This window comes from Rhinatrema bivittatum, chromosome 11 (assembly GCF_901001135.1).
Source record: "Rhinatrema bivittatum chromosome 11, aRhiBiv1.1, whole genome shotgun sequence".
Lineage (NCBI taxonomy): Eukaryota > Metazoa > Chordata > Amphibia > Gymnophiona > Rhinatrematidae > Rhinatrema > Rhinatrema bivittatum.
The window spans coordinates 38,112,558-39,265,990 of NC_042625.1; the positions used below are offsets into that span (position 1 = coordinate 38,112,558).

The 1,153,433-nt window shown below is 42.8% G+C and overlaps 2 protein-coding genes and 1 long non-coding RNA gene across 3 annotated transcripts; 2 read left to right on the forward strand and 1 right to left on the reverse strand.

The window, feature by feature from the left end:
* The first annotated feature begins 4,498 nt into the window (after positions 1-4,498).
* AACS (acetoacetyl-CoA synthetase) lies at positions 4,499-85,824 on the forward strand. The gene is made up of 18 exons (XM_029570940.1): positions 4,499-5,047; positions 8,946-9,049; positions 10,394-10,514; positions 11,275-11,388; positions 30,242-30,339; positions 37,593-37,707; positions 38,783-38,864; positions 42,331-42,481; positions 45,475-45,555; positions 59,175-59,299; positions 61,843-61,907; positions 63,701-63,823; positions 65,014-65,127; positions 66,786-66,911; positions 77,387-77,456; positions 78,873-78,931; positions 79,549-79,751; positions 83,987-85,824. Exons 1-18 carry the CDS (start codon positions 4,927-4,929, stop codon positions 84,122-84,124), a joined length of 2,010 nt encoding a protein of 669 aa, XP_029426800.1. The 5' UTR covers positions 4,499-4,926; the 3' UTR covers positions 84,125-85,824.
* A 33,015-nt stretch (positions 85,825-118,839) lies between these two features.
* Positions 118,840-120,585, reverse strand: LOC115073186. Its single transcript, XR_003851943.1, has 2 exons — positions 120,483-120,585; positions 118,840-119,916 (listed from the first exon to the last, which is right to left on the reverse strand). It is a non-coding gene; the product is annotated as an uncharacterized LOC115073186 (long non-coding RNA).
* TMEM132B (transmembrane protein 132B) lies at positions 120,428-654,268 on the forward strand. Its single transcript, XM_029571422.1, has 9 exons — positions 120,428-120,876; positions 249,949-250,840; positions 335,961-336,107; positions 510,169-510,355; positions 588,998-589,141; positions 631,638-631,843; positions 646,130-646,403; positions 649,511-649,702; positions 650,754-654,268. The coding sequence occupies exons 1-9, from the start codon at positions 120,789-120,791 to the stop codon at positions 651,885-651,887; spliced, it is 3,264 nt and encodes a 1,087-aa protein (XP_029427282.1). The 5' UTR covers positions 120,428-120,788; the 3' UTR covers positions 651,888-654,268.
* The last annotated feature ends 499,165 nt before the right edge of the window (positions 654,269-1,153,433 follow it).

Below are 1,153,433 nucleotides of genomic sequence, written 5' to 3' on the forward strand. Positions count from 1 at the left end.
CATGCTCATCTCTATACAGCCTGCAGTATACGTTTCATGGGAACTCTCCCCTAAGGCCTCCTGCTGTGTCTTGGGACCTCAAAGTGGTGTTAGCTCAGCTAATGAAAGCTCCTTTTGAGCTGCTGAGCACATGTGACCTGAAGTACCGGAGCTGGATGGTCATATTTTTGGGGGCAGACACTTCAGCATGCAGGGGCAGCGAGCTCCAGCCCTCAGAGACTTATCTAATCTATACTGTTTAATCATGACAGTGTGGTCTTGCATAAGCACCCTAAATTACTGCCTAAGGTGGTGATGGATTTCTATCTTAATCGGGCAGTTGTCCTCTCAATTTTCTTTCCCAGGCCCTATTTGCACCAAGGTGAATGAGCCGAGTGGACAGAAGTCCATAGATGGTCTACCCAACTTTTTTTTTTTTGATAAAAATAGGCTGAGTGTTGCTGTTGCCAAACAGACACTCTCCAATTTGCTAGTAGAGTGCATCTCCCTCTGTATGCCCGGGTGGGACTGCATCGTGGGGATCATGTCAAGGCTCATTCTGTCAGATTCATGGCAGCATCGGTGCCCACTTGTGAGCCGTTCGTGTGGAGGAAATCTGCAAGGGTGCGCTGTAGAATTCTCTCCACAGTGATAACAGATTACGGTCTGGATAGGGATGGCTGATGTGACAGTAGGTTCAGCCAGTCTATCTCCCAGAACCTGTTTGAGGTGTAGAACCCACCTCTCCCAACCTCAGGCCTGATGTTTGGGTTCAGGCTGTCTCCCCTCTCTTACCAACAGCAGCGGTGGTGTTGTGCCCATTAGCACCTGGTTAAATGTCTGTTGGTCCCCTTTTTGTGTTGCCTGTAGCTACGGATTCACCTATGCGCGAGGACTACCAACCTGCTTATCTATAATAAGGGTTCTCTGAGGACAGTGGGATATTAGTCCTCACGAAACTCATCCATCACCCTGAAGAGTTGGGTTTCTCCTATTTTTTAAATTTTTTATTGTAATTCCATGTTTCAAGACTGAAGAGGGACCTTGTGTTGTTGCATGGCATAGGGCATGCTGGGTAGCCTCTGTGTACCAGTCAAAATACTAGAAACTTTGACATAAGTTTCTGTATTGGGCTCCATCTGCTGCTGTCACCCATGTGTAAAAACTAACATCCTGCTGTCCTCGGCGAATGCCTGTACAGGTAAGCAGCTCTGCTATTTTCAATAATATAAATATATCTGATTCAGGTATTCACTCCTATTTTTTGCATTGTTGTAAGCTGGACCTGTGAAACACGTGCAAAGTTACCAGAGGTGGCCTGACTGTGAGCTGTGTCCCTGGCACTAAGAATTATTGGCCCTTAACCCCTCATCTGAGGCTAGGAGAGAAGGCTGTGGGCTCTCAGCTACTGCCCTATTGGTCAACTGGGTAGGCTGCCTCTGGTTACTACATTTCTTGGGTTTCATCCTGTATTTACTCTCCCTGCAGGAAAACTAAATTCCAATTTTGCAATCAGAGTTTGATTAGCAGTAAAGCATACTCTAATTTTGCTGTTTGCTCAATATGATCTGATGTGTTAAGTTAGCCTTAGCTTTTTTCTAGCCTCCTTAGGCAAAGCACCCCAGAACCTCGATGATTTCTCTCAAAAGGGCAGTTATGCAAGGATTGAAGAAAAGGTGACTGCCACCTTTGCTAGAAATCAGTTCTGCTCCCTGTGTGTCCTGGTTTTTCCTCTAATTTTGGGCTCTGAGCCCAGTCTGCAGTGGGGTTGGGCTCTTGCTTCAAGAGTTAGTCACATACCAGCTAGGCATTTTCCTTTATCTTATATCCCCTCCCATCGCAATTGTCTTAGGTGCATTTTCACTGCAGCGCCTGAGGAGTTAGGCATGGTGCCACCTTCCAGAATTGAGCGAGTGTTAGCCTTGAGTCTGGCTATTAGATGTTATTGTGGAATGGCTGCAACTCCTAGCCCGACGGAGGCTGTGTACAGTACCATTCCTAGGTCCTGCTGCAAGGCCGTGCCCTCTGCATAGCTTTTCATAGTGTTGATTTGAGGACCAAGGAAGTAGAGCTTGGAGCTGGCGGTCTTGGTTCAATTGTCAGGCAGGGTTAGTGAAGACGGTGGACGCAGAGGTAGCATTTTGGGCGCGTGGGATGTCACTCAATAACGGACTGGGCTAAATCAAATTTGTGTGTGTATGTGAGATATACTGTCGAATCGGTGACCACACTTATGCAAAGCTCCCCTAAAAGGTTTACATTCGGCCTAATATACATTTTTCTCTTTTATTCTTCAGCTACAGTTCATGCTCTATTTGAAGGGCACTGAATCAAAATGTACAACCTCATAAATAAGTTGGCTACAGTTTCTTACATTGCACCTCTATTGTGAATAACTTTTCCTTTGTGTGGTCAGTTATACGGTGCACGTTGATCCGCACAATTCAGCCAGGGACTTTCAGCGTGCTTGCCATGAAAGTACTCGGCTTCGTTAGAGCCTGGCAGGAGCCATTCCTACTGCCGGAACGACATCCTTCTCACCGATTGGGCACGCCTCCATCGACGCCTGGCCGGCCTCTGCTTTCCAATTGGCCCGCTCACCTGACAGCTCGCTTTGCGCTAAACCTCGCCGCCGGGGGCTCTGGGCTGATGTGGAGCTAGCAGTCTGTCCGGCCAATCACAGGCAGTATGAGGGTGGTGCGTCACTAGCAGGATATCAATCCGCTCCTGCTGCCTGGCGGAGGGAAACTCTAACCAGCAGACGGAGAAATGTCAACAAGTGCGGGGTGTGAAGGCTTGTGCACAATTAGCGCGTTTTCCCCCTTCATCACGCCCTGTTCCACGTTGCATTTCTCCTTTAGGCAGCGAGTAGCTTTTTACAACTGTGCCGGATCAAATTATACCCAACAGGATCTGCTCCAACAAACACCCTCCCCGGCAACGAGGGCTAGAGCGCCGAATATCTCGTTTTTCTGTAAACTAGCAGATGGGTACGGTCCCCGCCTCTCAGGTTAAGGAGCCAGGGCCCGTCCTCCTTTATCTGAATCAGGCGATCCATCATCAGATGATTTTTGCAAGTAGCAAATTAGAAACGCGCATTATTAGGAAATAGATGAAGCAGAGTTCTAACATTTTCAGGGACGTCTAGGTTGCCCAACAACAGTTTAAAACGGGAACTTACCCGAGGAAATGTTATTTATATCCAAATGTTTTACAAGCTTTGGGTTTCAGGTACGGTTGGTGTGTATTATTTAATGTTCAAAATGGGAGAGGAGGAAGGAAAGTTGTTAATGCCCTGCCTCCTGAACCTCACTGGGCGATGGGCCCAACCGCGAGCTTTAAAGCATCTGTAAAAATAATAATCATTTGCAGATTCCATTGTAGAAAGAATAGGTGGCAACCCCTCAATGTCTCACTTAAAGGGATACTGGCAGACTAGAAACATATTTTGGCTTTAACTTGATTGTTGCCCGCTGCTATAGTCTTAGCTTCTCCTGCAGCCTTCCTACTAAAGTCCTCAACAAAATTATAGATGTTACTAAGGGAGAGTTATTGACAATAGTAGTAGATTTTTTTGTAGTCTTATTCAGGGCATGGAGGGGGGGGGGTATTAAATATAATTTATTTCTTACGCTTAAAATCTTGTGGAATCCATGGTGGAGGCCTCACTTTTAAACTCCCCTTTTCTCGACCCTCCTTAAGCTGTTTGTAATCCATATAGCCAGGCCTGCTTTAATTTTATGGGTCCAGGGCCCCCTTTTGTGTCTGGGCCCCCTTTTCACGGCCGTGAGATCTCTCAAGCCGGCCGACTACGCCGGGTTTGATCCTTTGAACCTGCCAGATTTTTTTTTTTTAAAGATACTGCATTAAGGGTCTTGAGTTATGGACCTCTGTCTCTTTTGCTCATAGGAAAAAGCAGCCCCTAAATAGGTCCTGAGATCCGGTAGCACGTCCTGACTCCCTTTTACTTAAGCATATGGTGATGGCTTTCAAATATCTGCATCCTGGCCACCGATGTTTACATTGGAGGAATATGGGAAAGCCCGGATAATGATTTTTTTTTTTATATCTGCCAACGCTTACTGGCTTCTTTGCTTAGAACACAAAGGGGAAGGTAAGATGATCTGGCAAGCTGTCTTACTTGGAATAAAGTTTGCAACTGACTTTCAGGACGGTTTTATCTGTCCCTGGGGAATGTGCAATGCACAAATCTTCCAGTCAAAATATAACTTTGCCTGAGGCGAGAGGGAGGGGTGGCAAGAGGGTGCAACTGGTAGGGGCTCCTTGCCAAGGGACTTTGCTGGTGGAGCATGAAGATGACCTGGGGGTCACTCTCCGAGGCAGGCAGACTGCCCAGACAGCAGGCGGAAGATGTTCAGTAAAGCCCTGCCTGCAATCTCTAAGAATGGAAGGGGTGGGGGCTCTGGCTAGCCCTGCAGATGAAAGTTCCGGGGTTTTGCTTGGGGGCGGGAGGAGCACATTGGTACCCCTGATCAGAGTGGAGGGGCTGCTTTAGCAGCGGGAATGAAGTGGGCGATCTGCAGTTGGCTGCGGTCCCCAGCCCAGCGCTGGGTCTTTTCGGGTGCCCTGCAGCTGAGATCTCCCCGTCCCGCAGGTGCAGACCCCCGCTGAACGCCCTCTTTCCGTAGTTCCATCCCTCTGCTTTTCCTCCACCGCCGCCCCACCCCCAGAAACAAAGGGACTGTCGATGTCTCAGCAAGTCTGCTTTTTGCTATCGGTTGCCCGTAGCCCCACCCGGGGACGGTGCCAGGGTCGGGATAAAGCGCACTCTTTTTCCTGGAGGAGGGATACGTCGGAGAGCCTTCGCGGGGAGGGGTTCGGCTTATAGCTGCTGCTGCTTGCTGGCTCCGGCGGCACTGGAGAGGCGAGGTCAGTTCCTGCTACCAGGCGAGGCAGAGTACCAGCGCCGTTCCTGATCCCCCAGCCATGTCTACGGACCCCGAGGCCATCATGGAGTCCAAGGTGCTCTGGTATCCGGACTCGAAGAGAAACACGCAGATGGACAAGTTTAAGGCTACCGTGAACTGCAACTTCGGGCTGAGCTTGGGTGAGTGGGGCACCATAAGATACAAGGAAGGGAGGGCTGAGTGTGGGGTGTATTAAGGCTTGTGATGAGCAGACTTGGAAGAGGTGGGACCCAGAGTGAATGATGGGGAGAGTGGCCATGAGAGGTGATCCCTGGGTGATGGTGAATGGGGGAAGAGGGTAGAAAGAATGGGGGTTAGAGTGAGTGGGAGTCTGAGCGTGGGGTGTATAAGGGCTGGTGGTGAGCAATCTTAGTCGAGTTGAGGCCCAGGATGATGGGAGAGTGGAGGTAAGACATGAGCCCTGGGTGATGGTGCCTGGGGGCTGGTTAATGGTGCTGTCATGGCCTGCAAATCATTTTCCCGAGGAGCCCGTACTACCCACCTACTGGTTGTACTGATATTATAGTCACTGGCTGAGCAATTTGAGTTTTATTTAATTAATAGACTGCTTTTCCAAAATAGATTGCTGAGCGCATGAATACCATAATACATAACAATAAACACATTCACAGCTGTCTTTTTCAACTGAGTAAACTTTTCTCATTATTGATATCTTTAATATTGTAAAAGGAGATCCCTAGCTATGAAGAAAATGAGCAGTCTTATTTTTAGGTAAATTCAGGGTTCAAGTCGGTGAGGATTTCAGAGGAAGGGGGTTAATATTTTACATTTACAATGTCCAAAATGCATCCCATGGATATCAAATACATACTTAGCCTGAGAACAAAGAAATTAGAGCTCACAATGAGTAGTCCTGGTGGTGGTTGTGGGATCTGAATGTGGGTTTTTGGGGCTTCCTAATTCTGTGTTCTCTATCCAACCCTTCACTTCCGGGCAATAGAAGTGACTTTGAGACAAGGAGGGGCTGAGAGCCAGGGCTTAAATCCTGCTTCCCCCCCTGGCATACACCTTGGGCAGGCCATTTTATCTCCCATTCCCTCAGATACCCACTTAGATTGCAAGCTCTTTAGGTAGGGACTTACTGAACCTGAGTACTATTAATGCTTTAAGCATTATTTGAAAAGAGGAGAGAAAATCCAAATATTAATATTATAGTTAGTCGGGAGCGGTTGCCTACTGGAAGCAGGATTAGAACATGAGCAGAGACTTCTGTTGGAGAAATACTGCGAGCTATGTGGTTCTGCTCATGTAAGACCTGTTCGGGCCTCTTAGGTATCTCCAAAACAGTAGCTGAACTAATTCTCTAACATTTTAGTAAAATCAACTTTTACAGGCTTATTGCAACTTCTCCATCTCACTGTAAAGACTGCCCGTCATTCTGGGTAAATGTACCTTATATCGATGGTCTGCTAAGGCCACATAGCCATCTTACAGGCCATTGCAGACCACTTTCGCCTCTCCTGAGCATCCGATGCAATAAGCAAATAAGCTGCGGAGCTAAAAAGGACATGCAAGGGATAAATTGTGTGTCCATGGCATAGGGTGCCCAGGAGATGTGGCCAGAGCCGGAATTAGGCCCGTGCCAGCTAAGAAAAGTAGGCCCCTATGTAAGGTTCTGATTTGATACTTAATAAGAGAAATAGTTTTCTAAATTTCTCAAATAATTTTTATTTAAGAAGGCTTTATGAGCTTTATTTGTTAGCAAATTTTATTATTTATTTATTTATCGAGTTTTATATACTGTTGTTCAGTTTTGCCATCACAACTGTTTACAAATTCTTCAATTACAATTTAAATTTTTATTTATACATGTTAGAAATAGATATATTTAGCTTTTTTTTTTTTTTTTTTAATTTTGCCCAACAAAAGTAGGCCCCTTGAACATTGTAGGCCCTAGCCAAATGGCCATGCTGACACCCCGTCTCTCCTGGCGTGAACGTGGCTGGGCGCGGGTTAGGAAAGCAGATGCTCAGTTTACAAGCGTCCATGTTGTCCTGCAGCGGCTCTTTTACTGGCACAATACACACGGCCCCGGAGTACGTATGTTGAGTGCCCCGAAACCTTTTTTTCTTTTACGTCAAGACTTTTTTTTTTTTTTTTTTTTAGTTTTGCATGGTGCTGTATTCTGTGGTTCTTCCTACTTAGTATTGCGATGATACTAACCATAGAAAAGCAGGTTTTTTGTTTTTTTTTTTAAGTTGAGCCCTTGATGTGCGGGAAGACTTTATGCCTGCTCCGGGGCAGGCGTCAAATTTTATGGGTTAAAAATTGCGCCTCGGGTGCACAGGGATTTTTTGCATTACGGGGTAATATCTGACAGCCTCATCTACATGGCATTTACATGTGATGAGCGCTATTAGCTATGCCTTTGTCTGGATGCGCTGATCCCCTTAGTGCATCGGGGGTTATGGATGTGCATCCGACTGCTCATTAGGCTGGGCGCACTTTATTGCATCGGCCTGTTTGTTTGTGACTTGGAGATTAAGGAGCTCACCTGGCTCACACCATATTTAATTTAAAAAAAACAAAAGTGGAAAGGTGAAGGATATCCTGCATTGGATGCTAAATGCTTGGTAGGCAGGGTTTGTTTGGAGCTGAATGTTTGTTTAAATGCTATACAGAACATGTGTTTTGTTTCTTGTTGATTGGACTAGAAAAATATTTTGACTGCCCAAAGCAGTCAGTTTGTGTATCTCGCTGTGGCCTGATCCTTCAGAAGAGTCGCTTGAGAATTTTGATTGACCCATGAAGATACATTCTGTAAACTTTGGGGCATGTTTATTTTTAACTATTCGCCTTTCTAACCCCATGTTCAAGGCACTTTACAGGTCAGGTACCATAGTTCCCTACCCAAAAGAAAGAGAGAGGGTGAAGTGACTTGCTCAAGGATACAAGGACCATCAGTGGGAGAAGCAGGATTTGAATGCTGACACTCAGCCCATTGCTCTAACCACTAGGCCACGTCTCCACTGAGTATCTAGAGCAGGGATGGGCAACTCCGGTCCTGGAGTGCCACAAGCAAGGCTGGTTTTCAGAATATCCATAATGAATATGCATAAGGTAGATTTGCATGCACTGCCTCTACTGTATGCAATTTACAAGACAGAATTGTGATTTTGTGGGCTGTAATGTACCTGTTTGTGCTAAATCTCATCCTTGATTCCCTTTGATTTTTGGCCAGGTTTCATTTCAAGGCTGCCCAGCTAACGATTTTATAGCTGGACAGTTCATTGCATGTATCTATAATCCCTGGCATGGCTTGCAGTGGGCAGGAGTTTGCACTCTGTAAGCCTGGCTTTAGAGGCTGTTGCCATATGAAACCAGTTTGGCAGTCTCTCATTCTGAACATTTTTTTTTTCTGTCGCAAAGAATTGCATTCAGTGGCCTCCGACTTGTAAAACCAGATTCTTGGAGATTTTAGCGGAAATGTCAACTCTCTTTATACACACAAGATCACTTTTATTACACTAATTTTAATAAATTTCTTGACTAGCTTTGAGAGTTAATTTGGATCTGAGGGAATGCAGTGTCACTCTCAAAAGCTGGTGAAGAAATTAGTCCAGTAAAAAGGTACTGACTTACATACATACCGTACATATTTTTTTGTTAACCTTCTATTTCCACGTATTCAAGTGTTCAGATATAACTATTGGTAATGTCAGAAAAAGTTTCCATCACCTGCCTCTGTATTTGTTTTACTTGTTACAAAAATGCTTGATTAGCTTTACTACCGAGGTAGTCAAAGCAAGTTACAGCAGCAGATAAACTTAGCAGAGAGGGAACACAGGTCAGCCAAGCAACAGCTCCTGGTGCTTTCTAACTCCATAGAGAGAATGTCTTGGTTTGAACTGAGTGCCCGTTTGCACTGCCTTATGCTCAAAGCTGTATAGCAAACTTTGAGCCATGTAATTCTGTGCAGTTGGTGAGTATGTGGGCTTGGCTTGTCAGAGTGGGGTCACATTTTTTAAATTACAAATCAGTCTGAAAACTGAATGGCTGTTCGCCTTCATGTTTTAGCTAACTACAATGACCTGTACCAGTGGTCGGTGGAATTCTACCCGGAATTTTGGGCAGAGTTTTGGAGTTTCAGCGGTGTGGTATACTCGTGCCTGTACGATGAGGTGAGTCCGTCTGCTTCTAGATTCCATTCCTTTGGAGAATTCCAGAATTGATATAAACATGCATTGTCGATGAGATCAATAAAGAACAGCACTCTAACCAAGGGCGGAGGATTATTCGTCCTTGGGATTGTCACTTTTCCTGCTTGCATGGTGATGTGTGTTTTTGTTTTTTTCCCTTCATTGTTGGGCAAATGTGGCGAGCTGTTAGCTCAAATGTCGTCGTCTTGCATTTTTCTAAGCTATCAGTTCAATATTCTTGCCACATGGATAAATTGATTAAACCAGCAGTAGATCATCCTCTCTAGTCTCGACTTGCCATTAGCTTCTTTTATTTGGTCATGTGATGTTTTGCCACGTATCTGCAGTGTTTATCAACATGGTCAGAGACACTGTTACATCAATGAGATCTACTTCCTGTTTTTGTTTTGTCATTTTACTTTAGACTTCTGCATTGACTAACTTATTTTTTTACACTGAGGCTTCTGTACTGGAATGTTCAGTTGGAGTGAAAATAAGTTGGCATGATGAACTAGTATTGATTATGAGCCTCAGCTGTCTTACTTTTTCTGTGCGGCATATAGTGTAAGCATATACACCGAATATTGGTATTTTAGTGGACTGTCAGAATATATAACATTTCTACACTTCTGGTTCCAATGACAGAGACATTCTTCCAGTGCATCGCTGGTTGCTGCTTCAGTCCAAAAGCCAAGGGTGACATGCCACACACGGGTCTAGTTTTCAGGATATCTCAATGAATACGTATGAGCTAGATTTGCATATACTGCCTCTCGTACTCATGGGTATCTCTCATGCATGTTCATTGTAGAGATCCTGGAAACCAGACTTATTTGTTGCTCTTGTGGACTGGAGTTGGCCACCCCTGCCGTAGGCATGTGTTCCTGATATTAGGCAGATACACACCCGTTTTCACACTGGAGCACATACTGTATTAGAAACATGAGAATTAGGTGTGTATAGACTACGCTGTGGTATGGACCGATGGCTGTAAAAATCCCGAGAGCCATGTACTCCAAATTTTGAAAAACCTAACAAAAAAGTGATCCCTGAGTCTTCTAAATATATCGGCCTGCTGGGGTGGAGATATCTCTGTGGGCCGTACTGTCTTGTCTGTCAAGACGATCCCAACTGCATGCCCAGAATTTTAATGCCAAGGTTGTCTCCATTCAGTGCAGTGCGTGATGGAAGTAATGACAGCCTCCGTATAGTGAACTGGACTATAACATTTGATTTTTCTTTAGTAGTAATGAAAAGTTAACTCTCTTTTTTTCTTTTCTCTCTCTCTCTCTCTCTCTCCATGGCTTTTTGATGTTGCTCCTGAAGGTGGTAGACAGGTCAAAGAGAATTGCTGATGTCCCCGAATGGTTTAAGGGGAGTCGGATGAACTACGCAGAAAACCTTTTGAAACACAAGGAAAATGACAAAGTTGCTCTTTATGCAGCAAGTAAGTATCTCGTAATGTTTGAATGTCTGAAAAGTACACTAACGTTTGTCTACTCCAGTATAGTATTTTATTTTAACATGTGGGAAGTTTTGGCTTTTGCATTGATGCCTCTGGATTCCAGGTCTCTTTTATGCAGATTTTTTTGTGGTATAGCTGTTTCTAAACTTTTAATTAAGGCGGATTGTGATCTAGTGCCGTGAGAATGATGGATGGGTGAATTCTTTTCATCTCCTAAGAGGAAACGGAGTGGTTCTCCTTGTACAGTGCAAATCGAGGGGGTGACTTAAAGACCCTGGCGGTGAGCCCTTCACGTGGGAAACCAGAATTCATACTGACCTTGCTTCTGGGGATGGGATGCTGTGGGGTATGGCTTGTTAGGGCCTGGCTACTGAAAGGCTGGGGCGGGGGGGGGGGAGGTATGTACTGAGTGCAGGGGAGGACACAGTCTTGGCAGAGTTGGGCAGAACCGTACTGTGATTGGGCATTTCATGGTATTTGAGGAATCCTAGAATAACATAGTTTGTGTTTGGTTGGCAGCTAGCTATATATGCATACTAGGGTTTTTGTTTCAGTGAACAATACTGTGTATTAATAGCAATTTTGTATAATAAGACTGTTTGTTTTTGTTGGGCTAACTTAGGTTCTAATTTATCATTTACCAATGCCTCCTGTCAGCTCTCTGTAAGAGTCTTTGCCGTGCTGTGTGGTATCTCATCTGGGTTTTCTGTTTTACCCACTCACTCTCACTTGTCTGTCCCAGTGGAAGGTAAAGAAGAGATCACCAAAGTGACGTTTGCAGAACTAAGGCAGGATGTTGCCTTGTATGCTGCAGCCATGAGGAAAATGGGAATACGAGCTGGAGATCGGGTTGTTGGTGAGTGGATTTTTTTTTTTTTAATATATATAGTTCAAACACAAAAGCACCTAATGAGAATTCAGTTGTAACAATTCAGGAGTGTACCAGAGCTTTCCTTGAGAATAAATAGAGACAGACTTATATGTTGGTTCTAAGAGATCCCCCTTGGGGCAGAAATTGGCTTATTCCTAGGGTAACTCTCACCTGTTTTGGGTTGCAGTGAAAAAAAGATCTAAGATATTGTGCTAAATTTAATTTTTGATTTATTATCTTTTATGGGATAATAAAAAATATTCCAAATGGTATGGAGCCAAGTTTGGTGGTTCAGTAAAATTTAAATTTGTTGTGATATTGATGCAAGGACCTGACAAAGCATGACATCCCTAAAAGATAATGGCATACTGAAAGGAAGCAGTAAAGCCAAAACACGGATAAATCTGATTTGGCTAATATCTGCTTTGTATTCTTCTTATCTGCTAGTGATGGTGACGACCTAGTGAACGTTCACCAAGTGTATTGGTGATTGGCCTAAAGATAAGAATAGAGAGTGTGTCCTTGGGATGGAAAATTCAGAAGCTAGGAATCTAGTTTTATTTTTGTTTAACTTTTAAGCTACTGGTGTAGGGAAGGAAGTTTCTTGCCGTTCAGCACCTACATCTGATGGCGACACTCGAGCCCCCTGTGAACTGGTGCCAACATCACTACTAGCCATGACTGCCACATGTGGCATGGTCTTGGAGCGTGAATGGCCTGGGTGTTGGACACGTGGTCCCTTCAGGCTGGACTTGGGACCCATTGATAGGGCATTGAAAGGAAGCTACTGCCCATGGTGTGGGGGAAAAAAAAAAAGACATGACTGTAAAAATAATTAATGGTAACGAACACGCAATGAGAGAGACAGAGCCGGTGTCTCCAGTGCTGAGGACTCAGGCTCTGTAAGGCTGCTCTGCTCGGGAGTTTGGAGGTGGCTCTCTGCATAGGGAGTCGAGCGCTGTATAAAATGTGACGGTGAAAAATCTGACAGACTTGTCAGTAAAAAAAAAAAAAATAAAAAAATAAAAAAAAATGTTCCTGCTGCCTGTGCTGTACATGTGCATCTCTTGGAGCATTAGACCTTCTTCATTTCAATTTATTTCAATGTCACATATTCCTCCGTGTTTTTAAGAGTCCTTAAATCATTCCAGAGAAGTGTTTGTCACATCTTACATTATTCCTTCCTCATTTTTGGATATAGCAGAGCCTTGGTCACTCAGAAGAGCCAATCTTGATTTACGAGCCACGTGCTTGATGGTTACAGTATGAATTGGAGAACTTGTAGGGCTTGACTTGATTTCTCTTGCTGCGTTACCGTGAGCCGAAACCTTGCACCATATGCAGTGCCACATCCAGTGCTCAGGGATTTGACTTTTCTTCAGCTCTGCTGCCCCGTTCGAGGCTGACTCTGAGAAGAGGTGCTGTGCAGCTGTCCTTTGCTCTTGGCAGAAAAATACAGAAAAGACGGCTCAGCTTAGCATGTGTTGCTTTCTGTGGTTTTATTTTTGTTGCTGTTGATTATTCTAGAATCTTGCCTTAGATTTGGGGAAACTTCCTGCATCTTGGTTTTGCCTTTTAAGGCCGACACAGGACTATGGCCTGGAGAATGGATTTCTTGCTCTGCTCGGCTGGTGGCAGTCTCTCAGTACTTTGCTGTGGGGTTGCCGCTGGTGTATTTAGAACCCAGGGCAGCCTGTGCTGCATTCAGAGCAGCTGCTCTGCTCGTGCACGGAGCATGCAGGGAAGCCTGTGCCGCCACCTCTCCCAGCTGCAATGTGTTTTTGGATTGGTTCCTTGGCCATGAATAGCCGGCCCACGGCAGCTCCGATCTGACAGTCGGGGGCATTGTAAACACTTCCAGTAATCTGCAATTAAATATAGCAGCAGTTTCTTGGCTCTCTCCTTAGACATGAATGCCACTTCTGTCGTATTGGAGGACGATATGGAGCTTGCCTGTAGTACAGAAGAAACTGATCAGCTTTAAGACTTAACCATAGTACAGAGGAGTTTACTAATCCGCGGAATAAAACATGGAACAGTGTAAATGGTAGGGGTGTGTCTTATTTTTTTTTTTCTCCTTCATTCCCCCAAGTTTAACAAAAAAAAAAACCCCAATAAATACATTTTCTGTTCAGAGCTGACTCAGTCTTAGGGGACCCAGCACAGTTTGATTGGCAGAAGCCCCACCCTGGTTCCTTTTAAAGGAAGAGAGATTATCAATCTTCATTCCCCCCCCCCTTACTGGTTTCTGTTCCATTAACTCTCGCAGCCAAGCTGACAGAAGGATCAAAAGCCTTTTTCATGGCAGGAGAGTGGGGTTAAGCGCGTCTGTGCCTCTCCTAAACTAGGGCGGCTGGCTCTTCTGGGCAGGATTATCCTCTAACCCCCCTCCCCTTCTGGACTAAGTGCATCCTCTCTCAGACCCCCCCCCATCAGCCCTTCGGAAGGGTACGTACGCCTCGCTGCCAGGCCAATGGGTCGACTGTGTTTGAGAACTTTCATTGTGGGAGGAACGAGTCCTACACAGTAATGTCCCCAAGCATCCTGAAATGAGAGCACTTTTTTTTTTTTTTTTTTTAATCTTAGCCTTTGACAGTAAACCCTTGAGGCTTGCAGCTAGTACAAACTCGAACATGTGTTAATATACAGTCATACGTGCTTGCAGCATAGGGAATTAAAACCGATTTTTGTTCCTGTAATTTTTTTTTGTGTTTTTTTTTATTGATTTAGTTATATGCTGCCAATGCCAGAGGCTCTAGGCAGCTTACAGGAGAACATTCATAAAAATGAAAAACATACAATACAAATGACATCAGTGAAAGCTTGTTTTTATTTATTTAAAATCTTTTCTATACCGTCAAGTTATATACCATCAGAACGGTTTACATTTAGGCACATAAATTAAGTAGGTGAATGTGTACAGTGGTACATTCTAACACGTGCCAAAGGGTTCAGTTACATCGTGTTATAATACAACTTATTTGTAGGGTGAGGTAGTCTTGGCCATTTATACATGTAAGTTACTTATTTACAGGTATAATTCCCATGCTCAGTGTAATTCTATAAAGTTAACTGGGAGATAAACAAACAAACTTTTGCAATGCACGTGTTGAGTATATTGCTGTGTGCTGGTGATCTTCTGCCTGTGCCTGCGTACTTTTCTATTCTCCGCTCTCTTTGTAGAAAGCTTGTTTAAAAAGCCAGGTTTTTAAACTATTTTTTTTTTTAAAGGTTTTGAGGTCTCTTTGTATTCTGATCTCTAGTGGCATAGTGTTCCAGAGTGTGGGACCTGCTAAGGATAGAGCCCTTTCTCTTACTTGGGTTAGTCTCGCTGTCCTGACTGAGGGGATGGTTAGGCGTGCTTTATTAGCTGATCTCTGGTTTCTGTGTGGTACGGTGTACCCGTAATGCTGTGTTCAGCCAGTCTGCTTTTTCATCATGTATTGTACATAGGGCTTTGTATTGTATTCTGTGTTCAATGGGTAACCAGTGTAATTCTGCTAGAGTTTCAGTGATATGGTCCCTTCTTTTACCAGTTAGTATTCTAGCTGTGGTGTTTTGTAGAATTTGAAGTGATCTTAATGTTGTATTCGGAAGTCCTAGTAATAGTGCATTACAGTAGTCTGTGCTTGAGAAAATTAGTGCCTGGAGCACTGTCCTAAAGTTTGCCGGTGTTAGTAGGGGTTTTAGTTTCCTGAGAATCATGAGTTTTGCATAGCCTTCTTTTACCTTTAGTGATATGTGCTGTTTTAGATTGATTTCTGTGTCCATTACTCCAAGGCTCCGTACCTTTACAGCTAGTTCTATTTTCTGATTGTTTTTGAGTGTTATTGGTGTTTGACTTTCGTTTTAAGTGTAGAAATTCCAGTTTTTTTCGATGTTAATGATTAAATCCATTTGGTTTAGCAGCTGTTTGATAATATCTAGGAATACTAATATCCAAACTTCTCAATAATTAGGAGCAAGGTATTTGCCACAAGAATAGTAGGTAATCATAGAAGACCAAAACACTTTCCCAAAAACTTGATTCAAAATAACTTTTTGTGATTTAAATGACCTCATATTAGGCTTTTAGTTGTGCATAATTCACACAGTCATTTAGCCTTTGTGTGCTGTTTTTGTGCAGGATAGCGTATAACATTCTCTACTACCGCACTTCATATAATCATTGGTCATTCAAATATTTTCTCTCTGCCATTCGTGTCAATACACCATTGTGAGGAAATAAGAATTTTTTTGAAGTTTCTCCGTATCTTTAACGTACTTCAAAGGTCATTTTTAAATATATCATTTCCGCAAATTGCATTGTAACATTTCAGCTACTTAGCTTTTGTGAAGAAACAGTGACTCGGTGTCTTGAGGTATCTCTGACAAGCTGCCTGACACGGTCCGTGTTTTGGAGGAACACCTTCCTCATGGGGCCATCTATGAGAAATAATACGTGAATAAGTTCATCTGTAATCTGAGAAAATATTTACCCTTCTGCACCAGGACCAGTACTAACGATAGTATCTGTTCAGCGTTGTTTATTCCCCGTCCTCCGGTAATGTTTCTTCGACCGACCGGAGAGGGAGCTCCTAAACGCCATTTTTAAAGGGCTGAATAGCCAATGTAAAGACGCCACGTAAGTTAGTTTCATGACGTGGGGGGACCGCATCCATGAATGATTAATGATTTACAAAACAGAGTACCATTCTATGGTGGCATTAAGCCCCTCAGGATGAACACAATTCAAATGAAAAATCCAACGTTGTTCACGTAGATTTAATAGGGTTTGTGGATCACCCCCCCCCCCCCCCCTACTCATCATTGAGATTTTTTTCAATGACCCGCCACTTCAAATCCACAAAAGTATGATTTTCTTCAACACAGTGTGCTACTAAAGGTGCCTGCATTTTCTTAGTATTAAGGCAACTGCGATGTTCGGTGAGTCTGGTCCGTATGGATCTTTTAGTCCGGCCCACATAGTATTTATTACACGGGCATACAATAAGGTAAATGACATGCGTGGATGTGCAATTAGTGTCACTTTTCGCTTTATGAATGTTGCCTTGCTTATCAATCCGTGTAGGACCAGCAGTAGTCTGTGTGCGCATGGAACAGTTCTGACATGACCAATGGCCAAATGTTTGTGAAATTAACTGGCAACCTTCCGATCATAAAAAGGAATGGGTTAAAATGTCCCTCAAGTTTCTACCCCAACTGTAAGTGGTTAGGTATTCTGTAAATATTGAATGAATTTTTAATATATGCCAGTATTTACGAATAACTGTAGCAATCTGAGTTAATTTGTACTCTGAGATTTTCTACAAAATCAATACAGGATCCTGTAATGTATCATCTTTTCCAAAAGAAGCCATATACGCTGGGCATTAGATGCTCGTTTTAGAGCTTTTTGAATTGTTTTAGATGGATAACCTCTGTTAATTAATCGCTGGGCCAAACTTTGTGCTTGTATTGAGAAATCTTCTCTTTCAGAACATAGACGACGTAAACGTAGAAATTGTCCAGTGGGTGTTAAGAGCCATTTAAGCCTGTTTGCCAGTCTCCACGTTGGCTGGGCCCTTGGACGTGAGCCATCCAGAGGCAAGCTGAGGGACCTTGCCTTTTTTTTTTTTCTTTTTTTTTTTTTTTCAGAGCTCCACATCTCACAAGCCTACAGGTCCCTCGGCCTGAGCTGTTGCCTGCTCCCTGGAAAGGCACCGGATGGATGGTAACGGGCTTCAGCCTACAGTGGAGCTTTTCTGTAGCGAAATTTGAAGCCATGTTTCTTGCTGATGGTCTGACACACGTTTTGCCACCTATAATCTAACGAAAACTTAACTTTTCTTCAGTAAACAGCCTGTGTATGCAGAATGATGAAACGTTATACAACCCTTGCCCCTCCTGAAAAAGAAAACAGACTGAATTTTCATTTAAAAATGAGTGCAGTTTCCCTGTACATGCCCGGATCAGTCCAGACAGTGGGTTGAGCCTCCTTTCCAGCAGGTGGAGACAGAGAAAAACTCGAAGGGTATCCTATATCTGGACAGTGCTCCCCCTGCGTCCCTTCAGTATTTCTCTGTCTCCAGCAGATGAAGGTGGTAGAACCTGCGGTTCCCAGTATTTAGCTGTTTTCGTTCCCTGAGGAAGTTCTTCCCTCTTTCTCTTTTTCTCAGGATCAAGCAAGTATTTATTACTTAAGTTTCAATCTTTTAAAAATAAAGTTTTTCCTGACAGGAAGCACAGAAGCCTGTTTCCTTGCTCTTATAGGGTCCTAGGGGGGTTTCCCCCTTGATTCTTCAGCCTAGGACCCCTTTCTTTCCCGGTGACCCATTGCCTGGCTTGGGGTGATACTGGTGGTCCAGTCATTCCCCCCTTTGACCCCCCCTGAGATGTTTCATGCCTCGGGTCTCTTAACAGAGATGTTATTCCTCTGTACTTATTGGAAAAAAAAAAACAACCAACAAACAGGAGCAGCTCTGCTTACCAGAGTTTAAATAATTAGCTGAAATCTAACAGCCTTGTGGGAAGGAGCGAAGAGCAGTACTGACTTCTCCCTGCTTGCAGCCAGGCACAGCTGATTCTGCTTGTTTTTTCTCTGCAGCAGCTTCTCTTCCACCCCCCCCCCCCCCTTCTCCGTTGTTATGCCACGATCTTCATTTTGTTTGGCATGCGGGGAGCCTGCTTTGCCGCTCTCTCGCGAAGGGCTTTTCTCCCTTTGTCTGCCCGGCAGGGAGGGACCCTCTTCAGCAGCAGCGAAATCAGCGACCTGTGGTCGGGCCGCCAAACATGCTGCCAGGCCGGCCCCGTCCCTGAAAACCGCGGGAATGGTGGCCATTTTGTCCACAGACCTCACTACAGATTCAGGACCGGAGGGGGGAAGGGATCCTGTTTTTAGTCAGTGTCCTCCCTGACCTTCACCACGCTGTGTGTTTTTTTTCCCCCCCCCCCATCATTTCTCCACGGATTTTGTGCTGCTAATGCATAAGGCCTGTCTTGCCAGCTTGAAAAAAAGATCCCTCCCGGACCCCCCTCCTGCTAAGATTCCTCGGGTGTCTATAGAGGAGGGCCCTAAGCCCCTGGATGTGCAAGGGACTATTAGGGTCAGGACCGTACCGGGGGTACCGGATCCTCCAGACCCCGTCCCGGATACAGATATTTTACTTCAAAATCCACCGGTCAAGGGAGACGACCCGCGGGTCTTTCATTTGTTTCAGCATGAAGAGCTTGAGCTGCTCATTCCTTTTGTCCTGGATGAACTGGGGATAGATGTCCCTCCTGAAGAATCCACCAGTACCCCAGCTTCAGGTAATGTGGACCTGGTCCTGACTGGACTGAGAGCTCCCCCATATACATTCCATTCCATCCCATGCTAATGCAGCTACTGCTCCGAGAGTGGGAAACCCCCGAATCCGGCCTTTGGGTAGGCAGGGTGATGGACAAGCTCTATCCCATACCAGACCAATGCCTAGAGATGCTCAAGGTCCTCAAAGTGGACGTATCAGTGTCCGCGGTCACCAAACGAACCACCATCCCAGTGGTGGGAGCAACTGCATTAAAGGATCTTCAGGATCGTAAGTTGGAACTGCATCTCAAAAGGATCTTTGAAGTTCTGGCACTAGATGTTTGGGCGACAGGGAACAGGGGTCAGGCCAATATTCCATCTACTTCGTGGTTCCCAAAAAGGACTGCTCTTTTTGGCCAATCCTGGACCTCAAGAGTTGTCAAGGTGCTCAAGGTCCCCCATTTTCGGATGGAAACCCTGCGGGCGATGATGGCAGCAGTTCGCACCGGAGAATTCCTTGCTTCCCTGGATTTAATGGAGGCCTATCTTCATATCCCCATCTGCCTGGAGCATCAGACGTATCTCCGCTTCAACATCCTGGGGCATCATTACTAGTTTTGAGTGCTTCCGTTCGGTCTCGTTACCGCTCCATGTACACTTACCAAGGTCATGGTGGTAGTGGTGGCCTTCCTCCGCCAGGAGGGCATACTCATCCATCCTTACCTGGATGACTGGCTCATTCGGGCAAAATCGGAGAAACTCTGCATGATTGCAGTCAGACTTGTTGTTTCTTAGCTCCCTCAGTTGGATAGTCAGTTTCTCCAAGAGCTGCCTCAAGCCTTCTCAAGTCCTGGAATTCTTAGGGGCACACTTCAACACACGTGGGCAAGGTCTTGCTTCCCGAGGCCAGGGCGCTCAAGCTCATGGATCAGGTACAACATTTGTTATCTCTCTCCATGCCCACGGCCTGGGACTACTTCCAGGTCCTGGGCTCTATGGCTTCAACTATAGATTTGGTTCCATGGGCCTTCGCACATATGCATCCTTTACAGAAAGCTTTGCTGTCCCACTGGAAACCGGTCTCGGAGGAGTTTCAGATGCCTTTACCGTTCTCAGACTCTACCATCTCCAGCATTCAGTGGTGGCTCTCACTAGCTTACCTCTTGAAGGGGATGAGCCTGGAAACACCCCAGTGGATCATTGTTATGATGGACGCTAGCTTATCCAGCTGGGGAGCGGTGTGCCAGAATCAGTCTACCCAAGGACAATGGTTCCTGGTTCAATCTCAATGGCACATCAATCGCCTGGAAGCCCGAGCGGTCCGCCTAGCGCTCAAGACGTTTCTGTCTTTGATCCGTCGCAAAGCGGTTCTGGTTCTCTCAGACAATGCCACACAGTAGCTTACATCAGTTGCCAGGGGGGCACCAGGAGTCGTCTGGTAGCCCTGGAAGCCAGCAAGCTGTTCTCCTTGGCAGAGCGCCATCTGGCTCGGCTGGCAGTCTCCCACATTGCGGGGAAGGAGAATATTCAGGCCGACGTTCTAAGTCGTCAACACCTAGACCCCGGAGAGTGGGAGTTGTCCGAAGTGATGGATATTGTCGTTCGCAAGTGGGGAACCCCCCACTTGGACCTAATGGTCACTGAGGAATGTGAAGGCTCCCAGATTCGTCAGCCGCAGAAGGGAGCACTGCTCGGAAGGGGTGGATGCTCTGGTGCTACCATGGCCTCGCGACTGGTGGGAAAAGTACTCAGAAGGATAGAACTTCACAAGGGGCTAGTCATTCTCGTAGCGCCAGAATGGCCCCGGAGACCATGGTTTGTGGATCTGGTGAACCTCATGACGGACTGTCCTCTTTGCCTCTGTTGCCTCCCAAACTGCTGCGGCAAGATCCGGTATTTTTCGATCAGGCGGATCGCTTTTGTCTAGTGGCCTGGCTCTGGAGCGGCGGAGACTGAGGAAGAAAGCTTATCGGGGGGAGGTTATTTCTACTCTGTTGCATGCACGTAAGACTTCTACCTCTCTTGCTTATATTCGCGTATGGAGAATGTTTGTTTGTTTGAGACTGTATGCTGACTCAGGAGTTTTGGCGCGCAGAACCCCATTGTCCCATGTCATTTCCTTTCTTCAGAATGGTCTCTCCAAAGGTTTGTCTTTCAATTCTTTGCGGGTGCAAGTCTAGGCTCTTGGCTCTCAGGGCAGAGAGAGTGGTTTACTCTGGACAGTACCATCACTATTTCTTTGCCTTCCTTATAATAAGCTAACTGGAGTCTCTCTAGGCTATGAGACCTCTTCAGTGAGCCAACAAAAGCAGATGATGTAGTACAAGGCCTCTTCAGGAAGGATTATTAATCTTACGCTGCACATTTCCAAGAGGATCTGGCCAGTTCCCTTCCAACTAGTTCCTTATTTTCATGGCAATCATTGAAACTTGATTCTATAAATCATTGTCTTTAGTGTTTAATGAGCCTGAATGTGTCTCTTTTTGGTTGTGTGGTGTGTTTTTTGGGGTTGTGGTTTTTTTTTGAGGACCCTCAGGGCCATCTGCTGCCTGAGGCAAGGGAGTTGCTGGTGCTTCACCTTGAATCCCTCATCTTAATCACTCACGCAGACACTCAGCACAGACAGAATAAGGGACCACAAACTAGAAATAGAAATGTACAGATCGAAATTGAAAATCCCAAGAAGCCAGACTCTGTATGCAGTGTAACACTGAAGAAACAGACATTTCCTCTTGTACCATGCAAAATACAAAGAGATGAGGCTTCCATCCCTGACATAGCACACATTCCAGTCACTACTTTCACTCCTCAGTACACACACACACAAACAATGGAATAGGAGGGAGAGAGAGGGTGTGTATCTACTTCAGGGCCCTGGGGGAGGGAAGGAAGGGTTTAGTAAATAGGCCCTTAATTTCAGTTTAATGCAGGTGCTGCCAGTCTCCCTCAACTTTCAACTCTCTCCTCCAGCTTAGTCAGGCATTGTTTTTCAACTGAGGGTGAAATCTTTGGGATCCAGGCAGAAGCTGTGCAAATGGCTCTATCACCACTGCTGCCACTGCTCGATCTCCCGCTCTTCTGCCTTTGCCAGAGCTGCCTCCGCGGTTACCTCTTCTATTGTGTAGTGAGTTTTGGCATGGGGTGATGGTGGACATGCCTTCAAACAGGAATCTGGGCACTGTGCACCCACGTGGGTCATGCTCTGACTTCCAGCTGCTGGTCAGAACCCCAGGAGCCAGTAATATTTGGAGAGCATGAGGGCTGGAACACAAGGAATATTGTATTTTTTATATTCTGCATCAAAGCGGATTACATTCAGGTACTGTAGGTATTTCCCTAGCCCCACAGGGCTTACAGTCTAATTTTGTACCTGAGGCAACATAGGGTAAAGTGACTTGCCCAAGGTCACAAGGAGCGACAGTGGGATTTGAACTCTGGTTTCCCTGGGTTGTAGCCTGCCTTTCTAACTCCTCTGCAATACTTCCACCTGCTCTGTGGACCAGGTCAAGAGTGTCCGGGGCCTGTAATTTGGACACCCCCGGACCCTGGATGCAAACTGACGTGGCCTACTGCAGGGATGTTTTAGGAGGGAGGGGCCTACTTGCTACCACCCCAAAATATTTGCCACCTGAGGTGACTGCCTCCCCTTGCCCATAAGAACCACTACCAACTCTGTTTACCATTCACTGAACAGAAATACAGAATCTGATGGCAGGTAGGGACCATAAGACCAACTGGGCTTCCCAGTTTACTTCCTGGTGCATACCATAGACCTCAGTTGATCCCTGGCTTTCCCGTTGTTGTTTCACAAAATAGGATCTTCATTGGTAACCCTGTGCCATTATTTTGCCTCCACCGCCTTCCCTGGGAGGTTGTTCCATCACAGTTTCCAGGAATGAGTGTTTTTTGATATTCCTCCCGATTCTGCCCCTTTTGGAGCCTCATGCTAAGACTTCTTGTTCTAGAACTTCCTTTCAATTGAAAATAAGTCACTTCTTGTGCGTTTCTGAAGTTTAGAGGCGGAGTGGCCTAGTGCTTAGAGCAAAGGACTGAGAACAAGGGAAACAGGATTTAAATCTCGCTTCTTCCATGGACATGGAAGCACGGTGGGAGTGAGGCATTCTGGTCCTACTGAAACCAAGAGATCTGGGACTCGTGGAGACCACAGAAAAGTGGACTGCAGTACAGAACACGCAGAAGGCTCAAAGACTTACAACTTAGGCCAACTTTTAATGCCAGGCACTAAATACCTCACACAAAGCTTCTGAAGTTCAGACTGTTGTCAGTTATGTTGATTTGCAAGAAGAATCAGTATTAAATTGGAAAGAATATCCCTCGCATGCCACATGTTGAGCCATTCCCCTTGTAGTATGATATGACTTGGCAATGTTTCCATCTTGGTAAATACTGGTGCTTACGTCTACCTCAGGGCTGATGGCCTCGTACGTTATGTTCTCACAGAAGTTTACAGAATAGTGTGTTGGAGAGGACATGTCTGCATAGCAAGACTGAGAATATGGGATTCTTGGAAGAAACTGTTATAGGCTCCTGAAGCAGGACACCAGTACAAATGTTTCCTATCCAGCTCTAGTCCCTACTGCTAGCTGCTGGGGCATTTAGAGAAGCTGCAGGAGGAGAGCCATTTGTGAATGGAAACCAAGAAATAGGTCATAAGAACATAAGAAATTGCCATGCTGGGTCAGACCAAGGGTCCATCAAGCCCAGCATCCTGTTTCCAACAGTGGCCAATCCAGGCCTTAAGAACCTGGCAAGTACCTAAAAACTAAGAAGATCCCATGCTACTGATGCAATTAATAGGTCCGTGGTTTCAGACAGACTGCTGGTGGAAGTAGACAAGAGGACCTGTTTTTAAATAATATGGCTAAAAATATCATAAGTGACGACATCTAGCATCCCCCCCCCCCCCCCGTCTGAAGAAGAGTTGACGGTGTTTGAATATCCGGGACCCATATAGACCCTTCAAATAGCAGCAGGGTCTGAATGGACTGCTTCAGTCATGAAGGAGCCGAGAAATGATATCCAATTGTTGCAAACGGAGCAAAGGCCAGCGCTGATTGAGGAGCGAGGCTCACAAAACCTAGGCCAGGGGCCCACAGGTTTAAAGAACGGCGTGCAAAGAGAGGGACGTGTTAGTGGGGTTTAAACAGGATTCAAAAAATTAGGAAAAGACTAGCAAAGCTCTTCATATCAACATCACTGGTTAGTGCATCTTGTTCATAGATAACTACCGGTGACGTTATCTGATACGCCATTATGGTTTTAAAGAAGGTGAAACTCCAATCCCTGCCCACCCCGTTGAGCCTCTTCTCCCAAAAAACGATGCCTTCTGCTTATGTAATCTGTTTCCACTTCTGTTCAGTGTGAAATGGCTTCTCTTTACTTTCCTCTCGTTTGGTCCTTTCCTCTTATCTCGGCCTCTGCCCCTGTTCATTTGTTAATGTTGTGAGACGTCCCGAGCTCATTCTGCATAGCTTGGGAAAGCTGGGGGAGGAGCAGGTCCTGGTGGTTAGAGCATCGGGCTGCAAGCCTGGGAAGTGAGAGCTCAAATCCCACTGCCGCTCCTTGTGACCTTGGGCAAGTCACTTCGCTCTCCGTTGCCTCAGATTATGAGCTCTCTGGGAAGTAAAGTACCCAAATGTAATCTGCTCTGAAGTGCCTGAAAAGCAGAGTCTGATTTTTTTTATAAAGGTAATGCATACCTTTAAAGAAATTTTTTTTTTATCTGCTCTCTCTCTACTCCCCTTTTTATTGCTTATAGTCAGTAGTCAAATCTTCAAACTCATCCTTGTATACTGTTCAGTTCAACTCTGATAGAAGAGATCCCTTTTGGGATAGCAGGTTTTGATCCAGCACCGAATTTTTAATTGAGTGACAGGACGGTGCAGCCGCACGGGGATTTTTCACAAAGAGCATGTTTCTGTGCTCCATGAAAGGGTACAGCTTTGCAAATCTTGTTGCTCATGAAAAGGATATTGAAAATGCATCTCCCCCACCCCCGCCCCCCCAAACAGGCATTTAATGAGCTCCTGAGATATTTTTGGTATGGGAGCTGTGGCGCCAGAGTGGGTTATGAGTTAATCAAATAGAAACATCGTAAATAATCAAATCAGTGTTATCAGGAGACGCCATAGTTGTTGTTTTGAGTGATAGTTTTATTATGTGTGCGTTATGCTGAACTTAGTGATGTTTTATGTATATGACTTGACATTGTGTTGACGTTATGATGGTTTGGCTCTGACCGGCTGAGATGCCATGATGATGCAGGATATTAAGTGCTTTTAAGTAAGCCTAGTGAGAGCCTTGCACAATTATCCCCCTATACTTTCCATGAATGCTACGTTCTCCTTTATCACTCCCCTGAGTCCCATTACCTTGCCATGCGTCTCTTCTCTGCTGCCCTGAGGATTTTATTTATCAATCTCTTAAACTTGAACTGGTGTTCAGTGGCCTAAAAATACCTCTGCCCATGCAGCTGAGTCGTCCAGGGCCATTGGACAGCTTGGCTGTCTTCCAGTTCTCCCTGTGTGTGTTAAGCAAACAATCGACTGAATTACAGCTACTTGGAGGAGAGCTGAGTGTCAGAGCAGCTGTTGTGGACTGGAGATTAGCTGAAGTGTAAACAGAGGTGCTGTACTGTGTTGAATTCCACCTACCCCAATGAGGAGCAGAATTGGCTTATTTCCAAAAGTAATCGAGGAAGGTGGGATGTGAGTGAATCAAATGAGTGATTCGATCAGCACTGCCTGGCCCTGTGAGTGCCATTGTGCAGTGGAACAGGGGACATGAGCACAGGCTTTTTTTTTTTTTTTTTTTTAAATTGAAATTTCAAATTTTTAAACAGAAATAAGATACTACATTCTTATCCAAAAAACATATTATAACAGATCACTTTACCTTATCATTTAGAAGAAATCTAATAAAGTACAGAGAACTTGAGAACAAGGGGTTACAAACACCAAATATAGGAGCACTATCTGAAAAGAAAAAATATATAAAGCAAATACTTGATGCTATCTCATCCCACTATAATTCTCCTTCCCCCTTATTGCACAACTTCTTTTTATTTTTTTATTTTTTTAATTCTTTATTTATTCATTTTCCATATTTATACAAGTATCCACTTGCAATATTGTAATTACAGAAACAAAAAGAAAAAAAATTGTTATACAATAACAGGTATAAATTTTTTCAAGTCAATATTTCACTTTCTGTATTTTGTTAAAGTAAAAAGAGAAAGTTTATCTACTATTGAGCAATCTTATTTGAAAAATTTCTATGATAAACAAGTAAAAGTAAGTTGAATAATTCTCCAACTTCTATCTATTTATGCCTGTTTATCTATCCCCAAAAGTACTCTGAGTTGTTCAGGATCGGTGAATTGGTATTTATGTTCTTTTAAATTTATCACACATTTACAGGGGTATCTTAATAAGAACTGACCACCCTTATCTATTACCAATTGTCTTAGAGTGAGAAATCTCTTTCTCCTAAGTTGGGTGGTTTTAACCAAGTCTGGATAAATCCAGATTTTGTAACCATAGAATGTCTTCATTCTGTTTCAAAAAAAGAATCTAAAGATATTATCCTTATCAGAGATAAAAGCCAAAGTAACTAACAGGTTACCTCTTTTTTCTACAATTAATTCACTTTGAGATTTTTCAAGCAAATCAGATAGTTCAAGCGAGATTTCATCCTTTTTTGAATCCTTTGATTCAGTTGTTTGTTCTCCATCTTGCTCTTGTGATTCTTTTTTTTTATTATTCAAGGTATTTATATAAAAAGCTCTCACTATTGTTGGCATACATTGATCTGGAATTTGTAGCACTTGTGTTATATAAGATCTAAATAAATCCATCGGATTCATTTTACTAATAACTGGAAAATTAATAATACGTAAGTTGAGGTTTCTTGAATAGTTTTCAATATTCTCTAATTTTCTTTGAATCTCATTTTCGCTCTTTATCTGATTTACTTGAACTTTCTCAACCAAAGATAATCTGTTATCAATTTCTTTAGTTAACTTCTCTTGATTAAGCGTTATCTCTGTATTACTCTTTACTGCTACTCTGATCTCATTAGTAACTTTAGTTAGATTTTTTATCGAATTATCCAACTTAGACATAAATGTCCACAAAGTGTCCAAAGTGATATTAGAAGGTCTTTTTTCTTCTCCATTATGGGGGTCAATCTTTACAATCGATATGTCCTGTTCTTCTTGAGTATTTCCACCGTTCTCTTCCACATTCCCAGAGACTCTTTGCGGGGTATCCGGTGAACTAAAGGACAATTTCCTTTCTTCACCGGGTGGTTTAGGTGTTTCAGGCGCCCCTGGACTTAATGAGATGTCGTCGGCCAGTGGGAATAGATTTTGCTCTGAATCCAACCCCACAGCGGCCCCTTCAACAGGGATAATTTGTGGAGAATTTAACCAGTCAACAACTGACTTTTGTCCTTGTTCCATAGTAGGAGTGCTAGAGATTGGCCGCAACTTAGCCTTTCTCTTTGTATGAGGCATGAAATAATTATGTATTAGGAACTTAGACAATAAGATTTTACAAGATAATAGTAAACTTACTTATTTAAGATAAACTGACTCTTGATTGGGAGGCAGGGGGGGAGATATCAGGTAAATTCCAACCTTCACCCAATGTATGAATTTTACCTTGCAATGGAATCAATTTCAAGCTTTTTCGTAATGTCAAATCAGAAAGAGCTATACTTATCTTTTGTATCTCCATGCGAATCCGTGCGTATCCGGTCGGAGCCGGTCAGAGCCGCGCGCGCCTTTGGCGCGCGGCTTCGGCAGCACGCCGTCGGCTGCGCGCCGATAGAACAGTGATGTTATAATTCCTTACCGGCCCCTCCTCCTGACGTTTCAGGATCTGATTGGCTGTTCACCGTCTGGGCAGAGCTGAGTCTACCCCCGGAAGCTCAGTTCTTGTATTCCAGCGATGTAATTTACCTTCAGGTAGGGTAGCCAGGTATGGAGACAGGAATAATTGTAGCACTGTGCAGCAGGAAATCAAGCTCCTCACCTCCAAAGAGGTAACAGGAGTCTCAGCGTTTTGTAATTCCTTACCGGCCCCTCCTCCTGACGTTTCAGGATCTGATTGGCTGTTCACCGTCGGGGCAGAGCTGAGTCTACCCCCGGAAGCTCAGTTCTTGTATTCCAGCGATGTAATTTACCTTCAGGTAGGGTAGCCAGGTATGGAGACAGGAATAATTGTAGCACTGTGCAGCAGGAAATCAAGCTCCTCACCTCCAAAGAGGTAACAGGAGTCTCAGCGTTTTGTAATTCCTTACCGGCCCCTCCTCCTGACGTTTCAGGATCTGATTGGCTGTTCACCGTCGGGGCAGAGCTGAGTCTACCCCCGGAAGCTCAGTTCTTGTATTCCAGCGATGTAATTTACCTTCAGGTAGGGTAGCCAGGTATGGAGACAGGAATAATTGTAGCACTGTGCAGCTGAGACTCCTGTTACCTCTTTGGAGGTGAGGAGCTTGATTTCCTGCTGCACAGTGCTACAATTATTCCTGTCTCCATACCTGGCTACCCTACCTGAAGGTAAATTACATCGCTGGAATACAAGAACTGCACAACTTCTTAAGAGTGTGTGTCCAAATATGTTCGCAGTTGTTCAGGATAAGTGAAAGCAAATCTATTATTTAAGTGTTTTATTAAACATCTACAGGGATATCTTAAATGAAATTGTGATGAGCGCAGGCTTTTAACGCAGTGAGGCCTGTGGGGTTTCTGATTCTTTGGCAAGCTGAGATGGCACAGTCCAGCTTGGGTGTCTCTTGCTGTCTTTTGAGGCAGCCAGGCTGGGACCAGCCTTGGAAGATGCCCGCGAGCCCCTTCAGCACGTGCGGTGCTGCGATTCAGGCAGGGACTAGAAGGGAAAAGAAAATATGCAGAAAAAAAAAATCTTCCCATTGGTTTGTAGTCGAAATGTCTCTTTGCAGATGTCCTTTGCACTTTTAAAGGGATGATTCTGTAACAGCCTGCCTAAGAAAGAGGGTGGAAACCCGCCTACGGCACCAGAAGGAGTGTATAAAGTGTCTGGCACTAAATATTAATTTATTCACTCCTTCACTTACTGCCGATTGGTCCCCTCACTGTCACATGTCAGTGAAAGGACCAATCACCTTTCAGAAGGGGATTAGTTAGCGCCTATACAACCCACGTCCACCTGCAGGTGTTATAGTGCGCTTGGCTCAGCGTACTGTATTGCATCGGCCCCTTAGTGATTAAGGGTAGTAAAAGCTGTGTCAGCAGGTTACCTCCATGTTTGTTTCCCAACCTGTCAGAAGTTGGGGCCTTCGTTGGTTGCTGTCTGAGTCCAATTCCCCTTTTCCCACTTCTGTTGAAGCACTGAAACATTTCCGTGCGCATAACTGCAAACGCCGTTTAGTGTTCTGAGAAGAACCGTGCACACGTGGGCGCTGAAGGCGATGGACTGTTTCCAGATTCTCATGCACGTCAGCCTCTCCTCTCCTTCCTTCCTCTTTCATTTAAGGGACTCTGGTTTTTGCCGTAGGCACTGAATTAGTGTAAGCGATGCTTATTTTTAATGTGATCCTCTATGAAGCGCTAGCCAAGGGAGTTATTACTTGGCTAGAAGGGGAAGTTTTTTTTTTTACTTTTTCCTTTCTGTCTCGCTCATCTTTCAGAGCTGCCGAGCAGGTGTTTAGAGTCTCTTTTTGGCTTATGTCCTAGCTGGAGTTAGGTGAGGCATGGAAGAAATCTGGTGTGGACTTCAAAGACCTCTGTTGCAAATACACAAGATTCATGAAAAGGCGCCTATTTATTGAACTGGGTACCTCCTCCCCCCTCTAAGGCAATAAACTCCTCATTATGGATCTTGGGGGGGGGGGGGGGGGGGGGAGAGGAATAAAGTCAATTAAAATGCACAAACCACAAAATCTTTATCCTCATTTCTAATAGCTGGTTTGGTTTACATGCGGGGCCGGATTTATCTCCGGTGCTGTCTTAGGCACAGGATTTATTTATTTTATTTGGGGGGCGGGGGAGTTTACAGGAACGGGATGGAGTCCCCTTGGAAGCTGTGGCGTCAGAGTGGAGGTCCATTCCAACGATGCAGGTCAATAAGTGGACACTTTTTTTTTTTTTTTTTTCCCCAGGTGACCTCTGCCCCACCCTCTCTAAAAGGCACAAGGCCACCCCCCCCCTTCACTTGGATGCCAGCTGTAGCTTTCCTGCAGGTCCATAGAATCGCTTGCACGGCAGGGAGGGCTGCGCAGATGCCCAACCTTAAAGCTGTTGGCAGTTTTGCCAACGGAAACGCTAAGAGCTACGGTCAGAAGCCAAACGCCCACTCATGCTCTGTCTTCGCTCTGCCCCCCCACTTCTTCGCTTGTAAACCAAAACTGCATTAAAGGGGTGAGAGGCGCCTCCTGCACAAGATGTCAGTAACACAGGAGGCGTGAGGGACTGGACCGCGGGAAGCAGAGCTCCTTCCTTAAGAGAAGGGTTTAGCGTGCTGTTCCCTTCATGTGTTGTGTTTGTGCTTTTTTTTTTTTTTTTTCCAGGTTACCTCCCAAACAGCATTCATGCGGTGGAGGCCATGTTAGCTGCTGCGAGCATTGGTGCTATTTGGAGCTCTACCTCCCCAGATTTTGGCGTTAACGTAAGTAGCAGCATTGGGTATTTTTGTGCGTGCAAATATTTTTATTGAATTTACACGTATTCCTTTTTTATTTTATTATTTATTTTTTTAAATCAGCGGTATTGGTGCATAGCAATTTTAGGAAGCTTTGCATTGCTTCCTCCTCTGCCCTTCCTATTTCTTATTGTGATCAGACATGAAGAGAATGTAAGAGAAGTGCGTTTCAGATTGTGCAGTTTTTGGGGGGGGGTTAGCATCACTGGGAACCTGCCTTCCGCTTTCTTCGCCCTTTCCGGGCCTCTCGAGGTCTGGAATACAATCCCTCTTACTGCCGGCTGGAGGGGAGGGGTCATGGCGGTTTAGTCCCGGAGAAGTTAGGAAGAAGCTTCTTTATTACTGAAAGTTGTTCTCGTCACCCGAGTCACAACGGTCTTATGTCTGAAGCTCAGAGCATGCCTTGCAGGATGGCTGGTCTCTTGACTCTGTGGTGTGGTGGTGGTTTAATATTGAAAAGCTTAAATGGGGATTTGGTTTTCTATGTTGGTAAAATAAATAAATGAAACCAAAACATCTCAATTCTTTACCAACTGACACGCAATCAGAATTTTTTGAAACAAGGAGCCGAGTGACTTTCCGTGCTGAAACGAATGTTACGTCTTTACGTGCTTCTCCAGTCACGGAAGGGATTTCTAGTAAAATGGGACCGCACCAGTGCTGTCAGCGGGTACCACTTCATGCATGTATTATCTCCCAGCGAGCAGCAGTATTGTAATGTAAGGAAGTGACTGCACAAGAGCCTGGTTTAATCATTGATCAATGGCTGCTTACCTTTGAGACTAGCTAGCTGGCTGCCTTTTTGTTACTTTGTCAAGGATCCCACCTCAGTCCGCGTGGTGGTAGAATCATTTTGTTTTGCATAAACAGAATCATCCTGACACTTTGGTTGAGGGAGCCAGGAGGAGGTGGTGGTTATCAGTGCAGAGGGCGAGTAACAGAGTTGGTTCTAGAGGTTCTGATGCCCCTTCATTCATTCAATGTAAGACTCATCCAAACACGGGGCTGCACACAAACTTTCCAGACAACCTCCATCCCTTCTTCAGATGTGACCTGGGTGGTCTCACTCCGACTTCTGCCCATCACTGTCTCTGGATAATTCTTTTAGGGGTTGCTTGGGGGGAGAAGGTAGAGAATGCTCTTGTCTGTGCCTGATATGAGGTGGGGGAGGGGTAATGTTGTATTTCAATGTGTTTTGCTGTCATTTTGAATACAATATTGTATCTTTGCTGCTATGTTGTAAGCCATCCTGACTTCTTCTTGGAGAGTAGCGCATAAATCTAAAATGTAATGTTCTTGGGCCATGTTACTGCATTGCAGTCCAGATGTTTTTGTACATTTTTATCATGTTTTTATTTATATTTTTCTTTTTATGAATGTTTGTTTTATTTTCCACTGTTTCTGCCATTATTGCGTTGAGCGATTTAATAAATCCTGTTGAAATGAAAATGAGTCATGCAGCAGGACAGAGACACCCCCCCCCCTCACAAAATATTGTAAAGGTTTTCAACCTCAGCCTAAAGGCCAAGAAGGGGCTGTCTTCAGCTCCTAGTGCAGACCGTACACTTGGATCCCAGCCAGAAACAAACTGCTAGTTCTGACGTGGCTCTCGTAAACGGGGTCGCAGCACTGTACAGAGGAGTCCTGGTGAAGGGAGGGCAAACATTCAGGCTCTCTGGGTATTGCAGTAGATAGACCGTACGAGCCTGGTGAGTGTGTTTATCTGCCATTGATTTTTCTATTTTTGTAACCACATGAGGCTTGCTGGATCTTTGTCAAGTGGAGCTTTTATTGTCTGGTGTCTGGTTCCATTTCTCTCAAAAACATCAGAAGCAAACTGCTGGGTGTCTTCCCCCCGCCCAAGGTAATTACCACAAGAAAAAAGAAGCACTTGGGACTGCTGGAGCTTTGCAGTTTCACACAAATTTGCCCAAACTGTTTCTGTGGAGAGTTCATGGAGAAGCGTCCCCGTTCCTGGCATCCTTAGAAAGTGAAGGCAGAGCCCTTTCAGAGCAAAGAGAGGATGCCAAGGCTGGAGGGGGTTCCCTGTGTGTAGTGAAAGCCATGGCCAATAAATGAGGCGGAGCAGAAAGTGACAAAGGTCCATTGCTGGGCACTTAGAAGGGGGAGGGGTCTTAACAATAGAGAAAGTAAATGTCAGCGGCTACTAAATCAGCAATTGCTCTTGTGTTTTTTTTTGGTTTTTTTTAGCAACTTCTTTTTCAGTAGTGTTCAGCCCCTGTTGTCTTTATACCGTCTCAGCCACCATTTTCAACTGGTTTCTCTTTCTCTCCAGAATCGTTTAATCACCAGATTTACGAGATGTGTATAAGCTTGTTTGGCCGAGGAGCTAGTTTTGAACTTCTCTCAATAGTCGCTAGAGAGCAGCAGACCTCTACTCTACTCTTCCATACCTGCACTTCATGGATCTGGCAGTGCCAGGCAGAATGCAAACACTTAAACTGGCTTCGGCGTGGACTGGGGCTACCAGCTGGCTCTTTCTCTCGGAACAGGCTGATGCAGTCCTACCTTTACCTCCTTTTGCATGGACTTTGTAGGTCTGATTCCCCTAAGAAAAGGGGGAACCGTGAGTTCATTTCTTTTGTCAAGCAGGCAATTTAATCCCTCTGCTTTGACAGGGGTCATAGTGTAATTGTGTCTCCAGTCTGTTCAGGTGGCAGGGTATTGGTGTACAGGTCCTCAATCTCAGCCAGAAGGCCAAGAAGGAACTATCCTTAGTTAATGGTTCAAAGCTTGCACTTGGATTTTGGCTAAAAGACCGAGAAGCACGTACACAGTCAGATAAACTGAAAAAAACAAACCATGGCAGGAACATCAGATGGAGAAGAATAAAGCAGCCAGGGCTGCAGCTCTGGGACGCCAGGTGGGTATTAAAACTGCAGGCAAACTTTTCCTCACTGTCAGGCCTATACAGTACTGTTAGCCCGCGTTTGGCCACGCGTTTTCACCACACTATTTTTACCCCTTATACAGTAAGGGGTAATAGCGCGTCAAAAACGCGTGGCCAACCTCCCCCCCCCCCCCCCCGAAACTAACATGCAAATGCATGTTGATGGCCCTATTAGTTATTCCTGCCCGATTCAGAAAGTAACACCTGCCGGCACTGGGAAAGTGGGCAGAAAAAACTGCTTTTCTGTACACTTTCCGACTTAATATCATAGCGATGTTAAGTCGGAGGCCCCAAAAATTAAAAAAAAATAAAAATCTTTCCGCGGCCTGTGGGTTGGAAGACACGCTCAATTATGTCAATGTCCGTTTTCCGAACCCATGGCTGTCAGCGGGTTCGAGAACAGACGCCGGTAAAATTGAGCGTCTGCTGTCAAACCTGCTGATAGCCGCTGCTCCTGTCAAAAAGGAGGCGCTAGGGACACGCTAGTGTCCCTAGCGCCTCTTTTTACCGCGGGTCCTCATTTGCATGCGGGCCGATTGCTAAATCGCACGCACAGGAGAGTGGGTCTGTGTGCGTGTCGAGAGTGGGCGTTCGCCGGCTCTCCCGCACTTTTTTCTGTATCGGCCCGTGTAATAGCTCCAGTGACGCTCTACGCTCAGCCTTGGTGGAATTTGAGTCCCAGTGCACTAGAGCCTCCTGATTTGTCTGTACCCCAGGTACAGAGCAGGAAGATCATCACAGGTGCCATGGAGCGCTGTCGCATCTCTCTCTGCTGTCCTCCACAATAATTTCCAGTTTCCTCTATGTGCACTTTTTCTGAGACTTCCTGGCTCTCTCCCTGAGTGATCCGTGTTTTTGGGAATTGGGCAGCCCAGGTGGGGCTCACGCCACTGTGGGAAAGCGATGATCTTGCTAGAAAACAATGGAACTGTTTAAATCCACAGAACAGATGCAGAAGCCAGCTGGACTGGTCCTGCTTTTAGAGCACCAGGGAGTGACGCATCTGTATTCCTATTAGGTTTTAAAATTTCACCCTGGTTTAATAGATGATACAGAGAGTTTGTTAGGCTCAAATTTTCATTCTAAACTATATGAAAGGGCTGGGGATTTTTCTGTTCTGGTGAAAGCTGTCCTGCAAATAGACAGACAGACATACACACAAACCTGTATTGTGTCTCCTTTTGTATAAGAATGAATTTTCTTTCTGTCTTTCCTTCAGTCTAAAATTGTGAAATACTGCTTTTGTAGCCATGTGATACCCATTTCTTCCTGATGGGGGGTTAGCATTTTGGTTAAAACCTTCAATTTAAATGTTATATATTGCCTCCTTGGTATTTATCAGAGCTCCTGAAGGAGGTGACAGAACATGCAATAGTGATGAGCATAAAACACAGTATCAAAAGCCAGCAACTCTTGAGCAAAATCTGACATGGCACTATGCCAAAATTTCTAGTTCAAGATCACCTAACTGCAGTCAAGGAGCCACTTGCGCTCACTGACCCTAAGTCGGGAATAAAAAGCTCTTCTTTTTTTTTTTTAACCTCATTCTTTCCAAAAAGTTAAGTTTCCTGGTGAACCTCCAGGAAGAGATGCAACAAAAATGGGAAGTGCATCTGTTTTCTGTCCAGAAGGAACTCACGATTAGGAATGTGCAATCATTTTTCCCGACTTGGGCATTTTCAACGAAATTTCCTAATTCAGAATGGTTCGGGAGAACCGAAAAACGATTGAATTTTTTTCCAAAATTTCAGAAAAAATTCATTTTTGGGTTAGCGGGTGCTGACCCGAAAGTCGGAGCCCCTGAACCCCCCACCCCCCGAACTGTAGGAAAAATGAAATTCCCATGGGGGGGCCCCGAAACAAAGCCCAGGACTTTATATACCAACCCAAGGCACATCTCTACCCTCGATAGGCACCTTTTTGACTGGAGTGTCGTTCTTTCTTTGGGCCCCTACCAATCCCAAATATTAACCGTAAGAGTGGGGGATCCCTCGTCTCGGCATCCAAAAGGCGAGGGCCAGAAGTTTTAACTTTTGTTCTTTCTACTGCTGGGAGCCAGTAAACTGCTCCCTCTGCACCTGAAGTTCAGGGATGGCATGCAGGGCGCACAAGGGACTTGTGTCTGGCCCCTTTTTTGGTTAAATTAATTTTCTGAAGACCATGTCTTATGGGGTGAGATCCCCTTGGTAGGACATCCTTCTTGTTTCTCAAATACTTTTGATGAGTAAGCAGATTACAGGAGGATGCTGCCATAGGAACACCCGGAGTCCCATTTTATCCACCCCCTTCAAAAACAATGCGTTAAAAATGGAAGGTAAGTATTGTATGACGGTTGCTGCACCAGGGAGGAGGAGTTTTATCTACTTTTTTTTTTACTCCTTTTATTGCAAATGCTTGACATAAGTTCAGAAGATTATGACGTCCAAACTGACAAAATTCCAATGCATCAATATAAAAGCAACAAAACATTTAAATAGATTAGTGAAGAAGTTGCACAATCCTATTAAAATAGGACCTGATTAAAAATGTACATGGTGGTAATTATGTATAAAAGGATTTGCTCAACAGGTCTCCCAACATTTTTTGGTCTTTAAGGAAACTAGGAATGTGAAAAGTGAATTGTTCTTGCTTATGTAAAAATAGTATAAGCCTAGTGTTTCCATAAAAATTCAATGCTGTTAATGTAATTGAATACAAATTGTTTTTCGTTTTTGTGAAAAATGGAAATTTATAAATAAAGAATTTAAAAAAAAAAAATGTACATGGTAAAAAGTCAGGTCAGGGATCACTGCCCTAGGTGCAGAGCCATACACTCCCCAAGAGAGGAGCTCCCCCTCTGTAAACTACGTAGTTTGGCACCGAAATCTGCATAACTGCAGGCAGAAAACACTTATCAAATTACCCATAAGCCAAAAGAAACTGCAGATATTTCTCCTTTTTCCTGGAGGGCAAATAATTAACAGGATCCCAGATTTTGCTTGCTAGCATGTTCCAAAGCTTTGGACCTGCACAGATGAAAACTCTCTGCTCTGGATTTGGTGTATGGGTTTTGTTTTTTTGGGTTTTTTGCAGTTTTTGTCTCTAGGTACTGGAAACTTGAATAAAATCCCTCCCTGGAATGGACTGGGTTACTCTTTCAGAAAGACAGAAGGTCCAGTACACCTATACTGCTTTAAAAGCAACGACTAAAAGTTGAAACTGGGATTGCAAAGCCACAGGAAGCCAATGCAGATTTTTCAGGGCATCAGTAATGGGTGTCCATGGACCCAAGCCAGCCGCCAAGTGAGCAGGATTGTTTTTGTGCCATCTGCAGTCTGAGTATCCTCTCTGGGTAATAATAAAGTGCATTACATAAATTGACCTTTGAAATAATCCGAGATTACTTTTACTGAACAGGCTGCGGAGAGCTCTCTGTAGTCTTGCTGATGGAATAAGGTGCTCATAACCGTGGCTATCTGTTGATCCATTCTAAGATTTGCATCTATGAAGACTTCCAAAAGCCGGGCACAATCGCTACATGGGATTTTACTCCCTTCCGTTTGGATGGAGGGGAGAACCAAGCTGGTAATGGCTTTTGGCACCCAGAGGACCTCAGATTTCAAACAATTTAATTTGCTTGTTTTTAACCAGGGCTGTCTTTACCCTCTGGTTACATTTTAGATTGGAAATAATCTCCTTTGTGTCTCCCCCAAAGGGATGAACAATCTGTGTACAATGAAAGTCCCTATTCAAGCTCCACGTTAATTTCACCAAAGAGTCTGAGGTAGCAGAGATCCTTGAGGTATTCAGCAATTAACAGGTCTAAGAGGGGATGGAGCGTTATCAACCACTACTTGCTGCTTTCTGTTCTCCAAAAAGGAAACAAACCATCGTTATGCGCGCTTGCCTTTGAAAGTCGATACCAGAATCTGATCATTTACTGTATTGAATGCTGAAGGAAGACCCATCAAGATTACCTTTTATCCAGACTCTGGCATAAGGTGTCAAAGCAGAGTTGATTCCTGTTTTAGTGATCTGAATTGATGTTTAGCAATCTTGGTCTGTATCCCAAATTATTGTTGAATATGCTCCGCCTTCATGATGTGCTCCTTCACTTTCGCTCTGATGAACAGCAGTTTAGTTTGCCTTTTTGTTCCTTGGGACCCTGTCACAGTATGCAGGTGCTCAAAAGGCAGTATGACTATCCCCTTGCCCACAGGCTTGTGTGCAGGTTTCTTAAAGTGGATTGGGATCTTCTTTGAACGAGAGGGGTATTCTCTTAATCCAGATTACTGAACTTCTGCCCTTGTGTTTTTTCCTGGTTCTGTAGGGGGTGCTGGACAGATTTTCCCAGATCCAACCGAAACTGATCTTCTCTGTGGAAGCCGTGGTGTACAATGGTAAAGAACATAACCACATGGAAAAGCTGCACAGTGTTGTCAAAGGTATTGAATTAATTGATATTGTAAGGAAGGTAGAAATGGACTACAGTCTTAGCTCACCAAAAATACAAGTTGTTAAAAGGGAAGCAGACCTGGTAGCTGGATAAACAGGAAACTCTGTGTTTAGCGATGCAGGTTTTTGGCACTTCAGAGGTCCCTTCCTCATAGTTTACGTAAATGAATCTTCTTATATTGGGGAGAAGGCCTGTATACAGAGAGGCAATAATTTGGCACACTCCTCCACCAGAAACCGCGAAACATCATGGTACCAGATACATTGGGATCATGACGGACAGAACTGCAGAGGATGAAAACATTGAGATCCTCTGGTAAATTCCCGTACCAGCTGATTAAAAGGCACAGTGATAGGGAAAACATAACAGCATTACTATTAGAAGGGTCACAGAGAGACAGGTCATCTATTACCAAGCGATGCCTTCAGACACCAGGAGAATGTAGCAGATGTTTACAGAAATAGTCCCAGTTGTATCAAGTGTCACCAGCTTGATCAAAAAACTTCCAAGCTCACTTCAGTAAGTTGTCTGTCTGTCAGTCACCTTACAAGCTCCAGAAAAACATTCTCGTAGGCATAGTGCTTGTATGAAGTAGAACCCTAGCAGAGATTGTACTCTGCGTTCCCTGGCTTAAGAATGAGGTTCCTTCCCTCATGGTATTTGGAAAACCAAACCCATTTGGCGACGCTGGCCCAGGAGAAGAGTACCTTTTGTGACCCTCCTGCTCTAATGCCCATGCTGTTAAAGGGATGAACAAATACGGGATGAAGTTTCTAAGCTTCCAAGGGAAAAGCCACTAGGTGGGTGTTTGTGAGCATGGTCACCATGCATCATTCATTGCTTAAAACCTGGGTGATAGTGTCGGGGCTGTGTTGTGTATGTTAGCACCCAGTGGCTGAAGCACATTCCTTGTTCCTTCGTTCTTTATCCTTTCTGGTGGGATTTGTCTTGCTAAATGTCAGCGCATGGGCCGCTGAGCTGAAGCCCCCCTCCCCACCCGCTTGACTTATTTCCTCTCATTAGAAACTGGTGAAATTTCTTCATTCCAGAATTTTTCTTCTAAGGGCTCCCAGATTTAAAGAAGGTGGTGGTGATCCCATACGTTAACCCAAGAGAAACGATAGACATTTCAAAAATTCCAAACAGGTAAGTGTTTTGTGTTGGTGCTTTCCCAGATTCATTTCACAGCAGGGAGAGTGGAATTGGTCTTGGAAAATCAGTTTTGTTTCGTTTTTTCTCCCATTTTCTGTGTTACCCAGCCAGCTCAGGTAGGTTTTAAGTTCGACCTTGGGCCTCTAGGATTTTGCACGTTGTTTTACCTCTGTTGGCCCATTATTGCTGCTTCTGGTGTTGGAATAGGGGATAATTGCTGTATTTGTCAACATTTTAGAACAAAATTTTCAAACCATTTTTTTGTGGCCAGATAGGTCCTTTATCTATTTGTAGTGTAAGTTGGCAAGTCCTATTTTTTGTTTTTTTCCCATGGTAATGGGCTGATATTCAAAGGAAGCTGGACCTCTGACCCAGCCACCTTAGTATCGGGAGCATCACGTTAGGTAAGTTTTGGGCTGAAAATCCATTTTCTGTGCCTAAAACTGCAGCGCCTTAATTTAGGACTGCGGCTAATGATTAAGATTAGTGCTAAGCTCCTAACTTACTTTCCCTGACCTCACCCTGCCCCTATTCCTGTCCCGAAATAGAAGGGCTCAGCTTGGGAACAGTCCTCATGTGTGCAGATCTTTTGAATGTTGACGGCACATAAAAAGCAAATTGGTCCACCAGAGGTTATCTCCCACTTTGGGTCCATCAGGATAACATTTTTCAAGGTTTTTTTTTTGCCTTGCCACCCAGAAAGACACTTTTTTTTTTTCTTTATCTCTACTGAAAATTTCTTTAAATGACCTGCCTTTCTGTCCTACACTTAAGTTCTCCTTCCCTTCCCGCCCCCACCAAAAAAAAACAATTATTGAGAGTCCTTTAAAAAAAAAATAAAAAAAAAAAATCCAACTTGTGGATGTTCACACAAAATAAGAAATCTATAGGAATAGGAAAAGTATTCACAGTAGGCAAAAAAAAAAGGAAGCATAATTAAATTGGGTTTGAAATGCTTTTGACTGATTTGATTACTGGTTAGCCCTCGGGATCCCATGTTCACTTATAACCTCCCTTTCTCCAAAAGCATAGCAATGTGTCTTGTGTTTTTGTGTTTTGTTTTTTGTTTTTATTTTAATTTGTTTTCCTTGTTCTGTCACAGTAATTGATATAAATTGGAAGCAGCCAGTAAAGTTGCTTTATCTCCCTCCTTTGGCTGCGTGGAACGCTGCAGCCCTCTGTGGTTTTGCTTTCCCTTGGCTGTTTGGTATTTTTTTGATAGCTGGATACTATAGATAATGCTTTAAAAAAAAAAAAAAAAAAAAAAAAAAGTTTGTAATGCAGCTTTTTATTTGTGTAAAAGGAGCGAAAGTGGCAGCCATTAAATCTGAGTTATAGATCCTTTGGAAGAAGTTTGTGCTGTGTGAAATCCAATAAACGAGATTGCCATGCAAATGAGATTTTTACAGGGGTGGGGAGTCAGAAGGGAGCTTCCTGTTGGGTGTAAAACTCAGCAGTGATGGTTTAGAGGGGGTTGCAAGGTCTTTTATAAGCTGTTTATAAAAAAAAAAAAAAAAAAAGCTGCTTTGCAAAATAGGCGTTTAGGGAATTTTTTCAAAGCTATTTCTGTTTTTTAAAAATGGCTTTAGAATGGTCTTTTGGATAATTGCCTGCTGGATACGTGCATAGGGTCTCCAGGCGTGTACACTCTTACTTGGTGAAGAGAAGGATGCCCGAGGACGGGGAGGGATTTTGAATTAAAGGATTTCCGAGGTCGGGGAGGGATTTTAATCTTCAAGCATTATGCATATTTTTTTTTTTCTCGGGGGAAACCTTGCCCCCACCCTCCCTGTCCTGCCCCACTCGCCATACAAATTTGTGTGCGTTAAGTGTGTGCTGGTAGTTTCTCTATGGTAAGTGCATCTTTTCCCTTTGAAACCTTTAGTGTAAAACCTGTGAGTATGTAAACGGAGACTTTGCACCAGCGTGGATGGTTACAAAATTACCCCCGCAGTGCTTAAAGCCCACAGCAGAGGGGGGGGACACACAGTACTTGTCATGCCTTTTTTTTTCGTTCAAAATTACAAGAGAATTGGACTTTTTTTTTTTTTTTTTTCCCCCAAATGTCTGAAACATATTAATTTGAAATATACGGGTTTAATCCAAACAGGCCTGTATGAATCGGCATAGCTTGGAAGCTTTTTTTCTCTGGTGCTGCTGGGGAATGCGCTTTATTCCGGGAGCGTGGTCGGTGATGTCTCACCGCTCTCTTCTTCACCTCTTCTGCACCCGCCACCCTCCCCCCGGGACTTACCACTTGGGCTTCATGTCCGTAAGGAACAGGATTCGGGCCTGGTTTTACCCTGTTGCATACGTGGATTAGGAAATCCCAGACAGCAAGTTCATACCCGGAGGAGATGATGATCCAGCCCCTTTTCCACATTATGGGGGCCTTCGTGACATCTCAGCACACGGATGCCTCCGGCCGCTGACCGGTGCTGCTCTTCTTCATGGCGAGAGAGTTGCTGATAGCTCGAGTTACACTGGGCTGGGTTTAGAGTCTAAGGGGGCTAAGGACAGGAGAAGCGCCAAGCTGGGTCTCCAACAGTGGCCACTCCGGCTCATTAAGAAGTAGCCGGAAGATTCCTTCCCCCCCCCCCCTGCTTGTTGCTTATTCCCAGATGGTGATCCCTGTGCCTGCCTGGCTAATTAAGTGTTAATGGACCTGTCCTCCAGACATGTGCTTTAGTCTGGCTGCTCCATGAGATTCCGTGAACCCAGGGTTCACTCTGAAATGTGCCAGATTTTTGTGCACGGATCGCATCTCCCTGTTTTCAGTGCCTCTTAGTGGAGTGCTCAAGCTTCACCTTCAGAAGGCTACAGATGTGAGGAAGGAGGGTGGGGGGAGAGAGAGAGCAGGTGAGTCATTTTGGACTAGGTATGGTGATAGATGATCTGCTGTCTCGAAGCTTTGAAGAAACGTTCCAGTTTAAAAGACAGTGACGTTATAAGAGGCCTGAATCTGGAAGTGGTACAGCCGTTTTTTGGTTGTTTTCTCTGATTGGACTGTGTTGTGAATTGTATGGCTGACACATGCTGTAACCTTTATGTTACAGATAGTGTTGGAGGGGCCACACTGTGTTTTGGCTTAAAGTCTCGAACCGGCTCCCGCTCTGAGCCACACAATGCACTCGTCTGCTCTTTTCATGCCATTGATGGCTTTTATTATCATTTTAATGGAGTTTTTAAGTTGTCAGTGCTCTTGCAATGTACAAGCATTCTCTGTGCCTTGCTCTTTACAACATGAAGAGATGAACAGAATTATAAGCCAAATTAAAAAAAAAAAAAAAAGTAATTTCAGTAGAAAAACTTGATCATGTGCCTAAGCAGCGTGTACCTTGGTGAAAAGATCCGCATTTTTTTCAAATGTGCATTGCCTTTTTTTTTTTTTTTTTTAAAGAATTCCTTTTTCAGGTTTTCTTGACTTATCACAGAATGTCTCTCTCTTTCCCTTACACAGTGTGTTTTTGGCTGATTTTCTTGCGACCGGGAAGGAAGGAGAGCAACTGCCCCAGCTGGAGTTTGAACAGCTGCCATTCAGCCACCCCCTCTTCATCATGTATTCCTCAGGAACCACGGGAGCCCCCAAATGCATGGTTCATTCGGCAGGGGTAGGTCTCTCCCCCCTCACCCGGGGCTTTTATACAGGTCTGACTGAAAGGACGGAGGAGAGCCAAAGATGGTGTGAGCAGGACTACATCTTGCTAAGCACCTAAATTACTCTTATTTTTATAACTGGAAAATATTTAGACAGAAACATGGCGGGAGACAGGATGGAGGCGGTGCAGAGAAGGGCGACCAAACTGGTGGTAGTGAGGTGGGGGGTCTCCATCAAATGACTTATGAGGAGAGGCTGAATATGTACGCCCTGGAAGATAGGATACAGACCTTCAGAAACCTGAAAGGTTTAATGATGCACAAACTTCAAACCTTTTTCCATTGGAAAGGAAACAGTAGAACTAGGGATCACGAAATGAAACTTCCAGGGGGGGGGGGTTGGATGCCTGGAATGCTCTTCCAGAGGAGGTGGTGAAGATGAAGAGAGTCAAAGAATTCAAAGGGGCATGGGATAAACACTGTGGATCCCTAAAGGCTAGAGGATGGGAATGAAGAGAAGAGTGCATGGGGGTAACCTGCTCGGTGCGACAGTTATAACTGCCCTCAGCAGAAGCATGGGGAGTACTACCCTCAAACAATAAACCTTGATGCTTTTGATGCAACTGCACCTTGACTTTCTGCTGTGATGGTGGGAAGGGGAATTGGATTCAGATGGCAACCAACATGGGCCCCGACTTTTACGGGCTGGGGATGCTGATATGCAGTCAAACGGGGAAAAGCACAGGACTGCTTCTACAGCCAAGACCAAAAGCAAAGCCAGTCAGCATTGCTGGGATTTTCGGGAAGGCTCCTCACCCAGTAAAAATGCTGCTAGCAGTAATATTTATGGGCTTGACAGTTGCTTGGTTTTTGATTGTAAATATTACTGCCCTTATATTAAGCATAGTCTGTGCAGTTACTGCCAGTCCTTAAGAGAAACCTGGGGGTGACCTACATGCCACGGTAGATATGACTACAAGAGGTTTGCTGGGCAGACTGGATGGACCTTTTGGTCCTTTTCTGCTGTCATTACTGTGTTACTATATACATGTAATGAGAAGAAATCAATTCACCAAAAAATAAATCCATAAGTTCCATCTTTAATAAGCAAAAATGTGTTCCTTGAATAAAAGATCTAGAGCAGCGTTGGGCCACATTAATAGTTTTTGTATGCACCGGGTGTTTTGGGGGTGGGGAATCCTGCACCTCCACCCCAGGCTCCTGGTGCAGATGAGACTCACTCTTGCGGTCTCATGTTCTTCCAGTTGCTCATGGTGTTTTCTCTTGAGTTGGCTGGCCCTGCGATCAGCCGATAGAATTTCTTTTTTTTAATTGCTGCAATGAAAGTTCGGCTCACAGCAATTTAAAATAAATAAATAAAAATCATGGGGCTAGCAGGGAGGACGTGTGCGGCCGGCCACTCAGGCGGCAGTAGCGGGGAGCATGTTCTGGTTGCTGTGGGCTGGGATGTGTGGGCCTGCCATGGGTGGAGGAAAGATGCTCATGAGCCTGCTGTGGGCTGCAGATTGTAGAGCGCTTCAAGGTCTGGGTAATTGGGGAAAACCCATTATATTAATTGCCTGCAACATACAGAGGACCATTTTTTTTTTCAAAGCTGTCTAGCTTAAAAGCTGCAATAAAAACCCCTCCACAAAGTGTATACTTGTAGCCCCTTTGGGAGGAGGTGTTCTGGAGTATATTTAGATCGGGGGAGGTAAAATCCACGTATGGATTGTATGTGCAAATTCTCCCTATACTTTTCCAGCACAAGCCCATCTGGTTCAAAAAGCCGCCGTGAGTCAGATGCACTTGGTACCCGTGGCCACTTTCATAGTGAGGAGTGCACGTGGTCTCTGGCCCAGTGCAGATACTATGAATATCGATCCCTCCAGGGTGTGGGGGAGGGGGAAGGCCTTGGACCTGTTTAATGCCACCAACGTTCTCCTCCTTTTCCCAGAGGGGGATTGGTGTGCGCTTTGGGGAAAGTTAATCCTTCTTTTTTACCACATGTAGACGAGAAAAGTAAAGAGACGAAATAGTGCAGATTCCCTGATTTGTGTAAGTTACTCCGATATGTAATCGGGGGAAAATCAGTTTAATACTGAAAACCAGGGCAGCTTCTTGGCCATCTGGACTGCACAGACCTTTAAACTTCAGACGAGTTCATCCTGAGCTCAGCTCTGCTCCGGTTCAGACTCTGCTTTCCGTGACTGCCCTGTAGAGCGGAGATCTGCCTCCATCACTCCTCTTTATTCTAGTTTACCTTCTAAATTCATATTCTGTGAGTTATAGGGGGTGGGGCAGCCTGGGGGATGCCAGATGTTTGTGCTGCTTCAGATTGTCAGCGATGCAGGGGTGGGGCAGCCTGGTCCAGTTTTTTTTTGGCCCTGCTATTTTATGCTTTAGACATGAGCGTTATTTAAAAGAAAAGGTGGAAAATGTCCGAACTTGCACCCGTAATGACTTGTTGGTCTATTTTCCTGAGTTCCACCTCAGGGATGTAACTATAGGTGGGTGAGAGGTGAGGCCACTGGGGCACAATGCCCCTTAGGGAGGGGGTGAAAGAATGATTGATTGAAATACAAGCATGGGTTGGCAGCAGATAAAAAGCTAGGGAGAGCATAGCTCTTCTACCCTTTGGATTGTGGAGTGAGAGGAGAAGAGAACTGGGAATCGGAGTGGAGGGTTCCTGGAGTGGGACGGGTGGAGTGGTGCACACGCTGGGTACTAGAACTCCTAATTACAACTCTGTCCCCGCTGAGAAAGTTAACGACGTGCAGGAAACAAGGCCTCATTTTCTAGCGCAGAGCTGGGCGTTCAGGAGGTTTGGCTGTGCATCGCACCCTCTGCCATGCAGCCTGTGCTCGGGATATCATTACTGAACCATGCACTCTTCTGATTGTTTAATTCTCTCTCTTGATTTTATGAATATTTTGTTTTGCTGCCTGCTGTAAACATGGGAGTGCGTGGATTATACACTCTTCTAAATAAAATAAATCTTTTGCAGGGCACGCTGTTGCAGCATCTGAAGGAACACGTTTTACATGGAAACATGACCAGCAGTGACATTATCATGTATTATACGACGGTAGGTTCTTCTCTTATGGGGTGTGAAGTTTTTTTAATTTTTTGTGCTTGTTGGGGGTTGAAAAATTATTTTAAAAAGGGGTTTCATACTGCAGGATGTTTTTGTCTTTTTCCCTGTAAACTTCACTTGGAATCCATGATACATCACACGGTAAAATGGGAGGAGAAGTTTTAAAGCAAGGGTGGGCAAGCTTTTTAGCTCGGTGCCCATGTTTGGGTGGGGGGGAGGGGCGGTGGATCCCTCTGTCCGAGTTGCCCTGCGGAGCTGGAAGGAGTGTCCCCTCGGAGCTGGGTGTGAGGGGAGGAGTGTGTGTGTGTATGTGTGTGGGAAGAGGCTCTCATCCTGATCCAGCCTGCAGGGGTCACATCACGTAGATGCTGCTTCCTCCCTCAGGCTGGCAGAAGCGTGGACACTGCTGGGGCCCACCTCTAAGTTAAAGGGACAGTAAAAAAAAAAAAAAAAAAAAAAAAAAAAAAAATCCCTGACAGAAGTTCAAAGGCTTACAAGTTGGATGGAAGACAGAGATTGCACCGAGAAGCAAACTGGGCAGCCTAGGTAGGCCTAACGATCCTTATCTGCTGTTCTAGTCGCATTCTGCGTTGATGGAACCTTTTGTAAAATCGCCGATGATTGATTCTTACAACGGCTGTGCTGCAGCAGCAGTGAGATGCAAATGGAGAAATCCTGCTTGGCCGGTTCCTGTTGCCGAGTCTGTAGCTTCAATTCATATTTAAACAATTTGCTGCTGCCGCAAGCCATTGTAAAATGGCACATTGTGGCCCTTGAATTTTCCAGTTTCCTTTTACCAAGCTTCAGAAAATTAGGCATTGCTAGCTTCGTTTTAGCAGACAGGTTTTATTGCATAGAGCTTTCCACGTGCCAGGTGGCCATGTTCTTTTAAAGCTACGTTTCTAATTCAGATGCACCCCATAATGGAGACCATGTAATTTTTATTTATTTATTTATTTATTTTTTAATTCTTTATTTATTGCATTTTAAACTTAAACAAAACAAAAACATTTGCTTATTAGAAACACCGTGAATACTTTCATTACAGAAAACAAATACAAATTCCTTTGCCACTTCATATAAGAAGAAAAAACAATAAATTTATATTCATATCTTTTTAAACACAATCTTAGTATGCAAAGGATTCATATAATTCTTTAACCATTATTCATATAATTCTAGTTTCACTCCCAGCAGAAAATAATTTTTGATCCAGAAACCATTTAAGGAACATATAAGGTAATTAACAAGCTAACTTTGCTGGTTGCACGTAAACTACAGTCAAAATCTATATTTAGGTTATGATAATTTTCCTGGCTTCAATAAACTCCTGTAGTTGTTTAGGAATGAAAAACACAAATCGCTCATTATCTTTCATGAGAAAGCATTTACAAGGAAACTGTATTTTTACAATATATCCCAGCCTCCTAGCCTCTTGTCTGAGGGATAAAAACCCCCGACGCCTGGCTTGGGTAGCTGGTGCAAGGTCAGGAAATATTTTTACAGCTGCCTCATGAAAATTCAGCGGATATTTTCTAAAATATGCTTTCATTACTAGGCGGATATCTTTAACAGTTATAAAGGACACCAAAAGCGTCCCTCTATTTATAACATCTAATGTCGAGTCCTCTAAAAATCCTGTTAGGTTCCCTGCAAAGGGAACATTTTCAGGATTCCCTGGGCGCGTCGACAAGGGGAGAAAGAAGCAGGAATTAATGGAAGGCCTATTTAACTCAGTCAATTCCAAACTTTCAATAAAGAATCTCTTCAAAGTGGTGTATGGGATTTCTCCCACCACTTTGGGAAAATTGATGATACGAAGATTCAAATATCGAGATTTGTTCTCAATAAACTCCATACGTCTAGAGAGCGATTGACTGTCTTTTATTGCTGCATTTTTATATAATTGAAATTGCTTATTTTCTTCTTCCAGTCCGCTGACTTTCTCCCTTAAACCGTCTAGTTTTGTTTGCACATCAATGGATTTTTGAGCGTGTTGTGAACTGGTGTGTTCCAGTTTTTCATTCATGGTGTTTATTGCTGAAGCCATGCCGGCCATAAACTCCCATAGGGAGTCTAGAGTCACTTGAGCAGGCCTCGAGGGGATAATGATTAGATCTTTTTTCATGAGGTCTCCCGAGGACGTACCTTCTCCCAGATTTTCACTGGTTTCAGTCTGCCCACCGGCACTTCGATGTTCCACCGGGCTTGATGTTTGAAATCCCGGTATTATCCCTTCGGAACTCGGTGAAGTAGGGTCTGGAATCGGGTCAGAAGCACAAGCCTCCAGAGCTCCGCCCCTCGCCTCCTCCACTCTGCGCTGCGTTGGTGGCTCCCTCTGCTCCGGGCTTAGAGACACCTCCTCTGCCGGCTCGAGCAGCTGTTCCACGCTGCCCTGCACACCAGTTTCCTCGGTTCTCTGAGAGACTGCAGGACTCACAAAGCGGGTGATTTCCATCTGAATAGTCATGGAAGGCTTAAGTTCGGCTGGGTAAGTCCGAACTTTACCTTTCCTCTTAGCAGGCATTTGTTTCAGCGGGAAAAAAAAACACAGCTAGACAAACCCTCCGCTCAGGTCTCAATACGTGCGGCCATCTTGGATCTCCTTATTTATTTATTTTAAAGTTATTTTCTCTGTGGCATTCGGGGGCCCAGTTCTAGGTGCAGTGCTCCTCCCTGGCCTCTGATCCTCTTATTAATTTATTTTATATTCTGCTTTTTGGTATTTCAGAGCAGATTACATTCATGTACTGTGGGTATTTCCCTGTCTACAGAAAGGGATCACAATCTGTTTGTACTTGAGACAATAGAGGGTGAAGTGACTTGCTTAAGGTCACGAGGAGCGGTGGTGGGATTTGAACTCTGGCTTCTAGGGAGGACATTTTAAGGCATGGATATCTTTTTGTTAATTAAAAAAAGAAAAAAGTCATTTGCTTGTTTTTGAAGGGGTATAAAATGCCATGCCATGCTGTAAGGGAGTCTGTTCCTTCTGTCAGCTGCCTTGAAAAAGAGGTAACGTAAGGTTCCTTGAGAGAGAGGCAGATGTCCATATAGACCTTGTTCTGTGGTCTTAGGATACCGGAGGCCAGTAACTCCAGGCTCGGTTATAGTGGAAAACATAGTGCTGCGGTCTTCCGTGCTCCCACTCTCCGCTAGCATTTCGTCGGGCTCTGGGAGGTTAAATGCGAAGCCTGGCATTCGTTAAAATAAAAAGCCCCAATCAGCTTTTTCTTTCCATGGATTTTTTTTTTTTTTAGATGGATATAAAACCAGCATTAAGCTGTCAACGTTCTTTTAAGGCATGGTATATAATGCTTCCGTGAAGTCTTAAATTGCTCTCGGGCGGGGATTCATGCCTCGGTACAGGTGGTAGTAATAAGCTATTTTGCTGCATTAGATTATACCATAAAGGGAGTTTGTTTTGTCAGATACGTTTATGTACTGATGGCCCCCTTATGACTTTGTGTTCACTGGAAGCGGTAGCACTCAAAGGCTCCCAGGCCAAGAAAACCATTCCTGCCTTTCCAACGGGCACCTTAGTGTCGTGCAGGTCAGCATGGCCCTAGGAGCAGAAATCGTACGCGGAACAGGTACGTGCATGCATTTCCAGAAATCTCTTTACGCTTTCATCGTCTGCTGCATGCAATCCAGTTCCCTTGGGTTTAAGGAGCAGTGGTTAGAACTTTAAAGAAATACTGGTTTAAGGTTTGTTGTGTTATGTACCTGTTACTAACTGGCCTTCCTATGGCAATGTAGCAGTACAAACCAGTAAAAAAGTTGGGACTGGTCCATAGCCAACATATATTGAAGGATACATCCAAGACTGAGCTTGTCTCTATCTCCCAAGCAGCTTGGGCCCTAGTGCTAAATCCTGGCGTATTGCACCCCTTTATACCACTCTGTTCTGATAGCACATGGATTTATGAAAAGCCTGCACCTCTCTTCTGCCTTATGCAAGAAACTCTAACTGGGACTGAAGCGAGTCAGAGTTTTGCTTTATATTGTATTATTGAGTTGGGGAAGGAAGTAAGAGGTCTTGATGGTGCCTGATGAGACCCAACTTGACATGTCTTGAAGGGTCATATGGTGGGTTGTATTGCGACAAGATACTGTGAAATATCGCATGTCTTTTCGAATAAGTTTCAGCCCTTTAGGTGTTCACCGGAGTGTGTGCTCTGAACGTTGATGGATTATCTCTTGGATTTCTTCTGAGGTCGGCACAGTGCTGTGCAGAGGGAAGCCTAGATTTGTCTGTGACACGGTTTGACCTATCTTCTAGCCCTGCTGGGAGTGAAACATTCTACTTGTCTGCGCTCTGGTCTTCTGGGCATTATTGTTCTGAACTCTGGAATAAGGGGCACACGTGATGCGGTACGGTCACTGTTTGCTGAGTAGCAGTCTGGATGATGCCTAGTAACATACTAGTTTGCCCAGTTATTTCTGTCTGCACCACAAAGGATATATCCCAGCTGTCAGCCATAGAATGTGAGCATCTGCATGAGATCTTTCCTTGTCGAAGACCATTTGTATCCACACTTTTTTTTTTTTTTTTCCTCCTGGATAGCTGTGTGCAAAATCTCCTTTTATTTTAGTTTACTCCAAGCACCCCTCCAGTATCACTTCCTTAGTGTTGCCAGCTTATGATTCCCTTCCAGATCTTCTCTTCTGTGCTGTTTGAGCCTTCTAGAGCAGTGCTTTCTGACCCTCTCCTGGAGGCACACCTAACTGGCCTGCTTCTCCGGATATTTATTTATTTAAATTCCACTTTTCAGCTCTTCAAAATGGATTCCATTCGGGTACTGTGGGTGTTTCCCTGTCCCCATATCTAACTTTTTGTATCTGAGGCAAAGAAGTGTGAAGTGACTTGCCCAAGCTACAAGGAGTGGCCGTGGGATTTTGATCCCTGGCTTCCCTGGTTCATTGCCTGCTTCTCTAAGCACTAGGCTGCTACTCCATATGCATAAGAGATTTGCAAACACCGGGTCTCCATTATATGCAAATATCTCTCAAGGACATTCATTGAGGCTATCTTGAAAACCAAACTGGTTAGGCGTGTGTCTCCAGGAGAAGCTTGGGAAACCACTGTTCTAGGAATAGGTCATCCTCGTTCAGAGTTGGTGGTGGTGGTTGCTGAAGAATTTACAGCCCTAGTGAGCAAAATTCCAAGAATTTCCCCCTCTCCTGGTTGGAATCATATAGGTCATGAATAATTTTATGAACATAAAACTATCCTGGTAAAATTCTTGATGTAGGATACAAATTGTTGAAATCTGTGCATGGGTAATATGCATGTATGTGTGTGCAAGTATTTCTCCTAACATTTACACATACAGACAATGTATATAGTGCGGGAAACTTATAAGTTGAAAGCATGCAGATGAACAAATGAAAAGCGTAGTTCTTCTAGAGTTCTTTTCTAGCGAATTTCAGAAGTTTTGAAAAGTGCTATTAATTTTGATGTGGGCATGTCTCACAGGAGCTGTCCAGACCATTTTAAGAAAATCTTTGTTTGATTATCCTTTTTCAAGATTACCCTCGTGCTTTTCTTTTTTTTTTTTTTTAAACTATCTTTATTGTGGTATGAAAAGAAAAAGTGAAACAGATAACCAGATAACAGTACAATTATACAAGTCATACCATTTTGTTAGAAAAAAAAAAAAAAAAAAAAAAAATCCCCCCCACCCCCCCCTGCAGAGAACCTCAGTTCCTATACAAAGAACAACAAATGTTCACAACAAAAAAAAAAAAAAAAAAAAATCCACATATAAAAAACAACAATAAAAGAAACTATCAGGTTTGGTTGTCCAGGACATCCCTCAACTCCCACCAGAAAAAAAAAAAAAAAACAAAACAAAACAGGAAGCCGAGTTAAAAAGTCAAGACTGGTGGAGCTCCTTCAGGGGAGCCAAAGATTGAGCATGCGAAGTCAGAGTTTTATAATAGGGTCCCCATATGTCCCGAAAGAGCACTTTTTTCCGAGGCCGAAAAAATTTGTACATAGAACCATACTCCATTTGGTATAAGTCCATCATCAGAGCTGACCATCCCGCTTTCGTTGGAGGGCTTTCCTCTATCCATTGCAATAGTATACATTTCTTGGCTATCAAACAGGCCTTAGAGACAAATCCAATATTATCCACATTGAGGCTGTCTTCCCCAATGTCATTGTTCAGAATACAAAATGAGCACGACCATTGAATAGACTCGTGTAGAATCCCACTAACGTGGTCACGAATACAGTCCCAAAAGGCAGCTATCTGCGGACACTCCCACAAACAGTGGATCAATGTAGCTGATGAATGAGCACATTTTAAGCAGTTGGGAGAAGCAACACGTCCCATCAGGTGGGCTCTCGCCGGGGAATACACAATACGGTGAAAAATACGTTGTTGCATTTCCCGGAGCCCAGTATTATTAGTAACTTTAACAATGGAGAGATAACATTCTCGTAACATTTGCACTTCCAGCGCTTCCCCACAATCTCTAGACCACTTAACTAATAAATCCTGAAACACAGAGTGGGGTGAAATGGAGTGATAAAACTGGTAAAGACACGATAAGGACCCCTTCCGGGATTTAAAACAGTCCACCAACGAGTCATATATGGAGTTTGTGAGAGACGCGCCTGATGTCCCCTGTAATGCTTTTGTTACTGCCGCTTTCAGATGCCCATAAAGAAGGAAATGAGCAGGTGTAAACCCAAGCTTCTCCTGACATTGAGGGAAAGTGTAAATCTGTCCCGTATTGGGATCCAGAACCTCATGCAGCAGCCAGTCAGAGGAAATAGTAAAGTCATGTCGGGGGAGTAGTATGGTTCGGGATTCTGACATACCCCACCGCACAGACGAGTGTAAGGAGACGTGAGTTGGGAGCCTCAACAATCTCCTAGTAATCCCCCATACTTTTCGCATGGTAAGTACTAGCTGATGTCCCAAATGAAGGTGAGAAAACTGCGGGGCCGATAAATGTAAAACAGAAAAATGATCTCCCGGTGCACACACGGCCCGAATCAGATCTGGGTCCGTGTATTCAGAAGTGCCAAGCAGCCAGTCCCCCAAAAATCTTAAATTCGCGGCCCAGGAATATTTAACAAAGTCGGGGAGGCCATAACCACCGTGCTGTCTCTGAGCCAGCCGTGCACGTCGGGAATGCCAGATAAATTTACGTATAATAGATTGGAGTTTTCGATTATCTTTGGAAAGAAGTAAAAAAGGTAGCATAATCAATTTGTATAGTATTTGCGGAGCAATTACCATCTTAATCACCGCAATTCGACCCTGGAGGGACAATGGAAGATTGTGCCACCCCTCCAATGTTTTTGCCGCCTTTGCAATAGCAGGGATCACGTTCAATCCATACCACTGCTTAGGGTTGGGGTGTATAATAATTCCTAAATACTTAACAGTAGAGGTAGCCCACTTGACAGGTATATCCATCCATGTGTCCCGCAGCTTCCCTCCCAAGTCCAAAGCCTCTGTTTTATCTAAATTTAGTTTAAAGCCAGAGACCCTTTGATACCTATGAAAAATAGCTATAGCCGCCGGCAAAGCTGAGCGGGCATGAGAGAGTAACAGCAAAATGTCATCAGCAAAAAGTAATGTGAGAAGCCTTTGCCCCTGGACCGAGAAACCAGCAATGTCAGAGTCCAGCTTTAACATCCACACCAGGGGCTCCACAGTCAAAATAAACAAAAGGGGAGATAGGGGACAACCCTGTCTAGTGCCCCTGTGTAAGTAAAACTCTCCCGATAGTAAGCCATTTACCAAAATCCGAGCAGACGGATTCGTGTACAATAAGGTAATATATTCATATAGTCGTCCATGGAATCCCATCTTAAGTAAAACCTGTCTGAGGAAGGGCCAAGCTACCCTGTCAAACGCCTTCTCAGCGTCACATGTGACCAAGAGAGGATCTGGTATCGTGGAGGTTTGACAGCGCTCTAAGACCGCCAATACTTTGTGTATATTTATGGTGGATCTTCTTCCCGCAACAAACCCCACTTGGTCGGGCGCTATCAATAGGGGCATGATAGGCCTCAATCTATTGGCCAGGAGCTTCGCAAAAATCTTTATATCCAGATTCAGCAAAGATATTGGCCTGTAAGATGATGCCAACAGAGGATCCCTGCCCCCCTTCGGGAGAACTACAATAGTGGCAGCCCGCATAGAACCAGACATGGCTTGTTGATCTGTCATGGTTTCAAATACATCCTGTAGGACAGGCGAGATCTCATCAATCAGGGATCTATAGAAAACAGAGGTCAGTCCGTCTGGGCCCGGAGCCTTATTGGCAGGGAGCGACCCAATCGCCTCTCTAATCTCCGCAAGTTCAATTGGGCGCTGTAATTTCGCCTGCTGATCCTCTGGGATTCTCGGCAGGGGCAGCTCTCGTAAAAAGTCCTCTATATGTGCGTCTACCACTGGCTCCGCCGAGTATAACTTACTATAGTAGGCTGAAAAAATATCCGCTATGTCTGAGGAGGTGGATTTAGTGGCTCCAACTGAGTCCTTTAAAGCAGCAATAAATTTGGAGGAAGTTTGAGCTTTCAAAAGAGAGGCGAGAAGCCGCCCTGTTTTATTGCCAAACCGAAAGAAACGAAGCTGCTGGGCCCTCATTGTTCTCTTAGCTCTCTCATGTATTAGATTATTTAGAGCTTGACGAGTCTCCTGATATTGGGCTAATTTTACAGGATCATCTTTACTAGTAATATGTCGTTTAAGTTCCTTCAGCTGTTTATCTAGGAGAATGATTTCGTGATCCATACGCTTCTTTTTAAAGCTGACATAGCTGATAATTTCCCCACGCAAAACACATTTCGCGGTTTCCCACAGCAGAATCGGCTGGGCCCTATGTTGCTGATTAGTCTGCATGAACTCCCGCCATTTCCTAAGAAGAAATGCCGGGAACTCGGAGTCCGTGGCTAAAAAAGCCGGCAGACGCCATTGAGACGGGGATCCCCCCACCCTCTGGCCAAAAGTGCCCACCACTGGACAGTGATCAGAAATCAGCAATGGGGCAATAGTAGACCCCGTAAATCTGGGGAAGAGGGACTCTGAAATAAGCAGGTAATCTATCCGGGATCGCGACGCATGCGCCCTGGCCAGGTGGGTAAAATCCCTCTCTCCCGGGTGTAAAGCTCTCCATAAGTCCAATAATTGGAGATGGCGACACAAAAAATTAGGGCCTTTAGTGATGCTGATGGAGTGACCACCCCGGGACGGTTGCCTATCTAAGTGGGGATCAATAACAAAATTAAAGTCCCCCCCAATCACTATGGGCGAACCCTCAATTGTAGTGAGATGTGATAGCAATGTGGTATAGAAGGCGTGGTCATAAGAATTTGGGGCATAAACCGAAACTAGAGTAATTAGGGACCCCATCAAAATACCTGTGAGAATGATAAATCTACCCTGTGGGTCTACCACTTGTGACTGCAGTTTGAAAGTGGTCGCTTTGTGTATGAGGATAGCGACCCCCCTACTCTTGGAGGAGCCGCTGGCACAAAATACTTGTCCCACCCATTTCTTGCGAAGCTTACGCGCTTCCGCTTCAAGCATGTGGGTTTCTTGCAAAAACGTAACATGAGCATGAAGTTTGGCCAGCCTCGCTAGCACCTTCTCGCGCTTTATGGGAGTACCCAAGCCCGCCACGTTCCAGGTTACCATCTCTAACGCCATGGCGCCAGGAAGAGGAGGAACTGTCGCTGTGGTAACACATCTCTAAACAGCTGCAGAATCAAAAAGTAATACACATACTGAAACAACCAAATCATACATACCAGTACCCTTGTTATGTACCCAAAACCCCTGAGGTTCTCTGCAAAACCCCCACCCTCCCTCCCCCCAAATATTCTTCCAAAACCCATCTCCCTTCCCATAGGGGAACAGAGAAGAAGCAGAAAAATCCAAAAACCCTCCGTCCCCGAGCCAAAATGCAGCCCAGGAACAAAAGCTGCCCTCCCCATTCACGAAACAAACCCCTGGAAGGGGGTAGAGATCACACAGATACACCCATGTGTACGGCTGCCACCCCTGTCGTCATTCTTAAAAAAAAAACAAACTAGAAAACTTCTGCAGAGCAAACTCTTGTGCTCAACATTGCAAAGGCAATTAAGACCACTAATAAGGGCGTGGAATAAGCAAAAGAAGGCGACAAAGGTAGAAAAATAGATAGCTAACACCTCCATTAGCTGAGCTCAACGGAGATAACCAGATCCACATCTTAAAATTGTACAGGTCCGGAGAAAAAAAAAACACAACCGAGAACTTCCCTGGTCGCAAAGCCATCCAACCAGCTACGCACTATGAGTTATCCCCGATAGCAATAGGCCAAAAGGAAAAAAAAAAAAAAAAAAGGAAGGGAAAAGAAAAACCATAAATCCGAGCTTCCCTTCAATGAAAAATTGCTCCACAGCACAAAAAAAAAGTCAGCAAAAGGTACATGTGAAAACCATATCCCCATAGATAGTACTCTCATGTCGCAGCTGGCGGTTCCAAGAGAGAGAGGCCTCCCACAAACGCCTGAGCCTCCGCTGGCGCAGTGAAATATTTTTGCTGCCCCTGATGTGTAATGCGGAGACGCGCAGGATACATTAAGGCAAAACGAATTTTCTTGTTGGCTAAATCACTGCAAACTCCGCTGAAAGCTTTTCTCATTAAGGTAACACGAGGTGAAAAGTCTTGAAATACTAAAATGCGATGGGAATCATAAGAAAATTCTCTCAGTTTTCGGTAGTGCTGTAAAACCAATTCTTTGTGAGCAAAGTGTAAAAACTTCGTAAGAATGACCCGCGGCCTTCGTTCACCTTCTCCGTCCATCTTTCTGCCCACCCTATGGGCCCGTTCCATAAGGCCCCCCGAGGGTGAGGCAAGGGAAGGAACCAAGCCCAACAGCCATGCTTCCAACAGCCGCGGCAATTCGTAGTCGGGTAAGGACTCAGGTATGCCCACGAATCTTAAGTTGTTCCTCCGCGAGCGATTCTCAAGATCGTCTATTTTTTCTTCATGGGCTTTCGCTTGCTTTTCTAATTCGATCACCCGAGTCTCCAGCGCACCGATGTCGTCTTCCGCCAGCCCCACGCGCCCTTCCACTCGTTCCACTCGGCCGTCAATTTCCACGAACGATGCCCGTACCTCGGCTATTTGTTCCGAAATTTGGTGGAGCCGCATATCCAGGGCATTGACAACTGCGTGGGATATTTTGTCCTCGAGAGATACATCAGCAGGCACGTCTGCCATCTTCGGGGAGGCGGCCATTTTAGGCCGCGAAATCTGAAGCTTGTCTTTGTCTTTTCGCGCGGATCTCGCAGCCATAAGAATGCCCCGCAATTAGTTTTTTTTTTTTTTTTTTTGGGATAGTCAGGCGGCAGGGAGGTTCTCACAAGGATGCCCAGGTCTACGCAGAGCGAAGTAGCCGAGTTAGCTCCAAAAAAGTTAAAATTAGGCAGGGGTGGCAGCCGGAGCTCCGACAGCAGCAGCTTGTCAGGCCCACCACATCACGTGATCTCTCGTGCTTTTCTTTAACATTCATAATTACAAATGCTGGTGGCAGGTCCAGTTTTTCTCTAGAGGTAAAAGTGACTGTGTACAATTGGCCTGTTTTACTTTCTCTAGGGCTCCTGTACCCGCATTGGTCCTGGGGAGAATGGGATTCTTTGCGGATTGTGATATGTTTTACTGGGTCAGCGAAATGAGGTTGAAAAGTAACAATGTAGATAAGCTAAGGAGACCACATGAGAACACATCTAATGTTCTGAAGAGAACATAAGATTTGCCATAGTGGGTCAGACCAAAGGTCCATCAATCGCAGTATCCTATTTCCAACAGTAGCCAATCCAGGTTACAAGTACCTGGTATGACCCCAAGGGGTAGACAGATTCCAAGCTACTTATCCCAAGAATAAGCAGTGTATTTCTGCAACTCTACCTTCATAATGGTTAATGGACTTTTCCTCCAGGAACTTGACCTAACCTTTTTTTAAACGCAGCAACACTAATAGCTTTCACCACATCCTCTGGCATTGAATTCCAGAGCTTGTATGTGTTGAGTAAAAAAATCTCTTCTCTTATTAGTGTTAAATGTATTACCTAGTAACTTCAATATGTGTCCCCCTGGTCTTTGTACTTTTCAAAAGAGTAAAAAAAACTGATTGTTTACTTCCATTCCATTCATTATTTTATAGTCCTCTATCACATCTCTTCTCAAAGGCTAAAGAGGTTGGAGCTCTTCAGCTTTCTTAATAGGGGAAATCATTCCCTCCCCTTTATCATTTTGGTTGACCTTTTTCTGTACCTTTTTCTAATTATATTATATATTTCTTGAGATGTGGTGACCAGAATTGAACACAATACTCCAGATGAGGTTGCACCATGCAGCGATACAGAAGGTGCTATGATATTCACGGTTTTATTCTATACACACTCTTTGTTGCACATCGTCATGTTTAATTTTGTTTTATGATTCAATGTAGTGCACGCTGTAACATTTTTACAGTGCACACATGTTGCTAATAGAGTGCACTAAAGCAACAGAGCAGCAAAAACAAAATGTAGTTGGCTGTTTGGTGCACAAAACAATACAACTGGCTATAGCTGATGATCTCTTGTCTATTTTAAAACTAACACACCCCAGGTCTCATAGTAACATGGTAAATGAAGGCAGGTGAAGACCAAATTGGCCCAACTGAGATTCCTCTACTGTGGGTAGATACCCTTATAAATGACCTTCTGCAGCCCAACACTAAGCCCTCCTCCTCCACCCATGCACAGCAGTATCTTTGGATAATATTTCATATTGTTTGTTTCTGAGATTTTCAGATAATCTCTGTTCAGCTCACTTGGCAAAAACCTGCTGTTTCATTTACCGCATGGTAAAAGTAGATTATACAAAGCAAAGTATGTGGGTTTTTCTCTGACGGTGAGGTCACTGGACAAAATGCCTTTTGATGTTAAATGGCGCTTGGCCTGGTGTGGTGCAAACCTTCAGATTTGATGTTCTGTGCGCAGCGAGTAAAGCCTCTACAGAATTGGTCTTAAATGGCAGACGTGGTTTGAAGATGGCGGTGATGCTAGCACCAGAGGAACGCATACACCAGACAGAGGGCTGTACATGAAACTTTGAATGGCCACATTTAGAATTCCTGAGTGGCCCGGTGCGTGCGGGTACGCATGCTCGGGACGTTACACTTGCTCCCGAGGACGTGCAGCTTTCTGCATGTACATTTACACATGTACTTTCAAAAGCATACACCCAAATCCTTTTCCTGCCCAGATCTCTGCCTCCTCAAGGCCTACTTGAGGGTAAGAATGTGTGTGACCTGTGGTGTTGCACCTGCATTTACATGCACACGCCACTAAATGATCTTTCAAAGCAACATGCAGCACCTAAAGCAGTTGCTTTGACAATAAAGACCATAAGTGTATTTTACCTTCTGAAGGAGTATTTGTGAATATGGATTCTGGTGACTAATTTGACAGTGAGTAAAGGATCATGTCCTTATTTTACAACATTGAAAAGTTTGCAGTCCTAGATGGATAAAAGGTTCAGGGAACTGCCTGGCTGCTTGCAAGCTAACCTGGAGCCAAAGCTAATGCTGCTGTGTGTCTCTTCCAGGTGGGCTGGATGATGTGGAATTGGTTAGTGTCCTCGTTGGCTACAGGTGCATCGGTGGTCCTGTACAATGGGTCGCCTCTTGTCCCATCGCCTAACGTGCTGTGGGACCTGGTAGATAGAGTGGGGTAAGTAAACACTGTTTTGGATAGGGCAGGCATGAACGTCTGTGGAATTTCATCTTCCGCTTTGATATGATTTGGTTGAAAGCTTCTTTAGCCTTGTCTGCAAAATTGCATGTTTTTTTTTCTTTTTCACTGATATGCCTGTCACCCTTTTGAGGCTCAGGTCTCCTGCCTTAGCAAGACAGGTTAGGTTCTTGTAGGTCACAGAAGAAATAGTATCAGGATGGTCAGGAAGTTGTACAATCCTGACACCTGCTGGCAGGAGAAGGAATTGAAAGATTCTACCGTCCCATTCTCTCTCCCCAGTCATGAAACATGCATCCCGGTGTTCAGCATCGACAGAGCTGATTTATTATGTCTGACATTCTAGAAATAAGTAGTGTTGTTAGCTCATATAGAGGCTCCAGACTTCCTTGTGTGGCAGGGTATGGCTCTGGTTCTGGGAGCCCTGGTGTTAGCAGATGGCACTTGCCGAGGCAGTTCATTACAGCCATTTGAGCACACCTGCGGCTCTTCTGCGTGTGTTTAAGTTTTCCTCTGACTGGATTGCACACAGACTGTAAAGGTTAAGGTACAGACCTGATGGATGATTCCTTTTAATGATCAAATAAGAGATTTTATTACTCTCTTCATGAGCTTTAATTTCCCGCCTCTCTTTGATGTCTGTAGTCAAGTTGGAAGCAATCAGTTAATATTCTGTTTCGCTGTAAGATTAATGGCTTTGCACATTACCTAGTAGGCAAATGAAGCCCCAGAGATTTTTTTTTTCCAGGCCCGGTAATGTAACCAGCTAATGTTGATAAATGAAGGGGTTGTACCATGTTGATTAATGCTGACAAAGTTTTACTCATTTCAAATTGAAAGGTAACCACGGTTCTACTCCCTTTCCCAACACGCGCACCTACAGACCTTTCGCATCCTTATCCCCTCCCACACAAAGAAAACCAGAAAGGGCTATTAATGCTGGCTGGTACAATGTTATGATGGATAAGATTGCACGGTGGATTCCAGAGTAGCGTACCTGACAAGGTGCTCGGCAGTGTCAGGGACACTGGTGCCAGGCGTGAAGGAAATCTGCCGTTTCTAGTGTAGGGTTGATGCATCCGGCTGGGTGCAGTGGTGTCATCCAGCACCAATGGGGCATTTTCTCCTAAGTGAGAGCCCCTCTTAGGAGGTATTTTGTTTTTAACAAGCTGAAATTGCAAGTGATCACCTTAAGTGCCTCACAGGAGCCATTAGTAAGTTAGAAATTGGATGCTATTATGTTTTCTCCTCCTTCCCATCTCTTTAAGAACATGCCATACTGGGTCAGACCAAGAGTCCATCAAGCCCAGCATCCTGTTTCCAACAATGTCCAATCCAGGCCATAAGAACCTGGCAAGTACCCAAAAAACTAAGTCTATCCCATGCTACTGCTGCTAGTAATAGCAGTGGCTATTTTCTAAGTCAGTTTGATTAATAGCAGGTAATGGACTTCTCCACCAAGAACTTATCCAAAACTTTTTTAAACCCAGCTATACTAACAGCACTAATCACATCCACTGCAACAAATTCCAGAGTTTAATTGTGCATTGAGTGAGAATTTTTTCTGATTAGTTTTAAATGTGCCCCATGCTAACTTCATGGAGTGCCCCCTAGTCCTTCTATTATCCGAAAGAGTAAATAACTGATTCATATTTACCCGTTCTAGACCTCTCATGACTTTAAAGACCTCTATCATATCCCCCCTCAGCCATCTCTTCTCAAAGTTGAACAGCCCTAACCTTGTTACTTTCCTCATAGGGAAGCAATTCCATCCCATTTATTTTGGTCACCCTTCTCTGTACCTTCTCCATCGCAACTATATCTCTTTTTTGAGATGCGAAGGCCAGAATTGTACACAGTACTCAAGGTGCGGTCTCACCATGGAGCGATACAGAGGCATTATGACATTTTCCGGTTATGCTCATCTGGTTATGTTTTTGTCTTGCATGCACATAGAAAGCATGGTCAACACATAATGAGCCATGGCCAAGCTGTCAACTGAATATGGTTTTTGACTCTAGGCTTCTCTTTGGGCCTTTCTGTGATGTATTGCATTTTATAGTTATTTTATTATTGGAAGAAATGAACAGTTTATTAATGACATGCTCCCTGTTTAGGGCCATCCTCTGGTTTTCTATCCTTTACTGGTATTCCTGAAATACTTGCATGGGAATTTGATGCAAAATAGTGCAGTGGTTCTTCAGTTTACTTGGATTCCTAATGGCAAGGGGTGACAAAGTAAGAGGAGGATGGTGAAAGCTTCAGGCACTAATTTCAGGAGAATAATATAACTGGCCACTGAGTTTTTTTTTCTAAACATTTTTTTTGCTAATGCAAGTACTTTTAAGGCAGTTATAACCCAGTTATGCCATTGAAGATAAGTTACTCAAGATTTGCAGAGATTTTGATCAAGACTTTGCCACATTTCAAAAATTGAAAGGTCTGTCCTTTGACTTCTAAAACTGGTATAAAATGGAATCTGTCTTGTCAGTAAGTGGGGAAACTGGTTGATTATTTTGCAGAATTACCATCCTTGGGACCAGTGCCAAGTGGATAGCTGTGTTGGAGGAGAAGAATCTGCAACCATGTGAGTAGTAACAACTTTTTTTTTTTTGTCTGTTTTATGCTATATCTAGTTGCAAAATACCTGGTCCATTTGACCCGGTGCTAACGGATTCCTAGATCTTGCCATGACCATGGTCTTAAGTCCTGTGTTTTATCTAGTAAAGGAGTTTCTCTCTCTTGTTGCAGTGCCCGGGCAGCAGTGATAGAAACGCTCTGTTATGTGTTGCCATGGGACTACACCCGGCAAGGAGTTAATTACAAATGCGAAAAAGAACAGAATTTGCCATTGCATTGCAATTTAGATAAGGAAATGTTTGTCTAACTCTCCTTATCTAATTTTATTGCAAGGCAATAGCAGATTCTGTTTTCACATCCCAGACAGTTTTGTGGTTTTTTTTTTTTTCTTCTCATCACGTTGCTCTGATACAGAAACACTGCGGAATCTGAATTCCCTGAAAAGGCAAATGGCAAACATGATTGCCCTTAAGGTACAAACCCCTAGACCTTGCACCTAATCTACAGGACGATACAGTACAGTGCGTTCCGGAGCGCGCTGTAAACGCGCGTCCAACCCGTGGCACCTAATAGCGCCCTCAACATGCAAATGCATGTTGAGGGCGCTATTAGGTATTCCCTGTGATACAGAAAGTAAAATGTGCAGCCAAGCCGTACATTTTACTTTAAGAAATTAGCGCCTATCCGAAGGTAGGTGCTAGTTTCTGCCGGCACCGGGAAAGTGCACAGAAAAGCAGTAAAAACTGCTTTTCTGTGCACCCTCCGACTTAATATCATAGCGATATTAAGTCTGAGGTCCCAAAGGGTAGTAAAAAAAAAAAAAAAAGAAAAAAAATTTAAAATGGGACGCTCAGTTTTGCCGGTTTCCGAGCCCGTGACTGTCAGCGGGCTCGAACAGACGCCGGCAAAATTGAGCGTCGGCTGTCAAACTCGCTGACAGCCGCCGCTCCGGGCTAAAAGGAGGCGCTATGGATGCGCTAGTGTCCCTAGCGCCTCCCTTTGCCTGTTTCTACCGCACCACCTCATTTGCATACTGTATCGCGCGCACCGGCGAGTGGCTGGCGAGCGGGCGTTCGTCCGCTCTCTCGCGTTTTTACTGAATCAGCCTGCTACAAAGGGAACTTGCCAGTACTTTCCCTTTCAATATCGTGCCCCAGGATACAGAGGATCTGTGTGGATGGCACCTTCCTCCCCTCCCCAATGGGCACTTTTTTTTTTTTCTGGAAGACTGTGCACTTGGATTTGAAAATTCAATCTGTGTGCCATAAAGGTGCCCCCGGGAAGGCCTTCCCTTGATCCAGCTAACGCATGCTGTTATCCAGACTGTGGGAGGCTCTCTTGTAAGCTGTTGCTGTTGACCTATGTGAATGACTTTGACAGCTGCACTCACTGACGGGACTGAACTGGATAAGGGGGGGTGGGGGGCTGTTTGATTTTTTTTTTTTTCCTGAGTTTGTTTAGAGTGGGAGGAGCTCACAGGCCCTGGGGGACTTTTCCCTTTGGGGGGGGGGGGGAATCACGTGGGCCGCAGGCTAACAACGCATGGAGATTTCAAAACGAAATCCTGGTGCATATCTGAGCTGGCCTGTCCCTGGCTCTGCCCCTTTTTATTTATTTTATTTTTGGTTTGTTTTTTTATATACCGACATTCAACTAAAGTCATCACATCGGTTTACAAATAACAAAAATTAGAGGGGGGAGGGTTTATTCCCATGGGTAAACATTTTGTTTTCTTGCAGAAATCTTTTGAAAATTGCTCCCTTTTTAACGGCAAACCAAAAAATGTTTGTGCTTTTTTAGGTGACACCAATAGTCTTCAGACACTACATACCATATTATCTACTGGCTCCCCTTTAAAACCCCAGAGCTATGAATATGTCTACAACTCTATAAAGAGCAGCATCCTCCTGGGCTCCATCTCAGGTAACCCCTTTAACTCTGGAGTGTGCTTGCTTCTGGGTGGCTCAGTGCAGCAGCTGGGAGTGTGGAGACGGCACCTCAGGAATGATCCCCGACCCGGGGAAAGGGCAGTGCCTGGAGATTAGAGCACTTGCTTGGAGGAGGGGGAGGGGCACTTTGAACCTCAGCCTCTACACTTGGTTACGCGTATGCACACACGACGGGCTGGGAGGCACAGGGCACTTTACTGCATTACTCTGTGGGTGATGGTGTACATCCCCCCCCCCGCTGCTGCCCCCAAAGGGAGCAAAAGTGTGTGCACACTTAAATGATTTGTCAGTCCAAGGTCCCCCCCTCATAGTGTGTGTTGAATATTTACTTACCATGCGGCTAAAAATACTGGCATAATTGTATCCATTTTTAAAAAGAGGGTGTATGTTAGCCATGTTAGTGGCATGCACCTAATGTGCATACTTTTCTTGATATCTAGATGTATGCACATAGAATACAAAAATACCTTCAGGAAAGAGTTTTTTTTTCTTTTTTTTTAAAGTGTCCAAAAGTATGCAAATTATGAAAATATGAGCAGACTATCAGGCGGCAAGTTTAGTCTTGCCCAGATAGAACACTTTTAGGAGGGCTAACTCTGCTTTTATCCATGATGAAGTCACCAGGTCTTGTAAGTTTACTATGTTGCTACTGCATACATAGGGTAAACTGTTTTGCTCCAGGGCAGTGAGCTGGAAAGATTTGGATACAGCTGTGATGGGCAAGTATCTCACTTTAGAGTGAAGGCAGTCCCGAGCAGAGACTGCCAGCACTCCAGCATAGGGCATGATCTCCTGCAGGCGGTCAAGCACGTGTGAGTGACAGCTGGGAGATATCTTGAGCACTATGAGTGATGGTTCAAGAAAGGAAGGGTGACCGCAGTGCAGGTGGTCAAGCTTGTATGACCGGCGTGTTGCCAAATTTCCTTAACTAGAGTAGTGGAAACAGAAGCGGTGGAGCAGACAGGATGCTGACATCTACTGTTACTAAGTTACAGCTGGGATGGCGGCGCACCCTCAGACGGTCCTGCGGCAGCTCTGCATGTCTGCTTGCCTGACAATAGAAAACCTCCAAGAATCTTATTTTTTTTTCTTCCCCCTCTTTTTTTCTTTTCTCAGATCAGTGCTCAACAGGTTAAAGATTAACAGTTTTCTCTCCTTCTATAGGTGGCACAGATATAATTTCCTGTTTTATGGGCCAGAATGTGACTATCCCGGTTTACAGAGGCGAGATTCAGGCCCGCAACCTTGGCATGGCAGTGGAAGCGTGGGATGACTCGGGTAATTACCACCTGTGCCGTTCATCCTCCAATGAAAATCCTCGTCAAATTTAGCACGCATTGAGTCATAGAGATACAAAGGAGATTTAATTTTGATTTTGGTATGTTGGCTAGCCTGGGCTCCCAGTGGAGTCTGAATCCGCCACAACCCCCGGAAGGCGCGGTCTGAGGAGCTTAAGGTGCTATGGGTTGATGGAATCTTGCCCTTGAGCTCTCCCAATCCTATGTCAGCCAGGCACGCTCGGGCAACTGGCCAGCAGATCTCATGCTTAAGTGCTGCCCATGCCGCCTCCTGGAAGCTGTGGTCACCCCCTCCATGTTTTTCCCTGGCATCCTGAGGAACAGCAAGAAGCATGGGGGTGGGGGGGTGCAACCTTTACTAAGCTTTCTAGATGACCTGAGGCAGCTTTCTTGAAGTGTGCAAGGTTGAAGAAGAACATCCTTGTGCCAGGCGCTAGTGATTTTGTGTATTTGAGACTCTGAAGCTGAAAGATTTTGACTGTTAATAGAATACTGCTACCTCTGGGGATTCTCGGATACCAAAAGCTCTCCCCTTTTGATCTATGCGCGTCGTGATGCTCACTGTCCCTGAAATAAGTGGGAGTGTGATAGGTGTACCCCGTCTCGTCAATAACTTTCAAAGCAGGACTAAAAACCAAATCTTACCACATCTGCTGGGTTGTGTATTTTTCGTTTGTGGCGAACGAATCTGTGCTCATGAGCTAACATTGATTTTCAATGTATATTTCCGGATTTTTCTACTTTACGAAAAAAACCTCCCTATAAAGTGTGAGATGAGCTGTGTTCAGGCGTAGTGTGACCACATGGAGCCAGATGGGGTCCGTTATCAATGGTTGACCTTCGGCTTAAACATGCATAAGACATCCTGCATGCTCCGCCACGCCTTGCTGTTCCAGGCACGCAACCACCCAAACTCCCTTCCCAGTTTTAATATGCACTAATCCATCCTTCCTCGCCTTGTATCATCAGTATGAATCATGGTCACAGTGCTGCGTAAAAATAATCTGAGCTGGATTCTAATTTGTGCGTTGGGAGTTGGAGGCAAGTGCTGTGCACGGCCATGCGGTGGGACCCGCCTTCGTTTCCTGGGCTGGGTCTTCCCTTCCCTGGGCCCCGGGACCCATGATCAGAGCTCCTTCTGGAACCCTCCAGCGCATGGCCCCTAAAATGATCACTGCAGTGAATGAACTAAGGTCGGGAGGGGGGAACCCCACAGGTAATCATGATTGCAGGCTTTGCAGCATCATGGCCGAATCGGGGCTGGTTTCCAAAGGGGGGGAAACTGCAGAGCCCAAAATGTACACATCAAGATGTAAATGTTGATATCTGGGATTCTGATGTGGCTTGAGCAGTTCTTGTTTTATATACTGTTCATGGACATGCGTTCAGACCTTTTTTAAAATTTATATTCCAACGTTCGGCACTTCAGAGCAGAGTACATTCAGGCTCTGTACGTGATGACCCTTGCCTCACAAGTAGAGTAAGTGATTGATCATATTTCAATCTTGCTTCCTATAAGGACTGTTCCCTGCTCTGCTTTTGATGTTATAAAAAGAAATGTGTGTGTGCTTTTTGGTTTTGGCACCTTGGTGAATAGTTGGTGGTGATGTTGCGGTTTTTTTTTTTTTTTTAATGCAGGCATGCCAGTGTGGGGGGAGAGCGGCGAGCTGGTTTGTACAAAACCCATCCCCTGTCAGCCCACGCACTTCTGGAACGACGAGAATGGAAACAAGTATCGGAAAGCCTATTTCTCGAAATTCCCAGGTAGAGGCGACTTGTGGGCTTTTGAAGTCAACTGGGGATATAGAATCAACCTTTCTTAGAAATGAAGACTTGGCTTTTGGTCAAGATCTCCCCAGCTGACCTACAGGCAAACACTGGGCCACATGGATAGATGTGCAGTTTTGTTGTGGGATCTGGAAACCAATTTTTGAAAGCTTTTAGCTTTGCACTATAGGCCCTGTGATAACATGCGAGCTGTCTTTGGCTTTATAAGGATGTTAGAGGACAAAAGTCAGTCTGAATATCAGCCTTTTCTCCACAGAATCAGCTTTATTTGCTGCATAACAGAAGACGGGTAGAAAGGTCTGCTTACCTCAGCAGTTCTAAATCCAAAAGCTACATCAAGACTGTCTATTGCTGTAAGAGCTGCCACCTTCTCCTCCCCAGGGCCGCTCTGTTCCCTCCTAGGCTTGGTCTCTTAATTCCCCTGCTTAGGGAAATGCCCTGGGACCAGAATTCTCTTCCGGGTCGTGCCTTAAGGTGGACCAGGCTAATGCCTGGTCCTGGTCATTTAAGGGGGTCCTTTGCAGTGCTAAGTTTGACTTGTTTGTTTAAATGCTTGTAGCCTAGCCTAGGACTGTTGGCTTTCCCAGTAGCTATCTTCTGCAGATAGATCATAATCGTCAACCATTATAATCAAATTATGAAATTACTTGTAGACTACAAGCAGCAAGATAAAAGATGCAGCTTCCACAGTAACATTCTTTATTCAAGCCCAACTCCACCTCTTGGTGTAACTTGCAAGAGAAGACACTTTTCCATTGAAATTCTTTTTCCCATGTCACACAGTTTGATATTTCTAAGCAGTGTAAGTATTGTTAGCCTGACTTCAGTGCCAGGAAAAATAGTGGAAAGTGTTCTAAACATCAAAATCACAGAACATATAGAAAGACATGGTTTAATGGAACAAAGTCAGCATGGCTTTACCCAGGGCAAGTCTTGCCTCACAAATCTGCTTCACTTTTTTGAAGGCGTTAATAAACATGTGGATAAAGGTGAACCGGTAGATATAGTATACTTGGATTTTCAGAAGGTGTTGGACAAAGTTCCTCATGAGAGGCTTCTAGGAAAAGTAAAAAGTCATGGGATAGGTGCCGGTGGCGATGTCCTTTCGTGGATTGCAAACTGGCTAAAAGACAGGAAACAGAGAGTAGGATTGAATGGGCAATTTTCTCAGTGGAAGGGAGTGGACAGTGGAGTGCCTCAGGGATCTGTATTGGGACCCTTACTGTTCAATCTAACTAGATAAACGACGCTTGACCAACATGCCGCAAATGCGCAGTAGAGAGCAGCTCTACTGCGCATGTGCGGGCGAGCACGTCGGTCTTAGGCAGCGTCAAAAGAAAAAAAACATGGCGGCGGTAGCGGCAGTGGGCGGTGGCGGCAGCGGCCAGTAGCGAGGGAGGGAGGCGAGGGGGGGACTGAGAGGGAGGGGGGGACTGAGAGGGAGGGGGGGACTGAGAGGGAGAGAGGTAGGGGGTGGGGAAGAGTGAGGGGAGAGGGAGAATGAGGGAGAGGTGAGAGACAGGGCCACAGCGGCGGCGGCGAAGACGGGCAGCAGCAGTGAGGGAGTGGGACGGAGTGAGGGGGACGGAGTGAGGGGGACGGAGTGAGGGGGACGGAGGGGAGGAGTGGGTGAGTGTGAGGGAGGGAGGTAGGGGGTGGTGAAGAGTGAGGGGAGAGAGAATGAGGGGGAGGTGAGAGACAGAGGGATGTAGCCCGTTTTAACGGGCTTAACGGCTTGTATATTTATAAATGATCTGGAAAGAAATACGAGTGAGATAATCAAATTTGCAGATGACACAAAATTGTTCAGAGTAGTTAAATCACAAGCAGATTGTGATAAATTGCAGGAAGACCTTGTGAGACTGGAAAATTGGGCATCCAAATGGCAGATGAAATTTAATGTGGATAAGTGCAAGGTGATGCATATAGGGAAAAATAACCCATGCTATAATTACACAATGTTGGGTTCCATATTAGGTGCTACAACCCAAGAAAGAGATCTAGGCGTCATAGTGGATAACACATTGAAATCGTCGGTGCAGTGTGCTGCGGCAGTCAAAAAAGCAAACAGAATGTTGGGAATTATTAGAAAAGGAATGATGAATAAAACGGAAAATGTCATAATGCCTCTGTATCGCTCCATGGTGAGACCGCACCTTGAATACTGTTTACAATTCTGGTCGCCGCATTTCAAAAAAGATATAATTGCGATGGAGAAGGTACAGAGAAGGGCTACCAAAATAAGGGGAATGGAACAACTCCCCTATGAGGAAAGACTAAAGAGGTTAGGACTTTTCAGCTTGGAGAAGAGACGACTGAGGGGGGATATGATAGAGATGTTCAAAATCATGAGAGGTCTAGAACGGGTAGATGTGAATCGGTTATTTACTCTTTCGGATAGTAGAAAGACTAGGGGGCACTCCATGAAGTTAGCATGGGGCACATTTAAAACTAATCAGAGAAAGTTCTTTTTTACTCAACGCACAATTAAACTCTGGAATTTGTTGCCAGAGGATGTGGTTAGTGCAGTTAGTATAGCTGTGTTTAAAAAAGGATTGGATAAGTTCTTGGAGGAGAAGTCCATTACCTGCTATTAAGTTCACTTAGAGAATAGCCACTGCCATTAGCAATGGTTACATGGAATAGACTTAGTTTTTGGGTACTTGCCAGGTTCTTATGACCTGGATTGGCCACTGTTGGAAACAGGATGCTGGGCTTGATGGACCCTTGGTCTGACCCAGTATGGCATTTTCTTATGTTCTTATTTAAGCCAGTGGGCCTGTGTGTGTAAGAGAGCGATTGAGCCAGTGAGCAAGAGCGTCAGTGTGGGACACAGTGAGCATGTCTGAGAGAGAGCATGTGAGCCAGTGGGCATGTGTGTGAGAGAGAATATAAGGGAGTTTGTATGAGACTGTACATTGTGTTAGACAGAGAAGACAGTTTGTGCATATCTCCCACCTCTTACTAATCCATGACAATGTCATGGTGACTGGAATCCAAAGTTCCCAAGTACAGAGAGCAGGGGATTTATTTTAAATTTTGGATGTTTGCTGTGTCTGCTAGTTTGAAAAATTTTATTGATGTTTGGGAAATTTAAACAAAACTTATGTTTGTAATCATTGGATATTCTTTTAATCAGCTGTTTTGAAATATTTATTCTTTTTTTGAGTTTGGTTTTACTATTAAGCTTGATGCTTTATATTTCTTGATGTTATTGTTTAGTGAGCAATGATTATATTTTGTTTTTCCATTCCATACAGAGTCTGGCTTGTTTCACGTTCAGTTCTTGTCTGCATGTTTCTATTATACTTTATCATCTCTTCTTTTTGTATTTGGTGAGGATCTGTCTGTGTTCTACATGTGTGACTGAAGTGAGGTATTCTGCTAACATGTAGCAATGCCTCCTCCAAGGAATGACTGTGTATACACTTTTTTTTTTTTTCATATGAGCAACAATTTTTGAGTGCCAGCATTAGTGTTCCATTTCTATATATAGCACAAAAAAAAATGTTTGAGAGTCGTCATGTAAAAGCTGTGAACAATGCTCTAAAATGTATAAGCAATTGCTCACACAGTCAGCTTAGATGGAACTGTGGCGTGCAGGGATCGACAACAGCTTGGCTCGTTCTGTTTTCCTAATTACAGATGTATTGGTGTGTTAGGGTCTGATGTAATTTGCAGTATTGCCTTTTCATAGGTAGGGTTATTACTGTTTGGAGTGCTGGCAGTTAGTGTGTTTTCATATTGGAGGTTTACTATATTGCAATTCAGTTTACTAAAGCTTTCTGAAGGCCAAACTCACACTCAGCATACTGTAATACCCTACTTTAATACTCTATGGCTGCAGGTGGCTTTTTTGTGGAGTTTTCTGGTTGGTGTCATAATAGTGCATGTAAGTATACATGTTCTATGTGATATTTTTACCTTAGACTGTAGTTTAAATGTTCTTTTCAAGTAAAATCTGTTATAAATTACCCTTGCACCAGCCCTGGCTGCACTGGCTCCTCAAGAGAAAGCAGGATTCCCATCTGGAGCTGGGTTAATGGCTCTCCCTCATCTCTGCTAGAGCTTAAGTTTTTTTTCTTTATAAAAGCCCAGGGAAAAGTATGGATCACTTCTGTTCTCCTATCCCCTTGGAGTAGGTAGGCAGAATCAAGCCTGGGGAACCACAAAAGCAGCAGACTGTGCAGCATACAGTCAGTGAGGATGCACTGGAGAGATGGGAGGGTGGTGGTGAAGTGGAGGCAAGCTACAGGCACAGGAAAGGGGGAGAGAGCGAGCCAGGAGGAAGAACCTGGGGAGGCTTCTGTCTGAGGTGACTGGACTGAGCTGTGAGAGGAGCAGTTAGCTGTGGAGCCAGCAAGTCTCAGAGTGGGATTGGAAAAGGAGGTGGCTGCTGCAGAATGAGGAAGGGCTGGCAGCAAGCAGGAAAGTTAAACTCTGATGCGGTAGTGCTGGTGTGGTGGAACGCACTGTATGAGTACATAAGCAGCAGCACAACAGCATGTTAGAGAGACTGTCGCACACAAAGTAACACATACCTATACATAGACTGTGTGAGTGGGTGTCTGTCTCTGGCACACACACTCACACTCAGTGTGTGGGTTTATCTCTGTGTCTGAGAGAGAGTGTCCATGTATATAAATTTTATGCAATCTATAAATCTGTGTGACTGTGTGTGTGTCTGACACTGGCTGGCAGTGTATTTGTCTCATGACTTTCACTAATTCAAGAGCTGCTTGGTTGGCCAGACCAGGATGTGTGTGTGTTAACCGATTTGAATGGGCTGGAACGGGGGTCTACAGCTTTATTTAGACATTTTATATACTGTTCCATGTAAAGATCACAACAGTTTACAAAAATAATATTCATAGCTATAAATCAGTAAATGAAGGGTTACAGAGGTAGTATTTATAAATACATATTAACATCTATTAAATGAAATGTTCCAATACATAATTAAAGATCTAGGATCTAAGACATGAAGTACAGAAAATAAAATTTCACATTAGTCAGTACATTGTATTTAGCTTCTTACAATCCTTGTTTATATTTGTTCTTCATGCATCAATTAGTATCTTTTGTCCTTGCTGTAGATCTCTACATTCTGATGTTTTAAGTTAGGTTGTATGCATTTTTGAATAGTCATGTGTTTAAGCTCACATTTAAATCTTTCTATCTGGAATCAAATGTAACACCTCTGGTGGGGAATTCCAAAGTTTTGAACCTGCTATGGAAAACACACGATCTTACATGCGTCAGGTGTGTTTCGTATTGTGAGGACAGTCAGTAGACCTTTGTTTTGAGATCTTAGTGTTCACTGTGGTGTGTGTGTGGTTCTGTCATGCCTACCATACCAGTATTAGAATTAATAATTCTGAATATTAATGTTAATACTTTAAAATAGACTTGGGACTGTACTGGCAGCCAGTGCAGTGAAATCAGCGAGGGTGTAATGTGATCAAATTTCCTAGCTCCTAACAAAAATCTTGCTGAGGCATTTTGTAGTACTAGTAGTGGTTTTAAGAGACATGCAGGAAGACCAAGAAAGAAGGAGTTACAGTAGTCTAGGTTTAAGAAAATGAGTTTGCAATACAGTTCAGAAGTCTTTGAAATATTGGAGGGTGCAGTTGTTAAATTCTTTTAAATAAAATAAAGGTTTCAACCAATGTAATATCCACAACTTGGTGTAGCCTGTATTAATTAATTAATGTACTTTTTCATAGTGAGGTTCTCATCCAGTGGATACCTAAAATCCATATTTGATTCAAGGAATTCATTTGAAAATTACCCAGGTCTAGAGCTGATAGTTTAGTTGTCAGTTTCTACTTAACCAGATGATTTCAGTCTTTTTAAAGTTTAGTGTTAAAGTTGTGATAGTTCCTGGTGTATTGCTTTCATATAGATTGAAAGTGGTGATCCTGTATTTTCAAGCGATTTGGAGAATGGGATGTAAAACTATATGTTGTCAGCATATAGGAAGATCTGCCAGTAACTTACACAGTGGAAGCGCATAAATATTGAATAGTGTTGCCGAGAGTGCTGAGCCTTGAGGGACACCTGTATCAATATGGAACGTATTTGATAAGTGATTGCCCAGTTTGACTTGGAATGTTCTATTAGATAGCGTTCATAATATGTTCTCTTCCTTTCTATCTTCAATCCCAATATTGCTCAGCTGATGGCACAACAGGGTATGGTCCGCAGTGTCAAAGGCAGCTGTTAAGTCAATTAGCATGAGAAAATAAGATCCATCCACATCAAACCCTGTAAAACAGTCTGTTAATGAGAGGAGGAGTAGTGTCTCAGTTCAATGATGTTTACTAAATCCGAATTGATTTGGGAAGAGAATATCTTGGTCATCCAAATGATTTACAAGTTGGGATAACACTGCTTTTTCAAGTAATTTTGATAGAAAAGACAAATTGGATATTGGACGATAGTTGTCCCAATTGTTGATTATACCAGTTTTTATTTTTAGGAATCTGCTTTATATCACAGCTTGTTTTAACCCATTTGGTATGGTTCCTTCTGAGAGAGAATGATTAAGGTTGTGATTGTCAGTTTTTAACACGGTGTACTTGTTTCAAGGAGCTTACTGGAATTGGCTCACATGGATGACTAGCAGGCTTAATTTTAGTTATGATCTGACGGATTTCAAGATTAGATACTCTGAAAACGGATCACTTACCAGGTCATGTGAATCTTCAGGTGCTTTTATGGGAGAACAGATAGGGAATTAAGTTTTTTAACCTATTGATTTTTATCTAAAAAGGATGTAGCATCTTCATTGCAAGTGGCCTTTGAGAAGTTATAGTTTCTTGAGATGGAAGATGACTGGTCCTTAATGAAATGTTTAACAACATTAAAGAGCAATTTAGAATTAAATATTACTCCGGGAATCTGTTTAGCATAGTAATCTTTTTTTTTTTTTTTGCTGTATTGGTTAACGCATGGTATTTTGTTAGAGATTTAGATTTTCCTTGGGATTCAGAGGATGGACCATTGTTTCTCTAATTTGGCCGAAGCCCACAGTTCAGGTCCAACTACAAAAAAAGTTCTTTTATGAAGAGCAAGCCTATGCATTTCCAACTCTGGGGAATCTGCAAAGCAGCATCCTGAGAGGTATAGAGAATTAAGGCCTAGGAAATAATCTTTAATTTGATACCATAAATACTCCAGGCCCCCATACTTTAAAACCCATAAAAATAGTATCGTGATTTTAAAAATTTCACTTGTTCTTTCATTGGTAATCAATGAAAGTGAACCAGTAGATGTAGTGTATTTGGATTTTCAGAAGGCGTTTGACAAAGTCCCTCATGAGAGGCTTTTAAGAAAACTAAAAAGTCATAGGATAGGAGGAAATGTCCTTTTGTGGATTAAAAACTGGTTAAAAAACAGGAAACAGAGTGTGATTAAATGGTCAGGTCAGTTTTCTCAGTGGAGTGCCTCAGGGAGCTGTACTTGGACCGGTGCTTTTCAATATATTTATAAATGATCTGGAAAAGGGTACGACAGGTAAGGTAATCAAATTTGCAGATGACACAATTATTCAGAGTAGTTAAATCACAAGTGGATTGTGATAAATTGCAGGAGGACCTTGTGAGAATGGAAGATTGGCATCCAATTGACAGATGAAATTTAATATGGATAAGTGCAAGGTGTTGCATATAGGGAAAAATAACCATTGCTGTAGTTACACGATGTCCATATTAGGAGCTACCATCCAGGAACGAGATCTAGGTATCATAGTGATAACACATTGAAATCATCGGCTCAGTGTGCTGCAGCAGTAAAAAAAAACAAGGAAGGGAATGGTTAATAAAACAGAAAATGTCATAATGCCTCTGAATCACTCCATGGTGAGACAACACGTTGAGTACTGTGCACAATTCTGGTCGCTGCATCTCAAAGATATAGTTGCACTGGAGAAAGTAAAGAGAAGGGCAACCAAAATGATAAAGGGGAATGGAACAGCTCCCCCTATGAGAAGAGGTTAGGATTTTTCAGCTTGGAGATGAGACGGCTGAGTGGGGATATGATAGAAGTCTATAAAATCATGAGAGGTCTAGAACAGGTTAATGTGAATCTGTTATTTACTCTTTCAGATAATAGAAGGACTAGGGGGCACTCCATGAAGTTAGCGTTTTGAATGAAAATTCTTTTTCACTTAATGCACATTTAAGCTCTGGAATTTACCTGAGGAGGATGTTAAGGCAGTTAATGTAGCTGAGTTTAAAAAAGGTTTGGATAAGTTCCTGGAGGAGAAGTCCATTACCTGTTATTCAAGTTGACTTGGAATAGCCACTGCTATTACTGGTATTAGTAGCATGGGATCTTCTTAATGTTTGGGTACTTGTTAGGTACTTGTGACTTGGATTGGCCACTGTTGGAAACAGGATGCTGGGCTTTGTGGATCGGTCTGACCCTGTATGGCAACGTCTTATGTTCTTATGAGATATTTAGGCTTAATTCTGCCAGGTTCCACAGTTGACTTGGTGTACTATAGGGAGCTGTTGACACATGTGCTGCAGAGAGAGTGCACAAGGGAATTAGATACCCCGTGAGCTGGTTTTGAAAAAATCCCCTGGGCTGATATTTTCCTGCAATCCACCCATGATTGGGAAAGAGAAGCCCTCTGGATCAAGTGTGGATTTTTTTTGGGGTGTGTTTTTTTTTTTTTTTTTTTTTTTATACACTCATCTACCCAATATGACAGACCTCCAATGAGGAAGACTATAATGACCTGGATAAGGAATGGTGTCCTACAAGCGGTGAGACCTTTTGTGACTACCAGCTGGAATGTTTCCTTAGGATAGAATGGATGGGCCCATTGGTCATTTATCTTCTGTCAACTACTGCCAAAAAAAAGGGAGCCCTTTCAGTCCTGGCGCCGTGGCTGTGGTATAATCTTCGGCTGAGACCAGAGTACAAAAGGATGATTTGCAGTATCCCAAAGATGTGAAGGCCTAGCTATTTTGCCAGACATCTAAGGCATGAGCTACATATAGGGAAGGGCTAGGTTTCCTGTTAAACCCTGATCCTTGTGTGTGGGGGTTTTGAGTAGGAGAAAGTACATCTTCTGATAGCAGACTTTGAGGTTGGCTATGATTTTAATACTTGTATATTACAGGGTGTTCTGCAGCTGTGTGTTTATAATGCTTGTAATATATATATATTTTTTTAAATGATGCCTTCTTTTCCTATGAGGAATTAGTTTTCTAAATTGCCTCGAGCATGCTGTACAGGCAATAGAAAACGCTTCTTAATTTAGTACTTTTATATTTTATTTTGATTTGATTTCTGCTTTTATCAGACAACTCAAAAGTAGTTTCTTCTGTTTCTTTCTAGATATAGTCCTACGTACCTCTCTAAGATTAATTTATATTTAATAAAAAAAAAAAAAAACCCCCACCGATCCTAGCATAAGCTGTCAGCTATTCCATTACAATTGTTCAGCTCCAAGAATTCTTTTTACACAAAAATCTCTGAGGTGTGTTAGATCAGGGATGCCCGTCTCTGCCCTTCTCCAGTGTAGCTCAGTATGGTTTAATAAAAAGTGAACCGCGGGCGTTCCAGATACCTCGCTTGTTTTCACATTGAATAACAGAAGAGGGAATGGTTTGTTTATTTATACCACTTGATTGATCGCCTATCTTACAATTGCAAAAATGCAATAAAATGCATGTTCCAAACGCAGATAACTTTTACGTCAATAAAATGAGTAAAAAAAACCAAAACTAATCATACATCATTTGATTGACCAAACAATTCATATATCATTAAAATAAAACAGAATAAAGTCAATTATAAAATTAAAAAGATGCAATAAGGAAAATCAAACAATTACAATCCTCTACAATAATTAATCCCAATAAATCATTAAATACTAAAATAAATAAGTAGCAAAGGATAAACCCCCTCCCAAAATAAAATTAGCTGGATGGAAAAGCTGGCAAGAAAAGAAGTCTTCAGGGTTTTTCTAAATTTCAAATTTTTCTCCAGAATTCTAAAGGCTAGGGGCAAGATGAGAAACGCTGTTACCTCTAGTACTTTCTAACCTAATTTCTCTTGGGAGAAGGTAAAATAAGCAATTCTTGCATGAATGTGCCACAAGATTAAGAAAATAATTTGTTGTTTTTAAATGCCAGGTAGCCCCTTCTTTTTAAATAAAAAGTGGCAGAAGTGCATTTGTGACTGTTTCTCCCATCCTGTGTCTGTAACAAGCCTTTTGAATGTCGACAATCAGGTGGGACTTTGCTGCTAGGTCTGATTCGGAGTGTTTAATTGGGATATGTGTTCCATGCGTTGGTTGACAAGTTTTCTTGATATGGTTTTGATCTCAGTAGATTAGAGTTGTATGCTCTGGAAAGCATAAGGAGTCTCTCTCCCTCTCTCTCTCTCCAATGAGTGGTGAGAACATGTATTTATCACCTTTTTATCTTGTGCAGGGGTATGGGCTCATGGAGACTTCTGCAAAATAAATCCTAAGACTGGAGGGATTGTCATGCTTGGCCGCAGGTACGTGCTTGACTGACATGATTGAATTTCCACGCAGTCCCCATAGTACTCATCTGCTTGGACTACCATACTCCCACTAGGGGTGTGCATTCGTTTGCAACGTATTGGCAATCCGCAACGTATATGCCATATTTGCGGGGGTCACAAAACGTATGGCGAACCCCCACAAATACAACGTAGCACTAACGAATAAAACCCCCACCCTCCTGACCCCCCCCCCCCCTATCCCAAAGACTTGCCAAAAGTCCCTGGTGGTCCAGCGGGGGTCCTGGAGCGATCTCCTGTACTCGGTCCGTCTGCCAGTATTCAAAATGGCACCGATAGCCTTTGCCCTTACTATGTCAGGGGCTACCGGTGTCATTGGTCGGTCTCTGTCGGCGCCATCTTGTGCTCCTACCGTGTGACGGGCCAACCAATGGCACCGGTAGCCCCTGTCTTGCGGGGGGTGGGTGGGGTTGTAGTTAATTAAATTTAAAGGGTTGGGATGGGGTTTTCTTTGGAACGAATACATGTGTAGCTAATGAACGGATTGGGGTCCCCCGAGAACGGATGAAACGGATTTGGGTCCCGACGAATACCGAATGGGACGAATCCGTCCCTGCTTAACATCCCTAACTCCCACTCCTCAAAATCTCAATTTTCTCCTACCTTCTGCAAATCACATTCCTAGGTTCCCTTTATTTTGGTCCATGATTATTTTGCATCTTTTAGTTTTGCTGGAATAAAAAGTTGCTCGGGCCCTTTCTTCTTTGCCGTAAATTCTTCAGTCCACGTGTTGCATTTCAGAAGCTGATATTAATGCTATGTTCATACGTTGTACGAGGTTGCTGCTAAGACAAGTTTATGATTATGGTGCTATTACACGAACCCTCATGTACATAGGTGTGTGCAACAGCTGGTGTGGTTGAGATGAAACCTCTTTCTGGCATGTTTTGTATCAAGAATACTTTTTTTTTTTTTTTTTTTTTAAAATTCTAACTTTAAAGTGAATTTCATGCATGCATAATCCTTTTAGGTAACCTTCCTGCTTTACGAACTGCTCCTGTTGGCCGAGCCTCCTATCTGCCATGTTAGTCCAGATGCCTGGGACAGTACATGTGAGAGGGTCCAGCTGATGGAAGCGCACTGCCCATTCCTATACAAGTCACCCACTGCCCTTGTGTGCATCTGTCTGAAATGTTTTGAAATTGTGTGTGTGTGGGGGGGGGGGGGGGGGGTAATTATTTAAAATGTGTTCCACCTATAGTAATAAAACCACACCACCACAGTCCTTGTGACTGATCTGTTTTAAATCTCTGCTCTTAAAATGGACTCTTGCAAGAACAATCTAGCTGTGTTTTTTGTTTTTTTTTGTTGTTCTTCTTTGGAATGAGGTGAAGGAAGTTGGTATTAATGGTCGTTACTCTGGTTTTTCAGCGATGGTACTCTGAATCCAAACGGTGTGCGCTTTGGAAGTTCGGAAATCTACCACATAGGTAGGAATTGCCGTTTTCTCTGCTCTTCTTTAACGTTATGTCTTTTTTATAAATATGCAACCCGGAGTAACGGGAGGCGAAGTTCCTCCTTTTATTCTGCAAAATGATCTGTTTAGAGGGCAGCGTCCCACATCCGCCGCCCGGTTTCCCCTCCGATGTCTGGGGATAAGGAAGAACGTATGCTCTTTGCAACTGCTGTTTGTAGGGTTGGATCTGGCGGGGGGGAGTCCACATGGAGGTTTTGAAAATGTAATCTCCCCGTGTAATTTCACGTTTCGCCATTTGTCTCCTTTTACCCACTCTAGGGCAGGACAGCTTTTTTTTTTTTTAAAGTTCATTTTATGAGGGCAAACACACCCATTTACCCACGTGAAACCTTCTTTAAAATGATCATCTTGCTGTCCTAGCTGTTTATTTAAAATATTCAGATAGTGTCCTCTTTGGTGCGATGCCTGCTTATCGTCGCAGGAGATATCGCGTCTGATTGGCTCCAACCAAAACAAAAAAAACTATCAAATGTGCTTGCAATGTGAAAAAAAAAAGAAACCAACCACCTCCCCCGTGTAGCAGTGTGACGTTGATAAAATTAGTTTATTTTTTTTATTTGTATTTTTCAGTTGAAGCCTTTGAGGAAGTTTCAGACAGCCTTTGTGTCCCTCAGTATAACAAAGACAGTGAGGAGAGGGTTATTCTGTTCCTGAAGATGGCCTCTGACTACAAGTTTAGTGAGGAGCTGGTGAAGAAGATGAAGCATGCCATACGTTCTGCCCTCTCTGCCAGGCACGTCCCAGCCCTCATCCTGGAAACCAAAGACATTCCGGTGAGTTGCCCAAAAAACCCTTTGTGATATGGCGGATTTCTTTCTATGCTCTCCTGGGACTTTGACCAAAATGACACAATGAGCATGTTTTAAATTGTATTGTGCAGCCGTGTGTGTATGTATATATACATATGTATATGTGTGTATGTATGTAAAGAGTACAACTGTTGGTAGGCAATCACAATGTCGTTTTCAGAGAGTATACAAACTGAAAATAGAACAAAACACTAATGCGAATATCTTCAATATTGACAAACATTACAATCCTTATTTAAATCAACCTAATATAAATATGTACAAAATATTGCACAAGCACTTTCATAAAATACAAAACATATTTTCTAGTCTTTCATAAAACCATCTGGTATACAATCAGTCTTAGCAGCTATTGTCAGCTTAATTGCCTAGACATGTAAGTCTTAAAAGGGACACTAGATTATTCAAGCAAAATGATGCCGAACGAGTTGTAGGAAAGTCCCATTACTTCAACATCTAGAAACCCATATTTAGACAATCCCACGCTCAAGCCAAGTAAGATGCAAAAAATGCGTGCCTCGTTCCCTGACAAAAGGCCCTTCGTTTGGCCAGTGATGACTTCCTCAGGGGGCAATCACAAGTAAATCGAGGATTCAAAACACTAGAAATGAAAAATATGTAGTTGGCTCTATTCATTAAAATCACATTTGCTAATGGATATGACAATGTAAAAAAAAAAAAATACGGAAAACTTACAAAACATTCACAAATGTATTTTACTCTGGCAAACAAACTGACGAGCCTTTCTGAGGTGTTGGCAAACTCAATTTTCTTAACACATGCATGGAATCTGGAAATAAAAATTGAAACTGAACAAACGGAGCAAACTGTTGTGTGCCTGTGCGCGAGGGCAAAATGTGAGACGAGCTGATGTCTGCGGGTGCGAATGCTTCTGATGATGCTGACGCAGGTCTTGCAGGTCAGTGTGCCTGTCATCGGTGGGTGGTTCTAGTCACGAGCTGATGTCTGCGGGTGCGAATGCTTCTGATGCTGACGCAGGTCTTGCAGGTCAGTGTGCCTGTCATCGGTGGGTGGTTCTAGTCACGAGCTGATGTCTGCGGGTGCGAATGCTTGCAGGTCAGTGTGCCTGTCATCGGTGGGTGGTTCTAGTCACGAGCTGATGTCTGCGGGTGCGAATGCTTCTGATGATGCTGACGCAGGTCTTGCAGGTCAGTGTGCCTGTCATCAGTGGGTGATTCTATTCAGACTTTCCGTCGTCCATTTTTAATCCATTCAATAGAGTTTGAAAGGGCACTTAGATTGTAGTAGCACACAAGTTGTCAAAAGCTATAACTCAGACAGTCCTAGATATATAATTATGCAATTTATCTCACGTTTACTTTGCAGTGTATCATAAGCAAGCCTAGAGGCCAGGTTGTGTGTCAAGAAATAAATTGTCTACACTAAAAGCCCCATGTATTTACCCTAGAGGGAGAGGTTGGAGAGAGGTAACACGCATGGATTGCATTTCCAACTCTATGTGCAATTTTTTTTTTTTCCCCTGAGGGAAAAGTGCAAAGATTGTGGGGGCTTTATACGTGCAGACTGCTGCTCGGTGCAGGTAAAAGGCACTCGTATATTTAGTTCCAATGCGGACAGCCTTAAAAATTGCCCCCTGTTGTGCCTACAGCCAGCATGTGTGTGTGCACAGCCCAAATGAAGTGGATTGGTGGTTAGGGTGAAAAGGCCAGCACAGAAAATCCATCCAAAATGCATAAAAGTGGGCCTGACCTTGTGCAGATTTAAAATGCTGCTGCAATTAGTTTGCTGCCTTACCCCTGGAGGCACCCAGCAAACTTGGGCATAGACAGAAGTCTGTCTGCCTGTCTCTCTTTGGAGCTGGTACCAGAGTCCATCCTGCAGAGGTTTCCTCCTGTGCCTGATCCGTCCTCATCTCTCAGTGGAACAGAACCAAGGCAAGGAGTGAGAGAGAGAGAACGGATTAAAACCGCTCTTCCCAATTAATCACACCGCATCTTGTATGCCCAGGGTTTGAATGTGCACGGCTCCTTCGGAGTTAAATGCTCTTGCAGGATTTTCAGAGCCTAAATGTGGTGTGTGGTTTGTTTTTTTTGGTTAAAATATTAATGAGCTGTTTAGTAAATATTTCATGCTTGCTGAAATAGCACATTTTGAAGTAGATATTTACAATACCTTGGAGGGCGGGGCAGGAAAGCACAGCATTAAATATATGGAGTCTGTTTAATGTACTTTTAACCACATTCCGTGGACTGTTCATTTTTAATCTTGCTGTGCTGTGTGTGTCTGTCTCTGTATGGGTATATAAATATATCAAAATGCAGAGTAGCAATGGACACCGTGCTCTCATCATGTGGACTGCAAAATTTTAAAATAGTCACCCGGAAGAAAATGTTCAAAGTTTGGTGGTTGTTTACTAAGCTCTAAACCTCCAAACAAATAACTGTCTTCCTGTCTAACTTCAGAGCTCCAGCATTGTATGAATATTTATTTATGCAATGTTTAAGTACCATAAACAGTTTTCGGGAGCCTGGAACCCACCAGCATAGGCTAAAAAGATGAAAGCAGACTGCTATTATTTTTTTTAATTGTATTTTATACTAACCCTATGCAGGTTCTAGCAAGATTTCAGACCTGCGGCACAATGTGTTATCGGCCGTAATTACCGAATCACATCGGCATTCTTAAACCCGGGGTGATTTATCGATCACGTCGTTTCTGCTTTGCTCACGGTGTAGCTCTCCCTTGTTTGCTTTGAGATTCCTAGATTGATTTCCCGGGTCCCTTTAACCATTTGCACGTTTTTCTACCTTTACGTGCGATTGGATCTTTCCTCTTGCATCTAACAGCGCTGCAGTGCCCCTTCCTGAACTGCTTTAGAGGCCGATGCAATGTGACGCGCTGAGCCGAGTGCGCTCCTAACGTGCAGTTGGACGTGGGTAGAATAATCGCTAATCAATCCCCTAATGCATTAAGGGGATTAGCGTCTATTCAACGCGCGTCTAACGCAGAGTGAATGCAATAACGCTCTTCACATGCAAATTCATGCAAATGAGGCTATTAGGCATTCACTCCCGATGCAAAAAAGAAAAATGTGCAACTCTGCATATTTAACTGTCATCTGTTCACGCCTGCCAGGAGCAGGCGTTAATAGCTGTGCGCATCGAAAAAAGAAGAAAAATAAAATGTAAATACATTGACGCTCGGGCCCATCACAAAAACCAACGCAGAGTTTAAAGGCGTCTGTTTCTGTTTCCGGCAGACAGCCACGAAAACAGATGCCGATAAACCCAACCCCCTAACTTTAATATTGCAGGGCGTCCCCCACTTTGGGACCGAGCGGGCGCTGACTGTTCAACGCGCGCTTTCTACGCGCCTTTATTGCATCGGCCCCTTAGTTTGGGACCCTGCTGGGGGAGGTCTGGTGTCTCGACCTGCCTGGCACCCCCCAGGTCCTTTCTCCTGCAGCTGTGACCAGGGCTGGGAGTAGTGAGAGGGAGTGAATTGCTAACGCCCATCTCCAGTCCCCAAGCTCCCTTCCTCGCATTAAACTTGGATATCTGAAGTACATAAAGCCTAGAACGTGATGGCAGGTGAAGATCCTAAAGGCCCATCTTGTTGGCCCAGGTTACTTCCCGGTGCAGGGCCATGGACCCCTCTTGATCGCTGGCTTTCTTTTCACTTCTCCTCGGCAGTTCGTGTGCTGAATTTAAAGCCTCTTCTCTTGCTTTTCACGGAAAATCACCTCCTAATAGTAATTCATCGACTTCTTCTTCTCACCGTGGGCTCTTCTCCACCCTAGTTACTCGGCGGCTGGTGGAAGCACAGCACACCTGAAAGAACACCATCCTTAAAATCAAATTGTTCCTGGTCTGTGGCCCTGAGCCCACATTTTCTTCTCTTTCTTTAAAGATAAAGGAAGAGCCTTTGAGCTGTCAGGGACAATCCTTTCTCTCCGAAGTCAGTGTAGATTAATTACATGACCTCCTGGTGCCTCAGGATTTAACCCCCCCCCATTTGCTCTTGAATAAAAGCTCCGTGCATGACTTGACAGTAAGACACCGGCACCGGTGTTAGATTAACCAAGGGATGGAAGGGCTCTCCCAGCCGGGTAGTAAGTGTGTGCTTAAGAGATTATACCATGCAGACAGACAAAGTCCCCCGTCTGTGATCTCCTGGGGGTCCGGGCTTCTTACAGTGACTTCCCTTCTGTTTTTCAGTACACGATCAGCGGGAAGAAAGTGGAGGTAGCCGTGAAAGAGATCATTGCCGGAAAGGACGTGCATCAGCGCAGCGCTTTCTCAAACGGAGAGTCGCTGGACCTGTACAAAAACCTTCCCCAGCTTCAGGGCTACTGAGCTCCGCGAGGTGCAGACCTGTCCGCGCTCTGTGCGCCTGGATGTTGTTTTTCTTTAAATTGTATATATGAATACGTATGTAAAGAAAGGTGTTTAAACAGTGGGGTGGGGGGGGGGGGGGGGGGCAGGGTCCTCTAATTGTGGCTGCGTGCTCCGTAACATGTTGGAACTTCCTTCCGATCTGGTCTTCCCACCAAACCCCCGTTTGATTTCACCCATTTCGACGAGTTGTGTGTGCGCGAGTGCAAATCTTCTGACTTTGCAAATCGTGGTTGCACGTGCTCTGCTGGAAAAAGGAACTTCTGTACGACTCAGGCCGTGCTACTTTGATCTGCGTTTAGTTTTCGGAAGAGGTGTTTTGGATTGTGAACCTGCCCTTATGTAATTGGTGTTTATGCAGTTGGGTGGTGTTAAGTCTGTTGCGGTTTTTTTTTTGTTTTTTTTTTTTAATGTTTAATGTATTTTACTTTTCCTGCATCCTGAAGTGTTCTGCAGAAAGCCCAGACTGGAGGCTCGGTGCCCCACCTTCAGGGTCCGTGGAGTTATTTCTAGGCTCTGTGTCCAGCACCTTGTTTTTTTTTTCCTGAGAAATGAATGCTGCTTGTCCTTTGGTTTTTGAGGAGCCATCTGTTCTTATGGAGTTATTTTTCTCTTAACTTCTATTGTGAACACCTAGCAAATGCCAAACAGTATACTAGTTGGAAAATGCCAAATATTGTGTATTTTATGTACCTCCGATTTATATTTTTTGTAAAGGTTTTTATTTTATGGAATGTAAATTTTAAAGGGGTCAGTGTATTAATGTGCATTAATATGTGTAAACCGCTATAGCAAGCAGTTAGCGCCCATTGTCACGGCTATTAAGGTTGTCACAAGCTAGTTTATGTGCATGCAAAATATATGCTAATGTGGTAATGAGCTGAAAAGCTATGCAGCCCAGCTCTTTACCTATTAGTACAGAAGTAACATACAAGCACCAAATGCTGTGAGAATGTGATAATGCAAAAAGCTTAACTATGCCTGCCTGAGGTGTGGTTACGCACAGATATCACAAAAACATGTGTACTTCTAGCTTTTGTGGTAACGTGCCTCATTTGCACCTCCTTAACATCAGCCATTAGTAGGCGTGAAACCACCAGGTCTACATGCATAAGAGCCAGTGCATCTCTTCTGTACCTGTGCTTTACGTATCCTAACGAACATCTGCAGTTTGAAAAAAAGTAAACTGGAAACTTGTAATACATTGGCCCCGTATGTAAAGTAGATTAAAAAATATGTCTAGGAAAGATCTGGTGCTGTATAATGACCCGGCGGGGTGGGGGTGGGGGAAATAGCGCATGCGGTGCTCGGAAGCAGCTCTTAAGTGCAATACATGCGTGGTGATGGTCCGGTCCCCCGAGGCCCACAAACCAGAGTTTCCACGGTGGATGGGCAGGAGATCTCTCTGCGTGCCCTGCCCGCCTGGGAAACCCAACTGGGTTGTGGCTCTCGGGGACCGTATTTTGGGAGAAACCCCACCCCCCGGTGCACAGCATCCTCTGCCGTGTTTCAGGACGCGAGTCGAACCTTCTGTGCTGTTTCATTGCTTGTATTGTCCTTCGTCTCCCCATTTATAAAAGATGTCCAAATTTTGTTAAAAGTATTTGCATAATAAGTGACAGATTTCTTTATCCATAATAAATTGTTTTATTTTTAATTTATTTTTGTTTTCTTCTTCTTCCCATTGTCTGTTGTTGCATCTTTAGGTGCAATTTATCCATTTTTCTGATTTTGTTTTTCCTGCATTGGTCTAAGCATTACCTACGGAATTGCCCAAATTGCAGTAGTTTCTCTTGCTCCTTTGGGCTCCCACTGTGGCACCATGAGCCTTCATTCGCAACTACTTGGGGGATTCTCCCCTCTCCTCCTATTTTGTATGTCCCCCCCCCCCCCCTCTCAAAAGTACCTGTCGGGGGCCATGCCCCAGGTCGTCTCCTGGAACCCCGCCAGCCTGGGCTTGGAATCTGACCACTAGGTGTCGCCCTTTAATCAGTGACCACCACTCCCTCTCTCCTGGAGGCTGTGGACTTGCCTCTGCAGCAGTGCCTGCCCCAACTGAGCTGGAGTGTGGAAGAGCTGCTTGGATCAAATAAGATTATTTTTTTAATCAAAAGGGAAGCGAGAATGATAAAGAAGATAAGTTGAGAATCTTTTTTAAAATGTTTTCCAAAATGTCACCAGTGATCGGTCAGTCCTGTATGATTAAACCACCGATGTAGACGTTTAAGCCTTCACCAGTGGGATCAAGGTCCCCTAAGTGACCTAGTGTACAGTCAAATCTAAACTGAGGCTTCTGTGCGTGGGTTTCTTTTATTTGGGAGATGGGAGGCTGCTCATCCTGTATAATTTAAACCAATTACCCTTGTACCTGTAAGGAAATCCTGCTCGGAGGAGAAGGGCCATGAAGGGTTCCTGTCCAAAGGGTGTTTTCTTGTGCCGGCCACGTGACACAGGTAGCACTCGGGCTTGCTGTGCAGGCAGTCCGCTCGATCCTAGGGAAGGTGGCTGTTACTGCTGCTGCCCCATCCATAAAGAGCAGCGCTGAGGGGAATGCCCCTCCAGTTCTAGGGGCTGGCTAAGGCTCCCATCACTACAGGGGCATGCTGCCAGGATGGAGGTTTTAGGTAGAAAGGGGAGGGGGAGGTTATTTTTTCTTAAGTACATATTTAAAAAAAAAAAAATTGTCTTAATAATGGGGAACCTGGTGGGAGGATATCCTGTGACACAGGCGCTTTCATTCTGAAGGGTCGGTGTGCAGCACTTGTATTCTGGTCCCTGCCTCATCTCTGCCTAAGCTTAGAGAACTTCTAGTCCAGCTTGGGCGCCAGAAGGCTACAGGAGCTACCAGTGGGTGTTTTAGTCGTATTTGCTTCCCAGGCAGATTTGCTGCTGTTCAGTTGACGGCATCTTCTGAGGCAGAGGGGCAGGATCCGGTATTGGGTTGCAGAGGAGTTCTCAGAAGTTGAAACACCATTAAAGACATTGGGCCTGCTTCCCTCAGAACAATTCCAGCAAGGCGACAAGGTTTCATTTTAAGCAAAAGGAACATTTCTTAAAAAAAACAAACAAAAAAACCCCAAAACACCGCTAGTTCTATAAGTGTGGAATGCATCCTAGATTGTGGCTTGGGGGTGAGAGAAAAGGCATGAAAACGAGAGGAATCAGGTTTCAAATCCCACTTCCCCTACTGTCATCCACTTAGACTGTAAGCTCTTTAGGGTAGGGACTGATTGGACCTGAATTCTAATAATCATGTAAAGCACCTTTTTGGGCGTCCTTTTGGAAAGGTTAAAATTCCAAAACACAAAAGTGAGATCTGTCGCAGGATGAGAGAGATTTGACGCACCTGGGAAGGTTCTGACTCTTGACGGCTGTCTGCCACTCTGCTCGCTGATTGAGCTGGAGAAGCTGTGTGTGTGTGGCTGCAGGAGGGAGAGCATGCGGCCCAATCCAGGGGAGTAAAGCGTGGCTTAAGCCAGTGCTGTGCTGGTGGATTTTTACTGAGGCTGGTACAGACTGGATAATGCTGCCAATATCAGCTGAAGAACCCTCTCCCAAGGTAAGCTAGCTAGCGCTCTCACCTTAAATCTAAAAGCAGTTGGGGCATATATATATATATATATATATATATATATATATTCTGTGGGGGTTTGTGTGTGTGTGTGTGTGTGTGGGGGGGGGGGGGGGGGGAGAATGCTTCATACATCCGTGCCATGGTCTGGTCATGTGGTTACTAATTCCTGGTTGAATTAGGCAGCTTGAAGTCTAATGATTAGCCCCCTTTGTAGTATCAGGCCCTGAAAGTCTAAATGCTATGTTGATGGAAAGGTGCGACTCGGGGCAGCTGAGTGTGGCTACAGTACTGTCATTGCATTTATCACATTGCAGTTCTCTCTTGTTTAGATGGTGCGTTCCCGGAGCCTCCTGGGTTGGTTGCTCCCTTGCTTAGGGTAAGAGACTCCCAGGTGGATCGCTTGATGATCTGATTTGGTAACCACGCCATTCGTTACCACCTCCCCTGGCTGCACTTTACATAAAATGAGACGGATAATTAACACCAGCACGGGAGAGTGGGAAAGTAAGTGACATGTTCAGAGTCAGGTGTTTGAATCTTTTTTCATATTTAGTAACATTAGGTAAACGGTGTTAGCTCTCTCTGCAGCAGAATCCTCTGCCGGCAATGTTTTACCTGGCAGAAAACCCCCCCCTCGCACCATCACCACTAACTCTGTGCAGAGCCAGACTGCGCTGTGGCTTTGTAAAGATTTTCTATTCGCCATTATTTGGTCTGTTAGTATGTGTACATGGAAAGGACAGGAGTCTTCCTGTAAAAAATGTAACTTCTTTTTCAGTGACCACTTAGTTTATAGCTGTTAGTGTTTTGGCACAGAGGAGTGAAACTTTTAACTTACTTGGTCAGTGGAATTTGGTTTTAAGCAAAATTGTGTTTTTTCTGTCTTGTGTCTTTGGGGGTGACCTGTAAATTAAAAAAAAAAAAAAAAAAATTGAACTGAATTTTTAAAGAGTGAGTCTCCCAAACTCCAAAGCATTAAATGAAAGTCTGTCCCTCCCTTTTAGGTGTAGGAGGCACTTAGATAATTTTCTGATGTGGTGATTGTGAAATTGTAAATCAGTTTTAAAGAACAGGATTGAAATGGGGGACAGAAGGGCAGTCATCTTATTTTTCAAGCATCTCATAGTCCCATGAGGCCTTGCAGGTGGTGATGTCATTTCAGAGACCAGGAAGAAGCATAGGCTGCGTCGGGCACAGGAACAAAATGCATTCATGACACCGAAGTGTAGATTTTTAAATCCATCGCTCCACTGTGGGTCATTAGGGAAAAAAGGAAATTTCTGCTGACATAGCTTTTATATGTTTTATATAGTGTTGGTGCAGAAAGCAAGTGTGTATCAGTGTCAATCTTGAAAAGGGAAGGAAGATTGTAGGGATGAGCTGTCATTTTAAAATGGCAGAAAAACATCAATGTATCATTTCCCTTCCAAAATGGCACACAAAACAAAATAGCTTTCCTTGTTTCTGTTTTAGCGTGCTCTATTTGTGCAATAAAATTTGCACATTTATGAGAAATAGCATGCATTTAAAAAAAAAAAAAGTGCACTAAAAATGAAACAAAATGAGCAAAATAGACAAAAGAAAATGAAACAAAATTTCCATGCACCCCCTAAGGGATTGTAAGTGCCTGCAGAGAGAAGCTGATTCTTGTGTTGTGCCGATAAACTGTATCACAGCCTGAAACTTAATGGCAACAAAGACAGAGCGAGATCAGATACGTCTTTATGGTCCATTTTATGGGTTTATTTGTATTTCTCAGAATAACTGTGTGCAAAAAAAAAAATGTCATTCTTGCAATAGCCTACATCTTTGGCAGATATATATATATATATATCTTTTTAATGAAGCATTCATTTTTTTTTTAAATTGGCCCAACTAGTTGGATCAACCATTGAACAGTTCAGGATTTGCAGTTGTGTTTTCTGAACAACCGTCTTCACTACGCGAAGAAAGGCTCCACAAGCGATTAGCAGGCAGTGGAATTGTCAGAAGGTAACGGTAGCTGAGATCAATGTGTCAGATTGCTGTCCTCCATCCCTAGTAAACGTGTTAGTAAAGGACATTATCCAGCTCCGTTGGTGTGAATTATGTTACGTGTTCTGTTCAGCCAGAAGAGGAAAGGAGCTTTGATCATCTGTATCTTTCCCCACTCCACCTGGCAGGTTGGCCTGGGCTGAGAGAGCTGCTTTAATTTTGCACAGTAAGGAGCCAAAGAGAGGGAAGGAGCATCATCTGCGTTCCCAGGGACTATGTGAGAGGCTTTTTTTCACTTTATACCCCGCCCAAGGAGGACTAGGTTATTTTGGCCCTCAAGTTATTTTTCTGCAAACGCTGTTAATTCAGTATCTTCTTTCCATTTTCAAACTGTCTACAGATAGTTGGAGAGAGAGGTAGGACCGTTGAGTAAAAATGTTAATGGTAAACCACACAGGTTTTCTTTTTCTTTGTGCTTTGTTTCCACCTCTTCTACATCATTAATATATCTGCAAGTCCATTGGATGATGAAGAGTCTGCATTGGTGTTTGAGGTTTGTATGTTTGTTTTTTTTTCCGGTTAAGTCATAGGCGTTCCATTCACAATTTGCTATATACTGTGTTCCATGGGGCACGGGCCTTCGTACTCTCTATGGTGGTGTTGTCTGTATCAGTGGCTCCCAACCCAGTTCCGGAGGCCCACCTAACCAATTTAGTTTTCAGGTTGTCTGCCATGGAATATGCATGAGATGCTACTGCATATACTGGCTCATCCATGTCTCATGCATATGCTTAGCTGATAACACAAAAACCAGACTGATTAGGCTTGCCTCCAGGACTGGGTTGGGAACCACTGTAAATATAAAATGAAACACAAAGCAATAAACCTAGAAAATTGAGTATAAATTTTAATTCCTGTTAGACTGATGTGAGTTTTTTCAGGCTTGCTAAGGTGCCTTCGTCAGGCACAGTACTGTAAGTGAATCTGAAGCTTCTTAAGTAACGAGTAGAGGTTTTTAATACAGGGCTTGCTCCATTGCGCGCCATTTGCATATTGTTAGAGACCCAGTTTGCACTGGAGCTGCCTGTTTTTCAGCTTTGGTATCTAGGAACTAGTGAGTGAAGTCCAGTGACAGATACAGACCTCAAATCCCATCTGCCAGTTTCCTTCCTGTTGCAATCCCGTAGACTCCAGCTGCTACCTAGAGCTTTCCCTTCACTACTTTGATAGTGCGGTTGCCATTTTTGTGCACTTGAATGCACAAAAATAAAGGGAAAGGGAAAAAAAATCACACTTTTTTAATTGGACAAACAATGCATGTATTGACCACCTTTCTGGAGTACCCTCCCTTCATCAGGTCAAAACAAAGTGAGCAGCTAATGGCAAAGGTTGATGACAACCACACTACTTTCTATTTTGCCTTTCGGTTATACAAATCAGTCTACGTACATAATCTGGTGGACACTACCTGCTTATATCCCAGATCCAACCCACAAATAGTCATTTCTTCTGCACAGGTTTGTATGGGAAAGAAAAGCCTGCGCAATGCTTTTTATCTGTTATGCCAAACATGTAGCAGTCCCCTAAACCGGTAAATAGAAGTGCCAGAGGTGCTTTGATAAATTGCTCATGTTTGATCATTGATTGATGTCATTGCTGGTTGACGCTGTAACAGAAGTGGCATAAGATCCGTTTTCTGTGGGTTATATTTCTTTGGTGATAGTGAAAAGAGAGAATTAAAAAAAAAAAAACCCAAAAAAAACTCTACCACAAACTAGCCTGCCTTTCATGAAGGCTTACGTAGAAAGTCCTTGATGCACCTAACCTAGATACCAGAAACGGCTGTGCCCAGAAAGGGATGCATCACCGTGGCTTTTTCTTTTTTAAACACACAATGGTCTTATCATTCCAAGAAAATTAATTGCCAATAGGGTCCCAGTTTGACTTCTAGAATTTTTTTTTGTGGTGTTTTCACGTTACCCCGCGTCCCTACTGCCTAGCCACACTGTAATGTTGTTTTTACGCACGTCTGAAGAGATCCCAAAAAATGTCTGTAGAAAACCCAAGAATCTTCAGAACTAGCATATTATTGATGTACTTTGGCCTAAAACGAACTTCAGCAAGATAGCAACGAGTTCATCCTAAAATATAGTCTCTTCCTTATGTAAGCCATCTGTTTTACATTATTTTCCCCTTGCTCCTTCTTCATTTCTTTTGATACTGATTGTTATGTTCATTGTAATACTGTTAGGACGTTATGTACTATGAAGCTTGAAAAGATGTGGGCGAGGGGCCTGATTGTGAACATTGTATTATCCCTTTCAACTAACACTTTTTAGGTGTAGAAGTTTTTTTTTTTTTTTTTTCCCCTGGCTCAGAAGGCTCTTCCTTTCCTCGCTTCGATGCTGAAGTTCTTGCCCTGCCTTGGGAGCACATAATTACATTCATGTACTGCGTAAAGGCGGCGCTCTTAAAACGCTCCTGCTTGTGATGTGACAATGCTATTAGAACGCGGTGGATACCAGGCTGACCCTGGAAATTGAAACTCAGAAAGGTCGCGCTCTTCTGCCTTTTCGTTGTGTTTAATTTTCGTGCTCGAGCTAGTGAAGAAAGTCTGAGACGGCCTGCTTTAAATCTGGGGACGCCATGCAAGGAACGTGTGCTGATTTCCAGCTTTTTTTTTTTTTTTTTTTTTACAAAAGCCTTCTGTGGGAAGTGTTGCTGGTGATTGATTAAATCCTATTAGCTGAATGGCTTCAGTAAAGGAAGCTTTTATTAAATATGCATCTTTCTGGAGCACAGCCATGTTAATTCCTGTTAGGTTATCTTTGTGTGCTAGTGAAGGGTTAGCATGCATTGCATGATAAATATCCCAGTGCTCATTCTTTGCTCCTGGGTTTCTAGATATCTCCGTGAATGCCCTGGGCACTGCTTTCAAAAGAGTTTTTATGCCAAATACTGCAGAGTAGCAGCAGTAGGTTACCTCTTCTCTCCCCCCCCCCCCCCCCCAGTCAAGTCTATTGCTCACCCATGATGACCACGATGGGGCTTAGTAGTGCTACAGATGTCGCAGTGTTTGCAGAGTTGAGCAATCGGAGTATTCAGAAGAAACTGCAAGTTTCCCTTGGGCTCGCCTGAGAGCTCCAGGGAAAATTGTACGGCAGTCGTGACAAACCCGCTTACTCATGGAATTTTTTTTTTGGAATGGTTCCAACTTGAGTGATCCTGCCCTCTGATATTGCTAATGGGAAATTAACTGTGGAATTTTTACATTTTTTTTGTACTTTTTTTTTTTTTTTTCAAACCAGATACAAAAGCTTTGTGTCGCTGTAATAATCCAGTTCAAAGGCAAGCTGAATTTCTTGTTAAATGCTTATTTTTTCCTGTCAAACTTTTCAGAACATTTTCTTTTTTATATCTTGCATATTCTCATGCTGAGTTTTCAAGGACCCAATTATAAACTCCATTAGCATTGTTCATTTAGTTTTATTTTGTTCAATTAGTTACCAACTGAATCACAGAGCCAATAATTAGTTTTTATATGATTTGGAATGAGTCACTTAAATTGGGTAGGAGATAGTTTTTAGTTTTTGATTTTCCTCTTGTATGTTTTCCAGTCATTAAAAGATAAGATAAATGCTAAAAGGATATTTTGGATTTCCATGAATGAAATTTAATCTCTTTGTTTGGAACAAAGTTTGAAAATATTCATGCTATAAAAAAAAAAATTGTCTGTGAGGTCTTCCTAGGTTATGGAATATGTTTTAACTTGTCACAAGCAAGAAGGAAAGGCAAAGCATCAAGCACTAAAGGTAGATTTTAAAACCATGGCGCGAACAAGCTGCATGCCGACCAAATTTTAAAAGCTGCCCAGATGCAGGCGTATCTTCCTCTGCACGCCCATCTCGCTCTGATTTCAAAAGGGTGCGTGATCTGGGCGAGTTGTGGGCATTTGGGGGCATGGCCAAGAGATGGTGCCCAAATACTTAACGCACCCCGGTCCTCTGGCACATAACTTTAATTCTGCTTTGGAGAAGGTGAAACAGCCATTTCAGAGAAGCTTTAAAGGGTCTGGGGAGATGGGGGGGGGGGAGTGCAGGCTATTAAACCGGGGAGGGGTTGGAGAACCTGGCTCTTAAGTGGCTGACCTGGAGAAACTGGTCATGGCATGGGCACGCGCCAGTTTTAAAATACCCTGACTTATGCGGCAAAAACCCACTTTATGTGCCTGGGCCCATGCATACTTAAAATTGTGTGTGAAAGTTATAAAATGGCCGTGTATCTGGGCGTTTGCCAGCACACACAAGCCAAAGTGTGCCCACGTGCCGGTGTGAAAGTTACCATCCCTGTGGTGTCAATGCATTCATGTCTCTTCCGAAGAAGGACAATTTAAAGTCCTACAACAATGACCTGGTGACACCGGGAGGTCTTTTGTTAGCCCCTCGCCAATCATCCTTATTCTGGTCGGAAAATGTTTTTTTTAATTAATTTTTGTTTTGGAAACACAAGACTTTCTGAACAGAACTCAAGAAGCACATGGGTTGATTGAGTGAGTGATTTTTTTTTCCAAACTCTCTTGTGGGGCAAAAGCCAACTAGCATTCAGTTAATCAGAAAAATGCTGTTGAGAGATGCTGTGTGTTCAATCTTGGGTTTAAGCGATTTGACCCCAAGAGAAGAAACAGTCATCTCCCACTCGTGTTGCATTAAAAAAAAAAAAAAAAACAAAAAACCCCAAAAACTATAAAGTAGTCGTGACCTCTTAGATTTTCACTCATATAAATAAAACTATTATGGATTTTCTAAAAGAACCTGGTACAATTACTGCTAACAGTAATATCAGTCTATATTTTGATTATCAGTTAAAAGGTTCTAATTACACGATCTGATTGGTGAACTGACCTACTTATAATCACAAATCCACCCCACAACTGGTAATGGCTTCCTTCTCCCAATCCCCTGTACCTTGTGCCAAACTCCTAGTAATCCAATGATCTACTCATGAATTGAAGTCTGCTATTCAGAGAGAGCCACTGTATACATAAGGCAGTAATTCCAGGATCATTTCTTTAATATTCACTGTTGCTGCTGTGGTGTGCAGAGGGGGAAAAATTGCTGTGTGCCATTGTCTATTTTGATTTGGTTATTTATACTGTTTTGTTCATTTATATTGTTTCAGTGTGGTCTATGTTGCGTTTTTACAATTTAATCTTGGATGAAGCAAATGCTAAAATGACAAAATATTTTCTTGGGTTTTTGTGTCATTTTGGATGGGAGATGACGCATGATGATATAACAAATGTCATTGACACTTGCATGTTTAACATGACAGGAATGTGTGGTTTTCAAACTGCCTAATCTGTTCAAGAGCCCAATCTAATTCTTTCACTTGACCAGATGTCAAATGCATTTTGGGACTTCATTCTCTGGGAAAACCTCAAACCAGTCCATCAACTTTATAAATTACAGACCTGATTTGTGGCAGATATCTCCCTGATGGCTTGTATGATAGGGGCCAGGGCAGTAGGGGGAATGTTTAGATAGCTGGAGAGGAAAGATTTGATGTTATGCTAAGGTTTCTGATTCAGTTGAACGTAGCATGTAAGACCAGGAGGGTTAAGATGCCTATGGCAGCGTGCGATGAATATGCTGGTTGCTGGCGGGGTTGGAGATTGTAGATAGGTTTATGTGTTTGTTTTTTATATCGTTTAAACATTTCCCAGATTTAAAAAATAATTTGGACAAGCTTGATATATGATATGCAGCACTATAAAAGTAGTGAATCTGGCCCCGCATTAATTGGTTACTCTTGAAGAGAGTTGCCATCTCCAATAAATAATCCTCCTGTTAATATCTGTGTGAGATGCTTCTTACAATACAAGAGGTGCCAGCTCATCTTGTTTGGACAAATGTTGTTCAGTATAAAATCATTTCAATTCACAAATGTGTAATGCAAAACGACTCCATCTCATGGTTCAGTTCCATTTTAAGGAACTTATAAATAAAACCCTACAATGAGATGTGAAATAAGAACCTCCTGGAGATACCATCTATTAAAGCAGCAAGGCTAGGAATAACCAGAGAGAGTTCTCTGTAGTGGCACCCAAAATGTGGAATTCTATTACTAAGCAGTTACGTTTAATATGTGGGCTACAAATAAATTTTAAATCATCCCCGTTGCATCTTAGCCCTCATGATCTTATGCCAGTCAGAAGGCCTAGAGATGGGCTAACATTTGATGGTAACATGGAGTTAGGCTGATAGTTCCGAGTACATTCTCTGAAAAGTCTACTTGTGTGTTGATTGGATTGTTATTGAGCCTTTCCTTTGCCATTCTCTTCCAAATGAGTTAAAATGAGAAACCTCGCTGACTCACTTTAGGAAGCTGCTGAAGGTGCATATGGTGATCAACCTTAGGTGGAACAATGGCTAGCTCACAAGACGCAAGGCCTTCCTTTCCAACCCTTACCTACGGGCACTAGTTCACCATCTAGACACCGAACAGCTAACCACCCTGATGTAGCTGAGTTCACTGGCTTTAACCCTTGTTTTGGTAGCTAGCCATTATGCTAAGCTGTCATTTGTCTGTGCATGGACTCTGATTTTGTGCTTTTATAACTTGTGCTGATGTTACTTGCCCAGACCTATGGACAGAACAGGATATGAATTTTTTAAAATTAATAACAAAGCTGTTGAAGAGCAAGTTCAGGGCTGGCCAATTTCTCTCTCCTTTGGCTGCTTGCATGCCTTGCAGAGCCCAAATTTGAGTTCTGAGTGGTAAAAGAGAGATTGAGATGTCCCGTTGATTATTCAATGTGTCTAGGTGAGATATGAGAACTGCTTAATCTCTGAAGCCTGTAGGCTAAGCATTTTCCTCCTACACAAATTGTGGAAAACCCTTTAGTACATCAGCCCCATGGTTTAAGCAGCAGATGCAAAATAAAATCCAGGATAAACATAGAATCAGAATTTTACACTTGTCATGCGCCTTGTAGGAAAGGTGCAGTGTTTTGCGCTTTTAAGCTGTCTCCACGTGCCTACCATGTTGTGAGAGAGAAGTCCTTACAGATGGCCTCAAAGATTGTAGTTGATATCTTGGTGAGTTACTGGCTCAGAACTAATTCTTAATGATGAGCTTTACATAAAAAAAAAAAAAAAATTAAAAACATCTGGAGCAGATCAAGATTTCTTGTTAAAATTTCATTACGTCTATGTAGCATTAAATTACATTTTTGACATAAAGGCAGCTGCTGTGATATTAAAACTACCTGTGGTCTTGGAATGAATTCATTTGAAGGTGGTATCATACAAGTGAGTGTTGTGCTTAAGGGGACCAATTCACGTCAGTATCAATAGCGTCTGGTTTGGATGGAGGTTCTCATTTAATCTAAATGCACAAACTGCCATTCGCTTGATCATCAGAAGATGTAGGCGGCTAGATCTTACTAAATAAACTTTTTTTTTTTTTTTTCCCCCCTCAGAGTTCCTAAATTTTAGGTGCTTATTTTACAAAGTACTTAAATTTCGATGCCTTTAAAAGTGGGAAGGGTGGAGCTGCTTTCCATTTAACTTAGCTGCCTTCAGTGGTCTTTGAATACTGGCTTCTAGTTTAAGAATTTCACCTCTGACAAATAGGTCTCTGCTTGTTGTCTAGGAAGGATGCAGTAAGGGACTTGACCAGGTGGCCTTAGCAGCAGTGCTGTGCGCTGTCTCGCGAAAGATTTGGGTTCAGTCTCTGCTTCTCAGGGTCCGCCATGGCTGGGAATGCTGTGGAGGCCCTCGCTTCAGGGGGAAAGGTGTTCCAGCTTATTGAATGACAACCCCCGCTGGCCGGACCTGTGTTTCAGAGGGAGCTGGGTCTGTGGCTCCTGCCAGAGGGACTGTCATTGCCATGGCTGGGGTGGGGGCTCATGCTCTGTTGCCTAGCCGAGGCTGGATCCCAGGGAGTTCAAAAGAGTACAACCACAATAAGACAGTAATTTTGTGGCACCGTATTAGCTTGGGATGGGCAGAACTTGATGAGGTTAGGGACACCGGTGCTGAATGAGGCTGTCTGCCACCTCCTCCTTATGAGCTCTGCTGGGTCTTGCCGCCCAGGATTCTGGCTGCAGTCATGGCAAACGTAAGGAAAATGAAAATTAATTCCAGGAACTAACAGAGAAAGAGTGGCAACTTGATCTGCATTTGCAATCGCAGCCAGATAAGCAAAGGACGTCCTTCCCATCACAGACTGGGTTTTCTGCCTCTGTGCATCCTCCATAACTGGGTGAGCCTGAACGCAAAAACCTCCAAGAGCCTTCCTGCTTTTTGCTTCCCAACACTAATTAATTTAGTCAGAAAGAAAGAGGATATTTACTCTGTGATGGACTTTTTGCGTAATAAATCATAGATTTGTTATGACGTGGAGGAGGCAGAATGCTCTGCTGTTGCTGAATTGTTCCCCTACCCCTGCAAATCTGACTTCTGTTCTGACCTGGAGTCCAGTTCCCAAAAGTTAGTCAGGAAATGTATTAGTGCAATAAAAAGTTATTGCCTTCTAGTTTGTTTTTATAATTTTTAGTTCTGTGCACTAATATGACTCCCACGCTACTTTTTCCATAACCAGGGCCGTCGCTGGACAAAACAGCTCACCAGGCAAGGGTTGCTCTTAGCAGCTCTTTCCCATTTGGGCTTATTTATGCGCACAGATTCAGACTCCAAAAATGTGATGTGGCACCCCGCTCTCCCCCAACTTGACACCCAGGGTGCTTACCCTGCTTACCCACCTTTTGCAATGGCCCTGTTCCTCCGCCTTGCCCTCCACCCCCCACTCAGAACCATGGGGCACAGCTAGTTTCGGTCTTAATTCTCTGAGACCACTTTTGCAGCAATTCTGGCTTTTCTCTGGAGGTTTTGGCTCTCAAGCACTGCTCTCTCCCCCCCTGTTTAGGGATATGCCACCCCTGAGCTGTGGCAACCTGGCAGCTCTGGTTTCAGGTTAGAATGAATATGCATAAGAGAGGGTGTCCAGATATATTTGCATACATCAGCCTGGTTTCTTAGATCCATAGCTCCTGCATTGTCATGACGGAAAGCCTGAATGTCTTAAATGCATCTACCGAGAGGGGTTGAGAACCACTTCAGCTGCCGGCTTCCCTTAAACAGAAGTTGGAAGTAGCAGGACCTGCTTGGGCTGTGAAACTGAGCTGATCTTTTCTCCTCCATGACTGCTGCAGGACCTGAGGTGCTCCAATCAACAAAGCTTTCTTTAACAAGTGGAGGGGAAATGTACTTTCCTACCCTTTTGTGTCTCTTAGTGACCCTTTCTTTATAAACTGCAAGAGCGCAAGGCTGTGTTGAACTAATTCTGTTTGCTGGCTGTTAAAGTTATTGCTTTTTTTTTTTTAATCAAATGTTCGTACCATTCTGGTTTAACCTGTTCAAACAGAGGATAGTGACCATCCAGATCCTTGTTTCTGCACCTGTACTGTCCAAAGAAATTAAGTACGTAATAAGGAAATGCAAAAATGGGACTAAGGGCTTACTAAGTGTTTCCCCATAGCGACAGAGTAAGAGAGAGGCCTTAATGAAAAAGGCCAGAGGAAGGGTAATTTTGTAACATCCCAGGTAACTTATGCAGCAGTTACGGACTCAAGTTGCATCAATTTTCAAAGCGAGCTTCTGCACAAGAGTTGGGTGTTTTGTTTTTTTTAAATATGACAAAATTAGTGCATACAAACTCGCCTGCACTTTGCATGCAAAGGTACACTCCATCTTAAAATCACGTGGGTGTCTCAATCTGAACTTGGCTCACTAGAGCACTTTTTTTTTTTTTAATACTTCCGAATCTCCATTGTGTGAGGTTGAATTAAGAGGTATCTGGTAGCTTTTATGTGAATTGGATTTGTTTAGGGAGGGGGTTTGGGGTGTTTTCCCAATACTTGGGATTTATAGCTTCTCCACTTTTTCTGGAATTTTTGGATGCAGTTTGGAGAATTCTTCCCCCCCCCCCTTTCCACCATTATGTGTTTTTTTTTTTTTGTTGTTGTTTTTTTTACTTGAGTAGAAAAAAAATCTGAAACAATTTTTGAGGTAATGCACTTACTTTTGATTAATTGAATCTTAATTTCCCTTGCCTCCATGGTTGGCTCAGTAAGCAGTGAGGGCCCAATCCTAATCCTACTAAAACGCTTCCTGATGTGTGAATTCGGATTCTCCCCCTTTATTTATTTTACAAAAATGCATATTGTGCCCCTTCCTCAGATAAACTGTTCAAGGCAAATTAAAAACATAATAAAAACAAGTCTGCATACATAATAAAACACAATATATTTAACAAGCCGTTAAGCCCGTTAAAACGGGCTACATCCCTCTGTCTCTCACCTCCCCCTCATTCTCTCTCCCCTCACTCTTCACCACCTCCTCCCCCCCTCCCTCACCCACTCCTCCCTCCCTCCCTCCCACTCAGTCTCACTCACTCCCTCCCTCTCTCTCCCTCTCTCTCGCTCAGTCCCACTCACTCCCTCTCACTCAGTCCCACTCCCTCCCTTTCACTCAGTCCCACTCTCCCTCCCCCCTCTCACTCACTCAGTCCCACTCTCCCTCCCCCCCCTCTCACTCACTCAGTCCCACTCACTCCCTCTCCCTCAGTCCCCCCTCACTCACTCCCTCCCACCCATTCTCTCTCTCCGTCCCTCCCACTCAGTCCCTCCCACCCACTCTCTCTCTCCGTCCCTCCCTCCCACTCAGTCCGTCCCTCCCTCCCTCGCTACTGGCCGCTGCCGCTGCCGCCACCGCCGCCCGCTACCGCCACCGCCATTTTTTTTTTATTTTTTTACGCACGGCTCTGACCAACGTGCTGGCCCGCACATGCGCGGTAGAGCTGCTCTCTACTGCGCATTTGCGGGCCGTCGGTCAGAGCCCATTTATAAGGTAGATAATCAAACAAACACAAACTTCTGAAAAGCCTCACTAAACAAAAGTGCCTTTCATGTGGTAAGGGTGCCCACGGTGGCTCACACAGAGCTTCTGTCACACTTTAGTAACTGGGGTCTATGGCATTAAACACAGAAATAAACTGGGCAGACGAGAAGGGCCTTACCAAACCTTTATTTAAAAACTCTTCTATACCGTCGTTAAGTTGGAGAACCATCACAACGGTTTACATATAGGCACGATAACAATTATGAGTGGTATAGATTACAACTTGAGTATGTGCCGACATAGTTCGGTAACAATATAGTGCAATAAGCTAAAAGTTTTAGTGAGCTAATCAATTTGGTATGACAGTTTCTAACGGTATAAGATTAACATTACTATGAGTTTGTTCGGTGCGTCCAACTTAATCAATTGTTTTTCTCCTTCATTTTGTCTTTATCGAAGGCTTGTTTATAGAGCCAGGTTTTCAGGTTAGATTTGAAGATTTTCAGATTTCTGTGGAGCCTTAATTCGAGAGGCATGGTGTTCCATATTACGGGGCCAGCCAGTGACAGTGCTCTTTCCCTAACTTGAGTGAGCCGTGCTGTTTTGACTGAGGGGACAGTAAGTAGGGCCTTATATGCAGATCTTAGGTTTCTGTGAGGGACGTGTACGCGCAGAGCTGTTAAGCCAGTCGGCTTTTTCCTCATGTATTAGCTTATGGCTTATACATAGAACTTTGTATTGTATTTTGTATTGTATTCTTTGCCACTTTTATATTCTACATTTTAGGAGAAAGTCATTTATGACTGAGACCCCTTCCCTATCATCTCATCCCTTCCACTTTTTCATACTAAAAACTTTTTATCAACCTTTTTTTCAGGTTCTCATCATGCCTTTATCTTTTTCTGTAGAAGCCTGCGGTTTGATCGTGTACTTCAGTTACTCCTCAGTCCTGGGTCATCTCTGTTTAAGCTTCCAGTCTTTCACAGGTGTGGTCATTCCCTAAGGTCTCCACCCAGAAAGATTCTCCCCCACCCCCCTGCTGATCAGACCATGAAACCCCTAGCTTACAGCCACCCTCCTCAGATCCCCCCTCTCCACCGTATTACGCAGAGGCATGACAGTCTAAGATTAGGAAAAACGTATGCCTCCTGTCCCTGGGCTTTCATTAGTCTCTGTCTCAGCGGGAGCGCTCCCCTAATGAACATGTCGCTCAATTACTGCTTTGTCTCCAGTGGTTTTGCAAGCTGTACAGAATTGGACCAAAACAGACAGAAAGCAAAGTGCCCAGATCTGCTATTTAAAAAAAAAAATCTGAAGTGTTGTAAATGGGCTTTAATACAGGGAGGGTCTGGGAAGCACAAATTGAACCTTCTGTAATTAGGGCTCATTTTGATCCCTTTCATACAAAGCGGTAGAGGGAATTCCTGCTGTTCATTTGTTACGCAACAATATGAAAAGCACCACGAAACACTCAGTTTTGAGGCATTTCAAAACATAAGAACATGCCATACTGGGTCAGACCAAGGGTCCATCAAGCCCTGTTTCCAACAGAGGCCAAAACCAGGCCAAAAGAACCTGGCAAGTACCCAAAAACTAAGTATTTCATGTTACTGTTGCTAGTAATAGCAGTGATTATTTTCTAAGTCAACTTAATTTAATAGCAGGTAATGGACTTCTCCTCCAAGAACTTGTCCAATCCTTTTTTAAACACAGCTATACTAACTGCACTAACCACATCCTCTGGCAACAAATTCCAGAGTTTAATTGTGCGTTGAGTAAAAAAATAACTTTCTCCGATTTAGTTTTAAATGTGCCCCATGCTAACTTCATGGAGTGCCCCCTAGTCTTTCTATTATCCGAAAGAGTAAATAACCGATTCACATCTACCCGTTCTAGACCTCTCATGATTTTAAACACCTCTATCATATCCCCCTCTCAGCCGTCTCTTCTCCAAGCTGAAAAGTCCTAACCTCTTTAGTCTTTCCTCATAGGGGAGCTGTTCCATTCCCCTTATCATTTTGGTAGCCCTTCTCTGTACCTTCTCCATCGCAATTATATTTTTTTTGAGATGCAGCGACCAGAATTGTACACAGGTGGGGGTCTCACCATGGATTGATACAGAGGCATTATGACATTTTCCGTTTTATTCACCATTCCCTTTCTAATAATTCCCAACAAATTCCCAACCCAAGAAAAGTTGTTGGGTTTTCCCTGCAGTTTCAGAATCGCCCCTTCCTGCTGCCGCCAACCCTCCTTGATGCCCAGTGCCGCTGCATTAAAAACATTTTAACTCGTCTTCACTGCTTTCGTGGGGTCAAATACAGGGCCAGGGCATGCACTCTGTTACAGGCTCCCTCCCTCTCTCTCCCTAATAACATTTCTCTCTTGTGAACACGCACCCATGTGCTGCTCGTGGCCCTCAGAGACTCTGCTTGTCTTGTCTGCAAGCAGGATGGGCGCTGCTTGCGACCCGGTGAGTGGGAGGGGCTCTACTCATGGCCCTGCCTGGCTGCTCTTTGCCGCCCCCTATTGGCTGGCACCCTAGGTGACCACCTAGTTTGCTTATTGGGATGCAATAAAATGAGGCAGGGGCAATCCTTAGTCCCTCCTACCCCATAAGATTTTGTTGTCTAAATGGCACCAGCCGGCCTGGCACTTGGTGTGACTTTGTTGTATGGCTGATAACAACAACACGGCACTGACCTCAGGGCCAGCCAGCAACACTTTTTTGAAAACCAGGATCCGGTAGGGCAGGAGTGACTGGGGATCACCCCTGCTCCATTTTAATGTTTGATCCCACGGATGGGGCAAAGTGGGGTTATTTTATATATTTTTTAATGACTATGGGGGGGGGGGGGGGGGGAGAGGGAACCTGGCCCCCTTCGTTTCTTTCTTGATGCCTAGCTCTTTCAATCCAGAGGCGGCTGCACACACTGCCCTGGTACAGTGTGCTGGGATCCTATAGAGAGGAGAAGTTATTGAATACGGCATCTCCCAGCCTGCGGGAGTCATGGGTGCAGAGGGCAGCTCCAACCACCTTTAGGTGAGGAGCACCAGAGGCCTGAACTATCATGAAATAAAACTTCATTAAAAATGATTAGTGAGAGAAACTATGGAGGAGGGTCCGGCAGCAACACGAGACCAGGCTGCTTACCATGCCACACTTCTGCATGCTGCCCCAACCGCCCATGCCAGTCTCGTTGTGTTGAACGCTATGCACATGCATGTGGGGTATAGCAGCAGGATCGCATCACAACATCCCAACCTGCAGGAAAGTGGCTTCAGCAGCTCAGAAAAAGCCTGGATACTGAGCACATCTTAATCTTTGATTCTCTTTCTGGTATCTCTTTTTTCTTTTTTTAGTGCTTGATTTGGAGGTAGTAGCCCCTAAAGCCATAACAGAATTTGGAAATGCTTGGGACAGACCCACAGCCCGGTGGTTAGAGAGGGGGGGCTGATGGGGGTAATGACAGACTGACGTGCTTGCGTAGCTATGGCAAGTGGTGATGGGAGCAGGATAAGTGCATTGGATTAGGCCCACCTGCATCCATTAAGTACACTAATAACCTCTGGTTGGCTGTCTTAATGCTACTTGTGTTGAGGATGATTTCTGCTGTTGAGGCCCACCGCATCCAAACATTAAGCATGAATTACCCGAATTTTAGAAATAACTTCTCTTTCCCTAGAGGAATCCAGTGCCAGACCTTCTCTGACTAAAGCCCCCTTGTGTTTTGGCTGCAGGCTGTGATCTCGTTACTTTTCAACATTTCACTTGGATGAAATCCTAGGGATCTGGTTCCAAAGTCTCCTCAGTATTAGACCAATACCAAGCCTAGCCCAAGATAAGTCTCTTTCCCAAGGAGGCGGCGGTTGAGGGCAAAACATTCAAAGAGTTTATGAACGTTTCAAAAATCTCTGCCCCTAAGAAGTCTTCTGTCAAGGACTTTTCAACAATATTCCAAATCATTTGCATTTCGCAAACTCACAAAGACTCTGTACAAACTACATTAGCTGTCACATTTATGGATGTTTGTTTTTTTGTTGTTTTTTTTTTTAAAGACTTTTTATTTCCTAGGACTCAATGGCCCACACAAAGAGGAGCAGGATTTGTATCACTGATTTGTAGCCACACATGTCTGCTTTTCTTTCCTACCTTAGTACAGTGTGTTTTTGGATTTCACTGCTGCAAGCAAACTAACAAGAACCATTCCTGCTAGTGACAATATTGAAAGGCACAGTCAGAGAGACAGTTATCTATCTCAAAGGTTTCCATGCACAGGAGGGGCAAGGAAACTCCCTGGAACGAGGGGGGTCATGGGATGAGGGTGAAAGGGGGTAGATTCAGGAGTAATCTTAGGAAATATTCCTTTACAGAAAGGGTGGTGGATGCATGGAACGTCTTCCCAGTGAAGGTGATGGAGACAAAGCTGTATCTGACTTCCAGAAAGCATGGAATCAAAACAGGGGGATCTCTAAGGAAGTGCGGGGAATTGTAAAGCTAAATTAGCAGACCAGATGGGCCAAACTGTCTTTCTGCCATCATGTTTCTATGTTTCACAGACTTGTTGCTGTTTACACTTTTGTTAATGCTGAGCAAGGACCAAAATGAGATCCCTGGAAGAGAGACGGAGGATCAAAGGTTCAATAGCTATTGCAGCTACTCTAACTTGCCTTTCACATTATGGGGTGACCTTGACCTACTCTACAGCTTCACCTTAATGAATGGGCTCAATTTGTCTCTGGTCAAAACAGACTGAGTTTCAACACTACTAATACTCAAATAGACATTCCTACTCAACCCACAGCGTGTGGCTCATAGGGTTGCCTCATGATGAAATAAGAAGGAGGTGGGTAGAGTGATGTGGAAGCAGGCAGGCTGGCAGTCAGGGCCGGTGCAAGGGTATTAGGCACCCTAGGCAAACCTTACAGTCTGGCGCCCCCTCCCCATACACAATTTTAAATTATGCATTTATAACATTTTACATGAAAATGACATTCTGAGGTAAAATTAATATATACAAGTTGTGATAATTTCATGCACTGTTGTGATGCCAACACGAAAACCTTGCATCTTGAAATTCATATAGCATCATACCTATTATGATATATTTTGGCATGGTCCTCCCGTATCAACTCAGTACTATCTGCCAACACTCAAAGAATAACAACCCTACCTATGAAAAAGAATACCAAAAATATTACACCAGAATCTAAAATATCAATACACCTCAGGAAAACAGAACAGGCCAAGCTACTACAGATCCCTACAGAGAAACCACATGCTAAAAGAATGCTTCATCTCAGTCTTTGCATGCAGAACACAAACCCTCACCAAATACAGAATAAAGCCACATAAATAGAAATGTGCAGACAAAAACTGAACTGTAAATGCATCACGTCATTCCTTGTGAAACAAATCAATAAAATAAAGATATATAAATCATTAATCATAATTATAAAATCATACAAATAAAATAATTTCAAAACAGCTGATGAATAGAATATCCAATAATTAAAGACTGATGCAAATTTTGAAAGCTTTACCAAACACCAATAAAATATTTCAAACAGCAGACACATCCCATACTACCCAATAATTAAAATGGTAGTCAATCAAGAAAAATGAACTTAAAAAGCCACCTTTACTTACCCTCTCCAGCAGTTCTCCTACTCCTTTCCCTTGCATGCCATACCAGAAGCAGCAGTAGCTGCTGAAGCTGTCCTCATAGTCCTCTTCCTTAGGGACCACAACCAGTCTCTTCTCTCTCTTACACCAGTCATACCCTCAGGACCAGTTTCTCTCACACACCAATCATCTCCCCAACCAGTCTCGCTCGCTCTCTCTCTCACCAGTCATCTCCCTGATCAGTCTCTCTCAATCGCACAATGCTCTCGCTCTCTCTTACTTACACACAAGCTCAATCACACACATGCCCTCTCTCACAGCCACAAGCCAGCCAAAAACATGCTCCATCTCTCTCGTGCACACACATTGACGCACAGAAGCACCCTCCCTGACTCACATATACACCACACACATACAGAAGCACACTTCCTGTCTCACATACTCTCACAGAAGCACCTTGCTTTCAGACTTGCAGCATTTTTCACTTTTACTAAAAGTGAAAGTGAAGCTCCCAACCGTTTAAATAAGAAAACCACATTCCTATCAAAAGGCGAAATGACACCCTTCCTTCAGGTTCTGTCCTCCCAAGGGACTGCCACCCACACAGTACAGCTTCTCTCGTTTTACGCTTCCAGGCAATAAAGCAAGTGTCTTTCTTCAAACTATCAGTCGTATGATTATTCATGTGGGAGATATGGAACAGAAAGACATCCTTAGTCTGCTTCCCTTTTAAATGGGAAGATTCCAGTCTTAGTCATTTAAAAATATACATTTTCTAAAGGCTTAAAAAAAAAAAGTTTCAGATTCTATTCTAGTCTTCATGCTTAAATTATGCTTAAAAAAAACCAAAACCCAAATCCTACCTGGCATGAGTATCTTAAATTTGTGATTTTGCTGAGATGAACATTTTAAATACTTTAATTTTTTTTGCTTTAGTATTTGTCTCTACCCACTTTAAGTTCAATTTTATTTTCCAGAAGAGGGATGCTTAAAATTCAGTAATTTCATCTTTTGGCGCCGAGACTTAGGGGGCGCCGCCGCAGCAGGAAGCCAGCTCCCGACTCACCCTGCCTCCCCCCGAGTGCCACCCTCCCGACACCCCCCCTAGTGGTCCAGCGGAGGTCCCCGGAGCGATCTGCCGCTCCCGGGGCCTCGGCTGCCACTAAGCAAAATGGCGCTGGTGGCCTTCAGCCCCTACCATGTGACAGGGGCTACTGGTACCATTGGTTGGCCCCTGTCACATGGTAGAGGCTGAAGGAAACCGGCGCCATTTTGCTTAGTGGCAGCCGATGCCCCGGGAGCGGCAGATCGCTCCCGGGATCTCCACTGGACCACTAGGGGGGTGTCAGGAGGGTGGCACTGACGGGGAGGCAGGGCGAGTCGGGAGTTGGCTGCCTGCCGTGGCGCTTGGTCTCCACCTAGGAGAGTCGGAGGCTGGTAGAATTTTGAAAGGGCACTTTTTGCCTTTCAAAATTCTGCTGCCTGCAGTGGCGCCCCCTAAGTCTGCACCCTAGGCACAGGCTTAGCTCGCCTAGTGGTTCCTCCGGCCCTGCCAGCAGTCATGGGAGAGGGAGGGGAGAGGTATAACAAAAGTGACTGAAGTCTCTCTGCAGCAGCTCCTGCAGCTTGCATCCTGTTGCTTCTTCTCCCTCCCACAGAAGGCTGATTCTTATGACCTCCATTTTATGCAAATATATTTCATGCATTTTCACGGCAGATATTCTGAAAACTGGGCTGGCTGGGGCTGTCTAAGGCTGAAGGACATGGAGGTAAGCCAGCAGTTTTACAGTTGATCAGTAAGAACCTAAAAAGTCTGCATACTGGGTTAGACCAAGGGTCTATTGAGCCCAGCATCCTGATTCTCAACAGTGGTCAATCCAAGATGCCAGTACCCAAACATTAAATAGATCCCATGCTACTAATTCAGGTAATAAGCAGTGGCTATTTCCTGCCAAATAGCAGTTTATGGACTTGTCCTCCAGGAACTTGTCCAAATCTTTTTTAAACTCAGAAAAGCTAACTGCCTTAACCACATCTTCTGGCAATGCATGCCAGAGCTTAATTTTGCATCAACAAAAGATTTGCTTTATTTTAAATGTGCTACTTGCTAACTTCATAGAGTACCCCTAGCCATGGTATTAAGTGAAAGAGTAAATAACCAATTCACATTTACCTTTTCAAGTCCTTTCATGATTTTATAGACCTCCATCATATCCCATCTCAGCTATCTCTTCTCCAGGCTGAACAGACCTAACCTCTTTAGTCTTTCTGCATAGGGAAGCTGTTCCATCCCCTTTATCATTTTGATTGCCCTTCTCTGTACCTCCTCCGGTGCAAATATATCTTTTTGGAGATACGGCTACCAGAATTGAACACAGAACTCAAGGTGTGGTCTCACCACAAACTGATATAGAGATTATGACACTCAGTTTTATTCATAATTCCCTTATTAATAATGCCTAACACTTTCTTTTTTGACCGCCGCAGCATACTGACCCAGCCATTTCAATGTATAGTCCACTGTGTGGCCTAGATCTTTTTCCTGGGTGACAACTTCTAACATGAAACTTATCGTGTAACTACAGTATGGGTTGTTTTTCCCTATATGAATCACCTTGCACTTGTCCACATTATTTCATCTGCCATTTTGATGCCCAATCTTCCAGTCTCTCAAGGTCATCCTGCAATTTATCACTATCTGCCTGTGCTTTAACAATTCTGAATCATTTACAAATTTGATCACCTTACTTGTTCCCCTTTCAAGGTTTTTTATAAATATTAAAAAGCACCAGTCCAAGTACAGATCCCTGAGGCACTCCATGATTTACCTCACCACTGAAAAAATGAGCTTTTAATCCTACTCTCTTTTAACAAATTTGCAGTACACAAAAGTACATTGCCTCCTATCCCATGACTTTTCTATTTTCTTAGAAGCCTGTGGGGACTTTGTCAAATGCCTTCTGAAAATCCAAATATACCACATCTACCGGCTCTTTATGAGGCAAGACCTCCTTGGGTAAATCCATGCTGGCTGTCCAGTTAAACCATGTCTATCTATATGTTGTGTGATTTTGTTTTTTAGAATAATTTTTATAATATTTCCTGATACTGAAGTCAAGCTCTCACTGGTCTATAGTTTCCCAGATCACCCCTGGAGCCTTTTTTTTAAAGATCTGGCTTACATTGGCCATCTTCCAGTCTTCAGGTACAATGGACAATTTTAATGATAGGTTACAAATTACTAGTGATAGATCTGAATTTCATTTTTTAGTCCTTTGAGAACCCTATGGTATATACCATCTGCTCCAGACAATTTGCTACTCTTCAGTTTGTCAATCTGGCCTACTACATCTTCTAGGTTCACCGTGATTTGGTTCAATTCATCTAAATCATCACTCTTAAAGTCATCTGTGGAATGGAAATCTCCCCAATATCTTCATTAGTAAACACCCAAGCAAAGCATTAATTTAGTCTTCCTGCAATGGCCTTATCTTCCCTAAGTACCCCTTTAATCCCTCGCTCATCTTAACAGTCTGACCCTCACAGGCTTCCTGCTTCAGATGTGTATTAAAAGTTTTTATTATATTTGTGCCTCTATGGCCAACTTCCTTTCATATTCTTTATCCTGTCTTATCAGTTTTACATTTAACTTGCCAATTCTTATGCTTAAAAACACCATCTTGGAAGCCCAGACAAGATGTATTCCATGCATTAGAAAAGGTGAAAGAGAGGCTAAATAATAGAGATGTGAATCGGAACCGGAATCGGTTCAGATTCCGGTTCCGATTCACATGTGGGTTTTTTTTTCATTGGGCCTGATCGCAGTTTTATTGGCTGCACCCGAGCCAATAAACAACAAACCCTCTCGACCCCCCCCCCCCCAAAAAAAAAACCCAAACATTTTACAGGTACCTGGTGGTCTAGTGGGGGTCCTGGGAGCAATCTCCTGCTCTTGGGCCGTTGGCTGCCACTAATAAAAATGGCGCCGATGGCCTTTGCCCTTACCATGTGACAGGGTATCCGTGCCATTGGCCGGCCTCTGTCACATGGAGGGAGCACTGGATGGCCGGCACCATCTTTAAAAATGGCGTGGGCCATCCAGTGCTTCGGGGGGGAGTCGGGAGGGGGGGGGAAGCAAAGGGATTAGTTTTAAAGGGTTGGGGTGGGTTTATGGGTTATTTTGTGTGCTGTTTTTCCTGCCCTCCCCCAAAACGATAAGAGAACCCCCACGATCAATATCGTGGGGTTTTCCTATCCTTTCAGGGGAGTCCCCGATTTCTGACTATTTTGAAAATATCGACGATATTTTCAATTGGCCGAAGCCCGATTCACATCCCTACTAAATAACTACAGATATGGTTAAAAGGTGAGGTAAAGGAGACTACAGTAGCTAAAAGCATCTTTCAAGGAATGGAAAAGGGATCCAAATGGAAAACAAACAAACCAGGAAAGAGCATATGGACTGGCAAGCCAGATGCAAAGCATTGATAAGGGATCCAAATGGAAAACAAACAAACCAGGAAAGAGCATATGGACTGGCAAGCCAGATGCAAAGCATTGATAAGGAAGGCAGAGAGAATTTGAAAATGCTTGCCTTGGAAGCAAAAACTCATAATAAAAAAAACTTAGGTATATGTGAGGTAAAATGCTTAGGAGGAAGTCAATTGTACCACTAATTGATCAAAGCATAAAAGGGGCACTTAGAAATGACAAAGCCATAGCAGAGAGACTAAATTAATTCTTTGCTTCAGTTTTCACTATGGAAGATGTAAGATACTCCTCGATCAACAGGAATATTCTACTTTGAAAAGTTCTTTAGTTATATTTAATTAAATAAAATCTGCGGTCTTATGTATTGAACAGTGGTTTATTAATTTTTGAACACAACAAATTCATGGTAACTGGTAAAGTTTTCTATCCAATACCAAATATGAGCCTTATACACAGTTTCAAAAATTCGTTTTGTAGGACCTCTAAACTCGATGAGTTTGTTAAGCATTCAAACTCATACTTGGGTGAAATAGTCCAATTACTTTATTTATTAATCAAATACCTATCTATATTTTTTCAGTTTTTAGATCCTACCAGGAACATTTTCAATAAAAATTGTGCAGCAATGCATCCCTAAATTGAAACAAGCCAAAATGTACTGATGCAAATGTATTATATTTCAAGAAACTCTGTCCATAGACCCCTCCCGCGTAATGTGAAACAATACTCATCTGAATCCTTCAGAGCAATTTCTTCAGTTGGAAAAATCCTTTCGTCTAAATTGATCAGCGGTACATTCACAACTGTCCAGACACGATCATGTTTCGGACCACACCGGGTCCTGCTTCAGGGGCAAACGGCTCGTCCAAAAGAATTATTCATGCCCATCAATGTACGGTTTCAAAATAGCTACAGTGTCAGCTCTATTCCGGTTCTCTCCAAATTCATTTGTAAGCGGACAGCATTCTTGACCGCCATTTAATTTTTGAGCCACACATTCTTTCTTTAGTTATAGAGATATACCCATGCCAGAAATGATATTCAAAGGTGATGATTCAGAGGAAATGAAACAAATCTCAGTGAACGTGAAAGATGTACTAGGGCAAATTGACAAACTAAAAAGTAGCAAATCAGCTGGACCTGGACCAGCTGGTGTATACATCCCACAGTGATGAAAATATTGACAAACAAAATTGTGGCCCTGCTATTGGAAACTTGTAAACTGCCAGTAACATCATCTATGGTACCTGAAGTCTGGAGGGTTGCCAATATAATACCAATTTTTAAAAAGTGATCAAGGGTTGATCTGGGAACCTAGACCAGTGAGTCTGATGTCTGTGCCAAGCAAAATGGTAGAAACTATCAAACAACAAAATTGCTGAACAAATAGATAGGCATAGCTTAATGTGACAAAGCCAACATGGATTTAGCCAAGGGAAGTCTTGCCTCACAAATTTGCTACATTTTTTTGAGGACATAAATAAACATATGGATACTAATGAGTTAGTTGATTTATGGTGTTTCTGGATTGCCAGAAAACATTTGATAAAGTCCCTCATCTGACACTTCATCGGAAATTTAAAATGTCATGGGATAGAGAGCAGTGTCCTATTATGGACTGCCAACTGGTGAAAACAGAGAGTAGAGCTAAATGATAAATTTTCCTAATGGAGAAAGGTGAATAGTAGAGTGTCCCAGGGCTCTGTTCTGGGGCTGCTGTTTTTTTTAAAAATATATTTATAAATGACCTGGAAATGGGAACAAGTGAGGTGATCAAATTTGGTGAAGACACAAAATTATTCAATGTTGTTAAATCACGAGAGGATTGTGAGAAATTGTAAGAAGACATTGCAAAACGTGGAGACTGGGCATGCAAATGAAATTTAATGTGGGCAAGGGCAAAGTGATGCACTTAGAGAAGGGTAACCCAAATTCTGCCTACACAATGCAAGGTTCCACATTAGGAATCACAACTCAGGAAAAGGATCAAGGTGTTATTGTTGAAAATACATTAATCTTTGGCTGAATGTGCAGCAGCAGCCATAAAAGCAAATAGAATGCTAAGAATTATTAGGAAAGGAATGGCGAATAAAACAGAGAATATCATAATGCTTCTGTATTGCTCCATGGTGCGACCTCATCTTGAATATTATGTCAGTTCTGGTCACCACATCTAAAAAATGATAAAGAAGGATGACCAAAATGATAAACGGGATGGAACAATTCCCCTATGAAGAAATGCTAAAGAGGTTAGGACTCTTCAGCTTGGAGAAGAGACAGCTGAGGGAAGATAGGATAGAGGTATATCAAATAATGAGAGGAATAGAATGAGTAAACATCAGTTGTTTACTTTTTTGAAAAGTACAAAGACCAGGCAGACACACAATGAAGTTACTAGGTAATAAATTTAAAACTAAGAGAAAATATTTTTTGAACTCTATGCATAATTAAGCTCTGGAATTCATTGCTAGAGGATGTGGTGAAAGCTATTAGTATAGCTGCATTTAAAAAAGGTTTGGATAAGTTCCTGGAGGAAAAGTCCATTAGCAATTAAGGGAGAATTGCAGAAATCCACTGCTTATTCTTGGCTAAGCACTTGGAATTTATCTACCCCTTGGGATCCTGCCATGCACCTGTGACTTGGCTTGGCCACTGTTGGAAACAGGATACTGGGATTGATGGACCTTTGGTCTGATTCAATATGGCAAGCCTTATGTTCTTATATTTTTTCTTCTTTTCTTCAGATGGTGGTTTTCTTTTGATTTTTTTGAAGGCTCATTTGTATAACTCCTCCACAAAGTTCATCTTAGAATCAGCTAGATCTAGCTCTGACATCTCACCTAGTCCTACCTCTGTCCTGTTATGGCTGGAGAGGTAAGGCTACTTTTCATGGGGAAACTGGAACTGCAGGCTCAGTGCATGCAGTGGAACAGGACCTGGACGGCCTCAGCCTGTTCAGTTGACAGGTAAAGCGGCAGGCCATGGCTGTCACTGTGCTTCCCTATCTTACACCAATAAAGAATGTACACCTTTCCAAGAAAAAGTTACCAGCTTTTCTGTCCTATTGCTTCCTTGCGGTTTGTATAGAGCAGGAACCCCACTAGTGCTTTAGCCCTGCTCGGCCCAGTTCAGGAGTTTGACCATGCAGATCAGACATACAGGAATAGTCCTAAACATTATAGAGAAAATAACTTAATTTCTCCGCTTAGTTTGTATAATGCTGTGGCGGCGTGGCATGCCCTAGTTGAGGGGACATTTCAGCCTTGCCAGTCCTTAGTTAACTAAATCACAATCTGCATTAAATTCTGAATTCACATTTGTATGAATTTTTGCTTCATGCAAGCAATAAAAAAAAAAAATTACTCCCGATCATGATGTTCGCAGGCAGGCACCTCAGATTCCACAGGGATATTTCAGGCCAGTAATGGCTTCCTGCCCCCCTCCCCCTACCTGCCCCCCTCCCCCTACCTTTCATTGCGAGTTGCAAATAGGACTTGCACTTCAGTTGAGTCTGCTAGTTTAACTTACCCCTCCCCCAGGTCTGGCCAATAATCTCCTCCCCAGAACCTGGTTCACATTACAGCTTAATTTCATTCATTTTTCTTCCAAGTCTTCAAACCATTAATGATTTACTTATGAAGTAGCACATTGCTGCCAGAATTGCCCGTCTACTCGCAACGCTACCTTTCTTAAAAGAAAGTTCTTGCACAAAAAAAAATACAATTTTCACCTTCATTGAAACTTTACCATCTTACATTATGACAATTTCAAATAAAAAAAAAAGACACTTGTATTCCAATCTCAGCTCAAAAGTAGAGGAAAAACATTTTTTTAAAGAATGCAGTTGCTGGTTAACACCAGGCACTCAGTGCTCTCCTGTTTTCAGGCTGCCCCTCTCTCTTTTTGCCTAACAATTTTTTCTTCTGCTTTTTTTTCCAGCCTCCAGCTCAATCAGAATGGCAGGGCTGGAGCTGAAAACCTTCCTTCAAAGCTACTTGGGGTGTCCCCTGCCTCTAGCCTGGCGCTTGCAGGGTTAGTGCTTGGTCAGGGGCCCCCAGCCGGGCTCTGGGTGCTGCTGTCCTGGTGGAGGAGGGGGTCTCCCTCTCCCCAGCATTTGTTTTGTTACTGTAAACTGCTTTTGAGTTCTAAAGAGGGTAAGTAAGCCATGAACTCTGCTGCCTCCGTGGTCTTCCTCATCCCATGCCTACCAGAGGAGCAGATTCCCCCCCCCCCAGATATCGCCTTCTTACACAGGGAAAGGCATCATGAATAAACTCTAGAAGGGTGACTTTTTTTTTTTTTTTAAATAATGGGCAGAAACCAGCAGCATACCTTTTTTTTATAAAAAAAAAAAAAAAAAAAATGTAATGCAAGAAAGGCTAGGAAATAAAAAAAATGAAAGCAGCTGAGACGAGGACTAGGAAAAGTGTTCACAAAATGAAGCAGCACTGCTAGGGAGACTTTTTTAAGTGGATACCAAAAAATTTTATTTTTAGGAGGAACTTTTTTTTTTTTTTTTTTTTAGCTTGAATGACTCCTGCAAAGGGGGGGGGGGGGAAGAAAGAGTTGGATTTTTTTTTTTTTTAGATGGATTAGGTGTGTGACTTTTTTTTTTTTTGAGGAGGTGGGGAGAGGGGTCTTATTAGTGAAATTTGTTTTTTTTGTGTTGCATTTGGGACCTACATGGGTGAAAACTTGTAGAGGCAGCAAGTGGTTACCTACTACTAATTTCTTATCAAATCACTTTTTCTTTTTTTTTTTTAAGAGGGCTCTCTCCAGCTACTTAGTCTTTATAAAACACATGACATCCCCAGGATCCCTCTCCAGCACATGCATGTTTTATTGTAGCTGGCACAAAGCAAGTATTTATGATTTATAGTAAGGGACAGAATAAATAAATCGTTGCTAATGAAGAACTTGCATTCACTATTCTGGTGTAGAATCTTAGCTGCTTTAGGAATGTTGTCCAGCAGTGCAAGGATTTGCCACTAGGGGCCACTGTTGCATTATTGTTAATTAGCAGCAGAAGGGTGTCAGAAAGGTGCATCGATCTTGGCCAGCCCTAGTTGCCAGAGAGCTAGTCTAGCTTAAGAGAAGTTTCAAGGAAAACGGCTTTTCCTCTCTTGGGGGAAGCTTAAGGAGGTCAAACTGAGATTATAAAAACAAAGATCAGTCAAGTTGCCCAAGGATCTAATTATAAGCCACTCGAGCAATGACACAGACAGCTTTGCTGGAATGGAAAGGGAGGCCATGTTTTTATTTCAGAGGCATGAATGAAATATCACCTCTAAGCTTTGGGCAAAAATGCTTTCCCTTCACAGCTAATATTTACTGGTGTGGGGTTCTCTGCATCGGAAACAAACTACATGAACGTGCCTTTGGGATCAGATGTTTGAGGGCTGTGGCTACAGACTGCATCTCCTTTTGAGCCTGAGAGACAATTACTCCTGTCTTCACAATGATTTTATATTTATATATATAAATATTTTAAATCCCCTCTCCATCCTTGCCTTTTATCAGGAAACTATTGTTTACTTACGTAAGCCTCAAGGGGTCTCTGCAACCCTGAACAAGAAGTTGAGGGGATAAACCTGCAAGAAGTGGCAGTTCCAGTCTTAAACAACTTACTGGATGAACTATTTTGGTCTGTCTACCTAATAAATATTAGCTGTTGGCCTAGTAGGGTTTACATTCTGTTTGCCTTCATTGTGTTTTAAAACGATTGTGGTTTGCCTTGGATTACAGTAGTGGTTCCCGGTCCTGTGTTGAAGGTACATCTAACTGGTTTGCAGGCTATTCATGACTACGTATAGGACAGATTTGCATAAATCTAGGTGACCAGTTATTCAAATCCTAACTCATGCATATTCATTTATGGATTCCCTGAAAACCAGCCCAACTAGCTGCACCTCTAGGACAGGGGTTCTCACCCTAGTCCTCAGGGCCCACCTAGCCACTCACTTTCAGGATATCTACAATGAATATGCATGAGCAGTGCATGCAGATCTATCTCATGTATATTCATTGTGGATACTCTGACAACCAGATCAGCTAAGTGCACTTCTAGCACAAGGATGAGCCAGGACATTAGGTGCCTGCAGTGAGTAAGTGGTGGGGATCTGGTACTGTTTAGAATACTGCAAGAACGGCTGTGGGCTGTTTGCTGGCAGACATCCTACAGTGCCTTTAATGTAGTGGCATTCAGCACCGGTCATCTAGCACCACAAATGGATGGGGCTTTTAAGGATATCCTTAATGAAGATGCATGATAGAGATGTGCATGCACTCTGCCTTAGTAGGAGCTAGATCTAGTTCATGAATATTCATTAAGGATATCCTGAAAACTGGACCCCTTTGTGGCCCGCCAGGAGTGGAAGTGAATGTAACTGTTTTACAGGTTTAACTGGCATCATTTTTTTTCTTCCCTTCCTACAGTTTTGAGCTTGGGCAAAAGTCATTTCAGAACTGTGCAAGCAACAGATTGGTGGGTGGCTGCAGAGCTTTTACCTGGATCTTAAATATACCTGATAGGTGGGGGGGGGGGGGGGGGGGGGAAAGGACTATGCCATAAAGGTAACGTCTGATAGGATGGTGCTGGAGCATAGCTGGTCAAAGTCACCCCCCCCCCCCCCTCTTTCATCTTAGAGGACTAGGATCTATACCATGGGTTAGCACCTCTGCAGTAAGCCAGTCAGGCTGTCCACACTGTCTCTGACTGGCCTGTGACACTCAAGGACAGTTTAAGTGAAAACAAGAGTGGCCAGCTTGCTCTAATTCTTTCAGGACAGTTTCAGCCCCTCCTGGTTTTACCTCCCATCACAGCATAGTTTGTAGTTCCTACAAACAGTCAAATTGCACATCCCTGATAAGAGTTGCCTTTACTTTACCTTAACAAGTGACTGCCGATCTGTGGTGTATGTTATAATGGTTCAGCAGAGGAAGGCACAACAACTTGGAGCAGAAGTTTAGCTTTTGGTGAGGATCAGACACACAACTACCCAGCAGAATGCAACAACCTTTATTCTACAAACAAAATAATTATGCTAATTAACAAAAAACCCAGTGCTTAATTTAGTTAAAAATGAAAAGTTTTAGGACAGGTGCCTTATTCTTGAATTTAGCAATTTAAGGAAGCAGAATTTGCTCTCTATTGCTCCATGTTTGCTATGTATAAAAAGTATTATACCTGATCACTGTAGTAATTTTAAATGTCTGCTCTTTTTTTTGGCTGTCTTCACGTTCTCAATCTGCAAGTGCAGGATGCTCTTTTTTTTCCATGGGAATTGGGTGGTGGCAGCAGGCGGAGATGCATCTTACATGGGAAAGAGAATAGACTCAGTCCATGCCTGTGAATTTTGGATGGCTTCAAATGAAATGGAGGATTGCCTGATAATCAATGCTTGGCCTTTGATGTTGACTGCATGTGTGCCAGCCTTTGTGTTAATAGAGCCTAGCTGTTTTATGAAGAGCGAGTACCCATGGAGCACACAGGAAAGCGGCTTCATCGGGTATTTGTAGTGATCCTATGGAACTTACCCTGACTATTTACTGAATTATGGTAAAAATGGATTACTCGATCTACTGCAGGAATAGGCAAAGAGAAGTATGAATTACTGAAGCAGTACCTGCCTGGTATGAGAGGAAAAAAAAAATGACCAAGAATAAAATTAAGATAAAGGGGCACAGCAATTAGGCTTGCAGCCCTGAAGCAGTAGTCCATACAGCAATCATTAAAAAGTTGAGGCAGGGGCCAGAGCAAAACCTCCAGAGTCTAAAGTTCATGTATTAATAGTGAAGAGCAGCAGTGGGCTAGAGGACAAAACCAAATCGTAAAAGAGTAGAGGCAACTGATTAGACAAGGGCTAGGCAACTCCTGGCCTGGGGTGCCACAACGAATAGGGCTGGGCTATGTTTACATCCAATTGAGGCAGTGTATTCATATATAACTGGTAGCTAGTCTGGGTGGTACTCCAGGCCTGGAGTTGCTTACCCCTGCCTTGGAGAACCATGCAACACACAAGACCCAAAGTTGGGATGAGAGAGGGGAGAGTGTCAGGCATACAAAACGTTTTTAAGTAGGCTGAATAAAGGTTATTATGTAAAACAAGCCTGCTGGTTGGCATTCTGCTGAGTTTATTTAATAGCTTTTTCCTTTTTTTTTTGCACAGTGAATTACAGTGAAAAGAATGAGAGCATACCTAGACTGACATGGGAGGATAATTAACATTATCTGCCAATTACTAACACATTGTCGGGCAAATTGTGCCAAGAAATCTCAGCTTTTATATTCAAATCACTGCTATTTTGAAAAGCAATCGGGACATTGGGAAAAAAAAAAGTTGACAATTTCTCCTTTAACCATGTTAAAATGTCATTTTTGCCTGAGAAGTGTACAGTGAGCCGGACACCGCATTGCACTCGACAAATGCAGTGTTTCACCCTGATCCTGGGCTAAAAAGCAAGCTGTTGGCTGAAATTAAAAGCTAGGGGTACTTGAACTTAAAGGTGTTCATTGTCCTGCTGCGCTGGTTATGGATAGCGGGAAGGAGGATTCCCTAAATCCTGTAGGAAAGGGATGGGAGTCCATGTCTTCTCCCCGCTAGGCAGGCAGGATATGGTGCAGCTGGAAGTGAAACGATATCTGAATGTGATGTGGGGCTAGAGCTCTTCATCAAGAGCCATAACAGGAACTGTGCATCTGATGTACAGAGAGTGTGACTCCATAGTGTGTGTGTGCAGTCGCCCAACGACTTCCATAAAGCAGGCTCTCTGGCCTGTAGCATGGCCTGCGCCCTTCTAGGAAGCCACGGGGGCCAGGGCAGAGGCGGGCTGCTGGCCTCTCTGTGCCCTGCTGCAGGCTCCTTTCCGCCCCTGCCCTCCCCCTGTAGCCCGGCTCCTGCCCTGCTCACAGCAGGAAAGCCCGGCAGCGCGGTTTCAGGCTCGGGTTTCCGCTCAGCAGGGAGCGTGGCAAGAGGCAGGAGCTCAACCCTCGGCAGCCTTTGCTTTGCAGGATACTTATCCGTGCGGGTCTAACCCGAGAGACTTACAGGACAGGTCGCTGGTTCAATTATTAGGGGAAAAAAAAATCAGAATTCCTTCCCAGCAAATTCTGAAGAGGAATGGAAACCTTTAGATGACGAAATTCCAGGTTGCCCTTATTAAAACGAGTCTTCTCCTTACCCATGGGCTGCATAAAAAAAAAAGAAGAAAATAAGTTGGTCCGTTTTTAGTAACCCAAATCCATCCTTAAAGAAAACGACATTTTGATTAGTTTTACCTCGACCCCCCCGATGCGCAGAGAGGAGGCGGCTGGCACCACCTCAGAGACTTAACCCAATCGATTGAGGCGGCTCCAGTCCTGGTTTTATCCCCCCCATGAAACTTGTTGTGCCGCAAAATCAGGACCGGATCGGCCGGCAAAACCCCCAAACCCGGAGCCGAGTGGCAACTTTCTGCCCGTGCCTTGGGCTTCCTTGGAGCTCGCTCCCTCCCTGGGCCGGGCTGCGAGGGCTCCTCCGCCGCAGCGCGCAACCTCCCCTCCTCCCCGGACATCGCCGCGCACCTGCTGCGTCTCTTCCAAGTTTCTCTACCGCGCCCCCCTCCCCCAAAAAACCAAAGAAGCAGGCTCCCTGCTCACCTTTTCCCCGCTTGCCCCTCCCTGCCGCCTGCTCCTCTCCGCAGCCCCGGTGAGCCTGCCCTCCCTCCCGATTGGTGAGCCCGGCTGCCCATCAGCGGCGCTCCCCACCCTCTCACCGAAGGACTTGGCCGACTTTCTTCCCGCGCACTCCAGAGAGGAAGGCGAGGAGGGAGCCGGCGGTGAGTGCTGATCGGTGCGGGACCGGTCCGATACCCCCCCCAACACCCGTACGGTCAACAGTTTTAAAGAAGACCCAACACGTGGAGGCAGTCTGCACCCCTCCCCCATCCCATGGATCCCGGCTACCAGCGACCCAAACCCGGATAGGAGGAGAATCCGCCGCCGCCTGCTTCCATGCCGTCCCCCCGTGCTCGCTGAGCCTTCGCTCTCTTGGCGTCTCGGAGGCTCCCGGTAGCCCCACCATGACTCCCGCGCTCGGCGGAGAGAGGACGGTGGCCCTGCGCTTTCTTCTTCGCTGCCTCCTCCTCCTGGCAGCGCTGCTCGGCAAAGGTAACCCCCGACCCCCCGCACGTAACTTTCCCTCTCTGCTCTGGGACTTTTGCCACTACGTGCGCGGGGGAGTCTCCTCCCCCCCCCAAGCCCGTTACTAAAGGGCCATTGAGAGGATCCTGGCAATGGCCGGTGATCGCCCAGCCTGAAGCCTCCACGTGTTTTCCAGCCTGGGCTACCTCAAGACTTGCACGAGCACAAATCAAACCCGCTGTTACCTTAACGCTGACCCGGTTTTGCCTGATTTTTATTTTCGTGCGTTAATTAGCGCGTAGGCGGTGGGGATGCGGGTCATCTGAATCTGTTTAGGGGAGGGATGTGGTGGCCCGCGCGATGTTTTCAACAGTCACCAGCCCGGGAGGGGTGGCCGAGCCCTGCCCTGATCCGGGGAGGGGGGTTACAAGGTGCGGTACAGGTAGCCCTCTAACTTCAGAGAGACTTGTTGACTCCCGATTCAGTGGGGGAGCGCCTACCTGTGCGCTGCAGGGATCCAGGAGAGAGATGAAGGGTGGTATTCACCCCCCCCCCCCAATAGGTGGGCATGGCATTAGAGTAAGGCTTGCGGTTCTTCCTTACCGGGGGTACGTGATGCTGGAGTATTTTATTGTAAGGAGGGAACGTACCTAGGTGGAAGGGGGTTCTAGTGGGGAAGCCTCTTTTGGGGGTGAGACCTGAGCACCAGCCCTAACTCCTGAATTTGTAGCTGTGCTTTCCCTAAGGTCCTGCTGGACTGCGGTTCCCCTCCCTGTGTGCGGACGAGAGGCCACCTTCCGTGCTCAAGGTTTGGGGGAAAATGGGCTTAAACCCCCGGCTTTTACAAGTGAAGTATTTGTATTTAAAAAGGTGGCCATGGATCCGAGGTCTGACCACCCTGTACAGGACCTGTCCCCTCCCCCCCCAGCATTGCTTGGCCATTTGTATAACTTCCGTGGCCCTTTTCGCAGTGGCTCTAACCCAGGGCTGCAGCCGCCTCCTCTCCTGCTCGCTGGCATCCACCATCCCAGCTATAGCTTTTGGCAGCAGTTGGTGGCTTCTGCTTGGGGAGGGGGCTTTTTCTGCAGGCAGTAGCCCTACGCTGGCTCTTGGTAGATTCATCCTAAGGACAGCTCTGATCCCAGCCTGATTTTTGCTTCATTCCTCCCTGGATCTTTGCCCAAGGGCATCGCTGTCTATCCTCTCCCTCCAGTGATGGTAGAAATACCTCCTTTTAATGAAATCTTTTCACCCCCTTCGTGCAATCCCAGAAAATAAGGTTAAATAAGGACAAAAGAATAGAAATCCAGCATCCACCTTGCAGGAGGCAGATTTCTCTCTCATGCCGATGGAAATCTAATCCTGGTGAATGTATCCCAAGTAGTTTCCTTGATTTGTCACTGATATTTTGGCTTGCATGTGAGACTTGAGTTGGGGGTTTTAAAGAATAAGATTCTGCAAATTCTGAGTAGTACTATGCTTGTGGTATCTTCGGATGTGCAAAGGGTGCGTTTCGTTAATCCGCACTAGGGGACCCAGCGAACAGGTGCTTGGTTTGTAGTCATTTTGCGGAATCTGGAAGCCATGGCAGTAAAAATAGAGAGAGAGAGAGAGTGACTAAAAATAGAAGCAAGAATTGTTCATAGTTGGACCACAGTATGAGCTACCCTCCCCCAGCTTCCCAGCCCCTTTCCATGTTCACAGCTTTTTGAGAGAAATGTCTGTCTGTCTTGAACGTTATTGCTGTATGTTTGGGTTTTTTTTCCCCTTCGGCTTTCTTTCTCAGCTGGGAAAAAGCCTCTTCAAAGAAGAAGCACAGTGAGGGTGAGATGTTAAATAGCACCGGCCACTGGCTTTTCTATTAGGGGGGGGACACTTTGTGTACTGCTGTTGAGGTGCAAGGTGACGCCCACTCAACCTTCTCTACCCTCCCCCCTGCCCCCACCAGGTTCCAGTCCAGTGAGGTCGCCCACCTTACTAAAGGTCACACACCTGCATGCTCTCACCCCTACACCTCACTGCTTTTAGTTTATGAAAATACAAGGAAATGGATCGTGGGAGGGAGACCGTGTTTTTGGAGGATGATTGCAGCCTATGGCACAGGCTTTCATAAATCAGGTTATACAGATCCCAGCAAACTCTCCTAGGGATCCAGCTACCGAAAAATTCTTTGGAAGCCAGGGACACACGGACTCAGGAAAGTGGGATAGTTTGTGACTTGTCAGACGCTCATCTGTCCAGCTCATATGCAGCATCTATGGTGTTTCTATAAAACAGGAGAAAGTTGGTTTATTATGCTGTCAAGGATTGCTAAGTACAGTTGCAGACACCGGTTCTGACAACCCTTACAGAGCCGGCATCTCGCTATCTGGAGCCAGCTTTGCATTGCTGAAGCTAAAATTGGAACATTTGTCAAATATCATTTTTTTTTTTTTTTTTTTTTTACCATGTATATATATATTTTTTTTCTCAGTAAGCACTCCCTATTTGGAACAATTTGGGAATCATCTCCTCTCCTGCCCTGCACTGCACTGTGCCTCGGTTAGTCTCTGTGAGGCAGTGGGTGTATTTGGCAAATTAATTTAAGGACCCAGATGCCAAGCTCTGGCATGGACCTGTCTGGCAGCACTGCTGGGTCTCTTGCCGGTTTCTCGGCTGGCATCTGTGCTTGCTTGTTGCTGCCAGCTGTGTAGCTGTCTCTGTTGTGATAAGGATCAGCTTGCTGGTGTCTCACAGAAGATGTCTCTGAGACATGTTGTTCCCGTGCTATGTTTCTAGAACTCACTTTTGATTCTGAGTTTGGTACAAGTCTGGTTGTTTTCTAAGTTGTTTGAATAAGGGTTAGCCAAATGTTTTTTTTTTTTAGTTAGGGCTCTCAAAATTTACAATACCCATTCCCTCCCCCCCCCCCAAAAGACATAGATTTCTACATTTTTAAGCAGATTATTGGGATGCTATTATGACTCACGGGTTTCTGGAGTCAAATTTTAGACGGATGATGAATCAGCTGCATTGGATGCTGAACAGAGTTATTCAGGAGATGTTGCTGGGGCCCTCTTGCTCTGCTTGGAATTACTTATTTATATTCCATCTTTTGGCACCTAAAAGTGGATTTAGTTCAGCTACTGTAGGCATTTTGCTATCCCCAGAGGACTTACAATCTAAATTTGTCCCTAAGGCAATGGAGGATAAGGTGACCAAGGTCACAAAGTGTGACATGGGATTTGAACCCTGGTTTCTCTGGGGGGGAGACAGCTCAAAAGGAAAGGGCATGAAAAATATAAGAGCTGTCAGAAAGAGAGCAAAGATAAACGATATCTAGAATGACTGAAGGAAGCGGGGAAGGTAGTCAGGACAGCAAAGGTGCAAACAGATAAAAACAGCAAGGCGGTAAGACAGGGTGATGACGAGACATTTTTAAAGCTATCTCAGTGAAAGGATGGCGTGGAAGGGTGAGACTGTGAGCTGAAATGGAGGAATGTGTGCAGAAGAATGAGGCAAGAGCAGATACTGAACAAAGCCTTTTGCTTCAATGTTCACTGAAGAAAGCTTTGCATTCACTCGTCCTTTCTCCATTTGCCGAACAGAAGGCAATGGGGCCGGGTGGGACATGTCCTGGGATACTGAGGGAGCTTACAGAGAGGGCGCCACTGCCACCAGAGGCCTGGAAACTGGCAGAATCTGTCCTTCTTCATGAAGGTGGGAGTAGGGAGGAGGCTGGTTCCACCCGGCCGGTTCATCTGCTCCCAGTGGTGGCTGAAGTAGTGGAGTTGCCACCGAAGGAAAGGATGATGGGGCTTATCTCAAATCCTAGCAGCTTACAAGATCCACAGGAAATCAAGCAAACAAGTCTGAGCAATTTCTTGGACTGGGTGACTAGAAAACTGGTTTGGGACGAACTCTGAGGTACTTAGATTTTGGTAAGTCTCCTGTGTGGAAGTGTCAAAAATAAAAGTCTCATTATTAGGCTGAGCAGCCTAGATATAGGTTAAAAGGTGGTAACTCAGGTTAGAAACTGGTTGAGCGATAGACAACAGAAGGTAGGTGCAGGGGAGAGGAGTGCCTCTGGGATCTGTCCTAGATCTAGTTTGTCTCAATATTTTCATATTTCAGAAGGTCTAATAAGATGTTATATTTGTGGATGATACCAAGATCTGCAAAAGGGTAGAACCTCAAGATGGAGTGTGTGTAAAAAAAAAAAAAAAAAAAAAAAAAGCAGCGGTCTTAGAAAATCTGAGGAGTAATCAACAATTTCAGCTTCTAAACTAATGGGGTCATGTATTGACGATGCGGGAGATTTTACTGAAATTTTCTCGTGTTTCAATTTGTTTTTAAAATAAAAAAACAAAATGTCATTCATTTTCCTTTGTGTCACTTAAACAAACAAACAAAAGAAGTTCACCATTGCTGCTGTGAAAACCAAGCCTTTCAGCTCCCGGGCCCTCTTACCACCTTAGGATTCCACTGCCCACTGCCTTCTCGCACCTATTTTGCAGGACGGCAGCGATTCCCTGTTGATGCTTACGGCGGGCACTGGCAGACCGAGGCGGGTACCGTGATTAGTTTATTTTTGTCGCTCTTTAAAAGGCTTAGAGTCTGCCTCCTCCCGTATGACCATTTGGTCTGGATAACGGTTTTGAACATATAGAATTAAAATAAGACATTGCAGGCACAAATAAACAAACTCTATTACATAAGAACATGCCATACTGGGTCAGACCAAGGGTCCATCAAGCCCAGCATCCTGTTTCCAACAGTGGCCAATCCAGGCCATAAGAACCTGGCAATTACCCAAAAACTTAGTCTGTCCCATGTTTCTGTCGCTAATGGCAGTGGCTATTCTCTAAGTGAACTTAATAGCAGGTAATGGACTTCTCCTCCAAGAACTTATCCAATCCTTTTTTAAACACCGCTATACTAACTGCACGAACCACATTCTCTGGCAACAAATTCCAGAGTTTAATTGTGCATTGAGTGAAGAAGAACTTTCTCTGATTAGTTTTAAATGTGCCCCATGCTAACTTCATGGAGTGCCCCCTAGTCCTTCTATTATCCAAAAGAGTAAATAACCGATTCACATCTACCCGTTCTAGACCTCTCATGATTTTAAACACCTCTATCATATCCCCCCTCAGCCGTCTCTTCTCCAAGCTGAAAAGTCCTAACCTCTTTAGTCTTTCCTCATAGGGGAGCTGTTCCATCCCCTTTATCATTTTGGTTGCCCTTCTCTGTACCTTCTCCATCGCAATTATATCTTTTTTGAGATGCAGCGACCAGAATTGTACACAGTATTCAAGGTGCGGTCTCACCAAGGAGCGATACAGAGGCATTATGAAATTTTCCGCCTGACACCAGGCGAAATGATGCTGGTCAGGCCCAGACTCAGGCTGGTGCTATTTTTTTTGTACAGGAGGAATTAACCATGATGCCAGCCTCGGTCTACCGGTGCCATTTTTAAATGTCCCACTGGATGGGGATCGCTCCTGCTCAGTGAGGGAACTAAAATATGGTAAAGGTTGGAGGGGCAGGAAAGAGACCTGGGGGAGGCTTTTGGGTTTTTCCCCCCCTCTCTTCTATGGGGCATGACTCGCTCTCTTCTTTTGCTTTAATTTTTTTCGTTCATTTTAAATAAAGAAAAAAAGCAAACAAAACCAAAACAGAAAAAATGTCTCTGCACACCCCTGGAGTCATGTTTTTGGGATGCAGAATTTCAAGAGAATAATACATGATGGGGCTGAGGCATACCAAACCGGGGAGAGAGAGAGAGATCGTGGGGTGATCATCTCTGATGACCCCAAGGTTGCAAAATAGTGTGAGAAGGCAGTGGGGCAGAGGAATCCTGAGGTGGAACCAGCAGACAATGACAAGAAGGCAGAGTTTCTCTGTACACAAACCCATTGGCGAGCCCTTATCTGCGATTATTATATTGCACGCTTCAGGCCCCTTCTCTGTAATATAGGTAGGGTAAAGGCAGTGCAGAAGGTGGCCTCAGAAGACCTGTGAGGTGGGACTTAAACACCTCGACATGTGGACCATAGAGGAGGATTAGGCGCCAAAAAATAATCCAAGAGTATGAGCTTTATTCGATTGGAGACACAAACGTTTGTGCTTGTGCCCGACTCGGGCCGCGTTTCGCCCCACTTGGGGCTGCCTCGGGGGCTGTGTGATGTCCTTGTTATGTGTGAGCAGGGACGATACGCTATTGCTTCACTGACGCAAGCCACCAGACTATCAGTGATTCTGTGAAACAATGATATGAGTGAGGACTCAAATGCATTTAAGTTCATCATCACACAGCCCCTGAGGCAGCCCGAGTCGGGCGAAACGCGGCCCGAGTCGGGCACACACACACAAGTTTATGTCTCCAATCGAATAAAGCTCATACTATTTTTTTGGCGTCTGATCCATACTGTTTCCCCAGACTGCTTTTTTTAGATAGCCTACCCTCCTGCTTTGCTGGTCCACCATAGAGGAGGGGCAGGGGATTATGATAAGCTTTCAAATACCTTTATAGTCTTGTACATATTCTTTAAAAAGCTTTATATGCTGCTTTTTGATGTTGACTGATTTATTGTTTGATTTTTGTATTTTGCATCTGCTTCTGTTATGTTGACTTTTTTTTTGTTTTACTGCAACTCTCCCTGAGTGACAGGGTTAAGAGCCAGAGAAAGGTATAAATAGTGCAAAGGGGGCAGACTTTTTTTTTTTTTTTTCCAGTGGAAAAAGGGAGCTTTAAAATGAGATCAGGGTAAGAGGCGGAAAGGGGTTGGATTCATGAAACAACTTTCCAAACACGCCGATACACGTTTCCCAGCGGCGTCTGTTACCCCTTATATTGTAAGGGGTAATAGCTCCTGGAAAACGCGTGGCCAACACCCCCCCCCCCCCCCCAAAAAACTTAGCGCTCATCACATGCAAATGCATGTTGATGAGCCTATTAGTTAGTCGCCCGGAATACTGAAAGTAAAATGTGGCCAAGCCGCACATTTTACTCTCAGAAATTAATGCCCAAGGGCAGGTGTTAAATTCTAAGCAACCCAAAAAAGTGTACAGAAAATACTATTTTTCTGTCAACCCTCTGACTTAATATCCTAGCGATATTAAGTCAGAGGAACCAAAAATAAGAAAAAAAAAAAAAATCTGGTCGGTGGGTTAGAAAACAGACACTCAATTTTTGCTGGCATCCGTTTTCTGAACCCATGGCTGTCAGCGGGTTCAAAAACAGACGCCGATAAAAATTGAGCATCAGTTGTCGGACCCGCTAACAGCCACCACTAACACTAATAAGGAGGCGCTAGGGATACGTTATTGTCCCTAGCAGCTCCTTCTTAGCGCACGGCCTCATTTAAGTAGAGAATCGCGCACCCAGGAGAGGTGCCTGGATGTGCGTCGGGAGAGCAGGTGCTCAACACGGAGCACCTTCTCTCCCGCATTTTTTAATGAATCGGCGTGAATGGAGGTTGGCGTGGTATTGAAATTTGAGAGCAGGGGGTGTAGGTCCAGAAGGACCCTTAGCTCCAGGGATGGAAGGGTAAAACTGGAGGTCAAGCAGTCCGCTGGGAAGAAAGAGAAAATGGACAGATGACCCATTAGGTCTGGTGGTTTTTATCTGCCATTATACTTGGTTTCTCTTTCATTGGAGTCTGAATGCATGATGACATTGAAAAAAATAAATATATTTGCCACTCTACAGCTTTTTGGAACCCACAAAGTCCCAGCTTCTCTTGTCATTTCTAGGCAGGTGCCAAAGAATGAAAGTTACCGAGCTGCTCTGGTAGGACAGCTTAAGTGCGCCTGAAATGTGAGCCTCTGTTTTAGTTATGCAGAAATCAAATCTCCACATGTGGAAACTTCAACCCCGTATTTCTCTGTGTTAAATAACAGTGACGTCCAGGAGGTCCAACCTTATTTTATTTTTGGCATTCCTGCTTCTGTTTTTCAATTTGCCCATCAAAGTATGTCCTCAAAGCTCCATTAACTGACATCTGACTGACTCTTCAGCTGATCAATACATTCTCTTTAGGTTTCAGCTGAAAAAATAGTTACATAAAAATCAATATAATCCAATTTAATTTGCTGTATTTTGTTACTGGGGATGATTCAGATTTTTAGATTGTTATTTGAAATACCAGTCTCTGTGAGCTAATTTTGTATCGACCCAGAGGTATCAAAATCGAGCTGCACGTATATTTCAGCATGGTAGTCCACATGCCGCACGCTCCTGTGGACGTGTGTGTGTGTTTGTGGCTTGACCTCAAGAGCTCTCCCGCTTATTTTCAAGTACCTCACCACAGATCCGGCATTATGACCTGAACTCCGTAATATCTCCTCATGGATCTTTGAGCATTCACTGAAAATAACAAAAAAAAAAAAAACCAAAAACCCCAAACCTAGATCTATCTGTTACTAAAAGTTTTTTTTTTTTTCTCTACATTTTTTCCCCCATCCCATTAATGGCAAAAAATAGTGTTTGTTTTCCTTTCAAGTTCTGTATTTACACTGTATTATGTACACAGGCTGGAATATTCATTAGTCAGTCAGATTGCTCATAAATATAATTGTGTTTGCAAGGGAGTTCTAGTAGCCATATTGCAGTCTTTGTTGAAGGACAAGGGTTTTTTTTTTTTTTGATAAAAACGCTGGAGGAAGGTAGGCTTAAAGTGAACAGGAAGAAATACTACTTTGCAGAGAGGGTTGTAGATGCCCGAAATAATGCCCATGTACGCTGATGGAATTTAAGCACGCTTGGGACAGATGTAGAGGGCAGTGGTAATCAAAGCTTGAGTAGAAAAAAATGAGGGAAACTTGTAGACTCATCTTTCCAGAATGGTAGGGGATCAAAGAAGGCGGAGACACAACTGGCTTGGATAATGAATGATATCCTGCGTGCGGTCAAGTTTGAACAAGTGACAGTATACATGGGGCCAGCTGAGCAGACTGGGGGGCCCCGCTGGTTTATGTCTTCTCACATCTGTTACCCTACCTCTTTTGTTGCCTCAAGTAAAGTCACCACAACCTGATGTTTCTAAGGCCAGCTTAGTACATCTCTGCACTAATATAATTTAAATGCATCATTTTTAATTAAAATCAACTGAACTGTGTAAAGTTTAAGCTCATTTCTCAACGTGGAAAGACTTGCAACGTTCTGTTGCTGCTAGTGGTAATTTATCAGTGGGGGAGGAAATAATGAACCTATAGACCTGAAGGGGTTTCATGTCCTGTGATTCATGAAGTTCGAAAGGTTTAGAACGAGATGGGTAGCTACAGTACATAATAATTTTCTGTCCAGATTCTAAAGGTAAATGATTTGCATTTCACTAAGGTTTTGATCAATAACATTCTTCGCTTGATATTGTCTTTTTTTTTTTTTTTCCCCTTTAACAATATTGCGTGCATTTCTGGTTGCCCCCATCCCAATAAAGGCAGCAGAATTTGAAAAGGTACAGAGGAAAGCAACAAACTTGATAAAGGGGATAGAATCTCTCTCCTGCGATGAGCGTCCACACAGGTTAGGGCTCTTCACCTTGGAAAAGAGACGGCTGAGAAGGGAACGGGAGAGAAGGTTAAGGCTGTCAACGTAGCTGGGTTTAAAAAAAAAAAAGGTTTGGACAGATCCTTTGAGGAAAAGTCAATAAACTGTTATAATATGGATCAGCCTACAACCCATCCTCTCATACTCCTAAATAAATCCATACAAGCACAGGTGTTTGGGAGGTCAAAGGCCATAGCTTTATTACTATAAAGTACACAAGCTCTATACCTAACACAGAATATCCGTCCCGCATACTGCTACACCCCCAACAAGCTAACACTACCCCCGGGTCACTTGGCCTGTGGGCCACTAGACCGCAGGCTCCCGGTACAGCCAGTAAGGAGCCAGACACCCGCAGGGCTGAACCCAGACCCCACAGCACATCACAACTAAGAGACTCCAAACCGTACACAAACTACACTTCCTGCTTGAATACCCCGCCCGCTTGTGACATGCCAGATTCAATAAACCAAAAGAAGCAACAAATGGGTTCCAACAACCCGCAGAAGAGAAAATCACAGGATGAGAGATGGGTGGGAGGCAGAGAGGTAGGGCTGAGTGAGGGAGGCGCCTCGATTTTATTTAAGGAAAACGTAGGGGAGGAGCTATGTTCAAATTAGGGTCCTGGGGCTTCGGGGCCGACCCAAACTTATAGTCTTGTGCCGACGAGGTAGGAGGAGGGGCTTTGATTTAAAGTGTTATAATGGGAGGAAGTACTCTACCCTTGAGGTGGGGGCCTGCCCAGTTCCCCATTCTAATCTCTCCACTGACCCAATTCCTTGGCCTCACCACCCTTTCCATAATACTCTTCAATGCTCAATCCCTAGCCAAAAAGACACCCATTCTTAATGACCTCCTCATTGACTGCAAACCCGACATCTGCGCTGTTACGGAGACTTGGTTTAAAGACTCCGATACTGTCCTCATCAACCAACTTCCCACCTCCTCATACAAATTCTTCTCAATTCACAGACCCCAAAAAAAGAAGGGGAGGCCTTCTGCTAGCGGCCAAGAAATCTCTAAACCTCAAACCCATCCCCATAGCCACCCCCCCCCCCCAGGTTAGAAATAGGCCTTTTCAGATCAACCGCCCTGCAAATCTGTTTGATATATGCCCCTCCCACCTACCTAGAAGCTGACCCCTCTCCTCTAATTGAATTCATCATAGATTGGATAAAATCTGACATCCCCTCCGTCATCCTCGGAGATTTTAACCTCCATGTGGACTCCCTCCCCCAAACTACCTCATGTGAATCCCTACTACAATCCATACAGGCTTTAGGATTCCGGCAAATCATTACATCCCCCACACACAAGGCTGGACACCTCTAGACTTAATGTTCATCAACTCCGCCATCCAACCACCAGCCTCCCACTTCCACCCCAATACCATGGTCGGTACCGACTAATTCTGATTGAGGGCCAGCTAACCATCAACCCCCCCCCCCCCCGGCCCCCCCCCCCCCACCCCCCCCCCCCCCCCCCCAGAGTAACAACAATAACAGTAAGACCGTAACATTCAGAAAATTCCCCTCTAGTGCCGACATAGCGAATGCATTATCTACCTCACTACTCAACTTAACTAACTGCTCAGATCCGGATACAGCACTTGCATCCTGGAATAACCTCACAGGAGACATCGCCAATAACTTTGCCCAGTCTCCAACAAAGTTATAAAGAACTCCTCAAACCTACCAACCCAGGTACACTCCAGAACTCAGAGCCTAAAAAAACGACTCTAAGGCAAATGGAGAGACAATGGCGCAAAGACCAGACCCCTCGAAACTCCACCATTTTCAAATCAGCTCTCCACAGCTACAGAACCTCCACCCAAAAACACAAACGTGACTATTACGCCAAAAAAATTCTTGACCTCAGATTCAACCCCAAAATACTCTTTTCCTATGTCTCAAGCCTCACCACCCCTATCTCTCCTACCACACCGGACTATGAGGCCTCCACCAAATGCGAGGAACTAGCTAAATACTTCTACGACAAAATTGCAACCCTCCTAAAAAGATTCCCCCCATCCTCGAACAGCCCCTTACCCAGCATGCCCTCTCTTGACTTTACCTCCACCATAGAAATCCAATCTATCCTCAAAAAGCTCAAACCCTCCTCCCACCCTGAAGACCTTATACCCTCCAAAGCACTACTAGCCGTCCCTGATGCTATAGTCAAAGCCATAGCAGACATCATCAACTGCTGTATGGCACATGGGTCCGTTCCAGACACACTCAAGCATGCAGTAGTCAGACCCCTCCTCAAGAAACCCTCACTTGACCCCAAAGATCCCTCCAACTTCCGCCCAATCTCCAACCTCCCCTTCATTGCCAAACTTTTGGAAAGAGTGGTCAACTCTCAACTCATGGCTTACCTCGAAGACCATCTGATCCTACACCCATCTCAATTTGGATTCCGGAAACACTTTAACACTGAATCACTACTTCTCTCCCTTTCTGACCATCTCCTACGAGGCATGGGTCAAGGCCACAGCTACTTCCTTGCCCTCCTCGACATCTCTTCAGCCTTCAATACCATTAGCCATCATCATCTTCTAACCCGTCTGGAAAACATTGGCATCTCAGGTCTTGCTCTTGCCTGGTTCAAATCCTTCCTCTCTAACAGAAAGTTCTCCGTTAAAATCGGGAACGCCACATCCACCCCACAACCCCTCCAGCAGGGAGTCCCCCAAGGCTCCTCACTTTCTCCAACCCTCTTCAACATCTATATCCCTCCCCTATGCCACCTCCTCTCCGACCTTAAACTCAAGTTCTACCTGTATGCTGATGACGTTCAAATCATCATCCCTATACAGAACTCTCTTGCTGACGCCCTCGAACACTGGGAGAAATGCCTCACTGCCATTAACTCCCTTCTCATCAATCTCCATCTTGCCATCAATACTAACAAAACGGAACTGCTACTCATCTCCCCCCATTCATCCACCTCCTCTTCTCTGCCTTACCCTACTAAACCCAATCTCCCTGCTACACAACCCTTTGTTAGGGACCTCTGAGTCATCCTTGACCATCAATTAAGCATGAAGAACTACGTAAACTCTATACTCAAAGCCTGCTTCTTCAAACTTAATGTGCTCAAAAAACTGAGACCTCTCCTACACACCCATGATTTCCGCACAGTTATCCAAGCCACCATCACTTCCAAATTGGATTACTGCAACGCCTTACTCATTGGACTCCCCTACTCCACCATTAAACCCCTACAAATGCTACAACATGCTGCAGCGAGACTCATTGCAAACTCCCGTAAATATGATCACATCACCCCCATCCTCAGAGACTTACACTGGCTCCCCATTACATCACGCATTATCTACAAAACACTCACCATAATCCACAAAGCAATCCACATGCACAACTCCAATTGGTTAGACCTCCCTTTTACAACTCCTAAGTCCAGTCGACCCACCAGAACAGTAAAAGCTGGCACCCTACTGGTGCCCTCCTTGAAAACAGCCCATCTCTCCTCCACACGAGACCGTGCTCTTTCAATTGCAGGTCCCACCCACTGGAACACACTACCGCCTGACATACGCCTTGAACCCTGCATGAACAACTTCAAAAAGAAATTGAAAACATGGTTATTCGCCCAAGCTTACCCAGAATAGAAAGCCATTAACCCGTGCCAATGTAGACCACAATATGTCTACTCTCTTTTTTCTCATATTGAGGAACTATGTTTTTGTTATATTCCATCGCCTCACCGCGAGGATCCTTGTTGGTTTTTACTCTGTCTTTCTTAGCTGCCTTTCGTTACCCCATCTCCCAGTTTGAACCTCCCTGTTAAAATGTAATTTTCCTAACTTAACTTGTTGACTGTAAACCGACATGATGTCCACAACGAATGCCGGTATATAAAATGTTTTAAATAAATAAATAAACAAATGGGAGAGAACTTGTATCCATCTGGCCATGCCAGGATGCACTTGATCTGCCTTTCCATGAACAAAGTAGACTTGAGAAATAGCCCCGGCTTATCCCTGCACGATAGCAGCATGGGATCTTGCTAGTTACTTGTGACATAGCGACTGTTGGAAACAGGAAACTGGGTTTGATGGACCCTTGGTATGACCCAGTATGGCAACTTCTTAAGTGGCATGGAAGAGGTAAATAAGGTTTATTTGCCCTTTCAGATAATAAAACAAGGGGTCACTCCATGAGTCTAACAAGCAGCAGATTCAAAACATGAAAAAATGTACAATTCTGCATACTTGTATATTGTGTTATTTTGACCAATATAAAGACATTCTTTAAGTAACTTAAAATGTAATAAAAGATTATTGCTTAAAGATGCAGAGTTCTAAATATTTGAGCAGAATTTCCCTAGAAGTTCACTGTAAGAGCATCTCTTCCACCCTCTCTCCCTACTCCCCTGGCCAGGCTCCTTTCACTTTGCCCTCTCAGGCCCCAACTCCTCCACCTGCCACTATCTCTCCCCTCCCCCATAGGCTCAATCCCTTCCGCTCTCTCCACTCCCAGGGTTTGACCCCTCACACTGTCTTGTGTGCGCTTCCGCTCTCGTGCACATACACCTCCCCTCACACTGGCTCCCTCTCTCTTTCATACACACAGACTCCCATTCTCTCTCTCACGTATACACCCTCACACAGGCTCCCCCTCTCACAAAAAACAAGCACCCTTCTACGTGCTCTTCCTCAGCCCCCAGGCTTGCAGTCCTGTTCACACATGCACATATTCACTCACTGGGGCCTGCTCCATCTTTGTCGCAAGCAGGACGGCCTCCGCTTGTGGCGAAGATGGAGCAGGCCCCGGCGTGCCGTGAGCAGAGGCTGTCCCGCTCACAGCTCACGGGCCTGCAAAATTCTTTGCTCTCTGCAGTAGTGCAGAGTTCCCACAGGACTAAGTCATTTTTCACCTAGATATAGCTAAACTGGAAAAGGTACAGAGAAGGACAACCAAAATGATAAAGGGGATGGAAAGGCTAAAGAGGTTAGGGCTGTTCAGATTGGAGAAGAGATGGCTGAGAGGGGATATGATATAGAGGCGTATGCAATCATGAATGGAGTAGAATGAATTTGAATCTGTTTATTCTTTCATAAAATACAAGCACTCAGGGACACTCCATGAAGCTAAAGTTTTTTTTTTTTTCCCCACTCAATGCACAATTAAGTTCTGGAATTCATTGCCAGAGGATGTGGTGAAGGAAGTTAGCTTAGTTGGCTTTAAAAAAGGTTCCACAAACCGTTAACCAGGTAAATTTAGGGAAAGCCACTACTTATTCCTGGATATTAGCAGCATGATCTATTTGGGATCTTACCAGGTACTTGTGACCTGAAAGGATACTGGGTTTGATGGACCCTCAGTCTGACCCAGTGTAGCAATTCTTATGTTCTTAAGCTGCGGAATATGTTGCCAGAGGAAGTGGTTAAGGCCACTAGCATAGCGGGGTTTAAAAGAGGCCTGGACAAGTTCCTGGAGGAGAAGTCCAGAACACATTATTAGAAGCAGATCTACTTTTTTGGGATCTACCATGTGCTCGTGATCCGGGCTGGCTGCTATCAGAGACAGGGTGCTGGGTTCCTTGCCCTAACTGAGCATGGCATTTCTTATATTTATAATGTCTGCTGTGTCCATGAGATACTCTAGAAAGGACAACCTCATGCACTTCTGACTATTGCATGCTTAACAGTCAGATTAAGAAAAAATTATTTCTTGCAAGTCATGCATTTGCAAGTCTTTATTGTTTGTGTCTTGGTGTCTGTTTTGTTTTTTTTGTTTTTTTAAATTCTTTATTTATCCTTTTTCAAAATAATAAACAAAATATCATTTGCTTATACAGAAATAACTGTGGGACATTAATTCTAATATTCCTTTTCCAACAACATCCTTTATCTATCTCATAAGGAAAAAATCCTTTTCCACCAACATCATTTAAATATCACATAGGAAAATATTTCACAATCATTCAACATTTCTTAGTTGGAGTTACATGATAACCATAAGCTATGAATTTAAACAATATTAATCCCCACTTCTAGCAGAATAAAATGAGGAGGAGATTGAAATTTCAAAGGGAGCAATTAAGGAAATAATTATTTGTTTAAACAGAAGCCCGTTACAGCACAATTCCATTCATTACTGTGTTAGAATGGTTAACTTTCTGGCATCTACAAACTCATTTTCAATTGGTCAGATGTAAGAAAAACAAAACGATCAGCTCCTTTAGTTACATAACATTTACAAGGAGGGTCTGTTTTTTTTTAATAGTTTCCCCCCCAGAAGAAATTTTGTCAGTTTATGAAGGGCTCCAGATTTTTGTTACACTTTCTAAGTATTTTTAAATGCTTCTTTGCCAAGTTTAGGCGATGAAATGCTTGAGAAGTATACATACGTCAGCGGCAGTACTGTTGAAAGGCAATGTAAACATCATTTTTCACGCAAAATCAGTTTGTTAGAGTTCAAAAGCAGCCCACCACTTGATCAATTTGCCTGTCACTTAAGATCACTTTAAAAGTGTTGATTAAACTCCATCTGTCTCTCAGCACTGCAGGCAAGGAGAGCCCAGTCAACTGAAGCATCAGGGTTTTTACTTGTAGCTTTTTTTTTTTTCTTCTCCCCCTTATAGTAGATGTGAAAATGTTACGATGCCTTGTTATGCTCTTGCTAGATCTGCTGAGAGAGGTACAGTGTAACCATGGTGAGAGTTCTCCTCCTTGACCCGCGGTAACAGTTTGGGAAAATGCAACCCTGCCATCTGTGTGGGTTCATCGCAGATCATGATAAAGGTAATCCTGAATCGCTAGTCAGAAGTCTCTGGCTAAGAAGGGACTGGGCTGCAGCTCTGTTCTGAAAGGGATGGCACAGTTTACAGGCCCAAGTGCAATGCTTAGCCCTGGTGCTGGGACTGTGGACTGGGGTGGCAACTGGTGCTCCTTCTGTAGAAAGGCCATCGTCGACTTCCACATAGGCCACTGAGTGGAAGGGAGCGCATTTTCTGCCTCCTTGAATTGCCTAGATAAATACCGTACATTGTTGCTCAATCCGTTTAGCCATCTGGCCCCCTTGCAATGTTTGATTTTATGTTTGTGATATTGTAAGCAGTCTTGAACTTTTAACTAGGCAGTGTATACACTTTTTTGAATGAATAAATATGTACAGAAATGTGAAGTCTTCATGAATGACAGTTCTCTGAAAATGATCTTTTCAGTAGGACCGTTGTACTTGTTCATTGGATTTCTTCTTGCAGTAGCATCGTTATTACTCTTTAGACTAGGATTCCAAACATCTTGACATGGCACTTGAGGAGCTAATTATAGAAAGCCGTTTTTCTGAACAGTTTTGCAAGTTTATCTGGTTAGAAGCGCTTTTTTTTTGTTTTTTTTTTTGTTTAAGCTTATGTAATGATGTTCAGGGAAAGGTTTAAGAAAAGATGCTTGGGCCAAGGATTTGCGTTAAGAATATTTTAGAAAAATTTATTTGACTTTGAATGTTTAGGTAAAGATGAAGTTACCACTTTTTGTTCTGTTTTACCAAGTCAGACAACCTTGCAGATTGTTTGTTTGAGGTCAAACTAGCAACACTTTAACAGGTGCCCTTTCAATTAAAGAAGACACATGACAGGAAGGAAAGAATTCTTTAAATGAAGTAACATTGAATTCTGCGTCATCTGCAAGGTGATGGAAAATGAAATCAAGATGAGAGATTTATGACCTAGGTGACCAGGTAAATGGCGGCTTCTTGAATTTATTAGCCTTAAAATGACTCTTTCCAACAGACACTGGTAGCCCATGGAAAATCTCTCTATTTTGCTGTTTCTCGGCTGACACAGTAAGACACGTTCAAAATGGGCGCTAGTATTGGGTGCCCATTGTCCTAACGTGCACATCCATATTCCTTGTGCGCCTGATGCAGTATGTATGTATTTTAAATCTTTTATATTCCATAGTGGAGTATAAATTGACATATACAAATCAGAAATCATATAGACGGGAGGAAGTAAAAATAACAAAAGCAATAAAATAAGATATATTAAAAACAATAGTAAAATTTATAAGAACAAAAAATAGTTAAAATTGTAATGTTCTTATTGCAATCTTGAAATGCAGTTTTAAATAAGTAAGTTTTAAGTACCTTTTTGAATGTCTATTTTCTGGGATCGCATTCCAAATAATGGGTCCTGTAACTGAGCGAGCCTTTTCGCGGGTAATGCCAAGCCTGGCTAGTTTAATAGAGGGAATTTCTAATAGGTTTTTGCCTTCAGATCGCGGAACATGAGTTGGTTTCTAAATGCGAAGGACAGCATGAGGTGAAGAAGCATTCTGCAGAGTCTTCTGTATTGTGGATATTATTTTGTAATAAATTCTTTGTTATATTGGAAGCCATTGTAGGGCTTCTAAAACTGGTGTTATATGTTTGCTCACTTTAGTTCCTGTAAGAAAGTGCGCCGCCGCATTCTGTACTATCTGTAAGGGTCTGAGAATAGTAGTAGTAAACCAATCAAAACGGCATTACAGTAGTCCAGTCCCATTAACACCAAAGCCTGGAGATCTGTTCTAAAATCTTGCAGGTCTAGTAACTGTTTTACATTATTTAGCATACATAATTTTGAAAAATGAATTTTTAACTAAATTACTAATGTGGTGTTTCATTGTTAATGAGCTATCAAATATGACACCCAAGTTACGAGCTTGCTGTTTAATACTTATTTCTTGACCTTTAAAATAAGTTCTTGGGAAAGCTGTTATTTTTCTGAGAAAAGAGAATTATTTCTATTTTATTTACATTTTAGTTGCAGTTTATGACAGCCAGATATAAATTGCATTCAAATAAATTTCTAATAATTTTAGAGTAAATGACCATGATTCTTGATACACAAAAATTGAATATCATCTGCATAGATCTTATAATTAACACCAAGTCCAGCAAGCAATTTGCATAAAGGGACCAAGTAGACATTAGAAAGCGTTGCAGATAGGGCGGAGCCCTGGGGTACTCCATCAGTAACACTGAAATGTTCTTTCTGAAAGATGTGACTTGAAGCATTTTAGAACAGTGCCTTAGATTCCTAGGGCAGATAAATGGTGTACTAATAATTAATGTTCTACGGTGTCAAATGCAGCAGAAATGTTGAGTAGTACTATGACATAGGTATTCCCTTGATCGAATCCACAGATGATGGTATCAGTGGTAGAGATTAATGTTTCAGTACTTAAATTTTTTCTAAAGCCAAATTGATGTTGGTCAATTAACAGATGATGATCTAAAAATCTGATTGCTTTAACACAATAGATTCAATTAGTTTGGTAATGAAAAGTGAGGGAGGATATTTTGGTCTGTAAGTTAGAAGATTGGAAAGGTCTGAATTCTTTTAGGTACTGCGCGAATGGAGGCTTGTTTTAAGCTTGGGGGAAGTGAGCCTTCAGTTAAGGATAAACTGAGTTATAACTATTGCAATATCCTTTTTCAAATTTAAATGAGGGAAATTGGGGCAGCATAAAAATGGGCGTGCAAAGGGAGAATTGTGCGTCTGTAGTGCTCAAAGTAGTTTATTGCATCAGGCGCCCATAATTGCAATAGGCACTCAATACCAGTATATGTTTTGATCCCACTTATTTTTGGATATTTTTCTGCATTTGCTGAAGTTTATTATATCAGGCGCCCATTGCTTCGGGCATCTAAATTGTGCAACCATAAGAAAAATGGGTTTCATTTTGATGAAATCAATATACATTTTATTTTTCTCTACCATAAGCAGTAAATTCAAGTCTCAGCAATATTAAGGAGGAGGACGCATTTATCGCAACACAGAAGACCATGTCTTTTTGCTTCTCGTGTGCCCTTGATTGCAAGTTAACTTTACTTTACTTCCAGAGCTGGAATTAAATTTCCTGCGTTAAAGTGTGCATTGAGCGCTTTCCTGCATCAGGGGGTAATAGCTGACGTCCTCATCTACAGGGAATTTACATGTCATGGGCGCTATTGGGTATGCATTTGCTAGGGTGCGCATTTTGGACGTGCTGATCTCTCTATTGCATTGGGTGCTAATCTCACGCGCCCAACCGCAAGCAAACCGACGCGCTAGGCTGGGTGCACCTTCTTGCATCGGCCTGTCTGTGTTGGTTATTCTGTGTGTTACTATCTTAAACCATATTTGTGCTGCCTTTTTGGGATATTTGATTGCTCACACTTATCCTAAGGAAACAAAATCCTTCCTTCCTTTTTTTTTTTTTTTTACAGTAGGTGATTTATGGCTCTTGTCTGCATATGGGGGTTAGAGTTTCCCCCTCTGTGATAATGGAAGATATAATAGATCAAATTGCTACCAAAACTTCTAGTTTCTCAATCGCGCATATATTTATGTATGCTAGAAATCCCAGGATCTATACACAACATCTGTCCAATTAGTTTAAAAGGTTTGCTCCCCATATTGAAGCAAAATGAATTTACATAGCACATTTCTTGGGGTTTGGGTGATAAGGAAGTGTACTAATTAGTATCTTCCAGTCCTTATAATTTCTTGCAAGGGTCAATAACCATCAGATTTTAATGTTAGAAGTCCTAGAGAATAATATATAAAGATGCCAAATAATGTAAAGAACAGTGAAGCCAAGTCAATAGGCCATACTGAAGCACCTCTTGATTAAAACTAGAACCACTGAAATTTGGTATTACCTAGAAACGTTGCTGGCACATTATGCTGTTATGTTTTAGGTTCCATAATTGAAAATTTTTTGGTGCACAGATTGATGCTCTGTATTAAGTACAAACAATAATTCTGCATTTTGCCTACTTATTACAAAGTTTTGGTGGTATAGTCTGTGACAGCCACCCAGGAGTGGCTAACACCCTAGAACAACCGCTGGCACAAAAATATGCAATTTTGTGTTAAGCCTTATATTTGAAAGAAAACAATTTTGTTTTGAAAGTAATTAACTTTCTTTCACATTGTAACAGTGTTTTTACAGGTATTTGACATTTATCACATCGAAATGGTTTCACTAGAACCACTGCAGCCCTAATTTCTTTAGCCTTTCCTAATAGGGCAGCCGTTCCATGCCCCTTATTATTTTGGTTGCCCTTCTCTGCACTTTCTCCAGTGCAGCTAGATCCTTTTTTTGAGATGCGGTGACCAGAATTGCACACAGTATTCAAGATGTGGTCTCTCTATGGAGCGATACAGAGGCATTATGACATCCTGCATTTTATTTGCCATTCCCTTCCTAATAATTCCCAACATTCTGTTTGCTTTTTTGATTGCTGCTTTTTTGACTGCTGTAGCCACTGAACCAATAATTTCAATGTGTTATCCACTATGACACCTAGATCTTTCTTGGGTGGTAGCTTCTAATATGGAACCTAACATTGTGTAACTATAGCTAGGGTTATTTTTCCCTATATGCATCACCTTGCACTTACCGATAAAGCAAGAGGGTAGGCTATCTAAGAAAGCCGTTTAGGCAACAATGTGGATTAGACGCCAAAAGATAGTCCAAGTTTGAGTTTTATTTGAATGGAGACATAAATTTGTATATGTGCCAGACTCAGGCCGAGTTTTGCCCCACCTGGGGCTGCCTCAGGGGCTGGATATAGATGATCACTATGTATATGAGTAAACTCTCTTAGACTGAGTGCACCAAAAATCTAGTAGTCTGGTGGTTTTAGTAATGCGGTGGTGTGATATTGTCTCCGCTCAGCTACTGTAAGGACAATCTGAGCGGAGACAATATCACACTACCGCATTACTAAAACCACCAGACTACTAGATTTTTGGTGCACTCAGTCTAAGAGAGTTTACTCGTATACATAGTGATCATCTATATACAGTCCCTGAGGCAGCCCCAGGCGGGGCAAAACTCAGCCTGAGTCGGGCACGTGTACAAATTTATGTCTCCATTCAAATAAAGCTCAAACTTGGACTATCTTTTGGCGTCTAATTCACCTTGCACTTATCCACATTAAATTTCATCTGCCATTTGGTAGCCCAGTCTTCCAGTCTCGCAAGCTTTTCCTGCAATTCATCACAATCTGCTTGAGATTTAACTACTCTGCAAAATTTTGTCATCTTCAAATTTGATCACCTCATTCATCATACCCCTTTCTAGATGATTTATAAATGTATTAAAAAGCACCAGTCCAAGTACAGATCCCTGAGGCACTCCACTGTTTTACTTTTTTTCCACTGTGAAAACTGACCATTTCTAATCCTACTCTCTGTTTCTTGTCTTTTAACCAGCTTGCAGTCCACAGAAGGACATCGCCTCCTATCCCAAAACTTTTTAGTTTTCTTAGCTTTTCATGCGGGACTTTGTTAAATGCCTTCTGAAAATCCAAATAGGTGAACCGGTAGATGTGGTCTATGTCTAAATATTTATTTACCCCTTCAAAAACATGTAGGAGATTTGTGAGGCCAAACTTCCCTTGGGTAAATCCATGTTGGTTGTGTCCCATCAAACCAGGTCTATCTAAATGTTTTGTGATTTTATTCTTTATAACAGTTTCCACTATTTTTCCTGGCACTAAAGTCAAGTTTCCTGGATCAACCCTGGATCCATTTTTAAATATAGGGATTACATTGGAAGATGACCAGTCTTCAGGTACATTGGATGATTTTAATGGTAGGTTACAAATTAATTGAAATAGGTCTAAAATTTCATTGTTTAGTTCTTTCAGAACCCTGGGGTATACCATTTGGTCCAGGTGATTTGCTACTTTTCAGTTTGTCAGTCAGGCCTACCACATCTTCCAGGTTTACTGTGATTTGGTTCAGTTGATCTGAATCATTGCCCATGAAAACCTTTTTCCGGAATGGGTATCTCCCAAACATCCTCTTCAGTAAATACCGAAGCAAAGAAATCATTTAATCTTTCTGTGATGGCCTTATCTTCTCTAAGTGCTCCTTTAACCCCTGGATCATCCAAAGGTTCAACTGACTGCTTCGGATATATTTTGAAAATTTTTATTGTTTGTTTTTGCCTCTAGAGCCAAATTTTCTTTTCAAATTTTCTCTTAGCCTGTCTTATCAATGTCTTACATTTAACTTGCCAATGCTTATGCTTTATCCTATTTTCTTCTGATAGATCCTTCTTCCAATTTTTGAATGAAGATTTTTTTGGCTAAAATATCCTTTCACCTCACCTTTTAACCATGCCGGTAATCCACCTTTTTAAATCTGTGGAATACATCTGAACTGTGCTTCTAAGATGGTGCTTTTTTAACAATGTCCACACCTGTTGCACACTTTTTACCTTTGTAGCTGCACCTTTCAGTTTTTTTCTAACTTTTTTTTCTCATTTTATCAGTTTCCCTTTTGAAAGCTTAGTGCTAGAGCCATGGATTTACTTACTGTCCCCCTTCCAGTCATTAATTCAAATTTGATCATATTATGATCACTATTGCCAAGCAGCCCCATCACAGTTACCTCTCTCACAAAATCCTGTATTCCACTGAGAATTAGATCTAAAGTTGCTCCCTCTTTAGTCTGTTTCTGAACCAATTGATCTATAAAATTGTCATTTATTCCATTTAGGAACTCTGTCTCTCTGGCATGCCCTGATGTGTCACTTACCCAGTCAATATTGGGGCAATTGAAATCTACTATACAGAAAACAGTTAATAGTTGACGTGCAACGAACCACACTTGTCTCACAGAAAGACGTCGCAAAAACCAAAAGTTTTTTTAAATTTTTGTGTGCATAGAATTTATCTAAGTTTGTGGACCATCATACCACCCTCGGTTGAGTCAGGCAGTAAGCCACGCTTTCAACCACAACGGGTCACATTTAATCATCGGTCCCATAAAGTCTTTTGAATACTTCAATTCACTATTTTATTAAATTACTCTTTTTTTAACTTTTTTTTGCCCATTTATGATAAAAGTTTTGATGATATTGGGATAAATGTATTTGAAGCGGAATTTCCTTACTTGTGCGGAGCGCCACAGCGCTTCCAAACCTTTATGTTCAGTACTGCCGTGCTTTGTAGGCGAAGATTTCCGATGGAGGGTGCTCACACAACTAAGAGCTCCATTAGTCCGACGTACGTTTCGCGGTTGAGCTGCTTCAGGGACTATGTCCTGATCGGAAAGTTGTGATATCTGAACTTAAAAAAGTGCAAGGTTAATTCCCGCCAAAATTGCTTCAATATTGAAATGCCTTTATATTTGCTTCCGTCTAATTCACACGGTATTTAATGCCTAAAAATGACAATAGATATGAAACCACATATTTTTTATATATTTTATGCACAAGCATTTCTCAACGTAAAATATGCACCATCCAAATGGATAAACATGATTGTAGTCTTCTCTTACCGCATTCAGTCGCCTGATCCTCTTACCGGCGTTCTGCTGAATTGCCGCGAGATCTGGCCTGATTTTATAGTATCACCTTACCACACCTGTGTGTTTGATTTAACAGGTGAGTGGATTCACATAAAGTGAATCCACTCTATTTCCTTGTTGAGACCACCAGGGGTCACTGTATGCAATTGGAATATCCACCGTTGTTCACATTGTTGCAGTTTTTTAATTCGATCTCCCTTTCTCCAATGGTCCATTTAATGTCAGAAAAATTATGATTATAGTCTCTGAAGTGTGTTACTAAAGGTTCTTCTGATCGACCCGTATTGATGCAACATTTGTGTTCAGTTAGTCTGGTTCTGAACTGGCGTTTAGTCATGCCCACATAGGTAAGTGGGCATGGGCAGAAGATGGCATACACAACAAAAGAAGATTTACATGTTGTTTGAGGCAGAGGAACTGTCCGACCCGATGGTAATGTAATGGCTGTCTGTGGTGATTTTAGGGCACAATGGGCACAGTTTATAATAGAGTCCTCAATGTTCAGGGACTCATGGAGGCTAGATTGAACCACTTGGTCTTTAATATTTTTGCCTCGAGAATACGCTATGCGGATTGGTTCCTTAAATAAAGGATGAATTTCTTGGAGAATTGCCCAGTGTTTCCGTATAGCTTTGCTGATCATTGGGGTGGCCAATGTGTGCCTCATCACCATGGTCTGTTGGTTCGAATCCTCACGCTGTCTCGGTAAAAACATAAATTCCCTGTTAGAGTAGAGAGCTCGTCGGTAGGCTTTTTTAACAAAGGGTATCCCCGCTGTAAAAATCTTTCTGCCAAGATTTGAGCCTGTTTCTTGAATTCAGAATTATCTGTGCACAGTCGTCGTACGCGCATAAACTGACCAACAGGTAAATTTAACTTGAATGTGGTAGGGTGAAAACTGTCAAATCTTAAGAGATTGTTGCAGTCACTAGGTTTTCGATACAGAGTGGTAATGACAGAATCTTCATTTTTGGTGATGAGAATGTACAAATAAGACACTTGACGATGATGGAAATTCATAGTAAATTTGAGACAAGAATTCAATGAGTTAAGCCAGATGTGAATCTTATGGATCCATAAGCATCCACTAAATCCGCCTGGAAGACCTATAGTTTCGGCTAAGGAATCAGTATTAGAACCGATCTCCATCTTTTTGGACAAATTACTACAGCCATTTGTGTCACAAGCACCTTCATACATTAAAGACACGTCCCAAATGCTCCAATTTTTATCTACCATCACACTGACAAGTCAAAGCTTGCTAGTCACCATGGACATAGAATCGCTGTATACAGTAATCCCTCAAGAGGAATTGCTTACTGTAATAGCAGCTGTTTTAAAGAATCGTCCAAATCCTCAGAGAATACCAACCTCTTACATCATCGAACTGCTGGACTTAGCTTTAAGCCACAATTACTTTTCCTTTCAAGACAAATTTTACCTACAAATTCGAGGAATGGCGATGGGAGCCGCAATGGCACCAGATGTTGCAAATTTATTTGTTACAGCATTCGAAAATCAATATATTCAACAGCATTCATGGTCTCTATCCTTGAAGCATTGGAAAAGATATATAGACGACGTGTTCATTGTATGGGAAGGATCGCAGACAGCACTTCAGGAATTTCACATCTGGCTTAACTCATTGAATTCTTGTCTCAAATTTACTATGAATTTCCATCATCGTCAAGTGTCTTATTTGTACATTCTCATCACCAAAAATGAAGATTCTGTCATTACCACTCTGTATCGAAAACCTAGTGACTGCAACAATCTCTTAAGATTTGACAGTTTTCACCCTACCACATTCAAGTTAAATTTACCTGTTGGTCAGTTTATGCGCGTACGACGACTGTGCACAGATAATTCTGAATTCAAGAAACAGGCTCAAATCTTGGCAGAAAGATTTTTACAGCGGGGATACCCTTTGTTAAAAAAGCCTACCGACGAGCTCTCTACTCTAACAGGGAATTTATGTTTTTACCGAGACAGCGTGAGGATTCGAACCAACAGACCATGGTGATGAGGCACACATTGGCCACCCCAATGATCAGCAAAGCTATACGGAAACACTGGGCAATTCTCCAAGAAATTCATCCTTTATTTAAGGAACCAATCCGCATAGCGTATTCTCGAGGCAAAAATATTAAAGACCAAGTGGTTCAATCTAGCCTCCATGAGTCCCTGAACATTGAGGACTCTATTATAAACTGTGCCCATTGTGCCCTAAAATCACCACAGACAGCCATTACATTACCATCGGGTCGGACAGTTCCTCTGCCTCAAACAACATGTAAATCTTCTTTTGTTGTGTATGCCATCTTCTGCCCATGCCCACTTACCTATGTGGGCATGACTAAACGCCAGTTCAGAACCAGACTAACTGAACACAAATGTTGCATCAATACGGGTCGATCAGAAGAACCTTTAGTAACACACTTCAGAGACTATAATCATAATTTTTCTGACATTAAATGGACCATTGGAGAAAGGGAGATCGAATTAAAAAACTGCAACAATGTGAACAACGGTGGATATTCCAATTGCATACAGTGACCCCTGGTGGTCTCAACAAGGAAATAGAGTGGATTCACTTTATGTGAATCCACTCACCTGTTAAATCAAACACACAGGTGTGGTAAGGTGATACTATAAAATCAGGCCAGATCTCGCGGCAATTCAGCAGAACGCCGGTAAGAGGATCAGGCGACTGAATGCGGTAAGAGAAGACTACAATCATGTTTATCCATTTGGATGGTGCATATTTTACGTTGAGAAATGCTTGTGCATAAAATATATAAAAAATATGTGGTTTCATATCTATTGTCATTTTTAGGCATTAAATACCGTGTGAATTAGACGGAAGCAAATATAAAGGCATTTCAATATTGAAGCAATTTTGGCGGGAATTAACCTTGCACTTTTTTAAGTTCAGATATCACAACTTTCCGATCAGGACATAGTCCCTGAAGCAGCTCAACCGCGAAACGTACGTCGGACTAATGGAGCTCTTAGTTGTGTGAGCACCCTCCATCGGAAATCTTCGCCTACAAAGCACGGCAGTACTGAACATAAAGGTTTGGAAGCGCGGCGGCGCTCCGCACAAGTAAGGAAATTCCGCTTCAAATACATTTATCCCAATATCGTCAAAACTTTTATCATAAATGGGCAAAAAAAAGTTATAAAAAGAGTAATTTAATAAAATAGTGAATTGAAGTATTCAAAAGACTTTATGGGACCGATGATTAAATGTGACCCGTTGTGGTTGAAAGCGTGGCTTACTGCCTGACTCAACCGAGGGTGGTATGATGGTCCACAAACTTAGATAAATTCTATGCACACAAAAATTTAAAAAAACTTTTGGTTTTTGCGACGTCTTTCTGTGAGGCAATTGAAATCTCCCATTGTTACTGTACTAGCAGTTTGGTTAGCTTCCCTAATTTCTCTTAGCATTTCACTGTCCATCTCACCATTTTGGCCAGGTGGGTGGTAGTATATTCTTATCACTATAGTCTTCCCCGACACACAAGGGATTTCTACCCATAAAGATTCAACATTTTTCACAGGATCTTTATTCTGTTGGACTCTATGCCTTTCTAATGTGTGCAGTGGTGGTGTGGGGGTATATTTACATTATTTCATAAAACACTCTACACACAATCTGGTAAAGCAAAACTTAAGTTTACTAAATGTTGTAAATATATGGATAATAAATATTCAGTGTTGATATTACTTTGCCTATGGTATCACAGTAAACTGTACATAAATGAACATAGATTATAATATTAACAAAGAACAATGAAGAACACCTCCCTTATACGCTCACCTCTATATAAGCCAGTGTTCATAGGAAATCTGGAGAACTCGTGTGCCCCGGGGACTCTGAAGCTGAACGACTTGCTCTATATTCCTCTCAGCTCATCCAACTTAAATAAGCAAATGCTATGCTTTATGTATCCCTCTGCAAGTGTTGTAAACTGTGAGGTTTGGGTGGACCCTTGGACACTGTGGCAGCTGACCACACCCACGGGGGGAAGTCCCGTGAGGGGCCACAGGTCAGGCTTAGCTCAGGACACACAAACACAGAGTTTGATCTTTTATTAGACTGTGTAAGGAAGCCACCAGAGGTGGCAGTAGTGAGCAGCTGGAATAGCCCAGCAGGGCTGGTATCCCTCAGGCGCTGGAACAGCGACTCATCCGGTAACAGTGCTGTAGTGGAAAGAACTGAGAGAATGAGTACAGTGGAGAATATACAAGACCCCAGTATGGAGATCCCCAGGGTAGGGACCCTCGAGGAGCAAGTATTTGAACCCTGAGAGCTGGGAGGCTTGCAGATGATGTACTCATACAGCGGTTCCATGGAGATGACACTGGGGCTGGAACGGAGGCAGGCCCTTGAGGAGTGAGTACCGGTTTCCTGATAGCGACCTGGAAAGCAAGTGAGGCCCCCAAGGAGTGGGTACCCCGTTAGCATTAGAGAGTCCAATAGAGATTGGAGAAGCAGAGTAGCTGGGTACGGAGAGTGAATCCCATCCGTAGGATTCCCATAGGATAACCCTTGCTAACTCAAAGGCTAGCAAACATTATAGGCTTTAAATATCCGGGCATCATGACGACATCACGGGGGGATGCCCCGAAGGTTCGCGCCAAGTAGGAAATAAGAAGGGCTGCGCAGCACGCGTGCCCTATGGTACAAGCGGAGCATGGTGGGAGGCAGCGCCCAAGCCGTTACGGGGTTACGGGGACGCCAGAGAGGACGGCAGGCAGACGCCGCAGTAGCCAGGCATCCATCTGCAACATGAGGAGGAGCAAACAGAGAGGTAGACGGAGTGAAGCCGTCGGAAAGGGACGGTTGCAACAGCAAGTTAGATATTTCAAAGGCATTTCAGTACCAGTCTTTTGATCTCCCATTTGGTAAAAGACACCAACTGATAAATTAATCAGTTCAGTAGTATGTGTACTAATCTTTAGCATTTGATCTTCCCAGGTGATAAGAAATACCAAATGTCCTAGTCTTTGATGTCCCCAGAGACACTAGATGTTCCTTGGGACCATCCCAGCTCTTTATCAGCTCATTCTTGCCAGACTGTCTCAGGAATGCCAACAACAAATGGTGATAGTGTTATGCCTTTATACAATCCCTGCACTCAAATCACATACATCATAATAATTCATACTCATCAGTCATTAGAACCTGTTCTGATCCATAGCTGTCTATTTGCAGTAAAAGTCTTCTGGAGATCTAGCTAACTGTCTTAAAATTCTTTCTACACCAGGACATAAAGTGCCACCCCGCCACCAAGATGCTCCTCTGTCATTGCGATATAATTTGTACCCCAATATAACACTTTCCCATTGGCTAACCTCTTTCCACCATGTCTCTGAGATGCTAATTAAGTCTGTCATCATTCACTGCTATAGACTCTAATTCTTCCATCTTACTTCTTAGACTTCTGGTATTAGCGTGCAAACATTTCAAAGTGTGTGTTTTGTTTGTATTTACATTCTGCTTTTTAGTTGACAAGGGTAAATTTGGACCTTGCATGTCATTGCTATTAATTAAGGTTATGTATGTCTTTTTGATATCTGAGAATTTTATTCACAAATTATGGCAAGAAGAGAGGATGCATTCACCAGCATGAAAACGTGCTGGTTGGCAGTTCTAAGGTTTTCCACTTGTTCATCAAATATTTTTGTGGGTAAAGGGTTAAAACTTTCAGAAATCAAAGTCACAGAACTTCAACCCACTGTGATCATGTACACTGATTTTGCAAGCTTTTAAAACTTGCACCGGTTCAAAAACATGCCGGCGGCAGTTCTTCTTCTGTTCTGGTCCACAAGGCTAACCTCTCGTTTCAAACACACTCCAGGAATATTTCGGCCAGTGTTTTCCAACCTGTGTGCCTTCAGAATTGATCAGGTGCACCATGGAAACATCCTGATGGCCTGGCTCTGAGCATCAGGCAAACACCTGGGCTCTGCTCTCAGCACCTCTCGGCAAGAAATGATACCAGTGATGACTTTTTAATATGTGGGAGCTTCTTTCTGAGAACATGTATAATCATAGTTACAGCATGAGCCCCACAGTGTGGTAATTAATAGGCAGCTGGGCCCTGCTTTTGTTGTACCCTCAATAACTACACACTGCACTTGATCTTAGGCTAAAAGGCCGATCTCCTCATCTTTCCCCTCCTGACCTTTCTCCTTTGAGTTCTTCCAGCCTCTGTTGGGAGCAACAGCAGCAGTGGAGAAGTTCTGGCAGCCAAAGTAGCTAACCAAGCTGACATGACTGCATCACACTGCCTTCTTCCTTCTCCACTTCTTTATAGCAGTGTTGTACAGAGGGAGCTGGCCCACCAAGATGAGTTTGTATGTCTGATGTCCTATCTCTCCCTTTTTGTTTTAAAGTTTCGGAAAAGAGATTGGATGGCACTTTCAGTGCTTCCTTAGGTCTTCTGTTGACCGTGTCTGCATTTCCTGCACCACAGTACTGCACAATATTTTCTGACATAGGTGTGCCTTGGGAAATACTGATTTAGGCAGTATTAATCGAAATGGAGATGAAACACTTATGTTGGAAGTTGCAGGATATAAAATAAAATAACCAAAGGAGTTTCTAATCTATCAGAGAGATCCCTGTGGTAGATTATTATAATGTGGTGCACTATTCTGTTGGTTGGGCCTTATAATTAAAGATATCACTGGAGAGAAGATTTGGGGGAAGTAGAATACTCATTCATTGCGTAAGTTTAAGGTATGAGGAACTGAGGACAGAGACATTTTCCCTTAGCCCATGAGATGAGACTGCTTGGCAACCAGGCCAGTTTCCAGATTAGACATGCTCCTGTTTCTTTCTGTGCTATACTGACAGGGCGCTAAATGTGTTAACTTTATTTTCCTTCTGCCCATCTCTGTGGCATTTCGTACGTTCATTAAAATTAGTTGTTGCTTGTGCTGCTTCTACTATGTGATTTCCAGTCCTCCTGCTGCAGTTCCTGGGGTAAAATTGCTTGGCAGAGTTTCTGAAACAAATTTAGTTTTCAATGTGCAATCAATTTTTTAAAATAAGTACATCTTGCTCTGCACACCACCTATTTCGAATTGACTAAATGCTCCATGACTATAAACGTTTGGCTGCTGAAGTTAAGATATTGTAGTTCCTGTCATAAAGCAAACTGCTGGATGTGTGGAATGGGTCAGATGGGGACCGGGGGGATGGTGTGGTAGAGGGCGTCAAAGTGTGTTTTTTGCTTGGGGTTTTTTTTGTTTTTTTTTTGGCACAACAGATTTCTCCTGCTACTTTGACCTTCTACCCTAACCAGGGCTGGGATCTAGTGTCACGAGCCTTCCTTCACAACTAGCCCAGGGATTTTTATCCTTCCAGTAATTCCCTACCTCAGTCCTCTGGCCAGGGCACCTTCCTGGAAACCCTGCAATTGGGCCTTAAATCTGGCCATGAGGTGTTGACCATCACAATGATGCCCCTCCTCCTCCCCATATCACTACCTCCAGAGCATCCCCAGCCCTGGCTGATGCAAGATGCAGAAGACCAGAGCCACGAATTGAACCCAGGTCCTTTGCACTGCCACTGAGTCAGGGAGGTTGCCCTGACATAACGTTTTTTTTTTTAATTACAGTAATTTGTACTGACATTCTTTTAAACTGATTTGTAGTACCCCTTTTTGGGAGGTGGCCCTAAAAGTATTTCCGAGAGTAAAAATAAAGAAGGGAGGTAGGGTGGAATCTAAAGTTAAGAGAAACACTTGTGTTCCCTTCTATCCCCTGTCTTTGTTTCCAACTCATTGACCACAGGACTCTGTTGCAGACCCTGGCAATATTCTGTCATCAAGTTCAGTTAATAGAAGAATCGTAACCCCCCCCTCAATTTCTCCGCTTGGCCTGAATGAAAGGGCAGTAAAGCTGCTGCCGCTGTATCTGGTGTGCAGAAGACTCGAGAGAGAATTAAATGGCCCTGTTATTTGGGGGAAACTCCTCCAGATTTTTCTTCTGTAGCTAACATTTTAATGGCTCAAAACGACCATATCTGATTCTGTTCCTCCAGTGATACTGGCTTCAATACATGTAAGTAATGGCCAGAAAAGTATATATTGTAATGATGCATCCCAGGCCTAGCAGTTTCTTTTTTTTTTTTGCATTGGATGCTTGACGGACTGAAGATGCATTGCATCATTGGGGGGGGGGAGAGAGAGAGAGAATGCACTGAATTTAAACTTTGGCCAACATTTGCATGCATAACTATGTATGCATTGCAGGTCCTGCAGCTGGTCAGGGCTTTTCTACAGCAGTCTGCCAGATGGCTTCAGTAGCTTTTCTGGAATAATTCCCTCTAGCTGGGGAAAGGAAGCTCTAATTTAAAAAGCTGGAAGAAAGAAAATAAGTGAGAAAAGCTTTCCATTGCAACTCAATCATGTAGGCTGTAAGGGAAGGCACAGGTACAGCCAGATTACTGGAAAGAAGGAAAGAGGTGATTTATTGTGAAGGGAGGTGAGGTGAAGTGGCCTCCTGGCCACTCTGTGTTTCCGAAAACCACAGGAGCCCTGTTGCAATTTAAATGGGGCTTTTCAGCATTTTGCATTAATTATAGGACAATTGAAGAGCCAGGCTTGCTCTTGATGCATCCCTGCTCACTATAAATGGCTCTCTCCTGGGATTTTCTTTCACACCTGCAGAATTATCTATCAAGCCAATAAATGGGAGAGAGAGACAGAGAGAGAAAGCCAGGGCTTTCTTGTAAGCGTGGAATATAATAATGCTTGGTTTTTGAACACCGTCAAGACTACTGAATTGCCTTTGGTGTTTGTTTTTTGTCTCGCTACTCCTGTGATTTTTTGCTGAATCACAAATTTAGATTTTTTTTTTTTTTAATATATTCCACTTTTTGCACTTTTTAAAGCAGATTATATTTGGTGGTGCAGGTCCTGGTGCCTCCCATCAGGTGTTCGGAAATTCCAAGTGAGACCTCGTCTAGATAGCTCCCAGGAGCCATCTCTCTTGACCAGCTCCATTCCCTGGCATTTTATCAGCAGGGAAGGCAGGCGAATGGGCTTCCTGTAAAGTTGGAGTTAAGACTTTTTTTTTTTTGCTTCTAGGCTGATTACTGAAGTTTGCTGAGCAGCTCTCTAGACTGCATTACCCCACCCCCCTTACCCTGGGGCAGGCAGAAAGTCACTTTGGCAGTATTTATTTATTTTTATTTTATTTAAGCAATTTTATGTACTGATGTTTGGAACATGCCGTCACAACAGTTTACAAACAAAAATAAAACAAGGAAATTGGTTAGCAGTAAAATAATAAACACAATTAAATCTATGTAAATGTTCGTTTGTTCAAAATCTTAAATCTCCAAACGTTCTTCACCAATTGCTTTGAAATTTTGAAACATTGCATTTGAATACGCGCGTTTATATGCCTATATTATATAGATGTCACACCTGTGACAGGTAAAAACATGCTTTTTGGGAAAAACAGCGCCATCTGTTGGACGAAAAAGCAACACACGCTATCTACAATATAAATGGGCTCTGACCGATGGACCGCAAATGCGCAGTAGAGAGCAGCTCTACCGCGCATGTGCGGACCATAGAGCTCTGCGCTACGTGCTGGGTGTCACAGAGGGGAGGAGAAAAGGGCAGACGAGTCGCCGCTCCAAGAAACGGCTCAGCCCGTTCCTCCGCCGCTGGGGAAGGGGGAAGGGAGTAGGAACTGCCGGACAATTACACACAGGAGGAGGAAAGGGTAAAAGAGTCACCGAGCCAGTCCGTCCACAGCCGGGGAAGGGGGGGAGGGAGTTGGGATGGCCGGAGCAGAGCTAATGCGCATTGTGAAATTAAACCAAACTGAGCCACGGCAACGCGTGGCCGGGTTCAGCTAGTCTAAAATAATTAGAAAGTAAACTCTGGTCTTCAGCTGCCACCATTAAATCAGATTTTTGCGATATCTAAAATATATATCTGAATTAGGTTTCTGAAGACAGTTAATCTGCATACATTTTGGTAATTGGGACTCTTTTGAGCAGTACCTGCCCCGGCTGTCTCTGGGGGACTGGAGTGGGCATCTGCCTCCCTTCTCAAAGAGGGTCTAAAAATGCTCTTTGGCATAGGTAGACAATTGCAACCATTATTGTTCTAGGCAGATTTACAGACTTCAAAATGCATCAGTCAATCACATAAGATTGCAAAATGCATGTTAAAATTCCTATAAAATCAGAAAAATACCTTTTGCAAACTTCTCTGCTGTCGTGAAATACCGGTTTAAAGAGAAACGTTTTTAGATATCTTAGCATCTCATTAGGGAGGTCATTCCCTCACTAATGATGCCGTGCATTATGGTTCCCAAAGAAATAATAGCAAGTTCCCCTTTCTCTAAGCATGCCCTGCTTATTTTGTTCTCTCCAAATCCAGGATCGGAAGAGAGCTAGTAGATTATTTTCAAATCCACCTGCGTTATTTTCCCATAAAATATCGATCCTCACAAAAAGCAGATGCCAAAGTCTGGTTCTACCCACGGGACGTCCAGAAAGGAAAGGAAAGCAGCTCCGTGCTTAAATTCCCTCTGAAATTCTGGAGCAAAGTGCACAGGGATAAAAAGTACTTGCTGAATTTGCAGCAAAGCAGAGAGTCCAAAAAATGAAGCCATACGCACCCAACACGTGGATTTCCAAACAGACATCACTAACTTTGCTTCTGTAAGAGTTAAGAAAACCTGAAAAAAAAAAAAAGTCCAGACCTCCAGTGCTTCTCTCCATCAGACTCAGTCCTCCTGGTGAATAACTCAAGCCATCCGTTTATTCATGGGCGAAAGGGAACATTTTGAGAGCCAACCCTGTGCATGCGCCCCCCCCCCCCCCCCTTCCATTCCCACACTTATTTCACAGCAAAAAATTCAGTTCTGGTACTTTAATTTCTGAAAAAACAAAAATTGCTAGCATGCACAAAAGCAGCCAGAGGTACTTTTGGACTGACATTTTTTTTTTTCAGGTTTTCTTAACTCTTACAGAAGCAAAGTTAGTGATGTCTTTTTTGGAAATCCACGTGTTAGGTGCTTATGGCTTCATTTTTTGGACTCTCTGCTTTGCTGCAAATTCAGCAAGTACTTTTTATCCCTGTGCACGTTGCTCCAGAATTTCAGAGGGAATTTAAGCACGGAGCTGCTTTCCTTTCCTGTCCGGACGTCCCATGGGTAGAACCAGACTTTGGCATCTGCTTTTTGTGAGGATCAATATTTCATGGGAAAATAGCGCAGGTGGATTTGAAAATAGTCTACTAGCTCTCTTCCGATCCTATCCAAAATACCCCCCCCCCCCACCTTCCGCCCCGGTTGTGGCATTGTGTAGGGTGCTGTGGAGCCTCGTGTGTACTTCTAAGTGAATTCATGAAAAGGCCATCTCTGGACGCTGGGTGTTGGCTTTGAAAATTCTGCACCATCGCTGGCTCTCTCTGCCTCAAGCAGCCGTTTAATTCCCTCCTAGCCAGTTGCATCCCTGCTGGAGCTGAGCTTCAACGGGTCCGTGTGCTTCTTGCCGAGCTGCAGCCTTAAGCTTTCTCAATGATTGCCGGCTTATACAGGACCCGGGCAAACTCCAGCAGGATCTGGGCCAGGAGGTAACGACCCCTGTGTCCCTGCGCTTCTCCACTCCGGCTGGAAAAGAGACCATTTCATTTCGTTGAAGTCAACTAAAGAGCACCCTAAAAAAAACAAAACCCCAAAAGAAAAATAGGCAGGCTGAGAGAATTTAATGGGAAAGGGGAGAAGAGTTCACTAAAAAGAAATAACATTTCTTAATCAATAGATTGCCAATATGGTGTTTGAGTTATTGTGTTCCAAATTTACTCTATTCCATGTCACAATTTGCTCATCTATAACATAGTTAAGTATCTTGTGATTTAGTCATTTCTTTAACAAATACAGATTTAATCAACATTGAGTATTAAATTAATTCCGGGCACTGAGCCAGTAATAGGAGAAATGTGATATAAATAGAGGAGCTGCCTCCAGCCCTTCTCCAAATGGTTTTAAGGAATCAAAATGCATTTCAGATGCTTAAGGCTGCTGCCTTTCCAGTCCTCTTTGGAGAGGTCTGCACCCATTCCTTTCTCCTGCACAGCAGTTTGAAAATGCATCTCTTCATCCTATATTTTAACTTTAGCCAGGGTTTTTTAAAACAGACTTATTTTATTTTTTCCGGGAAGGGAAGGGGTGGTGCGGGACTGTCTGACTCTTTCCTGTACTCCCCCCCCCCCCCCCCCCCCCCAAAATAGGAAAGTAACGAGAGCTGCCGCGGCTGTGAAGGGTCCCTGGCTTGATGCTGGAGGCTTTACACTTGCTCTGTTGTTTTTCGCCAGGTTGGGGATCTTAAGGCTTGAACCCCCTCCCCCCCCCCCCCCTTCATCTGAGCTGGGAGGACAATGGCTGCTTCAGCCTGTTTCCCTTATCTTTCTACCTTGCTCCTGGCCTTATGCCGGAGTAAATTTATTCAGCTCTGAGGGCTGTCGGAGATGAATGAAAGAGACACAGGTGCTTGGCTGAATGGATGATGGTGGGTGGAGTGCGGGGCATTGTGCTCCCAACATCTGATTTCAGATGGTGATGGGTGTCTTTTATTTGTGTTAGTCGCCTTTCAAATGCTCCATTTTTGACTGATATTTTGGAATTTTTTCCAATATTCATCCTCCAGAGACCCTAAAAGATTTTGGGATAAGCCACTTAATAGAGTTCCAGCCTTCTGTGGCATTCCGGTACTCATAATGTGATGTCGTTACAATGTTGTTGGGGTTTTGTTTTGTTTTTTTAAATTAGCAGCAATGTCTGATGTCTGTATTATACTTTAATTTAGTGAAGAACATTTGTGATCATTTTGTGGATTTTAAAATGGCACACAGGGGCCACCAATCTCCCCACCTCACTGTCAAACTGCACAACGGTGAATCTAAAACTCAGAAGATTCTAGAACAGCAAAGTCGACCTTCCTGCATTCAATTTTCCCCACTTTCTTTGCTGTTGAAGCCCTGTTCATGCAACAGCAGTTCAAAGTTCATTTGCTTTTTCATTTTCTGTTCATTAATCTAAACATGCCTCAAAGTCTGTTCTGCTCAAGAAACCTTGCTGTTGCTGACTGAAACTCAAAATTACTCCTATAATGATATCATCTGCTCAAAATATACGATTTTTATTGATCTGTTCTGAATCTATGCATTGAGGATACTCGTTTTTCTAGCAGTGCCATGCCTAGAGCAGGCCTCAAATGTATAAAGCAAATCTGATCAGAACTGAATTGGATTTTGTTGACATTGTATGAATCCCTGGGTTATATAATCAGTTTTATACTGAATCTAATCCAGGAGAAAGGGTGGAATGTTTAGGTTGATCATACAACTCAGTGTCCAAGGGGACAGGCTGAGCCAGCCTCTGTTTTACCCCATGTATGTAGTGTGCTTTCCTTGGGGAACTAAGAACTACATCTCCCAGCATACAGTGGGAGTAAAAACCAGGACTGGCTCAAATTGTCCTCCTGGGCATGGAGTTTTATGACCACCCCTGTATACTATTATACTTTTTTGATTCAAATATTGATGAAATAATTAGGAGATTAACAAAGTGGCTCTGCTTTATCCTTGCTCTTCAATATCTTACCGTCTACTATCACTGTCTCTAATACACCCTTTAGGGAAACAACCACTTAATCAATGTGTGTAGATTGCAGCTTTAATGTAAGCCCAAGGCAATAGAAGGCCCCAGCTTACTGGAACAGTAATACATTTAAATCGTGCTAGCATTCGTTTGGGAAGATGCAATGAATTATACATACGTCTTCTAACAGATTCAAAATTCTACTCAAAGTGGCATTTCATTCTTGAATGAAACATGACCTGTTTATGACATTTTCTTGTTTATGGTTTGATCAGTCTCGCTACAGTACCTTGAGTCTCGTCAACTGCAATACTGTGACAGTCACTTCCTTGACAATATATAAGGTATTTTGCTTGATGTTTGTTTCTTTTTGATGATAAGTTCTTCCAGGGTTGATCCCTTGGTCTTCAGACTGTAGGTCTATTCTTATTTTATTGGTGTTTTTCTGATGTTAAGAACAGAACCGAATAGACTGAGATGATTCTTCCAGTATGATGACTTCAGAAGTAATGACCCTTAGCCCGTTAATTTTCTGTTCTTTTTTGGTTTCTGTTTTTTATCAGGATATTGGGTCATAATTTAATAGAAAAATTTCTTCTTTGTAATCTTCATACATATTCCATGATCTGTTAGATATAGGATACCATTTGCTTGTCTTCTGAAGTGGGAGAAATGGAAAAGGCCTTTCAGTCTTTAGAGTGTGTGAGGTGCTAGCAACAAAAGGTGAGAAACTCACAAGGAGGAAGGGAGAGGCATGGAGAGGATGAGGGAGGGAGGCTAGGCCCCGGGAGAAAATGTTGGGATGCTGCATGAAAATTGGAGGAAGAACAAAGTATACCCGAGGGACAGAGGTGTAGAGGGAGGGGAGATGATGGGGAGTAGAAAAAAATTGAGGGCAGGGAGCATTCATGTTTTGTGGTACAAGACCGTGCCAGAAGTGAGCATGCAGGCACTACTGCTACTTTTCCTGCAATGTAGTAGATGTGTCGGCCTGTACACAGTGGTTACTGGCTCCATGATGTGTACCTGAAAAAGCTATATGAATTCCACCCCCTTTTTTTGCTACCCACATTAATCTCGGAGTGCAAAATTGGAAAGTTCCCACTTATGTGGACTGGATGCCTGACACATACTTGGTGTAAGATTTACCTGCCTAAAATATGCTACGTTAACTGTAGTAAAGAATGCCTTCCTTGAGCATAGTGACATGGCGATTTATTTATTATGCATACTTAGTTTCAAGAGAGCATCATGAGCAAGAACCAAAAATATAACCCTGCTGCTTTAATGGGCTTAGGCTGAAGTAAGATGACGTTTGCCGGTCTTGACCTTGATGTTAAATGGCTGTATTCATGTTAGCTGGGTTGTACGCTAACTTGTCACACAACATCTTGGAGATGGAAAATAATTGTAATCTGATTGCATGGTTCTGTTGCTATTTGTCTTTCACAGCATTCTTGATTGTGGTTTGAGCTGTCAGCAGAATTTGATGTGAGTGGAGAAAGATGTAGGGAAGTGCTCGGATCCTCAGCCAGACCTAACTGAGGGCCGATGCAAAAAGGTGCACTCAGCAGAGTGCATGGTTTAACCCTCAGCTGTGCACATATTATTATTATTATTATTATTTAATTATTACTAATTAAAATGCTGGAATGACTTGGGTTTTTTTCTCTGGAATCTTAAAGCAACCAAATAGCAAGAAAGCAAACAAATTAATATACAATATCTTTAACTAGAAGAGAAAGAAACATAGAAATGACGGCAGAAGAAGACCAAATGGCCCATCCAGTCTGCCCAGCAAGCTATGCACTTTATCCTTTTTTTTTTTTCCTTTTTCTCTCTCCCACCTGTTACTATTGGCTTCCAGTACCCTCCAGCCCTAATTCCCCTCCACCCCACCACCAAAGTAGAGAGCAGTGCCGGATCTGCATCCAAGTGAACATCCAGCTCAATTAGGGGTACAACCGCTAATGAAATTATAGCACAGAGCAATATATATTATAACCAGATGTAATAATAAATAATAAAACAGTTGTATCTTATCTGCGCTGGAAACAGACAATCTTGTATCCTGACTGATTCTGTATGACCCTGCTGGTTATCTGAATGAGTTACCCCATCCTCTGAGTTAGCCACACCCATACAGATTCAGCCCACCCACCCCTAGGTTTGTTCTTCTGATATAGTCTGCCTACATTCATAATTGGCAACAAGACACATTAGTACATTGGTATTTCCTTAGCTGTTAACCATCAAGAAATTACCAAAATGAGGACTATCCATTGTAGCTATTGTGGAGCCTTTATTCTAAGGGAAATCATCTGGAAACTTAGGGCTTGCTCCATTTGTGCAGAACTCTCTTCCTTGAAAAAGGAGCTGCCTGAAGTTAAAGCTGAATTAGCTGCAATAAAGAAAGTCTCAACCACTTTTCAATATTCAGGACTTAATTCCCCATTACCACAGAAAAACCAAGAGTCAAGAAAAAAGATATATACAGTGGGCTCAGGCAGGATAAGATCTGTGACCCACAGACACCCGTTCTTGACAGCTGTGCAGCCCACAAGTCTACACCCCACTCACACAAGGCATTAAGGAACTCAAAAAACAGGATTACAGAGGGCTCTGGTAGAATTAGACCTGTGATGCGGAGACACACACTGTATCAAGTACAACTAGTACAAAAAGCCTTCTCTGTATTAAATACTGAAGAAGTTCTTGAGAAAAAGATTGAAGTGTTATCTGAGAAGAGAGAAGAAACCCAATGCATACAGAAATTCCAGATCAGTAACCAAAGGAAAAAGCTCATTGCGATGGATGATTCTGTCATCAGAGGCACTAACACTAATCCTTTCCTTTGCACAATCGCAAAGGGAAAAGGTGAAGTGAATAACAAAACTCAACTAAAGTCACAAAAGGAGTCCAGGAAAAGCAGTAAACTGAAAGAGAAAAGCTGGAAAAGCTATGAGCACAAATGCTCGTAGTTTGGGCAATAAAATCCCAGATCTGCAAGCTCTAATGGTGGAGGCGGACTTGGACATTGTTGCTGTCATGGAGACGTGGTTCACGGAATCTCATGATTGGGATACAGTCATACCGGGCTACAACTTGTTAAGGAAGGACAGAGAGAATAGGAAAGGGGGAGGAGTAGCTCTTTATGTCAGAAACAATATCCAAGCATCTGAGCTGCAAGGAAGATGGGGCAATGAAGAAGTACTATGGACCAACCTAAAAAAAGATGATGGGGCATCCATTTATATTGGAGTGGTTTACAGGCCTCCAAATCAAAAGGAAGAGCATGACAGAGATCTGGTTGAAGACATCCAAAAGATGGGAAAGAAGGGAGAAGTGGTGATTGTAGACTTCAATCTGCCAGATGTAGATTGGAGAATCCCTTCTGCTGAATCTAACAGTAGTAGAGAAATAGTGGATGCCCTGCAAGGGGCTTTGTTTAAACAAATGGTAATGGAAGCCACGAGAGAGGGAGCTATACTCGATTTAGTGCTCACTGATGGAGATAATGTCTCTGATGTCCAAGTGGGCGCCCACCTCAGCACAAGTGATTATCAAATGGTATGATTTCATATCATACAAAGGATACTAGGAAGAAGCATGAAGACCCGAGTTTTTTGCAGTTCAGAAACACGGACTTTGAGGAAATGGGGAAGTACCTGGAGGAAGAATTAAAAGGCTGGGAGAATAAGAGAGATGTGGATCAACAGTGGACCAAACTAAAAGGAGCAATTATCAAGGCAACTAATCTATATGTTAGAAAAGTAAAGAAAAGCAAAAGAAAAATTAAACCTATGTGGTTCTCAAAGGAAGTGGCTGACAAAATAAAAGCTAAAAGAACAGCGTTCAAGAAATATAAAAGATCCCAAAGGGAAGAGCACAAAGAAAAATATCTGGTACAACTGAGGGAGATGAAGAAAGTAATCAAGATGGCAAAAAGTCAAGCGGAAGAAAGGCTTGCCAAAGAGGTGACAAAACATTTTTCAGATACATCAGGGAAAGGAGAAAAGTTCAAAGTGGTATAGTGAAATTGAAAGGTGAAAAGGATCAATGTGTAGAGAGAGACGAAGAAATGGCAGTAATACTAAACGAATACTTCAGTTCAGTGTTCACTAAAGAGGACCCAGGTGAAGGACCGTCGCTAGTAAACAAGAAACTGGAGGGGAGTGGAGTAGATGTTACTCCGTTTACAGTGGAGAATGTGTGGGATGAGCTGGGAAAACTGAAAGTGGACAAAGCCATGGGGCCTGATGAGGTTCATCCCAAGATACTGAGGGAGCTCAGAGATGTGCTGGTGGGTCCGCTGCGTGACCTGTTCAATAGATCACTTGAAACGGGAATGGTGCCGATTGATTGGAGAAGAGCGGTGGTGGTCCCACTTCACAAGAGTGGGAGCAGAGAGGAGGCTGGAAACTACAGGCCGGTTAGCCTCACCTCAGTGGTGGGTAAAGCGATGGAGTTGATGCTGAAAGAGAGAATAGTGAACTATCTACAGTCTGAAGAATTGCTGGAACAGAGGCAGCATGGATTCACCAGGGGAAGATCCTGTCAGACAAATCTGATTGACTTTTTCGACTGGGTAACTAGAGAATCGGATCAAGGAAAAGCGCTTGATGTCATCTACTTGGATTTCAGCAAGGCTTTTGATACGGTCCCGCACAAGAGGCTGGTGAATAAAATGAGAAGCTTAGGAGTGAGTGCCGAGGTGGTGGCCTGGAATGCAAACTGGTTGACAGACAGACGACAATGTGTGATGGTAAATGGAACTTACTCTGAAGAGAGAGCGGTGATAAGCGGAGTGCCGCAAGGATCGGTGTTGGGACCAGTCCTGTTCAATATATATGTGAGCGACATAGCAGACGAGATAGAAGGTAAAGTTTGTTTGCGGATGACACTAAGATCTGCAACAGAGTGGACACACCAGAAGGAGTGGAGAGAATGAAACGGGATTTAATGAAGCTGGAAGAATGGTCGCAGATATGGCAGCTGAGATTCAATGCCAAGAAGTGCAAAGTCATGCATATGGGGAGTGGAAATCCGAAAGAACTGTATTCGATGGGGGGGTGAAGTTTTTACTGTGAGTTTTTGCCTCTATGGCCGCCTTTTCAAATTCTCTCTTAGCCTGTCTTATCAATGTCTTACGTTTAACTTGCCAACGATTATGCTTTATCCTATTTTCTTCTCTTGGATCCTTCTTCCAATTTTTGAATGAGGATCTTTTGGCTAGAATAGCCTCTTTCACCTCACCTTTTAACCATGCCGGTAATTGTTTTGCCTTCCTTCCACCTTAATGTGTGGAATACATCTGGACTGTGCTTCTAGGATGGTATTTTTTTTTTTTATTTTTTTTTACAATGGCCACGCCTCTTGCACACTTTTTACCTTTGTAGCTGCTCCTTTCAGTTTTATTTTAACTATTTTTCTCATTTTATGAAAATGTCCCTTTTGAAAGTTTAGCACTAGAGCCGTGGATTTGCTTTCGGTGCCCCCCTTCCAGCTGGGGCCATCTCTCTTCACTTAGATAATGCTACACATAACTGGGGCGACGCAAAGGTTGGTTCATACACAGTGCATGCATTTCTCCTGCGTTTTTGTTACTTTGGAGAGAGCATCCTAACGTTTTTAATGGAGCCAATGCTCTTTCACAATGAACTTTAATTAAACCTTCCTTCTGTATAACATGAAAACAGCATGTGCTCTCGCAACACCTTGGGTTATCCTAGTCTGACTGTGACATCACTTGAATTGTCCAGCTGGTCAGTGGAATTGTTGACCTTATGCTATGTCTACTTCAGGAAAATGGGGGTCAAACTTTCAGACATCATAACCCATATTTAGGGACCTTTTTTGTTTTCAGTTTTTATTTTAATTTCCTTGAATTTCAGTGCTTATTACAAGAATAAAAATTACTGGGTAAAATGAGAAATCATTTGTTTTCCACTGACTTATGCCATTTTTGTTCTTGTAATAAACACTGAATTTTCCAGGGAATTTAACAAAACAAAAACCCCCAAAAAACTTATATTGAGTTGTATGTGTTGTGATTTTATTGTATTTAAATGTGATGCTCATTGCTCTGTGCATCATGATAGAAGAGTAGTGAAAATTAAACTAAACTAGTTTCTTACTGGAAATTCATTCAATAAAATTCACCAAGAACCATTTTTCAGATTCTGTTAGGACAAAAATGTGCCTTGGCCCGCCTTGTACTAGGATCTACTCTGGTCAGGGCTGTGTGCTGAGCATGGATAAAATGCAAGACCAGGCAGCTGGTAGCCTGGTGCATAGGCCCTGCCCCTGAGGTTCCAGGTTGGTCCTCGGGAGGGAAGGGGGACTCCACAAGTATGCTGGGATGCCAGGAAGGCACGCCTGGCATTTAGAAGATTCAGAAGCCAAGGCATGCCATAGGATGCCAGTGGAAGGTCCATGAGCTCTTAATCTGCACATGCATAATTTTTGTTGACATTCTGAAAACATAACTGCCTGCAGACTTGTTTCTAAGACAGGTTTGGATACCAGTAAGAGAACCCATTAGTAGGAATTCAATAGATGGCGACCTGCAGGATCTCTGGAATCCCACCACACAGGATTTCTAATAACCTAAATTGAATTTTGGTTCCATTTGTAGGTTTTCTTCAGTTAGCTACTGGCTTTTCAATTGATGGTCAAGCTGTAACTGACTGCCTTACTGTCGCAGTCCATCTGGCCAGCCAGTATCCATCTGTTTGGTCTGAGAGACACACTATAACCACCATTGGTGCAGTAATGAAAACAATAATACAATCTCCTCTTCTGAGGGCTTATTTCTAACTGAATTAACACTCTCTCAGCAAATTGCTGGACAGACTATTTGATGTTGATCCAAAACTAAAAATAACATTTTTGGATGAAGTGAGTATCCAAATCTTTTTCTCCACAGATATGAAATAATTCCTGAATATTCTGTCATATAAGATGCCAGTTAAAACAGGTTGCATGCTTGCTGTTCGATTCCGAGGTATTGATGAGGTGGTTTTGTATAGCAGCAAGCCATAACAGGAGCCACACAATACCCTTCACATTGCAGACAGATGGAGTTACAGATGCAACTCAACTGACCATAGTGAAACAGACCACCTTGTGCAATTTATAAATCATGTTGGTATCGTCATGTCAGCTGGACAAGTACAGTCACTGTCACAAAACAGTGCGTATTCCCATCTTCCAGCCTTATCCCATGTAGCTTTACTACTTCTTGCAATCGTTTTGAGACTTCTCGAAGAGGAGGTCATTGTGGTATCTCATGGACGCAAACGGTTCAGCGGGCCCCAGCTGCAAACACAACCTGGGTTAAAGGAAAGAAACCAATGAGTAATTTAAACACGCGCAGGCTGCAAATGGATGTTGGTTTTTTTCAGCCCAGCAATGCATCATACCCAAAAGAGAAGCAATGAAGTGAAAAATAATTTAATGCCCTTTGCCCAGGCGATCTTGGACTGCATTCACTGGTTTTACTACCACGTTATTCGCATGTTTAAGCATTTAAAATGTCAAAGCTCCTTTGCTGTTTCCTGTCAGAACTATGGGAACTCTGCTGTCCTTTCTCCTTGTTTTATAGCCTGCTCTTTAGGATAGGGTTTCTGTTCCTTTCCTGCCAGTCATATAGTACACCCCACTTCCCCTCCCCCTCAGTTTTTGGCATTCTGGTTTTAACTATTTCTCTTTGCATCTCTGGAATTCATGAGTGTTCCCCACCACAACATTCAAACAGAAAATTAAGTGTAGAGCTAATACGGCATTGCGATCTGACATGTCGTTCGATAAGCCAATAATCTGCATAGTAATAGTAAATTCTTTTGTATAGACGCAACAGGAACGTTCCTGATGTGGTAGATGCATGTTTCAGGTTTCCACTTAAATTATTCAATGCAGAGAAGATGCACTTTTCAATGAAAAATGTGAACCAAACAGCAAAAATTGGAAAAAAAAAAAGTTATGAGCGTGGACTACCACTCTCTAGGCTACCCCATTGTGAATGAAAGCAGAGCAGCAGCAGCCAAAGCTCTGAACATGGGGGGGGGGGGGAGGGGGAAATGCCATCTAAGCCCCTCCTGGAAGGCTCTTACAGCCTGCGTTTGGAGTGTGGGGGTTCACTTTGAGGCATCTGTTCTGAAACTGCATAGTCAAATGTTAGAAAAAATGCAGAGAGCTGCTAAGTTAATAAAGGTGGCACAGTGACGCAGGCGCTCTTTCAAAACGTCCAAACTGGCACAGTTTACCTTAGTTTATAATTTTTAATTACGCTTTAGAAATGGACTGCATTGCCATCTCTCTTCACTTAGATAATGCTACGCATAACTGTGTTTTTGAGGTCATCCAACCAGCGTAAACATTTAATGGGGTATATATGTGTGTGTGTGAGTGTGAAGTTTCCACACTTACAGGTGTTTTAAAAGGAGAGCATGTGCCAAAACCGGGAGATAAGTGAATATGTTGGGCCAGTGCGCGCCAAGTGGATTTTAAAAGGCACCTGCATATGTGCGTATCTGCCGCTAAGCGTACAAACGAAAAGTTCCGAAAAAGGGGCGGGGATTTCAGCTTCAAATTGCACTTAAATGCTAATGCGCACAGGCAGGCACCTGGATGCCCTGCCACGTAACTTTACTTCTGGTATGGAGGGACGTGTAAGTAATACAATAAAGATAACTAGACCAGCGGGGAAGAAGGGAGGCTATTAAACTAGGGGGATTTGGAAGCCCTAGCCCTTGCCTGAACTGGGGAAAACTGGTAACTGCATTAGTGCATGTGTATTAAAATCCCCCCCACTTTGCAGTGGAAGTGGCATTTGCGTGCTACGGCGCGTGCCCACTTAAAATTGTGGATATGGCCAGCCTATTTTATACCACGCGCCCGTATACGTGCATATGCTATAAAATGGCCGCATCCCTGGGTGCAAGCTGGCAAACGTGCGCCCATGTGCACCCATCACCAGTTTGAAAGCTACCGTCCCTATATGTACTCCACAGCCTATTTTTTTATTTCCTTCAACTGGGGATCTCTGAGACTTGAGCCTGCAGCCTTCTGGCTCCAAACAAGGCTTCTACTGCTGAGTTAAAGCAGCAACTTCTCTAGCTAAGCTACTGTAGTAGAAGAATCCTGTCTACTTTAGCCAAGTTACTATATCCATCTCATTTATTTATTTATTTAATATATTTTGTATGCAGTCATTCAGTTTTGCCATCACAACGGTTTACAGGAAAAAAAGATATGAAGTAACATTAGGATTTTAACAGAGGGTATCATAGTTGAAAAATTAGGTATTATTGCTGGAAGTAATTTATTTATTTAAAGTCTTTTCTATACCGTCGCTAAGATATATACCATCGCAACGGTTTACATGTCGGCACATAGATAATGCTGGAGTAAGCGTGCATTCTAACAGGTGCCATTAAGTTTCGGTTACATTAAATCATCAAAATATGCATAAATGTTAGTGATGTAGGTTCTGGCCAGGTGTACCTGGAAGGTACTTTACAGGTAAAAAATCTCATTTCCTGTGTTTTATTATTATGTTCATTGTGTGCTAAATTTGTTAAAATATTGTAATGCACATTTTTGAGAATAGTGCTGTGTGCCAGTGCTCTTCTGTTTATTCCAGTATATTTTCTATTCTCCGGTCTCTTTATAAAAGGCTTGTTTAAAAAGCCATGTCTTTAGACTTCTCTTGAATGTTTTCTCTGTAATCTGGGCTCTAAAGGCATTGTGTTCCAGAGTGTGGGTCCTGCTAAAGACAATGCCCTTTCTCTTGCCTGGATTAGTCGTGCTGTCTTGACTGAGGGGATGGTTAAGAGAGCTTTGTTTGCTGAACGAAGGATCCTGTGTGGTACGTGTACCCGTCGTGCAGTGTTTAGCCAGTCTGCTTTTTCATCATGTATTAGTTTATGTATGGTACATAGTACTTTGTATTTTATCCTTTGTTCTATGGGTAGCCAGTGAAGTTCGGCCAGAGTTTGTTATATGGTCTCTTCTTCTTTTTCCAGTTAGTATTCTAGCTGCTGTGTTTTGTAGAATTTGAAGTGGTCTTATTGTTGTATTTGGGAGTCCTAGTAAAAATGCATTACAGTAATCAGTACTGGCGAAAACTAGTGCCTGAAGCACTGTTCTGAAATCTGCAGGAATTAGTAGCGGTTTAAGTTTTCTGAGGATCATGAGTTTAGCGTAGCCTTTTTTTACTCTTAGTGCTATGCGTTGTTTTAGATTAATTTCGGGGTCCATTATTATTCCAAAGTTCCGTACGTTTTTCGCTAGTTCTATTTTCTGGTTGTTTTTGAGTATTATTGGGGTTTGAATGATTTCGATATTTTTTTCTTTCTAAGTGTAGAAATTCTGTTTTTTCACTGTTAATCACGAGTTCCATTCGGTTTAATAGTTGTTTTATGATGTCTAGGTACATGTTAGCTAGGTTTAATGTTTTTTTTCTATTGTGTCATTGATTGGTAGAATTAATTGAATATCATCTGCATAGATGTATGATTCCTAATCCTGCTAGTAGATGGCATAACGGTAGCATGTATATGTTAAAAAGGGTTGCGGATAAGGCTGATCCCGTGGTACTCCTGTTTCAAGATTGAATTTGTCTGACAGTGTGCTGCTGTTCTGAACTTGAAAGAACCTATTATTTAGATATGAGCTGAACCAGTTTGTTTCATTGTGTAGTCCAATTTCTTCTAGTCTTTCTAGTAGAATTTTATGGTTTACTGTGTCAAAGGTTGCTGATAGGTCTAACATTATTAGAATGTATTGTTTTCCACTGTCAAAACCTCTTAGGATGTTGTCTGTAAGGTGAAAGGAGTAGTGTCTCGGTACTGTAGTGTTTGCATAATCCATGTTGTGACGGATATAGTATGTTATTGCTATCAAGGTGTTCCGCTAGTTGTTTCTGTACAGTTTTTTCTATTAATTTGGCTAATAAGGGAAGATTTGTGACTGGGCAGTAGTTATTCAGGATCAGGGGGTCACTGTTTTTTTTTCTTTATGATTGGTTTTATAATTGCTCCTTTTAGTATATCTGGAATTGTTCCTTCCTTTAGGGATAGGTTTATAATCTTAGCTAAGGATGGGGAGACTGTGTTGGCTGCTTTTTTTATGTCAAATGTTGGTATTGTATCGATTTTTGTGTGGAGCCGGGTTTAGATTTTTTAGCTCTGATATTTCAATGATTGAAGACCATTGAGTAGCGTCTCTTTTTTGCAATTTAATTTCTTGTGTGGTGTTTGCATCTTAAGTTTGTAATTTTGTCACTGAAGAATTTAGCTATTTCGTTGCATTTTGATTCTGGTAGACTTTGGGGTGATTCTTGTTTGTCATTGGTGAGATTTGCTACTATGGAGAATAAGGTTCTTGGGTTGTTAGCGAACTTTTCAATTTTGTTGCCATAGTATTCTTTTTTAACCGTCAGGATTAAATGTTTGTAAAAGGCAAGATGTTGTCTGAATTTGGTTAGGGTTTCGGTTGTTTTGAGCTTTCTCCATTTTTTTCTCTATTTTCCTGAGAGTTCTTTTGCGACTTTTTCGTTGTGCCAGGGATTATCTTGTTTAAGAACATAAGAAAATGCCATACTGGGTCAGACCAAGGGTCCATCAAGCCCAGCATCCTGTTTCCAACAGTGGCCAATCCAGGCCATAAGAACCTGGCAAGTACCCAAAAACTAAGTCTATTCCATGTAACCATTGCTAATGGCAGTGGCTATTCTCTAAGTGAACTTAATAGCAGGTAATGGACTTCTCCTCCAAGAACTTATCCAATCCTTTTTTAAACACAGCTATACTAACTGCACGAACCACATTCTCTGGCAACAAATTCCAGAGTTTAATTGTGCGTTGAGTAAAAAAGAACTTTCTCCGATTAGTTTTAAATGTGCCCCATGCTAACTTCATGGAGTGCCCCCTAGTCTTTCTACTATCCGAAAGAGTAAATAACCGATTCACATCTACCCGTTCTAGACCTCTCATGATTTTAAACACCTCTATCATATCCCCCCTCAGTCGTCTCTTCTCCAAGCTGAAAAGTCCTAACCTCTTTAGTCTTTCCTCATAGGGGAGTTGTTCCATTCCCCTTATCATTTTGGTAGCCCTTCTCTGTACCTTCTCCATCGCAATTATATCTTTTTTGAGATGCAGCGACCAGAATTGTACACAGTATTCAAGGTGCGGTCTCACCATGGAGTGATACAGAGGCATTATGACATTTTCCGTTTTATTCATCATTCCTTTTCTAATAATTCCCAACATTCTGTTTGCTTTTTTGACTGCCGCAGCACACTGAACCGACGATTTCAATGTGTTATCCACTATGACACCTAGATCTCTTTCTTGGGTTGTAGCACCTAATATGGAACCCAACATCGTGTAATTATAGCATGGGTTATTTTTCCCTATATGCATCACCTTGCACTTATCCACATTAAATTTCATCTGCCATTTGGATGCCCAATTTTCCAGTCTCACAAGGTCTTCCTGCAATTTATCACAATCTGCTTGTGATTTAACTACTCTGATCAATTTTGTGTCATCTGCAAATTTGATTATCTCACTCGTCGTATTTCTTTCCAGATCATTTATAAATATATTGAACAGTAAGGGTCCCAATACAGATCCCTGAGGCACTCCACTGTCCACTCCCTTCCACTGAGAAAATTGCCCATTTAATCCTACTCTCTGTTTCCTGTCTTTTAGCCAGTTTGCAATCCACGAAAGGACATCGCCACCTATCCCATGACTTTTTACTTTTCCTAGAAGCCTCTCATGAGGAACTTTGTCAAACGCCTTCTGAAAATCCAAGTATACTATATCTACCGGTTCACCTTTATCCACATGTTTATTAGCTCCTTCAAAAAAGTGAAGCAGATTTGTGAGGCAAGACTTGCCCTGGGTAAAGCCATGCTGACTTTGTTCCATTAAACCATGTCTTTCTATATGTTCTGTGATTTTGATGTTTAGAACACTTTCCACTATTTTTCCTGGCACTGAAGTCAGGCTAACCGGTCTGTAGTTTCCCGGATCACCCCTGGAGCCCTTTTTAAATATTGGGGTTACATTTGCTATCCTCCAGTCTTCAGGTACAATGGATGATTTTAATGATAAGTTACAAATTTTTACTAAAAGGTCTGAAATTTCATTTTTTAGTTCCTTCAGAACTCTGGGGTGTATACCATCCGGTCCAGGTGATTTACTACTCTCCAGTTTGTCAATCAGGCCTACCACATCTTCTAGGTTCACCGTGATTTGATTCAGTCCATCTGAATCATTACCCATGAAAACCTTCTCCATTACGGGTCCCTCCCCAACATCCTCTTCAGTAAACACCGAAGCAAAGAAATCATTTAATCTTTCCGCGATGGCCTTATCTTCTCTAAGTGCCCCTTTAACCCCTCGATCATCTAACGGTCCAACTGACTCCCTCACAGGCTTTCTGCTTCGGATATATTTAAAAAAGTTTTTACTGTGAGTTTTTGCCTCTACAGCCAACTTCTTTTCAAATTCTCTCTTAGCCTGTCTTATCATTGTCTTACATTTAACTTGCCAATGTTTATGCTTTATCCTATTTTCTTCTGTTGGATCCTTCTTCCAATTTTTGAATGAAGATCTTTTGATTTCTTTCACCTCCCCTTTTAACCATGCCGGTAATCGTTTTGCCTTCTTTCCACCTTTCTTAATGTGTGGAATACATCTGGACTGTGCTTCTAGAATGGTATTTTTTAACAATGACCACGCCTCTTGGACATTTTTTACTTTTGTAGCTGCTCCTTTCAGTTTTTTTCAAACAATTTTTCTCATTTTATCAAAGTTTCCATTTTGAAAGTTTAGCACGAGAGCCTTGGATTTGCACACTGTTCCTTTTCCAGGCATTAAATCAAATTTGATCATATTATGATCACTATTGCCAAGCGGCCCCACCACCGTTACCTCTCTCACCAAGTCCTGTGCTCCACTGAGAATTAGATCTAAAATTGCTCCCTCTCTCGTCGGTTCCTGAACCAATTGCTCCATAAAGCTATCATTTATTCCATCCAGGAACGTTATCTCTCTAGCGTGACCCGATGATACATTTACCCAGTCTATATTGGGGTAATTGAAGTCTCCCATTATTACTGCACTACCAATTTGGTTAGCTTCCCTAATTTCTCTTAGCATTTCACTGTCCATCTCACCATCTTGACCAGGTGGACGGTAGCATACCCCTATCACTGTAGTCTTCCCTGAATCACAAGGGATTTCTACCCATAAAGATTCAATTTTGTATTTAGTCTCATGCAGGATGTTTATCCTGTTGGACTCTATGCCATCCCGGACATAAAGCGCCACACCTCCTCCCGACTGCTGCTCTCTGTCATTGCGATATAATTTGTACCCCGGTATAGCACTGTCCCATTGGTTATCCTCTTTCCACCATGTCTCTGAGATGCCAATTAAGTCTGTCATCATTTACTGCTATACATTCTAATTCTCCCATCTTACTTCTTAGACTTCTGGCATTAGCATACAAACATTTCAAAGTTTGTTTTTTGTTTGTATTTTATTCTGCTTTTTAATTGATAGGGATAAGTTAGAATTTTTTAGCTCAGGTGAGTTTTTAGTTACAGGCACTTGGACTACTTTTCTAATTATTGGAACCTCACTGTCGGGATGCCCTAATTCTAATGCATCATTAGTATCCTTTAAAGATACATCTCTCCGAACCATGCGCTGCTGAGCGACTGTCGGCTTTCCCCTTTGTTCTAGTTTTTTGCTTCTTTTTTACACATTAGTTTGGGGTTTTACACATTAGTTTGGGGTTTATTTCATCTGCTATCTTTTTGGTTGAGTTGAACCATGCTTCTGTTGCGGAGCTGCAGTTTTTGTAGTCAATATTTGTAAGTTTTTCCTCTAGTTTGTCTTTTAGTTTTTCAATATTATAGGGTGAATGGTACTTGAATTCTGTCAGTTTGATTTAGTTTCATTTGTGGTTTAAGGAATTTAATGTTGAAATGAATCAAAAAATGGTCTGACCAAGGTATTTGAGTGTAATCAGTTTAGTAGGTAATTGTAGGGTTAGTAGTTATATATAGGAAAAAAATTTCTTGAACGACTATTATAAGTTTCATGGTTGTGTTGAGATTTCATGGGTGGATCGGGTGGTATCTCTGTTTTCTTGGTGTTGTCTGGTTGGGAGTCGTCTGGTGTTGATAATTAAGTGCGACTGAGAAGGCTCTGGTAAATAGCCAGGTTTTTAACTCCTTTTTTTGAAGGTTTTGGGGTCAAATTGAATTCTTAGATTGTGGGGTAAAGAGTTCCATAGAGAGGGGCTGGCAATGGATATAGCTCTCTCTCGGGTTGATGATAGATGAGTGGTTTTTGCGTGAGGAATTTTGAGGAGGCTTTTATTCATTGAGCGAAGGTTCCTTTTTGGAGCATGTAATTCAGTGTGTTTGGTTAGCCAGTAGTTTTGTCCTGCGATTATTTTGTGAAGGATTGATAAAACTTTGTATTCTATTCTGTATTTTATTGGGAGCCAGTGTAAAGAAATGAGAGTTGGTGTAATATGTTCTTGTTTCTTAGTTCCTGTAAGGATTCTGGCAGCTGTGTTCTGCAGTATTTGGAGTGGACGGATGGTAGTAAAAGGGAGGCCAAGGAGTAGAGCATTGCATAGTCTAGGTTTGCAAATAATAGAAGTTGCAGTACTGTTCAAAAATCATTTTGTGTGAGGAAAGGTTTAAGACATCTGAGTGTTAGTAATTTGTGATAACCTTCTTTGATTTTATTTGTTATGTGGGTTTTGAAGGATAATTCTTTGTCAATTGTAATTCCAAGGTTTCTAGCATGGTCAACAGGAGAGATTATTGTTTCTGGGTTTTCTGTTTTGAGTGGTTGTATGGGTGAGTCATTGATTTTTTTTTTCAAGGATGATTCATTTATTAATTTATTACTTCACCCTGTCATAAGGAGTAAATGGTGGCAAAAGCCAACCGGTTTATGTAAGAGGGAACCCCCCAGAAACAAAATGCAAGTGTGAGAGAGAGGTATGGACAGTAATTTAAGTATAGTTTCAGTATTTTTGGAGAGTTGCATCTGTAGTGAATATTATACATTTGTGTTTAATTCACTGACTTTTTTGGTTTACCTTAATACTATTTGTTTAATTTTTTTTATATTCTGCTTTTTGGCACTTTTAAAGAGGATTACAATCTGGTACTATAAGTATTTTAGGTATTTGTGACTAGCATTAGATAAGTTGGATAAAAAGATTCAGTAACTATAATTTGTCTGACTTTTTTTTATTTCTATGTTTCCAAGTGGACTTGCTCAGCACCCACACTACTTTATGGAAACACTGAAGTCTGATTTTATACTGTCCTTCCATTAAAGAGTTACTGTTTAAGACCAGGAGCTTCTGTTTGATAGCGGTAGAACCAGTGCTGGAAGGATCCTGGCGTTGCTCCTCTTTCTCTGGCCTGTGCATGAATCTCCACTGCAGACTCCTCTTATGTTTGGCATGGGGTCCTCTGCTGCCAGATCTCTCTCCTTACTTTCAACGGTCACTTACGGACATGTCTGCCACCATTTGGATGGGCCTCCTTGCAGCTTTGGTTCAGTGCAAGAAGTCTCTCTCTCTCTCTCTCTCTCTCATTCTCCTCCCCCTTGCCCCCTTCCACCTGCCTGCTCCTGCTGAGATTCATATCTCTTCATGTATCACATTTTTAGATAATCAAAAAGAATTGACTGTCTCTCTCTTGGGAAGACTCAATGCTTAAATTGCATGACTTCTACCATCTGTTTCACAGACTCCATTTCTGGGTAAGGGACAGAGGTTAGACCAAAATAAATAAATAAATAAAAGACCAGTTCTTCCAGCCTGTGACACAGCTAATTAATATTTCTAGATGTATTCCACCTTATGAATAGATGGTTCATTAGTTGTTTTTTTCAATAATTATTTTTTTAAGCGTTCCGTTCGATTTGTAGTGTTCCCCCTGATAGTTGTAAAATGAAGTAGTTGAAGGAAACGTGAAAGTTGTCTCATCAACCTTTTGGACTCTGGTATTTCACGGCTGAGTTGATTTTGGAGCTACATAATCGCGCTTGCATGGGCCATTGGTCTTTTTGAATGAAGTTTCATGAGCCTTCTCTGCAGATTGCTCTGTGGTGCCTTTAGAATTGGAGGGAAACCAGTCCAGGGCTCTCCTTTTACCAAGTATTCATCTTCTGCCAATTAAGATTGTGTGGGGCTTTTTATTGTTAAAGGAATTTGAAAAAATAATTACTACTTAACACTTCAATTTCCTGGCTGTCCTGGGCGCAGCCATGTTTGCAAGAAAGTCACAAATGAATTCTCACTTTCTGGATCTGATGGATCCATGTTGGCAATGATGTCACAAATGGCATCGTATACACTGCCTGAACCAATCAAATCCTGCTCCACGCGAGGTGATTTGGCGCCCTCTTCTGGCCATAGCTGTTCACAGGATGCAAGGGAGCCACGGGAAGCAGCGGTAAACTTTCTTTCTTTCTTTCTTTATTTATTTATTTAATTTTATTTTTAATGGGGCAGTGTTTCCCAAGTTTGCAGGTAGCTGCAAAGTCTGTGGCTACTCTCTAGCCGAGGACTTTTATACTATTTCTTAAAGGGAAAATGCATGTCTACTTTTCTTTGAAAATTGCATAGAGAAAACGTGCCTGCAGAGATTTGCCTCTCCTTTTTTTTTCTATGGATACTTTTTTTTTTTCCCCCCTACTAAAAACACCTGTCATTTTTTTGAAAATCCCAAATTACATAAGTGGTTGCTTTTTCCTGGCCTAATACACAAATAGACTTGTGAAAGTATGCACACACTTTCAACTGCATGGATGCTGGCCAGTTTTCAAAAAGTCCATTAATCGGGGTACGTGGCTTTTGAAAATTGCTTTGCCCACTTATAAAAATGGGTGTGCTACAGCTTGCTGGGTTCACATGTGATGTAGGGTATAGAGTGCCACACCCAGACAGTATGGCTTTGGGTTTGTTTTCTGTTTTTAAGTGCAGCGTGTTCTCTTTGCTAGCTGGGTGTTTTATCAGTTTTTAAAGCCATTTTATGATCGGGGAGCATAGGCTTTTTTTTTTTTTTTAAAGATGCTAGCATGATTTTAATAAGACTTTTAAAAAGTTATTTTCAGAGACATACTGACATAGTATGTGCTACAGTTTAATTAAAGAAGTCTGCAGCAGCAGTGAGCTTTAAATGACAGTGTCAGAACGTTGCATGCCTTGTGATACTGGAACAAGTGCAAATTAATTCAAATATTTCTGGCTGATGCAGAGAATCTGATAGGCTGCTGGTTCCATTTTTGGAGTTGTGAATTATACTATGCACACAGTCAAAGGGGGTTAAATGTAAATTGTAGGTGCTTATTGTCAAGGAAAAGTGACAGAGGGACCCTGGGGGTTTTTAAAGTTAGCCTGAGTATTCCGAGCATGGAAAGATGAAACAAGGCAATTAATGTCTTGTCATGAAGGAGCAGAGTCTCCTCCGTGTGTGCTTGTGTGCAGCAGAGTTTATCAGAGACATCCCTTGCACGCCTGCTTCTATTGTGCATGGCCACTGTGATGGCAGATGCTCAATTAAGAGCTCACCCCATCAGGAAGGTGATGTGTGGGAAGGGCTGGGATTTCTTGCAGCGCTAAGTTCCATATTCGCTTCTGTAAAAGAAAAAGTGGGCTTGCTGAAATTTAATTTGTGTGCATAATGAACTGGGGGAAAAAAAACAAACCGGCTGCTCCAACAGCACTTGAAAAATGTTAGAAGCTCCTATCTATTGTGTGAGAGAGGCCAGTTAACACAGTATGCAGAGGTGGGGGCCTAACACAGGGCTTCTCAAACCTGTCCTGGGGGAGCCCACAGCTGCTCTGGTTTTTGGGGTATGCACCATGAATATGCATGGGATACATTTTTGCATATGCTGCTTATTCACTGCGGCTATCCTGAAAAGCCATCTGGCTTTCCGAATCCCAGGAAAGATTGAGGATCTAGTGGATTGAGGACACCGCTATGAGATATGGAGCTCCCAGGCTTGTGAGTTCTAATCTGAGCTCGGCCACGGGCTGCCAAGAGTACAGTACAGCGCACTCTATTTTTTGTTGTTTCTACTTTGGATATTACTTTCCTCTCCCAGTAACCTCATAGGACTGGAAGGTATCTGAAGAGGTCACCTAGATGGGCAGTTCTCAGCCTGGGCATTGAGAATGCGTAGTATAAATATACAAGATAAATTTGCATATGTTGGCATGCATATTCATTGTGGGTATCCTAAACTGGCTGCATGGGTCGTGAGGACCAGATTGAGAACCACTCTAGTACTTTATAAAGTAGAAAACTCATGCAACGTCATCCCTTTTTTTTTTTAAAATCTTGGGCAATCCATGGGCTTGCCACCGATGTTCATAAACACAAAATACCCAACTGATTTGGGGAGCAAAATGTGCGACACTCCACAGATAGCTGAATATCTTTGGACTTGCAGTTTTAAAGGGTCAGTGCCACATGTCCTGCAGGATACATTCAGCTTAAGGTCAAAGACGAGGTCTGTGCTGTTCAGGACAGACTCTCCTGCTCGGAAGGGTCCCCTTCAGTTGTGCTCTTGGTTGAAGCTCATACAGGAGTGATGTGTGATTATAATTTTAGGCACCTAGAACTTTCTGGAAAAGGTGATTTCATGTTGAAAAAGCTTTAAGGAAATATGGTTTACTGGAATATATTTAAAAAATATTTTGTTGAGGGGGGAAAAACCATTAAAAAATACCCCAAAAAACCCACCAAAAAAACAGATGAATTAATAGTGGAAGCTGGAAATTTTTCTCCTATGCTTTCTAATGGTGGAGTCACCTTGAAAGTTGTAATAAACACTGTGCAGCCTTTTATATTTTTTGTATTCATGTTTCCGTTGTTTTGCATAAATCCACTCCCGCACCTCACATATATCTTTTTGAGGAAACTAATCACATTTTTGTACAAAATCTTATAGAGACAAAAACCCTAAGGTAATATATCAAGCAGAGAAGATATTAGCTCTCCTTATTAAGTCCCATGAGACTAGATAAAGAAGGTTAGGCAAGGCTACAAATGCATTATCAAGAACAGGAAACGAGGGCAGAGCTTTCTCAAATCCCTCGCTCTGCGCCATCCTTTATTGCCTGCGTCTTGCTGGGAAGTTTGCAGGGCATGCAGTCCGATGGCTCTCAAGATGGTGCAAACAGGGACTTCAGAGCGCAAGGAAACCCAGATCCAAAAGCATTAGAGAAGTCTGATAAAAAGATGACTATAATTTGTTGTGGCTCTTATTTCTACGTTTCCAAGTGGACTTGCTCAGCACCCTTCTCGGACCAAATTTCTGGATCCACGCGTGACGCAGCATGGCTTGGTATTTGGGGAGCAGGACTCTTAAGGGTTATAAATCCATCACTGAGAGAGGGGGTTTTGTCATTCTGGTCCTGAGAGTTGCGTAGCCTGAGATGATAACCTGCGTGCTTTTAAGAAGTGCTGATAAATTTTGCAGTAAAAGTAGTTGAAAGTAGAAGGAGCGTCATGAAAAGCTCCTCGAAACCTCTCCTTGTGCCCTGGATTCCTCCTTTGCGCTACCTTTTTTATTCCCTGGTGAGAAGAGAAATCTCTGCGTCTCGTTCCCCATTCACGCAGATGCAAAATCTTAAGAACATAAGAACATGCCATACTGGGTCAGACCAAGGGTCCATCAAGCCCAACATCCTGTTTCTAACAGAGGCCAATCCAGGCCATAAGAACCTGTCAAGTACCCAAAAACTAAGTCTATTCCATTTTACCATTGCTAATGGCAGTGGCTATTCTCTAGGGGGTAGATTTTAAAAAAATGCGCGTTCGCGTACTTTTGTTGGCGCACCAGTCGCAAACAAAAGTACGCTGGATTTTAGTAGATACGTGTGTAGCTGCGCGTATCTGCTAAAATCCAGGATCGGCGCGCGCAAGGCTGCCGATTTTGGGCAGCCGGCGTGCGCCGAGCCGCGCAGCCTGCCTCTGTTCCCTCCGAGGACTCTCTGAAATCGGAGCGGCCTCGGAGGGAACTCTCTTTCTCCCTCCCCTCACCTTCCCCTCCCTTCCTCTACCTAACCCACCCCCCCCCCTACCTTTGTCCAGGGATTTACGCCTCCCGGAGGGAGACGTAAATCCACACGCGCCAGCGGGCTGCTGGCGCGCCGAGACGCAACCCGGGGGCGGTTCCGGAGGGCGCGGCCACGCCCCCGGACCGCCCCGGGCCGAAACCACGCCGCGTCCCGCCCCCAAAACGCTGCGTCAATCGGCCCCTCCCCCGACACGCCCCCGATATTTAAAAAAAAAACAAAAAAAAAAACCCCCGGGACTTACGCGAGTCCCGGGGCTCTGCGCGCACCGGCGTGCCTATGGAAAATAGGCACGCCGGCGCGCAAGGCCCTGCTCACGTAAATCCGGGTGGATTTACGCGAGCAGGGCTTTTAAAATCCGCCCGTAGGTGAACTTAATAGCAGGTAATGGACTTCTCCTCCAAGAACTTATCCAATCCTTTTTTAAACACAGCTATACTAACTGCACGAACCACATTCTCTGGCAACAAATTCCAGAGTTTAATTGTGCGTTGAGTGAAAAAGAACTTTCTCCGATTAGTTTGAAATGTGCCACATGCTAACTTCATGGAGTGCCCCCTAGTCTTTCTACTATCCGAAAGAGTAAATAACCGATTCACATCTACCCGTTCTAGACCTCTCGTGATTTTAAACACCTCTATCACATCATTGTCTGGGGTACTCGCCAGGTGCTCTCGCCACAAATCCAACTCCAGTAGCTCTATGAGATTGCTCTACTTTAAAAACCAGCCTGTTTGACACACACAATAAAAGCAGCAGCGGGTGAATTTTGTATATTTTATTTATATTTTTTGGCGCAGCAGTGTCCTGCTCCTCATCCTTTTGGGCTTTCAGCTCAGTCTGGTATCCCTGCTCCTTCCTTCCTTCCTTTTTAACTGCCTCAAGGACTTCCTTTGCTTTCACTCTTTTGTATCCCCTCCAGTTTACTTTAGTGCTGTCATTGCAGTGATGGCTCTCAGCTGGGGGCCATGACCTTGGGCTCCTCTTGGAACTCTGAGGCCCTTAATCTGGCCCCTCGGTGATGCCATTGCACAGTGATGATGACTCCCTTCCCAGAGGCAGTTCTCCAGCCCCTGCGACATCCCTGGCCCTTTCCAACCCAGGGAGAGGAAGACCTGACATGTGAAATGAGTCTAGCCCAGGCCCCTCCACATGGCCATGCACAGTACTTCCACCGGGCCAGTCCCATAATATTTAGCTTAGTCAAATCTGTTCTGCTAATGGTGTGTTCTCCTTACCGTACTGAGCCTAAGTAACATCTGCAGTACCGAAGATAAAAGATTCTGTGCGCCCTTTGCTCTTGCCAGGGCCTGATTGGCTCACTTAGAACCGTGTGGTTCAAAGCGCAACTCTGGGACCCCCACGGGGGAGGAGGGAGGACGCATCTGAACAACCGTAACGCCCATAGACTTCCTGCTTGCAGCGAGTGTTCAGCCGTGATCATGGGTGTTATCTCCACCTCCTCTCCCGCGACCCTGTAAAAAAAAAACAAAAACAGGCTGACCGGAACTTTTTCTGTAGCCATGGGACCCTCCTGGCTGCCTTGAACAGCTAATCACACTCCTGCTCCTCTGTGGTGACCGCCGCAGCTAGATCAACCCCTTCCTCACATTCCCACAGCTGCAGCCCAGGCTCGGGATGCCCCCAAACTCCCATCAGGAGGAGGAAGGAATGAATGAGCGGGGATAATCATTGGAATAATTATTGGGGGGGAGAAGGAAGAAACTAGCATTGACCTGAGGATAAGGCGACCCCGTTCTTTAAGATTAAATTTAAGACCTAAATTTCTCTACTTTTATACACGAGTATATATGGTAACTTTTATTTTTATATTTTTTTGGGAGAAGGTTTTTATGCAGTATCCCTTTGTCCATATATTACTACACGTACCTGTGAAATGTCTGCAATGCCTTACCCGCTCTCGGGGGTATGCACTGGGTTTATTTATTTGTTTTTTTGAGTAGCACAATCCTTATTTTAATCTCTCTGTAGCTTATCTTAACAGTTGATATCATTAATTCTGCTCTTTCATTGAGTTGCTATTTTTATCTTCCTGAGCTGGTACGCATCTGTATGCTGAGCTCTGGGGGTAGACCTCCTGTTCCTGAGTCCCTAGTGAGATATGTTTCACTAATTATATTTGCAGTTAATTCGCAGTTCAGGGAACAGAGTTGGAGGCCACTTTCACAATTGTTACTTTCTCTCTCTCCCTCCCCCATCCATAAACGATTAATAAATATTGCAGTTTAATTGGTATTGGGGTGTGAAGCATTTTGAGTGATCAACTTGTCTTCCCATAAAATGCATATATGGGGAAATAAATCTTTTTGGAAGAGGATTTAGTGCTTTTTTGGGACCCACTTAACAAAATGGACTGGTTAAACACAACCACAGCATTAATGTAGGTTTGCAAGGCATGTTCCTTGCATGAATTTAGTAGTAATGTTAAGTTACATAGAGCTGGTCATCTAAAGAGGATTCCAATTTTGCACTGCATACTTGGAATTAAGGTCAAAATAAAGTATTGCCTAATATTTTTGATTAGGCTAACTTACTACATTTCTTGACTAGCTTTCAAGAGCTGCGTGCTCGTCATCAAGTGAACACAAAATGAGCAAGTCAAAGCAAAAGGTGACTCGTGGATTACATTAGTGGTGGTTGAGGAGCTGTTGGGGGGGCAGTGGTTTGATGTGTTGGAGTGATGAGATGACAGAGAGGCAGTAGAATTATGGCCTAAACAAAATGCTATAAATTTTGCATGAGAGAGAGCCTCTTCATAAGGAGGTATCATCAAGCTAGGGCAAGAGAACATTGTAGAAATCTCATCATTGTGAGACTTCCCTCACTCCAGTTGAGGGTGCTCCAGAGGTGTACTGTGCTGTTTGTATGTCTCACTCTGCATGTCAAACTGGCCCCAAAACCTCTCTCTCTCTCTCCCCCACATTATTAGGGTGACGTTTGCAAACTGTGTGCAGAAATGTAAAGTCTGAGGGAACTTTTTTTTTTTTTTTTTACCTGTAGACTGTACATCCAATTTTCACAGAGAAAATTGAGTCACAGTTATTTGTGTACGTAAGCACGTAATGGTGTGTGTATATGCCCAAGTTCTAATTAACCCCATAACACCTCCTTTCTCTGCATGTAAGTGTACGTGTACTGGCACTACACACACAGTCTTACAGAGAGGGTGGTGAATTTTTAAAGAGCCTGTTTTTTTGCACATAAAAACAATGTTTTATGCTTAGAAATGCTTTTGAAAGTTGACCTCTAACATAAGACCTTACCGATTGGTATATGTCTGTGATGTAATGGATCCAATTCAAATCAGGTTGGACAGTGCCAACTTTCAGAAGATGTAGCTCACCTCCTGGGCCATGGATGCATTTTGAGCATGATCATAAGGATATATACATTGAATGATTGTTCATATTATATTTTATATGCAGTATTGGAATATCCTCATTTGGGTTCCAAAATAAAAACTTAATATCTAAATATTGTCCCTCTGTCAGAACTGTAGTATCTGTACTACTAATACTAGTTATTTATGTTGCACTGCAAGATGTGCGCTGTGCTGAAACAAGCTCCATGGAGCTTACAATACACAGGCAAATAATAAAGAAACTGGGGTTAAAATGAACAAGGTTTGGTGGGATTTAATTGAGGATAGAAACTACTTAACTAACAGTAAAATTTCCACCCTCTGAGAGTTCATAAAGAAAACAGGAAGTGGGATGGGTAGGTTTGGAGAAGTGTGGGTGGGATCTAAGATTCTATCTGTGGCAGCCTTCTTGCATCTAAAATACAGATCAGACTGTCGCTACATAGATTCTTGTCATGGAAAAAAAAATCCTAGAAAATATAAACTAAATCCCACTTCATCAACTGAGGCTGAATTGTTAACCAGTTAGCCACTTTTAAACCATAACATAGCTCAGATTGTCCAGGCTTTCAGACGGTTCTCTTTAAACTGATGCACCTGTCTTGGATTTGTGGGCTCACTTCAGGGATTTAAATAATAAAATGCTCAGACCCTTCATTTGACCGTTAGAGGCAGCCGTCCTGCATCTAAAATGCAGATCAAACCATCTCTACACAATCATTTGGCACCAAAAACCAAAATATAAACTTAAACCTCAGTAGCCTGCAAGCTGAGTATCCACTGCACGCTTCCGATGTTACTGGTGGATTTTATATGCTGGAAAGACACATGTAGCTGCTAGATAATTTTCATGCTTTGTGTGAGGTGAGATGGAGACATGCTAATGGGTCGTCTTGTGATGCATGGTAAATTACAAGTTCTGTATTTCTGTGGCTAACAGTATAAACCAGCATACATTTTGTATTGTACAACCTATATTACTTTAAATGGATTTCTTTGGCTGAAGGCCATTGATTGGAAGATTTGAGAGAGAATTAGCCTGCATTATTATTAAATGAACCAAAGATGAGAATTAATATTGCATAAATTAAATTCTAAAGACTCTGGTTTCTAAAGGAGTAGCGATTTTATATAGCTGCATCTTCTTTAGCAGCATTGTCTGTTCTGTTAGCAACAGATTCTGACCTTGCCTTCATTGAAGACTGTATTTGAGATAGCATTATGCAGACGAGAAGATTTTTCTCTATCTGCTCATCAGACTGCTTCCCTGTAAAGATGCATTGCCCAACTAGTGAGCTTGACATCAAGAGCCATGCAAAACAAGGATGTGTGGATTTGTAAGGAATGGTTGTATTATATCTGCTGCAGCTGTTTGCTGCTGTTGTCCATTTAAAAAAGGTTAACCCTCCTCTCTGTTTCTTAATTTCCATGGCTCGTTTTAGCGTATGACTTCTATTAATTAAGGATTTATATAGCCCTTTGTGTCCAGTAAGATCTAGAAACTCTACAGTCATAACAAATGCAGCGTTATTTGCTCTAGCAAGAATATTGATACTAATAATAAATTGCTAATGCATGTGTAGAGATGGCTTGATCTGCATCTAATGGTCAAGTGAGAGGTTCTGATCATTTTATTATTTAAACCCCCGAAGTGAGCTCTCAAATTCAGCTTGACTCCTTAGCTTGAGGCATAAAGGGGGAAAGTGATTTGCACAGGGTCGTGTGGAGATTCAGGGAATTATTTATTCTATAGTCCACAAATATTAGTGTGTACACACACAAACTCCTGGTCCTCCCGTTTGGCAATGACTGAATTGAAAAATCTTTCCTTTCTTTCATGACGTTTTTTTAAGTCTTGAAGAGAAATGTCCCAGACCTATCAAAGACTAAAACCTACAGGGAAGCCAGAATCCAACAAGCAAGCTTAAGGATCACCGAATCGACAGGTTTTTTTTTTGTTTTTATCACCATACCTTGTTCTATGATGGAGAGACACTCCACCTTCTCTCTTTATCACCCCTGTGGCACAATGTGGCAAATTATTTATTTATTTACATTTGTTTAGCGCCCTATTTTAATATCTCAAGGTCATTCACACGTGAAGGTATTGTCATGTTAAGATATGGTCGGCAATTATTGCTGCCTTAAACGCCCCGCCCCCCCCCCAAAAAAAAAGTGTGCCTCTATATATGTACTTTAGGGATAGGGAGCAATTCTTAGCTGTTAGAGCTGCACAAGAGGTAAATGTGATTCATTCCAAGAGAAAAGGTTTTGTGATTGATTGAGCACCTGTGAATTCCTGTAATTTAGAAATCACTTTGGCAATAGATCAAAAGAACATGCAGGTCTATAGAGTTACAGTATTTTTATTTATAATTTTGAATCACAATTGTCGCCATGGCAATGCAGGAATTGAACGAGGAGGGGGTGGTGGTGGTGGGGGGGGGGGAATGTGGGATGCCAGATGATTAACTTAACCAGACTGTGGAAAAATTACAAGGGTAGTGAAGAAGAATGTAAACATTTTGAGAGTGATTTCTGTGCTGGGTGGGTAGATAGCCCCTTGAGTAGCCCAGTGCACGGCCCCAGCCGGAGGCCCAAGGTTCACACGTGTGACCCTGGATCGCTGGTTTATGCAGGCTGAATATATGAGCGAGGTGAGGCACCTTCCTCTGGGGGACTCCAGTCTACACGACTCTTCGTGGGGCACTTGGTAACCTTTGGCAAGAAGATGGAGGGAGGGGTCCATCTGATGGATTCGCACGCGGTGCCAGAGGGTCAAGGAACAGCATGAGATTGGGATAAAGGACAAAGTAATCTGTTTACAGCAGTTCTAAATGTATTGAATGTTCACATGTTTTTAAGATATATATTCACAGAAATATTACGTGGATTATGTATGTACGCACGCTAAAGGCCGCTTGGGTTACTTCCACCCTTCTTGTTTTATGGCTATTTCTTGTCTGTAATTATAGCCATGAAGGTGCACTGTACTGCTCACTGATGCTTATACAATTTCACTTTTTTTAAATTTTATTTTTTTACCTATTTTGCAAACAGACACAGTTCCAATGAATTGAGCAGGGGGAGATCATCTGACATTCACCCAAGGTTATATCTGGCAAGTCCATGACAGAGGGGAGTCTTGAACTCACTGCTCTAAGCAACAGACTATATCTCTCTTGCAGTCATCATAACTATTTCCCTGCTATATCCTTCTGTTATAAAGTAATTATAGACAAAAAATCATGCTTGCTGAGAAGCTATGTGGCTCGACTTAACTGCTCTGTGCAGCGTCCTTTTCCTGAGTTAGCCAGCTAGATCCCACTGTTCATTGGCCCGTAGGTGTTGCTGTTGTGCAGTGTCTGAGACTCCTTCCTGACAGGCGCTACGGCTGATGGCTCCATAGCATCTCCAACCCCAGCCAGCCAGAGAAGCTGATGCTGGGTGTGGGAATCAAACCTAGGGCTCCCCTGGTAGCATTATAGCATGTCTGAGTCACTAGGCCAGCCTTCAGCTGCGGACATGAACATACCCAGGTACATAATAAGCTGAAGGTACTTTTATGTTCCAGACAGCCAGCAGTGGATTGGCCAGAACAAACTAGCAGGCCGATACAGTAAAGCGCGGCCGTGGTTACCCTGCTTCTAACCCGCTTCTAACTCACAATTTGGCCGCGTAAGTCCAACCCGCGATTCACTACCCCTTTAAACTCATCCTTACCGCTTCTTTAAATCAACCGGTAACCCTTTCCGCCCGCAGCATGTATATGAGATGTAAACGCTCCAATTAGCTATTCCCTCCCATACAGCAATGTGCGCCCCGATTATCTCCTTTTTAACCTGTAGTTTTGCCGCGCATGGCTGGTAACTTACCGCCTACCCTTACCCCCTGCGTTAGTGTGGAGCGTCAGGTCAGAGAGATGAAATTTCATGGGCAAACGACCCCTCACCCCCCCCGGGACCCTTACCCTGGCGTTAGTGTGGTGTGACAGCAATAGGCAGGCTCCGGTCAAAATCCCCCCCCCTCCCGAACCAAGGCGCAGGGCGAAAATCGGCTCGACATGTCATTAAAACAAAAGTAAATAAAGTATAATAAAAGTAAACTTACTGCATGTGAATTTTCTTTGAACAGTCCTCTCTCTCCCCTCCTCCCGAGGCGCGCACTGCGGCTCCCCTGCCTCCCGGGGGCAGCCGGCGGTGAAAGTGGCGGGCGAAAGCGTACGGGCGAAAGTGAATGAATGCATGCCCGTACGCGGCGGGAGCCGGCATGCGTGCATTCATTCACTCACCTTCGCGGGCGTGTGTGCATTCATCCAGGCGGAGGGAGCCGGCGGCGAAAGCGGCTTCCAGCAGCCCCCGCCGGCGAAGGTGAATGAATGCGCGCCTGTGCGTGCAATTTGGTCGCTCAAGGCGTGATATCACGACGTGTGACGTCGGCGTTCGCTAATGCACTGCCTTGAGCGCCCAAATTGCATTCATTCACCTTCACCGGCGGGGGCTGCTGGAAGCCGCTTTGGCTCCCCTGCCCCCACCGGCGAAGGTGAATGAATGCGCGCCTGTGCGTGCAATTTGGGCGCTCAAGGCAGTGCATTAGCAAACGCAGACGTCACACGCCGTGACGCCAAACGTCGTGATATCACGCCTTGAGCGACCAAATTGCACGCACAGGCGGGCATTCATTCACCGCCGGCGGGGGCTGCTGGAAGCCGCTTTCGCCGCCGGCTCCCTCCGCCTGGATGAATGCACACCCGCCGGCGAAGGTGAGTGAATGAATGCATGCCCGCCGTGTACGGGCGTGCATTCATTCACTTTCGCCTGTACGCTTTCGCCGCCGGCTGCCCCCGGGAGGCAGGGGAGCCGCAGTGCGCACCTCGGGAGGAGAGAGAGAGACGACTGTTCAAAGAAAATTCACATGCAGTAAGTTTACTTTTATTACTCTTATTACACTTTATTCACTTTTGTTTTAATTTTCGCCCTGCGCCTTCCTTCGGGAGGGGGGGGGGGGGAGAGGACTCGCAATCCCCCCTGGTACCTGTCATTTGAAATGTCATTTGAAATGACAGGTACCAACGCACCCAGGATACTGTATAGGCGCTGTATAGCGCTCTATACAGTAAAATGGATTGCGTGGGCCTAACGATTCTTGGACGCGGCTTGCATTTGCAAGCTATTTAAATACAGTATCGAGCGGTAGGTGATCCGAACTGTGTGTGTGGCAAACACGGGTGCGCCCGGCCGTAATGCACCTCTTCCTACCGCTCCTTACTGTATCGGCCCAAAGGTGTAGGAGACAAAGCAGTCCAGGTGTCTGAGGTGTAATCAGGGCCAGATTGAGGTCAAATTGGGAACTTGGGTCAACATGGAAGGAGCAGGAATGGATCATGAACAGAGAGACTGGCAACAGAATGCAAGTCCTAGCAGAAGCTGTATGTCCCTGCCCAGGAAGCAGATTCAGCTAAATCAATCGGGGTTGGTTTGTGAAGAGCTGATGAGAACAGGGCTTGGATGAGTGGGAGAATCCATGTATTTCTCCACCACCTAGCAGCTGGATAACTCTCTGTGGAGCTGTCTCCTAGGTTGGGGAGCTGCAGGGTGGGCCTGATTAAAACAAGATCACAGACAGAATAAATAATAGAAATGATATGAATTGTGTCTTGGGAGTTTTCCTGCCTTAAAGCTTCCTCCTGAAGCATCCCCTCCTCCTAAAGCATCCCCTCCTCCTAATACCAATACAGGGATCTGGTCATTGTAATTTTATAGACACTGAAATCTAGGCTTGCACTGGTAGGGTTTTTTTTTTTTTTTTTTATATCATTGTTCTTAATTGGAGGCCAGTCAAGCTTGTCTTTCAGCAATGATCATGAATAATGGGACATGCTTTTTTTGATTAATGGAATTATAACAGTTCTCAGGATTACTGTAATGATCTGTGCATTAGTCTCCCTGAGAGATTGATGCGCAGGCTTCAGGTGTCCAGAATGAGGTAGAAAGAATTGTTAAAACAACCCAAATGCAATCTCTGTACTCCCCTACTGTTTCCTGCACTAGTTTCATGTTGGTGCATGAATATAGTTTTAAGATTTTAGCTTTTGATATCTCAGGCACTACCAGGAAATGGCCTGGTTACGTTTTTAAATAAAAACACATTCCCCAGTGGGTCCTTTTAGTAATACTAACTCTTAAAGCTGTGAGAAAAACCAGGTTTAGAGTAAGATCCTTCTTAGCTGTGGGCCCTGCCTTATAGAACAGACTCCCCATGAATGTTAGGCTGGAGCTGAACTATTTACTCTTCTGTAAGAAGACTTTCCCTGAGGTATCTTTTGGTTTCAGATAGGGCAATTTTCTTGTCTCTTAGCTGTGTGTTAGCAGTTCAATATGTGTTTAGTTTAGTTTAAATATTTTATTTTTTTATTTATTCATCTGATTTCTGAAATATGAACTTTGTTTTTATGGTAGTTTTGTATCCTGCTTTGAATGGTCTGGGAAGGAGTCTAGAAACTTTTTTTTTCTTTTTTTTTTAAATAAACCATAGCATACTTTGCAGATGCATTTAATTTGTACATATAGACGTATACCACTAGTCCCTTGTTAATAGGCAGTACTAGATGGGGCTTTTCCCATTAGGTAGGTTTCCTTATGTGGCGATCTCCTATGCCGACCTTTGCATGCAAATGAACAGTAAGTACTAATTGGCATTCTAGCAGTTTATCTTTCCGACTAAGGGACTTATTTAGTAAAGCTTTTTCCCCAGTCTGTCTCTCTGGGGAAAATGCTTAGCAGATCAGGCCCTCAGCTTGTTACCACCATGGCACTTTGGCACTGCTCACAATATTCTAATTTCCCAGCTGGAAAGTGATGTAATCTCTGGGTAAAATAGACCTGAATTTTGAAAAGGGGTAGGGGGAGTGTTACTGCCCCCAAATTCCTATAGGGCATGGGCAAACCTAAGCAGAGGGTTTCTGTAGTTGGTGGGTGGAAGGTGCTGTTTCGGGGGGGGAGGGGGGGGCGATGGAAGGGAGCAGCCTGAAAGGATGAAAGAGGAGAAGGAAAGGGTCTAGTGCTGTTCTCAAACTCCAAGGGCTGAATTTGTAGACAAAAAGAGAGTGGAACTTTGGGGGGGGGAGGGGAGGTGAAACGCTCGCACCTGCAAACGCGTGCGGAAGCAGTGGGGCCGACGGGAATTCACCTCCTGCCTCTTCACCCCTTCCCATGGTGCCGGGAAATTGCCCAAAATCGAGGCCCATGTGGCTGCTCCTGTCCTGGGGGTGAACACCTTTTTGCTCTGCTTTCTCTGGGCCCCGGGCGGAGAGGGGGGGAGCAAGCAGAAATGATCTTGCCACCTACTAGCGCCGCTCCATTTCTGCAGGGAGCTGGAACTGATTTACATGCTCGGTTCTGCTCTGTTTGTGTGGGAGACACGGATCTGACTTACAGCGGGGAGAAAAGGTGGCAGAACACCAATCCTGGCTCTTCTGCCAGAAATTAAGCCCTGGGCAAGGGCCGCAAAGCGTTTGAATTAGCACAGGTTTGAAGCTTGTGAGCTGTAGTGCTCCTCGGGGGCCGGCGCCGGAGCCTTGACGACTGGAGTTATTGCTCATAAAGTTTTGAGCTTCTGTTAATTCAGCTTCCTTTTGAGTCTGCTTTTTTTTGCTCTGCAGCATCTGCTTCAGTATTACCCCTTCTTCTTCTTCTTCTTCTTCCGTTCCAGGGGGCTGGGCTGGGGTGCGGAGTGGCTGTCCTGTGCTCCAGGGTCACCCTCTCCTCTCCTTCTTAAGCCTGAAGGAAAGTGGCGGAACTGCGTTCCAGGTCATTCCCCCCCTCCCCAGTCATAGCAGTAGAGCCAAGGCCTTGTCAAACCCAGGAGATACAGAACCACAAAACTGGCTTCTAATGCAGATAATATTACTTTGCAATTCAGACTTCCCTGTCCAACACGGTGTCTAATGAGCAGCCGCTTCTGTGAAAGAGCGTTGAAGGCTAGGTGAGTTGCATGAACACTAATGAAATTAAACTTTCTCTTTGGCTACAGCTTCGAGGTACCTTTTTTTTTTTATTGGCAGAAGCCGACCTGGATAGCATCTCCTGCTGCCTTTTGGGTGAGAGAGGGAGGGGGACTATCTGATTTGTGAGCCCCCTGGGTCTTCCCAGCCATAGCTGCTGGATGACCACAGATATCTGTTGGTAACACAGATAACAATTCAGGATTTAAACGGCGCCTTTCATCCAAACCAGTCTCCGACACACTTTTTAAAAAAAAAAAATTTTACATCGTAATACTCCAGAAATAGGCCTAGAGCCTTTCTCCTTTTTCCCTGTGAATCTTGACCACGCTTGTAGGATCCAGAAGTGGGAGACTGAAGAGCTGGAAAAGGAGGGAGGGAGTCTGGTCACTGCACTTGGCGATAAAGACAGCCGGAGACTGGACAGAGAAAAGGGCAGGAGGAAAGAGGCCAGGGCTGGCGGTTAGCAGACTGGGGGGGGGGGGGGGCTGCCTTGTGGGTTTTGTGTTTTGTTTTTTTTTCCCCTGAACTGAAAAGAAACAACTCGGCCATTGAAATTGCTAGCTCCAAACCCAGGGAGGGGATCGACCTGCTTCTTATCTATGGCGAGCAAGGGACAAAGCATGGGAGCTGGTATTTGAGCATTTTCCAGCTGGAGAGAGATTTCCATGACAACAATTCAGTGAGAGGGAGAAGTGGAGTCTCTTAACGTGGCCTGGAGCATAAAGGGAAGGCAGCACCCTAATGATCCTTGGGAGAAAAACAACCAGGGGGAGGAGGAGGAGGGGGAGGAAAGCCCTACATGCTCTTTATATCCTTGATGAACACATCTGCAGTCGCATATTGTGACAGACTAACAATTTTATTAGCAGGCTCCTGAAATAAAGGGAAGGGGGAGGGCATCATTTTTTAATTTTTTTTTTTTTTCTTTTTTACTGTAAAGGCCTGAGCCGTGTCAAGTCTTCTGTTTCAAACTGCCCAGTCAGGGTTAATGCACCGATCTGTAAAGCACCACCGGCTCTTCTCTCCCAAGTGGCAGAAGGCAATTTGAGGAACCATAGTACGCTCTGCTTCCAAAATGTTTTGCCGTGGTTAGAGGCAGAACGGTCTCTCTTACCCCGTTTAAACAGGGCCCGACAGGCTGAGACCACCTGAAAGGTCCGGGATGTAAGCCCGGGGGGGTCCGTTCTCCCGAGGCCTCCGTGCACTTAGTGCCGCTGCAGCTTTACGCACTTTAAGGTGAATTCTAAGAGCCCGCCGTGTGCCAAAACCGGGAGGTGTGCGAATGTCTGCCCGTGTGCACCAAGAGAATCTTAAAAGGTGCCTCCCCCTCCCCCGTACGCTCATCCCTCCTGCCGGGCGCACACTCATCTTTTTCCAAAAAAGGGGCATGGGCATTCCTGGATTTCCCAGTGAAACCAGTGCGTAAATGCGCGCACTGGGGGGGGCCCCTGCCGCCTAACTTTACTTCTGCTATGCATGGCACGAAAATCCCAAAACAAAATTCAGCAGGATTTTAAGGGTCTGGGTGAACGGGGGGAGACTAATAAACTAGGGGGGGGGGGGTTTGGAAGTCCTGTCCCATAGCTGGGCAAACTGGGAACAAACTGGGGAAAATGGCCAATTGTGCCGGCGCGCGTGGCTTTTAAAATCCCCGCACTTATACCACGGAAGCAGCAATTGTGTGCGTAGGCGCACGTCCACGTAGGCTGAATGTGCGCACATGCACCTGATTTTATTTTGTAACACGGACGCATATACGTGCGTATGTTATAAAATGGCTGCGTCCCTGGGCACGAGCTGGCAAAAGCGTGCACATGTGCGCCCGTTTTTGCGCACACTTCACAACTTGACAAACTAGATGGGCCATGCAGCCTTTTTTTTTTTTTTTTTCCCCCCTGCTGTCCTGTTTCTATGTAACGCTCTTGCTTCCTGTGGCCAGGATGGATTTTCCAACGATGGGGGTGCAGACTGGTGCTGGGAAGCCTTGAAATGTTCTGTATGAATTAGTGGAAGGAATCCTGAAGTGAAAAATATTATGCGTGAGATAACTTTGCATACACAGGAGACCTAGTCTCTGCAAACTTTTTTGTTTTTTCTCTTGCATATTCGTTGCGGATATCCTGAAAACCTGGCTGACTTGAGAATCCCGAGCCTAGGATCTGAGCTCTGTAGGAGCTGAGAATGGTCCCTTCTTGCTCTTTTGGCTGAGACTCTGTACAGTATGGGGGGAGGGGAGATGATGGAAGAAGGTTAATGACCTGTCATCAGATCCCATTTGAGAACACGATATTATGACCAATGCCAAAGCAGAAGTTTAAATCTCTTGCTTAAAAAGTAATAATAATAATAATAATAAAAAAAAAGTTGGCTACGTTGTGATGAAAAAGATTTTATGATACAGCTTGTATTCTGCAGGCAAAAATGAACGAGGAGGTAAGCAGCCAGAATAATATTTTGAGAAAAACACTGCTGAGAGCTTACCTTTTTAAACATGGAGGAGCTGACAGTTGTGTGGAGGGAGGAGCTCACAGTTGTGCGGAGGGAGGAGCTCACAGTTGTGCGGAGGGAGGAGCTCACAGTTGTGCGGAGGGAGGAGCTGACAGTTGTGCGGAGGGAGGAGCTGACAGTTGTGCGGAGGGAGGAGCTGACAGTTGTGCGGAGGGAGGAGCTCACAGTTGTGCGGAGGGAGGAGCTGCTTGTGTCATCAGTTGTGATTGCAAGGCTTTCAGCCCAAAACGTATCTGCATGTGGTGCGTGATTAGCATTATGGTTACTTCGACTCCTTAAAGATCAAATAAAAAAAGGTGGGCGCCTTCTCTAAGGAAATAGTGCCCCCTCTTCCCCAATCCCGGTTTCATGTATCCTTAGTATGTTGGTTCTATAGGGTTTTTCATCTTTTTTTTCTTTTTGTTACCCCTCGATAGTTTCCAACCAGGGGCCCTATTAACATTTTGCAAAGAAATGGAGAGAAGTAAGGTAGGACTTGCATCAGTTTAAGATTGTTCCATGATTTCATGCAGGGTAGCCAATTTTGGATCTGAGGTGCCACAGACAGGTCTGGTTTTCAGGATCTCCACAATGAATAGGCAGGAGAGCGATTTGCAGAGTATGCAAATATACCTCATGCATATTCATTGTGGAGATCCTGAAAACCTGATCTGATGGTGGCACTTGAGGACTGGAGTTACCTTACCCCTGGCTCAGTGGATTTGTCACTCTGGATTCTTAAATACAGGATGTGCTGCCATTTCATTTAGGGCACGCTAATAATTTTAGAGTGTGGGGTTTTTTTTGTTTTTTAAGCTGCACTAAATTGAAATCATGCACATTAAGAGGCTGATGCACTGAAGTGCAAATTGTTTGCAAAATTTTTTAATGAAAAATGTTGCAAAACATGCAAAAAATGTTCAAAGTTTTTGGCATTTTTGGTAAATTTTCATAAAAACCCTTTTGCAAAAAATATTTGCAAGAGGCCATTTTGCTGTAGCAAACTTTCAAGTGTAGGCCAATGCGCACACAAGTTGATGTAAATCCCCCCCTTAATGAGCTTCTGCAATGCAAATCATGGAAAGCAGTTCCCTGGTGAGCCAGTTCTCCCACCACCCCCGAGCTCTTACAAAGGCCAAAAGGTCCCTTTAGTAGAGAGGCTACCCTTGTAGCCATTTACCAAATGTCCCTGGCAGACCTCACCCAAAGCTTACCTAATAGTGCGGGTGGGGGGGCCTTCCTGGAGTAGGAGTGATGCCCACTTGCTTCTGCCCCCTTTGGCTGCTGTTTTTAAAGTGGCATCAACTGACCAGCTCATCCCATCCTCCGTTGCACGTAGCAAGGAAGTGAATGAGGTGAGCTAGTCAGCTAGTGCCATTTTGAAAATGGTAGCCAGAGGAACAGGGGTGAGTAGGTAGATACCCAGGAAGATACCTCCCTGGTTTATTGGCTAAGCTTGGGGTGGGATTCTTGACCGAGGAAAGAGGAGCCAGTGAGGAGCCCATCTCACCTGTGGCCAGAGGAGAGAGGCCCGGGAGTTCCACAGGCAAGAGCCTGTCTTGCCCATAGCAGAAGATGACGGGGAGAGGCCTGGAGTGAGTGAGCAAGGGAGTCTGTGTGCTGTATGTGAGTGAGAAAAGGGAGGAGGGAGGCTGTTTATGTGGGAGTGAGAGAGACACACACCTACCCTCACAAGCTCCGTGTGTGTGTGTGGGAGGGGGGGGGGGAGTGAGGGAGCCTGTGTTTTTTCTATATAAGGGGAAGAGAGAGGGAGCCACTGTGTGTGTATGATAGTGGTAGCCTATCTGGTTGTGGGTGTATGTGAAGCGTAAGAGAGAGGGAGCTTGTAAGGTTGAACTTGTACACGTATGTATGTCAGAGAGAGCAATGGAGCCTATGTCTTTGTATATGAGTGAGAGAGAGAGAGAGAGCTTGTAGGTTGGGAGTGTGTGCAGCAACCCTTCTCCCCATCCCACTTACAAATCCATGACAATTGCAGGGAATCTGGAAATCAAACGTTCCTAGATGTGGAGCACGGGATTCTTTTTTTTATCCTTGCTAGTTTTAATCATAGAAACATAGAAATGACGGCAGAAAAAGACCAATCTGCCCATCCAGTCTGCCCAGCAAGCTTCCACACTTATATTTTCCCATACTTATCTGTTTCACCAACCACAAAATTCAGGACTCTTGTTGGTAACTGTTTGATTCAAATTTCCTGCCATCCCCTGTCATTGATGCAGAGAGTAATGTTGGAGTTGCATCAAAGGTGAGCATAAGGCTTATGGTTAAGGGTTGTAACCGCCGCATCAAGCAAGTTACCCCGATTGCACAGATTGATGCCTTGTTGGATGATGTCTGAATGTAAATCCTGTTTTCCTCACTCCCCCTACCGTTGAAGCAGATAGCAATGCTGTATATGCTTTCAAAGTGATGGATCAGGCTTAATTGGTTTAGGGTAGTAATCGCCGTAATAAGCAAGCTACCCCCACGCTTATTTGTTTACCCAGATTATGAAGTTCAGTCCTTGTTGGTGGTTGTCTGAATGCTAATCCTCTTTTCCACATTACCCCCTCCCGTAGAAACAGAGAGCAACGCTGTGTGTGCATTCAAAGTGATGTATCGGGCTTAATTGGTTTAGAGTAGTAACCGCCGTAATAAGCAAGCTACCCCCACATTTATTTGTTCACCCAGATTGTGACGTTCAGTCCTTTTTGGTTGTTAGCTGAATGCAAATCCTCTTTTCCACATTTCCCTTTGCCGTTGAAGCAGAGAGCAATGTTGGGGTTGCATTAACCATGCAAGGGATTTTTTTGAGTAAGGGTAGTAATCACCAGGTAGTAGTTAACATTCCAGCAAGCCACCCCCATGGCTCCACCCTTCATTCCCATCCTCTAGCCTTTATGGATCCACAGTGTTTATCCCACACCGCTTTGAAATCTTTCATAGTTTTGTCTTCACCATTTCCTCTGGAAGGGCATTGGGTGATGTTTGATGTATCTGTTTTTAAATATTTTTTTGGTGTTTGGAATACTTTTTATAATTTTTATGAGTTTGTAATTATTGGATGTTATTCTTTCTTAGCTATTTTAAAATATCCTTTTGGTTTTATTATTATTGATGGTTTTTTTATTTCTTGATTTTGTTGTATAGTTTGAGGAATGGTAATGTTTCTGTTCTTCCATTGTTGCATTGCATACAGGTTTTGGCTTGTTGCGATTTCCAGATCCGTTTCTTTTTGTCTGGATGTTTCTATTTATACTTTATGGTCTCTTTATTCTGTATTTGGTGAGGATCTGTCTGTATTCAGATTTGTAACCAAGGTGAGGTATTCTGCTAGCATGTAAGAATCTATTTTAGTTTAGCTTTTTCTGTTTTCTAACAAGTTTATTGTTTTTCTTTAAAAGGGTCTGGTGTAATATTTGCAGTGCTGCCTTCTCTTAGGTTTGTTACTATTTGAGTGCTGGCAGTTAGTGCTGTTTTGATTTGGAAGGTGTACTGTATTGTAATTGTAATTCAGGCTGCTCATGGCTTTTTGAGCATCAAGCCCACGTCCAACATGTTACAATAGGGCTAATTCCATGTGGATTCCAAGTGTCGTCTATTTTTTGGCAGGGTTTTTCTGGTTGGCACACAACCGTGCCTGTAAATATACATGTGCAAGTGATATTTTTACCTCAGAAAATTGTACTGTGCACTTTTTTTGTGTAAAATATGTTATGCATAATTTTTTTTTATTGTGTGTGGGCTGGGCAGGACTGGGGGAAGGAGGAGGTTAGGGTGAGGGCTGGGTTGGGAGGGCACAAGGAGGCAAATTTCACCTACAGTGCCTAACTACCCTTGCACCAGTCTTGGCTTTAACCGGGTTTAACATGCGCTAAAAAATTTAGTGTATGTTAAAGCAAAACATAAAATGAAAAAAAACAAAATTAAATGGCAAAAGCAACTTTGTCTGCAAACTCCTGTTTCAAATGTAGCCACCGATAGAATTTTATATTGCCTTGACTGATGGAGTCTGCAAACTTTAAGGGATTATTATTGCTCTAAATGTTGTGATAACCTTTTCTCTAGAGCAGTGGCTCTTTTAAAGATCGTTTTACACTGGGATCACTTTTATTCTAGTTTGGACTTCTGCTCAGGTCATTAGAATCATCTGATTTCAGGATTCAGTTCAGCACTAGGATAATGGCTTACTTGGAAGTGACTGCAGGCCAGATGTTTTTCAAAGAAGTTGCTTAAGGCATGCAAGAACTACAAATTCTACTGTATTTTAATGGCCACCATATAATTACCGAGCCGAAACAGGGAAATGCTATGGACAAATAATAAATTGAAATGGAGGTAAGAGGAAATAGTTCATTCATAGAGAGGAAAGGATTTGTTTATGGAACCTTTTTTCAAAATGTAGGCTTCTGGTTTTGTTGACCAGCTATATGATAAATCAAGAAACGTGTTCTGCTTTGTACTCAAAGGCTGCCCCAGTCTGATGGGCTTCCACATCTGTGTGAATAGTTACTGCCAAGAGGTTAAACACTACATCAACTCAATCTGCATGTGGGTTCATAGAGGACAATGGAACGGGATAGAAAAATCTTAGCTGTGCAATCTCCCCTTCTTACCCATATATTTGTACATAGGACAGTTATTAAGTTGAAACGAGATATATAGGAGAGGTCAAAACACAGGACTCGATTATGGGCCTAGGCCACCAAGAGACATGAGTTTAGTTTCTTGTTGGGGTCCATCTATATTCCTGTGCCAGTGAACTCAACTGACTCTTCTCATCTCCTTTTATATGTTAACAAGCGTACGAATTTTTGAACACATCGGTTTCGCCATCACAACGGTTTACAAAGTTTCGAACGACAGTACTGTATATAAAACTCGATAAATAAATGTACTGGGATTCACTCTAGAAGTGATGGAAACCCCATTAGGATCCTCTGTCTGCTTCCAAAGATGATCCGATCTGAGAATTCATTACCTTGCAGGAAGCAACTGGTTGCTACTGTTGGGTGTGAACAAACCCATTACGAACACTTATAGATAAAGCCTAACAAAAAGCTGCTGCTGCCTTAAATCACCCACAGAGCCTCCTCTCCCTCTTGGCTGAATGTTTGGCTGAGCAATTAAGTCCCCCACCCTCTAGAAACTTGCCTCTGCTTACTGCAAAGGCAAAACTGGAAACCTTTCTGAAAGCAACCCAAGCTGCAGGGTGGAGCAGTTCAACGTAGCTTGGAGGCACTTGCAGGTTTCATAGTGGAGGTGATTAAGCCCCGCAGTGCTGTGGGATTTCCAAATGTGGGAGACTGAAATAAAGAGTGCTTGAGTAATTTTCCCCCTAAGCTCTTATAGAGAGTTTAACATCTGTGCTACCTCTTTGGCACTATTTCCTGCAGCTAGAGAGGATGTCTGACCCCCAACTTTTTTTTTTTAATCATTCTTTTCTTCTTGATCGTCATGTCCTATAACTCTCTCTCATCTGGCAATATGGGGAATTTGTGACCTGCTCCTGCATAATCACAGACACAGGGATGGCGAGGGCAGGGCGAAATAGTGCAGAAGTTGCTCTGCAAAGGCATTTCTATGAGCGTTTCAGGGGGAGACATTTGAGGACACCAGCAAACGTTTGTAAATGTTGCAGGCTGTGAGCTACAGTTTGCACTTTCAAAATATTGCAGCGTGCATGGTGGGGAAGTTTTCTTTAAACAATTAAAAAAAAAAAAAGACGTCAGGTCCACTGTAATAATGACTTGCCAGGGACTTGGCCTGCCAAGTTGGGTGTAAATCGATGGCATCAACTTGTAGCAGAATACAGTGACATCGTGGTTTATTACCACTTGCCTTGATGATAAACTTCCTCCCTCTGCCTCTCATGTTTGCTGGTATAAATCAAAGGAAAGCAAAGTGTGGTGACTGACAACCAGTTTCTCTTAAGCATTTAATATGTGCCCAGGTAGAGCCTTGCAGGTCAGTTCGGTTTATGTAGCTCAGGAATGTACCTAGAAATTAGTAAGTCTGACTAATTAGTTTATTACAGCAATATATATATTATTAAAGGAACTTCTTTTTTGGGGGTAAAGTGGAAAAAGCCCAGCTCCATTTGACTGCCTCTTGAATTTTATTAATATTTCAGGGCTATGCTGGTTGGGGGTCGGTGCTGCCAGGTGCTTTTGCCAGGATTGGGGTTAGAGTTTCCTTTAATATATTTTGAATGAGTCTTTTCACATATGAAATTATCCTCCTCCCTCCCACCTCCCCATTCTTTGCAGCAAAGGCCACATTTTTTATTTTTTTAGTCTGACCTGTTTGAATTAGTTACATGGGAAAAAAAAAATCTAATTATGAAAAATAATCCAGGGGGAAGGAGGGGAAATAGTACCTATTAGTAACACAAAACATCCTGGTTATCTCTTGCCAGCTTCAAGCTGTGTGGATTGGTGATGGATAAATTAAGTTAACTAACTAACTCATTATTGCTTGCCTACTAAGCAGGCATCTGGGGAAAAGCTTATCCAGCCCGGTCTGCGGGGGCTGCAGGCTCCCTTCCTCTTCTTTCCCTCTTAGCCTGCAGAATGGCCTCCTGCCAGCAGGGGGTGTCAGAGAGCAGCACTTCTCGGCGATAGCCCCTGTTCCCCCTCCTGCACCCAGACCTCTGCTGTGCAAGGATTGAGGGTGGGGGAAAAGGAACAGCTGAATGTGTCACTGGGTGTGGGGGAGAAGGAAGGGAAGGTGAAAAAAAAGAGGGCATGTGATGATACTAGGAAGTGAGGGAGAGGGCAGATGATGCCCGGGGGGATGGAAGGAAGGAAGAAAAGGTGATTGGCATGGGGGGAGGGAGGTAGAGGGAAGAGAGAGAGATGATGCCAGGGGTGTGGAGAGCGAGGGAAGTTGATGATGCAAAGAGGGGGGAGGGGTGGAGGCAGAGGGAAGGAGATGAAGCCAGGGGTATAGGGAGAGGGAAAGAGATGATTTGGAGGGGGGGGTGAAGGAAGGTGATGAAGTAAGGGACGGGGGGGGATAGGTAGTGATGCTAGGGGTGGGGGAAGGAGAGGGAAGATGATCCCATGGGGCGGGGAGAGGAGTAGAGGAAAAGGAAGGGTGGTGATGGGGGCAAGGAGGTGGGCAGAGAAGGTGGTGATGGCAGGGAGTGCAGAAGAGAGATGGAGGGATGAGGGAACGTGATGGTGCATGGAGGTGAGGGATGGACTGATAGGGAAGGTGCTGATGCCAGGAGGTGGGGGTAGAGGTAAATGCATGAAAAGGTGGGGGAGGTGCAAAGATAGGGAAGGAGAGAGAAGGTGATGATGCCAGGGGGTGGGAGAGCTGGATAGAAGGAAAGGGAAGATGATTCAGGGGGTGAGGGGGGAGAGGGGTGATAATGATGCCAGGGTATGGGGGAAGGGGAGAGGTGGAGAAAGAGAAGGTGATGGGGGAGTAGGAGAGGCAACGTGATAATGCAAGGGGGGGGGGAGGGAAGATGATGATGCCAGGAGATATTGGGGGGGGGGGGGGAGAGGGAAGGTGGTGGTGATGCCAGTGGGATCGGGTGGGGGGAGGGGAGGGAAGAGAAGAGCCAAGTGATGGTGAGGAAGAGGGGTGGTATGCCACAATGAGGTGAACCCTGTGCCAGGTGTTCCGCCAAACACAAAAGGTTGGGAGTCTCTGCTGTGTAGGGCACTGGGGATTGCACTTCAGTTGCCTGTAGAGCAGTAATTCAGCTCCGATCTTAGTAGCCACTCTGAGCTTCAGGATATTCACAGTGAATACGCATGAAATAGATTGGTGTGCATTTGGACTTGGACCCAGGTTAATTTGTTTCACTGAAAACAGAGGGCTCTGAGGACCAGAGTCAAAATCCACCCCACTAGGAAGACAGCTGCATCTTGAAAGTTACCCAAACAAATGGAAATCATTTTAAGTCTGTCTTTTTTTTTTTTTTTTTTTTTCCAGCCTTGACCCAAAGATCCATAGACACAAGTGCAGGCTCCTCAGGCTTTCCCCCATCAAGACCCGGGAAGCCTGCCTCTTTGATGCCAGGGCTTTGCTGGTCTTCTGGATAAATAAGGAGGTCACTTTTCAGTTTGGTACAACCAGCCTCTTCCTCCAGGCAAACAATAATATAGAAAGCCAAAACATGTCTAAGCACTGTTGGCTACATAACGTTCCTTCAGCATCTTCCCTTTATTGTTGTCAGATTTACGTTTTTGAGTTTGTTTTTTTTCCAGGTGGTTGTATGTCTTGGAAAGCTCACTGTACTTGCTGACTGTTTTTGAAGCAAAAAGATTCCTTGTTCTGAGCTTTATATATTTGGCAGCTGAGCCCCTGGCGCTTTTATTTTAAGGTCGGCGATGCGATGCTCTGCCTGGCCGGCACTCCAGAGGTTACCTCAGAATTTTTCTTTTTTTTGCTGCTTTTGATATTCGTGCAGAAGTTGTGATTGACAAGTTCCTACTCTCCAGCTAACCTGCCCTTCTGTGTCTTTGTGCGTCCGTATTCCCAGGATGGGTGACCGATGGGTGAGGGAGTGATGATAAAGTTATATTCAATTATGCTCTGTTGGGCAGAGCTAATGCCTCCCTGAGAGATTTAGTGGAATTCCAGGGAGATAATGGGGCTAAAAGACCATAGTTTTTTTTTTTGTTTTTTGTTTTAGCTTTTCTATGTAAAAACTCTCAAAACCTGCTGCAGATGGTTATGTAAGGATTTTATGTGTCTTAGCAGTTCTTTCGGTATCATGTAGGGCAGCTGTTTAGGAAAGTAAATAGCTTCTACCTGCAGCTTGAATGTTCTTCACTTTGCATTGTCGGACTCCATGTGCTGCACGTCGCAGTTGAAACCACTGGTGGCGAGTTACTAAAGGTGAATGCGTGGGCTCTGTCCTCTCAGGATTCCTCTCCCCCCCCCCCCCCCCCCCTCTCTCTTCCTCCCCACAAGGGTGTTGGATCCCAGATCTCTTTCCCTCCATCTCACTTTCTTTCTCCACCTCTTCTCCTAGTCCTGGTTTTGCCAGAGCAGCAGAATCCCTCTATTCTACTGATTGGTTTCATACATTAGCTCAGACTGCAACTGCACTGCTTATGCTGTGGATCAGAGGAGATCGGAAATGAATGTACAAAGAATATATTGTGGGCGGATCAGCTGGAGTATATTTTGAGGCAAAAATGGAACAAGAAAAGGGGAGGGAGCTGGTTCTAGTAAGGAGATAACAAGGAGAGAAAAGAAGCAAACAGTGGGGGCTTGAAAGCAGAAGGGAAAGTTTATTTTTATTTTATTTATAGACATTTGATATTCTGCCTTTTATCAAGAATGGCCTCAAAGAGGATTACAACTAATTTAACGAGCCATCTCAAATCAGCTATCGAGTGAAAACGTTGACTGGATAGAGGTTTGCGCGTTGGCGATCAGCGATGCAGCAGCAGCAGCAAGACACCAGGATTCAGCTTGCAGGACAAACTCCTCCTCATCAAGGCCTTGAAAAAGAGTCTCACTTTCTTATATCGCCTGATCCAGGGGTTTCAGGATATCCCCAATGCATAGGCATGAGATAAATTTGCATGCACTGACTCCATAGCATGGAAATGTATCTCATGCACATTCGTTGTGGATATCCTGGAAACCCGACTGGCTGGGGGCCTCCCAGGACAGGGTTGGGGAAACTCTGCTCTGATCAAAGTATATTTTAATTCAATATTTCCGTTATGGTACTCAATTATTTTACTTTTTGTTCAGCAAACGGATCACGTTTCCATTAATGAATATGGTATGGTCCTTTTGAATTACGTTATTAGTCTCAGCCAGAAACATATATTTGAGGAGCCCTGCATTGTCGGGATTATAGCGCTGCTCTAAACTCGTCTCTGGCAGAAAATATAAGTCCAATTTTCATGACTTATTTGTACAGTGTATGACTGTGCCATCGTGTCCCAAAGCCAGGGGAAAACCTGTCTCTTAAAAATTAATGGAGTAAGAAGTCCTAAAATAAAGTAAAGCCTTGAGTATTCCATGGCTTCATGGACTGTTAATTCCTTATTAGGTTTTCCTAAGGCCGAGATAAAAGGCATTTTATCTTTTTTAAGGTTTGCATTAACATGTCATTGAGTTTTATAGAGCCATTGATCTTCATTTGGCTAATCTAGAAAGGCTAATAGAAGTGTGGGTTATATACCATGGCAAATACAGCTTTTTATTTTAATCAGTCTACGCATTACTTTGACAGCACGTGTAAAATTGTCATGCCAATAAAGTTATCTGTATCCGACAGCTTCATCACACTTCCGAATCTTTCTCCCCTTGATTTCTTTTGGAAATGGTAGCGTCAGGGCTGTTCCTGATTCAGGGACATGGACAAGATCACCACAGACCTATCTGAGTTTGACAGCAACTAATGTACTTTGGCTTGTGGCTTAATTATTTCTGGCTGCTTTTTTTTTTTCCCCCCTTATTTCCTTAGATTTACCTTTTAGATTTTTGAGTGCTTGGAAGATGTGCCTACGTCAAAGAATTGTCGCGTCTTCCTTTTGCACTAGGAGTTTACTAGCCTTGGTCTCTCTCTTTCAGTTTTGCATTCTTAATGTCCGTCATCTCATGATGGACAAATTTTAAGCTGGTGCAGTTGTTTGCAACTGGTATTGAGATAATTCTCCTGTCTGGTCTTATAGAGTATCTAGTTATGGAGGGGATGTACTGCTCAGTGGTTCATGGCAAGGGGCTGCAGACCGCTGTTCTTACTTCCCGCCCCAACCCATAATCAAGCTCTCTCAATGCTGCGGCAGGTCCCTTGATAGCCCATGCAACCATCTGCTGCATCGGACCAGACCTGTCGCACGCTGTAGGAAGACGCAGCAGGGGCTACCTCCAGGTGTACGCGTGCCCGAACAGCCCCAATTTAAAGGACCCACAGCAGGAAATTCCCCACGGAGCTCCCTGATGACATCGGGAGCTCCTGCCTATGTAAGGCCACCTTGGCAGGACTTCCTTGGCTCGGCAATAGGTTGACTTCCTTTGAAGTGTGCTTTGCCTCACTGTTCCTGTTTGCTCCATGATTCCTTCTCATGTTCCTGTTCCTGGTTTTCTGTCCTTCGTCTTGGAAGTCTGGTTCATGCTACTCAGTCCTTGTCATCTTCCTGGTCAGTCCTCACCCTTCTTCTAGTCTTCAGTGTCTCCTCACCTGCCTGTGCTGTTTCTTGCCTCTCTTCTGCCTCACTGCTCCTCCTTGTTCCTCAGACGGATCTCTGGCTTGACACTGCCTGGACACCAACTCTGATTCACCTCCGCCAGCCATGGACTACTGCCAGATCTCAACTCTGCTGTTATCCCTTCCACCTTTGACCCTGGTCTGCAATTCTGTCATCTCAATGGATCCCCTCCTCGTCAGTAGAGGCCCATTAAATCCACCCAGCCCCAGCCCACAAGGGCTCAAGGGGAATGGTATTGGTGAAGCTCCAGTTGGGCTTCTGCCTCAGCTAACTCCACCAGCCAACGGTGGGGACCTGCAGGACTCCTCCCTGCAGGTTGAGCCAACTCCACCTTGGTCCAAGGGTCCATGCCTGCAACAGGGGAGCATTTAAAAAAAAAAAAAAAAATCAGGTCCTGCATGAAAATAAGCAGCTGCGCTTGTAGGATCCCTAAATGTACTTCAGTAGATCTTGAGCCAGCTAAAATTATGCATGTGAGTTCATAGTGTGCATGAATATGGCTGCATAAAAAAAAAAGGTTTTGGGGGTACAGAAGGTATTTCAGGGCATGTTATGCACTTACACACGTGACTTAAATTTCAAAAAATAGGTATGTAACTGGCATGCCGATAGTGCACGTAACCTACACCATCGTTCTTGAAATGGGTCAAGTTAAGAATATACGTTTTTAACTGCACAAATAACCAATTATTCAAACGCAGTTTACTTGGGTGCCTTGTGTTTGAAAAGGTAGTGCTTTTGTGTGTGCTTAAACATCTGCTGCAGCTTTGTAGTTAGGTGCATCACTAAAAACCTAACCACGAGTTGTTCATTGTGCGCAGACCTCTGTTCATTTACTTTCTATTTTTCATTTTGCTTTCTTTTCATGTGTTTGCTTTTTTTTTCATTTATTAGAAAAAAAACCAAACGAACAAGAAACCCCTCCCCCTCTAATTCTGCCCAGCCTCTCGATCCCTCGTACCATAGCTTCTTTTCTTCGTGGAGCAGGAGTGATCCCTGGGGACTTCTGCCCTACCGTGGCGCGCTTAGGCGTGGCACGCCGTTGTTAATGCGGCTCTCGCTGGCGCTGTTCTGTGTGGACAAGGAGCCCTCCTGTACTGTGAAGGAATTGGAGCTATGGGGAAGGGGGCTTGGGGGGAATTGGAGGCAAAGCCCAGGAGGGTTTGTTTATGTTGGCGGCATTTTGATATGTAAGAAAGCTAACAAATTGTTCTTTTGCTTTTGCCTTTCAATATGTTTTAAAAGCTAATTGCAACGATATGAAATGAAAATTAACATAATTTTCTAACAAAAGCCCATCTTTAGTAAGTTATTAGGTACTTCACCTCCTCCTTTTGATACAGTGGATTCCTTTCCTATTCCAATAACTAAATGTTTAATCAACCACATTGTTCTTCATAAAATTAAATTTCTGCTAATATTCGGTGTAAGAACAAAACATTGACTGGGATTTGGTCTTTGTAAAAATGTTAACGGGAAGCATTGGGTGTATATTAAATCTATAGACCGTTTTTGTATCTCAAAACAGTCTCTAAAATGCACCACTTTTCTTGTGAGTCCTGCTGGCGTGCATTTTTGCTTACATTGCTTACGTATTTGTCAGCGGGATTAAGCCGTGCTGAAGTGACTGTGTCCTCTAAGTGGATCGGGAGCGTGCGTATGGGTGGGGGGGGTGGGAAGTGGCTGCACGTGATACCGCAGCAGTAGAAGAAGCACAAGTCCAGATCGCGCTCGGGATGCGCATCGCTAAAATTCCATCTGGATCAGAGGTGGGCAACCCTACAGCCTGCGGCTCGTGATCTTACCCCTAGGAGGCTTCCCATCCAGTCTGCGGCAGTGAGACACATCCTTAGTCCATGGTGGCAGGTGTATGCTGCTTCTGGCTGGAGATATCATTTAATGTCCTCGTCGGATCTCTGAGGGACGCTCGCGCATGCATGTCTGTCAGATTTTGTGGGAGACGTTCCTTAGATCTTTGGTGTGGGGGAACCACCTTTCCCTAGACCCTCGCTGGCGCCCTCACTCAGACTGGAAGCTCATTGTGGCTTTCAGGCCTAGAATCTTGCCCACGCTTAGTCTAGGTAAATGGATTGGCTATAGAGCTGTTAGCCTACGTTTTTATAGAGAAGACTATTGTCAATATGGCCATGCTGATGGCTTTCATCTCGCCTGCAAGAGCAGCTGCACTTATTTTCCTCTGCCTTTCTTTTTTTTTTTTTGTTCTGTAAGCTCTCTGGGGAAGGAACTCATTATATCCATATGCAGTGTGTTGGAGGATGTCTTTGTTTAGGGTGCATTTTATAAAGGCAGAAATACAAAATTAAAAAAAAATATATTTAGTCGAATCTGATCAGGCTGACTGAGGCCTTCATTCTTGCCTTTGGCTTTTTGCCCATCAGTATGGGGAAACTAAGCATTACAGAGCAAAGGTACAGCCACTGCAGCTCTGGAAACCAGTTATAAAATGGAACTCCATCTCCTTCAAGCCACCATTACTTGCCTATTCTGTAGCTAATCAGGGAACAAGATGTGGCTAAGAAGTGGGCACTTGCGTGCTCTTCTGGTTATCGCTAAGTCTTTATGGACCTTTCTGTCTGAATTCCCGCTTGGATAGAAACCAGCACTAATTCCAGATACTCGTATACCAAAGCTGGCTGTCTGGCTTGTGATATGTGCAGTGTCATAGTGACATGGCATGCTTGAACTTTTATATAACCTGACTGTGTGAGAATCATAAGCTACAGAGCATCCTCCCTCTACTAGAAAACAAATTTAATGTCTGGCACAGCTAGTAAAGCCTTGCAAATACCTCAAGAGAAATCCTGCTTAATCCTCTAGGGTACCGGGTCTGCAATACAAAACGTGAATGCACTGATCGCTGTTTCCTTGGTCTGAGGTGCTGAGCAGCAGAATTATTTCATGCGAGTCATTCCCACATCCCATTGTGCGGGGACAATTGTGGACAGAGCGTGATCTCGCTGTTTGAAACTTTGCTCTGCTACAGAATTCAGGAGGCACCAAATCTGATGTTGGGGCTGGATGAAGTTTGAGCTGTTGATTGCATAGATGGATCTCTCTCTTACTTTGTGTTTTGAAAGTACTATATTACTAATGTAATTATATTTACAACAGAAAGACCAACCGGGGCATCCACATTTTAAGGCTGTATCCCAGCTGCCATCTATAGAGCAGGACTACCTTTAAAATATCACTCTTAGAGAATCTTGTAAGCTCATTTACCCATTTCACGCCCACCACTCCTCCCTTCCCATATCAAACAACAAAACTGTTGGCCTCCTAGGTCTCCTACAGAGCTTTCCTAACAGACGGCTCGATCCAGTAAGGCCGCGGTAAAAACAGTGAGGTAGTGTCAGGCGCACCCTTCCTCCCTGCACGCACAGTTCTCTTCACTAACTCCCCGATACTCTCCTCTAATCGCATGCAAATGCATGCCGCGGCTGTGAAGCGTTAGGGAAGGGTTATGCCCGCGCAACCCATTTTACTGTATAGGCGCTGTAACAGCGCCTATACAGTAACCTGGGTGCGCTGGTACCTGTCATTTCAAATGACATTTGAAATGACAGGCACCAGGAAGTGTAAAAAAGTTTAAAAAGTGTAAAAAACAAAAAACCTGTGTGTTATATAAAAAAATAAAACAATTTTAAATACCTGTCGGAGGGCCGTGGGTCCAGGCGGCCGGTGGGCGGCGGGCAGCCATCAGCGGCATCCGGTAGTCCCTTCTCCCTGCCAAAATCGCCAAAATCGCCAAAATCGCACGGGCGGGTCGGCAGCGGGGGGGGGGGGGGGGGGCGGCAGCAGGATCCGGGAGCGGCGGGTAGGCAGCAGCGGGGTCCGGGGGGTCCGGGGCAAGCGGCAGCGGGGGGGGGGGGGGGGCGGCAGCGGGGGGGCGGCAGCAGGATCCGGGAGCGGCGGGGTCCGGGGGTGGCAGCGAGATCCGGGGAGCCAGCAGCGGCAGCATGTTCGATCGCGCAGGCAGGTAGGTGGCAAAGTAAAGATGGCCGCCTGCACGGGAAAATCGTGCAATTGGCCGCTGAAGACGTGACGTCACACCCCGTGACGCCAAACGTCGTGACGTCACGTCTTCAGCGGCCAATTGCACGATTTTCCCGTGCAGGCGGCCATCTTTACTTTGCCACCTACCTGCCTGCCCGATCGAACATGCTGCCGCTGCTGGCTCCCCGGATCTCGCTGCCGCCCCCCCCCCCGCTGCCGCTGCCCCGGACCTCCCGGACCCCGCTGCTGCCTACCCGCCGCTCCCGGATCCTGCTGCCGCCCCCCCCCCCCCCGCTGCCGACCCGCCCGTGCGATTTTGGCGATTTTGGAAGGGAGAAGGGACTACCGGATGCCGCTGATGGCTGCCCGCCGCCCACCGGCCGCCTGGACCCACGGCCCTCCGACAGGTATTTAAAATTGTTTTATTTTTTTATATAACACACAGGTTTTTTTGTTTTTTACACTTTTTACACTTACCATAGCAGGCCCGAGCCTTGCTACTTTTTCGTTTGTTTTTTTTTGCCCTGGTCCCGTCCGGTCTCCTGCAGCCCCGTCCGGTCCGGACGGGGCTGCAGGAGACCGGACGGGACCAGGGCGGGTAAGCAATGTTTTTACCCTACACTACACTACACTAACTCCTACTAGGGGGAGGCGGTAAACTAGCAGGTTAAGGCCGCGGCAGAACAGCGGGTTACGGAGGAGATAATATCAGCGCCCGTTACAGTATCGCAGGGGAATAGCTAATTCCTTCATTATACAGCTTTTTCGTTCATTTACATGCCGGGTGCGGAAAGGGTTATGCGTCTGTTTTCAGAAGCGATACGGACGCGTGAAACTGGACACTGTATCGCCGAACTGCCTTGCGCGCCCGAATTGTGCGCTACGAGCACGTTACAGACGGGCAATCCTCGAGCGGACGATACTGGATTGAGCTGAGACCTAGCTATGAGAGATTCTGTTTCCATTAAGACTTCTGTTTATTGCTGTACTGGCCCCCTGCCCTAGGGCCGGGTTGTGCTTCTATTTCTTCACTATTTTTTTTGGGGGGGGGGGGGGGGGGGGAGGCGGAAGAATTGTCATTTTTTTAAATAAAGCAAAATTCTTGTGTAGTAATTCAGTGTAAAAACACTGTGTAGTATTTTTATACTGAATTTATCTTTGCATGAGAACTTTTTTTTTTTTTTTTTTAAATCCATCCCATAAACAGGGAATAGTGTAAGTTTGGGGTGGGGTGGGGGAAAGGCTGATTATTTTCACAAGAAAGGCCCCTAACTGTGAAGATTTTGAGTATGTTCTTAATGTTTGCTTCCCATGCCAAAATAATTTTATCACGTGGAGAGTAACGTTTCTTAGAGTTTGGGGTAAAAAATGAAAGAATAAGGGTGAATATGTTTTTCCATATAATTTGCAGGGGGTCAACATTCCCTGTCTTCACACTTTATTTATTTTTATTTTTGCTTTCAGCGATTAGTTTTCTTACATCTTTTTTTTCTCCTGCAAAGCATTTGTCTATAAACGTATGCAGCAGACCTGGGTGCCCCCTTTATTGTGCAGTTGCAGGTTTTTTGGGGTTTTTTTTGTTAACTGACTGCATGGTAATTCAGTGAACAGTTTGGCGTTGCTTTGAAAGCCATGCTAGAACTTAGATGGAGAATGGCTTGAAGGGATTTGGTGGGTGCTACGGCTAATGAAATTTCAATTGCTAGTGAACTACCTTGAAATGGGTGCGCTAAAAGCCCTTTTCCACCCTGGAAAGCCATTCTTCCTGTCCCCAGGAAGAAGGCGTTCTTTAAAATAATTGGCATTGCCCTGGTCCTTGATCATTATAATACATGACAAGTGGCACTTGGGGACAGCTGCTTTGTCTGTCTTGACAGCATACACCAAGCATTTTATAAAACATGTTGGCTATGTGCCCTATGTCTAAAATTTAGTATTCAAGTGTATAATTAGGCCTTGTCATGAACCAACAGGAGACTACACTAACGAAGGTCTCTTGTTTCTGTGAACAGGTAAACTCTTGAGAGGTCATGAACTCTTTGAGAACATTTTCAAAGCTGCTGGAGAGTGGGTTTTTTTTGTAAGCTCCAGAAATTGGCCCTAATGACACACACACTTATTTATTTGCGTGTTTTATATACCTTCATTCCATGTGAGAATCACTAGATCATATGGTGTGCAGGTTTAACACTCACAGACAAAGGCAGGCATACGTACAGATAAACATCCAAATCTAAGGGTGTACTTCAAAGACAGACATATAAGATGCATTTGCAATCATTATAGGGGGGATGAGAGTATGGGTAATGTGCAGGACATGGTTATCAGAGTGAGGGGAAATTGGTTATACCATTCAGAGTAGGCATTATTGAATAGCCAGGTTTTCAGTTCTTTCTTAAACTTCTTAATGTCGGCTGCTATTCAAAGATTCTCTGGCATTGAGTTCCATAGCATTGGACCTGTAATTGATATCGCTCTGTCTTGTGTTTGTGTTAGATAAGAATTTTTTATGGTCAGGATTTCTAGCAGGCCTTTGTTCTGAGTCTAAGCGCTCGTGTGGGAATATGTGGTTTAAATATTATTCTCATCAAATCATTGTTTGGGTTCATGTTGTATATTATTGTTAGAACTTTGTATATTATTTTCGACTGTACGGGGAGCCAGTGCAGTGCTATTTGGGTTGGGGTGATTTGGTCGAATTTTCTTTTTCCGGTCAGTAGTTTGGCTGCACCATTTTGCAGTAGTTGGAGTGGTTTAAGGTGACTAGCTGGAAGTCCTAGAAATAGAGAATTGCAGTAATCTAAGTTTGAGAATATTAGAGATTATAAAATGGTTCTGAACTCTATATGCTTAGTAGAGGTTTGTCAGCTCAGAATTCATAGCTTGTAGAAACCAGATTTGATCAGTTTGCTAATGTGGGTCTTCATAGTTAAGTTTTCGTTGACTTGGACGCCAAGATCCCTTACCTGAGTTACTGGAATTAGTTGGCAATTTCCAAGATTAATACTGGGTGGAATAGATTTTGGTGGGGGTTCGGCTCAACTAAATTAATCTTTTTTCAGGTTCATTGATAGTTTCAGTTGTGCAAGTTTTTCTTTTATGGTGATCATATATTCAGAAATGAGTGATACTGTTTTCTCATATGATTTTCTTAGAAGGACATAGAATTGCAAAAAGTCTGCATGTAGAAAAGTTTTTATTCCAAGGTTAGTTAATTTGCATAAAGGCAGCATGTAGATATTAAATAGGGTTGCTGATAGCGCTGAACCCTGCGGAACACTAGTTGTGCACTGGAATGTGTTGGATAAGTGACTTTCTAGGTTTTCTTGGAAAGATCTGTCAGTGAGGAAAGAGGCAAACCATTTTAGTACATTTCCAACAATCCTTTCTCAGCTGGTGGCATAGAAGATTATGGTCAACAGAATCGAAGGCAGCTGTTAAATCGATCAGTACTAGACAGTATGATTTATTGGAGTCGAAGCCCTGCAGTATAGGGTCTATTATGGGTTGTAGAAGAGTTTCTATTCAGCGATTCTTCCTGAAGCCAAATTGGTTAGGGTATAGGGTTATTTTTTTGTCTTCTAGATGAGACTCTAATTGGGAAAGAACTGCCTTTTCAAGAATTTTCACAAGGAAAGTTAAGTTAGAGATTGGTTGGTAGTTATCCCAATCGTCGGATCTTCCCGATTCTATTTTTCAAAATTGGTTTTATAACTACCTGATTTAGATTTTGGGGTATATATCCTTCTGTGAGGGCAAGGTTGACAAGCTGTGGGATTGTGGGTGTTATTGTTTGGTTTACTTGTTTCAGCGAAGAGGCTGGAATCAGGTCAAGAGGGTAAGTAGCTGGTTTTAGTTTTGTTATGATTTTGCTTATTTCTAGTGTTGAGACTGGCTCGAAAGCTGACCATTTATCATTTGTATCCATAACTTACAAATTGTAAGGAGAGATGGTGTTGGGGATTTGTTTCAGCCTCTGGATCTTTTCGGTTAAAGTTGTTGTGTAGTCATTACATGATGTTTTAGTGAATGAATTGTTCATCGTTTGTAGTGATGAAGGGTCTTTGATTAGACTCCTAACTATCTTGAATAGAAGAATTGAGTTGAAAATTACTCCATTATCTGTTGTGTAGTAGTCTCTCTTTTATTTATTCATTAGGGTTCGGTATTGAGATAGGTAAGATTTGTATCTTTTTTTAGTGATTCTTCAGAAGGATTTCTTTCACCAATGTTTTTCAAGTTTTTTTATTAGTTGGTTTTTTTAAATTCTTTCAGTTCTTTGTTATACTAGGGATTCATGTTTTTTTGTGATTATTTTTGTTAGTTTTTTGTTTGGATTAGGCAATAATCATCCAATTTCAGTTGCTTTACTAAGAAGTGAGATATCTTGGTTAGGGACAGTTAGTGTGTTTTGCTTTACATAATTTCATTTATCCAAGAGTTTAACATGGATTGTGGGGGTGTGTCTGCCAGTGAGAGTCAGTCTGAAGCTTGGGAGTCTCAAGGACCTCAGCAGTGGAGAGTGCTAGTAACTGTCATCGGGTCAGGATGTTGGTTCCTGGATCCATCGGTATATAAAAAATAAATAAATATAAGTTATCCAAAAATAATATAAGATTTGAACTCTGGAGACTATGTAGATCAATTCTGTTCTTCAGCTGTCAACAACTGAAGCAAGGATTTATGTGGACAATATAGGCATCTTTGGATATAGCTTATATTGGTCCAGGGCTGCTCTTGCAGCTTCTATATACAACAAACAAAACAAAGCAGCACAATACAGAATTAGGCTATGTAGAATTAATGATCAACAAATAATCTGTAGGTGATAAATTTTTATTGGACTAATTAATACATTGGTTACTAGCTTCTGAAGAAAGTACCTCCTTTCTCTGGACCACACAGAATGAGCTAATTAACATTGGGACTGGCTGCTTGGAGGGTCTTGAATTGGGGGCAGGCTAGCTATGTGTTGCATTTGTGCCTACTTTCGCCCTCGCTCCACCCTCTCTTCCTGTGTGGTGACTCCCTCCGTGCCTGATGGACGGCTTGATGCCGTGGTGTCTCCATGCCGCTTCTCCCCGGCGTCCCCGGGCCAGCTGGATGCTGTGGATCCACCATGTTCCTGATGACGTAGGGAGTGTGCGCTCCAAAGTATGTACCAGCAAGGGCGCGAACCTCAGGGGCGTCCCCCTGTATTGACGTCATCCGCTTCCAACATAAAAGGTCTTTACTTTTGCTAACAGATCGAGTTAGCAAGGACTCCAATTGGACTAGCTTCGGCTGTCCAACACTACTTTGCACCCAAAGGATTGTTTGCGGGATTTCCTTCGAACCTGCTTCACTCTTGCAACATTGCCTCTCCGGACCTACCAGGGGTACCCGCTCCTCGGGGGCCTCATTCTCTTTCTCTATTTCAGATTACAGAAAGGAACCAGTACTCGCTTCTTGAGGGCCCATGTTCCTAAACCCTCTAAAGACTCTCCATTGCCTGGAAGCAATCGCAAGAGACGGACATTGTGAGTTATTATTTCAGACTACAGATAGGAACAGGTACTCGCTCCTCGAGGGCCTATGTTCCTGAACACTCTGAAGATTCTCTATTGACTAGAAGCTATTCCAGATACAGATTATTGTGAGTGACCACCGCTCTCTGAGCTGTCCCTGGAACAAGGTACTCGCTCCTTGAGGGCCTAACCCTTTCCAGCTACTGAGCTATCTGAAGACCTTATCGGGCCAAGCTGCACATTTTACTTTCAGAAATTAGCGCCTACCCAAAGGTAGGCGCTAATTTCTTTGGGCACCGGGAAAGTGCACAGAAAAGCAGTAAAAACTGCTTTTCTGTGCACCCTCCAACTTAATATCATGGCGATATTAAGTGAGAGGTCCTGAAGAGTAAAAAAAAAAGTAAAAAAAAGAAAAAAAATTTGAAGTCGGTTGGCTTCTGTTGGGTCGAAGACTGGATGCTCAATTTTGCCGGAGTCCGGTTTCCGAGCCCGTGGCTGTCAGCGGGCTCGAGAACCGACGCTGGCAAAATTGAGCGTCTGCTGTCAAACCCGCTGACAGCTGCAGTTCCGGGCCAAAAGGAGGCACTAGGGACGCGCTAGTGTCCCTAGAGCCTCCTTTTGCCCATTTCTACTGCCGGGCCTCATTTAAATACTGTATCGCGCACACAGGCGAGTGGCCTGTGCACGCGCCGGAAGAGCGGGCGTTCGCCTGCTCTCCCGTGAACTTTACTGAATCGGCCCGTATGTGAGTTATCTAGTACTGGCTATGTATAACTGCATACCCTGTCTATTCACTATCTACAGTCTCTTTGCAGCTCAGCAACCTTGGAATTGCAGTTCCAGTATCTGAGGGAATTCAGCCCTGCCGGGCATACCAGCTCACTACTGCCACCTCTGGTGGTTATACTACTTATCTAATAAAAGAACTATCTGTGTCTGTCTCCATACTCCAGCCTAGCTGGTGGTCCGTCTCGGGACTCCTTCCTGGGGGCGCTGTCATCTGCCATCGGCCCAAGGATTCACCTATTTACCAACTGAGCACCATCTCCAATACGCCGCTGGTACAGATTGCCAACTCTGAAGTCTACATCATAACATATTGCCATTCCTTAGCAGACCCATAGGAGGCAGTTCACTACAGATTGCTACTCCTCCCATTTGGGGAGGGGATTCTATCAGACTGCTATTCTCATCTGCTAGCTCCTTCCATCCGCATAGCATATCCCACAATAGATTGCTAACTCCTCCCCTCTGGAGGAGCAGATTCTAACAGATTGGTAACACTGTGAGGCCAGTACTTTTCTCTCTGGGCTCCTGGAGGGCATCGAAAGTAAGCTGATTTAAATGAAGAGACTTTGTAAAATTCTGCTGGCAGAGCCAGAAACTGTAAGCCTGAGTAACTAGACTTCATCCCAGGAGCTAGAAAAGGTGTTGCTGAGAACAAGGAAATTGTTGTCAGTGACTTGAGAGCTGCTGAGCTGTGCTACAGACTTCAGATCACTGTAATACCCATGATGCTTGCAATTAAAGTGAATTACTTGGCACTTGGCGTGGATTATGAGTGTACTTCGTTCTAAACTTGGTCTGGGCCTGTTTTTAGGTCCCGAGAACTGAATTTTCTAATGCCTCCTCGGGATTAAAATCCTTGACCTGTTGCGAGTCCTTTGAAGTACTTGGATTGTCACTAAGAGACAGTGATCCATCCCTGCGCTATGTCCTGTGGGAGTTTCAATTTGAATTTTGAATCACCATGATGAAGAGAACTTGTGTTCCTATGTTTTTTTTTTGTTTAACCCTGCTGCTGTTTTAAAATAAATCCTGCTTGGAATCGGAAAGAAACTGTGGTTTGATTATATTCAGACTCAGAACCCAACAGGCCGGAAGTTTTCTGAACGTGGGCAACCTCCAGCCCCTGTGGACACCAAGTTGCTCATTTTTTCAGGATATCCCTAATCAGTATGCAGGAGATTTGCACACACTTGGGTGAAGTTTAAAAGACTGGCGCGCACCAAAAGCGGGAGACACGCGAGTATGTCTGGCCGGTGCATGCCACACAGATTTTAAAAGGCGCCTGAGTGCGCACATATCTCTTGGTACATGCACAAATCAGATGCAAAAAAGGGGCATGGGCATTCCTGGACTTTAACATGAAATCGGGGTCCCCTGCCATGTAACTTTACTACTGTTATGGATGGCACGTAAGTACTAAAATAAAAATAAAATCTAGGCTATTCAACAGGGTTTTAAGGATAGGGGCTAACAGGGTAAAAGGGTGGTTAGGAAGTCCCATTCCTTCCCTGGGCAATTGCTTCGGTGAGCGTCTCCTAAAATCCCCCCCCCCCCACTTAAATGGTAGAGGCGGCATTTGCGCACACACGCGTCCATCTATATAAAATTGTGCGCACACGTACATGTGTACAGTCCATTTTATACCAAGCGCACGTATATGCATGAATTTTATGCATCACCATGTCCATTGGCGCAAATTGACTTACATGTGTAGGAGTGCGCTTGTGCGTCAATATCAAAATTACTATCACTGTTTTCACTTGTATGCAGCTCTATCTCATGCATATTCATTAGGGATATCCTGAACACTCAAGCAGCTTGGTGTCCACAGGGGACTGGAGGTTGCCTATTAATATCATTTATTCTATTTGATTAACTCTATTCTATGGGGAATCTTCAAAATGGTTAACAAAAAAAACAAGTTAAATCAATTTATTTTAAAATGTTTCCTATTCCTCATCCTCCAAAGTAATTGGTATGGATAACATTCATAATTCATGCATAAAATCACATACAAATCAGACTAAAACAAAACAGCAGTATAGACAGTCAAAAGAATGAAACAGCTACTTAACAGCATCTTTGGAAAATAAAGCTTTTATCCTTTTTCTAAAAGATTTTCAGGACGATACAACATCGGCGCACGTAAAACAGGCGCTCATGATTGGGCGTCTGCTCTCTTAATGCTGCTGATCTACCTCTCCCAGGCGCCTGATTTTTATATTAAAATTAGCTGTCACAGTAAAAAGGAGGCTGTGCGACCCTAGCACCTCCTCTGCATCGGGCGCCCAGGAAAGGTGGCTGTCAGCGGGTTAGGAAACAGACGCTCAATACGAGCGTCCATTTTTTTCTCCCGCTACCAGCTCAATATACACCCACAATATACACGGCCTGAATAAAGTATGTTGGGTGCCCAGAGTTTTTTGTTTTTTTTTTTTTTGAATGAGTCTGCTTTCGGTGGTCTTTCCTACAGTGTCGGGACAATAATTTTGGGATTTAATAATGCACCCTTGAGTGCGGAAGACCTTTACGCCAGCCCTGGGTTGGCATAAAATTGGCCACGCAGGACACTTTTTTGCATCATGGTGATTAGCTAATAGCCTCATCTACATAAACTTTACATGTGAGGAGCATTATTAGCTGTGCCTTTTGTATGCACTAACCCCAGCTTCGCACTGGAGGTTATGGACGCGTGTCCAATCGCCTGTTGAGCAATGCGCTGGCCACAGCACACAGTACTGCATCAGCCTATTTTGTCTCTCTCATCTCTAATCTCGCCTTGGCAATGAATTCCACAGAGTAGGGCCAATATAGGAGAATGCAGTCGCACATGTTAACTATGGCCTATAGTCTCAAGTTACTGGAAGAGTCAACAATCTTGCATCAGAAGGCGTCAAAGTATGTACAGGGTTAAACCATTGTAACTTATCTATCCATGAGTATGGATTATCAGAGGACAATAATTTGTGGATTATAACTTAAAATTTTATATTGGGCTTTCCATTTTAGAGCAAGGCAATGGAAAGCACGAAACACTGGGGTAATATGCTCCTATTTACAAATGCCATTTATCAATCAGGCGGAAGCATGATGAACTAGTTGTAATGCACGGCAAAAGTTACTGAATAATCCAAATGGTGAAAAACTAAAGCCTGGAAAACAGTTCTAAACAGAGCAGTGGAAAGCACAAATTTTAATTTATAAAAAGCTATTTTTGCCAGGTGCCAAATATGTGATTTAAAAATCTTAGAATCCAGCATAATACCCAACTTTCTAACTTCTGATAGAATAGATAAAGAGGCTCCCTCAAAAGTCAACACTCCTGAAACTATTCCTTGGGGGATTTCTCTCGTATCAATAGCAATCTAGTTTTTTGGACACTTAAGGATAGCCCATTGCTCAACAACCAACTCTTAACACTCCTCAGACATTCTTGCAAAAATAGCATTGGAAAAACACCATCCTTGCTAGATGGGATATAAAGCCGAATATTTATTTATTTATTTATTTATTTATTTATTTATTTTAGTTGATTTTATATACCTACATTCATATTGATTTCAAGTCTGTTTACAGTACAATAAAATTCTGTATACATGTAACATATAAATAATCACTCAAATTTAAAACATAATAAAATTCAATATAAAACAAAATGTCTTAAAATCTAATAGAACTAATTACAATAAGTTAATATTATTGGTATAAATAAAATAAATTACTCCCAGTGACTTCAAGGCAGTGCCTAATGAATATATATAAATATTATACAGAACTGAAGATAATGCGGAACCCTGAGGTACTCCAGATAACAAAACAAAAAAGTTAGCCAAGACAATACTACTCCACTAATTCCAGTATGTTGCAATCAACAGCTCATGTTGGTATCAAATGCTGCCAAAATATTTAACTGCACTAAAATTCCAGATTCACCATGGTCTTGTTTACAGTAAAGAGAGTCTTATAGCAACAATAACCATTCTTTGCTATGGGCTTTTCTGAATCCAAATTGATAATCAAGAACAGGGTTCTCATCTAGGAATTCATCAGCTATTGCATCGCACATTTTTCTAGTACCTTACCCAATGATGGAAGATTTGAAACTGGTTAGTAATTGAAATCCCTCAGTGGTGGGTTTCTTCTTTTTGAGCAGGTCTAATTGTTGCAATTTTCAATTGTTCAGGTAATGGCCCTCAGTTAAAGACTTGTTAACAAGCCAAAAGAAACATCTTCCACATTCTTAAAAAAAGCAAAAGGGCTTGCATCCAATTGCAATCAAGTGGATTTCAATTGTCCTACTACTGAACTGATTTCTATTAGAGACGCTTTCCTAGACAGAGACTATTTCTCTTACACAAATACTACCTGTAACTCATTAAGAACTATTATATTGCCTGAAACAAGATGTGATTGCATTTTATGAATCTTGTCAAAGAAAATCTACCAACCTGGCAAATCTTGGGAAAGGCAATGAATAGAATTCTGTAATTTAGAGAGATGGTCACATTTTGCTTTTTAACTAATTTTATACTCCCTCAATAACCTTCAATATTGATTTTTAGAAAAGTCGTCTTGACACTTTCTGCACTTCTTTTCCATTTTTGAGCGATCTTTGCTGAATTCAATACTTGAGAGAACCCAGAGAACGTATTTGCACTCACACTGTGGAGTCGCTGCCCGTAAGTGTTCTACCCTATCATAAGCATTAACAAAACTAGAGTTTGAAGTACAAGTTAACTTTTCAGTACTGACCCCATCTGAACCTTCAGTATCACTCCTTAAATTCCAGTTATGACCAAATTCTTCCAACTCTTTAGAGGGTGTAATAGATTTTTTTTTTCTTTAAACTCTTTAACAACTTTTCCGTACATCAGCAGACAAAATAGATAATGTAAATCATGTTAATACGTGCTGTATACAGTTCCTTAGATGAGGATCAACAAATCAATATAAGACCCACTTTATGAAGGTAGTCTAGTACAATGCTCCAAGAAAGAACCCTGCACCCCAACTCATTTTGCAACTCATATCTCAACAACTCAATATCTGCAATATCCCTTATTTGCTTTCTCCAGTAATCCAAATAAGGGTTAGTTTTCCAAAATGTAGCTATAGTATATCTAGCAGCCAGCAATAGATGACCCACTAATTTTCGATTTTTCAATAGTGTTCTGTTCCTGATCCCCAACCATTTTCCCAGCAAGTCTCATTTCAGGCCCAATATATACGTCAAACCTCAGAATATTAGCAATCGCTTACATAACCTCAGTTCAGAAGTACCATACACCTTGGCATTGCCACCACAAGTATATAAAGGTCCCGCCTCCCTTCCAACAGTTACTGCTCATACCTGTAAAACATTTTGCATAATATACAGGGGTTCTATATGTTCTGTGCAATAATCTGATCATAAGAGCGACCCGTTTAACACAAATTGAACTCTGATGCGCATCTCTCCAAATATACTTACAATCCCTAGCAGATAGATTAATATTTAAATCCATATTCCAGGTGTCAGTGAGGGCCTATGAAGTTTTATTTCCAAATCTACTAACAATCAGACCCTTATATGCTAGAGCTACCCCATGCCTACGGGCGTCCAGGTCACTAATGAATTTCTCAAGGCCGTTCAATGACCGTAAAAGGCCTGTCATCAAAATCTGTCAGACAAGGCCTACTTCGCTTGCAAGTATTGTGCATACCATCTGGACTAATATCAAATTCCTCTACTAACATCTGAAAGGTTTCCATTCCCTCCTCCCCCCACAGTGGTGCTCCAGTCGGACCATGCTCCTTCCAGGCCATTATCATCAGAGAAAATGTATGACTCGAGATATTTGAATTTCCCATAGGGATATAAATACCTATCTAGGGGGAGGGCATTATGTCTAGTCTCTCTCTCCCTCTCCCTCTCCCTCTCCCCCTCTCTCCTGGCTAAGCTGGTGCTCCAGGAGCTTCAAACCTACTTCACAAACTGGTAAACCCAGCCTGCCCCAACTCCTCCTCCTTTTCAGATTTGCATTGCACCATATGATATGGTGCTATCGCATGCGAAAATGCCTTAGCGCATTTTGCTAAATGACCCCTGAGTTTGATACGGTCAATTTTACCTTCATCCACTTATCGTGGATGAAGGTAAAATTGCACTCCAGTTTATTTTAGTACTAGCAGATGTGGCTGAAAGTTCAAGCTCTGAAATGCATATTTCGGCCTCTTCACTTCTGCCAGCAGTCTCCTGCGTGGTTTTAACTAGCTCAGCAATCATATCCACGATAATACCTGCACGCTTATCCAACTTCTGGGAGATCCGGTCGGCAAATTTCTCTAATAAAGAGTTCAAGCATCCCTCGCGTTAGGATGATACCTCCATTTTTCCATAGCGGGTCCCTCCTCTGAGACCGACTTATCTGATCAGGTCACATGTTCTTTCCGAATGTAGAAGTTTTATTGCTCTTAGCTGCCTTATCTGCCCACATCACTGGCAGCAATCAATTGCAAGGACCTTTAGATTGTGATATCTTTAGTATAATTTGGCAAAACACTGCAAAGGAAGACCTTGTGAGACTGGAAAATTGGGCATCCAAATGGCAGATGAAATTTAATGTGGATAAGTGCAAGGTGATGCATATAGGGAAAAATAACCCATGCTATAATTACACAATGTTGGGTTCCATATTAGGTGCTACAACCCAAGAAAGAGATCTAGGTGTCATAGTGGATAATACATTGAAATCGTCGGTACAGTGCGCTGCGGCAGACAAAAAAGCAAACAGAATGTTGGGAATTATTAGAAAGGGAATGGTGAATAAAACGGAAAATGTCATAATGCCTCTGTATCGCTCCATGGTGAGACCGCACCTTGAATACTGTGTACAATTCTGGTCGCCGCATCTCAAAAAAGATATAATTGCAATGGAGAAGGTACAGAGAAGGGCTGCCAAAATAAGGGGAATGGAACAGCTCCCCTATGAGGAAAGACTAAAGAGGTTAGGACATTTCAGCTTGGAGAAGAGACGACTGAGGGGGGATATGATAGAGGTGTTTAAGATCATGAGAGGTCTAGAACGGGTAGATGTGAATCGGTTATTTACTCTTTCGGATAGTAGAAAGACTAGGGGGCACTCCATGAAGTTAGCATGGGGCACATTTAAAACTAATCAGAGAAAGTTCTTTTTTACTCAACACACAATTAAACTATGGAATTTGTTGCCAGAGGATGTGGTTAGTGCAGTTAGTATAGCTGTGTTTAAAAAAGGATTGGATAAGTTCTTGGAGGAGAAGTCCATTACCTGCTATTAAGTTCACTTAGAGAATAGCCACTGCCATTAGCAATGGTTACATGGAATAGACTTAGTTTTTGGGTACTTGCCAGGTTCTTATGGCCTGGATTGGCCACTGTTGGAAACGGGATGCTGGGCTTGATGGACCCTTGGTCTGACCCAGTATGGCATTTTCTTAAGGTATAATGCAAATCAGAGTGAGAACACAATTGAGCAGCAAACTCCCTGTTTACCGCATAACCATAAGAGAGTGGTGTAACCAACACATTTCAAAGGCAGGGAGCTTAGTTATTTACCTTGCCCAGTCTTCATGGCAAAACGTCAAATCTAAGGTGTGGATGTGTGAGTTGAGTGGCTATATTTAACTGCAGCCATAACAGATAGCTCCCTAGTACAAATGGAATTACTATCATCTACATGTATATTAAAATCCTGAATGATAAACAGCTTAGTAGGCTTATGCTGCATAATCATCAACAACTCAGCAAGATGTCTCACATCCACAACAGGAGGCCGATAAGGAACACACACAGTTCAACCAGCGATCCTAACAAGAACTGATTCTTCTGGTTGGAGGAACCTCATATTCAACCCTTTGAACCTGGAGTTCATTTTTAACAGTTAAGCTTCCACCTCTATGTTTTACTAGGCAGGTCTGTTGCTGGTTATATCCTAAAAATTTGATTCAACAAGAGCACATCAAAATCATTACGCCAAGACTCCGTAATGAGAAGCAAGTCTAGATCATACTGATCAATAACGTTAAATAACTCTTTTCTTTTTACTGATCTAGAATACGAATATCCTACCTGCATAAAAATCCTAGGTTTGTGACTATATTCCCTAATGCAAGCATTGTGATGTTTACTTAGAGGCACTAGGGTTCTATTCTCAGCAACAATACCCCCATGGAGGACTAGCCCTGAATATCTGCCATAGTCTGACAGGGATTACCCCTTCCATTGACACAACCTGTAAACTAATAGAACATCCCTGAACACATTAAAATCAAAGTCAAATGCTAAGGTAAAACTCTCACAATGAGAAAAAAAATGAAAACACTTAGAATAAAAAATAAGTGAGAAAGCAAAATACCATACCCAATGTTCAGTGAACATAAACCACAATAATATAATACAAATAATATACAATATATATTGCCAACAAATAAGAAATTAAATATGCTGGGTACTGAATTGGGAATCACCACACAGGAAAAAGGGTCCTTGGACTCCTTGTGGACAAAACGTTGAAATCCTTGGCTGTATTTGTGGCGGTGGTCAAAAAAGCAAAGAGATTATTAGGAATGATCTGAAAAGGAATGGAGAATAAAATGGAAAATGTTGTCTCTCTATCAATCCATGATGTGACTGCACTTTTGAATATTGTGTGCTGTTCTAGTCATCCCGTCTCAAAGTCATAGTGGAACTAGAAAAAGTGCAGAAAAGGGTAACAAAACTGATAAAGGGGATGGACTGGCCCCCCTATTATAAGAGGCTACACAGATTAGGGCTCTCCAGCTTGGAAAAGAGACTGAGAAGGGGACATGAGAGGTTATCGTGAGTGGTGTGGAACAGGTAAATATAGGACAGTTATTTGCCATTTCAGATAATACTAAAACCAGGGGACACTCCGATACAGCCAGCAGATTTAAAATGAATCGTAGAAGGTCCTTTTTCACTCAATGCACAACCAAGCTGTGGAATCTGTTGCCAGAGGATATTGGGTTTAAAAGAGGTTTGGACAAGTTCCTGGAGGAAAAGTCCATAAAACATTATTAGCCAAGTAGACTAAAGAAAGCTATTGCTAGCCCTGGGAGTGAGTAAGAGGAAATAAATCTACCTTATGGAATCTGCCAGGTGCTTACAACCTGGATTGGCCTCTGTAATCTGTCAGAGACAGGATGCCGGGCTTGATGGACCTCTGTCTGACTCAGCATGGCGCGGCTTATGTAAGTAATCGTAGACAAAGTACATAATCCAAAATCATAATGAACTCACACTGCATAGGAGCAAGTTAAAGATTGAATTGCAGAAAAAAACTAGAATTGATACATATGGGAGCGGTACGTGAGAGTGCCTGCTGGCATTTTGCATTGAACTCATATTGAAAACTAAAACAAAGATTCAAGAACCCCAAGTGAAAGCAAAAACGTATAATGGTTTACAGCATTTTAATAAGCTACTAGTTTTTCAGTTAACCATTTTGTTGTGCTGTTAAAGCCATTCTTTCTTTCTTTATTTCTTATATATAATTTACGTTTGTTAAATGCCTCCACCCTTGAGCTGGAGGCAATTTACAAAAGAAGAAATCAACTCAAACGTTAAATGCAATCCTAAAAACAAAGGCCAAATATTACTCCATTCTCCTCTTCCTCCACATTTCATACACCACATAATACTTAAGCAACGAGTGAGAGTCCCATGTTTCTGGGGCCAGTGAGCGCTGTCTCCTCAGCGTCCTCCCCAGCCCCAGGAGAAAGTGTCAGGTCTGGTGACTGAGTCTGGGAGTGCCACTGGGCCATGAGTTTGACACCCATTTCACTATTTGTGATAATTCTGTTACTCTGTCCTGGCTCGGAGCAAGTGATGGTTTGGTTGTTGCAGAAGTATGATGTGAAAGCAGACCCAAGTTAAGTCATTCAATCTGAGGGAGAATGTGTCATCTGCAGACCAGCTTTTCTCATCTGGCTGTGCATTGGAACTGGTCCATGAAGCGCATTTGCTGGAAATACCCCTCTTGCTCCAGTCCATCTCTTAGGGCACACAGGGTGGATGTCTGAGATCCATCTGACACAGTGGAAGTTGTCCGATGGCTAAATTTGTGAAAGCGGGCGATGTACCTTGCTATTCAGACTTAGGGGTTTAGATCAATATGTGCAGTGGGGCAGTAATTTTGGGAAAAGGACTCTCTCTTGATTTTCCTATCTGTATGACAGACAGACTCAGGGAGACCAAAACGCTATCCTTTCTGCTGACTTGGTGTGACTGAGATGTTTTGACACCGATTTAAAAAAAAAAAATAAATAAAATTGCAGAGCTGTTGTGGCAAATACTCTTAAAAAGCATAAACTTAAAGATACCGTAAGACGGTAACTTTTAAACAGGCGCACATGCGTCAGCCCGCGTCCGGGGACATGGACTATTTTATAACATGTGCATATATGCCTGCATGTTGTAAAGTAGCCGGACTGCTTGCACATGTGTGTGTGCAATTTTTAGTGGACGTGCTCCTCTGCCCGCAAATGCTGTTGCTACCGCATAAGAGAGGGGGAATTTAGTAGCCACGTGCCCAGTTTGTTCCCCATTTTGCACAGGTAAGGAATAGGACTTCCAAACCCCACTTAGTTTAATAGCCTTCCTTCTCCTCTGTTAGCCCCTCCCTTTAATACCTCATTGATCTGCCTATATCTTTTTGTCTTACTACTTACATGCCGTGCATAGCAGAAGTAAAGTTTTATGCAGTACGGGACCCCGGAATGCGCCTGTGTGCATAAGTATTTACAAGCAAATTTAAAGGGGACATCCAGGAATGCCTATGCCCAAACCATGCCTATTCCCCTATCCCCTTTTTAGGAATTTTTCATCTGTGCACGTAGCAGCAAGTATGTGCATGCATGGGCGACTTTTAAAATTTGCTTGGCATGGGCTGGCCCGACATATTTGTATATCTTCTGGTCTTGACATGCACCGGGCTTTTAAAATTCATCTTTAAGATTTTAGTTACCACCTTTTCTGGCTTTAAAAAGCCTACACCATCGATGCCCTACTGTTGTGTAGCAGGATTTTAATTATGTGGGGTGGTGGGAAGGGATATATAATATAGTTTAACTTTGTCTTATTTATACAATATCCAAGGCAAAAGCAGATCTGTAATTTTTGCATAATGACTTGAAAGAAATAAACACAAGCACATTTCTATAGATGCCAAATGTAGTACTTGGTCACATGTCTTTATGTCTAGCAATAAGTGGAAAGAATGGTCCATGGTCATATGGATGTGTTGCGTGATTGCGATTTAGATAGCTCTCATCACTGATTGGTTGTGTAGCTCTTAAAGGATCATATTCCAATTTTGGGAGGTTGCTTCGGGTTCTAAAACTCCAAGGACATTTACTTCATGCTTTCTGGCTGTTAATTTGAATAGTGGTTGAAAACAAAATGGTATAATATGATGGTTGTGACACACAATATGCTTGTTTGTTATTCACGTGTTCATGAACTGCTGTGTATAGACACCAAGGGGATTTTGTTTCCCATAAAGGCATGCAACAGAAAAGTGGGTTTTTTTTTGTTTTTTTTTTTAAACAGGGCCCCAATTCTCTTGCATCCTAGTCTACTTGCTTCTGGTTTCGAGACTATTTATGGGGGCCCAATGCTTATTGCTAGAGTTAGCATTCATTTAAATGGCATTACTTCAATCGCTATCACTCCACATTTCATTATTGAATGGTTTGTATGCTTCTCTTCTCCAGTGATTTGATGCCAAGTTCAAAAGCATTTTAGGACCGTTTAATTACACAGCATAGTAGTGCATCAATTGCGCGCACAACAGTTGTTGCAGTTTTATGGTCTGCATTCTAATTATGATCTCTGTATAATGATTTACATGAAATACATCAAATGACAAGTACGCCTATGTATAGATTCCTTCTATCTTGCTTAAACTTTCTGGGATGTTGCTGTAATTGGATGTTCCGTTTGGCCTTGGTTTTTGGGCAATTCAGAGGTGCTTAGCTTTTGACTCCTGATAGGGTCAATATTCTTGGTGACTTATGACAACAAAAGTGTCTCTACAATACTACCCTACCCATACTGAAATGTTTTTGCCAGGTTTTCAAGAAAACAGCAAGTCAGTCTGCTTATAAACCACTTGTTGTCTTTACTAGTGTTTATTTCTAATAGTAATTAAATAGGATCCTTCTAGATGTACTTCCTTCTTAGAAATAGTACTGTTGGTTGTGTGCGTTTCTGTATTTTATTCTATCCATATTTAATCTTTTATCCATATTTATCTATAGAAAAGTAAGAAGTTGGAAATAGTTATTTTTTTCTAAGTTATCTTTTCTTTGAACTGTAATCCCAACATGTTTTCCAGTCTCTGCTCTTCAAACTCTGGGGTTGCTTCTGTGCAGGCCAGCTGACACATGGCAGCTTTGGAAGGCAGGAGAATGGACCATGAAATCTGTGAAGCCTAAAAGATGCACGAAGCACACTGAGCAGGTGCTGGTTTTGAATCGTCTTTCCCATCAAGAGAGAGGTTTTCATGAAACATGGGGGTTGAGACTTCAAGAGTCTGTGTGAACAGTGCGGCCCATTGTTGCTCAGTAAAGAGCCTCATTTTTCTTGGGCTCAGAAGGATCCCAACAGGTACTTTACATAAGCGCAAAGTTGCAACAGTGGAAAGTCACGGGAAAATTGCCCAATTTGAATGTGTTATGCTGCGGTAAGAGCGCACTGACTAATATTAGTCTTGCACCTTGGTTCTGTAAATGTCTCTCACTTCCTCAGCCAAGCTCTGGGCCTACAGCCACTCATCGTTTCTCAAACCACCAAGTTAATTGTTCCAACAATGGTAGAACTTGCATGCAATGCTAAATCCAGTCATGCCTATTCATTCAATCACAGAAAGAATATTAGAAAACAGATTGCTGCTGGAAAGTGAATGTAGGCTTAATCAGTCGAGTTAATTATAATCTTTCTTTAGTCTCAAGTGAGGCATTCTTATCATACTTACTATAGCTGGAAAAAATTAATTTTTATTCTACCATAAAGGTGAGTGTAATCATCTAGGTTACACGAAATGGATTGTCTTAATAAGATTTATAGTCAGATGGCTGAACAGCATGGCTTACTGCTGTCTTTAGGTGGCCTTCCTCTATGTACATGTCCTGCTGATATTGATACTGTATGACATGTAGAATATATTGATGGGGAGATGTCAAGTCAATAATTGTCTGCTCTGAGAGGCTCCGTTGACTGCTTACTGAGTGTTAGGTAGCTGAAAACCTATTGCATCTCATTCTACTTTCACCACGTCGGCTTTTGAGTGTGGTTTATTAAGGATTTTTCCACAAATATGAATTGGCCCTGCGAGTTGAATACAAGTTGTTGCAGCTTTATATACAAAAAGCATTGGTCTGAATTTTTCCCAGTTTGTACCTATGAGAATAAATGTTGATACATTGCAGGGGAAAGGGGAGGACTCAACATTGCAACCTGCATGAAAAAGAATTAAAAAAACCCCAAAAACATTTATATAGAAAAATATGTGGCACGGGGTTGGCTATAGGGATGTGCGACTTGGCGGTTTTGAATGGGGCCACCAACCACAGCTTTCTGCCCCCCCTTCCCCCTCCCAGCAGTGGATGGTGCTGTTCCTGGTGCTCTTACCTGGCACACCAATGTCTAAGCTGGCCATGATGTAGCATATACTGGGCACATGGGAGCACACAGGAAAATGGCTTCATAGTGTGTTAACTGCTCCAGTTACTTACCTCATAGAAGTCTTCAGACCCCCGATCTATCCCACAAACACAGATAGTGAGAGGATTGCTAAACAATATTTTTGGATATAAAATGTTCCATGTGGTTAGCATTTGCCCTCAGGGTCTCAGTCGTTAAAGCAAAGAATGCTAAACCAAGGAAGCACTGTCAAGAAAGAATAATGACTTGGCCCCTGAAATCCTGATCCATGTGGAAATATTTGGGGGGCTTGGAAGGTGCTTTATCTAGTTGGCAGGCCATCGGTTTACCTGTCCGTAACACATCCTGTTGCAGTCAGGCCTGACAAGACCCGGGTGTGCATACCATGCATTTGCACGGGACAGCACACCCGGGGGAGGTGGCGAGCCGGCAGCAGCAGGAGAGACCACGGGGCTGCCGTCAGCTGATGAAGAAGAGGCCCGTCGTGTGCACGGCTTCCACTCTTTTTCCTCCCCCCAAACAGGAAGGCCCAAAGACATCAGGAGGCCATGTGTGTATATGTGCAAGTGACTGAGAACATGTGTGTGTTTATGCATGTGTGTATGTCTTGTGTGAGAGCCTGAGAATTTGTCTGAGAGAGGGAGTGTGTGAAAATGAATGTGTTGTTGTGCGTGTGTGTGAGAGAGAAAATAACATTTGGGCGTCCCTACCGCCTCCAATCCATGACAGTCTCAGGGTGACTGGAAATCAGAAGATTAGATATGGAGAGCAGGTGATTTTTTAAATCCTTATTAGTTTTAATTATTGGGTATAATTTGATAATTCTGCTCTTTTGAAATATTTAATTTTTTTGGGGGGGGGAATAGAACATTTTTTAATTATTGGATTTTTTATTCATCAGACGTTTTGAAATATTTTCTTGCTGTTTTTTGGAAATTTTGTATATTCTATTCATTAACTGTTTGAAATATTTATTCTTTTTATGAATATGATTTTACTATTATGAATATTTTATATTTCTTGATTTTATTATTTAATGTTTCTGTTTTTCCATTGTTGCTCTGCTTGTTGTGGGTTCCAGTTCAGTTCTGATCTCTTTATTCTGTATTTGGTCAGGGTCTCTCTGTGTTCTATATATGTGACTCGGGTGAGGTATTTTGCTGGCATGTTATTTCTGTGAAGTGATCTATTGCCGCCTGTTTTCCTAATAAGATTTTTATTGGTGTTCTAGGGCCTGGGGTAATATGTGCAGTGTTGCCTTTTCATAGATAAGGTTGTTAGGGTTGGTATGGGAGATTTACTATATTGTAATGGTAATTCTGTTTGTCATGGCTTTCTGAGGGCCAAGCCCACCCCAGCACCAATTCAAAAAGTCTAATTCAATAGGAGCTCTAAGTGTCTTTTTTGCAGAGTTTTCTGGTTGGCACCAAAGCAGTGCATGTAAATATAATATGCATGGTGTAAGTGATATTTTTGCCTCAGCAAACTGTACTTTTGAATGTTCTTTTCTTCATGTAAAATTCATTATAAATGCCTAATTTGTATGTCTGTAAAAGTTGTGTGTGGGGGGGGGGGATGGGTGGAAGGCTGTAAGGTTTGACTAGGGTCCTAATACCTTTTCCTATCCATGGGTTCTGGGGTGGGAGGGGGCATGTCTGTTATAAATCAAAATATATATATATTATTCGATGGGCCTGGGACAGAAACTGAATGAATTGGGGGTGGAGCAGCAAAAAAGCTATTATCGGCCCTGGTTGCGGTCTTGGTCTTGTTTTCTGTAATGCAGCTGGCTACAAAGCAATGGAAAAATGGTTTAATAATATGGGCTCCTTACCAAAAATACTCTCCCCCTGTGCAAAGCAATTTTCAATCTAAACTTGAATCCATCAAAAACAAATTATCCTAGGAGACTTCAACCTCCACCCGCCAGCCTCACACATTTCAATTCCCACCAACACAAACATGTTTGATACCTCCTCTCATGTGGGCTGGAGGCAAATCATCTCCTCCCCAACGCACAAGAGGCAATTGCCTAGACCTACTATTTGTCAAACCCTCCGGCTTTCACACAAATGATTTGAACATCAACATATCTGAAATTCCCTGGAGTGACCACTTCCTTATCAAACTTTGCCCTTAAACCCAAATCTTGTGAGCAAATCTCCCATGAAAACACTACCACAACCATGAAATGTGGTCATATAGACCCAATGTCTCTTGCATCCAACCGCACCCTGACTCTAGATAACACCTCCTGTAGGTCACCTGAAGAACTATTAGAACACTCCACCCTTATATCTACACTCGACAAACTTGCTCCTCTGAAACCACACTCAATTAAAAGAACAATGTCCGCACAATGGTACAACACTACATTCCAAACCCAAAAACATGAGCTAAGAAAATATGGAGGAAAGACCCATCTCAGACAGACAAAACTCTCTACCCCAAGGATCCCCCAAGGATTCACTCTCTGCTGCGCTCTTTAACCTTTACCTAACTCCACTATGCCTCACCCTCGACGACCTCTGAGTGCACTATAAAATCTATGTGGACAATATTAAATTATTTTTCCCATTCAAGGAAACATAGGCCCAGATTGAATCTTTCCTCAACAACTGCCTTACAATGATCCAAAAAATGGCTACACTGTAATTAGCACTCCACATCCAAAACAGATCATCATTCTATCATGCCATCCAGTTGTCAGAACTCCCAACCATATCACTTTTGATACCCATCCTATCCCCATCGCCCAAAGTGTATGGAACTTGTCACTATTGACCCCTTCCTCTCCATAAGTAACAATATAAGAAATATCACCAGCTCCTCCTCCTTCTACAAACTAAGCTTACTACACCATCTTAAACCTCTCCTCGAATATTCGAATCTTAGGTCCATCCTCCAATCCCTACTATTTCTCAGTGATAGATTACTGCAACTCTCTCCTGACAGGCCTATCTCTATACACCCACCCGTCTACTACAGTTCATCCAAAACACAGCAGCAAGACTCCTTACTGGCACTCACATGTGAGAGCACATCTCTCCTATTCTACAATCTCTATACTGGCTCCCTATCTCCTTCCGAATACAGTATGTTGGCAATGATCATCCACTCCTCGATTTACAACCTAAACTCCCTATAGCTCTCCTCAACAATAAAAATCCACACCCCCACCAGAAAGCTAAGATCATCTAACCAGATGCTACTTGATGCTCCATGCAAAACTCACACACCTAGTGGAAACCAGAGAATGCACTTTCTTCTCTGCTGGACCACTCCTATGGAACAGCCTACCAAAGACAATAAGATGTCTCTGAGAAAGAACACTCTCTTCAAAAAAAGCCCTAAAAACTTCCCTATTCAAGAGAACATTCTTGAACCAAGATATGGCAATTGACTATCCTCAACCTGTCCCCCAGCAGGGGATGCTACCTAGCCACCTACTCTCCTCTCTGATGACCCTTGTCACATCTGATCTCAATCACTTGATACCTGTCCTCTCCTCACCACCTAAGATTTCGCATTACCTTTCCTCCTCTCTGTTGACTATATATGTTCCACCTTGTACCCCGCTCTGAACATAGGAAGGGCGGGTAATAAGTGCCTTTAAATAAAATCATCAGTGTTGGCCACTTAAAAAAAAAAAGTGTAAATGTCAACAAAGAGGCATGTGGTATCTTAAACCCCCCCCCCCAAAAAAAAACATATTTGGAAGGAAAGAAAGAAAGGAAGTGAACATTTCATAGCATGAAAGGGAAAGATTCTAGAGGTAGCATGGAAGACTTCCCCAGCAGAACCCTTTTTCCTTCAGTGTCTGAGAAATGTGCATTGCTTCTAATGCTGAAAGTCCACCTGTACCACAACCCGAACTCATGCACAAGGAAAAATGTCCAAAAATGTTTGTGGCAAAATTATCTGCCTAGCTGTAATTAATGGTTCAAAAGTATTTTTTTTTCCCATCTGAACCCTGTTTTATAATATTTTTAATATTTTTATTTATTTATTTTATTTAACTTCTTTTACTATACCGATACTCAAGACCAGGTCTTATCGTACCGGTTTACAATAGAACAGGGGGAAACCAATTAACATCTAGGTAGAAGGTAAAGTTACATTAAACAGGGAGTGTAAAACATGGGAGATGGAAGACAGGACAGATTTTAAACTATAACAACTGGAGAGTGATAAATATAATCACCAAAAAAACAATAAACAATATGATTAGTGATACATAAACAGAGATTTATCCTAGGCGATTATTAACATGGTATGTCCAGTGAGGAGAGGAGGGGGAGGTGAGTAGGGAGGGAGAGGGAAATGGGGAAGGGGGAGGGAAACAGATAATTGAACAGATATATATATATATATATATATATATATATATATATATATATATATATATATATATATATATATATATATTTTTTTTTTTTTATTTTTTTTTAAATTTTGTCAGGACACTTGGTGGGCACTTGAAAGGTACCAGGGTTTTCAGTGTAAAATGAAAAAAAGCAATGACTATTCTGATTAATTTGAAAGGAAAATAGATTTGAGTCACCATCCTAACCTCCCTTCTATTTAAGAGGGGATTGTGTACATAGGAGATTGGTGAGATTTCAGTAGGATACATCTAATCCTTTTAATAATGCTTTCTTGGCATCAGATGCCTTTATAGAAAATCTCTCAGTATTGGTTTAAAGATCTTAATGAAGATTAAAGTAATAAAAAGAACAGAAGTGTTAAGATCCTTAAACCAATACAGAGAGATTTCTATAAAGGCATCTGATGCCAAGAAAGCATTATTAAAAGATTTCAGCTTGAGACCAAGCTGAAATCTGCATGAAACAATGACTGCTGTTCTGCATTGAATATTACTTTTAACAGTACAGTCCAAGGCTTCCCAAGACCCCACAGCCAGTCGGGATTTCAAGATATCCACAATGCATATACTGAGTCTCCAATGTATGCAGAATTTATTTTGGGAGTACTCCTTGTGGATGTCCTGAAAACCTGACTGACTGTGGAATCCCACAGGACAGGTTTGGAAAGCCCTGACTAGTCCCTTCAGCATTTTATTTATTTATTTACTTTTATATACCGATATTCGTGTTGGCTTCATATCGGTTCTTAATGCAGTACTGAATAATCCTGGGAGAGTGTGGAAGAATCTGTCCTCTGTTGGGGTACACGTTAGAAGTGAAACTCGTTTGAGATCAAGCCCGCCCTCCAACTGCGCAGTGTATGCATCCGTACCTAAACGGATTACCAAGATGCCCAAATTGTCTGGGGAATTGGCACAGAGCCACTGCTGCAGGTGACGCTATTAGTTAAGACGCCTATTTCTACTGCTGAAGAGCAGCATAATTTAAATCAGATTGCAGATTGTTCTAACAGGGTTTAATGTAAAAATCTTATCGGATAGCTGTTTTCATGGGCACACATTTGTATTTTTCTGCAGCTTTACCCATTTGAGAGCTGTGCAAGTCCTGGGGTTCTTTTTTTTTTCTTCTTCAGAATGAAGTGGCCACCTCTTGTTTTACAAATTAGATTGGCTTGGATACTAGAGTAGTGGTGGTTAGCAGTAGACTTCCGCTGAGTGAAATAAAGAGCTGCTTAGACGAATTCTGTTTTGTTTGGAGGGGCAAGGGGGAGGAAAACGAGAGAAATTGTGGGCTTCAAGCTTTACAATGTAATGTATTTCTTTAAAATTCATGCCATTATTTTGTCTTCACTGAATATAGTTGTCTCTTCATGGAGATGACCTTTTGTCAAGTCCATTGAGAGAACCTTGCTTCTCACTGTGGGCCCCATCGCCTATCCTGACATTTAGCTTGTCCTTGTATCCATTCTTCAAATTCATAAAACGTTTGATGTCAGCTTTCTGGATATCTCCATTTTATGTAGGCCTTCCTTGAAATGGTTAATTCATCACTCTTGTTGTTTCTCTAAATATGTTCCTCAGGTTTGGTTAACTTCTTGATTAATTGTGTTTTACACTTATTTAAAAACATAGCATAACTAAACAAATAGTAACATAAAATAAATATAAAAACATAAAAATACAATCAAAACTGGCATGGCCTAACTAAACAGTGATAACATAAAAAGATATGTAAAGCATGAAAATACATTCAGATAATACAAACCCAAAAATGACAACATCAATAAGAACTAAAATCTGCTAAGATTAAAGAAAAGTGTTTTCCTCATCCAGCTAAAGTTGAAGGATTTCCTTCTTGATAATCTACTTTAAAAGAAGTCTAGCTAATTGGTGGGGTAAGCCTTGAGCAAACGAAAAGTCTTTAAGGCCTTCTTAAATTTAAGATAATCTTTCTCTAAACGTAAAATTAATGGAAAAGTGTTCCAAAGGCTTGGAGCTAAGAGGGAAAAACTAATTTCCCTAGTTCTTTCCAGCCTAATAACGTTTGACGAAACTAAGACCAATAGTTGCTGTTGTGATGAGCAAAGAAAGCAGCCAGGGTGATAAGGAATAATAAGACAGGAGGGGGGGAGTCATCCCCCTATTGCAACATCTTTAAAGTGAGGCATCTAATTTTGAATTGAATGCGAAGCGAAACTGGGAGCCAATATAAATCCTATAAAAGCACTGTAATGTCGTGCTTTTTTTTTTTTTTCCCAAAGATTTAATTTTGTTGCCGTATTTTGAACTGTCTGAAGCCTTTTAATCTGATTTAAGGAAAGGACATGAAATAAAGCTTTACAATTCAGAATGAGTGAATAAGTCAGTGTCTTTCAACCAGTGAAATCGAGAAGAGGTCTAAGCTGACAAATATATCGTATACAGAAATACAAACTTTGCATCAAGTGGGAAATATAAAAAGAATAAATTTGAAAAGTCTATTTTATCACCTAAGGTAGTATTAACTTCTTTAATCCGAATGGGTTTACCAGAAATAACAGGGAAGGGTTGGTTGGGAATATGATTTTTTTTTTTACAAACCACATATCCTCCAACTTGTTTGGGTTAACTTCCAGGTTTAAAAGATTGGAGCCAGTTGGTTGGTTACTTCTGCAAGTGGTAATTAAATTTCCTCAGAGAATTTGATGGCCCAATGTCATCAATGTAAAAATAGATAGTAAAGCCAAGGCTGTGTATGCAAGTCACCTGGGTTAGGGCCGAGGCATTCTTACACCCTAGTCTCTGTCGTCCTCTCATTGGGCCTTCCTGTGTGCTCTGAGAGGAGTCGCTCTGGTGGAACGGGGTCACCGTTCTGGGGATTTATCTATCAAATCAGTTGGGGAAAATGCAGAATGCTCCTGCTCTTCGTGATCTGGTTTGGTCATAAGAAAGGTACATGCCAGCAGAGCCTGCATTTGTGAACTGTACCACATTCCTGCCACCACAAAATACATTTAGCAAGCACTTGGTAGGTTCAGAACGCCATAGAAAATGTTCATTAGTTAGAACAGGAACTTATTCTTACCTATTTTCCCTTTATGAGAGAGGGTTTTACAGGCCTTTTAATGGCATAAAAATCAAAGAAGAAAAATGGCTGATCATCAGGAGGGGTCCCCCAGAACGACTTATTGAGACGTGAGCAATCTTTCTTAGAACCCAAAGTTTCAGAAAAAGAACCTTGCATCAATGACTTCTCTTCTATAATAATTTATTTTTATTTATTTATTTAAAATCTTTTCTATACCGTCGTTTAGTAAAGCACCATCACAACGGTTTACAATGAGGCACGTAAAACTATTTGGTGAAATACTTACTAACAATGTGCCAGAACATTTATCGGTGACAAGTTTTCATAATATAAGGTATATGTTGTGTGATCTGGAAAATAGAAAAAAAGCCATACAATTATTGCACTTTGTACTACAGTTCTCTTAACTTATTCTATTATAATGTTTAGTAAAAATGATAATGTATAGATAATAGGTGCGGTATTTGGTGACTTTAGCTTGTTCATTTAAACTTCAGCATCCCCATTCTCATTATAAAATGCTTTCTTGAAAAGCCATGTTTTCAAACTTTTTTAAACGAGTTTTAGATCTCTCTGTAATCTTGTTTCCAGTGGCAGTGAATTCCATAGTGCTGTTCCGGCTAATGATAGGGCTCGTTCTCGGACTTGGGTCAGTTTTGCTGTCTTGATTGAGGGGATGGTTAGTAGAGCTTTATTAGCTGATCTGAGATTCCTTTGTGGGATGTGTAGGCGTAGTGCTGTGTTTAATCAGTCTGCTTTTTCTTCGTTTATCAGTTTGTGAATTGTGCAGAGTGTTTTATAGTGCACTCTTTGTTCTATTGGCAACCAGTGCAATTCGGCAAGTGTTTGGGTGATATGGTCTCTTTTGCTTTTTCCAGTAAGTATTCTGGCAGCAGAGTTAAGATGCTAATGTCTGTGGGTTTTTTTTTTTTTAAATATTGCAACCTCACAAAACCTTGGGAAAATATTGATATTGAGCATGGTTTTCTAAGAGCCATTTGCTTTGATTTTGCACATGCTTTGAGTGTGGTGCAAAGAGCCTGGGTACTTGTCAGCCTAAGAGATACACTCAGATGATCCATTCAAATAAGAATCATTATAAACTCACTGTTATGGAGTCGGACTGACATTCTATGGTATGAATTGGGGTAAGGGTGTGGCGCTAAGTTAAAAAAAACAAACCATATAAATTATATTTAGTAGGGTGCCAAATATCCAGACTCCTCAGAGACCTCAAATCTCTTTGGATAATCAGAAGCTCACAAAATTGAGATGCAATTTAGTCACTATAGATATGGGGGAGAGTGGGGACATGTAGGCATTTAAATAGGAATTTTCAAGAAGTCTTGCTAATACTGAACTAGCGTCAGCTCACATTAATGCCGTCTTGTTTACGTGAAATGGCTGCATATACCACACTCCTGGCTCCTTTTTTTTTCATTGGTTTACTTCATTCATGCTTGATTCTCTTTAAAAAGCGCATTTATATGTTTCGATTAAACATGGAGAAGGCAATGGTCCATGCCCCATAAGAACATAAGAAGTTGTCATAGTGGGTTAGACCAAGGAGTCCATCAAGCCCTGCATCCTGTTTCCAATAGTGGCCAATGCGGGATACAAGTACCTGGTAAGTATCCAAACATTAAGTAGATCCCATGATACTAATGCTGGTAATAAGCAATGGCTATTCCCCAAGTCAGCTTGACTAATAGCAGTTGATGGACTTCTCCTCCAGGAATTTGTCCAAACCTTTTTAAACTCAGCTAAGCTAACTGTCCTAACCACATCCTCTAACAATGAATGCCAGAGCTTAATTGTGCATTGTTGAGAGAGAATTTTCTCAGATTTGTTTTAACTACTCAGAATAATTTTGTATCATCTGCAAATGTAATTACCTCACTCATCAAATTCCTTTCCAGATCATTTATAAATATATTGAAAACCACTGGTTTTTGCCTTCTATCCCAAGGCTTTATAATTTTCTTAGGAGCCTCTCATGGGGGACTGGATTTTCAGAAGGCATTTGACAAATATATTACATTTGGCAGCTTGCTTTTATCCCCATGTTTATTAACCCCTTCAAAAAAAAAAAAAAAAAAGTAGCAGATTTATGAGGCAAGACTTCCCTTGGGTAAATCCAACCTTGCTGTGCCCCAATAAACCATTTCTACTTTCTGTGATTTTTGTTCTTTAGAATAGTTTTCATGATTTTTCCCGGCACTGAAGTCAGACTAACTGGTCTATAGTTTCCTGGATCGCCTCTGGAGCCCTTTTTAAATATCAGGGTTACATTGGCCACCTTCTAGTCTTCAGGTATAATGGACAGTTTTAATGATAGGTTACAAATTACTAGTAATAGATCTGAAATTTCAATTTTTTTTAGTTCTTTCAGAACTCTGGGATGATACCATTTGGTCCAGATTATTTACTACTCTTCAGTTTGTCAATCTGGCCTACTGCATCTTCCAGGTTCACAGTGATTTAGTTCATCTGAATCATCACCCTTGAAAACTGTCTCGGAAACGGGTATCTCCCCACCATCCTCGTCAGTAAACACCGAAACAAAGAATTAATTTATTCTGCAATGGCCTAAGAGACCCTTTAACCCCTTGATCATCTAACTGTCATCCAACTCCCTCATAGACTTCCTGTTTCAAATATATTTTAAAACAATTTTTGAGATTTTTCTTCTATGGCTAGCTTCTTTTCAAATTCAGTGTTTGCCTGTCTTATCAATGTTTTACATTTAACTTGCCAAAGCTTATGCTTTTTTTTTTCGATTTTCTTTAGATACATCCGCCTTCCAATTTTTGAAGGAAGTATTTTTTGGCTAAAATAGCCTCTTTCACTTCACCTTTTAACCAAACTGGCAGTCGTTTGGCCTTCCTTCCACCTTTTTAATGTATGGAATACATCTGGACTACGCTTCTAAGATGGTATTTTTAAACAATATCCATGCCTGTTGTACACTTTTAACATTTGTAGCTGTACCTTTCATTTTTTTTTCTATCTTCCTCTTTTAATCAAAGTTTCTCTGTTGAACATTTAGTGCTAGGGAGGAGTGGGGAGAATTCTTTCCCTTGCTCTGGTCCCTGACCTTCGCTTGGCTTCAAGTCGTCCCGCCCCCCCCCCCCCCCCCCCACAGTTGCCACGTATGACATTGCCGGCTTCTTGGCCCCTCCTCTCCAAAATGAGGTGTCCTGTGGTGTGCCGACACTAGTATTTGGAAGCCGCATGCCTAAGGGGCCACCCCAGGCAAGGATTTTTTCTTGGCGCAGGAGACACTTGTGCATTTTCTGACTTTCCAGGTACTTTTTTCTTTTTATTACTGCAGTGATCAAAAGGAAGGGTTGACTACGTCCTTCCCTGCCCTCTTTTTCTTCTCAGCCAACTATTCCTGCTATATTTAGTGCCATGGAGCAGTTTGCATCAGGTGCTGTGTCGACTGTAGATTCTTCTAGAGAGACGACTGATGATCTGCTTGAACTGGAAACATCTTTGAGCCCTGAACATTGCCTTCCACCTTCTCAGGTTCTGGGGTCTGGGTTTTCTGGACTCTCTCTCCTTCTCGTAATCATGCTGAATCTACTTCTAGAAACTTTTTTCCTCCCAGTCCAGCTGCCTCTATGAAGTCTAGCCTGATTAAATCTGATTTAATAACTTTTAGAAGATGTATGGAAAGCCATAGTTGGTCTTGAGAAGACTGTTAAACATCTTTCTGATTTCTCGTGTTCTTTGGACACTACCAAGGGTCAAATAGATGTTACAATCAGCCTATTAAGACCAGGGAATTGAATGTTTAGAGTCTCAGAATTATTTTTAAGACTTTATGGTGGCCTCTAGTAAGGACAGTTTGTAAATACATAGGCCTGAGATTTTGGAAAATAAATCTAGAATATTAAAGTTGGATTTCTCAGCTTTTCCAGGCCTCCACTCTTATCTCCTTCAGAATTAAAAAAAAAATACTGTAAGGAAGGGTTAGGGACAGGGGCGGTTCTATGATGAGGCAGGGTGAGGCGGCCATTTCAGCTGGCAAAATTTTGAAGCAGCAAAAAGTGCCCCTTCAAAATTCTACAGCCTCACTCCGTCCCTCCCACCCCAAGACTTGCCAAAACCCCTGGTGGTTCAGCAGTGGGCCCAGGAGTGATATGCCACTCCCGGACAGTCTGCCGCCACTAACCAAATTGGCGCCGGTAGCATCTAGCCCTTACCATGTGACAGGGGCTACCAATGCCATTGGCCAGCCCCTGTCACATGGTAAGGGCTAAAAGCCACTGACACCATTTTTTAAAATGGTGCTGGTTATCCATTGCCCCTACCATGTGACGGGGGCTGACCAATGGCATTGGTAGCCCCTGTCACATGGTAAGGGCTAAAGGCCACTGGCGCCAATTTGATTAGTGGCAGCCAATGACCTGGGAGCGGAAGATTGCTCCCTGGTCGCCCGCTGGACCACTAGGGGTTTTGGTAAGTCTTGGGGGGGAGTCAAGAGGTGGGGGGATTACATTAAATTTGGGAGGTGGCATGTGGTCCCCACCTCAGGTAGCACATTGCCACTGAATGAAGAGGTAGACAATTAGCATCTCACAGACCTGGTGGAAGGAAGGAAGGAAGATAGTTCTATAAAAGTGTACAAATTATACCTCAATGATAGGGTGGATCAACTTGCGGGTGAGGTGGCACTTTATGTTCGGGATGGCATAGAGTTCAACAGGATAAAGCTCACCAGGTAAGGAATGACGGATGATTCCCTCCCTTCAGTAATTTAAAATGTATTTACCTTTCAAGAGAAGGAGTTTTAGAGGAGACTGGTGAATCAGCTTTAAATGTTGGATTGAATTTGACAGATTTCTTGGAGCATTCCACAGATATTTTTGAAGATCGTGCCACCTTATTGGTTACTTTCTCATCTGAAGGAGAGGAAAAACCTTATTTTGCGATTTTTGTGTTTTTTCCAATAGGCGGTTTATATTTATGGGGCATAAGGTCTGGGTTTTTCTTAACCTTTGAATGCAGACTCGGGTGAGGAGGAAGGCTCTCCTCCAACTTAGAGATGCTACTCTGGGTATTGGGGGTACTTTTTCTTTAAGATTATTTATTTATTTATTTATTTATTGTTATACCGAGTTTCATCCTGCTGAATGTGTGGTGCATCATTCTGGCAATACCTGTGTGAACTTTGAACCCTCTCAGTTTAAAGCTTTTATTGATAACATGTCTTCTCAGGTTATTGCTTCCACCCCAGTTACTTTGTAAGTGCTGGCGATGTTATTGGAAAATGTAACTCATAAACATAGAGCTTTATGCTTGTTTTATTCTTTGTGTCTGTCTTCTCCTCTTCTCTCACTGGGGTCTTTTTTTCTTTGTGGGCCATTATATACAATTATATCAAATTCAATCTATTTCCTTTTTTATCTTGTTTTCTCTGCCTCTTTGTGATAATGGCCTCCTTTGTTCTGGTGAGCTTAAGTTTGTGCTTATTGTAAATTTTGAAAAGAATAAATAAGTTTAAAAAAAAAAAGTTTAGTGCTGTAAGATTTACATATTGTCCCCTTTTCAGTAATTAATTCAGATTTGATCGCTATTGTTGAGTGGCCCCACCACTGATACCTCTATCATTAAATCCTGCATTTTACTGAGAATTAGATCTAAAATAACTCCCTCTTTTGTTAGTTCCTGAACCAATTGCTCCATGAAGCAATCATTTATTCAGTCCAGGAACTTTAATTCTCTAGCATGTCTTGATACATTTACCCAGTTAATATTGGGGTAATTGAAATCTCCCATTATTTATTGCATTGCTAAATTGGTTAGCTTCCCTGATTTCTCTTAGCAGGTTATCATCCGTCTCATCATTTTGGCCAGGTGGATGGTAGTATACTCCTATCACTATACTCTTACCCAAGATACATGGGATTTCTACCCATAAATTTTCTACTGTATATTTAGTCTCTCACAGGATCTTTATCCTGTTGAACTCTATGCCATCCCGAACATAAAGTGCCACCTCACCCGCAAGTTGATCCACCCTATCATTGAGGTATAATTTGTACACTTTTATAGAACTATCTTCCTTCCTTCCTTCCACCAGGTCTGTGAGATGCTAATTGTCTACCTCTTCATTCAGTGCTATACATTCTCCCATTTTACTTCTTTGACTTCTGGCATTGGCATACAGACATTTCAAATTATGTTTTTGTTTGTTTGTATTAACCTGTTAACAGGGATAATCTGGAATCCTTAGGTCAAGTGATTACTTATAGGCACATAGACTATGTTTGCTTTTATTGGAATCTCTCAGTTGGGATGCCCTAACGCTCCTGTTTTGTTAGTTCGGAAGGAGGCATCTTCGAAAGATACTATGTGCTGCTGAGTGACTGCTGGCTTTTTTTGTTCCACAGTTTAAAAATAAAAAAAGGAAACTGGGGCTTTGTTTGCTGCCCATGCTCTCTGCGAATCAAAGTACAGATGACGTTCCACAATGGGAACACGATTTGCCTGTGAACTGAAGAGGTGGTCCTGGGAGAGGGTGGAGATTCTAACAATGCACAAATGTTTGAGAATTCAAAACTACCTAGGTTGTTTCCAATGGGAAAATTTACCCACAAAGAAAGCAGGTGGAAATCTCTGTAATTTTTTCTTGGGCAGCAATTTAAGTAGAATCATCTGTAGTGTTTCGATTGTTATAGCAAACACTGCAAGTTAAAATTACCCCATGGAGTGTGCAATAACCTGCAGAGACTGTTACTGTCCATCAAAATGTGTTTGTGCTTCTAAGTATGGTCTGCCTACTGCAGGTGCCCGAGATTGCCTGAGCAAGGGCCTTGTATTCATCCTGAAAGCTTGCACCTTAAAACCTTTTACAGCCTAATAAAAATATATATTATTTCCCCAATGGGTTAAATGTTTTTCTTTCAATACATTTTAAGAACATAAGAAATTGCCATGCTGGGTCAGACCAAGGGTCCATTAAGCCCAGCATCCTGTTTCCAACAGAGGCCAATCCAGGCTGCAAGTACCTGGCAAGAACCCAAACACTAAGGGGCGGATTTTAAAAGGCCCACGCGCGTAAATCCTTCCGGATTTATGCGTGCAGGGCCCTCGCACGCCGGCGCGCGTAAGTCCCGGGGCTTTCGAAAAGGGGATAGAGGGGTGTGTCCGGGGGCGTTCCCGAAACGGCGTGGCGCCGGCCCGGGGGCGTGGTCGAGGCCTCCGGACCAGCCCCCGGGACCGGAGGACGGAGCGGGGCTGCCGGCGACGTGCGCAAAGTTACGCCTGCTTAAAGCAGGCGTAACTTTGCCGACAAAGGTAAGGGGGGGGGGTTTAGATAGGGCCGGGGAGGTGGGTTAGGTAGGGGAAGGGAGGGGAAGGTGGGGGGAGGGCAAAGAAAAGTTCCCTCTGAGGCCGCTCCGAAATCGGAGCGGCCTCGGAGGGAACATGCAGCTCGCGCTGGGCTCGGCGGGCGCAGGTTGCACAAATATGCACCCCCTTGCGCATGCCGACCCCGGATTTTATGATATGCGCGGCTACGCACGTATCTTATAAAATCCAGCGTACTTTTGTTCGCGCTCGCGTAGTTTTTAAAAATCTGCCCCTATGTCTATCCCATGCTACTGATGCCAGTAATAGCAGAGGCCATTCCCTAAGTCAACTTGATTAATAGCAGTTAAAGGATTTCTCCTCCAAGAACTTATCCAAACCTTTTTTTGAACCCAGCTGCACTAACCACATCCTCTGGCAACAAATTCCAGAGCTTATTTATTTATTTATTTAGCATTTTTTTATATACCGAGGTATAGCATAGTTGCCTTCACTCCGGTTTACATATAGAACAACTTGTTACATTGAAAGATAATAGACTTTAAATTTAACAATAGTGGGAAATGGCACCAAAAGAAGAGATATGAACAAAGAACATAGTGTAAACAGGGTAGATACACTGAATAGATAGGCAGAGATAACTGGGTTCTTCAAAAAGGAGGCATCAGTGGCTTGAGTCAGTAGAGATTGTCCAAATGGAATATTTAAAGTTGGCAGTTAAAGGGATTATAGTATAAAGTTATTGAGAGTTGTCCTTAAGAGAATGGTTGAGAAGCCAAGACTTTAGTTCTTTTTTGAAGGATTTTGAGTTTTCTTGCGCGGTGAGGAAGTGGGGTAGTGAATTCCATAGTTTTGGTCCGATGATGGAGAAGGCTCTGTTTCTGGTGGAGGATAGTTTGGCATTTGGGAGTGAGGGAATCACAAGTTGAAGTTTACTAGAAGTTCTTGTTGTGCGTTGAGGGCGAAGTATGTGTATAATGTCATCAAAGGCAGTGTAGTCGGCTTTGTAGATTGCATTGTGGATCAATGAAAGAACTTTGTATTCAATTCTTTTTTCTATTGGGAGCCATTGTAATTGGTTGAGGACAGGGGTAATGTGATCATATTTGCTTTTACCCGTTAGAAATCTGGCAGCAGCATTCTGAAGTAGCTGCAAGGGCCTCAAAGATGATTTTGGTAAACCAATCAAAAGGGAGTTGCAGTAATCCAAACCGGAAAAGATGAGGGCTTGAAGTACGGTTTTTAAATCGTGGGGGTGAAGAAGAGGTTTTAGGTGTTTGATTATTTGAAGTTTATGAAAGCCTTCTTTAATTTTTGTAGAGATGTGTTTTTTGTAATTTAGATCAATGTCTAACCAAAAACCCAGGTCTTTCACGTTTTCTTTAAGTTGGATGAGGGTCTTATCGAAGTGAAAGGGTGGTATTGTTTTTAATCCAAGGTTTTTTCTGTTAATTAGGATACATTCAGTTTTGCTCATATTTAAGCATAATTTGAGGTGGATTAACATGTTTCTGATTGCATCAAGGTGAGAGGCTGCTTTTGACATGGCATCTTCTATCATAGAGGAGATTGGAACAAGAATTTGTATGTCATCGGCATACATGTAATAAGTTATGTCAAGGCTTGATAAGAGATGGCATAAAGGAATAAGGTAGATGTTGAATAAAATGGGAGATAGAGCTGATCCCTGAGGTACACCTGTTTCAAGGGGGATAGGACTTGAAGATGAATTGTTGTAAGAAACTTTGAAAAATTGTGCATTGAGTGAAAAAGAATTTTCTCTAATTAGTTGTAAATGTGCTACTTGTTAACTTCATGGAGCACCCCATAGTCCTTCTATTATACAAAAGTGTAAGTAACTGATTCACAACTGCTCGTTCTAGACCTCTCATTATTTTAAAGACCTCTATCATATCTCCTCTCAGCCGTCTCTTCTCCAAGCTGAACAGCCCTAACCTCTTCAGCCTTTCCTCATGGAGGAGCTGTTCATGCCCTTTATCATTTTGGTCGCCCTTCTCTGTACCTTCTGCAGTGCAATTGTATTTTTTTTTTTTTTGAGATGCAGTGACCAGAATTGTACACAGTATTCAAGGTGCGGTCTCACCATGGAGCGATACAGAGGCATTATGACATTTTCCGTTTTATTCACCATATTATTTTTCAGAGACTAATATAGTGCTCTTTCTGCTGAAGCCTTTTATCCAGTTGTATAGTGTGCTCCCCTAAATGACAGTAAAAACACTCTGTACAGGTGAAATGCCTTTTGATTGAGTCCTACAGATCTTTCTTGTAGGCAGAAAATGAGAGAAAAATGCTTGCTAACAAGAACAAAGTTCTACCCTCGACTTTATGAAAGAGGAATTCATCCTTTTGATTTATAACTCTGTGTACGACCACTACTGATTCCCAGATATGGGATGCATGGCTCCGTCACAGTGAGGAGCCTCTCTGCTTTGACTGCCCCCGCCCTCCCGCAAGACGGTAAGCAGGCAGGTGAAGCGCTGCCCTATGCCAGGCGTGCAGAAAAGCCACTGGAGTGGTTGTAAATGGGCCACTTGTGAAGCGTGCACTCATCACTAATGGAAAATATCCGTTTTCCATATCCACTGCTATGAGCAATTTTACCATCTGCTTTATTGCATTTATTTCTAAAAATAAAGGAAATCTGTCTCTGAAGCCCAGTGATGGAGAAATGACCTGCAGCCCTAAGAAATCTATTGTGAGCCAAGAGTAGGCAAGAGAAGTGTAACATATTGCTTGGCAGTGATTCAAACAGATGGAGCAGTAATATAAACCTGTTATATGGGGTGGGGGGGTGTCACCCATTTCACCTCACCCCAGATATTCTTTTTTTTTTTAAGATTTTTGCTGCTATTTACTGTGCAGTATAAAAGATTCTTTGGCTTTCAAGTTGAGAATTGAAAAACATTTTAATTTTAAAAAAGGTAACAAAAACCCCCTCCAAACTACAGAGCAAAACAGATTTTCCAATTGAGTAAATTTACCCCCTCCTGACTGTTCACATCCAGGCTTGAATCTGCAAATATCTGGATAATCAGTCTGCTTCAGCTTGGCTCATGGTTGTCCTGATCTGAGCGATTCTATTTTATTTTTGGTAAAAAAAAAAAAAGTGTGTATTCATTTCAATTGGTTAAAATTTATGGGAGTTAATCTGAATTTGAATTTGTCCAGCATTTGCACTTACAAAAACTGAGAGAGAGAGAGTGTTCAGATTTTTTCCCCCCCAAATACAAGTGAACAATTTCAATACTTTGATTATAAGCTTGGAGAGGCAAGTTGAATTATGGCCTAGACTGAGTGGCGTCAACCAGTGAATTGGCTCTCTGATTCAAATGGAGCTGAGATAGTATACATGTATTCTTATAGTTATTGGCAGTCCCACACAGATGAGAAAAGTTATCGTTTGTGATTGCCCTGTGGCTCCAAAGATGGTTGACATGAGACTTAAGGACCTAACTATGCAAACACTTTAAAGGTAATCAGTTATGCACAAGAAACAGGTGTTTTTTCAAAGTATAGGAAAAGAGATGGCTGAGGGGGGATATGATAGAGGTCTTTAAAATCATGAGAGGTCTAGAGCGGGTAAATGTGAATTGGTTATTTTACTCTTTTGGATAATGGAAGGACTATTTGTTTTATTTATTTAAAAGCTCTTCTATACCGTCGTTAAGTTAGTTCACCATCACAATGGTTTACAAAAAGAAATAAAAGTTAATAGGTATAGCTAACAAGTTATACATGTGCCATGAAGTTAGCATGTAGCACATTTAAAACTAATCAGAGAAATTCTTTTTCACTCAATGCACAATTAAACTCTGGATTTTGTTACCAGGGGATGTGGTTAGTGCAGTTAGTGGAGCTGGGTTTAAAAAAGGTTTGGATAATTTCTTGGAGAAGTCCATTACCTGCTATTAATCAAGTTGACTTAGAAAATAACCACTGCTATTACTAGCATCAGTACCATGGGGTATACTTAGTTTTTGGGTACTTGCCAGGTACTTGTAGTCTGAATTGGCCACTGTTGGAAACAGGATGCTGGGCTTGATGGTCCCTTGGTCTGACCCATATGGCAATTTCTTATGTTCTTATATTGAGATACGAGAGTCAAATCATGGAAAGGGTTGTGGATGTATGGACATTCCTCCAGTGGAAGTAAAATTGTATTTATTTATTTTAGAATTTAACTGTCTCCCTGGTCAGAAAATGACTGCTCGACACAGTGAACTCAAAACTTTCAGACTCAGCCATGCTAGTAAACAGATGAATTAAAACACAAGGAGGTCCATATTCAAAAGCCATTTAGGCGATGGCTTACCTGGCTATATTCAGCCTTTATCTTGCTAAATTCTATTCAGCTAATAAGTTAGGGAGCTAGACTTTAGCTGGTTAAGTTAGGGACAGTATAGGGGTGTAATTTGAAAGAGTTGTTAACTGGCTAACTCAAATATTCAGAGTTAGCTGGATGACTTAGCCAGCTAAGTCTGGTTGAGCGAAAGAGCTATTCTAAAGCTAGCCAGCTAACTAAGGGGGTTATTTTCTAAACCCTTATCACGTGCATTAGGGCCCTAACGCATGCGATAAGGCTATATCCCATGTGAAAAGGGCCTTTTCGCATGCATTATGATGCAAATTAGGGGGAGGGGTGGAGTTGGCGGTGATTTTGCTGCCGGCGATAATGTTGTTAACATTATCATTGGCGGTAGCCTGCCGAATTTGGACTGTATAGACCTCAAGATTAAGAAGCCAGAGGAGCACACACATTCTTTGCAGCTCACATCTGAGAGTGGGAATAACCATGTTTTTACTCCCCCCCCCCCTCCCCCCACCCCAAACATCAAGTAGTTTGTCTTTAGGTTGATGTCAAGAGTTTGTTCCAAAGCAGAGGAGCTGCTACCAAGAACATCCTAGCACGTAGTCTGGCCTTTCTGACAACTTTACAAGTAGGCACAGTTGTTAAAGTATCCTGTGAGGAACACAATGATCTAGGAGGTACATCCCACTGGAATTGATCTTTCAAATAGAGTGGTCCCTTTTCATGTGGAGGTATAAATATCAAAATTAAGGTCTTAAACTGGCCTCTGCATTTAAATGGTCACCAGAGAACAACAGGAAAGATGATGCCACCTCTTTGCCATCCACAAATAAGCTGCCCAGTCATGTTCTGGATCACTTGGACCCTGCACATTGGCCTGAGAGGGAGGCTGATGGGCAGGTCATTACAGTAGTCCAGAATGTGACATGTAAAAACAGTTATCGAATTTACAAAACATGGGATGAACCCAGAGGATCCTTAGTGGAGAAGAAAGGAAGAGCAAGCCAAGGGCCAACTAGGGACTATGGCATTACAAAAAGAAGTCAGTTGGGCAGACTTGACGGTCTTGCAGTCCTTGTGTGCCATCATATTCTGTTTCTTTCAAGCTGATCTAGTTGGGATTAAGACTGTGTGTGCACGTCTGTATTATATCCCTATATCGATGTATGTATGTAAATAAATCCACAGTTTGACAACCAATATGCCTGATTATATAGGCATCTGATATCACTGAAAATATCTTACTATAAAATAAATACAAAAATCAGAGCATTTACAGAAAAATCCAAAATGCTTGTTAAGATTCTGCCTACTGAGCTTTGTTACATATTTGACTGGATGTCAGTTGGAGGAGGGAGGCTTTTTAAAAAATTAAATATTTGTTATACATGTAAAAAATAAAGAAACAAATAGGATTGTGTTATTACAAGCTGATCTGTTTTGCATTGCTTCAGTGTTCTGATTTGCTGGTGCATTCGGCCACATGCTACAGAACAGTGTACTCTGGATACAATGTAACGGCTCTGCCTACTTTGCTACAGTTGTTGGATTGTTCTTCATGAAACAGTATTCACCAGTAATATTAAACTCTGTTATCCTCCGTGTTACCTTATTTACCTAAGTACTGATACGGAAGTGATAAGGAAGCTTTTAATAATGGCTGCTTATGCTAATGTGCTTTGTTTTACTGTGTTCGGGCTCTCATGGCATAGAAAAAAAATTATGGGGCCAGATTCTCAAAGCCATTTACACGCATAAAACACAGCTGTATGTGCAGAAATGGCTGCCCTAACGTTGACCTGAGTTTGGTGCACGTAAAAGTGAACGTGTATCTCGTTTCACACATGTTTTTATGTGACTTGAACCAAAGCGTTGGATTTTAGGTGCCCACTTTTTGATTTTACAAAAGCGTGGATGTATTATGCCCTCGTTAGAGCAGGTGTGACTTTAAGTGGGTGAGTTTTTGTGTACAGACATGGGGACATGCATGTGAATTTACGCAGCAAAATTATGCGCCTAAGCTGGCTTTGAAAATGTGGGGTAAAGTCATCATTGTGTAAAAGGTACGCACATACCAAACTCGACTCTGCGCATTTTATAGAATTATCCTTTTTAAGTTTGGGGCGGGGGGAAACATGCTTCCAGTTATTTTGAGAGTGCACTTATTCAGCTTCACTCCAAACTGTTGTCAACTAAATGAAAACTGTTTTTAATTTACTCTTGTTTTATTTTGTGCATTTTATGTTCCTTGCAGTGACAGAGGCTCGAGGAGGAATTGTAGACAGCCTACAGAGATTTTCCTCGCTTCCTGTCTATCTGCCGATGAGTTACCACATCTACAATTCTGAGGTTTCCTTCTTCCTTAAAGAAACCAATCAAGATGTCATGAGGAATTCCAGTCTGCAGTCCAGAGTAGAATCCTTCTTTATTTACAAAACCAAGATGCCGCCAATTGTAAATGCTAGCTATGGACCTTACTTTGTAGAACAGGTTGTCCCTCAAGACCTCATGTTAACTTCATGCATTTTTAGCTCTACCAACAAGTTCACTTTCAACTGGAAATTAAAATCTCATATAATTGAAAGTTCAATATATTCCAGCAGACCTAAAGTGCAAACTTTGTTCTACATCGCAGGAAATGATTGGGAGGATTACCACCTTGCAGAGATATTGCCTTGTGTGAAGATGGTTGCTTTGCTGGAGACAAAGCAGCTTGCATCTAGCTGTCAGTTGAAAGGTAGCCTAGGCTTGTGTGTTGCAGAACTGGAGTTGCTACCTAGCTGGTTCAGTTCTCCTTCCCCTTCTCCACTGGAGCACCAACAACCAGCAGCCCCATCACAAGGGGTTCCTGTGGAGCTTTACTACCTCATCTACACCACGGATGAAAGAGGAGAGTGTTTAACGGAGGATACAAAATGGAGAAACAAGCCCAACAGCCAAGATAATGCCCGAAAGACCTCACCACCTATGGAAAGGATTGGGAGTGTCATAGTATATCCCACACAGGATAAGCTGAAGGTGTCTGCACTAGTGCTGGATGACAATATTGTGATCCATTTGCCTCTAAACCCTGTGAAAGAAGGTGACATTGTAACTTTTCATGTGTCCATCACTGATGGCTCAGCAGCAAACCACTTTACATTAAGGTAAGTCATTTAACTAAGTTAATATAGTTTAACAGTTTGAGTACAAGATTGTCTTTATGGGTCTAGCACAGTGGTTTCATACCCTGTCTTCCCTAACTAACTGGTCTTGTTTTAAGAATGCATGAGAAGTTTTCATATATTGGGTCTCCAATAGATGCAAATAGATCTCAAGCATATTTGTTTTTTGTTTGCTCAGAAAACTTTCCACCAAAGGTCGTCCCCTCCCCCCCCCCCGTCTCCAGGCAATGCTTATCTCTACTACAGAGGTCTCCAGTGTAGGAAGGGGCAGGAGTGTGGGAATTATAAGCTTTGCCAGCAAGCCATTTCATCAGGGTTTTACACTATCTTCCCTTCTCCCTGACCTTTGCCTGAATAAAAGCATCACTTGTGCTTAAGCCTCTCTGCCTAGGAAAGGATACCTGACTATCATGTATTTCTCTGGCTTGTGCTTGGCCCTGAATTCCTGGGGGAGGGGCTGGGTGTTCCCTAGTCAGAGGCAGGACAAAGTCAGGAGGTATAGATTTCAGCAGCCAATGAAATGATCCGTATACACCCCCTGAACCAAGCCAATGGTGTAATGACTCGTCTGTTGCTATGGGGAAAGTAGCCAATCATGTAATGACACATCATCTGCCTTTGTATGAATGTACAATAAAAGAGGGCTCTGAGGAGTGCTAAGCCCTTCTCTTCCTGCCTGCGATGAAAGCTGCCTGAAGTGTCTTCTTTGCCTCCATATTCTACACAGGAGCAATCCCCAGTTACTCCTACCCTGCTGATTCCAGGTTTGAAAATGATTCCGGCCAGCTGTGAGTCCAATCCTATTTTGTCATAGGGCCATAGAGCATACGGTGGTACAGCAAAATGATGCTGCTTTGGAGCTTGGCTGGTACCATTTTTTTTTAAGTAGGACCCAGCAGGATAGGGGCAGCTGTGGATTATTCATGCCCCTTCCTATATCAGAGACCCCCATGGAAGAGGTAAACATGGTCAAGGGTGGAGGCGGCTTAGGGGAAGTGGTGGGGGCTAAAATTTCACATCTCTTTATTTTTTTACTTTCTCAAACAAGTCAATGGAAAATGTTTTTTTAAATGCAAGTATGAATGCATGCCCTATTATATAATAGGGGCTTCTCAAGCTTGTCCTGGTGACATCAGTCTGTCAAGGTTGTCAGGATATACACACATGAATATGCATGAGCTAAATCTGCATGTACTGGCTCTCCACTGTATGCAAATTGATCCTTGTTTGCATTCACTGTGGATATTCTGAAAACCTAACAGCCCATGGGAAGCCCTGCCCTAGAGCATTCCTCATCACTAGTGGCATGTCTGGTGGCAACACATGGAAGCCCACAATAAAAAAAAAAACAACAAAAAACGTGTGCGCACTTAGCTGCTAACCAGACTCTGGCTGCCAAAAATACCTGTATTAAGTACCAATCAGAATGATGCAGTTTTGTGTTAATTTTTAAAATTAAAACCAAGGGATCCCCTCTACTTCCCTGTCCCCTTCCTCCCCAAACACTTCTGACACAGAAAATCCAACACCTTTTACATGTTACCTTTATAGCAGTAATCCTGGCACCACGATGCATTTATCATTGCCTAATTCCCTGCCTGGGTTAAACGGCCTTTAACTTTGCACAGGACTCTTTGAATAGCTGCCGGTAATGCTCACTGCAAACTGTTTAAATATACAGGGGATCTCCCCACACTTATCTCAACCGATTGTTTCATCCGTTCAAATTAACATAAAACTGTTTTTACAGGCAGTTCTAGACACAATTGTGCTGTCCTTGACAGTGGGACTGCTGGGCCTGCAGCAGCTATGCTGCAGCTCCTTTTTAGATACCAAAACAGATAGATATTTACAGGTGCTTCCATGTTGACAGTTTCTTCGAAAACCCATGCAAAATACATCATTTAAAGGGACTGCATCGCTCTGAATCATTTGTCATTTTTAATTGCAGTCTGCTACAATATCCAGGAAAGCCTTACAGCAAAAGATATTTATTGTGCAAACAAGATGTGAAAATGGGTTCCCTTTAGCCTGGAGCTGTTCGTAGATTATATTTCTGGCACAAATTTAAACCTCTTGCTAAGAATGGAAATTATGATCCATTTTAGATTAGATTTTTTTTTTTGTCTGTTTGTTTTCAAAACCTGCGCTGAAATGTATCCACCCAAGTCAAAGTTTAGACCTGGCAAATTCATCTATTTATTTAATTTAACTGGGCGTATTTATAAACTGCTGTTTTAGTGCCTTTGCTCACGGTGCAGCACAGCAGTGCAAAGACAAGGCAGTTATCCTCAGCATGTTTCTGAGTACGCGTACCTTGCCGTTATACTTACAGCACGGCAGGTAAGAGGACAGCATCCGACCTGTACGGGGCGGAGACTTAGGGGATCTCCTTCAGTTTATGTGGTTTTAAGATGCCAAGTATACGTGTTTCCTCCTCTTACAGCCCTGACAAAATGAAGTGCAGAGTTGTCCAGATGGCTTGTGGCAGGGGATATTGTGGTGTGATGTGACTTAGCGTTGGCAGAGGTCTTGGCCTTCCATCAGCACCTGCCCCTTTTTAATTCCCCCGAATGGCCTATGCACCCTTCTGGCTTAATTGCCTGGTAATCTGTGTTGCCAGTGTCTTGACTGAATCCCTGTATAACAGTGGTTCTCTCCCAGGTGTGTCGGGAAGTCCCGGGAGGTGTGACGCAGAGCCAGCTCAAGACTGATCTTTCCTCCTCAGTCTGGGCAGGACTTGGCTGACTTCTCTTTTACTGGACATGACAGGAAGCTGCTTTTGCTTCCTTCTCTTCCTGGCCAGTGGGAGTATGTTCCCTCCTCCTTCATTCAGATCAGAGCGCAATATCGCCAACTCCTGTTCATATGGGCCCGGCAGGACAGAAACTTTATCTTCCTCTGCCTGGCCTGGCAGTGAGGCTGCTGATGCTCTCTTCACCCCATGGGGCCTGGAAGTGAAAGCAGGAGCATGAGGGAGAAAGGTGAATGCTCTGTAGATCCACTGCTACTCTATCCTCATCTTCCTGTCCGCAATGCTTCTTGCCCTCATCTGCTGCGATAAAGAGGGGGAGAGACTGGATTGGACTGAAGTCTTTTCTGCTGGCTGGGAACCAGGAGAAGGGAGAAATGTACTGGGCAGGAAGGCATGGGGGGATAGTGAATCAGGATGGGGGAAAGGAGGTTGGGCTTGCTAGGTAGTGAGAAGTGGGCTTGCTGGGCAGGAAGAGATGGAAGTGGAGAGAAAGATGGGGGTGTGGGGCTACTGGGTAGGGGGGAGAGGGAAGTGGGGATGCTGAGCAGGAAGGGGTAGGAAAGAGGTGGCCAGAGGTATTTTGGGTAGGGAAGGGGAGAGGGAAGGGCAGAAAGAGTTAAACAGGGAGAGAGGGAGCACGGGGAAGAGGATGTGGAGTGGGGGGTGTCGGGAATGTTGGACAGGGAAACGCGCATGTGAAGGGATGATTGAGTAGTTGGGAGAAGTGAGGGGTGATGGGGCATGGAGGGGAGTGACGGGGTACAAGGGTCATACTATGTCAGTTTGGGGAATGTGCATTTCTTTTCTCTTTGAACTTTGCTTAGTGTAGGAGGAAATATATTTTTGTTTCTAGTCTCCAGTTTTGCACTGCATGCAGAAGGTGGTCTTGGGGTTTCCATTCAGGTTGTAATTTGTGGTCTTTTATTCTATATTTGGTGAAGGCAGCTCTGTCTGTGTTCTGTGTGTGTGTGTGTGACTGAGATGAGGTACTTTACTAGCATGTCGGGATTTGTATCAGCCTTACTTGTTGTATTTTCTCAATATTATATTGCACTGGAAGTGAACTGCTGCCTTTTCTTGGATAGGGCTAGTGCTGAGGAATGGCAGGTTTGATAGACATGTACAGAGTGGGCTTTATATTATTTTACAAGGAGGGCGTTTGTGAGTTATTAAGATGACCATCAGAATATTTTTTTTTTTGTATGGTGAGTTGCACAGGGAAATGTCTTAGTTCTGCTCTGCACCCATCGTTGGGAAGTGGGGACCCCTGTGGATGCAGAGCATGTGCTTATATTTACTCCCATGATGGTCATGTGTTCAGTCACTCCAGGAGAGAGGGGGTGCCAGCATGAGCATTTGGCTAGGGCCTACAATGTTCAAGGGGCCTACTTTTTTTGGGCAAAAATAATAATAATAAAAAAAAAAAGCTAAATATATCTATTTCTAACATGTATAAATAAAAATTTCAATTGTAATTGAAGAATTTGCTAACAAAAAAGCTCGTAAATCCTTCTTAAATAAAAATTATTTGGGAAATTTAGAAAACGATTTCTCTTATTAAGTATCACATCAGAACCTTACATAGGGGCCCTACTTTTCTTAGCTGGCACGGGCCTAATTCCTGCTCTCTCCGGCCGTGTGTTCAGTGTGTCACGCATGTGAGCACCTTCTCTCGGGTGTGTCCTGATAGAAAGAAAAAAGGCTGAGAACCACTGCTGCATAAGAACCTGTAGTACCAGAACATTTTACTTATGCAAATATCAGGATGTGATCCCCAGGGATGCTCCAAGAAGGGGAGCCCCAACACCTGTTTCCAGCTGTTGTGGGGACTGAGTTTAGAAAAGTGACTTGTGGAGACTGTCGGAGAGGCTAATACATTTAGATTGCAAGGTGACCATCAAAAGGGCAGCTCTGCCCTTCAGCCACCTTAGGGAAAAAGTAGTGCAAAGAAAAGTACAGGAGCAGTAAATGACCCCTTACAATGTGCAATGGCGGGCCAGGGAATACAACGCCACCATTGCTTAAAGGGATTAATGGCTGCGAGGACGCTCCCCACCCCATGAAAGTAGGGGCAAATGGGTAGTGCCATTGTGAGAAATGGTGGCCGCCAGGCCTGGAGCCTAGGAGGCACTCTAGGCCCCCACTGGACCACCAGAGATGTTTTTGTACCAGGGAGTAAATGGGAGGTGGAGGGGTGGGGAGAGTATGGGGTCGGCCTCTGGGGGATGGATTTTTGGATTCAAGGGAAAGGTTTGAGAGTTGAGAAGGTGGGAGCTGCCACAATGTTTTAACTTTACTTTTCTAATATTTAGGAACTATGGCTGCCCTTGGGGGGGGGGGGGCATGAGGTCTGTGCAGACTCCCAGGGAGTTTGCCTACTTTCGGGGGGAGGGGGGACTTCTGCTTCTCAACCTAGCCTCAACACCTCAAAGACAGAACTCCTGTTCATCTCCACCAACCCCAATAATCCTCCCCCCCCCCAGCCTTGTCAAGGCGACAGTTGACCACGTGAGAGACCTAGGCATCACGCTGGATAATCACTTAATCCTAAAGAAATTCGTCAACAACACTACCAAAGAATGCTTCTATAAACTTCAAATACCGAAAAAGCTCAGACCTCTCCTTCACTTCTGGGACTTCCGGACGGTCCTCCAAGCCACCGTGTTCTCAAAAATAGACTATTGCAACTCCCTCCTCCTGGGCCTTTCTGCAAGCACCACTAAACCCTTACAGGTCGTCCAGAACGCAGCCGCTAGAATCTTAACAAACTCCACAAGAGGCGACCACATCACACCCTTACTTAAGAACTTACATTGGCTCCCCATAAGTGCCAGAATCATTTATAAGTCCCTTACTATCATACACAAAACTATCCACAATCAACTCCCACTCACACTAAAAATCCCACTACAATTCCACACTTCAAACAGACCAATTAGAGAAGCCTATAAACAAACCCGCCACACACCCCCCCCCCCCATCAAATCCACCATGCACTCCCTCACCAACAAACGGGCCTTCTCCTTAGCGGGACCTTCCCACTGGAACGACATGCCCCCCGACCTCTGCCAGGAAAGCTGCCCACTCACCTTCAAAAAAAAACAAACAAAAAAACTCAAGACCTGGCTGTTCACCCGAGCCTTCCCCTAACTCCACAAAACAGCTGTTGAGTCGCAATCCCTTCACAGCCAATTCGACTCCCCTGAAAGGTCAATGGTTACCGTACCTTGCTGTGCCATGCTACCCGGCAGACACTACGGTGTCTAATGTACATTGTTGATCTGTATTCTGTTGATATGTGCATTGTTGATTTGCCAGATATCAGACACTTCCTTATCCTGCCGTGTTACACTGCTGTGTAGTATATAATGTATATTATTATTGTTGATTTGTTCCAAGTTTTGCACTACTAATTCCTTGTTAGAACCTCCCCCTTTCCTCGTTGCTCTGTTCTCCCCCTCTCCTGATTAATCCTTGGCTAATCCTACGCTGTTCAATGCAATCCATCTAAATCTCGTTCGATGTAAACCTTTTGTTCCTTGTAAACCAATGCGATATGACTTGTGCCGTGTACCTCTGTATAAAAAAGAATCTAAATAAATAAATAAGACAGACGCATGTCACATCCGCTGGGAAAGCCTGTTTGAAAAAAAGTTTAAAGTGTGCCCTTGAATGTCCTCGTGCAGTCCTTAGGTTCATCATCTTCTAAGTTCAGGCATGTAACGCTGCAGCTATTAAAAAATCTAGATCCAAGTGATCCTTAAAAAGATTCTGGGACTGTTTTTTGTTTTGTTTTGTTTTTTTTTGCAAGGTAAATGGCCTAGCAAATGTATGCTAATGAGCTCATAAATACCCTAAATGATGCAAATCAAATAAAGTGGCTTGCCAAAAACTTCCCAGGCCACGTTGTTTGATTTAGCTACAACTCAAGAGTTGTAGCTAACTTCCCCCGGGAGCTTGGGGACATTAACGTTAGAGCTCATTAGCATACATTTGCTAGACCATTTACTGTGCAAAAACACAGTCCCAGAACCTTCCTCCTAGTGCTGTTTTCTGACTGTCCTACTTTTTAAAAATGTAGCTTTAGATTATCTCTAATAATTGCAGCACTACATGCCTGAACTTAGAACTGCATAAGGACATTTAAGGGCATGCTTAAAACACTTTTTTTTTTCAGATAGGCTTTCCCGTGAGTGGATATGATGTGAACGATGTCCTTTTGAGTAGGATTTTCCTGTATCTTCATTTTCTTTCATTTGATTATTTTATTGTATGCTGCCTTGGCACAAATGGGCTACAAATTAAGTAAAAAGTAAAGCAAAAAGTGAAGCTTGCCTGTCAGTGCCCTGCATGTGCTGGACCTGGGAAACTGTAGAAAAATCAGTTATACGACCCATGGTAGTTTTGTTGGTGAGTGGTGATCTGAATCTGCTGAAGTGCAGGCACTACCCCCAGCCTATTTTGCTCTGTCCAAGATTTCGGCGCTCTTACCCAGGTGCTTGCAGTTCCCAAACTAAATGCCATCACGTCCTGGCGCTCACCAGGGGAATCTCCTGTTGACTCTTGTCACAATCTTTGCCTTCTCTCCTCTGGTGGTGCCAGAAAATCCTCCCATCTGGGAAGGAACAGAACTAGCAGAGTTGGGTGAGCAGAGCGGTGCCTTAAGGAGTGGCCGGGAAAGTGCAGGTCGTTCATGAGCTTGATGGGGTGTCAAAGACGCATCTAATCCTGCACCAGGAAGTCTGGCCTGCTGGTTCCATGGGTTCAAGGGTTCCCTCGCAGGACCTGCAGGCTCAGAGGGGCGAGTCTGAGCCCTGTGCTTCCCTTTGACCCCAATATCCAAAATCAAAAGAAAGACGATAAAGCAGACAATAATAAGAAATTAAATCCTGGTTTTCGATCTCAAGTCAGCAAGCATCGGCTCGGCGTCGGCCAGCATGTATGGTTTTTTTTTGTTGCTTGACTGACTTCTTTTTATAAATTGTGTTGCTGGTCCCCATCAGAGCCCCATGCGGACACGACTTTGGCAGATGTCGCGCACGGTTACAGCCAGAGTTGGTACCAGGCTGTGGAATAGCAGAAATCTGCCCATGGGTCTCCCTCTGCTGGTCCAGGCTGCCACCGATTTCTGCTGACCCCTGGCTTCTTGTCTCGCTTTCCTTCTCTGTGCCACTGCTTGTGCTCTAGGGAAGAACAGGGGAGGGGTTTGGGGAGAGATGGCAGAGAGACTGAGGAGGGCAGGAAGGGATTAGAAAGTAGAGGGGGGGGAAAGAGGGAAAACTGTGGATGGAATGCAAAACTGAAGGGAAAAGAAATGATGGATGGAGGGAGGAGTTAAGAGGACTGCGGGTGGGAAGGAGACACGAATGGACCTGGTGACGAGAAGGAGGTGTCAAAAGGCTCTTTTTGGGAAGGAGAGAGACTGGCTGTAGTGAAAGGATGGTGGAAGATGAGAGAGAGCATAGGAGAGAAGAATGGAGGGAAGTGAAAAGAAAACAAGAAATAAAATAGGAAATAAGTTAAAACAAATTATTTAGATGAATACTGTATATTGAAAAAATAGTTAACAGAACTTGAAAAGCTGTTTAAAAAAATTAAATGTAAACTATATGCACATTTATGCAAAGTGATACAGAATCACTCTAGAACTTTCTGGCCCCTCCCACTGAACCTAACTGAGCTATTACAAGAAACCAGGGACCTTTTCTATGGAGAATGTGGAAACATTTCAAAAACATCTTCAATGGAAGATTCATGGATTTCCTGTAAAATTTACTCATATACTCCTGCTACACTACTCTGACCAAGTGCAATAATTTTGTTTAAATTGCTTTAATCTATTCCTTTTGCAGTACGTTGCATGCATCTGCATTAACCTGCTACAATTGCTGTAAAACTATTTAAAATTGCATTCTGTTTAATTGCATTCTGTACCCACATTTCACAATTTGTCCTCCTCTCCACCTGTCTTCACTCCCCCCCCCCAAAAAAATGTGTTTCCCTACTATACCTATCATACACCACCCCAACCGGCGAATCCTACGCCAAGTACACCCTCACCTCCTAACCCAACAAAAATCCCTAATCCCCATCATGATTTCCCCCATCACACAATTCCTAGGCCTAGCCACGCTCGCCATCTCCCTCTTCAATGCACAATCCATTCTAAAAAAAGCCCCCATACTCCAAGATTTGCTCACTGACACCAACCCTGATATCTGTGCGATCACGGAATCCTGGTTAAAAAAGTCAGACCATGTTTTTATCAACCAACTCCCTACACAGTCATACGACATTTTCTCAATCCCAAGGCCTAAAAAAAGAGGAGGAGGTTTACTTCTAGCTACAAAGAAACACCTCAACCTTAAGCTACAAACCATCTCCCCCCCACCAAGACTTGAAATTGGCCTACTTAAATCGAAATCCCTGCAGATATGCCTTATCTACGCCCCCCCTAGAATACTCGAACAGGACCCATCCCCCCTCATCGAATACATCACTGAAAACATAAAACCAGATATACCCGCAGTAATTCTCGGAGACTTCAATCTCCATATAGACACCCTCCCCGCAACGCCTGCCTGTGAAACCCTACTCGTCACCTTAAACGCCCTGGGTTTCAGACAACTAATCTCCAAGCCCACACACAAAGCTGGTCACACACTCGACCTCCTTTTCGTAAATACAGACATCATAGTACCACACGCACCCACCACCACCCCCATCCCCTGGTCCGATCACTTTCTCATCAATGCCCACCTTACTATCAACACCAACACACCGATCTCAAATCCACTAAAAAAAAAAAACGATCTCCTTCCGTAAACCATGTCCATCTGAGCAACTCTCCCTAGCATTCAACAATATTAGTGAATATCTCGACCTTACCAATCCAGATACTGCTCTGCAATCCTGGGATAAGTCCATCTCCGACATTGCTAATGCCCTCTGCCCCACCATCCACAAAACCATAACACCGACACGCACAGAAAAAAAACCATGGTACACAAATGAATTAAGAACACTAAAGCAAGAGCTCCGATCCAAGGAACGCACCTGGCGTAAACTACCCACACCCTCCCTCAATATGGCTTACAAGCATACATTGCATACATACCGGCAAGCCATTCTCCTTGCCAAACGTGATTATTATGCAGCCAAAATCCATAGCTACACCTTCAACCCCAACGCCTTATTCTCCTTCGTTTCAGATCTCACAAAATCCCCCTTTCCCTCCCCCCAAGATGAAAACAGTTTAGAGAAATGTGAGAAGCTTGCTGACTATTTTAAAAATAAAATCTCCAAAATCTTAACTCGGCTCCCATCCAACCCTGCCCCAACAGACCCACTACCTCTCCACAATGGAGGTACCCTCAGCTCCCTTGACCTCACCTCCTTGAAGGAAATTGAATCCATACTAAAAAAAATGCGACCAGCCACCCACACCGCAGACACCATCCCATCAAAAATCCTCCTTACCATTCCTACCGCCATTGCAAAACCAATAGCAGACATTATAAATTGCTCCATCACCACCGGCAAAGTCCCCGACCCCCTTAAGCTTGCTATTGTAAAGCCTCTACTAAAAAAAACCTACCCTTGACCACAATGATCCTGCAAACTACAGACCCATATCTAATCTACCTTTTATCTCCAAAATCATGGAGAAGGTGGTCAACACCCAACTCACAGAATTCCTAGAAGAGAACAATATTTTACACCCCGCCCAATATGGCTTTCGCCAAGATCGTAGCACCGAAAAACTCCTACTCGCCATAACAGATACTATCCTTAAGGGCATGGACCACAGCCAATCCTACATCCTTGCCCTCCTAGATATCTCAGCCGCATTTGATACTGTGAACCATCAAATCCTACTATCACGCTTATCCGAGATAGGCATATCAAACACAGCCCTATCGTGGTTCTCCTCTTACCTAGATCATAGAATGTACCTAGTCAAACTCGATGACTTCGAATCCGCTCACATTCCCCTCACGCAGGGCGTCCCACAAGGCTCCTCCCTATCATCCACCCTCTTCAATATTTACTTACTCCCACTCTGCCACTTACTCTCTAAACTAGGACTGAAATTTTTCCTATACGCAGACGACGTACAAATATTGATTCCCATTCGAAAATCCCTCAACGAAACCCTGCAGTACTGGGAAACTTGTCTGACCTCTATCAACTCACTCCTCTCCAATCTCCACCTTGCACTCAACACCTCCAAAACTGAAATCCTTATCCTAACAAATCAATCTTCCGACTCGATCCACCATATGATCCAAAACGCCTCACAAGCTCAATCACTACCACATAGCGTCAGAGACTTAGGAGTTTACCTAGACAACCAACTAAACTTGAAATCCCACATTAAATCACTGCTAAAAGGAGGCTTTTTCAAACTCCAAACCCTCAAAAAACTGAAGCCCCTCCTCCACGCCCATGATTTCCGCACCGTTATGCAAACCACCATGTTATCCAAACTCGATTATTGCAACCCCCTTTTCTTAGGCCTTCCAGCCTCTACTACTAAACCTCTGCAAATCCTCCAAAACGCTATGGCACGTATCCTAACAAACACAAGAAAATCCGATCATATCACCCCCATACTACAAAATCTCCACTGGCTCCCCATTGCATTCCGTTCCCAATACAAAACACTTACCATCCTACATAACACTCTATACAAAAACAGCTCCCCCTGGCTTGAAGACATGCCTCAATTCCGGCAATCGAACCGCCCCACCAGAAACGCCCTCGCCGGCACCCTCCAAACCCCCTCACTCAAAATTGGGCACCTCACCGCCACCAGGGAAAGAGCCTTCTCTATCGCGGGCCCCTCCCTCTGGAACTCCCTCCCGGCCAAACTCTGCCTAGAACCATCCCTGAGCCACTTCAAAAAAGGAATAAAAACATGGCTGTTTAAACAGGCCTACCCCAACTCCTCTCAACCCTAGGCCTCCCACGCATGCAGGAATCTGCATTCTATATTCAGCCCTTCCCACCTTTCCCACCCTGGTAACCCTTCCAGTACACCCCATACTCCCCCTCCCTCCACTCCCCCCCCCCCTCTCCCCGCCATTAGCCTCTACAGCCTTCCCCTTCCCCGCTTTCCTTACCTTTTTAAATCCCTCCCTTATCCTTACCTCCTCTTTCGCATATATTCTCCCCCTTCTCTCTCTCCCCACCCCTCCCCCCAACTTTGTAAATAAGTTCACATATGTAATTTTAAATCCATATCTTTCCAATTTAAGTTATCCATGCTTGCTTTCTCTTTCTCTCGTACTTCGCCATTTACCTTGTTCTTTTTATCCAATTATTATCCAATATCTCCCAGTTAAACCCCCCTGTTCAATGTAATTTCCTTTCCTTTCTCAGTTAATTGTGAACCGACATGATGTGTCCTACGAATGCCGGTATATAAAAATGTTAAATAAATAAATAAGTAATTTGAAAATGTTTAGATTTCTGTTACAAGAAATTTTGAAGTTGCTAAAGAGTTTTTAAGGCAGGTTTTTTTTCAATTTTTGTGAAAAGGTCCTCGGGAATCTGTTTGCCCTTTGGAAAGTCTGATGTGGATTTCATTGGATATTTGTGGATTAATTTCGAGTTTTTCCTCATGAAGTCAAACAGAGTCCAGATCCGCCTGACTTCTACTAGATCTTCAGTTGTCGGCATATCTTTGCTTAGATATGGCGAGACTCCAGAAGGAGATTTTTCAAACATGGCATAATTGCCTCAGTAAAAAGTGTACACTTAAAAAAAAAAAAAAAAGTGTAACCCTTTTCACCTTTCTGAATAATTTAAAATGAAAAAGAAAGGAAATTTAACCCAAAGACAGACTGATATTCTGACGAATCCTGCACATACTGCTGGTTTAAGTAAACAATGAACATATATATATTTTTTAATACAAATCCTCCTTACATGAGCAGAAAATTAAGTTATGGTTACATTTAAAGTGGAAACAGTAAATGCTAGAAGTAATAAATGAATGTGCTAAATGTTATAAAGCAGGCAGAATATATTATTTTGTGGGAGAATAGATTTTTTTTTAAGCTCATAAACTGATCAGTATTGATATTATTTAAAACCTTCTCTGGCATTGCAGGGACGGAGAGAGAGATATATAAAAAGAACACAATTAAATATATCTCTTACACTTAGCATTCCTTTTCCATTTAAATGTATTTTGGCAGACATGGTAATAAACTATTTCTTGTGGTTGGAGGAGAAAACCTCCTTGTGGGATCGTGAAGAGAATGCCCAAAAGGTTCCCAAGGAGAGTGTGTGTGTTTTTTTTTTTTTAATTTATTTTTTGTCCTAATTCAGTTAAAAAAAAAAAAAACAAAAACAAAACCCAAAAAACAAAACTTTTAATGGGATGCAAAATTCCAGGCCCAGTCCAAGTCCCAGAGTCACTGGGGTAGATTTTCAAAGGGGTACGCGCGTAAGATATGCGCGTACCCCCCGAAAACCTACCCCAACCCCCCCTGCGCGCGCTAAGCCTATTTTGCATAGGCTCGGCGGTGCGCGCAAGCCCCGGGACGCGTGTAAGTCCCGGGGTTTCGTGAAAGGGGCGGGGAGGGGGCGTGTCCGGGGTCAGGGGGTGGTTCGGGGCAGGACCGGGGGCGTGGTGCCGGCCCGGGGGTGTGGTCGAGGCCTCCGGACCAGCCCCCGGGTTGGGTGATGGCACGCCAGCAGCCCGCTGGCACGCGCAGATTTACGCCTGCTTTCAGGAGGCGTAAATCTGCCAACAAAGGAAGGGGGTGTTTTAGATAGGGCCGGGGGGATGGGTTAGGTAGGGGAAAGGAGGGGAAGGTGCCGGGGGGGGGGGGGGGGGGGTGGAAAGAAAGTTCTCTCCGAGGCCGCTCCGATTTCGGAGCGGCCTCGGAGGGAACAGGCAGTGCGCGCCGGGCTTGGCGCACGCAAGTTGCACAAATGTGCACCCCCTTGTGTGCGCCGACCCCAGATTTTTATAAGATATGCGCGGCTACACGCATATCTTATAAAATCCAGCGTACTTTTGTTCGCGCTCGCACAACTTTATAAAATCCGGCCCACTATGCATAGAATAGGAAGAGAACAAAATAGACACTTTTGAGGTAGATATTCAAAAGCATTTAAATGGATAACTGTTATCCATCTAAATGGCAAATTTTGGTATATTCAGCCTCTTATCCAGCTAGATTTTAGCTGCTAAAATTTATTGAACAAGTTTAAAGTTAGCTGATTATCTTATCCAGCTAACTTTAAACTTATCCAGGTAAGCTATGGTAGGCTAAGTTAACTACATAAGTCTTATCTTGCTAATTTACTTAGCTGACTGTGTCTGAATATGGATGTACTTGTGCTTAATTATTAATTGGGTTCCTAACCACAAAGGTTCATGAATATTTTTTTTATGCCCACATAAAACAAGATAATTTTCAAACACAAGATACCCGGGTAAATTGTGTTGGAGTGTCAGATTGCTAAGCAGCTCCTGAGGTCAGCCGGCACCAGTTTGAACTGCTAGGCAATGGGGCAGTAGTGAGTGGGGATCACATCTGCTCCTAGGAGGCTATCATCACTGGGGAAAGCTTTTGGGGGCACTAGGGGCTGGGAGGGTGAACACCAAATTGAGGTTGGTTGTGATTTTGGGTGGCAAAGGGATAAGGAGTGGGACTTAAAAGGTTCTGATTTTTACATGTTTGACTCACAAGGGGCATGGGGGAGGGGGGCATCTAAGGCCACCAGGGACTTTGATGCTTGAGGGAGATGGAGGGTAAATCAAACAGGTCTTTTAAATCCCTATTGCTTAGGTCTGGCAGGAAAAATAACTATGCTTTGCTGAGGTGTAGTTATTTTATTTATTTATTTATTTTTACATAAAATGGCTTGCAATGCATTTTTTGCTAGCACATTTTTATGGAATTATCCAGTAATGAGCTACTTTGCATGATTTTGCTTCATAGCAACTCCTTCCTGGGCAGTTTGAGTAAACTTTCATCCGTGGTGGACTGCAAGCATTGTTTTTAAAACTCTTTCATTTTCATAAATTCCATACAGAATGCCCACAGTTTAGTGTGTGTGTGTGGGGGGTTGTGTGCTTTTGTGGGCATTTAGTGAAATTTTATTGTGCGAAATGCCTCTTCACATGGAAATTTTACAGCTTAGTATATTGGCTTCTAGAGGTGCAATTTTTTTTTTAACCAACTCTCATTGGGAGCAAGTTAGATTGGGTTGGTATTGAAGAAAAAAACTGAAATTATGAGAATTGCTCCTTTTGTCTTTGTATATATATGACTCTAATCTTTCTTGTGTTCAGCCTGTTGGAGATCTTGGGGGTTCTGTCTGATATCATGTGATTCCAAAGCAAACATATTTCTCATCTTGTGAATGTTTTTGAAACTTACACAAGTGTGGAAATTCTGCATTTTTTTTAAGACTGCTGTGCAAGCAACAGTTATTGCACACGGGCTATTGCTATAGCCTATATGTGGGTCTTCCAGTAAGAGCTGTACAATAATTGTTCAAACTATTGTAGCCAGCGTTATTTTGAAGGGTTGTAGGAGGATTGAAGCTGTTGCTTTCTAACGTGAACTTCCTTGGCTTCCTGTAGTGGCCAGGGCCAGGTTTAAAATGTTGGTGGTGTTTTTCTGCTTTCATGAGAGGGTAATGGTCTATGTAAAATAGGCTGAGTGGTTATATATTATATCATAGAACACTCTACACACAATCTGATAAAGGCAACACTTAGTTTACTAAATGTTGTAAACATGGTATGAAATCAGCAAAGACTAACTATCATAATGAAAAACAGTACAAGCACACATCACAGTAGGCATTATGTAGACTAATCAAGTAAATAAGATTGCAATCACAGAGATAAGAATAAAGAAAAGGTATTGTACAAAGAATACTCTCCTCATAGGTCCTCCCTGCTATGGAATCATGTATTCTCAAAATGAAAGACTGTATGACACTGGGAACTCCACATGTAGAAGCTATGCACTCTCTCACCATTACACACAGCTTTAAATATCTTATTCTCTCTGACTTTAGTCCAGTGTCTACATATTAGGTGTTTCAATATGCACCCATAACTCCTACAGCCATCTGGAGTTGTCAAGCTATAGCAATTAAGACATACATACAGTAAGATTTATGACTCTGGCTATAGCTGTTAGGGAGATATCCTAGTCTCCTGATGCTGGCTCTCATCAGTGCTATCTCTTAGAACATCAAATGTTAGAGGAACCAAATGTCTCTTACCTCCTTCCTTATCAGCTCATCAGTTACAGCCAGAGAATGTGTGCTGAGACAGTGTTTCAGGCTTTAATAATTCTTATGCTTAAGCTGTGTGCAATATATAGAGTGATCCACATTTTTCAATTTATTGGGGGTTGCTTTGATCCATAGCTAACACCACTTTTGCGCTATAATGTCTTCTGGAAATCTTAACTAGCTCCCTAACATTTTCTTACTTGGTCTGGCTTATTTGAGACAGCAGATGGGTATTGACCCAGAGGTTCTCGTTGATCTGCTCAGGGTGCATGGCTGTGGATCCATCAGATGGACAGATTTGGAAATATAAAATCAGGGCTACAACCTTCTCAGTTGCTGCACCCTTTTTTTCCTTTTGTGGAATGCAGGTTCATTTTGTTATCAGGTCAGAGATGAAGTATATGGACTTTAGAAAAAGAATCAAAAAATGGCTGGCTCTTTGGTTTAACCTGGTTTCTCTGATGGCTGTGTTAAACGTCTTGGTAGATTCCTTGGTAGTCCTGGGGCTTTGATTACTTTTTTTTATTTTGGTGATGTCTGCAGTTTGGATGGATTGGTAAGGGGTTTTGTTTTGACTAATATATTTTATATACATGGAAATGGAAGATAGAAATTTTACAATGAATACGGCTGGGGTGGATGACTTGAGAACATTGTGTGGCATTTGGAAACCTAGAAAGCTATTCGAGAATGAATAAGAAATTTGAAGCAATATAGAGCAGAGAGACCAAATAAATTTGTGATTTTTGATAGTACCAGGTTTTTTTTTTTACTTATTTCTCAGGGTTGTTTATTGACAATTTTGAATTAGGCCTGGCTAAACACCATCCACCAAAATGGTGCAGTTCTGTGCCAAAAGCCTTTTCAGACCTAAATACGTATCTCCTGGAGGAGAGGGAGAGAGGGCTATATGACGGAAATATTCAAATTGAGGGCATGCATAGGAAAATTCTTCATTTTGGCTCTCTCTAGCTCTCTTTTTCTTCTGTTTCTGGGTGTTAATGCATGCTAAATTGATTTAAGGCAGGATTTTAAAACATCGGCGTGCATAAATCCTGGAGTTTATGTGCGTGGCGGGGCCTTACCCACACCGGGCCAATTTTCAAACGGGCCTGGCCATGCGCGTAAACCCCGGGATGTGTGCAAGTGCTGGGGCCTTAAAAGGGGGCAGTCCGGGAGGGGGGGGGGGCTAGAGGCGCTTGGCACAGCAGCCATTTGCTGGGGGATTGCGCCCCAGTACGGTTCTGGCACGCGCAACTTGCTCCTGCTCCTTTGCAGGGCAAAACGTGAGTTTAAGAAATGGGGGGGAGGGAAGGGAGGTTCGGGTAGGGGGTTGGGAAGTTCCCTCCCAATCCGCTCCTTAATTGGAGCAGACTGGGAGGGAACTGGGAAAGGCCCCGATGCGTCGCCATGCGAATTTGCTAAATTATCCCCCCCCTTGTGCGCACCGACCCGGAATTTTATAACGTGATAAAATCGTGTGTCCATGTGTGCCAGAATGCAGAAATAAATTTAAATATTTTTTTTGTCTCATTTTGGATTTGAAACAACCTAACACTAAACAAAGGTCATTGGTGTTTGAAAAATCAGTTTGCTAGATGTGCAGTCATTTAAGAGGAAAGAATGTTATAGGTTCAAGAAAACTCTTGACACATTGGTGTTCCAAATTAAAAAAAAAAAATCTTTACTGAATAGTTTAAATTAAGAAGTTGAAAGTTACAGATTTTCAGTTTTGAAAATCCCAAAGCAGGCACTGAAATTTCACCAGGTTGTTTCTAATATTTTCTGCTGCACCATTTTGGAATCCCCATGTTCCTTTTCCTGGGGTTGCTTAACTGCCAAGGACCCTTTTTGGTACCTTATTCTCCAATACTTGAATCTTTTCTTTCTCCTGTACATCTCTCTCCTCTCCTGTGGACTCCTTGATTAGAGCACCGGATTGGGCAGATCTCTCTGTTCTCCTGTCTTCTTTCCACACTGCTGGTCACCTCTGGACAGGTGCCTGACCTCTCTCCTCTTGCAAAGATCTCTGTTTACACCCAGAACTCAAATCGGGATCTTTCCTTCCTCATTAGAAAATCAAAGCCAGGGTGAGAGATCTACACTCTCAGAGCAAGGACACTTTCCACCCTACTGCTGGACCCATCAGAAACAGCAATTTATAACAGTGTCAGAGAAGCACCACTACAGGAATTGTAGGACTCTGGAGACACTGCGGTAGGAAGACAGGCCTTCCCCATCCTCCAACTCCTGCAAAGAGCTGAGGCTTGGCCCCTCTCTCCCTGCTGCAGAAGGTTCTTTAGCTTCACTGACCAAACCCTGGTCTGCACCCACGTGGCCACTCCTAGAGGGAAGTGGCATGGCAAATAGTTCAGTCCACTTGCAACTCTCGACAATCTCCTGCTGGAAAAAGCATAGACCTTGGTGAAGGGACCATGGCGTTCACTATGGGACTCTGATTTATGCCTGAAATGTAAAGTATAAACCGGGTCACTTTGCATATGGTTTCCGGATGGCTCTGAATTGCAAAGGTTTTGGCATTAAGTGGTATTTGATGTTTGCTTGTTGGGTGGATGAATGAAAGCTAGTTTGATTGCATGAGAATGTATGGGTGGGTGTTCGGTAAGGGAACTCGCTCTGTTAATGGTAAATGGAAAAGTATATGATTGAGTTGGCTTGCCAAGTTTAAGGCATAATATAGGAATCAATATGTGTTTTTGATGTTGTAATGTGCTTGTCACTCAAACACAGTTGTGGTGGGAGAAGGAAAAAAAGAAAGGGCTTTCCCATCTCTCTCTACTACAAACCACAGAACAGAGACAGGAGGGTGATGGCTGTGAGGCTTCCGCCAGTCCACTTTGGAATCTTTCCAGCTCAATAAGCAAAACTTGATTTGTGAACACAAATAAGCCCTAAGTGATCAGTAATTGGTTGTAATTATGTACCATTTGCAAGACCATGGAGTGAGAAAAGGAATTTTATGGACCAGACAAAGGAAGAGAGTTAGGTAATTCACAGCCACCACTCAAGGTAAAAGGAACGTACGTACCAGACTCTGGGTCACCGAGGCTGTAATGCTACAAAGTTGCACAGTTAACATCAGTATGACTTGGAAGCTTTCTCTTTCATGTGAATTAAGCTTATAATAAGTAATTGGATTTGCTGATCATGAGCTCTCCCTGCTAAATTCCAGCAAGGGTTTTTGCCTGTTTATTCACCATCTGTAGGTAAGTTTAGCTTATTATGGAAATTGTACAAAGAAATTGCATTGCAGTTTTGATGGCTGAATGTGGCCTGTGGGGAAAAAAAATAGAAAATGTCTGCATACAAATACATTGTTGCATCCTCAAGTCCTGCCCGATCCTGTTCCCCATACAAAGATTTTCCATGAGAAAATCAATCTTAGATGAAACATGCTTTCTACCTTGAATAAAAAATTAGAACGCGAATGTTCATTGAAAGCAAAGATACTGTAGGAGAATAGAGTTTTGACAGTGCTGGGAGTGGGGATGGAAGAGGAGTAGAAGATGAAGCTATCTGTGCCTATTTTCTTTTTAACATAATTGATAGTTTTATTTTATTTATTGAAATGAATTCAGGGAAAATCCAACAATTGCTTTGAATTGGGCTCTGTTAAAAAAAAAAAAAATCAAGAAAAAACAATTAGTTGTGTATTCAGAATATCTACAATGAATGTGTACACATTGAAGACCCAACATATACAAATTTACATCATTTCATATTCATTGTGGATAATCCTGACCAACCCTACTGGCTGTGAGGGTCAGAAGGAAATGTTTGGAAATGTCTGAGCTAGAGTAACAGCAGGATGAAACATTTAAAAATAGCTCCAAGATAATCCTGGGTTGCACCTTAATTTGGCAAGACACAGGTTTTATTGCAGAATTGCTGATTTTAGTATAGAGTCTATATGGTGCTGGGCTGATCTGGACTTGCAAAGAAATACATAGAACTTGTGACTTCCTGTGTAATTCTGAACAGTAAAATTACTTTGTCCCTGCTTCTGTTAATATAGGATTTATAACTTATTTATGAACTAGCATGTACATTGTCAGTGGTAGATATTGGGTAGGATAGGCTACAAGTTCAACCCCAGAGGACTGGGTGAGTTGCTGAAGGGGAACCAGTGAGTGGTAGAGATAGGAACTAATTAATCTTGAGTCTTTAGATCTCATAGCTTAACTGCAAAAGGTACACTGCCAGCCCTGCTAAAAACACAAACTAAGTTTTTAAAAATGTTTTCCACATGAGAGCATATGCTTTACGTGGGACTAGAACACTCAAGCTTCACCTCTACCAGTCAACGTAAAGAAAGTTTTCCACTGCTCACCGGTAGGCAGGTTTCTTTCCTCAGCTGAAGTTCTGATGTCTCACCACTAGGAGGTGTTTAAGAGTCACTGTTAGGCAAAATGTGAAATGCAAGACTTTCTATGAAAAGCAGAGGATGGTGACTAGAGAAGGTGACACCAGCAGATGTTTAACATAGGAGAATCAGCAGGGCATTCATTTGTTCTTCAGCTGGAGAGATAGTAACACTACAGAACTTTTAATTGGAACAAAATGAGAATATGCAAATGGAATTTCCATCTGCTGCTTTCCCGATCATTGGGATGTTAGACTAGACCCTAACCTTAAAGGTTTTTTCCATTTCATGTCTATGGGAAAAAATGTTTAGCACATTTAACTCAAAATACCGAAATGTTAAGTAAAACCTGTTTCATAATGTGATATCAGTGGGGCTCATTTTTATCGTGAAGTGCTATTCAGCTCTAAGCTAAGGCTAAATTGTCCTATGTCTGTTTGGTATGAAGACCTCATCACGAGATACTTACAATCTGATAGTAAGATATTGAATTGGAGTACAATTCCTCCATTATTTAAAAAACAAAAAAAAAAAGCTGGGTCTGAAGCCAATGCTGTAGTGCTCGTTAGGAAATAGCTTATTGTTAGGATTTGTAAGTAAGTGGGCCCTTTGGCTGAGATGAGAGGTGGTACCGCCCAGTGGAGGAGCCCCACTGAGCTTTACTGTTGAGAGGCGGAGCCTCGGCTGCGGGATGATATACAGCAGATGTATGGATGGAGAAAGAGAGGGTGACCCCAGGAGGCGAGCCACGGAATGACAGCGCAGATGCTGACGTCAGACTCACCTCGAATGACAAGGAGCCGGGGGTGCCGGGGAAAAGTTAGTTACTGTAATACACGGGGTCCATAGAGATGGTACAAAAGAGGGTACCTCGTTGGGAGATCACGGTAGTGGTCCATAGAACGGGGTACACCAGAGAGGGTTCCACAGTGAGGTACTCACAGTGACTAAAGATAAGTAGTAGGTCCGTAGAAAGCCTCGGGAAGCGAGACAGGCAAGAGTCTGGATGAAAGGCCCTCCGAGGAGCGGATAGCTAAGAGACGAGGAAGGGCCCCCGAGGAGCGGGTACCTGAAAGTCTAAACTGTCAGTTTAGACGCCAAGGAGTCCTGATCTTTAAGAGTTGTTTTCGTACGGTTTGGGACAAGAGAATATTTTGCCAGCGGCGTGCAATAAAAGAATAAATCATTTCCCCTGAAGAAGGCTGATTAGCCAAAACATGGCCCATGTCTGGTGAAATTATTAAATCGGTCAAGTAATAATTTACAGTGGTGAACGTCCAATCTGGCTAATTGTTCCTTTTTTAAAAAATTTTTTGAAATGTAGAAGAGGTGCCTAATAGGGTGGTGGAAAGTTAATTTTTTTTTTTTTTGAGACAATAAATGATTATAGTAATAGTGCTTATAAAGCTGAGACTGTCTGCGGCCCATTGCGGGCGAGAGACAGTAGATTAAAATCTTTAAGCATGCACTTCTGATATTGTCTCTTGGTTAAAAAGTTAAAATATAAATGTTGGATTAGAATTTCAATTCTTTTCCCTCTCATATGGTGGTTGTGTGTGATTTATATTGAAAGGAGGTGATTGAAAGGAGGTGATTTGGTAACTATTACATTATCCATCTAAATGGCTGTTGAATATGGACCTCTATTATTGAAGTACTTGTAGCCTGCCAGACAGACTGGGTCAAATTCGAGTGCAGCTTGGTAAAATTGTTGTCCATGTGAACCGGCGCTAACCCTAATCCTAGTCTTGTATAGCTGCAAACGTTTTTAAATGAGTCCCAGTCTGTTTTAAGTTTCTTTCATGTGCAGTGGTTTCTTGATATTTGCTCTCATAAGCTGGCTGAGATAGTCATAGCTTTAGCTTCAGGATAGTGGTTTATAGATTTTATATTGTGGCAAGTCTATTTTTAATCCGTTTCTTTGGATGTTTTGGAATTGGAATGATGAAAGCACTAATTTGACAAATCACTGTGCTGGGCTTAAGAACAGTCTGCTTTAAGAAGCCTCTGGCTTTTCCCTATGACTGAAACCATCATTGGGAGTAAACTGTCTTGAAATAGACATCAAATCAGATTAACAAACAGATGCATTTATGCATTATTTCAAAGTCAAAGATCCATCTTGGATTGTACCTATGAACTTGCTTTCAGTAAAGGCAGTTTTATATAGAATAGAATCTTGTTAATTACCTTTTTTAAAGTAATTATAATTATGCAATTTGTAGTACTAATTAACTAGCAAATGGAGGCCCTGCACCACTAAATTATTCTGTACACTGATGTGCAAATATTTTAAAATCTTGGTTTTACTTAGTACAGTAAATTGCTAGAAGCTATATAATATTCTATATTCTATAATTCTTAGTCACGTGGCCAGAGTTTACTTGGTGTGATCTAAACAGCTGTCTAATAATCTTTTTGTATTTTTCAGTAGCTGTGCTGGTTGTATTTATTTTAATTTTTTTAAAAGCATCTATTGCCCACTCTTCTTACCTTCAGAGCAGGGTACATTAACACACACAACTAGCTAATAAAAGTAACTTAAGTGATTTGACAATGAGTAAAACCAAACACCATATAACATGGTCACACACATAACGCATAAAATAACAATTTAATTTAAGAAGCCCAAGATACCCTAACTGGCAGGTGTGCTCCCCCCCCCCCACTTATTGCAGTTTGTATGTTAAAGCTGAAATAAATACAGTACCACAATACAATAAAATACCCTTATGCATTTTGGTTTCAATTCTATGTAATTTGCATGCACTTTATGCATGGGGCAAATCCCTAGAGCAGGTACTCGTCAACATCCATCCTTGAAAGCCACAAACAAGTGTGATTTTTCAGGATGTCCACATTGAGGGAGATATTCGGCCACTATCGGGCTGAAAAAGTTAGCCTGCCAAACACATCCCACTAACCTAGCCATGGCCCTGCTGCTGAATATATCCAGCTATCTAAAAGCTAGCCAGACAACTGTGTCCAGCTAACTTCTAGACCAGGTCAATAGATGCCCCACCGTGTCCTGCCCATCACTTATCTGGATAACTTGCTGGTTAAATAGATATCTGGCTAAGTGGCAGCCACTGAACGTGGCCGAATATTCAAATAGCACAGCTTAGTCTGGATAAGTCCGACCTGTGTTTTATGCGCATAAGTGGCTTTGAATTCAGCCCAGAAACCTTAATTTGCATGTTACGGTCATGCAGAAACCAGATCTGTTTGTGGTCTTTGAGGATTGCTGTTAACAATATCTGCTGAGGGGACACAGCCAAACATTCCCCCAGTGCTGGCTTTGAATAACTTCTTCAGGATGACCAAAAAAAGGTTGTTCTCTAATAGTTTTCAGCCTGGTTTGATAACAAGAATGCTAACCCTTAGCTGTTCATATGTCACAAACCTACAGTATAGTCCTTGTAAACAGGGCTTTAAAAAAAAAAAAAAGAATAGTAAAATGTCTGATTACCAGGGTGCTCCTGGCTGGGCTGCTTGTGATCCCCTGAGAAAGACAGATGAGATGATGATGTTCTAGAAGCTGTTTGGAGAGCTGCATTTTTTTAAAATATATTTTATTTTGGATGATTGGTAGGGACCCATTGCCGATGGCAGTATGATGCTGTATCAGCGAGGAAAGGTTGCAGGTATGGAAAGCAGTGTGGTGCTGCAGGAGAGAAGCTGAATGTCTCCTCAGGCATTAGTAAGGAGAGAGGCCATGCTTACAGTATCTGGCTGCAAGAAGAGAGGGTTCTGAAAGCTGGAACAGGGAAGCGTTGTGTGTGCTGCTGCTGGCGTTGAGCCGTAGTTATGGGGCTACGGTGGGAGCAGGAAAGAAGCTTCCCGTGGCAATGAGACTTGTTTATTTTTTTGGTGTAGGACAGGGGCGGAGTGAGTGGCAGGAACTGCCTACTGTTGCTGTCCGTTTCCTGGCCCCAGCGGTGGTTTGAGCCCACGCTGTTGGGGTTCTGTAGATTGAGGTGCTGGAGACACCCAAGGGTCCTAGGAAATTCCCTGGAGCTGTAGTTCAGTGTAGGCCATGTTGTGGTGATGTCATATCTGGCCGCAGACCTAGCTCGGGGAGCAATAAAAAAAAAGCCAAAATGAGCAGACTAAATAAATAGACGGAAGGTGTGCAGGTGTTAGGGACTCCAGGCAAGCTCCTGCCAAACATGAAAAGTGTGAGAAGTGTGAAAATGGTATGGCAATTTTGGGCAAAAATCTATTAAAATAACCAGGAATAAATTAAAGTATGAGAGCCTGTGTTCAGAGATTTGGAGCCTCTAATTTGCCACCTTAGGGGTATAAGTGTTGAGAAGTGGATAAAAATGACACCGGTCGTCTCAGAAGTTTTTGGTCAATTTATTATTAAATGAGGGAAAAATCAGTGATAGTGGGCATGAGATATAAGCCCTTTCCACTAGCTAAATATAAAAAAAACCATGGCAAGTTCTTATGTTCTTAAGATACATGGCAGACATAGCTAAATATAAAAAAAAAAACCTTATATTTGACTCCATTCCAGACCGTTTTTACTAATCTGGCCTGGGTTTTTCCTGTAAAAACAAGCTCTGCTTAAGTCGGTTCTGAAGCAGTTTCCTTGGTAACCTTGCCTGCTTCATGGAGAAATGGTAAAAACTGTGATGAAAAAGATGGCGTAAGAATACCAAGGTTGTGCTGCATTTGGCTTCCCTAGTTTCTGAAGACATTTTAAGAAATTCGAAAGTTACTAAAATTAATCTTAGACTACGTACACCTGTAGCAGGGGGGAGATGACTAGGCGAGTCATTTTATAGAACTGTCCATGCAAGACCTACATTTTTAGATGACATCATTAGAGCATGGATGTTGCCTGGTAGAAAAGTTATTGCGGGTTAGAATCTGAGGGAGAGCATTCGTTGGTTTTTGCCAGAGTAGGACTGCTGTGCCCAGGCTCTGCTCTAAGGCCTAAAAAGTAGGTAAAAACATACTTGAAGTTGAAGAGACAGTGAAGAAAACACTAGTGTGAATGTAGGATGAGTGACACTGAATTTTAATTCGAAGTTTCCTGAAGAATTAAGAGAGTTCAGAGAAAAGTTAAACATAGCTGTTCAGCGGGCTTGAAGACCAAAAAGCAGTATATAAGAATTTTAAATAAATATAGCTTTTCTAGAAAAATTTGGAATGACTGAGGAAGGACGTTTGAAGTGGGGGAAAACGTCATTACACTCTGAAAGGAAGCTGATTTTCACTGACATACTTTCAAAAGCTTTGCCATTTCAGGACATCTCCACTGAAAGTATAAGATGTAGGAGAGATTATTCCTTTTCCCAGAGAAATGGTTAACTCTGGAGTAAATACAAACCCTTGGTTATTTAGTGCAAGCAGTAAATATATGCCTGCCCTGCATTCTGTGAATCTAGGAAAATATTGAGTAATATCACACTAAAAAAAAAAAAGTGTTAGTTCTGTTAAAACCTGAGCTAGTGATATTTGAGAAAAATTTGAAAGTTGGCTGTTTCAACCATATCTAAGAGTGATTATCAGTGAATTGTTAATTCCTTCAAGAAAAAAAAGTTAAACAGTAAAGTGTAGCAGAACAGACAAATATCAGCCTCTTGTCCAGCTTCTTCTGTAAAGAGCTGAGAAGAAGGAAAGAATTTCTAGGACAGGGTCAGAGTCGTCCTAGTTTAATGGTTCTCATCCCAATCCTCAGGGCATACCTAGCCAGTCAGGTTTTCAGGATATCCACAATGAATATGCATGAGAGAGATCTGCATACAATGGAAGCAGTGCATGCAAATCTATCTCATGCATATTCATTGTGGAATCCCAACCCCTGACAGGTTAGGTGTGCCCCAAGGACTGGGTTGAGAAGCAAGTTCTGGTTAAATCCCATACCGGAACAAACATTTACACTGGACACCAGTAAACAGAGGAAAGTAATTAATAAAAAAAAAACTACAAAACCCTGACACTTTTATTTCTGAGTCACAGTATCATAAGGAAAGAGTGAGTGTGTGTCTGGTCACAAATATTAATCATCACTGTCCTTCAAACCAGAGAAGGAATTTATGGCTTTTGTTTCAACTAGCTAGCCTATTCAGTCCAACAAGCCATCGTAAACTTTCATACAGGGAGTACAGTAACTGCGGGAAGTTTTTTAGTGACAAGAAATTAGTTTTTTTCCTTTCGGTTATTTAAAGAGTAGGCTAACAGAGAGGAGAGAGAAGGAAAACCAAGAGCATCTGCAGGATCAAGAATTCTAGTCCTTGCTCTCTAGCAATTAACCCAAGCAATGCTCGCTCGCTAGCAACTGAGATGACGAACTCAATTGGGAAGGAATACAACCACTCACAAGCATCCAAACCAAGCACATGAGCAATAGCTGCTTCTAGAATCCAGCTAATTATTATTAATGTGTAAGCCGTAGAGATAGAGACCTGGTTCTCTGTACAATGGCATAGAAAAGTTGTATAAATAAATAAACAAATAAATAAAGTGTGCATACACCAACATAAAAAATATACAGGAAGGCCAAAATAGAAAGACACACACAAATAAAAAATGAAAGACAGAGAAAAGAGAGAAAAGCAAACAAAAGACATAAAAGAATAGATGCAAGATTAGGAAAAGACATTAAGTAAAACTGTAATGATATTGACTGCTAGGAGGGTCCCCCTGCCAGCAGGGGCCCTCAATGGGCCACACTTGGACCCGTTCTTGAAGGCTGCATGGTGCATCAAGGCCAGCCATATAAAACCCGCCCTCACAGGTTACTCCCTGCCTCAGCAGGGAGTCTTTTCTCTGTAAGTGGCCCCTCCTCTTTTTATTCCTTGCCTTGTGTCCCTGTTCAGAGATTCCTTGCTCTTATATGCCTTGCCTAGTTCTTTGCTCTGGTAAGGCCTCCCACAGGCCTTTCTTGTTTGCGTGTTCCTACCTTTGCTCCTGCCCTGTGTTAGACAAGGGGACCACTGGACGGCCTGGGTTTTTCCTTGTGCTATCTGTTGTTCCATGCTTTGCCTGATCCCTTGTCTGGTCTCTGGACCTACCCTGCCTTGTGCTTATTTGTCAGTCCTTGTCTTATCGGTGTTCACCCCTGGTTTTTTGGTTCAGTTCGGCCATTTCCTTGCCTCTTGCTGCCTGCTGGTTTCAGTGCGTACCCTGTCTCTAACCCTGTGCACCGCCCTCCGTAAGATGTGCCAGCCACCAGTCCTGGAGGGCCCAACCTGAAGGGAAGTTGGCCGGTCAGGCAGAAGACCACTTGTCCTGCCTGCTCTTGATCTTTTCAGGAGACCTCATGCCTGACCTGACTGCATCTGACTCCTGCAGACCCCCACCTAGGGGGGTATCTTCAGATCGGCCAGTGTGGCCGTGACACATACTTACCTGAGAAGAATAATCCCGAATATCCACACTTTCCTGAGAAAAAGAAGAAAATAACACACAGAATCAATTCCAAAGCTAACCACCACAATTAGGAAATAGATAGTCAGTAAGAGAGCTGTATTTAAGTTATATTTATCTGATACTTGTCTGGTTATCTAGAGCAGTGGTCCCCAACCCTGTCCTGGGGGCCCACCAGCCAGTCGGGTTTTCAGGATATCCACAATGAATATGCATGAGAGAAAATTTGCATGTTATGGAGGCAGTGGATATCCTGAAAACCCGACTGGCTGGTGGGCCCCCAGGAGAGGGTTGGGGACCCCTGATCTAGAGAATCGGTTCCAAAATTCTGTAATCCTAGTAAAAGCAGAAAAAGTAAATTGATGCTTCATTGCAAATGCTTCAGATGAAACTCGCTTTAGCTTAATATTAAACTTGTTACAAGAAAAAAATGTTTTTTTTTTGTTTTGAATTAGCAAACCCCAGAAGAAGAGTATAATCCTCTTTACTGCCCCCTACAAACATGCAGCAGACATGGTTGGGTGGGCTCCGGACCCCTTTCCTTTGCGGGAGAGCCACTCGGGGAAAGACCATCGAGCTGCACAACTTGTGAGAGACCTCATCTGGAGACCTTGCAGCATGGAAGCAACCCCCTGACATCGTCTCGCCCTCGGTCACGACGGAGGGGGAGGTCTTTGCCATGGGACAGCGAGGTGAGGGGGAGAGGGGGTCTGTCCTACAACTGCTTTATTGCAGCTCGGCAAACACACGGGCATCTCTTGGATGCTGAGAAACCATGCTGAAATGGTCCCTGAGCAAACATTTTGCGCTTCTCTTTTAAGCTGCTTCCGTACTGCTGGCTTGATCGAGGGGAGGGGGGGGGGGGGGTAAATAATAAAAAAAAAAAAAAAAAAAAAATTGGATGTAAAAAAAGAAAATCGTAGAAATAGTCACAAAAAAATAGTCATTAAAATATTTTTTTGGGGGTGGGGTGGAGATGCCCTACTTCGCCGCCTCCTTGTGCTCATTCATGACTGCTGGGTCTTTTCAAGCTTTGCCTCCAGACGAGCAGCATGCTGGGTCTGTCTTATTTGATATCATCAACTAATGAAAGATGAAAATTAATGGCCTTGACAGCAGGGTATTAAAAGCTCACCAAAAAATCTTATCGAATTATTCCCCTTCAACACGCACTTTCCCATGTGCGGTGCTAGTGAATGCTCTGATCTGCACCGCCCAATCTACCGCTGTCCCGGTTAGTGCCCTGGGATGGAGGCTGACACCGTTAACAGCTCTTTTCTGGATCCTCAGTCCTGTCTCTCTCTCTATCCTTGCTCCTCCCGGAAGCTGAGCATATTTTGTTTCCTTTTGCCCGACAGACGTTAAAGTAGCGACAGATGTTAAACTACCGGCTGCTCTCGGTGCCTCCATATCTGCACAGTGGTGAACGGCACAAACTGCGCTCGATTTATAAATGCCACCCCTGTCCCCTTTCCTGATTTCAGATGACATGCTTGTAAACAGATGAAAAGTTGCAGCAAAAATCCTATCGTTATGTGGTAAAGCACCCATTTAAAAGCCAAAAATATTTTTCAAATTAAAAGAAAAAAAGGTGGATATTTAAAAGTAAAATGCATTTTAAGAAGAGATTTGTGAAAATATAAAAAAGACTTTTTTTTTTTTTTTGCTGAACAGTTTTTTTACAAATGGACAAGCTGAGATCACAACATATGAACAATAAAATTGCAGCTAGCGGCAATTTGCTGTCGTTAATGACTTCATGGTTTATTATGTGCATCAGAACGTAAACAGAACGTTTTTTTTTCTCTGATATGATCTTTTATATCTCAGTCAGCTAGGAATGTGTATATAACAAGAAAATGTTTTGACAGATGTAGGCATTCTTTTTTTTTTTTTATGAAGACTGTACCTAGGAAAATATTGTTGAGAAATGAATTTCAAATTGCATTGTATAGTTACTTGTTAACAAAAGCTATAAAAAAAAAAAAAAAAAGGCCAGTGAATCTTTCATTTATATGCAGAAATGGAATTAATTTTGCTGTACACATTTTCTAGCTATGAACTGCAGACTTTCAGCCTTTCACAGTCTGGGACTTTTGCATCCACAGAAGCCAACCTCAGAATAATTGGGGGTGCTAAACTCAACACAACCCCTCTCTGGAGGCAGTGAGGGAGTTTGCTCAGTATTGGGGGTGCTCAAACTGCATGCACGGAGCTGGCAGCTATGCTTGTACTGTTGATATGGTGCATGGGATCTCGGCACAGAAGAGAGAAAAGATATTTATCCTACGAAGCAGCATGAGTTTGCACAAATTAAGGAGGGTTTTCACCTGGATAATATTTACTTATACAAATATTTCTGCTGCTCTCAATATAGGGAAAAGGAAAATGTGTGAGCCGCATGTGGAAGAGACTTAACAGAATATACTAATCAGGACTGTGTATGCAGGATACATGCACTAGTCTCGCTGGATAAATCAGAGAGTATGCAGTGGATAAGGTGGCAGTGAAAGAATGATGATGTACTGCAGGATGAGGAATAGGCCAAGTTGCTTGCAGGAATAAGAGAAATGACAATCGCAACGAGAAGGTGATTAACAAGATTTGCAAATGCTGCACAGAATATGTTCTTGGTAAATAGGGCCATCAGTACTTGGCAGCTAAAGGACAGCTTTCATTTGCCTCTATTCCCTTCTCCTTTCTACAGATCTGTGATGATGGATAAGTGATGGAAAACAAACAGAGATGGATAACAAGCAGATATTTTACTCTGGCTACCTAAGAGGAAAATACTGAACTCCCTGGTGCTAAGGACAGAATGCAACTTTATTTAATATTATCTGAACTTTTGCAAAGCTGAGTAAATATTGATCTGAGGTATTATAAAAATTGTCAAGAGCAGCCAGCTTGATTATTGACCCAGAGCCCGAGCCGTGCATTCTGGGGGAGAGTACCAGATTCGATCAATTGCCAACGTGCATGGAAAATGATAGATCACACTCCCATTAGCCAAGAGATGAGTCGTTATGAGATGGAGGGATCCGAGACCTCTTGTCTGAACAGACTAAGAGGTATTACAAACATGCTGCCCGTTTGCAAAGCAGAGCACGCAAATACCTACAGTACCTGAATGTAATCCACTTTGAAGTGCTGAAAAAAGTGCAAAAAGCGGAATATAAATCTAAATAAATAAAATGAAAATCTATGAAATTTTGGTGGAAATGGCTCTAGTGCATTTGCACTGACTAAATCTAGAAAGGACTTCTAGATCATTGTGTGAATGATTTAACAATAACTGGGATACAAAAAGAGAAGTTGAGGGCTGGGATGAATATTACTTTAGATAATGTGCTGATAATATTATTACTCTTTTTTATGTGATATGTAGACCTTTGTCCAGTGTGGGATATAAGTCTTTTAGATGAATAAAAGAAACAAAATTATTTTACTTTTCAGCATATCTGTATACATATTTTTTGAAAAAAATCTTAGTAAAAAGGAGGCATGAACCACCCTACTCCTGTTCTGATTGATGTCTTTTAAATCCGTTTTACTTTGACTTAAAAAAAAAACCCAAAAAACAAAAAACTCTCAATAACTCAACAGTATACTATGAGCCCAGTTATCAACACTCTGTATAAGTCATCACAAGCATGCGCAAGTTACAGCAGTATTTTATAAACTGTGCGGAGTTTCGGTTCGTGTACTTGTCCGCAATGCTGGAAACGCATATTTTCCCCCTCTGTTTCATATTAGTATGCCAATATATCTTACACACATTTGTAACATATTCTCGTAATGACCATCATCAACATGCGGAAATGGGTATTTTAGAAAGTATGAGGATATCTTTCAAACTACACACAGCAGATATACGTGCGTATGTGACCATGCATAGTTTTACCATAGTCAATAAAAGATAGCATTGTATGATCCACACAAATGTGCTAAGGGGTAAAAACTGTATATCAATGCATTGAATGCATGTGCTTTGTTTACTTATTTTAAAAATATAGGTGTATATATTTTGTGCTTGAAAGTAAACTAGGACTTACTGGGGTAAGTCGGCCTGTTTTTTAAAATATGCGCATGTCAAGGCAATTACCAGTTTACCAAGCAGTCCACCAGTTTACCCAGAATTTATCCAAGTCACTGAGACCTTTCTGGTTCTTATGCTTGAATTTCCCCCAGTTCACCCAGTCAGTACTACACAATAAGCATGTTTAAAGTCCCATATGCCAGATAATTAGCAGGTGTAAAAATACGAGGGTAAATTGCCAAATGTACACACACAAGTTGCTGTGATAAGAGACATTTATAAGTTGCTGTGATAAGAGACATTTATGCGCTTGTTGGTTCCATCCCTGAATGCTCCTAGACCGCACCTGTTTTATGTTCATATCTGTGCACGCAGCAGTAAAACACACATGGGTTTGTGACTTCTATAAAATATTGAATGCACGAGTAGATTCTACTTACGTGCGTATATGCTAATTTTTATGCATGTGAACGTTTGAAGATGCACCTTTCTATGCATACTCCACATATGAAAATAGTTGCGTGCGTGCTTGGAATCACCAGTTCACCTGGTGTCTCCAGCACTTCACCCTGAACTTCTACCGGTTCACCCAGACCTTCCATCCAAAACCTAGTGACAAAAGACAAGTGCAACTTCGTATGCCAGAGTCAACTAGCAGATGTAAAAATATGCAGACCAGGTCGGTAAGGTTCAGTATGTGCATACAGCACTTACAAAACAGCAGCTTGGGTGTGGACCTCTGAACCCCATCTCAGAATGTGTGGACTTTGCCCATTCAGCTGCTGTGCCCCAAAACTATGGAACAAATTAACTCTACCCCTGTGCCTTTGAAACAGGCTACCTTACCATCAGGAAAAAAAATCGAGGCTTGGCTACCTGGCCGACTCGCCTCCTAGACTCCATGACCGAGACTGCCCTTCTTCGCTAATGTACCAGAAACTCCAGTTTAGCAAGGAACCCCATGATTTGCCAAGTGCTTAGCTTCTCTATTTGTTGTAAACTGTGACTCAACTGCAACTGTAATTTCAATTACAACTTTCAATGTAATCTGCCTTGAGACTATTTTAAGAAAAGATGCAATATCAAATGTTTATAAAGCAATGAGTTGTCCCAGTTTTCCCTTTAATATTTCCACACAGCATTGTTCGTACATGCACACTTCAGGCTTTTGCAAAATATAACTTCCACATATATATGCTACTTACACAATGAACCCTTGTTCAGAATGTTAATGGGTGAAACCTGCAATCTGAGTGAGTCTGTAAGCATTATGATGCCATTTGCAATTCTGTGATATCACAAACCTTTGAACTCCTAAAGGAAATGATCCATACAGTTGTTAATAATGTTAACCTGGGCAGTGCAATGTATTTCTCTGTTTTGAGTTGCTTGGCCTTTGGCTAGATAGAGCAAACCTATCAGGTGAATTTTCAAAGAAATTATACATATAAATGTAACATATTGGAGCAATTTTGAAAAGTCATCCAATGTAGGTGAAACTTGACAATTTAATAACATTGTAGCAATTTTCAAAAGCCCATGGATAAAGTGTGTTGCACTGGAGGTGGATTCTTGGGCTGAGGTAGGGTTGACGCAACCCGCAGGCGAGGGCCTATGGGTCCCCACCGTCAGCAGGTGGAGTGAGCTGAAGCTAGAGGCTACTGGAGCTTCACCTATACCAGCCCACATTCCCTCTGGTTGAGCCTTTGGGTGCCAGGGCTGGCAAGACTTAGATGAGCCTCGAGGTAGAACAACAAAGATGAACAGTTCAGCTCAGAGACAGCAGCCAGCAGGTGGCATAGTATTATCCTGGACTGGTCCCAGTACAGGAACACAAGCACCAAGGAACGAGGCTTGACTGGAGGTGCTTGAGCAGAGAAAGGCCAAGGCCTTGGGAGTCCAAGTCCAGAGGATAGGAACAGAGGCGTCACTATCAAACGTGGAGGAAAGCTGGCGGCAACAAGGAGTTGTAGCAAGCAAGGTGGAACTCTGGACACAAAGGAGTCTATAGCGTAGTCGTTCATAGCAATGGTCAGGGCACGGAGAAGGCAGGCATGGTCAGACGTAGCAGTGGTCAGGGCACGGAGAAGGCAGGCGTGGTCGGATGTAGCAGAGGTCCGGCACCAGGAGATCAGTCGAAGTACAGATGAGACGAACGAAGACTCAGAAACTAGAAGACACTCAAGAACACGGAACGAGGAAACACGGAGGCAACCAGTGCTCAGAACCAAACAGGGAACCGAGGAGACCTGTTGCAAAGGCAAAGCTTCTGTGCAAGGGTTGAGCTTTTATATGCTGGAGGATCTGACGTCAGCATCCAGGTCCGCGGCCAGGTTCCCGCCGCAGGCCCTTTAAAGATTCTACTGAAGCGCGCGCTCCTAGGGAGGGGTGTGGCGCTGCTGGCAGCGTCTCTCCGTGAACCCTGCGGAGAGGCCTGACTGGTGGAGGCACCCTGGCTGGAAGTCCCGGGAAGTGGAGCTGTGCTGGCAGGAGCCCGAGGTCGAAGCAGACGGCCCACTGCCTCAAGTGACGGGGAGCTGGCCTGGAAGTTGCTTGGAGAGGTGAGAGGGCTGCACCGCAGGGCTACCATGGGTGGCGAGCTTAACAAAGTGCATTTACACATGTAAAATGCAGTTTTAAGCATGTAGATCTTTTGAAAATTGGGCCCAATGTGCCTTAATATAGTACAGACTATTTAAAACTGCAGTCACATTGACTGAAAAGTGTACTGCATTATGCTGGGAACAGGAACTGATAAACCTGAAGGGATTATGATTTATTTATTTAAGTTCTTTTAATATACCGATGCTCAAGACAAGGTCTTATCGTACCGGTTTACAATAAACAAGGGGGGGAACCAGTTAACATAGGAAGCGAAAGTTACATTAAAACAGGGACGTCGAACATGGCTTTTAGAAGAAAAAGGGATAGATTAACAATTTCTATTCTAAGGGGCGGATTTTAAAAGGAGCGCGAATAGCCTACTTTTGTTTGCGCTCCAGGCGCAAACAAAAGTACGCTGGATTTTAGTAGATACGCGCGGAGCCGCGCGTATCTGCTAAAAACCTGGATCGGCGCGCGCAAGGCTATGGATTTTGTATAGCCGGCGCGCGCCGAGCCGCGCAGCCTACCCCCGTTCCCTCCAAGGCCGCTCCGAAATCGGAGCGGCCTCGGAGGGAACTTTCCTTTGCCCTCCCCTCACCTTCCCCTCCCTTCCCCTACCTAACCCACCCGCCCGGCCCTGTCTAAACCCCCCCCTTACCTTTGTCGGGGGATTTACGCCTCCCAGAGGGAGGCGTAAATCCCCGCGCGCCAGCGGGCCTCTTGTGCGCCGGGCCGCGACCTGGGGGCGGGTTTGGAGGGCGCAGCCACGCCCCCGGACTGCCCCGGGCTGTAGCCACGCCCCCGTACCCGCCCCCAAAACGCTGCCGACACGCCCCCGAAACGCCGCGACGACCGGGCCCGCCCCCCGACACGCCCCCCTCGGAGAACCCCGGGACTTACGCGAGTCCTGGGGCTCTGTGCGCGCCGGTAGGCCTATGTAAAATAGGCTTCCCGGCGCGCAGGGCCCTGCTCGCCTAAATCCGCCCGGTTTTGGGCGGATTTAGGCGAGCAGGGCCCTGCGCGCCCTGATGATGGTGATCATGAAAAATTGTCATTTAAGTATATTCTTCTCAGTAAGGATGTACATCTCTCCTTCAGAAGTCAATCTGACAGAATTTTGCCAAAGTTTCCCTTAAGGTCCAGAAATGACACGCAATTCTATTCCACTGAACTTGAAACCCATATAGAAATCCATTGGAATTTCCTATTTGATGAAACTCTATCTGCATTCATTTACAAGACTTTAGTTACTCTTTTAAATGAGTGCAGTTGGCATCTTCAACTATATATTAAGTCATAAGATTTATAATATGACTAGTTTTGACTTTCCTCAGTGCTTGACAATTCCTTTTTTGACTGTATTAATAACATTCACCATATGGCTTCTCTTGAGTTTGTTTGGTAAAAAATTCAGAAGAGGGAAGTAGATTCTCCCATGCTCGGCGCAGAGACATCATTAAAGTTTTCAGGAAATGTGCATTGTGGGATTTAAGTAGGGGTTAGAGAAGGGAGGACTGCCTGGTAACTTGCTTGCCTTGCGCGAAGGTGGTGGACCTCGCGCATCACCTAGTTGGGATTTTAGACTGTGCTGGGGAGGAGCCAGCTGTCATGATACATGTGTTAAGATTATCTGTGGACCCAAATGGAAGAATATGACTGTCTTACCTGGAATCCGGAATTGGCACAGGAGCCAGGTAATGTTCGGTTCCAGGGCCGGGTGGCAGTTCAATACAAGCAACTAACAGTCCAGAGTACAAAACCAGGTGGAGGGTCAAGGCGAAACAAGCGGGGACAAGACACACTTCAAAAGGAAGACCATAAAGTAGAATCAGGAAACAAGGAGAACAAGAGGAACTGGAACACAGAGCAATTCAAGCAGAGGAGCAGAAACACGACTCACCAAGCCCGTTGCTGAGGTGAAGAACCACTGGAAGGCTGAAGCTTAAATAGAGGCTGTCAATGACATCCTTCCTGGGCGCTACCGGTGGTGGTGTTCGCAGCACGGGGGAAGACGTCAAAATGGAGCGCGTCCCATGTTACACTTTTCGAAGGGGATCACTGCTGTTGGCAGCGGCATTCGGTGCGGCAGGAGGATGCCAGACCCAGGTAAGAACGTCATGTTCTAACAGTACCTCCCACACGAGCCCTCCCCCTGCCTCCTAGGCCTGGGTTTAAGTGGAAAGCGTTGATGAAACTCATAAATAAGTTGAGGGGCTTGAATATTACTGGATGGCTCACGAGTTTTTTCTTCAGGGCCATAACCTTTCCAGGAGGTAAGATATTGCAATTCTTTCCTTCCTTTTCTAACATCCAGAATTTCAGCCACCTCATATTGCGAGGAGTTCTCGAATATCATAGGTGGGGGTCGTGATGGCTTTCTAGATGGCCAGGACAGAACTGCAGGCTTGAGGAGAGATACATGAATGTAGACTGAGTTTATATGTGATGTTTCTTATTTGTCAATCAACTTGAAAAGGTCTTACAAACTGGGGAGCGAATTTCAACGAAGACATTCATAATTGGAGTTCACGGGTACTTAGCCATACCAGTTCTTCAGGACAAAATTGTGGTGCTTTCTATCTGCCTCTTTTATAGCTCGAATCTCAGCCTGGTCCAGAACTGAGTATTTTGCCATAGGTCGGGTAATTCTTGAGCAATGAGACTAGCAGCTGAACATGTTGATGCTGTTGTCATAGGCATTGGTACAGGAGGATGTCGTCTGAAAACTAAGTAAAAAGGTGATGCCCACGTAGCTTGGTTGACAGGACTATTATGGCACATCTCGGCCTATAAAAGTAAAGACCAGTCATCCTGATGTTGATTCATGTAGCATCTCAGAAAGGTTTTAAGTGATTGATTAGTTCATTTCACCAATCCATTAGACTGAGGATGATATGCTGAGGAAAAGTCGAAGTGAATTCCAAATTTTTTACATAGACCCTTCTAATAATGGGTGGTAAACTGAACTCCATGGTCAGATAGGATGTGACGAGGAAGACCATGTAGTCTGAACACATGTTGAGTGATCAGTTGTGCCAGCTCTGGTGTAGAAGGTAATCCAGGGAGAGCAACGAAGTGAGGCATTCTAGAAAAGTGATAAACTACCCAAATGGTATTATTCCCTTCAGAAGAAGGAAGGTCCGTTATGAAATCGGTGGCTATGAGATTTAAGAGTTTCTTATGGGTCGGTAGTGATTGAAGTAACCCCCAAAGTTGAGTCTGGGGACTCTTATTGGCTGCACATGTAGGACAGGATTCCACGTACCGTTTGGTATCATTCTCCAACTAAGGCCACCAATAATGTCGAGAGAGAAGATCCTTCATCCGTCGAGGTCCTGAGTGACCTGCAATGCATGAGTCATGGGTCCATCGAAGGACTTATTCTTGTAATCTCTTAGGGACTACAGTTTTCCCCACTGGAATTGTAAAAGTGGAAGCAATCATAATTCGGGCTGTGTCTATAATGACTAGGTGATTCAGGGATTTCATCAGGATAAAAACTTCTGGACAGCGCTTGTGCTGGTTTGATTTTTCTTTGCTGGACGAAAACGCAAATTAAAGTCAAAACGACTGAAAGAGAGACCATCGTACTTGTCAGGGATTTAACCATTTGGCTTGAGAGAGAGATGCCAAATTCTTATGGTCGATGTAAATTGTAACTGTATGTTTGGCTCCCTCCAGTAGATGGCGCCATTCTTCCAATGCAAATTTTATTGCAAGAAATTCCCAATCTCCTATAGAATAATTATTCTTTGTGGATGAGAGTTTTAGAAAAATATGCACAGGTAATCAATTTACCATCAGTATCCGGCTGCAAAAGAACTGCTCCAACACATAAAGAAGCATCTACTTCGACAATGATCGGTCAGGTTGTGTCTGGATGTCCTTGATAAATTTCTCATGTAATCATTGAAAAGCTTGAACAGCCTAATGGGTCCAATTGCATATATCCATTCCTTTTTGGGTTAAGGCCATGAGAGGAGCTGCCAAGGAAGAGTATTCATGATGGTAGTAATTAGAGGTTCAGTGGGAATTTGGTATTGCTGTACTAACCTTTCTTCTATGAAATTTTCAGCTTCCATATCTAGGAAGGCTTGAAGGTGAATTAAGTTCTTACTTCCTGTGAGCCTTTCTTTAAATAAGAACTGTGATGATGTGATCGAATGATCCAGGTTGGCCTCTCCTACCAACCCGAGGTCCAAGAGTTTCCTGATTACAGGGGACAGGAGCCAGCATAATGACCAACGCCAGCACAGTAGAGACAGAGATTATGTTGCTGACATCACTGGTGTTCCTCAGGCAAAATCCTAACTCAGTCTTCTTGCACAGGTTCCTCTGGGGTAGACCACGATTCTTGGGGTTTAGCAGGAAGGACCAGGTACAGAAAGTTGGGCGCTAATTATACCAGACAGCAAGTAGAAGCTCTCTCCCAAGATCTTTCCTGAAACCGAAGGTCCAAATGGATCACCAGTTGAATTAATTCTTCTAACGAGTCTGGCGGGTCCCTTCCAGCTAATTCTTTTATGGATTCAGACAGTCCTTGATGGAAGATGGCAATAAGACTATCATCTCCCCACCATAGTTCGGCAGCCAAGGTTCGAAATTGAACTGCATATTCTCCAACGGAACAAGAGCCCTGATGGATTTGTAATAAATCAGAAGTGGTGGAGGCTGAACATCCTGGTTTGTCAAATACCAAATGAAAGTCCTGAAGAAAATGGTCCAAGTTGTCTAGTAAGGGATCATCTCATTCCCAAAGTGGAGATGCCCAGGCCAGTGCTGAACCTTCCAACAAGGATAGAATAAAGGTGACTTTAATTTTATCAGTGGGGAATAGAAATGTCTGCAGCGAAAAGTACATTTTTCACTGATTAATGAAACTTCTGCATTGCCGAGGGTTTCTATTGAAATGCGGAAAAGGTGATAAGCGAAGAACAGGGCTTGCAGCCAGAGTGAGAGGCAGGTGTGGATGCAGAGATGGCAAGAACATCTCTTCTTACGGAAAGTTTTTCCAGAACTCATATTACTTGATCCAACACTCCTTGCTGCTGTTGAACCCGAGTCACCAGACCAGGGATAGATTGTAAGGCTATTAGATCTATCATGTCCATGGCCTTGGCAAATTGTGAAGATTATCTGTGGACCGAAATGGAAGAATCTGACTCTTATCTGGAATCCGGAATTGGCACACGAGCCAGGCAATGTTCGGTTCCAGGGCTGGGCGGCAGTTCAGTGCAAACGACTAACAGAGTCCAATACCAGGTGAAGGGTCAAGGCCAAACAAGCGGGGACAAGACAAGACTCGCACCAAAAGGAAGACCGCAAGGCAGGATCAGGAAACAAGGAGAATAAGAGGAACTGGAACACAGAGCAATTGAAGCAGAGTAGCAGAAACATGACTCACCAAATCCATTGCTGAGATGAAGAACCACTGTAAGGCTGAAGCTTAAATAGAGGCTGTCGATAATGTCCGCCCTGGGCACTTCCAGCAGCGCGGGGGAGGTGTCAAAACAGAGTATGTCCCACTTTGCGTTTCTTTTGAGGGGGTGGCAGTGTTCGGTGGGGAGGATGACGCTGGATCTGGTAGATGCGTCACTTTCTAACGTGGGCACCAACGATATAGGAAAATGTAGGAGGAAAGTTCTGGAAGCTAAATTTTAGAATTTTAGGTAGAAAGCTGAAATCCAGAACCTCCAGGGTGGCATTGTCTGAAATGCTCCTTGCTCCATTAAGGTCCCCAGAGGCAGGCAGAGCTCTTGAGTCTCAATGCATGGATGAGATGATGGAGCAGGGAAGAGGGATTCAGTTTTGTAAGGAGCTGGAAAACCTTTTGGGGAAGGGGGAAGACTTTTCTGAAAGGAGAGGCTCCATCTTAACCAGAGTGGAACCAGGCTGCTGGCACTAACTTTCAAAAAAAAGACAGAGCAACTTTTAAATTAGAACAAGGGGAAAGGAGACAGTTACTCGGCAGTGCACGGTTCAGAGGAAGGAATCTTTGAACGATACTAATGAAACAGAGTTAGGGCATCCCAACAGAGAGGTTCTAATAAAAGCAAAAGTAGTTCATGTACCTGTAAGTAAAGAATCACCTGAGCTAAAAGATTCCAAATTATCCCTATCAACTGAAAAGCAGGTTGTTAATTCAAACAAAAAACAAAGGGGGTTATTTTCTAAACGTTTATCGCGTGTTAGGGCCTTATCGCATGCACCACCTTTTACAGTGGTGCTATTTGTGCGAAAGGCTGCAGCTGGCCACATTGCGGCTGGCGAAATCGCACTGCCGCGATGCGACCGGTTGCGGCCTTTCGCAGGCCTGCCCCCACCCCCTTTTTTGCGGGATTCATCATTCTGCAAAGAATGATGAATCCAGCCCAAACTTTGAAATGTCTGCCAATGCCAGAAGATGGGAGAGTTAGAGTGTATAGCAGTGAATGATGATAGTCCAGGTCTCTGAAATGCCAGTTATGTCTAAGGAGGATAACCAATGGGATAGTGCTATATCAGGGTTCACATTACACAATGATAGGGAAGATCAACTTGGTGGGGGTGTGGCACTTTATTTCTGGGAGGGCATAGAGTCTAACAGGATAAAGATCATACAAGAAACTAAATGCACAGTAGAATTGATATGGGTAGAAATCCCAGACAGATGATGAAATGCTAAGAGAAATCAGGGAAGCTAACCAACTTGGCACTACAGTAATAATGGGAGATTTCAATTACCCCAATATTGACTGAGTAAATGTATCAGAACATGCTAGAGAGGCAAAGTTCATGGAAGGAATAAATGATTGATTCATGGAGCAATTAGTTCAGGAACCAATGAGAGAGAGAGCTATTTTAGATCTAATTCTTAGTTGAACACAGGATTTGGTGAGAGAGGTAATGGTGGTGGGGCGACTTGGCAATCGTGATCATGTTATGATCAGATTTAAACTGACGACTGGAAGGGGGACAGTATGTAGATCTACAGCTCTAACACTAAATTTTCAAAAGGGAAACTTTGATAAAATGAGGAAAATAGCACCATCTTTCAGTTTTTTCTACAAAGGTTAAAAGTGTACAACTGATGTGGACATTTGTTTAAAAATACCATCTTAGAAGCACAGTCCAGATGTATTCCACATATTAAGAAAGGTGGAAGAAAGGCCAAACGCTTACCGGCATGATTAAAAGCTCAGGTGAATGAGGCTATTTTAGCAAAAAAAAAATCATTTAAAAATTGAAAGAAGGATCCATCTGAAGAAAATAGAAAAAAGCATAAGCATTGTCAAGCTAAGTGTAAAACATTAATAAGACTGGCTAAGAGAGAATTTAAAATGAAGTTGGCCATTGAGGCAAAACCTCATAATAAAAACTTTTAAAATGATTCCAAAGCAGGAAACCTGTGAGGGAGTCGGTTGGACTGTTAGATAACTGAGGGGTTAAAGGGGCACTTTGGGAAGATAAGGCCATTGCAGAAAGACTAAATGAATTCTTTGCTTCTGTGTTTATAAAGAGGATGGTGGGGAGATACCAGTTCTGGAGATGGTTTTCAAGGGTGATGAGTTAGATGAATGGAATCAAATCATTGTGAACTTGGAAGATGTAGGCCAGATTGACAAACTAAAGAGTAGCAAATCACCTGGACTGGATGGTATACATCCTAGGGTTCTGAAGGAACTAAAAAATGAAATTTCAAATCTATTAGTTGGGTTACAAATTTTATCATTAAAATCCTCCATTGTAACTGAAGAATGGAGGGTGGCCAATGTAACCCCAATATTTAAAATGGGCTCCAGGGATGATCTATTTTTCCCAGCACTGACTTCAGTGCTGGGAAAAATAGTGGAAACTATTCTAAATATCAAAATCACAGAGCATATAGAAAGACATGATTTAATGGAACACAGTCAGCATGGATTTACTCAAGGGAAGTCTTACCCCACAAATCAACTTCATTTTTTTGAAGGAGTTAATAAACATGTTGATTAAAAATAAAGCAATGAAAAATGTGAAGAAATCACATATATAGTGTACTTTATTTTGTCAACGTGTTAAACCCTCATATGTGAGCAATTGTACACTTACGCTGCAAAGCATTTTAACATTTGTTCACTTATTGCCGTTGTACTTGCTCAATATACTTAATCATGGGGTGATACATGTCGTTTCTCATAAACTGTGCTACTGTTTTTAGGAGAAAAATGTTTTGAATTTTTATTTAAAATAATTTTTGACATCCGCTCCAACAGGTCATTTATGAGAGAGTATTTTTGAAAAAGAAACTTATCCTTCCAGATGACGCTAGAGCTTGAGAGCTCATCAGCTCTGCTCTGCAAACGCCCGACACCAGCTGGTGTCGGGCGTTTGGAAACTTCATCAGGGGCTTATGTCACTACAAATGAAGCGAAAGACATGTTTCATGAATATCATATGTATTTCAATTGAAAGACTGCTTTTGTTCAACTTACATGCACGTCTGGAACTGGAGACAAATTTCTTCATTGTATGGCATTTCAAACAAGGATCTGCCATTTTCGAAGTGACATATTTAAGGTTACGTATGACTCATGTTACAACCAATCAGAAAAGAGAAATAAAAGTAAACCAGCAGATGTAGGTTGTTTGGATTTTCAGAAGTCATTTGACAAAGTCCCTCATGAGAAGCTTCTAAGAAAGTTAAAAAGTCATGGGATAGGAAGAGAGATCCTTTCGTGGATTAAAATAAAACTGGTTAAAAGACAAAAAACAGAGTAGGATTAAATGGTCAATTTTCTCAGTGGAAAATGGGTAAACAGTGGAGTGCCTCAGGGATCTGTACTTGGACCAGTGCTTTTCAATATATTTATAAATGATCTGGAAAAGAGTTCTATGAGTGAGGTAATCAGATTTGCAGATAATACAAAATTATTTAAAGTACTTAAATCACAAGCAGATTGTGATAAATTGCAGGAAGACCTTGCAAGACTGGAAGATTGGGCATCCAAATGGCAGATGAAATTTAATGTGGACAAGTGCAAGGTGTTGCATATAGGGAAAAATAACTCTTGCTGTTAGGTTCCAGATTAGGAGCTACCACCCAGGAAAATGATCTGGGTGTCATAGTTGATATTACAATGAAATTGTCAGCTCAGTGTGCTGTGGCAGTCAAAAAAAAAAAAAAAAAAAAAAGCAAACAATGTAAGGAATTATTAGGCATGGAATGGTAAAATGTCATAATGCCTCTATCACGCCATGGTGAGACTGCACCTTGAGTACTGTGAACAATTCTGGTTGCTGAAGCTCAGGAAAGATATAGTTGCACTGGAGAAGGTACAGAGTTGGGCAACCAAAATGATAAAGGGGATGGAATGGCTCCCCTATGAGGAAAGACTAAAGAGGTTAAGAACATAAGAACATGCCATACTGGGTCAGACCAAGGGTCCATGAAGCCCAGCATCCTGTTTCCAACAGAGGCCAAACCAGGCCACAAGAACCTGGCAATTACCCAAACACTAAGAAGATCCCATGCTACTGATGCAATTAATAGCAGTGGCTATTCCCTAAGTCAACTTGATTAATAGCAGTTAATGGACTTCTCCTCCAAGAACTTATCCAAACCTTTTTTGAACCCAGCTATACTATCTGCACTAACCACATCCTCTAGCAACAAATTCCAGAGCTTTTTTGTGTGTTGAGTGAAAAATAATTTTCTCTGATTAGTCTTAAATGTGCTACTTGCTAACTTCATGGCATGCCCTCTAGTCCTTCTATTATTCGAAAGTGTAAATAACAGAGTCACATCTACTTGTTCAAGACCTCTCATGATCTTAAAGACCTCTATCATATCCCCCCTCAGCCGTCTCTTCTCCAAGCTGAACAGCCCTAACTTCTTCAGCCTTTCCTCATAGGGGAGCTGTTCCATCCCTTTTATCATTTTGGTTGCCCTTCTCTGTACCTTCTCCATCGCAGCTATATCGTTTTTGAGATGCGGCGACCAGAATTGTACACAGTATTCAAGGTGCAGTCTCACCATGGAGCGATACAGAGGCATTATGACATTTTCCGTTTTATTAACCATTCCCTTCCTAATAATTCCTAACATTCAGTTTGCTTTTTTGACTGCTGCAGCACACTGAGCCGACGATTTTAAAGTATTATCCACTATGATGCCTAGATCATTTTCCTGGGTGGTAGCTCCTAATATGGAACCTAACATCTTGTAACTACAGCAAGGGTTATTTTTCCCTATATGCAACACCTTGCACTTGTCCACATTAAATTTCATCTGCCATTTGGATGCCCAATCTTCCAATCTTGCAAGGTCCTCCTGTAATGTATCACAGTCCGCTTGTGATTTAACTACTCTGAATAATTTTGTATCATCCGCAAATTTGATAACCTCACTCGTATTTATTTATTTATTTAAAAGTTTTTCTATAAGTTTTTCTATAAGTTTTTCTATAAGTTTTTCAACGTTCTTAAGAAACTCCGACCCCTGCTGTACACCCAAGATCTCCGCACAGTGATCCAAGCCACCCTTACCTCCAAACTGGACTATTGTAATGCCCTCCTCCTAGGGCTCCCCTTATCTTCAATAAAACCCCTTCAACTTTTGCAAAACGCCACTGCAAGGCTCATTACCAACACACGCATACACGAACATATTACCCCTGTCCTCAAGGATCTACATTGGCTTCCCATCCTTTTCCGTATACACTACAAGACCCTGACCATAGTACACAAATCTATCCACACACACAACTCCAACTGGCTTGACCTCCCTTTCACTGCTCCCCTGTCCTCCCGAGCCACCAGATCTGCCAACAAAGGTAATCTACATGTACCGTCCTTGAAGGCAGCTCATCTCTCATCCACCCGTGACCGCTCCATATCCATTGCCGGCCCCGCCCTCTGGAACTCCCTACCCGTCCACTTGCGCCTTGAACCCTGCGCCATCAAATTCAAAAAGAAACTAAAAACATTCCTGTTCAACCAAGCCTACACAGAATAGACCCTCCCTTCCCTCTATTGCTCATACCCCCTAGGTGACCGCCCTTTTCCTTATATTAAGGAATCTAATCACAATGTACATTGTTGTCTTCTTGTTATGACCTCTTGTTGATTTCTTGTTGTTTAATCTATTTTCCCTACTGCTCTAGGTTAACCCCCTCCCCAGTTCGCCTCCCCTGTTGAAATGTACTTCTAAATCTTTTGTTAATATGTGAACCGGTATGATGTCCCCACTAATACCGGTATATAAAAGTTTCTAAATAAATAAATAAATAAAATACCGTCGTTAAGTTAGATAACCATCCCAACGGTTTACAGCAAGGCATGATAATGAATAAAGTAAGTGGTATAGATTACAATTAATCATGTGCCATCATAGTGTGGTAACAATACACTTCAATAAACTATGTGTATACATTAAGTTTGTCTGTAGGGAGCATATTAGACGGAAAGAATTTACCCTTAATGTGCATTTGTAGGTTACAAATAACAATTTCTAGTTTGGTGCATCCTAATCAATCAACTGTTTTTTTTCCTTCTCTTTATCTTTATAAAAAGCTTCCTTTCCAGATCATTTATATATATAATGAAAAGCACCGGTGAAAGTACAGATCCCTGAGGCACTCCACTGTTTACCCTTTTCCACTGAGAAAATTGACCATTTAATCCTACTCTCTGTTTCCTGTCTTTTAACCAGTTTGTAATCCACGAAAGGACATCATCGCTGTGAAGGGGTCACTATGCCAGTCTGGGGAGGTAGAATAAAGCCAGAAACAAAAAAAACTCCCTGGAACCAATGTCCTAGAAGGAGGGGGAGGAAAAACTCAGGCAGCACAGGGTCAATGATATACACTGGTGGCTTCCCCTGTAACCATAGACAAACACACAGGTGTATGAGGTTAAGGGTGGGACTCCCCTGGAGCCAATCAGCTGGCAGAGGAGGAGGAGTTTACAGAGTATAAAAGAGACTCCCTAACCCAGCAGTTGCAGCCTCCTGCCGGGGACTGAAGGAGAAGGACCATGCTACTGGCTGCTCTAAAGGACTAGAACTTTAATGCTCCTGCTTAGATGGAAGATGGACGGCTGGCGTGACTTCCAGGAAGGTGAGCCGGTAGATAAAAACTGTTTTACTATCCGGATGTACCTACTTAAAAAGGATATTGTTTGAGAGACTGCCAGCGGGTGGCAGTATCTGAAGGGACAAGTGGAATATCCCGAGAGATACAGTGGGAGGTGGCAGTTAAGCCCATGGGGCCAGACCTTTGAACTTTATGACATTACAGAAAACTTCTAATTGAGTTTGTAAGTGGCCAGGAAGGCTCTTTCAGGGACGGGACTGGTGGAACCGTGACAATCTCCTATTCCATGACTTTTTAGTTTTCATAGAAACCTCTCATGAGGGACTTTGTCAAACGCCTTCTGAAAATCCAAATACACTACATCTACCAGTTCACATTTATCCACATGTTTATTAACCCCTTCAAAAAAATGAAGCAGATTTGTTAGGCAAGACTTCCCTTGGGTAAATCCATGTTGACTGTGTTCCATTAAACCATGTCTTTTTTTATATGCTCTACGATTTTGATCTTGAGAATAGTTTCCACTATTTTTCCTGGCACTGAAGTCAGGCTCACTGGTCTATAGTTACCCGGATCACCCCTGGAGCCTTTTTTAAAGTATTGGGGTTACATTGGCCATCCTCCAGTCTTCAGGTACAATGGATGATTTTAATGATAAGTTACAAATTTTAACTAATAGATCAGAAATTTCATTTTTGAGTTCCTTCAGTACTCTAGGATGCATACTATCCGGTCCAGGTGATTTGCTACTCTTTAGTTTATCAATCTGGCCTACTTCATCTTCCAGGTTCACAGTGATTTTGTTCAGTTCATCTGACTCATCACCTCATCACACAATTAAGCTCTGGAATTTGTTGCCGGAGGTTGTGGTTAGGGCAGTTAGTGTAGCTGGGTTTAAGAGAGGTTTGGATAAGTTCCTGGAGAAGTCCATTAATCAAGTTGACTTAGAGAATAGTCACTGATATCACTGGCATTAATAGTATGAGATCTACTTTAATGTTTGGATACTTGCCAGGTGCTTGTGACCTGGATTGGCCACTGTTGGAGACAGGAACCTGGGCTTCATGGACCCTCAGTCTGATCCAGTATGGCAACTTATATGCTTATGAGATGGTTTGAGACAAGATCGTTGTAATCGTCCGTGATGAACTACTAACTGTGACAGAGTAGGAAGGCAGGAGAAAAAGATTGATTTGTTTTCGTATTGCAATTATTATTTTTTTTTAGTTTTTGGTCATTTTTTTCTAACTTCTTTATAAGACTTGAAACTGCTAGGCAGCTGGAATAGCCCTGGAGGAAAACACTTGTGGTACCAAAGATCTAATGTTGGAATGTTTTTTCAGTGCTTATATGAACCATCAGAGGACACTGGTGGAGCTTGTAAGAAAAATGCAGCCTGTAGCACTTTTGTGCAGAACACGACTGATACTGGTTTGGTTTTTAAGCATTGAAGAGTTTGTAGTTCATGAAGTAAACTATTTGTTTGGATTCTGAGAAGGATCTGTGTTTTCTTGCTTGTATTGTTGAAAATTTGATACACAAGTAGATTTTTGCTTGGATTAACTATTATGGCCTGCTATTCTGATTGACAAACTAATTTTTAGGAGACTGTGGAATGGAGACCATGTATAATCTCCGAAGTGAAGCTACCTCTGGGGTGAAAACCTACAGCTTTTTGTGCCATTTCACCATATCGCAGCATCCTATCAGTGTTCAGATGCTAGATAGCTATATAGAGAGATTATTGTCATGTACAGTAATAGTATTGTAAAGGTTGATGCTAACCTGTCCTGCCTGCCTACCTTCAGGACTTCTCTTGATATGAAGTAATTTCCTCTTATGGAATCCTGTTTTTCCATATGGCTTTGCATTTCTCACTTTGATCAGATTATTTGTTTTCTGTTTATCCACCCTACAAGTGTTTCCCCTTATGTTTTTCGTGAGTGCAGTAGTATTATATATATGCCCTCTGGTGTTCTATCAGTGTGCTTTCTCATAGATGATCTGCTGTGTGTAGGCAGTGCTTCAATGATAGTCTGCAGCAGGGAGAATAGGAAGCTACTCCTTAGAGTGTTTTTCAATGATACTCTTTGTGTCCATTACTTATTGCTACACAGTGGCAAGGGATTATCATATGATGCTAGAGGTAAGGAGGCTGAAAAGAAATATAAGAGCATACTTCTTGGCTGAGAAGGTGGTAGATTGGACACTTGAAAGACTTCCAGTTGAGGTTGGTAAGAGGCAAAAATAGTGACAGAATTAAAAAAAAGATTTTAAAAGAGCAAGGGAGGGAAGAGACCAAAGACTTGGTAAAGTCTGCCTCAGCAGAGCAGGCTCTTACTAATGGAAAAAGGTCCTCCTCTCGTGTTTCCGAAGCCAGCCTGAGGATTAGTCATCAGAACTAGACTGCTTGACAAGCGGCCAAGCAGCCAACTTGCTTAGCCCAGGAAGTTAATATTTTTAATGGTATTGTGTTAAAATATTGTGTTATGAGCAATATTGAGTCTGTCCTCAATTCAACTGAACAAAACAAAAGACAGAAACCCCTCAGCTTTGCTCAACTGCCAGCAGAACTTATGCCTGTACTGGGAGTTGTCGTCTTTCCCACTGGAGTTTGAGTACTATGATGTGCAGGGCTGCCAGCTGGTTCCATTTTAGCAGGACAGACTGATCCGTTCTTGGCTTTTTTCCTCATGCAAGCATGGACTACTTGTCTTGCTTTTCTTAGGGAAATTGCAACTGCAAATTCCTGTTTAAGAAAAAAAAAAAAAAAGCCATTCAGCATCCCTAAGGATGCATCTAAGCTTTGCTGGTCGAGAGAGACAGGATCTTAGCATCCAAGTCTTGCGTGCCATAGTTTGCAATTCAGTAGCCTCCAAGCCACGTGGTCTACCCTGAGCTTGAGTTTAGTTTACCTCCTTCTTCCAAGCAAAGTCCATTATTTTTGCCCGTGCTGATGGTATTCATCAAAGACCATAGCAATAATTTTCCGGGTAGCAAGAGAATACACAGAGGACATTTAAGGAATTCATTTGTGCATATTTCCAGGAGTTTAATGTTCTTATGGGGTTTACTGACTGAGAACATTTATGAAAGGAGATAATCTGAACTGTGAGTTCATTTGTGGCAACAGTCCAAATCCCCATTGCCAGGACAGACATACTTGACAGCTGCGAGTCTGTGACCTGTAAAGCTATCAGACAGATTTTTCTTTTCTTAGATCTCAGGGTGGGGGGGTGGGGAGAGAGGGAGAGAAGCAACTCTGGCTGCACCTCTTAGGTATTCATTAAATCCTATCTTTAAAATGTTTTTATTGTAACAAGCTTACCCATGGAGCCATAAAAAGTGCAAGAAGCATTAATAGATTTTTAGGACACTGTGCAGTTAGTGGGAAAGATATATAGAGAATAAAGTACTGCTGTCTAGATACTATTAGTACCAGTCTGCAGCTTTCAGCTCTCCTAAAGAGCTTGAAGTGCAAAGCTTAAATTGGAAATTAAAAATATAGTGTTTCCTTTTCAGGATCTAATTATCTAGTAAATATGCATAGCTTTAAATTGTTTGACAGCTACATGATGGTAATTATCAGATAAATATGAGTTTGCTGGATTCCAAGCAATCAGATTGGCTAAACTATGGGGCATTATTGCCCTAGAAATGTCTGGTTTCCTTGCATGAGCTATTCAGAAGTCTTCTATCAACAGCTCCTTCTAGAATTAGGGATGGTAACTTCAAACCGGCGCATGCACACTTATCAGAGTTTAAAATATTTTGTAAGTATGTTAAAACAGTTTTATTTACTGAAGCATTTTTTGACTGATTTTAATATTTTATTTTTGGTTTTAACATTGTTTTATGTTGATTTTGTAATCTGCTTAGTTTAACAAAGTTGTTATAGGCGGAATAGAAGTATTTTTAATAAATAAAATTCATCAGCGTGTGCCCAGGGAAGTGGCGATTTTATGTGCATGTTTTAAAATACACTGGGCATGTGTGTGCCTGATTTTAAGAAGGCGCGTACCTAGCTGCGTAAATCCTGATTCTACCAAGTTGGTCAGGGAATTTTAAAAGGGGCACACATCCATGCCATTGCCAGTTTCACCAGTTCATACAGTTAAGAGAGGTCCTCCAAATCCCCCTGGTTTGATAGTCTGCACTCCCTCCAGACCCTTTAAAGCCTTCAGAAATGGCTCTCTTTATTTCTTAACTTGCGCCTCCTCCATAGCAGAGGTAAACTTACGTGACAGGGGATCTGGGTGCACACCAGGCGTGTAAGCATATGCGTGCACCTCTAGGCCGAGCTCCAAAATGCCCGTGCCTTGCCCCCTTTTGCAAAGTTTTGAGCGGTGCGCTCAGAGGGACAATACGCAAGTATCTGGGTGGCTTTTAAAATACGCTCAGCGTGCGCGAGCCCGACTTGTGTGCATATCTCACGATTTTTGGCACCTTCTGGGCTTTTAAAATTCACCTTAAAGTGTGTGTGTGGGGTGGGGGTGGGGGAGCCTAGAAGAAACTGTAAAACCAAACCTGTTGGAGGTCAATTTTCTAAAGATTTTACTCGCATGCACTTGAGTTTTATGTGCATAAATGAGCTTTTGAAAATAGCTACAAGATATGCTACTTTTATGTGCTTAATTCCTTTAAATATTATCTCCCAAACTTGCTGGTATAGTAACAGCTTCTGGTTTATAATGTCCTCCAATGTAGTCACTTTCAGGCCACTCTCCTGTGCGCGCGATTCAGTAAAAAAAAATTATTCAAATTAGGGCCCGCGGTAAAAAGAGGCGGCTGGCAGCGAGTTTGACAGCCGATGCTCAATTTTGCCGCCGTCGGTTCTCAAACCCGCTGACAGCCACGGGTTCGGAAACCGGACACCGGCAAAATTGAGCATCCGGTTTTCAACCCGCGAGCCTCGGGCCGATTTTAAATTTTAAATTTTTTTTAAATTATTTTTAACTTTTGGGACCTCCGACTTAATATCACCATGATTTTAAGTTGGAGGGTGTTCAGAAAAACAGTTTTTACTGCTTTTCTGTGCACTTCCCTGGCGCCGGCAGAAATTAAAGTATGGCTTGGCTGCACATTTTACCTCCTGAATCGCGCGGGAATAACTAATAGGGCCATCAACATGCATTTGCATGTTGATGGCCCTATTAGGTTCGGGGGGGGGGGGGGGGTTGGACATGCGTTTTCGACACGCTATTATCCCTTACTGAATAAGGGGTAAAGCTAGCGCGTCGAAAACGGCCTGTTTGTTTTTAGTTCATTAAGGACCACCTGCTTGATGCAAAGCCTTGGGCCACTTAATTATACTACCTACTGTATTTAAAAAAAAAAAAAAAAAAAGACATCAGTAGAGCTCCTTGTGATATAAGGAGCTCTTCCAATATAGTCTTTCTGAGGTTGAAAATGGCAATAATTGGTAAGAAAATAATTTGCTAATTCAATAAAAGGATTTCTCAATCAATTGATAAAAATGACTATTATTCAGTGTAACAACTGTGGTGCTTTTATCTTAAGGTGCAGGTCCAGGAGGAGAATGAATGTGGACAAGTATGTTGTGGAGTCTGCTCTGTTTGCAAACATGTATTGCAGATTAAAGAGTTTTGCCATCCCTGTTTAAAATTTCCTTATAAATTATTAGGTCATTTTTCCTGTGATTCCAGTGGTGTCATCTATGTGATAGTATGTCCGTGTAATTTATTATATATCGGTCAAACTTGTAGAAAGGTTCGTGTGCGGATCATAGAACATCGAAGTCGTATTATTGCCAGTAAAATATCGGCTCCATTGGTGGAACACTGGATACAAGAAAAACATACCCCTGATGATTTAAAGTTTTTTGTTTTGAAACAAGTTAAGTTGACATTGGGAGGTGATCTGTCCTCAGTGTTACATTGCTTAGAACAGCGATTTATTTTTCAATGGGGTACGGTGGCCCCTAGGGGCCTGAATGGTCCCATTGAGTGGGAAGCCTTTTTTATGCAGTGAGAATAGGGTATTTTGAAGGAAAGAACAGGATTGGACTGTTTAAATTAATGGGAGTGGATAAGGAGATATATATACTCTGGGTTAAGGAACCCACGTCATTACATTTTCTGTGACATCTAAGGTTGGTCCGTTGTGTGAGAGCGTTGTTCACTTCTTTGAAGGTAAGATTGAGTTCCCTCTAAATTTAAAATTGGTCTCGGTGTAGGTATCTGCTTATTTCACCTTGTTTGTTTTTTCTGTTTTTTAGGCTTTCATTATAAGCTATATAAGGAAAGTTGTGGTGTTAATTCATTGGAAATCATTTTGAGCGAGGGTTTATGCAGCGTGGGCTGCATAAAGAGAAGAATAACCAGTAGGAAAAGAGAAGTGATATTGCCCTTTTACAGATCCTTGGTGAGGCCTCAGCTGGAGTACTGTGTTCAGTTCTAGAGACTGTATCTCAAAAAGGAAGGAAGGCGACCAAAATGGTGTGGAGGTCTGTTTTAGAAAACCTATGAGGAGAGGTTGAAGGATCTAAATACATATACCCTGGAGGGGAGAAGGTGCACGGGAGATATGATACAGACCCTCAGATACCTGACCTGGTATCAGTGGTGCACAAACTTCAAACCTATTCCGCTGGAAAGGAAAGAGTTGAACTAGGAGTCATGATATGAAACTCCAGGGGGGATGACTAAGAACCAGAGAGGGTAGTGGATGCCTGGAATGCCCTTCTGGAAAAGGTGGTGAAGACTAGAACAGTCAATGAATTCAAAAGAGCATGGGACAAACACTGTGGATCCCTAAAGACTTAAAGGGATGGTAAAACATTTCTGCATGGGGGTTACTTGCACGGAGCAGCAGTTGCTACCCTTAACAGAACACATGGGGTAATCTAGAAGGAGCAGCAGTTACTACCATAAGCAAATTGCTGGGTAGACCAGATAGACCACTTTTGGTCTTTCTGCCATCATTACTGTTTACGATGTAAATGTTGAATAAGCAGATTAGAGGCTTTATTCAATAACTTTTTTTTTGGTTTTTTTAATCTGTAGCCCCTCTTCTGGGTCTTAGCTGAGAAAGTAGGGGTCATACTCAGTTCTGGGCCTCCTAGTTGTCCACATTAAATTTCATCTGCCATTTGGATGCCAAATCTTCCAGTCTTGCAAGGTCCTCCTGTAATGTATCACAATCCGCTTGTGATTTAACTACTCTGAATAATTTTGTATCATCCGCAAATTTGATAACCTCACTCGTCGTATTCCTTTCCAGATCTCATATATATATATATAAATATATATATATAAAAGCACTGGTCCAAGTACAAATCCCTGAGGCACTCCACTGTTTACCCTTTTCCACTGAGAAAACTGACCATTTATTCCTACTCTGTTTCCTGTCTTTTAGCCAGTTTGTAATCCACGAAAGGACATCGCCTCCTATCCCATGACTTTTTTTTGTTTGTAATATTTTTATTAAAGTTTGAAACGAGGCATACAACTTACATCGACAAGAAAAAGAGAAGTTAGGTCCTTACCAGCAAACATGAATTAACCAAAAAGGCCAATGATGAACCCCAAGTCATCAACAATTTTGCACCCTCGTATATAATATCAGCAGGATACAATAGACCGTATAATAAAGACAAAACAAAACACAACAAAACAACCCACCCTCACCACCCCCATCCCTATCCCCACCCAACCCTCCTCCCTCCCCCCTCCCACTGCGCTCAGGTGTTCGTCAGTCCCAACATTCATTGGACGACAGCTGGGGTTACGATACAAGGGTTAAGTATAAGTATAAGTATAAATATAAACATAAACAAGCACCAGAACACTGTCCCATAATCTGCAAACTAAGGACAACAGCTAAGTTAGTGAGGTAACAGAGGCAGGTAAAGGGAGCATTTTAAGAATGGGAGACCAGACATTGCTGAGCCTGGTCCGCTGGGTCTGTGAAGATTGTGGAAACGATTTACGCTCTAATAGATAAAGGTCCAACATGGCGTCCTTCCACTCGAGTAGAGATGGAGGTGTAGCGGAGATCCAATGACGTAAAATAATTTTAAGGGCCGTCAGCCGAACTTTATGAAGTAACAATATCCGCGGTGGTCGTCTGGTCACTTGCGCATGACGAATTCCCAACAGACAAAAGCTCGCCGTGAAAGGTTCAGAAAGAAAGTGGGAAATCATAGTCCAAAATTGTTGTACAACCACACAGTCCCATAAACAGTGCAATAGAGAGGCATGAAGCTGCGAGCATTTGGGACACGCCCCCGATTGGACAATCCCAGCAAGGAAAGCCCTCCTTGGCCAAAAAAGCAGCCGGAGAGCAATCCTAAAGTGCAATTCTCGCATGTAAACACTAAAAACTGCCTTTTGAACAACCTGGGTACTGAGTAACAGGGCCTTGGGTGTAATTTCACATCCTAGTTCAGTAGACCAGGCAGCAGAACTACTATCATATATAGTATAGCGGAAAGACTCATGCAGATAGCGATAATAAATGGACAGCTTTACCACTTTAAGACCACTAAGATGGATAAATCTCTGAAAAGGTCCATTAGTGATTGCCCTCTTACAGGAGAGCATCGTATGCCGGATATAACTACCAATTTGTAAATAAGTGAGATAGTCAGAGGAACAAAAACCAAGGTTACCACAGCAATAGGTGAAAGAACGAAGGGGATTAGTTTGCAAATCCATGAATGGGAGCAAATCCACAGTTCCTTTTTCATGTAATTTAGTCAAAGTTTTAACAGGTATACCCGCTGGCAAGTCTGGGTTATGCATCAACGGCAAGCAATATGATACCTTCCAATCAAGATGCAAGAACTGTCTAAGAAATTTCCAACAGTTCCGCAATCCCCTTACAACTAGGCCTTGAGAAACGCTCCGAGGAAGGTTCTCCCCAGTAGAATGCAAGACATAAGCCAAATTTCTCGGAAGGTATGCTGCTTGTTCCAACCGTAAGATGTCCGATGACCCGCTATAACCCAGCCATTCCCGCAAAGTAGGCAGTAAACAAGCAATATTGTAATATCGTATATTAGCCCCGCCTAAACCTCCTTCGGATTTTGGAGCAATTAACGTAGTAAAAGCAGTTCTGGCCTTTTTATAATTCCAGAAAAAAGCACCCAATAACTTATATAAGAGGCGTATGTCTTTTGATTTCAAATAAAATGGAACCATCTGCAAGATGTAGAGAAGCTTAGGGAGCAGAATCATATTCACCAAGGCAATTCTACCTGAGAGAGATAAGGGAAGTGGTTTCCAACTTTGGAGTTTTAACTGAAAGGCATGCCATAAGGGGGTAATATTACAACTGTACCAATACATAGGGTCTTTATGTATTTTGATGCCCAAATATTTAATCGTGTCTTGTGCCCAAATGAGGGGGAAATCCGGCCAATTAGACTGAAGCGAACCTGTGAGATCTAGGGCCTCAGACTTAGTGAGATTAAGCTTCAGTCCCGAGAACGTGCCAAAGGTCTGTATTGTCTCAAGTAAGACAGGCAAAGTCGTCCGGGCATTGGAAATCCCATGACTTTTTAGTTTTCGTAGAAGCCTCTCATGAGGGACTTTGTCAAACGCCTTCTGAAAATCCAAATACACTACATCTACCGGTTCACCTTTATCCACATGTTTATTAATTCCTTCAAAAAAATGAAGCAGATTTGTTAGGCAAGACTTCCCTTGGGAAAACCCATATTGACTGTGTCCCATTAAATCATGTCTTTCTATATGCTCTATGATTTTGATCTTGAGAATAGTTTCCACTATTTTTCCCGGCACTGAAGTCAGACTCACTGGTCTATAGTTACCCGGATCGCCCCTGGAGCCGATTTTAAATATTGGGGTTACATTAGCCACCCTCCAGTCTTCAGGTACAATGGATGATTTTAATGATAGGTTACAAATTTTAACTAATAGATCAGAAATTTCATTTTTGAGTTCCTTCAGTACCCTAGGATGCATACCATCCGGTCCAGGTGATTTGCTACTCTTTAGTTTGTCAATCTGGCCTACTACATCTTCCAGGTTCACAGTGATTTTGTTCAGTTCATCTGACTCATCACCCCTGAAAACCATCTCTGGAACTGGTATCTCCCCAACATCCTCATTAGTAAACACGGAGGCAAAGAATTCATTTAGTCTTTCTGCAATGGCCTTATCTTCCGTAAGAACCCCTTTAACCCCTTGGTCATCTAATGGTCCAACCGACTCCCTCACAGGTTTCTTGCTTTGGATATACCTGCCATGTGCAGAACCAGCAATTTCAGTCTGGGGAATGGAGTGTTGTATCAGACTGTACTATACTGATATTTCATCACTGTTTGAAAATGACCAGTTGTTGCTCTTGTGGGGCTGTCTCCTAGGGGAGGGAGGGAGGGGGTGTGTGTGAATGAATGTGTATCAGAAGTATGGAATGCATGGTAGTGAGAGAGAATGGGAAGTTGGGAGTGTGGCAACACAAAAAGTTGAAAAAGGGGACAAGAGGGCTAATCCCTGAGCTATTGATCAGTGGAGCCATGTAACCCTGTGTTTTCTTTTGACTGTATTGATCATTGCTGCTCAGTTTGTCTCTGTGTGTTACAAACTGGTACTCTGCTCGTTTCCTTACTAATAAAAACGATTCTGACAGAGAGAATGCCACACTGATCTATCATCCTGCCTGCATCTAGCAAGCAAGCAGGAGCCAACCACTACAGCAAGTGGTTTGCTCCACTCCTATGCTTTCACCTAGCTCTAAATCTAAGGTCATCTAGTGGAGATCCCAAGGAGGAGGGGGCGAGGTCTCTACATATCCATCAGTAAGGAATGGGGGGAGAAGTCCTTTTTAGGCCAGGACTCTGTCTTTTTTTTTGTAGGCTTGTTAAACACCGTTCAATAAGGGTCACAGGTGTAAACCAAGGACTCTGTGTGAGATCCAGCATTTAATCTCATGGCCCTTTTCCTACGGAACAGCAAGCTTGTTTTCCCATAAGCAGTACCCACGACGAGCAGGTAATTAGTTCCAACGCCTGGCTATGAAGAAAACTGTTAAGCCTGAAGGGAAATGTAAGACCTATTAGGTGTAGGAATAAAAGGATCAAGCAATGGCAATTTAGAATAAATTAAGAATGATACAGCAGGAAGATCTTCTTTAATTATTTAACTGCTTCGTTCGTATTTGGCCACACACACAGTGACCAAACTTCTAGCATTCTCAGGTAGTCTTAGTTCCAAGAGTCGCCTTTCAATCCTGAAAACTGACCCAATCAAAAAAAAACATGCTTTTTAATCATCCAAATGAAAACATTTTATAGTAGGAATATATCAGCAATGCCTCTTCTTCTTGTACCTGGCTTTTCTGTTCACACCTGGTCACTTCTCCTTTACCCTTGGCAACATGTTGATGTTGCATTGTGAGCACGATACTAGAAAACTCTACAAGGTGGTGTCATGAGGCTGAAAGAATTCACTGACCTGCTAGGTGGTTCAAGCTGCTTAACATTTCCCAGATTTGGGCGCCGGTGTGTAATATCCAGTGGAAGCTCAAGAATTCTGCAGAAATCATGCAAAATAAAGCCACATCTGGAGAGGTTTCCTGGATCTCTCAAGTTATTGTATAAATGTTGAGTTTTGTGCTGAAATGAACCAATGAACCATGTTCATATCCAGTATTGGGGGGGGGGGGGAGGATGCAGAACTGCTTTGGTGAGGGAAGTGCTGGCAAATTTAATCTTTTTATCTTTCTCCCAGAGGAAGTTCTTAATTTATAGCTGTTCTGGCATGAGTTGTGGGTAAACACTTTCCATATCTCATTTTTTTAATATGATGTACCTGAGCACAAATTGTATTCCAGAGCACTATAATACATTTTTAATAGCCAGGACATTATTGTCAATGTGTTTATAAGACTGCCATGGCTGGCAAGCAAGCTACCATATCTGACATATATATCATGTTTATCACCAGAATGATAACATTTATCTTGGCATTTACTGTCCATGATCCTACTGAGATCATGGTTTGCAAATGAATGGCTTCCACCTTTTGAGTAAAAAAAAAAAAAAAATAAAATTCAGTGTTCTTGTAATATTTGTTTCAATCCTGTGAGAGTGTTGCTCTTCTGAACAGTAGAATACTATTAGAGATAACGAGGCCTTCCTTTATTCAGTGCATCAGTACCTTACTAAAGAACACAGTCCCTCAAGTCACCTTGAAAGTAGTGCTTCAGAAAAAAAAAGAATTGGTGAATATCCACTACCTACTTTTTTTGCTCTTGATTAGGGCAGTGGGGACTTAGCTGTTTATCTACCCAAATGGGGTGAATCACCATAAGAACAGAAGAACATACCAAGGGTCCAGCATGTGGTTTCCAACAGTGGCCAATCCAGGCCATAAGAACCTGCAAGTACCCAAAAACTAAGTCTATCCCATGCTACTTATGCTAGTAATAGCAGTGGCTATTTTCTAAGTGAACTTAATTAATAGCAGGTAAGGGACTTCTCCTCCAAGAACTTATCCAATCCTTTTTTAAATACACTAACTGCACTAACCACATCCCCTGGCAACAAATTCCAGAGTTTAATTGTGCATTGAGTGAAAGAGAACTTTCTCCGATTAGTTTTAAATGTGCCCCATGCTAACTTCATGGAGTGCCCCCTAGCTCTACTATTATCCAAAAGAGTAAATAACCGATTCACATCTACCTGTTCTAGACCTCTCATGATTTTAAACACCTCTATCATATCCCCCCTCAGCCGTCTCTTCTCCAAGTTGAACAGTGCTAACCTCTTTAGTCTTTTCTCATAGTGGAGCTGTTCCATCCCCTTTATCATTTTGGTCGCACTTCTCTGTACCTTCTCTATCGCAACTACACCTTTTTTGAGATGTGGCGACCAAAATTGTACATAGTATTCAAGGTGCAGTCTCACCATGAAGTGATAGAGGCATTATGAAATTTTCTGTTTTATTCACCATTCCCTTTCTAATAATCCCCAACATTCTGTTTGCTTTTTTGACTGCCGCAGCACACTGAACCAACGATTTCAATGTGTTATCCACTATGACGCCTAGATCTCTTTCTTGGGTGGTAGCTCCTAATATGAAACCTAACATTGTGTAACTATAGCATGGGTTATTTTTCCCTATATGCATCACCTTGCACTTATCCACATTAAATTTCATCTGCCATTTGGATGCCCAGTTTTCCAGTCTCACAAGATCTTCCTGTAATTTATCACAATCCACTTGTGATTTAACCATTCTGAATAATTTTGTATCATCTGCAAATTGGATTACCTCACTCGTTGTATTCCTTTCCAGATCATTTATAAATATATTAAAAAGTATGGGTCCAGTACAGATCCCCTGCCAGCACCCCACTGCTCACTCCCCTCCACTGAGAAAATTGTCCATTTAATCCTACTTTCTGTTTCCTGTCTTTTATCCATTTTGTAATCCACAAAAGGACATCGCCACCTATCCCATGACTTTTTACTTTTCCTAGAAGCCTCTCATGAGGAACTTTGTCAAATGCCTTCTGAAAATCCAAATACACTACATCTACCGTCTCACCTTTATCTACATGTTTATTAACTCCTTCAAAAAAGTGAAGCAGATTTGTGAGGCAAGACTTTCCTTGGGTAAAGCTATGCTGACTTTGTTCCATAAAACCATGTCTTTCTATATGTTCTATGATTTTGATATTTAGAACACTTTCCATTATTTTTCCTGTCACTGAAAGGCTAACTGGTCTGTAGTTTCCTGGATTGCCCCTGGAGCCCTTTTCAAATATTGGTTACATTAGCCACCCTCCAGTCTTCAGGTACAATGGATGATTTTTAATGATAGGTTACAGATTTTTACTAATAGATCTGAAATTTCATTTTTTAGTTCCTTCAGAATCCTGGAAGCGTATACCCATCCGGTCCAGGTGATTTACTACTCTTCGGTTTGTCAATCAGGCCTACCACATCTAGGTTCACCGTGATTTGGTTCAGTCCATCTGAATCATTACCCATGAAAACCTTCTCTGGATCGGGTATCTCCCCAACATCCTCTTCAGTAAACACCGAAGCAAAGAAATCGTTTAATCTTTCCCTGATGGCCTTATCTTCTCTAAGTGCCCCATTAACCCCTCGATCATCTAACGGTCCAACTGACTCCCTTGCAGGCTTTCTGCATTGGATATATATTTAAAAGTTTTTACTGTGAGTGTTTGCCTCTACGGCCAACTTTTTTTCAAATTCTCTCTTAGCCTGTCTTACATTTAACTTGCCAATGCTTTTTGTGGCGCTATCAATAGTCTTCGGACAATACAGACTCAATTTGAAGGCTTTGTAATAATAATTGTAAAAACTTAGAGGCAAAACTTTACAGTTAACAATATTTGAATTCAGTTATTTTGTCTTTCCTCATATGTTCCCAATTCCTAGTAAATCTTACTAATGCTAAGGTTAATACTGCATAGTAATGCAGCCACCATGGGACATTACCATGGTATTGCTCTTGTGCTGAAGCTACAGTATCCCTATTTCAGCATCTATTTAAAAAAACAAAACAAACATTCATTTGGATAATTATTATGCCACTTATTAAACTACCATTATTATTATGCTGGTTAATAAATTTATGATTTTGCTCTACTGGTAATTCTGAAGAGGTGGGTTTGAAATAGTTAAAATATTTTGTCTTGGATTTTCCACAGAAAAGAGAAAAAAAAATCTTAAGGTATTTTCTTCATGTGATAGTTGTTTTCATCACTTAATTTTGGAGGTGTTACACAGTAACATGTCAAAGATAACTGACCAGGGCTTTCAAAAGTATTTCTTCCATGACATGATGGCAAAATCTCTTTTGAAGGAACACGTCATTGAACACCATGAGGATGTCAGAAGATGCTCTTGTATGGATGGAAATTGCAAGTAGCTTTCTTGGCAGAGTTCCTGATAGAGAAATTAGAGAAAAATAGGTCAAAAGACATCCTATGTAAATATTTTTTTGTAATCTATCACCGCTGTATGATAACTTGTATATTTTAAAGTCTCTTGAATAAAGCAAGTGTTAAAAACTCATAATTGACGTAGGCTAGTATATATGGGTGAAGAAACAGAGGGGAAACTAAGGGGTCTGTGGAGCAGGAAGCTGAGGGCAGATGGCGCCACTGCTCAAAGGACTGCATGACAAACTAAAGGAAGGCAAATAGAAAATAGAACTTGAATCTAAATCAGAACAGATTTTCAGAATATGAATCCATTTGGGAAACTCTGGCAGCCATGACACTTATCTGAGAGGGAGGCCCTTGTGCCTCGAGCTAGAACCAGTCAGTGGTGACTTTTCTGCCTGGTGTGCTATAGCCCACCCAGTAAAGTAACCACAGGGTTGTGGTGTTACCATGTTGAATGCACAGTGTTCATCTTATTCATAAGACTGCTATGAAGCACTAAAGGTTCTTTAGAAAAGCTGAATGCTCTTTTTAATTGTAACTGTCCAGTGGATAAAATGAGCTAAAATGATGCCAAGAAAAGAAACGGTGCACGCTTTTCATCCGTGCTGCTTCGGTTCTGTTGATGGAAGAAGAACAGCGAGAGTAAAATATCTGTGAACGTAACTCTGAGCAGACCACTGGTCAACTTCCATGCAATACTATTATTGTCGCTTAGAGGAGGAGGCATGTTTCAAATTATGACTAAACGACTTTCAATTTTCAAGCTTAGTGGGATGCTTCAGTGGTTTGTAAAATCGAGTTTTGGCGGAAGGCAGGTATTGTAATGAAGCTTTGTTCTTTGTTGGTCTGGTGCTCAAAAAAAAAAAAAAAGATTTTCTTTTTTTCACTTTTTTTTTTTTTTTTATTGGTGCCAGATTTACTTACAGACCATTTTTCTTTTAGAGCTCTTACTGTTAGATTATTTTTTTCCCCAGATGCCAAGCTGCTAGACTGTCACTTGTCTTTACTGAGTTAAGAGCGCTGTAAGGTGCCAGTCGTTAAAAATTATTTAACAGCTGAATTGCTTTATTGAAGACTTGGAAATACCCCTGGAGCCCCACAAACTCTCTCTTCTGGAATTAGCTTGTTTTTCTATGGTGAACTGTTCTCACCTAATTCCCCCAGTCCCCCCTTCTCCTCCTCCTGCCTGGCCTGTCCTGGTACATTGGACCCCTGCAGCTATTCAAGCCCTCTGAACAATGCTGATTAATTACAAACGCATGACTATTTGACTAACAGGGTGGGAGACTTCTCAGAATAAAAAGCCACCTTGTAGAACAGGATTGGAAAGGTGCTTCATGCTCTATGGGATACCGTGCATTGGTGCATAAAGGATCCTTATTTTATTTATTTATAATATTGAATATCTCAGAATATATTCAGGTTGGGTAAGTTGCTTTGCTTTTCTGTGTGGAAAGGTTAACTTACTCTGATCCAAAGTGTCATCTTGAACTAATAGCTGCTGTCCCGACTGGTCCTCGCCCCTTCCGCACGTCCCGGGAAATTTGCATGTAGCCGGGCCGTTTGTAACGTGCACTTGGCACGCGCTTGGCCCAGCCACGTGTATATCTCCTGGTTTTTGGTCGTGCTGGCATTTGAAAATTCAGCCGATAAGTAGCATGTGCACCCTATGTAGTATTTGACAAGAGTCTGAAGGGTTGCGTCCGGTCTCAGACTGCTTCGACCTTTGTGCCTCACCTTTCTTCCTTCTCTCTCCTCAAGCCTTCGGAAGTTGGCTGCCACTGCGTCTTCACGCCGCTCTCCCTGGCATCCCTGGATCGGCAACGGTGAAGGCGTTCGCCGTGTTTTTCCTGAGGGCCTCCTAGGATGCACGCGCGCATGCCACCCACATCTTTATCTACGTCATGGCGAAAACCTCGGGGGCGTCTCCTCCGAGTGACGTCAGAACATCCTGGTATTTAGTCTACCCTTCATTTGCTAACAATCCGACAGGCCGATTCAGTAAAGTCCGCGGGAGAGCGGACGAATGCCCGCTGTCCCGGCGCGCGCACCAGCCACTTGCTGGTGCACGCAATTTAGTATGCAAATTAGGTGGTGTGGTAGAAACAGGCAAAAGGAGGTGCTAGGGACACTAGCGCATCCAAAGCACCTTCTTTTAGCCCGGAGCGGCGGCTGTCAGCAGGTTTGACAGCCGACGCTCAATTTTGCCGGCGTTGGTTCTCGAGCCCGCTGACAGCCACGGGCTTGGAAACCGGACGCTGGCAAAATTGAGCGTCCGGTTTTCGGCTCGACAGCCGCCGGCCCATTTAAAAATTTTTTTTTCTTAACGTTTTTACACTTCGGGACCTCCGACTTAATATCGCCATGATATTAAGTCAGAGGGTGCACAGAAAAGCAGTTTTTACTGCTTTTCTGTGCACTTTCCCGGTGCTGGCAGAAACTAGCGCCTACCTTTTGGGTAGGCACTAATTTCTTAAAGTAAAATGTGCGGCTTGGCTGCACATTTTACTTACTGTATCGCACGGGCATACCTAATAGGGCCCTCAACATGCATTTGCATGTTGAGGGCGCTATTAGGTGCCGCGGGTTGGACGCGCGTTTTCCTCCCCTTACTGAATAAGGGGTAAGGGAAAACGCGCATCCAAGGGCAGGTTAACAGTGTGCTCCATCGGCCTGCGAGTTAGGATTGGAATAGTTCCGGTCTAAGCTGCTCTGCTGCTTCCTAGCTGCCGCAGGAAGCTCTCTTCGCCCTTTGGGTAATTCTACTACCTTGGGTACCCGCTCCTCGGGGCCCTTCTACTTTCTTTCAGGTGCCTATCCTGGGATCCCAGGTACTCGTTCCTCGAGGGCCTGCTCTCCCTAACCTGGTGCCTGCCACTCTACAACTTCTGCCTGCCGGGACTCTCAAAGATACAGCTTCTGCTTCAGTGAGTACTAACATACCAGTCTCCTACGGCTTCAGCGCTCTACATCTGGGACTTGTTTCTGTTCTCCATGCTATCTCCACCTACTACAGAGTGAGACGGGTCCTCTCAGCCGAGGATCCCTGAACTACCACTGCTGGAGCTATCTACCACTGCTGTCTGCTTCCCGGGCAGTGCCACCCTGCTGTACAATAAAGCTATCTTCTCTGTGTTGTGTGCAGAGTCAAGCCTGGTACTGCGGTTCCTCACGGAGCTCCTCCCCGTGGGAGTGGCCATCACTGCAGTACCCAAGAATTCACTCCAACACCTCACAACCATAACAGAAGTATCACGGTGTACAAGCAGTGTAATGTTAAATGTGAAAGGAGTTTAGGGATAGGATTTGGAAGTTTGCAAACAAGTTAGTATTTCATAAGTGGTATCCTTGTGTTCATTACTGAACTTGTCCATGGGCTTTTACACCTGTTAACTAAGTCGCATAAGTAATTATGCTCTTGTCTGGAGTATTTGGGTGGGAGGTCTGGGCAGGGCTAGTGGAAGGGGATTAGGCACCATAGGCGAGCCTTCTCCAGGTTGGGCACTGCTCGCGGCCTGCCAAATCTCCACTCCTCTTTGCCGCTGCTTGCGGCCCCATATGGTTTGCACCCAGTGGTGTACGGAGGGTCTCCGGCGCCCAGGGGCTAATGCATTTGTGTGCCTCTTCAGCATCCCCCCCTTAATGTTAGAAACGCCGGCTGCAGCGCCCCATGGCAGGGTGTCATGGCCGCCAGCCGCGGCGGCCACAACGATAGACTACTCACCGGGAGCATCGGAGGCTCCTGCGGCAGCAGCCCTCTGTTTTTACTTCTTCGCGGCTTCTGCCGCTGCCTAACCGGCCGCATGGGTCTCGGCGGTCCGGCTCCTCCCCCTCAGCCTCCTAGGGGCCGCGCGTGCGGCTGAAGAGAGAATTTAAAGGAGCCATGAGAGGAAATTGTCATGGCTCCCCCGGGGACTCCTCCTTCCAGTTCTTGTATATAAGGCAAGGTCTTATACTCAGACCTTGCCTTGGTATTGAGGCTCTGTGCTTGGTTCCTTTGTCTGTGTTCCGGATCTGCTCTTTGTCCCGCTTCTGCTCTTCTCCTCGTTGGACTGATTCTTTGGCTCCTGACACACGGATCGGTGGTGGTGATCTTCTGGTATTGACTTGGACTGGCTCTGGACCCTTCTCCTTCTTTTCTCCTGGATTGGCTTCGGACCATTCTCCTGTCTGCTCCTGGACTGGCTCTCGACCTCTCTCTGGATTTTGATCCTTGGACTGGAATGGGGCTATTTTTTGTGTACTCCCGGACTGATCACGACCTGCAGGAGGCGCCTGCATCCAGACCATCTTCACTCTTCAGGGAGTCTCCTAAGTCCCAGCGGCTGGGTCCCTACAGGCTCCTCCTGGGGGGATCACAAGCTTCCAGGGTGAAGCCTTCATCTCAACATCTTCCACAGGCCTTGCCATCCGACGGTAGAGACTGAAGAGGATTGACTTCCTTCTTGGCAGCGCTGACTCTACCTCAGAACAGGGGTCCACTTTCCAATTCATAACACTTAATCCTTCTTGTACTAATGCTTAAGGTCACAGAAAATCAATGGCATCTCTAGATAGAAGAATTTTTTTTTTTTGGGGGGGGGAGCGAAAATGACATTTCTTCATCACACCCACCTCTATAGCATGGATCCTGCTTTAAAATTGGTTACAAAAAAAAATGTTAATAAAAAAGTCCAAAGGGTCTTCTGTGTAATTTTTAAAAAGCTGGCCAGTTTCACACTATAAAATTATTTGATAGCCTCATTCAGCTAATTCTATGTGGCTATGAGAGTGAAGTCTGGAATATATAGGAAGGAATGTCAATATAAATCCTGCACCTCCAGTTCTGTAACTCTGTGCATCCATTGAAATTCCCCCAAACAATGGAGCTTGGATGTTTCCCTGAAAAGATATTTTCAAATTCTGGTGTCACCTCACAGTAATAGCAGCACAAACACCTTCCGCTGCCAGGCACATTGTGAACTAACACAAAACCCCACAAAAAAGACGCTCAAGATCTAGACTGCAATCCCATTGCAACATAACAGTAATAACCCCAAGGACTCAAACAACAATAACCCTACCTGTGAATAAGCAAGGGTAAATATTACACTGGGTCCTAGAATACCAATACACCACCTACTGAGGAAACAAAACAAACCCGATTGCTATAGATCCCTATACAGACACTACATGCTAGCAGAATCTTTCATCATGGTCACACTCAGAGCAGAGACAGACTCTCACCAAATACAGAATACAAAATAAAGGAGCACAAATTAGAAAAAACTGAAATGGAAACCCCAAGAAGCCAGACTCTGTGTATTAACAATGGAAAAACAGAATCACCATTCCTCATAAAACAAATAAAATCAAGAAACGTAAAGCATCAGCCAACACCATCAAACCACTTCAGATGGTCCAGAACGCAACAGCCAGAATTCTCACTAACACCAAAAAATGGGATCACATCACCCCTATCCTCCAAAATCTTCACTGGCTGCCCATAAAATTTAGGATACAATTTAAATCCCTCATGATGATTCACAAGGCTCTTCACAACATCTCCCCCCTCAACCTATCCTTCCAACTACAGCAACACGTCTCCAATAGACCGATCAGAAGTGCATACCAGAACATGCTTCACACCCAGCCAACAAAAACCTCATTGAGGAAACGAGCTCTGTCCACTGCAGGTCCCCATCTTTGGAACCTGCTCCCACCGGACCTCCGCCAAGAACCATGCCTTCCGACATTCAAAAAGAAGCTAAAGACTTGGCTATTCACTCAAGCTTTCCCTGAGAGCTAAAATCTGGTGAAGCGACAGACGATATACCTACCTCTGTACATATGTTCCTGATTTATGGTTCCTGATTTATGGTTCACAGTTACATTTAATTGAGTTTATGAAAGTTCTCTTTTAATAGTTTTCCTGTATACTTGTGTTAATGTATTCTGCCTTGAGGCGACTGTTTTAATGTATTTCCGCCCTGGAGGCGACTGTTCAGTTCCTTGTAAACCGGTGCGATATGTATTCTTTACAGGAACATCGGTATATAAAAATTAAAAATAAATAAATAAATAATAGTAAAACTATAATAAAAGAATATTTTAAAACTACTGATAAATAGAATTTCTATTAATTAAAATCATATACATTTTTACAATTTCCCAAACACCAATAAAATATTTCAAAACAGCACATATATCAAATAACACACAACCAATTAAAACTAATAAGGATTTAAAAAAGCCCCTGCTGTCCATACATGGGAGCTCTTGATTTCCAGTCACCCTGATATTGTCGAGGATTAGGAGGTTATCCTCTCTCTCTCTCTCTCACACATACTCACATGTCCTTTCTCTCTCACACATACACTGTCACATACATACACATTCATGCTCTAATATCTACCATAACCTCTTACTCTCACAGACACTGACACACTCTCAGGCTCTAAGACACACTCTCCCCCTCCACACCCCCCCCAAACTCTTACTCCCCTGGATTTTCTCATACACACTCATGCTCTCACACTCACTGGCTCCCTCACATACACACAAACACACACACACACCCAGGCTAGCTCCCAGTCTCACACACACACACACACACACACACTCACTGACCCCCAGGCAGGCACCCATGCATTCACATGCACACACTAAAGGCAGACCCCCCCCCCCCTCTTTATTTTGCTAACAACCTTGGAGCTATTAAGAGCTCAGAGCTAATGAGAATTCCTCTGCTGCCACTGTCACTGCTGCCACATGGTTATTAGGGAGGTGCCGATTGCTGCTACTGGCACTGAAGCTCATTCTGCTGCCTCCTCTCTGCAGGCCCCGTGGGCTTCCACTTCCTCCATTCTGATCTCATAGATTGTGAGATCCGCATAGAGAAAGTGCTACTCTTGCACATTCCCAAAGATTACATGTGCCAATCACTAAAAAGTAATTTTTTTTTTTTTTACCTTTGCTGTCTGATCTTAGTTTTCTAATTGGTTGGTCACAGGCTTTTTTTCCCCACCTTCCTTCTATTTTGCCAATTCCTTTTATATTTCCTTTTTTTTCTGTTTCTTTTCTCTCCATCTTCTTCCCTCAAACACACAGGTTCTCATTCTCACATGCTTTCTCTCTCTCTCTCTCTCTCTCTCTCTCTCACACACACTCACACACACTCTCTCACTATCACATGCTCTCTCTCATACAATCATTCATACACACAGTCTCTCACATGCTGTATGACTCTCACACACAGAGGCTCTCTCTCACGCCCACATGCTGTCTTGCTCAAGCACAGGCTCTCACTCTCACATGATGTCTCTCAACTCATCTCATACACGAACGCATACACACTCTACAGGCCCTCAGCCTCTCTCTCACCTCTGAGCCTCCTCTTCACAGGTCGCCACAGGATGGGATCCGTGGAGGCCCTGCTACCGGGCCTCCTCCTCTTCTCGGGCCACTGTGACTTGGGATTCATGGCGGCCCGCGGTGGCTGCTCCTCTTCTGCACGCGCTGATGCTCCTCCTCCTTCCTGCCTGCGCGGCTCCGGCAACATTTACTTCCTAGGCTGCGCAGGCAGGAGGGAGGAGGAGCACCTGCAGGCTTCAATGTGACCTTTTTCTTTGGGCCGTGGTGACGTGAGCTCCACCACGGCCCTGCCGATCTGCCTGCTATATGTCGCTGCTCAGCCACTAGTGGGATGAGGTCCACCGGCGGCCACATGAGCGTCCCTGCTCCCCTCGGGATACCACTTCTCGCGGTGCCCCCTAATACTTGGTGCCTTAGGCCCAGGCCTAGTTCGCCTAGTGCTTCCACCGGCTCTGGTTCTGGTTCAAGTGGTAGGAGGTGGGGGGGTGGGGTCAGAATGAACTAATGGAGGTGTTTGTGAACTGGTGATTGCAAGTACATGCACAAGTACTCATGAGTGAGTGTGCACATTCTTTATAAAATACCTGCCTCCTGTTATAAATCAGGGTTATTACATGCACGTGTTAAATTATGCACATAAAATGTGTGTACTTCTATGAAATGGGTAGAGAAAGTATGTGTTTCCCTGCATTACAAATGTAATCATGTACCAAAACATATGTGCGTACATTTGGAGCAGAAATCCATGGTATTTTATAAATTATGTGGCTCCCACTGCACAGTTCATAAAAACTGCTGAAACTTTTTATTTGCACCGACTTGCACGTGCGTGTGCTGACTTAGTACAGACTGTTGGAAATTACCCTCCAAGTGAACAACCACCCCTAGGCTCACTTGGCAAACCATGGGTCGCATAACACATGCAAGTTTTGAAAGTGGAATATTTGTGATGCCTAGGAAGATCTGAGTTCTTTTGAATTGGGATAAAGGAAAGTTTATTGGAGCTTTTGAAGTTGGAGAGAGGTGTGCAGGCACTAGCCAGTCACCCTAGTGTGCACCTGTGAGCCAAACTGAGTGCAGGTCAAGCAATATAAAATAACACATGATGGCCCTTTGTGATTTTAATATGCATGCCAGTGAGACTGCACTGAGAGGGAGAACTGCTCTGGTTCTCCATATACAGCGATCTGTTTTCTCCTTACGATTTAGCTGGTACAATCCGAATACAAACTTTCTGTCTCTAGTCATGAAGCCCATTTTGGCTGATCAGGTAGCTTCCTACACTTCTCACCTATGTGAAATCTGCATGCATGCACCAGCTAGAAGGAAGCAGTATCAGAGACCCACCAATCCTATGCCAGTGGATTGTGGTGCTATCCAGTCACAATATCAACTTTTGGATCCCAAGCATCTGGGTGAAATCCTGACGGGAGCCAGATGGAGAAGCTGAATAACTAAGAATTTCAACTAACAAAACCTCTAACAAAGCTTTCAGTCCAAACCTCTAGCCGAGATTTCTAGCCAAGTTTCAAGACTGAGCTTCCCACTTGGCCCTGCTTGCTCCACTAACTTTGGAGCACCTGCCGCATCATCCTTGCTTGTGCCTTTGCAAGTTAAGCTAACGTTTGTTCCTGCCTCCTACCAACATATAACTTACAGAGCTCTGGGACTGTGGTGTTCACCTGCTGCCTGTCAACCGGAGGTGCAGCTGGCCATCTGTGCCAAGACAGGACCCTGACCTGATTCTCCAGAAGGACGACCAGGACTGCAGCAGAGAGTGAGCAAGCCAGAGGCTGCCCAGATGTCTTCAATACTCATGATCAATGTAAGACTGGCTAATTACTACTTCTAAGTTGGGTAGTTAAATGGCAGTGTGTCTTTAAAGTGCAAGTTAGAATAAAGGCAAACACAGGTGGTTTCATAGCATTGCAACTTGTGATTTGCTCTGCTAAACCACAAAGTTAAAATAATACCTACCGTATCTAAAACCATTATGCTGGCATAATAAGATTCTTATTATATACCTCAAGGAAAAGATGTAGACATTTTGATTTCTTTTGTATGTACTTGGTTCACATTATATCTGGCTTTAAAAAGTCAGCCTAATTGTAAGACTAATATCCCTACAGGTGGAAATTCTTGCCAAAAGATATGGTTCTAATATAATTCTTTATCGTTTTTCCATTTTCCATGTATTTTTCTTTCTTATTGCATCTAGCCTCTCACATGCATTACCTCCTGACCCAACTGCAGCCAGTACTATGTGGACAGTTGTACCACCAAAAACAGCTTTTGGCCTCAGTTACCCTTGCCTGTGGCTCAGGACGCCAAAGCATGGACTTGAATGACGGCCAATCATTTGCTGGTATGACCTGTTACCATGGGGACAACTGCTTAAGTACAACAAAACTATTCAGAATGAAATTAGACCTAGAATCCGTGTTTCTCAAGCAAGGAATACCCCACCACATCCTGCGAGACGTAGGACCTTCCTGTTTTTGCTCCGAACTGTCAAAGAGAGAAAATCGTGCAGTAAATTGGGATGGTGCTAATTGGGGGGGAGAGAAAAATACTGGAAACCTTTCATCATGAACTATCCTGTGGATAAACGGAGATCGCCTACTGTGATGGGGAAAGGGGACAGGGGGAGGGAAGTAGACTTGTGTGTTGGATAAATAAGGAATTGAAAGAGAGACTCCAGGGAAAGGAGGCACAGCAAGTTATGGCAGATAAGGAGGAGTAGAGGGTTTTCATCACCTGCAACAGGTAAAAATGATAGTGTACGCATTGAAAGGGAATTTTCTGCGCATTTAAAGGTGATTTTTAAAAGTTTGACGTGCGCATTTGTTAGGGGATGTGCGAATATGTCCGGCTCGCGTGTGCCAGGAGGATTTTAAAGGCCGCCCAGATACGTGTAAAAATGCTGCAGCATGAACATCTTGGAAATGTTCAAAAAGGGGCATGGCATGGACGTTTCGGAGCGTTGAGCTCAGATGTGCGTGTAAATGCTTGCTCGATCCGGCACATGATGATGCCCCCTGCTGCGTAACTTTACTTCTGCTATGGATGCCGTGCAAGTTATAAAATAAAGAAAAATAGGTAGATCGGGGTTTTAAGGGTTGGGGATAACTGGGGGGGAAGGGTGTTTGGAGTACCTGTCTCTTAACTGGATGCGCTGGGGATGAACTGGTAAAACTGGAAGTGGCGTTGGCGCGCGTCCCTTTTAAAACCCCCGATTTATGCGGTACAAGTGGCATTTGCGTTACTTGCACACATGCACACAGCCAGGCTATTTTATAACATTTGTGACCCTGAGCGAGGGCTGATGCACGCACATGTGTGCCCGCGTGCTGGTTTGAAAGTTACTGTCCCTACTGGCTAACTTGGAAATTAACCAGTTAAACATCTGCTTTAAAAAAAAATCCTTCCCTCCTCCCCCTCCCCCCAGCGGGTGAATTTTGAAAGATGAATGTAAATAGCAACTACTGGTGTAAATGCTATTTTATGTGCCTCACAAATATGTGATATTTTTTGCTTTCATGTGCACCTATTCACTCTTATAAAGGCGGCAATCTAGGGGCATTCTGGGATCCATAAGATAAGACACTTATGCACATAGATTTGCTAGCTTACTAATGTAATTTTAGACCTGCTAATTGTCTTGCGTAAGGGATATCAGACTTATTGATTGTGTCCTATTGGCTGGGTGGCAGAGCTGAGTGAACTGGAGGGGGAGCCGGGGGGGGGGGGGGGGGTCTCGATGACCTGGAGCAGGACTGATGGAGTAATTGGTAAAACTGGTTATTTCACTTATGTGCTCATGTTTTAAATTTGCCAACTTTTGTATAAATCAGGATTTACATGTATGAGTCCCCCCCCTTTATTTTCTCATGTAAAATATAGCGTGTATATTTTTAAAATAGCTAGGAAAAATATGCATGTTCAGTGCATTGAAATTCTAGCTTTCAATGCATTTCTTGTATTTGTACATCAGCATACATATGCACGCGTGTTACAGAGTAAAGTTACGCATATTTTACAATACGCACGTATGTGATGTGCGTGGATTATAAATACTATGATAAAACCACGTGCGGCCATATACAGTATGTGCTGATGTGCCACCACGTGCATTTGTTTGAAAGTTATCCTCTTGAGTGTTTAAATTTAGATACCTATATTTACAAGATGTCTTAATTTAGTAGGTCAAATATGGGTGGCTCCGAATGCATTCCCTGGGTAGACATATGACTTGGCTGATTAGTGGAGGAGGGTATTCTGGGACCATATCTAGATACAATAGTCAATATGCACTTATGACAAACAAAATATGATTACAACTGAAGGGAAAAGGACTAGGGACATAATGCAGAGCTGAGAAGCATCTTTTACAGCTGTTAAATAGGTAATACAGCATTTATGATTGTGTGCTAAGATGGTATTTTATAATTAGGGTCAGCGAGAGGGAGTAGCTGCATAATGTCTCCTTATTGGGAACAACTGCATTAATTTCAGAGTGCAAAACAGGAGGGGTTGTGCATTCGTTTTCTAACAAAATGAATAATGCAACAAAAAAGTCTAGTTTCATTAGAAAGTAAAATGTAAAGAAACATCAGATGAAATGTATTGGGTTTTTCATTTTAGAATGCTGCTACTGTGCCCAAACCCCTCTCCCCACCCCACTAATCATGCCACAACAAAACTTTAAAAACCCCATGGATTCCTCTTACCCTGAGAGAGTTTTTGCCATCCGTGGGGTCCCTGTAGTCCAAATGGGGACAGGAGTGAGTGATCCCTGCTAGGTCCTTTTGCTGGTGCCATTTTATTGTGTGGCTGTTAAAATGTCGCCATTTTCAAATTGGGATCTGGTGGGGCCAGGAGCAAGTGGGTATTACTTCCGCGCTATCGGGGAACGACTGCTGGTTTTGGTAACCTCTGGATTCAGAGCAGCTGGCTTGGACAGGAACAGAAATGGCCTGGTCCCCGGGATCTGCTGCCTGCACCAGCCATCTTTCCTTTGGGTTGAGCCCTCAGGTTCTGGTGGCCAGCAAGAAGCGTACTTGGAGAGGGACAGGAGGGTACCCACCAAAGCAGGACTGGACGAGAGGGAAACAGGAGCAAAAAGGGGTGCCCAGAACAGGGGAGTGCTGCATCACATGACAGTAACGGACAAGACAGAGGAACCTGGCAAGAACAAATAGAAACGGAAGGCCACAATACTAAGGTTAAGAATGGGAACGGACAGAATATTCAAGACTAGGAGCAAGGACTAGGAAGGCTTCAATACAAATACACAGGACTAGAACAAAGACTGAAGCAAGCATACACGCCTAAGGCTAGAGTAATGGTGGCCACAACAAGAAGGAACTCCAAGCTGAGGCACTGAGCTTACGAAGCAGCAGACTTGTATCCTGGGGCAGTGCTAGAAACATGGCCACCAGTAAGAACTCCAAGTCATAGGGCTTGGAAGACTGAGCAGAAGGTAACACAGCCCACTGAGGGCCCTTACTGGTGGGAGGTGAGCACTGCACACAGGTCTTCACACGCCCTTATTTGAACCACTGGAAGCTCACGGACGGGAGGAATTACATTTTTTTATTTCTGCATGCTGGGGGTGAGGGGAACCTGGTCCCTTTATGCCTTTCATGTTATTTTTATTTTCCTTTGCTTATTTTGTTAGAAAAATTTAAATTAACTGAAGTAGACATCAAACAAAATGAAATAAAATGGAGGAACCCCCCCCCCCTATTTTCTGTACAGAGCCCTAAAGATTTTGTAATGAAAAACGGAGACGGTATAGAATTTTATGTAACCCAGTCACTTTCAAGAATTAAGGAATTGTCATGAAAAGGTGGTTAGAGCAGATTAGTTTCTTAGAATCGAGGAAGATGGCAAGTATTTTCCCGGATGGTCCCCAGCTTCCAGGGAACACACAAACTCCCAGCTGAGGCCCAAGCCATCCATCACTTAGGCCCTTTTAATTCCTCATGTGCTGTGGCGAATTCTTGATGCGCCAGCCATCAAGGTCTAGGTGCCTGCACCTGCGGACGGCCCAGCTGGAGGAAAGCGATCCATCATTGCCTCTTACAGGGAGCAGAGCTTATGGTGTCTTTAGGGCAACAGCTCCGTAAAGAGGCAATCCCTTGCATCTTGTTTGTTGTTTTCTGGACAGCTGCTGCACGTTTCATGCTACAGTCCTTACCCTAATGCAGCACCATTACTCCGCAAGTAAAGGAAGGCAGGGTGACCCAAACCACGCCGAGAAACCAGTTCAATAACATGCTGCAAAATAATGAAATGCTAGATGCAAAAGATGAATTCACATGATCCTTTTTTTTTTTGTTTGTAGACATACCAGAGTTTGTTCAGCCAGAGAAAGATCAGGTCCTTATTCCCCTGCATTACTGGATTATTATCCGCCACGTTGTCACTCGGGTTTAACTCTGTAATTGCAAACATCCAAAAAAATGAGAAATATTCATGAAATCTTGTTTCAGACGTGCAGTCAGCTTTTTTTTTTTCTTATTACTGCTTATGTTAGCAGATATTCATATAATAATAAGGAGAGCATTAATTGAGGTTGGAAAGGGATTTTCTTCCTGGTTTGTGGCTGACTGTGGAATTGGATTGGAATTCATTATTTTCTCGGCTGAAGTGCTAATAGCAGAAACACCTTTCTGAAAGCAGTTGATTATCCCTTGTAATGTAAATTGTTTCTAATTTGGTATTGTAGATGTCAGCACGCAGATCGAGAGTCCACCCTCAACTAAAAAAAAACCACGCGGGTGAAACAAGTTGAAAGTAAAACAAATGAATGTTGCATCTGCGGTAGCCACTTCACAAGCGCCCATGAGGCAGAAAACCATTTTTCTCCTAAACTGTAGATTACTATTCAGCTTTCAGGTGACATGCTGTGTGTGTAGGAAATGACATAAACTCCAAAGCAAGTGTGCGAGGTCCTATTAAGAAGCGATACTCCACCCTAGCGGGCTCCTGCGGAAGGCCCCTGATTCGATCCCTGTGTTGGGTCTTCCACTCCCTGGGCCGGATGGGGCCTGGGGATGCAGCAGCACTTACAGCCCCCCTCCTCCCGTCCTGTCCACCCCCCCCCAGGTTAAGGGAAGGGATGGAGGGAATCATAGCTATCACTCAAGGTCAGTGTCTGGTGATCAGATTCAGGGTCTGTGTTCTGGAAAGAGCCTCGGTCAATGCTCCCCCTCCCCCCACTCAAGACCATCGCCACAGGGACCAGACAAGTATATTGGGGAGAAGAGACAAACAATAAGGGAAAAGTCACCAGGGAGCTGTGAGTGAAGGCTCATGAAATCAGGATCCCAACCCTGCTTGCAACGGCTGGTAGCCCGGAAGAGAAAACATAATATTGGATGTTGCAGTCTACAAAAGAAATGTATTAAAGGCATAATAATAGTTTTCCTTTCTGCTTAGTGACATGTGGGAGTGGAGGAGTAGCAGTGGGCTATGAACCAGGAGACCAGGGCTCGAGTCCTGCTATCGCTCCTTGTGACCTTGGGCAAGTCACTTACGGGCTGATTTACAGGAAAAACCCACGGGAGAGCCAGCGAGCATCCGCTCTCCCGACGCATGCCCAGGCCACTCTCCTGGGCGAGCGATTCAGGAAGAAACAATATGCAAATGAGGGCCCGCGGTAAAAGGAGGCGCTAGGGACACTATTGCGTCCCTAGCACTTCCTTTTTGACAGAAGCGGCAGCTGTCAGCGGGTTTGACAGCTGACGCTCAATTTTACCGGTGTTGTTTCTCAAACCCGCTGACAGCCACGGGTTCGGAAAATGGACGCCGGCAAAATTGAGCATCCGTCTTCTGGGCTGCAGGCAGATTTAAAAAGTTTTTTTATATTTAAATTTTTTTTAATTTTTGGGGCCTCTGACTTACCGGTAATGTCACTATGATATTAAGTCAGCGGGTGTACAGAAAAGCAGTTTTTTCTGCTTTTCTGTATACTTTCCCGGTGCCGCCAAAATTAAAATGTGCGGCTTGGTTGCACATTTTACTTTCTGTATCGCACGGGAATAACTAATAGGCCCATCAATATGCATTTGATTAGTTTTGGGGGGGTTGGCTGCGCGTTTTCCATGTGCTATTACCCCTTACTGAATAAGGGGTAAAAATAGCACATTGAAAATGCACATCCAACCGGGGGCTAACAGTGTGCTCGGCCTGAGCGCACTTTACTGCATCGGCCCGTTAGATTGTAAGCCCTCTGGGGATAGGGAAATACCTATAGTACCTAAATGTAATCTACCTTAAAGCGCTGAAAAAGGTGCGAAAAGCAGAATATAAATCTAAAATAAAATCTGACAGCACCCAGTCTCAGCTTTTAAATGATACTAAACAAGTCTGTCGGTATTAGCTGGCTTAATGAGCACGCCAACACTTTAATAAAGTGCAATGACCATTATTTGTAAGTAGAATGAACTATTTGAAGCATAGGCTCCTTTATTCTGTGTTTCACTAGAGTTCTGAAGCAAAGGAGCCGTACAACAAAAATGACAGGAATCTTGGTATTGAAGAAACTAGCCATAGCCGAGAACCATGTTGTAACCGCAGTGAAAATGCATATGGAAAAGAATGGCGTGACAATTTTAATAACTCATCTCTTTCCCAGTTTGGTTTCATAGAGAATCCTTCATCCAAACCTTATATTCAAGAATTTAAAATTTGATGCAACTAATTGTTTTGTTCTCGGTAATAATAGTAACTTGTGGGGTTTTTTTTGTTTGGTGATGAGCATCTTAGTTAATTGAATGTCTCTTTTTTAAGTGTGCATCTGTTCTGATTTCACTAAAAGAAATCCATCTTTAAGAGGGCCCTTGATATGGAAATAATTAATCTCCGGGTGATGTTTGCCAGAAGCAGGGAAATCATTTTAGATTCCATACAAAGTGCTCAGTTCTAGCAGCAGGGTTACATCCTGAAGACCATTGCACATGTCCTTGACTTATGAATAGTTCAGTATTCCAACCCACTACATATTGATTCACTGCACGTCTTAGAATAAAATATAAAATATATCTATATATATCAAACTAGAAAAGAGAAATATCCGGGTTATCTTTTTGAGAAGGCTGGAACAGAATGTTTTGCTGTAAACACTGAAACAGTCTCGCATCTTGCATCTTTCCAGAAATAGTACCAAACCTATGTTTAATTCTTACGCTGAGACTTTTTTCTAGGGACAGGCTTGTTAAAAGTTGCATATTGCCAACCCACATCAGAAAGGGATGAAACCCATCTGCTGTAGGGTTGTAGTATTTTAGAATGATGATGTTGTATGAGCCACTTGTACAGGCTAACCAAGTTCAGCAGATGCTCCTTGAGAAGTAATTAGTTCAAAAACCCACTGACCAAGACTCTCTTCCTTTTTTTGCTGTCATAATGTATCTGGAGTTTTACTAGGCGAACAGAGGAATGAGGAATCCCTTTTAAAGGTCTGTAAGGGGCTTTTAAATTTTTGCCCAGAATTTTGCTCCTGCTGCTTTTGACCTCCAGATCAGATGGAACCAGGACTGGGATCCTGGCACTGGGAGCCTCCATTTGTAACTACCTGGGGATTCTCCCCCTGTTTTATATCTCTTCTCCCACCAACAATATTATCTAGTCCGGTCATTGCAGACCTTGAATCTGGACATTTTGGTTTCACTTTTGAATGATGACCACAACTTCCCTCCTCCCCTCCTGGCCCCAGCTGTTCTGGGGCACGTAATAGCTGATCTCGGGGATCGAAATTGGGACCTTCCATATGGCAGTGCACAAAGCTTGCCAAATTGTAAGAGCGGGGGTGAGAATTAGCTGAGTCACGTCCTTGTCTCCAGCATTGGTGCATTTATTCTTGATAAGTACACAGTTTTGATATTTGAACAGCTACATACACTAATAGAATGGCGCACACAGTCAAAAAAAAAATTGGTGAACTCAGCCAGTTGCTTGAGTACATATCGTGCTCCTATTTGAAAGGAGTTAAGTGTCTTAGCTTATTTAGATCTCTTCCAGGCATCTACAGCCCATGGGGTGGTCCATAGTGCTACCTATAAAAGTGTAGAAACACACGATCATCTTATCCTACACAACTCTCTCTTGAGAAAAGATGTACAAGAATACATTGAGGATTAGGAGCTCTCTGGATTTCCTCACTATAGACTATAATTATACTGTTCTGTTTGCTTACCTGGAAGGAGTGTCATTGAGAGAACGAGAGGCTACGTTCTGTACTGGGAGCACATTTCAGTTACATTTTTAAAAATGTCTTACTGTTTTGAAATGGTGTTTGCTGGTAACAGAGTGTTGAAAAACACCATCTGGTTTGTTTATTTAAATGGATTGAAGTTAATTAATTCATTGATTTGCTGCCTGGTAAGTTCAGTTTGAAAGCAGTTTGGGTAGCGTGTTGATTAATCTGTTTTCTTTTTGAGTACAGTGGCAATGAATTTGAACCGAGAAACAACTGCTAGAATTCAGTATTTTCTGCACTAGAAATAAACCCCCTGTTGAAAAGAGAACCCCAAACTGCCTCTTTAATGAGTACAAGAATGGGCCTCTCCAGTAGATTCTGGTTTGTACTGGCACAAACATGAGACATTAAAATAAAGGAATGTTACTTTCTCCATATTTATTTATTTATTTATCGAGTTTTGTATACCGTCGTTCAGTCTTGCCATCACAATGGTTTACAAAGTTTCGATGTTTAGCAGTGTTCAAAAAATTCATGTGATTGTTTACATAGTTATTGAAGGCGTTATAAACGTAGTTCAGTTGTCAAACTATACAGGTTATATTACGTACTTGCATTGGTTCTACATGTTTATATGGGCCGGTAGGGAGGGAAATTATAACAGTCATTGGGTGTTTTGGTAGGCTTTGATGAACATCCAAGGTTTTAGTTCTTTTTTGAAGGTTTTTAAATTTTGCTGTGTACTCAGTTCGGTTGGGAAGGGTGTTCCAGAGTTCAGGACTTCCTAGGGATATGGCTCTCTTCCAAGTTGAGGTAAGTTGTTTGGTGCGAGCAGGTGGAATTTTAATAGACCTTTGTTAGCTGAATGGAGATTTCGGTTTGGTGAGTGGAGTTTTATGGATGCACTTAGCCAGTTCGTTTGTTTTTCGTATATTATTTTATGTATTATGGATAGTATTTTGCTGTCTATCCTGTATTTTTTTGGGAGCCAGTGTAGTGATATGAGTGTTGGAGTAATGTGATCGTATTTTTTAGTTCCTGTGAGTATTCTGGCGGCTGTATTTTGAAGGATTTGGAGTGGTCGGATGGTGGTGAGAGGTAAGTTGAATAGCAGGGAGTTGCAGTAATCCAGGTTGGAGAAGATGAGTAGTTGGACTGTTCTGAAGTCGTTGGGGGAAAGGAAAGGTTTTAGATGTCATAGGATTAGGAGTTTGTGATATCCGTCTTTGATTTTTGCAGTGATGTGGTTCTTGAAGGATAGTTCCTTGTTGATTATGACTCCTAGGTTGTGGGCATGGGTGATGGGGGAGACTGCCGTTTTTTGGTTCATTATGTTGAGTGGTGGTAGGTGAGGAGGATTGTACTTTCTATCCAGCATGATTATTTCTGTCTTATCAATGTTTAGGATGAGTCTCATGTTGGTTAGTAGTTTTTTTATTTTAGTGAGGTAATTGGCTGTTTTTTTGTAGGTATCTTCCAGATTGTTGTGTATTGGGATGTTGAGGTGTTGCTGTTGGAGGTACTGGAGATCATATTTGATGGAGATGTGGCTCCTCATTGGTCTCCATTGGGCTAGGTTAACTTTATGATGGCTAAAAAGAGGAAAACTGGACTTTATTTTACATAGAATTCCAACCCAATGGGCCAGTCTCATGGCCCTAATGATGGTGCTGCTCACTGCCAGGTGGGTTTGATTCCTGAGCTACATTTCTACTTTTTGGATTGGTATGATCCCCAACCAATCCAAAGTTTTCTGAGAGGCTGGAAATAAATATTAAACAGGACGAAGTAAAAGAAGATGGGGGGACATCAGACATGAGTGGCCTCCAGGTGGCGCAGTGGTTCCTGATCCTAGTCTGCTGCATTCTCTCTTACTGAAAGAGGTAAGCCAACTAATTGCAGTATGGCCAAGACACAATCAGGATATAACTTATAGTATCACATTAAAAAAAAAAAATGTGAGAAGGATCAAAATCACAAGGGTAAATAAGTCCCTTTGTAAATCATATCCAGAAATATGATATGTAAGAATTGTGCAATAAGGAAATCCATGCTACTGCACCATATGAAATTTCAACATTTAAATTCAGTCTTAGAAGTTCCCACAATAGGACTACAGTAGGCGTGCAATCAGGTCCACTGGCATGGCTGTGTTTCACCAAATAGCTTCTTCAGGAGGACATTGGCTGAGAATGAAAGGCTAAGCGCTTAGCAGAGCAGCAGCTGCAGCATGGATTGAAAGCAACCACAAAGGAATTTTATTTACCCTTCTGATTTTGATTCTTCTCCTCACTTTTTTTTTTTTTTAATTTATACTTGTCCTTTGTGAGGCTCAATGAAGCTTCACTTTTTAGACTTATGGTATTGACCCCTATCCAGCTCAGACTAGAGAGAGTTCAGTAAGGAACCAGCAGCCTCTCCATGCGGTGGCATTTTTGGAAGGGGTTCATGACATCATGCTCCTCCAAGAAGATGTCTGCTTGCTGTAGTATACAATACTCACTCGATTTACCAAGAGCAGGTAAATTAGAGACTGAGGGATAACCTGAAGGGGCCAAATTGGAATTCTTTAACACTGGTCAGATGGTTGCATATTTTAGAGCACCTGGCAATATCCCCTTGGCTAGGGAAGCATTGGTTTATTTTTTCCAGGAAGTCAAAAGTGGGCTCCTGCAAAGAACAAACCACTCAAGGAAGGGTGAGGGTTCGATGACCATAGTTAACTTCAGCTGGGAAACCAGCGTTGGAATATCAGACGGTATAATAGGGTGAGCGTGCGACCGGGGCAGAACCTCACATGTTGGAAGGATGTACACTAAGCTCGGTAACTGAATGAAGGCTAAATAACCTTTGTCTGGGGGTGGGGGGAGTTCTCATGGGTGTGGGCCTGGTTGGCACTAGAAATTAACAATGGCATGGGCCACAGTCCACCAGTGCCATTTCTAAATCTCTCTCTGGTGGGCAGGAGCACCTGGGGAGTACGCCTGCCTCAGGAAGAAAAAGCAAATAATGGTAAGAGCATTGGGGAGGGGGGGAATCAGAGGAAAGGCCCCAGAAGGAGGTTGGTTTTTTTTTTTTTTATTTGGTGTGGTGGTAGCATTTTAAAATGAAATGAGAGAAAATAAACAAACAAAAAAAAAACAACCCTGAAATTTTAAGTCTAATTGAAACAAAATGGGAGATTATTCAAAATTTCCCATTTCAATTTCAGCAAATGAACATAAGATATGCCTTACTGGGTCAGACCAACAGTGGCCAATCTGTCACAAGTACCTGGCAAATAGCCAAATGTTAAATAAATCTCAAGCTATTGCTTATTAATTAATATCAATTTATGGATTTTTCCTCTAGGAACCTATCCAAACCTTTTTTAAACCCAGTTACACCAAGTGCTGTAACCACATCCTCTGGCAATGAATTCCAGAGATTAACTACACGCTGAGTGAAAAACAATTTTCTTCCATTTGTTTGAAAAGAGCTACTTGCTAACTTCATGGAGTGCCCCCTAGTCCTTCTATTAGCTAAGAGAGTAAATAACCGATTTGCATTAACCTGTTAAAGTCCTTTCATGATTTTGTAGACATCTCATATCCCCCCTCAGTCATCACATTCTTAGTATGTACTGATACTGCAAATCTGCCATTTTGAAATATAAAGCAGGTTAATTGTATTGGAGAAAAGAGCAGTTACAGCTAAGATTGAGTCACAATTTTCCATATAAGCTGGTTCATTGGCCAACTCCTTGCTGATAATTGCTGTCTGGACCAGGGCTTCCCAAGCCTGTCCTGGGATTCTCACAACTCATTGGATAAATCAAATAATTAAATACAATAAAAAAAAAAAAATATATATAGTTTAGGATAGCCACAATGCATATGCATGAGATAAATTTGCATATAAAGGTTTTTAGTGGATGCAAACCTTTGCATATTCATTGGGGATTGCATGAAACCCAACTGCCTTTGCAGTTCCCAGGAAAGGTTTGGGAAGGCCTCATCTAGAGCTCAGAAAACCTGGGAAAAAAAAAAAAGAAATACCCTGTGATGCATCCTAAGGATTTAGAGATAGAAACAGCCATGCAGAACATTTAATATCACTGCAGAAAGCCTATATATATATATATATATATATATATATAATCATCTTTGTGCTTTATGCAATGAGATCAATATGGAAGCCCAAGAAAAATGTGGTAAAAGTAAGGAGGTTGTAAGCAGTCGCATCCTATAAATGCAGGCAACTGATTGCAGTATTTCATTGTAGACCTTTTTTTTTTTTTTTTTTTTACCTTTACCTATTACCAATTATCCTGTCACTATTAAGGATGGTTTTGTGAGATTTCATTATTAAGAACAGTGTGATGTTATGGATCCTTCACTGGTGAGGGTGGTTGGAAAGAGCATCTAAGGAGGTGCACCCACTCCTGAAATAATTATTTTGTACTGTGTGGGTAGTAAAATCTTAATACAAGAAAGAGCCCCCAGGGAGACTTTCAGTGTCTGTAAATGGAATGCAAAGATCTTGTATTATCTCTTCAGTTGCCAGCAAAGAATACTAATATAGCAGTGGGGGTTAATAAATCACTATTCTGGATCTTTGAGTGGTATTTTTGCACATTCATGCATTGGCAGTGAAAAATTTGTGATACATGGGGGTAACCTGCTCGCCGTGGCAACTACCACCATGGGAAGCTTGCTGGGCAGGCTGGATGGACCATTGGTCCTTTTCTGTCGTCATTGTTATGGGATACGTGCAATACACAACCAGCAGCTTCGGAATCTCCTTGGTGTTGGCAATCCCATCAGTAGAGTTGTGAATCAAGGTTCCTAAGTCCTAGTTTGAATGGGTTTTTCATGGACATGGACTGATGGTTCACCACTCTTGCACAGCATTTAATCGTCATCACAGGGGCTTGGATCAATGTAAAAACTTTCTTCAGGTGTTGGAAAAGGATCAATGTGGTCTTCAAATCTTATCTTATCTTATCCTTGGATTTTTTTTCACAAGTTGGTCCAATGAAACCAGTTTTTCCCCAAAAACAATACAGCTGTTAGAACTCCGCACCAAAGTGATCAAGAAAACAAATCAAAGCAGTTGAGGTCTAGAAGAAGAAGAGTTATGGGAGAAGTATGACAACACTTTTGATTTATTTTGTAATTGGCACGGAGCTCTGGGGGCTTAGTAAAGCAGAACATGAACAAGTTTCGGGGGTATAGCAGAGAAGCTTCACTTCCAGAGAAATAATATTTGCCACTTTGCGAAAGATTTGCTGCCAAATTGTGATTTATTTTTTTTAAATAAACCCAGGCCCCTTTTACAGATCTTGCACACTGCAGGCAGTGTAAACTTGAATGCTTCATCAGACATCTGTCAGTGACGTTGGCTTTCATTTCACGGCAGCTTAAGTTCTGCTTGGGAAACAGGCAGCAGCTTTCTCCTGATTGTGAAATTGCCTTCTAAAAATGTTTTTCTCAGAGTTGGAGCACTGTCTTTTTTTTTTTTTTTTTAAAGAGAATTTTGCTCAAAAAAAAAATTCATAGTAGTCTATCCTGATTGTGAAATGATGTGGCCCATTCTGGACTCTGTGCTCCCATCATTGTCTTTGAGATTCAGTTTAAAAGCGAGTAAATGAGCAGAGTTTGAGAAATAAAGTTTTTTTTTTTCCCCCCTTATTAGATGTTTGGCCTGCAGGGGATATTCCAATTATCTCTCTGTATTTTATTTGGGAAGTGACTATTCACAAGCACACCAGTATGCACTGTGTTTACAGCACAACGTCGGCGCTTTCGGCATTTACTGGAAGTACAGACCCATCAAATTATACGAGTTTCTCCTTGTTACCTCTGTTCAATTTGCATTGAATTGTTGCCACTGAAGTATAGAGGAATGCTGTCCAGAACAGATTGGCGAATTTAAAGATTAACTAACTTTACACTTGACTGTAGAATGAATTCCTGCCTGCTGCTTCTGTAGAGTGGCCTCAGACTAATTTTGGATCAGCAGTTGGGCTTTCGGTCCATTGAAAAGTGAAGCAGAGTTTCATTTTTTCAGCCCTGTTGCCTTTTCTTGAGTTTTTTCTTTTTCGCTTCATCAATGTAAATGATTTAAGCACGATCTTTCTGTGCTTTGCCTTCCGCAGGGTTAAGGCCGCGCCAAGTGTGAAGGTTGTGGCGGTGAGAGTCAACAGTGCAGAGCAGTGGAAGATCGAACAAGACATAGATAACGGAGGGCAACAAACCACGGCTACCTTGGCTTGTACAGGTCACGGCCCGGTAGCAGACAGCAGGTAAGGTTACAGTACATGCTAATGTCTCATATAAAATACAGTATATGATGACTGGTCTGCGTTTTTTGTTTCTCCCTCCTCCTCTCTCTTGCTTTTCTCCACTGCCCCTCCCTCCTGCCCAAATGGCTCGGGGTGGGGGGCGGGGGGCCCTCACTGGTCCAAGAGGGGCCCCTCCTGTGAAGGGGGGCAGGAGGCGACGGCTCTTCCTCTCATGCTCTTTGCCATGATTTGCCACATTTTTGCCGTCTGCTTCCGAGGCTGTGCTGACGTACGCAGTGGCCTGGGAACTGCGCCCTGCACGATTCTGCCCCTCCCACCGCTCCTCCACTTAGCTCCTTCTTCTATTTGAAAAGCAAACATTTTTTGTAGAACCATTTTTTTTATTGATTTTCTTTTTTTCCCAAAGTACACAATTGAAAACGTATAAGGGAGTTTGAAAGAAAAGCAAACATTTTAATGTTTCTGAAGGAGGCCCCTGGGTTTCCTGTAGCTGTTCATGGGTCGGCAAGTTCTGGGGCACCCGGTATTCAGATTGTGTCGCACGTTTGCATAAGTCAATGTGCATTTTGTACTGCTAATTGCGCCCCAAAAGTAAATGCCCATCAGAAATCGTTCCCTTTATAAAGATTTGGTGCACACTTGGGTAATCTTTTTGTCATTATGCCGTCCCTCTCTCCATGTCAGGTTTCTTCTTTTTTTAAATATTCTTGTGCTTTCCATTCTGCCATCCTCGCCCTGTCACTATTTCCTGTTTTCCACCTCTGTCTGCTCCTCCCTAAGGCACTTTTTTTTTTTTTTTAAGTTCTCTCCACCTCTTGGATGTTCATTGCCCTCCCTCCCCTCCAGTCATTTGTCATTCTCTCTTTCCCTTAGAGTCTCTCCTGCTGCTCTCTTCTACTCTTTTCTTTCCTGGAGTCTGTGTTCAGACCCTTCTTCTCCCAGTCTCTCTTCCCTCCATCCCTTTACCTTCTGAGTCTCTTCTCTCCTCTGGGCCGCCTTTGGCTATCCCCCTCCCCCCCCATATCCTCTGCTACCAATCCTTCATGCATATACTGCTGTCTGGCTCCTTGGCTAGTGTTGTCACCTGGCCCAAGTCAGCCCTGAGGAGCTGATCCAGTTATGTGTTTTCCCCCCTTGCAATCTATGGACTCATTGTCCTGCTTTCTCTAAAATAAATAAATAAGTAAATAAATAAAAAATAAATTAGTACGAACGATGCAATGGGGTGAAAATTATGGCTGGATCAGGTACCTGGGGTTGACCTGCCAGACTGGTGAAGTTGGAGCTATATGTGTCTCACCTGGCATAGCAGCTGCAGAACGAGGGAAGAGAAGCGACGCAGGCGGTGGCTGCAGAGGCTAGAGAGTGGCAAATAAAAAAAAAAAAAGGAAGAAATCAAGGCATGGTAACATTCTCGCTTTCTATTCCTTTGTGACCGGAGAGAAATAAATACAACTAAAATGCTAAGAGGGAGAAAGGTGGTTTTACTAAACAAGTGGAAATCCAAGGATCACAAATGGTGAAGCAAATCTGCAAGAAAATGTCTTTTTTAATGTTAAAATGCAGTTCAAGGATTTCCTCATGGGATTCTTTGACCAGCATGGTATGGTCTGCTCGGTTCGTCTGTAAGCCCAGCCACAACCAGGGACGGTTCTCTGGCGCGCCGAGTACATTTCTCGTGGCTGTTGAGCAAGCTCTCGCCAGGTATGACGTAACCCTCGAAGAAGGACGCCATTTAAGAAAGCTAACGCGTTTTTATTCTGCCACAGAAAAATCTCCCTTAATTAAATGAATTTACAAATAAAAAAAATTGGGCAAGAAATCAGGAAAGCGCTTTCGATTTCTCATTAATCCAGGAAATGAATGTGTTACGGCCATTTAACTTGGCTAACGCAGGTTTTTGCTTTGCGTTTAAACCGTTAAATTGCATAAAACAGCACTGGCTCGCAAGTTAATTAATACTGTGACCCTTCCCTTTGTGAGATCCACTTTAAGTCTTTTACATTAATTAAAGTCTGCACGTAGTGATTACAGAGAGAGCTCCTCACCATCTACTAATATTTCACTTTGCGTCAATATTTGAGGTTCTTTGATATATTACAGAGGTAAAGATTATTTCAACTGTGCTTTTACTTTCCTAAAAAGCTGGGGGGGGGTTTGCATTAGGTCAACAAGAAAGCAGATTTTTTTTTTCTTGTAAATACAGAATATATAGACTGCCCATTTTTAATTCCTGTTGCATTGCCATCTCTGGTTTTCCATTCACTTTTTTTTTTGTGAAGCAGTTTAGAGTTATAGCAATGGCAGTCTCCTCTGCAATCTTTCATGACTTCTCATCTGGAAATGTGATGCTATGTCCTTTAGCTTCGTATAAGCTAGGCATAGAAGTGGATCCCTTCCATGCTATTTTGCTGGGGAGGGGGGCAGTTTAGGTAGAGGGGGAAGGGGTTGTACTCTGTTCCACTACGCAGACCAGGCAGTTGCCTAAAGGCACCAAGCTGAAAGGGACACCACCTCTTCCATTCTGATGGCAGTGTCCTGCTTGACCTTCCCCCCCCCCCCCTTAAAGAGGCAGGGGCTGGTGGACCAGTGGCATTAGGACTATAAAACAGAAGAGTCAGTGACTCGCCCTTGCTCCTTTAAGGGGATAAAATGCCACTGCTTGGGAATGTGCCACCAGGATGGAGAAGGTGGTTTCCCTTTCATCAAGGTTCATCTTCAGGAAAGGACCATCACTTCCCCCTCCCCCCCCCCCCCCATCCTTCCCACTGGGCTCCCAACACCCTTGGAGAAAAACTCCTTTCCTACTCTTATACCCAGGGGTACCAAACAGGTACATTTGGCCATGGGTGTGCTGTCATAGTCATTTCTCAATTATTCTTCTTTTAATTTGACCTAATGAGCTTCATTTTCTGCTCATTATTCCTACAGGTGAATCTTAATGTTTGCTTAACAGTTGACAAAGTTTAATTTCAGGGAAGGCTAATCTGCATAATTGCAGAGCTATAAGAACACATTAAAAAAAAAAATTTCTGAGCTACAGGAGCAGTAAATGGCATTGGAAATAATCATCCTGTATAGGATGAACTTGTATAACAAATTCTGGAAAGAGGGATGTACTCAGCATTATTAAGTAGGTCTTTCCTAGTCTATTCCAGGAGGATCCATAGACATTTCTAATGAATTTTCATAAGTAACCACCCTCTGCCTTCTGCCACGTGAGAGATACCAAGTCCTTGTTGTGAGGGTAGTTTGTGGTTTTGTAAACGTTACTTCACAGGTCTAGTAATTGGTGTCATCCTCCCCTATTTTGTATACTAGTTAGCTATCTAACTGTAATAGTGATTTTATATCTTGTAATATTCTGAAATGTGTGATCGTCGTGCTCTTATGGTCTCTTCATGTGCTAATGAGCGGTGTACGGAAGGTGGATGCTAGTACTTTCCTTTTGGCATTGCATCTATTGCTCCACATCTTTTGGTCCACTGATGGTGCTTCTGGCTTCATGTCAAGGTGAATCATTTCCAGCCGGCAGGGCAGGCCAGCATAGTTTGTTTTGCTCTTAATAAAATAACTCGGATGACTATAAGACCCATAGTTCTCTCTAAGCTCAGTGCATGAGTGATTGCTCATACATTTCAGAGCATCGCTCACAGGTTGCATGTACATGGTCGCTCACATAAATTTTTCTCTCTGTTGTATACAGAAATGCAGTGCTAATACTGGCGCTCAAAAATTATTGGTTTGGAAAAAATTGTTGCTCACACGAAAAAAAAAAAAAAAAAAGTTTGCACCCATCTAGTCACTCCTTGGAGGGAGCATTGTCCCCACAGGTACATTTTTTTTTCCCCGTCTGATCTTCTTCTCCGAGAGAAAATCTAAAGCTCTAGTCAATCTTGTGCATCTGTTCTCTTTACTTAGAGGCTGTTTACACCTTATTATTGTCTTGGGGACATGAGATTGCAGCTCTCAGAAAGTCCTAGAGAAGGAGCTACAGTGCAGAGCGGTTTTGTATTTCAGTAACATATGGATGCGATTTCCACATTGCCCCGGTTCTCGGTGGAGAGGCTTTTTTAAAGTGGAGCACGTTGTTAAGCAATTTTAATAAGTCCTGTTTAAATTTTCTGGCACGGCAGATGTGAACTTGTCTTTTAACAAAGGTGGCACTGAAAAAAGAAAATTGGCATCTGTAAGAAGGGACTGGCTTTCCTACAGAAAGATCTGTGCCACAGAGAAAATTCTTGTTTTCTTTTTTCCTTATTTAACTCTCTTTATTTCTGCAGTTTCCAGTATATACATCAAGGTAAACCGGAACAAAGCAAAACTACAGCTGATTCCAAAGCAAAAAAAATGGGAAATGAATTAAAGAAAGGAAAACAATATGCCCTCAGCTAAAGATTCTCCATAATTAGGAGAATCCAAGATCGCTGTAATAATGGAAGTAAAGCAAAATGAACAAAGGAAAAATGGGAAGCAAGCAATCATCTCCAGGGCCTACCAACAGAAGGGAGAGTACAAAGAAGCCTCTGAGGCAGTAACGAGAGGCTGTGGAGGTACAATCGTAGCCATAAAGAAGGAAAGATGATTAGGCTCAAAGAAAACATCCATGGTTTTCCTATACTTAAAACAGCCTTTACAAGGAAATTTAAGATAAACCTGGGCCCCCAGTTGTAACACCCTAGGTCTTAATATAAGGAATTGCTTCCTTTCCTTTTCAGTAAATCTTGCCATGTCGCAGAATAACTTTGCTCTGCAGCATAGGAAATGTCTAAAATACATTCTTGAAAGCCATTCTCTTTCCAAGTCCAAAAACCAAGGAGACCAACAGAGTTAGAAGGCTCTGCCACTGCAGAATCAGAGGTTTTCAATAAAGCTGTCAAGTCCAAGGAGTTATCTGTCAGAGAGAGTTTGACTTCTACCCTCAATTTCCTTCTTAGATGGAGGTAAATATTATATCTTGGCAATAGGCAGAAGGGCATTTTCAGGGATTTTGTGACCCTTCAATATATATCTTTTAAACATGTGCCTAGGAGAAATCATAGGGACACGAAGGAAATTTACAAAGTGTAAATTGATTCTTATGCTGTAAAGAGTTTTCCAAATTTTCGACTTTGTTAGAGAGAATCAGGCTCTCCTGCAGAGCCTTAACCTAAGAGAAGTTTGTTTCAACCTCAGACACTTGTACAGCCATATCTTCTTTAAAGTTTTCCAAAACAACTATACGAGAATCCGAAGATTAAGTGTTGGCTTGCAGAGATCCAGCTTGAGTGGTAATCATTTTCCCAAGGCCCTCAATGGCTTTCCAGATCTCAAGAGTGAAAGTGGTGGGCTGAAAAGGAAGCTGGAACAGTACCTCTTTTGACGTCCTCCTGCCGTGATTCTGAAGCTCTGTGAAGGTGAAAACCAGCCATCTTGATGGAACTAGCAGGTGCACTGCTGCTCTTGGCATTCTCCACACCTGATGGAGTCCCAGCCACGTCATCCAAAGGCAACTCTGTTCACCAAGAAACCTAATCACTGCAGGATTTGCTGGAGGCGTCCTCATGGCTGGACTTGATGCCATCGAACTGGGGGGAAATGGAGGCAAACATTCCCCTCCAGAACTCCTCAATGGCTCAACTGTCATCAGCATCTCCTCCCGGGGCACATGAGCGTCCGTCGGACCACATGGAGATGAGGCTAGTAGGGCTATAGGGAAAGCGAGGAATTCCATATACAGTAAAAACTGTCCATTATGAAATTCCTTATCGGGCCCAAACTCTTAGCTCTATATTACACTGGCTGAATTTGTACAAAAATACTTTTAAAAACAAGAACCAGAAATAGGTTGCGTTCCTATTACCTTTATTTCTCATTAGATGCATGCGCTCTGATAAAGAAAAGGTTACCAACAAAATCAGGAAGCTGTTCTGAGACAGTGTCACAGTTTTAATTCTCATATAGGCTATACTGTTCATGATAATAAGCAATCAATAAATCAGCAGGCAGTATTTAATATTATATTTAACTTACTGTAACTAATACCTATGCATAAGCTTACATGCTGCCTACGTGATCTAACTGTCAACTTTAAGTATTGCTATATATGGTACTACCCTGGATACCAAAGATTATATATTTATGTATCCTAGCACGCTCTAGCTATATGTCATCTTTTGTTCACTTGCCTTGCGTGAGTAAATGAGGACGTTTCTTTTTCTAACTGCATATCCACGGCCTCGTCAGTCACAGTGCATTAATACAGGAGAGATTCTAACCAGAGAATCCCTCTAGAATTACTGCTGTGTGTTAGCTTGCACGTTAGCCTGCTTTGACACTTGTCCTGCCTTAAGCTATAATGCCCAACTAAACAGCGCAGTGTCAAACCTTATGACAACTGTCTGCACAACTCATAAAGGAATTCAGAGCTGGAATCCCTGAAACTTATGACAAAAGCCACCGATCTGCCCTTCGTCTTGCAGCCCACATTAAGGTAATCTTTAATGTTTCAGCACAGTGTTAACGGAGCTCTGCCAGGATGCTGCTGCTTGCTGCCTCAGTCTTGGATCCCCAGCAAGTAATTCATGTTTTCATACTAAAGAAAGTGCAGTTTTTAAGATTTACGCCTTCTTATTTCAATCACATTCTTCTGATTCTGAGGGGTTGGTTTTTTTTTTTTTTAATGGAAAATCGAGGACTTGACTGGTTTTTTTTTAAGATGAGACTGGAGCAAAATGTCATGAAGATATGCTTTCCAGTAGGTGGGGAACTCTACCTCTGCCTATATTCATCTCTCTCCAAAGTGTGGCATAAAATGAAAGTATTCACTGGTGTGTCATGATGCATAAGAAGGTAATAAGACACTTGAACTAAACAGTCACAAAGACACTTTGCATTATAGTATTTTTGGCATGGTTTTAAGGTTCAGCTTGCTTCCTTTTTTCTGGGCACTTGTAAGGGGGCATGTGACCTGTTTGATAAATCATTCTCACCAACAGAGGAGAGGCAGTCAGCACATTTAGAAATTTGCAGGGTACTATATGTCAAAAACCATTAAAGCAGGGTTTAGTAGTGTAGTAAAATGGCAGATATACAAACCTTTAGGATTGTATTATGTGTATTGTGTATGATTATATCTATAGCTATATATATATATAATTTCTTACAGGCTGCATTTCTCATGTATTGCCCACATCTCTATGAAAATCTGGAAAGTGTTGACATAACTAACCTGCCTTCAGTGGCATCTGCTGCCCTCTGCCCACTGCAGCTGGTAAGGACCAACACTGTGAGAGGCAGTTACCCCCTTCCATCTCTAGAACAGACTGTGCCTCCTACATGGCATGCCCAAGCTGGACTGACCCTGTCAGAGGGGGAATCAGAATGGAATTACCCTATATCACAGCCCCAAATGGGCCACAGTAGCAGGCAATTGTGTACTGCTTCCAGTGCTGGCAGCCATAACACCCCCTTCTCACCTCCCAGCAATAGACCACACCACATCTCCCATTAAGCAAAATAACAGGGCAGCAACTTTATTCTATATAAAACCCGACAATGGATGGTTTTCCACCTTTTTACTTGCTCCCCCGCTACTCCTAGCCCTCTCTGCTTACAGCTGGACTGAGTGATGACTGGTATGACTGCCCAAGCTACCCCTCATTCCTCCATTTTATCATATCCTTGGCCGATGGCCGTGTCTCGTCTTTCATTCAGATCTTAAATTTCACCTCCATAGTGTCATGCTAGTGTAACCCTCTCTCTCTCACTTCTCAATTTGGGTTCTCCAGGTGGAGAGGGAGGAAAAACAATAACCTCAACCAGCAGCCTTCTCGCTTTTCCTAGGGTTCTACAAGATTGGAATTGTGTCTAGAATTTCAGCATTTTTAAACTGGAGAACAAATTCAGCCTACCTCCTGTGTGCTTGCTACTTCTGAGCGTGCAATGATTAGGATACTTGGTAGCATCAAAAGGTTCAACATAGGAATTGCAATAAGCAATGTATTTATTTATTTGTACTGAAGAAATTGAATAAAATAATCTTCAATTGGTTCCTTGATTATTTAGGTGAATACCAGTTCAGTGTGTATGTGCACAAGTTTGACACACGCAGTCTTGCTAGTCTTTATGTGGATTGCTTCCTGCAGGGAAGGTGAGCAGAAGCTCATCTTGCAGCTTGCTTCTCATCAAATTACAGGGTACTTTTATCAAACAAATATCAACACTGGGGTCCCTCCACTGATTTGTATTCAGAACTTTATTAGCTGTGGAAATGGATTCCACTGTAGTCTTCTGTTTACCTTCTCTACAAATAACTCACAGGCAGACCAGAGACTACATCTCAAAAAAGATATAATTGCGATGGAGAAGGTACAGAGAAGGGCTACCAAAATGATAAGGGGAATGGAACAGCTCCCCTATGAGGAAAGACTAAAGAGGTTAGGACTTTTCAGCTTGGAGAAGAGACGGCTAAGGAGGGGATATGATAGAGATGTTTAAAATCATGAGAGGTCTAGAACAGGTAGATGTGAATCGGTTATTTACTCTTTCGGATGGTAGAAAGACTAGGGGGCACTCCATGAAGTTAGCATGGGGCACATTTAAAACTAATCGGAGAAAGTTCTTTTTTACTCAACGCACAATTAAACTCTGGAATTTGTTGCCAGAGGATGTGGTTAGTGCAGTTAGTATAGCTGTGTTTAAAAAAGGATTGGATAAGTTCTTGGAGGAGAAGTCCATTACCTGCTATTAATTTCACTTAGAGAATAGCCACTGCCATTAGCAATGGTAACATGGAATAGACATAGGTTTTGGGTACTTGACAGGTTCTTATGGCCTGGATTGGCCACTGTTGGAAACAGGATGCTGGGCTTGATGGACTCTTGGTCTGACCCAGTATGGCATTTTCTTATGTTCTTATGTTCTAGTGATAACTGTAAGATTCGTGGAAGCCTTAAAGGGACCTTGCATTAAGAAGTGTCAGTGTGTGTCCCCGTAGGTAACAGGCTTGACTTAGGTACACCTGTCTTTCTTAAAGCTGTAGCAAGATATGTATAATCAAATCCACTATTGAAAAACCTCACACAAAATAATAATTATAAATAATATGATTGACCATCATAATGGGACAGTTGATATTGCAATAGTCACTGCAACCATTCTCCAATTTAATCATATGGTCTTCTTTACAGTGATTTTTATGAAAAGTTTACCACTCCTTATGTGTAAAGCAATACAAAAACAATCCACATGATAAATATTGTGCATTTATCTTAATAAAATAATGCAAAATTTCAGATCAAATTTTCGAATAACAAATCTGCTGCAGGGTATCGTTCTCATACTCAGATTTCCAACTTCCTGCATAAAGAAATTGACCGACATTAAATAAGCACTGAGTTGAAAAAAGCCAGTTGGACTTCTCTGTAATTACATCACAGTTTGTATATAAAAGGCATGTCTTATTAATATAGCAATTTCTTTGTTTAAATCAAATTGTTTCACAGTGTTGATGGTACAAATCTCAAATTCACAAAGGTTCAACTGTTTTCTGCAGTCTCACCCCCTTGTGGGTTCAGAGGAATATGCTCAACAGACCACTTCTGCTGTTCAAAATTATGATGTTCATTAAGACAGTGGTCCACAATGGGAGCAGTAGTTCCCTGGTATGCAAACAGCTTTCATGTTCAGTAAGCCTTATGCATTCTGATCTCATGAAGTGACCAATTTATAATGGGGTCAATGATGATATGAATCTGGCGCTCTTGATGTTATCTTCTCCATTGGGCTATGATCTTTGCTTAGTCTATGGTCCTCCTGAAATTATTGATGTACATCATGCTTTGACACAATATTTGCTGGCTATGAAGGCCAATATGAAAAATATTCTTGTATTTGGTGATTTTAATTTACATGTGGAGTCTATTCTTTTTGTCATCTGGATGTGAGGATTTCTTGGCCACTATGCTTGGGTGGACACAATTTTTTTTTATATTCCTACACATTAGATATGTGCACACTTTGGATCTTGTTTTTGTACATGATTGTTGACTATTATCGTATTCTCTATGTCAGCTATTGTCTCAGTAAGTCCCTTGGTCTGCCCACTACTTTATAAAAGATCACTTTGCCAGTTTTTACCAGCCTGGGTAAACCACCTTGTCACAAGCTCTTGATGTTCCCGTGTTGACATTGATCAACTACGAAATCTTTGACTTTTTAAACTGAATGATGTCTCTTGTTTAAATTTGGAGGATGCTATGGCTATGTCCTAGGGACAAGATGCTATGGCTATGTCCTAGGGACAGGTTTGTCCCTAGGACATAATGATTCTATGAGGAAAGCAAAACAGGAGCTTAGGGCTACTGAGCATCACTGGCGGAAATCTAAATTGGATAATGATTTAAATTTATATAAATCAAAACTTGTGATGTTCAACTCTCATTGAGACTAAAAAGATATATTTTTCTACTCACATACAGGCTGCAGTGTCATGACCCCAAGAGCTTGTTCATAGTGTGTGGTCACTTTTTTCTAGTCCCCATGGAAATAATATAATTTTAGATAAATCTTTTTATGACAACTTCGCTTGCCACTGCCAGGAAAAGGTGGGGTAAGTTATTGCTGGATTTAACAAGTTGTCTTTAGTATGTTCAATTGATAATGTGTTGTCCTTTATTTATTTGGCCCATTATGGGGATCTTTTAATCTGACAACTATTTTTGAATTGGTGGGAGTAGTAGCAAAATTGAATACTAATTTTTGCGTAATAAAGCAATGTTGAACAGTATTAATGAAGATCCTATATAATGATTTGGGTGACAATATTGTTTCTATGGTGAATGCATTTCCCTCCGAGGGTCATCTACAATAGTCTTAAAAATTGGAGCAATTAATCTGGCTTTAAAAGGGATAACAAATTCTTCAGATTTGGGGAATTATAGACCTATATCAAATTTACCCTTCTTGGCTTAGAGAAGATTGTCTTGAAACAACTTAACATTTTAGATAACTATCTGATTGATTTTCAGTTTTGCTTTAAGAAGGCCCATAATACTAAGATCTTGCCTCTTCAAGCATGGATACTTTTTTTGTGGGGCTTTGACTGTTCTTTAAGTATTTTCTGGTACTATTAGATCATTTTTGGCTCTTAATACAGTAAATATTGAAATTTTAATTTCAATTTTCTTTACATTTAATGAGACAGCTGTCTACTAGCCAAGAAATTATTAGAAACACTTTTTTCAGTTTTTTGTAGCAAATCAGAAATAGAAGTTGTAATAGGGACATAAAATTGCACATTATAGCATATATTTTATAACTGACTGCCCAGCTTTACAAAGTGACCATAGATATACAATAAGACGGTAACTTTCAAACCAGCACGTGAGCACACATTTGCTTGCGTTTGTCGCCTGCACCAAGGGCCATGGCCATTTTATGGCCATGGCCCTTGGTGCCATGGCCATGGCACACATATGACGCATACGTGTGCATGTTATAATATAGACTTGCCGCACACACGTACGCTAAATTTTAAGTGGGCACGCGCATGTGTGCACAAATCTCACATCTACCACATAAATTAGGGGATTTGAAAGCTGTGTGCCACCACGCCATTCCCAGTTTACCAGTTCGTCCACCAGTTCACCCAGTTAATAGGTTCTCCAACCCTCCCCTCGGTTTGATAGTCTACACTTCCCCCAGTTCCCCCAGACCCTTTAAACCCCTCAGAAATGGCTCAGTATTTATTTATTTTTATTTTGTATCTTATACTTCATCCATGCCGAAAACAAAGTTACACATCAGGGGCCCTCTGTGCGCACTGGGGCGCATAGGTATTTACATGCACGTCTCTGGTTCATGCCCCGAAACTCCCATGCCCCACCCAGACCATGCCCATGACTTGGCCTTTTTGAAAACTTTGGAAATGTGCGCGGTGCGGTAGATGCGTGCGTATTAGGCACGCATCTATCGCACCATCTACCGTGAACCATGACAGAACAATTGAAGAGATGCCTGAAGATTTTAAATGCTTAATTTATATTATGTCTTCCAGTTGATGTTTCCAGTTGAGAATTTTCAAATACCCATTTCAAAATACGTTCGTAATTTTGGGGATTCAAGTTGACATTTCTTTTTCCTTTTGACCTCAAATTAAAAATGTGGCTAAAGCCTGCTTCTAAACGTTGTGCCTATTACATAACATTAAGTCTTTTAAACATCAGTGACTGTTGTTCAATCTTTGCTTGTTTCTCTGATAGACTGGGCCTTTTACAATAGACGTTGTGGCTCCTCAGTTTATCCAAAGTGCGACTGCTGGGCTTGTCTCTTGGGCTCCCACTGGAAGAGCCTATTTCTCCTGTATAAGCTCCACTGGCTTCTGTTACTTGAAGAATTAAATTTAAAATTCTTGCCCTTGTGTTTAAGGCAATTAATGATTAGACCTCCCCCCTCCTGTTTTAATTCGGTTCTTAAATTGTATCATCCATATCACACATTCAACTCATCATTTTGGAAGTTGATTGGGTGTTCGTTTTTTTACATCGGTGACATGGAACGAATCACAGGAACATACGTCTAGTGTTGCTGGTCCTACCCTCTGGAACGATTTTACCTGTGGATCTCAAGAATGAATCTTTATTGACATGGTTTAGGAAGCAGCATAAAGCTAATTTATTTTCTCAGGCTTTTAAAGATCTTAACCATTTTAAAATGCATGCTTAATGCTGTTAATAGTTGTAAGTAGAAAGGGAATAGGCCCTAGTCATTTACTCACTGTAAACAAATTAATGATGGGTTTCCATATGTTAAGATCGAGGGTCTTAAGGCAGGTTTCCCATTTAATTTTCTGTGCAGAAACATATCTAGGCAGTATGACCTGTTGCTAGCTTTTTGCTGAATATTTATATCATCTATGAAAGTATTTGAATGTCTGCAATTTTAAAAAATTAGCTTTACATTATGGAAGGGATATTAACTGTGTCTTAAGGCATAAACACAGAATGCTCCTGTTTCCGTTGGGGTTTTTTGTATTCCATGTAGATACTGTATATTTATATATTTTAGTTTGTATCTATTTATTGATGTAAATCTTTGTTTTCTGGATCAATCACTGTAATCTGCCTAGAGCTGGAGATGGCGTGGAATATAAATTTATTATTTCTTTCTTGATAAATTCAAAAATTCGTCAGGAAAACTTGAGAAAGGAAACCAGTTGCATGGTTACTGCTCATAGAAGTATAACAAGAAACAAAAGAAAAAAGTACAGGGTAAGCACTACATACTCCATAAATAAGCGGGAGAATTCATACCCTAGCCAAAGAATATTTGTGTATATTGTGTATAACAAGGCAAAACAGGACCAAGTTACGAATATGAGAACTTGAGGCTACCACGGAGAGAGGGCTTGGGGGGAATAGCATCAAACCCTGTTGAATGATCTTATCACTTAGAAAAAGGGTTAACTCTGCAGGTTCATAAAATATATATGAAGCATCCTTATATTTAATGAGGCATTTGCAAGGAAATTTAAGGAAAATGCTGCAAGTAGGAGCCCAGTTTTTTAATTTCATTAACTTAGAGATGTCAGAAAAAACTCTTAACATTACATCGAGGAAAATTTCATTCCTAATGGGTAGATTTTAAAAGGGCCACACGTGCGCCCCTTAACGCGTGTATCTCACCGCGCGCAAAGATACGCACTATTTTATAAAGTAAATGCATATAGCTTCTAAAATACTCTTCACGCGTGAATGTCTGCAGCTCTGCACCACAAACCTTACGTGTGCTTGGGGGGGGGGGGGGAGGGAAGGGGCGAGAGCAAACCTCTTTATAAAGCTCAGTCTGATACTCTTTATATGGACCATTGTAAGGGGGCACTTTGATTCAGGGTGAGTGTTCAGGAGGAGGGTTGAGGTTAGGGGTGGTGGTGTTAGACACATTCAGAAGTATTCATTGTAATATTGACATCATTAAAGAATTTTACACGTTGTAAGTGGTAAAATAACTCTGAATGTGTTTGTAACACCACCTCCCCAACCCACTTCCTGAAAACTCACCCTGAATCAATTCTAGCCACCTAATAAGTTGTGCGGCTAGAATTTAGCTAACGGGCCGATTCAGTAAAGTCCGCGGGAGAGTGGACGAAGGCTCGCTCTCCTAGCGCGCGCACAGGCGAGTGGCCTGTGCGCGCGATACAGTATTTAAATTAGGTAGTGCAGTAGAAACGGGCAAAAGGAGGCGCTAGGGAAAATAGCGTGTCCCTAGCGCCTCCTTTTGACCAGGAGCAGCGGCTGTCAGCGGGTTTGACAGCCGACGCTCAATTTTGCCGGCGTCGGTTCTCAAGCCTGCTGACAGCCACGGGCTCGGAAACCTGACGCCGGCAAAATTGAGCGTCCGGTTTTCGGCCCGACAGCCGCCGGGCCATTTAAAATTTTTTTTCTTTTTTTTTTTTTAAACTTTTTTTACTCTTCGGGTCCTCCGACTTAATATGGCGATGATATTAAGTTGGAGGGTGCACAGAAAAGCAGTTTTTACTGCTTTTCTGTGCACTTTCCCAGTGCCAGCAGAAACTAGCGCCTACCTTTGGGTAGGCGCTAATTTCTTAAAATAAAATGTGCGGCTTGGCTGCATATTTTACTTACTGTATCGCACGGGCATACCTAATAGGGCCCTCAACATGCATTTGCATGTTGAGGGCCCTATTAGGTGCCGCGGGTTGGACGCGAGTTTTCCTCCCCTTACTGTATAAGGGGTAAGGGAAAACGCGCGTCCAAGGGCAGGTTAACAGTGCGCTCCGTCGGAGTGCACTGTACTGTATTGGCCTGTAAGGGGGTTATTTTCTAACCCTATCGCATGCGAAAAGGGACTTTTCGCATGCGAAAAGTCCCTTTTCACGTGCAATAGCTAGATCGGGGTGGAGTCGGCACCGGAAGAGGAGTCGTCGGGGCAGACGCTGCGGAAACTTTGCTGGCAGCGATAAGTTAAAACCTCTTATTGCTGCCAGTAGTGCGCCCAATAGCACCACCTTTCACGATGGCGCTATTGGGTGCGAAAGCCAGCAGCGATAACACCGCGGTGATGCGATCGCTGCCAGCTTTCGCAGGCCCACTCCCTGCTTCGCCCTCCTGCCCCCCCGTTACCGTGCGATTCACAAAACCCTGCAATTTTAGAAAATCCAGGCCTAAGTTAGGGGCGTTGTGGAGGCATAACTGGGAGAAGTTGAGCTAGCTAGCTAAGTTAATTGGTTAACTTCAATATTCAGAGGTGGCTGGATGACATAGCCAGCTAAGTCTGGTCGAGCCAATGAGGTGTCCTAAAGTTGGACAGTTATAGTTAAGATAGCTGGATATATTCAATAGTGTGGTTTCACTATTGAATATACCTTCAAAGTTAGCCATATAAGTTTATCCGGCTAACTTTTGGGCCGATACAGTACAGTGCGCTCCAACGGAGCGCACTGTTAACCCTCTAATGGACCCGCGTTTGACGCGCTAGCATTACCCCTTATTCAGTAAGTGGCCGAAAATGCGCGTCCAACCCCCCGAACCTAATAGCGCCCGCAACATGCAAATGCATATTGATGGCCCTATTAGGTATTCCCGCGTGATTCAGAAAACAAAATGTGCAGCCAAATAGCACATTTTGCTTTCAGAAATTAGCGCCTACCCAAAGGTAGGCGCTAATTTGTTCAGGCACTGGAAAAGTGCACAGAAAAGCAGTAAAAACTGGCGATATTAAGTCGGAGGGTGCACAGAAAAGCAGTTTTTACTGCTTTTCTGTGCACTTTCCCGGTGCCCGAAGAAATTAGCGCCTACCTTTGGGTAGGCACTAATTTCTGAAAGCAAAATGTGCAATATTAAGTTGGAGGTCCGAAAGTTTCCAAAAGTTAAGAAATAAATAAATAAATAAAATTTGAAGTTGGCCCTGCAGAAAAGAGAGCAATGACAAAATCATCTGCATGCGATGATTCTTGCTTGCAGCATGGAATTCCTAGCGGCCACTGGATCCTGGGGAAGTATTCTCCAAGTAGGGCTAAAGGATGAACTCAGGTTCAGGTGGAGTGGGGGCACAATATCCCCCCACCTCTTCGCCCAAGTACAAAGTGCCTATAATATCTAGAGGCAACACAAAGGGGTCTATAGCAAGGGTACTCAAACTGGTCCTTGGGCTCCTCCAGCCAGTCAGGTTTTCAGGATATCCCTAATGAATATGCACGAGAAATATTTGCATTCATAGGAGGTAGTACATGGAAATAAATCTCGTGCATATTCATTAGAGAGATCCTGAAAACCTGACTGGCTGAGAGACTTCAATGACTGAGTTGAGCACCCTTGCTCCATAGGTGTGGTAACTTCAGTTAGAGTAGCTTGGAAACAGCCAGAAAAATAAGGAGGCAGATTCAGGTTGTTCCTTAGGTGCAATTTATTTACAGGGAAGGGGGGGGGGGGGGGGGGAATCAAAACAATCAGTGCAGCTCACTTTAATTTCAACTAATACCCAGTCCTTAAACATAACAGGTCTTGGCATACGGTAGGTCTCTGCCTGCTCCCCCTGGGTCTGTTTAACCCTTTCAGGCCCTGAATCTTAAACTCTGGTAAGCAGTTTCTCCCTTCAGCCAAGATTCCCTGGGGGTCTAGATTTTAAGGAGGACCAAGCGAGACGACTGTGCGCAGTCCTTTAAGGTCGTCTGAGGGAGTTTTGTATATACTTCCTCACAATAGGACCAGCCGCCACTGGAGAAGAAACAGCTACAGGGTAGGCAGAAAATCTTCCCTTCCTTTTTTTTTTTTTAACCATTGTAATAATCATAAGGCTGAAAAAAATGAATCTGATTTTATTTGTAAGTTTTATTTTGATTTTTTTTTAATTGTTGTATTATGATCCACCTAGAAGAGCTGTCTTTTTTTTTTTGAATGAAAAATAAGTATTTTTAAATTAAATAAATGAAAAGAAAAGAGGGTCTAGCGATGGAACTAAGGCTCAGAGTGGTGCATGCTGCTGTTCCGCCATCTTGAATTCCCCCCCCTTATGTATTTGTAAAACAAATAAATCGTGTGAGAAATATTGTGATGAATACTTTTAATGGTATGCTTTGTTGTCTTATAATTTGATGTAAACTGCCATGAATGTAAAACGAGAAGACACATCGTTTTGAATAATTTTAGACCTCACTTCACTGATTTATGACTTCTAGCACCTGCAGTTGGATGTGTTGGGTATACATTCACAATCGCAGATGTGTTGAATAGTTTTCTTAAAGCAATCAGTAAATTTAAAATACAAGTGCTGACAACCGCTTTGTTAGGCATTTCTCCAACACCTAAAACACTTTTCATGGAGTGTAAATATGCAGTTAACATTGGCATGCAATTCAATTTGTTACTTTGAGCTGTCTGATCACTTGATAACAATATGTGAGAAACCAGCTCCATATAAAAGTAACAAAGCTTCTGTTTGATTTTGATCTCTCTTCCATTCACTTACTATCCCCAGGAAGTGTATAGTCCAGAGGAGTCTGGCATTGTCCCTCCAACCCAGAGAGGGTATTAACTGTTGGCCGATGCCTAGTCTTGAGGTAATTATCGAAAGGGGTGTTCCATTGAATTGTATTACGGGACCTCAAGAGTTGTTTTGGAGTTTTGCAAACAGTCCAAGACATTTTTTTTTTTAAATAATTTTCCTAAAACTCTGGAAAGTGCACCCTCTCTCCACACCCTTTCCATTACATTTTACTGTGCAGGAATGCTGCATGAAATGAGTGGTTGCAATCAGCAAATCAAGTAGATGCTCCTGGGAGGTCCTATGGCAAACATGCGCATGTGTTGACAAGCGATCATAAACAGGTGATCAGTTCAAGCTCCTTAGTGCCTTTTTATTTTTTTCCAATTGATAAACTCCCAGACTGCTTTGGAATAGGAGTTTAAGCAGCCTCACTCATGAGTTTGCTCAAAACATCGACATATCCCTTTTTTAGCTCTTTGCTTCTTTTCCAAATCATATTTTTGCCCTCTTGTTTAAACTGTTTTTGTATTAATTAGGAATATCTTTGTTTTTAAGTCACTTTTCTTGAGTTCTTTTGCACAAGCTGTATTCACGTTTTGCAAATAATGATAAATGCTCATTGATCCTTCTCTCACATGCATTTCTGTCTGTTTATCTGATTTATATTCCACTTTTTGGCACTTCTGAGCAGATTACATTCAGGCACTGTGGGTATTTCCCTGTCCACAGAGAGATCACAATCTGTTTGTACCTGAGGTGATGGAGGGTGACATGACCTGCCCAAGATGTATTTGACAATTTTTCAGAGGGCATGCAGTTGTATATTTACCTTACAAGGTTTATTTGAAACATATTTGAAAATATATATTTAAAATCCGAGCAAAATACCTTTCAAACTCATTGGAGGGAGAGTTAAATAATGACTATACAGTATTGGTCTGTTATTTGTATGGGGGTCTGGGAGAATCAATATGTCATCATTACTCTGCCTTACTATTGATTTTTAATGGTGGGGGTGACTAAGCTTAAATACTCTTAGTGCTGTTACCTCCTTAGTAATAAAATAAATATCAGAATAAAGAGAGGGAATTCTTAAAGAATCTATTTGCTGTAACTGCTAACAGAATTGTTTAAAATATTGAAAGTGCAGCTGCTTTAAGATCCAGGGCCAACTCAAACACTTATGGAGGGCAGTGGTAGGAAAAGGGTTCAAGTTCAGAAAAGCAACGTGGAAGGGGGAACTGGTGTTGGGTTGTATATGGGAGTTGCATGCTTCGTGAACCAAAGCACTCAGCTTTGTGTACCTGTCAGCCGCAGTTATGCACACATTGCATGGACAACTTCAAACTGTGCACCAATTGGTGCTCTTCCATGCAAATCAAGGCATTCGCTGGTATTCCCCAAGGTAGGAAGCTGCATAGACTTAACTCGTGTTTTCTTAACCTTGGAGATATAACGCCTTGTCAGAGGTGGTGTGAAGTCTATGGGGCTGAATGTGTACTTGGCATTTATGTGCATAAAATGTGGTTTGTGTGTGTTGTTGTTTTGCAGAACACAATTCCTGTACATTCGTTTGCACAGCTTCTTTGTTCTTTACTCCTGTTTTGGGTACCTAACTTTTAGGAGTACAACATTCATGCACACAGATCATGCTTGTTGCATACAGCAGGACACAATGGTGCATAGATTGTGCATTATGTGCACCAACCATGCCTTTCTGTGCACATTTTTGGGTTAGCATGCCTTTTTTTTTTTTTAAACTCCTGATTCAGTAGTCTACTATTAGCTTATTGCATCAGGAGTTAATGCTTTTTCTGCATGTGAATAAGGAAAACGAGCACTGAAGTTCAGCATACTTTTTATTTTTACTCATGTCTTATTAAATCAGGTCCAAAATAGAAGAATCTCAATTGTGAACACCTGGTGGGTCAATCAGATTTGTTTTTGGGGTTTTTTTGGGTTTTTTTGCTGTCATTTATTATGTTACTTTGGCTCAGTCAGGTCCCTACCTTATGCATTTGGTATCCTAAAAGTAAATTTTTTCAAAATGGCAATTAGTGCTAGATTTTCAATAATTTTCCCTTATATTGCAAACATTTGCCCTGTATTTGAATGAAATCATTTTGGAAGTGCAACATTTGTTGGGCTTCCAAGAGCAGTGACCTTAAGAGCTCTCTATTGCTCCTGTATGTATTATATTTTGTGAAAAGAAGCTGCTTGCAATTCATTCTTAACAACGTAGCATGAGATTTCTGTTTATAATGATGCAGTTGGCTTTGTTCCAGCCTCTGGGCCAGATGTCTCAATTGAATCTCTCTCTGAGGAATTTTGTGCTTGTCATATTTTCCAGCTCAATAGTGTGTGTGGGGGGGGGGAGCTGCTAAAACCCCCCTAGACCTGTTTCCTTTTAGAAAAATCCCCCAACCCTCTTTGATTTAAATTGGACAGAGAACCTTTGAGCAACTCAGGCAGTGTCTTAGGGCTGCCTTGTAGCGTATTCTTCTCTAGCCACGGGGCTTTTCCCCATGGTACCAGTTAAGGCATTCACTGTGAAGCGTGGGCAGTTATTCAACCAAATCTGCAAACCACTGGGGATGGAGCATATACCTTTTAAAATCAGCAGTGAAAAGGTTGCATTTAAGAAATAATACCTGGACATTTTGACTTTTTACTAATTGAGTCTCTGTGCAATTGAATGGTTGTTACTTGGTCTCCATTAAAGTTTACTTTGTTGATTCTCAAATGTGCTTTGGTTCTTTTTTTGAAGACAAATATTGTACAGTAACAAGACACATTCGGCATTAACGAGTCATGAAAGCTTTGGGTTTTTTTTTTCTATTGATGTTAAACATAAACAAGAGAAACTATGTCCTTTTGTAAACTAAAGTGAAACTCAACTAAATTGCCTTTTGTTGATAAGATCGCTAAGAAACCAGGTGATGTAGGCTATGAAATCCTTTTTGTATGCAGATTGATAGTTTCTTGGAGTCTGTCCTTTTTGTTTATTTAACATTTTTTATACATTGTTAAAGTAAATAAAATCCAATATTGATATGATGAATTAAATATGTTAAATAAGCTGTAGGTGATATCTTTTTTATTGAAGTAACTTAGGGGGTAATTTTCAAAGGAGTTACGCATGTAAATGTGACATACTATCGTAGCAATTTTCAAAAGCTATTTACTCGAGTAAAGTGCACTTTCTTGAGTAAATCCTATGGACAATTCAATGGCATATATTGTAGCAATTTTGAAAAGCCCACTTACTTGAGTAAAGTGTATTTACTCGAGCAAAAACCAGTTTTGCTCGAGTAAATGCTTTTTAAAATCAGACCCTTAATACTTTGACCTGATGAAGGGATCAGAGCTCTCAATAGCTAGACAGAAATGTATTAAGTTGGTCCAATAACAAGGCATCATCGTCTACAATCCATTTGATGCTAATTTGTCCATATTCAAGCAAATTAACACGGCAGCCACAGTACGTTTATGCAGGTCTGCGGAAGAAGGGCTGTCTTTGGCCATGAGAAATGTCTCTGTACGTTATTGGAACATGGGCAGCAAAGTAGAAAATGGCGGTTCAATTCTGATACCCCAATGATGCAAGAGGAGATAATATACAGGTATATATTTTATGATAGTTGTATCAGTTTAATATATGCCATGTCAGTTTTAGCAATTTGAGGAATCATGTACAAGCCAACAAGCTCCACCATCTCTAATCATACCACTCGAGCTTTAGGAGAATCTTCATAAGCTTACAGTATTGATAGCAATTGCTGGCTGTTCTCAGGCCTTAATCATCATAGGGTGGTGCACATTCCTAAGACCTCAAAAGGTCATAATTCAAGTTTGTATCAAAACAGTTATTGACATTAATTAACAAAGACATGCAGACTGAATTAATAAAGACTCTGCTACATCCAACTGAACCCCATGGGGCATTGACTCAGCAATGTAGACCAATCCTGTTGCTTAAATTTGTGTGCGTTTTGCTGTCACAGAAGTCAATCAGGGGATTCAAGTAGAAGCAGAAAATAGCTAGCTTTTTCATCTCCCAGATTTTACAGACATGGACTTTAACTTGCAGATGCATTAAATTAAATCTAATTCATAATGCAAGGCTTTGAGAGTGATTCGATCACTTTTGGTAGCTTTTTAAAACTTCTTTGGTCTTACCATAGATATGCAAATTAAAATGATGGGGTTGGCCAATACAAACATTTGAAAACTGTTAAAAGATAGCTGCTAGAGGAGCACCAAGGCTCTAACCCCATCAGAAATATCATAAACAGTCTGAAAATTAGCAAAATAATAATAAAACAAAGCCGCCGCAAAATGGTATAATAAATACATTAGCCTAGGTTGCTTTCAAAGTTTTTTTTTTTCTTTTTCATTCCACCACCCCTGTCCATGACCTGTTGAAAGATTTTCTGATGTCCCAGTGAAACAGTAATGTAACGATGAATAAACGCCTTTTGTTAGTGTTTCTGGGAATGCTCCCCCTGGCTGATTTTTTTTTTTGTCTTGGTTTTCCTTTGTCAGGTAGGCACTCATGTTAATGGTATTGCACATCCTTTTAAGTTTCCCTGTGTGTCAAGGGAAGGGCATAAGGTATCTCGGTTTTATAGAACATGGCTGTAGGAAAGTAATAAGAGTGTAGTTGTGTGTCCAGTACGCTATTAGATCAGTTTGCCGCTGTGGAACATGGTTACACCAGAAGCACGGGTAATGTTATTTATTTTAATAAAAAATGGAAATGATGGATTTGGACTACGTTGGCTTTGAAAAAATCATTAAACAAAATGTTTTTTTTCCTCTCTCTCTCTCTCTTTCGTAAAGTGGATGATATTCTGAAACTCCCTGGAGACCAAACAATTGAGAGAAGTAATTTTCAAGATAGTCAGCCTTTCATGTGAATCAGGCTCAAGGTGATATTGAAGCTGATAGGAGTTAGGGCTAATCTGAGATCAAAAAATATATTCTAGTATTATATTTTGATGCAAGGTAAAAAAAAAACCCAACTCACAAAATACTAGGAGTATGTATACAGTTTGAGAAGATTGCCTAGGTTAACTTGACTGGCTAACTCAGCTCTTCCCAGTTACGCCCCCGGAACATCCCTAACTAACAGGCGGATACAGTAAAGCGCGGCCGCGATTACCCCGTTTCTAACCCACTTTGTACCCGCAATTTGGCCGCGTAAGTCCAACCTGCGATTCACTATCCCTTTTAACCCATCCTTACCGCTTCTTTAAATCAACGGGTAACCCTTTCCGTCCGCAGCATGTATATGAGATGTAAACGCTCCGATTAGCTATTCCCTCCCATACAGTAACATGCGCCCCGACTATCGCCTTTTAAACCTGCAGTTTAGCCGGCATCACCCCTGAGCACCCAAATTGGACGTGCGTTCATGCACCTTCGCCGGCGTTTGGGTGCTCAAGGGTCAGGGGTGACGTCACAAGCTCCAAGATGGCGCTGGGGAGGCAGTGAGCGGTGGAACGGAGGGAGGCAGGCGAGCTGGAGCTGTCCCGCATGCAGGAAAGGTAGGGGAGCTGCCGTCCCGCTCCCTCCCGTGCACCCCCCCCCCCCGGCCCTGGCTCCGCCGCTCTGGCAATCTTCCAGTTGCCTGCCGGTGCAATTTTGTTTGGCATGATGAGCTCGCACCGCCTGTTCGTCCCATTTGGGCGCTCAAGCCAGCGAAGGTGCCTTGAGCGCCCAAATTGGACGTGCGTTCATGCACCTTCACCGGCGGGTCTGCTGGAAGCCGCTTTTGCTGCCGGCTGCTCCCGGGAGGCAGGGGAGCCGCGGTGGGCGCCTCGGGAGGAGGGGAGAGAGGACTGGGGCTGCTGGAAGCATGCAGTAAGTTTACTTTAGTTACAATTTCTATTTTCTTAATAACATGTCGAGTCGATTTTCGCCCTGTACCTTGCTTCGGGAGGGGGGGGGAGAGAGGACTGGCAATCCCCGATGCCCGAGCGTAGGAGAACCATCCACTTCCTGGTACCTGTCGTTTCAAATGACATTTGAAATGACAGGTACCAGCGCACCCATTTTACTGTATAGGCGCTGTATAGCGCTCTGTACAGTAAAATGGATTGCGCTTCATGGACGCTTCTTGGACTCGCTTTGGACGCAGCTTGCATTTGCATGCCATTTAAATACTGTATTGAGTGGTATGTGATCCTAACTGTGCGCGCGGCAAACGAGGGTGCGCCCGGCACTACCGTACTCTTTCTATCGCGTCCTTACTGTATCGGCCTGTTAAGTAGCTGGCTAAATTCTAGCCAGCTAAGTGTCCAAAGATTGATTTAGCTGGCTAACTTCTTCTGACTGTGGACCTCTTTGTTGGTTTTCTATATGTACTGGTCATTTTAATATGGGGCCAAAGAATAAAGAATCCAAGCAAACAGTAGTAGGTGAGAATCAGATGGTTAGATGCACATTTCTAGGTGCGATGAGTACAATTTTGGAGAGAATATTGTACGTTAATTGCTGTATTGTATTTCACAGGTTCAAAAAGATTGCAAGAGAACAGTTTTTTCAAAAGATTTTGCCCAGGAAACAATCACCCAGGTAGATGTCCTGGGCTGAAATTTACCCTTCCCTCAGAGACCAAAAGTACAGTGCAGCAACTGGGAGGGGTGTGGTGGTGATCGCACATGCAGATTTTATTTTGAAAATCCCTATGCAAACTTTGTTGTACTTACAGGCACATAGCATAGGGGTATTTACATAGCACGTGGTCTTTGCTGGCCCCACATTTTTAAAAGGAAACTCCACAGGGAGTTTCCCTTCGAAAATTAGTTGCAGGTTCTACAAGCTCTCTCTGAGTTGAAAATCTTGCTCCCTACTTGTCTTTCCTGAATATTATAATGTCTTTTACAGTGTGAACAGTGGTTTGTAAAATTTTATCAACCTAGAGAACTATGTTTTATTTCCTTGTAAGTGGTAAAATAACAGATCAGTTTAGTTAATTCATTCATTCACTGGTTTTAAGCTTTTCTGCAGTATATTATCAGTGCGCAATTCAAGTAGACTTTGTCATTTCTAACTAGACTGGCTTTTGCATTGTATGTCTGCACCTGAATCAGGTGAGCTTAAGCACTTTAAAAAAAAAAAAGAGAGATTTCAGTAACGAACCCAAGCAGAAAACATTATTACAGGGCATCATGATGGATTCCAGTGCCCAGCAAGATCTGAACTATTAGTGAAATAATAATATTAAAAAAGATAACCTGATACCATCCAGAAAGGCTGGGAAGAAGAGTCTGTGCTTTCTGTCTTATAGAATCACCCTTTGTTTTGATCCTTTTTTTTTTCCTTTTCATTAAGTGCAAATATCAGAAACGCAGAAGTCAGTGGAGGGAGTGGGGAATTGCCTGAAGCAGTCATGTGGAAAGTGTAATTGATCACCTGTGGTCGGACCAGCTGTGGTTTCATCTCTTGTGATTTAGTGCACTCACCGGCGCTTTTAGGGTGGCTGTAGGTTTGATGTTGAAATTGCATTTGCTTGATGGAGGGCAGGCTGCCAGACTGGCCTTTTCCTGAGAATTCCAGCAGAGAAATATCTGAATGTCTGCGGTGATGCAGCTCGTAATGGCATGGCAGGTCTGATTTTGTGTCTGTCTGCTGAAAGCTGCAATCGGTGCTCATTGTGGGGGGCCTTACTGTGATTGCTCGATTTAAACCACGGCAGCTTTCCTGCCTCCTGTGTATAAGGAGTGCTTCTGCAGTAAGTTCGGAAATAGGCAGCACAGAGTTTTACTGAAATTTTGCTGCTGGGAAAAGCTAGAGGGGGGGGAAAAAAAAAAAAAAAAAAAGCCAGGGCATCCTTTGTGGTGGGGGAAAATGAGGACAAAGCCAGAGATCAAGTAAGGTCTGCAGCGTTAGACAAGAAAATTGGCCTTGTGGTCTTTTACCTGCCATCATAGTCTCCATTTCTGTAGTTTGAGGAAATTAAACTGATCATTGGAATAACTGTACTTTCAGCCAGCATTGTTTCTCTACTGTATTTGTTCTGCTCTAAATTCTAATGGGGGGGAAAAAAAAAGAATAATCCCTTTGCCTTGTTGAGGTCTTTGAATGGGAAAAACATTCCTATTCCTGTCCTGCAGAATTACTGGCGTTTGTATCAGGCATTGGCCACTATAAATTCCTTCGTTTGCTCCAGCAGCATGGCCTCACCCATGGTGCTGATATAAACTCATAACACACTTTGTAAAAATTTGAGATTCAGAATTAGTAGTAAATCACTCTGAGAGGATGGTATACACCCCGGGATTCTGAAAGAACTAAAAAAATGAAATTTCAGACCTATTTCAATTTGTAATCTATCATTAAAATCATCTGATGTACCTGAAGACTGGAAGATGGCCAATGTAACCCCAAATTAAAAAGGGCTCCAGGGGTGATCCAGGAAACTATAGACTGGTGAGCTTGACTTCAATGCCAGGAAAAATCATGGAAATTGATATAAAGAATAAAATCACAAAACATTTAGATAGACATGATTTAATGGGACACAGCCAGCATGGATTTACCCAAGGGAAGTTTTGCATCACAAATCTCCTACATATTTTTTGAAGGGGTGAAAAAACGTGGACAAAGGTGAACCGGTAGATGTGGTGTATTTGGATTTTCAGAAGTGTTGAGCCTTAAAATTCAGCTTCAAGGTGCTGCCCCAAGAAATTATATTCTTAATTTTTACAAAGTGTGTTATGAGTTTATATCAGCACCATGGGTGAGGCCATGCTGCTGGAGCAAACGAAGGAATTTATAGTGGCCAATGCCTGATACAAACGCCAGTAATTCTGCAGGACAGGAATAGGAATGTTTTTCCCATTCAAAGACCTCAACAAGGCAAAGGGATTATTCTTTTTTTTTCCCCCCATTAGAATTTAGAGCAGAACAAATACAGTAGAGAAACAATGCTGGCTGAAAGTACAGTTATTCCAATGATCAGTTTAATTTCCTCAAACTACAGAAATGGAGACTATGATGGCAGGTAAAAGACCACAAGGCCTTACATTTAGTAGGAACAAATTTAAGTTTATTATTTAAATAAACGTATTTATTTATTATTTATTTATTATTTATTTAAACTTATTTAATTTAAATAAAATTATTTAAAAGGCAATCATATGAGACCTCTGGGAAATAATAGAGTTCAACAGAAGGTGTTTGACAAAGTCCCGCATGAGAGGCTTCTAAGAAAACTAAAAAATCATGGGATAGGAGGTGATGTGCTTTACATAAGAGCATAAGATATGCAGTAGTGGGTCAGACCAAGGGTCCATCAAGTCCAGTATCCTGTTTCCAACAGTGGCCAATCCAAGTCACAATTACCTGGCAAGTCCCCAAACATTAGATAAATCACAAGCTACTATTCCTTATTGACTAATAATAACAGTTTATGGATTTTTCTTCTAGGAACTTATCCAAATCTTTTTTTAAACCCATTTACACTAACTGATGTAACCTGATCCTCTAGCAATGAATTCCAGAACTTAACTATACACTGAGTGAAAAAGAATTCTCTTCAATTTGTTTTAAATGAGCTACTTGCTAACTTCATGGAGTGCCTCCTAGTCCTATTATCTGAAAGAATAAATAACATATTTACAGTAACCTGTTCAAGTCCTTTCATGATTCTGTAGATCTCTACCATATCCCCCCTCAGTCGTCTCTTCTGCAAACTGAACAGCCCTAACTTTAGTCTTTCCTCATAGGGCAGTTGTTCCATGCCCCTAATCATTTTGGTCATCCTTCTCTGCACTTTCTCCAGTACAACTATATCTTTTTTGAGATGCGGTGACCAGAGCTGCACACAGATGTGGTCTCACTATGGAACGATACAGAGGCATTATGACACCCACTGTTTTATTTGCCATTCCTTTCCTAACAATTCCTGTTATTATGATACTCTGTAAATAAATAATTGCACCCAAACCAAGGTAGTGAAGCCTTGTGATATTCCTGAAACTGTTCCTGTGGTCGCTGCTGGCCCAAATACACTACAATGCTATGTTATCCACTTAGTACGATTAATTCTCTATATGTGGCCTACAAATATTTTAAATTAAAAAATGTATTAATTGGTTATACTGTTTATAAGAATATAGTAATGTAAATTACATAATCTGTTTGTAGTTGCTATGATGTCACTGAATGGCATGGTAGTCAAAACAAATCGTAATATACTAATGCAATGTGGACAGTGTGCACTGCAAGTTTTCCCTGCTGGTGAGCCTCACCCCTGATCTGGAGAGGCCACCCATGGGGTAAGAATGTAGCTCAGTCTCCAAGTTTGTATAAACTTTGGGTTCTCTACTGAGATGGCTAATGACAGCACCAACTGGTGCAAAATTGTGATGGTGTTGGAGGTATTACTGTTTTGTGATGTGGACACCTGTATGTCGGGATTGGCAGTAAGGCCACTAAAGTACTTTAGATAGGCTATTGAGTGACTTTGTCATTACCCATCTGAACTGAATCTGGACCAGTGACCCGAGGTTAAAGACTTTGCAGCCCTTTGTAAATTCCTATGAGCCATCCAGTTCCTCCCTGATGGGAGAAGTGCTGTAACGCCAGAACTGGCCTCTCATCTCTCACCTCTCTCCCCAGCCACATTTTCTCCCTCTGTGCTATCATGCCTTGCATTATCCATTTCTTGCACCTACCTAATGAGACACCCTGACTAGGATGCTATGTACAAACCAAAAAGAAAATCAGATAAAATAACATGTTTCCCTAATGACAACTTAAACAGCAAGTATAGTGACAAACCGTAAACCATATCCCATTATCTAAAGAACCACAGTATTTTATTGTACCTTTACGCATGCACTGTAGTTTTCTTCTGCTTAGTGGCGTGGCCCAGGTTCTGGACTCAAATGGCAACCAGAGGATTAGCCTACAGGAGAGCCACTGCGACCTTGAGTTTCCAAGACTAAAACAGAGAAACAGAAATATTGGTGGTAAGATTGACAGAGAGCCTGCTTTATTGTGCAGTAACTTAGACTTTATTCCTAGTCTCCAAATGCAGACAGCTACCTTAATCCAGACATTTCAAATTATAACTTTCCCGTTTTCCTTTTTTTTTTTTTTTTTTTAAAGACACACAAAGGGATTATTCAAGAAGACTCAAGAAATTCAAAATACCATCGTGAAGTGCAGCTGCCCACTGTTATAGAGCAGACCTGTTTTAGAAAAGAATTTAATACTTAACTTTCTAAATGCCATCATAGGTACCCTTTGCCCATATCCATGGGTCAAATTACTGATTTTAGCTGCCATAAAATAAGTCCGTCTTAAAGAAGGCAGTAAAAAGATAGATGTGAATTCTCTGAAAGGTCATTGTTCTAGCAGGCAGAAATATCCAGTCCAAAAGCTAGGAAAGACCATATTTCTAACTGAGTCATGTATAACACAAAGTAGATAGAAAGCAAAGGCCCATGCACGAAGCATAACAGAGGTAAAAAGTCTCCCAATATATCTTAGCAACGCCAAATCTTTTCTGGAGTTGGAATCCCTTGCAAAGTTCTTTCATTTTAGGATATTTTGCTTCTTTCCTCACCTTCGCTTTCTCATCTTCACAAATGGGCTCCCCAGGTTCAGTCTTTAAACTGAATAAATGCATGGGCAGGTGACAAGAGATGGACATTTGGCACACTTATTTGCCAACTTTGCTCCTTCACTAGGCAAGCCATTTTATTAGCCTTCACACCTGCCAAACTAAGTAGCTCCTCGGGTAGCAAAACAAGATGCAAAATGACCAAATCGGGCAAGTAGCTCAGGAACGGCTCTGCATTTCTCAAAATGGGACCCTATGGGATGTAGGCGTGTATAGGATAGTTGGGGGAACTGTGTGTTAGTGTTTATTTGTAGGTGCCTTTTAAAGGAAAAATCCCATCCTCTTTACCAGGCCCTGCAGGGTAAGAGCAAACACTTAACAAAAAAATGGTTCATAAATACAGAAGTCTTGTCTTGTGAAGCACCAATGGGAGGCCAACTTGGGAGCCAGGGAGGAAAGTACACAGCTTGACGAGAGAAAAAAAAATCTCTCCATTCTGATACAAAGTAACACATGTTCAGCTTTGGATGGTCCTGCAGCTTAATCCCCTCTCTGATTCAGACCTCAATCTGTGCAGCATGCCCCTAAATCTAACCGTTCCCTGTCTGCAGTCTATCCAATCCTACCATCATCCCCACCAGTAATGGTTTTGTAAACAATACTACCATATTATATAGCTTGTAAAAGAACAGGGAAGCCTTAATATTCATAAATTAAAATACAAAGAAACAGCAAAATAAAGAGCAGAGATGCTTACCTGTAATAGGTGTTCTCAGAGGACATCAGGATGTCAGTCCCCAATTAAAAAGAAACATTTATTTAACATATTTGATATTCTGCCTAGCCTAGTAAAACCTTACTAGGATTACAATATAAACAGCAACACATTTCATAAACACACATGTGAAGACAACATACACATGATAAAACAATATAGAACAGACCTAAAATTTGCAAAAAAAACCCCTTGTTGAAACAAAGATGCCTTCATGTTCTTCCGCAAACATTTATAATTGTCAATTTTACATTTGGCACTAAGAAGGACATTCCAAAATATAGACCCAGTACAGGTTCTAGTACATATTAGAAACACAGAAGCGTGATGGCAGAAAAAGACCGTATGGCCTCTCCAGAATGCCCAGCCACCCAACTAATTTAGCTTTACAATTCCCATCACTCCCTCTATTTATCCCATGCTTTCTTGAATTCAGATACTGTTTTTGTCCCCACTATCTCCGCCTGTTCCACAAATCCTCCAACTTCTCTGTAGAGAAATATTTCCTGAGATTACTCCTGAGTCTGCCCCCTTTCAAACTCATCCAATGATCCTTCGCTCTCGAGTTTCTTTCCATTGAGAGGCTTGCCTCCTCTGCATGGGAAACCTTGGACATGTTTTAATGTCTGTCTCATCTCTCTCTTATCTTGTCTTTCCTCTGTTTAGCTCTTCAAATCTGTCTTCATATCCTTTACAATGAAGACCACTGACCATTTTAATAGCCACCCCTTGGACCAATTCCAACTGATTTATATCCTTTTGAAGGTGTGCTCTCCACCTGGCCATTAATTAATTTTCATAGGCTTGAAAAAAACTGCCATGTTTTCAAGCACTTATGGAATTTTAAGTAGTTTTTTTTTTTCCTTTTGTAATAGCCAATGGGATGATATTCCAAGTCAAAGGAGCTACATACAGTAGCTCAAGCTGTTTTTCGAGTATACTTCTGTCTAATCATAGAAGGAAGGAGAACTGTAAGCAAATCTTTTTGCAAGGAACGTAGGAAGTGAACAGGCTCACAAATGGTTAGCCATATACTGAGAGTCTCCTTTAGGCAATGCCTGTTATGATCAGGAGGGACGTGAACCCTTGGACCGACAGGGAGCTTGGTACTACCTTGGGAGATGGCTCCTCAGGTTCCCCCGGGTGGCGAGGCAGAACAGAAGTTGGGACTGGCTGGATCTTCGCTGTTGGAGACTCAGATGGGCGCTGAGAGGGCGCCGAGGCATGAAGTCTGAGCAAGGGGCAGTTGGATCTTCGCCACTGGAGACCCGCGGTCCCCCCAGGAGGAACCCGTAGGGACCCAGGCCGCTGGGACTTAGGTGGACCTTTGAGAGGTCGAAGAGGCATGAGGACGGTGCAAGGGCCAACTGGATCTTCGCCACTGGAAGCCCGCGGCTCCCCCGGGAGGAGCCTGTAGGGACCCGGGCCACTGGGACTTAGGTGGGCCCTTGAAGAAGATGGTCCAAGAGAAGTCCGAGGAAGAGTACCAGAGGATCGCCGCTTGCCAGTCCGAAGTCACACACCGAGAAATCACTGCTTGCCAGTCCAAAGTCACACACCGAGGAATCGCCGAGAAGAATCAGGAACCAGGAACCGAAGCACCAGGAGACTCACCGGAGCGAGCAGACTTGAAGCAACAAGGTTGCCAAGTCGAGGAGTGAGTGGAGGAAGCCAGCTTTTATACTTCTCTGTGCCTGGCCCATTAGGCACAGGTGAAGTCAAGTTGGATGACGAGGCCCCTTTAGATCCTATGAGGAGGGTGGCCTCGCGCCAAAGGGAAGGGCGGCCATCTTGGGTCCCGGGAGCGAAGCAAAGCGGCCAGACGCTGAGAGGGGAGGCCTGGAGCACCTCCCCCGCCGGCAGCCACCGCAAGGACCGGCGCCGAGGAGCAGGGGTGAACAGAGGCGGGTTCCGTGCCCTCCCCGACATTGCCGGTGGCCCCGACGTCGCAGATCAGGTGGGGGATTGTGGTTGCGGCTGCCGCAAGGGACAACAATGCCTTAAATACTATACACAGAATTTTAAATCTAAGCCTAAAGTTTATCAGCAATCAGTAACGTTTTATCAGCAGAGAAGAAACCGGATCATGTTTCTTAGCATTGAATAGAGCTCTGCAAATAAAAGGAAGACTTATTTGCACAGCAAACTTTTATGGATACTGAATTAACTAGAGAGAACTTACATTCACTCTTGGCTCTTCATCGTGCAACCTGCCGCGAACAAATCTACGCCCGATTTTATAACATGCGTGCGCAGCCGCGTGCATGTTATAAAATCCAGGGTCGGCGCGCGCAAGGGGGTGCATAATTGTGCAACTTGCGCGCGCCAAGCCATGCAGCCTGCTTCCGTTCCCTCCGAGGCCGCTCCGAAATCGGAGCGGCCTCAGAGGGAACTTTCCTTCCAACCCCCCTTACCTTTGTTGAAGAAGTTACACCTGCCTCCTGACCGCTGTGCCTGGAGGCTCAGGCTACGCCCCGCCCGTTTTTGCAAGCCCCGGGACATACGTGCGTCCCGGGCTTGCGCACACCGCCGAGCCTATGCAAAATAGGCTCGGTTCGCGCAGAGTTTTTTTTTGGTTTTTTTTTTTAAGGGTTACACGCGTAACCCTTTTAAAATCCACCCCTATATGTATTCATTCTGAATGTCCTGTAAACCAGATCTTTCTAAGGGTAGGAGATGGCATGAGAATAGCGCTTGAAAACCATTTTTATTGAGAAAGAAGACAAAGTAGAGTGACAGTGAGATGAAGGCACACCAATTAAATATCTGTATCCTGAGCCTTACACTTGAGGTTCAAGAGGTCATTGGATATTTTTGATGGAAACTTTTCTTCATGCAGTACTGCACAGAGATTTTCATGAGTGTGCTGTCCAGGATCATTCGAGGGGGTTCAACTGATACTTAGCTCCTACATTAGGAGGCACAGGTTTTACTTCATTTTTTCTTCTCAACAGCCTGGTAGGTTTGAAATTGAACTGCTATGTTATAGTATTTGTTTGTTTGATTTATATTCTGCTTTTTGGCACTTCAAAGTGAATTACATTCAGGTATTGTAAGAATCCATTGATGAGTGCTTGTCTTTAAGTACAGCTGCGTAATGTTCACTTATTTAAATTTGTTGACTGGCACATCCAGACAAAGACTAAGGCCATGTTTTCAGCTAGACCTTGGGAATTGGCAGGGCAAATAGACCATATTGAAAGGAGAGCAATGGAACATTTTTAATCCTGTGGTACTTGACGTGCATTCTGTTTGCATTTGCTCAAATATGATTGAAACGTCAACAATTCACTTCAAAATCCTTGATGTGCATGCTACTGTTTCATATTAGTTATTTTGTTAAAGGGGGTGCATATACATTGAAAAGTGGATAGTTATACAGGTGGAATTAGGGCATGGAAAAAGTTAGGTGCTTGGTTCTGATTTTCAGCATTGGCCACCTAATTTAGGGTCCTAAATCTAGGCAAATGAATAGCATGACTTAGACCTAGATTCATCATTTTGCTATAAATTTCGCATGAATAGTGCCCATGCTATAAAGAAAAAAAAAAAAGATTGTGGTTAGGAAATTTTTGAGAAATTGCAGTGCAGCGTTATTTTACCACAACGTGCATTAAATTTATCGCACCCGCAATTGGGCTACTCTTGGAAAGAGAGAAAGACTCTTTATAAGGCTCTAATATTAGTCAACTATTTATACCACTGTAGGAGAGTCAACTAGTAAGTCTAGGTGAGATTTTGGTGGTGGTCTAGGGTTTGCACAGTCAGATGTTGGAATAGCACAGTACACATCAGTGAAGATTTCATGTGATTTGGAGTGAGAAAAAGTACACAAAGATGAGATTTGTACAATATACTTTCGCCCTAGCTGGATGCAAGTCTTCACTGATGTGCCCTGTGCTGTTCCGACATCTGTGCATGTAAAACTACCCCCCCCTCCAAACCCCAGACCACCACCAAAACCTCACCTTGACTTACTAGTTGACTGTCCTACAGTGGTATAAATAGTTGACTTATATGAGAGCCTTATAAAGTCTCAGTCTGTCTTGCTCTCTCATTCTCACTCCACTCTACCTCCCCTAATCCCCTTCTGCTCAAAACGGGATTTGCGATAAATATTGCAAATCCTGGTTCAGGCATATCACACAGTATAATGCCAGGAAAAAAGGTGTAGTTATTGCCAGCATTAAAATGTGCAAGAACGTGCATTATGCTAACGCACGCAATGCTAAATATCCCTCATTTTCACAAACTCCGCCCAGACTCCTTCCTTTTGACTAAATTTTAAAAATTTGTATACACATCTCGCAATGTGATAAACATCGCATTGCGGCGATTAGGGCCCTAACGCCCGTAATAAGGCCCTAACACAATTTTTGTTTTTTTTTAATATTGGCATCTTTGCTTTTAAGTGTACACAAATGATAGATCTTGAAAAATGTTAGCTTAACATGATTGCTATAGTAACGAGGTGCTTAATTGGGAAGGTGCTGTAGGGTGGGTAGCCCTTGATACCGAAGTACCACCATTTTACTCCATAGGTTAACTGCAAAGATAATACTGCCACGTGCCACAACTTGTCAATGGAGCTCATTCCCTTAGTGTAAATCTTTTTTTTTTTTTTTTTTTTTTTTAAAGTTTTCAACCTTAGGGCTGACTGTTTCATAAGCTGTGCTCGGTTTGAATTGAGCATAATTGGAAATGGCAAGAAAAAGCGAGAAGAAAATCTGCCGTGCTGAGGTCGTATGGTTGATGGGAAACACAAAAGGAACAGTTGTCTTGAGCAGTATCAATATTTAGCAACACAGCAATGTTATGGTAGCATCAGGGCACTTGACAAAAAAAACAAAAAAAAAACTGCAGACTACAGAAAACATGCTGAACCAAACCAGCTGGCCTCAGTCAAGTTCTGTGCAATGTAACATCTTGCTTTTCTTTGTTTATTCTAATTTACTTTTTATTTTTATGAATTTCAGTGCCGAAAGTGGTTGTAAGTGAAGGAAGCGACTGTAGGGGAAGAGATTGAGAGAATCCTGCTGTTCTGCTTGTATTGTGTCAAAACGGTCTTTTGCACACTTTGCAGACTGATGAGACCAAGTGAAATGTTTAATGAACCAGGAAATTATTTACACTTGCAGAGCATTTTTTCATGTGAAAAAAATACAAAAGGGCAAACTTAACATTAAAACAAGTTAGGGGGAACCAATATTAGACAACAGAATTTGAGGAACATATGAACACTGTTTCTCAAGCGTATGCCCTCTGGAGATAAAATGGGAGAAAGGTCTTGATGTAGACAAAATGCATAAAAATTGTTAGGTGCCTTCTCTGTTGACAGTTCCCATAGATTAAGGACTAAATTAGTGTAACTGAATCACAACCCCAAAACTTGATCTGCAGTGAATCTGTACTTCCTTGGCATAGATATGTTTCCCTAGGCCACTGATCACATAGCCAAGGGCTAAGACTGTATGTACGTGGGGATGGTGATGAATTATAATGCTCTGTTATGTCCTAATGTTGTTACAGGAAAATCGGTTAGAAGCAGTGTAATCTATGGCCTACACGTTGGCTCTACATCCTTCAGTGATTGTAATTCAGGGTGTCAAAGACTTTAGGACTGGTTAGCTATGGTGATGAACTCTTTCAAAACAGTAGTGTGGCAGGGCCGGAGGGAATAATTGTTATATTCATGAATATTCAAAAATGACAAACCTGAAAATTCCAGCCATAGAATACAATAGTAACTTAACCCTGGAAAAAAATGCATAAAATATAAACCCCACAAATTATAAACTTAAGGGGGCCCTCAAGTCTCACACTGCAAGCATTTTAATCAAAGCCCCAAAGTCCGTATCTATTTTTTTTAAGATTTTTAAATGTATCATGTAAAAGTGAATCCAAAAGTTTAAAAGCTCAAAATCGGGTCATCAATAATGTATGAAATGGGTTTTTTGTATTTAAAGCAATGACATCACAAAAGTCTTGTAAAACATGTGTAGCTAAATAAATGAGAATTCATTCAAAAAGTTTTGTATTTATCTTATATGCAAAATCTTCACAAAGTCTATGAAACCAACGCATAAAGCATGAAGACCAACACAGTTATGTTTTGGCATTGCTACACACCTGCTTCCAAGGCTTCCCTGCTGCTGCTGATTTTCTGAATGGGAACATTCCCCAATTTATTTTTTTATTTATGCATTTCCATTTTACAAACAAGCAATCAACATGGATGAATACAGATCAAAAATAAAATTTACAAAATTAACTTTATCTCACCATCAGTATTCATATCCAGTATTCAAAATAAGAAGTAATACCTCATGAAGTTATAAGTAATAGAGCAATATCTGAGGACAATACTGGGAAATTACCTTCTACCAGATGGACAACTGAAATATGAGTATTACAGACAGGTATCTCTCTATTTAGCCTCTGACTGCACAGCCAGAACCTCTTGGGGGCATGAATCTAAAAAAACCCTTAACTCAGAGACTTCAAAGAATACAAATTTCTGTTGCTGAAAAACAACTTCATATTTGCAGGGGAATTTTAATAACATTTTTCCACCTTTTACTTCTACTTCTGTTCTTAAATCTAGGAATTTTTTCCTCCTGTCTTGGGACTGCTTGGAAAGATCAGGATACATCCAAATTCTGCCTCCATGGAAGGGAACTATCCTATTTCTCATATATGCTTTAAATACCAGATCTCTATCTATGGCAAATGAAAAAGATACATGCAGTACTGATCTATTTGTAATGACTGTATCTATAGTTGATTCAATTACTCCTGTTAAATTCAAAGAATTTTGCCTTTCACTACTAACTTGTGTGGAAGATCCTTTTGGATTTACGTAGTAAATCTTTGAAATAGTTGGAATTGTAGATTGGAGAATTTTTAAAATTTCCACAAAATACTCTAGCATTTCATATGGGGAAATTAGATCATGTTTTGGGAAATTTATTACTCTAAGATTTAAATATTTAAATTAATTCTCCAAAACTTCTAATTTTTTGTCATAGATGATTTCTGCTCTAGCGAACTTCTGCTGCCATGTCTCTAGTTTATCAAGACGCTTCTCCGTTTGTTGAATCTTAACTTGAGAATTAGACATAGATGTTTCAATATTCTTAAATCGTTGATTAGAGTCTGTTGTTTTTGTAAGATTTATTACTGCAGACTCTAAAGCTTTTATAGCGTCCCAAAGTGTATCCATAGTTATCACAGTTGGGTTTTACTAATTGTAATGAAAGAATCTCAGGGCTTCTTGATTCCAATCCCCCCGTTGTGGCTGGGATTCCTTCTCCTTTTCCTTGTAAATTATCTTGCAATTTCAAAAAATCAGAAGAAATTTGAAAAGGTGGAGGAGGAGTAGTAGGGGCACCAGGACTCAAAGATGTTTCGGTCAGGGAAGGTGGCAACTACTCAATGCCTACACCTCCAGCGACCTGGACCACTGGTTCCATTCCTGCTGTAGGGGCAAAAAAGGCAGGTATCCGAGGTTGGGAGGCCGCTAGTACAGGGGATGATGTTGACATCTCCCTGACTTTGGCCTTCCGCTTAGTATGAGGCATTAATATATGACTAACAGACAAGTTATCTCCTCGCTATTGCCTTTCCAGCCCTAATACTCAGTTCTATTTCAATTCATTACTTCATGAGTGGAGGCTTCTGGGAGAGAACGTTAATTTTTCTTTGTTACTCACTTTTTGAACAATTGAGCACTCTCCGAGATCCTATGGCAATTCAAATGATCTCTCCCAGGCGGTATCAGCCGGACAAAGCCACGCGCACGGCTTCAGCAACGTCGACGCGCCGCAGGGCGTCTGATTTTATCACTCCGGGAAGTCCCGCCTCTGTGACATCAGCGACCAGGAAATAACTCCACGGAACCCAAAGAGCTCAAATTTGTCCGAGGAAATTGAAGAAATCAAAGATGTAAGGTAATAAACCCCTCAGCAGTGCTCCCTCTCACCTCCACCTCCAACATTCCCCAATTTAAACTAACAAGACACATGACAGATGATGTCAGAGCACGTGATCTAGTTCATCCAATCAGAATATAGGTAAACAAGTTCTTTGTCAAAAGATATAATTACAAAATAGATTCTGTCACGATTCCTCTCCGCAGTCCTTATGGAAAGGGTTATTCTCGCGGCCAACTTCCTTCAGCTGCCACCATCTAGTTCTTAGTCTCTGATGAGATCTTGGTAACCTTTAACTTCCAGACCTTGTTTTCCTTTAAACTTCTTTGAAGGCCTCAGTACTCCAGCTTTACCCCAGAGAAACAGGATGGCTGACTGTCCCCACCCGTTTCCCCGGGTATAAACACAAAAGAATAGTTCAATGAGATTTCAGGTCAGTCTCTTAAATCAAATTCTCAATTAGTCTCTAACAAGTTTGAAAAACTCCCTCTTTAAACCATGGTACTTGACCGGGGTTTTAACAGCTCATATAAATGCTCTGTTTGGGGGAGTCTGAACAACCCTCCCCTACTCCCCTCTGGTCGTGCATCAAAACATGGCTATCCCTTACCAAGCCAATCCACTACCCTTAGTAACAATGTCATAAAGAAAAAAAAAACCTTTTCTTTTCTTGTTCTAGTCACTTACTCTGTTTCCATACTGGATAGAGAAGATTCTTCTGTTAGCCACTCCATGTCCATCTCCTCCTCTGACTCAGAAGAGCAGCTCCTTTCGTACTCCTTCCCCCCACTCGGGCATGCCCTCTTCCTCAACCAGCATTGACTCAGCTGAATCGGATTCATTATCATTTACTTCAGCTGTTGCCTCCACTTCCTTCTGGGCCCTTGCTTCCCTTAACAGCTCAAGGATCCTGGGAGTTGTAGTCTTTATTTTGTACTTGGGTGCCCCCTGTTATTCAACCCTGGTGTTGCTCTTCTTTTTCTTAGTAATCTGCTTTTTAAGCCTCTGGTCCGGTTGTATTTCACCATACTCATTACAATTCCCACACCACATCCACATTCAACCCAAGTGGATATCTCTTGTTAGGTTTCAAAATCCATCAAAATTCTTTTTCAGACGAAAGAATTGGCAAAATTTCCAGCTATGCAATAAGGTCTTAATTTATCCTCAAAGCAGTGCCTTAAATCAATACAAAGATACCAAAGGAGCCATCATTTTGCAAGTAGCTATGTGGCTGTGGTGCTCAATTAAGCAAGTTTTACCATGCATTAAGTTTTGCCCACAAAGAGTAAAAGACAAGTGCTCTGTATAACATAGATAGGATTTTGAAACAAGCAGTTAGAAACATGTCTCCATATGTAGTTGTGCTTGATTCTAGGATGGACAAATTTATTTCTCTTCTATGAAACTACCCGGTGAGCATTTACTGCATTTTTCATGACCGGAAGGTAAAACATCAAAGGATGTTAAATCCGCAATAATTAGAATGCTTGCAGCATGGAACTTTATAAGAGTTGTATGCTGTTAAGTTTGTTTGAACCACATTTACTAGTGCCTCTTGGCAAATTTAGCATTTTGTTGGGTTTATATTTTGTGAATCTTTTTCACAATTAAGTTACTAGCAAAGTTTTAAAAGCATGCCAAATTCGGACTTAATTTGAGAGTTCTTGTAGCGTTACCCATGATGGGCTAGGCGTCACTGTAACCCTTTGATGAGAATTTCATTGCCTCTCTATCCATCTGTGTATCTGTATACAGCTTGCCTAATAGCTGTACAAATACATTTCCATTTATAAACATTGTTATTTTTATCTATGATGCATCTGGAGAAGAATAAACATGATGCTTTCTCTCCAGATGCATCTTCCCCAAGTTATTTTCTCTCCAGATGGTGGCATAAAGAGAAGGCGAGCCAATCGCTGACTAAACGCCTTGTTTTCGAGCAGCATTGTATAAAATAGCTCATTCCCTGGACTAATGGAAAGCAGGAAAATGAATGCTGCTTGTTTGTCATGGCTTCTGTGACATCACTAGTGACATTTCTGTTCAACTGTGTGAGAAATGGATGCTTACTTGCTAGTTTGGGGATGTGTTCTGTAAGTCATAGGTTACGGTCTCTCTACTGCATATTTACAAAGTCTAAATGGGACATAGTGAGCATGGATTGTGATAATAGAGCATGAGAAACAAACATCACAGGGTATGTTACTGTGGCTATTGCAACAGCAAACTTGTGTGTCCTTGAAACACAAGAGATAATATATCAGAATGAGAGGTTGTGGATATATTTTCCCTCTCCCTAAGAGCTTACAGCAGATGGAGAAACTAGTAGTCTGTCAGGACACTAAAGACCCTAGTAGGCAAGTGAGTTTGACAGAAAAGAATATAGAGAGCAAAACCAGAAGAGTGGTGGTGAAGCAAGAACCTTTGGAACTCGTTTAGGTAGAAAACGTCATGGAAGATCTTGAAAGAGGCCTTGATGTAAGAAATATGAATCATTTGGTTTGCAAAGGGAGGAGAGCAAGTTAAGAGTGAAGGTTTGGGAATAATGGATGATATGAAGGGAAAGTTAGCAGAACACAAATGTAAGGAGGAATGGAGAAGAATGACTTTGAGATGGAAGATAATGTTGAGCAAGTACAAGAACTTGGAGAAGATGGAGAATAATGGTCCAGATGTCTACATTCTGGATGGATGAGCGTGAAGAGAGCTGTGGAGTCCTGATGAGATGAAGTTGACATAATTGGCAATAGAGATCCCTGGGGATAGGGAATATTTTTACAAAGGGTGGATTGCAAGCAAGACACTTCTACGGTATAATTATACATCCAACCAGATGTAAAAAAAATCATGGCTCAAGCTTTGCCGTGACCAGAGCCTGAAGAATGCAGAGGTGCATATAGAGAGAATTAACCTGTAGAAAAAAACAAAATAATGACTTTTACTTTCCATTGAAAAATGTTTGCTTGAAATTATAGAGTAACAAAAAAAAAAAAAAAGTTTCTTCATAGAAAGGGTGGTTGATACATGGAACAACCTCTCCGTGGAGATGCTGGAGGCAAACACAGTATTAGAATTCATGAAAGCCTGGGATAAGCTTAAAGGATTCTTCCTTTGCAGAGAAGTAAAGGAAAAACTCTACTAGAGATCAACTGTGGTGTATGACCTCGAACGCCACAAACAAGTCTGGTTTTCAGGATATCCAAAATGAATATGCATGAGAGAGCCCGGCATGCACTGCCTCCATTGTATACGAATGTGTGTCAGACACATTCATGGTGGATGTCCTGAAAACCAGACCTGTTTGTGGCCCTCAAGGAGCGGAGTTACCTACCCCTGGTCTATCTCAGCATTTGGGCAGAGTAAATAGGTCTTACAGTCCTCATTTTCCATCATCATTTTTATGCATCTATGTTCCTATGTTTTTTTTACTTTCCTGACTTTTGCTAGCATGAAATTTTGCCAGTTACTGTTGAATATGCTAATTTGCTGTGGGAATACATCTGTTGCAATAATTGATCTCTTAGGTTTAAAACTGTCCTTCAGAATAGTGTAACTCTTGAAAAAAGCAGGCTGTTGAATGCAAGTAGACCACATGATATGGCAAGGTGAATCAGAAGAAGCAGAATTAATTAATCCTTAAAGACATAGACTAGGCCACCCTGCCCTTTCCAGTTTAGGATGATACTACAAAATTAATTCCACAACATTTCTCCCCAGGGAGTTGAAGCTAAAATAAAGGAAATAATTATTTTGTATTCAATTCACCAAAAGTCAGGATTTAGGACAATGTTTAGCCTCGCTTACATAGAAAAAGTGAGGAGTTTTTTGGTTTTTTTTTATAGAGAACTGTTAATATCTTGTAAAGGCAGAATGAATATATTAAAAAAATATAAACTCACGCCATTTAAAAAGAAATTGATATGCTGAAGCATGGAGGACTGGCTAATGGCAGCCACGTTTCTTCTCATTCTCTTGAAGGAGCCACGAACCACGCGCACTAAGCAAAACTCTTCCAAATTTGGTGTGGAATTTAGGACACTGCATCCACATGTCTCCTACAGGGGTGGTGAAAGCAGGCCTAGCAGCAGTGCCACGCACATGTAACCAAAACACACGTTGATCTTACTCAGATTCAAGTAATGCACAAAGTCAAATGACATCTATTTAAGATTTTTGTCGGCAGCCCTTTGTAGAAACTGTGTATCCCATCGTCTTATTCAGCTGTGCCGGCCCTTTAAAATCCTCTTCAGAGTCACTCTTGTCACATAGAAGGCTCCTGTGCTGTGCCTACCATGATTTTCATCATTACCTGACTATGAAGATGACTGCAACAGAATCCGCCAAACTGATAATCCAGGTGCCCTCCCCTCATCTGTTTAGTGCTGCAGGATGAATCTTGGCTACAGAAAAGGTACCCTGTCACTTGTTATATTTGATCTTCTATTACCATGTTTGTCTGTTTCTATTCAGGGAGAGAGAGTATTTGGTTTTGTATAGTTGATCTACCCTCTTTGTTTTAACAGGCAGGACTTGGGGTTTGGGGGTGGGGGGGGGGGGGAGGAGAGGAGAAGGGATGGTGGGGAGGAGTCAGCACATGGTCCTGAAACAGGCTTTTCTTTGGCAAAGGTTATAAGGGGCATCAGTGGGATGGGGTGGGTATTTGCTTCCTTCAAAATCAAGTGCCTTAGGCAGTTGCCTATGTTTGCTCATTTTACAAAATTTCAAAATCTCAAATTGCAAGGCGTGACACTTCACCTTTTTTTTTTTTTGTAAAAATACAACTGTACAGGTGAGCAAAACAAACACGACACATACAATTACAAAGTATTAAATGATAAAATAATACAAAAATAATAGCACATATATAATAGCAGAAGAATCCCATATAAAATCAATTGGTTCATAGGCATCAGAAATTTGGCTGACAACACTGGAAGTTTGACAACCTATATTGTGATATCCTTGGCCAGCCCCAGACCATTTGATATGGTTCCAATGGCTGTAAACCACAACAAAGGTAGAAAGAGCAGCTATGTGTCCAAAATAAAAGAACCAAAAATGGTGCCAAAGAGAAATGCCACAGTGCCCTCTGCCATAGTCTCAGAGGGCTCCTGTCGGCACTGTTTGCTGCGTTTTGGATGCATTGTTGCAGAGTTTTGCACAGGCAGGCCTTTGCTTCGGGATTGTGCTTATGAGTTCTTGCAGACAAGAGCCCCCCCGGGACTACGGCAGAGAATACGGTGGCTTCCCCCCCCCCCCCCCCCCCCCCCCCCCCCCCCACTTTTCGATCTTTCAATTTCAGTTGTTTCAAGCCTCCAGTGTTGACAGTTTCTGATATCTATGGGCTAATTGATTTTATATGGGGTTTTCCCCTATTATATTTGTATTATTGCCTTTGTCTTCTTTTGTTGCTGTTTTTTCTGGTTTGTGAAAAGAATTTTGAGTACGTGCCAATATTTTGCTGAAACATGTGGCCATGTTGGATATATTTTAATGCCTTTATTATTCATAGAAACATAGAAATGACGGCAGAAAAGGACCAGATGGTCCATCCAGTCTGCCCAATATGCTTATGGTAGCATCTGTTGCACTGTGCAGGTTACCCCTTGCTTATCAGTTTCCCAGACCGTAAAAGTCAGGGCCCTCCCTCGTTGGTTGCTGTTTGAATCCAATTCCTCGTTACCCCTTGCTATTGAAGCAGAGAGCACTGTTGAATTGCATCAAAAGTATCAGGCTTATTGGTTAAGGATGATAACTGCCGCACCAGCAAGTTACCCCTTGCTTATTTTTTTTAATGTATCTCATGTTTTTTTTTCCATTATGTACAGCTGTAATTCTCACAATAAAGTTGTGTGACGTCTCACAATTTGAGACTTTTACATTTGTAGTTTGGTCATTTCACCTCTGCTCTTCACTTATTAATATTGTTGTCCTTAGAGGCACAGAAAAAAAAATAAGGCGAACTGTTGCCCGTGCTTGCTTGCATCAAGGACCTGCCTGTACTGTTAGCTTTCGCTTACGGGTGAAAGTGGTACCGTATGTGCATAACTTAGATATAAGGTGTCAGATGTCTTTTTTTTTTTTTTCTTGTTATATTTTTCTAGACGGATGTCCGAGAGGCCAGGATCCATTTCCTTGTCCAGGGGAACTGCTTGATGCCCTGCTTCTTGAAAAGTGGCCCCGGTTATTTGTTACAGGATGGTTCAGATTACCTTTCATTGGGGGGGGGGGGCAGAGGAGGACTGATTTGTATAGGACTTGGTTGTTTAGTGTGTGTCTGTTTTATGGTGGTTTGAGTAGGGAGTGATGTTTCTATTCTGCCATTCAGCACACAGGATGGGTTAATAGCTTTGCATTCTCATTTTGCTATATGGTTGGATTTATTTGGTTTCTATGTCCAGACTATTATTTCTGATGTTTTTCTCTTACTATATTCTACCTCAGACACTCCCTTTGGCTGTCTTTTTCACTGGAGTTAAAGATGCACATTGGAGAAATGTAGGAGCAGCAGAAGGGGCTGAGAAACCCCAAACCCTTAGCAGCAGCAGCAGGACTGTCGGAAGAGGCATGGAGAACTCCAGTAACATCCCACACCCGTTGCCATCCTTTCTGCCTGTCGCAGTGTCAATGTGCTGCTGAGATTTTGATTTTGTTTCCGTTATGTAAATTCATAGTTGTATGGCTGTTATGTTTTTAGTGTATGATACAGTTCCTCTGTGAAATGTTTTGTGTTGTGATATGTGTGACCTTAGAAATCAGTGTGTGAATTTGTAAGAGGAGGCATTGTTTATGGGTGTGAAGGAGGGGTATGAGTGAAATGTGCTTGGTAGAATGTATGATCGAGCTATGACTGTATTGTAGTAGTACCATCTAGTGTTCGGAGTAGCTCGCTAGTGTGGGGTGACTCCTGGTATAGCTCTGTAGTCCCAAGCAGGTCAATACAGTAAAGTGCGGCCGCGGTTACCCTGCTTCTAACCCGCTTTCTACTCACTTTTCGGCCGCGTTAGTCCAACCCGCGATACACTCTCCCCTTTAACCCATTCTTACCGCCTCTTTAAATCACCGGGTAACCCCTTCCGTCCACAGCATGTATATTAGATGTAAACGATCGAATTGGCTATTCCCTCCCATACAGTAACGCGCGCCCCGACTATCACATTTTTAGCCTGCAGTTTTGCCGCGCGTTTAACCTGCTAATTTACCGCCTACCCCTACCCCTGCGTTAGAGGCAGGGGTAAGGGTAGACGGCAAACTTTCCCCCAAAAGGAAACCTAAAAACCTAAAATCCCCTCCTCCCAAAGCGACTCGACATGTACCAACTTACCTTTTGTTGCTTTTTCAGCCCTTTCAGCCTTCTCTGCCGTCCTCCAGAGGGGGCAGCCGGCGGCGAAAGTGGCTTCCATTGGTCCCCCGTGCAGGTCCCGGTTCTCCTGGCTCTTGATGATGTTCCAGCAGGTACTCCGCAGCGCGGTTCGCGCTCTCGGCTCCAATGGCTAGAGCCAGTGAAGCGCCTGACGTAACGGCGCGAGCGAAGCGAAGCGTACTTTCATTGGCTTGAGCGCCCAAATTGACGGGCGCCCGCGTCACGCCCGCCCGTCCGTCCATGTGCTTTCATTGGCTTGAGCGCCCGTCAATTTGGGCGCTCAAGCCAATGAAAGTACGCTTCGCTTTGCTCATGTCGTTACATCAGGCGCTTCGCTGGCTCTAGCCATTGGAGCCGAGAGCCCGAACCGCGCCGCGGAGTACCTGCTGGAACATCATCGAGAGCCAGGAGAACCGGGACCTGCGTGGGGGACCAATGGAAGCCGCTTTCTCCGGCTGCCCTCTGGGAGGCAGGAGAGCTGCGGTCCGTCTCCGGAGGAGGGCTGCAAGAAAATAAGTCGCTTCGTTGCTTTACACTTAACACTTTACATGTCGTTTCACCAGTCCTCTCTTCCCCCCTCCCTGCGCCTTGCTTCAGGAGGAGGGGAGAAAGGACTGGCAATCCCGAGCGTAGGAGAACCGTCCACTTCCTGGTACCTGTCATTTCAAATGTCATTTGAAATGACATTTGAAATGACAGATACCAGCGTGTCCGTGAAGCGTTAGGCCAGCGCACCCAGGATACTGTATAGCGCTCTATACAGTAAAATGGGTTGCGCGGGCCTAACACTTCACGGACACTTCTTGGACGCGGCTTGCATTTGCAAGCTATTTAAATACAGTATCGAGCTGTAGGTGAGCTGGACTGTGCGTGCGGCAACCGCGGGTGTGCCCGGCAGTAACGCAGCTCTTCCTACCGCTTCTTACTGTATTGGCCTGATAGTAAGTGCATATCATCTGATGGCCTTCCTTTCCTAGGAATACGTAGTTACGTGGATGTGTGCTATTGTGTCTGAGAGGATGAGGTGAATATGTGAGAAAAGGTGTCAATGAATCCAGAAGGTGAGTGGCATGTAATCATGAGTGTGTGTGTGTTTACAAAAGGATACACAGATGTGAATGTAAAGAAAATGAGGTTATAAGAGGATAAGAGAGATGCATATTGGAGAGGAGACTAGCCCTTGAGAAATACCAAAGTGGTTTTCAAAATGCTGCTGCCATCAACCACGGCATATTTCCATGGGAGGCTAATCCAGTTTTCAAAAATAGTGGAAAGCAGGCTATTCAAGAAATTCTTATGTGAGGTATCTAGTAGAATAAAAGAGGGAGAGAGTTTTCTTTTTGTACTTCTCAGTTTTCTACTTTTTCCAAAGTGTAAGTTTAAAAAGATGTCTGTGCATCTGTACCGAGTGGAGGGCTTTTAATGTGGTGGTTCTCCTCCCTACATGATTCAAATGCTTTTTGTTTGGAATTGGGGGGGGGGGGGGTGCGAGTAGGGAAAGCCGTGATGAATATCTTTATTTTTATTTCTTTGGGAGGGAGGGGCAGTTAAATATCTGCTTTTACAGTAGTTTCAGTTGGACTTTTTTCTCATATTTGCCTTCGAGCCCAAAATGAATTTGGGTGAACTCCCTACTTGGCTGTAGGCGTGCACTGTATATCTTTGCAGGTGAAAGCCTGTAGCCGCAGGCATACAGTTACACCCAGCTTTAAAATGTCATGGTTGTTTTCTTGTTCGCAATCAGTACGTTAATTGTACACTAGCATTATACGGTAAGTGTGGCACTTACCTCTGGCAGAAGCTACAGTGGAAGATTTCTGTCTTGCATAGCAGCACTCTTACTGCACAAGAGGCACAAATGACAGCAAAGTTACATTTCAAAAGGCATCCAAAGCAGGATAATGCATTGAAAACTAGATGTCAGTCTGTTCCTTTGTCACTTAAACATGAACCTTTCAACTCAAAACAGCTTGAAGTGTTTGTCTTGTTTGTCTAGATTTTCTAATTAAATGCTACAGCTCTGCAAGGGTTGAGTGTTGCAGTAATAGCACAACGTTATCTAGTTCTTCATAGTAGCGGGCTGATCCCAGCTGTAGCATCCACGGCTCATGATCCATGAAGCCCTCTACCCCCTTCCGAGTAGTAATCCACACATTCTGTGAGTTGTCTCCAATCTGGACGCTGTGGTGTGGTGATCATGTGATGTGTTGAGGGGGGTCCCCTTGGAGTCTCGTCTTAATTTGTGGCAGCTCAGGGGATCAGATGTACGAAGGACTTTCTCTCATTTTGCATCTATAGGAAACATTGCTTAGTACCACCTGGACCAATTCAAAAGAGGGCCTGGGAGAGAAACGGAGGACCCCTAGTGGCTGAAAGATGGTAATGAAGAAATGGAGCAGCCTGTGATAACTTTTGGTATAATATTTCTGCATGGGGGTAACCTGTTCAGAGCGGCAGTTGCAACCCTAAACAACTTGCTGGTCAGTTTATTTGCGTGTATACTGTTTAAAAGTACTTTATGTCAGTTTGCCGATTCCTCTGCCAGTTCACTGGTCCTCTTTCAATTCACCTAGACCTTCTAGCCCTTCATCCTGAACCCGCACCAGTTCAGCCAGACTGCCAACCCCAAAATTGCAGACAACAGAGAAGTTTGATTTCAGTTGAGCTAATGTAATGGGAAGTATGTCCCACTCTCTAAGCCAGCCTGGAGGAAGGCTCTAAAAGAATTGGGGTATAACCAGGCCTGGGGCAGGGGCCTCTGACAATGCCCAGAGAGCCCAGGGAAGCAGCAGAGCAGAAAGTCACGAGAACCTGAACTCGGGTGCTAACCTAATCAGGGGGAGGAGGAGCCACAAGAAGGACAAGGTTTGGAAAAGCAGACAGTGGAAGGAGGAGGGAGGAACTGAGCAAGGCTGCTCCACTTCCAAAGCTGTGCTGGTGGACGATTCGTGGGGTCCTGTGGTGCAATGGAGCAGTGTTTATGACCTAGAACTGTGGCGCTGTTCTAGGATACTGCAGTGCGAATCTGCCTTTGAGAAGTCCGGCTATGAAAGTGAACCAAGGTACAGAGATGGAGCCTTACAGCTAGTCAATTAGCAGTGTAAAATTGTGTGAATAAATTAGATAATTTATATGCAGATATCTCTAATAAATTAGTAACTTTCATGGGTGGTATTTGACTCTGGCCCAAGAAGCCACTAGACTGCCCCTATTTTGCACTGGTAAATGTGTGCGCAAAACCGAAAATACGCAGATACTTTCAATGTTTATAAAATAGCATGTACAGGAATAAAGGCTGCTTACATGTGTATATGCATAACCCCTTTGAAAATCCCAAACCTATGCAGCTAGTTTTCTCTTTTCCGCCCCAAGAGTGCTTTCACTATAATATGGGTGAAAGTACACAGGTTGTGGAACTATGTGCTTGCTTTTATCCCCCTTCAGGATGGGAAATTTTTAAACGGCCAATTTATGTGGGTCAGATGATTTGTATTCACTTAAATCCCTTAGAAAATTGCCCTCCCTAGAGGAAATTTTCAAACTGTCCACACTGGGACAAACAGAGTGAGGACATTTTAACCATGGGCTTTACATCAGTGCTCAAAACAAAATCAGGGGCGGTTTTATGATGCAGGGTGAGGTGGTCACCTCAAGCGGCAAAATTATGGAGAGGCAAAAAATGTCCCCCTCCCCCCCCAAAACACTCCGGCGGCTGCCTCACCTTGCCACCAAAATTTACCGATATACCCGTGGGGTTCCCAACTCCTGCAGGCCAGAAAAAGAACCTCACGGTGGCTCAGGAAAATGAGGCGCCCATGAGGTAAAAAAAAAAAGTCCCCACGGGCTGCCAGCGCGCGCCACCAGAGCAGTCCAATCCACTGGCAGCAAAGAAGGGAAGAGGCCCAGCAGGTGGGCAGCAGCCAAAGATTGGAGAAGGCCAGGTTGACAGTAGGTGAGGGGCCAAATCCGTCAGAGGCGAAAAATGAAGGAAGCCAACCTGCCAGCAGCTGGCGTATGTGGAAACTCTCTGGATTTGACCCAGAGACTCCAGCATTCCAAAGGAATTGCCGGGTCTGTGGGTCAAAACTTCGGGTTTGAGAGTTGCTGCTGCTCCAAGCTCTTGCACGGGCCTGGATGAGGAAGTCAGCTGGGCCCATACGGGTGGAAAGAAGGCGGAGCTTCAGGCCCGTGCCAGAAGGAGCAAGGGGAGCATCAGGCATGCAAAGGATCAGAGAAATGCATCCGTGGGCCTTTGCCTGAAGAAGGAGCAGGGGGCATATTAAGGCACCCTGAGCTGGAAGCTGTGGTGTGGCAGGAAGAGAGATGTGAAAGTTATTGTGTAATTGTTTGGACATATTTGTATAAGGGAGTAAGTGTGTAAATGTGTATGTGGAAGTTTTAGAGAGTGAGTTAAATGGGTTTCTGTGGGTGGAAAAGAGACGCATGAGTGGGCATGTGCGTGACAGCATGTATGTGTGTGTGTGTGTTAGTGTGTGCCCTGTCCTCCCCAGTTCCCTTGCCTCCCTCTCTCTAAGCCACAACAATCTCAGGGTGACTACAAATCAAAAGTTCCCAGGTATGCCGGCAGGCTGCCAGTGGAGTCCACCCTGCCACTGGCGAAAAATGGAGGCAGCCCAGTGGCTACCTGCAGCAGAAGACAAGGAGGCCGCCAGCTGCCTGCTGCGCTCAGCTAAAAGGTTAAATGTGTGTGAGAGCGGGTGTGTGTGTGTGAGAGCATACATATGACAGCATCTATGTATGTGTGTGAAAGATTGTGTGAGCATGCATATTTGTGAAAGCATCTATGTGTGAGAGCAGGCGGGTGTGTGTAAGCATCTGTGAGTGAAAGCATGAGAGCTTCTGTGTGTGTGAGAGAGAATGAACATGGATATACAAGAGGAGGAAAATCCCCATTCTTCCCCCCCCCCCCCCCGCACTAATCCAAGGCAATTTCAGGATGACTGGAAATCAGAAGTTCCCAGGTAAAGTGGGGATTTTTAAAATCTTAATTATTGGGTGTTATTTGATGTATTTTCTATTTTTAAATATTTTATTGATGTTTGGGAAATTTTGTATAACTTTTGTATGAGTTTTTAATAGGTGTTCTATTCATCATCTGTTTTTTGCACATGGATGTGCCGATTTTATAACATGCGTGCGTCGATGTAATAGGGCCTTTCCCCAGTTCCCTGCCAGTCCGTTCCAATAAAAGAGCGGACTGGCAGGGAACTTCCTAAACCCCCTGGCTAACCTGCCTCCTTTTTCCCCTGTTTGCCCTGATCCCTAAAACCTCTGTCTAACTTAGTTTTTTTTGTTTGTGTACTTACCTGCTCTCTGGAACGGTAGTAGGTTGTGCTGTCCCGCCCTGCTGAGACTCCGCCCTAGCCCTTTTTTTGTCAAGCTGATCTTTGGCGCGTACCAGGATATACACGCATGGCCGCGGCCCTTTGAAAATATGTGTGGCGCATGGCCCGGCCACACACATCTCCTGGTTTTAACGTGCGCGGCCTTTTAACATTAGGCCGTAAAAGGGTAATTTTAAATGGAGTTACACATGTAAATATAACATTTATTTATTTATAACTTTTCTATACCGAAGTTCAAATAACAGAGTTAATTATCACTCCGGTTTACATTGCAACCATAAAAACAGTGACAAAGTTGTCTTACATAGAACAGGGGGAGAGAAAAACTTGTATACAGCTTAAGCATGGGGAGTAACGTGTCAAAACTGGTAAGAGTTGGCTTTTTGGGGTAACAAGGTATTCCGAGGGAGGGGGTAGGAATGAGGGATTGGAAGGGGGTTGGAAGGGGGGTTGGAAGGTGGGGGGGGAGGGTAGCGGAGGGTTAACATAGATTTAATGAAACTAATATACATATATTAAATAGCTTAGGCAGCGGAAGAAAAAGTGCTTAGGCATCTGAGCTTAGGAAGAGAAGGTCCGTGAAGGATGAGGCAAGGACGAGTGTTATGGGAAGGCTTGTCTGAATAGTAGCGTCTTAAGTCTCTTCTTGAATGTAATTGGGCATTGTTCCAGCCTAAGGTCCGGTGGGAGCAGGTTCCACTGTTTGGGGCCTGCGGTGGAAAAGGCTCTTTTACTAAAGGAGGTTTTGAATGTAGGTGTTCTAAGAGTCCCTCTTTGCGCTAATCTCAGAGGACGGGTTGAAGTATGAGGTTGCAGGGGGGGTCGATAGGTCCAGCGGAGAGATGTTAAGAATGGCTTTGTGGGTGATTACTAAAAGCTTGTAGAGGATTCTGAATTTGATTGGGAGCCAATGGAGCTTCTTAAGGATCGGTGTTATGTGGTCCCTTTTGTTAGACTTTGTGAGTATCCTTGCAGTTGCATTCTGAAGCAACTGGAGAGATTTAATGGAGTTGTCTGGAAGGCCTTGAAGAAGAGCATTGCAGTAATCGATTTTTGAAAAAATGATCGCTTGTAAGACAGACCTGAAATCTTGAAAATGAAGGAGGGGTCTTAGTCTTTTTAATACTTGAAGTTTGAAGTAGCACTCCTTTATTGTGTTGTTAATGAAGCCTGTGAAGCTCAATTGAGTGTCCATGACTACCCCTAGGTTTCTGACTCTGGAAGAGATGGTTGGGAGCGTTGTAGGGGGTAGGTTGTTTAGAGAAAAGTTACCATCCTGTGTGATTAAGAGGAATTTGGTCTTGTTTGTGTTGAGAATCAGGTTAAGATTTGAAAGGAGGTTATTAATGGAGCATAGAACATAGCATCATAGCAATTAAAAAAAAGCCAATTATGCACATAGGACCTTATTTTAAAAAGCATTTGTTCTCTTAAAATTGGATTTTTTGCATGTAAATGAACTTTACCCCTGTAAGTGGGCATTTGAAATTTTTTACAATATATACCACTGAATGATTCATAGGATTTACCCTTGTAAATGCATTTTATGCGGGTAAATGGCTTTTTAAAATTGCTACAATAGTATTACATTTGCATGTGTAAATCCTTTGAATATTTACCTGACAATGTGTACTTACACATGAATATCCTATGGACAACTCAATGGTATATATTGTAGCAATTTTCTAAAGACCACTTCCACAGGTAAAGTGTATTTACACATGTAAAACCCAATTTTAAGCATGTAAATGCTTTTTAAAATTACCCTCTTAAATTTGCTAACTTATCTGTGTAATTTTATGCCAGTTAACTTGTGTAAGCAAGCACTCAAAACAGTAACAGCCCTACCTAAGAAAATGCAACACTACAAATATTACACCAGATCCTAAAACACCTCCTATTAGGAAAACAGGCCAAACCAGGTTTGTGGGGAGAATGTGATGTGAGTTTGGTAGTCTGCAGGAGAGCTGTGAAGAGCATGCAGATCCAAATTAAGATCTGCATGGAAAGATGCCACCTTGTATTACTTTGGCTTTATATATTCCTACTCATCAGCTTTGCTCACAGGGGTAGTTTCCTGGAAATTCCTTCTTCTCATCTCATTAGATTGTGGGAAATGGGGGTTGCTCTTGAGCACCGAGGAAAATGACAGTTTGATCTCTGAGCTCCTCGCAACTCCTCTTATTTGGAAGATCATGGTTGTCCATCTTGTTCAGAATCTCTTAAATTACCTTTTTCACTGATTCAAGAATGTCCAGCTCCAAGGCTGGGAAAATAGAAGCAGCCTTTGTGATAGTGATGGGCACCAAATGCACTAAATATGATCCTTCAACACCAGAGAAACAAACACAGGCCAAACTACCAATCTGATACTCGCTGAGCTCCACCATCTTAAAGAAATGCTCGAGCTCAACACAGAGACCACTTACAGAATTAAAATAGAGCTTATTGACTTGACATCCAGCGTTGCGGCTTTTCAACCTCGATTCAAGGCCTAGAACACTGAATGAATCTTTGCAAGGATGCTATCACAGAACTGCGTGCAACATCAACAAAGATGGCTGTACTATAATGAGGTATTGAGGATCTTTCTAATCTTACCAGGAGGAACAACGTGCAACTCCTTGGGATCCCTTAAGGTAGGGAAGAGTCCTAAAGGCTTCCTTTTCTATGTCAGCTAATCCCTGCCTGCTTAAATCTGACTTTTGATCTTCTGCTAGAAATTGAATGAGTGCATTGTCTCCTCCAGACTGCCCTGTCAACCTAAATATCCTCTTGAGATCAAGTTTTGACTTTCCTATCCATCACTAAAGCTAACTCACTGATCCAATACGATTTGATAAAACTCATCTTTATTCTGGATTTGGCAAAGACAATGACATAATGTAAGAAGTTATTTTTAGCGATGCATCCTCAGTTCAGAGCCGTTGGTGCCAAATATGGCTTAATCCATCTGGCCCAAATGAGAAGTTGCTGATAATAATTCCATGAGCATTTTTGACTCTCCAGATGACCTGCAGTAATATTTGGATACATTGAAGATCTCTCTCACTATGGACACCTGAATCTGGATGGTTCCATCTGTTGTCTCTGTACTTTTCAGATGTTGCTTTATTTTTGGCTTTCCATTTCTGCTGGCTGTTTGTCACTGACTGCCACATTGCTTGAAAAGTTCTGCTTGTATAGCGATAGCAGATACTTATTTGAATCATACAAGACCTGGATAATTTCAATATTTGAATAATGTAAATTTTTTATGAATAAGCTGTTTTATTAGTTTCTTAGTAACTTACTGATAACTTCATTTCTGTTATCTTCTAAACAGCCTTCCTAGTGATAGGCTTGCAAACATATCTTTGTTACTGCTGGAGTTCGTAGCTGCCTATTCCTTGGACCACAAAACCTTACTTAACTCCCCTATTTGTGGGGTGGTTGGTGCAGTATGTTTCCTTTATTCTGTGCCTTTTCTATTGTATTATGGGTTTTTTTGGGGGGGGGGGGGGTTATGTTTTTTAGTGGTACAATACTACTTTCGGATTGATCAGCAGTACCTTTGAATTTCCTAGATGTAGTCAATCTACCTAGCATGTGACTACAAGGTTCAGAGCATATTCTGGTTTATAATATACAGTGGGCCCTCGGGTTACGAACAGCTCTGTTTATGACCAACTTGGGTTACGACCAACATTCAAGGTTTCGGGTTACAAACAAATTTTGAGTTACGACCAAAATTCTGGTTTTGATTTATGAATAGATCTCAAGTCACAACCATATATATATATGAAAGAGAGACTGACTAACCATAATGCCCTCATGCTAGATAGGTATTTATATGTCTATAGAAATGGTTAGGGTAAGGGGTGCTTTTTGGAGGTTCGGGAACACATTATTGGTTTTCCCATTATTTCCTATGGAAAAAATAGTCTTGACTTACAACCAGCCCTCTGGAACCAATTGAGTTTGTAAGTCAAGGGACCACTGTATATTCATTATGACCACTGATCTTAAAGTTTTTTTTCTCATTATAAATGGTTTAAACCACTGTATCAATCGTAAAAAGGTATCTTACATAAAATTTCTCCACCCTAACTAGGTATTTCTATAAGAAAACCCATTTATCCTATACAGATCTCTTAAAATTAAAAGGGACTGGGTAGGTCATGCTCTTTTTTTGCTCTGGCTTATCTTAAAAAAAAAATGGAGTTGCCATTCTAATTCATAAATCCTTCCCATTTCCCATTTTTTAACAAGAGGATAATAAGGAAGGAAGATGGATCACAGAGGTAGTTACATAAATCCTTATTAATGTTCAGTGGGTATGCATATAATTGTTTCTCATTTCTTCCAGAATGTATCTTCTATGCTTTATCAGCATGCAACTTTCCTGGTTCTAATAGGAGGAAACTTTAATCAAACCCTTGTCTTGATTTTGGACCAGAAATCCTCTTGTTTGGCTAGATCTTCGCTCTCGCTCACAGCTATACTTAACCTTATTTGTACCCATGGATTAGTAGATCCCTGGAGAATACTTCAGCTGATAAAGATTTCAATTTTTATTATTTTCCTGACCAGTCTTATTCACGTATTGACTGTTTTCTGAGTTCTAATAGTTTAATGGAACCAACATTTTTGGTGACAATTCATCCCATCCTAATTTCAGATCATGCGGTGATCTCAATTACCATTCACTGGGACCTCCCTCTGCTCGATACCATTTGCTAGTGTTCTAATGCTGAACTGTTAGAAGATCCAGAGTTTGTATAGTAAATGGTGAAAGCTATTGATTATTTTTCTCATAATAAGATACTGGATGTTTCAACCTCTATAGTATGGGAGGCATTTAAAGCCACCATTTGAAGTTAGATAATTAGCTACTCTTTAAAAAAAACAAAACAAAAAACAACAAAAAAAACAAACAGCTCTACAAAAAGATTTAATTGAACTGAAACAATGAGTCTTCTAGATGAAATGTGAACATATTGAGTCCCAAAACAGCACAAACCTTACAGCCCTATGTGGTCTTAAATGTAAATATAATAAACTCCTGAGCACTGAAGCTAGGAAATGTATTTTTCTTCAAATATAGATTGAATAATCATATCTGGTCAATTATTAGCTACTTACTTACAGGGCTGAAAAGAAAATGAGGATTGTCACCTTTAAAATAAAGTCTATATCATATTTTAACTAAACGGAAAGGTATTGTGTGGCAATCAGCAGGAAGTTATTTTAGTTTACATGAAGAACTTTGCAGCAGGTGAGAATGAGTAGAACAACGTGATTGCCAATAAATAAATGATTTAAATGTGAATCAATATTAATTGCACAAGAGCTTAACATAAGATTTTCTAAGCATGCTAGTTTGACATGTTGTCTCATTCTTAATTTGCCTAGTAAGCAACAAGCTGAAATAGGAACAGGAAACATCTGCTTGCTGATAAGGCCAATGCTTGAACTGTCTGTGACTCATGGAGTAACAGGATGTCTCAAAGCAAAATCACATCTTAAAGCATAAATCTGCTGAAATTGTGAATTCTAAAATAGGTCAACTACACTGGCAAAACCTGGACTAGAGCCAGAGATAACAGTATAAGTTAATTGTAATTAATAATGGCCACTCAGATTCACTAGAGGGAGAGTACCATTAGCCATCTCATGGTGTTTCTCCGGGACTGTTTGTTTCTTGATATTCCCAGATACGTTGACTAACAGGGAGATTGTGAGGGAGGTATCTCTGTATAAATCTTTCTTTTCTTACTGCAGTGCTATTTGCCTTTTGATTTATGCAATATTTACTGTGATACTATTTGCTTTTGCTGATTTTTATGATATTTACAATATTTAGTAAACCAAATATTTGCTTTTACAAGTTGTTTGTGTGTTCTATGACATAATATACTACTCCTTATTCCACCATTTACATATTGTAAGGTTGTTCAGGGACTATTATGCATATACAACTGAATCACATCATGATCTGACTCAGAGCCCTCTCGACCTTATTGATCATCCTACAGCTCCTTTTGACCCGTGAGCCAGAGTCTTAATCTATTCATTATTAGAAGCATTATTCTCTTTCCTCCGTTGTAACAGACCTGTCAGCTTTTTGTATACATAAGCTATTAAGCACACTTTTGTATATGAACCTGATAGCTATTCGTTCTTAAATGTATTATTCTCTTTACCCCGTTGCAACTTTCTTGCCTTTTTGTATCAGTCCCACTCGTTATCCCTCAGCCCTCCCCATCTCTCTCACATTTACTGCATTTCACCTTACGTTTCACCATATGTGTATTTAAAGTTCTAAAATTTTTAAAGTGATTTAAAGTATTTAAAGTGATTTCAGTTATAGCCCTAGGTTCTTGATCATACTATGCTATAATTTATCTGTATCTCATGTTCTTTGTACTCGCCCCAAGGTGACAGTTCAGTTCTTATGTAAAACGGTGCTATATGTATTCTATACAGGAACATTGGTATATAAAAGTCAAAAATAAATAAATAAATACATGATCCCTCTCTCTTCATTAACCATTTATCATCCTTAACTCACCCAGAACTGTCACCAGAAGACATGTTATTGGAAGCCCCAATTTCAGTTCAGGAAATCAGTAAAGTCCTTTCCTGTTTCCACTTCGGCAAGACTCCAGGAATGGACGGTTATACTGTTGAATTTTTCAAGGCCTTTTCTACTCAATTAAAGGTTGATGAAAAAAAACCAAAAACCGCATGGGCGTCCATGTGTGCATGGTTTGCAGTGCATGCAAATGGACGTGCTGATTTTATAACATGAGCGTTGCCACATGCATATTATAAAATACGATGCCCGCATGCACATGTGTGCTCTATTTTGTATCGGCGTGTGCACCAGGGTTGCAACTCGTGCATGCAGGGGGGTGAATTTTTTTAAAATAAGCACAGCAATGTGATTGGGCCTTTGCCCAGTTCCCTCCCAGTCCGCTCCAATTAAGGAGCAGACTGGGAAGGAACTTCCCTACATCCCTACCTAGCCTTCCTACCTTTTCCCCTTTCCTCCCCGAACCCTACCTCCTACCTACCTAGCTATTTTTTTTTTGTTTTTAAACTTACCTGCTCCTTCGGAGCAGAAGTTGTGCATGCTGGCCGGCTACTGGCACGAGCTTCCCCGGGACAGGGCTTAATGGCCGCTGTCCCTCCCTGCCCTGACCACACCCCCAGCCCATCCCTTTCAGACTGGCTGGCACTTCTGCATATATTGGGGGGATACGCACGTGGCCAGGCCATTTTAAAAAACATGCTCTGCGAGGCCATATGTGTATCCCCCGGTTTTAGAGCACACAGCACTTTAAAAATGTACCCTTTATTGCCCAAGTTACTCTCTCTCTCTACACTGACATGCATACTAATTTGCCTTCCCTCTGCTGCCGGCCTGAACATCAGGATGTGGACCCTTTTAGCGTGCACTTTACTCTTGCTAATGCCATTCCTGTTTGAAACTTTTCCCTAAAGTATGCATGTTGATAGTGCCCGGGAAGTCTACAATTGCATGGGCTATTTGAAAAGTGTACATCTCCCTCCTTCCCCCGTGTTTTTGGGAGGAATGCTTAAGAAATAAAGCTGAAATGTAAATACAATCTCTCCTGGCTAGAAATTGTCAGTGATTGTTATCCATGTATACAACTGACATTTCCGTATCACAATACAGCATCTTCTTTGCTGGGCCCCATATCAAGAGGTCATTTTTCACAAATATGGATTGATAAGTTATAAGATAAGAAACTTTATAGTAGATAAACCTGACAGTGTGCACAGGGAATGTCAAATGCACTGTAGTTATGTGAAAGATAAGAAAAACCAGCCTGAAGGGCAAGCATGTTCTTTCTTTTCTTTTAAAGAGAGGTCTCTTCTTTATTTTGTTCAGTGGATTTCAAAGGCTCTTCAGTTTAGATTCCACACTTTAAATTAATTTGCTTTCTGGAGGTTGATAGTGGCTTGTCATGAATCTCGGCAGGCTTTAGATTTAATTTCAGTCTAAATTTAAGAGGTGAATAGCAGTGAATTCTTGAATCCATGGCACACATTCTACTCTAACTATAAAACAAGGGAGAAACATTCCTTTGGCACACATTTATATTTAAGCTTGCAGAAACAAACAAAAAAAATAGTCATAAATATGGATGACTGAAAATCTCACTTTTTGGACTGATGATCCCTCCTGCCAGTGCCCCCCCCCCATTTTAGAATTTTGTCATTGAAATTGGATTTGCAATTTGGTTTGTCATAGAATTTCATAGCGCAAAATTCCAACAACAGATAACAGAAATGCGATCCTGCCCAAAAAATACCCACCTAAATTGGGAACTGCTTCTTGGTGCTTAAGACCCATGATCAAAAAAGAATTAAAACTCTTTTTGTAACTGAAATACTTAAGAAAATCTGCAAGGTGCAGATGGTTAGGTGGGTCCTTGGTCAGTGAGGGGTGGCAGAGTGACAGTGGGTGCAGATGGTTAGGTGGGTCCTTGGTCAGTGAGGGGGGGCAGAGTGACAGTGGGTGCGGATGGTTAGGTGGGTGGGGCAGAGTGACAGTGGGTGCAGATGGTTAGGTGGGTCCTTGGTCAGTGAAGGGGGGGCAGAGTGACAGTGGGTGCAGATGGTTAGGTGGGTCCTTGGTCAGTGAGGGGGGGGCAGAGTGACAGTGGGTGCGGATGGTTAGGTGGGTGGGGCAGAGTGACAGTGGGCAGTACTTTGGGCCTCATGCAGGAAGGTTTTCATGATGCGCTCCCTCACACGTAGCTGCAAGCTTGGAGCAGCGTTCGAGCAGAAGGCCAGCAGCCCTGTTGATGGTTAGCAAAGATTTCCCGGTGATAAAATGGCTGCCTCTGGATCTTATAGAGTCTGTTCATTCATACCTTTCGTGTTTCTTTATAACATAATTGAGTGATATTTTAGATTGAAAATACTTTAAGTCCTCCTGCTAAAGCACTTCTACTAGTGCTATGCCTATACCAGCACTGATTGAAGTTTACACTGGATCCAGGGTAGGAATTTTGCCATGTATTAATAACTGATGATTGATAGGAAGGAGGAGAAAGAACTGGGAATAAGATCAGTAGGAGGAATGCAGTCAAATGTTGCTTTGTCATTTTTATTTCAGTTTTACTGCATTGCAAACATTTCTCCTATTTTGGGCAGGCATTTTCATGGTACAGGATGGAGATATTTTCTTTGGTAAATCACAAGCATTTTGGTTTGTTTTTTTTTCAGTGGAGCAGAACTAGGACAGATCATATCCTTGAAGATGGGTTTTGTAGGAAAAAAAATAGCTCTGTTGTGCATTTTTTTGTTGACCCATTTGTGCTTCTAGCTCAGTCAGAATCGGGGCTGCTTGTCTAACATAGTAAAAAAAGATATAATTGCGATGGAGAAGGTACAGAGAAGGGCTACCAAAATGATAAAGGGGATGGAACAGCTCCCCTATGAGGAAAGGCTGAAGAGGTTAGGACTTTTCAGCTTGGAGAAGAGACAGCTGAGGGGGGATATGATAGAGGTGTTTAAGATCATGAGAGGTCTAGAACGGGTAGATGTGAATCGGTTATTTACCCTTTCGGATAATAGAAAGACTAGGGGGCACTCCATGAAGTTAGCATGTGGCACATTTAAAACTAATCGGAGAAAGTTCTTTTTTACTCAACGCACAATTAAACTCTGGAATTTGTTGCCAGAGGATGTGGTTAATGCAGTTAGTATAGCTGTGTTTAAAAAAGGATTGGATAAGTTCTTGGAGAAGAAGTCCATTACCTGCTATTAAGTTCACTTAGAGAATAGCCACTGCCATTAGCAATGGTAACATGAAATAGACTTTTTGGGTACTTGCCAGGTTCTTATGACCTGGATTGGCCACTGTTGGAAACAGGATGCTGGGCTTGATGGACCCTTGGTCTGACCCAGTATGGCATTTTCTTATGTTCTTATGTAAATGCACATCCAGTCCACCCGGCAAGGTGTTTAGGGTTGTAACTGCCGTGCTGTGCAGGTTACCCCTTGCATTTCTTGCAAACACAATACAATCATTTCAGTGCAATTTTAGGTTTAACAGCTGCTCTATAAAGGATTCTCCTAGTATTTTGTTTCCATTTTCTTGCCAATAGGGGACCCTCTGTGTTTATCCCATGCTTTTTTCAATTTTGCTGCTGTCTTTGTCTTCTCCGCTACTTGTGGGAGGACATTCCAAGCATTCACATCCTTTCAATGAAACACATTTTCTGATGTCCCTGACTCCTATTTCCTTATAGCTTTGAACTGTGATACCCTCGTCCCCCAGTTCTACAGCTTCCTTTCCATTGGGAAAGGTTTATTTCTGTGTTAATATATTTTAGGTATTTTAACATGGCATCATGAATCTTCATTTGCGACTAACCTAGGAATTTTCCCCCTATTTTATAATTTCTCTCTGCCATTGTACTTAGACTGGCTCCTTCCAGAACCATGAAATCACAGAGCCTGAATTTGACCACTAGGAGCCACCTTTAAGTAACTACCATGATTCTCTCCCATCCCACACCTCCCCTGGGAGTCTGTGAACGCAGTATTCCTTGCGCCAACTGACCCGGGGAGTGAAAGACCTGACTCCCCTCCTCATGATAGTGGAAAGCCACTGGATTTGACCCATTTCTGTTTTAAATGCATCTTGACTTCTTTGATTCCTGGAGTGATTGCATGGAGTAATTCTTGCTTTATAGGAATTATCCTGTTCAGATGGTCATCGCTGCCATGTACTGGGAAACATTCTTTCAAAGGCTCTGACGGTGCAGCACACTCTGCTAAAAATGGTAGGCATCAAGGACTTACATTCCCACAGGCAGCATCCATGATTTCTTACAGGAAGTGCTTATCCTATAAAATGTAAAGCACACTCTATGCTTATAGCTAGGGATATAAGAACACTTAGACTCAGTAGAAAGTATAATTTATTTTTATTAATCAGTATAAGTGTTCTCGGGAGATGCTGGGTACTGGATGCCCTTTGTCTGCCAAACTGACCAGCATCTCTTCATATACAGGAAGTGACCCTTCTTTTATAGATAACATACAATATTGTGGAAGCTTCTAGACTTGCGTGACTGCCCAGAGAAGCATTTACATAAGTTGTGATGTCAAATGCATGATTAGATCATCCCTAACTATCCCTGATTAGTTTTACCCAGGACTTGTAGCCCATTTCCCATGGCTTTCGAGATAGTTCTTTGTTCTGTTAAAATTTTTACTGGTCAAGATAATCAACACGTCTGTAGCTTGTTACATGATTGCTTACACTTGTTACATGATTGATCCAAATCTCCAGTATGTTAGATTTCTGTTATTTAAAATGATGTATTTCATAATATGTTATGTAATTTAATTATTTCCCAGTTCCTCATTTCCTTGTTCTATGTAAAAGACACGTTAAGTCATTTCAATGTTATATGTAAACTGAAGTGATTAGTAACATTGTTACCAGAACCTCGGTATATAAAAAATGTTAAATAAATAAATAGCTGTGTTGATTACAAACTCCTGAGAATAGTGCCTGAAGTTCCCATGTGGTTTCTCCTTTGTGACCCTAAAAATAGGCATCACCTGTCTGGTGCCAGCTTGCCAGCCTCCACAGATATCCAGGGTCATTCTGTAAGTCATGCTCAGAAAGTCACTCAGAGTCCATTCAGCCCAGGCAGGCTAAAGAAAAGCAGAGGCTTCTGGGGATTTCCTTCTCCATGTTGGTTTTCTGTTCAGGCATACTTCTCAAACTACCCCAGATAATTGGTACCAGACAGCCTTTGGCAGGCAGCAGACAACTAAAGTATTAGACAAGCAGTGTGGACCATATCCAGTGCAGTCATGGTAAGCTCGCATGCCTGCAAGCAAACATAAAGTATACCAATAGTCCACAAGCTATTAAATAAACAAAGGCAGAGGTGTCAGACAGGCAGACTTTTATCAAAGATTATTTATTGTCCAAAGACTGAATAAAAATATCCAGAGAGCAAAAAGCAAGTGTTTTACGTCTTCCTGATTCACAGCTGCAAGGTCAACGACTGGGAAGCAGAGATACTTATTGAATCTCTTTGACCCTGTTTAACAAGCTTTCATAAAATTGGAACAATTGGGGAGCTCTGTCTCCCCCCCCCCCCCCCCACCCAATGCACAATGGATGGTTGCAGAGCAGCAGAAATAAAGTGGAGTAAAGATTGCTGAGCGAGGCAGTGGCTCAGCTGGAAGGTACCAACCACTTACGGCCCAGGCAAGATAATAAAAAAATGCAAAAGAAAATAGTCAAAGGGTACGTCAAGGCTGACCCCAGACTACCAAACTGTGGCTCTCTATGGTGCATTTCAGCTTGTGAACTAGGTATCTATCATCTACCCCCTTCCCCCGTGCACAGACTGAATAATCAAGACATTTCTTGAGACATGTTCACCTAATAAATGCTTCATGGGTGTCTCTACGCCGTGCTGCAAAGTGTTGTCTTTTTCAAAGTCATTGGCGCCATTGCAGGGGTTGTCATGACAAGTCTGGGCAATCTGCACAATCTATTGATATTATCTATTTACGATTTTGTGCCCGCTGTTTTGAAAGAGCATTCACCCAGGGTGGAGTACAGCAGGAAAGTCCGTGCAGTCAGGGCCTTACAGATGGCGTTGGCGCATGCAGTAAATAATCTTTGTACATAGGCATTGGTGTATGCTTTTATATTATTATACATCAGATAAATAATGATAATGCATAATGATTGCAGATCTCAAGAATCAGCTCTCTAGCAGGATATATGTACTTTATGCTTTAAAAATTATACTCATGGTTCATGTATTTTTAAGATTCTACTGTATTTTCCTGATGTGCAAATTATTTTTTAATTGTTCAATTTTTATTTTTTGGAATATTATATATTTTCTGCTCTAACTTTAATGAATGTAAACTGATTGACGCACTGTTTTGTCAACCGTTATAATGGCATTGCCGAATGACGGTATAAAAAAACCCAACAAATAAATTTAGAATTTGAAAATGATGTGAAAAACAAACCATGGTTGAATATAATAGAAAATATACTTTACAAAAGCATATTGTAAACAAAAATTGAATTATTTGATTGAGAGAAAAATATAGAAGCCATTCACCTAGTGGTTGGGTTTTTTCCGCATACTGAGGATCATTTTTTAAGTCATTTCTGTGGGTAAGCAGTGTTTTGCCCTCGGAGAAGGTTTTTTTTTTTTTTTTTTTTTTAAGTGCCCTCCCTATGGGCGGAAAGATATTCATAACTACACGCCACTGCACGTGTAATGTAATCTGTACTGAGGATTCCAGAGGCGGGGTTGGAGGATGGAGTTGTGTACACTTCAGAAAGTTTTCAGAAGTACATGCTATTTCCTCTCTTGTCCATGGGAAATTGACCTGCGCAAATTAGCATATGTAAATGTGTGCGCGGGTGTTTTCCTAGGATCACATTTTGGCTTTGAAAACCAGCGCACGGCATGAGGGCTAAAGTATAGCTGCTGACTTTGCCCCAATGTGGGCATTTGATTAATTACCCCCCCAATTCATGGGTAGCAAATGATTTTGAAAATGGCAAGAAGATTATTGGCTTATTGCTTCAGATAGTCATCTAGGCTATAGTGCAATTATTTACTTTGCTAAATAGCAGAGAGGCGCTACAGTTTGTGTGTCTTGGAGGTGACCTGAAATTGTAGTGATGCTGACTTAGGACCTCTTAGTAATGAACTTTGCTCATTCTAGGGAAATTTATTTTGAAGTCACTTTTAACAGACTTAACAATCAGAGTTAAAAAGTTTGGTACTAGGTCAGTGCAAAGTGATAGTGCTGAAGCTTTTACCTAACTGTACAAAACTTTTGCCAGATGACTGTTCTAGAACTGATTTGAGGATTGATTCCTTCTATTTGGATGGCCAATGCACGGCTGCTTATTTTGGTATTGTGGGCCAGAGAGGCACAAACTAGCAAGTGGGATTGGTTGAGTTGGTGGTTCCCAACAAATATTTGTCAAGGTGGGCTTCTGTTTACATAAATGGTGAGCCTTAATCCATTTTTTCTATTCCCCAAAAAATTTAACTACTGGGTTTTGGAATCTAAAACCAATGCAATGGTTTTGTGAAGTTAGCCAAACTCACCGCCACTTAATCTTTGTGTGTTCATCATTTTTACTATGGAGCATATAGAAAAAAAATTACAGGTATGTATACCTATGGCACTTTTGATAACTGTGAGAAGAATATCCAGTGCTCTGATTTTCCAATCTGTGTGGTTTTAAGTACAAACCTGAGTTGCATGCATTAACTTGCATGTTGTCTTTGCCTCTCTATGTTCCTGAGATGGCAAGGGGAGGGGGAGGCAGAGTTCTGCTATGATTAAACCTGATGTGCTTAACATCACATTAGCATTAATCACCAGTCCACTATTCTGCTATCTGGCTGTAATTTAGACCCATTTCCTGTTGAAGACCAAATTCATTCTCCAAGTTGAGTGAATGAGGAGTGAATTTCTTCATGAGAGTGACTCAAGAAGCTGGACTAGGAATGGGAGCATTGCAGTGATTTTATGCTGGAGAAGGAAAAGCAGCCAACAAAGAAGAGTGGTAAAAAAAACGAAAACAAAACAAAAAAAACCCCAAAATGATTTTCCAACCCCCGATGTGGCAATAAATCCTGTGACCAGTTTTATGCCCCTAAGAACAATTTGGACGACTGCATGCTGGCTGCATAGAAGCATGCTTGATGCACTCACTGGATACACATATATAGACAGGCACACAGACCTATTAAAGATGACAGGTGCTTTCCCGTCATTATTAAATGAATCAAAATCTTTACACTGTTACAGAATCATGATATTTATATGTCCTGTTTCTTGGTGCCATTGTGACACGACATGCTTAGCTCTTAATTTGCTGATCATCACCATAAAATTTCTGCCAATTACTTTGAATATTTGGGGTGGAAGGGCAAAGAGGAGTAAACCATTATTAATTCAACGTTTTAAAAGTTTTAACGAATCACATCCAGATGAAAGATAAACTTTGTATTTAACATACCAAACGATACAGAAAAGATTCAACAAGACATTGTGTAAATAACGACCTATACAAAAACAGTAGATCTTACATAATATAGTAAACTACCTCTACAGTTGGGTCCGACCATGATTAAAGAATGCCCAATAACGATCCCACACTTTATCATACATTGCAACATTATCTCTTAACTGAAAAGTTAGTTTTTTGATCAGGGCAGTGTCATGCACCTGTCCCCTCCAATGTTCCAGTGTAGGCGCAGATTTCAATTTAGTCACTGTTGAAAACTGTGCAGCATGTATCAGATGCAGCGCCAACCTTTTCTTGCATTTATCCACTGGTGCTCCATCCCACCATCCCAGTAGAACAACAAAGCATCACCCAGTATTGGTTTCGTTAACCTAATCAACCTCAGCCAGAAAGCTCTCACCAAATGGTAATCCCCCACCTGGCCCCAACCCCTCCAACAGAGTGGGGAGGAGCCAGGTATAATCTTGTGAAAGAAAACAGGATATCTATAACTTCATAATAGTAATTGACCATCAACGCCGCCCTATGGGCACATAAAAAAAGTTTTATGTACGTTACTCCAAATTCTCTTCTATCTTCCTGAGTCTATGGGCACCCCCAGTTCTCTGTTCCAGCACTCTTCTACCTGGAGCGATGGCTCCTTAAGGAAGTATACTTGCATAATTGCTCCATACAGGACCGAGTTGACATGTCCTGGCATCCTGCCGCCCAAGAAAACCTTTTCAAAAGGAGTAGGCTCTCGCCAGCTCCAGCACTCCCCCCCAAAAAGTTATTCAAAACTCTCACCAGCTTTTCATAATATATACGTGTCTGATCTGGTGTGTCAAACTCAAATTTAAGATCATCAAAAGACATCAGTACTCCTCCCTCATACATTTAGCCCAGGCATCTCAGCCCTTCCTCCCACCATATCTCAGCCTCTGCACTAAATGTGTGCACTGTTAAAGAAGGGTTCTTCCACAGAGAGGACATATCCCTTGGGTGTCTTCCTGTCATTCCCAGTCCCTTGCACAGGGACTTCCATAGTCAAAGCGTGGTTGCTATTACAGAACATACCCAACTAGCATGTCTACCTTCTGCTGATATAGGAGACTGCAGCAGGAATAGTCCAGGATCCATTCCCCCACTAGCTTCACTTCAAATAAATACCAAGGTATCCTTTTTGTCCCGAAACAACCATGTAAATACCCCAGAATGACAAGCCACCCAGAAATAGGCCTGGAGATTTGAGATCGCTAGACTCCCCCTTTCTTTTGGCCACCATAAAGTCTTCAGTTTTACATGTGCCGGCTTATAACCCCACAGAAATGTGGTCAATACACCATTTACCACTGTAAAAAACAAACAAACCCCAAAACCCCCCTGTATTCTTATACACAAGGCTTTGCTGCTATAAGTAGTGGCACGTGCTGACAGAGGTGGGAGAGCACATTCATCTTAACATTTGCTCTGCCCATCCAGGAAAGGAAATGTCCATTCCACTCCCGTAAATCTTTCTGGATCTTGTCAAAAACGGGGACATAGTTAAACTTGCATAAACCCCCTTCTTTGCAAGGCACGTAGATACCCGGATATTTAATATAGGAATCCGGTCACTTAAAAGGGGCAAAGCAGTGTGGGATGTCCTTAGTCACTCGTTCCTATTGGGAACACTTCTGATTTTTTGAAAATTCACTTTATAGCCTGCCATCCTCCCAAAGGATATAAGTAATAAAATCAAATGCTTATTCCCTACTTTAGGATCAGAGAAGTAAATCAGGACATCATCAGCATACAAGGAAATAGTATGCATTTTACCACTCACCGTAAAATCCTGAATCATTGGATCCAACCAGATCTTTTTGGCCAAGACCTCTATGGTCAGGTCAAAACAGCAGAGGAGACAGAGGGCATCACTGCCTGGTACTCTTCTGTATGGGGAAAAAATTCTGACAAGCACCCATTAATAAGTATGCGTGCTTTTGGATTAGCATAAAGCCCTAATCCATGCAGTGAACTGAGTGGGAATGCCATATTTGTCAAGCACCCCAAACAGGAAGGGCCACAGTAGCCTGTCAAAGACATTTTCAGCATGAGTTTTATTAATAGAAGAACAGCCCTTCATGGAACCCGACTGATCTATCCCCACCAAATCTGGCAGATCTTTGCCAGCAATTTAATATCAGTGTTGAGCAGAGAAATCGATTGGTACGATTCAGCATCCAATTGGTCCCTGCCTTTTTTGTATATCAAAGTGATAGTCACATCCATCAGGCTGTCAGATGTCTCTGGGTGAGCCTGCAAGTGCTTAAACAGTAACTGCAATGGCCCCCCCAGTTCCAGAAGAAAGGGCTTATAAAATTCTAAGGGGTATCCGTCTGGGCTGGGGCACTTTTTCCCTCCTCAGCTCATTCCCTGAGATTGGTGCCGCTAAGCACCATTTTTTGTCAGTCAGGCTAGGCAATGGCATCTCTCCCAGATATTGAAGTACCTCTTCCGTGGGTACAGGACCTTCCGTAGAGTATAACCGTGCAAAGTAAGCATGTAATCAGATATTGATCTATTTTAGTGGGATGTATAATAGCCCCATCTCACTTACAAATTCCTAGAATTAGTGTTTGTTGCTTACAGCGTCTCAACAGTCTGGCCAACATAACATAGAACCCGCCTTGTTCCCATGTTTATAGATTCACTGCCGGGTGTAAAGCATTGCTCTTTCAATATTTCCCATCTGCAACTCTTTAAGATCTGCTCTACATTTTTCTAACACTTGATATGTCCTATATGAGCCGTACATTTATAGGATCATTCCAGTTGTTTTATCTGTCCCTCTAGGGATCTTTCTCTCTTAAGCCTCTCTCTTTCTTGGAGTGTGCAGTGAAACTAATTATTCTCCCACGCAATACCGTTTTAAGCGTTTCCCATAACAAAAAGTGGTGAATAATCCTCTATACTGTGAATCTCAAAAAATTCTCTTAACAACCTCCCTGATCAAAGAACAAAATGATCCCTGCCACAGGAGCGACACATTTCATCTCCAGCTTTCACATTCTTGTAAAGACTGAGAGAGTTGTACAGGCAGAAGTATTGGATTGTGATCAAATATAAAGCTAGGTAGTATATCTGCCAATCCCATTAACAAAACCAGGGATTAGAGCAGAGAAAAAAAATCTATTCAACTATGTGCCTTAGCAAAAAGCATGTGTACGTAGTCTCTCCCTGTGGAGTTTTGCATTTGCCACACATTGCAAAGGCCCAATTGCAGGGAGACTGCTTGCCCTCCATGCTGTAGGCCGGAAGTCCTGTCCTTAGGAAGATCCAAACAGACATTCTGCTCTCCACCCATTATAAGTGGTGCCAAAGAGAAAGATTCAGCCTCAACCAACAACTGGCTATAAAATTCTGACCCTCATTGGGTCCATATACACAGATTATGGTAAACATTTTTCTCAATCAGAAAAAAAGGAAATCATGTCTACTTCTTTTTCAACATAACGCCATCCATAGATATTTTGACTTTTATGTGAATTTTATCAGTTTTTTCAATTTCTAATTTTTTAATTTATATTTATTAAATTATTCTTTTGTTGCATCAGCAAGCCTGACAACGTACCTCACGGATTTCAAAAAAGAGGTCGTCCGGACTTTTAATCATTTGCAGTCTAAAAGATGAATAAATGTAGAAAGCTGGTGATCAAATTCAAAACTCTATTTTATGTATAGGCTCATGAAGAATTGAACTCTCCACTTTAGCTCCAGCTCAGCTCGACATCGACCGGTGTTTCGCAGGTAAAAAGCTTCATCAGGAGCTGTCATTGATTAGTAGCTTTTCACAATGACTCTATCACAGCTTATGTTTCTATTCATATTCCTTTCATCTGGACAATCCTGGTCTCGAACCACCTTCTGAACGAAGGAAATTCTTTCTTTTTAAACTGACAGCTGACATTTTGATGGTCTTTGTTCCTTCGTTCAGAAGGTGGTTCGAGACAAGGATTGTCCAGAAGAAAGGAATATGAATAGAAACATAAGCTGTGATAGAGTCATTGTGAAAAGCTACTAATCAATGACAGCTCCTGATGAAGCTTTTTACCTGCGAAACACCGGCCGATATCGAGCTGAGCTAGAGTGAAAATGGAGAGCTCAATTCTTTGTGAGCCTATACATAAAAATAGAGTTTTGAATTTGATCACCAGCTTTTTACATTCATTCATCTTTTAGACCGCAAATGATTAAAAGTCCGGAAGACCTCTTTTTTGAAATCCGTGAGGTACGTTGTCAGGCTTGCTGATGCGACAAAAGAATAATTTAATAAATATAAATTAAAAAATTAAAAATTGAAAAAAAACTGATAAAATTCTCATAAAAGTCAAAATATCTGTGGATGGCGTTATGTTGAAAAAGAAGTAGATACGATTTCTTTTTTTTCTGATTGTTTGACTGGTAGTGGAAATCATTTGGGCTCTTTTGTTTTTGTCAAACTTTTTTCTCATACATCATACATTCCATCATCACCATATCTACTAGAAACATTCTCTACTTATAGCGCCAAAGTCTTGTGTATAAGAATACAGACCCCCCCCCAGCACTTAGAGTTGTAAGAGGCATATTCTGCTCTTCCCACCCAATCATGAACAATTTTGGCATGCTCCATGTTCGTGAGATGCATCTCTTGTAGTAAAGCTATCTGTGCCCCTTTCTTCTTAAGATAGCCCAGTATTCAACTTTGTTCAGCCAGTGAACCAATACCATGCACATTGAGGGATATCAAATTTATAGGCAGATCAGCCATAACTCCCATCTATCCAGTCATCCTGGCTAATCAGCATTGAAGATATCATATCTTGTTATACATTCACAAATACCTGAAAATTAACCTGCTCGCTCTGTATGTTCGGTAACTTTTTAGCATAGAAAACTAAAGCCTCCCTAACATCTCTCAACTCCCCCACCCCTCCTATCCCATTCTCCAAAAGTGAGGCATCCCCAACATTGGCCCGCTGACCCACATTCCCCTTTCCCATACAGAGGAATACTAAGCAGGTGAGGGAAACGCCGAGACCAACTTGTTTCTACATTAATCAACCCCTGGGCCTTTTTACCCTCCCCCTTCCTTTTGCCCCCTATAACCTTGTAGCATTACTAGGCCTCACTCTGGGGCCTTTGTTGCCCAGTGAATAACTCTCCTCTCCTCGTGATGCTGCCGCCCAATCTTTAACCATAGACACTCATTGAGTCGTGGGGGAGAATGACCCAGAAAATGTATCAGTGTCTCATTTGCTGGACCACCTCCAGTCTCTTTCTGCGCCCCCCCCCCCCCCCCCCAGGTACAGAGCACAAGTCTCTCATCCATAAGTGCTCCAGCACTGCCAAGGACTGCATCACCAACACGCTGGTCCAGGAAAAGAAACTCTCCAATCTGGAAATATCTGCAGCATTATGAAGAAACATAAATGTATCCAAAAAATATTCCCTACCCTCTTCTCCCCCTCTCACTGGTACCCTGTACACAACCATAGATCTCACACATCCCCTGACTCCCAAAACTAAATAATAAAGCAGGTTCTTGTTCCCTTTGATCACAGTAAACTGTTAGAGAATTGTTCTCCCCTCATTCAGCACCTTTTCCCTCTAAACAGAGACAGAACAAGAAAAAAAAAGGATATAGAGCGTTCGCTCGGGTCAGCGGACAGCTCCTTCGCTGTCTCCAGCACATCTCTGCAGGAAAGCTTTTGCATCTTTGACTGTTTCGAACACAGTAATCTTGCCTCCCTGCGTCACCCTCGGCTTTGTGTAGGGTAAGGCATCGCCGTACTGCAGCCCCTTCTGCTGAAGTTCACGTTTAATTTAAGCAAAGTCCTGCCGATGTTTCTGCACCTCAGCGGAAATAGTTTGAAATATATAAATTCTTTTACCTTGATAATTCAGCTCTTTGAGCTTTCTGCCTGCATCAAGGATCCTGCACTTATCCCCATAATTGTGTAAGGATAGAATCACCGCTCTTGGGCCCATGCTTTCTCTTTAAGCATTGTCGCCAAAGTTCTGTGCGCACGGTCTATTTTCAGGCCCGTCGGCTTGCATGTAACATTAAGGAGCTTTGGGAGCCACGTGGAGAAAAAGTCTACCACGTCAGACCCCTCCACATGCTCGGGGAGCCCCGCAATTCTTATATTACAAAAAAAAGAAAAGGAAAATTAATTTAATTGCAGTAACTCTAAGGTAAGATGTTCTGTGTGTGTTTAAAACCAAAGGGAATATAACAAGAAGCTTCTTTGTCGTTCTGATATGTAAATTAAAAGCATTGAGTAGCAAGCTGGAATTCTTAGTGGTCTCTAGACACATTTAATAAACGTAAAATGGATTTTTTTTGTCATGAAAAACTAATATAATTAGAAAGCAGTTAACATTTCAGGAAGTGTTGAATGAATAAGCTGTAGAATATCTTCTCCATGTTAAAGGTTTAGAAATATCCTGTTAACACCTAAAAAATTGTATCTGATGTATTTATAACATTTATACGTGTGATTATTATCCATAGTGCATCCTACATTTAAAGAGTATTTACCATTAAAAGGCACTTGGCAAGTAAAATGATCTCTCTTGGATCAATTACTTTCTGAGGCATAGAGTGTGTGCTTTTATCAATGGAGACACGTGCACGCACACAAACAATTGCATGCCTATAGTACACACACACACACAGTGTCTGTGTCTTGGGCGTCTACGCATTGCCACAGGCATATAGTGAGGGCACAGTCAATCAGATCCAGGCTTTTTAACAGCTTGGCCTGTCTTACAGAAGGGTTGGATAGGACCAGCCTGCGAGCCTGTACAAGAGCAGGTTGAAGCTGGCAAATGAGCACTGGCAGGTAGGCAGACAAGGCTCCTGCCATAAGGTTAATGTGCCATTTTTAGGAAGGAGAAGAGATTGAGTGAGGCTCCCACAGCAGCCCGGATTAGCGGAGTCCTGTCTTGGGGAAACAGAGGGGTCCAGTGACTAGGTAAGCACCAGGAGGAGCTAGGTTTTGTTTCAGACCTTTGTGGTGTTTAAAGAGCACTAGGTGAGATACAGGAAAGCATGGAGAGTTCTGCAAATAGAGGAACTATTACCTTGTTTTTATTTTAAAACTTGTATACCTCAAATTTCCAACAAAATTTGAGTTCAGCACGGTTTACAAAATACATCCATGAATCAAACAAATAACATAACAAAAAGCGCATAAAATAACAAAAATCAACAAAAAATGTTTTCACTGCTTTATCCAAAGGCCTCCCTTAAAAAGCAGTGCCTTTGCATCCTTCCTAAAACATGTAATATCTGACTCTGTATGCAGCTGTAATTCCTTTCTTCCTCTTTCTTCTCATTCCTCCTCCCTGCTGCCCTTCCTCCATTCTTCTCTCTCCTTCCCTCATTCTGCTGTGCTGTCCCATCTCCCCCTCCTCGCCTGTTCCTTCTCTCCTTTCTGCTGTGCTCCCTACCTCATTTCTACTGTATCTCTTCTCTTCATTCTGTTGCACTTCCTTCTCTTTTCTCCTTCCCTCTTTCCATCTGTGTGGTCTCTGACTCCCCTCTTTCTTCCTCTTTGCTGCTGCCCCCTCTCATCCTGTCCCCTTCCCTCCTCTTTTAGCTTCTGTGTTTCAAGGTTGGTAATCTGAGCAGATGGATTCTGTCTCCTGCCTCCTCCCTCTGATTGGTTCTCTTGTGCTGAGTGAAACCAATCAACTGTAGAAAGCAGGAGCTAAGCAGCAACTTGCTCAAGGGCCGATGCAATAAAGTGTGCCCAGCCTAATGCATGGGTCTACGCTCAGTTGGGAGTGTGTATTGGATGTGCTAGACTAGTACCCAATGCAATTAGGAAATTAGCACCTCCAAAACATGCACCCAAACAAATGCATAGTTGATAGTGCCTATCACATGTAAATTCCATGTAGATGAGGCTATTAGCTATTACCCTCCAATGCAGGAAATCGCTGGGCATCCAATGTACACTTTTTTTTTTAACTGTTTATTTGAAACCACACAGAACAAAATGTGATCATTACAATATACCTCTTAACACTGTTATCTGCTTTGCAATAAAGACCAGCATCCTAAAACACAGCAAAACTCCTCCATTATGTAAGGATAGACTGCATCCCCATCTCATTATACTTAAGAACTCTCCTTGAGCTCTCTCCATTCCCAGTATGGCCCTCAGTCTCATTTATAAATGTCTACTTTGTCTTTTAACTGGAACGTAAGCTTTTCCATCCAAGTAGTTTCCATTACCTTGCCTCTCCAACAGTGAAGAGAAGGAATCCGCTTCCACATCTAAGCCACTGTCAAACATGCTGGGTGGAGGAGATGTCCTACCAGTCTTCGATGACTTTGCATGCTGAACCGGTTTGGTCAACGGCCCATTAAATATAATGCTGGATCAGGCTTCAATGACTGAGAATATATGGTTGATATGTAGTCTGTAATGCCTGCCCAGAAAGCCTGTAGCTTCCAACACCCCCACCACAAGTGGAAATATGTTCCTTCTTGCCCACACCCCCTCCAGCACTCTGTCCCACTCTCACTGAATTTAGAAAAAAAACACAAGCTTGCGATAGTCTATAGAACAACTTATGAAATAACTCTTGCCCTTTACAACAAATTGTAATTCTCAGAGAGTGTTTCCAAATAGACTTTAATCTCTACCATCCCAGGCTTCATTCAAATCTATATTCCATTGTTCCATCAGATGAGGAGAGGTCTAAGAGAGATGTAAAGTACTGAAATCAGATGGCTGGGCCTGGAGTACAACATACCACCCCCCTCCACGCCCACCCATTCCTCTAAAATCAAATCAATTGATGGCCAAGTATTAATATCTCCATGTAATTGCAGGCAAAGATAGCAAGTGGGATATCGAAAGCACCTATGAGCTCTGTAAAAGACTGTAGTTGGCCATCCTCCACCAGCTGACCCAAATACCTCAGTTTAGTTGTCAACCAATGTTCCATATCTGGGGAAAATGTGCATTGTGAGACCTGTGGGTTACATAACAAAGAAGTCGTATATGATTTGAGACTCTTTGGAAAGGCTAGAGAGCCCGGAACCACCCTCCATACCCTTATATGGGAAATAATCTTATGGTCCCTCATTACCCGTATACTAGGAGTAGAGAATGACACGTAATAAGGATGCTAAACCACATCCCCCTTTGCCGCCTCTGTCTCAATCTCCGTCCAGGCCTGAGAAGGTTCGGCTCCTGCCTATTCCCGCAAACACACTAAACAACATGCCCAGTAATACCACAAATTCAGGGAGACCCAACCCTCCTGCATACCTGTGTTTAATCATTGCTATATACTTTAATCTGGATGGCTTGCCCTGCCATATAAATCTAGTAACCTCACCCCTCAATTGTTGAAACATCTGCAGAGAAATATCACAGGGCAGGTGCATAAATGGATAAATTAAGCAGTATGACCATTTTTTTAAATCAAATTAACTCTATCAGTGAAATAGGGAGGTGAACCCAACTATCCAAGTCTGATAATCTTAGCAAACAAGGGAACATAATTGTCTTGATATATTTTAGCAAAATTCCTGGGTATCTAGACGCCCAAGTATTTGAACCCAGTGTGTGCTACCTGAAACATTTCCTCCCCCCTAGCCTTCCCTTCTCCTACTCCCACAAACATGATTTTGGACATTGAAATTAATAGTATATCCAGATAGAGGGCCATAAAAATCCAATAAATGTCGTAGCACGGTCACCAAACTGTTTCTCTTTGTTAAATAAAAAAGCGTATCATCAGCGTACAGGGAAATCTTGAGAGATATCCCCCCCCCCCCAGTGTAAATTCCTGTATATGTTCCGAATGCCCCACCACGTGCTAGGGGCTCTATCACTAGAGCAAATGATAGGAGTGAAAAGAGACAGCCCTGTCTCATCCCTCCCTATGCTGACGGGTTCAGATAGTTTCCCCCCTCGTGGTCACTCAAGCCCGTAGATTAGTATACAATCATGTATCCAACCCACAAAAGCTGCAGGGAACCCAAAATGCAGCACAGCAAACATAAAAGACCAGGCAACCTTCTCAAATGCCTTATCTGCATTCATTGACAGAATCTCCCCCTGCAATTTGTTTTTCAATGCTACCTGCAGAGTATTAAATAACCAAGTATTGCTGGTTGACTGATGACCCTCTAGAAAGCCAGGCTGATCTGAGTGAACAAGATTGGGCATGAGAATCTTCTATCCGAAGCTGCAGGATTTTAGCCAATAGTTTCACATCTGCGTTAATTAATGAAATAGGCTTATTTGAAGCACATTCCAAAGGATCCTTAGGTTTTTTTATGTATCAATATTATGTGGGCCTTGAGGGTCAAAGAGCCCACCCACATCCCAGACATTCTTAATTAATTAAATAATTTGCTCAATTAAGGAGCCTACAGATCTGCAAATTTTTTATAAAAATTCTATGTAAAACCCATCTGGTCCCAGGCTTTTCCCCCCATCCAGCATTTTCAGGGTCCAGCATACCTCCTCTTCCTTAATAGGGGCAGTTAAATATCTGCATCCTCCAGAGCCAGATAAGGTAAACCCAAGGACTGCAAACAATCATCTATGACCGGCTCTCCCAGACCAGGTGGGGTGCAATATAAGTTTGTAAAATAGCAAACTGTTTGTTAGTATCTTCTGGAAGATATTTCACCACCCCCTGCCCATCCTAGATATCAAAGTTAGTTATAGAGTCCAATTTAGTCTTTGTCAATTTAGCCAATAAAGAACCAGATTTACCCCCATGTTCGTAGTACTTTTGTCTGGAGTAGCGCATTGCCCTTTCAATTTTTGTGACGTGCAGCTGTTTTGGTTTATCTCGGGCCAAAGTTAATTGCCTGAGAATTTTTTTGGAAACCTTCAATTTGTGTTCCCCTTCAAGGGATTTAATCTGGGTTTCTAAAAGTGCTTGTTCTTTTTGCCGCTCTCGATTAACATAACTAGCATACGAGATAATGTCCCCCCGAATTACTGCCTTCAGGGCTTCCCATTTTACGGTAGGGCCAGTATTCTCAGACTGGTTATAAACTTGAAACCCTTGGATGAAATCCCTCATTTTAGCCTGAAAAACTTTATCCCCCAGCAAAGACACATTCAGCCTACAGGGTTGGAAGCGCTGCTGATTGCGAGGAGACCCTACATCAGTGGATACAGTGGCGTGATCTGAAATGGCGCATGTCAGAATATCCGCATCTACTACTGCTGCTGCTAAAGAGCCATTACATAGAAAATCTATACGACTATAGGTGTGATGCCTAGAGGAAAACAGGTATAGTTCTGACTACTACACATCACAGAGGCTATACATTTGTAAAAATTGGAGAGACCTCCTCCCGCCCCCTCTGATATCACCGTCAGATATATCCCCTCAGGATCTATCCAAATTTGAATTTAAACACACATTCCAATCAAACACCCCCCCCCCACACACACACACACATATAGATTTGTTGTGTCAAACTCTAGCAGTATGGTGCAGAGGTGATTATAGAAATCAGACTGTCCACTGTTCGAGCCACATACAGCCATGAGCGTCAAAGCTTTTCTGAAAAGACTGCCCGCCAGAAGAACATAGCGCCCGTTTGAAACACAATGAGAGTGATGTATCTGCAAAGGGCAATCTCTAAGAACGAGAATACATACTCCTCTGCTATTTGATGAATAAGAAGCTGCATACGCTTGAACTACCCAAGCTCTCTTCAGTTTTTCTCATGTTCACTAGCTAACAAATGTCTCCTGCAAAAACGCAAAAGAAGCCCCTTGTTTCTTCAACTATTGCAGGATTCTAGTTCTCTTCACTGGAGAAGAAATGCCTCTAACATTTAAGGAGACAATTTTCAAGTTATTAAGCATCTGATCAGAAAATACAACATAAACAGATACCCCTCGTGTACATGAAGCTGGTCCCCAACCCACCAGAAATACTGCCAGTTATATGAATATTTAACAGAAAAACATCGTCACCTGTGTGGATTTTCCAGTCTTTACTTCCCCCACTCCCTAGAACAGCTGAAACATATCCTCAAAACCTCCAACTAACAGGCCCCAGCAGGGCCGCCATCAGGGCAGTATTCTTGGGCCTGCAGTATGGGGCCCCAGGATCTACTGCCACATATGGGGGCCTGCCGCAGCCGCCAGGCGGCAGGTGCGCTTGGGGGATGTATTAGTTCATGGCAAAGAGGCCCACTGAGGCTCTCTCCGACAGTCTGTCGCCCAGGGGCCTACTGAAACCTGGAGCCGGCCCTGGGTGCGGGCCCCAGAGAAGGGAGAGAATCAATGCTATGAGTGTCTTTTAGACACACATAGCATTGATTTACAGAGCACCGCAGACAGAGACTCGTCCGCGCGCTCTGTCCTGCCAGCGTTCACTGTCTGACGCGGCTGTGACGTCACCGCCGCGTCAGACAGTATGCGCCGGCAAAGCGCGCGGGCCGTCGCTGTCTGCTTGCTGTATGGGGCCTCAAAATTCCTGATGGCGGCCCTGGGCCCCAGCCCCTGTCTAACCTTAACCTTAGCACTCCCATAACATGTCCATAGTTCCAAGTCCCTGACCTTTAATCCTCCAACCCCTGCCTCGCCCCCACCTGAATGTAACACACAATACCAAAACCCTACCCCTGTTCTGATTGAACACCCGAACAACCCACAAACGCTGCTCTCCCCCTACAAGAGCTTTGTAGCAAAAGGTCATCAGATCTTGGCTGGTGGAAACCCCAAGTAGTGATCATCCCCGGAGACCCAACAGGTGTCTGGAGATCCACGCCCCCAACCCGAACAAACCAATGAAAAAAAAATGAATTGCACTCCCCACATTATAAAAACAAACTGAAGAAAATAAAAAAGGTAGCAAAACAGTCATCAACATAGGGATAAACTCGTGTAAAGTCCAGTTCCATAGCGAAGAGTTATTGTCACAGGGAACTTGCAAGGTCCGAGCCACCCTGCCCGGACAATCCGTTGTCCCTGAACGCTTGCAGAATCGCGAAAAATACATGCAAGAGGAAAGTTTCCATCAAGCTCAAACACAGTCCATGAAAACTGATCAAACTCACTGCCATAATCAGGGTAAACTTCGCATTCGCCTGGAAATCCCGTGCCGCCAGCGAAAGCTGGATCTCTCAACTCAGCGCATTCCGCATACCACGTGGACACTGTGTTGCCCCATCACACTGAATGGGCGCGCCATAAGAGAAAAATCTCTCCCTCTTCTTTCCTCTCACATATACGCTAAAACAGAAAAAAAAAAAAAAAGGCGAAAAGTCCCCAAAATGAACCCCCATCCTTCCATCGCTAAAGTCATGAGTCCTCCTTTTTGGATTCCGCTCCCCGCGCCGACTGGGTCAAAATGGCGCCTCGAACACCCAGTATAGTCCTAATGCAGTCAGGTTCCCTCAGTCCTCTGATCTGCCGACTGAGTCGAGGAACTTCTGCGCCTTAGCCTCCGACTCAAAAAATGAGCACAACCATTTACCATAACTTTCAAGCGGGCTGGGTACAGAAGAGCACAGGCATAACCCTTGTCATTAAGGGGCTTTTTAACTGCCATGAATGCTGCTCTTTTTTTTTTTTTTTGCACCAACTAAGAGTAGTCAGGGAAAAAAAACACCTTATGATCTCCAAATCGGATCTCCTTTGGCTGTCTTGCTTGCTCCAAAACACACGCTTGGTCATAGTAATAATAAAATTTAATAATGAACACATGAGGCCAGGCTGCAGCTGCAGAGAGGGGGCGCCAATGCTCTGCGCGCCCTCTTGATTTTAACTAGGTCGTGCTTAGTTTGTAGGCCCAGCAGCTCAGGCAGCCATTTTGCCAGAAATCCGACAGGATCTTTACCCTCAGCCGCCTCAGGAATCCCGACGACCCAAATGTTTTTCCTTCTCCCCCACTTCTCCAGATCGTCCAATTTCTCTGTTGTCGTGGTAAGTTTTCTCTCCAACATATCTGTTTTTGAGCGCGCGCTTGTTAGAGAAAGTTAAAGCTCCTCTACTCTGCCCAAAGTCTCCTCCAGCCAAGCCACATTATCCTGCACAAGGAGACTAATTGTGCTAAAAACAAACCCCAATTTAGAGTTAATACTTGAAATTATTTTTTCAGAAAATTTGTCAAAGATAACTTGCAGCGATTTTGTGGTGTCGAGTCGTCTGCAGCACCAGCTATCCTTGTCTGAGGCTGAATTGTCCAGCCTCTGTCTCTAGATATTTGCCGTTGTGCCTTTTTAGCAGCCCAAATATCCGGGAGAGACTTCTTAGACATCTCAGCCATCTCTTCTCTAAGCTGAAAAGTCCTAACCTCTTTAGTCTTTCCTCATAGGGGAGCTGTTCTATCCCCTTTATCATTTTGGTAGCCCTTCTCTGTACCTTCTCCATCGCAATTATATCTTTTTTGAGATGCGGCGACCAGAATTGTACACAGTATTCAAGGTGCGGTCTCACCATGGAGCGATACAGAGGCATTATGACATTTTCCGTTTTATTCACCATTCCCTTTCTAATAATTCCTAACATTCTGTTTGCTTTTTTGACTGCCGCAGCACACTGAACCAACGATTTCAATGTGTTATTCACTATGACACCTAGATCTCTTTCTTGGGTTGTAGCACCTAATATGGAACCCAACATTGTGTAATTATAGCATGGGTTATTTTTCCCTATATGCATCACCTTGCACTTATCCACATTAAATTTCATCTGCCATTTAGATGCCCAATTTTCCAGCCTCACAAGGTCTTCCTGCCATTTATCACAGTCTGTTTGTGATTTAACTACTCTGAACAATTTTGTATCATCTGCAAATTTGATTACCTCACTCGTCGTATTTCTTTCCAGATCATTTATAAATATATTGAAAAGTAAGGGTCCCAATACAGATCCCTGAGGCACTCCACTGTCCACTCCCTTCCACTGAGAAAATTGTCCATTTAATCCTACTCTCTGTTTCCTGTCTTTTAGCCAGTTTGTAATCCATAAAAGGACATCGCCACCTATCCCATGACTTTTTACTTTTCCTAGAAGCCTCTCATGAGGAACTTTGTCAAATGCCTTCTGAAAATCCAAGTACACAGATCTTATTGTTTTGAAATATTTCCATTTTGAGATTCTAATCTTCTGCCTTGGGTAGAAATTCTTTAAAATTTATTAAAATTTGAGTGTATTAAATGGAAGGCCAAAAAGATAATATCCAAGAGTGCTGTACTTCCAAGCCTTCCCGATTCTCCAAACTAATCTACAAGGTGCCCCTTACTAATTTAACATTTGTTTGGGCTCCATCGTGATCATTTGCTGGACTCCTTCCATTCACAATATAAGAATATAAGTGAATAACTCAGTGCTTTCTTTTTGCCCTTATCCTTAGTACCTTCAGATGCCACCTTCAGATCCCGGACATGCACAAAGAGAAACAGTGGCAGTTTGGTATGTTATTCTCATTGGTAAGAGAACTCTTTAAAATAAATAAATAAGCAAGTGTTCCAGAAAAATGGTTAGGCTCCTGATGCGGATTTCTCTCACAAGACAAATCACTCCTGTCTGTGCCCTTCTCCTCTACCACCAGCTCCTGGACTTGTGCGTCATGCTCTCTCTCGCCATGTGTAAACCCTATCTAAAGAGCCACCTTTCAGGCTGCTTTTAAATCTTAGGCCTGATTGGCTGCTTTTAGCCTCAATAACTAACTTTCTTTTCTTTTTTAACCTATGTCTTGCTTTATGAAATGCCCCAAGCCTCTTGTCCTGTATGCTTGTCTTATGAGATTCTAACCTCTATTGAGCAGGGACTGTGTGTTTGTGTAGCGCTGTGGTTGTCGTGTAGTGCTATAGAAATCTTCAGCAGAAGCAGAGATGCACATCGTGTTCTGGAGTTGGCTTACTATTGCTTTCTACTCTTCTGAGCCTCTTTTATGATTTCTCTCTGCAGAAACAAAGCCGACAGAAACATAAACAAATGAACTGTAAAGTGTTTTGCATTTCCACTTTATAAGATCACATATTTTATGGAATTAATTCCCTCTTGTGCAGAATATATTACTTTTTACAGTAGGTATGCTAGTTGTGGGTGTTAAATCATAGCCATACTGTACTCTCTTTTTTTTTCTTACAGTGCTGCCCTACTATCATAAAATTTTATGTCACATTCTGTGCAAGTTTGTAGCAAAGAAATTCTAGCAGAGTCGAGGAATAGCTTGTATCTTTTGGGTGATTTAACAAGATTTAAAACAGTTGTTGTTTACACAGTATGAAGTCTCGGATAGCTGAAGTCATACTTGCACGGTTCATTTAATAAATCAATGCATATATCTTCTGTGTATAAAATATGGAATTCAACTTCACACAGGAAGGCCTGCCTGTAAGGTTTTATTGTTCCTTTTATCTGGAGAAGCTGCTGTTCTACTGATGCTTCTGTAGCACATAGGTCACATTTAATACTTAAATCTGTGGCTTGTCGCACGCCAACAGCCTCCTAATCTGTAGCAGTGGCTTTTAAGGGATTGTTTAGTAACCATGTGTCAGTACAACATACATCCAGATCCATGATTTGTTACAGTGGGTGAGAGTCCAGAGTATACAGTACCTTTTGCATTTAAAGGTGCTGTGGGAGGGTCAACATTTCAAATAGTTATTAACTGCAGCAAAAAGAACCAGCTAATTTTAGCAGCTTATTTATAAACATAAAATATGCCATACTGGGTCAGACTAAGGGTCCATCAAACCCAGTATCCTGTTTCCAACAGTGGCCAATCCAAGTCACAAGTACCTGGCAGGATCCCAAACATTAAATATATCTCAAGCTACTATTGCTTATTAATTAATAGCAGTTTATGGATTTTTCCTCTAGGAACTTATCCAAACCTTTTTTTATACCCAGTTATAATAACTGCTGTAACCATATCCTTTGGCAATGATTTCCATAGCTTAACTATGTGCTGAGTGAAATAATTTTCTTCCATTTGTTTTAAATGAGCTACTTGCTAACTTCATAGTGTGCCCCCTAGTCCTTCTGTTATCTGAGAGAGTAAATAACAGATTTACATTAACTTGTTCATGTCCTTTCATAATTTTGTAGACCTCTATCATATCCCTTCTCAGTCGTTTCTTCTCCAACTGAACAGCCCTAACTTCCTTAGCCTTTCCTCATAGGGCAGCCATTCCATGCCCCTTATTTTGATCGCCCTTCTCTGCACTTTCTCCATGGAGCGATAGAGGCATTATGACATCTATCATTTTATTTGCCATTCCCATCTGAATAATTCCTAACATTCTGTTTGCTTTTTGATCGCCACAGCACACTGAGCTGACGATTTCAATGTATGATCCACTATGATGCTTAAATCTGTTTCCTGGGTGATAATTCCTAAGATAGAACCTAACATTGTATAACTACAGCAAGGTTTATTGTTCCCTATATGCATCACTTTGCACTTGTCCACGTTAAATTTCATCTGTCATTTGGAAGCCCAGTCTTCCAGTCTTGCAAGGACCTCCTGCAATTTATCACAATCTGCTTGAGATCTAACTACTATGCATAATTTTGTGACATCGCAAATTTGATCACCTCTCTCATTGTACCTCTTTCCAGATCATTTATAAATATATTAAAACGTACTGATCCAAGTACAGATCCCTGAGGCACTCCACTGTTGACCTTTTTCCACTATGGAAACAGACCATTTAATTCTGTTCTTGTTTCCTATCTTTTAACCAGCTTGTAATCCACAAAAGGACATCATCTCCTATCCCATGACTTTTCAGTTTTCTTAGAAGCCTCTCATGTGGGGCTTTGTTGAGTGCCTTCTGAAAATCCAAATACACCACATCTATCAGTTCACTTTTGTGCACATGTTTATTCAGCCCTTCAAAAATAATGTAGGAGATTTGTGAGGCAAGACTTCCCTTTAGTAAATCCATGCTCCCTGTGTCCCATCAAACCAGGTCTATCTAAATGTTTTGTGATTTTATTCTTTATAACAGTTTCCATACAAGTAGTGTGTACTTGCATATATGCTATTTTGCAAACAGCCAGCATATACATGCATATATGATAGAGACCAGATCTATGCAAGTATTTTATAACCCATGCGTATAATACACAAATTTTATAAAATATGCAATTCTCTACCCCACAACATACACACATATGTAGACTTATGTGCGAATATATGCACTGCATTGAAACAACTTATATCAATCCTCTGAAAATGAGTACTTTCCCTACCTATTTTAAAAATATGTGCACATATTTTATGCACAAAAATAAAGTAGGACTTACTCACCTATATTGGGATATATGCATGTAAGTCTGTGTATTTTAAAACATGCACATGTCATGGAAATTTCTAGTTTGACCAATTAGTCCATCAGTTTTGTTTCCCATACCTCTGGTTCTCCAAAGATTCAGCCTCTTTATTTGCCAAAAAAGATGGCAGATTTGCAAAATGGAAACAGCTTAATCCTAGCATGAACCCAATCATGAATCATCAATAGAACCCATCAACTGCTGTACATTTTAGAAGATTTTTTTTTAATCTAGTGGCTGGAGGGCTTATTGATGATTGCTTGCAACGTCAGTATGAATCTAAATGGCGTTATATTCTGAAAGCGATTCTGCAGGCAATAACTTTTTGTGCCAAAAATAATATAGCTCTTCATGGTTCCTGTGAAAGAACTGGCGACACAACATGTGGAAATTTTTGGAACTGTTTGACAGTACTTTGAAGGAATACACAGAAAAGCACCGGAAAGGTTCTGTTTCATACTTTTCACCCAAGATCCAAAATGAGTTTGTCGGCATCTTGGCTCCAAGTATAAGAAGCACCGTAACAGAAGAAATAAAATTAGCCAAGCACTTTTCTGTCTTGTTTGACAGCACTCCTGATATTTTACAATAAGATCAAATGTGCCAGATTATAAAAATGTGAAAATTACAGAGCATCGGTGCTTGCTTGAAGAAAGACTCATTGATTATATTGCTACAACTACAAAAACAGAAAAGGGGCTTCCAAAGGAAATAAAAATGAAACTAGATGCAGAAGGTTTGAATGCTCAAGATATTCCAGGCCAAGATTATGACAACAGAGCAAACATGGCTGCAAAATATAAGGGCGTGCAAGCTGAACTTCTGCAAGAAAATCCCCTGGATACATTTTGTTTCTTGTGTTGCACACAGCTTAAATTTAGTAGGAGTGCATGCATCTTCTGCAAATGTAACTATGGTGTCATTTTTTGGGACCATTCAGAAACTCTGTACACTTTTCTTGACATCTACTCACCGATGGAATAAAATGATGGATGTTTTGGACGTTTCTCTGAAAGGCCACTGTGACACCAGAAGAGGATGCTGCGCATGCTCTGGAGTCACAACGTCAGGAAGTAATTGAAGGACTTGAAGAAATCTCCGAGGATGCAAACTTTGATTCTGTGTCAACTGCCCGCTTTCTGCTCTGAGAAATGAAAACCTTCCAATTTGTTGTGCTGTTGACAATGTGGTACGTGATTTTGAGTAAACTGGTCAATAAAGAACTTCAGGAAAAGACACGAGACGTCAGCCGAGCAGCCAAACTTACAAAAAAAACTGCACCATGCTTTTCAAGATTTTAGAAGCAATGGATTAGAAATGAAAAACGCCGCTTCAAGTTGTGAAAAAAACCAACATTGAGCCTGTTTTTCAAGCCAGGCAAAAGAGAAAAATCAAGCAAATGGCAGGAGAGGAAGCTGAAGACAAGTTTCCAGATTTCACAGTCACAGATACATTCAGAATGCAATTCAGTGACGTAGTGGATACAATATCTTCCTAAATAAAGAGAAGACTTGACAGTTTTGAGTGTGTTGCATCTGATTCTGATTTTTTTAAACTGGTGGAACATTATCCTTACTGCCAAGTGTAGATCTCCAAAGGTGTGCCCAGCACTTGTATGACTCGTACACTGAACTTGACAGAACTCAGTTTCTGAATGAAGTGGATTGCTTCAAACATCAAGCCAAAGAGTTGTTCTCTAATGATTTGAAACCTTAAACCACCTGGACATGCTGAATGGACTAGTCAAATGGGATCTCTGTGAGACATACCCTAATCTAACCATGGCATTACGGATTTTTCTAACTCTACCAGTGACAGCTGCATCTTGTGAAAGGAGTTTTCGCAAACTTAAAATAAGGTCAACAATGGGACAGACCAGACTGTCAGGACTAGCTGTTTTATTCATAGACAATGGCAAGGTAGAAGAAATTAATTTTGATTCTGTTATAAATGATTTTGTTCAAATGAAGGCCAAAAGGGTTTCCTTGTAAGAATCTATACTGCAATCAACAGTATATCAATTAACAAAGTAATGTAACTTACTTTGCATTATTCTTTATTTTATTTAAATGTATGTATATTTATTTTGTCTACTGCATCCTTTATTTATTCCTCATGTGTCTTAGTTTTATTTTTTTCTTATGTTTCATTTAAAGTTGCCTGTATCAAGGATTAAAGGTCAGCCCTTGTAGAGGTCCTTATAGACCTGAGGGTCACACTTATGGAACCAAGATCAGACTTGTGACTACTTATAGATTATAATAGTAAAAGTGTTATGGTTTAAATTTTAAAAAACCCCAAAAACTGAGTCTTCCAGTGTGTGATGTCATGTTGTACACAGGGCAAGTGTGCACTTTTTCACTTGGCCATAGGCTCTGAATTGCCTGGCTACAGATCTGCATGCAGTTAGTGCCCATGCTTAAGGGAATATTCCATAGATGAAACCAGTTATAACATCTAAAAGGAATACAGCTACAGGGGATTTTGAGGAAGGAGAATAAACAGAGAAAGCAATGGATAGAGAACTACAGGATAGAGAACTGCAGGACACGATTGAGCACATCTTGTTTCAACAGGCAATGGCCTCTGGTCTTTGGCTAAGAATGTATTAATGGTGTCTAAATTGATTTACTCTGCACAGAAATGTGTCCACGGGAGGACTAGAATCAGCAGCTTCCTGGTCTAAAGGCAAAGGCTCAACTGATCAGCTAAATGAATCATGTTTTACTAACCAAGCGGACAAGTGTTGAAGCTCTGTCATCTGTCCTTGTATAACTGGAAGGCTCATTATACCTTAGGCTACCTGAATTTCAGCAAAGTTCATTTCTTACATGAAGAGTTAAGTCAAGGGCTCTGTTTAGTGGCAGTCTGAAAGGTTTTGTTTTATTTTCTTCCACATATAGGATTACTACTTCACCCAGGTCAACCCTAAAAGGCTATACTGGTCCTGGCTTTCCCCCATTGCATGCATGGAGATTTAGTTGTAATTTCTCTAAGAAAACCAGGGCTACCTCTCTCTATACACAGCAAGGCAAAACCCAGGACTGAATCAGCCTGTTTGGGTTGACCTGGGTAAGGTGGAACCCCAGGCACATACCATTTTGCTTTGCCCCACCTCCTGCATGGACTCGCAGCTTTGATTTCCCCACGTCACTCTGACAACTCACCATGGTCTTCCTAGATAGATTAGAACCACCAAATCAAAACTGTCCACGTTGGTGCAAACCTCCTGGGTACTTTTACACTTGGGGTTTGCACCATTAATCGTGGCAAAAGTCCACACAGGCTTTTGCCATAATTGTTGTCCCCAGAAAAATCACTGGCAGAAAAAGTGTCTGCTTCCGCTATGCATTATTTGTTTCCACCAGAATCTGTGCGGGTAAGGTTTAAATAATGAAACCTATGTACGTAGGTCCACTCCTGGGAATGCCTCCAAAATATTCGGCTGAAAGAGCGTTCCCTGTTGAAAACGCTCATACATCCATCAGCAGAGAGGTCAGGCAATATTCAAAGCCTAGGATAAAATGTGTTTTCATCCACAGGAAAAGCTTGGATGATTGCCCTCAGAGACTGAGTCAATCCCTAAATACAGCCCTTTGAACAGTAAGTAAGGCTCAACATTTTCTGCATCAACCCAATGGTAGATTCTGCTGCAAAGTGCACAGAAAAGTGGTCTGTCTCCAATATGCTTGCAATGCAAATTATGTTCATATACAGCCATTTAAAGGAAAATGTTTCTTCTAATTAGGTATTGAATACTATGTTACAATAGTTACTTAACTATTTATAAATAATCACCAGCTCTTATTAGATTTCCATTCAATATCATCCCTGTTTCATTTGGCTTCTTAACCTATTATTTCTAAGCAAATTGAGAAAAGGATTAGATTGTCTTCCCCTGCCTGCATTCATTCAGTGTTAAAAATTAAATACTTAGACTAACAAACTATATATGCTTGTAAAACAATGCTTAATTTAATTTTTTTTGAAACATAGTATTCAAATCACATGGATTGACATCTTTTTAACCAGGAAACACTATTAACATAGTGTAATAATAAATCGTCATATCACAGAATAACCCTGAATTTTCACTTTTGTTTTTGAAAGGACTACATCAGCAATCTTATACCTAAAGGGATATACCACAGGGGTGCTCAAACTGGTCCTACAGGCCCCCCCCCCCCCCCCAGCCAGTTGGATTTTCAGGATATCCCTAATAAACATGCATCAGATTTGTTTGCATGCCCTACATCTTGTATATGCAAATTAATTTGCATATTCATTAGGGATATACTGAAACCCCAACTGGTTTGAGCACCCCTGATATAAAGAGACACAATCCTTCCATTAGACCATCCAGAAAAGAAAAACCCAGGTGGTGACAATTTCCAGGGTAATTTTCAAAACTTTTTATGCTGCTAAACAAGCGGCTTACTCATGAAAATAGCTCATCCCAAACCTGAGCTCCCTCCCGGTATGGGTAAAACTTTGCACGTCTCATCTTTATCCGTGCAGAGGAAAGGGGTGGGGTTAGGTCAGGGAGGGAAGGTTTGCATGCACAGACCTGCACACACTTTAGGTCCGAGGTACGCAGATAACCTGCTAGTTGGATTTGCAAAGGGAATCTCAGTGTGACGTTTGCCTTTGAAAATGACCTTGCCGACCTGCAGATAGTTCAGAAATTGCCCCCTTTAAGATGTGATGCTCTTACCAATAGCTCAGAAAGGGTTTCCAGGCTCTCAATATACCATATTGTCATCCTTTTACAGTATCGATGATAGAGAATGCATCTCATATGCTCTCCACATATCTATTTCAGGATCCCTCCGTTTTCAGCAGTGCCCTGCCTGAAGTATTTTTTGGGGCCAAACAAATGGAAAATATCAGGTCACAGATAAACACTTTAGGGTCATCTCCAACACACACCATATCATTGGTTATTTCAACACCTTCCTTCCAAATATTACTGATTAAGGCAACAATATAAACTCTTTCTGCCACATGTTCTCCAACACTTACCCCCTCTGGTAGAGTAAGAAATCGTCAATTTGAATGAGGTGATGTTGACCCTACAAATAATTTTATGTTGCTGCTCACAAACTGTTGCTGGTAGTGAACAGCCCTTAGTGAGTTAAAAGATCTGCCTGCACTCTTTTGTCATAGATCTTAAATCCTCAGTATACCAAGGATCTCTGTTTGTTTGGTGCATCTGTCAGTAGTGTCCTTGGCTTCAAGGTCAATAAAGAGCCACATGGTTGAACAATGTGTCTACACAAGAAAGCTTCCTGGTGCCCTACTGTAAAGCTCCCAACTATTATTCCTGTAGCAATAGTGATTACAGCCGTAGGGTGTAAAGAGATGCAGCGAGTGCTATGACCTTCCTTCTTCACAGAAACACAGTTAGGGAAAAACATTTTGAAAGAAAGACTTAAACAAAAAGAAAACTCAGCACTAACCATAGCTCAAAAAATGGTTTACAAATTAATAACTTTTATGCAGCCTAAATCACGTACATTGACTGTTAAAATGACTGCTCGCATTTCTTGTTAAATAAGAACAGCAAAATGCATGAAATGAATTTGTCATCTTCACATGCAAGTGAAATAGCCAGAATTTTAAAAAAGAACACATTCAGCTTCAGTTTAGAAACCCATGGAGTAGCAAAATTCTCAGTCTGTTAAGAGAGAAATTCCCTTTTGAGGCACGCTTGATGGGTTTTAAATGTAAAGTGGGTGCTAAATCAGAATTATTGTAATGCTGTTTCCAGTCCGTGCAAATGTAATATTGAGCTCCCTCTGTCTAAAATGGACCTGAAAAATAGGTTTGAATCGCGCACATTCTGGAGAGAGGAAAGGATGGCGCTCGAGTGAGGGCTGCACAAGACAATCTGTCCTGCTACAAGTGAGATCGCCAGAGAACAGAGACGCTGGGAACTCTATTCGGTCCTCCTGATACTCCTGGCTTTTCACTCCAGCGTACATTATTAGATCCATGCCTTTCTAGGGTACTTTAAGTACATTTCAGATTAACATTGAAGGGGAAATTTTGCAGGGATGTAATCCACTAAGTAAGAATTTAGCCAGCTAGATCCAAAGCTGTGAAAATTTACCAAGGATGGGCAGCTGAATAGAGCTGCTCACATTCCGTCAAGTCCCACGGGGAGGGTTAGGAGGAGGGAATAAAGTGGGTTAGCAGCACTACTTTTCAGTGCTAGCCAGCTAACAGCCAGAGGGAGGGTAATTTTAAAAGTCACTTCCACACATAAAACCCTGCTATAGCTGTATAAAGGGGGGTTTTAAATTAATTTTAAATTACCCATCCTATATGCGAGTAAAAGTATGCCATAGGTCCTCATGTGCCTACTGTTACCCACAGTGATACCAGGCATTCCTGGGGCAGGAATTTGGTAATATGAGGCAGATATTCAGTAGGGATGTGCAGCAGGGACAGATACGTTGATTCGGTATTCATATTCGTCGGGACCCAAATCCCCTGTTTTCGGGGGACCCCGATTCGTCCATTAGTTACATATGGGATTCGTTTCCCATTAAAGGTAACCCCCCTCATCCCAACCCTTTAAACTTAATTAACTACAACCCCCTACCCTCCCGACCCCCCCCCCTCCCAAGACTTGCCAAAGGTCCCTGGTGGTCCTGGAGCATTCTCCTGCACTTGGGCTGTTGGCTGCTGGTATTCAAAATGGCTCCGATAGCCTTTGCCCTTACTATGTCACAGGAGCTACCGGTGCCATTGGTCGGCCCCTGTCACATGGTAGGAGCACAAGATGGCGCCGGCCGTCCATTGCTCCTACAATGTGACAGGGGCTGACCAATGGCACCGGTAGCTCCTGTGACATAGTAAGGGCAAAGGCTATCGGAGCCATTTTGAATACCGACAGCCCGAGTGCAGGAGATCGCTCTAGGACCCCCGCAGGACCACCAGGGACTTTTGGCAAGTCTTGGGGGGTTAGGAGTCTCCCCCAAGACTTGCCAAAAGTCCCTGGTGATCCAGGATCAGAGCTATTTATCTGAATTAGTGCAGGGTCAGAGCTATTTACCTGAATTAGTATGGATATCAGCCTTGTCCAGCTATGTTATACATTTAAGTTAGACCTGCTATTCTGCTAGTCTAACCAGGTAAACTTATCCAGCTATTAGATAGCCACCTATATTCAGCAGGACACATTGCTGAATTTTCAAGAAGGATCCTCACCCAGTAAAAATGTTGCTAGCAGTAATTTGTTATGGGTTTGACAGTTGCTTGCTTTTGACTGTAAATATTAATACCTTTATCCTAAGGCTTGGGGGTATCCTGCATGGAGAGGCAGTTACTACCATAAGAAACTTGCTGGGCAGACTGGATGGACCATCTGTCCTTTTCTGCTGTCGTCATTATCAGGGCTGGTGTAACCCACTGTGCAAGCCATGCACTTGCACAGGGCGGCGGCCTCAGGGCCATGACCAAGTTAAATGAGTTGCTGGTGCCTCTGCGCCGCAAAGAGGAGAAGCCGCAGGGCTGCAGCGGTGGTTCCCAACCTACCGCACAGCAAAAATGTGGCAGCAAAGGGCCGCGCGACGAAGAGGAGGAGCAGCTGTAGGGCAGTGCAGTGAAGAAGAGAAGCCCTAGGACCATGCGGCAGTTCACAGCCCGCCACACGGCAAAGATGATTAATCTGAGGGCTGCATGGCGAAGAAAAGGAGGAGCCGTAGGAGCGCACAATGGTTCCCAAGCTGCTGTGCAGCGAAGATGAGGAGCTGCAGGATGGCCAGAAGAAAAGAACAGACCTCCAGGCAGCTCTCAACCTGCCCAGCGGAAGACGTGGAGGGCCAGGGCTGCTGGGAGAGGCCCTTAGTGTATGTATGTATGAGCAGGAGGAAACCCGTGTGTCTGAGCATGTGTGTGTGGGTGTCCTGAGCATGTGTGTGAAAGGAGGAGTGTGTGCATGTGAGAGAGAGGGAGCACTGAGGCAGATTCCAAGCTCTAGGGATGATGGAATAGGAGGTCTGAATAGTAGTAAGTTCTTTATGAGCAGTAAATTCTTCAGTTTATATCAGGAAAGTTTGAGGTATTGAAGCATAGGGTGTTCTCTTCATATGTGTGTCTGAGCATGTGTGCGTTTGTGAACGTGTGTGTGTGTCTGAGCATGTATATGTGAGAGAGAGAGGGATTGTGTGTGTAAGAGGGAACATGTGCGTGTATGAAGGAGACAGCATATGTATGTATGTATAGATATATATCTCTGAAAGAGAGAGGAGGAAGTTTATGCAACCCTCTCTCACTACTCCACAGCAATCTGAGAGACTAGAAATCAAACATTTCTAGTTATGGACAGTGTGAATTATTTTATCCTTATTAGATTTAATTTTTGAATGCTGTTTGATGTGTCTGCTGTTTAGAAATATTTTATTGGTGTTTGAGAAATTTAAAACAAATTGCTTAAGTTTTTAATTATTGGATCTTCCATTCACCAGCTGTTTTGAAATATTTTTTTAAGTTTATACTACTATGATTAATGTATTTATTATATTTCTTGATTTTATTGTTTAATGTCTGAGGATTGGTGATTTCTGTTTTTCCATTGTTGCAATGCACAGAGTCTGACTTGTTGCAATTTCCCTATTCAGTTTTTGCCTGCATGTTTCTATTTATGCTTTATGCTTTCTGTTTCCTGTATTTGTGTTCTGCATGTGTGATGGAGGAGGGATATTCTAGGTGTAGGAATCTATAGCAGTTGGTTTCTTCTAAAGATGTGTGTTGGTGTTTTAGAGCCTGGTGTAGGGTTGTGGTTTTTTGTTTTTTTTTTTAAGTGCTGGCAGTCAATGCTGTTTTGGTATGGGAGGTTTATTATATTTTAATTGTAATTTACTCATGGCTTTCAGAGGGTCAGGCCCACACCTAACATGCATTACAGTAGCCCTAATGCCATATGGGTTCCAAGTGTCCATTTTTTGTAGGATTTTCTGGTTGGCACCAAAGAAGTGCATGCAAATACATGTTGTGATATTATTTTACCTCAGAAGACTGAATGTTATTTTTCATATAAAATCTATTATAAATGCATAATTTTCAATTGTGTACGTGGCGGAAGCAGGAGGTGGGAGTGCAAGGTATAAGATTTGCCTAGGGCACCTAATACTCTTGCACCAGCAATGGGTTCGGGGGGGGGGGGGGGGGGGGTGAGGACCTGGAGGGTAGAGGGGTGACAGTTTAAAATTTAGGCCGCTGGAAGGAACTGGGCTTTTTTTTTTGGCAGGCCTGAGTTAGAGAAAGGATGAAGTGTGGTGGGGAGCAGCACAATAATTGTTCGCACAGGGCAGCAGAAAATTGGACACACAAAGAGTCAATCGGTACCCCACAGCGCTATCACAAAAAACTACACAAAGGGGAACATACAAGACAGAAATAGCCCTTACAAGAACTGTCTGAGCCTTAAGAATAAAGGTGTCAGCAAGCCTGTCAGTGTATCTACTAATTGAATGCAGATTACCCAGACACCTCAATCATTCACCTTATCCAACAGGATTTTTTAGGGAAAGTTTTTTTTTTTGAAGTGCAAATAAAATTATAGACATTGTTTGGGTTGGTTTTTTTGTTTGGTTTTTTTGTCATTATTATGTTACCGTGTATGTAGGTTAGCCAGCTAAGTTTATCTGGCTAACTTGCTCAGCTGGATAGTGGCTGAATATGCACCTGATTGCATACTTTTCCATTTTCAAAACCGTGCATGTACTTTCTCTCTGGTAAACTCACTATACAAGTTAGTAAGTGTAAATGTGGTAATTTTTTCAAGTATGAGTGTCCTTTCAGTTTGAAAATTGCTGCAAAGTAGGAGGGTAAAACGTACCCAAGGACTTTCCACCCATATGGGCAGTCACCAAATTACCCCCATGATGTTTTTAGGGAAGCGTTGCTATTTTTACTTGTGAAATTATTAGCACAAGAGTCATGTCTAGGTGTCGTCTTGATATTTTAGATTTTTAGCTGGAGGAAAGGGGGTTGAACACTTCTCTACTTTTGCTTTCAAGACACCCCCCCCCCCATGTCTTTTATGGACTTGGAAGGAAAGGTGCATGTGCCTATGTGAAGGCAAAAAAAAAAGAGCCTGGCTTCGTACTACAGGTCAGCACCCTCTGCTATCAGGTAGAGCTTGCAGGTATTGTGCTTTCTGCCTGCCTCTGGGTGAAGAAAATAAACCAGCAGATGCAGCATTAATTGCCAGAGGCCCTTCCTATTTCCTTTGATCTGGCCCCCTGTGGAGCATTTACACACAGCCGGCCAAAAAACAAACAAACCCATGATCAGAGCTGCTCAGTTGTGCCGGAGAAAGACAGATAGGGAGCGTGCAGAGAGGAGGAGGGATTGCAGGTATCCCACCTGGAGATCAAGCGGAAAAAGGAGGCGGCCTAAGGGCTGTGCCAGGACTGAGTCGCTGTCTGCCTGAAGACGGCCAGGAGCAGTGATGGCAGGAGGCGACTGATGAGCAGCATCGCTGCGAGCCACAGAGACGTTTCCTAGAGACGAGGGCGATTACAGACCTCAGGGACAGCGACCACCTTCACAATCTTCGGGTGGAGAAGTTTACTGAGTTTTGTGACCTTGAGAAAACAGCCGGCTCACAGGGATCTGCTAGCACTTGCTTTAAGTGTGCGCCCTGCAACTGGCAAAGGATTTATTGAAACCAAGAACTTTCAGGGCGACGCAGCATCGGCGCAGGGAAAGCGGGCGCTCATGATTGAGCGCCCGCTCTCTTAATGCACGTGGATCAGCCTCTCCAGGGCGCCCGATGCAATCTGCAAATGGGCCGCAGCAGTTAAAAGGAGGCGCTAGGGGAAACTATGCGCCCCTAGTGCCTCCTCTGCAGCAGGCACCCGGGAGAGGTGGCTGTCAGTGCGGGTTAGGGAAACGGATGCTCGATTTTACCAGCGTTAATTGAACGTCCCTCTTGCTAATCTGACCACGGCACACTTTTTTTTTTTTTTTACCTCACTCCTTTTTTTCAGTTCCTCCGATTTAATATCACCTCCAGGGCAGCTGTTAATTTCTGACAGTAAAAATGTATGCAGTGGGCGCACATTTTTTTTTTTTTTGCATCGGGAGGTAATAGTTAATAGCCTCATGAACATGAATTTACATGTGATGAGCGCCGTTAGCTTTGCAGGGGGTTGGACATGTGTTTTGGACACGATAATATAATGTACATGTTGTTGTAAGTCATACCTTTACCTCACATGACTGAATGTCTCTTTCCATGTAAAATCAGTTATAACTGCATAATAATTACATGTGATGGAGGGGGGCGTACAAACCTGTACGTTTTTTGTCTAGGGCACCTAATACCCTTGCACCAGCCCTGTGATGGCAGTAGTGGGTAAAGGGGTTTGATATCAAGTGAAAAAGACAAGATAGTGGAGGGAAGTCGTCGTTGGGCTGTGAGTGGGAATATCTATCTTCATCTCAGAGCCGTAGCTAGCCTATGGTCGATATGGCCACGGCCAAAGGTGCCAACCACCATGGAGCGCCACTCAGTGTGGCTTACGAGAGGCCTTCCCTTCTCCTAATAAAAACTTGGTCCTCTAGAGCTCTGCCACAGCTGGGAGATGGTGACTGCTCTGTCTGTTCATGATGTTCACCCCTCCCCTCAGTGTCCTCTTTGAAGAGGGAGGCGGGAAAACGCCTGCAGAACCCAAACCTTGCTGCTCAGCCATGGCAGCCTGCCCAGGACACGCCTTCCTCTGCAGTCAGTCGCATGCTCTCCTGCCCGGCACTCAGCAGCAGAAGGAGCAGTGTGGCCCACAGAGCCACCAGAGGAATTATTTTTCACTCTTTCCCCGCAGTCAGAAGCCGAAGGAATAGCATGGCCTACGGGCCAAAAGATACAGCTTCAGTCAGGAGCAGCACTGACTTGAGGCTAGGCTGAGGGTCTCATGGGCCCTGGGACTGGAGGCTGCTGCTCTGCTCCTTGTGCGTCCAGAGGGAGGGAAATAAGAGAGAGAGAGCTTAATGCATGTGTGATTGAGCATGGCATAGAGAGAGTGTTTGTTTGTGTGATTGAATATGGCAGAGGGGTGAGTGTGTGTGATTGAGCATGACAGAGAGAGAGCGTCTGTGACTGAATATGGCAGAGAACATGTGTGGCATGGCAGAGAATTAGTATTTGTGTGTGAAATTGGGAGATAGAGAGGAGAGAGTTTGGGTGCAGCAATCCCCTGCATTCCCCTTGTTAATCCATGATAATTATCAAGTTCCCAGGTATGAAAAACAGAAGATTTTGTTTTTTAATCCTTACATTTTTAAATATTGGGAGTTATTTGATGTGTCTGCTGTTTTGCAATATTTTATTGATGTTTGGAAAAGTTTTATGAATTTTCAATTATTGGATTTTCTATTCATCAGCTGTTTTGAAATATTTATTCTTTTTATTAGCATGGTTTTACTATTATGATTGATATTTTATATTTCTTGATTTTGTTTTATGATGTATAGTGATTTTTCTGATTTTCCATTTACTCCTCATACAGAGTCTGGATGGTTGTGGTTTCCAGTTCAGTTTTTGTCTGCATGTTTCTATTTATATTTTATGGTCTCTATATTCTGTATTTGAGAGTCTCTGTGTTCTGAATGTATGACCGAGGCGAAGGATTCTTCTAGCTTGTTGTTTCTGTGTAGGGGTCTGTAGTATCTTGGCATGTTCTGTTTTCCTAATAGAAGATATATTGGTGTTCCAGGACCTTGTGTAATATTTTGCAGTGTTGTGTTTTCACAGGTAGGGTTGTTTATTTTTGAGGGCTGTTGTGGTATAGTAGGTTTACTGTATTGTAATTCAGTTTACTCATAGCGTTCTCAGGGCCAAGCCCGTACCCACCACGAGTTATGATAGGCTTAATACTATATGGGTTCTAAGAGTTTTTTTTGCAGGGTTGGCACCACAGCAGAGTGTAAATATAATATACATGTTGTAAGTGCTATTTGTGCCTCAAGACTGTATTCTGAATGTTCTTTTTCATGTATTCTAAATGCATAATTTTTAATTCTCGGGTGGGGGGGGGGGTGTGCCTGGTAAGGAGCATAAGACTTTAAGGGGGAGGGTGGCACCAGTGAGCAACATGCTGGGATTTAATTTTGAAATCCCGGCATGTGCTTTATGGCAGCAGGTGCAAAGTCTGTGGGTGTGCAAGTACTTCTGATTCTGGCTGGCCCGCAGATTTTCTAAGAGACTTTGTGGGCAGTTTCCCAGCCTCTTCTTATGTGTTAGGTACATTGGATGTCCGATGATACTGAAGCCTCTGATCTATCCATAAGATACAGATACAGTTATTTTCCATGCTCATTATTCTATCGTTAGAAACCTAACTAATTTAAATATGGTGAATAATATTTGAAGCGTGGATATATAAATATGGTTTGTCTTATTTGTGAATCTTTTGATAGTTATGAGTTGTAATCTGTATGTAATTTTGTATTCCACCTAAAACTGTAGACAGAGTGGACTATACATTTTTGTAACTAAGGAAGGCACATAGTGCCAGGATCCCCATTCTGGGTCTAATTGAGCTGGAAACCCAAAGGAGCAGGAGGAAGCTACTGGGTGAAAATGAAACAGAGAAATAAAAGCCCCCTCCATTTACCAGAGGCTACTGCCTTGAGGTGTCCTATGTTGTGTTCATGGCAAGAGCACACTTTTTCACTTGGCCATAGGTGCCAAATGTCCTGGCAACAATTCTGCTTCATCTACCCAAAGCAGAGGAATCTCAACGGAGCAGACTGGATGGACCAGTCTGGGCTTTATCTGCCATCATCTGTATCTTACTATGAGACTGATCCCTGGTGGCTCGAGGGATAAGCAACAGTAATGGGGCAAAATAGATTTAATGAGTTAGAAAGTTTGTGTGACCTGAAAATGACAAGTATTTGTGATTCTTCTTCACATCGAATGCATGTTTTTCCTAATGGTGGGGACAGCAGTTAGTTAATTGTAGTTTCCCTGACCGTTCTAATGGGATTTTTATTGATATTTTTATATTTGGTATCATTTGGTTATACCTCGCTTTGTGCACATTTTTCTAGTAAAAAGGCAAGTAATAGAGTTCAAAAGAAATAGTTGTGTAGAAGGACAAAGGTGAAAATATGATTCTGCATGTCCAAGTATTTGGAATTTTCACAGCTGAAAGTTGGCGACCCTACCCCTCCCTCCCAGTGTGGTATTAGGGGTCTTTGACGTGAGTTAACCCATAACTCTTTTCCCCTTACAGTCAGTGGGGATTTGAGCAGCCTCATTTCTTCTACTGTCACACCCTCCCCCCCCCCCCCCCCCCCGTATCTAATGGGGGCCACATAGATAATGCAATAGGACATTTATTTATTTATTTATTTATTTATTAACTTTTATTTACCGACATTCATGAAACACATCATGCCGGTTTACAAATAACTCAAAGGAGGAAAATTACAATAAAACAATAGAACAGTAAAACAAATAAAACAGTAGAACAATAGAGCAATAAAACAGGGGAGGAGAGAGGGGAAGGAGGATACGGAAGGGTGGGAGAGGGAGGGGATAGGGGGATGGGCAAGGCTGGACTGATAGAAGCAGTGAAGAACACAATAGAGGCAACTATATACAGTTGACAATATGTACAGTTACAATCAAATTGTAGAGCTAAGGAGGTATTGAGAGACTGGCAGTATTATCTGAACGATGGTATTCACTTAAATATATTCACTTAAATATAAGATAAGTTAGGGGGGGGGGTTAGGAGGAATTAAAATTAAAAATGTTAGGAGGACATGTAGATTTACAGATTGTTCCATTCTATATGTTCTAAGGGGGAAGGCTGGCTGTTAACATTATGTTGGTATGTTCTAAAATATCTTTTTTATTAGGGTAATTGCTGTTCAGCTATATTTTAGATGTCTTGCTGTTTTATATTTTAAATATATGCATATTTTTTATTGTATTGGTCTGGGTTTAATTATGTTTGATACTATGATACATTATATTGTTAGTTTTTATGGTAAAAATCAGTTGCCAGCTCTCATGTCCCTCTGCTAAGTGGGGAGCAATTTTCAAAATGTACACTTTGTCCCAATGTCCTCAGGAAAGTTTTACCCACGTACTTTCCACCAGATTTTCAAAGAGAGAGCACGCACATGCTTTCATTCTGAACCTCGCTGCGGGTACCAAGTGCCTGTGGACATTTGCATGTGCTTTGCGTGTGGGGCACCTTTTCTCTGCATACAATAGGGGTGTGCATTTTTTTTCGACGTATTGTGAATCCGCAACGTATATGCCATATTCGTTGTATTCATGGGGGTTCCGAAATGTATGGCGAACCCCCACGAATACAACGGATCACCAACAAATAGGCCCCCCAAGACTTGCCAAAAGTACCTGGTGGTCCAGCGGGGTTCCTGGAGCGATCTCCTGCACTCGGGCTGTCAGCTGCCAGTATTCAAAATGGCGCCGATAGCCCCTGTGACATAGTAAGAGCAAAGGCTATCGGCGCCATTTTGAATACTGGCAGCCGATGACCCGCTTGCAGGAGATCGCTCCAGGACCCCCGCTGGACCACCAGGTACTTTTGGCAAGTCTTGGGGGGGTCAGGAGGGGTGGGGGGGTTGTAAATAAATAACTTTAAAGGGTTGGGATGGGGTATTTTGGGGGGAACGAATGTATTTTTGACACATGAACGGATCGGGGGCCCCCCCCGAGAATGGATGCAATGGATTTGGGCCCCTACGAATCCGAATCCCGAATGGGACGAATCCGTCCCTACTGCACATCCCTAGCATACAATACCGCGGGTGGAGCTGAAAGTGCAATTTCCATGTGCTATTTAAAACTCTTCCTGCCATGGAAAACTGCAGGTGCTTCCAGCTGCACTGAGAGAGGATGTTTTCCGACAACAAATTTCAGCAGGCACATCGCTTTGAGGGTGATTTCTGTTCGGTGAGTGCCAGTGCAATTAGTGTGGGCTATTGGCAGATGGCGAGCGTCCCTGCGTTCAGACTCATCCCTTGTTGCTCAATTTTTTAAGGTGACACCAACATGGACCTTTTATTTACAACCTCTACAGGCCTTCCTTGCTTTCTGATCAACAATATAGTTAAAAGATGCCATTGAAATATAGCTCATAAAGAATCTGGGTGCAGTAGCAAAGGCTTTAGAAAAGTGCTATCTACGACACTAAGAAAGATTGCACTTGTGTTTTATTTCTACATTCTGTAGTACTACTCTTACAGGCTGCCATGTATAGCCTGGGACATTACCAAGAAAATAGCATTCTTGACTGGGATATATATTTTGCAAATGGTGATTGAAAAGCAAAATAAATTGGAAAATAAAGAGACATTGTTTATGGTGCACGAAACAATTCGCCAACTGGGAATTTTATGTGGTGAAAACCTTCCCGAGCCTGGCCGTGTTTCCTGCCATATTCACATTACTGATGTCAGCTGGGGTCCTTGTTTCTGAGATGGATTAAAGGTAATGGCTACAAGTTAAGGGGCACCGCAGTAGAGTGGATTCGTGTTTTGGGTTTTTTGCTAGCACATTTAATGCAGACTTTCGTGCTGGAAATGAAGTAAGAAAATAAAAATCAGAGACGGAAACCATGGCAGAGAGAGAACAGGTCTCCATGTAGTTGAAATTACGCTGCTTAATGACATCTGGGAAAAAACAGAAGTCAGCCGGCTAGACAAGAAAAACTGAGAACACCACAAAAGTGCAACATGCAGCTCAGTTTAATAACCAGCACCGTGGTTTAAAGGATCACGATCATCAATGAATAAGGGCCCAGTTCCGCCATGATGGTTTTGATTGATACATAAGAAAGAAGAACATAAGAACATAAGAAGTTGCCATGCTGGGTCAGACCAAGGGTCCATCAAGCCCAGCATCCTGTTTCCAACAGTGGCCACATAATCCTGGAAGTGGCTGTATATGGTTTTAAATTAACGTCAAAAGAATTCCCACCGCTAACCCTTTTGAATGGTAGCCCTACAGATTGGTGTCTGAAGTAATTACTGGTCTCTGCCACCAAATATCTGTTCATTTCATTGTATTAGGAATTTGCATTCATTTGAAACGAAACTGTGAATTTCTTTCTTTCTTTTTTTAATGAAATAACCTCACAACCACAAGGAGAAGAACGTTCGCAAGCTGTGCTCCCCCCCACTATATGAGAACTGCCCCAAACCTCCTAACTTTCAGGAACGCAATAAAAAACCTGGAACTTTGAGGCAGTGTTAACACCAGAACCCACTGCGCCCGCTGAGAGTCCTCGCACGAGGTCGCAGCAGACTATAGTCTCTAACCCCCCCCCCCCCCCCCCCCACGAGACTGCATGCAGTCTATACCAGCCAGCCTCCTACCTTCGAACTCACCCTTTCTCAGCCTCCTGCCCCACACTTGGGTTATGCTGAAACACCCGTCTTTACCTGTACAAAGTTTCTTGACTTCCCATGCACTGTTATCTTCGTTCAGTGTAACTGTTCTTTTGCACTCATGTGTAATGACGGACGACTCGATGCAGAACTCTGAACTCTTCTGTTGAAAAACGCACGTCACGAATAAACGATGATGAAAAGAAAAACGAAAGAAATGTGGTTTTTTTTATTTCCACGTTGAGCTTTGTAACTTGGAGCGTGTGGAATATAAGAATCTATAAATCACATTTTCCTTCGTTCCGTTTTAAAAATGAAGGCCAAGCCCTGCTGCAGCAGCAGCAAAAAAAAAAAAATTCTCCCCCACACTCTCCTGATCTCACCCCCCACCACCATCTGATCTTCTTATCCCAAAAGGTGTCTTTGTTTCATTTCACAAGGCAAGGACAAATCCCAACTGCTACTGCCCAGGACTCAGGCCGACCAAGGCCAGTGCCTTTTTGTACAGCAAAAAAATTACAAATGGCATCCGCCTTCATCTGCCACTGTCGTCTGCCGACGCGGAGGAACAGGAGTGACCGGGCATTGCTTCTGCCCCATCGAGATTCAGCATGAAACGAAGACGCCATTGTGGTAAGGGGATACTGGGGAAGCTTGCAGGGAGTATTAAGGGAGGACTCGGAGATTTTTCATTTTTTTTTTCTTTTTTACATTGGTTTTTTTTTTTTTGTTTCAAATAAATGTAATCTCCCCTTCGCCGGGGGTCACCTTCCCAGTCTCGGGGTGCTTGGTATTCACAGCCCTGGAGGCGGGGGGGGGGGGGGGGGGGGGGGAATGGTTCTTCAGGATTGAGAGCCGGGGGGGCAAGTTTTCCTGCAGGGCCAGTGCCGGGCCGAGAACACTCGATCCAAATAAAACTCTCTCCAGTCTTACTGTGCTCCAAAGAAAAGAGTTTAATTCAGAGTCTTCAGCATTAAACACAATGACAAGTCAAGCAGATGCAGGTAGAAGTACAACTTAAGTGAAATCGCAGTTCAAAGACAGCTTTAGCCCTCTCTTCACAAATTTCCCTTATGAAGATGGTTTCTTGGTGTAGCAAGTTGCAACACAAGGTCTCCAGTAACTTTGTCACTTCTCCCTCCTTTGTCCCCTGTTGCAAAACCAAGCTAGTATTTTCTTCCACTCCTCCAACAGATAGATGGTTACTCACTGGAACTTCTGTTCAGCTACAATAAAAACCTGTCAGAAGTGTCTTAAATTCCCCAAGCCTGAGGCAGGCACTCTCTGGCTTAAGCGTAGGGTCCTAATCCAGCAGAGACCTTACCCCAGTAAGTCCAGGGGTAACCTGCCGCTTCTGAGCAGTCTCTCACCCTTGTTCTTAGGCACCTAGGGGTTTAAGTGGAAAATCCCCAGCCTCACTCCTGGCTGCTCCCATCTGGGATCCCTCGAGAGGCTCTCATCTCCAAGCAGTTTCTTCCAGTGACATCTGAAACCGCTTCTGGCACGGGAGAGCCAGGCCTTTTATTATCTCACCTCATTGCCAGCTCCTTGAGGGGGGGGGGTACTGTAACCCCCTTGTCTGTCAGAGAGGTGAGCGACACCCCTTGACTCAGATGACGACTCAGGGCTCTGGAAGAATTTCTCCTTTCTTCCAAGTGACCCCCCTGCCTCGGCACATCCTGTGCACTTCCAGCAGATGTTTTCCTAGAGATCAAAAGATTTCTAGCACACAGGCCTTCCTGCAAAAGGAAACCTCTCCTTCAGCTGCACTCCTGCTAACATAGTCACCCTCTGTACACCTCTCTGTGGCATGGAGCCACATAAACAAAGCAAAAAAGGAAATGAAAAAAATGTCTGTGCACACCCCTATGCTAGAACAACAAATTCACTGGTGTATGATACAATAAAAAATGTAACTGTTTTAGAGCTTCTTACATTAAAAAAAGGGTAGTTACTGTCTGAGGGGCCGTTGCAATGCATTGTGCTCAGCCGAGCGCACTTTATAACCCGCAGTCGGACGCGGGATAAATGCAATAGGGGGATTAGCGCCTATTTAACACGCGTCCGAAGCGGAGTGAATGAGATAGCGCTCGTCACATTCAAATGCATGTGAATGAGCCTATTACTCATTCACTCCGCATGCAAAAAGATAAATGTGCGTCTCAGACGCGCATTTATCGCTCAGATATTAAAACACCTGCTTTTCTGTACTTCTTCTTTTTTTAAAGTAAAAAAAATGAATAACTTGGCAGACCGCCGAGTTATGAAGACCGACGCCAGTAAACTCAGCCTCAGTTTTCATAACCGGCCTGTCTGCCAGTAATGAAAACGGCCGCCGACTCGTACAAGTTTACCGGTGTCTGTCTTCATAACTGGCAGCCACGGCGGGTCGCGTTAGCAAGGAGGCGCTAAGGTCATGCAAGCAACCCTAGCGCCTCCTTCCTAGCGCGACCCCCGAATTTACATATTGCATGGCGCCCCCCCTTGCGGGTGCCATGCGTGCATTAAGAAAGCGGGCGCTGAAAAGTCAGCGCCCGCTTTCCGCGAACATTATTCCATCGGCCCCTGAAGTAGTAAAGTTTCACTGCCAGATAAATCCCCAGATTGAGAGAGAGATTTATCAGCTAGGGGGTAAATATCAGCACCAGTCCTCACTGCCTCAAATAGATCTGCTTTTTAAGCATCACTGCAAGAAACATGCACAAGAGATATTCTCATAATCTTTGCTATATGGACCAGACTGAATGACACAGTTGGGGCTACCTTGATAGGCAGAACCTGTTCGGTGGCCTACAGAGTTTATCGTCACTAGCTTAGAAGCCCTGCTGTCTAAAACCAACTCAGAAGAAATTATCACACAAAAGATCTGCGTGAAAGAGAGGAATAGTATTATGAAAAGCAACTTTTATTTGACAATTAAGATTTTTTTTTTGTGCTATATAATTTATTCCTAAACAAGATACAGTGGGCTCTCACTTTTACATATCGCCTGCCATGCCTCACTGCAGCTTGGCTAGCAGTAACGTTCCATTTTTCTAATATTGCCTGCAGTTAGAATGAAGAAATATGCATGGAACACAGAGGGTATGTAGTGCCATGAACAAACAGGGACCTGCAGACAGACATTAAAAGAGTTCGGGGGCCGGTCCAGCTGCAAGTGCTGCCCGCCACCGTGAGACAGGTCCCCCATCCTGTCAGACACCTAAGTCAGGTCCCTCTGCTCTCTGGTTTGGTTGGGGATGCTGCAGGAGGCAGCGTTCACTGCCCCCTGGAGGGGAGGGCATTAGGGTCCCAGCTTAAGGAGCCCTCGTGCATGGCCTCAGCCCAGGGACCAGTGGCATAGGCATGGGTGGGCCTGGGTAGGCAGCTGCCCACCCAATTTAGACCCAGGCCCACCCAACTGGCACCGGAACTGCAAGGCTGTCACGGGATCCCATCCCCGCGACAGTGAAGAGGAGGACCCAGGCCTGGCGCGCCATCACGGCACACATGGGGAAGCAGTGCTGTGGCCGTATGGCCGACCAATCTTCCTGTTTGGGGGGGGGGGGAGCAGAAGCACCGCGCACAGCTTCCGCTTCCTCCCCCCAAAGCAGGAAGATCAGCTGGCCTCTCCTGCTGCCACTGGCCTCCTGCTATCGGCCCACCGATCTTCCTGTTTGGAGCGGAGGGAGCGGAAGCGCAGTGCACAGCTTCCACTTCCTCCCCCTCGCCCCCCCAAGCAGGAAGATCGGTGGGCCATATGGCCCGAAGATAGCAGGAGGCTGGTGGCAGCAGGAGAGGCCAGCTGATCTTCCTGCTTTGGGGGGAGGAAGCGGAAGCTGTGCACGCGCTTGAATGTGTATGTGTGGGTGAGAATGGGAGCCTGTGTGTGTGTGTGTGTGTGTGTGAAAATTGGAGCCTGGGTGTGTGTGGGAGTGAGATTTGAATCTTGAATGTGAGTGGGTGAGAATGGAAACTTGAATATGTGGGTGAGAATGGGAGCCTGGGTTTGTGTGTGGGTGAGAATGGGAGCTTGAATGTGTATATATGGGTGAGAATGGGAGCCTGGGTTTGTGTGAGGGTGAGAATGGGAGCTTGAATATGTGGGTGAGAATGGGAGCTTGAATGTGTGTATATATGGGTGAGAATGGGAGCCTGGGTGTGGGTGAGAATGGGAGTCTGGGTTTGTGTGTGTGGGTGAGAATGGAAGCTTAAATATGTGGGTAAGAATGGGTGCTTGAATATGTGTATGTGTTGGTGAGAATGGGACCTTAAATGTGTGTATGTGTGGGGGAGACTGGGAGCATGGGTTTGTGGGTGAGAATGGGTGCCTGGATGTGCGTCTGTGTGTGCATAAGAATATAAGCCTGGGGAGGGATGAGAAAGTGAGAGCTTGTATGTGTGTCTGCAGAGAATGTGAGCTTGTGTGTGTGTGGGGGGAGAGCATATGAGAGTGAGAAGCGGGAGTGTGCGAGGGGGAGTCTGTGAGAGAAAGCATGTGTGTGTGTGTGTGTGTGTGTGTGTGTGTGGAAGGGAAGAAGACAGTAGTAGAAGAAAGATACTGAAAGGGAATTAGGAAATGAGCAACAAGGGAAAAAATGGGAAAAAGAGACCAGGACCAACTGATTAGAAAAATACAAAGATCAGACAAAGTTAAAAAAAAAAAATTATTTTGAGATGTTAGCAATTTAAATATAAGCAACACAACCGCTCTCTCAAAATTTATGGACAGGTAGTAGTGTATAAAATCGTAATAATAAGAAGGCTAAAGTACCACAAATCACTGTGAATTACGTTTTTTTGTATCATTAAGTAGACTCATACATAGACGTAGATGTGAAAGCTATTCAGCATAACATTTTACAACAGTAGTATAATCATGGGTCAGAAAAGAATTCTATATGCTTAGTAGAGATGTGCATTCGTTTTTGCTGAATTGGAAAATTGCAACAAAATTGTCCAATTCGGCATGTTTCAGGGAGCCCGAAAAAAATCAGGATTTTCCCGTTTTTTTTCAAAAATTCGTTTTTCCGATTAGTGCGCACTAACGGGAGTCAGTGCACGCTAACTCCCCGTTAGTGCACGCTAACTCCCGTTAGCGTGCACAAAAACTAACAAAAAGTAACAAAATCTAACGGTTTTTGTTAGCGTGCATTAACGGGAGTTAGCGCGCACTAACTAAAAATCGATTTTTTGCGAAAAAAAAGATCCGAACCGAAAAAAAACGACATTTTCCATGGCGGACGAAAAACGAAGAACAACACGAACACAAAAAACGATGCACATCTCTAGTGAGGCCAAAGAGAAAAAAATTCAAAGTTGATGTAGCTTGACATTTCCCATTGTATTAATTGTTGCAGAATTTCTTAACGCATCATAGTATTGACAACATTCAATTTCTTAAGATAATGTAGCTACTTAGCTTTTTTTGCATGTGAAAAAATGCATGAGAGTTAAAGATGTTACAAGGCTTGAGGTGTACTAGCCTGACATTGACCGTGTTTCGGCGTCTGCCTTCATCAAGGGGTCAAATGTATGTGAGATGATTTTCGCTGCATTTTCACCAACATGGAAGTAATGCGTTTCCTCACATTCCTACATTATCTTAAGAAATTGAATGTTGTCAGTCCTATGATGCGATAAGAAATTCTGCAACAATGAATACAATGAGAAATGTCATGCTACATCAACTTTGAATTCTTTTCACTTTGGATTCAATCATTAAGCATATAAAATTCATTTCTGACCCATGATTATACTACTGGTGTAAAAAGTTATGCTGAATAACATTCACATCTATGCCTATGTATGAGGTCTTCTTAATGATACAAAAAAACGTAATTCACTGTGATTTGTTTTGTTGATAATCTGTGGTACTTTAGCCTTATTATTACGAGCAATTTAAATGTGTCATCTTTGGAAATGTGCATTTCTTATATTTTTGTATTTTGCTCTTTCTTAAGTATTCCACTGTTTTCTAATTTATAGTCTCTTATTTCTATATTAGGTAAAGGTCGGTCTCAGTTTTGCCTGTGTGTGAGAAATGCAGTATTTCTAGCATATAGTTTCTCTGTAGTAGTAGTCTAGCTTGCTCTGTTATTCCAGTAGGTGATGTATTAATGTTCTAGGCGGTGTAGTATTTGCATTGCTGCTTTTTCATAAGGTTGCTGTTATTTGAATCCTGAGAGTCAGTGCTGTGACTGTATGGCAAGGTTCTAGATGCCTCTTTCTTTGCAAGAGTTTGTGTTACTTCATAAAATAGCAGTGGAGGGTTATTTTTTACTGAGGTGACACCAGAATTTGAAATTTTATTTTCATATTAGTTGTAATGTGAATTGCCCTAGCTCTGTGCTGCACCTGTTCTGATGATTAATTATATTTTATTGTATTTATGAAGATTTCTGGTTTTTCTGCAAAGATGGTTCATGAAAGAATACATTCATTTTTGTTTTATTACATGATTGGATCTGATTGCTTTCTATACTTGTGCATTTATAAAATACAATAAATATAAAATAAATTCTGATTAATAAGGAATTTTTAATGCTTGAAATAATTGAAGTAAATTATTTTAAAGTTTCATACATGATGCATAATGGCTGTTGCAAATTACTTAGAAAGCCATTCTAGGGTGCAGAATATATATGGCACTATTTATCAGTAAGAAAACAACCAGTAGGTCTCAGACCTGCATGCCTAAGCCCCCCATGTTAACCTTGTGCCCACCCAAAAAATCAATTCTGGCTACGCCACTGGCAGGAACCATTGCTGCAATGACCAGACTAAGCATGTTGGGGGAGGGGGTAGCCTGTAGTACAGGAAGGACAATCCTCGAATAGTTGTAAAAGGGAAGGCTCCTGCACCAGATCCTCCAGCTCTGGTTCTATCTGAGCTGGAAACAGAAAGGAGCCAGAGGAAACTGCCGGCAGAAATGGAATGCATTTCATCACCATCTACATTAATGCGCAGAGATTTTTAACAAATGCGTGGACTATTTTTAATGAATTTATTTACACACTCTCCATATTTCAAAGGCAGTTTGGTCTATTTATGGTCTATTTAGGTGCTGTTCCAGAACCCAGATCTTTAGGAAATAAATCTGAACTCAGCAATGCTTGCTTCCACATTGCTCCAGAGTGCATCTGTGTGGAATTCCAGGGATCCAAAAAAAATCCATGACAACTGATTCATGAGAGCCCAGGCCACTTCATTTGCTATTCTTTCTATGCCAAGATGATGCATGTTTCTTCAGGAGCTCACTCAATACGCACCGGCCGGCTTTTTCCAGTCAATACCCAGCTGCACAAATAGCAGGAGCTGAAGCCCTGAGAGATTCAAAGTCCCTGCTTTGCTCATCCCTATCCATGCAGGGATCAACCTTCAGAAGGCTTAACCAGCAAACTTCAGCGGTTAGTTGGTTAAACCTCTGCTTTTCAAAGTACCTCTCCCCCCCCCACACACACACACTGACCTGCTAAAATTAAACCCCTAAATTCACAAAGCAGACAAATTTAGCCAGTCAAAAAAAAAAAAAAAAAAAGAGTCAAACTCTGGCATTCCCAGGGCGGGTGTACGTTTTAGCCGGTCTGCTCCAATTTTCAGCAGTATTCAGCTAAGTTTAAACGGGCAACCCCAGCTGCAAGAATAGCGGGCCTGAATCCAGCCAGCTGAATTTTCAGCAGCAAGAGAGTTAGGTAATTTTAGTGCAACACCTTAGCCGGTTATTTTTACCTGATAATTCTAGAAATCCAGTGAGAGCACTGAGAGGAGAGGGTCACCTTGCTGGTGGCTTGGGGAAATTTTCAAAACTTTAAAGTTTTGGGAAGAAATAAACTATTGGGGCATATTATTTAGTGTGTTTGTGTGTCTGTATTGAATAGTCAGAGGGCAGGCAGAAAACAAAAGTCTGTGTTTTTTTTTATTTCCCACCCCTCCCATTCCTAGCTCATCCTTTAATTTATAGGCAGCTGACATATACCGTATATATTTTAGCCTTTGAACTTATATTCAGAAACTCCCCCCTCCTTATCAAGAGTTTAATCATTCCCTTGTCGGTCGCTACCAGATATATAGTTTTGAAAAAGTATGATCATATTACACCGGTCTTAAAATATTTACATTGGCTTCCAGTATCTTTTAGAGTTCAGTTTAAGTGTCTATGTTTAATTCATAAAGTTATTTTTAATGTTAAAACCGAATGGTTTAATGCCTCGCTCCGGCCTCAGACGACACAACGTAGTTTAAGAGCAAAGTACCAAGGACAACTAGAAATTCCATCCCCAAAATGAGCATATCTAAATATAGTACGTGAGCAAGCTCTATCTCTGGCTGGCCCTTGTATATGGAACGAGCTACCAAGCGATCTGAGATTAGAGCCAATCTTTTCAAGTTTTAAAAAGAAATTAAAAACATATTTATTTAATCTCGCATTTGGAGAACAAAATAATGAAGGGGAGTAAGTAAATCTGAAGGACAAGGAAAGTGGCTAGGTTACCATTGTTGTGAGTATCTTTATTGATGCTGGGTTATTTTATATTGGATTTGAATACTTTTGTGAAGGTTTTAATGTTTTTATTTTGATGTAACTTATCGTTTTAGAATGTAAACCGATATGAATTCCTTTGAATCCCGGTATATAAATTAAAAAAAATAAAATAAAATACCGGTATATAATACACTAATACCCGTGACCTGGCTTGGCCACTGTTGGAAACAGGATACTGGGCTTGATGGACCTTTGGTCTGACCCAGTATGGCAAATATTACGTTCCTCTGTGGTCTCTATTAGATGGACCAGAGTGGGTCTCAGGCCAAAGTGGTAGAGCCTAAAACAGTACATTGAAGCATTTGTGATAGTGAAAACAAAAAAATAAATGGAGGCGGCCGCGAGTCCTTTTTAGTTGTGTTCTGCATTTTGGAGCCAGAACCTTGGCACCTGTCCCTCGATCAGTGGGTGCTGTAAAGTATGAAGGAACAGTCGATGGCGACTGACATAGTCCAAGACTTGTACCTAATGGATTATTTGTGATATTGGAGTTTTGAAGGGAGCTGTGATTTAATGTTACTTGACGGCAACCGAAAACTCTTCCTGGTGATAAAGGAAGAGGTAGGTGTGCTGGGAGCCGGGAGAAGCAAGCAAGCAAATAAAAGGGGCAGATATTCTGTAAGTGCTGGAGATGCTCCCCTGCTGTGCCGGAGAGTGTACCATGCTTCGTAGATTTCAGGCGGACATAAATACTGTTAATCTGTGATTACAAAAGGCTTTAGGCTGCATGTTGAGAGGGGAATAACTGGCTAAACTCTCTAAGCTTATTCTTGTGCAGAAATGCCATAATAGATTAGTAGTACCTGCCACAGTAAATATTGTTATAATACACAGTACAGAGAGAGATTACAGTCTTGTAAATGATGGCTCACTGCAGGCACATAATCTTTCCCCTTCTTAGTCACTAACATCATAATCTTTTTTTCCTCCCATGCCATTAACATAATTTTTTGTCCTTTTACAGCAGCACTTCTACATATATCAGTTCACTGGAACAGATAAAGAATACGTCCAACTGTTTCTTTAGAATTTATTTTTGATCTGAAATTAAGTTTGTGTTGTGACCTAATGTAAAATGTGCCTACGTCTGTGTTATGGACTTAGTTAAATGATTGATAATACAGATTACGCTGATACCGGAGGCTCATTTTTTTTCTGATGTTGGGTTATTGGAATCCCGGTTCCCCAATCTTGTTCCATCTCATCTTCTACAATACAAGTGTGATTTAATTTCAAGGGTTTGACGCCCATAGACCTCTTGGGATTTCAGAAGTAAGAAACATTTTGAGTTTTATGTTGACAAGTTCATTTCCAGCCTGAACCTTACAGACTGTATCCTTAGAATTCATTGCACCTTGAACTAATCCAGAAAGTAGCTGCAAGGTTCATTGTTCAACCTGTTTAACTATGCCATGCGATTGTTCACCCATCTGCATTGGCTCCCATTGTTATTTCAAATAACATTTAAATTCTTGGTTTTAATTTTGTAATGTATTCTGCTGATACTTGAAATCTGCTTTTTTTATCCCCCCCCCCCCCCCCCCGATTCTTCATTTCGTTCTCTGCTTTCTCTTCTCGGTGCAAGGCCTTTGCACACAATTTCTTCATTCTTAGCACAACATGTATATCTTCATTTCAGTGTTGAAGTCTTATTCTTTCTGCTTCTCCTCTTACCATGGCTTTTGCTCTGTAGGTATGTACCCCACCATAACTACATCCTCTTGGCAGAGGATGTGGTTACAGCAGTTAGTGTAACTGGGTTTAAAAAAGGTTTGGATAAGTTCCTAGAGCAGAAGTCCATAAACTGCTATTAATGAATAAGGCTTAGTAGCTTGGGATCTATTCATTTAATATTTGGGTACTTGCCAGGTTGGCCACTGTTGGACCCAGGATACTGGGCTAGATTGGACCCTTGGGCTGACCCAGTATGGCATATCTTATGTTGTCTAATAATATAATAATAAAAAAAAACCTCCTTGAATCCACATGTGAAAGCAAACTTTAGATCTGTTTCTAATTGGCCATTTTTAGGAAAGGTTTTAGAGAAGGTGGTATTGGTTAAGCTACTAGAATTTTTGGAGGATAAATCAGCCTTAGATGTATACCAGTTGGGGTTCTGGGAGTGTCGAAATACAGAGACCTTTTTGAAATCATTGTTACATGACGTACATCATGAATTGGATAAGGGCCATGATGTGGTAGTGATATTCATACATCTTACTGCTGCCTTCGATACAGTCAACCATGTTTCTTTGGTTGACTGGCTGAAGATGGTTAGGGTCTGTTAGGGTTTAGCAGTGTTTGGGTGGATTCTTGGGTACTGTGGCAGATGACCACGCCCACGGGGAGGGGCCCCGTGGGGAGCCTCAGTACTGGGCTAGACTCAGGATGCACAAACACAGAATTAGATCTTTTATTGTACAGCTTGATGGATACCACCAGAGGTGGCAGTAGTGAGGTAGTCTGGATGTAGCAGTCTCGGGACCCTCGGCAGAGGGAACCCTTCTCACCCCATTGGTATAGGGGAATTCTGGTGTAGGTTCCCCAGCAAGGCAATGCTGTAGATGAGACAGACTGAGAGTTAGATTACTCACTAGATGGTAGCTGTAGGTAGGCGATTCCACCAGGCTGAAGTAGATGGTACTGGCACCGAGGCAGGGAAAGCAGGCCCTCGAAGAGCGAGTACCTGATCCCTGTGTTATGTCCATCGGTGCCCGACGCCCTCTCTCTGTCCTCCTTACCTCTTACCTCTCCGTCCGCGGGAAGACTGGCTGCCGCGGCGTTCTCCTGCCACTTGTCCTCTGGCGTTCCCGGACCGGCTTGACACTGCAACCATGTTTTCTGGAGGCCTAGGGGCGCGCGCGCAGCGTGGCCCCAACTGAAGTACCGGCATTGGCGCGAACCTCGGGGCGTCCCCCAAAGATGACATCACCCGTGACGGATATTTAAGGTCTCAGAATTTGCTAACACATCGAGTTAGCAAGGATTGACAACTGACTCGCTTTGTCTGTCTAAGCTACTCTGCCTCCTCGGACTTACCAGAGGTACTCGCTCCTCAGGGTCCTCGCTCTCTCCTTGGAACACTGTAAATTTTAATGTTTTGATGGTGGCTTTTAAGACTGTGCATGAAAAATGTCCAGAATATTTAGTGGATGCCCTACAGGCATATATGCTAGTTAGGCATGCTTTGGTCAGGAGGAACTTCTTTGTGTTCTGAGTTTTTCATTTTGTATTTTTTCATTCTTGGCCCTGGCTTTATGGATCACCTTGCCAATGCAGTTAGAGTGCACAAAGATTACCGGAATTTTCGGAAGGCTGTAAAGATGCGGAGGTGGAAGAAGGCATTTAATGAGGCTGTGTAGCAGTAAAGATAACGAGAATCGGATGATGAAAAAAGCCCTTTATTAAAATCTGCCCGACTCTGGCCGAGTTTCGCTCTTTAATCTAGAGCTGCCGCAGGGGCAATCAATTTCAGCAGGACTTATTGTGTGCCCGCAGGGCCGATGCCACAGTGTAAATAGAAATTGTGTGACTGCGGATTGTATCAACAAGACTTAAGCCGCAATCGATTGCGGCTTAAGTCTTGTTGATGATCGATTGCGGCTTAAGTCTTGTTGATACAATCCGCAGTCACACAATTTCTATTTACATTTGACGATGCAAACTGAATGAAGTGATCTTCACTATTGGTGCTGCATGGCAATACCACCAATTCAAGTAGAAATTCATGACACAACAGGTTTAATGTTTCTAGTTTATGCGCAACACTGTGGCATCGGCCCTGCGGGCACACAATAAGTCCTGCTGAAATTGATTGCCCGTGAGGCAGCTCTAGATTAAAGAGCAAAACTCGGCCAGAGTCGGGCAGATTTTAATAAAGGGCTTTTTTCATCATCCGATTCTCGTTATCTCTATTGCTACACAGCCAACTGGATCGGCTTCCGCTTTGCTTTCTGGGTCCATCCCTATTACATTTAATGAGGCTGGACAGCTGGTGGGAAATAGAGACATGAAGAGCAAAAGAATAGGGAGTCGGTACTTCAGGAGTTGTTAGTGAAGTGAGGAATTGATTCTTAGTTTAGGAGGGGAAAGATATAGTTTTCTTGGGGGTTTTATGTTGTGGGGAGAGGAGAGGAGGGCTCCTTTGATTGTAATGTGTTTTTGTAATGTTTATGGTGAATAATATTTTGCGGGTGTCTTACATCATTTTTATGTTGTAAATCACTTCATGCTATTTGAAGAGATGATTAATTAATGCAAGTGAAATGCAAACATTCTGCTTGATGAATTGGCATTAATGAACCTTACAGCAGTGAATAATAAATATCCAGTAAGAAAGCAGAAGCTCCAAAGGCACCCAGAGTGAATTGAAGATAAGGCCATCTAGCTGTGGCTTCTGAGCTGTCAAATTTCAGCAATTTTTGCGCTGCCTGGGTGCATTGTACCTGAGGTGTGGCCACTCCATAGGAAAGAGGGGCATCCATCTCTCTGCACAGAATTAAAGCCCATGATGTAGAACAGGCCTGTGCCTTCAGATCATACGTATCGGGAGGGGTTATAAGGCACCGTGTGATTCTGCAGATCATTTTACTAGTCCTTTCTGGTCTGGGGCTTTCAAGGGTGAGTATTAGACTTTCTTCTTTAGACGGAATCAGCAACTTGACATAGAATTTGGTATGCCAAATGAAAATCTGAAAACTGTGCCAGGCTGAGTCAAAACATTACAGGATCTGAGCCATCAAAACTTGATTCTTATCTTAAAAAAAGGAAACTAGGAGACATGTAAGGTGGTCATGAAGGTGAGACAGCTCTGCAGTGTGAAACTGTCCATATGCTCTCCATTCTGTCCTCTCTTGGGTCATTCTTATTCCTTGATACAGATGCAAGCACAAGCCAGACTCCAAACTTTGCGGGCTTGTTGCTACTTACAATAATGTTGCTCATAATAAATGGAATTATGTATATCATAGGGCAGAATATATCTATCCATATAGAAATATTATTTTGAGAAAGAGATTCTATGGTAAGAACTAACGAACAGCTAATTTAGAAAACATATACCTTTGACAGTTTTGCCTCTCCACCAACAGATCTGTTCTAAGACAGCTGCAAACACATGCAGGTTGAACAATCATCCACACATTTTACAATTAGTAAACCATCGTTGAGCATGGATCATGCATGAAAATGATGAATATGCCCTGCTTGTTCTGAATTCACTCATCTCAAGGCAACTGGGTAGCAAAATCCAGTCAACTGTACAGAGAAGAAAAAACGCCATCATTCTGGATCAATACCCGTTATGGCTCGGTTGCACTGCATGGATGGCAGGAAGGATATTACTGTATTATTAGCTTGAATATGTGGTGCCTCAAATATAAGATGACCTTTTATATGCAAGCCAATATCGTAGAAACACTTTGGTGTGGTCAAGAACAATGATTTCTCTGCTGATTGCTACCCCTCCTCCTTCTCCCCACCTCACTGCGTCCAGGCAGGACATTGCCCCTTCTTTTGCTGGGCTCTGGTGGGATTCTTCTTCAAGGTCTAGCTGAGCTGTGGCCTGTACCTCTGATGAGCTCCAGTAGGGGACAGCTCTCTCTTTGGGGCTGGCACATATGCTGTACTCTTGGGACTCTCTTTGGGGGACTGGACGTTCATTTTTTTTTTTTCTGTGCAGCTCGGCAAATCAGCAGCACTCTTTGGCCTGGCGAAAAAGGCTCCATCAGACTACCTCAGCAGCAGACCTCTTTGACCTAGTGGGATGGGCTCCACCAGGTCACGTCGGCTTCTGTCTTCGGCTGGTTGAACCTCAACACCAGGTCCAGGTTGACAGGGAGTCAAGTGTTTGACCAGTGACTTTAGCAGGGGTCACTATGGCCTTGAGTATAAGACAAGGGTGGGTTTTTGGACATATAAAATATCTCATTCACCTTCCCCATCTTTTATTTAGGCCAATACAATAATAGTAAGGAGTTTGAGAACTTCCTGTAGACAGACAAACGAGGGAAGGCCAAAGCCCTAACTGAAGGTGAACTGATATCATAGAAGCTGGAGAAGGGAGGGCCGGGGGATGAATGGAAAATTTTGTGGAATACAAATGTTATGGCCTTTAACCTGTAATATGCATTACCGTGTGTTCCTAATGAAGATATATTGAAAAACAGTTACCCAAGTGACCAGCTGCCTAAGAAACTAGGGCTTCATCAATATTCTTCTGGTATCTCTATACTTAGTAATAGACAGGATAAGGGAAATCTGGAAGAGCAAGGAATCTCAACATCTTCCATCAGAAGAGCGGAAATGCAGCTCTAAGCAAGCCAGAGAACTGCTGTAACTACCCTGGCCTTCAGTGCAGGAAGTGTGAAGCTGGGTATTGTCAGGTTTCCTGCAGTGATTGCAGTGTGCATCTTGGAAACACAGAACCTACAAATCAAAATAAAGGAGCAGATGAAAGACATAAGCGACAGAGTGGCAAAGTTACAATTATACACTGGAGATTTGCAATCTTCCCCATTCTTTGTGGGATGGAGCTCAGTCTCTTTCTATTTGCCATTAAAAGCTATTCAGTATATGAGTGAGTATGAGGAGCGATGACATTTGTCTATTTTACTTTTTTTTTTTTTTTAACGATAAACTGATCCAGTCTGTCTCTTTTACCCGATCCACTGGAGCTAGAAGTAGGGAAAAGCAGATCAGTTTTTTCCTGGCAGAATGGAGCTGGGTGGTGGAAGATAAAATGCAAACCTGCTCCCCCATCAAAGGAACGTGTCCCTGCTCTGATCCCAAACACTGCACAGCATCTAACAGCCAGGTTTGTTAGCAAGGCATTGCATAAGCTGCTCAACAGAGAAGAAGTTCTAATTAAAGTGAGCTAGTTTTCTCTTAAACCAAAAAAAAAAGTGCAAGAACATTCAAAGAAATGATACTCAAATCGCTGAAATACTCCACGGGACACCTACACATATGTGTAGAATTGTGGTTCAATGGAAAATATCTATTTAAAAATGTCTTAGAATGTGCTTTTTCCAAGCATTCTTATTCAATGTGGATTATAGGTGCTACAAAGATTCAGTCCCTGTTTATACAGGTGACAGGACTTTCTTCCAAAAACAATTTTTTATTTATTATTTGTCATTTTTCTTCTAGTTTGTAGCAAATGCAAAAATCTCCAAACATCAGAAGCTACTGAGTGTAGCAACATTAAGGGGCCTATTTACTAAAAAGTATTAACGTTTTGAAATGCATGTTAGTGCAGCGCTTTGAATGCACTGTTCACTAAGGGACGTTAAAAACTTTAGGGTGTAATTTTGTAACATTGCATGTTAAAAAGTTTGCGTATATGTTCATAAATTCCATCAGTTTTTCAAAGCAGACTTGCATGCATAATTCTGCCTTGAAAATTATCCCACCAAATTTATCCGCATACACTTAAATCTGCTAAAGCATCTGCAGAAATTTTCTGAGAAAATGTATGCGCACTTTTTGAAAACTCCAAAACTGTGTGCATAAGTTCATATCCCGCCCCCCAGGAATGCCTTCACTCATTCTGGTTAGTTACACACAGACATGATGTGCGCCCACAGGTTTTCCTGCATATGAAGAAGACAACTTTGTCAAAAGGCCATTTCTACATGCAAAACATTGTTCTAGCTGCAGACATCTCTTTGAAAATGACTCTCCCTGTGAATACCACATATAAAGCAGTTTTGTTTTACTGCTTGCTGGTTACATAATTGGCAGTAGTAATGAATATGACTTCTTTCTGACCACAGTAGCACCAGCCTGACTCCCCGTCTCTCTCCCATGTCCAGAAGTGACTATCTGGGATCTGAACTTTACCCCTCCATCCCCCCATGCTAGGCAGAGTAAAGGCTGCTGTGGTCCAAATGTCCACTTTCGTGCTGCAGGCTGAGTGATCTCTCCTCTCCCTATCGCCACATCCGCTGCTAGAGAGAGCATCCCCTTGGCTGGAGAGGACCCCCCCAGCTCCCCTCCCACCCCTGTTGGAGACCCTCCCTTGAGACCTTGAGAGGGTACCTAAGGATTCTGAGTGCAGATGTTCCCCTCCCCAGTGCTCTCAAAAAAAAAAAAAAAAAAAAGCTCACAGAGTATATTTAACTTCTTTTTTTTTTAAGTTGCTTAGTTAACTTATTTTGCAGCAAGCCATTTTAATGTTAATGAGTCTCGTTGCATGCATTTGCATGTGGCAGCTCATTAAAATATTTGTGTGCATTGTTGAGGGTTTTTTTTGTATTAATGGTAATGCAAAAACATTAATTTATTAATGTGTATGAAATCCATTTAGCTCACCTTTAATGCATTACCTCGGCTGTTTAATGTGCATTAATACGCTATCACTCTTAAGTAAATAGGACCCTAAGACAATTGTATATGGTAAAGTTAATTTTTTTTTCTTTTTTATGAAACATGTTTTCAAATGTGATCCTAAATGTTTATCCTTCTTAATAAGTGAATATTTTCAAGAGCAGTAAGTAGGGCCTCTATTATTGTGATTGTGTGTAGTTTAGTGGAAAGAACACAGATGGAGGCTAATTATACAAATGACGAAAAATATAGACATTGATAAATGATGAATTAATTTTTTTTTTATTAGATACAGTGAAAAAGGCAGCAGTTACTGTGTCCTACACCAACTCTAATTGCACTCAGACTTTCAGGAGTATTGATTTTAATGGGCAGCCAGCCCCCCCTTCCCAAAGCAGCCCGCGGCTGGTGTTCTCTCCACCCAGGCTTGAGCGCCCCCCTTCTCCCCCCTGCCACGTATCAGCCGGGCGGCCTGGCTGCTTTCCGGTGGCAGAGGGGTGGAGAGTCTGTGTGGTGCCCTGGGCTTATCTGGCTCTGGGAGGGCCTATTAATGGGCTCAGGAGGGGCGACATACTCGTGGGAGGGACGTGCACCCACCCCCTGCCTTGCCTCGTGGTCTGGTGTCATGGCAGCCACCCTGAAGGGAGTATGGCATGCTGCGGGATCTCCCTGCAGCCCATGTAGACGCATGATGATGCCGGTGCGGCTGGCAAGGTGGGGGGATTGGAGGGACCAGCAGCGTCGGGGGTGGGACATCGGGGGAGATTTAAACTCTGGTGGTGGTGATCGGCCCTTTTGCGATCACCGCCGCCAACCCAGCTGCTTGTGGCCCTGGTAGTGGCTCAGGGAGATGGGGCAAGAGACTCTGGCTGGTCCGGCACAGTTTGATTGGGGAAAATAGTCGTTGGGGGGGGGGGGGGGGGGTGGTGTTGAGCTCTCAGCACTTCCTTTTACAGTTGTCCTTCTGTTAAGTTAATCAAGCTGCAGCCATACATTTCCAAAAGCGAAGTCGTGTGTCTCATTGTCTCCGTGGATGAATGGGGGCCGGGGTAGGGGGGAGGCATTCATGGTCCACGGTTACTGGATTTTCATGGGGAAGTTTTAACCGGAGTGACTCTTTAACCATACACCACACAGAGAACCCTGAGATCACAAAACAAAGGACTCCTAAAGGTGCCCACAATACGGAGCACACACCTAACACAAATAAGAGACCGAATGTTTTCCATAGCGGGCCCCAGACTATGGCACTCTCTTCCAGAGTCACAATGCCAGATAACAGAAAGCAAGAGTTTCAAGCGAGAACTAAAAACATGGCTCTTCACAAATGCATGCGAACTAATGAAAAACTCCAATATGCTAACAACATAGCTGTCGGAACATTAGACTATGTTAACACACTGAGCAATAAGTATTGAGTGATGTTAAATGTTAGTGAATATAACACGAAGGATAATGTAATGGAAATCTTAGGTTATAATTCTACTTCAAAGCACCCCAAATAATAGGAGCACTGGATGGCCCGCGCCATTTTTAAAGATGGTGCCGACCATCCATTGCTCCTACCATGTGACAGGGACCGGCCAATGGCAGGGATACCCTGTCACATACTAAGGGCAAAGGGCCATCGGCGCCATTTTGTTTACTGGCAGCCGACGGCCCGAGAGCGGGAGAACGCTCCCGGGACCCCCACTGGACCACCAGGTATTTAAAAATTTGGGGGGGGGGTCTGGAGGGTGGGGGATACTAAAGAACTAATTTTAAAGGGTCGGGCTGTGTTTTTGTAAGTGCCCTTTCTTCCCGCCTCCTCCCCCATAACGATAAGAGAACCCACAAAATTAATCGTGGGGTTTCCTATTGCTATCGAGGACCCCCCGGATATCTGACGAGATTGAGAATATCGTCCGATATTTTCAATCATCAGATAAACGATTCACATCCCTAGGCTACCACTCCATTGGAAGTTACGGAATGGGTTGGATATCCGTGGAGATTTATGGGGGAGGAGAGATTCGTTTCTTGCTCAAATATTATCTTTGCTGCCAGCAACTTCCCCTCTGGCATAAAGGAGTGAAAGAACTGTGCACTTTTGTTGTAAATATTCTTTCTGCACCCTTACCTCCCAGTATAAGTGGAAATAGTTGGGAACATACAATCCTGCGTCTGTGTTTTTTGTTTAGGATATTATTTGTATTCTGTTCCTTTACTTGGAGGGTCCTGGAAAGTATTTTTCTATAGCACCCCTACCTTTATCAATGAGAGAGAATCCCGGTGCCCTTCTCATGTGATATTGCGAACTAGGGCTGTATAACATTTACAGAGCCTTTCCTAACTGCATTCATGGTCTTGCCCCTTTCTGGCAGGTTTCTAGAGTGTTATGTTCTATAGAGTAGTTCAAATTGACATTATAAATATTTTGTACTGATGGAAGGCACACCAGCAGCAGGCTAAATTGTTTCTCTGACATTTGAGCTAATAAATAAATGAATAACAAGTTATGTTCGTCACCCAGACAACAAAATGAAACAGAAGAAACATTTCATGATGCATTACAAATGCTACAGTATAATAGTCAATATGAAGGTTTTAATTTGACCATCAAGATGTTAAGAATCTACTAGTGATCCAATCCAACGGAATGTGAACATGGATAGCATTTTGGTGCTGTCTCGATTTATTGCATTAGAATGGAGGAACATTGGGGTTTAATTAACTGTTCCAGTGACTGATGGATGTTATTGGACACTGCTTTAATTTAAGTGGAAGCATTTTATTCAGCTACACTGTCAATGGAAATAATCATTAAAGTGTTGATGGAAGATTATTTTGTCTATATTTCCAAGGGGGACCACTGTATTGTCAGCAAGGATGTATTAAAGTAGATTCCCTTTGAGCGCCAGAAAGCTTGAAAATCAGATTGCTTGCAAAGTTTAGCAATGGTGCATTGTTTGCCTGAAAATGTGATTTCCTGTAATTTCAGGAAGGGATCCACATTACCACAGAAACTCTTTTAAGCAAAATCTTGTGGCATGAAAGCTATGGAACTTTTGTCCAGTCGTTAAATTTTAGCACTTGTGTTTTCTTAGGGTGCAGCGTAATGCTAACTAATTGGTCTTCCTACAGGCATGACCCATGAGACTTGTAGCCCATATATTCTCTATTCTCTTCCATCACTGACACTCTAAGCCTGCCATCCTCACAGTGAGTAGGCATTCAGGAGTGGGAGTGGTTGTAGCAGCTGGGAGCTTATTGGCATAAGGCCAAGTTGCCTATATTGTGCCAAACACATAGTTAAAAATGTGGAGGGAAATGTGTTTTCTAAACTTGTTTTATGCTTCTTGGCACAGTGCACTGCCGATATCACACTCTGTCACTTGAGTTAGAAAAATGTCTATCTCTGTGTACACTGCTTAGAACTAATGGCTTGTTTTATGATTCAAAAGCATTTTTTTCTTTATTTCTGTATCATGAAATACAATTACAATGTCAATTTATAATCTCACTTTTCTAGTATAAAATGCTACTTAAAGTATCTAGCAACAAATAAAATTAAACAATTACTAGAAGTCCTAGCAGAAACGCAGGCACTCCCACTGCCGGGTCGGTCTGGCAGGCTACATGAGAGACCTGGGAGTCTTCCCAGTAATGCTAGCGATTTTTAGATCATATTGGGATGTTTGAATCAAATGCGCAGTTGAGTCTGCCTGGCAGACTGCTACTTCTGTAATGAACTATAAATCCAAGCAGAAACGTGGGTGTTCCCATGTGCAAATTTGTCTGGCAGAAGAACATAAGAAATTGCTATGCTGGGTCAGACCAAGGGTCCATCAAGCCCAGCATCCTGTTTCCAACAGAGGCCAAAACAGGCCACAAGAACCTGGTAATTACCCAAACACTAAGAAGATCCCATGCTACTGAAGCAATTAATAGCAGTGGCTAATCCCTAAGTAAACTTAATTAATGGCCATTAATGGACTTCTCTTCCAAGAACTTATCCAAACCTTCTAGTATAGTCTGTGAACATTCTGCACTGACTTGATGAAGGGCGTGTATCTCCCAAAGGCCAGTAACAAACACATTCATTTAGTCCCTTATGAAAATGTCACCTCTGACTTGATTGGTGACATTTATTTCTGTGCATCCAACTGGACTGACATGGCAACCCCACTACATTTTTCTGTACTATATAGCTGCAAAATGCATAATTATTAGAGTGCATTTGTTGTGTAAACGGGATGTTTTAGTGTGCCCTTGGGCCTCAGCCCGACCCAGACCTTCAGGGCCGAGCCAAGGGTTGACGGTGGCTCCGCATGGCTGACGGTCTTACCCTCTGCCAGGCTGGCAAGCTCCCAAGGCCAACATCCGAGGATGTTGGAAGGTGAATGGTCCTCCGACCATTCCGAGCCCTTTCGGACCTGCTGCGAGCAGCAGGCCTGGCCTGAGGTTGAGGGCAGACGGCCTTGACATGAAGACAAGACTATGAAGATTGATGCAACGGCATCACATGACACGAAGACTTGGGTTGGTGCGATAGCATCACAGACGAGACTTGGGCTGAAGACTTGACACCAGGACTATTGAAGACGTTACACCAAGGCTGATGCGAAGACATCACGGACCAGTGGTCGATGCGACGGCATCCCGGACCAGGGTCGATGCAACGACATCAGAGACATGACACTGAAGTGCAGACATAACGAGGAACTTGGAATCCAGACAAGATGAGAAATAGGGAAGGCAAACATTGGCACTGTCTCTCAGGGTGCCCTACTCAGGCCACCCGCGGGACTGAGTCACGGACCACCCTGTCCCACTGCGCGCCCTACACAGCCCTTGCAGGCTGGTCATGGACCACGAGGAGAACGGGACAGTGCAGGAAGATCCAGGACATGACGGCTCGAGAGCGCAGGACACCAGTCCACCTGCAGGCCACTCCAACCCGGGAAAGACGTCGTCCGAGGGAGTCTGGCCCACAGGACCAGAAGGCTCAGGAGCGTAGAAGACGAGACGCAGGAACGAACATCCAGGAAGGCAAGAACACCAGGACGTAGAAGATCATCAAGACACCAGGACACCTGGACGAGGACCTCAGGCTATGAAGACATGACGTGGCATGACGAAAAGACAAGATGAGATGAGGAGCTCCACAAAGACAATAGAAGACCTGACGGAGCTCTGGCAGGCAGGAGCCTCCAGAGTGAAGTAACTCCGCTGCAAGGGCAAGAACAGACTGACGGAGCAGCCCTTTATAGGGCTGAAGCCGGAAGTCCAATGACAGGTGGGGCCAGCACACTTTAAATTCTGCAGAGAGGTGCGCACTGGCGCCTAAGGAGAGAGCAGGAGCTGTGCAGGACCGTGGACAGCGGCCTGCACCGATGTAACCACGTACAGACGCCGGCAGAGCCTGAGGAGCAGGCCCTGCCGTCGGCAGCGGCTCCAGCCATTGCAGGGAGCCATTGCAGGGAGCCCAGCCACCGGGCCAGCCCGGGGATGCGGCCTTAGCGCCGCGAGGATGGGAGCAGTGTCGGGGGCGGTCCCGGCCCCGCAGGAGAGGTAACAAGGCCGCGGCTCCGACCGCGGAGCACAGGAAACTCCAGGGCGGCCTCCGGGCCGCGTGAGCAGCAACGACCGTGGCTCCAGCCGTGCAGAAGGCCCGACAGCGGCGTCCTGCCACGTCGGGTGAACAAGCAGCATGGGGTGAGTGTGCCTGCTCGCGGGGAAACCCGCGGGCAGTGCAGTCATAACAGCATTTTTGTTTTTATAAGGTAGAACCATTGAGACTTAGCAGCTGTTTTGTAAGGATCCCTTTTCCCACACTTTATGGGATAAATTTCCAAATGGCTTTTGTGTGTAAGTGGCATGGACTTGCGAATATGCTATCTTACCAACGTCAGAATACATGCATATTTTTTGGGTTCATGCATACATTTTACTGAGGGGTAGAAAAGCGTAGTCTAGTGGCAGGGCTCAAAAATATGAGGGCTAGTTGCTGTTTTATAAGACGTGTATGCATATACATTACAGAACCTGCTCATGCACTTTCACCCCCGCTGATTGACTCGTGCAAGTGAAAGCAGGCTTGCCCGTTGTCTGCAGTGTTTGGGTGGGAGGTGTGGGTTAACTGGTTGGAGATATCAGCAAACTGGTGATTCCCATTATGTGCCCAGATCTTTTCAAAACAGTAAAGGTGCATAATTTATAAAATACCCAACTCCGCATTTAATTCTAGATGTTTTCGCACAGGATAAAAATTATTTTGTGTGTAAAATGTATGCGCATATGTTTATGGGTAAAGTATGTGTTTTCTTGCAGTGTGTACTTTTAGGGCAATATTTTCTCAACTGTGTAGCACCTGCCATACGTTTAAAAAAAAAATACCTGTGTTAATCTCCTTGCATCCACGTATGCGCAAACATTGTGCACCAATGGATGGACTCTAGAGGAGTGAAGAAAGGGAAAACTTGAGTTGAATTTTTTGAAAGTAGACACCTGAAGTTAAACTAATAGCAACAGGCAATGCAATAAATTTAATTAATCTTCTGATAAGCCTTATAGGCACACAGGACCTCATCGACGTGTCCCATTGGAATGACATTAACAGTGCCTTCTACCCTGATTTTTGCTTGGGTATCAGTTCACTTGAAGAATGGGAAGAGTATTCATCTTTACGGTGCCATCCATGCTACCTCTCATACCTTGTCCTTTTGAGTATTTCAGTTCATTTACCGACAAAGTTTGATCATATTTAACTTCTAAAATCTGACAGGGTCAGAGCCTGCGGTGGAAAGGCAGCAGACTTAAACGCAATTACACTTTAACTCCAGCCCTTTTTAAATCGCTTCAGCAGAGCGCTGGATGCAAATATATGTGCATTAATCGATGGAAGGCAGTATGAATGGTATAAAAATATATTCCTGTACACATCGGACAGGGTTATTAGAATTCTGCCATTGTAGTTTTCATTTAATACTTCCTAAAAAAAAGAAAAAAAAGTTTGAAATGCATTTCAATTTGAGTTTTAATGCCTCTCTGATTTTTTCCTTCAAATGAGATTGAAATGTTTTTTTCTGCCTCATTTTGTAGTTTACCTGCACTGCTTCTGAAATTTAACTACAAATGCATTTCGGCCTTAGTTAAGGGGAAGTTAAATGAGGAGTGTACAGTATGCAATTATATGCCTTTAGAGTTTGGGCACTTTAATCAATAGCTCATCTGTACAATAACTTAATGTTTCCAAAACAGCCTGCAAAGCCATGTAAATGGATATCAGAATGAGTTTAAGCTCAGATGAAAGCTAAATATTCCATTAAGTAAGGGTAATGAAGCCTTTTCCAATTCGGGCCACATTCCCAAGGCTTATTTGTCCTCCTAAATCCAAAACTCTTGCCCATGCCAACTCCCTATCTCCCTTCTCCTCGAATGGTGCTGACTGATAACACAATGGCAGCTGACTCACAATTGTGCTTTCTTTGTAAAACTGGCCTTTTGCAATGCGAGCAGGAGGAAACCAAGCTATAAAAGACCCAAGTGGTTTCTAACACACCAAGAGTCGGATTTATCAAGATCCTTTTCCTGCAGACCCAGAATGGGGGAAAAAGCCTTGGTAAAAAGTAGAGGTACGCATTTGCTTTTAAACGAAATGAAAAACATGACGAAATGCTCATATTTTGTTTAGAAACCAAATGAACCCCTCCCAAATTCATCTTTTATCCTTGTTTTTCTCATTGACTTTCATTTTGTAAAGTCAAACGTGAAGTGCTGCTCCCCCTTGCCTTGCCTTAAATCCTCCTAACCCTGGACTCTCATAATCACACTGAGGCCTTCTGCAGGGATCTCTGATATTGAGAGGGACAGCCTTGAACCCCCAGTTCCTCCTGCCCTGCCAGCTTCAGTTTGAAAATGACACTGGTGCCATTTTGTTTTATGGCCGTAAAAGCCAAATGGGTCCAGACTGCTGCTCCAAATATCTGCTCCAGTCTCGTTCCTCGCCACCTAGCGCAAGTTTGAAATTTGTGAGCAGTAGCATCAATCCTCAGGGCTTCACCCCTAATTTCTGTCCTTTTGCTCAGCTTTCATATGCATTCAGAATTCAGTCATCTTAAAGAATATATATATATAAAGTGGAGAATATATCTCCCATTTACTTACTTTATGCTTGGATCTCAGCAATTAGGTTGCAAATCTTAAGAAGCTGCCTTAGGAAATGTAAATATCAATAGGTAAAATAGCTTTGTGGCCGGATGCAGTTGCCCAAGGAGTGAAGAAAGCAGCACAGGGGTGGGAGGGATACACATTATTTTTTTTAAAAACTAGCTGGGATGTGGTCCAGGGAATGAAGAAAACAATGGCACTTCTTCCTTTTCCAGCCCCTCTTCCTGTTGGAGCAGGAACTTCAAAACAAATGAACCAACCTGAAGAAACCCTGCTGGAAAAAAGGACAAACCTAATGGAACCAAAAACTCTTTTGAGAGTGCATTCCTGTAAATAAGACTTCTCAATGCAGTCGCCATTTGCGTTACATCAGGGTTTTCAGAGCGGTCACTTTCAGAGACTGTTTTAATTGTCCCACTCATTCACCTTTCCTTTCTTATGTGCATTTTCTTCAGATCTTATCCTTTTAAATACTCAATTTAAATTGTCTGGCTGTGAACCAGACACAGCTTCGGTTTGCTGCACTATATATCCTTAAGACAACAGTTCTGATACAGAACACAGTTCTTCAAAGGTCAGTGATTTCCAAAAGCCTCAAGTTCTCAAACTCAGCAGCGAGTTTGACATTTCCATCGTTAAGTTCTCCTACCCCTCGCCATTGCTCACAGAGAGAATAAGGGAGGATGGAGGCGTGCACATACCGATACCTGGGGGCCTCCCTGCCATCATAGTAAAATATAGCGCAGCACTCCGAAGCATCGAATGCAGCCAGGCTGTGTTTAACCTTTACACGGGAGGATGCTTACATCTGAAACCTCCCTGAAAGCACGACATTGACCGGCATACATCTAATTGTCATGGGATCAGCTTATCTATTATTGGAAAAAAGGTATTCAGAAAGTAAGCAATACACTACTATTGATTCATGGCATAATAAGCTAAATTCTATTGCAGGTATATCCTGAGCGCTAAAATTCTTAAGGGACAAATTAACCTCATCTGATTGAGATCTAGCAGCATGGTCTGACTTATTTCACTCTTCAGTTCCTTATCTATTAAGCTAGTTGCTCTATTGAGTGCATTTTATAAACAGTTGTATAGTAGAACCCTATAACTAAAATAGGGAAATATTAACTTTGGTTGTTTTTTTACCATCTTCCCCAAAACAGTGTCATTAACATTTATATTCAACTACTGCACAAATATAGGGAGCAATTTTCAAACTCTCCTCCCAGGTCCAAAGCTTGTGGGTACTTTGTAGCCATGGCTCTTATGTCTAATTTTTTTGTGATCCCATTGCATCTTTCTTCTGTAGGTAAAAGTTCCATGGAAAACATAAATTTGAAAATGCAGTAGGGACATGCATTTGTTTTTGAAGCAACTTGAAGAATGCAACAAAACAGGCTGCTTCATTTCATATTGTTACAACCTGAAACAAATTGCAAACGAAATTTTTGTTTTCCATTTTAGCATTCACTATTTGTGTGTAATGCATAATGTTCGCAAACAGCATGTTCTAAAATGGGAAATTAAATGAAATAAAATGAAAACAATTTAAACAAAACAACAAAAAGCCCCACATACACTTTTTAGCTAGATTGAGTAAGTTCAATTTTCAAACGGCCTATTTACCTAGGTATATTGCTAGGTGAAAGGCTTCGAAAATTGCCTTCAGAAAATGTCAAGTTTAAAAATGTTTTACTGATATGAATCTCTTAATTCTCTGAGTGCCAAGCCTCTACCTGTATTGCTCTCAGAATGTTAGGGAGCAGACCTTACTGTGAACAAGTGGGTTTTTTTGTATTATTCAGCTTTATTTTAAAGTAGATTTTCAATACAGATGTGCAGGGGGATTTCATTTAATGTTTGGTTCAGGGGTTTCCAAAGTAGACAGGGTCAAGAGCGAGCCTCAGTTGCTTCTGCTTCTATCACCTTCAGTTTAAAAATGGCACCAGTTGCAATCCCGATCAGGTTTTTTTTTTTTTTATCAGCTGCGCCCAATCCTGGTGAGCTAAAGTTGTTATAGGGCCATAAAACAAAAGCAATGGGCATAAAACAAAGGTGTTGGTAAATGTAGTTCACTCTGAGGGTAGGGGCATTACTAGTAGTCTGCCACAGGGATCAATCCTTGCCCCTGTTCTTTTCAACATTTTTGTAAAACAGTGATATGGAAGGACTATCAGGAAAGGTTTGTCTTTTTGTGGATGATACCAAAATCTGCAACAGGGTAGACATACAGGAAGGTGTGACAAATGAGGGATCTAGCCTTGCTTGAGCAATGGTATGAGTCTGGCCAATAAGATTTAATACTAAAAAATTCAGTCACGCATTTGGGCTGCAAAAACCAAAGGAAACAGGACAATGTAGGGGTGAAATTCTAAGCAAGAGCGGGATATGATCTTATCTGATCTCAAGATAGCCAAATGGATAAAGTGACAGAAAACGCCAGAAAGATGCTTGAGTGCACTTGGAGAAGAATGGTCAGCAGAAAAAGGGAGGTGATATTGCCCTTGAATATGTCCCTGGTGAGATCTCACTTGGAATACTGGAGATTGCATCTTCATAAAGATATAAACCAGACTGAGTCTGTCCAGAGGGTGACTATTAAAATGCTCATGGTCAATCGTCTTTGTTGTAAAGCATATGAGGACAAAGATCTAAACATGTATACTTTGGGGAAAAATGTGATACGATAGAGACTTTTAAAAACCTCCAAGGTATCAATGCACAGGAGATGGACCTCTTCGACATAAAAGAATCTCTGGAATGAGAAGTCATGGTATTAGGGGGACATGATCTTAGGAAATATTTCTTTACAGAAAGGGTGGTGGATACATTGAACAGCTTTAAAGTAGAGGTGGTGGAGCCAAGGATAGAATCTGAATTCAAGAAAGCATGGGAGAAGCATAGGGGGATTTCTGAGGGAGTGGTAGGGATTGTAGAACAGAGCAGTTGGTGTGGACAAGCATATGGTCTTTTTCTCCTGTCATGTGTCTGTTTTTTTTTTTTTATAATGAATGGTTTGTTATATTCGTAATGAGCTGAAAACATACATTCATTTGTGTTTTACCTGTTTGGATTAAACTAATACACATCCCTAATTTTTAAAGTGCTGCCACTAGGCAAAGTTAACTGGTCAACTTTGGATATTCTGCTGCAGCAAACCTGCTAAAATTGCAGCTGAATATCCAGTTAAATCTAACAGCGCAAATCTTGAGCTGAGTTGCCTGCACGGGTTTGGCTGGCTAGCATTGACTGTCCTATAGCTGACTAAATTTGAAAAGCATTCCCTGGGCTGACCCTGACCAGGCCCATTGTTTTTGTTAGACTAAATTCGCGCACCCAGCCATTTTGTGCAGGCAGATTTTAGCCAGATGAGGGAAGAAGTGGGAGGGGAAATTTTAACTGATTAGAAGACGATTCAAGCCACACAATATTGGCCTCTATAAACTACGTGCATGCACCGAACTTTTTTTTTCATTTTGTTTTAGATTGCATTTGCTTCGCAATTTCCTTTTTGTGTTCTTTGTTTCAAAACTTGGAAAATGTCTGGTCTCCCTAGCCTTCTTCAACTCTGCTGCCATTGCCACTCCCACCGCATGCCCAGGGCTCTCCCGGTGCCCCCCCCCACCCCCCAAACCTGTTTCCCCATTCACAGGTCTAAGTGGCAGAAGCAGTACCCAGTCTCCTCTGCCCCAAGCTGCCAACCGGCCCTGAGACTGGAGTCATTTTGTTGTATAGAAATATCGTCGATCCTGTCTGCCCCGTGCTAGAAAACGGCACCGGCCTCAGGGCTGGCCAGTGCTATTTTGAACTGATCAAGAACAAAATATTGCTCTGTCGCTGTGGAGTTTTTTTTTATTATTTGTTTTGTGTGTCCATTTAAGAAAAAAATTATTCTATGTTAAGATTTCACCCATTCAGCGAGGTAAAGGGATTCATTTTTATTATTCAAGAAAACCAACACCAAAGAAACTTGAAGGTACCCGCTCAAATACTAGTATAAATTCCATCTTCAATGGTTTCACTTGTCTCTGCCTAGAGAGCTGTGTTGATTACAACACGGATGCCAGAGAAATTTTGGGACTAACACAGAAAAAATATTAAAAAAAAAAAAAAATCCATTTTGAAAAATCACATATATGGAGGTGGCAGGAGGTTAATGATTATAACCATCATGATACTGGTGCGGGGACACCTACACTCTATATGAAACCTTCTGCTCTTCCTAAAAAATATTTTTTCAGATAAAATTTGTCAAAAGTATTCAAGTCTTATTGAAAAATTATTCAATCCTACTTTGGAGTGTAGGTGTTGAAATTGAAATCTTAACATAGAATAATTTTTTTTCTTAAATGGACACATAAAACAAATAATAAAAAAAAACTCCACAGCGACAGAGCAATATTTTGTTCTTGATCAGTTTAATAATTGGGAGGATCGCTGTTCCCAGTGGTGTTTACATATAGTTTGGTTTGTCACAGTGCTATTTTGAGGCAGGAGTGACTGGGGGTTACTTCATGGATGGGGGTATATGGTTGGGAGTGGCAGAGAGGCTTGAAAGGGGGGGGGGGGAGCACTCTATTTCGAAAGTGAAATAAAATGAAAATAAATTTAATTTGTTCCTGTTTTATTTTCAGGACAAAAGGAAACAACCTAGGACATTTCATTTCCAACAGAAGCCCATCCTTACTATAAACATGCATTGGTTTATTTAAAAATATTTATGGCTCGTTAATTGAATATGCTAAGAATTACAATCAATCGAGCATAAAATCGAAACACAAAACATGTGAAACAAATTACAGCTTTCCCATAGGGGCAGATACACCAATCTGATACACAATAAAGACCTGGCATTCATTTTATATTTGTAGCCATAATCAGTAACTGCTAAATGACTGTCATCAAGGGCAAGACCACCACTATTTCATTATTTCCAAAAAAAAGCCTCAGTAAACAAATGTTTTGTTTTTTTCTTCTAAAAGCTTTCAAATCTGTTATAGCTCTTAATTCTTCTCTGGAATAGAGCTCCACAGCTTAGGATCTGCCGCAGAGAATGTTCGTTCTCTCGTTTCACACAGGCGCGTCATCCTAGAGGACGGCAGCTCCAGTAAGTTCTCATCCCATGAATGCAATGCTCGACTTGGAGTATAGATCTTTAATAAAGCGCTGATACCATAAGGCACCTCAGAATTCAATACCTTGAAGATCATCATATTTGACCCTCCCTATAACTGGGAGGCATTGCGGACTATAAAGCACCTGGGTAATATGTTTAGAATTATTGACCCCCCCTCCATCGAAATTCTGGCTGCACCATTCTGGACCACCTGAAGGGCATGGAGAGAGAGTAGAAGCTGGCAGACCTATCTGTACCGTATTACAGTAATAAAGGCTTGAAATAACAAGAGCTTTTAATGCAAGTGTAATAAGAATGTTTAATGGACACAAAGTTCTCTGTTCGTAGACTTTGCCCTTAATTATATTGCTTACTTCTGATTAAAGTGATAGTGTGGCATCTTAGAAAAATTCAGAATCTTGTGACTATCTACTAACAAGAAAGTAGAGACTTGGATCTGGAAATCTCAAGAGAAACAATCTTTTTTTTTTTCTTTTTAACCAAGATTTAATTTTAACTTTTATAAGTCAGCCAGTGCTGGACGTTATTCAAGCAATTAGTGGCAACACCTACTGCTTCATCAAGCGAATCTGTAATAGCAAACTGAATATGATCAGTGGAGATACAATAGATTTTCAAATATTCAGCTATCTTGTAAATATGGTAGAGAAGTGGACAAGAAGACAAAAGTAAAAAGTACAAGCATCTCTTCAGGTAGTGATTCATTGCTCTGTATCGGAAGGGGGGGGGGATTTGAAGAACCCGGGGCCGATGCTGGAGTCGCCACATGTGAAGGAACATGAGAAAGGAGCTACTCCTTTGTGTGCTCATTCATGCTCGAGCGTGAGAGAGGCGCAGAGAGTAACATATTGTAGAAACTGATTGGTGGCATCCAGGTGAAGTTAGGGTGGGTTTGTGGCAGGGGCGGATTGTGGGAAAATAGTGGCCCGGGGGATTTTTCTCCATACTGGCCCATGGGTACCCAATTACACATACAATTTGGTGAGTCACCAAATACAGAATAAAGGGACCATAAAATATACACAGAAATGCACAGACAAACTGAACTGGAAATCACAACAAGTTAGACTGTATGTAATGCAGCAATGGAAAAACAGAAAATACCATCATTCCTCATAAACATCAAACAATAAAATCAAGAACTATAAAACATCACAATAGGAAAATCATACTAAAAATATATATTTCAAAACTGCTGATGAATAGAACCTCCAGTAATTTAACTCAGGGAAATTTTCAAAAATTTGTAGAGATGTGAATCGTGTGCCAGATCGTCTTAATGATCAGATTCGGCTGGGGGGGGGGGGGGGGGAAATAATCTGATCGTTAAGATATGTGAATTGGAATCGTTTTTTTAGGGAGGCCCGCGCCGCTAAAAAAAACAAAAACAACCCGACCCTTTAAATCGACCCCCCCCCCCAAAACCTTTTAAAATTACCTGGTGGTCCCGGGGGGCCTCGGGGAGAGATCCAGGGGGGCCTCGGGGTGAGAGGAGAGATCCAGGGGGGCCTCGGGGAAAGATTTCCCGTTCCCAGGCATCAGCTGTTCTAAAAAAAAAAAAATGGCGCCGATGCCCCTTTGCCCTTACCATGTGACAGGGTATCCGTGCCATTGGCCGGCCCCTGTCACATGGTAGGAGCACTGGATGGCCGGTGCCTATAGGGCTGATGAGTAAAGATGGCCGGCGCCATCTTTAAAGATGGCGCCTATAGAGCTGATGAGTAAAGCCATCCAGTGCTCCTACCATGTGACAGGGGCCGGCCAATGGCACGGATACCCTGTCACATGGTAAGGGCAAAGGGGCATTGGCGCCATTTTTTTTTTTAGAACAGCTGATGCCTGGGAACGGGAAATCTTTCCCCGAGGCCTCCCTGGATCTCTCCCCGAGGCCCCCCTGGACCACCAGGTAATTTTAAAAGGTTTTGGGGGGGTCGGGAGGGAGGTCGATTTAAATGGTCGGGTGGGTTTGTTTTTTTTTTAGCGGCGCGGGCCTCCCTAAAAAAAAAAGGGTCGGGAGGGTGGGGGAGGCTAAGGGGGGTCGATTTAAAGGGTCGGGTGGTTTGTTTTTTTTTTATCGGGCCATCGGCGCCATTTTAATTAGTGGCAGCCAAAATGGCGCCAATGGCCCGAGAGTGGGAGATCGCGCCGGGACCCCCCCACTGGACCACCAGGTAACTTAACATTTTGGGGGGTTCGGGAGGGTGGGGGAGGGTAAGGAATTGGTTTTAAAGGGTCGGGGTGGGTTTAGGGGTTGTTTTGGTGTGCCGGTTTTCCTGCCCTCCCCCAAATAATTCCCGTGCCCTATTTAATGATACAATACAAATGCCCCTGACGATAAATCGGGAGCATTTGTATTGTATCATGCACTCTAACGATTTAGAATGATTTTAAAATTATCTGACGATAATTTTAATCGTTCAAAAACGATTCACATCCCTAAAAATTTGTATATAACACCAATAAAATATTTCAAAAAGAGCAGACATCAACTAATATTCAATATTCCCTTCTGTGGGAGCTCTTGATTTCCAGGCACCCTGATATTGTCGAGGATTAGGAGGTTATCCTCTCTCTCTCACACATACTCCCATGTCCATTCTCTCTCACACATACACTGTCACATACATACACATTCATGCTTTTATATCCACCATAACCTCTCGCTCTCACTGACACTGACACACTCTCAGGCTCTAAGACACTCTCTCCCCCTCCACACACAAACTCTTTCTCCCTTGGATTTTCTCATATACACTCATGCTCTCACACTCACTGGCTCCCTCACATACACACAAACACACACACCCAGGCAAGCTCCCAGTCTCTCACAAACACACGCACTGACCCCCAGGCAGGCTCCCATTCATTTTCTCACACTCCCTCCCCATCCCCCAGGCATGCACACATTCATTCTCACACACACAGACCCCCCCAGGCAGGCACCCATGCATTCACACACATACACCCCCAGGCAGACTCCCATTCATACACATGCACACACTAAAGGCAGACCCCCTCTTTCTTTTGCCAGCAACCTCAGAACCTCTCTCATTCCTCTGCTGCCACTGTCACTGCTGCTGTGTGGCTATTGGGGAGGTGCCGATTGCTGCTACTGACACTGAAGCCCATTCTGCTGCCTCCTCTGTGCAGGCCCCATGGGCTTCCACTTTCTCCATGCTGATCTTGTACATTGTGAGATCCACATAGAAAAAGTGCTATTCCCTATATGTACCCGGATCAGTCCAGACTCCTGGGTTTGGCACTCCCCTCTAGCAGATGGAGACAGAAGTTTACAAACAAAATCTCCGCCTATATCTAGGCTGGTGCCACCTACAGTCCGGCAGTATTCTTCTGTCTCCTAGCAGGTGGAGAGGGTGCCAAACCTACAGTCTGTGCTGAGGCCTAGATTTAGGTGGTAGTTAGTGTGTAAAAAAAAATAAAAAAAATAAAAAAAGGAAGAGAAAGCAGTTTGAGAGTAGGAAGCCGACGGATTGGGGTTCGGACCACAGAGGCTTGCCTGCTAGTCACCGAGCCTGCCTCCCAGAGGGTAGTGAGGTCCTGAGGGGACCATCCCCTCTGGTTGAGGCCGCTGTTACGTGGAGGAGCTCCACTGTCAGCATCTATCAGGGCTGGGGGTGACATCGGGGTGCCCGGTTCCCTCCCCCCAGTTACCTGATTTACCGGTAACTGTGTCTGTGTGTAAAAAAAAAAAAAAAAGTACTGCCTGTTTTTCTTCTTTTGTCTGTGCCTCGTCTCTCCTGTCCTGTTCCTGTGAGGGGGGAGGTAGAGGACCGCCGTCGCTGGGGAGATCTTTTCTTTTTTGTACTGTGCCTATCCTTTTTTCCTCGTCGGGGCCGTGATGCCGTGGAGAGCTGCATGGCAGGCCTGCGGGTCCGCGGCCACGCAGCTGTCAAGGGACAGCCTGTATTCATCATGCGTTTCCGGCAGGGGGGGGGGGGGGGGCGCGATGCCGGCAGGGTCCCGAGGCAGCAGGCAGGTACGCGCCGGTCTTGAGGTCAGCAGGCCGGCGATTAGTGCGGGGCCGGCTTCGGGGATGCCGGGTCCAGGCGCCATTTTGTTTTCTTCGCCAGCATTTTCGGTGTTTTCGGCGGCCATTTTAGGTCCAAGGGAATCCGCGGCAGGCGCGTTGCCGGCATGTGAGGGGGAGGACGACCCTCCGCCGAGGTTATCCCCGCAGCGGGGGGGTCCCAAGGGGGACAGTCGCGCTTCTGCTATGGGAGCTTTCTCTCCACATCCCTCTGAGGGGGAGGAAGAAGAGGCCTCGGACTCGTCCTTTGGGTCCATGTTTGTTCTGCTTATGCATAAGGCCTTCAAGGCCCATAGACTGGCCAAGAAGAGGGCATGGGAGACCTCCACTCCGGATTCGGGGCCTCGGGCGGAGAAAAGGTCCAAGCCAGGTCCGGGGTCGGAGGGCCAGAGTAGGGCTCGACCACTCCAGTCCTCGTTCCCAGGGGGGAGCTGGAATCGACCACGGACACGGATGAGCCGGAAGACCCGCCCCGGGATACAGAGCTTCTGTCCCAGCCCCCGAGGGGGGTTGATGGGGACGGAGACCAAGGGGCCTCTGGTTCCCGAGGGGCCCATGCTACCGAGGGGGATGACCCGAAGGTGATCCATTTGTTTCAGAAGGAGAAGCTGGGACCTCTTATCCTGGAAATTCTGGGGGAATTAGGGATCCAGGTGCCGCAGGAGGAGTCCCGGCTCGGAGTAACGGACCCGGTCGTTTTGGGTCTCCGGGGGCCTCCTTCAGCCTTCCCTTTGCATTTTTCTGCCTCGGATTTGCTGTTTAAGGAATGGGACACTCCGGATTTGGGGCTGAAGGTGGCAAAGGCGATGGATAAACTCTATCCCTTACCGGAGGACGCCCTGGACATGCTGCACATGCCGAAGATAGACTCGGCAGTAGCGGCGGTCACAAAGAAAAGCACCATTCCGGTCACCGGAGGTACTGCTCTTAAGGATTTGCAAGACAGGAAGCTGGAGGTGCAGCTGAAAAAGATCTTCGAAGTCTCTGCATTGGGAATTCGTGCGGCGATTTGTAGTAATTTTTCCCTTCGGGCAGGTCTCCGCTGGGCACAGCAGCTCTTGGCCAATGAGTCTCTGTTGCCGGAAGAAGCACGCCAAGCGAGTCGCTTGGAGGCGGTGATCGCTTATAGTGCGGATGCCTTCTATGATCTTCTTCGCCAGAGGACTTTCAAATAATATTGCTGATATTTGTGATTTCTGGACTTGATTACTGCTGTTCTGTGTATATCAGTTTTCCAATATCAATGTCCAAAGCATTGCAAATAGCTCAAAATGTGGGCGCACGTGTGTTAGTGGAAGCTAGTCGTAATGAGCACGTACCTGCTATTCTATGAACATTTACACTGGCTTCTGATGCAAGGGTACTATAAGTTTAAGATTCAAATGCTAATGCTGAAGACTTTGAATGCCAAAGGATCAGCTCAGCACTGAGAATCTGTGTTCCATTGTGCTCGTTAAAATCTCAGTGAAAAAACTTGTTAAGATGTGCAATTGACGCACTTAGGTGCGACCAGGGAGAGGACATTTGCGCTAGTGTCCAACAATTTAGAATGCACTGCCAGATGATTTAAGGGTCGAGGCTTGTGTAAGAGCTTTCAGGGAGAGAAGGAAAGCGTTAATATTGGCGCAGGCATTTGGTGGTGGTTTAGGAATCCTGTTAATTTCAGGGAATAAAATAATTTGAGGATGCTTAAGGATTGGGCATTTTAGTGTATGATGACAGACCTTTTTGTCAATGTATTTGAGTTTGTAGATTTAAAATGTTAAGAATTTTCATTGAGTCCTCCCTAAAATGAAAGGTAAGTGCGGGCGGCAAATCTTTATCAATAAAAACCTAATAAGTTTGCATTCCGTCTTAATTTCTGTTCCTGTATCTGTGTTTTTGTTTTGCATAACTTACAGATAAGTCATCAATATACTTGTAAGGGATGACGCACACATGTACTTTAAATGGTTAATACTCTATTACCAGACATCGTATATTCATTCTGCCATATTGATTTGCTCTGTTCCTATTTTAAAAAGTCTTTACTCCGAACAGCCTTGTGCACTATGGGTATTCCTGTAGACGCTCTTACATTTTACATTCAAGGGAAGGGTACGCGCGGACTTCAGCCCTAATTTTAAAAGTGGATTTGTGTGTGCAAGTCCACTCTGAAAATTAGCGGGACTGCAGGTACCTTAGCATGGTATAGAAGCACACATTTGCATCTGCTAGAGTTGTAAAAGTCCCATGCAGACATTTACACCTGTAGTTCCGAAAATCAAAAAGTATGGGGCTGATTTTCAAAGGCCCTACACATGCCGGGCCTGTTTTCAAAAGGCCCAGTGACGTGCGTAAAGCCCCGGGACGCGTGTAAGTCCCGGGGCTTTACTAAAGGGGTGGTCCGGGGGTGGGGAGGGGCAGGGTCAGAGGCTCCTGGCACAGCGGCCATTTGCTGCTGTGCCGGGGATTGCGCACCGGCAGTTGGCCGGTGCACGCAACTTGTGCCTGCCCAGAGGCAGGCGCAAAAGGTAAGACAGAGGTCGGGGGGGGGGGGGGGGGGTTTAGAGTAGGGCTGGGGGGGGAAAGGTTAGGGGAAGGGGTGGGAAGGACAGGCTAGGGGGGAGGGAACGGAGGAAGGCAGTGTGGCTCGGCGTGCACAATTGTGCACCCCCTTGTGCGTGCTGTCCCCCGATTTTATAACATGCGTGCGTCTGCGCGCACATATTATAAAATCGGGCATACCTTTTAAAATCTACTCCTATATGCGTAAATGATTTCCCCACCCTGACTCCGTCTCTTTGTAAGATGCATAAGAGTATGCGGCCTTTTCCAAATTCAACCCCTCGGGTAATTTTCAATAGGGCTATTTATGCATGACAGTGCTTTTGAACGTTACCTCCAGTATATTCAGTTTGAGAGAACCTTGTCTGCTTGTGCTGTCATCTGTCCCCTTCTTCCCCACACCAATGACTTTTTTTGTTGAATGTTCTATCCACGCCAAATTTTCCGTATATGTCTGGGTCAGGGTATTTTTTTTGTTTGGTTGGATCCACGTTTCAATGGATAGGCACACGTGCACACATCTAGGAAAATAGTTCTGCATAGCAATTTTTGTTTTAAAATATACCGAATTGAAAACATCTTGGCTGGCATGGACGACTGGTTCATATATGGAAAAAGCAAATCAATTATATTTTGTCTTCACAGGGGTTGCATGTTACTGCGCTGCTTCAGAAGCAGAAATGCACTGAGGATGCTAATTAGGTAGCAGAAGGCACCACACCAAGCAGCATCACTTCCGGGGCTGATGGTATCCTTGTTGTTTCTCACTGTTAGCACTAGTATATATTGACAGGTTATAGGCAAGCTGTCTTTGTCAGCCAATATTAACGAGTTTTTGGATGAGTGTTATAAAGAATCCTGCTCTTGATGCTGCAGACAGAGAACCATTAATAGTCCTGGAAACTTTTCCGAGCACAATCACCAGGACACGTTGTGGCAGGCTATGTGGGACTTGCCATGCTGGATTGGCAGGGTTATTGTCCCTGTAGGATTCAAAGCGTACAGTATGTCGAGTGAAAAATTAGGAAGCAGGCATATGAGGCTCTTTGATTACATGGTGTAATAAGGAGAGTGCACTGTAGGAGATCAGAATCATTGCATTTTTTTTTTTTTTTGTAGAGAATATACTATTAATTTGCACCATAATGCTTTACAATAGCTAGTATAAGGCTTTGTAATATTGAGGAGATGGTAGCGTTGTTGTGCTGTACACGTACAGCACAGCAAACTTGTTTTTCACCTTCTCATTAGAATGGTAATAAGCAATAGGACAATTTAGAAAATTGCAAAAGTCATATGCAAATTGATAAAGTTACTGTCAAGATTGGCCCATGAGTTACAAAAGGCATTTTTTAATAAGTATAATTTGGCGCTCTAAGGGCACCAGTTAGCTCTCAGTTGTTACCATCACAGTCCAAACCTATTTTTATTGAATGCCTTCATCTTCCTAATGGGATTTATACATTTATTTTCTTAGGGCAGAAGTCCGTGTCAGAAACCTGGGAGTACAATGAATCGTTAAACCGTATAGCGCAGGTTTGTCTTGTTTCTTGGGATCTTACTAGAGCCATAACCAGGGTTTGACCGTGTTGCTGTCCTCATAAAGAGAGGTTTCCAGCAATGTCGCTTACAAGAGAATTGTCGTCACCCATAAGAAGTTTCTTTCACAAAGATATTACTGTAATTGTTTTCTGTGAGATCCTTAAGAATAATTGGAGCAGTGATTAAGAACTTTGAAAATTGCCTGTCCCTCTTCTACCCCGCTTGCAGTCCAATGCAAGTGAAAATGCCCGCACCATTTAAGGAAGGAGCTATTTGAGTATGTTGCCTTTCCATAGCAGAAGTAGACAGTGAGATCATGAGATGCCTTTATTGGTAAATGACTGACTTGTTTGATGATGACAGCTACAGGGGCAAGGAGAGGTGGTGAATATTTCATGATGGCTAATTTAATCCTTCAGTACAGAAATTTGCATATGGTTATGACTGCTTGACTTTGCAATGTGCCTGGACCTCCCTCAGATTAGAAGTGCCCTCTTTCACTATAAGAAACCAAGGGAAAAAACAAACTGTGGTTCTAATTGTAGGAGACATCTTGGGAGGGGTGGGGTGGGGGCAGATCAGAAGTGTCAGCCAGGGGTCACTGGTTTCTTTGTGATCTAGGACAGTGATTTGCATGAAATTGGATGAATAGTTCAAAAGTTATTTGCGGGAGAAGGAGTTGAGAGTTCACATGAACAGTGATTCTAAGTGGAGAAGGAGTTCGCGGCAGGGGCCATGTGAAAAGTGTGAGCTGGGGTTCACTGGGCTTTCTACTATCTGCATTACAAATTTGAATGAAATTGGATGAACGGTTTAAAAGTTATTAGGGGAGTGACAGATAGACAGAGACAGACATGATTAACTTTTAAGGTCAGTTTCCCCCTAGGAAATTAGGATAAAACACTAGGGGGCCGATGTAATAAGGTACGCTGAAGCTGCTGCGGGTTTGTGCGTGCCTGTACGTGCATTTGTATACGTGTTTTCTCATGCAAATCTCTATAAGGGGATATAATAAGGGTTTTGTGCATGGGGAAAAAAGCGCGTACGAACGGTGTTTCCTGCACGAATGTACGCTTACGGCATGCAATGGAGGCGATTAGCTAATCATAGGCAATGCAGGGAGCCGCGCTAATGTTAGTGCGGGTTTTTTAATACGAGTTTTTTACCACCACGGTCAGGGCACAAGTTAAGTGACAGCACCAACTCGGGGGGGGGGGGTGCATTTTATTCCATTGCTTGCATGGAGTGGTATGGTTGTGTGTCCATGCAGCTCTGCTGTGATTTCTTTGATGGAGATTTCCGACTGTGTCCAGCTGTTCTTGATGCTGTGGTATATCCTGTGGGTTCACCAAAGGATGTCAGCAGCAGATTTGGCAGGTTACAGAGGTCGTGGCAGGAGAGAGAGGATCTGGAGGTAGAGATGTGAATCGGAACCTGAATCGGTTCTGATTCCAGTTCCGATTCACATCGTGTTTTTTTTCTTTTTTTGTCCGGCCCGATCAGGTTTTTTTTTATCAACTGCGCCCAAGCCGATAAACAAAAAACCCACCCTGACCCTTTAAAACTAATCCCTTAGCTTCCCCCACCCTCCCGACCCCCCTAAAAACTTTCTACAGGTACCTGGTGGTCCAGTGGGGGTCCCGGGAGTGATCTCCCTCTCCCGGGCCGTCGGCTGCCACTAATAAAAATGGCGCCAATGGCCCTTTGACCTTACCATGTGACAGGGTATCCGTGCCATTGGCCGGCCCCTGTCACATGGTAGGAGCACTGGATGGCCTGTGCCATCTTTAAAAATGGCGCGGGCCATCCAGTGCTCCTACCATGTGACAGGGGCCGGCCACTGGACCAAAAACTAAGTCTATTCCATGTTACCATTGCTAATGGCAGTGGCTATTCTTTAAGTGAACTTAATAGCAGGTAATGGACTTCTCCTCCAAGAACTTATCCAATCTTTTTTTTAAACACAGCTATACTAACTGCACTAACCACATCCTCTGGCAACAAATTCCAGAGTTTAATTATGCGTTGAGTAAAAAAGAACTTTCTCCGATTAGTTTTAAATGTGCTCCATGCTAACTTCATGGAGTGCCCCCTAGTCTTTCTACTATCCGAAAGAGTAAATAACCGATTCACATCTACCCGTTCTAGACCTCTCATGATTTTAAACATCTCTACTACTGGGAGCATGGCAGAGTGGGAGGGGGGAACAGAGAATAGTGGGGTTGGTGGACTTTTGAGAGGGGGTAGGTAGGATGGGAAAGGGCTGGTGGGAGAGGGATTAGTGGAGACAGTAACTGAAAGTGGACTTAGTAGTGGGGGAGTGGAGGATATGATGTTTGTAGAAACCCATGAAAATGAGAGGACGGGAGGGGAAGGAGTGAAAGTAGTGAGGTTGATGAACTTGTGAGAGGGGGAAGGAGGATGGGAAAGGGTGCTTGGACAGGTGTGGGTGCAGATAACACTTGGAAGGGGGTTAGTAGTAGGGGAGGGGGAGGATAAGTTTTCAGATTTCTGCTTAGCTCGGCTCCTTTATGGTTGCCCTAGTGTTCTGAATCTTGCTCGGCTGAGCGCCTAGCTAAGCTGGCTGCTCATGCACCAAGGTAAGTGCTCAGATAGGTGGCTTTCAGGGTGCTCGGGCGCTGAGATAGGCACTTAGATAGGTGCCTTTCAGTCACTTGGGTGCCAAGATAGGCGCTCAGCTAGGTGTCTTTCATGGTGCTCGGGTGCCCAGAAAAGCACCTGACTGAGTGCCTATCTCGGCATCCGAGCACCCTGAAAGGCACCTAGCTGAGCGCCTATCTCGGCACCTGAGCAGACAGCATAGCTAGGCATTTTTCTGGCCCAAGCACCCTGAAAGGCACTTATCTGAGCACCTATCTCTGAGCGGCAAGATTTGCTAGGCACCTTTCTGGGTGCCCAATCATCCAGATTTACGATGAGCTGAGCACCTATGTCAGCACCCAAGCGGCCAGATACACGGCCAGAAGAGCAACTAGCTCAGCGCCCAAGTGGCAAGATTAGCTAGGCACCTTTCTGGGCACCAGAATGTCTAGATTCATGCCCGGTTGGGCACCTATGTTGGCACTCAAGCATCCAGATCGGTGCCCAGCTGAGCACCTATCTCGCTGCCGTGCAGTTATGACTGTTCGCTTTTAGGTACGGATTATTGGCACTTTACCGTGCTGAGATGCGGGCATATCTTCACGTGTGCACGGATTTCTGCGAGCAAATCGTTTGCATAATTATTTTTTAAAGTCCCATGGAAGCGGCAGCTTTAGCCATGCACGGTGATCAAAACCTGCGCTCATAACTAGCGCCTGTTTTGCCGCAGGTCTTATTATATCGGCCCCCTAGGGATGCAATTCATTTTTAAACAAAATGGAAAATGAGTTGGAACAAAATGAAGACTCCCCCCTCTCCCCACTGAAATTCATTTTTTGGTTGACTTTCATTTGAGAAAATCAATAAATGAAAAAACGAAGAGCATGAAATGCCACTGCTGCCTGCCCCTGAGCCACAGGGGCAGGAGCAATCTCCATCCACTCATATCTTGCTGGCTTTGGTTCCAAAATGCTGCTGGCACCATGTCTGTTGCATGACTGCGTGCTGTCTGCCATAAAACAAAAATGTCTCTGGCACCGTTTTGGAAGTGGAGCCAGCGTAGGGGCAGGAGCAGTTGGAAATCGCTCATTGCCCCTTTCAGTGTTGGAGACCCCTGATGAAGAGGTGAAATGTGTTAGGGAGAAGAGTGGGTGAGGGAGGCATTTTTTAAAATGTAATATTCGTTTGAGTTCTGCAGACAAATTAAACCAACATAACCACTGAATAAACTGAAACATGAATGACCGCCCCCCACCCAGAAAAAATAAAGCCAACCATTTTTTCCCATCACATTGCTAAAATAAGCAGCACGCCATCAGCCTCAAATGCCATTTTATCTTTGCAGATACTGGGCTGACACCAGCTTGTTTACTATCAAACCAAACAGATATAAACAGATAGAGGCCACATTTTGCTTTCTCTGTAGTGGAATTTTCATTCCCAGATGAATACACCGAGACACTAAAAGAAATGGCATTACTTAACTAGGGGCGGGCATGGGGGAAAACTTTCATTTTGTTCTTTTGTTGTTTTTTTCATGTCATTGGGGTTTGTTTTTTTTATTATGTTTTAATTCTGTGTTTTAACATCTGCTAAATTGTTTTAACATGTACTAAAGCCAACACAAAATGAATCTATTTTTATTTTTTCTCCTATTTCAAATTAGAAACGATACGAAACATAAAATGTTGGTGTGTTAAATGTTTTCTATAACTGCCCATCCCTCCGGTCAACCCAAATTTGAGTTCAAGCTAAGGAAAGATCACAAAAGTCTTTGAATTTTTTTTTAAAAGGACATTGTTCTGTGTATTTTGTTAAGTGCAAAAATCCTTGTGTTTTGTTTTGTCTTTTCTTTTTTTGTTGCTTTAAATTCAGATGCCAGCTGTAGTGTTGAGGGAAGTTTGAATTTAATGTGATCCAGAGTGCGGGGGAAATGAATGACAATAGCTTGCATTATCTTTTTTAAATTTGTGTATTTCCTCGGAACGTTTTGCATTAAGCGTAATTTTAAATTAACTAGAACTCAAATCACATGAAGTTACAGGCAGTAAATGGGTTGCCCTTAAGTCATTTTCAAGAAAGCTGTAATGGGTTATTTTGTTGCAAGGCACGCTACCACTCTCTCACTGCCCTTGGACTGGGGCTGCTAGTCAGACATTTTCAGTGTTTTTAGGTCCAAGGAAAAGAAAACTGAGGGGTAATGCATATCATTTGCTTTCTCAACATTGCATTTAGTCTTTTATACAAGCTGCTGTATGCTAAGATGTCTGCAGTACAATAATCAAAATTTTCTGCCGCCTCATGCAGACCAGAATTGCCATCCAGAACATTTAGGCCTGAATTACTAAGTCTTGCCTCCATCATCCCCCATAAATATAAAATGAGGAGGAAGCCTTACAGGTCAGTTTTAAAAGCGTAACTTGCGATTAATGCCCACATGCCTGTGTATGTGGGCCACGCGTGAGCAACATAGATTTTAAAAAGCTGGAAAAGATGTGTTTTACGTACCCGTGCACATGTGAGGAATAAGAGGGCGGGGCATGGGCATTCCGGGGCGGGGCCAAGGCTTACACACACAACTCTGAAACTGCAGCGTGCGTATGCTCGATATCTGCATAACTGTACTGCTGTTCCTAATCAGAGGAGCAAGTCTGTAGATCTCGAGTTTTAGGGCTTATAGAACAGGGTGAGGGGGGTCAACTGGGGAACATGTAGGATGAAGAACTAGAAAGGTCTGAAAGACCTCACTATTAACTGGACAACTGGTGGACTCGAGGCAAAACTGAGAGTGTGCCTCGCGCGAACATATTTAAAATTCACTGATATACGCACGTAAAAGCCTACAAGGCTTTTACGTGCGTAAGACACAAATATGCTAACTGTGCTCAAGTAACCTCTTAAAATTAGGAGCATGCTTACACAAGGTTGGTGCATTTTAAAACATATGCGTGCAAGTGCATACACAATTAAAAATTCCAGCGTATCCTTGCTTGTGCGCCGATATGAGTGAGTATGGGCACATGCATGCTCATTTTAAAATTGACCTCTTAGTAAATCAGGCCCATTGAGAAGTGGTTCGCAGCCTGGTCTTTGAAGGCCACCAAACTGGCCTGGTTTTCAGGATATCCATAATAATTATGCATTAGATAGATTTGCATACACACACTCTCCAGTATATGCAAATACATCTCCTTCATTCTCATAATGTCAGTTCTAAAAGCCAGACTGATTAGATGTGCTGTTACAACTGTCGCTGCCCGATGTCTCCACTCCGCCCACCTTATCTTTTTTGTGACTCCTCCCGCGGTTGATGGACATCTGGCTGTCGCGGTGTCTGCCTGCTGTCCTCTCCGGCGTCCCCAGTCTGGCTTGGGCGCTGCATCCCGCCAGGTTGTCCAGGTACCATAGGACGCACGTGCCGCGCGGCCCTGCTTCTTATTCTCTCTTTGACGCGAACCTCAGGAGCGTCCCCCTGTGATGACGTCACGCATCCCGGATACAAAAGCCTACACTTTTTGCTAGCTAATCGAGTTAGCAAGGGATTTCCATACGGATGGGATTCGCTGTCCATACCTAGCTACTCTGCCTCTCCAACTTTTGGACTTTATCCTAATGGGGTACCCGGTCCTCGGGGGCCTCTCTCATTTCTTGCAGGTCGCTATCAGGAACCGGTACTCGCTCCTCGAGGGCCCATGTTCCCTGACTCGCTGCCTGAGCTTATCGCTTCTGCTTGGAAGAAACCGCTGCCTACATCATCAGTGAGTTACCAACTTTATTTCTTCAGAGCTGTTCCTTGGAACCAGGTACTCGCTCCTCGAGGGCCTGCCTCTATTCCAGCTTCTGTGTTACCTTCAGGGAGAAACCGCTGTGTGAGTAACTTTACCAACGAGGCTCTATATCAGAACTCTGTGTATGCTCCACTGTACTCACTAACTCAGTTTTCTCCACTACAGCACAGCCATAGAGGGAATCGCTGTTCCAGTGTCCTGAGGAACCCTAAGCCCAGCCAGGCTTCATCTCTACTGTCACTACTGCCACCTCTGGTGGCTTCTCAACTCTGTCTAATAAAAGATATAACTCTGTGTTGTGTGTCCCAAAGCTGAGCCTGACCTGTGGCCCCTCACGGGACTTCCCCCCATGAAGTCCCGTGAAGTCACTGTGGTCAGCAGCCACAGTGTCCAAGGGTCCACCCAAAACCTTACAAACAATACCATGTGCCTCAAAGAATGAGCCGAGACCTCTGCCTTAGAGGAATGATTCTCAATTCTGTGCTCAGGGACCACCTGACTAGCGTTTCCAGGCATGTTAGTTAGCTTGTAGCCTATCTACAAGGCACTGTGCACAAAGAAAGTACTTTTACAAATGCCAAATATCATTGCTGTTACAACTCATTGTCTGCTATGGCTGTGCCTGACGTGGTTGTTGCTGTGTACTGGACTGCATTGTACTTTGAACAATGGTAGAGCACATGGTCAGCATGTAACCGGTGTACGAAAAAACAAAACATGGGTTCACGCAATATTACAGAATACAAATTATAGCATAATTAAGAGGCGAATAAAGTATAGGCAAAATCAAAATGGAATAATGAGCTAAAAAAACCCCAGGATTCCAATGTTACGTGCCATCTGTTTGGATTTACTTTGTCTAAGTATAACAAACCATTGCATTTTAAAATAGAATTAAAACACTGTGGTAATTTAAAAGCAGCTAATTTAATCCGAGTACAGTTTGCAGCTCTTCTACATGCTAATCAGAATGTTAAATGTAATAGCCATTCTTGTCTTAAGGCAGTTAATCATGTTGTGAATGCACTTATCAGAAATACAATACATGACTTACATGCAGAAGACGGGATGCAATTACTACAATTACTGCGATAAGTATACATTTACTGTAGCTATTATATCTTGTCATGCTACTTGCTAGGTTGCCTAGAAAATAAGCAATTGGCTCGACTAGTATCAGAGGCAGATAGAGCACTGGTCATGTTACCAATGATGGATTTTAGGTTCTAGAGGTGGTAAGGTGTATTCAGAACTCTGTTGAGGCTTCATGGTGATATTGTGCTGTGTTTTTTAAATAATTGGCAGAACAAGTACAGGCATCATCAACACACTTCCATGGAATCGGATGATTTCAAAGGAATTCTTTTGCCAACAAAGGACAGTGGTGTTGGTGGCATAGGTAAAAGCTGGAGAGCCTCTAGAAACATAGAAATGTAATGGCAGGAAAAAAGATCATATGGCCTATTTAGTCTGCCTGTCAGCTTAGATCCACTGTGTTTATCCCATGTCTTCTTGAAATCAGATACTATCTTTGTCACCATCGTCTCCATAGGGAAGGTATTCCATGCATCCACCACCCCCTCTGAAAAGAAATATATCCTTAGATTACGCCTGAGTCTATTCTTTCACCCTCATCCCATGACCCTTGTCCTAGAGCTTCCTTTCCTTTGAAAGAGGCTCACTTCCTGTGCATGGAAACCTTGGAGGTATTTAACTTTCTATCATATCTCTCCTATCCCACCTTTCCTCGAGGGTATACATGCTTAGATCTTTCTCGATATGCTTTAGAATGAAGACCACCCCCTGGACAGACTCCATCCTGTTTACATCCTTTTGAAGGTGCGGTCTCCAAAACCATACACAGTATTCCAAGGATGGTCACTAACAGCTTTTTTTTTTTTTTCTTTTTTCATGCCCCCCAATAGGATGTGGATGAATGTGGAAAATGTCACAAACAAAATCTCACTTCAAAAATTACACATGTGTAATGAAGATCCCCTATATGCCCCCAAAAATTGTGTGAATGACCATCATATTTTTAGCACTGGTTACAAGCACATGAGGAACTGCTTTATGTACCTTCTTGATATTAAGGGACTATTAAATGGCCCTCTGTGTGCTAATAGTTTTAATCATCAGTCATTCATTTATTTTATTTAAATGTATTTTATGTAAATGTTTTATATACCGTCATTCCATGTGGCAATCACTAGATCTTAATGGTTTACAATTAAAACATACAAAATATGTGTATAACAAGGTGGATATACATTCAAAGAGAGAGAGGAAATACAATGGTAGATATCAAGCATGAAGACCAGGCTGGATAATAGGGAATTGTAAGGAGGGGTTATTGTACGGTATATATATATGGTTATCTGATTCATGGGGAAATGGGCATTTCTGTCACGTGGAAGGCATTTTGGAATAGATATAACTGAATCATTTCAAAAACATTTATTTATTTATATATATATTTTTTAATTATAGCAAGCACTTATCTGTGTATTTTTTGTATATAAATATATACTTTTTCCTTCACCTGCAAGTATCTCTTGAATAAATTTCCAGAGATGTCAGGAAATGACCTTGATTAATCCGACATTGCAATGTTTTGGGAGGATAAATGCCTTCCTTCCTCAGGGGAAAGATGAAGATACACAACATTGCTAAATAGTATAGCCCGGTATTTGTGAAGGAAGAAGCATGAACAGCAGTAATACAGGCTGAGATGACGCTGGTGACTGCGTTCAAAATTCCCTCCTTAAATGAGAGGATGATAGGGATGTCGCCGGCAGAGACGAGAACTGCAGAACTGTGGAAAATGTGTGGCATGCAAGGATGAGGTGTGTGAGAGAGATGAAATAAAGTAGAAATAGGTTTAGGTTAGGATGAGTGAGACAGAATTTGTTGGAATTCATGTAGATTGCTGCTTGGCCTCTCTTTGAAAGATGAAGTAAGGTCTTAATCATGATCTGAGGGTTTTGCGGTCTTGGTCTTTTGGCTGCAATTGAGAACCTGTACAATACTGGGGGGGGGGGGGGGGGGAGGGTTTGTCCTGCTGCTCAACTGCTCCTACCCTACTTGGAGACATGAACTCATTTGGATCCCTGGCAAAACTGGGTTGATTAAAGCTTCCATAAAAAGTAGGAGTATAATCTTAGGGTAACAAGAGAACATAAGAATGTAAGACTTGCCATACTGGTCAGACTGAGGGTCATCAAGCCCAGTATCCTGTTACCAACAGTGGCCAAGCCAGGCCACAGATACCTGGTGAGATCCCAAAGGGTCAATAGATTTCATGGAATAAGCAGTGAGGTACCTCCCAGCTGGCCCCAAAGTCAGAGGAAAAGTCTCCGACCACAAAGGGTGCATTTAGCCCAGCAATGTTCTTGGGCAGGAAGTGGAAGGCTTTATCTGAGCATCTCTGGTGGAATCTCCTACATGCCTCATTATCTTTCTCCAAGCTGTGATGGATTTTTTAAAATGAATGTCTGGTTAATGAGGATTGCTATTTAGCAAAACCCAAATAATTGCAGTTATTTGCCTCCAGAGGCCAAAAAGATTCTGGGAGGCTCGAGCCCTATATGAGCATTGAATATGCATGAGATGCTGTTGCATACATGCATCATATATTCAGATTTAAGTAAAAGTAGGATCAATTTGTCTGTTTTTTTTAAAAAAAACTTTATTAGTTATACCTGAAATTTTACAAAGCAAATAAACTTTGCATAGAAACAGAATGAGGAAATACAATGGTCCCAAACAAAATTATAACCTAACTAAAAGAAAAATATATATCAATATTCTCTCATTACTATAATCCACAATAAAAGAAGAGAAAGGAAAAACAAGGAGAATAGCAACATATACAAAAAAAAAGAGACAAATAAATATTGCATGGAAACTCCTGATAATAACAAAGATCATCTAATCTTTTCCCAGATCAGGAATAGGTGAAGATGTAACAAATTTCCTAGAATCCAAAAACTTTCTAAGCTGTTCAAGAACAAAAAATATGAAACAATCTGTAATATATTTAACGATGCATTTGCAGGGGTATCTCAAAAAAGCAGCCACTAATGTGTGTACCTCTTGTTGTAAAACCAAGAATCCCAAATTCTGTGACGGGGAAGGCAAAGGAAAATTGGAATGTTACCCCCTACATCTGCAAGAAATGGTTGAAGAAGATAAGTCAAATGAACATAAGAACATAAGAAATTGCCATGCTGGGTCAGACCAAGGGTCCATCAAGCCCAGCATCCTGTTAGCATCCTGTTTCCAACAGAGGCCTAACCTGGCAAGTACCCAAACACCAAGAAGATCCCATGCTACTGTTGCCAGTAATAGTAGAGGCCATTCCCTAAGTCAACTTTATTAATAGCAGTTAATGGACTTCTCCTCCAAGAACTTATCCAAACCTTTTTTGAAGCCAGCTACACCAATTGCACTAACCACATCCTCTGGCAACAAATTCCAGAGCTTAATTGTTCGTTGAGTGAAAAAGGAGTTTTCTCCGATTAGTCTTAAATGTGCTAGTTGCTAACTTCATGGAGTGCTCCCTGGTTCTTCTATTATTCGAAAGTGTAAATAACCGATTCACATCTACTTGTTCAAGACCTCTCATGATTTTAAAGACCTCTATTATATCCCCCCTCAGCCATCTCTTCTCCAGGCTGAACCGCCCTAATCTCTTCAGCCTTTTTTCATAGGGGAATTGTTTCATCCCCTCTATCATTTTGGTTGCCCTTCTCTGTACCTTCTGCATCGCAACCATATCTTTTTTGACATGCGGCGACCAGAATTGTACACAGTATTCAAGGTGCGGTCTCACCATGGAGTGATACAGAGGCATTATGGCATTTTCACATATATAAGAGAAAGAAGGAAACCCTGAAGTGGTATAGTGATATTGAAAGGTGACGAGGAGCAATGTGTCAAGACAGACAAGGAAATGGTGGAAATATTAAACAAATACTTCAGTTTGTTGTTCACTAAATAAGACCCTGGAGAAAGACTGTTGCTGATTGCCAAGACCGTAGAAGAAAATGGGCTAGACACAATTCTTTTTACAGAAGAGTATGTATGGGAATAGCTAGGAAAACTGAATGTGGACAAGTCTGTGGGGCCGGATGAGGTACATCCCAGATTACTACGAGAACTCAGAGATGTCCTGGCGGGTCCACCAAATGACCTTTCAATAAATCCCTGGAAATGGGAGTGGTGCCACGAAATTGGAAAAGAGCAGTTGTGGACCTGCTTCATAAGAGTGGTAGCAGAGAGGAGGCTGGAAACTACAGGCCTGTTAGCCTCACCTTGGAGGTGGAAAATTAATGAAGACGCTGCTGAAAGAAAGGTTACTGAACTATCTACAAAAGGCAGGATGGATTCACCAAAAGAAGGCCCTGTTAGACAAATCGTATTGATTTTTTGATTGAGTGATTAGAGAATTGGATCGAGGAAGAGCACTCAATGTATTTTACTTGGATTTCAGCAAAGCTTTTGATACTGTCTTACACAGGATGCTTGTGAACAAAATGAGAAGGTTTGGATTGAGTGCTAAGGTAGCAGTGTGGATTACAAACTATTTGACTGATAGGAGAGAGCATTTAATAGTAAACGGAACCTATTCTGAAAAGAGAGTTGTGTTGAGTGGAGTGCCACAGGGATTGGTATTGGGACCAATTCTGTTCAATATCTTTGTGAGCGACATTGGGGAAGGGATCGAAGGTAAAGTTTGTCTATTTGCAGGTGATACCAAGATCTGCAACAGAGTGGACATGCCTGAAGGAGTAGAGAGAATGAAAATTGATTTAAGAAAGCTCGAAGAGTGGTCAAAGATTTGGCAGCTGGGATTCAATGCCAAGAAGTGCAGATTCATGCATCTGGTTTGCAGTAATCCAAAAGAGCTGCATGTGATGGGGGGGGGAAGGCTGATGTGCACGGACCAAGAGCGGGATCTAGGGTGATAGTCTCTGGCGATCTGAAGATGGTGAAGCAATGTGACGAGGCGATAGCTAAAGCAAGAAGAATGCTGGGTTGCATAGAGAGAAGAATAACCAGGTCCTTTGTGAGGCCTCACCTGAAGAACTGTGTTCAGTTCTGGAGCCCTTATCTCAAAAGGGATAGAGACAGGATGGAGGCAGTCCAGAGAAGGGTTACCAAATTGGTGTGGGATCAGTATCAGAAAACCTATGGGGAGAGACTGAAGGATATGTATACCCTGGAAGAAAGGAGGCACAGGGGTGATATGATACAGACCTGAAAGGTTTTAATGATATACAAACATCAAACCTCTTCCGTTGGAAAGAAATCAGTAGAACTAGGGGTCATGAAATGAAACTCCAGGGAGGATGTCTCAGAACTAACATCAGAAAATATTTCTTCACGGAGATGGTAGTGGATGCCTGGAATGCCCTTCCAGAGGAGGCGGTAAAAGAATTCAAAAGGGCATGGGATAAATATTGTGGATCCCTAAAGGCTAAAGGATGGAAATGAAGAAAATGGTGCATGGAGTAACTTGCTGGTGTGGCGGTTACTACCCTTTAACCAATAAGTCTTGATACTGTTGATGCAAATCCATCATTGCTCTCTGCTTCAACAGCAGGGGGAAAAGGGGTATTGGATTCATACAGTGACCAATGAGGGCCCTGACTTTTATGGTCTGGGGAAACTGTTAAGCATGGAGTAACCTACAAGGCATAAGAGATATTACCATAAGCTTACTGGGTAGACAGGATGGACCATTTGGTCCTTTTCTGCCGTCATCTCTGTTTCTGTTTTTCCTGAGTAGCTCTTGCCAGATCTGGAAAAATTTGAAACGCTTGATCCACATTCATACGTTTAAAGTAAGATCTCATAACAGCAGTTAAAACTTGTCAGAAATAAAAGGACCTTAATAAAAGGGGTTCCTTTATGTAACTCAGGAGTAGAAGCTTCCAAAAAGGCAATCAAATTTGCCACTTCTAAAGGGGATTGCACCGTCCCAGTTTGCAATGCCTTCAGGCAGATAGTACATCTTGTTAAAGGAGGGAATTTTTTCTGGCGTCATTTGTAAAATCCTCCATCAAACGTGGCAACTCCATATCAGTCTGGAAAAATTCGAAAAGCATATATTTAAATGACTTAATTGATTGTCATTAAACTGCACTCTCCTAGACAAAGCTCCCCCTTCCTGAATAATCATGGTATTAACTGAATAACTTTCCCTCTCGGCCTCCAAAATTGAATGCTTTCAGAATGTTCTTGCAATCGCTTATCAAATTTCTGAGTTAAGGATTCCAGTTTTCAGGTATTTGATTAATCCTTTCAGGAGATTCAGAAATAGAATTACCAAATTTCATCATCCACTCCCAATAGGAGTCAAGAGTGATCACAGCCGGTTTAGCCAAAGATATAAAACTCTCAGGGGGATAGAATTGGTCTGAGACTGGTGTGACTCTGGCAATAAGAGTCCAATGACTTCCAAAGGGGCTCCTTCACCAAGTGGCCCAGGACTCTGCTGATATTGACCTGCGGGCTCAACTCTGATCCTCAGAAATGCCGGTGGGAGAGAGTTCTGCACAGAGACAGTCTTCCACTGTTCCCTCTGCCATGACTGTGCTGATGACCTCACAAGTCAGCACTGGAGCAATGCCTTCTGGAAGGCAACTTTGATCAGCTGGCAGTAGGTAGAGATCTAAGGGGCTGAGAGAAACCTCATCTCCTAGTGAACCCGTTGGCGATGGGAAGGTGGGCCTCAGAGGGGAAGACTCGTACCTACCTTTTCCTTTTTAAAGGCATCACAGAAGCATAAATGAGATCAATTTGAATCACTATATCTCAGCTCAGCTCTGTGACCACCTCATGCCGCCATCTTGACTCCTCCCCCCAATTTGCTTGTTTTGATAGCCCTGAAAACCAGATGTGTTTCTTAGAAGTCTGTTTATTGCAGTACTGATAGTGTGAATGCGTGAGGTAGCTGCGTTCTAACACACTTATGTTTGGCCAGGTTTGAGAAAGACATAACGATCCTACTTTTTGAAAATCCAGTTTAAGTGCGGTTGTGGATGTACTTCAGTCTTTCTCCCACTAGCCACACCTCCTCTTCTGCATCGCAGTTTATAATTCCTACCAACATAAAAACAAAGCTAAGGCAAGAGGTAAAGGGATGTAACACAAGCACTGGGCAGAAATGGGAAAAGAAGCATAGCAGCTGTAGACCTTTCTAGGGGTAATCTGGAAGAAAAATACTCTAATAATGGGAGAAACCTTCTTCTGGATTATATGCAATTCTCAAAATTGCCTTCTATATGTTTTGCCTGGTAGCTTTTGCTGCTTGTCATAGCTGGGTGAATTCTTCAACATATTCCTAGCTAATCAGGCTTTCAAGATATGCATCAGATAGATTTGCATGCACTGCCTCTATTGTATGCAGATCTGTCTCATGCATATTCATTGTGGATATCCTGAAGACCTGTATGGCTAGATGTGACCTGAGGACTGGGTTGAGCACCCATCCTGTAGTTTACCTGAAAAGAGTGCATGGTGCATTTTGCATAGGTTTGCATCTGCTTGAAACTGCAATTGATTTTCTCCAGGATATGGATGGAGTACTCTGTTTTACTTTGATTTGTCCAAGTATCATATGGAAAAGAACACAGCTATGCTATATTATTCTTATATACTGCTTTCCTCAAATGTACAGTACGACACAACTGGATGGAAACCTTGGTGAGGCATTACATTGCTGTTTTAGACTTTGTATTAAATCATCCACTTTTTTTCTTTAAGTATCATGAAATGTATGTGAAACACTAGATGGCGCCAAAGAGGGTCAAATGGATGTGTGACGGCTAAGGAAGTGCTTTGTTTGCATAAGCAGGACCTTTGTATCTGGAAATATTAGGGGTGTGCAGGTTGTTTTATTTTTTTGCTTGTTTGTTTCCACAGTTTTCATTTTGTTGGTTTTGTTTTATACATTTTATTTATTTATTTATTTTTAGGGCCCAATAGTTTTCAATAGTGTGAACTAAAAACTGGCTTCCATCTCCACCAACTTATCATTCAAAATTTAGAAGGAAAAAAAAGCTCCATCCAGGACCATCACTAGTCCTCTAGGTGCTCTCAGGCCCTCTTGACTTCCTCACCCCACAGCTGGGAGTCTTCCGGTGCAGGAGTGATCCTTAGTCACTCCTGCCCCACTAGTGCTCTAATTTACTGTAGCACTAGCTGGGAGGGTAAGAGAGTTTGGGGGTGGGGAGGATCAGAGGGGAGGCCTGGAAGGTTGTTTTATTTTTTTTCCTCTGGTGGGGTCCAACTTTATTTTTTTTTCCTTTTGTTTTATTCTTCATTTTAAAAATTATATCATTGTTTTGTTTTAAATAAATGGAAAGAAACAAAACAAAAAAACAGAAAAAAAAGAAATGAAAATCAAATCAAAATGGGAAAAAAAAGTCTGTGCATGTCCCTGGATAGCACCATTCAAAAGAAGTGGAAGAGCCCTAATAGCAGATCTGATTGAAAGGAAAATGAGATCTGCTGGTCTTGTTCTCAGAGGATCACGAGGCAAATTAGCTATAGGGTAAAAAATAGAGGAAAGCAGAGAACGTGGAGTATGTTTGATCTGGAAACTAGGGATGTGCCATCATTTGAAAATGACAGGGAAAACAAAATTTGTTTGGTTTTATTTTGTTTCAAATTGGGGGGGGGGGAAACCCTAAAATCTATTAAATATTTTGTTCATTTTAGTACATGCTAAAATTATTTATCATTTGCTGAACCAAAAAAAAAAAAGAAATAAAGTAACTAAAACAAACAAAAAAAAATAAAACCCATACAAAATAAAATGAAAATAAAAACAAAACTCTTTTCCCTGCACACACCTATGGGATACCTAGTGCACTGTAGTTACCAAGCTTTGTTATTGAAGAGGCACACTGTGTTTGACTTGCATGCGATGCTGGCCACTGCCTTTCATGTTTTAACAGGCAGCAGTCCTACCTTAGATGACTTTTGAAAGCTCTAAAAAGAGAGGCAGAATTAGTGAGTGAGAATTGGGAATTGCTTTAGTTTTCATTTGAATGAATTTGTTATGGAGTTTTCAAGAGGATGGGGATAGCAGTTGGAACCCGTCTACCTCCCTTGACAAGAGGTGTAAGCACTAGCTCTGGGCTGTGTATTCAATTGAAACCAGAGGCAATCTATTGCTTGCTATACGTCAGATTAGTTTTTTTGTTTTCTTTCATATCCTTCTTAGAGGACTGCTGTTCCACCATCACTGATACACAACTTCTAAACCTCTCCACTTTTCCTGCTCTTTTGTGTAACATCGTAAATGATGCCCCATCCATTCTGTGGAAAAATATTTCCTGTTCTCCCTGAGTCCAGCGTACTAGAGCTTCTTATCCTACGGCTTCCTTTCCATCGGGAATAAAAGATTGTTTTTTGTGCATTTTTAAGACCTTTTAGGTATTTAAACATCTATATCATATTTGTATTTATTTAAAATTCTTAAATCTTGGCCCTAAGGCCAATCAAAGAGGTCTACTGCAATCCTGATAAAATAAAACATACAAACATGCAAATAGCATAAACCACACTGCTTCCATAAAAAGTTCTTCATACCAAGTTCTACAGCAGCGATGCACCTTTCTTGCCCATATTTTCTTACTTAATAACTTAGATACTGGGGCGGATTTTAAAATGGTTACACGCATAATATATGTATGTAACCGTTTTAAACCCGCTCCTGCGTGCGCCGAGCCTATTTTGCATAGGCCCGATGACGAGCGTATGTCCCGGGGCTTGAAAAAAGGGGTGGGGAGTGGGCAGGGCGGGACAGAGGCCTCCTGCACAGCGGCCATGTTGGGGGATCGCTCACTGGCACTCAGCCAACGCGCACAACCTACGCCTGCCAGGAGGCAGGTGTAAATAAAAAAAATAAATAAAGGTGTGAGGGGATTTAGGTAGGGATGGGGGGTGGGTTAGATAGGGGAAGGTGGGGGGGCGGGAGGAAATGGGGAAAGCCATCGGGGCTCCGCTAGGGCTCGGTGCACAAGTGTGCACCCCCTTGCGTGCGCCAACCCCGGATTTTATAACATGCATGCGGCTGTGCGCGCATGTTATAAAATCGGGCGTAGATTTGTGCACATCGTGTTGCGCGCACAAATCTACACCCGCACGTAGATACGATAATCTGGCCCACTGGGAATAGCCACGTCTTCAATTATTTTATTTTATTTTTTTGAACTGTAGTCGAAGCCCCCTGTCCTGTAGCAATGATTCATTTAGAGTTCTTACTGCTTTCTCTCTTTCAAGGGTGAAGGGATGAGGGAGAAGAATGCGCAGAACATGATGGGGTACATTTGTGAATTATAACAGTATTATATGTCTTAAATTAATAATTCAACTGGAAATTTCAGCATCACTGTGGAGACAGTACAGTTTTGGACTTTCGTAGTCATTCCTGAGGTGAAAGGGGATGTGTTCATTTGAAAAAAAAAAAATTTTTTTTAAATTAACTTATTCTGCAGCCTTCAGCCTTAGTCTGTGTCGATAACTATTTGGGTGTGGCTATGCTAATTGTCAGCAGGAACACACAAATCCAACCTATGGCTATGTGAACCTCATGCAGAAGGGACAGTATCTTTAATTGGAATGAAAGTGTATCCATGAGGTGCTTGCTTTTAAATTCTGGAAAAAAACTATTAAAATACTTTTGCTCAAAAATAATAGGTAACCAGGCTAAGATAAAAAAAAAAAAAGGGGGGGGGGGGAAGTAGAGGAAGGTATAAGTAGATATTTTGGGGAACATATTTTATTTGTTGGGCAGTGCTGATGGCAAAATTAAATATCAGTTTGATGTATCTATCACATGGTTTTGATTTTATTCCCCTACCTCTCTTGTGGAAATGACTTTTATCTATTTATTTATTTATTTATTTTGCTTAAACTGCTGTTCCTACAGATTTGCCCATTGCTTCAGAAACATCTAAATCCTCCACTTGCTACAATGCAGATTAAAGATTTCTGTAAATACTGGAGCGCAGAGAGTGGGCGGAAGGCTAAATTACTCCTTCAGCAAAACTGCCGCCGCGCGAGCTTTCAGGCGTCTTGCATTCAGCTGTGTGCAGAGATAAGTGCGGGAGGGGGGTGTCTTTGAATCCTTAGCTTTTCAGTGCATTCTTCTTGCTACATATTGTATTTCTTACATGCGAACGAAAGGTTGCTAATCCCTCACTGAAGTGCAGTAAATAATAGCTTTATCTCCACACAGACATTGTGAGGGCTGTTGGTTTGAAAGCCTGCAGATTTAAAGTGGCAATAACCTTTATTCTGTAACGCAGTGCAAACTTTTAGGCCAAGGTCCTTCCTCTCACTGCGGCAGCTCGAAGGCAGATTCTGCAACTGAAAACTTTACAGGTCTCGGGCACCTCAGTATTATGCACCTGTATTACCATTTAAATAACATTAAAATGTACTGCACGTGCAATGTCAAATTTGCTTTTACAAATTAGGCCCTGTGACTTCCCATTTCTGTTTTACATTTATATCATGCACTTGCCCCCAAGGGAGCTGGAGTGGCTTTCAAGTAACACAATAAATTGCAGTATCAAAATCCGCAGAAAATAAAAAGCAATAAAATCTAACACTGTAAATACCCAAACAATAACCACCTCAACATTTCTGCAATACCTTAATCCAAACCACCCCTTCCCTCCCCCTCCCAGCAAGACGTTTGGGCATTAACAGTCAAATCCTCCAAATCAACATATCCAACCATTCCCAAAAGGAGATCCCAAAACGTCTTTCTCCCCTTCGGTGGCGATGGATCTGGAATTATAATTGGTCCTGAATGACATCGATGGGGAGGACTGCGGATGAACGCTAGATCTGGAGAGGACTCTAGGAGACGGATGTGACTTCTCTTCTTCCTGCACTCTTACCACCCTCCTGCCATAAGATGTTAGCTCTTGTCTCTATTAAAACTAGCGGGCAGCAGCAGATTTCAAAATCAGGGAGTATTTTTTTCACTCGGCGGGCAATCAAGCTGTGGAATTTGTTGCTGGAGGGGCATAGTCAAGGTATTGAGCACAGCTGAGTTTTAAAACAGGTTTGGACAAGTGCTTGGAAGCAAAAGTCCATAAGCAGTTATTAGTCAGCTAGACTTGCGAAAACCACTGCTTGTCCCTGGGAGTGTGCAACAGAGAGTCAGATCTGCTCTTTGGCATCTGCTGGAAAACTTCCTAATGACTCTGACCGGGCACGGTCAGATGTGGAATACTGGGCTTGATGGACCTTTGGTCTGGCCCAGCATGGCACGTCTTCTGTTCTTGGCTTTCTCTTTAAACGTTCTCTCTCTTCGGGTTGGGGAAAGGCTCCATAACATACAGTACTTCAATGAAAAGTATGTTATGGCCTGATCAGGTGCTTATTAAGAAAAAGAACCTTGACCCCTTAAATCTTAGCAACTACAGACCAGTCTCCAACTTATCCCTAATAGCCAAACTAATCGAAAAATCAAAAAATCAGTTCAAAAACAACTATCGAACCACCTTGAAAATAACAACATACTATATCCAGCACAACATGGATTCCGCAAACACTATAGTACAGAAACGTTGCTATTAGCTCTATCAGATAATATCTTAAGAGGATTCGACACAGGAACACACTACATTCTGGTTCTATTAGATCTCTCTGCAGCATTTGACACTGTAAATCACAGAATACTAATCAATAGACTGAAAGAAATAGGACTCACTAACAAAACACTAAAATGGTTCGAGTCATACTTAAACAATAGATGTTTTCAGGTATAAATAAAAAATGCACTTTCAGACAAAGTCAAACTGTTAACTGGTGTCCCACAGGGATCAGCCCTATCTGCAACACTCTTTAACATCTACCTCCTCCCAGTATGTCACTTACTAGCAGGACTTGGAATCATACATTACATTTACACAGATGATATACAATTACTGTTACCCATTCCAAACACCATTGAAGAAACAATGAAACTAGCCAATATGTACCTAGAAATAATCAAACAGCTCCTAAACCAGATGGAATTGGTAATAAACATTGACAAAACTGAATTCTAACACCTTGAACGTAAAAACACTCACCACACACAACCAACATTCACAATCAAAAATATTCAAACCACCGAGTTAGCAACAAAAGTTAGGGATCTAGGAGTAATAATTGACCCTGAGCTAAACATGAAACAACACATCTCACAGAAAATAAAAGAAGGTTATGCAAAACTAATGATCCTAAGAAGACTAAAACCTCTATTAACGATTAACAATTTTCGCACAGTTCTACAAGCAATGATATTCGCTAGCACAGATTATTGTAACTCCCTGCTTTTAGGACTACCTCAATCTACAATTCGACCTCTGCAAATATTGCAAACTTCCGCTGCCAGAGTTTTGACAGGCAAAAAAAAGAGTGACCATATTACAGGAACACTTGCTGAACTCCACTGGCTTCCAATTGAACAAAGAATACAATATAAAGCACTTTGCATAATCCATAAACTAATCTATGATGATAAAGCCGACTGGCTTAACACAGCACTGCGTGTGCATGTACCACAAAGAAACCTGAGATCTGCAAATAAAGCTCTACTAACTGTCCCCTCTGTCAAATCAGCACATCTCACGCAAGTATGGGAAAGAACACTGTCACTGGCTGGTCCTGTACTCTGGAATACCATGCCACTCGAAATAAGACTACAGACAAATCTGAAATTATTCAAAACTAATCTGAAAACCTGGCTTTTTAAACAAGCATTTTATAAAGATAAAGAAAAGGAGAAAAATAGTTGAGCGATAAGGATGCACCAAGCTAGAAGTTTTTAGTAACCTACATAAGCATATTAATGTTAAAATAAAACTGCCTAATTTGTTCCTAACAATCAGGTTTAACTTACACACCTAGTTTATTATGTTAAATTGTTACCGTACTATGATGGCACACGAGTAATTTGTAATCTATTCCACCCATATTTCTCTTTATCGTGCCCTTCTGTAAACCGTTGTGATGGTATTTAACTTAACGACGGTATAGAAACATTTTTAAATAAAAAAAAAATAAAATATTACGCTCTGCTTTCCTTTTTTTTTCTGCATACTTTCAGACTTTGAAAATTTCAAACGTGTTAAATCAACAATTTTTCTCTACGCTTTCCTATTTACCCATCAACATGAGGACATCTATCAAAGGCCGTTATATGTGTAAGTGGGGAATCTGTATGCCTATTTGCCCGAGATCATTGAGTATATATGGGAAGTAATGAAAACTGTCCTGGGTGAGGAAAGTTATCTTGTGAGCAGTCACCCTTTATGGCTTGCTAGAGGGATTTACAGAGATCCCTGGCAGTTTCTGTGAGAATAACTGACGAGACTGGATAGGTTGGTCGCTCTTTTTCTGCCATTAGCTCCTGTGTTACTGAGTTTTGAAATCTGTGTGCCTTGGGGGTAAATTTTAAGACATACGCACAGGTATACATGTTGGCGTGCTCAAGGGGATGCACACTAGTGCATCTTGCATGCGCCGATGCCTGCAGCCTTCCCCCTATTCTAACCTCCCCAGCCCTATTCTAACCTCCCCCCCCCACCTCTGTCTTATCTTTTGCGCCTGCTGGCACAAGATCCTCCGACACAGCGGCAAATGGCCGCTGTGCCGGAGGCCTCTGGCCCTGCCCCGCCCCTGGACTGCCCCTTTTGTAAAGCCCCGGGACTTAGACACGTCTCGGGGCTTTACACGCGACACCGGGCCTTTTTAAAATAGGCCCGGCGTGCGTAGAGGTTTTAAAATCCGACCCTTAAGTGTTGAAGTGTGCATAATTTAGCAGCAAGGAAATGTGCCCATGGCAATTTAATTTGTAAAGCACTGTACATACTTTCTGTCACGTGGTGTGCACCTGCTGTAATGCAGGTACGTAGCCTGGCATGCATGCTCGACGTACTTTCAGATAGGAACTCCTGCAAGCTCAGAAAACTTCATGCTTGTGTGTGTGCGCACTTTTTTTTAAAAAGCAAAAGAGGGATTTGGACCTCACTGGGAGGTCATGACTGGGGCTGTGTGCTGAATGTATTTACACTCTGTGCTCACCCTGCGTGAGTCTGTCTCTAAGAATGTTAACTCGGTTTCCCTAGAAGGGGATGTTTAATTTGGAGCAATTTTCAGTCATGTTCATTATTTTCACTCAATTATTAATGCAAACTAGCATTGTTACAATATTCATTTGTTAAAAGAAAGTGATTCTGCAACCATAAGCAATTTCCGCCTCAAAGTTTTGCTTGTTTTAACTACTGACTGAATTATTTAACAATTTAAGAAATTATTTAATAATTTTGTTGCTTCAGTGGACAGGTTTTCTTTTACTGTAGCTGCTAACAGCTTGTCAAGCTCTTGACTGATACATTATTAACCCCATATAAGCTTTGCAGCTTTTAGAAAAAAAAAATCACAGATCGTAGACAGAAATCCTATTTTAGTGGCCATGAAATGTGTTAAGAAAAGGACCTTCGCAGATGGTCAAAGGGAAGAGATGGAATATTAAAAAAAATATAGCACTTAAAAACAGATATGGAAAAATTCACCAGAGAGCCATCAGCATATTGTCAAACAGATAAAGACAAATAAAAATAATTGAAGTAATTGTCCTTTTTTTTTTTCCTGCAAAGCTGCCACAACATTACTAAAATCAAATAAGTTTTGTGTTAATGTGAAATAGTTGTGTACGATTCTGCAGTATAAACAGAATCATTTACAGTTTTCCATCTTGAAGAAAACATGTTGGTTAAGCAGGAATTTTGTAAAATGTCATAGCCTGTATGTGTTTAGTCCCAGAACATTATTATTATTATTATTTTTAATAATTCTGTGAAGAATTGAAAATGGACTTGGGTTTTCCTGCTATCAAGTGATAGAAGAGTCTCGCAGAGCATGCCAGGGATTTGGCCACAAGCAAGAGTAGTAAAATGGAGCACTCTACAGCTGTGGTTCTCATCTTGGTGCTGGGGATTTGCCCAGCCCATCTGGTTTCCAGAGTATTCACAATAGGATTGTGGGAGAACTATCTGCATACAATCAAGGCGGTATATGCAAATATATCTTCTACATATTCATTGTGCAGGTCCTGAGACGCAGACTGGGTGGGTCCTGAGAACTGGTTTGATAACCTCTGTCCCAGACCACCTAAAATTTAGTGATAAGAGCCTCTGCGAAGCTGGCAAGTCCTCCCAGCATTAATCAAATTGAAGAAAATTGTCATTGGCCCATTTGTTTTCCATTTGCGCTAAATGAGCAAAGTTAGCCATCCCATAAAAAGTATTTTTCTTTTCTCTCCACCTGCTGTCATGTCATGGTGCATTGTTGATAGCAACATTTACTGCCGTAGACTTGCCGGGCACATGTGAAGCTAAGATGGATGACTATGTCTTATCATTTTGGATCAGGCTGCATTTCATTTGGAATATCAACCTTATTTCTCCTGATGGTGCCCAGGCAGGTCAGATTTGCACTTAACTTTTTCACCAGCATAGTCCTAGCAGAAAAATTGCTATCACCCACAGCATTCTTTTAAGATTTGTGCCAGAGGTCAAACAAGTTTTCTGTACACTATAGCAACCTATTTTCATGTTCTCCACTAGATAATGATATATACCCGTTCATGGGATGCAGTGTTTCTGCATCAGAGCAGCACCCAATCCTTATGCCATGTTCTGATGGTGTGCAGGGCATGGACTGAAAGCTTCCTGCTGCTTATCCACAGCCAGGTAGATTCCTAGTAAAAAAAAAAACAAAACAAAAACCATTTTCAGAGTTCTTCCGCACATCATGGGAGGCAGCAAACTTGTCCACGGCTCTCCTCCCTTTCCCATCTAACTTTATTATCGAAACCCACGTGTGCTCGTATTTGTTGAAATCTTTCCAAGTTAATTGCGGCATGAAAATGCCCCATGTGTGGTGACCATGGCCTCCATGGAACAAATCACAAAACAGGAAGGGATCCATATGCAAAAGCCATTTAGACAGATAAATTAAACCTGAGAAATTATTCGGCTATAATTTAGCTGGAGAGAAAAGAGGCGTTCTGGGGAGGGGCTGAGATATATCTGGCTAAATTTAGTCAAATATCTGGTATATCTGGCTATGTTAGCTGGATAACTTTAGGTCTGCTTTCGGAAGGCTGTCCTGAAAGGGGATTGGTCCTTTCCACTGACAAATGTCAGTGAAAAGGACCAATGGGCAATAAGTGAAGGAGTGAATAAATTAATATTAAGTGCCCAACAATTTAATATTGATTTATGCACGCCTTACAGTGCCGGCAGCCAGGTTTGGAAAATGGATGCTGAATTTATCAGTGCCTGTTTTTCCTAACCCATGGATGTGCCAGGGGTTCAGGAACCGGACGCTTGTGAACTGAGCGTCCACTTCCTACACCCGACTGCCAGTGCTTTTTTTTTTTTTTTTTTTAATTTTTTTTAAAGACTTATTCCTCCTACTTAATTTCCCAGTGATATTAAGTAAAAAGCAGTACAGAAAAGCAGTTTTTTCTGCATTTCTGTACTAGTTTTAGGAGCGCTCAGCAATTAACGCCTACTCCTGGCAGGCGTTAATTTCTGATCGCTAAAATGTGCATCCTAGACGCACATTTTTTTGTTTTTTTTTTGCATTGGGAGTGAATAGCTAATAGCCTCATTCACATGCATTTGCATGTGATGAGCACTAATAGTTTCACTCCGCGTTGGCTGCGTGTTGTAGAGGCGCTAATCCCCTTATTAGTTAGTGCCTATACAACCCAAGTCCAACTGCGGTGCGCTCGGCTGAGCACACTGTATTGCATCGGCCCCTAAGAGTAAGCTTACTTTTCTAGTGCTGGAAGTGTAAACTACAAGTCATTTATGCTTCCAGCGCTAGAAGAAGACACAAGCAGTGCTGGATCGTTGGGTCGTTGGGAGTGGGTTAGTTGAACCCTCTCTCTCAGCAGAGGTTTTTTTTGTATTGGAAGGGTCTGTAGGGATCAAGTGTGTGGGTGGGAGAGATATATGTTACTGGGAATGGGGAGGGCGTGAGCCCAGCGACCTGACTACTACAGGAATATTACAAATTTGAGAGGTTTGGGTGTAGAAGGTGCATGGCCTAAGAGGCCCATATATAAAATTAGGGGATTGGGAGAGGAAGAATCAAGCCACTGGCCCCTTTATTTATTTTTTTCTTTTCTGACAGTGCTACTTACCCAGGTATCTTTTAAAGATACCCAGGTAAGTAAAGTTATCCAACCACATAAGGCCAGTTAACTTTAGACCTAACCAGCCAGGATCTGTACAAAGCAATATCACCTCCCTTTTTCTGTTGGTATTCCGCTCTCTGTTTAGCCCAGCATGCTTCTAGCTTTAGGAACCAACTTGTCATAATGCTTTGCTGCCTTCAAATCACCAGACACAATTGCCCCGAGATCCCTCTCCCGGTCCGTGCACATTAGTCTTTCTCCCCTATCACGTATAGGGGAGATTACCGCACCCAAGGTGCGTGACTTTGCACTTCTTGGCATTGAATCTCAGCTGCCAAATCTTCAACCACTCTTCACGTTTCCTTAAATTGAATTTTATTTTTTCTGCTACTTCAGGCATGTCCACTCTATTACAGATCATAGTATCATCTACAAAAAGAAAAACTTTTCCTTTTAACCCCTCTGCATTGTTGCTGACAAAGATATTGCACAGAACTGGCCCCAAAACCAATCCTTGTGGCACTCCACTTAACACCATTCTGCCATCAGAGCGGGCTCCATTTATCATTATGCATTGTCTCCTGTCAATCAACCAGTTAGTAAATCCATTACACTATCTTGGCGCCCACTCCCACACTTCTCATCTTATTTAGGAGCCTCTTATAAGAGACTATATCAAAAGCCTTGCTGAAATCCAAGTAAATCACACAGAGCACCTTTTCTTGATCCAATTCTCTAGTCACCTAATTGAAAAAAATCAGATTTGTCAACAGGACCCTCCCCTGGTGAATCCATGCTGCCTCGGGTCCAGCAACCCACCGGATTATAGATAGTTCACTATACTTTCCTTCATTAGAGTCTTCATTAATTTTCACACCACCTAGGTTGAGGCCAACCAGCCTGCAGTTTCCAACCTTCTCTCTACTATCCTTCTGGTGAAATGGGGCCCTAATAGCTCCTCTCCAATCTTGCGACACCACGCCCGTTTCTAGTGATTGCCAGCTCATCACTGCTGGATGAACTTTCTGGGGAAATGCGAACTTCAGGTTCAGAGAAGTCACCTCCTGGAAGAAAGTCTGGATCATCATCATCATTGGAATATCTCTCAAATAATGAATCACTATCATCATTCATGAAAAAGTCTAATCATTCTTCAGACATGCAGCTGCACTTCCTTACTCTCCAGAACATAGAGAAAAAGAACACAATGGCACAATGAAATGTAAGAAATAATTGCTCCTTGGTGAAAAACTTCAGGCATGGCACAGCTTTGCAAAGCCAGAAATAGGACAGGATTCCCACCTACTTCCTTGAAAGTGCAGGCAGAAACAGACAACATTATCCCCTTCAACCCACGGCATGAACCAATCAGACTTACTTTTGAGGCAAATCCATTGTGTCTAAGATCTGACCTCTTTCTGTATAGATTCCTCCTTCTTTCTTGCTTCTCCTTCTTTGCATGTATTAATTGGGCAAAGAAGCCTATACTTGTACGCAAAAAGAATGTATCTGACATTTTTTTTTTTTTTTTGAGAGAGGTCAAAGGGGTGATGACTTGGCTTCATGGAATAAAGAGGGTCATCATTAGGCAATTCTTGATATCTTTAGGGACTTACATTTTTGCTTTTTATTTTTAAAAAATTTCCTGGGAATTTATCAGGGTTTATTATGATGAGAACAAAAATGGGAGAAAATCAGTAGAAAATGTAACTCGTTATTTTTCTGTGAATACTGGAGTTTATTTTGGAGGACAGAAGCCAGGACAATAAAACAATGTTAAGCAGATTCTCCCAGTAACTCACTCAGCAGCATCCCCTGCCTAGCAAGTCGCTTTCTCTCCCCAGATCCCCAGTGAGAATCTCCCCCCTGCCCCCCCCCCCCACCCGGATTGTGACACATTCATTCTTTCTGGTGATGACTCTAGGATTCTCCTCTCTCCTTCAGCAGCATGTTTGCTGAGGCTCTCACACTTTGCACCATTCCGTTTTTGGGGGATTTTTTTGCGCAGCCAGGAAGTGCTTCTGGTGGATGTGGCCCCCACATCAAATGCTGTATTGGCGGCACCAAGCAGGAGGCACTTTGGCTGCTTGGGGTGGGGGGGGGGGGGAGAGAGGTGGGACGTGAAACAGCACACCAGCAGCACTGGAGGGCGAGTGCTTTCACTAGTAAGGGGTGGGACTTGAAACGCTACAAATGCTATGGCCCACACTGGCTTCCAGCACCTGCTGGAGGCTTTTAGATGCATCTGAAGCTCTGGAGCTGCTCTTTAATCAGTCTGGCTTATAAGTCACCCACATAAATACATGCTGAGTCAATTCTGGAACCAGGAGTAATAAATTTGATTGGAATATTGGGTGTATGCAAGTTAACCCCTTGGTGGAAAAACCCATTCAGGTGAGGGGTATAGCTGTGTTCCCAGCAAGCCTTGCCAGTTTTTTAGGCAAAGAAGCCAAATCGTTTGTAGTAATTAAATGAGACTTGATAGTGGTGTGTCCTGGGGAGCAACATACGTAAACGGACAACGTTTTGAAACCAACATAATTTTATTCAACTTTTTAGAACTCTGTGGTGTCTGAATGTCCCCTGTAACTTGCAGCCCCAAACTCTGGAACACCTTCCCAACAGAACTAAGAACTCAACCAAACCCAAAAACCTTCAAAAAGGAACGTAAAACCTGGATGTTCACCAATGCATACCAAAACTCCCAATGACACATACACATCCTCCCCAAAATATAACACAAATCTGGACTGAAACCTCCTCGCCCCCGCCTTGTTAACTTTCATACATAACCCCACCATGTACCCTTTGCTACATTAATAATATCACTCTCAATCTTAATAATGTTATAAGTGAACGCTGTATGTCAATGCATCTACTAACCTTCTAACACTTTATCCTTCAAAGACTTGTTAACCCTTATGAAAATGATGTTAATGCCTCTCCTAACCTCTTAACATTTTATCCGTCGAAACTTGTAAACCGATGTGATGGCGAAACCGAATGATGGTATATAAAACGCGATAGATGAATAAAATAAAAGCTGTTCAGTTTGAGGGGATGAGATACTAGCAATTCCAAAACAATCTGGGTTATGAAGAAAGCAAACATACAAACTGCCAATTATGGAAGAAGTATTTATGGGCAGGAAAGCATGCTAGGGATGTGCAGCAGGGACGGACTCGTCCCATTCGGTATTCATATTCATGGGGAGCCAAATCCATTGCATCCATTCTCGGGGGACCCCGATCCATTCATTAGTTACATATGTATTCATTTCCCAAAAAAACCCCCATCACAACCCTTTAAATTTAATTAACTACAACCCTTCACCCTCCTGACCCCCCCAAGACTTACCAAAAGTCCCTGGTGGTCCAGCGGGGGTCCTGGCGCAATCTCCTGCACTCTGGCTGTTGGCTGCCGGTATTCAAAATGGCGCCAATAGCCTTTGCCCTCACTATGTCACAGGGGTTACCGGCGCCATTGGTTGGCCCCTGTCACATGGTAGGTTCAACTGGACAGTATCTTTAAAAGTATAATTATATCCTTTTTAGAATTTAAGCCAGATATTACAAGTTAAAAAAAAGGGCAAGATAGGCTACCTTTAACTGGGGAACAAGAATAAATGAAACGATATAGTCTGCAAAAAATATATATATATTTATGCCTACATAGGTCTTTTAATGTTTTATTCCCTTGCCAAACACAACTGAATACAAAACTATTATCTACTTGTTGCTGTGCTGTGTTTGTCCAGATGAGAATTATTGTGCAAAAGCAGAGTATGTAAATAATTTAAAAATAGCATAATTATCTCGGCAATATAGGAATGCAAGAGAACCCTAAAGAGAGCTATTAAGCTTGGTGAACTGCTTCATTGCCGCCTGGGAATGAAAGAAATGCAGTCACTAGAAAATGCTGAAACTGCAGCATGCCACATGCAATAGATGGCTAGTGGGTCAGGCCCTGGCAGCCCTCCTTACAGATTCCTATTTGGAAGAAAAATGTAGCATGGAGGAAGATTAGCTACAAACCTGACTGGCCCATCTCAATTGGGCATGCAGACCCAGAGTTGGACTGTATGGCCTTTCCTTGAAGACTTGAGCCCTCATATAATAATTCACCACCAATTTTAGATTGAAGTGTGCTAGGTAACTAAAGTAGTTGGACTGCGCAAACCTGTCTCGGGAACCCCAAAGCCAGTCCGGATTTACAGTATATGTATACTGAACATGCATGAGATAAATTTCCATACTTTGAGTCTCTAGTGCAAGACAGTTTTACTCATGCATATTCACTGTGGATATTCTGAAAAGCCCAACTTACCTACAGGTTCTCCAGGACAAGTTTAGAAAATCCTTTAGTAAAGAGCTGCTAGCCACTCAAACAATAGTTCAGGAGAAGTATGTTTTCTTCTCACATGCAGTGGTCAAGGGAAAAAGAGTAAAAGGTAGCTGACACTGTGCACATCGGAACGAGTGAGCACATGTGGAAAACGTAGCATCGCAACCAAAGTTTGTACTCCTGCCTATCCCTCAGAAGTCTGTGACCAGGAACATTTCTTCAGCTAAAGGCAATCATTGCACCAGAACTGACAAACCACACACAATAATCTCTGCAAAGCAGGATGCATAACTTCAAGGCAAACTTTCAACAAGCCCTCTATTTATTTATTTAAAAATATTTATTAATCTCATTACAGATTTCAATAGATCGCCCAAAGCGATGTTTAAAATGAAAGCATCAAGATGAAATACTCCACATAAAAGCATTAAAATGAAGCTCCAAGTGGTTTTCTACACTCCTCACAATTATCAGACACTCGCCCAATAATGCACAAGGATCTCAAGACTCAAAAAAAATAGCTCTGCGCACGCATTGGGCACACTTTTTGCACGCATATGGTTTTAGTGTGGTAATACACTCAAGCCTTAGTGCATATGTTGTGCTTGTGTTTTGGTGGCGCTTAATTGTAAGGCGCCTAATTTTTGAGTGCAAGTCGTTTGGATGCACATTCACCGCCACTGAAGGCAACGGTGAACAAGAAACCTAAGCGCCTTTCTCTCTGTGTTGCCTGTCATGTTCGGCCTTCTCAGCCAGACCTGTCCTCTAACGTGTCAGCGCTGTTTGGTCACTGAGGGGGAGTTGTCTTCCTCTGATTTCACTAAGCCTGGATCCTCCCATACTGATGATGTTTCGGTCACAGCTTTGTCCGGAGGGATGCCAGACCTTGGTACTCCCTTGACTGGCTTCTCCTCAGGAGATGGCAGTTCTGTGGGCCCCGCTCCAGGTCCCTCTGAGTTTGGACTGGACCCGGCAGCCTTTTCTTGGGTGGAGTTTTTTTCAAGGCTTACATGCCTTTCTTAAGGTGCAGTTACACTAAGGAAAATGAAATTATCAGATAAGTAATTTCTCCATTGGAAAACATTAACTCAACCTGAGACCAAGATTGAAATTAACAATAAATAATGATAAACCAAACTTCATTCCTTGACCCTTGAATGTTATGCTAACCTTCAGGGCTGCTCTCCAAATCCCAGCAGCAACCAACTACCTACCCGGCTTCCAAAGAGGCAATGATGAACCTCCGCCGCACCTTCCCCCACCAACATGCTTTACCCTGCCGAATCGTAGCAGGGAAATAACCACCAGATGATTGGCTACCTGCCCATCCATCCCTTTCTTGATGTACTGTATTCCCCCCCTTCAGTACACTTATTACATGACTCTAACATCAGAATATGCATAACTAAAGGTAAATTGGGCTCGGGTGACCTGCCAACTGTGACATTACAGCAATCAACAATGCACAACCTCCAAACCCCCTCAAAAAAGGGAGGAAAAAGAGCAGTCCGGAAGTGTACAAAGTTTGTATGCTATCAACATGCAACTCCTGTTAAATAAGGCAAATCCCCCTCACCCAAAACACCTTCCATGTGGGAAACCAGCCCCTGCTTGATTCAAATTCCCATATGGTTTGGATGCTAACTCCGTTGCCACTCCCATCTCTCCCTAAATTTAAATTTTTGAATAAAGCCCCTTTCCCAAACAATAATCACAATTGCGGGGGTTTATCCCCCCCCCCCAATAAGCCTCTTATATCAAGAAAAGTGGAGAGAAAAAGGAGGGGGGGGGGGGCTGGGTGCGTTTGGAGGACAGCCCACAGCATTGTTATCCATGGCAGTCTGTATTCCCATGACTGCCTTCGTATACATTCAGCAGCATAGCTGCATCGCTGAATATATATAGGCTAGGTTAATAGCCGGTCACGATAGAAGTTGGAAGGGTAGACTAGCAGTCGTGTGAGGAAGTATTTCTTCACAGAAATCACAGCCTGTCAGAGAGGAAATAATGGGACAAGCACAGGGAAACCACAGCAGTTGGTAAGTGTGGATAAACCCTGATAGGTCAACTTTAAAAGTCCTGCGCGCACCATACCTGTGAGATACACAAGTATGTCCGGCCGACACGCACCGAGCGGATTTTAAAAGCCACTCGTGTATGTGCACTAGTGAGAGAACCCAAAAAAGGAACGTGGGGTGGGCTTGGTTTGGCAGGGCACGGGTGGGACATGGGCGTTCCAGGACTTTAACATGAAATGTATGTATAAGTATTTATGTGCACAAGCGCATGCAGGGGTCCCCTGCCGTGTAACTTTACTACTGATATGGATGACGTGTAAGTAATAAAAAAACAAACTAGGCTAGTCAGCAGGGTTTTAAGGGTTGGGGCTAACAGGGGGAAAGGAGGCCAATAACCTAGGGTGGTTTGGAAGTTCTATCCTTAACTGGACAAACGGGGATCAAACTGGGAAAACTAGTAGTGGCCTCATCGCGCATCCCTTATGAAATTTTCCCACTTATGCGGTAGAGGCGGCATTTGCACGCACATGCACCCATCCATATAAAACAATGTGCACACGTACGTGTGATCAGCCTATTTTGTGTACCATGCACGCATATATGTTATAAAATGGCTACTTCCTTTGTCGTGAACCAGTATGCACAAGTACATTTGCGCCCGTATCAAAGTTACATTCTTAGATAATGAAGGGGTCAGTGTTGTTGCCACAAGAAAGGGATATGGGTAGGCTTAGATGGGCCTGTTGACAGTGATGGCTTTCTACCAGACCACCAAGCTAGACCCTTTTTGATCTTGCTTTTTTTCCATGTTACACCATGTTACAGCTGGCGTGGAAGGTTGAGGCACTGCTGGCCCTGACCTGGTACCATTTTTTTTTCTTTATTAAATTACTACTGCCTCTTGATGTCTTTTTTTTTTTTTTTTTTCCTTCCCCCTCTTTTTTGCCATCAAATTCAGGTATGGTTCCTGCTGCCACCAAAATGATAGGTACAGCATCCAACTTAGGCATAGAATGTTTTTCTGCCTTAGGAGTATTGATGCTCCTGGCATTTGACTCTACAATACTCTTTTGTTTGTTGCCTTTATAAAAACATGAAAATCAATAATAGCTGCTCAGATTTTCTTCCTTTCAGAAGAACTTCAAAAACACATAGCAAAAAGAACACTTTGTGTTTGAGCAATCGCAGAATTTTAAGGCAAGGGAAAGAACATTAAGGTCTATGCTCTTGGGAAGAACACATGCTTTCATGTGGATGCAAGCTAAGACCTGGAACAAGCAGCATGCTTATCCGCACTGCTGTAGACTGGAGAAGAAATATGAAATCTAGAGGGCTGCAGGACATGCTGGATTGGGACCGGAACAGGGAATCGACCTCCGGGATGCTGTCATCTGAAAGCCCTTCAGATGTGGCCGCAATCTAGTTTCCACTTGTTATGGTCAGGCATCCACCACATAAAATGCTATCATCACAGGACTGGAGGTTGATAGAGCGAGGGCAGAAATTGGATGGGTATGAAGATTGACTCATCTTTTAATATGTATGTACCATGTAATCCGCACTCATTATACTGAAATGTGAAATATAGGCTGAATGAATGAATTAATTATAGTTTTTCAAATTTGGACGGGGAAAATTATTCTTGAAGGAAAACAAAAGAGAAGACCATGCTTTGTTTGATCTGCACTCTTCTCCTAGATTTCCTTCTTGCCTCTTTCTAGATCCTTCCAAATGAAGCCGTCTGCTCTACCAGTGATGACAAATTTCATCTTTGTGCTCTGTAAATTACATGTGAGAGCCACATATACCATTTTTTTCTGTGCAATTTACATGAGAATGGAGTTTAAAAGAGACATAACTCATTCCTGAATGGGGCCATAATTGTACTGGATTCACAATCCATCCTTCCCACGTCTACACATTTATTTCGAGGTGGCAAACATAACGATATCATAAAATGATTCATTAAACTGAAGGAGAACATTTTTTCAATAAATTTGGGGAAAGCCCATGATTTTCTCTTCTTAGGAATTTATGAGAGTCAATTTTAAAGTGATAAAGATATAACAAATTGAAATTCAGTTTGGATAAAGATCCTGGCTGGGACATTTCCTTAGATCTGTGTAGTGATAGCTTGAAACCTTATACTTGCAAAAAAAAGCAGCCTTAAAATTGGAATGATAATGAGGCTTGATTAACTCGTTTAGCAATACCTGTGATAGGTAGAGGTAGAAGTATCTGCTGTATGTTCACCAACACTACATAAATCTTATATTTCACCCTAATTAGAAACATTCCTTCTTTTAAAATAATAGACTGCCAACTCCCCTCTAATAAATTGGATCTGCTGTGGTATAGAGTTTCATGATTTATGGTTGTATCAGCTTCATGAGGGCTGCCAGCTTATGCAAATCTTTTTCTGCACGAAGACAAAATGTTATTTACTACTTGACATTTTGCTGCTGTTTCTTTTTAAATTACAATTTAATGTTTGGTTTTTTTTTTTTTTTTTGGTGTGTGTGGGTTTTTTTTCTTTCTGTAGAGCAAATGGTTCCCTCTCAGAGATCCTGCAGATGGACTTTGAAATTAAGAACAGTAGTGGGCTAACTGGGGCCCAGCAAATCATGTGGCAGGTGGAATACCCCGGAGAAGACTCTGCAAGCAAACTCGTGGTTGCGGAGATCTTTGTGAGCCAGACAACTTTTGCAGGAATTGTCCCTCTTGCTATGGTAAGAAAGTGCTTCCTCTTCTCCCTCTTTTTATACATCTGCTTCCATGTGGCCGGGCTCTCTGTAAACAATAGACTTCTGCATAATCAAAATATCCCATTTTTTGCTGTCATGTCATTCTCCCATTCCATCCTTCTGCCTCTGTTTCCCTTCTCTCCAGTGTTCTCTTGTAAGCTTTTCTTAGTAACATTCTCGGCTCCCCGGTCAGCTTTGTTCCTTTAGTGATGTCACAGTCTGGTGTTTATGATGCAACACAAACCATAGAAGCACCTGACAGATTGTAGAGTAGACTGTGATATTTGTCATAATTCAAGGTTACAGTTAAAGATGGAACTTGCTGGTACTATAGAAGAGAACTTGAAATCTAAGTTGAAAAAGTACATGGCAGCTGTTGGTGTGGGCAGCATAGGTTATATCTCAGCGGAACAAGACGAGTTTTGGACATTCCCACAGAATGCTGGCAACCACTGCAGTACCTTTAGCCTGCTAGAAAGATAAGCCAGTATACAACTCAGCATCCAGTTTATATTGAGAGTGAACTTCAAATGTTTTTTCTATAAGCATAGAAAGGAATAACTTCTTTAATTATTCAGGCCCACTGTTGTGTCACAATGGCAATTGCTTATTGTTCCGTTGTTGAAGTACCATATCCTGATTAGATGGCTTATGAAGCTAAGTATGAAGTGATCAATTGCCAGCTTTCTCCTTCGAACTAGGCGCTTTTCTGATTGCACTGCAGAGTTATAGGAGCTGCTGTTCATCATGCAGAAAACGGGAATCTTAGTAAGTCGCAACACCTTTTAAAGGACCACAAAAAAAATATATATTGTAGTATAGGAGCTTTCAAGACCTTACAAACCTCCTCTTCCAGATATGATGTGAAGTAACCCAACCTACAAAGATTCTGACTTTCTACATTTATTGAAATGGAGAGTTAAGATTGGTCAGACTCATATTTTGTTATTATTGTGTACTTTTTTTTAATACTGCTGCTCTTCTAATGCTCTTTTATGATTTGTCAATGCCTTTTCTTTAACCAGTTAGTAAAAGGGATTAATCAACAGGCCTTCTTTGCTGGAAAAAAGGGAAAACAAATTATACAGAATGAATTGGAAAGATATTGTATTACTTGTATTAGCATGTACCAAGTGGTTGGTAGTGCTCATGAAAAGAGGAAATGGCAATTCTAGTTTCTTTGTTAGCAATTTTTATTACAGTGCCATCTAATAATTAGTGCCATTTGTAATGGTCACTGGGTACAAGCACCAGAAAAGCTTTGCGAGTTATAAAAGTTGCCAAACAGCTGTTAGATTAGTGATTTACTATAATCACAATAATAGTACCTTTTATAATAATCTCTGTTTGGAAGACTAGATAATTCCTGTTTCATATAATTGCACTTGGGATCTTCAGGGGAGACTTTGTATTAGAAAGTAAGGTATCTGTCAAGCTGTGTTGCACATATCACAATTAGATTTGATTCCAAGATTTGGTCCTGATGCCCAGGCGGGAATTGTGGATTAGCTGCGGGAGTTCTGCAGTATGATCTGGCCTGCTGTGATTTGGCAAGATGGTCTCCAGCGATCTTAAATACCTTATCAGAAGAGCTGAACTGTGTACACAGCCAAGAACACATAACTGTTTCTGGGGAGAGGAGGGAGTTGGTTCTGGAATATTCATCTGTTGTTTTAACCTTCTAACAATGTTCTCTATCTGGTCTGTCTGTGAGATCTGTGTTAAGGCCCTGTACTAAGGCCTGGTCATCCATAACTACTGTTATTTTCTTCAGCCTTTGTTTGCTCCATGTTCCAAAATGTAGTCCCTTTGTGACAGGTCCAATACATACTTCCATGTATATCCACTATACCTCCACACGTTGACTGGCATAGAATTCCCTTTGCCTACAAAACAATACAGGTAGCATCCTTTGTTATAATTTATGAAGAAGTGAGATGGGATCCTGCTCCCCTTTTTTAGATGCCCCCTCAAACTTCTTATTTGAAGGCTATACTATCCCTATTCTATTGAAGGTACAAAATGTGTACAGCCTTATAGTGGATCCATGGTTCAATCTTCTTATGACAAGCTTTGCCTGCTGTGCCCTCTGAAATCGCTTCTCTGTTCTGATTTTCGCACTATCATTCTTATGTCCTTATTCAATCCCTAATCTTGCCATCCCTGGATTACTATAATGGTCTGTTCTTGGGTCTGCCCAACTCTCATCTTCATGCCCTTCAACTAATCCAAAATTCTGCGGCTTGTCTAATTTCTGGTGCCTCTCTATGTAGTCACATTTCTCCAGTTCTTGCTAAATTGCACTGGTTGCCCATCATATGGTGCACACAATCCAAAACTCTCACCTTCAAAAGTCTTCATGGATTAGCCCCACCTTGCTTATCTTCCTTTATTCAGTTATACCAGCCAGCTAGTAGTCTCCCTCCCAGCATTTACTAGAAATCTCTTCTCTCAGACAAGCACGGCTATCGGAGTCTTTTAAGCGCATTTTTTCTATTGCAGGCCCAGCTCTATGGAATAGTCTCCTGCTGGAAATCAGAGCAGAAAAGGACCCACTTCATTTTAGGAAGTTGCTAAAGTCTTATTTGTTTACCCTGGCCTTCCCTGACTGATATGATTCCCTTTCATCTCCTACCTTTCAGGTTTCTGGTAGCTTTTGTTCCTTAATTGCTACTGCTGCTTAATATTACGTTATTGTTTGTCCAATTTTAATTTGTATGTTTTTTTGTACTCTGCTGAGATTTGCGGATCAGCGGACTAGAAATTTGTATAAATAAATAACTATGGACAAAATGTCAGGGCCTCAGTCTTTATCTCTCTGGGCAGTAGCCTAGACTGAGCGTGAGTGACACATTTTGAGAAGACCCAGCGGGCCAGGTACTTCTCAGCTAGTGAAAAATATATGCAAATTTGGCAATAGAAATTTGCTTATCATCCAGTGAGATATTTCATACAGAGTCTTCAGAAGAGATTCCCTCTGAAAATGCTCAGCTCTAGATTAAATGAGTTCTTGTTGACTTCTGAAAAGACAGGATGCATTTTTTTTTTATTTTGATTGAGAAAAATGTGAAACTAGATGAAGTTAAAGACCAATCAGCCCATCTGGCCTACTCAGTTGTAATAGTCTGCACTGCTAAGGATATCTCCCACCTGCAATTGACTGCTTGAGATATTGTTCCTTATCTAAATCCATTTTTGTCTTCCTCTTTGAAGAGACATGTTCTTCTTGTTTCCCCATCATGTAGAAGTTTGGTTTTCTTTTAACTATAATTAATGGGATGTTGTTTTCCCCCAGACTGAGTGGGTTTAATATATAATTTTGGGGTCAACAGTTAGCCCTCCTGTGAAGTGAGATTATCTTTGGGTCTATGTGGCATCTCACATCTATCCTTCATGTTTGATTGAAATTGGTAAACATTTCAGGTGGTTGTTTAAAGAAAATACTATGACCCTTCCTGAAGGAAAAAAAATCCCATTGTTTTCTTTAGCATAGTGTTCTGGTAGCCATATTGGTCCTGGAGAAAGCAGAATTTTTCTGCAGGTGGTTAGGCCAACATGAAAATTGTCATCATAGCTGATGTGCCTGTACTTTCAAGACCTTAATGTGCCTTATTGTCAGTTGTTTTGGGATTGCTTGTGCAACTATGTCTGTCTTATTTTGATATTGCTTAAATCAGATATATTACCATTTGCAAAGATTCTATGACTTGTTGAATGCCTCTGATGGCAAGGATCTCGATTTGAAGTTAGGGTCAATAAGAAGCTCATTAACAAAAATGTTTGTGGCCTACAAAGTACACTAGGAAAGACCTTTTATAGCTGCTTTTATGGTAACTGTCCTTAGCAGGCCTCATTTTCCCCATATGAAACACATGTAACTTACTCTAGTTATAAAAAAAAAAAGGACCAGTGAAGGATATGAGGGAGGACAATAGGAATACTTTAAGGTAAACAAAAGCTTAGAGGAGATGAAGGGCTCTAACTGGCTTGGAAAAAGACCATGCTTCTGAAACATCTCAAGGATAAAAGGTAAAGAAAAAACTATCAAAGTCCAAAAGGTAAGGAGAAAAGAAGAGAGCTGATGAATGATAGAAATGTATAGGAGGAAATGTTTGTTTTGGTTATTTTTTTTCCCCCATGATTCATTTCATTCAATGTTTATTTCAGTCTGTTTGCCGAAACAATATATATATATATATATATATATATATATATATATATATGTATATCACAAATAAAAACAAATCTCAAAAACACAATATAAACAAAAAGAAAATCTTTCCCCCCCCCCCCCACAAGATCCTACTTACCCCATCTGATTTTTCCAAGATAAAAAGGAGCAGGAGTGAGTTCCCATCTCTCCTGTCATACCATATCCAATTTAAAAATGGTGCCAGTTTCAGGGCCGGCCAATGAAAAGTTGTTTTATGGCTGTATTGCTTTTTGGCCATAAAACAACTTGGTGCTGGGTTAAATTGGATCTGGCACAACAGGAGAGATGGGAACTCACTCCTGCCCCTTTCTAATTTGGAAATCTCTGATGGGGAAAGTAGGAGCTAGGGACCTGTTGGGAGGTCAGTTGTGCTGGTAAATATTGCACGCTATTTGCTAGCATACACTGTTTTATTTCTTTATTTTAGCCTTTTATTTTCTACTTTTTGGCACTTCAAAGTGGATTACATGCAGGTACTGTAGGTATTTCCCTATCCCCAGAGGGCTTACAATCTAACGGGCCGATTCAGTAAAGTCCGCGGGAGAGCGGGCGAATGCCCGTTCTCCCGGCGCGCGCACAGGCCACTCGCCTGTGCACATGATACAGTATTTAAATGAGGCCTGGCAGTAGAAACGGGCAAAAGGAGGCGCTAGGGACACTAGCATGTCCTTAGCGCCTCCTTTTTGACAGGAGCGGCGGCTGTCAGTGGGTTTGATAGCAGACGCTCAATTTTGCCGACGTCTGTTCTCGAGCCCACTGACAGCCATGGGCTCGGAAACCGGACACTGGCAAAATTGAGCGTCTGGTTTTCGACCCGACAGCCACCGGCCGACTTCCAATGTATTTATTTATTTATTTATTTATTACTTTTTTTACTCTTCGGGACCTCTGACTTAATATCACCATGATATTAAGTCGGAGGGTGCACAGAAAAGCAGTTTTTACTGCTTTTCTGTGCACTTTCCCGGTGCTGGAAAATATTAGTGCCTACCTTTGGGTAGGCACTAATTTCTGAAAGTAAAATGTGCAGCTTGGCTACACATATTACTTTCTGAATCGCGCGCGAATACCTAATAGGGCCATCAACATGCATTTGCATGTTGATGGCCCTATTAGGTTCGGCAGGTTGGACGCGCGTTTTCTGCCCCTTACTGAATAAGGGGTAAGGGAAAACGCGCGTCCAATGGCAGGTTACTGTATCGGCCCATAAGTTTGTACCTGAAGCAACGGGGGGTAAAGTGACTTGCTCAAGGTCATAAAGAGTGACAGTGGGATTGTTAACCAAACCAAATCTGAATAATTTTCGGGTTTTTCTGAACGAATCCATTTTCTGTTCATTCTATTCGGAACCCATTAAAAATGGATTCACTTGTTTTACCCATTTGGTATTGCTTTTTTGCCATAAAACAGCTTGGTAAAACAAATGCACATTTCTAGTGAATGATGCCATAAGGATCCTGATCGTTATATTTATTATTAATAGTCATTTGTATAGTGCTACCAGGTATTCACAGCAGAAATGAGAGTCCATGCTGCTTGGAGCTCACAATCTAGTCAAGATGGACAGACAAGATACAGAGTGACAAAGCACATAAGAGGCTCTGAGTTGGAGCAGTGAGCCCATGCTTGGGAAAAATTAAACTAAACTAGGTGGGTTCTGGGGGGAGCTGTTGGGGAAGAGGCTTCATGATTCTGGTCTGCTGTGTATGTAAAGAACATGGTTTTTGAGGTTCTGCTTCTTTCCTAAATTCTATGAAGAAGTAGGTGCAGCAGTTCCGAATGGATAAAAGATTGGTAAAGGCAGCAGCATAGGTGCTTAAGTTAAAATATCTCTTCCAAGTCTGACAGAGCAATACATGGTAAGATGTTCAGAAATTAGGTGCTTTTGCATTTTGGAGAACAGTACACATGATACCCTCACTGTGGGATAGAGATAAGGAAGGGAATTATATAACTATCTGTATAACTTATGTGTTGCCAAAGCACATAAGTCCCTCCAGTTTCATCCCAAACTTAGTGTATAAATTTGCTTTGAAAATTATCCCTAAGAACACGCACAAACTAACACCCCCAAAGTTACGCATGCTCTTTGCAGGCATAACTTTTGCATGATGATTTACTTTTCCTTTTTAAAATGAAAAGTAGGCGTGTCAATTCAGGTTCCGCCCCAGCTCCACCCCCAGGAATGCTTGTATGCATAAGTGTGCGTGAAATTGGGTTACACACACATTGTCAGGCACACAAACCTCATGCAGTTTTATAACAAGCCATTAGGTGCATAAACCATTGTGTTATGCATGTAAATGGCTTTGAAAATTATCCTCTTAGCAGCTATATTTGGTAGTGTTCTGAAGAAGCCAGGTGTTACATGGGAACAACCATTACTTCCCTAATTTCATTCTCTTCTGAGAGTATTTAAAGAGGAAGTACAGTGGCCTACAGTAACGCTAATTGGAAGTGCTACCTCTTGCGGTTTACTCTATGAAAAATGTTAAGTACTATAATTTACTTACAGTTTCTAATGCTCTATTAAATATGCACGGCGTGACGGCATGTTCTCATTAATACTGAAGGTTGTTTTCTTAAATACATCACCTTTATTGATGTCTTATCATCTTTCAGCTAATTGTCTGTGCTAGAAGAAGAAACTGCAGTGGTATGACAATAGCTTTGCTTAAAAGAATCAAAAGGAAATTTTCTTAAAAAAAAAAAAAGAAATGTTCCTTTTTAAAGATTGGACAGAAAAAAAGAAATATAATTCAAGATCATGATTGCATATTCCTCCCATGTTATGGGTGACGTTTTGGAGATAATCCAAAAATTGGGGGCAAAACATTAGATATCGATGACCAGAAATGTGCAAATATAGAAAAACATATTGTATATAAAATATAATATGATAGTTTGTGTATTAGATGTTTGGAGAGAAAATTTTCAAACCATTTAGCTGGGTAAATTGGCTTATCTGAAAGTTTCCCTTCTCAGAGAGGCTAGAATAGTGCACGCAGCGTTCAAGATGCACATGGTTACCCGCATTAAAAAGGGCCATTTCTTAGGGTCTCTTTAGGTTGAGGGGGTGGGTTAGGGAGGGGAAAGCATGCCATACTTTTCATTTTCAAAAGTACGTACACTATGTTACCTCTGCCCCGCTGCCCGCACCAGTGGCAGGCACAGAGTATTGGGGAACTTTCACCAAGTTTACTTTACCAAGTTAATTGTCAGAGTGAAAGCTATCCCCATACTTTCCTTTTGAAAATTAGCAAGAAAGTACTTGCATACTTTGCATCTACAGAGACCACTCAAAATGTGTTGTCCTTTTATGTATAAAGTATTTAAAATAAAATAGTTCCTGGCAGAATGGGTGGTGGGTACATGGAGCAGCCTCTCTCCGTATGTAGCGAGATGGTTGAGGTCAAATCAGTAGTGAGATTCTCGAATTCCTGGGATAATTACTGGACAGATTGGATGGACCACTTTGTGATGAGTGGTGTGGGTATGAGCTCTGTGCTGTGGCGTATGACGCAGCCTCGTAGGCAAACCTATGAGGCCTATACTGACAGCTGAAGAATGCGCCCTGGGGTGAGACAGACTGGGCCTTCACCTATATCAGCTGCCTCCCCCGCCAGTTGAACCTTTAAGTTCTGGTGGCTGGCAGGTCTTAGGTGGCTCCCTAGGGCAATAGGGTGAGCAAGAGTCCAAGAACACACTGGGGTCAGGGCAGGCAGTAGACATGAGATACCAGGAACAGACCAAGGGTTGGGGATCTGGCGGCAAGTATAGTCAGATTCAAGGCTATGGTCAGGTCCAGTCAGAACCAGGAGATCAGGCCAAAGAAGGGATGAGGACAGGTGAGGAGACACCAGAGGAGAATGGCTGAACAGTCCAACGCTGGACCAGACAGGCAAGGCAAGATTGGGCAAGGGAGGCTGGAACAGGATTGCTGCAGCAACATGCACTACACTAGGCAGGAGACCCATTGCTGAGGCACTGGCTGGAAGCATGGCTGAGTTTAAATCCCCAGCCAACGCTAATGTCATCCCTCGGCACCTCTCCTCCTTTCCCGCCACAGGCCCTTTATCTGCAGGCACGTGCCTAAAGGAATGCTGATGGAGGAGCAATGGTGGCATGCCGGCGGCATCAGAGCCGCTTCAGGAGCTGGGGCCAGCTGGTGAGTGCGGCTGATCATGGGGTAGGCCTGCGACCGGCCAAATGTAACAGTACCCCCCCCCCCCCCCAAAAAACCCCATCCACAGGCTTCTAGGCTTGGGCTTTCAGGGGAAGTGTCTCTGAAAGTCCGTCACTAATTGTGGTGCTTGAAGTTTTGAGATGGGCTCCCAAGCATTGTCTTCAAGCCCAAGTCCTTCCATGCAATGAGCTACTGCATCTTGTTCCTGACTCTTCTGGAATCCAGGTTTTCTTCAACTTCATACTGAGAGTCATCCTCAGCCACTGTCTCTGTGGGTTTAAGTGGTAGTCTTGAGGCTAAGACAAAATTGCTGGTTTCAATAAAGACACATGGAAGACATTGTGAATTCTGAGTATGGGTGGCAATCTCAGTTTGAAGGCCACTGGTCCCACCTGGTGGATGATAGGAAATGATTCCATGAATCTAGGAGTGAATTTTAAAGAGGTTGTCTTGAGGCACAGGTTTTTAGTACTGAGCTACACTAATTCTCCCAGCTGGAGTTGGGGCGCTAGGTGATATTCCTTATCTGCTTGCCTTTTAAAATGTCCCATGGCTTCTTCCAGAAGTTGGTGAGTCTAGCACCAAAATTCTTGAAGCTCTTTCCCCCTGATGTTAGCTGTTGGGCAGGTGACAGGAATGGGGACTGGCAGTGGTACCCAAGGATGGCGCCCAAAGATTAGGAGCCTGTTGAGTTCCCCACATGGTAATCGTAGCAGAACTCTGCCCGGAACAGAAGGGGTGCCCAGTTATCTTGATGCTGGTTCACGTAGGCCCTCAGGAAGGCTTTAAGGGTCTGATTAACCTACTCAGTCTGCCTGTTTCTCTGAGGATGATAAGCTGAAGTGAAGTTCAAGGTGATACCGAATTTTTTTGCATAGGCTCTTTCAGAAGCGGGCTGAAAATTCTACTCCTCAGTCTGAAAGGATATGGGATGGGAGCCTATGCAGATGAAACATGTGCTGAACTAAGAGATTAGCCAGCTCAGGCGCAGAAGGAAGCCCAGGGAGAGCTGTGAAATGGGCCAACTTTGAAAAACTATCTACCGCTACCCATTTAGCAGTGTTGCCACTTGAGAGGGGAAGGTCAGTGACAAAGTAAGTGGCCAAATTTGTCCAGAGTTTCTTGGAGGTCGGCAGTGGCTGTAACAGTCCCCAAGTTTGGGCTTGAGAACTCTTGCTCATGGCACATGTAGGGTAGGATTCTACAGACTGCTTTACTTTGACTTTCATCTGAGGTCACTAATAGTGTCTAAAGAAAAACTCCAGGGTTCTGGTGATGCCTGGGTGATCCGCCAAACGAGAGACATGGGCTCACTGAAGGACTTTCTGGCATAGGTAGGTATTGTGCGGAATGATTGTCTTCCCAGGTGGGATTGGAACAGCAGCAGTGACTACAATCCTTGCGGGGTCTATGATGTATTGTGGGGGCTCCAAGGAGCCTTCTGTGTCAAAGGAACATGAGGAGGGCATCAGCCTATTGGTTTTTCTCTGCTGGGCGGTACTGTACTTCATTGTCAAACTGGTTGAAGAATAGTGACCAGTGGGCTTGCCAAGGATTCAGTCACTTTGCTTGCACCAGGTGTTGCAGATTTTTATGAACTATGTAACTATTCACTGGCTATATGGCCCCTTCTAACAGATGGTGTGTCTCTGTTTTTAATCTCATTTACAAGACCAATAGCTGATAGGTGGCCTCTGAAAATGTGATTCATTTTAAATAATTTTATTGGAATTTAAAGTGTGCTTTGCTTGGCCCATTGAAGATCATGTTTTTGTAATTGGTTGCAGGTTTTGGTGTGGTTTTCAGTGTTTTTTGGGTATATAACCCATGACAGCCTTAGTGTGTCTCTTTAAGAACAATGTATAAGTATGCACCATGATCGCTTTGGGTATGTATTCTATGCTATTTTGCTGTATTGTTTTGTGTACTTTATTGGTGTCCTTATAGTGATTACATTCAATTTATTTTATTTTTCGGAAGTTGAAGCTGATTGTCCCAATGCAGCCTTCGGGTGAAACATGGGATTATGTGGGGGGGATATATTTTCCTGTGCAACAATATCTTTTTGAGATATCTTTTAATCACTTAACTTTTGAATATTTTGATTTTGGAGGACATTTCAGGTTTGCTCGATGCATCTTGCCTTTTGTAGGACTAAGTTCAACACAGAGAACTTGGGGGTGCATATTCAGCTACTAAATAGATATATTCAGCAGCATGGCAGTACTGCTGAATATACCTGGCTATGTTTTATATATATATGTGTGTGTATATATGTCTAGCTAACTTTATACCAGCCCTATGGTGCGGCCAGAGAGGTTAACCGGTTAATTCCGAATATCAGTTAGCTAGTTAATCTATCCGTCTAACTCCACTCCTCTCTGGAATGCCTACTTCTTGCCTCAGGAACACCTCTGACTTATCCAGCTAAATTCTAGCCAAATAAGCCATTTCATATTGTGGCTAAGCCACAATATGAAAGGGTGGTGGATGCCTGGAATGCCCTTCCGGAGGAAGTGGTGAAGTCTAAAACTGTGAACGACTTCAAAGGGGCGTGGGATAAACATAAACACTGTGGATCCATCAAGTCTAGAGGGCGTGAATAAAGAGGAGGCATTCAAACACTGCACGGAGCGGCAGTAGCCACAGAGGCATTCACGGAGCGGGATGCCAGTGGCCAGTAGTTGGTGTTCCACCTTCATGGAGCGGAAGGATGGAGGGCTGCTATCTCCAAAAAAAAAACAAAACAAAAAAATAAAAACAGGGGTGGGTAAGAGTATGGGGTAAGGGTGTGGCCTGCTTGTTACAGCAGTTGCTACCCCTAATTGAGCTGGACGTTCACTTGGATGCAGATACAGCGCTGCTCTCTAAATTGGTGGTGGGGTGGAGGGTAATTAGGGCTGGAGGGTACTGGAAGCCAATAGTAACAGGTGGGAGAGAAAAAAAGGTGAAAAAAAATGGATAAAGTGCGTAGCTTGCTGGGCAGACTGGATGGGCCATTTGGTCTTCTTCTGCCGTCATTTCTATGTTTCTATGTATATGGATGACATTTCAGCTTTTGAAAATCAGCCTCGAGATCTTTACTATTACAACTGCTTATATCTGGACTGCTTAGCATTAGATATACAGATTAGTTCTCCAGATTGCCCAGGAATCCTTATACCTTTCTTCTTAAAACGTGGCTAATTAGTTTCAGCCTGTGCGATAACCTACACAGGAATGTTATTTTTCTACATTTTCCGTGCATGTGTTTTCATTTGTTTGTTTTGTTCCAAAATTAAGGTGGCATATGGAGGGCTGGCATACTCAGGAATTTTCCCCATTAATTCTTATGGATTTAGGGCAAATAAGTGTTTGAAAGAGTACGTAAACAAGGTAGTGTGGAGCTTGAAGTGTGGGCAGGCATTTTCAGATTCTTGCAGTAAATGTGTTGACATTACAGGCTGAGTATGCTGCAGGTGTTTCTTGCCTTTTCAACAGAGAACTGTTGTCTTCAGAGTGAAATTTATGTTTACGATGCACCCCTGTTTTATGTGAACCAGCATGATGGGACTGCGTTCTCGAATGCCGGTATATAAAAACCCAAAATAAATAAATAAATAAATATGGAAATGAGTCAGCTAATGCATTCTGTGGTTTGGAACAGGGTGGACCCAAAAAGGCTAACTAAATGCCCATTTTTCCCTGTTTTCTCATTCAAGCCTTCCATGCAGTCTCTGCTCCAGCTTTGAGCTTGTCCAGCCACAAAATGGTTTAATTAGACCTCCTTAATGATTACCATTTTATCAAGCCTTTTGGGTTTCAAAGACTCTTTGGTATTCATGTGTCTGCATGGTTGCTACGCAAACCTTAGGATTTGCAAAGGAGCATGCAATTAGTGCCACTAATTGTCAGACCACTACAAAACTGGGAGCATAACAGAGTTGCAGATTCAGCACTTTAGTGTGCTGTACAGTTTTATGCCCGTGGCACATCTATTATGATTGGCTTTGTGCCTACTGGGCCATTATACCAACATACACCCACTGGAAAGTAGGATAGAGTGAAATGCTTAAGCAGTTAGGAATATTTTAAGTATTGTACTTTCCTTAATAAACGGTGAGGGCTGGAACGGAAGAGAGGAAACATGAAAGAGATGCAGGTGAAAGGAAAGAAGCAAGACAAAATAAAAGAATGGATGAGTGACTAGGGAAAAGAATGAAATGAAGACAAAAGAGGGAAAGAAATGGCTATGCTGAAAGAATAGTCTATAGATAGAATGAGTAATGTATTTGCCTATTAATCCACTTATAAGAAATGGTGTCATGCTAGGTAGGTGACGTAAAGGACAATCCATTGGGTTATAAAGAGGATAACTTATACTAGTGGTTCCTAACACAGTCCTTCAGGCACCCCTAACTTGTCTAGTTTTCTATGAGCATGAGAGATTTGTATACATGGGGGTCTCCAGAAAACCAGACCAGTTAGGTTTGCTTTCGGGATAGGGTTGGAATATACAGGCTTAAGGTGTAGCCAGTGCTTGAAATTGCAATTTACTGGCTGTTACATGTGTAAATCTTAGAATCTTGCTGGGAAGAGAGAACACTTTGATGTTTTCTAGTTGATTTGCTGCTTTAGTTGCTTCTCAAGGATTGAGCAACCGTGAAGCCTTGGTCTTAATTGTTCATAGCATTCCCTTGAGTGATCGCCTGCTTTGGCTAACTCTAATGGGCTTCCTTTTGTCAAAGGAACAGAAGACAGATAAATTAGCAAGCAGCCTCTGCACTAATAATTCAAGATGAGCTGGGTTTGTTCCCATAAACCAGATTCTACCTACTGTGAGATATCTTTAGTGCAGTTAGGTGTCTTATTAAAGCTCTAAGGTCATGTAATTAGGTGTTTGTGTCCAAGGTAACTTTGTAGTCTGTTAGTCGTTCTTCCAATGAAACACTTTCATTTGGAGCACATTGGACTGTTATCCCCTAAAGTCCTGGAGGAACAATTGCTACATTAGGCTCAGCTAAGAGAGCCTTACTGAATTGTCTGACTCATCAGCCACCTCCTCACCGTATTTACGCTGTTTCATGCACAGAATTCTCATATGGATTTTAACACAATAAAAAATCAGTGGAGGGTGAATAAAAACAAGAATCTTAAGTGATTAAAGTAGTATAAGTGTAGAGGGAAATGAATCTTCATTACTGTGGGCATGGAATGTGCTGCGACCACCCCTATCATCCCTTACATCGACATGTTAAGGATGGATGGGAAAAAATGCCTTTGAGTGGACATACAATAGCTCTCTACAATCTAGGAAAATATTCCAATAACCCATCATGTGAGGCCTAAGCCAAAACAATGAGACTGAAAAAAATAGTTAAAATTAACTCAATCTGTCCTAGCCAGTGGGAGCCATAAAAACATAATTGATATTAGGGATGAGCAAGGAAAATAAACATTTCGGTTTGGATTTTTGGTTCAGTTTCCTGTTTCATTCAGTTTGGATGAGAAGGTCATTAGTATCATTTGTTTCCATTAAAGTCAATGGAAGAAGCAGTGTATCTTTTTTTTTTTTTTTAAATCTAACTTTGGGGTTTTCCAGCCAAGTTGTTTTTTTTTTTTTAATTTGCTGGCAGGCATCAACAGCAGAGGCAACAGCACACCAAGATATACCAAAAGTGGCATGAACCCTGTTACCTAAAGATGGACAAAAGGCACCAGTTGTGGCATGAACAGCCTAAGCCACCATGAAAGGGAGAAAGTGGCACAGATAATAGCCAAATATTCCAGAATAACAAAGGAGGGGCAAAACAGCACAAACAGTAGAATGAATATCCCAAGACAGCAACAGTAGTATCAAAAACCCAGGGAATATCATGAGTGGTATGAAAGCAAGTGCTGATGCTTGCTGACTATGTACACTAAGAAGTAAAGTGCAAGAGTGACACACAGAAAAATTAGCACAATGCCATTGTCTCTCTTACACAGAGAAAGCAAGCTGCCCCCATCACTGCCACTCTGCAGGAGAACATCTCCTATGTTTCTTGTAGACAGTGACACATGCTGCCTGCCTGCTGTAGAAGAGAAGTGCAGTGTTACTCTGCTGAAATGCAGTTACATTGTAATCCTCTGAAAGAGAGATTTATAGTTTCCTGTGCTGCTAGCAGCACAGCTTAGGGTATAAAGGCAGTGATTGTAAGAGCACATCTTGCTAACCTTGCTAAGTGTGATGTAGCCAATTTTAGACCAATTTCAAATTTATTAACTTTAACGAAGATTATAGAGAAGGCTATATTGGAACAATTTACAGATTATCTGGTGGTCAGTCATCTATTAAGTACCCAACAGTGTGGATCATAATGCTAAGACCCTATTATTAGAACTACATGATTTCATATTATAATTAGATCAGGATCATTCAGTTATTACGATTTCCCTGGACCTTTCCTCTGCCTTTGATATGGTGGATCACACTACCTTATTATCCAGGCTCTTTTATTTAGGGATACAAAATGAAGTATTAAACTGGTTTCAGTCATTTTTTGGCAAGCAGACAGTATGCAGTACGTATAGGTCCAGAACAGTCTTTATGGAAGCCTTGTTTAACGGGGTCAGCAGTTTCCTCAATGCTGTTTAACACTTATTTGATCCTGTTGTGAGCACTTCCTTCTTAGGTTAATTTCAGGGTTTATGGTGGTGATATTCAGTTGGTATTTCCAATGTTTAGATCTATGACTGATACCCTTTCTTGTATCTCTCAATGTCTGGGGTGTGTAAAGATCTGGCTTGGCCATAATAATTTATATCTAAGTGTCACCAAATCAGTAGGGCTGTGGATGGGCAAAGTGGATCATCCTATAGATCTGACTATCTCAGTTATTGGTGTCACATTCCTTCTGTTTGTTGATTCTGGCTTTGATTTTTGGGATAGGTTGATCGAAAAAGTGCTAAAACAGGATTGGTCCTGTTCCTTCCTTGTCCCATTTTCAATCAGGCTTTGATTTTGGACCAAAGCCTGACTCTAAAGCCACAAATGTCTGCAGTCATTCGCTCTGGTTTTTTTAAATTAAGGCTGCTGAGATTCCTTAAGTACATACTTTCCAGAGAGGACTTTAGAACGGTCATGCAAGTCTTTGTACTAACAACCATTGATTATTGCAACTCTTTTAGGCCAATGCAATATAATGTGCTCAGCCCAGCGCACAGCCTTACAGTTGGATGCCCATTTTGGACCTGCTAGAATAACTCATGATGCAATAATGGGATTAGCACGTCCAAAACACACATCTAAACAAGTGCCTAGCTTGCTAATAGCGCTCATCATATGTAAATTCCATGTAGATGAGGCTATTAACTATTACTCTGTGATGCAAGGAGGCATGCTAAGCAAGAGATTGCTTAGCACATCTCCTACTACCGCCAGAAATTTAAAGCTTGCTCATAGATAAGCGTTAAATTTCATGCAGCTCGCCTGACCAAAGCTCCCACCTCCCCAAGGACTGGCCCGATAGGCCAAGTGGTCCGGTCCTACCCGGGGGTCCTGAACCTGAAATAGTGGATTCTGAGGTCCTTTTAATATTAATTTATTCACTCCTTTGCTTACTGCTAATTGGTCCATTCACTGTCACATGTCAGTGAAAGGACCAATCCCCTTTCAGAAGGCTGTCCTGAAAGGCGATTGGTCCTTTTGTTGACAGGTGTCAGTGAAAAGGATCAATCGGGAACAGCCCTGATGGGAGAGGTTCTCCAGCAGGCATTCCTGGTGGTGTTAGGGGATTTGGGGTCTGGCAAGGGCTGTTTTACTGAATGGACCTCAAAATCCACCATTTCAGGTACAGGACCCCTGGGTCCGACTCAGGCTATTTGGCCCATTGGGCCACACCTTGGTGAGGGGGAGGTTTGGTCAGGTCAGCTGCTGTGCTGGTCTGGGCACCCAAGGCTGTTGTGGGCATGCAGCCACCTCTCCTGGGTGCTCAATGTTTTTGAGCACTGGGGATGCATAATTTGTTCCTAGCGCATCCTTTGTACCTCACTAGCTCATTTAAATATTATATCGGGCATCAAGGAGGGGTAGCTGTGTGCGTGATAGGAAAATGGGAGCTCAATAATTAGGGATGTGAATCGTTTTTTGACGATTTAAAATATCGTCCGATATATTTTAAATCATCAAAAATCGTTAGAGCCGCGATACAATAACAATTCCCCCTATTTATCGTTAAAAAATCGTAAATCGGGGGAAGGGGAAGGGGGAGGGCGGGAAAACCGGCACACTAAAACAACCCTAAAACCCACCCCGACCCTTTAAAATAAATCCCCCACCCTCCCGAACCCCCCCCCCCCAAATGCCTTAAATTACCTGGGGTCCAGAGGAAGGGTCCCGGTGTGATCTTTTACTCTCGGACCTCCGTGCATTGTAGAAATGGCGCCGGCGCTACCTTTTGGCACCGGCCGTACGGCAAGACGATTCGACTGCAGGAGGTCATTCCGGACCCCCGCTGGACTTTTGGCAAGTCTTGTGGGGGTCAGGAGGCCCCCCAAGCTGGCCAAAAGTCCCTGGGGGTCCAGCGGGGGTCCGGAATGACCTCCTGCAGTCGAATCGTTTTTCCGTACGGAAAAGCGATTCGAGGTAGGAGATCGCTCCCGGACCCCCGCTGGACTTTTGGCAAGTCTTGTGGGGGTCAGGAGGCCCCCCCAAGCTGGCCAAAAGTCCCTGGGGGTCCAGCGGCGGTCCGGGAGCGATCTCCTACGCTCCTGACGTCGGGGGACAAAAAAACAAAATGGCGCCAGCGCTACCTTTGACCTGTCATATGACAGGTCAAAGGTAGCGCCGGCGCCATTTCTACAATGCACGGAGGTCCGAGAGTAAAAGATCACACCGGGACCCTTCCTCTGGACCCCAGGTAATTTAAGGCATTTTGGGGGGGTTCGGGAGGGTGGGGGATTTATTTTAAAGGGTTGGGGTGGGTTTTAGGGATGTTTTAGTGTGCCGGTTTACGATTTACACGATATTTAAAAAAACCCAAACTGCGACGATCCGATTCCCTCCCCCTCCCAGCCGAAATCGATCGTTAAGATGATCGATCACATGATTCACATCTCTATCAATAATAAGTGCCCATTTTACTGAGCAAGATATTGCATTGGCTCCTTTGTATGTTGGGTTACCCAACTATTGCATTTGAGCTTTACAGGTTCTGCAAAATGCAGCAGCACACATGGTAGTGTCTTGCGTCTTACATGAGCATATTACACCAGTGTTGCATCAGCTTCACTGGCTGTCCATAAAGCAGTGTGTAAAGTTTAAATTACTAACAATCATACATAAGGCTGTACAAGAATCAAGTCCCTCTTTCATTACAAATAGAATAGTGGTTTATGAGCCTGGCCAATTTTTACGTTCTCTGGGTAAATATCTACTTACTGTTTCATCTTTCAAAGACTATCGTCTTCAAACCACAAGGAGGAGGGCGTTCTCCATAATGGGTCCATCTCTTTGAAATGAGCTCCCATCTGAACTGCAAGCCATTGTAGATTATTAAGTTTTGAAAACAATTGAAGGCATATTTGTTTTGTTTTTATCTAAGATTGTGTTTTGTTGTTTATAATTGTTTTATATTATACTGTACCCCGCTCAGCAGGAGATTCTCTTTGAGTAGTCTATAAATGAATGTAAATAAATAAATCTTTTCTTTACTGTGGAACTTTGAAGCAAAGAGCTTCATAATCTTATAGAAACATAGAAATGACGGCAGAAGAAGACCAAACGGCCCATCCAGTCTGCCCAGCAAGCTTCACATTTTTTTCTCATACTTATCTGTTTCTCTTAGCTCTTTGGTTCTATTTCCCTTCCACCCCCACCATTAATGTAGAGAGCAGTGATGGAGCTGCAACCAAATGAAATATCAAGCTTGATTAGTTATGGGTAGTAGGGGAAGTAACCGCCGCAATAAGCAAGCTACACCCATGCTTATTTGTTTTACCCAGACTGTGTTATTCAGCCCTTATTGGTTGTTTTTCTTCTCCCCTGCCGTTGAAGCAGGGAGCTATGCTGGATATGCTTGTAGTATCAGTTTTTCTTCTCCCCTGCCGTTGAAGCAGAGAGCTATGCTGGATATGCGTGAAGTATCAGTTTTTCTTCTCCCCTGCCGTTGAAGCAGGATATGCATTGAAAGTGAAGTATCAGGCTTATTTGGTTTGGGGTAGTAACCGCCGTAACAAGCCAGCTACTCCCCACTTTGTGAGTGCGAATCCTTTTTTCCACATTTCCTCTTGCTGCTGTTGTAGCTTAGAGCGATGTTGGAGTCACAGTAACCATGTTAATCTGTCGTCTCTCTCTGAGATTCAACAAAGGAATGACTGAGAACTAATCTGCAAATAGTAACCGGCTGTTTAAAATGCTCTGTTTCACTTTCACCTAAATACATGGTCAGTCCATACAATTGTCAGCTGGGATAGGTTGATTGAAAAAGTGCTAAAACAGGTCTTGTTCCTTCCTTGTCCCATTTCCATCCAATCAGCTCTGGTCTGTCTGGCTTTGCTTCACCCATAGACTTTAATGGGACTGAACTAAATGAGCTGAAAAGGATTCAGAAGGTTTTGGGGGCCTGAACTCATTTGGGTGAATGACCTGAACCGAACCAAAAATTGATTCATTTGGATCAAATTCCACATTTGGATCATCTGAATGCATATCCCTGATGGATATTTTGGATTAAGGAGATATCATAAAGGAAGAAGACTGTATTGAAATGGAAGAAAAGAGCTGATAAGTAGTACTCCAAATCTGAATGTGCTTCTAATATTCAATACAATAGGAAAAATTGTTCAGTTCCATGGATATCCACACCTGTCAGTGTCCGGTATGGTATGTATTTCCCAGGTAATCTGCACAATACTGGCAGTAAATTGGTTTCACGGGTCACAAGCCAGCTTTTATAAAAACATTTAAACAAAATTACATTGCACCAGGCTTTAAAATGACAGCCTTGAAATGCACAATGCGCAGTAGACTAGATGTAATCTTGCATTTCATAAACAGGCAATAGCCACTGGGGAAAAGTTGTCCAGATAGTAAATAGTTTGGTCTCGTACCAACTGTTTCCAGCTCAGCTGTAGTATAATTGTTAATGCAATGGGAATGAGCTGGAAGTCTGACAGATGTGCTGTCATGAGACTTCTTTTTTTTTCCTTTCGGGGGGAGAGCATTCCAAATCTTCTGAATCCGACTTATGCCATATTTGCTGGTTCACGACCCAACGCTAATAAGGTCGTGCCCTGCCATCATGTCTAACAAATACTGTGGAAGAAGATTGGAAGCTCTGCTATTACGCAGTGCCAAAGGAAATGCGTTTGTACCTGGCGGCACTATTTTACTGAGCTCCAAAGGGGCTGCATGCCGGAAAAAACAAATGATTTTTTTCTTTTGTTTAAATGTGGGGTTGTTTTTGTTTTTTTTCTCATTACCTTACATATTTTTGTTTAAGTCCGAGGCTCTCCTGTCACCTGCAGCTATTCGTTTACTGATGGATTTTATGAACGTCAAAACCTTTGTGTTAGATAGTTATGAGGTGCCAAACCGCTACCTAAGTGGTGCACTTTCCTTGGGGGCCCCAGATGACTCCATGCCACCTAGAAAAGGTGGAGCAGGTCCTGTTTTTGTTTTTTTTTTTTTACCTGATTGCATGCATGGAGACATAGCCTCGCTTTTCTCTGGGAAGCCAGGACATCTACTCCATGCATGCAAGGGGGTAAAATGGGGACTGGCTCAGCCTGTTCTAGGTGACGGGGTGTCATCGGGGAGCTCTCTGCTGCCTCTTCGGAGGACAGAATTTAAATTCTTTGACTAGCACAGTTGCAGCTGAAATAAATTGCCTTGCAATGCCTTTCAGCCTGTATGTATGATGTCATGAGAAATTCTGTCAGGGCAGAGGCAATTGGAAAGTGCAAGATGAATGATCATAATATTGCACCTGAGGGGGGGGGGGGGGGGGGGGGGTTAGTTTTCAGACAGTCTGCAAAGAAGGCGACATCTTTTACCGTGCATACTCATAGAGAAACCACCCGAGGTTTCCTTTTTTGAAAATTTAGCGTTTACATTTAAACGCGCCATGTACTTTGCCCCATGCTATTTGTTCAGGCCGCCAAATGGGTTGGCAGGAAGGGGTTAAATAAAAAAAAAAAAAGGGTGTATTTTTTGTTGTCCCTGCTGTTTTCTGGTTCCAGCCTTAACCTCCCCCCTCCCCCCCTAGGAGATGCCTCTCTTTAATGTGGCTAAAAGTATGTTTTAACTTGTTGCTGGGTGGAGAACAGGAGACAGGAGAATTTAGCCATGCTGAATGGCATTGAAAACCACTCTCCAATGTTTGGACTTCGTGAGACTTTGAACAATAAAATAGGTGCAAATTTAAAAAAAAATTTTTTAAATACGATTCCTTATCATTTGTGACAGAAATGATAATGCTTTAACAATTAAATTCATTTTCTAACTTTGGGGTTTCACTGTCAGTTTTGCTTTCAGCTTTACAGTTTGAAATCAGACTTTTATTTTACAATAAAAACTGTATTTAAAAAAAAAATAAAAATCACAAGTGAAGGTGGATGAACTTTCCTAAAAAGATTCACAAACTAATTTGCTCACAGGCCTTATGCTAACTTCCTTCCATTGCTGCTGGGGGCTGGAGGTTAGGAGAGGAGGGGCATGGTGCCACCTGGATCCTTGCCAGCATGCTTCAAGCTGTAGGGCAGTGCCATAGGTGGGATGAGCATACCTGGAAACTTTAGAGTTGGGGTCACCCTGAGATTGTTGAAGAGCAGGGGTGTCAGAGAAAATGCGAACCCACTTTCTTTCAACCCCTGCCCCTCTCCCTCCGCTAATCTATACTCTCTCTCACATAATCTCTCTCCTCCCTCTTCCTCCCTCCATGAATAAAACCAGTACACTCTCCCCATTCCCCGAGGAGTGACCCCAGCACTCTTCCCGTTGTCCCTATAAATCATTCTCAGCTCCCTAACTTATGATCCAGTGTGTCTCCTTCCTCCTTCACTCTGCTCTCAGCTGAGTCCACAGTTTTGGGATCACAGACAACTGCAGGCTGAGCTGTGTCTACTCCAGCCCCTCAGCCTTCCTGAGTTTCCCCAGTGTTGCCGTTGACAGAGAAGGGGAGGAGGTGAAAGCTGGATCTGATACCTCTGAGCAGAAAACAATTGCTGTGTTCCCTTTTCCAACTCCTCGCCTCCTTTTCTCTCTATGCTTCCTGAAGGGGAGGGGCTGGGGATTGGCTGATGCCTTCAAAATTTGGCGTTGGAGGCAACTGTGTACATTACATATACCTAAACCTGGGCCTGATGGTGAATGTGCATCAGATCTGATTTTTTTTCTCAGATTCACTCAGAAAATTTTAACAAGCTTACCCAGTGAATATGAGGAAAATCCCCAAATTCTGTTGAACTCTAACCAAGCTGATAGTTGCCTGGTTTGAGTTCAGCCTTACATTTTCCCCACCTCTCCCCACATGAGACAAGTTTTCACTGTAACCAAAGTGAAAATGTCTTTTTTTTTTTTTTTTTTTTTGGGTGTTCATCAGAAATCACCCACCGGATTTTGAAACACTTTCTTTATTCCTCTCAAAGCGTGAATGTTTTGTGGCCCAATTTTTGGTGATACACCTGGGGCCTCTGGTACAAGGAATGAAGGAAGTGACCTTGGTAACACTACCTAGGTATTTCCTAGTCGATAAAGATCTAGTCAAAGAGCATGAGGCAAAACGAATGGCCCAATCCTATTTTAAGGGCATCAGCCCCAGGAAAGCCCCCTGTCTCAGAAGGTAATATTTCTCTTGCTCACTGCTGCTAAAAATATGCAGATGCCCAATGCTAAATAACAGGTCTGCCGTGGATGGCTGCAGTAGGTCCATGGAAGCTCTGGGGATTTCCGGGGCATCACTGGCATATTTTCCTAGCAACAACCACACGGCATTTGGTTAAGATTCCATTGCTCTCCCTTGCCCGATTTATCAACCTCTCGCAAGTAGATCTTTTGTATCACAGGCCCTGCTCTTTGGAAGAGCCTTCCTGCAGCTACTGGAGCAGAGAGTGATCTTTCTCACTTTAGGAAGAACTTAGACATATCTCTTTTCTCTCGATCTTGTTAAGGTATGTTTTATTTTTCCCAAGAGATGTATAGCAATGTTGCTTTTTGGTTGCTCTGGCATGTTTGTTTTGTGTTGCATAAGGTTTTGCTACGCTTTACTGTGTATGTTGACTGTAACCCGCTGAGGCTGGATGGATCAGTGGAATAGAAATTATGGAAATAAACACATAAATAGCTGATTTGCAGCAGATGGGGCTATTCGGTAAAGAGTAGAATTTTCCAGCAATGGGAGGTTCCACGGTGTGGGCGTTAGGGTGAGCGATAGGAGGGATGTTACCCTCGAAGGGGATGGCCAAAATCTGAAAGCATAGGCGGTGTCCCCACGAACACTGGGTAGCACAGGTCAGCAGTTCCCAAGGAGTTGACATTGACTTGTCCTTGGTCTTTTCTGGGAGCCTGGTAGGGGCATCAAAGGGTGGTGGTGCTTTGTTTTCAGAAGTTGTGTGTGGAAGGGGAAGAACTCTTCTGAGGGGAGTGGAGCAGACCTGAGGATTTCCAATCACTAGAAGCAAGTAGGAAGAATTGTTTGAGTACTCTGAGGTATTTCAAGGAGGACTTTATACTTTCTTTTTGTGCTCAGAAATGCCGAGCACATTTGGATGGAAGTGTGAGGTTCTTTGGAAGCAGTAGGACTGAAGGAAGTATAAGAACTTTACCTGTACCATTGTGATTATTATTATTTTTTTATTTCTGCAAGAACTGTAAGTCGTTTTTTTTTTTCTGATTACTGTATTTTTCTGGGCTTTGTATTTTTGTATTGTTTGAAAGTTTTGCCAATTGTTTCCAGTAAACCTTTCCTTCGGTTTGGAGTATACTTTTGGTGTGGACTTTTTTTTTTATATATATATATTTTTTTTTGTGCTTTTTGAACTCTCCTAGTTGGGCCTTGCAGGGGAATTCCTCTCCCCATTCCATGGGACCCAATTTTGTTTTCATTTCCCCCACTCTGAGTGACCCAGGCTTTGCAGGAGTTGGGAAGAGTGTGTGTGTATGTGTGTGTGTGTGTGTGTGTGTGTGGAGGGGTTTACACAGATATTTGCAACACTAGTTTAAATCTGTTCATTAATGATTGAGGAAGCAAAACCTCATGGCGCATAACTGTTCCTTTTACATGCCACATTCTATCACTTACAGCATTAATGGTCAGCAGTACGTTGTAAATCTTGTTTTATGGGTTTTCAGCAACATTCACAAGAGTGCTGCGAAAAACCTGAGGTTGCTGAACAGATTCCTGTCCATTGGCAGTAATGGGAATCTCCTAGGACCTAAGACCATCAATCCAAAATGAAATTTAGCATGCTTAGGAGTTTGCAACCAAAGGAAAGGTGGTACTTGTTGCAGGAAAAATACTCATCCTATTTTTGAGGTTTGGAAGAACTCCAGATCCCATAGATTATTAAAATCATCAGGGCTGTCCCAGTGGCTCAGGCGACAAGGGCTCCTCAGGTTGGCTAGGACTGGGGATACTGTGGAGGCAGTGTTCACACACTCGGGGCGGGGGATGGGAGAGGGACTGAATTGCTCAAGGGGGTCACCTGGAGGGATCCAAGATGGCACCGGCACTGCAGCTTTGAACGCTGAGGCAATTTCCCTTCGTGATTTCTTGAAATACTTAATGAAAAAATGCCCCATAACGCCAGGAAAAGGCATGTGAGGGAGAAGACCTACCCTGAGGCAGCTCCGGAGCCCCCTTTGACTGGCCCGATGGACACCCATGTGGTCTGGGGGGGTTTCATCGGGAGAGGAGTCGCGTCGTCAAGGAACTTTAGATGAAGTACAGGTTCCCTCGCCGGACTCTGATATATCACTGTCCCCGATGCAGAGAGAGGCGCCGGTAAACCCTGCTACACTCAGAAACCCGGAAGTGAAACCTGGCTGCACTGCCAGCCGAAGTTGCAGGTGGTTTGAGAAGCAAGGCAGGGAGCTCTTCCCCGGGAGGAGAGAATGTGGACGTCGCCCCGTTGGGACACGAAGTGGGACCCAGCAACTCACCCATGAGAGAGCGTTTGGAGATGGATGTAAGGGGCTCATCTACCCCTCTTCCTGCAAGTTCGCGATTTCATCTTGCTAAACCCAACCAGGTACCTTTAGATTCTCTTTGGGAGGCTATTGAAGGTTTGGGGAATTTAATATCTAATCAGCTCAGTCCTTTGATTGAGCGATGAAATGAGCACGAACAGCGTATTCAGATGTTGGAAAGCACTGCTAAAACTACTTCGCAGCAGTATGAAGAGGTTAAGACCACTGTGACCTCAAATAAGCTTTTGCAGGATTCTTTGATAAAAGATAATTTATTCCTCCTGATGACTAAGCTGGAGAATATTGAGAATACGCTTAAAGGGAAGAATCTACGTTTTGTGAATTTTCCTAAATTGCCATATATATCCCCCAAAGAAATGTTCAAGAGATATACTTAATGGAAATCCTAAAAGTAGCAGAGGAAACTATACCACCTTTGACGTGAGCATTTTATTTGCCTCTAGTGAAAGACTCCCGAGAAGATAAAGTGGTGGGTTAGCAAAGGAGGAGATTCAAGAGCCAGCAGAGGAGTTGGCAGAAGAGTCCGTTACAGCACTGTTAAATATTTCTGAAATATTAGAGGCGTCAGATTCAGTTCAAGCCAGTCAAGCAAAGATTGTGACTTTTGTTTTGGAACCTGATAAAGACTGGGTGCTGAAGCTTTTTTTCAGATATCATTCAGAACATAAGAACATGCCATACTGGGTCAGACCAAGGGTCCATCAAGGCCAGTATCCTGTTTCCAACAGTGGCCAATCCAGGCCATAAGAACCTGGCAAGTACCCAAAAACTGTCTATTTCATATTACTATTTATAGTAATAGCAGTGGCTATTTTCTAAGTCAACTTAATTAATAGCAGGTAATGGACTTCTCCTCCAAGAACTTATCCAATCCTTTTTTAAACACAGCTACACTAACTGCACTAACCACATCCCCTGGCAACAAATTCCAGAGTTTAATTGTGCGTTGAGTAAAAAAAAACTTTCTCCGATTAGTTTTAAATGTGCCATATGCTAACTTCATGGAGTGCCCCCTAGTCTTTCTATTATCTAAATGACTAAATAACCGATTCACATCTACCCGTTTTTTCTAAATTTGCAGGTTAGGATTTTTCCTGCTGTGTCCAAGACGACACAAAATAAAAGGAAGCAATTTTTGCTGCTTAGACCAAAGGTCCTTCAAATAGGGGCCTATATCCATTTAAAATTCCCCTGCAAATGTCTAAGTATAAAGAAGCTTCATATTTGTTTTATTTACCTTCACAACTAATACAATTTTTGAGTGATAAAGGTCTAAACTCATAGTGATGTTATGGGATAAAACAATAATACCATTGTCTCCCTAAAATGGCTCAGGGTGCTCTCTTTTCTGTATTAGCTCCCCTTTAATGCAGTGCTGTCATTTTCCTTTTATTATTTGTTAGTTCTAATATATTAATGGAGGAATTGGATCCCCAGAATTTGTGGACTTTAACATATGAAGTATGGCTCTTTAATAATTCTTTGATTTTTTTAATGTGTTATGCTTCATATAATCTGTTATTCAAGATTGTTCTTGAAATGTAACTTAATAATTGCATTAAAAAAAAAGGGGTGTCACCTAGTGGCCAAATCAAACTTAAGCCATAGCCTTATGGGAATTACATTACTAAGTTGAGACCAAAGGTAAGATATTGTCATCCATAATTTATTAATATGTACTACTCCTTCCCTGCAGGCTTGTTTTGCTTTGCGTAACTATAACCCTTTTGAGAGAAGAAGCAGTGAGCAGGGACGTTATAACACGTGCTCTCCTCAGGAAGGCATCTAACATTTTCAGGTCTGTTATGTGCCAAATGACTATAAAATGGAAACAAATGATGTCACGAGTCCTGTTTAATGTGTGGCTGAAGTTACGGACGTGGGATTATCACAGAAAAGTTGGTCCGGGAATGTTTCTGAGCAGTAGACCTGACCCTGCTGCCAACCGGATGGGAAGCTATGGAACCATTCTGGGCTGGGTGGATGCACTGATTGGACAGTGTTTGCTCTGCCACCAAGTTGCCACCTCCTTCCAAGATCAATTGCAATGGTGCACTGTATATGCTGTGTTTTTACATTATGGTATTAAAAGAGTGTTATGATGTAATGTCTAAAAGACAACAAGTGTTGGCTGAGAAAATGCTGTTTAATTTCCTTAGCATTCCTTATGTTCCCTGTTGGTATGTTAGCTCATTGGGCTTTGCCAGGACTGTTCTGATGCCTTCATTCCGAAATGCACAGTCAAGTGACAGAAGAATCAATAAAGGGACATACCTTTAACATACCTGACTTTCCTTGCTTTTGCGACACTAAGTCAAGTCCCTAAGAGTATTTAATGAGGTTATTGATCTTATTTATTTATTTATTTATTTATTTAATTTCTTTTCCTATACCGATGCTCAAGACTAGGTCTTATCGTACCGGTTTACAATGTAACTGAGGGGAAACCAATTAACATCAAGGTAGAAAGTAAAGTTACATTAAACAGGGAGCATAAAACCTGGGCAATGGAAGACAGTATCTTGAACTTACTATCTCTTTTTGTTTTTTTTTAAGCAATAATACATCTGTAGGACATTCCCTCCCCCCATACAATGACTCCAGTGACTGGAAACAGCTGCAGTTACTTTGCAACTATTTTTCAAATGTAAATTTCTTAGCTGTCTGAAAATGCTTTGAAATTATCAAAAGATACTGGTGTTCACTTCTTGCAACATTTCATTAAAATAACTCCTTCTGTAAACTACAGCTGGTTAAAAGCGTCTAAATGCAATTATATTTTTAGTACTCTATATTTTAAAAATGCATTGCCAATCAACACCAGGTTTTCAAAATATGTTTGCATCTGGAAGGGTGACTAGCTTGGTATATCTCAGCCTAATGCAAAGTGAAATGTTATTAATGCCCCCAAATTTGAATTTATATAAAGCAATCTAAAGGTAAACTCTCAGGGTATCATAACGGAGGGGAAAATGTACAGCTCAGAAGAATAGTTGATGATAACCACTTCCTAATGTGCTCTTCGGCTGTTTCATTGTTCAGACATGGTCGTGCTGAAGCCTCTGAGTGCATGTCCTAGCAGTGCGTCTAGACATCATCTTGAGTGAGCGAGAGCTTTCAAATGGGATGAAGTAAAGGGAACCCTTTTATTTTCCTTTTTTATAATCACTGTACTCCATTACATTTGCATGAACAGATGCTAAAGGAGAAACTGTGAGCTGCCTGAGTTCTCAGAAAGGCAGCCAGTGGCACAGACTCCCTCAAATCACAGCATTTTACCCTCTCTTATAGTTCAGACCTAATTTTCTTCCGCACACCCTACTTCCTCCCTGATGATATCATAAATTGTTTTCCTGCACTGACTTTTATATAAATCCCTTAATCTCATTACCAGAAAACCCCTCAGGGTCTCCTTTACCTTACAGATTGGGCCAGTCCAGCTTTTACATAAGCTTGCTCATGCACTTCTAGGAAGTGTAACCCTGTGCTTATGAGGAGCTTTTGTTATTGCATGTCTTATTCAAAGGTGCCCGATAAAACTCATATGATAAGTTAATCTGTTGTGAATTGTGAGTTTAGCAGTATTAGTGGATCTCCTGTTGGGTCATCCCTGTTGTGTTTCTTTTTTTTGAAGATGAAGATTTGTGGTCATTGCTATTATTTTTCCAATTTAAAATAGGGGTTTTAAAACCAGACAATGAAGTAAATAGTCAAAAATAATATTTTTTTGATAGAAAATGTATACTAAAAACTCAAGTGATGCTTGATGCAATAAAACAGTCTTCTTGATTATCATTCTGCACATTGGGATCAGTGGTACAAATAGCTTATAATTTTCCTCCCTGTTTCTATTTTGTTTAGAATATTTTGTTTACATTTTGCAAACACTACTACATAAAACTGCTGATAGCAGTGTACACTAAAATGGCACTCATAAATCTATCAAATCAAAACAATAACATATAATTAAATAATAAAGCAAAATCTAAAGCTAACTAAAATATAAAATAAATACAACAGTAATTTTAAAATAAAAACATAAAACACTGTCCTTAAATAACAACATATTCCTCAGTTAGGATAGCATTGCGGAAATAAGCAAGTCTTAATATCTTTTTTTGAAAAGATACGTAATCTTCCATAAGCTGTAATTCTAAAGAAAGGCTATTCCATAGTGAGGGCACTACTTCCAAAAATATGCAAGAGTAATTTTCTTTTATAGCATACAAACTCAACAGTTCTCCTTCTGCAAGCTGGCACCTGTGATTACAATTGAATTACTGAACAAGTATATCCATGTAGTCTCTCTAGAGAAGCATAAAAATAAGTGGATTCTTGTGGAATTCCATTTTTGGTACAATAATTTACTCTCAGGTAGAGTTTGCAGACTTACTGTTAAGAAGTTTAAGATCAGCAACTTTTTGTACAATAATATCGTCTATCCTGGGTTCTGGCTTCATTTATAGGTCACATTCTGCAAACAAAAGAGGAGAGGTACTGCACGTAATAAGTCAACAATCCAAGGGAATAGTGCAGTGCAATTATATGAAGAAGCCTCACAATGAGTCAAAATTCATGTAAATAAGTTTTAGTTAGTATGGCAACTCCACAATTTCAAAGGTTACATGTAATACAGTTTTTAAACAATCCCTTTAAACTGCATTACATGTAACCTTTGAAATTGTGGAGTTGCCGTACTAACTAAAACTTATTTACATGAATTTTGACTCATTGTGTGGATTCTTCATATAATTGCACTACACTATTCCCTTGGATTGTTCATTTATAGGTCACCATTGGCCTATATTCTTTAGGACTGCCTGGATCTTTTTCTGTAGGTTGATATTGAAGAGCATCTTTCAGGAATTCCATGTTCCTTTCTTTTTACATGTTTGTCTCCATTGTCCTTTATGACATCAGAGTTTCTCATTCGTAGAATAGATACTTAGCTCTTTTCTTAAATCGTCATGCCTAATACTTGCCTATCACACCCTTTCAATGACCTTAAAGTGTTCATTCCTGTTGCTTGAATTCTGTCATCATTATTAGGCATGACCCATAGAAAAGTAATTGTGCTGTATAACTTTATCAAATCTGTTTCTCTTCTCAATTTCCATTTTAACGTTCCATGGATGGGGCCACAGATCAATTGGATTTGATGTAATTTATTTCATTGCCACAACCACAAGAATAAATTATCTGTGTGCGAATCCAAGATACATTTTGTTTGTTAGTTCTTTTTGACATTCAAGGTTCTCATTCACAGAACAGATATTCTATGGTACTATACCACAGTGATTTTATGCTTGAAAATTCAGTTTTCAGCGCTGTCTATTTCTGTTCAGTTGGAAAACGCGGGGACCCTGTCTGTCATTTCAGAAACTGGACAGCTCTGCTGTATCCTTAAAACTACTTAAAGTGCTCTATTCTTTTGGAGATAAAACTAAAATTAGTCTTAGAAATTCTGAATCTCTAAGCAACCTGCAATTTCATAAATGTAAACCCCCACCCACCCCCAACCTGGGAATCCGGGGTCACACGTAACTGTTTATGAAGGAAAGTTGCAACAGGTCCTTAAGACTAATGCCGTCTTATTGCCCAGGGATATGGCAGTTGGGATTGTGAATGGTACCATTAGTATTTTATAGATAGACTGCAAATTTCTTGCAGTAATAGGATTGTGATTCCTGGGCCACTGCCAGCATTAAAGTTTATTTTAAAATGTAACCATCAATGTTTCCCTGGTGCAGTGAGCCTCTGGGTCTGAACCATTCTTCTACAGGCTCTATTTAATCTATGTGTAGAGAAGAAATCTTGTTTCTGTTCTAAACATGTAAGCTGTTGGTTGACTAATGAATCACTTAGTTGCACAGATGGCCTTATAGAGTAAGCATTCCTTTAGCTGGGTGACTGAGTAACAGCATATCCTGTACTCTAAACTGCTAGCAAATATTCTGTTGGGGACACCCAGGAAATATGATCCTCAAAGGCTTTCAACCTTAGAAATCACAATATTGCTGAGCATAGAATTTGCCTATTTTAATAAATTCAGGAGGACTCTGTGGTTCTGGCGCTGTTGGGTTTGAATGCAGTGCCGCCATTAAGAAACAGGATGGCCACTGGAGAATACTAAGGATTGCCATTGCAAAGAGACACAAATTTCAGTGTATGGATTTGGGTACATGCGGCAAAATCGACTGATAGGGAAGAGGTGGTTCACCTTAGGTGACTCGCTATAGGAAATGTTAATACACTGAGGTTGGCAGAAAATAAAAAGATAGTAAAGGAGATTTAGAGAACATGAGGCCTACAGAGCATGGGTTTGAATTTTCCACTCTATCACACTCTTGTCCTTCCTATCCTTAAACGTAGAAGCATTGTGTCATCTTTTAAAGGGCCTGAGCAGCCTGCATACTGCTCCCCCTCCCCCTTTCCAGTTGAGTTAGAACTCAAGGTTATCTTGTGAAACCTTCTCTCTCTCATCCCCCACCATCACTTGAGGCAGCCAAAGTTGTAAAAATGTAAAAAGGCCCTGCATTCAATCCCAAATTCTATCCCCATTTAAGTGTTAAAGGAAACTCCCACAGACCTTTGATCTCTTTGTGGCCTACATATCATGCGATGAGCAAAAGTATTCCTTTGGCTGGCTGGTACCATTTTTTCAAATGGCAGCACTGGACTGGCAAACTGAAGGGGCAATCTTGGACCCGCTAGATCATCAAGGTAGTCTGATTGGTGGGGTGTGTGTGTGTTAATTTTTAAAGAGCACGGAGCCAGGCACAGAATGTTGGGGTTTTTTTTGGTTTTTTTAAAATATTTTTACAACTTTGGCTGCCTCAGGGTGGGAGGGATGGGAGAAAGGATCCAATTATACTCCCGCAGGTTTCAACTCAGTGGGGAGGCAGGGGCCTGTGAGGAACTGTTGCTGATTTCACCTCCAGCTTGCAGGTGGCACTGCAAACTGCTTAGACTATCCAGTCTTCCCAGCTCTGTGCGCCTCTCTTCCTCCTAGCAGCCATCCTGTTCCCTGCTTAGACATGTATCTATACTCATGCTTTTCATGAGCCAATGGCAGAGGTGGGTCTTACCTCTTGGCCCTTGTACTCTGGCTCCATCCTTGTTGCCTGAATCCAGAAGGCCTCATCTCTGGTTTCTGCCTTCAGCATTCTTACTTGATGCCCTTCGTATTCATGGTTTCTTGGTGTGAATCAGCTTCCTGCTGTGTTCCAGGCTCTCGTTCTTTATAGATACAGGGAGCTACTTGTGTTTCTCATGCCTCACCAGCTCCTGAGGGTTCAACCTGAAGATGTGGTTTGCATAGGAGAAAGATCTTTTACTGTTAGCTGTCTGGATTTGCCCTTCTAGACGTTAGACCACTCATTCCTGGAACAACCCACAGACAATTGACATTACAGGGGCAATGTGTGGGCTGCTTGGGCCTTTAAGGAGATTTCTGGGAATATTGGGATGTGCTTTATTGTCCTGATGCTCCTGGGGAAAATTAGCTACATCTCTTGAGATGGAGCTAACTTTCCATCAAGTATCATGGCTTGTGGACTTCATTGCAAACTGATATATTTGATTACCATATGCATAACCTGATTTCTATGCATTTCCATGGAAATCAGATCATTTAAATACCCAAATTGCACTGTATTTAAAATACAGTGCATTATTTCTGCACTAAGGCATTTACCTTGTGATAAATGCTATTTACCATGTGGTAAGGCACTAGTGCAGCTAGTAAATGACCACCTTAAGTAATAAAATAGTGCATACTCCTTGGCCTATCCCAAGTATGTGTGTAGCTCTCCATCCCACTCCTTGTAAAATGATAAAAAGTGTTGATCAAATTCTCTGAAAATCTAGATGTGTAATCATAATCAGATGTTTGGAAGAGTGTAAGCAATGAAAGCATTCATAGTCAGGAGCTAAAGCAGTGAGTTATATCTCTTGTTTTCATGGTTCAAGTCCCTAAGCCATTACCCTTCCTCAGGGTTTAAGTAACAAATTATAAAGACTTTCAGACAGAAACCTTGTAAGTATCAGCTCCATATGGGCATTCTTTGGTAGCATATCAACTATGTGCTATGAAATCTGTTGCTAGAAAAGCATTAATTGATTTATCAGATCTATCAGTTCATGTTTTTCTAGTGAGTGTAACTTCAGAAAAGCTTAAAACGATACCTCTGGATTCTTCACTGGTTGTATTATCTTTTTGTTGCCCCAAAGTAAGAATTGCTGAAACCGGTTGTTCTATCTTCTTCAGATGTGACCTTGGGCTTTCTGTGGTTCATCTTGTATGAAGTTTTTCTTAATGACCTTCCCATCCCCACTCACCCTGAAAAAAATAATTCAACTTCTCTGTGAAAATGCACAACTTAGCCTCCCATGGAAACACAGTCTAAAATTGTAGCTAAGGATAAAGCATTTGCACAAATTCTCCAATCTGTATAAGGGTGCACCATGTCCTGATGTAGACTCTTGCAGTAGTGATTTAAGAACATCATTACTTGCAAAAGAAAAACAGGAGTTGGTTGCTAGGATGACTATTATTGTGTGGAGTGTTTCTATGGAAGCAATGTGACATGACAAATTTTTAAAAGCTCTATCAATACTATTAATATTTATAATGCTCTTCAGGATACAGCCATTGTGCACTACATCCATCAAAGATTAGTTTAGCAAAATTGTATTCCGCTGTTAACATTTTGTGGGATGATGAACAATGAATTGCAAGAGATCACAGAAAGAATTTGTATACTTCAGTTTTACCCCTGCTTGGTAATATTACCATAAGTTGGCGTGGAAGAAAAGAACTTTTTAAGTAACAAGAAAAATAAGACCCCTTTTGTCAGTCGACAGCAAAGAAATCTGTAATGATTACATAAATAATCCCTAACCTATTCATTTAGTGCAAGCATTCCATTGGAACATGTTCAACCAAGATAAATCAATTTTCAAATCTGAGGCTGTGTTTAGGTGCTGTATAAAAGAGGTATATTATGCTGAAAAGACGAATGCTTTGAGCTTGTTCATGTTCATTGTACTCAGAAATGAAATGTGATGGAGTATTCATTTGAATTTGATCGGAATCGTGTAGCATTGGCTTTTAATGATTATAATGGAAAGGTGATAAAGTTGGTGTGGACATATAAGCCTTTTGCATTTTGCAAGAAGGAGGTGGGGAAAGCGAAGTGTCTAGTCCAGAGGGTGCTCTGTAAGGACCAGGGTCCATGTTAAAAGCAGCTTTTTTTCATACTTTGGCAAAGATTCTCACCCCATGTCTTTTATATTCTTCTGTGCAAGATCTCTTTCCCAGTCCTTCCCATCTGGCTTTCATCGCAGCTTCCTCTATCCTTTTGTCAAATGGGAGGTTATTTTTTCAAAAATGTTTGGATTTCCTACAGATGTTTTGCTGAAGGATTACAAATATAATTGTGGGGGAGGGCGTCCATTTTGAATAACCCATGGTACTTTTCTACCCATGAATTTTATTGCCAACTTTCAAAGAGAAACAATTTGGGTAGTTTCTCTTTGTAAATCGCCTACAAGGTACATGGGCACTTGACACTGCCTATTTCTTTCAGGTGAAGGAAGGGGGAGGGGGGCAAAAACCTGCATATGTTGTGAAAGCCTTGTTCTTGACTTGCACCATATGTACCTCAGTATCTCTGTAAAATATTCATTATGGAGATGCTGAAAACCCAGTCCGTTTGAGGATCTGGCTAAGAACCCCCTGCACTAGACCATCACACTTACCAAAGAAGGTCTTTCTGAAGTACACGGTGAATGATTGAAATGCAACAAACTTCTCCTCATGTGGATAGGGTTAATAATGGGAATCAGTTCCGTAAGGGGTCAGCATTGTTGGAATGGATGGTATTCAGGGCATTTCAGAAACTTAATTGTTTCACTGGAACACTTTCAATCCTTCACTTGTGAAGACTAGAGACCCTGACCAACAGAAGGCAACAAAAAGGCATAGGGAACCCTTTAATATGGATCTTAGTTCTTAACAGGGAGATGTCGATCCAGTAGTACCCTAGAAGGAGCAACCCTGAAAGGAGACTAGATGTGAAAATCAGCATAAAGTGTGCAATAATCACCTGCCCACATGGGATGCAAACACAAAAAAATAGTTTTAACCCATATAGTTTTTCTTTGATATTTGCTGCAGGAAAAATAATACCTAAAGATTCGTGCCTGTTTTTTCCAGGCAAAACGTGTAGTTTTGAAAATCTAAGCTTTCCTCTGTTGTTGCCTCCCCAAACTTAATCTCACCCTGGTCGTGCCTCTACAGTAAGCGGTGTAGAAGTAGATATATCATAGACTAGCGCACAACATTTTTAGATTGTATATAAGAATACTAAAGATTTTTTTTTAATGTTTTCTGTTTATAGATCACATTGCTTATTAATATTGGCTAAATTACATGTAGAGTGTGTGTGCACATCAACTTATTTCCAGAGACTAACTTGCCAAATGATATCATTAATTCTTGTGGAATTCACTCATGGGAATGCGCCAAACCCTGGGATCTTCTTGCAATGTGTCTTCATCACTTGTTGAGAATCTAGAGTGTACTAACGAGCGTTCCTACACCATATCCCTAATCAAAAGGCTAATTCAAAGTGTGTATTCCATTTACAAATAGTGTGAGAAGCACACATGCTGAAAGTGTTCAGGAAATATATTTTAGTATGGATCAACTCATTCTCTCTCTATTTTTTGTCCTTTCCCATTATTTGATACTTTGGCTCAGAGAGCCATCCCCAGACATCATGTTTTGGCGACTCTGGAGAAGCCTTCCCAGCTCCAGGGCTAGAGCTGCACCCCAGTCTCCTTTCCTTCCTGCCTGGACTTGAGCATGTCAATGCTGCAGTGAGTCCAAGCCTGATTGGTCAAGATGAACAGGGAGATCCCAGCCTAGATCTTCCATGCTGCAGTGTGCAATGCCACAGACTGAGCCATAAGGTGGCCCAACTCTCAAGATTTCATTGCCTAATTTTGTGCACATAATATTAGCTAAACTTTGATGTACTGGCACTAATGGTAAAACAAAATAAAAGCACTTGACTTGGTTCTTTGGATCATACTCCAACTACAATTTGTCTTCACATGATCTCCTGGGACATCACTGTTGACACAAGTTGCTTGGTTAAAGTTTGCTTGTCCCAGATATTTTCTGCAGCATTGTTGAGGCACAGGAATGTATTTCACCTTGTTATAATCACTTCTTTCTCCTAGGACCCCATCCCCTATGATTACAGTGAGGATGGGACCTCATATGACTCCTGGGAGGATGACACTGCAGAATCCTCCTCAGAGGACTTGGAGGGTCTCTCCTCAGAACAGTCTCCTCCAGAGGAATGGAAGAGGCCTCTGCCTGAGGATCTAACCTTCGCACATTTTGTAAGGGCGATGGCAGAGGCCGTCCCAATTCAGTTGATGATGGAGGATGATACCAGGCATAACATGCTGGAAATTCTCCAGTTTGTGGAGACTCTTAAATAGATCGTAACAGTCCCAGTACACGAGATCTTTACGGAGTTGCTGTTGAGGATTTGGGAGCACCCCCTCACAGTATCTCCTGTACACAGGAAGGTGGACGAGGTTTACCTCATTCAACAGGCTACGGGATTTGAAAAGCGTCAGCTGGCACGCCAATCAGAGGTGGTTGAATCTGCTCTCAAGAGGGCCAAGCGCTCTCGGACCTATGCCTCGGTGCCCCAGGGAAGGATCACAGAGCAAAGGATGCTGTTGGGAGGAAGGTGTTTCAAAGGACAATGCTCATTGCCCACATCGCCTCCTACTAGCTCTACATGAGCCAATACGCTAGCAACCTCTAGAAGCAGATGCAGGAGGCGGCTGCCTCAACAGCAGCAAAACAAGGTGCGTTCCACCTACGATGTTTTCAAGATGGCAGCAAGAGTCTCTGTAGTGGGAATTGGTGCCCACAGAATGATATGGCTGCGGGCCTTGGTTCTCCAACTGGAGGTACAGGAAAGACTCGCTGACCTGCCGTGCACAGGAGAGAATCTCTTTAGGGATAAGCTGAGGGATACGGTGGTCCAGTTATGTGATCACCATGAGACCCTTCTTCAGCATCTCTTCGCCAGCACTTCGGACCTGCCCTCCTCAACCAGGAGGTCTGTGAGGCAGAGTCAAAGGAAGTCTTTCTATCGCCAGAGGAAGTACGTCCCCTCACTCCCATTCAGAGGGTGAGCTTCCGAGGCTGTGCCAGGCAGCAGCTAGCTCCCAAGTCCTAGGCTGTGCCCCAGCCAAATTTCGGGACTGGGTTTTGATTGGATCATAGGGAGCATAAGCCTGCCACCTGTACCCGAGATGCTGGAAACCCTGGTCGAGGGCAGGCTATGGTTCTTTGTGAATTGGTGGCCCAGTATATCCTTGGGCTAGTGGGTTCCGTCCATCTGCCAAGGGTACCGATTGAATTTATTGGGTGTCCTGCCAAATTCTCCTCCGTGCCCATTTTGGGAGCCGATAATACATCAGAGGTACTGTTACAGGAGCTCTCTTTTCTCTTAATGGCCAGAGCTGTCAAGCCTGTCCCAGCAGGGCAAAGAGGGCAGGGATTCTACATCCCAGTACTTCCTGATTCCAAAGAGAATCCCATCCTAGACCTTGAGAGCCTTGAACAAGTTTCTAAAAAAAGAAAAGTTCAAGGTGGTTTCTCTGGGTACCCTGGTTCCCATTCTGCAAAAAGAGGACTGGCTATGCTACCTCGATTTAAAGGATGCATACACTCACATTGAGATCTTTCCAAGTCACAGGAAGTATCTCAGATTTGTGTGGGAAAACAGTACTTCCAGTACAGAGTGTTGCCGTTCAGGCTAGAGTTGGCCCCACATGTCTTTACAAAGTGTCTGGACTTGTCCGCAGACTTGGAGTGCATGTTTTCCCTTACTTGGACAATTGGCTGGTCAACAGCACCTCTCAGGCAGGGGCAGATCTGTCCTTGCACTTGATCATCCGGGTGTTGCAGTCACTAGGGTTCATCATCAACTACCGAAGTCCCATCTCAGCTCGTCACCTCAATTGTACTTCATAGTAGCCTTGCTAGACATGGCTCAAGCAAAAGCCTTCCTGCCACACTCTAGGGTGGTCACCTTGGCATCCATAGTGGTGGTGATTCAACAGAGCCAGCAGGTGACAACTTGGCACATATTGAGGCTGTTGGGCCACATGGCCACAACCTTCCATGTTACTCCCTTGGCACATCTACACATGCGCAGAGCCCAATGGACTTTAAGGTCACAGTGGCACCAGGCCACCCAGGGCCTTCAGGCTTGTGTCCGCATCACTCCAGCTCTCTGGGACTCCTTGTCCTGGTGGTGGGTTCTCTCGAATTTGGAGCAGGGAAAACCTTTCCAAACTTCCCCTACCCAAATTGTCCTTACCATGGATGCATCCACCCTGGGGTGTGGTTCTCATGTAGAGGGGCTCTGCACTCAGGGCCTTTGGTTTGCCCAGGAAGCATAATGCAAATTAACTTGCTGGAGCTCTGGAGGATCAGGTATACTCTATGGGCTTTCAGGGATCAGCTGTCCAACAAAACCAAGTAGCAATGTGGTATGTCAACAAGCAGGGAGGTACAGGACCATACCTCCTGTGTCAGGAAGCGGTCCTGGGCTGTGTCCCACGAGATGGGACTCCAGGCCATGTATCTGGCCAGAATGCAGAATATGATAGTGGACACACTGAGTCGAACCTTCAGACCTCATGAGTGGTCACTGGACCAGGGGGAGGCAAATTGGATCTTCCGTCTCTGGGGAAACCCAGATGTGGACTTGTTCGCATCCCCCTGCAACAGGAAGGTGACTCAGTTCTGCTCCCTGTACAGGTCAGATGGTGAACCAGCCTCAGACGCCTTTGCTTGCCATTGGGGCAAGGGTCTTCTGAATGCGTATCCTCCAATTCCTCTAGTAACGGAGACTCCTCCTGAAGCTTTGAGAGGACCAAGGGACTATGATCCTCATAGCCCCTCATTGGCCGAGACAGGTCTGGTTTCTACTCCTTTGGGAGTTGGCCTTCTGGAGACTGATCAGTCTGGGGACTTTTGCATATCTCATCATGCAGGATCAGGGCAGACTCCGGCATCCCAATCTCCAGGCTCTGTTGCTCACACCTGGATGTTGAGAGGCTGTTTCTGCAGCCGCTTGATCTTTGTCGGGTCCTGGTAGTTTCTAGAAAGCCTTCCACTAGAAAGTCCTATGGACTGAAGGTGGAGGAGGTTTTCCATATGGTGTGAGCAGAAGGCCCTAGATCCATTCTCCTACCCTACAAAAACTGCTTGATTACCTTCTGCACCTATCGGAGGCTGGCCTGAAAACCATCTCCATTAGAGTCCATCTAAGTGCACTTGGCACCTGCCACCAAGGTGTAGATGGTACGCCCATCTCTGTACAGCCTATAGTAATACGCTTCATGAGGGGCCTGCTTCAGTTGAAGCTTCCCTTAAGGCCTCCCTTTGTGTCTTGGGACCTCAATGTGGTAATAGCTCAGCTAATGAAAGCTCCTTTTGAGCAACTGCGCACCTCTCACCAGAAGTACCTGACCTGGATGGTCATATTTGTAGTGGTGGTCACTTCGGCACACGGGGTCATCAAGCTCCAGGCCTTGGTGACTTATCCATCTTAAACCAAGTTTTATAATCACAGGGTGGTCTTACGTGGACACCCTAAGTTCCTGCCTAAGGTGGTGATGGATTTCCATCTTAACCAGTCAGTCGTCCTGCCAGCACTCTTTCCCGGGCCCCATTCACACCAAGGCGAACAAGCACTGTCGGTTTGGATTGCAAGAGAGCCTTAGCCTTCTACCTGAAGCCCATAAACAATCCACCCAACTTTTCATTTCTTTTGATAGGAATAGATTGGGAGTTACCGTTGCCAAAAAGACACTATCCAATTGGCTAGCAGATTGCATCTCCTTCTTTTACGCCTAGGCGGGACTGCATATTTAGGGTCATGTCAAAGCTCATTCTATCAGAACCTTGGCAATGTTGGTGGCCCACTTGCGAGAGCAGTTCCTATGGAGGAGATCTGCAAGGCTGCAACATGGAGTTCTCTCCAAAATTCGCATCACACTACTGTCGGGATAGGGATGGCTGACGAGACAGTAGGTTCAGCCAGTCTGTCCTCCGGAATCTCTTTAAGGTGTAGAACCCAACTCTCCCTGCCTAGTGCCCATTGTTTGGGTTCAGGCTGTCTCCCCATCTGTTACCAACAGCACTGTCAGGCCGATACAGTACAGAGTGCACTGTTAACCTGCGTTTGGACGCGCGTTTTCGACACGCTAGCTTTACCCCTTATTCAGTAAGGAGTAGTAGCGCGTTGAATACGTGCGTCCACCCCCCCCACCCCCCCCTGAAACTAATAGCGCCCGCAACATGCAAATGCATGTTGATGGCCCTATTAGTTATTCCCGTGCAATTCACTAAGTAAAATGTGCAGCCAGGCTGCACATTTTACTTTCAGAAATTAGCGCCTACCCAAAGGGTACAAAAAAAGTAAAAACTGCTTTTCTGTACTCCCTCCAACTTAATATCATGGCGATATTAAGTCGAAGGTCCCAAAGTAAAAAATAATTAAAAATTTAAATCTGCCCACAGCTTGCGGGTTGAAAACCGGACGCTCTATTTTGCTAGCGTCCGGTTTCCAAACCCATGGCTGTCAGCGGGTTTGAGAACCGACGCCGGCAAAATTGAGCGTCAGCTGTCAAACTCGCGGACAACTGCCGCTCCTGTCAAAAAAGAGGCGCTAGGGATGCGCTAGTGTCCCTAGCGCCTCTTTTTACTGCGGCCCCTAATTTGAATATTTTTTTTTAGTGAATCGCGCACATAGGAGAGTGGCCTGTGTGCGCGCCGGGAGAGCTCTCCTGCGAACTTTACTGTATCGGCCTGTGTGGTTGTTGTGCCCATTGGCACCTGGTTAGTGTCTGTTGGTTCCCTTTTGTGTTGGGGAGCAGCCTGTAGCTAGGGAATCACCTATGTGTGAGGACTTCCATTCTGCTAGTCCTAGGAGAAAGCACAGTTGCTTACCTGTAACAGGTGTTCTCCTAGGGCAGCAGGATGTTAGTCCTCACGAAACCCGCCCGCCACCCCATGGAATTGGGTTCTCCTATTTATTTTATTTTATTTTTATCATAATTCTATGTTATGAGACTGAAGAGGGACCCCGCATGGGCATGAGGGATAGAGCATGCTGGGCATGCTCATTGTACCTAGTCAAACTTCTAGAAACTTTGACATAAATTGTCTGTGCTGGGCTCCATCCGATGATGTCACCCATCCATGTGTGAGGACTTTTTTAAAGCCATTTTAGGTGGGAAAATAGAAATTTAGCCAAATAAATTGGCTGGCTGAACAGTTTTCTCCCTCACTCAGGCTAAAAGTACATATGGTATTGCACAACTTGTGACTTTTGGTAGTAGCATGGGGGTGGGAGGGATGTTGTGGGCAGGATCAGCAAATAACGCTTGTATACATTGTAAATTTAAATTCACATGCATTTGTTTCCATAAAAGTGCTCTCTGTTGAAAAAAACAGGTACCACACTACCATTTGAAATTTGATGAAAGGTCCATGAGTGAAAAGAGAACAGACTGAGCATTAATCCCTAAATGGACTAACATGGCCACCGCAGAACTGATACTGGGATTGAATATTTTTCACATCCAGTTTTTTTGTAGTTTGACTGGGGTCACCATAGCGGGTGATGACTAATCTTTAAATTAAAAGTACATGCAATAAAAAAAACTGTATCCTTGCCACTGTTCTAACACCCTCTAATGCTAACCTCCTCCTCTGATAGTCATAAAGGGACTGCTCTGGAGATCACTTTTAACTTGCTGTTAAGTACCTTGTTGTCCATGAAGGGAACCTGCTTCCCAACAATTAGCAAATCATTGTGTGGGATTAATTTATGCTTTTACTTCAGCATTCCTGTCAATTAACGTGAAGCGCTGCTCTCATTTAGCAATTTATTATCTTGTAATTTGGAATGCTCATCAAAAGGGCATCATTTATTAGTAAACCAGGGAACACAACTTAGAAATGAGAAACCTATTGCTAATTAGCTATGTGCCTAAATGTAAAACACAAGCATGAACAGATTTGGGGATTTTTTTTTTTTCATTATTCATTTTAAACATTGCAGAGTCTACAAACACAGGTTAGGAAAATGTTGTTTGATATAGTAAAGCTTTCTTGTAATTTCAAACTGTATATGCAAATTGACTTGAAGGCTTTTGGCTTTAGTTTGGGGGGGGGGGGGGGGTGGATTTTGGTATTTTTGCTCTGCTTTTGACTGAAATTTAAAATTGGGCCCGAATTGGAAGAGTGTTCCGGCAGTTTGAATGTCGTAGGCTCTGCTGTCTGCTGTTTGAGCATGGTGAATGCTCTGAATTGCTTTATAGCCATTATGAAGACGGCTAATTGCACCATTAGAGAAGGCACTGCTTTTGGAAGAATCCAATGAATCTCCCACTTAATTCAAGTGATTCACCAGTGATGTGTTCAGTAATCCAAGGCAATGCTAGATTATTTTGGAATAGCACAGGAGCTGTGCCCGTAAAGTGTCTACGATGCAAACCTGAAGGCCTCGCACTGCAATATTCAGGTATTTAAAGGACGTCTTTCATTGGCAAATTATTCCGGAACATTTCAGCTTTAAGGCGCCCTTCAGAAGGGTTTGTACAAGCAAATATATTTTTCTCTAATGACAGCAAAATGTATGCCCATCGCTGAGGGATTCTCTGACCTATGGACACATTTTTGAGACCTGTGCCAAAATCAATGCCACATAATGTCATTTGAGCAATTAGGTCCAGGTTTGAGCTTTGGGTAGAAGTAGAGCAACTAAAAGTGCCTATACCCCTCACTTTGCTGTTCCTGAGTTGTGAAATAGTACATCTTTAGCTCAAAGAGTTAATTTCCTGCAACTTCTTGAAGGGAGAGGGAGGGGAAATTCCACAGAAAATGTCAGGCCAGCACAATCTTGCAGATACAGGCTGTGGAACTTTTGCACAGTTTAGCAAGTACCCGCTACATGAATGTTTGCTGGGAATATTTTCCTCTCCTTGCAGTTGCAGAAATTTAAAACTTTGTGTAAAAGATGCACCATTTGTGAATCTGCTGATGGCCGAAAAACCTTGGTCAGAAATTTAAAAGTCCATTCCCAACAGTCTAACTTATTGTCTGTGGAGAGTAATATATCATCAACACATTTCAAACCTGTGCAAACAAACTGACTGGTGGAGTTTTTGCACTTTTTTTTTTTTTTGTTTTGCTCTACTTGTCTGAACCTCGAACTGGCCCTTAGTCCCTAACAGAAGAAACAATCAGGCCTGGATTTGTCCATAGGCACCCGAGGTCTGTGCCTAGGGTTGTACAAATCTGGGGGCAGCTGGTTGCTACCTTCCAGCTATGCAGAATCTCACTCAGCAGACAGAAGCCCTCTGCTTCCTCATCCAGCTCCTCCCTTCTCAGTCATCATTCAGGGAGATGAGCCTGGAGCAGATAAAAGCAGAATAAAAATTAATTAATTTGCTCCTTAATCCAGCTCCTCCCCTCCTGTCATTCAGTGACAGGAGGGGAGGGGTTGAGCCTGGAGCACAGAGAAAAGAGGGATCATTTTGGGGAGGTAAGGAGGATCTGAGTTGGGGGATCACTGGAGAATGAGGAGGGAAGTTGGGGGCAAATTTCTATGTGAGAGAGAGAGGGGAACAGGGGGAGGTGAACAATGTTTGAGTGTGTGAGAGAGAAGGTATTGGTGCCGTGTGTTTTGTATGGAAGTTCAGAGAGGGGATTCCAGGGGGTTCAGGACCAGAGAATGAAAGGGACATCTGTTTCTTCCCCACCCCCTCCAAATTCTTTCTTCCTTGATCTTGGAATCTTTCCTCCAGATCCTGGAACCTTCCTTCCGACCTCTCCCTTCTTCGCAGGTCCTGAAACTCAACCTTTCCTTTCCCTCCCTTCCTGAATCTTCTCCATCTCCCATTCTCCCAATCTTCCTCATCCTCGGTCTTACACTTCCCTTCCCCTCATCTCCAGCCCTCTCACCTTCTCCTCACCCCATTCCTGGTCCTCCTCCCTTCCTCTCCTTCTCCTGTCTCCCCATCCCTGATACTTGAGATCTCTCTTCCCCGTCCAATAAACAGAAAACAAATGATACAGATACAAGTAAACTATTTTCATAATGTAAAACAGAAGATGGTAATGTTTGTCAATGTGCTTCTAGCTTTTGCCACACAATCTACTCCCGAGCTACAGCAGGAAACTGTGGGGCTGTGCCTTAGATCTTCTTCTCCCTATTGCCTGAGTTTACCAGAGAGGTGAGGTTGGGAGATGGGAGAGACAGCACCAGCATGCAGAAATACGAAAACAGATTTTTACCCAATAGCACTTTGTTGTAGTATCCTGAAATTCAACAATATAGAATATTCTTGCTGTTGTGTAAACAGAGGCCATAGATGTACCATGACTTTAATACCCATAATTCCGTTGTGCGTACCCATAATTCCGTTGTGTGTGCTGTGTTCAGGGTCATTCACCAGCAGAGGACCCAGGACAATTCGCTTATGATAGAGCTCTCATATCACATTTTTGTTTTTTTTTATTGGCACTTTGGATTTATAGTTTATCATCTTACAATTTTTTTTTTATTTTAGAAGCATCAAAGTTTCTACTTCAACCATTCAAGAATATTTTTAGAGCTTGTTTTCAACTTTTGCTGTTTGATTGTCAGCTTTGTTTTCCTGTGCACAGCAATACAGCTCTGATGAAATTCATGCAGGCAACGTCTTTAGCTCCAGAGCACACTGTGTAATCATCATAATGAGATGAGTGATGAGGACTAAGTGCCTGGGACGATGGGGGAGTGGGAGTGGGGGTGGTGGTGGAGGGGGGGCTTCAGCTCTTTTTCACTCCTTAGCAGATATTGTTCACTTGGTCTAAGAAAGAAAGCTGAGTGCTTGTGGATATACTCATGCAGGCTGCTTTTAGACCTGTTTTGCTTCTATGTAAATAGGGGAAATAAAATCTACTTTTCTATAATGTATTTTTATTTGGTGTAAGAGAGCATTATCAGAAAAACACAGTGAGATTATGGGACATTTTATGTATGTATGTATGTGTGCCTCCGCATGTGTAAAAAAATATATTACTTTAGATTTTTTTATATACTAGCATTACTATAAATTTTTATTACAAAATAGCTATTCCATAATGTGCAATCCTTTTATTTTTGCACCACCGAAAAAGAATTACAACAATAAATCACAAATCTTGTGTTCTTAATAACATATATGTAAAGTCCTTTCTAGGAGCAAGAGATATTATGAGTGTTTAAAAATAACACATTGCCTAGTATCGAGGTGTCCCCACGGCTGGAAGGTTACGGTTGCCTAAGATTGCGGAGAGCAATTTCCCATCCTCTGCTGGCTCTTAAGAGGTCCCTGCTGTTAGGCATTGCTGAGATAATCCCCTGCCCTCCCCACGGGTGCAGATATACTCAGCAGGGCTTGCAGAACTCAGCCTGGGTTGTAAGGTGGAAGTTACAAGGACGACATGCGAACAGATGAACTACGGTTAAGCCGTGAACCTTCAGTGAACTATGCAGGGGCAAAAATAATTGTAACAGAGAATGCCCAGACCTTGGAAAACTTGTAAGAAGGTCAGGCTTCTCTCCTCAGGCTTCTCTCCCCCACCAGGAAAGGAGCTGAGGGAACTTAAAAGTTTGGGAGCCCTAGAAAAACCCCAAGGGGTAGGTTTTCGGGGGGGTACGCGCGTACCCCCCGAAAACCTACCCCAAATCCCCCCTGCGCGCGCCGAGCCTATTTTGCATAGGCTCGGCGGCGCGCTCAAGCCCCGGGACGCGCGTAAGTCCCGGGGCTTGCATGGAGAGGCGTGTCGGGGGGGGGGGGGCGTGGTGGTCGTGACACGGCGTTTCGGGGGCATGGCGTAAATCCGGCGATAAAGGTAGGGGGGGGGGGTTTAGATAGGGCCGGGGGGGGGGGGGGTGGGTTAGGTAGGGGAAGGTGAGGGGAGGGCGAAAGAAAGTTCCCTCCGAGGCCGCTCCGATTTCAGAGCGGCCTCGGAGGGAACGGAGGCAGGCTGCGCGGCTCGGCGTGCGCAAGGCTGCCCAAAATTGGCAGCCTTGCGCGCGCCGATCCTGGATTTTAATGGATACAGGCGGCTACGCGCGTATCTATTGAAATCCCGTGTACTCTTGTTCGCGCCTGGTGCGCGAACAAGAGTACACGTTCGCGCTAAATTATAAAATCTACCCCCAAGTATCTTATTGCGAGGTGTTCGCTGAAAGGGAGGGAGCTCCTGTTTGGCTGTTCTTATCTTTCGGGTGAAATGCAAAGTTGTTAGGGGTGTCCTGATCTGCTGTGCCCCCAAAAGAGCGGGTGGGGAGCTCAACTTGAGGTAAATGATGTACGCAATGTGCCTCACAACACGTCCCACCGACTTTTTAAAACGGACTTGCAGCTCCTCTGTACTTCTGTCATCTCATAACCGGGGGGGGCCCCCCCCCCCCCCCCCCCGGTTATGTACCTGGCTGGCACATCGTCAGCATATTTGGGAGGAGACTTTTCAGACAGAATTGCCTTCTCAGTTGATAAGACTGCAGAGAAACACGATTAAGACTGACAGGGAAGGAAAACCTTCTGCCTAAAGGCCTCCAACAGGAGGAATCTGTATTTGGAGCATTGAGCGGGTCAGTTGGGTTTCTCTCTTGCTCATTAATGCGTAGGGGAGTGCGCACCAAAAGGTTTTGCTTTCCTTATGAGGGAAGGGAGGTTCTTTGGGGGTTTTTTTTCCATGTTTTAGATTTTATTTCATTTTGCTTCCCATTTTTGGAGTTCAGGCTTTGGACCTCGGAGATGGGGGTAAGATGCTGGGGAGGGAGGGGGGCGGAATATTAGGACAAGCCGGGGGGGGGGACGGACGACCTTGGGATCTTTATGAAGAAGGGTTTTTTTTTGTTTTTTTAAAGTTGGTGGGGGGAGCTTTGTAAATGAGATTAAATGAAGAAAATAGGTCATTTATTTTTGTTTAGTTTAATTTACAAAACAAAATGAAATAGGGAATGTCATTTGAAATGAAAGCACATCCCTAATTAATACCTATAGCAGCAATTGCCAAAAGCCAGACAATTAGTAGATTGATGGCTCGACAGCAAAAGTAAAACAAGAAATAACGCCCCCCTCCCCCATTGCCACAACCATTGCCACAACATCCCATTACATCTTAACTAAAAGGTAGTGTGTTTCCCAGTTGTGCATTGTGAGTTACTCTTCTCACATGTCTGCTGGCTGTCCTCATGGAAGAAACCACGAAATAATTTTGCAGCCTTCAAGCAGGCTGATCTAATAAAGCAGGGCAGAAAACGGGCGTTGAGTGTTGAGCATCTGCTTTCCTAACGAGTGCCCAGCCGCCTCTCACCAAATGAGCGCCCCCTAGTGCCTCCTCGGCAGTGGGCGCGCAGGAGAGGTGGCTGTCAGCGGGTTAGGAAAATGGACGCTCGTTAATTGAGCTTCTCTTTTCCTAACCTGACCGCCAGCACACTTTTTTAATTTTTAATTTTTTTTTTTACTTTCTTTCCTTTCTATTCCTCCAATTTAATATCGCCATGATATTAAATCAGAGGAAGTACAGAAAAGCAGTATTTTCTGTGGGTTGGGCGCACATTTTTTTTTTTTTTTGATTGAGGGAGAATACATGCATTTGCATGTGATGAGCGCTATTAGTTTCGCAGGGGGTTGGATGCGCTAATCCCCTTAAGGAATAAGGGGTTGTGGATGCACTGTATACATACATTATTTTGTGCCTGTTTGTAAACCGTTGCGATGGTACGTAACTTAGCGACGGTATAGAAAAGTTTTTAAATAAAATAAATTAAATAAATAAACATCCAAAACCTGCATCCAACCACGGGGTTAAACAGTGCGCTCTGCTGAGTGCACTGTATTGAATCGGCCTGAAGGTGCACAGAGCATCGACGGGGATAGATGTCTTGACTCCTGTCTGTCTGTTGTAGGCTAATTTCACTGCTGTGCGCCCTTCCTCGGTTCTTATCACATAACCTATTATTTGTGAGTAAAATAACCAGAGCTCTGCTAAAACCTGAGCATCAAGGTCCTCCTGAAACTTCTTTACAAATTGATTTATTGCATTGTGGATATTTCTTTTGCCAGGCTGATAGCTCAGATCAGAGAATTTGGCATATCTGACCAGTGATGGTATTTAGTCTCCTATTGCCCGTGCTGGATGGTAATGGGCACAAAGGTGGCCCTGGTGCTTTTTAGGTCATCTTGCAGACAAGAGATTCTGGGCATCAGATTCACAGTAAGACAGAATGCATCAAGTGATAACAGCGTACTTTCAAAGTGTATGCATTATCCTTAAACTTTCTAAATGTGTTTTCTCGACTCATCCTTTCCATAGCTGTGTCAGGTAATTCAGAATTCCAGTAGCTTATTACAACCTCTTGTCTCTAATTTGGTGTAATCTTCAGAAAGAGTTGTGATTTTTATTTCTTGTTCTATATATCAATGCATGCATTATATCAACTATTCTCTAGTCAGGTTTTCAGGATTATGCATAATGACTATGCAAGAGATAGATTTGCATTCTTTGGAGACCCAATGTATGGAAATCTTACTGATGAATAATCATTGTGGCAATCCTGAAAACCTACTTGGATAGATGTGTCTCTAGGGAAGGGCAGAGAAACACTGCTCTAACCAACTTATCCTTCCACAGTATAGCAACCATAGCTTAAATTTATAGAAAAGTAATAGCATTGTCAAGTTTTGGCTTCTGCAGTTTTAGTCGATTCTAGCTAGACCCTAAAATCCCAACCAGCAGAGATAATCAACAAATATAAATACATAAGAGTGACCTTTTGATCTATAATACTACAGTAAAATTCTAATGTATTATGTGAAATGATTTTCATTCAGAGGTGTTATTGAGTAGAAAAATGACTTCTTTCACTTCAGTTAAGTGAAATATTGAATTTCAAGTAGAAAACTAACTCTTATGAAATTATTTTCTGTATTAAAAATTGGAAGAAATACCCCTTTCAGTAAACCATTCCTTTTGAAATGTATTTCTCATTTTTAGTTTGCTCTTTTGGTGCCAGGAATCTACTCTTTAAATTTTCTTTGCACCTTGGATGCCTGAGTTTTATTATGTTACAGTCAAGGTGGTTAAGACTTGTCTATGGCAGGGGTTCTCAACGCAGTCCTCTGAACACAACCCCAGTCTGGTTTTTAGGATATCCACAATGAATGTGCGCGAGATAGATTTGCATGCACTGCCTCCATTATATACAAATCTATCTCATGCCTATTCATTGTGGATATCCTGAAAAACCTGACTGGCTGGGTGTGTCCCTAGGTCTGAGCTGAGAATCCCTGATCTATGGTAACTTAGTTCCTGCCTTTTTTGTCAGATTCTGCATGGGTCGTTTTCAGTTTACACAGATTAAGGTGCTCAGTTATTATACAGGTGATGTTTTTGCATTTTATTAGAGTATATGGCTGTGCTTTTGTTTTTTTTTTTCAGAAACGAGGCATCATGTTTTGTTGAGTGCATCATAGCTTTCAAGGTCTTCTAAAGAAGTGTGAAGTTTGTTCAGCACAATGGCTACAGCGTTCTGTAGCCAAGTGAAGTACACAATGGGGTCTATTTTAGCTTTCAATGCAGGGTCTTAATAACCAAGCCATTAGCATAGTAACACAGCTGTTTCATGTAGGATTTACTAAATCCATGGTTAGTGAATACCTCGGTTTAATAACTCCTGCATTACTATGGCTGGGAGCATGCGAACATTATGGTGGTGATATCTGTGTACCCAGGCACAGGAATGCATGTTTGTGTTCCCCTTAGGCTGAAGTCCTTGAAGAAGCTAGTCCCATGGTATCAAATCCAACTTCCTCCCAAATAAAAGATTTGCCCACCCTCTGACTAGACCCAGTCTAACCCCTCTTTGCCACACCCCCTACGTAGAATATACAGTTAGCCCTGCCCCATTCCCAAACCCCACCCACGCCCTCATAACCACCCTAACTTGCAAAACTAAAAAGTTCACTCAAGACCTTTAGATCCCCCCTTTATCTGACTGCAACCTAAGGTCTATAGTACAAAATTGATACCTAATCGCTCCTGCCCCACTGGTGCCATTTTAAATTTTGGAAGTGGTGGGGCAGAAGTAATTGGGCATTGTTCATGCCCCATAGACCTTAGGCTACTTTAAAATAGGATGTCCAGGTGCCTTGTGGGTCACTTATTTTATTTGGCAAGTTGATGAGGATGGGACAAACTACATATTCTCTGTTGGAGGCAATGGAGTTATGCCATGCTAGGGAGGGAGAGGGGATCTCATTTTGCAGGTTCACTGTGCAGGTGTGATAACATACACACATCCATTACCACAAAAGACCAGATTGGTAACCACCAGGCACTTTCTACCCTGGATGGAATCCACACAGCCCTACCCCGCTGACAGGACCTGTTACTCAGAAACATAACATGCCACACTCACAGCCTGTACATTCCCTCTGCTTCAACACACCTACAGATTTCAGGATAGCAGTGTTTATTATATGCTTGGTTATGCTTCTACAAGCAGTGCAGCAGAGATTCAGAACATCACTACACTGCTATAGAAAATATAAGTTACAAAGCAATAATAGTAAAAGAATAAGTGTACAGTGCAATATTTCCTAAAAGATGTTAAATGACTTCTGAAAGTTCCAGGGATCGGATGGGGGGGAATGGGGGGGGGGGGGGGAGTTGGAAAGAGGAGAGAGTTTCTTAGTTATACTCCTTTTTCATCTGCATATCAGAAGGCATACTTTGAGAAAATCACATGATTTCCCACAATATGCTGGCTTTTTCTTGCAATTCTAACTTCCTCACTATAGATCCTGCACACCTTGATTTTACTACTTCCATTATCACAGTTGCTGCAATCATATGGTGTGTACACTACTTAAAAAGGACCCAAATTATAGCATGTATTGAAATCACATGAAATACACAAACTTGCTATGTGGGATGGCTCATTTCTGAATCAAGTATACCTTCATACATCAACATTTGATGGCTATCGTGCTGATGAGCCTTGTGAGCTATTAGGCTTTCTAATCATTAGGTAATGATGTATTTTCAGTCACACTTATCTGTGATTTTGGTGTGGCTAGCTGACGCTGTCGCACTTATCTTATCGGAATCCACTGACATGAGTTAATGAAGCCGTTGGCTGTTGCGCTTTTCTTATTGAAGTCCACTGACATGAATTGATGAAGCCGACATCACGATGTTTCGGAGCTGGAAGACTCCTTCAAGGGCTTAGCGTTAGTGATGGTGGACTATAGGTGGACTGACAACCTATTTTAGCCAGTCATTTAATTGTGTATACAATAAACTAAGGATATTCTCATTTTCCGCACAGATTGTCAGTCCACCTATAGTTCACCATCACTAACGCTAAGCCCTTGATGAAGGAGTCTTCTAGCTCCGAAACATCGTGATGTCGGCTTCATCAATTCATGTCAGTGGACTTCAATAAGATAAGGCGACAACCAACTGCTTCATTAACTCATGTCAGTGGATTCCGATAAGATAAGTGCGACAGCGTCAGCTAGCCACACCAAAAACACAGATAAGTGTGACTGAAAATACATTGTTACCTAATGATTAGAAAGCCTAATAGCTCACAAGGCTCATTAGTACGATAGCCATCAAATGTTGGCTATCCTATACCTATGAAGGTATACTTGATTCAGAAATGAGCCATCCCACATAGCAAGTTTGTGTATTTCATATCATATGATGTGTGTCAGTGTGAGAATCCTGAGTCCACTAAGGCCTAGCTTCTAAACACATCCTTAGCCAGAATAGTCAGACTCAGGCTAAGCAATTCCATTACAGAACTCAGGGATAGCTTCCCCTTTAGGGATTTCCCAGGGGGTATAGAGTATTGGCAGGTGCATTAGTTTGCCAATATTCTTGGGGAACGTTAACAGAGATCGATTTGGCTGGTGGTTAATGCATGGATTACAGTAGCAAGATTGAGTTTATCAAGGAAATTAAGTAGTTGATCTGATGTAGATATATAAAGGAGGACCTTAGTACCTTTGAAATTTGGGGTTCAATTATGAGATTTTGGTAGAGTTGACCCCTAGGCTTAGTTTCAACTCTTTAGGATATAAGGTGGTATCTGCTAGTGAGGGAAAGCAGTATTAGGCAGTGACCTTGGCAGCTGAGCCAGATGAATTCCAGTTTAGATTGGTTTAGTCTGTTTGCATTTATTAAGCCATTGGACCTCCCTGTAAGACAGTTATTAAGACTGGTAATGGATGAAGTTTGGTGAGATCCCATTTTGATACAGAATTGGATGTTGTATGAAAATAAGTGGGACTCAATATTGAAGGAATGAATGAGGTTTACAGATGGGACACATGTAGATGTTCAAAAATATCAGGAAGAGCACCGAGCCCTGAGGCACTCCACAAGTGAGTTCTGTATGGCAGGATGGTTTGTTGCTTACATAACTGATTGCATTCTGTTGACAAGGAATGATTCAAACCACTTTAGAGCTGTGCCATTGATGAATCTTGGGGGAATTGGATCCAATGGGCTCACAGACTGCCTGATTTGCTGGAGCATCGTTACACTTTTTGTGGAGTAATTGTCCTGAAGTTGGACAATGGTATCAAGTTGGTAAGGAGTTAAACAGAATTTGTCTGTGTGGTTGTTGTATTAATGGGTTGGTTGGTGCTAGGGTTTGTGTGAGGTAAAGAGGTGGTGGAATAAAAGGAGGAATGAATATTTGTATCCTTTCAGTGAAGAATATGATGAAGTCTTCAGCTGTGTGACCTTTTCAGTTGGTAGAGGAGTTTGGGTTCCTGGTTTGGAGAGTTCCAGTACCAGGTCAAAAAGTTTACTTGGGTGGTTCATGGACAGTTATAGTTGTTTGGAAATGTAGTCTTTTTTTTGGCTCGCCAGATGGCAACTTTGTCTTTTTTGGAATGTTTTTGTTGGGTTTTTTTTTGCAGAGACAAAGGTTGATATTAGTTTTATGTTTCTGCCATGCTTGTTAGGATTGTTTTAGGAGAAGATCACATTCATGGAACTATGGAGAATTCCTGGGGATCCCAGTAGGACTGGATTTGAGAGAGGCTAAAGTCTCAATTGCTGCAGAGAATTCATCATTCCATTGCTATACTAGAACTTCTTGTGGATCTAAGGTGGTAGAGGTTGTGGGTATGTTGATGGAATTGCTTTAGTTTTCTCTTGTAACACAGGATAGGTTCCTGTTGGGAAGTTTGTATGTTGGAGCTCTGAGGATTTGATTTGGGAATGAGATGATAGCCCAGACCAGAAAATTGTGACCACTGATCTTGAGTCTATCTTGGTGCCGGCAGATTAGAAAATTAGGAAGAGAGTTTGACCATGTCTGTGTGCAGGGACCTTGATTAGTTAGGTGAAGCCAAGGTCATCCATGTTGCTCTGGAATCTGGTGGCACCCCCTTTGAGGAGGTTGTGGGTAATAGTAGCAATGTGATATAGGAATTTAAATAGCTTAAGAAAGGAGTTGGAGTGCTATCTGTTGGGCCGTAGATAAGGACGGTGTTAAGTCTCTCATTGCCTTGGAGGTTTACCAGGCAGTCATATTTTCCTATCTATTTAGTAGCCAGTAGTTCCAGGGCTAGTGGAACTAGCAATTCTTCTTTCACAGCCCATGAGTTGGAGGAGTATAGTGAATTTGCTAGCCAGGTGGGCAGAGTTGAGTGAGAATAGCAGTGTGTCACCACCTTCTATCTTAGAAAGTTAGCACCAGGTCCTAGCAGGTGTTAAATGGCTGCCAGTTAGTGATCACTAACACGAACTTGGTAATCCCTCATTTGCGCATGGAGGCAAGCAAGTGTTTGCATGCTCACACCAATGTCTTTTCATACTTATTTAATATTCATGGTAAGGCCTTCCTACATAGCTCACCATTTTCAGCTTGAACATGAGGGCCTATGTGTGTGCTAAACTTTATTGCATACTATGTTCTGAATAGACAGTTCAGATATGGAGCCTGGTTGATAGTGACCAACAGAGAAACAATATAGAAAGAGTGAATAAATAATATCTTTAATATCCTATTTTGCATTGGTATATTATTGTGCTTTTGTGATTATATTTTTCGTCATGCCTATCATAGTACAATAGCTAATGGCAATGCAAGTAATCCATGAACTATTTCCTCTTTCCTAATTCTATATATTTAAATTTGGCATTAATATAACCCACAAATGTTTGCATGTTTGAAAGAGCAATTTATTGTAATGTCTCAGTTTTAATGAACATATTCATTGTTTAACTGCCGTATAAGGACAAAGTCAACCAGACAATGTTGACCAGTTAACTTTATCCGAATTTTCAGCACAGTTAAGATCAAGCTTGAATATCTGGTCTAAGGCTATCCAGACAAAGTTGTCCATTCCATCAACAGGTCCATAAACTGAAGTAACATTTAAAGACCCAGGCTGACGGCCTGGGAAGTTGAGCATAGAGTGCAACGCAGCATATCCAGCAAAATGCCATAAATTCAATTCAATTATCTGAAAATAAGTGGGACTCAATATTGAAGGAATGAATGAGGTTCAGATGGGACACGCGTAGATGTTCAAAAATATCAGGAAGAGCACCGAGCCTTGAGGCCCTCCACAAGTGAGTTCTGTATGGCAGGATGGTTTGTTGCTTACATAACTGATTGCATTCTGTTGACAAGGAATGATTCAAACCACTTTAGAGCTGTGCCATTGATGAATCTTGGGGGAATTGGATCCAATGGGCTCACAGACACTTTAGAGCTGTGCCAACCAGAGTTAATCAGGCAACTTTGGCCAGCCAGTGCTTAATATCAAGGCTGAATGGCACAAGTATAACTGCGCTGCATGAACACCCCCCACCACTCTTTTTGTCCTGCTAAATTTTATGTGAGCTATGATTAGCTGGGGGAGGAATGGGAGAGAGATATTGGAACAGGTGGATTTGTACAGCTAACTCCTGACATTAGCCAGGCAAAATCTTTGAATGTAGACTTCTATGCATTCTGTTAGATATTTCAGTCCTTAGTTAGCTAAATATTTGCAATGAAGCAATGGTTTTTTTTGGTTTTTTTTTCAGTTTTGGGGTTTTCCTTAACCTGGGGACTCTGTATAATGTGCCATTTATGATGTAAGCAATTAAAACTGGAAGGAGCCTGAGTTGGGATTTTTTGATCAGAAATTTGGTGTGTCTATGAAATTGAAGTGCATTAGGAGTTGCCTTGTAATCTGAGGCCATAAACTGTAGCTCGTGCCTAAATCCAGCACTGAGTGGCTGCTTTCGAAAGGAACACTGAAGCTGGTCACAGTGGATGAAAGGTCTTTAGAGGCAACAGCATGTGCTGTCATGTACGGCAGCCGCACAAAGATTGATGTCTCTGGCGTTGGCTCGGAAAAAGGTTTTGGGCATTTCTCGGCTGGAAAAGCTTTTGTTTTCTGCATGACGAATAAATGCACCCAACCGCATTAGAATGCAAAGTTTTCATTCAAGATCATGATGCAAAATCAATCAACCTATCAGGTGCCTTTGTCAGTTTGTATACATGACTTTCTTAATATCCTAAAAGCATCTCACAGGTCTGCAAACAATTTTATAAAGGGGTAATAAAGACAAAGGTTTTTGTTTTTTTGTTTTCTTGATGTTTGACTCTTCTTTTTTACTTAACGCATACATTTGTTGGATCCATTTCTTTGTGAACTGTCGTAATTGCCTGGAGAGGATGCATTTCTTCCTTGGGCTATCGTGGAATCCTTTTGGAGGTGCTTTATTTTTTTTAACTTTTTGTTGGATGCATATTTTTGGAATGCTGTGCTATCTTTTTTTTTTTTTCTCCTGTTTTTATTATAGGATAAATTTCCAGTTGGGCCACCTATGAGGTTATTGTTTAAGCCTGCACAAAATATAAACCCTTTTTCAAAGAAAGTTACCCATGTATGTTGTGTTTGAATGTAGGGTTGTTAATATGGCTCACAGTACACACATACTCTTGCACGTTATAAAAGAATAGAGTAAAGTATTCACATTAGCATTTCGCCTTTCACTCTTGTACTGGTTTTTTTTAATTAAATGTGCTCCCGCAGTTTACTCACACTGTTTTGCACATCTTCCTTCCCCACCCAGAATACTTTTTTTGTGTCCTAAATTACATATCATTTGAAAGGTGGATAAAAATCTACTTGCCTAGATAGGTCAGACTTTAGGGAAGTTAATGTTGTTTTTACCAGTATAGCTCCTCTGGGTTTTCCCTTCAGCAGGAAGTCAGGCAACTCTCCCTAACAGCCTGCTGCTGGCTGACATTTTAAGCTGAGGGAACACGTAGAGAGAATATCTTTTAATTAACACTTCAAACTTTTTAATACATTCTAATAAATTTGAATCAAAATGATTTTAAATACAATATACAAAATACACAAGTAAATAATTTACAAAGTATTCAAATCTTAATTTTAAGTCTTAACCATCGCTAGATACATTCCCAACCCATAAAAATAGGATCAAAACTCCCATTACTGATTCACTCAAACTACTACGTACACATTCACCCTGCACCCGCATCTTAAAAAGAAGTAATGCATTCAGAAAACAGAATCTCAAGAATAAAATGAAAGCAGAAGAGTCCTCCTAAGCACTGTTGTGTTGACTGATTATAATATCTCCTTCATATCGGTCCCTGAATCTTCAGTATAAACGAATCCGATCTTATAGTCACTTCTTTCTCAAACAGCTTCTTTATACAACTCCCGACAAAGAATTCTTCGTTTTACCCCACAAATCAAGGGCTTTCTCAGGGGAAACTTTTAAGATATCAACATTCTCATAAAAAATGCTGAAAAATCTGATCCAAAATCTCAATGATACCAAACGGTCCCTTTTTAGAAATATTTCAATAGCGATACTTGAATACACTTCTATCAGGAAATGATACCCAAATCCAGCGATGTGACCACAAACTTCAAAACCAGACACGAAGATCCTAACATCAACTGCTCTACATAACAGGACATTTTAAGCTGCCACAATTGTTAGGGCTGTGCATGCCAAACACATTTCACTTCATCTCATTTGAGGTCCAATTTTCATGACATTTAGGTTTTTCCCAATTTTTTTTCATTTTTTTTTTTTTACGTTTTGGCAATGGTGTGCACTATTTCAAACAATGACCCCTATCTCCAATTATTGTACACTAAAAGCAAGAGAAGGAAAACATGAAATTTCTTGTTTTTTCCTATCATTTTGTTTTGAAAACAAAATTGAAACGACACAGAAAATCTTTTTTTTTTTAAATTTATTTACAGACATATTTCACCTTTTACCAACAAATGTCGTTGACATTGTCTATCATTTCAAACAAATGTACATCCCTAATAATTTTCAATAATTGTCACCAGCCTTAGCCAGGAGGGACTCTGGCCCCACCTTCTTTCCTAAAGCTCCTCCCCTGGTGAACCAGCAGGTGCTCTAATCAGCATTTGCCCACTCATGCTTACTGCAGCATTTCTTCCTAGGGGCAGAATCGTGATTCCCCCTGCTGCTTTCTGCTTTCAAGGGGAAGTGAAAAGAGGGAAACCACTTTCCTTAATTCCTCAGCCTACAGGTGCCGTCATCTTAAATCTGGCCCTGCCACAAATGTAGTAGGTGCTTGTCTGTGTGTGTGCACATTTTCTGGCCCAGTTTTCAAAGGGAAAGTTTTCTCTTTCAAAATTGCCATAAAGTCGGCAGGTAAAAAAAAAAAAATATATATATATATATATACCACAGACTTTACACTTCTGCGCACAGTTTGAAAGGTGCCTTCTAAATCAATTTAGCATGCACCACAATGATTTAACGTGGCCTGAAAGGAGGAAAACGAAATGAAATGATATTTTGTGGGGGGGACATGACACAAAGCAACAAATATTGATTTCCGTCATTTAAAAACAAGAATTCCTTACACTGTAGCTATTAACAATTCCTTTTTTTTATACTGTTTGGCTCAAGCAAGAACATCATACACTCTTACGTTATTACCGTCATGATGCCCTACCTCCTTCCCGCTCCTTCCCATCTTGAATTGAAAGTGGTTTTAAATTGACAGAAGATTTCAACTTTTAAGACTTTTACTTGCAAAATGAACTGTCTGTGTTTTCTTAAATCTCATGGCTACCTCACACTGCTAGCAGTTGTATTTTCAGCATAATGAATGTCCTGCTCCATAAGCTGCTTGACATTGCCTAATTTTTTTAAGAGCACAGAAAGCATTTCCATTTGTTCTCATAGATTTTGTTTTGTGTGTGCAACAAGTTGCCAACTCCATGTTTGATTAAATAGAAAATTGCAAAAAATATTTGTGTACAGCTTACCTATAATTTGTCTATACAGCCTGCCAGTAAAATGATGCCTTAATGTGGCATGACCTTTACTACAGATTTTCAGCCACATTCAATTAGGCTTATGTTTGATTCTCATTTGCAGGGGGAAAAAAAAAGAAAAGGAAACGCAACATTAGCTGTGCATTCAGAGACCCAAAGTTTATGGTTCTCTCCACATTAATTTCTCATTTATTCCTTTGCCTGTCCATCCCAGGAGGTGCCAATGTGAAATGCAAACTGGTATGGAGGTGTATTAATCTGATTAGAGATGACCTTTATATTCTGCATATTATATTCCACTTATTAGCCTACTCCATTTACAATGCTCTGCTTGAGGTAGTCTTCTATTAAGAATATTGAGGACAGTTTTCAAACCAATCTTGCTGTATTAATATGGATTAACGTGCTGACATTGCCCTGCCTGAAAATTGTCCAGGCAAAAGTACACATGCATTTCTATAATGCATGTAATTGTAGATGGATTGCGAGGAAACATTACTGGAGCATGTTTAGGCTTGAGGGGAATAAATGAGCATAGCACAACAGGACTGGTTTTGGGGGTGGGGTGGGGTAAAACAAGCAGGGCACCATAAGAACCCCTCCCTTTGGCAAATCACATGTATGATTTTTTTACCCGCCGGTGAGAAATTGTGCATGCGATGCAAAGAGCTCCTGTCTCTCAGAGAACAAGTCCGATCTCTGGAGGCTAGAGTGGCAGACCTGGAGGAGCTGAGGCAGACAGAGAGGTATATAGATGAGACCTTCAGTGGCATAGTAGCCAAGTCCCAACTTCAGACTGGCAGCCCTGGTGCTGCCTTGGAGGAAGAAGTTCTCATGATCGGAGAGCAACAACCTGGTGCAGCAGGAAAGTGTTGTGTTTGTGGTATCGTGTGGATCCTTAGTCGTGATGGAGATGACTCCTCCCACGGCGATAGGCTAAACTCAGAGAGCAGACACTTGTAGGTGGAAAGCTTTATTGTACTGCTGTTGATAAATGGTATGAAGCAGGAAGGAAAGGCACTGAAGTCCAGCAAGGTACCAATATGTTCAGATAGTCTCAGATGTAGAAGTCTCACCCAGATGTTCAAGGTAGAAAGGAACCCGCAGTGCGAGAAAGCCGAGCCTGGTGGGTGGAGTTGGAAAACTGGATCTCAGAGGTACTCACAAGAGCGTAGTGCGGGTGTCTTCCTGGCAATGGAGATGCTGGGACCGAAGTGCAGGATAGATTGGATTGATAGGCCCTCGAGGAGCGAGTACCAGGTAGTACAGAAGATCCTGAAATAAATAGAGACCCCGAGGAGCAGTTCTCTAGTTAGTAGAAACCGCAAAGGGTTGTTGGAAGTGAGAGGCCCCCGAGGGGCAGGTGCCTAGAGCTTCGTCAGGAGTGAGATTCCCCGGAGGGTAGTGAGGTGTCTAAGTGAGCAGCTTAGAGTGGTCAGAGCAGCTAAACCGAAGTCCTTGCTAACACAATATAGGTAGCGTAGCGGAGGTTTTAAATACCTGGAGGTATTGACGTCATTTAGTGGGGACACCCCCGAGGTTCCCGCCATGACATGTACTTAAGCGTAGGCGATGTGCACGCGCCCTAGGAGGCCATGGGAAGGAGCATGGCAGACTGGGACGACCATGCTGAGTTGGAGACGCCGAGGATTTCGGCACTCGGCACTGGAGGCAGCCATCTTGCCCAAGGAAGAGGAAAAGGGTAGAAAAGAGGTAAGGCAGAGCAGTCACAGCCATCTGTGACCGATGACGCAACCGAAAGGATCCTGTAGCAAGGACCTGCTCTCCAGTTGGTGTATTGTCCTTTCACACTGAGGGTGTGTCTCCAAGGCCCTACTGCCCAGGAGGGAAGGGTTAGGTCAGCCGTCATAGTTGGTGATTCGATTATTAGGAATGTAGACAGCCGGGTGGCTGGTGGGCATGAGGATCGCCTGGTAACATGCCTCCCTGGTGCGAAGGTGGTGGACCTCACGCGTCATCTAGATAAGATTTTAGACCGTGCTGGGGAGGAGCCGGCTGTCATGGTACATGTGGGCACCAACGACATAGGAAAATGTGGGAAGGAGATTCTGGAAGCCAAATTTAGGCTCTTAGGTAGAAAGCTTAAATCCAGAACCTACAGGGTAGCATTCTCTGAAATGCTCCCTGTTCCACAAGCAGGTCCCCAGAAGCAGGCAGAGCTCCAGAGTCTCAATGCATGGATGAGATTATGGTGCAAGGAACAGGGATTCAGTTTTGTTAGGAACAGGGGAACCTTTTGGGGAAGGGGGAGTCTCTTCTAAAGGGCTGGGCTCCACCTTAACCAGGATGGAACCAGACTGCTGCCGTTAACCCTTAAAAAGGAGATAGAGCAGCTTTTAAACTAGAACAAAGGGGAAAGCTGACAGTCGCTGAGCAGCTCATGGTTCGGAGGGAGGTATCTTCAAAGGATACTAATGACACATTAGAATTAGGGATTCCCGACAGTGAGGTTCCAATAATAAGAAAAGTAGTACAAGTGCCTGTAACTTAAAATTCACCAGAGCTAAAAATTTCTAACTTATCCCTATCAATTAAAAAGCAGAATGAAAATACAACCAAAAAACAAGCTTTGAAATGTTTGTATGCTAATGCCAGAAGTCTAAGAAGATGGGAGAATTAGAATGTATAGCAGTGAATGATGACATAGACTTAATTGGCATCTCAGAGACATGGTGGAAGGAGGATAACCAATGGGACAGTGCTATACCGGGGTACAAATTATATCACAATGACAGAGAGGAGCACCCGGGAGGCGGTGTAGCGCTTTATGTCCGGGATGGCATAGAGACCAACAGGATAAACATCCTGCATGAGACTAAATGCACAATCGAATCTTTATGGGTAGAAATCCTTTGTGTTTTGAGGAAGACTATAGTGATACTATACTACCGTCCTCCTGGCCAAGATGGTGAGATGGACAGTGAAATGCTAAAAGAAATTAGGGAAGCTAACCAAATTGGTAGTGTGGTAATAATGGGAGATTTCAATTACCCAACTCAATATCAGAAAGAGTCCTAAAGTTACCCAAGAAAGCGAGCAACCAAATCAAAACCAATGGGAACTACAAATTTATATCTTAATAAATCCTAAATGAAGGTGTCAGCAAACCAGACACTGTGTGTTTCAAAATAAACCAACCGGTTTTCTCAATCATTCACCTTCGTAAAAAATCTCTTTATTACGCTTTTCAAAAATCTTCAAAATTTGTTTTTTTCTTTTTTTGTATATTTTTTAAAATTTTTATATCCCCAGTTCATAGAGAATGTTCAACAGCAATCCCTTAAATAATTACTGTGAAAAACTGCCCAACACTGCTGATATTTCGCAACAGCAGTGCTTCTTCAGGGGCATATAAAACTTCATTACAGAAGAAGGAATATGTGCCTGAAAACATGATATAAAAAACCTTTTAAACTGGTGCAATACCAACAATAAGAAGGAACAGTACTTATCTTTTTAAATGGCTATCATTTCAGTCTGGACTCGGTGTCGCAGCCATCTCTTCACAGAATGGAGGAACCGAAGCAGACATCGACGTCTCTTTAAAAACATAGCAGACGCGGGACGTAAGTCACTGATGTCACTAAAGGGCAAATAAGAAGTAATAGGGAAACCCATCATATTATGCTTCCAATCAGAACAGAAGTTATTAATGTTGGTTAAAGATAATGCTTAGATGAGAAACCATCAGAGAAAAAAAAAAAACCTTGTTAACCCAAGAAAACATGTAAATCCATAATCTATATATATCCAGCATTGTTCTAATCTTAATAGTTGCAATTCACGATTTCTTCCTCGCCAATGTTCCAATACTTGATCAGTGGCACAAAACAATAAATCTTCAAACCGATGTCCAACCTGAATGCAATGAGAGACCAAGGGTTCATCCACCCGAGCATGCTTTATATTAGAGTGGTGTTCAATCATGCGGGTTTTTAATATTCACTTGGTTTTCCCAATGTATAAGAAATCACAAGGGCATTTTATCAAGTAAATCACCATAGTTGACAAACAGGAAGTGCTATATTTTAGGTAGATCTTAAACCCAGATTTTAATTCCAAAAAACTTGTAACCAACATAGAAGCCGAACATACAGAACACATCTGACAAGGCTGGTGCGAACCAATAGTCGCTTCTTTGGGATTCAGTGAACTCAAAAAATCAGAGTGCACCAAAATGTCTCTCAAATTTGTAGCATGGGAAAAGGTAATGCACGAAGGAGATAGAAAGATGTCATGAATTTGCAAAATATGCCAATTTTTCAAACTTGATGTTCGAATTAATTTGGCCTCTGGGGGGAAAAAAGAATGCATGTGTAACGTGATGAATCTTCAATGGGTCGGGGAAGAGCAAACTTAGCTCGCAAATAAGCTTTATGAACACAAGAACGTGGATATCCTCATTGTGAGAAACGTTCTAACAATGCTTTTGATTGTATCTTAAAATCCGTAGTAGTAGTAGTACAAAGAAGACTCAACCGAATAAATTGACTAACCGGGAGACTTGCCTTTAGTGCACGTGGGTGAGCACTTTCAAAATGTAAGTGTTAGAACACACAGGTTTATAGTAAATAGAAGTGATGAACCCATCACTGGTCATTTCTATTTTAATATCTAAAAAAGAAATTGACTTATATTGGATATTTGCTGTAAATCGCAAATTGGGATTGCAGGTATTTAACCAATTTAGAAAGTCCCCAAACGCATCAACTGTACCTCAACATAAAACAAAAACATCATCAATGTAATGTTTCCAGGTAACCAATTGATCACGAAAAGAGTGATGAGTTAAGCCATTCATCCTCAAAAGCACTCATATACAAATTGACTAAATCTAGGGCCATGATAGCCCCCATAGCGGTCCCACAAATCTCTCTGATGTTTTCTCATCTAAGCATATCTTTAACCAACATAAATAATTTCTATTCTGATTGGAAGCATAATATGATGGGTCGCCCTATTACTTCTTATTTGCATTTTAGTGACGTCAGTGACTTTCATCCCGTGTCTGCTATGTTTTTAAAGAGACATCGACGTCTGCTTCGGTTCCTCCATTCTGTGAAGAGATGGCTGAGATGCTGAGTCCAGACTGAAACAGTAGCCATTTAAAAAGATAAGTACTGTTGCTTCTTATTGTTGGTATTGCACCGGTTTAAAAGGTTTTTTGATATCTTGTTTTCAGGCACATACTGTTACGGCTATGGCTGCTGTGCAACTGCCTCACCACCAGGGGTCGTTCTAGAGCTGGCTCTCCTGACGGGCCCAGTCCATCTCCCTTGTTCACTCTATGTTCTGGACTTCCCTTTATATCCCTGCCTGGCAGTTCCCTCAGTGCTTCGGCATTGAGCTCACCTGGGCTTCCTGCTCTAGCCTTCCTTGCTTTGCTGTGTGTGTGGTCCTTGGGCCTTGCTTTGCCTTGCGCTGTGTGTGGCCTTCGGGCCTTCTACCCTGCTTAGCCTTGCCTTGCGCTGTGTGTGGCCTTCGGGCCTTCTACCCTGCTTTGCCTTGCCTTGCCTTGTGCTGTGTGTGGCCGTCGGGCCTTCTACCCTGCTTTGCCTTGTGCTGTGTGTGGCCTTTGGGCCTTCTACCCTGCTTTGCCTTGCCTTGCGCTGTGTGTGGCCTTCGGGCCTTCTACGCTGCTTTGCCTTGCCTTGCGCTGTGTGTGGCCTTCGGGCCTTCTACGCTGCTTTGCCTTGCCTTGCGCTGTGTGTGGCCTTCAGGCCTTCTACCCTGCTTTGCCTTGTCTTGCGCTGTGTGCGGCCTTCGGACTCTCTGCCTTGCTGTGTGTGTGTGTGTGTGGCCTTCGGGCCCTCTGTATGTGTGTGGCCTTCGGGCCCTCTGCCCTGCCGTATGTGTGTGGCCTTCGGGCCCTCTGCCTCTGCCGTGTGAGTGAGGCCTTCTGGTCCGCTGTCCTACTGTGTGCGTGTGTGGCCTTCGGGCCCTCTGCCTTGCCGTGTGTGTAGCCTTCGGGCTCTCTGCCTTACTACTAGGTACCTTGACCCAGCCTGGACTCTGACACTGTTGCCTACTGCCTGCCCTGACCCAGCCTGGACTCTGACACTGTTGCCTGCCGCCTGCCCTGACCCAGCCTGGACTCTGACACTGTTGCCTGCCGCCTGCCCTGACCCAGCCTGGACTCTGACACTGTTGCCTGCCGCATGCCCTGACCCAGCCTGGAATTTGACACTGCTTCCAGCCTTACTCTGCTCCACTGTCACCATCATCAGAGACTTTCCAGCCATCCCTATCTCTCTCTACCTGGAGTCACTCCAGAAGGTGGTGTTCACAGCACCAGAACACAGCCCGAGCGTAACACATACTCCTTCTGTAATGAAGTTTTATATGTCCCTGAAGAAGCATTGCTGTTGTGAAACATCGGCTGGGTTGGGCTGTTTTTCACAGTAATTATTTAAGGGATTACTGTTGAACATTCTCTATGGACTGGGGATATAAAAATGTAAAAAAATATACAAAAAAAAATTTTTTTTGAAGATTTTTGAAGCGCGTAATAAAGTGATTTTTTTATGAAGGTGAATGATTGAGAAGACCGGTTAGTTTATTTTGAAACATACAACGTCTGGCTTGCTGACACCTTCATTTAGGCTTTATTAAGATATAAATTTGTAGTTCCCATTGGTTTTGATTTAGATTTCAATTACCCCAATATTGACTGGGTAAATGTATCATTGGGACATGCTAGACAGATAAAGTTCCTGGATGGAATAAATGACAGTTTTATGGAGCAATTGGTTCCAGAACCGACGAGAGAGGGAGCAATTTTAGATCTAATTCTCAGTAGAGCACAGGATTTGGTGAGAGAGGTAACAATGGTAGGGCCGCTTGGCAATAGTGATCATAATATGATCTAATTTGAATTAATGACTGGAAGGGGGACAGTAAGCAAATCCACGGCTCTCATGCTAAACTTTCAAAAGGGAAACTTTGATAAAATGAGAAAAATAGAAAAAAACTGAAAGGAGCAGCTACAAAGGTAAAAAGTATGCAAGAGGTGTGGTTATTGTTAAAAAAAAAAAAAAAAATACCATCCTAGAAGCACAGTCCAGATGTATTCCACACATTAAAAAAGGTGGAAGGAAGGCAAAACAATTACAGGCATGGTTAAAAAGTGAGGTGAAAGAAGCTATTTCAGCCAAAGATCTTCATTCAAAAATTGGAAGAAGAATCCAACAGAAGAAAATAGGATAAATGCATACGCGTTGGCAAGTTAAATGTAAGACATTGATAAAATAGGCTAAGAGAGAATTTGAAAAAAAGTTGGCTGTAGAGGCAAAAACTCATAGTAAAACCTTTTTTAAATATATCCAAAGCAGAAAGCCTGTGAGGGAGTCAGTTGGACCATTAGATGATTGAGGGGTTAAAGGGGCACTTAGAGAAGATAAGGCCATCGGGGAAAGATTAAACGATTTCTTTGCTTCAGTGTTTACTGAAGAGGATGTTGGGGAGATACCCGTACTGGAGAAGGTTTTCATGGGTAATGATTCAGATGGACTGAACCAAATCACAGTGAAACCTAGAAGATGTGATAGACCGGATTGATAAACTGAAGAGTAGTAAATCACCTCAACCAGATGGTATACAGCCCAGGGTTCTGACGGAACTAAAAAATGAAATTTCAGACCTAGTAAAAATTTGTAACCTATCATTAGTCATCCATTGTACCCGAAGACTGGAGGGTGGCTAACGTAACCCCAATATTTAAAAAGGGCTCCAGGGGTGATCCTGGAAACTACAGACCAGTTAGCCTGACTTCAGTTCAGGAAAAATAGTGGAAAGTGTTCTAGATATCAAAATCACAGAACATATAGAAAGATATGGGTTAATGAAACAAAATCAGCATGGCTTTACCCAAGGCAAGTTTTACCTCACAAATCTGCTTCACTTTTTTGAAGGAGTTAATAAACATGTGGATAAAGATGAACTGGTAGATGTAGTGTATTTGGATTTTCAAAGGCGTTTGACAAAGTTCCTCACGAGAGGCTTCTAGGAAAAGTAAAAAGTCATGGGATAGGTGGCAATGTCCTTTCGTGGATTACAAACTGGCTAAAAGACAGGAAACAGAGTAGGATTAAATGGACAATTTTCTCAGTGGAAGGGTGTGAGCAGTGGAGTGCCTCAGGGATCTGTATTGGGACCTGTACTTTTCAATATATTTATAAATGATCTGGAAAGAAATACGACGAATGAGGTAATCAGATTTGCAGATGATACAAAATTATTCAGAGTAGTTAAATCGCAAGCAGATTGTGATAAATTGCAGGAAGACCTTGTGAGACTGGAAAATTGGGCATCCAAATGGCAGATGAAATTTAATGTGGATAAGTGCACATGCTATAGTTACACAATGTTAGGTTCCATATTAGGAGCTACCACCCAAGAAAGAGATCTAGGCGTCATAGTGGATAACACATTGAAATCGTCGGTTCAGTGTCCTGCAGCAGTCAAAAAAGCAAACAGAATGTTGGTAATTATTAGAAAGGGAATGGTGAATAAAACGGAAAATGTCATAATGCCTCTGTATCGCTCCATGGTGAGACTGCACCTTGAATACTGTGTAGAATTCTGGTCGCCATTCAAAAAGATATAGTTGCGATGGAGAAGGTACAGAGAAGGGTGACCAAAATGATAAAGGGGATGGAACAGCTCCCCTATGAGGAAAGACTAAAGAGGTTAGGACTTTTCAGCTTGGAGAAGAGACGGCTGAGGGGGGATATGATAGAGGTGTTTAAAATCATGAGAGCGGGTAAATGTGAATCGGTTATTTACTCTTTCGGAGTAAATAAGGACTAGGGGGCACTCCATGAAGTTAGTAGGGATGTGCATTTGTTTTGAATGTATGCTCAATCTGCAACGGATAGGTCCCTTTTCGTTGCATTCGTGGGTCCGCGAAATGCATGGCGAACCCCCACGAATCCAACATATCATTACCGAATTTTTTGTGTGTCTTAAGGAGCTAATATAAAAAAAAACTAACTAAAAACCCCTACCCTCCTTATCCCCCCAAGACTTGCCAAAAGTCCCAGGTGGTCCAGCAGGGGTCCGGGAGCGATCTCCTGCACTCGGGCCGTCGGCTGCCGGTATTCAAAATGGTGCCGATAGCCTTTGACCTTACTATGTCACAGGGGCTACCGGTGTATTGGTCGGCCCCTGTCACATGGTAGGTGCAATGGACGGCCGGCACCATCTTGTGCTTCTATGATGTGACAGGGACCGACCAATGGCACCGGTAGCCCCTGTGACATGGTAAGGGCAAAGGCTATCGGTGCCATTTTGAATACTGGCAGCCGACGGCACGAGTGCAGGAGATCGCTTGCGGACTGCCGCTGGACCACCAGGGACTTTTGGCAAGTCTTGGGGGGGTCAGGAGGGTGGGGGGGTGTAGTTCATTAAATTTAAAGGGTTGGGATGGGGTTTTTTTTTTGTTTTTCCAACTTTAATGGAAAACTAATACCAAATGTAATTAATGGACAAATCGGGTTTCCCCCATGAAAACAGATGCAATGGATTTGGGTCTCTGCGCAACGAATACCGAATAGCAATGTATCTTTTCCTTCTGCACATCCCTAGAAGTTAGCATGTGGCACATTTAAAACTAATCGGAGAAAGTTCTTTTTTACTCAACGCACAATTAAACTCTGGAATTTGTTGCCAGAGGATGTGGTTAGTGCAGTTAGTGTAGCTGGGTTTAAAAAAGGATTGGATAAGTTCTTGGAGGAGAAGTCCATTATCTGCTAGTAATTAAGTTGACTTAGAAAATAGCCACTGCTATTACTAGCAACAGTAGCATGGAATAGACTTAGTTTTTGGGTACTTGCCAGGTTCTTATGGCCTGGATTGGCCACTGTTGGAGACAGGCTTGATGGATCCTTGGTCTGACCCAGTGTGGCATGTTCTTATGTTCTTAAGCTGAGAGATGTCGTCAAGGCAGAGCTTTGGGGGCGGGGGGGGGGGATGCAAGACACTGACTGGTCCTTTTCTGTAGTTCCCGCACTGGGCACCAATGTGTGCAGCACCGTCCCTGCTGTGTACTTGACATTTTCAGAAGTACAAGTGCTATTTTATCCTCCTGAATACCTGCAGAAAATAGCAGGGTACAAAATACATGGTTAAATGTAGCACATGAAGCTTATACTAATGTCCAAGGAGAAACTAACTAGGTAGGTACTTTGAAAATTAGCATGAAGTATGCATGTTAAAGGGTTGATTTTTAAACCAGTGCGTGGGCATCCATGTGCTCGCGTTTCCCGGCATGCATAGCGCACACAGACGTGCCGATTTTATAACATGCATGTGCTGACACGTGCATGTTATAAAATCTGCTGCCCGCGTGCACACGCGCGGCCAATTTTATATCTGCGTGTGCGAATGCCGACTCGCGCACGTAAGGGGGGGGGACACTTTATAAGATGCGCACAGCGACGCGATAGGCCCTTTTCCCAGTTCCCTCCCGTTCTGTTCCAATAAAGGAGGGGACTGGGAGGGAACTTCCTAAACCTCCTAGGTAACCTGCCTCCCTTTTCCCCTTTCCACCCTGGCCCCTAAAACCCCGCTACCTGACTTTTTTTTTGTTTGTTTTTATACTTACCTGCTCTCCAGAGCAGTAGCAAGTTGCGCGGGCCCGCTGGCTGCCAGCACACGCTTCAGCGGGACAGTGCCTATTGGCAGCTCTTCGGTGTGTACCAGGAGTTACGTGCGTGGCTCAGCCACACGCTTATCTCCTGGTGTCAACGCGTCCTGGGTTTTAAAAATTGGCCCTAAAATGCGCACAAGTACTTTTTAACTACAGGACCTATATGAAAATTACCCTCCATTGTGATTTACAAATTTTGAAAATAAGGAACAGGAGATAAGTTGGTCAACACTAATATCAGTTCACTGGTGAATAGATAACTTAAGGTCCTAGGGCAATAAAATTGAACTTGGGTGTTAAGGGCATGCTGAAAAAAAATATGCTCTATAGTAAGGCCTTAGAGTTCATGTTGGGATAAGCCCTCAGGATGTTACCAAGGTCCTATTAAAATGAACATGATCTTGTATGTAAATGAGAAAGCATCACATGCAAAGGAGAGCACTAGAGCTACAGGAAACAGTGGTGTGCTCGCCATAACTGCCAGACAATTGTCAGGGACAGGTATTAAATTGTAGAGATGTGAATCGGAACCAGAATCGGTTCAGATTTCAGTTCCGATTCACATCTCTATAGATGTGAATCTCTATAGATCACATCTCTATAGATGTGAATCGGAACCAGAATTGGTTCAGATTTCAGTTCCGATTCACATCTCTATTAAATTGGTACCTGACCTGCTGTGAAATCCCCCAGTGTTAACCAGTCCAAAGTGAAAGAGCCAGCTAGCAGGGGAAATTTCCTCTCTCCCCACCACTCTGGCAGGAGGATGAACCAGCCAGCATGTCCTGATTGAAGAGGGTCGCCAACTCTAATTCTCCGCAGCACTCATGGCGCAGGGGGCTCGGTGGTCCCAACACTAAACTCTAACAGCCCCTACCAAAGAGCATCCTACAGTTGGGGGGGGGCCACGGGCTCTTCTGCTCCCTCCCTTCCCCAGCCCTTGGACAGACGATGATGGGTTGCCTGGTTCCCTATCATTCCCCATTTTTCCAGACCTAAGAGGAAGAGCCCACTGGTTTCCCCCTCCCCCTCTTTACAGGGACAAGTCCACCCCTTACCTCTTCCAAAGTGACCCAACTCAGATGAGAGCAGAGAGCAGGATTTTCCCGGTCTGAGCTGTTGTGCCACTTTACCTCCCCGAATGCACCCTCCTGCTTCCCCAGACACTAGACAAGAGTCCTGTTTAAATGGCTTTGCAAATTGTCCCCATAATCGCTATTGCACCGTCACATGCTATATATCTATTGCACTTTTGTCTTTTAAGTGAACCAACCATCGCTGTTTACTGCATTCTGTTATCTGTCCAATATGGTACTCTCCTCCGCTTCCTCGCTTATGGCTGTTCCTCTGTCCAAAAGAGCCGTCTTGTCTGCTTCTCCTACGTGAATATCCTCTTTGGCATTCATTGCACTGATCTTTGCAGTTTTTGGGGCTTTATTCCTTCCTATTTGAAAAGGAGAAATATGTTCTGTGAGGCCTTTGGAAATATAAAAGAATAATTGATTTTAAAATCGAATTAATGAAATGATGATTAAATGTATCTATGTATTTTGTGATATCTGTCAGTATGTGATTTGATTTATTATGGATGTTGTAAACCACGGCAAACAGCTTAATAAATATATACAGGTAAATAAACAAACTATGGAAGGTAACGTTTTCATTTGGGCTGAATTTTCAAAGCCTAAACTTGATTTAATGCACATAAAAAAAGGCTCCAGGGGCGATCCAGGTAACTATAGACCAGTGAGCCTGACTTTAGTGCTGGGAAAAACAGTGGAAACTATTCTCAAGATGAAAATCGTAGAGCATATAGAAAGACATGGTTTAATGGGACACAGCCAGCATGGATTTACCCAAGGGAAGTCTTGCCTAACAAATCTGCTTCATTTTTTTGAAGGGGTTAATAAACATGTGGATAAAGGTGAACCGGTAGATGTAGTGTATTTGGATTTTCAGAAGGCGTTTGACAAAGTTCCTCATGAGAGGCTTCTAAGAAAACTAAAAAGTCATGGGATAGGAGGCGATGTCCTTTCGTGGATTACAAACTGGTTAAAAGGAAACAGAGAGTAGGATTAAATGGTCAATTTTCTCAGTGGAAAAGGGTAAACAGTGGAGTGCCTCAGGGATCTGTACTTGGACCGGTGCTTTTCAATATACATATAAATGATCTGGAAAGGAATACGACGAGTGAGGTTCTCAAATTTGCGGATGATACAAAATTATACAGAGTAGTTAAATCACAAGCAGACTGTGATACATTACAGGAGGATCTTGCAAGACTCGAAGATTGGGCATCCAAGTGGCAGATGAAATTTATTGTGGACAAGTGCAAGGTGTTGCATATAGGGAAAAATAACCCTTGCTGTAGTTACACGATGTTAGGTTCCATATTAGGAGCTACCACCCAGGAAAAAGATCTAGGCATCATAGTGGATAATACTTTAAAATCGTTGGCTCAGTGTGCTGCAGCAGTCAAAAAAGCAAACAGAATGTTAGGAATTATTAGGAAGGGAATGGTTAATAAAACAGAAAATGTCATAATGCCTCTATATCGCTCCATGGTGAGACCGCACCTTGAATACTGTGTACAGTTCTGGTCGCTGCATCTCAAAAAAGATATAATTGCGATGGAAAAGGTACAGAGAAGGGCAACCAAAATGAAAAAGGGGATGGAACAGCTCCCCTATGAGGAAAGGCTGAAGAGGTTAGGGCTGTTCAGCTTGGAGAAGAGACGGCTGGGGGGGGGGGGGGGGATATGATAGAGGTCTTTAAGATCATGAGAGGTCTTGAACGAGTAGATGTGACTTGGTTATTTACACTTTTGAATAATAGGACTAGGGGGCATTCCATGAAGTTAGCAAGTAGCACATTTAAGACTAATCAGAGAAAAATCTTTTTCACTCAACGCACAATAAAGCTCTGGAATTTGTTGCCAGAAGATGTGGTTAGTGCAGATAGTGTAGCTGGGTTCAAAAAAGATTTGGATAAGTTCTTGGAGGAGAAGTCCATTAACTGCTATTAATCAAGTTTACTTAGGGAATAGCCACTGCTATTAATTGCATCAGTAGCTTGGGATCTTCTTAGTGTTTGGGTAATTGCCAGGTTCTTGTGATCCAGTTTCGCCTCTGTTCAAAACTGGATGCTGGGCTTGATGGACCCTTGATCTGACCTAGCATGGCAATTTCTTATGTTCTTATGTTCTTAAATGGATGTATTAAAATAGTCTGAGGCTCAGTTCACTTGGAAGTCTGTGCCTAATCGGGTTGGAGCAGAGTTTGGATTTTGCATATTTTTTTATTTTAAAAAGTTTAACCAGCATCCTTAATAGAGAGAGACCGGCTTCTTCACATGTTCGGGCACTTGCATGCAGATTTTCAAAGTAAAGTTATTTGTATTTGGTATTTGAATTTTATTAAAATTGTTAATTGCGTGTGCTTAGGCCCTAACGGGTAGATTTTCAAACAGCGCGATTTGGCGTACTTTTGTTGGCGCATCAGATGCAAACAAAAGTATGCTGGATTTTAGTAGATACGCGCGTAGCCGCTAAAATCCTGGATCGGCGCGCGCAAGGCTACCGATTCCGTATAGCCGGCGCGTGCCGAGCCGCGCAGCCTACCTCCGTTCCCTCCGAGGCCGCTCCGAAATCGGAGCGGCCTCGGAGGGAACTTTCTTTTGCCCTCCCCTCACCTTCCCCTACCTAACCCACCCCCCCGGCCCTGTCTAAACCCCCCCCTTACCTTTGTCGGGGGATTTACGCCTCCCGGAGGGAGACGTAAATCCCCGCGGGCCGCTAGCGCGCCGGGACCCAACCTGGGGGCGGGTCCGGAGGGCGCGGCCACGCCCCCGGACCGCCCCGGGCCGTAACCACGCCCCCAGACCCGCCCCCGAAACGCTACGTCCCGCCACGAAAACGCTGCGCGGATCGGGCACGCCCCCGACACGCCCCCCTCGGAAAACCCCGGGACTTATGCGAGTCCCGGGGCTCTGCGCGCGCCGGTAGGCCTATGTAAAATAGGCGCACCGGCAAGCAGGGCTCTTAAAATCCGCCCCTAAGCGAGCTACATGCTAACATATGTAAAATAAATACAAAGAAATCGGACTTAAAACAGATTGAAAAAGCTCATAAATGTTCTCAGGAAATTGAGTGAAATCTGTTTGTTACGGTTATGCGCAGACTTTACCCCTCTGCGCACACACAAAATTATCCTCCCTATAGCTAGTTTTCCAGAGTTATACTCCCTTCATCAGGTTGGTACCTCATTTGTAGAAGAAATCTCAGTGGGATTAAAAGGTAAAATACTGTCAAGTGCAACCACAATCTGTGCTTTCTTTTACTTTTCACCTGTAAATCCTGAAGACATGGTCTGAAAGCCATGGCACTGCTGCCATGTAGATAACAACAAAGAATAGATGCCCAAGGGTCTTTTTCCAAATCTTTAATTGGTGGAGACGTATGTGATTAATTAAAAGTGCCCGACTCGCGCCGAGTTTCGCCACATTCCAGTGGCTGCCTCAGGGGCTATGAGTAAACATAAATATGAATATAAGAAATCATAAATACATTAAAAATCATAAAATAAGTCAAAATAAATTAATAAAATGCAAAACATTTAAAACAAAGTCAATAAAGTTAAAATATAGTAAAAAGAACCTCACATAAATAATAAACAAATAATTAGAACATACATTAAAATATAAAAATCAATGTAACATGTAAAATTCAATATAGCATACCTATAAAAAAAAAAAAGACATATAGACTGCTGCCATGAGGAAAGGCAGTCATTTTCCTATTTTCAGAATGTCATGGTTGCTGGAGCAGAAATAGAGTGTCTGATCAAATGGAAGAATGCCACAAACCGAGAGGAGAAAGGGGGAATGAGCCAGAGAACACTTAATAGAAGAAATGAATTTTTCCTGTCACCTTCACATTGCATTTGACTTTTAGTAATCTGCATATACGAAGCAGGTTCATTAATATCCATCACTGTTCCTTCAATAATAATCCCCATGATTTGTAACATATATGTCACATGAATCAGGGATGCAGGTATTCACAGCCTTATCAGCTCCCATGCCGAGTTCCCTATTCTCATTTGAGTTTGTCTAACCCAATGAGGTGGCAAACATTTGCAGTAGTTCTGCATAGAGCTTATTCATATTTAAATAAGCCATTATCATGGCCTTGAGTTTCAATAGCTTTATGCTGTTCCTCTGGAGTATTTCTCTCAGCAGTGCCATCTAATCAGCTTTAGGTTTTAATTAAACAGCTGTCATTTGCTTCCTAATTCTGCTGCGACCCGATGTTGTATTAAATTTTAATTTACCCAAGGCTGGATAAGAAGTATATTCCTTCAGACAACAAAGACTCACCATTAACAGGTTACAGTTATAATTAAGCAGAAGAAGTAAGGCATTCAGGTACAGAGAAATAGATAAATGTGTATAATTATTAAGTATTTTAGAGCAAAAAGGAGGTTGCACAATATAGGGTACATACCTGAATTGTGTAACTAACACTACGAAAGGACCAGATTGACTCTGGTCTGCTTTCTCTTTCCATTGTTGGATTTTGAAATTGTCACCCAAGAAAAAGTCTTATGTCGACAACCCTGCATCTTCCCAATGCATATTCTGTAAATCAAGGCCCATTTTGCTTAAGAGATTATAGAGCTCTCTTTGTACTCTTAGGTAATGGGAGTACGAGGAGCACCGGTACATACTGAAGTGCATTATTGCAGAGTTCTAGTAGCTCTGTCTGTCCTGGAGTAACTGAAATACTTGCGCCTTACCCAGGGTGGTGATATACGTATACATCCGGGTCCCTTCTTCAGATGTCGATTAGAGTTCTATAATGAAAAAAATAGGTTTATTATTTTAACTCATTCATTTGAATATTGTGTTCTCAAGGAGATTTGTAGTGTGTTGGAGAATAAAACTCTAGGGCCCAATATTCAGAATTATCCAGCTATGTAAGTTTACCAGATAAGACTTATTTGGCTAACTTGCATGGGATATTCAGCAGCACAGCTTTGCTGCTGCATATACCCAAATTTTGGCACTGCTTAGTCAGAGAAGTTAGACCTGTTCTATGGCAGGTCTAATTTATTCGATTAACTTAACTGTATAAGTATAAAGATCAGCACTTATTCAGTTAACTTAACAGGATAAGTAGCCCCGCCCATTCTGCCCATTGCCCATTCTCAAGATATCTACAGAATATATAAATACACATGGTTTAATGGGACAGAGCCAGAATGGATTTACCCAAGGGAAGTCTTGCCTCACAAATCTGCTACTTTTTTTTGAAGGGATTAATAAACGTGGATAAAGATGTGCCAATAGATGTAGTGTATTTGGATTTTCAGAAGGCTTTTGACAAAGTCCCTCATGAGAGGCTTCTAAGAAAATAAAAAAGTCATGGGATAGGAGTTAATATTTTTTTGTAGATTGCAAACTGGTTAAAAGACAGGAAACAGAGTAGGATTAAATAGTTTTCTCATTGGAGAGAGGTAAACTGTGGAGGGATTTGTACTTGGACTGATGCTTTTTAATATATTTATAAATTATCTGAAAAGAAGAACAAGTGAGAAGATCAAATTTGCAGATGACACAAAATTATTCAGAGTAGTTAAACCATAAGCAGATTGTAATAAATTGCAGGAGGAATTTCGAGAATGGAAGATTCGGCATATGAAATTTAATGTGGACAAGTGCAAGGTGATGCATATAGGGAAAAATAACCCTTGCTGTAGGTTCCATATTAGGAGTTACCATCCAGGAAAGAGATCTATGCATCATAGTGGAGAATACATTGAAATTGTTGGCTCAGTGTCCTGCAGCAGTCAAAAAAGCAAACAATGTTAGGAATTATTAGGAAGGAAATGGTGAATAAAACATAAAATGCCTCTGTATCACTCTATGGTGAAACCATACCTAAAGTACTGTATTCAATTCTGGTTGCCGCATCTCAAAAAAGATATAGATGCAATGGAGAAAATACAAAGGAGGGCGACCGAAATGATAAAGGGGATGAGAAGGCTCTTCTATGAGGACAGGCTAAAGAGGTTAAGGCTGTTTAGCTTGGAGAAGGGGGGATATGATAAATCATAAAAGGACTTGAACGGGGAAATGTGAATCATTTACTCTTTGAGATAATAGAAACACTAGGGAGCACTGCATGAAATAAGCAAGTAGCTGAAATTCTTTTTCACTCAACGCACAATTGAGCTTTGCAATTCATTACCAGAGGATGTGGTTAAAGCAGTTAGTGCAGCTGGGTTTAAAAAAAGGTTTGGGCAAGCTTCTGGAGGAAATGTCATAAATCAAGTTGAATTAGGGAATTGCCACTACTTATTACTGGCTTCAGTAGTATGGGATCTACTTAATGTTTGGGTACTCGCCAGATACTTGTAACCTGGATTGGAAATAGGATGCTGGGCTTGATGGACCCTCGGTCTGACCCAGAATGGCAGCTTCTTATGTTCTTACTTAGCCAGATGAATAGTTATCCTGTTAACTAGTGACCGCTGAGCACAACCGGATATTCAGTTGCTGCTACTTATCCAGCTAGAAAGCTCTAAATTTCGGCCTCCCCATAAATAAGCCAAGAAGCTGAAGTCCTCCTCCCCTTATTTATGTTCTCTGGTACAACACAAAGGTTGCCCAATAACCTTTTGTGTACTTGCTTGAAAAAGTAATTGTCTCACCATGGTGAAAATGAAGTTGGAGTTGTTTAATAAATTAATCTGATGTATCCTATGATATTAACAAAAAGGTTTTTGTAAGAAGTAAGAAATTTGAATGGCTGACACTCAATTGATACTTACTAGAATTATATTATTTATTTATTTATTTTGATTTTTTTATATACCGATATTCTTACAATAAATGTAAATCAAACTGGTTTACATAAAACTGTAAAAGCAGGAAATATAATTCCATTGTCTGATACAATGAACATTTATAATTTAACTTATTAACGAGCCAAAAAGGTAAAGAAAGGAAAAAGAGGGTTAGTTAAAAGGAGAAAACAAGCATAAGATAAACAAATATTAGATAAGGCACGAAGGGGTGCACAAAGGGGAGAACCCCTTTGTCGCATGATGCCTGATGTTGATGCGCTTTTCAACCGCCGCCGAAGCTCTCACTGACGTTGTGGGAGGGGGCGTGATCTCTCTCTCATTGTTTCCATTTCATCACCCGATGTTCCCTTCATAATTGCATATGATGGAAAAAAATTGGTTTATTAACTTTCCCCCGCCCCTTGTTTTGTACTGCACCCTCTTTCTAGATAGATTAAAGGTTATTGGTTCTGAATATCAGATTATTGGGTAGTGAATGTATTTTGCAAGGCCAATGAAAGGACAGAGGAAGCACAGATTAAGGAAACTAAGACTAGAAAGAAATAGGTGGACTTGGGTAAACAGTCTAGGTCTTCTCACACGGGCAATGCACTTTGTGTAAATGCACTTTGCATGTGTAAGTGAGCTTTTAAAAATTGCTGCTCTATATGCCATTGAAATGTCAATAGGCTTTACATGATTAAGTGCATGAAAATTGCTAGGATAGTATGTTACATTTACATGCGCAACTCCTTTAAACATAATTACGTACCCGATGAGTAAGTAGTGGTAGCATTTGAGCCTAGTGTATGTCTGTCCTGTTTGAGTTTTATTCTATCGTTTTCATTTAAATCCTTTTGTGTAAGATCTGTTGAAAACCTCGGAAGACAAAGGGAGAAAATGAGGAAGGCTTCCTCTCAGATCTTAAGCAGAAGGTGAGATGAAATGAGCTTAAATGTCCCAGTGCCCCTTACCCAACAGTCACTGAGGTTTTCTTTCTCTTCCATCTATTCTACCCTGATTTCTTCATTTTGGTAATCTGGCACCATAGAGGAGGATTAATTGGAAGAGTTGATTGATCAGTGAAGAAAAAATTGCTATCAAATTTAACTCCCCTCCCCCTTAGAATGGTATTCAAGTAAGCTGGTAAATTCTGGAGTAGAAACCCAAATTCTCATCTGTAGGGAAGCAGCATGATGTATCAGATGGTATTTACGTGCTATTGGCAACCCATTGTGCCGAGAGATCTTAGTCTAGTGCAAGGGAGCTTCCATTGCTAAACTGTGTTCCACAGCTACCTGCACAGGCCGGGGGAAATATGTAGCTGCTCATGTAGAGTAATTAATCAAGCAGCAGCCATGCAGAGGTCTAAACAAAGTCTCTGCTAATGGAATCATTAGTGTGCCTGTTCTACAGATTCATCAGAGGAGGAGGGGAAATGTTACCTGAAGGCCAGTAAAATGTCTCCTGGTGGGGTCTACCTGGGGAAATGCTGAAATTAGCATTGTAAATTCTACTGTTGCTCTTGCCAGAGCACTTCATAATTTGATGCAAAGATGAAAGCTTCGTTGGCCCTGTGCAAGTAATAAGGTCAGAAAGAAGGAAATCGCTTAAAAAAAAAAATGCAATCCAAATGCTCTCTCCCACTCTCCCCACTCCCAACAGCTTTTGTAAGCAATCATAGTCATCAGCCGATGAAGGCAATCTTGGCTGTAGCCTTAATATGCCGGTCTACAGCATTTGACAAAACCCAGAAAGAAGAAAAGCAAAACAAAAATGTTGCACGGTGGAAATGATGACAAATAACCCTGGTGATGGCAGAACATTCATAAGAATGAAGAATTAATTGCATCATTCTGAGAATATTATCACTAGAGTGCTTATGACTTGTTTTTTGAACGTGGAAATTATTTTCCCCAGTGCACAGAATTTTGTGAATTACAAGTCAAGGATGAAGGTCAATAAGCAGCCTGAGAAACTTTCGGTAACAGCTTTTATTCATTGGCCTGTAATAACCCTTTGTTCTCGTTTTTTATTTTAATTTTTTTTTTGTAGGATACAGAAATCCTCAACACTGCAATCTTGACCGGAAAAGTCGTAACAGTTCCTGTGAAAGTCGTAGCTGTGCAAGAAGATGGCGCTGTGGTGGATGTCTCCAGTTCAATTGAGTGTAAATCAGCCGATGAAGATGTTATAAAGGTGAGGCGAGCTGAGGCAAGGCTGAGTGCCTACACATTTTTAAAAAACTACAGCTTCAGTAAGGAAGTGAGCTGCTTTCTAACATTTACATGTTAGGAAATAGAAAGCAATAAGGTGGTGGGTTTTTTTAAATGCATTTTCAGGAAGGGTGATTTTCAAGCCATTTCTGCAGATAAAACAGTGCTTTGCCTGTGGAGATGGACTTAAAAAAAAAAAAATCCTGCATGATATGCCAGTAAAGGAAACGCTACCCCTCAGTGTGTGCACTTCCCCGTCTGATGTATGAAGGGGCATTCCTGTGGGCGGGTTTGGGGAGGTTTTTCGAATTAAGCATATAATTTTGCATTTGCAAAATGATGGCATGTACCCACCCTCAGCCTCCCACCTCCTCAAAAAAAACTACATAGGCACATCAGCTCTTTCAAATGCATGCAGATAGTTTTTGGTGGGATCCTTTTGAAAGGGAAAGCACGCGTGCAGTTTTCCTTTGAAATTATTGCAAAGTGTGCTGGTAAAAAGTCCTTGCAGAATTTACACCTCTGAGGGCAATTTAAAAAAAAATTAAAAAAAAAAAAACCCTACGATCTTCATTAATAAGTGTAGCAACATAGTAGTTCTCAGCATATAAGGAGATTCTGGTCTACCCAGTCTGCCTGGTTATCTCTGTATGACCGCAGACCCTCTCCTGATATCCAGGAGTTTTTTTTTCTATTGGCCCTTATCACTGCCTTGTGTTTCTGTACTTAGCATGCCCAAGATTTCTCATATTTTGATTCCTACTACCTCTGCTTGTAGGCTATTGTAGGTAACTGTTACCCTCATAATGAAGTAGTATTTCCCCTAAACCTGGAGTATCACAAACTCTTGTCCTTCAGAAATTTCCATACTGGGTCAGACCAAGGGTCCATCAAGCCCAGCATCCTGTTTCCAACAGTGGCCAGTCCAGGTTACAAGTACCTGGCAAGTACCCAAACACTAAGCAGATCCCATGCTACTGATGCCAGTAATAGCAGTGGCTATTCCCTAAGGAGCAGATTTTAAAAGCCCTGCGCGCGTAAATCCAGTTGGCTTTATGTGCGCAGGGGACTTGCGCGCCTATGTTGCATAGGGCGCCGGCGTGCGCAAAGTCCCGGGGCTTTGCTTGGGGGGCATCGGGGGCGTGTCGGGGGCGTGTCGGGGGTGGCGCAGCATTCAGGGGCATTCCAGGGGCGGGGCCCTGGGCATGGTACCCGCCTGGGGGTGTTCCGGGGGCATGGCCGAGGCCTCCAAACCAGCCCCCGGGCTGGGAAATGGTGCGCCGGCAGTCCGCCGGTGCATGCAAGTTCTTAACAAAGATGGGGGGGTGGGTTAGGTAGGGGAAGGTGGGGGGGGGACAGAAAGAAAGTTCCCTCCGAGGCCGCTCCGATTTCGGAGCGGCCTCGGAGGGAATTCGGAGGGAACTCGGAGGGAACCTGCGCGCGCCGAGCCGAGCAGCCTACCTCGGAGGTAGGCTGCTCGGCTCGGCGCGCGCAGGTTGCACAATTGTGCACCCCCCTGCATGCACCAACCCTGGATTTTATAACATGCATGTGGCAGGCGCGCATGTTATAAAATCGGGCGTAGATTTGTTCGCGCCAGGTTGCGCGAACAAATTTACGCCCACGTATAACTTTAAAAATCTACCCCACAGTCAACTTGATTAATTGCAGTTAATGGACTTCTCCAAGAACTTATCCAAACCTCTTTTTAAATCCAGCTACATTAACGGCACTAACCACACTGGCACTGAAGTCAGGCTTGCTGGTCTATAGTTTTCCGTATCGCCCTTGGAGCCCTTTTTAAATATTGGGGTTACATTGACCACCCTCCAGTCTTCAGGATGGATGGATGATTTTAATGATAGGTTACAAATTTTAACTAATAGATCTGAAATTTCATTTTTGAGTTCCTTCAGAACCCTGGGGTGCATACCATCCGGTCCAAGTGATTTGCTACTCTTCAGTTTGTCAATCTGGCCTACTACATTTTTCAGGTTCACCATGATTTGGTTCAGTTCGTCTGACTCATCATCCTTGAAAACAGTCTCCGGAATTGGTATCTCCCCAACAATGGAAGTCTGCTAGGTATTTGAATGTTTCTTATCACGACCCCTTTCCCCTTCTAGAGAGTGCATCTCTCTGTTTATTTGGGTCAACATTGCAGGGCTTGCTTAACTTTTGTCACTCAGCGTTAAATAACTATACATAGAAGAAGCATCCTATTAGTCTTTAGCAAAGGGAAACCTTACCAAAAAAAAATGACAGAACTAACTTTTTGTAAAGATTTTTTTGCCTGTATTCACTTTATGCTCTTGGGACCCGGGGAAGGGGATCCCCTAACCCCACACTCACTGCCTCTTGTTTTTCCCATTGTTCAAAGAGGGGATCCCTGGCCCCATGTGCACTCTTTCCTCTTCTGGGTCAGGGGATCCTTGGCTCCATGGTGTCCACATGACAGAGTGTGCATCACCTCAGACATTTTTACAGCAGCTCCTCAGACCCTTTTTGTTGTTGTTTTGTGTATGTGCCACTTTATTTTCCTTAAAAACCCTTTTTTGGGGGCAAAACTGTACTTTTTACTCCTTCCAAAGACACCTTATCTATGAGTGTAGGGCAATAGGAAATGTCTTAAGAATGCACATGTCATAAATTGACTATTAATATTTAGACAAATGGAAACTAGAAAAAATTACAGAAGCAATTAAAAAAAAAAAAAAAGTTACCCTGCACTGATTCTCTTTCTTATCTCAGGCTCCTGGGATGGGATCAGTGATTTCTCTCTCTCTCTCTCTCTCTTTCTGGAGTCCTTGAGCCCACATCAGCTTGTCTTTCATCTTGGAGCCTGGGGACACATGACACAGAAACCTAAGCTCACCGAGCTATGGTGGTCAGTTTTACAATTTATTTATAAAACTTATATACCACATAACCTGATATGCGGTATATATGTTTATAACCTGGTATGCGGTATATAAAAGCTACTTTACAGCAAGGTACATACCTAATAAAAATCTCGTAAAACCTTAACTACCATAACAAACAAATATAATCTAATAAATTAAATAGACATCCAAATGAACAGATAATCATATATCCCTGTAACAGCTGCCACAAGGACTCTTTTGTTCCTCTTCTGTAGACAGTGTATATTATATTTTATTTAAAACTTTTTTGGCAACATTATGATTTTTATTCTTTCAAACAACACCTCAGGTATGTGTGTGGGGCAATGGGAAGTGCCATAAATATCCACACAAACAGGGCAAGATCACTATTAATGCATAGATCGATGACTGCTTTTTGTTAGAACTCTTGTGGCACACTATGACAAGTATAAAATGTTTTAATTTCATTTAAATGACTACCACAGAATACAAAAAAAGTCTGTAAATGAGCATTGTTACCATTTATTACTGAGCAGACGGTGTTTTTAGAAATGTCATCTGCTTCAAAAGTTAACCTTTCTCATTTTCTTTTTTTTATTGTTGTACTTTGGAAGTGGGAACCTTGTAACATCACAATTCTATATAAACACAAAAGGACAGATTCTAAAGAGTGAATCAGCCTATTGTCATTGGTGTAGTATTCATTTAGAGCAGGGATGGCCAACTTTGGTCTTGGTTTTCAGGATAACTCCCAGGAATATGCCTGAGATGAATTTGCAGGCATTGCCTCCACTGTGCACAAATCTATCTTGCACAGTCATTATAGAGATCCTGAAAATCAGGCCCTGTTTTTGGCTCTTAAGGACCAGAGTTGGCCACCTCTGATTGATAGCAACATGCTTAAAGAACATGGCACATTTCTCCTTATATCAAGTTTAGAATAAAGATTTCAAAGCAGAAATGCGTTGACTACCAAACTACCTGAAACAATGCTCTGTGGCTTCAGTCTATGTTTATTCTTTTGCAAACTCTTCCCCCTCCCTCAAGTATGTTTGCTTACACAGACTTTGAGGTTTTCATTTCCTGCAATTTCAAGATGGGACACAAAAAAAACCCAAAAAACGAAAGCGCATGGGACTGTAGCCCAAAAGTTTCTGGCTTTAAAGAATCTGGCATAAGCCCCGCTGTTTGCTTTCTGTGTAGGATTTTGCTTACACAGTTCTTTCTTCTCTGACTTTCTTTTTTCCTGATGAAGCAAAAAATATCCCCCAAACAACTCAAAGATTATAAAGCCAGACTGGGAGAGGTGGTGTGAAATAAGACCCCACAGGACTCAAGGGTTTGAAAATGTAAAGAGCTTTAATGCTCACATATCTGGACCAATAAAATGAGCTAACAGAACCTAACGTGTATATGCAAGAAATAAAGGTAAAAGAAACATATACGCAATGAAAGAATTATATAATATACAACACAAAATGTGAAAATAGAAACCAAAGCCCCTCCAGAATAGGAAGCAGTAAATCCTCACTGGAGTACCTAGAGCTGTGATAATAACTGCAGCCTCTCTGGTAGAGGATGGTGTTTTGTGAACAAAAGGCTTTGGGGGGAAAGTCAATAAAAACAGATAACGGTTCTAGGATGGAGCCAATGACTGACACCCGGGAAAGCGATGTGAAGGGCAGGAGTGGGGGTGATAAGAGGCTTGTGGATCATCAGAAGCCTGTAAATGGTGGAGGTCCCGGAACATTTACAATAACCTTTCTTTTAATAATTAAAAAAAAAAAAAACCTTCCTGCCTCCAACCCGCCCCCCCCCCATGTGAGATGACGACAAATTTTGTTTTGGAGTGAGGCATTGGGGTCTCTCTTGAATGGTAAATAAAAATTGCTTATCACAGATATTACCACCTTGGGTTGCACTTCAGGTGGACACCAGTGAGCACTCAAGACAGTGATGACATCTGCAGGGACTTTGACTTTTATTTTCATATTGTATATTTTATAATAGATTTTTTGTATTTACATCACTTTTTTTCTTGCGTACATATATTTAGATATTTATTTAAATACTGTATAATTTCTTTATTAGTATATAAAAGAGACCTTTATTCTTAGAAAATACGTGCCCGACTCTGGCCGAGTTTCGCTCTTATGCAGAGCTGCCTCGGGGGCAACTGTGTAGGAGAATGTTTAAAGGTAATCACTCCAGTCCACGATCAGCAGAGGTATACATGCATATTGTAAGATATTCTCAAAAGTGCTTCCACTTATGTATGCGCTGTAGCGAACGCCACCTTCCTTTAAACGTAGTTGTTAATACGATATCCGCTGGAGCACATGAAAAATGGGGCTCATAAGCGCATCTGCTCATATATTTCAGACCATTGTAGATGGTTAACCTTGTTAAAATACAGTTGTCGGTATGAAATTTGCTGGACCGCATGGAACCAAGCTGCTTAAAGAGTGACTACAGTATTTCAAACCACGCTGCAGCTTGGTTCCATGCATTCCGGCAAATTTCATACCGACAACTGTATTTTAATGAAGGTTAACCATCTACAGTGGTCTTAAATATATGAGCAGATGTACTTATGAGCCCCATTTTCATGTGCTCCGGCAGATATCGTATTAACAAATGAGTTTAAAAGAAGGTGGCGTTTGCTACAGTGAATACATAAGTGGAAGCACTTTAGAGAATATCTTACAATATGTATGTATACCTCTGCTGATGGTGGACTGGAATGATTACCATCCTTGAATCTGCCTTTTAAATCTAATTGCGTCATCCTCCATGTCCAATTTAGTCCCAATCTCCACAATCAAAGTCTTAACCTCCAAGATCTGAATGGACAGGCGTTTGGACACACTTTCCAATTTCCTCTCAATCGCTGCAACGACGGCAGAGGTTATTTCTGCCAAAACCGCCGGCTCTAATACAGCAGGTACTGGCTCTTCACTTGCGGCCGCCATTTTGGAATCAGGGGCTTTTGCTTTATTATTATTTTTGTGAGTTTTGCCGCTATTTCATTTTCCTCGTACACCACAAATCTGTCCCATGCCCCTTTGCGCCCACTGACCTCGATGTTTCCTGAGCGGTGATAATGAATAGACTGGCAAAAACCACTAGCATCAGGGGGGTGGCACCTGGAGCGCAGTCCAGAACACGTCTTCCCACTTCACGTGGTCTCCTTGTATATACATTTTAAGTTCCTTTGTTGGCTCATTTTATTGGACCAACTTTGTGCTTCATTAAAAAGCTTTGCATTTTTATACCCTTGGGTCCTGTGGGCTCATTTTTCACACAATGACTCTTGCTTGCACTGCCCCCCCCCCTTCCAGAAGCTGCAGGAAATTAAACCTTCAGGTGACAGCTGTGCCAATTCAAAACTGAGCCAGCGAACCACTGTGCAAGAGTTTTGCACTTCCCTGCCTTTTGCCCGAAGCTTTAAATTCAGCCTTTAGACTTTGAGATGCAGTGCTGGAATCTGAGTGAATAAAACTGTTGCATAAAACCAGGGACAGACATTTGAGAGGAGGCGGCTGGCAGTGAAATAAACTTTTTGTACAGAACATTTTTTACTGCCCCATTAAAAGAAAATGCAACATTTAGCCGAAGGGCTGGAAGAGCTATTAAGTTTTAAAGAACTTTTACATGTGTTTAAAAAAGAAATGTCCTTGAAAGATCTGTAAATTACTTCAGTAAAATAATTTTCTCTCTGAATTCTAGCGACAGTACTTATCTTTTACATTTTTGGTTGCTTGTAGAAACCATGAAAACTGAAATTGTGGTCTACCTACTCATGATGACTAAAAATACAAGCAGCTTGCTTATGAGCTACTTATGGTCTAGACCAAACATTATGAGATGTATTATAGGAGTCCTGGGTTACTAAACGTTAATATCATATTTGCACCAAACATAGTAAAACAATAGTTGTCAGCCACTGGGGACACTGTTGGCTCTCTCAGTCTGGACAGTAGACCCCTGTCTGCTGTGTTGCCACAGACCCTCTGTGATCTTTGATCATCATCTTCCCTTGGTCTGTATCTGTACCTAATCATTTGAAAATGTTTTACTGTAAGACAAGAGTGGAGTAGCAGCCTAGTGGTTAGAGCAGCAGGCTGTGTACCAGGGATGCTGCCCCTTGTGACCCTCCATTGCCTCAGGTACAACCTAATGGCCTCATTCACTCACCTCATTACACCATTTATTGTGCAAAAACGCTGTTAATCACGTGGCACCACTTGTATTTAAATGACAAATGCTAATGAGCTCATTACTACCCTAAACTATGCTAATCAAAATTCACATGACTGGAAATTAGCTACAGCTCAGGAGGTAAGTGAAATACCTACAGTGCCTAAATATAATCTGCTTTGAAGTGCTGAAAAGGGCAATGTAAATCAAATAAATAAATAACTATAACAAACTATGGCCTGGATTTATCAAAATGCAGTAAGTACCGCATGCGATAGCAAAAGGGGTGTGTTTTATGCTAATATAGCATTTATCACAATTTGCGCTAATTACCTGTGCGAAGAGCTAAGTTAGCGCAAATTGCGATACCCTTTTCAGATTCTGCAATAAGTGCTGACCTGTTGTATTTCCTGCATTCAACCACTGGGGGACCATTGCTAATGGTGAGAGACAGAGACAGAGAGACTGGCCATAATGTCATGGCCCATAGGCAGGTATTTGTATCCCTATGGTAGGCCCACCTAGTAACTCGAGGTGGGGATTAGGTAAGAGTGTAGGGGGTTAGGGGCCACTTTGACATTCTACGTGACACCTACGAACAGAACAGTGGTCTCTTGTGAAGATTTGATGGCCTTTGGAGTGAGGAAATTCACTCCAAGATGAGATTTGGGCAATGTTCTCTCAACCTAGCTTGATGTTACCCAGGTAGAGAGTCCATCAATAACTCTGCTCCATTAGCAAAGATGTACATCAGGTTCTTTGAGTTTCCTTTACTTGACCTGTCATGGTTTGAGCTGCGATATTGATGTCCATGTTCGACTGATTTGCAGATCACACAAACATCTGGTCAGGTGCGTTATATGCATGTGTGGTTTTTATTTTCCAGTGTATTGTACATCACAGAGTAACTCATGATGGTCAAAGACATTATCTCTCAGTGAGGAATTTCTTTGTAACCGTATTGGGGTTTTGCTTGGCAGGGGTAAAGGAATAATGTACTAAAAGTGGATTTTGAGTTAATGTATGCTGCAGTTGAGGTGCTCTGCCTGAGATGTTTTGATTAAAAAGTTCTACTTCCCTGCATGTCTTGGGTTGAACCAAATCAATGTACTTTATCTGCTCAGGACCAAAAAATAAGATTGATCTACCATTCATCCTTATGTTTGATATTGTGCATTATTTATTGTTTGAAAGTGCGACATCTTTGCTGCATATGGTTAACAATGATAGCATTTGCATTTTATTTCTACCATTTGGTTATGTTAGACATGCATTATATACGCTGTACATAGTGGGGAATGCTTGCATCATATTACAGAATGGGTAAGTTAAAGGCACTTTTTTTTTTGGGGGGGGGGGGGGTTATGTCTGGCAGTTTTTCCTGTTCCTTTGGGCTTCCAGTTGAATTGGACCCAGTCTCCATTGGGCTACGGTACCATGAGCCTTCAACTACAACTACCCATGGATTTTTCCTTATTTTATAACTTCAGCCACTTCAAGGATGATGGCTGAGCAAGGGACTAGGGTTGTCAACTTTTCCATGGAGCAGGACTGGACCTTGGGGGTGGAAGGGGGGGGGGGGGCCGCAGCCCTCTTCCCTTTTTTCCCTTCCAAATTGCGCGTTGATTTTTTTTCCTAATCAGATTCTGCCTGCCTGCCTGTCTTTGGGGCTTGGGTTCAACTCTCCTCTTCCTCTGTGACTCCCAGGAGGATAGTGAGAAGCAGCAACAAGTGCGGCACAGTTGTGGGAGAGGCAGAGGAGGAGGAGAGTCAAACCGAGCTGTGATTGGTCCCTGGCCTTGCTTGACCGGGTTTTAGAGTCCTTTTACCCTTGTAACCAGACACTGTACAACAGGCTGGAAAACCGGGATATTCGGTCCAAAACCGGGCAGTTGATCACCCTACAAGGGACCTATGCAAGGTTCTCTACAGAGCCTGGTACGTGTACATCCTATGTTTGGCTAGTAGGTGTCAGTATTGTTCAAAGTCAGAGATTCCTTCCCTCCCAAGGGCTACGAATGCTGGACAACAGAAGCCAGACCAGGAAATTGGACCTGGGTGTTCTGTATGGCAATGTACAGCACTTGCCATTCAGCTGGCTATCAAGGCACTTCTTTTATTCTTTAAAACCACTTTATTTAAAACACACATGGAAGGGATATATCCTGGTAACTGTTTCCTAGTCGTTGTAATATATGTATTCATAAAGCCCCCAGGGATACCATCAAGGTTATAATTAAATTAAATGATGCACTGTTGTGATATTAGCATATAAAAGCAGCAATGGTGCATGGTCCAGGCATTATGCAGGCAATTTTCAAAATGCCCATTTAGATGCAAAGTCTGTAAGTAATTTATATCTGCAGATCTTGTACTTAAGTTTCAAAAGGAAAATTGAAGTTAGTACACAGTACCCACTGACTTTAGCACCTGCTTTTTGTCTGGGTAACTGGAAAATAATACAGAGAGATTTGGAAACATGATCTATGTCTGTTATATTCCATTCCTGCCACCCCCTCCAAAAAAAAAGCATTTAAACGCCTTCTCTCCTGAATACATAAATGTGGATGCATTGGGCAATAGAGTGCATACTTTTAGCTACATTGGGGAGGGGGACAATTTTCGAAGCTGTTGCTCTACCAGGCAAATGGGTTTTTACCCACGCAAATGCCTCTGAAAACTGTCTTCCCTTTGTTAATTAGAGTCCATGATAAGAACAATATTTACATAGATCAAAACCTCTCGGCCTTTATAAAATTCTGATGATATTTATTTATTTATTTGTTTAACATTTTTATATACCGAAGTTCGTATGGACATCACATCGGTTTACATAAAACGAAGAGAAAGGAGGAAGAGGAAGAAAACAGGGAAGAAGAAAATTACATTATAACAAGTAACTGTTTAAATTAATGAAGCTAATAGAAGAGAATAAGGATAGAGGAGAGCGGATAGGCAAAGAGGGTGAGGCTATAGGAACAGTGAACTGGTATAAGAAAACATAGAAATAGTACAAATGGGGAAAATGTACAGTAGAGGGGGTCGTAGGTTGGCAAACAGGGGTGGCGGGGTGCTACATGAAGGCCTGCTTAAAGAGCCAGGTCTTTAATTTCTTTTTGAAGGTCTGAGTACATGGCTCAAGTCGTATATCTGGGGGCATTGAGTTCCAGTGATTGGGGCCGGCAATAGAAAAGGCACGGTCTTTGGTGGAGTTGAGGTGTGTGTGTTTGGCGGGGGGGATGAATAGTGCGCCAGTGTAAGAGGATCTGGTGAGTCTGGTGGGAATATGGAGGTATAAGGAATTGTTTAGCCATTGCATGTTTGGGTTGTGGAGGGTTTTGTGAATTAAGGTGAGAGTCTTGTATAGAATTCTAGAGGAGATAGGGAGCCAATGTAGGTCTTTTAGGATGGGAGTGATGTGATCACATTTTTGGGAGTTAGTGAGAATATGGGCAGTGGAATTTTGGAGCATCTGCAGAGGTTTGAGAGAGTCAGCAGGGAGGCGAAGAAGGAGTGCATTGCAGTAATCGAGTTTGGAGAAGATTACTGCTTGGAGGACAGTGCGGAAATCATTTAGGTGTAGGAGAGGTTGGAGTTTTTTAAGGACATGAAGTTTGTAATAACAGTCTTTCAAGTTTTTGTGCTGATACATTTTTTGAAGTTGAGGTTGCAGTCAAGGGTGACACCTAGGCTTTGTGCTTGAAGGAGTAAGTGGGGGGAAGGGGAGGTGGGAATGGGGACAGTAGGAGGATAGGGGGTGGGTTGTGCATGAATAGGAGAAGTTCAGTTTTTGAGGTGTTCAATGTGAGGTTTAAGTTTGATAGAAGCAGATTAATAGAAGATAGGCAGTTTTGCCAGGTTTGGAGGGATGTGGTGATAGTCAGTGATAGGAATGAGAATTTGGACATCGTCCGCGTAGATGTAGTGGGTGAGGCCAAGGTCGGAAAGGAGACGGCAGAGGGGCAATTTGTAAATATTGAAGAGGGTTGATGACAAGGAGGAGCCTTGAGGGATCCCATGGGTTAGATTGATGGAATGGGATTCCTTGTTGCCGATTTTTACTTTGTAGGTTCTATTGTCAAGGTAAGATTTGAACCAGTTGAGAGCTGAAACAGTAAAACCAATTTCAGCTAGTCTGCTTAAGAGGATTTTGTGGCTGATGGTGTCAAATGCTGAGGAGATGTTGAGTAAGGCAAGAATGTATGATTGGTCGTTGTCAAGACCTTTGATAATGGTGTCAGAGAGTGAGAGAAGGAGGGTTTCAGAATTAAAGTATTTCCGGAACCCAAATTGTGAGAAGGAGAGAATGCTATGTTTGTCGAGGTGTTCGGAGACCTGGGTGTTGACAACCTTTTCTAGGAGTTTAGCAAGGAATGGGAGATTAGAGATGGGTCTGAAATTGGCAGGTTCTGTGGGATTTAGGTTGGGTATTTTTTAGAACGGGTTTGACTATGGTCTGTTTGAGAATGTTAGGGATGGTTCCATGGGTGAGGGAGGAGTTTATGATGTCAGTTATGGGTTTGGCTAGGTGGGAGAAATCAATTTGAGGGTGTTAGGCAGAATGTGATCAGTGGGGTGGGCTGCAGGTTTTATTTTCTTAATAAGGGTTTCGGTTTTGGAGGCAGAGATGATGTCAAAGGAATTGATGGTGGTGTTAAAATTAACAGGGGGATGTGGAAATTAGGGTCAGGTGGAGGGAGGTTCATCATGATATTGGATATTTTGTCATTGAAATATTTGGCAAGAGTATTGCATTTAGTTTTGGATTCAGTGTCAAGGGGGGGGGGGAGAGGAAGGGGTTTGGGATCATAAAGGAAGTTGTGGATTTTACTGGTGTAAAAGTTCCGTTTGGTTTTCTGGAGGGCATTTCTGTATTTGTGAAGGGTGGATTTGTAGGTGGCAGGGTCCTTTCGTCAGTTTTTCTCAACATTCTTTAAGGTGCGTTTAAGTTTTTTGAGTTCAGGGGTGTGCCAGGGTTTTGTTTTGGGTTTATAGGTTTGGATATAAGTGGGCAATGTTTGTTAGTGATGGTGGAGTTGTTTTTAGACCAGGTGGCAAGGGCGAGGTCTGGGTTAGAGCAGTCGAGTTCATCTAGGGCCGTGTTAAATGAGGTGATGAGGTCTTCTTGGTTGCATGGTTTTCTGTAATGAATAAAGGTGGTGTGGTTAGGAGGAGAGGAGGGGGTTCTGTTTATGGAGAGGGTAGATTTTATAATAGAGTGGTCGGACCAGGGGACTCGAGCATGAGGGAGGTTCCGGAAGGTGGAAGAAGGAGTTTATGAAAATGAGGTCGAGGGTGTGGCCAGCTTTATGGGTTGGGGGGGGTGATAATTTGTTTGAAGCCCATGGCGTCTAGGGAATTTAGGATGGCTTCGCAGCTAGGAGAGGGAGGGATAGCGTCGACGTGTAGATTGAAATCGCCTAGAATGATGGCTGAGGAATCAAAATTTTATTGTAATGAATTGAATGAGAGGGGAAGGGTTGTTTTCAAGGAGGCCAGGGGGTGTGTAGACAAGGCATATTTGGAGGCGGGGTTACTTGAATAGGCCAAATTCAGTTTTGGAATCAGAGTTGGAGGGTTGTGGTCAGAGGTTCAGGGGTTGTTTTTTTTAGCAGCAAAATAGAAATTAATAGCCCCTGCTACTTCCAGTGCTTCCTAGTTCATCTCACAGTTCTGTCAAAATTAATGCTATTTAGCCAATAGGAACTCGCATTACAAACTGCAAACTTTTGTCATTGGCGGCCATGTTTAACATGAATCCTCAGAATTATCGATGTGCACTTTAGCATCCATGTGCAGCCTATAGAGCTGTGTGCATCATTCATGTGGCAGTAGTAAACACAGTGCATGATGCAGTTAGTCAACGTGGGGAGCTGGGTTCATGTCCAGCTAGAACTAACATAAAAGACGTACGTAGCATACTGCAAGCCACTGAACCAGTGGTACACCATGTTGTGGAGCAGTAGTTTGGTCGGGACCTTGATGTCCCAGAAACTTTTATTGTGCCTGATATTCCTTCCCCCTAAGTGCTGGCACACCTCACAATACAGTCTCTTTCTGGAGTCATTATCATCATGCGTGATGACAAAGCTGGGCACGATGGACAGTAAACCTTTCATCTCTAAGAATCTGATTCACAAAACGTTTTCTCCTAGATGCAAAATGGGAAAAAAAAAACCCTTTAGGTAATCAGGCTCTAAATGTGTTTGTTAATTATATTCAGCCTGACATGTGCTACAATGCTGCATTTCCGTAGATTATGGTTCAAGCAACATTTTTTATTTTTTCATATTTTTCATGATGCTCTTTAGCTCCCTTCCTGCGCATGTGGCTTAAACAGTAATAGGCTACAGGAAGGCACGGAATAAGTAACTACAGAAGCACAACCTAGTGGAACATGTTTTTAAAGGCCCTTACTATTTAGCAACTGTTTTTTCAAGAAAAAAAAGATTGCTTTTTCCAAAATCCATAGAAAAGGTAAGTGAATCATCACCTAGTTAAATATTCATTTATACTGTGGTTTTTGATAACAAAGTAACATAGATGTTATTAGAAAAAAGCAACAGGCTCATCCATTCCGCTCAGTTATTCCTGTCCACACTGTAAGGATACATCCCAGCTGCCAGTCCTAGAGCACTGACCGTCCATAAAATATTGTTCCTTATACCAAATAGTTTGTCATCTTTTTCCTCTATAATGCCACCCTCTTGGGTAGATAATGATCCCCTATATATTCACCTCCAAAACTAACTACAATGTTTTCTAATAATCTAAATTGTATTCTGCCAGATTGACCCAGCTGCTTGCTGGATTGCTTTGGTTTCTGCTAGTGCATCTACTATTTCATATTACTTTCATTCTGCAGCCCCAACATTTGTTGACTCATTAAATCAGAATGAATAGAAGATGACAAAAACTATTTTGGATAAAGAATAATATCCAGTGGACGGTCAGTGCTCTAGGACGGGCAGCTGGGATGAATCCTTAGCAGCGTGGACAGGAATAACTGAGCGGAATGGATGAGGCTGTTGTTTTTTTCTGATACCATCTATGATACTTTGTTTTCAAAACACACAGCATAAATGAATATTTAACTATATGATGATTCACTTATCTTTTCTATGGATTTTGGAAGAAGCATTAATTTTTTTTTTTAAAACAATTGCTAAATAATATTGGCTGTGTTTACCTAGTTAGTATTCATGTTATTTATCACATCTCAGGAAAGGCTGGCAGATATTGGTGAGGATCCTGCGCTTTAAAACATAAATACTGATTGATCTGCAAAAGGGCCTTTATAGATTTGTCTTTATAGCAACTAAGCAACTATTTTTTTTTTAAGATGTCACTGTGAGCTGGCTGGAGTAATATCTGAGCAAGAAGTAAACAAGCTTTGTGACTTTTTTGTTTTTTGCTTACTGTTAACATCTGTCAGGATTTCTGGACTCGGGGTACATCACCCCTGGAGAGCTGTACAGGATGACAAGGCAGGATACTGGGCTTGATAAGAGCCAGTCTTCCGCCTAGCCAGCCTCTCCCCCCACAGGTTGAGTCCTTGGATTCTGGGGCCAGTAGGTCTCTGCGGTGGCAGTACATGATGGTGAGGCTAGCTGGCAAGGCTTGGTTGAGGCAAGGCTTGGCACAGGCTGGATGAGGCAAAGCTTGGTATAGACTGGAAACATGGCAGGCAGGACAAAACCAGATAGATAGGACAGGACTAAACTAGTTAGACAAGGGCAGGACTTAGACAAGGCAGACAAGGGTAACACAGAACAGAAAATATGGAAGCCCAAAGGTAACAAGGTTGGAGGCCCATAGGCCACTAGGCTGTAGGAAGGCTTGGATAGGGCACAAGACAGAGCAGGCCTGAAAGCCTCCAGGCAGGATACAAGGCAGAACAGGTCTGAAGGCCATAAGGCAAGGCAAGGCGCAAGAAGGCCCAAAGGCCACAAGGCAAGAATGGCCAAATCAGAGATCCAAGGGTGATTCCATGAAGAGGCAAGGATACAATGGCAGGGATGGGCTACATGGGGCTGGAGGTTGGGTGTGGTGCAGGCAGTGAGAAAGAGCTTGGCAAGACTGAAGATTAATCTTGTTGAAGTCCTCTGTGGGAAAGGAGACTGCAAGACAGGAGGCTATTGAGGAGATGGCTCAGATAGCTCTGAACAGAGCTCACTGGAGGCCTCTGCAGGTGGGGAGGCATCATAGTAGTCAGAATCAGCCTATAATGAGACTGCACAGCAAACAAAATCGTAACACCTAAGCTATGGGGAGTGCTATTTTTCTGAACACTACCTATCAATGCTTTGAGTACTGTACCACACCTTTCGATGAGTGTACGGGAGCCTGAAACTAAATAAAGCCTGCCATGGTCTTCAAAGCCAGTGACAAGTGCCAGTATTGTACCGCTGAAACTAATATAATAATAAATGCCACAAGAAGAGGAGACCCGTGCCATGAAGTGTTTTACTGGACCGATCAATGCTTCATTATTTAATTAAACACATTTATAGCCAATTTTACCAAATGCTCAAGGCAGAATACAGGGATGCTAAAAATCCCATAATAGCTGGGTTTCCAGATGAGCGGGTGAAAAGGAAGGGCAGCTCCCGGCACAGACCACTTGGTCACCTCGCAGCTTTTCCGGGAAGACAGGCTGCTTATTGTTGTCTTTGTTTATAGACCTGAGATCGGACATTGGAAAGAATGATTCCACACTGGAGAGCCCAGGCTGTTTGACTGCCTTAGTGCAATACAAGAGAAAGATGTAAGGGTAATGGAATTTTCAAGACTGGGTTTCTTGTATTGCAGGTCGAGGAAAGGCATCACGGTTGCCCCGGAATCTCATTTGCTTCAGAATTGCTGCTAATGCTCTTTACTGCAGAAATGTTTTAATCGGTGGTGGTTCCAGTCCTATCAAAGGTCTGTCTGCTCAGTTTGACCATTGGGATCTACAGCTAGCAGACAGAAATCGTAGCAGCTAATTTTTGTCACCAGTATGCTAAACACCGGTATCTCTTGTGTTCCCACTCTTGCTTTGGGAGTTTCATGAAATCACTTCTCCATTGTTAGATTTGGGTTGTCAGCTGTTGGCAGGCAGGGCCTCTTCCAGTTTCCATTTGCTACTCCATGCATGTACTGGCGCAGTGCTGGTGATCCTTTATAAAATTGCATTATCATTTATTCGGTTTAACTTTCAGGATTAGTCAGGCTTGTTTTGGACGAGATCTGGGAAAGAGCCTGCATCCAACTGGAAATGAGTAGAGCCTTGGGTGGTTGCCCTGATGCTTCTGTTCCATGCAGGGCACTCTTTGTGGCTGCACTGGTTAATTATTGAACGTTGGCCAAGCTGCGATGCCTAATGCAGTGAGGCATTCATCTGTAAGACCATTGAAAAGGACAGAGCAACAATTAAAAACATCATTTTGCTAACTGCAGACAATCATGCATTGAAATTAGATTTTGAACAAATATCATTAGCAGTTGTTCTGAGATGACAAACTGTAAACAATAGCAAATTAAGTGTCTCTTCTAACGTCTAAAGGATGGAGAAGATATTACTATAAGCTTTTTCCAGATGTTAGCTGATCAGTTATAGGTTTGAACTAAACTAATTCATTTTTGCATGCGAGCTACCCAAACTGTTAATCAGATTCTCAGTCGGATGAAATTTAATATAGCAATATTGTAATAAGCTACATAAGGCTGCTGTATACTGATATATACTGAAAAAGTCTTCAGGAGTCATCCAGATGGCCCAATGGGTGGCACTGTGTAGCACTCTGTTGCGCACCACTTGGTTAATGCACCTTTTTTTTTTTTTACCTTCATTATATAGCCTAATTCATGGCACTAAAGGTTAGAAATGGATCTAGTATCTAAGATTGGGAAGATATGTTTAGCTGATGGAAGGGAGGTGGTTAGCTGTGAGACAGAAAATATGTTTAAATATTCATTAGGCTTAGCTTCCAGCATATTTTTCTGTTTTCTTCTCTACTCCCACTCAGACAGTGGATACAGTTACCAAGTGGAAGTCTGATTGAGGCAGGAAGTGCAGATTGTTAGTTGGTTCCAGTGCTGTTCTTTGATCAATCAACATAGACCAGTTGACTTAAGTGCCGGGCCAACAGCGTTGACGTTTCTAGCTCTGCAGGGCACAAGCAATCTAAGCCTGGCCTCAGGTCTTCCGTGCTGCATTGCTGGGGTAGAACCCAACGTTGTCTGTGATAGAAGGAAACTACAGGAATGACAGGAAGACAAACTGTGATCCAAAAGGTGCTACTGTCAACAGACAAACACCTCCCTGGAAGCTTGTATGTTTGTTCTAAAATTACTGCCCCCAAAAATATAAGAATGCTTTAAAAAAAAAAAAAAACAAAACCCAAAACCATGTTTTCCATTGAAAATGGCAAACATTAGCTCTCAGGTCAAGCATTTCTCTTGGAATCCATGATTTTGAGGCGAGGGTGAGCCTTGGGCGTGTTACGTGCCGCCCTTTGGTTTCTCTCTGGTCACCGATCACAGGACGCTGCCTCTGTTATTTATCACAAGAGACCCTCTCTGTCCCCTTTCTGTCCCTTTCTCCTCTCTCTCTCTCTAAACTGATAATGAGCAGAGAGATCACAGCGTTTCCTAAAGCCATGAAGGAAACGAGAAAATACTTTCATCACGTTTCCCAGTCTTTTTTTTTTTCTTTTTTACCACTCTGTTTCCTAAGCAGTGTTTGCCCTAAAAAAAAAAAGAAAAAAAAAAAGAAAAAGAGGATGTTTGAAAGGTGATCGTGGTCACATTCACAGTTGGGCATTGCCTGCTTCATGATGAGGAGTGGAAAGGGTGTAGAATAAGATCTCACAGCAAACAAAGGAGGCAGATTACACAGCAGGACCAGCCACAAGCAGTGTTTTCTCCTCTTTGTCAAGATTGTTGACTGCAGGCAGAAAATACTTGCCATTGATATGCTATATCCATTCATTTTTCTCATGATTGCATATTCCAAGTCATGCTCTAGGTAGAACATAACCTCAACAGTTTTATCACTTTGGTGCTCATTTTGAAAAAAAAAACCAACAACAATAAAGCAAGCCCTCAAAGATATCCTAAATATCTAGTGTGCTCTGTTATTTCTTTTCACTGCCTGCTAACCTGTCTCTAGTGTCATTTCCTTCTCCACTGATGCTGGGGATCAGCAAGCGCCAGATTCAGGCTGCTGCTGCTGCTGCTTCTGACCTCAAACTCTAAGTGAGAGTTTATGCTGCTGGGTCCTAAAAGTCTGGTTTTAACAGAGAAGAAAAATGCATTCAGCGCCAGTGGCCTGGGCAAATGCGTATTTCACCTGGGGTAAATGGGCTGGGCGGAGAATAGACCCCTCCTCTCTAAAACATGAAGGGGCTTTTGCGACGCATGTACGTTGTGAGGAAGCATTTCCTGGGGTCAGGTTTAGGTCAGAGAAGTAAAACATCACATGTAAATGTGATTTTCAAAACTATGCATGGCGATTTGCCACCCACATCCCTCCCTCCCCCCCCCCCCCCCCTGAATTTTGCAGTTGCAAACATTCTTCAAGATACATAGATTAAAAGCACTCCTGTGCATGTGTAGTAATGGCCTGGGGGGTATTGAAAATTTCTCTCACTCTGGGTGCTGTGACGTGTCCTGGTGCTAACATGCGTTGAGCAAGCATCTAAACTTTGATCATTTCAATTCTTGAGAATGCACCTTCTTGGGACAACTTTTTAAAAATGTGCAGGAGGGGGGAGATGCATGTGCATTGTGCTTTAAGCTCATTGGTGGCTTGATATGTAAATGTTTCTGCTGTTGCTGTGAAACAGAAGGCCGCTCCATTCGTAAAGGTTTTGCTGTAGGCTTTAGCTGGCTGTGAAATCGTGTATTAATTCTGGGAGCTGAAGTGCTTCTTTCATACCCTGATCTCTGTATTTATAGCTAAGCCATACAATGAGTTATATGTTTATTTATAGAGCAGATGAAGTGTGAGAGAACTGTTCACATTCCATGTTAACTTGATCTAGAAAGTCTTAGCTTTTCTTATAATAGAAATTTAGTGGTCAAGTTTAGCAATAATTATTTTTTTTTGAGAGGGGGGGAATTCCATCTTGTAATGAATGGACATCCTCTGCCAAACATTTATTCTACCACCTCAAGACAGGGCAGGTGGGAGGAAGAGACCCGTGAGTAGCACCACTGATTGCAATAGAGCTGCCATATGGAAATTTAGTGGTCAAGTTTAGCAATAATTATTTTTTTTTGAGAGGGGGGGAATTCCATCTTGTAATGAATGGACATCCTCTGCCAAACATTTATTCTACCACCTCAAGACAGGGCAGGTGGGAGGAAGAGACCCGTGAGTAGCACCACTGATTGCAATAGAGCTGCCATATGGACCTCACGTATGAGCCCCCTCCACAGTTCAGTGGTTGATGTTGTATCAGAATAGTGAAAGAAAATCCCATTTGTAGTATTTGTTTTCTGTTGCCTGTGCAAATAGGTTTCACCATTTACCACCGTCTTGCTGTTAGTAAGCCAGTTGCAAAAAAAAAAGAAAAAGTAGGCCTCTGTGCTTGATTTTGTTCATTTTCTGTTTACATCGCTTTCCGTGATTTGTAGTAGGAAGCTAATGATGCATACAACAGAAGGGCTATTACTGGGACCTTACAAAGGAAGTTCCTTCACACACAAGGCCTAGACTAAATTATTTCACCTATAATAAAATATTGATTTTTTTTTTTTAATACTTATGACTCCATTTAGCAGAACGTAACTTGTGTATTTATAAAGCTTGGTTCTGGCTGCTCTTGCTCTGTTGAGTACAGTTGTACAAAACCTGTTATCAATAGGCTACCCTGTCTGCTAGTGTATTCATTAGAACTTGTGATTCATTTTCCAACTTAAGAAATGGAATTAATTTAAACACCTTTCCCTCAGCAGAGTTCAGTGCCACTAAAAGGACATCATAATGGCATAACACATTTAAACAATCATCATCATAGGAATATAAATATAAAAACAGAGAGAGAGAAATCCCTACTACAGCCTAACAATCCCCCCACTCTTAATAAGGAGCAGAAAAAAAACTGCATTACAAACCGAAACAACAAAAACTGCATTCCCTCTTTAAAACCCACAAGTGACATGGACCCTAAATCAGGTCCTCCTAAGGGAGGTCACCTAATCCTCTGCTTTTGGGTTACTGGTGCACTGTTCCTGAGATTTATTAAGGGGCGTGTGTTCAGAGAGAACAGCCAGGGGCCATGCGCCCTGATTCAGTATGAAATGATTGCTCATTGGGATTAACATGGAAGTCCAGAGAGGAGTCTTCGGCACAGTGAAGCTAGGGTACAGGAATCTCTTTCTCCTCCTCTGCAGTCCAGCTGGCCAGTGACTCGCAAGGCTTTGACTCCAAGGTTGCCTGATTAGACTTCTGGGCTGTGTCATGGAGCCACCTGGGAGGAACTATGGGCTCCCAGGTTACTTGGTCAAATCCCTTACCAAGGAAGATCTCTCTCTTGAGGAAGGAGGAATAAACTGTCGATGTCTATGGTAGAGAAGCAGAATTTTAAAAATGTAAATGAAGATTTGGTGGAAGATTTTTTTGTTGCTGTTGCTGCTGACTCACTGCTATGTGAACATAGGTGCCTATAGGTGACAGAGTTGTGTAAGATCTTTTTTTTTTTTTTAATCTTTGACTGCTGGACCCCCAAAACAGAAAGTAAAAGTTTCTGTGGACGATACCTTTTGTGTGGAACCTCTTCTTAATCCCAAGGTGTGGGTGTGGGAGAAGCATCGGTCAATCAAAAGAGGAGTGGGAGCCCTTGCATTCATTGGGGGTGCAGCCAGATGGGTCACAGAGGAGAAAGAAGTGCTTCTGTTGTTGATTCCCCTCTCCAGGTACAGAAATAGAGCCCTTGGCAATGAGCGAGGCACACCATCTGCTTGACCATTTTTGATTGATTTGAACTCAGAGGTTGATGCTTGGCTCCTCAACAGCCATCAGACCCTCTGTCATTCTATATAGCCCTTGATGGGTACACACACACACTTTTCATAGAAACATAAAGACAATATAAATCCCTTCTACAGCCTAACCATTGCTCTATTCTTAATAGAGAGCAGAAAAACCTGCATTATTGACCAAAAAAGCAGCAATTATACTCCCTTCCAGACCCCACTGTTATGATTCCTGCCCGCGGAGCTATTCCCCGCGAGCAGGCCTCTCACCTGCTGCGCTGCCTCCTCGTTGCGGCTGGACGCCGCCGATGCCGAGCCTTCATCGCGGCAGGAGCCGCTCACCCTGCTTGTTTCCACGTGGCCAGGAGGCCACCTTTACTGCCGACCACCCATGCGGCCAGAGCCGCCAACATTAAAGCAGCGTTCAACGGCAGCCGGAGTTCGCCCCTTGTTCCTCGTGGCAGGGGGCCGCAAGCCTGCCTCGACCTTGCTAGCGGCCTGGGGCTGCCCCTGAGCTCTCCCTCGTGGCAGAGAGCCGCTTGAGCCTGCTTACCTTGCGGCACAGATGCTGCCGAGCTGCCTCTGCTCCTGCCTGCCTCTAGGCGCATGGCCGCGCCTCTTCACTACATTAAAAGGGCTCGCAGCCAGATATGCCCCGGACCTCACCTAATGGCTGTTTCCTGGTTCAGCCCTATAAGAGGGCTTCTCCTGCACTCCTGGGTGGCCTTGCATTGGAGTTTCCTGCTCCTGGAAGTCTCGTCTTCCAGCGCTCCATCAGGTCTTCATTCCTTGTTCTTCGTTGGAGCTCCATGTCCTGTCTCGCCTGAGTCTTCGTTGTTTCCTGTGGCTTCCTGATGTTCCATGTCTTCATGTTCCGAGGTTCCTAGTCCAGACTTCCTGATGTTCCAGGCTTCCTGATGTTTCACTTCCTGATGTTCCGCTCCTCCTTCGCTCCTCCTTCGCTCATTCTGAGTCCTCTGGACCCTCCAGCTCCTGTGGTTCTCCAGATGACACTGTTAAAAGAGAGGCCTTTCACCTCTATCTGATAACAGAATGAATACCAGCTTCAAACAATTATAAAGAAAGAGGTTTATTTGATAATAGAGGAAAGCGGAAAGTTCCTCTATGGAGCAGAAGGTGATACAGAGGAAAATTATACAAGCAAAGGTGTACAAAGTCTGTTCAGAATCTGCTCAGTGTTCTAACAAGCGTGCTCAGCTTATAAGGGTCCTGGGTCTGCTAACACCAGCCATCTGCATAATCCACACCCATTACCTTTAATAGCCAATCAATATATATTTTAGCATGTGTACATTTGCGTGCTCTTACTATAGGCCACAGGCCTCTTGTTATCAGTAGAATAAACAAAGTTAGTTCCATCCTTCCAGGAATGATGTCATCCGTGCTGGATGATTCTCTGGTAAGTTCAGTGATCATAGTGCTTCATAGTGTTATAGATACATATGCATGATATATGCAGTTCACTATTCTACAACACCTTGCCTCATCATTGTAGTTTCTTCTCAGCTGGTGGATTCCCTTCTTGTGCTTCCAAGTTCTCTTGACCCTCCAGCTCCTGTGGTTCTCCAGATGACATCTTGCCTCGTCATTGGAGTTTCGTCTCAGCTGGATTCCCTTCCTGTGCTTGTCCCGCTCTTTGCGTGGTTCATGACCAGCCTTCAGGTTGTGTAGGGCGCACAGTGGGACAGGGTGGTCTGCGACCAGCCTATTGGGTCCACCCATGTAGGTGGGCTGTGTAGGGCGCCCTGAGAGACAGGGCCTATGTCCTAACCTTCCAAGCTTCTCGTCTCGTCCAGACTCTTCCAAGTTCCTCGTCTCGAGTCTTCCAAGTTCCTGGTCCACATCTAGAGTCTTCTTATCTACATCTTGAGTCTTCTGTGTCACAAGGCCTCTATCTGCCCTCATCCTCAATCCGGCCTGCTGCTTCTTGCCGATACCCAGCGGCAGGTCCGAAAGGGCTGGGAATGGTCAGAGGACTGTTCAATAACCAACATAATGTTGTTGGCTTCCAGAAGCATGCAGGTCAGGCAGAGGGTTAGACTTTGTCTTTGGCCATGCTGGGACATGCCTAGCCAACCCTTGGTGCTGTCTTGGATTCGTCTGGGGTCGTGCCGAGGCCCAAGGGCACACTTTCCCCTCAAATTGGGATCGCTCTCCTAGTGTTCCCTTTTATAACACCCACACACTAATATATATATATATATATATATATATATATATATATATATATACACTCCTTTCCAGACCCCGCACACTAATTTATATAATATATAATATGTGTGTGTGTTAGTTTTTAAGTTAAAAGTTAAAAACACTCCCTTCCAAACAACATAATGAAATTATCTACCATATATACAGCAATCCAAATCAGGAAGCATACTGTTGAAGCTCCTCTGCTCAGCAATAACTTAAATTTTCTACTCTGGAGAAAGCAAAGAAACTGATCCAAGGGGCTAAGGGGCAGCCCCCTTAGGGACACCCCTTTGGAGCCACCCTGTCAGAGGTACCTGTCTGCCCTTGGGCAGTGTCTGCTTAGCGGCACATCTGGATGACATCAGGGTATGGAGTAACCAAACCAGTGCTACCTCGGCCCCATGCAGGTGTTGGCAAGCAAATCCTGTAGCTGAAAAACAGTTCCTCCTTCACCAAGGAGGCCTCAGATGGAAAAAGTCACTTCCATGATGAACATTATTTTGTTATGCTATGAAAACATAATTTAGATAACATCTTTTCTCTTGCAGAGTACTAGTGGCCATATTGGTCCTAGAGAAATGGAAGCTCTTAGTAGTTTGTGATACTTTTTAATGGGATCAGCATAAGAATAATAAAAAGATGCTGTGCTCTTGACTTCTGAGGAAGGTCTGATATGATTTTAAGAGCTTATAGTAATATAGTAAATGATGGCAGATAGGATGGGCCGTTTTGGTCTTTCATCTGCCCAGTAAGGTATTTAGAGTTGCAACTGTCAGTCCATGCAGGTTACCTCCATGCCTTCTATTCAGGGCTGAAACACTGCTCCTTACAGGTTACCCAGTATTTAATTACCATCCTCTTGCCACTGGGGATCCTCTGCGTTCATTACTCACCTTTCTGAATTCCATTTCTGTCTTTGTCTTATGTGCTGCAGCATCATCATGTACCAGTACATGAACATCGGTATATAAAAGCCTATAAATAAATAAATAAATGATGCACAATAAAATCAGCTTGAATGGATTTTGACGTCACTAGTTAGTGCAAATAGCATGCAGAAGGGGAACCATGGGAAAGCTGACATCACCCACCCACTGATCCCATAAAAAGTATCACAGTCTATTAATATTGCAGTCTGAAGCCTTTTGGGTTTTTTTGTTTTGTTTTTTTTTTCAGGAGTCTTAGGCTGGAATTCTACATACCGTCCTGATCAATACTATCATTTTTTGTTTTCTTAAACGCTCATCTATGGTGAGGATAATGTTCAAATTTAAAAGCAGGGACTGTCCTCCCATTCTGTGGGGGGAAAAAGTACCCATGCTGCAAAGAAATGGGGCCAGGCTGGGGAGGAAGGGAGGGAAAGGTGGAGCCATCAAGGAACGCAAAAGGGTTTTAATTGTGAGGTCCCCTGTGAGCTTTATATGCTTACGTTTGAGGCTGCAGAGATTGCTGTTAGTGAAGTATCTGTGATGCTACTGGTCCCTGAATTTTCAAAGGGAAACCCTGTGGGAGGTTGGGGGGGGGGGGGTATTTCTTTTTGACAGTTTGCTTCCTTTGTACTTGTGGGCTTGCATATAAAAAAAAAATTGCTCTCATTATTGTAAACATTTCTATTAAGCTAATTGGAGGCGTTAGACTCCCTCTGCTCCCATAAAGGATCTTCATATAGTACATATTTTTTTTTTTTTTTTTCAGGAGGTATGTAATGGGGATTGTGGCTAGCTTGACATTTTTTGTGTAAAGTGTCTTTTGCGATTTATCCGAAAATCAATTAACACCCTCTCCTTCCTCCCTCCCCCCCCCCCCCCCCCCATTTTAAACAAGCAAGCGGGCCAGATACAAATGTTTTGAAACGTCAAACGGTCTATGAAGTTTTACTATCCAGGGCTCAGTTTCGTAGTTGTCATGTCAAAGAACACATTTCTGCAGCCTGGCTGGAGATGCAAGCCTGTGAGACAAGAAACCAGGCAGCAATGTTCTCAGAAAAGGAGCATCATCTCGTCTGCTACTGAAGCTTTGCCTTTATGCTGAATCAATAAGACTGCGGTCCTGCTGTGCGCCAAACAGGAGTTCATTGAAGTACTGGTGACCTATAACAATCCATATGCTGAGAGGGCTGAAGCATGCAAGACGAGAAAAAAGGCAGCAAACATCTTGCTACCTTTGGAGAGAGGGTGTGCTTTCAAGTTAAATCAATAGGAGGCATCCCAGGGCTGCATAAAACATGACTTTTCTAATAGAGATACTTTGAGATGCAGGAGAGCAGTCTGTCAAACTACTTGGTAAGGAAGAGGTTGATGTCCCCGATTTTGGAGTTAGCTGGACAAAATCTGAGACTGGAATATTTTCCCCTCTGCTCCCTGGCTACATTTTTAAGTTCAGGCAAAATTTATCTTGGTTAAAAAAAAAAAAAAAAAAGCTGGTGCTGGGAATGTTCTTGAGTCACGGTTTCACTTTGTCCAGGCTGTGCTGGTATTCAGAGCTGTTTGGACAAAGTTAGCCGGGTGAGTCTTGTTGGCAAAATATCTTTTTTTTTTTTTTTTTTAAAGTTATCCTGCTAACCTTATCTGGGTATGTTCAGCAGAGCACTTGCCTGGATGACGTTCTCCTCGCCGGCTTATTCAATATGGCATGTCAAACAGTTCGGTGGAAAAACACAAGACCATTGTAGTCACCAAAGTTTTCAAAAGTTCAAAGAATAGGACTCAAGTTAAAAAAAAAAAAAAGAGCATTCTTCCTTCCTGGGAGCTCCGACTTTTTCTAAAGTTTGAAAGACTTTAATGTTCATATCTGGGGCCTGATTCACTAAGGAGTACATTTTCGAAAACGTTACATGTGGAAAATGAGCATATCTGCACATAAGAAGCCTGCATTTGCATACAGGCTGTTTTATGAACCTAAATACGCACATTAACCTGCACGAAAAGGGGTGATATAGGAGCATTGTGTGGTGGGGGCCAAAAATGTGCACAGAAGTTGATATTTTATAAGAGATTTACACAAATACAGTAGGCTACATATTTGTGCAGTTTTACACCTGCTGATTTAACTAGCACAACTGATAGACTCAACTCTTGTCTGCTGTTTTGGGTGCGAAATCTGGGTGAACTGGGGGGAGTTCAGGGTGAAGCACTAGGGAGGGTCTCAATCAACTGGACTGGGTGAACTGGCGGAGGTATCAGCAAACTGGTGATTTCAAGAACATGCGCATATTTTAAAATATACCTTCCTCTGCATATAAATCAGGGTTCCACACATGCATGTTATATTTTGTTCACGCATAAAATATACATGCTTATGTTTATAAAATAGGTAGAGAAAACAGGCGCTTTCAATGCACTGCAAATATTTGCACGTATCGAAACATATGTGCATGCCCAGAGCAGAACTATGTGGATTTTTGTAAAACTGTGCAGCAAAGTTTATAAAATTCTAGGATGAAGCTCCACCTGTCCACTTATGCCTGCAAATCCAGTGACATGAATAGGTTTGAAAGTTATCCCCTAAGGCTACTCTCCCACTCTGTGTCCAGGGGGTGAAAAACCTTGGTAAGTCAGACCCTGAATCTGATGAAGGGGGACCTTAGTAGCAGAGCACAGGTGGGAGGAGGTCTGTGATGCCACAGTAGATGGTTACGGATGTGTAGTTTGGGTGGACCAAATGGTCCTTTTCTGTTATATTCTGTGTTTCAAAGAAGCCCCAGGTGATGGTCATTTTATCAGTATTCACCAGCATTCAAACTAAAATTCTTACAGACACAAAGCACATTTGCCTCATTTTATTCTTGAACAATTCAAATGATCTATCGGTACATTTCCATGGCAACCCTTGTAACTGGCGACTTAAAACCGTGCCCAGACTCCAATATTTGGTCAAAATATGGAGGACGTCTTCCAGACGTGAATGCCTGTAGAACATTTTGTACAGAAACAAAACCATGAAAATGGTTGCAACCCTCCCCCCCCCCCAAAAAAAAACCAATTAGTCATCGAAATCCAGGGGAGGGCAATGGGCAAATGAACCCCCTGCCCACCCATTCTCCCAGAAAATGTCCAGCTCATTGCAAAGATGGCACAGTGCTAACATTTCCTTGCCCTTGTAGCCTTGGCATGCTGTAACCTTTGCTCCATTAGGCTTGCGTACATTTAATAACCCCTGGTAGAATGAGCCTCCTCGCCCCCAACTTGATTTACCGTTTTTGATTCATCTTTTCAGTATCCTACTGCATTGTTTTTTGTTGAATAACCACATTGAACAATTTTTAGAGTTTATGGTTTTCTGTTGATTACTGGGGTATTGGTACTTTATTCTTTTGATTGTATGACTTTGGAGACCTACATAAAATGACAAGAGCTTGCATATCCAGAAGAATAATTCTGATATTTTTAACACTGAACGTTGTTTTAACAAATAAAAACCCCTTCACATTTCTGCCGCTCCTTGTTTAGCTTGTTCGGTTCTTCAGCCCTCTCCTTCCTGCATGCTATCCACCCACCAAGCCCTGCTTAGATCTATTAACTTCATGCTCCAGAAATGACTTCAGAATAATTAAATTTTTCTTTTTATAGTATTAAAAGGTTGACTGCCTTTCTTGATACAGTAAACATTTCCTTGAAGCTATTTTTCCATCTGTGTGTTTCAGTGGATAAAAAATGCTTGCTGTCTTTTTTTTTTTTTTTAAATGAATAATGTTTAAGCCACGCATGCTGTGGGTAAAGGGTACATAAGTCTGAAGGATCAATTACATGCCTATTCCCGTAGGCATGTTTGACGAAGAGGCCTGTGAGGTCTCAAAAACTTGTGGACTTGTAACATCTTTATTGGTCTTATGAAAGGTGTCACAACCTACCCAAGGCTCCCTGGCATATACCCAGTATCCTGGGTATATGCCAGGGCACAGATTATCTACCAGTTCAGTTTTGAATCCCATCTGTTCATTTCTGTGTGTATGCTTTGAGGACGTCACTCATCTACTCTGTACCTCAAATGTGATTGGCCAGCAAAAGGATTGCCTTGGAGGAATAGCCTAATAGGTTAGAGCAGTGAACTAAGAACCAGGGAAGCCAGGGATCACATCTCACCTCCCCCACTGATCCTCCTTGTGGCTTTGGGCAAGTCACTTCACCTTCCATTGCCTCAGGTACAAATTTACAAAATTTTCAAAGGATTTAGGCATTTACCCGCATTAAGTGCACTTAACGCGGGCAAAATCTACGGACAATTAAAGGGCATAGATTGTAGCAATTTTCAAAAGCCCACTTAGATGGATAAAGCGCATTTACACATGTAAAACCAAGTTTTAAGCATGTAAGTGCTTTTGAAAATCTGGTCCTATAGCCTTTACTAATTTTTTTCCCCATAGATACAAAATGGGATAGGCGCCTTAGTAAGTCAGCACCTTAGACTGTAAATCCCTTGGGGACAGGGACATACCTTCCGCACCTGAAATGTAAGTCACCTTGAGCTCGGATTTATAAAGGCGAATAATTAAATCCAAATAGGAGCGTGGGTTAGATACAAGCACTATAAAACAAAATTGCAAAAAGCAATTAATGTGCAGTGTTATGATATAGCAGCTGTAACACAGCATGAGCGGACTTTGGCTGCCAGAGGACAGATTTGACTGGACTCTGGCTATTCTTTTACAGACTTTTATTATTTACAGGCAAACATCAAATAATAAAGAGCCTGCTTACCTTAGCAGTGCTGGAAAGAAAAATGCTGTAGCCTTTAGATAAATAGCTTTAGCACAGCTCTTGCCTCCTCCTCCTCAGATCTGTGGCCTTCCTTTTCTTCTGGGCCCTGATATTTTAACCCTCTCCCCAGGGGAAACGTCCTGCAACCAGGATTCCCTTGTGGCTCTTAAGGTGGACCAGGCTAAATATCTGGTGGTGGACTTTTAAGGAGGATCTAACATATTCTTCTTTTCATGGCTCTTTTGGGCCTTTGGCCCTGTAGCACATCAATTGTGGTGACTTATTTTTGCTGAACTCGCTTCTGCTTATAACTAGGTGATGGGTCTTATGTAGTGCAATGTACAGGACAGAGCTATGATAAACAGCATAAGTAAAAAACATTTGTGGAATTGATCCTAGAATGGCCCAAGAAGGGAGTTTCAACTAAATTCATGGATACGTTTCTGTTGTTGGCATGCAGGGCAGCCTACATAGTGTAATGAATATTTATCCAACTGTACGTCTAAGAGAGAAATCCATTCCCACCTGTACTGCGAACTTCCCACCTGCTTTTTTAAAAAAAATTTTCTGGAGGCAGCTTCGTGTTGGAACATGGCGTGCGCAGATTTGAGAGTTTGATCCTTGTGCATTGCCTTTGAATATTGTCTTCATTACATTATATAGGCCATGCTGTATATTCCAAGAACCTGATCAGTGTTTGTTCACATCTATTAATGGAGATTGATTGAGATTTTCCCATAAAAATTTCTTTATGGGAAAATCACTAATGGTGAGCTGGTCTAGTGAGTTTTTTTTACAATCATTGTTTCTTTCTTTTCTTTTTTCTTTAAATTGCTGGATAAGATTAACACAGTGAAGAAATAGCTAATAGAGAAGATAAGGTGAAACACTGTGTGTAAACAAAATTAGAAAAATAAGTAATTTAAGAGAACATTGTTATTGTGGTTTATTCCTTGTTCATATAACAATTTATCCATTTCTAGAGTGCCATTATGGCAGGTCGAACGCAGAAAAATATATACTTTATGAATATTGCAGATGTTAGAACAAGCTAAAGCATCTTTAGGAGACAGTTACTCTTTGAGGCATATTTTCAGTAAGTCATATAGCTGCCAAAGTATGCGTGCAACTTCTCAGTCTGCAACCAACCAACCTCACTTCCCATGCAAACTACCCACGGAGTTTGGGATTGAAGCCCAGGTGGATATGCAGATAGAAAGCAAGCTTAATCATTGTCGTTGCTAATGGCAGCATAAAATATGCACATTTTGCCCTGTGCGTGCATTTATTTTTAAGATTTAGTGTGAATAAATAGTTTTTAATCTCCCACCCAACTTACTACCCAGAGTGGCCTCCCTTAGATGTGGGTAAAATTCAGTGCTTTGTGTGCATGTTCACTTGCTTTTGGCCAACTGTAAATGCATTTGGGTGGATTCAGTCATTCGACTGGCATAACCCCCTTCCAAATTTCAGTGGTATAGTTCTTGACTAAGCCTGTCAAAATCTGTCCCTTCCTATGATTGCAGTTAACTTTCGTGGACAGTGATGATTCTCTGCATCCTACCAATCAGCATCAAAAGAGTTTTATAATGAGTTATTGATTATATGCTGATAATATTATTTGGAAATGTATTGAAAGTAAAGTCCCCAGTCCCAGTATCGGCTGCTCTTGCTGTGCAGCAGAGAACACCATAGAATGGCATGTGACATTTTTTAACTCCAATGACTGATTCGGCTAAGGCTGCAGATCTACCCAATATGCTTAATCGATTCTTTTCTGGCAAACATGTCATGAAATATTGCATCAAACATGCAGTTAATATTTATTGTTGCAAAATATATCTGGAAAGAATGAAGGATGTGTAAGCGAAAGTCTTTGGGGGGAATAAAGTGAACATTGTCGCCACAGTAAAGGAGAGGGAGATAAAACATTAAAACAGGATGTGTAGACAGTCTCAAGGATCTGCAAGATATGGCTTTGTTTTTTTTTGTGTAGATCTGTTCTCAGTATTTTGGAATATATCTACATTGTAATTCTCTGTCTGTCAAGTGTTCCTTCTATGCTTCCATGGGGGTGTGCCTCACTGCCTCCTACTTTTGTCCTTAGCTAGCAACATCCATAGCATAGCACAGTATGGTGAAAGGACCATTGGGTGATTTATGACATTACTGATCACGACGAGTTCAATGGCTTAGTGTGCAAATTGGTCTGAAAGCTGATATTTTGGGTTTTTAGCTTCAGGGAAACAGCATGGTCCGGAATGCACGTCCTAATGGCACCTTCTTGAGGCTGCTAATCATGGTGATCTACTAAAAATGCTGCTGTGTATAAGCAGTAACTTTAATACATAACTCCATATTGCCTCTGTCTCAAGGATATGCTGTGTAATACCCTTTTATTGTTTGATATTAGGATTTTGAACCTATCCCAGAGTGCTGCATGACTTTTCCACCGGTGAAGTTTGTACAGAGTGCGAATATTTACAAGTAATAGCTTGTTTAACCATGCACAGTATAAATAAAAAGGTAACCGTTCCCATTTCAAGCAAAGGAAAAGAAGAAAGGACTAACTTAGAAGCAATGATTGAAAATCTTTCCTCTGATCAGTTATTTTTGGGGCAATTTACAACTCCTTCAGAGCCACTGATTATTGTGGAGTGCATGCCTTGATTCAAGTGTATCTTTAGAATTTAAAAAAGTTTTTACCCAAATTAAATTCTTGGAATGTTTTGAATTAATGAAGCACAGTACAGTATGTTCCTTCATAAGAGTAATTGAAAAGCAATGCCCATGATGAGGTAATTAGATATATATAGCAGGAAACAATCTCGGAATCTGTGTGGGTGGTAGGGGGAAGAAGGAGAGAATGGGGGATGGAGGGGGGGAGGGGACGGAATGCTCATATAAAATTTGAGTGTAGCTTCTACAGAAATTATCATTTTTATCATCACGTATCCGGGCACTGTTCAAAGCTGAGAATCTTGTTTTCTGCAACGTTCCTCCTGTTCCGTGCTTAGATGACAGTCTTTTGAAAACGGAGCAGTGGTGATCGAGAGGACTTTTTTTTTTTAAATGAGTGTCTTTGCTGTGACCAGATTGTTGAACTTGTACCTACTCTTCTGTAAACAAAGAAATTAGGGACATGCTTTCATTTGAAATGAAATAGGACATTTTAACAAAGCTCTGGTTTTGTTTCATTTTGAAGTCAAAATGAAACAAAAATAAAATTTCACTTTCGTTTTCAGATGACCATGGGGAAAGCCCCCACCCTGGACTACCCTACCCTTCGGTCTAAGAGGCAGCAGACATCACCATTCACTCCTGCACCACTGGGTCTCCATTTGAAAATGGTGCCAGCGGCCCCTGAGGCTGGTGCCATTTTGTTGTGTGGAGGTGTAGCTATATCTCCTCACATAAGTATCTCCATGGTGTCAGTATTTCCTGTACAGATAAAATTCTTTTTTAGAATTGCTTGGGAAAATTGGAGAAAATCAGAATCTACAAATTTAGTGGAGGGTAATTAATGCTTAGCTACACTTATCCTACAATGAAAAGTTAACTAACCTCTACCTATCTGAAAGGCTATTTGCTAGGATAGCAGTGAATGTTATATCTGAGCACTGTTTGTAAAACTGATTTTCACAATCAATTTTTTTAACTGCATAAAACCATATTCATATTTAGTACTGTAAACTAGGTCTTTTATTCTATTTAATCTATATTTTAATATTGTATTTTTATTGGGTATTCCAACTCATACTCAAGGGCTGACAACTAGTCTAGTTTTCAGGATATTCCTAATGAATATGCATGAGGTAGATTTGCATGCAATTGACGTATTGTGCATGCAAATTCATCTCATGCACATTTGTTAGGGATATCATGAAAAGCCCAGTGGTATTTGGCCCTCAGAAACCGGAATTAGACCCTTCTGTTCTGTATTCAGAACCTATCAGCTAAGCCCAGGTCACCTGCGTGATTATGGTTTTAGGCTTGGGTTTTTTTCTTTCATCACCTAGGCTGCTAGAATTTGTGATCCTGCTTTCTCAATAGGAGAGCTAGGACTATAAATCCCAATATGCTTTGAGATGAATGTTGGAAAAACCCTGGTGAATAGTTGCAGTTTATCAGTCAAGCCATGAATGATTTGGATTTATCAGAGTTGATTTGCAGCCTGTTCCAGCTTGACTCTAATTATCCAAAGCAGTTTGTTCATCCTTAGTACCAGCATTTGCTTTTCCTAGAGCACAAGTTATTTATAGGTGGATAGGCAGCTTGATAAAGGTATCTAAGAAATTAACTAATGAAAATATTAACAGTAACCCAAAATGATTTGTGTAGGAAATGAAATCAGATTTGGCTAAAAATCAAGATTATTCTGCACCAGATCTCTCTTAACAGCATGCAGAGGATAAAACTCAAATTTAGGAGGTTATTTTGTAAGCCTATCGCACGCGAAAAGGGACTTTTTGCATGCTATAGGTTGCCGGGGGCGGAGTCGGGGAGGGGAGGAGTCAGCAGTGATGAGGTGGTTGCAGCGGTAACTTCGCTAGCGGCGATAAGGTAAGACCCGTCATCACCGCCTGTAGCGCACCCAATAGTGCAACCTTTCACTGTGGCGCCATTGGGTGCGAAAGCCGGCAGCGATAACACCACGGTGGTGCGATCGCTGCCGGCTTTCGCAGGCCCGCCCCCGCCCCCTGTTATCGCTGGGATTCACCATTCTCTGCAAGAATGTAAAATCCTGGCCTTAGTTTGGGGGAAAAAAGAAGGATCGATATTGTTATTGTTATTGATCTGGTTTACTGCTATGCCTGCAAATGCAGAGTCTTTAATGACAGCGTAGACAATGCATAGCAAGAAATGAGAAAATATTAATAGTACAAAGAAAATATGCTCCTTTGTTTTCAATAAAAGAAGGTCCATAAAGCAGAATGAGCTATCCAGAAGACTAAGATTCCTCTCAATTTCTGTCAGACCAGATTCCATTTAGTCCTTTAATCAAGCCCTTTCTTGATGGTTTATCATTCTCACCTCAAGTGGTCTTAATTATATCTGTCTGATATTAATTTTAACAAAGCTCCCGAGACATAGCTTATTTGATTCAGAATTTCAACAGCTATCCCCCATAATTGTCTTGATTAATGTGCTTAAAAATTCCTCCAGACATTTATGACACATTACGAGCTGGGAATGACAAGGTTTTCTTTTCTTTTTTTTTTTTTCTTTTTTTTTTAAATATGTTCAGCTTTCCTTGCAGTTCTTTGCATGGTTGTGTGCTGGGACCCCTCAACCCCTTCTGTATCTAACAATTTTTTAGTTGTAATGTTTTGTTAAAAAATTGACTTTTTTAATCAATCTGTCACCCACCTTTCCATTAAAATGCTCAGGATGAGATAATAGCAATAACAATGGAAGATAATGTATGGGAAGAGCTAAGAAAACTGAAAGTGGATAAAGCCATGGGGCCTGATGAGGTTCATCTCAGAATACTGAGGGAACTCAGAGATGTGCTGGCGGGTCCGTTCAATAGATCCCTGGAAAAAGGTGAAGTGCCTAGTGACTGGAGAAGAGCGGTGATGGTCCCGCTTCACAAGAGAAGGAGCAGAGAGGAGGCTGGAAACTACAAGCCGGTTAGCATCACCTCGGTGGTGGGAAAATTAATGGAGACTCTGCTGAAGGAAAGGATAGTGAATTATCTCCAATCTGGTGGGTTGCTCGATCAGAGACAGCATGGATTCACTAGGGGAAGGTCCTGTCAGTCAAATCTAATTGATTTCTTTGACTAGAGAACTCAATCAGGAAAGAGCGCTCGATGTAATTTACTAGGATTTTAGTAAAGCTTTTAATATGGTTCGACATAGAAGATTCAACAAAATGAGAAGCTTGGGAGTGAGCTCCAAGGTGATGGTGTGGATTACAAACTGGTTGACGGATAGAAGACAATGGGTGAAGGTAAATGGAACCTACTCTGAAGAGAGAATGGTGTTAAGTGGATGCCACAGGGATCAGTGTTAGGACTGGTTCTGTTCAACATCTTTGTGAGCGACATTGCGGAAGGGATAAAAGGTAAAGTTTGTCTATTTGTGGATGATACTAAGATCTGCAACAGAGTGGACACACTGGAAGGAGTAGAGAGAATGAGATGGGATTTAAGGAAGCTGGAAGAGTGGTCGCAGATATGACAGCTGGGTTTCAGTGCCAAGAAGTGCAGAGTCATGCATCTGGGGTGTGGTAATCTGAAAGAACTATATGCGTTGGGGGGTGAAGGGCTGATGTGCATGGAGCAGGAGAGAGACCTTGGGGTGATAGAGTGTAACGACCTGAAGTTGTCGAAGCAATGTGACATGGCAATAGCTAAAGCCAGAAGAATGCTAGGCTGCATAGAGAGAGGAATATCTAATAAGAAAAGGGAAGTGATAATCCTCTTGTACAGGTCCTGGGTGAGGCCTTACCTGGAGTACTGTGTTCAGTTCTGGAGACACTATCTCAAAGGGGACAGAGACAATATGGAGGCAACCAAAATGGTGGGTGGTCTCCATCGAATGACTTATGAGGAGAGGTTAAAGAACCTGATTGTGTATACCCTGGAGGAGAGGAGGAGCAGGGGTGATATGATACAAACCTTCAGATACTTGAAAGGTTTTAATGATCATGGTCAATAACAAACCTTTTCTATTGGAAACAATTTAGTAGAATTAGGGGTCACGATTTGAAACTCCAGGGAGGAAGACTTAGAACCAATGTCAGGAAACATTTCTTCATGGAGAGGGGGTGGAGGATGCCTGTAATGCCCTTCCAGAGGAAGTGGATCCCTAAAGGCTAGAGTATGGGAATGAATGAAAAAGCTTGGGGGTAACCTGCATGGAGATTCCAAGGTCATCTGAAAAAGGGTGAAGATGATGTGGGGGATTCCTTCCCCCCCTCCTATCCAAAAAAGGGCTTGTTCTTCCCTCTATACCTGCTGCAATTTTTACATTTTAAGAAGGGTGGAGGATGGGTAGAAAGGGAGTTGTAGCCTGCAAATATTTTTTTAAAATATATTTTAAAGATGGTGGAAGGGGAGGGAGTGAGGAAGGGGAAAAGGAAACAGTTTTTTGGTTTTTTTTAAAGCGGGTTTAGCCAGTTAGTGCTCAATTTTCAGTACTAATTGGCTAAGTTGAGCTGGGGAGACAGCCACAGCAAATCTAGCCAATCAAATTTTGACCAACTAGATGTAGATGAATATTCAGCTTGAAAACCTAGCTGGCTGAATATTTTCCTGAGGATAATTGGCTGAAATTAGCCAGTTATTGTATCCACTCAAGGGCTGCTAAAAAAAAAAAAAAAAGCTCTTTATGTTACTATTGTACTAGTGCATACTTTAAAAATGTAACAAATAGTACCTTCAGGATACACACTTTTTAACAAGTACAATATTTTCAAAAAGGGTGGAAAATCTGTTTACTAGTTAATGAATAATTTGTGTGACAGCTTTGAAAAGAGAACATGGAAGGGAGAAAGCACAATAGTGGAAAAAATTGTTGGAAAAATTTGTTTTAAACTCTCTTGACCATACCCTCCTTTCCCACATTTAAAAAAAAAAGTGTGTGTGTAAATACATAAATAAATAAATAAATAAATAAATAAATAAACACACACTGTATATATGTGTGTATATACACACACTGTAAATATATATATATATACACACATTGTAAATATATATATATATATACACACATTGTAAATACATAAACATAATGCAAACACATTAATTTACAAGAACCATAAATATTTCTGTTGACATATTTTTATTGTATATTTGTTTTTACATTTTTTTATATTTTATTTTCTAAAATAACACCTTGACTTTAACATCATAATAATAGCTAAATACTATACAGCCTATGGCATTTTATATACAGCACTTATAATAGCTCCCCACCACCTCATGTTAAAACAGTTAACATACTGTCCTGTGTCTGTGTTACTGATGAAGCAAGCAGACAGAAAAACTGGTAAGTTTCATAGACACTTGAAAAAACAAAAAACGTTACAATAGCTGAGTGGGGTAACTGATGGCAAATTGAAGAGAACTCATCAACCCAATAAGTCTTTTTTCTTTCCACTGAAAATCAAATCAACACAATGACTCCCTCGAACTTTTTCATCTTCTCTGAACAACAAATCATCAACCCAGTATCTCCCTCACAGCAAGTCATACAATAAAAAGTCAACAGAAATAGTAATTAAATTAATAAAGACTGTGTTAAAAATATATTTATGGTTCTTGTATATTAATAACATGAGTGTTCGCATTATGTTTATGTATTTACATTGTGTATGACTGAACTCTTTATTGTGGTAATTTTTGTTCACCCAATTGCCTGTAACTGTATAGTTATATTATATGTATAACTATACAGTTATCCATCTTTCTCACACTTTTTTGGGGAGGGAAAAAGAATGATAGGGATGGTTTGGGAGATGGAGAAAAGTGGTGGAGACCGTTTTTGTGGAGTGGTGATGGGGGGAGGGTGAAGGTGAGAGAGAGAGAGGAGTAGAGATGGCTTCTAATTTGACTGCAAATGTTGTGAAGATCTCTGTTATTAGTGCAATAAAATGGATAATATTCTGATAACGTTTCATTTCTGCCTCCCTTAGTATAAAATCATCTTTCTTTTTTTTTCTAGTTGCCCCCATAGCAAACGTGTCAATGGAACTTTTCACCTTTGATGAGACAGAATTTCATACCACAAGATCAAGTGGATATTTCTATAAAGCACTGGCAAAGATAAAATCATGCGATAGTGGCAATTACTTTTTTATTCTTTGGTAGCAGAAGAGCAAGCTCTCAAACTTCCCGTTTCATTTTAATTAGGTAGAAAAGTATAGCTGAGTCTTTCTCCTGAATTCTTCCTGATGTCTCATTTTAGTAATAGAAGCTATGGTATTGGACATATAAGTTTTATGCATAATTCCATTTTTTTGTATATTTACATGTATAGAAATCAGTCGTGGGGTTTTTTTTTTCCCTCAAAGTACTTCTTGTTGCAGATAGTGGTTTGGCTCATTATAGGTATCTTGGATAAAATAGTGCGGTTGCCTTGTTAATTCATTTGCATGCACAGAAATAAAGGTTAACAAAAAAAATAAAATCTGGTGATCTCTTTTTATTGGACTAACTTGAAACAGGAAAGAACTCAGAGACCTGGGCTTCTGCAGAGCCATAAAATTCCACCGCCTGTCCACTTCTGATCACTCTAACACATCACCACCACCTTTTCTCTTTGTAATGTCATTAGAATGCATTTTATGATCCACTTGTATTTGCTGGTATCAACTTCCTCATTCTGTTTTTGAGAACCGAATGAAGGTTCAGCTCTAGTCAAGAAATGTATTAACCATTTTTTATTGGAGTAATTTATCACCTTATATTTTGGTTTGTTTCTTAATCTTTCTTTCTGTACAGGTATCTGAAATGTTTTATGTCAGTTCAAACTGACATTGAGGTTTCCCATGACTGGAAGATGCTGCTATCTGATAGACATCCATGGCACAGCTTTGTATGAAATAACACACTGGGTTTCTCAGTCAAGCTTCCAGTTAGCAGATACCCATGTCACAAACAGCACTATCACCATTGGACCTCACTAGTGCTTTAGGGTAATGATCAACTCTGCCAGAAAATCTATTCATTTTCTTAACCCATAGAAAAGCCAATGGACAGCAGAGCTGAGGAGGCATCATGAAAACTCTGTACCCCTTCAACTGCCCAAGTCTTTATCCCAAAAACTAGTTTACAATCATGAGTCACACATTCACTGGTACTGTACACATTTATGAAGGACTTTCCAGTCGTCCTCTTTTATTGCTAACTGCTTCAATAACATTTGGTTTTCTCACCTAGCATTGTTTGGTTTTATGGAAATATGTGGTGTCTTCTGGGAGTAGGCTGAATGAGGTTCAACCAACCACCATTTATTTTCAGCCTTAAACAGGGCGCACTGAGCTAGCATGTTTGTTTCACAGTGTTCAGTAGGTAGGTAGCATATTAATGATCTTGAGAAGATTCATGGATACATGCAAGTATGCTTATCAAATGAAATAGTTTCCACACCAAGTTGCTTAATGTATACTTCGGTTATCATTACTGGAAATGCCCATCCTTTTGTATTCTGCCATAGAGAAGCACAACATCAATACTGAAAAAATATCAATAAGAGTGAGAAAGGTGCTAATTTACCATTGAGCAATATATTGGCCAAGAAAGGAAATAGTTAACTATATAAAGCTTTACATTTGACTTGCCCTTTTTTTAGTTATATTTTCTTTAGAAATATTTGTGTAGTAGCCATATAAGAGAAATATGCATATTTATTTATTTAGCCATTTTATATACCATCGTTCCAAGTGAAGATCACAACAGTTTACATCATGACATAAATATCATAGATAGACAGTTACATTCACTAAATGTGTTCATAAATCATACATTTTAGGGAGAGACACATACATTGACCAAGGAGTTCAGGGGAGGAGGTGAGGAAGCAGGGATGAGGTTGTACTTTTAACAAAGTGTGCTGGAGGGATGAAAAGTAAGGGGTAGAGAAAGGAAGTCCTATATATATGTATTTGGGCTGAGTTGGAAAGTAATGAGGTATTGAGTTCTTTAGTTGGGTTCATGATGAGTTTGTCTATGAAGGGGCAAGTACTGAATTCAGAAATGTTTGTTTTAGGCATTTTGAAATAACCATGTTTTAAGATTGCGTTTGAATTTCTTTGTTTCAGTGGTCAGTCTTAGAGTCTCGGGTAGAGAGTTCCAAAGTATATTGCCTGCTATGGAGAACATATAGTCTTTTATTTTTGTCTGAGTATTCTGTAATAATGGCAAAGCTAGTATCCTTTAGTGTGAGATCTTAGTGATCTCTGTGGCTTGTATGGTTGTATCACCACCCCTACCAGGCTAGTGTTGTCAGAATGAAAGGAGAAATGTATTAGTGTTAAAACTTTGTACTGGATTCGGGATTTCATAGGTAGCCAATGCTGTATTCCTAAGTCCCTTACTTGGTCCGATGGTGTAATATAGAAGTTACCCAGATCAAGTATTCCAGGAGACGTTATTGGGAGATTCATTCTTAATAGAATGATTTCAGTTTTTTTGGTGTTTAGAGAGAGCTTGAGATTGCATAGATCATGTTAATTAGCCTTCATATGTGATGCCAATGTCTCTACTGTATTCTCAGTGGAGCTGGTGCATGGAATTTGAATTGAATGTCATCAGCATATAAGTAGAAAGTGATTCCTAGGTCAGATAGTAATTTACAAAGTGGAAGCATGTAGATGTTGAAAGGAGTTGCAGATTGTGCTGAACCCTGGGGGACACCAGCGTCGATTGGGAAGGTGTCAGACATGAGGTTGCCCAGTTTGACTTGGAATGTCATTTTTGATAGGCAGAAGGTGAACCACTTTATTACATTGCCGTCAGTTCTGATTTTTCTTAGCTGATGGCATAGAAGGGTATGGTTAACAGTGTTGAAGACTGCCATGAGGTCAATTAGCACCAGGAAATAAGATTCGTTGTTAAATCCCCATAATATGGGGTCCGTAAGGGATACGAGTAAAGTCTTGGTAGAGCGATTTTTTCTGAATCTGAATTGGTTTGGATGTAAAATGTGGTGGTCATCATTATAGTCTTGAAGTTGTGATAATATATCTTTTTCAAGAATTTTGGATAGAAAGGGCAGGATGGATATAGGTCGATTAATTTTCCCAATTGTCAGTGCTGCTGGTTTTGTTTTTTAGAATAGGTTTTATCACTGCTTGTTTTGCTCTGTCTGGGACAAGATCTTCCATGATGATTAGGGATGTGATTGTAGGAGTGATCATGCTTTGTATTAGGTTTAAGGAGCTGGCTGGAATGGGGTCAAGGGGGTGATTTATGGGTTTTAATTTAGAAATTATTTGCATGATTTGTAATTTAATTGTTCTGTCAAGTGGTCCATTCAGTTGGTTCATGATTTTCTTCTTGTACACTGGTTGTTGGGTATGCAGCAAATTGATTTTTTTAGTCTGGTTATTTTTTTTGACAAATGATTGGTGTAGTCGTTGCAGGCATTCTTAGGGAAGCAGTTAGTGCAGAGATAGAGGATGTTGGGTCCTTGATTAGGTGTTCAACGACATCAAAAAGTAATTTGGAGTTAATTATCACTCCATGAATCTGTTTAGCATAGTGTTCTTTCTTTGCTTTGTTGATAGAAGCCCGGTATTGAGAAAGAAGTGATCTATATTTTCCAAGTGATTCTGATGTCTGGCTTTTCCACTAAAGTTTCTCAGATTTTCTCAATAGTTTGTTTTGTGTGTCGTAGTTCTTCATTGTACCAAGATTTCTTTTGTTTCAAGGAACACTGATAGGATTGGATTGATTTTTTTTGGAGTGGGCTAAGGTTGTCCGCTATTTTCTTAACCATGATATCTCATGCGACAAATAATGCAGAGGCACTAGGGAAGTTGAGATCGATTAGTTTATCTTTTATAGTGTCAGCAAGTAAATCTGGCTCTTTTTCCCGAAAGTGAATGTCTGTTTGATGTTTGGCTTATGTATTGATGTGTTGAGGATAGTTATGTCAGCTTTTAGTAACTGGTGATTGGACCAAGGCAGAATCATGTGAGAGAAATGTCATGCAGTTGTTATGGTTGGCGAATATAAGATCAAGGGTATGTCCAAGTTTATATGTGGGTTCAGTTACAAATTATGACCATCCGATTGCTTTCATGGTTTCACATGCAGAGGATTTGGTAGTTTTGTTAACATATATATTAAAGGCACCTACAATGAGTGGATTCAGGTGAAGGGAATGCTTTGGTGAATGCTTCAATAAGAGGTGAACTGTCTTTTTGAAGTATTCCAAGGGAAGAATAGACCATACCGATGTCTAATTGCAGTGACTTAAGTATTGCCACTTCGTAAGGAAGGTTATTATCTAACTTGTAAGGAGTAAGTTTGAGCTCTTTTTTTTTTTTTTTTTATACTGATAATTCAGTGAAATAACTATTTTAGTGTTTTGACAGTGAATAATTGACTCTGTTTTTAGGGTACTTTATAAATAATTGCTAATACTGATATTTACATTGATACTTTCTACCACTGTACACAGCTGCTTTTTATTTTGTATAGTATGACTGTGTTCTAGGCATGTATGTTGCTGTGTTTTATTCTGCTATAGTCTAATCCTACTAATGTAAATGCCAATCTAGAGATGTTCATGTCTTTACTATTCACTCTAAATACAATAATGCTGGGGTTCTCAATCCTGTCCTGGGGACACACCTAAAAAGTCTCATTTTCAAGATAGCCACAACGAAATATGCATGCTTCAGTTTCCCGAAAACCAGATCATTTAGTCATGTCCCCAAGAAAAGGTTGAGAACCACTGCAGTAATGTAGAATTCATATTATTAATGTAGTCTCTGCTTCATCGTGAGCTTTTTTTTTTTAACCTGTTCTTTCTTCTAATGAACCCCTCAATGTTCCTTTTAGGTTTCAGACAAATGCAATTCAATCTTTGTAAATGGCAAGGAAATGAAAAGCAAGGTGGATACCATTGTGAATTTCACATACCAGCATTTTACCACCCAACTCGAGGTGACAGTCTGGGCCCCTCGGCTTCCTCTGCAGATAGAGATCACAGACACGGAACTGAGTCAGATTAAGGGCTGGCGGGTGCCTGTCTCCACTAATAAGAGGTATGATTAAGTTTGCAGGCACAAAGTTGTTGCAATAATGCTTAGGCACAGGGGGTGCATTTTCAAAAGCTTGTTGGGGCTTGCACGTCTAAAAAAAAAATGAGTTATATGCACCAATCATCCATTTGTACTACTTAATACATTTTCATTTCATTATATATATACTACAGAACTAGGTCCAAAGACTTGCCCAATGCTTTATACAACAGCAATAAAATATAATGCAATACAAGCACAAAAATAAAATCAAAACCAAATCTTTCTAAACCCAATCATACCCTAATTGACAATCCAGAGACTTGTAGCTACTTTATCCTATATCTACAAACAGCTATACATTTAGTTGTTCATTAGTGCCGCAAGGTGTACTTAAATCCAGTAATCCGATTTACCCAACAGCTGAAAAAGAACCATGATTTCACTTTTTTCCTGAATGCCATCTAATTATGCTCCAGTCTAATATTAACCAAGAGGTCGTTGCACAACATTTTCAGGTGCTTGAAAGCGTGCCTAAATTTGGCTGCAGAAAAGGAAGCATTCCTAGGGTCAATTCTGATTCTGGGGCATGTTATAAATGTATGTATGTAAATGGCCTGCTGTTTATGCATCTAACTATACTCTTCATTTTACAATGGGTAAAGTTAGCCACATAGCAACCCAATTTATACAGGTGCCTTGTGTTTAAAAATAGTCATTTTCTGCATGCTTAAAATTATGCACATAACTTTGCAGTTGCTCAAAATTTAACCTCATATAGTCTGCATCTGAACATCATGACCTTGTCAAGAAAAAGACATTTCAGTGATGCATCTCTAGTGACTCTAGAAAAAAAAATTATCCTGAAAGTGTTATGTAAGAATAACAATGACCCTGATGTATAAATTACCTTTGTCCAGGTAAATCTGTTTGGTTTTTTTTTTTTCAATGCAACAGATTTAAATCAAGTATTTTCTTTCTAGCCATCAGATTAGAGTCCCTGTCCTCATGTAGGTCTTCTCTGCACAGATTTTCTCTAGCTTTTGAAAACTGTCCCCTAGAATGTGCCAAGAAATCTTAAGCAGCTGAGATTTTTTTTGCTGCAGTCCTTCGATAATCTTATGTTCCTCATAAACTCGTGCCTCATTTCAAGAGTGTTCTCCCATTCTGTGATCGTGTGAAACAGCAAGGTTCCTAGAGCCCTGAGGTTTCGTGTTAACACCACTGCCCCGTTCCTCTATGAAAATATAAAAGAAACTGGGACGGTAACTTTCAAACCAATGCATGGGCGCACTTTGCCTCTTGTGCATTGGCATGTGGACATTTTATAACTTATGCACCCGTGAGCTAAAATAGCCTGACCACGCACACATATGCGTGCAGTTTTAAGTGGGCACGCGCACGCACGCATAAATCTTCTACTGCGTAAGTCGGAGAATTTTAAAAAAAGAGTGCGCATCATCGCCATTGCCAGTTTCACTTGTTGGTCCACTAGTTCGCCCAGTTAACAGCTGGGTCCTCCAAACTCCCCTGGTTTGATAGTCTGCACTCCCCATAGTTACCTCAGACCCTTTAAACAGATGAGAAATGGCTTTTTCTGTTTACTTCTGTTAGGGATGAGGTGCAAGTAAAAAAAATAAAATAAATAAATAAAATAAAATGCAGCAGGGGATCTGCGTGCACACCCAAGCGTGTAAGTATTTACTTGCACATCTCTTGGCCATGCCCTGAAACACCCATATCCCGTTCAACCCACACCCCACCCTTTTCTTGAAAAGTTTTGAGATGTGTATATCTGGGCAGTTTTTAAAATCAGGTGCGTACACGTGAGCCCAGCTTGTGTGTCTATCCTCTGTCAGTGGTTCTCAACTTTTTTTTTTTTAAATGATCTCTTTATTCGTTTTAGTATCCAACATTAGTACAATATAGAAAAAACAGATAAAGGATATATGACCCATTAAAGGATGAAAAACAAGTAAATATTCAAACTTGTCCTGTACAAGACTTTAGATCCACTATTTCCCCCCCCCCCCAAAAAAAAAATACTGATATAAAGCCAACCAGGAGGTAACTCAGAAAAAGCTCCATCAATTTTGGGCATGCCTTGAGGAAGCCGGGTCGGAAGAAGCTGTCATGGGGTAGTTCCACGGGACAGAGAGAACCGATCCTTAATAGATAGTTGCAACTGCGCTATAAAACCTGCCCAAATGCTGGGAAAGCACTTTGTCTGTTTACCACCAATTCCCAGGCACCAAGACTTGTAATCCATTAATAAAAGGTCTAACATCTCAGCATGCCAGAAGAATAACGAGGGAGGATCACCCACCACCCACCACACCAAAATACACCGCCGTGCGATACAAAGCCCTTTTATCAAAATCACGGCTTCACAGTCACTATAAATCACATCATCAGATGACACTCCCAAAACTTCTGTATAAGTGGACAATTCCACAGCCCATGACTTAAAGTAGCTTGAGGCTCAGGGCACCGCCTACATCTTGGACTCTCAATTAACTTCATTTGGAATGCTCTGTGTCCTAATATTATAAGCCTGTGAATAACTCGCGAATGTTGTTCCCCCGAACAGTATAGAAGATATATTACAATTAAACATAGCCATACTATCAAAGAGGTCAGCCCTGTCCAGGTCAACTCCAAGCTCAAAATTCCACCCAGAAGCCAAAGTGGACAGAGTATGATAGTAACAGGTATCTATATAGAGTCGCTAATGACTGCTTCCTCCCATTATATAAAGTGAGTAATCTCTGGAAGGGACCCGAAGATTGGGTAAGAGAAGTAATCGTAATCTTCTTGGAAATAAAGCTATGAAGTTGACAATAATACAGAAAATCCTGTGCGCAAAAATTAAGGTTTTCTTTACAATATTGAAAAGAAAACATCATACTATTCAGGTAATCAAATTTATTTAGCATTTTATTTAGCATTTTTTATATACCGAGGTTCTGGTAACAATGTTACTAATCACTTCGGTTTACATATAACATGGAAATGACTTAACAAGTGAGTCTTACAGAGAACAAGGAAAATGAGGAACTTGGAGAAAATTCAAATAAATAACATATTATAAAAAACATCAGTTTAAATAACAGCAATCATATATACTGGCGATTAGAATGAATCAATCATGTATCAAGTAGTTGAAAATTGGCAAGAGGGATTTGCAATTAATTCTAGTATTATTAAGTTAAGTGGGATAAAATGAAATTGTCCAGGAAAGGATGGTGTTGTAAAGTCCAACTCAGGCGTAGGCTTGTGTGAAAAGCCAGGTTTTAAGTCTTTTCTTGAATGTGATGGGGCATTGTTCGAGCCTAAGATCTGAAGGGAGAGAGTTCCATTGGTTAGGACCTGCTGTGGAGAAGGCTCTTTTGTTTGAAGATATTTTGAGTGGAGGGGTTTTTAGAGAGCCTTTTTGCGCTGATCTCAACGGACGGGAGGATGAATGTAGCTGCAATGGGATCCTGAGGTCGAGGTATGAGGTTTTGTAAATCGATTTATGGATGGTTGAGAGGGTTTTGTAGAGGATTCTATATTTTATAGGGAGCCAATGGAGATTCTTTAAAATTGGAGTTATGTGGTCTCTTTTTTTTTGCTTTAGTTAGAATCCTGGCAGTGGCATTTTGGAGCATTTGTAGAGGTTTTAGGGAGATAGCTGGGAGCCCAAGTAAAAGAGAATTGCAGTAATCAATTTTAGAAAATATGATTGCTTGCAAAACTGATCTGAAATCGTGGGGGTGAAGTAAGGGTCTGAGTCTTTTTAGAACTTGGAGTTTGAAGAAGCATTCTTTTACGGTGTTACTGATAAAGCTTTTGAAATTCAGTTGGTTATCCATGGTGACTCCTAGGTTTCTGACCCAGGGAGAAAGAGGAGGTGGTTCTAGAGGATGAGTGTTGGAGAGCTGGTAATTGCCATCTTGGGTAATTAGGAGGTATTCAGTTTTGTTGGCATTGAGAATTAGGCAGAGTTCAGCAAGGAGATTTGATATGGAGAGGAAGCATGAATTCCAAAAATGAAGGGTTTCTTGCAAAGATTTGGAAATTGGAATGAGAATTTGGACATCGTCTGCATATAGGTAGTGGGTTAGATTTAGCTTAGAGAGTAGATTACAGAGAGGGAGCAGGTAGATGTTGAATAAGGTCGGTGATAAGGAGGATCCTTGAGGGACGCCTAGACTTGTACTGATCGGTTGAGATTCATTGTTGTTGATCTTAACTTTATAGAACCTGTCTTGTAGGAAGGATTTAAACCAGTTGAATGCGGTGTTTTTGATACCAATCTCTGCTAGTCTCTCTAGGAGGATCTTGTGGTTTACAGTGTCAAATGCCGCTGATAGATCGAGGAGGATTAGAAGGCACGGTTGTTTTTTCTCTAGGTTGAAAAGAATGTTGTCTGTTAGAGAAATTAGAAGGGATTCAGTGCTTCGGGATTTATGGAAGCCAAATTGCATTGTGGCGAGTATGTTGTTGTAGTCTAAGAATTCGCAGAGTTGATGATTAACTATTCTTTCAAGGATTTTAGCTATAAAAGGGAGATTGGCTATTGGCCGAAAGTTGGCTAGATTATCCGGAGAGAGATTAGGCTTTTTTAGAAGGGGATTCAGGATAGTCAATAAACCTACCTCGCCTCCATTGGGACAAATGTAAAAAAAAAAAATAGTATTTGTCTCACTGCAGGGAACCATGGATTGCCACAAATTGGCAACCAAGCATGCACTTCAAGCAATTTCTGCAGGGATCGCCACCCATATTGATATACTGGATGAGACTATTATTAGCTAGATGACTGGGAGTATCTCTAGGCCCTGCATGCAGTAAAAACTTAAGCTGTACAAGTGAACGCAGCAAGTTTCCTCAGTAACATCTGCAAAAGAGCAGCTGCCAAATAACCAATCTCCTAAGGCACGCAATGAACATGCCAAGTTATAATAATGAATATTAGGAAACCCCCAGCCTCCTTCTAGCCTGGGGACCTTTAGCTTTCCTATAGACACTCTAGCCTTACGATCTTTCCAAATAAATTTAGCACAAATTTGCATCAAAGTTCTAAGATCCCTATTGGACAATAAAATCAGCAGCATTTGCAGGGAGTACAATAACTTGGGGAGGAAAAACATTTTAAGTAATGCTATCCTCCCCTTTAAGGACAGCGGGAAATTCATCCAACTGAGAGTACAATGGCGTAATTCCTGAATAATGGTAGGAGTATTGGCCTGATACCATTTAGCTGGATCCATATGTAGATAAACCCTAAATATTTAATGTAAGGTGTTGCCCCACTTCAGGGAGAAAGGTCCCCAGCTCCCATGTAAATGGCCCATAATGTCTAACACTTCAGATTTATCTAAATTCAACTTCATGCCAGAGAACAATTCATATTTGCTGAAGATATCGAACACTATCATGGGCAGAGCATTTAACTTGGGGAATAAACAAAAGAATATCATCTGCAAATAGAAATGAAGTTAGTAAAGGAACACCATGATAAACAACGTGTTCCTGCAGTACAGTTGTTACCACCGAAACCAGGGTCTCTAAAGTTAAAATAAACAATAAAGGGGATAATGGTCCCTCTGATCAACTGGAGCTGCTCTGAAAGAATACCATTTACCATAATATTGGCCATCGGATTACTGTAAAGAACTTAATCGCTTGAGTTATAAAACCAGTAAAGCCAAATAACCCTAAGACACATTTTAAGAAATCCCACAAAACCGTGGAATGCCTTTTCCGCATTGAATCCCACTAAGACAGGGTCCACAATGATGCCTCGCTTACAAAGATTCAGCAATAAATGAATACGTCTTATATTTATACTAGACCTGTGCCCTTTAACAAAGCCTACCTGACCTCGAGAGATCAAGCAAGGCATTATATCCGCCAACCTATTAGCCAGTAATTTTGCATAAATTTTGATATTCATATTCAAAAGAGATATAAGGCGATATGAAGACGACTGTTGTGGAACCCACCCCAGTATGGGAAGGACAATGAAGTGTGCCATTTTTAAAGTATCCAGCATTGCGCCTATCCGAATCATCTCTTCGAACAAATTCTTCAGACTTGCATACACTGAGGGAGTCAGCACCTTATAAAAATGGGTCATTAAGCCATCCAGCCACGGTGCTTTAAAATTTGGTAGGGCAATGATTACGAGACAATTTCTGGCTCTGAAATTGGAGAATTGAGACACTCCAAGTGTATGGGAGTTAGAGAAGGAACAATGGCTTTTCCAAAAACTTGGTCTGTATAGAAGTGCTCCCCTCATCCGTCTTATACAGAGATTCATAACATTCCTGAAAAATCACACTAATTCCTTGATTTGTAATAGCAAGATCCCTCTTTATGGAGTGTATCCAGGAAACAAAGGCTGATTGCCGGTCACCTCTAATCAAATTCGCCAGCATTTTGCCTGAACGTTTGCCATATAAAAACAGCTTATGCTTCAAAGATAGCAAGGAGGTGGTAGCCTTCTTGTGCAAGCTATCATTCAGTAGTTTCTGAACAGAAAAAAACTGAAGTCTAACTGACTCTGAAGGATGTGCCAGTAGCTCCCATTTTAACCCATTCAGTTGTTTAGTAAAGTCCAGAATGTCCCTATCCAGCTCACGCCTATTGGCTATGACATAACTAATTATAATCTCCTCTAAGAACTGCTTTCGCAGTTTCCAAAATAAAATAGGGACCTCTTTATGTAAAGCCTTACGTCTCTCAAATTCTTGCCACTGAGAAGTCAAAAATTCTCTAAAAGCTTTATCTTGTACAAGCCAATGAGGCATTTTCCAGTTAGAAAAGTCTCCTCCCATGCCTTGTCCCCTAAAAACACAAGAAACTGGGCAATGATCTGAGACCACCATGGATTGAATCTCCACCCCAGTCAGCTGAGAGAATAAAGATTCTGAGATCAAAACATAGTCTAGCCGTGATCTGGAGTCATACTGATTAGGGCCATAGATTGAGCCCAGGATTACTGGGCTTCCCACAGAGCAAGCCCCTTAGAATTACATAGTGACTATTAGGATCACTAATTGAGGATTGTAATTGAAAGGAAACAGATTTATGAATCTCTGTGGCCACCCCCTGACTGTGGGAGGTACCTGAAGCAGTAAATACCTGATTAATACCTATTTTAAGATGCTCCGATGGGGACATATGAGTTTCCTGCAAAAACATTATAGAGCCTCGGAGTCTATTCGAGTGAGATATAACCTCTCCCTTTTCACAGGGGTACCCAACCCTGCCACGTTCCAAGTAATAAATTTAACCGAGTCTCCCAACAACGCCATTTACGACAGTTAGAAACATAATACAGTGGCGGCATTAAGTGTTACCATTGAGGCAGGCTCCTTCACGGCACCCATCTTCTTCTCAGTTGTGCTCCTTCTCTCTTTTTGTTGGTTGGGTGGACATACTGTTATGATTCTGCCCCATGGGCAGCCTCTCCTCCTTTTCCTGCCATCTTCTGCAGCCCGGAGGCTGCCATTGTACTGCCATCGCGGCTGGATCCGTGCTGAGACACCGGCGTGGCCCGAAGACTGCCAACAACTCATTTGCACGTCTGGAGCTGCGCTGCCACCTCCCAAGCGGCACGGAGGCCGCCGACCTGCTCTTCGCGGCAGGAGCCACTCTGGCATTGCTATGCGGCCAGGAGGCCGCTTTCCCACTTCCCATGCAGCAAGGAGCCGCCAATTGGTGTCACCATATGGCCTGGAGGCCACCATCTTACCTTGGGTCCTCCGGGGAAAGAGGGCCCTCCTCTGAAGCTGTCTCTGGTCCGTCTTCAGTGGCAGGAAGCCATCCATGTCTCTAGGCCTGCTCTGAGGCCTAGTTTCAGCGCCGGGCCCTGCTTCTCCTCTTCACGTATCAGGGCCGCTATCTGTGGACCTGCCCCTTCTCCTAAAGGGCGAAGCTGTACCTCTTCTCCCTTCTTAAAGGGACAGCGAGGGAGGAGGTCCACTTCTGATGTTATTGTGGGAGTCGCCCTTCTTCAGGATAAAAAGCTTCAGTCTTCATTCCTCCTTTGCCTTCGCAAGGAGCCAGTATTCCTTAGGACTTCTTGTCATCTGCTTCTCAAGGCAATTTGTTTCATGTAGGATCCTGTGTCTTCGTGATGTCCTCATGCTACGTCTTCATCTTCATCGTCTCAAGGTCTCCAGATATCTCGTCTTGATGTCTTCTTTATCCAGTACATCTTCATCCTGGCAGCGCAAGTCTCCATGAGGTTCCAGCTTCTTATTTTAACCTTCATCGTAGAGGCATCCCCTCGAACCCTAAACCTTGCCTGGATCCTCTGAGTCTGCACCCTGCCTCCATTCACGAATGAACTCTATTTATCCAATCCATTCTGGCGTGGCCCTGCCTGGCCTTTACCAGCTGTGCAGGGTGCATTTGGAACAGGCTTCGTCGGAGTCTTCACTTCATCTCCTATCTTCTCTGTGTGGGGAACCACCAGCGTGGTCTGTGACCTGTCTTCATTGGCTGAGTATATGGGCGTGTGATGTGCAGTACCGACTCAGCTCTGCCAACTTGTGTGGGGACCCACTAGCGTGATCTGCGACCAACCTACCCTGCTGTGTAGGGCACGCCGCTTGCGTGATCCGAGACCAGTCCGGCTAGGTTGTGAGGGCGCGTGACTTCCGGTACCGACCAAGTCTTCTTCAAGCAACTCATGGCCTTCCAGAGTTTCTTCATATACGTGATCAGAGTTCATTTTCACTCCACCTATCCAGATTGCATTCTTCATGTGTCGAAGTCTCGTCTTACCTCGTATCCAGAGTGAAGTTCCACTTCACGTATCCTGGGTCTTGTCTCACTTCAAGTCTTCATCTTTGATATCCTCATCCTCTCACCACTGTGCACCCTGTCGCAGTTGCTGCTCCATGCAGCAGGTCCGAAAGGGCTTGGAGTAGTCGGAGGACCACTCATGAGACCAACATTGCGTTGTTTGGGTCTCTTTCTGCTGTCTACAGGTGTGGCTGTGGTTGAGGTCATCGCTCTCCATCTTCAGCCCATGCTGGGGCACCTCTCACCTGCCTCGGTGCTTGCCGGAGCTACTCTGTGGCTGTATCGGGGCCCAGGGGTACACAAAAACACCAGAGATGGAACCGCTACCTGCGTTTCCACAATGCATACCATGGTGGCAAACCATCCACAATTTGCAGGATGAGTCACAGCTTCCACCAAGAAGTGGAATCGGACAGAAAGGAAGATTTTAGGATCCAGAAGGAATCTGATCAAGAGGGAAGGCACTCAGAGCCTCAGGAAACACGTCCTGCCTTGCTCACAGAATCACGTGACCCCCTAGCTCTCAACCTTTTTTCTGTCAGGACACACCTGACATATGGTTCTCACATGTGAGACACACTGAACATGTGACCGTCATGGGGCAAAATTTAAACATACATTCTGCTTCTGATGACATCTCAGTAAAGGCAAAACAAACTCCCTTTACTACCAGACACAATAGCCCTCCTCTTCGCCCGCGGGAAGATTGGCTGCCGCGGTGTTCCTCTACCGAGGTCCTCCGGGGTCTCCGGACCGGCTCCACGCTGCTAACTGCCATGTTCCTGGAGGCCTAGGGGCTCATGCGCGGCGCTGCCCCGACTGAAGTACCGGCGATGGCGCAAACCTCGGGGGCGCCCCCCAAAGATGACGTCACCCGCGTCAGATATTTAAGGTCTTAGAATTTGCTAACACATCGAGTTAGCAAGGGGTTTGTTACCTAAGCTACTCTGCCTCCTTGGACTAACCAGGAGTACCCACTCCTCGGGGGCCTCGCTCTCTCTTTACTTTGTAAATTGCAGTCTGGAACCGGTACTCGCTCCTCGAGGGCCCTTGTTCCCGGACTTCTTCGAATTCACTTCTGCCTGGAAGTCAGCACTGCCTACTACATCTGTGAGTTACCATTGCTCTCTCAGAGCTTTCCCTGGAACCAGGTACTCGCTCCTTGAGGGCCTATACATTCCAGCTCCTGGGCTTCTATGAGACATTGTGTGAGTGTTACCATCAGGTTCGGTACATGAACTCTGCTTACCCTGCCTACTCACTATATTTGTTTCTCTACAGCTCAGCCTCCAGGGATCACTGTTTCAGCTTCTGAGGGACTGCAGCCCAGCCGGGCATTCCAGCTCACTGCTGCTACCTCTGGTGGTTCAGTATACTGTCTAATAAAAGAACTAGTGTGTGCCTGTCTCCATACTCTGAGCCTGACCGGTGGTCCCTTTCGGGGGTCTTCCCCAGGGGCGTGGTCATCTGCCACCGGTCCAAGAATCCACCCTCAACTCTCCTAAATACTATAGATTGCTAACTCCCAAGTAGACTGTTAACTCCAAACAGAAGAGATTGCTAACTCCTATCTGATTGCTCCTCCCATCAGATAGCGGTTTCAGTACAGAAAGACCACAAATTATAAATATGGAGACAGAAACTGGAATGCAAAACCAAAAAAGCCACTCTGCATGCAGTGCAAACCTGGAGAAATGGAAATAGGAATATATCACCTAACATAGTCCCAGGATCTGCAATAATGCACACAGACTAATCCACACAAAGTTATACTTGCATTATGGAACACACTCACAGTAATAACCCTATCTTGAAAACACAACTCTACAAATATTTAACCAGGCCCTAAACACTAATACACCTTCTATTAGGAAAACAGAATAAGCCAAGTTGCTATATATCTCCACACAGAAATAATTGTAAAACTATACTAATGAAAGTTACAAAAACAGCTGATGAACAGAATAACATCCAACAATTAAAAACTCATAAACATTTTTCGAAATTGTCCAAATATCAGTAAAATATTTCAAAACAGCAGACACATCACATAATACCCAATAATTAAAAATGGTAGTCAAGAAAAATAAACTTAGCCTCTCCAGCAACAATCCTACTCCTTTCTCTTGCAGGCCAAAAGCACGCACCAGAAGCAGGAGTGGCTGCTGAAGCTCTGTCCTCACAGTCCTCTTCCTTAGGGCCCGCAGCCAGTCTCTTCCTCTCACACACACCAGTCACCCCTGACCCCCCCCCCCCCCCCCCCCCGACCAGTCTCCGTCTCTCACACGCACACCAGTCACCTCCCCGACCAGTCTGCCTCAGCACCCAGGCTCACACACACACAGAGGGCCTCACCGCCAAACCTCTTCTTCCTTTGCTGCAGGGATGGGCTCCATTTGTGCCGTGGCTTTACTCCGGCGGGGCCACCTTTTCTTTGCCGCCACAGGGATGGGCTCCCATGGTGGCCTAGCTTCAGCGGGGTTGGGCTTTTTTGCTATGGGATGCCCCTTCTTCCTGCTCCAATGGCCAATCGGAGGCTTCCGCCGTTCTTCCTACTCCCACTGGCAGGAAGAAGGGAGGAGGTTTCAGATTGGCCCATGGGGGGCAGGGAGAAGGGAAACACAACCAGGCCAGTGGGTCACTGGGAGCTGCGACACACCTACCGGTGCTTGGCAACACACTAATGTCATGACACACCAGTTGAGAATCGCTTCTCTAAGTGATGCTGCTGGGCTTTTAAAATCTATCGGATAGTGAGCAAGTCAATCCCAGTCAGTTGGTTGTGTGCAGCAGAATAAAAATGTTTAAATCAATGTGCCCTCATGCATTAATGTTATACAAAACAGGTCTCCCTTATCTAAAACTGGTCAGTATGGTTATTTCCATTCTTTAGTTGTCCACATAATATTTTTTCTTTTCTTTGTTTTACCATTGTTATACTATGGCAGTATGAGGCCAAATCATCTTAAAGACAGATTCCAAATATGACACCCTCTGTACAAAGTCCATGGCTTTCCTAGCAGCACAGCTCTTAAAGGAACAGCCCATCCTGTCTTGTGTCTGTCTCTTCAGTTTTGCAGTTCACACTTGGACAGTGGGAATCTGTTGCGCCAAGTAACTCTTAAGTTCAGATTTAATAGACCCTAGCGAAGTAAGGATAATGGACTTGAGTACCTGTACTGCTTGTGAACTGGTAGGCACGCCCAATGTCACTGCTGTCCAAATTAGAACTCCTGGTACATCTTTTAGCGATTTTTTTTTTTCCGTGAAGGATGAAAGAACAAGCAGTTATATTTTACTGGAGTGGGAAAAAGGGCAAATGGTGTTCCGACTCCAAGGCAAGGCACTGATGTAGATAGAACTAGAATGTACAGTACAATACTAGATCCTGTGACCGTACTGTAGGTGAGACCTACATGAAAGTGCTAGCATAAGGCTTTTTTTTTTTCCATTGTAACAGCAACTACAGAAGTATTGGCTTTTTTTTTTTTAATAATAACCAGGCTCCAATTTAAGGATGACAAAAAGATGAGACCCCCTTTCTCCTTTCCTCTCCGTCTAGTCTTAAGACATTTATTTAAACTCCTGAAAATATATCTACTGCTTTAAGGTTTATTCTTCTTTATGTTGCAAGCTGTGGTATTGAAAAGAGAAACAACAAATATCTTAATTTAGCACAAACGGGGCAATGACCCAACATGCATAGCCAATGACCATTAGCACGGGTAACTAACACGGAGCAATGAAGCAGCTCTACCTACTTCTCCAAATGTGCGCTGCATGCCTTGTTTGATCAGCACATGTGTGTTATTCTGTTTATTTATTCATCCATTCATTCATTTGATGTATAAATTGCAATTGCACCAAAAGCTCACGGCTGTGTAATTACATAGCAAAATGTAGAAAATAAACAATAACAAAATTTTACAAAACTCATATGCAGTTTTATATTTATACATGTCTGATAGTGTAGCAACTTGTCAAAATGACTTACTTTTTGAGTCAAAAGATTTAAGAATTTCTCGTGGTCTGTAAATGTGTCATCTGTGGTGCTGCTTGAGTGGTTCACATAAAAATAGTCACCAGGTACTGTCTAGGGCAGGGCTTCTCAAACTAGTTCTTGGATATCTCTAATGAATATGCAAATGTTTAATTTGCATGCAATGTCTCCAATGTATGCGGACATTTCTTATGCATATCCATTAAGGGCATCCTAAAAACCCAGCTGGCTGGGGTAGTCTGGAGCAGGATAAGTGCAGTGAAGATGCATGAAATAACTTTGCATATTTAGAGTCTACAATGCATGCACATTTATCTCACGCATATTCATTGCTGATATGCTGAAAACCTGACTGGCTGTGAGATCACTAGGACATGCTTGGAAAGCCCTGGTCTAGAGAAAGGATACATAAAATACAACACAAATATTAATTTAGCAATATATGGACTGGTTGCTTCGAGCCCAAGGAACATGAGTTTTAGTCATGAAAAGGGCAAAAAGACTTTTGAGATATTTTAATGAGAATGAGGCTGTTTGGGGCTTGATAATGAGGTGATCTAGATGTTTGATCAAAGGTTACTTTATCTTCTGTCTAAAGTTCTCAAGCATTTACTGACCTAGGCGGTAAGAGTGTGTGGTAGTAAAATCTTTGGTTGATACAGCATATGAACCTCAAACTTTTGTTTTTCCTAAACTTCTCATTAACTACTGTCTATCTTATCACTAGAAGATTTGACCTTTGCATGACTTCTTGAAATACGGAAAAGCCAATTCTGTCTTTAGATGCATGCAAAAACTGTCGGGCGGATTTTAAAAGCCCTGCTCGCAAATTCACCCGGATTACGCGAGCAGGGCCTTGCGCACCGGCGCGCCTATTTTCCATAGGCCGCCGGCACGCGCAGAGCCCCGGGACGCGTGTAGGTCCCGGGGTTTGTCGAAGGGGGCGTGTCGGGGGTGTGTCGAGGGGGCGGGACCCGATGATGTGGCGTTTCGGGGGCGGGGTGCGGCGTTTCAGGGGCGGGACCGGGGGCGTGGCGCCAGCCCGGGGGCGTGGTCCAGGCCTTCGGACCAGCTCCCGGGTCGGAGCACGGCGCGCGTAGATTTACGTCTGCTTCTCGCAGGCGTAAATCTACGGACAAAGGTAAGGGGGGGGGTAGATAGGGCCAGGGGGGTGGGTTAGGTAGAGGAAGGGAGGGGAAGGTGAGGGGAGGGCGAAAGAGAGTTCCCTCCGAGGCCGCTCCGATTTTGGAGCGGCCTCGGAGGGAACGGAGACAGGCAGCGCGGCTCGGCGCGCGCCGGCTGCCCAAAATCGGCAGCCTTGCGCGCGCTGATCCAGGATTTTAGAAGATACACGCGGCTACGCGAGTATCTTATAAAATCCAGCGTACTTTTTAAAAATCTACCCCTGTATGTTTTCTTAGTGGCATGTCTGAATCCTCTACATGGTACCAATAAAGGATGTGACCCTGGAACTAAAGTATGATCAAAGTTGTTTGTTTTTTTTTGAGGCCCACAAGGGACAGTGAGGATGAAGATGATGATGAGAGGAAAGGAAGAGGATGCAATCTGCAGTACCAGCATGCAATGGTTCGGGTTTTAACACAGTTTGTAGCCGAGTCATCCGACCATGGAGGCCAGTTGACCTATATGCTGGGCTCTGACTGGCAATTTGATATCACTGATCTGGTCAGTGATTTCATGAAGGTGGAAGACTCCAGAATTGCAAAGCTGGAGGGTGGAAAGGTGGTTCTTGGCCGTGAACCTGGGATAACCACCGTTCAGGTACAGTTGGCAATATTTAGGGAAAGGGCATTGAAAATAACATGAACAGTTGTGGGTGGTAACAATTCAGCTTTAAAAGTAGTATTCATCATGCTGTTCATTTCAGTGACAGGTGCTAATTAAGTTATTGCCATGCAATTCTTGTAAGTTCAGCATATCTGAAATATTGCAAATTTTAGTGAGCTAGACACTAATACATGCCTTGCTTGTCATTATACCCAACATTAATGCAACTATACAGTGTTCAGTAACATAATTAAATTGAGTAGCATACATTTTAGCATCTCAGTGCAAAATTAACATAAACTGCTCACCAGATCACTTGTACTTCAGAGGGAGGAGAGGACATGCTGTAGAGAACAAATTACAAAGAGCATAACTTTGTTAGAGCAGATGCACCAGTGATGAAGCAGTAAATTAATATTTTTTATGTAATGCCATGTTGAATTAAACCCAGCATACACTATTCTACAGAAATTTTCTAGAAAGAGGGAAAGTAAAAATTTTTGTACAGTAAAACTAAAACACAGGAGATTTACTTACTCTGAAAAGATATATCTCCTTGTTTCCGGTCTTTACTTCCTAAATCATTAATCGAGTATCATGCAGAGTTTAGCTCGCTTTATGCAGAATAGATGGGGTTAGGCTTGTTCTGGATAATGGATTTTCTCTGGATAATGGCAGTTTCAGATAGAGTCTTCTGATAGAAGAATTTTGGATAATGAGAGTTACCAACCAGTTTTGGGTAATAGAAGCCCATAATGTATTTTTTTTTCCAGATAGCTGGAGTTTTTGGATAAAGGAACTTGGAATATAAGGTGCTCTACAGTACCGTTATTTTTTTGCAAAGGAAAATATTGTCAACGGCTGTATGGATGACATCATTGTGCGTCTGAGCAGATAAAAGCAAAGTATCTCATAGATTGTTTTGGAACTGCTGATTGGTTTAGGCTTTGGCTCTGTTAAAGCATTCAGCTGCAGCAGCATGGCATCACCATTGATGAAAGGGGATGCACAAGCAATTCAAGTTCTCACTTGAGCCCGGTTGCTCTTTAGCTGATTCAAGTTGGATGGAGTTTTCAGATCCCTCCCCGGATCTGCTGGAGAAATCTGTCAGATTTTTGGCAAGCTATTTTGAGGGAAAAATTGAAAGCAATTAGAAAAAGTTCTAATTTGGCTCTGCAATCCAACAAAATATACTTTCAGTTTTTCAAATCTGCTTCGGTCTCCTTCAGCAAAAGATTTAACAAACCCACTCCAGGTTCTTAGAACTGTTATAATAAACCTACTCAAAACATGGTCTCACATCTCTGCCGATGACCGGCTTTTATGACCTGAACTGGCACGTTAAAGATTTGGTTCAGTTTTGTATAGTGTTCCGTAAGATGTCATGTAAACCCTCACCCTTACATTGGGTAGAAATCCTGTTCTTTGTAATTACTGTGCAGTAGCACAGCAGTACATTTATGTCCACATAGATTACACTGGCATGTACATTTTGCAGGGAATTATAACTAAATTCAAGTTGCTGTCCATGATATGCTGGGTTCAGTCATATCCCCAGCCTATGGAGGAAGTTTAGTGACCACCATATACAGATTTTCTTTTTTTTCAATTTTTGACCCTTCTCTCCATTTCCTTTACCAGAGAGATTCCCTTAGTGCTGGATCTATTGAAATTCAGAAAAACCAGTGAAAATCAGTCTTTTTGGTCATAGCCGTTCCTTGATTAGTACTGTGGTCTGAGTTAATTATGAGTCAGTGATTTTATTATTGCTTGTATTATAAAGTCTGATTCTGCCCATGCTGCATACTTTGATATGTATTTCATGATGTGATTACCTCGTTTGCAGTATTTCTATCTGTTAGTGTACTCTGTGTATATTGGATTTACTTATGTTCACATTTTGTATCAAATTTGCATATAGACTTCGTTCTTTTCTTAATGCTTGCTTTGTTGTAACGCACTACGAACTAGTGCAGGGGTGGCCAACTCCAGTCCCTGAGAGCCCCAAACAGGCCACATTTTCAAGTTATCCACAATGAATATGCATGAGATAGATTTGCATGCACTGCCTCCATTGTATGCAAATCTATCTCATGCATATTCATTGTGGATAGCCTGAAAACCTGGTCTGTTTGTGGCTCTGGAGGACCAGAGTTAGCCATCGCTGAGCTAGCACTATAGTAGCAGAATATAGATTCAAATATAAATGTAGCCCCTGTCCTGTTCAGGTCCTGGCACATGGGAAGGGCCATGGGTCACGCAAGGCCCCGGGATTCTTGCATGGGTGGGAAAAGGAAAAATCTGTTCAAGGTGTTTATGGTTTTGTATTTACAGAGGCTCTTTCTGCTCACCAGACCAGGCACTCGCAAAAAAAAACAAAACAAAAAAACCACCACATCAGCATCACTGTTCGAAAAAAAATCTTTATTCACTGGTAGGCTTTCTTTCTGGCAACTCCTAGACACTTGGTCCCCAATCGTCAGGACCCTCTTCTTCAGTTTCTGGATTTCCAGGAATGTCTCTCCTAGAATCCTCTCTGTGAAGAGACAGGCCCATCTTCACAGAGATGGCTCGAAAACAGGGATGTTCATACTTTAATATCATCCCTCCCAATGGGGAATGGCGCTCCTCCTTAGCACACTCATACTACCCTGAAATCCCAGACAGGCAAGGTCTAGTGAGACCTCTGTCATTTTGAGGGCACTCAGTATACTGCATATTTTTAAGAGCAGGGACATTTTCCTAGGGACAGAAAATGGGGGCAGCCCCTTACTTACGTAAATAATTTTCATGTTTGCTTCAAACATTCTCCCACCAATAACGTATTTTGTTAAATTTCATTTTAACTTCCTCGAAAGAACAGCTCTGCATAAAAGCATTATAAACATGACAGTGAGCATTTCAACAAAGCTTTTTGGGTGATCACGAATGCAGTAGATATTAGCTGGGAGCTATTTTAAGACTTGTTAGGAAAAATAAAATAAAAAGGCAATGCGGCATTTGTAATTGAATACCAGACAATCAAGTTCCATACCATGACTTGTCAGATGATGAACTGCCTGCTTGTATGCCAGATTAAATAAACTTTTTCTGGTTTTAAGGTTCTCTCTCCTCTCTCCGATTCCATTCTGGCTGAGAAGACCGTGACTGTGTTGGATGACCGAGTAACAATCATAGACCTTGGCGTTCAGCTCGTAGCCGGCCTGTCTTTATCTTTGCAAACAAGCAAAGAAAATAAAAGAGCAATTGTCTCAACCATATCTGCTTATGATATTTTTCATGCCCCCAAACAGGTAATTATTCACGCTCATGGTTGTAAAGTACATAGCAGTTTGTTCAGTTTGCCAGAATTGTAAGGAAAACATTTTTTTGTTGTTTGAGTTGCATGTAGGCTGGTTCACTTAAAATTCAAGTATTTGATGGCTAGAATATAATTAAAAAGTGATTTAATTTTATATGCTTGCTTTATATTTGTTGTATAACTAAATAGAATGTTTAGTTTATAATAAAATTCAACATGCAAGTACATTTATATACCACATAATTGGTAAAAAAACAAACAAAAAAACAAAAACCCTATAAAAGTAGTTTACAATGTAATATTTTCTTTTTCATGCCAAGTAATTTGGCTAAGACAGAAGGCATTAATATCTTACAATTTCTAGTTTTAACAGATTTAATAATTTGAGCTATTCATGTCCAACTGCTTCTGTTTGAATATCATAAAAAAAAAAAAATACCTAGAAAGGAATATTATCTAATACATTAGTAAGAATAATTCTCTCTAGATTTCATGCCCAGTGGGTTAATGCATTGTTTGGGTTAATGACCTGCTTCCCCTTAGATTTTCAGCTCCCTCCACAGAGGGCATTAACTGCCAGTAAATGATCTGTCGAGAGGGTACCGTATTATTGCTGAAGTAGAACTTATTTACTATAGATTTGTTATATGTCATGTCATGACTAGAGTTAGTATGATATCATGTAATTTAGTTCCAACACAAGGGTCTTTTTCCCCAAACACAATATAGCGTGGTGTGTCACAGTACACTGTGTTACATTATCACATTTCATTCATCACTACTTTTCCCTTCATTCTAGTGGCTGAATTGTTGGAAGTCTAGATCATTACAGAGAGATTTTGGGGGACTCTAAAAATGTAGGTAAAATCCTAACACTAGCACAGACAATTTGGTCAGCATTTGAGCTATGACCCTCTCTTTAAATCATTAGGTATGGAACTTGTTTGAGAATCTAAAAAAAACTCAGTAATAATATCTTGGAAATCTCTCAAATATACAATCCACTGTAGTGTTTCTTAATATGACTTTTTTTTTTTTTACAGGAAGCAGTAATTAGTGCCTGGATCTTGTTCAGTGATGGTTCGGTGACACCGTTAGATATCTATGAATCCAAGGATTTTGCAATCGCCGTCTCTTCATTAGATGAAATGGTAGTGTCTGCTCATCAAAACCCTCTATCAAACTGGCCCATTATAGTTGCAGAAGGGGAAGGCCAAGGGCCCCTAATTAAAGTAGAGCTGGTGATAAGTGAGACCTGCCAGAAGACTAAGCGAAAGAGTAGCTTGGCTGTTGGAAATGGAAACATTAAGGTCAAGTTTGGTCAGAAGGATTTTGACCATAAAGAAAATACCATTGATGTTGGCAGTGTAGATGGTGATCTCAAAATCCATTTGAGTAATTCTGTTGAAAAGACAGAAGATCAAGAATGGTCCAAGCATGGAACGTCTGTGGTCAGTCTTGAAAATGGTACTAATAGAAGCATAACTTCTAACACGCCTCTTCAAGGAAATGCCCAAGACGAAGGTCATCTGCAAAGCATTCCAGCTGCTTTCACAAGTTTCCCTACACATGTAGGTTTACCGGAGAAAAGTAATGAAAATAACTTAACATTTACCTCCAGGGGCTTGTCAGATTTGGAGATTGGCATGTATGCCCTCCTATGTGTTTTCTGTCTAGCAATTCTAGTCTTCTTAATCAACTGTGTGGCCTTTGCCTGGAAATATAGACACAAAAGGTTTCCTGTGCAGGAGCATGGAAGCATCCCCCACTCTCATGACTGGGTCTGGCTTGGAAACGAGGTGGAGCTCTTGGAAAACCCGGTTGACCTCTCCCTCCCAGCGGACGAGTGTACTACCATGATTGATAGAGGCATGCAGTTTGAAGAGAGCAACTTTCTCCTGAACGGAAGCTCTCAGATGAACCTACACAGTCAAATTCTCAGGCCTCCTGATTATACATATGAAATGGAAGTGAAGAATGAAGCCTCCAACCCTTCTAAAAGGAAGAGAGTAAAGTTTACTTCCTTTACTACCATTTTGCCTGAGGACGGAGGCCCCTACACCAACTCTGTCATATTTGGCAATGAGGATAATATAAAATGGGTATGCCAAGATATGAATCTTGGGGATTCAAGGGAACTTAGAGACTATATGGAAAGACTACAGGACAATATGTAAAATAGTTTTATATTTGTACTCACCTTTATGCCTTCAGTTTTTTGATGGTGGAGCAGTTTGTGCAGTTAGCAATAGGAGGTTAGAAAACAAGCTAATCTTTTAAGGTCTGGGGCAACTGTGTACTATAAGCAAATATGGGAGGCTGACTAAATGAAGCCCAGTTTTACTGCACAATAAATGTATGATATACTCCTACAATGACTAGATGTCTGGGTACCACATGGAAAATTATTTTGTATACTATGTTAATAGTGAAATATTACTACAGCTAAATTTAAAAGACATTGTACACTGGTTTATATTACGCCATGAGAACAGAAACTCTGAATACCAAGGGATATTTTTCACCATTTTTCTAACTTTAGCTCTTTGTAAAGCACAGTAAAAAAGGAAAAAAAAAAAAGTCTTGCTTTAAGACCTCCGATGAAGCTTACCTTAAAGATATCTGAATATAAGTCTTCTATTTCATTTTATATATGCAATTCAACTGCAAGTAATGCCAATTTAATTTTAGTCGTGGTGGGAAAGTGCGTGACATGCAGAGTTATCATTGGCCATGCTGTAGCACTATTTGAGCCTCATTGACTAAGCAGGTTATGTGATGGCAGGGGTTATTGCAATATCATACAGTAACATAAGATGCGACATTTAAGCTTAGCCATGCCACTTATGTTGGCTCTCCCAGTTGTGCTCATGCAGAGATGGGGGGCAAAGTCTATGGGAATGAAGGTCTACAGGGCAGGGTCCAGAGCGTATACTTTCCCTCCTCCAGCCTCTCCCTGCCCCCAGAACCCCCCTTCTTCCCTTGACTAAATTTACCTATCACGTGAAACCCGACCTCTCTGGCTCCAAATTTTATAATCTAGAAATTTACCGGAGGGGGGGGGGGTGTCATTTCTTGGCTAAATCCCTTTGAAAACGGTTTTCATAACATTTGCCAGTATTGTTGTAAAGGTTTTTCTGTAGGCTGATAGGAATTAGCATAATCTGATATTTTTACAGTTGTATAACAGAGCAATTTTCAAAACTATGCAGACGGTTGCAAAGTCTGTGGGTAACTTTTCCCCGTGGACTTTGGGACTGATTTTTCTAAAAGAAAATATATGCTTATAGTCCCTTTGGGAAATTGGCTAGGGAGATTTGCACCTTTTTTTTTTTTTTATAGTGGATGCTTTTTCCCTGAAAACAAAAAAGCACAAAATTTTAAAAATCCAAAACGAGGCGTGGTGTTGCCTCCCTTGAACTTAACCCTGCCTCTCATGCCATCTACTTTTCCCACGTGTAAAATTGTGTACATCGTAGATCCCTGCGCACACTTTTACCTGTGTACAAGGAGGGCAGGTTTCCAACGGCCCTTTTACCTATGTAAAACATCGTTTACATGAGCAAGTGGCTTTTGAAAATTGTCCTCATCGTTTTAATAAATGTGGTTCAGGTTCATAATCTTGACACTTCTTGAGTACAATTAAATTGTACGAGTCACTAGCAGTAAGGCGTGATAAGTACATTGTTTTCTTCGTTGTTGTTCATTTGTTCGGAGCATGCTGATACAATGGCACCGTACTGGGCTATTTAAGTCCCTGCTCCTTGGAGCTTACAACCAGTCAAGACAGATGCTCTCGGGTATCTTGTAAGGCATAAGAGAAGCGACTGAGGTTTTTCACCTATGTGAGAAGTAGAGTCATAGGACAACATTATAAAACCCTGGGATTATTGCTCCTTAGCTAACTAAATTGAAGTTTTCAAGAAATAGGTAGGCTTAAGGGATAAAAGCAAACAATGTTTTACTGACTGTCTTTTTTTCAAGTTTGACCATTAGAGGGAAGTAGTGAAAAACACAGGTGGAAATAATACAATGGAAAGCTGAAAAAAAATCAACGAAATAATGATTTTAAAAAAAAAAAAAAATCCCAGTGCAATTAAGATGTTTTTATCCTCTAATAATGGACTTCCATGGGAGAAGATAAGGGAATCAACCTTTCAAATGATTATCCATCAGCCAAGTGGAATAATGACCATGAGAAGTGGCAGATTGTATCTAAGCAGGAAACCTGAACCGGCTAACAAACTGAGGACAAACCTAAGGCAAAAGATCGATATGTCCACAATTGTTAGGTTTTAATGGCACTGAGAAGAGGGGGAAAGTAACTTGTAGGTTCACTTGCACAGAAGAGACAGCTGCTAGAAAGCACACGCAGTATTTACACATGGAAAAGGACGTACGTTGTATGCACATCAAATGCACAGTGGAAGAGAAAGAAGCCTCTAAAATTGAAACTAAATGATAGCTGGCAAACCTTTTTTTTTTTTAATTATATTTGCTTTATTTAAAAAAACAAAAACTTTCAGGTGTTACTAAAAGGTTGGTTCCCGTTTCATGCTCCAGCTCTCTTCTCCGATTACCCTTTATACTAATGAAGAAACAATTTTAATTTTAAATGTGAATGCACATAGGATCATGCCTCATTACAGGAGCATATATGCTAACCACAAGATTTCAGCATTTGTTTTGAGAATAAAATCCCTATGATTTATGAAGTTACTTGTGGCACATCCTATCAGAGGCTTATCTGTGCGCCGCTTGGTGAGGCAAAAAAAAAAAAGCCAAACTGGTACCTTGGCAAAGCAAATGTCACCCACGATGGATTTCTTTCAGCTGCCCATAAATTAGAGTAAAATCTGTCTTACCATGCTTTTCGGATGTGGTTTATAACACTCACTAAATGACAAGTTGGTAGGGAAGCAATTGTTAAAGCTGTCATTTTAGAAGAGCTTGGAGGGAAAAACAACCCTAAAAGCCCATGCAATAAGGGGAATATTATTACACGGTCATGTGAAGTCCTCTGGCCAATCATAGTGTTCCGTTCCTGATTGCTATTTTTCAGGAACAGATATGGAACACTGAAATGCGTCCATCAAACAGTGCTCGATATGAAACAGTGAAGCAACTCAGCATGCTGAAAATGTATGCAGTACATCAGACTTGAAAAATTGCAGCCTTTCACGAGTTTGGGGTTTTTTTTGGTTGATTTTTTAATGGGACCTGATAGTTTCCTTCTGCTCCTTTCTTCTTCCAGCTCGGTCATACCCAGGGCTGGGATCACCTATTTTTTAAACTCCTCCTTCCCTTTCCCAACATATCTGGCCCCAGCCATGGCAGCAACGGCCTTGGGTGAGAGGCCACGTGCCAGGACTCCTTCTGGAACCCTGTCCTTGCAGGGCCTGAATCCAGCCACTAGGGTGTTGCCTTTAAGGAATGATCACAACTCCCTGCCTCTCCAAGGGGCTGTTGAGTCGTTTACACAGCAGTTACAGAGGGCTGTTTTGAAAGCAGATCTGCCAGTAGAAAGCATTTTGCCTGCATAAATCGACAGTCTGAAGATTTCCCTCTATCAACGTAGCTAAAAGCTTGTGCCCTATTGCAAAAGTTCCATGCACTTTTAGCTATGTTTAGAAATACAGAAACGTAAGAGCAGAAAAAAATTATGGCCTATCAAGGCTGCCTGTCCTCACCAACTATTCAACATTATGATCCCTACCACTCTCTCAGAGATCCCCTGTGTTTATCCCATGCTCTCCTGAATTCGTATACCGTTCATGTTTCCTCCACCTCCACTGGGGATGCTCTTTTAGAGGCTGCATTCCCAGGGGTATTTAGGTTGGGGAAGGAGACATACACACATGGATGATGGATTGCATTTTTTTTTTTCAAATCTTTGCACGTTCTTTTCAAGCAAAACTCTACTCGCCCCAAAAGAACCGATGCAAGCAATGGTCCGCGCCTTGTGCGTGCAGCATGAGAAAATATATGCATACTTCCAACTTCTCAGAGTGGACACTTTTAAAATTGGCCCCATGTGATGTACTGAACTGAAACCAGTATACAGCACATGCTGAAAATGCACAGAAAATATTGTGATAAATACAAATGACTATATTGAACATTATGATTGCAAAACATGAAGTTGTCTTCCATTAAAGACAGCATATTGGGGTCGATTTTAAAACCCGAGAGTGTGTGTCCATGTGTGCGTGGTTCCTGGCACGCTCACATGGATGCGGCTATTTTATAATGTGCTCGTCTGCGCACATATGTTATAAAATATGATTCCTGTGCACACATGTGCCAGATTTGAATGTCTGCGCGCGCATGTGCAGGCAAGTGACCTCTTCCCCATGCAACAGGGAGATTTTACAAAACAACGAACAGCGACGGGAGTAGGGTTTTCCCAGTTCCTTCCCAGTCCTCTCCAATTAAGGAGCAGACTGGGAGGGAACTTCCCTATCCACCTAACTACCCTTTCTACTTTTTCCCCTCTCTTCCCTGACCCCTAACCCCTCCCTAACTATTAGATTTTATTTTGTTTTATAACATGCCTGCTCTTTTGGAGCAGAAGTAAGTTACGCGCACCAGCCTGCTGCCGGCGTGTGCTTTCCTAGGACAGGGCCTAATGGCAGCTGATCACGCCGGTCCCCGCCCCTCCCTGCTTCTTTGAGAAAGGCTGGAACTTCTGAGCGTACCGCGGCGTATGCACGTGGCCAGGCCATTTTTAATTTTTAAAATGCACTCGGCGTGGGCATGGCTCAGCCACACTTGTATCCCTTTGGTTTTGTGCGCGTAGCGCTGTGAAAATATGGGAGATTGTTTCTAAATCTTCCAGTTTGAAGCCAGTGAAACCGCACTAAAATAGAGTAAGGGCACAGTTGAGAGCCTCCGATGTAAATCTTGTAGTTTTTACACATATTACCCCCTCCCCCACATTGATTGGTTCAGAGGCAGAAATCTGCTTGCTAGGGCAGATAAATACTCCAAGGAGGCTCTTCATTTTCTTTTCCTTAGAGGTGGACACCGTGGCGTTACGTCTCATATCCTTGAGCTTGGTCCCGAGATGGAAGTCCTCTCATGGTCCTAACAGGTATGGCATGAACTATCCCGCTGCTGCCATCTCTGACGTACTGCAGCACGCTTAGAAGAACGCCATTTATTGACCAACATTGCGCTTTTTTTTTTTTAAACAAGCGTTTTGCTATGAAAATCACAAGATTTTAATCATGCAATGGTGAGGTTAATCCAGTACGATGTAAAAATAGCCCTGCAAGAGTGGACACTGAAGGACAATGTGCTCAGCAGAGAGAGAGAGAGAGAGAGAAAGCGGGAAGGAAGTGGCAACTTTCAACAGCCAACATCAGAAATTATTCAAATAATTATCACTAGCGATTGCTGTCAAGGCTTGAGTTGGTTTATGTTTCACACAGATCACTTTTAGGTTTCTGATCTTGGATTAAGCTGGAGGCTAATTTTAAAGCTGTTCATGCTGGTAGATGGCAGTTTACCTCCATAAACTGGCAATCTGCAAATTGCCTTCCTGCAAACACGGCTGAAAGTAAGCATCGAGCTCTGCTATAATGCAGGCTTCTATCCACGTTTGGAGGAATTAATTCCTCTGTCCAGATTGTTCAGGAGGAAAATGGATTGCTGCTTTCAAATCCGTGCGAGGCATTCTCTGCGGGGGAAAAAGTATCCATGCAAAAAGCAGGTGCAAATATCCACGAGATGTTTCAAAAGGAGAAAGCACATCCGCCTTCTCTTCGAAAACTGACGCACAGCCAGCAGATTAAAGAAAGCCGAAGCGCAGGCATTGTCCTGAATTTAGGCAGTCCTTTAATGGTGAATTTTAAAAGCCCCAGTGTACACCAAAACCGGCAGACATGCGCACAGGTTGGGCCGGCGTGCGCCGAGTGGATTTTAAAAGTTGCCACACGCACAAATGTAAAGGTAAAAAAAAACAGGTGCAGCGCGTGGCCTGGGCAGGGTATGGGCATTCTTGGGTTTTAACTTGAAAGGTTTTAACTTGAAATTAATGTGTAAATACTTACACACACAAGAGTGTGTCGGGGTCCCCTGCGCGTAACTTGTGCAAGTAATAATGTTCGCTTTACTTTCTGAATGAGATCATGGGCTCCTATTGTATTGTCTTTGTTATTATAACGTTAGTAAAATCTTTATGTTAAAAAAAATAAATAAAGATAAATAGATTGGGGTTTTAAAGATACTGGCTAATAGGGGAGAAGGGAGGCTATCAAACTAGGAGGGGTGGTTGGAAGTCTAATTCCTTATCTGGGCAAACTGGGAATGAACTGGTACTGGCGTCAGCACGCGTATCTTTTAAAATACCCCCCACTTACACTATAGAAGTGGCATTTGCGCACACAAGTTGCCTTCCCTATGTGTTAACATCACAAAAGTGAGAGACAGAGCTCACGCGATCAAAGCAGCTTAAGTAACGCAACCTCCAGACATATTCAGCCCGCTCTGCTGTTTTTAAGCTTTCTTTTCCAAACCGGCCGAGATTTTGTTTTTCCTGCTTTCTCAACAGAAATTGCTCAGCGGAGGAAGCCTGATCATTTGAATGTGTTGCTCGTGATCCGGGATTGGGTGGCAGCTCTCCAGAACATTAAAAAAAAAACAAAAAATAAAAAAACAATTCACTAGCAGAGTTCATAGAGCCACTGAGGTGCATGTACTACAGGGGTGCACAGAAACCTTGGAACGGCCTAAAATTGTCAATGCAAAGCCCAGTAAAACATAACAGCCCAGTGTGCAATTTTGGAAACCAGCGAGCTTCCTAATTCTGGGTGCACATAATTTTCCCCTATCTGGTGCTGCTATATTTCACTAAACTTTACAGGCAATTATAAATATGTCTGACATAGCATCTGAAAAAAAAAAATTGGCTCATCTTCTACCTGTCTCCTGAAATCTCATTTATATTATAAATGGATTAAGCCACAGAATCAGAATGAGAAATTATGCTTTGGAAAGATCAATAGCACAAAATGGAGCTATTTTTATAATACATGCAAAAAAAAAACCTACATGGAACAAGAAAAGAGGGTCTGCTCAAGTGTGCCTTTTGAATTAATGTCTTTTTATTAACCCATTTTGAATCGCACTTGATATATGGGTGATGGTGGGAGGGGAAAACACTCCCTGCTACCAAGGGATGGACGGGCTCTAGACAGTCTGAATAGTAATATGGTGGATGAGGGCAGAAAATGATCAGCCAACCCCATCCAGGCTGCCGGGTTATTTACTGTCCACGTTGCAAGGAAAGGATCCGGCTGCCTTCCTTAGAGCATGATTGCTCGTGAAATAAATTGTTCCTTATCCAGGACAGGTTTCCATCGTCAAGATTTTCCAGTGAGTTCATACCCAAAAGCTTCTCCCTTCCCATACCTGACCACTATTCTAGACTACTCTCAGCAATACTGTATTTGGGTATCATCAAAATTAATGCTAACTAGTTTTTCACATATGGTTCTGGGAAATTCATTTATTTGCAGAGGAACTAATTGTTGTTGGTGGGTTGTTTTTTTTTGGGTTTTTTTTTTTTTTTTAATTGCTCAGCGTTTCCTATATTGTGGCCATTTCAGTACGTTTCCAGCTGAGTCTGTGATGTGATTGACAGCCATTCAGGTCCCATGATAAACCAGAGCTGGCGCTGAGGGACTTTTTCTTTTCTAAAGAAATTATACCACTTCATTATAAATGCTTACAATAGCAAACCCCAGCTGGAGCTTCCTAAAAGGCTTGCAGCATGCAAAATGCTTATGAATAATCAAATTATCTTATTTTTGGTGGGGGGCAGCATGTCATGAAACATGAAGTACTTTATTAAAAAAAAGGTAATTTTCTTCTAAGATTTTGAATATTTTAAGGACCTACTGTACATGTCTGCATGATGGTTGGCTGTATGAATGAAATACCTAGTCATGGTTATGACATTTTCTATTTAATACCTATGGAGGCAATTTTGATTTACATGCACTTTACCCGTGCAAGTGGACCTTTGAAAATTGTCACAATATATGTCATTGAATCGTCCATAGCTTATACATGCATAAGTGCGTTTTACGCACATAAATGGCTTTTGAAAATTGCTACGTTAGTATGTTACATTTACATGCGTAACTCCTTTGAAAGTTACCTCCACTTGAGCATAAACTTATTAATTTCATTTACGTGTGCATGTTTTAAAGCTAAGCAACGTGCGAGTAAGACCTGCTTTACTTTTGCACAGAAAATGAATGTGCACATATTGTTAAAACAGGAAAATTGCCTGTGTTCAGTGCATTGATAACTGGGGGTTCACTGCATTGCATGTATTCGTGCATAAGCCTACATATGTAATTATGTTGTGGGGGAGAGAGAATCGTATTTTATAAAACGCACATATATCATATGTGTGTGCAATAAAATATTTGCGTAGATCTGCTCATGGTCGTAATACGCATGTATATGCCACCGCACGCATTTAGGTTATCCTTCATAAGAATAAACATGAGTGGGGAAAAACAATTTTGGAGTATTTGTAGGAAAAAATAGACCAGTTAAATATTAGTGGTATCATTTTGCTAGCAATAATATTCCCTGAATAAAAAAAAAAAGTTTTAAAACTCCCATAAAATCTCAAGTCTAGATTAGATTATATCAAAAAGTAATGGGCAAACCGTCCGTTGGCTACAATTTAGGACACCGATCCTTTCCCGTCCCCCACATATTTCCTCTCAGGTGCGTTTTGTCAGACTGGTATCGGAGATTGCCAGAAATAATTGCTCATACTGGGCAATTAATTTTCCCTCATTTGTTACAGATCATTTTCATACAAGTTAAGACTGCTATTGCTAAATAGTGCCCAACAGGAAATATGCAGAGGGAAGATTAGGATCCTTCATCATGATTATTATATTATATTATGTCCACCTCCAACACCAAAGGGATATACCATTAACTTGATGTTCCTTTCCAGTATTCTGTTTTGTATGCATATTTCTATATAACTTGCCTAACCTACATTGTGAAAGCAAATGTCCCATGCTGAAAATTGGAGATGTGTATATATATATATATATATATCACTGTTCACACCAAGGAGCTGAATAAGTTGTACAGATATTTTGCTACATACAAATGCATTTTCAGCTACACAGAGGAAAAAACCTCTCTCTCTCTCTCTCTCTCTCTCTCTCTGTATGAAAGTGAATTGCAAAGATGAGGCAAAGCATGATGTTAAAACTCATACGAGGAACAAATTAGACACTTTACAGAGTTAATATAAAACCTGGATGGGTAATTACTGCATCCAAAGTGCGTGAAGCAATTGAAAGAATGCGGAAAGAACAAGTGATTAATGCACAATATCAGCAAATTAGCATAAATAATGAATAGCAATTATTCTACCACAAACATCAAATAACTCTCTTCTAGGGCTAGAACATGTAAGCCATTCAATACCAAATTCTGAGGGGCTCATTTCCTTTCTCCTTTACAATAGTATCACGTTGTATTAAGAATTACTACAGGATACAGGCTGGCCTGGTGATTCGATTCCTGAGTCAGCTGGGGGATGCTGTATGGACAGGTTTCCCAGCCCCTGGGAAGTGGAGGCGGACATCTCCACCGTGGCCCCATGGTGACCCCTACTGGCTAGAAATAGGGCGCATACATATCGGGTTGTTGAGAGGAGTCGCAGCCTGTGGTTCCCAGCAAAGGTCCATCACTACGATGGCTGAACTAAGGAAGGTTCTAAACATAGGATAAATATCCTGCCCAGAAGAGACCGATTCCAACTGAGCTGGAAACCCAAAGGAGCAGGAGAAAACTGATGGGCTAAAAATGCAATTAAAAAAAAAAGTTATTGCAGGATATATATAACATATTACTGGGAGATGGTCCAGTATTACAGCAACTGTACTGAGTATAAAGGAATTAATCAGTTATTGGTTGGATGCTTCCTGTTCGATAAGTGAATCAACCTGTCACGCTCTACCCTATGCTTAAATTTGAGATTTCTATAGTATTTATAAATAATTTAAGCTTGTGTAGTATAGAAGTACAGCCATAGCTCATTTCTGTCCATTGAAGAAATAATGCCCAGTGTCCATAAACTTGTTCACAGTGGAGGTAGAGTTGATATGTAATACATATCTCTGTGTAATAGTAGGCTTACTGAATATTATTTAACAAGGGTCCCTGAAGTTAAATAAACCAAGAACTGTAACTGTAAAATGTAAATTGTGCTTGAGAATATCACCAGATGATTTGCATGCCTACCGAGCCCTGGCTGTTCTTTATGTCCATTTATTTACAATCATTTCATAGTTAGGACATGTGACTTTTTGCATCTGACTCATCGGCTTTAGATTTACCTAGAACCCACTCCCCCTTCAAAAATGTTCCCACCAGAAAATCCCATTTTAGTTCCGATAAGTGCTTCTGTCTGGTCACCAGCAAAATCTGTTGGATATATTTATTTCGGGGAATGGTTGTTTGTTATTATTGTGGGTGTTATAAGTGGCATATAGTATAACTGAGATTAGGTTTATGTAGCTCTGGGCGTATACAATTTTTCTCCACAAAAAAGAACAAACAGAGATGGAAACCATTCACTACAGGGGGCTTAATATGAGGAATGTGTGAAGTAACGCTGTCACCTTAGCTCATTAAATTGTAGACAAATTTGGTTTGATCTGGAGCTGCCACCACATTGCCCTGGCAACTCCTCACAGAATCCAATAACACAGCTGGGTTCAAAGGTCAAAATCCAAGCGCCTTTACCATGAAGCATCATGGGACTCCCTGGACACTTAAAAGGGTTCATGACATGTCAGGCTGTTGGGAGTTGAGTATACGTGTGAACCCCTAAACCACAAAAGCACTTAAACCTACTGGGATGAGCCGATTTTTGCTTACCCTAAGAGATAGAGAAAGGAAATGAGATGAATTTGCTTCAAAAGGCCCCTCTTGTAAAAAGAAATATCACTAGAATTTAAATGCAAGCCACAGGATGATATCTTTAGGTAACAGAATGATCAGTCTAAATATGTCAGCTTAGAAAAGCACCACCCTGAGCTTCATGCCCCATTTTCACTGTAAAATAACAGAATTATTATTATTACTTTTTTTTTTTTTTTTTTTTAGCACTAAGGGCCTTATTCAACAAAAGAATAGAAAAAATGTTCTCTTTGAGTAAAGCCCTAAATTGTGTGCAAATGCTCTGGAGATCGGAGCCGTCGCAGGTACAGCAACCGGGCTCTGCCTCCTTTCCGGGAAGAGACTTTGATCATTCAGGAAAGTTGAAAAAGACCGAACGGCTGCTCCCCATTCAGCTCGCTGCAGGTAATGCTGCTCTTCACCGAATTCATTTCCTGCTACATTCAGAAAATCATGGGCTATCAAAAAAAAAAAAGTCTGAAATGTATGATTGAAATCTCTGGAGATGTCATAGATCCATGCAGTGTTAAAGGACGTGACTTTACCATCTCATCTTAATCTGTGGCTTTCCTTTTTTTTTTTTTTTTTTATAGGATTTGTAAAACTAAGATACCTGCCCACCTTATGACTCAGGTGATTTTTTTGCAGTTTGCATTGTACATTGTATGAATGAAATATTTATCTGTAAATACTGTACATACTGTAAAACAGCCAGTTTAATGGGCTTAACGTAAGCTGACAGCCTACTGTCAATGTATTTAATGATTCATAAACGTGCATGGATACTTGGGTCTTAACTGCCTTTCTTGTCGTGACAAATCTTTTTTCTGAAATGATGTTGATGTCAGATTTTCTAAGATACCCCATTCTGGCGCCTGGAGCCTCTTCTTTTCTCATCCTTACAAATATATGTCTTTAAAGGAACTTGAACATCAGTGGATACCTTTTGCTTGAACAGCTGGTCGTCTACACACTGTGTTCAATATATGTTTATTTGGTTTTGAAAGTAATTTGCATTTGAAACCTTAATTACAGTTTTCTAATAAAATATTATGGCAAATGGCAGTTTGGCACAACATTTCAAAACTATAGGAGCTTTTGAAACAGACAAAAGAAAATAAGGCTGGGCAGCTGGTTTTTAATTTGGCTATTGATCTGTATTTTGCCATTCCTGACTAGTTAGTTATCCACTTCAAAGCAGATTACATTCAGACACATTAGGCATTCCCTATCCTCAGAAGGCTTAGAATGTAAAGGGTAATTTTCAAAAGGATTTACACGCTTAAAACTGGGTTTTACATGCATAAATGCACTTTTAAGTGTGTAAGTAGGCTTTTTGAAAATTGCTATGGTATAATCTACTTTCACATGGATAAATCCTTTGGAAAATTATCCTCCTAAGTTTGTATCTGAGGCAATGGAAAGTGAAGTGACTTGCCAGTGAGTAGAGGTGGTGGGATTTGAACCCTGGCTTCCCTGGTTCTCACTCTCCTGCTCTAACTGCTAGACTTCTCCTCTTCCTCCTCTGTTCCTATGGAATGAAGTTTCTGGGGAGCTGAGTTTACCAACACTCCTCATTGTATATGGCATGGTTTGCCACTGGCCCCGATGGATAACACGGTGGAATATTGCATCACCTCATCTTAACTGTCAATGGGGTATAGAATGCCATTACTGAAAACTGAATAAATGCTTATGTAGTGGCTTAAGTGTGAGTGAACAAGGAAGATTTCAGTAAACTTTGAGGGTAAATCCAGTTAGCAATTGCCTTTATTTGGCAAATTGTTCCAGTTCTGTCCCTGTCATACAAATGGCATAGTCCTATGTTCAATGAGATAAGTGGCATTGTTACTGCAAAGACATTTCAGTCACTGACGCTCATGCTGTATTTGTTCAATTTATAGACATGAGGAGAGTCTTACCAGTCTTAGCTATTTTAGAGCTAATCTTGCTGAAGAAAAGTCAGCTGTATTCTTGCACCTTTAACATCATCAAAAAAGGACAGCAGGAAAGATGAATTTCCAAATGATTTACTTATTACTGATGTGTGAGCAATCAAAAACACAACTTGGTTTGCCTTCAAGGAGACGGCCATGGCAGAGAATAACATCAACTGAAGATGATCAGAAGGCACGATAGGTAACAGATAAGGCTCATGAGGAAGGCTGGAATCCAGCTTGGTTGTGACACCATGACAGCAGATTTAAATAATAATAATAAAAAGGAAAGGTTCAATTTATTGTTCCTTTTACAACAGGTTTGCAACATTAAATTACTGGCAGGTTTCCAGGATTTTATGTCCCAGTAGCTGTATTACAAAGCAGAAGAGTCTATGCATCATCCTAAGACAGTCAGAGGTTTCATAGAAATGGGATGCCACACAAGATGTCAAAAATTGCACAATTCTGTATGCCCTGCAAAGCAAGGTAATGTGGTAAATATCAGCAGACGGGGGAAGACCAATTGGCCCATCCAGTCATGATGAGACCGCACCTTGACTACTGTGTGCAATTCTGGTCGCTGCATCTCAAAGAGGATATAGCTGCACTGGAGAAAGTACAGAGAAGGGCGACCAAAATGGTAAGGGGCACAGAACAGCTCCCTTAACAGGAAAGGCTAAAGGGCTGTTCAGTTTGGAGAAGAGATGACTGAGGGGGGATATGATAGAAGTCTACAAAATCATGAAAGGACATGAACAAGCTATTGTAAATTGGATATTTACTCTCTCAGATAATAGAAGGACCAGGGGGCACTCCATGAAGTTAGCAAGTAGCTCACTGAAAACAAATCAAAGAAAATTATTTTTCACTCAGACCACAGTTAAATTCTAGAATTCATTGCCAGAGGATGTGGTTATAGCAGTTAATGTAACTGGGTTTAAAAAGGTTTTGATAAGTTCCTAGAGGAAAAATCAATAAACTGCTATTACAGTAATTAATAAGCAGTAGTAGCTTGAGATCTATCTAATGTTTGGGTACTTACCAGGTACATGTGACTTGGATTGGCCACTGTTGGAAACAGGATGCTGGGCTTGATGGACCCTTGGTCTGACCCAGTATGGCATATCTTATGTTCTTATGTTCAGTCTGTCCAGTTATTTCTATCAACATTGATAAGGATACACCCCAGCCATAGAAGCTTGACTGTTTGAAGGATCTTTTTCCTTATCCAAGTTTTTATTTTCTTCTTTGGTTCAGTATAGTCTTTTTTTTTTCTTTGTGTTCATAATTAGACTTTAAAAAGTCTATGCTTCATAGTGGGACTAACCTGATGGGGATAAGATTTCCAATGTCATTCTCTAGTTTTGGAACATAACGTAGAACGTGTCACTATGTAATTCTAGAACAGAAGTTACATAATTAACTAGATTGTTAAATGTCAGTGATTTGCATAATATATTTTTCGAGCTATATAATAAAGGGCCTAATTTACTATCAAGCCAATGCAATAAAGTGCATGCAAACCCTCTGTATTTGGATTTTCAGAAGGCGTTTGACAAAGTCCCTCATGAGAGGCTTCTAAGAAAACTAAAAAGTCATGGGATAGGAGGCAATGTCCTTTCGTGGATTAAAAACTGGTTAAAAGACAAGAAACAGAGAGTAGGATTAAATGGTCAATTTCCTCAGTGGAAAGAGATAAACAGTGGAGTGCCTCAGGGATCTGTACTTGGACCGGTGTTTTTCAATATTTATTTTATTTATTTATATTCCACTTTTTGCACTTTTTCAATATATATATAAATGATCTGGAAAGGAATACGAGAGTGAGATTATCAAATTTGCGGACAATATAAAATTATTCAGAGTAGTTAAATCACAAGCAGATTGTGATACATTACAGGAGGATCTTGCAAGACTGGAAGATTGGGCATTCAAATGGCAGATGAAATTTAATGTGGACAAGTGCAAGGTGTTGCATATAGGGAAAAATAACCCTTGCTGTAGTTACACGATGTTAGGTTCCATATTAGGAGCTACCACCCAGGAAAGAGATCTAGGCATCATAGTGGATAATACTTTAAAATAGTCGGCTCAGTGTGCTGCAGCTGTCAAAAAGCCAAACAGAATGTTAGGAATTATTAGGAAGGGAATGGTTAATAAAACAGAAATGTAATAAGGTCTCTGTATCGCTCCATGGTGAGACCGTACCTTGAATACTTTGTGCAATTCTGGTCGCCGCATCTCAAAAAAGATATAGTTGAGATGGAGAAGGTACAGAGAAGGGCAACCAAAATGATAAAGAGGATGGAACAGCTCCCCTATGAGGAAAGGCTGAAGAGGTTAGGGCTGTTCAGCTTGGAGAAGAGATGGCTAAGGGGGGATGTTATAGAGGTCTTTAAGATCATGAATGGTCTTGAACGAGTAGATGTGAATTGGTTATTTACACTTTCGGATAATAGGAGGACTAGGGGGCATTCCATGAAATTAGCAAGTAGCACATTTAAGACTAATCGGAGAAAATTCTTTTCCACTCAATGCACAATTAAGCTCTGGAATTTCTTGCCAGAGAATGTGGTTAGTGCAGTTAGTGTAGCTGGGTTCAAAAAAGGTTTGGATAAGTTCTTGGAGGAGAAGTCCATAACTGCTTTAAATTGTTTATTTAGGGAATAGCCACTGCTATTAATTGCATCATTAGCATGGGATCTTCTTGGTGTTTGGGTAATTGCCAGGTTCTTGTAGTCTGGTTTGGCCTCTGTTGGAAACAGGATGCTGGGCTTGCTGGACCCTTGGTCTGACCCAGCATGGCACTTTCTTATGTTCTTAGATGTAATCTGTCAAATGCAGATCCACCAAAACCGAATTGCATAGAATTGGGGTGGCCACTGAGAAAGCAAAATCTCTTGAATAGGCCAGACATACCTGTTTCACTGAGGGGGTGTCCAAAAGGCCCCTCTAAGAGACCTCAGTACCTGAATAGGGCATTACAAATGAAGAAAAGTATTTGATCCAGGGAGAAGTATAACTGTTAATTTAAAAACCATTATGATAAGTCTTGAACTGAATCCTGTATCAAAATGGCAACCAATGAAGATCTCACAGAGCAGATGTAATATGCTGTCTGCAGGATTTGCTGGAAATCAAGCAAGCATATACATTTTAAAGTAACTGCAATGGTTTTGTAGTAGGCCAAGGGAGGCCAATCTAAATGTCATTACAGTAATCCAAAATCAGTAAAATGCACCATAAGCCTTCATTTGCAACTACCTGGGAATTTCCCCCTGTTTTAAATCCCTATCTCCATCCGATGCTTAGTCTGGTTATGGGAGTGGCAGTCCTGGGCTGGGGGAGCCATGTGCCAGAGCACCTTCTGGAGCCTCTCAGTCATGGGTCCTGAATCTGGGCAACTGAGCAATGATCATGACTTCCCCAGAGGCTGTGTATGCCACATCTGCAGCATCCCATTCCCTAGCCAACCTGGGGATCGTCAGACTCGACTCAGAGATTGAACCCAGGACCTTCCACATGGTAGTGCACAGCGCGGACACTGAGCCACCAGACTGACCCATAAAAAGGTATTTTAATAAAATAACTTTCATGGCTTTGGGATGCAATCTGGTTGATAACATCTTGAGAGAAAAAAGTCAATGGATCCATAAGAGTTTTTGGTACAGTTTCTTAACTCATTTTCTCTAGTCAATGACTGATGTGCAAATATTATTATAATTGTTTGAGATTTTTCTCCTAATGTGTAAAAAAAAAAAGAGGGTTTTCATTTTCTTTTCTGTATAGATTACAGCAAGATGGAAACGAACTTTACCAATTTGCTCATAGTAGCCAGCGAAGATTACATCTATTGCGATTAGATTCCAGTAAGACACACACAAAGCCTCTTCCTTTCCCTTCAAATTTAAAACCTAAGTCAATAGCAGGCATGAAATCAGCAGTTTTAATCAACACAAATGCACTGAAGCCACGCAATTCTGCTCCATTGGTTTGAAACTGATTCTGCCTGACAATAACACCGTGACTTTAGCCTGTACCAACAGAACCAATTACATTCCTAACTTGACAGTTAGAGGTCCAAAGTCATTAACGTTTCCCTTGCAGTCCATCTATAGGTACTGTGTTAGCTGTATCAGTTGCCCAGGATTTGTGGTGTGAGTGACAGCAGTGAAGGGCTGTGTGTGTCTCACCGAATGGACTTAGGAGCCTTTTTGCTTCTTGCCCTCACTGGGGGATTTTCCACATTCGCTTTCTTTTTCATGCACTAAGTTGTGCCGCACTTAGAGGTGACGGCGTCCATCCTGGCAGGCTGTTCCATATGATAATTATTCCAGAGTGTTACTATCTAACCGCTTGCTTTTCATGACTACTGCAGAAGAGACCATGTCTAGAAGCTCTTTATTGCTACTTAATCTTCTATTTCACCACTCCCTTGCTTTTTTTTAAATTCAATTTGTTGGGTTTTTTTATTACCCTGTTTCATAGCATAATGAGATTTGCCTAGACAGTTGGTAAATAAGGACATTCTTGTTCAGGCATTTTGTCCCTGCTCCTCAGACCCTCCTTGATCTCTGATCCATCTCCCTCTCTTGCCCTTCCCACCATTCTCTGTGCCTGTATCTTAGACTATAACAGTACAGAATGCCATTGTAGATCTTTGTGTAACAAGTTCCTTGGTCAGTAATTTTCTTTTTACCAAGCTACTTCACCCTCTAAGGGAAAAATGGATGCATGCAGGATCAAAGAAGGATCAGAATTTTTGCTCAAATAAATTAGGTTGAAGGTGTCAAATGTGGAAACATTTGCTGTCAATAAAATAGAAATGCATTTCCCTTGTGCTCGGTAGACATGTGGGTATAGATATGCATGTTCTGGCAATTTGCAATGAAGGAGAAGAGTTCCCCTTGGGCAAATGTGACTAAGGCACAGTGGTATATGCCTGACATATGATATACTGTATTAACATCTGCCAGACAGATGGCAGCTCTGCCTCGTACCTGCTGACACAGTAATGGAGAATTTCAGAGGAACTTATAACAACGTTGTCAAGTCACTACTTGAAGTAAAAAAAAAAAGCTACTTCATTTGTTGACGTGCTTTGGGTTGGAAACGATGTATGGTATTGGCTTAACAGACTCTCCTGCTCAGTCTCAAGTCAGTTCTTTTGGGCCCTGGTTAATAATATTCCATCAGACCATCCCTGCCTTGCTAGCTTGAATTGCTGATGCCTTCTGCAGGTGTGTACAGTATGTGCTGCAAATTGGATTTTGCTTGCAGCCAATACAAATGAAAATATTTGTGGTGGGAGGAAGGGGGAAAGCAGAACGAGTGAGAGTCCTCTCTATGAGCTGCTCTGCTTCTCTTCCAGGTCCAATTCTATTCCTGCTAAAATGAGCTATAAGCCAGCAGTAAAGTGATTTAGCGGCAATAGACTTGTTCATCACAATCTACAGCACACACATTTTTTTGATAGGACCCATTTTTTCTGAAAATAATTAAAAAAAAAAACGTAACCAATCCCTCCTTCTAATAATCTCAAGTACCTGCCTTAGAAGCCCACCTGTATTAATTAGGAACTAGGCAAACTTTTGGCATGGATTAATTTGAGCCTCTTTCCACCTAACCAAGAGGGAGAGGTTGGGCAAATAGGTGTATTGAGTGGTGAGCTGGGACAGATGAATCCGCTGATAACTCCCAAGTACAATGTGCCTTGATTAGAATTTCCATATTCATCCAGCTTTTATCCTTTTGGCCCAGATTGCTGTATTCAAAGATTAGATCTGTCGTCATCATATCTTCCAATAGTTCAGATCTGCAAATATTTGTATAACCCAAACCAGTCAGAAATCAGACTCCAAGTTGGTCAACACAGATTATCCAAATGCAACCGAGTTAAATATTTTGAGCTCTGAACCCGACTCTAGTGGTCAAAACTGGCCAGGAGGGGTTTGCCTTACCCAGTGCAAACAAATACCAGCTACACAAATGAATCTAACTTCAGTAGGGTCAAACCATTAGAACAGGCAATTTCTTTTGCAACATACAGAAACTGAAAAACCAATTTTCCACTTTTGTAACTCTTTATTTTAAAAGTGATATAAATGATAAACATTAGAAGAACACAATGTATTTCATGATATTTCATAATTTAATAATAGACTGTACTCTGTCACTGGACAAGCAGAAACATTTCAAGGAGTTAACAGTTTTGACTTGTACCTAATCAAAGCCTGTTTATAGAAGCTTTCAGATCCTGGCTGAGCAAATTAATTTATTGCCAAGACATAAAATATAAAGAATTTTTTCATAAATTGTTATTTTAGAGATTTGGGACCATCATACTACCCTTTTTCATCTTTTAGAACATGAATTATGTTCCATCAACTGGTTGACAGGGTTATAAGTAATCATCGGTCCATACCTTTTTGTGCATATATGTAAATTTTCTTTGGTCCGGCAATAATTTTATTCAAATATTCTGAGGGATTTTAATTTTCAAGGTATCATCATGCCGTATTCGGAGACACTAGTGAATCCGGCATGATGATACCTTGAAAATTAAAATCCCTCAGAATATTTGAATAAAATTATTGCAGGACCAAAGACAAATTATTGTGCGATTAAAGAATTCAACGCACAGAACCTGCTGTTTAGTCCCTGATGCAGCTCCTGCGAAACATATCGTGTTGGGAGTAAAAAGATTACAGAATTATCCCAAAAAAAGGGAAGTAATCATTTTTTCTCACTGTTTCACTATTTGGGGTTTAATGATTTAGAAATGCATTTTTACATATATGCACAAAAAAGTATGGACCGATGATTAATTTATAACCCTGTCAACCAGTTGATGGAACATAATTCTTGTTCTAAAAGACGAAAAAGGGTAGTATGATGGTCCCAAATCTCTAAATATCTATTTATGAAAAAATTCTTTATATTTTATGTCTTGGCATTACGTATGTTGTTACATCAGAATTTTTCGTTACTGCCGTATATTGGACTTTTTTTTTTGTGTGAGCAAATTCATTGGCATCTAATGTACATGGTCCCTATTTTCTGGGCCTTTGGCTCTGGGTACAGAACTGGAGAAATGTATTTAATTTTTAAAAGACGACCTTATGGGATAAATTGTGCTGGCAACATGGTTTGTGTTTAAAATAAAATAAGGAGCAAACTTCCAAATGTTACTTGTATAAAAATTAGCATATATATGCATAAGTAGCACCTACTCGCATATTCTGTAGATTATTAAAGTTGCAAATACTTTTGCATGCATGTATATGCATGAAAAAAGGGGGCGGGGTCTCGGGATGTTCCAGGGTGGAGGCCTACCCCTATGCATAAGTTGCTATTTTAAAAGACACTTAACAAAAGTACATTTTCCAATTTATTTGACTAATTTAACACTTGCTAATTATCTGGTGTAAGTGATATTAAACTTATTGTATACTACTGACTGGGGTGGGGGGAGATCAGGCTGAAGAACCTGGCAGGTCTCAATGACCTGCAGAAGGACTGGGCAAACTAGTGGACTAATTGGTAGACTGGTTAATTTCAGTTACATGTGCATGTTTAGAATTGGCCACCTTAGATGATCAAGTCCCACTTTCCTTTCATGCATAAAATATATGCATGTATATTTTTAAAATAAGGGAAGTAGGGGCATTCAGTGCATTGATGCACATGGTTTCAATGCATTGCTGTAAGATTGCTGTAAAATTTGTGGACCCTTGTTGCTGTGGTGAGGTTGGCTCAACCTACAGGGAAGGCCCTTTAGGTCACACCAACAGCTGGTGGGACTAGGCTAGTAGGAAACTGGTCAGGAGCTTCACCTATACCAACCCCGTTCCCCTTAGGTTGAACCCTTGGATTTTGGGATCCAACAAGTCTTAGGTGAGAGGAGTTGGTAGGAGCATAGGTCCCGGTCAAAGCTAGGGTTGGAGGCAGGCGGCAGTGAAGAATGGTCACAGTTCAGGCTAAGGTCAATGGCAGATGGCTGGCAAGAATGGTCAGGCTAGGATTGAATCCGGTAATCAGTCCAAGGGCAGGCATGGGAGACACTGAGAAGGGCAGAGATAGGACAAGACAGGCTGGGCTGGAGACAAGGCAGGTTTCAGGATCAGGAACGCAGGACAAGTAGCAACTCACTCTACACAGGATGCATGCGACCCATTGCTGAGGCATAGAGTGTGTGTAGGTCCTGGAAAGTTCGCTATAGGGTTGGGAGGCTGGTGTCATCAGTGGGCGCTGCGGGCACTTTAAGATTGGCCAAGTTCAGCACGTGTATGTCTATGTGTGTTGGGAGGAAGCAGGAGTGGTGGTGTCCTGCCGCGAAGTGTTCAGAGGGTGGCACCCCACTGCTAGGGAGAGGGGCCAGCTTATCGGTGGTGTTGGGTAAGTGCTGCAGTTCGTGGGTAGGCTGTGAAACATAATTGCATATATTCATGTTTAAGTATAGATATGTGGTTATGTTGCAGGGTAGAGATACATATTTTACAAAATGAGCATATAGCATATGTGCAGATTATAAAATACTTGTGTAGATCTGCTTGCCACATGCATTTGTTTCAAAAAATATCCTTCATGTGTTTCTGGGATCAGATAGTCATAGTAATATGGTGGATTGGACTGTACATTATGAGGTAGATCTTTAAAAAGTACGCTGGATTTTATAAGATACGCGCGTAGCCACACGTATCTTATAAAATCCGGGGTCGGCGCGTGCAAGGCTGCGCAAAATCGGCAGCCTGCGCGCGCCGAGCCGCGCAGCCTGCCTCCGTTCCCTGCGAGGCCGCTCTGATTTCAGAGCGGCCTCAGAGGGAACTTTCCTTCCACGTCCCCTCACCTTCCCCTCCCTTCCCCTACCTAACCCACCCCCCGGCTCTACCTAAATCCCCCTCCCTACCTTTGTTGGGCAAGTTACGCCTGCTTGAAGCAGGCGTAACTTGCGTGCGTCGCCTCGTATCCCCCAGCACAGGCAGCAGTGCCGGGGGACTCGGGACTGCCCTCCCGGCCCGCCCCTGAACCATCGCCACACCCCCGGGCCCGCCCAATACCGCCCCCTGACCCCGGACACGCCCCTTCCCGCCCCTTTTACGAAGCCCTGGGCTTTGCGCGCGCCGGCGGCCTATGCAAAATAGGTGCACCGGTGCGTGAGTGCCCTGCGCGCGTAAATCCGGGAGGATTTAAGCGCATAGGGCTTTTAAAATCTAGCCCTATGCCTATAATAATAACACTTTGTATTAGTTAGACTGCATAAGTAATGTAACGGGCATGATAGGATGATAAAACTCTTTTCATGGGACAGAGGTACATCATGATCGTTATTTTCTTTTTTTGCTGCTTTTGTTTATTATGCATATATTAGCAAACATGCCTCTTTCAGTCACCATGTCTGCTCCTCTTCATTCAGGTAGCAGTGGCTCATGCATATGGATGGATGGAGATGCAGAGAGACAGAGGAGAAGAGGGAAATATACAGTGAAGGCAGGCCAAGAAGGCTGCCCTGTGGCTACAGGGGGCCAGGCTGGGAACAGGGCATGCACTGGGGGGCCTGGCCAGCATTTTCTCCAGCTGCCATCATCCTATAGAGATTTCCTAGGCAGCAGCGGCAGCTCCCTCATGACTATTTGTTCAAAGGAATCCCATGTGCTTCCCCAGCTTGTTTTTAATATGGAGCTATAGATTCAATTATGAATTTAACATGAATTTATCCAGAGCACATGAAATTCAGATTATTTAAAGTTAGATCATGCCTTTTCATCGGTAGGTTAAGGTGAGTGACAATCAGGTACAGTAGGTAAGTTCCTGTCCCAGAGGGTTCACAATCTAAAAGGGGAACGTTCAAACGGGTGCGCGGGCTCTCATGTGTGCACATTCGTCGGCTCGAGCCCAGGGCCGTGGCTATTTTATAACTTGCGCGCGTATATGCATGCGCTATTTAATAGCTTTCGCTTGTCCCTGACCCTTAAAACCCTGCAGATCCTCCTGTATATCTTTATTTTATAACTTACCCAGCATCCATAGTGGAAGCCAAGTAACGTGCCAGCGTACCCCAGCAGGCGCCGGATAGCACATCTGAGCTTCCTGCCCTGAAATGCCCCTGCCCCGCCCCAGACCACCTTTAAGTTTGTACCTGAGAACAGTGGGAGGGTGAGGTGACTTGTCCAAGGTCGTGAGAAGCGTCAGCAGGATCTGAACCTTGGCTTCCCTGCTGTGCAGCTTTGCTGCTCTCGTCCCTCGGCTGCTCCTCCACCCAATTCAAGTTAGGAACTGACTATTTTCTCTGAACCAGGTTACTGGGCCAGGAAGATAATTATCCCAGTGCAAATTGCAAGAGAGGGAGTGCTGTCGGTACTGGGGGTTAAGCAAAAGAAAAGGGGTATGATCTTGAAAAAAAATAAAGATTTCTGTTGGTGACTGAGTAATAAACCAGGCAAACTTTAAAAAATTTCCATTAATTACCATCTGCTACATCATTGTTTTATGATAAGAGAAACAAGTCCTTCGGAACAGCAAATTAGCAGTAGCTGTGTTTAGGGCAGGGCCATATGAATATTAAGTACAGCGTTGGGATGATGCTGCTGCTGGTACATTGGGCATTGCTTTTCACAGCACATTTTATCTGTACTCACAGGTGTCTTCCAGACTACAAAAGCTCAGATCTTCCTCCAGCAATGCAAATAATTCTCACAAATGTTTAAAACTCAAACATTTAAATAATTCACCACCATTTATTCTTGTGATTGAAATGGAATGCATAATGTATAAGGGAGAGTAATTCAAGTTATCTGCAAACTGATTGTTCCTTTAATTGTTTGCTAATTGTTCACATTCACCTGTAGGTAATACTGCAACGGCCTTTGTTGAACAATAAGGCATTACAGACCATAGACAAGTGATGGGTTTTCTTGAATGTTTTGGAGATGAGAAATGTGCATGTAATAGAGTATGACGGCCACGACGATGAGCAGGTCCAGCTCGTCCGCATGTTGTTCCGTTTATTGGCAGGGGGTGGCTCAAGACAATCTGTTGCTTGAGGCGATGGACGAGATGGTACTCCCTTCCCTCCCCTCCCCCCACATCAGTATGTGGGGGTGGTGCATGAAAAATCACTGGGCGGGCCAAGTCTGGGTTGAGGGGGGAACCTCTTGGAGATTTGCCACACACAGTTCCTTGGAGCCCGGCCTTGTCAGTGATTTGAAATGCTGGAGAAGGGAGGTGGGTGGGGGTCAGGGTTCCCAGATAAATGGCAGACCCAGTGTCAGCGATGATGTTCCTAGGAAGCTGGCAACCCTGCCTCCCACCCTTCCTCAGCACCGGCCCCCCTAGGGAAGTGGGAGAAGGGTTAATGGTATGTGTGTGTGTAGCACATTCTCTCCCACTCACTCCTCCTCCTCCTTCTCCATCCCCCCCCCCCCCCCCCCCCCCCACCACCAATGCAGTCTTGCTTCTGCTCTCAGGGCTGGTGCAAGGGTATTAGGTGTGTTATGTGAACCCTACAGCCTTACAATCTTCTCCACATACAATTAAACTTATACATTTATAGTAAACATAGCTAAAAATATCACTTTCAGCAACATGTATATTCTACTTCCAGCGGTGAAAAACCTACAAAAAAGAAACTTTGAACCCATAAGATATTAGGCCTATTATAATGCAGCTTGGCCCTCAAAAAGCCATGAGTAAACTGAATTACAATATAGTAAACCTCCCATGCCAAAACATCATTACCTGCCAGCACTCAAACAATAACAGCCCTACTTATGAAAATGCAACACTGCAAATATTACACCAGGCCCTAGAACACCAATACAACTCCTATAAGGAAAACAGAATAAGCCAGGCTTCTATAGATCCCTACACAGAAACTACAGAACATAGCCAGACTCTCACCAAAACAAAATAAAGTAATATAGAAACCTGCAGATTGCAAACTGAACTGGAAACCATAACAAGCCAAACTCTCGGGCCAATACAGTAAAGCGCGCAGGAGAGCGGGCGAACGCCCAGGCCACTGTATCCAAAGAGTAATGCAATCTTTTCATGTGAGGTGTGCAACCACCTTCAGTCGTATCAACATGGACAGTCCTTATTCAAGCCTGCCTCCTCCAGCCTCATATCATGACCTCTTGACCTTGTACTTCTTTTCCATTGAAGAAATTATATGATTTTCTTGGTCATGTCCTATCACCTCATTATTCCTGCTTTCTTTTAGACCAATGGTTCTCAACTCCGTCCTCAGGACATGCCCTGTCAGTCTAGTTTTCAGGGTCTACAATGAGTAAGCATAATACAGATTTGCATACACTGCCTCGATTGTATACAAACCTATCTCATGCATGTTAATTATGGATATCCTGAAAGCCAGACTGGGTTGAGAATCACTATTCTACAGCAGTGGTTCCCAAACCGATCCTGAGGGACCCTCAGCCAGTAGGGTTTTCAGGATATCTGCAATGAATGTGCTTGAGATAGATTTGCAGGCACTGCCTCCATTACATGCAAATTATTTCATGCATATTCATTGCAGATATCCTGAAACCTTGACAGGCTAGGGGTCCCCAGGAATCACTGTTCTAGAGTATGTAGACATGTCCTTAAGTCTTACCTCACAGGACTTATTTATATCATTCCAGTGATGAATCCTCTAGAACTGGACACACCAGAGAACTGGAAGCAAGGAAAATATTGAAACGGATGAAGGAATGAGAGACTGAATCGTTTGTGATAAGGAAAGTTCATTATGGAGACAATGTTCCAAAAATATTCAATAAACGCTTTTTCAAATGATTAGTATTCCAGTCACTGAAACAGTCCGGGTATCTTCTGCAGGGTTCATAATTTGCTCTACAGCTCCATTAAATGTAAGTGGCTAGTAAACTGTTTATTTTTTAATGCAGAAAAAGTGTTTTTTAAGGGACATGAGAAGGATTTTCAAACTGGGCCCGGTAGTCTCAAGCGCTGTTTGTTTTACATCAGAAATTCTCAACCTCAAGTGTTTAACCTCGCTTCCTACATTGTGTTTTCTCAAATAGGGTGAGCTGATTGTATCATCACATACTTTTTCAGAGAGAAGGAATTTTTAGAATTAGAGGCCATGATATCAGGCTCAAAGGGAGTAGGATAACAACAACAAAAAAAAAAGTTGAAGTTATGATAACTAAAGTCTTGACCTATCATGAGTGGTATCAACCAAATATGTGCTAGGTACTTGATCTGCAGTCTTATGCCCAAAATGGGCTATAGACAATTTCTTCTAAATGCACAATAATTCTTATCTATCATCTACCGCTTTGGGTATACTCTATAAATATTAACAAGCAATGAAAAAAAAACAACAGGAAAAGAAAATTTACATAGGATCTTCAGCTGCACCAAACATTTTTATGGTGACTGTCCACGCTGCTTCCATGTCTAATGTTTATGTGGATTAATGTACGTGTGCACGAAGGCTAATGCAGTGTTAATGCAATATTCGTTGACATTGTACCTGAAGACTGGAGGGTGGCCTATGTAACCCCAATATTTAAAAAGGGCTCCAGGGGTGATCTGGGTAACTATAGACCAGTGAGCCTGACTTCAGTGCCGGGAAAAATAGTGGAAACTATTCTAAAGATCAAAATCGTAGAGCATATAGAAAGACATGGTTTAATGGAACACAGTCAACATGGATTTACCCAAGGGAAGTCTTGCCTAACAAATCTGCTTCACTTTTTTGGAGGGGTTGATAAACATGTGGATAAAGGTGAACAGGTAGATGTAGTACATTTGGATTTTCAGAAAGCATTTGACAAAGTCCCTCATGAGAGGCTTCTAAGAAAACTAAAAAGTCATGGGATAGGAGGTGATCTCCTTTTGTGGATTGCAAGTTGGTTAAAAGACAGGAAACAGAGTATAATCAAATGGTCAATTTTCTAAGTGGAAAATGGTAAACAGTGGAGTGCCTCAGGGATCTGTACTTGGACTGGTGCTTTTCTATATATATATATATATATATATATATATATATATATATATATATATATATATATATATATATATATATATATACATGATCTAGAAAGGAATACGACAAATTTGCGGACGATACAAAATTATTCAGAGTAGTTAAATCACAAGTGGATTGTGATACATTACAGGAAGACCTTGCAAGACTGGAAGATTGGGCATCCAAATGGCAGATGAAATTTAATGTGGACAAGTGCAAGGTGTTGCACATAGGGAAAAATAACCTTTGCTGTAGTTACATGATGTTAGGTTCCATATTAGGAACTACCACCCAGGAAAAAGATCTAGGCAGCATAATGGATAATACTTTAAAATCGTCGGCTCAGTGTGCTGCAGCAGTCAAAAAAGCAAACAGAATGTTAGGAATTATTAGGAAGGGAATGGTTAATAAAATGGAAATTGTCATAATGCCTCTGATTCCCTCCATGGTGAGACCGCATCTTGAATACTGTGTACAATTCTGGTCGCCACATCTCAAAAAAGATATAGTTGTGATGGAGAAGGTACAGAAAAGGGCAACCAAATGATAAAGGGGATGGAACAGCTCCCCTATGAGGAAAGGCTGAAGAGTTTAGGGCTGTTCAGCTTAGAGAAGAGACGGCTGAGGGGGGATATGATAGAGGCTTTTAAGATCAAGAGAGGTCTTGAACGAGTAGATCGGTTATTTACACTTTCGGATAATAGAAGGACTAGGGGGCATTCCATGAAGTTAGCAACTAGCACATGTAAGACTAATAGGAGAAAATCTTTTTTTCACTCAGTGCACAATTAAGCTCTGGAATTTGTTGCCAGAGGATGTGGTCAGTACAGTTAGTATAGCTGGGTTCAAAAAAAGATTTGGATAAGTTTTTGGAGGAGAAGTCCATTAACTGCTATTAATCAAGTTTACTTAGGGAATAGCCACTGCTATTAATTGCATCAGTAGCATGGGATCTTCTTAGTGTTTGGGTAATTGCCAGGTTCTTGTGACCTGGTTTGGCCTCTGTTGGAAACAGGATGCTGGGCTTGATGGACCCTTGGTCTGACCCAGCATGGCAATTTCTTATGTTCCTATGCTCTTATGACACACATTAATGCCACGTTAGGCTTTCTGCACGTTAGTACACTGGATCCTAAGTACTGTAGGGATCATGCTTTGTGTGAGCCAATACTAGTAATGATGATCTATTGAATCTAATATGTATAACATGTCCACAGCAAGCGTGCAAATCCCTTTATTGCATGACTGCATAATGTAATTACTCCCCTAATAAATAGCTGATGTTCAAAGACACAATAAGCCAAGAAACCAGAAGGGGAAGGTGCTGCTTTCTGTAGGAGGATGGTATCATTCTGTACAAATTGGTAGTGCAGTAATAATGGGAGACTTCAATTACCAAATATACACAAATGTGGAACCCAATTAATTTTCAAGAAATAGCCTATGAAGGTGTCAGCAAGCCTTGACGTTATGTATCTTGCAATTAGACACTAACCGGTCTTATCGATCATTCACCTTCCTCATTCATTTAATTCAACAATTTTTATCTTTTTTCTTTTTTCAAGAGATTAAAAATGTCCTCCGTTCAAATAAGCAAAATGACTCTTTCATAAACATTTAACAGCATAGCCCTACACAGGCCGGTGTTTCGCCGGGTGAGCTTCCTCAGGGTCATATAAACACAGTTAAAGTAAGAGCCAAGTATCTAGAAGAAAAAGATTTAAAAAGTACCATTAATAATGTAGAGGAAAAAACAAAAATAGTACTTATCTCAGTTCACCATGGCTACCTTCTTCAGCGGGACCAGACGTCTCAACCACTTACAAAAAAGTGGTTGAGTCGTCTGGTCCCGCTGAAGAAGGTAGCCATGGTGAACTGAGATAAGTACTATTTTTGTTTTTTCCTCTACATTATTAATGGTACTTTTTAAATCTTTTTCTTCTAGATACTTGGCTTTTACTTTAACTGTGTTTATATGCCCCTGAGGAAGCTCACCCGGCGAAACACCGGCCTGTGTAGGGCTATGCTGTTAAATGTTTATGAAAGAGTCATTTTTGCTTATTTGAACGGAGGACATTTTTAATCTCTTGAAAAAAGAAAAAAGATAAAAATTGTTGAATTAAATGAATGAGGAAGGTGAATGATCGATAAGACCGGTTAGTGTCTAATTGCAAGATACATAACGTCAAGGCTTGCTGACACCTTCATAGGCTATTTCTTGAAAATTAATTAGGTTCCACATTTGTGTATATTTGATTTCGTGTTGTGGTTAACCGCTGACTCCCTTGTGCGAGTAGTGTATCACAGACTTCAATTACCCCAATATAGACTGGGTAAATGTATCATCGGGTCACACTAGAGAGATAACGTTCCTGGATGGAATAAATGATAGCTTTATGGAGCAATTGGTTCAGGAACCGACGAGAGAGGGAGCAATTTTAGATCTAATTCTCAGTGGAACACAGGACTTGGTGAGAGAGGTAACAGTGGTGGGGCCGCTTGGCAATAGTGATCATAATATGATTAAATTTGATTTAATGACTGGAAAAGGAACAGTGTGCAAATCCAAGGCTCTCGTGCTAAACTTTCAAAAGGGAAACTTTGATACAATGAGAAGAATTGTTAAAAAAAAAAACTGAAAGGAGCAGCTACAAAAGTAAAAAATGACCAAGAGGCGTGGTCATTGTTAAAAAATACCATTCTAGAAGCACAGTCCAGATGTATTCCACACATTAAGAAAGGTGGAAAGAAGGCAAAACGATTACCGGCATGGTTAAAAGGGGAGGTGAAAGAAGCTATTTTAGCCAAAAGATCTTCATTCAAAAATTGGAAGAAGGATCCAACAGAAGAAAATAGGATAAAGCATAAACATTGGCAAGTTAAATGTAAGACATTGATAAGACAGGCTAAGAGAGAATTTGAAAAGAAGTTGGCTGTAGAGGCAAAACCTCACAGTAAAAACTTTTTAAAATATATCCGAAGCAGAAAGCCTGTGAGGGAGTCAGTTGGACCGTTAGATGATCGAGGGGTTAAAGGGGCAATTAGGGAAGATAAGGCCATCGCGGAAAGATTAAATGATTTCTTTGCTTCGGTGTTTACTGAAGAGGATGTTGGGGAGGTACCCGTAATGGAGAAGGTTTTCATGGGTAATGACTCAGATGGACTGAATCAAATCACGGTGAACCTAGATGTGGTAGGCCTGATTGACAAACTGAAGAGTAGTAAATCACCTGGACCGGATGGTATACACCCCAGAGTTCTGAAGGAAATAAAAAATGAAATTTCAGACCTATTAGTAAAAATTTGTAACTTATCATTAAAATCATCCATTGTACCTGAAGACTGGAGGATAGCAAATGTAACACCAATATTTAAAAAGGGCTCCAGGGGCGATCCGGGAAACTACAGACCGGTTAGCCTGACTTCAGTGCCAGGAAAAATAGTGGAAAGTGTTCTAAACATCAAATTCACAGAACATATAGAAAGACATTGTTTAATGGAACAAAGTCAGCATGGCTTTACCCAGGGCAAGTCTTGCCTCACAAATCTGCTTCACTTTTTTGAAGGAGTTAATAAACATGTGGATAAAGGTGAACCGGTAGATATAGTATACTTGGATTTTCAGAAGGTGTTTGACAAAGTTCCTCATGAGAGGCTTCTAGGAAAAGTAAAAAGTCATGGGATAGGTGGCAATGTCCTTTCGTGGATTGCAAACTGGCTAAAAGACAGGAAACAGAGAGTAGGATTAAATGGGCAATTTTCTCAGTGGAAGGGAGTGGACAGTGGAGTGCCTCAGGGATCTGTATTGGGACCCTTACTGTTCAATATATTTATAAATGATCTGGAAAGAAATACAACGAGTGAGATAATCAAATTTGCAGATGACACAAAATTGTACAGAGTAGTTAAATCACAAGCAGATTGTGATAAATTGCAGGAAGACCTTGTGAGACTGGAAAATTGGGCATCCAAATGGCAGATGAAATTTAATGTGGATAAGTGCAAGGTGATGCACATAGGGAAAAATAACCCATGCTATAATTACACAATGTTGGGTTCCATATTAGGTGCTACAACGCAAGAAAGAGATCTAGGTGTCATAGTGGATAACACATTGAAATCGTCGGTGCAGTGTGCTGCGGCAGTCAAAAAAGCAAACAGAATGTTGGGAATTATTAGAAAAGGAATGATGAATAAAACGGAAAATGTCATAATGCCTCTGTATCGCTCCATGGTGAGACCGCACCTTGAATACTGTGTACAATCTGGTCGCCGCATCTCAAAAAAGATATAATTGCGATGGAGAAAGTACAGAGAAGGGCTACCAAAATGATAAGGGGAATGGAACAACTCCCCTATGAGGAAAGACTAAAGAGGTTAGGACTTTTCAGCTTGGAGAAGAGACGACTGAGGGGGGATATGATAGAGGTGTTTAAAATCATGAGAGGTCTAGAACGGGTAGATGTGAATCGGTTATTTACTCTTTCGGATAGTAGAAAGACTAGGGGGCACTCCATGAAGTTAGCATGGGGCACATTTAAAACTAATCGGAGAAAGTTCTTTTTTACTTAACGCACAATTAAACTCTGGAATTTGTTGCCAGAGAATGTGGTTAGTGCAGTTAGTATAGCTGTGTTTAAAAAAGGATTGGATAAGTTCTTGGAGGAGAAGTCCATTACCTGCTATAAGTTCACTTAGAGAATAGCCACTGCCATTAGCAATGGTTACATGGAATAGACTTAGTTTTTGGGTACTTGCCAGGTTCTTATGGCCTGGATTGGCCACTGTTGGAAACAGGATGCTGGGCTTGATGGACCCTTGGTCTGACCCAGTATGGCATTTTCTTATGTTCTTAATCACAGAGCTGGTTGGCATGGAAATGCCTTATCCGCAGGAAATATATGTGCTGCTTTCACCACTGGAGTGCCCTGTTGATAAGCACCAGTGCTTTTGGCTCTAAATGCAGCGTTTACCAGTCATGCATTTCCAGATGACACAGTGTCACTCTTCTACCTAACAGCGCCCTGCTTAGAACAACCATCTGTGAGAGACTTGGAGCTATGGTTCTCAACCTGGTCCTTGGCAACCAATCTGGCTTTCAGGATATCAATAATGAATATGTATGGATGAGATATATCTGCATTGACACCCAAATTTTCAAACATTGTGCGCGTACAATCTGGGGGTTACGTGTGTGGCCGGGCCATGCGCGCACCAAGAACATTTTAGAAATGGCCCGGCCATGCATGTAACCCCCAGTACGCACAGAAGGACTGGGCCAAATGAAAAGGGCCAGGCTCGGTCTGTGCAGGGCAGGGGCCGACCGGGACAGTGGCCATTAGGCCCTGTCCTGGGGAAGCGCCTACTGGCAGCGGACCAACACACCAAAGTTACTTCTGCTTTAAAGGAGCAGTAAGGTAAAAAAAATAAAATAAAATTTGAATAGCTAGGTAGTGTTAGGAAGTGCTAGCAGAGCGGTTCCACTTTCCAGGGGATTGTGTGTTCTTGGACTAGGGCTCGACCCCAGAGGAACTCCGAAGAGGTGTCGAGGCAGGCGAGGCATGCCCGAGCATGGGCTGGACAGGAGCAAGGCTGGACTGAAGACAAAAGATGGAATCTGGAGCAGAAGCAAGGCTGGAATGAAGACAAGGATGACTGAAGGCACTGACCCTCCACCGGACATGCACACTCCGGGAAGACCAACAACGCATTGGTGGTCTTTGAACAGTCCTCCGACCATTCCAAGTCCTTTCGGACCTGCCACTGGGTAACGGTAAGAAGTGGCAGGCCGGACGGAGGTCAGGGGCAAACGAAGGCCTTGGAACATGGAAGACTCAGACGAAGACACTTGGACGAAGACTCAGGCGAAGACACTTGGACATGGATTCGGGAGCAAGATACTGAAGATGTGGATTCGGGAGCAAGGTACTGTAGATGAGAAGTCAGGAGCAAAGAGCTGGGTTGAGACTGCGATGCAGCACGCCCTACATAGCCCACCTGCGGAGCTGGTTGCGGACCACTCTGGACTCGAAGCAGACTCTAGACAAGGTAATGGAGCGAGTGAGAGGAACAGGAAATGTAGAGGTCTGCACCGGGCATGCCCTACACAGCTGCCTGGCTGGTCACGGACCACGCTGGAGCGGCACAGGTTTAAACAGAGACTGAAACATGGACGGAGCAGACGCAAGGAACTCCATAGACCAGGGACAAGGCTTCAAGTGGAAGTCTCCTGGAGGCTTGCACTGCGGCTGTGAGGAAGGCCTTGTACCATGAGGTGCCCTACTTAGCCCGCCCGTGGGGCTGGTCGCGGACCACAACATGGCACGCCAGGAAGGTGGCGATGAGGAGCCAGATGTTCAGGACACCAGGACAGATCATGGACATCAGGAATGGAGGATGGAATCTGGACTGGATCACGGACATCAGGAACGGAAAAATTGACATCTGGACTGGATCACAGACATCAGGAACGGAAGACAAACATCTCAACCTGGTCAAGACAAGGATCTCCCATGAAGAACAGGAAACACAGGACCTTGAAGAAGCGATGGAACAGCAAAGCATCCAGGAGCGACTAACTCCTTATGAAGGGAAAGCTGGACTGACACCCGGCCCTTTTTATAGGGCTGAAGCAGGAGTGGTCAATGACATCACCGATGAAAGCCATGGGACCTTTTCCCGCCGCTGGCCCTTTAAATGAAGAGGAGAGGCGCACGCCCGAGCCTAAGGTGAAGCTGGAGAGAGCAGGGTCGTTGGTGGCGTCTCCACCACGTGGAGGGCCCAGAACGGAGCGGCTCCCTGCCGCGAAGATAGCAAGAAGAGCAGGCAGGCTGCAGGCACTGGCAGGGATGGCTTCCCTGCCGGGTGAAGACCCCGGCAACGTCAAGGACAATTCCCTTGCCACCTGAGGACCCCAGGAGCGGCTTCAGCCGCGTCGGAGAGAGCAGGAGCGGCAGTGGCGGACCTGGCCGCGTGGGAAGGCTTCCGGCGGCTCAGCCCTGCCGCGCAGGGCAGGAGGTGGCCGGGGAGGAGCCCGGCAACAGCGGCGTGACCTGCCGCAGGGGAGGGCACCAGCGGCCTGACTGGCCACGAAAGGTAGGGGGCCTGCCTGCGCTCGTCGCGGTCAGGTTCATAACAGGTAGGGGTTGGGGAAGAAGGGTAGGTAGGAGCATAGGAAAGTTCCCTCCCAGTCCACTCCTTAGTTGCTGTGTCCATGTGTACGAGCTGGGAACTGCATGCCATGGACATCCGTGCAGGCCTTCGAAAATCGACCTCATAGTGTATATAAATAGCTCTCATACATGTTCATGTTGAATAGTCTGAAAACCAGACTGACCTGATGGTTCCTCGAGGTCAATGTTGAGAAGCACTGCCCTGAGGCTACAGAGCAATTGATATTTCCCCTACATCCAATCAGATCATTATAGTAAATTTTCCCTACATTGGACTTTCTGACTTGTTCACCTGCCCCCTCTGATATAGTGCAAAATTTTGAAGGAAACATTGAAGTAGTCTAGTGAAAAGTTTTAACAGTTTTTTACCTCATCCTTTTCCTGTAAATAGTCAACAGTTTAAAACTCAAATTCCTCTGAGGCACTCATGTACATACAAACTTGTTATTGTATTATTTTATTTTAGACTTCAGCCTTACCCTAGGAAAAATGTTGCAAGATTTTTAAAGCTGTATTTTAAATAGACGTTTTTGTGATTTGAAGTTGTGCGTGTTCTCTAGCGTTCTGCCTTAAATGGCCAACAAATCTCAACAGGTGATAGCTATAGTTAGACTCAAAATGAATGCAGTGACTATGGGTACCTAATTTGCTAAAGGTTGGTTTTAGCATTAGTAAGTACAATGTACAATGCTTTCTTTGTTTTCCTTGTCGTTTACATTAACAATTCCTCCTGGAAAAAAAAAATCGAAAAAACAAAAGTACTTAGAGCACGTTTGGATTCAATTGACGTGGGCCAGATGCATTAAGCATTTATCCTATAAACACAAAGAGCCTGATTCGCTACCACTAGGGCTTCCCTCCCCCCCCCCCCCCCCCATTCTGGGTGTGCATGGAGAGGGGGAACCTTTGATGAATCAGGTCCAAAGTGGGGAAAACCTTTTAGCATGTCTGGCCCATAGTGAAATGAATTAGAGTAAGTTGCATCTATTGTGAAACAGAGGTGTTCAGCATTTCCCCCATAGACATAGAAAAGTCTTTTCATGTGTCTGGCATTATAATGAAAAGAATCAAAGGGTATTACTTCTGTTGTAATTGATATGAACTTCAAAAGCACGTAGGAGGCACTTTTCAGTAGGCTGAATAGTTGCAAAGTATATGTGTTCTTTGTAGCTAAGTTTTAAAGACGAGCTGTATGGGTGGTTTCTGTTTCAAAATAAGGTAGCATAAAACAAAGGTGTGTAAGCTTTGCGCCTGCTATTTATGCCGGTGACCAAGTGGGGATAAGACAGCACATGTACCACTGAAAATGCAAATGTGCACATTAGGAATTTGCACACACAATATTTTCTTTTCGTTTTTTTTCATTTCAGGTGTTTTTCCCATCAAGTTTTGGTTTGAACTGAAATAATCATTAAATTAAAAACCCCCAAAAGAAATAGAAACAACACTGGCTTTTGCTTATTTCTTCCATGGGGGTCTCCTAGTTAAAAAAAGGGACTAGATCAACATCCTGCCCCTGCCAGGTCTGCTCATACAATGGCACCATAAAGCATGTGGCCAGATGCAGCACTAGACCCCAGTGAAGAAGCAAGGACAGGGATTGTGGGGGGGGGGGGGCAGCAGGAAGGCAACTGGGGGATAGATGAGGTGGTAAATAGTATATGCTGTTTGCTAGCTTGCTTTCCTATTTATCAAATCAGAAATCTGAATAATCTTTTTAATTTTTCGGAACGAGTCTATTTTTGGTTGGTTCTATTCAGAATGAACCAAAAATTGACTCATTCATTGCATTTTACCCATTTGAGTAAAATGAATGAGTGTCCCTAGTGCATGTGAAGCCTGTTGCTACTTTGTTTCAATGTAAACCGAGGCGATGTGCCTAGCGTGCCGCGGTATATAAAAAAACCTTTAAATAAATAAATAAATGTGCTCTTTACTTACCTGACCTGCATTTGCCCACAGGAATACCTTTTTTAACCCTTGCTATAAGTGCACATGCCGTGGAAACTCCCCATACTTTTACCCAGATAGAGGAAGGCAATATTCAGTCAAGTTAATTTACCTGTGTAAATGGCTGATTGCTGGGTAAACAGTTTTGAAAATGGCCCCCATAAATTACACCCACAAGAGAAGAGAGTGCATAGTAATTTCATGAATATATATCGCATGAGAAAAGAGGGAATACTCATATTTAATTAAAAAAAAAAAATTTCCAGAGGGAGGTGTATAGTCCAAGCATTGATGACTCCTCACTCTAAAAATAATTTTTACTATGTGGTATTCCTTCTTTTATCATGCCTCATAAACTCCAAACTTAAAATTCATAAAAACTAATATTTTTTTTAATGAAAATAACCATGAATTCCAATCTCTTATACCTAGATTGATTTATTTGAGAGAGATGACAAGAGCTTATGCTTGCAGCATTGTTGGTGCATGACTGCTGGAATGAGCAAGATAGATAACCAGAGAGATTATTCAGTGGATCTACTTCTATCAGTGCTGGAACGATTTGAGCCACTAAGAGTTAATTTCTAGCACACACGCATACAGCAGAACAACAAATATATGAACCAGGATATGAACTTGAGACCTTTTTGGTCTCAAAACAATATCTTTTCTGGGGGAGCAAAAGGCATTTGGCTTTCAGCAGACATTTTCACCTCCTGTATATAATCACACCCTGCAGCTATGACCGACTTGGAGTCACCTAGAAAATGGTAGCCACAAGTAGGCGTACCGATGCAAGTTCTAGTAACAGATTTGTTCAAAATTTAATTTCATTCTTTACATTGATGCTCGCCTGACATCAAGGTCATGCCACTGGTTTTCTCATTTATGAACAAATGCGTAGACTGTTTGTTTAGATGCACACTGGGAGACCTAAGTAACTATGGAAACACACCAACATGCAGTCACGATTTTCATCCAAGTCGACTTTCTTAGTACGGTGAAGCTGGTCGAGTGGAGATGTGGGGGCTCTGATGTCTGTCACCTCTGCTCTTGAGGGCATGAAGGATGAGTTGTTTCGAGTACTGTAATCTCCCATTCCTTCTCCTGCCTCCTCCCATTTCTTCCCTCCCCCCACCTAATTCCTTATCCCTCTTCCCTACCTGTCATTACTTATAGACTTCCATTTACCTCTGCCTTGTCCTTTACATTCCTAATTTACTTGGCGGTATTGATGGCACAGATTTTTTATTTAATTATATATTTTAATTAAGGGTAGCTATCTTTTATTTTTATTATTTTTTAGATATTATACAGTTTTTGTAATTTTATATCTTTATTTTATGTTTATGTATATTTTTTATTTTTAATACCTTTGTAAACCATTTTGATCAAACCTCATTTGTAAAAGCGGTATATAAATACTTTTAAATAAATAAATAAATGACAGCAGATGAGGACCATTTCATTCATGGTACGACGCCGGCATCCATATCACTCCTTTGCATTGGAAATTACTCGAATAGTTTCTCTTTTAAAATAAGCCAGAAGGTACCTGCACGCAAATGTGTGCGTGTGCTTTGCAGCTGGGTGGTCCTGTCGAAAACTGACCCCTACGGTAGCCCTTAAATAAAACTATATCGGCACTGAAATAACACTCCAATCATTGGCATTGCAAAAATCCTGCTTATGCTTTCCATTGTTTTATCAATTCTGTTGTCTCTCTGCCTGAGCCACGCGGAAGGCCCTGAAGAGTCACAAGTGACTTCCAAACCTTGAGTTAAGCATTCAGAAGTATGAGCATAAAAGGTGCTTCACAGGGGAGTAGAGCAGTAGACAGCTGGGCTAGCAATCATTGGTGCAATCCCTGAATGTAAAACAGCATATTTTACATATTTATTCTTTTTGCCTCGGGCGCCCAGCTCTAGTCACACTCACTATTCATTTCCTCTGAAAGCCTCTGTAGTAAACCTCTTGGAACCCTGGGGGAAAATCTTTATTAAAATTTTCTTTATTGAAACATTATCTTAAAACAAACACACATTTTACTCCCTGCTTGACCTTGCTGTGAAAACGGATTACGCCATGCACTTATATAACTGACGGAAGGTTATTAAAAGCCGGCACTAAAACAAAAAAGAAATCTTTCATCTGAATTGGAAAATCCAACATTTGACTTAGCCATTCTGGTTCAGTTTTCAGAGGGCATTAAGTGACTGTCGAAGCCAATTAGAGATTGAAACTGACAATAATTTGGGAGTGACAGCACTGACACTTCCTGTGGAGAGGAAAAGAGAGAGAAAGTCGCACATGGTGGCCAGGGAGAGCCATCATGGGATAAAGATGACGTGCAAAATAGTTTGAGTTAAACTTAAACCAGGTAGATTCTTTTCAAAATCTCTTCAGAAATTGCCTACTGGGGGTTAGCCTGATGAAATGTGGGTTTGATCCTAGAACCCAACTTCTGCATCCCAGGCCAGCTGGCACTGGAGCTGGTGGTGGAGGCAGTATTCACAGTCCCTGGGGAAAGGGTTCTTAGCCTTTGCTCAATAGTGACACCTAGAGGCCAGACTCAGGGTATGCAGGTATGGCAGTGAGTCTTTCTTCTGCTGAGTTATGTATTGCACCTCATACAAGAGGCAAGGTTTCAGGCACAATTCTGCAGGCCCAAGATGAAGTTACAACTAGCTTCTGTTAACCAAAGTGGAATGCTACGAATTGCTAGTGAAAAAGCAAAGATCAACATATTTGCTGAAACTGCGGAGAAATGTTTGCTGCTCCTGTGCATGTGCAGGTTTGCAAGGCTACTCTCCTGTTATTCTCCTGCTTCACCAAAATGACAGACGACATATTTCCCTGTGAAGATGGCTTTTCAAACTCAAAGTGACTCTGACCAAAGTACAAGCCACATAACTCATGACTGACAGGGGCGTACATTTATTTCCAAATGACAAAAAATGCAAAAAGCGCCCTGCTTCATTGTGTCAGCTGCAAATGAAAAGAAAACCCCAACAAAATTAGCTGGGTTTTTCATTTTGCAATGGTGCCCTGGGTTCACAGCTTAATCTTCCACTGCCTCTGTCAAACCCCAGTGCTGCCAAAATAAAACAATTCACTCCCCCCAAGCCCTCTCCTATCCCCCCATCCCTTATCCCCAATACAACTGTAGGGCTCCAGTAGTCCAAAAGGGGATGGAGCCTTGCTGGATTCTGATTTGAAAAATGAAACTGGTCAAAATGAAAAATATTTACAAGTACACCCTACAGTGACTGACAGTCATGTTGTTGAAAAACTACAGAGGATATTGGGTGTCGTCATCATCACTGTCATCTGATCTTCCCACTCATCTCATCTTCAAGATGTACCGGAAGTTTGGTTACTACCGGTAAGTCCTTTTGCACCTCTTTTGTGAAGAGAATTTTGCAGAATCTTACCCTATTTACAAATTCTCTCTGAGATCCCAAGTACATGCAAATGATCTTGGTCTTTTACTTGTCTCATATATTATTTGCTGTATTAATTGGTTTAATGGAATGCATTGATGTTTTATTGTATTTTGTAAGACGATCCAGGCTGTATTCTAGTGGGGCACCCAATCAATGCAAGCAGAAGAAACAAAATATTTAAATTTCTGTATACATACATATATGAGCTGATTTGGTAACTTTGGTTTTATTAATTTTTTTTATTTTTGACATTGTTTCCATTCTTATCCTAATTCCCCTAACAAATTGGAAACATAAAGAATAGTGGTCAGTGGCCCCTGGACCCTGGGCAGGACTATTACTGTGATGCCTGAGCTTAGATGGAAGAGGATGTTATGTAATTGGAGGAGCAAGGGAAACTCTGGGTAGCTGCAGATGAAGGGTCAAGATGCCATGATTCAGTAGAGACTATTTCCAGTTGAATTGGATGCCTGAAGAAGCAAGAGACAAATGCCAGGCCAAACATATAAAAATAAAGTTGGCCACCTTGACACTCAGTTTCTTCAGTTATATCATCTTTATCACTTGCTTAATTGCAAACATCAAAAGTGTGAGCGCATTTTTGGTCTCGTGCACATTTACATGCAAAAAAAGGGGCGGTCTAGGGGTGTTTAGGGGGTTTGGCTAAAAGGTTCAAGTTGCTATAAGAGATTTGCTCACATGCATTTGGTAAGTTATTTGTGTAATTTTATACCTAATTATCTTGCACAATTGATATCACTCGTCTGTTGTTCACTATTAGTTGGATGGGAGTAGTGCAGTTGGAAGAGCTAGGAGGATCTCAGCGACCTGGAGAAAGGACTGAGCGAAAGTTTCAGGAAACTGGTGATGTCAAATGTGTGCACGTTTACTGACGTCTGTAAACAAGGTTTTACAAGAGCAAGTCCCAATTTCTTTTTGTGTGTAAAATATGCGCGCATAGGTTTTTAAACTAGGTAGGACAAGTACACGCTTTCAATGCATTGCAGATACTTGTGTGTATTGTATAATCTGTACATACCTGACATATACAAGTTATTAAATACTATTGTGGATCTCCATGCAGCTGTATACGTGCGCATATGGGGCCTCGCAGAATCTCTCAGCAAAACTATCTGCATCAATGAGCAGGTTCTATATTATTACTCACTATTTGAAAGTTACCCTCCGAGGTAGATTTTAAAAGGGTTGTGCACGGCAAAACCGGGAGATACGTACGTGACTCGCATGCGCCGCGTGGATTTTAAAAGGCCCGCAGTCATGCGCGTACCTTCCGCTACACGAATAAAGGTTTGCTGGAAAAGGGGCGGGATGTGGATGTGGTCTGGGACCGCACCATGCAGTCAGCTATGCGCAATAGTGCATGCCGGGATCCCACAATTGAGTAACTTGCTTTTTCTATGGGCTGCATGAAAGCAGATAAATTAAAAAAAAAAAAAAAGGGGTAGTTGGGATTTTAAGGGTCAGGGTTAGTAGGGTAAGAGGGAGGCTAGTTAGGGGGTTTAGGAAGTCCTCTCTTTTTACTGGGGTGAACTGGGAGGCGGCTGGGAAATAGGCCTAATGCATTGCTGCACGCATCTACTAAAATCCCCCCACTTAAGCGCTCAAGATGGCATTCGTGCGCACATGCACCTGTCGATATAAAACTGCGCCTAAATGTGTGCACGTGCCAACAAATGTGTGCATGTGCGTGCACGCACATCACTTTGAAAGTTTCCGCTTGCGCATAAATGGGTAGACTTTCAAAGGGTTGCGCGCGTAAGATATGCACGCAACCCCCGAAAACCTACCCCTGCCTCCCCCTGCGTGCGCCGAGCAAGCCCCGGGATGCGCGTAAGTCCCGGGGCTTGAAAAAATGGGCGTTCCAGGAGCGGGGCCGTGGGCGGGGCACCAGCCCGGGAGCGTTCCGGGGGCAGGACCGAGGCCTCGAATAGCCACCGGGCCGGGGGATGGAAAGCCGGCGCGTGCAAATTACGCCTGCCCGGAGGCAGGTGTAACTTCTTCAATAAAGGTTCGGGGGGGGGGGGGGGGGGGGGTTAGTTAGGGGAAGGGAGGGGAAGGTGCGGGAAGGGCGGAGGGAACAGAGGCAGGCTGCTCGGCTCGGCACGTGCAGGTTGCACGCCGACCTTGGATTTTATAACATGTGTGCGGCAGCGCGCGCATGTTATAAAATTGGGCGTAGATTTGTTCGCGCTGGGTTGCGGGAACAAATCTACGCCCGCGCGCATGTTATAAAATCTGGCCCAAAATCTCTTAGCAAAACTGTGCGTCAAATAGCAGGTTCTATATTACTACTTGCTATTGTAAAAATGTCTATTTTTCAAGCTAATCCATTAGTGCTTCTGTTTGAAAAAACAGCAGTCTTCATTGGATCCCTAATAACCACTTCTTATACTGATGAAACTTGACAAAGTGATATATCTGTTTCCTTTTGTTACTCTGCAGATTGTCAGGTATGGCCCTTAACTCACCTTTTCAAGAGGACAAACATTGATAGAATAATGCCTAAACTAATCTTAAGATATAAGGCATGTGAATCTCTAAGGAGCCGTTTGCCAGGTATCTATAAGATGCCCTGCTAATTGTATGCTAATAAACATATATGGATTTTCCTAAGTAATGCTTTAACTTGCATGGCATGTTTTACTACACTGAATAACAAGTGATCATTAAGGCATAATGACATTGTTAAGATCAGGTCAAGGAGGAATTCACTTTGAATGTGTATACATATATATTAAGTGAAATGTGTGTTATCAATGAAGTCTTTGAATTGACCAAAGATGGATACGGATTGAAAGTCAATACAAACAGGACTGCAGAATGCACTACTGGGCATCCACTGAAGAAAAAACTGTGGTACATTATTTCCAACAGACATTATTGCTGTCCAGGCACAGTATTGTGTTATAGGGTAATGGTGTAGTCAAAGAAAGTGATTGGGTTCATAAGAAAAATGTGGATCATATTAATAATTTTATGTGTAATGAACTTCAAATATTTATTTAATAGATTGTGCATGCAAATAATTGTTAAAAAGGTCATTTGAAGATAACTTTCATTTTTAACAAAGTAGACAAAAGAAATAATGGTGCTGAGCAGTCATACATTGCCAAGCGTTGCATACTTTCCATATATAAGGCACTTCATATAGGATGTCTATCTTTAATAGCATGGCATTAAAGCATAATATCTTCACCAAGATGACAAATTACTTTGTTACATTCTTGCCATTCTGAAAATACTCTTATAAATGTGAAATGCAAATCTATAGTAGAAGTTCCTGGAGGAAGAACCAGAAGACTGGGAGATAATGGGTGAAGTGGACAGCGATGTCCTTTCCTGCCATCGTTACTACGTACTTACTGTCTCTATATATAATAAAGGCATGGGTTCACAATGTGATGGTTTGACCTGTACAGTGATAAAATGACCTAATTAAAGAATTGCTTCTGTAAGAAAATTGCAAAATAAGCATCCTGAAAGTAAGCGTATTTAACACATCCATAGGAAAATGCAGTTGTCAGCTGGATCGGACAAACCATAGGCCATTTGATCAAAGCTTGAGCTTGCATAAGAGTATCTTCTGGAGTTTGAAGAATTGGCCTTATTTGAAGCTCTTTCAAAGCCTAGGAATATTCTGAATGAAAAGGAGGCTTTGTATAGAGGAAGACATAGTGCCAGGAAGATGTAAGAGAAAGACAGAGTATAAGGTTTGCTCAGAATGAATTTAAATGGCAGAGCCTAGTGAACTGAAATTAAATGAACATTTTTATCTACAGTAACATGCATACAGGATGAGTCATGATGTGATTTGAAGACCAGCTTAGACAAATTTTTGGGATATTATCATCTCTGGTTATGTGTTAAAGTAGAAGTTAGAGCTAGGATTTCTCAAAATAACAACTTGCTTGGCCTTTGGCGGCTTTGCTCCCCCTTTGAATCTCATTCCCAGGTCTCTTGCTTGAAAAATTGTACCACCACCTTGGAACAGAGTAGCATACAGAGTATTCTTGATAAAGCACCAGGCAAGTCTAAGTGCTGAGTCTGAGATCCAGCTCAACGTACTCTGGCCTACGAGTGAAATTCATTCCGGTCATGGTTTGCATAAAACTAACCCCTCTGAACTTCCTTCTCCCCCTTTTTTAAGGAAAGCTTTCCTTCCATACTACAAAGTACTAAACCTCAAGCTTCCAAAACTTGGCAGCTGAAGAAGAGAAGAATTCTAAAGAGTAGCTGGAAAGACATTTTTTTCAAATGAAAAGGTACATGAAATGATAGAAGATGTAAGGTCTCTGACAGAAGATTTGGTCAGAAGGAAAATGAGATTTGCTGGTCCTATCTTCAGGTATTTTGACGGCAGACTACTTAGAGCAGGGGTGCTCAAACTGGTCCTATGGGCCCCCCAGCCAGTCGGGTTTTCAGGATATCCCTAATGAATATGCATGAGAAATATTTTCATAGTGCTTGCAAATAAATCTCATGCATATTCATTAGGGATATCCTGAAAACCCGACTGGCTGAGGGGGCCCATAGGACCGTTTTGAGCACTCAGACCTAGAGAACAAAAAAGGTGGAGAACAACAGAAAGCAGCCTGAGGCAATGACATGAAAGAAAAATCAAGATATGGAAGAAGTAAGGAGGAACTTAGTTGCCAACCTTTATACTGAGAACAGCACTTGTTGATTAAAAAAAAAAAAAAATCTTAAATTCTTTTACAAATATTGCACTAAAAAGCCCCAATAATTTAATAGAATAACTTTTGTAAATAAAATCACCACATACTATAAATTGATTGTTAGGTAACTGTAGTAAGCATTCGGTATTTGTTACGACTGTCGCTGCCCGACATCTCCACTCTGCCCACCTTACCTTTTTTGTGACTCCTCCCGCGACTGATGGACATCTGGCTGCCGCGGCATCTGCCTGCCATCCTCTCCGGCGTCCCCGGTCTGGCGTGGTACCAAGGGTCCGGCTTGGTACCATAGGGTGCGCGTGGCGCATGGCCCTGCTTCTTATTCTCTCTTTGGCGCGAACCCCAGGGGCGTCCCCGTGATGACTTCACGCATCCCGGATACAAAAGCCTACACTTTTTGCTAGCTAATCGAGTTAGCAAGGGATTCCTTACAGATGGGATTCGCTCTCTTATACCTAGCTACTCTGACTCTCCAATTTTTGGATTTTATCCTAACAGGGTATCCGCTCCTCGGGGGCCTCTCTCGTTTCTTTCAGGTTGCTATCAGGAACCGGTACTCGCTCCTCGAGGGCCCATGTTCCCTGACTCGCTGCCTGAACTTATCACTTCTGCTTGGAAGAACCCGCTGTCTACATCATCAGTGAGTTACCAACTTTATTTCCTCAGAGCTGTTCCCTGGAACCAGGTACTCGCTCCTCGAGGGCCTACCTCTATTCCAGCTTCCATGTCACCTTCCGGAAGAAACCGCTGTGTGAGTAACTTTACCAACAAGGCTCTATACTAGGACTCTGTGTATGCTCCACTGTACTCACTATCTCAGTTTTCTCTACTACAGCACAGCCATAGAGGGAATTGCTGTTCCAGTGTCCTGAGGAACCCTAGCCCAGCCGGGCTTCATCTCTACTCGCTGCTGCCACCTCTGGTGGCTTCTCAACTCTGTCTAATAAAAGATATAAATCTGTGTTGTGTGTCCCAAAACTGAGCCTGACCTGTGGCCCCTCACGGGACTTCCCCCTGTGAGCATGGTCAGCTGCCACAGTGTCCAAGGGTCCACCCAAAACCTTACAAACAATAACAGTATTGCACCATTTACCTGCAATTAGAAAACAAAACTATATTTCTGTTTGTCTTACGCATCAGTGTTCTAGAGGTTTCTTTGAATGTAGATACTTTCTATCTTTTTATTCTATATTTTAACAATACTCTCTGCTGCAAAGGATTATAGCATTTGATACTTCAGTTGGTTTTGTACTCAATATACTCCGAAAGTTTGAAATTTCTAATTTGTCATTTTCTAAGCTATTTAAGAGAAGATTAGACTAAAAGCACAAGATAAAAATAGCCCAGTATTGCTGGAGTCTGCTCACAGTCCACTGCACAATGGGAACAGACGCTCGATAAAAGTTGCTTTCCAAAAAGCATGCAAAGTGTTCTTATCATGAGGAACCAAAATCCAGCTTTTGCTCAACGCGAGCTTATAACGACTTCATAATACTAAATAAGTCCTGTGACAATTGCTTCCATTGTATTTGCTGGACTATTTCTCTGTTTTCTTTTCAGTTTGAGACTAGCCCTCCCTGTGTGCAGGGAAATTACACCCACCTGCTGGAAGACATCCATGTAAATTCAAGCATTGTTCACCTATTACACGCCAGAGCAGCCTCCAGCATCAAAGCTGAAAAGTTGCAAAGCAAATCGGGGCAGGTGCGGTGTAGTTCAGTGCAGGGGGAGCAAAGCTATAAAAATTGAAAGGGTGAGTAGAAACGGCACCATAGCCTGACCCTATTCTGTTGCAGTTCTTAATAATAAAAGTTATACAATTTTCCAGGAAAAATTAACCAGATGAATAGCGGTTACTGGCAGTATCTTACGCCTCATTTACTGATACATTTTTTGTTGCCGTCAAGCTTGCCAGTGCAGATTGCTCTTTTTCTAGTTCTTTATTTGAAGCCTTTTCTTGTTAACTTTGTCAGAAAGATAAAGCCAAAATGTGGACAGTTTAAGGCTCATGTGCTAATGAAAGCTATCTGTTTCTTTTCCTTAAAGTGCACCAATTGTTACAGAAGAAATAAGGAAAATGGCATGGCTCGAGCCTAGAAAAAAATTGTCTGCCATTGTTTGCAGCAAAACGTTTAAGAAAAGACATTTTTAACACTGTAAATGGTTCTGTTGACAGATAGTATTTCATCAGCTAAACCCAGTTTTCATTTTGTTCTTGGTTATCTTGCATTCTGGAGATGTAGGTTCAACAGATGTCCCCCTTTCTCACAGTATGTCCTACATGCACAGTCCCAAAACAGGTTGTACAGCAGGGTTGCTTTAACTGTTCCCTTGAAAGAAAGAAAACATAGCTACTTGATTCAAGAACAACATTTGTAATGAACCTGTTTCTCCTATTCAATCTTACATCACTTTGAATAATAGCACCAGCAAAATAATGCAATTGAGAAAGTCTTTGTTCTTCAAGATTTGAGGTGAAGCATCAACAATTATTTCAATTTTCTTTTAACAATGGATCTTGTTACCGGGGAGCGCTAGGAGAGTGGTCCCCCTTAGAGGGAGGTCCCCCTTAGAGGGAGTGTGCCCATGGGCCCCTGGCATGATCCCGCGCCAAGGGTAGGTGTAATATGGGTGGTGAGAGGCAGCTCGACCCCCAGCCGGACTTGCATGCCTCTGGAACCAACTTGTGGGGTGTTGGTGACGAACAGTCCTCCGACCATTCCCGGCCCTTTCGGACCTGCTGCTGGGATGGCAAGAGGCAGCAGGCCGGACTCAGAGCGTGGACAGATGAAGGTTCAAAAACAGAAGACGAAGACTCGGGAACCATAGACTGTAGACATAGACGCGAAACAAGTAGGGACGTGGAAGGTTGAGATATTGGCACAGTCCCTCAGGGCGCCCTACACAGCCAGTACCACTGGTCTGGTCACGGACCACCCTGTCCCACACCCGCAGGAGTGGGACTAGCGCAGGAAAGGAATAATGCTGCACAAAGCAGTCCAGGGGTAAGGTACTGCACACCGGTAGTCAAAAGCAGGAGGCTGCACACCGGCAGTCTGAAGCTAGATTAAAACATCAGGATCAGGAACAAAAATCAAGGAACATCAGGACTTCAAGACACCGGACACCAAGCTGAAACAAAAATGAAGGCCTGACGGAGCGCTGGAAGAGGAGACATCCAGAGACGTGTAACTCCAATACATGGCAAAGCATAAGTGCTGGAGCAAAGCTATTATAGCCCAGGAGCAGGCAACTCCCTGGGAGGAATCCAGATGGGCCATCCGTCGCTGGCTCTATAAGAGTGGAGAGGAGCCGTGGGCCGGCCCCTTAGGAGAAGGGCATGGCCCACACAAGAGCATCCAGGCTGCAGTGGAGCAGGCCTCGAGTAGGCCCCGAACAACACTGAAGGCCTCCCAGGCCGTGGAGCAGGATCCGGACAATTGCTCAGGCGAGGCCCTGGCTTCAGAGCGGCCTCCAGAAAAGGTGAGATACCTCCTGTGGCGCAGCTACAGGAGGAATCGTAACAGTACCCCCCCTCCTCAAAGGGGTTCCCCCCCTTTCAGAAGGACCAGAAACACCAGACCAAGAGAACACGCAACTGGTGAACACGCGACCGATATAAAAAAAACAGAAATGAGGGAGCACGTGAACGGGAATATTAAGCGAAGCCCGCACACAGCACAGACGAACAAGACAGGAAAACAGCAGAAATGAGCAAAATCAGGACCACAGCAGAAATGAGCAAAAGCAGGACCAAGAACAGAAGATCAGAAACAGGAAACAAGGGAGGGAATCCAGGGTGGGAGCAGGCCATAGCAAAAACATCAGGAGGAGCGCAGGCGCCTCCTGCAGGTCGTGGAACTCCATCCTGCAAACAAAGAGCCGAAGGTCTGGATGCAGGCGCCTCCTGCAGGTCATGGGAACCAGACAGCTGGCGCCTCCAGCAGGTCGTAAACATGGCAGAAGCTGGCGCCTCCAGCAGGTCGTAAAAATGAAATCCAGAAAAAAAATTCAGGGTCCAGAAACAAAACAAGTCCTAACACTGGTCCCATGACCTTGCATTCTGTTCCCGGGGCGCGCTAGGAGAGCAGTCCTCCTTAGAGGGAGTGTGGCCTCGGGCCCTTGGCACAATCCCACGCCAAGGGTAGGTGTAACGTGGGTGGCGAGAGGCAGCCCGACCCCCTAGCCAGACCTGCATGCCTCTGGAACCAACTTGTGGAGTGTTGGTGATGAACAGTCCTCCGATCATTCCCGGCCCTTTCAGACATTCCGCTGGGATGGCAAGAGGCAGCAGGCCGGACTCAGGGAGTGGACAGACGAAGGTTCAAAAACAGTAGACGAAGACTCGGGAACCATAGACTGTAGACGTAGACTGTGAAGCAAGGTACTGTAGACGCAGACTCTGAAACAAATAGGGACGTGGAAAGTTGAGACATTGGCACAGTCCCTCAGGGCGCCCTATGCAGCCAGTACCACTGGTCTGTTTGCGGACCACCTTGTCCTACACCCGCAGGAGCGGGACTAGCGCATGAAAGGAATAATGCTGCACAAAGCAGTCCAGGGGTAAGGTACTGCACACCGGCAGTCTGAAGCAGGAAGCTGCACACCGGCAGTCTGAAGCAAAATTAAAACATCAGGATCAGAAACAAACATCAAGGAACATCAGGAGACACCAGGACGTGCAAGACACCGGACACCAAGCTGAAACAAACAACGAAGGCCTGATGGAGCGCTGGAAGAGGAGACATCCAGAGACATGTAACTCCAATGGAAGGCAAAGCATGACTGCTGGAGCAAAGCTTTTATAGCCCAGGAGCAGCCAACTCCCTGGGAGGAGTCCAGATGGGCCGTCCATCGCTGGCTCTATAACAGGCCGATACAGTAAAGCACGGCCGCGATTACCCCGTTTCTAACCTGCTTTGTATCCGCAATTTGGCCGCGTAAGTCCAACCCGCGATTCACTATCCCTTTTAACCCATCCTTACCGCTTCTTTAAATCAACGGGTAACCCTTTCCGCCCGCGGCATGTATATGATATGTAAACGCTCCGATTAGCTATTCCCTCCCATACAGTAACGTGCACCTATCGCCTTTTTAACCTGCAGTTTAGCCGCGTCGTTAACCTGCTAAATTACCGCCTACCCTTACCCCTGCGTTAGAGGGTAGGTGGTAAAGTTTGCCCGTGAAATTTCACGGGCAAACTTTCCCCCAGCCCCTGCTCACCTGCCCTGGCCACATCCATGGGTGCTGGTCTCCCATATGGGCCCGCGCTGACAGGGACAGGGACATTGACTCACAAATATCCCTTCACTTTCTCTTTCAGCATGCCTTCTCCCGCTTTGGCTCACAACCCTTCACTCCTCCAGCATTCCTTCTTCCGCTTTGGCTCATGTTGTCCCTTCATTTTCTCTTTCAGCATTCCTTCTCCCGCTTCAGCAGCCCGGGGCGGATCGGGCGCTCTCCGCGAGGCGGCTTCCAGCAGCCCCCGCCGGCGAAGATGCATGAACGCACGCCTGTACTTCCAATTTGGGCGCTCAATGCACCTTCACTGGCTTGAGCGCCCAAATGGGACGTACAGGCGGTGCGAGCTCATCATGCCAAAAAAATTGCAACGGCAGGCAACTGGAAGATTGCCAGAGCGGCGGAGCCCGGGTGGGGGGGGCGGGGTGCGCGGGAAGGGGTGGGGCAGCAGTGTGAGTGAACCAAATAGCTTCAGATTTTGAAGGATTTAATTTCAACTTAGAGGAATGTAACCAATCAGCAACTTTTGAAAGACAATTATTAAAATCTGACAAAAGTTAAGAGAATTATCCAAGATCTGAACGTGTTCAGAAACAAAAAGTAGGTCTAAAATATGACCATGGTTATGTGTGGGCAATGTAATACATTGCTTGAGAGACAATTCTTGCATAACTGAAAAGAATTAAAATTCCAAAGGTTTATCAGGTTCATCTGTATGGCGATTAAAGTCCCCTAAAAGCAGAAGATGAGAGCTTTTAAGAGAACATTGATTAATCAGAATCAAAAGATTACAAAGAAGCAATCCAAAAGAGCTTTATGTGATGGGCGGTGAAAGATTAAAGTGCACAGACTGGGAGAGGGACTTTGGGGCAATAGCGTCTGGTGACCTGAAGATGGCGAAGCAATGTGACACGGCAATAGCTAAAGCTAGAAGAATGCTGGGCTGCATAGAGAGAGGAATAACCAGTAAGAAAAAGGAGGTGATAATGCCCTTGTACAGGTCCCTGGTGAGGCCTCACCTGGAGTACTGTGTTCAGTACTGGTACCCGTATCTCAAAAAGGATAAAGACAGGATAGAGACGGTCCAAAGAAGGGCGAGCAAAATGGTGTGGGGTCAGCATCGGAAGACTTATGAGGAGAGGCTGAAGGATGTGAACATGTACAGCCTGGAAGAGAGGAGGTGCAGGGGAGATATGAAACAGACCTTCAGATATCTGAAAGGTTTTAATGATGTACAATCGTCAAACCTTTTCCATTGGAAAGAAATCAATAGAACTAGGGGTTATGAAATGAAACTCCAGGGAGGACGACTCAGAACCAATGTCAGGAAATACTTCTTCATGGAGAGGGTGGTGAATGCCTGGAATTCCCTGTCAAGAGAGATGGTGAAGATGAAAACAGTGAAGAAATTCAAAGGGGCATGGGGTAAACACCGTGGATCCCTAAAGGCTAGAGGAAGGAATTAAAGAAAAGAGTGAATGGGAGTAACTGGGGGTAACTTGCTGGAGTGACAGTTGCTACCTTTAAAAAATAACATTATCAAGGCTTAATGCAGCTCCATCATTGCTCTTTGCTTCAATGGCAGTGAGAAAAGAAGACTTGGATTCAGACAGCAACCAACAAGGGCCCCAACTTTTATGGTTTGGGGAACAAATAAACATGGGGGTAACTAGCAGTTGAAGTGCTTACTACCCTGATACTTTTGATGCAATTCCAACAATGTTCTCTGCTTTCACTGCAGTAGTTAAGGGAAATTGGATTCAAACAGCATCCGAGGGCCCTGACTTTTACAGTCTGGGAAACTGATAAGTATGGGGGTAACCTGCAGAGTGCAGCAGATACTGGCATAAGCTTGCTGGGCAAACTGGGTGGATCATTTAGTTCTTTTCTGCTGTCATTTCAATGTTTCTATGTTTCTAAGTTAAGTTCCAAATTGCTGGCAAAGGGAGGTTGATAAATAAGTAAAATATGAAATAAAGAAGCCTTATGAAGCTGAAAAAAAAATTTCTCTCTGAAATGGACATTGAACATTAAGTATATTGGATGAACGCCTTGTTTTATTGTAACTGCGTTGATTCTCTTCACTTGTTCAAGGTTCAAAGTTATTACACCCCCTGTTATTTGTAAACCAGCATGATGTGATTGTATCATGAATGCCGGTATAGAAAAACTCTAAATAAATAAATAAATAAAATAAATTAGGATAGAGAATGGCAATGCCACCTCCTTGATGTTTAGATCTATTATGATTCAAAAAAGGATTGCCGAAGACGCAAAGCATCACCTGGTTTTACCCAGGTTTCAGTAAGAAAAAAGTGCAATTTATGACGAAGAATTAGAGGCTTATTTGCCATAGAGCGAGTATTAAGAACACAATTCAGCTCACGTAAAGAATCTTTGATTCAAATGTAACTTAAGAAAAGGAAGAAGAAATAGAATGAAGAAAAGATGATTGCCTAACAGTATGCTTTTCAGACAAAAAAGAAAGAGAGCAGTAAAGGAGGTAAACCAAAGACTCCTTTTAAAGAAAAACAGATAACCCAAAAAAGAAAAAAAAAAGAATGAAACCAAAAATAGATGCAATGTCCATAGCAAAGTCCATACAAAGGAGTAAACTAAGGAGCATGCTCCTTTGTGCGCATGACTGAGGCGCATGTCCTCCGGTGTCACCGCGGGCTGGTTACTCAAACCCTTGACTGACATCTTTGGGGGTCGAGGTCAGCGGCAACAGATGAGCAGGAATCTGTAGAGATATGAATCCAACCTGGAGAAATATAAAAAGAGAGAGCAGTGATTTTAAAAGGTAGGCAGTAGTGATTCCAGCAACACATCCAACAGTAAACATTGAAACAAGTACCTGGCAGATCCCATAAAGCAGATCTAATTCCCGGTAGGCACCCCCAGGGATAGCACTAGCTTTCTTTAGTCCACCTGGCTAATAATGTGTCATTGACTTTTCCTCCAGGAACTTGTCCAAACCTCTTTTAGATTCCGCTGTGCTAGTTGCCTTGATCACATCCTCTGCCAACAGATTCCACAGCTTGATAGTGCGCTGAGTGAAAATGGACTTTCAACGATCTGTTTTGAATCTGCTGATTGTTAGTTTCATGGAGCGTCCCCTTGCTTTAGTATTATTTGAAAGGGTAAATAACCATCCCTTTCTTACCCATGCTACTCAGCTGGTGATTTTATAAACTTCTAACATATCCCCTTTCAGCCGTCTCTTTTCCAAGCGGAAGATCCCTAGCTTGTGTAGCCTCTCATCATAGAACAAATGTTTCATCCCCTTCATTATTTTTGTCTCCCTCTTCTGCACCTTTTTCTAATTCTGCTGTCTTTCTTGAGATGGGGGCAATCAGAATAGTACAGAATACTCAAGGTGCAGTTGCATCATTGCTTGCTACAAAAGCAAAATAATATTTTCTGTTTTGTCCTCCATTCCTTTTCAGATCATTCTTAAGATTCTTTTTTGATTGCCTTTGCACATTGAGCCAAGGATTTCAACGTATTGTCCACAAGGACTCCAATGTCCTTTTCCTGAGTAGTCCAAGAAAGCAAAGAGGTAGGCGATCTATGATACCGTCAGGTGAGCACAAAAGGAATAGATGCCTTAATCTTTTTCAATACTTTATTGGTGCAGAGACGATTCAAGTGAATTGTACCTGTATTTGGGATTATTTTTCCCTATGTACATCACTTTGCACTTTTTCACATTAAATTTAATCTGCCATTTATTTGCCCAGTCTCACAATCTGCTATTGTTATAACACTTGAATAATTTTGTGTTGTCAGCAAATTTGATCACCTTGTTCCTCATTCCCTTTTCTGGATTATTTTTGAATATGTTAAACAGCACTCTCCCTGTGGTACTCCACTAATGACCTTTCTCCATTTGGAAAACTGACCATTTAGTCCTACACTCTGTTTCTGGCCTTTTAACCAGTTACCCATCCACAATATTAAAATACTACAGCATCTTTTTAGGTTAGTTTAATTGAAGGTATCACAGACTACTAAAATTCCAGGCTATGTAACACAATGGTCAGGAATGCCACCTTGGTTCAATGTACCTCTAAAATTATGACTGCTGAAAACTTGAGGGGTCTGATGGGGATGGACCACTCTGTACATGCTCAGTTTCTAATACACTTTCTTTAACCACCTGCTGCAGGAGAAAGAATGCTAGGCCCGAGCGACCTTTGATATTAACCAGTCTGGCAGCTCCTATGTTCTTACTATCAGCATTCCACTGAGAGTAGCTAATGCCAACAGGAAATCAATACCACACAAAGAGAAGAGAATTCCTAGACAGTAAGAAGCTAATGGCTGAACCTCCTGGTCAATTAGTGATGGGTGGGCAAGACTGCTTCTTTTCTCTCTGGTTGGTAACAGAGAGCCTTCTTCTGAATAATTTGTCACTGGAAATGATACAAATTAAGAAAACGTACCATTACCTTACTTGTATTAATGGGTCCAATGTGCATACTGTGACAATATTTTTATCATCTAGTTACAGACAATTGGTAGGGTGTTTTTATCCTATAAGATGTGATGTCCGTATTTTTAAAAGATTTTTGTTACAGGAAAGACTTAAAGACTTAATTTTGTCCAAAAAGGTGTTTTAATTTACATGTGCTATTGGAATCTGCACTAAATATTTTATGAATTTTCCAGAATATATGTGTAGAGATCCCGTTAGTCCTCTACTAATACTGAATCAGGATTATATTAATTGATATAAGGGGGTAGATAGATTTGGTGACTGTAAGGTTTGCAGCTCCTCCAAGTGGAAGTTAGCAATGGGAGTCCCAGTGTTTTTCGAGAGAGATCACCATTTTACCCTTGTAGATCCTTTTTGCTTTTGAGGAGGCAGCATGTTCTGTGCTGTGCTCTCGTTTTTCTAATTCTTATTCCACTTATTTGAGTTTGGAGTGGCAAACTCTTTTGGACTCAGTTAAGCTTAATTAATTTTGCTCTTCAATTTGATAGGAGTGGTTCTCTCCCAGCAAGAGGAACCTCCAGCAAGATCACCAAGCTCCAAAGAGAGGATAACTTCCAGCCATCTTGTATAAGAGGAAGAAGGAGAAGAGATAAAGAGGAGTTGGACCACCTCAATAGCCCACAAATATCTACTGAAGATTGGGAGATGAGGAAAGAAATATATCATCCTTGATTCTACAAGAGGAGGTAGGAGATAAAAGACTAAACATTTTAAAGTGCATCATTTCCATAGGAGGAAAGAACCAAAGCTTTCCCCAAATTTCAATGGGAGGGAAGAGAGCAAGTAACTAAAAGAATTATATCCATTGGAGTAATCTCTGATTTTAAGAGAGACTGTAAGACGTCACAAGCTTATTAAAAACACTTGTACCAACTTGAAAGTGAAGTTCAAAGCTGTAAAGACTAACTCATCATTTACATCTTATCAATAAAAGAGAAATGTTGGAAACTGCCAAATTCTTCTCATGTGTTTCATTGATTAGTGACTTTATTATTCACTTAACTGAGATTATCAGTGCTGTATGCAAAAGACTTACAGGCCGATGCAATAAAGTGTGCCCAGCCTAGTGCATAGGTTGAGTGTTTGAATTGGTTTTTGATGATTTAAAATATCCGATATTTTTTAAATCGTCAAAAATCGGTAAAGAGTGCGATACAATAGAAATTCCCCCAATTTATCATGAAAAATCGTTAATCGGGTTTGTGTCCACTAACGGGAGTTATTTGGGGGGAGGGCGGGAAAACCGGCACACCAAAACAACCTCTAATCCCACCCCTACCCTTTAAAACTAATCCCTTACCTTCCCCCACCCTCCCAACCCCCCCAAAATGTTTTAAAATCACCTGGTGGTCAAGTGGAAGCCCTGGGACCAATCGCCCACTCTCGGGCTGTCGGCTGCCACTAATAAAAATGGCGCCGATGGCCCGATAAAAAAAAAACCAACCCACCCCGACCCTTTAAAACTGACCCCTTAGCCTCCCCCACCCTCCCGACCCCCCCAAAAAATGTTTTAAAATTACCTGGTAGTCCAGTGGGGGCGCGGGGAGCAATCTCCCGCTCTCGGGCCATCGGTCAGTTTTAAAGGGTCAGGGTGGGGTTTTTGTTTATTGGATTGGGCGCAGCCGATAAACAAAAAACCAATTGGGCCGGACGATAAAAATTATAAGATTTGAATCTGAACCGAACTGATTCCGGTTCCGATTCACATCTCTATCCATAATCCCCAATACAGTAAGGGGATCAGTGCCTCCAAAACTCGCTTCCAAACAAAGGTGTAGCTAATAGCACTCATCACATGTAAATGCCATGTAGATGAGACTATTAGCTATTACCTCATGATGCAAGAAATCGCCATGCACCCAAGGCGAACTTTTTAACCCATCAAATTAAATCTTGCTGCATGTCAAGTGGTTTACTTTGGTTTGTCCTATCATCACGATACAAGTAAGAGGAACCACAGAAAGCAGCATGCTGAAAAAATAAAAAGGCTTGATGGAAAAATAAAAATTCCGGGTGTACAATAAACACACACAGGAAATGTATTGTTGGACTCTTTGGGAGGGAGCACTAGGGAGCGCTCCTGATTCTGGGGAGATGTGTGCCCTTGGACCACGATGCGACTGCAGAGAGGAGCTCTGTGGAAGCGCCACGGCAGGCAAGACATGTCCAGGCATGGGAGGAGCAGACTGATCACTACCCTAACCTCCGCCGAACCTGCATGCACTGGTAGAGACCCAGCAACGCAATGCTGGTCTCTGGGGTAGCCCTCCGGCCACTCAATAGCCTTTTCGGACCTGCCACTGGGTAGCAGCAGATACAGCAGGATGGACAGAGGTCGAGGACAGGCGATGGTACTGAACCTTGCACTAGGCTGACAGCTTGAAGAAGGCGAGGAAGCTCGAAGGCTCAGACGAAATGAAGACATGTGGAGCTTGGGACTTCAGACGAGACGAGGACACTTTAAGACTCAGACGAGACGAGGACTTGAGATGGCTTGGAACTCAGATGTGACGAGATCATGAGGTGGCTTGGAACTCAGATGCAAGATGCTCAGACGTAGGTAAAGATCAGAAGTGTATTCTAAAGATTCAGGCGAGGATTCCAGATACTCCGATGAGGATTTGGAACTTGGAAAGACTCAGGCAAGGATAAGGACTCAGGATACTCAGACGAAGACAGAGGCTTAGGAACTAGGAGGAATCCGGGCAGTGCTCAAAGACAGATCCTGCTGGAAGAGGGCTCCAGCCACCAAACTCAGACATCAGATAGAAACGGATTTACTCCCAGGAAGGTCAGCTGAAGAAGAGGTCCGGGGCGAGCGAGCTGAACCTGACAAAGGACATCAGAAGTGAGACTTGGAACATCAGGGTTGGAATATAGGACATCGGATATGAATGGACATCGGTACCTTGGGACATCAGGACATCTATGGCATCTGGACATCAGGAGACTTCTAGGGAAGAGAACCACAGAGATGACTAGAACATGACAGATGAAGACATCAGGAGACTGGGACGTCTGGACATCCGAAGACAAGGAGACGTCAGGACATCCGGGGATAGAGAGATGTCGGAACACCTGAAGATGAGAAGACATCTGGAGACACCGTGACATTGGGACATCTGAAGACAATAGGACGGGATCCAACGAGAGACCAGGACATGGAATGAAGATGACGATGGAGGTTCAAGAACCATGGACAAAGACAAAGAGGACCAACAAAGAACAGAGTGCCTTGAAGAAGTGAAGAAGGATCCTGGAGGGCTCCTGGAATGAAGAGCTGGAACTGAAGATCCAGGAGAGGTCCGACTCCATGTCCAGCTCCTTGCAAAGGCGAAGACTAACTGAAGGCTGAGCCCTTTTGTAGGGCTGAAGAGGAAACACCTCAGTGACATCACAAGGAGGAGCCAGGAGGACTGGCCCTTTAAATCCTGAGAAGAGTCGCGGCCCCATGCCTAAGGAGGGCACCTTGGAGAGCGGCGTCCTGCCGCACAGGAAGAAGCAGGCCCTGACGACAGTGGCTTCCTGCCACGAAGTAAGAAGATGATGGCGGTTTCCAGGCTGCATGAAGAGGAGCTCCGGAGTGGCCTCCAGGCCGCTGAAGAAGAGAGCTTCGGTGGTGGCCAAGCCATGAAGAGATGGCAGAGGTGGCGCCCAGGCTGCGAGGAAGGCAGCGGCGATGGCGGCGGCTTCAAGACGTGAAGAAGGGAGTAGATGGCGGCCTCTGAGCCACGAAGAGGAACGGTGATCCCAGGCCCGAGGAAGACTGGCATTGGTGGCCTCCTGGCCATGAAGAGGAACGAGGGTGGCGCTTGACGATGATCTCCTGCCGCAAGAAGCGGCGAAACTGGCAGCGGCCTCCAGGCCGCGAGAAGGCAGGCATCGGAGGCCTCCAGGCCACACGGGGACTTCGGCATCAGAAAGCTGGCAGAAGATAAGAGGCTGCTTGTGAGCTAGTCTCACAAACAGAATTGCAACATGTATATTATGCCAGTAAATTTGCTGCTGCGAGATAAAACAGACGCTCATAAATTGAACTTCTGTTTTGGTAATCCGCACACAGCCATGTTTCCTGGGCTGCCGATGCCAAGGATGCACTAAGGATGCCCAATTTATGCCTAGCATGTCCGTTTGAGTGTGGCAGCTTATTTACCTATTGCATCGGGTACCCAAGAGAGAAGAATGTGTGTGTGTAACAAAACATGCACCCAGTTTTGGATGCACATTTTTTATGTGCACTTTATTGCATCCGCCTCTTAATGGGAAAAATAAAGAGCAATGTGGGTAATTTTCAAAAGGTCTTACATGGGTAAATCCTATCTATAGTACAGATAATTCAATGGCATATATTGTAGCAATTTTCAAAAGTCCACTAACATGGGTAAAGTGCATTTACACACATAAAACACATTTTTAAGCATGTAAATGCTTTTGAAAATCAGGCTCAATGTGAGGGCCTTGAAAGAAAATGTTCTTCCTGCTCAGGAAATCCTGGAAAGTAAATCTAATGGAATAAGAACAATGTCCATCTAAACAGAAGTTTGAGATATGGCCTCTGGAACTGTTATCTGGGTTCAACCAAACAGGGATTACATGTGTATTACAAAGATAAATTCATTAATTATTGAAAGAAAGATCGGTCTGGTAAATTTGATTCCCAGATCAGGAATTCTTATTCCTGAGTTGGCCGTTGCTGGGGATATTGTAGACGCAACATCTGTAGCCCTTTTAGGGGAAGAGACCGTCCCGGTCATTGCACAACAGCGACACATTGTGGCTGGATTTAGTGCCTCTGATTTCAGGGTTCCAAAAGGAGAACTAGTGCATAGCCCCCGACTGAGGACGGTTGTTTTAATGACTGGACTAAGCGTTTTGAGAGGAGATACAAAATAAAGCAATAAATCCCTGGATAGGCTCATGATGTTGCATCCCTATCCTGGTTCCCATGGAGCCGAAGCTGAAAGAAGCAGGAGGAAACAGGCCAAGGAAGAAGACAAAAAAAAAAAGTTGAAACATATATCAGGCAGAAAGGAATTTATGCATATGCTAAGACATTGGTTCCCAACACTGTCCTAGGAGACCCCCAACCAGTCAAATTTTCAGGATATCCACAATGAATATGTATATCATGGACACTCACTATATGCAGATTTATCTCATGCATATTCATTGTTATCCTGAAAACTCAATTGGACGGGGGTCCCCCAGATCAGGGTCGGGAGCCACTGTGCTAAGATTATGACTGCAGATTGTTTCTATATGCATACATTAGTGGAATTAAACCTCCAAGTGTGAGAATTTCCCTCTGCTCACTGGCTATATATGCCGCTCAAATTCACAAGGTGCACAGATTTACCAGCAAAAAATATTTGGTTGTGGGTTTCTTTTTGCATTATTTATATTATGTAGTCTGTGTTGAACAGGTTATTAACCTTGGAAAGACAGATGAATCTCAAGTTAAATCCAATTAAGGGTTGTCTCTGGAGATGCTCACAGAGAGGGGTTTGCAATTTAGCTGATGAGCACATAGTTTCAGTAACAACCAGCTAAATTTAGCCAGACAATGCCAGTCACACAAACCCCCATCCTTCATTTAGCCAACCAAATTTCGTCTGGTTATATTTAGGGGAATTTTATGCCACAAATCTTGCCAGTCGAAAATTTGGCTAACCAGTTCGTTTAACCAGTGAGCAAAACATTATATAGGAAACTAAAGTATTTCATTTATACAAAGCTCTTTTTTTTAATCGAGAAAGAACCCCTTAAGAAATAAATCTGAAGCACATTACAATAAACTTTTGGGTTGGTTTGCTAAACTAAACCACTTTTAAATCTGTTTGCCAAGGTCAACAGCAGTAAAGCCTACCTTTTATGTGCCAAATGCTGCTGCTTCTCAGCTCCGGTCTTTCTACATGTCAGATTGTAGATGACTTAAATTCTGGATAAATACAATAAGATTTCTATGCAACTCTACAGTGGGATTTTGCTCTATATTTAATTAAGCAACAGGATCAGCCCATTCTGCTAAGTTCCATTAACACCATGATGGTAAATAGATGTCAACCATTCCAACGCATTGCACATTCCCCTTTCCATTTCTATTAAGAGCTATACAAAAAGAAAAACAGAACAAAAAAGAAGTGAATTCATACAAGGTTTCTCTACAATGATACAGATACATCAGGATACCAAGATCTCTTTTTTTCAAAGATTTCCCTTTCCCGTTAAACAATGGTTGCAGTGTCTCTTCAAACTGGATATTATGCAGATGGGTAATCTTTTTTTAAATGGTACATGTTTGTTGCAACAATGATCACTAACCAAGCACTTCCCCAAACTTCAATCATGAATGCATGTGAATTGTGCCCATAAGCCCAGCACTATAGATTTAATGCCCAAATCATCCCCACTGTGCTGTAATCTTAAAACAACATTGTATTGTTTCCAATCCATAACGGTGACTTTTTTTTTTGCTTTATCACACAGTCAAAAACAAAATAAATAGAAAATATAACAAAAAAAATTAAATAGAATGAAATTTGTTTTGCTATGCACACCCTTAATCCATGTAACATTTTCCAATTCAACAGGGATATAATCAGAATTGTAATATTTCTACCTCCTTATAGCTTCAGCCCTTACATCTTATCTGCCTTTTTGTCTCAGCTTGGCAAAACCAACTACTTGATTAATACAACCAACCTTGATATGACACGCTTTTCCCAAGCTCCATTACAAAGTCAAGCACCTTGGCCACAGTCAATGCTGCTTCGACTATTACTCATCATCTTCCAGTTGATTACAGTTCTTTCAACCAAGGTTTCTACAAAAAGAGATAAGCTCACGAAACTGCTCTGTCATTCATTGTAACAGGATCTTCCAATTTGTTTTTCTTGATTGTCCTCAAGTGTCTATTTACTGTAGGGCTTGGAAAAATACTGATAAGGATGCTACCATAAACACAGTTTCATCAATTACTAGAAAGATACAGCCAATGGTTTATTAAAGGGAATGGAAGTGAAATGGAAGTCTGCTGCTAGAGTCCTAACACTGAGCCCCATTGCATAAAATAAAAATTAAAAAACCCATTGAAATATGAATTGATGCATTAAAGGTACAATCCAAATATTTGAATTTTCTAAAACTATAAAAACAGCTGCTAAAATACATTCAGGCCGATACAGTACAGTGCGCTCTGACGGAGCGCACTGTTAACCCGCCATTGGACGCGTGTTTTCGACGCGCTAGCATTACCCCTTATTCAATAAGGGGCCGAAAACGCGCGTCCAACCCCTCAAACCTAATAGTGCCCGCAACATGCAAATGCATGTTGATGGCGCTATTAGGTATTCCTGTGCGATTCAGAAAACAAAATGTGCAGCCAAGCTGCACATTTTGCTTTCAGAAATTAGCGCCTACCCAAAGGTAGGCGCTAATTTCTTCGGGCACTGGGAAAGTGCACAGAAAAGCAGTAAAAACTGCTTTTCTGTGCACCCTCTGACTTAATATCATGGCGATATTAAGTCGGAGGTCCCGAAAGTTTCCAAAAGTAAAAAAAATAAAAAAAATTTGAAGTCGGCCCGCGGCTGTTGGGTCGAAAACCGGACGCTCAATTTTGCCGGCATCCGGTTTCCAAGCTCGTGGCTGTCAGCGGGCTCGAGAACTGATGCTGGCAAAATTGAGTCGGCTGTCAAATCCGCTGACAGCCGCCACTCCGGTCCAAAAGGAGGTGCTAGGGACGTGCTAGTGTCCCTAGCGCCTTCTTTTGCCTGTTTTTACCAACGGGCCTCATTTTAATAGAGAATCGCGCACACAGGAGAGTGGCCTGTGCGCGTGCCGGGAGAGCGGGCGACTGCCCGCTCTCCCGCGGACTTTACTGTATCAGCCCGTGTGTGAGAAACCCTTTGTCATAAGATGCTTCACTTCTCAAGTACCATCACTGTTTTAGCTGAGGCAACCAGCGTAACCTTCATTACTCCAATATGCTGCTTTGTTTTGGATGCTGTGTTTATGAAAGTTTCATAAGTATGGCATTATCTGTCTATCCAAACTAGTCATTCATGTACCCAGCTCTCCAAACACCAGCATACCACACTTTCTGGTCTTACTTTGTATATTAATCATTTACGCGTCTATAGGAAATTCTTCCATCATCTGAAGCAGTGTCCATCAATCCCACCCACTCTGCCAGCTTATATTGTCATAGTTGTAATTGGTTGTCTCTATGAGTTAAGATGAAGGAATTTGTGTAAGAAGAAGTACACATACATAGTGACAGTGACATCTTTTGTGTGCTCTGTAGAGGAAAAAGATGTCAATCTTATTCTGAAATGCACTGGAGTTGGGGAAATTTGTAGAAAGAGAGGGCATATAAAAACCCCCCAAAAAACAAATAACATTTTGGCTCAGGTAAGAAGGAATTTTATCTTCCCATAAAAGGAGCACTTATAAAGAAGGGCCTCTGGTTCATGAAATTTTGAAGGCATGCAAAGAATTATGCTCTAAACAGAGATGAATGTGCCCTGAGTTGGCCTGAATATCTTTTTTTTTATAGCAGGGGAAAATAGGCTACCATCGAAAGATCTTTTTTAGCCATTTATGCAGCGCAAATATTTTGTTAAATAGATTTTTCCTGCACAAACCATAACTTACCAAATCACCCGGGACCCTGTTTGCCTTTGTACTTTCTCATAATGTAAGCACACATTGTATAAGGAAGATGATGCAGGCCACCTTTATTCTTGTTCAGAATTTTCAGCACAGACTCAGGGAGGGTAATTTTCAACCTTTTTATGTGGGGAAACAAATTTACCCATGTAAAATATGCTTTTCAAAATTGCCCAGCCCTTAGAGCAGACAAAGTACATGTGTAAAAAAGTGGCAGGGTGAGGTCAAAGAAGAGAAAGCATGCATGATAATTTCGTACTCTCAGTTTGCACACCAGGACATTTTCAACAGGAAACTGTACGGAGGTGGAGAATTTCCCTTTGAAAATGAGCTTGCATGGACCTGCAAGCTGCACAGGAACTATGAAAATGTGCACTGCTGTGCATTCATTTTAAAACAGAATGTAAAAGAAATAATCAATCTCAGGGGTATCAGTACTGTCCCCATAGCAAGGGAGGCTCATATTCTGTAAGCCGGTGAGCAGACAAGTTATCCAGCTAAAGTCAACTGGATAACTTGTTCAGGACATTCAGCGGAGCAGTGACACTTACAAATTCTGCTGAATATATTCAAATAAACTCCCAATTAGCCAGATGACTGTCAGACTAACTCTAGGACTGCTCCATGGCAGTCCTAAAGTTAGTTAGATAAGTTAACTTCTATTTAGAGTCATCCAGATATCTGGTTAACTTATCTGCCTAATTTAACTCTGCTCCGGAATGCCTCCAAGTTATCTGGATAAGTTTGATTTGGCTAACTACTCAATCTTAGAGGCGGTGAGAGCATGGGAATTTTGAAAGACTAAGGTTTGCCAGGCTAAATCTCAAACTTAGCCAGACCAACCATTTGAATATTGCTGAAATGTATATCTCTGCCTTGCCTGATTTGTAGTGCTGAGTTCTTCTTCTAACCACATTACATCTGCTATTTTGATGATTTTGAAGTGACGTTTCAGTTCTAATGGAGTGAGCATTGAAACTTAAGGGGCAAAATGCAGTTTTTATTGCATATAACAGCTAATGTTAATGACATGTAAATGAGGCAGATAGTAAAATATGTTTGTTCTTTACCTATGGGCAATATTACAAAAGCTTAGCAACACCTCAGAACATCTGAGAAGCAGTTTGCGCATGTTCTGTTTCACTCTGCTAATTGGTAATAGAGCTGTTTGGCTTTGCATTATCTCATTAGCCTAGTTTTTGTGTCAAAACTCTTGCAAATTATATAAAAGGCATTAAAAATGTTGTTATCATGGGTAAATTAGCTTTGTACATGCTAATAGTGATTTTAATGTGAGTATGCTAGCAAAAGCATTCGGCCGAATTTTAAATCAGCCACGTGCGCAAATATCGTCACGTACGCGCATGGCTGGGCCCTTTTCAAAAGGACCCAGCCACGCGCATAAGTGATGATACATGCGTAATTGTGGGGCCCTGAAAAGGGGGCGAGCAGGGGATGTGTGTGTGGTCTGGGCGGGGTGGGGTAGGACAGAAGCTGGCCCGGGACAGGGGCCATTAGCTGCTGTCCCGGGGAAGTGCACGCCGGCAGTTGGCCAGCACGCGCAAACTACTTCTGCTCCAGGGGAGCAGTAAGTAGTGAAACAAAAAATTGTAAGTTTTGGGGATGGATTAAGGGGGTGGGGAGGAGAGGGGAAGAGGGAGGGGGTTTAGGTAGGGGGGTAGGGAATTAAGGAGCAGACTGGGAGGGAATGGGGGAAGGGCCGATTCTGTCGCCGCGCGTACTTTTACAAAATTCAGCACCCCTGAGTGCTCTGCCCACACATGCTATAAAATTGGCACATCCATGTGTGCATGCTGGGAAGCACGCAAATGTTTCAAAATCTACCCCATTGGGTCCTGTGTTTTTATACTAAGAAGTAAGGGTGTACACTTAAATTGCTTTGATTTTTTTTATTTTGTCTATTTTCTTTCATTTCATTTATTTGAAATGGAAAAAAAAATCTTAAAAACAAAATGAAATGAAAGTTCTAGGGTCCAGCTTACCCGCTAAAAATACAATACTGGTGATGCAAAAATTTTACTATTAAAATCCCCTCACCTCGTATCCACCCACACTCTCCTCCCACCCACCTCAGACCCATCTAAACCCATCCATAGGTGTTAAGAAATCTAAATGGGACAGGAGCGATCCCCAGGTGCTTCTGCCTTGCCAGATCCTTATTCAAAATGTCACCAGTTGGCCCTGAAGTCAGCACCATTTTGTCTAATGGCGCTATCTATATACAAAAAAACTGCGCTGGCCTCAGGGCCAGCTGGTGGGAGTGCCTGGAAACCACTTCTTCTCCATTTTGGATTTCTTAAGAACCGTGGATGGAGTAAAATGTGTCTGAGGCAGGTGGGAGGGCTTGGTGGCTGGCAGCTGAAAATGGACTACTCTGTGTGTGACGTGCTCTGGCTAAGACCCTTGAGATGAAGAGAGGAGGAGAGTTTAAAATAGATGGGTAAGCATGGTAAGAGCAAAGTAGAACAAGCAGGAGAGGTCATAGGTGGATGTGAGTGGAAAGACAACCTTGGCGAGTCAAACAGTGAGAAGTAACAGAGAAGATTTGGTGTGGCTGAGAAGATGAAAAATGAGCAGTTGAAAGAAGAGCATGAAAGAATAGTGATGGGTCATTAAAAGACTTGAGAAAGGTGATAGGGAAGGGGTCATGCCTTCCAATGTATCCTTTGGATCAACTCAGTCTAGTCCAGACAAGATCACAAAAATTCTGTCAAGACTGACAAAAGGTTTCTGTGATCTTATGAGGGAGTCTATAGGAAACTTCCACAGATCACCTCAAGGGTCTGAGCACAGCTGCCTCACCCGGTCTTCCTTAAGATTCAGACCTGCAAGGAATCCTGGGTGAAGGGAGACGCCCCTCACCAGTGTAAAGAACTCAGGGCCTAGAAGGGTTAACCAGGCCTCAGGGAGCAGGCAGGAAGCCAACCTATGCTAAAACCTTTTACATTTGATATGTATACTACCTGAACTTAAGGTGAGCTGGATTCTTTGTTTTGTTTTGTTTTGATTTGCTTTGCACTGTAAATAAATTGCACATAAATGAAATAGTCAAAATCTGCCTCCTTATTCCTCCTGGCTGCTTCCCAAGCTGTTATCACCCAAGATATCACATAAGAGTGGGATCTTTGTTAGTTCTGAGTTAGATAGTTAGTTCTGAATTTTATGACCTGATACTATTTAGTCATGAATATACAATATTATTATAGTCCTGAGTATATGACATTACTTATATATTTGATAGTATTCCGTCCTGAGTACATGTTATTATTATAGTCCTGAGTATATGACCTGATATTATTTAGCTCTGAGTTACACTTGCCTCTGGCTCTTCCTCCTCCCAGTTCGAGTGCCCCTGTTTTATTGTAACTTTTCACTTTTCGCCTTATTGTTTATGTTGATGTTAATGGTATTGTTATTGCCCCATTGTTCCTTGTAAACTGCTATGATATGATCGGGATCATGAATGTCGGTATAAAAAAGCACTAAATAAATAAAATAAATAAAATCTTCTGCCTAAGTGGGAAGCATAGGCAGACGTCCATAGCAGCAGAAGAAAAAAAAGAAAACCCTGCAGAGTTGGTTTTGTTTTTTTTCCTGGGGCTATCCAGTTTCACTCACCCAGCTGAAGCTACAACAGGCCAAGGGGGTAGCCTGGCTGTGTTCAAGCACTAAAGCAGAACCAACCAAGCCAGCAGGTTTTATTTTGTTTCGTTTTTTCCCTTTCTTTCTTCCAGAGAGATACCCAGTTTGGAGGCAGCTCGGAAAGCAGGGAAGATGGAGCAAGTGATCCAGGTCCTATCTATAGGGCAGCAGCAATTTCAGAATGGCCTACAAATGCAAATTGACTAGCAGCAGGCGCTACAAGAACAAGTTATGCAACAAAACATAGTGCCTACTCAGGTAGCATAGACTGCTATGACCAGGCCACCTCCCTTGTTGCCAGTCACACTTAAGATGGCCCCAGGAGAAGAGCCCCAAGTGTTTCCTGAAGAACTTTGAATGGACCACTTGCTTGGCAGGATGGCCAGAAAATAGATGTATTACCTATCTGGAGAACCTTCTTACAGGCAGCAGTCAAGCTGCCTTCGGTGGAGTTAGACAGGCTGTACTTTTCACCTCAACCACAAAAACCCATGGGACCGCCGTGTTTTAGCTGTGGTGAGAGGAGCTATTTTTCAAGAGACTGTCCCTGCAATGAACAGGAACCAATGGACGTTAATGCTGTGTCCCCACACTTTTGTAATTTCATGGCTGTCTCTAGCCAGGGAGTTTCTACTTTTGTGATTGCGGTTTTGCTAGATGGTATTCCAACCCAAGCTTTGGTGGACTCTGGGAGACAACTGAAAAGAGTTAGTAAAGCAGGTCCAGATTAACTTTGACTGAATTGTGACCCTGGCATGCATGCATGGAGACCAAAGGCAGTATCCAACAAGCCATGTACAACTGATGATCTCAGTCAGTCGACAAAATTGAGGTGGGAGTCGTGATAGGACAGGACTGTCCAAACTTTAAGAGCCTGTGGAATCAGCTCACAACGGGTTCATTCAGCCACAACAAAGAAGAACTGGAATATCTAGAACTCTTTCCCTTGGATGATCAGATCTGTATCATAAAGATTTTAAGACTCCTAAGTCCCAGATGTAACGCCGAAAGGACAAATAGATATGCTGCTAATTTAGAGACAGTTGGGAAGGAAGGGTCAGAATCAGGGAAAGAACAGCAACCCACCCAGAATGTCTCACCTGATCTCTTTAATTGGGAAAAGGGGGTGACCCAGGGAACTTCAGATGGGCCCAGAGGGATGATGAGTCTTTTAAGTGGGCCCAGGAGCAAATACAAAGGGTGGATGGAAAGCCAGTCCCTGTGATGCAGCTAACAGAGCCTATTCCTCCTTATTTCATAATGAGAGGACCTACTTTACCCAGTTACAAAGGGAAATGTGGAGGGGGAATTGATAGAACAACTCCCTATTCCCAAACCATATCACCAGAAGGTTATGCAACCACTCATAGCCACCTTCTAGGGGGTCACCCTGAGGAGGAAAAGACCCAAGAGAAAATATTAGCACAATTCTCTTGACCAGGTCTACATAAGCAGGTCCATTGTATTGCTGGTCCTACTCTTCCTGCCAGCTCACAAAACTTACCAGTGTATGGGCAGCACCTCTCATACCAATGCCCATAATCAAGATCTCTTTTGATAGGGTGGGCATGGGCCTTGTGGGGCCACTAGAGAGTTCTACTCAGGGAAATAAGTACATTCTCGTCATTCTGGACTATGCTACAAGATATCCAGAGGCAGTTTTGCTACGGAACATGAAGACCCTGATGGTGGCGACCGCCCTAATGGAAGTTTTTTCACGACTTGGGCTGCCTAAGGAGATCCTGATATATCAGGGACCATATTCGTGTCCAAGGTAATGAAACAACTTAGACTCTGCGCACCTCAGTATGTCACCCACAGACCGATGGCCTCGTTGAGCACTTCTACCAGATGCTCAAGCAAATGTTGAGGAAATTTGTGGATGAAGACGGCAAGAACTGTGACTTATTGCTTCCTTATGGGCTATTCGTAATCTATGAAGTGCCCCAGAGCTCGATGGGGTTTTCCCCTTTTGAACAACTGTATAGGAGGAGGCCGAGAGGAGTTTTGGACATAGCTCAGGAAATTGGGAAGGCAAAGGAAACCCTGGGCAGAACTTTGTGGACCTCATTCTCCGAGTGCAGGATTGCCTAAAAAAGCTGGAAAGGTGGCCCAGCTATGCCTAGAGAAGGCTCAGGCTACCCAAGCCCAAGCTTATAATCTCCCCACGGTCCAAAGAATATTCCATCCAGGGACCCACATCCTTGTCCTCCTCCCCTCTTCAGAAAGCAAGCTATTAGCCCATTGGCAAAGACCCTATGAAGTTTTGGAAAAAAACAAGGTCTGTGGATTACAAAATAGCCTAGCCTGATAAACGAAAGATCTACCATATAAACTTTCTGAAGAAGTGGGTTCCACGGGTGTGTGGCATGGTACAAGAAGAAAAGTTTGTCTAGAGGTTAGACCTGAAGGGAACCAAACCCAAATTCCTTTCAGAGAGCAGCTGTCCACTGCACAGACAGTTGACTTAAAGCTGCTGGTGAAGCAAAACAAGGAGACCTTGAACCTATCAGGTCGTACACACCTGGTGTAGCATGATATCATTACACCACCTGGAGTTGTGTGGCAACAATCAGATTCCCGAGGCTAGACACCGTGTCATTGAGACCAAAGTGAAGGAGATGCTTCAGCTTGGAGTTATAGAAGAGTCTAACAGTGATTTGTCCTCAACCATAGTCCTGGTGCCGAAGCCACTCACGCACTTCTCTCCCTCTTCCACACCCACATGCCCACTCACCCTCACACCCATGCTCACTCACACTTTCACTTCTATTCCTCTTACGCAAACACACACACATTTCCTCCTACGCAAACACACACACTCTCACAGACATACGTTTTTCCCTCTCCAATGCACACACCCATTCACAAATATATACACAAACACGCACAAATACCCCCCTCATCTTCTACTGCTGCTTCTGCTATTGACCTCCTCCCTTCTTCCTGTTCCCACAGGCCAATCGGAGGCCTCCTCCTTTTTTCCTGCCAGCACAGTCAGGAAAAAGGGAGGCGGCATACCATTGATCCGTAGGCGCAGGAAGAAGAAAGGAGGCCTCTGATTGGACACAGGGCAGGGAAAAGGAAGGAGGCATTCAATTGGCCTGTATAGACCAATCAGATGCCTTCTAAGCTGGCTGCTTTACTAGCGCAGAAGCAGCAGGGCGCTCGGAGATTACAGGTGTTGGCCCGGAGATCCTGCAATTGCATTAGAATTCCGGAGTCTCTGGGTCAAATCTGGCATGAGCATGTTTTGCACAGTTTTACAGAACAGGCTTTTCATCATCAGTTTCCCCTGGCTGATTTAAAGTCCAAAGCAGCACTAATTCAACAGCAGAAAAATGAAGGGGAAATAAAGTATAGTTGCTATTTAATTACACCGGTCAAGCTTCATTAGACCACATTACCAGAAATAATATGGTAAGGTTTTCATTGTCAACAAAATCAAAAAGATGGTTAAACTGGTATATATTTGTAGCACTTCACTGCTATAAAACTTTGTTGGACCCTTAATCCTAGAGGCAGTTGTTAAGACTTGTAGTTCATCAGCAATTTTGAGAGACTGTTTTTATTGAAAATATACAAAATATATAAAAAATGAACAAAACTGAACAAAATATAAGTGATATTAAATAAAAGCAAAGTGACCCTATATCATAAAAGAGTCTGTTGTTAACACTGCCTCTAGGGTTAAGGGTCCAACAAAGTTTTATGGCAGTTGGAAGTGCTACAAATATATACCAGTTTAACCATTGTTTTGATTTTGTTGACACATAAGGTTACTGGAATACACTATTGTGTGTTTGTGGGTGTGTTTGTGAAGGTTTTCATTGTATCATATAGGAACTGATATTCATATCAATAACCATTTTGGTGTTACTCATGTTTGAGAGATACTTTTTGAAATTCATATTGGTGTGGGTGCATGAATTTGTCCATCTGTGTGTATACATTTATATGGCGATACACATTTTCCCATTTAGTAGCAATTCTGCCGCTGTCCAGTATTTGATTATGGATAGATGCAAAGCTGAAAACCATGCAAGCTCATTATTCACATGTGAGCAGTTACATTTCTAGTACTGTAAGCAATAAAGCTACCAGTAGCAGAGAATTTACCACCTGGAAAATATCTGCATCCTATCTGAAATTTTAATGAATTTTAGCCTGATATAGAGAAAGGCAAATGAGCCATAGAAATTAAACAGAAGCTTTCTTTTTTGAGACTGGGATAAAATGTGCTAATACAGTTCAGCGCCTAGCAGCGCAGATAATATAAAGGTTTAGGCCTTTTTTTTTTTTTTTTTTGGTACCAAGTTTTGATGATCTTTATGAGGACTTCGGCAGATGATGACTATTTAACATTGTGTCCTATTCAATTCACTAAATGTGATGTCTTCCTATTCCATCGAGCATTTGACATGGAGTAAATGGTAGTGTCCCCATGTAAGCCATGGAGTAAATGGTAGTGTCCCCATGTAAGCTAACAAATCTTTACTTTATCCTATATTTTTATCTCTTTTTAAATTGTTTTAGCTTTTGATCTTTTTAACTTTAATTTATATATTCTTGGGATTTAATAATTTATATTTAGATGGTAATTTTTAGAAAGTCTTATTTCTATTATAAATAATTATTATTTTTAGGATTTTTTACATTTATGAGAAATTGTATTTTTCTTTCTTATGTTAATCGATTGATGTATAAAATGTGAACTGTAGAGATGGACTTTTGTCTAATCAACGGTATATAAAAACTGCTTAAATAAAAATAAATAAAATGTTTAAGCTAGATAGAAACATAATATTTTGGTGGAAGGATCTTGCCAGTACAGTTTAAGATGTCTTTCTCTAGGACACATCCAAGCTAGGCATACACTTTTTATTTTATTTTTATTTAAAAGATTTTATATACCGTCATTCGTAATTACATCATAACGGTGTACAAAAACCTCAAGGCATTATTTATTTATTTATTTAACAGCTTTTTTTATACCGACATTAAAATACACATCATATCGGTTTACATCATAACAAAAGGTTGAAATTACATTGAACGGGGAGGGGGGAAACATGAGAACAATAAACAGCAGAAAAGGGGCTATGACGAGGAGCCAGGAATCAAGCAAAGAGAGGAGGGGGGGGGGGGGGGGGGGAAGGAGGAGGAAATGAACATAATTACAAAAAATTGAAAAAGATAATACATAACATATTTACAAAAATTCAGGGTCGGGGAGAATAGTGGGAGGGGGGGGGGGGGGGGGCGCTTGTCCGGGAAGGCCTGGTGGAAGAGCCATGTTTTGAGCATTTTTCTGAACTTCATGGGGCATGGCTCAAGACGGATGATGGCAGGTAGGGCATTCCATTGGGTTGGACCGGCGATAGATAGGGCACGGTCCCTGGTTGCGGAGAGGCGGACCTTCTTGAGGGGTGGGACTTGCAAAGTGCAGGCAAGGTTTGCTCTGGTAGGGCGTGCTGATTGGGAGAGTTGGAGTGGTTCGCTGAGCCATGAGGAGTCACTCTTGTAAATGGATTTATGAGCGATGGTGAGGGTTTTGAACAGGATATGGAATGGGATAGGGAGCCAGTGCAGGTCCTTAAGGACCGGGGTTATGCCCGGTCCTTAAAATTAATGACCGGGGTTATGCCCGGTCATTAAAATACATCAGCAGAATAACAACAATTAAACACAATAGTAAGATATAAAACAGTTAAAACATTCAAATATACAGTGCAATCAGCAGAGGTAATTAATTCTCAGTTTGGGACTAAGCTTGTAATCTGTCTATGAAGGCTTGCTCGAAGAGCCATGTTTTCAACTCTTTCTTGAATTTTTATGACTCTGTTTCGAGTCTTAACTTATAAAAGAAATATCCTTTTTCTGGAAAAAGCAACATTTTATTTGCAAAATTTTTTTTAAGATGGCAAACGTATGGTTTCCTGGAATCGCATTCCAGGAGAATGCCTCATTGATATATCTGGTAACCGGTAAAAGCACATGAATAAGCAAATTAGAAAATATGATATTTGTATTGGTCAGTCACCAAAAAGACACATTTAGGCACTATGTGAAAGAAGTACAATGGTTTAGAAATCAAGAAAAGTAAAAGCATCAATAAAAAAAAAAAAAAAAAAAATTTAAAGAGAACCACTGATCTCTCAACGCTAGTCTTTGGGATTCACAAACCAGTCTAGTTTCTGAGCCACAATGAATATGCATGAGGTATATTTGCATGCACTGCCTCTATTGTATGCAAATAGATCTCATTGCATATTCATTGTGAATTTCTTGAAAACTCAGAGCTCTCGGTTGGTCTCTAGGACTAGGTTTCAGTTTAATTTTGGATTTATATTCCATCTTTCATGTCCAGTCAGTCATGTCAAAGCAGATCACAGTGCAATTAGTGTACAATTAGATCCATAGGGTTGGGATACCTGTCAAATCATAAACATGCATCGGTTCAATAGCACGACAGTACAGACACGACTGGAGCACTATTAGTTCTGAATATGGGGTACGCAAACAGTCCTGTGAATGCACACACTGCATTACACCAAAATCAAAAGGCTTGTCTGCAAATCTGCTCGGAGGGTGTGCAGATTTACATTATTCTATACCTAAGCAGCTTGACAGCCTAATGGTCTACCAAGGACTCTTAACTGAATATATGCAAGAATTCCCTTTTATTTTTATAGGCAGTAATATGCAGTCTTTTATGCAAAAGGAAAAAAAAGTATCAATCTCCAAAACTCCACGGGCAATCTCATCTGATAGCCAGCCACAGTCCTTCTATCTTTATAGCAGCTTTGGCACTTTTAGAGTGCATGGCTCAGAGACTGAGGTAATTAATTGCAGCTTCCCACTTATCCAATTAGGACCATCTGGTTAGTAACTATGATAACTTGTTCTTGGAGGAACAAGGTGAGAGATAAATGACCAGGTAGCGGTTGAGCTGAAAGCCTCCTGTTCAGCATTCTGCAGATTTCCATCTCACCCTCCTGCCATTGGATTTACAAGGGACTCGCTAATTAAAAGCAGAACGGATTGGCTCTGAATGTGAAAGTGTAATACAAAGAGACCTTTTCATATCTGCTCCAGGCGGAGAGGAGATTTTCTTTTTCCAACTGCGAGAGTAACATTCAAGCCAAAAGGTATTTTCATTTTCCCCTAATAACCAGCATGAATTCTGCTTTCAAAGTAGCACACCAAAGTTTAACAATGATTTGAATGTGCTTGCAATTTCATTATAAATATGTGCGGACTCAATATTCTTATTTTAAATGTGCTCTGCTCCCCTTCCCCTCTCCCCCCCACCCTAAAATAATAAAAAAAAGAAAATATGACCCCTTGAACACCCAATCAAATACCAGATGGCAAATTCTATATTTTGGATGTGGATCATGTAATGCTTTCTCTGCTACTTGCAGAAATTTTGTTTACAGTAGGGAAAAAAAAGATGTTTATTGCTAAGCCCTCACCTGGAGTATTGTATCCAGTTTTGGAGGCCGCACCTCCAAAAGGGTAAAGTGGCAGCCCAGAGAAGGCTACTGAAATGGTGCATAGCTTGAAATGAGACTTAAGCACCTGACTATGTCTGTGATTCCAAATTCTCCGAGTAATACTAATGCACAAGTACGGACTCTGCTGGGCCGTCCCTATATAGCCCCTAACCCGCTCCACCCATCTTACCCCCATCCACAGGCTTTTAAGATTCTTCGGGTATATTTTTGGTTCCTTAAAAAAGAGGGGGAGGGGGCCCTCCATAAATAAGCTGATTCCGGAGCCCCCCCTGTGTTTTGTTTATTCGCGTTTCCCTGCAGGCGCCGCCTGGTGATAATGGCTGCTTTGGATTCTCGGATATTCCTTCATCGCACATGCGCAGAGGTGGGCCATTCAGGTCAGGTCCGGCTAGGAACTGAGCCTGGCAGCCGAGGGTGGAAAGTGTTTGATGGATTGGGTGAGGAGGAATGCACTGGAATTAGCTCCCTACTTCTTCTGCTCTGTCACGGCCCGCGAGAAACGAATCCAGATCTTATAATCATCCACCAGGGAGGCAATGCCCTTGGGAAGTTGCAGTGCTTGCTACTGATAAACAACAACGTCAGGGCTGACCTAAGGATTCTTGCTACGGAATGGCCTGACACTCGCATCTGCTGATTTGAGGTCTTCCCTCACCTCCAGCTTGAAGAGAGCAAACTTGGGAGAAGTCTCGTCAAGATTAACAGGGCTCCGAGGCAGACTGTCTTCTGGGGTCTTTACCTTCCTCATGATTAGCAGCAGTACTCTGCCCAGACTTATTTGGACTGGATGGGGTACGTTTGTCTGTAAAGGCTCAAGCTCTATTTTTACGGGCATTGCAGAGGATAATAATATCCTTTAAGAGGTAGGCTGAAGTTATTTAGTTTGGAGATGTTCCCCAACTGTCCCATCCCTGAGCGAGTTTGCCCATCAGGGTTGCCTCCTTATGACAGGTGCTCGAGCTTAGTTCTGGGGGAGGTAGAGTTAGGGAGGGGCAGTTAAGGCCATGATGACACCCGAAGGGTCAAACGCTGCAGAGGATGGCTAGGGGACCGGTAGGTTTGCAGTGTGTAGCCCTCCCACTGATGTTTTCAGCATATAAAAGGCCCAGCTGACCAGAGGTGAGCTTTAGAAGATCAACAAGCAGCAGTCACATGAGCTGAAGGACACCTCCCGAAGGGGAGCTTGAGGCTTTAGGTCAGTGGTCCCCAAACCTGTCCTGGAGGGCCACCAGCCAGTCGGGTTTTTGGGATATCTTCAATGAATATGCATGAGAGAAAATTTGCATGCACTGCCTCCATAACATGCAAATTTTCTCTCATGCATATTCATTGCGGATATCCCAAAAACCCGACTGGCTGGTGGCCCTCCAGGACAGATTTGGGGACCACTGCTTTAGGTAAACTCAAGCATCCATATTCAATTCCATTCTTAGGTATCTAATATAAGGCTGTGGCCAATATTATTCTGAAAAATGGTTTCAGTGTTATGTTTCTTGTTGTATAATCACTGTATCAATAGAAGGTGGCTTGGGCCAGGTCGGTCATGGTTGCCCCAGTTATGTTCTTATGGTTGTATGTGCTGTCATATGGCTGTTATAGTTTACTGTATTTCATCTTTAAAGATTTTCTGCTATGTAGATTGGTATTATCTCTTTGTAAACTGCTTTGAATGACCATGTGAAAGCCAGGGAAGTGGTCTATAAATGAGTTGAACAAATAAAACAAATTGTATTAATTTATAAAGGTGGCAGTCAATATCCAGTCACGGAGTGGGTAGTTAAGTTAGCAGGATACAGCTATCTGGCTAACTTAATGGGGATAAGAACATAAGAAATTGCCATGCTGGGTCACACCAAGAGTCCATCAAGCCCAGCATCCTGTTTCAAACAGAGGCCAAACCAGGTCACAAGAATCTGGCAATTACCCAAACACTAAGAAGATCCCATGCTACTGATGCAATTAATAGCAGTGGCTATTCCTTAAGTAAACTTGATTAATAGCCATTAATGGACTTCTCCTCCAAGAACTTATCCAAACCTTTTTTGAACCCAGCTACACTAACTACACTAACCACATCCTCTGGCAACAAATTCCAGAGCTTTATTGTGCGTTGAATGAAAAAGAATTTTCTCCGATTAGTCTTAAATGTGCTACTTGCTAACTTCATGGAATGCCCCCTAGTCCTTCTATTATTCGAAAGTGTAAATAACCGAGTCACATCTACTCATTCAAGACCTCTCATGATCTTAAAGACCTCTATCATATCCCCTCTCAGCTGTCTGTTCTCCAAGCTGAACAGCCCTAAACTCTTCAGCCTTTCCTCATAGGGGAGCTGTTCCATCCCCTTTATCATTTTGGTTGCCCTTCTCTGTACCTTCTCCATTGCAACTATATCTTTTTTGAGATGCGGCAACCAGAATTGTACACACTATAGGTGGCATGACCAGAGTTAGTTGTATAACTTATGTGGCTATCTCTGGCCTGCCTGGAAATACCTCTTGCCCTAACTCATCATCTGGCTAGAATTTAGCCACATACAACTTTAAATGTAGCCGGCTAGCCATGTAGAAGGATAACATTTCAGTTATCCATCTTTAATGGCTTTTGAATATCGACCTCGTGGTATATAGATGAATACAATTAAATGAAAATACATAAATAAAATCATTCAAATATCCAGCAGACTTCGATAAAGTGTGAGAATGTGGCATCGTCAATAGAATGCGAAACTCAAGAAAGGGTCATCATATCAGGCCGATGGGTAGAAGGTGCAGAAGGAATGCGAGAACACGGTTTCTCATGCAGAAGGTAGAGAGGACACCTGGAACAAATTCCCAGCAGTCAAAAGGGTGGCAGAATTCAAGGGCTCTCACGGAGGGAGAGAAGACCACAGACATGTGGGAACATGGAAGGCAGACACAAATGTTTGGAGTGAGGGGCCGAATCCTCCTCATTTGCCAACATTTTGCATGTTTCTATGACTTTTAACCAATGGCGGGGCAGCTTTGAAAATGCTCATTGCACAGTGACCTCATAATAGGCTGTAACCTCCATGGTATTACAAGTGAACTGGGCCCGTTTTCCTAGAGGAAAAAAAAATCAATCCAACATCAATTCTAAGCGTAGGGACTGCTGGGGACACTGAATGGCCCACCTCTGTGCCCGAGGTCAGTAGTGTGCTCTGAATTAAACTGGATGAATGATTTAAGAGTTACTGGGCCAGGGGAGGGGTCAGAAGAGAGACACAGGAAAGGCAGCCAGACGCCCAGCATGATGATTTTATGAAACCAATTTCCTGGTAGGAATCCAGGCTAAAAATGCATTGTCTCTCTAACTTCATTTTATAGTCCATGTGCCTCGTCAACACCTCAAGATTTCATAAACGAATGCAACCAAGGGTTTCAATTTATTGGAGGATTTAAAAGGTAAAGGCATCAGATCTGGCGCATGCTGCTTGTCATGCATTGCAAGAGAAATGCATTTTCCCATTTCTCTCCCTCAACCCCCACCACCCCAACGCTCTCCTGTCAGAAACGTCAACCTTTTGAGAAGAATGAAGACACCTATAGTCTGCTCTTTGGAATTAATTATTAATCTGCAGACAGAACTTGAAATTACAAGACTCCACAGTCAAAAACAGTACATACCATTCACGCCCCCAAATTGTTTATTTTAACTTTGTGGGCTCTGTATTTAAAAGAAAGTAGAGGTGTATGCTTGCATTTTTCTCATATCTTTTTTTTTTGTTTGTTTGTTCTTTTCATTTGTAGTTTAGTTCATTTCATTTTCTTTATTTGAAAAGAAACACATGCGCTCTCCCACTCTTCTCCCCCTCTGGAATGTGGAAGAGGAAGCACCAATCTCCAGCCCACGCTGCTGATGGGGGAGGAGGGACTGCGCGAGCTGATGCCACTCCTGTTCGTTCTCCTTTCTTCGGCTGCACGGACCCAAAGCTGCTTCACCTCCTGTCCCTTTACCTTCAGCTGTAGGGCCCAGCCCTGCTCTGCCTCCTGCTCCTCCTCGTGTAGGCCGATGCTGCAGCCTGCCCTTTCCAGCCATGGCGATTGCATCTTTTCTTCCTACCTGCACAGGGCCACGCCACACCTTTCAGGGTCATGTGGGTAGGAAGAAGGCAATGCAGTTGCCTGGCTGCCCCCCAACGTTTGCCGCTCCAGGCAGCTGCCTATTCTGCTGAGTGCTTCCACTGGCCCTGTGTGTTTCAAACAAAAATAGAGTTTACCAATCAAATCAAAAGTCTCAGTAGTTACAAAAATCAAAGAATCCTTAGTACGTGAACTCAAAGCAGGAACCATTTCTTTAAGTTCCACAGGCAACCAAATTACAGGTTTGACTCCTTAATGCTTCTTCAGTGCAGTTCAACACTACTAGGATCCCAGTGTGTTCCCAAAAAGGCTTTTATCTCTTCAGCTCCAGAAGGACAAGTGCAAAATCCCTTTCTTATCTTAAGTACTCCCTCACTAGTGGCAGGCTTGTAAAAGTCAGGCCTCTTCCTGCTTTCTGGGTTGGAATATGCTTCATAAGGCACAGTGATGCCTAGCTAGCTTAAGCTTTACACATAGCTAGCTGAGAAAGTTTGCCAAGCCCATCCGCTCTGCAAGTTTCATCCTCCTTTTGCAGGACTGCAGTTCCCGTACCTGCTCTCTGGTATCACCTTCACCTACCCAGCTGAAGGAAATCCGCTTCCTCTTTTATTATGAAGGGAAAAACTTAATTCAGTTTCTTTATTTCAAACTGCAAATACCAGTTAAGTCAGTACAAGAGAAGCACAGTCCATATTAAATGGCCTTGATCCTGTCACAGCCATATTTTTACATTTAAGCCCAGTTTGAAATCTAAGGTCTGTCTATCTTCTGCACTCTGCAGATGTTCATGTGCCAATCTCCAGACTACATCTGTAAACAAAGATATAGCTGTTGTATCTGTGTAACAACTATATCTCTGTAATGTGTCATGTGTATGCTTTTATTCTATAATGTCATCCAATGGAGAAAACTGTAGAGCACAAAACATGTATCAAAGCTATACACTGAAGCAGACATATTGTCAGTGCTAATTTTAGTAGGTCTGGGTAAGATTTTTCAGAAAATCTGAGCCCCTTTCATCTGGGAAAATTTGGGAGGATCAGGATCGACAGACAAACAAGACTGCTAGCCACAGACTGGCAGATTGTTTCACGTTCCCTGTCAGCTGTGCAATGTCCATTCTCTCCCGCTATCTACCTTCCACAGGGCAGGAGACAGCACTCCTGTAGAGTATCCTGACTGATTCTTTGTTTAAGGGATTTCTCTGGACCCATGCACATTTCTGACTGCATGTGGGCTCCAGGAATTTCCCACGTCTCACTTGCTCCGGAATGGGAATATGGTAAGCTGGGTAGGGTATCTCACAGTACTCTCTACCAACGTTTTCTTATTCTCTTTTCTTGCAACAAATGTGAAAAGCATTTTGCTGGTTTCTTGCTTCTGCTCAGTATTTGGGGAAAAATTTTGCTAAGTCTGATCTCTAGCTATTGTTCACTTGCAAAGCAACATATTTCTAGCACTCCTAGCTTATTTCTGAACTTAGCAAACTGTGCAATGTTGCCGTGAGTTCTTTGTGCGTGGGTGTTAGTTAATCACTCTGGAGGAGGCGGTCTTTTGATTGAAACTCTTTTTTTAGGCTGTTTGTTTGTGCTTTAAGCCTTCTCCTACCTGCTGGAACTGCCTACAGCACTCCAGTGCCAAAATGAAAAGAAAGACAGCTGCTGACTGTTTTGAGGGCTGGAAGGTTACCCAAGACGCAACATCTAGAAGTAGTCCACAAGGAGTAAATCTCTGCTGTCATCTAAGAACATAAGAACATAAGAAAATGCCATACTGGGTCAGACCAAGGGTCCATCAAGCCCAGCATCCTGTTTCCAACAGTGGCCAATCCAGGCCATAAGAACCTGGCAAGTACCCAAAAACTAAGTCTATTCCATGTAACCATTGCTAATGGCAGTGGCTATTCTCTAAGTGAACCTAATAGCAGGTAATGGACTTCTCCTCCAAGAACTTATCCAATCCTTTTTTAAACACAGCTATACTACCTGCACGAACCACATTCTCTGGCAACAAATTCCAGAGTTTAATTGTGCGTTGAGTAAAAAAGAACTTTCTCCGATTAGTTTTAAATGTGCCCCATGCTAACTTCATGGAGTGTCCCCTAGTCCTTCTACTATCTGAAAGAGTAAATAACCGATTCACATCTACCCGTTCTAGACCTCTCATGATTTTAAACACCTCTATCATATCCCCCCTCAGTCGTCTCTTCTCCAAGCTGAAAAGTCCTAATCTCTTTAGTCTTTCCTCATAGGGGAGTTGTTCCATTCCCCTTATCATTTTGGTAGCCCTTCTCTGTACCTTCTCCATCGCAATTATATCTTTTTTGAGATGCGGCGACCAGAATTGTACACAGTATTCAAGGTGCGGTCTCACCATGGAGCGATACAGAGGCATTATGACATTTTCCGTTTTATTCATCATTCCTTTTCTAATAATTCCCAACATTCTGTTTGCTTTTTTGACTGCCGCAGCACACTGAACCGACGATTTCTAACAGATGGCCCAAGGGAGATTTCAGTATCAGTAAGACTCCTTTTAAAAACATGAGTGGAAAATGAATAGTTTGACTGGATGCTGGGCTTGGAAGAGTCAAACATTTTAGTGCTTGTAAATTAGGGATCTACGGGAAACTGGAGACTGAACGTGAGCCTGGGTGGCAGTCCATGAAAATTTCAGATTTTTTCCTCTAGCTTTCTTGGGAAATTTCAATGAATTCCCATCTCCGACCCCCCCCCCCCCACCCCCCAACTGCCCATGCTCCACTTTGAATCTGGGGAAAATTCAACCTGCCTGGCTATGGATTTGCTGTTTCATGGGAATGCATATTGAATCTGCCTGCTGAGTTACTGCCCTTAACAGACACTTGGGGGGTACCCTGCACAAGCATTAGCTACTACCATAAGAAACATGTTGGGCAGACTGAATTGGACCATTTGGTCTTTTTCTGCCATCAGTTCTGTGTTACTATGTTACAAAGTTACATAAGAACATAAGGCTTTCCATACTGGGTCAAATCAAAGGTCCATCAAGCCCTGTATCTGGTTTCCAACAAGCATCAAGGCTACATGGTTGTGTGGACAGATCTAAAGTTAGTGATACACTTCCTCATTGGTTTATCTACTTATTTGTATATTGCTATAATTTTCCCCACCTTATCATTTGCATATATTCTATAAAATAGCTCTTTTCAGTAAATAATGATGGAGCTATAGCAAGGTTAAAGAACTGTTTGTACGAGTATTTGGCGACCTAGGCGGAACTTTGTGCTGTGAATTGCTCCTCAAGAGGGGAGGAGTTAGCAATCTGTTGTGCTTTGTTCCTGAAGAAGGGAGGAGTTAGCAATCTGTTATGATCTACTCCTCAAGAAGGGAGGAGTTAGCAATCTGTTATGAATCTGCTCTTGTGGAAGGAGGAGTTAGCAATCTGATATGCTCGGCTCCTGTAGAGGGAGTAGTTAACAATCTGATAGGGTTTAGACTGCGGAGATAGCAATCTGTTATGAATCTGTTGCTGAAGACTCCTGATGAAGAAGGAGTAGCAATCTGTTACCAGCGGAGTGCTTGGAGAGGACACTCAGCTGTAGAGGAATGTAGATAGGTGGATCCTTGGGCTGATGGCAGATGACTGCGCCCCCAGGAGGATATCCTGAGAGGGACCACCAGCTAGGCTTTGGTAAGGAGACAGACACAGATAATTCTTTTATTAGACAGGTAAGTAGAACCACCAGAGGTGGCAGTAGTGAGCTGATATGCCCATCAGGGCTGAAGTTCCTCAGGTACTGGAACAGCGATCCCAGGGTTGCTGAGCTGTAGAGAAACTATAGATAGTGAGTAGACAGGGTATGCTGTGTTCATAGCCAGAACTGGATGACAACACTCACATAAGGTCTTAAGGAAAATCAGTAGCTGGAAAGGCTTAGGCCCTCGAGGAGCAAGTACCTGGTTCCAGGGAAAGCTCTGAGAGAGCGATGGTAATTCACAAATGTCTGTATCTGCGATAGCTTCCAGACAGTAGAGAATCTTCAGAGTGTTCAGGAACATGGGCCCTCGAGGAGCGAGTACCGGTTCCTATTGGCAATCTGAAATAAAGAGAGCGAGGTCCCCAAGGAGCGGGTACCCCTGGAGGCAGAGTAGCTTGGAAAGCGATAGCGAGTACGTTCCTTGCTAACTCGATTCGTTAGCGAATACTGAGACCTTTTATATTGGAAGCGGATGACGTCATCTCAGGGGACGCCCCCAAGGTTCGCGCCCTTGCTGGTACATCAATCGGAGCGCGCGCTCTATATGTCATCAGGAACATGGCGGATCCACAGCATCTTGCCGGTGCAGGGACGCCGGAGGGAGATGGCAAGAAGACGCCGCGGCAGCTAACTGTCCATCAGACCCGGAGGGAGCCGCCACAGAGGTAAAGAGGGCGGAGTGAGGGTGTCGAGCAGCGACGGACGCAACACTTTGATCATGCATCCCCTTTCCCAGCTTACCTATTGATGGCAGATCCAGCACAGTGCACCCTCCTACCTTTTGTGGCAGTGTTAGCTCTGGCATGGTGCCCTTCTGGCTCTCATGCTAGCAGAATTTTGTTACCCCCAAAACTTTGGTGATCTAGGCGAGAACCTAGTTTGCGTAATGGAAGCACAGGCCCTGGGTATATCTCATCCATTGTAAATGCACTGAAATCTTTTTGGGAACTCTGGTGTATCAAATATTTCCTCTTCATTGCCTCAATTCAAAAAACTCATTTGTTTAAAGAAGACTTTTTTTTTTGTTTAGGTCTAGTGCATTCTACTGTTTGTCTACTTTTGGAGGTAAGGAAGATATTTTTAATTGCACACTGATGATGGAATGGTATTATTCCTTTTTACTAATTCAGATCGAAGCTGGCATCAGAGAGTTGTAGTTACATAATTGGAATAAAGTAAATATGAAGGGATGACATGTTTTCCTAGGTCTAAAAATGGTATTTTAATTAGGTATGTGAATCGGACTTAGGACGATTGAAAATATCGGACGATATTTTCAAAATTGTCAGAAATCGGGGGCTCCCGATAAGAGAACCCCATGATTTTGTTCCTGGGGTTCTCTTATCGTTTTGGGGGAGGGCGGGAAAAATGGCACACCGAAACAATCTCTAAACCCACTCCGTGCCATTGGCCGGCCCCTGTCACATGGTAGGAGCACTGGATGGTGCCGGCCGCCCATTACTCCTACCATGTGACAGGGCCTGCCCAATGGCACGGATACTCTGTCACATGGTAAGGGCAAAGAGCCATCGGTGCCATTTTGATTAGTGGCAGCCGACGGCCCGAGAGTGGGAGATGGCTCCCGGGACCCCCACTGGACCACCAGGTACTTGTAAAAAGTTTTGGGGGGGTTCGGGAGGGTGGGGAAAGCTAAGGGAACGGTTTTAAAGGGTCGGGTGGGTTTTTTTTGTTTATCGGCTCGGGCACAGCCGATAAACAAAACCGCGATCGGGCCGCACAAAAAAAATTAACGATGTGAATCGGAACCGGAATCGGAACAGATTCCGGTTCCGATTCACATCTCTAATTTTAATATTTTCTTTGGTCATTTGCTCTGGTGGATATGATATATTCAATTAATAGTCTATTTCCTTTAAAATGTATTTATGTTGCTCCATCGCCATTAACAATTCTTAGCTTTATTTTTTCTTGTCCGTGCTAAACTGGGACATGTTTTTTGGAAATGATGATGATGTTTCTGTGCCCAAGGCTGATCACACAAAGGTAAAAAAAAGGTGCTGCTGTTCCTGTGATTGTGGTGAATCCCATTTATTTTTCTTTTCCGTGGCAAGGGATACCACTGTTGATCCTTCAATGTCCTTCTCTATTCCATCTTATTTTGTGTCATAAGCTTATGTTCCAAAACGTGTCGTGCACCGTAAACTAGGACATTGAAATTTCCATTATCCAGACCTATAATTAAGAAGGAATTAATTTTTCTTCTTTCAGTCTGCAAAAGAATATCCATTGTCTCAGACTTAAGATAATTATGACTTATGGATGATTTGAAGGAAGGCAGTACAAAAGTACCCACTGGGCCTGTTTCCAAAGTTGGAATGAATTTATGACAACACTGATACTGACTCATTATTTATAAAGCCTCTTAAATTCATCTTAGACCAGCAGTACTGGGGGAAAGTGATTTAGTGTACAAAGTAATGTAAAATGTAATGAAATAGATTAAGTCCCTTTATGAAATATTATCATCATCCATTAGATCTGGTGAGTCCGTTTAAATGTGAAATGCTATAGCACTTTAGCAGGCATTCTCTTTCCCACCTAATTAAGGGGCTGCTAATGTGCCAAAAGCTCTTCACCTGAAAATCTTTGTCATGTCAATACATGAAGAAATTAATTTTTTATTTGGTCTTCAAGTAATAGGCATCCATGTTGCTGAAGCAAGATTGTCCAACTATCCAGATTAGGGTTTCCCAACCAAGTCCAACGGACTGCTTAAACTGGTCTGGCTTATAGGACATCCACAATGATCAAACATGAGATATAATTGCTTGCATTAACATTGTTCTTACGCAGCCTCGGAGGTGGTGGGGGGAGTTTCTCCCTGAAATAAACCTGCCTTGGAGGCAAAGAAGGCCCAAACCTCCTGTTGCCACTGCCCGCCCTCCCCCGCACTCTGATGATGGCACTACCACATGATAGGGTAAGCAGCATGGTTAGCGGAAGGTGTTCAGTGGCACAGACTCTGGAATTGCTGTACCCTGTCTTAGTAAGATGTCTATTTTTCTGCTGGCTCTTGGGTAAACCTGAATTTGTGATTAAAACTTGAGGCCTGCAAGTCAATGCAAAAATCTCCATGGACCCAGTATTCAGCCAGCAGAAAGCTGGATAAGTAGGACTTATCCGCTTTAGTTCAGTGGCCACTAGATAACTGGATAAGTCACTTATCCAGCTATCTCTTAGCAAGTCTAAACTTAGACGGGTACAAGTTATTTATTTATTTATTTAAAACGTTTTTATATACTACACAAATAAGGCATGTATATGCCCGTCTAGGCGGTTTACAAAATTATCTGGTTAAGTAAGTACTTCTACGTGGATATTCATCGGCATAGCCATGCCGCTGAATTTCCATGTAACTTAGCCGGATATAATTTATCCGGCTAAATTATTTAGTTCTTTAGTTTTTAAATATCTACGTCCATATGATAACTGATCTTTTCTGAAAAATGTCACTAAGAGTTCAGCACTGACTTTATAAATTTCTTCTTCATTCTGTACTGGTAAAAACTACAAAATAAACTAAAGGGGTCTGAACACTGCCACCTGTTAACAAGTGTGGCTTTTCTTATTCATAGTGGATCTACAGGTCCACCCTGACCAGTGTTGGGAATTCACCATGATACCAGTGATTTTCGGCTACAATTTGAGTAATAAGGCAAAGTGCCAGCACAGTGGCAACCGGGATGCCCATTCAGTGACATGCATCGAGCCGCATTGGAGGATACGTGTGGCCGGCATCGGCATACACTTCCAGAGTGCACAGCTGAGCCCCACTGCAGCGAAAAGGGCAGTAGACCCCAGGCACCGGCACCTGTTCCCGCGGCTCCCATATCAGCATCCCTTCCAGCTGAAAAGTGTGGTAAGTCTATTTCAAGGAGGACCAATAGAGTTTTGCATGGGGAGTGCAGGGGAAGGGGTAAACACAAGCATGTGAGCTGTAAGTGTTCTTCCTCTTGCAGTGGCTTGTCCAATTCTTCGTCCTCCTCTGTAGCAACCAGAGTGTAGGCCATCTGGAGCGAAACACAAATTTTGGGAATCCGTATGGAAAAACAATTTGCGGTAGGAGATCGCTCCCGGACCCCCGCTGGACCCCCAGGGACTTTTGGCCAGCTTGGGGGGGCCTCCTGACCCCCACAAGACTTGCCAAAAGTCCAGTGGGGGTCCGGAACGACCTCCTGCAGTCGAATCGTGTTGCCGTATGGCCGGCGCCATTTTCCGTACGGAAAAACGATTCGCGTGCAGGAAGTCGTTCCCGGACCCCTGCTGGACTTTTGGCAAGTCTTGTGGGGGTCAGGAGGCCCCCCCAAGCTGGTCAAAAGTCCCTGGGGGTCCAGCGGGGGTCCGGGAGCGATCTCCTACGCTCCTGACATCAGGGGACAAAAAACAAAATGGCGCCGGCGCTACCTTTGACCTGTCATATGACAAGGCAAAGGTAGCGCCGGCGCCATTTCTACAATGCACCTGAGGTCCGAGAGTAAAAGATCACACCGGGACCCTTCCTCTGGACCCCAGGTAATTTAAGGCATTTTGGGGGGGTTCGGGAGGGTGGGGGATTTATTTTAACGGGTGGGGTGGGTTTTAGGGATGTTTTAGTGTGCCGGTTTTCGATTTACACGATTTACACGATATTCACGATATTTAAAAAACCCAAACTGCGACGATCCGATTCCCTCCCCCTCCCAGCCGAAATCGATCGTTAAGACGATCGATCACACGATTCACATCTCTAGAAACTACAGATTAGAACTGAAGAGATACGCAGGCCACTCAATCAGGCCAAAGAGTAATGAGGACCATAAGCGATATGAGGGCAAAAAAACAGCATTTGTCACTGAAGAGCAAAGTTTCTTTCAGCTACATGTTTGACGTGGATGCTGCAGTATGGCGTGTGTAGTAATTGTCCATAAAAGTTCAATAGCCGAGAGGCCAGTCTAATGCAGCAAGATAATCGTCAACTGATGTCTCCGGCACGTCAGCAAGTGCGGGCTATTCCTTCAGACAGGTCGCAATTAGATCAGGTGCCACAACAGTCATAGGAACTCTCTCACGCAGCCACTTCTTGGTCGGGGAAACGTCCTGCACAATAAAGTCAAAGCAAAACTCCATGATCGGTGGCTAGCACAGAAACTGCGCGCTATATCCACGCACAGGTCTTGACAAAGAAAAATTATAAAACTTTGACGGCGCACAGCACCCATTAAGCTGACATCTAAATGTCTTTTGGAGGACTTTGTCCCTTAAATTAGATTCCCTTTTTAGGGTCCTCTATGAAATGGCTGTGGCCATTTCATCCAAAGTTATAGTGTCATGTTTTCCTTGTGTGTGAAATTTTGGGTATGTTACCAGGATGGTAGGGGTGGGAGAAGAGCACCGGTGTCCAGGCTGCTTCAGTTAATGGGTGGCCCTCCCAGCATGGATGAGTGGGTACCGCAGATAACTGGGCACGCTTGAGGATGGCTGTCCCCACCCTGTTGTGGCGTTCTTACCTGCGTGTGGTGGGTCGGTCTCCATGATGGCGCCAGTATTGGGCAGGGTTCGGGGGGGGGGGGGGGGTGTTGATTGCAGCATGGCCATCACCAGTTAGTGAGGCGGCTCCTCCTCATTGGTCTGGCATCTGGCATGGTGACATCATAACATGCCCCGGTGCCGGACCACCTGATTAGATCAGAGGAGTGGCGTGCTGATGCAATTGGGAGGGAAGGCTGGCGGGGAATTTAGAACCCACCAACTCTGGTTGTTTAGACTCTTCCTCCTTGGTTTGATGCAGTGCAATTACCATCCAATCTACCCTTCATTAGCTAGAATAAAGTGTTAGCATATTATTGTTTATCTGTTATTCTGTCATGGCGGTGGTAACTGAGTCCAGGAAAGGTTATTAGAAAACAACTTGAGGCAATAAAGGGATCAGGAGGTGTTGGTAAGGGAGAGAGGGCTTAGGTCACATCTCACATTGTTTGTTTGGTCAAGGCGGTGAATATCAGGCCCAGGGATTGGGCCTTGACGTTCGGCTGGATACATCTGGGAAAGGCTATGATAAGGCTTGTTGCATGGCTGCCTGCCCAGGACCCCTCTGGAGAGGGAGAATACTGTTGTGTCCGTCGGTTCCCGATGCCCTCCTCACCTCTTTGGTGCCTCCCTCTTCGCCCGCGGGAAGATTGGCTGCCATGGCGTTCCTCTGCCGAGGTCCTCCGGCGTCCCAGGACTGGCTCCACGCTGCTAACCGCCATGTTTCATGGAGGCCTGGCACGCGCGCGGCGTGGCCCCGACTGAAGTACTGGCGATGGTGCGAACCTCAGGGGCGTCCCCCGAAGATGACGTCACCCGCGATGGATATTTAAGGTCTTAGAAATTGCTAACACATCGAGTTAGCAAGGATAGGAATGACAACGAATTTGGATTTGTTCTAAGCTACTCTGCCTCCTCGGACTAACCAGGGGTACCCGCTCCTCAGGGGCCTCGCTCTCTCTCTTACTTTGTAGATTGCAGTCTGGAACCGGTATTCGCTCATCGAGGGCCCTTATTCCCGGACTTCTTCGAATTCACTTCTGCCTGGAAGTCAGCACTGCCTACTACATCTGTGAGCTACCATCGCTCTCTCAGAGCTTTCCCTGGAACCAGGTACTCGCTCCTCGAGGGCCTATACTTTCCAGCTCCTGGGCTTCTATGAGACATTGTGTGAGTGTACCATCAGGTTCGGTACATGAGCTCTGCTTACCCTGCCTACTCACTATATTTCAGTTTCTCTACAGCTCAGCCTCCAGGGATCGCTGTTCCAGCTTCTGAGGGACTACAGCCCAGCCGGGCATTCCAGCTCACTACTGCCACCTCTGGTGGTTCAGTATACTGTCTAAATAAAGAACTAGTGTGTGTCTGTCTCCATACTCTGAGTCTGACAGGTGGTCCCTCTCGGGGTCTTCCCCAGGGGCGTGGTCATCTGCCACTGGTCCAAGGATCCACCCACAACTCTCCTAAATACTAGAGATTGCTAACTCCTCACGGAGAATACATCAGATTGTTAACTACTATCTGATTGCTCCTCCCATCAGATAGCGGTTTCATTGCAAATACGAAGCCTGTTGGAGCTCGCAGGAGTGAGACCTCTCAGTTTCTGCTTGGGTGGAGGTTGAGAGCAGGCAGAGGTGACAGGACTCAGTGCCTTTCCTATTAGGGTCCTCTAATAAACAGCTGCAGTCATTTCATCCAAAGTTATAGTGTCATGTTTTCCTTGTGTGTGAAATTTTGGGTATGTGGCTGGAATGGTGGGGGTGGGAGAAGAACCAGAGGTGTCAGAGCTACCCCAGTTATTGCATTTCCATGTTCCCCCTCCTGACACTGTCAGTGTTTCAAAAGCTGTGACATCCTGCTTCAGGGGAAACCCTTTTCCATTTAATCCAGATCATATTTGAAACTGACAATTGATGGACTTATTATCCCTTTGACCAAAGCACTGGGTCACATGATCAAGTCCTTATCTGGTGCTATATTTTAATTTTTCCTCCTTTTTTTAAGGAAATCTGGTCCTACGAATAGTGATAACACTAGAACAGCTTGTTCTCCTGTATTGCCCATGGTACCTGGTTATGGTTTTTGAGAGTATTATTGCCCAAGACAGCCTGTTAATAATGAGAAGATTTCAACTTGTTTCATCAGCTTCTGAGTAGAGAAAGTAAAATGTAAGCTGCTTATTTAATTTGTTTTTTCCTGTGATTCCAATCTGCTGCCTTTCACATGCTCCTCCCACTTCTCATGTGCCCCCTTAAACACAAAGAAATTGCGTGGCACCAAGTTCATCTAAATGAAACAAAGGAAAAGTGTTTAGTCTTAATGAGCAGTCTACTGACATAAAGGAAGCGCTCTAGAATGATCCATTGATGGGAGCAATTTTCTCCTTGTCATCATTTCCCAACTTCAAGTAGCCTCTTTCCTACAACGGAACTCATCTCCCTTTGAAGTTCGATTTTCATTGCTTGCATCCCTGAAGCCTCCTGTGTTGCATCGCTCAAGATCAATTAAACCCTTTTAATAAGGAGCGAAAGGAGCAGGCCAAATGAATAAAAATGAGTGAGTTCTAGCCAGCAAAAACATGAGCATCGCTTCAGCTTTGTGAAGGCTAACAAATATGTCATACCATCCTTCAGACCTTCCTTATTGGAGCTGAAGACTGGGGAGGAGTTTATTATGGGTTCTGTTTTTCTGATTCCTAATATCATCCTGCTAGCTAGCTATTGCAGCCCCCTTTCCATTTTAGCATCATGTTTTCTTCTGAAGTCTCAATTCCAAGGCTCATTATTTTGCATTTATGTGCATTGATCTGCATTTGCCTTTTATTAAACCAATGCTTAATCTAAGTCTTTTTGCATTGCACTGCATTGATTCTCATTATTTACTGTTCTTACTAATTCAGGATCTTTTGCAAAGTCCATGATCTTGCTTTTATCACCACAGTTCAGGTCATTTATATAAATTTCACAAAGCAATAGGTCTGAACATTGATCCGTCTGTTGCCCGCTATCAATTTCTTCCCAGCCTGACAAAAAAAATGTTCTTGGTATCTTCTGTGTTTTTATCCCATAGAACAGATCTGAAATCTGGTGAACACGTTCATCTTGCATATTTTCTAGATGACATCTATACCAATGGTTCTCGATCTTTTTTCTGACAGGACACATTTGACAGATGATTCTCACATGCATGACACACTGAACACATGACCATCATGGGGCTAAATGTAAACATACATTCTGCATCCACAGAACCCCCCAGACCCCCCAACAATGGATGTAAAGCAGAACTAGGACATTCCTCATACCATACAAAAAAGCTATTCTGGTGTCATCTCAGTAATAGCAACACAAACTCCCTCTACTATCAAGCGCAATAGCCCTACTTATAAAAAGGCAGCTGTTCACCACCAATGCTATATCCTATTGAGAAAACACAACAAATAAGGTCACACACACACAGAACCAACCTTCACTAACTTCAGAAAGACCAACTTTAATATCGCTAGGATATTAAGTTGCAGGATGTACAGAAAAGCAGTGTTTTGATGTTTTCTGCTTTCCTGTACACTTTTTGGGCTGCTCAGAAATTAATGCCTGCTCTTGGGTAGGCGTTAATTTCTGAGCGTAAAAATGTGCGGGTCAGGCACACATTTTTTTTTCTATACCTGGGGCAAATAGCTAATAGCCTCATCAATGTGCATTTGCATGTGATGAGTGCTATTAGTTTCGGGGTGGGGGGGGGGGGTTTGGACACACGTTTTGGACACGCTAAACCCTTTATGGTATTAAGAGGTAGTGGACGCGAATCCAACTATGGGTTAAACAGTGCACTCAGCTGAGCGCGCTTTACTGTATCAGCCTGTATGAGTTAGAAACTGGAATGGAAACCCAAAACGTCACTCTGCATGCAGTGCAAAACTGAAGAAATAGAGACAGAAATATAGCACCTAACACTCTCAGGATCTACAGTAATGCACACAAACTAATCCACACAAAGTTACACCTGCAGTATGGCATGCACTGAAACGGTAACAACCCTATCTATAAAAAGGCAACAGTAGAAATATTAAACCAGGACTTAAACACCAATACACCTCCTATTAAGAAAACAGAACAAGCTAAGCTGCTATAGATTCCTACACAGAAATAATTGTAAAACTGTAATAATAAACAGAATAAATGTTTCAAAATAGCTGATGAACAGAACAATTAAAAACTCTTGAAAATTATTAAAAATTCTCCAAACACCAATAAAATATTTCAAACAGCAGACATATTACATAATACACAATAATTAAAATGGCAGTCAATCGAGAAAAATAAACTTAAAAATCCACTTTTACGTATCCTCTCCAGCAGTTCTCCTACTCCTTTCCCTTGCAGGCCAGTAGCACACACCAGAAGCAGCAGTGACTACTGAAGCTCTGTCCTCATGGTCCTCTTCCTTAGGGCCCAAGACCAGGAACACCCCCAGGACCAGTTTTTGTGTCCCACTTCTAGGCAAGGATCCAAGCACCTCAGTCAACCTCTGGGAGAGGTGCTGATAGAATGGTTTCTCCGTCTCTGCTGTCTAACTCTTATTGAAGGGTTCTTGTGGGAGACCAGGGGGTTGTCACACCAACGAGGAAGAGAGACAATCTTGGATGAAGATATCCTGCAGGTGGGCAACGCTCTGTGGCTGTCAGTTGGGATGTATCCTTAGCAGTATGGACAGAATGACTGAGCCCACTGGTCGTGCCAGTTGGTCTTTTTCTGCCACCATCTATTGTGCTACGTTGGTAACTCAAGGCTAATAGCTGCATGGGCAGTGTTTTGTCACATTTAATGCCACAAGACATCTTTACTTGTAAAGCACTGTCTTAAAGTTACTATTTATTTTGTGTTATTTTCCAAGGAGAAAGCATGACCTAGTGTTTGAATGAACTGAGAGTTAGGAGAATGAATGGAGTTCAAGCCACCTTCTACCACCAACTCTTTGTGTAACAGATAACCATAGACAAGTCCATGGAGCTGGAAAGATTTATAAAGAAAAGATTTCTGTGGGACCTGTTTGGCATTCCATAAGTTGCTCCATGCAAAAGTGATAGCATTACTGGCAGGCACTCCTAGTGTTGAAATCCTAAATTGCAGCTTTCAATGGTTTATGGAATATCTAGCCCACTTGAAAATATCTGATAGTGCGAAAACTTTGCTCATGATTGTTTTATTTTAAACAATTTCCTCTAGGTGGGGATGATAGGTTGGGCCAGTCCTGGATTTTCTTCCATTGCGGCAATGGATTAAAACAAGAAGTACAAAGAGATTTATTTACGTAATTATGTTGTTTGCTTTAGCTTACAATTTTTCATTGGTAGCCCAGCGATGGGAGTAAAACCAGGACTTCCCTCAGCTAGATCCTTCTGGCATGGAGCTCTCTGGTTCCTCCTACCCTACCTGTGGCTCTTGGCTCCCTTGAATGTGATTTGCATTGAATCTTTTTTTAAAATTTAGATAATATCCAGTTTAACATGTTTTATTAGTATATAAAGCTGCGTAACATGACTATTCTATATTGATCACTTTCACATCTGATTTTTGCCATCGAGTTTTGTAACTGTGTGCCCTTTTATTTATTTCTTTTTGCAAATTTGCTTCCATTTCATTCTGCTTGACACGGCTGGGAGTGGCGGTCTGCAGGAGTCGCGTCTTTCCTCAGACATGCTATCCTCTCATCCACGCCTCTATGCCCTTTGCTTTGCTCTCCTCCCAAATCTGGTAAATCGCCCTATGTGCAAGTGACTGTAATTCCGCTTTCTGTGCAATTGTTACCTGTTATGAATGGAGGTGTCCCTGGGAGGCAGGGTTGGGAAGAGGCTTGCTACTGTGCCTTTTAACGTTACCTGAAAAAAAGTTATCTGCACAAAAGGCAGGTACATAGATGTGCAGGTACTTTTTCGTAGGCTGTTTTTAAATGAAAAAAGTTTTCCCTTTTAAAATTGGTGCAAAGTCCGGGGTAAAAAGCCACACGAGTGCCTGCCTTTCTACTGGGACTTCTGCTTCTCTCTGTACTTGCAGCCTGCCAGACAGACCTGGCTGATAGTTAATGCATCATTGCAGCCTGCCAGGCAGACCTAGCTGGGTTCTCTCCTACGACATCTACCTTTTTATGTTACCCCCTTTACCTTTCATTCTGGCTGCTCCCAGAACTCATTGTTTAATTGTTGGAGTATTGCATTTTAAATTCGCACAAACAATCCTTTCCATGCATTCTCATGATTTTTGACTGACGGCATGCACTCTTAAAAATAGATAGGTGAGGGGCAATCAATCGCATGCAGGATAGGCACAGCTTGTAGCCAAAGTCCTATTTTTATAATCGCAGCCCATGGACTACCACAAATGTTTTTGAAAGTGGGTTTTTTTTTTTTTAAATGCAGACACAAAGCGCTAAAATTCAATGTTTCCAATGACCTTTCAAACTTGTAACTTCAGGCAGAGAGAGATGCCATTGGAAAAAGCTGTGAGCAATCACTAATGAACAGTTTCCGTGCCCCTGAAGCAGTCTGAAGAACTCTGGGACTGTCGGGTGATTCATATGAAAGGACGCTGGGAAGTATCGAATTTGTGCACTTTAGGAGGTAATAGAGTTCTCTGCTTTCCTAGTGCTTGATCACACGAGAAAAGTCCGGTTTAAGCAGCCTGAAACAGCTGCAGCAGAAGGTAAAATAAATTGGCAGTGACACGTGGCAGAGGGAGATACACAGCACTGGTTCATTGGATATAGGGATTAGTGTCCACGGCCAAATGGAGTGAGGGGTTTCCATAATTAACTTGCGACTTCGTTAGTTAGAAAAACACCTCTTTATGGGAATACATTTTTCATGCAGTGCATTCTCCATTTATTTCTTTTAAGCCCTGTAAAGTCTCAATCTTGAATCAAAATATTATACAGTAGTTTGAAAAATACAGCATTCAATTAACCAGTTGAGTTCAACCAGTAGCTGTGGAAAAATAACACTTTTTAAGGTAGATGACAGCATCATAAAAATCGTGGCCACATTTACAGTTAAAGTGCAAGCACAGAATTGGAAGTTGATCTAATATTTATATTTTATACATTCCTTTTATTGCATGGAGTAAACAGAATGGGAAATGCAGTATTTCTCTCACTGCCTGCTCCGAAGGGCCAGGTTTTCCATTGCTTTGCTACCTGTGAATGGTGACCCTAAACCCTTGGCTCATGAGTCGAGCGCAGTGAGAATTAAATTTTTGATTGTGGGGCTTACTGCTCACTTATTGCAGCCTAACCATCCTTGGGACACTGGAGGCTCAATCAGTGCCTGAAATCAAAATTACCTCCGATGACAGACTGGGGTAGGAAGAAGCATAACCTCGTCGTTCAGCTCTGCTTCCACTGAACAAGAGAGGAAATGTCCGAATGATGAAAAGAACATGAGGTGAAAGGATACCAACAAGAAGCATTTCATTTGCTGTACACTTGCACCTAATAGGTCCCCTACCCCCATCTTGAATTGGGCGAATCTACGTGATCCCTGATATAGATTTTCTGATTCATGGGGATCGCAAGAGAAATTTCTTGCTTTAAAAAAATGTACCTTGCTAATTTAAATCTACCAGCTTACTTCCTGGTTGGTCAAACTAGTTTAGAAGCTTATAAACAAAGTTTACACATACTTATAAGCAGAATTGCAAATCATTCTTTATTTAGAGAACATCTCTATGTTATCTTCAGCTGTTACACAACTGCAATTCCTTTTCTGTCAAAAAGTGCATATGAAATTTTCTCCGGCCTACTTACTCTACGCAGGTATATGCACACCGAAAGGTGAATTTTAAAAGCCCACCGCACGCATTAATTAGGGGATTCGTGAATATGTCAGGCTTGTGTGTGCTGAGCAGATTTTAAAAGCTACTGCAATAAGGGCGTATCTACTAGAGCGGGCACATCTCGGAAGAATTCAAAAAGGGGCAGGGCACGGTCCGGGTGGAGCATGGGTGTTTTGGGGCATGAACCTGAGATGTGCACGTAAATAATTACGCGATTCAGCATGCACGAAAGCCCCCCTGCCATGTAACTTTACTTCTGCTATGGATGATGTTAAAAAAAAAAAAAAGAAAGAAAGAAAAATAGGCAAATCTGCAGGGTTTTACAGGTCGGGGCTAACTCGGAGGAGTGAAGGTTATCGGACCAGGGGAATTTGGAGGACCTATCTCTTAACTGGGTGCAACTTGGAATAGTGACTGCTCACTTGCATGTGCCCACTTAAAATTTGGTGCACATGTGCGCACGGCCAGGCTGTTGTATAACGTGCATATGTTATAAAATGGCTGCTTCCCTGGGTGCGGACTGATGTACTTGTGCCGTTGTGCACTGGTGTGAAAGTTACTATCGTTATGAATTACAGTCCTAGCCATGAGGAAAGACGCGACTCCTGCAGACCGCCACACAAGCCAAACCAACAGGTAGAGAAATTTCCATTCTGCAGGCCTATTAAAAATAAAAGAAAGAAAATCCCCAAATTTTACTCTCAATAAATAAAATCCATGCTTATTTTTTCCAAGCATAGTATAGGGAGGTATCCCATGTTTAACCACTGAAAGCACCCAATATGAATCATAACCAAAGAGGGATGCAGATGAGTCCAGATTGCTTATCATATGGGTAATGCTGCACCTCTATGTGGACATTGAGAATATGGAGGTTGCATATATTTTAAATCTGCCTTTCATTTTACCTGAGAATGTTTACCAGTTGAAACAAGTAATTAATGTAGGTACCTGGACAAACAATGTATACTTGCGTGTAGACATCCCTGCCCTTCTAGCCTATCAGAGCGACCACCAACAGCAATATTTGGTTCCTAATTTAAGTCTATGCCAACAAACAAAGGGCATACATTGGTTATGCCCCAGTAAGCCTTACATAAAGGATTTTACAGAAGCTCTGTGTGGTTTCTCCTCAGACAACATCCGAGAGAAATGTAAGATTACCATGACAAAGTATGAAACCAAGATTGCTGTTGTAAATGATGTTTGGTTAGTTAGCATACCTCTGAAAGAGCTAGCTATTTTTAACAAGCAAGATATTACCAATAAGGTTCCCTTACCCAGTAATGTTTCTTTAGGCACAGTACTTAAAAACTCAATAGTTACATTAGGGGGTCTGTCATTATACTACCTAGAACCAGATCCTGTTCCCACAGAGGTAGAAATCCTGGACGTGTTTCAGGGGCAATGAAATCAACTGTGATGAAAACCTGCTATATCTTTTAGGATATAAAGACTCTCACACTGTGGAACGTCTGTAGACTAAGACACAGCAGAAATAGCTGACTGCAATTATGATTCCAGAGATGAAGATATTTTACAAACTGACTATATCCTGTCTTATGCCTTACCTGCCCTAGCCACGTGGGCCACATGCTATTTCCAATCACTCTTTATAAAAGAGTAAGGGCCCTTATAAGACATATATGGGAAAGGTCTCACCATAAAGCTATGTGCTTGCAACATCTCCCACAGCCCCCATCTATGGAACTGTATGAGGTACCTGGCAATCAGTGATCACATTTTATCACTTTCCAGACTAGAAAAAGGAGAGTTGCACCCACATATATATTCTACTTCAAGTCTGAGATGATGTTTCTACCTCATATTTCTACAGTATACGCTGTTAGAACTTCATTATTTCCTTATTTCTTATCATTCTTATATATATTTCCTGTTATTATTCCCCATTTATTTTCCTTCATTATATTTTACCACTTTGCCTTTACTCATTATAACAATGATTGTATTCACTGTTATTCTATTACATTATTCTATTACTTCTATTCTATTATTACTATTATGATTCCTTGTAAGTACCATGACTATTATTATTGTTGAATTATTCCTAACTCATGTCGATGATGTTATCATTGGTGGTCATACATGTCATACAGCTGAGGCCTGCATAGTAGCCTAATAGTTAGGCTTAAGCAGTGATAAGCTCCCTTGCTGGCTCATCCCGCTTAAGAAGGGAGAAATGTAGGGAGATATCCCATGTTTAATCACTGAAAGCATCCAATATGAATCATCATAACCAAAGAGAGATGCAGACAAGTATGCTGACAGGTGCAAAAACAGTCACAGCTAAAGAAAATAAATTTTGCCCAAATGAGAACTTTAAACCAGAACTGAAGGATACTTATCAAGATCAGCCTGTTTGTAAGCTCCTATATAAATAAAACCAAGACAGAGGGACAATGCAGCAGCTAAAGCTCATGTTACGGCTATGGCTGCTGTGCAACCGCCTCACCACCAGGGGTCCCTCTAGTGCTGGCTCTCCTGGCAGGCCCAGTCCATCTCCCCTGTCCACTCTATGTTCTGGGCTTTTCCTTATAACCCTGCCTGACAGTTCCCTCAGTGCTTCGGCATCGAGCTCGCCTGGGCTCCCTGCTCTAGCCTTCCTTCCTTGCTTGCTGTGCGTTTGGTCCCTGGACCTTGCCTTGCGCGGCCTTCGGGCCTCATTCCTTTCCTTGCCTTGCGCGGCCTTCGGGCCTTCTGCCTTGCCCTGCTTACTGTGTGTGGCCTACGGGCCTTCTGTCTGTGTGTGGCCTACGGGCCTTCTGACCTGCCTTGCCCTGCTTACTGTGTGTGGCCTACGGGCCTTCTGACCTGCCTTGCCCTGCTTACTGTGTGTGGCCTACAGGCCTTCTGTGTGTGTGTGGCCTACGGGCCTTCTGACCTGCCTTGCCCTGCTTACTGAGTGTGGCCTACGGGCCTTCTGTGTGTGTGTGGCCTACGGGCCTTCTGACCTGCCTTGCCCTGCTTACTGAATGTGGCCTACGGGCCTTCTGTGTGTGTGTGGCCTACGGGCCTTCTGACCTGCCTGGCCCTGCTTACTGAGTGTGGCCTACGGGCCTTCTGTGTGTGTGTGGCCTACGGGCCTTCTGACCTGCCTTGCCCTGCTTACTGAGTGTGGCCTACGGGCCTCTTGTGTGTGTGTGTGGCCTACGGGCCTTCTGACCTGCCTTGCCCTGACCCAGCCTGAACCCAGACACTGCTACTTGCCGCCTGCCCTGACCCAGCCTGGACTCAGACACTGCTACTTGCCACCTGCCCTGACCCAGCCTGGACCCAGACACTGTTACTTGCCGCCTGCCCTGACCCAGCCTGGACCCAGACACTGTTTCTAGCCTTTCCTGTCTCTCTCCACCTGGAGCCACCCTTCTGGGTGGTGTTCATGACTCCTGACCGGAGCCCATGTGTAACAGCTCATAAGCAGACATCATGGACCAGCCAAGGGAATTCCAGAGGTCAGAGGAACTGCCACCCTTGGATGAAGGGGGAGTATTCTGAAACAGAGAAGACGCTGATGCTGGCATACAGCCTTGGTACAGATGTTGCAGGACCCCCTCCCAGAAGAAAAGGGAAGGGGAAAGACCTGCATTGTGACAAAGACCCTTCACCCACTATATGATTATGCATGAACTTATGCATATTTATCAGCTGGAAAGCATAAGATGGAGCAAATCAAGAAAAGGGAGTGGACCCATTGTGGATCCAAAGCAGTTACAGCAACCCCTGCTATCAAAGAGGGAGAAGACTAGGTATGGCCAGGAGAACAGACAGAGGAGACACCCTGCCTAGGATCATACGGTGGCACAGAGTATGAGGAGGTGAGGAGACGAGAGCAGCCTGGCAGCTCTGCTAGTACCAGACCCAGAAGCAAGCCCCCAGACAGCCCAGCATCTCTGCCAGTACCAGATACAGAAGCAAGCCTCCTTCCCAGATGGTTCTTCAGACCTCCAGCCAGAGCCTGCTTCAGAGGTAAACAGAGGGAAATCGCCTGAAGTTGGGACCAAGTTAGTCATAAGTATTAATTAGGGATGTGAATCGTGTGCCCGATCGTTTTAACGATCGGGTTCGGCTGGGGGGGGGGGGGGGGGATCTGATCGTTACGAGATGTGAATTGGAATCGGTTTTGATTCCAATTCACATCACTAATTTTTTTTTTTAGTGAGGCCCGCGCCGATAAAAAAAAATCCCACCCCGACCATTTAAATTACCCCCTTAGCCTCCCCCACTCTCCCGACCCATCCCCCAAAACTTTTTACACATACCTTGTGGTCCAGAGGGGCCGCGGGGAGCGATCTCCCGTTCCCACGCTATCAGCTGCACTAAAAGAAAATGGCGCCGATGGCCCTTTGCCCTTACCATGTGACAGGGCAAAGGTAGCGCCGGCGCCATTTTGAATATTGGCAATACGGCCCGCGTGCAGGAGATCGCTCCCGGACCCTTGCTGGACCCCCAGGGACTTTTGGCCAGCTTGGGGGGCTTAGGGATGTGCATGGTTTTCTCTTTGTTTCATTGGTGGGAGGGTTTTCATTTCATTTGGCATTCTTTTTTTTTTTTTTTTTGGTTCTTTTTTGTTTTAGTGAAGCTATTTAACAATAGTGTGCACTAAAATGTAAACCAAAATCCATGCTTCCTTATTAAACCTCTACCCTGGGCTTCTTCCTGTTATGAATCGGAAAGTGGACCCCTGTTCTGAGGTAGAGTCAGCACTACCGAGAAGGAAGTCAACCCTCTTCAGTCTCCACTGTCGGATGGCAAGGCCTGTTGAAGATGTTGAGATGAAGGCTTCACCCTGGAAGCTCATGATCCCTCCAGGAGGAGCCCATAGGGACACGGCCGCTGGGACTTAGGAGACTCCCTGAAGAGTGAAGATGGTCAGGATGCAGGTGCCTCCTGCAGGTCGTGGGTTCCAGACTGCTGGCGCCTCCAGCAGGTTGTGATCAGTCCGGGAGTACACGTCGGAAGCTAGTCCCAATCCAATCCAAGGGTCAAAGTCCAGAGAGAGGTTGAGAGCCGGTCCAGGAGCAGACGGGAGAATGATCTGAAGCCAATCCAGGAGCAAAGAAGGAGAAGGGTCCAGAGCTAGTCCAAGTCAATACCAGAAGATCACCACCACCGGTCCGAGGGTCAGGAGCCAAAGAATCAGTCCAATGAGGAGAAGAGCAGAAGCGGGACAAAGAGCGGATCGGGAACACAGGCACAGTAACCAAGCACAGAGCCTCAATACCAAGGCAAGGTCTGAGTATCAGACCTTGCCTTATATACAGGAACTGGAAGGAGGAGTCCCCAGGGGAGCCATGACAATTTCCTGTCATGGCTCCTTTAAATTCTCTCTTCAGCCGCGCGTGTGGCTCCTAGGAGGCTGAGGGGGAGGAGCCGGACCGCCAAGACCCATGCGGCTGGGTAGGCAGCGGCGGTATCGGCGGAGAAGTTAAAACAGAGGACTGCTTGCCACCGCAGGAGCCTCAGATGCTCCCGGTGAGTATTCTATCGCTGTGGCCGCCGGCCCAACCCTGGTCACGACCCACTGCGGCCGGCGGACATGACCCGGTGTGGGGTGCTGCGGCCGGCGTTTCTAACAGTACCGCCTCTAGGCCTCCCCCGAGAAGGCTTGGGTTTTCCAGGGTGTTCAACATGAAAGTTCGTGAGAAGAGACTTATCCAGTATATTCTTAACAGGCTCCCAAGAATTCTCCTCAGGACCGAATCCTTCCCACGATAGAAGATACTCCCATGTTTTGCCTCTTTTCCGGACATCCAGAACCTCTTGTACCTGATATATGGTCTCATCCTCAGCCCTATGCTGTGGTACTTCGGGAGTTTTCCGGGAAGGCCAAGTGAGGACCAACGGTTTCAGAAGGGACACATGGAAGGAGTTATGAATCCTCAAGGTGGTCGGTAAACGGAGTTGGTAAGTTACAGGACCAAGCTGACGTAGTACAGGAAAAGGTCCAATATAACGTGGGGCCAACCACATGGAAGGAACTCGCAACCGGATATGGCATGTGCTAAGCCATACCGTCTCTCCTGGATGAAACCGTGGAGCTGCTCGTTGATGCTTGTCAGCGAATGTCTTGGCGGTATGGGCAGCTTTTCGGAGCATGCGCTGGGTGTGAATCCAGAGCTGCCGTAACTGTACTGCGGTAAGCTGAGCTGCTGGTGATGGCACTGGAAATGGCAAAGGTAGAGGTGGCTTGGGGTGTCGTCCAAATATAATCTGGAATGGAGACGTCCCTGTTGCGGAGCAGACATGCGAGTTATGAGAGAACTCAGCCCATGAGAGAAGCGATGCCCAAACATCCTGGCGGGAGTTGACGTACATCCGAAGAAATTGCTTTAACGTACGATTTGTGTATTCCACCTGTCCGTTAGCCTGCGGATGAAATGCAGTGGTGTAGTCCAGGGAAATGTTAAATTTTTTGCAAAGATTGAGCCAGTAATGGGCCGTGAACTGAGGGCCTCGATCAGATATGATATGCTGAGGGAGGCCATGGAGACAGAAAATATGGAGCATAAACAGTTGGGCCAGACAAGGAGCCGATGGGAGGGAGGGAAGTGGGATAAAGTGGGCCATTTTGGAGAATCGATCCACAACCACCCATATTACCGTATTGCCCTCAGATGGCGGCAGATCCACAATAAAATCCGTGGAAATATGCTTCCAGGGTTTCTGGGGAATAGGTAGCGGCTGTAAAAGTCCCCAAGTCTTTCTGGTAGGACTCTTGTGTTGTGCACAAGTTGGGCAAGAATCCACATATGCACGAATATCTTTGTGCATGTCGGGCCACCAATAATATTGTTGCAAGAGCGTTTGAGTCCGAACTCGGCTCGGTTGTCCGGCTAACTGAGAATCGTGTCCCCATTGTAATACTTTAGTATGAAGTCTCTTAGGTACCACAGTCTTGCCCGGTGGGACTGTGAACGTTGCAGAAAGGATAATGCGAGCTGGGTCAATAATATTTTGAATTGGTTCCTCAATGTCCACATCGGAGAAGGATCGAGACAGTGCATCGGCCTTGATGTTCTTATTAGCGGGTCTTTATTGAAGCTCGAAATCAAAACGTGAGAAGAAAAGCGCCCAGCGAGCCTGACGTGGGTTCAGGCATTGAGCTTGTGGAGATACACCAAGTTTTTGTGGTCTGTGAAGACAGTGATACGGTGTTGTGCCCCCTCCAACCACTGTCGCCACTCTTCGAACGCGAGCTTGATAGCAAGAAGTTCTTTGTCGCCAATAGAATAATTGCGCTCCGCTGGAGAAAATTTTCTAGAGAAATAGGAACATGGATGAAAATTTCCTGATGCATTGTTTTGGCTCAGGACAGCTCCTACTCCTTCAGAGGAGGCATCGACCTCCACTGTAAACGGACTTCTGGGATCCGGATGTCGAAGGCAAGGTTGTTGAAGAAAGGATTCTTTGAGAGCCTGAAAGGCTTCAACAGCCTCTAAGGGCCAGGCCTTGATGTTTGCCCCCTTAAAAGTGAGTGCCGTAAGAGGCGCAGCCAGCTTGGAAAAGTTCTGTATAAAACTATGATAGTAGTTTGCAAATCCAAGGAATCGTTGGAGTGCCCGTAGACCACTAGGCTGAGGCCATTCTTGGATGCATTTTAATTTAGTGGGGTCCATTTGAAAACCTTGGTTAGAAATGATATACCCCAAAAAAGGTAAAACTTCTCTTTCAAAAATACATTTTTCCAGTTTAGCATAGAGTCAGTTTTCTCTCAGACGTTGAAGCCCTTGAATAACATGTTGACGATGCGTCTGTAAATCGCAGAAAAAAATCAAAATGTCATCTAGGTAGACTAGCACGCAGACATAGAGCAGGTCTCTAAATATTTCGTTAATAAAGTGCTGAAAGACGGCAAGAGCATTGGTCAATCCAAAAGGCATAACAAGATATTCATAGTGTCCATCTCTGGTATTAAAAGCCATCTTCCACTCATCTCCCTCACGAATCCTGACTAAATTATATGCTCCTCGGAGATCCAACTTCGAAAACACCTTGGCCCCCTGTAGGCGGTCGAAGAGTTCAGCTATAAGTGGTAATGGGTACCGGTCCTTGATGGTAATGGCATTTAGCCCACGGTAGTCTATACATGGACGCAAGGTCCCATCTTTTTTCCCAACAAAGAAAAAGCCGGCCCCAGCTGGAGATTTGGAGCACCTAATGAATCCTTTCTGTAAGTTGTCTTGAATATATTCTGACATAGCATGGGTCTCCAAGGCAGACAACGGATAGACCCTACCCCGTGGCGGGATGGCACCAGGAATCAAATTGATGCTGCAATCGAATTCTCGATGTGGAGGCAAAATGTCCGCAGCCTTTTTGGAAAAAAGTCCGAAAATTGCTTGTACTGTGGCGGCAGACCCTCAAGCCGGGAAGTACAGATGAAGCTACAGGAGAAACTTGATCCGTGAATGCAGGTCTCCTGGCATGTTGATCCCCAGTGGATTAGTTTTAAAGATGTCCAGTCGAACTGTGGGTTGTGTTGTTGTAACCATGGAATGCCAAGAACTATAGGATGGATGGCTCTCTGGATGATATAGAAGGAGATGCTTTCATTGTGGTTCGGTGAAATGTGACACTCCATCGGAACTGTATGATGAGTTATCCTCCCCGGCAGGGGATCTCCATGAATGGAGGATATAATTAACGGCTTTGGACACAAGCAAGTAGGAATGTGTAGTTGCTCTACCACATCCTGTAGAATAAAATTTCCACCAGCTCCAGAATCTACTAAAGCCAGAGTGGAGAACCGATGATCTTCGAAACCCAGGGTGACATGCAGAGTTAGTGGGGGAGCCAGAGAGGTGATGCCTAGGGTTACTCCCCTGATGGAGCCTAGGCTTTGGAGTTTCCTGGATGTGTTGGACAACGGGCAATGAGATGACCCGCTCCTCCGCAATAGAGACAGAGGCCTGCCTTGCGGCGTCTTTGCTGTTCTTCTGGAGAAAGGGGGCCCCGTCCCAATTGCATAGGTTCCTCCGTAGTTCCTTCGGAATTAGTTGCAGTTTGGGAGGCAGGAACTGAGTGAGAAGGAGTGGCACCCACTATGTGCCTTCTCGTGCTTGATCCCTCCCGCGCTCTTTCCTGTAGTCGATCGATTCAGGTTACCAAGTCCACAATGGAGTCCAAGGATTGAGGTAACTCTTGGGCTGCCATTTCATCTTTTATTCTGGGTGACAGACCCTCTAAGAATATGGACTGGAGACAGTTCTCCTCCCAATGGAGTTCGGATGCCAGCATCCTGAATTCAATGGTATAATTCGCCAGTGGTCGCCCTCCTTGCTGGAGTTGTAAAAGCTTGGAACCAGCAACCACTTGTTTCCCTGGTTCGTCAAACACTACTTGAAACAATTCCAAGAACTTAGGAAGATTTTGTAGGACTGGATCCAACCATCGCCAGAAAGGGGAAGCCCAGGCCAGGGCCTTACCCTCCAACAGCGACAGGATATATGTCGTTTTATTTATTTATTTTATTTATTTATTTAACGTTTCTTTTATACCGATGACCGTTCGCACATCGCATCGGTTTACAGTGAACACATAAGATCATCTGGAAAGAGAGAGGCTTGAAGATGAAAGTGCATACTGCACTGGTCGGGAAATCCTTGACACAAGCGAGGGTCTCAGGCATAGCGTGGAGGAGTCTGTAATGGAATCACAGACTGGGTATTACTCTGCCCCGCTGATGGCAATGGTGGCAGGACAGTCTGAGCTGAAGCTATAGAATCCAGACAGGCGTTAAGTTGTTCCAAGGAAGCCGCCATGGATTCTAGTATGCGTTTCTGCTCCATGACCACCTGGGCTAATCCAGGAATGTCCTGGCGAGCTGAGGCCTCTGCCGGGTCCATGGCCTTGGTATTCTGTTATGAATCGGAAAGTGGACCCCTGTTCCGAGGAAGAGTCAGCGCTACTGAGAAGGAAGTCAACCCTCTTCGGTCTCTACCGTCAGATGGCAAGGCCTGTTGAAGATGTTGAGATGAAGGCTTCACCCTGGAAGCTTGTGATCCCCCCAGGAGGAGCCCGTAGGGACACGGCCGCTGGGACTTAGGAGACTCCTTGAAGAGTGAAGATGGTCTGGATGCAGGCGCCTCCTGCAGGTCGTGGGTTCCAGACAGCTGGCGCCTCCAGCAGGTCATGATCAGTCCGGGAGTACCCGTCGGAAGCTAGTCCCAATCCAGTCCAAGGGTCGAAGTCCAGAGAGAGGTCGAGAGCTGGTCCAGAAGCAGATGGGAGAATGATCCGAAGCCAATCCAGGAGCAAAGAAGGAGAAGGGTCCAGAGCCAGTCCAAGTCAATACCAGAAGATCACTACCACTGGTCCGAGGGTCAGGAGCCAAAGAATCAGTTCAATGAGGAGAAGAGCAGAAGCGGGACGAAGAGTGCATCTGGAACACAGGCACAGGAACCAAGCACAGAGCCTCAATACCAAGGCAAGGTCTGAGTATCAGACCTTGCCTTATATACAGGAACTGGAAGGAGGAGTCCCCAGGGGACCCATAACAATTTCCTGTCATGGCTCCTTTAAATTCTCTCTTCAGCCGCGCGCGTGGCTCCTAGGAGGCTGAGGCTGAGGCTGAGGCTGAGGCTGAGGCTGAGGCTGAGGCTGAGGCTGAGGAGCCAGACTGCCGAGACCCATGCGGCCGGGTAGGCAGCGGCCGGAGCCGCGAAGAAGTTAAAACAGAGGACTGCTTGCCGCCGTAGGAGCCTCAGATGCTCCAGGTGAGTGTTCTATCACCGTGGCCACCAGCCCAACCCTGGTCACGGCCCGCCACGGCCGGTGACCATAACACCCAGCCGCAGGGCGCTGCGGCTGGCGTTTCTAACACCTCCTTTCCCTCAGACCACATCCTAGCTTACCTACATATCCTGGGATCGAAAGAGGGGCCAAGAGTGATCTCAGGCAGTGCTACCCTGCTAGTGTGGTATTTCAAAATGGCATTGGCTGACATGAGGCTGGCGCCATTTTAAAGTACAACCATGCCGCTTGGATTGTCCAGATGGGCTAATCTTGGAGTCATTGTGACTGATGTATTGAAGCCCGTAGTTCAGTGTGCAGCGGCTGTCTAAAAGGTAAATGTAATGTCAGGAATTATTCAAGAAGGAATAATTATAAAACTGAGAGCATCATATAATGCCTCTCTGTAAACACATACTTTGAGTACTGTATGTAGTCCTGGTCAACCCATCTCATGAAGATTCAGCAAAACTAGAAAAGGTACAGAGAAGGGCAACAAAAATGATAAGGGGATGGAACAGCTGTTCTCTTCTGTTACTTTGAGTACTATGGGGCCTCTTCTTACCAATGGACTTATTGTGGGTCTTTATTCTTTTCTCCAGCTATATGATTCATTGAAACTGAATGGGATATTTTAATGAAATATCCCATTTTATTTCATTTTTGTTTTTAAACCAAAATGAAAGAAACCAATGACATTTTGTTCAGTTTTCTTCATTTCACAAAAAAAAAAAAAAAAGAAAAAAGTCCAGTCCCTGTTCTGCCAGAAAAAAAAAAAGGTTGGCTGATGATATTTTTTGCAGAAGAAAGGAACCCTAGCATCTGCCTTGATCTGCCCGTGTCATTTGAGATAATAGCAGCAGTGGGGCAGAAGCAGCTGGGATTTTCTCCTGCCGCATGAAGATATTAAACAAACGTCATGTGGTAAGAAGGTCTGGGAGAGTTGGGAAAAAGTCTGAGGGGGAGGAGATTTTTTTTTTTTTTGGTGGGGGTCTGGAACTTTCCCTATACGATCTCTGCACTCCCTCACCTGGGAGAAACCACCGAATGCACCCCCCCCCCAGTGGGGATGAGCCGGAAAATTCCACTCCTTGTTAATAAGTCTACTCTTTAGTAAGTGCAAAGGACCCTTCCATACACTTCACATGTATAGAATGAGAGTCATTCTAAACTTGTTCCCCTTTTTATATGTTGGAAAACTTCTGAATCAGATAAGTCATCTTATAAAACTATTTATAGCTTCTGTACTGCGGTGACAGCATAAATGAAGAATATGGAGAAAAATGCAAGAATATCCACGGTTTCCTGGCTCTTTTGCTGTACAGTAGATTAGTCATTCCTTTTCAGGATTTTCTCTCTCCTTGTCTAATGGGTTTCTGTTAATACCAGCACAAGGACAGTAGGATGGTGTTGTATACTTCATCTGCACTGTTGTTCACTCTCACAACCTGAACATTGGAATTCCTGGTTGGACGACTACTGTTGCTTGATTAATGCTGGCAGAAACCATATAGTGCAGCGTGCATGCTGCATATTCCTAAAGCATGCATTATGGATGCTACTGGCATGCAACACACATGCATTTCTGCCAGGATGACAAGATCTGATTCTCTGTCAATTGGCAGAGGTCCATGTTCATTTGATTTGTCCACCTACGTTCAAGATTTAGCCAGAAAAAGCACAGGATTTGAATTTCTTGCTGTGCTGTCTGCTTCTGATTTCTCTGGGTACATTTTTAGCCAGATATTAGGGATGTGCAGAGGGACGGCATAAGTTGCATTCGGTATTCATATTCGTCGTGGGGCAGATACGTTGCATTTGGCAAGGGGGGGCCCCCGATACGTTCACGCGTTCATTCTTATTCATTTCCCAGCTAAAATTGAATTAACTACAACCCCCACCCTCCTGACCCCCCAAAGACTTACCAAAAGTCCCTGGTGGTCCAGCGGGGTCCGGGAGCAATTTCCTGCACTCGGGCCGTCGGCTGCCAGTAATCAAAATGGCACCGATAGCCTTTGCCCTTACTATGTCACAGGGGCTATCGGTGCCATTGGTCAGCCCCTGTCACATGGTAGGAGCACAAGATGGCGCCGGCCATCCATTGCTCCTACCATGTGACAGGGGCCGACCAATGGCACCAGTAGCCCCTGTGACATAGTAAAGTCAAAGGCTATCGGCGCCATTTTGAATACCGGCAGTCGACGGCGTGAGTGCAGGAGATGGCTCCCAGACCCCCCGCTGGCCCACCAGGGAGTTTTGGTAAGTCTGGGGGGGGTCAGGAGGGTGAGGGGTTTGTTTAAATTCGCTCCTTTAGACGGCCAAATAATTTGGTGAAGATTCGTTGTATTCATGGGGAATCGCGATACGTTTCGCTTCCCAACGAATATGGCCCAATACGTTGTGGATTACCAATACGATGGAAACGAATGCACACCCCTACCAGATAAAAAAAACTTATGCAGATAAATCCAAGGCGTTTCGGAGGCATATTCCGCATTGTCCTGGTAAGTTATCTGGATAAGTCTGGCCATGCTGGAAAGCAAACCTAACGTTATCTGGATAACTGAATCCGGATAAATTGGACTTTGGATATATTCATCGACATGCATAACCTGCTGTGTTCTGCTGAATACCTGAGTAAAGTTATCTGGGTAGCTTTCCCAGTATAACTTAACCACTTGCTGGCTGTCTGAATACAGACCTCGTAGTAGATAAGAGGCCAGTCCTAAGCACATCTAGCACAGGGGCCGATGCAATACAGTGCGCTCAGACATGGGTTGAATAGGTGTTAATGAATCCCCTAATGCCTATTCAACAGGGACTGAGTCTAATGGCGCTAATCACATACAAATGCATGTGATTGAGGCTATTAGCCTTCACTCCAGATGCAAAACCAAAAAAATGTGCGTCTAGGACGCACATCTAGCGCTCAGTAATTAACGCCTGCCTGGAGCAGGCATTAATTGCTGAGTGCTCCTTAAACCAGTACAGAAAAGCAGACAAAAACTGCTTTTCTCTACTGCCTCCTGCTTAATATCGTTGTGATATTAAGTAGGAGGAAAAGTGAAACTAAATAAAGTTAGAAAATAGAGAAAAAAAAAACACACTGGCAGTCGGGTGCAGGAATCAGACATTCGAATGACAAGCGTCTGTATCTCGAACCCCCTGGCTGTGCGGCGTTTAGGAAGACCGACGCCGATAAACTCAGCCGATGCCAATCAGGTTTGCGTTAGCAAGGAGGTGCTAGGGGCGCACAAGCACCCCTAGCGCCTCCTTACTAACACAACCCCCAAATTTAAATATTGCATAGCGCCCCCCCCCCCCCCGTGGGGGCGCCTGGGGCATGTTAAGAAAGCGGGCGCTAACTGTTCAGCGCCCGCTTTCTACACAAATTTATTGCATCGGCCCCACAGTGCGTTCACAGTTAGTTTCCAACTCATTCTGTTACTTGGCTTATAATTGAGCCATTCTCATACTTTGCTCTTTCTAAGAACAAAAGAAAACCAAAACACTAGAAACTGAGACCTCTCTCTCCTCTGCTCCCCAATCTCTCTATTAAGGGCTTTCAAATGCCAGCTTACCTGAAATCATCTCTTGCGCAGTTGGTTTTTGTTACAGGGTATTTTAATTTTAGGATCAACGTGATACATTCTTCTCTCTCCTTTGCTTTTAAAATTTTTTTTTTTAAATCATCACTGTCATCTTTCCTATTCATGCACATATTTGTATGCATTGCACTAACCACATTAAGCAATGATAATAAAGTCAGACAATTAGCACTCGATACAAAGCCATTCCATAACTGAATTAAATAAGTGTAATTGCTCCAGAAATGGAAACTGGATGCTAGGGGAAGATGCAGCGGTTTCAAGAAGACTGTTGTAAAGCATAACCAAAGAAGTAAAAAAAAATTAATCATATGATGTTAATTATTCTTCATCCGTTAATAATTGCAGAATCATGCCATTTAGTTTTGCATCGCCTGATGTAAAAGCAAGATGTTTGATGCTTATAACTCCTTGTGTCTGGATTCTTAGCAATTTTTGATACAGAGATTTATGTATATATATTTTCATTAGCCCAGATAGTTCCAGGAGGGACCTACATGGTAAATCTTCATAATCTTTAGACAGTCTGGATGTTGGTCCAGTAAAAGGCATCACAAGCCTGAAAGAATCTCTTCTCATTATTTTCAGGAGAAATACGGGCAGTAGAATGCCTTGCTTGTATGCTTTTGTCGTCATGCTTTTATTACAAGATTAAATGCTGGCAATGACTTTGCAAGAAAGAACTGGATTCCCAGCTGGAAATTAAAGAAACCACAAATAAAGGAGAGCTTCCTACTGCTCCACTAGTATAAAATTAAGACATTCTAAAGTACTTTGGATTTTTTTTTGCCACTAGGATAGACCAATGTTGCTTTACGTTGCTCCTAAGTTAACTCATGTGTACGCATATTAAAAGGAGCATATGGCATTATCCATCCCTCCTTGCAGGCTAAACCTCTGTACACTATGGGGCAGATTTTCAAAGGGTTACATGCGTAACCCCCGAAAAGCTGCCCCTTCCACCCCCTGCGCGCTGAGCCTATCTTGCAAAGGCTTGGCAGCGCGCACAAGCCCCGGGACGCGCATAAGTCCCAGGGCTTTCCGGGGAGGGGGGGGGGGGGGCGCACGTATCGGGGCGTGTTGCGGCCAGCGCGTCATCTGGGGGGTGTTCAGGGGGCGGGGCCGTGGGCGTGGTTCCAGCCCAGGGGCATTCCGGGGTCGTGGCCGCGGCCTCCGGGCCAGCTCCCGGACCGGAACATGGCACGCCAGCAGCTAGCCAGCGCGCGTAATTTGTAAAATAAAGGTGGGGGGGAATTAGGGCTGGGGGGTGGGTTAGCTAGGGGAAGGGAGGGGAAGGTGGGGGGGGGGGCCGGAAGGAAAGTTCACTCTGAGGCCGCTCCGATTTTGGAGCAGTCTCAGAGGGAACGGAGGATGGCTGTGCGGCTCGGCGTGCGCAGGCTGCCGATTTTGCGCAGCCTTGCGTGCGCCGACCCTGTATTTTATAACATGCGTGCGGCAGAGCCCGCATGTTATAAAATCGAGAGTAGATTTGTTCGCGCAACCCGGCGTGCACCTTTTAAAATCTACCCCTATATAAGCTTCACAGGAAGACTTCTGTGCACTATAAAAAGAAATCCAGCAGTTTCTGAATGCTTGGAGCCAAGTAGACTGGCATTCTGATTGGGCAGCGAGAGCTGGTGGGGGCTCATTAGCTATATTGCCTAATCAGATTCCACCAAAAATGGACTAAGTCACACCAGAGTCAAGGGAGTCTTAACTATTGAATAGCCAGGAAAAGTCCTCTCCCATTTTTCCTTGCAAAGGAAGGAAGCTGGGAGGGGGGGAAAGGTGATTGCACCAGCAGCAGCTAAGTGCAACTCTCAGATCATCAACTTTAGCCAGGTAAATGCCTTTGAAAATTGTCCTTCCCATGAGCTGCACAGTAGTACTAACTCTAAACCTTAATGTCCTTAGGAAGTGTTCACTTTATTTTATTTATTTAATACAATTTATGAATTGCTTTCCAGATTTTACAATAAAGTTGCCCAAAGCCATGAACATAAGAATAACATAAAATAATACATATAATCAACAGTGAATACATAAGCACAATAAAATAAAATCATAAAAATAAAACATCCTTTGTAAACTGTACCATCACTCCATATCACACAAAACATCTATTTGCATGTACCTCAGACAGCATCAGCCATGATTTCAGTTTCCGCCAGAACTGCATTAGATTTTTTTTCTTCTCTATCTGACAATGTCAACTCATTCCAAAACTTAGGAATCACCCTGGAAAAAGACCTATTCTGCAGTCTAACATGACGGTAAGGATTAACAAGTGGAAGCTATAACTGGTGAAAATGTTATGAGCACAAGCTCCTGGTTGATTCATTCCAACGCAAATGTCTCATTTGTGGCAGACATGCAAAGCAAGATCTTAAATGCAAATATCAGAGGCTTAAACTTACATTGAAGTTTTCTAGGAGGCCAATGTAGCTTCAAAAGTAAAGGAGCCACTAACTCTTGCCTTAAACGACCCATTGCAGTCCTAGCAGCCATATTCTGAATTACTTGGGGGTCTCCGAATAGAGGCACCTGGCAAATCCCAATATATGGCCTTTACAAAAATCCACTACTGTCATCACAAGAGCATATAGAATTGACATTGACTTTAACATTCAAAAATGGTTTCAGCTGCTTTAAAAACCTCAAATGTACATAATAAGTATGAACCGGCACAGTTACCTGCCTCTCCAAATCTCAGCTGCTTTTTAACTTTACACCTAAAAGATTTTACTTCAGCTGCTGCCACCACCACATTCTATCTGCATCTGATGGTACAGCATTGGGGAAAGTATAATCGAAGTAATATTCTAACAGATCTTAAAAAAAAAAAAAAAAGAAAAGCCTTAAAAAAATTGAAGGTGAATTTTAAAAACCCGACACGTACCGAAATTAGGGGAAGTGTGAATATGTTGGGTTCGCGCACGCTGAGTGGATTTTAAAAGCCGCCTGAACACGTGTGCACTTATCAGAACCTCTCTAAAAGGAAGGGGGTGTGGTTTGGGCAGATCGTGGGCGGGTCATGGGTGTCCCGGGATTTTAACCACAAATTTGCGTGTAAATACTTACACGATCCGGCGTGTGCCAGGGTCCCCTGCTGCGTAACTTAACTTATTTATTTATTTATTTATTTAACACGTTTTATATACCGGCATTCGTAGGACACATCATGTCGGTTCACAAGTAACTGAGAAAGGAAAATACAATGAACGAGGATAGAGGGCTAACTGGAAAATAATTGGATAATATACGATACTGGGTAAAATACAAAAGTACAAGGAGAGAGAGTCAACGAGCAGGGATACAACTTTGTTGAATGAAATGGACTTTGATTATCCATGTTAAGTTTAGGTATGCATCAGAATGTTAAGGAGGCATGTGCAGTTATGAACTTAACATATGAACTTATTTACAGTATAAAGGAGGTATGTGCACTTATGTACAATTAAATGCAGGGGCAGGGAGAGTAGGGAGGGAGGGAGCGAGGAGGGGAAAGGAGAGGAGGGGGTGGGGGGGAACAAGGGTACGTTAAGGCAACTTAACGTACTTCTTCTATGGATGATGTGTAAGTAATAAAACAAAAAAATATTCACAGATCAGTGGGGTTTTAGTGGTCGTGGCTAACAGGGGGAAGAGAGGCTATTAAACTGGGAGGGTTTGGAAGGCTATTCCCTAAATGGGAAAACTGGCAATGGTGCTAGCACATGTTCCTATTCAAATCTCCCCACTTAACGTGGTAGAAGCGCATTTGCGTGCATTTAAAATTGAACGCATATGTACGTGCGGACAGGCTATTTTATAACGTGTGCATATATGCATGGGCTGATGAATGTGCGCACATGTGCACCTGTGTGCCAGTATGAACGTTATTGTCTTACAATACGGGCATTGCTTAGCTTTCAAAAGGAGATCTCGAATCACCCTACTTTAACATTTCCATCTTCAGAAAACTCCTATGTCTAAGCGATCCTCAATTGCACTGTAAGACTTTTCATTTTAGTAATTTCTCTGCTATGACCCTTAAAACCACTACATCTCTACTGCCAAACACATTCAGCCCTAGTATGGTCTCTGGCCTTTTAACGAGGTTTCTTCTGTAGGTTTGCTTCTCTCCTAGGGTGCTGATGTAATGAGATGGTATTAAATATTGTGGCTCAGCACAGCCCCTCTAAGAAGTTACAGGCCGTTCTGTCTTAAATCGGGGCATTGGATAAAATAGCAGCGACATATCATGGTCCAGATAGGAATGGCAAACTGTTTTCTATTCTGCCCCATTTTTAATCATGCATTTCATTTATCATAGCCTAGTCGTCATCTGGCTTGCAGAGTTAAACTGTATTCAACACTCACATTGGGTCTGTTATGAAAATATTGTGAAATTTGCTGGACACTGCTGTCCTTTCAAGTTAAGTGGACTTTTATATGCAAAATTAAAAAAAAACAACTTTAGAAAAAATTGTGGCTTTTATATAGTGAGACCAATGATCATAATTCTAAAAGTATAATGGAGAAGGCAGTATTAAAAAAAAAAACCTATTTAAGTTTATATTGATGCAAGTTCCCAAACAATGCTGTAGTTCTATATGGGTCTCTTTGTATATCTGAAAAATCACCTGTGAGTTTGTAATGATTTTTTGTGACTGGTATTTGTTCTCTCACTATATTCAAGGCTATTTTTACCTCTACAAAATCAAAATCACATGACTGCAGGAAAATAATCCAGAATTGTTAGCAATGCATCCTGTACTACATGTGCCTTGTTTCTTTCAGTTTTTCTCTCTTTTAACCTGGTCCTGCTTCCTGAATGCTTGTTTGCTGGTGTTTGTCACGCATTGATGAAAAAAGGGGGCATCTTCAAGATAATGACCCATTTGACAACATTTAATGCCTTCACATCGTATCTTATGATCTGTTAGCACACACAAAACCAAGCGATGAAATGAGACAGCATTAAAGACTTCTGCCGAAAAGTAAATGCATGTCACTGCTTTTTGTATGTGTAAATCAACTCATTGATATGCACCACAATAATGGCAACACAAAAAGCTTGTCGCTCGTACTGCAAAATAGCAATATACAACATAAAATACCATGACAGTGATGACATACCAAACTCATTCACATGTTCTTAGAGCAATTGTGCTCAAACCAGCCCTCTGGCTGCCCCCTCCCCCCCAAAAAAAATAAGACCACAGTTGGGTTTTCAGAATATCCTTAATGAATATGCATGAAACATATTTACATGCACTGCCTCCAGTGTATGCAAATCTATCTCATGCGTATTCATTAACTGATATCCCAAGAAACTCATTGGTCAGCGGTGGTGGAGTTGGGATTCCAAGGATTGGTTGGTGCACCAGACAATGTTGTTGACAAATGGCTCGGCTTTTTCGTGTTTGCATTTCTTGGCCTGCATCATTGTATTTTAATACCTGATGTCGCTTGGGACAAATCACTAATCCCTGTGGTGCAGACGTCGAGTGGCTACATTAATCCTGGAGAAAAATGGCTGTTTTGCTGGTAGAGACACTTAATATTGGGCCAGCATAAAAGTTATCCAAAGAGGATTTTCTACGTGAGCATTCGAGACCATAAGGATCCCACCTTCAGATGAGGCCCCAATGGAGAGCATGAAATAGAATTCATTTTATAAAACCGTATTTGAATAGAATATTAGATTGCATAAACTACCTCTATTATGCATATGAAGGAGTTGGAGAATATCGCAATAACTAAATGCTTAAAAAAAAAAAAGAAGAAAGCTTAACTCATCTTCTAAGAGAGCTCTTTCCATTCCTTTGAGCAGAGAGAACTTTAAAATCTAGATTCTTGGGGGAAAATGACTATACTTTCCACATTTTTGTAATTATGTAAAGGGATCCACTCCGTGCAGCGTATTTTGCCTGAAACACTTAGCATAATGTAGTGCCAGCTCCAATTTAAACTTTAAGGGTACCTCTTCAGCATAAAGAGCTCCGACTGTAATAACAGCTTCCAGACAGCTGAAAGAAAATTGCCCAAGACAGAAATATACAAAGCTGTCATTTTTCTTTCTCCTCTACAATTTTCACAAATTTAATTTTGAAGGGGGTGGGGGGGTGGGGGGGAGAGAAGGTGATGCTGGAGGGGGCGGGGAAGATGAAAAGGAAGTAGGAAGTGGAGAAATGCCTGCGTTAAATACTTTATCACTTTAAAAACTTTTGTATTTCTTTTCCAAAGGAACAACAACTTCTTTTGCTACTGATTTCTGTCATGCTGCTATGATGATAACATGGATAATGATGTAAATCCCCCAAGCAACAGTAAGGCTGAGGCTAAAGAAAGACCAGGATTTTTATTTGCCCGTGTCTCTGCTAAGGAAGCAGTCGTAGGAGGAAAGTAGAGAATTCTGTTGATAATCAAAATAGCTGAAATCATAGTAGCAGGCTGATGATAGAAGCTTTTTTTTTTTGTTTAGTAACGTAAAGACCTAATTTACTAAGACTTTTCTCCCAGTCTGTGTCTATAGGAAATATACTTAGTAAATGAGGCTTTAAGTTAGCCTCCTATTTTCTGTCAAGCTTAACACTCACATTTTTAATTCATATTTTACCTAATTTTAGGAACCTAAAACTTAGGGTTTAAATGTAGGGCTGCTATTCATTTGCCTAGATTTAGAAGCGTAAATTAGCTGCCTAATGCTGAATATCAGTGCTAACCACCTAATTATTTTCCCTGCCCTAACTTTGCCCTGTAGTCGCCCACTTTTTTAGGCTCCTAAATTTAGCATTCTAATGGGACTATAAAACTAAATCTAAGAACGCAGTCCTTGTACATTTTCAAAAGGACGAATGGCAAAGTAGCCTAGTGATTAGAGCTGCAGGCTACAAACCAGGGGCACCAAGGTTCAAATCTCCCTGCCACTCCTTGTGACCTTGGACAAGTCATTCTACCCTCCATTGCCTCAGGTACAAACAGGGACAGTAACTTTGCAACAGCTGCATGGGCACATATGAACACACATATGCCAGCTCACTCAGATAGGCTGTACATACATACATGTGCACACAGTTTTGTACGGACGCACACGTGCATGCAAATGCCACCTCTACCGTGTGTGTGTGTGTGTGGGGGGGATTTTAGTAAATATCAATGCCAAAACAGTTACCAGTTTCCCCAGTTCATTCCTAGTTCACCCAGGTAAGGGATAGGTCTCCCCCCTCCCCCCCCCCCCAGTTAAATAGTCTTCCATTTTCCCTGTTAGCACCAATCCTTAAAACCCTGCAAACCCGCCTACAATTTAGCCATAGCTGTAGTAAAGTTACGCGGCAGGGGACCCCGGCACGCTCTTGTGTGTGTAAGTTCTTACACGCACATTTCATGCTAAAGTCCCAGAATGCCCATGTCCCGCCCACTCCCTGTCCCTTTCTTTGCAATTTCTTATTTGTGCGCGTACTGGGACATACGTGAGTATGCGGGCGCCTTTTTAGAATCCGCACGGCATGTGCCGACTGGACATAATTGCATATCTCTTGGTATTGGCGCACACCAGGGTTTTAAAATGTACCCTTTAGACTGTATGCTGTTTGGGGATAAGGAAATACCTACAGTACCTGAATTAAGATTTCCATGCAAATGCATTATGCGAGTAGAAGGAGTTAAACACATGTATTATGATCCTGATCAATTAGAAAAATTTTTGGAAGAGCAGAGAACTCAAGTAGAAGGAGTTAGTGGTTCAATCCAGGAATATGTTGGAAATAATTAATTAATAATCTGTAGGGGTGTGCATTCGTTTTGAACTTATATGTAAAACGCTACTTTTTTTTTTTTTTAAACTTAAAAAAGTGATGAGGCGAAAACGATCGGATTTCCAACTTATTCAACATAGCTATGTTGAATACGTTGGAAATCGCGATCGTTGATCCTAAATAAAAATTTAAACCCCTCACCCTCCTTAATCCCCCCCAAGACTTACCAAAACTCCCTGGTGGTCCAGCGGGGAGTCAGGAAGCCATTCCTCTATTCCTTTGCGAGGAGCACGTGATGTCTGCGTCACGTCGGAGTGATGCGGCCGTCACGTGGTCCACCGCGGTTCCGCTCCCGGACCCCTCGTTGGACACAAAAGGAACTTTTGGCCAGCTTGGGGGGGCCTCCTGACCCCCCCAACCTGGCCAAAAGTTCCGCGGTGGACCACGTGATGGCCGCGTCACTCGTGACGCGGCCGTCACGTGCTCCTGACCCCCCCAAGCTGGTTCCGCTCCCGGACCCCTCGTTGGACACAAACGGAACTTTTGGCCAGCTTGGGGGGGTCAGGACGGAACTTTTGGCCAGCTTGGGGGGGTCAGGAGGCCCCCCCAAGCTGGCCAAAAGTTCCGTTTGTGTCCAACGAGGGGTCCGGGAGCGGAACCGCGGTGGACCACGTGACGGCCGCGTCACTCCGACGTGACGCGGACGTCACGTGCTCCTCGCAAAGGAATAGAGGAATGGCTTCCTGACTCCCCGCTGGACCACCAGGGAATTTTGGTAAGTCTTGGGGGGGGGATTAAGGAGGGTGAGGGGTTTAAATTTTTATTTAGGGAACCGGTGCACGTATGGACATAGACTCAACTTATGGAATTCTCCATATGTCCATATTGACCGAAATTGACCCCCCTTTTCGACTTATGGACTTACGAACATAAACTTTTTGTCTGCACATCCCTAATAATCTGTATACTTCTGTTGTATTAAATAGATGTCTTTATTATGTTGAATAGTATCTTGCTTATATCGGTTCCCCAAGCTTGTTTGGTAATTGGAATCAGGTAAAATAAAAAATGTGGGATGGTTAAATATAGTATTGAATATAAAGGTAAATGTATAAATACCTGTTTTCCTTTAAAAAGTTTCAATGTAAATTGAATTTTATATGAATTGATTTACTTTGTAAATTTGGAAAAGTAATAAATAAAGAATTTAAAAAAAATAAAATAAAAATAAACAAACTCCAGGAGCCTAAACCCTTTGAAAATTTACCTCATAGTGCGTGATGGAAGATAAAAACCAATTGACCCATCCAATCTTCCCAGCTGAGATTCTCTCTCTCTCTGGTTTTCTACTACTTTGGATGGATGAAGATATAATTTCCTATATACATACCTACATCAGTTCCCTCACCACAACTCTGTCTTAACTGATTTCTCAACCCTTTTCCTATCCCTGGTCTCCATATCTGTCCCAAACACATCTGAAAACTTACAGTGCTGGTATGGCCTCTATCACCTTCAATCATTGGCCATTTTAAGTGTTGCCATTGTCCTCTCTAAATTTTAGGACAAGAGTCTCCTTCCAAGTTTTGTAATAATCCACTGTCATAATCCAAAAAATCAAAAAAGCCCCACAAAACTCAACAATCAGAGGAAATCCCAAAGAATATCAAAAAATACCACAATATTCCCCAGTGTAATCTTACTTTGTTAAATTTTTGTTAAATTTGTTGGATCTTCATGAGTACAACTTGAAAGTGTAAACAAGTTGTGTGTCCCTCCGATCCACTTTTACTTTATTTATTTATTTATATTCTTATTTTCTTTTTTAGTTTCTTAAAAATAGTCCCAACACATGAAGGTCCCTTCCCGGGTCGCTTATAGGTACACATCTTATTTCAACTGTTCATCAAGAGAGCAACAAAAAACTACCAAATTTATCTTTGTCCAATTTGGTCACGACCCCAACATGGCCATGTTTCGATAGCATATCTGCTTCAGGGGGTTCTCCTTAGAAATTCAGTCATGCTCTCAGTCTGTGATCACTCCATTTGCTTCCCGAAATGTTCAACTTCTTTTCAAAACCACTTAACAAGACCTTTAAACATGGTGTCTGTTGTGCAAGACAAGACTCAGATGTTAGCCCTGCTTGATAAAATTTCACCTTTACCAAAAGATTGTATATTAGTGACCCTAGATGTGGAAACTCTTTATATTAACATTTCCCAGAGGAAAGCCTATGAACTGATGGAGAAGATTTTAGAGACACGAGAACGGCCGCACAGAGTACCTACTTCTTTTTTAGTATCCCTGTTGGAGTTGGTGCTTTTCAAAAAATTTTTTATGTTTGAAGGGTGCTATTATCTTCAAGTGAAGGGGGTGGCAATGGGAGCCACGGTTGCCCCCGATACAGCCAATCTGTTCGTGGCCCATTATCTTCAAGCATTTGTATCATGGATGAATGGTCAGAATTTACATTTGAAATTTACTTTGAAATATCATGTATTCTCCCTAGCTTTTTTAGACATTACCATAACAAGGGAGGGGGATGAACTAGTTACAACGTTATATCGGAAAGAGATGGACTGGAATCAGTTTTTGAAATATTCTAGCTGTCACCCAAAGAAACTTAAAGATAGTTTGCCGATCAGCCAATTTTTGCAGTTCAGAAGGCTGTGCTCGACACTTTCTGAATTTAAGGCACAATCAGAAGTTATGTGAACTCGGTTTTTAGAACGAGGTTATCCCTGTTCTTTGATCAAAAAAGCCTTTAAATGTGCTCTGTTCGCAAATAGAGATCTGCTTTTGGGGTATAAAGCAGTTCGGGAAAATGATGGTCTGACATGTGCCTTACACTATAGCAAATAAGTCGAAGAAATTATTGGGATCTTCAGAAACATTGGAGTATGTTATCCCTCCATCAAGGACTGGGCAAAGTTCCCCATGTGGCTTTTGCTAGAAACCGGAATTTACGGGACAAAGTAGTGAGAGCCTGTTTGAAATCTAAACCTGTAGAAGAGATCCAAGGGCAAGTCCAAGGGAATTTCCCCTGTGGCACATGCAAGATGTGCGAGCTATCAATGGTGGGCCCTGTGTGGCAGCATACAGGTTCAAGACGCAATGTTTTTCTTAATAAGTCTACAAATTGCAATTCGAAAAATGTAGTATACATTTTACAAAGTCCATGTAACTTGATTTATGTGGGTCGGACTAAGCGCAAAATTCGAACACGGCTCCACGAACATAAAAGCTGCATTAAAACTCTGAAAGTGACAGCTCCATTGGTAACTCACTGTATTGAAAAGAGTCATCAATTTAGAGATTTTCGCTGGACCATCTTGGAAGCAATTAGGGCTAGATTTTAAAAGCCCTGCGCACGTAAATCCTCCCGGATTTACGCGCGCAGGGCACTCGTGCGCCGGTGCACCTATTTTGCATAGGCCGCCGGCATGCACAAAGCCCCGGGACGTGTGTAAGTCCCGGGGCTTCGTAAAAGGGGTGGGAGGGGGCGTGTCCAGGGCATGTCTGGGGTCAGGGGGCGGTCTGGGGTGGGTCCGGGGGCATGGTGACGTTCAGGGGTGGGCTGGGAGGGTGGTCCCGAGTCCCCTGGCACTGCGGCCTGTGCCGGGGGATGCGAGGCGGCACGCGCAAGTTAAGCCTGCTTGAAGCAGGCGTAACTTGCCCAACAAAGATAGGGGGAGGGGGGATTTAGGTAGGGCCGGGGGGTGGGTTAGGGAGGGGAAGGTGGGGGGACGCGGAAGGAAAGTTCCCTCCGAGGCGTACTTTTGTTCGCGCGCGCATACTTTTTAAAGATCTACCTCTTAATGTTTCATCTAGAGGAGGTGATATTCAATCTTACCTGAACAGGTGCGAACAATTTTGGATTTTTAATTTGAAAGCGGTGCACCCAGATGACTTAATGAAATCATTAACTGATATTTCCTGATTTAATTTAATTTAATTTATGACATCATTACGCTGCTGTGCGTATAATAGTAAGGTGGACAGATGCCATGTTTAAAAGTCTTGTTAAGTGGTTTTGAAAAGAAGTTGAACATTTCGGGAAGCAAATGGAGTGATCACAGACTGAGAGCGTGACTGAAATTCTAAGGACATGGCCATGTCGGGGCCGTGACCACATTGGACACCGAAGATACGTTTTGGTAGTTTTTTGTTGCTCTCTTGATGAACAGTTGAAATAAGACGTGTACCTATAAGCGACCTGGGAAGGGACCTTCATGTGTTGGGACTATTTTAAAGAAACTAAAAAATGAAATAAGATTATAAATAAATAAAAAGTAAAAGTGGACCAGAGGGACACACAGCTTGTTTACACTTTCAAGTTGTACTCATGAAGGTCCAACAAATTTAACAAAAATTTAACATAAAGTATTTAAGATTACACAGGGGAATATTGTGGTATTTTGTGTAATAATCCACACAATCACCAAAATTAGCGAGGCAGGCTGTTGTCCAAAACATCTGGGCTCCCCATGATGTCTAGGTACACATGTGCGTGCTTTTGCCAGTGCACGCACATGGACGTGGTGATTTTATAACATATGTGCATGACGTGTTATAACATCGGATATATCGCGTAGATGTGTGCATGATTTTTTATTGATGCATGCATCTGCCTGCATATGGCAACTCGAGCGTGTAAGTGGGTGGAATTTTAGTAGCTACTCGTGCCAATGTAATTACCTGTTTCCCTAGTTTGTTTCCAGTTCAGCCCAGTAAAAGAGAAGACTTACTAAATCCCCTAGCTAACTAGCCTCCCTTTTACCCTATTAGCCCCGAGCCTTAAAACCCCACTAACTAGCCTAGTATTTTTTGTTACATGACTTACATGCCATCCATAGGGGACGTAAAGTTATGCGGTAGGGGACCCCAGCGCAGACTTGTGTGCATAAACACGGGCAGACTTCATGGTGCAGTTCTGGCTCGCCCATGCCCTGCCCAGAACATGTCTATGCCCTGCCCCTTTTGGTGAGAAAAATGTTTGAGCGTACTAGGAGATATGCAGGTAACCATGCTGATTTTAAAATCTGCACAGCGTGCACCAGGCTGAGTCATGCATGTATTCCCAGCTTTCGTGCATGTAGGGTTTTTAAAATTTCTGATCTATATCTCACTACAGTTCAAAAGAGATGATGAAGTTTGGAGATTTTGGAAGCCCTTCCTACTTACCCATTATGATTAAATATATTTGGATATTACTGTGCTGATCCATATCAAAACCCACATGTGGGAATCACCATGGTGCATGCCAGGTTTGAATATAGCATCAACAGCTGGAGAACAGCATTGGGGAAGACAAGCTTTGAAAAGGGAATATGGCCATAATAATGGTAGTGCCCATCTATAATTCCAGGAAGGATACAAAGATAAGAAATATGTATTAGGGCAACAATAGAAGATAAATAATATCAAATGAGTAATAAACAAAAAAAAGAAACATAAGAACATAACATAAAATAAAAGTTGCCATAGTGAGTCATACCAAGCATCCTGTTTCCATCTGTTGTCAATCAAGTCACAAGTACCTGGCAAGTACCCAAACATTAAATAAATCCCATGCTATGAATGCTGGCAACAAGCAGTGGCTATTCATGTCACTATTCTGTATCTGGAATAGTTGCCTTATAAACATTCTGAATTTTCGAGCAAAACACTCCCATAATAACACAGTCACATTTCAAAGTAACTAAATTACAGCCACTTGCTTACTCAGTTCCAAGCATAATCTTTTTACCAGATGTCCTATATCAATTCTGCAGAAAAAAAAAAGCCCCTATGAAACACACACATTTAATCTCCAATTTAGGGTTAATACCTTCTGCCCTGAATCGCATGCATTATTCAGAAATTTAGCAGTTACCTTATACCAGCCAACTATTAGGTGACCCCAAAATATCAGCTGCTCGCATTAAACAGCAATAAATACAAAACCTTGGAGAGCCCAGCCAAATCAGTGTTGCTGATGAAATATTGATTGAGGGTGAGGAGGTTGGGTACAAATTTATAGACTGGATTCTGCTCAGTGTGTGAAATCCTTGGCCAGTTGCATGACATGGATGGAAACCTGTTGTATGCTGTTTCAAATTCATTTAGCTGTGGGTGTCATTTAGAAGATGGTATATAACAGTTATCTGCTTCCCGATACAGAATTTCCATTAAATTTTAACAGTGCAAATGGTGGGGATTCTGGACTGAAGCTTAGCAGACCTATTGTAGTAACTAAGCAAATCATGCTTGAAATCTGGCAATAGATTTTGTGACTTTGCTGGGCGCAATGAAGAAGATGGTCATTGTTGCTATGATGTCCAAACCTTTTTAAAATCCACCTTGACTATATCTCCAGCAACAAATTCCCCAGTGTAATTGTGCATTACTTTAAAAAATAGTCTTAATAGGGATGTGATTTGGCTGAACCTTTTGGTTCGGCCTTCATTATCGGCCTGCTGCGGGAAATTTTGTTTTCCCATGGTTTGGGCTGATTTTTTTGGGGAATCTGCTTAGTTTTTCGGGGTGGCCGAACCAGGATGAATTAGGAAATTTCGTTGAAATTACCTATTTTGTCCTGGACGAATGCACATCCCTAAGTCTTAACTTTGTTTTAAGTCTGCCCCCAGTTAGTTTCACGACATGACCCCTAGTCCTAGCACTATCTGAAAGGGTAAATAATTATTCTCTATTATCCTGTTCCACACAACTCATGATTTTATAAACCACACCCCCTCTGTCATCTCTTTTCAAGCTCAAGAGCCCTAACCTTTTTAGCCTTTCTTTGAAAGGGATCTTTTCCATCCTGGATAACATTTTTGTTGCCTTTCTCGGGACCCTAGTTTTTGTTGTTATTACGTGTGTTTTTGTGGATCCTTGGGTGCTGTGGAGATGACCACGCCCACGGAGAGGAGCCCCGTGAGAAGCCACAGGACTGGGCTAGACTCAATACACAAAACACGATGATTTGAAGTAGCCACCAGGAGGCAGTGGTGAGTTGTAGTCTCAGGGACCTCGGTAGACGGAGCCCTTCTCTCCAAGATGATGTCAGGAGGTTCTGCAGCAGGAACTACTGTGGATGAGACAGATGAGATGTTAATGTACTCACTCGGTGTTAGCTGTTATGGATGCGATTCCACCAGACAGTCGTAGATGGTACAGGCACTGAGGCAGGGAGAGCAGGCCCTCGAGGAGCGAGTGCCTGATCCCTGTATGGCACCTGAAAATGGAACAGAGGGCCCCCGAGAAGTGGGTACCCAAGTTAGTAGTCAAACCCCAAAGGGCAGAAGGAGAGCTTCCGCAGACAGGAACAGTCAGACTATTCGAGCCTTTGTTAACTCAAAGAGCTAGCAATCTTGATAAGTAGATATACCCGGATGGGCGTGACATCAGATAAGGGAACGCCCTCGAGGTTCGTGCCACTGGGCGCACTTAGACGTGGGTTGCGCGTGTGTGCATGCACCCTAGCAGATGCCTGGGAGGAGCAATGGTGTACGGCTGCACCATAGCCATTCCGGGGACGCCAGAGAAGTCGGCTTGACGATGCTATGGTAGCCATCTTGCCCAGGTAAGCGAGAGGAGCCGAGATAGGGGTGTAACAAGCGGGTTGAAGCCGTCGAAGACCGACAGTCACAACAGTTTTGCTTTATCTTTCTTGAGATGGGACAACCAAAACTCCACGCAGTACTCAAGGTGTGGTCATACCATGGTTCTATATACTGGCATAATGATATTTTTTGCTTTTTATTCTTGCAGTGATACTTGCCATACGGCGAGCTATCTCTCTCTATCTCTATGTATATATGAGGAGCGTGTTTAAAAATGCAAATTAAATTTAGTTAGGAAATTAGGAGTCTTATGCAGATCTTTGAGTTTCACAACAATGAGGACTACAGTAAACAAGGAAATCTGATTGGGTCAAACCCGTCCAAGTCAAATGAGTAGTGGATCCCTAACATACCTGACAACACGAGTGGGACAGACATAAAGGTGGGGTTTCTCATGTTTGTTTTAGGGGTAGTATGTAAAGTTTACTGGGTATGTGGGATATACATTTTTAAATAAATGAGCTTATATCAACATGGTGGGGAACTAGTTTCACTCATTTGGATATTTACCTTTTTCTTTTGGTCACTATATGGTTGGCTTCTAGATTTTCCCTGGATCCTTCTTTATTATATTGTGGGCTAGATATATTGAATTATTGCTTTAATAATACATTTTTACTTTTGGTAATTGGTTTTTATTATTTTGCTTATTCAGATTTATGCTTGATGTATTTAAGAAAACACAAGTTCACTGGAGGTGAGTTGGGAGGAAGTTAAGCCTCATCTCCCCTCCCAGAACTGTTGACATCTCTGTCCCTGGAGGAATGGATGGCCTCTGCAAATCCTACTGAGGTGAGACTGCTCAATCCGTGACGAAGCATGGCACTGGTAGAAGAGGCTGGCAGCATCAAGCCTTGTTCAGGGCCTACAGGACCCATTGGAAGCGCTCCAGAGCCATTGGAGAACCTCTGCATTGCAGGGGAGATTACTAGAAGTGTTGTCCCACGGCAGCTTGGAGAGGACTTTATTGAATTACCTTGGTTTCAATTATTTGAGATGGTAAGACATACCACATTTACCCTTGAAGCTATCTGGGAAGCAACACAGACTTTAAATAATAATATCTCAGCTCAGATAAAACCACTAGTGAATTGAATAAATGTTTTGGATACCCGGTTGAAATTTATGGAAAATGAGACTAGAGAGAAAAAAAATCCTTTGAGACTTTTAATGTTCAGCTTGAAAGTACATCTGCTTTACAGCAGGCTTTGCATAAAGAAAATCAACTGTTATTAAATAGATTTGAGCAAATGGAAAATCAAATGCGGGGGAGAAATCTCTGTTGTATTAACTTTCCAAAGGAGCCATTTACCTCACCTAAAGAAATGTGGAAAAAGTATTTAACGGATATTCTCAAGATTCCTGAACAGGTTTTTCCGTTAATCTCAAGGGTATGCTACATACCATCTTTTAAGAAAGGTCCTCCTGATCAAAACATGCAGGTTCTTTCCCCTACCAACCCAGCTAAACTGGATCTCACTACAATACTAGAAACTTCTGAGAAAGATATGGTTACTCTGGCAACTCTTATTGTCTCCTTCCTTTTGGAGTCTGACAGACTGGATTCTTAAAATGTTTTTTTTGACATCGTATGGAAACTTTTTTCTAAATTTAAAAGTTTGTGTGTACCCGGATCTCACCAGACAAACGCAGAAGATGAGGCAATTTCTGTTAGAGGCCCAAGGTTTTAGAATTGGGTGCTTTTTCCCTTCTTAAATTTCCCTGCAAATGTTTGATTAAATATCAAAATGGTTCCTGTATTTTCTTTCAACCATCTCAATTGTCATCTTTTTTTGAGTAATAAATTCGAGTTTATTTTAAGCTCCTCTCCGATCTCTGAAGGGAGAGTGCAGGATGCCCAGTGATGAAAGTCTGCTCCCTATTTTTGCTAGTAATTTCCTTATGGCAGAATTTTTATTCGACCATGAGCGTAAATTCCGGCCTTTACGCGCAGAAGTGCCGGGCCGAAGGAAAGGGGCGGTCGGGGATGGGCAGTCGGTACAGCGGAAGGGAAGGGGAAGGGACTGCTGGCATGCAAGCGTAAGCAACAACAACAAAAAAAGTTAGGAGAATGGGTTTAGGGGGTGGGGAGGACAGGGGAAGAGGGGAGGGAATATGGGTAGGGGGGTAGGAAAGTTCCCTCCCAATCCGCACATGGGGCCGGATTTTAAAAGGGTTACACCCATAAGTTATGCACGTAACCCTTAAAAAAAAAAACCCTGCGTGCGCCGGAAGCCTATCTTGCATAGGCTTCCGGCGCACGCAAAACCCCGGGACACGCGTAAGTCCTGGGGCTTTCCGGGGGGGGGGGGCGTGTTGGGGAGGGGGGCGTGATGCGGCCTGCGCGTCATCTGGGGGTGGGGCCGCGGGCATGGTTTCAGCCCAGGGGCATTCCGGGGGCGTGGCCGCGGCCTCCGGACCAGCCCCCCGGACCGGAACATGGCGCGCGGCAGCCGGCCCACGCACAAAAAGTTACGCCTGTCTCGAGCAGGCATAATTTTCGCGACAGAGGTAGGGAGGGGGCTTAGATAGGGCCGGAGGGTGGGTTAGGGAGGGGAAGGTGGGGGGAGGTGGAAGGAAAGTTCCTTCCGAGGCCGCGTGGCTTGGCGCGTGCAGGCTACCGATTTTGGGCAGCCTTGTGCGCGCCGATCCCGGATTTTAATGGATATGCGCGGCTACGCGTGTATCTATTGAAATCCCGCGTACTCTTGTTCGCGCAAGTTTATGAAATCTACCTCATGGTGCATTATTTTCCTGGGATTGTGCTCTTGGATCCGTTTATAGAGGATTTGGATTGCATGAGACGAATATGGTTTTGTATAATGTTCTTGTTTTTGTCTTGTATTTTTTCTTTTTTTCTTTCTGATTTGTTTCATGCATTGCCCTTTAAGTGGATTCTTGAATTATTTGGAAAATGAATAAATAAATAAATAAATAAATAAAAGAAAAAAGAAAACACATACATAATAATAATAAAGACAATGGCGTACTTAAAAAGGTAGATGTTTGACACGTACATACTGCTTATTGCTTGCCAGTCTGCATTCAGAAGGTTCTTTGGTGTGTGGCTATAATTATACTTTATCTCATATCACGATGTAAAATAAAATGCACCAAGAACAGAGGATTTTATTTAGTAACTGAGTAGCACAACCTGATCCAGCCATGCTTTGCTATTTTTTTGTGTTAATCACTTGATTCAGGAAAACGTTTGGTTCTATTTAAATGTAAGACATTGGATAAGGATAAGTAATTTCTGCATGAGTTTAACAAAACAGTTCTCAGCTGTGCTCATAACAAGCCCCTGACATGTCTGGGTTTCAAGATATCTACAATGAATATGCGTGAATTTAATCTAAAGGCCACATTAATTTGTATATTGTGGATATCTAGAAAAATAGATTTCTGGCCTCAAGGGCCAGAGTTGATAACCACTTGTACCCAATATGTTAGAAAAGGTCTATATCCACAGGTTGTTTTGATTAGGAATAGATTAAAAAAATTCAACAACCTTACAATGTAGCACTATAATTATCTGATAGCAAATCAGGCAGATTCCTTGCCAACAAGACAACTTATCAAATAATCCTTACATTCAACTTGGCTTTTTCATCTACTTTTCTCAGGGGTTCTAAGTAATAAATTAATGGAAGCCTAATTAATAGCACCCTTCAATAAAAATATTATCCATTAGTTAAGAACATGTTTTCACAGTGTAAATCTATTCATTAAAATAATAATTTATGGGTTGACATGATTAATTTAATTCATTGTATTTTTCTTGAGGCTTCTTTCACGATGTAGCTAAAACAATAGGCCACACAGTTATAATAAATTCCTTGAATCTAAACTCAAACTCTGTAAATATCTAGCATTAGATAAGATATACAATCCCAGAGATCCAGTTCATTCTGTTCTTCCATCTCTATGCTGCCTTTTTCTTGACCATTCACCAACGTCTTTTTTTCCATTGAAAAATGGCATATTTCAATATTTATCAGTTGACCATGGCAAGATGCTGGATCATATAGGGGTCATCTCAGAGCAATGGGCCAACCAAAAAATGTTGCATGGTAGGTCTGCCACTCTTCCCGATCACATGTCTTGTGTGTAAGGATGTTCCATTTTCCCATGTTAGTACTTGACCTGGAGGTGATTTAGGACCTTGAAAGTGTACTAACGATGTCAAATCTTAAGCTAAGTTTTAACTTTTGATCACACTGGGAATTCAGTATTTGGATAAAAAGCATATACAAAAAAAGATATCATCATCATCATCATTGACCGTTGATTAAATATAAGGCAGAGTATTAAGGACAGAGAACCGTACAAGGATGCCTATTATGATGGTCAAATATAATTGATAGAAGCATCTGTTTAAATTCATCGCGAGGTTTCTGGTTTATTGATTTTCATCTTTAATAAATACCACAACCTTATAATTCCATTTAAAAGCAAGCATTTTATGCCATTCCCTTCTTAATAATTCTTAACATTCTGTTTACTTTTTTGATCGCCATAGCACAGTGAGCTGACGATTTCAATGTATTATCCGCTCTGATGCCAAGATCTCTTTCCTGGGTGGTAACTCCTAAGCTAGAACCTAACATTGTGTAACTACAGCAAGGGTTATTTTTCCCTATATGCATGACTTTGCACTTGTCCACAGTAAATTTAATCTGCCATTTGGAACCCAATCTTCTAGTTTCACAATCCGCTTGAGATTTAACTGCTCTGCATAATTTTGTATCATCTGCAAATTTGATCATCTCACTCGTCATACCCCTTTGCTGATCATTTATAAATATATTAAAAAGCATCGGTCCAAGTACAGATCTTTGAGACACTCCGTTGTTTACCTTTCTCTACTTTGAAAAGAGATGTGCTTCGTAGAGATGTGAATCGGAACCGGAATCGGTTCGGATTCACATGTGGGTTTTTTTTCATCGGGCCCGATCGCGGTTTTGTTTATCGGCTGTGCCCAAGCTGATAAACAAAAAACCCACCCCGACCCTTTAAAACTAATCCCTTTGCTTTCCCCACCCTCCCAACCCCCCCAAAAAACATTTTACAGGTACCTGGTGGTCCAGTGGGGGTTCCGGGAGTGATCTCCCGCTCTCGTGTCGTCAGCTGCCACTAATCAAAATGGCGCCGATGGCCTTTGCCCTTACCATGTGACAGGGTATCCATGCCATTGGCCGGCCCCTGTCACATGGAGGGAGCACTGGATGACCGGCGCCATCTTTAAAAATGGGCGCCAATGTGCTACCTGGAGCATACACATGGACGCCCGATTTTATAACATGCGCGCGCAGGTGCGTGCATGTTATAAAATTGGGGGTCGATGTGCACAAAGGGGTGCACAATTAACCCTGAGCACGCTGATGCCCGTGACCGTCACCCGTTCCCTCCCAGGCCGCTCCGCTTTTGGAGCGGCCTGGGAGGGAATTTCCCAAACCCCTACCCTAACCTCCCTTCCCTTCCCCTTCCCTTAACCAACCCACCCCCCTATCCCTATTTCAGGCCTCCCTCGGACCTTTGTCCTACCTTCTGCGCCTGCCAGCACTCAGCTGGCACGCAATCCTCTGACACAGCGGCAAATGGCTGCTGAGCCGGAGGCCTCTAGCCCTGCCCCATCCTGCCCCACCCCTTTCCGAAAGCCCCAGGACTTAGACGCATGCCGGGGCTTTACACACGTCGCCGGGCCTTTATAAAATAGGCCCGGCACATGTAACCCCACCTACGCATGTAAGGCTTTTAAAATCTGCCTCTTAATGTGCGCTAACAGGAGTTAGCACGCACTAACTCGAAAAATGAATTTTTCTGAAATTTTTGGAAAGAATTCATTAGTTTTTCGGTTCTCCCGAACCATACCGAATTAGGCAATTTCATTGAAATTGCCTAATTCGGAAAAACGAATGCACATCCTTAGAAAACAGACCATTTAACCCTATTCTCTGTTTCCTGTCTTTTTTTTTAATTCTTTATTTTCAAGTTTTTTAAAACTTTTACCAGGAAAACTCCTTACAGAAAATTCAGTGTCATTAAAGGAAAAGAAAGTCTGTCAAGGTATACATATTTCATCATATATATATTACTGACATTTAGATTATAAGAAATAAATTTAGCAATTAGGAGGCAGAAGGAGCAAAATTTCGTCAAAGTAATTAAATTTCCAACAATACAAATGGCACGTCTTGGCATCCGCATCTTTTTATTTCCTTTTCATACTGGTCCTGTTGGAGCATCAATGAGGGTTTTTCCAGCTAGGAATGTTTTCGGTTGTTCTGGTTCAAGAAAAATGTAATTTATATTTTGATACCTGATGCAAGCTTTCCAGGGATATTTCAAGGTGAATCTGGCCCTGGTCTTTTAATCTGGTGAATTTTAAGGACCTCAGGCCGCATCAAGAGGAATTCCTTCCTGCGTGTCAGTGTAGTTTTAATCACATCTGGAAATATCCAAATAGGAGACCCATAAAAGGGAATTTGACGATTTCTGAAGAATAATCTCATGACATGATTGCACTCTGAGAGAAATGCAAATGACACCAACAAAGGTTTCCTCTGATTTACCTCCTGCACAGAGGACATTTCCAATATTTCAGTGAGATTCAAAGCTGAAGTTTGTTCTTCCATCTGAATAGATTGTTGTAAATAGAATGCTTTAACTATTACAGGTAAAGCAGACTCAGGAATTTTTAAATTGTTCTTCAGAGTTTAAATAATTCCAATGGTGAAATAGATTTAATCACTGGAAATTAAGTATGCGCAAATTGTGAGCTCTTAAAGCTCTTGTGCTAAATATAATTCTGGAAAAGAGCCAGTTTTAGTCAGGCTAAACCTTCCTCCCCCAAATGTCTCCTTTTCTCTCTTACCTTTATATATATTTTAGGTAGAGAAAGACTTGTATCCAGAATTATTTATTATAATTCTTTTATTAGTAACAATATGAAAATTATTACAAGTTAGTTATAATCATTTCATTATAAGTATAATTTGTATAATAATCATAATCTTGTGCTCAGCTATAAGTATTATTAAAAAGCACAAAAGCAATATCCAAAAATCAGTTCTCTTATTCGTTTAGCCTAGGGAGAAGGTAAGGACTAGGAGTGCCGTGTAGTAACATAGTCACATGCCTCAGCAAATATGCTAGCCTTCTCCCAAATTCTCAGGCTTTCTGTTCCTCCTTTTATACCTGATTTTTACAATATCGTTGTGTGTAATATATCCTTGCTCCATGACTCCAGGATACATATTTTTCTTATGTCTCATTTCTCATTTCCTCCCACCCTTACATCCCTCTTGATTATAATTTTTATCATATATTTTCCATTTTCCCCTTTTTCCCTCTTTGTGCAGTGATACAAAAGTTCACAGTGAACTATAAATGCCATCATGTGTTGGCATGCATATATTTTATTTCCCCAATCCATTACATCAACTATGTCAGCATCTGCCTCCCCCTTTGGAATTCTCACTTCTGTCTTGTCAAAAATAAATCATCAGTCGGGGTCTGCCCTGGGGTCCTCTGCATTGCTAAGTTCCTTCTTTTTTGCAATGCCACCCAAAGGGAACAATGAGTATGGCTAGTCACTTCTGTTTTCCTTGCTACCCACAAGTTTCCCTTGCTCATACATCTCAAAATAATGTCTGCAGAAACAGTCACCAGGGTGAGAGTAGGGCAAGGGTAAAAGTTAGCAAGGGTAAAAAGTTAACTCTATCCAAGGTTCAGGCTCTCCAGGTATATCTAGATATTCACCTTCATAGATCACTATTGCCAAGTGGACCCACCACCGTTACCTCTCTCACCAAATCCTTTGCTCCACTGAGAATTAGATCTAAAATTTCTCCATCTCTCATCTGTGTCTGAACCAATTGCTCCATAAAACTGTCATTTATTCCATCCAGGAACTTTGTCTCTCTAGCATATCCTGATGTTTCACTTACCCAGTCAATATTGGGGTAATTGAAATCTCCCATTATTAGTGCACTACCAGTTTGGTTAGCTTCCCTAATTTCTCTTAGCATTTCACTTCTGTCTCACCATCTTGACCAGGTGGACAGTAGTATACTCCTATCACTATACTCTTCTCCAAAACACAAGAGACTTTTACCCATAAATATTCAATTGTGCATTAAGGGCCTCATTTTCTAAAGTATCGCAGGCCTGCGATACTTTAGAAAATTGGGCTAATGGGGGGAGGGGGGTCGAAGCGGGGGGGGGGGGGGCAGTCCTGCGCTAACCGGCAGCGATCGCACCGCTGTGGTGTGATCGCTGCTGGTTTCGCACACAATAGCACTACCATAGAAAGTGCAGCTATTGGGCACGAAGTAGGACACGAAAATGCACTTACCTTTCCACCATCCGTGGCATCTTCGGAGTCGGCCCCGGTGACGCCCCGACTCCTCCTCTTCCGGGGCCGACTCTGCCCTGATTTAGGTAGCGCAGGCATGCGCTACCTTCGCAAGCTATCGCAGGCTTGCACTGTTAGCACAAGCCTGCGATAGCCTTGGAAAATAAGGCCCTTAGTCTCTTGCAGAATCTTTATCCTGCTTGACACTATGCGATCCTGGACATAAAGCACCACCCTGCCACCAAGATGCTCCTCTCTGTCATTGTGATATAATTTGCACCCTAGTATATCACTATCCCATTGGCTTTCCTCTTTCCACCATGTCTCTGAAATGCCAATTAAGTCACAGTCATCATTCACTGCTATACACTCTAATTCTTCCATCTTACTTCTTAGACTTCTGGCATTAGCATACAAACATTTCAAAGTGTGTTTTTTTGTTTGTATTAACATTCTGCTTTTCAGTTGACAGGGATAAATTGGAATCTTTTAGTTCAGGTGAGGTTTTAATTATAGGCACTTGGACTACTTTTCTTATTATTGGAACTTCTTTGTCGGGATGCCCTAACTCTAATGCTTCATTAGTATCCTTCAAAGATACCTCCCTCTGAACCATACGCTGCTGAGCAACTGTCAACTTTCTCCTTTGTTCTAGTTTAAAAGCTGCTCTATCTCCTTTTTAAAGGTTAGAACGAGCAGCCTGGTTCCACCCTGGTTAAGATGGAGTCCATCCCTTTGGAAAAGGTTCCCCAGTTCCTTACAAAACTTCCTTACCCCATCGTCTCATCCATGCATTGAGACTCCAGAGCTCTGCCTGCCTCTGGGGACCTGTGCATGGAACAAGGAGCATTTCAGAGAATGCTACCCTGGAGATTCTGGATTTCAGATTTCTACCTGTCATTGATGCCCACATATACCACCACTATCTAAAATCCTATCTAGTTGACGCCACCTTTGCACCAGATAGGCATATTACCAGGTGATCCTCATGCCTACCAGCCACCCAGCTATCTACAATCCTAATAACCAAATCATCAACTTTGATGGCCGACCTAACCCTTCCCTCCTGGGCAGTAGCCCTGGGAGACACATCCTCAGTGCGAGAGAACAATGCACCACTTGGAAGGCAAGTCCTTGCTACAAGATCATTTTCTGCTTCACCAGGCTGATGCTCTCCGATCATGAGACCTTCCTCCTCCAAGGCAGCACCAAGGCTGCCAGACTGGAGTTGGGACTTGGCTACTATGTCCCTGAAGGTCTCATTGATATACGTCTCTGTCTGCCTCAGCTCCTTAGCCTCCAGAGATTGGACACATTCTCTGAGAGACAGGAGCTCTTTGCATTGGATGCACATATACAATTTCTCATCGGTGGGTAAAAAATCATACTTGTGACACTCGATGCATGTGCACTGGGAGGCCCCCCTCTTGCTGCTGGACTGCTGCTTTCATCTTAAATTTGTTCAGTTCCTAGTTTAGGTTGCTATGGGAATAGGACTGCATACAGTTAGGGTCCTTTAAATCAGTGGTCCTCAACCCTGTCCTGGGGGCCCACCAGCCAGTCAGGTTTTCAGGATATCCACAATGAATATGCCTGAGAGAAAATTTGCATGTTATGGAGGCAGTATATGCAAATTTTCTCTCATGCATATTCATTGTGGATATCCTGAAAACCCGACTGGCTGGTGGGCCCCCAGGACAGGGTTGGGGACCACTGCTTTAAATGTATTAGTGTATTCACTATCAGGTTAATTTTAAAATGCCAGCGCATGCCAATACTGGGAGATATGTGTGGAAGAGCTGGAAAAGTAAAAAGGGACGGGTCAGGACACTACGCACCGGCAGCTAGCTGGCCTGCGCAACTTACTGCTTGGGAGAGCATGTAAATTTGGAGATTAAAAAAAAAAGTATGATAGAGGGGTTTTAGGGGTTGGGGCTGGAGGGGAAAAAGGAGACAGGGTAAGTAGGGGGTTAATGAAATTCCCTCCCAGTCCGCCCCTTTATTAGAGCGGACTGGGAGGGAACCGGGGAAAGGTCCTATCGGGTTGCCTCGCGCTTCTAAGAAAATTCCCCCCATGTTTTGAATGGAATGATCCAAAAGTAGCCTTGCCGAAAAATACCTGCAAATTTTCAGGTATGTTTAGTTTGTTTCACTCAAAAAAGTGGCCATCCCGGAGCCCCCACCACTGCTTTCTGGGGTCTCTCTGGGCCCTTTTGATCCCCAACCAATAAGCCAGAACCGGGTCTATCTAGCCAGGGCATCAACAGGCCTCGCCACCACTGAATGGCCTGCGCCATTTTTAAAGATGGCGCCGGCCATCCAGTGCTCCCTCCATGTGACAGGGGCCGGCCAATGGCACAGATACCCTGTCACATGGTAAGGGCAAAGGCCATCGGCGCCATTTTTATTAGTGGCAGCTGACGGCCCGAGAGCGGGAGATCACTCCCTGGACCCCCACTGGACCACCAGGTACCTGTAAAATGTTTTTTGGGGGGTCAGGAGGGTGGGGGAAGCTAAGGGATTAGTTTTAAAGGGTCGGGGTGGGTTTTTTGTGTATCGGCTCGGGCGCAGCCGATAAACAAAACCGCGATCGGGCTGGACGAAAAAGAAAACACGATGTGAATCCGAACCGATTCCGGTTCCATTTCACATCTCTATTATATACATGTTATTTGCTATTCAGTTTTTTTCATGTTTCAATTCTTTGTCATAATATATACTTGTGTTGAGTTTCAGTTTTCTTAAAGTTAGACCGGAGGGGGTTGGCGTTGTTTTGTTCATTGGGTGAGTTGGTATGCTTTGGTGAACATCCATGTTTTTAGATCTTTTTTGAAAGTTTTTAGGTTTTCTTGAGTTCTGAGTTCAGTTGGTAGGGAGTTCCAGAGTTTCGGGCTTCTTAGAGAGATTGCTCTCTTTTGGGTTGAGGGGAGTTGTTTGGAACGAGTAGGTGGTGTCTTTAGAAGTCCTTTATTTTCTGATCTGAGGTTTCTGTTTGGGGTATGTAGTTTTATAGATGAGCTTAGCCAATTTTCTTGTTTTTCATATATGATTTTATGTAGTATGGATAGTATTTTATATTCAATCCTGAATTTTATTGGTAGCCAGTGTAGTGAGATAAGTGTTGGAGTGATGTGGTCATGTTTTTTAGATCCAGTGAGGATTCTTGCGGCTGTGTTTTGTAGGATTTGGAGTGGACAGATAGGGGCGGATTTTCAGAGCCCTGCTCGCGTAAATCCGCCCAAAACCGGGCGGATTTACGCGAGCAGGGCCCTGCGCGCCGGGAAGCCTATTTTACATAGGCCTCCCGGCGCGCACAGAGCCCCGGGACTCGCGTAAGTCCCGGGGTTCTCCGAGGGGGGCGTGTCGGGGGCGGGCCCGGTCGTCGCGGCATTTCGGGGGCGTGTCGGCAGCGTTTTGGGGGTGGGTACGGGGGCGTGGCTACGGCCCGGGGCGGTCCGGGGGCGTGGCCGCGCCCTCTGTACCCGCCCCCAGGTCGCGGCCCGGCACGCAGGAGGCCCACTGGTGCGCGGGGATTTACGCCTCCCGGAGGGAGGCGTAAATCCCCCGACAAAGGTAAGGGGGGGGTTTAGACAGGGCCGGGCGGGTGGGTTAGGTAGGGGAAGGGAGGGGAAGGTGAGGGGAGGGCAAAGGAAAGTTCCCTCCGAGGCCGCTCCGATTTCGGAGCGGCCTTGGAGGGAACAGGGGTAGGCTGCGCGGCTCGGCGCGCGCCGGCTATACAAAATCCATAGCCTTGCGCGCGCCGATCCAGGTTTTTAGCAGATACGCGCGGCTCCGCGCGTATCTACTAAAATCCAGCGTACTTTTGTTTGCGCCTGGAGCGCAAACAAAAGTAGGCTATTCGCGCGCCTTTTAAAATCCGCCCCTTAGGGGTAGATTTTCAAACTATGCGAATAGGCCTACTTTTGCTGGCGCATCAGGCGCAAGCAAAAGTACGCTGGATTTTAGTAGATATGCGCGGAGCCGCGCGTATCCACTAAAATCCTGGATCGGCGCGCGCAAGGCTATCAATTCTGTATAGCCGGCGTGTGCCGAGCCGCGCAGCCTACCCCCGTTCCCTCCCAGGCCGCTCCGAAATCGGAGCGGCCTGGGAGGGAACTTCCTTTTGCCCTCCCCTCACCTTCCCCTCCCTTCCCCTACCTAACCCACCCACCCGGCCCTGTCTAAGCCCCCCCCTTACCTTTGTCGGGGGGGGCTTAGACAGGAGGCCCGCGCGTCAGCGGGCCTCCTGCGCGCCGGGACGCGACCTGGGGGCGGGTCCGGAGGGCGCGGCCACACCCCCGGGCCGTCCCGGGCCGTAACCACGCCTCCGGGTCCGCCCCCGAAACGCTCCCGGCACGCCCCCTAAACGCCGCGCGGTTCGGGCCCGCCCCCCGACACGCCCCCCCTTGGAGAACCCCGGGACTTACGCGAGTCCCGGGGTCTGCGCGCGCCGGTGAGCCTATGTAAAATAGGCTCACCGGCGCGCAGGGCCCTGCTCGCCTAAATCCGCCCGGTGTTGGGCGGATTTAGGCGAGCAGGTCTCTGAAAATCCGCCCCATAGTGTTTAGAGGTAAGTTGAAAAGGAGTGAGTTACAGTAGTCCAGGTTAGAGAAAATGAGTAATTGAAGGACTGATCTGAAGTCGTTGGTGGAAAGGAAAGGTTTTAATTGATGGAGTGTTAGTAGTTTATGATCTCTGTCTTTGATTTTTTTTTTTTTTTTATATAGATCAATATAGAGGACCTTGTTTTCGTTATTGGTTTGGGTTGTGTCCTTTGGATATTGCACAACGGTTGGTACCCATATTATGGGTACATTTATTTATTTATTTATGAACTTTTATATGCCGACATTCGTAGAAAACATCACGCTGGTTTGCAATTAACTATAATGGAAAATTACAATGAACAGGGGTGGGGGAGGGGAGCAGGCTAGAAAGGAGGAGGAAGGAAGGGCAGAGAGAAGCAAAGACTAAGGGAGAAAAAAGGAACAAATTAAGAAGAGAGACAGAGAAACCATATTTAGTAACTAAAATCAACCAACCAAGTGCTGAGGGGTTGGTAGCCTTGTACTAGTCTCTGGGTTAAAAAAAACCAGTTGAGTAGAGTATATAGTAGGGACAAAGCTCCAGAGGTATCTGTCTTTGATCATTTTTACTGTGGCTTGAACAGAAATCCCCACCAAAATGTACAGGTATTTTCCACCTCAGGTGAATCCAAACCCTTGGAAAAGGATTCATTCCACACTTTGGATTGGGGGTTCCAATAAAGCCAACTGTATTAACACAACACAGGGGTATCCAAGTAGTTCCACAGGCTTCCACAGTAAATAATTCGGACAGCCAGTAGCAAAATAAAACAATTTTAGCAGCACCACAAATTCCTCATCATAGGGAAGTCATCTCTGAGAAAAAATATTCTGCACAGTTCTTCTGAAAAAAGAAGTCACTTACTCCATTCTGAGGCTGAGATAAATGATGAGATTTCTAAGGCAGGCTGGCGGTGTCCCCATAACTCCTCTTAGGAGATCTTCCAAAAAGAAACTAAGACTTGAACCTAGGACTAATGCAGGGATCCTTAAACTCAGTCCTCCAGTGCCACAACCAAACCAGGATTTTGGGATTTCCACAATGAACTGCATGAAACAATGTAGGAAGTGCATGCAAATAGATCTCAAGGACTTTAATTTGGGGACCTCTAGAGTGGAAAGTAAGATTTACTTCCTCTGAGGAAAATTATACCTCCCTAGTTTTCTGGGCAGGGAGCAAAAACACACAAGCTGCAGAAAAATGGGCACAGACTGGAAAAAGGGACAAACACTACAAGTCTCACCCATTATACTGGTAGCTGTCATTCTGACATAATCCAAGATTAAAGATACATACCACCTGATACCATCTATCACTGAAAACAATAGTTCTATTTGTTTCTTTTGTTTGTTTAATATTGGTTATGTATGTTAATCTTGTGTGCCCCCTCTCTTCAGGCTAAGCGGCATATAAATAAAACAAAAAGCTCAGTACCTCCTATGGGTAGAGGTTAAGTATAGATTATGTAGAGGTTAAGGGGTGAAAGTATTCCATGGCATATGGACCAGCATTGGGACCTGGAACACAGAAATATAACCAAGATATTCATCAGAGTCCAAGATACCATTTGAACATTTAGACTAAGGTCTAGACAATCGGTCAAAGGAACCTTGATGATATTGACAATTCTCAGAAAACTTATTGAAATTCAGGCAATTCCAAAAAACTTTACTGCAGCCTTCAGGACAGAATAAATTATTGATTTTCCTGTTAAGGGTAAAACATAAAATACCCAAATATATCCAGTTGCTTAATTCTTGGATCCTTTCTTGTGTCTTTTGAAGTGTTTATATGTTACTTCTTCTTATAAACAGAAGCAATACTTGTGTATCTATCTATGCTCAAATTTCTGCCATGTCTACAATTAGTGATTTGTCAAACAATCTTGAAAATAAGTTTAGTTTAAAAGTAAAAAATCTTTTTTAAGATTATTTTCGAAAAGAGATTGTTGTAGGAAGTATTTTCTTTCACTTTTATGGTATATTTAGACACTGATGTAGGGAGGACTAATTTTCGCAGTGATCACAGTGCGCGAGGACTTCCACATAGAAAATTGGGGCTGTCAATATGGGAACTTTGAAAATTTACCCCTTGACTACTATCAGAATACTGCTAGTGCTTTCCTAAGGCAATAGATAACCTAGTTTTTATGGCTTGAAGGCCCTAGGCCCAACAGGTGACAATGGCCACCCCAAAATTGACTGAAGATACATTTTTAGGATTCTGAATTGCAAACCATAATGAAAACTCTAGATGGAAGAGTCTGGAATGATTTTGCATGCTTGTTTTAAATGATAATTGGGAATATGGGAGTGGAATATATTTAGTAATTAAAAAATCATAACAATCTTGAAGTTATATTTCTTTGTAGTGTAGTGCCTCCTCTTTTCCCCATGCTCCGAGTGTCTTTCTCTGCTTCCTGTGTCTTCCTGCTTTCTCTGTGTCTTCCTGAACCAATTATAATCTGTTATGGCCATGGCCCTGTGATGGGACTCATTGACCATGACTCTGTAAAACAGCAGCAATCTTTAGGTCTACCTTTTGCCGTTAAGGCTAGCAGTCTGAAACTTTATTTCCTAGACTGAGTTTGGGGCAGATTTCTGAAAGGGTCTAAGTCACCAGGGATATGCATTTGTTTTAAAATGGATGGTAATCCAAATGGAAGTGGGAATTTGTTTTCTGGGGGTTTTTTTTTTTATTTGTTTTACCCTGAAATTAATGTACAACCCCTCAAAAATTCTCCAGTATTTGAGTGTGCCCTTTTTCTGAAATGAATAAAAATAAAAATGCCAAATAAAAGTTTAACAAATAAAAAAATTATTTGAAAATGAAAAAAAAAAGAACCAAAATGAAAAATACTTCCCTGCACATCTCTACTAGTCAGCTAACTGCCTATGTACACTAGGCAGCTATACTTAATTGTTCAAAATATGGACATTCCTGGATGTGTGGTTGGGTCAGTGGGGGTCTTAGCCAACTAGGATGAATTTTCAGCTCTAGCCTGCAAATAGTGCAGGAATAACAGTCTTAAATCTAGCAGGATATGTTATTTGGGATACTGTGCATATGACGATTTCTCTAATTTTAATAAGTTTTGATTTGACTTAGTTGGGGGGCATGGATGTGGGATTAAGTAGGGGACCTACCAGTGATAGCACACTGTAAAGGAATTCAAACTAATTTGGGACAGATATTGAAAGTATCAGTAGGACCAGGGGTGAGACGCTGGGATTGAACTGGAGTTGATGCAAGTATGGGAATTTATGGACTTGCAAGGGCTACGCAAATGGGACATTTTTTATTTTTAAATAATTTCTTTTCTTTTAGTATGAGCTATTTTGCATTAAAACAAGCCCTCACCACCACAAAACAGGGCCCCGCAGGTTGGATGCCAATCTCCCAGCCCTCGCAGGCCATCCACCCTGCATTTTACACTATCGACGTCTTCACAGGGAAGGAGCAATCACCAGTCCCTTCTGCCCTGCTGGTGCTCAAATTCAAAATAGTGCCGAGTGACTGGAGATTGAAATTGGGCCTTATAGGCCATTATCTACTATTCTGTCATATCTCCAGGCATTCAGTCATGGAAGCCCTAACTTCTGTTTCAAGTCCTTAAATGATCTCTTTCTAAATAAAGGAAACAAGAATGTGAAGATGATTTACATGTTCCTATGAATAAAACCAACCAATGGTGTCATCTAGTAAGTATATGCATACTCGTTTTTTTTCATTTCTTTGTTTTTCAGGATTTTATTTTTCATTTTTCACTTTTGGGGCTTTTCATATTTTTGTGTTTCCTGATTTTTGGCAAATACAGGTGAATTTTAAAAGCCTGGCGCATGCCAAAACCGAGAGATACGTGAATGTCAGGCCGGTGCGTGCCGAGTGGATTTTAAAAGGCGCCCGGATGTGCACGTATCATCCGCTACGCACACAAATGAAAAGTTCTGAAAAGGGGGTGGGGCGTGCGCATTCCTGGATTTCAATTTCAAATTTGTACATAAATACTTACGCGCACAGGTGCACGCTGGAGTCCCTGCCGTGTAACTTTACTTCTGCTATGGAGAACGTGCAAGTAATAAAAAAAAAGAGAAATAGAAAGACTGGCGGGATTTTAAAGGTAGGGGCTAACAGGGGAAATGGGCGGCTATTAAACTAGGGGGCGTTGGAAGTCCTATCCCTTACCTGGGCTAACTGGGAACGAACTGGGAAAACTGGAAATGACATTGGCGTGCGTGTCTACTAAAATCCCCCCCACTTACAAGGTAGAAGCGGTATTTGTGTGCATAGGTGCGCGACTACTTAAAATTGTGCGCGCAGTCTATTTTATAACATGCGCACATATACGCGTGCATGTTATAAAATGGCTGCTTCCCTGGATGCGGGCTGATGAATGCGCGCACATGTGTGCTGGCGCGCCTGTTTAAAAGTTACCATCGTAGTGCGCACCAGTCCTTTTCAGCATTGACCTCATAACCTAGGAGATCATACTGCTGCTTACAAATTGTTCTAGCTTGTCCTACTTCAACCATTTTTAAATCCTTACCCTAATCTTTCAGTTTCTTAATTGCAACTCTCAGCAGTATTTTAAAAAGAAAGACCATCACTTTACTGTTGATGAAGTGCAAAGTGCAATCTGTTGTGTTACGTATACACTGCAGTGGCTCAATGGGCATTGGGCACATCCATGGAAATTCTATGGTGCCCTACAGTTCTGCTCCTGAGAGATTTTCTAAGACCATCTGCAGCTTTCTTGCAGGTGAATTGCGCCACAATCATGAGATATGCGCAAAGGTCAGGCTCACTTGCGCCGACCGCATTTTAAGAGTTGCCCAAATACATGTGTATCTCCAGCTATGTGAACATCTCTAAAGTTTTGGAGAAGGGGCATGGCCAAGAGATGTGCACACAAATACTTACGCACCTCAGCACGCGCCCAATTTTCCTGTCGTATAACTTTACTTCTGCTATGGAGGAGGTGTAAGTTAAAAAAAACCAGAGCCATTTCTCAGGGGTTTCAAGGGTCTGGAGTAACTGGGGGGAGTACAGGCTACCAAAACCAGGAGAGTCTGGAGGCCCTAGCTGTTAATTGGATGAACCGGTGAAATTGGCAATGGCATGGATGTGCGCCCCTTTTAAAGTTCCCTGATTTTCGCAGTAGAAGCAGGATTTACGTGCATAGGCACCCACCCAGTTAAAAATGGGAGCACATGTGCGTGCAAGTCAGGCTATTTTATAACATGCACACATATACGCGCTCAAGTTAAAAAAAAAAAAAAAAAAAAAAAAAAAGGCTGCGTTTCTGGGTGCGCGTGTGCCAAAGAGCGCCTCCACCCCAGTTTAAAAGTTACCATTGTAGTGCAGAAGATGGAATTAAGACAGCACTTAGGGGGACGAGAAATTTTCAAAAGCACTTACTTAAAATGGGCATTTACTCAGTAAAATGGCTTAAATGGAAACAGCCCCCTCAAGTGTGGCTAGAATTAGCATGTTTAGGTCGAGGTGGGGAGAGGAAAACCGAGGACACATGTTTGATGCCCCCAGATACGCGCATACTCTTTCGCCTCACTGCCACCGCCCGCACAGATAACGCTGACGTTGAAAGAGAGAGAGGCAGCGTGGGGGGTGGCTTCCCTTTGGGATTTTACGGAAAGGAGGGCGCATTAAAGGCGCTCTTGCAGTTTGGCAGCTATGATGCTGTTTGAAAAAAAATGTCACCCCCTCCCCTTATTAAAACACACGACTGCGCCGGATAAATCAAAACCATATCTAACGCTTCTTCCAGAGAAAAAAAAAAGGTATTTGCAATGTCCTTGATTGCATTTCCATGTAAGAAAATTTGAACCAGTTGGGCTTGATTCTAGAGACAAACAATTACAGTATCTGATTAAAGCATGGCAATAAATACTGCGTGAATCTAGGGCAGTATTAATTTGTAGCATAAATAAGAGAGTTCCTGTTCTTATTAATGTATTTCTCTGCATGACTTTTCTTTTGTGCATGGAATAAACCTGATGCTACTTACCCACCCCTTATATAATAATTTTTTTTTTTTTGCACGAATATTTCATGCATATCAACCCGAATTAAAATAAAGAATAATATATGAAGTGCACTGTTAAAGCAAGACATTGTGATCCTGCCGAGCAGCATCAGCATCAGCAGAAAGTGCGGCCGGCTAATTAGATTATTATCTATTGGGAGTGTGAAAAATAGTTTCATTATTTATACCTTAATAGCCTAGAACCCATCGAAATGGATTTATCAGACCTCAAATCAAAATACAACCAGTGAAAGTGAAACACTACTTCAGAGGCAGGTGAAAAATCAACAGATATCGATCTCTTATAAATAGAAGCAATGTTATCTTGGTAGGGTGGTAAAACCTTAGAAGAAAGGGATTAGGTGCTGAGAAGGAGCTTGAGACAAATGCAGGGGCAGGAACAGAAGTGCTCTGTCCTATTCTGGAACTAAAACGGATCAATCCACAATGGGGCTCGTTTTCAAAGGGATCTAACCGAATACATACCGAGTTAACCGGCTAGTTCACCGGGGGGGAGGGGGAATTTCCATCCCCTATGGCAGATAACATTATGTAGGGATCTTCTCGGCATGTCAGCTTTTTAACTACATTCCAGAGAGACTTTCGGGGGGGGGGGGCGGGGGGGCAGGGGTGTATTTAGGTTTTGCAGAGAAAAATAGGTGATGTCAAATTGTATTTTGAAATGTACAAATGTCTCCATTCCTCCACCAATACATAGCACAAAGAATGTGGGCACTTTAGTACCCGTGTAAGTGTTAAGCACATTTTCAGGAAGAAAGTAGCTAGTTGATTTCTCTTTAAAAAAAAAAAAAAAAGGTCACTGCAAATTATGCAGAAATAAAAGTACCTGTGTACCTTGGACCTGGCTGGCTTACTGACTCAGCATGTTCATTTTCTACATATAACTTATCTAGGCACGTAATGCCAGTTTTTGCTAGATACTAGCTGCTTGGATGCAAGGACCATTGATCAACTACGAGTAATTTATGTATTTACTTATATTCCGGGTAAAATGTTTCTCTGAAACAGACCTCTCCCTGACCTCTTCTGCTCTCTTACACCAATATTACAGTGAAGTTACCGAGCTTAGCAAAGCCGAAGCCATAATCTGATCGTAAATGTAAGACAATATGTGCTTGCCTGCATGCGACCTATAAACGAGAGAGGGCAGGAACTCAAGGTCAGAATACTACTGATTATGGCATGACTTTTTTGACATGTTTATGGTCTGGTAAAATATTATATGCAAAAAGCGATCTATAAATATATATAAATGAAAGAGCATGACTGTCCATGAAAGCATAGGGAGATAGGAAAGCTATCTTTTGAGTCGAGCAAGTAACAAATCAGGAACGCATGAACTAGTATCATCATTATTATTTTTATCACTGTAGTAGAAAATAACAGGTTGTGTATTTATTTTTGAGAGATCATTGAATTGCACAGATCTGAGGGCCAACAGAGAAATGAAAAAAGCTCAGGAAAAACAAGTTGACATCTTTTGACTTGTCTAAAACCAATATAATCGGGACTAACTTTCATGAGTTACACTCCCCTTCATCCGGTGGCTTCCCAAAACTTCATCCAGTGGCTTCCCAAACCCCAGCATTAAGTCAGTTCAGGATAAAGGTATCGGATAGGACTTTTTAATTTACCTTTGTTTGCATGTGTGTAAATGGACCAACATCACAACCAAACTGCTTTATTCAGGACCTGCCAGCGATTCTTTTTAACATTTATCATAGGCCACTTTGCTGTCTGCTTGATGGACTTGATAATATTGCGTTTTGAATTTACAAGGATGATATTCAGCTGTTTTTTCCAGTGAGAGGTAACTTGATGCCAGTATTACAACACATCGCTAACAACTTATTGGCGGTTATCTCTTGGCTGAGTCAAAAGCATCATATATTAAAACATTTCCAAAACCGAAGGTGTATGCTTTACAAGGAATTGTGATTATCTACAGTATCTCATCAGAAGGTATGTGCCATTCCTGCAGTGGGTACTCATATTCAGTTTAAAGACTCTGTACACAATTTAGGCTTTCTGTTTGACAGTGGTCTTCCTTGTAAACCCAAACTTCAGTATATTCTTCGTCCGACTATGACTGCTCCGTCATTCTAAATTAATTTTAAATCCTACCGATTTTTGCGCAATTGTTCAGGCTTTTGTTTTCAATACTAGTGACTATTGCAATTCCCTCTATGTGGGTGTCCCTGGCTCCCACCTAAAAGCATTGCAAGTTTTACAAACTTCTGCAGCCTGCCTAGATTTAGGTGTGAGGAGGTGGGAACATGGGATACCCTCGCTGCAGGAACTGCATTGATTGCTAGTTTCCCAGAGAGTGGAATTCAGAATTTTAGTCTTGGTCTGAAAGGTTTTGAAAGGCGATGTTAGTCTTTAGCTTGCTCACAGGCTGTCGGAGCGCACTGTTAACCTGCCCTTGGACGTGCGTTTTCCCTTACTCCTTATTCAGTAAGGGGAGGAAAACGCGCGTCCAACCCGCGGCACCTAATAGCGCCCTCAACATGCAAATGCATGTTGATGGCCCTATTAGGTATGCGCGCGGGATACAGGAAGTAAAATGTGCAGCCAAGCCGCACATTTTACTCTCAGAAATTAGCGCCTACCCAAAGGTAGGCGCTAGTTTCTGCCGGCACCCTCGGACTTAATATCATGGCGCTATTAAGTCGGAGGTCCCGAAGTGTAAAAAAAGTTTTAAAAATAAACATTTAAAATGGGCCGCCGGCTGTCGGGCCGAAAACCGGACGCTCAATTTTGTCGGCGTCCGGTTTCTGAGCCCATGGCTGTCAGCGGGTTCGAGAACCAACGCCGGCAAAATTGAGCATCAGCTGTCAAACCCGCTGACAGCCGCCGCTCCGGGTTAAAAGGAGGCGCTATGGATGCGCTAGTGTCCCTAGTGCCTCCTTTTGCCCATTTCTACCGCACCACGTTCGTCCGCTCTCCCGCGGATTTTACTGAATCGGCCTGTCAGTTATTGCATTACTAAACATCTTCTCACTCTCTGCGTCCTTGGGTAAATCATTGTTGGCCTCACCTTCAGCAAAATCTGCCTGCCTGATGGAAACCAGGGGGAAGTCCTTCTAGTTGCTCTAGTTTTGTGGAATGCCCTGCCCGAATCTTTGCGAGCAGCAGAGGATATTGCAGTTTCGTAAACATCTAAAGGCCCTTTTATTTCAACAAGTTTATGGCAGGTCTTAGTTGTTTTTGTGGGGTTTTTTTTTTTCTAGTTTTGTGTACTATGTCAGGTTGTCATGCTATAATTTATTTTATCTGTCTGTTTTTTGTTATAGTTTTATTGTTTTATGTTAATTCATTATATATATGCATATTGCTGTTTTTAGGATATATTTTACAGTTCGCCTAGCACATTTATTTGTTATAGGCGAATCATAAATATTTATAATAAATAAAGAAATCTACTCATCAGGAATGTCTTTTACTACAATGATATTTCTAAAGCACCGCTAGACATACACGACATTATACAGAGACCGTCCCTGTTCCATGGAGCTTGCAATCTAGTTAACACAAACACATATGACTAGCAAGAGTCTGTGATGGTAGTGTCTTTATTGTAGAGAAAATGGTTAAAAACAGCTAGGATTTGAACTCTTCTTATGAATTTTTACCTTATGACAAATATATGCTCATGTGATACAGTTTCTCAATTCAATTTTAATTTCGATAATAGTAATTATTAGAGATGTGAATCGTGTCCTCGATCGTCTTAACGATCGATTTCGGCTGGGAGGGGGAGGGAATCGTATTGTTGCCGTTTGGGGGGGTAAAATATCGTGAAAAATCGTGAAAAATCGAAAAAACGTAAAATCGCAAAACCGGCACATTAAAACCCCCTAAAACCCACCCCCGACCCTTTAAATTAAATCCCCCACCCTCCCGAACCCCCCCCCAAATGACTTAAATAACCTGCGGGTCCAGTGGCGGTCCGGAACGGCAGCGGTCCGGAACGGGCTCCTGCTACTGAATCTTGTTGTCTTCAGCCGGCGCCATTTTCCAAAATGGCGCCGAAAAATGGCGGCGGCCATAGACGAACACGATTGGACGGCAGGAGGTCCTTCCGGACCCCCGCTGGACTTTTGGCAAGTCTGGTGGGGGTCAGGAGGCCCCCCCCAAGCTGGCCAAAAGTTCCTGGAGGTCCAGCGGGGGTCAGGGAGCGATTTCCCGCCGCGAATCGTTTTCGTACGGAAAATGGCGCTGGCAGGAGATCGACTGCAGGAGGTCGTTCAGCGAGGGTTCCGGCGCCTCGCTGAACGACCTCCTGCAGTCGATCTCCTGCCGGCGCCATTTCCCGTTCGAAAACGATTCGCGGCGGGAAATCGTTCCCTGACCCCCGCTGGACCTCCAGGAACTTTTGGCCAGCTTGGGGGGGGCCTCCTGACCCCCACAAGACTTGCCAAAAGTCCAGCGGGGGTCCGGAAGGACCTCCTGCCGTCCAATCGTGTTCGTCTATGGCCGCCGCCATTTTTCGGCACCATTTTGGAAAATGGCGCCGGCTGAAGACAACAAGATTCAGTAGCAGGAGCCCGTTCCGGACCGCTGCCGTTCCGGACCGCCGCTGGACCCGCAGGTTATTTAAGTCATTTGGGGGGGGGGGGGTTCGGGAGGGTGGGGGATTTAATTTAAAGGGTCGGGGGTGGGTTTTAGGGGGTTTTAGTGTGCCGGCTCACGATTCTAACGATTTATAACGATAAATCGTTAGAATCTCTATTGTATTGTGTTCCATAACGGTTTAAGACGATATTAAAATTATCGGACAATAATTTTAATCGTCCTAAAACGATTCACATCCCTAGTAATTATTGTTTTTGACAGCTCTAAAAGAGAAAGCTCAAAGAGAAGCTTTTCCTCTTAATATTTACTTTCACAGCATCAAAATAGACTAACTTCACCTAAATATTACTACTTTAATTGATGCAAACTACCTTGATCACAGTAATGACTGACATTGCTATGATGTTTCATTTATAGCTGTCAACTAAAGAGAGCATCAACCAAAAGCAGCAATCGATTAATAAAACATGAATATATTTATTTACATTTCTGAAAATGCCAACATTTTGGTGCTAGCAAGTCTTTATTGAAGATTATAGGGCACAAAGGACCAGCCCCCTCATCTCTTTTAAATTAAGTCCTACCAGCTCCAAGGCCATCTCTGGCTCATGTCGATGTCATCAACGAGAGCCCAGTATCATGCTTGTGTCATAAAACATGGACCTTTGCAGACAATGTTGGCAGGAGCCAGAGTCTGCATCAGAGCCACAATGTGATGGTATTGGTGGTGGTGGCAATGTCTTTGAAGCAATGGCAATGAGTTGCATTGTTATTCTTGGAAGTGAAGTGTTATGTTTGTGGTGGGAGGTGGGATGGAATTGCTTGTGAAAATAGGTTCATTAAAAAAAAAATAAAAAAAAAAAGAACCCTTTAAAGTGTGAAGATAGATTCATTAAATTTTCCAGCTGTATTTGCCAGGGTTTACTAATGAAGTTCCTTCCCAATCAAAAAAAATAATCCTATCAACCTTTGTTTTTTGTTTTTCATGTAAACGTGTGTTAGCTAGTAATAAGTACATATTTTTTAAGCCCTCTTTAGTTGAGATTTTTCTTGGACACAGGGAGGGTAACTTTCAAACAAGTTTGCAAAATGCCATATATGCCCATGCAGAGATCTATGACAGTATTTTATAACCTGCACATATGAGGTATGCACAGATTATAAATACACGTATATCTAGCCCAAACATATGTATGAAAATCTGCAATGCATTGAAAGCACATACTTTCCCTACCTATTTTAAATACAAGTGTATGTATATTTTATGCACAAAAAAAATTAGTGATTTGCTGTCTTAAAACCTTATTTATGCACGGAAGTCAATATATTTTAAAATATGTGTGCATAATTAAAATCACCAACTTGCTGGCATTGACCTGAATGGTTTCAGAGAAAATTTAGCTTGTTGGTACAAACCTAACTACTCCATGGCCTATGATGTCACTTGATCAAGCTTTCTTTATCTGCTCCCTTTTCTTCATTTTTATATGAGGTCTATGTTCAGAAACATTTATTTATTTAATGGCTTTTATATACCGATAACCGTTTTCACATCGTATCGGTTTACAAGGAGCAAGGCGTATAAAATCCATGGCATAACATTTACATGGAACGCAAAGGAAACAAGGAATACAGTGCTTGATAACATAGCATAACAAATACAGTGCTTGATAACATAACATAACATAAAAAAAAAAACAGATCCCATGGAATGCATGGCAACACGGGGGGGGGGGGGGGATAAATAACTGGGGCTGGAAGTAAATAAGTTAGGGGGGAAGGGAGAAAAGAAGAAGAAACAAGCTATGTACAAATTAGAGGGTCGTGTTTAAGGGAAATTCACTGTGAGTTGATCAGAGGTAATGAGCATAAGGGTTAGAAGAAGGCCTGTTGGAACAGTCATGTTTTTAGTTTTTTTTTAATTTCGTTGTGCAAGATTCTGTACAGAGCTCAGGGGGCATGGCATTCCAAACAGTGGGACCTGCTATTGAGAAAGCTCTCTTTTTAGTGGAGGTGAATTGTGTGTGCTTAGGGGAGGGTACGTGGAGGGATCCTTGGTATGCAGATCATGTGGGTCTGTTGGAAGAATGGAATTGGAGAGAATCGTGTATTCATTGTGTATTTTCGTTCACAAGGGACTTCTGTATGAGGGAAAGGGTTTTGTATTGTATTCTCGAGGTGATAGGAAGCCAATGAAGATCTTTCAGTATGGGTGTAATGTGATCATTCTTGCGAGTGTTGGTTAGGATACAGGCTGTGGCGTTCTGTAGAAGTTGTAGTGGTTTAAGGGTGGAGGCAGGGAGGCCTAGGAGGATGGAGGTACAGTAATCGAATTTGGAGAAGATGATTGTCTGGAGCACTGTGCAGACATCAGAGAGATGTAAGAGGTGTCTTAATTTCTTCAAGACGAGTAGTTTGAAGTAGCAATCTTTTAGTGTGGCCTTGATGAAAGTTTTTAATGATAATTTGTTGTCAATAATACCTAGGTTTCGTGCGTGTATAGAAATGGGTTTGGGAAGTGGGGGGGAGGTTTGAGTAAATGTGTGGGTGGGGGGAGATGACAATTCAGTTTTGTAGGGGTTTAGGGCTAAGTTCATTTTTGTAAGAAGTTGGTTGATGGTGGTGAGGCAGTTGTCCGAGGTCTGGAGGGCTTTATGAAGTGAATCCGTGAAAGGGATGAGGATTTGGACGTCATCGGCGTATATGTAGTGGGTGATGCCTATGTTTGAGAGGAGTTTGGAGAGGGGTAACATATATATGTTGAAGAGGGTGGAAGATAAAGAGGAGCCTTGGGGGAAACCACGGTTCAGCTTAATAGGGTCAGATTCGTGGTTGCCTAAAATGACCTTATAGTGTCTGTTTTCTAAGTAGGATTTTAGCCAAAGTAGAGCTGTACCTGTGATGTCAATGTCCGAGAGAAGACTAATGAGAATGTTGTAGCTGATGGTATCGAATGCAGCTGAGATGTCTAGCATGGCCAGGAGATAGGCATTACCGCTATCTATTCCTTTGAGTGTATTGTCTGTTAAGGATATTCGAAGTGTTTCTGTTCTGAGGTGTTTGTGGAAGCCAAATTGGGATGTGGAGAGAATCTTGTGATGGTCAAGGTATTCGGAGAGACGTATGTTGACTATTTTTTCAGTGACTTTGGCTAGGAAGGGCAGATTCGAGATAGGTCTAAAGTTGGAGAGGTCTGAGGGGTCAAGGTTTGGTTTTTTGAGGATCGGTTTAACGACTGCCTGATGGTCTTGCAAGCTAGTTAACTGCACCTCTTTAGTTGTAGTTAACCAGTGTAGCTTAATGCAGATTTAGATAGATAACTCAGAAGTTATCCAGCTGAATAAATGTTTGGGCCCTTAGCTGGCTATATTTTAGCCGGCTATCTTATTATCCAGCTAAAATTAATCCAGATAGCTTAGGAGTGTTCCAGGGAGGAGTTACATTAACTGGCTAAGTTATTCGGCTAATTCCAATATTCAGAGTTAGCTGGATAACTTATCCAGTTAAGTCTGGTTGGGCGAAAGAGCTATCTTAAAGTTAGCTGGATAAAGTTAGCTGGCTATATTCAATAATGTGGCAGCACCTCGAAAGTTAGTTAGATAAGTTTATCCTGCTAACTTTGCTATCCAGACAATGACTGAATATAGACCTCATATATTTTAGCTAAATTTACAATATTTATAGTAACATTTCTATTTAAAGGTCCATATTCAAAAGGATTTGTCTTGGTAACTTTTGAGCTATCCAGACAAAAATCCCTCCCTCTCATGGGATAAATTTCGCTTGGTTAAGGGCAGTGCGTATTCTGGGGGCAGGGTTTCAGATCAGCTGGGTAGCGCTAATATTGAATGCTATCCTGGTAACCTTCCCCATACCCTGGTAAATATGGTCAGAGAAAATTATACCCTAAAGTTACCCAGATCACTGGGCTGCTGAATATGGACCTTCTTAACCAATAAGCCTTATACTTGTGATGTAATTTCAACATTGCTCTCTGTTTCAATGGGAAGAGATAACGGGGAATTGGATTCAGACAGCAACCAACAAGTGCCCTGAGTAACGGATGGGAAACCAAATTTCGGGGTAACTTGTTCAGCACAGCAGCTGTCATCCCCTGGTGTTACCATTAAGAGGGAGACCTGTATGGTGCGGCTGATGCTACTATAAGCTTGCTGGGCAGACTGGATGGACCATTTGGTCCTTTTCTGCCATCATTTCTATGTTTCTGTGTTTCTATGTATGTATGTTTCTATGTTTTTAATAAACAAAACATTAGCTCTTCTGGGAAGATCAAGCTAGTACCATATTGCATAACCCATTTTATCTAATGATAGAACAAAAAAGCCAACAATTACAGCAGCTGGGTTATATCATGATCTAGAGATTTTCTGAAATTTTATAAATCTATTGGGGCAGAGTTTCAAAGCCCTACGCGTGTAAATGGGTTACGTGTGCCGGGCCTATTTTCAAAAGGCCCGGTGGAGTGCGTGTAAGTCCCGGGGCTTGAAAAAATGGGCGGCCATTTGCTGCTATGCCTGGGATTGCGGGCCTGCCATCGGCTGGCGTGCGCAACTTGCGCCTGCCCAAGGCAGGCATAAGTCGGTAAGATACATTTTTTAGGGGGGTTTAGCTTAGAGCTGGGGGGGGGGGGGGGCGCGGGAGAGTTAGGGGAAGGTGGGGGTGGGGGGGGTAGAGAAGTTCCCTCCGAGGCTGCTCCAATTTCGGAGCGGCTTGGGAGGGAATAGAGGAAGGCAGTGCAGCTTGCCGCACACAAGGTGCACAACTGTGCACCCCCTTTGTGCGCGCCAACCCTTGATTTTATAACATGCGTGTGGTTGTGTGCGCATGTTATAAAATCAGGCGTACATTTGTGCGTGGCGGGTAGCGTGCACCTTTTAAAATCTGCCCCATTATGTTTTGGCTGAAACAGCTTCAGGAAGAGGAGATCCTCATGTCAGCTGATGCCATTTTGGATACTGGTGTCGGCATAGCAGGAGTAAATGGGAATTGCTCTGACCTTTTTTACACCCAGAGATGTCCTATAGGACTAGGTAGGAGGGGCAGGGAGGAAAAGGCTGGTATTACTACAATATTACTAGTTCTGGGTGGGACTACAAAGAATATCATTGGCCTGCTGATGGTCTTGCAAGCTAGTTAACTGCATCTCTTTAGTTGTAGTTAACCAGTGTAGTTAACCAGTGTAGCTTAATGCAGATCATGATATTTATTTATCATGATTCACATTAAGCTTTTTGCATATTAGCAAGCTGCTTTGCATGCACTTCTATGCAATACAACCCCTTAACTGTGCATACATTGTGCCTGATTTGTTTGAGAAGATAGCACCTTCAAATTTCCGAAAGCGTGTTCTAAATAATGCATTTTAATACACATAGTTTTTGGTGTTTTCACACATTATTGCAGCTTGGTATAAATACTCCATAGTTTGGGTTACACTTGCCAGGATGCTTGGAGAAGCATCCTCCCCCATGGGGCCCTGTGAAGTAGGGTGTCATATGGCTCACATGCATAGAGATGTGGACAAGCAGGACCCACATTTTCATGCATGTAATGGGTGGGTTAAAACCATGACTGGTTCAGCCTGTTCCCTGGACATGGAACTATTTTTTCTCCCTGCTATTAAGTGATCTGTTATCACTATTATTTGTGTGATTGAGATCACCCAAGTAAAAATATGAATGATTAGTTAGGAGAATTGTAGATCATCATCTACAGATCACAGAATTCAGATCAGCCCATCACTTTCTTTTGAGAGCAGTATGTGGTGAATCCGCAAGGCCTGTAGCACATTATCCTTTTTCCATAACTAATTTGGTACACAAATCAGATACGTATACAAGGACTGAGGTGTGGACGTTTGGCCATAGAAGGATTTTTCTCAACTGTGACTTGGCTCTTCTGTCTGTACAATGGAAGGTCAGGGTATGACATTTCTACTCAGAAAACCTTACCATGGGGTGTGAACATCCATGTGTGCTGAGTCTGCCTTGTGGTTAGTGGGTGAGGGAAGGGATAATAATTAAGATTCAATAGGAACATGTTTAGTTTTACCGGGGATCATCTGATATTCTGTCAACTACAACAACAGGCGAGGTGAGGGTGTGTAGTTTGTGTGTGTGTGTGTAACTCAGGGGACATACATGGACGGAGGGAGGTGAGGAAGAAAAATTCAAGGAGAGGGAGATCCGGGAGAATGATGCAGGTTAGGGAAGGGGGCAGAGGGATCTGGTGTGCCAGGGGAACCAAGCAAGATGCACTACATAATGACCATTGAGAGTTGCTATAAGGCACTCATAAACAATACCAACCAAATCATTGGTGCAGACCTGCATGCATGTAACTGTTGTGGTATTCTGATAGGAGGAAAATAATGTTAATTTATACTATTAAAGGATATTTCAGAATTGATTAGGTAAAGCCTGAAGGGAAAGATAACTATCAGCATGCACTGAAGGAATAAATAGCTCTTCGACATTCCTCCTCATATGTACTGCCTCCTTATCCACTGCATTTATTTGCAGCTAATTATTTATGCTAACTGCCACTTCAATTAAAAACGTGGCCAGATTAATTGAATGGAAAGCACTTTCTTTGTGAAAGATAATAAATGTGAAATCTAAAGACTTTTACTGTTTTGCCTACTAGAAGTTTAATAGAGTGAGGTACCCTAAAGTATCCCCAATCTAATAGTGTTTAAAACAGATTTATAGACTTGGGGCCTGATTCACTAAGGCATTTCTCTCATTCTGTGTCTATGAGAAAATGCCTTGATGAATCAGGCCCTTGGTAAGGTAGCAAAGGCACAGCAAGGAATTGCATGCGATATGAAGCAGCAGCCGGCCACTAGCTCGTGAGCTCCTTAAGGATGCCCGCTCTCCAAAAATGTCATAGGTCAGAGCCCATCAGGAGACTCCAGGCTAGCTTTGGTTTGATTACCGTTCCTTAGGTCTATGTGCTGCATGGGCAGTCAGTAGCTCTGACACTGGAATATCGGAGAGAGCTACTTCACCTGCAACTTTAGATTTCCTGTTTCATTGCCATTGTTTACCAAAAAGGTGATGCATTTTTTGGGTTAGTTTTACACATTGATCTGACTTATATGTTGATGTTTTGTTCCCACAATCTATTTTGGCAATGGAAAGACCGAGCTAATTGAGTAGATATATAAAATTATGCATTATAATTGATCCTCATGTAATACATTTTATAGCATATGCATGTAGATAGGAGAGACTTATATTTTAATGTTTTTATAATTTGTGATTTCTTGTGTTTATATTATTGTTCCCCACTTAGCGTGTTTTTACAATTTAATCAGCTTATAAAGGCAATAAAAAATAAATTATAAAGGGAAGACAGAGGTTGGTTTTAAGGATATGCTTTTTTTTAAAAATTAAAGAAATATTTTTACAGTGTGATAAGGCCTTGACAGTTTACTATCCTAATTAATTGACACAAAACAGTGGTATTTGAATATAAACTGGACATGTTCTTAGCTTCTATGAATATTAATGGCATTACACAGAATAAAGCAGATAATTACAACATTCATACATTTTAAATGGTTATTAAGCAATCATAGCTTGGCACAGGGGATCTCTGAGGGAGAGGAAGAGATTGTAAAGCTGAGCAGGAGGTGTGGATGGGCAGACTGGATGGGGCTGTATGGTCTTTATTTGATGTTTTGGCTAGGCCATGAGTTTTGTGGAGATTCTCGTATTACAGCACTGCAAATGTCCATCCTTTGCCCGATAGATACTGTCTACAGGAGCCTTATCTTCCTCCTTTAAAAGCTAGCTCACAATGGGCATGCCTATAATATAGTGCAAACACAAGGGCCTCCAGAACATGACCTGCCCGCCACCTGTAGCAACCATCTGAGTTCAGGCGTGAACCCTCTGTCTCTCGTTCCCTTTACTGGTCCAGGACACACTTTATATTAATCAGTTTCCTCCACAGCAATTGCTGTGGTTAGACTGTTCTCCTGCAGCAAAAAAAAAAAAAATAAATTCAAGGTCTCAGACTCTCAGAGCTGCTCTCACTCACAATTAAAGCCTGCAGTGTTTACAATAGCCATAGTCACTGCAGTTAAACTGCCCTCCCCCCAACCCCCGCAGAAAAATTCAGCAGAAAGAAATCAAACCATTGTGAACTAGGAATATTTGTCTACCTCCATCTCTTCCTGTACCTCTGCTACATCTGCTGCTTCCACTTCCATGGGCTCAGGAAGAGGGGGATATCCCTGCTCCTCGTTTGTGTACTGATCCTTCAGATGCTAATTGTCCCTAATTTAACCCTTCTGTGTACCTGATGAGCGTGGAGTTCCCACCCTCGCTTCTCTTCCTTGTATCCAGGCTGCAATGTAACCAGGGAAATGCAGTCCACTGTATACACTTCTTTACTCTGGGGGAGCCAACCTTGGGCTGTGCCCTGTGTAAGCGCTTCCTGGGGGTTTATGTGGCACAGTAGCTGGCACAAGTGCTCCCTCCTCGACACAAGCACATTTAAGAGAAAATGCTAATCGCTCGGTACTTTGCCCCACAGTCCTCTACTTGCCTGAAAGCCTGTCTCACTGAGTCAAATTATCAAATCATTGTTTTGTACTCATAGACAGTTGTAAATTCAATCTCAATGGGATGTAACATTCTTTAAAGTTGATTTTCAGACAACTATTAATCATAAGTTTGCATGCCCTAGTTTGCTACATCTTCCTGCTGACACAATGACAAATTTATTTTTGCACAAACCTTGGCAAAAGAAGCAACTAGGCATCAACTTATGTCTTGAGTCTACTTGCACAGTAAGGCATATTTGGAAAATCTGCACCATCCTAAACACTTATATATGGAACTTACATGGGCTTCAAAGAATTGCGTTAAAGTTTCTGTAATAAAACTTAATTTAAAATTAACTTTATCTGCTGTGCTGGAGGTGGACCCTTGGCCTGGTGCAGGATTGGTATGGCCCTCTGGTCGGACCCAGAGAGCGCCTGCCACCAGGAGGCGGAGCACACAAGGAGACAGAGGCTAGCTGGAGCTTCACCAATAACAGTCCAGGGTTTCTGCAGGTTGAGCCCTTGGGTACCCGGACTGCCTGGACTTAGGTGGTCTCCCAGAGAGGTAGCGGAGAGGTGTGCCCACCAATAGCAAGGGTGCGTGGCTGATGCAGAGTGGATGAGCTAGACCTGGACTGGAAGCTCTGGAGACCTCAGGGAGGCAACAGTTCAGCGAGGTCCTCTGGGCGAGACAGGCAGCACCTGTAGGTCTAGCCAAGTGGGAGCTGTGGTTGGTTTCCAAGCAGGTTGGCCCAATGGTCACAGGAGGCCAGAAGAGAGTGTCTGAGTGAAGCGCAAGGGTCAGAGCCAGAGTATCAGTCCAGGAGAGGTCAGCCAAAGCAGGGGTCAATACCAGAATCAGTCTGGGTGTAGTCAAGGCAAGCAAGGGTCAGTTCCAGGCGGCAGACAAGAGAATGGTCAGGCAGGCAGTGGTCAGTTCCAGGTGGCAGGCAAGAGAATGGTCAGCAGGCAGTGGTCAGTTCCAGGCAGCAGACAAGAGAATGGTCAGGCAGGCAGTGGTCAGCTCCAGGTGGCAGGTGAGAGAATGGTCAGGCAGGCAGTGGTCAGTTCCAGGTGGCAGGCAAGAGAATGGTCAGGCAGGCGGTGGTCAGTTCCAGGTGGCAGGCAAGAGAATGGTCAGCAGGCAGAGGTCAGTACCAAAGGTCAGTCCGGAGAGGTATTACCTGAGAAGGATACAGGAACACGGAGACGCTGGAATGAGAGATGCTGGAACAGAAGACACTGGAACACGAAGGCAAACTAGTACACCAACGGTGTCGACCCTATTGCCAAGGCAAGGTCCTGGGGACAGGGCCTCGCCTTAAGTAGGGAGACTAAGTGGCGTCATTGGGAGGTGCTCCCGTGGGTTTTCCCGCCTTGGGCCCTTTAAAGGGCTGCACATCGGCCGCATGCATGCCTAGGGGCATGGCCAAGGACGCCGATGACGCGGAGCCCTATCGGGAGCTCTGCTGTGTGAGGCCTGTGAGGAGGATGGTGAGCGGAGAGCCTGAGGACATCGTGAACTGGCTGCGGCCGCAAGGGAGAGGTGCCTGGAGCTGGTCGACGGAAGCGCGAGGTGAGCTGGCCCGGCCTCGGTGCCAACACGGCCGGGATGCGCAATCGAAACAAGATAATAAGCTGATGGAGTTTCATTGGCACAAAAGTCTTGAGAAATCCATTACTAAATCCTCAAGAGCTCCAATAAAAAAAAAAAATCTAGATCTTTCCTTAGCAAATAAGAAACTGTATGCTGCACCATGAATGTGGATGCTTTTGGAATCAAAATGGACTATAATTTATTTAATATACAGGGCATGAAGCATCTAGTTATAATGTATTTAATGTAACTCTATCTTCTTTGGATTTTAGATGTCCCGAGGCCTTCCAACAATCATACAGCATGAACAAGCTATTTGATTAGTGAAAAAAATCATTTAGATCATATTTTTTTCCAGTAGTTGGCAGCTTAAATCCAGACATTCAAGAATGTCTTTATAATATAGTGCCTTTGCCATAAGAAAGGTGAGATGATTTTGTATTATGTCTTCATCTAGATCGGGGATGGCCAATGCTGGTCCTCAAGAGCCACAAACAGGCCAGGTTTTTCGGATATCCACAATGAGTGTGCATGTACTACCTCCATTGTATGCAAATCAATCTCATGCACATTCATTGTGGATATCCTGAAAACCTGGCCTGTTTGTGGTTCTCAAAGCCCGGGTTGGCCACCCTGATCTAGATGATGGCATAATCTACTAATGTTCACAATTGCTTTATAGTCTGATCTAATGCTGGCTATTGCTGATTTCATGATGTGACATTTGAAAATAAATGTTTTTGAGAATTTAACATAAATTTGCCTTTGCAGATTTCAAAATGCATCTGACTGTATACATTTTATTCCTTGCTTAGCAGGGACCTCTAGTAATATCTAATAAAGCATACAAATTCCACCATGGAATAGGTTGTTCATATTAAACTCAATCTGTAACTAAAGTTAGGTTTTATTATAGATACCCAATATCCTCAGTTTTCCCATTTTTAGAAAAGATTTTTCTGGCCTTATATTAATGTCCAATTTCCCATGAAACCTGCTCTAGTTACTGATGAGATGGTAGTTATTAGGGAACCGAGTGTTGTCAGTACGACACTCTGGAAGGAGAACTACTTTTCAGATGTAGGATTAATCAAGTTGCATTGTGTAGCGAAGTCTGAATGCATTGGTGGATTGCACCATTACAGGCTTAATCTGTGGAACTTCTCTTGATCATTAGTAAAATTTGCAGATAACATGGGAAAATCAAACTTAAAAATTAGATACCCGCCTAACTGGTAACCTTCTGGATCTGTAACTATCAGTGTGGAGATGCTAATCATGAAACAATATGCCTGGAGATGCTATACCATACTCTTAAACGTTGAATAATATTTGTTTTTTGCTCAATAAACTTGTCCACTGCTATAAAAATACAGCATTATTGGAACATTAATTAATGTAAGTCATGTGCTTGGTTTCCAGGCCTTGCAGTTGAGCAGACTGGGGAAAGATGAAGTGCTAGTACCAATATCAGAACTTGGAAACACATTTGCAAATAGCTGTGGCATCCAGCACTGTTGGCAGAGTCCGGTTCTTTTTATAATGTATTTAATATGCAGACAAGCTTGGAAAAGGAATCCAAACAGCATTCATTAGACTTTTATCATGAAAAAAATGATGCAGTACAGAAAATTTGTAACTCTGCAGGCAGATTTTGCTGAAGAAAACACCACAATAAACTGCTACTTAGACTTAAAGATTATATTCATCAAGGTGTCTATCTATGTAATTTATAGTAAATTGGCTAATAATAATCAGGCCGATACAGTAAAACCCGCTCTCCTGACGCACGCACAGGCCACTCTCCTGTGTGCTCAATTTAGTATGCAAATGAGGGCCCGCGGTAAAAAGAGGCGCTAGGGACACTAGCGCATCCCTAGCGCCTCTTTTTTGACAGGAGCGGCAGCTGTCAGTGGGTTTGACAGTCGATGCTCAATTTTACCGGCATCTGTTCTCGAGCCCGCTGACAGCCACGGGTTCAAAAAATGGACTCCGGCACAATTGAGCATCCGTCTTCCGACCCGCGGGCCGCTGGCCAATTAAAAAAAATTTTAAATTTTGGGGTCTCCGACTTAATATTGCTATGATATTAAGGTGGAGAGTATACAGAAAAGCAGTTTTTTCTGCTTTTCTGTACACTTTCCCAGTGCCGGCAGAAATTAACGCCAGCCTTTGGGCAGGCGTAAATTTCTGAAAGTAAAATGTGCGGCTTGGCTGCAGTCCTGCGATAGCTGGCAGCAATCACACCTCCGTGGTGCGATCACTGCCGGCTTTCGCACCGAATAACTACACCGTAAAAGGTGTCATTATTCAGCGCGAAACTGACGTCAATAAAGAATATTACCTTTCGCCGCCAGCGACTCGGCCCGGTGCCGCTCCGACTCCTCCTCTTCTGGGGCCGACTCTGCCCCGAGCTAGTGATAGCGTTAGAGAATGACCCCTTACAGGCCGATAAAGTGAAACCCGTGGGAGAGCTGGCGCTCCGAGGCGAGCGCCTGCTCTCCCGACGCGCGCACAGGCCACTCTTCCCGTGCGCATGATTTAGTATGCAAATGAGGGCCCGCGGTAAAAAGAGGTGCTAGGGACACTAGCGCGTCCATAGCGCCTCTTTTTTTTTTTACAGGAGTGGCGGCTGTCAGTGAGTTTGACAGCCGACGCTCAATTTTGCCGGCGTTGGTTCTCAAACCCGCTGACAGCCAAGGTTTCGGAAAATGGACGCCAGCATAATTGAGCGTCCATCTTTTGACCTGCGGGCCGATTTTTTAAATTTTTTTTTTAATTTTGGGGCCTCCGACTTAATATCGCTGTATCGGCCCATTAGTGATTAAGGGACGTAAAAGCTGCATCAGCTAATTACCTCCAAATTTATTTGTTCCCCAAAGTGTAAAAGTGGGGTCCCTCATTGGTTGCTGTCTGAATTTCCTGGTTTCTGTTGCTGTGTGGCAAAGTGCTGGTAGTGTGAGGGGGGACTTTTGGAATGGGGCCCTGGTAGAACAGTTTCTAAAAGTTTCTCAAAGAATACAGCGGGGATGTTTTCCCATTGAATTTCTTTTGGAGGCTTATTTCTCTGAAAATACTGACCTGGTTTTCAAACTTTATCCGAAATATTTTCATTTTCTTCCTGCATGCCAAATTTGCTGAAGTTCCATCCCATTTTAGGAGAGTTTTGCCCACACACAGACAGACAGGCGGACAGACATTGCCTTTTACATAATTCTTTTCAACATTCCATAGCTTGGAAAGCACCAATGTGCAGCTCAAAGAGCAGGTAATTGAAATTGCCTGGAGAGAGGAAAATGAAGAAGCTTTAATTCAAGGTTTGCACATCACCCAGCCATGGGAAGAGGAATATCAGGGATCTCCAAATTACTGCATAATTGGTGCGATGCTACATTGATTGAAAGTCGTTCCAAGCTGGGTTTGTTAATTAATGACTTGGAAAATCAATGTATGCCATTTCAAAACTACTTTCAAGATAATACTCATAAAATACTAAATGAACTGCCATCTCTTGATGATATTTTACCTGGGCTTCACCGTTAAGTACAAGTTCTGAAGAAATATTTGTATTTAGGTTGAGGAAGCTCCAGTACTGGCGTAGCAGGCAAAAAAAAAAAATCTCATATTTTGCCAGTTATAAATAATGATACTCTACTTTTTTATGATGGAAGGACAAATGTTCGAAGCCTACTACTTTAGTATTTATAATCTTAGATGACACAGAAAGGGATTGAATTAGCACAAGTTTGAAACCTGTGAGCAATAGCGCAGTCATCAATAAGTTTAAAAGAAATGCTTTTAAAATAGCCAGAAGCTCTGTTCTTCATTTGTCAACGTTACTTTCTTGTTAGCCAATTTCAGTCTTTTTTTTCATTTTGTTTTTTTTGAAAGGTGGGATGAAAATGTAAATTGTACTGAATCGCATAGCAGTGATAAACTTGGTGCAGACATACTGAAGGGTTTTCTCCACTTTGTCTTTGGGCCAGAGTAGTAAGGCATTATTTTCAATCAGCTCGATACAGTAACATTCATTTGAAGATTTCTCGTCTGTAACGAGCTCGCTGCGCACAATTCGGACGCGTAAGGCAAACCAGCGATACAGTCTCCAGTTTCGCGCGTCCGTAGCGCTTCTTAAAACAGACGCGTAACCCTTCCCCACCCGGCATGTAAATGAACGAATTAGCTGTATAATGAAGGAATTAGCTATTCCCCTCCGATACCGTAACGCGCGCTCAGGTTATCTCATTAGTAACGCACTGTTTTGCCGCGGCCGTAACGTGTTAGTTTACCGCCTCCCCCTAGTAGGAGTTAGGACTGTGAGTCTAGTAACAAATCCATCGACACCGCTTAAGACACTCAAAAACAATAAAACACAATAAAAAAAAAAAGCGATACAGAGATGATTGAGAAAATGTAATGATGTGGGACACATAAAACCTGTCAGAAAAAAAAATAAAAATTTTTAAATACCTGTCGGAGGGCCGCGTGGGGCCAGGCGTGTTAAATCTAGGCCGCGGGCGGGTGGGCGCCTGTTCCAGGTGGCAGCGGCGGCGGGGGGACACACGTTAGTTCGAGACGGTCGGTGGGCAGCGGGTGGTCGCGTGTTAAATCTAGGCCGGGTCCGCACAGGCGCGCATTCATTCACTGCCGGTGGGGGCTGCCTCGCAGCCCCCACCGGCAGTGAATGAATGCGGGCCTGTGCGACCCCTGCGATTCGGCGCTCAAGGCAGTCACATGCCGTGACATCACGGCATGTGACTGCCTTGAGCGCCGAATCGCAGGGGTCGCACAGGCGCGTATTCATTCATCCAGGCGGAGGAGCCGGCGGCTTTCGCCGCCGGCTCCTCCGATATTAAGTCTCCGATATTAAGTCGGAGGCCCCAAAAATCGCAGGGGTCGCATTCATTCACTGCCGGTGGGGGCTGCGAGGCAGCCCCCACCGGCAGTGAATGAATGCTGTGACTGCCTTGAGCGCCGAATCGCAGGGGTCGCACAGGCGCGCATTCATTCAGGCGGAGCCGGCGGCTTTCGCCGCCGGCTCCTCCGCCTGGATGAATGAATGCGCGCCTGTGCGACCCGGCCTAGATTTAACACGCGACCACCCGCCGCCCACCGACCGTCTCGAACTAACGCGTGTCCCCCCGCCGCCGCTGCCGCTGCCGTCTGGAACAGGCGCCCACCCGCCCTCTGCCTAGATTTAACACGCGACCACCCGGCTCCCGCCGCCGCCGCCTGGACCCACGCGGCCCTCCGACAGGTATTTAAATTTATTTTTTTTTTGAACACTCAGGTTTTTACATATTTTGGTATTTTTTTTTTCACTTCATGGTGCCTGTCATTTCAAATGTCATTTGAAATGACATTTGAAATGACAGGTACCAGCGCACCCTGGTTACTGTATAGGCGCTGTATTAAGCGCCTATACAGTAAAATGGGTTACGCGGGCATAACCCTTCCCTACCGCTTTAAAGACGCGGCATGCATTTGCATGCGATTAGAGGAGAGTATCGGGGAGTTAGTGAAGAGAACTGTGCGTGCGGGGAGGAAGGGTGCACCTGACACTGCCGCACTGTTATTACTGCGGCCTTACAGGATCGACCTGAATGTTAGCCAAGATCTTCGCCCAATGGCGATGGTAGCTTCACCAGCTATTCACCTGGGGAAAATGACGTCGCTGAAGATTGCCCCTCCCCTGGCTTGCTAAAAGTAGCCACAGGTTTCCTGCGGGCTTTCTTTTAGCCGGATTGCAAAGAGGCGTTCCCAGAGGAGCATTAAAAGCCAGGGTGAAAAAGGTGTGCCATTTGATGTTCCCTAAAATACCCATACTAGTTTATATCCTTCTTGGCCACCCACCCAGGATGGCGCAGGAAAGCACACAATTTCCAAAGGTGGGGACATAATGCATGCCATTTCCATATGAAAACTGTCTGCAGTGCAGGTGGTGCTAAGGATGCCCCTGTACATCACAAATAATATTGGCTATTCAAACCCCCCCCCCCCTCCAGGAGGCCAATTTTCAGAATGATCAAACTGTCAAACTAAGGAATGGCTCACTAGATCAAAGGGTTTGGAAATTGCCCTGCATGGAGTGGTGAAATACAGCAGTTCAATTTAGGAGTGGAGGAGACCAGGGTTCAAGTCCAACTGTCGCTCCTTGTGACCCTGGGCAAGTCATTTTACCCTCCATTGCCTCAGGTACAAACTTAGGCCTGGATTTTCTAAGGTCGCAGACCTTAGAGAATTTGGCGGTAATGGGAGGCGGGGAAGCGGGGGGTGGGCCTGCGAAAGCCGGCAGCGATCGTACCACCGCAGTGTTATCGCTACTGGCTTTCGCACCCAATAGCGCCATCGTAAAAGGTGGTGCTATCGAGCGCACTACTGGCAGCGATAAGGGGTTCTTACCTGTTTGCAGCCAGCGATGTTTCTGCCGCGTCTGCCCTGGTGCCGCCCCGACTCCTCTTCTTCCAGTGCCGACGCCGCCCCGATTTAGCTATCGCACGCGAAAAGGGACTTTTCGTGTGCAATCCCATTAGAAAATGGCCCCCTTAGATTGTAAGGCCTCTAGGGATAGGGAAATGCCTACAGTATCTGAATGTAATCTGCTTTGAAGTGCTGAAAACAGTGTGAAAAGCAGAAATTAAATAAATAAAAATAAATAAATATCCTTTAACTGCTCAGTGTGGAAATCTTTGGTGTATAACTTCGCCTCAATCCATTCCCACATCCAGAAATGTCCAAATACATCTGTGTAAGGAACTAGGTATTCATGGCTCAAGTTGCTTGTCATGCTCATTGGTCATGCGCATTTTTTAAGATGTGATTCCCACAAGCTTAACATCTAAAAATGCCCGTCTTGCTTCAGACTTTTGTACATTGGAATGAATTCTCAGAGGGAAATTACTGGGTACTTTCCCTCTGAATGTTGCTTACAAGATTTGGGTTTTCTCCGCTTTCACACCGTTAATCATTCACAAGTTGATTCTCTCCTTTATGTGAGCAGTAAATAAGTGTAGCATAAAGCTACTGCAATCTGAAAAGTGTTCTTCATTCAGAGGAGGCAGTAGAAATCTGCCGAATACATTTCTAAATCTTTCAATTTTCCGAATGTGCATTAGATAACGGGCATATGCTATAAGGACCTTTCAACTAATGGGGGGGAGCAGGGTTTAAATTTCAAAGCCATTTACCTGCACAAAACTTGTTTTTTGAGGGGGGGTTAATGGCTGTGCTAAGATAGCCCAAGGCTAAGTGTGCATAAAATTCTGCATGTAACCCGGTTTTGTGTGTGTCGGTGCGCACAAGGGGTTGCACAATTATGCACCTTTGAGCACGCCGAGCCGCGCTGCCTTCCCCCTTTCCCTTCCCCCTAGCCTGACTTTCCCACCCCTTTCTCCCCTTTCCCCCCTAGCCCTACTCTAACCCCACCCCCCCCCCCCCCCCCCACCGTCCTTTGTCTTATTTTTTGCGCCTGCCGGCAGGCTGCCAAAACACAATTCTCCAACACAGCAGCAATGGGCACTCTGTTGGAGGCCTCTAGCCCTGCCCCCGGACCACCCAGTACCGCCCCAGGACCACCCCTTTTGTAAAGCCCTGGGACTTACACGCGAATAGGCCCGGCACACGTAACCTGTTTAAAATCCGGCCCATTGTTTCTATTTTTAAATGTATGCACCTAAGCTGTGCCCTCTGAAGAAGAGGTGTAGCTTTACTTGAGTGAATGCATGTGAGTATATTACCAATTGTCTGAAGATTTTCAAAGCAAATGTATGTGTTTTGGAAAAATTGGGGATACTTTATTGGTCTGTAGGCTATTTGAAAATCAACCTCGGCAGTTAGAAAATGCAATAATTAGTATAACATGAAAATAGAAAATTATGACTCACTGTTTATACCTCTTTGGAATTCAGAAATTGTGTTTTGTGGAAAATTTCATGCAGTGAGCAGAAACACAGCTCATTCAACTGAATATAATACCTTTACATCGGGGTGTCCAAAACTCAGTCCTCCAGGGTCATAACCCAATTGGGTTTTCAGGTTTTCCGCAATGAATGTGTATGAAGTCTTTTTTTCAGACATTGGAGGCAGTGCATGCAAAGAGATCTCTTGCACATTCACTGTGGATCTCCTGAAAACGCGACTAAGGGGGTCATTTATCAAAATGACCCTTGGAGTGAGGAAACTCACTCCAAGATGAGATTTGGGCAATGTTCTCCCAACCTAGCTTGATGGACTCTACCTGGGTAACATCAAGCTAGGTGGAGAGAACATTGCCCAAATCTCATCTTGGAATGAGTTTCCTCACGCTGAGGGTCATCAAATGTTCACAAGAGACCACTGTTCTGTTCGTACGTCTAACATTGAATGTCAAAGGGGCCCCCAACCCCCTATACTGATACCTAAACCTCACCTCGAGTTGTTAGGTGGGCCTACCATAGGGATACAAATACCTGTCTAGGGAGATGACATTATGGCCACTCTCTCTCTCTCTCTCTCTCTCTTTTGGAGACTCTCCAGGAGGTCCCCCCAATTGCAAAGTCTGATAATGTTATCACAATTTGCACTTACTTAGCTCTTCACATAGGTAATTAGCAATAAAATGAATATTTGCATAAACCATGCCCCTTTTGCTATCGCATGCGATACTTACCGCACTTTGATAAATCCAGGCCTAAGTTACGGCTCTTGAGGGCCGGGCAGTCGGGCACCCCCTGCTTTCCACACTTCCGAACCTGGGTAAAATTACATGTGTTGAATGGGCAGCGTGCCTGCTTTTACCAGTGCTGAAAAGGGGCAGGGCCAGGAATCGGAATAGAATCCCTGACCGGTTACTCTGCACCTGCGTTACTCTGCGCCTAAGTACCTGCGTTCCCTGTGGTCCCCTGAACTTTTACCAGCAGGTCTGCAAGTGAAAGTAAAAGGTGCCTCTTGGCCTGCAAACACGGTGCTCAGTAAAAAAAAAAAAAAAAATTACCCTCAGTATAAGGGAAGGTTTTGAATACAAAGCTAACATTGCCAAACATTTTTAAAATGTTGCTTGCTGCTGCACTAATACCATATAAAACAGGCAAAGCAAGAAAATACCTTTATTCCCTATGTATTTTCTATTACAGAGCAGAAATGCAGTGTAATAGGAAATCATTTCATATAAAAATGTGGTCTGTTGAAATGATAGAGAAAGAAGGGAAAAGAAAAATGAAACTCTAAATAGGATTTTGCTTGATTACATTTCCCCGTAATGTAGTTTGGTAGTAATAAGGGAGGTCATAAAGAGGAACACGTGTATCTACCAGTGGTGGATGGAAGACACAAATAGCTGCCCAGATCGATGGTGCACAGTGCCTGACTGACCACGGAATCCAGAGGTAAAGACTTGTTTCAGAATCCCAGCTCCAAGCAGCATTTTACGGCACGCAACCTGAGCACTCTCGAAACAGGCTAGAAAGGTCACGTTTAGAAGCACCACCTGCCCTAGGTTTCTCTCAACCCTTAAAACAGTCTAGCTTTGTGTTCTTGAAGCCATTTGGCCCATCAAAAGCAAAAGAGATAATTGAATTTCAATCATATCGTGTCATGATTCAAAATAACCCATAATGACATTCATTTCAGTATAGCACTGGGCTGATCTTTATTCTTGGCATTCAGTCTACTCTTGTGCTGGCAATTTCCATGTTTCCTGCCCTGAATATTAAAGAATATTTTCTCTAATGTGACTGAATGCTGAGGAGTTTAAAAAAAAATTATTATTATCCCTTCTGACTTGCGGGTACAACTTAAGAGCCTGAATCGTTAAGGGTCTCCCCCCCTCCCCCAATTCTGCAGCCATGGGAAAAGACCTAGATGAATCTAGCCTAAAGTGAGAGAAAAAAATAGATGCTCGGGACACAGTCTGAGGCAAACAGTGCATACAATTAAGTTAAATAAATTTTTATCCTAAATGGACCTCAAACTATGTCCTGCCAGATGAAATGAATCATGGCCGTTTTCCACCCAGTTCTTCACCCCTTGAGTCCAGCATGGCATGGTTGCCCACTGGATGTAACACAGTAAATGACGGCAGATAAAGACCAATGGGCATATCCACTCCCCCCCCCCAATTTTCTTCCTCTCTGGTTTTCTACTCCATTGGATAGTGGAGAATATAGATTCTCAATACTCAAATCAACATCAGCCCATGTCTTCTACCCATCCTCTCAATTACATTCTTAGCATTTTGCTCTATATCTGTCCAAATCATGCTATTGCTAATTGTTATTAACCATGGCTGCTCCATCAGATTACCCTAGCCGCCTTGGAAGACTAATGAAGCCATACGGCTGATGTTAGCGCTGTAAGTATGGCCGTTTCGTGCAGGTTAATCCAGTCTCTTTGACCCATTTATTACATTATTATCTGCCCATTGGCTTCTATTGTCATCTTTTTTGTCTCTCTCTAGTTTCATGTCATGGAGGAAACATTCAGGCCTCCTCCTTCATGTCTTCTATCTGTTACTCCTCCCCACCTGCCCTTACTACATTGCTGTGCTTGCATTGTGCATGTTTAAATTCTGTCATTGTGGTTGTCACTGCTTCTGTCAGGAGGCTATTCCTGATATCTACCATCCTCAGTAAAGGTAGGTTGAAATGCCAGCAAAAACGGGAATTTCAGCCTACTCCTAGAAAGAAGGAGAGAATTAAGCATGTCCCACTTTAGGGAAATGAGAAATGTTGCAGAAAAAGAAAGCCTCCCTCCTCAATTAGGGAAATGTATATGAGAGAATTTGGATATGGAGAGGGAGAGAATACAAGCTTTAATTCAAATTCAAAACAGATCAATATAGCCAAAGATATTTTTAAAAATCCAAAAACACTTAGCCAAGACCTCAGTCCAGTCCTCCTGTTCGAGACAGGTTGCTGGGCTTGATGGACCCTTAGTCTGACCCAGTATGGCATGTTCTTATGTTCTTATATAGAACTTCCTTTAGGAAGCAATTTAGCACTGAATTTGCTAGCAGCTTAACCAAAATGCAGTTTGAATTCAATAGTCAGCCATTCCTGTAAGGATGTTTAGTAGGTAAGGACCCAGTTGATCTGTTTACCCCAGCCTACACTGTTCTGGGTAAGGGGATCTATCAACAGTCAGCCACCAAAACTTGACCACCTGTAAGAGATCACTCTTTATCCTATTTGCCCTTAGCAAGAGATAAAATGTTACTGGCTAATCTTATGACAGTTTAACATAAGAACATAAGAAATTACCATGCTGGGTAAGACCAAGGGTCCATCAAGCCCAGCATCCTGTTTCCAACAGAGGCCAAAAACAGGCCACAAGAACCTGGCAATTACCCAAACACTAAGAAGATCCCATGCTACTGATGCAATTAATAGCAGTGGCTATTCCCTAAATAAAATTGATTAATAGCCATTAATGGACTTCTCCTCCAAGAACTTATCCAAACCTTTTTTGAACCCAGCTACACTAACCACATCCTCTGGCAACAAATTCCAGAGCTTTAAAATCATGAGAGGTCTAGAACGGGTAGATGTGAATCCGTTATTTACTCTTTCGGATGGTAGAAAGACTAGGGGGCACTCCATGAAGTTAGCATGGGGCACATTTAAAACTAATCGGAGAAAGTTCTTTTTTACTCAGTGCACAATTAAACTCTGGAATTTGTTGCCAGAGGATGTGGTTAATGCAGTTAGTATAGCTGTGTTTAAAAAAGGATTGGATAAGTTCTTGGAGGAGAAGTCCATTACCAGCTCTTAAGTTCACTTAGAGAATAGCCACTGCCATTAGCCACTGCCATTAGCAATGGTAACATGGAATAGACTTAGTTTTTGGGTACTTGCCAGGTTCTTATGGCCTGGATTGGCCACTGTTGGAAACAGGATGCGGGGCTTGATGGACCCTTGGTCTGACCCAGTATGGCATTTTCTTATGTTCTTATGTTCTTACTATAAGAAAGGAATATCTGCTTTTTTATTGTAATGATATTAACAATGAATAATGCAGTGCAAATGGGGAAATGTGAAAACATCACTTATGCAGAGTATTGGAATCAGCAATTATTTTTGGCTGCAAATTGCTTAATAATTAAAGTAAATGGTTGTGGACGTTATTAGATAGAAAATAAATGTGTGTATTTGCTAATAGAACTGCCATCTATCTTACACATTTCTGTATGATTCTTCCTCATGCATTCTTCTTCCTGCAACTCTGGCCAAGGGGGAATTAAAATTGTTTATAATTTATTTTATAACATGTGCATGCCAACATGTGACAGGAACTTCGTGGTAGAAAGAAGGTAATATCTTTAAGCTCAACCTTAAACAAGACAAAATAGCTTAGTTGGGTGAATGTTAGACTGACGATCTAAGATCCCAGATTTCAGGAAATATTAGGAAGTATATGAAGCTGAAAGGAGAGGAGCTCAAAAAGAATATAATAAAATACTTTTTCACTGGTAGCTCCTGTGACATAGTAAGGGCAAAGGCTATTGGCGCCATTTTGAATACTGGCAGCCGACGGTCCGAGTGCAGAAGGTCGCTCCCGGACCCCCGCTGGACTTTTGGAAAGTCTTGTGGGGATCAGGAGGGTCCCCCAAGAATTGCCAAAAACCCTTGGTGGTCCAGCAGGGGTCCGGGAGCGACCTCCTGCACTCGGACCGTCGGCTGCCAGAATTCAAAATGGTGCCAATAGCCTTTGCCCTTACTATGTCACAGGGGATACCAGTGCCATTGGTCAGCCCCTGTCACATGGTAGGAGCATAAGATGGTGCCGGCCATCCAGTGCTCCTACCATGTGACAGGATCCGGCCAATGGCACGGATACCCTGTCACATGGTAAGGGCAAAGGGCCATCGGCGCCATTTTGATTAGTGGCAGCCGACGGCCTGAGAGCGGGAGATCGCTCCCTGTGCTTCCACTGGACCACCAGGTAATTTTAAAACTGTTTTGGGGGGGTTCGGGAGGGTGGGGGAAGCAAAGGGGTCATTTTTAAAGGGTCGGTGGGGTTTTTTTTATCGGGCCATCGGTGCCATTTTTAATAGTGGCAGCCAAAATGGCGCCGATAGCCCAAGAGCAGGAGATCGGTCCCGGGGCTTCCACTGGACCACCAGGTACTCGTAAAACGTTTTGGGGGGGTTCGGGAGGGTGGGGGAAGGTAAGGGTTTAGTTTTAAAGGGTCGGGGTGGGTTTAGGGGTTGTTTTGGTGTGCCGGTTTTACCGCCCTCCCCCCAAATAACTCCCGTTAGTGGACACTAACCCATTAACGATAAATCGGGGGAATTTCTATTGTATCGCGTACTCTAACGATTTTTGACGATTTAAAAAATATCGGATGATTTTTTTAAAACGTCAAAAAATGATTCACATCCCTAATATTGAATGCTATGGCCATTTATAACTCTGTACCAAAGGACTAGTAATTAGGTGTATCTAGTGGAGCATGCAGGGCATATGAACCAAAGTACAGAAAACAGTGAATGCCAATGTTTGATTACCTATTTCTTTTTCTAGAGGAGCCAGATGATTAGCATCTAGGACCTGCACCTAGCAGCCCCAAAGGTGGTACCGGCGTCTGTGGGTAATCCCTGATGGATTGGATGAGGAGGGAGAGGGAGCCCATGAGGAGCTGCAACAGCCTGAGGAGAAAGAGGAGCAGCAGCGGCAGGAAGAGGAGCCTGGAGGGACACACTGGCTGATCTGCTACTCTTCCTCCTCAGACAGATCCAGAAACTGTGTCCGAGTCCTGTAAACTCTGTGTAAGTGTTACCACCTCCTCTCCATTCTTCTTCTCCTCCGAGCCGTATAGATATGAGTACCCATGCAGCTATTGTAATCATAATGTTGAAAAGAAACATAAATTATGAATATCCCCCTCAATAGCAGTTGGACAACACTTATTTCTCACCTCCTGTTCCTGTCTCTTCCCTATGTTATACTAAAATCACCAGTGCATACATGAAAATGTTTTTCCAGGCCTTAGGCCTTTCAAACCCACATTGTAGACCTGCTAGCCATGTGCTATTAGCTGACACTTTCCCAGTTAGCACCAGTAAGTCCCAGAAACACTCCTTCCTACCTTCTGCCTTGCTCCTGCATCCAGTGACCCAGAGTGAGGAGCCAAATCAACAGAATACACCCAAGCAAACCGGAAAGTTAGCACTCGCTCGTGTACACATGCAGTAGCAATTATAGGCGCATGAGTTTGACTGAATGCTCCATCTCATAAGCACATGGGCCCTTATAAATTAAGTGAAATGCGTGTAGGTCTAGTGTCCACTCCGACACGCCCATTTTTGACGCGCGCATAGACATACGCGCACAACTACCGGCTATGCAAAACTACACGTGCGCACGCCGGCATTACAAATGTGCGGAAGCTGGCGATTTTGCGCATGCAGTGCTTTGAAAATTTGGGCTTTAGAGTTCATGATTGCAAGATCCTGCAAGGAGCCCTAGTGCATTACTCCTGGCTGAGGACTGTCACTGTAATGACTGGGCTAAGCAAAAAAAATTGAGAGGGAAAGATAAAATAAGGGAAATTTCCTGGTTAGTTGTGAATGAAGGCTCATGGCAGTATGGTCCGAAGAAGGCTGCTTCCGACTGAGCCAGAAGTGTAAACAGCAGGAGGAAAACTAGCAGACTGGAAAAATAAATAAATGAAAGAGAGAATTATAAATGTACATTGAGCAAATACTCTATTGTGAGGATTTTTTTAAACGTAGTATTGCCAGCCCGAGGTGGAAGAAGGCAAACTGCAAAGAAATACTGTTTCTGAAGATTTTATTCTAGCCTCTGATTTTTTTTTTTTTAAGAGGGATGTGACAGAGTGTAAGGTTAAGCGAAAAAGACGCATGATATGGCTCTCTGTCCGTATGGCCTGAGAGATGCTGATGTGTCTAACCAATCAATCAACTGACTTGATTAAGGTTGTCCAATGACAAGGTACAATCCGAGGCACAGGGCAGATTTGTCAGGAAATGCGTCTGACAATCCAGAGGCGGCACGTGAAGCAGCTCCAAGATGATTTATTATGACTGAATTCTGTTTGTTTCTTGCATTGGGTTAGTCTATTCCCACAAGCTGCCTAGAGCACCGCCAGATCCGTGCAGTGCATGAATAGCTGCTGTAGAACGTCTTATACAATCCTGAAAGATTTTTGCCACAAGGGGCAGAAATTTAGCTGGTCAAAAAAAGGGACACAGCTAGGGGCATTTCTGGGGTGGGTTTAGTTTGCTAACATGTATTTTTAGCACTATCCAGACAAATTTAACCTCTCAACCCCTGCCGCTCAAACGGAAGGTCTAAATCCAGCCAGATGAATTTTGCCCAGCTATATATGGATGACTCTTCAGCCCGACACCTAACTGGCTAGTTTCAGCTGATCATTTGGATAGAGGTAACTGGTTATCTTGCCCACTCAGTGGGTTTTTGAAAACTGCCCCCTTAGTGCAGTCCATAGGAAACAGCAGATCAGACTTCTGCACTGTGGGCGAGGGGTAATTTTCAAAATTATTTCCGCATGTAAAACACTGTTTTTTGAGCTGAAATGAGGGTTTTATAAAATTGCTCTCCTAATGTGCAGGTAATCAAATGCACATGTGTCATGTCAGAGTGTACATTACCCTTGAGGGAGGGGCTGGGCAGAGTTTTCACTTAAGCACATATTTTTCAATTTTAGAAAGTATACACAAAAGTTGGGAAATTTATGTACTCCAGATGCAGGTATAACTTCTGTGTGGGATCATTTTCAAAGTGAAAGTAGGTGCATATGGCTCCTTTCAAAACTGGTTTATCTTATTCATGTATTTGCCACATAAGTTACCCTCACTATGTATTATAGGCTAAATATATTGCAGAGAGAGAGTGTAATATATTGTATGGAGGATTGTGCAAAATATATATGCCAACGGTTAGGTTTTAGCCTGCTCTGCATTCAGGAAAGGTCAGCAGATTACCTTGAGATCAGTTGGAAAAGTTTGTTAGATTTGTTTTCTCTGAAGATATTGGTAAACTCCCATGCTATTCTGCTGAAATCTCGACGGCCCATGGGAATCTGCCACAGGTTTTTTGGTGGATCTGCTTTGGATTTCTACAAATCAGTTGTGGAGTTTTGCTAGTGACATACATTTATTGCAAACAACTCTGCCCTGCCCTGCCATTCCCCTACCTCATAGTTTTCTTGAATTAGTTCGCCCGTCTCCTATCCAGTGCCTCAGATATTACCTACTGGATGTAATGAATGTAAAAGGCAATAACTGGTTTTTGTAACTTGGCATTAAAAGAAATCTTCAGGCTTCAGACTTTGGTACCCATGTATGAAAGGTTTTCTCTGAGTTTGTGTCGATAGGAAAATGCTGAGTATTATCTGTCCCTTTGGTAGAGACTTAGGAACCAGCAGAAGGAATTCCTTTTCCATCTCTCTCTTCAGGTATAGTGTATGTTCATCATGCTGCTATTACTGTTAGTCTATCCATGTCAAATGCAGAACATACAAATTTGAAGGTTTGAACTGAACAGCAACTTGATTTTCACTACTTTGTATACAGTACAGTACTTTTCATTTTAATAAGCCTCGAAACAGGATGAAACAGACACCGTCTCAGTTAGAAATGAACACCAAATTACTTTAATGTCTGGATGATTAGTGCTCATTAGTAGCTTGAGAAGAACACAAGAAGCAACTACAACTGAATATAATTATATGCCTACGTTGATTTGATGTCTGGGTAAAGTTCTAGCTGCCTGTTGAAGCATAAATCCAGTTCTGGTCTTTGAAGAGCATAGCATTCTCTGGTTAATACTCCACCCCAGTTCAGTCATACAGATAAATGTAGAAGCAGATTGCCATTAAAGAAAATGGTCAATATCTGGAAATATGGGTGAAGTAAAGAGGGCAGCTGACTAGAAGGGCCTTATATAGCCCTTATCTGCTGTCAAATTAAGTTTCTATGCATCTCTGTTTCTGAGCATGGAAAGAACTGGTGCATCATAATTACCAACCTTGCACCGAGGTTAATGCTTGATGATATTGTATGCCTGGGAAGCTGAGAAAACAGAGGCTAGTTCTAGACAGAAGGACCAGCATTAAATGAGACCTGATAACCTTGCCTTAACTTGGCAGCAGATAGAGTCAATGCTGGCCCATTCACTCTGCCCAGTTGAGACTCTTCTACCTTGGGTAGATAAGGACCGCAGAAGATAGCACTATCCTATCCAGGCTGATTGTTTTGTACAAAATGTCACTATGTTTTAATCTTCTGAACACAGTCATTTGCTCCCAGATTGGTGGCAACACACAGATGTATGGCAGAAAAGATCTTTCAAATAAAGTTTTGTACCTCAGTTGACATATCCAATTTGCTAGACTATCTACATATGGAGACATTCCTGAACCAGAAAAAAGAGAAAAAAAAATCATCTTTTTAATTCTGATGGCAAATACATGCCACTTATATAGTCCCATGACTAAATTCAAGAAGTACTTCTAAGTGTGAAGTAACAGCTGGGGTGATCCATACAGCAGCTGTTAATATTAATAATTCACAGTTAATTGACTGTAAGGACTCTCCTGAAGCTCTTATGCCAAGGAGTTGTGTAACATGACAGCAATGTCATAATAAAAATATAGCATTTTCATTGTACATCACTATATCTACTTTGTGAAAATGTTTTCTTTGTCAGTTCCCCTTGATACAACAGTTTAAAATTAAAAACATTCAGTTTCTAATTGTGCACAGGGAGGGTAATTTTCAATAATGTTTCTAAGTCTGCACACACGCGTGTAAGTTGGTATACCTAAGGTTACAGCAGTGTTTTATAAACTGAGGTGGGAACCGCACAGTTTTAAACATGCCCTGAAAGTGCACATGTATGTTTCAGTATGCGCAGATATTTGTAATGCAGGAGAATGCAAACTTTCTCTACCCATTTTATAAAATTATGGGGCCGATGTAATAAGCAGCGCTAAATCTGCTGCGGGCTTTTGCGCATACTTGGGAGGGTTTCTGCGCACTCTTCCCATGCTAGTCTCCAAACGGTTATGAATTAACGTATTCAGCCCAGGAAAAATGCGTGCATAAACCCATTTAAAAAAACCTGTGGCAGGTTCTGCGCGAGTGCATGCTAATGGCATGCAAAGGAAGTGATAATCTAATCATGGGCAATGCAGGGAGCCGCACTAGCAGGGAGATCAGCTTAGTTCAGGTTTTTTTAATGCGGGTTTTTAATGCCTGGGTCGGCATAAATTATGTGAAAGTGCCAGTGTGGAGAGCAGCTTTTTGATGCTTTTGTGGGTGAGGCAAGCAGCAGACGGAACCGCTACAGAAAAGGCAGCTTCTCCATGAGACAGAATCGCTGGTCTGCATTTCATGCTCTTGCCGGTGGTTGGAATCCGATCCTGGTTATTGCTCTACCCACCTTCACATCAACTTCCAGACCCCACTAATTTATTCATTTTTTTTTTTTTTTTAAAGAAAGGCTTTTGCCCCGAGAATCAATCGCAGGTGTTCACACGCCAATGGGTTTCTGCACAAAGAGACAGAGCAGAGACAAACTGCTCTATTCCCTATTCCATCCCATCCCATCCCATGCCATCCTGGTCTCTACAGGGAACAGGAAGAAAAGGCTGAGGCCACAGTAGACAGCAGGGAGCAAAGTAAAGCCACTCTGCTCCCTAATCCTGTCTCTCCCCCCCCCCCCCTCCACCTCTCCTCTTATTATGGGACATGAGGGGAGGAGAAATCCTAAAGCAGATTTTAAAAAACCCCCCAACAACCTGTGCTTCTACAATTTAATTAGCAGGTGTCAAAGTATACAGACAAGTTTGGTAATACATTCATGTATACCGCTCTCAAAATAGCAACTTGTGGGTGCTTTTCCAAATCCTGACGCAGAATGCCCTTAAGCCGTTCTTCCTTTTCCTAGTGACATTTACACTTGATGCTACGAGTAAAGTAAACCTGGACTTGCGATGTTTCCAAGATAGCATATTTGCATGCACACACTTTTTATATGCCAATTTTATGTGCATAACTCTTTCAAAATTATCCCCCTCCCTGCACTTTCCAGTCTCCATGCCGTAACTTCTAAGGGGCCGATGTACCAAAGTGCACTAATACTATCACAGATGGCTAACCTGCGTTGATAGCTCTGCTATCAGATATAATCTAGTCTGCACTAGTTTAATGCAAATCTTTGCTAATGAGGTAGTGAGATGCAGCAAAAAACTTATACTGACAAATTGCTTCCCAGGTTCATTAACGCCAAAACCATAATTAAGGCTGAAGAAGTATAACTTTTACAATACTATCTGCATATTCTCACAGACTTGTATGCACAGACTTTAGTGTCTGCGACACCATGCACCTCGTTTGCATCTCAATCACATTGTCCATTAATATGCACGATAAATACTGCATTTACTTACCACGTGAATAGCCCGTGTTAGCATACGTTAGTACATCAGCCTCTAAACATGGAGAAATATGTAGGGCTGAAATTAGTAAGTCCTAGATCAACTATGCTGCAGTGATTGATGAATGAATTCTCTTAGACTGGCAAGGGACTCACCTGTGTACAGGCCAATCTGAAAAATCCTTCGTTTACAGTCATTTTTCTGATTTAGTATTCCGTTTTTGTAGCTTCCTAATGAGAACAAGAGGTGAGGGTGTCATCAAATCTACTTCAAATAGACATTGCAACCTAGTTTACAACACCAGGGCTGCTGAGCCCCAAGTGAATTACACTCTGAGAACTCATGTCTAGGAGGAATAAGTCAAGACTTTTCTTATCTCGCAAATCTCCAGAAAGGGTTCCCACGTTACAAAGGAATACTTTTTATTATTTTTTTTTTGAAGGTGACCTGCTGTACTGTTCTGTTAATAAGAAATGCATTGTGTGTAGCAAGATACTATTTTATGTCTTAGCCAACTTACTTCTTCAAAGGTGGAGATGTTCTCCGGGGGGGGGGGAGAAGCACTGTGACAATATGAGAGAGAGAGAAATTCTTCATTTCAGAGGGTATGCCAACCTTTCCCCAAGTAATAAGACGTCCCCGTGGCACTGGTCATTTTAAATAATGACTAATAAACCTTGTTCAGTAGCTAATGTGATGTGATGTTTATGATTTTGCTCTATTGTCCTTGATCAACACCTGGGGAAATTGTATTACATTCACTTCATGCCTATGCAATGTTTTGGTCTAATTTCCTCATCAGAATGAATTTAGATTTCTTGTGAGATCTTGATAAGAATCATGTAATGGGAAATTTTATTTAGGAACTAACAAATGACACTGGTTAACAGCATTATTCAACCTTGTCCAACTTAAATATAATTTGATCTGCATGAAAAATATACTCTACAAGGCTTCACTGGTATCAGGCTCAGCTAGCATTATTTTGCAGGAACTCCATTTTATTTGCGTGAGTAAAATAGAGGCTTTCATCCTCTTGAAAGCTACGAGACACCCCCTCCCCCCTGCTTAAACTTTCAGCTTGCTCAGTTCCTTGAGAGCTCCCCTCTTCCCAACGGGTATTGAATACGCCTCCTAAATCTGAGCACCGATAAATGTGATGTTCACCATTACTGCAGTCTGGAGTGGTCTGTTGCTGGTGCTAGTTTTTCCAACTAGACTGACCAAAACAATCTGGGTGCCATGCGGTTCCGCTTGGACATGGAGAAGTAAAGGTCAATGAAGAAAAAACATAATTAACACTTTAATCTTTGAACATTCCCAGGTGGTTGCGGAACCAGCGCCAGCATACACACACGCACCCATTTCCACCTGTCTCCGAGCACGAGCATGTGTGCATGCAAATTTCCGTGCATGCTTTTGAATATGGAAATGACACATGTAAAGGTTTCCCTGCCCATAGGTAGACCCTCTTTTATAGTATGCGCAACATCGACTTATGCATGCACGTTTGCATGCACTGGGGCCTGATTGATTTTTCATTTGCAGGCATAAAATAGAGGTTTAGGAGCATAAGTTGTTTCCAAAATCAAGTCCTAAATATTTACTGCACCTGGATTAAAAAAATATTCTGGCAAATCAATGGTGCAAAGTATATTAGAAGTCCTTAGTTTCTGAATAGAAGTCTGGATGTTCCAATTGCAGATTAGACAGAATCCATGGAGGATGGTTAACAAATGTATTCATTTTTATAGGGCATTCATAAAAAAGTGGAAGTTACAGAAACTATATAGGGGTGTGCATGGAAAAAAAGTTTCAATTTTTGTTTTGTTTTCTATTTATTTTTTGGGGGGTGTAATTTCATTTTTGTTTCTCATTTTAGTATTTCTTTTCAGATCGGAAACAATACAAATCTACACATTTGACAACACATCCGTAGAAACTGTCACTCTACAGGTAAAGCCTGATTGCTATTATATGCAAATTCTCACTCATAACCAACTAACGGGCCGATACAGTAAAATCGCGGGAGAGCGGGTGAGTGCCCGCTCTCCCGGCGCACGCACAGGCCACTCTCCTGTGCGTGCGATTCAGTAAGTTAATTTATTTAAATTAGGGCCTGTGGTAAAAAGAGGTGCTAGGGACACTAGTGCGTTCCTAGCGCCTCTTTTTGGACAGGAGCAGCGGCTGTCAGCAAGTTTGATAGCTGATGCTCAATTTTGCCGGTGTTGATTCTCAAACCCACTGACAGCCATGGGTTTGGAAACCGGATGCTGGCAAAATTGAGCGTCCGGTTTTCAACCCACGCCCATTTAAAATTTTTTTTTAAATTTTTAACTTTTTTTTAACTTTTGGGACCTCCGACTTAATATCGCCATGATAGTAAGTCAGAGGGTGCACAGAAAAGCAGTTTTTACTGCTTTTCTGTGCACTTCCCCAGCGCCGGCAGAAATTAACGCCTACCTTTGGGCAGGCGCTAATTTCTTAAAGTAAAATGTGCGGCTTGGCTGCACATTTTACTTTACTGTATTGCGTGGGAATGACTAATAGGGCCATCAACATGCATTTGCATGTTGCGGGGCTATTAGTCTCGGGGGGGGGGGGGGGGGGGGGGGGGGGGGTTGGATGCGCGTTTTTGACGCGCTATTACCCCTTACTGAATAAGGGGTAAAGCTAGTGCGGCGAAAATGCGTGTCCAAATGCCGGCTAACAGTGCGCTCCACAGAAAAGCAGTCCAAAAATCCATTCAATAAAGTGCATTACAATATGTGGTGTAGCTGCAAAGAGAATCTTGCTTTGCTGATTTCTTAACCAAATCATGGAAAAACGTAACTCCTGACAGGTTTCAAAAGCTTCCCTGCGTTTTTTCAAAGCACGTGGCCTTTTCTAGCTTCCCACTGAACATCTTGCCTTGTGATGCATGGGCTTTAGCTGCAGCAATCGGGTTTAATTAGGATATACAGACGTAACACAAGCTGACAAGACGGATGTAATGCGATGCAGCACTATTACAGGTATCAGCAAATATGTAAAAGACTCTAGCTTTTTATTTTATTTTTTTGAAAGACATTCCTATACAAAATGTTTACTGTAGAAATTTGCTGTGGTGGTGAGAATGTTAGGAATATGCATGAACCAAAACATCACCAGGATGTTATCGTATGGTATTTAGGCAGGTCACAACAACTGGAAGCCATTGCTGAGGCAGTGGTGATGAGTTTCTGGTCACAGTACAGTTCATGCTGACTTGGGGAGAATACTCCTGCCAGCTTCACACTCACCAGTGTTTGTCACTATGCAGCAGAGCTTGCTGGAAAAGGATATGCCCTCCCAGCATCAGACGAGCAACACAGCAAAATCATTGCCTAGAGAAAATAACAACAACAAAAAAAAAGAACGGTATAAAAACAATATTTTTCTGGAGCACGAACTGCTGAAATGCCATATAATAAAAATTAATACCCTAGGTTTCGTTCCTGTATTTTGATTTATTTTTTTTTCAGCATTTTTGGCTAGGGAATTTCCTCCTCCTCCTCCTGGTAGGTAGTCTGGTTACAAACTTCTTCAGCCTTGTACACTGCCATGATAAATAGTAACATACTATGATAAGCAAATAGGGTCATGTTGACCCACTCCATCTAGCCTGGTTGGTCTCATCTACATAGATCCAACAAAGGATATATCCCAGCTGTCAGCCATACGAGCTTGACCGCTTTCAGGATATTGTTCCTTTGTCACATTGGTTCCTCTACGTAAACCAATACCTAAGGCCTACCAAGCTCTCAACTCCAACCTAACCTTTCACCCCTATTCTTACCACTACCATCTATTCATGACCTGAGTAATGTCAATTCTATCACGGTATTTGCTTCCACTACCTGGCTGGTGGGTTGAGTTGGGCATGTATCACTCTCTCAGTAAAGAAGCATTTCCTCTCAGCCTACCCCCCCCCCCCTACAACTTCATAGCATGACCCTTTTGTCCTTGAATTTCAATTGAATTGGCAGCACAGAGCTCATATATCCTAGCCCATTATTCATGGTTACCTAACGGATCTGCTCCCCCACCCCTGCCTTCAACCCACTCACTTCCCTAATACCTATCTCATTTATTGAAGCATGGATTGCCGAGATGATACAGTTGGACTGTGATTCCCTGCAGAATACCTAATACCGCATGTCTGAGACTCCCTCCCCAGTATTCTGCTACATGAACGTAATAGATCTGTCAAGTGCTTTACTTTTCAGTGCATCAAACAAAAACGTAAATGGGGATCAGTGTAGCTACCATAAAAGATATATAATATATCTCTTAAATATGAGTTACAGTTAGATACTGTAGGTGTTTTCCTGTCTCCAGGGGACTTGCAATTTATAAAGTTTGTACCCAAGGCAATGGAGGGTGGTATGACTCACCCAAGGAGCATTAGCAGGATTTGATCCTGGGCTTGAACGCTTCCCTATTTTTGGAGTGTGCCTTGCTAACCACTGGGCTACTCCTTTGCACACCTGGGTAATAGAGGACTCTGTTGTAGTATATTCATTTTGGGGTGCCTTAAATTGTAGCATTCAGAAAACAAAGTTATTTAACCTCAATACTTTTTTTTTTTAAGGTTTTACGGTTGCTGCCTTTTTTTGTGCATGCAAAGCTAAACAGCATGGAGCTTGCTACCAATGTTGTCATAGATCGTCCTATCAGACCCATGCTATAAGCTATGTACTGCATATGTACTATTGTATGGTAGAGGGACTGGTAAGACTGTGAAGGGTGGAGCAGATGAAACACCACCTTGTTCACAATGAAAAATAAGGTACTTGTCTCTAGTGCAGAATTAATTAGAAACAGATACTGTATTGTCAGCTTTTTAGGACTTCATTAGTGCTGTAATATTTTGCAAACATCCTCGTTCAACTTGTTGGTGATTTTTTTCTTTTTTTTTTCACTGGTTATGCTGATAAATTTCTTTCACTAAGTTTACCTCCACCTTCTCTCTGGTGAGTGTGTTGTCCGGAGTCACTGTCACTATTGTACAATGCAGATGCTTTCACCTTGGGGAAAACACAAGTTCAAGGTAACTTGCCCTCCCCTCAGTGGCCAGAAGTACGCTGTGAGAAACAGGGGATAGGGTTGCTGGTGAGGGAGGCATATTTATGGCAGGGGCCGTAAACTATCCATTGGGGATTTCATGCATAGAAAATCCATTGGTTTGATATTTTCTGCTATTTTAACGCATGATCCTTTGTGTACTTGTATAGTTTTGTTGCAGATTTGCCAGAGATTTGCTGCTTCTTTTCTGTAATTAATGTGAATCTTTCTGTAGTCTGTGTACAGGCAAAATCTAAGCGCAGTAAAATTGACTGATTGCACAGTTTGTCTCTCTTAGACAATCAGCTCATCAGAAAAGAATGTCTAATTATAGTATGAACAATTCTAGAAAGGTAAGTAACGAAAAATAGATTTTGCAAGTTGATTACTTTTGTCATTAAGTAGGTTCACTTTTTTTTGCGGTTCATAGTATGGTCTTATTTTGTAGGATTTTTATAATACCGTATCCTGTCAATAAGAGATGACTGTACACTTATATGCATTAATTGTAGGAAGAATTCATGGGCTCAAGTCTGCAAAAGTTCTGAGTCATAAAGTAGACAAAGTTCTACCAGACTTTTTTTTTATGTTGTCTTTTCCGCATATTTTTCTTACGCATGTCTTACAAGACATGGCGTGTTCCCCAGGCGAACCTCCTGGACGCGGCGACGGAGGCCACTGGACATCGTACAACTGATTTGTCAGCTGGCTCGTGTGAATCAATCCACCTTCTTATTCACGGGAGGAACATGAGCTGCGGACTGAGGTAACAAATGATTGCTCTACAGCAGATACTTTTGAGTAACTTGAGGGAAAATGCCATTTAGCAGCACAATATCAGGGCTATAGGGATTTGTGCCCTTATGCCTAATAACACATCTGTAATTTGGTTCCACAGAAGACACTTTCTTCCTTGTATTATGAAGATAATATTTCCCTCCCTCCCCAGAAGGGGATCCCAAAGTGATTCACAGGCCAGCCTTTGGGTAGGGTGAGCTGGGCAGTCACTTGGGGTGCTGGGAGACCAGGGAGCACCCCGAGTGCCACTAGCACTGTCCGTAGGCTGACAAGCCTGCACGTGGACCTGGTACAGGAGAGGAAACACAGCTTGTCCTGCATCTACGGAGGTGTCAGCATCAGTAGTGTCTGCGTCTGCCTCCTTAAAGGTGCAGGGGCGCCTAGGCCAACTGCAATCTCATTGCAGTCAACTTAGAAACAGCTGCGCCTTTAAGGGGGTGGACTCTCTGTGGCTAAGCATTTGCTTGAGTTGCCTCACCTGTACCTGGAATCTGAATTACTGAGCTATTTTGCATGGGTTTGCAGTGCAGCAGTTCGTTAATCCAGATTTGCAATATATTTAGCCCATAGTGGAACATTGTGCAGAAGTTTACTACTTGCAAGGAGGTTTGGCGAATCTTTTATCAAGAGGAGGCTTTCTATGCAAAAAAAAAAAATGTGCAAAATACCCAGAAACATACAAAAACACTGACATTTTGGCTTTGTTCATTTTTGTACTCACACAGAACTTCAGTACATCAGCCACCAAGTCTTGCATGTGGCAACTCTTAAATAATAGGAAGTGCCTCTCACTAGAGGTAGTAACCTATTCTAAGGTTATAATATGAAAATAAAATGCCAAAGTCACTTTGCTATTTCTGGAAAGTGTCGACTTTGGTTGTAAACATGTTTATGTATTCATTAACACATTCATTAAACTCAATTAACTGCAAGAAATATTTTTACCACACCAATTATAAGTGATAGTATATTACATATATACATAGAAACACACATTGACTGCGTTTGATTATAGGATACCTGAATTACATGGGTGAGACATTTCAGTTGTGCTAGTGATCACACATTTTTTTTTTGGTGTAGGTATAAGTTAAGAATACAGTAAACCACTGCATCCACCCTTTTTAAATTCTGCTTTCTGTGACAAAGTCTCTGAGATCCCAAGCCAGTCAAAAAAAACAAGATGTACTGGCACAGACAATTGAAACCTCAGGAACAAAAGCTCTAAAAGCGGACCGGGTACATCCATTGAAATTGCAAGATATCTGACTGGAAGTGAAATACACAATCCAGCCCCATTGGTACAACTGGATTTGTTGTCCTGAGCTGCCGAAACAAGACTCCCTTTATTCATGGTGTGAAAGGAAGATAGCTGCCTGCACCTCCTCCCCGACTTTCAAGTTGGCAGCTGAGAATTACGGCGGCCAGTCGGTTGCGCTTTTGTGATTGAGGAGTCAACATCTTGGTCGGGACTAAGTGTCAGCGTGGCAGCTGGTGATTCATTCTGTGCACTGCTGCGCGCACTGAACAATGGGCTTGCGGGAGTGTATCGCTTTCCCAACTCCTCCAAATCTATTCAGCCTGCGCACGCCAGTGAACTTGCACGAAATGTCAAATCTGTCAAGCCTTTTTCTTTCAGTAGCTTGGTCACTGCGAATTCCGATTTTCATACAAAACAGGGATTAGCTATGCAGCCCAAGCTCAAGCCATGCTTCAGCTTTATTCCTGAAAGCACATTGTATTTCTAGTAACCTAAGGTAGTTTGGGGTTTTTTTTGTTTGTTTTTTTTACATTTTTGTTTTTATTTCAGATATAATAGGATGATGATGAGACCACACCAAACATTTTTCAGATTTGTAAGTGTCATTATTGAAGAAGGAGGAAACCAAAAGAAATAAATATAGATCATGTGTAAATAAATATTTTCCTTACCTGTAGTCTTCACCAGGGTTAGGCAACAAACACAGGTCTGGTTTCCAGAATATCTGCAATGAATATGCATGAGATACATTTACACTCACTGCCTCCTTTTGTATGCAAATATAATCTCATGCATATTCATTCTGGATATCCTGAAAATCAGTCCTGGAGGACTGGAGTTGCCTGCCCCTGGCCTACACCATCTCATAACAATAACTAGCTATGTAATATAAGCCGCAAAATGGTGGTGTTATTTTATCAGAGAAGAGCTACTATAAAAAGTGTGATGTGATTTGACTATAGAGATAAGACCTCAGTATTGGCAAGAAATCTGAATTAACAGAAACTTCTAATGGCCAATTGGTCCAATCATCGGTCTTATAATCTCTGTTTTTAATTTTATAAATTTTATTTAAAATTGCTTTTATTATAACTTTTGCACACTTATTTATTATTTTATTAAATTTTTTTGTTAAATTTTTTTTATAAAATTGATGTCTATTGACACCAGTCAAGCAACATTGTGATTATGCATTAATTGAATATTTTGAATTTGTATTAAAGTTTGATTAAATTCACTTTAATTTTTAGGAAATTTGTTAAACTCAGTATCCCAAATATTGATGAAATTGGTATAAATCATACGTTGTTAAAGTCTTGTATGGTGTTGCTATTCAGCAAGTTGATTTAAAGTCACTTACAATTTGTAGAGAAAAACTCCTTCTACTGTGGTCGACCACAGTAGAAGGAGTTTTTCTCTACAAATTGTAAGTGACTTTAAATTTGTTTTTATGCAACATTTGCTTTCTAAATATAAGGTAAATAACTTTCAATCATGTGTTGCTTAACTTTAGAGTCCGCCCTGAAGCAGCGTTTTTTGCGAAACGCCGGCTGCGTTGGCGGCGGTTGTTAGACCTTTCGGGTCTCAGTTACGGCAGAACAGAGTGAATGAACAATCTGTAAACGTCTGTGATCATCAAACCCACCACATTTAAGATAAGTGCTCTGCCGTTTATAAATATTGTCGGGACATAAAATTTCATGAGAGACGGAGTGAATCATACCGTCCGTCCCGCAATCAATTGAAAGACTGAAATTTGCTTAAGTTGCATTTATATGGTTGCAGAGAATTCGCACCAGATTTTGTGGCATCAAGCCATTGAACCAGTCTGAAACAGTTTCATCAGCGAACATTGTGGTTTTTTCATATAAATCATTGAGTGGTCAACTGTTTGTTACCAAGTTGTTTGAACATCAACATTGTTACCTTTGAGACAATTGAATTCACCAGTATAACACAGCCAATTGTCTGGCTGAGTGAAAGTTTAGTTACTTGGTTTCATCAATGTCATCAACTTGCTGTATAGCAACACCATACAAGACTTTAACAACGTATGATTTATACCAATTTCATCAATATTTGGGATACTGAGTTTAACAAATTTCCTAAAAATTAAAGTGAATTTAATCAAACTTTAATACAAATCCAAAATATTCAATTAATGCATAATCACAATGTTGCTTGACTGGTGTCAATAGACATCAATTTTATAAAAAAAATTTAACAAAAAAATTTAATAAAATAATAAATAAGTGTGCAAAAGTTATAATAAAAGCAATTTTAAATAAAATTTATAAAATTAAAAACAGAGATTATAAGACCAATGATTGGACCAATTGGCCATTAGAAGTTTCTGTTAATTCAGATTTCTTGCCAATACTGAGGTCTTATCTCTATAGTCAAATCACATCACACTTTTTATAGTAGCTCTTCTCTGATAAAATAACACCACCATTTTGCGGCTTATATTACATAGCTAGTTATTGTTGTGTTTTGATCGTATACTAGCTATATCCCTTTAATTTGCTACACCATCTCATGTCACTTTGCTTTTCAGATGCAGTATATATTGCAGGTTGCCATGCAGTGAATCTCTAAAAAGGAGCATAGAAAGCACATCCCGGGCTTAATAAGTACATGAGCAGCTGGCTGAGTACATCACACAAAGTTACTCCTCCTCTTTGGAAGGTGTAATTTCTGTGATGTAATTTTCATGCATGCCTTAGAAAATAGAAAAGTATGTGCTTAACTCTCTGCACCCCCACCTCCCCTCCCCCCATAAAATGCTTCTCTGCAGTTCACAGAAAAGAACCCGTATGATTGGATTTCACACTTACTTTTATGTGAATTGAACCCTGATCTGTTTTAGTAGAGTCTTTTATGTGCATAAAACCGGGTTTTATGGATGCAAATAGCTTTGGAAATTCAGCCCATAATGTCCAATGCATATGGAAAGTTTATTTTTATGGGACTTATCGCCTCCCAGCTCATTAAAAAAAAAACAAAAACAAAAAAAAAACCCTCCCTGGCGACGAGCAACAAGAAGAACATCACAAATGATGGCAAACTGCATCAAACATTAAATTCAAACGTGTAATTGCACAAAAGCAGCAGAGAAATAAAGTAAACCACGTTTATGGACATGGACCTGCTGTCACCAACATGTCACAGATTTCCTCACAGCCCTGCCATGTTAACTGGGAAGGACTCGATGTTCCTTCCTCAGCAATGACCTCTTAAAACAGACCTCAAATAAAATGTAAAAAATATTTATGTATTTATTTATTTATCTATTTATTTATTTGTTTGTTTGTTTTTATATACCGGTGTTCGATTTACATATCACATCGGTTTACAAATAATTTTTTACAGGTATAGTAAATGATTAGAGAAATGTCATAGGAAGTTATAGTAGCAACATGGGTAAAAAACAGTGCCAAAAAATAGCATAAATAATAATGGTATAGCAAAAAGGAATATATTGCACACATAGTGGTAAATATTAGAGTAACAGGGTAACAATAATTATCATTAGGTATATTTTGTATCAGAGATGGTAATAGGGATGGGTAGCATAGTTAAATAGCATAAATAATAATATAATGACAGCAATTAGCATTAGAGTAACAGGGGCAAATGTATTGGTGTGGTGGTGGGGGGGGGGGGGTGTTGCTCTGAGTGCATGGTTAGGGTTTGGTTTCGGGTTGGTTCATGTGTGATATTGGAAAGGCTTTGCAGAATAACCATGTTTTAAGATTTTTCTTGAAAGATTGGGTGGATGAATCTGTTCTTAGTTCTGTGGGGAGTTTGTTCTATAGGATGGGGCCGGCATAGGAAACTGTTTGTTCCTTTGTTGATATCAGTGGCTTTAGGGGGCGGTATTTGTAGGAAATATGATGAAACATACAGGCAATACCTAATAGGGATGTGAATCGTTTTAGGACGATTAAAATTATCGTCCGATAATTTTAATATCGTCTTAAACCGTTATGGAACACAATACAATAGAGATTCTAACGATTTATCGTTATAAATCGTTAGAATCGTGAGCCGGCACACTAAAACCCGCTAAAACCCATCCCCGACCCTTTAAATTAAATCCCCCACCCTCCCGAACCCCCCCCCCAAATGACTTAAATTACCTGGGGGTCCGGAACGGCAGCGGTCCGGAATGGGCTCCTGCTACTGAATCTTGTCTTCGGCCGGCGCCATTTTCCAAAATGGCGCCGAAAAATGGCGGCGGCCATAGACCAACAGGATTCGACGGCAGGAGGTCCTTCCGGACCCCCGCTGGACTTTTGGAAAGTCTTGTGGGGGTCAGGAGGCCCCCCCCAAGCTGGCCAAAAGTTCCTGGAGGTCCAGCGGGGGTCAGGGAGCGATTTCCCGCCGCGAATCGTTTTCCGTACGGAAAATGGCGCCGGCAGGAGATCGACTGCAGGAGGTCGTTCAGCGAGGGTTCCGGCGCCTCGCTGAACGACCTCCTGCAGTCGATCTCCTGCCGGCGCCATTTTCCGTACGGAAAACGATTCACGGCGGGAAATCGCTCCCTGACCCCCGCTGGACCTCCAGGAACTTTTGGCCAGCTTGGGGGGGGCCTCCTGACCCCCACAAGACTTGCCAAAAGTCCAGCGGGGGTCCGGAAGGACCTCCTGCCGTCGAATCCTGGTGGTCTATGGCCGCCGCCATTTTTCGGCGCCATTTTGGAAAATGGCGCCGGCCGAAGACAACAAGATTCAGTAGCAGGAGCCCGTTCCGGACCGCTGCCGTTCCGGACCGCCGCTGGACCACCAGGTAATTTAAGTCATTTGGGGGGGGTTCGGGAGGGTGGGGGATTTAATTTAAAGGGTTGGGGGTGGGTTTTAGCGGGTTTTAACGATTTTAACGATATATCACGATATTTTACCCCCCCAAACGGCAACAATACGATTCCCTCCCCCTCCCAGCCGAAATCGATCATTAAGACGATCGAGGACACGATTCACATCTCTAATACCTAACACAATAGCTGTTTAGAAAGCAGCCCCAGTCAACAAAATGCCTAAAGAGCAAAATGAGATCAATTGAGAAGCCACTAGTGATGTCTAATACAGTGACTATTTAATAAGCAGTACTGGTCAAGAGAAACCAAATGAGTTCAGTTAAAAAATCCTCTGGAAAAGCCGGATTTTTAACATATTTATGAAATCGTACATAATCTTGATGTCTGGCTTCTATTGGGCACTGAGAAAAATAAGACATTTAAATGATTCCAGTCACTGACCATGCAATGCCTATCGTTAAGCACACAGTTTTACAATCTGAGAGCCAACTTTTGACAATGTGCGTTCATTTTGTTTCATTACTTGACACACATACATTTTTATGTGCATAAAATCATATTTAAGCACTAAAACTGATTTTATGCATGCAAATACGTAAGCATGTAACAAAATAAAAAAAACAAAACATAACAATAAAAAAAAAAACAAACCCAAAGCAAATAAAACTTTTTCCGTGCACACGCCTACCGACTGTAACCATTGGAGATTGTATAAGACAAGCGACATATGATCCCTATATTTTGCACCCAAAATAATGAACGGCAGCTGCCACCTGAGAGATGCCAGTTTTTTTTGCTGCATGCTACCGAGTATTATAACGCTTGCATTAATCAGCATACACACTCAATGCTGCTACTAGAGTGAGAGCCGAGAAGCAGCTATGTGCTGCAATTATCGCTTGGCTCCTCACTGTGCTAAACACAACTTGAGAAAAGATTTGCAATTGTTCCTTTCCCCCCCCCCCCCCCAACCCCCGCTGACCTTCCTCTTAAGACTACAGAAAATTAAACTGAAAATGTGAGTGGCTGATGAACATTTTCAATTCTAGAAGATGGGGTTTATGCAATAAACTTAGGAGCAGATTTTTAATCCTATGCGCGAGGGGTACATTTGTGCACGCTACTCGGTGCGCACAAATGTACACCCGATTTTATAACATGTGCACGCTGCCGCGCACATGTTATAAAATCCAGTGTTGGCGCACGCAAGGGGGTGCACATTTGTGCACCTTGCTCGCGCCGAGCCCTAGGGGAGCCCCGATGGCTTTCCCCGTTCCCTCCGAGGCCACTCCAAAATCAGAGCGGCCTCAGAGGGAACTTTTCTTTTGCTCCCCCCCACCTTCCCCTCCCTTCCCCTATCTAACCCACCCCCCAGCCCTACCTAAATCCCCCCTACCTTATTTTATTTTTTATGCCTGCCTCTTGCAGGCGTATCTTGTGCGTGCTGGCCGGCTGTCAGCGGGCCAACCTCCGGCACAGCCGCTGTGCTGGAGGTCTCGGTTTTGCCCCCTTCCCCCCCCTTTTTCAAAGCCCCGGGACATACGCGCGTCCCGGGGCTTGCGTGCGCCACCGAGCCTATGCAAAATAGGCTCGGCGTGCGCAGGGGCAGGTTTTCGGGGTTACGCGCGTAACCCTTTGAAAATCTACCCCTTAGTGTGCATGCTAAAATGGTAACTTTCAAACTGGCGCGCAGACATGTGTGCGTTGGCATGCACCCAGGCACGCAGCCATTTTATAACTTACAAACATGTATGCGCACATGTTCTAAAATAGCCTGGCCAGAGCACATGTGCGCCCTATTTTAAGTGGGCGCAAGCCTAGGCACAAACATCCCAATTCTACCATATAAGTCAGGACATTTTATAATGGGAGTGTAGTATCCATGCCATTGTCAGTTTCACTAATTTCTTCACCAGTTTGTCCACTTCAGCGCTAGGTCCTCCAAACCCCTCTGGTTTGGTAGCCTGCACATCCCCCAGTTACCCAGACCCTTTGAATCCAGCAGAAATGGCTAGCTTATTTTTTGTGACACTTCCTCCATAGCAGAAGTAAAGTTGCACAGCAGTGGACCCGGGCGTGCGCCGGGAAGCATAAGCACGGTATTTATGTGCACCATGCCCTGACCACGCCCCTTTCCTGAAATCAAGTGAGATGTGGGTGTAGGGGGTGATACGCGCATATCTAGTCGGCTTTTAAAATTTGGTGGGTGCACATGAGCCCGAATTGGGCGTGCAATCTCCTGATTTTGGTGCATGCCGGGCTTTTAAAATTCACCTTTATGGCTATTTAGCGTGCCCAAAAAGGATTGCACTATGCACAGGGAGTGTAATTTTATAACAACTCGAGTAACTTATGCCTTGCCAAAACATGGAGATTATGCCACTTCTCAAAGCTAAATTACACGTCTAAGTTTACTTTGAAAATCATCTGAAAAACCCGCAGACTCACCCACAGAAAGTTTCACTTGCTCTTTGCAGTATGCAACTTGTGCAGGTTAATTTATCTGCATACTTTTTAAAGTCACAGATATATGTGAAAATCCCAACTTTGCCCCTCCTGCCCCCAGCAAGTCTATTTTTTTGTGCCCATAAAAGTATGTGTTTAGTTTGGTTATATGCATATTTTTATGTGCACAGATCATACAAATTCTGAAAGGAGTCATTGATGCACAGAAACTCATGTTTTATGCATGTAAATGACGTTGAAATTTAGCCTCGGGGCGGGCAATTTTATAACTATGCCTGGTGGGGGTAAAGTCTACACCTGTTACATGCAGATCCCTAATTTTCAATGCAAACTTAGGCTCATAGATTTGCTTTGAAAACTCAGGCATAAGTGCCCAAATATATGCACAGATTAACTTGCATGAAGTTGCACCTCCTCTTTGGAGAGTGCAGTTCATGCATGCGCACGTCTTAAAATAAAAAAGCATGCATGTAAGTTCCAACTCCGCCCCCCTGTAATTCTTCTCTGCAGTTCTCATGTGTGCATAAGCAGGGTTTGTATATGCACTGAGGCCCAAACTATTTTATAATAGGCATTTACGCCCATGAAACCAGGATTTACGGGCATAAATGCCTTTGAAAATAAAGCCCCAGGAGTGCAATGCTCTAAGCCATTTACCTAGGGAATAAAAAGTGATTATTTGGGGATGCACAGAGCTCTGGAATGAGGGGAGTTGTTTGCGGAGCCACTTTCTGGATGGGATTGCAAATGAATAATGAAATTGGAAAATGCAGTTTTGCACGCTATTTTCTCCATACATTTTTCTTGCAGAACTTGTTGGTGCAAAATCCATGGATTATTTATGCTCATGGACAATTATCAAAGCACAATCATAATTTGCCCATGAAAATTAGATACCGGGTCAATCGGTAGGCTTTGCAGCCAGGGTGACAGTGTTACGATCAATGGCTCTTGGGTTGGCTCCATGAGCCATCTCACTTACCCCCCTGAAGCCAGCTGAGCAATCCTGCTGCCAACAAACTGACGCCACCATTCCCCTCCTCCAGCACAGGGGCCTTCCTATGTGCATATGGAATCTTAAAGGGGCCGTAGCAGGAAAAAGTCCTTTAATGATGTCACTGCCTCACTGTACTTAAGGCTCTTCGGAACACAGCCCCCTCAGTAACAGGTCTTCTGGTGTCTTTATGTGTCCCAGTGCGAGTTGCTAGCGTCTCTGTCTTGCCTCTTGTCTTTCTGTGTCTGTGCCATGGCCATGCATTGTCTCTGCCTTGTGCGTGCCTTGCCCATATCTTGTCTCCCCCTCCTCAGCCTGACTCCCTGAATCCTCACTCTGGCTTGGACGCTGACCTTCCTTGATTGCTGCCCAGACCTGACTCTCTGCTTTGGACCTGATCGTGCCTCATGTGCTGCCTGCCCCGACATCTGCCCTGGTACCCGCTTCTACTGTCTGCTGCCTGCCCCGACCTTCGGCTTAGGACCCATATCTGCTGTCTGCTGTCTGCCACCTGCCTCAACCTCCACCCATACTCGGACTCTCACTTCCAGATAGCCCTGGGGACCCACCTAAGAGCTGAAAGCCATCACAATCCCAAGGGCTCAACGTGTGGGCGAGGCAACTGGTATGCGTGAAGCCCCAGCCGGTCCCATCAAGAGCTTCTCCGCCAGCTGTCGGTGTGGGCCTAGTTGGCTTGCTAGCTAGGCAGCACCAATCTAAGGGTCCACTACCCGAGAGCATTACAGACAGGTTGAAAATTGTCCGCTAAGAGGGGTCATTTTATAACACCGTGCATAGCCTTTACCGCTAACTTTTGAAACAGGATACTGAGATTTAAGTTTCCCCCCTTGTATGATCGCAAGTTACACATGGGGAAATTGCACCGGCTCCTGGCATAGTGGAACTTCTGTGTGGTATCGTACAAGCAGATTGTAGAAAATTCAGGTCTGCATGTGAGGTTCTATCACTGCCCCCGACTCCAGCCCCCTCCCCCCCCCACACCCCCATGGCATGCCTGCTTCAAGTATGGGTCTTCAGATGGGGCAGCAGCTCTCCCCAGTCTCGTCTGCCTGGCCGGGTCCCGATTTAAAAACGGGGCCACAGTTCTGTTGAACAGCCCTGCTTGCACTATACATTCGTATCTGCCCAGGCAACTGGTTTTGAAAACTGTCCTATGCATACATAATAGTGTCAATTATTTTACAAAGAGGATCATGAAAGTGCCAGCCTAGGCTTTATTTTCCCATTGTCTTACAGATTATCTTCTCTCCACTCCTGATTTGTCACGATTTCTTTTATCCAATTGCGGTGAAGCCGCCAAGAATATTCAGCCAAAAAAGCTGTTGATTTCTCTTATTATTTTTTTTGCCGGCGCAGCATTTTGAAGCTGCCTGTTGACGAGGCTGTCATGGTCTTTGTCAGGTAATTAATTCAGGTAGAAAACACACGACTGGGGGTGTTACATAACAGCAAGCTGTTTTCCTGTAGCTGCAAATGGAAAGCAAGAGTCTCAGTATTGTGTTTTTAAGAAAAAGGTTTCGTACTATATAGTGTTATGCATAGTATATGTGTACATAATTTTCTGCCTCATGCTTGTTAGTTTGTAAGTCCACTGAAATCCTCTAAGCTTACCACCTAGCTTTCTGTGCAGATCTTTTTTAAAATTATTTTGAGGTCCATATTCAAAGGGGCTTGTCCGAAAAACTTTTTACCTGGGTAAAATTTAGTAGGATAATGAGGGGGAGAGCAAGGGCCTTTGCAGAGATGGAGGTTTCAGATTAGCCCAGGTAGCATCAATATCAAATGCAACGCTGCCCGGTTGCAACATAAGAACATAAGAAATTGCCATGCTGGGTCAGACCAAGGGTCCATCAAACCCAGCATCTTGTTTCCAACAGAGGTCAAACCAGGCCACAAGAACCTGGCAATTACCCAAACACTAAGAAGATCCCATGCTACTGATGTAATTAATAGCAGTGGCTATTCCCTAAGTAAACTTGATTAATAGCAGTTAATGGACTTCTCCTCCAAGAACTTATCCAAACCTTTTTTTAAACCCAGCTACACTAACTGCACTAACCACATCCTCTGGCAACAAATTCCAGAGCTTTATTGTGTGTTGAATGAAAAAGAATTTTCTCCGATTAATCTTAAATGTGCTACTTGTTAACTTCATGGAATGCCCCCTAGTCCTTCTATTATTCGAAAGTGTAAATAACCCATTCACATTTACTCATTCAAGACCTCTCATGATCTTAAAGACCTCTATCATATCCCCCCTCAGCCGTCTCTTCTCCAAGCTGAACAGCCTTAACCTCTTCAGCCTTTCCTCATAGGGGAGCTGTTCCATCCCCTTTATCATTTTGGTTGCCCTTCTCTGTACCTTCTCCATCACAACTATATCTTTTTTGAGAAGCGGTGACCAGAATTGCACACAGTATTCCAGGTGTGGTCTCACCATGGAGCGATATAGAGGCATTATGACATTTTCTGTTTTATTAACCATTCCCTTCCTAATAATTCCTAACATTCTGTTTGCTTTTTTGACTGCCGCAGCACACTGAGCTGACTATTTTAAAGTATTATCCACTATGATGCCTAGATCTTTTTCCTGGGTGGTAGCTCTTAATATGGAACCTAACGTCGTGTAACTACAGCAACGGGTGAGAAAAATCCCTGACCTACAGTTACCCAGGTTTAAGTGAGTATATTCAGCAGCGGACTAAAATTTGAATTTTAAAAGCCTGATGCGCGCTAAAACTGGGGGATTCACGCACAAGTTGGGCCGACTCACGCTGAGCGGATTTTAAAAGCTGCCAGAGTACGCACAAACTTGCCACAGCGCACACAAATGAAAAATAAAAGAGGCCTGGGCATGGTCTGGCCAGGGAATGGGCATTCCTGGATTTATTTATTTATTTAACGTATTTATATACCGTTTTACCAATATGACATTGACCAAAGCGGTTTACAACAACATAGTTATAACCAAACCAACATAAAATGTATCACTAAAATAATAAAAGAAAAATAATAAAAGTAAACAGGGTTGAATAAAAATACAGTTTAAAACATGATCAATAAACATAAAATTGGATGAGTTAAAGGTTAAAGATAATTGGCCATTAATTTAAAAGCTAAAAGAGGGAAAATCAATAGAGTACCAAATAATTAAGAATATCTTCTGGTCCTTAAAATGTGTTATCGCAAAGTAGTTTCCTAACAGTTTTAGCTGTTAATAGTCTGTTCTACATTCCCGAAAGCTTCCAAAAATAAATGGGTTTTTAATGCCTTCTTAAATTCCTTTCGACTGGATATTTGTCTTAAGGGATCAGGTAGGGCATTCCACAGAATAGGGCCAGCGATGGAAAAAGCTCTTTGCTTTGTTATGTTTAAAGCAGCTGTTTTCACTGTGGGAACTTCCAGAAGATTTTTTTCCCGCTGATCTGAGGTCTCTCCCAGGCTTATAAATTCGCAAGGTAGAACACAGCCAGGTAGAATTGATATTATTTAACAAAGAATGTATTAAGGAGATGATCTTATACCGTATTCTGAATTTAACTGGCAACCAGTGTAATTTCTGCAGGACAGGGGAAATATGCTGTTTTAGAGGGGTAGCAGTAAGAAGTCTGGCTGCTGAATTTTGAATCAATGAAGTGGTCTAATCGCTGTATCAGGTAAACCAATATATAAACCATTACAATAGTCTATACCTGAAAAGATTAACGCCTGCAACACTGATCGGTAATCATGGGAGAACAGTAAAGGATGAAGTCGTTTTAATACATGCAGTTTGAAGAACGAGTTTTTTACTATTTTGGAGATGTGCTGGGATAACGATAAATTAAAGTTAATCCAGACTCCTAAATTACGTGCTAATTTGGTTATCTGTATGACCTCATTACCTAAGGTTATATTCGCAGGAGGGGCATTGCTGGCATTAGATAGAAAACTAAGATATAGGATTTCCGTTTTCATTTTGTTCAGCTTTAATCGATTGTGAGCCATCCATTGTTCAATTGTACTAATGTATATCTAGATCAGTGAAAATGTCTCAGACCAAGATGACTTATATGGAATAAACAGTTGAATGTCATCAGCATAAAGTTTAAAATGTACATTCAAAGACGATAAGATGTGGCACAAAGGTAATAGGTAGATATTAAATAAAATAGGCGAAAGTGAAGACCCCTGTGGGATGCTTGTACTTTGAGTGAAGGAATGGGAAAAGCAGGAACCGATATTGATTTGGCATGTACGATTGGAGAGAGAACTTTCAAACCATTTTAACACAGTAGATTGTATTCCTATGTATTGAAGAACTGACAGCAGTATTTTGTGGTCCAGGGTATCAAATGCTGCTGAGATATCTAAAAGAATTACAATGTAGTCTGTATAAGAATCAAATCCTCTAAGAAAAGTATCGAATGAGGATAGAAGGAGGGTCTCCGTAGAGTACCCTTTTCTAGAACCATGTTGATTTGGGTTTAGAATGTCAAACTCTGTTAAATAGTCTTTCAGTTGATATAATACGACTGATTCCAGAAGCTTTGCTAAAGAGCACAGTGATGCGATGGGTCTCAAACTAGAGAAATCCATAAATGAGGAAGATGTATTCTTCAAAATAGGCAGAATTGAAGTCTGTTTCAATGACTCTGGGAATATTCCTGATTTTAGTGACTGATTAATTATCAGACACAAATGAGCTGAGCAGCTTTCAGCTAGATTTTTAAACAAAGTGCTCGCACATGGATTTATAGGGGAGTTGGATACTTTTTGTTTGCTTAATATTTTTTGAATGGCTATCGAAGAAGTAGAATGGAATTCTGTCCATTCAGAGTTTATTGCTAGTTGTTTATAGATGGGGTATGGCAAAGTACCAAATCCTTTCACAATATTTTTGATTTTTTGTTGAAAAAAATTAGCTATTTGATCGCAAATATCATTGATCAGTTGTTAATGATTTTACTATATTGAATAATGTAGCAGGATTGTTATTTGCTAATGCTATTCTATTGGCGAAAAAACTTTTTCTTGCAACATCTAGTGTTTTTATAATAGATTGATTCCAGTCCTCGACAGATTTATCTACATTTTCTGCTAGTCTAGGAGGTATATTAGAAGCAAATTCATTCAGAAATACCTCAGAGGATATATTTTTTCTTTTTTTGATTTGTTTGACCGTATTTCTTAAATTTGTTCCTGGGAATGAAGCCGAGAAAGAAATAAAATGGTGGTCCGACCAAGGAACGACTTGATTTTTTAGGTCAGCGGATAATATATTCATATGAAGAGGGTTATAAAAAACTCTAAGATGCCACCTTTGATGTGAGTAGGATCAGTAATTAATTGGACCCAGCCTAATACGGACATAGCATCTAAAAAAGAGGTAACAGTTATTGGAAGGGTTATCACTTTTTAAAGTCACCTATAAGCATTGTTTCTTGTAGATTTAAAGTTAAGGAGGAAATGATTTCTAGAAATTTAGACAGATGGGTGTTTAAAGTTTTTGGTGGGCAATACGTTAAGACTAAATTTAAGTGTTTAGTGGAAAGAATTAGAAACTCAAAGGGGTCAGATTAGAAATCAATTTCCTTATAGGTTTGAGAGAATCTTTTATAAATGCTAATACACCACCACCTTTGCGTCCAACTCGAGAAACTGAAAAGGCGCTATAGCTGCCGGGACATATACTGTTTACTGTTACAGAGACTGTTTCAGTAAGCCAAGATTCAGTTATAAGCAAACAGTCAGGATTTTTGTCATTTAGCAGGTCTATAAATATGGGAGTTTTGGGGAGCTTGCCGTGCCGTGCAGGGCCTCTGTCAGGGGAGCTTGCCGTGCCGTGCAGGGCCTCTGTCAGGCCAGGAACAGCTTACCAGCACAGAGGGCTGACCCGAGGGGAGGAGCCAGACGCGCCTCAAAACTGGCGCGAGAGTGACTGGACGCTGGGAGCTTGCCGTGCCGTGCAGGGCCTCTGTCAGGCCAGGAACAGCTTACCAGCACAGAGGGCTGACCCGAGGGGAGGAGCCAGACGCGCCTCAAAATCGGCGCGTGTGCGGTGCCCCGCTGCCGCCGGCGCGCCGCCAAAGCCGTGCGCACCTAAGGGGTGCGCATGGCTTAGTCCGGATTTGGACGGTCTAACAGAGGAAGCCTTGCAGATGGACTCCAACTACTGGGATCAAGGAAAAGGAAAAAGGTACAGAAAACGTCTCTTTCTCATTTTGAAATTCCTTATAGAGCTTTCTGAGAATTATTATGCCAGCTAAACGAAAAGGCAAGGTTAGGGCCTCCCCCTCGGAGCCCTTGCCTTCATTACTTCAACTTGAGATAGACCGTTTTATGCAGCAGTTAGGGAAAGAGGGTTCCGGTGATCCCTTTGGGAGCCCCTTGAAAGGAGAACAGGAGGCTTCCCAGGATGAGGCTTCCCTCAGTCCTGATTACAGACCGCCTCCAATCCAAAGTGGACCAGAAGAAGCTGTAGCAGCTTTGCCCACTGATAAAGTGGTACAAAAAGAAACACCTGGGGAAGTTGTTTTGGGACCAAATTCAGTGGGGAAACCCACTGAATTTAACCTCTAATGGAGGAGAAGGAACAACTACAGTGTCTGCAGGTATACATCTAAACTTCCCCCAAACTGAGAATCCCATGGATAGGCACTCCTTAACAACTAGGCCCGAGACGGTCACACTAGGGGCTATTTGGGACTTGGTAAGTGGCTTGAATGCCACTGTGAATAGGTTGGAGGGGAAAATAGACTCTGTATCCAACAATTACATGGTACACAGAGACAAGTTACCGAAATGACAACAAGAGTAGAAGAAGCTGAAAACAACATAAGAACTGTACAGTCTTTAAATAATTTAGTGGTAAAGGACCAGATTGCATGTTTAAAGCGTTTAGAAATCCTTGAAAATAATATGAGACAACTAAATGTAAGGATTGTGAACTTTCCTAAAATAGTGGGAGAAATCCCATTTATTTCTTTGAAAAGATTTTTCACTGAGGTTCTAGGTTTTTCTGAAAATAATATTCCATCAATAAACTCTTGTTTCTTTGTAAAGAAAAGAACCTCAGATCCTGCTGTATCAATACCTAGTAATCTTACAAGTTTTCTAGAAAACTCTACCTTACAGGTAATAGATCGAAATACATTAATTGTTTCTTTATTAACTACAGCTGATGTGAGTAAATTAATGAAAGTGTACTTTTAGAAATTTCCAGTTATTTACTATGGACAAGATGTTAAAATCTTCCCAGATTTGGCCCCTTCCACACGTACAAAAAGAAAAGAATTTCTGGCATTAAGATCAAGGGTAACTGCACTGGGGTTTTCATATATGCTTAGATACCCTTGCCGTTGTATAATCAAGCGGGGAAGCGAGACTTTTATCTTCTCCCAAATAGAACATCTAACCCAATTTGTAGAGGCAAGAGAGCCAACTGCCTCTTCCCCAATAGTACCCTGAAGTATCAGGTACAATCAAAGGGAACTGCAATAACTGTACCATATGTAATAGAAGTATGGTTTTTCTTATTAATCTCCAAATTGTGATTTCCAATGATCTCAGGTTTTAATTCCTGAATATTATTTAATTTAGTTATGCAAAAGTTTAGTTTCCACAACATTTGCTGTATTTTGGTTGTGTATTTACTTTAGTTAAATATTTCTGAGTATTGAAATTTAAACAGTATTGTCAAATGTTGAAATAAGGATTGTATAAATCTATTGTATGTCTGTCATAATGTATTATGACATGAAAATTGAGAAATAAATAATTAAAAAAAAAATATGGGAGTTTTTTGCCTAATCGATTGAGCATTACAGTATAAAAAGGTTAATACTGGTAAAATAATGGTAGACGCCATCGTAAGAGGGGATACTTGAATTAAGGAGGATCGGTAAGTATTAACCTGCATAGGATGACATTTTTTATATTTAGGTAGGTAAGCATATCTACCGTACCTGGTCACAGTAGGGATTTCCATCTTGAAAGTAGGAAGAACTCTCCCCTCTACGACTTGACTCTGGAGCTAACGAAGGGGCGTGCCCCTTTGTCTTGCTCCTTCGTCGTGCGACGCCTAAGGCGTCGTCGTGCGCTTTTTCAAAGAGTCGCCCCTTGATGACACTCTGAGAAGGGGGCGGAGCCAGTCAAGCCGGTCTTCAATGAGGCACGGGATATCGCAGTTCAGCAGCGCTGACAGTATCTCCAGATAGTCCAATGGTGACCTGCTACAGCAGGCAAGGCTGTCTCAGAGGTCCAGGCAAGAATTTGCCCCTCCGATGTCATTGCGCGCTTTTTCAAAGAGTCGCCCCTTGATGACACTCTGAGAAGGGGGCGGAGCCAGTCAAGCCATAACTTCAAATCAGCTCGTAAATACTTAACACACACACAGGCGCGTGCCGGGGTCCCCTGCTGTGTGTAACTTTACTTCTTCTATGGATGATGGGCAAATAATAACATAAAGATAAATAGACAGATTGGTGGGGTTTTAAGGGTCAGGGCTAACAGGGGGGAAGGGAGGCTATTAAACTAGGGGTGGTCTAGAAGTCCTATTCCTCCTTACCTGGGATGACTGGGAAAACTGATAATGGCGTAAGCGCATGTGCTTTTTAAAATCCCCCACTTACACGATAGAATCGGCATTTGTGCGCACAGGCACACATCTACTCAAAATTGTGCACAGGTGCGTGGGTTCAGGCTATTTTGTAACATGCGCACATATGTTACAAAAAGGCTGCGTCCCTGGGCACGGGCCGACGAGCTTGCGCACATGTGCGCCCGCACACTGGTTTGAAAATTACCGTCCCATCCAGGTAAAGTCCTGCTGATTTTTTCGCTTACTTACTTAGCAGTTCCCTGGCTGCTGAATATCAACCTTTCTTTATTTAACGCTCATGAAAGATACCAGATGGACCGCCTTGGAAAGGAAACCAAAGTCCTCCATTTATTCATAGAACAGGCCCAATCCCTAGGGGTGAGAGGCTAAGTCATTCTCCATGCTCACCTGGGGCATGCTCACATTTTTTTTTTTCATTTCATTTTTTTAAATAGCATGCTTTTTATGCAAATATACAAATAGCGTGTGCTAAATATGTTTTAGAATATGCTATTTGTAAAATAACATGCTCTGTTTCAAAGAATGAAATGTACCCCCAATGAAATTTTTAATTTTTTTAATATCCTTTCAGAAAGGAATTGACATATTGTTGATACTACTTATGCCATTTCTAACAACTACAGATCCTGAGTGCACGGTTGCCAATCATGAAAATATGTTTTACTGACAATCTCTCAGATTTATTTTATTTTCTTTTATTTTTTTTACTGGCAACTGCACTGTTTTTTTTTTATTGACATATATTTTACTTTGCCAAGATTCACTCCTTACACTCCAAGATAAAGGCCTCCCAACTTCTGAGTTCTGGAGCCTCGCGGAGCCTGAGCCTCACTGCACCATAGACACAGGACCCCCATCGCCCCTGACGTTTTTACTGGCGTGAAATTATTTTTCCGGACACGACATTTTTTTTTTTTTTTGTTTGTTTGGTGGGCCTTTGATTTACCGATCATTGTTGCCTGCATGCCTGTCTGATCTGTGACCTGTTGAGACGGGCCTGCGATGGTGCCAGACTGTGGGATGGGGGTTTTAGGGATGTCCCATAGGAAGCCCAATGGCTGTCAGAGGACAAACATCTTTCAGTCACTGGAGGATGAGCCAGGTTTGAACCTATGACCTAGACAAAAAAAAAATGGATATCTGTGTCATTTCCCTGAGCCATCCAGATCCCTTTTTGAAGGTTCGTTTTTTGTCCCACTTTTACATTAAATAAATACTTATCCTCTGCTTTTATTCCTCTCCATTCTTCTCTTTCATCACTGCACGGTTACGTTAAACAATGTCAGTGCAAGAACTGAGTGAATGGGAGGAAAATATCTTAGTAGGTACTTTCAAATGGATGAGTATTTCCCACCCCACTTAAATCTCTCATGAAAAAAAAAAATGCATATTTTAGAAAATTCATTAATGTCAGAGGAAAGTCAAAAGGTCTAATGGACTTGTGGTGGAAAAGTTAAAAAGTAAGAATTTTATTAATGAATACAATTTCTCCAGAACATTAATAGGCAATTTTATTCTGTTGCTGCTAATAGGGGAATCAGGATGGGAGTCCTTTTATTTATTTATTTTTTAAATTGCAGTTTGCAGACCTCACTGTCTTTTGTGAATCACAAATTATTCGTACAGGGCGCCGTTCACCCATATCTGAGGACCCCTTCCCCCAAAAAAAAACGTTACAGCAGAAAGTCATTCATTGGCTTGTACATACCGTAATAAGAACCTGACTCAGGGGCCTGCATACTCGGGAAAGACACTTTTCTAGGCCAGCCATTGCTCGGAGCCGCATCCCTCGTTGTCTTCCTGCATCAGATGTGATTGATATGTTGTGTCAGACATGGGGCTTAGAGCTATGAGCTGAGGAAGGGTCCCTTCAAGGCCTGCCGACTGAGATTGAATGCTGTTGAAAATGGGTGGAAGTTAACACCTTGACACCCATTGGAGACTGTTGATGTAATACCATTGGCAAAGCAGGAGAATTAAAACTGCTGTTAAAATAAAATTATTAGCTTCATTAAAATATGCCTGATCCTCATTATCCCTTCTCTGATAAGCAGAGTCGCATCAGTCACCAGCACCTGGAGTTAGATGGAGGAAATGCCCTGAGCATTATTCAAGCTATAAATGATCACCTAGAAAGTGTCCGAAACAAAAAATTTACATCAGTCACGCATGCTCTCTTGTAAATAGATATTTATTTTATGTATTTATTTATTCGTATTTATTACCTGTCTTTTTGAATAAGAAGATCACCCAAGGTGGGGTACAATGTATTAGAGTCATGGGCCCATAGATGCTAATCTGAAAGGGAAGGTGACAGTAAGCACAAAACTTGAAATAAATCAATTCTAATTCCCAAACAAATGTCATAGGAATTAACTGAGTACGGACAAAAAGGTACATACATTTTTATTTGATGGTGGAATATTAAATACTTTAAATATTTATACTGATTTTACAGAGAATGTTCAACATTAGTTTGTAAAGGTTCACCCACCTGTCCATGTAAACAATAGGAGGCTACATGAAAGTATCAACATGTTGTATGTTGTGTCGTATTCAAATGAATAAAGCAATAAAAATGTTGTTTCCTGTTGTTTCTGCATTGTAGTGAACACTACATCCATTCCCCATGCACTAATAAAGCCTTCATCTCCATGGCACGCTTAGCCACATGCTCGCTTCCTAATGGTCAGTGCTGCACATAAACGCAGGATCAATCCCTTCACAAACACTACAACTAGGAAGCTTCATTCTCCATCACTCCCAGAATATCATTGTCTGACATCCTCAAACTTCACGGTATAGAACAACTGTTCATTGAGGGAAGGTTAGAGGACTGGGGAAAGAATGAACATCTGGATAGGATGGGGTGCTTAAACTAATCCTTGGCACTCGCTAGCCAGTTGGGTTTTTTCATGCATACTCCTATTGAATATGCATGAAATACCTTTGCATGCATTGGAGAATACTTTGCATGTGCTATCTCACACAAGTCCATTGACCAATCTTGTCTCTTATGTATAAGACTTACAGGCATAATGGATGTCCAGAGGGAATATTGGTAACCATGACTGGATCCAGATGAGTAAGTGATGCCAACCATGTCTCCAATTACCCCCTAAGAGCAGCTACTAGCCATTGACACAATCGAAGTAAGCGCTTCCAAATCTAGTGCTGAACTAAGGAAACTGAAGCCTAAGGCTCAGTGTGGCCTACAATCATCACGCAAGTTTAAAAATTTTTTTTAAAGTAACAAAATGACTCCCTTTAGAATAGACGGGATCTGCACGACTGCACAGCACTCCAGCCTGGATGTGGTCTTCCATCAGGCAGGTGTAAACATACAGAAACAAAGCACATGTGTATTTGGATGACTTGCTGTCTGTGGAGAGAACTAGCAGGCCACCTGTGGGAAGTAGCTCCTCCCATGCAGTCTGAATCTTTTCTAGGATCTAAACAAACATTTTGGAGTTTTTTTGCTATATATTCTCTTAGAGGTGAATTTTAAGAGCTGCACACATGTGCCCGTGTATACCGGCTCATGCCAATGGAATGTGGCCTTTTTATAACATACATGCACATATGCGCGTGTTATAAAATCAGCTATATGCGCATACATGTGCACTCGATTTTTATATGATGCGTCCATGTACGTGCAAATGCCACTCCTTACCGCGTAAGTGGGGGGAATTTTATAACAGATGCATGCTTTTTTCCCAGTTTGTTCCCAGTTTGCCCAGTGTAGCAATAGGACGTCCTAATCCCCCTAGTTTTAAAGGATCCCTTCTCCCCTTTTAGACCCGCCCCTTAAATCCCCACTGATTAGCCCTGATTTTTCTATTTTTTTGACTTACACGCCAGCAACAGCAGAAGTAGTTACATGGTGCATATTGAGTTATTGACGCACACATCTCTTGGCCTTCCCCCGACACATCAATGCCCCGCCCAGACTCTGCCCCGTTTTTATTTGTGCACATACTGGGGGGGATACGAGTGTATACAGGAGCTTCTTTAAATCCGCATGGCGCTTGCTGCTGGCCCGAGACATGCGCGCATTTCCTGGTTTGGGCGCACGTAGGGCTTTTAAAATCCACCAGTTAATATGTGCTTCCACAACTCTTTCTACCTGGTTTTGAATCACTACTCTCCCTCCCTCCAGAGGCCTAAAATAAGTGCTAGTGATGTGTAGACTTTTTTTGTGTGTCCCCCTCCTTCAGATAATAATCTGACATGCAAATTGAGTTTCATGTTCTTACAAAAGGTACAGGTTGTAAGGCAATGGCTAAAAAACCCTCCTCCTTAATGCATCCCAAGAAGTTCCTGGAGCATTAGAGCAAAACTTGTCACCAATCAAAGCGTCATTCTGCTAGATAATTTAAAACAAAACAAAACAAAAAAAACTAAGGTCGATTTACTGTTTATGTCAGGTATCAATTGTTAATTGATTGGTGTCTCTCTCCCATAACATGCTTCTCTGTCTCTTGCATCCAGATGTATACAGGCAATCAGCACTCAATCCAACAGGGTCTGTGTTTCAAAAACCACATCTGCAACTGGGGCTGTCAAGAATGTAGCACACAAGTGTGACCACCACTACGCACGCACCAGAGCTGCTGAAAACAAATTCGTTACCTCCTGGGCTTCAAAAACAACTTAAAACAACAGCGGCCAGTGGCAGAACAGGGACGTGTTTTCGCTTTTTCTAGGGGCTGATCTTCAAAAGCATTTACATGCATAAAAAGAACTTAAAAACATTACTCAGGGGGGTTACGCATGTAAAAGTGTGCACAGAAGTGAGTTTGCATGTACTTTTCCATGCACCACCAAGTGGCCTTCCCGGGGACAGAGCTGGAGCAGGGACATCATTTACATGAGTACTTTCGATTAGAGCAAGTCGTATGCCTGTAAATATTCATGCAAACACTTAATGCCTGTTCCTTAGCACAGTGGTTCTCAACCTTTTTCCCTTTTCAACCTGTGAGACCATGCTTACATCTGAAACACACTGCTCATTGCAATTCACGGAGGGGAAAAAAAAAGTCCCAGTATTATTTTCATTGTTAAGAATGACACAAGGGAAAGATAAGTACTCTGTCTGAACAGAAGTTGCATAATAGTAAACAATACATCCCATACCAGAACTGCACCAATTTCCAGCACTCAAACAGTAACCACCTTACAAGGCAAAACTGAAAATATTACACCAGATCTTAAAACTCCAGTATTCTTCCTATTAGGAAAACAGAACAAGCCAAGCTGCTTTAGAGCCCTACACAGAAACTACAGGCCAGCAGAATACGTCACTTCAGTCACTTGTGCAGATCCTGTCCTAACAAAGAATAAAGAGACCATAAAGCAGAAATAGAAACATGCAGACAAAAACTGAACTGGAAACCACAACAAGCCAGAGAGACTGTATGCAGTGTAACAAAGGAAAAAGAGAAACATCACCAGTCCTCATAAAACAAATCAAGAAATATAAAATCAATAGCAGTAAAACCATAATAATAAAAAGAACAGATTATTTCGAAACAGCTGATGAATGGAATATCCAATAATTAAAAACTCTTATCAAAAATTTCTAGAGACCAATAAAATATTTCAAAATAGGCACAAAGACCCAATAATGAAAAATAATAAGGATAAAAAAATGCTTTGCTCTGTATTCCTGGGAATGTTTGATATCCAGGTGCCCTGAGTTTGTTTTGAATTTGTTTGTAAGAACAAAAGAACATAAGAAATTGCCATGCTGGGTCAGACCAAAGGTCCATCAAGCCCAACATCCTGTTTCCAACAGAGGCCAAAAACCAGGCCACAAGAACCTGGCAATTACCCAAACACTAAGAAGAACCCATGCTACTGATGCAATTAATAGCAGTGGCTATTCCCTAAGTATAATTGATTAATAGCCATTAATGGACTTCTCCTCCAAGAACTTATCCAAACCTTTTTTGAACCCAGCTACACTAACTGCACTAACCACCTCCTCTGGCAACAAATTCCAGAGCTTTATTATGCGTTGAGTGAAAAATAATTTTCTCCGATTAGTCTTAAATGTGTTACTTGCTAACTTCATGGAATGTGTTAAATGTGTTAAATGTGTTACTTGCTAACTTCATGGAATGCCCCCTAGTCCTCTTTCTCCTCTCTCTGTCACACACAAGCGCTCTCTCTCACACTGGCTCTCAATCAAACACATATATACATGCTCTCTCTCTCACTTACATAGGCTCTCAATCTTACACATATTCACATACTTTTTCTCTTTCGCTTATATAGGCTCTTAATCATACATTTACACACATGCTGTCTGTCTTTTCACATATACACACACAGGCTTTCAATCACACGCATACATGCTGTCTCTTTCTCTCACACACATAGACTCTCATTCACACACATGCATACTCTCTTTCTCTCACTTGCACACAGGATCTCAATCACATACTCTCTCACCTACACCGGTTCTCAATCACACACACACACATGCTCTCTCTCTTACTTATACACACAGGGGTGGATTTTCAAAGGGTTACGCGTGTATATTACACGTGGAACCCCAAAAACCCGCTCCTGCGAGCGCTGAGGCTATTTTGCATCGGCTCGTCGACGCGCACAAGCCCCGGGACGCGCGTATGTCCTGGGGCTTGAAAAAAGGGGCGGGGTATGGGCGGTCTGGGGCGAGGCGGGGGCATGGCCAGAGACCTCCGAAGGCCTGCTAGGCCGGGGAATCGTGCGCAACCTACGCCTGAGGCGCAACTTAAATAATAAAGGTAGGGGGGGGATTTAGGTAGGGCTGGGGGTGGGTTAGATAGGGGAAGGGAGAGGAAGGTGCGGGGGGACAAAAGGAAAGTTCCCTCCGAGGTCGCTCCGATTTAGGACGCTCCGATTTAGGAGCGGCCTCGAAGGGAACGGGGAAAGCCATCAGGGCTCCACTAGGGCTCAGCGTGCACAAGTGTGCACCCCCTTGTGCGCACCGACCCCGGATTTTATAACATGCGTGCAGCTGCATGCACATGTTATAAAATCGGGCGTAGATTTGTGCATGCCGGGTTGCGCGCACAAATCTACGCCCGCGTGTAGGTTAGAAAATCTGGCCCACAGGCTCTTAATAATACATACACATGATCTCTCTCACACATACAGGGCCAGATTTTAGTACCTACGCGTGGGCGTAGATTTGTGTGCGCAACCTGGCGTGCACAAATCTATGCCCGACTTTATAACATGCGCAATATAACATGCTCTCCGAAATCAGAGCAGTCTCGGAGGGAACTTTCCTTCTGCCCCCCCCCCCCCCCACCTTCCCCAGCCCTACCTAAATCCCCCCTAACCTTTATTTTGGAAGTTGCGTCTGCCTCTGGGCAGGCATAGGTTGCGCGCACTGGCCAGAGCCGGTGCGCGATCCCCCAGTATGGCCACTGTGCCGGAGGCTTCGGGCCCGCACCCGCCCCGCCCCTTTCACAAAGCCCTGGGACATACGCACGTCACTGGGTCTATGCAAAATAGGCTCGGCGCACGTAACCCCCCTACGCTTATAAATCCAGCTGGATTTACGCACGTAGGGCTTTTAAAATCTGCCCCACAGGTTCTCAGTATTACACTTACATTCATACTATCTCTCTCACAAAGGATCTGAATCACACACACACATACTCTCTTTCACAGCAACAGGTTTTCAATCACACACTTACACATAAAGGCCCAGATTTTATAACATGCACGCGGGCGTAGATTTGTTCGCCCAACCCGGCGCGAACAAATCTACGCCCGACTTTATAACATGTGCACGCTGCCGCGCGCATGTTATAAAATCCAGGGTCGGCGCGCGCAGGGGGGGGGGGGGGGGTGCACAATTGTGCAACCTGTGCGCGCTGAGCCGAGCAGCCTGCCTCCGTTCCCTCTGAGGTCGCTCCGAAGCCCCCGCGTGCATGTTATAAAATCTGGCCCTTTATGTGTTTCTGTGTGTGATTCAGATCCTTTCTGAGAGAGATAGTATGAATGTAAGTGTAATACTGAGAACTTGGGGGGCAGATTTTAAAAGCCCCGGTCGCAGCCCCGACTCCTTCCGCTCAGTTTTTTGGGCCTTGAGCGGCAGCGGCCCCACATGGCTCACGCCCGCTGATGGTCGGCACCCTAGACCCAGGCCTAGCTCACCAAGTGTTTCCGCTGGCCCTGCTTATTATATACAAGCCTGCTTTGAAAATTTGGGCTGAAGTCCTTGTTTACACAGGGATTTTAGCCCAAAGCAAGATTTCATAAAATTGGGCCCCCTATGAATGGTTTTGCATGGATGTTTTTTGGATAGAGCTGTGTCTTAAAAAATCGGTATAGGATTTTGAAGTTGCTTGAATAAAACAATTAGTGTTTGTGTGTCTTAAGATGCTCAGTATGAGATTTTGAAATTGCCACTTTTATATGCTTCAAAAATATATTAAAAATGTATTAAAGAGGAACTGTGATTAAAACATACTAATGTGAAGATTACATAGTAAGAAACAGAGTGGGTGTCTAGTCTCCAGTTTATATACCATCTTTCTGATTAGCCAAAAGACCAGTGAATGTGCTTACAGCAGTATAAAGCACATAAATACATACAAACAAATCAGTATATTAAAAAGTAAATAATATTTAATAAATAAATATACAAATATTAATACAGTTCCTGGATTAGCAGATAAATACGATTTGGCCCTCCCAGGCTGTCCTGTAACCCCCATTATACCACTTTAGCTTGAGTAATTGGCCTTTCTTGCCCTTCATCCTACCCCGGATTAAAGCAGATCTTCGAGCTGTCAACCATACAAGCCTGACTACCAGCTGCAATATCCTTTTTACCATTAGCTGGAAAGTGTAGCCAAGATGTCCTGCTGCTCCCTGCTAGGTAATCTGTTGCCCTGTCTATTTATCAGGGTTGTGCAGAGAAACGTTTTTGTTTTGGTTTGTTCATGGATCATTTTTATATTCATTTTTTGTTTTGTGGGCTTTTTATTGTTTTTATTTAATTTGGAAATATCATGTATTATTTGCAAAGAGTATCAGCTATTTAAAGATAATTTTCAAAAGGATTTACACACATAAATGTACTTTTGAAAATTACTATTTTAGACCTAGAATCATCATTTTGCTATAAATTTTGCAAGAATAGCACCTGCGATTAAAAAAAAAAAAAAAAAAAAGGATATGGTTAAAGTAATTTTCCAGATACCACAATGTGTGCTAAATTTATTGCAGAGAGAGAGACTCTTTATAAGGCTCTCCTATATGTAAACTATTTATACCATTGTAAGAGGGGCAACTAGTAACTCGAGGTGATGTTTTGGTGATGTAGGTTTTGGGGGGCAGTTTACATGCACAGTCAGAGGTACGAACAGTACAGTAGACATCAATAAAGATTTTATGTGATTTGGAGAGATGAAAGGTACACAAAGATGAGATTTGTACATTGTACTCTCGACCTAGGAGAGTTGAGAGTATATTGTGCAAATATATATTGGTTGAGAGTATGTTGTGCAAATCTCATCTTTTTATAACTTTCATCGCTCCAAATCATATTTTATTTGTATTTTTCTATACCGGCATTCACGGAGTTCGTATCATGTCGGTTTACATAAAACAAGGGGTGAGAAATACATTATAACGTAAATAACTAATAACATAAGAGTATACATTAAAAGGTAAAACAAGTGCATGGAAGAAAAAAGTTACAATAAAACGGGGTCATTCTAACTGGGATTAGAGTTAGAGGAAAGATAAACAGTTTAACGAGAAGTAAAACATTGTAATGATTGGTAGATAGAGACTGTTTCAGTTTAATAGGAAATGATCAGTAATGCTGCATTTGATGGTAGAGAATCTTTAAGGGTCCGGAAATGCTTTCATGAACAACCATGTTTTCAGTCTTTTCCTGAAGGTTTGAAGACATGGTTCCTGTCTTAGTTCTAGGGGGATGGAGTTCCACAGTGGGGGACCTGCTGTGGAGAAGGCCCGATCTCTCAATGTTATATGTTGGGTGGTATTGTTGTGTGGTACCTGTAGATATTCTCTATATGCTTCCCTGATGGGTCTGTTGGAGGAGTGTTTTTTAAGAGCTATTTGTAAATGGAGTGGAGCCAGTCCATGAATATTCTTGTAGATTGTGGTGAGGGATTTATGAATTATTCTGTAGTGGATTGGTAACCAGTGTAGGTCTTTAAGGACTGGTGTAATGTGATCTCTTCTTCTTTTGTTTGTTAGAATTCTTGCTGCGGTGTTCTGTATCATTTGGAGCGGTTTAGTATGAGATGATGGGATGCCTAGTAGGATGGAGTTGCAGTAATCAATTTTCGCAAATATTATTGCTTGGAGCACTGTTCTATAATCATGGAAGTGAAATAGGGGTTTTATTCTTTTTAATACGTGCAGTTTGTGGAAGCAGTCTTTGGTTGTTTGGTTGATAAACGATTTCAAATTTAGTCTGTTGTCTATGGAGACTCCTAAATCTCTTACTTTTGAGGTTTGCAAGTTGGCTGGCGGATTTGTAGTGATTTTGCAGTTATCTGGAGAGATTAGAATGAATTCACTTTTTGATTGGTTTAGGATTAGATTTAAGCTGGATAAGAGCTCGTTAATTTCTTGAAAGCAATTTTCCCAAAGTTCTAGCGCTTTAGTGATGGATTCTTTGATAGGGATCACAATCTGGACGTCGTCGGCAAATATGAAGTGTTTTAGGTTCAATTTGTTTAGCAGTTGGCAAAGCGGGAGAAGGTATAAGTTGAAAAGTGTTGGTGAGAGAGAGGAACCCTGAGGAACTCCTTGTGATGATGGGTATCTGGGGGATTCTTTGTTGTGAATTTTAACTTTGAAACCTCTGTTTTCTAGGAATGTTTTGAACCATGTTAGTGCTGATCCTGCAATACCGATGTTCGCTAGTTGATTTAGTAATATGGCATGGTTCACAGTATCGAACGCTGCCGATAGATCCAATAAGATCAGTAGGAAGGCCTGTCCTTTATCGAGGCCCAAAATAATGTAGTCAGTCAGTGAGATGAGAAGGGATTCGGTGCTTGAGGCTTTTCTAAAACCGAATTGAGTGGGGAAGAGAATTTTGTGTTCTTCTATGTAATCTGCTAGTTGTGTGTTAACTAGTTTCTCCATCACCTTGGCAATGAAAGGCAGATTTGAGATTGGACGGAAGTTGTTAGGATCTTTGGGGTCCAAGTTAGGCTTCTTAAGTAGCGGTTTGATGGATGCTATTTTGAGGTCGTCTGGGTAGAAACCCTGGATGAATGAGCAGTTTATAATGTCTGCTAGGGTTTTGGTTATGGTGTCCGGGATTAGCAGTAGTAATTTAGACGGAATCTGGTCTAGTGGATGCGATGAGGGTTTCATTTTCTTAAGAAGTGTTTGGATCTCTGAGGAGGAGGTGAGTTCAAGAGATTGGAGGGAGATGTCTTTATTATGCAGAATGTAATTGCTGGTTGGTGTGCCGGTATTATGCTTTATTTGTGTTAGTAGGTTGGTGATTTTATTACTGAAGAAGAGTGCCAGCTCATCAGCTTTTGTTTGAGCTTGGTTAGGTGGTATGTCAGGAGGGTTTGCCTGAGTTAGATTGGAGACAAATGTGAATAGCGCTTTGGAATCGAATATAATGTTATGAATCTTGAGTGCATAGAAGTCCCTTTTTGTTTTTAAAGTGGAGCTCTTGTATGATTGGAGGGCGAGTTTGTATGTAGAGAGTGTGGAGGGGGAAGGGGCTTTACGCCATTTACTTTCTTTTTGGCGCAGGTCGAGTTTGAGGTTTTTAAGTTCATTTGTAAACCATGGCTGCCTTTTTGACGCACCTTGTTTGACTTTTTTTGTTATCCACGGACATAGTTTGTTTGCCACGGTTTCTGTTATGGAGGACCAGGAGTTAACGGCTGCATTGGGTGATGAGAAGTCCATGTGTGAAAGTTCCGTGATTAGATGATTGCTGAGTTCATCAGAGGCGCATACTTTTCTGTAGAGAAATGAGTGTTGTGGGGCGTGATTATTGTTCATTTGGGTCATTGAGAGGGTGGTGGAGATTAAAGAGTGGTCTGACCAGGGAACTTTTTTGTAAGTGGGATGTACTGAATGTGTTATACCTGAGTTCACAAAGATAAGGTCCAGTGTGTGACCTGCCTTGTGGGTAGGTTCATTGATTATTTGTTTGAATCCCATTGCCGACATGGCTGTAAGAATGGTTTCGCAGCTGGTTGAGAGTGTGGGGTTATCAACGTGCAAGTTGAAATCTCCTAGGATTATCGTTGGGAAGTCTGGTTTTAGATAAGATGCTAGGATTTCTAGGAAGGGTGATGGGTCCGTTTCTAGAAGTCCTGGAGGGGCATATATTAGAAGGATTTGTAGTGAGTCTGATTTGAAGAGACCTGTTTCTAATTTCGAGTCAGATTTGATTGGGTGATGAGTGAATCTAAGATCTTTCTTAGCTGCTAAGAGAATGCCCCCACCCCTTTTTTTCTGTCGTGGGATTGAGAAAAAGTCGTATGTCTGAGTAGGTAGTTGATTAATTAAAGCTATATCTGTAGATTTAAACCACGTTTCTGTTATAGCACATAAGTCCGGGTTTGTATCTAGGAGAAGATCATTTAAAATTAGTGATTTCTTGGATAGTGATTGAGCATTAAATAATATCAATGAGAACAGAGTGAATCCTAGAAGTTGTGTGATTGGAGTAGTCATGATGGGGATAAGTGATTTGTATGTGCGTTGATTGTAGATTATGTTTGATTTTCCTGTGAGTAGCGTTCTGTGATGGAGAATCGGTATTGGGAGACCGTGGTACATTGTTTGCATTGTTAGGAGCGAAAGTGGTGTTAGATGGTATTAGCTGAGATGAATGCTGGAGAGGCTGGATGCTGGGGAGATGAATGCTGGAGAGGCTGGAAGAATGCTGGATTGGCCGGATGAATGCTGGAGTGGTCGGATGAATGCTGGAGTGGCTGTATGAATGCTGGAGAGGTTGGTCGAAAGCTGGGGGGGCTGGATGAAAGCAGGAGTGGCTGGATGGATGCTGGAGTGGCTGGAGTGCTGGAGAGGCTGGATGAATGCTGGAGAGGCTGGATGATAGCTGGAGTGGCTGGATGAATGCTGGAGTGCTGGAGAGGCTGGATGAATGCTGGAGAGGCTGGATGATAGCTGGAGAGGCTGGATGATAGCTCGAGGGGCAGGTATGTGTATGAGACCTGGAGAATGAGATCACTGGACGAAAGCTTGGGTGACGCTGATGTAGCGTGCTTTGGTTGTAGAGGCAGAGTAATGTGGCAGAGTCGTTTAGTGTAGTTGTTTCTGGTTATGCTCAGGAACACACGAAGGGGCACACAAAGGGGCAGGCCCCTTTGTCGTGCTCCTTCGGCGCACGACGCTCGGCGCGCGACGCCTATCAGGGTGGGATTTAAATTTCTGCAGGGCGTTATCTGGTTGGCCGGCTTCCTTAATTTGGGCGGGTCTTAGCGTGTTTCCCTGATTTGTTTTAGTTTACTTTTTGGTTTTCTTATATTTTCGTTGTGTTGTGTTCGCCGGATTGGGCCTCGGCGCGCGCGGCTGGCGTTGGGGTCCCCCGGGTGGGGAGGCCGAGCACTGACCTGACCTTCCCCCGGTGGGGCTCCGGCGCCGGTCGCGCAGGTCTTCGGTCGCCGCGTGGAGAAGGAGGAAATGGCGCCTGCAGTCTGAATTTAAAGCCCTGCCGGGCTTTATCTGGTTGGCTGATTTTTTCTTTTTTGGGCGGGCCTAAGCTCTTTTCCCTTTTTTGTTTGTTCGCCGGATTGGGCCTCGGCGCGCGCGGCTGGCGTTGGGGTCCCCCGGGTGGGGAGGCCGAGCACTGACCTGACCTTCCCCCGGTGGGGCTCCGGCGCCGGTCGCGCAGGTCTTCGGTCGCCGCGTGGAGAAGGAGGAAATGGCGCCTGCAGTCTGAATTTAAAGCCCTGCCGGGCTTTATCTGGTTGGCTGATTTTTTCTTTTTTGGGCGGGCCTAAGCTCTTTTCCCTTTTTTGTTTTGTTCGCCGGATTGGGCCTCGGCGCGCGCGGCTGGCGTTGGGGTCCCCCGGGTGGGGAGGCCGAGCACTGACCTGACCTTCCCCCGGTGGGGCTCCGGCGCCGGTCGCGCAGGTCTTCGGTCGCCGCGTGGAGAAGGAGGAAATGGCGCCTGCAGTCTGAATTTAAAGCCCTGCCGGGCTTTATCTGGTTGGCTGATTTTTTTCTTTTTTGGGCGGGCCTAAGCTCTTTTCCTTTTTTGTTCGCCGGATTGGGCCTCGGCGCGCGCGGCTGGCGTTGGGGTCCCCCGGGTGGGGAGGCCGAGCACTGACCTGACCTTCCCCCGGTGGGGCTCCGGCGCCGGTCGCGCAGGTCTTCGGTCGCCGCGTGGAGAAGGAGGAAATGGCGCCTGCAGTCTGAATTTAAAGCCCTGCCGGGCTTTATCTGGTTGGCTGATTTTTTCTTTTTTGGGCGGGCCTAAGCTCTTTTCCCTTTTTTGTTTTGTTCGCCGGATTGGGCCTCGGCGCGCGCGGCTGTCGTTGGGGTCCCCCGGGTGGGGAGGCCGAGCACTGACCTGACCTTCCCCCGGTGGGGCTCCGGCGCCGGTCGCGCAGGTCTTCGGTCGCCGCGTGGACTCTTCACTGTGTACTGTGCTGTTTGTACCTCTGACTGTGCATGCAAAACTGCCCCCCAAAACATAGGCCACCACCAAAACCTCACCCTGAGTTCAGAATGGCCCCTCTTACAGTTGTATGAAAAGTTGACTAATATGTGTGCCTCCCTAGCGGCGTGCACTCTCTCCCTCTGTCCTTCACTTGTCTTCAGAAAAATAAAACTCTCAAAATTAAATTGCTCTTTCCATTGTGGGGGTTGCAAAAGGCAAAGTAGAGCAGAGAGGTTATCCATTTATTAAATAGTGTCATCTTGTCATCATTTTAGAGGTTATTATTGGCAAGAAGAGTGGAAAAAAATCTTATATGAAAGGTGAATCTGTGTCTCTGATTATTGTCTCGCAGGAACCCCAATGGGATACTTAGTATAACTGACTGCTTCATCACCATAATAAATATTTTATCTCAGATAAATAATAATCCAGATGAAAAAGGTTACAATGCTCTATCTCTACAGGGGCTTACTGAAGTATTCAGTGTCCATTCAGTAATTCTGGCTGGTTTTCAGTATTTCTCATTTAAATAAATCATTATATAATTTTCACAAACTATTGTCTCTATATTAAATGTTCACAGTTGCAAATATGATGTAGTTTGTGTAACAGCAGAGAAAAAAAGGAACCTGGGAAAAATTAATACATATGTTTAAGATACCATAAGCAATATACATTATATTGACTTCTGCAGATTTTGGGGTAGATTTAATAAAAGTACACCCGTGCATACTTTTGTTCGCGCACCAGACGCAAACAAAAGTACGCCGGATTTCAATAGATACGCATGTAGCCGCGAGTATCTTTTAAAATCCAGGGTCCCTCGGAGGGAATTTTCCTTCTGCCTCCCCCCACCTTCCCCTCCCTTCCCCTCCCTTCCCCTACCTAACCCACCCCCCCAGCCCTATCTAAACCCCCCTACCTTTATCGCAAAAGTTACGCCTGCCCGAAGCAGGCGTAACTCGTGCGCGCCACTGGCCCACTGGCGCGCCATCACCTGACCCGGGGGCTGGTCTGGACGCCTCAGCCACGTCCCCCGGAACGCCCCGAACATCGCGCCACACCCCAACACGACCCCCTAGCAAAGCCCAGGGACTTACGCGTGTCCCGGGGCTTGCGTGCGCCGCTGAGCCTATGCAAAATAGGCTCGGTGCGCAGGGTTTTTTTTTAAGGGTTACGCACGTAACCCTTTTAGAATCCGCCCCATTGTTTTTAATTTAAAAAAACATATTCTCATTCGTATTATTGGCGTTCCAAGCTTTGTATACCAATTTTGCTGTTCTGGTACTAGCAAACTGACTAAACATGCTGGGACATTCATCTCTAAATGCTAGAAGTTTGTGTCTAGGAATAGGTACTGTAGCGATGAACTGGTGTCCTAGCCCCTGAACAGAATTTGTACTTGACAGAAAACAAATATGCAAGTGTATTTATGTGAAAGATAAGGGGGTCTTAGGCATGGGAACAGGAACAGGAAAGAAATTCCCTTTTAATCCTTGGTTGTATTGGGGGAGAGATGCAATAGGTTTCTTTCTCTGTTTTGGAGGTCCTGGTCTCAGATGCCCCCTCCCCAAATCACTCCTGGATGTACAGAGGAAAAGTTATGTATAAGGATTGCTTAACATGTCCTGATAGTCCTAGGACCAGGTTATTTTGAACTGTATCCAAGCAGAAACTCTCTTCTAATGAGAACATATGGCTCAAATAAATATATCCAGGGTTTTATCACCAGATGATCTAATACACTTGGAAGAGAATCTGCAAAGGGGGTCTAGCCAGGTGGCTACTGCTTAGCTTGCTAGATCCCCCAGGATGAAACTTGCCTACCCCCAATTTGCAGCTAAAAACAGCTTTGCATAAGCACAAAAGGGCTGTACCTAGGGCAGCAAAATGCCAGAGGTGACAATTACATAAGCAATCCCATGCTGGGAATCCTTGTTTTATAAAAAGGAAATTATATAAACATTCAATCACTTAACAGCATGGTGTCCTCAGATGAGGGGAAGCTAACATTCTCATCAATAAGCCCAAAGGAAGATGACAAATTGAAGCAAATCCATTCTAGGTATCTTCTCTTCTAGACTATGTATTGCTCAACCCACCCATCCCTCTGAAATATACAACAAGGCAACCCTTGGGGGACCATCCCCTGATAGAGTCACTCGGTGCACTGATAGTTAATGTACACATTTTATTTTACTTATTTTTTCTCCCATATGAGTCAAAACCAGGTCCTTTATTAATTCTGGGTTTGGTGCATTGTAAAAAGAGAGGATGTCAGCGAAGGGTGTATCCTGAGAACTTCGATGCAGCAATTTAAACATATTGATGCTAATCTTGTTTGACATGATTCTCAAAGCAGTAGAATGACAGTTTTAAAATGACCTTCTTTTAGGAGAAGAAATATGCATGACCCTGAGGTTTGTGACAGATGTCTGGCATGCTGAACCGTGGTTTATAGAGATCTTTTTAATGGCAAAACCTTAAAACACTGCGTGTCAGTTTAATGTTGACACACACTGTCTCTCTCTGTCTGTCTTTCACTGGTCTTTGAAATCACCCAGGAAAAGAAAGCAGTCTCTCACCTGTCAGAGGGTACTAATTCTAACATATTAATTTTCCAGGGTGATGCTGGGTTTTGTCCTGGGACCTGTGGTCTTGCGTTTTATAAGCCTGAGGTCAAAATCTCTTTGAACAGTGAAAAAGTTGGAAAAGCTGACACTGTGTTAATGTATGCTAAAGTTCAAAATCTGCTCGGTTACCAGAAGAGGAAGCTGAGAAGGATGCATAAGTGACCTCAAACTGACAGATTCTGTTTACTTGAGCAGCACAATCTTGCAGCTATAGGACTGAACAGTGATATTCTTGCTGAAAAGGGCACAGTAATAGGGACATGCATTACATTTATTTATTTATTTATTTATTAGTTGTCTGGTGGCAGGCTCTAGGTGACTTACAATAAAAACATTCATAAAATATTAAGAAAAACATACCCCCCCCCCCAACAATTAAAACATAGGGATGGTGGCCAATTAACCACAATATTTAAAAAGGGCTTCAGAAGTGATCTGGGAAACTATAGGCTGGTGAGCTTGACTTCAGTGCTGGGAAAAATTGTGGAAAATATTCTAAAGAACAAAATTATAGAACATATACATAGATATGATTTAATGGGACATAGCCAGTATGGATTTACCCAAGGGAAGTCTTGATTCACAAAACTGCTACATTTTTTTCAAGGGGTGAATAAGCATGTGGGTAAAGGTGAACTGATAGATAGTGTATTTGGATTTTCAGAAGGCGTTTCATAGTCTTTCATGAGAGGCTTCTAGGAAAACTAAAGTCATGGGATAGGAGACAGTTTCCTTTTGTGGATTACAAACTGGTTGAAAGACAGGAAACAGGGAGTAGGATTAAATGGTCTGTTTTCACAGTGGGAAAAGGTAAACCGTGGAGTACTTCAGGGATCTGTACTTGGACCTGTGCTTTTTAATATATTTTAAGTGATCTGGAAAGGGATATGTCAAGTGAAGTGATCAAATTTGCAGATGACACACAATTATTTAGAGTGGTTAAATCACAAGCGGATTGTGATAAAATGCAGGAGAATTTTGCGAGACTGGAAGATTGGGCATCCATGTGGCGGCATCCATGTGGCAGATAAAATATAATGTGGACAAGTACAAGATGATGCATATAGGAAAAAGTAACCTATGCTGTAATTCACGATGTTAGGTTCCATATTAGGAGTTACTGTATGGTTTTAGTCCCAATAGACCAGACACGAGACAGAGAAATTTTAGAAATTTAGTAAAATGTTTATTATGGTAAATAAATGATAGCCAATCACAATATGTGTCTGGGAAGGAAAAGCACAGGCTTAGCAAGTCGCTGGACACCCTAGGCTCATCCTTGCCTATGTCACAATCTTACAAGGCTTATATACATTTTTTTTTCCCTGATTTCCTTTGCCAAGAATTGATCATTTCTAAATGCGTCATTCTGGCCTTGTTTCCTTTCCCTAGACTACCTGCAACCAACATCATTCTCTTTCTTTTGTGTCCAAATGTTTGTTCTCTTTCTATATTATCTTTCACAACTTGTTGGAAGGCATCGATCATCTCTTATCACTATCTTCACTTTCCATTGTAGCTGATTTCCAAATAGACCATACATATATCCCATGTGAGCCATTCTCATGTCCTTCACTTTCTGCTGACCAGCCAGCATCCAGCAGTTGCACTTACTGCTCACATGTACTGACATATATTGGCACACAAGCTTAGTAGGACAAAGTTTGGCAGTCAGCATTACCACCCAGGAAAGAGATCTAGGCATCATACATTGAAATAATCAGCTCAGTGTGCTGTGCTGGTCAAAAAAGCAAACAGAATATTAGGAATTATTAGGAAAGGAATGGCAAATAAAACAGTGGATGTCATCATGCCTTTGTATCGCTCCATGGTGAGACCACACCTTGAATACTATGTGCAGTTTTGGTCACCACATCTGGAGAAAATACAGAGAAGGGCAACCAAAATGATAAAGGGCATGAAACGGCTCCCCTATGATACAAGGCTAACGAGGTTAGGACTGTTCAGTTTGGAGAAGAGACGGCTGGGGGGGGGGGGGGGGGGGGGGATATGATAGAGGTCTACAGAATCATGAAAAGACTTGAACAGGTAAATATTGCTTATAATAAGTTAAACAAGCTAGCAAAGTCAGCAAAGCATCTGGTTTCTGCTTGCATGTTTTCACACCACAAATTTTATTGCTATGTTTGCTTTGTCTCCCCCTTATCTCTCCCTTGCATTCCTTAAAACAGATTGCCTTTTAAACTCAGAAAGAAGGTTGTTGGGGTTTTTTTCCAAAGCCAGCGCTGTGCTATTCAATATAGTGTAAGTATATTGTTTTATTTTTTCCTGTATGTATCGCTCTCGGTTTGTTTATACACAGTATATGATTTACATTAAAGAATAATAAGGAAAAGTAGAATCAGAGTTGTTCTTTTAAACAATTTTAACTTTGCATTTGGGACTTTTCAACAATATGAATCGGTTATTTACTCTTTTGGATAATAGCATGGGATCTATTTAATGTTTGGGTACTTGCCAGGTACTTCTGACTTGGATTGACCATTGTTGGAAACAGGATATTGGGTTTAATGGACCCTTGGTTTGACCCAATATGGCATTTCTTATGTTATGTTAGAGAAGATAACAAAGGGGTGCGCAGGAGTGCACCTAGGGACATAGCAAATTTATAATATACGCGCGTATCTTATAAAATAGCTTAGACACATGTATGCGTGCACCCAATTTTGCACAGCCCTGTAGTCAGGTTTGAGCTGTACAAGTGGGGAATTTTATAACAAGCGTGTGGTGTCCACACCATGACCAGTTTCACCAGTTTTTCCACCAGTTTTCCCAGTCTAGTGCTAGGTCCTCCAACCCCCCCTGGTTTTTTTGCCTGCAGTCCCCCCCAGTTATCCCAGAGTTCTTAAACCAATCAGGGATGCCTTTTTTTTTAAAACTTACACCTCCTCCATAGCAGAAGTAAAGTAACAGCGAACCAATGAAGTTTGGCAAGAACGGAGGTCATGTGATCGCACATTCGTCTCCCTGAAATCAGCCTGGCATCAGCACTCTTCAGTAATTGAAGGGCATGGAGACTGCATTCAGATAGCCCAATGTGGATGGAATTACAATAATCAATCACAGGCAAAATAAATGCTTGTATATGGTAGATTGTGCAAACGCAGTGTTGAAGAGAATGCCGTGGTGATGATGCATCTTTGGTGGCAACCTGCAGGCCTAGTCTGTTGAAACCATAAAAAAAATGCACCTGGAATTAAGTGGCTGGAACTTTGATGGAATTAGCTCCTATTAGGAATGTGCATTTGTTCAACACAAATATGTTAAACAGGAAAAGTAAAGCCATTTTCATTTCATTCCAAAAATTGCCTCTCACAAAAATACCTGAAAATTTTAGGGTATTTTTATTTTTGTTAAAAATTAAACCAAAAAAACCAAAAATATAAAAGGGGCCTCCCTGAGGCCATCCAGCCCCCCTACTGCCCTTTAAAATCAAACTGGTGGTGCTAGAGCTGCACATCACTAGTTCCTCCAAAAGTGTCCCCTAATAAGCATTTCATGCTCACTAATTGCATCCCCATTTCCTTGCGAATGTTCTAAGAAGGCCAGTAACATAGACCCCCATTTAAAAAAAATACTTGCTAAGCAGGTAAGATAACCAGATAACCTTTATCTAGTTGTCTTTATCTGGATATTCCATGGAACTATCTGGATAAGTCTTCCAGTAAATATGTGGATAAAGCTAACTAGAAAAATTCAGGCCAGCTGTTTGTGCGGACCGACTTGTTTGCACAAGTTTAGCAGGATAGCGCTCAAAATGCCTCCAACCCCTCCCTATTTTATTTATTTATGTATTTATGTATTTATTTATTTATTTATTTATTTATTTAAGGCTTTTATATACCAGTGTTCGTATGTACATCACATCGGTTTACAGTTAACAAAAAGCAAAAAAATGAAGAGAGAAAGGAGTAAGAGTTACATTGAACAATATAAACAGTTACATAGGGCAATATAAAGAGAATGGTTGTACATTTAGGGGCGGATTTTCAAAGGGTTACATGCATAACTCCGAAAACCTGCTCCTGCGCGCCGAGCCTATTTTGCATAGGCTTGGCGACGCGTGCAAGTCCCGGGATTTTGAAAAAGGTGCGAGAAGGGGTGGGGCATAGGCGGGGCAGTCTGGGGTGGGGGCGTGGCCAGAGCCTCCAGGCACAGCGGCCATTTGCCGCTGTGCCTGGGATTGCGGGCCGCCCGTTGGCCGGCGTGCACAATCGACGCCTACCTGGAGGCAGGCACAACTTATAGGACAAGGGCAAGGGGGAGCTTTTAGGTAGGACTGGGGAGTGGGTTAGGTAGGGGAAGGGAGGGGAAGGTGGAGGGGGCGGAAGGAAAGTTCTCTCTGAGGCCTCTCCGATTTTGGCCTCAGAGGGAACGAAGGAAGGCTGCGCGGCTTGGCGCGTGCAAGTTGCACAATTGTGCACTCCTTTGCACGCGCTAACCCTGGATTTTATAACATGCGCGCGATTGCGCGCATGTTATAAAATCGGGCGTAGATTTGTGCACGCCAGTTTTTAAAATCTGGCCCTCAGTATAATAGATAGCTAAGAAATTAAATAGGGGAGCAAGGAGAAAGTAAATAACACGAAATAACAAAATATGAACTATGTACAAGGAGGATTGTAAATTTTATGTAAGCGAGTGGGTGGATGAGGGGAATTAATTCTGTCCTAACAACTTTGTCTGCACACAAATTTTATGCAAAGTTATCAAGATAAAGAGGGGATATTTTTAATGGGCCAAATTTATATAGGTAATGAACAATTGGCTAATAGAACGAGCCTCGTTATTCGTGTCCAGGCAATAGCTAAAGCCAGAAGAATGCTGGGTTGCATAGAGTGAGGAATATCGAGTAAGAAAAGGGAAGTGATTATCCCCTTGTACAGGTCCTTGGTGAGGCCTCACCTGGTTTACTGTGTTCAGTTCTGGAGACCGTATCTCTGAAGGGACAGAGACAAGATGGAGGCAGGACAGAGAAGGGTGACCAAAAAGGTGGAGGGTCTTCATCGAATGACTTATGTGGAGAGATTGAAGAATCTAAATATGTACACCCTGTAGGAAAGGAGGAGCAGGGGTGATATGATACAGACTTTCAGATACTTGAAAGGTTTTAATGATCCAAAGACAACGACAAACCTTTTCTGTTGCAAAAAAATCAGAACCAGGGGTCACGATTTGAAACTCCAGGGAGAAAGACTCAGAATCAATGTCAGGAAGTTTTTCTTCATGGAGAGGGTGGTGGATGCCTGGAATGCCCTTCCGGAGGAAGTGGTGAAGAGCAAAACTATTAAGGATTTCAAAGGGGCGTGGGATAAATACTGTGGATCCATAAAGTCTAGAGGATGTGAATGAAGAGAAGAGGCATGGGGGTGGCTTGCGGGAATGACGGCTACTACCTGGAGATTAATATCCTTATTCAATAAACATACACACGGTTAATGCAACTCCAACATTGCTCTATGCTTCAACGGCAAGAGAAAATGTGGAAAAAAGGATTTGCATCCACATAAAAGCAGGGGAGTAGCTTGCTTGTTATGGCAGTTACTACCCCAAACCAAAAATGCCTGATACTTCACTTTCAATGCACATCCAGCATAGCTCACTGCTTCAACAGCAGGGGGGGATGAAGAAAAGAGGATTTGTATTCAAACAACCAACAAGGACTGAGTTGCACAGGCTGGGTAAACAAGCGTGGGAGTAGCTTGCTTATTACGGCTGTTACTACCCCAAATCAATTAGCTAGATATTTCACTTAATGCAGCTCCAGCACTGCTATCTACGATGGCGGGGGTAGAAGGGAAATAGAACAAAAAAAGTTATTTAAAGGGACAAGAGTAACAGAAAAGTATGAAAAAAAAAAAAGTGTGAAAGCTTGCTGGGCAAACTGGATGGACCGTTTGGTCTTCTTCTGCCGTCATTTCTATGTTTCTATGTTTCTATATATACGTATCTAAGGCAATCTCCCAGCTGCCAGCCATAGAAGCTTGACATTATAGGATATCACTTCTTATCCAAGTCAGTTTTTTTTTGCTAAACACAATGGGGTAAATTTTAAAAGAAGTGTATGTGGCCTACATGTGCGCCTGATTTTATAACATGCGCACGCATGTTATAAAATCTGAGGTCGGCGCGCGCAAGGGGGTACACAATTGTGCACCTTGCACGCGCTGAGCCGTGCTGCCTTCCTCCATTCCCTCCCCCTAACCTAACCTTCCCACCCCTTCCCCTAACCTTCCCCCCCAATTTTTTATTTACCTGTTGCACGCGCCGGCCGACTGCCAGCGAGCGATCCCAAGCACAGTGGCAAATGACCGCTGTGCCTGGAGCCTCTGATCCCACCCCGCCCCTTTCTGTCCATGCCCCACCCCCTTCCCGGCACGCGCGTAACCCTTTTAAAATCCGGCCCAATGCATATTTGTTTTAAGAATTACAATGGAATAAAAGAAGACAAGAAGCCAGTCATTGAAAATTATTTATATAGCAGCAGATTTAATATTTACTGTTATCTTTCAAACATTTGGAGGTCCCATGAGCTCTGATATATTTTCCAATCCAAAAATTCTGACTTTAGGCATCAGAGGATAAAGGCACATGAATTCTGAAGTGTTTCTAAATATCAGAGTTTGTGCCGTGAACGTTTGTACTGAGTTTGAAGGTAAATGCTTTAGAATGCACTACATTAAATTCTAAACCAATTTTATCGAGCAATTTTTTTTCTTAATGTGCTTTAAAGAAAATTTGCACATTCAAGGGTGAACTTATTGCATGGCCATTTTTAGTGGATTTTGTGTGCACAATTTAAAGTGAATTTGAAAAGCCTGGCATGCACATTAATTAGGGGTTGTGCTGGGATGTTTGAGGTCCCCTGCCACGTAACTTTACCTCTGCTATGGATGGCGTGTGAGTTAAGATTGCGCCGTTTTGGAGGGGTTTAATGTGTCTGAGGGAACTGGGGGGAGTACAGGCTATCAAACCTGGGGGGGGGGGGGGTCTGGAGGTCCTAGCTGTTAACTGAGTGAACTGGTGGACGAACTGGCGAAACTGGTAATGGCATCAGCGTGCACCCCTTTTGAAACCCCCCGACTTAAGCAATAGAAGCGGGATTTGCGCACCCATGGGCGCCCACTTAAAATCTGACACATGCGCATGTGGCCAGGCTATTTTATAACATATGTGCATATATGTTCATGTTATAAAATAGTCGCACCTCTGAACGCAAGTCGACGCATGTGCGCAAATGTGCTCCCGTGCGCCAGTTTGAAAGTTACTGTCTTTACGTACTATGGAAGTGCTGAAACCTGCTGTACTTATTACTTAAACTTGATCCAAGTCAGATTATTTTAGTCTTCCGCACTGGTTCTCTTTAAAGGAAATTTCCAGGTATACTTTTGAAAATCCAAAAGTGTGTACATAAATCCGAATCTCTCCCCATCTCCACCCCTGAGGATGCCTCTGCTCTTGTCATGTAAACCTGCGCATGATCAGGACATATGTGCAAAAGTTTACCTTTATGTTGGGCAGGCAATTTTATGACAAGCCTTGCCCCTGGGAAAAGCATTGTGTTACTTGCAGAAATACCTTTGAAAACTACACTCCCTATGAAGACAGTTGTCCATCTTCCCATTGAAGGGCGATGGGTATCCACCATTCTATATCCTATCCCTTGTGCCAATAATTTTATGTTTTCCAATCTTAAGGAAATTAGGCAAGCACCGAGGTGATGACATTAAATTCTAAAGCCAAACTGACTCGCATGCCAGCTCCCAATCTTGCTCAAACACATTGCTGACATTAAAAGCTCCACTGCCTCCCCCGGATTAATGCCAGTCTCGTGTCCTTGACAGCCCTGCTGCATCTGCCTTTTCAGCCGTGAGGACCTGACATATTTTATGGAACTTAACAGTTGATCTTGTCAGAGAAGACAAAGCCCGCTCACTTTGGCTGACTGTTCCTTGTCAGCCGTCAGAGGGAGAAGGCGATGGCGTCAACGGTGGCTTAGAGTGCCCCGTGCTGCCTAGCTGGGATGGAATAATCTAGTAGGGTAATGCATGTCCTCGCTGTGCCAAGCCCAGCCTTTATTCGCTATTCTGCTTTTCTTCTCTTTATCAATTTGAGTTTTGTTTCAGTAGCGGATGAGTTCACCCATGATACCGGCTGCATACAATATGAGAGGTAAAATAAGCAGCAGCATCACAAACAGAACAAACATTCCCACTTGAAACCTCTCTCTGTTTGGGTAGTTTTGACTTGTTGTATAATCATGCAGTAAAATATGTTCACTGTGGTGCCTCTTGATGATATATTTCTTTATGTTTAGATAGATAGGTATGCATTTTTACCGAGTAGAATATTCCTATCTTTGTTTCACAGCGGAACTCAATTACACCAAGACATTATCACAAAAGATATTCAATCTAGTATTAAAAATAGGTCTGCAAACCACTTGCAAATGATGCCTCTTTATTACACTGCCCCAATAAATGCGTGACTAGTTTTTGAGACTAACTCCATTCAACAGATTAATGTAATATGAACTAAGGACGATTTTGTCTGAACATATCAAGCTAAATACATTTTGCTCGGACCCAACGAAGGGAGTTTCAGCATTGACGTATGCGTGTACAAGTCGGGCTGCTGTGCGCCAACCGAATGTTAAAAAATGCCCAGATACGTGTGTATCTCCCACTGCATGCACGTCTCAAAAGTGTTCAAAAGGGCATGATCTGGTTGGGGCTGTAGCGGCCCCGGGCCATGCCCCGGGTCCCCCACTTACCTCGAGGCTGGCCCGGGTCACTGGGGCTCCGATACGGCCTGTCCAGGCCTCTGCTGCAGCTCTTCCTTCTCGAGGGAGATGCCGGCATTCCGTCGCAGCTGGCCCCGCCCCCTAGGCGCGCGCACGCACAGGGGCTGGAGATTTAAAGGGGCCAGCGCGGGAAACCTCAGGACTGCTCCCAGATGATGTCAGATGCCCAGTCCTTTTAAAACCCTGCACCCAGGTCTCTTCCTTGCCTTGCAACGAGGTTCCTCAGGTTTCCTGACTTGCTAGTTGCTGCGTATACTTTGGATTGCTTCTGTCTCCGACCCGGCTTGCTTCCTGACTTCTCTTCTGCTTCCATCCCTTGGCTTTGGTATCGACTTCTGGCTTCCGACCCGGCTCCGTCCACGACTCCATCTTCTGCTTTGTCCCTGGCTTTGGTTTGGATCTCTGACTCCTGGCTTCTGACCTGGCTTCGCTCCTGGACTCCGACTTCGGCTTCTTCCTCACCTCAGGTTTCCGGTACTTGCTGGCCCAGAAGGATTCTCCTAAGTCCCAGCGGCTCGGGCTCTCACTGGCTCCTCCCGGGGGAGCCGCGAGCTTCCGAGGGTGAAGGCACTTCAGCTACCTGGGTCCAGCCCTTGTCCATCTCTTCAGCTGCTGCCTGGGTCCTTGGTCGCATAGGACTCCACCTAAGTCCAAAAGGTCCGGGTCCCTACGGGCTCCACCTGGGGGGACCTCGGACTTCCAGTGGTGAAGCCTCCTCTGAGTTTCTCCGAGCTGCCTCCCAGCTGGGACGCTTGCTGTGGTCCTCCATAGCACACCTTCCTCTGTCCCAACCGGCCCAAGGGTCCACGACTGTAACAGGGACATGGCCAAGAGTTGTGCACATAAATATTTATGTGCCTAGGCATACGCCCAGGTACTGTGGCGCGAAGTTAAAAAAATAAACAGGACCATTTCTCAGGGGTTTAATGGGTCTGGTGTAACTGGGTCCTAGCTGTTAATTGGGCTAACTGGTGGAGGAACTGGTGAAACTGGCAATGGCGTGGACTTGCACTCCTTTTAAAATACCCCAACTTATGTGGAATAGACAGGAGTTACGAGCTCAGGAGTGCATCCACTTCAAAATGGGTGCACATGTGTGCGCAGTCAGGCTATTTTATAATATGTATGTATATACGTGTGCATGTTATAAAATGGCAGCATATCTGGGTGCACGCCAATACACCTGCGCCAAGGTGTGCCCGTGCACCAGTTTGAAAGTTACTAGCTTCGGGGTAGAATTGAATAACAATGAAAAGCAGAAGATCAAGAGTAGCTATCAAAGCATGGCTTTGCACAAGGGGTAGCCAGAAGGTTGTTTTATCTGTCTCCTGTGATCAGGGAGATGTGAGACTTGTGAATATGTTGAGTGTGAAGCTGGAAAGCTCGGCTGCAAGGCTCCTAGGTGTTTACCAGGCGCGCGGGGACCTGTGTGGATTCTTGCAGAAGTTCTCAGTCTATAAAGCTCATGAGTTCCTCCATATATTGCAACAACTTCTGTTTTATCTGACCATGCTATTATTATCCAGATATATGTTCTGGTTATTAAGAGGACAATTTTCAGTATAGTTTCCAAAGGGAAAATGTATTTTAACAATGGAAAATTGGTCATCTGAAAATTGCCTAGCCTAAGTGTATCTATAAGTATGGGGTTTGTTCCACTACCTGCATATTTTTAGCCACATTTGGAGGAGGCATTCCTGGGGGGGGGGGGGGGGGGGGGGGTGCAGGGACTGAGGCAACGTACATCTTTTTGTATTTTCAAAAGTATGGGTGAATTTTCATACATATCTGTGTAAAATTGAGCATATATGCACATAGGTAGAATCTATTCACATACATGCTGTTTTTTAAACCTCAATGCATGTATATCTTTTATTTCACATGCGTGAAAAGGGGGCAGTGTAGGGGTATTCTGGGCCGGACAATATTTAGGCACATAGGGCCTCATTTTCCAAGCAGTTTACCGCTTGCGAATGCAAATTAGTAATTTGGGGCGGAGCATATGTAAAGCAGGAACCATGTGTCGGAGTGAGGAACCTCACTCCAAGAGGAGATTTGGGCAACGTTCTCTCCACCTAGCTTGCTGGACACTCTACCTGGGCAACAACAAGCTAGGTGGAGAGAATGTAGCCCAAATCTCTTCTTGGAGTGAGTTTCCTCACTCCGACGGCCAGCAAATCTTCACTAGAGACCACTGTTCTTTCCGTAGGTCTCATGTGGAATGCGAAAGTGGCCCCCAACCCCCGACGCTCATACCTAATCCCCACCCCGAGTTAGTAGGTGGCCTTCCCATAGGGATTAAAATACCTGTCTAGGGCATAGGCACTATAGTAAGTCTCTCTCTCTCTCTCTCTCTCACACACACACATGTTTTGGCGAAAACATCGCCGCATGCGATGTTTCCCCACTGCACGAAAGAAGCCTCATTTGCATTGGTAACGCCCCCTAATGCATTACCAATGCGATATTGGAAAATGAGGCCCATAAATTGCTATTATCAAAAGTATCGCCACCTGTAGATTTTCCCACTTCCATAATTTTATATCTGCTGATTACATTATTTAAGTGATATTATAGGTATTTGCTGTGTATTATCTGAGCGGGGGGTCTGGATGAACTGGGCCAGGCTGAAGAATCAGGAGGTTCTTCATGACCTGGAGGACGACTGGGTGAACTGGTGGAGTAATTGGTAATTTCACTTATGCTCGCTTGTTTTAAGAACATAAGAAATTAAGAAGTTGCCATATTGGGTCAGACCAAGGGTCCATCAAACCCAGCATCCTGTTTCCAACAGTGGCCAATCCAGGCCATAAGAACCTGGCAAGTACCCCAAAACCAAGTCTATTCCATGTTACTGTTGCTAATAATAGCAGTGGCTATTTTCTAAGTCAACTTAATCAATAGCAGGTAATGAACTTCTCCTCCAAGAACTTATCCAATCCTTTTTTAAACACAGCAATACTAACTGCACTAACCACATCCTCTGGCAACAAATTCCAGAGTTTAATTGTGCGTTGAGTGAAAAAGAACTTTCTTAGATTAGTTTTAAATGTGCCACATGCTAACTTCAAGGAGTGCCCCCTAGTCTTTCTATTATCTGAAAGAGTAAATAACTGATTCACATCTACCCATTCTAGACCTCTCATGATTTTAAACACCTCTATCATATCCCCCCTCAGCCGCCTCTTCTCCAAGCTGAAAAGTCCTAATCTCTTTAGTCTTTCCTCATAGGGAAGCTGTTCCATTCCCCTTATCATTTTGGTCGCCCTTCTCTGTACCTTCTCCATTGCAACTATATAATTTTTGAGATGCAGTGACCAGAATTGTACACAGTATTCAAGGTGCGGTCTCTGTTTGCATGAATAAGTTCCTTTTAATTTTTGTGTGTAAAATATACATGCATGTATTTTAAACTTCGGGAAGAAAAGTATGCATGTTCAATGAATTGAAATACTCACTTTCAATGCATTACATGTATTCACGGGTATGTGATATGTGCAAGTTAAAACAGGCTAAGGCAAAATTTCATGTGGCTATACATGTGCATATATGCTGCTACTTGTTGTTTGAAAGTTTCCTCATTGTGTTAGGAGTAAAAAAGGCCCGCACATAAAGGGGGTGCCAACTTGTGAGGGACATTTTCGGTTATGTTTAAAATTGAAGGTACACGTGTATGAACTTTGACTTTGAAAGCGGATGCGAAATCTGGTCGGCAAAAACTTCCCACAGGTTTTGCGTTGAATGCGGCCAATTTGAAAATTACCTCCTAAGAACATAAGATGTGCCGTATGTCCATGGCATCAGGCCTTGCTTCTGAGTATACTTTTTTGCAAGAAGGAGCTTAAGGTATTGCCAACAAAGCTATTGGCAAGCCAATATTTCAAAGCCGAAGTAATGTACAACATAAACTAGCCAGGTGATTTAATTTCTGGTCACAGTTTTAGAATTAGAATCCAAGTGCTCTGAGGTGCACTGAAGAAAACCTTAAAGGCTCCAGAGGATGAAAGAGGTTATAAATTCATGCTTTTGCTGCTATGGTAATTTCCTTTGTCACAAATTTTTAATAACCACATCCGTAACAGGCCCCCATAGAGAACTGTGGCGCCTTTACAGTTTTGTTAACACCGCACCATTTATAACAGATTGGGATAGCACATTAAAACACTGCATAAGAAAATTAAAAACCGATAGAAATAACTTGTCAAAAGGCTGAAGGTCATAAATATTTGAGTTGGAAGTGTGAGTGGAGCCAGCAAAAAGAAATGATAAATAGGAATATTTTGTTAACACATAGTGGAAACTGTGATTACTTTAAAATGAAAATGTTATCCTGGCCAGTATATTTATCATGCATCCACCTAGTAAGCATGGACTTATAATGGCTCTGTAAAACAAACTGATGAAATTTAGGCTGATTCTTACTGCTATATCAATATTCTCTAATTGAAAATTTAACATGATGTGTTGTACATTATCCATTGAGATTCTCTCACGCGCACACACACACACACACACACACACACACATAGAGTCCGATTGAGCCATGTTGCCTACAGTGTCACAAATAATACCATACGTGGACACTACTTAAACTATTCAGCAGCTAGCATGTGTGTGATGCTCTTCTAAGTATGGTTATTATGACAAGATACAAGGGATTGGACTTTAGTAGCTGATGAGGTTTGACAAGGAACAACTTTGAGGTAAAATGTGAAATTTGCAATAGTCTAGTGGAAGGCACATACCACTTTTTCTTAAACCTGACATGTATCTGACTTGCATCGCTTAATCCCAAGCATGATATTTTTATGCTATGCAAAATTTCAGTACATCTCACCTATCTTTACTTCACATTTTCAAGTACTTGAAAGAAGACTGAGGTGTAAATGTGAACATTTGAAAGTTCTTCAGAGGGAGCCTGGGAGGAAGAGGAGTGGATGGATAGGCGCTTTAATCTTCTGGTCAAATGTACAGTGCAAGGGAGAAAGTAGAAAAATACTAATGAAATAAGAGGGAGACCCCCTTGTATGGAGAATCCAGCAGACTTGGGCATCCATGACCTAGTTGAGATGGTAATTGTACCATGGTCAGGCAAGAGGAGTGGGAGTGCATAAAACTGTACCCTCACACCAGAGAGTTTAAACTTTCTATGAGGAAGCTTCAACATCCAAAACTCACGGCAAGGGTTTTATAGTCCCAAGGTATTTATTTCTTCTTCAAACACAAAGTTCAATCATGGATAACAAAATTCAGCTCCCCAACACAGCCAGTGATCCAATATGGTTCTAGTAAGTAAAAACTTGTATCAGGAGCAGCCTCTCGTTACATTTCAACATAACAGTGCCCCCCCCCCCCAAAAAAAAATAAATGACAGGTTATTGTAAAAGTTGTAATTATAATAAAATATTATGCTATTTGGGTAAATTTAGGGTCTCCAAAAATTATTTGGTTTTATTTGTACGTCTTATTGTATATTTTCACAGTTACCATTGTTACTACTAATTCCCTCATAATGTAAAAGCAGTATAATTGACTCCAAATTGTTAACTTGCTCAATTTATACACGTGACTCGGCATTCTTTAATATGTTCCTTTTATACTTATTTACATATTGTGTTTATAATGTCTATATAATTGAACAACAGACAGTTCGTTATAGTCTACCTTATCTAGTTATCCAGGAAATTCTAGAGGTCCGTATTCAAACTTATCCAGAAAAACCACATGACATTTAAAGATCCTGCTGTACTGAATGCCACTGATTTCTCCAGGTAAGATTTTTTTTCAGATAATACCTGGACAAATTGGAGGGTGGGGGGAGTAGCATTCCTTGATGGGGCTAACTTATCTAGATAACTTACCCCTAGATTCATAAAAAATAGTTACTAACCCATTGATAACAAAAAGGGGTATGTTTATGGAAATTTTTAAGTTACTTTTGAGTCTTTCTTCACTCCAAAAGATGTCAAATCTTCATCAAGGTGTATTGTGCTGTTTGTACGTCTCACTCTTCATGCAAAACTGGCCCCTAAACCACCACTAACACCTCACCTTGACCTATTAGATGGCCCTCCTATAGAGAGATAAATAGGTGCACACAGTGAGGCCTTCCCCAGAGGCTCTCTCTCTCTCTCTCCCTCCCCCTCAAGCCCAGAAATGGCCAAAATGCAATTTCAAAAATTTATTGCTAATTGTGTTATGGCCATTTGGGGTATATCACACAGTCTAACACCAGGAAAAAAGGTGTAGTTATTTCCAGCATTAAAACCATGCGATATTGCCCCTCTTTTAACCAAATCTCGCCCAAACCCCTCCCCGATCCTCCCAAAAATTTGCATTCACGCCATGCGTTACAGGTTTTTTTCACATGCATTATGGCATTAACACCATAATGCATTTTGATGAATGACCCGGTTAGATGGATAACTGATATTCTGCATTATCCAGATAAATTATCTGGATATTTTTTTAATTTAATTTATTCTGCTTTTTGATACTTCAAAGCAGATTCCACTCAGGTGCTGTAGATATTTCCCTGTCCCCAGAGGGCTTACCATCTAGGTTTATATCTGAGGCAGTGAAGGATGAAGTGATTTGCCCAAGGTCACAAGGAGCAGCAGCAGGATTTGAACCCTTGTTTGCTTGGTTCATATCTCGCTGCTCTAAACAAGTCTGTTCATGCCTCAGAACAGCCCTAAATGTATCCAGGTACATTAGTTTTAACCAGCTATATTCATTGACATGGTTGCACTGAATATCCTGGACAACCAGAGGCTGAATATCGACCTCCTCTTGTTTAATTTTAAGCCATTGCTTCTGGGTTTACGTTGATTACATGTATGGCAGTCTACAAATGCAAACTGAATTCCGTTGTTTTATAGCTGCAATGAATTAATCATTCTATCATTAATACGACAGTCTGTGTGTTGAATGTGATTGTTAAAACTGATGCATCTGATGTGATTTTTCTTGTCTGTGTGACATAGAGCCATAGCGTGCCTATGGCCAATATGGCCACGGCCATAGGCGCTGCTACCAAAAGGTGCCGTTACCACTGCCATGTGCCAAGGAGAGCAGTGTGGCCAGCGGGTCCTCAGCAAAAGAGGAAGGAGTGTGGCCACATTGAAATCGACAGCGTGGTCGACGCAGCCTTAGTAAGTGGAAAAGCAGCACGGCACCACTGGCAACACTGCTGATTCCGGTGGCACCGTGCTGCTTTTCCTCTTCCTAAGGCTGTGCTTGCTTACCACGCTGTCAATTTCGGCAGGGCTACTCTGCTAAGGAGGGGGAGGAGCAAGCCCTGCTGGAAGTAGTCCAATGCCCTGTGGCTAGAAGTTGTTCCCTTGGCCATGGGGGCTGAAGGAGACTGCTGCTGCTTGCTAAGTCAAGGAGGAAGTGAGTGAGAGAGAGAGCATGTGTGCTGGTGTGTGGTAGAGAGAAAGAGAGAGCATGTGTGCTTGTGTGTGGAAGAGTGAGAGAGAGCATGTGGGTGCACAATTACCCCAGTTATTCTCTGCCTGCTAATCCATGACAATTTCAGGGCAACTGGAAATCAAAAGTTCCAAGGTATGGGTAACAGGGAATTTTTAAAAATCCTTATTTTTAATTGTTGGGTTTTATTTGATGTCTGTTATGAAATATTTTATTGATGTTTGGAAGATTTTTATATGAGTTTTTAATTATTGAATGTTATTCTATTCAATAGTTTTGAATTAATCTTTTTATTGGTATGGTTTTACTAATTTTGTTTTATGAGGAATGGTAATGTTTCTGGTTTTATATTGTTGCAGTGCATACAGAATTTGGCTTGTTGTGCTTTCCAGTTCAGTTTTTTGTCTGTACATTTCTGTTTATACTGTATGGTGTCTTTATTCTGTATTTGAGGTCTATCTGTATTTTACATGTGTGACTGAAGTGAGTTATTCTATTAGTGTGTAGTTTATATGTTAGAATCTATAGCAGCTTGGATTGTTCTGTTTTCCTAATAGGGAGTTTATTACTATTTTAGAGCTGGTGTAATATTTATAGTATTAACTTTCAAGCTGATACAGTAAAGTTCGTGGGAGAGCGGGCGAGCGCCCGCTCTCCCGGCGCATGCACAGGCCACTCTCCTGTGCGCGCGATTCACTAAAACAAGTTATTCAAATTGACAGCAGCGGCGGCTGTCAGCGAGTTTGACAGCCGACGCTCAATTTTGCCGGCGTCGGTTCTCAAACCCGCTGACAGCCACGGGTTCGGAAACCAGACGCCGGCAAAATTGAGCATCCGGTTTACAACCCTTGAGCTGTGGGCTGATTTTAATTTTTTTTTTAATTTTTAATTAATTTTTAACTTTTGAAACCTCCGACTTAATATCGCCATGATATTAAGTCGGAGGTGTACAGAAAAGCAGTTTTTACTGCTTTTCTGTACACTTTCCTGGTGCCGGCAGAAATTAACGCCTACCTTTTGGTACGCGCTAATTTCTGAAAGTAAAATGTGCGGCTACTTACTGAATCGCGCGGGAATAACTAATAGGGCCATCAACATGCATTTGCATGTTGCGGGCGCTATTAGTTTCGGGGGGGGGGGGGGGGGGTTGGACGCGCGTTTTCGACGCGCTATTACCCCTTACTGAATAAGGGGTAAAGCTAGCGCGTCGAAAACGCGTGTCCAAACGCTGGTTAACAGTGCGCGCACTGTACTGTATCGTCCTGTTTCATAGGTAGGGCTGTTGCTGTTTGAGTGCTGGCAGTTAGTGCTGTTTTGATATAGAAACTTTTTTCTCGTGGCTCTCTCTGAGGGTCATGCCCATGCCCAAGATGCTTTACAGTAGGCCTAATAATATATAGGTTCCAAGTATCTCTTGCTTTTTTGCAGGATTTTCTGGTTGGCGCCTCAGCAGTGCATGTAAATATAATATACATATTGTAAGTGATATTTTTACCTCTGCGGACTGTGCTTTCAATCTTCTTTTTTCATGTAAAATCTGTTATTATAAATGCATAATTTGTAATTGTGTGTGAGGCGGGTGTGATGAGGTGAGGGTTGCAAGGCTGTAAAGGTTTCCTAGGGCACCTAAAACCCTTGCTGTGGCCATGGGCATGGCTGTACAAACATTGAACAGAGTCTCCCAACTCGTGGTGTCATATGTTGTGTAAAGGGGGAGGGGGCAGATTTCCACTTATTTATTTATTTATTTGTACGCTTTTATATACCGAAGTTTAGCTAGAGGCCTTCACTCCGGTTTACAGGTAGAACAACTTATTACAATTGAAGAGACAACTGGTATAACAATATAACTGGTAAGACAACAGATATGGATAGGTTGTGACAACGGAAGCAAATTGGTTATAGTCAACAGATTAAAAAGCAGTAGAAAGGGTTTATCGTCATACGTAATATAACTATCCGTAATAGTATTTAACTATCCGTAATAGTATGAGGTGTCGTTTGTGGTGTGGGTGTTTAGCCAATTCAGTCTTTGAAGGCTTGTCTGAAGAGCCATGTTTTGAGATCTTTTTTAAATGTTTTAGTGTTCTTTTGTAATTTTAGTTGTTCTGGTAGTGAATTCCAGAGCTGAGGTCCTGCTATGGAGATGGCTCTGTTTCTTACAGTGGTATGTTTGGCGGTTGAGATTGATGGTATGTCTAGTTGTAATTTGTTAGTAGCTCTTGTATTGCGTTGAGAGACGTGTTTCTGAATAATGTTGTTTAGGCATGTGCTTTCACTGTTGTGTATTGTACTGTGCATAATGGTTAGTGTTTTGTATTTGATTCTCTTTTCTACAGGTAACCAGTGTAGACTATTTAGCACAGGAGTGATGTGGTCAGATCTTTTGTGACCGGTTAGGATTCTGGCTGAGGCGTTCTGTAGCAATTGGAGTGGTCGAATGGTAGCTTTGGGTAGGCCTATCAATAGTGAGTTGCAATAGTCAAAGCTGGTGAATATGAGTGATTGTAGAATGGTTCTGAATTTGGGGTGGTACAGTAGTGGTTTTAGTTGTTTGAGGATTAGTAATTTGTGGAAGCCTTCTTTGATTTTCATTGAGATTTGTTTTTTGTAGTTAAGTTCTGTGTCTAACCATATTCCGAGATCTTTCACGTTGTCCTTTAATTTGATGTATGTGCTGTCGATTTGTATGGCGTGGTTTGTGTTGATTCCTGAGTTTTTTCTCTCTAGCAGTATACACTCGGTTTTGTCCATGTTTAGACATAGCTTCATGTGGTTTAGCATATTTTTTATGGTGTTGAGGTAGGTGGCCGAGAGTTTCATTGTATCTTCGATGGTGTTTGTTACTGGTATGATTAGTTGGATATCGTCTGCGTACATGTAGTATGTGATGCCAAGATTTGTAAGGAGTTGGCAGAGGGGCAGTAGATATATATTAAAAATTATAGCTGAAAGTGCGGACCCTTGGGGTACTCCGGTTTCAAGAGGAATGGCGTCTGAGGAGTGGTTGTTGATGTTTACTTTGAAGTATCTGTTTTTAAGGAAGGTTGTAAACCAGTCGAGAGTTTTGCCGGAAAGACTGATGTCAGCTAGTCTGGAGATTAGTCTTTTATGTTCCACCGTGTCAAATGAGGCGGAAAGGTCGAGTAGTATGAGGATGTATCTTTGATTGTTGTTGAAACCTCTTATTATTGTGTTTGATAAGTTGAGTAGCAAGGTTTCTGTGCTATGATTTTTTCTGAAACCGTGTTGGGCGGTGTAAGATGTTGTTGGTTTTGAGGTGCTCATTGAGTTGTTTCAGAGCAGCTTTCTCCATCAGTTTGACGAGGAGTGGTAAGATTGAGATTGGGCGGTAGTTATTCAGATCATCTGGACTTAGGTTTTTTTTTTTAATATTGGTTTAATTGTTGCAATTTTTAATTTGTCTGGAAGTTCACCTTCTTCGAGAGATTTATTTATGATTGCCGTGATGGTTAGAGCAATGGTTTGTGCTATTTCCTTTAGGGCACGAGTTGGAATTGTGTCTAGTTCATGGCAGGCTGGGTTAAGTTTTCTTAGAAGTTTCTCCATTTCGGTCGATGATATGGGTTCGAAAGTGGACCAAGGTATTATGTTTTTAAAGGTTAGCTGGTCATCTAGGTTAGTGGATTTGTTGATGTTTCCCGTTATTTTGCTGATTTTGTTTTTGAAAAACAGAGCAAGTTTTTGGCTTAAGTTTTTGGTTTGTGATGTGGGATTGTTGTTGTAGTCTGTTATGAGGTTATTTACTATGTTGTAAAGGGATTTAGAGTTGTTAGAGGAGTTTTTGATTTTTTTACTATAGTAATCTCGTTTAGTGTTGTTAATCATTTTTTTTTATATGTTGTGAGTTGTGTGCGATACCTTTCCAATGTCAGTGGGCATTTATTTTTTCGCCATTCTTTTTCTTTTTTCCTTAGGGTGGATTTGGTGTCTCTTAGTTGGGTGTTGAACTAAGGGTTTGTTTTTTCTCCTTTGTTCTTTATCTGTTTTGTTCTTTCCGGGTTTATGTTGTTGGCGGTTTCCGCTGTGAGTTGGTGCCATGATTGGGTGGCGTTGTTTATGTTGGATAGATCCAGATTTGTTAGCTGTTTTCCGAGTTCTTGTTGGAGGATGTCAGGTTGGAAGGGTAGTCGGTATTTGAAGGAGTATGTTTCATTTGTTTTGGTCGTGTTGATAACGCTTGCTTGGGTCTTGCAGTGCAGGAGGTAGTGGTCGGACCATGGGACCTGTGTATATGATATTGTTGTGTTTGAGAAGAAGTCGTTTGTGAATATCAGATCCAGGGTGTGACCAGCTTTGTGTGTTGGGTTGTTCACCTGTTGGCCACAGGCATCAAATTGCCTGGCTATGGCTCTGGTTTGACGTTCTTAGTGGAGATATTAGCATAAATTGTGATGAACAGAAGCAAGGTTTTGAAGTGCTCAGACTTCATTGCTTGTAGGAAGCTGCCTACTTTGTTTCTAGCCATATATATGTATGTAATGTCTTTTATATATACACAGTGGGGCAGATTTTAAATCCTGCGCGCGGGCACAGATTTGTTTGTGCAACCCGGCGTGAACAAATCTACTCCTGATTTTATAAAATGCGCCACCCCCCCCACACCTTCCCCTTCCCTTCCCCTACCTAACCCACCCCCCAGCCCTACCTATAACCCCCCTTACCTTTGTTAAAGAAGTTATGCCTGCCTCCTGGCAGGCGCAACTTATGCGTGCAGGCCAGCGGCCGGCCCGTGATCCCGGGCACAGCAGCAAATGGCCGCTGTGCTTGGAGGCTCAGGCCACGCCCCGCCCCCAGACCGCCCACACCCCACCCCTTTTTGCAAGCCCCAGGACATACGTGTGTCTCGGGGCTTGCGCGCGCCTCTGAGCCTATGCAAGATAGGCTCGGCGCATGCAGGGGGAGGTTTTTGGGGGTTGCACGCAACCCTTTGAAAATCTACCCCAGTATTACATATTTTTTTCCACTTAGCTCTCATACCAAGAAGCATGTAGTTCATGCTATAAATATAGCCAGCTTTAAATCTGAACAATGTTCTTTCCCTCAAAGAAATTGCAGTCCCATGCTGCTGAAATCAATTTTTTTTATTGTACAAAAATGAATGCACAAAAACAATTTATTCAGCAACAAGGAAGTCCATTTCCAAAATAATCTAGCCAGATAGCTCAGACGTTAGCTGGGCTGCATGAAAGTTTGGGTACTTATCTGTCTAAATTCTAGCTGGTTAATTTAGGGAGGCAAGTTCAGACTGTTCCAGGGGTGAAACTGGAAAGAGCTGAGTTATCTGGATAAATGTATCGTGCTAACTCCGATATTCAAAGTTAGCTGGCTAAATCTGGTCGGGCCAAAGAGCTGCCCTAAAATTAGCCAGCTGCACTATTGAAATATACCACCAAATTTAACCAGATAAGTTTATCCAGCTAACATTGCTATCCGGATAGTGACTGAACATGGCCCTCAAAATTTATATGCGATTATCTCCAATAAAATGGCAACTTACACGTGTAACCTTTGACCCCCACCCCAGAGCGGACCCTAGACAGCCTCATTTCTGCATGGGTAAGTTTGCCAAATATTTGCAGAAAACTAATCTGTGAAATAAGAATATTGCTTTTCAGATATCCTTATTGCAGAATAGAGGGCGGATTGAATTCTTCAGTGCAAGGTAATTGGGCCAGAATGCACTGAGACATCTTTCTGCACTTAAATGCTAATTCACCTGACATTCTCTGTTCCTTGTTGTTAAACAATAGCTTGCAATTTTTCCACAAAATTAAGCTTTTCTAAACACTTATGAGTAATATTTTATTGAACTGATGTTTTTGAATGTTCACCACCTCTTCTCCTGGAGTGAAGCTGTTTCTAGGATATATTTTGCTCAGTTGCTAATAGTCAAGGTATAGATATTAATTATCTTCTGTAGAAGCTCTTGGGGGAGAAACAAAACAAAGTCATGATCCTAGGCTTAAACTTACTGCCCTTCTGAACCTTTATGAACTTGAATTAAAAATAATAGATCTGTACAATTTGGTAACACAGCATTACGTGTCACCTTATTGCCAAGGAGAGCTCACTCCCAAGTTCTTCATTTCATGTTAGCGTAGGCAATGAAACAACTTGTCAGCTCTAGCAATCTTTTACTGCTAATTGGTTAGATGTCAGATGATGATAAAAGGGAATAATTTTAGAATTTCATGTGTTTCCTTGGAACTTTAGCCAGGTTTAGAATTGTGCATGAGAAAAACTTGTTTGTTTCATTTTACTATTTTTTTAAATTTTCATTTTGTTTCTGTGTTTTACCGCAATCTAAAACCATTCTGCGTGTTCTAAAATGCAGAAATGAAGCAAAGCTAAAATATATTTTTTTTGGGGGGGGGGGGGGGTTGTGTTATTTCAGATTGGAAGTGGCACAAAACCAATGTGTTCTCAATATCATTTTAAATCATTGCACATCCCTACACAGACTGTTGCACACATTTGTAACAAACACAAAAAAAGGGAAATGCAAAAAAACCCTTCAATCTATAGGTGCCAAAAATAATTATCTATATCGCACTTTTAAATGTTTAAATTTTTCATTTTCTTTATAAATTATTATTAATATTAATGCCGCATTAGCAAGCCTTTCGGTGTGTTTCTGCAATTAAGTCAGAGACGGCCCGGTCTATTCAATCATTTGCGGCTTGGAACGGTGTAGTTCGTACCTCCTCACAATGTTCAAAAAACATTTTAAAGGATTAAATCTCTGAATGGAAGAAAACATGAATGATTAAATACCCAGGAAACATAAGCGGGAGACATACCATCCCAAGTAAGGATTCAACTACATCGTGCCATCTAGAAAAAGCTTAAGTATTTGAAAGTTATTAACTTGTTCACGGTTTTTTTGAAGGTTGGAACATGTAAGGCAGGAAAACGAACATCACATTATAAAACGCTGTATTTAGGCTCCTGATGAAGTGGGTAACGCGAAACTTCAGCCGTCGTCGAGTTAATTTTGATAAGTTTCCTGGATATTTAATCATTCATGTTTTCTTCCATTCAGAGATTTAATCCTTTAAAAAGATTTTTGAACATCGTGAGGAGGTACGAACTACACCGTTCCAAGCCGCAAATGATTGAATAGACTGGGCGGTCTCTGACTTAATTGCAGAAACACGCCGACAGGCTTGCTGATGCGGCATTAATATTAATAATAATTTATAAAGAAAATGAAAAATGTAAAAGTGCTATATAGATAATTTTTTTGGCACTTATAGATTGAAGGTTTTTTGGCATTTCCCTTTTTTTGTGTTTGTTATTTTGCTTGGGATTGATTCGGCTCTTTTTTGTATATTTGCACACATTTGTAAACCATGAGGCATTAACCATATCAACATGTGCACACATTAAGGTGAATTTTCAAAATGTAAGGTGCGTAAAAATTAGCACATATGCATGTATGTTGCCTCTATGTGTGTACTCCATATTTTATAAATGTTGAAAATATGCATGTATTTTCATTTTCATATGCAGATATATATGTGCAAACAGTGAGTGGTCTGGAGCATTCTGGGGAGGATCAACATGTGGGTACATTTTCCACATATTTTTACACCTGCTGTTTATCTGGTGCAAGTGATATTACACACGTTTATTGTGTATTATTGACTAGGTGGGTCTGGGTGAACTGTGGGGAGTTCAGGCTGAAGAACCAAGAAGGTCTTGATGACCTAGAGAAGTACTGAGTGAACTGGTTGACTAAACAGTAAACTGGTTGACTAAATAGTAAACTGGCTAATTTCCTTGCCACCTGCATGTGTTATGCTCAGGCTTGTGAACCCTTGGGCCAACGGGAGGATGGTATACCTTAGGAGGAAGATCCGTAGGTTCTCCCATCAGGTGGCGAGGCAGATCAGAAGATGCGACCAGCTGATCCTCAACACTGGAGACTGAGGCGACTGTGGAAGCAGATGAAGAGTCGTGACGTCAAGGAGAAGAGCGGAGTCTTCGCCACTGGAAGTCCATGGTCCACCCAGGAAGAGCCCTTAGGGACCCGGACTGCTGGGACAGGTGGACCTTTGAGAGGTCAAGGAGTCGAGAGTTCAGTGCAAGGGCTAACTGGAGCTTCACCCCTGGAAGCCCGCGGTCCCCCCGGGAGGAGCCCGTAGGGACCCGGGCCACTGGGACTTAGGTGGGCCTTTGGAGACGATGGTCCAGAAGAAGTTCGAGGTCAAGTGCCAGAGGGTCATCACTTACCAGTCCGAGGTCTTATACCAAGGAATCACTGCTTGCCAGTCCGAAGTCACACACCAGGAACAAGGATCCGAAGTACAAAAACTCACCAAAGCAAGCAGACCTGACTATGTGGGACGTTGCCAAGTCGAGGAATGAGCAGAGGAAGTCTCCTTATATACTTCCTCTGCTCTGGCTCATTGGAATCAGCTGCAGGTAATTAAAGGGACGAGTTCCCTTTAAATCTCAGAAGTAGGCGTGGCCTCACGCCTAAGATGGCAGCGGCCATCTTGGATTGGACCGCGGAGGAGAGCTGCCTGATGCCGCGTGGGAGGAGCAGGGACGGCTCCTGACCCGGCGGCCAACTCAGAGACCTGCGCCGGTGCACGGGGACAACGGGGACCGACAGCAGGCGTCTCCCCTGATGCTGCCGCAGTGGGTCGCCGTCGTGGTGAGGTAGGGGGACGCGGCTGCGGGCACCTGCGGCCGTGGAACACAACAGCATGTTTTAAAATTGTCCAACTTAATGCATGCAAATTGGAATTTTCGCGATCAAGTCCTAGTTTACCTTCATGCGTAAAATATACGTGTGTATTTTTAAAATAGATGGGTAAAGTGTGCATGGAATGCCTTGCATGTCTTTGCATGTTGGCTTACATACACACACATGTTGTGGAGTAATACATGCAAATTTTATAATATGCATACATGCCTAAATGCCGCCGTGTGCAGTTGTTTGAAAGTTATCCTCTTTGAGTCCTATTTAAGGCTGCTAAAGTTCTAGGAGTTTTGTGAATATAATTGTTTTTGTACCTGTTCTGAATTTCTGTTTCATAAGGGCTCCAGCTGCATCGTAAATGGAACACTTCTGGGCCCGTATTGCTTCATAGTGGTACTCCTCCACACTCATTATGCAGGAATGCTATTTATAGTGAGACTCCACAGCTGACCACCTCCATATAATAGTGAGACATCTTCTGCTACCCAATGCACATGCATTCAGGCATCTTTTGTCAGGTGAAAAAGTATTCTCTTCCGCTGTACACACCGTGACCCTTGTACACATTAACTTGCTAATGCAGCCTCATGCTTGGTGAAACCCTTTTATAGAAGCTTCTTGTGTTAAGTTACTGTTTTGAAGTACGTTACTCATCGAGAACATCTGTCGTCATTCTAAGAAGCCAAACATTGGCTACTATCTCTATCCAGGTGTGTGTGTGTGTGTGTGTGAGGGGGGGGGGGGGGGGGTTCGGAGGGGAAATTGGGATAAGAAGCAGCATAGCATTTTCCAGGGTCTGTAGGACTTTAAATCCTGTTGGTGATACAAAAATAACAGGCAACATGTAATACAGAAAGGTAATGTACTTTAAAACTTTATAATGATTGTTTTTATTGATATCGTATTTGTATGGCGCCTTCATCCTGAGCAGAGGGAACAGTACCTACTGAAGGATTATACTATTGATGAGATGGGAAATGGATAAAGCTACAAAGGTCAAACCATTAGAAAATGACAAGTTGGCCAGAAGTTACCTAGAGGTACAAAGAGTTAGCAGCACAAAAGAAGTCAATACTTAAATAAAGCCATTAGAGAATGGTATAATCTTTTGCAACAAATCCACTTAAATGCAAAGTTGTGACCATAAAATCTGAAAACACTAATTTCCTCCTTAGATTACACAGGGAAAAAAATTGCAGACAATGAAGATGCAATATGACATATCAGGTGGGGAAGATAGGAAGAGAATTGGTCTTAGGTGCTCCGAGTAGAAGGAAAGTTATGTATCCTCCTTTTTCTAATGGGGAGGAGGGGAAGAGTTTAGAAGTTTCCTCCTGCTCTTTCAGGCTTTTTGGAATCAGCTTCTACATGGGTTACAGTGCCCAGGAGCTTTCATTCAGAGCCACCTATGAGGAAGAAGGGGGTTCTCCAAATATTTCACCCTTCTACCCTAGCTAGCACTGTAACCGTCTTTGACCAAAAACATAGACTACCGTTGGCTTTGGAACCCCATAATCATGCACCCTGAATGCAGCCACCAGTCCTCTCCATTTATGTGATGAGTGAGACTCCATGCCTCCTGTTGATTGCAAGCGTTGTCCTCACAGCACCTCCAGCCCTACAAGTAAAAGCCATAGTCAGGCAATATGGTGCATAATGCCAAGAATTCCCCATTTATGATCATTTCTGAAACAGAAACTTTGTTTATCTACCATTCTTTCTTCCTCATACTTCCTACTTTGTCTTTTGCTTAATGGTCCCCCTCCCATTTTCGTATCGATATTCCATTAAATACTTTATGGTGCTCTCCATTATATTTTAAAGTGATTGAATTTTCATGCCATGTTTTGAAGTTTTGTCCCTTTTTCCTTTTTCTTTGTCTAACTCTACTCTAGTTGATCTTGAGCTTAGCCGAGTGAAACTGACGACCTCACACTAAGCGTGGGAGATGCCTGCTGTGCGGCAAGAGATGTGGGATGTCTGATTCTAGAGCAGTGGAAACCTCCTGCTATCTCAAAGCAGATGGAGCAGTTTTCTGAGTTAAAAGGACTGGAAAAAAACACATCATCACTAAAATGTGAGCTTTAATGGAAATGTTTTCATCAAAAGTTGTATCTTAATGAAACATGGTAAATACAATATAGCTTCACTCAATGATTTAAAGTAATTTTTTGTCTTAGGTTATAGTTGTAAGACATGGAAGGAATACATAACTTTGTTCATTGACAAATACTTTTTTTTTTTTTTAGAGGAAATGTGATGATTTCTAGGGTATCATAAAAGTCCAATATATTCAAGGGATGTACATGGAAAACAATTTCATTTATTTTATTTTATTCATTTTTCATTCATTTAATGTTTATTTCAGCTCATTTTGTTTAATTGAAATGAAATAAACATCAAGCAAAACAAAAACAAAAAAAAAGGAAACAAAGAATCCAGGTTACTCCCCACAAATCTCCCTCTTCCCACCACCATCACGAACACAAAAGCATTACTCTTCCCCTGGGCCCTTCCTCCATCTCCCCACCTTCCACAGATCCATCTTCCCCAATTCATGGGTCACAAGAAGTCAAAATAGGGCAGGGTTGATCTCCGCTTGTTCCTGTCATCATCAGGTCCCATTTTCAAAATGGCTTCAGCTGGCTCTGAGGCAGGTGCCATTCACTTGTAGAGGCAGGGCTCTCCACTCTGGTCCTCAATGGCTGCGCACAGGCCTAGTTTTCAGGATGTCCACAAAGAAAACCCATCAGATTTATTTGTATATCTCTGGTCCAATAACCAGGTTAATTTTCATATGTTCTCTATCCTGAAAACATGACTTATAATATATAGCCCATGAGGACTAGGTTGAGGAATCCCCCGATTCATTCTATGGGTTAAAAAAAGCAGTGATTGTGTGGAGGTGTGGTGGAGGAAGGAGAAGAAGAGGTAGGAGGTAGAGGGATAAGATGTTTGTATCATGCAAATGTAAAATGAACATGAGAACCATCCAACTGGTAAAATTATTGGAGCAAAAAAAATGCGTGTTGCTACAGATTCTTTAAAAAGTACATCTGAATCAAAAAAAGAAAAATGTTCCAATGAAACACATGAAATTCTAAAATTATTCCCTTTTATCATCATCTGACGTCTAACCAACTAGCAGTAAAAAAAAACAAAAAACTGCTAGAGCTGATAAATTGTTTCATTGCCTACGCTAACATGAAATGAAGAACTTGGGAGTGAGCTCTCCTTGGCAATAAGGTGACACGTAATGCTGTGTTACCAAATTGTACAGATCTATTATTTTTAATTCATGTTCATAAAGGCACATAAGGGCAGTAGGTTTAAGCCTAGGATCATGACTTTTGTTTCCCCCAAGAGCTTCTACAGAAGATAATTAATATCTATAGCCTGACTATTAGCATCTGAGCAAAATATATCCTAGAAACAGCTTCACTCCAGGAGAAGAGGTGGTGAACATTCGAAAACATCAGTTCAATAAAATATTACTCATAAGTGTTTAGAAAAGCTTAATTTTGTGGAAAAATTGCAAGATATTGTTTAACAAGGTACAGAGAATGTCAGGTGAATTAGCATTTAAGTGCAGGAAGATGTCTCAGTGCATTCTGGCCCAATTACCTTGCACTGAAGAATTCAGTCCGCCCTCTATTCTGCAGTATGGATATCTGAAAAGCAGTATTTTCATTTCATAGATAGGGTTGGCAACTTTCAAACTCTAAAGTTTGAAAGTTGCGAGGGCGCGTGTGCGTCTGCCCACGCCCAGGCACGCGTCCATTTTATAACGCGCGCGCGCATGTTATAAAATAGCCTGGTCATGTGCACATGTGTGCCAGATTTTAAGTGGGCTCCATGCATATGCTCATAAATTGGGGGATTTCAAAAGGGGCGTGCGCTGATGCTGGTCCCAATTTTACCAGTTCATCCTTAGCTTGCCCAGTTGAGACGTCCACCCCCCCCCCCCCCCACCCTGGTTTGATAGCCTTCACCCCCCCCAGTTAGCCCTGACCCTTAAATCTCCACAGGTCTGCCTAGTTTTCTTTAAATTGTAACTTACATGGCATCTCTAGCAGAAGCAAAGTTAAAAGCAGGAGCACTCTGTGTGTGCCGGTCACGTCAATATTTATTTATTTATTTATTTTTAAACTTTTCTATACCGTCGTTTAGTAGAGCGCCATCACAACGGTTTACAGATAGGCACAAATATGTTTGGTTTGGTTTCTGGATTATCCAAAAGGTGCCATCATTATACGGTTACATAGTTCAATAATATATTCTAAATGGGGGAGGGGTGTGGTTACCAGTTACGATTGTTAGCGCAGTCATATGTTTACACTGCCATTCAAGTATAATACTTAAATATGAGAAAAAATAATAAAATTATGCAACTCTGCATTTTATACTGGTGACCTTCAGCTGTTTTTGTGTTGTTATTCAGCTACCTCACTGTGAAATGCTTTTTTGAAGAGCCATGTTTTTAAGCCTTTTTTGAAGAGTTTTAAATCTTTCATTAGCCTTAATTCCAGGGGTAATGTGTTCCATAGTAAAGGTCCTGCCAAGGATAGTGCTCTCTCTCTGACTTGGGTCAACTTTGCTGTTTTGACTGATGGAATGGTTAGTAGAGCTCTGTTGGCTGATCTGAGATTTCTTTGCGGGACATGTAATCGTAGTGCGGTGTTTAGCCAGTCAGCCTGTTCGTAGGGATCTGTAGCGGTCCTGTTTTCCAAACTACAGCTCCCAATAGGAGGGTGTACTGTGGTCTAAGGCAGTGGTTCTCAGCCTTTTATGACTACTGTACCCCTTTTCAAGATTATTAAATGTTTTGTGTTCCTCTAGAGTTTGGAGTAGTCCCAGAGGACAGGAACAGGGCAGAGGTGGTTCCTATCCATAAAAGTGGAAGTAAAGAGGAGACTGGGAACTACAGACTGATTAGTCTGACTTCTGTGGTGAGCAAACTAATGGGATCGCTACTAAAACAGAGGATCGTGCAATTTTTGGAATCCAAAGGATTGCAAGATCTGAGGCAGCACGGTTTTACCAGAGATAAATCTTGTCAGATGAATCTGATCAATTTCTTTGATTGGGTAATCAGGGAGTTGGAGCACTAAACATATTGGGGTAGATTTTCAAAGGGTTGCGCGCGTAAGATACGCGCGCAACCCCTGAAAACCTACCCCTGCCTCCCCCTGCGTGCGCCCCGGGATGCGCTTAAGTCCCGGGGCTTGCAAAAGGGGGTGTGTTCCAGGGGCGGGGTGCCTGCCCGGGGGCGGGACTGAGGCCTCCGGCACAGCCGCCATGCTAGGGGATGGAGAGCAGGCGTAACTTATTCAATAAAGGTTAGGAGGGAGATTTAGGTAGGGCTGGGGGGTGGGTTAGATAGGGGAAAGGAGGGGAAGGTGCGGGGGGGGCGGAAGGAAATTTCCCTCCGAGGCCGCTCCGATTTCGGAGCGGCCTCGGAGGGAATGGAGGCAGGCTGCTCGGCTCAGCGTGTGCAGGTTGCACAATTGTGCACCCCCTGCGCGCCGACCCTGGATTTTATTTCATGCGCACGGCAGCGCGCACATGTTATAAAATCGGGCATAGATTTGTTTGCGCCAGGTTGCGCGAACAAATCTATGCCCGCACGCATGTTATAAAATCTGGCCCAGTGTATTGGCTGAGTGAGAGGCAACAAGTGTAGTGGTAAATGAGTTTTCTCTGAGGATGGAGGTGTTACTAGCGATTTGCCTCAGGGATCTGTCCTTGGACGGGTTCCTTTCAACATTTTTGTGAGCGACATTATAGAAGGATTATCGGGAAAGGTTTGTCTTTTTACCGATGATACCAAAATCTGTAACATGAAGGTGTAGAAAACATGAGGAGGGATCCAGCAAAGCTCAAGAAATTATTTAAGGTCTGGCAACTAAGATTTAATCCTGAAAAGAGCATAGTAAAGCATTTAGGATTCTGAAATATTTCTAAGCACAAAGGAAGAGTGGGAACTAGGGGTGATTGTATGTTAGGATCTTCAAGTAGCCAAACAGGTGGATAAATTGATAGTAAAGCCAGAAATATGCTTGGCTGCATAGGGAGAGAAATGGTCAGCAGAAAAAGGGAGATGACATGTATATGTCCCTGGTGAGACCTCACTTGAAATATTAGGTACAACTCAGGAGACCACACCTTCAAAATTATATAAACAGGATGGAGTCAGACCAGAAGGTGGATGCTAAAATGGTCAGCGGTCTTCGTTCTGAAGCATATGGGAGTAGACTTAATCTAAACATGTACACCCTAGAGGAAAGGTGAGATAGGGGAGATATGATAGAGACATTCATATTTCTCAAAAGTTTCCATGCACAGGAGGGGAGCCTCTTTCAAAAGGAAGGAGGCCATGGGATGAGGGTGAAAGGAGGTAGGCTCAGGAATAATCTCAGGAAACATTTCTTTACAGAGAGGGTGGTGGATGTGTGGAGCGGCCTCCCAATGGAGAAAGTGGGGAGAAAAACTGTATCTGAATTCAAGAAAGCCTGGGATAATTATAGGGGATCTCTAAGGAAGTGCTGAGAATTATACAGCTAAATTAATTGGACGGATGGGCGGATGGTCTTTTTTTCTGCTGTCATGTTTCTATGTTTCTAACTCAATTCCTCCCACTTACACCCCTGGAATGCCCCTAAATTAGCCGGCTTATTAGCTGGCTAGAATTTATCCGGATGAGGACCCAAATCTTCATTTAGCTGGATAACGTCTGAGTTATCTGGCGAAATGTTTTTGAATATGGACCTCTATCTAAATTATTCATAGAAGTTTACACTTGCTATTTGTCTCGTGCAAGTGAAATTTGACATCTGTTGACTGCAGTTTTTGGGTGAGAGGTCTGGGTGAACTGTGAGGGTTTAGGATGAAGTGCTAGATGGTCTAGGTGAACTGGAGACAGAGGCATTGCCCAAATACACAAGTAAAACACTATTTACACACACACATATTATAAAATACCTGTTTTTATGCATTTACATGTTGGGGTTTTTTTACACCTAAAAATATACCAATGTGTATGTTTATAAAATAGGTAGCAAAAGTAAGCGCTTACATTGCTTTGGAAATATTTGCGTGTTCTGAAACATACGTAAGAACTTTCTTATCATACACGCTATTTTATAAAATGAGCAGTTCTCGCTATGCAGGTCATAAAATACCAGGATAAATTTCTGTGCACCCACTTACGCACGCAAATGCAATAGCACAAATAGGTTTGAGATCCTTTTTTGGGATAATTTTCAAAAGCATTTATGCATGTAAAATGCGGTGTTTTTTTAAAGTGTCCCCGAGGCTGTATGCGTGAAAGTATGCATGGAAGCAATTCCATGTGAGCTTCTCTGAGATATAGGTACTCCCAGTGCACTGTTGGGGTATGGAAGACATTTGTACAGATACTTTTGATTTTTGCAAATAGGCATGTAAATGTATGCGCACACATTTACGTGCACATACAGTACCCAAGGGAATACCTGTAGTGAACCAAAAATTAGGGCTAATGTCCATGTGTGCTTTCTATGATCGAACTTTGGCCCTACCCGGGCTGTTCTAAAGTTACCCTCTTTGTGATCAGCTGCACTCATTTGTTTGTTTTAAAGTTGTTTTGCAGATGGGAGCAACTTTTAATTCTTTTAATAGACATGGTTATTAGGTACAGCATAGCAGTAGCGTTTTTTTGCTGTGTACACAGTCTCATTGCCTTCTTATATTCTTCTGCATCCACAACAGGTGCAACACATCCAGTTTTTCTTAACCTATACCAACATCTTATCATACATTTAAACATATATTTTAAGGGCGCATTTAAAATCATACAAGAGCATATGTCTAATAGTTTCAACACAGAGACATGTCAGATCTTGTATTATTTATCACGTGTCTGTTTTCAATTTTGTGTCTGTCTTCACATACACAATTCATATGTGTCCATTGACCTTGATCATCGCAACCAAGCTACAAATCTGATTTAGTTGTACAAGGATGCTATGTTATAGAGCACTATTGTATGAACATTGGTGTTGAAATGGAGAGTGAGCTTTTATGAATTCAAGAAGGTCAACAGAATCATTGGCATAGTAGAGACTCACAGTTATGTCAAACTTTCTCCTTGAGCTCCAGGAAAATAAAGGATATACTGTATTTAAAAAATACATAATTCTGTATTTAGAAATGCAGTTTATCCTTTCCATCATATAGCAGAATGTACATATATTTTCTTATCTATACCAGTTTGGGATATTAAACTGGGATATCCCATGCTATATATTCACACCAAAGTTCTTAAAGAAAATAATTTATGGCCATATCCTATGTGAAAAACAAAACAAAACTACAGATTAGAAGTTCTGTGTATCATGGAAAAAAAATCCAAATCTCTCTATGTGGGTATTGTCTGTGATAATGTGGATGTGCTTGGAAACTTGAGGTACGGGGCAATTTTAAAACTGGTCAGGGAGCTTGCAGGTCCTTTAAAAGCAGCTTTTGTAAGAAACTTTAGCCAGTATTTAAACTAAGAGCAAGGGGCTTAACAAATTAATTTGTGGTGATGTCTGAATAAAAGAAGACGGCTTGTTGCAGTATCCATCCTGTTTTTCTGCAAGGGAAAAAATTGCTCACATTGAAGGTATTTAATAGGATTTGAATATCTCCAGCAAGGGCTTTGGTTCAGACAAACATCATCATTTTATTTTACAGCAAAACACGTTTGAGGGTATTTTAAGTGCGACAGCACTCTAGCATTCAGAACAGCATAGAGTGTATAATCTTTTTAATGTTATTGCTTACTCATTCTAATGGCATGATACGCTATCAGTGCTCTTCAGTAAAGATTTTTTTCCATAGGTACGGAAATGTGTAAAAGCCTTTTTTTTTTCCACTCAGGCTCTATAAGGCCTGTTTTTCAAAGTGCATTAAATAATACACATATTAAAATGCAATTGTAATATGCATATCAGAAGCACAGGAAATCATAATTCATTAAAGGGAATGAACACCTTTAGTGAATTATGTTAAAAGCACATAATTTTATATTATTTTTTCATCTTATTTATAAGCATTGATATTCCACCTTTTTCTAAAGGTAGGTTCAACTTGGTGTGCTAACGTTTGTACTTAACTTAAAACACTTAATTAACTACATCTCTAGAGTATTCATTAACGTACAATGGGTACAATACAAAACTGCAATGCTGGCTTTTAAGCTGATCTGATCCGATAAATCACCTTGGGCAAATGCTTTAATCAGACTCTATTGCCCGACACGGGCACTGAAATCACAAAGAGGATTATTGACTTACCCTCAGCATGACAGGCTCACCTGCCTGTTACTAGAGAATGTACATGTTCTGTTGCTGCTCCAGCTTTTTGGAATATGATACCAGAAGAGATCAGGCAACTGGACTGTACTAAAACTCTTAAGACCTTTTTGTTCAAGCAAGCTTTTTGCTGAGTTATTTGTGGTTTTCTGGATTGCTATCAAGCTGGTTTGGTTGTAATGTACTCTGTTGCTTTTATTTATTTATTTTATTTTTTAATAGTATTTATTGTAACTCCATCAGGGTGGTTGATGCTTTATGTTGTTGTAATATATATATTTTTTTGTTTTGTATGTTCTTATGCTGTTATACTTTTATTTTCATTTATTATGCATGTTTATGTATATCACCTAGTATTTTTCTTAGGCAATTAAGAAATTTAATAAAGCTAAAGATGAATGTAAAGCATACTGGATTTTAAAGTGTTTTACCATGTGTGTATTTCTGTTTAAAGTTTTAATTATGTTTGGATTCACTCTGCCTTGAAAAGATGGATAAGGCTGGCTATGAATTGTTTTAGGTAAATAAATAAATGAGTTGGTTAGCATAATTGTGCAGGTTAATCAGCTCGTTTTAATCTGAATGCAAAAAGTCTGCACTAATTGGAGAAACCCATGTTACCATTAACGGGAGCATTCAGGCTGGCTTTACCTTGCATTAACACAACTTTACTGGGCAATGAGCACCAAAGCAGGCATTTTACTCAGGTTAACTCCAATTAGTACATATGCGCAATATGGAATGCTGAGTAGATTATCGGAATTCAGGAGGCACTAGGGACATGGGTGGGGGGGAGTCACATAATACCTGTAGAGGAAATGATTTTTAATACCGCAGTGCAATTGTTTAACGCCACAGGGCAGGTTCAGTTTTAATAATTACAAGAGGTAATTCAAAGTAAAAGGCTTGGCCCATCGACCAAGCTCGCTTTCATTTTGCTGGAATTCGGGGCTGTAACAGGTGGTTAATGATCTCGCAGTTTCACGCAAACGCTCTACCTGCTTTCCCTTTCTGAAGGCAAAGCAAGGCTTTTCTTCTGCCTCGTCCTGTGGCAATGCAGCAGCTGCTGTTTATGCTAATTCTTCCCGACTTGCAAATAGACCTGTGTTTGTTTTGTGCCACGCCAGCTGTCAACAAAGACATTCAAAGAATAATTTCCATACTTAAAAGGAGCGCTCTCGCCTGTCTTCCCTTTTGTGTATTTTTCTTCCTCATTTCATAACCAAAAAATGTATTCATTTAGAAAAATGTCAAAAGCCCAAAGGCAGTTTTACAAATCACGCTTTTTTTAATTTTTAATTTCGGAAGCCCAGAAATCTGTTTTAAAAATCATAGGCACCGTTTGACCAATAGATTTGCAAAAAACGATAATAGTTATTATTAATATTATGGCAAAAAATACCTTTGGTCAGATTTCCTTCTTGTTAGAATCTTTTCAAACCACATGTTTAATTTCTTTCTTTTAAATGCAACAAAGTAGTTATCTTTTGCGGGCGAGAGAATGGGTCTCATTATAGATCTCCTAAGTTTAAGGTAAGTTCATGAAGTCCTAGTGCACAGTCAAGCTGCAGGCTCTGCTCTGCTCACAGCACCTGGCATCCAGCCCAGGACTTACCCTGGAGCTAGCCCAGACCCTTCCCCTCATGCCTTGGTGGGGCTAAACTCGTTCCTGCTGGCAGCGACCTGCTCAGTCAGGTGGAGGTGGTGGTGGGGAGCAGATTGGGAACAGACCGATGAGCTGCAAGCCGATTTAAGATTATTGCAATATTTTTGTATTATCATTTGAATAAAGCATAAACTTTTGCATAGAAATACAAACCTAAGCAAAAGGATAATCAAGAAATAATAGCAATAGATTGCCAATCCATTCCAATTAATAAGTAAAAGGAAAGGGGGAGAGAAATGAAAAGAGGAGTAAAAAAAGAAAATCATCAGCAAAAGAAATAAACCTGAAATCCAAGATATAATAAGGCGCGTAATACAGGTATCAAGACAGTTAGTTCAAGTTGGGAACGGGCAATGATGTTATAACCCTTCTAGCATCTATAAAAGATTTAAGTTGCTCCGGAGAAAAGAAAGCATAAGAATTATTACAAAATTTCACAAAACACTTATAGGGATAGCGCAACAAATAAGTCTCGAGAAAAGCGCAAGGTGAGAAAAGCCCTTCTCCTCTCCTATGAGGGTACACACTCACAGTTTGACCATGAAAAACAACGTTCATACAGTATTTCTGAAGTAAGCAGAGACATCACTTAAAATCCAGATCAGTAAAAAAGGATGCAGGAAAAGTAGCCTGCTCAATAATCTCCACCTCGGAGGTTTCCAACATTTGGATCAAGTTGCGTATAAGTGAAGAAACAATATCATCTTGAGTATTAGGAGAAATAGAGGGAGAAGAGAAAAAAATCGTACTTATAGGAAGAATAACCTCTTGAGACATGTGCAAGCAGTCCACTAAATATCTCTTGCAAGTTATTAATGGTAATTCCCCCAAAATATTTGGGAAATTCAGGATTCAAAGATTGACGCCTTGCTTCAACTCTTCAGGACAAAGCCCTTCGATCCTGGATGAAAGTAGCCTGAACACCCTGGATTTTTTTTGGTTTGAGAGTGGTTAACTTATTTCTATGCTCAGTTAGTAAGGAATCATGATTAGAAACTCGAGGGCTTAACTTTAAAATGAGAGAATCCAATTTAAAGTGTAGAAGCAACAAGAACTTGGCCAAACTTAGCCAAAAGTTTGCAAAGTGAGTCTAATGTTATAGCCGTCTGCTTACCCAGCAGCTGGGGAATCTCAAACAGTAAAATATTTCCCATGGATCCAGACCTCTCACCCACGTCCATCAGTGCTGGACTGGGAGTTGTAATAGCATCAATGATCCGAGATAGAACTTCTGTCATCCAGGGAGACACTTCAACCACATCTGGTGCAGGCAGAGCCATAGTGTGCCTATAGCCTTGGCCATAGGCGCCACTACTAAAAGGCGCCAACAAAGAGCAGTGTGGTCTGTCGCCGGTGGATCCTCAGCAAAGGAAAAGCAACGCTGCCCAGTCAAAATTGACGGTGTGGTCGGTGGGGCCTTAGTGGAAAAGCAGCACAGCCCCACTGGCAACACTACTGATTCTGGCGGGGCTGAGCTGCTGTTCTATTTACTAAGGCAGCACTTACCACACTGACAATTTCGGTAGGGCCACGCCGCTGAGGAGGAGGAGCGTGCCATGCTGGAAGTAGTACAATGCCATGTGGCCAGAAGTAGTTCCCTTGGCCATGGGGGCTGAAAAAGGAGATTACTGCTGTCTGCTACATCAAGGAGGTAGTGAGTGAGAGAGAGAGAGAGAGCATGTGTGCCTATGTGTGGGAGAGTGAGAGAGCATGTGTGTGTGGGAGAGCGAGAGCATGTGTGCTTGTGTGTGAGACAGAGCATGTGTGCGTATGTGGGAGAGTGAGAGGGAGCATGTGTGCTTGTGTGTGGGAAAGTGAGAGAGAGTGTTTGTGTGGGGGAGTGACAGAGAGCATGTGTGTGTGTGTGTGTGCCTACTAGGGATGTGAATCGTTTTAGGACGATTAAAATTATCGTCCGATAATTTTAATATCGTCTTAAACCGTTATGGAACACAATACAATAGAGATTCTAACGATTTATCGTTATAAATCGTTAGAATCGTGAGCCGGCACACTAAAACCCCCTAAAACCCACCCCCGACCCTTTAAATTAAATCCCCCACCCTCCCGAACCCCCCCCAAATGACTTAAATAACCTGCGGGTCCAGCGGCGGTCCGGAACGGCAGCGGTCCGGAACGGGCTCCTGCTCCTGAATCTTGTTGTCTTCAGCCGGCGCCATTTTCCAAAATGGCGCCGAAAAATGGCGGCGGCCATAGACGAACACGATTGGACGGCAGGAGGTCCTTCCGGACCCCCGCTGGACTTTTGGCAAGTCTCGTGGGGGTCAGGAGGCCCCCCACAAGCTGGCCAAAAGTTCCTGGAGGTCCAGCGGGGGTCAGGGAGCGATTTCCCGCCGCGAATCGTTTTCGTACAGAAAATGGCGCCGGCCATACGCGTATGGCCGGCGCCATTTTCCGTACGGAAAATGGCGCCGGCAGGAGATCGACTGCAGGAGGTTGTTCAGCGAGGCGCCGGAACCCTCGCTGAACGACCTCCTGCAGTCGATCTCCTGCCGGCGCCATTTTCCGTACGAAAACGATTCGCGGCGGGAAATCGCTCCCTGACCCCCGCTGGACCTCCAGGAACTTTTGGCCAGCTTGTGGGGGGCCTCCTGACCCCCACGAGACTTGCCAAAAGTCCAGCGGGGGTCCGGAAGGACCTCCTGCCGTCCAATCGTGTTCGTCTATGGCCGCCGCCATTTTTCGGCGCCATTTTGGAAAATGGCGCCGGCTGAAGACAACAAGATTCAGGAGCAGGAGCCCGTTCCGGACCGCTGCCGTTTCGGACCGCCGCTGGACCCGCAGGTTATTTAAGTCATTTGGGGGGGGTTCGGGAGGGTGGGGGATTTAATTTAAAGGGTCGGGGGTGGGTTTTAGGGGGTTTTAATGTGCCGGTTTTGCGATTTTTCACGATTTTTCACGATTTTTCACGATATTTTACCCCCCCAAACGGCAACAATACGATTCCCTCCCCCTCCCAGCCGAAATCGATCGTTAAGACGATCGAGGACACGATTCACATCCCTAGTGCCTACTAATTCATGACAATTTCAGGCCATCTGGAAATCAAAAGTTCCAAGTATGGATAATGGGGGATTTTTTAAATCCTTATTTTAATTGTTGGGTATTATTTGATATTTCTGTTTTGAAATATTTTATTGATGTTTGGAAGATTTTTATATGAGTTTTTAATTATTGAATGTTACTCTATTCATTAATTATTTTGAACTATTATTTTTATTGGTATAGTTTTACTAATTTTGTTTTATGAGGAATGGTAATGTTTCTGGTTTTTCCATTGTTGCAGTGCATACAGAATTTGGCTTGTTGCAGTTTCCAGTTCAGTTTTTTTGTCTGTACATTTCTATTTATACTGTATGGTGTCTTTATTCTGTATTTGAGGGTCTATCTGTATTTTACATGTGTGACTGAAGTGAGTTATTCCATTAGTATGTAGTTTATATGTAGGAATCTATAGCAGCTTGGATTGTTCTGTTTTCCTAATAGGGGGTTTATTACTATTTTAGACCTGGTGTAATATTTATAGTATTAATTTCATAGGTAGGGTTGTTGCGGTTTGAGTACTGGCAGTTAGTGCCATTTTTATATAGAAATTCCCTTTTCTCGTGGCTCTCTGAGGGTCATGCCCATGCCCAAGATGCATTACAGTAAACCTAATAATATATGGATTCCAAGCGTCTTTTGCCTTTTTGCAGGGTTTTCTGGTTGGCGCCTCAGCCGTGCATGTAAATATAATATATGTATTGTAAGTGCTATTTTTACCTCAGAAGACTGTGCTTTGAATGTTCTTTTTCATGTAAAATCTGTTGTTATAAATGGGGTGGGGGGTTGCAAGGCTGTAATGTTTTCCTAGGGCCGCTAATACCCTTACACTGGCCATGGGCACGGCTGTACAAACATTGAACAGAGTCTCCCAACTCGCGGTGTCGTGTGTTGTGTAAAGGGGGAGGGCGCAGATTTTCACTTGGCCAAATTGCCTGGCTCTGGCTCTGGGTGCAGGAGAGGCAAACAAGGACCCTTCCTGCCCCCCCCCCCCCACCAGCACGTTTGCAGAAGCAAGATTAGCATTCTGCACTGCCACTACCATCTGGGAGGGGGTCATGCCTCAGAGACTGCAGCTCGTCATGATGATGGGGGGACTAAGGGAAAGCTGGGTGTTCCCCCGCAACGGGATTCTCACCACCCATGAAAGAAACTGGGTAAACAAAGGATGAGATTAATGGCTGGCCCCCCAGGTGAGAGGATGCGGTGGGAAAAATCCTCACTCTCCCCTTTGCGCTTTGAAGGCATAATTCCAAAAGAAAAGAGAATTTGGGAAGCGTGCCCACAGTGTCCTTATTCAGGAAGTCGGTAGACATTTGAAAGGTTACCACAATCTGCAAAGATTAAAGTTTTTCTCTTGAACCAATATGGTTATTAAAACTCTGCACTAATATTTTATTGATTTATTTATTGATTTATTTGAAGCTTTTTTTATACCGACGTTCGCAGGGCAGCACATCGGTTTACATGTAACAGGTGGAGAAACAATACATAGAAATAGTAACTGTGCAGTACATATAGGATTATGATAATTTCATACAGAGGAGAAAACTTTCCCCAGCTGTTGCATATCCAAAATGGGCTTTTTTCCAAGTTATTCTTTTTTATTATTATTATTTACTACATAGACACATCTGGTCTTTTCTTTTTCAGTATCTGCTGCAGTTCTTCTGATCTTATTTGATCTTTAGCCCCATTGCTCCACAACTGAGAATCTATTTGCATGCAATGTTCTCTCTAGGGTTACACCTTTCTCCTTGTAAGGCGGGCTTGGGGTGTTTCATGGTTTGCATTGTGTGGAGTTGGCATATAACAAGCTATGGGGCCCCACGTAGTTCAATTCTTGACAAGGCTGGAACTTGCCTGTCAGGAAGAAAGGTGTTGATGGTCCTCTGCTCACTTTAGTAGTAATGTTGCCCAATTTTCTTGAACTTCTGTTACATTTTTTGCTTGGTGAGGTTCACTGGGAGGCTTTTATAAAGTCAATTGATGGTGCATAAATAGTCAAAGATCACTGCAACATGCTGTTTTCTTAAACAGTAAGAACTAATATTCTTAGGAAGCCCAACTTTCAAAACTTAGGAGTCAATTTTCAAAATCTTATGCTCATAAAACTTAGCTTATACATACGTAAGTACTCTCTGTTCATATAATCAGTAATTTATAACAGTAAAAAATAAATAAGTATTTTCCCATTCATGCGCACATGTACGTGTGTAAAAAAAGGAGTGGTCTAGGGACGTTCCGGGATGTGGCCAACACTTGTGTGCTCGATTGCTACTTTAGAACACGTGTGTACATTTGCAACTTACTTGACAATTTTTACACCTGTTAATTATCTGGGTAAGTGATATAAAATGTGTTTATTATATAGTATTGGCTGAGTGGGAGTTCAGGCTGAAGAACCAGGAAAGTCTCAATGACCTGGGGATAAACTGGGTGAACTGGTGGACTTATTGGTAAACTGGTTAATTTCATTTACATGTGCATGTTTTAAAACTGGCTGACTTACACACTTAAATTGGGTCTTAAGCAAGTTTGTTCTACTTTACTTTTGCACGTAAAATATATGTGCATATTTTAAAAATAGGTAGGAAAAGTATGTGCATTCAATGCATCGATCTACTTGGTTTCATTGCATTGTATGTATTCACACATAAGCCTAAGTATGTGTATGTTGCGGAGTAGAGAGACGCATATTTTATAAAATGCGCGTATATTATTTGTGCAGGTTATTAAATAATTACGTGTATCTGTTCGGGGCTATATACGTGCATATATACGACGGCACACATTTGTTTGAAAGTTCTCCTACCTGTTCATAGGTATACAATTTGCATGTGTAAGTGAACTCATAGAGACTTATGCTTGTATTTTATAAACTAGTAGCAGAAGCCACACAGTTCCTAGAATAATGCATATTTTTGCTCCGAAATTTCATGAATATGTTTTGGGACAAGGGGATATTTGTAATGCAGGAACTTGTATACTTTCTCTACCCATTTAAAAAAAATATGAAACTATTATGAATGTGAATAATTATAACAATTTGTATGTAATAACCCAGAATTAAATTCAGAGGCAGGTATATTTTAAAGTCTACACGTACATTGTTGTGAAAATACATAGTTGTGTGCACACTTGGAATTGCCAGTTTGCTGATACCACCACCAGTTCACTCAGACCTTCACCAGTTCATCTAGACCCTCTAGCACTTGACCCCTGAACCCCACCAGTTACTTAGACTTCCTACCCATAACTCCAGTCAAAAGACAAGTCCAATTTCAATTGTGTGAGTCAGTCAGCAGGTGTAAAAGTACTTGGACAAGTTCGGCGATATATCAACCTGCGTACATAATTCAGAATTCTGCCTTGGGTTGCCCCTAGAATATCACTTTTTCCCTATTAAAATTTATGTGCAAAAATGCAAGTATTTGCACCCTCTTGAGGTTTATTAATAAATATCATATATTTTTACACGACTGCCATGTGAAAATTCCTTCCCTAATGATGAAATAGATTGCTATGCTTTTTTACTTCATGGCACATTGCATTTTCTTCCTGAAGGACACTGGCAGCCCAGTTCTTTGTTCCTTTGCCCTGCTGTCCAAATATTGTTTCAGCCGACCCGTTAGACTGCGTCAGGATTTTCACTAACTTTCACGTTGAACAAGCTGCAAGTTCATTAACCTAGACCTCTGAGAATATCCAACAGCAGCTGAGTGCGGTGTTGTATAAAAGAGAGTGGGAGAAAGAAAGCAAGCAGCTACTTTTCAAATTGCCTTAAACTTTTCCGGAAGTCAGGAGATACATTTTTAAGGGGAGGTAGACAGTAAGACACTTTTCATTCCAAATGCCTGCAGGCACTTTCTGTTCTTCTTTCATAACTTGTCATCACTAAGGGAAAGAGGGAGAATGGAGTAGTAGGCCTGTGGCAATAATCAGAAGGAGACCTGGGTGACCACCATATCATAACTATGGAAAATAAAATTCTCCAGTGCACCCGCAGCAGTTCAAAGTTTAAAATTAAAAAAGGAAAGAGAAGTGAATGGTACTTAGAGGATAATGAAGTCAGCTAGGAAGTTATGTTACATTTAGAAATATTGCTACTGTTATTTTTCATATCTGGAGTGCTACTAGATGTACCTGGACGTAGACATGAACGCGTTGGTTTCTCATTCAATAAACGGGGATGTGCACTCATTTTTAAACAAAATGAATAGTGTGATGAAACTCACACACACATAATTTGTGTTTTGTTTTTTCTGTTGTCTTCCATTTCAGAAAGTCAATAAAAAAAAAAAAAAAAATCCCAGAGAGCTGCCAAAAAAATGAACATTTACCATCGTCTTGGGTCTTCCTCGTGAACCCCCCCCCTCCTGAAATATTTTGCCATTAAAGGGGCTCACCAACTCATCAAGTATAAAGGAGAAAGTGCAATCCCCAATCACTCCTGACCTGCCGGGTCACAATTGGAAAACGAGGCAGGTAGGTTGCTGCCATTTTATTATATTTATTTAGATTTTTTTTTTTTTTTTTTAATATTCAGCTTTTCGGCACTTCAAAGTGTACATCAAAGCGGAATACATTCAGGTACTACAGGAAATTTCCCTATCCCCACAGGGCTTTCAATCTAATTTTGTACCCGAGGCAACGGAGGCTAAAGTGACTTGCCCAAGGTCACAAGGAGCGGCACCGGATTTTTTGAACCCCGGCCACATGTTTATGCAAACAGAACCTGCTGCAGACTTTGATATCCTTTGATAAACTTTGATATCCTTTGATAAACCTTCCTTACCTCCCTCAGTCACATTGGATTCACACAAATAATCAGTGGACCCACTCACAAAGCAGGTCATACATTAGACCTCATTTTTATCAACGATAGCTGGACCATTTATACCAATCCCACCTGCACGCCAATCCCCTGGTCAGACCATCAGATCATAGACACAACCCTCAAAATGAAGAACACACCACCCCTAAACATCTCCAAAACCACCATTCATTTCAGGAAACCATGCTCACTGGACTTACTCAAAGAACAATGCTCCAAAGATCTCAAACTAATAGACCTCTCGGACGCCAACACAGCCACCACTTCATGGATCAAAATCACTAACAAAATAGCTGATCAACTCTGCCCAACCTCCTCAAAGATAATCCAACCAACAAGAGACAACAGAAAACCTTGGTTCACCCCGGAACTCAAAGCACTAAAACAAAAACTACGAAACAAAGAACAAAACTGGAGAAACAACCCTTCACATACATCCAGACTGGACTACAAAGCCATCCTTAACACCTACAGAAACGCTATCCACAAAACAAAAAAGGACTTCTATGCAAAAAGAATTCATAACTTCATCTTCGACTCGAAAGCTTTATTCTCTTACGTTTCATCTCTCACCAAACCAACGCCCCCGTCCATTCCAGACCAACTAGCGCTCAGCAAGGCCAACGAATTAGCCATCTACTTTAAGACAAAAATCTCAAACCTTACTCGCTCCCTTACAACTCATCATACTCTACCAACACCTCAGAGCACATTCCAACCCACGCTGAATGCTAAACTAGAGTCATTTGAGACCACATCCGCCTTGGAGATTGAAAATTTACTTAAGAAAATTAAACCATCTGCACATCCTTCTGACCCACTCCCTACTAATTTGCTCACCGCCATCCCTAACACCGTCGCAAAAACTATTGCAGAAATCATTAATACCTCCTTAACCATGGGCACAGTTCCTAATCAGCTAAAACTTGCTATCCTCAAACCCCTACTGAAAAAAACAACTGCTTCACCCACTGACCCAGCCAACTTCAGACCCATCGCAAACCTGCCCATGATCTCCAAACTGATGGAAAAAGTTGTAAATAAACAACTCTCCGAATATCTCGAGGAGCACAACATTCTCACCCCTGCACAATACGGTTTTCGGAAATCACTAAGCACAGAGTCCCTTTTGCTTTCTCTCACAGATAAATTACTTTTGAACCTGGAGAAAAAACAGTCATTCTTGCTGGTACTGCTAGATCTATCTTCAGCGTTCGACACGGTAAATCACTCACAACTCCTAAACCAACTATCAAACATAGGAATTAAAGGCACAGCTCTCAATTGGTTTAAATCATTCCTATCAAATAGGTTTTACAAGGTCAGAATAAACAACAAAGAATCTGACCCCATCCTATCAGATCAAGGCGTACCACAAGGCTCATCGCTCTCTCCCACCCTGTTTAACATTTACCTCCTCCCCCTCTGCCATCTGTTATCACAACTCAAGCTCACGCATTACCTCTATGCAGACGACATCCAGATCCTCATCCCCATCACAGAATCAATTCAAAAAGCCTTCGCCTACTGGGATAATTGTCTCCAACCAATTAAACAACTACTCTCCAGCCTGAACCTGATTCTAAACTCAAGCAAAACAGAGCTGCTACTGATTTCACACAACCCGAACACCCACCCAATTAGCCTCGCACAACCCACACCTTTAAACATGGAGCTCTCTGCAGACGTAAGGAATCTAGGAGCATGGCTCGACAACCAACTTAACCTAAAAAAATTCATAAACACAACCACCAGGGATTGCTTCTTTAAACTACAGGTCCTAAAGAAACTAAAGCCACTCCTTCACTTCAATGACTTTCGCCTCGTTCTCCAATCCATTATTTTTTCGAAACTTGATTACTGCAACTCAATCTTACTTGGACTCCCCGCCAACAGCATCAAACCTCTACAGATGGTACAAAACACCGCAGCCAGAATCCTAACTAACACTAATAGAAGAGACCATATTACCCCCATCTTGAGCAACCTCCACTGGCTACCCATCAAGCAGAGAATCCTATATAAAACCTTAACTATTATTCATAAAGCAATTCATAACATCGCACCTGTATCTCTACAAACTCAACTACGTCTACACTTACCCTCCAGACCCATCAGAAGCGCCTACAAAGGCACATTAGTCGCAGCTCCAACCAAATCAACTCTAAGAAAAAGAGCACTCTCAACTGCTGGACCACACCAATGGAATGCGCTCCCACCAGTCCTACGACTCAAACCTAGTCTACCAGAGTTCAAAAAACGGTTAAAAACCTGGCTCTTCAGTCAAGCCTTTCAATTCCCAGAGGGTAAATAGGCACCTCAGCATGACTCTCAGTTCCAACCATTGCAGGTTGACATTAACACCTTGCACTTAATTACATATATGTACTTGCTTATTCGTTATGTTTATTTAACAGTCATTATTTACATACTATATAACAGTACATTTGCAGATTATCTTCACTACTAAAGTTCCTTGTAAAAAGTTGTACACACACATTCTATTCCAAAACACTAATAATGTTAATTGCCATTTGCTAAATGTTATTTTTACCTTCAATGTTCCTTGTAATAATGTTTAATGGTTGATTGTTATTGTTCAATGTTTAATGTTCTATGTACAAAACCCCGGTCTAACCTCCCAGACCAGGGCAACCTTTTCGTTACTTGTAAACCGGAATGATTTGTATTGCATACAGGAATTCCGGTATATAAAAATTAAAAATAAATAAAATAATAAATATCATCTGCAAAAATATAAACCTTTCCCGACAATCAATTGATTTATAGGGAGGGTAACTTTCAAAGGGGTGCGTGGGCGCACATGTACATGTGTGCGTTGGTTCACGCCCAAAGAAGCGACGGTTTTATAACATACATGCACACATGCGAGTGTGTCATAAAATAGCCTGGGACATGTATGTGTGAACCTAATTTTGCAAGTGTGTATACTCAACTGTGTAAAGTCGGGTTTGAGCCATACAAGTGGGGGGATTTAAAACAGGCGCGCGCCCATGCCATGACTAGTTTCACCAGTCCGTACACTATTTCACCCAGCGTTAGCACTGCACTCCCCCCAGTTCCCCAGACCCCTTAATCCCCTCGGGGATCCATGTTTTTTTATTTTTTTTTATTTACATCTCCTCCATATCCGAAGTAAACCTCCGCGGCACTGGAGCTAGGTAAGCACCCAGGCTCATAGGTACTTGTGTGCACATCTCTTGGCCACGCCCCAGAGCACCTATGCCCCACCCACAGCACCCCCTTTTTTTTCCCGATGTGAGATGTGTGTGCATGAGCTCATGCGCGCGCATCCCTCCCGCTTTATAAAATCAGGTGGACACACGCACATTAGATACACGCAGCTCTCTTAAAATTCACCTCTAGTTATTTCAGTAATAAGGAAGAGCCAGACACCTTACCTACAAAAAAAAAAATATGAAATTTCCAAACTTTTCACATATACATTTTCGAGCATTTCAGTTCATTCTTAACCCTTCAACAAGTTTTTGAGAATAGACTACAGTGTCAGAAAATAGGTAAAAATATTTTGGAATATTTTAACCTGACAGTTCCTGAAAATATTTCGGCATGGCATAGCTCTGTGCATCCATGAGCTTTTGGTTTAGGAAAATATAATTTTTTTTCTCTGTGATAAATATTTCAGTTTCATGGAACTATCCTTAATTTGATATATAGGTGGCCGAGCCCCCCTCCTGACGGGGCCCGCGACGGGTGGGCGGGCGCCACCGGTAACGGGGAGACCAGTTTGCCCCCCCACTCACGGGGGGGGGGGGGGAATGCCTCCTCCGGCTACAGCTGCTTCCACTCCCACCCATGCATGCAGGTTGGCAGCCCAGTCGCTCACCAGCGGTGGGGGGGGGGGGGGGAGTTGGCCCCCTTTTCCTTACCTCGGGTGTCTGGCTGCTATCTCAGGTGTTGGGGGGGAGTGGCGTTCTTTGGGGACCGCACACCGGTCCTTCCCCCTCACCGCGTGGTCCGGCATCATAGCGGCTGGCACGCATTGAGCGTGGCACGCTGGGGGATCTTCTTGCAGCCCGCGCAGACCACCAGTGAGGAAGATGATTGGAGGGCCTGGCTGCATCGGGAGCAGGGCTATAAGGGGGTATTTAATCCTCGGGGGCGATGGTGATCGGCCCTTTTTGCGATCGCTGCTGCCAGGCAGCTGCTCACGTCCCGCCCATCTGGCCCAAAGTGAGCAGCAGGATTATTCTAGATATTGCATGTGTTAGTAGCATAGACGATATTGTATTAGTGAGGAGTCTTTCCATCACAGCGGATGTCTGACTCTCAACACCAGTCCATTTGGATGGACTGGTGTTGGGTCTATTCAGACCACTTTTCTAGGAGCACGAAGTCAAGCTAAGGCTGGGCAATCCACCAGCAAGGACTTGTAAGAAATGGCCGACCTTGGAAGTCCTGCTTAGGAGCAGGTTCAGCCCCATCGCTGGGCATAGGGTCAAGGGTAGTACAAACAGTGGATTGGGGGCTTGTGGCCCTAATAGTAGCTCTGAGAGATGGGGCAGGAGTCTCTGCCCGGTTTGGCACCATTTTTTTTTGGGGGGGGGGGAATAGTTAGCAGAGGTGGAGTTATAAAAGGGGGCGTTTGTTGAGGCGGAGCACCTGGTTTACAGTTTTCTTTCTGTTAAGTGAATCCCATGTCCGCCCCTTCTTCATGTCTCCTTGTCTTCTAGGGTTGAATGAAGGCCGGGACAGGGGAGGGTAGTGGCTCCAGTGGCCCGGTTAAACATTTTTCACAAAGTCCGTATTTTGTACAACATACATATTGTACACCTGCTAATGTGGCACAAGTAATATTAAATGTGTTTATTGTGCAGCACTGACTGGGTGGGAGGTTTCATTGACCTGGGGGGAGTTCACTCAGTAGAACTGGTAATGGCTTTCATGTGCATATGTTTAAAATATACCGATTAATGTACATAAATCCTGCTTTATTAACTTGCACAAAATATATGTGCATATACTTCTAAAATAGATGGGTAAAGTGTGTGTGTTTAATGCATTGATATACGTTATTTGAAATCATTGCATGTAGCTTTGCATAAGCCTACATAAACACATATATGCCGGGGTAAACATTTGCATATTTTATAATACATGTAGGTTATAAAAATACTAGCGTAGATCTACATGCAGCCATATACATATGTATATGCCACCATGTGTAGTTGTTTGAAAGTAATCCTCAACATTTTTAGGGATGTCCTATCATGTGAAATAAAATAAAAATTGTCAACGACATTTCTTATTTTGTTTTGCTTCCAAAATGAAAGGAAAAAAAAATGAATAAAATGTTCAGTTTCTCGTTTTGCTTCTGCCACCATTTTTAAACATCCGACTACCTGGTCTGAAAAGCAGCCCCTCCACCGGGCTTCCATTCACCCCCACTCCCATGGGCCTCCACGCTCCCTTGCACCTTGCCTGAAATCTCACCCGAGGCGGCATTCCGATTTTCACAGCTAGAAGTCCATGCATGGTAAAAGTGTACATTCTTTTAGGTGGACAAAAATGTACTTAGGCAAAGTCAGCCATTCTAATCATACAGTGCCCGCTTTTATCCAGGGTGATCCCAACCCATCTTTAAGAATGCATCTTTTGATGGACGGGGAATGACACACATCTTAAACCACTCTCACAAACCCCCATTAGCGAGAGTGAAGGATGAATTGGTAAAAAGGAATAAAACCATCATCCATTTGTCATCAATAGGTTTAAGAGACATTTATATGACCCACTGCGGTTTAATGGAACCAGTAATTTTAATCAGGGAAACCAAAATCACGCTGGAACTGATGTGTCTCCCTTCACTATGAAATTAAAAATAAATAGAAAGGACTGTAAATCAAATAGTTTATAGCATGTATTCTTAAACAAACACAGGCCAAAAATAAAAGCGTGTTTAATTTTGTGTCTGCTGTTAGCATCGTCTTGTCATGTTCAATTGCAATGAAACCAGGTTTCCGTAAAGGATTCCACCATGTTTTATCTTTTCTATGCATAAGTACAATATGGAACATAGGAATGAAAATTCTTTTTCAATTTTGTTTTTTCATTTTTCAATCTTACATGCAGTTGTCATTCAGACTATGCTTCCTAGTCCATATAATGTAATGAGTCATTTTAAGGACAGTGCACACTAATTTGGACCACTGGACTAAGGGTTGAGTGTGTGGCTGTGGATGTCATCATCATGCTTTTTTTTTTCTGGGAACACTAATGGTGTGAAAGTGACGTTGCAAGGACTGGTTTCAGCAGGACATAGAAAAGTTGCCAAGGACAGTGCTCGAAGAAGCCTCTTGGAGTTTGCGTATCATAATTTCATGGCAAATCCATGAATGGCCTCGAGCCCGGAGCAGCGGTAGAAAGACAGGGTTATCACTGGCTGCTACCATAGGAACAGAGGACACCAGGAGGCAAATTCATCTAAGTTTGTACAGCCGCAAGCTTTTCGGTGCTTTTGGCCTGCTCCAAAACATCTGTGGCTGCCATCCTGGTTTCCTGAACAACTGCCTAGAAATCTGCAGCAGAAGCAAAGGCAGGAAAAGCCATGGTTTGACGGTCTCCCCTCGGGGCACTATTCTCTCTGATCCAAAATGCTGTTCACCCAGAGCATCTACACCAATACCAATGGGACTTGTCTGATGCAAACGTTCAAAACTCATTATCGGTCTGCAGTCAGCATCCACACACCTTTTCCCATTTACTCTGCATACATATGGTACCGCTGAACACATCAGCAGCAAGGAATAAGAAAAAAAAGTTTCAGAAATATCTTCCTAGCCATCTACGTCCTATGGGAAGCCTGCGTAGCATTTCGTATAACATAGTAAAGCTTGAAAATGAATGCGTCTCGCTGCTGTGTTATTGGTGACCCAGGTCCATAAGAAAGGACTGGGCTGATGCTCATAACCCACATCCAGTAGGGACATGTGTTTCCGGGGTGTTCTGTCAAAGAAAGTCTTATTCTACTGTCTTTCACGAGGATTTTCTGACCGATGAGGAAGTGTCTTGTGATACATCCCATAGTAAATGGGGGAAAAAATGATCCATACTGAAATCTATACCCAGTGTATCTACTGGAGGCAATTTTTACTAAGCCTAGCAGCAAAGTGCACAGGTACTTTTCTAACTGCATAATTTTAGCAAATTTTCAAAGAGAAACAAGGCAACTCCGAATGTGTCAGTTTTCACCCCAGGGGATCTAACTCCTTTGTTACCTAACTAGATCCCTTTAAAAATTGACTTCATAGTATTTTGTCTCTTGGCCAACTCCTTTGTTGCCTGCATATAAGTGATAGAATGGACCTTGACCATACAAAATACTGAAAACAGGGAATAAAATGCTGCAAATGCTGTGATAGATGGAATTTATAAATTAATCAGGAGAAAAACTGAAGGCTGTTTTTTTTAAAGTTAGATGTAAAAATATGCAAGAGTATATCAGCTGCACACTACTTAATCAGATAAATTCCAAGATATCCGGCTAAGTCAGGGGTCCCCAAACCTGTCCTGGAGGGCCACCAGCCACTCGGGTTTTTGAGATATCCTCAATGAATATGCATGAGAGAAAATTTGCTTGCACTGCCTCCATAACATGTAAATTTTCTCTCATGCATATTCATTGAGGATATCCCAAAAACCTGACTGGCTGGTGGCCCTCCAGGACAGGTTTGGGGACCCCTGGGCTAAGTAGTGGAACTTATCTGGATAAGTTCTGTCTTATCCGGATAAGTAGCAGCAAAATCGCTATTTATCCAGGTAAGCATTAAAAGTGCTACTTATCTGGCTAAATCAGAATTGACTTAGGGGGTCATTTTCCAAAGGTATCGCATGCGAAAAGGGATTTTTCGCGTGCGATACCTAGATCGGGGCGGGTTCTGGGCGGCATCCATACCGAAAGGGGAGGAGTTGGGGCCGCACCGGGGCGGACGCCGCAAAGACAGACATCGCCGATGGCGAAAAGGTAAGGAGCCTAGGTGTCATAGTGGATAACACACTGACATCGTCGGTGCAGTGTGCTGCGGCAGTCAAAAAAGCAAACAGAATGTTGGGAATTATTAGAAAAGGAATGGTGAATAAAATGGAAAATGTCATAATGCCTCTGTATTGCTCCATGGTGAGACCGCACCTTGAATACTGTGTACAATTCTGGTCGCCGCATCTCAAAAAAGATATAATTGCGATGGAGAAGGTACAGAGAAGGGCTACCAAAATGATAAGGGGAATGCAACAACTCCCCTATGAGGAAAGACTAAAGAGGTTAGGACTTTTCAGCTTGGAGAAGAGACGACTGAGGGGGGATATGATAGAGGTATTTAAAATCATGAGAGGTCTAGAACGGGTAGATGTGAATCGGTTATTTACTCTTTCGGATAGTAGAAAGACTAGGGGGCACTCCATGAAGTTAGCATGGGGCACATTTAAAATTAATCGGAGAAAGTTCTTTTTTACTCAACACACAATTAAACTCTGGAATTTGTTGCCAGCGAATGTGGTTAGTGCAGTAAGTATAGCTGTGTTTAAAAAAGGATTGGATAAGTTCTTGGAGGAGAAGTCCATTACCTGCTATTAAATTCACTTAGGGGCGGATTTTAAGAGCCCTGCTCACCTAAATCCGCCCAAAACCGGGCGGATTTAGGCGAGCAGGGCCCTGCGCGCCGGGAAGCCTATTTTACATAGGCCTACCGGCGCGCGCAGAGCCCCGGGACTCGTGTAAGTCCCGGGGTTCTCTGAGGGGGGCATGTCGGGGGCGGTCCCGGTCGTCGGGGCGTGTCGGCAGCATTTTGGGGGCGGGTACGGGGGCGTGGCTACGGCCCGGGGCGGTCCGGGGGTGTGGCCGCGCCCTCCGTACCCACCCCCAGGTCGCGGCCCGGCACGCAGGAGGCCCGCTGGCGCGCGGGGATTTACGCCTCCCTCTGGGAGGCGTAAATCCCCCAACAAAGGTAAGGGGGGGGTGTAGACAGGGCCGGGCGGGTGGGTTAGGTAGAGGAAGGGAGGGGAAGGTGAGGGGAGGGCGTTAGAGGATTCCCTCCGAGGCCGCTCTGATTTCGGAGCGGCCTTGGAGGGAACGGGGGTAGGCTGCGCGGCTCGGCGCTCGCCGGCTATACAAAATCCATAGCCTTGCGCGCGCCGATCCAGGTTTTTAGCAGATACGCGCGGCTCCGCGCGTATCTACTAAAATCCAGCGTACTTTTGTTTGCGCCTGGAGCGCAAACAAAAATTCGTGCTCCTTTTAAAATCCGCCCCTTAGAGAATAGCCACTGCCATTAGCAATGGTTACATGGATTAGACTTAGTTTTTGGGTACTTGCCAGGTTCTTATGGCCTGGATTGGCCACTGTTGGAAACAGGATGATGGGCTTGATGGACCCTTGGTCTGACCCAGTATGGCATTTTCTTATGTTCTTATGTTCTTATCGCCGTCAGTAACTAGGCCAATAGCACCACCTTTCACGGTGGCGCTATTGGTTTGCGAAAGCCGGCAGCGATCGCACCGCAGTGGTGCGATCGCTGCCGGCTTTTGCAGGCCCGCCCCCCGCTTCGCCCCCCCTGCCCCCCCCCATTACCGCCGGATTTTCTAAGTTCTGTAAACTTAGAAAATCCAGGCCTTAGTCAGATAAGTAGCACTTTTTAGATAAGCAGAGGCATTGCTGCTACTTAAGGAGTCGATTTTCAAAGGAGGGCACGCCCGTCCATGTGCACGTGGTTTCTGGCGTGTGCACATGGGCGTGGCTATTTTATAACACGCACTTGTTGGCGCGCGCGCATTAAAAAATATATCTGCGTGCACATGCGCGGCGGATTTTAACGTCTGCGCGTGCATGTGCCGGCGGATGGCCTCCTCCACGTGCGGGGGGTGGGGAATTTTAAAAGCCCACACGCGGTGACCAATCGGGCCCTTTGCCAATTAAGGAGCGAACTGGGAGGGAACTTTCCTATGCCTAACCCTACCCTTCCTAACTCTTCCCCTCTCGTCCCTGACCCCTACCACCTAGCTAACTCTTAAATTTTTTTTTTTATCTTTTACTTTGCTGCTCCTCTGGCGTCACCCAAGTACCCATGAGCCTGGGCATGTGCCCAAGTATATTTGAGCGCAAAATTACTTCTGCTATGAATGAGACATAAATCTCAATAAAATTATTTCCACGCATCTCTGAAGCGAAAAGGGAAAAGAGGAATTGGATTCATACAGCAAGCAATCAATGAGGGCCCCGACTTAGACAGTCTGGGGAAATAAGTATAGGGGTAATTTGCTGTTACTACCCTTAACCAATAAGACCGATACTTAGATGCAACTCAAACATTGCTCTCTGCTTCAACGGCAAAGCATAACAGGGAATTGGATTCAAACAGCAACCAATGAGGGCCCCGACTGTTACAGTGTGGGAAACTGATAAGCATGGGGGTAACCTACACAAGGCAACAGCTACTACCATAAGCTTACTGGGCAGACTGGATGGACCATTTGGTCCTTTTCTGCCATCATTTCTATGTTTCTATGTTAAGTGTTTGAGGGGGTCTGGGTTAAAAGAGAAGAATGCAAGCTACAGAAGCAGGGGGTTTGGAGGACCTAGCTGTAGGCTGGACAAACTGGTGGATGAACTGGTGAAACTGGTCATGGCGTAGACGCGCACCTGTTATAAAATTTGTTCACTTGCACGGCTCAAAGCTGACGGTAGGTGGATGTGCATGCACTCTTGTAAGATTAGGAGCGCACACATGCGCGCCAGGGTTATTTTATAACATATGCGCATATGTGCCCGCAGGATATAAAGTACCTGCACATCTGGCCACGTGCACCTGAGTACCCGTTTGAAAGTTACCATCCCTGCCGTTAACACACAGTATGCTAATCGGCTTTAGCTTGCATGCTGAAGTTTAGTGCAGAGCCCCGATGTGTTGGAAGTTATATTGAGCTTCTGTGACCATAGCTAATATTTCAAACCCAATTCACTTGGTAACGTTACCAGGAACCAACTACACAATTGGATTAACATGGCTTTATACAGTAGGTGAAATGGTCCCGGATATATAAATTCTCTTTACAGCCATACTGTGAATCTGGAGATTGTTTTTTGGTTGTTTTTTTTTCCAGAGAGGCTCCCAGAGCAGCTAATGCAAACTACTCTATCACATTTTTAAGCAGCATACCTATTTCAAAGGAAAAACTCTGATTCATTTCTTATTTCTGATTATCAAAATTGCTTCTTTTTTTTTTATTTCAAGACAGTGGGTTTCATTTAAAATACTCACAGTTGGTACAATGCTAATCAATTACTGCCTTCTTTGACATTTTCTAAAATTCTTGGAAGTGTATACCATCAAACGACTTTGAAGTTCGGTTATAATTTAGATGCAAAATAACCCGAAAGCTGTGATGATATAAAAAGAGCTCCTGGCACTCTACAATTGCAATGCAATAGTGCTGTCACATTTGATTAGAATATTTCATCCTCTGCTTTTATTCAGTCCAGTTTGGCATCACATTAGCTTCTTCCCAACTGAAGACCCCACAGGAGGGGGAAGTGGGGGCTGGAAAGACCCTGCTCCAAGAAAGTGGGATAGGGAGGCAGGGAGGTCATGAGAAGGCCGTGGGTTGTTTTTTTTTAAACATATAGCTTTATTGATCACCTTTTGTTCTATCCCTCTTAAAATGCTGGAAGACACTGTGCTACTGCTGGGTCGTTGTTCTTTCCCTTAAAGAGGCTTGGAGTCTTATGTTTTGCACCAAATGACATTTGATAGCCTGCAGGAAAGATAAAACTTATTAATTTTTGATTCAGGATATTTTGTATACAATATAAATGATTAAAATAAAGTGACAACATTACAGACCAATGATTATAGCATTGACGCTGTTAGAGTACAGCAGTCCTATATGCACAGTGTCGTTCATATGATGGTCTAACAAGCTACATGGAAATATAATTTAGCTAAGAGTATTTTAGTTTACAGTATGCTATTTGTTCTTTATAAATTGGTTGCAACTGCTAGGTCATGCAGGAGCACGATCAGATTACAGTTCAAACCAAAATTGAAATGCATTTGAAACAAGCTGACAGTAGCACTCATGCAGTCATTACCATTCCATTGTAAGAAGAGATGCTGCATGAGAATTAGTATTAGAAAAAGTTGCATGAATTAAAAATGTGCATGCAGGCAGACCAGCACTTGTGGTTTGCCAGGCACAAAAATGACATCAGCTCTTTGCTTCAAAGACACTCCTGTCCATGTTCTCCTTCCCATCTCCCTAGAAGGTGTACTTGGGGTTTTTTTTTTTGCTGTCGCAAACTTGACAGGTGATAATTAAGCTTTGCTTTCCTTCCTGAGTTCATAAATATAGAAGGTGGGAAGAGAAGAATAGAATGCCCAGGAAAATTTCACATCAACTGTAATCTTCTGCATCATGAATCAGTGGTGCAGAGACAGAAGTTGAGCAGGGCTTTGTAGTTTGATAGACCTGACCATTCTGATCCAGCTTATGTTTCAAGATATAGCCTACCGAGCAGTGTGAAGTGGGAGAGAGGAAACCCTACCTACCCAAACTAAGATGATAACTTTCAAATAACTGCACACAGCATCATATATGCGCAAATACAGCTGTGTGTAGTTTTACCACAAAATTTTATAACCTGCGTGTATCACATGTATGTGTATTACAAAATATGTATACCTTCACCGCGCAACATATGCTTATGTGCAGGGCTTAATTTGTAGATGAAAGGGAAGTGGAACTGTGGGATGGATTGGGGAAGGGGATCAGGAACAGGTGTGATACATGCAATGGGGTAGGGCCAGGACTGATAGTGAGCTCTTTCTCCCAAACACACACACACTATGCCAAACACATATTTGGAACACTACTATACTACTACTACTTCTACTACTACTACTACTTACCACTTCTCCTCCTTATCCCAGTGATCCTCAGCCTCCATCACTGCTCGACCCCTGGCTGTTCTTAACCTGCCAGAACTGATTTACATCATCAGGTCTGTGCCACTTCCTCAGGTCCTGGAAAAAAAGGTGGCAGAACACTATTTTAGATTCTTTCAATAGGGATAGCGGACACAAAGGCTTTGAATTAGCACAAGTTTGAAACTTGTGAATTGTAGATTAGTAGCCAGGGTTGAAGCCTTTATGATTGGCTTACTGCTGACAACTTTCAAATAATTCAACCCTTTTTTGTGTTTGTTGTTTAAACAGAAGTGTCTGCTGCAGGATCACACCCACCCCTCCTGTTCTTTGCACAACAGGAGGGGAGGAGCTGAATTAGGGAGTGGAGTAGCTGTTCTTTGCTTTCTCTGCTTCAAGTTCACCTCCCTTTTCCCTGTGGGCTCCCCTGGAGGGGAGAGACTGGAACCTCTGCTGTTCTGCTTTCTAAATCTGAAAGTAAGTACTGGAACTCAGTTTCAGGCAGATCCCCCACATGTGGGGGATCTGCCTGCTTATGTGTGAATACATGTAATGCACTGAAACCATTTGTATCAATGAATTGAACGTGCATACTTTTCCTATCTGTTTTAAAAATATATGCTTGTATATTTTACACATGAAAGTAAAGTAGGACTTGCTCACGTAAACGGGCGCTTGTTAAGGAATTTACCAGTTTTACCAATCAATCCACCAGTTCACCCAGTCCTTCTCCTGGTCATCAAGATCCTCCTGGTTTTTCAGCCTGAACTCCCCACAGTTCACCCAGACACCCCCCCCCCCCCCCACCCAGTCAATACTACACAATAATCACGTTTGATACACCAGATAATGAGTAGATGTAGAAATATGCGAGTAAGTTTGAAAATGTAAGCGCCTAAGTGTCTTTAAAAATAGCAACTTACACGTGTAAGTGTGGCCCCACCCAGGAACGCCCTTAGACTGCCCCTTTTTTTATATGTGCGTATGTGTGCATTCAAAAGTGAAAATACATGCATATTTTTTACTTTTATAAAATACAGACTATGCGAGCAGATATTAATTACGTATACATATGCTAATCTTTATGTGTGAACCATTTTGAATATTCACCCCTCAGAGTTCAACCTAGTTACACTAACATGGGTACACAGAAAATCCAGTGTGAGATTCTTCCTCTGGTTTTCTACCAGTTTGGGTAGATAAGTATTAAAATTCCCATACGCAAACCAGCACCTGCTCCCCTCCCATTGTCTTCCACCTGCCTCTCAACACTATGTATAATCAACAATGAATATGCATAAGATAAATTAGCATATACTGGGTTTCCAATGTATGCACTTTATTTTATGCCTATTTGTTATGGATATCTTGAAAACCCAATTCAAGATGCGGTCTCCAGGGTGAGACCACATCTTGAGTACTATGTACAGCTCTGGTTACCACATCTCAAAAAAGATATAGTTGCACTGAAGAAGGTACAGAAAAGGGCGACCAAAATGATAAAGGGGATGGAACTGCTCCCTATGAGGAAAGGCTAAAGAGGTTAGGGCTGTTCAGCTTGGAGAAGAGACTGCTGAGGGGGGATATGATAGAGGTCTTTAAAATCATGAGAGGTCTAGAACAGGTAGATATAAATCGGTTATTTACACTTTCGGATAATAGAAGGAATAGGGGGCATTCCATGAAGTTAGCAAGTAGCACATTTAAAACTAATCAGAGAAAATTCTTTTTCACTCATCGCAGACTTAAGCTCTGGAATTTGTTGCCAGAGGATGTGGTTAGTGCAATTAGTGTAGCTGGGTTTAAAAAAGGTTTGGATAAGTTCTTGGAAGAGAAATCCATTAACTACTATTAATCAAGTTGACTTAGGGAATGGCCTCTGCTACTACTGGTATCAGTAGCATGGGATGATCTTTTTTTTTTTTTGTGTAAATCATTTTTATTAAGATTTCCGAGAGGGTCACACAACATTCAGCGGGAGGCAAATGTACATAACCAGGGAGACAGACTCCCACAAGGTATAACAGATAACAAACAGCCATAGTAACCAGAGGCCCATATCAAACAAAGCACTAAACATAGAAAGTACAATATATGAAGTACAATATATGATGGACTGCCTCTCACATTGGAGCTAAGCTCCCCCACGTAGAGAAGCAAAATGTCACCATTTTGTATAACTGTGATGAAACCTTCTCTCAATTTTCTTCCATCCCCCAGATAACTCAATGAGCCCCTCCCCCCTTTTTTTTTCCCTCCCACCCACCCCCCCCCCCCCTTTTCCTACTGGTACTGAAACTAAAGGGAAATGGAAATGGAAAACGCCTCAGGTATGTAAATAATGAGGTATAGACATGAACAGCGTACAGGCATCAAAACATATAGTTCTCTAAGGTAAACTGTAGGTAGGCTGCTGCCGCCCCCGTCAGGCATCCTGAGGCCTCCACTCCGCCACTCCTCCCAACAAGTCCCTAAGGCAACGTCCACTCAGCAAGGCAAAAAAAATTTTTCGCCCTCGGGAAGCCACAAAATATAGGCAGCCCAAAGTTGCTTCGTAGCTGTAAATTTTAAAACAGAAAACTGCCGGGCAGTCAGCAACTCCATATGCATAAGCCACGACATCTTCTTCTTCCACACTGGTACATACTGAGGTCTAGGTTCAGTCCACTGCGCCAGAATCGCTGTTTTTGCAATCAGAATAAATTTCCCTATTAATTTCGCTTGACATTTTGGTAATGCACCTCCTGGGTTTTCAGGTAGGCCGATCAGCCATTTCTCTGGATCCATGGGTGGCGTCCAGCCCCACAACTGGACAATTAGGCGCCCAATGAAATTCCAGAGCTTTGTCACCTCTGGGCAAGTCCAAAAACCATGATAGAAGTGAGGGAAAGGGTCTTCACAGCGTATGCACCGACTGCCGGAGACTACCCCCATATGGAATGCTTGGGTTTGAGAATAATAGGCTTGGTGCAGAAATCTGTACAGTTTTTCCCGCAAGGGCACATTTTCTACGGTATTCGGAATGTTCAGAAAGCTGGCTCTCAGGTCCTCCACTGAAGTGGCAGTCGGAAGTATTAAGTTCCATTTTGCGACAACCGACACCAAGCCTTGATTTTTAATGAGATCCTTCAGAGCAGCATAGTATTGGGAACAAGCAGTCCTCTTACCGTCATCACCAGCTAGCAATTTGCCCAAGCTTGCAGACTGAGACAGACTGGTGTGAAGTCGGCTTTCAGTTTGTAAGAAATGTCTCAGTTGCAGGTAGCCGTAGAAACCTTCCTGAGGAAGCTGATAACGATCTCGCAACTCCTGGAAACTGAGAAGTTGGAACGTCTCAGAGTCTGCCTTCATGACTTGCCGCAGAGAACAGAGGCCCAGAGTTGCCCAGGTTTTAAAGAGATGTTGAGTCATACCCGGCACAAAGCGGGGGTAGCCGCGTATGGGTAGGTGAGCCGTGAAACGAACATCTAGCTGGAAATGGTTACACAGCCAACGCCACTGTAGCCGTAAGGGTTTGATAATCACACTCTGTGCAATATAGACCGGCAGCTCACGACGGTCCAGATGTAGTACGGCCCCTGGAGCATAGGGGGCCAACCAGTCTTTGTATAAGTCCATCGGAGAGTGGAAGTCCGTTTCTAGAATCCAATCCCGAATATGTTGAAGCAAACTCGCCTGGTTATAGCTTTCCAAATCCGGGCACTGTAGACCCCCTTCCTGCCGGGGCATCATGAGGGTGTTTAGAGAAATACGCGCTCGCTTGCCATTCCATAAGTAACGTCTGATGCTCCTACGTATTTCCAGGACATCCTTCTTTTTTAGCCACACAGGGAGCATACGGAAGAGATATAACCATTTGGAAATTTCCATCATTTTCAATAGCAGTATTTTCCCCGATAGCGTAAGAGGCATTCCACGCCAACTGTCCAAGCGGCTAAGCAATTTCTGTTTCAAAGGACCAATGTTTAAATCATACAAGTGCTGTGGCTTGGCCGGTATATAGACCCCCAGGTACTTAAGAGCAGTTTGGACCCACCTCAGAGGGAAACAGCCCGGCCAGGAGACACGCAAGGTTCCCAACACATCCAAAGCCTCAGATTTTTCAGTGTTAATCTTAAGCCCAGCAAATTGCCCAAAGGCAGATTGAATCTGTAATACTTTTGGGAGCGCTTCCACTGGGTTGGTTAAAAAAACCAGCATGTCATCTGCAAAGGCAGCGACTTTAAATTGACACTGCTTATAAATGAGCCCTCTAATATCTGAAGTTTCAGCAATTTTTCGTAATAAAGGGTCTAAAATCAATATATACAGAATAGGTGACAATGGACAGCCCTGGCGTACTCCCCTCTGAAGTGGGATTGCTTGAGAAGTTACATCATTAGCTCGGATATACGACACAGGAGATTTGTATAGAATAGAGATGGCATCAATAAACGGGGCCGGGAACCCAAAACGGTGCAAGACCGAGAACATATATTCCCAGGATACACGATCAAAGGCCTTTTCTGAATCGAATCCTATGGCTAGGGCTTCGATATGGGAAGTATGAGCCATTTCTATTGCAGAAATGAGCCTTAGGACATGAGCTCCCGCGTTTCTACCATTTACGAACCCCGCTTGATAGGGAGATATAATGTTCTGCAATATGGAAGTCATACGCCCCGCAAGGATCCTGGCATACAGCTTGAGGTCACAGTTTAAGAGAGAGATTGGGCGGTAGGAGGCCGCCTGACAAGGGTCTTTCCCCGGCTTGGGCAACACTACAATATGTGCATCTGTGAAATGCGCAGGGAAACTTTGTTGCTCTCGAGCACTATTAAAAAAAGCCGTCAAGGGGCCCAGTAAACACGGATTCAAGATCTTATAGTATTCGGCCGTAAGGCCATCCGGCCCTGGGGATTTGTGCGGTTTACTAGTGTGTATGACTCCCCTAAGTTCCCCCTCCGTGATGGGCCTACTGAGGAGAACCTGGGGATGATCTTAGTGTTTGGGTACTTGCCAGGTTCTTGTAGCCTGGTTTGGCCAGAGTTGGAAACAGGATGCTGACCTTGATGGATCCTTGGCCTGACCCATTATGGCAATTTCTTATGTTCTTATGCACCGTAGGGTCATCATGACAGGTTTGGGAAGTCCTGAGAGATCTAGTTCAAGGAGAAAACACATATATTTCCTAATTCTTCTTTGTTTTAAGGTGTAATAAGATTTAGGACCTATATTTTCAGGAGGATCTTAGAAGTCAGAGAATGGCAGCAAGTGCACACAAATTCATTACAGTTTTTAGCAGATGTCATGACGCTTTGACAAAGCTGAGCAATCACAATGGCTACCACTGTGCGCAGGTGTTTCAGGAACAATGGACAGTTAATTCTCATAGCAACACTTCTCATGTGAAAATCTGCAGAGAAATCATTAGAATGAGGGGTTGGACTAAGAAAAGAAAGGGACCATCATCAATATCTATTTCTGTCCCAGAATCATGATTAACTGTAATGAAGCATTACCATAACTGAACATCGTCAATATGATTGCCGTAATGCAGAGACCAGTTATGGTGAAAATGATCTGCTACTGCTTCCAAGCGATAGTAAAAAAAAAAAAAAAAAAAGAAAGAAATAGTATTAGAATACTTGATTATTTCACCATAATCATTCTGCTGCATTAGAGAAGAGTCGTGATGGCTTTGACTGAAGGGATGTTGGGGAAACTGCGTGCCCTTCACTTGTGTTGGTATAACTCAAGGCATTTACTGAGAAAGGAATGAGATGACAGTCATATCGTGCTGAATCCACAACAAGACAGTGAAGTTTTCAGAAAGCAAACAGTGGGGCATAGGAATTAGTAAGTGTATCACTGACGATTATCTGGACTAAAATACTGTATAGCCTTATATCTTAGCATTAAGTTTGAGATATAGCATTATTAATGACATATCTGAGATGGTAAAAGGATTAGAGGATTAATAGAGGGGTGGTAACTTTTAAACGGGCACGCAGGCACAAATGTGCATGCAAGAATTGGCCCATGCCCAGGGAAATAACGGTGCAAATGCGTTCATGTTATAAAATAGGTTGGCTGTGTGCACGTTTGCTCATGTATCAGCCTGTACCCAGGATGTGGCCATTTTATTACCTGAGTGCGCATATGCATTCATGTTATAAAATAGGTTTGCTCATGTATCAGCCTGTACCCAGGATGTGGCCATTTTATTACCTGAGTGCGCATATGCATTCATGTTATAAAATAGGTTTGCTCATGTATCAGCCTGCACCCAGAATGTGGCCATTTTATATCCTGAGTACGCATATGCGTTCATGTTATAAAATAGGCTGGCTGTGTGTACATGTGCACCAAATTGTAAGTGGGCGTGCGCCTGTATGCGCACGCATAAGTGAAGGGATTTTAAAAGGGGCGCATGTCGATGCCATTGCCACTAAAACCGGTTCGTTACCAGTTCGCCCAGTTAAGAGAAAGGTCTTCCAATCCCCACCCCTCCTAGTGTAATAGCCTTCCTTCCCCCCAGTTAGCCCCGACCCTTAAAACCTCACTGATTTGCCTAGTTTTCGTTATTTTATAACTTATACAGCATCCATCCATAGCAGAAAAGTTACGTGGCAGGGGACCTTAGCGCTGCCGGGGCACGTAAGTATTTACGCACTCATCTCAGCTTCACGCCATGGAATGCACGTGCCTCGCCCCCTTTATGAAAACGTCAGAGATGTGCACATTGGGGCATCTATGGGCATATCCAGGTGGCTTTTAAAATCTACTCGGTGCGCAAGAGCCCGACATATTCGTGCACCCTTTAATGCACACGTCAGACTTTTAAAATTCACCTATATTTCTTTCACTTATACTGGGTATTGTCTTGAGTGTCCACCTACTTGAGGCTGAGCCAAACCAATGTCCTCTTCTCCAAACAACCCAGCGGAAAAATGAGATTTCAAAGTAAGGATCAAAACAATGGCATAAAAACAACTGTATACAGTGGTAGCATTCACTTAAAATTCTAGGAGGTTAATTTGGATTTAAGCAATGAACCGCCTAAAACATTGAAATGCAAACCTCTACAAATAAAGGTGGAGAAAAGTATCAATTTCAGAACCTAAGCAAGATACCTTCTTTGTCTCTTTCTTGGTTTTAATGATTATTATATTCTGGAGAGTTCCTTTGATTTATTACCCTGGTACGTTATTAAAATGATGAATAATGTGTTTGTTCATCGCACTTTACAAAGTGTGCACAGGGGCACGTTACATCTGCTAGGTATTCATCAAAAATCACTGACAAAGGTTGATTAATGCCATCCGACATGTTTACAGCAAGACTGAAAACCAGAGCAAAATGCAACAAAAAGTTAAGGGTTATAAATTATTAAAATGTATTTATACAAGGACTGATTAGAGTGTGGGGATAATGGGTCATTTTTTTTTTTCCATCAGGGGCTACCATTTACATATTGTCAAAGGCGTGGGTTTTTGTTCCGGCTTGTGAATATAAATTTTCCAGCAAATTGCTTCCCGGCCTTCCCAGATTCATCAAGTCAGCAGGCAGTAAAAGTTGGTTTGGAACCAGGTTATTTATTTTTATTTTTATTTTTTTTATGATGCGTTGAAAATCGGACAACGAACCCCCTGTTGGGCATAAAATGTCGGCTACACGTGGAGCTTAATTGCAGTATATCTGGGGACAGAATTGATCTCAGACACTGTTTAGCAGATACGGAGAACAAGGACATCAATTGCTGTTCATGCATTAAGGAATAAAGGAAACTGAGTTTTTTAAAAAAATCGTAACAGTTTGATGTCAATTTTGAGGGCGACTGAGGAGTAAGCTGGTTAGATCCATCAGGCCAAAAACCAGCCCACACAGACTGGCTTAATATTTATTCTGCTGCTATTAAAGTAGGCATTTCCGAGGTCAATGGTGCACACTACACAAGTATAATTGAATTTCCAAATACACTCATGTCTCAGCTTGCAGAGATAGCAGGGACAAGGCAGGCAGGTACTTTTGTTTGCATATTTTTAGTAAGGTAGGTCTACCTCGTACCTGGACGCCATGCAGCTTTAGTGAACCCTTTCTCTGTTCCTGCTGTAACTGTGAATTTTGGTTTCTGCACAGTGACAGAGAAAATGCATAAGGTCAGGAAAACCAATTCCCACTGCTGCTTTGCCAGGTTGTTTATTTTGCTATCAGCCGAATTTTAAAACGGCCACGGGTGTAAAAATCGGCACTTATGTGCGTGGTTGGGCCCTGTGCGCATTTTCAAAAGGGCCCAGCCACACGTGTAAGTGTCGATATGTGCACAAGTGCCCGGGCCCTGAGAAAGAGGCGGGTCCGGGGGGGGGGGGGGGGGTGCACGCAAGTTGCTTCTGCTCCAAATGAGGCCCAATTGCATTGCCGCACGTAATTTGGTAAAATTCCCCTTCCGCGCACACATGCACACGGTCTACGGATTTCATAACATGCACGCACTGGCGCACGCATGTTATAAAATCCGCGCATCCATGTGCATGCGCTGACCTTTTAAAATCTACCTCTATGATGGCAGATAAGGACCACGAGATTCATCCAGATTCATGAGATGCAAATGCATCTCATGAATATTCATTGTTAATATCTTAAAAACCCAAACAGCTTGTAGCTAAAGGAAGAGAATTGCCTACCCCTGGAATACAGTAATTTTGGTGGACAAAATGTCCATTTTATTTTAGATTTTCAGTACCTCTAATATATTTCCTCACCAAGTCCTGAGCAGACAGTAGTCTAGACTTTGAAAAATTAAGCACAGATTCTTAACACTGGCTTCAGAGACTCTAATTTGTTGTGTAATATTAAATTGAAAAAAGAAATGCTTTCAACCTTTTATAAATCTGAGAAAGTTCAAATCCTGCTCAAGCTTCTATGGACAGACTGTAAGCAAACCTTCCACTTCACCCAGGCTCTTATCATGGGCTCCCAGCTAGGCAGCTGTCTCTTTAGAAAAGTTACCAACAGGCCAATTCAGTAAAGTCCGTGGGAGAGCGGACGAACGCCCGCTCTCCCAGCGCGCGCACAGGCCACTCGCCTGTGCGCGCGATTCTGTATTTAAATTAGGTGGTGCAGTAGAAACGGGCAAAAGGAGGCGCGTCCCTAGCGCCTCCTTTTAGCCCGGAGCGGCGGCTATCAGCTGGTTTGACGGCCGATGCTCAATTTTGCCGGCGTCAGTTCTCGAGCCCGCTGACAACCACGGGCTCGGAAACCAGACGCCGGCAAAATTGAGCGCCCGGTTTTCAGCCCGACAGCCGCTGGCCCATTTTACATTTTTTTTTTCTTTTTTTACTCTTCGGGACCTCCGACTTAATATCGCCATGATCCCTTATTAAGTAAGGAGCGTTTTCCGCCCCTTACTGAATAAGGGATAAGGGAAAACGCGTGTCCAAGGGCAGGTTAACAGTGCGCACTGTACTGTATCGGCCTGATAATTAGGTAATCTAGTCAGCCAAAAATCTCTCGGTCTGAGTAGCCTGGATTGACCACTGTTTGAAACAGGATACTGAGCTTAATGAACCTTTGGTCTGACCCAGTATGGCAACTTCTTATATTCTTATAACTACCATCCAGGCATCAAAAAGTGTTATTTGGGGAGTTTTACCTCTATTCCTCACATCAGTTTGACACTCATTTCCAGTGCAGGGTGAATGGCAAGTGACACTGGGACTCCCATAGAAGCTGTAAGTATAGCATTGACCTCAACAAGATGTTCCTGGCTATACTCCAAATATTTTTCTGGCTCATACTGAATGCTGACCCTGGCTAGCGCAGGTTCCCCGTGATCCAGCTCACTGAACTCTTGTGGTCCTCTTGCCGCTCCCTCCAAGCCGTCATGCACCTGAGGTTGCCATTACAACTCTACAGAGCACCCAACAAATTCACATCTATGGATACCTCCAGGGTCTCCCACAGACTGATGCCCCCAGCAGCAGCCATGACCCCTGGCAAATCCATAGCTGCGTCTTCATCCAGGGGCTCCATGGGGGGCGACTGACATGGAACTTCAAATTGTCTGTTTGGGCAGAAGGGTTCTATTGCCATAACTGGTCTGCAAAATGTCATTCCTGGTGCAATGCTATAGACCCCGGTTAATCTCTGGCTTTCCACATAGAACACTTTATCAGTTCAAAAGCAGTCTTAAATATGAAAACTAATAAATGCAATTCATTTAGGTAGTTCCATTTTTTCCACAGCTTTCATAATGTAGAAAAGAAAGGGGCAATGTATAGGCTATGACAGAGCTCAGGCAAAAGATGCACAATAGAACACAAATGCTGAAAGTTTTCTGTGGAAATCTCTAGGTAATTCATGGCAAGCATCTTGTAATGAAATTAAGCTTCCTGTGGACAGAAATGGATAACTTTTCAGTGGTCCCATTGCGTGTAGTACATCAATAATCTGCCTTAGGCCTTCCTTTAGGAAAAGGCAGGATGTTAGATGCTTAAGAATAAAATAAATACAAATATAGTATGACTGAAAAGAAAAATCATAGTGTGGGTAGAAAATAGGTTAGAGTAAAAAAAAAAAACAGTTGATAAACTTCACATCAAGAGTATCTGAAATGCTAATGCATAATACTGCAATACATCTATAATATATCAATATAGTCAAGTGATTGGTATCGATAAAAATCTCATTTGAACCTTTGCTCTATATTGCAAAATGGCAGCTTTTAGGCACGATACCCCAGAAAAGTTCAGTACTATACTTTATATATATTTATATATATTATATTTATTTATTTTTATATACTGAAATTCGATCTGAGATATCACATCGGTTTACATTCAGGTACTGTAGGTATTTCCCTATCCCCAGAGGGCTTACAATCTAAGTTTTTAACCTCTCCTGCCAGCCCCCGAAAATTAGAATCTAATTATTATGTCTTCCATTTTTGTTTGCAGGAAATGAAACATTTTCCTAATGTAACTGAATTAAGTAAAAGCACATATCCTGAGATGTTCGCTAATAAAGCAAACTCTTCTAAGAAAGACAGTGCTAAGCTGCGGTGACTGAATGAAGCACAGTAAGCTAAGTTTGGGGTTGAAAGGGTTAAATGGTAGGCATGATTAAAGCATCTTGAATACCATGTAGGATAGACGAGATCATTTTCTGAATTCATGTACTTTGGAAGCTTTTTTGACATCTATAATGATTGAATCACTCAGTGGAAAGGAGCTCATGATCCTTCAAGAATAAAGAAGATTTTTCATGTAAGCTGACAACAACTTAGTGTAGAATATTAATTCGGTTTTGATTAATAGAAATCCAAAAGCAGGTTTAATGTGATTACATCCTTTTGTAAGGAGCTTCTGCTTGTTAATGAAGAAGCTTGTTTATATTCCTCTTATATGTTCCTTACATATTGTTTATATTATTTTATATCTAGCAATGATGAGGGACATTTTCAGAGAATGTGGGGAGGCTGCAGGACCGCAAATTGATTTTTAAAGGGAAGGTCCCTGAGGAGTTTCCCTTTGAAAATTCACTGGCTGGCCGGGGCTGAGAGGGGATCGCATACCTTATGGGATGCAGCCACATCACGGCTATGTATTTCAGCTGGACTGTCTTGACCCCCCAACCCCTGCTCCACCCTTTTTCCCAGCAGAAGGATAAGGACAATTTTTAAAGGTTTTTGTCCCCTTGTAAGCACTTGCTTATCTATGGAAATCCCTTTGAAAATTGTCTCCATTGTACTGTAGATATTCAGAATTATTTTACCATGTTGTTTTATAAAATCTCTTTGCACAGTTCATTTTACCAGAAAAAAAGGAAGCATGTACGGTTTCAAATTTTGTGTTTTTTGGCCTGCAATTAGGTTTATCAATAAAAAAAAATGAGTGAGGTTGAAAATATATTGGGGTCAATATTCAAAGGCTAGTTGTTTATCTTAGTAGGACATATATCTGGATAATTTTAAAAAGAACACACATGCCCCCTATAACCCGCGTGCAAAGATACATTACAATTTTATTTAGTGAACATAAGAACATAAGAAAATGCCATACTGGGTCAGACCAAGGGTCCATCAAGCCCAGCATCCTGTTTCCAACAGTGGCCAATCCAGGCCATAAGAACCTGGCAAGTACCCAAACACCAAGTCTATTCCATGTTACCATTGCTAATGGCAGTGGCTATTCTCTAAGGGGTAGATTTTAAAAGCCCTGTGCGCGTAAATCCGGAAGGATTTACGCGCGCAGGGCACTCGCACGCCAGCACACCTATTTTGCATAGGCTGCCGGTGCGCGTAAAGCCCCGGGATGTGAGTAAGTCCCGGGGCTTCTTAAAAGGGGCGGGAGGGGCGTGTCCTGGGGGCGTGCCCGGGGGTCAGGGGGCGGTCCGAGGCGGGTCCGGCAACGCACGTATCTTTTAAAATCTGGCTTACTTTTGTTCGCGCGCGCATAAGGGCGGATTTTAAGAGCCCTGCTCACGTAAATCCGCCCGGATTTACGCGAGCAGGGCCCTGCGCACCGGTGCGCCTATTTTACATAGGCCTACCGGCGCGCGCAGAGCCCCGGGACTCGCGTAAGTCCCGGGGTTTTCCGAGGGGGCGATCCGCGCGGGCGTTTTCGGGGCGGGACGTAGCGTTTCGGGGGCGGGTCCGGGGCGTGGTTACGGCCCGGGGCGGTCCGGGGGCGTGGCCGCGCCCTCCGGACCCGCCCTCAGGTCGCGTCCCGGCGTGCTAGCGGCCTGCTGGCGCGCGGGGATTTACGTCTCCCTCCGGGAGGCGTAAATCCCCCGACAAAGGTAAGGGGGGGGTTTAGACAGGGCCGGGGGGGTGGGTTAGGTAGGGGAAGGGAGGGGAAGGTGAGGGGAGGGCAAAAGAAAGTTCCCTCCGAAGCCGCTCCGATTTCGGAGCGGCCTCGGAGGGAATGGAGGTAGGCTGCGCGGCTCGGCGCGCGCCGGCTATATACGGAATCGGTAGCCTTGCTCGCGCCGATCCAGGATTTTAGCGGATACGCGTGGCTACGTGCGTATCTACTAAAATCCAGCGTACTTTTGTTTGCGCCTGATGCGCCAACAAAAGTATGCCAAATCGCACTTTTTGAGAATCTACCCCATATTTTTTTAAGATCTACCCCTAAGTGAACTTAGCAGGTAATGGACTTCTCCTCCAAGAACTTATCCAATCCTTTTTTAAACACAGCTATACTAACTGCACTAACCACATCCCCTGGCAACAAATTCCAGAGTTTAATTGTGCATTGAGTAAAAAAAGAACTTTCTCCGATTAGTTTTAAATGTGCCCCAAACTAACTTCATGGAGTGGCCCCTAGTCTTTCTATTATCTGAAAGAGTAAATAACCGATTCACATCTACCCGTTCTAGACCTCTCATGATTTTAAACATCTCTATCATATCCCTCCTCAGCCGTCTCTTCTACAAGCTGAAAAGTCCTAACCTCTTTAGTCTTTCCTCATAGGGGAGCTTTTCCATTCCCCTTATCATTTTGGTAGCCCTTCTCTGTACCTTCTCCATCACAATTATATCTTTTTTGAGATGCGGCGACCAGAATTGTACACATTATTCAAGGTGCGGTCTCACCATGGAGCAATACAGAGGCATTATGATATTTTCCGTTTTATTCACCATTCCCTTTCTAATAATTCCCAACATTCTGTTTGCTTTTTTGTCTGCCACAGCACACAGAACCGACGATTTCAATGTGTTATCCACTATGACACCTAGATCTCTTTCTTGGGTTGTAGCACCTAATATGGAACCCAACATTGTGTAATTATAGCATGGGTTATTTTTCCCTGTATGCATCTCCTTGCACATCCACATTAAATTTCATCTGCCATTTGGATGCCCAATTTTCCAGTCTCACAAGGTCTTCCTGCAATTCTTGGCCCTGCTTTGGAATGCCCCTGCCCCTGCCCCACCCCTTTCCCACCTACTTGTTTTTTCACGGACGCACGGGTAGGTACGCGCATAGTTCGTGACTTCTTAAAATTCGCGTTGCTTACACGTGGCCCACGTATGCGCGTAAGTAGCGTTTTTGTGCGAGCAATGCTACTGAGCAGCTAAGTTGTGCCACCCCTACCCACCTATTGGCTGCTCACATCTTAGCCAGCTAACTAGATAGCCGGATAAGTACTACTTATCCGGCTATCTATCATTTGGTGCTACCACACAGAGAGGTGGATATTCAATCTTGTAAAGAGAAAAGACTCTGCAAACCTGAGATGCTGCTCTAGTTCTGATTTTTCCCCATGGCCCCTATAAATTTATTGTCCCAATTTTTCTCTGAAGAAGTCTATGGGGGCCATGGGGAAAACCCAAAGGTTGTATCAGTCTGTGAGGGTTGAACTCAGTCATGCGGCAATGCTGGCTCCGATATTTTTTGGGTGCAGCATGTGTATATGCTTCCAGAAATAAACATTTCGCCAGTTGCACAAAACAGTGTAGAGTTGACGCATCTGGAATTCCCAACTTGCAAACTTGGGCAAAATACTTAAGACCTTATTTAAAAATGTCTCTTCCCATCCTGTGCCTATGGAAATAAAAGTGTTTATTATTATGTTGGACCCTTATTCTGATCTCTAACACCAATAAATCATTTTGTACTTTCTCACAATACATAGTTGTTCAAATTAGTTCTACAGTGGGCAAACCCCCAATTTTTTGTCTGCTTTCTTCTTTTCCTAATACAAGGCGCTGTGTACAAAACGTCTTTTCCTCTTGTGTGTCTGTGAAAAATGTTTGCTCTCTTTATCGGTCTTTGAATATCAGAGAAAGCACATTCATGTTTCAAAGGCAGGAAAAAATGTTTATCATAAGACAAATGTTTCAAGTCTTGAAGTGACAGCAAAGCTAGAAATATCTGAGTTGTGTTATTATGAAATCTGACACTTAATTTAACTTTTTTTTTCTTTTTTATCTCTCTAGTAACAAAACTTCTGGGTGGATTTCCTTGAATGAATCGCTTTGTCGAACAATACTATAAACAGGTGTTTATAAATTTATGCACTTACTTTCACTCTCATTAAGGGGTCTTTGAGAATGCAGAAATAAATAATCAAGAGTTTATCACTGTTTTTGTGGCATAGGCACCTCTCCTGGGTGTCTTTTCCAGTTGAATCAAATGCATAAAATTGTTCAGCTGAGGAGTCCGTGTGGAAAAGGATATACCCTGATGTGACAAAGAATACCCAAGAAGTTTCTTTCTATGAGGAATGAAGTCATATCAAGGGGGGCAAAGTTTATTCTTCGTTTCCCCTGTAAATGCATTGTTATTTACCAATAGTCTAGATATATCTTCTTTGACCCTTTACAATTAAAACTGTACCTAGACTCGCACTCCTGAGAGAGCACCCCAGGGGTAGCCCATAGAAAGTTAATGCACGAGTCACACTCTAATGGTTTTTGTTTTCGTGTATATGATTATTACCTTTAAAAACTGCTCTTATCAATCTTGGTTTCCCAGGTTTCCTATTATTTTTCAGATATGAGATGGTTAATGTTTATGTCTATATGATATAAGGAATTTCTTTAAAATGGTTATTTCTAATATCTGTTATTCTTGGAACAATAATGTTTCTGTAAAAACTTTGTTAAAATGCAATAAAAATAAAATTAAAAAAAAAACAAAAACCCTATAATCACAAGACCTAATTATAAAGAATTATGAATCATCTTTGACTGTGTATATGGTCTAAGAGCCATATTAAAAGCTGCATGTCAACACTAATAACATTTAACTAGTGTGTGTATGTGTATGTGTGTGTGGGAGGCAGCATTGTGCTGAGGTCTTTAATTTAGTTTTACACCTTGAAGTATTATCTATTAAAATGGGGGGACCCCAATAGTTGTGAATGAAGGCTTCTGGGGGCAGAATCCCTGCACTGGTTCCCAGTGAACCGGAAAAAAAGGAGACAGGAAGATCCATAGGGCCAGTCCCCAACAAACCCCCCCCCCCCAAACTGCAGCCACCCCAGAAAGAAGTGTCGTGCTTCCTATTATTACTGGGGTAAAGCTGCATGTAAATTCTTCATACTTCCAGTTATCCGGTTATAGAGACCCATAAAACTGAGGTTTTCTGATCCCTTCCCAATCACTATGGAGCACCTGCATATTTCTAATTTTGATCCCTGCATTGCTCAGCCCTACTATTAATCTGATTGATGGCTGCGCTGCAAGGAACAGCAAAGCAGTTTACATTTACAGTCTCCTTTGGCTGTTTTCTACTAAAAAATATAACTTTTTAAAAAGAGGTTAAAGAACATAAGAAACACCATGCTGGGTCAGACCAAAAGGTCCATTGAGTCCAGCATCCTGTATGTGCCAGTGAACAATTCATGACATAAGTAAACCCCCCGGATCCCAAATAAATATATTCAATAAATAAACAGTGACTTTCCCAGGTCTCCCTGGCTGATAACTGTTTAATATGGAGTTTTCCTCCAGGAACGTGTCCCAGACCCCTTTTAAACCCTGCCATGCTAGATGCCTTCCAGCAACAAATTTCACAGCTTGATTGTGTGTTCAGTTGAAAAATACTATGATTTGTTTTAAATCTGCTGGTGTCCTCTATTTCCGATACTATTTGAAAGGATGCCTATCCATTCCCTATTTATCTATTCTACCATGCTCATAATTTTGTTAACCTCTATCATATCCCCTCTGAGTCATCTCTCATTCAAACTAAAGACCTCTGACCTATTTAGTCTTCATCCCTTTTATTAATTTTGTTACTCGACTCAATACCTTTTCTATTTCTGCCATGCCTCTTTTGAGATGTGGGCGACCAGAACTGTACACAAAGCTGAAGGTACAGTCACACAGAGGGCTTATGATATTCTCAATTTTATTCTGAGATTTCCCGAACTTTGCTTGGAAGGCCAAAGTCTTGATTTGAGAAATGCTGCTTTCATGCACTTGTACAAACATTGTCCATAGAATCACATCTGCAGAGTGGTCTGATAGCTCAGTGTTTCCCCAACCCTCTCCTGGATGCACACCTGTCCAGGATTACCAAGAGATCCTGGGTCACCAAGTGATGCAAATCTATTCATCCATATTCATGATGGACATCTTGAAAAGCTGACTGGTGTGACTGTAGGTAACTGGAAAGCGCTGCAATTGCCCTGGGCAATGCTGTGATTCTTGGGTCAAGAGGGGCTATGAATGCTTCAGAGGCAGTTTTTTTTTACAGCTTTTCAAAGGGATTGGAGAAGGGCATCCAGCCCTCTTGCAACAGTGACACGTCCCCTGCCCAGACTTGTGGCGCATCTGTACTGGGTTGCGGAGGGAACTGTTGTCTGCCAACACTTTCCAAGGTTTTTTTGCTGCAATGGCAGGGCTACCTAGGGGTGAGGAGTGGTTTAGATATGGGGGAAAACCAAAAAGATTCATACTTAAAGTCTATAAATTCCACCTAAAAATAAGAAACAAATTACAAGGATATGAAAGAACGCAATAAATATAAATTAGTATCCTGAAAAAATATGAAGACACCTGGGACTGACCTCTCACCCTCACACCCCATCTCTCACACATATAAAGAATTATACAAAACACCAGTTTGGGAGGTCAAAGGCCGCAGCTTTAATCACGTACCCTAGCCAAACAACATTTGCCAAAAAACACTCCAACAAACCAGCCCTGGTAGGTCAAGCGCCAAAGCCCAGCAAATTGGCACAACGCCCAGGTTGCCTGATCTGTAGGCCACTTAACTACAGGACCCCACCACAGCCAGCAAGGAGACAATCACCCGCAGGGCTGAACCCAGACCCTACAACATAATACCACCCCAAGCAGCTCCAAATCAGATAAAGTTTACATTTTGCTTGGGTACCCTGCTTGCTGTGACATCAACATCAAGACAGCAAAAGCCATCATATCAACAAAGGAGTAAAAATAACAAATAACCAGCAAGAACAAAACAACCATGGAGTGAAAGGGCGGGAGGGCGGGAGAAAATCTGCTGGCCATGAGGAATGCAGGGGAAGTCAGAGGAAAGAGGAGGAAAGGGTGCCGGCCAATCAGGATCGAGGTTGATCAGTTGCCTAGGGGGCACACGAGGAGTCTAGTGGGGGTAAAAGCATTTTGTTTTTTTTCTAAAAGGAGGAACAGGAAGGGGGGTGGCTTGGCTTACCGGCTCACTTAGGGCCCATAATATATTTAGCAGCCCAGGACACACCTGAGTTGCCTTCCATAATATGAAGACACCCGAGACTCACCTCTCACCCTCGCACCCCTTCTTCACACCCCAGGTTGCCTGACCTGTAGGCCACTTAACCACAGACCCCATCACAGCCAGCCAAGGAGCTAATCACCCGAGGGCTGAAACCAAACCCTTGGACCCCAACTCCAAATCAAATGAAGTTTACATTTTGCTTGGGTACCCCGCCACAGACTCATACATTCAATAACATGTACGAGGCCCCCCCCCCCCCCCCCCGAGATGTGGACCTTGATCACTGTCGTAAGATGATATCAATGGCTTCTAGCAATGAATTGTTTGTTTATTTATTTATTTATTTATTTAAATAATTTTTATTTACTGTTTTTTTACTGGGAGATAGTCAAAACGGTTGAGGTGAACATACATATTAAAAACAAAATAGAATACTAAATACAGGCAAAGGTATGTAATACAAGAAAATAAATTAAAAGGTTTGAGTTAAATTAAAATCATAAGAACAGGTAACATAATTAAATTGAAGGAGAAAAGAGTTAGATTCCAACTGGCTTGTCAAAACAAATCAAGACCCATATCAGATAAATGAACTAAGACCTTCCTAAAGAAACCCGGACAAAGCTCCCAGGACCATTGGTGATGAATATGGACACCACCGTGCGAACTCAGCCATGAGCCAATCTGCTGGTTTACCTTTTTAAGTCCTCTGCCCCACATAGCCTGGTTCCTAAATCTAGGCTGAGAGATGATATCAGACCATCATAAAGATGAAACAGGAAGCAATTGGAAAAGCAATGCAAAGTCCTTGTGTGCCAATCAGCTGTTTGCAAGTCCATCTGCCCAGGTCGCTGCCACCCAGGTGCATAACCAGGATCTCTGGAGGAGCCATGGAACTGAGAGAAGAAACAGAAGGCAACAGTTGGTCCCAGTGCATTCCATGATGCCCGAGCCAATGCACCACAACTCTTCTGTGTCCAAGATCCAAATGCAAACCATATGGACATACCCAAGCACGCTCAGCAGCCCAGTGTACTTAAGAGTGGCCCACAATCCAGACGAGGACAGCAACGCAAAATCCATCTAAAAGACAAAGGAACAGTTAAATTCCACTACAAATCTTCAATCTCACTTTGCACATAAGAACGATATACCCCGACTGCCAGCCTCTGCCGCACTAGTGACAGCCTCAATGTGAAAAGAGTGTGTGCCATAATCCTTTGCATCATAACCTGCAGCAGACAGAACCTTTTTGAGAACAATGTGAATTGGTTAACAGGATTAGATTGCTGTGAACCAAGAAATCCACCCATCCACAAGGATAGGACAACAAATACAGTCTCACTTGCTGGACTGGAGAATCACCAAACCCTTGGTAGCACTGAGGATCAACAAAGACCCATTGGTAGCAGTGAGGATCAACGAAGACCTGCGACCCATTTGGCTATCTTAGAACGCTGAATGAAAAGGAAAACTTGTTGTCCTTTAATCTGGACATGCTCCCTCAACAGCCCCAGCTCACTTTGAACCCTAGCTGAGGCCAGGACCAGCTCACCAATGCGTAAAGCTCCATATAAAGCCAAGACAAAGACTGTCCTAAACAGTAGAGTTTCATAATCGGACAAGCAAACGGTCAGCAAGTGCGCCAAAAGTAATGTGTAATGGAGCAGCACCAATCTGGAGCCACTCCAATATTCCTAGCCCAACCCACCAGCATGCAAAGAACAATGTTGTGTCCGGTCTCAGACGGCTTCGACCCTTGTGCCTCACTTTATTCTCAGCTCTCCCCGCTAGCCTTGGGAAAATGGCTACTGCTGCATCTGCAAGCCTCGCTCTTCGGTGTCCCCGGAATGGCTTTGGCATTGCCTCCCACCGTGTTTCTCCCAAGGGCCTCCTAGGGTGCGCGCTACCCACGTCTTTATTCCAGCTATGGCGCGAACCTCGGGAACGTTCCCCTCAAGTGACGTCATGCCATCTGGGTATTTAGCCTGTACTTGTTTACTAGCTTGTTGAGTTAGCAAGAATTGGTCTCGGCCGGTCTAAGCTACTCTGCCGCTTTTGTGCTGCCGCTGGAAGCTCTCTTTCTGCCCTTCGGGGTAATTGCTAACCTGGGTACCCGCTCCTCGGGGGCCCTCTGCTTCATTTCAGGTGCCTTACTGGGATCAGGTACTCGTTCCTCGAGGGCCTGCTCTCCCTGCCTTGGGGCCTGTACCATCTACTTCAGCCTGGTGGAATCGCCAAACTACAGCTACCATCTAGTGAGTAATCTAACTCTCAGTCTGTCTCATCTACAGCATTGCTTTGCCTGGGAAACCTACACTGGAATCCCCTATATCAACGTGGTGAAACGGGTCCCCTCTGCCAAGGGTCCCGAGACTGCTACCTCTGGATCATCTCACTTCTGCCACCTCTGGTGCTACACATCAAGCTGTACAATAAAAGATCTAATTCCGTGTTTGTGTGTCTTGAGTCTAGCCCAGTACTGTGGCTCCCCACGGGGCTCATCCTCGTGGGCGTGGTCATCTACCACAGTACCCAAGAATCCACCCAAACACCGCTAAACCATAACAAACAATAAATCGTCCAGCTGGAAACCCCCACCCACGAGCCCTCACGAAAAATGAGAAGCCTGCAAAATGGGCAGTGACAGTAGGCTTAGATAACCCCACACCACAAGCAAACAAAGTACAAAGACAACACATCCTGAACCGGTCCTTCTGTCCAACCTCTGTCAGCTAGAAAATCTTGCAGTTTATGATAACCATGCAAGTAAGCTCTCCAGGTGGTATGTGCTAAGGATGCATGCAGCAGGCTCCATGCTTCTGGATCCCAAATTTCCAAAGGTAATCGGGGTCTGGAAAGCCGCAAAGATCCACCTCTGGCACCAACTCCTGGAAGCAAAGAAAATGGGAACGAGAGCAAGCATCAGCTATAGAATTGTCAATGCCAGGAACGTGTCTAGCCCAAAATGTTAAATTTAGCTGCAAGTAACACAACACAAATTCCTGCAATAAGTTAGATATTAAGGGGCATCTGGCTATTGATCATCTCCAAAATAAAACACAAAGAACCGAAGCACTTGTTTTATATGACAAACTCTTAAGCAACCAAAAAAACAAAGTATAGAACACTTTTTTGTGAGGTGCTAATATGCACACCAATTTTACAACTGTTTCTAACAGAATTCTGTTAGAAACAGTTGTAAAATTGGTGTGCATATTAGCACCTCACAAAAAAGTGTTCTATACTTTGTTTTTTTGGTTGCTTAAGAGTATTGATCATCTCCACCATACCCTGATTATTACACCAAAATATCACTTTCTTATTATGGAGCCTATCCCCCCAAAGAACCACAGTAACAACAATGGGAAACAGCTCCAAGAATGTTATGTTCCTTGTAATCCAAACCTCCGTCCATGACTCCGGCCAATTGGCAGCACAGCAGGATCCGTTACAAAAGGCCCCAAACCCAATCCTACCAGTTGCATCCATGAAAATTTCTAAGTCCTGACTCGATATCAGCTTTGACTGCCAGATGGAGACACTGTCAAAGTCCTGCAAAAAGGAATGCCAGACCTGGAGATCCTCATTAATACATCTAGAAACACGGATATGGTGAAATTTTTTCCATAATCCCACTGTAGCTCGAGACAAATGTGGCAGAAAAACATGCCCCATTGGAATCCCCCTTACAAGCAAAATTCAGTGATTCAATCAAAGACTGAAAGGCAACCAAGGTAGCTTTTTTGACCTCTAAAAATTGATGTACCAGGGATTGCAATCTCTGGACTTTATCCTCTGGAAGGCGTGATACCATATCCACAGAGTTCAGTTCGATACCCCAGAACGGTAATACATGTTACCAGGTCTTCGTCTTGTTCTTGGCAATGGGAATGCCAAGCTGCTCGGATATCCAAAAGAAAGCCTGTAATATTCGCTCACAGTCCTGTGAATCAGCAGTCCTGATGAACAAAAAATAATTCAAGTAATGAACTATATCGCTGCACCCAGCAACCTGATGTTGCGCTTCCCAGACGCATTTGCTCCGCGACTGGTCCTGCCCACCTCTCCCGTCCGTCTACCAGCTCCGGGCTCACTCCCTCTGCCGCTGCAGCAAGTTTGCAGCTTCCCCGGCTCCCCCGCTCACCGTCTTTGACGCCAACCTCACAGCAGAGCTCCCGCAGAGGCTCTGGATCCTCCTCCTCCTCGGCCCCGCCCCTAGGCATGCGCGCCATCCGATGACATCACAACTCTCTTGCATAAAAGGCCAGACCCGTTCCCCTGAAAGGTGCCTTGGCAATCGGGTCATACACTCCGGTGTCTCTAGTTTGCCTTCCTGCGTTCCAGTGTCTTTGCTCCTGTGTCTCCTGTTCCAGCGTCTCCTGTTTCTTCGTCTCTCCATTCCTGGTAGTACCCTTCAGACTGATCTCATGGCACTGACATTTTCCTGTTCTCTGACTTCTCCTGATTGCTGCCTGACCTGATCTCTGCCTGAACTCAGACTACTCTTGATCGCCGCCTGGAACTTGACCTTTGCCTGTACCTTGATTACTCTTGATCGCCGCCTGGAACTTAACCTCTGCCTGACCTGACTACTCTTGATTGCCACCTGGAACTTGACCTTTGCCTGACCTGACTACACCTGGATTGACCACTGTTATCGACCCTGCTTTGGCTGACCATTCTGGACTGATACTCTGGCCTTGATCCTCGCTATACACTCGGACACTTTCTTCTGGCCTCCTGAGACCTCTGGACTTCACTGTTTGGACACTGACCGCGCACCCTTGTTCGTGGTGGGGACTCCCTTGAACTTTCTCTCTAGGAGACCCTGCGAAGCCCACCTAAGACCAGGCAGCCCGGGTAACCTGAGAGAACCCCGGGTTGCTATTGGCGAAGCTCCAGTTAGCCTCTGTCTCCTCCTGTGCTCCGCCTCCTGGTGGCAGGCACTCTCCGGGTCCAACCGGAGGGCCATACCAATCCTGCACCAGACCAAGGGTCCACCTCCAGCGCAACATCTGACCGTAACCTAATGCACAAAGGAGCTAAAAAGCTCAAAGAGAGCGCAGGATATGGCACATCCCATGGGCAAGCACTGATCCACATAAAATTCACCTTTCCACTCGAAACGCAACAAGGGAGAATTGTCCAGGTGAATAGGCAATAATCTAAAGGTGGACTCAATATCTGCCTTAGCCATGAGAGATGCTAATCCACAATGTCTCACTACTTGTCTGCTGAATCAAAAGAGGAATAATGAACAGTGCACAAATTGCGAGGGACAAAATCATTAAACCGAAAGACCTTCCGGATAAGACAAATTGTGGATCAGATGAAATTTTCCAGGCTCTTTCTTAGGAATCACAGCAAGAAGGGAGAACATCATTTAATGATAAAGGGGGCCCGCAAATCTCCCGAGAGAGAGTTCCTCTGCAATCTTTCCCACACCACATCCTGATGTCAGTAAACTGACTGAGAATTATTCATTCTTTCCCCTATCCCGCGACCAAAATAAGGAATGTGAAAACCACCCTGCGAGAACCCATCCAACAACACCCTTGAGCCTCTCTATCTGGATACCTATCTAACTAAGGCTGCATTGAAAACACTTTAATAGGAGTGGGGGCCCTACCCAGAGCTTCAATTGTTGGAAGCCGGCCCACCCGAGCCAGATCTCTTTTGGAATTTGGTGGCAGGGTGGGCTGCACCACAAACTAAGCACACGTGCTTGAACGTGCAGTTGTGGAAAGTGCAGGTGGACTTGTTAAAACATCAGTATACATCCGGCATGCCTGCCGACACTACCTGAGGGGGTAGATGCAGCTGTCTCATGAAAGGGTTGACCCTGTGGCCCCTGACCAACTGCCTTCTGCCCAATTCCTGTTGCCTTGGATGTCATCTGGGTAAGCCACAAGCCCACATGTTGAGTGCCCCATTCAACATATCTGTTTTCCTCCATCTTATCTCTAAAGCACTCATCATAATTGGGCCAGGACCATGTTGAGAAGGATTGAGTGTCCGACTACACTTGCCAGGCACAAAAAAACAATGAACCAAATTCATATATTCCTTGGGATCTTCTGATCCTTCCCATGCAGCTGGTCCTTCTTATCATCCTTCTTATTCCTATTACCCTTACCTCTCCTGCTCTCGAGCAGACAAAATATATCTTTATCTTCTTCTGCATTGACCTGGAAACTTCCTCCCATAACTCAGAAAGCATTACCAATGCTGGGGGCCCTCTTTCCCCAGTGGAAGGTGGGCGAGTCATCCTGGAGGGGCTAGCCGAAGGAGAGGAGGAGCCTGAAGAGCTGGAAGAAGATGAAGAGAACAACCTCGCACAGCCTTCACGGAACCACTCTCCTTGTCCCCTGCAGTTTTTAAACCACTATCATCCTTCCTACTTATAGCACCCTGTGAACCCACCATGTCAGTTCCAGCAGTATTGACAACTGCAGACTCACCAGGAACCACACCAGCACTGGGATCAGCCAACGAATTACTCGTTGCTGGTGTTAATTGTGCACCTGCCACTGAATTGATGCCTCCAGGAAAATTCCTCCAGTCCTCTTGTCTGGATGTTCTTAGCCGTTCCAAATCCCTCAAGGAACTCATCCCCGTGTCAGCTTGAGGTACCTGCAGAGGTGAAAAAACATTTGCACCTCCACCTGAAGGTGAGGGTGTGATTTTACTGCAGGATGCAGGAACAGTTTGAGGCAGCAGATATGGATCAACACCTGCAACCCAAATGTTCGGCCATGGCAAAAAATTGGGAGCCATAGCGGAACCAACACTGCCATGAAGGCTTCCAACCCCTCAGTTCCATAGGAAACTGTAGTGTGTATTGGGCTCAAAGCTCCCAGCAGCTGCCAAAGGATCATTACTCTTGCCCATACCTGGGGCATAAATGCCAAACCCCATGGGCAACTGCCTGGTGGAGGCATAGGACAGAAATCCGATCCAGACAGCCCAGGAGAGGTATCAAATTGAGGCCACTGTGGAGATGGGAGCGGTTGAATTGGACCCTTAACCTTCGCCAGTGGGCCATGTGCCAGAGGGGTGGGTTCACATTCAATCCAGTCCCCAGAATGCTCACATTACCTACTAGGAGTAGCAGTGGCCGGAATGGACCCCATAACCAAGGCCACAGATTCCCTAAGTCCAACTCCAACACCCAAGCCATCAGGTCTAGGCACAGGATTCCAGGGCCTTCGAAAGGAACCCATCACCACTTCCCCTCTAGAGGCTAAACCCTCGCTGTCCCTCCCTTCAACCTCCTCTCTCTCATTACCCTTCAGCTAGATGGGGGGGGGGGGGGGGGTCCACAGACACTGCCTTTGCATCTGCTGACTGCAATGTGCCTGTCTAATCTCAGCCCTCGGGCCTATACCCATGGACTCCACCTGAACTCCTGTTCCCTGGTGTTGCTCTTCTCCTGCATGTGAAGCCATATCAGGCTGCACAAAACGATCTCCTCTCTTCCATGGTATTCCTGTGAAAAAAAACGCATTGGAGGGACATGGTAAAGCCGAGCAGCAGAAAAAGAGATGGTTAGAGAAGAAGAATAAAGAAGATCCTCCAGTTGGCAAGGAATGCAGGGGAATCCTGAGGAAAGAGGAGGAAGGGGGTAGGTGGAGCCAGATTCAAACTCGGGTCCTTGTGTGCACAGGCCAATCAGGATCAAGGTTGATTAGTTGCCTAGGGAACACATGAGGAGTTGAGCGGGATTAAATCTTTTTTTTTTTTTTTTTTTTTTAATGGAGGAACAGGAATGTGATGTGGGGCTCAGCTTATCGGCTCACCCAGGGCCCATATAATATTTAGCAGCCCAGGATATGCCTGAGCTGCCTTCCAAAACCTTCCCATGTCACCTGACAGAGCAAATCCAGGAAAAGGGAATGCCCACTATGCTCAGTCTGATCTATAGGACCCACTAGATCACAGGATACTTATAGGTCACCAGGAAAATCAAGCATTACCAGCAGAGAAAGAAGTTAACAGTTTGCTCCTGATCACAGAGTGAACTGCCAGCTCTGTTGCTATCTGAGTTACTGCAGCATTTATAGCTCTAATGTGTGAACAACCCCATCTCTACCAACAAAATTATCGTATAAAGTGGTGGAGCAGGGGATCTGTGCTGGGTCGCTGTGGCCTTTACAACCTCTGGTGGGTGGCATTGTGTCTCGGTGCTGAGGGAGCATTGGTCAGATTTCACACACAAGCAGACCACGCCTTTGATTTCTAGCACAGTAGTTTATTATCCTCTCTTGCTCAGTAACGGAGAAAAAATAGATCATACATTCAGCTATCTCCAGCCTGCCTTGTAGACTTCTGGTCTTGCCCAAAATACGGGATGGATCACTCTGGCTACCCTGACAACAAAGACCTCACCAAGGACCTGGCCAGGATTTCATCTGAACAGTACGCTATGCAATCTGCCCTGAAGTGGCTGGCCAGCCATTGAACGGCAGGCTGAACATACTACATTACATGAAATTTGGAAACAGCAGCTCTAGACAGCTTTCAAAAGGGAGATTGTTCTGAGGAGAAGGGTTGAAAGTCCCGCCTGGAGCCGTGGATTCATATATCATGACAATTACTGCAAGTAAGCTCACCGTCACACCCCTTTGAATCCAAGATTAAGAAAAATGTCAGGAGAGATGCTGCAACTAAGGTTCGCATTCCCAACTGCACAATAAATCCATTGCGGCACCCCCCTTACCCCCCCCCCCCCCCCCCCATTCCTGAAATTAAGGCAATTCTAAAAGCTGCAAAGTAGTAAATCTACGCAGATCAGCCAAGCTGACAAACTTAATGTCACCAGAAAAAAAAATATGATTTTCTCACCCTCTATCTCATGTAGCAAGGACTTCACCCTTGATTCCGGCTCAGTAGTTGATATATAGTGTCTCACTGGCAGGATCTCTATTTGTCCATAGAAGAAGATGGGCAGTGCAAGCCTCCTGTGGGCTCTACACCCTACTGAAGCCTCCTAAAGCTGTCTGGGTGGTTTGGCTTCCGATGCTCAATCAGCGACCGCTCTGTTGAGTTGACATTTTGTGGCTGCAACCCCCCCCCCACCCCCAGACAAGATGGCAGTTTTCTTTCTTCTCTCTTCTTTATGTTTCATGTCCTTTCTGCTTTTGAGCTTGTGCAAAAATCATTTTATCTATTTATTTATTATGATTTATTAGCCTTTTTTTTTTTTTAAGAGAATTTGCCCGAGAAAGGGGGGGGGGGGACAATAGCTTTAAATAAGCTGTAAGAGCAGGAAAGTCCATGTAGTCAGGGTCTTACAGATGGAGCATAAAAGAGATAATCCACATACACAGGCATTGCTATACGCTTGCAGATAATGCAAAATGACACAATATTAAATTGTGTTTTGTTTTGTTTTTAACTTTGAAAATGCGATAAAGGGGCAAATGATAATCCGGGCTATCATTCACCACTGCTTGTAACTGCTAGCTCTTTTTTTTTTTGTTTGTGTGTGTGTGTGTGTGTGTGTGTGTGTGTGTGTGACTTGTTTGTATGTGCGTTGGGGCTCATCTGAGACCACTCATTTATTTTGAAAATTCCAGTTGTCCTAGTGTCAGACAATAACAAGATCTGGCCGCTGCCCATCTGGGCCAGGGTTCAGATTGGCCACCTAAGGTCCAATAAAGCATTTAACAAGATTTGACAAATCTGTTATTTCCCATTGCTCCTCCACTAAATTAGAAGTGAGACGTGACCGTTGAGAATACGAGAGCACATAGCAAGAAGCAGTGAAGAACGATCTTTCTTACAGCTTTGCTTTCACACACAGCAGTTGGCTTCTCGTGCTTGAGACCCAAATAGCATCACCACCTGTGCCCCCCAAAGGATAAATAAACTATTTATGGATTCTGCTCCTTAAGTTGAAAGTTATTGACAGCGATAACACAACGGGGCTTTAGCATTATGCCAGGTTAATCTAAAAGATTATGTCAAGAAACCGGTTGCAACCTTTGCCATTCTGCAGTTTTTTTTTTCCTCCTCGAGGCTCTTAAGGAAATGTCACAGCAGAGTCAGAATGTCGATGTGCAGAAAGCTGTGTTGGAAGGACGATTCTTGCCAGGTGAATCCTTTCTAGAAGGTTCCTCCATTGACGGGAACCGGTACAGAAACAATACTTATAGATGATGGAAGCCAATTTTGCAAAGGGTATAAAACAGATATTCCCCTGCAGAGAGAGCCTGTATTTTTAACAATGTCTCTCTTCCTCCCATGGACCCCATCTCCGGTGGACCATCCTTGCAAAGTACTTGAAGGGAACTATTTTTATCTCACTACGTGCACTTCCTAGCTGGGAGTTTGCATCTGCACCCTTTGTGGGTACTTATGTACCCGCGGTCGCTGTTAGGGCAGCTCCCCCTTCAAGAATGAGCTTGCGGGCCTGTGCTGGGGGGGGGGGGAAGGAGGCTGGAAATTGCCCTCCCTATGTGATATTGCTGTAGTGCAGGAATCTGGGAGCTGTTAGCTGTATCATTATGGACAAACAATTGGATTCTTTGTGGACAGCGCGATACCTTGATTGAGCTAAGGTAATCATCAAAAGATACAATATGTGAGCATTTGAGATCACCCGGGAAATCTGAAGAAGAGAATCTGTCTGCTTTACATAATTCTGATATTGAACCAATAAAATGTTATAACTCACAACATATTGTGAGGTGTTAAGTTAAAGGTCATTAATCAAATGTTATAGGGGGTCAGTCTTCAGCCATAGGGAGTCCGGCCAAGTTAGCCATATAAACTTCTCTGGCTAACTTGCACTGGATATTCATTGGTGCAGGTGCGCCACTGAATGTATCCAGTTATCTAAATGTTAGCCAGACAATTCTGTTCTACCCCACAATGCCCTGGGGCCACAGCTCAATTATCTGACTAACCCTTTAGCCTGCTAACTACTTGGCCAGGTAAGTCAGGGGCGGTGAAGTAAGTTGAATTTTCAAAACTCGCATTTTGTCCAGCAAAGCCCGGAACATAGCTGAGCAAACTGTTTAAATATGAACCTCTCTGTTTCATCAAAAGCCTTAACCTGTAGCCATGTTGTGCTGCATTGAACCTCTTCACCTGTAGGGGAAATATCATGGTAAGTTTGCAGTTAGTGCATATCACTATTGTGTATGCTTGGTTGTATTTTTTTTCTTTGCTAATTACTGTCAGCAAAGAAACCTATGGATGCTTTTGGTTTTCTCACACTGATCAATCGCTAAGTTACACTTCAGCAAAGGTGACTGGGTCTTCTCTGTCCACAAGGAAGAGGAGGTTGCAAATTAAGAACATAAGAACATAAGAAATTGCCATGCTGGGTCAGACCAAGGGTCCATCAAGCCCAGCATCCTCTTTCCAACAGAGGCCAAAACCAGGCCACAAGAACCTGGCAAGTACCCAAACACTTAGAAGAACCCATGCTACTGATGCAATTAGCAGTGGCTATTCCCTAAGTATAATTGATTAATAGCCATTAATGGACTTCTCCTCCAAGAACTTATCCAAACCTTTTTTGAACCCAGCTACACTAACTGCACTAACCACCTCCTCTGGCAACAAATTCCAGAGCTTTATTGAGCGTTGAGTGAAAAAGAATTTTCTCTAGGGATGTGAATCATTTTTTGACGATTTAAAATATCGTCCGATATATTTTAAATCGTCAAAAATTGTTAGAGCCGCGATACAATAACAATTCCCCCGATTTATCGTCAAAAAATTGTAAATCGGGGGAAAGGGGAGGGGAAGGGGGAGGGCGGGAAAACCGGCACACTAAAACAACCCTAAAACCCACCCCGACCCTTTAAAATAAATCCCCCACCCTCCCGAACACCCCAAAATGCCTTAAATTACCTGGGGTCCAGAGGAGGGGTCCCGGTGTGATCTTTTACTCTCGGACCTCCGGTGCTTGTAGAAATGGCGCCGGCGCTACCTTTGGTTTTTCCTTACGGAAAAATGATTCGCGGCAGGAGATCGCTCCTGGACCCCCGCTGGACCCCCAGGAACTTTTGGCCAGCTTGGGGGGGCCTCCTGACCCCCACAAGACTTGCCAAAAGTCCAGCGGGGGTCCAGAACGACCTCCTGCAGTCGAATCGTGTTGTCTACGGCCGGCGCCATTTTGCGCAAAATGGCGGCACAAAATGGCGCCGGCCGTAGACAACACGATTCGACTGCAGGAGGTCGTTCCGGACCCCCGCTGGACTTTTGGCAAGTCTTGTGGGGGTCAGGAGGCCCCCCCAAGCTGGCCAAAAGTCCCTGGGGGTCCAGCGAGGGTCCGGGAACGATTTCCTGCATGCAAATCGTTTTTCCACACGGAAAATGGCGCCGGCCGTAGACAACACGATTCGACTGCAGGAGGTCGTTCCGGACCCCCGCTGGACTTTTGGCAAGTCTTGTGGGGGTCAGGAGGCCCCCCCAAGCTGGCCAAAAGTCCCTGGGGGTCCAGCGGGGGTCCGGGAGTGATCTCCTACGCTCCTGACCTCGGGGTACAAAAAACAAAATGGTGCCGGCGCTACCTTTGACCTGTCATGTGACAAGGCAAAAGTAGCGCCGGCGCCATTTCTACAAGCACCGGAGGTCCGAGAGTAAAAGATCACACCGGGACCCTTCCTCTGGACCCCAGGTAATTTAAGGTATTTTGGGGGGGTTCGGGAGGGTGGGGGATTTATTTTAAAGGGTCGGGGTGGGTTTTAGGGTTGTTTTAGTGTGCCGGTTTCCCCGCCCTCACCCCCACTGGACCCCAGGTAATTTAAGGAATTGGGGGGGGGGGGTTCGGGAGGGTGGGGGATTTATTTTAAAGGGTCGGGGTGGGTTTTAGGGATGTTTTAGTGTGCCGGTTTTCGATTTACATGATTTTCACGATATTTAAAAAACCCAAACGGCGACGATCCGATTCCCTCCCCCTCCCAGCCGAAATCGATCGTTAAGACGATCGATCACACGATTCACATCTCTAATTTTCTCCCATTAGTCTTAAATGTGTTACTTGCTAACTTCATGGAATGCCCCCTAGTCCTTCTGTTATTCGAAAGTGTAAATAACCGAGTCACATCTACTTGTTCAAGACCTCTCATGATCTTAAAGACCTCTATCATATCCCCCCTCAGCCGTCTCTTCTCCAAGCTGAACAGCCCTAACCTCTTCAGCCTTTCCTCATAGGGGAGCTGTTCCATCCCCTTTATCATTTTGGTTGCCCTTCTCTGTACCTTCTCCATCGCAACTATATCTTTTTTGAGATGCGGCGACCAGAATTGTACACAGTATTCAAGGTGCGGTCTCACCATGGAGCGATACAAAGGCATTATGACATTTTCCGTTCTATTAACCATTCCCTTCCTAATAATTCCTAACATTCTATTTGCTTTTTTGACTGCTGCAGCACACTGAGCTAGCGATTTTAAAGTATTATCCACTATGATGCCTAGATCTTCTTCCTGGGTGGTAGCTCCTAATATGGAACCTAACATCGTGTAACTACAGCAAGGGTTATTTTTCCCTATATGCAACACTTTGCACTTGTCCACATTAAATTTCATCTGCCATTTGGATGCCCAGTCATCCAGTCTTGCAAGGTCCTCCTGTAATGTATCACAATCCGCTTGTGATTTAACTACTCTGAATAATTTTGTATCATCCGCAAATTTGATAACCTCACTCGTCGTATTCCTTTCCAGATCATTTATATATATATATATATTGAAAAGCACCGGTCCAAGTAGAGATCCCTGAGGCACTCCACTGTTTACCCTTTTCCACTGAGAAAATTGACCATTTAATCCTACTCTCTTTTTCCTGTCTTTTAACCAGTTTGTAATCCACGAAAGGACACTGGTTAGTGGTTATGACTGCAGAGATCTTTTCAATATATAGGGGAAGATTTTAAAAGCCCTACGCGCGCCGAGCCTATTTTGCATAGGCCCGGCGACACGCACAAGCCCCTGGACGTGTCTATGTCCCGGAGCTTGAAAATAGGGGTGGGAGCGTGGCCAGAGGCCTCCGTAGGCCCACTAGGCCGGGGGATCGCATGCCGGCACGTGGCCGGCGCGCGCAACCTACGCTTGCCCAGAGGCAGGCGCAACTTGCATAATAAAGGTTAGGGGGGTTAGGTAGGGCTGGGGGGGGGGGCAGGTTAGGTAGGGGAAGGGAGGGGAGGGGAAGGTGGGGGGGGGGGGGAAGGAAAGTTGTCTCCAAGGCTGCTCCAATTTCGGAGCAGCCTCAGAGGAACAGGGAAAGCCATCGGGGTTCCCCTAGGGCTCGGTGTGCACAAGTGTGCACCCCCCTTGTGTGCACCGACCCCGGATTTTATAACATGTGCGTGGTTGCGCGCACATGTTATAAAATCGGGCGTAGATTTGTGTGCGCCGGGTTGCACGCACAAATCTACGCCTGCGCATTGGTATTAAATCTGGCCAATAGCTGGCTAAATAAAAAAAATTAAAAAAAAAAACCAACTTGCTAGGCCAGCAAGGCCAATCCCCCAACCCTAACCCCCCACTCAAAATAAAAAATATTGGGGCATAGTGACTAATACCCCCCAAATAAAAGAAAAAATATTATGGGCCATTGTAGCTTGAGGCCCCCCAAACATTATGAAAATTATGTCTAGTTCTGAGCCCCCTCCTGCCCCACCCATGGTCACTGTTCCCTCTCCCATTCCACCTTGAAGCCTTCTAAAACCATCAATGCCACTGGGGTCATGGTGCATTCTTACCACTCCCAAGGTGTCCAGCATTACTCTAACAACAAAGCTAATAGGGTATACTTCCAGCAATGCTGTCAGTGTCTTATCACTATGTTATCCGGAGAACTTTGCCCAAGTAAAATTTATCCTGTTAGAGGGGTGGGATGCTTAAATCTCAGGGTTTGTCTGGGTATCAATCAGATAGTCAACCAGATACCAACCAGATAGTCAATGTAATTACAGAAGAAAGTAGAAACTCCGATATCAAGGTTATCATCCATCTGGAGACCAATGACCTTGCCAGAAACGGTATCCTTGAAGCACAGAAAGATTTCCAAAATCTAGGGAAGAAGATTAGACAAATGGCAAAGATCACTGCCTTTTCGGAAGCATTACCTGTTCATGGAAAGGGGAAGGAAAGGCTTTGCCATATAAACTTCCATTTCTGGCTCAAAAAATGATGTAAAGGAAGTGGTTTTGGACACATGAGAGCATGTATGGAGCAATAGAAGGTTATATGGTAAGGAATATCTCCATTTGCCCTTTGCAGGAAAGAGGATGCTAAGTGAGAAATCCAGATCTCACATTATCAGGCATTTAAACATAAGGGTGGGGGTGGCAGCAGGGTGGCCAATGAATCTGACGTCACCTCCAGGCAATACAGGAAGTGGGAGGAGAAAATAATAAAATCAATCAGCTCAAGAAAGCTGAAAAGGTGACTAGGAAATACAACAAATCAAGGGAGAAAAATTGGAAAGCTATGACCATAAATGCTCTTAGTTTGGGCAATAAAATCCTAGACCTGCAGGCCCTAATGATGGAGGTGGACTTGGACATTGTTGCTGTTACGGAGACCTTGTTCACGGAATTCCGCGATTGGGATATGGCCATCCTGAGCTATAACTTAAGGAAGGTCAGAAGGGACAGGAAAGGGGGAGGAGTAGCTATTTATATCAAAAACAATATTCAAGCAACTGAAATGCAAGGGAGATGGGATGATGTAAAGGAACCTGCCAGGTTCTTATGGCCTGGATTGGCCACTGTTGGAAACAGGATGCTGGGCTTGATGGACCCTTGGTCTGACCCAGTATGGCATTTTCTTATGTTCTTATGGATAAGGAAGAAGCATTATGGACAGTCCTAAAAAAAAAAAAAAAAGAAGGTGCTTCTGTTAGAAAAGTAAACAAATGTAAGAGGAATAAGAAACTTATCTCGTTCTTAAAGGAGGTGGCTCAGAAAATTAAGGCAGAAAGAACAGCATTCAGGAAGTATAAAGGATCCCAATAAGAGGACCACAGAGAAGAATAACTGGTGAAACTGAGAGAGAAGAAAGAAATCAGGAAAGCAAAAGGTCAAGCAGAGGAAAGTTGCCAGAGAGGTAAAGTGAGGAGACAAAACATTTTTCATATATATCAGAGAAAGAAGGGAGATCCAGAGTGGTGTAGTGAAATTAAAAGGTGACGAGAAGCACTGTGTGGAAAAAGAGATGAAGAAATGGCTGAAATATTAAACAAATACTTCAGTTCGGAATTCACTAAAAAAATGACCCTGGAGAAGGACTGCTGCTGGTTGACAAGACCGTAAATGAGGGTGGGGTAGACGAAGCTCTGTTTACAGAAGGGAATGTATGGGGAGAGCTAGGAAAATTGAAAGTGGACAAGGCCATGGGGCCTGATGAGGTACATCCCAGGATATTACAGAAACGCAGAGATATCCTGATGGGTCCCTGAAAGACCTGTTCAATAGATCCCGGGAATTGGGAGTGGTGCCGTGTGACAGAAGAGCTGTGGTGGTCCTGCTTCACTAGAGTGGGAGCAGAGAGGAGGCTGGAAACTACAGACTGGTTAGCCTCACCTCAGTGGTGAAAAAATGAATGGAGAAACTACTGAAGGAAAGAATAGTGAACTATCTACATAAGAACATAAGACTTGCCATACTGGGTCAGACCAAAGGTCCATCAATCCCAGTATCCTGTTTCCAACAGTGGCCAAACCAGGTCACAAGTACCTGACAAAATCCCAATGGGTAAACAGATTCCATGCTGCTTATCCCATGAATAAACAGTGGATTTCAATAACTGTACCTTAATAATGGTTAATGGACTTTTCCTCCAGGAACTTGTCCAAACCATTTTTAAATGCAGCTACACTAATAGCTTTCACCACATCCTCTGTCAATGAATTCCAGAGCTTAATTATGCATTGAGTAAAAAAATATTTTCTCTTATTAGTTTTAATTGTATTACCCAGTAACTTCATTGTGTGTCTCCCTGGTCTTTGTACTTTTCAAAAGAGTAAACAACTGATTAATGTTTACTCTTTTTTTTTCTTTTTACTAACATGTTATAATCTGCTTTTGCCGAGATGTTATATATCCATATTTTCTCTCTTTGTTTGGTGTTATATTTATAATTTATAACTGTTCATTGTATGAATTTGTTGTTACACTGTAAACCGGAATGAAGGCACTCTGCTATATTTCGGTATAAAAAAGAATATAAATAAAATAAATAAATAAATACTCATTCCATTCCATTTATTTTATAGACCTCTATCATTCTCCCCTCAGCTGTCTCTTCTCCAGCTGAAGAGTCCTAATCTCACCTTTCTTCATAGGGAAATTGTTCCATCCCCTTTATCATTTTGGTTGCCCTTCTCTGTACATTTTCTAATTCTGCTATGTCTTTTTTGAGATGTAGAAACCAATCCAATGGGTTTCTATTTCTAGACCCAAGGCAGCATGGATTCACCAGAAGGACCTGACAGACAAATCTGATTGCTTTTTTTATTGGGTGACTAGAGAATTGGATCAAGGAAGAGCTCTCAATGTATTTCAGCAACCCTTTTGATATGATCTTGAATAGGAGGCTCATGAATAAAATGAGAAGCTTGGACTTTGAGCCAAGGTGATGGAGTAAACTACAAACTGGTTGACCTATGGGAGACAGCATATAATGGTAAGTGGATCCTACTCTGAAAAGAGAATGGTGTTATGTGGAGTGCGACAGGGATCAGTTTTGGAACTGGTTCTGTTCAATATCTTTGTGAGTGATATTACAGAAGGGATAGAAGGTAAAGTTTGTCTTTTTGCAGATGTTCTAAGATCTGCAACATAGTGGACACACCTGAAGGAGTAGGGAGAATAAAATGTGATTTAAGAAAGCTTGAAAAGTGGTCATAGATTGGGCAGCTGGGATTCAATGCCATGAAGAGCAGAGTCATGCATCTGGGATGCAGTAATCCAAAAGAGCTGTATGTGAGGAGGAGTGAAAGACTGATATGTATGGACCGGGAGAGGGACCTTGGGGTGATAGTGTCTGCCAGTCTGAAGGCGGCGAAGCAATGTGACAAGGCGATAGCTAAAGCCAGAAGAAAAATGAGGTAGTGATGCCCTTACACAGGTCCTTGGTGAGGCCTCACCTTGAGTACTATGTTCACTTCTGGAGCCCGTATCTCAAAAAGGATAGAGACAGGAAGGAGGCAATCCAAAGAAGCATGTGGGGTCTGTATCAGAAGACTTACGAGGAGAGGCTGAAGGATCTGAATATGTGTGCCCTGGAAGAGAGGAGGTGCATGGGGAGATAGGATAGGAAGATATGAAAGGTTTTAATGATGAATGATCCTCAAACCTTTTCCATTGGAAAGGAAACAGTAGAACCAGGGATCACAACATGAAACTTCAGTGGGGATGACTCAGAACCATCAAAAAATATTTCTTTGTGGAGAGGGTTGTGGATGCCTAGAATGCCCTTCAGGAAGAGATGGTGAAAATGAAAACAGTGAACAAATTCAAAAAGGACTGGGATAAAAGGCACTCTGGATCCCTAAAGGCTAGAGTTGGAAATTAAGAAAAGGGTGCATGGGTGGGGGGGGGGGGGGGGGGGGACACCTGCATGGAGAGGCAGCTCCTACCCCTAACGGAAGGCATGGGGATTACTACCTTTAATTACCTTACATGAGTTAGACGCAAGGCAACATCACTCTCTGCCTCAACAGGGGGAGGGGGAAGGGGAATTGGATTCAGACGACAACCAACGCTGCCCTGACTCTTACAGTCCAGGGTACTGATATTCAAACATTAGGGAAAAATCGCAGGACTACTTCTACAGCCAAGTCCAAAAGCAAAGCACGTTCAATCAGCATTGTCTGACTTATCAGGTAGGCTGCTCACCCAGTAAAAATGTTGCTAGCAGTAATTTTGTTATGGGTTTGACAGTTGCTTGGTTTTGATTATATGACTGTCCTTAACATAAGGCTTGGGGGTAACCTGCACAGAGTGACAGTTACTACATAAGAAAATTGCTGGGCAGACTGGATGGGCCATTTGGTCTCTTTCTGCCATCATTACTATGTTCCTATGTAACTCACATGTTATCCAGACAAACCTGTTTAATTATTGATCTCTAAGTAAACAATTTGAATCAGCAAGTAAAATCTTATATTTATTTATTTATTTATTTATTTATTTATTTAGCAGTTTTATATACCGAAATTCTTGTAGGGGGTACAAATCAGTTCGGTTTACATTGAACAAAAACAGTGCTTCAAAAGTGCAAGCAATTAGAATGAACATTAACAGAATTTCAAAAAGAACAATTGAGAACAATTACAGAGAACTCTGGATTCGAAACAGAATAATATATTATTAACCAATGAACAAGCAGATGACATTTAAAACTTTTTAAAATTTATAATGAAACAGTGTTTCGGAGAGGAAAAATATAATACGCACGTGATAGCTGAGGCTAAGGTAGAAATTCTACCTAAAAATAAGGTATTTTTAGGTAGAATAACTTACGTCTAACCTGCCAAATGGTATTAACTTCATATTTTCAGTCAAATTACAGTCAAGTGATGCAGTCTAGGCATCACCATAGAGCAGAAAATCATTGCTTCATTCCAAACTTCCTAGGTCTCAGTTTTTTTTTTCCTAATGCAGATCTTTTCTTAATGCATTCCCCAAAGAACCCTCTTGTCTTACCTTTTTGTCTTACCTTTTGCCAGACACGCCAGGATGAAAAGGAAAAAAAACAGGAGCCCTGTTAGCTCACAGATGTCTTCAAAATATGAACAGAGAACGCAGGGAAATCGATAAGCGTGATTGCTATCCTCCATCTGCTGTAAAAGTGTTGGTGAGGGACATTATTCATCTCTGTCAGTGAAAATTGGATTATAAAGTGTTCTTGAAGTAGGAAGGGACTTTTGATAGCAAACTAGGGCCTTTTGTTCATGGCTGAGCAGGTTGCTGAGGCATTAACTCATGCAGGTAGCATGCAGGCAGAAATACACTTTGTCTACTGTGACCCTTATGAACAAAACACGGAGCCTTCTTATGGTGAACTCTTGTTTTACATGAGGGAAACGAGAATGGATGGAAGCTCATTCTTTAAATGGCTAGACATTGTCCACACCGGAAAAGGCTAAAGTCAGTCTTACTTGTGTTTAAATCCTCTCCTTGGGCTAGATCTCTTAAGAATTAGCCCTGTATGGTACTGGTGGGAAAAACCATTGTTAAATTGGGCCCTTCCTCTGCTGAGACATATGCAAATTTTCTTTTAAGTCAGAAAAAGAATTGCAAAAAGAATGGAGTGAATTAATCAGAAAAAAAATGTTAATTTCTCACCTCATGTTGCATATAAAACAATTTGCCAGATTTGAACTGTTCATCTGAATTTATATCGAAACCGAAGTAAATTCTACCAGTTCAGAACTGGCCCGAAATTAAGTCCAGCTGCCATTAATACATAATTGCTTCAGGAAAAGCAATGGGGCAGATTTTAAAAGGCACGTGCGCGGCATACATTTGTGCACGCAAACCGGCGCGCACAAATGTACGCCCGATTTTATATCATGCACACGCAGCCGCGTGCATGTTATAAAATCAGGGGTTGGTGCACGCAAGGGTGTGCACACTAGTGCACCTTGCACACACTGAGCCCTCAGGGAGACCAGCTGGCTTTCCCCGTTTCCTCGGAGGGAACTTTCCTTTCCCCGCCTCCCAGCCTGAAAAAAAAACCCCCGTACCTTTATCTCACAAGTTACGCCTGCCGGCCGACTGCCAGCACACAATCCCCCGGCCCAGCGGCCTTGCAAAGGCCTCTGGCCATGCCCCTGCCCCAACCCCGGACCGCCCCACCCTGCCCCTCCCCTGCCCCCGGACCGCCCATTTTTTCAAGCCCCGGGACTTACACTCTGGGCCTTTTGAAAATAGGCCCGGCGAGCATAACCCCCCTACACGCGTAAATCCTTTGAAAATCTGCTCCAATGAGTTTAGCATGCCCAGCATCAGATTGTTCAAGACAAAGATGATTTAGTCGGCTCAGAGACATGCCAGTTTCTTTGGAACACGGCAGAAATGTTAAGACATAAGAAATTGCCATGCTGGGTCCAAGGGTCCATCAAGCCCAGCACCCTGTTTCCAACAGAGGCCAAACCAGGCCACAAGAATCTGGCAATTACCCAAACACTAAGAAGATCCCATGCTACTGATGCAATTAATATCAGTGGCTATTCCCTAAGTAAACTTGATTAATAGCAGTTAATGGACTTCTCCTCCAAGAACTTATCCAAACCTTTTTGAACCCAGCTACACTAACTGCACTAACCACATCCTCTGGTAACAAATTCCAGCGCTTTATTGTGCGTTGAGTGGAAAAGAATTTTCTCTGATTAGTCTTAAATGTGCTACTTGCTAACTTCATGGAATTCCCCCTAGTCCTTCTATTATTCTGAAGCGTAAATAACCAATTCACTTCTACTCGTTCAAGACCTCTCATGATCTTAAAGACCTCTATCCCCCTCAGCCGTCTCTTCTCCAAACTGAACAGCCGAGAGCAAGAGGCTCCCTTATTTTTAAAATGGCTTGGGATAAAAGCAGAGAATCCCTACTGGCAAGAGGATGGTAATGAAGCACCAGGATACTTTACTGCATGGGGTTAACCTGCACAAAGCGTAAGTTACAACCAAACAAACGGGCCGATTTAGTAAAGTCTGCGGGAAAGCGGGCGAAGGCCCGTTCTCCAGGCCCGCGCACAAGCCACTCGCCTGTGCGCGCGATTCAGTATTTAAATGAGGCCCGGCGGTAGAAACAGGCAAAAGGAGGCGCTAGGGACACTAGCGCATCCCTACCGCCTCCTTTTGGCCCGGAACGGCGGCTGTCAGCGGGTTTGACAGCCGACGCTCAATTTTGCCGGCGTCGGTTCTCGAGCCCGCTGACAGCCACGGACTCGGAAACCGGACGCCGGCAAAATTGAGCGTCCGGTTATCGACCCGACAGCCGTGGGCCGACTTCAAATTTTTTTTCTTTTTTTTTTTTTTACTTTTTTTACTCTTTGGGACCTCCGACTTAATATAGCCATGACTTTCCCAGTGCCCGAAGAAATTAGCGCCTACCTTTGGGTAGGCGCTAATTTCTAAAAGCAAAATGTGCAGCTTGGCTGCACATTTTGTTTTCTGAATCACGTGGGAATACCTAATAGGGCCATCAACGTGCATTTGCATGTTGATAGCACTATTAGGTTCGGCGGGTTGGACATGCGTTTTTGGCCCCTTACTGAATAAGGGGTAAGGGAAAACGTGTGTCCAATGGCGGGTATCAGCCCGAAAGACAGTGGTACTTTTTGAGAGGTTGGGGGAAGGACATTGGTGGGGGAAGGGAGACTGGATGTTGGTTGCCATGTGGGAATCTGCTTGGAGTGGTTGCCATGTGGGAATCTGCTTGGAGTGGATGGGTCACTACTGAACAGACTAGATGGGCATTTTGGTCTTTTTCTGCCGTCATTTACTATGTCGTTATATAATTGTGTATCAAGGAGGGTTATCGGATTTACTTCAAATGTAAAGTAGAAATAATGGAGCAATTTAGAGAGGATATTTTCAGGCTTCAGAGGGAACTGTTTATTTGAACTTACCTTGTGATTTTGCAAGGAATGGTTCAAATCAATATGCGATTGTTGTAGCTGGAATTCCAAGAACTGAGGCACCTATGCAAAACACTTGTGCAAAACCAATTTTAGTTAGAAGATGTAGCAAAGTGTAACAGACTCATTAAAAAGCTAGGGATATACCATGGGTAAAACAGGATGAGTGAGTCAATTTTCAGCTTGCTTTTCAGTTTAGTTAATAGTACTAGCAAATAGCGTGCACTATTTACTGGCATAGCCGGTTCCCCTGTAGCATCTTCAGAACCCCCCTGGCTCCTAATGGCTCCAGCAAGGATTTCCAAGAAAGAAAGGGGTAGGAGCCACCATAAAACAACTTAGTGCAGGACGGCCTTCAGACTGATGCCACTGTTAAAACAGATCAAAGCATACGTGCAATTCCTCTGATATTTAAATTACCTACATACACAACTCAGAGGTATTCGGCAAGTTATTATGCCCATACTTGTTTTATACTCGTTGGATGCACACATAATTAAAACATTTATTAATTGTATAAAATGCATGTATACATAATTGAACCATTTATCAATTGTATAATATGAAAGCAATGCAGTTTAAAGTGTGAGTCATCAATTTAACAAACAGTAACAGTAATATGGGTTACCAGTACAGGATGAAAGTAATGTAACAGTAATATCAACAAGTTGTAAAAGATTGGGTCGTAGGAATGGTTGGATAACATGTACTTGAGCATTTTAATGATAGTATTGTATGAGAGGTGGTGTGAGTGGTGTGAATGAAAGGCTACGCATGAATGGTAGGGGGAAGTTTTTAGATATAAGTGGGCATTGTGGTCTAGCAAGTATTGTTATAATAAAAAGTATGTTTAAAGATTGTTAAAATAGAGCCAGGTGGGAGGGGTGACTGGAGCTCACTCCTGCCCCTTTCTCTCTTGGAAACCTCTGAGAGGCCGTATGGGGTCTGGGGCAGAAGGCTGCGGGGGAGTGAGGAGGAGTTGTTTCTTTTTGTTTTAGGTTATTTTTAAATTTAATATTTATTTTGATTTGGCAAATGAACTCTACCAAAACAAACATAAAACAAAATGAATTCCCCAACTCCCCCTCCCCGAAACAAAAAAGTACATGTGAAACAACATTTTCCCCCCTGTACGTCTCTTAAAAAAAACAAGAGATGTAAAAAATGTAGAATGCTCATGGAAAAACATACCAAATAGAATGGCCATGTTATTCTCATGTATGGAAGCCCGGAAATGAATTTGCTAAATAGCATGAGCGACAGCGTGCTACTTATTGAAGGCACACTAGTAGCATGAGCAATGCTGAACTGAGCATGCTCAGTTCTCTTTTCCTCTTGGTTTCTTCTGCTGATTTCTTTGGTAGATGGGGGTTGCTTGTCAGTGGGGAGGGAAGAAATGGAAGAGCTAGTACACTCCAGATGTGGAGGTCAAAGGAGTGAGAAAGTTCCAGGAGAGCAGAAAACTGACTGCATGTTTAGAAACCTCCTTCTCGTGTGTCAGTAAGGATCTTCAAAGAGCGATGTCAGAAGACGTAGTTGGGGACAATAGAGAACATGCAAGAAGGAGACGCAAGGAGGAATCTGACCTTCCTGACCCGGAAGGGCACTAGCATCTCTGACCATTTCTCCCTCTACATTCAACATGCAGTGTAGGCACCAGAATAGCTGCCCCACATGGTCTGCTGCTGCCTCTCAGACATGACCTCTTCACTCAAACCAAAACAACCGATCAGTTGAAAATAGGCTTTGAGGCTCTGACGATTCTTTTGCCTCTAGCTTCTGAATGCCTACAGAGGTCTTTGGCTAGGCCAACAATGTCAATAACAGCAAAGAGTTTTGTACTCTGGTAACCTATTACTCGGAAATATATTTGCCTTTTTTTTTGGAAGTGCTCAAATGTGTGTTAGTCTGTCCTCACCATCTCTCTTTCTATCATTATCTCTCTCTCTCTCGACTCCATGTCTCCCCTGTTCTGCGGGCCTCCTGTGAAAGCTTACTTTGTATATTGGGAGAGGCAGAGGGAAGGGATGCTCGCTGGCTAGTCATGTGCCCTCTGGGGGAAGACCCTTGCAAAAATGGCCCCTCTGCTTTTGTGACTAGTCAGGGGGCAGGGCTAGGCCTCCCACAGATTTTGTGCTCAGGATGGACACCTGCAGTGCTCAGTGGTCAGACTAACCACGGCAGTTAACAGCAATGATCTTGAGTATCACGTCAATCAGGAATGTGCTTTGCCATCAGCTCTGCCTCGCCCCCTCCCATCGGCAAAAAAACCAACCAGTGCCAGCACTGCAAAAAGGAAAAAAAAAGAAAACCCATTCTCCCGGGCCTACATGCATCTTCTTCCATACCTGACCATGGCCTATTTTATCCCATCTGTGAGTCATAAGAAATCCAAATGGGGCAGGAACTACTCTAAGGCATTTCTTCCTCACCAAGTTGGTATTTAACAATGGTGTCGGCTATTCCTGAGTCAGCACTATTTTGATGAGGCACCAGTACTGTTTTGTTTTGGGTTTTTTTTGTTCATGGGTGAAGAAGGGACTCAGCCCCTTCATTTTGTATTGTTTTTTTCTTTCCTTTTCTTTTTCTTTTCCACTAGTTCTTGGTTTATTTTGTTTCAAATAAATGACACAAAAACAAAGGTAAACAAAAATGAAATTAAACACAAAATGAATAGAAAAAATGTAAGTGTACATTCCTAATGCCAAATACTTCAGAGTCTGTTTCCATATCAATGGAAACAGAGCGGGGGAATAACCGAGCTGTTAGAGCAGTTGGCTCCAAACCAACGAAACCAGGGTTCCACTCCCACTCCCGTTCCTTGTGATCTTGGGCAAGTTACCTCACCCTCCCTTGCCTCAGGTATAAATTTAGATTATAAGCTCTCTAGGGGATAGGGAAATGCCTGCAGTACCTGAATGCAATCTGCTTTGAAATGCCAGAAAAAGCAGAATATAAATAAAATTGTAATTTATCAAACCCCTGGGTTTGTACATTGTGAGCTGTGGAGCACTGCTGGAAGAGTCTCCATGTTGTGGTGTTGCTTTGTTTGAGAAGACCCGTTTGTGGGAGGAATATGTTTATGTCTGTAAGAATTTGTGCAAAATGTGTGTTGGCAGTGTTGTGTTTGGCTGGAGGGTGATCATAACACTTGATTTAGCATAAGTTTAGAAATCCCTCATTTGCTGCATCCATGGACACAAATTTGGCATGCTCAAGCTAACATCTCTTTGAAACCTTTACCTGAATAGCAAGGCCTTTCTGCATAGTTCGTTATGCTTAGTGTGCACCACAGGTCAGAAGACATTTAGGAACAGGAGCTGCTGTCAGGCATTTTACTCCATTCTCCCCATGTGCAGAAGCCATACCTCAGCCTTTTCACTGGCCGCTCTACTGCCAAGCTCCAGCCTTGTCCTGACTCCACCCCTTCCTGCTGAGGTTATCGTGGGCTGACCTGGAAAAGTAGTGCACAGCAGGGGCAGGACATTGCCAAAGAGGTGACCCAAAGGGGGTGGTCCTTCAGGCAGTTTTTTAAAGGAGTTACTGGGGCTGGGTTGAAATGTTTTTCAGGTTAGGTGATTATTTTATATCTAGGGTCTCTGGATTGTTCTGGGGTGATGCATAATGTGTATTGATCTATTGTGATTAAATTGGGAGCAACTGGGTTATGTTTGGCTACTTTTGGATTATTGAATGTGAAGCTCCATATCCTATGAGGGAGAGAGGGCTTGATGGAAGGGCAGGTGAGTATTAGGCTGGGATGTACGAGGATTATTGTATTGATGCATTTATTTTTGTTATGCTGTTTTGAAATGCTTATATAATTGTTATTGTTTGCTTATATTTATTTAATGATTTTGTATTTTGATTATATTAAAACACATGTTGAGTACAGGTTTGCCCACAGAAAGATGTGACAAAAGCCTAAACTAAACTTGACATGCATGCAAAGTTTATTGCATAGGGACCTTAGATCACAGAAAAGATGAAAGCCAAAAGTGTTTAGCTTGGCACTTAAAGCACAACCAGGAAATGGGGGATTCGTCTGGAATGCAGCAAGCTTTACTTAATATCAAATACTTCAGAAGCTACAGTACTATAAAGGAATTTCAAGAGCAAAACATCATGATTTGAGGTGCAAAGTGGGTAGGACACTGCAAAAGAAGCAAATTGGGGCAGACTAGATGAGCTTTCCAATCCTTATCTGGTGACATATTCTATGTAATAGACTCTCCCTGGTGCTATTTACTATTTCTGTGCATTTTTCTTTTTGAGGCAAAGAGCTAATGTTCACACGGGGTCAGTTGTTTCTATAAAGGAGAGCAATGTTCTGCAATTCCCTATTTGAGGAAGTTAATTGAATTCTGCTGGTGTTCTGTGACAGTCACGTTACCCATCACCTGAAGCCAGCCTCGCTAGATGCATGCTCTTAATCATTGCTTAGCTCCTAACAAAGCAAAGGGAGGAGGAGGGCTCAAGCCATTCAGTGACGCGGATCAGAAACTTTTGTTTAGAAGAAGAAAATTTAATAATGGGTTGTGCTGGTTCTGTAGATACTCATTGGCAACACTCCATCATCTGGTAATTTACTAAGATACACATCATGAAAAAGCTCACAAGCCCTACAGTAAGTATTGATTTCATAATGGGATATTGATCAATTTCCAATTTGTTACTTACAATACACCGAAATGGAAAATTATCCTTCTAGCAGACGCTGCTCCCCTTCTAGCAGATAAATATTATTCTGACAGATCTCTCAGTGCAAAATCTATTCTGTACTTTACGAGCATGGGTGCAAGATGAGTTAAGCTGCTAAAAAGCTTTGTGTCAGCTCTTCATCTCACATGTTTGACTTATGAGTAGTGGAGAAGGGGAAGAGTGAGAAACAAAGGAAGCCTACTTAATAGGGAAGCAACTAGAGGGCAGCTGAATAGCAGTCCTAGACGTATCGGCTAATTAAGTCAGATAACGCTTAATAAAGGGACTTATCTGCTGAGTTAGCCAGAGATGTCCCAACCCTGGAATGCCCAATCCACCCCTCACTTAGGGGAAGATTTTAAAAGGCGCATGTGTGCGGTTCCCGACGCGCACACGTGGATGTGCTGATTTTATAACATGCGCACATCGATGCACGCGTGTATTAAAATCTGATACACATGTGCACATGCATGCCTGATTTTATTTTGGCATGCGCAGGTGGCACGCAAAGGGAGGATTTTCTTAAAAAGCTCACAGCGATGCAATTGGGGCATCCCCAGTTCCCTCCCAGTCCACTCGGACTGGGAGGGAACTTCCATAACCCCCTACCTAACCTTCCTCCCTTTTTCCCTCTCTTCCCCAACCCCTAAACCCTGCCTATCTTCCCTCATTTTTCTTATTAAAGAACTTACCTGCTCCTTTGGAGCAGTAGTAAGTTCCACACGCCGGCCGGTGATTCCCCGGGACAGCACAAAATGACGAGCCCGCCCTACCCAGACCCTCACCCCCAGTCCGCCTCTTTTCTAGACCTCAGCTCTTCTGTGCATACCAGCACACACACATGCGTGGATGGTCTGTTTAGAAAATGCGCTCGGCGCAGCCACACATGTATCTGCCCAGATTTGCACATGGCGGGGATTTAACATCCCCCCGTTAGAGCCTAACTATCAAACCTATTCATGTTACTGCACATGCACAAGTAAGTATAAGCATTGAGATTTATCCTAGTATTTTATAAACTGCATAGCAGGAGCTGTGCAGTTTATAAAACGCCGCATAGTTATATACCGAAAGTGAGACATATGTTTCAGAACACGTGCATAGTTCCTATTCAATGAAAGTGCTTAGTTTTCCTACCTATACCATAAACATGCAAGCGTATATTTTTAGGTGCGTAAAAAAATACAACATGCATGCAGAAAAACAGGTATTTTATAACGTATGTGCATAAACCATTTGAAAATAATTTCTTGCGCATATACATGAAATCACTGGTTCCCTCTGTCCATCTCCAGTTCATCTAGACCCTTTAGCCTTTCATTCTGAGCCTCCACCAATTCAGCCAAACTTCCCGGCAAAAAACTGCGGACAACAGACATGTCTGATTTCACTTATGCCAGTCAATTAACAAGTGTAAAATTGTATGTATGTTAGATCATTTATATGTGAATATCTCTTATGAAATAGCAACTTCTGCGCGTGTCTCTTGACCCCACCCTAGGATGCTCCTAGACTGACCCTTTCTGGGGCCTATAAATGTTTCAAATACACGAGCACACTTTCAATGTTTCTAAAATAGCATGTACGTAAATACAAGCTACTTTCACGCATATATATGCTCATTTTATACATGTAACCCCTTTGAAAATTTACTCATCAGCCTGCTAATTCTTTAGCCAGCTAAAACATTTGCTGGTTAAGGGCAGCCGCTGATTGTGCCCAGATATTCAAATAGTGCCTCTTAGCCAGCTAAATCCAAACTTAACCAGCTAAGTGGAGCTGAATATTGAAAGCTATATATAAGAATGATAGAGTGCTGAGCACGCTGTTTTACCCTTGGTTGTTTTACCCTTGGTCCACTTTCCCTTGTATAGCGCTCATCAAATGCATGTTGATATGGCTATTAATTATGCACCTGGGTTACTGAAAAAAAAAATGTGCAAGCCAAGTCGCACATATTACGCTCAGAAATTAACGCCTGCCCAAGTGCAGGCGTTAATTTCTGAGCAACCCAAAAAAATGCACAGAAAAGCAGAAAATACTGTTTTTCTGTACACTCTCCGACTTAATATCCTAGCAATATTAAGTTGGAAGAACCAAAAATGTTTTAAAAAAAAAAGTAAAAATTTTTTTTTAAAATGTGACGGCCGGTTGGGTTAGGAAGATGGACGCTCAATTTTACCGGTGTCCGTTTACCTAACCCATGGCTGTCAGCAGTTTCGGAAAACTGGTGCTCGTAAAATTGAATGTTGGTTTCCTGAACCTGCTGACAGCCACCTCGCCTGGGTTTCCATTGCTAAGGAAGCGCTAGGGACGCGACCCCTCATTTAAATACAAGATCGCGCGCCTAAGAGAGGTGCCTGCGTGCGCGTTGGGGAGTACATTTTAAAACACAGCGCGCACCCAGGCGCGAACAAAATACGCTGGATTTTATAAGATACGCGCGTATCTTACAAAATCCGGGGTCGGAGCGTGCAAGGGAGTGCACATTTGTGCAACTTGCGCGCGCCGAGCCCTGTGCAAGCTGCCTGTTCCCTCCAAGGCCGCTCCGAAATCAGAGCGGCCTCGGAGGGAACTTTCTTTCTACCCCCTCCCCACCCCGCACCTTCCCCTCCCTTCCCCTATCTAACCCCCCCCCCCGGCCCTAATAACCCTTCAACCTACCTTTGTTGCTAAAGTTACGCCGGCTGGAGGCTGGCGTAACTCTGTGCGCGCCAGCAGGCTGCTGGCGCGCCATCACCCGACCCGGGGGCTGGTCCAGAGGCCTTGACCACACCCCCGGGCCGGCACCACGCCCCCCTTGCGAAGCCCCGCGACTTACGCGCGTCCCGGGGCTTGCGTGCGCCGCCGAGTCTAAGCAAAATAGGCTCGGAGCGCAGGGGGGTTTTAAAAGGGTTACGCGCGTACCTTATGTACGTAACCCTTTTAAAATCCGGCCCTGGGAAAGCGGGCGCTCAACACTGAGCGCCCATTGTCCTGCACTCTTACTGTATCGGCCTGAATGTGTCATCTGAAGGCCTGTATTTTCTTCCGTATGGTAGCCTGTCAAGGCCAGCAGGAAAACCATATTTTCTACCAATAGTGGAATCCACCTGAAAGATGCATTAAGTTGGAAAAACATTATGGATGTGCGCACACAACTTTTTCGGTTCGGTTTGTTAATTCATTTTGTCGTTTTTTTTTCAGCATGTTTTTCCAGTTTGTTTAATTCATTTCAGTAGTCTAAGGAATAGAATCATCCCCATATTAGAATGGGGAGAACCCGATGCAGTTGGTGCTCTGTGCCCCTTCCCTGTTCCTGCCCTCACCTGGGAAGCAGGTGAGAGGCGAGCAACAACAGCCAGGTGGGATCCTGGGGGAGAGGAGAGCTGAGGCCAATAGTTTGGGGGGGGGGGGGCAGCAACAGTGGGCTAGGGTTATAGAGTGGGCTAAAGGCTGTGGCTATTTAAAGAGGCTGCAGGCTCACCCTACTCTCTTTTTTTTTTTTCTGGCAGCTTCTTCTCACCCATTCCACCTATCTGTGGGTAGCCTCTAAGTATCCCAGAGTGGCAGTTGGGGTATAGAAGGGTGCAGGCCACAGTCACAGCAGAAGAAAGCTGGATAGCCACATCGGAGACATACAGCAAGTAATGTGTCAAGACTGGTTGGGCTGGGATGAGCAAAATACAGATTTTTCTGCCCCTTCATTACACTGTGTTGCAAGAACTGTGATGGGTTACTTACTTAGCTTCAGCTTTGATGGCCAGAAAAGGCCTTTTCTGCACACATGGAGATGGCTTCTCTTTTACTGACTGGGATAACAACTCGCAGAAGAAAATATTACTTGGCAATCAAGGATTGGATCACAGGATAGCTTTGACAGCACTATGCCCCACATAGCAAGATCTGTAACAGGGGTTGATTTCTATGGCCAATCCTACGGCAACTGGCAAGTGGTTGTTGTCTATTTTAATGTTTGTAAATCTGGCAGGAGGGCTGTTTGTACAGGCAAAGGCCACTCCTTAAATAAGGTAAGTTGGTGTAAGGTTGATGAAATTTTATGGTTTGAATTGTTGGTGTTAACTTATGCTCCATCCATATATATCCAATAAAAGAGAATAATCGGTGAGATGATGCTTCCTTGTGGGGGTGAAATAAGAGTCAGTGATTGTAACGAAGGGAGATGCAATTGCACATATCTGGGTTGTGCATGTAAATGCCATTTTGCTTGCATAAACTTGAATTTTAAGTGTAAAAATTTTTTGCCATAAACTACCAAAATGAATGCCCAGCTCTAAAGAACATTGCTTTAAAAATAGTATTGAAGTATGAACTTTAACTATGTACATTTTTTTTATTTGCATAGTTTATGCACATAGGGGCGGATTTTCAGAGCCCTGCTCGCCGGTGCGCCTATGTTCAATAGGCCTACCGGCGCGTGCAGACCCCAGGACTCGCGTAAGTCCCGGGGTTTTCCGAGGGGGGCGTGTCGAGGGGGCGGGCCCGATCCGCGCAGCGTTTTCGGGGCGGGCCGTAGCGTTTTGGGGGCGGGCCCGGGGGCATGGCCGCGCCCTCCGGACCCGCCCCCAGGTTGCGTCCCGGCGCGCTAGCGGCCCGCTGGCACGCGGGGATTTACGTCTCCCTCCGGGAGGCGTAAATCCCCCGACAAAGGTAAGGGGGGGGTTTAGACAGGGCCGGGCGGGTGGGTTAGGGAGGGGAAGGTGAGGGGAGGGCAAAAGAAAGTTCTCTCCGAGGCCGCTCCGATTTCGGAGCGGCCTTGGAGGGAACGGAGGTAGGCTGCGCGGCTCGGCGCACGCCGGCTATACGGAATCGATAGCCTTGCGCGCGCCGATCCCGGATTTTAGCGGCTACGCGCGTATCTACTAAAATCCAGCGTACTTTTGTTGGCGCCTGATGCGCCAACAAAAGTACGCCAAATCGCGCTATTTGAAAATCTACCCTATAAATTTTGTACTTACATAAGTACAACTTTCACATATAAAATTCAATTTTCATGCATGTAAAATTTACTCACATAAACTACTATAACAAACCTAAGAAACCTGCCAAAACAAAATAAAAAAGGTCAAAATGTATTGAAAATGTTTTGTGTGCACATCCCTACTAACCTCATGTCTAGTATGTTTTTCTTTCCCAGGCTACGGCGTAATTTAACATTTCTTTTCTCGCCTGATAAACCTGCATCTATCCAGTAATGGTGTGAAGAAAGAACAGTGTAATTAGGGGATTTGCTGATTTGGTAGAAGATGGAATCAACTCTGAATATGAATATCTGCAGGAAAAAAAATCAATGAGATGTGCTCGAGGTGCTTAAAAAGCTCATGGTAAGGCTTTTTGACAGCTTAAGTATTCTCAGAAAAGCTTAAGATTTTGCTTGCTTTCAGAAAGCCGGACCATGCTAAGATTATTTGACACAGCTGGTTTGCTCTTTCCTCCGAGATTTCAACTGACCAGCTTCTAACTTTTTTTCAAGTACAGGAGTATAATTGATACCTTTCTTTCGGTTAGTAGATGGAAACTTTGCTATTCATGCCGTTGGTTTGTCTTTGAAGGTCTTTACTCCATGTCTACGGGGGGGGAAGCCTTTGAGAAAATTAAATGCCTTGCATATTAAGAACTTACCGGATCCAATATTACTTTTGCATGTCTTCCTCTGTGCTACCCTCTTTAAAGGCTTTCTAGAAACAAGAAAAAAAGAGCACTTAGGGCTCATTCTGTCCTTATCATACAAGTTAACGCTTTACACTTCAAAAGGTAAGACTTGTTGGGTTTTGCCACAGAGTTTTGAGCTGAGGAAACTGATTGCACCTTTCAAATTCTCAACGAGTAAACCAAGGAGAGCACATTTCAAAAATCGGGGACAAAAAGTATAATCTGGAGGATTTAAAAAAAACAAAAAAACAAAAAAAGTATGAGACAATGTTACCAAATTTTCATTTTAAGATATTTCTTATTAATGACACCTTACTGGTTTCTAATTAAGGCTCAGTATTTTTGAAGAGTGAGCTGCAAGTGTAGTTGTGCCCCCAGGCTAACAGAAAAGCAGCATTAAAAATGTATAGCAATTCTAACAATTAAGGGTGTGCAGAGACATTTTTTTTCATTTTAGTTTTTTTTTTCTTTTGTTTTGTTTCATTTATTTCAGCTTGAATAAATAAATTTAAAAAAAGAAAAACAAAGAAGACCCCCCCCCCCCAAAAAAATAAATTAAAATTATATAAGGTCAAGCCCTGCCACACACAGGAAAAAAATCCTCCTAAACTTCCTCCCAATCCCCCAGGACCTCTGCCCGGCCTCTTACCTGCCATCTTCCCAGGGCAGGAACTATCTCCAGTCACTTCTGTTAGGAAAATGGTCCCCTTTCTTAACTGTTTACTGGATCGGCCACAGCAAGAAAATGCAAAAATACCAACTATTGTGCATAAGAGCCCAACTTTCCCTTTTCCTCCAAGTTCCCCCCAAAAAATCCATTTTTCACAACTCTATTGAAAAACGGGCTGGTCCGCTTCACTGGAACTCCCTCCTGCCAGATCTCTGCCAGGAACATTGCCATATCACGTTCAGAAAAAAATTAAAAACTTGGCTATTCGCCCAAGCTTACCCTTAAAAAAGCCTCAGGGTCACCCACACAGTCTCTTACCTCACGGATGGGTCCATTTCCGCAACTCAAAGGAACTGTTGCCCGACTAATTGCAAATTTCATATACACTATGTAAATTTGTAAATTTGCTTAATTTCATTTATACTAGGCAAATTTGTACATAATTCTTATCCTGTAAGCACCCTCTCCTCCTTTTGCCCTTCTCTCCAGTTAGAATTTGTTTAACTTAACTTTTAAATTTGTTAGAATTTGTTTAACCTATTTTTTCTCTAACAGCCTAGTTCTACATTCCCTGTTATAATGTAACTTTTGTTGTTGTTTGCTCTGTTAACTGGTTACCCCTAGTTTACTGTAAACCGGTACGATAAGACCTGGTCTTGAGCATCGGTATATTAAAAGAATTTAAATAAATAAATAAACTTTCAAAGCTATCTGTGGGCTTATGGAGAGTTATGCTAATATTTTATAAACTGTGTGGCAGGAGATGTAGAGTTTATAAAATACCACTTGTGTGCATATATTTCAGTATACGTGAACATTTGCAGAAGCATGCGTGCTTTTTCTACCCATTGTATAAAATTATGCACATGCGTTTTATGCATGTAATAATTCTAACAATGCATGCATAATAGCCCAGCACTAAACGCAGAGGCAGATATTTGATCAAGTATCAAACGCTCCGATTCTGAAAAGAACTTAATGCACGTGTACTGGGAATCACCGAACTGGCCGATACCTCCGCCAGTTCACCCAGACCTTCACTGGTTCATCTACACCCTCCACCCTGAACTCCCACCAGTTCAGCCAAAAACTACAGACAAAACACCACGTGCAATTTCAATTGCTCAAGTCACTTGGGTGTGGACAAGTTTGATATCGCATGTGCGTTTTCCATTTACAAAATAGCAACTTGTGTGCATACTTCCGAATCCTGCTCTAGAACACAACTAAACCACACCTTTTTATTTTTCCTTTAACATTTACATGCAACACTGCTAATATATGCCTACTTCAAGCTTTTGCAAAATACTACTCATGCATGTACATGGTACTACATGCTACTTAGACTCTTATGCTCTAAACTTATGTGTGTAAAACCTTTTGAACATTCACCCCTAAATGTCAAGAGAGGAAAAGAAATAAAGAGACTGACGCCATTAGGTTCCAATAACTGTAGAGCAAAAAGTTATCATATAGGGCTAGATTTTTAAACGTGCGCGAGCACGTCCATGTGCGCGCGCTACCCGGTGCGCGCACATGGACACGCGGTTTTATAACATGCGCAGGCGCGCGTGTGTTATAAAATCGGGGGTCAGCGCACACAAGGGGGTGCACAATTGTGCACCTTGCGCGCGCGCCGTGCCGCGCTGCCTTCCCCCATTCCCTCCCAGGCCTCTCTGAAATCGGAGCGGCCTCGGAGGGAACTTCCCTACCCCCCCACCCCACCTTCCCTTCCCTTCCCCTACCTCCCCCGCCCTTTCCCCACTATCTTTTCGTTTGTTTTTTTTTTTGTTTATAAATTTACTTTAGCCCTGGGGCTGAAGTAAGTTGAACGCGCCGGCCAACTGCCGGCGCGCGATTCCCGGCACAGCGGCAAATGGCCGGGAGCCTCTGACCCCGCCTCCACCCTGCCCACGGACCGCCCCTTTAGTAAATCCCCGGGGACAGACGTGTCCTGGGGCTATACGCGCATCGCCGGGCCTCTATAAAATAGGCCAGGTGCGCATAACACCCCCCCCCCCCCCCCCCCCCCCCCCCTCACGCGCATAGGGCTTTTAAAATCAGCCCCTTAGGTTCTAAATAACCTCAGAGTTTCATAATTTCATAGTTGTTTTAGGATTAAAGAAGATCAGAAGTCCAAGGTCAGTCATCATCTAAATTGCCAATACTTACCTCTCCATTTTTATACCCTATCATGCATCTGTCATCAGTTCTGAGACGACCCCTTCAGTTTACGAGCATTGATCAGGGCTTATTCCTACAGTCTAACTACTACATCAAAAGCACAATACCTTTTCCATCCAAAAAGCTGCCCGGTGTCCTTTTGAGGTTGTTCAGTATTGCAGCCATGGCTGTCTATGCTGTTGAAATCTTCCTTGAATTCACTACTCAGAGCAAAAAAGAAATAAACTAAGCATCTCTTCTTGAGAAAAATGGTGAAATCTATTTCTTCTAAACTTTAAAGGGGTCTTCTTTGTTTGAGATGCTCACCAAGAAAAGTTGTTTATCCAGCATAGCAGTGTCCTGCACTTGATTTTGCTAATTTATGAAATGAGAACTTTTTAAATCCCCAAAATATAAAAGAAGATAAGCTTCTATTTGCTTATAAACAAAATGTGTTTTTAAATCTTGTAGACACAGTTCATAAAAAAAATGCTGTACTCTCAAGTTTTCTTAAATTCTCCCTAGTATGTATGATGGAGAACAAGTGAAATATGTTGTGGCACATAAGAGGATAGTTTTTAGACTGATAAAGTGCAACCAATGCAATTCTGAGACACTTGGATTAGCTGTTCTGGTAATCTCAGAGTGGTCATTTTTCAGTTTGATAAAACAGGCATGCTGGTCCAAGATTTGCAGCCTGTAGTACAGTACCTCCTCTGCTATCAAAAGCCACTCACTGCAAGGCTCATGAGTATTCCTTCAGAAGTGGACATCATCTGACAATAGGATGACCATTAGCCAAGAAATGACAATCTGGGCAAGAACATGCTGAAACGTTCTAATACATTTTGCTACTGGTGAAAAAGTTAGTTACTCAGTAAATATAACCTGTGGACTCACATAGGCAACCTGAAGATCTTAATCTTACAAATTATCTCATTGCTGAAAGATCCCTTTGAATTTAACTTGCTTCAGTACCAGTTGGGAATTTAATCGTGTGAAAATAACTGCTCAAAGATGGGGAAGCAGAATTAATTTACAGCAATAAAGAAGGTGACTGGCAGTTCATTAGCATTGTCTCTATTTATCCTGAGCTGTATTATGAAAAGATTGAAGATCATGCCAGGTAAAGACCAAACAAAATCAGTCCCAGAATTAGGGAAGGCCAACAATACAATACTGAAGACACAGAGGTGGTTCCCAAAATAAATAAATTAATAATTGCATCCCCATCCTCGGGTGTTTGCTATGAGAGGATTAGAGCGTATTCAGGCCTGCTGCGGCCTCGAGAATAGTCCAGGAATGCAATGAGACTCGACTAGTCCAGTTTTGGTGCAACTATTTATTTACAGGGCTTCACACTTACAAAAATAAATAGTGGCTCACCTTGCATCAGGTACAATTATCAGATAAAGATGCTCTGTACAAATATGCCAGGAGATCCAACCTGCTCCCTGGGGTCTTCTCAAGCTTTCTAGGCCTGGGTTCTTATGGTAGGGTGCAAGGAACCTCCCTTCACCCAGAATCCCTTGCAGCATTCTGCCTTAAGGAGGACTGGGTTAGAAACCTGAACCGGGCTCCTTAAGGTAGAATGTGGGCATTGTCAGTACACTCCGTCACAAGAGCATTCAACCAAAGTGTTATGCAAAGACAAAATATGCCAATGTTTTCAAATGGTGGCTGCCACAGCTGGCGACCTATAGGAATGACACAAGACACATATGAGCTTAAATAGGAGCTCACGTTGGTGGTATTACAACAAAAGAACCCGGTTAGAATACTAAGCTCTTCAATAAGCCTTTTTTACAAACTAAAAGTGGGCAACCCTGCCCCACAAATCTATTTGTAAGTTCCAACGATAGTGCCTTAGGATAATAAAGTCATAGCATAAAAAATTATTACGATCCAAAAAGAATTGTGCTGAAACAAAAGCCATTCTTCATAAAGGTGATTTCTAAATAAGAAATCTGGGGGTCTATATTCAACTGTTATGTGGCTATGCTAGTTAGCCGGATAAACTAGTTCTGCAGCCACACTGCTGAATATACCTTAAAGTTAAAGATAAGTTCATCTGGCTAACTTTTTCAGGTGTATGGGCTAACCTGAATTAGCCAGATTAAGTTATCCAGATGAATATTGGAGTTAGCAGATAAATTATCCAGCTAACTCCTCCCTGATCCACCTATTCCCCATCCCAGAGTTATCCAGCTAAATACTCAGCTGGATAAGTGACTTTTCTGGCTAAGTGGTGACTGCTGACCCTATCAGGTATTCAGCAGTGCCACTTATCTAGCAAAGTCCGTTTTGAATATCGGGCTCCTGATAAGTGCGGTAAGACATTGAGAACCACGAAAGGGGATTCAACAAGTTAAGCCATTTGACAAAATCTTCAAGTTTAGGCACAGTAGCAGTCCAGATAAGAAATATATCATCGATGTACTAGTACCAATGAAAAACATCATGGAATCATTCTGCACCATACAAAAATGTTTTTTAGAACTCAGCAACATAAAGGTTAGCAATGTTAGGGGCCACGGCGGTGGCCATGGCTGCACTGTGCACCTGGAGAAAGAAATTGGCCATCAAAATGAAAACATTTTTTTACGAAAAGCTAACTCAGCCAAACTGACCAAAAGTCAGTGGGAATTCGACAAGGGTGAACTCTTTGTCCAAAGTACTATGCGCTATAGCTAAAGCAGCATTCTGGGAGATATTCGTATATAAGGCTTCCAAGTCAAACGTAACAAGTAAAGCACGTGCAGGTAAATCATTAATAGTAGCAAGGATCCGCAACAGGTGAGACTTTTTGTTATTGCCTATTGGATTATACACGTGGACTATGGATTAACAGCACAAGAAGTTGTTTGCTATATTTCTGTCTCCTGTTATGAAGGCAATCGAATCCCCTTTTATTAGCATGTGGCTTCAGGGTCTGTTTTTCAAAGGAATCTCAGTTATTATTCATTTACTTGGATTTTAGTAAAACTTTTGATATAGTCCCACATAGGAGACTTGTAAACAAAATGAGAAGCTTGGGAGCGGGTGCCAAGGTAATTGCATGGATTGCAAACTGGCTGACTGACAGGAGACAACGTGTAACGGTAAATGGAACCTACTCTGAAGAAAGAACAGTGTTAAGTGGAGTGCCATAGGGATCGGTTTTGGGACCGATTCTGTTCAATATCTTTGAGACCAACATTGCAGAAGGGATAGAAGGTAAAGTTTGTCTGTTTGCAGATGATACTAAGATCTGCAACAGAGTGAACACACCTAAAGAAGTAGAGAAAATGAAAAGTGATTTATGAAAGCTTGAAGACTGGTCGAGGATTTGGCAGCTGCAATTCAATGCCAAGAACTGCAGAGTCATGCGTCTGGGGTGCAGTAATACAAAAGAGCTGTATGTGATGGGCAGTGAAAGACTGATGCGCACTGACCAAGAGAGGGACTGTTACGAGCGCGCGGGGGCGCGGTCGTCGTAAGCGGGTGGTGGTGAGCCCTTGGGCCACGGCAGGACTCAAGGAGGAGCCCCAAGCCACACCGTGGGAGGTGAGCTGAGCAGGCATGGTGAGCCAGGCAGGCAGGAACAGAAGCAGGGAGTCCGACCCTCAGCCGGACCTGCATGCCCATGGTAGCCAACACGGGGAAGTTGACTAATGAACGGTCCTCCGACTGTTCCCGGCCCTTTCGGACCTGCCGCAGGGAACGGCAATGGGCAGCAGGCCGGACAGAGGCGAGGGCAGACAGAGTCCTTAAACAGAAGACATCAGACGGGGCAGAAGCAGGCTGAAGCAAGACGGAGACATCAGGACAAGGGCTGAAGCGAGACACAGGAAAGATCCAGGCGAGCAGGAACTCCGATGCTGGGATACTCACATCCGAAGCCCCCTCGGCTGGCAGAAGCTCAAGAGCCCTTGGGATGAATCCCTCCTGTTGGCCACTCCAGGGCCCAACAGGACAGAAGGCTCAGGAACCAGACGAGGACGTAGGTCAAGGCAGAGACAGGAAGACATCCGGGCAAGGGCTGAAGCAGACACTGTAGACAAGGCTGGACGGAAACATGGCACTGTCCATCAGGGCACCCTACTCAGCCCACCCGTGGGACTGAGTCGCGGACCACCCTGTCCCAGACGCGCCCTACACAGCCCAGGAAGGCTGGTCGCGGACCACGCTGAGAAGGAGGGTGCAGGGAAACTCCAGGCGAACAGGAACTCTGATGCTGGGATACTCACATCCGAAGTCCTTACGGCTGGCAGGCACAGGAACAAACATCTAGGCAGAGACACTGGACAGGGATCCATCAAAGCATATGATGATCACGGAAGACCTGGATCAGCAAGGATACAGACGACTGTAGGACCTGATCCGCAGGCCCTTTGCAAGTGAACAGAAAGTCCTTAAATACTGGGGGTAGAAGGCAACTCCCTGGGAGGAGCTTGCCAGGACCGCCCACCACTGGGCCTATAAGTCAGGTGGAGAGCTGCGGGCCAGCCCCTAGGAGAAGGGCGTCGCCAAACAGGAAGTCCAAACGCTGGCATGCAAGCCACAGGTACAGCTAGGCCTCTCAGGCCCTGGAGCCAGTCCCGGATGGAACACAGGCGAGGCCCAGGCTTCAGAGCTGCCTCTGGAGGAAGGTAAGAGACCTCCTGTAGCGCAGCAGCAGGGGGGATCGCAACAGGGACCTTGAAGTGATAGTGTCTGGTGATCTGAAGGAGGCGAAGCAATGTGACAAGGTGATAGCTAAAGCCAGAAGAATGCTGGGCTGCATAGAGAGAAGAATAACCAGTAAGAAAAAGGAGGTGATAATGCCCTTGTACAGGTCCCTGGTGAGGCCTCACCTGGAGTACTGCGTTCAGTACCGGTACCCGTATCTCAAAAAGGATAAAGTCAGGATAGAGACGGTCCAAAGAAGAGCAACCAAAATGGTGTGGGATCAGCATCGGAAGACTTATGAGGAGAGGCTGAAGGATGTGAACATGTACACCCTGGAAGAGAGGAGGTGCAGGGGAGATAGGATACAGACCTTCAGATACCTGAAAGGTTTTAATGATGCACAATCATCAAACCTTTTCTGTTGGAAAGAAATCAGTAGAACTAGGGGTCATGAAATGAAACTCCAAGGAGGAACATTCAGAACCAATCTCAGGAAATATTTCTTCATGGAGAGGGTACTGAATGCCCTTCCGGAAGAGGTGGTGAAGATGAAAACAGTGAAGGAATTCAAAGGGGCATGGGATAAACATTGGGGATTCCTAGAGATTGGAAATAAAGAAAAGAATGCATGGTGTGGCAGTTGCCATCATTAACAATTAAGCCTTGATACTGTTATTACAACTCCATCATTGCTCTCTGCTTCAACAGCTGTGAGAAAAGGGGAATTGAATTCAGACAGCAACCAACAAGGGCCCTGACTTTTACAGTTTGGGGAACAAATAAACATGGGGGTAACTTGCTGATGCGGCTTTTACTACCCTTAATCACTAAGCCTGATACTTTTGATGCAATTCCAACATTGCTCTCTGCTTCAATGGCAGGGGAAAAGGGGAATTGGATTCAGACAGCATCCAATAAAGGACCTGACTTTATAGTCTGGGAAACTGCTAAGCATGGGGGTAACCTGCACAATGCAGCAGATACTGGCATAAGCATAAGCTTGCTGGGCAGACCGGGTGGATCATTTGATCCTTTCTGCCGTCATTTCTATGTTTCTATGTTTCTATTTATTTTGTGCAGCTAAAGACCACCAAGACCTTTCAAATTCCATCACAATTGGCAATCCATTCAAAGAAATTGATCAGATGTGTTTGTCACGGCCTCCCTCTGGTTAAGACGTGCTGTCTCATATCCTGTAATTTATTTGATTCAAGATAGGTAGCCCAGTAGATATCTTTTCCTGTGCTGCTCACCTGAGCAGCTTCCGAGAAAGAATGCGTGCTCTGATCAGTTACTCATCAAGATACATAAACACAAACACCCCCTGGACTAGAAGCTTTGATCACTGAATTATGAGGCATTAGAGAATGTACTGGGCAACTATTTGGGAAATCTCTCACTCTTTGAGCCCCTCATGCACGAATCACTTTAGACAACCAATCTGGTGCTTCCTAAAAACAGCCCAGAGCACATGCATGACGTTTTGCTACTTGCTGGAGGGCACAGTTGCTTTAAATTGATGCTCTATTACTCAACAGTCCAGCACTTCTTTTTGCCCTGATCTGTAACAGCATGGCTGAGGACGGTTGCATTCTGTCCTACCATGTTCCCTTCCATCTGTTGTGCAAATTGATGCACATAAGAAAAATGTTCCTAACTATAGGTGCACAATGCTGAATTCCGTATTAGGAGGTAACGCTCAGGAGAAGGATCTTGGAGTCATTTTGGATAGTATGTAATGTTATGTTTTACTGTACACTGAAATCTTCAGTTCCATATGAGGTGGAAGTCAAGAAAGCAAATAATATGTTAAGAATTATTCAGAAAGAAATGGAGAATAAAGCAAAGAATATCATAATGCCTCAGTATCGTTCTGTGGTGTGACCGCACCTTGAGTATTATGTGAAGTTCTGGATGCCCCAGCTCAAAAAGTTTATAGTGGAACTAAGTACAGAAATCGTAAAAGGGATGGAAAGGCTAAACAGGTCAGGGCTTTTCAGCTTGAAGAGAGTGAGGGAATATGATAGAGGTTTATAAAATCATGAGTGGGGTGGAACAGGTAAATAAGGAATGGTAAGGTTAGTTATTCTTTTAAATACTACTAGGAATAGAGGACCCTCCACGAAATTAACAAGTAGCAGATTTACAACAAATCAAAGAAAGTATGTTTTCACTCAATACACAATCAATCAAGCTATGAAATTTGTTGCCGGAGGATGTGGTCAAGGCAACTAACCTAGCGGGATTTAAAAGGGGTTTGCGCAAGTTCCTGGAGAAAAATTCCCTGAACTTAAAAGATTATCCAGGTAGAAATGGGAGAGTCACCGCTTATCCCTAGGAGTGAGGAAAAAAATCTACTTTAGGGATCTTCCGGGTACTTCCCAGTGCCTCCAGATTGGCCACCGTTGGAGACAGGATGCTGGGCTCGATGGACTTTGGTCTGACTCAATATGGCACTTCTTAATTTGTTATACTGGAGGTACTAGCATAACTACTGGAAAATGTATATGAATTTCCATGGCACCATTTTTCTGCTTGACCGGTCAAGGAAGAACGAAAAGTTGTTGAAAAGTATTAATGCATATTTTGCTCAGCTCATTTCCTATATTTTTCAGTTATGGATAATGACTCCAGAGAGATTCCCAAAACAAAATAGTTTTCTGCAGAATGCGATGTAAAATAGCTGCTTATATGCATCTAAAATTTCTCTTTTCTTTGGACATATAGTCAGATATACTCATATAGCTGTCTCTTGGGTGAGCTGGTGGTAGAAAAGAGATAAACAAAATACTGTTGAATATCAATTCTGATTCCATTTTGTCTGCAGCGTAATATACACACCATTGTGATCTGTTTGCATGATTTCAGGCTAATCGTTTGTACTAGATGCCAAAAAGTACATTCACTTTTCTTGCATATTGTCATGCCCATATAATGTATCCTGGTAATGCACCTAGTGGTAGCGTAGAGATAAATAGAACGGCACCATTAAATCATGCCTCAGAGCCCACTTGTTATGCAAGATAATATTCAGTCCTTACTGTACTGTCTGATTCCCTGACTTTCTTTATACAGGCTGTTAGAGGGATATAAAGATTTCTACACCAGAGATAGATTATGATTGCTCTCTCTTTTATTATACTCCTCTGTATAAATGGAAACCATTGAATTCATATTGCATGGTTTAATTTTCCTTATGTAATATGATTGCTTGCAAATTAACATAGTTTGACATCCACTGAAGGGATGCCTTAATTCTGCTTCGGGCTGCTATGAATACTATTGTATAGAGATTAATTATTCTGAAACCTCTTTCCATCTGTCCTCATTCTTGTATGCCTGGATTAATGGCAGTAAGTGATTTGACCTGTAACATGCATCAAAATGGAAAAATATAGGGGTATAAAGTATGTGTTTTATTGCGTTTGGCACAGTTTTAAGCTTGTTTAGCATTTGTGCAAAATGCCTGCCTTAAAGAAATAGAGGGGCAGAACTATTACACTGGTCTAGGTTTTCTCACTCAGGGAGAATGATACCATTACTACAAAAAGCTGAGTATCAATTGCAAAATTGAATTCAATAGCAGGATTAAGATCAGCATAAATAGACCAAGTTAAGCAGGAATACCAGCAAAAAAAGATGTTAAAATGATGAGTTAGGAATAAAACTATAACATGACATATTGCTTTGCTAGTTTAATTTGGCATTTACTTTAAAGCGTGTTTAGCATTAATAGTGGACTCTGGATAGGTTATATAAAACTGGAATAAACTATGAAACCCCTTGAGCATAAAGTAAATGATTAATTTTCAGTCTACTATAGGGCAGTGCCTAGATGAATTATGGAATGCTGGCCTTCCAGCTATTGTAAGAGAACAGCAGGACAGTGAGAGTATGTTAATGGGCCACTCATTAGAATCTGTGGCAACATGCTGTATGTGAGGACTCTGTGTGTAACCTGGTGTCCATGCACCTGACTGCAGGAGAAAGAGGTTCAGCACTCTTCACCACCGTGGCGCTCCTTCTGCTTCTAGGCTCCATGGAGGGAGCAGGCAGGGATCCATGCTGTGTGGTTAGTAGGAGCATCGTCACTGCCCCATGCAGCCTTATGATGCCTCCTGCTCCTACCCCCTACATAGCCCTTAGTGCAGACCATGTTGCTCCTAACCCCAGCCCTCCCTGCCTCGACAAGACTGTTGGGAGAGGGAGAAGTAGCCCCATAATTCTGCCTTACAGGTGTCAGGGTGGTCATTGGCCAGTTTGAACCCCTGGGGGAGGTTGAATCATTCAGCATGGAGGCATATGAGGAAATGCAACATGGGTGATGGCCTGCTTCTTCCTGCCTCCATACTGCCAACACACTAAACAGATGAGTGCTCCCCCACCTCCCATTCTCAGAATCTGAGGCCCCTGCTACCTGGAAAGCAGGCGTATGTGGATATGCGGCTGCAACAGATTTATCTCGACAGCAAGGCATGGCAGCAAGGACCCAACTCCAATCACCTACTGGTGTAGAACATCATTCATGCCAAGTAGGTGGGACATCCAAAAGGATACATTTGACAGTTCTATCCTTCTTGCAAAAGTACAAATTTGGTCTAAGGACACCTTCTTTGGCTTCATGGAAGTCCAGTATTGCACAATCACCAGCTGGGTCTGTGCCACACTTTCCCATTAGTGGCAGTAAAGTCTTTTGAGGCAACCCTTTTTCTGGCGGCCTTCACTATAGCATTTGTTGCTACTGAGGCAGTTTTTAAGCCAGGGATCCAGGCGCCTCACTTTGTGGTTATGCATCTAGATCCCTTTGAAGATTGTCCTTAATTAGATAGATCATGGATGGTACTGGGGATTGACAAAGAATTTACAAGTCCTTTCACCTTCATGTTCAAACCTGACTTGGGACAGTAGTTACTGAAAACTCATTTCTACTTGAAAGCAGTTTGGTAGTCTATGTTGAAAGAATCAGAAGTTTCAATCCAATTCCCACATCATTACATCATTAGATTTAAAACAGTCATATAATGTTGAACTAATTATTGGCAATCTCAGCAAGAAAGTCAATGAATGCCTAGGCATGGAGACCTAGTTATGCTCTTCCCAGTAGAGGTGGTCCCTCCAGATTAGGGTTGCATGTGGACCAGGCCTCACTAGGATAACGAGGGACTTAAGTTTCCAGTGTTGTCAGTCCAGCACCCTGCATGAGCACTACATTCAAAAGAGAAATAAAATAAAGAAGAAGACGAAAGATGAGCCATTTAGTTCTTTGTGCAAGTTGTTTGCAATTTCTGCAGTAGCTGTACAACACGAATTGTGTCGCCATGGCGCCGATCTGGGTGGCCTCCATATTTTGCAGAGTAACAGAGGGTAGACATGAGAATACCAAGGTCAACCACAGTGGCTTTGTTGATCATGTACAAATTCCTATCACATTTCAGAAAAAGATATTGCGTAGATTTTTTTTTTTGTATTGTACACAGCCCATCAAATATAAAGAAAAAGTTTATCCATTACAGAAGCAAGTCTAAGACCTCATAGAGTTGGTAGGTATTTTTTTTTAAGTTAACATTCCTCTCATCTCAGAAACAGGCTTTTTCCTATTAATATTTTTATTTTTTTCTTTCGATGTATAACAATTCTGAACACTGCTTTCAGATCGAGAAGTGAAAAATATTTTTTTAAAAAGGGGACAGCAGATTTAATGCAGTGTGATTTCTCCTGCTGGAAAGCTGCCATGCAATCACAAAGCAGCCATAGAACCAGACTAAAAAACAAAAAACAAGCAAAAACAAAACAGAAAAAACAAAAAAGTGAGCTGCATGTGTTAGTTACTGGGTCTGAAAGAATGGTTGAGAGCTTTTTCTCATAACGGACTTTCCATGACTACTGAAGAGTATAAATATAAGGAGATTGAAATTAAAAAATGGTGTTAGAGGACTTGTGAACCAGTTCTACTAAAACTACTAAAACTATTTTTATTGTTAAAGTAGTCATGTATTTTTAAGGGACAGATCAGACATGTCTTACTTATATATCTCAACTGTGGCGGATTATCCAATCGAACAATAGTTTGCCATCATGATGGACTCTGTCTGGTTAAAAATCATTTATTTATTTATTTATTTGTTTTCATTTTAACAAAATTTAAGAAAAAAAATTGTGAAGACAATAAAAAATTGACTGTAACTTTCAAATGGGTGCGCAGGTGCAAATCTATGCATGTGTATCAGCGTGCGCCCAGATGCACGGCCATTTTATAACATTGGTGCACATACTCGCATATGTTATAAAATAGCCCCTTGCGCGTTTGTATGTGCCCAATTTTGCAAGTGGGTGAGAAAAACTGTAAAGTCGAGTTTGAGCCACGTAAGTGGGGGAATTTTATAACAATTGCATGTTCACACCATGACCAGTTTCACCAGTTTGTCCAGCAGCTTGACCAGTGTACAGCTAAGTCCTCTTAACCCGCTGGTTCGTTAGCCTGTAAACCTCTACCCTTCAGAAATGCCTGGAAACAATTTCATTTAGAATTACACCTCCTCATTAGCAGAAGTTACGTGGCACTAAACATGGGCGTGTGCCATGGCGCATAACTACTTACACACACATCTCTTAGCTCCTCCCCAGAATGCCCATGTCCCACCCACACCACAGCCAAACCACACCCCCTTTATGGTTCAAAGTGAGATATTCGCTCATTGAGACTTGTGCATGCATGTGGGCACCTTTTAAAATCGGGTGCACACATGCATGTGCTACATGCACACGTATCTCCTAATTTCGGCGTGCGCACAGTTTTTAAAATTCATCTTGTTATGAGGGCACTCACACTCTGGTGGTTGGTCTGGCTATTATCTTTTTTTTTTTATAAGCGTAGACTATAAACATAATTTCAGGTGCAGCAGCTGCAAGATCTTATTAAAAATCCCCAGACCCTAATTCTTCTTAAAGCTTACTCTTTAGGATGCTTTTAGTAATTTTATTTTACAATTTTTCAGATGAGAAGAATTTTGTTTTTATATTAGAGCCGAGTATGATTCAATTTATAAAAAAAAACCAAAACAACCCAGCCAATCTTTGACCTCCTCACCCTTAAATCCAAGAGATTTATGCAACCATGAACAGAAAGGAGAGAAAAACTAACTCTTGGCAGGCAAGTTTGTAATATAGCAGATAACTTCGGTGGCACCTACTGTATATGCATAAGTTAACATCAGTTTTCAAAGTGAGCTTTCAGTTTGCTTTGGAAATTATGGGGAGCCACGTACAGAAAGGCATCCACAGAAAGTTACATCAAAAGCACGCATGCTAATCCAAACTCCAGCCTTCAAGAATGCCTCTTTTAAAGCGATGCGTGCGCAAGCAGTGCTTATTGGCGCTACTGCTATTTTGTAAACCTTGCACATACGCGCGCTAGTACCGGTGCACGAATGACTGCTCGTGTAAAACAAAAAAAAAGGGGCGGGTCAGGGGTGTTCCAGAATGGGGATCAACACTTATGCGCATAAATCCCAATTTTAAAATCAGTGACCTTAGCGCGCGTCGGGCTGTTACCTGCGCATGTTTACTTCTGCTCTTTATCATATTCTGGGAAAACTGGAGGGAGTGCAGGCTGAAGATCCTAGAGTAAGACTGGACAAACTGGTGGATTACCTGGTCAAACTGGCAATTTCCTTCATGCGCGCTTGTTTTAAAATGTGCTCACTTGCTTGTGTAACAGCTGAGACCTAAGGAAAGATACATGAATAACATTTCCTTGTGTAACTGCTTAAATTTAGGAGCACACATATGCACACTAGGGGCTGGATTTTAATGCGTATGTGCGGGCGTACATTTGTGCATGCAACACGGCGCGCACAAATGTATGCCCGATTTTATAAAATCCGGGGTCGGCGCACATAAGGGGGTGCACACTAGTGCACCTTGCGCGCGCCGAGCCCTAGGGGAGCCCTGATGGCTTTCCCCGTTCCCTCCAAGGCCGGGAGGGAACTTTCCTTCCAACCCCCCCCCCTTCCCCTCCCTTCCCCTACCTAACCCGCCCCCCCAGCCCTACCTAACCCCCCCTAACCTTTATTTTACAAGTTGTGCCTGCCTCCGGGCAGGTGTAGGTTGCGCGCCGGCTGAGTGACCCTACGGAGGCCTCTGGCCACGCCCCGCCCTGGTCCGCCCACGCCCCGCCCTTTTTTTCAAAATTGGAGCGGCCTTGGAGGGAACTTTCCTTCGGCCACCTCCCATCTTCCCCTCCCTTCCCCTACCTAACCCACCCCCCCAGCCCTATCTACACCCCCCCTACCTTTGTTGACAAAGTTACGCCTGCCAGAGGAAGGCGTAACTCGGGTGCGCCAGTGGGCTGCTGGCGCTCCATCACCCAACCCAGGGGCTGTTCCGGAGGCCTCGGCCGTGCCCCCGGAATGCCACCGGGCCGGCACCATGCCCTCGACACGCCCCCCAGAATGCCCCAAACGTCGTGCCGCCCCCCCCCCCCCCCCCGACACACCCCCTAGCGAAGCCCTGGGCTTACGCGTGTCCCAGGATTTACGCACGCCGCCGAGCCAATGCAAAATAGGCTCGGCGCACGCAGGGGGGTTTTAAAAGGGTTACGTGCATAACTTATACGCGTAACCCTTTTAAAATCTACCCCATAATGGGGCGGATTTTAAGAGCCCTGCTCACCTAAATCCGCCCAAATCCGGGCGGATTTAGGCGAGCAGGGCCCTGCGCGCCGGTAGGCCTATTTTACATAGGCCTACCGGCACGCGCAGAGCCCCGGGACTCGCGTAAGTCCCGGGGTTTTTGGAGGGGGCGTGTCGGGGGCGGGCCCGAACCGCGTGGCGTTTTCGGGGCGTGTCGGGAGTGTTCTGGGGGCAGGCCCGGGGACGTGGCCGTGCCCTCCGGACCCGCCCCCAGATCACGTCCCGGCGCGCTAGCGGCCCACTGGCGCGCGGGGATTTACTTCTCCCTCCAGGAGGCGTAAATCCCCCAACAAAGGTAAGTGGGGGGTTTAGACAGGGCCGGGCGGGTGGGTTAGGTAGGGGAAGGGAGGGGAAGGTGAGGGGAGGGCAAAAGAAAGTTCCCTCCGAGGCCGCTCCGATTTCGGAGCGGCCTCGGAGGGAACGGGGGTAGGCTGTGCGGCTCGGCGCGCGCCGGCTATACGAAATCGATAGCCTTGTGCGCGCCGATCCCGGATTTCAGCGGATACGCGCGGCTACGCGCGTATCTACTGAAATCCAGCGTACTTTTGTTGGCGCCTGGAGCGCCAACAAAAGTACGCCTATTCGCGGTTTTTGAAAATCTACCCCAATGTGCATGCACTTGCGTGAATGATATGAAATTCTAGCACATGTGTGTTCACGCCCACATATGTGTGTATATGGGTGCACGTGAACTCGTTTAAAGTTGCTGTCCCTTTGTGCATGTTGAAGTACTCAGAAAACTGAGATTCGTGCATTCTTGTATGCACACAATCGCCAGACAATTTTATAATAAGCCATTTATAGGCATAAACCCATTTATTATGCACATAAATGGCTTTGAAAAGTCATTGCACAACGTTTTAGCAGGTCTGGATCTGAATGCCTAAGATTAGGTTATTCGTTAACTTATGATGAGGAACCCTAAGCATCGTGGTATGAATGCATTACTCTGCTAAACAAACAGCCAGTAAAATGAATCTATGGCAAAACTGTCCTATTTAGCATTTTGATAGTAGGGCTATCGGATAGCTCCGTGTTCAGGGGGTTTAACCCAATACATGCAGGGAGATGTAGCTCTGATTTCCCTATTTAGTGTCACAAGAAAAGTAGGAGCTACATTCATGCATTGAGGTAAAATCTGGAATTGGCTCAGCTGGTTTCCCTGGACAGAGGTATGAGGTTACCCTACACATAAGAGACAGTCTCTGTGGCAGATTATTGAATAGGGATATGCTGCTTTCATTTGACATGAAACAGAAATGTTAATAAAATCTCCTGCAAATGGAACTAGATTTCATTTGTTTCCTGCATTTTGTTTTAAAATAATATGACTGGTGCCATTTTGTATAGAAAAAATGGCTGCATGAGGGACTGAGGATTACCATGAAGTTTCATGAAACTAGAGTGAGAGGGGCTGGAAGGGACTTTTTTTTTTTTTTTTGGTCTCAGACCCATTTTTTAAATTTTGTTTGACTTTCCTTAATTTTGTTTGTTGCTGAAGCAAGAGCTGGTGAGATCAGGACTCTGCAGGAGACGCGAACTGAGGTCTGTCTAAATTGCAAAACGATTTTGCTTACTGAGGGGACTGTGATAGGGCTTGAAAGGATATCATTTTCTGTTTGGGAGTGTGGTAGGGTTTTAAAGTCTATTATTTGCTGTTTGAGAGCATACGTTTTTGGCTGAGAGCAGGATATAGACCTGTTTCCTTCTTTGCTACAGTTGAATAAGGGTTTATTTGTTTGAAGTGAAGTGTGAATCATCAAAGGACTTGTTTGGAAGGACTGTTGGAATACAGATAAACAGGAAAAGCAAGGACAGAGCAAAACGTCCGTCTTCAGGGAGCTGCTGCCGAAGCAGGAGCTCGAGAGACTAGAACTGCACTGTATAAAACTGGGGTCTATCTAAATTGCTGAACTATTTTGCTTGCTGAGGGGAGAGTGATTGAATTTTATATTATCTCTTGTTTGACTGTCTGATAACATTTTAAAACACACTATTTGGCCGTTCAAGAGTGCATTAGAGCTTTTTTGTTTGCTTGTTTTTCTGACCTACCTTGACTGCCACCCACACATGCTTCAAATCTACATTAAGAGATTTTTGCCTAATTAGGGGAAAGGGGGAAAATGTACCTAATAGGACCCAACTAGTGCTTTGGATTAATTTAAAATAACCCCTCACTCAGTAGACTGCAGGATCCGAGGCAACAGTGCTTGGCAATAGAGATCATATTCCAATCAGATCTGATATAATCAAATTAAGCAAAACTACTGCAGTAGTATTCAACTTCACAAAGGGAGACTGATAAAATGAAAAATGTTGTCAGGAAGAAATTAAAAGAGGCACTATGCCAGGGTTAAAAATCTGCATGAAGTCTGGAGAGTGTTAAAAAAATATCTTGGAAGCACAGATAAAATATATTCCATGCATAAAAAAAAAAAAATTAAAGGAAGACCAAGTGACTTCCAGCAAGGGTAAATGGTGCTGTGAAAGAGGCTACTAAAGCCAAAAAGCATCTTTTAAAAAATGAATAGCGAGTCCAAATGAGGAAAATAGGAAACATTGGCAAGGCAGATGGAAAATATTAACATGGCAGCCCAAAAACAATTTGAGAAGAAGCTTGCCACAGAGGCAAAAAACTAATTAAATCTTTTTTGAATACATCAAAAGCCCAAAGCCTGCAAGGAAGTCAATTGGACCAATAGATGATGGGTTAAAAGGCATGCTCGGAGAAGACAAAGCCATTGAGGAAAAACTAGTTTTTACTGAAGAGGATATTGGCAAGATACCCACACCCGAACTGTGTTTTGTGAGTGAGAGAAGCTGAAGCAACAAATCGCCAGAATCTGATGGGATTCACTCAGAGTATAGAAAGAACTCAAATATGAAATTGAAGATCTGCTTCTGTTAATCTGTAACATATCATTAAGATATACCACTGTACTTGAAGACTGGCAAAGAGCCAGTAAAATGCCAATTTTTTAATAATGGCTCCGGTGTGATTCAGGAAACTACGAGCATCGATACCAGACAAAATGGTACAAATTATAGTTAAGAACTGAATTATTGGATATGTCTATTGGCATGGTTTAATGGGAAAAACCCAACTAGATTATAGCAACGTGATATCACGCCTTACCAATGTATTAGATTCTTTGAAGGTGCAAATCAATATGTGGATAAAGGTGAGCTGGTCAGAAGGTGGATTTTCAGAAGGCATAATTTCACATGAGAGATTCCTCAGGAAATTGCAAAAGTCATAGGATAGGGTGCAATGTCTTACTGTGGACTGGTAACTGGTAAAAAAAAAAAGAAAGAAAGAACGAACCAAAGTAGGGATGAGCATTCATTTCGTGCGAATGTGCAAAATAGAACAAATAAAGCTATTTTTGGTTAGTTCTGAATGGCATAAACTGAATGGACAGTGTCTCTGAATCAAATCAACATTTTTGCTTTGTTCATTTCAGCACTTTGTGCATGCAGTTTGGTAGTTGTGCTGTAAAAAACTGCCGTCACTCACTTCTTCCGATAATATTAATACAAAACATAAAAGAAGAAGCAAACAATGTCACTTCAACACTGTTACGTGAATCTTTGCATACCGGTTTTCCACATGCACACTACAAATGAACACAGCGTCTGGACTATCAGTGCTGGAAAGTCAATAAACTATCTCTTAGAGATGTGAATCGTGTCCTCGATCGTCTTAACGATCGATTTCGGCTGGGAGGGGGAGGGAATCGTATTGTTGCCGTTTGTGTGTGTAAAGTATCGTCATAATCGTTAAAATCGTGAGCCAGCACACTAAAACCCCCTAAAACCCACCCCCGACCCTTTAAATTAAATCCCCCCCTCCCGAACCCCCCCCAAATGCCTTAAATTACCTGGTGGTCCAGCGGCACACTAAAACCCCCTAAAACCCACCCCCGACCCTTTAAATTAAATCCCCCACCCAAATGCATTAAATTACCTGGGAGTCCTCCGTAGCGGCGGTCCGTGGCTAAATCAGGGGAAGGGGGAGAGCATGAAAACCGGCACACTAGATCGTGAGGTCTTCAGCCGGCGCCATTTTTCAAAATGGCCGCCGCAAAATGGCGGCGGCCATAGACGAAAACGATTCGACGCAAGAGGTCGTTCCGGACCCCGCTGGACTTTTGGCAAGTCTTGTGGGGGTCAGGAGGCCCCCCCAAGCTGGCCAAAAGTTCCTGGGGGTCCAGCGGGGGTCAAGGAGCGATTTCCTGCCGCGAATCATTTTCCGTACGGAAAATGGCACCGGCAGGAGATCGACTGCAGGAGGTCGTTCAGCGAGGTCCGGAACCCTCGCGAGATTTCCGGACCTCGCTGAACGACCTCCTGCAGTCGATCTCCTGCCGGCGCCATTTTCCGTAGGGAGAACGATTCGCGGCAGGAAATCGCTCCTTGACCCCCGCTGGACCCCCAGGAACTTTTGGCCAGCTTGGGGGGGCCTCCTGACCCCCACAAGACTTGCCAAAAGTCCAGCGGGGGTCCGGAACGACCTCTTGCGTCGAATCGTTTTCGTCTATGGCCGCCGCCATTTTGCGGTGGCCATTTTGAAAAATGGCGCCGGCTGAAGACCTCACGATCTAGTGTGCCGGTTTTCGTGCTCTCCCCCTTCCCCCGATTTAGCCACGGACCGCCGCTACGGAGGACTCCCAGGTAATTTAATGCATTTGGGGGGGGGGTTCAGGAGGGTGGGGGATTTAATTTAAAGGGTCGGGGGTGGGTTTTAGGGGGTTTTAGTGTGCCGGTTTTCCTGCCCTCCCCCTTCCCCCGATTTACGATTTTTTGACGATAAATCGGGGGAATTGGTATTGTATCGTGGCCCTAACGATTTTTGATGATTTAAAATATATCGGACGATATTTTAAATCGTCAAAAAACGATTCACATCCCTACTATCTCTTGCCATGCAATGGTTTGCAGTTTTAAAGACAAAGCACCATAAACTTCATCCAGTCTTCCCAGCAAGCTTATGGTAGTATCTGCCGGGCCATGCAGGTTAGTCCCATGCTTATCAGTTTCCCATACCATAAAAGTCAGGGCCCTTGTTATTTGCTGTTTGAATCTAATTCCCTGTTACCCCTTGCCGTTGAAGCAGAGAGCAATGTTGGAGTTGCATCAAAAAATGTCTGGTTTATTGGGTAAAGGTGGTATCAGCCACATCAACAAGATGGTATTTTTTTTAACAATGTCCATGCCTGTTACACACTCTTAACCATTGCAGCTCCTCCATTCAGTTTTGTTTGTTTTTTTAACTATTTTTCTCATTTTATCAAAGTTTCCCTTTGAAAGTTTAGCGCTAGAGCTGTGGATTTACTTACTGTCCCCCTTCCAGTCATTAATTCAAACTTGATCATATTATGGTCACTACTGCCAAGCGGCCCCCACCGTCGTTAAAGGTAGTAACCACCGCACCAGCAATTTACCCCCATGCATTCTTTTTTTTATTTCCAAGGTCTAGAAAAAGGATCAATGAGCAAGGTGATGAAATTTGCAGATGATGCAAAAATTATTCAAAGTAGCTAAAACATAAGCTGATTTTGAGGAATTGCAGGAGTTCATTGTGAGTCGGCAAAACTGGCATCTAAATAAGCAGATGAAATTTAAAGTGGGCAAGAAGGGAAAAAATAATCCAAACTATCTACATAGAGAAGAAATAACAAAATCAATTACTTGCAGACAAATTGTCAGAGTGCAGCACCTTCTGCTGGTAATATCTGACAATTACATTTTATCCTTGACAAATAATGAACAAAAAGCTAGAACTAAATTGATACACCAAGACTCATTAAACTTGATTGCTTATGAGTGATTTCTTGTGCAGTATTTGTCAGGCATGTAGATGGTATAATTATACTATCCTTGATCTGCAAAGCACGTAGTCATAAAAAAAATATTCTTTATCTATTTTTGCAAGTCTTGCCTCAATATTGATTTTGCCATATGTGTAATTACAATGAGTATTCTGGGTTTGATTTTCTAGAAATTGACAAATTGGGGCAGCAAACTTGCAGGCCTCTTACACAGATTATTTTAAAGGTGATATTTAAAGGCGAACAGCCTCAAACAGAATTGTCTTTGTTGTGCTATGGCAAAGGGTAAAGCAGATGTTGTCAGCATCACGAATGCTTTAAAGTTGATTCTGGGCTTTTGATTGGAATGGTGATATGCGGAGCTCAACTCATCAAAATTCAGGACACAGCAAAATTTCCAGCAGGAAAACAGCTGTCCGTTTTGGCAAATAAAATTCATGAAGATGACACCTAGCAGCCAGATTCAGGGCTCATGATTGCAGGGTTCTCGAAGAAGCCCTGGTGCATGCATGGTCCCCAAGCTAGGAGCATTGCCACACTGACCAGAGTAGATGGGAGTGGGGGATATTCATGGATAGTTCAAATGAAGGATTATGCCACCAGATCCATCCCAGCCCTTGTTCCGATTAAGGTGGAAGTTCAAAAAGAGCAGGAGGAAACCGACATGTTAAAAGAAACCCACATTGTATGTTCAAAGATGCAGGTCTGCAAAAAGACAAATAATCTCCCTTTACTTGGGGTTTTCGGCTTGCCCTTGGTTGGAGTCACATCAGACTTTGACTAGTCTCATTTCAGTATACATGAGCCTCATAATCGTCAATGTAACGCACACATTTCCACTCCTGACTATCAGCATCTGGCACTGAGCACCAGAAGTCATCTGAACACATTCCCATCATGACATTGGCTCATGCTTCAAATACCATTCTGAACAATTCGTTTCATGCAGGTTGGAAGGTAGTTTGCAAGAGTAATCACTGCAGTCTCTGATGGGACAACTGGTACTGACCCTTTAAAAATGCCTTCTAGATGGAAAATGTTTAGCTAGCATCTACAAATGGGGAAAGGGACTTAGAATTGTTTTTGTATATTCAAAGTTCCTTCCCCACAGGCCGTCCATCTTGTCAAGATGCGTGAGCGGCCTTTTTCCCATCGCTGGCCCAGTACTACGGAATACACTGCTCAAGCATATGATGACAAATGCTGAAAGGTTTAAAAAAGCTCTCAAAATCTGACTTTTCCTGCAGGCTTTTAAATCTACTCCATAGTCACAGGGCTTTATTCCCTGCATTATTTTCAATGAACATTTGGGTAATATTATTGTACTGTTTTATAGTAAAGTTCTAGCCTATGCTGTGTGGATTAGTCCTATTCAGGTGTATTTTTTTTACTCTATCTACTTGGCCGACATAGGATCAGAAAGACCTTCTTAGTCTAGTGTTTGGTTTTTATGGAATATATGTTTTATTATTGTGTTATATGTGTCTTGTACTCTATGCAAACTGTGGAGTAGGCTGGATATAATTTTGTAAATTAAATTAAAAATTAAATTAAATTTAAATGTATATATTAGAGTAAAAGAACAGCTATCTTTCTAATTATTCCCCTCATATAAAGCAGTTTTAAACTTGTCAAAAATATCCTTGAGCAAAAGTAAACATTCTGGGTCTGATGGCTCTGAGAGGCAAATAAAAGATGCATTAGTATTTGGGTAAATCCATGTGAGTGGCATGGAGGGCTTTAATGGAATGTCCATGAGGACCACTCCTCCTGGTGTTCTGAGTATATTTTTCAGGGCATAATGAATATTTACTTTTTGTTGACAAATAATTCTATAATATCTGCTTCCGTATCAGTTGATATTCACAGTTTTCTCATTATTTATCGTCCAGTAGCCAAAACATATTTTAGGAAATCAAGCCCTTAGGGATGACACTTATAGCATAGATGACCTTTAGGGTATTGTTACTTATATAACACAAGAACATATTCAGAATTAAAGAAAGCAACAGAAGATTTGTTTTCTCTATGTATTATAAAAATATTAGGGGCTCCAGGTAATCATTGCATCGTGTGTGGGCATGAGCGATGTAATGACCTCACTTGGAGCCTGGAGAGAGGGGGGGGGGGGGGTTAAAGCAGTGAGAGGGCCGACTTCTGCATTGTGGGCCCGGCAAATATAGCAGTGGCACCAGCACTGGAAAGGCTGGTGAGGTTTCCCAGGCTCCACCATCCCAACAAAGAATGAGGAGCAGTGACACAGGCAGCAGAAGGGCTTGTTGGGGTTTCCTAGGCCCCACCAGCACAAAGGAAGCCCAAATGGATGCACAGCAGCAGAAGAGCTGGTGGGTGTTCCCAGGCCCCACCAGCTACAGGAAGATCAACTCTGTGCCCGAGATGGTTAGGAACTAAGAGGGGGAGGAGGTGGTGGAGGAGGATATGAAGGAAGGTATTGGGAGAGTAAGGAGGAAGAATAGGCGGGGGGGGAGAGGATTAGTGGGAGAGTGGGGGATGGGAGCAGAGGAAGGAGGGGGAGGGGCAGTGGAAGGAGGCTGAGGGGAAGGGCAGTGGTAAGATGGCTGAAGGAGAGGAGCAGAGGGAGGAAGGGGCAGTTGGAGGGGGGCAGTAGGAGAAGGACAGAGGGAGGAGAGGGAGGCTATAGGAGAGAGGCAGTGGGAGAAGGAGGCAGAGGGTGAGAGAGCGTGGGGGGGGGGGGAGGGGGCTGCAGGGGACTGGAATGCAAATCCCATCCCTATGACACACATCTCCCTGCACACATCACAATCTTTCTCACATAGTTGGAGAGAAGAGGGGTATGGGGAGAATGTGGAGAGTACAAGGGGGGAAAAGTGGATACATGCATGCACACCCACTCTCCGCAACATTCCAACACCACATATCACGTTCACCACCATATACCCCATCCCCTTCACCCATCCTCTGCAAACCTTCTGACCTACCCCCTTATCCACCTTCCCCACTGAATGTCATGCCCTCCCCCCACTACACACCCACACTTACCCCCTTTCCTCCACCCCAACAGAACGAATACAAGACACCGATAATGTGCACATCCAGCTCATGAAATTATAAAACCCACTTTTTGATGTTGCCATGCAATTATTACATTCTCTTTTTGGGGGTTTCCTTTAACATCAACTCACACTCAGTCAGGAGGGAAAAAAGGACGGGTGGGGGTCGAAAATTCTATTGCTTTTTCCCCACCCTTTCATTAAAGTCATTTGCCCTACTCAGCCATTCCTTGCATTTTCCACCTAGGCGTGACTATGGTGTCTAGACTGGAGAACCCACTGGCAGGGTTGGCCAGCAAAGCAAGCAGACACGCAGTTCCTAGTGTAGCATACATTTTCTGTTTGTGTCAAGCTAAAACGTCCATTAGAACTTCCAACTCTGTATATTCTCTTTAGACAAATGAATGCATTCTGACCCTTCACATTCCTTTCCTTGATTTAATATATTGAATAAGGACAGATTATATCACCTCCCTTCCACAAATAACTGGAAACTCAAATGCAATGAATTTATAGCTGCCAAATTGAACTGTAGCAAGCACAGACATTTATAAACTGATATTTCGCTGAAGGTACGATACTGTGATTCAATCAAGTCTAATTTTTAAAAAAATGAAAACATTGTTTTTTTGCTGCTGTATTTTAGCAATGCTAAAGGCAATGACTCTAATTTAGATTTTTCTTTACCGATCTTGAAACGCATGCCTAGCACTTGCTGTTGACTAATGCCCTCGGGCTGAACATGGTGTGCATTCATTTCTGCAAAAGCTAATCTTAGACTAGCAACAAGTCAATCATTAATATCATTAGTCTTTTAGCCCCCCTGCAAATGTCAGTACTCTAGTTTCATTAGTTGTCATTTATCCCTTAGAAAAACAGATGAAGGGAAGCATGAGGAGACGGGCTTAAATAACCGTACTTCATGACTGCAGCAGAGACGGCAATATTAATGAACAGTAAATCCTTTTCAATGGGAACTCTGACAGGGCCAAAGTGGAAATTTTTAGCACTCCCATGACAATGAAGAAATGAGCAGCGTCAATTAATAGTAATTTCTAGTTCTGGAGCATACTGGTTTGAATCTAAGGAACCAGCAGCAAATAAAAGCGCAGTCCATGACTTAACCATGCTGTTCAGTCCATGGCTAGCCATGTCACCTAGAACCCAATTTTGTCTCTGTTTACGTATTCTGTTTATTTTATATGTTGCACTTATTGATCTCCAGTTTGGAGACCTACTTTCAAAAGGAGGCACACCAACAGCTGGTGGCTCATCTACCACTCTGCGGTCAGATTCATGTGAAGGGGAAGCAGGCTGCATATATGGACAAAGGAGACCATGGGAGTAGCTGGCATCAGTTTCCAGTATGGAGCCAGTAGGGCAGGAGTGAGTGGGGAACACCTCTAACCCTTTGGACACCTGGGGTTATTGGTGAGGGAGCAAACCCTGGGGAGATTTTGAAATATTTTGAATGGGGGTGGAGCTAGGTGCTAGAGGCGGGACTTGGTTAACGCTGTGTGCCTGGTGGGGGACCTGAGGGCTTTACTCTTCCCCTTATCAGAATGGGGTTACCTCCCCCCCCCCCCCACCCCACAGTCCATCAAGGAATGGAGTAAAATCCTAGGGGAGTGGGAGGCAAGCTATTGGGCCTTGTGGCCCCTTGAATATGATGACTCCAGGATGACACAGTTTCCACTGTGGTTTGCCACAGCGAGGAACAAGCAAATTTCTCACTCATGGCAATGTGAGCAAAATCTCTTTGGGATTTACTAAACTATGGTACTCGGGTATCGCAATACGCTCATTCCGGTGGGAACTAGCTGGTGATAAAGCACCGCAGAAGCATGCTGCTTTACCATAGGTTCATCAATAGGCTTCTGACTCTGAGATACCATGCCAACAGTGCAAAGCAGCTCTAACTGACTTACTTCTCTTCCCCTAATTAACCCCCTCTCCCCCCGATTCCCCAGAATTTGAGCAGCAAATGTATCCACTTGGCACTAGTACATTTTGGAATGCTTTGATCTGGCCGCCTAATTCTGTAGATGGCCTTTGAGAACTCATCCATCCAAAGGATTTTAGGTTTGGATACATTTTCCTGGCAAGGAGGGGAATTGATAGACAAGTGAAGGCTTTAAAGATGTCAACATTGCCAACACAAAAGAATTAGCACAGCGCTCCCACGTGAATTCGGATTCATAAATAATGGTACTAGTTAAGCAGGAGGAGCTCTCGGGAACATTAAACGCTAATATCTCCTTGGAAATGAGATGTGAAGCAGAATAGTGGTGCAGCTTCACAGGATGATTTGTTTTAGCTGCCAGTCGAGTGATCTATAAAGCTTTGGGATTTTTTTCGCTAGCACTGCTGCTTTAAGTTCACGCTGCTTCCTTGAGCAGGATGAAACAGGTGACCTCTCCGGAAGAGTTACTTAAAAGTTCACGGAGATGCTCAACCAAGGGAAACTGACAAGCTGCCACACTTGGCATGTGAAACTATACACAGAGCTGTGGCAAGGAATGAAAAAGTGGATGGATTAGAGGATGCTGGTGATTACAGAAAATTTGGAAATTACAGGGTAGCCTGCTAAAGAATGATTATTATTGTGTCACAGAAAAGTTCATTGCTGAAAAATGTGTTGGGTTATTTGAATTTAGTAAAGAAAAAAGTTTATGCTGACACACCATTTGTTTATTTATTTATTTAAAAAATATATAAACCGCATGCTCCATAGATCACAGCTGGTAACAATTGTAGATATATATTCATGAATAGTAAAATATTTAAGATGATAGACATGAAAACAAGTAAAATAAAGAACAAAAACTAACCATAAAGATAGAACTAGATATTCCATAATGGTTTATTTAAATGCTGTGGTGCTACACTTGTAATGCCAACTGTGTTTGGATACAGCCCCAAAATGTTCTTGGGGGGGAGGATATTTGGTTCATTTAATAAGGGGGGGGGGTTCATTTCATTTACCAAACCAAAAAAACAAACAGCAAAAAACCCCAAAACAACAACAACAAAAGAAACCAAATCAATTGAAAAATACTCACTCAGGCCTCCGGTAGCTGTGACTGGACCTTCCTGAGCCAGAAAACTGTCTAGGGCTGGTGCCAAGGTCAAAGCTGGGTCCTAGCATTTGAAAAATATTGCCATCTGCCATCACTTTGGTACCTCGGTTGGTGTGGCTAGCACCATTTTGATGTATGGCCATCCATTTCTACAGCTGTATATCAAAATGCCCATGCTCTGTAAGACTGATTTGTTTGAATGTGTTCCAGGGAAATATTCAGTTTACAGTCAGAAAGTTTATGACTGTATTTACATAATAAGTTAGCCCAGTAACATGTAGACCTCAGTGAATTTCTTCATCTAATTTTTGTAAAACGATAAAGCTGAAGGTGTTGGTTAGGCAGTTTGAGGCGGGAAGGTTACACTGGAATGGATCCAAGAGCCACCGGTAAGTCTACTTTCACTTAGGAATGACTCAGACAGAAAATGCTTGCTGTCTGCTGAATCCTGAAGCTGCTTCCAAGATACCCCAAGGGCATTCTAAAACCTTGTGCCTTGACCTCCTTCCTAGAATTACAGCTGTAGCTAAATCTCTGGGGATATAAATCTACTGAACTGCTTTTGACATAGTATATATTGTAGCCATGAAGGTTTGACTGAAATATTGTTTTTATATCCCTTCGAAAACCTCTCATATGGAGGAAATGTGTTTTAGTAGTCAAAACGTCAATCAGGCATCTGAAATCCCTGTGTTAAAATCTTGGCTCAACCATGCAGTCTTTCTGTGTGACCTTGGGCAGGTCTCTCTTTTTCTCTGTCTGAGAATTTTCCTAACCTCAGTTGTTTATTTATTTTATTTTATTTTAATGTGCTAAGCCATGTTGCAATGCTGAATATTTATCTGCAGTCATGTTGCTTTGGCCATAATACTGGTTTGAATCAGACCCCCACAGGTCTTAATATAATCCTTCTCACTGGCTGCATCCACAGTATTGTCTCTCCCTGTTTACTTCTGGGGAGGACGGGGAGGGGGATCATTTGACTCTCTTCTTTCCATGTATTTCATTCAAGGGCTTGAAAAGAAGTGTCTTGAATGTGCTTCTAACCAGATTGCAAAATTAAAGTCTTAAATCAAGAAAAGGAATAATTTTTGCCTTGCTCTCTATTTGGGAAATGTGTGCTTTAATTGGTCAAAAATTGCTTTGCAAGATTTAGGATTCTCCAATCTCCACATGCCTATTGCACATCTTGCAGAAGTGTATGATAACTCCTCCTTATGACAAATCAAATCATTTCCTTTCATTCATACTTTTTTGATTTTCATTTCTTTGGAATATTGTTCTTTTATAATGCTGCCAGGGATAACTCATTTGGACAGCAATTTTCAAAGCAAGTTGCTGCACAGGTAAAAAGTGTTTTACCCACATTATTTGGCCCTCTGAAAATTGCACTTCTTCTTCAGTGCAGCTAAAAGTCCATGTGGTGTCTCACAATGTGCCTGTTTTTAACCACATTAAGATTAGGCATTTCTGTTTCATCACAAATGAAGCACGAAGGGAAAAATGCCACTTTGTCCTCCCTCCACCCTGTATAGCTTACTTTTTCTCCCCTGGTGCCAGAAAAGACAGAGCCATCTTCAGTTGGGCACTAGGATGGCAGCAACACTGCCAGCTCAGGAATGGAGAGGAAGTGCTTCCTGCTCCTGACTGGCTCATCCTGCTCACCAGAGCCAATCAGTTGCAGGAGGTGGGGCAGCAGCATCTGCTGCTCGGATGCACATTCTCCAGCACCATGGAGAGCACTGGCAAAGAGGAGTAAGGGAAGGAACAGAAGTCATTTTACAATGATCTGGAGAAATCATGCTGAAAGAAACAGTCTCCAATCATAGTAGCCCTATAAATTATTTTCTAACATTTATTATCGGTGTAATATATATATTTTTTGTGTGTGTGTGTATGATAACACTTCTGATACAGTCTTGCACAGAGAAAAACACAGGAAGCTGGAGGAGTAATGCAAAGCGATATTTCTTCAATGCAAGGGTCGTAGATGCACATGGAGGGTTAGAGCTAAGGTTAGAAGATGGTGTAAGGAATGTCAGCCAAGTCTACAAGGGCCATAGAAGGTAAATTATAAGACCCACACATCATACAATGCTGACTGCGCTGTTAAGTTAGGTGAAATTATAACAAAACAAAGACTGCCAAGATGCACACGTGCAGCAATTTTATAACAAATGCACGTAAATGTAAGTATACACATGTGTTATAAAATTGGCTGTACACGCGTATATGTGCACATGATTTTATTTTGTTCACACGCGTAAGTGGGGGGAATTTTAGTAGCTACATGCACAGACGAAATAGTCCCTTTTCCCAGTTCCTCCCAGTTCACCCCAGTAAAAGTGAGGACTTCTTAATCCACCTAGTTAACTTGCCTTCCTTTTACCCTGTTACCCCCCGACCCTTAAAACCCTGCTGACTAGCGTATTTTTTTTGTTGTTGCATGGCTTGCACGCTGTCCGTAGAAGTAAAGTTATGCAGTAAGGGACCCCGGCGCTCGCTTGTGCACGTAACTACTTATGTGCTGGATTCATGCTACAGACTTGGCCTGTTCATGTCCCGCCCATGCCCCACCCACTTTCTGCCCCTTTTTGGCGAAAAATGTTTGTGTGCATAATGAGAGATACGCGCATGGCCGTGGGCCTTTTAAACTCCGCACAGTGCGTGTGGGTCTGAGTCATGTGCGTATCTCCCGGTTCTGACAGACGCAAGGCTTTTAAAATCAACCAGTTAGTTGGGTGAAAATAAGTGAAAATAGACACTATTCATCTTTATTTACCATCCGTTCCTGTTTCCCCCTATCTTTTCCAGTTTTGCTGAAATTAATCTTCCTAAGACTAAACAGGAAATGAGTGAAATCTGTGGATGGATGTTAGCATAGAAATTCTTGAACACTTTTATTCTATGCAGAAGTGATCCATAAAGTCTCTCCAGTTCTAGAAGTCATGGGGAATAGCAATGAGTTTGAGTTCCATTTTCTTACGCATAAATTATCCATATTGCCAAGTATTAGAGAATTGTGTGCCCAAGAGAGAAGAAAGCAGTGACAAAGCCTTTTTTTTTTGTTATTTCAATAATAGACACTTCTTTTTTTTGGTCAGGGGTTCACCCCGCCATAAAGAAAACCAATGTTAGTGAATAACAGAATAATTAAGAATCCTTGGCCTACAGTATGTATAATGAATGGTGGAAGGACTATGTAGCCAAGGTCTATATTAGGTGGCATTTGCAGGAGATTTTTCATCTTTTCCTCAAAAGAAGCTTTGTAAATTGAGGCTGAAAATACATCTCTCTAGTGTACATTCTGCATCTTTAGGATTTGGGAATATTTTGATCATGTCTTTCATATTTTTTTTAGCTACAGGCATAGTTTCATAATAGTCACATAGGTGTCAGATTTGCTTTAAATCATGAAAAAGAGAAATTCTGTAATTCTATTTGTACGCACACAAGATTTGTGTATATTTTTGATTAGCACATGGCGAATATTTTTGGTTCTATGTGCAAAATCTTAATTGTGGACTATAACATCTAATTAACACAACAGCTGTTAAACAGCATAATTGTTGTTTTCCTAGTGAAATGTTAATAGGAATTCACTGTAATTTAAATACATGTGTACATTTTTAATTATAAGGAAGAGCCAACATAATGTCTTTCAGTACACATTCATTAAGTTTTTAAAGCATTGATGAATGGAAAGACCTGACCTCTAATACCCAGATAGGTGTAAATCTGAAAAATTTCTGAAGCATATAATTGACTAAAATCTGGAGATATTTGGCTTGATGCATTTTTTTCATGAAGCAGTAAAGATATTTTAGCTAGATTGGGGGATATTTGGTTCTATTTCATGGAACTATCTCTGTGGGCTTAATTGCTTTGCACACCTTCAAATTTTGCAGATTGGAGAGTATCTTGATTTGTCTCATAAATTTTAATTTCCAGCAAGATTAGCTCATGATGAACATATACAGGCAAATTTTAAAAGCCCTGCGTACACCAGAGCAGGGAGATACACGCAGAAGTTGGGCTGGCGCCTGCCGAGTGGATTTTATCCGCCACTTATAGACACGCGTATCTCCCGCTGCACGCACAAGGCAAACGTTTCTAAAAAGGAGCAGGACGTGGGCGTATCGGGGAAGGCCAAGAGATGTGTGCGTAAATACTTGCACGCATGGGTGCACACCGGGATCCTCTGCCGTGTAACTTTATTTCTGCTATGGAGGGCGTGTAAGTAATAACATAAAAAAATGTAGGCCAGTGGGGTTTTAAGGGTTGGAGCTAACAGGGGGTAAGAGAGACTATTATACTAGGGGGGTTTGGAAGTCCTATCCCGAACTTGGTGAACTGGGAACAAATTGGGAAAACTAGCTGGGGCATTGGCGTGCGTCCCTTATAAAATTCTGCCACTTACACAGTAGATATGGCATTTGCGTGCACATGCACGCATCCATTTAAAATTGTGCACACATGTACTCGCGTCCAGGCTATTTTGTAATGTGAGCACATACAAATGCACGTGTTATAAAATGGGCATGGCTCTAGACACCAGCCAGCAAACGTGCACACGTGCGCCCACGCACCAGTATTAAAGTTACCATCATACTGTATATGACAACTTTTTTTTTTTTTGCTGCAAGCTAAACTTTGCAAATCAAGGGGAGGGTAAATTGCACCCCTAGCAGAGGTTTGAACTGAGTAAGCCAAACAATTTATAGAGACAGTAGTATTGCACTTTAGAATCACAGATAAAAACAGAAACATGACAGAAGAAAAAGACCATACGTCCATCCAGTCTGCCTATCTATCCAATTATTTTAGCATTATAAGTCCCATCACTTCCTTAGAGATCCCCTGTTTTCTTGAATTCAGATACAGTTTTTGTCTCCACCACTTCCACTGGGAGGCCGTTCCATGCATCCACCACTCTCTCTGTAGAGAAATATTTCCTAAGATTACTCCTGAGTCTACCCCCTTTATCCTCATCCCATGATCTCTTGTTCTAGGCCTCCTTTCCGTTGAAAGAGGCTCCCCTCCGGTGCATATCTCCTCTAACTTGCCTTTTCTTTAGGGTATACATGTTTAGATATTTAAGTCTATCCCCATATGCTTTAAAACAAAGACCACTGACCATTCTAGTAGCCTCCCTCTTGCCATACTCCATCCTGTTTTTATCATTTTGAAGGTGCGGTCTCCAGAATTGTACACAGTATTCCAGTTTCCAAGTAAGATCTTACCAGGGACCTGTACAGTGGCAGTAGCACCTCTCTTTTACTGCATTAAGAACACATTTAATTATTTGCTGTATACACTGAAATGTATATATTTTCTATTTGTTATATCTTTTGCCATTACAACCGTAACGTTTGGCTAGTCACGGGATGGCCCCATGACCGGCCGTACTCACCACAGGACGCTGCCAGCTGCTGCCCTCCTTCCCACTGGTGCTGCCTCTAGGCGGACTGGCGATATTGACTGCTCAGCGAGAAAGCTTTTCAGCGGCGCCTCATGACGACGTCATGCAGCTGGGTATTTAAACCCCAGCCGTGCATCCCTCCATGCCTCAGCAGCAGGTCTTTCTGCCTAGCCTGCAGTGCTTGTTGCTAACCTTCGTGCCTTGTTGTCCTGCTTGTCTTGGTGTCCTGCTGTGCCTCCTTGCCCTGCTCCTACCTCATCTGCTTCTCTTAGGGGTGTGCATTCGTTTTTGCCGTATTGGCGATCCGCAACGTATATTACACTATTCGTAGTATTCGTGGGGAAGCGAAATGTATCGCGATTCCCCACGAATACACGAATCTTCCATGAATTATACGGCCACCCAAATAAAAATTTAAACAAACCCCCCACCCTCCTGAACCCCCCCAAGCCTTACCAAAACTCCATGGTGGTCCAGCGGGGGGTCTGGAAGCCATCCCCTGCACTCACACCCTCAGTACCGGTTTCATCATGGCGCCGATAGCCTTTGTTACAGGGGCTACCGGTGCCATTGGTCAGCCCCTGTCACATGGCCATCGGCGCCATCTTGTGCTACCATGTGATAGGGGCTGACCAATGGCACCGGTAGTCCCTGTGACATAGTATGGACAAAGGCTATCGGCGCCATTTTGAGTACTGGCATCGGACGGCCGGCGTGCAGGAGGTCACTCTGGGACCCCTGTTGGACCCCCAGGGACTTTTGGCCAGCTTGAGGGGGGGCCTACTGACCCCCACAAGACTTGCCAAAAGTCCAGCGGGGGTCAGGGAGCGACCTCCTGCACACCGGCCGTCCGATGCCAGTACTCAAAATGGCGCTGATCGCCTTTGCCCTCACTATGTCACAGGTACCGACGGTCAGCCCCTGTGACATAGTGAGGGCAAAGGCGATCGGCGCCATTTTGAATACTGGCAGCAGTAACACCAACTAAAGGGGTCATTTTCTAATTGGATCGCACACGAAAAGTCCCTTTTTTGCGTGCGATAGCTAAATTAGGGCGGAGTCTGCACCGGAAGGGGAGGATTCTGCGACGATTTCACTGGCGGAGTTACGGTAAGACCCCTTATCACTGCCAGTAGCGCACCAAATAGCAACACCTTTTACGATGGCGCTATTGGGTGCGAAAGCTGGCAGTGATAACACCACAGTGGTACGATCACTGCCAGCTTTCGCAGGCCTGCCCCCCCCTTCCCCATTACTGCCAAATTCAGAGAGGCTTGTGCTGTTGGAAAATCCAGCTGAGAGAGAGAGAGAGAGAGAGAACCTATCTACAAGGCTCTCATAATAGTTAAGTATTTAAATCTCTATAGGAGGGCTGCCTAATAGGTCAAGGTGAGGTGTTAGTGGTGGTTTTGGGTTTAAGGGCCAGTTTCGCATGTAGAGTGAGATATACGAACAGCACAGTACACCTTGGTGAAGATTTAACATCATTTGGAGTGAGAAAAGTCTAACAAAGATGAAATTTTGTAATGTTCTCTCACCCTAGCTTGATGGACTCTATAACAGGAAACCATCATGCTAGGGTGAGAGAACATAGTACAAAATTTCATCTTTGTTAGACTTTCCTCACTCCAAATGATGTCAAATCATGTGTTATGCTATCGCACGGTGAGATGTGTCCACTAATTTAACTAATTCCTGCCCAAAACTCCTTTCCAATCCCATGCCTCCCAAAAAATTTGCATTCGTGCCTTGCACTACAGCATTTTTTGCATGCGCTATTGCGTTAATGCATGTGTTAATGCGTTATTGCATGCGTTAACGCCATAACGCATTTTGAAGAATGATGCGGTAAGTTTGCTGCTATAATTTTTAAGATTGCATGCACAATGGGTACCTCAACTTTCTGTTTGCTTCACAAGGACTTCTCAGCTTTGATGTGCTTCCAAAATTGGTAAATTACAGAAGTCAGCTGCAATTTTCCATTAATCTGTTGTTCTTTCACTTGATTGCCTCCTTCTTGCAAACTCCCCACATTATAACATGCAACAAGTTTTAAATTAAGAAAGCATATATCAGAAATAAAGTAACTCAGCCAGAATGAGCAATGAAGGCACTTCTCCATATAATATGCTTGAAAGGCACTTTAATCAATATTTTTCTTTTTTCAATGTGCTACATACATATATGGATTTGTTTTGTTGTTTTACTACAGTAATATGGACTATACATTCTGAGCATGCAAAACTGCAGGTGTCCTAATCTGTCGCCATGAGGCTAAAGCTAGTATCCCACTTTGTAAAAACTGGTTTCAAAATTAGAATGGCTCATCTGGGAGAGGGGCGTGTGCTTAACATTTTTTAAAATTTTGCTTCATTTGTCATTTATTTCATTTAGTTTATTTGAAATTAAACAATATAAATTAAAACAAATCAAATTGCGACTCTCTTCCCTGCTAACCCCCCCCCAAAAACCTCACCACCCGCAAAAATAAAAAAATCCAGGCATGCCCCCCCCCCACCTCACGGGCTCTTCCCCACCCTTCTCAGATGCTTCTTACCCCATTGTTGGTGTTTAAAGTCCAAATGGGGCTGGAGTGATCGTCAGATGCTCTGTCTCTTAGGGTCGGTATTTCAAAATGTATGGATGTACACCAAAACCTTTTGGGGAAGGGGAGACTTTTCCAAAAGAACGAGCTCTACCTTAAACAGAGTGGAACCAAGCTGCTGGCGCTAACTTTTAAAAAGAAGATAGAGCAGCTTTTAAACTAGAACAAGGGGGAAAGCTGACAGTCACTCAGCAGTGCAGGGTTCGGAGGGAAGGCTGGCACAAGATGGTGCCAGCCATCCATTGCTCCTACCATGTGACAGGGGCTGACCAATGGCACCGGTAGCCCCTGTGACATAGTAGGTCAAAGGCTATCGGCGCCATTTTGAATACCGGCAGCTGAGGGTGTGAGTGCAGGAGATGGCTCCAGGACCCCCCGCTATACCACCAGGGAGTTTTGGTAAGTCTTGGGGGGAGTCAGGAGCGTGGGGGTTTATTTAAATTGGCTCCTTTAGATGGCCGAATAATTCGGTGAAGATTCATTGTATTCGTGGGGAATCGCGATACATTTCGCTTCCCCACAAATACAACGAATATGGCCCTATACGTTGCGGATTGCCAATTCGTAGGGAACGAATACACACCCCTAATGTCTGTATGCCAATGCCAGAAGTCTAAGAAGTAAGATGGGGGGAGTGTATAGCAGTGAATGAGATTGACATATTGGCATCTGAGAGACCTGGTGGAAGGAGGATAACCAATGGGACAGTGCTATATCAGGGTACAAATTATATTGCAATGATAGGGAGGATCAGCTTGGTGGTGTGTTGTACTTTATGTCTGAGAGGGTATAGAGTCCAACAGGATAAAGATCATACAAGAGAGCAAATGCTCAGTAGAATCTATATGGGTAGAAATCCCATGTGTGTTGGGTAAGAGTATAGTGATAGGAGTATACTACCGTCCACCTGGACAAAATGATCAGACAGATGATGAAATGCTAAGAGAAATCAGGGAAGCTAACCAATTTGGCAGTGCAGTAATAATGGGAGATTTCAATTACCCCAATATTGATGGGTAAATGTAACATCAGGACATGCTAGAGAGATAAAGTTCCTGGATGGAATAAATGATTGCTTCACAGAGCAATTGGTTCAGGAACCAATAGGGATGTGAATTGGGCTTTGGACGATATTTTCAAAATCATCAGAAATCGGGGGCTCCCGATAAGAGAACCCCATGATTTTGTTTCTGGGGTTCTCTTATCATTTTGGGGGAGGGTGGGAAAAACGGCACACCAAAACAATCCCTAAACCCACCCCGACCCTTTAAAACTGTTCCCTTAGCTTCCCCCACCCTCCCGAACCCCCCAAAAACTTTTTACAAGTACCTGGTGGTCCAGTGGGGGTCCCGGGAGCCATCTCCCGCTCTCGGGCCGTCGGCTGCCACTAATCAAAATGGCGCCGATGGCCCTTTGCCCTTACCATGTGACAGGGTATCCGTGCCATTGGCCGGCCCCTGTCACATGGTAGGAGCACTGGATGGCCCACGCCATTTTTAAAGATGGCGCCGGCCATCCATTACTCCTACCATGTGACAGGGCCTGGCCAATGGCATGGATACCCTGTCACATGGTAAGGGCAAAGGGCCATCGGCTCCATTTTTATTAGTGGCAGCCGACGGCCCCGAGAGTGGGAGATTGCTCCTGGGACTTCCACTGGACCACCAGGTACTTGTAAAAAGTTTTGGGGGGGTTCGGGAGGGTGGGAAAAGCTAAGGGAACAGTTTTAAAGGGTCGGGTGGGTTTTTTTGTTTATCGGCTCGGGCGCAGCCGATAAACAAAACCACGATCGGGCCGCACAAAAAAAAATTAACGATGTGAATCGGAACCGGAATCGGAAACGATTCCGGTTCCAATTCACATCTCTAGGAACCAACGAGAGAGGGAGCTATTTTAGATTTAATTTTTAGTGGAATGCAGGATTTGGTGAGAGAGGTAACAATGGTGGAGCCACCACGCACCACAGCTCTGCTCTTCCTTTGGCTGAACAGCTGCTGCCTGCCTGACTGCAGCCCCAGATCTCCCACAGCAATTATTCAGGAAGGTCCAGATTTTGGTCAGTCCATAGACCATGTGGTTCATACCATTTGAATACCTATGGTATCAGCCATCAGGTGTTTTTCATGAAGAAAACATAAATCGGAGTTTAAAAAGTCATCAAAATGTTGGGAGGCTGAACTTATTTCATGCTTGGAGGTAACAGCAACTCAGTTACTATGTTGGCTGGATTGTTTTCATGCTTGATTTTAGCAGTAAATTGGGCACATTGAATTGGTTTTGTAGGTTCAAAATATTTTTTAATGTGTTTATACTTGGACTTTATTAAAATTAAACTTGTTTTAGAAGACAGAAGTGAGAAGTGAACCACCAATTTCGGTTTTTCAACCAATAAAAGAGATCCATATTCTGCAAACATTCCTGTAATTTCCAGGGCTGATGTGACTACAGGAGCCCCATTCAGGCAGCTGTGACGTTTTTTTCGGTTCATTAGCATTGGTGCTTTTCTTGTGTTTAGAAAAGTAGCCAGCAAATCATTAGCTTTTAAAGTTTACATTTTTTTTTTTAACAAAGTCACCTGCTGAGGTTCAGCCAAGGCATGTTAACAGTGCATTAAGTAACAGGGAAAACAGCAAAATGAGAAGACTGTCAGAAACAAGTATTAATTACTGTAACTGTCAGTAGCACAATTCTGTGAGACTCTTTTCAAGTGCCAATTGCAAGAATGTCATAGCCTAATTAGTAAGGGGCTGAGGTCACCCCTCCGGGGAACACGTATAACCTGAGGTTCTAATGTGTAAGACATCAGAGCTGTTTTCATTCACACTGTTTAATAAAACCCTGTTATTTATTGCATGCTTGGTAAACATACTGTAAATTGATCACGGTGTCAAGATAAATGTTGCTTTCTTCTTTTTTTTTTTTTTTTGTAGTAGTTTTTTTTCACTAGAGGGTTGGCCATACTTTTGCATGACCATGCACCATAATGGCACCAACTGCACCGGAGAAATGCACCGAAGTGATGTCACTTCGGTCCCCGAAACAACCCGACATGGTTGGCCTCGGCAGGTGATTGGCCAGCCACCAAAGAGAGAGGAGGTGGCTTTCAGTGGAGGATAAAGGGGGGAGGAGCCAGTTCCCTTCCTCTTTTGGCTGTCTGCCCCCCTCCTCCCCCTTGCAGGCTGCCTGTCTCCCATCTTCCCACCACCTCTTAAGTTATCCCTTTTACATTGCTCTTTTCATAGTTAGTTGTGGAATTGTCTATTGCTTTGGTGCATGCTCAATGTGGAGAACACACTGTAGGTCCATTCCAGTGGGGATTGGAGCCTCTGAAGTCGATGGGGGGGGGGGGGGGAGGCAGTCTGACAGGCCGCTGGTCAGGCAGCAGCTCGGGACCAAGATCCCGACATTGGGCCGCTGGTCAGGCAGCAGCTCGGGACCAAGATCCCGACATTGGGCCGCTGGTCAGGCAGCAGCTCGGGACCAAGATCCAGAGCATCATCTCGGCTCAGGCATCTTCTAAACAGGAGCCTTGCAATACACGGCAAGCTTTGAGATGCAGTCTCCGGGCTGAAACAGACTCAAGGCGGAGCCTGGGGAGTGGGGAAGTTCCACTTGGCGAGATTGCTATAGGCAGTCCTGGAATCAATGGTTAGTGAACGTGTGCCGGTTCCAAAGGGCATCCTCCAGCAGAAAGAAGGGGAAGGGGTGGTAGAGGGTTCGAAGCCAGGTACAGAGAGCTGATACCTGCATACCTGTATTACATTCATCTAATAAAACTGCAGTTAGGTATCCTAATCTGAACCGGAGTATTGCTGACAGCTTGTCGCATCATGGGTGGTAGGCTGGCGGGGCAGGGACTGAGAAGGTTACGAGTGCAGCGGGAAAAGGGTACCGAATGTGTGAGCCATTCTTTTTTAAACTAAAATAGAATAGGATTTCAGGAAAGCTTTCCTGTGCCAGGGAAGGGACTATAACAGAGCCCACTAGTTCAAATTTGCTTGCTGTCAAGTCCTTTTGTCTCCTAACACAAATATTTAACTGCAGTGGACTGATTGGTGATTTTTGCTGGTTATTTTCATGGTGCGCACTGATCTCTCTCAATCCCTGCTCGAAAGGTTGATTAACAAAAAAAAAAATCTAAAATGATTCAAGATCCGAAGAAGTCAGAGAGAGAAAGCGAGCAAGAGATTATTCTGAAAAATAAATGAAATACACATTTTCCTCATGACAAGGGCCTGCCTGTTTTATGTTAATTCACCAGATTAGGCCATTAAAAAAGCCGTTACCCCTCAATTTGATATAGTTACTCCACTATAAGACAGCATAATGTCTGTGCTCTCAGCACATTAGAATTTAATTAGCACTGGTACAGAACGGCAGCACCTTGGGTGAAGAAATACTAAATTCTTTCATTTCTGGCATGGAAAATCAATAGGGGTTTTTTTTTCCTCCTCAGTCTTGATTTTCATTTCATTATGCAGCTAAATAGATTTACAGGAGACTATTTAGGACTAGAGCCGTGAGTACCTAACACATTAAACTATAACGAGCAGTTGATATCAGTCTAAGAAATGCAAACACGTTGCTGTATTAGAGCAAAATGTGCAGGAAGACTTGTTTGTGTTCCAATTTTTTTTCCAAAATTAAAGCAAAAATATACCATCTTAATTTTTCATTTTTATTTGGCTACTTTTGATTTTGTGAATGCATTAACAGTGCTCTGTTCATGTAGGCAGGGAGATAATTATTTCCAAGAAATGTACATCAGCTGATATACCTAGCATCCCGATGAGATTAGGGGCGGGCAACTAAAACATTTTCTTTTGTTATTTTTCAATTTATGTTGGTTCATTTTCATGTGTGTCATTTTTAACAGGCTCTATAATTCTTTTAGTGTGCATTAAAATGTATTAATTCCCACTAAAATATTTAGGTTGCACTAAAAAGGTGTAATGCACACTAAACAAGATGGAAGAACGAATAGCTCATTCCTAGACCAGATGCCACTGCACACACAATTATACTGCCCTAGAAAGGGGTAGCCACTGCTGGGGTGAGACTCACTGTCACACTCTGGGCCTGAATCACCAAGGGCTTTTCCCTAGTAAGAGAAAATCCCTTTATGATAGACTCTTCAGTGGGAAGGGATTGAGAAACAAAAAAGTATGATTACTTACTTATTAGACACTTGGTCATAGAGTGGCAAGTGACATTGACATAGGCGAGGCAAAAAATCAGTGCCGGTGATGGGATCTGAAGCCAGAAGTTAGACAGGTGCCTTGCTTTGGCTAAAAAAAATCTGATATTTATGCACAAAAATATGAATATAAAATAATACTAGCTTACAAAGAGTGAAAAACAAAATGTCAATTAATGAATAATATCACATTCTTTATTTGCAAGTATTTGAATACTGCCTTCCTGGTCAATGTTCACCTGAGGGGGGCCCAGTATCCAACCCTTCTGGGATCTGTGGATTTTCTTGACCTCCTCTATGAATATTCATTCAGACACAGAAGTCTTAGTTTTCCTGATTTTGTTTGTTCCCAGTCACTTCATCAATATTATGTATTTTTTACTTGTTTAAGGCCTTCCACACACAGATTTAGAAGATTCCTTAACAGCATAGAATTTAAAGAGTCTGCATTTGCTTCTTAAAAGATCAACCCTAGCTGTCTTTCCAAAATTGTACTCTGAGATCTGAGTGTGCCTTGCTCCAACCTACTTATGCTATTTCAGCTTTCTGCTCATTACTCAACTCTGTGCACGTCCCCTTTTGCTCTCCACTTGTTTATGTCATAGCAGATATAGCAGGCCCGAGGCAGTGGTGGGAGAGGCAGCGGCAGGTCTGGGACAAAGAAGATCCAATGAACTGACTGTCACATGGCAGCCATGCAGGCAATGCACCAGAAAGGCTGAGGACGGTGACCACCGAGGTCCAAACAAGGCAGCTGATGCCATTCCATTAGCTGCACTTAGCCAACCTTGTGAAATCACCCACCAAAACAGTTAACTGGGCCAATCAGCTAGTTAGTGGTCAGATAATAGGTCAGTTATTATATTACTTTATACAAAATGCTTAGCATATTTGTCTAATAACTGTATATTTGCAAAGTCCATATTGCAAATAATGCACCATGCCAACTGCCTGCCAGTATCCCAGCTGTGAAATGTCATATTTTCCACAGCCAGCCATATATTTTTGGACTTTAATTAGCCTAACATATCGATGGCAATATTCAGAGGCTGCAGGGAGCTTGCAGACCTGCAGTTTTCCTTTGAAAATCCCATAGACCACAGTGCAGTAGGGATTTTTTTTAAGCTGTGGTGGGTTAAACAATGCTTAGGGGTTTCAAAATGAAATCCCTCCTCCTACTAGGGATGTGCAGAAGGAAAAAATTTGTTTCAATTCATTTTTCGTTTCGCAGGGACCCACATTCGTTGCATTAGTTTCATAGGGGGAAAAACCAATTCGTTGATTAGTTTTATTTGTTTTTCGTTTTCCCATTAAAGTCAATGGGGGGAAGTATTTGCAGCCTATTTTTGGCTGCAGAATTGGGATTTTCTTATCAATTCTGATGAAACTTCTGGGGAGCAATCATCAGAATGAGAAAAGAGCTCCAAGGTACTTATCCTATGGCAAAGTGGCACCAAAGTGGCATGAATAGCCTAAGGCACTGTAAAGGGGCAAAGGGATACCAGGAGTGGCAAGAGTGCTTTAACAGAGGTACAAAGCAGCAGCGAGAGTGTCAAAAACATACCACAGCTTCAAAAGAGAGCACCGATAACAGTTGCATGAACCCTCGAAGGCAGCACGACAGGCAAAGTGGCAAGAAAAGTGGCATCAACATCCTACAGCACAATGAAGGGGGAACATAGCAAACAGAAAGAGTGTCAGAAAAAAAACACAAGGTGCCGATAAAGGGACAAAGCAGCAGAAAGACTAGCACCAACACACTGAGGAACCATGATAGTGGCAAGAACACCACAAGGAGTAGAGTGAGTCATCTGGTGTATGGCAGCAAGGCAGAGTGGCAGAAAGTTGATTGGGGCAAGACAGGCTGGCAGAGCGGAGGTAGTCTGGTTCCTGTGGTTTTGATAGGGGCAAGACAGGCTGGCCCCGGGGAGAGTTCCCTTTCCTTTGCGCAGGAAAGGGCTCCCTAGAATGGGTTGGCCCCTAGAGTGGAGCATGAGCCTTCAAAGTGTGGTGAGTTGAAATGGAGGAGGTTTCCATGTAAACAGCGGTTCTGGCTTGTTGCGACCATCGCTGCCCGACGGCTTCACTCTGCCTACCTTTCCTTTTCTGTGACTCCTCCTGCTCCTGGCTGCTGCGGCGTCCGTCTGCCATCCTCTCCGGTGTCCCCGGACCGGCTTGGGCGCTGCCTCCCGCCATGCCCTCCAGGTACCTTAGGGCGCGTGCGCTGCGTGGCCCTCATTCTTATTTCCTCTTTGGCGCGTTCCTCAGGGGCATCCCTCTGTGATGACATCATGCTGCCCGGATATTTAAGCCTACTGTTTATTGCTAGCCGTTGAGTTAGCAAGGGGAATCTTACAGATGGGATTCGCTCTCCGTACCCAGCTACTCTGCCTTCCAACTTATATTTGACTCTTTCTGCTAATGGGGTACCCGCTCCTCAGGGACCTCTTTGCTTCTTTCAGGTCGCTGTCAGGTAACCGGTACTTGCTCCTCAAGGGCTCATGTTCCCTGACCCGCTGCCTGCATCTATCTCCTTTTCTACTTGGAGGAATTTGCTACAGACACCATCAGTGAGTACTATCATCTACTCCTCAGAGCTGTCTCCCTGGAACCATGTACTCGCTCCTCGAGGGCCTTCCCCCGTTCCAGTGCCAGTGCCATCTCCTACGTGGAACCGCTGTGTGAGTACTTTGCCAACAAGTCTCTCTGCCTCCAGGGATCTGGTATTCGCTCCTCGAGGGCCAGTTCTCCCTTTCTCAGGGCTTCTCCATACTTGGGAGTCTGTGAATGTTCTATATTACTCACTTTCTCAGTTCTCTCCACTACAGCACTGCTACCGGATAAACCGCTGCTCTAGCACCTTGGGGAATTCTAGACCCAGCCGGGATACTTCTTCTATTCACTACTGCCACCTCTGGTGGCTTCTCAAATTGTCTAAATAAAGAATTATCTGTGTTTGTGTGTCCAGAGCTGAGCCTGACCTGTGGCCCCTCACGGGACTTCCCCCCGTGGGCATGGTCAGCTGCCACAGTGTCCAAGGATCCACCCAAAACCTCACTAACTACAACATGGCTTAACATGGGTCAATGGGTACTAAGAGATAGGCTGGCTACACCCAGGTAGAGTTCCCTTTCCTTTGCGCAGGAAAGGGCTCCCTAGAATGGGTTGGCCCCTAGAGTGGAGCATGAGCTTCCAAGTGTGGCGAGTCGACATGGAGGAGTTTTCCATGTGAACAGCGGTTCTGGTTCAACATGGGTCAACGGGTACTAAGAGATAGGCTGGCTACACCCGGGGAGAATTCCCTTTCCTTTCCACAGGAAAGGGCTCCCTAGAATGTATTGGCCCCTAGAGTGGAGCACGAGCCAAAGTGTGGGTGAGTCGACGTGGAGGAGGTTTCCATGTGAACAGTGGTTCAACATGGTTCGGCGGGTGTTAAGAGATAGGCTGGCTACACCCGGGAAGAGTTTCCTTTCCTTTGTGCAGGAAACAGCTCCCTAGAATGGGTTGGCACCTAGAGTGGAGCACGAGCCTTCAAAGTGTGGCGAGTCGATGTGGAGGAGGTTTCCATGTGAACAGTGGTTCTGGTTCAACACGGGTCAATGGGTACTAAGAGATAGGCTGGCTACACCCCGGGAGAGTTCTCTTTCTTTGCGCAGGAAAGGGCTCCCTAGAATGAGCTGGCCCCTTGAGTGGAGCATGAGCCTTCAAAGCGTGGAGAGTCGACGTGGAGAAGGTTTCCATGTGAACAGTGGTTCTGGTTCAACATGGGTCATCGGGTACTAAGAGATAGGCTGGTTACACCCGGGGAGAGTCAGGCACACACCAAACATTTAACAACAAAAGAGGCCTACTGGGGATTTTACTTAAAAGAGTACTGCTGTACCAATATATGTGGGTCTGGAAAACTGCCCACAGACACAGTGCAGTGTCTTGATGTACACTACAACTGAGACTACTCAGTTGTACAAAAAAATGAAACAGCAAAGACTTGACTGGAAGCCTGAGCAAGCACAATTCCTAATGATGCTGCTTCTTGTTTGAAAATATCAACTCGCACTATCTCCCACCCACACCCTGCCTGTGCCTGCACCAACCTACCCCAGGGGGGTAAGATAAGCAGCAAAATGCCACGGCTGGCAGCTTGTCTCAGTGGGAGAGACAGAGAGACCGTCTGAGTTCAATAAAAAAAAAAATGCGGCTTCTCCTGGTGGGGAGGGAGAGTGGGGGGATGGGGAGGGAATAATAAAACAAAATGCGAAACTGTTGAGAACGACTGTAACCTTTCTTTAATATTTGTTGTATATACCTTATTTGTACATCATTTATCAAACCAAATGTTGTATATGCACGTTTTCAATAAAATTACAAATTAAAAAAAAAACAAAAAAAACAGCCTGGCTGGCACTGCAGCAAAAATGAACAAATATCTTTTTCAATGGAAAATTCTATCAAAGTAGCTAGCAATTGAATACAGATTTGAGACACTCAGACTAGCTGTGAGTAAAGCCACCTCCCCGGACAACACCCGCAAAGAAAGAGCGTGGCACACCACATGCTTAAGGTATAAATAGTACAGCGTTATCAGGAACAGCATCACAGAGCACTGAGTGAGAGCGGTGATTGGCTGAATTAGAAAAATGCTTAGCTCTGATAGGTTGCATTCTCGCCTCCTTGCCAACCTGTCTGACAAACTCTATGACAGGGCTGTGAGGTCACTTATGACTCACAGGAAAGAGCTGGTTTTTGCTATGGGTACTCCCACATGGCCTTCTCCTATTTCAAACGGCCGCTAAGAAATCACTGCGAACCAAAAGAATGAAACTAATACGATATGTTTTATTTGTGGGGATCGCCATGCATTTCGCGAACCCACGAATCAAACGAACAAGGACTTATGCGTTGCGGACTGCACATTCATTGAAAACAAATGCACATCCCTACCTCCTACCTAAGCTGTCCTGTCTCAAGCCCACCACCAGCTCTGCCCATCTTCACCTCAGGGAAATGTACACATGCTGAGACAGTACATATACTTTTCCCTTCAGGGATGGGGGCTGGAGGACAATTTTCAGAGCGTTCATTTTTCAGCAGGTTAAAAAAACAACCCACATGTTTAGCCATGGAAATCCCTCCCAAAATTGCACCCATTCCAGATGAAATCAAAAGTAGCAATCTGAGGAGACGAGGAGTAATATGGTACAAAGAGAACTACTGATGGAACAAAAGAATATGCAGAGAGGGATAACTAGAGAAGAGAGTGTATATGGAAACCATTACTTCGGTTTAACACAATCTATTGCAACATACCACGCAATAGCAGACAGTGCAGGCCTATTGATATGAATGGAACTGGCCACAATAATCCTTCACATTTAAGACATCAGGTTTGCTTAATCAAGCACATCAGCACTGGAGAAGTTCTAGAATGTTCTTGTATAGAATTTTACAAAAGCCGTGTGAATTTCAGCAAAATATTCAGAACAAATTTTGCTTTGGTTCTTCTTAACACGTGTTAAATGCAAGATATAATATTTTAACAACACCGATTCTGTCCTAATTAATTCGTTTGAAAATGACAATTCTCATTTTTTTTTCTTTTGGCTCCTCATTTGGGGACTTATCTGCTAAACTGGTTACCATTCTCTCTGTCGCACGCATCAGGAATACCTGAATTAAATATAAGACGAGACCTACTCCATTCGTAAAAAAAAAAAACCTCAAGGTTTTCAGATATGAATTTTAAAAAGGAATAAAATTCATTTATCCTGTAATCGAGCTGTACTATCATCTACTGGCGGATAATTCAGAGGATTCTTTTTGAACCAAGTACTTTTAGTCATCAGGTGCTATTGTTTCAGGATCACAGTTAACACTTCTCATGTCTGATGCTGAGGTGGGAGTCAATATGTGGAAACAGTCAAACCCCTAAATACATTTTGCTTGCTCCTTCCACATTACATTTACCCACATAATCAAAGTTGCTTTGACCAGTTTGAATCATACTCAGATATTTTTTATATGTATTTATTTATTTATTTTCTGATTTATGGGGAAGGGTCACATGAAGTGGTCTTGCGCTGACTGGGGATTTTTCTTTTCTCCTCATATTGCTCATGATTTAACCACATTCTAAGAACATAAGAACATAAGAAATTGCCATGCTGGGTCTGACCAAGGGTCCATCAAGCCCAGCATCCTGTTTCCAACAGTGGCCAATCCAGGCTACAAGAACCTGGCAATTACCCAAATACTAAGAAGATCCCATGCTACTGATGCAATTAATAGCAGTGGCTATTCCCTAAGTAAACTTGATTAATAGCCGTTAATGGACTTCTCCTCCAAGAACTTATCCAAACCTTTTTTGAACCCAGCTACACTAACTGCACTAACCACATCCTCTGGCAACAAATTTCAGAGCTTTATTGTGCGTTGAGTGAAAAAGAATTTTCTCCGATTAGTCTTAAATGTGCTACTTGCTAACTTCATAGAATGCCCCCATGTCCTTCTATTATTCAAAAGTGTAAATAACTGATTCACATCTACTCGTTCAAGACCTCTCATGATCTTAAAAACCTCTATCCCCCTCAGCCGTCTCTTCTCCAAGCTTAACAGCCCTAACCTCTTTAGCCTTTCCTCATAGGGGAGCTGTTCCATCCCATTTATCATTTTGGTTGCCCTTCTCTGTACCTTCTCCATTGCAACTATATCTGTTTCACATGCAAACCACAATCCCAGCTGTGAACAGTGAAGACCGTAGCTCTGCCAGTGTTTTAAAAGGTGAATAAGAAGGGTTGTAACCCACAGTTGGTAGCTTGCATTAATGAAATAGCCAGGCATTTACAGCCCTGAGAAAGTAATAAAGTGAATGTCGGGGTGACAGAATGTGTAAGTGGAAGAGCAGGAGCAATGGGTGCCGAGAAAGGTGTCCAAAATGGAACAACAACATAATAAAGGGAGCCCCCCAGTTCAGCTGGGGCAATTATAACATGCAGACCAGGAACTACCTATTCTGGGACTGTGCCCTCCTTCATTTGCTATTATTTGCTGGCTTTGGCAGGAGGAGGAGGTCAGCAAGTGAAGGGCCATGGGCTGGCCAGTCTATCCAGAGGTGCCACGCAGAATGGTGACATCCGTGGGCTCAGCGAAGGTGGTTACCCCCCCAGAGATTCACCATTTCAGCAGCCATGTCAGCTTTCCTCTCTGCTCCCTCCCAACTTGTGTTTTCTTTGTGGTTTTGGTTTTGGGTTGGGCTGAGTGATGGGTGAATTAATTTGTCCCAGTTAGTGTCTAGACATTCTAGGCTCCCCTCCCCAATGGCATTGCTGTAAGAGCCTGTCCCTTATCATCTAGATTTGTATCCAAGAAAGCTTCATTGCTTTAATACCACCATTGGAGTAACGGGACTTCCAGAAATACAGCAATGATTTGAAAGTACCTGTTCAGCACTGTGGACTAATAACCCTAGAAGGGATATGTTTTTGTGGCTAGTAGTCGTATATACATCTAAATGTGAGATATTTAGTTGATCTAAGGGGGTAGATGGGAATGTTGTCTGATTGATGATCTCTATAATTTAAACATTTCTAACCTTTCAAACTAGTTGTAAAGTTTATGTTGTTTAATAAAGCTGCAGTTCTAACACTATATAAAAATATTTCTGCAGTTATTATTTTGAGTGGGAGACTGAGTTGGGAGAGGATGCGAGTGCCTATGTTATGTTTGGAAAAGACCACTCTAACAGGCCGCTGCAAAACCATGCCCTGGCCACAGCGTATGGCTCAACATGATTGGACGCACGTTTTGGACACGCGGCCATTACCCCTGAGGCAAAACGGGGATTAGCAGATCTATAACGTGTGTACAACCGAGCACGTAGCTAATAGCGCTCAACACATGTAAATTCATGTTGATGAGGCTATTAGCTATTTCCCCTCGATGCGAACAAAAATGTGCAGCTAATGCCCACATTTTTACCCTAAAAAATGAATGCCTGCCCTAGAGCTGGCACTAATTCTTGAGAAGCCCAAAATGTTTACAGAAAATCAGAAAATACTTCTTTTCTGTAGTTCCTCCGACTTAATATCGTGGCGATATTAAGTCAGAGGAACCAAAAAAGGAAAAAACCTTAAAAAAAAAAAAAGTGTGCCAGCAGTCAGGTTAGGAAAAGGGATGCTGAATTAACGAGCGTCCATTATCCTAACCCATGGCTGTGCACAGGTTAGGAAAAGGGATGCTCGTAAAACTGAATGTCTGTTTTGTTTCCTAACCCGCTGACAGCCACCTCTCCTGGGTGCCCGCTGCCGAGGAGTTGCTAGACGTGCACAGTTTCCCCTAGCGCCTCCTTTTTACCTTGGTGGCTCATTTAAATATTACATCAGGCACCCTGGAGAGGTGCATCGGTGTGCATCAGGAGAGCGGGCGCTCATGACTGAGTGCCCGTTTTCCGTGCGCCGATATTGCATCGGCCTGTAAGATGGCTTATACACAATGTTAAAAACATTGCGGCTGGTGATTTAAAAATAAGTCTTTAACCTTTTAACAGAAACAAATCGATGCAAAAGATTGTTCTGTCCTTTGGAAGGGGTACAGTGATCGGAAGCATCACAAGAACGGCGCACAGCCCGTTGTGTTAATTTACCGACATGTTTCGTTTCCTGCGGTTTCTTTTCGCAGTGAACAAAATCTTTCATGTTCATCCTTTTCTACAATGAACAAAGGAAAAAGATGGGGGGTGGGGGGGGGAGGGGAGTAACGTGATGCTAGTAAGATGACTGAGACGGACCCCAGGATCAGTTCTATAGAAAATGTTTATAGCTAGCCAGAAAAGAGAACACAGCCTCCACTTCCCTGTTGGACATTCCGATCTAAGCTTCCACAGTGATTGCCTTTGTACGGCTGGCCTACCGATTGCACTTATTCTAGGTTTTCATTTTGTTTCCTGGCTCTTACATTCAGTTTTCCATAATATTGGTTCCTGCATGTAAGCCATGTGTGCTGGGCAAGCAGGCTAAAACATCTCTGCAATAATTACCAATTTGTAAATAATACTTTGGTATTCCAATTTGCCAATATTCATAGAGGACATTTTAGAGTTTGCTGGGGGAAATCATATTTTAGGATAGAGAGCAGCTTTGGATCCAATGCCATCAATCTCTCACTCTCTGTAACTGAACAAAAGTGTAGAACGTTTTAGAAGTTTGAAAGCACTGCAGCCAGCCAATAGATTACTTTTGTTCTGCGCTGCTCCTGGGGAGTGTTCTCCAGAATGAAACCAGAATACTTACAGTGACGCAATAGAGCTGTGTCCAGAGATTATAATTACTACAATTTCGGTCATTTCGGTTAAAAAACATTAGCATTTCTAGGATCATACAGACGGAACAACTTTTGCCATACACACAAGAAAGCACTCACCTAGTAAAGATGGTCCCTGCAGTCTAAGACGGAAACATATGAGTCTTGAAATACAATTTCTCTGTGCCAGATTTAGAGATATTTATTTTCTTGCAATATAAATTGTTATTGCATTTCAAGAATAAGTTCAGAGATGTCTTCCATATCAACATCAAGAATAAAGAGCCTCATATATTTCAATACAATTGTAAATATAATAACGACATCTTTTGAGGTAAGAATTTGAAGAAGAGACCTGTAAATCCCTCAAAGTTCAGCTACTACATTTTGGTTTTTTTGGTCCTTTTAAAGGTACCAAAGCCTGCTTGAGGTATGAGACTTTTACATATATTAATCTTGTAGAATTTCTTCATTTGCTGACCTCCTAATAACGATATTTATTATTCCTTCATATATTTGGGGGGGGGGGGGGGGGGGGGGGGGGGCTAGGAAGAACTGGGGGTTGTTTGTAGAGGTTGGACAATTTTGTGATTGCAAACCCCACCAAGAATCCAAGTCTATTGGACCACAATATCAGATCATGATCGGAAGTGCCCTGGAGGCAGGGGAATAAGCGACAAGGACCTGATGGCGATATATTTTTTGCACACCCTTGACTGCACTTCAGACTTGTGGAGTAAGAGACAGATGTACAGAGAAGTACCAGGAGACTTGAACACTTCTGCAAAAGTTATAATTGGGTTTAGCAGTCACTGAGGAGGTGTGCCTTTTCCATATGCAAAGTGAAGTCAGGAGGGTGATACATTTTACAGTATTCTGCATGCTTTGAATCACACAAAATCTAGTTGTTTCCCCCAGTAGAACTTGCTGTAGTGAATTATGCACATTACTGATCTTTGTTAAAGATGGCACCTTCAGGGCATTAACTTAGGACTTGTTTGATGGCAGAGATTAAATGTAGTGCTTTAGGCCCCTATCTATGTTGCACTTAATTAAAGAATCTCATTAACCCTGTCTAAGTGTATATCGAGGGAATGAGTCATTTCCACAGTGCATTATTAGTAGGTTTCTGTTTGGACTCCTCCGGCCCCTGATATTACAATGTATCCTGAGTTAAACATACCCTGTCAAGGAGGCTTTCCTTGCCTAGGCAAAGCAAGTGGAAGATGGAGGGTCGGTAACATTCTTTTTCTCTGGCTTGCTATCTTTAGGTAGGATTTTAGGGTGCTTCGTCAGAGGAAAGTCAAAGTCAAGTCATTTTTGATGCAACTGCAGTGATCTAGGTCACATCCCTCCTGGCTCACTAGCAGCTCGACTCTGACTGAGAAAGGGATCTTTTAACCTTGGAATATTCATTGGCCTTATAAAGGGAAAATATTTATTTGGCTGCCTTGCTGGTTTGTCTCCTTTAACCTGGATGTATTTTCGGTAGGCTAATGCAGGGCCCCCTTTCTGTAATGACCATGAGCACAGGCGTGGACAGTTAGCGCCTAATATGTCGGGCAGTGATCAAATACCCTGTGCCAGGCACATCCACTTTAAATCCGCAGTCGCTCTTCATTTCCCCATTGAAAAAGGGCAGCAGCCTAGCAAGATGTGGATCCACAGTTTCTCAGTCCTTGAAAAGGGCTCTGTAAGAATTTAGCAGCTGGCAGGAAGCACTTCTGCATTTTATTCTTGGGGGGGGGGGGGGAGTCACTTTACCTGATTACCAAGGTTTAAGGAAGGAGCAGCCAGACACAGCAACAATATATGCGCCATAAACTTTAATAGCAGCAGCATCTGCAGCCATGGTACCAGAAACAACAAGACGTCTTATCATCTTAACGGCAAAGGTAAGCCCAAAAACCATTCAATAGAAAAGTGTTTGTATCCCAGTTCCTTATGTCTTTTGGCCATTAAGCAATAGATTCTCCATCTATATTTCCTTGAAATGGTGAGTGAATCCACAGAGCTGCAGTGGCATTCGTGGTTCTGGTGGAATACCAGTGACCACCACAGTCAATCTTCAGACTAGTAGAGTTACCAATTTAAAATGGAGCTCAGCAATAGTCCTTCGGCATATTGGTCTGCAAATAGAACGATGCAATAAATTAGTCTGGAATGAGGTCCTTCCCTGCAGCATTTCCATCGGGGCCTGTTGGGCCTGGGAGTTGCACAGAGGTGGTGCATTCACGTTGCTGCTATGGTAGGAGCGAGTACTAGATCCTTGTAATCAATAATAGCAGAGGGGAGGAGGGATAGGAGATGGAGTGCAAAAAGGGAAAAACCTACACAGAAGTAGCCTGACCTTTTACAAGGAAGAGATTTGGTACAATCTGCTCCTTTTCTTTAGGATAGAAAGTGATGTGTTTATCACTATTTTCAGAGGCGATAAAGATCATACAGATGCAAGGTAAAGTAGACCCAGGTACTCAATGGCTGATTTTTATTCAAGATAACAAAAAGGTCGTACTGCTTCTCTCTCTACTGAGCAGACATCTGGGCTGCTGTGCTACAGAGACCTTCAGTCTTAGGGCTTTCCAGACCTGTTCTGGGGACCCCACTGCCAGCCGGGCATTTCAGGATCCCCACATTGAAAATGCATGAGACAAATTAGCAAACTGTATACCAAGTTTCCAATCTATGCACATTTCTCTCATACATATTCATGGTGGAGATCCTGAAACTGTGACTGGCTGTGGGGTCCCAGAACAGGCTTGCAAAGCCCTAAGCCTGAAGGTCTCTGTAGCACAGCAGCCCAGATGTCTGCTCAGTAGAGGGAGAAGCAGTACGACCTTTTTGTTATCCTGAATAAAAATCAGCCATTGAGTACCTGGTCTACTTTACCTTGCATCTGTATGATCTTTATCGCCTCTGAAAATAGTGATAAACACATCACTTTCTATCCTAAAGAAAAGGAGCAGATTGTACCAAATCTCTTCCTTGTAAAAGGTCAGGCTACTTCTGTGTAGGTTTTTCCCTTTTTTGCACTCCATCTCCTATCCCTCCTCCCCTCCGCTATTATTGATTACAAGGATCTTGTACTCGCTCCTACCATAGCAGCAGCAGCAGCGTGAATGCACCACCTCTGTGCAACTCCCAGGCCCCGATGGAAATGCTGCAGGGTAGGGCTTCGTTTGATACTAATTTTTTGCATCATAATGGAGTATGGGGTCCTGTTCTTCTTGGTGTTACCATGAATTTTCTACCTCAGTACAGCACCTGTTTATTTATTAATGCAATGGCAACACCCTCAAATTCACTAACTCAATTTAGTGCACACTAATAAAAACACAGAAAAAACCCCCAAATAAAAAAGAAACCCCTCCCATAAAATTTTTCAACTGCACATCCATGTTTTAGCGCATGTATTTTATGCAGATTTTCAAAGGGACAATCTACATCGCAAAGTTATTTATGGCTGACTTGATGCTGATCTCATCTTTTGGGTCCTGAGTTGGTCAAATCAGTAACAGCATCTGGAGCTCTCCAGTGTTTGCCCAGAGGCTAGGAAATTCATGGAAAATCACAGAGCCTCCAGGTAAGAACATCTCCATATGCTTGTCCATCCCCACAGAACATCCCACTGCCCCTGCTCCCGCAGGCAGCACAGACCCTCACCATGTCGCACTGTTGCCACAAGTGCTGCTGCAAAGGATTTTGAAAGCTGGAACCTTTCATAATCTCTTCTTTGTATCCTTTCCTGCCACTAACAGCTTTTTGCACCCCTCCTTGCAGCCTCATCTCTCTCTCTCTCTCTCTCCTAGGGAGGTTCCAGGGTGTTCTTCTTTCAATCTCTCTCCCACTCTCCTGATGTAATCCAATAAACTCTACCTAACAAAGTTCCTGGATTAAGAGCAGCGATTAAGAATAAAAAAAAAGAGCTCATGATCTTTTTGCCCCCGCTTTTTTTTTTTGCCAACATATTCCACCACTATAGGGATTAATCTCATAACAGATATGCTAATAGGTTTAATGCCTTGCTCCCTATATTCCTCATTAGCTAAATTCATTGCTACTGTAGACTGGAGATTAGCATCTTTGTTTCAGTGGGGCAGAACACCCCTATGTAAACTAACTCCCTAAGTCCACTTTGCATCAGACAGTCAACAAACTCTTGTATTTTTATGCTTTACAGTGCAACTTTCAAGGTTCGTGGTCAGGGTTTCAAGTAAAAAAAAAAATAAAAAAAAATTAAGTAGTATCCTCAGTAGGGTCTGACAGTACTAACTACAACAGGGAAAAGCTGCCTGCCAGATCTAAGTGTCATATTTTCTACTTTTATTCATATCAGTTCAGTTAAATAAAGTCTGGGAATTCCCTTTTGACAAGCAGGAACAGAAATTTACTGAGTTTGACAGTGATACAGCAAAGGAGCATTAATGTAATCATTTCCTAATCGGGTCCCAGCAGATCGTACCTAGAAAAGAAAAATTAATTTATATAGTACCTGCCAGGGTAAAATATTCAGAACATAATAGTAAGTGCTGGAGGAAAAGGGAAATGTGAGCGAATTCAACTTGGAGCAAGACAAGCCACATTTATTGTACTTGATATAGACATTAATCAGGCCTCACTTCAGTCAACGCATATGCACCAGACCTATTCCATAGGAGAGGATAGTGGACAATTGCTAAATAGTTCTTGGTTCAGAGAAATACATTTTGTTAAATGTATTTTCTTGCTCTTTTAACAGTCAGGAGTTTTCCAGTCTGGTAGGAAATACTTATTGAATAGCCAAGACACATTGAAAATGTATATTTGTTTAACAGGCTTTTATTTTTTTCACATTTTAAGACTGGCAGAATTACCTATTGTAGGGTATTCCAAAATTCAGCCATAGGGTCCCTCAACCACATCTTTTTTTATTTATTTATTTATTTATTTATTTATTTATTTTGCAGGATCTTTAGAATGAACATAAGAACATGCCACACTGGGTCAGACCAAGGGTCCATCAAGCCCAGCATCCTGTTTCCAACAGTGGCCAATCCAGGTTACAAGTACCTGGCAAGTACCCAAAAACTAAGTATATCTCACGCTATTGATACTAGTAATAGCAGTGGCTATTTTCTAAGTCAACTTAATTAATAGCAAGTAATGGACTTCTCCTCCAAGAACTTATCCAATCCTTTTTTAAACACAGCTATACTAACTACACTAACCACATCCTCTGGCAACAAATTCCGAGTTTAATTGTGCGCTGAGTGAAAAAAGAACTTTCTCCGATTGGTTTTAAATTTGCCACATGCTAACTTCATGGAGTGCCCCCTAGTCTTTCTATTATCTGAAAGAGTAAATAACCGATTCACATCTACCCGTTCTAGACCTCTCATGATTTTAAACACCTCTATCACATTCCCCCTCAGCCGTCTCTTCTCCAAGTTGAAAAGTCCTAACCTCTTTAGTCTTTTAGGTTCCATATTAGGAGCTACCACCCAGGAAAAAGATCTAGGCATCATAGTGGATAATACTTTAAAATCGTCAGCTCAGTGTGCTGCAGCAGTCAAAAAAGCAAATAGAATGTTAGGAATTATTAGGAAGGGAATGGTTAATAGAACGGAAAATGTCATAATGCCTCTATATCGCTCCATGGTGAGACCACACCTTGAATACTGTGTACAATTCTGGTCGCCGCATCTCAAAAAAGATATAGTTGCGATGGAGAAGGTACAGAGAAGGGCAACCAAAATGATAAAGGGGATGGAACAGCTTCCCTATGAGGATAGGCTGAAGAGATTAGGGCTGTTCAGCTTGGAGAAGAGACGGCTGAGGGGGGATATGATAGAGGTCTTTAAGATCATGAGAGGTCTTGAACGAGTAGATGTGACTTGGTTATTTTCACTTTCGAATAATAGAAGGACTAGGGGGCATTCCATGAAGTTAGCAAGTAGCACATTTAAGACTAATCGGAGAAAATTCTTTTTCACTCAACGCACAATAAAGCTCTGGAATTTGTTGCCAGAGGATGTGGTTAGTGCAGTTAGTGTAGCTGGGTTCAAAAAAGGTTTGGATAAGTTCTTGGAGGAGAAGTCCATTAATGGCTATTAATCAATTTTACTTAGGGAATAGCCACTGCTATTAATTGCATCAGTAGCATGGGATCTTCTTAGTGTTTGGGTAATTGCCAGGTTCTTGTGGCCTGGTTTTGGCCTCTGTTGGAAACAGGATGCTGGGCTTGATGGACCCTTGGTCTGACCCAGCATGGCAATTTCTTATGTTCCTCATAGGGGAGCTGTTCCATTCCCTTTATCATTTTGGTCGCCCTTCTCTGTTCCTTCTCCATCGCAACTATATCTTTTTTGAGATGCGGCGACCAGAATTGTACACAGTATTTAAGGTGTGGTCTCACCATGGAGTGATACAGAGGCATTATGACATTTTCCATTTTATTCACCATTCTCTTTCTAATAATTTGAAACATTCTGTTTGCTTTTTTGACTGCCGCAGCACACTGAGCCAACGATTTCAATATGTTATCCACTATGACGCCTAGATCTCATTCTTGGGTGGTAGCTCCTAATATAAGAACATAAGAACATAATATGGAACCTAACATTGTGTAACTATAGCATGGGTTATTTTTCCCTAAAAGCATCACCTTGTACTTATCCACATTAAATTTCATCTGCCATTTCGATGCCCAATTTTCCAGTCTCACAAGGTCTTCCTGCAATTTATCACAATCTGCTTGTGATTTAACTACTATGAACAATTTTGTTTCATCTGCAAATCTGATTACCTCCTTCGTTGTCTTTCTTTCCAGATCATTTATAAATATATTGAAAAGTAAGGGTCCCAATACAGATCTCTGAGGCACTCCACTGCCCACTCCCTTCCACTGAGAAAATTGTCCATTTAATCCTACTCTCTGTTTCCTGTCTTATAGCCAGTTTGTAATCCACGAAAGGACATCGCCACCTATCCCATGACTTTTTACTTTTCCTAGAAGCCTCTCATAAGGAACTTTGTCAAACGCCTTCTGAAAATCCAAGTACACTACATCTACCGGTTCACCTTTATCCACATGTTTATTAACTCTTTCAAAAAAGTGAAGCAGATTTGTGAGGCAAGACTGGCCTTGGGTAAAGCCATGCTGACTTTGTTCCATTAAACCATGTCTTTCTATATGTTCTGTGATTTTGATGTTTAGAACACTTTCCACTATTTTTCCTGGCACTGAAATCAGGCTAACCGGTCTGTAGTTTCCCGGATCACCCCTGGAGCCCATTTTAAATATTGGGGTTACATTAGCTATCCTTCAGTCTTCAGGTACAAAGGATGATTTTAATGAGTATCCATGAATTATATTTGCAAGCACTTGGGTCTAAGAATCAGGCTAGTTTGCCTGTTTTGATAATCTTGAAACCCTGGCCTGTTTGGGAAAGCCTTGCCTTGAACAATTGTAGATAACTCTTGTTCCCAACAGCCATGGTTTTCAGACCACACGCAATGTATATTCCTCACCTACTGCAAATCTGCATTCACTTGGTTGGGGAAGCCCAATTAATTTGCTTAGCTTGGTTACTCTGAAAATCTGATCGGTTTGTGACTCTTAAGGAATACAGTCATTTAAATTGAAATGGAAACACCAATTCTGTTTTGGTTTTGCATTTTAGAATGTGCTAAAACAATTTATGTAGAAATGAAAAAAACATGCAACACAAAAAAAAAAAAAAAAGAAAAAACTTGCAACAAAACAAATGTTTTTCCCATGAATATTCCTACTGAAGGCCATGGCTGCCTATCCTAGCCCTTGTGCTTAGAGTCCATCAATAGGAACATAATTTCAAATCCCGTTTCAGCTGCTGTGAATCCTAAAGCAAGTCACTGAAACATGACAACAGAGAAAGACCGTAAGGCCCGTCTAGTCTGTCCAATTAATTTAGCTTTATAATTCCCACACTTCCTCAGACATCCTCTGTATTTATTTATCCTAGGCTTTCTTGAATTCAGGTGCAGTTTTTGTCTTCACCACTTCCACTGGGAGGCTGTTCCACACATCCACCACCCTCACTGTTGAAGAATATGCTTGATCAGACAACCAATATTGAGAAGGAAAAATACCCAGACGCCTCTGCTGTTCTGTGTCCTGTCAGAGCTGAATGAACTCTGAGTGCCTTTCTGAGCATGACTTGCAGAATGTCCCTGAGGTAGACATACTGGCACCAAAAGAGGTGAGCCTATTCAATGGGTCACAAAGAAGAGACCAACGGCGGGAGCTTCAGGCATTATTCTGTTGAAACCTCACTGGATGAGATCATTTACAGGACAAAAGGAGTATCTGGACAGTGATGGCAAATGAGCTACACCTGGGGAGAAACCTGTCAGGGCAGTTCAGAGGATAGGTTGTCATGACTACAGCATGATGTGTCTCTGTAGATGAGTCTTGGGGCAGTCACGTGATTCTAGAAACTTCGGCGGTGCTGTATGTTTGACTATAAAGGTGGGGGCAGGTCTTGTATTCGGAGAGATACTAGTTATTTTGAAAAGATAAAGGGCACCTAGCATACCGCATCTCCCAGGAACACTTTAAAAAAAAGCCAAATAAAATGTATTTTATACCTTTTACTGAGTCTAAGTGTTCTTGCATGCCTGGCCCTGAGTCCAGAAATTATGGACACTGTAAAGAAATATTTCCTAAGATTATTCCTGAGTCTACCCCCTTTCACCCTCATCCTATGACCTCTTGTTCTAGGCCTCCTTTCTTTTGAAAGGGGCTCCCCTCCTGTGCATGGAAACCTTTGAGAAATTTGAATGTCTCTATCATATCTCCCGTATCTCGCCTTTCCTCTAGGGTGTGTACATGTTTAGATCTTTGTCTATCCCCATGTGCTTTAGAACGAAGACCACGGACCATTTTAGTAGCCGCCCTCTGGCCATACTCCATCCTGTTTGTATCCTTTTGAAGGTGAAGTCTCCAGAACTGTTCACAGTATTTCAAGTGAGATCTCACCAGGGACCTATACGGGGGCAATGTCACCTCCCATTCCTCTCCCTATGCAGCCAAGCATTTTTCTGGCTTTTTACTGTTGCTTTATCCACCTGTTTGGCCACCTTAAGGTCATCAGATACAATTATCCCCAGATCTCGCTCTTCCTTTGTGCTTACAAGAATGTGCCTTTCCTTTGGGTTTTTCCATCTTAAATGCATTACTTTGTACTTTTTAGCATTACATCTTAGCTGCCAGACTTTAGACCATGTCTCAAACTTCGCTAGATCCCTCCTCATGATTTCCATTCTTTCCTGGCTGTCCACCTTGTTACAGATTTTGGAATCATCGGTAAAAAGTCAAACCTTTCCTGACAAACCTTCTGTTATGTTGCTCATAAAAATGTTGAAAAGAAGCGGTTCAAGAACCGATCCCTGAGGCACACTGCTAGTAACAACTAGGGATGTGCATCGTTTTTTTGACAGATGAAAATATCGTACGATATTTTCTAATCCGTCATGTATCGGGGGTCCCCGAAAATGATAGGAAAACCCCATGAAATTTTCGTGCGGTTTTCTTATGGGGGGGGGGGGGGGGTAGAGAAAGGGCACACAGAAAAAAAAAACCCCAAACCCACCCCGACCCTTTAGATATAATTATTTACAATCTCCCACCCTCCCGACCCCCCCCCAAAACTTTCCTAAAGTACCTGGTGGTCAGGCGAGGGTCCCGGGAGCGATCTCTCACTCTTGGGCCGTCAGCTGCCACTATTCAAAATGGTGCCGATGGCCCTTTGCCCTTACCATGTGACAGGGGCTATCAGTGCCATTGGCCAGCCCTATCACATGGTAGGAGCAATGGATGGCCTGTGCCATTTTTTATGATGGTGCCGGCCATCCATTGCTCCTACCATGTGACAGGGGCCGGCCAATGGCACCGCTAGCCCCTTTCATATGGTAAGGGCAAAGGGCCACGGCGCCATTTTGTTTACTGGCAGCCAACGGCCCGAGAGTGAGCGATCGCTCCCGGGACCCCTGCTGGACCATCAGGTTCTTTAGGAAAGTTTTTGGGGGGTCGGGAGGGTGGGGGATTGTAAATAATTAGATTTAAAGGGTTGGGGTGGTTTGTTTGTTTTTTTTGGCTCGGGATAGCCGAAAAAAAACCCGTCTGGACCACAGGAAATGGAATTTCCTGCTGGTCCATGATACTGAAACCGGAACCAATTCCGGCATCCGATTCACATCTCTAGTAACAACCCCCTCCTCAGAGAAAGCTCCATTTACCACTACCCTTTGTTGCCTCCCTGTCATTCACTCTAGGGTCCATATCAAGGGTGCACCGTGTCAATGGCCTTAATGAAATCCAAGTACACTTTGTCTAGCGCTCTCCTTTGATCCAACTCCCTGGTCACCCAATCAAAGAAATTGATCAGATTCATCTGACAAGATTTACCTCAGGTAAAACCGTGCTGAAGATAATTTAGCTCTGCTAAAACCAGTCAGAAGACCTCATTATTTAAATTACATTTTGCCTACAGGAATTACCTTTAATAAATCAGACTAAATAGAGGTTATGTCCAGAACCTTGCAACCTCTTTCATGTCCTTCTCCTGCAGGATTGTGTTTAATAATTAGGGAATGTACAGTTTTAGCAGTTAGCATTTTCAAGTGACAGAGTACAATATTTTCCCTTTTTGAGTCATTGGAAGTTGAATTTTTTTAAAACTTTTGTTTCTAGAGTCATATTATCATCCTGAAAAAAATTCAAGAGACCTAACAGAACCAGCAAGGATCAAAGGGTTAAGAGTTTTTGCTTTTTATAACATAAAAATGTACATCAAATTCACTGAATTTTCATACACTAAATTTGCCTTTTGACTTAGTTACTCATTTAGGGGAGTTGCACTGATGCTAATTGTAAAAGTGATATCTAAATCTAATAAATGAAAAATGTTTTTTTTTTCTTTACCAAAAAAATGTTACTCTTGTATTTGGCTGCTATGGATCTTATGTATACACATATGTACACAAATATGTGCATGTATTTTTATTAGTCTTATTCTCTCTTTATATGGAAAAGCTTTTACCTTCATTCACAGGTTCTCACCATATCCAAATATGTGGTGAGGTTTTGCTTGCAGAGGAGTATTTAATGAACCTTGACTCCGCCTGCTGAATGATTTCCATTGACTAGCCAAAGCCTGCCACAACAAGTGCTGTCAAAGTGCATGATAATATTGTCAGTGAATGACTCGGAGATTATTCAAGCTTCCGACGTTGTACTGCTGTCCGGGGAACTGTGACTGCTCAGGAATCTTAAGGTTGCTAGTACTTTCGGAATGCTGTGAAGAATGCTGCATGTGATTGAGGGGGAAATCAATAACGGTGCAGAAGATCTCGTCTTCATCCTACTATGCAAATCCCTTTTCTAATTCTGTTAGAGCATGCAGGAAGTTCATAGCAATACTGAAAACTTACATGTCCCTTCCTTTCCAACAGTTTGCAATTCTGCCCTTAAAGGAATTTTATTCCTACTAACTACACACAGGCTGCGACCTGCAGGCTGACAATGGACCACTAGAAAAATGTGCTTTTCTTATATTTTATTTTCATTCTTAGGATTTTCAGCCTCATTGGCAGCCACCCTGAGGGTTAGGTTGGTGGCTGTCACTGTACAATGCCTGGGGCGAGTGCCGGGCCTTCCCGCTGATGATCGTCATGGTAAAGGGTGGCACGATACAGAGAGCTTCAAATGCTGGTTCTAAGTAGCCACCAGGTGTGCCCGTCCTGGCAGCACTGCACTAAAAGCCATCGCTGGCTAGGGGAGCAATACCTTGAGGTAGCAAACCCCACTTGGCTGTGCAATTGCTCAGGAAAGGTACTAGATTATTATTAATAAAAAAAAAAAGGTAGAAAATAGTACTACTACTAACGATAATACTAAGTGCAGAAAGATGGAATGGAGCAAGAAAAAAATCGTAGTTTGCCAGTTTTCTAAGTAAAAATTTGCTGTATTAATTCAGAGCAGGTTGTAGGTAATTAGGGGCACAATTACGGATGGGAGGCACTGGTCGAATCCCGTCTGTACACTGTTGAAAATGTACCTCGTAATGTAATTTTAAACAAGCGACTGTTAAAAGCACACACTGCACTTTGACAAAAGACATTACAATGCAATTTGTTTTACAAGACTTGTAAAAGCAGAAAAGGCCCAAGGGAAAGTGTCGACAACAGATTTGGTTGATTGTGGAAAAGTAAATCTGACATGTTGCCTTTTCTTTAATAGAACAGTCAGTCCTTGGTATTATTGTATTATGCTGGTACCAGCATAGACTCATCGCTGAATCTTATAGAAAATTTGGTCTTCCCATTGCCATTACGGATCCACTGGTCGGTCTGGTTTTCAGAATATCCACAAGGAATATGCATGAGGTATGTTTGTATGCACTTTCTCCATGGTATGCAAATATCTCATAGTAACGTGCTTTTGTTTCAAACAAAACAGAATATTTCAAGGAAATTTGCGAAAGCAAAACAAAAACAATATTTTGTTTGGTTTAATTTTGTTTTCAAATAGATCGAGAACCAACATCCCCTCCACTTACCCCATTCATAAGGCAGAAGTGATCCCAAGTCATGCCTCTCTCATTGAGTCTCCATTTCAAAATGTTGTACAGTGCGTTACGTCTGTAGGGAGGTAGAGGTTATATCTCCACACAACAAAATGATGCTGGTTTCAGGTCCTGCTGGTGCCATATTGAAATGGATACTGGCTGGCAGGGCAGGAGCAAAGGCACCTTATTGGCGTATACCTGGATGGCTTATCTTTTTACATCTATCTTATCTGGCTAACTTTAAACTTAAACAATCAAGAGCTAAGCTCTGTCGCTGGACAATTAAATAAACTTTTTAGTGAATAGTGTGTGTTCTGGAATTATTTTAAATAAAGTAAATACCTACACTACCAATGGTAAAAAGTTTTTAATAATGTGTATAAATTTAAAAATGTTAAGTGGAGTCAGAGAAAGGTTTCATACATGGTGTAGGTGCCCTGCACCTCCGTAAGGTGAACTTATAATCATCAACCTTCCTCCTCCTCCTCAATAGCTTTTAACGATTATTTTTTAAGAGTTTTGTATGTGAACTTGTGTTGTCCCTAACAACACCTAAAGGACTCTTCCGTGGCAATATGATTTTTAAATGCGTGACCGCAAAAGTTTACTCCATAATACTCAATGAGAATGTCAATAAAGGGTATAAAAACAGACTTCCCCGATTTTGGTTGGTGTGTCCATCTTCTTATAAGTTATCCCAACATGTTTCAGACGTAAATGCCTTTCCTCAGGGGGTTCGATGTTTACCGGGACCAACTTCACGGAGTCTGCAACCCTCTCCTCGACGGTTTCTCCTGAGCTCAAAATGTTGTGCCACAGGGCGATCTTCCTCTATCGATCGCCAGGAAGAATAACCTGTCAGGTGAGCTGACTCCTTATATATGTTACTACTGGAGCTAAAAGTGACCAATGAGAAGCTTCAACGTTGCAACGAGATTAATGACGTCACAATCGGACCTGCAAGAGAACTCGCTCTAAGTGCTAGTAATACGATACACGGACCTGAAAGAGGCACTCTGAGCTGTCAAAATTGTAAACGGTGGAAGCCCTCCTGCATTCTATAAGGGTGCAAACAATTTAATCATTAGAGCGATGGGGTGGGGACATACGATCGTTACTCAACACACGAGAAGCCTTCTGGATATTTACATTGAAAACTTCCGTACCCCGAGGCATGAATGATGAGCTCAATTTTAACACTCTTCTGTAAAGGATTAGTGGAGTACAGCGATAACGCTTTTTGACATGCCAGCCATCACGCTCTCTTGTCGCTCTAACGATTAAATTGTTTGCACCCTTATAGAATGCAGGAGGGCTTCCGCCGTTTGGGTGCGAAAGCCGGCAGCAATCACACCGCGGTGGTGTGATTGCTGCCGGCTTTCGCAGGCCTGCCCCCCATTACCGCGGGATTCAAAGAGCTCTGCGATATTAGAAAATCCAAGCCTAAGTTAGCTGGATAAGAGTTATCTAGCTAACTTACTTAGCCAGCTCTGTCTGGATATCTACCTCTAAAAGCTGAGTGTTCATGAAACTAGAACAGAAATAAACCTGATTTATGAAAGGAGTCCAATCAATCTGTGCTTATTGGGAGAAAAAAATGGTTTTACTAGCTCAGTCCATTGGAGATGTCGAGTTCTGTGCTAGTACTTTGTTTTCTGGGGGAGATTGGGAGGGGAGAGAAATGGAGTGAAGAAAGAGAGGATGAGATTTTTATTTCACATCAGTGGTCAAAGGAGCAAAATTTATTGATCGCTGGCTTTTAGGCATTGTCATGTGATTGGCAACAGAGACTGCCATGAAAAATATGAGACCCATCAGCAGGCAGATCCAACTCACATGCAGCATGTACCATAAAACTCATTGAGCTACTGCATGAAGTTTAGTAGAATCTTATGTTTTCTTAGTTTATAAATGTAACCTTCATGGCATTGTTTTGCCACACTGAAAAGTTATATCCTTCTTTTGGCCTCTGACCAGCCCAGTTTTTACAGCTGCATTGATCAAAGGTCTTAGCATAAAATAAATATTTAATGTAGTTTTGGGTTTTTTTTGTTTGTTTTTTTAGAAAACAAAATATTGTCATCTTGGCAGTCTTTGTTTTGTTACAATTTCACCTAACTTAACAGCAGTGTATGATGCCAAGGTTAGGCCGCCAAAGTGTGAAGCATGCACGCAATCCCCAATGCAGTCTCCTGCTTCGTGAGTTGGAATTAAGAGCCCTACTGGGCGTAGCACCCCAGGGGCATGGTGTGAGCTGCGTTTCTTAGCACTGCTTATATGGCACAACCTATTTCTTGGTGAAAGAAATAACAGTGGCAAGAACACTGAAATGAGATGCATTCGGCTTTCTTTTGAGCAGGAGTCTGCTGAAGTACTTTCCCTACTGACTGGATGTGTGCAGGAGAGCAAAGAAGGCACTGAAACAGAACTTCATCACAGATAATCCCAAAGTTGATTGTGTTATACCTATTGCTCTCTGAAAATTATTTTTTTCTGATCTCTGTAATCTCAGGACTGAGACAAATACGTTTCCTCTCTAGCACCATGACAGAGCCAAGCGAGGGTGACAAGGCAGCCTGGCGTGATAGAACTAAAGTTATTAGCTAATCCTTTACATTACAGAGACAAATACCTTTTGAGTAATATTACTGCCTACAAGCACCGCTGCCAAGTTACTCAGTTCTGGTGGGGGGAGGAGATCTTGGCCAGCCCTGGATTTAACCCATCCTGATGCACTGTGGGACCTGCAGCACTGCTTTCAATGGGTAAAATCAGGGACTGCAAATCCTGCCATGTGCTGGGAAGTAAGATCAAAACCCAAGACTGGCCAAAGAGTCTCCTTGTCATTGTTTGGCTTTCCAGTCTGTCTTGTTCTGTCTTGCTCTAATTTGTACAGTGCCCATTGACGTTCTCCACTATATCAGCGAAGTACATTAGAGGTGACATTTTTGGGTCTGAATGATCTCCATACAGGCAAAGAAAGATCTTGTTTATTATTTGCAAGAAAAGTATAAAAAAGAATAGGATAAGAAGCGTTGGTATATGATTAGATTTGCTGCCCTTCTATTTATTTATTTATTTGGATTTTTTTATATACCGAAGTATAGTGTTCTGCCTTCACTCCGGTTTACATGATAACAACATAATACATAAATCACAATAGCTCTTTTAGAGTTTGTTGACAAAATTAGCACTCAGTTATGATACCAGAGGGGCAGTATCAGCGATATATCATCCTCTCCCCTTTAATAATTTACAGGCCGATGCAATTCAGTGTGCTCAGCCGAGCACACTGTTTAACCCGTGGTTGGACGTGCGTTTTGGTCGCACGTCCGCAACCCCTTATGCTATAAGGGGATTAGCGTGTCCATGATACTCGTGCAATACTCCACGAAGCTTACAGCGCTCATCACATGCAAATTAATGTTGATGAGGCTATTAGCTATTCTCCCTCCCCCCCCATTAAAAAAAAAAGTGCACCTGATGCACACATTTTAACCCACAAAAATTAACGCCTGCTCAGGTGCAGGCACACCCATAAACAGGAGGACTTGAAAAATCCTAGCTTGCAGTCTGGGCACTGGAAAAGAGTGCTGAAGGGCTATAAGCAGGGCTCTAATGAAGAGAAGACCCTCGGAGTAGGGATGTGAATCGTTTTAGGACGATTAAAATTATCGTCCGATAATTTTAATATCGTCTTAAACCGTTATGGAACACAATACAATAGAGATTCTAACGATTTATCGTTATAAATCGTTAGAATCGTGAGCCGGCACACTAAAACCCCCTAAAACCCACCCCCGACCCTTTAAATTAAATCCCCCACCCTCCCGAACCCCCCCCCCAAATGACTTAAATAACCTGCGGGTCCAGCGGCGGTCCGGAACGGCAGCGGTCCGGAACGGGCTCCTGCTACTGAATCTTGTTGTCTTCAGCCGGCGCCATTTTCCAAAATGGCGCCGAAAAATGGCGGCGGCCATAGACGAACACGATTGGACGGCAGGAGGTCCTTCCGGACCCCCGCTGGACTTTTGGCAAGTCTTGGGGGGGGTCAGGAGGCCCCCCCCAAGCTGGCCAAAAGTTCCTGGAGGTCCAGCGAGGGTCAGGGAGCGATTTCCCGCCGCGAATCGTTTTCGTACGGAAAATGGCGCCGCAGGAGATCGACTGCAGGAGGTCGTTCAGCGAGGGTTCCGGTGCAACAATACGATTCCCTCCCCCTCCCAGCCGAAATCGATCGTTAAGACGATCGAGGACACGATTCACATCTCTACCTCGGAGTGGGTTAAAATTTATGCTTCTTTTGTACATGCCTTGCTAAGGAAAAGTAGTACTTAAGAAGCTGTTTTGACCAATCAGCCACAACCTATTTGAACTGTTTCCTGGTGTGGCTATGGTCAATCTTGCATTCACCCCTGTCTACCTGTTGTGAACCTGCCCGCGCCTTCTACCTTCTGTCAGCTGAGCGCGACAGAGCACCGCCGACGCTGTCCCCCGTGGCCCAGAGGCCACGGATCTCTCCTTCCCTGCGCAGCAGAGCTGAGCCACCAGACGCGTCCCCTCCGCGGCTGGAGCCACTGCCGGAGTCCTCAGACCGTAGGGAAGCCGTCCCTGCCGGTGCCTGCTGCTGCCTGCATCCTTCGCGGCATGAAGCTGCTCCTGCAGCCTGCCTCACTTCCATGTTCGCGGCAGAGCTGCTGCTGCCGATGCCACCATCCTTAAGGCCTTCAACGTGGCAGGGACGCCGCCAACGATTCTGTCTCTCCTCCTGCCTTTCCCTAGGCGCAGGCGTGCGCCTCTGCTCGTCCTTTAAAGGGCCAGCGGCGGGAAAAGCCCCATGGCCCTCGAAGATGACATCATCGACCTGTTCTGCCTTCAGCCCTATAAATAGGGCCCTTTGGCAGTCTCTCGATGCCTTCGCAAGGAGCCAGTTCGCGCCTGGATGTTCCAGTTCTTTGGTCCAGGAGTCTTCTAAGGTCCATCTCTTCTTCAAGGTCCTGTGTTTCTTGTTGGAGCTCCTGTGTCTTCATCTGAGCCTTGTTCCTGGAAATCCTGATGTTCCATGCCAGATGTCCCGTTGTCCTGTGAGTTCGTTCCTGAAAGCCTTGATGTTCCTGTTGTCTTGATCCTGACGTCCCTATTTTCACTTCTGCATCCAGTTCCCAGGTTCCTTGTGCCCACCTTTCCTGGCGTGCCACGTCGTGGTCCATGACCAGCCCATGGGATGGCTGTGTAGGGCACTTTGAGGTGCAAGACCTCCTTCCGTCTGCAGTGCAAGCCTCCGGGAGACTTCTGATTTAAAGCCTTGTTCCTGAATCTTGAATATTGTTCCCAGTCTACGGAATCCCCTTGTGCCTGCTGCGTCCATGCCTAAGACTCTGCCAGAGCCTGCTCCGCTTCAGCGTGGTCCACGACCAGCCACTGGCGGCTGTGTAGGGCGCGCCCCGGTGCAGGTCTCTCCTGAATCTTTGCCATGCTCCAGTCTCAATCTCCATTATCTCGTCTGGAGGCTGCTTCGTGTTCAGCGTGGTCCGCGACCAGCCATGGGCGGCTGTTTAGGGCGCGCTGTGGTGCAGTTCTCAGCCAGTACTTTCGCCTGACTTCTGAATCCTCGCTTGCAACTCCTGAGTAACCCAAATCCTTGCTTGAAACTCCTGATTATTCCAAGTCCTTGCCTGAGTCTTCGACTGCTTATCCAAATCTTCGCCTGAGTCTTCGTCTGCGTATCCAAGTCTTCGCCTTTGTCTGAGTATCCGAGTTTAAGTCTGAACCCTCTGAGTACCCAAGTCTACGTCTGAGTCTTCATGTTCCTGCCCTCAGCCTCCTCCCAAGCGGCGGGTCCGAAAGGGCTTTCGAGTGGGCCGGAGGGCTACTCTCGTGACCAGCATTGTGTTGCTGGGTCACACCAGTGCGTGCAGGTCCAGTGGAGGCTGGGTCCAGCCTGGTTCCTGTTCCGGATTCCCTCACTTGTCTTCAGACCAGCCTTGCTCCTGTCCTGCCCATGCTCGGCAAGCCTTGCCTGCTTCAGCACCTCTTTGGAGTTCCTCTGGGGTCGAGCCCTGGCCCAAGAACACACATTCTCCTTGGAAGTGGAACCGCTCTGCTAGCGCTTCCCAACACTACCACAACCACACATACCGTAGATAAATAGATTAATAAATAGATTAATATTACTGATTTCTTCTTTTTTCATTGCTCCAGCAGTTTTCTTCTATCTTTGTGTTTCCTGCTCAATCAGAACAAGGAATGTGCATTTATTGGTCCATTTGTTTCGGCGATATGTGCATATCACACGAACAGAAGGTAGGAGCACAAAACTTATGGTATGTGCGCATATAGGCGGTCACATACATGCATGCACATCATCAATTTTTCACTCCTACCTTCTGTTCATAAGATATAATCACACCACTGAAACAAATTATCCAACAAATGGACATAGTAATCGGCATCTGTTGAGCTATGGTCCCATGAATTTTCATTCCCAACTACCTAGGGAATTTTATATCTCCTCTTAATTCACTTAGCTCAGTCATTGCAGCAACAGCGCTCTGCTAGCAGCCACGCACTAGAACTCCCTCCAGAATCTTGCCTTAATTCCGGCCACTAGGTGTCGCCCCTGTGTAATGCCTGGGACTCCTTCCTTCTCAAGGCTATGAATGCTGCATCCAGCAAGCAGGAGCCTGGCTCAGGGAATAAACCTGGATCCTTTGCCTGGCAGCTCTTAGCACTTACTGCTGAGACACCAAGCTAGCCAAGATGTATTTATTTATTTATACAAACAGTCGAAAACCCTATAACTGACACTCAATTTGTACTCAAGCAAGGGAACAAACTACACACTACAATTGTACAAGAAACCCACTGCTCTCATTACACCAACTTTTGGCGACTCACTCCTTACATGACCTTCATAATAGGCATCATTGTGCGGTAACTCGTACCATTTGCTCACTCTGCCTTATTTATAATCATTGGTCAGTCCATGTTTTTTTTAAAAAAATTTTGTGCTGAAAAATTAAAGTGCTCTGTGCTTTTACCACTAACATGCATAGCTACTTACTCAGTTTTCCACCATTGTAGCTCTCAGCGTTTTTCGCGATCTTCTCTTCCGGTTTACCACTTCCCGCCTCCATTTTTAAACCCCCTTACGTATGTGACGTCCACTCACGTCATTCTGATTTTATAATGAGTACCACTCAATCATATTATTCAAACCCATGGGACTCACGGTGTGCATCCAAAAGATCCATTGTTGCTCCTTTAGATTCAACAAAACATTAGGATCGCCACCACGTTGCTGCGTGGTGACTACTTCTAAAACTCGTCATGTCAGCTGTTGAAAACAATGTTGTTTCTCTTGGCAGTGGGCCACCATTGGAGCCATAGTTTTACCTGTGGCTATGCAGCTGCGGTGTTCAATCAAACGCACTCGTATTTGCCGTTTTGTCCTGCCTATATAATATAAATTACAGGGGCAAACGATAATGTATATAACGTGAGATGTATCACAGGTAGAGTGTTGTCGTGCTTTATGCACTTTGCCATGTTTGTCAATCCAAGATTCACCCTCAATCACCTGACTGCATAGGGAACAATGTTTACATGGCCAATGCCCGATATTCTCATGTGTACTGCTCATATTTCTTGTGGTCAAGAAAGAGTGTGTAACAAGATCCCCCACATTCTTGCCTCTGCTGTACGCTATAATTGGAGATTCTTTAAAAATATCATGAATCTTCAAAACCGACCAATGATGATGAATCAACTTGGCAATATTCCATGACAAATTCGAATAGGGAACGGTACACACTATTCTTGACTCTTCGCTTTCTGTTGATTTATCCAAGAGCAACCATTGGCGCTCAGCGTTGTACGCTCTCTTATAGGCTTTCTTTATATATCTCACGGGATAACCCCGTTCAAGCAAACGTGTTTTAAGAACGTCAGCTTGGCGGACAAACTCAGCTCTTGTACTGCAAATTCTACGAATCCGGAGAAACTGTCCTATCGGCAGATTATTTCGTAACTGTTGGGGATGAAAACTGGTATAATGTAAGAGAGTATTTCTCTCACATTCCTTGCGATATAACGTGGTGGTACAACGTCCATTAACCAATTTAATGGCAATATCTAAAAAATTGATGTCAGTTTGGTGATAAGTACTGGTAAATTGTAAGTGCTCATCTAAGGTGTTTATCCACTGCAAAAACTGTTGTAATTCATATATGCTCCCGTGCCAAATAAAGAAGACATCATCTATATACCGCGTCCAATGGGTGACTGGACTAAACTGTGTGTTTGGATATAACTGCATAGCCACAGGTAAAACTATGGCTCCAATGGTGGCCCACTGCCAAGAGAAACAACATTGTTTTCAACAGCTGACATGGCGAGTTTTAGAAGTAGTCACCACGCAGCAACGTGGTGGCGATCCTAATGTTTTGTTGAATCTAAAGGAGCAACAATGGATCTTTTGGATGCACACCGTGAGTCCCATGGGTTTGAATAATATGATTGAGTGGTACTCATTATAAAATCAGAATGACATGAGTGGACGTCACATACGTAAGGGGGTTTAAAAATGGAGGCGGGAAGTGGTAAACCGGAAGAGAAGATCGCGAAAAACGCTGAGAGCTACAATGGTGGAAAACTGAGTAAGTAGCTATGCATGTTAGGACATTGGTATGATGAGGATTACGGCTATTCAGGGTCTAATGCATGTTTTTTCATGGCGCAGAACATCGCCCTTGAAGAAGGACGACCACGTCCGAAACATTGTACAGTGTCGGGCACGGACACAATATGGCAATGTGGAGACGGATCACGTTGCTATAGACTATCGGATGTGCAATTTGGGCAATAACAGCCATTACAAACTGGATTTATGAGCTAAGTGATATTCAATTATACAACATAAGTTTATTGAAATAGTGGTAAAAGCACAGAGCACTTTAATTTTTCAGCACAAAATTTTTTTAAAAAAAACATGGACTGACCAATGATTATAAATAAGGCAGAGTGAGCAAATGGTACGAGTTACCGCACAATGATGCCTATTATGAAGGTCATGTAAGGAGTGAGTCGCCAAAAGTTGGTGTAATGAGAGCAGTGGGTTTATTTATTTATAGACATTTCATATTCCGCCTTTTACCATGAGTGGTCTCCAAGCAGATTGCAAGTTTTAGCTAAGTAGTTACAGTACATTTGCCGAAGGTCATTTACAGTTTCAACTGAATCAAATTTACAATGGATAGCTCTGAGAGTTCAGGAGCATATAACCTCTAGTATAACTTCTAGTTCTTAGTTCCTAGGCTTTTTAACCTTTTTTAATATGCAGAAATAAAAGGTCAAACAAGCCTTAAGTGAAACCTTTTTATTGCACTAACTCAATACATCTGGGACTAAGCTTTTCAGAGCTATTTAAATGAGCTAACATGGCAACCACAAATCTTTCATGTCAAAGCTTCAGCTCACGTACCCTTGTTCCACTTTTTAATAAAAAGTAAATAAAGCATATTCCTGAAGAAGGCACTAAGTAATGTTACTGTTTTGTTTCCTCTTGGCTGTATCACCTCCTGTTTCCCCTTTTCAGTCTCCTCTTCATCTCCCTCCCAGTGATCCCTCCCTAGCCTTATTTATCCTGCCCTCATTCATTCTCCACTGCAGTCCTTCTCCTAGGCTCACTTGTCCCCTAGTCTACCTCATCCTTCCCCAGTGCCCATCCCCCTTACCAGCGGGATGTAACCAACCAACAGTGTGTGTGGCAGAGAGATGTTGAAGTAGTGCATGCATACCCATGTTTCCTTTAAATTGCTTGGGAATATGCTGCTCTCATTTTAACTGCAGACTCCACTCCCCTAGGGTTTGAATCTCATCAAGCAATCAGATCCATGGGACTCTCATGAATCATGCTGGAGTATAGTTGGACCTGCCCACCCTGCATGTTTAAACTGTGGGTACTGAGGCAACAAGAGACAAAGTGACTTGCCCCAGGTCACAAGATCTATCAGTGAGGGGAAGCTGGATTCGGACACAGATATCCCTGCCTCTCAGTCCATTGCTCTAACCACTAGGCTACTTCTCACTGTTACAGAGCAGTAAAACCACCTGGGACAAACCAAATACCTTAGGAGCAACGGTAACATGGAATAGACTTAGTTTTTGGGTACTTGCCAGGTTCTTGTGGCCTGGATTGGCCACTGTTGGAGACAGGATGCTGGGCTTGATGGACCCTTGGTCTGACCCAGTATGGCATGTTCTTATGTTCTATCAGTAGAACAAAAGGACATAGGATGAATAGCTCCAAGATTATTCAGTCATTTAAACATCTTGGAAATTTTCCAGAATTGAGGCATGATCATGTATTATGAGTTTGTTTTAGTTGCATTTTTTTGCCACAACCTTCATCAATAGATCTGCTAGCACTAGTTCAGGCTTTTCCGGCAAATCAAGCCTCAATAGAAAACTGCAAATCTACCTGAAGTGAGAGATACTGTAATTCCATCTGGAGCTGCTTCTGCAGAGATGGTAAGAAAATATAAAAAATCATATTAAAATGGCTTGAGGAGGAAAAAAAAAAAAAGCTTGCATTAGACATACACTGTGCAGGCAGGATCTTCTCTTCTGTATAGGAGGTACGTGAAATTATGGGTAATCCTAAGCAAAATTCCAATTCCACAGGGAAAAATTTGCCACTGCAGTGAATTGCATGCAGCGCTCGGATATTCATTTAATCCCAAGTAATTGCAAACAGAAAATGCCTCCAAGAACAGCTCTGCCAAGGGCGATAAACAAAAGAGAATTAAAAGAACAGATAATTCTGTTTGTTTTCTAACTTGAAATACATTTGGTCAAGTTTGACAAACATAAATCTAATGGCTATGTGTTGTTCTGCCTGAATAATATATCTGAATGTTCATGCTCAGCAATATTTTTTTTTTCCGGTTTCCTTAGTGATAGGGTAGGCAAAATGTTCTTATATATTGCACGTGATGTAATTTTCACGTGGGCGTATGCACTCTTTAAAATCAGAGTTGGCAGGTCTGAGGTTGGTTTAGAATTCGTGATGAAAAAAAAAAAAGTGTTTAAAACTCTTTGAAGAGTGGGGAGAGGGGGGAAAGAGGTAGCAGCGAAATTGCATTGGTTTAGCCCTTCCTTGTTCACGCCCGCTGGGTGCTCCACGGGAGGCTTAAGTGGTACAATAGCATTCACAATACATACGGTTCACTGAGGGCCTCCGGAAAATAAAACCCTACTAGGGGTGGAGAGAGAGAGAGAGAGCGATGTGATATAACAAAGTGCCCCCATGGCAAAATGTAATAACTACAGCTAAGGGGGGATACAAGAAAGCTTTCTGTAGGTTAAACAACCGCAGGGCCTCCTTTTGGCTGATCGGCAGCCACTTCTAGCCCCAGCTGAGATATTTCCTGACCACAGAGAAAAGCAACATGATAAAATACCACTTTTCTTTATTTCTTTTACTATAGCTCACCGAAACAACATTTTTTTTTTTTTTTTACTGTTCGACATTCTTTCAGTGTGAAATAAATGGGGCTTTTGAGGTGCTATTCTTGCTTATGCTAACTGTTCATATCATTGTGCATTAAAAAAAACAAACGAATGTGCTGCTGAGCCACGTACGGCCAGAAATCGGCATGTTTTCCCTCACATGTATCCTAGCATGAAAACAGCAGGGCTTTCTGGGGAAGGATGATTGAAATACAGGGGGCTTAATCTCTAGTGGTCAGAAGAAAAGGGCAATAGGTGACTTCTTTAGATCCTAAAAGTAAGATAATGTACATGAATCGAAAAGGGAAAAAAACGTTTTAAAACCTTTTATGGAAAGGATAAGAATAACAAAGGTGGGAATGTAAATGATGAACAGGGAAATTGGTATTTGGGAAACAGCAGCTCTACTACACTAACCCTTGAAATCAAGTCATGCAATATTTGTATTAGCACTCTGGGGGGGGGGGGGGGGGGGGGGGGATTGCTTTTCTCTCTCTTTCTCTCCCTGTCCTGCTCATTGAAAGGGATTACCAGATATGTCTCTTTCCCTTTGAGCAAAAGGGCGATGAGAGCAATGATACAAATTTGGGGATAATTTTGTTAACATCATGCATAAGCTAACCTGCCAACGCATGCAGAAGTGACGCCCAATTTCAAAATGGACTTGCACGCTTAAGTCCACTGTTGACGTGTATCCTGGCAAAGCTGCACGTGAAACCTGCTGTTTGTTGCACATGGTTCTGACTAGAGAATTTGTACTCATACCTTGAGTGGAAACTCCAGCTCTGCCCTGGAATGCCTCGCCCCTATGTGTGCACTTTGCACACGCGCTGGTCACTCAGTGTGCTAAGGAGCCGTTTTGTGGGTGAAGTTTTACTGAATCTACAGAAATTCCTTTGAAAATTACCCTCCCTGAGTCCTTGATTTTTAGCATCGTTACTGAAGTTATCGAAATGGAAATTCTCTGCATCAAATGCCAGGTTCAGTGCTTGCAGGAAATACTGTTTGATGAAGTCCCCTGGGATTCCTTCTTAGGTTTTTGGTTTTTTTTTGGGGGGGGGGGAGGTGCTCCCTCTTCCTTCCTGCACATGTCTGTTTGTATATTGGGGAAGCCCCCTCCCCATCCCTCCCTTTCAGAGCCAAGATCTCAGTAGAATAAAATGGAGTCATGACCAGGCAAAACATATTTTGGGAGCAGTTTATCTAAGGTGGGACGTCACGATGAAATGAACTGCCTATTAGAGGCACATCACAATCCACAAGTCACTTTAGAGAGAAAAAGAAAGACTTATTTATTGCAGTGTGACCTGTGACAAGGACATAAGCAGAAAGAGAATCTGCCCATTCTTTAATACATGAGGAGAAACCCAAAACAGTATGCAGGTTTTTCCGAAAATAAGATTCCTTACTCGGTAACTCAATTGGTAGAAACAGAGATAAGGAAGGACAATGTCCAAAAGCATTTAGGCAGGTACAAATCTATTTAAGAACATAATGTAACTGTCTCACCTATTATGGGAGGGGCCACAAAAATAACTCCACCTCTCAGCTATGGGATTAGGGACAAACACATGTAATGCACCCACACAACTAAAGGTTCTCCCAGGGATGGGGAGGAGGAGGCTGGAGCAGAGAAGAGAACAATAAGTGATTACATAAAACCCACCTTAAGCAGCTACAGCAGGTATTGCATATAAAAGCAGTGCTTGCACAGTTACACAGCCCATTAGGATTCTTATATTCTATAGCAAACACAGACAAATGACATTATATGTTATATGACATTATATGTGATATGGTATTTAACCATGAAGTTCAGTATAGAAAAATGCTAAATAAATAAAATAAATAAATTATAGTAAAAAAAAAAGAAAACAAAGATTTTATTAATAAGGAAAAGTGAGGAAAATCAGGCTGCAAGATATAAAAGAAAAATCACTAGCCCTACTCTGTATCTCAGTTCAGTTCACTTGCAAAATACTTCAAACCCCCAACTAAATTCTGGCCAGAATAATAAAATAAGTTCTAAGTTAAGTCTCACGTGAGCTGTTTTCCTTTTCTTTAGATGAGCTGCTCCACTGTGTGCTTGATGAAGCCAATGCAGATGCTTGAGATCCTGTGGCTGCTTCAGGAGATTGGAAGTCCCAGTTCTCACAAAAAAAAAATAAAAAAATATACATATATATATATATATACTCTCTCTATTCTATATAAAATCATGACAAATCTTCTGAATTTTCCTGCAATTAAGTCAGCCTGATACTGAATGTATGCAGATACTATTCTAAATACTGTCCTTCCAGCTATAAATGAAATAAAAAGTCAGGACATACTTGAAACTCACACTCTTTTCCCTCTCTACAAAATAACAAACACTGCTTTCTCGGCATTGCTATATAATTACTACACTACAGACTATGGCTATGAGGAACGCGCCCATCTTTCTGCAACTGCTCTTTTCCTCTGTGGTAGCAGCCATGTGGCTGGGGGAGAAACCTCACCTCATTGCTATGTCCTTCTGTCTTTTCCTCGCTCTGCCTGTCTGACTGTACACAAAAGGCAACTTTTCTTTTATACCTAATTTCAAAAGCTCATTAGCAATCGATCCCCTACTCCTCATTGGCCCTGGTCTGGGATTACACCCCATGTTCTGCTTCCTAGAACTGCCATAGGTCCATTCAACTCAAAAATTTCCTTCTGCAGAAATATCCATTTAATCCTAGCAATTATAGCCAGGTCCACTTGGTGTCACTGCAGTTCAGAGGATAATACCACTGGCTTCCAGGCATGGCATCCCCCCCCCCCCCTCCCCTGTTGTAGTGGAGTCAGAAGGTAATTTAACATTTGTTAAGTGAGGACTTCTGTAAGCTTCAAAGGAAAGCATTTGTATTGGCCCCTCTCTGTCTGGACCAACAAAAATACTGCCAAGTAATTCCCATGTCACCATTTGCCTTTACTTCAGAGAATCAACAGGGGTCCTCCCCTTTGCAATTTAATTCACCTTTGCTAGTCAGAGCAAGAACAACATATGAAGATTCTGGCTTACAATAAGCACATAAGACTTGCCTTACTGGGTCAGAGCAAAGGTTCATCAAGTCCAGTGTCCTGTTTCTAAACCAGGTCACAAGTACCTGGCACTGCAGGATCCCAAAGGGCAAATAGATCCCATGCTGCTTATAAGCAGTGGATTTCTGCAACTCCATCTTAATAATGGTTTGGTTTATGGACTTTTCTTTCCAGGAACTTGTTCAAATCTTTTTTAAACCCAGCTACACTAACAGCTTTCACCACATCTTATGGCAATGAATTTCAGAACTTAATTATGCATTGAGTAAAAAAACATTTTCTTTGGATCGGAAAATTGCATGTTTGGGTTCTATTTTTAAATCTACGCATGTTTTCCAGATACATTTTCTGCATGCTATGCAGATGCAAAAGACCATGGGTCCAGGGCCATATTAAGGAGACATGCACCCATAGGCAGAAGAGGGAGAGGGGGTAGGAACGATCCCTCCTGACAAAAACCCTTTCCTCCTCCCTCCTCACCTCCATTGTAGCACCTGAAGATGAAGAAAGAGCCAAGTAGGGCCTTCCACAGCCCTTGCGTGATGCCCTGCCCTTTGCAGAAGTTTCCATGGTAACAGGAAGCCCATGCAGAAGGGCAGAGTGCTGCAGGATCTGTCAGCGTGCGAGGGCTGTGGAAGGCCCTGGCGCTTCATTTTTTCACCCTCTTATGCTATGCTAGAGGTGAGAAATGGCACTGTGGCTGCAGGCATGGCAGCAGTGGTGATGCTCTGGGGCCTATAAGAATTTTGTACCGGTCAATTGCCTAGGCCCAAATCCAGGTCTGCATGAGTCTTTTATACCTGGGGCAGCCTTCAAAGAAAAAGTATAATGTTTGCACCCACAGGCTTTTCACCTTGGCAGGCTGCTTGATGTTTACCTCAAGGGTGTACAGGAAGTCTTATGACCTTTGTGTAGGTAGCAGGATAAACTTCCATGCAATGCAAACAATGGATTCACAAACCCATCTCACGGGGCCAAATTATCATAACCTGTGAAAGCTTCTCTGGTCAAAGCACTGAATAAGGCCTGAGCTTTCCGTAAACAGCAGCTGCCATAAGTGGGAAGAAATGGGACGAGCTTTGAAAACCTATTTGTTTTTATCACTGAACTGGTAACAAGGACAGAAAATCACTGAACCGTTATCCTAGATTTAGCGTCAGTTTGCCACTTTGCAACCCATGAGTTTCCTGTCTGTTTAAAATCCCATTGGTACTGTAATGCTCTGACATTTACGGCACTGTAAGTGCTGTGCCATAAATACACATTGCAGCTTGGCCCTCAGGCTTGGTAGTAACAGATCATTAAAATAAATAAGGCAAAATGTGGTCTCTTGGATTTATCTTTGACTCTGTTAATGGCAGCCCAGCAAGACCCGGAGTTTGAATAGCCACTTACTCGGCGTCTCTGAGACTGACTGAATTTTGTTGTAAGCCACGCCGAGCACCTCATGGCTGATTTCATAAACATTTCTGACAGCTCCCATCTTCTCCTCTTGCTGCACCTTTCATTCATCCAAGGGGAAGTGGATTATGTTTTAGTGAAGCGGAAAACACAGTAGCTGGTCTGTGACTTTGTCCAAAACTCTCGTCCTTTGCTTTCATTCTCTCTTCCCATCCTTCTGTGCTATTAACCCTCCAAAATGAGGATCCTTTGTCTGCCTGAGTCCAGTCATTCAGCACTGGGTCAAGTTCCATTCTACAGTTTAGACATTAATAGAAAGCGTTTGGAAGCTGAAACATTGCCTCTGGCTCCCTTATACTTACCGGTAGTCCCAATTTACTTTTTACTAATAGGAGTATGCATGCTGTTTTACATGAAATGAAAACTGCAACAAAATAATCATGTTTCATGTCATTTAAAACAAAATGAAAATTAAAATCCTTCAGAATTCTTTTTGTTGACTTGCATTTTTGAAAAGTCAACAAAACAAAAAATCCCTGGAAAGCAGCCAAAATAGTAAAATTAAGCCTTCTCAGGATTTCCTCATAACCCCTCCACAGAGATCTCCTACCTCCTTTCTGGGATTTGCAAAGCATAAAGGGCCTGAAGGAATCCCTAGTAATCCTACCTTGCTTGTTCCCACTTCAAAAAATGGTGCCTGCTGGACCTGAGGCTGGTGCCATTTTGTGTTGTGGTCTTAGGCTGTATGACTAAATAACATGCAGCTGAAAAACAAAATGGTGCCGGCCTCTTTGAACTGGGACCCAGAAAGGCAGGAGCAACTGGAGATTATTCCCATCCTTTTTTACTTTGCAGACCTCAGGAAGGGGATGTGAAACCTTGCATTCCACTCCACCCTCTTGGGGGGTGGGGATAGAGGGCTTATGGGGAAGACCCAAGGATGGGTTGGGGGTGATTTTACAGTTTTGACAATGGCAGATTCCTTATCTGATTTATATCCTGCCTTTCAGACACTTCAAAGTGGATTCCATTTAGATGGGGGTAGGGTTTTTTTTTTTTGTGCTTTTCTTTATTTTTTTAAATTTAATGTTTATTTTGGGTCGGTAAATGAACTGAATCAAAAGAAACATTAAAAAAAAAAAAAAGAAACACAAATCAAAATAAAATTGCCAATATGAAAATGAAACAAATACATTTTCCCTGGCGCACCCCTCTTCCATCTTTCTGCACTGCTCCAAGCTCTATAGCTCATCGCTATCATTATGTGCCTCTTTTATCAGCTAGATTAGAAAATCCTCTCAGGAGGCTTGTAGCGTTCATCATTATTCCTCCAATTATACGAAGCTCTGCAGCTTTAGAATGCCATATATTTATGATATTCTATATGAGACCTTTTTCAATTAGATTTTTTTTGTAGCTGGTGATAACTTATTAAGCCATCATGAGATGATCTAATGACTGCAGTGCATGGGGTTTCCGAGACTACAAATGTCCCTTCTTCTGGTGCCACAGCCCGCAAAAGAATTCATGTTTTTCCAGGCTGTCCACTATTACTGTTGTATTAGAATTTGATTGGGTCTGCAAGATCATATTGGTGTGACATGAGAAACAGTAGAGCCTGTATCGGAAGGGTTTGGACAAATACAGGTAGTGTAAATCACTAGCATTTAATTTAATGCGTTATGGAGACAATGCAATAATTGTGCGCAGAAAACGGGCTCTCATTGTTGAGCGCCCGTTTTACTAACGCACGCCCAACTACCTCTCCTGTTTAAATGAGGGGTCACGCTAAAAAAGGAGGCGCTAGGGGAAAATGTGCATCCCTAGCACCTCCTCGGCATCGGAGAGGTGACTTGTCAAGCAGGTTGGGAAAATGGACGCTCAGTCTACAAGCACCTGGTTTCTTCCGCTGCTGGCATAGACACAACCAAGATACATGGCCTGCCCCATGTATCTTGTGTGTATATTGGGGTTCCAGAATTTTTTTTTCAAAAACCTTTTTATTTTTTTAAACTAAATACTGTTTTATTTGGTTCCTCCCACTTAGTATTGCGACGATATTATTAGGAGGAATCACAGAAAGCAGGATTTTTCTTTTTATTTCAATGCGCCCTTGAGTCTGGCGTAAAAATTGCTGAGTTGCAAAGGCACATTGGCCGCGCAGAAAATTTATTGGATCGCTGGGATTATGTATATTTTTATTGTAAACCGCCCCGAACCGTGGAGGGTGCGGTATATAAGTACTTTTAAATAAAATAAATAAATACATAGATAATAGACCTCATCTACATGAATTTATATGTGATGAGCGCTATTAGCTACACAGTGATTTGTACGTGCATTTTGGGCATGCTAATCGCCGTATTGGATCAGGGGTTATGGACAGGCATCCAAAATACATGTCCAATCGCGTGTTAAGCCATGCAGAGTGGCTACCACATGGTATTGCATCTGCCCCTATGTTAGAGGCATAGGCTGTCTGTTTCATTGCTTTCCCACTGACACATAGATTTATAGGGAGAGAGAGGGGAAACATGATACAGATATATGCAGCAAAGCTAACTAAAATAATGTAGGAGGATAAACCAGCAGCGCAGATCCTCACCGTGAAAAACTACTAATATAAACTAACAGTAACAAACAGGATTTTTTTTTTTTCTGAATCCAGTGGGGGTCAGTATATTTCCATGCTGAAGTGAGAACACTGATCTGCATCATGAAATCGTAAAATCCCCAGGAAGAAAATGTTTGGTGACATTGTCTTAACTATTGCCTGCTACATATAATTTTTCAGTCTTTTGGTTGTGTCTGAGCCAATTGGAGATCCCATAACAAATTAAAGGCTTGTTAATAATCTATCATCAGTTTGTTGATGTAACTAACTATCCATTTTCAAGCAGTTTCTCAATTTTAACTCTAGGATATTTTGTCTTCAAAATTGTCCTACAGGAGAAAGAGATCCAGGCATGATTCATTCCCACTATGGTTATTTGCTTTAATGAAGAGGCAATGGATTCAGAAAATTTTCCATGTGGGTAAGAATCAGCAAAGTACACCATTAAACCATAATTAAAGCCATCAGCAGAGCATGTATTATATTGCATTGATGGGCAAGAGTGTCCCATTATAAAGTAGAGCTTCTATGGGAGAGAACATAAAATACTACACATTAATGTGAACTGAATAATACGGAGAGCTGAGTATGTTAGGAGTGGGTGATCTTCCTCCGACTTGGGTTGAATTCAGGTCCAGATCCCTGACTATTTGGCTCTAATTTATTCGGACAATCTGAGTCAAGGTCAAATGTGACCAATATGGAATAAAAATCCTAATTTACTTGATCCGGTTTGGATTTATGTATGTATTTTCAGATATTGATATTCTGCATACCTAAATATAGCCTGGACCTGTGAACATTTTGAATGTTAAGTAGGGATTTATAAAGAATGTGTGTCTGGAGTACACAAATATGGCGGTGCTCAGTCAAGTCCTAGATGCCTGGCTCCAGTTTCTCCACGCCAGCCTGTTCTGGTTCCGCTCTAGTTCAGATAGGGTGTGGTTTTAATTCAGACGGGTTGGACCATTCTTACCAGGCATACAGAAGTTACACACTCTTGCAATGTTGCAGCCCCATGATGCAGCACCATTGAGTGTTATGCCCCACAGAGAACATTAACATCACGATGAGCAGAAAAAATTAGATGTTTTGTGGGAAAAACTGTCCTCCCTTAAGACTGAAAGATGTACAAACTAGAAAATGTAATATTTCTATTTTACACACTAATAGGTCAAAACCTATTACTAGCTTTTTCACTCTAAAATGCCACAGTTAATCTTCTTTCCTTGCAATCTTATTTGTAAGCTGACATATCAATCTACCAGTTGACTAAGCCAGTAATCAGTTGCAATAATGCAAGTCTGCCGTTGTCTGTGCTGTTCTTTTCAAAGTGGAGATTAAATGATTGAGCATGCCAACTGCTCCTGGTGAACCTGCTGTGGGAATGGAACTGGCGGCTGCCACAGCCCATCTCCCATTGCACAGCTTAGCAAACACGAGACTATTCATTTAAATCCAAGGAAGGCTGTTAGCAAGTACATGCTTCTTCCTGGGGTGTTTTATGTCTCCCTTCTCCACTATTCATATCACAAAACGACTTTAAAAGAGTTTTGCACACCAGTTTGATGGGTCCATTTTGAAATCTACAGGTTCATTGAATCGATTTGTGGACTTTCGTAAAGGGAGAGGCAAAGTTGCAGGCATAATCTGAAGCAGATCTATGGAAATCAGCTAGCAGATATGCACAAAAGAGCTGATGTACTAACCCCCGGATGGCTCCATGGGAACAGGCTGGTAACGCAAACCTTTCCTCACATTGCTGGGCCATTTAAATATACAAATTATTTACAGAGTGAATTTTTTTGTATTAAAGTTACTGCAAACTTGCAGACTTTAATACAAAAAACGACATCTCTCCGAGATGTAGCTGTTTTGCATTAAAATGCTGATTTATGTGTTTTTGCACCCATGACTTAGTTAAACAAGCATAGGTAATGATTTGCTTTGAATAATTAGGAAGCTCGTTACCTAATTTGCATAGCAAGTGTGACCAAATTTACAAACAACAAACTTTGGATGCTAAAATCACTGTTGATGTGCATTAGTGCACACTGTTGGTGATTTTAGCACACAAAAAATCATGTTTGCAAATCTGGCCACATTTTGGCACAAAATCCTCAAAATCTGCTTCGTATTTCCTCAGATGCATTTCAAATTTCCCTGAAATCCACTGGGAAGGGGAGGGGACACAAAGGGGTTGGGAGATCTGCAGGATATTCCCCAGATTGGAGGTAAACCTGGAGATTTTGTCAACCTCAAACCAGAAAGAAATCCACTAAATACATGTTATGTTCACACTTTCCTAATTTTTAGTACTGAAAGTAATGAGTGGGAAAACCATTAAACTGTTCTTGGATTTGGATGGAAGAAGAACTGGTAAAATCTGAAAATGATAAAGAGGATGGAATGGGTCCCCTATGAGGAGAGTCTAAAGAGGTTAGGGCTGTTCAGCTTGGAGAAGAGACGGCTGAGGGAGGATATGACGGAGGTCTATAAAATCATGAGAGCACTAGAACAGGTAAATGTGAATCAATTATTTACTCTTTCAGATAATACAAGGACTAGGGGGCAATACATGAAGTTAGCAATTAGCACAATTAAAACAAATTAGAGTAAATTCTTTTTCACTCAATCACAATTAAGCTCTGAAATTCATTGTCAGATGAAGTTGTTAAGGCAGTTAGTGTAGCTGGGTTTAAAAAAAGTTTGGATAAGTCCATAAACTGATATTAATCAAGTTGACTTAGAGAATAGCCACTGCTTATTACCAACTTTAGTAGCATGGGATCAACTTAGTGTTTGGGTACTTGCCAGGTTAGGCCACTGTTGGAAACAGGATGCTGGGCTTGATGGACCCTCGGTCAGACCCAGTATGGCAATTTCTTATGTTCTTATTTCAGACTTGGCTAATTAAAGCTTCATTTGCTGCAGATTCTAATGGTATTCATGATACATTTTCCTCCTCTTCCTTTGTTCTTCATATATGTTGAAAGGTTATTTTTAATTTAACTGTAGGTATGCAAGTGACTTGCACACCTACAGTTAAATTTAGTGACATGAATTTTCAGAGATATAGCATAAAATGTACATATACACGTGTAAGAAGCCTGTACTTGCATAATCGGTATTTATTACGCGCACATAAATGCATGTAAAAAAAAAGGGCTATCCAGAGGCATTCTGGGCAGGATCAACAGCTATGTGCATAAGTTGCCATTTTAAGAGACTTTCATATGTTCATTTGGCAGCTTACTCATATAATTTTATATCTGCTAATTATCTTGCTTAATTGATATTAGACTGTTTATAGTTCATTACTGGCCAGGTGAACTGGGGGAAGTTCAGGCTGAGAAACCAGAAGGGTCTTGATGATCTGGAGAAGAACTGGGTGAACTGGTTGAGTAATTGGTGAAGTAGTTAATTTTAATTGCCCACACATATCTTAAAATGTGCTGACCTGCGCGCATAAATCAGGGTTTATGTAAGTCCTACTTTATTTTCGCGGGAATATTTTAAAATCGGTCGGAAAAGTATGCACTTTTAATGCATTGCATATATTTGCACATAAACATACATACGAATGTATATTCCAGGGTAAAGACATGCGCATTTTATAGCACACACCTATCTGATACTCATGGGTTATAAAATATTATCAGAGATCTACACACGGCCATATATGCATGCATATGTTGCTGCATGTGGTTGTTTGAAAGTTACCCCTCCCTATTTGTATCCAGTTTCGTATCTTTTCTTTTGTTATGGGCCCTGGCGTCCGGGAAACCCACCTGGGGAGCAGCATGGGACTGCAAGGTACAACGTGGAGCAAGACCAGGGCTGGTCTTCCACCTAGCCACCCCCCCCCCCCCCCCTCAGGTTGAGCTCTTGGGTTCTAGGGCCACTAGCTCTCCTCAGTACATCATAGTGGTGAGTCCACAGAAGAAAGGCTTGGACAAAGGCAGGCTGGAGAAAAGGCTTGGATGAAGGAAGGCAGGACAAGGCAGACAAAACTGGATACTAAGGATCTGGAAGAGAAGACAAGGATGAGACAGGGCAAGGACAGGACTCTGGTACAAGCAAGACTGGACAGGATATTGGAACAGACAGGATAAGACCAACAAGGCAGATTAGGGCAGGACTTAGACAAGGCAGTCTAAAGAAACACCAAACAAAGAACACAGATGCCTGAAGGCAGCAAGACTTGAACAGGCAGAATAGGCCTCAAGGCAGGATAAAAGAGAGAACAGGCCAAAAGCCTCAAGACAGAGAACAAGGAAGGTTAGGCACAAAGGCCTCAAGGCAAGAGACAGAAGGCCCATAGCCACAAGATATGGCAAGGCAGAAGGCCCATAGGTCACAAGGCAAGACAAGGTAGAAAGCCCATACCTCACAAGGCAAAAACAAGGTAGAAGGCCATAGGCCACAAGACAAGGCAAGAACAGAACAAGAGTCAAGTCATGGAGCCAGAAGTGACACCATGAGAAGCAAGGCTAGAATGGCAGGGCAGGTTTACATAGAGCTGGGACTTGGGTGTGGCAAAAGCAGAGAGGAGGAGCTTGACAAGACTAGAGGTGGGGGCTTAGTGAGGGCCTCTGCTGGTAGGGAGGCATCATTGCAGGAGACAAGCTGGGTAGCAGGCGAAATCCCAACATCTTTTTTTAATATATATTTGTTTTTTGTAAGATGTGCAACACCAGAGAGGACCTTTTTCCTGGTCACTACAACATGATGCAAAGTATCACAAAGCTGTCTAAATACAAAGACGAGCAACCACCCAGGAAGACAGCTCCAGATACCTGGCAATGCAAGGAGAACAAAAAAATAAAACAGGCTCGGGGGGCGGGGAACCACGGCCCCTCAAGCACCAGAATGACGCGAGGCCTTGAGTACAAAGGGCAAGGCATGAAATGAAATGTTTTATTAGGTTTTGAGATCAGTGAAAAAAAAACCCAAAATGGGGGAATTTATAAAGCAGCTTTACTACGCCCAAAACCCAAGAACAAACACTGTAAAATGCACTCCCACCCCCACCCTTAAACTGAGTCCCACCAAAGTTATAATTTCCAGATTTGATGAGTTTCAACAAATAATGTTTCTCAGGGGCCCCCTTGGCTCTAACAGTTTCAAGCAGCGCGGCTGCCGTGTTAATCCACGCCAATGCATAGAAATAGAAGGCTGACAAATACAATATATATATATATATGCGAGGTATGTATGAAAGGCCATACCTTTTTATTGTACCAACTTAATACATTCTGAGCCGCTGTCGTTCCCCCCCCCCCCCCCCTCCCCACACACACAGTTTCAATAGTTTGCTTAGTTTTACGGATGCAGGCTCCTTGGTTTCCTGCGTCCACGGCTTTCCGTTTGGACTTTTAGGCCTTTGAGCAGTCCCACTCTCCTGTATCTGCTTACCTGGATCCTTAGGGTTATCCCTGTCCAACCACGCCCAGCCTCTGATACCTGTCGAAGTTTTACCTTCCTTGCTGGTTGTGCCCAGGGTCACTGGGAGGGGCAGGCCTGATGGACACCCATTTGCAGCGTGAGGTCAGGGGGTGCAGGGAGTGCCAGACACCATGCCACCGCTGTTGTGACAAGAGGCGGAGGTTAAGGTCCATACCGCTGCACCTGGCTACCATCGAATGGGGAGTGTCTGGGTGCGGACATCAGAAGGACCCAGCATCAGCGTGTGGCCCCTGCCCCTTCAATTGCTCAGTTGCTATTTAGTCTGGCGAAGGTCCTGGCTGCCCCATATCCTTGGCTGTAGCTCTGGTTCCTCCCTCGTTCCCAGAGTCCATCCACTCAGACTGCTTTGGTTCTTGGCAGTGCTGCCTCTTCTTGATGCTTCCCTGGGGCTATCGGTTTTGTATCACCTGGGCAAGGTCTGCAAGAACTGCCACACTGCTTGTTTGTTGGAAAACAGTTTAATAATTCAGGCGCCTTATCTTTAAAATTACTTCTTGAGTCTGCAGACATTCCCAATACTGCTCAACCAAACAAATGTTTAATGAACCAGGCCAACCAGCGAATGTTTCTCATGTACAAATCACTAATACTGACAGGCTAAAACAATAACTGATACCTACATAGAGTGATAATTTAAAAATACAGAAGTACATTATTCTGTACTGATTTCTAGAACATCAATGCAAGCTCAAAATCTGAAAGCTACAGTATGTAATGCCAGTAAACTACCTCACTCCTCACCCTGTCACTTGAAGGCCACTTGACAAAGCACAACTGTTCTGTTACTTAGAAAATATCGTAAACCCATGCTACCACTGCCCCACTCCTCTCACACGCCGTGCTGACAGCTCCTGCAGCCCCATCCTCTAGCTCCCCTTGGTGCATGAGTATACAAGCGCAGGGCAGATAGAGAGCCAATGAGAGGAGAAGGGGACCTGCTGAGGTTGGGGGTGGGTATGGCAAAGAACTCCAGAAGGACGCCAGAAGACCCTGAAAAGCTAAGATGAACAGATATGTAACGTTAAGCGTGCTCACGTAAAATGTTGCGCTGTTAATTTATTGTGTATTTAGAGACAGGGACTGAAGTTAGAGGCAGGAGAGCCTTTCCACAGGAGGGTGGCTAAAGAAGACGTCAACCCTGAACCTAGATAAGGAACCCATGATGGGGGGGGGCACACCCCAGTGAAGAAGGTGGAAGGGCCAACACGCAACAAGACCAGGAGGGGCATCTGTACCCAGTAAGGGCCAATAGTATCTGCCTGTGCCTCAGCAGTGTTACAAGTAAATCAACGTGCTATGGACCAGTCCTTTCCAGCATCTTCAGGACTGTGCAATTGGGTAGCTGTTGTGGTTGAGGACCCAGCCAGGCTGGGGAACCCCCTCGGGAACAGTCCAGGGCTCCAAGGCAAGTCAGAACTTAGCTAGGGAATCTTCTGCCTACTCCAGCCATCTCCCCCACAGGTTGAGCCCGTGTGTCTGGTGGCCAGCAGGTCTTAGACGGGGGATGGTGTTGAGGGTAGTGCTGAACTGGAACCTGGTCTGGACTGGAACTAGCTGAGCAGGACTGGAGGTGCAGTCTGCAGGACTGGATGCTGAGACTAGCAGGGCTGGAAGCTGTAACAAGACTGAGGTTAAGACAATGGCTAGGTACAGGAACGGGACAGGATCAGACAGACAGACTAGACCAGACAGAGAACAGTGGAGGCCATACACGGAAGACCCGAAGGTCACTTAGACAAAAGGCCTGAGAAGGCTGCAGATCTAGGCTGAGAGCCAAAGATGCCAAAGGCAAGGCTAGAGCAAAAGGCTTACGAAAGCCACACATCAAAACCAGAACAGAAGGCTTAGAGAAGCCACAGAGCAAAATTAGAGCAGAAGGTTTAGGAAAGCCACAGAGCAAAACCAGAGCAGAAGACTTAGGAAAACCATAGAGCAAAACTAGAGCAGAAGGAAAAGCCATAAAGCATTCAGAGATGTGGGCCCAAGCAGGGAGCCACATAGACTTGATGACAAGGCCCTAACCAGGGGCAGGGTTAAATAGTCTGGACCCTGCTGAGTCATGGGACATTGGTGGCTATGACTGGAGAGAGAGTAAAAGCAGCTCCCTGAGGGCCTCTGGTGGTTGGGAGGCTGCATAACAGGCAGAATCACAATAGCAGCACCAAGGAACGTTTTGGGGAGACACTGAGAACTGAGAGTGTGGGTAACAGGCCGTCTGCGGTATTCCTATTGGAACCTTCGTGCATGAGCCCTCCTTTATTACCCACTGCCACCGAACACACAGCCTCACGGACAAGAAGGGAGAGGCAACCAAATACGTATCAATACCTTCCACCTTTCCTTATCACCATCACCATCTGTTTTGATAGCAGAGTTGTATTGCTCCCATTAGCCTACAAATTAGTTTGCACCTCACCCAATCATCATCTTTAAGATGACTTTGATGCTCTTGGGGATCTAGGGTTAAAAATGTTCCCTAGTGATACCTTTACCTCATTATACCTCCCACAAATGTTACCCTGTCACACCTGTTTTACTCCACAAAGCAAAAAGGAAGGTGAAAAATATGACTGCAATCCACCTGTTTTACTGCCAGCTATTGGGCCTTACTGTGCTTTCACCCTAAGACATTTTCTAATTTGTCTATGTCAGAAATGCTCACAAACACCATGGTAAATCTGAACTTGCTGCAACTTGTTTTGAAGTCTTTTGTTGGAAAAGTGTGTGATAAATAAATAGTGAAGATGATTGCTGCTTAGGGAGCTAAATAGATTTGTAAAAGAGTACAGGAATGCAGCAAAATTTGTAAAAGCCAGCACTGATGACCAGGCAAATCATTTTCAAGCACACTTGACTTTCTTATATATCCATGGAGGGGCAGAGCAGCATCACCGACATCCCGGCTCATCCCCATGCCTTTACCCAGCCTTTCCAACTCCCCAATAGCAGCAGGCGTGTTTCAAGGCTTACGGTTTGGATGCTAGGCTCATGCTGATTATTTAGTCCTTTACACCAAAGACAGGTCTAGTCCTCTTATTCGGTGACAAAATGAAACTAGCGTTCGACTGCTGAGTAACAAGACCTAGGCAAGCCAGTCGAGGCTCTGCCCTCGCTTCGTAAAGTGGAATACCAGCCACCAGAGCTTCCCGTGCGCCTATGGGAGAGGAAATGAATTAAGTGATGTCTAGGCACAGAGACTTTGCCAGGAAGCAGCGCCAGCACATTGCATTTTTCACTGGCTTGGCCTTTCCTCGCTGGCACACCTGCTTTTTACGGACACTCAGCCAGGATCTCCTCCCCCCCAGCCTGACTGAATCCTCTCTTGCTGCGCCCCTAGAAGAATAGGGGGGAGGGGGGGGGAACAGAGTAGAAATGGAACAGACTCTGCAGCAGTTCCCTACTCGTGGTGGTGGTGGAGGAGGAGCCCCGCCCCGGACCCCTGGAACAAGCCCAGGAACCTCTGGGTTTTGCGTGGATCCATCAGATGGCCCCCCCTGAACCTCTTTTAAAGAAGTTCACACATCCCTGCTGCAAGTAATTCTGCAATCCGAGTAGCAAAGAAGGGAGACATGAGCCATCGTTAGATGAAAAATGTATTTCCTAATGGTTTTTCCTTCACGGGATTTAAATAAATTGCCTTGTAGTTGCTAAATTGTTCAATAAGCACTATGGTAACCAACTCCCCACTATAACAGTACTGCAGTAACCTTTTTTTTTTTTTTAAAAGATTGCTTTTGAAAAAAAAATTCTGCTTCAAACCTCACAGTTTTGCATGGCAAACAATTAGGGCATTTAAAGGGATACTGTCTGAAATTCAGTTGTTAGTCATACTTGAATTATTTAGATAATGATCCTTTTTCTTTTTATGGCTTGTGGCTTGTCTGACTTTAAAAACTGTAGTAAAAAACGGATGAAGTCCATGCATCTACCAGTCTCTAATTTTTCCAAGGTGCTATTAGGTGAATGCATCAAATGAACCAGTCCACCCTTTTTTCCTTGCCTAGTTGTGAAATCACATTTCTTTCAAAAGTGCAGAAGTGGTATCAATTGAAGAATGCATGTTGTCTGTGCAAGAGTTAAAATGGCAGGCAAATATTGGACCTGAGAAGAAAAATGCCAGTTCTACATTCACATACAATTCGAACAGGTAGTAACGCTTCCTTAAAACAAGCTAGGGGAGGAACATCGCCAACACCCAGTCAAAAAAAAAAAAAATCACAAGTTACTTTTCTTCCACAAATTGCCGCAGCTTTTGCCAGTGTTCGATTTTTTTCACCAGGAAATAAATGATTCAAACAAAAGGTCAAACACTCAGGGCTTGATTTTAAAAGGCATTTACACACTTAAAACTGCTCTTTACACTTGTAAATGCACTCTTCCCATGTAACTGGGCTTTTGAAAATTGTTACAGTATATGCCATTGAATTGTCCATAGGATATTCATGTGTTAGCGCTTTTTACGCACATAAATGGCTTTTGAAAATGGCTATGATAGTGTGTTACATTTACCTGTGTAACTCCTTTTAAAATTCCCTCCTCAGTGTTTGGGGTTATTTTGCACAATACTTAAGCTTGGCTGCTAAAATGATGTAGCTATTAAAACAGATTAATGCTTTATTTATTTTATTTATTTATTTTAAGTTTTTTTATACCGATTTTCCTGCATAAAATGCATATCAAACCGGTTTACAATGAAACAGAATGAGCAGGAAGTAAAATTCCTTAGTCTAATACATTTAAACATCAATAATGAAATAATTTTAAACAAAGCAAAAAGCTAAATAACATTAATAAAAGTTAAATTATTAACATAAACATAAATATAATTATATTAGAAGGAGCACAAAGGTTAGCATGAAGGGGAGCACACGCCCGGCACGCGACGCCTGGTGTAATTGTGCCGTTAATCGGGTCGCCGCTGGCTGGTCGTCATGACGTCGGGGGGGGGGGGGGGCGAGTCTTCACATCGCTGATTTTCTCTTTTAACATCTCAGTTCATTTTTACTATTTTTTTGTGTCTTTTTCTCACAAGATGTAGTTTTCTTTAAGTGCCCGATGGTAGTGGGCTGCCCCTCTGTAACAGCGCCTGGTGGAATCGTGCCGTTAATCGGGTCGCCGCTGGCTGGTCGTCATGACGTCGGGGGGGGGGGGGGCGGGTCTTCACATGCTTTGACATGGGCAGATCATCAACTGGTTGGCGTACTGATTGTAATATTTTTTAATGAAAATATTTTCTTGATGGTGAACAAGGTTTTTTTTTAAAATATTTTTGTCCATGTATATAGCATGAATGGAATATTTTCTTTTTTTTTTTTTTTTAATTTCCAAGAAAAAGAAAGTAACGAAAAAAAAAAAAAGAAATCCTTCTATTCATAACAGCATGTGTTGTCACTGTGATCAGTTTCTTTTCTGTACAAAAGAAGCAGGGCATCGGGAAGGGTTCACGGGATCGGGAGTTTATTTGCATTGGTTCATGACATTTTAATGACAGACTGAAATGCCATCCATGAACAGTGCACAAAGTTTTCCATGAATTGGTATCTTCCATCTTGAGGAAGGTAACTCAGTTGCCGAGGTAGTCCACTGGACCCAAGGAAGGGAGCATAACTAGTCACAGTTGTCTTGAGCTAGTCCAGTAAAAGGGTCCTGCCTGCAGCTGTTGATCCTTATGTCTTCGTTAATTGAGAGTTTTAATATCAAAGATCATTCTATTGAGGCCAGTTTGTGGAAACGAGTTAGCCCCAAGTATGCCACTCTGCTCACCATACAATGGCTCCATGTCTGAAGACTTTTGGCCCATCTCAATTTTTTTTTTCATGCTGCCAAAAAGTGTCAGCTTGGGAGATCTCTGGTGCCATCCTGTGGAAGTTTACACTGGTGCATAATATTTTGCACACTTCAGGGTTTTGCATAATATAGACTGATGTGCCAGTGAGGTTATGTACCGTTTATGAATTGCATATCATTTTCTCATTATAAGTCAAAATATATCACCGCCACATTTGGCTGAAGCAAAAAATAAAGCTGTGTCTTCTCTTTTGCTTGGCAGAGGCAAAATAAGTAGAGAAGGGAAATTATTACAGTTCCCTTTCAACATTCTAGGAGGTTCTTTACAGCGGCAGGATGTACTAGCTGAAAATTCATCCTGCTTCAGCACACAGAAAATCAGTTCAGGAGGGTACTGCTTCTTTTAAAAGGAACTGCCATAGAAAAATATATGAGGGCGCATGGAATCCAGCGATAGAAGTCACACAGTGTATTGATCTCTAATGTGCTGCTGGTGTGCATGGAGATACTTCTTATGGACCGGACACAGAGGGGGGGGGGGGGGGGGTGTCTATGCAATAAGGGTTAGAGTGCTTGCTAAGGCCATTTAGCATGCACTGGGAATAGCGGGCTATGCACTAAGGACCTAGCCGGGGGACAGAGGACATTGGAGAGCAGATAGTAAAATTTGCATATACCTGCAGGTCAATGAAGAAATCTTGCAAGCACATTAGGCTTTAGCAGATGAATGGTAAAGTGTGCTCTCTTCCAAACATTAATTACCAAAGAGGATAATAAATTGAAAAGCATTTCTTCCATGATTCAGTGAGTGGCATCTGCCAAGAAAATGTTTGTTTTCTGTGGAATCTATCGAACCTGCACGACACTTTTAGCCACAAATTTCAGGAACAGAATTTTAGCCAGGAAAATGTCTTTGAAAATTGCCCTCAGTGTATGCAGTTTTTCATGTTATGGTTTTCTTTATCATTTATTTTGGGGACAATTGTCGATGTGTTCACCTAGGTGCAGAGATCTTGGGTCCTTTGTATCTGTGAACCTTGTACCTAATTTTCAAAAGGAAAGTACACACATTCTTTCCTTTTGAAAATTGCCCATGGGTAGAAAGGACCCATAGACTTTTGCAGCTGTTTTTCCTTGGATGAAATTACAATGGGAAACAAAGCATGTAGATCTGAACATACTGGCCGTGCATATTAGTTTCCTGATGCCACCTAATATACTCCCTGGGAATGTCTTCTCTAAATGCAGCTAAATATAGGTGCCCTATAGAACCCTGTGCCAGATTGAGTAAGGGCAATTTTCTGGGCAGGAAGATTCACCTGGGAAACACTCTGCAGTCAAATTACAATTGTTATCCTTTTTAGGATTTGTTATAGGGTTTATCTACTGATAAATGGAAGCACAATGAAGGATCCAGAGGTATGTCAGGGCCTGGAACCTAAAAAGAGGAGGCCAGAGAGAGAATAACGAGGATGCATCCGGGACCTGCTAGGACAAAAGCATGACCCAAGCACCCTAAATCAGAATCTGGACCTGCAACTAATATAGGAGATTAAGAACGGGAGTCAAGGATAGTCCAGAGGAGAGAGACTGTTCTGGCAGCCAATTGTGCTCAATGAGATCTTGTTTCTGTTTATCATTTTCTTGCTTGAAATCCTGGAGTTCCTTGCTATGTTTTGGGAATAAGCCTCGTTTAGCCCCCCCTCATCTGTGATTCCTCAAATTATTGGAAGACAGCTAACTCCAACCAAGTACGCAGTCCAAGCTGGTTCACCTAGTTCATACTCCCTTTAATATGTGGCATTTTAGATCAGCCCCCATTCTGAATGGCCAAAGTGCATTGTGTGATTTTCAGTATCTCTTTTTGGATATGCAATCAATTTCCTGAGATCACCAGCATCTGCAATTGGGCAGAAGAAACACACCAAGCCTGCTACCAACTCAAACTATGGACGAGAAATAAAAAATGTTTGTCCACACTTCAATCGCCAAGCAAACCCATTTTTTTGTAATATTTTGAGATGGTTCACAAGCCATGTCCTACACCTAAAACTGATTATACTTTGAACCAAAACATGCAGTCCTGGGATGAAACTCTTCAGATTAATCATATTGATTTTCTTTTCTCTTGTCTTTTCATTTTCTCTGATTTATGCATGTCATAATAAACACAGTATAAAACCTTAAATTAAATGCCATTAATATTCTAAATCATCACAAGCTTTCGATTGGAAAGTAAAAGATCAATGTAACACATTAGCATTAATTTAAAATACCAATTAAATAAGCAATCAGTTGAAATAGAAGAGAAACGGCATACTGAAAATGCCGGTTTTGTATTAATTGTGTATACTATCACTAACAAATAGTTTGTTAGGGGTGGATGGGTCAGCTATACGTTGAGTTGATGTGTTACAGGTTACAGACCTTGAGCCCTAATAGAATGAAGACAAAAGAGCTATGACCCAACAATGTCTTTAGTTTTGAAGTTTGCTCTTTATCTTTCAAAAGCTTCATAAAAACATGCAAAATGTGGGGATGTGTCACAAGCACTGAGGATGTTTCTGAAGTCCAAAGGCAAATAATGATGACCTTCTTCCATGTAACTCAGGGCTACCTCCAATTCAGGAAGCTTGTGAAAGCCTTTCAGCCAGGCCTTTAATGGGTGATACCTCTGACTGCTTAGCTGCTGTAATTCTGTATATATGTTTGTGTATTTGCATAAATGCATATAACAATACCCAGTTGTTTTATTTAACTAGGTACTATCTGGAAGAGTCATGATTCCTTGGACCTTTGTGTTTATATTGTTCCAGCATTTGCTTGTTGAAGCTGGGCTGTTAAATGATTCATGGCTTTTATATGATTCCATGGACTTTCGTGTTTGTCATTCCTGTTTTTTGCTTATTGAAGTTGTGCTGTTACACCTTTGTCTGCTTATTTAAGTTGATGTGCCCTGCCTTGGGTGAAATTCTTTCAGAAAGGCAGATCATAAATTCTAATGAATGAATAACACTGAGATTCCTGAAAATATACCTGGCCTTAAATCATGTTAGGATGGGGATGGAGATTTGGATCAGATCCAAATTCAGAGCAGATAATCTTTGGTCTAAGGTCTCCACCTTACCCCAGGTCAACTGAACAGGCTAATGCAGTTGTGATTTTACCCCATTCTAAATAGGGCTCTGAAGTTCTGGTGGTTTTCAGGAAAACCAAGAGAAACTCAGAACTGCAAATCCATGCATGCCTTAGCGGTAAAAACCAAGACTGGATTGCCCTGTTTGGTTGACCTGGGATGAGGTGGCCACCCTTGGTCCAGGAAGGAAACAGGATCTAGGGAAGGAAGATCATACCTAATAGAACCAATTTGCTCATCTGTACTGTTTATCATCTTTATAATAATTTTCAGATTCTTTACTGTGAAATTTCGCTCAGCATTAGTGTTGGTGGTAATCGAACTTTGTACTTTAAAGCTGTGTAATGAGTCAGAAATCTCAGCTATAACATGCAGATATCATACTCTTTGCTGATGAGAAGATGCAGAAGCTTGGCAATGAATAAGAGAAATATTGCACTTATTTATTCTAATTCTTCACCATAAAAAAATAAGGGCATAAGATTGTGCAAGTGTGATTGAAGGATACAAGTGGAAAAAAGCAAAGTTCTGTGAACTCCCCATTAATGGCCTAATTTTAAAAGGTCTGCAGGCGCCAATACCGGGAAATACATGGGTGGCCAGGCTGTGCGCATTTTCAAAGGGCCGTGTCCACGCGCATATCTCCCGGTACACGCGGAAGAACCCGATGCAAAAAAGGGGCGGGCTGGGGAGGGTCTGGGCGGGTTGTGGGCGGAGCATGGGTGAAGCACACGCCGGTAGTCAGCTGGCCTATGCAACTTACTACTGCTCTGGAGAGCATGTATGTTCTGAAATAAAAAGAAAAAACTAGTTAGAGGGGTTTTAGGAGTCAAGTAGGTAAGGGGGTTTAGGAAGTTCCCTCCCAGTCCGCTTCTTTATTGGAGTGGACTGGGAAGGAACTGGGGAAAGCCCCTATCATGTCGCTGTGCCATTCTTACAAAATGTATCCCCCTTACGCACAAGTCAGCACCAGCACGGACTTGCGCACGCCGATATAAACTCGGGCATGCACCTTTCAGTGAATTCATCAGTCCCTAAATTTCAAGCCAATGATAAATTTTGCTTGGTAACTGTGGTAACGTGGCCAGTCGAGGTTTAGGAAATAGCCAAGAGGAGTAAGGAGGCAGACTCTGGCTGTTTCCTTACATGCAAATTTATTTACAGTGAGAAAACAAATGCAGTGCATCTTGCAGAATTGGTAGCACTCGGACGTTACACATAGCAGGTCTTCGCATAAACTGGGATACTGCCTGCTTCCCGGGGCCTGTTTAACCCTCCTAGGCCCTTATACTCTGGTGAGGGGCTCCTCCCTTCACCCAGGATTCCTAGTGGATCTGGATCTTAAGGAGGATTGGGCGAGACATCTGTGCCCAGTCCCTTAAGGTAGTCTAAGGGAGTTTCCTATAGACTCTCTCACAGCAACAAACAATGGCAGTTTAAATTATTCATATCATACCCAGGTATCTTCTTCCTCTGCAATGTGTCTACCACGTTTTTGTTTACCTCTTCTGTGAATCATGAAGCACAAATGGGATACATCTTTTTATCATGAGTTCACTTGGTAATTTTCTTTGTTCATATTTTACCTTTGTTAATAGATGACAGTGTTTATGCTATTGGCGCTCATTGAGACACAAAATGGATGGCATTCAAGAAGTTAAGCCCAGTAGGAGACCGCGCAGCCAGTCAGCACCTGCTGAGTCAAAGCTACTTATTATAACTACAATGGATTAACTGTGAGTCACCTACTGTAGAAAGTTGGAGCCCTAGTAGCAACATAAATGTGTGTGAGAATTAGGTATCTGTCCCACCAGGCTCAACCTCTTCACACTTATAACTTAAACTGTGCTTCAGTACCACAGGAAGACAAATCATTACAGCTCTCCATCCTAGACTCATGTATTGCAATGTTTCAGCGAATTCAATTTTTTTTTCAAGATGAAGCCTAGACTACATTTTTACAATGAAACTTAAAAAAAAAAAAAAGAAAGAAATATGTAGTTCTATTTATTTTCAAATTGACCAAATGATCAAAATATTTTTCTTAAATGTAATCCTGTAATCCGAGGTTGCCAGTGTTTTGCCGAGCAGCTGTGTCAGGGGAGGTGATGTATAACATTTTCTGAGAATGATGATCACCAACCTTCCTTTTAAACAACAGAGCACATAAACTTGCCAAAACCCATTAGTTAAATAATAAGGAAACAATTTTGAGGGTCCAGTTGTTGAATTCATCTCATCCTAATTAAAAAATAAGAACCTACCAAAGATGAGTCAACGATTTTAGAATGATTTGCTGAAATCCATATCCAATACACTAAAGGCCTGATTTTTAACCCCCCCCCACGCAAAAAAAAAAAACAAGGGTTAGGCGCATGGCCGGGCATTTTAGAAGAGGCCCAGCCGCACTATAACCCCATTACGTGCACAAGAGCCAGGTCTCTATGAAGGGGCGGTCCTGGGAGTGGGAGGGGTGGTCCAGGGGGCGGGGTGGGCAGGAGCTGGCGTAAGTTCAGAAATAAAGATATCTATAAAGGTAGGGCCTTCAAAGGGGGCAGGGAGGAGAGGGGAAGAGGGAGGGAGGGGAGGGGTGGTGGAAAGTTCTCTTAATTGGAATGGACTGGGAGGGAACTGGCGGAGGCCCGATCCTGTCACCGCACATAATCTAGCCAAATCTCCCCCCTGCACCTGCTGGCCTGGATTTTATAAAATCCATGTGCGCACGCCGGGTAGTACGCGCACATGGGAGGCACGCGTGTATTTTTTAAAAATCTACCCTTAATAGAGGGATGTTTAATATCTTCCAATTGCTTTTTTGAAGTACATTTGGAATCTGTGAAGAAAAACATGAAAATCATAAGACGTCGTAAATGCATCTTAAGCTTCAGGTTTGGAATGGTTTGGAGGTAGTAAAAATTCTCTGCTAAAATGATGGCCTTTTGGATGCCTCTTTAATAATATTTGGAGAATATCGTTTTTGAATTAACTTTGTTGACAATAATTTAGATTCTTTTTGGATACAGATAGTATCCCTTTGAGAAATATTGTGCCTCTTGCCTTCACTACGTTTGCTGAAGTCTTTTCTTCCATTTCAATAAGATCTCCTTGACTATGTGGATTCAATGACTTAGTAGGATTTAATTCACAGTTTGGGATTCAGGTCAGCTCACTGCTTCTTTTATTACATTGATATGTGGCAAATGCTTACAGAGGGTCAAAAGTCCCTTCTTCTGACATCTAAAGAAAGGACCTACTATAAATGTGCTCAGACTCTTGACTAGAGCATTTTTTTGAATTATTCTTATACTGGCATAACAATAGGAATGACAAGCTAAATAATCTAACAATACAAGGGAACCCAACTTTCAAAACTGTCCACAGGACACCATTTGCATGAGGAGGTAAACATGCGGAGAGTTTTGCTAGTGTTTCACAAACTATATGGCAGAAGCTGCACAGTTTGTGAAATATCATGCATTTCTGCCCCGAAACTATGCATGTGCGTTTCAGTTCCTGCATATATCTGTGATGCAGGAACACGCACACGTTCCCTACCCATTTAATAAAAGTATGCATGCATATTTTATGTGCATAATTGTAACCCTTTGTGCATTTAACACCTCAGATTAAAATGCAGAGGTAGGTATTTTATAAACTATGCATTTACTCCACTTCCGAAAATACTTGTGCCCATACTCAGAATCACCGCCAATACTTCAGCCACTTCACCCAGACTTTCCAGCACGTCAATCTGACGCCCCACCAGTTCACCCAACTGCAGACAAAACAGAATTGCACAAGTCAATCAGCAGGTATAAAAGTGTTTGGGCAAGTTCGGTAATGTCTCCGCATATAGCAACTTGTATACATTCTTCAGAATCCCGCCCCAGAACATCCCTAGAGCACCCCTTCCCCTCCCCCCTTAATATATACACATGACTCTGAAAGTGCATGCATACTCTGGAGGTTTATAAAGTAGCATATATGCATGTTCATGCTACTTATACACATACATGCTCATTTTATGCCCACAACTCCCATGTAGCAATTTGAAAATTATTTCCAGAAATAGGATTCCCTCTGTCTTCTCCTCTCTTGGACTGCCACACAGAGTACAAATACCAAGGTTTCTCATCTGGAAGTACGATAGCTCTAGGAATGCTTCTGAGGGACTATAACTATAGAGCATCCTAGGGTTCTTTGGGTGAAAAGTATTTGATACTTGTATATTATCAGCTCATTCATACTGAATAGAAATGCAGTTTGATAGTAAATTTATTTGATTTATATTCCAGGCCTTCAAAGCAGATTGTATTCAGGTACTGTGGGTATTTATGTAAATATACATTAAGACCAGATTAGTTTAAGACAGGAACAATGCTGTTTGAAGACATGCGGAAATCATCTCAACTGAATACACCCAGGCCAGACGGATACATTGTCCTGAGAGTTTGTGAAGCTCCCATATTAATAGAGTGTAATTAAACTCAGGTACATCATAATGACTGGAAGGGATTGCATTTTCAATTTAATCTGCATTGTGTTCTATTACCCCTCTCATTGATCTATTGGCTGGAATAATAAAATCCAACAAAGCTATGTCTGTTTTTACTAAGCTCTACGGAATAACAAATGAAATGTCGCTTAAAAAAACTGTGCTTTGAAGAGTAGTTAATAAGGCATGAGGAAAGACACACTAACCCTAACCCCTTGGGAAAAAATTCATCAGAGACCCAACGAAAGGTCACAGGGACCTAGAATGCTGGATTTTCAGGTAAGAGCTATACTGTTTTTTGTGGCTGTTTGAATTATTGTGAGACCTTGTGGTTGGACATGGGAGAGGAAAGGTGCTGAAGAAACTTAAAAAAAAAAAGGGGGGGGATCTTGCATGTCTATCTACACAGGAGGATAGAGTGCAATGGAGGAAGATGACCAGAACTTTCTTGGATAAAGAGTGATATCCTACAGGTGTCATGCTTTAAGGCTTGCAGCTAGGATATGTCCTTTGCAGTATGGACAGGAATAACTGGGCAGACTGGACAGAGCAGTTGCTCTTCTGCGGTCAGCTGCTGTGTTATTGTGCTGCCTTTGCTATGCAGTCTCATTTTCTGCCAAACTGATGGAGGAGCATTTTTCAATCGAAGCAAGAGCTTTAGCATATGCTTGTGTGCCAAAGCGATGATGCTAGATGCCAAAATTCAAGCCAAGCAAAATGGCAGCTCTTGAGGCAAATAATGTTCTATTCCTGTTGCTCACGTCTATTTCTTTGTACTCGTGCAGCGTGCATACACACATCTCAGAAATGATTTCTGGGCCACCTTATGCTAACGGGCCTTGCTGCAGTGCATTGTGGGATTCTGACAAGTTGGAGGAAAGTGAATTTATGCAGTAGCACTTTATTAATGGTACAGGCTCATATTTAGGTTCTGAAATATGACTAACATGCTGCATTTATACTCAAGGAATTGCTAATTATTATAATAAATGAGTTATAAGTTATAAGTTTCATGTTACAAGCATACATACAATACAAATGTAATATAAACCATAGTACTAGTAACATAACAGTACATAATAAAATACCAATGTAAAAATAAAACCAACCATAAAGAGACAAAATTAAATATGACACACAACATAAAACCCTTACAACTAAACAGTGACATAAGTTAATAACAGTGTAAAGACAAAACCAAAATATTTTAAATCATATGGCACCATAATCAATCAACTATCTTTTTAAAAAGTCAGGTTGTGAGTGCTTATCTAAATGATAGAGAATCCTGGATAAGTTTGGCCTCTGATATTTCTATAAAGAAAGATGTGGCATAAGTGTAAGGGTGCTTAGCCCTTACTGTTAGAAGCTAACAGGAACTTTCTGGCAATGGGAGCCCCGGGGAGGGGGGTCCTTCCCCTAAAGGGGCTGGGTTATTATGGGATTGTGTAAAGCAGGGCTTAATGAGTCATAGGGAGGAGATGTTACAGGAGTTCTTGAATGGAGTATCACAGATGTAGAGGCGCTCAGACAGCTGTAGCCTAGATTCACAGGCTGTAAAGCTGATTTTCTTTTTTATTTTTTCTGATCTGCAAGAGTGGCAAAGGGAGCTCACTCTGGTAAGGGTTCAGGGCAAACTGGGGTAATTAGGACATCTTATCCAATGGGGACCCCCATCTGCCTGGGGAAGCCTGCACCCAAAGTTGAGTGTGAAGGTGAAGAGGATTTTCCACTGGGACATGAAGAGAAACAGAAGGAGACTCCTCGGGTGAAAGGATTTTTGTAACATAAGAAGACATGAGTAACCACTTTTGAAATGTTTGTGAACTGTCAAGCTGGGATTTTATTTTTGAGCCTGTGAGTTGTTTGCTGACTTTTCCTTGCTTTTTCCCTGGACTTTTGGAATAGAAATGCTGAATAAATGTCTCATTCTTCTTTGGAGCATCAGTGTTTGTGTGGACTGTATTTTTGTGTCTGTGATCCCTTGGGCCTTGCAGATAATCCTGTTCTCTTCAATGTCTGCTTTTCCAGGAGCTACACTGACTAGATCAGTGCTCCACAGTCTCTGAAGCATGACTCGACGGAGAGGAAGGGTGGGTTACATAAAGGAAAGGCCGTTTCCAGAGCATATCTCATGAAATTTTGCCAGCAAGAATAGCGCTAACAAACCTCCATTCACAGATGAAAACATTCTAGTAGGAATATAAAGTTTACCTAAAACCTTCAAATGCAGTGAGCCCATATTATAGTCTTAAAGGCTGTACTTTTTAAAAAGGACATAGAAATGAAACAGGCATCCACTGTAAACTGCATAGACGAGGAGCAGTATGACCACAGGTCTTAAAACAAGCCTAGCACCAATTGCAAGTTTTTCAATGCTTATTGGGGGAATCCCTGGACAGGGCCCATTGCAGTAGTCTCCGTTGAGTCTGGTTGACACAAGTGCATGAATAAGCATGCCAGGGTCTTTCTACTCTTAACAATGGCATTAATTCTTCTTGGTCATAAGCAGAAGATTTATTATCATGCTAGCCTTTTTCTCACACGCTGATTTCCCACTTCTGTCAAAATCACATGTTTCTCAGAAAAAGAAATGTCACAAATGCTTTAGATGAAGTCTCCCAAGTATCTCGTTAAATGAAAGTACAGCTACTGTGAGTCATATTGTATTTTCATAAATGGTTACACATTCCAATATTTCATTAACATAGAATGCTGAATCACTTTGTCAACTCTTCTAATATTGGAAGATTTAAATCTCTGAAAATTTTTGGTGCATTTATGAGCTTCTCCGAGTTAGTATTGCTCCTCCAGTGAAGGTATTGATACTGTAATTGCAATGGAATTTGTCAGATCATAGTGCTCTTAGGGCCTGATTTTCAAAAGCATTTACACACTTAAAAATGGGTTTTACACATGTAAATGCACTTTACCCATGTAAGTGGGCTTTTGAAAATTGTTACAACATATGCCATTGAATTGTCCATAGGATTTACCTGCATAAGTGCACTTTATGTGGATAAATGGCTTTTGAAAATTGAATCTTATGTTCTTGGAAGAAGGATTTTATTTACCAATTAAAAGCTGGACGTGCACATTAATTAGGGAATGCGTGAATATGTCAGGCGCACGCATGCCGAGCAGATTTTAAAAGCAACCCGGATACGTGCGTAAATGCTGCTGCGCGCACATCTCAGAACTTCCTAAAAAGGAGCATGGGCACAGTCTGGGTGGGGCATGGGCATTTCAGGAATTTAATCACGAATTTGTGCATAAATACTTACGTGATCTGACGCATGTCCAGGTCCCCGCTGCTTAACTTCTGTTATGGATGGCGTGCAAGTCAAAAAATAAAAAATAATGAGCCATTTTGGAGGGGGTTTAAAGGGTTGGGGTTAACTGGAGAGAAGGAAGGCTATCAAACACGGGGGAGGGGGAGGATGGTTTGAAGGACCTATCTGTTAACTGGGTGAACTGGGAAAAACTGGTAAAACTGGCAAATGCGTCGGCGTGAGTCCCTTTTAAAATCCCCCACTTACACGGTAGAAGCAGGGTTTGTGTGCACAAGCACGCACCCACTTAAAATTGCATGCACATGTGCGCACGGTCAGGCTATTTTATAACGTATGCATATCTACGCACTTATGTTATAAAATGGCCACAACCCTGGGCACTGGCCGACGAGTGCACACACATGTCCACCCGCACACCTGTTTAAAAGTTACCGTCATAGTTTTTGTACTTCTGAAAAGGTTTTGATGGTGACATCTTCCTTACCATTATGATAGGGAATGCGTTGTGGGTGAACCTAGCTAAAGAGAGGAGATTTTTATAGGATGCGGTTGGCTGCCTTTCTCTCTTTCTCTCTCTCTCTCTCTCTCTTTGTTGTGAGCCTATAAGCAGGATAAGAACTTTAAAGGTGTCTCCTGCGGGTGAAAGTGCCTTTCCCGGTTGCTGCTTGGATTTAGCATTTCGCATGCACAAGAAATAACTTTCCTGTTGTTTAATTTAAAAATGTAAAACTTGAGTTTGTAGGATCATGTTGGCTATTTTGTCTTTTCCTGTATTTTACTACCATATCTTTAAATTGCACCTACTTAGTCAATGAATAAAGTCCCATAGTATTACCATTTTTTCTAGCACGGCATAGATACGTAAAGGTTTGATACAACAAAGGATTCATTAGGCTGGCATGAGCTGATTGAACAGTGAGTTCAAATTTGTAGTCAAACAACTGATCTATTATGCACTGACACCGATATCAGGTCCGGATTTAGATAACAAAAGAACATAAGAAATTGCCATGCTGGGTCAGACCAAGGGTCCATCAAGCCCAGCATCCTGTTTCCAACAGAGGCCAAACCAGGCCACAAGAACCTGGCAATTACCCAAACACTAAGAAGATCCCATGCTACTGATGCAATTAATAGCAGTGGCTGTTCCCTAAGTAAACTTGATTAATAGCCGTTAATGGACTTCTCCTCCAAGAACTTATCCAAACCTTTTTTGAACCCAGCTACACTAACTGCACTAACCACATCCTCTGGCAACAAATTCCAGAGCTTTATTGTGCATTGAGTGAAAAAGAATTTTCTCCGATTTGTCTTAAATGTGCTACTTGCTAACTTCATGGAATCCCCCCTAGTCCTTCTATTATTCCAAAGTGTAAATAACCGATTTGCCCAGTGCTAAATGCCCAGGCTAAAGAGGAATCTGTTCCCACTTGCTTTAAGGTTGGGCACTCTGGCCCCACCCCCTTTCTCCAACCTCCAGGAAGGGGGAGGGATGAGTCCCCATATGAATATCATGTCTTTCAGTAATGGTCTAGAAAAGAGAACAATGAGTGAGGTGATGAAATTTGCAGATACCCCCAAATTATTCAAAGCCACTAAACTCAAAGCAGATTGGGGGGAACTACAGAAGGAGTTTGCAAGACTAGAAACCTTGGTATATAAATGGAAGATGAAATTTAATGTGGACAGGTGCAAAGTGATGCATGAAGGGAAAAATAATCACAACTACAGGTACACAATGCTGGCTTCTCTGCTAGGAGTCACCACTCAAGAAAAGGACCACAAAGTCCTTGCAGACAGTTCTTTGAAATCCTCAACTCAGTGTGCAGCGGCAGATTGAACGTTAGAAATTACTTGGCGAGGAATGGGAAATAATGTGGAGAATAGCATAGTGCCTCTGTATCCCTATTGTGTGCAGACTCTGGTCAACCCCCATCTCAAAAAAGGTAGCAGAACTAGAAAAGGTGCAGAGGAGAACAACAAAATCTGATATAGGGGACAGAACAGCTCCCGTGTGAAGAGAGGTTAAACAGGTTAGGACTCTTCAGCTTGGAATAAAAGATGACTGACAGGGGACATGATAAAAGTTTATAAAATCATGAGTGGGATGGAATGAGTAAATAGGGGACTGTGATTTACTCTCTTACAAGGGGATACTTCATGAAACTAACAGGTAGCAGACTTACAACAAACTGTAGAAAATATAGTTTTTCATTCAATGCACGATCAAGTTATAGAATTTTTTGACAGAGGACATGGCCAAGGTTATTAATAAGTTCCTGTGGGGAAAGTCCATAAATAATTATTAGCCAGGTGGATTTGGAAAAGCCACTGCTTATCGCTGGGAGTGAGCAACAAGAGAAAGATCTACTTTTTGGGATCTGCAAAGTACTTGTGACTAGTCACTGTGGAAGAAGGATGCTGAGCTCAGTAGATGTTGGTCTGACCCAGCATAGCACATATCTTATGTTCTTGGAAGAAGGATTTTATTTTACCAAGGAAGGAGGTAGTATGGAATAAATGTCTGAACCCTGTCAAAATCATGAGGTCAAAATTCTAAAGCCATTTAGACCGGTAACATAATAGTTATCTATTTAAACTAATTACCCGGCTAGAATTTAACCAGATAAGGAGAAGGCATTCCGGGGGCGGGTGGGAGGCGTTTTGGGCCGCCCAAAGTTAGCCGTATAAGTTATGCAGCTTAACTCCAGCTGAAAATGGACTTCCATATGTTCTTAGTAAGCATCATATGTGAGGCTACTTTCTCAAATCCTATAATAACAAAGCGATGATTGATGCAAGGTTGAATTTTATTACTTTGCAATTTTGTTTGGTACATGGTTAGGATTAAATGATAGGTTTTTGATGAAGAGGAGGCATCTCTCAAAGCAAAGCCTCTAAGGAGACATGTTTTATTAGACATTTGGAAAAAATGACCGTGGTGCCGTATATCAAACACATTATCAAATTTTAGTCAGTATAATTCATCTGACTTATATCATGTCATCAGCTGCTTTGGGAAGAAGTTTCTTCTCTAGGAATTGCAAACAAATAAATGTGGATTTATAGCTGGTTCAGCACGGTACAGGGAACTGATGCAAAATAAGCTTTTTGTAGTAAGTGTCTTTTCCTAAAAGGTGAATTTTTTTAAAGTGATACGCGCGCTAAAAGTGGGATATGCATGCGTGTGTATCGCTTATTTGTGGCCGGCTGATTTTATGAAACCTGCCACATACATGCACAAGTGCTGATGCACGAACATCTCGCATCAAGATGAAAGGGGCGGGGCCAAGAGCTATGCGCATATGTAGTGAAGCGAATGTGGCGCGCATCCCATTCATTTCTGCTATAGATGAGGTGTAAGTCTGAATAAAGCTATTTATAGCCACATATGAAGTGTTTGAGGGGCCTGGGTAGACTGGGGGGGGAGGGGGTGTGAAGGCTAAAGGACCAGGGAGGGGCATGGTGACCTAGCTATATTCTGGGCCAACCGGTCCATTTCTTTCACACATGCATGTTATAAAATTTCCTCACTTGTGCATGTAAATGCCAACAGTTCCCTGCTGGGCGTGCAAATGTTTAAAATTAGGAGCAGACATACACGTGCTAAGCCTATTTTATAACATGCGCGCGTACTTGCACGCAGGATAAAAGATTTCAGCGGATGTGGCCACGTGCCCATCCACATGCATATATGAGCACCTGCCCGCATGTTTTAAAGTTACTTACTGTCCCTGAGTTCAAACAGAACTGGGATTTGCTTCACTAAGCAGTTGGTTTTAGGGGAAAAAAATGCTGAAGCAAGGTTTTGTTTTTTTTTAAAAGGTTTGACGTGAGACCAACCATGTTTAGTAAAGAGAAAAAGGCTGCCACGTGGAAAAACACAGTAAAATATGTAACAAAAGTTCCCTGGTATTTTATTTAAGGAAGAAAACATGGAAAATAGCCCCTGATATTTTGCAAAAGGGCACCAACAGCTGAAAGAATACTGGTTTACATGGCCCATGCCATTTAATAGAGCTTCTGATTATTCAGCTGCCTCTCTAAACTCCCCTTCAGGTTTCTAATTTGCTTTTACGTCTTGGCAGGTAGCAACACTAGAAAAAATCAATTCTCATCTGAAACGTGCACTATAAGTCATTCATGGAGAGACTGAAGGAGTTAAAGATGTACTCTGCAGAAGAGAGAAGGGATATATGTCAGGTACAAACATTCAAATATCTAGCAGGCTTCAGTGAAGAAGCAGAAGGAAGCATTTTCCATAGAATGAAAAGCTCGGGGATAAGGGATCACCGTACGATGCTGAAAGGAGGGAAATTCAAAACAATGCGAGAAAATATCCTTGAGAGGCTGGTGGTTACTCAGATCTGACTTCCAGAGGAGGTTTAATTCCATTTAATTTCTGATTTATAGTCTACTTTTCGCGACTGGTCAGGTTATAGGTGTCAGAACCATGGCAGAATTCCAGCATGCATGAAATGGACCTTAGGGATGAAGAGAGGCAGGAGAAGACCACAGACTGAGTAAGACACAAATGAGTAGCCTGCATGGAACCAGTGGCCCTTTTCTGCTGACATTTGCTATGGTTTTACGCAGGGCTGGTGCTAGGTTTTTTTTGCTGCCCTGTGCAAACTTCACTGTGCTATCCCCCCCGATTCATTCAGTGTCTGTCCCGGGCCTATCAAATAAAGCCCAGCTCCGTCCTGCAATCTATATTTTTAAAAACTGACAAGCACCCCCACCCAGAATCCATGGATAAGGAAGTGTATGAGGTACCCTAGGCAAACCTTGCAGCCTTGCACACACGCCACCCCACAATCCCCACATCATTTACAGACACACACAATTAAATTATGCATTAAATAATAAAATCAAGAAATATAAAATATTGATAATAGTAAAATCGTATTAATAAAAAGAATTTCAAACCAGTAAATAAATAGAATATCGAAAATTTCCCAAAAACCAAAAAAAATTTCAAAAATCTAATGAATAAAATATCTAATTAAAAATTGTTCTATTCCCTCCCTAAAAAAATATTTCAAAAGAGCAGAATCATCAAATTACACCCAATAATTAAAACTAATAAGGATTTAAAAATCTGCTCTCCATACCTGGAATCTGATTTCGTCATCCTGAGATTGTTGTGAATTGGGGGAGGTAATGCCACACAAATGTTATCTTCTCTCTCACACACATGCACAATAACACATTCATTCTCTCACACACTCACTCTCTCTAACCTACACAGGTTGCCTCTCCCTCACAGATACATTATGTGAGTGTGTGTGTGTGTGTGTGTGTGTGTGTGCGTGCCCCTGAGAACCTATATGTGACACACAGGCTCTCACAGGCACAAAACATACACAAACACACAATCTCTCACATAGACACATTCACAGGCAAACAGGTTCTCACACAGACTCACACAGAAGCTCTCACACAGACACATACATAGGCTCTTACAAAGTCACACATACACACACAGGCCCTCACACAGACACACACACACACACACATAAAGGTAAATTTTTAAACCCGTGCGCAGGCGTTCACGTGCTCGGTTCGCGGTACACGCATATGGACGTGCTGATTTTATAACATGCGCGGGTTGATGCACGCATGTTATAAAATCTGCTCCCACGTGCATATGTGCGCCTGATTTTATATTGATACGCACAAGTGCGCGTGAGTGCCAACTTGCACACGTAAGGGGGAAACTTTGCAAGATATGCGTGGTGCAGACTAGGCCTTTCTCCAGCTCTCTCTCAGTCTGCTCCAATAAAGGAGTGGACTGGGAGAGAACTTCCTAACCCCCCCAAGCTAACCTGCCTCCCTTTCCCCCCTATCCTCCTCGACACCAAAACCCCTCTAACTAGGGGTTTTTTTTTTGTTTCTGTACTTACCCGCTCTGCCATGCAGCAGCAGGTTGCGCATGCCAGTCTGATCCTGGCATATGTTTCAGTGAGACAGAACCTAATGGTGCTGTCATGGTCCGCTCCTGCCCTGCTCCACCCCACCCCTTTTAGTTTAGCCGGTTCTTTGGCCCGTACCAGGAAATACGCGCGTGGCCGTAAACGTTTAAAAATCCCCGTGGCATGCGCACGTGCATATTTCCTGGTTTTTACACGTGCCGGCCTTTGAAAATTAGCCCATTTGAATTTCACACAGACACACACACACATGCATACACAAACAGGCTCTCAGACACACACAGGCGCTCACTCATTCACACATACATGGTGGGATGAGCTCCACCACAGTCCCATGAGGTTCCTGTCCTGTTGTCTTCGGGCCATGGTGGGATGAGCTCCACCATGGCACCATGGGCCTCCTGCTATCTTCGGGTTGTACGGCCCACCGATCTTCTTGCTTGTGGGGGGGGGGGGGAGGAGGGAGTGGAAGTTGTGCGTGCACGCATGCCCATACACGGAAGATCAGCCTCTCCTTCGGTCGCCAGCGCTCTTTCCTTCTTTCGCCGCCAACTGGTTAGGCTCCGCTGGCGGCCTACGACCTTCCTGCTGCTGGTGGTCTGCTGCTTCCCAGGTGTGCCGCCCCATGCAAGTGCACAGTATGCACACCCGGTCGAGCCGGGCCTGGTTTTATGTTTCTTATCAATTTTTACACCAAACTGAATTCTCACAAGTACTTTTCTGCCTTTTAATGACTTTAAAGGCCTCTCATCCAAGAATCTAACAAGTTCTACTTCCTCCCCCTCAGCATATGTTTTGTGTTAACCGCTTCTCATTGATTTTATATGGTTTATGTTTAATAGGCAGTACAAATTAAATTGGCGATTGAATTGATCCAAATGTACCTTAGGAAAGAATGTAAAATAAAATAGCCACAATAAAATCATGAAGAAAAGTTGGTTTTGAGCAACATCTAGAAAGAGGGAAAAGTTTTGTGGGAAGCATGAACCAGGAGAATTTCTACCTGGTTAACAGTTTGACTGATTTTTCAAAATTTTGCAGGATCTGCCAGTGAAATTGATTAGATCTCTACTAGAAGGATCTCGGAAAACTTTGACGTGGATGTCATGAAATCTGCAGTAGAGTTAATGATCCACAGCAGGTTTTCCCTGAAAAATCTGCCAATTTCAACCGATCCAAAAAATCCATGCTAGATCCAATGGCTTTGCTATAAATAGATTTGCTCACTCTGGATTTTCCTGCTGGTTCTTCAGATTGCCCTGCAGTCTTTTTCTTAAATTGTTTATGCACGTCTCCCATGTCACAATCATTCTGTGATTTCATGAGGATTGGGGCCAAAATAGTCTTAGCCTGCCCTGTAGTAAAGATCTCTAGTTATTACAAGTACATATCTTGAATGTTCAGCCTTTGTTAGGCACTGGGTGCCCTCCATATAGATCATTGGTAATGAGGAGCAAGGGTGAGTACTTGTTTTCAGACAAAATGAAAAACACAATGAAACACTTGCATTTTGTTTTGTTTAAAAATGAAAAGTACCCTTCCCTGAAATTCATTTTTCTCCATTGACTTTCATTTGAGAAAGTACAAATTAAATTGCCTCCCCTCCTGGACCTCACTTTATTATGCCTACCCCTTCCATGGGGATGTCCAAAATAAGAAGGAGCAGTCGCAATGCCCGGTTGCTCCTGCCCTGTCATCTCCAGGTTGGAAAATGGCCTGCACTCTTTAATCTATATCTTGCCCTTCTTGCTATTTTAATTGAAAGCTTGGGTTTTTCAGGATACTTTTATGCCAATGATATTCAGATTCTTGTGAGCTTTAATTCAATCACAGCTCTCTCTGATTTTAATAATTGTTTATCTCAAGTTTCCGACTGGTTACATTCTTCCAAGTTCAAGGCAAACCCACTTAATTCTGAAATCATTTGGTTTACCCTTAGCTCCTCTTCTGCCATTTCTTTTTCAGCTCCCACTAAGGCAGGCTATGCCCTTCCAGTTAAGAACACAGTTACCACCTTAGGCTTAACTTCTCTCACCATATTTCTAAAGTTCTGAGGACTATTTATTTTTTTCTTAGATCTATAGGTCATCTTCGGCCGTTTTTGGAGAGCTTTGATCTTAAAACTTTAATCCATTCTCTCGTACTTTCTAGATTAGAACATTGTAATGCTTTATTACTCAACTCAACTGACTCAACTCAAATGACTTCAGCTAATACAGAACTTTGCAGTAAAGGTTATCTTCAGTAAATCTAAATTTGATTATGTATCCCCCTTTTAGTTAATCTACATTGGATCCCAGTGTCCTTTCATATCCAGTTTAAAATTGGTTGTCTTACTTTCAAAGCTCTGCGTTGGGGTACCTTTCTTACCGTGCATCTGTGATCTCTCCCTATCTCCTCTCTCAACAGCTGCGGTCCTCACAACAAAAACGTCTAGTGTTGCCTTCCATTAGGAATGTTCGTTTTGAAAGTTCAAGAGCAATTTGCTTTTCCTATCTCTCTCCTTGTTCTGGAACTCTTTATCCCTTGATATTCATCTTGAGAAAGAGTTTGTGAAATTTAGGAAAGCACTTGTTTTTGCTGGCTTTTCCTCATCTGATTACCTGATGTACCATTTTTATGTTATATTTTATGTTTTTTTTGTTTTATTTTTACCTCACTTATATTATTTAATTGCTTTATTTTCCTATTTTAATCATTTTAATGTGTTTGTTGTATATTATACTGTCATTTTATTTGCTTTGATATTTTTTATGCTTTTCTAACTTAGCTTTAATTTGTTAGCCTTATTTGATTTTGCTTCTACATCACTTTGCTTTACAACTGTAATTGCAATTAATCAAGCAATAATAAACATAAACACCAACCAGCCCTAAGGTCAGCACCATTTTGTTTTATGGCTGTACAGTATATGATGACCATTAAACAAAATGGTGCCAGCCTCAGGGCTGGCTAGGTGTTATTTTCCAATCAGGAGCCAGTGGAAGGAGTAAGCATGTTCCAGGGCTTGAGGGGGCACTGGATTTTTTTCTTTTATTAATGTAATGTTTCTTTTGGTTCAGCAGACTAAATGCACTGAAATAAACAGTGGAACAGAACTTGTAGCATTCAGGTAACAAGAAGCCTGGAGCCAGGACATCTTTGGAAGCAAGGAAGCTTAGTAGCAGGAACTTGGCACACAGGATGTTGGATAGCAAGAGAGCTGGGTAACCTTCTGGTTGCTGGCGGACAGAAATCCCTTTTAACTGAGCTCCGGCCAGTCACGATACCCGAGGGTGTGATCATTAGGGCTATTCAATGCAGTCTGATGCTGCTTACGTCCTGCCAATGGTTAGGGCTCCCATGCTGTCTTCTGAACTGATGCTGGTTCAAGTCCCCTTCAGACTCTTGCCACAATAATGGCATAACAATGATTAATATCTAGCCCCAGAACGATGTAATTGCTATCAGTTCTACTTTTTGTCAATTTCTATGGTAACTTTTCTTTCTCTCTGTGCACCTACAGTTGTCAGCTTTCAAAGGAATTATTCAGGCTTACATGAGATATTTCAGCATGACTTCAAAGGGCATCGCATCCTCTTTCTGATGGTGGCATGTGACAGGCAGGTAATTACAAATGGACTTTTTTTTTTTTTTTTTTTAAACCCTTAGTAAATTAATGCCACATGGAAGAATAATGCAAAAGATTTCTAATTCCTGGTGGAATAAGGTGTTTAGGAGGGCTTTGACCTTATTCCTGTGCATCAACATTCCTAGGTTCAAATATAGGCTCTGCTTCTAACTTACCATACAAAAATCACTTAATAATCAGCTTCCTACATCTGATGAATTAAGGGAATAGTTATGCTAATAACAGTGATCATCAGGACAATTGCTTCACTACTTCTGCCCTTTGAAAGGTTTCCTAGGGTGAATAAACTCATATGCATGGCTATGTATTCCAGACACATTTACACATATGTTTCTGAAGTGTACTATGCATGCAGCTGTGCCAAGAGCATAAATGACGGTATATAAAACTCATTAAATAAATAAATAAATAAATAAATAACTATCTATATAATGTTATTAAAAGCAATGTTTACAGGAGTCTTTGCTCAAGGTATTACTCATAGTACAGAACTAAGGAAAGCTACATGCTTTAGGAGGAACTGTTGGTTCAGGAAGTGACTTGGCACTATGGTATTTCACTTCTAGCCTGAATCTTATAGATTAATTACAATGTCCTCAATCTATTCACTAGTGGTCATATATCACAGAGTAACTTGACAGAATAGGTTGCATAAAGAAACACAAGGATGGAATAGATGAGGTTCTTTCAGTTCAGGACAACATGAGAACATGCTGGCAGAACTGGGTGTGGAAGATAATTATTATTATTATAGTCAGACACAGTCCGGATAGCAAAATTAGCCGGATAAACTTATCCGGCCAAGTTTGGAGGCATATTCAATAGTGCAGCCACACTGTTGAATATAGCTGGCTATCTTAATTAGTTAGCTGCATAACTATAGCCAGATAATTTTAGGACAGCTCTTTGACTCAGACTTACCTGGCTAAGCCATCCAGCTAACTTTGAATATCGGAGTTAGCCAGTTAACTTAGCCGACTAACTCAACTCCATCCAGTTATGCCCCTGCACCGTCGCTAACTTATCCAGCTAAATTCTAGCCTCCTAACTTATAAGTCAGCTAGAAGTTAGCCAGATAAAGGCTGAATATAGCTGTGTAAGCCATTTAGATGGATAACTATTATGTTATCCATCTAAATGACTTTTGAATATGGATCTCTATATAGTGGTAGATTTTAAGAGGGTGCGTGTGAGCGTACATGTGTGCGCGCTACCGGGCACGCAAACATGTCTGCCCGATTTTATAACTTGCGCGGACAAGTTATAAAATTGGGGGTCAGTGCCCGCAAGGGGGTGCACAATTGTGTACCTTGCACGCGCTGAGCCGCGCTACCTTCCCCTGTTCCCTCCCCCCTAGCCTGACCTTCCCACCCCTTCCCCTAACCTTCCCCCCAGCCCTACTCTAACCCCCCTGACCTTTGTCTTACCTTTTGCGCCTGCCTCTGGCCCCTCCCTGATTCCGGACCTCCCCGCCCCCTCCCCCAGATCGCCCCTTTAGTAAAGCCCCGGGACTTACACGTGTCCTGGGGCTTTACATGCATTGCCGGGCCTATTTAAAATAGGCGCGGCGCATGTAAACACCCCCCCCCCCCCCCGCGCATAAATCCTCTGTATTTACGCACGTACGGCTTTTAAAATCTGGCCCATAGTGTCATCAGTGCATACAGCAGAAAATATACATGCTTATATTGTCTTTTCCCTGAAGGCCTGAGAATGAAGATTTGACATAGCAAAGTTAAATCACTTGGACAAGGCCACAAAGTGAGTATTGGTAGGACAAAATAGCCAGGACCTCTTTACTCTGCTTGCCATACTGCGTGGTACCTGCATTAACAATGATTGGCTCAAACCAGTGCATAATCACTAGCAGATCCACGGTGAGTAATGCATTTAGCAAGTTTCCTGCTTAAATGTTATCTGGCTAACTTCAGGACAGCAATTTATCGGACCAGAGTTAGCCGGATAACTTTATCCGGCAATGCTAATATTCAAAGGTGCTAAAGCTGGATAAATCTAAGCCCCGCCCAATTAAAACATGTCCATTAGCAGGGTGAGAAATTCAAAACTTGGGGGTCTGTCTAGCTAACTCCCAACGTTAGCTGGACAACCCTTTTGAAGATTGGCCGCCAAAATGTTTGACAACTATCAATATATAATATATGTACTGCTATTTAATTGAGCTGTGATGAAAGGCACATGGTAAGGCCAAAATACTTTCTCCCCTCAGCAAATAGCCATTTTCATATATTGTAATTAAAAAAATATTACAAAGTATATTATTCTTAGCTGCTTTTGGCAGATTAATATCCATTGATAAATAAACTCTACATTCTGAAAAACTGACTTTACTGCTAAAATAGCTTACAGTCTTTTATGAATCACAATGCTTGCTTTTTCATTGCTGGCACTTCATTTTGCGAACAGATTTATGTACATACCATATAACTACTTAACAGATATTAGCAGGTTTGTGCCGGCCTGTTACTTAGCAGTTTGGCAGAAAGTTACTCTAGTAAGCAAATCTTGAGCTAAATTTTTTGCTTAAGAGAAAAAAAAAGTTTTGGAAACATTAGAAATCTGAATTTAAAAATTGCCTCCAGTCACGCTCTGCTTAATGACATATTGGAACGCCGAGAAACTGGGTTTATTCATCTCACTGAGCAAATGTGATATTAAGTGTGTCTTATGGAATCCATCATTGAATAAAAACCAAGCCTGCCTTTCGGACCCACAGTACATGATTTAATGAAATTCATGCACCACTGACTTCCTATAAATTAAAGATTAGTATATGTTTTTGGTTTAGATCAAAATGCAAAGTGACAGAAAACAGATTAACTTTATAGATGCACTGTAGAAGGAAGTTGTGTTAAATTTTCAAAGGAAATAAAGGCAAAAAAAAGGTTATTACAAGCAATATAGTAATGTGTTGATTTGTGAACTGATTGGATAACTATTAAAAAATAATTTATGTGCACGTTGAATGATCGTATCTACAATGCTGAAACTAGTTCTGACACAGAGATTCAAGTGAGAGGTTTTGACCAATTCTCTACTGTCACAAGGCAGGATAGGTAACCCCACCCTGGAACATGCCAGCTACACAGCTACTAGCATGTAAACTTGCAAAAACAGCATCTATTAATCTTATTTATTTATTTATTTATTTAAAAACTTTTATATACCGGTATTAGTATGCATACATCATACCGGTTTACAATGTAACTTTAAAGGTAGAAATTACAATGAACAGGGAGGGCGAACAAGCAGCAAGATTGTTTCTTCATGGATCACGAAGGGCAAATTAGATTATTATTGTACATCGCCTAGAGATTTTCATAAATGCTGGTATATAAAATAGAATAAATAAATAAATACAGTTATTTTCTTGACATAGTAGTGTTCTGTATACATCTAGAAAGCATTATTTATAGGCAGGTAAAGCTCCTTCCAACAGCTTAAAATTCCCTTTAAGCCTGTACTTTATTATTTTCTAAGGCTGGTCTTAGGCTGTGGGTTCCCAAGGCTTCTTATTACACTGTCCTCCCCTGGAGTGGTAGCTTTGGGCTCACCTGCAAGTGCCCAAAGCTTCTCTGGTAGTTGCTGGCAAACACCTGCTGGCAGCAAACTGACCCTCTGCTTTTTGGATGCATCTCCAGCTTTTCTAAGGAGTTTCCCCACCACCAACAACTTAAACCACAGCCAAAATGGCCACATTTCCATGGCTCCTGTGCCCTTGGACCTATATTACCCTTTAGGTATCTGTAAACTATGACATCACTTCCTTTCTTCCCTTCCTCCCCCCCCTCCCCCTCTTCAGTGACCTCTGCTCCTCTGACAGGCCATCTGCACCTTAATCTCTGTCTGTTCCAGGCTAGATATAGACTACAATTCCCCAAAGCCTCTCCCTTTTTCATTGTAAGGGTGGCTGTAACAATGTCTCCACAGGCACTGGAGTAGGATCATTTTATTTATTTATTTATTTATTTTTGTTTCCAGGACATTCCCTCAGTCCTCCCTCACACTCACTGACTTTCTTACCCTGTAGTTGAAAATTTCTTCACGGGTCAGGAGTGACTGGTGATCACTGCGGCTATTGGAAATAGAGCTGACAGACCGAGGCTGGTGCCATTATTAATTTTTGACATTCAAAATGGAATTGTCAGTTTGGTTAAACATGTCCCATTTCTTTTAAGATGAATGTACATCCCTAGTTTCTACAAAACACAGGAGCCCACTTTGGCTCCGGTTCTTTCTTTCAGTCTTCTATTCTAGGAAGATGGTTAGACTTTAGTGTGCAGTTCTCAGGCGTTCCAATCTCTGAGATCCCCTGTGCTGGTTCCAAGCTTTCTTGATTTCAGACAATGTCTTGTCTCTATCACTGCTCTGGGAGACCGTTCCATGCAACAACTCTAATTCCATGATCCCTAGTTCAAGATTCTCCTTTCTGTTGAGAAGGACCCGCCTCATGTGCAGTGATACCTTTGAGGTATAAAAATGTCTTTATCATATCTCCCTTACCTCAGCTTTCTTCTTGTCCTTTTCATTTGGGATAATAATCAAAGAATGTGCTTGGGGTGGGTAGGAGTTGGAGAAGGAGGGTGGGAAAAGAGCACAGTAATATGTTAGTTTTTTTTTTTTAATTCTGAAGGCCAAAGGAAACAAGAATAATAAATTTGCCCCTCAATCTCTCTTCTCTCCCAAGTTATAAGTCACAGAAATTTCCCAACAAAGCAATACTTACAGATCTTGTTCAGTCACCAGCACAGGCAGCTTTATCTTGCAGTACTCACTCAAGATTGAGGGCAACTGAGTTTTTGTCTTGCTATATATCTGTACTTCTAAGGCTAAAATAGTAACAGTTTAAGAAAGCATAGGGTAAGCACAAAGAATCCTTAGTTGCTATTAGTGTAGGGAAAAGAAAGCATGACCCATAGTGCTGTGCTTGCATGATTAAACAACGGGCATTGGGATTACCAGACTGAATGGCAAAGTAGTTGATATGAAATGTTAGAAATCCTAATGGTAAGGTACTGAGCACCAGCCTATGAATGGTAGGGGTCAACACAGTAGTGGCTTAGGTCTGTTTTCCCTCCCTGGGATTGAGTACACCACCTCTGTGGGATGTCCAAACTCTACCAATTCTGTCAGGCAGAAGACTGGTAAATAGGTTTCTTCTGCTTCAGCACAGAGCCATAAGACCATCCCAAGAAACAATAGTTTTAAAATGCAAACATTCTCTTTGCACAATTCAGGTGTCCAATTATTTCATTAAATCTGCAGCCAGCATACAAAAATTTCAATTGCTTTCCATTAAATTGGTAAGTGATAAAAGTAATTAAATGCAGACGTCTACAGTTCCATTTTCCAGATACATTTGAGAAAAAAAAATGATATGAGGAATTTCTCATGCAATAATTCTAGCAGGAGATGCAATAAGCTAGACATTATAAATTATTCAAGGATGTGTTTGGCCTCTAAAAAAAAAAATCTGGTTTAAAGGATTTTGCATTTTTATTACGAAGAGAAATACCCAACATCTTTCTGGGGAGCAAGAAGTCAAGGAAAAGTATTTTCATTTTTTAGCAGTGACATCCATCACCCTTAGCTTACATGCAAATATTCTATCCCCTTTCATACTTGAGCAGACTTTGAAGTGGTCCTGTTAGAACAGAGCTTCCTAAACCTGTCCTATTAACCCTACAGTTAGTCAGATTTTCAGGATATCCACAATGAATAAACATGAGAAATTTGGCTAAACTAGGTTTCAGTCAGTGCATTTAACATTGGATGGAATAGTACTATGCATTCAGAATTCCCAGCTCTCCATATTCTTACAAAACAAAATAACTGATATATAAAAAAAAGACTATTTATTTATTTATGGCTTTTTTTTATACCGATGTTCGAAGGACATCACATTGGTTTACATATAACTGGTGTAGAAGCAAAACATAAAACGGAAACTGTGCAGTACATAGAACGGAACAAAGGCAAACTAATAAGGTAGAACTGGGTAAGGGGAAAATAGATAAATAACATTATAACATAACAGTATAAACAAGGAATTTACAGTGTCAGTAATACAGCTTTGTGGGTGGCAAGAGCAGGGGAGATGGATTATGTTTAGGCTTGTTTGAAGAGCCAGGTTTTTAGTTTGTTTTTTTTTAATTTGTGGGGACAGAGTTCCAGCCGGAGGTCGGGTGGCATATTGTTCCAGTTTGAGGGTCTTGCTGTAGATAGTGCTCTTTCTTTTGTGGTAGTGAGGCGGTGGGGGGGGGGGGGGGGGGGGGTTAGTGAGGGATGTGTGTAATGTGCCATTGTATGAGGATCTGGTGGGTCTAATGGAGGTATGGAAGTGAAGGGAGTCGCTGAGCCAGTGAACGTCATGGTTATGTAGTGTTTTATGTATGCTAGTGAGATTCTTATAGCGAATTCTTGAGGAGATAGGGAGCCAGTGGAGGTCTCTAGGAATGGGGGTGATATGGTCTTTTCTGCAGGTGTTGGTGAGTACTCTGGCAACGGCATTTTGAAGCATTTGGAGTGGTTTGATGGTGGCTGAGGGAGTTGCAATAATCTAATTTGGAGAATACTATGGCCTGGAGGACTGTGCGGAAGTAATTAAAGTGGAGGAGGGGTTTAAGTTTTTTGAGGACATGAAATTTGTGATAGAATTCCTTCATGGTAGAACTTATGAACTTTTTGACTAGATGAAGAGCCTACATCAAGCAAGCAAGAATAGCCAAACCAAAAGGCCACCTCTGACCACATTGCATGCCACGCAGTACCTGACTGAGCAAAAAATAAGATTTAACAAATTTGGCCACACCAACCTTTCTCCAAGAGGTAAATAAGCCAACACAGCTAGAGCCTGGAAAATTAGCATTTAGCAACTATATCCTTGAGAAATGGAAGTAAGTTCCCCCATCTGAAGATACCTTGCTCTCTCCTAGGCAGGGAAAAAGAGACCTAACCTCTTCACTCAAGTCGAGAGAGGCTAATGTTACTACTTTTCATGAGTTTATCAGAGTAGGGATCAACAGACTAATGGGGAAATTAGGTTATAAAGGATACTCTCTGATCCCTGTCCTGCCTACCTTCATTAAGGACCTGTCTGAGTCACTCCAAAGAGTTTTCAGCAAAGAACCCCAGTCCCTATGATGATACTGAGCCATTCATTAGTGAAACAGTTCAGCAAATCTATTTCTGATCTATTTGCTATGCTGGATTAACATGTACAGCAACCCTATTACATTTTTGTGATCTGACTGTAAAATCTAAGAGGTGAATTTTAAAAGCCTGGCGCCCGCATTAATTAGGGGATGTGCGAATAAGTAGGGCTCACATGTGCCAACCTTATTTTAAAAAGCACTCAGATTCACATGTAAATGCTGCACTTTGCACATCTTACAACTTTTCAAAAAGAGATGGGACATGGGCATGTCAGAGCCTGGCCATGAGATGCGTGCATAAATACTTACACACCCCGGCGCACGCCAAGGTCCCCTGCCGCATAACTCTACTTCTGCTATGGATGGCGTGTAAATCATAAAAAGATCGAGCCATTTCAGAGGGGTCTAAATGGTCTGGGGTAACTGGGGGGAATGCAGGCTCTCAAACAGGGGGGGTCTGGAGGACCTAGCTGTAAACTGAGCAAACTGGTGGCCGAACTGGTAAACTGGTAATGGTGTTGGTGCACCCCCCTGCAGTAGAAGCAGAATTTGTGCACCCATGAGCCTGCTCCCTTAAAATGTGGCCCATATGAGAACGTGGAAAGACTATTTTATAACATATATTCATATATGCATGTAAGTTATAAAAAAAGGCTGCATCCCCTTGCGCAGGCTGACACATGCAAACGTGCACCCCTGTGCCGGTTTGAAAATTACCGTCCCTTTGTAATCTACTTTGAAGGAGCTGTTTTCCAAAATAAGTAAAAGAGGTTCTGATTAGGGGAGAGAGAGAGAGAGAGGGAAGGTGCCTTGGGAGCCTAGGAGGAATGTGAACATTTTCAAGCTCTGGCTAAGATGGTTTTAACCTACAGTGTAACCTTCAGCACAATTGCACAATTGTCATCAAGCATTTCACTTTTTATGAGCACTTTAAAATCAATTATGTTTTACAAGAAAGGTCTATATATGCAAACTAAATCTTAATGACGCATAGTGACAATTCGAAAAGTGCTATTATCATCACATTGCAGTCAATTAACATTTGCATCCAGATGGACTTTTACTAGCCCTAATGAAGGCCTGTCTGAACTGAATCATTGGTTGACTAATATGTTTTAAATACAGCACTGAACATTTCTATCCAAACCCTGTATATTAGTGGCATTTTTTAATTAATAGTGTTTGGTTTTTTTCTAGCAATATTTTACATATGTTCATTTTCTAGTAAATGCATTCTTCTACTAAGGGAAAACCATATGAACATAAAATGTGTCCTGCTGGGTCAGAGTAATGGTCCCTCAAGCCCAGCATCCTGTCTCTGATAACTAGTCTGGGTTATTTGAAAGTACCCGGCAGATCTTAACGGAGAGATCCCTCCCCTGTTGTTCATTCCCAGATGTAGAAGGTGGCGATCCTCCTGCCTGCCTGGGTAATAATTATTAATGGATCTGTCCTCCAGAAACCTGTCCAAAACCTTTTTTTTTTTTTTAAATCAGGCTACCCTATTAACCTTAACCACATAATCTGTCAACAAATTCCACAGCTTAAATATATATTAACTGAAAAAGTACTTCTTTTTAGAATTTGTTTTAAATCTGTTACCAGGAAGTTTCCTGGAGTTTCCCTATCTCTCCATTAAGATCTGCCGGGTACTTTCAAATAACCCAGACTAGTTATCACAGAACATATAGAAAGAGATGGTTTAACGGAACAAAGTCAGCATGGCTTTACCCAGGGCAAGTCTTGCCTCACAAATCTGCTTCACTTTTTTGAAGGAGTTAATAAACATGTGGATAAAGGTGAACCGGTAAATGTAGTATACTTGGATTTTCAGAAGGCGTTTGACAAAGTTCCTCATGAGAGGCTTCTAGGAAAAGTAAAAAGTCATGGGATAGGTGGCGATGTCCTTTCGTGGATTGAAAACTGGCTAAAAGACAGGAAACAGAGAGTAGGATTAAATGGACAATTTTCTCAGTGGAAGCGAGTGGACAGTGGAGTGCCTCAGGGATCTGTATTGGGACCCTTACTTTTCAATATATTTATAAATGATCTGGAAAGAAATATGACAAGTGAAATAATCAAATTTGCAGATGACACAAAATTGTTCAGAGTAGTTAAATCACAAGCAGATTGTGATAAATTGCAGGAAGACCTTGTGAGACTGGAAAATTGGGCATCCAAATGGCAGATGAAATTTAATGTGGATAAGTGCAAGGTGATGCATATAGGGAAAAATAACCCATGCTATAATTACACAATGTTGGGTTCCATATTAGGTGCTACAACCCAAGAAAGAGATCTAGGCGTCATAGTGGATAACACATTGAAATCGTCGGTTCAGTGTGCTGTGGTAGTCAAAAAAGCAAACAGAATGTTGGGAGTTATTAGAAAGGTGATGGTGAATAAAACAGAAAATGTCATAATGCCTCTGTATCGCTCCATGGTGAAACCGCACCTTGAATACTGTGTACAATTCTGGTCGCCGCATCTCAAAAAAGATATAGTTGCGATGGAGAAGGTACAGAGAAGGGCTACCAAAATGATAAGGGGAATGGAACAGCTCCCCTATGAGGAAAGAATAAAAAGGTTAGGACTTTTCAGCTTGGAGAAGAGACGGCTGAGGGGGGATATGATAGAGATGTTTAAAATTATGAGAGGTCTAGAATGGGTAGATGTGAATCGGTTATTTACTCTTTCGGATAGTAGAAAGACTAGAGGGCACTCCATGAAGTTAGCATGGGGCACATTTAAAACTAATCGGAGAAAGTTCTTTTTTACTCAACGCACAATTAAACTCTGGAATTTGTTACCAGAGGATGTGGTTAGTGCAGTTAGTATAGCTGTGTTTAAAAAAGGATTGGATAAATTCTTGGAGGAGAAGTCCATTACCTGCAATTAAGTTCACTTCGAGAATAGCCACTGCCATTAGCAATGGTAACATGGAATAGACTTAGTTTTTGGGTACTTGCCAGGTTCTTATGGCCTGGATTGGCCACTGTTGGAAACAGGATGCTGGGCTTGATGGACCCTTGGTCTGACCCAGTATGGCATGTTCTTATGTTCTTAACAAGATGGCAGAAAAAGACCGTATAGCCCATCTAGTCTGCCTATCTGTCCAATTAATTTAGCTTTATAATTCTCATCACTTCCCTGTATTTATCCCATGCTTTCTTGAATTCAGATACTATTTTTGTCTCTACCACCACCTCCATGCGTCCACGACTCTCTCTGTAAATATTTCCTGAGTCTATCCCCTTTTACCCTCATCCCAAGACCCCTCATTTTAGAGCCTCCTTTCCATTGAAAAAGGCTCACCTCCTGTGCATGGAAACCTTTGAGATATTTGAATGTCTCTATCATATCTCCCCTATCTCAGGTTTCCTCTAGGGTGTGCATGTTTAGATCTTTAAGTCTATTCCCATATACTTTAGAATGAAGACCGCTGATCATTTTAGTAGCCACCCTCTGCTCCGACTCCATCTTGTTTATATCTTTTGAAAGTTCGGTCTCCTGAATTGCACCCAGTATTCCAAGTGAATTCTCACCAGGGCCATAATATTGGGGAGCAATATCACTTCCCTTTTTCTCCTTGCATATTGTGGGGCAGATTTTAAAACCTGCGTGTGGGCACAGATTTGTTCGCGCAATCTGGCGCAAACAAATCTACGCCCGATTTTATAACATGCGCGAGCAGCCATGCGCATGTTATAAAATCCAGGGTCGGCGCGCGCAAATTGTGCAACTTGCGCGCGCCGAGCCACGCAGCCTGCTTCCATTCCCTCCGAGGCCGCTCCGAAATCAGAGCGGCCTCGGAGGGAACTTTCCTTCCGCCCCCCCCCCCCCCCCGCACCTTCCCCTCCCTAACCTGCCCCCTAGCCCTACCTAGAACCCCCCCTTACCTTTGTTGAAGAAGTTACGCCTGCCGGCCGATGGCCGGTCCGCAATCCCGGGCACAGCGGCAAATGGCCGCTGTGTCTAGAGGCTCAGGCCATGCCGCGCTCCACCCCCCTGGACCGCCCCGGACCCCCATGCCCCCCCCCTTTTTGCAAGCCCCAGGACATATGCACATCCCGGGGCTTGTGCGCGCAGCCGAGCCTATGCAAGATAGGCTCAGCGTGCACAGGGGCAGCTTTTCGGGGGTTACGCGTGTATCTTACGTGCATAACCCTTTGAAAATCTGTCCCTGCGTGTAGTTCTGGTTGCCTCATATGAAGGAAAAAATAGTGGTACTTGGAAAGGTATAGAGGAAGGCAACAGAAATGATAAAAGGGAAGAACAGCTGCCTTATGAGGAAAGGCTAAACAGGTTAGGGCTTGGAGAAGAGATGACTTGAGATATGGTAGAGATTTATAAAATCATGAGTGAGGTGGAACAGATAATTGGGGAACTGTTATTTACCCTTTCAGTCGATTTTCTGTCATCTGTAAATTTGGCCTCCTCCCTGGTTCATTTCTCCAATTCATTTATGAAAATGCTAAATAGCACAGGTCTCAGTACAGACAACTGGTTTAGTCCTACCTTCTGTTTCCCATCTTTTATCAAGTTACCAATCCACAATAAGACACTGCCTCCTATCCCATGACCTCCCAATTTCCAAAGGAGCCACTCATGAGATTTTGTCAAATTCCTTCTGAAAACCCAAATTTACATTTATCAATTATCTCACCTTTATCTGCATGCTAATTTATACCATCAAAAAAAAATCTAGCAAATTGGTAAGGCAAGACTTTCCTTTGCAAAATCCATGTTGGCTTTCTCCATTAAACCATGTTTACCTATGTGGTCAGCCATTTTGGGGTCCATACTGAGTAGCATAATGAGTATTCTTTCAAACAAAAGCAGATCCCTATTCTGTAAGTAGGACCGTACAATTAATTAATCAGCAGGACGAGAGAAGGTCCCCGCCAGTTGTCCTGATAGGTATTTGTGCTGCAGTATTTAAAGGTCTGCCTCTAATGACCTTAGCAGTATTCTAATTGACTTGCAGCCCACAGAGACACGCAGAGCAGGTTCTCCCTTTCATTCTACTTGGTGCTGCTTAGATAAAAATCCTCAGTCTCTTTAAAAACAAGAGGATTTTTTTTTTAAGTAAGTAGCAGGGAAAATCTTGGAGTGCTGATATTTGAAAACGAGTTTGTAAAGAGAAAACAGTGGGAAAAATGAAAAAGCTTTTATGTAACAGAACATTCTTCTCTGTTTTAAACTCATTTGTGTAGCCTGCAGGGATGCAAATAATAGGGATGTACAGGGAGATTTTTTTTTTTAATTATTTTGGTTAATTGTATTTGTTTTCAGATCATTTATTATTTGTTTTTATTCATTTTGTTTGCTTTATTTTCATTGTTTGTTCTTATTAATTTCAGAAAAAATCACGCACTATTCAAAAATAATACATACTATTTTCCTAAACAATTGATCCCAACAATTTTTGGAATTTTTGAGACTTGCGCATTTATTTTTTCTGGTCGCCGCATCTCAAAAAAGATATAATTGCGATGGAGAAGGTACAGAGAAAGGCTACCAAAATGATAAGGGGAATGGAACAACTCCCCTATGAAGAAAGACTAAAAAGGTTAGGACTTTTCAGCTTGGAGAAGAGACGACTGAGGGGGGATATGATAGAGGTGTTTAAATCATGAGAGGTCTAGAACGGGTAGATGTGAATCGGTTATTTACTCTTTCGGATAGTAGAAAGACTAGGGGGCACTCCATGAAGTTAGCATGGGGCACATTTAAAACTAATTTTTACTCAACGCACAATTAAACTCTGGAATTTGTTGCCAGCGAATGTGGTTAGTGCAGTTAGTATAGCTGTGTTTAAAAAAGGATTGGATAAGTTCTTGGAGGAGAAGTCCATTACCTGCTATTAAGTTCACTTAGAGAATAGCCACTGCCATTAGCAATGGTTACATGGAATGGACTTAGTTTTTGGGTACTTGTCAGGTTCTTATGGCCTGGATTGGCCACTGTTGGAAACAGGATGCTGGGCTTGATGGACCCTTGGTCTGACCCAGTATGGCATTTTCTTATGTTCTTATGTTTTGGAATAAAATGAACTACAACAAAAATGCTCAGATTGGTTCAGGTTGTCATTGATTTCAAAATGAATGCATAGCCCTTAAATAAGAGCTCAAAGCGACTATTATTGAATATGCTTTAGATAAAAGCTGTATACTGATTTGATACTGAAAATAGGGACTGTAACTTTAATACAGGTGGCCGGGCGCACGCCAAAGGACAGGGTCATTTTATAATACCAGGCACGTATATGACCATGATATAAAATAGGCTGTACGCACATACATGAGCTTAATATTTTATATGGACCTGCACATGTGCGTGCAAATGCCATCTCTCTACTGCGTAAGTGGGGGGATTTTAGTAGACACGCGCTGATGCAATTTCCAGTTACCCCAGTTCATTCTCAGTTCACCCAGGTAAGGGATAGGACTTCCTAAACCCCCTAGTTAAATAGCCTCCCTTTTTCCCTGTAGGCACCAATCCTTAAAACCCCACTGACTAGCCTAGATATTTTTTTTTAGTTTATTACTTACATCCCAGCCAAGGCAGTAGTAAAGTTTCGTGGCAGAGTAACCCGGTACGCGCAGGTGAGCGTAAATTCTTACGCGCGCATTTCATGTTAAAGGCCCGGAATGCCCATGTCCTGCCCATGCCTCACTCAAACCATGCAAATGACCCACTCCTTTTATGCAACTTCTTATTTTTACACGTACCAGGACATATGGGCATACATGGGCTAGCCAGACATACTCGCATATCTCCAGGTTTTGGCACATGCTGGGCTTTTAAAATTCACCCCAATGTTCTGGCTTGAAAAAACTTGAACAATTAGTTCAGTGGTTCATGAACCTTTCACCTTCTATTTCTAGGGTTGGGGGGCAGAATCTATTTCAACAAAATCTATTTTCAACAAAATCCTCGCATCATAAACGTGCCATATCTACAGCAGGCCCCATTCAATGGAATGCGCTCCCACCAGACATTCGGCTTGAGTTCTGCCACTCTTCATTCAAAAAAAAACTTAAAACCTGGCTCTTTAGCCAAGCTTTTCCAGGACCATGATCATCATTTTTTCCCCTCCAACCAGCAAGAACATATCTTCTTCACAAACCCCCATTTTCCATACCACTACCTACTTCGGTATCTAATCTCTTGCTGCAGGACACTTGAGACTTTCTCACTTATACGTTATAATTTTTATGCTCAATAAGACCTGTCAACTTAATTGTTTAAGTCTTTTTTTTTTTTTTTTCTCCTTTATCTTTTGGTCATCAATGTTACAACGTTATTGTTAAATTTTGAACTTATGTACACTGTTCCAAGTTTCATAACCTTGTTCTATGTAATGCCTTTTGGCAATTTTCATGTTCTGTTTCAATGTAAACCGATGTGATCTTTATTTCATATAGGAACACCGGTATATAAAAATCTAAAAATAAATAAATAAATAAATAATAAATTTCAATAAGTTCCAGTCATTATATCAAAGATTCCTAGGCTACTGATGTTACTTTCTCAATAGGGAACATGCAAAACACTCTTTCAGTCAGGCAAGGATTTTCCATTCTCGCAGAGAATGGTGAATCCTGGCGGTAAGGGGGGGGGGGGGGGGAGGCGAGGGGGGTGAAGGGGGGGAATGGGCCTGCGAAAGCAGGCAGCGATCGCAACACCGCGGTGTTATCGCTGCCGGCTTTCACACCCAATAGCACCACTGTGAAAGGTGGTGCTATTGGGCACGCTACTGGCGATGATAATGTGTCTTACCTTATCACCACCAGCGAAGATAGCGCTGTGTCCGCTTCCTCGCTGCCCCGACTCTGCCCCGACTCCGCCCCCGGCAAGCTATTGCACGCGAAAAGGGACTTTTGGTGTGCAATAGCCTTAGAAAATAACCCCCTAAGGCTCTTGCTCTAAGTTGTGTATTGGTTTCTAAACCAGCTGCCACTGAAGATAGATTGTGATCTGGGAAACTAAAGTCTGTGAGCATGAAGCCTGTGATGGATAAAATGCTAGAGGCTGTCTTCAACAACAGAGGGGGTAATATTCAGTCGCTGGCTGGATTACAAAGTTAGGGGGTCATTTACCAGAGGGATCACATGCGAAAAGTCCCTTATCGCGTGCAATACCAAGATGGGGGCGGAGTCGGCCCCAGAAGAGGAGGAGTCGGGGTGTCACCGGAGCCGACTCTGTGAAGACGCCGCGGACGACGAAAAGGTAAGGGCCTTTTCGCGTCCTATTTCCGCGTCCTATTTCCGCCCAATAGCTCCACCTTCTATGGTGGTGCTATTGGGTGCAAAACCAGCAGCGATCGTACCGCGGCGGTGCGATCGCTGCTGGACCACCTCCCATTTCAGCCCCCCGCCCCTCATTACCTAAAGTATCGCAGGCCTGCGATACTTTAGAAAATGAGGCCCTTAGCTAGATAAACTTATTCAGCTAACTTTGGAGGGCATTCAGTGGCGTAGCTGTACTATTGAATATAGGGTTGGATTTTCTAAGTTCGCAGAACTTAGAAAATCTGGTGGTCACAGGGGGCGGGGGGGGGGGGGGGGGGGGGGCGGTCCTGCGCTAGCCGGCAGCGATCGCACTGCCGCGGTGCGATCGCTGCCGGCATCGCGCCGAATAACTACTCCATAAAAGGTGTAGTTATTGGGCTCGAAATAGGCAGCAAAAAGGCTCCTTACCTTTTCACTGTCTGCACCGTCCTCGCAGAGTCGGCCCCAGTGACGCCCTGACTCCTCCTCTTCCGGGGCTGACTCCATCCCGATGTAGGTAGCGCAGGCGTGCGCTACCTTCGCTAGCCTTAGAAAATAAGGCCCATAGCCGGCTATCTTAAAGATAGCCAGATAAGTTTATCGGAGTAATTTTAAGAGTGCTCTATGGCATGAATAGAGTTAGCCAGATATGTTAACCAGCTAAATTGGAATATTAGAGTTATTTTATTTTTTTTCTCAATTTTTATTCTGCTGGTTGAGGCAGCAGATATGCCAGAGCAGTGTACAACAAAAATGCAACAATAAAAATCACAAAATACCCAAAATTACAATAGATAAAATCCAATGAAACCTTATAATAACCCGCTCACCCTATTAAAATAAATTGAAAATGTAGCTGCTGCTTCTATCAAGCCAGATGACTTATCTGGTAACCTCCCAGAAATGCCCCGGGAATGCCCGTATTTTATCCAGCTAAATTTTAGCCAGATAATGAGATACCTGGCCGATGTTCAGCTAGATAAGTGCCCAAAATATTCAAAAGTTGGCATTGAAATGGATAATGCACAAGTTATCTGGCTAATGCTTCTCAGAGTTTTATTTTCTACTCTTTCCCAAATAATCCCTAACATTCTATTTGCTGTTTTGACATTTTATCTACCATGAGGTCAGGGTTTTTCCCCGGGTGGTAAATCCTTATATTTATTTCCAGTTGAAGTGTCTGAGAGTTGTGTTACCTGTGTGTTTTGCATTTGTTTTCAGAAGAAAGCGTCTGCATGCTTTCCCTTTCAAAATTGCCCAAGGAAAAAAGTACTGGCAGGGATTTGCACTTCCTTTTTCTGTGGATCCTTTTTCCAACCAAAATTATGTGCGCATTTATTATTGAAAGTGTAAAACTGTGCACGGTGGTGGAGGGAGAGGAGGGGAGTGGGGGAAGGAGAGGAACTAGTGAGCGTACTTTGGAAATGTCATGCACACCTGCTATTCCCCCCCCCCCACCCCCTCACCTAAACACGTCCTCGGGAATGCCCCCTCGCAGTCCCACTCGGCGTGCACGCCCTACAGAAGCCTGGCATGCTTTCAGCCGGACCGAGGAGGAAAGGTAGCAGGCAGGAAAGCCTAGGGATGTTAATCTGGTTTAATGCGGCTCGGTGGCTTTGAAGTATTCCTCTCCCCATTATGAAAACCTTGGCTCGGCCATTGGAAATGGCTGCCATGTAGTGGCGGTTATCAGGTCGTAATGTAGGCTCGAAAAACATTTTCCATGAACTAATGTGCCGTAACTCTCAACTGTCCCTGAGCTTAGGGCTAGCACCTTTCAAAACAGATACTCCTCCCCAAAGCGTTTTCACTGCAGAAGAAAATGTATCTAACTCCCCTTTCCCCTGCAGGAAATCCTGCTGATTAGGCCATTGGAAAACATGGCAGCCTTGTTTCTGTCCCCCCTCCTATAGAGTCATTTACTGTCTCATATTAACGTGTGGGGTAGTAAGTTTTATGAATTACCCTCTAGTTCACAATGTGCTCATCCAATGGAAACAGTAATTATTAGGTGATGTGGATCCTGTATTTGTCTATTCTCCAATATACCTTCTTATAAAGAAATATTGATTTTCTTAAGGTTATTACCTTTTCACATAAAGCAGTAGTAAACTATCCACAATTTCTTGTGTTCTGCTTTCAGAGAGAAAATTGATTTTTGATTGTGCAAAAATTAGTCCCTTTCATAGCCTTTTATTTCAGGGAAGGAGGCAAAATGTACAAGAAAGCAGAACCATTTCATGGTTTACTACTTGGGAGAATTCTGTCAAACAGCTTTAAAGATAATCTGTTAACCAGGAAAGTCAGATTTTTTTTAAAAAATCCCTTCTTTTCACTTGGATCCTGGAAGCACAAGGAGATAGCGACATGTCCCAGGTCACATTCAGAGAAATCCTCAGGATTTTTGTTTCTGAAAGAAAGTTTAATGTTCTAAACAGCAGGGACCTTGTTTCTGCTCATTTTATATTTTATTCAAATGAACCTTCCCCCCCAACCCCACATAATGATGGACTTTTTTGTTAAAATGTTGATCGTTTTATTTCCTAGGAATGTGCAGGGATAAAAAAATTGGTTTTGTTTTTCGGTTCGTTTTTGGAAGGGTTTTCTCCCACCAATTCCAATTCATTGAATGTTTGATTTGTTTCATTCATGTAAAAATAACAAATCAAACACTTTAAAAAAAACAAAACAAAAAACAAAAACCCCAGAAAAAGAAAACGGGGCCTCCCATCCCGTCCCATCCACCAATCCTGCCCACCCGAGAAAAATGCCGGGGCCAGGATCCCACCCAGTCCCAACTTACCCAGTCTGGTGGGGATCCACTGGCAAGGCCTAGGCCGAAGCTTTGGTCTTGCGTAAGCCGAGGCCACGGTAGGTTGCTGCAACATCGGCCTCAGCCTATGCAAGGCCAACGCCTCAGCCTCGGCTGGAGACCAGGCCACGCCTGATGCCGGGCAATACCATATAACCGCAGCGTGATCCCAGTGCATGGCATCCATTTAAAGAAGAAAGAAGAGGACAGCGTGACAGAGCTGTGAGGCCTGAGCCTGACCCCAAGCCGAGGCTCAGACAATTCTACCCGGCCTCTGGACTGGGCCCTGGCATTGGGCCTCATTCCATGCCGAGGCCCAGGTGTCAGGATCTGGCCTCTGGGCTGGGCTTCAGCACTGAGCCTGGGTCCAGGCTCCAGTCTAAGCACAGGCCCAGGGGTGAGTGAATGGGGGGGGGGGGGGGGGGGGGGGTTCAGGTCTCAGCCAAGGCCCTGGCATTTGCCTGGGCCTAGGCCAAGACCTTGGCACCATACTCGGGCCTAGGCTGTGGCCCCTGCTTTGTGCCTCAGCCTATGTCCTAGGCAAGGTCCTGGCCTAGTCCTTGACCCAATGCATTCATTTTAAACAAATGCAAAGAGAATGGTTCATATTATTCAGGGGGCCCTCAATTTGTTTTGGGGGCCCCCAAACGAAATTAATTGCCCTTATTCATCGCACTTTTGAAATTCATTTAAAACAAATGCGCTTCCCTATTATTTCATAGAGGCAAAAAATATTTTATGTAGGAAAAAAAGATTTTTACCTGTGTTAAATTGGCCATCTATAAATCACCCTTCCCCAGTTGGGCTAAACGTCAACACAGTGGTCTGCAATGGGTGCATTTAACTGCACTGAAAGAAGGCATTTCTCGAGGCATGTTCAAATCAGGGGTAGGGGGAGGAAAAGTGCATGCATGGATTGGCATTTCCAAATCTTTGTATCCACATTTCTAGCAAAATTCTACCTCCAATGAAATACAGGTGCAAGTGGCCATGCCTGCTCTGTTACTCATGACAAGTTTAAAAGTTTGATTAAAAGCTTGTGTGCTTTCAGCTTTTAATCTAAGAACTGATGCAAAGCCCGTGGGTACTTTATGATCAGTCTAAAAAAAAAAAATATAACGAAAGAGAAAATATAATAAATGCATGTCACTTAGGAAAAAATAACAAATATATAGACATGCTTCAAGAGCATGAATGGAACCAACCATCAGCAAAATAAAATAATTCAATTTCAAAAATTCAATTAGTGGTACAATTAGGAATGTTTTATCCAAATGCAATTGAAGGTGAATTTTAAAAGCTGGACATGCCCATTAATTAGGGGATGCGCGAATATGTTGGGCTCATGTGCGCCGAGAGGATTTTAAAAGCTGCCGAGATACACGTATATCTCCCAAAGTATGCACATCTCAAAAGTTTTCAAAAAGGGATGGAGCATGGTATGGGCAGAGCATGAGCATTTTGGGGCATGAACCTGAGATGTGGGCGTAAAAAATGCGATCCGGCATGCACTGAGGCTCTCTGCCGCGTAACTTTACTTCTGCTATGGATGACGTGTAAGTTAAAATATAAACAAGAATAGGCAGATCTGTAGGGTTTTAAGGGTCAGGGCTAACTGGGGGGGAGGGGGGGGAAATCTAGTGGGATTTGGAGGGCCTAGCTCTTAACTGGGTGAACTGGGAATGAACTGGTAAAAAGGGGAATAGCATCGGTGCACGTGCCTTTTTAAATTCCATGATTGATGTGGTAGAAGTGGCATTTGTGTGTGCCCACTTAAAATTTGGTGCCTATGTTTGTATGGCCAGGCTACTTTATAACATGTGCGCGTATGTCATAAAATGGCTGCGTCCCTGGGTGCAAGCTGATGTGTGAGAACTCGCGCCAGTTTCAAAGTAACCATCAGGCAGTTGCTTGCTTGTGCTTTCCCAAGTTATTTTAAGCTCACTACATTTTCTGGTAAACAAGGCAGGGGATGCATTCACTGTTCAGTAACTGGAGTTTTTCCATGGGGTAAATCACAGTTGAAAGCAATGGGATCCTCCTCCACCTGACACGAAGAGCCCCTGTTAGCAGGATTCTGCAGAACAGGACAATTATTGTGGTTCAGTGCCGTGGTGAAGGGAAATGATGTTGTCTGTGCCTTTCGCATCATATCTTATGAGAGACATTTGCTTTGAGAAAAATGTTTTCTTTTAATGAGATTGTGTCAAAATGAGTTGAAGCAGCAAAAATGCATGGTTTCTTTTAATATCGTAAATCTCTTGTACTCTTGTCAGTCACAGGCATATACATACATCAAAAGTATAATCATTTCTGTGGCCCATCAGCGAACCTTCTCAGCTAATTTTATGGCCTTTGCAATTGTCTTCAGAGCCTCTGAAATAATATATTGCTATTCCTGTTGTCAGCAATCATACCTGAGCTATCAGAGAAGGCAAATGAATTAACATGAGCTTTTCTTACCAGTTACAGAGGCTACTGTACTAAGGTGTGTTAACATCAGCCCATTAATATGCATTAATAGTCCATGTTAATGACATGCAAATTAGTTTTGTATTAAGTTACTAGTATTGACCTGTTCTCACATTTTGGTAGTTTTGCAGGATTAAAGATGAACTACAGTAAATCTGAAGCAAGACCTCTGAATATGGAGACCAAGGATAGTTGGCTTGGAACTTTTCCTTTCCGATGGGTGCTATCGCACAATCACTTCCAGGTTTAACCCTTATCTGATTACATAAACTTAACTTTTCCGCTATTTTGATTCTGTTCAAGATGAGTTAAAGGCTTGGCAAGGGTTAGCTCTTTCTCTGTTTAACAGACACACTTCGCTCAAGATGGTCTCACTCCCTAAGCTCTTTTATTCACTGCAGATGTTGCCTTGCTAATTGACAAGATCTAGCGCTATTCCAATCAGCACTAGTATTGAATGTTCTATGGCGATCTGAGGGGGCTAGAATTAGTTGCAGTAAACGTGAAAAGCAAGGAGTTTGGAGGCCTTGAGATGCCTGATTTCAGGTTTCACAACGCTGCCAGTCAATTGTTTTATGGGAATGAATATTTGGTGACCACAAGTTTTCCGCACCCTTGGGTAACTGTATAGGTTATGCCCCCATAGTCAGCTTTCCATTTGATCAATTTAAGAGATCAGATGATACCCAGCCATGTTAAATTTCATCCACTGCTTAAGCCAGGGACTGTGACATGGAAGTTGTGTGCAAGTGGTAAGGTGCATTGTCTAATGTCTCTTCCTTTTTATCTTTAATAGGGGACACTGACTCCAGGCCAGGTGTGGAGCATGTGGTCTTTTATGAATGGGAATCGAAAGGGTTAGCAACAGTGAAGAATCTTTATAATAAAGTCCGGAATTCTGTGCTCATGTTTGAATAAGTAAAAGATCAATATGCACATCCCAGCAAACATTTCCATGCACGCCTTCAGGCAAGACTATGTAGAAAAACTGTGTTAGTTAATAGGAGTGTACATGGAACATTTTTTGTTTCACTCTGCAGAACAGGACAATTATTTAATTAGGGATTTAATTGTATTTTTCTTTCATTTCTTGTTTTGTTGTTGTTTGTTTTTTTTATTCACAGTGAAATAAACAACAAGAAAAAAAATGAAAGCATACAAAAAAATGGAAAATTAAAAGAAAAAATGCTTGATCTGGGCAAAGTTTAAAAAGAAAGCTGGTGCACTGCACTCCAGCCTGGTTTTTAAAATGGCCGCTGGTCAGCAGCCACCGGGGATCGATCCTGCCCATGGAAAACCTGTGCATGGGGTAAGATGTGAGATGTGGTGTGGGGAGTCTGGGGGACTGATTTGTTTTTGGTAACAGAGGTGGTTTTGCAGTGGGAGGAGGGTGCCTACTGGCAATGTATCTAACATTTTTGATGAAAAACAAATGAAATTGGGTTCATTTTTCTTTCATTTCATTTTAAAAATGAATTGAAACAGAACTGGAAATTTTATTGAAATATCCCATTTTATTTCAAACAAATGTACGGTACTTTCTTACCAAGTAGGACCAACACTGTTTACATTGTATTACATTTTACACTTCTATACTGCTTTACTGCACAAATATGAACCCAAAGCAGTTTGCTTCACAGATAAAAAAATACAAGAATCAGTTACAAAGTGATAAATATGAAAGTAGTCTCTAATGTACAAAATAACTCAATCCCTTACACTTATTGGGGATCAACCAGCCTTGTAATAAAAAACTAAAAAATAGTCATTCATTATTTACTTTTCTAAATGGTAAAAACTGAGACTTCTAAAGCAAAACTTGTCATTGGTAGGGGATTTGATCAATTATTTGAGGCACAATAGAAACATAGAAATGTGACGGCAGAAAAGGACTCTATGGTCTATCTAGTCTACCCACCCACCCTAGAAGTCCATGAAAAATTTCTTTTGTCAGTCTAAGGGGGATCAGTAAATTGGTGCAAATAGTTTTACCAATGGTCAGATATTCAGGCCGATGCAAAACTGCGCTCTGCAGCCAGTGCACAGCTTAACAAGGGATTGGACGTGCATTTTGGACACGGGGATTAGCACGTCCCAAACACTCGTCCAATCGAGTGCATAGCTAATAGCGCTCATCACATGTAAATTCCATGTAGATGAGGCTATTAGCTAATCCCCGCAATTCAAAAAATTTCCCGCACAGCCAATGCGCCCATTGCAATGCGGCAAAATTTACGCCAGCCCTTGAGTGAGAGTCTTCTGCACTCAAGGTCTCACTGGAAAAAGAAAAATTCCTGCTTTCTGTGATTCCTCCACTTAGTATCATTGCGACTCTAAGTGGGAGGAAGCACAGAAAGCAGACTGAAGTACAAAAACTAAGTCTTGAAAAAAAAAATTCTGGGCGCCCAAGATAAGACAGTCGAGGCCATATATCTTGTGCTGGTATCTTGTGCCAGTAGTGGGGGAAAACGGATGCTCATATTGAGCGTCCATTTTCCTAGCCCACACTGACAGCCACCTCTCCTGTGCGCCCAATGCTGAGGAGGAGGCGCTAGGGATGCAAAAATTTCCCTAGCGCCTCCTTTTTAGCGTGACCTCTCATTTGACTAATGTATTGCGCACCCAGGAGAGGTGGCTGAACGCATTGTTAGGAGAGCGGACGCTCAATCATGAGCGTCCATTTTACGCAAGCCCAATATTGCATCGGCCTGTGTTTCACCCCATAGGGTTAAATAGGAGCCACCTGCTGTTTCTTTGTGCTTTCCACATATGTCAAGAGTCCATGCAACTGGAAAGATTAGATATCAAATTAAAACATAGGAAATTATTAACAGACTATCAGCGTGCATGGGAGAGATTATGTAATGTATTACCATCTGATATCAAGGAGTACCTAAAGAAGAGCAGCAGTTCTATGAAATGGCAGAGATGTGAGCCTTAGGAATCCCAGGAGATGTGTTGATATGAAGGGTGAACGAAAGGAGGCTGTGTGTGAAAGAAAGATGCATTTAACAAAAGATATTGCTTACGGTACTGGAAAAGCAGTGCGCATGCACTAAAGACAAACCTGAGCCACCTCATTTAAAATCCACCCCCCACCCAGCCTTTGTGAACCCCCTTATCTCCTTGGACCTCTTTCCCTTAATGTACCCATGATGCCTGGGTTTCAAAAAGGGAGGAGTTTCCCCAGTAATTCCTGCCCTGTCAAACAGGATTCGCTTTGGTTTTCTTTCTTTTTTTTTCTTCTTTTTCTAAAATGAAACAAATTAGGAAACATTGCTGGCGTTTCCGATTTTCTTTCAAACAAAAGCAGATCCCTATTCTGTAAGTAGGACCTTATAATTAATCCGCAGGACGGAGAGAAGGTCCCCGCCAGTTGTCCTGATAGGTACTTGTGCTGCATTATTTAAAGGTCTGCCTCTAATGACCTTAACACGTATTCTAATTGACTTGCAGCCCACAGAGACTGGCAGAACAGGTTCTCCCTTTCACTCTACTTGGAGCTGCTTAGATAAAAATCCACAGTCTCTTTAAAAACAAGAGGATTTTTTTTTTTTTAAGTAAGTAGCAGGGAAAATCTTGGTGTGCTAATATTTGAAAACGAGTTTGTAAAGAGAAAACAGTGGGAAAAATGAAAAAGCTTTCAATTTTGTCCGTTTTAAATTCATTTGTGCAGCCTGCAGGGATGCAAATAATAGGGATGTACAGAGACTATTTTTTTTTTGGTTCATTTTATATGTTTTCAGATCATTTTTTATTTTTTTCATTTTTGTGCTTTATTTTCATATTTGCTTGCACGCCAGGTAGCACGCGCACGTGTACGCCCATGTGTATGTTTTAAAATTTACCCCTATGTTTTACTAATGTAGAAAAATTATTGGTGGAGGGCCTTAAAGCCTTCAGAGAAGATAATCAAGATCTGAACTCTTACTTGGAGAATCAAGAGGCAAAGTTTAAAATTACAGAAGATAACCTGGCCTCTACAGAAGATGATTTTTTTGGGATTCAATACTTGTGTGAAACATTGTGGAACAAATTTCTCTCTCCTGTAGAATGTGAAAAATGTAGAAAAGAAAAATAAGAATCTAAGGTGGTCATTTCCCAACGGTATCGCACACGAAAAGGGACTTTTCGCACGCGATATCTAAATCGGGGCGGAGTCGGAGCAGAGTCCACAACGGAAGGGGAGGAGTCGGGGCGGCCTCGGGGTGGACTCTGTGAAAACTTCGCTGACGGCGAAAAGGTAGGACAGCCAACAGCGCGCCCAATAGCACCATCTTTCACAGTGGCGCTACTGGGTGCGAAAGCCGGCAACGATCATACCACGGAGGTGCAATCGCTGCCGGCTTTCGCAGGCCCGCCCCCTGCTTCACCCCCCGCCCTCCGTTTCCGCCTTAGAAAATCCAGGCCTAAGGTCGATAAACTTTATGAAACAGGACTTTGTTTCTGCTCAAGACCTACTTTTTAGAGATTTGATTGAGGCTTTAAAAATTCCTGAAGCCTTTCTTCTACCATTGGCTAAGACATTTTGTTATTCTTGTTATTCTTTGTTATTCTTTAAAAAGTCCTAGGGACCAATTTTCAAAGGGTTCCTAACCTTTGGAGTTAGGCTCCTAAATTGACCCTTTTGAAAATTTACTAGGGCTGAGTCCCTAAATTTAGGATTCTAATTTAATTAGGGAACTAAATTCAAGGTTTTAAAATGTTGGTGAGTACAGGGGTGAAGTTAGGGTAGAGAAACAAAGTTCGGATCTTAGCACTGATTTTTAGAACTAGGCACCTAATTTAGAAATCTAAATCTAGGCAAATAAATTACAGGCAGAAATATAGGGGCCTAATTTTTAGGTCCTAAATATATGTACATTTTCAGCTGAAAATTTAAGGACCTAAGTTTGACTGAAAATAGCAGCCTAAATTTAGGTGTTCACCTTTTTCTGACTATCGATCCCTAAGTCTTTAAACTTGGAAGGGGAGCTAAATACTGAAAAGGTTGCATTTCAGTCATTATAAGATGAATTTTAAAAGCCCAGCATGCATTAGTTAGAGGATGTGCAAATATGTTGGGCTGGCACACGCCGAGCAAATTTTAAAAGCCGCAAGATAACGTGCACACCTGCTGCTGCGCATACAAATAAAACATTTTTTTTAAATGGGTACGGTCTGGGCGGGGCATGGGCGCTCCAAGATTGTAACATCAAATTTGCACATTTACGTGCACCGGTGCATGCCGGGATTCCTCCGCCACGTAGCTTTACTTCTGCCATGAATGATGTGTAAGTTGTACAACAAAAAAAAATGTAGGCAAGTCAGCGGGGTTTTAAGGATCGGGGCTAACAAGGGGGAAGGGAGGCTAATAAACTAGAGGGGTTTGGAACTAACTGGGCGAACTAGGAACAAACTGGGAAAACTGGCAATAGCGTCGGCATAAGTGCCTTTTGAAATCCCCTCCCCTTATGAGGTAAAAGTATCATTTGCGTGCACAGGTGGGGGTTTACTTAAAATTGCACACACCTGTGTGTGTGGTCAGACTGTTTTATAACAGGCGTGCATATACACGCATATGTTATAAACTGGCCGTGTCCCTGGGTGCAGGCCCACAAATGGGCATGCGCTGCTTTGAAAGTTAGGAATCCCTGTGTCATTTAGCCAGATAATGGGCGTTATCTGATTAAATGCCAAATTTTCAATATTTTGTGCCCATATTTGGCTGACGTTTAGGCAGATATCTCATTATCCAGTTAAAGTTTAGCTGGAGTGATGAAAGGGATAAAAAGATGAGATTTGTGTAATGTACTCTCGATCTAGCTTGAAGCACTGTCTACCTGGCTGCTATCAATCTAGGTCGAGAGTACAATGTACAAATCTCATCTTTGTGTACCTTTCATCACTCCAAATCACATACAATCTTCACTGATGTGTTTGTACCTCTGACTGTGCATGTAAAACTGCCCCCAAAACCTCACTCTGTTACTAGTTGCCCCTCTTACAATGATATAAATAGTTTACTTATATGAGAGCCTTATAAAGAGTCTCCCTCCCTCTCTCTCTCTCGCTCAGCAGTATCAGGAAAAATACCCTAACCACACCTCAGGCACTATTTTTCCCAATTTTTTAGCAAAATGATAAATCTAGGGGTTTGTTAGACCAGTGGTCTATCAAGTTCAGCATCCTGTCCCCAAGTGACTTGTTATAGCCACATCAAAGTACTCGTAAAATCCGTTCCCTGTTGCCCACTCCCAGACGTAAGAGGTAGCAATCCCTCCTATATCTGCCTAATTATTAATGGACCTTCCCTTCAGAAGCTTTTCCAAACTTATTTTAAACCCATGTAGCCTTGACCACATCCTCTGGCAATAAATTCCATAGCTTAATTGTGCATTGACTAAAAAAACACATTCTTAAATTTGCTTTAAATCTACTACCGGGTAGCTTCAAGGCATGACCCATAAGGCCTAGAGCTGGTTGAGCAACCACTCTGGATGGTTTCTAGTTCATCTGACTCTGATTGCTTCTTTTGTATTCTTGGTTTAATTAATATGCAAAGTTCTTGCAGGTATTTTGTTTATTTTCCTTTTTATTGTTATTGCATTGAGTAATAGTAATGATTATATCAGCACTTTTCGGATACTGCTTTCTTATTATTGTAGTCTCACTTGCAGCTATAGAGAGAGATTTATTTTTGTTTATATGGGATACTAGATTTATGAAAATTTTCCTTATCTGCCTCTGGGAGATGGATTTCCTGTTTACTTATGTTGGTAAATTCAATAAATAATAATAATAATAATAATAATAAAACACATATAAAGCCCTTTGGATTCACCTGGCACCCCTCTGCTTCCTCACATCATTGACAGGGCTATTGAATCATTACTCTTACATCCAGCCAGGAACAGTGGCATGGGTGCTGAAACTTCTCTTCAAGTCAGGAATAATTTGTCTTTTTGTGAGGCTGCTTACTATCGAGATTAATTCACTTTTCTCTGGAAGGCTTTGACAACAATAATTCTTCCCCAAGTCTCAGCACATCCCCAAACACTTTCGTTAGCTTGCAAAGCTGTTTATTTTTTCAAAGCATTAGAAACGTGTCAATGCTACAGAAAATACTGCGAGGGTTTAATTAGTTCACTTTAGCATATTTTTGTGCTATGCATATAGCACCTCTCAAGAAATGCCTTTAGTTAAGAAAATAATTTAACCGTAGAGCTTTCTTTGGCTATTTGAAGGTAAAGAGTTTGACATTTTTTTTTTTTGTCATATGAATTTTTGCTTTGTTATTCTGGTCACTGTCTGATGCTATTTTTCTGAGGCTCAGCTGTATTGATCTAATTTCTAAGCTCGGGCAGGAGTTATGCCAATCTGCAGGACTGTCTGAAAGTAATAGGCAGTTGGACACCCAAGCAATTGCAAGCAATCCCATTGGAAAGAGAGGCAGTGCCCACAGACTTCCATCACTTTAAAAGAGATGGCAGTATAAAATTTAATTTTTGAATTGTTTTATGGTTCTGGCCATGCATTGTAAAATTTCTAAAAAGATTGGCCAGGGCAATAAAACTATTCAGAAAAGCAAAAATCAGAAAGTGTATTAGATTAACAACCCACAGGTATTGCATATTTGACAAAGATGGAAAGTTTCCCACTCTTTAGCATTTAAGTGTCAAACAAGAAGTTCCAAGCAGAACTAATGGAGGCTATTTTTCATGATGCATGGATGCAGATCCCCCCCAAAAATATCCTTCACATACACTAAAAATTTAGTGTGGATAGGACACCAAACATTCAGGCCGATACTGCAAAGTGCACTTGCGTACTGTTTAACACGCTGTTGGACAAGCGTCTAAATCCCCCGAAACTAATAGCGCTTATCACATGCTATGGCTATGTTACAAAATTCTGGAGCAGCCAATATTACAGTTTAGTTCTTCTTAACCAATTAGAATCCAGAAATGGATGTATCACAATAAGCTTTCTTTAAACATGACCAAGACTGAATTTCTCGCGATCCACAGTCCATTCTCAGCTTTTGATGAAAAGACCATGTTGATTAACAATACTTCCTTTACGATTCAAAAGAAGATCAAGAGTCTTGGTTTCATTTTAGATGAGACTTTATTTCATGACCAGATCAAGTAAGTTATCAAACATGGCTTCTTTAGGTTACGTGTTCTTTCTGGTTTGACAATGATTTCCGCACCAGGCATCAATTTTTCGCATAATTGACTACTGCAACAGTCTCTTTCTAGGTCTTCCATACATTTCTCTTTGTCCTTTACGGTTACTCCTCAATTCCGCTGCCCGCCTACTAACTGGTCTAAAAAGATCTGAGCATATTACACCTGTGCTTATTGAACTCCATTGACTCATAATACATAATACATAATACACACCATTCAACCTTTGCAAATGCTGCAAAATGCAGCTGCCTGCATTATCACCGACACAAGCCGCCATGATCACATCACTCCAGCTCTTCAGTCTTTGCACTGGCTACCCGTGGCTTACAGGATAATTTATAAATCTATGTCGCTGATACACAAAGCCATTCAAAACAGAGAAATGCTCTGGTTCACAGATCAACTACAATTCAAAACGTCTTCCTGCCCAACGAGATTCCAGAATTTAGCCAAACTAAATATCCCAGCACCCAATCTGACTAAACTCTCTAGTACAAAAGAACGATCTTTCATCATTGCTGGATCAACAATATGGAACACCATGCCCTCTGAATTACGCCAGGAACTCTGTCACAAAAAATTTAAACAAAACCTTAAAACCTGGCTATTTAAAAAAGCCTACTATCAATGATCTGAATCCTCAACTACTCTTCCTAACTCCCACAATCTCTCATATATTGCTTATATTCTATTAATACAAAGTTATATACTGTATTGTATTCGTTTAGTTACCTTGTTATATTGTAAAGCGCAATGCTGAATTACTGTTTGAATGTAAACCGAGGTGATGTTATTTACGTACCCCGGTATAGAAAAATCTATAAATAAATAAATAATAAATAAATACAAAATTGCGATGCTAACTTCCAAGCTCTTAAATGCTGATTTTTCCCACTGGGCTAGCTCTTTGCTCAAATTTTATCAGCCCACGAGAGCCCTAAGATGCTCCAACATCACCTTCTCAAAGTTCCATCTCCCAAGACAGCCTGATTGCATATTACCAGAGAATGCCCTTTTCAGTGGCTGGACTATCATTCTGGAATATTGGATTTGAGACAATCAGAATCTCTTAAGAATTTTAGGATAGCAATAAAACATTTTTATTTAAACAATGTTATTTCTGATAATCTATATTATGTTTTTCTTTCATCTATTTTATTTTGTTTTTACCTGTTTTTTAAATTTTTAATGTTAGTGTATTTATTTATAACCAAGCATGTTTTATTATTTATTTATATTTGAGTTTGCTGTTTTTTATTCTTTTTGGTTTTTACATGATTATATTATGTATGTTGTATTGTTAATGTTCATCGCTCAGGCCACTACCATGTTGAGCAATTAAGAAATACGCAGACTTTAAGGAAGCATTGCAGCAGCCAATCTCTGCTTTAATATGAAGAGGAAAGGAACAAAAAGGGAGTTTTGCAGAGCCCTAGCCATGCTTGTGAGATCAAGTCACAGCTGACTAATTAAGCATTGGTACACATAGGGGCAGATTTTCAAAGGGGTACGCGCGTAAGATACGCGTAAGCGGCGCTCGCAAGCCCCGGGATGCGCGTAAGTCCCTGGGGCTTTCCTGGAGGGGCGTGTCGGGGCATGTCGGGGGGCGTGTCGGGGGGCGTGTTGCGGCAGCGTGTCACTCGGGGGCGGGGCCGCAGGCATGGTTCCAGCCCAGAGGCATTTTGGGGGCGTGGCAGTGGCAGAGGGGGATGGGTTAGCTAGGGGAAGGGAGGGGAAGGTGCGGGGTGGGGGTGGAAGGAAAGTTCCCTCTGAGGCCGCCTTGATTTCGGAGCGGCCTCGGAGGGAACGGAGGCAGGCTGTGCGGCTCGGCGCATGCAGGCTGCCCATTTTGCACAGCCTTGCACGCGCCGACCCCGGATTTTAGAGGATACGCGTGGCTATGCGCATATCTATTAAAATCCGGTGTACTCTTGTTTGCGCCTGGTGCGCGAACAAAAGTATGCACGGGCGTACTTTTTTAAAATCTACCCCATAAGGTATAATTACTGACTCTGCTTTTGAGTTTTGAATGATAGTAAGAATGTTTGGTTGGTGCAACAAATGCATCTTAGTAGTTTAGCTGTGAGCACTGAGCTAGTGGAAGATAAACTTAACAAAAATTGGGAGCTTGGGTTATTAGCACTATGAAGTTTCTTTCTTGTCCTAGTGAAAGTGTCTGAATGGGTTTGTGTTTTAAATCAAACTGAAAGTGGTCTAAAGAATTAGATTGTACTAACTCTTGAATCACCTGCTCTGCTGTTCTTTTCCTTAAGAAAAGTTTGGCATCCCTGTAGAAAGTCCCTAAGGTTTAGCACCTATAAGGAGTTGTAGAGTGTTTTAGTGACATCAACAACCTGGTATCCCTACAGGAAGGAACTTAACATAATGGAATGTAAAGAACAGCAGTCTTTTCCTTGTGAATGCGGAACTCTGTATCTAAATTAAAAGAAGCTAAATTAAAAGTGAGTTCAAATCAGTATGCTTGTTACTGCTAGTGTGATTAAACTAAGGGAATCTGGCTCAGGGAGTCTTAAATGTTGGTATTGATTCCTGTCACTGTCTTATACTATAGAAATGTGCAACCTTAACCTACAGCTAGTTGTGACTAGTATAATAAGTGCTGTAATGTATTTTGCTTATGTTTAGGAACTTATCCAAATCTTTTTTAAACACAGCTACACTAACTGCACTAACCACATCCCCTGGCAACAAACTCCAGAGTTTAATTGTGCAATGAGTGAAAAAGAATTTTCTCCGATTAGTTTTAAATGTGCTACTTGCAAACTTCATGGAGTGCCCCCTAGTCCTTCTATTATTTATTTATTTAAAGAAATAACTGATTCACATTTACCCGTTCTAGACCTCTCATGATTTTATCCACCCTCACCTGTCTCTTCTCATGCTGAACAGGCCTAACCTCTTTAGCCTTTCCTCATAGGGGAGCAGTTCCATCCTCTTTATCATTTTGGTCACCCTTCTCTGTACCTTCTCCATCGCAACTTTATCTTTTTTGAGATAAGGCGACCAAAACTGTACACAGTACTCAAGGTGCTGTCTCACCATGAACGATACAGAGGAATTATGATATTTTCCATTTTATTCACAATTCCCTTCCTAATAATTCCTAACATTCTGTTTATTTTTTTGACTGCTGCAGCACACTGAACCGACAATTTCAATGTATTTTCTACTATGACGCCTAGATCTTTTTCCTTAGCTCCTAATATGAAACCTAATATCGTGTAACTACAGCATGGATTTTTTCCTATATGCATCACTTTGCACTTGTCCACATTAAATTTTATCTGCCATTTGGATGCCCAATCTTCCAGTCTCGCAAGGTCCTCCTTTAATGTATCACAATCTGCTTGTGATTTAACTACTCTGAATAATTTTGTATCTTTTGCAAACTTGATTACCTCACTCATCATTCCATTTTCCAGATCATTTATAAATATATTGGAAAGCACTGGTCCAAATACAGATCCCTGAGGCACTCTACTGTTTACCCTTTTCCACCGAGAAAATTGACCATTTTTAATACTACTCTTTGTTTCCTGTCTTTCAACCAGTTTGTAATCCACAAAAGGACATCACTTCCTATCCCATAACTTTTTATTTTCCTTAGAAGCCTCTCATGAGAGACTTTGTCAAATGCCTTCTGAAAATCCAAATACACTACATCTACTGGCTCACCTATATCCACATGTTTATTAACCCCTTCAAAAAAATGAAGCAGATTTGTGAAGCAAGACTTGCCTTGGGTAAATCCATGCTGATTGTGTTCCATTAAACCATGTCTTTCTATATGTTTTGTGATTTTGATCTTTAGAATAGTTTCCACTATTTTTCCCGGCACTGAAGTCAGGCTCACTGGTCTATAGTTTCCTGGATCGCCCCTGAAGCCCTTTTTAAATATTGGGGTTACATTGGCCACCCTCCAGTCTTTAGGTACAATGGATGATTTTAATGATAGGTTACAAATTTTAACTAATAAATCTGAAATTTCATTTTTTAGTTCCTTCAGAACCCTGGGGTGATACCATCCAGCCCAGGTGATTTGCTACTCTTTAGCTTGTCAATCTGGCCTATTATATCTTCCAGGTTCACAGGGATTTGGTTCAGTTCATCTGAATCATCACCCTTGAAAACCATCTCTGGAACTGGTATCTACTCAACATCCTCATTAGTAAACTCAGAAGCAAAGAATTAATTTAGTCTTTCTGCAATGGTCTTATCTTCCCTAAGAGCCCCTTTAACCCCTCAGTCATCTAACGGTCCAACCAACTCCCTCACAGGTTTCTTGCTTCGCATATAGTATTTTTAAAAGTTTTTATTATGAGTTTTTGACTCTACGGCCAACTTCATTTCAAATTCTCTCTTAGCCTGCCTTATCAATGTTTTACACTTAACTTGACCATGCTTATGCTTTTTCCTATTTTCTTCAGATGGATTCGTCTTCCAATTTTTGAAGGATGTTTTTTTGAATAAAATTGCCTCTTTCACCTCACCTTTTAACCATGCTGGTAATCGTTTTGCCTTCCTCCCACCTTTCTTAATGATTGGAATACATCTGGACTGTGCTTCTAAGATTGCATTTTTAAACAATGTCTCCGTTTGTTGTACACTTTTAACCTTTGCAGCTGCAGCTTTCAACTTTCTAATTATTTTCCTCATTTTATCAAAGTTTCCCTTTTGAAAATTTAGTTTTAGAGCTGTAGATTTACATATTGTACCCCTTACAGTCAATAGTTCAAATTTGATCATGTTATGTTCACTATTATCAAGTGGTCCCACCACTGTTACCTCTCTCACCTATCATGCATTCCACTAAGAATGAAATCTAAAATAGCTCCTTCTCTCGTTGGTTTCTGAACCAATTGCTCCATGAAGCAGTTGTTTATTCCATCCAGGAATTTTATTTCTCTAGCATGTCCTGATGTTACATTTACCCAGTCAATATTGGGGTAATTGAAATCTACTTCCAGACCCAAAACACCACAGAGCAAAGAATACTGCACTTCAATAATATCCAGACACCAAAAGTGCAGAAAAGAATTTAGTCCAAACCACGTAGTTCAAAAAGCTCTACAGAGCGTAGACAGTTTTTATTCTTGAACGGCAACTCCACTGATTCACAAAATACCAATTTAGACCGCGTCCCCCGACACGGTCCCGTGTTTCGCCTAGGGCTGCATCGGGGGGGAGCAACAATTTTTACATGGCACTGTAAATAAAGTATATACAGGTTAGGACTTAGAGCTGCAAAATACCGACACATATCTTATTTCACAAATATCTAACATACCTGAATGCACAGCAGTTTCAAAATTGGCAGGGAGCGCGTCCATCTTACGTACAGACAGGCATTTAAACCTCACGGAGTTGGCGCGAAATCAGGTTGACAGGTCACATGGTCAAGGAGGGGCCAATCACATCGGCCCCCGTTCCTGAGGCGCAACTAGCAGTACGAACAGCAAGCGCTTCTTCTGGTGATCCCACACCGATTTATGTAAATAAATGCCATTCGAGTTCCCGATTCAGCCCACTTGGTGTTACTGTGTTAAGGTAAAAAATCCACCTCTGTTCAACTCGTCCTAACTGTTCACTATAGTTGCCTCCCCGGGGTGAACGGGGGACAACCTCAATAATACGGAAGGTCAAGTCAGCAAGAGTATGTTCCCTTTGAATCCAGTGTGAAACAAGTGAGGTTTAAATGCCTGTCTGTACATAAGATGGACGCGCTCCCTGCCAATTTTGAAATTGCTGTGCATTCAGGTATGTTAGATATTTGTGAAATAAGATATGTGTCGGTATTTTGCAGCTCTAAGTCCTAACCTGTATATACTTTATTTACAGTGCCATGTAAAAATTGTTGCTCCCCCCCGATGCAGCCCTAGGCGAAACACGGGACCGTGTCGGGGGACGCGGTCTAAATTGGTATTTTGTGAATCAGTGGAGTTGCCGTTCAAGAATAAAAACTGTCTACGCTCTGTAGAGCTTTTTGAACTACGTGGTTTGGACTAAATTCTTTTCTGCACTTTTGGTGTCTGGTAATTGAAATCTCCCATTATTACTGCACTGCCAAATTGGTAAGCTTCCCTGATCTCTCTTAGCATTTCATCATGTCTGATCATTTTGGCCAGGTGGACGATAGGAGTATACTATCACTATATTCTTACCCAACACACATGGGATTTCTACCCATATAGATTCTACTGAGCATTTAGTCTCTTGTGTGATCTTTATCCTGTTGAACTCTATTCTTGCTACATCCCCACCAAGTTGATCCTCCCTATCATTGCAGGATAATTTATACCCTAATATATCACTGTCCCATTGGTTATCCTCCTTCCACCAGGTCTCTGAGATGCCAATTATGCCTATCTCATCATTCACTGCTATACATTCTAACTTTCCCATCTTACTTCTTAGACTTCTGGCATTGGCATACAGACATTTCAAAGTGCATTTTTTGTTTGTGTTAACAACCTTCTTTTCAGTTGATATGGATAATTTGGAATTCTTTAGCTCAGGTGATTCTTAACTTATAGGCACATGGGCTACTTTTGCTTTTATTGGAAACTCTCTGTTGGGGTGCCCAACTCTCCTGTTTCATTAGTATCCTTCAAAGATAAATTCCTCAGAACCATGCACTGCTGAGTGACTGTCGGCTTTCCCCCTTGTTCTAGTTTAAAAGCTGCTCTATTTCCTTTTTGGAAGTTAGTGCCAGCAGCCTGTTCCATTCTGGTTAAGGTGGAGCTCATCCTTTCAGTAAAGTCACCTCCTTCCCCAAAATGTTGTCCAGTTCCTTACAAAACTGAATCCCTCTTCCCTGCACCATCGTCTCATCCACAAATTAGGACTCCGGAGCTCTTCCTGTCTCTGGGAACCTGCACGTGGAACAGGGAACAATTCAGAGAATGCCGCCTTGAAGATTCTGGATTTCAGTTTCCTACCTAAAAACCTAAATTTGGCTTCCAGAACCTCTCTCCCACATTTTCCTACGTCGTTGGTGACTACATATACCACGAAGGCCGGCTCCTCCCCAGCACTGTCTATAATCCTATCTAGGTGATGCATGAGGTCCGCCACCTTCGCACCAGGCAGGCATGTTACCAGGCGGTCCTCACGTTCACCAGCACCCAGCTATTTACATTTCTAATAATTGAATGATCAACTATGATGGCCAAACTAACCCTTCCCTCCTGGGCAATAACCCTGAGAGTCTTCTCCTCAGTGCGATAGGACAATGCATCACCTGGAGAGCAGGTCCTTCTACAGGATAATTTCCTGCTACACCTAGGTAATGCTCTCCAACTGGGAGACCTTTCTGATCCAAGGCAGCACCGTGGCTGCCAGACTGGATTTGGGACTTGGGTACCATGTCCCTGAAGGTCTCATCAATGTACCTCTCTATCTGCCTCAGCTCCTCCAGGTCGGCCACTCTAGCCTCCAGAGATCAGACTTGTTCTCTGAGAGCCAGAGGTTCTTTGCACCGGGTGCACACCATACAATCTCTCACTGGCAGGTAAAAAATCATACATGTGACACTCGATGCAAAAGACTGGAAAGCCCCTCTCTTGCTATGTGTACAACTTTGTCCAGATACTCAGCGGGAAAATATTCAGATAATTTTGCTGCTGAATATTACCTGGATAAAATGTATACACAAAAGGGCGGATTTTAAAAGCCCTGCTCGCGTAAATCCGCCCGGATTTACGCGAGCAGGGCCTTGCGCGCCGGCGCGCCTATTTTCCATAGGCCTGCCGGCGTGCGCAGAACCCCGGGACTCGCGTAAGTCCCGGGGTTTTTTGTCGGGGGCGTGTCAGGGGCGGGGCCGATCGACGCGGCGTTTTGGGGGCGGGACGCGGCGTTTCGGAGGTGAGCCTGGGGGCGTTGTTTCGGCCCGGGGCGGTCCGGGGGCTTGGCCGCGCCCTCCGGAACCGCCCCCGGGTTGCGTCTCGGCGCGCGTGGATTTAAGTCTCCCTTGGGAGGCGTAAATCCATGGACAAAGGTAGGGGGGGGAGCTTTAGATAGGGCCGGGGGGGGGTGGGTTAGGTAGAGGAAGGGAGGGGAAGGTGAGGGGAGGGCGAAAGAGAGTTCCCTCCGAGGCCGCTCCGATTTCGGAGCGGCCTCGGAGGGAACGGAGGCAGGTTGCGTGGCTCGGCGCGCGCCGGCTGCCCAAAATCGGTAGCCTTGCGTGTGCCGATCCTGGATTTTAGCAGATACGCGCGGCTACGCGCGTATCTACTAAAATCCAGCGTACTTTTGTTTGCGACTGATGCACGAACGCGCATTTTTAAAAAATCTACCCCATAATCTTACCAAAATATCTTTAGGAAAACTAAATGTCTCAACCAGACTTGCATATGTAACTTTAGCTGGACAGAATACATGTGCTCATCAGCTAGATTAGCCCCTGCCCCTGGAACACCTCCTGGGATGTCTCCTTTTATCCAGGTAAATTTTGTGTGTACGATTCATGCACTCAAAATGTATCTGCTTAATGAGTGGAAATACTCAAATTAAAAAGCCCATATCTGAGAAATTGATACTCAAAGGCATTGTCTGGCTAACTTTTGGAATCATGCCTATATATATTAAGGCAGATCTCTTCCTCATGAGTACAGGAAGAGATCTGGAAGTGTAGGAGTAAGGAAGTGTAGGAGTAAGGAAGTGTAGGAGTTCGTATGTGTACTGGTATGAGAAAAGTGTGTTGTGAATAATGTTAGTAATGTGACTTTCTTGTGTATTCATAGGTGTTAATGGCTATCCCCTCTTGTCCCAACAATTAACTCCATTCCTACACCCAACTGCTAGCTGGGAAATACACTAAATTTATGTTCATCTGTCCACCAGGGCAACTAGAGTACATGTTTGACCTCCCAAACATGGCTGAATTGAGCCCAGAGTGAATGAGTGAAAAGATTGTTCGAATTCAGAATCGTTCATGTCCCTTACTATGCATCCCTAAGTGGAAGAACCAGTCCTGTTCAGGATTAGGAGTTATGCTGAACACACAGCACTCCACATGCTATTGGGTTTGCAAACAATTGTAAATCTCAATGGCATTCTTGAAATGGAAGGTAAAATTCTGTCAATGCATTTCTTTTAATTATGCACGCTTGCTCCATCTGATCCAGAACAAGTTTCCTTTTTTCCCCTTACTACCGTATTTGTATTCTGGTCAGGAAGAGCAGTGCAATATACAGTACAGATATGCAGTGTATAAAATACATTATATAATTATACCGTGTTGTATCTTCTTGTTTCAGATGATACACAGATTTAATTTATTTTATTTGGATTTTTATATTCCGCTTTTCGCACTTTTTTCAGCACTTCAAAGCGGATTACGTTCAGGTACTGTAGGTATTTCCCTATCCCCAGAGGACTTACACTGTAACAGGGTCATTTATCAAATTGCGTTAAGGCATTTTTGCATGCATTATGGCATTTTTGCATGCGAAAAATGTCTTAACGCATACGATAAGCACCATAACGTATGATGTGATGCAAAATTTTAAAAGGGGAGGGATTGGGGAGGAGCCAGTGGTGGGATTTCCGTAAAAGTGGGCTGGCTTCACGAAGCCATATCGCACAGTTTTAATGCCGAAAATAGCTACACCTTTTTTAATTGCGTTAAGCTGTGCGATGTCATGCAATATGCCCATAATGCAATTTGTGATTTTTTTTGCAAATTCTGTTTTGGACATTTTTAGGCTGGGGAAGGACCTGAGATGGGGAGGGGAGAGAAGGAGGGAGAAAGAGAGCTTGCCTCTGGGGATTGCACATAGTAAGCAGCTATTTATGCTACTTAGGAGGCCCACCTAGTAACTCGAGATGAGGTTTAGGTAGTAGTGTAGGGGTTAGGGGCCACCTAGCTTGATGGAAGGGTAACATCAAGCTAGGTTGAGAGAACATTGTACAAATCTCATTGTTGTATGAGTTTCCTCACTCCGAAGGACATCAAAACTTCACAAGAGTGCACTGTTCTGTTTGTACGTCTCACTCTGCATGTAAAAGTGGCCCCTAACCCCTACACTACTACCTAAACCTCACCTCAAGTTACTAGGTGGACCTCCTATAGTAGCATAAATAGCCTTATAGATAGTCTCTCTCTTTCTCTCTCTCTCTCTTTATCTCTCTCTTTGCAGGTAGGAAAATTCAATTATGTAGGCATTTCCACAAAAGAGATAAGGCACATTGCTATAAATAGGCTATTACCATAAAACACACCCCTTTTCCATGCAATATTTACTGCATTTTGATAAATCTAGGCCTAAGTTTGTACCTGAGGCAATGGAGGGTAAAGTGACTTGCCCAAGGTCACTTGCCCAAGGTCACAGTGGGACTTGAACACTGGTCTCCTGGTTTATAGCCTGCTGCTCTAACCACTAGGCTATTCCTCCACTAATTTAAAATTAGTTTCTTCCGATACCAATTACCAGCAGTGATCCAACATTTCTTGAGTACAGTAAACTTGTAAAGTTTTAAGCCTTTGTTGTTCAGAAGGATTCTTCCCAATCACCTGGCAAGTGCCTCTCTGAAAAATGTCTTCATAGAGATATAAGCAACCATTTTTGCCTGCATAACAAGTGGTATTCCTTAAAAGTAATTAACTAAATTATAAGTCATGTGGTAATTAATTTACAGTGACTGTCTTTTTCATTGCACATTAAGTACCTAAATATGCCCAAGACACACTTATTTTAAACTGTTACCAAACTAGATTATATAATTGCTATTAATGTGTGAATTCACCTGAGTTCACTCCTACAGTTTTAATGCAGATCTAACAGGATCCCTTTTCCAGGACACACATGCCCGAGATTAAATCCTCTTAGTGTGAATTGAAATCTGCTTTGTCTCAATGGAATCCAATAGCTGAACTCCTGTACTGCAAAAATTATTCACTTTACATATTTGTTAAACGAGATGCCTCTGTGATTAAGAATCAGCTTTGTATTAGCTCCCAACTGTGTTAAAAAGAAAGAAAACATGAGATAATTTGGTACAATAAACGAAATGGCCATGAGCGGAAAAAAAAAATAAACTGCTTCAGTGAAACAAATCAGTTCAGCGGTATTCAGAATTGCCCTCCTAGTATGCAGGCAAACTCACATTCGGGGGGGGGAGGGGGATGCATATCTGTACCTTTACCCATAAGGTGAAAATGCGTTCTTGTGGGTAGGGTTGGAATTACACACATAGGGGCGGATTTTCAGAGCCCTGCTCGCCTAAATCCGCCCAAAACCGGGCGGATTTAGGCGAGCAGGGCCCTGCGCGCCGGTGAGCCTATTTTACATAGGCTCACCGGCGCGCGCAGAGCCCCGGGACTCGCGTAAGTCCCGGGGTTCTCCGAGAGGGCGTGTCGGGGGCGGGCCCGGTCGTCGCGGCGTTTAGGGGGCGTGTCGGCAGCGTTTTGGGGGCGGGTATGGGGGCGTGGCTACGGCCCGGGGCGTGGCGTGGCTACGGCCCGGGGCGGTCCGGGGGCGTGGCCGTGCCCTCCGTACCCGCCCCCAGGTTGCGTTCCGGCGCGCAACAGGCCCGCTGGCGCGCGGGGATTTACGTCTCCCTCCGGGAGGTGTAAATCCCCGGAGAAAGGTAAGGGGGGGGTGTAGACAGGGCCGGGCGGGTGGGTTAGGTAGAGTAAGGGAGGGGAAGGTGAGGGGAGGGCGTTAGAGGATTCCCTCCGAGGCCGCTCCGATTTCGGAGCGGCCTCCGAGGGAACGGGGGTAGGCTGCGCGGCTCGGCGCGCGCCGGCTATACAGAATTCATAGCCTTGCGCGCGCCGATCCAGGATTTTAGTGGATACGCGCGGCTCCGTGCGTATCTACTAAAATCCAGCGTACTTTTGCTGGCGCCTGATGCACCAGCAAAAGTACGCCTATTCGCGTTTTTTGAAAATCTACCCCATATTTTTGAACTTTCAAACAGTATGTGCATAATTTTCCCTGAAAAAAAAAACAAAAACTGCATGCATTGTCAGGAATAAATATGTAGGAATGGTTTTGGTGGGATAATTTTCAAAGTAAAAATTATACACGTACTAGAGCCCGTGGATTTAAAAGTGCCTGCGTATCTTACACCAGGGGCACGCAGTTACAAAGTTTACCTCCTCCCCCTTCATTCTTCCCACCAAGTGCTTAAACCTGGAGCTGAGGCTTTTCTAGATGGTGGACACTTTAATCGTGTTGACCAGATAAGCACCATGTCAAAGGGGACAGGCTGATCCAGTCCTGGTTTCCCCCCCCCCCTCCCCCCCCATCTATATGCATGAAGATAGAGTTCAGATGTCCTGAAAAAAAAATTCATAAAAGCCAAAACTACATCTCCAGGTGCACAACGAAATAAAATAGGAACTGGATCAGCCTAGAATGGACCTGAAAGGAACTGCGATCCCCATGATTTATTGCATCCTTGTTCTAACTGCCAGGTTGACAGTAAATACGGTAAACAAACTGGAACTAGCAACTGTGGCTTTTAACCAAGCTCAGAAAAATACTGCATTCTGTCCGTGTTGAACTTTGTCATTTGAACGCAACTCATTTGCTTATCTTTTGGGTTCGGAAACACAAGTATCATTGGAGGACTGGCACATCGGGAACGATAATAGCGAGATAATCCACTCACAATGACAGCGAAAATGAGAAGAAAGCAAAGCCACAGTGCAAGCAGGCCTGCTTTGGAATAGCAATTAGCTGACAAGTGTAGGCCCTTTCAGGGCTGCCTGCTGTCTTCCATGCCCAGGAAGCTCCAGCACAGATAAGGCTGTTCTTTCACTGGCTGAGATGTTGATAATTAAGTGACCTTGTCAGAAAATTTAAGTATATACCAATGCAGCTGAGAACATCCTTTCGAAAAGACAGCTCGGATCGTTTTCAAAGCTGAGGAGTTTTGCATCCGCATAGAAAGCGTAAACGAAATGTTGCTGAAAGAACCAGCACAAACTGTGGTTGATGCAGGATGTAATAAGCCTTAAGTCTTCTGTAGTGCACAGGTTCACTCTCTCCACCATGCTACAAGTGCTGCTATGGCAGCATGGGAGGTCAGGGCACGAGGTTCTCAGACCCTGGAGAGAGTGGCTTCTTTTTGCATCAGACGTGAAGATGACATTTTGTCTAGTGCAAGGGTGGCCAACTCTGGTCCTTGAGAGCCAAAAGCAGGCCTGACTTTCAGGATATTCACAATGAACATACATGGGATAGATTTACATGCACTGCCTTCATTTTATGCAAATCTATCCCATGTATATTCATCGTGGATATACTGAAAAAACCTGGCCTGTTTGTGGCTCTCGAGGACCAGACCTGGCCATCCCTGCACTAGACACAGTGTCATCTTCACTTCTTATACAAAAGAAACCACACTCCCCAGGTTCTTAGTTATCTTTTCAACTACCTGCATAGCTTTGGAAATTGGCCACACAGGGCCTAAATATTGAGAGATTCCCATGCAGTCACTTGGACTTGTTCCAAAAAGGATTTTGTCCATGGCAGTAAAGTCTATTAAATAAGGCCCATTGATATAAAACTGTGGGCATTTACACAATTAAAAGTCATTTATTCTGCGTAGGGCCTGATTTTTAAAAGCATTTACACATGTAAAACTGGATTTTACTCGAGTGAATGCACTTTATACTCATAAATGGCTTTTGAAAATTATTTACACGTGTAAATACTTTTGAAAATTCACCTGTAAAGGAGGGTGATTTTCAAAGCCATTTACCTGCACAAAACACAGGTTTGTGCAGGTAAATGGCCCGCTATTAAATTACGTGGGGGGTTGTGCACGTAAGAGGACAATGCATAACTTGATCTTGTGCATTCTTTTAGGTACACAAAAAATAGGCGGCGTTGGGGTGGAGTTTTGGGATTCACCTACGTACTTTTTTTTTAATGTATGCACATAAATTAACCATGCACAACGTACAACCTACCAAGAGCAGGTGTAGCTTCGGAAAGGGTGCATTTTCGCGTGTGTTGTTAGGGATTCTTTTTTTAGCATAAGCTTGCATGCGTAAATTTTGCTTTTAAAAGCGGAGCAGCCTGTGCACTTTGGCCACACGCCGAGCGTGCGGGTTATTATAAACTTAGCCGCCCTGGACCTAAGGCACATTGCAATTTTATGTGGGTACCTTTTAAAAGTGCCTGCACTTACACCAGGTAACCCAGAACACGGCAGGATGCTGAGAAGATTTTCAGGCCTTTCTGAGCGGTGAGGAATATTTACAGTCTTGAACCGTTAATTCATTAATAAGTGAACTGAACTGCATGTATCTATTAAAAGCTGTGCTTTGGCATAAAGATGATTATTTTCTTCCAGCGGTCCTTGGTATGCTGGCGGGGGAACAAATCCATAATTAGTAGTATAAATATCAGATATGCTGCCCTTATTGCTCTGTAGATTAAATCAGTGTAATATAATTCAAATGCAGTAACAAAAGTATCTTTTTTTTCTGCCTTTAGCTCACAAAATAATCTTGTTTCAGAAGCACACTCGGTACGTTTTCAACAACAACCAGCAATAACATGAGCAAACTAATCATTTTATAAACGCATAAATTATACTCCGTGTGAAACTTGACACCATACAGATAATCTACACTGTGTTGCTATTGTTACCAATTCTATTTCAAGAGCAAACACATTTCCCCATAAGTGCTTTGAAATCATCAAATAAATGGTAAATTGCTGGCATTCAATCCATGTAGCACTCTGGTTGTTTTAAGTCATGTTTGCACAAAATGGCCTCAGTCATTTGGATTGAGAATATGGCGAGCTCTTTTTGCCATGTAAACTCTTACGGCACCACCATAACCAGATACAGAAAAGTATTTTAGACTCTTAACCACTTGGGTCAGAGTACCGTAATCTTTTACTCTCCCGGGGCAACCCTACAGCTTAGGCAACTCCCCAAGCTCCAAAGTGTCCTTCTATTGGAAAACCAAGCACATTAGATCTGATTCACCAAAGGGGCCAATATTCAAAATAATTTACCCGGCTAAAATCTGTGTTTTGGCTGGGTAACACTATCCAGTTAAAAATGTGGCTCTTTAACTAACTATTAAAACTGCAAAAAATTTAGCTGGGTAAAAAAAAGGGCTGAGCTCGGAGGCGCTGCTGAGCTAGTTAGCATGATATTCAGCAGTAACTGGCTGAATCTATCCAGTAATCCTAGCCACACAGAGCAGGTCTACTTGCTCACATTCTGAACAGGTAACTTTAGCCCGATATTAGGCCCACCCGCACTGCAGGTTTCTGAAATTAGACACACCCCCTAATATTTTCCCGTAGATGGAGAATGGGAGGAAGGCATTAGTGTATCGGGCCCTCTATCTCGTGTGGAATTCCTCCAGAGGAACATCCGATGCTGTCGTAGCTCTGGGCAATCGATATCCAGCACGTCTTACAGTTCCAGTCTGACAGCATCGACAGCGTTCGGTAAACCAGCCCAGGGCTAGTTATGTGAAATGTGAACCTAGAAGGTTTACGTAAATCTAGTCTAGGCTGCTCTTCTGTTCTGTGTCTAGGCAGAAAGAAAGAAAAAGGAAAGAAAGCTTAGATGCTGATATTCAAAGAAAGCTGAGCATCTAACCCAGTGCCTCAGTTTTAGAAGCATAAAGTTAGGTAAACTTTCAGTAGGCACCTAGGGCCCATAGTCAATGCTGCCCAAATAAGTAACTTACCCCTGGATTTATCATTCATCATAGCGGAATGATGAGCTGCAAAAAAAAACATAAAAAAAAAAAGTTGCAGGGGGCTATTGTGAACAGGCGGCCGCATCGCAGCAGTGCGTTTTTGCCCACTGTGGTTGTGGCTGCGCTGCTCACTATCACCCCCCTAGCGCCAATGAAATAGCTTTAGCTAATTCTGGCGCTAATGTGGGCGATAATGTGCAATAAATTATCGCCCGCAGCGCTACAGGACCCAAATTTTCCTAAACCCCTCCCCTTTCCCTAATTTACATTTTCAATTGGTGAAGCGGTAGTTATCGCTTGCGTTAGGGCACAATCACAATAATGGCCAATCACAATTTAAAAAATGGCCTCCTTAGCCGGTTATACCTTGTCTTGCTAATTTATAAGGGTCATTCAGTAGCACGGTTATGCCACTGAATGTCTGCGTATATCTCGCTATTTAGCCAGATAAGTTATATCTGGTTAAGTGAGACCAGCTCTATGGCTGGTTTAACTTATCTGATTAACTTAACTGGATAAGAGTGAATATCACTACTTATCCGGTTAAGTAAACTGAATAAGTAGCTCCGTCCTGATCCGTCCACTGCCCACCCACAAATTAACTGGCTAACAGATAGCCAGATAAGTGAAAATAGGCACCTGGCCTATTTTCAAAGGCACTGATTCAAACGCTTCTCCCCAAAGGTAGGTTCCTAAACCCTTTGAAACTTGATCCCTGGGTAAACCAGGTCCTACGACCAGTTAGTGGCCTGACGTTTGAGGTTGCTTAGAAGAGGTACTAAAGAAACGGGTCTGAATAGAGACCAACAGTACCACACAGGACAGGAAAGGAAAATCAGCAAAATTCTGCGGCGCAGTGTAAGGATGGCAAAAGAGTGGATACATTTTTTTTAAACTGAAAATATCATACTTGTTTTATATTACTCAAAGCACATTGATTATGTGCAATTAAAAAGTGCTTTTGTCAGGCTGTCACCTTGGTATAAAGTTTTTAAAGAAGAAAGTTCAGTGCACTAGGACAATGCTAAGCAGTGGGGGATTTTTTTTTTTCCCATTCTCTCATGTCTGTCAACCATAGGAACTAGGAAAATCTTACCACTGAAGGAAGAAGATTCATTTCTAAAATGTCATCTTCTTTCCTGTGAGAATCGTAAGAGCCCTAGAAATAAAGCAAAGCAGCTGAGCTGAGCTGAATGAAAGGCTTGATTATTCAGCGTGACATGTTATCTCGATTAAACATAAAGAAACGCTGCATCAAACTGCTGCAGACAGAAATGTCCTCATTCCAATCACCAATTCTTTGTTTTTGCTTTAAATGCCTCTTGTCCTCATTCCGGTGCTGACACTGTGGAAAACCAGCTGCCTTAAAAGTTCCTGCAGTGGTATCTGATGGCATCTGTTGAGACGCTGTGCTGCGCCAGAAAACACCATGTTTATTTCCTTGAGATGTCTGCAGTGGCGCGAGGCAAATATGGATTCTGGTCCAATAGCGACAAATGTTGACCATGAAAAAAGATAAAAAAACAACTCCTGGATGGTTGCATTGGGCAATAGTGCCTCTGGGGTTTATTCTTGTCTCTCAGAGAGACGAATGTGGCAGTCTATGTTTGATTTGCTATTTTTTTAAAGAAACACAAGGAAAATGAAGGTTGATGTACTTTGAATCCATTATTACCTGTTATGTAAATTACTGACTGGATGGGACCCCCATCCCTCTGTTGTGGTGGTAGGAAATGGCAATTGGATTTTACTTCCTCTGTAGGATGCAATTTAAAAAAAAAAAAAACTCAGGGTACGCCCGGTTGCTGGCAATCAGTACACAAGGAAAAGACATACCTAGAGGCTGGGTCTAGGGCAGGGGTCCTCCCTGGCGAGGTGAGGGTCCAGTGATAATCCAGGTGGATCCCAGACTTGCATGGGAGGCATCTAGACATGCCGTCGATCAGGACCCCAGGAGTCTGATGTGGAGCAGGTACAGAGTGCTGCAACAGGAATGATGAATCCGGATCTGCAGAGCCAAACATGGAGCAGGAACCAGCAGAGATTCTGGAGGACATATCCAGGTAGTGTTTCCAAATCCTACAGGAAAAAAAAGTCACTAGATTCACTGTGAAAAGTCTACAAACTGGGGAAACAGTGGCTAGAAACATGTTGCTGCATGGTGGTGCCTGAATAGCTGCAAACGTTAGAGCTCTGGTCCCCTAAGGTTGGTGTAGATTGGCTGGGGGGGGAAGGGGGGTCTCACACTCTCTCCCTCTCTCAGACACACACACCCATTGCCTCTAGAGCACACTTGTGCTGCTGTGCTGCTGCTCATGTGCTCACTCACTGAGTGCTTCCCGCCAATCATTTGCTTCTTGTCTTGCTGTCCTCCCTTCTCCCTACCCCTGCTCTCCAGGATGCTCACTGGCTCCATTCGCTCTGTTCATAGTCAGCCCCCTGCCCCAATCTCAGCTCACCCAGCCCCCTCACACATAAGTCTCACTAGGACAAGACTGTACAGAAACATCTACCCCTCCCCCTGCCACCCTGGCTCATCCCCTCCCTTCCTGGGACTAGAATTATGGTGGGAGCCAACTTCTCAAAATGATTGGGAGTGATAAACTCAGCATAAATTACCCCTCCTTGGAACAGGGAAGAAGTCTGATGAATATTTTGGGGGGCGGAGTGTCTCCCCCCTTCCAGCACTGCGCAGAACCACCCCTTCTTCCCTGGACCTCAGCTCCAGCGGCAGTCATAACAGGGCAGTAAACATGGGGACTAAGCAGGGCAGCAACCTGTGAGTACAAGTTTAATCCTGCACTCACAGGCTGGAGCTGAGGTCTGGGAGAAGGGACAGAGGTAGCAGCAGCAAGAAGGGGTGCCTTCAGACAGGATTAAAGGGTGGCGGAGGGCAGGAAATATGCAGACCCTCAAACATTGTCACCCTAAACACAGGCTTAGTAGGCTTATACATAAATCCAGGCTTGTGTGTCTCTGCCACCAGTCAGGGAATGCTTTGTGCTGAGCTAATTAGGGTCTTCAGAGGGCATGTATAGCTCCCAGGCAACAGGAGGGTAAATGCCCCCCTGGACTCTACATTTTCTATAGCTCCTCTGTAGCTTCTCTGCCTTTGCCTTGTAGGGTTACTGGCTCAAGGCTCATTGACCCTTTAAATAAGGTACACATGGTTGTATATTAGGTTCCCACCTGGCCCCATGTCATAGGGAACACACTAATCTTGTTCTGACTTTACTCATTACATTCAGGGACTTACAGTTGTGGATTTTCTTAGGTAAATCAATGGGACAATCAGAACTACAAGTCCCTTCCCTGCATGCAATGGGGTAAAGCCAGGATTGGATTAACCTGTTCCTTTTGACATGGAGCCAGATGGCAGCCCTATAGTATGTAGTCATGATTTTCTATTTTATACTTACAGAAAAATCCATTTTAAGTCTTTTTTTTTAGGTTCAGACCATCCATGTACAGTGTTAGGGAATTCATAGCTTTGCTAATGCAGTGCCTGAAAGCTTCTCTCTGTGATTGATACATATCAAGAAAAACGGGTTGAATTGGATCTTAGATTAATAGATCCCAGAGTTGGGGGATCAATAACAAACACTTTCAGGGTATTATAATCAAGTTCTTTGTGCTTAGTCTCACAATATTTTTAATTTGGAATCTTACCCAAGGGACTATATCTTTCCTCCAGACCTGACCTGACCCAGGTCAAAGACGTCAAGGATAATCCCAATTATCAAGGTCCACTTTTCTTCTCTTCTTCTTACTAAAGTCTACAGTCGACTCTAGAATTCTCTCTTCTCTTATTTGTAACAGGAATGAGCGGTGTTTCAACTGGAAGACATCAGCGCTGTGACATTGTTACAAATTATTTTTAATCCAATAGCTGATAGAATGATAAATTCTAGTTCTTTTAAAGAAATACTGCTGTCAGCTCGGACTGCAATCAAGTACATTGTGGAAGACAAAAATAATATAACTAGGCAATCAATTTGTCTTCCAAAGCTCATGCCGTGTGCATGTCATGTTCCCCTTGTGTACTACATATGAATCTTGTGTCTAGTCCTTAGTGGAACACAGGATTTGGCGCAAGAGGTAACAGTGTTGGAATTATTTGGCAATAGTGATGACAACATTATCAGATTTGACTTAATAACTTGAGGGAATGCACTAAAGAAATCCACAGAGACAGCATTTTAACTTATTATTTTTATTTTTATTATTTTTTATTTATAGTCTGCCTTTCAGATGCTTCAAAGCAGATTACATTCAGGTACTTCATTTTCAAAAAGGTGACTGATAAAATGAGTAAAATGGTTATGACAAAACTGAAAGGATCTACTGCAAAGGTAGGGATGGTAATTTTAAACTGGTATGCTTGTGCACATGTATGCGCATTCATTGGCTCGTGTGCAGTGCCATGGTCATTTTATAACATACGCACGTTTATACTTACATGTTATAAAATAACTTGACCTCTGAATATATGTGCACTCAATTTTAAATGGACGCAAGCATGTTTCCGCAAAACCCATGACTACCGTGTAAGTGGGGAAATTTTACAAGGGACGCACAACGAAGCCATTGCTACTTTTCCCAGTTCGTTCCCAGTTCACCCACTTCCAAACCCTTCTAATTTAATAGCCCCCTTTCACCCCCTGTTAGCCCTGACCCTTAAAAATCTGCTGACTTGCCTATAGGTTTTGTTTTATGACTTATAAGGCATTTATAGCAGAAGTAAAGTTATGCAGCAAGAGATTCCGGTGTGCGTGTAAGTATTTATGCGCTTATCTCTTGGCCAGGTACCTGCAAGACCACACTCAGCCCCACCCCTTTTTGTGAACATTTTACTTGTATGCACATTGGAAGATGTACTCAGGCAGCTTTTAAAATCCACTTGGCATGCGCCACCCAACTTGTGTGTATATCTCCACATTTTGGTGCATGCTGGACTTTTAAAATTTACTTATAAAAGTTTAGCTCAGGCATGGATGTTGTTTAAAAATGCCATCTTGGAAGCCCAGACCAGATGTATTCCACACATTAGGAAAGGTGGAAAGAAGTCTAAATGACTACTGGCATAGTTAAAAGGAGAGGTGAGAGAGGCTATAATATCTAAAAGAACATCTTTCAAGAAATAGAAAAGGGATCTGAATGAAGAAAACAGGAAGCAGCATAAGCACTGCAAGTCAGATGCAAAGCATTGATAAGTAAGGCAAAAAGATAATTTGAAAATAAGTTTGCCATGGAAGAAAAAAACTCATAATAAAAACTTTTTCAGGTACAGTTGAGGTTAAAAGCCTGCGAGAAAATCAGTTGGACCATTAGATGATCAAGGGGTAAAAGGGACACTTAGGGTTGACAAAGCCATAGCGGAGAGATTAAATGAATTCTTTGCTTTGGTATTCACTGAGGAAGATGTAAGAGATATACCCATGGCAGAAATGATATTCAAAGATGATGATTCTGAGGAAATGAACCAAATCTCAGTGAACCTGGAAGATTTACTAGGGAAAATTGACAAACTAAAGAGTAGCAAATCACTTAGACCAGATGGTATACATCCCTGAGCGTTGAAAGAACTAAAATGAAATTGTGGACCTGCTACTGGAAATTTATAAACTATCAGTAATATTATCTATGGTACCTGAAGACTGGAGGGATGCCAATGTAATGCCAACTTTTAAAAATGGATCAAGGTATGATCTTGGAAAATACAGACCAGTAAGTCAGACATATATGCATTGTGCAAAGCAAAATGGTAGAAATTATGATAAAGAACAAAATTGCTGAACATATAGATAGGCATAGTTTAATGGGACAAAGCCAACATGGATTTAACCAAGGGAAGTCTTGCCTCACAAATTTGCTACATTTTTTTAAGGGCCTAAATAAACATGTGGATAAATATGAGTCAGTTGATATAGTGTATCTTGATTTCCAGAAAGCATTTGCCAAAGTCCCTCATGAGCGACTTCTTAGGAAATTACAAAGTTATGGGATGGTGTATTAGTGTATACTTTTGTGTATAATTATGTCCTTTTTGAGATAAAAATACTGTCATATAGTTATATTGATTGCATGTAGTTTTATGTCACTGAGAAAGCAGTTTTTGCTTAATGCTTTACAGCCTTCTTTGTATATCTTTTTTCCCCCTTAGTATTACAAAAAGTATGACTTAGATTATGTTCAAGGTCAGTCTGCATATTTTCTTTGCTATGACACAGAGTGGGATGTTAGGATTCTTGTTCACTCCCACACAGGCCAATACAGTAAAGTGCGGCCGCGGTTACCCTGCTTCTAACCCGCCTTCTACTCACAATTTGGCCGCGTTAGTCCAACCCGCAATTCACTATCCCCTTTAACCCATTCTTACTCCCTCTTTAAATCAACGAGTAACCCCTTCCGCCCGCGGCATGTATATTAGATGTAAACGATTGGATTAGCTATTCCCCCCCTTCAGTAATGCGCGCCCCGACTATCGCCTTTTTAACCTGCAGTTTAGCCGTGAGTTTAACCTGCTAATTTACCGCCTACCCCTACCCCTGCGTTAGAGGCAGGGGTAAGGGTAGGCAGCAAACTTTCCCCCAGCCCTCGCTCACCTGCCCTGGCTGCGTCCATGGGTGCCGGTCTCCGGGACAGCCCAGTTCTCTCTACCCTCCTCCCGAAGCAACGAAAAGCGAAAAAAGCGAATTTTGGGCGCTCAAGCAGCCGGCGGCGATCCCCTCGTGACCCGACATGCAAAGTTAAACTTACTTTTCCCGCAGCCCTCCCCCTGAGATGGACCGCGGCCCCCTGCCTCCCGGGGGCTGCCCCCTGCTTGCCCGAGCAGGCATCCGTCTTCGCTGGCAGCGGGGGATGCTTTCACTGCCGGCTGCCCTGGGAGGCAGGGGGCAGCCCCCGGGAGGCAGAGGGACCGTGGTCCATCTCCGGGGGAGGGCTGCGGGAAAAGTAAGTTTAACTTTGCGTGTCGGGTCACGAGGGCTGTCATTTCAAATGACATTTGAAATGACAGGCACCAGTGCACCCAGGATACTGTATTAGGGATGTGAATCGTTTTTTGACGATTTAAAATATCGTCCGATATATTTTAAATCGTCAAAAATCATTAGGGCCACGATACAATACCAATTCCCCCGATTTATCGTCAAAAAATCGTAAATCGGGGGAAGGGGGAGGGCAGGAAAACCGGCACACTAAAACCCCCTAAAACCCACCCCCGACCCTTTAAATTAAATCCCCCACCCTCCCGAACCCCCCCCCAATGCATTAAATTACCTGGGAGTCCTCCGTAGCGGCGGTCCGTGGCTAAATCGGGGGAAGGGGGAGAGCACCCGGCACACTAGATCGTGAGGTCTTCAGCCAGCGCCATTTTTCAAAATGGCCGCCGCAAAATGGCGGCGGCCATAGACGAAAACGATTCGACGCAAGAGGTCGTTCCGGACCCCCGCTGGACTTTTGGCAAGTCTTGTGGGGGTCAGGAGGCCCCCCCCAAGCTGGCCAAAAGTTCCTGGGGGTCCAGCGGGGGTCAAGGAGCGATTTCCTGCCGCGAATCGTTTTCCGTACAGAAAATGGCACCGGCCATACGCGTATGGCCGGCGCCATTGTCCGTACGGAAAATGGCGCCGGCAGGAGATCGACTGCAGGAGGTCGTTCAGCGAGGTCTGGAACCCTCGCGAGATTTCCGGACCTCACTGAACGACCTCCTGCAGCAGCAGCGAAGAAGGCAAATAGGAACGCTAGGGATTATAAGGAAAGGCATGGAGAATAAAACAGAGAATATCATAATGCCTCTGTATCACACCATGGTGTGACTCATCTTGAGTATTGTGGGCAGTTCTGGTCACCGCATCTCAAAAAAAGATATAGCTGAATTAGAAAAGGTACAGAAAAGGATGACCAAACTAATAAAAGGGCTGGAATAATTCCCCTACGAAGAAAAGCTAAAGAGGTTAGGAGATACACGCACAAGTTGGGCTGGCGCATGCCAAACGGATTTTAAAAGCCACCCAAGTACACACTTACTGGCTGCTATGTGCACAAATAAAATGTTCCAAAAAAGAGGCGAGGCATGGGCGTGGTCGGGTGGGGGCATGGCCTTTCCTGTACTTCATATTGAAATTAGAATGTAAATACTTACGCGCACAGGCGTGGGCTGGGGTCCCCTACCATGTAACTTTACTTCTGCTCTGGATGAAGTGTAAGTTGTAAAACAAAAAATTCTAGGTAGATTTTAAAATCAGGGCTAGCAAGGGAGAAGGGAGGCTATTAAACTAAGGGGGTTTGGCAGTCCTATCCCTTACCCGGGTGACCTGAAAACAAACTGGGAAAACTGGTAATGTCTATTAAAATCCCCTCACGAGGTAGAAGCAGTATTTGCGTGCATAGGTGAGCATCCACTTACAATTTCATGCACATGTGTGCACAGTCAAGCTATTTTGCAACATGCATGTATATATGCACCTATGTTAGGAAATGGCTGGGTCTCTGTGCCGGGCTGACAAACACATGCACATGTGCCCCCGCGCACCTGTTTAAAAGTTACCATCCGTGGACATAAACCCAGGCTATTGAAAATTTTCGACTAAGGTTCCTTAGACGTAGCCTGATAAAAAGGGACAAGCCAAGCTAATCCTGCTTCCATTACCTTTTCATGCACATCTGATGAAACTGCAATGACTGTACAAATCCATAATGTAATGTGGAGTAAAAGCAGAGCTGTCTTTTCACATTGAGCTCTCTGGTCACTCTACTTGTACTGAAGTGAGTCGTTTTTGTCATGCATGGCTTCAATGTTAACCAAACGAGCTTCCTCTATATCAAGTGGATTTAGAAATGAGGAAACCAGTTTTGCATTTGCTCACTAGCAGGCCGATTCAGTAAAGTCCGCGGGAGAGCGGACGAACGCCCGCTCTCCCGGCGCGCGCACCGGCTCCTAGCCGGTGCGCGCGATGCAGTATTCAAATTAGGTGGCGCGGTAGAAACGGGGAAAAGGAGGCGCTAGGGACACTAGCGCGTCCCTAGCGCCTCCTTTTTGACAGGAGCGGTGGCTGTCAGCGGGTTTGACAGCTGACTCTCAATTTTGCCGGCGTCGGTTCTCGAGCCCGCTGACAGCCACGGGCTCGGAAACCGGACGCCGGCAAAATTGAGCGTCCGGTTTTCGGCCCGACAGCCGCGGGCCAAATTCAAATTTTTATTTATTTATTTATTTTACTTTTTTTACTCTTCGGGACCTCTGACTTAATATCGCTATGATATTAAGTCGGAGGGTGCACAGAAAAGCAGTTTTTACTGCTTTTCTGTGCACTTTCCCGGCGCTGGAAGAAATTAGCGCCGACCTTTGGGTCGGCGCTAATTTCTGAAAGTAAAATGTGCAGCTTGGCTGCACATTTTACTTTCTGTATCCCGCGCGCATACCTAATAGGGCCATCAACATGTATTTGCATGTTGAGGGCACTATTAGGTGCCGCGGGTTGGACGCGCGTTTTCCTCCCCTTAATGAATAAGGGGTAAGGGAAAATGTGCGTCCAATAGCAGGCTAACAGTGCGCTCCGTTGGAGCGCACTGTACTGTATCGGGCAAGCTATATTCAGTCACAGTCCAGATAGCAAAGTTAGCCAGATAAACTTATCCGGCTAACTTTGGAGTCATATTCGATAGTGCAGCCACTCTACTGAATATAGCCGGCTAACTTTAGGACAGCTCTTTGATGCAACCAGACTTAACTGGCTAAGTCATCTGGCTAACTCTGAATATTGGAGTTATCCAGTTAATTTACAGGCCGATACAGTACAGTGCACTCCGGCGGAGTGCACTGTTAGCCCACGTTTGGCCGCGCATTTTCCATGCACTATTTTTACCCCTTATACAGTAAGAAAATGCGCGGCCAACCCCCCGAAACTAATAGCGCCCGCAACATGCAAATGCATGTTGATGGCTTATTAGTTATTCCCGCCCGAATCAGAAAGTAAAATGTTCAGCCAAGCCGCACATTTTACTTTCAGAAATTAACGCCTGCCCAAAGGCTGGTGTTAATTTCTGCCGGCACCAGGAAAGTGTACAGAAAAGCAGAAAAAAACTGCTTTTCTGTACACCCTCTGACTTAATATCATAGCAATATTAAGTCGGAGACCCCAAAATTTAAAAAAAATAAAAAATTTAAAAAAAAAAAATTTAAATCGGCCGGCGGCCCGCGGGTTGAAAGATGGATGCTCAATTATGCTGGCGTCCGTTTTACGAACCTGTGGCTGTCAGCGGGTTCGAGAACAGATGGCGGTAAAATTGAGCGTCGGCTGTCAAACCTGCTGACAGCCGCCGCTCCTTTTACTGCAGGCCCTCATTTGCATACTGGATCGCGCGCCCAGGAGAGTGGCCTGGGCGCGTGTTGGGAGAGCGGGTGCTCACCTCGGAGCGCCGGCTCTCCCGCGAATTTTACTGTATTGGCCCGTTAGCCAGCAAACTCAGCTCCTCCCAGTTATGTCCCTGGTCCGCCCCAACTTATCCAGCTAAATTCTAGCCTCTTAACTAAGGCCTGGATTTTCTTTCTTCGCACCGGTTTGTGAATCCTGGCGTTAATGGGGGGCAGGGGGGCGAAGCTGAGGGCGGGCCTGCGAAAGCCGGCAGCGATTGCACCACCACAGTGTTATCGCTGCCGGCTTTCGCACCCAATAGCGCCCTTGTAAAAGGTGGTGCTATTGGGCGCGTTACTGGCGGTGATAAGGGGCCTTACCTTTTTTGCCGTCAGGGAAGTTTCCGCGGCGTCCGCCCCAATGCCGCCCCGACTCCTCCTCTTCCGGTGCTGACGCTGCCCCGACTCCGCCCCGATCTAGGTATCGCGTGCGATAGGGTTAGAAAATAACCCCTTAAGTTATTAGCTGGCTAGAAGTTAGCCAGAAAAGGCTGAATATAGCCAGGTAAGTCATGTAGACAGATAACTGTTATCCTTCTAAATGACTTTTGAATATGGACCTCAACGTTTTTATTGCGCACTAAAACTGAAACAAAACAAAACCCCTCAAAAGTTGGGAAAAAATAACAAACCAAACAAAAAAACTATACAAAATTTTTTTGGCTGCAGACCCCTATTGACCACATGGAGGAAGGGGGTGGTTTATTGCCTTTTACAAAGTTTAATATATTTGGTCTGGTCAATAGCTTCCCTGTAAGGAAAGTGTAGTTAACAAGACGCGGTGATTACCAGGGGTTGCATTTAATTAAGATGTAAAACATTGTCTTCAGTATCATTTTAGTCATGGCACTTTATATTCTTCCAAGCTCCACTGTCTGTTAGTGCCGCCTCAACTGACTGATTTCTATCTTTGCTTCTTACTCTTAAACATAAATGTTCACAAATTGCTCTGAAAAGGCCGTTTCAGTCTACCGGAGTGTGTAATCAGTCAATGAATAAAGAACTTCTACAACAATAATAAAAAAAAATACTTAAGTTAATGTTTCCCTCAAAACCTGGCTCAAAGGGCAGATATGTGACTTCATTAAAAATCTCTAGGCTTATCTACCTAGTCACAATAACCAACTACAAAAACACTCATGAGGGAAATACCATAATTATCCCACCTCTAATTTGGTGAGCAGTTTTGGAATGTTGCCAGGGTCAAAATAACCAAAGGAAGCAAAGCTTGAGAAGTCATGTGACTTAAGAAGCTTAACAATCTCAGCAGAAAAGCTGCATGGCTTTATTTATTTATTTTATTTAAAATATTTATAGACCACTTATCTTAATTTTTAAGTGGTTCACAATAAAAAGTCATAATAAAAAAACATACATGAAATCATAACACAACAAATCAAAAAATCAGAAACAATAAAATAATTATAAATCATACTGAGCTGAGGATTGTTTTTTTGGTTCAGACTCTTGCATTTTTCCCTTGTCTTTTCTAAGAATGTTGTTAATATGGGAGTCAGTCCACGGTGAAAAAGCTGATTAATCCCAGCACTGACACTGCATAGCCTATGAAAACCCCCCCACCACCTCCACATTTACTGTCATTTTTCCCACTTAAACATTCAAGGAAGTTTAAATGCTGGGGAAATCTTGCCTTGTTTGTGGAACTGATTCTTGAGATATTGCACAGTATCTGCCTCCAGTACTTCAATTCCAACCCACCTATCTCTGTCAATCTGCAAGGTCTTACCCTAACCATAGCATAATCCATAGATGTGATGTCACTGGAGGATCAAGATTACTTTTCAACATATTCCTGAGGTAGATAGAAATACGTCTGTGTCATTCTTTAGCTTCAACCAAAATGTCACATCTTATTTTTCTTAGGCACATTCAACATTGCTTCATCATGCATAAGGAGAAAATACTCTCTATTATGCACACCATTTTAAGTGCCTATGTTATATTTTTCCTGAAATATTCAATTCTACATCTGAAATCATACTATTTCAGCTGGCATTTTCAATATTGTTTTACAGCATTACACAATGGAGAATTAGTTCCACCCATAAAAAACACAGCGCATCAGAAGCGAGCTTTTTAACTTGCAACATTCAAATAAGGGGCAATAAATTGCATCTCCAGATTCACAGATCCAAGATAGATCAAGTGGGTTACAGGTAGCCATTAGCATTAACATCTATAGGTCCAGTAGTTATAAGACCAGTTAATAATGCCAGGACATAAAGGATCAGACCGATGGGAGGGTGAGCACTATCTAATATAAAGCAATTACATACCACTAATATATTATCGATTCACCACAATATTCAAGACTGCAGTTGCTGTGCTTTAACCCACTTCTAGTCAGAATTCATTTGTTCCCCATCAGTGCTGTTTATATCCAAGCAGAGCTATCTAATCCACTCCTACAAAGGATTGTGAAGTGGAAGTCCTCTGCATTTATTTCACAAAACAAGATTGGGGTATAAAAAAAATGGAGGAGAGGTAGTTAGTGCTGCATACATTGTATAGCACTATAGAAATGTTAAGTAGTAGAAGTAGTGGTAGCTAACTAAATTTATCTCATTACATCCTTGCTCGTTTGATGAAGGATTATCTGGATCATCAGACATTCCTTCATTTTCTGGATGAGCAAGAGGTTGCATGAAAGGACCTACAAGACGCACCTCGGACTTGTTCAACATGGAGTCCACAATTTTTGGATTGGCAGACAGAAAATATTTTGGGGCCGGTTGATCCCATTGATCCTGCAGCAATTAAACACCTAAAGCTGATCAGATGGGATAATATTACATCTTAGTTTACATTTAGTTATATTTGTTAATTTAGAAACGCCTTTCTACTAAAAAAAAAAAAAAAAGTCAATTGTTGCCTTGAGAGGAATGAGCTGGGCAACCTAACATGTCAACACAAAATATGAAAGTGGAAAACTAACTTCTCTCACAAACAATATAGACGTATACCTGTGATTATATATAAAAATATTTTATTCAATTAACAATTCACACTAATACATAAACGTCACTGAATATAACCCCCCCAATTAAAACCCTACATACATACCACTCAAACTGACATCCAATACAAACATATAAAACATGTCCCAATATCAACCCTCAATAATTACATGAATTATATACAAATATCTTATCTCTGATATAACATAGAGATTCTTAACACCAAATGACTTGAATATGACATAAAAGTCTTAAATTGTTTTTCAGATATCTTCAGTCTTATCTTCAATAATATAAACTTTGACTTGTCGATGTGTATGAACTATCCAAGTGAAGACTCTATACAATGTTTTTCCATCTTCAACAAATAAATGTTAATTCCGGAACCCTGTGTATGGCATATACTTAATGCTCAATGTTGTGATTAAACACAATCCCGACAAAGAATTCTTTGTTTTCCCTAAGTGGGCTTCATCAAGGGAAACTAACAGACTTGACCGGGTTTTATATTTACCCGACTTTGTCATAAAGACCTCTTTAAGACAGACTTAAATCTTCTGACATCACTTCAAAAAGATCACTCCATTACTATCATGCACATATGAATTTCAAACACCAGTGACCAAGATCATAACTTGTACTGCTTTTACTTCATGGCTTTACCAGCCAGATGCTATGTTAACGTAAACGGTCTTACTAACCTAATGTCACCAACTAATCCACCAGGCTGAGATCTGTATAAGATCTTAGCCATTGCCAATGAACACGCTCATTTTGTGGTCCAGCATTATAGCCTATCACAAACGGTCATATCTGAAGTTCTGGAACAGAGTCCTGAAGAAAGTTAATTGACAGATCTGATGATGGAAGCAATCTATTGGAGACTGGCAGACAATGGCTTCTGCTCTAATCATGGGGTTAATTTTTCAACTAAATTTCAAAACATGGCCATAATTGATGAATTGCCTCTGTAAAAATTAGCACATATGTGCATAAGTAGCCTACACTCAGATAAATGCTATTTTATAAACATATATGCACGTATTTTCTCTTTCGTGTGCACATCTACAAGCATAAAAAAGGGGCATTCTAGTTGAGTTCCAGGGTTGGGCCTAGATTTACACTTGCAAGCTATTTTATAAGAGATTTAAACAAGTACATGGGGTAACTTATTCACGCAATTTTACACCAGCTAATTATCTTGTGCAATTGATATCAGAAAGTCTGTTGTCAGTTATGGTTGGGTGGGAGGGCTCGGTGAACTGGGAGAGTTGAAACTGAAGAACTAGGAGGATCTCGATGACCTGGAGAGCTGGGTGAGCTGGTGAAGAAATTAAAAAACTGGTAATTATGCAAGTTTTAAAATATTCCAATCTATGCCTAAAAATCAGGGTTTTATGCGAGAAAGTTGTATTTTTTTTGCACTTAAAATATGAGGTAAAATTTAAAAGCCCAGCGCATGCCAAAATTGGGAGATGCGCACATACGTAGGACATGCATATGCCAAGCAGATTTTAAAAGCTGCTTACATGCACGCGCATCCCCTATGGCGGGAATATCTCAATCCGACTCCAAAAGGGACATGTTGTGGGTGTGGTTTGTCGGTACATAGGTGTTCCAGGGCAGGACCAAGAAATGTGCATGCAAATTCTTACACACATGGGTGTGCATCCCGATCCAGTGCCACTTAACTTTATTTCTGCTATGGAGGAGGTATAAGAACATAAGAACATGCCATACTGGGTCAGACCAAGGGTCCATCAAGCCCAGCATCCTGTTTCCAACAGTGGCCAATCCAGGCCATAAGTACCTGGCAAGTACCCAAAAACTAAGTCTATTTCATGTTACCGTTGCTAGTAATAGCAGTGGCTATTTTCTAAGTCAACTTAATTAATAGCAGGTAATGGACTTCTCCTCCAAGAACTTATCCAATCCTTTTTTAAACACAGCAATACTAACTGCACTAACCACATCCTCTGGCAACAAATTCCAGAGTTTAATTGTGCGTTGAGTGAAGAAGAACTTTCTCCGATTAGTTGTAACTTTCTCTGATTAGGTGTAACTTGAAAAAAAACCAAAATGGCCATTTCTGAGGGGTTTAAATGGTTTGGGGTAACTGGGGAGAGTGCAGACTATTAAACCAGGTGTGTCTGAAGAATCTAGCTCTACACTGAGCAAACTGGTGGATGAACTGGTGAAACTGGTCATGGCGTGGACATGCGCAAGTTATAAAATCTCCCCACTTGCATGCCTCAAACTCAAATGTGAGCCCGGTTGCAAAAATAGGGCTCATGTGTTCAAGCATACATGTACATATATGTTATAAAACAGTGTTCACGCATACATGTACATGTATGTTATAAAACAGGTGTGTCCCTGCAAAATAGGGCTCATGTGTTCACGCATACATTTACATGTATGTTATAAAACAGTGTTCACGCATACATGTACATGTATGTTATAAAACAGGTGTGTCCCTGCAAAATAGGGCTCATGTGTTCACGCACCCAGGCTGTTTTATAACATACATGTACATGTAAGTTATAAAACAGGTATGTCCCTGGGTGTGCACCAAAGCACATTTATTTATTTAGCCATTTTATATACCGTCGTTCCAAATACAGATCACAACGGTTTACATGACGGACATAATTAATATACATTGACAATTACATTGACTTAGGCCTGGATTTTCCATTCTCACAGAGAATGATGAATCCCGGCGGTAACGGGAGCAGGCCTGCGAAAGCCGGCAGCGATCGCACCACCGCAGTGTTATCGCTGCCGGCTTTTCGCACCCAATAGCGCCACCGTGAAAGGTGGCGCTATTGGGCGCGCTACTGGTGGTGATAACGTGGCTTCCCTTATCACCACCAGCGAAGATACCGCCGCATCCACCTCCTCGCCGCCCCGACTCCTCCCCTCCCTGCCCTGACTCCGCCCCCCTTAATGAGGTCAAACAACATACATATTAAAAACGGACAAATACTTGGGATATGGTATTTAGCTGAGAGGATAGGTTC

Excerpts from the sequence above, each read along its gene's own strand:
- AACS (XM_029570940.1), top strand. The coding sequence starts at position 4,927 with ATGTCTACGGACCCCGAGGCCATCATGGAGTCCAAGGTGCTCTGGTAT. Across the intron at positions 61,908-63,700 it reads GGAGAAGAATCTGCAACCAT|GTGACACCAATAGTCTTCAG; the intron begins GTGAGTAGTAAC and ends GTGCTTTTTTAG. Across the intron at positions 65,128-66,785 it reads GGAAGCGTGGGATGACTCGG|GCATGCCAGTGTGGGGGGAG; the intron begins GTAATTACCACC and ends TTTTTAATGCAG.
- TMEM132B (XM_029571422.1), top strand. The coding sequence starts at position 120,789 with ATGACTCCCGCGCTCGGCGGAGAGAGGACGGTGGCCCTGCGCTTTCTT. Across the intron at positions 510,356-588,997 it reads GAATTGTCCCTCTTGCTATG|GATACAGAAATCCTCAACAC; the intron begins GTAAGAAAGTGC and ends TTTTTTTTGTAG. Across the intron at positions 649,703-650,753 it reads TTTTTCATGCCCCCAAACAG|GAAGCAGTAATTAGTGCCTG; the intron begins GTAATTATTCAC and ends TTTTTTTTACAG.